Raw genomic sequence first — 1,040,306 nt, 5'->3', positions numbered from 1 at the left:
CTGGGGAGAGGAGCCGCGCTGAGCCGGCGCTGGCGCGAACAGTGACCCAGGCAAACCGGCCCAGGCCTTCTTGGAAACAGCACCCCACCCCCTGCCCCCCAGCCAAGTCCGCCCGGGCCTGAGGTCTGTCCTTGGGCTTGAGTGTGCGCCGGGGCAGAGGCCAGGGCAGGGAGGGAAGAGGTCAGCCTGACTGCAGACACCATTCGCCCACGGTGGGGAGCCCTGCCTCTCCCCCCGTCTCCCTCCCTCTCCCAGCCGTAGCTTCTGCCACCTCAGCAACTGCTAAAGAGACCAATTAGCGACCACTTCCTGCCATTATCCACCATGGATTTGGACATTAGCACGCTGCTATCCAGCCATAATTTCGAGTCAGAAGGCACTAAAAAGTCCATGCACTGAAGCGTTAAACACCCCAAGCAGCATCTGCCGTGTTATTTGTGCCTTATCCTCAAGTGCCACCTCCCCAGCCTGTGGTCAGTAGGCAGTCCAGGCCGCGGTGGACCCCAGCCCGAGCACCTCCGATCTCCTGGGGGCAGAGATGCTGGTGTCGGCTCGGGGACCTGCTCCCCCTCCTGCTGGGGGAGCGAGCGAGGGGCCATGGGTTAGGGAGTTGGGCATGGGTGCCCTCGGGCGAATGCACCTGAATGACCGGAGCGCCTAGAAAGCAAGCCTTGGATGACTAGGCGCATTTTACAAGCAGTGTGGAAAGGCTGGCTCTCCTCAAGTGGGTTTGCATTGTTCTCAGTTTTAAACTACGAAGCCGCCTGGGTGCGAGGCTCACTCACCACGCACTGTGATCAGATGTTGGCGCTCGTTTGCAGAGGAGGCCTGCAGGTTGCAGCATTCTGAAAATCCATCTTCTCAGGTGTTTGTGTACCTGCCTTGTTCCTGACAACGGAACATCGAAGTACAGCGTCTTGCTTGGACCTGAAATAAAATAAAGTTAAAATCCTCTAGCAAAAGTTTAGGCTTCTTAGGGAAAAAATTTTTTAAATCCCTGTTGAGGGCTGTTTTCTTCCAGCATGATTATAGCTCAAAAGAGCTTCCCTGTGCTTCCTGAAGTCTCGGGGGCAATTTGTTTTTCTTTGTAACTTGGAAGCTTCGAATTTGTGCAACAGAAAAGGCTGGAAATGCCTTCGGTTTGGGTCAGATGGGGCCCACCTCCACCCCGTGGGGCCTGTGCTGGGTCCCAGCTGCCAGGCCTGTCCCTTCCTTTGGTGTCTAGAGAGGCTGGGAGGGTGCCCAAGGTCTGAACATAGAGCAGATGTCTTTGCATCTAGAGAAAATTTCCAAAAATAGAAGTCCAGTAGGTTATTGGATTCATTTAAATCCGGCAGCACCCACCCTCCCACCTCTTAGCCAAAACCTCAGCAGTGAGCCCCCCCACCCCCACGCCATGTCCCCGTTTGGGCTGGTTGTTTGCAGCTGGGGCGGACAGACCTCTGAAGCCCACGCTGGGAGGGGGTGGACTCCTGGGCTGAGGCCCCTGAGGTCGGGTCAGCAGTGGGTAACCCTCTAAAGGGGGACACCGGGTGTGAAGGGCCGGCTGAAGAGGCGGTGCTTCCCTGGAGAAAAGGCGCCAGGTGCGATCTGCGGGGGGATGGGGTGGGGTGGGGGGTGGGGGGAGGGGGCACCTTGGGTGGGAGCGGTGGGTCTGCAGGGGGCCCACTCTTTACAGACCCTTTAAATGGCCGAGGGCCGGCGGGTCAGGGGGGAGGTCAGCAGATCAAAGGCTGGCGCTAATGAAGTGATACCTTTGACTCTTGGCTCTGCTGGGGGGTGGGGACACCTGCGCAGACCCGCCCCTCTGCGCTCCCCTTCCGGTGACCCGGCCCTTCCCGCGCTTCCCGGCTGCGCTCCCACCGTCCAGCACTTGCCCTCCCGCTCCCTGGGCGGGCAGGCCTGCGTTCCCTCAACTAGCATCTCCGCTAGTAACCCTTTGGGCTCAAGCCCCACCGCTGCCCACGCCTAGGTCCTGATCTCAGGCAGGTGGCATAGCATCCCCACGCCTATTTCCTGAACGACCGCCCCAAAAAGTTAAATTGAAGTTTAACTGAGTTAAACCCCGGGGAGGGCACGGTTTCCGCAGGACAGACTAAGTAATCTGCCCCGTGGGGGTGTCAGTTCTGGGAACCTCCAGCTGGGGGGGCGGGGTGCAAAGGGACACCAGGAAAGGCTGCTTCCACTCTGTGCCCCAACGTCGGTGGCCTCCCAACTCGCCTCAGGGGTAATTACTCTGTTGCACCTGGCCCACTTCACAGGGAAAAAGCAATATAAGGTGTGAAAGGATGATGCCGGCCTCCCATCCTCTGAAAATTTGGGTCTATAGGTTTTTTCCTATACATTTGTTTTTATTTATTTATTTATTTATTTATTTTTATTTAGGTATCATTAATCTACAATTTACATTTGTTTTTATATACATATAATTTCAGAATACACATGGATTACAACCGGTTTTCTTTCGCGATTGTATGAATCACCAGTTCTCCTTTCTCAGTAGTGGGAGAGGGGTGACTGCAGGCAGTAAGTGGTGTCTTAAAGGAAGACGGTGCAAAGAGAAAGGGATGCTATACCAGGCCGTGAAGCTGCCAGGAAGACAGCAGCTTGACGGCGGGCACGCCAGGCCTTCGCTGCTTCGGTGGGGAACGGCGAGTTCGCCCTGTTGTCCCAGAGCTGGCTGCTGCTCCACACAGCTGGGGAGAGGGGTCACGGGGTTTGGGGGTCCTGCTCAGACCAGACTTTGCTCTCTTGCGCAGCCCTTCCCAAGACCGAAGCCCTGCCCCTCTCTGCCCGAAACCTTCTTGAAAGCCGACTTGGATCGATATAGACGCTGGGAACTGGACTAGCCTGGCATGCTCGCTTCAAACATCATAAACCACACAAAACCCCAAACTTCTGAGAACTCCCCCTTTCTCTCCCTCTTTCCGTACAACTCACAGAGAGCATCCAATATGTATTTACTTATTCTTAACACAAACTATCCCATCATGTTAAAGCCCTTTAGCACCGTAGAGTCCATTTGGTCTAACCTTGACTTTCTAGACAAAGAAACAGAAATCCATCACCATAAAGGAGCTTTGACATCCGGAGTCACAGTGCAGTTAGCGGGGTGGCCTGGCCCAGGCCCCATGGCAGGCAGGCTTAGTCCTCCTTGCTGGCCTCCCTGGCCCCCACAGGTGGTGTGGACCCGGTGAACATGCACCTGCCAGATCACCCCCCTCCACTGTCCAGTCTGTGATTTCAGGAGGACATTTCTGCTGGCCCTAGGGGGAGGCCAAGCAGGAGCAGGCAGGGAAGGGAGGTTTGGGGAGCCTGGTGACTGCCAAACAGAAAGAGGTGCAATGAATTCCTCCAGGAGTTATAAACAACTGAACAATTCTGTTGAGGAGATGTGGCAGTTGTTGCATCTAGACTGTATACCCTGTCACCACCTAAAAGAGCCCTGGTAGTGGTCATTTGGGGGAGCAGGGGAGCAGCAGCTCTCCAAGTTCAATCTTGGGGAGTTTACTTAGTGGTCACTCCCCTCCCTAGCCTCCTAAGTCATTGCCTCAGGACCAGGGGACCTGCCCCTCAGACTGTGGGGCTAACCCCTGTCAGACCCCCGGGCCCTCACTGCCCTCTCTTTCTTGGGGAGGCAGAGTGACAGCCAAGACACCCATTGTTCCTCTTCCTGGACAGGTGGAGGGTTTCCTGCCAAGAATCTCCCTTATAAACCGTCGTCTGCCGCAGGGAACAGACAGGATGGGGGAACAGGGCTGGCGTCAGCAGGGGCACTGAGGGCAGCAGGTGGGAACTGTGTGGCCCTGCAGTCAGACCTGGCCCCAGTCCCAGCCCTGAGGCATCACAGTTTGCTGGGGATGTCAGTCCCAACCTCTCTGAACCGGTACTCTATGAAATGGGTGTCCTAGTGAAAATTAAGGAGTAATTCTAGAAAGCTCATGGCTCATACATAGTAGATGTTCAAGAAATGTGAGTGTTTCCCCCTCTCCACTTAGAGGTAGGACTGCATTTTTACAACTTGGAAGATGTATTATTTAAAGATCAGAAAATGCCACATAAATGCTGTAATTTCTATTTATAAGGTAATGTTGGTTTTTGCAAAGGTATATAACATTTATTCCAGTTGCTGTCACCAATCTCCTAGTCTTACAACTAGTACTGTGAGCAGAACTACCCTAATACAGTGAAAAAGAAACAGCTCTCCCATCAGAACTACAGCAACCAACTCTCAGGGGAAAAGCCTTTTGAAGGAGTGACTTAGCCCCTCCAGGACTCCAGGTGAGAATTTGTGGAAGGCAAACTGCTGCTCATGTACCTGCCCCCCAACACCTGAAACTACTTACCCTTAAGAAAGATCCCTGTTGTAGCAACCTCATAGGCTAATTTTAAAATTCACTAGGCCTGACTTCTCCTGCTTCCTCTGCCCCTCCCACCACCCCCCCTGTCCCAGCCTCACCGTCACCAGCATCTCCACCTGTGGGGGAGATAACCTGGGCTAGTGGCGCTTTTGAGAAGCCTGGTGTTGGTGGCCACTTGACAACCCCACCTGTGTGTTGATTCCTTCGGCTTCAGAAAAGCCCTGAGAAGTGCTTGTACTGTAAATATTTGAAGTGTGTGCGTGGGGGGTGAAATCTGCATTCTCATTCCACTACCTTGCTCAGCCAAGCAAAGACCTTTCCACAGATTGTCCCAGACCGCAGGAGGAGACTTGCCTGGGCTGGGGGTCAGCCAGGGCCAGAGTGCCCACCTGAAGGTGCTCCACAGGGTCTCCAGGCGGAGGTAGGTACCATCTCCTACGTGCCCGTGGGGTTCCTCAGCAGAGGAAGAACTCTGTCACCCCACTCAAGGGCTGGTGGACGAGGTCTCCGAGCCTACTGGGTGGTGCAGACGTGGGGGTCGGCCTGCCCTCTCTGCCCTGACCCCACCAGGGCTCCGGGCGACGATTTGTGGGAGGCAAACTCCTGCTAAGGTACCCGTCCCTCTCCCCCAACACCTGAAACGCACGGGACTTTCTAGTGCAGGTGAGACCCGCTGAGGGTTGGCAACAGGGACAGAAACCGCTCCTGTGCTCCCCGAGACCCAGAGCGGGGCCTGGGGACGGGAATGGCCCTCGCTGTGCAGCCGTCCCGAGGCAGAGCGGCCAGACTCGGAAGCAGCGCGGACTCCCCAACGCAGAAGTGGACGAACTGAAGGGCTGGCGAGGCGGGAGAAGCGCCCTGCGGGCTCTAGGTGACGCGAACCGGGGCGGGACAGCGAGCACCGGAGCTGGACTCGGTAGTGCATCGGGGCCCACAGGGGACCCGCGGATGCCGGTGCCCACCGCCCCGCTCAGAAGCTGCAGGAGGGCGAGCGGGGATCCTAGCTTGAGCCTCCTGAGTCCGCCACCCCTGTCGTTTTGAATCTGCCCCGCCATCGCGGCGCGGCACACGGGCTGTTTAGGACCTCGCGGCGCAGGGGCGGGGCGGTGGCGGCCAGGACGGTGACAGGTGCGCCTCTTGGCCAATGGCGCGGCCGGCGCCCCTCCCCAGGCCCCCGCCGCCTGCGCCAATCGGCGGCCGCGCTGCGCTTCAAGTGCGCGGAGGGGCGCGGGTCCCCGCCACGGCGCCAGCGGCTCGGCGCGGTCGCCGGAGGGCTGAGCGCAGAGCCGGGCTCCCGGCCCCGGCGCGCCGGGGCACTCGCGTGGGAGTCTGTGCGAGCGCGCGGAGCGCACCCGGGGCGGCGTCCGCACGGAGGAGGCTCCCGGACCATGGTCGCCCTCGACTGAGTTTCCGGCGGCGACTTTGATTATTGGCAAATCACCACCACGACAACACCGAGCCCCGGGGCTTGCCACCGCCACGCTCGGACTCCGCGAGCCCGCACGCGGCCGCGCCACTCACCACCCGGCCCCGGTCGCCAGCGCCAAACGTGCCGATGGAAAAATCCAAGAATTTCCGCATCGACGCGCTGCTGGCTGTGGACCCCCCGCGAGCGGCCTCGGCGCAGACCGCGCCACTGGCCCTGGTCTCGTCGCTCGCCGCCGCCTCATCTGGCCCGGGCGGCGCGGCGAGCAGCGGGGCGAGCGGCAGCTGCAGCCCCGCGTCCTCGGAGCAGCCTGCGGCGCCCGACCGCCTGCGCGCGGAGAGCCCGTCGCCGCCCCGCCTGCTGGCCGCGCACTGCGCGCTGCTGCCCAAGCCGGGCTTCCTGGGCGCGGGGGGCGCGGGCGGCGGCGCCGGTGGCGCAGGCGGCGGGCCCGGGGGGCCCCACCACCACGCGCACCCCGGCGCCGCCGCCGCCGCCGCCGCTGCCGCCGCCGCCGCCGCGGGGGGCCTGGCGCTGGGGCTGCACCCCGGGGGCGCGCAGGGCGGCACGGGGCTCCCGGCGCAGGCGGCGCTCTACGGCCACCCGGTCTACGGCTATTCGGCGGCGGCCGCGGCGGCCGCGCTGGCGGGCCAGCACCCGGCGCTCTCGTACTCGTACCCGCAGGTGCAGGGCGCGCACCCCGCACACCCTGCCGACCCCATCAAGCTGGGCGCCGGCACCTTCCAGCTGGACCAGTGGCTGCGTGCGTCCACCGCGGGCATGATCCTGCCCAAGATGCCCGACTTCAACTGTGAGTACCGCGCAGCCCCCGGGCCTGGGGAGGAGGAGGGGAACCGGGGAAGGAGTCCCGGCCGCGTTCTCCCGCGCAGCCGTCCCCACCCCGCGCCTCCGAGCGTGCGCTGGGGCTGCCGCGACGCCGCCTCGGCTCCGCCCGGGGCCTGGGCAGACTCGTGCGGGCCGCGAGCTGTGGGATTGGCAGCGAATTATTAAAATGGCCACGCGCGGGCTTTGCTTCTCTTCCTTTCTTAACGGGAAGGGGCAGCTGGAGGTGTGAGACTAAAATCTAATGATTAACCGGCAGGCGAGAGAAGGAAGTGCTGGCGGGAAGGCGAGCCGAGCGGCGGCCCGAGTTAGGCGGGCCTGGGGATTAGGAGCCGACAAAACCAGGCGTCAGAGAAACGAACTTGACTTGGGGCCCGCCTCCTGGGTTCTGGGGAGACCCCGGCCCCTCCTAGGAGGAGATCCGGAACAGCGATGGGGAAATGGGGTTTAGGAGGCCCACAGCTGCAAGGCCAGAGTCCGCGCGACCCTCTGGCCCTTTGCACGCGCTGCCTGCCTCTGGAAGGGCGCTGGGTCGGGGATGCGATGCCCAGGAGGCAATGGCATGACTTGAAACGAGTGATTACCGCTCCTGCAGGCCAGGAAATGCGTCCTCCTTCAGGAACCCCATCTCAGGGTCTCTATAAACAGGGGCCCACCCAGAATTCCGGACGTCCAACACAGAGGGAACCCCTCCCCAAGGTGAGAGCCAGGGAGAGTCGCCATCCCGACCGGAGAGCCGCTGGAGTGTGTGGCTCTGGCTTGCCACCCAGGCAGGGCACCTCCAGGAGGCCTGGGCCCCCTGGGCCTTTCCAGGGTTCCCTGGGTAGCCTGCATCTCCGCACTGCTCGCCCCACCCGGGCTCGGCTCAGAGGACTCTGCCAAAGACTTCAGGCTGCCAGCCGCTGCTCTCCCAAACAAAGAGACCCCATTGTTTCCCTCGGAGTGGGTTTGTTTAGAGGGAGGAGATGCAGGCGGGGGAGAGGAAAGAGCAAAAAAGGAAATTAGAAATAAACACTCGCCAGAATTCAGATTCCTCTGCTAGAAAGCACGGCTGTGACTAAACAGAAAATCTAGGACCCTGGGAGGGGGCTGAAGAAGTCGCAGCAGGGTGACAAAAATCCCAGCCTGTGCGCTGTTTGCCCGCGGCCACCCCAGCTTTTCCCGGCTCCGAACCCAGAAGGCCCTAATGGCCACCCTGCCCCTTCTGCTGGAGGCTCAGTCCCTGCTGACCACCCACTAAGGGAGGGAAAGCTCAGTTTACCTCTCAGTGCAAGGGTGGTAGCTTCGGACATCTCTGAACCCACTGGTCCCGGATCAGGCCTACTCAGGGCACCCTTCCAGGCCCGGCCCTGAGCCCAGCACCCCCCTTCTGATGGAAACCCACCCATGGATTCTTCATTATGAACTGCATTTCCAGGAGCCTGAGCTGCTTAGTCTCCCTCTGGAGCAGGGCTGTGGGGGTTCCACACAGGTCTCCCCTGGGGACTGGGTTCCCCGGGCACCTGAGTGCTTTCCCGGGCCTGCGTGCAGCCCCAGGTCACTTAGAAAATGGATTAAAGCCACATCCCTTTGCCAACACCCTTCACCCATCTCTGATTTCTAATCTTGATTTAGACATAGTCAAATTAAAACCCAGCCACCTCTAGGTTCAGTAAGGGAATCCAAGCCCCGATCCTAAGGGGCAGTAATAAATGGGCGAGGTTGCCGGAATGTGCTCCTGAGGGTCCCCCCTCCGGTCGCCGGAAAACCTGTGTGGTTTCCTTTAATTGGCTGTCTCTGCCGTTGGATGGCATTTCCCAGATGGTCCCTCTGGAGTCAGTGTTTTAATTAAAGTTCTAATGTATTGTCACGTTGGGAATTGGGGGCCTTGTTTGACTAAAGCGGGGGGCGTGGGCCTTCCCATAAAGCAAATTGCCCGTCCCGGGGGGAGCCTGACTTGTCCGGCTGGGGCTGGCCTCTTTTCTTCTCTCCCCTTTCTCTTATTGTCAGGCTCCTGGGAAATCAAGGGAAGTCTCGTTTTGAGGTCATAAAATTCTCTGTGATGTAACCGTGTGAAATTATGTAAATAAAGCCAAGGGACCTGCTTGAATGCTCTCAACACCGGATCCCCCTTATTCCTGGGCCTTTAATTAGCCTAATGAGAATTGTTCTGAAAGGCTGCGGTCTCCCCAGGCTTTACCCCTCTGTAGACTGGGGGTGGAACTGTCGAGAAAACACTTGAAGCCCAGGACGGCCTGTGGTGCATGCACATGTTTAGGTCCGGGACGGCCCTTGGCCTCCCTCCCTCCTGCTCCTCTAGTACTTAGGGAGGTGGTGGTGGGAACCTGCGCCCGTTCCTCTCCGGGTGGGAAGAAGCGGGACCAGCGGTTCCCGGGGCCAGTTTTGGACTGGAGCCTGGGCTGGGAAGGAACCGTGAGGCAGGGAGGAGCTCTGCCGCTCTGGCCTCTGCTTCTTGCCTTTCTGTCAACCTTTCAACCAACGCCTACCCAGGTGGAAAGGGCAGGCCTGGGTGACAGAATCGAAACGCCTGCCCCAGATAAAGACAGTCCCCTTAAACCGAGATCATCTGGTTCCCCCGGCCTGAGGCCCGGGCTTCCAGGGAATCCTCCAGCCGCCTGTCCCCTTCGGTGGAGGGTGCTGGGGGCACGAGGAAGAGCAGAGGCTCTGCCCGGAGTGGGTGGCACGGCGGCCTTGTGGAGGAGCATCCTGGGAACAGGTGGGAGCAGGTGCAGGGCGGGGCTGGGATGCAGGCCTCACGGCCCCTGTCCCTCCCCAGCCCAGGCACAGTCCAACCTGCTGGGGAAGTGCCGCCGGCCGCGCACCGCCTTCACCAGCCAGCAGCTGCTGGAGCTGGAGCACCAGTTCAAGCTCAACAAGTACCTGTCGCGGCCCAAGCGCTTTGAAGTGGCCACGTCGCTGATGCTCACAGAGACCCAGGTTGGCCACCCCAGCATACCACTCGCTCAACTGCATCCTGGCCCCCAGGGGACAGCCACCTTGCTCTCTGGGCCTGCTGTCCTGGGCACCAGGAGCCACACCTTTTTGACCTTTAGGGTGCAGGTTAATATGGAGGAAGGCCACATGCCCCTCACCCCCCTATCCCAGGACTCCTGCATTTGTCCTCACAGGCCTGATTCAGGAGGTCGGGGCCAGGCCCAGGAGCTTGCCTCTGAGCGACCCTTCCCCCCTCCTTCTGAGGCAGGTGGTCCCTAGGCCGGGTCGGAGAACCTGTGACCAGAAAGGGGGGGGGATCTTCTTGAGGATCTGCAGATAGGGGCCCTCTGCGCCCGGCCCTTCCGCGGCAGAGGAGGGCGCGGGCGGAAGAGGCGCGGCGGCGTGGTGGGCCGCAGGGCGGCTTCCGCGGAGACCCCGGCTCGGGCTTCCGGAGCAGCAGCGGGGAGCGCCCCCCGTCCGACCCGAGCCCACGTGGGCGCGCGGGGGAGGCAGGCGCAGGGCCTGGGGCCGGAGCCGGGGCCGTGGGGACGGAGGGCCCGGTCGCTCACTCCCTCTTGTACCCGCAGGTGAAGATCTGGTTCCAGAACCGGCGGATGAAGTGGAAACGCAGCAAAAAGGCCAAAGAGCAGGCGGCTCAGGAGGCGGAGAAGAAGAGCGGCGGGGGCGCGGGCAGGGGCGGCGGCGCCGAGGACCAGGGGGACGAGGAGCTGCTGGGGCCGCCGGCGCCCGGGGACAAGGGCGGCGCACGCCGCCTGCGGGGCCCGAGGGACAGCGACCCCGAGGAGGAGGAGGGCGACCACGGGGACCGGTTCCCCTACAGCAACGGCGCCAGCGCGCGCGCAGCCTCCTCCGGCTGCTCCTCCGGGGCCGACTCGCCGCCACCGCGGCCCGGGCACCAGCCGCCGCCCCAGTAGGGCCCGACTCCCCACAGCCCTGCCGGCCGTGCGTCTGGGCCGCAGCCCCTCGTCTGCCGTCTAAGGGACCGAGAGAGCGAGGCCAGCGGGTTCAGACGTGAGCTCATGTTCTTTTAAATTTAATTTTGTTCAGTGCTGGGGGCAGGTGTGTGTGAGAGACCCGACCGCCGCCAGGGGAGGCCCCTGGCCCCCCTCCTCCCGATCCAGGGCTGAAATCTGCAGTGTTAGAACCCCTGAAACTCGACGCCTCTGCGCCCGCCGCTCTGCCGCACACTGAAAAAAAGAAAAGGTTTCTTGCTTATGTATCTTGGGGGAAAAACTCTGTCATGAGCGTTCAAACTGCTGGAAATCTCGAAACTGTACTGTATTTTTGTATATTGTATTTATATGTATATATATATATATACACGCAAAGAAATGTCTACTTATGCATGCTAAATTATTATTTAGCTTCTCCCATCGCCCAGATGGAATGTAAAATAAATTTTTTTTTACGGGTGAGAGTGCACGTCTTTTGTGGGGTTAAGAAAGCGGAATGTGCAACTTTTGTTGTTGAAGCGGTGGGGGGCATATTCAGCTATTGGCAGCAGGAGGGGAATCTACCAGGGCCACAGTCGGGTGTGAGGCCCACTCCTCTTCTGGGCCTGGAGGTGGGCGGGGCTCGGTTCCAACCGCCGGGGAGTCGCAGGTGCGAAGGTTGGTAAAAACACCCGAGGCCAGAAGTCTGCGCGTGTCCGGTGCCCGGCTCACGTCCGCCTGGGCCGCGTGAATCTTAGGAAGGCAACTTGAGCGCCGCCGGCTTGTTTTCCATTTCCCTGAGGATCCCCTTGCTTCGCTGGCGCTCCGGGAGCGGAAGACACTAAATGTTTCAGAAAAATCAAACGACTGGACTTTGGCTGGGGAGCCCCTTCCCTCCCGGCGCCTGCTGCGCTCACCCGATTGCCCGGGCGGCCCTGTGCCCGCGGGGCTCGTGGCGCGCGGGCTCTGCGTGAATGAGCACGGCCGCCCCCCGTCGGTCACGCCCAGGCAGGCCCCCGCCCGGTGCTCGCACATGCCCGGCTGCGCGGCCCCCTTCCCTGGGCCTGGAGGTAATCGGGCCCGGCGCGCTGCTGGCTCCTGCCCTGTGCTGCCCCGCTTCCCGCCCGCACCTGGGCAGGAGGCACCCCTCCGCCCCCTTCCCGCCCGCTTCCCTGCCCCTCCTCCCGGCTGACAAATGAGTTCAGAAGGGCCTGGCGTTTCATTTGGGTGATCACCGCGCCGGCGAGCGGGGCCACTCCTCTGCCTCTGGGCCGGCTGAGATTAACACCCTTTCTGGCAGCTCATTATCACCCCGGGCGCCTTCCATAAAATCCAACCTCAGCCAAGGCCGGGGGCGCGGCGCTGCTGGGAGCCGGGCTGGAGCAGCTGCTGGGCGCGGGCGGCAGGGCCAGGCCGCGGGGTCCAAAGGTGCTTCTGGGACAGGGGCCCTGGGCCTGCAACTGGTGGGAAAGCCGGAGGGCCCCGAGGAAAGGGGTAGGAAAAGTACGGCGCGGTGGGGAGGGGGGAGAAAGATGCCTTTCGGGGTAGAGAAAGTCTGTGATCAGCGCATTTCTTGTTTTAATTTCTGAGCCATCGCTGAAGGCCAGCCCGCAGCAGCCTTCCTGGTGACTCCACATCTGGGGTTCATTCCCCGCCGGCCCAGCGTCGGCGGCCCCACCTCAGCTCTGGGCGACCCGGACTGGCCGCCGGGGTCCGGGAATTGGGTGCCTTAGGCCCCAGGGGTCTTCTGTCCCTCAACCCGAGGGACAGAGTCCGCTGGCCCTGGGGGTCGGCCCCTGGCGGCACGGGGAAGGGACTCACCGAGTGAAGGTGTCGCTGGGCCCCTGCCCCCCCGTTCGCCGGCGGAGCGAGCCCGGCTTTGGCGCGGGGACCTGGCGGCTGCGGAGGCCCGACCCGCCCGCGGCCCCACCGTCTCCAGCCAGATGCTTAATCGCGCCGGAATTTATCTCGCTAATAAATTTAATGATCAATTCGTTCTTGTCACAGTAGCTCTTCCCCAAATCAATTATAGCAAATTTAAATATAATCACTGGCTCATCCTCACCCACTCCGGGCACGGCGAACAATCCATTCCGCCTAACGAACGACCGGCGGGCCGCTCCGCCCGCCTCGCCGGGCGCGCCCCCCACCCCGGGCCGCCCTGACCCGCGGGGCGACAGAGGCTGTGCAGCTCGAGAAGCGGGGTTCCAGGACGCAGGGCCAGGTAGGCAGCCAGAGCCCGGAGGAGACGAAGGCACTGTCTTCAGACAAGCCCAGGCCACTCCTGGGCAACCGCGCCGGCCTCTAGTGGAGAAGCCCAGGTGCCCGACCTGGCTGCAGGCGCCCCGGCGCGGCGAGGGTGAGCCGCGCAGACCCTGGAGGCACCGGTCACTGCGACCCGGGGCTCGGTCCCCAGCGAGGGCCCCCACCCGCAGCGGACCTCACCCTCGGGGAACCTACCCAACTCGGCACGCTTTCTCTTCGCCCTCAAGGGCAGCTACCCTGCCTCCCCAGGAAGGGCCACCTCACCGTGAGCAAGTGGCTCCAGCGTATGCAAAAGCGTGTGGACAAATACTACAGGACTCTGCTTATCTGTGGGATCGTTCTCCCTTGCTGGAAGAAAGACACCGATCTGCGCGGCTCTGCTGGTGACAGCCCACAGGCTCTTGTCCAGTCCTGGGGGGCTCTGGCCCAGGGTCCAGGGCTGCTGGGAGGAACCCCTAGCAAGGAACGCCGGAAGCACCAGGAACCTAGAGAACAGGGGCCTGCTGCTCCTGCGCAGGGCCTTCCCCTGGCTCCTCCCGACAGAAGTTAGCCTGGCAAGATCAGCTCGAAGGACTTTCTATGACACCAAAAGCACAGGTAATGAAAGCAGAAACAGGCACCTGGGGTTTAGTTTACATCAGACTTCATTCAGCAAAGGAAGCTCAACGGAACGAAAAGGCAGCCCGGCGAGGGGAGAGAATGTCTGCAAATCATGTACCTGATAAGGCGTTAATATCCAAAATATAAACACAAAACAACAAAACTCGATTAACTAAAAAAATAGGCAAAGGACTTGAATAGATATTTCTCTGAAGAAGATAAACCAGTGTTGCACAGGCACGTGAAAATATCCTCAACCTCACTAATAGTCATTAGGGAAATGCAAATCAGGAGCACACTGCGCTGTCGCCTCACGTGCATTAGGAGGGCTGTTACTGAAACAAAAAACAGCAAGTGTGATGTGGATGTGGAGGAATCAAAGCCCTTGTGCACTGTCGGTGGGACTGTGAAAGGCTGCAGCCACCAGGGAGGAGGGGCCCGCCAAGAGCCCTGGTTATCACCATGTGACCCAGCAGTCCTGCTTCCGGGAGCTGGACCAGAAGGACTGAAAGCAGGGCCTGGAAGAGACACTTCACACTCAGGCTCATCAAAGTACTATTCCCAAAACCAAGAGGTGGAAGATGAATGGACTAAAAAAATGGGACACACACACAATGGAATACTACTCAGCCTTAAAAAAGAGGGAAATCCCATCCTATGCTGCAACATGCACGAGCCTCGAGGGACTTGTGCTCAGTGGAACAAGCCTGTCACGGAAGGACAAATACTGCAAGATTCTACTTAGATGTGGAATCTAAATAGTCGAAATCTGAGCAATGGAATAGAATGGTGGTCGTGGGGGCTGGGAGGAAGTGGAAAAGGGGAGTCCTTCCGTGGGGACAGTTTCGGTTTTGCGAGATGAAAAAATCCTAGAGATCTGTTGCCCAACAATATGTGCACAGTTAACAACTACTGTCCTAGACACTTAAACTGGTTAAGATACAGAACCCCTCCTCCCTCCCTCCCTCCTCCCAGCACCCCCAAAAGTAGGATAGACGTGCTGGAGAAAGTCCTGCCGCAGAGAAGGCACAGCAGAGGAGCACCGGGCACCAGGCCCTGCCAGGACCCGGAGGGCAGAGGCCGCCTGCCGCGCTGCTGGGGCCCAGCTTGTATTCCAGGTGGGCTGGCGGAGCACCTCCCGGATTTGCGGGTAACTGACCCCGTGCCCCCCTCCACGCCCCCACAATGGGGGGCAGTTCCGAGTCCACCAAGCGGGTCTGCGCCCCCTCCGGTGCTGGCTGGAGTGGACCCAGGGCGCGCGGTGGGGGCGCTCGGGGTGGGCGTGGGTGCAGGACCCACAGGGTGGGGACAGCGCCGCGTGTGGCCACGTGGGGGCTCCGCGCAGACTTGGGCCGCCCCCTCGTACCAAAGTCCTGCGGCGCATTGTGACTCCCCCAATAAAACTAATCCCTCGGGAGGCGTGACCGCCGCCAGGAATGCTGCGGGGGCGCGGACTCCAAGGGCAAATACGGTTTTCAGATTGGGGTTCTATGGTCGGATTCAAGTTTACTTTCCGTAACCGGGCCCCTAATAAACCCATAAAGCCGGTCGGGCCTCCAGCGGGCGGCCTCGCTGGGCACTTTCACTTCGCGAATCACTTCACGCCGTGCCGGGCGTGTCCCCCCCGAACACGGCGGGCAGCGGCCCCCGCAGCGGGCCAGGCGGGGGGGGGGTGGGCGGGGGCGCGTGTCTGCGGAGCGGCCGGTCCTCCCCCCGCGGGCCGCGCCCCGGCCCCCCGCGCCCCCGGCCCCGCGCCGACCCTGCATTCCGCCGCCTGCGCCCCCGGCCGCCCCCGAGTGTACACAGGGTGCTGGACAATGTGCGGCTCCTGCGGGCCATTGTCGGCGGCGCCCGGGCAGGACAAAGGGCCCCCCACCCTGCGGCCGCGGCGGGCGCGGTTTGCCCAGCTGGGGGAGGAACAAAGGCCGCCGCCTTATCTCGGCCTGGGACGCAGCGCGGGCCGCGGGGTCAGGCCAGGGGCGCGACGGCGGGGGCGGCCGGCCAGGTGGGGGTCGCCGCCCTGCGCCTGGGATGCGGCACCTGTCGGCGCCCCTGCAGCCCCGGCCTCACCGCGCAGGGCCTCCCCGAGCGCAGGGCCGCCGGGTGAGGCTCCCCGGGTGCCAGGCAGAGAGACACCCAGGGGTGGGCGCAAAGAACCTGCCCGAGGCAGCGGGCAGAGTCGCCCGTTTTTATCGGAACGCCTGGGGTGGGTATTTGTTGGTGTCAGTCTCCTTCACCCGCCCGGTGAACATCCTTTATTCCGAACATAAAATCTCCTCTGCGCTGAAACATCTTGAGAAGGAAAAGCAGAAAGGAACCAGCGCGGCCGCGGGCAGGGTCTGGGGGGGCCGGCCTGCTAACCCGATGCCCTCCGCGCCCTCCCGGGGACTCGGCGGCGGGATCCCGCCCGGGGCCAGGGGCTTAGCTGCCTCCTGCGAACTGCGTCCTTCTGGTGCCTGTTCCTGCTGAGCAGAGGCCACACCTGGCGCTGGTGGCTCTGGGGCTTCACAGCAGAGGCCGACACCGTGACAGGAAACCTGCAGTTATTTAAGAGATAAATCCATAAAGGAAGTATAAATTGTGTTTTTTCCTGGGACTGCAACATACTGGTGGACTTATCCTGGTGATGAGTTTATTCTGTCAGATTCCCCATCTGCCTTCAGATTAGACACTCGTGTGACACGGCAGCGGTTTCCCCTACAAAACAGATGATAGCCGACTCAGGAGGCCCATCAGTCTCCTGCTCATTCCAACAGCCTTTTTTAGAATAACTGCTATATTCCACTTGCTGTTCCAAACACCAGGATACACTAATGAATAAAACAGACAAAAATCTCCCTCGTGGAGCTACATCCTAGTGGGAAGAGAGAAACAGTGAATGACAAACAATAAGTGTGTGGGTTCTACAGTGTAAAAGGCACGCGCACATGCGTCATGTGCAAAGTCACAGCTGGCGTGCGATGGGACTAAGGGAAGGAGGCTGCCGACGCTGGTCAGCACAGCCCGGGGGGCTGCAGCTGCCGCTCTGACGTTCCCCACGGTGTGGGGCTGATGTTTTGGGTGATGGGACTATGAGAAGCTGGTGGTCGCACAGGCTGCCCACCTTTAAGTGGGCTGGATGGGAGGAATCAGAGACCTTTAGGACTGTGGAGGATATTTATCCCGAGTCTAAACAATCAAATATTCATTTCTTGATTCAAATTGTTCCTAACCCTTAGAGTGGAATAAATATTCCGGAAGACAGAATAGAGAGGCATGTACGTGTGGTGGAAATAGGAATTTTGAGAGAGAAATAGATTACATGCATGATTTCGTTTTTTAAAATTCAGGTTATAATTGACATATAACACTACTCATTTTAGGTGTACAATTTCCTAATTTAAATAATTCAAACATTTATATCACTCTAGAAAAATAAAAGAGAAAAACAATTTCCACATAAGAAGATTCACTGCCAGTTTTGGAGACTCGGGAAGATCTCTGGAGGAGGGAGCCCCAGAGCTGCACCCTGAGCAGGACGCTGGTCCCATCCACCTGGCTGCGCCCCAGCACCTGTGCAGCACCCCCTCCCCTCACAGTGGGCCTTGCGTTGGTGCATCTGCCCAGGAAGGGCCCAGGCTGTCCTTCCTGCCGGAGTCTTGCCACCTCGTCTCCCTGGTCCTGGCCCCCAAGGAAGTTACTGTGCCCAGAGCAGAGGGTGCGGAGGACGGTGGGGACTCAGCCTGGCTGCCTGGGCTCCTATCCTTCCTCACCTGCCAGGTGGCCACATGTCCCTGTCTGTAAATTGAAGACTCAGTTCCCACCTCCAGGGGTGCTCGATGGTTGGCCAGTGAATATGTGTAATATGCTAGGTACCACATGTGGGCTCGCCAATGTTTGAACAGACAGATGAATGAACAAGCCAACTTCATGCCTCTAAATATTGCCGTGGTCTCCAGGCCCGCATGGCACACAGAACATGCCCACAGACTCCAAGGTGGGGGGCTGTAGCTCAGGCTGGTCTGGGAACAAGATGTGTTGGGGTGCAGGTAAGAGGGGCAGGAGGGAGGAAGCCTGTGTAAACATTTTCAGGGACTGAGGAAGGGGAGTCAGAAAGCAGAGGTGGGTGAAATCCTGCTCCCGGCCTGGCGGCTGCTTCAGTAAAAACCCCTATCAGCTGCTGGACCAGTTAGGGTTAGGATGCGCCAGGCGACAGGAGGGCCGGGGTGGCAGTGGCTCATACAAATGGAATTTGTTTCTGTCTCCTGGGAACCTAGGCCACTCAGGGCTGGTGGCCCCATGATCGCCAGGGACCTAGGCCCTTGACCTCATGCTTGTCTTAAACACATGGGTTTTCCTCCATGGTCCAGGATGGTGACTGGGGCTCCACATCTCGGCCAACAGGGCAGAGGGCAAAGGGCGAAGGGCAGATAAGTGTGTATCCCTCCAGGAGTCCAGCAGGTGGCACTTCCCTCCTGTGCAGCAGGCTGCATAGACTGGAAACCAGGTGGTCTTCCCACCGACCATGGGCCTTGCCAAAGACTGGGCTCTATTCCGAGGGAGAAAGGGCCAAGTGGAGCCTGGGAAGTGGCCAGTGCATTCCCCGTGTGGTGTACTGTCCCCACCATCTATGCCCCAAAGTGCTTCATTGTTCACAATCTGAAGTCTGTGCCCACTGAGTGGACGCTCCGCCCTCCCCCAGCCTCTGGGCACCTCTGCTCCACTTTAGGCCTCTGCGTCTGCCTCATGAGGGGTGTTCTGGTTCCTTTTTACCAGTACAGAGATGAGCACATCAAAAGGACCCCTAAATCTGGCTGGTTTTCCCACTTCAAAGGCATCACTGCCCACCCGGTGTCCGAGCCGATCCGAAGCCGTTGCTGTCCTTCTTCCCATCGGCAAGTCCGCCCCCAGGACATGCGAGTTCGCCCACCTCTCTTGAGCCTGCAGCCTTCACACCACTGCAGCCCCGATCTCTCACCCCCATGGTCCCAGGGGTCCCTCTGCAGCAGCCCCATTGACCAAACCCTGCCCCCTGGTATAAGTCACACCCGATACCCAGGGTCTCAAGGCCGGGCTGTGCTGCTTCTGCCATGGGCTCCAGCTTTTCTAAATGCAACTCAACCCAGCAGGTCACTGGCCAGGACATCGCTGAAGAGCAAGGCCACATCAGGTGGCCTGAGTCGTAATCTTTCCTTGCCAAACACCTCACTTTGAAGAATAAAGCCAGTGCTTCAAAATGTGGGTCCTCTGCTAAATTTAAAGCTAGAAGGAAAGGCTGATGTCACAGCCCTCAGAAGGCCTCCTGTTATTTTCACAGGGAGGGACCACATCAGAGCCATCACATGGCACTCTGGGAAGCTTTCAAAATTGCTTGTAAAATCCTGAGCATTTTCCAAGAAGCTGCCAGGGGAGTTATGACCTGCCTACATCTCTGGGGGCTGCTTCTGCACATCTCTCTCTGAAGCTGTCCCCTGCCAGGTGGATGGAGGGTCCCGGGGCATCCCGGCCTCTGCCCTCGGTGGGGCTCGGAAACGCTCCTGCCGCTGCACTGCGAGGCCAGGAGGCCTTCTATCTTCCTAAAACAAGTAATTTGCTTTTAATGACTGCAGTGTTTTCTCTCCTGGTTCTGTTTGAGCAGATAATGTGTCTGAAGCCTTTCTTACTAGGGTTAAACCACCATGACCTTCATAATCAGAGAACAGAAATAAATTATATTTACTCATAAATGTTACCCAGGCTCCAGAGCCCAGCTGCCTCCTAATCACAGATGGTGAGATAATAGTTTACTCTTATCAGACTTCTCACTCACAGGTAACAAAGTGCTTGATTATCCCTCCAAGCAGGTAGGGGCCCTGATGGCAAGGTGTTTCCCACTGCACCGCGCATGGCCCCGGAAGCTCTCGGGGCGGGTGTGCGGGAGCACCTGCTGGGTCACCGGGGAGCCGCTGCCCTGACAGCCCCCTAAGCCGCAAGGTTCAGGGGTTATGAGGAGTAGGCCCTGCAAGCCCCTGGGGGCCCGGCTTCCTTGAGTCTTTACTGGGTGGGGCACCACGCAGTGAGGTGCAAACCCCAGAGGCCTCCCTTCCACTGCGCGCCAGGCCAGCCAGGCCCGAGTCCCGCCTCTGGTGTGGAGTGTCCAGGGCATTCGCGACTGGCTCTCTCACACGGTATCTGAGATTCACTGTCAAATGCACATTTCCTCACAACTAGTGTCACCTCGATTTCCCTACACACTTCACAGAAGTTCCTCCAGGAAGCCAGCCATGGAAAGTCAAGGCTGCTCTGGGAGGTTGGTCGCGGCGGCAGGTGGGCTGGTGGGCCTTTGGGAGGCTCTGCACAAGCCTGGAGCTCCCTGGCCTCCAGTGCAGCCAGGCCCCGGTGAATGTGCCTCATGCGGGGAGGAGAGGACAGCTCTGGAAGGCGAGGGTGACTGGGCAGGGTGCTCCCTCCCACCTCCCAGCATGGCCAAGATACTCAACCTTGCCCAGACGACAGGCTTCTGCCTTGGACCTGAGCTGCGTCAGCACAGGCACGCGGACTCATCACACACACGGGAGAGGCCATGGCATGGGGCACGGCCAGCTCCCCAGGACCACCATACTGGGACCCGGTTCCGCAGTTCCGGGTGAACTGTTGGTGGTGTGCAAGGTGGCACCGCTTTGGCAGGGCAGACTGGGTATCCACAGCCTCCCCCAGGCCAGCCTGGGCTGCCCGTGTCCCTGTAAAGCCGGATGCTGCCAGGGGCTATGCAGCTTGATTCAGCAGCGTTAGCCCCACGGTTGCCCATGTGGAAAAGCAGACTGTCTGCCCTCCGAGGTCTGATTCAGAAGCAGAGAGGGCTTCAGAAATCTCATTGTCCCTCTGCGTCAGAAAGTGCAAGGTGCTAATGGTGACCTCACAGATTTTACCAGCCAGCTTGGGACGCAATGGAAGACTATGTCCTTCACCAATCAGAAGTTTGAGAGCAAGATTAAAATAAATCTCAAATAATCACGTTGTATTTTTGATGAGTTAAGCAAGCGTGTTTTATGCCCTGAACACGTGAGCTTGCTTTCCTGCATGCAGTAAGTGCGCGTAAGTACTTACCAGGAACACTGGGTTTCTGCGTCTCTGAAAATTATGCCCCTGGGCACATCTGCTCAGAGTTGACTCTTTAAGGAAAGCAGAGATTTGGCCAAGGCTGAGCTGAATTAAGTAATAACATTGATACAGTAATGGGAGCCAGGCCCCCTGGGGGCGTTTCCCCCTGAGACCAAGAGCCACGGGCCAGCCTCCGGCACAGGGGTTTCCTCTCAGGCTTCCTCACAAGCCTTGCTGCACTTTCACTGAGGATAATTTACCCCGAGCCAGTGAAAATGTCCTGCATTACCCACCAGCCCCTAAGAAGTGTGAAGTAGATACTGACATGGACCTTGGAGTGATACTCTCGGCATCTGGAGGTTGAGAAAGAGAAGGGCTTTAGCAGCCCCCGTCTGCCCTTCGCGGAGCCATAAGCAGGGGCTGCTCTCAAACCGTAAACAGATGCTCCTTTGTCTGGAGAAAAGCCTACCTGGTGGCTAACAGCGCTAGGTCCTTTGAAGGACACAAAACTCGTCATGGGTCATAAAACCACAGAAGTGGCCTTATTCCCATCGATGACAGGTTGTCAGCAAAGCTGATAAGCTTGCCCTCTCTCTCTTTGGCCAAGTTGTTGATGAAAATGTGGGGGCAGAGGCAGTGCTGAGGCCAGAGATGGCGGCACTGTCGCTGGAAGCCTCCCCGGCCTGCGCACCCGCCCATCATGTGGCTGTTGGAGCAGCTTCCTGTCCTGTCCCCGCAGGTCTCACAGCTCTTGTCCGATGCTGTGCACCGTCTCTGGTACAATCCCAGCTTCCCGGGACTTTCCTGGTTTGAGCAGCAGAAGTCCTCTGCCCAGAGAATCGCCCGATTCCCGGGCAAAGCAGGATGGCTGGTCCTGGGAGATCGCGGCTGTCATTCTGGGTGCCCACAAACCCACTGGAACAATTCGAGAAAACTAGATGGTCAGCCCATGTCTTGCCAGTGGGTTTCAGCCCCGGGCAAGTTCGCTATGGATTCAATGTGACCAGAGAAATTGACAGCAAAATGTTCTTGGGGTGAAAGGGTTATACCCAACTTTATTCCCAGGTGGCAGGTCAGTCACTAGAATCCCGTTTAGTCACAGCGAGTCTGCAGGCAGCAAACTGGTCTCTGCCTCTGGGCCTCTCTGCACAGCCGTCCCACACAGCCGTCCTCTGGGCCTCTGTCCTCTGCTCTGCTCTCCTGCAGCCTTGCAGCCGTGCCACCATGTCACGTGCAGAGCACTGGGCGGAGCTCTTCATATAGAGTCAACAGCCATGTATTGCCCACAGGTGTGCAGTGAGCTAGTCAACCAGGGCCAGGTGAGAATCCTGGCCACAGGAACTCTCAGTTTATCCACAGCCCACTTCTAGGCAATAGTAGGTCTGAGATGGGGTGACAGCTGAGGTTGGTGGTCAGTGGAGGATGCTGGTTGTGAGCTGGGCTGGTGTGTGATGGGCTTGGTCCCTCCTACTTGTGACTGTCCAGCTGGCATGCCTACGGAGGGTTGTCAGCACCTCCTGGAAATGGGCCTCCGAGGTGGGACTCCTAACCTTTCCTTTTAATCTGGACTTGGGGCCATGATGGGTAATCACGCGGGAGCTTCAAGGCAGAGCAGCTGGGAGGACAGGAAGTGTGGTGGGTGCACATGGCAGGACCTCACGCTGCGGGTGGAAGGTCTTGCCCACCAGCCAGTGCGAAGCCACGCTCCCTGGCCCTCACCCCAGCCTGGCGCCTCCTGCAGGCTTTCCTGAGAGCAACGTCTTTTGCTCTTGTTCCAGCCAGTGACTTCTTAACGGTTTGCGATGCAGTCACTTGTCACGACTTCAGTAAAGATGGGTGGGAGTTCATCTTTTCTGAAAAAAGGGGAGAGGGGTATCAGAAGACTCATTTTAAAAGAAAAACACTAGCTAATGATGGAGGAGGAATGGCAGAACTGGAAAACGACCATTTTGCAACCCCAAGGAACAGCTGGTTCTGGCCCACTAGCCAGACTAGTGTGGGGAACAGGAAACTCACGTCTGCCACATTTTCTCCTTGGTAAAATGTCCTTAACTCTGGTGATTAATTTCCCTTAATAATTACAAAGGTAAAATGTACCTTTACCCTGGAGAGGTCTGGTGGCCTTGACCTTCATTCAGCGACCACACTCAGGACCCTGCCACCCCATGTCCTGGGCCATGTGGCCACGTGCCTCCAAATCTGTTTACTCTGTGGCCCATCGACATGCAGGGTCTGACGTGACAACTGGCCAGGCCTCTTCAGAAACCCAGTGTCATGAAAATTTTAAGAAACAGAGAAAGAGGGTATTCTATCTTCAAAGACAAATAGAAAGGAAACGTGCTGTCCGGACCTTGACTGTGTTCTGTCTGGGAAATAAACAGCCCCAGAGGGCTCACCGGCAGCATTAAACCGCGTTGTGGGTTAGATTCCTGCTCTCGGGCAGGACGGAGGCGCCGTGGTTCCTGGACGAATGCTGTCATCCCAGGAGACGCAGGCTGATGGTCTGGGAATTAAATAAGTGTCATGGTGTCTGGACCTGTGTGTGTACAAGTGCCTGTGTTTGTGTTTACAAACGATGGGGTGTGGATAAAATGAAGGTTCCTGTGGCCAGGATTCTCACCTGGCCCTAGTTGACCAGCTCACTGCACACCTGTGGGCAATACATGGCTGTTGACTCTATAAAAAGAGCCCTGCCCAGTGCTCTGGGTGCGACAGGGTGGCAGGGCTGCAAGGCTGCAGGAGAGCAGAGCAGAGGCTGGAGTGGTGGCAGTTCCAAGGACAGAGGCCCAGAGGACAACAGTGCAGGACGACTACAAAGAGGCCCGTGGGACGGCCGTGTAGAGAGGCCCAGAGGCAGAGACTGGCTTGCTGGGTGCAGACTCTCTCTGGGTGAATGGGATTATTAGTGACTGACCTGCCACTGTGAGAATAAAGTTGGGTATAACCCTTTCACCTCAAGAACGTTTTGCTGTCATTTTCTTTGGTCACACTGAATCCACAGTGAACTTGCCCGGGGCTGAAACCCATTGGCAGGACAGGGGGAAATCACGCATGTGGCCAGTGCTAACAATTCGCAAACCAAAAAAATGAAAGGAGGAATTTGCCCTCTTCTTTGGAAACCCTTCTGACAAAGTCACATGAAACAAACCATCCATGTGCGTTGTAAGTGATGTTCTATAGAGAACACTTCATAAAATGCTCTTCATCCTCACTTGGGCCCAAGCCGAGTTCCGCCCTGACCCTAACCCCAGCCCGTGGGGGGCTCTCCGTGTCTTCCTCAGAAACCTCGTTCTGCACTCGGGAGAGCAGGGAGGGGGCTTGACAACCTGCAGGTCAGTGGCCCCCGCAACCTCGTTTGACATGCTCGAGGTCACAGTGCCTCGGCCGGCCTGTGGGCACACCTGCGGCCTTGTTTTCCAAATGTACACAGACCGGGTGCTCCTGAGATCACCTCCACCTGCCTAGGACCATTTAAACTGGTCCCAGTTTCCCCTTTCATCATCTTTTCATGCAAATATCATTTTTCATCATTTACCAGCCCTGCTCAAGATAAAAGCCCCCTTCCTGTGACCCCTGAGCAGCCAGCCCTCTCCTGCCAGCTTCACCAGGGCTGCTCAGGGTGAGAAACGGGAGCCCCCGGTGCCCGGGCCCAGCTGCTTTCCGAGAAGTGCGCAGCCCGGCCACGCGCTCCTGTGCCCCGTCCCAGGCCCTCCACACTCAGCGGGGACCGGAGGCTGTCGAGAAGCCCACAGTGATCCAGTTAATGTACAGTCCCCGGATGTGACTTTGAGTTGCCTCTAGATGCTGCCCAAGGCCCCGGCCCCCGACCGTTTCCAGTCCCTCCCGGGCCCACTCTGTCCCCTTGGGGCCCTGTGCCCCTGCCACCTCTCACCCCCCGGGGACCCCCACTCCTAGAGGCAGTGTGTCTGTCCCTCAGCCCTGGCCCCACGGGCTCAAGGGCACCATGTCCTGGCCGCCCCTGGACATGACCCACATGCCCCTATCCACAGCCACCCGTTTTGACCTTGGGTGGGGCCCTTCTAACTCAAAAGTCACCACAACCATCCAGCTGATCTCGGTGGCCAGAATTTGCACTTGCCCACCCAGCGCCATCCTTTGTCTGGCCATGTTTTTGAAAACACGATCATTTAACTTCCTTGCCTATAATCCTTGCTGTTGACCAGTGATGCCCCAACTCCTCAGGGTGGAGAAAGGAGCCTTTCAAACGCAGCTTCACGCCCACCTCCGCCCTTGCTGCCTGGGGCCCGAGGGCCCAGCCACGGCCAGGCTCTGTGCCCGGAGCTGAGCTGCCTCCAGAACGGCCTTCTTCTCCTCCCAGGAGAGCCGGTCCATGCTCGCTCCCCTAGGGAAGCTCCGGGCATCCCTCCGGGAGCAGCCGGCAGGGCCATCGCTCCGTGGGTGTGCAGTCCTACGCGGCCAGTTCCTCAAAATTGGAGGACGCTTTGAGCTTCTCAAGTCACCGCAGGCTCAGCCGGTGAGGGGCCAAGCAGGCTCCCGTCACATGTTGAATGGAATTGCCAGATGCCCACTGTCGTCTGGGTCCTGCCTGAGCTGGTGCCTCAGAGCCCCCCCAAGCTCACCCGCAGCCCCGCAGGCTGTGCATGAGTGGAGGGTTTGGGAGTGTTAGCTGTCAGTCCCGCGGTGCCCTGGGGGCGGATCTGTTGGGTCGCCTTCCCGGGGGCCTAGCTGTCCTCACAGGACTTGATGGGAGGAGAGGTGCATCCTGCTACCAGGGATCGGGGAGGCCAGGGAAGGGCCGAGGCCAGAGCAGGGCCTGGGCGGCCCCGGGGGGTCAGCGTCAGGCCCGACAGTGGGCAAGGCTCGCGGCCCATGGTCTTGTCATGTCCTCAGCCTTCGGGGTGGAAAACTGAAGCCGGACTTGCTACTTCAGCCACGAGGCCTCCCAAGGGAATTCGATGCTGGCAGGAGTCATGAGCCCCAGGGGGAGTGTGTCTTGGGGCTCCTGGTGGGCTGGCGGCCGTTGGCGGTGCCCCGTGGCCAAGCCCCCGGAGCACAGCCTGCTCTCGTGGCCCTGTACCCCTGCCGCCTCTCACCCCCGGGGCAGACCCCAGGTGCGTAGCGCCCGGAACCCTCGCTGCAGCAGAGCCTGAGGCACGAAGTGGGTGGGCCCTGCTCCCTGGGCAGGCGCAGGGCACAGGAGGTGGGCTGGAGGCCATCAGGCCCCCCCTCCACTCCAGGTGCCGCCGCCATGCTGGCTCAGCCTCTTCTGGCCTCCACTCCCCCAGCTGCCACTGACAGACTAGTCCGGCAGGGCCCTCTCTTGGCCCTCCACCCCCTGGGCTCCTGCTCACTGCCTGGGTCAGCAGGTCCCTGCCCTGTCACCACCACCATCCCTTCCCCACGTCCCGCACCAGACTGCATCTGGCTCTGAGACTCTGAGACCCCAGCCCTCTGGCCGCCACGGTGGGCACAGCTCCCCAGCCTGCCCCATCCCCAGGGGCCTGTCCCCGAAGGCCTCCTGGAGGTGAGCAGGGTCCCTGGCAGGCACCTGCACAGGTCCAGGACAGAGGGAACAGGATGAAGGGTTGAGATGCTGGGCCCCAAGTAAGATGGGCTGGCTTTAATGTGGCTCCTTTAAGAAAGCTGAGAAGGCTGGGGAAAGCCCATGCATTCATAGCCACTCTAGTCTGTAGGACTCAAATATTTGAAATATTTTCACATCATTTCATGTCAGTGGAACTTCTATGAAGTGGATGAATGTGACACGTGGTGCCAGTGACATGCCAGCTCCGAGTCACTGCTGCCGGCTCCTCAGCACACCCGAGACATGACGCCTCCGGGTGCTAAATCCCGCACGGCCAAAGCCGGAGGAAGGCGCAGCCCCTCCTTTGGTGACCAGCACGGGCCACATCTGCTTCAGCGATCAGTGGGGGGCACCGTCCAGCCAGCCCAGCCTTCAGATGGTGAGGCCCCGGGCCCCGAACTACGCAGCCAGCTGCTCCCGAGCATGACCGCGGGAACCCAGGATGAAGGGACTACCACCTTGGACAAGCTGTGGGCTGACGCGACGGCAGCGAGGCAGATGCAGAGGGAAGGCGCCATCTCTGCGGTGGAGAACCCCGCCGGCATGGCCTCGGCAGAGATCAGCTGACGTTCCTGAAGGGCACAGGCCAGCCTTCTGTGTCCCGGTGCTGCGCTAATGCAGCCACATATAATCGGGATTACAGGGCACGGCACAGGCCAGCTGAAGGGGCTCTGGACCAGGGTTCTCCCCACACCTCTGGCCTTATTTTGGCAACGAGGCTGTGATTCTAGAAGTGAGCGTTCCTGTCCTTACGAGGCAAACACAAAGTCACTCAGGTAAAGGAATTTGGTGAGAAAGTTCAGGAAAACCCTGGCCTGGCGCCCCAGCTCCCCAGAGAGAAGGAGGGGCACCCTGTGCCGGGGGTCTGCGGAGGCCGGGGCTGCAGTTCTCCTTGCCCACCAGGCGCCCCTGGCTGCAGCGGCCCCACGTCAGCGCTCCACTGGGGACTGAGGCCTAAGTAGCTTTTACAAAAGCACAGAGCCAGTGTGAATTAGTGTAATTATTTCTGTGAAAAAACATCAGAACACTTTAGGTCTTTGAAGAATGAGTTCTGCATTATGAGCGCTTTGTAAAATTTATTTTGAAATAGTTTACAACTTACAGAAGATAGAACATACTTTATATAAACTTCACCACCTGTTAACACTGCCTCATTTGCTTTGTTGTGAGCTGAGGGAGAGACTGGTCCTTAGCTGTCGCCTAAACCACGTGAGGCTTCCTAGAAATGGAAAGGTGAGTGTGCACCTGAGACCCGCAAACCTCCTCCGAAGCAAGCCTGCACTGGGGCCCTAAACACGCAAGACTCAGACACCTTAATGCGTGACAGCTCCTCACGCTTCTGAAGATGAAATCCGCTCAGGCGGCTTCCCAGAAATTCTATCCATACATTTTCAGTTCTTAACTTGTACCATATGAACTCCAAAAATTCATACATACACCAAGTATTATCTCAGCATTTTGCAGTATTTTTCAGATGTAGGTCATTATTGTAATAAACTTAAAAATACATATATTTAAAAGCAATTCTGAATTTCCAACTTTTGATCAAGGTGTGTTTACTGAAAACAACTACTAGCATGTGATAAACTGTGGCATTCTGTTAAACAGGGGTTTTACACTTAAGAACAGACTATGGATAACCTGCAGGATAATACAGATGCAACTTGGGCAATGAATTAAGTCACAAATACATTCCACAATGAAGAGAAAGATACTTTAATAGGATCCACATGAAAATGGGATCCAGTTTATAGACGTCTTCCTTCTGCAGAGGCCAGCCTGGGCTCATCTCCCTCAAGGAGGCGGTGCACGTTTGCACGTGGTCAGGTGGTGCCACCGCAGGGCTGTTTCCCCACCCAGCAGCTGTGCCCTTCATTGACTCATGCCACTCAGGTGTGGCCCACACACGGCCACCAGTCTGTGCAGCTCAGCCCACAAGGACAGCCGTGCACCAGAAAGTAAACTGCCAGGCAGTCTCTCAGCCGGCATTCCCTTCTTCAGAGCAGGGCTCTGCTGGCAGAGGAAGCAGCGCACGGCGGACAGCTGGCTCAAGGACCCGTGGGCGCGGGTGCTTTGGGGAGAATCCTCTCTCCGCCCGCTCCCCTCCAGCCTGCCACCACTGCCTAATTTAGGGACTGGTCAGAAGATACAGGGTGGTGATGCGGCCTTAGGCGGGAGGGGGGCTCCCAGATGTGGGACTGTGGGTTGTTCTGCAGCTAATCGCAGCACTGAAGATTCTTCATGTTCTTTCCACATTTCAAAACCGGAACCCTTAGCGTCAGGATAAATATGGAGCCATTACGACTTCACACGGTGATTTCTAAACAAATTGCTGGAGGCTCTCATTTGCCGCTACCTGCACAGGAGTCCCCTTGCTCGGATCAGTCAGCCTCCCAAAGTGGCTGCTCTGAAGGACAGCAGACCGTTGTGTGTACGTGGCATGAACGCTATTCTCTACTCACATCTTGGTGACTTTTTTCAACAACTGAAGGTGACATTTAGATAATGTTGGCAGAAGCAAATTCTAAGGGCTGGAAAAACCACAGGTGTTTGTGACTCTATGGCAGATGGAGGTGTATGAGGCCATTTTTACTTTCTCACAGATTCAGGGTTTACTGTACTTAGTAAGTGGGGGTCTCTCACCAGAGAAGCACCTCCCAGAGTCCAGCTCAGCGAGCGGCACCTAGTTAGGGTTCGGATCCACTTGGTGACTCAAAGTTGTTCAGCAAAGCGCTTTACAACCTGGACCTGGTGCGTATGACCCACAGACACACGTGGGAAGGAAAGTCCTTCACCATGCCAGTTGTAGATGAATAAAGACAAAAAACTCTCACACCTAATGAACTGATATTTGTGAGGCCAAAGTCAATTGCGGACTTTTCCAAACACCTGCATTCCAAATACTTGAAATAGTGAATTAAACATCAGATACATTTAATTGATGGATTTTGAACTTACATCCAATATATAAAAAGGATAAAAACACGTCATTATGATACCCTCGCCTTTCTGGTGGCCCATTCTGCCTATTAAAACACTAAGACACTCACTGTCACTCAATGGCCATGCTGTCATGAAAGAGCTCTGCCCAGTGCCCGCCCCTCCCTCCCACCCCCGCCTCCTCTCCCCCACCTCCTATATATACAGCTATTTTTAAGTGGTTTAAAACAGAAACATAATTATGTCCTTGGATAAAAAAATCATCTTAATATTTTAAATACAACAGACTGATGTAGCCCCACCAAGTTCTGCGGTCAGCAGGCGAGCCCTTGGGAGTTTAGAGAGGACATGGTACAGGTGAGGGCCACCCCTTCTCTCCGTCTCCAGACTACATTCTGAGGGCGGCCTTGCCCTGCAGGAACTTGGCGGTGAGGTCGGCTCGCTCTCTCAGCACGCCGGCTTCCTCGGCGCCCCGGTGGGCCTGCACGCCCTTTACCAAGAAGTGGCTGATGAAAAGCTTCAGACCTTCCCGCAACATGCCCAGCTTTGGGTTGTCGGACACCCTGGGAAGAATCATACAAAGCGTTATCAGCAATGAGCTGGCCTCTCCCAGACCTGTTCTTGGAACCTCCAACAGGGAGACATAACCTAGTCTCCTTTAAAAACAGAATTCTCAGTTTAGAACTTAAAAACAGCATATTCTATTTGTGGGATATCATTATTATTAGTTTGCCTTTAGGCAAGTTTCATGTCCCCCAAGTGTAATGTGCATTAGCCTAAAATTAAAACTGAAAATGACTTATTAAAGCTACACATAAATACAACTTTGCTTTTATAAATCAATGTAAGTGGAATTTTTTCTTCATCTCTTTTCCATGTTTTATCACAAGCTGGGAACATACCTTGCAAATATTAAACCAAGGTCTTCAACTTCTGTCTCCATTAACAGTATATATAACACTTCTCGTAGGAAGTGGACTCTGAGCTTGTCCAACTCACTGAATTCAACCACCTGGCAGTCAGGATAGAAAAATAAGATTACACTGATTTAGCCAACTTTTTCAATGATTTCTGAGTATAGTTAAATTAGAGTTAAAAAAAAAAATCACACACACCTCCCCCCACCTTTAAGTAAGGCTATTTCCAGTTTTATAAAATAAACAGCTGTTGGCCAGGACATGGGGCCACGGGACCTCTTAGACGCTGCTGGCAGAGGTCTGCACACCACTGCTAAGAGTAACTCTGCAGAGCTAAGTAACGTTTATGGGGCTGTAAAAATCAAGAAGGGGCCCCTGAAGCGGAGCTGTACCCACCCCCCACGCAGGTCCCAGGAAGTATCAACTGCAGACCCCAGGAGAATCCTCAGTAGGCATGGTCCCCAAGGACAGGCCCCACTGGGGAAGAGGCCCATGGCACTTCCTACCAGGAATCCACCCCAGTGGGGCCCAGTTTTCTCCAGGGGACTTTCTTTACAAGAGCCCCTCCCGGCCCCCCTCCTGCCCCCTTTCTTGGCTGCACCACCTGTGGCTTCACCTGCTTGCACATCCAGACTGCAACTCTCTGCTCTTCCCGAGTCACCCACTTTTACTGGCCAAATAACTGGGCTTTATTTCTAAAGTTAACAGGGAGCATGCCTTATGAATCAGGAATTTAATTTATTGAAATATATATTATCTCCATGCTTTAATGCTTAATTAAACCCATATATATGTAAATATATACATATAGAATTGAGATTTAGGAGGGACTACCCCACGCACATAAATTCACTAGAAAAAATACATCTATTACAGGATGCATATATGGTGGAATACTACACAGCAGTAATAAAATCTGGAAGCAGAATTACGGATGTCAACATGGATACATTTCCAGTTTACACTATAATAACAAAAAGAACTGTAACAGGCTATTAAGGGTTTGGTGACAGTATACATAATACTGTGCAGACAGAGATTAAAAACACTTAGAGGCACTGTGTCCTGCTCAGCCCTGCGCTCAAAGCTCAAGTGAACTGGGGCCAGATCCAGTCCACCTCAAGGAGGCAGACCCTCCATGGCTGTGGGCTGTGTACGGGCCGAGCCCTCATATTCAGTGCGGGCAAAGCCCAGCACGACCCCAGTCGCCTCCGTGTCAGCGCACTGGTGAGTGGGTCCTAAGCCCAGACAGGAAAGCACAGCTGCGGTCCATCCTGTGGCTCAGGAGGAAGGGCATTAAGTCCAGGCCCTGAATGTTCTCTCTGGCCCTCGGGCCAGAGTTTAGGACTCCCAGCCCCCAGGGGTCCCACTGCCCAGGCCCTTGGCAGCCTGGTGGCCCAGCTCCCATGTCTGGGCTTCGTCCCCTGTGTCTGCATCATCAGGGCATTTGCAGCTCACCAGCTCTGAAGTGATGGGAAATGCGCCGGGCAAGGGGGTGGGGGCTGCTGCAACGTTATCACAGCAAAGGCGGCAAAGGCTCCACCCACAGTCCAGCCCAGCGCCTACGTCTCCCTATCCTTTTCCTAACTTGCTGGCGGCCATCATAGTTGTCGTCACTGGGACCTGCACGTGAACCCCAAACTCTGAGACAGTTCACACAGGTAAGAAAACTGGAGCTGTGCCTTAACAACGAGGAAGATCTGCGCTGTGCGCCAAGGTGGCTGGTGGCTGTGACCACGAGACACTTCCGGGTGGCCAGGACCATAGGAAACACACTGTGGGCACCACATGCAGCAGCCGCCGGGCTACCTCGCTGCCCTGGTGATCTCTCATGTGACACAAACCTTCAAAATGGACAGCGGAAGCGACTTTGTCTTCAACAAGTGTGCCACCAGATGAACCAAGTTAGAGAAGGTAGTGGCTGGCAAATTTTCTAAGTCCCGAAATTTGTCCCATATGCTGAATTGGAAAGTCATCTAACAGTTAAAAAGAAAAGTTAAAATGCAGGAAATTACTAGAATAACCTGTAAGTTTTCTCATTTGCTTATTTGTAACATAGTAAAAATCAAGACTTTCCTATACACGGTAGTTCAAAACACTACTTCACACACACAGCTCCTTCATCAAAAGCGACCCTGTCCTTTCTTACGCAGTGGTTTGAAGCACCTTCCTGATCGTGCCTTCCCGTTGCAGCACCCCCAAGCCGGCAGAAACGGAGGGCGGCGCAGCATAAACGCCAGAGGCCTCCTCCACTCCCGGGTCCCGGGACGCCTCGTGTGGTGGGACAGGGTGATGTGCAGACCTCGTGGCCTGTCACTCTGTCACCCGCTGCTCTCCCTGTGCACGTGGCCCTTGGGTGGGCTGGGACATGGGCACTCATTTCAGCTGGGCCCAGTGGACAGAATGTCTAGGAGCGGGGCTGAGGTGGCTGGAGGTTCCCTTACCTGAAACCTCCTTTCATAGTCACAGAACTTGCCAGCCAGGAACGCATAGAAAGGGTTGTATGTTTTCTCTTGAAGGCAGCAGTCCACAAGAACATGAACTATTTCTCTCTCCTGCTGATCCTTTAGGCCAAGCCTACAGAACAAGAATGGCGATGACTAGGCAACCTTCCATTTACCAGTTTAACAGCTTTAAGGCAGGAGTCTTTCAGGAGGGTACTTCCTGTCTGGTAGTTCAGTGAAAAGGGACCCCAGGAGGGGAGGTGGAGACAGCAAGTCAGGGGCTGTGGGCTTGGCCCTGCCCCCAGCCTCCCAAGGCTCAGGGTCTCCAACAACGTGGTCAAATGTGGGCAGGACCCCCGTCTGAGCTCTGTCAGCCAGAGGCCTGTGACTGGTTCCCGAGTGGTAAGAAACACGACCAGCTCAACTGCTTGCCAGCGGCATCAGGCTCCTGTCACCCCACTGGCTTCCCTGGTTCACCTGCTCTGAAACTTCCACGCCTTTCAGCACAGTGCTGGGCCTGGCCAGGCGCTGCGGTCCTGTGACGCTGACCCTCTACTTCATTCCGACCGAAGCAAATGAAGGGCACAGATTTCATGAGACTTGCTGGGGGTGCTCTGAACGCACACAGGGGCTTTTTAAATGGTATTACAACTAAGTGTGGAAACGCTACTAGGAAGTTTTGTATTTAGAAACAATTAGACAACTTCAATAGGAAGATTTAGATTTATGACAACCAAGGGCCACAGAGGATCTTCAGTTGGTCATCTAATACTTGTGACCAAAATAATCCTAAAATGCTCTCATCTGGAAGCACTAATGGCCAACCAGCAGGACTGCTGCCCACTGGCCGCCTGGGTGCAGGCAGCAGGGCCAGTCCAGCCACTCCCAGGCAGCACCTCCACATCTGGCTGAACAGCAGCCACAGCGTTCACCCAAGTGCTTACTTCAGAAGCTTTTCAAATGCATCCAGAAAATCTTCACTAGTCATTATTGTACAAAATATGTTTCTTCGGATGTCGGTGTTCATTCTCTGCTTTCGGGCAAGTTCTAGTATCTTCGTGCTAACCTGAAAAGAAGGACAATCACAGACCACATATATGTTTCAAGGAAATTTGTTCCTTTGGAGTAGTGCAGTCACAGCAGTTGCTAAAAAATAATGTGTATAATTTTGTAGCTTGACCATAATTGTAAATTATATGTAAATAAATGTGTATATACTACTAAGCCTTTATTCTTGGGCCACCCCAAAGAGAAAAAATAGCAAGAGACAAAGCAGGCCATAGGAGAGACCTGCTTGATCCGGGAGACTTGTCAGAGCCATGCGATCTGTCGGCCTACAGTGAGGCAATACAGAGAGGTGGCCACGGCCACACAGCCAGGACCACAGAGTGTGACGTGGGCCCCAGGACAGAACGAGGACGTTAGGGAAGAGGATGGCAGTCTGAGTAACAGGGGCACTTCAGTTAGTAAGTGACAAAGTGCAGAGTTCTCACTCTCTGAAATCTAAGGCTGACGGGTCAGAAGCCACCTCCCTGGGAGACGTGCCTGTGTCTCTGTAACTGGTGCTGCACCAAGTGCTGTTTCCATTGGGGCCCCATTCCCATCACCTTTTAAGTCTATTACATAACGTGTTTGGACTTTAAGAAGAAACAACAGAATATGAATTTAATTACAGTGCAAAGCAATAGCAATTTCTATAGGTCTTCAAACAAACCCATGCATGTACATCTCAGTGATCATCCGATGAGCAGAGGCGGCTACCCCAGGGAAAGTGGAGCAGACCTGTGGGGGGACACGGGGAACACACACGGTAGCAGGGAGCAGGGTTCTCATACCGGCCCTGCAAGATGCTTCTGTGGGGCCTTCTGCTGACTGCTGTCAATCATTGGGGCCCCAATCCAGGCTGACCCCACAATCCACCAGCGCCCGGTCTGCTCGGCATGCAGGACTCCATCCCACGAGACACGGAGCTGGGTCTCTGTACCTGAGCCAGCGTTGCGCACCTGGTGGAAAGAAAGGGGCAGATGAAATCCCCCCAGCCTGGGCTGTACACCCTGCCCCCATCCCCCTCCCCGCGCTCTTCCCATTTCTCAGCATGGCATTTCCGAGGCGTGAGAGATGGGGGTGGAGGAGGGTCCCTGATGACGGTGGGGACAGGAGCCTGTTTGGGCATTTGTGTCTGGGGTTTGGGGGCCTATCACCCCAATGCTGCTGCCTCTGGAAAGCCATCACACCGGGGGGAACTTCACATCAGAGGCCACAAGGAGTCCTCCCCGGGGCTGGCGGTGAGAATGCGGCCAGGAGGGGCCTGGGACTCGCCAGAGCCGACGGTTCCGGATCTCACCAAAGATGGACTGCGGGACTCGCCCTGCCAGGGAGGTGGTGGGCTTCAGCTGTGGCCCCGCCACGGCAGCGACATGGTCTGGTGGGACCCAGGCCCCGGGCCTCCTTCAGTGACCAGTGTTCTACTGCATTCCCAACATGAGGTGGGCCTAGCACTGCGGGCTACGTGCGGGGGCGCCCGCTCACAGGGAACCCCCAGCCGCGGGCGAGGGTATCGGCACGGAGACCGATGCTCCTTTCCCCACCCCGGGGTTCCTAGTGACCAGAGGCGGCACCCCACCTGTAGCTCTGACATCGTCTTGGTTTTCAGGACGGGCTCACGTAGACCAGAACGCTCCAGACACGTAAGTGAAGGTGGCTTACCAGAGCTCTTTGCAATTTCCTCAGCTTCTCCACAGGTTCAGGGTCATAGCCTGGAATCTTACGCATGTCGTTGTTCTTCAGTGCCAGCATCGTCTCCAGCATAAACCGAATCTAGCATAAAAACAGAGAAGCAGCCATCATTTCAAATAGTCTAAAGGACTCACCCTTCAGCTTGGGAATCAACAAACCAGCCTGGTGCCCACGGTGGGCCAGAGCTGGCCCTCAGCAGAGCCTCCACAGACCTGAACACGCGGCTCCGGGGTGCAGGGTGTCATCATGTGGCTCCATCACTGACCTCAACGGGGACTTGAAACACTACCCAGAGACTGTCCTCTCCTCCAGTCCCTACCGCCTCTGACTGTATGCCCTCCTCTGAGATTTCCCCAGGGGCTAACGTGTCCTGAGGTGTGATTCATGCCACAACACTCACCATTCAAAGTGAATGACCGGCATGCAGGGCCGCGTGGCGCTGCCACCATCAATTTCAGAGCATTTCCACCACCCCAGGGGAAACTCCAAACCCTTATAGCCAGCCACTCCCCAAGCCCCCAGATGCTCTGGCCCTGGGCCACCGGGGGACTACCTCCTGACTTGCCCACTTCGTTTCAAACTTGACCTCTGCTCCTAGAACAAGGGACAAGTCCTTCCTTGGGATGCTCGGGGCCCAGCTCCCAGAGCCTTCCTCACGCTCTCTCTCTGTCCCCCAACACAGCCCCATGCTGGTGGCAGGGAACCTGGAGGCCAGGTCTGCTGCCTGCTGTACGCGAGCAACTCCTCCCGCGCCCATGGCTCCCAGAGCTGCGCTTCGGCACTGCCTGCCTGGCACTCACGGCAGGGTTTTCAAACGGGCGACTTCCCCACCGCTTCCGTCTCCTCCTGATGGCCCAAGCTGGGAGCCCGGGGCCACACAGCGCCTCCTTTCCTACACATCCACCCCGCCCCTGAACCCACATCAAGTCTGGTCACTTTTAATCCCTAAATCCACACCCACTGCTACCGCACTTACACCCACCCCAGCGCCCCAGCAGCCTCTCCCAGCCCTGACACCTCCGTTGCCCACGCTGTAGCAAGTGACCACTAGCATGAAGACGTCGCAGCATTTACATGCTCAGAGCCCTTCACATCCCTCTAGAATAAGACCCCAGCTCCTCCTGAGGGTTTACAAGGCCCCAGGTCCAGCCGCTGCCGTCCCAGCCTGCTCCCCCGCAGGCACTCCACAGGAACACGAACTTGTCTCCCGTCCTCGGCCACGCCCCCTGCCGTCCCCTCTCGGCTCTCCTGAGCCCCTCTCAGCCCCGCCTCCTGGCGAGGGAACCAAGGCTTGGGAGGCTGGGGGCGGGTCACCATTCGGGGCAGAGCCACAAGGCCGAGCCGGCTGACACCTGAGAGCCCCACGATTAAAAATGGGTGTTAAATAAATCGATTCTTTGTTCCCATACTAAGACAAAGCCACGAAACCAGATAAGGCAGGAGATGATGGGCACTGTTCAGAAACAAGATGCAGGATTCAACCCAGACCCTTGCTTTTAAGTTCTGGTCAGTGTGAGCATCAGGCGCCTAGGAAGCTGCACACATACCCGGGTCTGGTCCTGGAACCGGCTGCCTGCCCCGCTGGCCTTGGCCTGAGTCTCAGCAATCAGTTCCTTAAGTGACAAAGCATCATCTTTCCTCAACAAAAAGCCCACGTTTTTCAGCATCAGCAGGATCAGTTCAATATCTTTTTCTGTGAAAGTTCCAAGAAGTTTTTTCAAAATGTCAAAGACAAGGAGCGACTGCACCACGTGGAAGTTGTAGAGGTGGGCGACGATGGCGAGCAGGTTCTCACTCTCTCTGCCTTCACTCCCGAGCCGATAGACACCATCGAATCTCCTCACCACCGCCTCCAGGAAGTGAGCTCCAACCTGCCCAGGTGAGCAGAGCACATCGGCAATGTCAGACGCGCCGCCCAGCCATCCCAGCGGCCCTTCCTCCCCCGGCAGCAGCCCTAAGTGGGTGCTGGTGACTTGGACACAGGAAGTATATACACGTAGGGAACTTCAACTGGGCGAGGACTGTACAAATGTGCCTGAGGGAAACTGAACAGTGGGTGACCACGGAGCACCTGCCATGGGGCTCAAGCCTCCCGCCTACATGAGCCCTCTTGTTCTTAAAATCAACATGGTGGCGATTTGGGGTCATCAGCTATCCGGTCCTTGGACAAATAAAATGTTAAAAATGTTAAGAACGTATCTCTAGCTCCAAAAGTGTACTTCTATCTAACACACTCACAGCCCAGGCTCAGTGAGCCTAGAGGGAGAAGACGGATGCAGGGATGGTGGCGGCGGCCAGGAGTGAGGAGAAATGATGATCTGAATCAACATGGCCATCCATGATGGACCCAGGAAAGAGACTGGGCATGAACTAGCAGGCGGGGTCAGTGACGGGAGATGAGAGGTGACTGAACAGGAGATCCTGGGGCAGAGCAGGTTAGTGAGGCTGGACAGAATCAGCTTAAGGCTCTGAGGGCCTGCACCCACCCAACTGCTAGTTTGTAGGACCCAAGACTGAAAAAATCAGTTTAACCTGTAGATTCCCAATTCACAAAGATAAACCTGAAGAATACACTCTCCTGTTAGGGCCACTAACATTGTGTGCAAATCTAAGTTAAAAAAGAAATAAATTCTTGCAGACATCAATAAAAATTCAGACATAAAATATTAAAGTATGTTTTCAATCACACAAATAGAATTATTACATTAAAACCTGTCAAAATTTTAGATTTCCATTCAATGCATTTAGAATAAAAGTTAGTGTAACATTTAAAAACAGAACAAACTATCATCCTATTGCTGAAGTTACTTATCCATATATACTAATTTTGCCTTGGGAAATTAACACAAATGTGAACAGACTGCACTTTTTATTTGTGAATAATGCAGAGGCCCATCAGTAAGTGACACGTGGAGCGCTGTAACATGCCTCTGCGTCCACGGAGAGCCTGTGGGGCATTCTCAGCAGAGCTGAAAGGAGTTCCATGGAGGCAGAGGGCTCACTGCCTCGCAGGAGTGCTAGTGGATGTCACAGCTAAAGCACCACCCTGACGTGCCCTGGGCCAGTCACTGTGATCTCGTATTTTCAAGTCCAGTGAATTCCTGATACATCATGGAGAGTCAGGGTCTATATCTTCTATTATAACTCAATGAAATACGGTCTGTGCTAAAAGCAATTCGATTACAAAGTACAGCAGCAGGACCAGGAGGCCTGGGCACACAGAGAGCCCTGAAATGGCACTGCACTCGGCGTCCTGACTCCCTTACGCTCTGTGATGAAGAGTGGCTCACAGCATTCTGCATGGAAATGAGCACAGCCGGAGCAGAGGACAGTGGCACTGCCCAGAAGACTCAGGGCCTATGCTTCTCTCTTCTGCCCCAAGCCCCAGTCCCTACAGGTCCTACAGTCTGCATCTTTCAAAACCCCCTTTTGGGTTTTTGAAAGCCATGATGTGGCTTCTGCTAGATGTGAAGCCGTGGCTGGGAAGGTTCTCTAGACAAGAGCAATGAGGCCTGCAGGCAGGAAAGGCCAGTGCGGACTTGCAGAGCTTCGACCTGAAAACACCCTCCGTGTCGTGTGGAAGGTTAACCTTTAATGAGCCCTTCCTATGGGCCAGGCTCCTGAACACAGTAACCCAACTGCACAGAGGAAGACACGGCAGCAGAGGTCACCCGGCAACAGCCAGTTCGTGGCATAGCCGTGTTCCGGACTGGAGAGCATCCTCCCCGCCCACGCTGCAGGGACTCAAACAGCCGAAGGAGAAGGCGTGTTGGCGCTCCTGTGGGTTTTCAGACTGTGACTAAGAGCACACAGCAGGAAAGGGAAATGGATGCGCAGAGCGAGGCAGTGGAACCGAGGGCTCTGGAGCTGAAGGCGAGTCCCAGGGCACTTTAACAGCCTGTGAGCTGGGGAACACCACCTGGCTGTCCGGGGGCTCTGCTGCCTCTGGGAAGCAAAGCTGAGCGCGTGGCCTGCAGGGCCAGTGAGGACCAGACGTGCTAACAGCCCAGGGGCTGGGCTTGCGCGACGCTGCGCTGCTGAGGCCCGTTTCTGGAAGCCAGGTTAGCGGGAGGCAAACTGAATCCACCCGAAAGCTGCCACCCCCACAAGGACCTGAAGGACCCACACGTTCTCCTGAATGTGACCATCACCTGAGAGATCAAGCCTCATTCACTGAATCAGCCACTACCCCACCCCCACCCCAATCCCTTCCACGCCCTGGAATCCGCTACACCCAGAGAGTGGAATACCCGCTGGAAGGTGGAGGGAGAGGGCCTTTTCCTACCATAACCAGAGCCACCCCTACTTGCCTTCAATGCTGACCAGAGGATCACTGAGCAAGGGCGGAGAACACGAGGGGGTGGGGTGGAGAACACCATTTGCTCAGCAGCTCCTACCGGACACCCAGCATCGAGCTGCTACTTTACAGATGCTGTCCAATTCAACCCTGACAAAGGCCCCACTGCACAGGCACACGGGCACTGAAGGTCCATGACCTACCTGTGGGGGCTCAGGGGGCTCCAAGCCGAGGCCCTGTCACATGTCTCCTCAGCCAGCATCGTTTACCCCAGTCTGGTGGCCTTCTTACTTAGGAAAAATGATCTCTCACCCAATGCAAAACATGGGCAGTAAGGCCCTACAAAGCTCTGTATTCTGAACATCTGAACTAAGTCCCTGTCAAGGGGAATACAAAGAAAGTGAAGGCAAGCCCAGGACCTCAGCCAGAGGAAAATAAACCCACAGGCAGTAAAGATACACTGGGATGGACGGAACTCAAGGACCTTGAATGTGGGCTAGGATAACGCGATGTGGACGAAGCAGTATGAGTGCGAACAGGCCTCTGGCCCAAAGGAGGGCACTGCCAGCAGCCTGGGCGATGGGAGCCCTACCTCAGTGCCGACTGTGTGGTGAAGAATGCTGACCAAGAGGACGTGCTCCATCACCAACCTGCTGGGCATGGCCGTGCCCGGCGCACAGGCACTCAGGAGGACGTCGGTCAGCACGCCGTTCATGTCCTTCCTGCTGTGGGCCATGTACAGCTCCTCCAGCTGTCCACTGATGGAGGCCATGTTTGGTTCACTCAGCCTGCAGGCCATTGGAAAGACAGGGCACAGTGATGTTTCAAAGTCGGAAAAGTTTTTAAGTCAGTTAAGAAAAGAAGTTATCAATACTACCGTGCACCCTACTTCATGTGCCCGTCTGACTCTCGACAGTTCTTAACCTGCTGCGCTAACTCCATGTGCCGTGCTGAACCCAGTCTTCTGGAAACTTGACGTAACCTCCCGGCTGTCCGTCCAGCTGAAACGTGGCCACAGTAAGGCACACACAGGACTCTCGTTAAGATCACTCCGACTGTAAGAGGACTCCAGTGGCACCTGACCTGGTGTCCCCAGGCAGAGGCAGGGACCGTCCTAAGCGCATCAGTATGTGCTGAGAAAAATTCCAACTTTCCCACTTTTATGCTGGCATAAAAATCTTTAGCCCCTGACACTGGGAAAGGCTGCTCAGTGTACTGGATGGGGACAGGAAGGGCGTCTATGCACACAGGTCACACACAGCACCTGTGCTGACCCTCAACAATAAGGTGGCATGTTCGGTAAAATTCCAGGATGCCTCATGGAATATTTTTTTAAGTTAAAAAGGCACTTTAGAAAAGCATGGCAGGGAGGAGGTGGGTATAGCCATAATGGGGTGGCACAGAAAGCCAAGTGGTGCTGGGGCAGCTGTCTTGATGGTGGGTGGGTGCTGGAAGCTTCCTGTGAGAAACTGCCAGGGCTGCATGCACACAGACAAGAGCAGCGGGCCAGGGCAGTGCCGAGCTCCTGCTCGGAGTGTGGCCCTCCGCCAGAGTAAGAGCTGTCCCAACCACACTGTTCCTGGACTGACCAGAATGCCAGCCCAGTCTAGGGACCCCTCGGCACAGCCACGCAGGCACAGTGCTGCTTTCACACTCTGAAGGACTCAAAGTCCCAAATGGGGAAGGCGGGCATCCTGCCTTTCAATGTGTGAGTCTGGCTGCACTGAGGAAGGACAGAAGGGAGCCAGTCCACAGTGACAGTCCCCACCCCACCACTTAGGGTTTAATTTCTGAGTTTCTGTATTTTTAGAAAATGGACTCTTTAGCGAGGTTACCTGTTAATTAGACCTTTGACATGTTTCTTCAGCCTTTCTAGTTGCTCCTTTTTCTGAATATCCACCGTCTCCTCAGCTTGCCTCACTTGAGGTGGGATGTACTTTTCACCATTTTCACAAAGACTCTGCTTTAAAGCACCAAAATGAATGACAAAGAACTTACATTGAACAAATCCCACTTTTCCCCTTGCCGTATTCACATTTAGGTGTTCAGTTCCCCAGACTGGTACAAGCTGTGTCCACTGACTGCTGCTGCTTAATAAACATCAGCTCTTCCCCGAGTGCCTACTGCAGTCCTGGACAAGATGCCGCTCTGCCGGACGTCGCCACTTACATGAACACCAGTACAGTTCAGCATCTTGCTTCCCCTCTGTGCTTCCTCAGACCTGGCTGTGCCCCTCCAGTATCTGCTCCCAGGCCCTGTGTTCCACACTTTTGCCTGGGCTAAATTTATGGTGAGCACGGCTATACACAAACACCTAAATAAAACATACCACTCGTTTTGGAGAAACATGTTCTAAGGTAATTTTCAAACCTTGTTCAAAATATATCTAAATTTACATTATAAAATCAAAATCAGTCTCCTGCTCACTTTCCTAGACTATCAATTAGGGTTACAAATCATTGTCATTGACCAGCACTCCTTGGGCACCTATGTGACGAGGCTTTAGGAGACAAATAGTTGTAAGGCATGATCCTTGTGAGGAAGTTTAAACTTAGTTTGGAAAAGCACATTTATGCACATAGAAGCTGCTACTCTAGAGACACCCATTAGTTCACTAATAACTGCGTGTTATTTAGACAACAGGCTGTGCAAGAAAACTTAGAAATAGAAAAAAAAATGAAGTTTTAACAGGAACTGACAGCACTTAGGGACTGCTCACAAGGTGCCAGGTACCAAGGCACCAGGGACAGAAGCGGAGCCAGTTCATTTACCTAAGATGAGGAAAAGATTCTAAGAGATGTTGGCACCCAGATTCAGCCAGTGAGAAAACGGGGACAGGCCTCCCAGGCAGAGGAATAATGTGTTGGAGACAGAATGCTGAAACAGCGCGACGCGGAGGAGGACACACGAGCAATTCCCTTCGGCCGCCTTCCAGCGCGCGCTTTGGCAGGCAGGCAGGGGGCCGCCCCCGAAGGCCCCGCCGCCGCGGACCAGGCCCTCGGCGGGGACGCCAGCCAAGGGGGGGCTGCAGACTAGCTCGAATTTGAGACTCGAAAAGGCTTCAGAAAGCCCAGGAGCGGCTGGCAGGAAAAGGAAAAGGCCTAGGGAGCCGGGGGTGTCGCACCCCTTTGGGCCACAGCACAGGCCCCACAAAACAAGGCGGGCGGGGAGCCGGAGGCCGTCAGCAACCTAGGGAGCGGCGGACAGCCCGGGAGCCCCGGGGGCGGAGAGGCCCGGAGGTGCTTTCTCCTTCCGCTCCGCTGCGGGCACTAGGACACCAGGCAGACCCTCCAGCCCGACCTCCGCACCCGCGGCTCGGGGCCCGGCCGTCCCGCCGGGGTTTGCGGGGAAGCCCCGCTTGCTCCGCATACCCGATCTGCCGTGTCCACGTCCTCCGAGGCAGTTCCACCGTCCTCATCCGCCGCAAAACGGACCTTCTTGCCGCTCCCGCCCCCCGCCGCTCCCCCGGCTTCCTCCCTCCCCGCCTCCGCCTCCGGCTCGTCTCCCTCGTCCTCGTCGTCGCGCTCGAAGCCACCTCCGGGGAGCGTCGGCCCGGCGCCGCCCTCCTCCTCGCTGCTGCCTTCGCACAAGCCGCTGCTCCCGGACTCCAGGGCCCCCAGGATGTAGTCGAGCCCGTCGCGGGCAAAGGTGAGGGGCACGGAGCTGCCGCCGCCCTTCCTTCTGCGCCGGTTCAGGCCGAGGCAGCGCTCCAGCTTGCGGATCTCTCGGTCCTCCTCCTCGTTGGCCGCCAGCAGCGCGCGTTTCCGGGCGGCGGCGGCGGCGGCGGCGGCCCCAGTTTTCCCGGGGGGACTCCTGGCCGGGGCGGCGCGGGAGCCGGCGGCCGGGGCCCCGGCGTGAGAGGGCCGCGGCCCCTCGGGCTGCGGCGGGGTCCGACGCGGGGACGGCTGGCCGCTCTGCTCCTCCGCGCGCGGGCCGCTCGCGGTCCCGACGCCGGCCGGGCCCGGGCCCTGCGCGGAGCCCGCGGTCCTCTGCAGCCGGCGCGCCTTCCTCAGCTGTCGCTTCTGCTTCCTCAGCTCCCTGCGGCTTCTCCTCGCGCCGGGGCGGCCGCGCCCCTCCTCCCGGGGCCCCGCGCGGCCGCCGGGGCTCTCGCCCTCGGATGTGGCCTGCAGGAATTCCTCCACCGCAAGCCTGAGCCGCTTCAGGGGCCCCGGCCCGCGCCCGCGCTGCCTGCGGGCCCCGCGTCCCCAGCTGCCTCCCCGACCCAACGCTCCCCCGCTCGTGGATGCCGCCATCTTCCCGGACGCGCCAGCACCTGACTTCCGGCCGGGGCGAGACTTCCGGGAGGAGAGCTGCTGGCGGCGGGCGGTGCGGCGTCCCCTGCTGACGGGAGGGCGGCAGTGCCGGGAACCGCACAGAAGGAAGACGTGCTTCCTCTCAGAGTCCTGGACGCAAACCGTGCGGCCGGCGCGCGTGCGTTCGTTTGGTAGACGGAACTGCCTGCCGGGCGCGCGCACGCTCGTTTAATAGGGTGGCGAGCGCTCGTTGTTTAATAAATGGAACTTACAAACTATGGGAATAGCGCCTCTTCACGCATGCGCAGAGGAACTGAATATATCAACTGCATGTATCGCTGCGGAGAGAATCTTCAGACGTGCTCGAGTTTTCGTGTGTGCGTATATATCCACAGGAAAACTAGGTAATGTTTTCTGGGATGATGTTTGTAGGGAGATTGGAAGTTACCATAGCCAGGATCCTCACCTGACCCTAATCTACTTGCTCACTGTGCATGTGCAATGCTCACAGGCATACGCCAGCACACCTGTTGGCAGTGAGCCATAATTGTCTGTGTTGCTGTATAAGGAGCCCTACCCAGTGCCGGGGTAGGGGGTTTGCATAGAGGCAGAGAGGCACTGCATAGAGACAGAGACGGATTGCAAACTTTCCAGAGGCAGATGTGCTTCCAGTGCTCAGTCTGCGACCCTGAGAATAAAGCTTGTTATAAACCTTATTACCCACAAAGTTCCATTGTTATTCAGTCTCACTGAATCCAGAGTGAACGTGCCCGGGGGACAATCCCCCCCAGGAGAGACAATGTTCTATGAATTTATTCCTCTATTGACAGACATGTTACTGGGATGAGTTAGCATCCCCCCCAAAATCCAGTCTGTCAGAAATTGTGAATGTGACCTTATTTGAAAATACAGACCTTTGCAGATGTAAGTAAATTAAAAAGAGGTTTTCCTGGATTGGGGTGGGCCCTAAATTCAATAACAGGTGTTATTGCAAGAGGAGAATCTGGACTTGCACACAGGGAGGGGGCCATGTGACAATATGATGGCAGAGGCAGAGGTGGGGATGTGTCTGCAAGCAGAGGAACTCCGAGGCCTGGAGCAGATTCCCCATGGAGCCCAGAGGAACCAGCCCTGTCCCCACAGTGATTTCCAGCTTCAGGACTGAGAAACTCCATTTCTGTTGTTTTAGGCTGCCCAGTTTTTGGTAATTTGTACTAGGAAACTTTCATCAGCTAGGAAGGCAGGAAGTAAAAGCAGATAGTACTCATGGCTTAATGGTGAAGAGAAGAGAAAAACTTCAGAAAGGACAAAACTGACAACTGAACAAAAGTTCAAAACTCAGAGTGTTCAGTGGCCAGGACTCTGGGACTGGGTTCAAATCCTGACTTTGCCACTTACTAGCTGTGTGACCTTGTTCAACCTTCCTGTAACTTTGGGGGGAGGGGGTGTGGGAATATGTTCCTAGCTCGCGGCAAATAACCTTTGAAGCCAAAATCAGTCAGAGGGAGAAATAGAGTGGGAGAAACCTGTTTATTGCTTATAAGCAGTCATCTACTTCTGCTTACCCATGTTTTTCATGATCCGGCTACAAAAAGACCCAAAAAATACCTCTCGGGTCCAGGTGCCCACTCGCTCTCTACTCCCCTTGTATCACCTATTGATATGGAGATGCACTAAGGCCAGGTGAGAGATCCTGGAAACATTGCAATTTTACCCAGACTTCCCAAGGGTCTGTTTCTCCATCTGCAAAATGGGAGCATGCTAGTGCCTACCCCACAGGGCTGTTTCAAAAATCAATCAGGTTTTAAAAAATAACTCCTTTCTTTTGTTCTGTATCAGAGCTTCTGCTGGTCTTCTTATTCTCCTCAGTGGCTCTGCCAGGCTGGCCCTAGGCTCCTGGACTGTCTCCCCTTATTCTGTGTCCAAGGCTGCTAGTGTGCCCCTTTGCCATCTTTATTTCAGGGCTGTGGTCCTACTCAGATACCTCCCTGTGAGGGCTTGTGTCCTGCCAATGGGTTTCAGCCCTGGGCAAGTTCACTATGGATTCAATGTCACCAAATAAATGACAGTAGAACGTTCTTGGGGTGAAAGGGTTTATACCCAACTTCATTTCCACAGTGGCAGGTTAGTCACTAGAATCCTGTCTATCAGAGCGAGTCTGCAGGCAGCAAGCTGGTCTCTGCCTCTGGGCCTCTCTGCCCCCTGTAGCCATCTCAGTCACTGTCCTCGGCGCTGCCACCACTGCAGGCTCTGCTCTGCTCTCTGGCAGCCTTGCAGCCATGCCACCATGTCACCCAGAGCACTGGGCGGAGCTCTTTATATAGAGTCAATAACAACGTACTGCCCACACGTGTGTAGTGAGGTAGCCGACCAGGGCCAGGTGAGAGTCCCGGCCACAGGAACCTTCACTTTATCTACAGCTTGTCTCCCTAGGGAATCAGGCTCTGTCTGGGGTGAGTATTTCCAGGCCTGAAGACATGAGCCGTGTCTGATGAACAGGCTCCGGTGTGGAGAGCTCTCAGCTGCACCCACCTGCCCAGACCACTGCCTCCTAAATTCCTGGGGAGAAGTGTCAGGACAGAAAGCATCTCCCAGCTGTAGCCCCAATTCAAGGGTTGGGGCGCTGATCCACTCATGCCCTGCCTGGAGGGTTGTGGCCAATTTCCACCCAATGGGGCAAGATGAGTGTGCAAGGCCATGCGAGGGAGAGGTCAGAGCAGGGAAGAGAATGCGGTCCTCCTGTCCTCACCCTCAGGCCGCACGCCCTTGTCCCTCTCTCCAGGGTCTCGTTTCTGCTACTGCTCCCTGGGGTCCATGCCTCTCTCTTGCCAATAATTTCTTTGGTACTAACTGGGAAGAGAGAGCAGAAACCTTGTCACTACCTCATTGGACAAGAACCAGGTGAATTAAGTTCATTCGCTCATGCTTCAGTAACGCAGCAAGTCTGGCAGCAGCTGGTGCTGGTGAGTCCTCTGCATCTACCCACGTTCTGAGCTCTGGCCTGGCATCCAGGCCGCTGATGGCAGCATGGCTGCCACAGGGTGGAGGTTGCTTTGCTCAGAAGCTGGGACTGCTCAAGCTTCTGAGGAACTGACATGGGCAAACTTGGGGGTATTTTTCAACCCCAAGATCCTACTGTGAGGGACGCCCTGCAGCAGTTACTCTGGCTGCTGCTCCCCTGGAGGAGCCCTGCATCTCCAAACCTCAGAGGGCTGTAGCCCCAGCACCCAGACATCCAGGCAGCAGGCGGCGAGGACCTGTTATTTCCCTGGTTCTGGGGAAAGTTCCCTGGTGGGGAAGTAGGAGATTTGACCATCTGGTTGCAAGACAAGCAATGCAAACCTAGACAGCCCACCAGTGACAGGGGCCTGACGCATGCACAGAGCACTCTGGCAAGAGGCAGGGACAGAGCATCAGCATGTGGGTGCATGCGCAAAACGCGAGCTGGAGACTCGGGCAGGGCCGGCGAGAAAGGTCCGGCGGCCTGTGCTGTGGTGTGTTCTCTTCGGGGAGCAAAGGGACGTTGCGGCAGTGTTTTAGGTGGAGGGGGGGTCATGGCAGTGCTGTGGGGTGGCCTCAATCACTGTGCATTTGAGAAGGTGGCCAGGCTCTCAGGCCTGACCGAGGTGGGTCAGGTGCGGTGCAGACAGAAGGCTGCTGGATCGCAGCCTAGAGAGAGTGGCTGGCTGGGGCCCTGCCTTTCAAATGAGAGCGTACATGATGTGTGAAGAGTACTGTGACGTACAGTGTAAAGTGTGACCTTTCTCTCGGTGTCCTTTTCCACCTGTGACAAGCAGCACGGACTGGGGGGCCTAATGACACAGTCATCCCCACGGCTCAGGAGCCTGGCGGCTTTGGGTCCATGAGGGACTCTTCTGGGTTGGCAGTGTGCTTGCTGCGATCCCACTTGTCAGAAGGGACTCAGGACCTCTGGGGTGTCCCTTACGGGGTCACTGCTCCCGCCACAGGGGCCCCACCTCACGACTTAAGCACCTAAGAGCCCCTTCCAAAGACCAGCACCCTGGTTTCTAGAGCTCAGTGTATGAATTCTGGGGGACACAGATCTCCAGTCCTTCCTTAACTGAGGTTCACAAATTTTGTTTTTGTTCCAATTAATAATTGGTTATTTGAAAATACTGTTTTTCTGATGCCAACATAATTCAGACATGGAACTGTATAAAAAATGGGACTATTATAGTTGTGTGGCATGCAAGGGAGCCCACCTTGAGCCCTCCCCTCTAGAATTACATGTCCCTCCACGTATTTAGCATGTATGTTAACCTGTGCCGCGATGATTTTTTGCCAAAACAGGGTACATGGTGCTGCCGTTTCCCTTGGCTGGGGTGACACGGGGTTAAGGCCCCTCCGTGATCGCAGCGCCACCTGGAGGCCTAATAGAAACGCAGCATCATGGGCCCTCCCAGAGCCCCGGGCAGAATCTGCATCTAACCGCCTGGGGGATGATTTGTGGCACGCTCACATCCGAGAAGCCTGACCCGGACCCCTCACTCTTTTCAATGGCTTTATAGGCATAATTTATGTAACCAATCTGCTAATGGTGAATATTTGATTGTTTCCTTCTAGAAACATATCTTTTGCAGTATAAAAAAATGCTATGGTTAACAATGTGTGTGTGTGTGTGTGTGTGTGTGTGACTGTGCAGGTGTTTCACAAGGCTATAGTGCTAGAAAGTACTTAGGGAAATTGCTTAGGGAAAAGTATATCAATATTTTTTTAGATTAACAGATAACCCCAAGTTTCCAACCCCAAAGCTGTGCCAATTTGTGCTCTGTTTGAGTGTGAGAGCCTGTCCCCAGCATCCTGTCCTGGTGACCGGTCTCCAGTTCTCCAGCCCTGTCTGTCTCGGGGGGAAGGTCAGCACCCTGAGAGGTGGTGGCTGCAAGCCCCCTTCTGCGGCACCCTCCCCTCCCCAGCCTCCCGGCTGCAGCCCAGACCTCCTCCCCAGCCTCTACTCCACAGCCCCGATGGGGAGCACTGCAGAGGCTCGGTGTGCCTCCTCTCCCTCCTGCGGCTGGGCCCAGGCAGGCCCCAGCTGCCCTTCTCCCTGGCCTTGTGCGAGGTGCTCGCTGCCCTGCTGCTCGCTCTGTACCCAAGCCCCTTTTGCCACCCCGCTGCTTGCCAGCTTTCGGTGGCTCCCTGTAGCCTGCAGAACTGAGTGTGAAGCCTTCCTGGATGCAAGACCTCTTTACACCGGCCTTTCAGCCCTCGGGACTCCCCACCGCAGCCCCTCCCATCCTGGGTTGGGGAGCACACCGGTCTTTCTCAGCCTCCCTGACTTCTCAAAGGAACTCTGGCTGGAACACTCCCCCTTTTCTGCTTTGCCCAGAGGCAGTTTCCTGCCCCCTGCAGCCAGCCCATTCCTCTCCAACCTCCCAGCGCATCAGAACCCGTGTCACCTCTGTCTCCATGCTAGAGTTTGCATCTGCCGAGGGAAGAGCTCAAATTCTGTCCTTTCCAACTTCCTGCAGGGCCCCCAGGACATACTTCAAGTCCTGGCACGAAGTGGGCACGCAAGTGTCTGTTGGAGAGTGAACAAATGCGTGAATGAGTGACAGAGGAGGCTCCTTAGAACAGCCAAGTGGGTCCTGTTGGGGACCACTTGGAGCCGGTGTCCTCTGCCCCTTCCTTCTGGTGTGTTAATTAGCTACACGGTGGCTGAGCCGCGGGAGCTGCAGGGTCCCGGCCTCGCTGGGCTGAGCTCTGACGGCACCGAGCTGCAGCAGCCGGGTCAGGCTGGGCTTGGAGAAGGACGTTGCCGTGGGAGAGCCTTCCAGGGCGACCTGGCTGTTAGCTGAGCTTGTCGGCAGGCCTGAGCCCGCTGTTTATTAGATGCCGGCTGTAGGCTCAGCTCTCCATTGGATATGGCCCACCAGATGCTAAGGAGCTGTCCCTGGGTCATGGGCCTGCACTGACATCTCACACGCAGTAAAGAAAGGAAAGAAAAGTCATAGTTATTGTTGTGATTTTCAGTATTTTTAGTTTACAAGCCAACTGTTTATCACATTAAGACATTGACCTATAAATAAACTTGAGAGCAGTGATGCATCTGGGCCTCTGCAGGCCTCAAGTTGAGGCAATGATCTGTAAATATATTTGTCTGTGTTGCTGATCCCTTTATTATTAATATCGTGGCTTTCATGGTGGTTATCAATCTCATTCCCGATTACCAAAGTCCTTACAAAACCTTTGTTCCCTGGCTCAGGCTCTGTCGGTCAGCTCTTGTGCATTTGAGTAACATAAACTTACATCCACTTCTGGCTGTATTTCAGATGCATCGTTAATTTTCATTAGCTCTTCCTGTTCTGTCTGTACACTTTCCCCATTTTCAGTGTATTTTTCTATTATCTAGAGATGCTCCCCCTTTGCAGCACCCAGTACCTAAATGCTCTTGAATTAAGGGTAGTTACAATTTCCATGCAGGTGTACTTTGCCTTCTTGGGAAAATTTGTGCTAGTTCATTAGTTATATTTCTCATTATTTTTATTTCTGTCTGTTTTTGTTGGTTCTATGCAAGGCTTTCTTGTCAGGCACTGTTGTTTTCCTGCAGGGTAGTCTCATACACTGCTTCCCTTGCTGTTGCATGAGACAGTCTGTCCTAATGCATTGTATTTACTGTGATTTTGGCCGACATTAGACCAAGGATGTTTTCTGCTTTTACACATATACAACTTTGAGTCTTCCCATTTGGCTGTCCGATCTTGCTTTTACTATGTGTTTCTTAGTACGTGGATAAAATTTTTTTTTGAATTTTTTATTAAGGTATGATTGATACACACTCTTATGAAGGTTTCACATGAAAAAACAATGTGGTTACTACATTTACCCATATTATCAAGTCCCCACCCATATTCCAATGCAGTCACTGTCCATCAGTGTAGTAAGATGCCACAGATCCACTATGTCCCTTCTCTGGGCTACACTGTTCTCCCCGTGATCCCCCACACCTTGTGTGCTAAACATAATACCCCTCAATCCCCTTCTCCCTCCCTCCCCACCCGCCCTCCCCCACCCCTCCCCTTTGGTAACCACTATTCATTCTTGGAGTCTCTGAGTCTGCTGGCATTTTGTTCCTTCAGTTTTGCTTCATTGTTATACTCCACAAACGAGGGAAATGATTTGGCATTTGTCTTTCTCCGCCTGGCTTATTTCACTGAGCATAATGTCCTCCAGCTCAATCCATATTGTTGCAAATGGTAGGATTTTTTTCTTTCTTATGGCTGAATAGTATTCCATTGTGGATATGTAGCACATCTTCTTTATCCATTCATCTACTGTTGGATACTTAGGTTGCTTCCTTTTCTTGCCTATTGTAAAAAGTGCTGTGATAAACATAGGGGTGCATATGTCTTTTTGAATCTGAGAAGTTGTATTCTTTGGGTAAATTCCAAGGAGTGGGATTCCAGGGTCAAATGGTATTTCTATTTTTAGTTTTTTGAGGAACCTCCATATTGCTTTCCATATGGTTGAACTAGCTTACATTCCCACCAGCCGTGTAGGAGGGTTCCCCTTTCTCCACATCCTTGCCAGCATTTGTTGTTCTTAGTCTTTTTGATGCTGGCCATCCTTACTGGTGTGAGGTGATACCTCATTGTGGTTTTAATTTGCGTTTCCCTGATGATTAGTGATGTGGAGCATCTTTTCATGTGCCTGTTGGCCATCTGAATTTCTTCTTTGGAGAAGTGTCTCTTCATATCCTCTGCCCATTTGTTAATCGGGGTATTTGATTTTTGGGTGTTGAGGCTTGTGAGTTCTTCATATATTTCGGATGTTAACCCCTTGTTGGAACTGTCATTTACAAATATATTCTCCCGTACTGAAGGATGCTTTTCTGTTCTGCTGATGGTGTCCTTTGCTGTACAGAAGCTTTTTAGTTTGTTGTAGTCCCATGAGTTCGTTTTTGCTTTTGTTTCCCTTTCTCGAGGAGATGTGTTCAGGAAGAAGTTGCTCATGCTTATATTCAGGAGATGTTTGCCTCTGTTGTTTTGGAGTGGATTCTTTTTTTTTTTTTTTTTTTTTTTTTAATAATTATTTTTTATTGAAGGGTAGTTGACACACAGTATTACATTACATGAGTTTCAAGTGTACAACACAGTGGTAGAACATTTATATACATAATTCTAGGTTCCAGCTATCACCCTACCAGGCTGTTACAATATCTTGACTATATTCCTTATGCTATACATTACATCCCGGTTACTAATTTATTTTACCATTGGAAGTCTGTCCTTTTTTTTTTTTTTTTTTGTGAGGGCATCTCTCATATTTATTGATCAAATGGTTGTTAACGACAATAAAATTCTGTATAGGGGAGTCAATGCTCAATGCACAATCATTATTCCACCCCAAGCCTAATTTTTGTCAGTCTCCAATCTTCTGAGGCATAACAAACAAGTTTTTACATGTAGAACAAATTCTTACATAATGAATAAGTTACATAGTGAACAGTACAAGGGCAGTCATCACAGAAACTTTCGGTTTTGCTCATGCATTATGAACTCTAAACAGTCAGTTCAAATATGAATACTCATTTGGTTTTTATACTTGATTTATATGTGGATACCACATTTCTCTCTTTATTATTATTATTTTTAATAAAATGCTGAAGTGGTAGGTAGATACAAGATAAAGGTAGAAAACATAGTTTAGTGTTGTAAGAGAGCACATGTAGATGATCAGGTGTGTGCCTGTAGACTATGTGTTAATCCAAGCTAGACCAGGGCAATAAAACATCCACGTATGCAGAAGATTTCTCTCAGAACGGGGGGGTGAGGTTCTAAGCCTCACCTCTGTTGATCCCCAATTTCTCACCTGATGGCCCCCCTGCGACTGTGCCTGTCTTAGGTTGTTCCTCCCTTGAGGAATCTTACCCGTCTCTGGCTAACCAGTCATCTTCCGGGGCCATACAGGGAAATGTGAAGTTGGTAAGTGAGAGAGAAGCCTTATTGTTTGAAAAGGTTAGCTTTTTACTTCTTTGCATATTTATGCCCTGTGGCTTCTATGCCCAGCATTTGTCTTGAGGTATCTTTACCACTTGGAAGAATTATGATACTCGGTAAATTTGATATGAGGCACGAATTCTATTTAAGGGTTGTAATTAGGAAGGAAGAAGAAAAGCTATAGAAGTAGCAGGCGGAAGAAAACATGGGAAGATTGGTTATTTCTTTGATATATCTTCTTGTAGAGTAACTTCAGCATGTATAGGTTTTAAGCTACTACTTAAATTGCACACACACATTAACATAATAGGAGTATAGTTACATAACCAAAGCATATCTGTAATTACCAGCCATCTCCAGTGAAACCAAGAAAACCAGTTAGGCACCTTAGGCATTTGTGAAAACTTATCTATGATATGGTGGATATTGTCCAACTGAACTTGAACAGTCTGAGAGAAATCAGACAAATTAAAACAACCCATTCCTGGGGACTGTTCACATGCCATATGTTCTTTTAACAATAAATAGTTTGTAGTTGTAAGACTTTGGAGCGCTACAATTTGCACTTCTCCAAATTCTTGGTTGAGTTCCAACAGTATAGATCCAGTCAAATTTGTTGTTTTACTGTATGCACAGGCCAGCTTAGATATCTCCTTCCTCATTCCCATGGCAGGTCCAGGAACTGGTGGGATGAGTGCATCTACAGCTGTAGCAGTGCGTGGATCTTTGTTGGGGTTTTTTGATGATCATCTTCTGGCATGAGTCTTCCAGAGGGTGCAGATGTTGGAAGTTCTTTTTCATATCGTATCTTAGTTCATTTTCGGGGTAGCCCAATTAGGCTTTGATCCTCTGTATAAACACAAACAGACCCTTTGCCTACACTTTTATATGCCCTTTATACCCTTGTGTAGAACTCGTTGGAGGTTACCACACAGGAACTGCCCTTTTTTTTTTTTTTTTTTTTGCTATCACTAATCTACACTTACATGACGAATATTATGTTTACTAGGCTCTCCCCTATACCAGGTCTCCCCTATAAACCCCTTTACAGTCACTGTCCATCAGCATAGCAAAATGTTGTAGAATCACTACTTGCCTTCTCTGTGTTGTACAGCCCTCCCTTTTCTCCTACCCCCCCATGCATGTTAATCTTAATACCCCCCTACTTCTCCCCCCCTTATCCCTCCCTACCCACCCATCCTCCCCAGTCCCTTTCCCTTTGGTACCTGTTAGTCCATTCTTGAGTTCTGTGATTCTGCTGCTGTTTTGTTCCTTCAGTTTTTCCTTTGTTCTTATATTCCACAGATAAGTGAAATCATTTGGTATTTCTCTTTCTCCGCTTGGCTTGTTTCACTGAGCATAATACCCTCCAGCTCCATCCATGTTGCTGCAAATGATTGGATTTGCCCTTTTCTTATAGCTGAGTAGTATTCCATTGTGTATATGTACCACATCTTCTTTATCCATTCATCTATTGATGGACATTTAGGTTGCTTCCAATTCTTGGCTATTGTAAATAGTGCTGCAATAAACATAGGGGTGCATCTGTCTTTCTCAAACTTGATTGCTGCATTCTTAGGGTAAATTCCTAGGAGTGGAATTCCTGGGTCAAATGGTAAGTCTGTTTTGAGCATTTTGATGTACCTCCATACTGCTTTCCACAATGGTTGAACTAACTTACATTCCCACCAGCAGTGTAGGAGGGTTCCCCTTTCTCCACAGCCTCGCCAACATTTGTTGTTGTTTGTCTTTTGGATGGCAGCCATCCTTACTGGTGTGAGGTGATACCTCATTGTAGTTTTAATTTGCATTTCTCTGATAATTAGCGATGTGGAGCATCTTTTCATGTGTCTGTTGGCCATCTGTATTTCTTTTTTGGAGAACTGTCTGTTCAGTTCCTCTGCCCATTTTTTAATTGGGTTATTTGTTTTTTGTTTGTTGAGGCGTGAGAGCTCCTTATATATTCTGGACGTCAAGCCTTTATCGGATGTGTCATTTTCAAATATATTCTCCCATACTGTAGGGATCCTTCTTGTTCTATTGATGGTGTCTTTTGCTGTACAGAAGCTTTTCAGCTTAAAATAGTCCCACTTACTCATTTTTGCTGTTGTTTTCCTTGCCCGGGGAGATATGTTCAAGAAGAGGTCACTCATGTTTATGTCTAAGAGGTTTTCACCTATGTTTTCTTCCAAGAGTTTAATGGTTTCATGGCTTACATTCAGGTCTTTGATCCATTTTGAGTTTACTTTTGTATATGGGGTTAGACAATGGTCCAGTTTCATTCTCCTACATGTAGCTGTCCAGTTTTGCCAGCACCACCTGTTGAAGAGACTGTCATTTCGCCATTGTATGTCCATGGCTCCTTTATCAAATATTAATTGACCATATATGTCTGGGTTAATGTCTGGATTCTCTAGTCTGTTCCATTGGTCTGTGGCTCTGCTCTTGTGCCAGTACCAAATTGTCTTGATTACTATGGCTTTATAGTAGAGCTTGAAGTTGGGGAGTGAGATCCCCCCTACTTTATTCTTCTTTCTCAGGATTGCTTTGGCTATTCGGGGTCTTTGGTGTTTCCATATGAATTTTTGAATTATTTGTTCCAGTTCATTGAAGAATGTTGCTGGTAGTTTCATAGGGATTGCATCAAATCTGTATATTGCTTTGGGCAGGATGGCCATTTTAACGATATTAATTCTTCCTAGCCACGAGCATGGGATGAGTTTCCATCTGTTAGTGTCCCCTTTAATTTCTCTTAAGAGTGACTTGTAGTTTTCAGAGTATAAGTCTTTCACTTCTTTGGTTAGGTTTATTCCTAGGTATTTTATTTTTTTTGATGCAATTGTGAATGGAGTTGTTTTCCTGATTTCTCTCTCTGTTGGTTCATTGTTAGTATATAGGAAAGCCACAGATTTCTGTGTGTTGATTTTGTATCCTGCAACTTTGCTGTATTCCGATATCAGTTCTAGTAGTTTTGGGGTGGAGTCTTTAGGGTTTTTTATGTACAGTATCATGTCATCTGCAAATAGTGACAGTTTAACTTCTTCTTTACCAATCTGGATTCCTTGTATTTCTTTATTTTGTCTGATTGCCGTGGCTAGGACCTCCAGTACTATGTTAAATAACAGTGGAGAGAGTGGGCATCCCTGTCTAGTTCCCGATCTCAGAGGAAATGCTTTCAGCTTCTCGCTGTTCAATATAATGTTGGCTGTGGGTTTATCATAGATGGCCTTTATTATGTTGAGGTACTTGCCCTCTATTCCCATTTTGCTGAGAGTTTTTAACATGAATGGATGTTGAACTTTGTCAAATGCTTTTTCAGCATCTATGGAGATGATCATGTGGTTTTTGTCTTTATTTTTGTTGATGTGGTGGATGATGTTGATGGACTTTCGAATGTTGTACCATCCTTGCATCCCTGGAATGAATCCCACTTGGTCATGGTGTATGATCCTTTTGATGTATTTTTGAATTCGGTTTGCTAATATTTTGTTGAGTATTTTTGCATCTACGTTCATCAGGGATATTGGTCTGTAGTTTTCTTTTTTGGTGGGGTCTTTGCCTGGTTTTGGTATTAGGGTGATGTTAGCTTCATAGAATGAGTTTGGGAGTATCCCCTCCTCCTCTATTTTTTGGAAAACTTTAAGGAGAATGGGTATTATGTCTTCCCTGTATGTCTGATAAAATTCCGAGGTAAATCCATCTGGCCCGGGGGTTTTGTTCTTTGGTAGTTTTTTGATTACCTCTTCAATTTCGTTGCTGGTAATTGGTCTGTTTAGATTTTCTGTTTCTTCCTGGGTCAATCTTGGAAGGTTATATTTTTCTAGGAAGTTGTCCACTTCTCCTAGGTTTCCCAGCTTGTTAGCATATAGGTTTTCATAGTATTCTCCAATAATTCTTTGCATTTCCGTGGGGTCCGTCGTGATTTTTCCTTTCTCGTTTCTGATACTGTTGATTTGTGTTGACTCTCTTTTCTTCTTAATAAGTCTGGCTAGAGGCTTATCTATTTTGTTTATTTTCTCGAAGAACCAGCTCTTGGTTTCATTGATTTTTGCTATTGTTTTATTCTTCTCAATTTTATTTATTTCTTCTCTGATCTTTATTATGTCCCTCCTTCTGCTGACCTTAGGCCTCATCTGTTCTTCTTTTTCCAATTTCGATAATTGTGACATTAGACCATTCATTTGGGATTGCTCTTCCTTTTTTAAATATGCTTGGATTGCTATATACTTTCCTCTTAAGACTGCTTTTGCTGTGTCCCACAGAAGTTGGGGCTTAGTGTTGTTGTTGTCATTTGTTTCCATATATTGCTGGATCTCCATTTTGATTTGGTCATTGATCCATTGATTATTTAGGAGCGTGTTGTTAAGCCTCCATGTGTTCGTGAGCCTCTTTGCTTTCTTTGTACAGTTTATTTCTAGTTTTATGCCTTTGTGGTCTGAAAAGTTGGTTGGTAGGATTTCAATCTTTTGGAATTTTCTGAGGCTCTTTTTGTGGCCTAGTATGTGGTCTATTCTGGAGAATGTTCCATGTGCACTTGAGAAGAATGTATATCCCGCTGCTTTTGGATGTAGAGTTCTATAGATGTCTATTAGGTCCATCTGCTCTACTGTGTTGTTCAGTGCTTCCGTGTCCTTACTTATTTTCTGCCCGGTGGATCTGTCCTTTGGGGTGAGTGGTGTGTTGAAGTCTCCTAGAATGAATGCATTGCAGTCTACATCCCCCTTTAGTTCTGTTAGTATTTGTTTCACATATGCTGGTGCTCCTGTGTTGGGTGCATATATATTTAGAATGGTTATATCCTCTTGTTGGACTGAGCCCTTTATCATTATGTAGTGTCCTTCTTTATCTCTTGTTACTTTCTTTGTTTTGAAGTCTATTTTGTCTGATATTAGTACTGCAACCCCTGCTTTCTTCTCGCTGTTGTTTGCTTGAAATATGTTTTTCCATCCCTTGACTTTTAGTCTGTACATGTCTTTGGGTTTGAGGTGAGTTTCTTGTAAGCAGCATATAGATGGGTCTTGCTTTTTTATCCATTCTGTTACTCTGTGTCTTTTGATTGGTGCATTCAACCCATTAACATTTAGGGTGACTATTGAAAGATATGTACTTATTGCCATTGCAGGCTTTAAATTCGTGGTTACCAAAGGTTCAAGGTTAGTCTCTTTAGTATCTTACTGCCTAACTTAGCTCGCTTATTGAGCTGTTATATACACTGTCTGGAGATTCTTTTCTTCTCTCCCTTCTTGTTCCTCCTCCTCGATTCTTCATATGTTGGGTGTTTTGTGCTGTGCTCTTTCTAGGAGTGCTCCCATCTAGAGCAGTCCCTGTAAGATGTTCTGTAGAGGTGGTTTGTGGAAAGCAAATTCCCTCAGCTTTTGTTTGTCTGGGAATTGTTTAATCCCACCATCATATTTGAATGATAGTCGTGCTGGATACAGTATCCTTGGTTCAAGGCCCTTCTGTTTCATTGTATTAAATATATCATGCCATTCTCTTCTGGCCTGTAGGGTTTCTGTTGAGAAATCTGACGTTAGCCTGATGGGTTTCCCTTTATAGGTGACCTTTTTCTCTCTAGCTGCCTTTAACACTCTTTCCTTGTCCTTGATCTTTGCCATTTTAATTATTATGTGTCTTGGTGTTGCCCTTCTTGGATCCTTTCTGTTGGGGGTTCTGTGTATTTCCGTGGTCTGTTTGATTACTTCCTCCCCCAGTGTGGGGAAGTTTTCAGCAATTATTTCTTCTAAGATACTTTCCATCTCTTTGCCTCTCTCTTCTTCTTCTGGGACCCCTATAATACGGATATTGCTCCTTTTAGATTGGTCACACAGTTCTCTTAATATTGTTTCATTCCTGGAGATCCTTTTGTCTCTCTCTATGTCAGCTTCTATGCGTTCCTGTTCTCTGATTTCAATTCCATCAATGGCCTCTTGCATTCTATCCATTCTGCTTATAAACCCTTCCAGAGTTTGTTTCATTTCTGCGATCTCCTTTCTGGCATCTGTGATCTCTTTCCGGACTTCATCCCATTTTTCTTGCGTGTTTCTCTGCATCTCTGTCAGCATGTTTATGATTCTTATTTTGAATTCTTTGTCAGGAAGACTGGTTAGGTCTGTCTCCTTCTCTGGTGTTGTCTCTGTGATCTTTGTCTGCCTGTAGCTTTGCCTTTTCATGGTGATAGGAATAGTCTGCAGAACTGGGACAAGTGACGGCTGGAAGGACTTCCCTTCTTGTTGGTTTGTGGCCCTCCTCTCCTGGGAGAACAGCGGCCTCTAGTGGCTTGTGCTGCGCAGCTGCGCGCAGACAGGGCTTCTGCTTCCTGCCCGGCTGCTATGGAGTTAATCTCCGCTGTTGCTGTGGGCGTGGCCTGGCTCGGGCAGCTACTCCAAAATGGTGGAGTCGCGTTGGAGCAGGAGCTGCTGGGAGGCTATTTATCTCCGTAAGGGGCCTCCCTGCTCCCTGCAGCCCAGGGGTTAGGGTGCCCAGAGATCCCGGATTCCCTACCTCTGGATTAAGTGGCCCGCCCTGCCCCTTTAAGACTTCCAAAAAGCACCCGCCAAAACAAAACAACGACCACAAAAAAAAACAAGAAAAAAAATTTTTTTAATTAAAAAAAAAAAAATTTTAATTAAAAAAAAAAAGGTGGTCGTTCGTTTTTCTTTATTCTCCGGTGCCAGCCTCAGGCCTCTGCTCACCGGTCTTTCTGCCCTGTTTCCCTAATATTGGGGTCCCTGTCCCTTTAAGACTTCCAAAAAGCGCTCGCCAAAACAAAGCAGCAAAAAAGCAAAAAAAAAAAAATGGTCGCGCGCTTTTCTTATGTCCTCTGTCGCCCAGCCTCCAGTGCCTGCTCACTGTTCTTGCTGCCCTGTTTTCCTAGTATCGAGGGCCCTGCGCTCTGGCCCGGATGGCGGGGGCTGGGTGCTCGGCAGTCCTGGGCTCCATCTCCCTCCCGCTCTGCCTGCTCTTCTCCCGCCGGGAGCTGGGGGGAGGGGCGCTCGGCTCCCGCGGGGCCGGGGCTTGTATCTCACCCCCTTCGCGAGGCGCTGGGTTCTCTCAGGTGCGGATGTGGTCTGGATATTGTCCTGTGTCCTCTGGTCTTTATTCTAGGAAGGGTTGTCTTTGTTATATTTTCATAGATATATGTTGTTTTGGGAGGAGATTTCCGCTGCTCTACTCACGCCGCCATCTTCCGCCCCAGTCTGGAGTGGATTCTTTACATGGATAAAATTGGAATGCATCTCTTTCAAATTGCACAACATGCTACTTTACTGTCACTGGCCAGGCTGCCACACCTTCAGTACTGCTCAGACTACAAACTAAACGCAGACGTGGCACTCTCCATTCAGAAACTTTGGCAATATGTTAACAACTATGCCTATTTTGTTTTCTCTAAGTAGAAATAGTTTTTCTTAAGAGTAGTTCCATGTTACAATTTCAGAAAATACCAAAAAGTTTGAAAAAGAAGGTTGTAGAAGACATTTTAGTCTCTGCCTGCCTTGCATCCTCCTTGCAGCACGTGTGTGGGGCATCCTGGGTCTGACCAGGGCAGGGAGGGGAGAGACGTGCGGACAGCTGGTGGCCCTGGGAGCAGCCTGCGGCCGTCATGGCTGGGCGCTGAGAGGTCAACAGCCTGCTCCTTTCCCTCGTCCAGGGCCTCCGCCAGCTGCCCACCATGCAGAGCTGGGCTCCAGCCCTGTGGGAGGGCTTGCTCACCTTCCTTTCTCAAGGACCCATCTCACCGCGGGACTTTAATTTCCTGCGTTAAAGTCCCTGTCTCAAGGACTGCTTCTGGAAGAATCCGAGTGAACACAGTACTTAAAAAACAAAAACAAACAAAACCCTAGTAACAATAATCAAGCGCTTATCCAGAAGTAACCAGTGCACAGTGCTCTATTTCTAAACTAAACTTGCTTCCCTTCCTCAGCACTGTCCCACTGAGCCCGAAAGGGGAGGACAGCCCTGAGGGTGGGGAGGCGGGCGCCCTGCAGCGGGGCAGGACGCGGCCAGCGGCATTGTCCTGCCTGTCCGGGGGCTCCTCCTCGCAGGCCTGACCGCTGGTGCCACGCTGCAGCTCACCCTCCAGCCTTCGCTCCCTGGCAGGGTTTCCCTCTCGGGGTGATGCCTTCTCTCTCATCTCACCCCCAGCAAATGTGACCTCAGCTTTGAAATTGACCCGACCCCTTCCACCCCATCCCCAAATGGCCCCCGTGCTCAGAAAATCCCTGCCACCTCTCCATGCCACCTCACGGTGGTTGGAGCCCATGCATGGTTTTTCCGTTTTTCCCCCAGAATGGGGACCTGGACCCCACTTCCTTGCTCTCTTGGGGCCTGGTGCCAAGGGCTGCAGAACATATCTGTTTGTTGTTTGCTTGCAGTGGAGAAGTTTTGAATTTCTCAGCAGCAGAGCTTGGGACCCTGGTCTAGTTATTTTGATCTCAGGGTTCACATGGGAAATTGTAGGCTCATTTTCATTATTTTAATTATTCACACTGCAACATTTTCAGTTTTTTGCAGAATTTTAAGAGGTTCTCTAAAATTTGTTTGCCAGTCTTGTGCTAAAGTATTGTACTATCAGTATTTGGCACATATTGAGCTTGGAGATAATTGAATTTTTCTGTGTGAATCCATAACAAGGATGGCTGACATTTATTCATGTTTGCCAAGAGTTGGGCACTACCTAACTTTCCATCGAATCATTTTGTGTGCCCTGAAATCCCAGCAGGCAGCAGTGGAGGGAAGCAGACAGAAGGAGAATTGCTGAGCAGACCCGGCTTGCATGGCCACGGACTGGGCCAGGCGGCCTCCTCACTGCCAAAGGAACCTGCTGGGGTCACCTGTGCTGCAGCCACCCCACGACTTAAATGAGCTGCTTGCAAGTGCTTCATCTCCAATAAAGAGGCATGCAAGTGGTGCTGGTGATGCTGGGGGAAAGGGGCCCCTTTGAAAATACTTGTCATTTGTATCCAGCCAGCAAGGCTGTTGCCACGAAAGCTTCTTATCTCACTTCTGCCACATTTAAACTGCATTTGGAAAACAAAAGACAAATAATAACTACCCAGAAGAAAACCACCATTTATCACCTGGCGTGCAGGTCAATTGCAGGTTGAACATGGCATGAGAGAACTGGGAATAATGGAGACAGAATAATTTTCTTATTAGCATAGAATAAATCTTTAACAATCAAACAGAGCCTAAGCACTAGCTTTTAAATTAGCTGTGTTTTAAATAGCATGGTTTAAAAATACACAACAATAAATCAGGAGACCGTTGTAAATCAAGGTCTCACACTACCGAACTTCACATCTCCTTTGTGAAATGTGTGCTTAATCTTTCTGTTGCCAGGAAAGCAACAGAGACGGAGTGTGCGTCCGGATCCCCTCTCCCTGGGCATGCTTGCTAGCCTTAGTTTTGATCCGGCTGTCCACTGCCTGTCTGAGGACCTGTATGTGGTGTGCCACACAGACTGCAGTTTTCTCAGGTTTACAAAAAGTGAATGTCTGCCCTGAGACGCGTCTTCTTCTGTGTCTTCTTTCTGGTCAGCTGGCCATTGCTGGGTTTTGCTGTGATAAAGGCATTTCTCTCATTATACACCCTGTGCCACCATTAGAGTTTTATGATTCAAATTTTACCCCAAAGAATACAAGAGTTGGGTGGTGGGGAAGGGTGCTTATCTGTGGTTGGTGTAGACCAGGAGGTATTATCAGGATTTTATTCTGGAAGTGGGGTTCATATTTCATCTAAATAAATTTTCCTAATAAGATAAATAGAAAATGAATAATTTTATTTGAGGAAGTTGTATATTTAATGCTGGAATTACAGGAGTGCTTTAGCATTTAACTAGCGAGCATCCACTTGTACTTTATAAAGCAGTTGGTTGGAAATATTGTAGAACTTTTCACAGCATTTATTGATCTGTCTCTAGCATATGAATCCCCAGACAGGAACTGTCTATGGGTGAGATTTTATGACCTCAATATAGATCCAAAGCTTTTAATGTACCTTTTCCTTTATCATCATGTCACTGAGAAAATCAGCGTGGGTAGGAATGGCTTTCTGACATCAAATTCCATGTTTAATTATGTTCAGATGGCTCTGTTTTACACAGCCCTTACATGTAAAGATTTTAGGGTAGTTCTTAGCTGATCTGGGTATGTGGACTCAGAGATCCTGCTTTGTGTGGATAATGCAGATCTGCAGCTGCTTTTCTCAGGAAAAAGTTTCCGGTCCACCGTTGTCAAGAGAAACAGTAAAACATCATTATGGCAGTACTGAAACAGCCATTCTTGTCAGACTAGCTCTGGCATCTGATTGGTGGTATTAAGCAGCCTTATTTAATGGATTAACTGACTTGATTACGTGGTGGACCTGTTGGTGTATGTTTCCAGAAGCCTTGTCTAGTGTTTTCATGTGAGAAGAGGATGTCCTTAAAATAATCTGTGACGACATAGTGTGATGAGCGGCCGTATGCATATGCCCCTGACGCTATCACCATCATCAAGGTGAAAAACTCATTCGTCGCCTCCCAAATTGTCCTCATGTTGCCTTTTTCTGTGGTAAGGCTGCTTAACATTAATTCTACACCTTTTAGCTAATATTTAAGTATAAGATACAGTAGTTAACTGTAGGCACTATGCTGTACAGCAGATCTCTAGAATTTATGCATCTTATGTAATACAAATTTTATACCTGTTGAACGGCATCTCCCCCTTTCTCCCTCCCGCGGCCCTTGACCATCACCACTCTCCTCTCTGTTTCTGAGTCTGACCATTTTAGATTTCACAGGTGCATTGCATCACACAGTATTCATCCTTCTGTGACCAGTGTAGTTCACTTACCGTAATGTCCTTGGGGGTTCATCTGCATGTCCGTAGAGCAGAGGACAAGAGGTTCTTTTCAATGGCTGAAAATACTCAATTGTATGTACACATCACAGTTGTTTACTCATTCTGTTGATGGACAATAAAGTTGTTTCCATATCTTGGCTATTGTGAAAAGTGCTGCAATGTGCATGGGGGTGCCTCTATCTCTATGAGATCCTGGTCAACTTATCAATTTTAATTTGAGTGTCCATAATAAAATTCTGTCAGAAGCTTAGCCTAATGAACTCAGAATGCTTCATTGACCTAAATGCAAGATGCAAAATGCCTGGAAGCTAGCGTAGGAGGCAGCTAGATGACCTTGGGTGTGGGGATGCCTTTTGAGACACAACATCAGAGACATAGCCCATCAAGATGCTTGATCAGCCGGACTTCACCAAGATTAAAAACTTCTGCTCTGCCGAAGACAATATCATGAGAATAAGAAGAAAAGCCACAGACTGGGAGAAAACATTGTTGCAAAAGACACATTTGATAAAGGACTATTATCTAAAGTGTACAAAGAACTCCAAAATTCAGCAGTAAGAAAACAAAACCTGAGTTAAGAATGGGACAAAGACCTTAACATCACCCCACTAAAGAAGATATTCCTATGGCCAACAAGCACATGAAAAGATGTTGCACGTGATATGTCCTCAGGGAAATGCAAATCAGTGAGATGCCAGTCTGCCTATGTGCGCATACAGATGCACAGGCACAAACGCAGGTATGTTGGCCCGTGTAAAAGCCCACTGTCTTCAATCGATACAGGGTCATACAGCTTCTCGGTTCCCTTTTTCTTGTTTCTCTTGCTTCTTCTTCATGTTTCTGGTTTCCTGAGAATGTCTGGTTGTTCTTTGTTGACCTTTGAGCTAGGAAGCAGGCACTGGTGAGAGGTCTCTGTGTTTCTGTGGGGGCGGGTGCAGGGCAGGCTTCACTGTAGGGTGAGAGGGTGGGGACAGCCCTGAGTCCCACTCAGAGCCATTGGCTTCTGTAGAGAAGAGCCCTCTTTTGGGGAGCAGGTCCCTGCACCTGCAGGGATGGGGTGGAGGTGGCCAGTGCTTTTGCCTCATGCCATTCAGAGTGCACCCCATCCCAGATGCACCCCATCTGAAATGCAGTGCCCCTCTCATCTGAGCCACTCTTGGGCCCCGTGCCTGTCCCTGCAGCCAGGTCGTTGGGGTTTTGTGTTGTTTTCAGGATTTCTTTCGGCTGGTGCTAAATCCCAGCCTTTGGCTTCTCATTGTGATTCACTACTGCCCATAGTCTGATATAATATCACGATAAGAAAAAAATTAAAATGGAATGAGGCTCTTTCATGATCTGAATTCCCTTCAGACTTTACTTTTTTATTTTTTACTCTCAGAGAAGTACAATTTATGCATTGATTCAGTTACTGACTGTTCATAGGTCACTTACTGTTATGGGTTGAGCATATCCCCTCAACAGTTGTGTTGAAGTCCTAAAACTCAAGGGTCTGTGAATGCAACCTTATTTGGAACAGGATCTTCCCACGTCATCAAGTCAAGACCAGGTCACGCTCAGTTAGGGTGAGCCGGGATCTAGGAGGACACGAGACGCAGACGGGGGCGGGGAGAGGAGGAGGCAGAGAGATCTGAGCGGTGCCTCCACAAGCCACAGCGTGCCGAGGGGTGCCCACACCCGCCGGGAGCTGGGCTTCTCTCCTGGGGTCTTCAGAGGGAGAGGGCCTGCTGAAAGGTCGATTTCTGATTTCTGGCCACCGGGACTCTAGGGGAACATGTTTCTGTTGTAAGCTGCTCGGTGGCCCCAGAACACTCACACTTGCTAGGTGCCGAGAATGCGATGGAAATACAATGGCGGATAAAGGGACTGCCCTTCCCCACCACCGGAAGTGCCCTCTCCGCGCCGTGCAGGTGTCTTCGTGCCCCAGCGGCCCCACTTCTGGCTTCTGGTCAGGGCCAGCAGCAAAGAGTCAGGTGATGGATGGGGGGCAGGAGGGGAAGCTGGCCAAGAAGCCTGAGCCCCAGGCCGTGGGCCTTCATCCGGGGCCTCCTCTCAGCTGTCTCTCTCCATGCTGGGTGTCAGCACCCCCTGCTGAGGGCGAGGACGCCCCTGGGGTTGCCAGTCCTGGGCACTGCCTCCCCCAAGCTTCCCTTCCTCCATCAAAGCTTCGGCAACGGCCCCTCTGCTATGCTATCCTCGGAGGACCTGCCTCTAGTGTCCCTCCATTCCTTGCTCGGACTCTGGCTCATCCTCCTGCCCTCTTGAAATTCACTGTTTGGGGTGACAGATGAACATCAAGATTGATCAAACACAGCATGTCAATGACAAGCACTGGGAAGAGGAGCGCTGGAGGGGTGGCAGTTTGTAAAGATGGGGCCCAAGGAGGCCTTTCTGAGGTCCCTTCCATCTGGACCTTTCTCCTCCACGCTTCCCTAAAGGAAGGGCTGCCTCAGGAGCAGCCTTTCGGGCAAAGCCCGGCAAACCCCAGGGGGCCGGTGGGACTGGCATGGGGTGAGCAGAAGTCGAGGCTGGGAGATGGAGGCATTCCTTGGAGATACTGCGCGCTCGGTTCCAGACCACTGCAATAAAGGGACTATTCTCGGTAAAACGAGTCACATGACTTTCTGGTTCCCAGTGCATATGAAAGCTGTGTTTATGCTGATGTCTATTAAGTGTGCAATAGCATTATGTCTAAAAAACAACGTATACACCTTAATTTAAAATACTTTATTGGTTAAAATCGCTACCCATCATCTGAGGTTTCAGCAAGTCGTAATCTCTCTGCTGGCAGAGGGTCTTGCTCCAGTTCTGGTGGCTGCTGTCTGCTGAGGGCTGGGTGGCTGTGGCCATTTCCTGAAGGAAGACAGCAGCGGAGTTTGCCACAGCGATGGGCCCTTCCTTCCAAGAACCGTTTCTCTGTTCCATGCGAGATGCTGTTCAATAGCACTTTTCCCACTGTACAACATCTTCCAAATTGGAATCGATCCTCTCAAAACCTGCTGCTGATTTTTTTATGTTCATGAACTATTCTAAAGTTTATGTAACATTCTAAATCCTGTGCTGCGATTTCAACAGTCTTCGCAGCACCTTCAGAAGGAGCAGATTCCATCTCAAGAAACCGCTCTCTCTGCTCAGTGGGCAGCGGCTCCTCGTCCCTTCAGGTCTGGTCGTGAGACGCAGCAGTCCAGCCGCGTCCTTGGGCTCTGCTTCTAACCCTGGTTCTCCTGCTGTCACATGTCATGTGCGGTCACTTCCTCCCCTGTGGCCTTGAACCCCCGAAGTCACCCGTGGGGATTGGAATCAACGTCTACACTCCTGTTAATGTTGCTGTTTTGACCTCTTCCTGGAATCACGAATGTTCCTGATGGCATCTGAAGTGGAGGATCCTTCCGGAAGGCTTTCAGTGGACTCTGCCCCAAGCCACCAGAGGAACCACTCCACGGCAGCTACAGCCGTATGAAGTGGGTTTCCTGAATACTAGGACTTGAAAGTCAAAGTGACTCCTTGGCCCACGGGCTGCAGAATGGGTGCTGTGTGAGCAGCCCGAAAACAGCATTCATCTCGCTGCCCATCTCCACTGGAGCTCGTGGGACACCAGGTGCTCTGTCAACGAGCAGTAATATTTTGAAAGGAATCACCATTTTTCCTGAACTGTAGGTCTCACTGGTGGGCTTAAAATATTCAGTAAACCATCTTGTAGACACACGTGTGGTCATCCAGGCTATGTTGTTGCATTTAGAGAGCACAGGCAGAGTGGATTCAGCATAATTCCTAAGGGCCCTAGGGTTTTCAGTGGTCAGTGAGCCCTGGCTGCCACTTAAAGTCACCAGCTGCATTAGCCCCTGATGAGCGTCGGCCTGGCCTCTGAAGCTCTGAAGCCGGGCACTGACTTTCTTCTTCAGCTATGAAAGGCCTAGATGGCATCTTCCAACAGAAGGCCATTTCATCTACGCTGTTCAGTGCAGCCACCTTCAATTTTCTCAGCTGGATCTTCTGGGTGACCTGCTGTGCTGCAGCTTCTCCTTCAGCCCCTGCGGCTGCACCTGCACGTTGACGTTACGGAGATGGTTTCCTTGCTTAAACCTCGTGAAGCTCTGTGAGCTTCAGGCTTTGCTTCCACAGCCGCCTCCCCTCTGCCAGCCCTCGTTGCACTGAGGAGAGTCAGGGCCTTGCTCTGGATGAGGCTTTGGCTTAAGGGACTGGGGTGGTGGTTTGACCTTCTAGCCAGACCACTCAAACCTCCTCCACGTCAGCAACAAGGCCGCTTCACTTTCTCGTCACCCATGTGTTCCCTGGAGTAGCACTTTTAAGTTCCTCTGAGAACTTTTCCTTTGCATCACCACTTGGCTGACTGTTTGGTGCAAGAGGCTTCGCTCTGGGCCTGTCTTGGCCTTTAACATGCCTTCCTCACTAAGCTCGATCATTTCTAGCAAAAGCTAGATTGAAAGGGAGAGTCGTATAGCTGTTCCCTTCACTTAGACACTTAGAGGCCACTGGACTCTGTGTCAGTGAACAGGGAGGCCGGAGGAGAGGGAGCAGAATGGGCAACAACCGGTCGGTGGAGCTGTCGGAGCACACACCACATTTATCTGTTAGGTTCACTGAGTTATATGGGTGTGGTTAGTGGCGCCGCCAAAATTACAATGGTAACATCAAAGATCACTGATCACAGATAACACAAAAAGTACCGTAATAATGAAAGTTTGAAATATTGCGAGAATTAACCAAGTTGTGACAAGAGACATGGAGAGAGAAAATGCTGCTGGGAAAATGGTGATGATACACTTGCTCAATGCAGGGTCACCACAAACCTTCAATTTATTAAAAAATGCAGTATCTGCAAAGAGCAATAAAGTGAAGAGGAAGAGAAAAAGGTGCACCTGGAGATCTACCTTATTCTCTTCAAAGGTGCAAAATAGGACCTTGTAAAGTTGTATCACATGTGCTTGAACTTTCCTGAGTAGCATGTAAGCGGCTTCCGCGAGCTGGGCCCCCTCACTTCCTCTTTCTTCCTTGACGGCTGATCTTCAGTTGCCGTCCACAACTGGCTTTTCCCTGAGGTCAGTGTTTCTGACGGTTAGTGTCTTCAAGCCCTATGATATAAACCTGTCATATGGAGTCTTCGGTTGGTTTACTGCAAGGCCTTTTTGAGCCATAGGTTAATATATTAATGAAGACTGTGGCTGTTACCCTACATTAAATAATGGCCATGAGTGACTGCGAGAAAAACATCCTGTGTTCCCCTGCAGGGCCTGAGACAGATGACAGTGTGCTCCTCTGCCAAGGTCGCTCAAAAATATTGCAACCTTTCGTTCCTTACAGCTTGCATGAGTGTGTATTCATTTCTACGTTATCACAAAAAAACTTGTCACCATGATTCTGAGCTAAAAACATATTAAATCATCATGTTAATTATATCAAAACAGCACACTGAGATTCTGTCACTAATCTGGTTTGAACTTGGCATCTCTGGCTCATCCAATATTTTATTTCTATTCAGGTCATATTAGTCAGTTGGGCATAAGCAGCCTTATTTATTTATCTTATTAGTTTATTTTGGTCAAGTAGTAAATTATGATACAATTATAGTAATTCCTCCATTTATATATCTCACAATCACATACAAACTTGACATTTTAAAATGTGGTCTCAACACAGTATAAATTTTGACACTTCCACTCTTGTCCCTTCTACTTTTCCAGAGGAGTTTAGGTGGCTCAGAATATTCTGATTCGATTTTGTTCCCTGAAACTCTGTTGTTCAGTGGTCTACGTGTAGCATTACACCTTTGTGCAAATAGATACAAGGGGACTGTATTTAGTATGGCAATGCACTTAGAGGCTAAAATAAGTGAGGCCTGGCAGAGAGTGGGGGCGGTGTTTGGTTCCAGAAGTTCATCCTTCTAGAAGTCACCCAGGGTGGTCCAAGGAGGGTTGCAGGGGGCCTGGGCTCCCAGACCCTGAATGTGGTTTCCGTGTCTCCAGGCCTAGCCACAGGGAGGCAAAAGACACTTCAGCAGAATATCTTCCTTTGAGCTTTCACACGCTTGGGACCCTGCTCCTGCAGAATGCTCAGGGCCTCTGTCAGGAGGGTGATCTTCCTAGGAAGGGCCACCCAGGGTCAGATTCATTAACTCCATGATTTTTTCATAGTTCAGGCTCTTGCTCTGAGCTTCTCAGGTTCAGAAACTCGGTTTTAGCCAAAGCCCTAGACGAATCGGTGTGAGAATGCAGGCAGCTCTCTGAGCCCATCTTCGGTACGGTGGAATTATTGTGACCATCTGACACCAAGCCACGCAGGCGGTAACAGGGGCAGACGTTTCCCCTTCCTCCCTGTGGGGCCGAAGGGGCCCCGTGGCCGTGGCAGAGGGGCAGAAGCCACTGCCCCTCGTTGTGGACCATCAGCATGACTGCAGGCGGCGGCCGAGCCCCTCTTTGCCGCAGCAGGACGGACCGCCTGTGGCCTCTCCCAGACGCAGCCAGGCAGGAGCGTGAGGGGGCCCAGGGCCCGGCAGCAGACGGCCCAGATGGACCCAGGTAAGGGCTGCGGGGCGCAGGGGGGTGCGTCTGCTCCCAATTTCCTGTTTCCTGCAGTGATTTCTTCCAATCTCCTTTCGGCTCTGCCTGTTTCCTCTCTTGTCTGGGACTCGATGGTGTGGATGTTGGATCTGTTATTGTCCCACAGTCCCTGAAACTGCATTTTTTCCAGTCTGTTTTCTCTCCATTGCTGAGGACAATCAAGTTTTACTGCTCTGCCCTCAAGTTCAATTCACCCTCTGTCCACGCCACTACTGAGCCTGCCCAGTGACTTTCCCATTTTGGTTGTGTTTCTCAGTTCCATAACTTTCATTTTTTAAGATAATTTTTATTTTTGCTGAGGTATCTACTTTCTTGTCTGTTTTTGGGGAATTTGGTATTATTCACTGAAGCATTTTTATGGCTGCTTTAACCCCTTGTCCGTCTATCCCAGCATCCTATTTGCTCTCACTGGCACCACTCGTCTGTCTTTCCCACTCCGGTTGTGATCTTCCCGGTTTTTGGTGGGACAGGTGAGTTTTGACTGTATCCCAGTCTTTTTGGCTGTTGTATTAGGAGACCCTGGATACAAGCTGAATCCATTTCAGCAGGCAGTCACCCTGGGTAGGTTAACACATGGGTCTCGGCCGGCTTCCGCGGGCTGTGGTTCCAGGGACTGCCCAGTGCTCTCCCGCGGGCTCCTGCTGGTGTCACCTAAGGGGGCAGACGGGCCTCCCCCGGCCCCCAGGCCAGGCCCCTGGTGCCTCTGGTAGGCCTAGAGTGCTTTCTGGGCCAGATGGAGTCCTGCCTGCTGGAGCCCTCAGCACCCAGTTTCTCTATGTTGGGGGGCACCCCCGGGGCCAGCCCTGGTCAGTTTCCTGCTGGCGTTGCTGGATCCCCAGGTCTTGACAGTGGGCAGAAGTTCCTGTGAGCCTGGGGGAAGGGTGAGCCTCTGAGCCGCCTCCTGTGCGGGCTGTGGTTCAGGAGAAGCCTGGCCTGGGTTACTGCCCTGGTGTCCCTCTGCTCTGGGCTCTCACAGCCTCCCTTCCCCCTCCCACCTTTCAGACCTTCCCCCGAGGTCTCTCTTAACCCTATCTGTTCTTTATCACAAGATCCTATTCTAACTCTCTATATAGCATGTATCTATCATTACTTGATATTTGATTGATTGATAATGAATTGTAATTACTAATAACATATGTCTTCTAAAGTGTAAGTATAGGACAACAGGGACCTGTACGTGTTGTTCTGTATTTATGCAAGTATTTATTTATGACACTTATTTATGTCAGTATCCTCAGGCCCTAGAACAGTGCTGAGCACAGAGAAGGTGCTGGCGAACCAAATGAATGAAGCCAAAAAGAAAAAGAGAGTGATTGGAGAGGCTTCTCCCCAGAGGAGGCATTGGGTCACCCTATTCAGTGCACGAAGAAAGGGCTGCATTGTCCTCAGACAGGGCGAGTGTGACCACGTCCCACAGTATGAGCTGCATCTCCTCTTGTTTGCAGCCATTAGCAAACCGATGCAGGTCCGTTTGATTCTAAATGTGGAGGAAAGGTGAGGGGCGAGGCGTGTCTGTGAGGCTGATGCCTGCACTGCTTGGTGGCACTGAGGGGGATGTGTTTGGGCCTGGCAGGGCCTCAAGGCATGTTCACCCTGACCGCTGTCGCTGTGTCCTGGATCCCAATCACCCGCCTTCGGGGAAGCAGAAAGGGGCTGTTTGCCAAGTCCTGTGGCACTCCGGCTGGCTCCTGTCCCCACCCTGGGCTGATGATTGGTTGATCAGCCATGTAACTATAAGAGCTGCTAATCTAATGACGATTCTCCATCTGTTTTGGGGAATAAACCATTGGCAGCCAACTGGAGCCCTGCACCTCCTGTGGTGTGTCCTTGAACAGTAGTGGATTCCTGTGTGAGGTCCTGTGCCCAGCACAGTCCCATCTATTCTTGCTGGTGAGACAGAAGTAGAAGGCTGGGATTTTTACAATGTTAGACATTAGGCTTTATAAGCCAACCACTCTAATTATTTATACAGGTCAAGGATATGCATTGCCCCCCACCCCATCTACTATGTATTGCTATAATAAGCATGAAAGGAATTAACCATATTTGAATTTAATTAGAAGAGAGCATTCATGATTTCAAAATAAACCTTATTTCTGATAATTTTGAAAATTAATCTGATTTGTTACCATTTGGATTTCTAATGCTTCTCAAACCTTTCAGGAAAAGAATAATGTATGGTTTCTTTTCAATGACCTACCTACAGAAAGCGACTAAGTGACTTTCAAAAATATTTCCTCATTTCATGCTACATGTTGATCTGCATGCTTTTTCTTGTAATTGATACTCAAATAAATTAAATTCTACTCCCAGACACAGGCCAGGAGCTCAGCAGGACATCATTTCCTCACTGCCAGGGCCCTGAGGTGGACCCAGGGGAGCCAGAGCACCTGCTGGGCAGCGCTGTGCTAATGAGGCTGAGGACTGGGCTGCACGGACATTAGAACCAGGCAAAGTGCAGAATTGCAGCCCCCAAGATCTTCATGGACGTTCACGGATGCACACGCGTGCGCACACACACACACACACACACACACCCCTTTCCTGGAGGCAGAAGGCTGGGTAATTTTTGAGGTCTCAGCCTTTAACTTTAGAACAACCAAATGAACAAATCAAAATCCATATTTTAGTGATAAAGTCATAGGACAGCGATAGCAACAGTGATTGCAGACAGCCTGTGCTATCAGGTCAGACACTCAGTCCTCAATTCAGACAAAATTATTATTTTTCTGATTGCAACTATAGCTTGTAGTCTCAGACAGTATAATGCAATGTAATGTGATATAATATAATTGATATAATATAATATAATATACTGTGCTCCAAACTCCCCGGATGGTGGGACGCAGCAGCAGTGAAGCCCCACACTGCTGCCAAGGTGCTGGCGCAGCTGCAGGTAAGGCCAGACTCCCAGGCTCCAAACGAAACTGTTAACGGTCTTCCCATTGGAAAAATCAAAGCAACACAATGACCTTAGGCTGGGTGTTAGAACTGTGCAGTTATCATAGTGCGAGTAATAAATATGAGAGGCAGGCTGAAAGAATGATTACAAAAATATTTTTCAAATCAGCAGTTTTCAGTGTCCACAACAAACATTTATCAAAACAGCCAGTAAATATAAAAACACCCACCTCTCTCTAGAATAGCAAAACGTGTTCTGGGAGCATCTGAATTCATAAATTGCCGATGAGTGTTTTCCACATGCTGGCCTCGTATAATTCACACAGATACTACTCGTCGCCCTAAGAGCACTCCTTTGCACTGTGCATTATAGGAATGTCAGGCTGGATTTATATGAAGGGACGCTTCTCCAGGAGGCAGTATTGATGGCACATGGAAGATTCACCAGACACTGGAAATCGGAAGTACTTCTGAAAAACCTCTTTTTCACTTGAAAGGGCTATAAATCTAAAAATAACTGTACAGTTCTAACACCCAGCCTAATCTTGAATTCACAAGCAATCCTTTTATGCAATAAGTTGATAGCAAATATATTACTGAAGAGACACATAATTACCTTAAAATCTACCGCAGTTAGAAATGTGTCGGAGCTCTTAAATTATAATTTAATTTTGTGATAGTAAAAAATGTAACAAATAATTTTACTGTTCATTTTTTTCTTTCGGTTTTGCCTTCTATCCTCACATGTGTAAAGACAGAGTTAGGACTATTTATAAACCAATGTCCCTAACTGTCTGAGGAAACTCCAAAATTTTCTAAATATATAACAAGTTGATTCTGATGAGCAAGAGAAAGGGGAGTTTTATCATCTCTAATCGCAGAACTCTCCAGCTTGGCAGAGACCCTTCCTCCGGCTCCCCTCGCTCCAGCGAGGCCCTGCGGATGGAAGGGAATGGCCAGGAGCTGGCGTGTCCGGACCTGGGCCCTCCCGCTGCACGTCAGGGACTGTAATTCGGCCAGCTCGAGGGTTCTTCATCCCTCTCCCCATCTCTACCTCTCTCTCTTCTATGTCTATAAGTCTGTAACTATATATTTCCCTCGACACCCATAACCGTTGCCATCTCTGTATTCAGACCTTATCAATAACAAAAGACATCTAGAATCTCTGTATCCATGTCTGGAGGTAGTAATGCATACCAGGCACCTAGACTGGAACTATCTACGCCGCGTCTAAGTCTGAGCTGCCTCCCTCCCCCTCTCTCTCCCCTCCCAGTGCCCGTGTGGAGCATTCAGAGCCCTCTGCACACGGAAGAGAGGTCTGCAGTTCGGAGCTGCCTCTTCGGTCTATTGACTGCACCAGCCTGGGTATGTTATTCTATCTTCTTATATTTCAGTTTCCTTGTCTGGTTAAAGTGTTGATAATCCTTTTTATCTTGTTGGGTTATTGTGAATTTGAATAGCAGATAATGTGTGCTTTGTGGGCTACGAAATACCACATAAAAATAGAACATCAGTAGTACAATTTTTAGGTTCCGTTTGGGAGGTGGTATTAGATTAGGACCGCGGTTCATCACGCTGTGCTGTGCTGGGAGAAGTGGTGGGCGAGAGGGCTGGACAGGAGTGGTGGCCGTGGGCTGGGTGCCCCCCCTCAGCCTCACTTCCCTTCTCTGTAGCATCATTGGTTGGTTTCATCAAAAGACCTAAGATGCAGGCGAAGCCCATGGTCAGCAAAACCTGAGCATAAAGATAAACAGGATAAGTAACAACACCTTTGGTCCTGAATATGCCAGTGCCCCGATTCGTGCTGGGCACCTGTGCTCCGAGCCTGGGGCCCCTGTGAGAAGGGACTGACTGCACCAGCCCCAGGGCTGTGCACCTGGGAGCCTGGGGTGGGGGTGGGTGGCTGGTGTGCCTGCCCGGGGCAGGGTAGGGGGGCAGCCTGTGGTGTGACTGTCCCTGGCCCCTCTCAGGCCCACTGTGCGGGTCCTGGGCAGGCAGGTGGGCAGAGGTCTAGTCCCCTGCCAACGTCTATAACAGGAGGCCCCTCAGACAAATGTTAAGTCAATAAAGCGTTTTCTACAAGCTGTATTGTGCAAACAAGCGCTGTGTGTGCGGTTCTTGTGTTGAATTTCCAAGTGTATAGTCAGGAGGGCATTTTGCCTTGTTCAAAGACTTCTTGACAAGGTGACCAAGTAAGGCTCTTCTGTGAGTCTGTGACTGTGACCTCCACGTCCTCTTCTGCCACAAGCCTTTCCATGAAGAGCACCTGAGAACCACGTCAGGTGCCCAAGAAAGAGACACGCCAGGGGCCTGGTCCCTGCCTAGAGGACGGACATTCAAGGACACAGAGGACAGACAAGGACAGCGAGAGCTTGGGTCACGCTGCACATCACACCAAAACACAGGCATCGCAGGGGCTCAGGCTGACACTCTGTTGGGGTTTGTTCTGATGTCTTACAGACATGGAAGCCATCCCAGAAGGCAGACTTACCAAGTCAGCACACCCTGCACAGAGGGAGGGCTTTCTCTGCATCCCCAGAGTCCCTCACCCAGTGGCACATGTGCCCACAGGCACTTGGCCAGCAGGCGCCTGGCGAGGACCCCCTTGTCCTAATGGTGTGCCGATTCCACAGCTCTTCCATCACCTGCACAGTTTATGTCTTGGAGATCAGGGAGCTGACTTCCAGGATAGACCGATTTTATGACACTCACTTGAAAATTGGTTTAAAATGCTGTAAAACAGAGGTATTAGCAGCAGGATGTTCAGGAATGCTGCGACTCAGGAGTGCGTAAGAGTGACCAAGACATTTCTATCCAGGTTTATAAGCTCCTCTGTCAGCGTTTCCAGCCCCTTAAGCAGCACTTGGTAAAGGTCACAGCCGACAGCTGGGAACTGGTTCTTCTGCAGCAGCGCGTGGCTGTGACAGTGACCTGTTCGTGCTCTTTTGCACCCCCGTACAGTCTTGAAGGCAGGGACATTTGGGAGTTTCCTTCGGTTCACCCCGGACGAGGTCACAGCAGCCCTAGTGCTTTTGGAAAAGGCTGCCCTGGGCCCAGGCCCCAGCACAGCAGGGGGCCCCAGGAGGGCCCTGGGGGGGCAGAGCTGGTGCGGGGCTGGGAACGGGGTGGGTGGCCACTGAGTCTTCCCCTGCCACCAGGGCTGATAAGGGTGACCACATCTCCAGAAGGACCAGAGAACCAGACTTGAATAGTTGGACTTTCATAGTAGAACCATAGTTGATTTTCATATAACTATGGAAATGACTGGAAGCTAAGAATGGAAGCCAAATGAATGGGTTAAAAGCCCTGCACTCTGGTTGCTGCTATTGTTTCCCATCGGGGCTGGGGGAGCAGTTCTGAAATGGGCTGAACAAATAAGTGGGTGAGAGGGTGTGGATAAACTGAGAGTTCCTGTGGCCAGGATTCTCACCTGGCCATGGTTGACTAGCTCACTGCACACCTGTGGGCAATACAGGGCTGTTGACTCTATATAAAGAGCTCCGCCCAGTGCTTTGGGTGTGACAGGGTGGCAGGGCTGCAAGGCTGCAGGAGAGCAGAGCAGAGGCTGGAGTTGTGGCAGCACCAAGGACAGAGGCCCAGAGGACGGCTGTGTGGGACGACTGTGCAGAGAGGCCCAGAGGGAGGCTATGCGGACAGAGGGCCCCAGAGGCAGAGACCAGCTCGCTGCCTGCAGACTCACTCTGAGTGAATGGGATTCTAGTGACTGACCTGCCACCTGGAAATAAAGTTGGGTATCACCCTTTCACCCCAAGAACATTTTGCTGTCATTTTCTTTGGTCACATTGAATCCTTAGCGAACTTGCCCAGGGCTGAAACCCATTGGCAAGACAGAGGGTGGGAGCCAGGTTTCCCCTGTTGGAGTGGAAGGTTACATGTACGCAAGGGGAAGGCTGGGTGAATGGTGTGGCAATGGATGAGGCTGGAGACATTGGTGTGAACTTTGGTTTTGCTTAACATAGACACAGATGGATAGTTCTAGAAAGAGCTATCCGTGCATGTATGCGTGGGTTAATATGCACACATGTACCTCCTTGCTGCAGCAGCCGAGAGGGGTAGAGGTTAGGCCCCTCAGTAGCATTGAGCCATCCTGAAAGAGTGGCCAATGGCCAAAACTAATTTAAACAATAAAAATAGCAAAGGGTTGGGTTAGAATCCCAAATATACAAGAAATATCCATAGGTCAAATTAATAAATATTAGGTAAATTCTCCTCCTCAAAGAAGAGCAGCTCCACCCCCCTCTGCCCCCTGGCTGTGGGCTAGACTTGGAGACCTGCTTCCAAAGAAGAGACAAAGGAGGGAAGGAACGGGAGCCTCCCAGCAGAGGAACAGGCCAGAGCGGCCTCAGGCGTCAGGGTGAATGCCCACCGCAGCAAGGCATGCAGAGCGCTGGCACCTGGAGGTGGGGTGGTGAGAAGGGCCTGCACCTGCAAGGCCTTCCTCCCCACACCCGCATCCTCAGCGGAACCAGTGCCAGATGCACCCACACTGAAGGACACTGTACAAGTGCCATGCGGGTTCCTCCCCAGGGGTCGTGAGCAAAAGCAAACAAAGTCCGGGAAATGGTCCAGAGGAGGCTGAGGGCAACAATCATGCAGATGAATGCGGAGGGGGCACAGGATGTGGGGAACACAGGAACTCTGCACTATCTTTGCAACTTTTCTGTAAATTTAAAACTATTGTAAAATTTGAAGTTAATATTTTTTAAAGAGAAGGAAAAATATACCAGGTAGTTCACCACATCTCCAGAAGGACCAGAGAACCAGACTTGAAGGAAGGATGCCCAGATCAGCTGGTTCCTTGGGGCAAATGTGTCCACTCCTGACCCCCCAGTGTCTGTGTCCACTCCTGTCCTGCCCCCTAGTGACTGTGTCCACCCCGCCCCCTGGTGACGATGCCAGGTTGCACAGACCTGGCAAGTTACTTCCCAGCTCTCTGCCTCTGTTTCCTCATTTATAAAATGGAAATAATGGAGATACTCATCTGGTAAGGTTGTATCCATAAAGTGAGTGACACTGTAAAGTTAGCTATCATCACCATTGTAAAAACTGAGATCAAAGCATGGACCTGCAGCCATTTACCTATCAGGTTATGTATCTATGAAATGATCGCAAGTTTCTAAGAAATTCTGGCAAACTTGTAATGCTAACATCGAAGTCAAAGACTAAAGGATGCTTCAAACAGAAAGAGCTTTAATTTGCCAAGAAATCGTGTGGCTGTAGGTTCCATACGCATGGAGACTAGCAAGTAACTAATTGGAGGTAACATGGGGAGGGGACCAGGAATTGGCTGGGGTTACAGGGAGCTGTGGGAATGAGGTGTGGAGATGAAACAGCACCTCCCACCGGGACTGCTCGGCAACTTCAGTGCTACATTATGTGTGCTGATCGTAATACCCCTTTTTCCCCCTTGTCCCTCCCTTCCCACCCATTCTCCTTAGTCCCTTTCCCTTTGGTAACTGTTAGTCCTTTCTTGGGTTCTGTGAGTCTGCTGCTGTTTTGTCCCTTCAGTTTTTTCTTTGTTCTTATACTTCACAGATGAGTGAAATCATTTGGTACTCGTCTTTCTCAGCCTGGCTTATTTCACTGAGCATAATACCCTCTAGCTCCATCCATGTTGTTGCAAATGGTAAGATTTGTTTTCTTCTTATGGCCAAATAATATTCCATTATGTGTATGTACCACATCTTCTTTATCCATTCATCTACTGAGGGACACTTAGGTTTCTTGCTTCCATTTCTTGGCTATTGTAAATAGTGCTGCGATAAACATAGGGGTGCATATGTCTTTTTCAAACTGGGTTACTGCATTCTTAGGGTAAATTTCTAGGAGTGGAATTCCTGGGTCAATGGTATTTCTATTTTGAGTTTATTGAGGAACCTCCATACTGCTTTCCACAATGGTTGAATTAATTTACATTCCCACCAGCAGTGTAGGAGGGTTCCCCTTTCTCCACATCGTCGCCAACATTTGTTGTTGTTTGTCTTTTGGATGGTGGCCATCCTGACCAGTATGAGGTGATATCTCGTTGTGGTTTTAATTTGCATTTCTCTGATGACTAGCAATGTGGAGCATCTTTTCATGTACCTGTTGGCCATCTGAATTCCTTCTTTGGAGAAGTTTCTGTTCAGCTCCTCTGCCCATTTTTTAATTTGCTTATTTGCTTTTTGTTTGTTGAGGTGTGTGACCTCTATATAATTTGGATGTCAACCCCTTATCGGATATATCATTTATGAATATATTCTCCCATACTGTAGGATGTCTTTTTGTTCTACTGATGGTGTCCTGTGCTGTACAGAAGGTTTTTAGTTTAATATAGTCCCACTTGTTCATTTTTTGCTTTTGTTTCCCTTGTCTGGGAAGATATGCTCATGAAGTAGTTGCTCATGTTTATGTCCAAGAGATTTTTGCCTATGTTTTTTCTAAGAGTTTTATGGTTTCATGACTTACATTCAGGTCTTTGATCCATTTTAAGGTTACTTTTGTATATGGGGTTAGACAATAATCCAGTTTCATTCTCTTGCATGTAGCTGTCCAGTTTTGCCAACACCAGCTGTTGAAGAGGCTGTCATTTCCCCATTGTATATCCATGGCTCCTTTATCATATATGAATTGCCCATCTATGCTTGGGTTTATATCTGGGCTCTCAGTTCCACTGGTCTGTGGCTCTGTTCTTGTGCCAGTACCAAATTGTCTTGATTACTGTGGCTTTGTAGTAGAGCTTGAAGTCAGGGAGCATAATTCCCCCCACTTTTCTTCCTTCTCAGGATTGCTTTGGCTATTCAGGGTCTTTTGTGGTTCCATATGAATTTTAGAACTATTTGCTCTAGTTTGTAGAAGAATGCTGTTGGTATTTTGATAGGGACTGCATTGAATCTGTAGATTGCTTTAGGCAGGATGGCCATTTTGACAATATTAATTCTTCCTATCCATGAGCATGGGATGTGTTTCCATTTATTGGAACCTTCTTTAATTTCTCTCACGAGTGTCTTGTAGTTTTCAGAGTATAGGTCTTTCACTTTCTTGGTTAGGTTTACTCCTAGGTATTTTATTCTTTTTGATGCAATTGTGAATGGAATTGTTTTCCTGATTTCTCTTTCTGCTAGTTCATCATTAGTGTATAGGAATGCAACAGATTTCTGTGTATTAATTTTGTATTCTGCAACTTTACTGAATTCATATATTAGATCTAGTAGTTTTGGAGTGGATTCTTTAGGGTTTTTAATGTACAATATCACGTCATCTGCAAAAAGGGACAGTTTTACTTCTTCCTTACCAATTTGGATGCCTTTTATTTCTTTGGGTTGTCTGTTTGCCGTGGCTAGGACCTCTAGAACTATGTTGAATAAAAGTGGGGAGAGTGGGCTTCCTTGTCTTGTTCCGGATCTTAAAGGAAAAGCTTGCAGCTTCTTGCTGTTAAGTATGATGTTGGCTGTGGGTTTGTCATATATGGCCTTTATTATGTTGAGGTACTTGCCCTCTATACCCATTTTGTTGAGAGTTTTTATCATGAATGTGTGTTGAATTTTGTCAAATGCTTTTTCAGCATCTATGGAGATGATCATGTGGTTTCTGTCCTTCTTTTTTTTTTTTTATGTAGTGGATGATGTTGATGGATTTTCGAATGCTGTACCATCCTTGTATCCCTGGGATGAATCCCACTTGATCATGATGGATGATCTTTTTGATATATTTTTGAATTTGGTTTGGTAATATTTTGTTGAGTATTTTTGCATCTATGTTCATCAGGGATATTGGTCTGTAATTTTCTTTTTTTGTGGTGACTTTGCCTGGTTTTGATATTAGAGTGATGTTGGCCTCATAGAATAAGTTTGGGATTATTCCCTCCTCTTCTACTTTTTGGAAAACTTTAAGGAGGATGGGTATTAGGTCTTCACTAAATGATTGATGAAATTCAGCAGTGAAACCATCTGGTTCAGGGGTTTTGTTCTTAGGTAATTTTTTGATTACCAATTTGATTTCTTTGCTGGTAATTGGTCTATTCAGATTTTCTGTTTCTTCGTGGTTCAGCCTTGGGAGGCTGTATTTTTCTAGAAAGTTGTCCATTTCTTCTAGGTTATCCAGTTTTTTAGCATATAATTTTTCACAGTATTTTCTCATAATTCTTTGTATTTCTGTGGTGTCTGTAGTGATTTTTCCTTTCTCATTTCTGATTCTGTTTATGTGTGTAGACTCTCTTTTTTTCTTGATAAGGCTGGCTAGGGTTTATCTATTTTGTTTATTTTCTCAAAGAACCAGCTCCTGCTTTCCTTGATTCTTTCTATTGTTTTATTTTTCTCAATTTTATTTATTTCTGCTTTAATCTTTGTTATGTTCCTCCTTCTACTGACTTTGGGCCTCATTTGTTCTTCCCTTTCTAGTTTCATTAATTGTGAGTTTAGACTGTTCATTTGGGATTGTTCTTCTTTCCTGAGGTAGGCCTGTATTGCAGTATATTTCCCGCTTATCATGGGCCTGGCTGCATCCCACAGATTTTGCAGTGTTGAATTATCGTTGTCATTTGTCTCCATATATTGCTCATTCTCTGTTTTTATTTGGTCATTGATCCACTGATTATTTAGGAGCATGTTATTAAGTCTCCAGGTGTTTGTGGGCTTTTTCATTTTCTTTGAGTAATTTATTTCTAGTTTCATACCTTTGTGATCTGAGAAGCTGGATGGTATAATTTCAATCTTTTTGAATTTACTGAGGTTCTTTTTGTGGCCTAGTATATGATCTATTCTTGAAAATGTTCGATGTGCACTTGAGAAGAATGTGTATCCTGTTGCTTTTGGATGGACTGTTCTGTAGATGTCTGTTAGGTCCATCTGTTCTAATATGTTGTTCAGTGCCTCTGTCTCTTTATTTATTTTCTGTCTGGTTGATCTGTCCTTTGGAGTGAGTGGTGTGTTGACACCTCCTAAAATGAACGCATTGTATTCTATTTCCTCCTTTAATTCTGTTACTATTTGTTTCACATATGCAGGTGATCCTGCTTTGGGTGCATATATATTTATAATCGTTATATCCTCTTGTTGGACTGACCCCTTTATCATTATGTAATGTCCTTCTTTGTCTCTTGTTACTATCTTTGTTTTGAAGTCTATTTTGTCTGATACAAGTACTGCAACTCCTGCTTTTTTCTCCCTATTAGTTGCATGAAATATCTTTTTATATCCCTTTACTTTCAGTCTGTGTATGTCTTTGGGTTTGAAGTGAGTCTCTTGTAGGTGGCATACAGATGGGTCTTGTTTTTTTATCCATTCAGTGACTCTATGTCTTTTGATTGGTGCATTCAGACCATTTACATTTAGGGTGATTATTGATAGGTATGTACTTATTGACATTGCAGGCTTTAGATTCATGGTTACCAAAGGTCCAAGGGTAATTCCCTTACTATCTACCAGTCTAATTTAACTCACTTACTGTGCTATTACAAACACAACCTAAAGGTTCTTTTTTTTCTCCTCCTTTTTCTTCCTTCTCCATTCTTTGTATGTTATGAATATATTCTGTTCTCTTTGTCTATTCCTTTGGTGACATCTATTTAGTCTTAGGAATACTTCCATCTATAGGAGCCCCTCCAAAATGCACTGTAGAGATGGTTTGTGGGAGGTAAATTCTCACAGCTTTTGCTTATCTGAAAATTGTTTAATCCCTCCTTCAAATTTAAATGATAACCTTGCTGGGTAGAGTATTCTTGGTTCAAGGCCCTTCTGATTCATTGTATTAAATATATCCTGCCACTCCCTTCTGGCTTGTAAGGTTTCTTTTGAGAAATCTGATGATAGCCTGATGGGTTTTCCTTTGTAGGTGATCTTTTTTGTCTCTTCTAGCTGCTTTTACAAGTCTATCTTTATCCTTGGTCTTTGCCATTTTAATTATTATATGTCTTGATGTTGTCTTCCTTGGTCCCCTGTGTTGGGAGATCTGTGTACCTCCCTGGCTTGAGAGACTATCTCCTTCCCCAGATTGGGGAAGTTTTCAGCAATTACCTCCTCAAAGACACTTTATATCCCTTTCTCTCTCTTCTTCTTCTGGTACCCCTACTATGCAAATATTGTTCCCTTTGGATTGGTCACACAGTTCTCTTAATATTCTTTCATTCTTAGAGATTCTTTTTTCTCTCTGTGCCCCAGCTTCTTTGTATTCCTCTTCTCTGGTTTCTATTCCATTTACCGTCTCTTCTACTACATCTTATCTGCTTTTAAATCCCTCCATTGTATGTTTCATTTCAGATATGGAATTTCTTAATGATTGAATCTCAGTCTTAAATTAGTTCCTGAATTCTTGAATATTTTTCTGTATCTCCATAAGCATGTTTATGATTTTTATTTTGAACTCTCTTTCAGGAAGATTGGTGAGTTCAGTTTTATTTGGCCCTTTTTCTGGGGTTTGTGAGATTTTGGTCTGAACCCTGTTCTTTTGACGTTTCATATTTCTGTGTGGTGCCCACTAGTGCCCAGAAGATCCAGTCTCTGGAGCTGCTCAGCCCCTAGAGTGAGGTTGGGGGCCACAGGGGAGCTGAGCTGGTGCCTTAGGGGAGGAAAGATCTGTTTCCTGATTTATCTCCAGTTTCAGAGTCCATGGGCCGAGCACACAGGTGTGAGCCTCTGTGCGTTGCATCTCTAGCTGTTGTGGGCAGGGCCTCCCTCTGGCTGGCCTGACGCCAGCGTAGGGACTGCCAGTTTGTGAACTGGTGCTATCAGGCCAGGAGGAAGGCGCAGCAGGCTGCATGTCACAGTGGGGGGCCTCAGAGCTGAGTAGGCAGCCAGGGGGATGGGGTGCCTGAAGCTCCTCAAAGTTCCCAGTCTGCTGGGCAGAGCAGCCCAGACAACCTTGCCCCCTATCCCTTCTCCTGTGCAACCCCCACCTCCTTGCAAACCTCACCACTTCAGCAGCCCTCTTGCTGCTAGGAAGCCTCTCAGAGTGCCCACCTTTCCCTTGTCCCAGAGTGGCCGGATGTCGGTCCTCTCCTCCACAAACGGGCTGAATCTGTCTCTCAAGCACTCCGCCTGTCCGAGCTCCCCAGTGTCCAGAGCACTGCACAGTGAAGGTTTCTGCTCCCAGAGCAGACCTCCAGGGCTGGGTGTTCAGCAGTCCCAGGCCTCCACCCCCTCCCTGCTCCGTTTCTCTTCCTCCTGCCAGTGAGCTGGGGTGGGGGAAGGGCCTGGGTCCCGCCCGATCAAGGCTTTGGTACGTTACCCTGTTTTGTGAGGTCTGCTCTGTTCGTGAGGTCTGTGTGCAGTCTGGTGCAGCCCTCTTTCCTGTTGCTTTTTTAGGGTTAGTTGTATTAACTATATTTTTGCAGTATCTGTGGTTTTGGGAGGAATTCTCTGTCTCACTTCTCACTCTGCCATTTTGAATCTCTGCCTGTTTTTGAGCTGGGACGTTGATCTTCCTTTGCATTTGGGATGGGATTCAGCATGAAGGTACATCCTTGGCCCTCCTGGGTCTCCAGCTTGCTGATTTCAGGGCATGGGACTTCTCAGCCTCCATAATCATGTGGGCCAATTCCTTATAACAAATCTCTCTCTCTTCCTAGGTCTTATTGGCTCTGTGTCTCTGGAAAGCCCTGACTAGCACACGACTCCCAGAACTCAAGTTGCAGAGAGGGGTTCATATTCACTGACAGGCCTGAGCACACGCTCAACTCAAGCACATGCTCAAGGTGATGAGTGAAGAGGAAGTTAGGAGGGAAGAGGAGGTGAGACTTAGGGAGACTCTCCAAGAGAGGAACCTGGGGGCTTTGCTATGTGCCACCTGTGATGATGTAAGGCTTTGGTTTTACTGTATGGCAGCGAGCAATGGTGCTCAGCAATGAGGGAGTGTTCATGGGTCAGATGGATGTAGGTTCGAAGGTGGACTGTGTTAACTGGGAACTGGGTTTCCAGAATCCTTGCTTAGTGTTTATTCCACTCTTAAGTGGCTGCCTTTAGCAAGGGGCCAAGTTGAGGTAGAGAACCCACAGTTTAGGCTTCTGGACAGTGGTGCTTCTTAAAATCATTGCTTTATGAAATATTGAATAGATACAGTTTATGCAAGTATGATGACAACATGAAGAATAGCAGCACAAGGAGTTGTGAAACACGCCCCCGCCACCCAGGGTTGCAAAATGAGCAATACCATTCTCTTTTAAGTCCCCGGTACCTCTCGCCAATCTCTTCTCTGACCTCCTTCTCAGAGATTTGTCATTCTCCTGTTCCTCGTTAATTTTACCACACGCTTGTATTCCTAAATAGTATCTTGTTTTGTTTTGCATGGTTTTGAACTTTGTGTAGCTGAAATCACACTGTATGTGTTCTTCTGTGACTTTCTTCTGCTCATTTCTGTTGAGAGATTCACCCACATGGTTGCTTGCAGCTGTAGTTCATGGATTTTTCATCCCAGGCTAACATTCCATGGTGCGAACACATCACAATTTATTTACCCATTTCACTATGGATGGACCGCTGGGTAGTTTCTAGACTTTTGCTTGTTCATATCTCTTGCTATGAATATTTGGATAAGGGGAAAAATCCCGCCTCTGACAGAGGCTGGAAGGAATTCAGGTTACATCTGAATATTGCTTGGCTTGGTTTTGTAGAGGACTTAAAGAGGTTAAAAAAATTGGTCTCTGTTTCCTTATATCTCCAAACTTTGATCTCATTGTGACCAGGAGAATCAAAGCAAGGCCTAGTAAAGTGAGGGGACTCTCCTGAATTTTGGCTGTTATAGTGAAATTGGAGTGCATGGAGCAGTCATGGCCCTCAGTTGTGGACATGAGCCATAATGCTGAAAGCACTGGCCACATCCATGCAATTATCTACATTGGTATAGAAATTTGAAGACTTCCTGAAGTTTGAAGGGGAATCTTTGGGAATTTTTCAGGGTGACCAATCTACTGACCTGTAAATATTCATTAGTTGTCTACTTTGTGTAAGACGTTCTGACAGGCCTGACTGACATACATGGACACTTACCAGGCACAGGAAAAGCCATCCCAGAGCTTGAAGCCCTTGTGTGCTGACTGGGCACCAACACAAGTCCATGTGTGCTGAGGGCCCAGTGAATGCATGAGGATGTGCCTTCTGGAAGCTTTCTACTCTGGACTGTAAGTCCTGTGAGACTTTCTGTTGTGCATCTGTGTATTTGAATGATGAAAGAATAAAGGGACTGGAGTTGTCAGGAAGGACTCTGTGGAAAAGGGAGGTGTTGGTGAGAACATGGAGCTGGCAGCCCTGACCCGGAATGTGAGGAGATCTGGGATAGGTGACGGTGCTGGGCCTTGGCCTTGGCATGGCACTGGGCTTGGAGAGGAGGGAGCCAGGCTGCAAGAAAGGTCTTTAGGCAAAGAAGTGGGGAAGATGGCTGGAAGGCTGGGGCAGGGTCCAAAAGTCAATGTCTTGAATGCCAAGTTAGGAGCTATTTTCCTTCTACAGTTAGTGAGAACAACATCATGGGAGTGTTTTGAGCAGGGGAGAAAAACTGTTTTGGGGAGATTGCTGTTTTAGAGGGATGCAGAAAAGAGAGTGTTGGCTGGGGTGATGAGATAACTGGTTCACCTATCTCTGGCTTGGGTGGGGCTTATGTACACAGTGGCTCTTGGAGGATGTCCAGGACCTGTAAGAGTGGACAAGCTCTAAGGCGCAGCACTTTTCAAAAGCTTTGTATTTTCTAATGTCCCTTTTGCCAAAGCAAGTCACGTGCCCAGACCCTGGTTTAAGGGGGGAAAACACACTCTACTTTTTGATGGCAGGAGGCAAAAGGGACCTAGTGGCCATTTTTGAAGTCTCCACCCTGGCCTAAGAGTTGTTAAGTATCAAAGATGGGGAAGCAGCTACAATAGAAGGTGGGTGAACATCTACAGCCCACAGCATAAAAGAGAACAGAAAGGTCTGGGTGGTTGGAGTGTTGGCTTGGAAGTCTGATCTGCTGCAGGCATCCACTTTCTGGGATATATATCTAAAAGGCATACATCTTAAAATCTGACCTGCTTATCCTCTAATTTGGATTAGCTCAGAAATTATCAAGCTCTTTCAGGCAGGTATTTAACTCAGCTTACAGAACCTGGGTGACCAGAGAAGACTCGGGTACTTCTTTGTCTTTCCCTGTCTCTTTAGGGCTCTGAGACATGAAAAAAAAACTATGTGAAAATTGAAGTTAAACTGTTGGAAGTTATTCCCATTTCCTCATCAGCCTATGGCAGCTGGGACACTCCCTCAGAACAAGACTCATGTCTCTGAGTGCCCCCCCTGCCAACGCTGTCCAGCAAATTGCATTGTAGGCACAGTATTTTGGGTCTACAAGCTTTTTTTTTTTTGGTGCCATAAAAAAAGGTTTGAGTTGGGAAAAATTTTTTTAACTAAAAATCGCAGAAAGATACTGCAAAATCTGAATACATATCATAAAAGTCATTTGAAAGCAATTTGTAGAATTTCTTGCTTCCTAAGAATTCTCAGAGATGGAGTATAAGAACAAAGAAAAACTGAAGGAACAAAACAGCAGCAGAATCACAGAAGCCAAGAATGGACTAACAGTTACCAAAGGGAAAGGGACTGGGCAGGATGGGTGGGAAGGGGGGTATAAGGGCGGGGAGAAAGAAAGGGGGCATTATGATTAGCATGTACAGTGTTGAGGCCGGGGGGCCTGGGGGATAAGGGGAGGGCTGTGCAACACAGAGAAGACAGGTGGTGATTATACAGCATCTTGCTGCACTGATGGACAGTGACTGTAGTGGGGTGTGTGTGTGGGACTTGGTGAGGGGGGGGAGCCTGGTAAACATAGATTATAGATTAATGTATTTATAGATTAATGATACCAAAATTAAAAAAAAATTCTCAGAGATGCCAGAAGAGCACAGCCAATAGCAATTTAAATGATGTCCTTAGAGCCAAATAAACCCGAAAGTAAAATGATAAATGTTCCTTCAGACTGAATTTTATAGCAAAACCCCAAAATAGGTACTTAATGCAGAATGGAGGAAAATTTCTGTGTCTGGCACGTGTGGCGGTCCCTTAAATAATCGTGCTTATGAGGGTCGCCCGAGGGTCCTAAAACAGACCCTAGAAACAGAGCTACTTTATGGATTTGGCAAGGGCCTTCCTTACATTCAAAGCTATCTACTTTTCCAGGTGGGGAAGTGCAAGACCTCTGGCCGCTCAAGCTCCTTATCAGACCCAGAGAAGCCAGGCTTCTGGGGTTTCTATCCAAAGCATGTCCTGAAACAACTGATTTCTGACCTTTCACCAAATTTGGCAGAGCAAGTTTCCGTGGCAGACCTGCTTGACTTTGCCACGTACTCAGCAGGCTGAGCTGAGTGCCAAGTGCTGGGTGCTACATACTGGGTGCCCAGTGCTGAATGCCAGGTGCTGGGTCCCAACGGCTGAGTGCTGGGTGCCAGGTGCTGGGTACCAGCTACTGGCGCGGGTGCTGGGTTGCTGAGTGCAGGGTTAGGACTCTGACTGGAGTCGCCTTATAGCCCCTGCGGGAATAAGGAGCGCGATCCTGGGCTTGCAGCGCGTCTCCGGATTTCACCCTCTTGGGAGGGGGCCACGCCCCCGCCCCCACCCCCCACCGGGAGGGGCCCCGCCCCCCGCCGGCCCCGCCCCGCCCAGTCCCCGCCCCGTCCCGCCGCGCCTCGGGCCCCCAGCGCGGCGCGTTCCTCTGACGCACGTCGCCTTCCTCCGACGTCAGACCCCGCCCCCCCCTCCGCGCCTGCTCTCCGCAGCCCGAGCGGCACAGCCTGAGGCGACTGCTGCTGAGGCGGCGGCGGGGCTCGCGGTCGTGGTCCTTGCCGCAGCCGCTGGGGCCGCTCCCGCCCAGGCGGCGGGCGATGGTGCAGCGGGGCGCGCGGCGGCGGGCATGACGGAGGATGGAAGGGCAGGACGAAGTGTCGGCGCGGGAGCAGCACTTCCAGAGCCAAGTGCGGGAGTCCACGGTGAGCGCCCGCGCCCCGCCGCTCCTGGCGGCGTCCTCCCGGCGCGCCTCCGGGCCCCTCCTCTCCGCCACGACCCCCTCCATCCCTGCCCCCTCCCCCACGACCCCCTGCATCCCTGCCCCCCCACGACCGCCTCCCCCACGACCCCATCCGTCCCTGCCCCCTCCCCCACGACCCCCTGCATCCCTGCCCCCCCACGACCGCCTCCCCCACGACCCCATCCGTCCCTGCCCCTCCCTCACGACGGCCGCCCCCCTCCATCCCTGCCCCCTCCCACCGGTCCCTTAACAATCCTCGCCCCCCATCCCCGGTCCCTGCGGCGGCCTGGGCTTTGCCCTCTACCCCGCCCCCGCGCTCCGCCCCCGGCCCTGCGCGCACCCGTCCTGCGCCCTGGGCACCCGAGCTTTTGTAGCCCTGCGCACGGCCCGCTCGGCCACCTGTCCTCCCCACGGAGGGTGCTGCGGTGACACCCGCGCGCCCTTCCCAGACCGAGTTGGCGGATCCGCCCCCTGGGCGGTGGAGGCCCCGGGCCGGCGCGGGCTCCCTGGCCGGGCGCGCTACAGGTGTGCGGGCGTCGGCGGGCGCGTGAGGCCCTCGTGGGCGCTGAAGGGCCGGGCGGGGTCTCGGCCTCCGCGTGCGGGGTTCCGTCCCTGCGGCGGAGCGGGCGTCCGCCGGCCCAGTCAGGGCCGTCGTCCACGTGAGCACCTCCTGCTGCGCTCCCCGTGCACCTCCCGCCCTCTGGTCCGCTTTGGGTGGGAAGACCGGCGATTTACAGGATTGAGGGGCTCGAGCAAAATCCCCCGTGCTCTGGAGGCAGAGTCGGCTGGATGTCATCTTTTGGGTTCCCTGTTTCCTGTGCTGCTGGAAGGGGTTGGGAAGCAGGCTTGGCCTTGGGAATCCACCTTATTTTTACCTTCTAATGATGCACGAGAACACTTTACAGCTGTGTATGTCAATTTTATGTATTTGTATTTACCCCCTTCCCTTTTCTAACTTTTCACAAATTCAGACACAGTCTCGGTTTGAGGTGACAAATTCTGGTTTATACAGTTGCCTAATTTGAGGAGAAAAAAGTCTTAACATATATACACACACACACAGTGGAATTTGATACAACATATTTAGTTTTATATTTTTAGTGAAGCTAAGATAAACAGAGAAGTGAAAAATATAAGCATACAGCTTGAAGCATTTCCAACACCCCTGTGTAATCCTGAATCCAGATTGAGAAACAGCCTGAGAAGCTGCTGGCAGGGAGTTTTGGGGTCTGGCTGCACAATCTAAATTCTTATCCTGGCTATCGTTTAAGCTCCCTCGTTTGGCTGTATATTTTTGGGACAGTTCTGGAGTTGAATAGGACTTTCACGAAAAGTAGGGATTTTAGGGCCCTTCCCTCACTTGTGTGGCTCCCTTTTACCCAAATAGGAGTGGGGAAATACAGGGGGCCAGGACTCACGCTGTAACTGCTACTTCCCCCGGTGAGTGTACCTGCCTTTTCCTACCAGAGTTTTGCCCTCACCTCTGTGGCTCACTCCTGGAGATAAAAACTTTAGCTTTTCCCTCTTGAGAACAGGGTTTGGGCAGAAGGTGGGAGCCAATTAGGAGTCTTGTATATGAAGTTAGAATTCAGTTGTCTGGTTCTCCTTAGTCTTTTCTGACCTTTGTCATTGCTGTCCAGCAAAGACACCAGGAACACACCTGTAGTTGGACGATTTGGGTTTATTGTATGTTGCAGGGAGAGAAAATGTATACCATGGGGAACTGTGGGGTGTCTTAGTAAAAGAGTATTAGAAATGAACTTTTAAAAATAGGTTTGAGCTTGTGTTAGGTTTGGAAAGAGTTTAAGGAAGTGGGGCTTTGATCTGTATTGAATGTTGTTAGGAAAAAGATAATTCTGTGATTGACCATCTTACTTTTATCTAAAGGAAAGAAGACCGAGTGAGCTAAAACAGTAACCGGTAAAGAAGCAAGTCACTCCTGTTGGCTTGGGTAGGGAGACGTTTGACCATGCTGTGGTTTGGACAGTGTTCATGTTTTTGCCTTTGTTCAGGGATGATCACAGAGTGGTCTTTATTCTTTATCTACTGTGGCCACAGGGAGTTTCTCCGACGTTCTCTGAAGTTGTTTCTCTTCAATGGGAGCATCATTAAGACCTGGGTGAGAATGCTGCCAGCCAGTGTGCAGTAACACCAAGGCCTAGCTGATAGTAGCCGGCCAGCTCCCAGATGTCTCAGCTGCTTTTCTCTCTCTCTCATTGTGGTTATAAAGTCTTACAGTAGAATGGTTGGTACATTCTTTTTTTTTTTTTTTAATAATAAATTATATTTATTTAAATGTGACTATTCATGACCTTTGGATTTTTCTTTTTTTCACTTATTTTTATTAAGGTATGATTGATATACACTCTTATGAAGGTTTCACATGAAAAACAATGTGGTTACTACATTTACCCATATTATCAAGTCCCCCCCATACCCCAATGCAGTCACTGTCCATCAGTGTAGTAAGATGCCACAGATCCACTATGTGCCTTCTGTGTGCCACACTGTTCTTCCCGTGATCCCCACACTGTGTGAACTAAACATAATACCCCTCAATCCCCTTCTCCCTCCCTCCCTCCCCACCCGCCCCCCCCCACCCCTCCTCTTTGGTAACCACTAGTTCCTTCTTGGAGTCTTTGAGTCTGCTGCTATTTTCTTCCTTCAGTTTTCCTTCATTGTTATACTCCACAAATGAGGGAAATCATTTGGCATTTGTCTTTCTCCACCTGGCTTATTTCACCTAGCATAATGTCCTTCAGCTCCATCAATGTGATTGCAAATGGTAGAATCTGTTTCTTTCTTACTGCCGTATAGTATTCCATTGTGTATATGTACCACATCTTCTTTATCCATTCATCTACTGACGGACACTTAGGTTGCTTCCATATCTTGGCTATTGTAAATAGTGCTGTGATAAACATAGGGGTGCATATGTCTTTTTAAATCTGAGAAGTTGTATTCTTTGGGTAAATTCCAAGGAGTGGAATTCGAGGGTCAAATGGTATTTCTATTTTTAGTTTTTTGAGGAACCTCCATAATGCTTTCCACAATGGTTGAACTAGTTTACATTCCCACCAGCAGTGTAGGAGGGTTCCCCTTTCTCCGCATCTTCGCCAGCATTTGTTGTTCTTAGTCTTCTTGATGCTGGCCATCCTTACTGGTGTGAGGTGATACCTCATTGTGGTTTTAATTTGCATTTCCCTGATGATTAGTGATATGGAGCGTCTTTTCATATATCTGTTGGTCATCTGAATTTCTTCTTTGGAGAATTGTCTCTTCATATCCTCTGCCCATTTGTTAATCGGGTTATTTGCTTTTTTGGGTGTTGAGGCATGTAAGTTCTTTATACATTTTGGATGTTAACCCCTTGTCAGATATGTCATTTACAAATATATTCTCCCATACTGTAGGATTTCTTTTTGTTCTGTTGATGGTGTCCTTTGCTGTATAGAAACTTTTTAGTTTGATATAGTCCCATGAGTTCATTTTTGCTTTTGTTTCCCTTTATCAAGGAGATGTGTTCAGGAAGAAGTTGCTCATGCTTATATTCAGGAAATGTTTGCCTGTGTTGTCTTCTAAGAGTTTTATCGTTTCATGACCTACATTCAAGTCTTTAATCCATTTTGAGTTTACTTTTGTGTATGGGGTTAAACAATAATCCAGTTTCATTCTCTTGCATGTAGCTGTGCAGTTTTGCCAACACCAGCTGTTGAAGAGGCTGTCATTTCCCCATTGTATATCCATTCCTCCTTTATTGTATATTAATTGGCCATATATGGTTGGGTTTATATCATGGCTCTCTAGTCTGTTTCATTGGTCTATGGGTCTGTTCTTGTGCCAGTACCAGACTTGTATACAAGTCTTTTTATAGTAGTAAGTATATACTACTTACTTGTATATACTTTGTATATAGACTTTGTAGTAGAGCTTGAAGTTGGAGAGTGTAATGCCTCCAGCTTTATTCTTCCTTCTCAGAATTGCTTTGGCTATTCGAGGTCTTTTGTGGTTCCATATGAATTTTAGAATCATTTTCTCTAGTTCATTGAAGAATGCTGTTGGTATTTTGATAGGAATTGCATTGAATCTATAGATTGCTTTAGGCAGGATGGCGATTTTGACAATATTAATTCTTCCTGTCCATGAGCACGGAATGTGTTTCCATTTATTGGTATCTTCTTTAATTTCTCTTAAGAGTGTCTTGTAGTTTTCAGGTTATAGGTATTTCACTTCCTTGGTTAGGTTTATTCCTAGATATTTTATTCTTTTTGATGCAATTGTGAATGGAATTGTTTTCCTGATTTCTCTTTCTGCTAGTTCTTTGTTAGTGTATAGGAATGCCACAGATTTCTGTGTATTAACTTTGTATCCTGCAACTTTACTGAATTCAGATATTAGATCTAGTAGTTTAGGGGTGGATTCTTTAGGGTTTTTTATGTACAATATCATGTCATCTGCAAACAGGGACAGTTTGACTTCTTCCTTGACAATCTGGATGCCTTTTATTTCTTTGTGTTGTCTGATTGCCGTGGCTAGGACCTCCAGAACTATGTTGAATAGAAGTGGGGAATGTGGGCATCCTTGTCTTGTTCCCGATTTTAAAGGAAAAGCTGGCAGCTTCTCGCTGTTCAGTATGATGTTGGCTGTGGGTTTGTCATATATGGCCTTTATTATGTTGAGGTACTTGCCCTCTATACCCATTTTGTTGAGAGTTTTTGTCATGAATGGGTGTTGAACTTGTCAAATGCTTTTTCAGCATCTGTGGAGATAGATGATCATGTGGTTTTTGTCCTTCTTTTTGTTGATGTGGTAGATGATGTTGATGGATTTTTGAATGTTGTACCATCCTTACATCCCTGGAATAAATCCCACTTGATAGTGATGGATGATCTTTTTGATGTATTCTTGAATTCAGTTTGCTAATATTTTGAGTATTTTTGCATCTATGTGCATCAGGGATATTGGTCTGTAATTTTCTTTTTTTATGGTGTCTGCCTGGTTTTGGTGTTAGAGTGATGCTGGCCACACAGAAAAAGTTTGGAAGTATTCCCTCTTCTTCTACTCTTTGGAAAACTTTAAGGAGGATGGGTGCTAGGTCTTCACTAAATGTTTGATAAAATTCAGTGGTGAAGCCATCTGGTCCAGGTGTTTTGTTCTTAGGTAGTTTTTTGATTACCAGTTCAATTTCATTGCTGGTAATTGGTCTGTTCAGATTTTCTCTTTCTTCCTTGGTCAGCCTTGGAAGGTTGTAATTTTCTAGAAAGTTGTCCATTTCTTCTAGGTTATCCAATTTGTTAGCATATAATTTTCCTAGTATTCTCTCATAATTCTTTGTATTTCTGTGGTGTCTGTAGTGATTTTCCCTTTCTCATTTCTGATTCTGTTTATGTGTGTAGACTCTCTTTTTTTCTTGATAAGTCTGGCTAGGGGTTTATCTATTTTGTTTATTTTCTCGAAGAACCAGCTCTTGCTTTCATTGGTTCTTTCTATTGTTTTATTCTTCTCGATTTTATTTATGCTCTAATCTTTATTATGTCCCTCCTTCTACTGACTTTGTGTCTCATTTGTTCTTCTTTTTCTAGTTTCATTAATTGTGAGTTTAGACTGCTTACATGGGATTGTTCTTCTTCCCTGAGGTAGGCCTGTATTGCAATATACTTTCCTCTTAGCACAGCCTTGGCTGCGTCCCACAGATTTTGTGGTGTTGAATTGTTGTTGTCATCTGTCTCCATATATTGCTTGATCTCTTGTTTTTATTTGGTCATTGATCCATTGGTTATTTAGGAGCGTGGTGTGAAGCCTCTATGTATTTGTGGGGTTTTTCATTTTCTTTCCGTAATTTATTTCTAGTTTCATACCTTTGTGGTCTGAGAAACTGGTTGGTACAATTTCAATCTTTTTGAATTTACTGAGGCTCTTTTTGTGGTCTAGAATATTCTTGAAAGTTTTACACTTGTACTTGACAAGAATGTGTATCCTGCTGCGTTTGGGTGTAGAGTTCTGTAGATGTCTTTTAGGTCCATCTGTTCTAATGTGTTGTTCAGTGCCTCTGTGTCCTTACTTATTTTCTGTCTGGTTGATCTGTCTTTCAGAGTCAGTGGAGTGTTGAATTCCCCTAGAATGAATGCATTGCATTCTATTTCCCCTTTTAATTTGGTTAGTATTTGTTTCGCATATGTAGGTGCTCTTGTGTTGGGAACGTAGATATTTATAATGGTTATATCTTCTTGTTGGATTGACCCCTTTATCATCATGTAATGTCCTTCTTTGTCTCTTGTGACTTTCTTTGTTTTAAAGTCTATTTTGTCTGATATAAGTACTGCAACTCCTGCTTTTTTCTCTCTATTAGTTGCATGAAATACCTTTTTCCATCCCTTCACTTTTAGTCTATGTATGTCTTTGGGTTTAAAGTGAGTCTCTTGTAGGCAGCATATAGATGGGTCTTGTTTTTTTTTAATCCATTCAGTGACTCTATGTCTTTTGATTGGTTCATTCATACCATTTACATTTAGGGTGATTATTGATAGGTATGTACTTATTGCAATTGCAGACTTTAGATTAGTGGTTACCAAAGGTTCAAGTTTAACTTCCTTACTATCTAAGAGTCTAATTTACCTCACTTAATATGCTATTACAAACACAATCTAAAGGTTCTTTTCTTTTTCTCCTCCTTTTTCTTCCTCCTCCATTCTTTATATATTAGATATCATATTCTGTACTGTTTGTCTATCCCTTGATTTACTCTGGGGATAGTTGATTTAATTTTGCACTTGCTTAGTAATTAGCTGTTCTACTTCTTTTACTATGGTTTTATTACCTCTGGTGAGAGCTATTAAACCTTAGGAACACTTCCATCTATAGCAGTTCCTCCAAAATGGACTGTAGAGATGGTTTGTGGGAGGTAAATTCTCTCAGCTTTTGCTTATCTGGCAGTTGTTTAATCTAAATGATAATCTTGCCAGATAAAGTAATCTTGGTTCCAGGCCCTTCTGCTTCATGGCATTAAATACATCATGCCACTCCCTTCTGGCCTGTAAGGTTTCTGCTGAGAAGTCTGATGTTAGCCTGATGGGCTTTCCTTTGTATGTGATCTTATTTCTCTCTCTGGCTGCTTTTAATAGTCTGTCCTTATCCTTGATCTTTGCCATTTTAATTACTATGTGTCTTGGTGTTGTCTTCCTTGGGTCCCTTGTGTAGGGGGATCTGTGGATCTCCATGACCTGCGAGACTATCTCCTTCCCCAGATTGGGGAAGTTTTCAGCAACTACCTCCTCAAAGACACTTTCCATCCCTTTCTCTCTTCTTCTTCTGGTATCCCTATAATGCGAATATTGTTCTGTTTGGATTGGTCATACAGTTCTCTCAATATTCTTTGATTCTTAGAGACCCTTTTTTCTCTCTGTGCCTCAGCTTCTTTGTATTCCTCTTCTCTAGTTTCTATTTCATTTATTGTCTCCTCCACTGTATGCAACCCGCTTTTAATACCCTCCATCATGTTCTTTAATGATTGGATCTCTGGCCTGAATTCATTCCTGAGTTCTTGGATGTCTTTCTGTACCTCCATTAGTATGTTAATGATTTTTATTTTGAACTCCCTTTCAGGAAGAGTCACGAGGTCCATGTCATTTAAATCTTTCTCAGGAGTTGTATTAATGATTTTGCTCTGGACAAGGTTCCTTTGGCGTTTCGTGTTTGTATGTGGCGCCCTCTAGTGTCCAGAAGCTCTATTCTGGAGCTGCTGAGCCCCTGAAGCAATGTCGGGGGTCGCAGGGGAGCGGTACTGGGGGTAGGAAAGAGCTGTTCCCCGCCTCCTGGCTCCTGTGCCTGTCTCCACTGCCTGAGCCAGTGGGCCAGGCACACAGGTATAAGGTTTTGTCCCAGAGCAGCCAGATATGAATCCCTGCTTTCCACAAGCAGCTGGAATCCCAGTCTCCCCAGGATCTCTGCCTGTATTAACTTTCCAACCCGGTAGTCATGCCAGTCCAATGAAAGCACCATGAAATGTAGGTTTGTGCTCCCAGCGCAGATCCCCGGAGCTAGGTGTTCATCAGTCCCAAGCCTTCCCCTCCCTCACTGCTCCGTTTGTCTTCCTCCAGCGGGTGAGCTGGGGTGGGGGAGGGGCTTGGGTCCCGCCGGGCCACAGCTCTGGTGCGTTACCCTGTTCCGTGAGGTCTGCTCTTTTCTCCAGGTGTGTGCAGCCTGGCGCAGTCCTCTTTCATGTTGCTCTCTCAGCGTTAGTTGTATTAATTATATTTTCGTATTATATGCGGTTTTAGGAGGAAGCTTCTGTCTCACCTCTCATGCCGCCATCTTTAATCCTTTCTCTAATCACAATTCAAATGGCTGGTACATTCTAACTTGGTTTTATAACAGGTGAGCAAAAAGAGTGGGATAGAGATAGAGAGGATTCTTTGTATTTCATTCTGTTAAACTGGGTTAAATCAACTGCCCTGTTAGGTGGTACGGTAGCCCATAGAGGTGCTCCTGCAGTAATCCCCGGATCCTGTGAATATGTCACCTTACGTGGCAGAAGGAATTTTGCAGATGTGGTTAGGGGGATGAGCCTGGTTTGTGTGGGTTAGTATAGTGTGATCATGGGGGTGCTTATTAGAGGGAGGTAGGAGGGCCAGAGAGAGGGAATGTGACGACAGGCAGAGGTTGGTGATACCCTGTGAGGGTGCAGGAAGGGGCCACGAGCCAAGGGGTGCAGCGTGGCGACAGGCAAGGAAATGGGTTCTCCCGTAGAGTCTCCAGAGGGAAGCAGCCCTGTTGACACCTTGGTTTCAGCCCATCGATACCCCTGTTGGGTTTGTGACCTCCAGAACCAGAAGATAATAAATGTTTTTGTTTCGGTTGGTGTGGTGATTGGTCACAGCCGGGGGCTTTGGCCCTCACTGCTGTCTGTCTGGGTGAGTGCACCTCTCTTCTCCCTTGTTCTGCACAAGGGTAGAGGAGACTGAGGCATTCCTAATTACTCTCGAGATGGTTTTTCCTTTCTTTCTCGTCTTTCCTTCTTAAATGACAGTTGGAAGTATATTTCCTGGGCGATGCAGGCATCCAAAGGGTGCCCTGTCCATTAGCATGATGTCCAGTGTGGGCCTTCCTTTTGTTCCCAAGCTGATGCCCAGCAGCAGGGTGAATACGGCGTCTCGGAGAGCCGCACACTTTCGCTTTATTCTCCACAGCATTTGAGGTAGATGTTTCTAGATACTCATGATGATGATAGGGCTTTGTGAGGTATATACAACATATACAAATATAGTAGTATAGGTAATTTCCTGAAAACCTTGGGGAATAGAAAATTCAAGGAATTTAAGGCATTTTAGGAAAAAACACCTGAGGGAATAAAGTTAAGAATTTACCTTTGAAAGCCCTTGTAAATGTTTTAATGCCTAAAATAAAACAATGCAGAAGGGACATCTAATGAAAACAATAAATTCTAACTTTACACTGTCAATATGTTACCTGTTGTGTGCTAGAATCTTTTCACAATTCCCTTTTCTAGAATTTTAGTGAGATCCTTGTAAAGGCATCTTGGATTGTTTTGAATAATACACATTATGAGAAGTATTTCCTATGTCTATTGCTCCATCCAGATGTATTTCTGGTTTTTGGCTCAGAGTTGTTGACTGCTGGGCCTTAGCTTCTCACTGTCATCCCACTGGCACAGAATGTGTGTGGGAGAAGCTCTGGATGGCCTTTCCCAGTCACTGGGTGTGGGATCCTAGCTCTGCCCGGGGTGGCTCCATGTCAGGGCCTGCTGCCTCACAGGTGGGGGTCTTGCTGCCTCACAGGTGGGGGGCCTGCTGCGTCACAGATGGGGGGCCTGCCTTCCGCAGCTCTGCTTTGCCCTCCAGAGGCTTCACTGTTACAATCTACCCCCCGGCCCTCCCCGCCCACTTCACTGGTCTTTCTGCTGCTGACCCATTTCCCCAGTACTAATGTGAAATTTGGTTTTTAAAAAGCTTTGTAGAACTAAATTTACATAAACTTCAAGTTGTGTGTGGGGAACTTGAAACTGGAAAGGGAATAAATACAGTAGAATTATTTTTCTTCTCTTTTTGTGGCAGGATGCATGATAAAATTCACAGTGTGTCAGTTGTGTAGGCCATCGACCCTCTAGATAGGTATTTTGGGATTTAATTAATGTCAGTTTTCCACATGTTGATCTTCTTGGGTACTTGGGATTCAGGAACATTCCACATACTCCTTGAAGTACAATCCCCAACTCCCATTTATTTATTTATCTTAATTGAAGTATATGTTAGAAAAAGCATAAAACCTAAATGTGATTTATTCCCACCAAGAAGTTTAAACATTTTAAAAGTAAGGTATTAACAAAGGGCCACATGATGGAAAATATGCCAGGAAGCTGCTCAGGCTGAGAGTTGGGGTGGGGGAAAATTGGCAAGGACCTGGCTATACCTGTTTGAGTTTTTTAAACATTACAATGAAATTAAGACAAATGTAAAAGAAGGCCCAATATGGATATAATTGGCTTGGGTGATATCCAGGAAAGAATGTGAACCCTGTAGTACTTAGCCAATGAGGAACTAGGGGAGGGACTCGCGGGCTAGGGAATAAATTACTTGGCGCCAACTGCCTCGGGTGTGCCTGCCCGCCAGACACCCGATCTTGCAAGGCCGACATTAAAGTCTCGCTCTCTGTTCTCTTTGTCTCTGTGTCCATTTACTGAGTTTGGACCAGTAAGTGTGTTCCTCACAATATACAATATTGTATTGGTTTCGGGTATATAACATAGTGATTCAGCAGTTACATACATTATGAAATTCTCACTCCAATTAGTGTAACTACCATCTGTCACCATGCAAAGTTACTACAATACTGTTGACTATGTTTCCGATGCTCTACTTTCATTTCTATGACTTATTTATTATATAATTGGAAGTTTGTACCTTTTGATCCCCTTCACATATTTTGCCCACCCCCAGCTCCCCTCCCCTCTGACAACCACCAGTTTGTTCTCTATGAGTCTAGTTCCACAATCCAAAATGCAGAACAAAAGTGGTTTTTGGCCTTAGCAGTCATTCATCAAACATTATTTTAGTTCTCAGTCTGCCATGTCTGTATTTTTCACAGAGCTCCATAACTGAGTGAATTTGTTGAAAAGCTGGGCTTGGCAGACTGCAAGCAGTGTTGTTTGTCCAACATGTTCATTCATGAGATGGTGATGTTATGGGATTAATCTATTTGATAGTTGATGTGTATTTGAAAGTCAGATGTATTATTGAGGCCTATAACTGTTGTTATTCATAGTCTGATTTTCTTTCAAAACCCCAAATTTTAACCACTATATTGAGAGTCTGTACTTTTACTACTCAGCAGTGCTGAAATCTGAGCAGGCATGCAAGGTCTGTTGGCTTTGGGGCAGTGTGGGTTCCAGTCCTCTCTCTGCTATTTTCTGACTGTGTGATATTGGTCAAGTTCTAAATCTCTTAGAATCTTAATTTTTTTGTCTATAAAAATGGGACTTATAATACCTACCCCCAAGTTGTGAATATTAACAGATAATGGTGGGAAAGTGGCTGGTACAGTGTTTGAAACATGATTACTTAATACGTTGGGATTTATTATTTCTGTTGATTTTGATATGTCAGATTAAGCTCGTCTGAGACTAGGTGATTTTTGAATGAGTTTCAGAGTCTGCGAGTTACCAAGAGCACTTGCTGTAACTTTGTTAACTCGAGGGATGTCTAAATGTTAAACTAGCAGGGTAAATGGGACGTTTTGTTCATATTCATAGTCTGGTTTTGCTTCTGTACTTACTCTCCAGGAGGTCCCATGCAGTGATTTTCAAATTTGTTCCAGTGCTGGCTGGCTCCATAATTTTCTGGGTCCTATGCAAAATGAAAATATAGGCTCTTTGTTCAAAAAGCAGGGGAAAATGCTGTTATAAGTACTAAAATATAGAACTTTTTTCCTTATTTGATTTTTTCCCCAACTTGTCATAGTGCTTTTTATTTGCTATTCATCATTGTTCTAAGTAAAAAAGTAAAATTCTGTTAGTATGAATTTTACCATTCATCTTGATTAAGTGCAATACTAGTTTTGAGTACAAATGTAAAAGCATTTAACATGTGGAATCACTGAATTATACAATTCATATTTAATAGTTTATACATGTATATATATTTTGTCCTCACCACAACAGTGAAAATGTTGCACAAAACTAACTCATCAGTATTTTTGAAGTTTTATTGAGATATAATTCGCAGATAATTCAATTCAGTGCGTTTTAGTATATTCAGGGGTTGTGCAGCTATCACCACAGTTCAATCACAGAATGTTTTTATTATCCCCCAAGGAAACCCTATACCCATTAAGCAGTCATTTTCTCCCAAATTCTCCTTCCTCCAGCACTAGGCAACCGCTAATCTACTTGTCTGTATGGATTTGCTTATTCTGGATATTTCATATAAATTGAATCATGTGATATGTGTGGGGTGTGTGTGTGTGTGTCTACTTTCAGTTAGCGTGATGTTTTCAGGGCTCACCCATTGTAGTGTGCACCACTGCTTTATCACTTTTTATAGCCAGATAATACTCCGTGGTACAGATGCGCCACATTTTGTTTAGGCATTTTTCAGTTGCTGGGCCTTCAGGTTTTTCCACTTTTTGGCTTTTATGAAAAATGTTGCTTTGAACATTTGTGTACAAGTTTTTGTGTGGACATATGTTTTCATTTCCCTTTGGTAGAGTTATTAGGTCGTATGGTAACTATGGTTAATATTTTGGGGAACTGCCAAACTATTTTCCAAAGTTGTGCCGCCATTTGACATTTTTACCACCAGTGTATGGGAGTTTCAGTTTTTCCATATCTTTGTCAACACTTGTCATTAACTGTCATGTTGATTTTAATTACAGCCATTCTACTGAGCATGAAGTTTTATCTCACTGTGGCCCTAATTTACATCCCCCTGATGACTAATGATGTTGACTGTCTTTCTGTGTGCCACTGGCCATTTGTGCATCTTCTTTGGAGGAGTGTCTATTCAGATTATTTGCCCATTTTTTAATCTGTTTCCATTTTCTTTCTTACTATTGAGTTGTAAGAAATCTTTATATATTCTGGACATGGGACCCTTATAAGACATACATAACTTGCAAATATTTTCTCCTATTCTGTGGGTCATCTTTTCATTTTCTTGGTTTTTGTACAAAAGTTTTTAATTTTGCCGAAGTCCAATTGATTTATTAAAATTTTTTGGTCACTTTCATATTTATGTCATATTCAAGAAGGTCTTGTCGACTGAGTTCACACAGACTTACTCCTAGACTTCCAAAAATTTTACAGTTTTAGCTGTTACATTTATATCGCTGATCCATTTTGAGTGAATTCTTGTGTATGGTAAAGAAAGGGGCATACCTTCTTTAGTGAGCTGTCCAGATCTCTTGCTCTTTTTTAAATTGGGCTGTTTGTTTTCGTATCATTGAGTTTTAAGAGTTCTTTGTATATTTTAGATTCAAGTCCTGTATTGGATATGCTTTGCAAAGATTTTCTACCAGTTTGTGGCTTGTCTTTTCTTAACTCATGTGGAATCACTGAAATTATACAATTCCTGTATAACAGTTTATACATTTATATGTATTTTGTTCTTACCAAAAGAGTGGAAATGATGCACAGAACTCAGTGTCTTTAGCAGAGCAGAAATTTTTAATTATAGTCAAGTTTTTTTCTTCCGTGGATAGTGCTTTTCATGTTGTATCTAAAAAGTCATTGCTAAACCTAAGATTATCTAGGTTTTTTTCCTATTTTCTTTAGAGATTTTGTAGTTTTGTGTTTTATGTTTTAAATCTGTGGTCTGTTTTGAGTTTATTTTTGTGTCTCGATTTATTTTCTTTAACCAAGGAAAAATCTAAAAACTTAGTTATTTACCATATTAAAGACTGGAAATGTATTTTAAAATCTATCATTATATAAAATATTAGAATCAGATGGGTTCATAGCTGAACTTTGTACCACCTTTAAAGAACAGTTCATTCTAGTATTTAACGTAACCCACACACAAAGGGGAAAAGCTCCTAATTTCATTTTATGAAGTTACCATAGCCTCAAAATCTGAATGAAAAAGAAAATTATAAAATAACCTCATTTATAAATACCAATAAAAGTGTAAAATACAATATAATAATGTATCAAATGATTAATACACATTAAACAAGATAGCTTTATTCCAGGAATGGGTCAATATCAGAATGGCTTAATACCATGAAACATATCAACATACTTCATCATCTCAGCAACTTAAAAGGAAAATTGATTATTCCAGTTAATGTTGACAAAATTAAGCAATCATTCCTAAGAAAAATGCTAAGTATGGTAGAAATTAATGACATTTACTTAAATATTTATAAAAACCAACAGGAAGCATTATGCTAAATGTGGAAACTCAGAAGCTGTTCCCATTATTATGAGGAAAAAGAAATGCCTGCTATCATCATTATTGGACATTATTTTCAAGGTCCTGAGGAATTCGAAGGACAAGAAAATTAATATTGGTTATAATTATTGGAAAAGAAAATGATCTCTTTAATGATATGACTGTACATTTAGAAAAAACCGTGAAATTCTGAAATTATGAGTATACTGGAAATGTACCAAACTGACTAGAAATATAAGTATATCTAAGTCAAGAGCATTTCTCTATGCTAGCAATAGCCAGCCACAAGTCAAAATAAGAAAAAATATTTCATTCACATTAGTTATAAAAATATAAAGCAGAACTAAACTACACAAGAAAGTAATAAAGACTCTATGCAGAAAACCATAAAAACCTTACTGAAGGAAATGAAATGTGACCTAACAAATGAGAAGATATTCTGCATTCCTGGAGGGAAAGACAATAGATCATGCAAATACTAACTCTTCCAAAATTAATATGTACATTTAATGTGATCGCAATTAAAAAGTTTTATTTGAAATTGAATAAAAATAATCCTAAGTTTATATGAAAGATATCTGAATTTTTGCCTCCCAAAACAAAAAATACTTGAAAACCAGCTTAGGAAAAAATGAAAAATGAAACTTTTGGAGAGAGATTTACCTTCCCAGAGTACAAATACACTATATAATCATTATTATAAAAAGATTCATGTCATTGTTCTAGAAATTGACAAAGAGAATAAACGAACATAACAGAGACTCAAAAATACACCCTAGTATACTTGGGAATTTAATATATGACACCAGCAGCTGTTGTTATTTATTTATTTGTTTATTCATATATTTATATTTTATTTAATTTTTAATTAATTAATTTCAGAATCTGTGCTCTTCCCAAAGCACAAGGGTGGAATATAATACTTTATTATTATTATTATTTTTTATTACGGTATCATTGATATACACTCTTATGAAGGTTTCACAAGAAAAACAATGTGGTTATTACATTCACCCTTATTATCGAGTCCCCCCCATACTCTATTACAGTCACTGTCCATCAGTGTAGTAAGATGCCACAGAGTCCCTGTTTGTCTTCTCTGAGCTACACTGTCTTCCTCATGACCCCACACACACCATATGCACCATTCATGATACCCCACAATCCCCTTCTCCCTCCTTCCCCACCCCTCCCATTTGGTAACCACTTGTCCCTTCTTGGAGTCTGTGAGTCTGCTGATATTTTGTTCCTTCAGTTTTGCTTCGTTGTTATACTCCACAAAGGAGGGAAATCATTTGGGATTTGTCTTTCTCTGCCTGACTGATTGCACTGAGCATAATGCCCTCTAGCTCCATTCATGTTGTTGCAAATGGTAGGATTTGTTTTCTTCTTATGGCTGAATAGTATTCCATTGTGTATATGTACCACATCTTCTTTATCCATTCATCTACTGATGGACACTTAGGTTGCTTCCATATCTTGGCTATTGTAAATAGTGCTGCGATAAACATAGCGGTGTATATGTCTTTTTGAATCTGAGAAGTTGTTTTCTTTGGGTAGATTCCTAGGAGTGGAATTCCCGGGTCAAATGGTATTTCTATTTTTAGTTTTTTGAGGAACCTCCATATTGCTTTCCACAATGGTTGAACTAGTTTACATTCCCACCAGCAGTGTAGGAGGGTTCCCCTTTCTCCGCATCCTTGCCAGCATTTGTTGTTCCCGGTCTTTCTATGTTGGCCATCCTTACTGGTGTGAGCTGATATCTCACTGTGGTTTTAATTTGCATTTCCCTGATAATTAATGATGTGGAGCATCTTTTCACGTGCCTGTTGGCCATCTGAATTTCTTTTTTGGAGAAGTGTCTGTTCATATCCTCCGCCCACTTTTTAACCGGGTTATTTGCTTTTTGGGTGTTGAGGCGTGTGAGTTGTTTATATATTTTGGATGTTAACCCCTTGTTGGATATGTCTACAAATATGTTCTCCCATACTGTAGGATGCCTTTTTGTTCTGCTGATGGTGTCCTTTGCTGTTCAGAAGCTTTTTAGCTTAATGTAGTCCCATTTGTTCATTTTTTATTTTGTTTTCCTTGCTTGAGGAGATGCATTCAACAACAGTGATTTTTAGAGGGAAAAGTTGTTTGATTTAATAAATCATGTTGGCCCAGTTGCTCACCATTATGGAAGAAAATGTGAAATTGAACTCCTATATCATGTATATGAAAATAAGTTCCAGATGGATTAGAGAGTAAATGGAAAAAAAGAAAACAAAAATTTTTTTGTTTAGAATATCTAGCCTTATACAGCAGGCTACACTTGCTGTGGAACACTTCAAAGGCACACTGCCTTCCCTGCTGGTGACCTGAGGAGATGGTAAAGGTGCAGGGGAGAGTGTTTGTAAAGAAGGTGTGTTTGTAAGCCACGAACAGCAGGAAGAGGAAAAAACGGATGTTTTCACATGAAAACAGTAAATATACAGTCTGACTAAGGTAAAGTTGTTGTGTACATACACGCAGAGAGAAGTAAGGAAGAATGGTGCTATTTCAGAGTAGTGGAATTTCAGTTATTTTTACCCTTTGACCCTCTTCCTCATATTTTGCTGAATAAATTAAGTTTTTAACAGTAAGGATTTTTATTTATGTAATTGCAGAAAATAATGTACTATTTTCAGTGTGCGTAAATAAAATATTTTAATAACCCTGCTGGAAAGCAATATGATGGCATATTTATACACTTTGCTTACCCCTGGGAATCTATGTTGCATTCCAGGAAGAAGGTGGCTACTTAAGATTTCCACTGTAGCATTATCTTAAATTGCAAAAATCTGAAGAGAACCGTTCCTCTGTGGTCAGATGATGAGGTTGTCATTTTTGTGTTAGAGATAATAATAATAATAATGCAGTTACCACTTGAGAATTTAAGAACGGGAAACATCTGTCAGCAACACCTCTGGGGATAAATTGATAAAACAAGAAATAAAAATAGAAATCCTCAGAAGGTTACCCAAGAGAATGACAAAAAATAATAATATAACAATAAACACCTGAGGAAGAACTGGCAGACAGGCAATAGGGGAAATATTCATTATAGTGGCATTAGTTCTTTGTATAAGAAAGGTAATAGCTAAATCCTCACCTTTTGTATTGGGAAGTCAGTATATATTGTTCATGTTAATAAACCAAAAGATATTACCTATGGAAATGAGGTAGAAAAGTAAGAGATTGTCTGAGGGAGAGAGTTGGCTGGGAGCTTTGTCTTAAGGTCTTCTGTACATTACATGCATGCAGTAATTTTCATTGTCCCTTAGAGGTTAATCTATCACTCCTTCATTTGAAAATTTACAGTATTTGAAAAGATTAATACCAAGTAATACATTTTTTATGTTATTGCCTTTTTCTGTATTTAGCATACATATAGCTAAATACATTCCCACATTTAGTTACAGTTCTCAACTGGGGGTGACAGTGTACCCCCAGGAGTTACCTAGGAATATCACAATGAAGGGGACCATGTATTGGCATCTAGTGACTATAGGAGAGAGATGCTGCTAAAATCCTAAAATGTGCAGGAGAGCACCCATCCCTCCCACTCTTCTCAACAAGGGATTCTCTCGCCAAAAATGTTAATGGCGCTGAGGTCAAGGAACTCTGCTTTAGGCTAACTGCCAAGAAATTGCACATAAGATAAGCATAGGAGTCATTACATATACAAAACAATTTGAAAAGCCTCTTACAAGTAGTGCTTGTTTTCTATTGTGAGTTGCCATAGTAGAGAATGTTAATTATAATTTAATCAGTACATTGTAATAACCAATTCCTTTCTTTTAAAAAAAATTGGGGGGGCACGTTGAGAGATTGAAGGATAGGTCATTACAAACTAACATTACAAGGAAGGAATAAAGTTTTTATTATGATGTCACACCTTTTGTTTATTTTTAAAGATTAAAATAATTTTTACCCTGTCACCCAAAAAACATTGAAAATTAGAAGTAAAACAGAATTGGTTATAAAGAAGTCCTGGAATACGTCCCTGGGATTAAATCTGTGCAGGGACTGCATATCAGATGAAGATTCCCAAGCAGCTGCCAGATGGTGAACCCAAAGGAAGTCCCCACAGAGAGTAAAAAAAAGTGTATTACACCTTATGCACCATACACAAGAGTGATTCCCATGAAAATAAAAGACCTAAAGGTAGAAGATAAAACCACATGAAAGGTAACATAGTGACTTCTGGTGTCCAGTCCAGCATGAAAAGAGCTTGGAAGTACTCCCATTCTCACAACAACAAAAAGAGGTGAGCAAATTGAAAATCAGCAGCTCTTCTTAGATCCACAGAGAATTGAGATCAGAGAGCAAACTGCTGCCTTGAAAACTGGAGAGAGAGATGGATGCCTGGAATTACAGTTTATTCAGAACAGAAGCCTTTATAGCAGAAACCTGCTGCTGTAGCCAGTACTGGTGGGAACACTTAAATCGTAATCAGTTAATGGATGAGGCTTAGTGTGGACTAGCTAGGGAGTTAGAAACTATAGAGGTCCAGTCTTAGGGGGTGCCCCTGCTCTTTCATGGTTTTTACCTCTAGGGGTTCCATCAGTTCTCAGGGTGAAAAATCAGAAAAACATCCCCTTGTGGTTCCAACAGGGGGAGGGGGAAAGTAACTATTTAGGATCTTCTTCACCTTGACAAAGGCCTGCCCCTTGAGGGGCATCTCTTACCATTCCATTTATGAACCACTTCATTGTGGTTGTAGGAAATTACAGCTAAAAGAAGTGCAGTCAGACTCTGTTAAGAAGTCTTTCAAGAAGACCAGAGGTAATGGGGGAGACAAAAAAGAGGAGATTCTAGCCTCTGACATCTGCAACAGCAAAGAGAGAACACAGCCATACTCACAGCCAGGTGAACATGAAGCTTCACAGTGAAGGACCATTTCTCTCAGTCCTTTTACCTTGTACATAATGTCTAACTTTCAACAAAAACAACTACAAGGCATGCTAAAAGGCAAAAAAAACAGTTGGAAGAGACAAAGCAAGCATTAGAACCAGACCTAGATATAACAAAGATTTGGGGATTATAAACCAAAATTTAAAGTAACCGATTAACAGGCTGTAATGGAGAAAATGCACAACATGTAAAAACAGATGGGTAATGTAAGTAGAGAGATGGAAACTTTGAGAAGGAATCAAAAGGAATGGGAGAAACAAATAGCCTGTAGAAATGAAGAATGCCTTTGAGGCCGATCAGTGGACCAGACATGACCAAAGAAAGTAAATGAGCTAGAAGATCTGTTGATAGACACTTCCAAGTCTGAAAAACAGAAGAAAAAGAATATAAAAGGGAACAGAAGAGCCAAGATCTGTAGGATGACTACAAAAGTTAAGACATGCAGGTATTAGGAATTCCAGAAAGAGAAGAAAGAAATGAAGAGGAGAAATATTTGGAGCAATAATAGCTGAGAATTATCCAAAAATTAGCACAGGCACCAAACCATAGATCCAGAAAGCTCAGAGGCCACCAAACAGGATAAATAAAAAAAAAATCTGTGTAGGCATATCATTTTTAATCTGCAGAAAATCAGGGACAAGAACAGAGGAAAGAAATCAAAAGAACAAAAACACCTTATAAAGAAAGTTTAAGAATTATACTAGAGTGCTCTTCAGAAATCATGCAGGTGAGAGGAGTGAAATAAACATGTTAGTAGAAAAAACCAAATCCACCAACCTAGAATTCTGTATCCAGAAAAATTTTCCTTTAAATATAAAGGAGAAATAAAAACTTTCAGACAAACAGAATTTGAGTGAAGTTGCTAGTAGGCTTGCTTACTAAGAAGAAAAATTTATGTAGGCGAGAGACTCAGATCTGCATTAAAAAGGAAGAGTGTTAGATAAATAAATAAAGGTAGAATAAAATATTTTCTTACTAATCTAACAAATAACAGTTTATTGAAAGTAATAGCAGCAATGTATTCAGTAATTATAGCTTATGGGTCAGTGAAATGAAGAACAGTAGTGTTAACGGGACAGGAGGGAGGGGTTGGGACACTGTGTTAGAAGGTACATGAGCTAACCAGGAAGCACTATCGCATTATTCGAAAGTAGACTCAGATAAGATGTAAAATGTAAATTACAGACTCGGGGGCAACCACCAAAAAGTGTTTTAAAAGTATAATTGATACACTACGAGAGGAGAGAAAATAGCATCATATAAAATGCTCAGTTAAAATCGAAGAAGGCAAAAAAAGACCGAAAGACAAAAAATAGAAACAAAGAACCAGGGCAATGAGCAGAATATAGTTAAAACTATGATAAATATTAAAGCAACAATATCAATGATCACATTAAATGGGGATGGTCTACATGTACTGATTAAGAGACAGTCTTTCAGCGTGGGTTATGTTGTCTATAAGAAATCCATTTTAAATATAAAGACATTGTAAAGGGCAGAGAAAGATATCCATGCTAACACTAAAGAACAGAGCTGGAGTGTGGATTAATTTCTGATAAGGCAGACTTCAGAGCAAGGAAGATAATTGGGGATAAAAGGGGTAATATGAAATGATAATGGGTCAGCTTTCAAAGGAGACATGACAATCCTTCATGTGTATGTGCCTAACAATAGAGCATCAAAGCGTATAAGTAAAACTGATAGACCAGCAAAGAGAAGTGGATGAGTCCACTGTTAACAGCTGGAGACTGCAGCACCCTCTCTATCAGTATGACGGGTCTAGCAGCAGAAAGTCCGTGAGCGTTTGTAGTTGAAGTGAATAGTACCACCAGTTAGCTGGCTCTAGCTGATACTTGTAGACTGCTTTATCCAACAGCAGCACAATATGCATTTTTTTCCAGCTTGCACAGAGCATTCACCGAGTTAGACCACATTCTAGGCCATAAAACACACCTTAACAGACTTGAATAGAAATCACACTGTTTACTCACAGATCACAATAGAGTTAAACTACAAATTAATAACAGATATGCACCTGGAAGGCTCCAAAGTAGTTGGAGATTAAATAACCTCTAAATAACACATAGGTCGAAGAAGTATTAAGAGAAATTAAAAACATTTTTAACTTGATGAAAATGAAAATGTAGTTGATTAAAATTTATGGGATGCAGCAAAAGCACTGCTTAGAGGGGAGTTTGTAGTCTTGAATGGGTATATTAGAAAAAAGAAATCTGAAATCAATAATCTAAGCTTTCACCTTAGAAAACTAGTAAAAGAAGAGCAAAGTAATTCCAAAGTATGTAAAAAAAAATTAGAAATTGAGTAGAAATCAGTGAAATCGAAAACAAGAAATCAATTTTAAAAATCTACACAATCAAAAGCTGGTTCTTAGAAAATGTCAATACATTTGATAAGCTCTAGCTAGGCTAACCGAGAAAAAAAGGGAGAAAACACAACTTACTAATAAATGAAAGGCCATTACCACTGACTCCAAGTACATAAAAAAGGTACTAAAGGAATATTATGAACAACTCTGTACCCACAATTTCGAAAACTTACATGAAAATGGACAGATTCTTTCAAAGATACAATCTACTGAAACTCCCACAAGGAGAAACATAATTTGAGTAGGTCTATATTTACTAAATAAATTGAATCATCCATTGACCTTCCAAACACCAGTTCCAGATGGTTTCATGGGTAAATTTTACCAAACATATAAGGAAGAACTGGTATCAGTTCTGTGCAATCTCTTACAGAAAATGTAAGCAGAGGCACTACTTCCTAACTCATTCTACGAGGCCAGCATTAACCTAATACTAAAATCAGACAAAGACATTGCAATAGAGGCAAACTACAGACCAGTATCTGTCATGAGCATAAATGCTCAATTTTGCAAGAACATACTAAAAAAACAATTGCAACAGTTATACGCCATGAACAAATGGGGTTTACACCAGGTATGCAAGGCTCTTATACGCTTAAAAATCACTTAGTGTAAATCCATCATATCCACAGACTAAAGAAGAAACATGATGTGATCTGGTTCAGGAGATGCTGAAAAAGCATTTGACAAAACAACACCTATTCATGATAAAAGCTCTCAGTAAACTGGGAATAGATGAGAACTTCCTCAACCTGATAAAGAACATCCACAGAATACCTACAGCGAACATACTTAATGGTGAGAAACTAGGAGCTTTCCCGCTAAGATCAAGAACAAGGCAAGGCTGTTGCCTCTCACCACTGCTTTTCAGCATGGCATCCTAAGCCTTAGCTAATGCAATGACAAGAAAAGGCATACAGACTGGGAGAAATAGATAAAACTGTCTTTGTTCTCAGATGACATGGCTGTCTGAAGAAAATCTCAGAGTCAACAACATTAACAGCAAAAAATCCCTGGGACTAATAGGTTATTATAGCAAGGTTTCAAGATACAAAGTTAATATACAAAAGTTGATTGCTTTCCTGTATATCAGCAATGAAAAATTGGAATTTGAAATTAAAACATGATACCATTTATATTAGCACAAAAAAATTAGAAGAAAGAAATGCTTGGATATAAAGCTAACAAAATATGTATAAGATCTATATAAGGAAAACTACGTATTCTGGTAAAAAAAAGAAAGGTCTAAATTAATGGTGGAGAGATAATCCACCTTCATGGGAGGAACATTCAATATCATTAAGATGTCAGTACTTAATGTTGTTCATTGCATGGGTAAACTTGGTAGGAAATAATTGTAAGGCATCTTAATTTTCTTCCACCGTTGCTTGCAAGGACACTTTGTTGGGTCTCTGTTCCCTACCTCTGATGACAACTTGGACTGTCCCATAGCTTTGTGGTCACCCCACATGTTGATAATCAAGTCCATTCTAGCTTGAACTTCCACCTTTCTTCCAGTTCAAAGCATCTTCCCTTTGCCCTAATCAGGTCTGATGGAGGCTAAGGACCCAGTAGCAGCAGGAAGGGAGTATGATTTCCTCTGTTTGTTTTATTATTTAAACACTCAGGAAGATTCAGGAGATATATGATAGTTCCTGTTTGTCAGTATCTCTAATATACCTAAAATATATATAATAAATAGTTTAGGAGACAAGTTTTATTTACATGAAACATTTAGGGAAATCAATTGTGCTAACATAGGTGAACTGGGAGTATTGTGGGGATTCAGAAAGGGAACTGTGTGGTAGAATAGTTGTGTTTGAAATAAGGAGTCCAAAGGACACAGAGTGAGTGGCAACTGGCTCTGGTGCCAGCTCCTCTCAAATAAATCTGTTCTTATGTTTTTCTGGAGTCTGGGTCTCAGAAGGGGTTCAAATAATTTTTTTGCTGGTGATTTGCAACGTAAGACTATATAGAATCTGAAAAATCTTAAGAATAAGTAATAAAGTGTAATATTGAAATTTACTTTGATAATATTGAAAAATAAAATATTTACCTCTTGTTAAAGGTCTCAGTGTTATTTGTGGGGAAATATTGTTTTACCTTTATTGAAGCACAAGTTAAAAGACACAGGACAGGAGGCACCACGATAGTTTGCTGTCATTCCCTCACCCTGTGTTGGATCTCAGAGGAGGGCATCTGCCTCTAGTCCCAGCTTTGGAAGTAGAAAAACTGTCTAACCATTACTGAGGTTTTTGTTTCATTCTGTTAAAGTTGTATTTTTGTTTTCATAGCAGGTAACTTTTACTTCCAAATTTGCAATACTTAACATTTGTTTTTGTGATTGGTTAGCCTTATTTCTGCTCTTAAGTGAATTGATTCTATTACTCTTTTCATTCCATGCTATGTGTCTTAGTTCCTTGATTTCCTTTGTCCATTAACTTTCATGCCTTCTCATCTAGCCTTCTGTACTAAATCCCAGGGGTTCCTGAAACTACCATTCTCCAGCTCTAAACACTAATTTTTAAAAATCCTGAATGTCCTTTAAAAAACAGCCTTCTCTTTTTCCACTTTCCTTGCTCACGTGTGTTTATTACAGCTGCTTCTCTCCGGGGAACCTCAGTTGACTGACTTCCCTACTCTTGCAATCACCTCTTGGTTTCACTTTTCTCCCAATCTACTTTGGTTTCATGGCCGACCAGCCCACTCACTTTGCTAACACCCTTAAACCAGTGGTTCTCAAACTGTGGTCCAGGGATTTCTGGGGTTGATGGTTAAAACCCTTGAAGAGCTTGTTGAATGAGAATAGAGTTCTGGTTCAGCCAGAAGTAATAGAAGAGAAGAGTGTTTGAGGCTGGCAGGCAAGGGGAAGCTGGTGACAGAGACTGGGGAACAATCTGAGGAGGACCATCGCTGACATGCAGGTTGCTGCTTAGAGGTCAAGTAAAATTGTGAAAGTGTGATTTGGCTGCTAGGTCATCACTGACCATTGCCAGCGCACTTGGAGTGGTCAGTAGGCGTGGCATCAGACTAGTGGTTGGAAAAGTGAGTGGTGGCAGGTCGAAGTCTGCAAGAATCAGCTGTAAAGGAGCAGAGAGAGAATAGAAAGCCTGTTAGAATCTCCAAGCCCCTGACAGTTCTTGGGGACTCTACCGGCATCTGCTTCAGCATCTCGGAATCAGGCTGTCAGGTTGGATGGCACCATCAGGCCTCTTGGGTTGCTGACTGCTTTAGCCTGGACTTGCCTGTAACTAAAGGCCATTTCGTCCCACCTCGGCTCTCACGTCTATTACATTCTTCTACTCCACTTTTCTCCCATTCTCCTGTGTGACCTAGTGTCTTCTGTCCCTACACTCCATGTTTCACTCCTATTTGGTGAACTTGCTCCTATTTCACAGAGTGAACAGAAGCCATCACAAGAGAAATACATTTATGTTTCCATTGTACATCTACTTACCTACCTGCAACGGACCTCAAGTGTTCTGTCTTCTCCTGCTCTTCCTCCCCCCGCCCCTCCTGCTTTGCTCCTGTGGGGTGTGTTTCCTCTCTCACCCCTCAACCTGAGCACATTGCTTCAGCTGCTCTCCCTTTTCTTTTCTGTATCAGTGATTTTTTTCTTTACTGTATTATTTCTGCAATCATCTGTAACTTTCCTCACTGAAAGTCCCCCTCAGCTTCACATCCCCCTTCCCACCTCCTTTGGGTCCCTTTACCATAAACCCCTGGGAACAGCATCCCCTTGCACTTTGTTTCCAGTTCTTCTCTCTTGATCCGTTTCAGTCAGGGTTTGCTTCTACCTCTCAAGAAAAACAGCTCTGTCAAGGTCACCGATAACCTGCATGTTGCTAAATCCAGCCGTCAGCTCTCGGTGCTCGTGTCCCTGGGCCTGCCAGCAGCAGCCGGCACGTCGGTGATTCCCTTTTCCCGGACAGACTTTCTTCCCTGGGCTTCCAGGACACCACCGTCCCGTGTGCCTGCTGCCTGCTGATGCTGCTTCTCTGAGCTTTGGCCGATCCTTCTGTCAAGTGGACTTCTAAAGATTTGAGAGCCTCAGGGCTCTGTTCTCAGACTTCTCTGGCTGCACTCACTCCCTAGGATGGAGATCTCTTGTAGTCTCAGGGCTCTAAATATCTACCTGCCGATCATCCCCCACCCCCACCCCTTTAAAAACATTTCTAGCCTGGCTCCTTCCCTTGAACTGTATAGATTATTATATCCAACTGCCCATTCAACCTCTCCACCTGAATAAATACTATGTATTTCAAATTCAACAGTGAAGACTACTTATTTCCACCTCACAACTATTCTACTCATAATCTTCCCTGATTCGGGAAATGGCTGCTCTGTCTTTGCAGTTTCTCAGATGAAGAACCTTGTGTTTATCCCTACAAGTCCTGTCAAGTGTTCTTTCAAAACCTGCTTGCAACTTGACACCTTTTTTTGGAACTTGATGACTTCTTAACACCTCTACTTCACACAGGTCTAAGTGACCTCTCTCCTGGGTGATTGCAGGAAACTCCTATCTCGTCTCTGTGTCCCCTTCCAAGTTATTTTCCCCCTTGCAACTAGAGTGAGCCTTTTGCAATGTCAGATCATATTATTGTTCTGTTTAGAATCCTGCAGTGGATTCCCATCTCATTCAGGGTAAAAACCAACACTTTGCTATGTGTGAGAACCAACATGTCTACAGAATTCTGTGTGGCCTCACCTCACTCCTGTGCCCTGGTTGGCTGGGCACACCAGAGCCTTCCCCGCCTGACCTGGCACTGCTGTTTCTCCTGCCTTGGGTGCTCTCCCTCGGGGTACCTGCTCTCACGGCTGTTCCTCAGATGTCACCTTATTAGTGAGGTGTGCCCCCTCACCCCTCTGGCCCTCCCTATTCCACTAACCCCTAACCCTGTAAACATCACCTGACACTGTACATTTATTTATTTATCATCTGTTTTCTTCTGTGATGTGAGCTCAGTGAGGGCAGGGGCTTCATTTTGTTCACTGTGTGCTCTCAGGTCTTGCAAGAGTGCCTGGTATGCAGTAAGCCCACATTAATGATCGCTGAGTGAATGAAATCCATTTAGCCTCTGCTATAAATACTAAGTCCTTGGACTGAATGATCTCCCTGTCTTTAACCACATAATTCACAGTGTTTCTGCCATCACTTTCTTTCCATGCTCTCCCAGCGCTACTCAGACTTCCGTTCCGTGGTAAACAGTTTTCCTCTGATCCTCATCATCTTAGAATATTCCCTCTGTTTACATTTCTTCACCAATAGCTGGTTTTCCTTTCTGACTCATCTCCCATCTCCAGTGGGTTTTGGGAGGGGGTGGTGAAGGTGTGATATTCTCGTGTCTGCTGGAGTCCCTGACAAGCCCCAGCAGCAGGCTGTCCCTGATGTTCTTGACTCTTTGCTCTTTTGGTCGCTGTCAGTATTGTCTGCTCTCACTCTCCCATGTGCTTTGGGAGACCTTTGGTAACAGGCTTATTGTCTTCCTTTCCATTCATAGTTTGTTATTTCTAGATCACATTGTACAGTGGGTGTCCACCACCTAGATCTAAGATGGCTTTCAGTCATTTGGCTGCAACCCTTCTTCAGAAATCCACATGTAGGGTGCTCCCAGACTGTCAGCACCTGGCATGGCTTCGCTTGAGAGTCTTCGTGCAGTTTTTGCCATGGTCCATATTTTTATTTCTAACATATCTGGTCTTTGGCGATAGTGAGGTCTCCTGCTCTTTGACCAATCCTTTCTTACCTGTCATCCTCTAGATCTGATAGAAATTAAATGGAATTCAATTTTAATTTAATGCTTTAAAAAGTTTCCCCTTCAACTGCTGTTTATTTTGATATGTGATATATTTTTGAATAATTCTCCCCCTTACACACTGATTTGTGATGCCTCTTGTATGTATAACCATATTATATACATTTTTATGTAATAGAATCTGTTTCATTGATCATCAAGTTTTGGTGCCAGCACACTCTTCTTTATTGAAGCTTTATGGTATTTTTAATATTTTGTGGTAGCCTCTCATTGACTTTATTTTTCAGAATTGTTGGTGATGGTCTGGTTTTTTACACGACCACATGATTTTGAAAACAATTTGGTAAAAAAATAATTTCCACTACACTTCATTTTTTCCCAGTAATAGTATTAAACAGGTTAATTGAGTAGTTCATGTAAATTAATATTTTATCAAAACTGTAGTAGCAAAATATCTAAAATTTTTACCTTTTATAGATTTAATCCTTTTTTACCATAAATATCAAAGGTGTATCTTCTGTAATTTAAAAAAAGATACGCAACAAATGTAAGTGATCCGTTTAATTTTTTTTCCAGATATGTTTCCTTCTCTTTGCCGTTCTCTATGTTGCTTCCTACTTCATCATCACAAGATACAAGAGAAAATCAGGCAAGTAGCATCATTGTCATAATAACTTAGATGATCTTATCAAGTTTGTGGTCTGTCTGCTCTGTGCCCATCAGTGTGGTGGCATGTTCACTGTGCTCATGATTGGAGCAGGCAGTTGCCCTGCGACTAAGAGCACTAAAAATAACCTCTAGGGAATTTGTTTATCGTCATTCTGTGTCCAGCCGAGAACAGTGTGGGGCTCTTCCGCATGTGGGAAATCCCAGAATCCCTTAAGATATTTGGTTCCTTGTGACTGGCTCTGATGGAACATACCGTGGCCTGATCCTTTCTCTGACTGCTAGAATATCTTTCTTTTCTCTAAAGCAATATAGAATTAGAATTTCCATAATATCATCAAGTATTCAATTACAAATAATGTTATCCTTTTATTATTTCATGTGTGTCCTTACCTAGCCGGATGGACCACTATGTTTTTAAAAAATGAACTTTGTGGTGACCAAGTCACAGTTTTTTGTGTCAGGGTTTTATAAGTACCTAGGCAGTTGCCTTACTGCCTCCTTTTAAATCTCAGCTATTTTCTAGAAATTGCAGGGTTTTCTACTTGTGATGTTGGCTAATAGAAGGTGCCATATGAATACTGAAGACTTCTTTATACTATGTTATCCTGTTAAACTTACTAGACTTTTGAAGGCAGTTGGGAAGTAGTGCTTGCTCTCGTGCATTATTTTAGCACTATTACTTGGCTCTGTGACTATGCTGAAAGACTCCTTAGGTTCTTTAATCTCTCAGAGTCTTGAAAACCCACAGATCCAAGATCACATCTTAGCTATTTTTAAAGAAGGTTTGGTATCAGTTTTCATAGATTTATGGACACAGAAGGAGGGAGAGAGAGAAAATTAATAAATATATATGTATTGTTTTAAAGGAAATTAGGAGAAGATGAACAAGAAAAGTGGAGATTTAGTAGCTGGTTTTTAGAATGATGGTGGGCAGGGTGATGAGGGCCTGGTTGGTAGAGTGTGGGGAGTACAATTGAAATGGGTATGAAGCTATTAAAACATTCTTCACGATTTGGTGGTTGATTGGATATGGATACGACAGTGTAAAAGTTCATTTGACTGTTATTTTGTCGTCCCTTTGGCTGTAAAGCTCTTTTGGGCAATCAGAAACTCAGAATGGAGACCAGATTAAGAATGGCCCAAATAAGCCATTGACACTGGAGCAGGTGTGTGCTCAGAATGCCAGAGACCTACAGAGAGAGCCTTTGAGGACAACCTGTTAGGTACTGAGCAGGAAGGGCCAGGGGTGTTGGGCATATTCTTGTAATTGGATCATGGTTTCTTTAGATGGTAAGTATGTGGGATGACAAAGGGGAGGGCTATCAGCCACGAGAGAGGGGAGGGGAGGGTGAGTGACTGCTGGAGAAAGGGCCATTGGCTATGTAGAAAAGATACACAAAACTTGATGCATTTCTGTCTGTAACCTGAACAATGATTATGAAGTATGTTGGCAGTGGTATCCAAGGTGTTTCAGGATGGCCTCACAGAATCCTCATTATCACTGCTACTAATGACAAATCCAAATTATAGACAGTACATGAGTCCTGGAATTCTGAACTCTAATTTTACTGTAGAAAGTTTTGTTGGATATTACTAACCAGAAGATTTCATTCAGTAGCAATTTCACTTGCACTGTAAAACAATTAACTTCATAGTGGTGCTAGGGGTCTACTAAATTTTATTTTCCTGAGCACTACATATTTGGTATATAGTAAATGGTAGTTTTGCTGATCGGGATTTTTGGTCAGCCACCACACCATATTCTCTGTGTCCCACCCCATCTAATTTAATGAGATTTAAATTTGGATCCATGTCGAAGTAAGCAGCGTGTTTTGAAAATCATTGCTATTCAGTAATTGCTTCAAATTTATGTTTTTGTTTGTATTTTCTTATAATTAATGACACATTTTATCAGAAGATGAAAAATATTAATACCTTAAACATTTTTGCAGATGAACAAGAAGATGAAGATGCCATAGTCAACAGGATTTCGTATGTATTTTAAAGTTCAGTTGTTCTGTTTCTAATTCTGAAGTCATAAATTCTCAAAATTGAATTCTCACTTTTGGGCATAAATGTGGAAAAAATTCACCCCAAAATATTAAAATATCATTATTATATTAATCCTGTCCTCAGAAGCACATACATAAAAGCAAAGATACATGGATAATTGAAGATTATCTCCTGTTAAAATTCACTTATTTAAGGAGCCAACAGATTTTATCTTCAGTGGATTTAAGCAGGAAATGGGTTTATAGTTGGGAACATTGTTTGGCCGCAAGAAAGAAAACTGGTCTCTGAATAGTCTGCACAGACTGGCCTCTTGGGGCAGGAGCAGATGCCTGTTGTGACCCACTGAGTGCTGGCCTGTTGTGGGTGGGGTGTGGGCCCAGGCCGTGCCTTTACCCCACAGAGGCTGATGAGATAGGACAGAAACACCCTGTATTTTTTGAGTTTTTTTTTTTTATAGAAAGCAGTGAATTCCTATCTATCAGATTTTGCTGGATTAAAATGTGAAATTACACAGATATACCTACATATGAGAGTATCTATGTTCCAAGATTTAAAAAAAAATTGATACTTTACAATTCTTTGCAATAGTCTCAAACTTATAGAGAACTTAGAAGTGTAATAAAAAGAGCTTTTCCCCCCAGAACAGTTTGAGAAGTTGCCAACCTGCTGCTGTGTTTCCTCAATTCATGAAGAATGCATTCTCCTACACATTGTGTACAATTCATGAAGAGTGCATTCTCCTACACATCTACTGCTCAGGCACCTGGATACTGAAACTGATAGTACTACTTGGGCCCCATTCGGATTTACAAGGTCCCAGCAATGCCCTTTGCAGCAGACGCATCCAGTTTAGAATCACTGCATTTGGGTGTCCTGAACCTTACTTTCCTTCAGACTGAAATGCTCCTTCAGTAGTCCCCTGACTCTCTTGGCCTTGATACTTTTGAAGATTACAGCCCAGTTATTTGGGTTTGTTTCTTCATGATGAGTATCAGGTTATGCATCTTCGCAGAGAGGAGTGGGGATAGGAGGTGAGGCAAGGGAGGAGGGAGAGAGAGACTGCATGTACTTACACATGCTTGCACATACATCGGGCTGTTACCCAGCCATGAAAAGCAGTGAAGTACTCACATCGCCAGAAACGTACACTGAGTGAGAGAAGCCAGACACCAAAAGTAACATAGTGTCTGATTCCATTAGAAATACCCAGAAGAGGCATATCTATCAAAGGCAGGGGCTGAAAGAAGGGGAGAGTGGGGAGCAACTGCTTAATGGGCATGGTCTTTTCTTTGGGGTGATGGAATGTTCTTGAACTGGGAAGAGGTAGTGGTTGCACAATACTGTGAGTATACTAGATGCCTCTGAATTGTTCACTTTAAAATGGTAATTTCATGTTGTGTAAATCTCACCTCCAAAAGAATTTTAAAGAACTAACAAATGACATGAGTCAAAACTGAAAAATGAATATAAGTACACCCTAATGGACTAGATTAGGTAATTTATTTTAAATACTCTAGGGAAAACAAATGTAACTTCATTCAGGGAATTCTTGCTCTGTGGGTTTAAAACTTAGGTCCATAACTTTATGACTTAAATTTACAGGATTAGGGGCTTTATTTTATTTTATTTTATTATTTTATTATTTTATTTCATTTTATTTGTACAAATCTTGAGTCATCATTTTTCTCTGTCTGTATTATTGCTCCTGTAAAAACAGAATCATTTACTTACCTCAGAGAGCTCCAGTGACTCACCGTCTAATGGGTGGATTCTAAGGCTTTTGACAGTGAAATTAATTGTCTGGGTAGGAAGTACCTGTGAGATGTGTGCCTGTCCCTTTCTGTTTAGTCTGTGTCTCCTTTTGGTGGTAAATCTCATATGCATTTGTGGGTCAGTGATTTACAAATGGGCAAGAGCATATCACTTGGGCTTTAACGTGCGGGGTTTTATGAGAACGGGCCTGTGCCACTCCTTTGTGATGCCCAGGAGCCGCCCTACCTCCTTTACCTGTTCTCCTTTACTGTCTGCAGGGCTTTGGGCTCTCCTGGCACACGGTCTCAGCACTGCAGTGATGCCCCCGAGACCCCTTCCTGCAGGTAGATGGGTGCGCGCCGATAGTCTGGCGGAAGCTTGGAGGAGAGCCCGTGAGGGAGTGAGGCTGACCTGGTGTGTCCCCTGAGCTCTGTCCCAGAGAGCTCTCTGTGTTTCTCTGACTTTTTTCTTTGGTCCTGTGATGGAGTGAGTGAGAACTGAAGAGTCAGGAAGATCTGGGTACAAAATTTGAACTCAAGATTAACTTGAGTCCCGAAGAGATTGAGAAACAAAGATGGGTTTTCTCTGTGCCTGAATGGGAGCTGCCACATGCTCCGCAGTGCTGTTGGGCATGTGAAGTAGCACATGCAGCAGAAATCAGGCTGTGGAATAAAGGCTGTGAGCCCACGCTGTCTCCGTTCTTCCCTAGCCAGCTTGCCCGCCCTCTGCTGCTGAGAGGGCCCTGGGGGCACTGAAGAGGAGGATGGAAGGAGGCCCTGCAGAGATAGAGGGAGGAGTGAACAGAAGTCCTTAGAGCTCTCAAGTGCAGAGTGTAGACAGGTTCTTGCGTGGAGGCCACTCATGGGAGGCTTCCCTGCAGCTGACCCAGCATGGAGTCCATGCCCACAGACCTCAGGAAACGGGTACATTGGTTGGCAAGGAGCAGGGTGCTTTCCTAGTTTCCTAGATTAAGCTTCCTACAAAACAGTTACTGATTAAAGGGAAAAGAGTCACTTCGGAGTGGAGAGTCTTGGCAGACACCACATGATCAGAGGTCAGAGAGAACACGACCAGGCATGGGGCAGGCTGAAGTCCTGGGCCACCCTGGAGGCTGCAGAGGGAAGCAGGAAGCGTTGCTCTGTGATGCGCCTGCCTCCACATGCCGAAGACCAAGTTCCTTGTTTCCCCTGCAGTCTGTTGGCCCTCTCCGCCAGAGTCGATGTCAACTCCACGGTTCCATCCTCAGATCCAGCCCTGACCCCTGTCAGTCCTCTTCTATCCCACAGGAAATCCTATTGCTTCTGTCCTCAGAATCTGCTCCCTTTCCGAAGGTGACCTTTCTGGAGCCGCCCTTCAGTTCTGAGGGGTGCTTTTATGTAGTTATGTAAGCTATGACCACTGTCACCCTTTTCCAACTTGACTTACCGTGAGGACCCCTTGCCAGCATTTAATTCCATCACACCAACTTTTTACGAATTGCTCTCCTTGCAGCTGCTCAGGATGGTTACGCAAGGTGGCATTATCTTTTTTGTATTTCTAGGGCCAAGCCTGACACCAAATTGTATCAAGTCCTAAAGGTTTCTTGTTGGCAGAGCCTGCGTTATGGTGACCATACACTCAGGATTTTCCAGATCACCTGTGAATTCAAACACTTGATCTGTTTGCCCTCGTGAGCATATCCCTTTGTCAGATTTCCAGTCTCAGTTTCTTCTTTGGGAACTGTGGTCGGACTTCACGCTGAATGTGTGGTCAGAGTGCCTCGAGTGCCGAGAGCAGAGGGCCTGGCTTTCCTGAGAAGAGTGGGAAGGAGGGTGCTGAGGGGGCCCACTGCCCGTGTTGTGTGGGGCCTGGGGGAGAGCCGGCTGCGCCCAGGGGCACAGAGCACAAGCCATTGGCCTGCATGTGGGCCTCGGAGCTGGCAGGTGTGTGACTGGGTGTGGGCTCCTGCCTGGCCACAGGGGTCAGGAGAGCTGGCAGGGCCTGGACGGTGAGGGGTGGCTCTGAGCTCAGTCCCTGGACGGTGAGGGGGTGGCTCTGAGCTCAGTCCCTGGACGGTGAGGGGTGGCTCTGAGCTCAGTCCCTGGACGGTGAGGGAGTGGCTCTGAGCTCAGTCCCTGGACGGTGAGGGGTGGCTCTGAGCTCAGTCCCTGGATGGTGAGGGGGTGGCTCTGAGCTCAGTCCCTGGACGGTGAGGGGTGGCTCTGAGTCTCAGTCCCTCATGGTGAGGGGGTGGCTCTGAGCTCAGTCCCTGGACGGTGAGGGGGTGGCTCTGAGCTCGGTCCCTGGACGGTGAGGGGGTGACTCTGAGCTTGGTCTCTGGGCAGTGAGGGGTTACTCTGAGCTCAGTCTGAGTTGGAAGGAAGGGGTTGTAGCAGTCGGGATCACTTCCTTACCCACGGGGATATGCCTGAGGGAGCTCGCTCAAGGTCTCTGGCTGTCACTCTGGAACTGACAGGGGGCAGCCTAAGACCATACCTGTCCTGGTGCTTTTCCCAGGAAAGAAGTCCATTCAGCACAAACCAGACTGTAAGACGTCCCGTCTCTGATTTGAATTGTGTGTCTGTATGTGTCTTACGGTTTGTCTACCTTAAAAAACTCAGTGATTTGCTGGGCAGAGGTTTCTCAGTGGTTTGGCTTCTGAGTAGGAAACACTTCTGTTTGTCGCCACAAGGTGGCGTTGGCCTCGAAGTTCCCCTAGTAGATGTGCGTTCTGCGCATTTAGTGTATGGTTTTTTTCTCATATGTTCTTACGTTTATTTTCACGTTCTTCCTATATTAAATCTAATGGGACAGACATTAAATTAGGGTCCATCTCTAAAGTTAGTGAGTTTCCGTTTTCCTTTGCCATTCTCGTCACTTAAAAATACTTTTTAAAGTAAAAATTCTTCAACATGTATAACTGAGAGAGTGAAGATCCCTTATTTTCCCACTCTCTTATGGGATTGCTGTACATGATGCTAGATTTTTTTTTTTGGTACCTCTATTTTCATGTGTGTATATATGCTTTTTTGGGGGATGTGGAGAGCAGGTTTTATATTTATTCTGCTTTGTTTCTTTTTTGACTTATTTTCAACATCTTTATCAGTACAAATTGGAGATACGTAATTTTTAAAAATGGCAAGAGTGTTTTAAATACTGTTTAATAGTACAATGTTCAATAGTTTCCTGCTGTTTACTAGTATAATCTGCTTAACCTTTACCCATTGGAAGAGGTAGCAGATCAATGGCTTTGTTTTTTCCCCTGAAATAACCATTTTAAGTGAACTAGTCTTTCATACTGCTTCCACAAGTATTTTTTCACCTGAAACAGTTGTTGCGTTGCTGTTAACATATATTGCCAAAGTTGCTAATTAAATGCAGTTGTGAAGTAAATACTTAAATTTAAAAGAGGAATGAGACTATAATTTATTCTTTGTAAAATGTGTGAAGCACACCGTCTTCAGTATATGTATCTTGTAGGGTCCACTCATTAGATTTAATGATCTTTTCATTGAGTAAGGAATTTTGGGGTTTGTCTAGTTGAAGTTCGAAGGTCATACGTATATTGTTTGTCTCCCAACTATATATACTTAATGAGATTCCTACACAGTTCTTTTTCAGTTACAACGCTGCAGAGTGTGTGTGCTTTCTGAGTGCCTCCCCTCTGCCGGCCGCTGCAGGCAGTGACGGTGCCTCTGATCTCTTGCAGGTTGTTTCTGAGCACGTTCACGCTCGCTGTCTCAGCCGGGGCTGTCCTGCTTTTGCCCTTTTCCATAATCAGCAATGAAATCCTGCTTGCCTTTCCTCAGAGCTACTATATTCAGTGGCTGAATGGCTCCCTGATTCATGGTTAGTAAATATTGTTACTATAATCATAACTATTGATTTAATTTTTACTGCAGTGTATTTTTGGATTTTTCTTTTTTATGTTTCCGTCATAATTTGCTACTTCAGTAAACCATTTGAGTCCTTAATGAAATCAGAAAACCAGATTTTACTTCCTATTTTTAGTTGTGAAAAGGCTTTTAATCAAGAAGTAGTTTTTATACTTCCCATGATTTCAATAAATAAATATTCATTTAAATACTTAGCAAGAGAACTTTGGTTTATCTGGATATGTCAGAAGAACCCAACTTCCACTTAAGACATTAAAAAACTAGCCATAGTTCTATTTTATTTATTTGCTGTTAGTTTCTTTAGTCATTTCAAAATGTATGATAGAAGGGAGGGAAAGAACTGTCAAGTACAAACTTTAAACTGAACGTGGTTAAAAATAATGGCTTACTTATTACAGGCAATGTGATTTATTGCTTTGAAGCCAAATAGAGCTGCATTCCAGTCTTGACTCGATAAATACATCTTATGTTACATGATAAAGGGAATAAGAAAGGAAGAAAAAGTATTTGCTCAATATATACGTATACACATCCACATACTCATCATACACCAGCAAGGAACTACTCAGGGCGCTGCAGTCCTCCTTCTGTAACTGGGCACCTGAGCAGAGCTGGTGGTTCTGACACCTCCTTCTCGCACCTGTTGTACGTCCTTTGCTTTACCTGGTGGGGTGATCCAGACCTTTCATTGCCAAGGGGTCTAGGCCACTTTGAGTCCTGCCTAGACTGCGTCGTAGTTTTCCATTGGCCTTCATCCCAGGGCATGGTTCTGCTAAGGGATGTGCTGCGTTCCAGGCACGCTCTTCCTTCCCTCCACTGTGAGCAGCAGTCCAGTGTCCCCTTGGCAGTTTGAGTCAGTCACCCCAGTCAGCACAGGAACTTCCTTTCTTGGTCATTGGTTCAGAGGCACAAGGAGCCCCAGTGGCCAGTAACAGAATCATTGTGACTCCTGGTGAAAGCATCTCTAGGCTAAACGTGCATAAGGTCACAGGAACAGGATGCAGGAAATTTTGCTAGTGTCTTATTAGGGCTAATAGAGAGTGATAGATACCACTCCCATTTCTACCCTTGAATTCCTGGACCTGTGAATCCTGGTTATGGGAGAAACACCATCATATATTGGATGCAGATTCCGAGCATATACAACCTTCTGGAGAACCTTGCCCTACCTATCCCTGCAAGGTATTGCCATCTAACTGGCACTGTAAATGGATCTTCAGAAGGCCATTCTCCCATTCCGTCAGGCCAGCTGCTGCAGGTAAGGGGAACATGGTAAGATTAGTGGGTTCCGTGGGCCCACCATAGCACTTTTTTTTGCTCTGAAGTGAGTTCTTTGACCAGAAGCAGTGTGGTGTGGTTGTCGTTATGGCGGCTAAGGCATTCTGAAAGTCCAGAGGTGGGAGTTTTGGCAGGAGCATTGTATTCAGAGAAGGCAAATCCATCCAAGTAGGTGTCTGTTTCAGTAAGAAAAGAGTGCTCCCTCTTCCATGATGGGAGTGGTCGAGTGCAGTCAGCCTGCTGCCAGGGGACTGACTGATCGCCCTGGGAGTGGTACCATCCTGGGGTCTCTGTGTTGATCTCTGTTGCTGGCCAGTTAGGCACTAAATGGTGGCCATAGCCAGGTCAGCCTTGAGTGGAAGTCCATGTTGCTGAGCCCGTGTACACCTCCGTCCCTCCCACCACTTTGTTCATGAGTCCTTGGGTGATGACTGGGGTGGCTGGGGCCAGAGGCTGACTGGGATCCACAGAACAAGTTACCCTGTCCCCTTGGTTATTAAACTCCTCCCTTTGGTGAGCAGTCATGTGGGATACAAATAGGTTCACATTTTTGTGCCATTCAGAGAGGTATTTCTGCGTACCTCTTGCCTGGATTTCCATGCTACCAGTTTTCCCATTATGTTCCTTCCAAGTCTCTGCCCGTCTAGCCAAACCACTGGCCACGGCTCTTTTCTCTTCCTCTGTCCCTCAGTATCAGCACAGTCCATGGATACAGGATCACGTGTCTGGCCATCTCCACTTCTGAGCGAGGTGGGCAGTCAGGTGTCCCGGGAGGACTCCCTCACCACTGCCCTTTGGAGGTGCCCAGAGAGGGGCTGAGGCACTGTCACTGTCCACTTGGGGCAGTGTCTGCCGTGGGGCAGACCCATCTGCGAACCAGGCCCACGTCTTCTCCTCCTCTGCCAGCTGATCATAGGGACTTGCCCTGAGGCCACAGGTGCCTGTTGGGAGAGAGAAGGCAGGGTAGGAGGAGTGGGGACCACGAGCATTTGGGCCACCTCTTCACTTAATGTACTTGGGCCCAGCCACGTATACACCACTCCACTGGTGGTGGTATTGCTGTGTGTGCCCCAACTTCATGGCTTGATGGGTCAGACACACCTGTTCGTAGTGGGCAGCTCGGGTTGCATGGTGCCTTGGAGGCCCATGGTCAAGCATCCGGCCTCTGCTGAGGTGCGGCAACAGGCTGAGAGCTGTTCTCCAAAGCGGAGTAGTGATTTGCAGAGATGGCAGGGCTTTACTCCGAAGTCCCAAGGGCCTGTGTTGCGGTTCACCGGGAGGGGCTGCCAAAGGCTCCAGACAGCCTCCTTCCTGCACCAACACCTCCGGGGCCATCGGGTGTGCTGGGCCCTGCCAGCGACAACACAGTCTGCACAGCCAGGACCTGCTGCAGAGCCTGCCCCTGTTCCGGACCCCCCTCTACATCGCAGTACCTGAAGCGGGCCAGAGGAGCATGCTCAGGTGAGGACGCGCCTCCAAGACCCAGAGGCCCACTCAGTGCTGTGTCTCCGTTGGATGTTAGAGGGGCCAGATGCAAAAGCTGAACCTTCACCTTAGAGGAGATACTCTCTACGTGCCCCACGCCCATAGACCCCTGGAAATTTCACTGAGGTGGAAGGCCCCTGAATTTTTCTTAGAATTATTTCCCATCCTCTGATAGGCAAACATCTTACCAGTAGGCCTAGAGTAGTTACCACTTATTTCCCGCTAGATCCAGTCAGCAAAGCCTTACCATAATAAGGGCCAGTGTGATACACTGTGGAAGAGAAAGGTGCTCAAGTCCCCTGTGAACGACCTCGTGACGTGGGGATGGAGTGTTGGTGCCCCTGAGGGGGGACAGTGGTGATGTGCAGTTAGCCTTGCCCGCTGGAAGCATGCTGCTTCTGGTGGGCTCATGGAGAGGGATGGCACAGGAGGCATTTGGCACGCAGCAGCTGCTTGCCGGCTCCAGGGGTGTGTTACTCCCTCAAGCAGGGAGACCATGCCCGGTGCGGCAGCTGCATTTGGAGTCACCACCTGGTTTTAAGGTCGTGATCATCCAGTGCCCTTCTCCAGGACCTGTTTGCTCTGGCGGCCTGGGGGTCACCAGCCCTGCATCTTCAGTCCCCTATGGAGGCTCTAATCTCTGCACTCCCAGGAGAGATGCTGTATTCCTTCAGGTGTGCTCCCGTCCTAGAGGCAGGCAGTCGCAGCGTTCCCCACTTGGCCTTTCCCACCAGAGTAACCCTCATGCCTTAGGTCAGGGAACACTTGTAAGGATTCTGCCAGCTGCCGAGTCTGTCTGTTCTAGTCGTGCATTCTGGAACTGGGGATATGACCACAAAACAGTTTGGGGACCCACAGTGAGATATGTGAGACTGGAGATAAACCTCCACTGACCATCTGCCCTCCATGCACCCCTCCTCTGACTGGCGGACCACCATGAGGTTTGGGTCTCCTGGAATTAGCATCAGTTCAGAGCCAGTGGTTGTCTCTGGAAAGTCTGATTATTTCCTGCACCCCAGGGTAGTTATGTCATCCATATTCATTTGCCAATCATGTACTGCCTTGTGATATTTGTGGGCTGTTCTTGAATTCTTACTTGTCTTTCTTGGTTAAGCCTTTTGTGAATTTATGCTATATTCTTTTGGAACTCAGAATAGTATTAAGTTCTCTAAATCTCCCATGGACCACCTGCTACAGTACTTAGACTCTGAAAATGTTCAGTAAAGATCTATTGAATAATGCAATTAATTGTAAGATTAGGAATACTTTGGTAAAGGTGAACTTAATTTGACAACCTTAATAAAAGATCATTAAATAAAGGAATTTAATGACATCCTACTAAATTGTCAGTATGGAAGTTTTTGATTGATTGTGCCTGTAGTGTGTAAATTACATATGAATTAGAGGCTAAAATATGTGTTGATAATGCTTTAGTATGTGTAAATATATTTAGTTTGGCTTAAATACAGTGTTTGGATTTTGGGCACATGGGTTTGAGATATTACATGATAACCACATTACCTTGGATACCATTTTTCTCTGGGCCAGAATTTAGTAACATCAATAAATAAAATATTAACTTGAGCTCTAAATCTCTGTATCATGTAACAAGATGTAGCTCTGTCTACAATGAAAAGATAATTAAAATGGTTTGAAAAATGTAAGGTAGGAAAATGATGAGCTGGAGCTGGAGTGAGGCTGGATGGTAGTGCCCTTCTGGTCATGGACATTCTTAGCCATTGGGTCACTTGTCACCCGGTTGCTGTGAGGCATGTCCCATCATTCACTCAGTGGGGGCCATGACATGTCAGCAACTAGTTTATTATGGGGTGGTACAAAGGGGGCAGAGATGACAAATTAAAATGTTAACTAAAATTTGGACTGTTATTTTCATTGTAATAATTAAAACAGGATAAAGGTAAAAAATGAACAGAGAAAAGAAAGTACCCATTTTTACTGACTGTGTGTCTTGTATACTGTTAAAAAATTAGTAGAAAAGTATGGAACTCTTCACTCCATATATTGAAAAACAGTGACACAGCTGTTCAATGGGTTTTCCTTTGGGGTGAAGGAAATGTCCTGGAACTAGATAAAGGCACTGATTGTACAACATTGTGAGTGTGCTAAATGCCATTGAATCATTCACTTTAAAATGGCAACGTTATATAATGTGAGTTTACAATTAAATGAAAACCAAACAGTGATACACCTCTGGAAGGTAGGACGATGATAGAATTAAGTTGTAGCTTTTAATAAAGTCAGGAAATAATTCTTTAGGTTTTGAGATATTTTACCCCAGTGGGGCCCAGCTTTTACTTAACTCTTATCCATGCTCATGACCAGAGACACACATTTATAACATGATTGCCTAATTTGCAATTCAGTTCGTTGAAAGATGGCCGCAGTGAATCTGAATAGTCTTTGCAGGGTGTGTGGGCTTTATTTTGATTTGTCAACAGAAATAGACAGGATGCTGTTTTGGATATCATGAAGGAACAATAACAAAATTTGTTGCTTTATCCACTTTCAAGTCCCACAGAAGATTAAAAAAAAATTGAACTTTTAGAAACTTAAAAGAAGAAAAATAACTATTATATTTACTGAAGTATAATTATTAAACTGAAAGTCAGTCCTTATATTCTAATAGACCATTATTATTTACTAATGGTACCTAGTTAATTGGTCTCAATGGTTTACTCATTTATTATAATGTGTACATTATAGTTACTGGATATTGTAATATCAGTGAATCTTCATTGGAAGGTAGGAGAATGATGATGATTATATTTATAATTGTATTGTTAATATTGTTTATAATAGTAAGAATACAAAGCAATCTTAGTTTTTAAAGTAGGAGATTTTGCTTAATTAAATTTTGGTAGATTCAAACAGTGAAGTGCTTTTTTAGTAATGTAGGTGATGTAGATGAGTGTTAATAGAAGTTGAAAAAAATGTTTTTCTCTGGGTGATAGGATTATAAAATTTTTTTTTTGGTATTTGCATTGCATAATATCTTTACAACAGGCATGCATTGCTTTTGTTAAAAGTAAAAAATTAAGGTAAAAAGTTCTGCAACTCATTGCTAAAATGACTATTGCTTTGTTTTCCTTTTATGTAAATAAGAAGCTATTCTAATTCTGAAGTTCTCACAACACTCACTATTCTAAAGCAAACTTGTAGTCTTTCCTCTCAGGCTTCTTTCTGCTTTCTTTGTAGAATTTTTTTTTATTGTATATCACTTCTTGACACTGGGATTAGATCTTCAGTTCCACTGAAATAATTGGTTTTAACTTAGTTTTGTCACTTTGGAAATTAATGAGTATGGCTGAACTCTGGTCAATTTTCTATTTTAAATTCATGAAGTTTTTTTGTCTATGTGATGAAAATGATGGATTATTTGCTTCATAGTGTTACAGATTGTATTTTGGAATATTTTGTGACTCCAGCAGATGGAGCTAGAAGTTAATGCATCTACTGGTGATCTGGTAATTCAGTTTGGTTTGGCTTCGTTTGGTTTTAAATTAAGTACCCTGAGATCGTTAAATAACCTTTGTTTAGTTTGGATTCCTTTTTGGAGATAGCCATTGCACATCTTTCACAAGGTTCTTATTGATAGTGATTTAGATGGACTATGAAGTTGTTGAATTTGTAGGGTTCTAGTATATATTGAAGCACGTAATTTTAGCTTTCTGAAGTAGAGAAATTTGACTTTCTTTTAATTTTATAAATTAATATATAATAACATATAATAAAATATGTGTATTAGCCCTAATTTAAAATATAGGAATGTTTTATCAAAATTATAGAATATTCTTAAGTGATTGTTCATGCATGTATGTCAGATGTATGTTTATAAAGTACTGGATATGTACTAAATTTCACAAAGTTGCCAGGAATATAATTACTACTTAGGAATGTACATTAGATATTTTTTCTGTATGTTAGATGTTATTCTTGTTGTAACTTCAGTTTTGTTATTGCAAATTTGATACTAAAATTAGCATAAGCTAAGTCTGAAATTTTCACATTTATTTATTCTGGCTAATAAACTTAATTTTTTGCATTTCATTGTTTAGACATTGAAAAGAAGCTGGTTATTTACGTAGGTGATTATCCTGTTAGGTAGGTTAAGACTGTGAACTATCAAATTCTTGGTATTCAACAAGTGAATATTTGTTGCAAAAATGAATACTGTGGAGGTCCTAGATTACATCCCTTTCTACAGCTATCGTTGTCAAAACCATCAGCAGTAATGTTGAGGCTCCTGGGAAAAGGGCAGTTTAAAAAGTTACCCACAATATATGTATTTAAAGTTCAGTACATGAAAGAAGGTATCTGATTTCATGACCAAGTGGGTGAGTTTGTGTTGAGAACCTTTGTGATCATCTTGATCGTTTTTTTCCCTGTTCGACACATTCTGCTTGTTGGTATCTGTTGACACGGATTTCTTAATTTAGTTTTTCATAACTGTCTTTATTTTAAGTGTTTTAAGTGTGTTGGTTAGTCAGTGTAGATACTTCTACTGAGTTTGAGCTTTTGCCTAAGGCAAATTTCTATTTATTTTGACTTCCAGAGGAGAATTTGAATTTGTAGTTTTCACTGCATGGAAGGGACGTACATGATCAGAAAGCTAAATTAATGGAAGTGCAGATATTTACAGATCAATAACAACCATTCGAAAGTTTCCTTTTGTGTTGTGAATGACAGGTTGATTGTTTCAAATTAAAAACTAATTAGAATGTTTTCTCCCCCTCCCCCATTATGTAAGTCTAGTGGACTAAGCATTCAAGGATTTATATTTCATGGTTGCAACTATTGAGAGCAATCATTGAGCTCCCTGTCATGAGAATTTGTAATTTTTGCTGAGGCTAGAATTTGAATTGTGCAGTCAGTGGGACTAGTAAATAGGGTGTGCCCCGTGGTTGATGAGGAACCCCGCTAGCATCTCCATCTCAGCTCAGCTTCTTGTCTGCTGCCCTTCTTATGCATTTGGCGGGGAAGTAATGTAAAATAGGGACGTAGAGAACTTTGAGTTTCACAAAGGGGTTGAAATAACATCTCATGATTTTTAAGGGTCTTTATGTGCTCCTATAGAAAATGGAATTTGTAGAAAAGTAGAAAAAAATCATCCATAATTCAACTACATTCACATTTTCATAATTTGGTGTATTTCTTAGCAGTCTATTTTGTATGCCTATTTTTTGTCACTTTTTATGTATGTTTAATGTCAGGTATGTATACAGGTTTTTGTTATGTAAGCTTTTTTTGGTGTACTTAGGAGTAATTCCTGAAAGAGAGGGTGGAAAGGTAATTTTAGCTATAGCTCATTCCACTTTCTTGTCTTTATGTGGTCTGACTGCTGGTTTGTGTTAGAATTTTTTAGGTTTTTGGACCATTTGCATTATGTTGAGACAGGGCAGGGGAGAGGCACTGATTGACATTTGTTTAACATTTTGTTACCTCTCTTCTGTTCCTAAGAGCCCTGTGAGTTAAATGGTAGTGTATTTTATACATAAGGAAACAGGGTGACAGAGTTGGAGTCCCTTTTCCAGGCCATGTATAGCTGATAGGTGCAAACTCAGGCTGGTCAGACGTAAAGTGCCCCTCACTCAGACACCTGCCATCAGGACCAAGAGGGTCTCCTAAGTCATAAGTCCTGTGAAATATGTGAGGGGTTATACATGCCTCGTTTCATTAGAGGTCACTATCATATACAAAGTATATGTAGTATACTCAGTGTTTTATTGAAGTTGGATTTGTTAAAACCTTTCTGTATTTGAGAGATGTTTTGGTGTTTTAAGAAAGGGTGGGTGTGCATGTGCACACTTATAACAAATACAGAAACGTTTAGCTGTGGTTTGGTGTCTTAAAAGTGATTAGAAGCTCAACTGAGCATTTTGTTTTTACATGGTGGTTAGAATTATTGGATCAGATTCTCAGTTTAAACATTTTTTTTTTAATCAAACAGGTTTATTAGTTCTTAGTAGGAGCTTACAGTTTACTTTTCTAGTATTCTTTATTAAGAATTTAGAATTGCCAAATGGCTTCCATGTACATATTATTATTTACCTAAAAATAAGTTAAACATTTCTTTTAGTAAACTCATATTAAACTTAGGCTTAATTGTTCTTTTCAGCAGATAATACTAATAAAATTCAAAATATCATGACTTAACCCAGAATGTTTTATGTAAGGGTGGGATAGCATACTGTAATGTAGAAAGAGCTAGAGATCTGGGATCTAATCCTAGGTCTATCATTTGTAAGTTAGGGAATTTATGGGGAATTTACTTAACCTCTTAAAAAGAGTCTGGTTTCTGAGTGAGCTGGCCAAGGGGATCTTAGAGTTCTTTTCTGCTCCAAAATTGTGTTATTCTTGGTGCACTAAAAAAGAAGTAAATTTTTGCTTATGTTTAGCAAGTCTTAATTTCAGAAATTTACAGATATTTTATCAATACTGCTTAAGTGTTTTGTTAAAATAAAGATGTTCATTTAGTCCATTAGAAACAGGAAGAGAGGCCCTTTTAATCTAAAGTAACTCTGGAGAAGATATTAAAACTAGCACTTTGTTCTCATGTTTTTTTTTTTTCCTGAGTATGAATGAAAAGAGGCGGGTATTGAACAGCATTATAGGAGCTTAACAAAGTGGGGCTTTGCAATTATGAGGTTTAAAATATTTTTAGGACAATATCATTTGATTAGAGTACACTTTATAAATGTATCAAAGAATATAACAGAGAGGATGTAGATAAGGGAGAAAAAAGTAAGTTTGATAGTTTTGTGAAGCACCCTAGAAGTGAACTGTAGAAGTGTACCCCAGAACAGTATGTTTTAAGAGAATAAAGGGAATGGATATTTCACAATAGGGAACAACTGTATCTAGTAAGGGGAAACTGAAACATAGGAGCCGAGGCTGCAGCTTTATTCTGTTGTTGAAAGCATTAAGAACAAGGACAAGGGTATTGTGAAGTATGTGGGAGGTCAACTTGAAATAGGGTCGGTAGCTACAGATTAAAAAACAATCTTTTAATGATTAACAAGTCCATGAGGATAGTACGTAAAGAACAAGTACTCTCTGCTGTGATGTTGCCCAGAGATTATTGTTTTATTAAGAACTGAGGCTTAGATACATGGAGTAAGAAAAATTAAGAAAAGCAATGTTCAAGTATTGTTAGACTCTTTAAAAGCTAAATATTGTCTGGCCAAGATGGGGGAATCGAGCCCACATGTGCCCTCTCACCTGGAACAACTAGGCTTTGAAGAAAACACAGGCAGCGTGAGCTGAGTGTGTGTGTGTGTGTGTCTTGTGTCTGCCACAGGTGCGGCCTGGAGGTGGGAGTGCAGGCTGCTGGGCAGCAGAGGGAGCCCTGAGGGGTCCAGTGGTTTGTTGGGTTGGGGAGAAAAGTGGGGAGTTCCGGGCCCAAGGTGGCTGGGTTTCACCAGGTGAGGACTAGAAGGGAGAGAGCTGCGCAGAGGAGCATCGTGTTCTACACTGGTGCATAGAATTTGTGGGATGCCATAGTCTCAGGTAGTGCCCCTAGTAAAATCTTATTAAACGGATGTTCTCCTTTTGGCAAGGATAAAAAAAGTCCCTCTGCTTAGAGTCAGGAGCCGAAGTGAAGGTTTTCACAGGGCTGCATTCTTATTGGAGGCCCTGGGCAAGAATTTGCTTCCTTGCTCATTCGGGTTCTGAATTCTATCCTTTGCGGTTGTAGGACTGAGGCTCCCGTTTTCTTGCTAGCTGTCAGCCAGGCCCTGGTCTTTGCCCTTGAGGCTTCCTGCCTGTTTTCTGATGTCTTTCATGTGAGGCCTCTTTAGCAAAGGGGGGTCCGTTCCTCCCTGTTTAACCTGCTGCTGCATCTCTCTGACTCAGCAGGAGAAAGGTCTTTGCTTTTATGGGCACATTTGGTGGGTTGTGCCCGTCTGGCTAACCCCACATGCTCTCCCTATCACCCTATATGGAGGTCCATGGCATTTTTATATCTACAGAGTCCTTTTTGGCATGTATACTGGGTTGACTAGTGTCCCCACCACCCTCCAAATACATGTCCACCTAGAGCCTCAAATGTGACCTTATTTGGAAATAATGTCTTTGCCACTGATATAATTAGTTAAGATCTTACTGGATTAGGGCGTGCCCTAATCCAGTTATTAATATCCTTATAAGAAGATAAGACAGAGACACAGGCACACCTGGAAGAAGGCCCTGGGAAGACCAAGGCAGAGACTGGAGTGGTGCAGCTATAAGCCCAGGAATGCTGGGTACTACAGGCAGACACCAGAAGAGAGGAGGGAGGTGCTTCCCTAGAACCTTCTTCAGTATGGGCCTGGTGATACCCTGATTATGGTTTTAGCCTGCAGAACTGAGAGAGAATGCATTTCTGCTGTCTGAAGCCATCCAGTTTGTGGTACTTTGTTACAACAGCCCTACAAAACTACTATTATACCATGTAATATAACATGTGCACAGATTCCAGGTGTTAAAGTGTAGACAGCTTTGAGGATCCACTCTGCTTATCTTGAGTCCGCAGCTGAGTACAAAGCAGGAAGGTCACAACCCATAATAAGGAGAAAAATCAATCAATTAAAATGGACTCATAATTGACATAAATTCAAAATTATACAAGAAGTTTAAAACATTTGTTATAACTATTTTATATGTTTCAGAAGCTAGAAGATTGAGCATATTGAAATTGAACATAAGGAACCAATTAGACTTCTAGAGATGAAACCTATAATGTCTAACAAGAGAATTTATTGGATAGGATAGAGCAGATTAGACACTGCAGAAGAGATTAGTGAATTTGGAGACATAGCAATAGAATATTTCCCAAAAAAGAGAAAAAAAGGTCTGAAAACCTGACCAACACATCAGTGATATAATTGATGTCCCTGAAAGAGGGTTAAGAAAAAATAATTGAAAAATTAATGGCAGGAAAACTCAGATTGGATGGAAACTGTAAACCAAGTGATCCAAGATGCTCATCTAGTGCTATGTGGAAGAAAATGAAGAAAACTATACCGGTATGCATCACTAAAGTGGTCAACACCAGTGATACATAGACAACCTTAAAAGTGTTCAGAGAAGACATGAAGTACAGAGGAGCAATGATAAGAATCAGTGTTTTTCTTGTACAGAGTAATGCCAGCCAGATGATAGAGCAGAATCTTCAGAGTACTGAAAGAAAAAAGAAACCATGCCAGCCTAGTTCTAAATGCAGCGAAAATGTTTTTCTAAAACACAGGCAAAATAAAGACAGTGTCAGATACACAAAAGGTAAAAATTCATCAACAACAGACCTGTACTACAAAAAAATGTAAATGTCCTTTAGGCAGAGAAGCAGATTGGTAGGAGACAGAAGGCTGGATCTACAAAACAGAATGAAGGGCACTAGACTTGGCAGTTTTGTGGAGAAGTATGAAAGAATTGCTCCTTGTTATGTATGTCTTTTAAAAAGGTAATTGGCCATTTAAATAAAAACCAGTAGCAAGGTATTATGAATTTTATAACACATACAAGTAAAATGTATGACAGTAGCACAAAGTCAGGAGGAAAGAATTGGTAATACCCAGTTATAGGTTCATCACTTGAAGGCAGGTTGTGATCAGTTAAGGTGTGTATGATAAACCTGAAAATAACCCTAAAATAGCTTGATAAGGAGATACAGTCAATAAGCAAACAATGGAAGTGAAATAAATCATAAATACAGTTAATCCAGTGGTGCACAGAAAATGAAGAAAAAGGGAAGATAGACCAGTGGGACAAATAGAAAGCAGAGCAAATTCATGGATGTTAACCTGAGCATATCAATAAACACCAATGGTCTAAACACCCCAGTTAAAAGTCAAAGTTTGTTAGATGGAATAAAAAAAACTCAAGTATATGCTGCCTACGATAAAACCACCTTGAATATGAAGACATAAATGGGTTAATAGCAATAGGAGAAAAAAATATACTAATTCTAACAAAAAGAAAGCTGGAATAGGTTTATTATTATTAGAAAAGGGTATGGAATTTTACCAGGAATAAAGAATATCATATATGATTCATTTATCAAAACATCATAAACATTTATCTACCTAATAAATAGCTATTATGAAGCAAAAACTTATAGAAATGAAAGTGTTAGTAGTCAAAATCACAATTATATTCAGATATATCAATAGTCCCTTTTCAATAACTGATAGAACAAGTTAAATAGGAAAAAAGTAATGATACAGAAAATTTGAGTAACAACCAACTTGGCCTAATTTGCATTTATAGAACCCTCTGCCCAACAATAGTAGAATTCACATAATTTTCAAGTACACTGGGTACATTTTCCAAGAGAGACCATATTCTGTGCCATAAAATAAATCTCAATACTTTGAGGATTTAAGTCATACAAGATAGGTTCTCTAACAACAATGAAATTAAATGGGAAGTCAGTGACAGAAACGTATCTGGAAGAATCCATCAAGTATTTGATAATTAAATGACATATTTCACAGTAACTCTTAGGTCAAGGAAGAAATCAAAAGGGAAGTTTCAAAGTGCTTCGAACTGAATGAAAATGAAAATAAAACATTTCAAAGTTTGTAGCACTAAAATACCTTTTTTTTTTTTTAAAAAGGGCTCAAATCAGTTTCTTAAGCTTTCACCGTAAGAAACTAGGGAAAGGAGAGCAAATGAATTTCAAAATAAGAAGATGGAAAATAATGAGAGGAGAAATCAGTGAAATAGAAAACAGAAAATATAGAGAAAATCAATGAGAAGAGCAATAAAACTGATAAAGCTGTACCCACATTGATCAAAAAAAGACACCAATTACCAATATCAGGAATGAGAGAGGTGACATTACTACAGATTATTCAGCTATTAAGAGGGTAGTTAGGGTGTATTATGCTCTACCTGTATGCCAATAAATTCAACAATTTAGAAAAATGGAAAAGTTCCTTGAAAGGCAAACTACTGAAGCCTATTTGACATTGTGGAAATGTTACAAATAAAACTCCAGGCCAAAGAGACTTCACTGTCAGTTCTACTAAATATTTAATGAAGAATAATACCAGTTCTACAAAAAGTTGAAAATGAGGGGATACTTCACAATTCATTGAGCCCCAGCATTACCCTGATGCCAAGTCTAGACAGAGATGAAAAGAAAACTACAGACTAGTGTCCCTCATAAACATTCATTTTAGCAAATCATAATATATAAAAAGGATAATATGACTTTTGGAAAATCAATGAATGTAATTTGCCATGTTCACACAATAAAGTCATATGGTCATCATAACACATGCAGTTAAAGCATATGACAAAATTCAATATCCATCCTGATAAAATCTTTTAGCAAACTAGGCATGAAAGGGAATTTCTTCATCCTAATATAGAGTATTTGTAAAAACCGTACAGGTAGCATCATGCTTAATAATGGGAAGACTGCCTTTTCCCTGATATCAGGAACAAGGCAAGGATGTTTCCTCTCATCACTTCTATTCATCATTTTTCTAATTTAAAAAAGAAAGAACATTAAGTTTGGAAAGGAAAAAGTGATACTGTATTAACAGATGATATGATTGTCTATGTAGAAATTCTGATCTAATCTATTATAAAAGCTATTAGAATAAGTGAATTTTGCAGGTTGCATAGGACAAAAGACCGATATACAAAACTCAGTTACATTTCTATATTCTAGCAATGAATAATTAGAAATTCATTAAAAAAAATCAGTGTCACCATATACAATAGCATCACAAATATGAATTACTTAGGGATATATGAGACCTATAAACTGTAAACTGTAAAACAGTGCTGAGAAAATTGAAGAGTACCACAATAAATAGATACACTATGTTCATGAATTAGAAACAATACTGTTAGGATGTCAATTCTCCCCAAATTCATCTATAGATTCAATGTAGTCTCAGTCAAAATGCCAGCAGGTTTTTGGAGAAATTCAAAAGCTGATCTGAAAATGGGAATTCAGAGGATTTAGATAGCCAAAACAACTTCAAAAGGGAACAAAATTGGAGGACTTGCTGTCTGACTCAAACTATTTTAAAGCCTTTGTAGTTGAGATGATGTGGTGCAGCATAAAGACAGACCAATAGATCAACTCAGTAGAACAGAAGGTCCAGAAATACATCTGCACATATACCGTCAGCTCACTTTCAACAAGGTGCAAAGGCAATTTGGTGAAAAAAGAATATTTGGTAGAAAAAGGTATTGGTGCATTTGGATCATCATAAGCAAAAGATGAACTTCAGTCCATACCTGACAACAATATGCAAGTAATTGAAAATGATCATAGTCCTAAATGTAAGTCCTAAAACTAACACTTGTAGAAGGAAACATAGGGGAAAATCTTTGTGACATTGATAGACTGTGATTTCTTGGGATGTATAAAGTATGATCCATAAAAGAAAAAATATTAATAAATTGGCTTTTGTTGAAATTAAGATATTTTGTTCTTTGAAAGATACTGTTAAGAGGATGAAAGGGTAATCCATGGAGAGGGAGAAAATATCTGCAATCACTTACCTGATAAAGGACTTGTAGTCAAAGTACATAAAGGACTTGCCAAACTCAGTAAGCAAGCAGACAATCCAATGAGATAATGGCAAGTACATTTGAAGAGATGCTTTGTCAAAAAAGATGTAAATGGATGGCAGATAAGTTCATGTTCACATCATTATTTATTCATTAGGGAAATGCAAATTAAAACAATAATGAGGTATCACTAGACACCTATTAGGATGGCTGAAACTGAAAAGACCTCCCGTACCATATTTTGATGAAATGTGGATGAAATTTAAACTCTGCCGGCAGTAATGTAAAAGTATGCAACCACTTTGGAAAATATTTTGGCAGTTCCTTAAAATGTTAAATGTACACCTACTGTGTGACCCTGACAGTCCATGCTCACTTATTTACCGAATGGAAATGAAAGCATATATCCAAAGACCTGTACATGAGTGTTTGTAACAGCTTTAGTTGTATTAGCCAAAAATTGTGAACAACCCAGATAGCAGTATGCAGGTGAATGGATGCAATCCAGTAACTAGATTCAATCTGACACAGTCAAAGGAATAGACTACTGATACATATCATAGTGTTGAAAAATCTCAAAATGATTATGTTAGGTGATAGTAGCCAGACAAAAACACTAGTATGTACTACACTTACCATTTATGTAAAATTCTAGAAAATACAGTCTTTTTCAAAGTGTAGAATCAGTGACTGATGGGGAGGGGAGTGGTAGGATTATAAAATGGTCTGAGGAAATGTTAGGGTGATGGATATGTTCATTATCTTGATTGCGCTGATGATGTCACTGATGCATGCTTATGTCAAAATTTATGAAATTGTACATGGTAAGGATGTATTTTATGTAAATTATAATTCAATAAATTTATTAGAGTTAATATTTAAATTTTTTATGTATGTTGTGATTTTCTTCATTTTGAACTGATAGTTGAGAATTAATTCTAAAACTGCTTTCTTACTTTGACCCATGGGTTTTTCCTTAGAGGCTATTCCCTTGTTAACATTTACTTGTATGGACTGTAATGTTGTTCATTCATGCAACTCATAGTTATTGATTCCTTAGCACTAAAACCAGCATTGTAGAAAGATGATATATGTCCCATGGACCTTAGATCTAGAGATTTAAAATGATAAAATTTGCAGGCATTGTAAAGAGTATCAAAATTATATGAAAATTTTGGAATTTATGTTCTCTAAAAACATTGCAGCATGTTAGATTGACTTAGTTGCTTTCTAGCTCTGGAACAAGAGGATGTTTCTGAACTTTAAGGCTGTCTGTAAAGTAGAGGACCTGCCGTATTGTAGGGATCGGGGTGGTACCCTAACATACCTGGAACAGCACCTGAGATGTCAGGTGCTTAACAAATAGGAGCTGTTTTTATCATTTCCTCAAGTACTCTGAGAGATTTCATTGAACTACAACTATTTTAGACAAATTGACTATATTACCTTTTATCTTTCTAACACAGTTTACATAAAACTGATATTATTTTCCACCATACATTAACAAAGCAACATGTAACAATTACAGCTCTTTAGCCCAAAAGAATAAAAGTTTATTATGTAAGCACTTACATAATACTAATTATAGTTGTACCTCACATGTTTGGAAGTAACTTACTTGGAAACTAATGAAAATAAAATGCTGTTGAGCATTCAAAGGAGAGTCCAGAGACCATGCACTGATGTATATGAACTTGACCTGGAAGGCACAGCTTTGATCCAGGCCCACTGATTTTTATTTTAGGCACACTTATGAGCATGTGGGTGGTGCCTTTACCTATCGCTTCCCCCATCTTGGGGGAGGAGAGGTTGTTGCTGGGCACATGTAAACTGCTGGTAACAAGAAATGAGATCTGGTACACCTGACAGAAAGGGAGATCAGAGGAAAAAGTAGACAGTGAACATGAGTTCTCAGAAAATATGGTAGTCTGGTGCAGGAGCTCATAGCACGGTGTTGCCAGTAGCTTCTGAGAACTTGACCATTACTGAAAGGAGAGGTCTTTCCATGCTGGCTTTGTGACGGGTTGTTCTGATTGTCGTGTGTGCATGACTCATTTCATTCCCAGCAGCGCCTGTGGACACATCCTCAGCCCTGTTTTATAGATGAAGAGCCTGTAACTTAGGTTGTCACATGCAAGTGTAGGTAGGGCCGCAACCCAGGTCTGTCTGAAACTCTGGTTTGTACATTTAGCCGGCATTCTATGTGCTCTTCCCAGTTGTTAACAGTCGAACAGTTCAGTGAAGAAAAGAGTTAGTATGTTTGGTGCCTTAAAAAGGCTGGAATGGAATTTTAGAACAATTCTTATTTAAAAATATTCAAATTAAAGTTTCTGCTCCGAAAGATGAAAGGCATTGCTTTCTAAAAAGTTGTGTAAAACTTCTCCTGCTAAGATAAATATATATTGTAAAATTTATTTAATCTAGCTGAGGTTTTGAATAAGAAACTATATCTTGATTTTGTTGATTACAGTACCTTATCTGCTGAAGGAAGTAAATTCTCTAGATAACTGCATAAGTGCTACATTCATTCTTTGTGTTGGTTTGTACTCCATCCATGCTCTTCCAGCAAGGATTTAGGGCAATTACGAAATGTATGTTAATTTGTAACCAGTACAGTTGGGAACTGGTTCACTGTGGTTCCTTGAGAGCTCCTGTGTAGTCTCTGTGCATCTGGAGTGTAAGCTGTGTTGTTACTGTATCTCCAGTGCCTGGAACAGTGCCTTGTAAATAAGGGTTCTGAAAGAACATCAGTTGTCGGTTTCAAAGCACTGAATTATAATTGCACGTAGTACATTGAATTTACACTTAGAGTAATTTCTGTCTTTGACTCAATTCTATAAACTTTTTAATAAAAGTATAGCCATCGTTTTGAAAATTGATTTTAAATTAGAGTGTTTTACCTATAAAAGGTGTGAGATGTGGGACCAAATACAATCCCAATGACATACTTAAAGGTCTCTTTTTCTAAATCTGTTTTTATCATCACTAGCTTTTTACTGTGGTTTTATAAAAAGAGTACAGAATGTGCTCTTGCATTTCCCGCCCAACTTGGAATGCTTACTTAAACTATGAAGCAGTGGTTTTTAAAAATCCCAGGAATCAGTCTGCCTTGCCACTTGGCAAGTTACTTGCCCAGCCGATGCCTCCCATGTGGGGGTTGCTGGGAAGAGTAAATGAGTCTGTGGAGTATCCGTAAATCACTTAGAACAGTGCTTGGCACATAAGGGCTCAATAAATGCCAATTATTACTTTTAGGGTTTTTATGAGGCTTAAATTAAACAAGATTATGCATGTAAAGTGTTTAGTAGAACATCTGGCTTTTATTAAGTGCTCAATAAATGCTAGTGGCACTAATTTAAATATTCAGGTGCCAATATGTCTAAAGTGGCTGTGTCTTTGGATCTCTGTGCACATGTCGTAGCTTTAATGAATTTATTATAGGATATGAGGAAAAATTCTTAGTTCTTATATTGGCTTTTCCCAATAGGTATAAGTTACAAAGTTATAAAAGTTTTTAAAAAATAGGTAATTATTTTCTGATTTCTCAGTTCAGTTAATTTGTTAGGTTGCTGTCTTCTAGTTGGTGTTTATTTTTATTTTGACTAATAGCACAAGTTAGTGTTTAGTTTTCTTTGACAAGGCCTGTCAGTATCTAACTTTTCTTCTTTTGTTATCCTCCCCATAGGTTTGTGGAATCTTGCTTCTCTCTTTTCTAACCTCTGTTTATTTGTGTTGATGCCTTTTGCCTTTTTCTTTCTGGAATCAGAAGGTTTTGCTGGCCTGAAAAAGGTAAGTGAATCTTGTTTTAGAATTATATTTCGTAAATGAAGAAGTAAATATCATTCAGGCTGAACTAGAAAAAGTAGGCTAAAATGGCTATTTGACTAGAATGTAAAGACTTTTCTTGACAATAACATCTTCTTACTATTATCAATGATGTCAACAGTTGTATTAATAATATTGCATATTGAATTATTTTGCATGTCCACAGGGAGCAGGTCATTTTTTAACCTTTGAATGCTTTACGGTATATGCAAATTTGGTAGAATAAACCTGATAAAATAGCTATTTATTCCTTTTTTAGAAATATTCTGTTTTAGGCTCTGGCATTTCATTTAAAGCATGATATGAAATTCTAAAAACCTAAAAATAAATATTGATGTAAGTTATTTCACATCCAGTGTTTTCAGGAGAGTAGCATGTTTAAAATCAAACCATGCTCCACTAGATAGTCAAATTCTCAAGATCCCGTGACTTACTGATCTTGGGCGAATGTGGGATGATTAGAAGTGAGCAGAACAGGGAACTTTGCAAGAGTGCCTTAAACCGTTTATCCAGACCTTCTTAGTGGAAATAACTGTTTTTCCTTAAGTATAAGATTTCAAAGTGATAGGAACATCTATAGCTTGTGGAGCTCTTTGCTCTACAATTTTGGAATATAATGCAAAGATTAAAATAGTTAATACTTTTGGGGTAACTTTTGAACTTGACAGTAGGAGTTGTTACAGCTTGTTACAGACACATTACGCTTTTAAAATTTTAGTGATACGAGTGCAAGTGTGCCTGCATATCTTACAATTGAATGATACCATAATGCAAATGAAGTAAATTTGGCATGGGAAGTTGTAAACGTGTGTGAATTACTACTGGTTTTTATTTTACATAACTTTTTGTGGGTTCTTCGGAATGAAATTTAGTCTAACATTTGGACAACTATTCAGGTTTTTATCCTTAAGTGTAGCTCATCTTAGAGCTGTCCATGCAGGTGCCATGACAGAATTGCTGAGCGTGGTAGTTAAGGTTTTATTTCAGTGGATGTTCCTGTTTTCTAGGTCTTGTTCCACACTTTCGCAGTCTGCAGATGAAAACCAAGAGTTGATTTCATTGTTAGTAAATGTACCATCAGAATGGGTGGTTGTATTTGGCAGTCAAACCAACATCGAGAAGACTGGCTTTTTCTATATCAGACTTGTTTTTTATCATGATGTAGTTCAATCACCTATGTAACATGAAAGAATCCTATTGTTTCATTTAAAAAGTTGTTCATAATTTCTTGAAGAAATGCTAGGACATTTTATTGCTGAGAGGGATCTAGCTCAAATCCTCCTTTGATAAGGAGTAAACAGATCCAAAGATGCTAATGTCATTGAATTACTGAAGAACTACATATGTACAATTGCAGAACTGGTTCTAAAACCTGGGGGTTGCTTCTGGCCTTCTGAGGTGTTCGTGTTCTTCCCATGCCCACGCTGCAGAGAGCGCTGTCGGAGCCAGTGAAGTGCACCAGTCGGCCAGGCCAGAAAGGGATGGAGAAGGCGCGGGCTGAGGGCTGCTGCGGGGGAGGCGGGAGAGCAGACGGAGGGTGGCCTCCGGAGGCCAGCAGAGTTTCTGGGAGGTTGGATGTAGCATACTACATTTAAGCAGGCTGAAAGGAATGAACATCGAGAAGAAATGAGATCATTGGACACACTTGAGAAAGCAATTTCTGTAGTTTTGTTTCCTCTTTTAAATTTATTGAAGTACAGTTGACATACAATATTATATTGGTTTCAGGTGTGAAACATGATGATTTGACAATTACATACATTTATGAATGCCTACCATGGGAAATGTCATTATTATCACCATACAAAGTCATTACAACTTCTGTAGTTATTACATCGTTACTCCATTTCTGTGATGGACACTACTCATTCAACAGAATTTTACTAAGCACTTAATAAGTAATAATTCATATGCTGCTAGGGGAGCTTGCTGGAGACAGAAATGAAAAGATGGCTCCTGCTGCCACAGGAGAGTCAGAGGGAGAAAGAAGAGGTGCAAGCAAGCAGTATGCAGCATGATGAACCTTCCTACAAGCAGCTGGTGTGTCTGGGTTTTCCTAGGGACCTAGGCAGGTTTCACTAGGGAAGTCAGCCTGTGCGTGAGCCTGCACCTGAGGGGGGAACAGGCTTTGGCTAGCATGGCACTCCAGGTGCATGTGAAGGTGTGGATTCCGATCCCACTGGGGGAGTGGTTGATACTTAACTACAGGATGGAGAATGGGGAGAGGTGAGGGTTCGTGGGAAGATCGCCAGGTCACACCCTAGAGACCTCAAGTCTCAGGTTTGCCAGTCTGGATTTTACACTGTGGGTAATAGGAAGTTGGCACAGGATTTGTTGAAAGGGATTTTTGCATCTACGATTTCACTTAAGTGTGTTTAGAGACAAATACATGTTGAATTTTAACATATGTCACTGAAGAAAGGAGTACATGCACCACAATCTGAAACACTGTTTTGTGGAGACAGCACCATACTGAACCAGTCGCGCCCGGGCTCTTAACAGAGTGCTCCGGCACGGGTCTAGACTGCTGTGCTGATTTTTCTGCCTCTTCCACATCTTCCATGTGTGATCTTACCAAGTGCAGAAAACAACTGGTAAAGCTCAATGTTAAATATATTTTCATATTTGGTGTTACAGGTGTATCTACCTAGTTTATGCTTTTTATAAAAATTTAGTTATTAAACAGACTATTTTAAAGAACAGTGTGCAATATGGACAAACCCCTTGCCTCCAAATCATTTTCCCTCCTTCTTGTGAGTTAACCAACTATAGGAGGGATTTGGCTAAATTTATTGGAGCAGAATTAGTAACTGTCTCTAGAATTTTTAAAAAACTGACACAAAAACCCAGCAGCATGTCACTATTCTCTTGTTCCCCTTTATGGACTAAGGTCAAAGGTGAGAATCAGCTTGAGGAGGGATACAAGAAGGTAATTAAAGATATTTCACACTTAGAGTTGTACAGCTTCTTTCCTTAAAATACGTTATTTCTAGTCTATACATGATTAAAAGAACATTCTTTTCTAAGCATCTTTGTATTAATTTTGAAGGTCAAAATCACCTTCAAGGTCACCAGCTCCATTTCATGATCTCTAAGGAGACTGATGTGTCGAATGATTGTAAGATATAATCGACATGACCAATTCAATTAATTTCTAAACACAGCAAAGGATTTAAAAAAAGAGTGGGAAGGCAGAGCTCAGGACAGTTGCCATTTGTCTGACTTGGGTAGCTGGGCAATCAGTGGGAGTTGTGGAAGCCACGTGAAAGAATTTGGTCTTGAGGCTGTTAGAGGAAGGAGGGGATGGGGTGTAGTGTGGAGGTAGAAGTGGCAGGTTAATTCTGCCATCGGTGTTCTGAGGAGGAGGGGCCTATGGAGGGCAGGTGGGGACCAGTGTGAGGAAATTTGTCCTTAGCAGCAGACTGCGGGGTTGGGGTGGTGGTGTGGCTCTCTGTAAAGTGAGGACAGTGGTAATAGTCACCGTGTTACTCAGAGGAGTCAGGAGGGAGCACATTGCCCAGGACATGTCAGCTATTACCATCATGGTTCTAGAGCATAATGCTTTTGACTAACAAGTATTCTAGGAAGTTTAATGTAATATAGGATCATCAGAAATCAGCTGAATACAGTGAGTTGGCTCTTAGTTATTCACTTATTATTTTAGGCAATTTTAAGATTGCAAATTATTTTTCCCATTTTGAAATGGCATGGACTGAAGCAAAATCAAACCTCTTTGAAGATAAGGTGCATTTTAGGCCCTATTAGAAATATTTAGACAACTTTGAAATTAAGGTAATGATGACATGTTATTTTAAAACATTCATAGTTTTCAGTTGTAAAATCAATTACATGAAAGTTGCAAGGGTCACTAGCATTGTGGATTTAGGTGTCGAGGTGGGAACTACACGCTTGAGCCTTTCTGTTCTGTAAGATTGCAGGTAGTGAGTAGTGTGTGCAGGCCCTCAGTGCCGGCTGCCAGACTTCCGTTCTAGACGCAGAGCTGTGCGTCGTGGCGCGGTCATCGACCTGCTGCTTCATGGGTGTGAAGGTGTCTCCGACCACAGCCACTGACCTGTTCAACACACTAGCGAGTGTATTTATATTTGTGTATATCCTTTTAAAACTCTTTGCTCATTCATGGGTCACACTTGATGTATTTAGTTACGATGATACTGAAGAGAGCTTAGAAAACATTGGGAATTGGGAAATCCAGCACAATGATTTGTGTGATGATAAACTTGTAATATGGTTAAGTTAAATTTCCTTTTTTTTTCCTTTGGCTACCCTCCTGGTGCTGTTTTACTATGTCTAAGTCTTGTGGAGTCCCTCAAAGGCATATGGCCCTACCATACTCCCACTGAGTCCCCTAGGCAATCGATTCTAAAACAGCCCCTTGCATATTGTGCCAGAGTTGCGGAAATTGGCCACTAGCCACGGGTGGGTGCAGAGCTTGAATTGAAAATCAAACTAAGCAGAATTCTCTGCTTAGTTTTTAATTAAACCACTATGTTAATTCAAACAGGACATTTTAGGCCTGGGGTGGGGGTTCACCATGCCCTTTTAAGGGCCTTAAATAGCCTTTCTTCTCTCCTTACCATAGCGTATGTTTCTGTTTTAGTAAGACTATCTCCTTGCTGCTCCCATTCTTTATAATTCTCAAGGGTAAGAGAATGTAAATAGTTTGGGTAAGCAATTTTTTTTTTTTTTAAGTAAGCAGGTAACTTTTGTCTTGGAACTCTGTTGGCAGTTAAATGTTTATCAAATTTCTGTTATTTCACTGTCACCTGTATGTATTGTAATAAGCATTGTATGTTTATATGTGTTTGAACCCGACCCCATGCTTGTATCTTAATGTTTCAGTCTGATGAAAAGGTCGCATCTGCTGGGTTTTGTCTTGTTTTGTGGTAGAGATGCTTCACAGCTTTTGTCTCGGTCCCACAGTGGTGTCCCAGAGCACAGGGGTCTCAGTGCTGACGGCGCTGCTGCTCCTTCACACCTCAGTTCAGCTGGTGGATGTATTTCTCCCCACTCTGTCCCAGAGAGACCTCAAGATTATCTGGGGTGATGTCAGAAGATGTTTTCTGATGGCATCATGAATTTGGAAGATCTAACCTCTGGCCAGGGTTTAAATGGGAGTTAGGAATGTGTTTGCTTCCTATTATATTTTAACATCTTACTTTGAATTAAAAATGTTATGAGGAAAAATATCATCAGTGAGAGATTAATACATAAACCAAAGATGTTTCTGGGAGTAACTTTATATTGTGTCTCTCCTTAATGTCTATCTTTGATTTGAGTCACGGCATAAACTTTAACATAAGCGACAGCAACATCCTGACCAATTACCCAGACCATCCAGACACCCCCAAATGCCCAGAACATGGCACATGGTCTGTAGGATCAAGAGGTTAACTCCTAGAACTTCAAACGAAGTGCTTGATAATAAAAGCAAAAAGTACAAAATTTGAGGTAACTTCCTTTCTTAATTAATGAGACTGGCCAGGTGGACGCGGAGCGCACAGTGCTGGTGCTCGGCAGGTCCATAAAGCTGAGCACCGGGACAGGCAGAGAGGAGGGACAGGGGCAGTTTTAATATGCTTCTATCCTGTGTCACAGTTTGAAATTGTCCTGGTTTATGTCCCTTTTGGCAATCTTACATAAAAGTGACCTTGTACTGTATTTTATGACCAGATGACTCTTTCCCCCCAGTGGCTAATTTGTATCAGGCCTGCATCTGAAGGAGACACAGAACTCAGTAGGAAGTGCGATCCGGACTCCGTTGCTTTCATTGCATTCTTTCATTATTTTTGCTCGTTTTTGCCACTGATCATCCATAAATTGTTGGAAATGAGTGATTAAGGAAGTGCTGCTCAGTGTTAGTGGCACATGCGCATATTTGGAATGGTTTTTGTGGGTGAGAGGAAATCACATACAGAAAGGAAAACCCTGCTGGGAATCTTGCAGGGATGTTTACCGTGAGCTGCGTTTTGATCTTGGTGTTCATTACAGAAAATGGAGTCATATCCACTAACTATTGTTATGTGTTAATTTGATTTTCCCAACACCTTTCAGAAAAAAAAAATTCAGTAATTTATTAATATAATTTCTCTACCCTCCCCTAGATGGGAGCACTGTTTTTTTTTGCCATAAAAACAACATGAATAAGAATGATTATTTTCAAAAGATTCAGTTCTGCTACTGTTGCTATTCTCGGGTTCCTTTGGGAACTGTTACTGTAACAGGTGTGGTGATGACAATGTCAAAAGAATGTTTCAGACATTGAAGCTTGGCACCTAGAATCTCAGAGAAAGACACAAAAATATCATTTTGAGGGAAAGAGTACATTTATTTCACTTGAAAATGATTTGAGTTTATAGATTTTGAATTAAAAATCAATTAATGGCATTAATTTTGTCACTGTTTCATGAAACGACATTAATTTTATTCCTAGTACCATAGCATACTGGAGGAACCTAAAGTATCACTTTAGTAGCAATGTCTGTTATTGTTAAGTAGCAACTGTGTTTTAAAAGACATCAACTTGGTTTCTTGCCCTGTGTGATTGTATGGCACTTTAAATTAGACCACTGTCAGCACTTTCATCTTTCTCCTCATTTATCAAAAAATAAGAGATTTCTACTTCAAGGCTAGATTTTCTCTTAAGTTACATAATAGTATAAGGGCAAAATCATGAGCTGTGGCTTTCAGAAGACCAGGACTTAACCCTGACTCCTCTCCTTACTGACTTGGGACTTGAGGCACGATTCTTAGAGACTGCACCTGTGAAATGGGCTGGCACTTACCATGTGCTGGTGGGCTGCTGAGGGGCTTGTCTACTTCACCTCATCGGTAATGTACTCATGACACGGTAGAAACAGCTGTTATTATTAGATGCTTAAATATACCAACTATGTGAAAATTTATATGAAACACCAGGAGGATTTGTGTAGGATTACTTTTTATATAACACAGTAAAGGAATATATAAGAAATCATAGTGATGTCAACATTTTGCTTTATTTTTGAAATAAAATAGGTATTTTTAATAGGTAAATAAACTTGATATAATTAAATTATTAACTAATACCTCATAATTAAGGGCTCTTTGTTAAATGAGGAAGTTTTGCTACAGAAGAAATAAAATATTATCAGCTTCAGATTTTTAAGTAATTATACTTTTAATTAAACTGGCCTTAATACTTCCAATATTCATGAAACAGTTTTATAGGAATAATCATTGTCCATTAAAGTCTCTTCGAATGGAAAATTTTTTTGGGGGGAATTGAAAGTTATCTATGTTTGGTGGAATGAACTTCGAAAGTAAAATTGTCAGATTTAATGCTGTCTAAAGAGTTGCTTACGTGGCCTTGACACATAACCCAGGTCTGCCAACAGGAGTGTACCCAGAGGTTGGGGTGGAGTGTTAGAATCTTCAATATCTTTGGCATTTAAACTTTTATTTATTTGTCTATGAAATAATTTATTCAGCATGTCATGGTGTTAATCTTCTGATTTCTATGAGATTTTTCCTAATAGCTGAAACTTTGTGTATTACTTTACAACCCATTTGTTTGGTTCATTCGTACTAGAAATAAAAGTTGCATATTCAGACAGAATAGGCAATAGGATTGTTTGATAGTTTTGACATTAGGTAGTATTTTAGGTTGTGATATAACTATGTTTCTTTAAAACTTAAGTCACTAACAGTTATGCTACTTAAAGATTTATTGATTTGCCCACTTTCTGTTTTCTTTTCTAAGGAAAAGAAGTTCTCATCTAGAAAGATAAGTTAGTACTGTTCTGGAGTGATTGAATTTTAAAGCAGCTGAATTATTGAAAAATGTATTAAAAATTTACATTCTTTTACTGATTAAAAATAAGATTAGCAGGCAAAAAGTGAAAAAATAAGGATATAGCAACAGTAGAAAAAAATTAAAACTACTGAAATGATCAGTTTTACAGAAAACATTTCCTGTTATCTTTCTTGGAACACTAAGAAAGAAATTTTAAATTATTTTATAATGATAGATGTAAATATTTTTATACTTTTGTATTTTATGGGATTATGTGATATTTAATGTTTCTCTTTATACAATAATCAATGAATATTCCTTTTCGTTAGCAGTTGATACTTAAAACAGACTTGTGAAGGGTTTAAAAATTTTAAAACCTTTTTTGAGATTTCAGATTTATCTCAGTGATTTTTGTTTCCTTCTTAAAGGCCTAGAATTAAATTATGTTTCTGATTTCTCTTAGGAGAGATGTAATGAAGCACCTTATGTTTGATAAGAATTTACTGCATCAGATAACTTAAAAACACTTCGATTCACATTCTGAGTAAGACTTCTCTTCCTGAGTTACCTCACTCGAGGCTTCGTCATTTCTCGCTTGGATTATTTAATCCGCTGTCCTCCTGCCTTTTCTGCTTCCAGTCACATTCCCACACATAGTAGCCTCAGCACAGCCTCTGGCAGTTTCCTTAAAAGTGTCATGTGACCCTCTCCATAACATCTTTTGATAGCTTCTAACTGCCAACAAAATGAAGTCTAAAATTTGTAACATTACATGTAAAACCCTCTGGAAATTTGGCTGCAGTCTGCCTTCTAGGCCACATTTCTCACGAGGCTCTCCTCTCCACGGGTCTGTATCGCACTGAGCTCTTCACCTAGAGTGGTCCTGGCTCTTCCGTAGCCCCACCTCTCCATGTGGTGTTCCTCTGCCAGGAAGCCCTCTCTTCTGCCTGCTGGTGTCTGTCCTTAGCGCTACCTGCTGGGAGAGCCTTCCTGCCTTCCCGGTATGACCTGCTTCCTCCTCCTGCAGCAGTGATTACAGTTGTATTGTGACTGTAGATGTGCCTTTTCTCATATTTACTGTGATATTCTCAAATATGCATATGTAGCATAATGCAGAGTTGTTGTACAGGGAAAATAAAGTGTGAAAGCTAAGTAGGTCTTAGGTCCCAGTGATTTGTGCGAGAGAGGATCTAAAAGCACATCAGTTCAGCCCCTTCTGCAGGGGAATGGTCAGGGGTCTCTGCACTGTTAGCTTTCAGGGTGTCGTAGAACCTCAACGCATACGACGACGTGGGAGTTCACATTACTTTGGTCCAGACCTTCAGGCTCCCTTGTAATGAGGCTCTTCACACATGAAGAATCCTGACCATCCGTAGCTTGGTTTGCAGACTCGGACCTCCTCAGTTGATCAGCTAGCTGTTTAGTTCTGGGATTCAGTGTGTCAGGAATGAGCCCCATGGTCACTGCTTTGTTTGCCCATTGGGTGGGACTCATAGTGCCAGGTCCCTTCCTGAGCTGAGGCTCAGCTGGCTGTAGCGTGCTTGGTGGTACTCGGACTACATCCAAGATCTGACCCCGTTCCTCCTCCTGGCCATTCCCTTCAAGGGCTGCTTGTCTAGCAGTTGAACTTCCTCCCGACTGTAGTGCTGGCTTCTCAGCTCCTCCCTCCACGGGTCTGTTCCCCTCATGCTGTTACACATCCTGGGCTCCAGGCCTCTAAGCTGTGGGGACAGTTGCTAGTGTTCCCTTGTGATGTCAGTTGGTGAAAAGTGAAAATAAAATTTGAGAGTAGTGTTATTATTTATATTGTCAGCCTAATACCTTACACGCCAAGTTTGATTCTTAGATAGAATAGGAGCTAGCATCTTTTTTTTCCCCTTCAAGCCAGGTGTTAAAGACTCATGTTTTTTAGTATTCTATTGTTTTTAAACTATTTTCATGCATTTTATTTCATTTAATCTGTTCCGTATCTGAGAGGTAATTAAGGCAAGTTTTATTGTACATATTTTATCGATAGTGCCTTGAAGCCTCATTTCTTATGAAACTTACAGGATACATAGTGGCAGAGCTGGTATTAGAATCTGCAGAGGTTTTTTCCCCCCTGTGTTAGTATTTACCAACCAAATAGTTGTCAGATCTCCTAGAGATTATAGACGGTTTCCTGCAGTTCATTTCCATAGGTCCTTATGGAAATGAACTGTTTTGTTGTGTTTTTTTAAAAAAATCAGTCAATATACATATCTGTCCTGTAAAACAGAATATGTTGAGAGTCTGTGGACATGTATTTGGTTGAGTTTGCCAGGCCTTAGTGGGGAGAGGGGCACGTGCCCGTGCTTCCAGTGCTTGTCCAAGTCTTTCAGCTGAGCCCCATGGGCCACCACAGTGGTTTCAAGCATTGTATGTTTCTGTTTTTAAAAACTCTTAGTCATGTGTTATTTAACTGATGCCAAAATGGGTGATTGTTTAAATATTGTAAACATAAGGGGCCCTGGGTTTGAATGATTCTGCATAGCCACCCAGTGACTCTTCACCAGCTATAGGGTCTGCATTTGGTTCACCTGGACTTCTAGCATGTCAGTGACCCTGGAACTTCAAAGTTAATGCAAATTAACAAAATTTACTTTTTCAGAGAAAATTGAATAATAATTATATCCAGTTTGGTTTTACTTATTGAAAATGGACAGTTTGGGCCTAGAATGTTATTGAGAAACACTTGTAAACAACTGAAGTCTTACTTCAGTATGTAGAAATAAACATGAAGATTATAAAAATACGTAAGTTTTAAAAAAATTGTAGATGTTCATTTAAAAAGTATTATAAATTGTAATGCATAGAGGACGTTTAGCCTTTATACTTTATGCATCAGGCTTTGGGTTTGATTATATGATGTTTGATGTCAACTCAGGAGTTTTCTTAAGTTTAAAGGAAATTAAATAGCATGTGTTATTGTTAAATAGGACCAAGTCAAAGACTTAACTATATAACCAACATCCTGTATTATTCATGCATAGATGAATTCTTAAGAAAGCAAGAAAATCTCCAAGAACACGTATATAGCAACTGGTAGGAGTTCTGCAAATGTTAGTTCCCATCACCTCCATTTCTGTGAAGTTGATAAAGAATTATTACAACAGGAATGGGAGAAAAGATCTGTGGGTAAAATCGCAATATTTCCAGAACCTCTTGCCTGGCTTTCTTGCATCCCCTCACAGTAGGTGTTTACAAGGGGTGGAGAGAAGTAGTCCATCTCCATATCAGTAGGTAATTACACGGCAATCAAGGGCTTATCTGAACCTGAGAGGTTGGGTGGGGCCTCTTCTTCTGCAGCCAGGTCACCAGAGACACGGGAGAGCAGAAGTGGACTGCTTGTAAGAATAAACGGGTTTCTCCCACTTTATTTCTCCCTTTGATTGATTTCGGTTTCAAAGGTATTTTGCCCTGGGATTTACCCCCCTAGAGTTACAGATCCTTACTGGCTAACCATTAAATTATTTTGATGTGAATCAGTGTACTGAGAAATAATTTTTTCCTTAGAATTATGTTTTAAAGTTTTGATACAAAGTCCCTACAGTCTTTCATAGTTCAGTTGTTTCACTTAATATTGGAAACTTGCTGTATTATTATTTACTTGCAATATGGAGGATTTCTGTCTAATGTTATGAGAAATTTCTACCCATAAATTTGAATGCAGTGACCATCTTAGTTAAATGAACTAGCGGTGTTAGTGTTTTTATTTTAACTTATTCTAAAATTCTTTTCCTCAATCTTTAACAACTTGAGCATCTTACAGTTTTAATTTTTCCATCTTATATAGACTACATTAAATAAGTATATATACATGTATATATACAGTATATGTGTACATATAGTAGACCATAAAATACTGATATTAACCAAGCTCTCTGCAAAGCTGTTTTCTTTGACTTGGGACCAGAACCGTCCATACTCTTAACAATTACTTTGGGGAAAAAGAGGAAATGTTTGACACTCTAGAGATGCTTGTTTGTAGTTTTTTCATGGTTTAAATACCTGCTTTTATTTTCTGTTCTTTATTAGTGCTTCTTTCAATCTCCCCCAGATGACTGCATGTATGTTTGGTTCAGTCTTGATGTTGTGCTGAGCAAACCTTATCTTAATGTCACTAAGAGACCCTTTTTGTCAAATGAAAGCAATGGCTTGATATTTATTTTAAATGGTCTGTGAACAGAGAAAATTTTCCCAGGCTTTCCTGATGGGTGGAGACCTAGTTTATAAAGTGGTATTTACATACCTTCCAAGAGGTCAAGATGTGCAGGCAAAATCTTGTTTAAATGTTCATCACCATAGAAACATACCAGCTTATTGTTAGGGCTTTTGTAAGTACATTGTAATTTTCAACCTCATTGATGTTCAGTACAGAGCAATTAAATTTAGAATTGACCAGCTTGAAAATTTCAAGATGCAATTATATCGTAACTATTTTAGTGTTTAGGCTTTATTCATTCAGTACTTATTTAAATCTAGAAAGAAATCTACATGTCTACATGTGTTGTAGTCTTTAGGAGCCTATTTAATTTAAACTGTTACAATGTAGAGATAGTTGTGATTTTCAAAATTGTACTAATATGAAACTATTGCAATTAATTATATTGCTTAAATTCTTAAAAACAATATAGTGCTTCATTAGCAGAAAGAAAATACTTTGTTTTGATGGTGTTTTTAACTAGTACATGAGTGCTTATTGCACTATGATTTTAATAAAAGGGATGGAGTTTCATTAAGGTAACTTATTTTTGGAGGGGTTAGAATAAGTATTCGTACTAGGATAAAAACATTATAAATTTCATGAAATCCCAGTAAATGTGTAACATAACATAACATAATGTATAACATTCACAGTTATGTGAGGGATGTATGACTTGCTGATAAGTAGAAGTTTTCATAATTCTGTGGCCTTATATTTGGGAGACTATCTTACTATTTCAGATGAACAATGGAGTCGTCTTCCTGATGATGATTTGTCACTTCATTGTTTGCAGGGTATGTCAGTACATTATCCTGACATCTGGCACATCTTTTAGCTTAGTGGATGCAAGAATAGAGTTGATAGGAACCTTCCCCTTGGGGCTTCCTAGCTCCTGATTCTGACTCTTAATGGAAAAATGAGCAGTAGGCATATTTTTTTGCTTATATGCTGTCCTGCTGCTGATTAATGGTAGTGATAAAAGCTCTCACAATGCTTCTCATTATTTTGCAGGCAGCATCACATACAAAAGTTTAAAAATATTTCACATTACATGCCACCAAAGCCTGTGCTCTTCAGGTATTGTAGTATTTTCATGGTCTCAGGAAAGGTAGTGGTAACAGTTTCTTTGTTCTTGACTCTTGGACAAGCCAGTCAGTAGCGAATGAAGTTTGGTTATACATGGCCCCATCACCTCTTCTCTCTATCCTGAAGTTTTGCAAGTGGAAAAGCTGCTACACTGCATTTAATGAGGAGATTTATTATGTTTTTCTATTGGTTTTGCTAAAGTTTATCATGTAACACTTAACTGATTTCAAGTTGGACTGATTTTTTTCTCATTTAACCACAAACAGAATAAATTTAGAAGGAAAACTGTCCTTGCCTCCTAGTGGATGAAGTCCAAATAAGTTATTTCTTACTAATCATTATCTTCAAGTATTTCATGAACAGGCATATTTATATTCAATAATTTGGGTGGCTTGCTCTGTGGCAGCCTGTTCTTTAAGAATAATATTGCCAATTTAGTTTTTACTTAGATTGATAGCTCAAAGTGAGCAGATTTTCTTTTTGTGAGTTATTTACTATCTTTCAAAAGAAATACTGATCATTTTGAAATCAGTGTTTGAACAGGTAATATGATTTGACTGCAAAGGGGTTTTTTTGTTGTTAAGTATTTCTTAGTTGACTGCTAAAGCATGTAGTGTACATTCAAACATTTCTTCTTGATACCATTCATATGTCCAGAGTAGAAAAAGCATCCTCTTGGAGTTGTATAGCTTGTGTCTGTTTAGGAAAACTGTTCACATATAATTTTTTAAAACGCATAGTTAATGAGGAAAGTTTACAAGGAAATGTGAGTAGGTGGATCTTTAATGTTAGTATCACTTTTGACAGGGCTGTACTTAACACTTAGGCAGCATGTTAAATACTGTTTTTCTTTTTTTGTCTTTTGCTCTTTTGCTTTTTTTTACTATCTTTCTTAAATTAATGTAAATAAAAGGGGGTAGTTTTTGATTTTTGTAGTAGATTTCCTCTTTTTGACATAAATGCCACTTAAAACACTAAGGGTGATAACATATTAAGTGAGGACGTTACTGTAACCAAGCTATTTTTCAAAGATTTTTATATCAAGGTTAAATTTATAGAAATGACCAGAAATTACCTGAAGAGTATAGAAGTGCTTGAATGAGATCTGTTAGCAGCATACTGTTAGTAGTCTGCCCTGGCCACTGTGGTAACCACTAACCATGTGTGGCTATAAATTTAAAATAATTAAAACTAAAACTGCCTCTTCAGTCCTAGTAGCCACATTTTAATTTCTTGATAAACACATATGGCTAGTCACTATCTTACTGGATAGCAAAGAATAGAACATTTCTATCATGATATTAAATCATAAATAACTTGTTTTCTTTCATCTATAATTACTTTGTGCACTTTCTAAACAGCAGAAGAAAGAGCAAGGTCCAACTACATATGCTTGTGTACCATCTTGGTTGGTTAGAGAATGATGCTAATGAGATCCAACTTTAATAATTTGTTGCTGCAATAATGAATCTGTTAGCAAGTTATGACTAAGAGTGACGTGATCAGATCTGCATTTTGAAAAGATCGCATTCCTACTGCCATGTAGGTGACAAGTCGGGGAGAGACATGAGTCTGGATGTAGGAGCACTAGTGGGAAGCCAGGGAGCTGTGCAGGCAAGGTGGGCGTGGGAACAGTACAAGAAGTGGGTGAACTTGAGTTGTAATTGCATAGTTAAATCAGAAGGACTTGGTCTTTGGCTGAATCAGGGTCCAGGGTGTGTCGAGTGGGTGGGGTGGGGTGCAGCAGGTAAAGAGGAGACAAGGATTCCTTGTTTCCAAAGTGGCAAGAGCCCCAGAATGGATTTATTGAGGTGTGTGGCACTGAAGGAAGAGCAGGTTTAGGGGCTGGAATGATGAGCTTGCCATTAGAATCAAGTTTCAGGTACCTGCGAGAGATCTAAGGGGAAAGGGCAGTTGGGATGCACGTATCTGGTCCCCAGTGGTAAGATTTGGACTAAAGACAGAAACTTCAGAGTGCTTGGCCCGTGAGAGGCAAGATGAGCTGGGGTAGAGCGGAGCAATCTCTCTCATGAACGCTAGGCGTCAGGACTGACTGGGCACCAGTGTGGGCTGGGGCTCAGGAGTCAGCAAGCCCCTTGGTGGCTCTGAAGCATTCTGAGGTCTGAGAGACACTGAGGAGCGTGTGGCAGGGCGGGCCTCTAGACTGAGCCATGGGGGGAAAGGGATTCAATATATTTTCCTTTATTGGATGAAAGAAATAAGAAGAGACAGAAGCAGAGGGGGAGGGGAAGAAGCTCAGGGCCTGGCAGGCTGCCCAGCTCTGTTACCAGGGGGAGGAGAGGTCAGCTGTGGCTGTAAGAAAGTCGGGGATGAGGTTAGGGTCAGGGGAAGGAAAACATTTTAAGAATCACCAAGGGACTTGGTAGTCAGCCAGAGGTCAGCATGAATTCCAGGTAGCATCGAGGGCCCACTTTGAAATGTGGTAGCAAACATTTCTCATGATTCGTAGATTTCTTTCACAGGGCTGATGATTCAAGGAGTAAGCTATCAGTGGAACTAAACTAGTCTGGTGAAAGTCAAAGGGGCCAGGAATACTAGAATATTGATGCTGGCTTGTCATTAAAGTATATGGTTCATCGTAGGATTTAGGCAAGTGGAAACAAGACTGATGAGGGGTGGGCGGGTCAAGGGAGGGGAGGTTACAGGGAGAGGATACGGAATCGAGGCTGAGGACTGAAAGTGGCCTGGAGAGAGAGGAGGCTGTGGAGAGGGAGCGGCCTCACAGTTTGGGACCTTAGAGGCAGGCCCGAGAGATTATGGAATCAGATCAGTGCACCTGGGCGTGGCAGTGGTAGAGTGGAGGGTGAGTTCACTGGACTCACTGGGAGCTTGTGTGTTCCCAGGGGGTAGGACAAGCACTTGTGGACCAGGTGCTCACATCCTGAAAAAGGATGGGATTGTTTGTCCCAGATCTGTAGATCGCAGGTGCCAGAGATGGGGAGAGGGTGGTAAACTGGCCTTAGACTGTGGTGTAAATTTAATTCAGAAATAAAAGAGATGAATGACACCCTACCCACCCACCCCACCCCTGCAGCTTTGCAGATTTTAAAGGAGAGGCAGTAATTTGAGCCATTACAGTTAGCCCTCCTGGTGTGCTTACTGAGCACCAGGCACTATGTAGATTGACTCATTTGATACACCAATTCCACGTAGGGATGTTATTAATAAACCCATTTTACAAAGGGGGAAACTGAGGCACGTCAAGGTAGAGTAGTTTGCCTGGCGGTATACAATTGGTCAGCTATGAACCAGGGTTGGCACCCAAGCTGTCTGCTACTGGAGTTGGGGCTCTTAACTAGCTCACTACACTGCCTGCCTCCTAAACTGAAGTTGGATACTTGTAAACAGTTATTTTTGTGGGTGGCAATCTCTTGGGAGTTCTTTTAGAAAAAAGGTGAAAATTTAAAACATTAGTTTTTCTCATGTTATGTAAGTCATATCCACCAATTCTAGAAAATTTGGAAAGCAGAGAGAAGCAAAAAATATGCAAGAAAAAAGTCCCTGTAACTAGTCGTAGAGGTAGGGCAGTGCGCTGAGGTGGCTTTGCAGGGCCTGCTGTTACACTGTTGCACCAGCACCCCTGCCTGCTTCTGCTCAGGGGAGACGGGCTGCACCAAGCCACTGGTGGGCTGTCCCCAGCTCAGCCTCTGGATAGACGCCAGCCCGGCTGGGTGTTGGGGACCCTGCTTCCCCCAGCTGCCTGCCACCCGGGCGAGGGTGCTTTCTGCTGGATCCTGGAGTCTTCCCATTGCATTTACCCCTCCTCCAGAAAGCTGCGTGAATTTCCCACCCTTGAGCTTCCCACCAGAGTTGTCCAGCTCTGCGAGGGGCTGACAAGTCAGTCTGCCAGGTTTGTGGGTGCTGGTCACAGATGTGAGACTCCTGGGCCAGAGAAAGATGGCTTCATTACTCAGAGCAGGGAAAGTGCACAAGTTTCCTGCTCCTGTTAGTTGCAGGGGATCCCCACCTGGGTGGAGGCTGCCCTCAAGGTGGGCTCATGTCACAGCTGAGAAATCCCGAGTTTAGGAAACACATTATTTATAATGGGTTCAAGCAGGCCTCTCTGCCTTTTGCTCTGTGGGGGACATCATCTTTCTCATACTGGACAGTAAGCAGACTTACTCTCCTTCAGAGAGACTGTCTCTATCCCCCAAGGGCTTGCTCTACAAATGCCCTTAAGAAGACAGTGCAGATGAGGCTGTCCCTGCCTCTGCTTGTGAGATGTACAGGACTGGGAGGGGGGAACCCTGGAGCGGACTCTCCCAGAGCAGAGGAATGTGAAGAAGAACGAACTTAACTGCCAAGAAGTATTTCTTACCAAAATACCAGCACAAGTGTGTAAGTACATGGTGCCTGAGTCTCCAAAATTTATTGTCATTGCAACACATTATATTTATTGACAGTTATAATTGTTTAATATAATCACTGTAGCAGAGATTATTAAAACACAGGTTTTTGGACAATGGGTCTCAAATGGTTCCGAGGAGCACTCCTGTTGAGTTGATATAACATGGTCACGCTATTTAACTCATATATCATAACACTTAGAACACATGTGTTATGTGCTTTGGGAGCACTTGTGTTCTGTGGCCTGGTCGGAGGCAGGAGGAGACGAAGCTGAGAAGGTGTAACACATACACCCCAAAGCACTTACTCTTTCTATCTGTACTGTTTAAAGGCTTTTCACATAATATTTAATATGTAATAAAAAGAACCTTGCTTAGGAAAAAAATTATTACTTAGAAGGAAAGGAAAATAAATCACCATGAAAAGGTGGTGGTCATGTTTTGGTATCCAAAATGTTTTCAAAGTTGTGAAGTGCAGGTTTGGAGAGTTTTTCTGAACTAGGTGTTATTTTACTAGTGTGTTTTGGGACTGTTGCTATTTTATCTCACTTGAGTCATATCTTCTGTTAAGTAGAGTATAGCCTCCCTTGCTGTGAGCTGCACCCATTTCCTGTGCACCTTTCATCTGCTCGGGCAGCCCCGTGGAAAGACTGGACCCTTAGGAAAAGACCCTTCAACTCCGAGTGCTCCTGTGGGGTGCAGGCTACTTTGCCGTGATTTCAGGATGTCCTCTCTCCTCATTTGAATCAGGGACTGTGGTGCTCTGATTTAAGCGCAGCCTCTCTCTTTAATTTGGAAATTAACAGATAACAGGGTGAAAGTGAAATAAGTGTATGTCTTGGATCTTTATAACTCATCTTTGTTTTAATGTGGAAGAAAAATTACACGATTTACTGAAACATGGACATACTTAACAATTTTGTTGTTAGAGGTAGACTAGTGCATCACAGTATAAAATCAATTCATCAGTTGACTGATTTGTCATTTAGGTGCAGATTCAATTGGTTGGTAACTTATAAATAAGGTTTTTTTTTTTTACCTTGTTCAATAGGTGTCGAGTTTAAAAATCTGGCCTGAAGTCAGAATTTGTTTTATATTTAAAACAAAACTCAACGTAATGATTCTTTATTATATTCCAATGTCGTGGGTTAACGAAATTTGTACCTAACTTGGAGAATGGGTGGCATATAACTGGCACAGGCTCAGGTGGGGCTGCCTTGGAGTTCTGCGGGTGCACACCGGCGGCTCTGGAGGCAGCGGGAGCTGCCGCGACGCCGCTGTCCCCAGGGAGCCGGCGCTTGGTGCTTCCCCAAGCCGGCTGTTCTCCACGCCCTTCGGCTGTAGGTTTTAGTTAGCCTCTGTTCCCTTGATCAGAATCACAGATAAATGTGATAATCTCCTTCCTTGGTGGAAAGTAATTTAAAATGGTTCTGCAAAATGTTTTTATAAAGAATGCTTTTGGTACTTATTCAAAAATGGTATTTTACATAATTTTGAGAAGAATAGTCTGAACATTACAGACTGTAAGCATTTAATGTTGTCCTGCTAGTAAATATGAATTTCCTCCTTTCCAAAGAATTTTTATGCTGTCATATAGACAGAAACGTAATTATTCATGAGGTAAAATGCACTTATTAAAATTTTATCCCTATTATATTTTTCAGGGAATCCGAGCCCGAATTTTGGAAACTCTTGTCATGCTTGTCCTCCTGGCATCTCTGATTCTGGGGATGGTGTGGGTTGCCTCGGCACTGGTCGACAACGACGCGGCAAGCATGGAGTCTCTGTATGGTACCACTGACCTACTTAAGCCAGCGTGTCTAATGGGATGAAGTTTGGGACACTAATGGACATTCACTTTCTAAGACATTTTGATACTTCTTTGTGTAGTTGATCCTTGTTGTTAATTTACAGAATTAAGGAGCCTTCAGCATGTTTAAGAAATGCATGTCATATGTTCCCTATATGCAGAATGAGTAAGCAGCTTTTCAGACTTTTTCTGTTAATTGGTTTCTGTTCTTAAAATTCCATGGAGCCTTTTTTTCTCCCTTCAAACAGGTTTTACAAAAAGGTTATATCCTGTTCTTCTATTTTAGATCTTTTTATCGTAAAATTTAGAAATCACATGGTTTAGCAGACTTGAATGGCAATTACAATGTTTAACATTCACTAGTTTATAGTCAGTCTATATCTTAAAGTACAGTATTTTGGATTTACTAAAATATATTTACATTTTTTTATAGATCTCTGGGAGTTCTACCTGCCCTATTTATATTCCTGTATATCATTGATGGGCTGTTTGTTACTTCTCTGTAAGTATATTTCTGACTTAATATTGGTAGGAAACTAGAGTTGCACTGTGTTACAGAAAACTTTAGGGAAGTTTGTCAATGAGATTCCTTACTAGGTTGGGGATTTTTTTAAGGTTGGCCTGTAATGTATTTTTTATGTTCAAAATAAATATTGATGAACTGAAACTTTGAAATAATAAGATACTTGTGTTCTCTAAGGAAAGCCTCCACAGGGTTGAGAGGCACATATACATACATGTTTACCTCACAACTCTGGAGTCTACTCTTGGATGCAATGGTAGAATTCTGTTCGGTGAATTTGTAGTTTTTATTTCAAAATTTGTTTAGCTTTACTTGAGAGATCACAACATATATCAGGGGTAGTAAAGCAGATAAATGTAGTTAAAGGATTTAAGATTATGGTCGTCACTTTTAGATATTATTGTCTGGTCTTAATTCCACTGTACTTGAAATTTAACCTGTTCTTTACTTGGTTTTCTTTAATTTCTTTTAAGTGAAAATATGTATTATTATGTAGCTGCTGGAGTCCCACATATCCTAAGCCTTGGGTCGTCTTCACGTACCTCCGTTCCTCTGCCTGCCATCCCCTCTAGCTTCTTTACTGGGATGTCGAAGGGGCCTCTGATAAACACTGAGAGAACCTAAATTTAAGACCAGAATTTTTCTAAAACAGTTGTCTTTGAGTTTGCTTTCTTTTGGATTAGCGGTTGTCTGCTAAACCGTGCGGTAAGCGTTCTCTGTGGGCCTCTCCCCTGCAGTGTGTACGCCCGTGGGCCTGTCCCGCATGTTCACCGTGATGGGCCAGCTGCTCGTGAAGCCCACAGTAAGTACCGTTGGGGCCATTCTGCTTGAGAGATAAATGCGCTTGCGTTTGAATATCTTTTAGTCTGTGAACTAGCATTGAGAAATGTAAACCGAGTATGTTTGTGGGCTTGTGACCAAAATTATTGTTTTCATTTTAATCTTTTTCATCTTTGGAAACTGTTTTTGCTCTTAAAATACTAATTATAAACACCCAGGTAAAAATTCCTCTAGCAAATTTTAGGGCAAAATTTATAGATATTTTCAGGTGTTTTAGGTATCTATTGCCTTATGTCAGTTACTCTATTATGTTTCAAAATTTACCACATACATCCTTTGATTTACAGAGCGATTATGTTTCTCAGAAACACTCAAAAAAATTATATTCATTTTTAAATGATTTTCAATCGGTAGTTAATTCTAGTGATATTTTTCCTAAGTTTCTTTGGCCTCTAGCTGTTCTGTCAAATATTTAATCATATGAAAATAATTCTAAGCTACATCTAGGGAATTTGCCACTTAAATTATTTTCACAGATCCTCATTGCCTACAAACTCAAGTCCACACCACTCACACATTCCAAAGCCTTTCACAGCCTGTCCCAAACTGAATTCATGCCCCCGATGCAGCCCGTTGGCCTGTCCAGGGCCTTCTCCTGCCAGGGCCTCTCACCTGCCGCAGCCGCTGGACGGCTCCTGAGTGTTTGCTCTCGTATCGGCTGCAGTCATTACCTCCCTTTGAACCCAGCCTCACCAGTGTCTTTAAATTAAACTAGTTCAGTTTCTTCCTCTGCATTTCTTATATTCCCCTTTGTTTGCATTTTGCTAGTAGTGCTTATTAAATTATTATGGACATGTTTGTTTTCCCTATTAGAGTGTGTCATTAAGGGAAAAATTTGAGGAAATATATCAGATACTCTGTTAGCAAATGCTTATTTTTCATAAATGACAATCTCTTCATATCTTCTTTTTTTTTTTGAGAGGGCATCTCTCATATTTATTGATCGAATGGTTGTTAACAACAATAAAATTCTGTATAGGGGACTCAATGCACAATCATTAATCCACCCCAAGCCTAATTCCTGTCAGTCTCCAATCTTCTGAAGCATAACAAACAAGTTCTTACATGGTGAACAAATTCTTACATAGTGAATAAGTTCTTACATGGTGAACAGTGCAAGGGCAGTCATCACAGAAACTTTCGGTTTTGATCACGCATTATCTTCATATCATTCTTTTAAAAGAAAATTGGATATTTTACTTGTTACATAAATGTATACACACACTCAGATATAATACACATGCTGTCAGATCTTGAAATTCACTTCCTTATTAAAGAAGTTTTGTGACACTTCATTAATTTAGTTTCTTCATGATTCTCTGTTTTTTTTGGTCTTTTTCCACTTCTATTTCCTGCCCCCCAAATATAGGCAAATGATTTAAGTTCTGTCCTTGGTCTGAAGTTGCTCTCTGTGTTTTGCTAACCACCTCTGCCATTTATAAATGTCTAATTCTAGTGAGAAAAAGGCAAGGAAAACAGACTACAGGACATTTTAGTGCAATAATTGAATACTCAATGGAGCTGAAAACTCAACACATAGAAGCCCAAACTACTTAAGTATCTCCTCTCCAAAAGCTGATTTTTTTCCCAAAACTTGTGTGTTATTAACAATATCTCAATACTTTAATTATTGTTGCCTCTTTTTTTGTTCAATAATAGGTCAATAATAATGGTTATTTATTGAGTAATTGAGTATAGGCTATATGTTTATGATGAATACTGCATTTTACACACATAATTTCAACTAATTCTCATGATAAACCCATAAGTTAGGTAGTGGCGTTCTTATTTTATGGCTGAATTATCTGCAATTCAGGGAGATTAAGTTGCTTCTCCAAGTTCACCCATCTGTGAGGATAGGGTGGGATTTGAACCCAGAGGGTGGATTCAGAGCCTGGGTGCTGGACCCGTTCTCACCTGCCATGGACTCCAGAGTAATTGAACTGCTTTATTGCTGAGTGTGCTCTAGTCCTCTACACCTGTTCATTTTGCTTGTAGTTTCCTCTGATCAACTGCCTTTTCATAAATTAAGCTATCAGGTAAGATGCTGCTACCCTCAAAAACACTTACCAAAGTTTTTTCTCCCCAACTAGAAGTTGGGAATCTTCCTTCCTCTGAACTTTTATTTATTTATTTTTGTTATCATTAATGTACAATTACATGAGCAACATTATGGTTACTAGGCTCCCCCTATTATCAAGTCCCCACCACATACCTTCCTTTGAACTTTTGAAACATTTTATTTCAGCTTCAGTTGTGACCTCTGTTTCAATCCTGTAATTATTTTTTTGAATTCGTCACATCTGTCCTTGACACTAGAATAGAAACTTTTTGAGGTCAGGGACTCTGTCTGACTGAGTTAAGTCTCTGTGAGCCCAGAGCGGTTAAGAGCATTAGGCTTCAGAGGCATGTAATTTTTTTTTTTTTTTGCCAGACCTTTGTTTCTTGGAGTCTTACAAGATGGGGTGATAAGAGTCTGCTTTCATGGTATTGTAGGACCAAGGGGGTCATGCATGTGTGCACTTAGCACAGATAACTGTGTACCACTCACTGTCATTCACCACCAGGACTTCGATGTAGTGGTTGGCCACTACTTGGCAGTTTGCACAGCCAGAGCAACCCTTTTGTATGTGCTAGTCTTTCAGAAAATTACATGCTGTCAGTAGCAATGCACACAGTGGAAAGTAGTGGGAACCTCTATGGGAAGGAGACAAAGGTACAGTCCTGCCTCTCTCATGTGTAGGGTCTGTCCGTCTTGGGTTTCTAGCCCCCAGTGCACTGTGCCAGTATGTGCCTTCAGGTCACCCCATTCTTCTCGTTCAGGACCTCAGATGTCACCTCCTTAGGGAGGCCCTTAATGGTGCCGGCTCAGGTCAATGTCCCTAGCCCCTCTCCTTCCACTCATCTTCACTCACAGGGTAGTCATCTTTTCTTATATTTATTTATTACTGTTATTTATTCATTTTATTATTTTATTTTGTCATCAGCACTAGGCCATAGGAGATTATCAATTTTTATTGAAATACTGGAAGTGATTGGATTGCTTTAAGTTAATTTTATATAAATTCTGCAAATTTGATACCTAATAGGGATTATACTATTTGAGACTCCTTTTTCTGAAAAGAGCTCACCCAGGAGCTGAAAGGTATACATATATAGGGTGTCTGTCCTCTTGTGTTGTCCATCAGCTCTTCACAATTTGCAGTTTTGCTGGGAATAAGTAGTTTGGCTTTGAATGATACAGAATATTGATATCAGCTCTGGACTGCTTTCAGAGTTTCTCTAGAGCTAGCAAGATACTTAGGGTCATCTCGGGAAGGACAGCTCTGTTAACGCAGCTAGAGTGAAACGAATTTTAGATCTTACCAGTTTTGAAGACCATGCAGATAATATCCCGAATAATTGGTTATTGGTTAGTGGTTTTTTGGTGATTGTTTTTTTCTACCATTTTGCGGCATGGTAGTGAGTGATGTATATATAAGCACGTATTTCTCTAGGGTCTTGCCTTTAGGGTGATTTTTATAATACCAGTGTTCAATATTTAGAGGAAATCTTTATAAAGATGATGTAAATGGAAAATATTGCATGGTAGTAATTGAGTTTATGAATTTCTTGTTTTAAGCGTTATGTAGGTAAATATAAATGAGAAGCCAGTGTTGAACTGGGTGATCTGTTTCTTCTAGTTCCAAAATATTGGCTTGAGCATAAAGAGGTATTACTGTTTTCAGCTTTTTGGATGTTTAGAATTCTTACATGTATTTACCAGTGAGAAAACTCTAGGGTTCCTTAGTCCTTTAAACTTAAAAACTATCCCATTTAAGTATATGTAGATTGTGTGATAATCAATTTTTGATGTGTTTAGTTATATGCTAAAATATTTTTACTTAATTTGCAAATAAAATATTTGAGCATTTTTATTTCAGATTCCTAGTAATTTGAAAAGCTTTTAAAAATTATAGGCCAAATAGCCTAAATATTCTCATAAGCACTAGTTTTGTAATGTTGTATTATTAAATAGTTTGATCTTCAAATTTAGATTCTTGAAGACCTGGACGAACAAATTTATATTATTACCCTAGAAGAAGAAGCACTCCAGAGACGACTGAATGGTACGTATATATGACATGTTTAGATAAAACATATTTTTTAATTAAAATTCTTTAATTAAACAAAGACAGGTAGGGACTGTCTTGTCCCCTCCTGGCATGAGCCGGGAGCTCTGTCCTTTCACTTTATCTCTAAATAAAAGCCTGTACCTTGCTCTCCAAAAAACAGACAGGTAATTTGAGGGGGAAGTACCAGCTCTCCGTGCCTTGTGTGGCGCAGGAGGTCAGGACTCCAGAGCATCCTGTGAACTTCCCAGGTGGTGGAAGGTGCCCTAGACCAGCAGCGCTCAGTGAAGTCACCGTCCTTCCCCGCCGGAAGTTAGCGGCCATGGGGCACGGCCAGCTCTGCTCGCAGATGTTGGCCACCAGGGTGCAGTCCCGCTACCAGTCCCGATGTGTCTGAGTGCTATGCAGACGCTGTTGTCTTAGTGACTGTAATAGCCCACTTCGCTTCTCTCATGCTGAAATCTTTAATGTTTAAAGAGGTGTTTCTTTGACAGTAGGTGCCAAATCTGACTATCTTAAGTTGTGCTTAGGATCTTTGTTATTTGAGAATGCTCTTCATTTTCAGCTGAAACCAAGTAAGTATGTCAAAGATGTTAAAGTTCAAATTTTAATTACTGGTCCTTTTTGGCTTCAGATGAAGAGCCAATGAAGAAAAGAGTAATTACATGGTTTAACAGAGAAATGATATAGTTTGGGTTAATTTTCTTTTGATTTCACCTAAGTGATTTCTACCCTACACTCTTCTCTTACAAAGTTTTTTTTTTTAATAGTGAAAACCCACCACCAAGATCAGATTATTAATAGCTGACTGTATTTAAGGGTCATAATTCAAGAGTAGGTATAAAATGGAAGGTACTTTAAGTATGAAATACTGAGAAATAGAAAGAAATATACCTGATTTCTTCTATTACAAATAGTGAATTTTTTATTTATTTATTTTTTATTTTGATATTGTTAATGTACTTGAGCAACATTATGGTTACTAAACTCCCCTTATTATCAAGTCCCCCCCACTTACCCCATTATAGTCACTGTCCATCAGCATAGTAAGATGCTATAGAATCCTTACTTGTCTTCTCTGTATATACTGACTTCCCCATGTCCCCATTCCCCGACATTATGTGTGCTAATCATAATACCCTGTTTTCCCCCTTATTCCTCCCTCCCTTCCCACCCATCCTCCCCAGTCCCTTTCCCTTTGGTAACTGTTAGTCCATTCTTGGGTTCTGTGAGTCTGCTGCTGTTTTGTTCCTTCAGTTTTTGCTTTGTTGTTATACTCCACAGATGAGTGAAATCATTTGGTACTTGTCTTTCTCCGCCTGGCTTATTTCACTGAACGTAATACCCTTTAGCTCCATCCACATTGTTGCAAATGGTAGGATTTGTTTTCTTCTTATGGCTGAATAATATTCCATTGTGTACATGTACCACATCTTCTCTATCCATTCATCTACTGAGGGACACTTAGGTTGCTTCCATTTCTTGGCTATTGTAAATAGTGCTGTGATAAACATAGGAGTGCAAATGCCTTTTTCAAACTGGGCTGCTGCATTCTTAGGGTAAATTCCTAAGAGTGGAATTCCTGGGTCAAATGGTATTTCTATTTTCAGTTTTTTGAGGAACCTCCATGCTGTTTTCCACAATGGTTGAACTAGTTTACATTCCCACTAGCAGTGTAGGAAGGTTCTCCTTTCTCCACATCCTTCCAACATTTGTTGTTGTTTGTCTTTTGGATGGTGGCCATCCTAACTGGTATGAGGTGATATCTCATTGTGGTTTTAATTTGCATTTCCCTGATGATTAGCGATGTGGAGCATCGTCTCATGTGTCTGTTGGCCATCTGAATTTCTTCTTTGGAGAAGTGTCTGTTCAGATCCTGTGCCCATTTTTTTATTGGATTATTTGCTTTTTGCTTGTTGAAGTGTGTGAGCTCTTTATATATTTTGGATGTCAACCCTTTATCAGATATGTCATTTATTAATATATTCTCCCATACTATAGGATGTCTTTTTGTTCTACTGATGGTGTCCTTTGCTGTACATAAGCTTTTTAGTTTGATATAGTCCCACTTGTTCATTTTTGCTTTTGTTTCCCTTGCCTGGTGAGATATGTTCATGAAGAAGTTGCTCATGTTTATGTCCAAGATATTTTTGCCTGTATTTTTTTCTAAAAGTTTTATGGTTTCATGACTTACATTCAGGTCTTTGACCCATTTCGAATTTACTTTTGTGTATGGGGTTAGACACTTATCCAGTTTCATTCTCTTACATGTAGCTGTCCAGTTTTGCCAACACCAGCTGTTGAAGAGGCTGTCATTTCCCCATTGTATATCCATGGCTCCTTTATCATATAATAATTGACCATATATGCTTGGGTTTATATCTGGACTCTCTAGTCTGTTCCACTGGTCTATGGGTCTGTTCTTGTGCCAGTACCAAATTGTCTTGATTACTGTGGCTTTGTAGTAGAGCTTGAAGTTGGGGAGCATAATCCCCCCAGCTTTATTCTTCCTTCTCAGGATTGCTTTGGCTATTTGGAGTCTTTTGCGGTTGCATGTAAATTTCAGAACTATTTGCTCTAGTTCATTGAAGAATGCTGTAGGTATTTTGATAGGGATTGCATTGAACCTGTAGATTGCGTTAAGCAGGATGACCATTTTTTTTTGTTGTTGTTCTCTAGATTAAATGAGTTACAAGATATAAAAGACACTGCCCACTTAGTACTCTGGGTATGTTTTGACTCTAAGGGCTTCTTAATTTACAAAGAAATATTGTTCACTTATGGTCTAAAACATTAAATCCATGCCATAGGTATTTTTCAGTATTTTACAGTCAAAGAAGAATTTTGGCTAGCTATTATAAAATCAGTTTTTAACACAACAGTTTTCCAACAATGTTAGGTGATAAAACCAGATTATCGTAATTTTTAAAAAGGAACAGATGTTTCCTTAATATCTTTGTTTCACTGTATGATATACCTTACAAATATTTATGCTCACTCTTCTAAAGCATACTCCATGAAATCTGTCCAGGATACAGTTGTTAAATCATTTACTGTGTACATGCAAATACAATGAATCATTAAAAGTGAATAGACATATTGAAGGAAATAGAAGAATTTATTAAATAGTGAATTTAATGACATCATGACTACTTTGCCAATGCTGTTTGGTTGAGTCATGGAAGTTTTACAAAAATTTACTGCACTGTTAACTCCAATTAAAGATTTTCTTGAAAATAAATGAATGTTTACCAAATATCCAATAATCAAAGACAAAAATGGCAGTGTGATTTATATTTTCATACCAGTATTACACTGCATATGAATGAACCAAATTCAAAGGATGACCATTTTGACAATATTAATTCTTCCTAGCCAAGAGCATTGGATGAATTTCCATTTATTAGTGTCCTCTTTAATTTCTCTTAAAAGTGTCCCGCAGTTTTCAGGGTATAGGTCTTTCACTTCCTTGGTTAGGTTTATTCCTAGGTATTTTATTCTTTTTGATGCTATTGTGAATGGAATTGTTTTCCTGGTTTTTCTTTCTGCTCGTTCATCACAAATAGTGAATTTCAATGATCAACTCAGAAATGTTTTTTTCTTATATCAAAGAATTTCATATTATTCAGAGCTTTGTTCTTCTATCAAAGAATTTCATATTATTCTACAGGATTCTTTAAAGTAATATTGTATACTTTGGTACCAGTAATTTTTAGATGGGAACTGCATCTATCTTTTATTCTTCTAACTTTATTGAAGTTGCTTTAACATTTAAGCTTATTTAATTTCAGAATTATAACTTTAATCAAATATTGTAGCTTTATGTAATTTCATTCAAGTAGTAAATATTATAATAATTGACTTATTTAGATAATCATGCTATTGTGTAATAAACATGCCTGAATTGTAAAGAATAGATGTTAAGCTGCTGTCTGTAGTGTGGGATTATGTTTCAGCCTGAGATATGCTGTTTCTCTCTTATACATCAGGAGGCTAAGGTCCAGGAAGTGTAAAATATAGTGCTTCCAGAATTAAGTCTGATCTGAACAAAACCAGAAATACAGCCTTTTCTCACTTTGCCAGTGAGAAATGACCAGAATCTTTCAGATCCTTTGGTTCCTCAAATTAAAAAATGGCTCCTTATATCTAAAGAAATTGAAAAGGAAACAGTTACCAGAAGGCTAAATGTATTATAATATGAAGCCAAGGCAAAAGAGACAGAACACCCTGACAAGCACAGAAATGTTGTATTTTGGGGAGGATAAGGATGACACGGTAGTTCATGCCAAGTGTCATTCCGTTTTCTGCCTTTTTGGCCAGCCCCTGCCCCACTCCTGACTGCTGCGCCCTCGGTCCACGCGGCGGTCTTTGCAGGAGAGCCTTTACCCGGCTTGTTGGGACAGTTGCTGTCTGCTGCTCGGTAGCCTTGTGGGTTGTCTCAGGTGGGAGTGAGAGGCTTGTACCATGAATGGTTCCCTGGCAGAATGGACGTTTTGACTGGCATAGGTGAATTGTGAGCTTCAGCAGAGTATGTTTATCAGTAAGTGCAGAGGAAGAAAATATGGGAAAAATTTTATAATTTGCTGTATTTTAAGAATGTGTAAGTATAGGTCATAGAAGCCTAGTAATAGAAGTCATTTTATGGATTTTATTTAATCTAGTACTGTGTCAACAGTATTTTGTTGTAACTGTTACTTTTATTTAAAAATACTTTTTTAAAGTTAAGTGGTTTTTTTTTTTACTCTGGGCTGTTAAAAACAATTGCAGAATGATGAGAGTAAGAGATTTTTTTAAAAGACAAATGACAGCAGTGGTATACCCCATGGACACTGAGTGTGCTTTCCTGCTGTTTGTGGGGCTGTGACATGCCTCGTGGCATCTTTGGGACACGCGTGTGGGTTGCTTAGTCCAGCTTTATAGTCATCTGAAAAGAACGTGACACTTAATACCAAGAAGTGGTTTACATTGGAATAATTTTTTTTTCTGGAGGATAATCTGACTTGTGGTAATGATTATATTACTGGTGTGAATTTTTATGCTTGGCTTTGAAAATATCAGTATAGCTTTTTGATGGAGTGCCTGCCTGTGGCTTCCCTATTGTTCCTATTTGACACTTGATGGCGTTGGATAGAGGTGCTGTTGTTCACGTTCTTATTACCTCACAAACTGTGTTAATGAACTAGTGCTAACCTGCATCCTGTTAATGGCGTGAATCAGTTCCTAAAAGAAGCCGCTGTGTTTTCCCAGTCTGCCCCACTCTCTCCTCCGTTTTCTGGTTACTGTGCTCTTCTGAGCTCCAAACATTGTGCAGATGATGTCTCAAAATCAGACAATTTGATGGAAGAAGAGAAGAAAAATGGTCTGAACCTGTAAGATTATATCTAGAGCTAAAACACTTGGCAAAAGGAGATGGAGGGGCAGGAATGGCATGTGTTCTGGGAGAGGACGGGGCCCCAGGGCTCTGTGCCATTAGCCCAGAGGTCCCCTCCCTGGGGTCTGGACCGTCATGGCAGGACTAGAGATGCCCCAGAACTCACCCTCTCCTGGCAGGGAGGCCAGGCCTGCCTTTTGCAGCACACGGCCAGGCTCTGTCTGCCTTGGGGCTGGGGATGACGGATGCATTTTGCCCTTTCCCCCTTCCTGAACATAGCATAAGAGCCTGGAGTATCCAGGCCCCTTGTAGCTCAGCCTCTGTCCTCATGTCTCTGAAAATCCCTCTTCTGAGCGAATTTCTCACTATCCCCTGCCTCCTGCAGCCCTGTGATGACCCCCTGGAAGTGAGTGCTGACCCAGCAGGGAGACCCCCAGACTCTCAGCCTTAACCTGCTTGCTTGAAGAAGCGTAGCTCTCCCGTCGCCTGTCAGGTGGAGGCCATGTTTGTTCCTTCCTTTCACCCCTCCTGGAGTTTGGGCAGGTGCCACCTTGTGCTGTTCTTCTTTCAGACACCCGAATCTCCGGCCGTTGTGCTGAGGCCCGGTCACTTCTCCCTTTCCTCACCACTCCTCTCCCTGCAGGTCATTCCTCCTTCCTCCTTGAGAGTTTAGCTCTTGTCACCATTGTTCTCCCTGTCGCTGTCCTCTCATAATTGCTGACGATCGTGGTGTTCACATGGACGACCGTCCAGGCGTCTAGGATGTGCCTTGAGCTCTCTGTTCTGACTTCCGCAGCCTCTCATTGCCCGCGATCAGGGCACAGGCCCCGCCTTGGGCAGTGACGAGTTCTTGTGTGATAGGCCCCCCGCCCTCCCCCACACCTCCTCTCCTGCTCCGGTGACCGTGGGGATGGGGGCTTTGTTCACCTCAGGACGTCCTTCCCTCCCCTGAGCCCCTTCATGCCTCCCGTCTGCCCACGGCTTCCACCGGGACACAGGTGCTCAGTCCCCTTCCTCACATGCGCGGCTGGGGCCAGCCCGGGCATCTCTGCACTCACACCTGCGCAGCTACCTGGCCGCTTTTTAAAGGTGGGACCAGTGTCTTCAGCTCACCCCTCTTCTCCTATTTGTGTCCTCTTTCCTCAAGCCTCTTCACCATCTGCTTTCAGCTGTTTTCTGGAGAAAACAGAAGCAGCCATGCCAGGTCTCACGAGCTGTCTCCTTGATTTTGTTGTCCTCCCGGTGGCTGCCCCGCGTGTGCTGCGTCTCCTCGGGCGCTCAAGCGGAGCTGCCCGTCTGCTGGTGGGGGCCGGCCCTCCCCTGGTGCGCTGCCTTCGGTCCCCACACTCACCTGGGGACTCGGCTCTGGCCGTTCTCTCTCACACTGCAAGCTTTGCCCCGCCGGGTCAGGGCCTTCAGCACGGAGACGTGCTGTGTGAGTCTCCTCCCGAAGGAGGGAGCTGGGGAAGGAAGGCACGGAGACGGTCTGTCTGGACCTCGTGTCCCCTCCGGCTCCCGCTGCGCTGCTCTGCTCGTCTCCGTGCAGAGCCCGTGAGCGTGGTGTGGCCCACGGCTCGGCATCAGTGCTGGCTTCACGGGTGGCTTTGAGCTCCCTCTCGTCTCTGCAGCTCCGTTGGAAAGCCCTTGCCCAGCTGGCCGCACGCTTCAGGCTCCTCAACTTACGTGCCTTCCTCCTTTCGGTATTTTTTATCGCACCTGGTTTCAGTGCCCTTTTACCTAATGACTGCTGCTTCTCAAAAAACCTCGCCGGCCCTTTTCTCCGCCCGTACCTCCCCGCTGGAATGCTCCCGCGCCTCATCCGAGGCCCTCGTCCCCTCCGCCTGCCCGCCCTCCTCTGTTCACCTCATCCGGGGGCATGGCTGTCATGCCATCTGGCCTCTAACCTTACGTGTCTGTCTAGTAGGCATCTTAAACTTAAATGTGTCATGTCCAAAGTCAGCAAAGGATCTTATTCCTCAGTCCTGCTCTGTTACAGTTGACCAGTCTCTGTAGGGGCCAAATGCACTCTTCAGGTGCTCAGGCCAGTTCCATGGAGCCTCTTCTCTCAACTCCCATGATTGGATTCCTTCAGCACAGCTGGTGGCTGGAGCTTCAGATTACCCACTTGCACTGTCACCACCGTGATTTGGGTGACAGTTACCTCTCAGTTAGAGTTTTGCAGTAGCTTCTTAGCCGGGCTCCGTGAGTCTATTTTAGGCCTTGTGAGTCAGAAAGAGTGCTTGCAGTGTAAGATCTTCGCCCTGATTGCTCAACGCATGCTAATGGTGGTCTGTTTCAGTCTGAATAAAAGCCAGGGTCCTCACCTTGGGTTCCCGTCTGACTTCCTCTTCTGCGTTCTCCTTGCTGTTCTCCCCTCTCTCGTCCCCTCCTGCTTGGGGCCTTGGGTGCGTTTCCCTTCTACTGTGGTCCTCTCTGTCTTACCCGAAGGACCCCTTCTCGGTGGGCAGTCCCACACTGGGAGCTTGAGCGTGTGGTTTTGGATCTCAGCAGTTCTTCCCTCTCCTGCTTTTCCTTTCCTAACTGATGCACGTCCCTCTGACACGCGGTTAACTTTATGGGCGGCCTGTCCTGTCACACTGGAGCAGGAACTCCATAGGGGCGGGGCGTGCTGTCTGTCCTCTTGCTTTGGTATCCCTGACCCTGTGGTGTCTCCAGATAGGTGGTGGTTTGGTGGTAAATGTTTGTCACAGGAGTAAAAGTGAATAGATGAAAAACACACATGACGGAGAGTTGCCTTTTTACCTAGAAGTGAAGAAGGGAGGAGAAATAAAATTTGGTGATAGGATAAGAGACAGACTCACCGGAGCCGTATTTAGGAAGTCTCTGAAGACAAGCCAAGGTTGAGGGGCTGGAGACCCTGCATCCTGAAGCTTCAGTGAAACAACAACAATATGGTGATTTTACCCTATTGTTAAGCCATGAACTGTGAGCAGTCAAGATCATTTCTACTCCCCAAGAACCCTGAAGAGTAGCCCAACAGGAAGTCCTATTACATTAATTGTGGTAGAAAATCTTTTGTAATTCATCCCAGTTTTAAGAGGATGCATATATCATTAGCATGTTTAAATGTTTAAGTAAAGCAACAGCATTAACTGAAATAATTAGCTTTCGTGTGTATAGCCTATGGGTGTGCTGGGTAACTTCAGAAGAACCATAATGAATAGGAATTATCTTTATTGTTTCAGTTCAAAACCTTCACAGTTCTAATGTAATTTATTTAAAAATATTGTAGCCTTTGAACGTAATGATTCAATTCAATTTTGTTAGGTACTATTTTCATCTTCGTGATAAAAAGTTAGCGTATCACGTATGGTAGTAATTTCTTTCCTCCTCATCTCATCTTCTTTTACAGCCTTTCCCACTGAAGCTTGCATTAATTCTGTTTTCTTAGGAGCACAGATGTACTTGTTTCATTTTTGTTAAGTGTCAGGTTGCAATACCTTTGTATTTTGAAAAATAAAGGATTGAAAAAAAAGTGTATCCAGCCTTTTCATGAAACTTAGTGACCTGTCAGAGCATGTTGTCACCATCAGTCCTTGAGTCTTGCTGTTTATAATTGAGTTTGCCAGGCAACTTTATGATGATGCCAAGGATTAGGGCATTATTTAGGCTCTGTTTAGAGTAGAGGCACCCAGTCAGCAGCATTTCCCACCGTCGTTTGCCGGGCAGGTTGCTAATTGGTCATTACTTAGCATATGCCTTTCATGGAACACCCTTAATGATGTAAGGATGTTTACACCAGAATTTTATCTTACGTGTTCTACATTACTTTCATCTTGACTTTCTCCAGGCATTCTTCCATATTACTATTTACTCTTGGTTATATCACTGAAGTGAGAATACCTCACTGATCAGAGCCTGGGCCATCTTGAGGAAGGTCTGGGCTTAGATAGGCTGAAGGTGATCAGATATCAGCATTCATCAAGAACAGACATAGCAAAAGTTATTGACACTGAGTGTCCCCTTCTTTGGAATATCTTGACATCCTGAGCTAACAGAAAGAATATTAATTCTGTTGTAATACCAAATGGTTTCTATCTAATAAGATACCCGCATTTGGGCCCAAGGGTCTGAAACAGTGAGAGACACCTTGCTAACAATTTATTCAGGTTCTTGGGTTATATAATCACTTTGTGACAATAAAATGTGGCCCAGACAAATTGTTGCAAGGTGAAATGGATGGCTGAAGGGATGTAAGCTAATACATAATATTAGTACATAAGGAATACTTCAGAATATCAAACTATAAAATAATTTAAGGGTCAAGCATTATCTAGAGAGAGAGAGAGATTGCTCTATAGAAATGATTCAAATTTGTTAGAAGATGAATTTAACGTACACAAGCTACTTGTTCAACCATAACCTATCTGGACGATGATATTCCTGATAGTAGCATATGTAAATACAAAGTTTAAAGAGTAATCTTAACATCTTACCTAGTTTAAGATCTGCCAATAACATATCTTAAAGTAGAAAAAAAAGCTATACCATTCCTTTAATTGTACAGCTTTACTTAATGTTCCTAAAGCTGAAAGTTTAATATTTTTTATCTTGCTTGTGGTCATTTATAATGGAAGTTATATTTGAATTTTAAAAATTGCGTTGGATATCAAAAGTCTCATTATTACTTGTTTCCATACTTAGCCGTATTTTTGTGGATATGTTGGAAGTAAATAGAAACTTTTTTAAAACAAGTATTAGCATCGCAGATGGAGTAAAAATAGAAATACAGTGTTTGAGTATGGGTTGGCCGTCTCCTCTGGGGGTAGTAACAGTGTGTGTCCATGCCGGGGCAGCTGTGTTAGAGACGTGAATGTCCAGGCCCAGTTTTCCAAAGCTTTCCAGGGTCTGCCTGATAAGCATTGTCTCCATGGTGTATAGCAGTTGGTATTTGCTTAGGGGATGGAGACAGTTCACTTTATGAATTATTAGGAGTCTTGGGCTTTAAACAAAATTGTTTCCCTAAGTAATTAAAAATAATGAAAAGATTTGAGTAACCTCACATTCTTGGTGGTAGAGATCACTTTTGTCAATTTTAAGTACTAGGTATAATAAATTTAAAGAGTTATTTAAGACAACAGATTTTCTAATGAACTTTTGGTTATGTGCTGAGTTAAAAAGTTAAATGAAAAATAACCTGTTTATATTAGAGGTGTCTACTTCCAAACAGTATTCATTTTGAGACTAAGTTTAGGACACTGAATTGTTTATGGAGGTGGTTTTATTGTTCCATGTTATTTGAATTGTTTACATGGCAAGTTGAGGATTTCTATTTGTTGAGAAAAATACATTATGTGTTTTAAATTAAATAATTAGTATTTTCCCTTTGGCATATGAATGTCAGCTAAGGCTGTCTTATGTACTAAGAAAAGAAGAAATGCTAGATTTTGGGAAATTCTGTTATCTTGGAAGCAAAATATTTTCAATGCCACACTCATTTTTCAGCTTAAGAATAAAGCTGGGAAAAGTTGCCTTCAGCTATTAGTTTTCCTGAATCCAAAGAGACGGGTGGGGCAGGATCAAAAATACTTACTTGATCAAAGTTATTGGCTCTGAAGGTATTCTTACCTGTGTAAGGAAGATGAAAGGTGTTGTTTTTATTGCATGCTAGTAACAGTGTAATTTTGAACTAATTGGTGTTGAACTGCCAATCACCTAGGGGGAATGCAAATAGATACTCTTATGATTTCCTTTGAGGTAGTGAAATCTTCTGTCGGGACTGGAAGACAAACAGAATAATACCGTTAAATTGACCTTAAATGAGCTGCTTTGTGGTTTTCTTGGAGAATCCCTTTTTATTTTTCATGACTAGTCCAAACAGGTTTTGTCTACCAATTTGACTTATAGACTAGACGATGCTGACATTGAGCATTGTAGATTCATTTTGAAATAAAGTAATAATAATACAGCTGTTCAGGATATTTTGATTTTTTTTTTTTTTGGTGCAACTTAAATTCATGTACCATTCCAGCATTTATTTGCAGTGTGTATTAGATTCATCACAATAGCTGTCGTTTCCTCTGGTCATTTTATAATGGAACGTTCTGCCCAAACAAGCTTACTTTTCTCACAGGTGATGATAGATATATATGCAGTAAAGGATGGTAATGTCCTTGAAAATTGTGTTACTCCAGATGAATCTAGTCATTTAATAAAGGCATGCTTGATTTGAGCACAGTAAGAATGTATTCTTGATTTTTGAATGCAAGTCAGTGTTTATTAACTGTCTGTTGTGTGCTTAGCCTTGTGCCACCTGAAATAAAAACTGCATTTCAGAAATGCCATTTACTTTTCTTTGAAAAATAATACATGGATTGGCTCAGACATTTGTATTGAGCTTTGTAGCCATCATTTCAACAAAGTAGGTATTTATATCTTTTCACTTAATTTTGAATTGGCAGGAGGAATACTGTCTGTTCTGATAATCTATTCCTTTTCAAAATGCTGAATACTCAAGATTATTTTTTCTAGCACTGAACTGATTCCTGGAATAATACTTCTTTATAAAAGTAAAAATAGGGAGTGTAATATAGTTTGGAATTGTATTTGTAATTAATCAGATACAGAAATTAAATGAACATTAGCCACAGATATATACCATATAATTTGTAAAAGAAATTGGATAGAAAGTAAAACGTACTATCTCAAAGACTATTATAAAGTTTAAGCTTTTATTCAAAGACACTTGAAAGACACTATAATGCTATACTATCTTACTGTAAATCTCATTATTTGGAGGTATCCATTAATTCTACAAGTTGTTTCCCTTTTTGCTTTGACTGCCAGAAACTCTAAGCTAAATTTGTAGTCAAAGTTTAGTGACTGGATCATGCTACCTGAGTATCACTGCCCTGGCTTTACCCCCACTGTCTTATAAATGTCAGTTATACCTTGACAAGAAAAATGATTAAACTCATGAGCTCTGGAAATACTGTGTAACATTTCAGTGCATTCAAGACCTCAGGTTCTCCAAAGAGAGGATATTAGATTTCTCTCTGCATGGTGTGTGGAAGTGAGAGAGAGATGCAGAGCGCTGGTACTTGCCTCCGCTAGAAACCGGGGCGAAGATGAGTTTGTGATTCCCCAGGAGGGCTCAGAAGAAGAGGCCTCTGAATCTCCATCCTACCTTTGCACCTCTGCCACTTGGCGTTGCTGGTCTGCTTCCCCGCTCTGTACCGGGGGACCGCAGAACAGTGAGGCTGCCTGTTCCCGAGCCAGTGTTCTGGCCGGCTCACCTGCAGGCCCTAGAGCGTCCAGCAGAGGCCCCCGACTGCTTGGCCCTCAGGATGGTCTGTCGCTGTTGGAAGGATGTCTGAACCTTAGTAGGTTTTAAGAGAACAACAGCAGTAACCACTCACTTAAGGCTGAATGATGAAGGCTAAGATGAGTGTCTAGAACAGGTGATTCCCTTTGAAGTTCACAAGTAATGGGAGAGACAAATAAAAATTTGTGCTTAGTCCCTAAAACTAATATGGACTTTAAGGAGATATAACAAGAGACAAAAAGCATTTGTCTAGAATGTGAAAAAAAATATTGAAAATTCAGAAGACAGAAGATGAATTAGTCCTTGTGGCAGAACAGTGAGCCAGCAGAGGGGTGGAGGCAAGCCCTGACCCCAGAGCCTGCAGGTACATCCCCTTACGTGGCAAAAAGGACTTTGCAGTGTGACTAGGGGAAGCGTTTCGAGAATTACGCTGGATGAACTGGTGGGCCCAGTGTCATCACAGCATTGTTCCACATGGAAGATGAGGCAGGTGGTTCAGAGAAGGAGACGTAATAATGGAAGCAGAGGGTGGAGTGACCCAAGCAAGGGACCATGATCCAAGGAATGCAGGCAGCCTCTGGAAGCTGCAAAAGGCAAAAAATGGCTCTCGCCTAGAGCCACAGTTCTGAGGACACCTAGGCTTCCGACTTCTGACCTATAGAGCTATAAGATCAGAGATTTGTACTCTTTTAAACCAGCAAGCTTATGGTGCTTTGATATAGCAACAATAGAAAGTGCCATTCTTGTCAAAACTGAATCATCTGGTTGAATTAAGTAGAACCATTTCATGTCAGACGAAAAGTACAAAGAGAAGGAAATTGCCAAAGAAGTAATACACATGAACCGCAGAGCTAAGAGCTAACATACCTAATCTAAACAATAGGTAGCTGGAAAGAAAAAACAAGTAGAAAAAGTGAGTAAGTAATAGAAGGAAATGCCAATGAGCTGCAGAAAGACCTGAGTGTGTGTTAAAACTGCAGAGTCCAGTAGGGTCATTACACAGGAAACTAAAAGATCCAGGTTTGTCCTGTAAGGTTCTCAAATTCCAAGAATAAGGGTAATAATTTAAAAACCTTACAAGCTCTCTCATAGAAAAGTTACTTAACAAAGGGGAGAGAGAGAGAGAGAGAGCAATGTCAAAACTTCCCATCTGTAACCTGCTAAGGATTACTGAATAGTATCTTTAGTCTTATGGGTTGGAAAATGATTGCAACTGAGAGCTCCTGTATTTCCAAAGATGTCATCTATATGTTAAGGCCAGAAAGACATGTATTCATTTATTCATTTCATTACTGTATATTGAGTATCTAATTTGTACTAGGTACTTTTCTAGTCTAAGGATATGGCAACTTCCATACTGAAGGAAAAATTTGGTAATAATCTTGCACTAAACATTTTTTTTTTTGTTTAATCCCTCCTTCAAATTTAAATGATAATCTTGCTGGATAAAGTAATATTGGTTCGAGGCCCTTCTGCTTCATTGCATTAAACACATCATGCCACTCCCTTCTGGCCTGTATGTACTGAACATTTTTAAAACAGATTCTCAAATTTCAGCAAAGCCCAGGATTTGGGAGGGGTGGGTGAGAAGCATTGAGAACAGTTAATAAAATGAAAGCTTCACCTTGGTGTGAGGTAGGTTATGACTGTTATGTTGGAAAAAGTATAATTGTTTTAGTTAAGAATGAGAAAGTAACCACTAAAGTGCCAAGTTAACATGGGGAAAAACAACAAACAACTATGACATAAAGAGGGAAATAAAATAAATATGAAACTGTATGAGAGCAGCAGCTTTATAATGAGCCAGCTCGTGGATGGCAGAGTTCAGTCCCTGGGTGTCACTGTTGAGCTGCTGGGAAGCTGCCCTTGAAGGCTGTTCTGTGTCTCAACTACTGATTACATGAAATGATTTCCATACTTTTTAAGCTACTTTGAGTTGAGTTTTTTTAATTCTGTGTAAAGCATCCTAATTAGCTGTGCCCTGTTTCACAGGTGAGGGCACTGAGGCTCTGAGAAGGCCCAAACCTAAGAGAATGAGCTTGGGAGGAGCAAACCACAGTGGACTTTTGGGAATTTGTAGGCCTAGACAATTTTATAAGTAACCCATTTAGCAGATCCAAGGAAGCAGAAACCTAGGCCGTCTGTGTTTGTTTTATACCCCAGAATCCCTAAAGGTCTCAAAAAGTGCCACCGCCAGATACCTACAGAAGTAGAGATGAAGTGAAGTGAGTTAAGATCAGGAGGGTTGTTCGAAAAATGTGTTTATGAAGTAAGTGATTTGACCCCACATCTTTTCCCTCCATCCAAGATGCCTCTTGCCCACCCCAGCAGAAGAGGGAGGGTTATTCTCCAGAGAGAGTAAAATAGAGGTTTTTGACCATGGCCACTTCAGGGGGCAGCGGGTGGCGTAAGGATGGGGTGAGTGCTTGCAGACTCCCTTCACTTGGGCCAGCTGAGCCTTAGTGCCTAAGGAGGGGATCAGCAGGGTCTTCTCTCAGGAGGAGAGCCCCACAGATACTAGTAGTAGGGTGTCTGTGAAAGCCCAGCTGGATTCTGGACAGGGTCTCGCTCTGGTCAAGTGCCTGCACAGAAGGTTGAGTTTCAAATCAGCATTTGTCATGCTTCGTTCGTAAATACAAGGCAGACAGCGAAGGCTCAGCAGACTTCTGAAGAAAGCCTCCCGCCTGAGAGGAGAGGTCAGATGGACGTACACGGAAGCACACTCGGCAGACAGTGCACCGGCAAAGTGTGAAAATGACCCTGTTGCCCCCAGAGAGGAGACTGCATTCGTGATAAAGCCCATGATTCCATTAGGTGGAACATCTAGTGGATGGAAAGGGATGCTTGACATTTAGAAAGAATAACAGAGCTGAATAGATAACTCCTAGAAAATAAGTCAAAATGAAAAAAATAGGGAAAACAGGAGAAAAGTTAATTTTAGAGTAACAGTTCAGGCAACCTGACATCCAACTAATGGGAATTGCAAATGGACAGAGGAGAGAAAACAGGATGAAGAAAATGAAAAAATCAAGAACAGTTCTTTAAGGTCATGAATTTGGAGGCTGAAAGGACTCAGCACCCGACACGTGCATGGAAGTGGGTGCAGGAGAGAATGCTGGAGATGGCAGGGGCTCCAGCCTTACAGGAGATTGAGAGGTGGTGCCTGTGCAGAGGGACAGTGAGGGGAGCGTAGACCTCTCAAAAGCACTGTTTGACAACGAAGTGATGGCTCACAATTCTAGGAAAATTCGTTTTGACCTAGCTTTTTATATTTAACCAGACCATAATTTAATTTAAGAACAAAGGTAAAATATTCAGACTTGTATAGTCTCAAAAAATTTACCTCCCATTCACCGTTTCTTGGCAAGCTGCTGGAGGATGTGCACCTCTGAAATAAGGGAGCAAACAAGGAAGAAAAGGCTACGTAGGGAATGGGACGCACCCCAGGAGAGAAAAGGAGGGCGGTCCAGGGGGACAATGTGCACTAGAAACAGAGAGCAGCCAGTCCAGACTTGCGTAGGTTGAAGACTAGGAGAAATTTCTTCAGGAGAATGGAAAATAGATAGTATAACTGAGAAGTTTGAAAACCAAAAGAAAGACTTTAGAAGGAAAGGTTGGCTTTGAATTAATGATAAGAACATAGAAAGCTAAACAAACAAATCACTAATTCTGGAGGTGGGAAAAAATAATACTATAGAAGACAGGAAAGCTAATTATAGTTCATTACGTGGATAAACAGTGGAAGGCATTTCTGTTGTAATAATGTAGACATTGAATCCTGATCTAAGATTACCAACATGACCACATTGAGGGGAAGGGAGAGAATAAAAAGATGTGTGGCTGACGAGACTTAAATCCTCATCTTCCATAGTAGAAAGGTAATGGTTAATGCATAAAGCTGGAAAACCAAGAAATAGTGAAGGAAGCTTTTTATTTATTGGTAGGAAGGCAAATACTGAAAGAATCAGCTGAATGACTGAAGGGCCGTCTTTGGGGAGGTGGAATCGGGAGGAAGGAAAGCACGGTAGCAAACTTGTGCAGGTGTTTTTTTTACACTTGGAATTATGTGCATGATTCATATTGAAAATGATAAAGATTTTTTAAAAATCACTTAAAGTTAAGACAAGTAGTATGGGAGGTACAAAGTGAAGTTTATCAGCTATTAAATTATACTGAATGCAAATACTATATTTTACTAAATGTGTAAATGGACTGAATTTCTGTTAAGGAACAGAGCCTCTGAGATTGGGTTATTCAACACATTTACATTTTTGCTACAAGCATCTATCGTCTTTTCTTCTAGGACAGCACCAGATTTGACTTCCTTGTTTCTCCTTGTTCTGTCCCATCTGTGGAACTGCTTGTCTCAAAGTTCTCTGCTTCCCCTAGCCGAAGAACTGAAATTTGACTCTAAGTTAGGCCAATAGGACACTTGCTCCCTGGAATTTTATTCTTGATCATAGCAACAGAGAGACTGAAAATAATTGGGACTGAGTCATCCCAGCTGTGACCGTCTGCGGAGACTGAGCATCTGTTCCTGCCACTTGGAGCTCCCAGGTGCTTGGTTCCTCTCCTTTCTTTACTGGAAAGTTTTCCAGCTGGTTCTCTCTCTTTCATGAATTCCTTTCCTTGTTTAACTGATCAGAGTCAATTTCAGTTGTTATAACCAGCAAACTCCAACTGCTATAGGTTAAACCTCAAAAAGATTCAGCTGATGTGTATACCTTTAATTTTAAACTTCTTTCTGTTTCTCTTAATGTAAGTCAGTAAGTAAGGCAGGTATAAACAAAAAAAGTGGTGAAGTCCATGTGACAGAATTTAAGTTGAAAAACATTAAAGAGGTTCATTTTATAAGGACAAAAGGTGTGATTCCAAAGATGTAACAGTCTTATATAGGAAACAAAAAAAAATTTAGCAGACAAATACAAATGCATAATAAAAAAGCTCTTAAAAACTGAGAGCCTAATCAATCAACATTTGTAGTGGGGGATTTTAATTTATCCTTTTCAAAATTTAACAGGTAAAATAGGAAGAACATGGAGATAACCATTAGAAAAACAAGTGGAAAATATGAATAGGGAAAATCCACATGATAAACATGAAAGGGTGCTCAACCACATTTAGGGAAATACATGTTGAAATAACAGTAGGAAAACATTTGCTATCATATTGGCAGTAATTGAAGAGTTATAACATTCAGTGCTAAGGAAGATAGTGGAAAATAAGTACTTTAAAAAGCTATAGATGGAAATTATTGTAATAAGTTACAATATTTGGGGGGACCTAACCTTTAAATTTCTTTAAACTGAATGTTCACACCCTTTGACTCAGCAGTCTGAATGTTGGGAATCTGGTATACAAAAATAATAGAGCCAAAATGTATTGGGTGTGTATACAAAATGTTCATTGCAACATTGCTTGTAGTTGCAAAAAATAGAGGAAAACCTGCAAGTCACTGTAGAGAAAACGGAAGTTCCATGGCCAGGGTTCTCACCTACCCAGGTCTGCTTGCCCACTGCACATGTGCAGTGCTGGCAGGCACAGGCTAACACACGTGTGGCAGTGGGCTCTAGTGCTCGGGGCTGCGAGGTGGCGCAGAGGCAAATAAGAATTTTTCTTTTTTGTCATTTGTTTTTATATATTCCTTGATCTCTATTTTAATTTGTTCATTGATCAATTGATTATTTAGGAGCATGTTGTTAAGCCTCCATGTGTTTGTGAGCCTTTTTGTTTTCTTTGTAGAATTTATTTCTAGTTTTATACCTTTGTGGTCTGAAAAGTTGGCTGGAAGAATTTCAATATTTTTGATTTTGCTGAGGCTCTTTTTGTGGGCTAGTATGTGGTCTATTCTGGAGAATGTTCCATGTGCACTTGAGAAGAATGTATATCCTATTGCTTTTGGATGTAGAGTTCTATAGATGTCTATTAGGTCCATCTGCTCTACTGCGTTGTTCAGTGCTTCCGTGTCCTTACTTATTTTCTGCCTGGTGGATCTATCCTTTGGGGTGAGTGGTGTGTTGAAGTCTCCTAGAATGAATGCATTGCATTCTATTTCCCCCTTTAGTTCTGTTAGTATTTGTTTCACATATGCTGGTGCTCCTGTGTTGGGTGCATGTATATTTAGAATGGTTATATCCTCTTGTTGGACTGAGCCCTTTATCATTATGTAGTGTCCTTCTCTATCTCTTGTTACTTTCTTTGTTTTGAAGTCTATTTTGTCTGATATTAGTACTGCAACCCCTGCTTTCTTCTCGCTGTTGTTTGCCTGAAATATGTTTTTCCATCCCTTGACTTTTAGTCTGTACATGTCTTTGGGTTTGAGCTGAGTTTCTTGTAAGCAGCATATAGATGGGTCTTGCTTTTTTATCCATTCTATTACTCTGTGTCTTTTGATTGGTGCATTCAGTCCATTTACATTTAGGGTGACTATTGAAAGATATGTAGTTATTGCCATTGCAGGCTTTAAATTCGTGGTTACCAAAGGTTCAAGGTTAGCCTCTTTAGTATCTTACTGCCTAACTTAGCTTGCTTATTGAGCTGTTATATACACTGTCTGGAGATTCTTTTCTTCTCTCCCTTCTTATTTCTCCTCCTCCATTCTTCATATGTTGGGTGTTTTGTTCTGTGCTCTTTCTAGGAGTGCTCCCATCTAGAGCAGTCCCTGTAAGATGCCCTGTAGAGGTGGTTTGTGGGAGGCAAATTCCCTCAACTTTTGCTTATCTGGGAATTGTTTAATCCCTCCTTCATATTTTAATGATAATTGTGCTGGATACAGTATCCTTGGTTCAAGGCCCTCCTGTTTCATTGCATTAAATATATCATGTCATTCTCTTCTGGCCTGTAGGGTTTCAGTCGAGAAGTCTGATGTTAGCTTGATGGTTTTCCTTTATAGGTGACCTTTTTCTCTCTAGCTGCCTTTAAAACTCTTTCCTTGTCCTTGATCTTTGCCATTTTAATTATTATGTGTCTTGGTGTTGTCCTCCTTGGATCCTTTCTGTTGGAGGTTCTGTGTATTTCTGTGGTCTGTTTATTCTGATTATTTCCTCCCCCAGTTTGGGGAAGTTTTCAGCAATTATTTCTTCCAAGATACTTTCCATCCCTTTTCCTCTCTCTTCTTCTTCTGGAACCCCTATAATACGGATATTGTTCCTTTTGGATTGGTCACACAGTTCTCTTAATATTGTTTCATTCCTGGAGTTCCTTTTATCTCTCTCTATGTCAGCTTCTATGCGTTCCTGTTCTCTGATTTCAGTTCCATCAGTGGCCTCTTGCATCCTATCCATTCTGCTTATAAACCATCCCAGAGTTTGTTTCATTTCTGCGATCTCCTTTCTGGCATCTGTGATCTCCTTCCGGACTTCATCCCATTTCTCTTGCGTATTTCTCTGCATCTCTGTCAGCATGTTTATGATTCTTATTTTGAATTCTTTTTCAGGAAGACTGGTTAGGTCTGTCTCCTTCTCTGGTGTTGTCTCTGTGATCTTTGTCTGCCTGTAGCTTTGCCTTTTCATGGTGATAGGAATAGTTTGCAGAGCTGGGACGAGTGACGGCTGGAAGGACTTCCTTTCTTGTTGGTTTGTGGCCCTCCTCTCCTGGGAGAACAGCGGCCTCTAGTGGCTTGTGCTGCGCAGCTGCGCGCAGACAGGGCTTCTGCTTCCTGCCCGGCTGCTATGGAGTTAATCTCCGCTGTTGCTGTGGGCGTGGCCTGGCTCGGGCAGCTGCTCCAAAGTGGTGGAGTCGCGTTGGAGCAGGAGCGGCTGGGAGGCTGTTTATCTTCGTAAGGGGCCTCCCTGCTCCCTGCAGCCCAGGGGTTAGGGTGCCCAGAGATCCCCAGATTCCCTACCTCTGGATTAAGTGACCCGCCCTGCCCCTTTAAGACTTCCAAAAAGCACCCGCCAAAACAAAATAACGCCACCAAAAAAAAAAATTTTTTTTTAAATAAATGAATAAATAATGGCTGCTCATTTTTATTCCCTGGTGCCAGCCTCAGGTATCTGCTCACCGGTCTTGGTGCCCTGTTTCCCTAGTATTGGGGTCCCTATCCCTTTAAGACTTCAAAAAAGCGCTCGCCAAAACAAAACAGGAAAAAAAAATGGCCGCTCGCTTTTCTTTTGTCCTCCGGCGCCAGGCCTCTGGTACCTGCTCGCCAGTCTTGCTGCCCTGTTTCCCTAGTATTGGGTTCCCTGTCCCTTTAAGACTTCCAAAAAGCACTCACCTCAACAAAACAAGAACAACAACAAAAAAATGGCCGCTCACTTTTCTTATGTCCTCCGGCGCCAGGCCTCCGGTACCCGCTCACTGTTCTTGCTGCCCTGTTTTCCTAGTATCAAGCGCCCTGCGCTCTGGCCCGGATGGCTGGGGCTGGGTGCTCGGCAGCCCTGGGCTCCGTCTCCCTCCCGCTCTGCCTGCTCTTCTCCCGCCGGGAGCTGGGGGGAGGGGCGCTCGGCTCCCGCGGGGCCGGGGCTTGTATCTCACCCCCTTCGCGAGGTGCTGGGTTCTCTCAGGTGCAGATGTGGTCTGGATGTTGTCCTGTGTCCTCTGGTCTTTATTCTAGGAAGGGTTGTCTTTGTTATATTTTCATAGATATATGTTGTTTTGGGAGGAGATTTCTGCTGCTCTACTCACACCACCATCTTGGCTCCACCCCGCAAATAAGAATTTTATCAAAGTAAGACATTTCCTAGGAAACATGTAGTGTTCCAAGAAGAACTTGAAAGTTTTAAGTGGTAAAGAAATGGATATACTCTTCTATGAATCATAGCAGTGTTTGTTTTTATTTTCAGTGATCGGGATTTTCAATGTGTTATTTTATGTGTTAATTAAATATGTGGGCTATCTGTCCTATACTATCAGGGGTCCTGTTGTCCTTCTAAAATATTTTTGCTTTCAATAGGACTATGTTCATCAGTGGAATACAATATAACAGAGTTGGAACAGGAGCTTGAAAATGTAAAGACTTTAAAGACAAAACTAGGTATTGTACATTTTTTCCTTAACTTGTATTAGTTTCATTTCTTATTAAAGACTTTACTGTAGTCTGAAATATTTTAAAAATTATGAAATCTTTATGCTAAATGTTTTCAATCTGTCCAAAGCCATTGATAAAGAGTATCTTTTAGTTTAGGGAGAGGTTAAGCATGTATTTATTGACATTTATTTTTTGTATGTATGCAAAATGACTTCACAGATGTTCACGTTCAAATATGTTGCTCTACTGTGTCAGTGCCTTGTTTCTGTCACATGATCTTCCGTCATCCTTATCTTTTCATGGGTCTTTTTTTCTCTTTGCTTTAAAGGTGTCCTTTTTTATCACTGATTTTGAACAATTTGGTTATGGTGTTCCTTAGAGTAGTTTTCTTTATGTTTCTTGCTCTTTGGTTTGAGTGTCAGGTCTCAGAATTTATAGTTTTCATCTAATTTGGAAAATTTGGGGCCGTTTTCGAAATATTTTTCTTTTCCTCTCTCTGTCCCCTTTTCAGGGACTCCACTTATGTGTACATTAGCCCACTTGAAGTTGCCTTATAATTCAAGGATGTTCTTTTATTTTTTAAGCAACCTTGAGAATCTTACATTGTAGGGTGCTGGTATTTTTCTATTACTGTAAGTGAGGAACTTTGTTGGTTCTAACTTGGGACACTTACTTGTTAGGCTGGACCAAAGCATTTCATGTGGGGCTTATTGTTCCCTACTACTGAGTTAAGACTATTCTAAGTGCTCTATCCAATGAAATGCTGTTGATTGATGAGGTTTTGTACCGTCTGGTTGGGAGCAGGCACTGTTCTTCTCCCTTTGTGATGGTGGATACTGTTCCTCCAGTCTGTTTGGGTGGCTCTGTCATCAGCTGTGCATGGTTTCTGCACATACCTGAGCTGATGATCACCCTTCTGACTCAAGGGTGACTCTTTGCAGATCCTTGGGGTTCTTTCTCTGTGCAGCAGTCTTCTCTCTGGCCCTTTGCTCTGTAAAATCCAGCTGACTTGCTCTCCCCAGACTTCCATCTCATGTCCTCAATGCAAGGGATGAGCTGGGCACTGCTTGGGCTCCCCTCCCTGCATGTGGCTGGGAAACTCTCTCAGGACAGTAAGCGTGCAGACACTGGGCTTGCGTTGTTGGTCTGTTTCTTAGAGGTCACTGTCCTTCCATTATCACATGTCCAGTATCTTGAAAATTGTTTCAGATGCATATTTTTTTTTGATTTCTTAATTGTTTCAGGCTGGATGGTAAATCTGGGCCCTATTGTTACTCCATTTTCAGAAGTGGAAGTCCAGTATTATGTTGTTGAGAATCATATATGTTGTTTATTCATTTTCATTATTATAGAACATATATTGCCTAAATTACTTTATTCATTCTGCTGTTAATGGATATTTGATTGGTTTCCAGTTTTTTGCTATTATTAATAATATTGCTGTAAACATTCTTCTACATAACTCTTGGTACATTTTTTTTCAGAGTACATAGTAGAAGTGGAATTACAGGATCATTGAGTATGTGCATATACAGCTTTTTTGGGTAATGTGGAACTGTTTTCCCAGGTAGTTGAATTATTTGCATTCCTGCTAGGCATGGGTAGGACTACCTGTTGTTTCACATTATTGTCGACAGTCAACAGTGTTGGACTTCTAAATTCTTACTGTTTTAGCAGATGTGAAATGGTTTTTATTGATGTTTTAACTTGCATGTCCCTGATTTGTATTTCCAGTATTCATTCATTTAGCTTCTGCTTGAAAAACATCTATTCGTGTTTCATTTAGTGCAAGCTTCCTGGCAATGAATTCTGTCAGTTTTTGTTTATCTGAAAACTTAACTTTGCCTTCCTATTTATAGGGCATTTTACAGAATTCAGAAATCTATCTGGTAGTTTTCAACATTATTAAGATGTTATTTCAGTGTCTCCTGGATTCTAATTAAAAGTTGTATTGTTGCCGTTTTGAAGGACTTCTAAATATTTTCTTTTTATCCTTGTTTAGCAATTGTGCGCTGTGCTTAGGTTTGGTTTTCTTTGTATTTATCCTTCTTGGGATCTTTGGCACTTATAGAGTGTGTGGCTTACTGTCTCATCCATTTGGGAAATGTTGGTCATTATCTAATCAAACATGGCTTCTGCTCATTCTTTTAATTTCCTTAGACTCCAGCTGTACACATGCTGGACCTTTTCACTCTTACATTCTTTTCTGTATTTTTTCTCCCATTTTATTTGCGTGTTTCAGTCTGTGATATTTTCTACTGACCTCTTTTCCATTTCATTGTCTTTTCAGCTATGTCATAACTGTCATTAAAACTACCTGCTGAACTCTTAATTATAGTTATGGTATTTTTCCATTTGATTATTTTTCCAGATTCAAATTGTGACATTTACCTTATCTTGTCACTTAATCTTATTGGACATATTAGTCATTTTAAGGCCTCTTTCTAATAGGTCCAATATCTGGTGCCGTCGTCTTTCTTCTCTGCCTTATCTCCAGATAATGTTTGATTGTCTGAAAACTACTTATACAAAATTGTAGAAACTCTGGGTATTGTTTTCTCTTTGAGAAGATTTACTTTTGCTTCTGTTCGACAGCTAGAGAAGGGGCAGATCGGTCCGACCTGTCTGGGCTCGAGAGCATTGGAAGCTGGGTGGGCCTTCCCAAGGCCCTCTGTGCGGTTGGGCTCTGCCCCTCCGGCGGAACTTCCCTTCGGCCCTGCCCAAGGGCCTGCTTGCTCAGTCTTGACCGTGGCCCCGTCTGCCTCGTCAACACCGAATTCTAGTTTCCACTTCTCAAGATCCCAGCTGGCAGAAGTTTTGCTGGGCTCCTCTGCCTCTTAGCTGCCCTTCCCTGTCCAGTCCCTTGGCCCTTCTGCCTTGAGGGGAAAGCAGCTGAATGTCAGGCTCACCTCTTCCCTCTTTCCTTTTCTCTGTGATCACGGTCTCTCAGATTCTGGCTGCCTGGGTAGCCCCGAACTCCAAGGTTGGTCCCTCTAGCTCTGTGGAGTTCGTTGAAAGCTTTACTTTACATCATTTTCTTTTACCCACTGCTTTCTCCTTGATTTTTCCACCCTGTGAGTCCCAGTTAGGCACAGTGTGGGGAAAGGCAGATAGGAACCTCACCACAATCTACTGCATAGAGTATTGCCTCTCAGTTTCCATAGCCATGGTAGCCTTTTGATACCTTTGTACAGATTAAAAAAAAATTAAGTTAATCCTTCTTTTCCATTTGTTCATGTTGTGAGGATTGGTGTAACCTGAGATAGACCAGTGTAGTTAGAAGTGGGGGTTTGCTTCCAGCCTTTGGTAAACTAGGTGTTTGTAAACTGGGAAAGAAATTAGGGATATGGAATTAGAGGGGATTTTTTACTCATGTTACATTATTCATTCACATCTATATCAAAATGTAAGTCTGTGTCAAATAATAAATATTTCTATATTTTCTGAGTAAGCTGTATATTAACAATACATTTCATTAACAAATGAATGTCCTTATAGAGCTAAAATTTTTTATTAAGGTATGATTGATATACACTCTTATGAAGGTTTCACATGAAAAAACAATGTGGTTACTATATTCACCCATATTATCAAGTCCCCACCCATACCCCAATGCAGTCCCTGTCCATCAGTGCAGCAAGATGTCACAGATTCACTATGTCCCCTCTCTGTGCTACACTGTTCTCCCCGTGATCCCCCACACCATGTGTCCTAAACATAATACCCCTCAATCCCCTTATAGAGCTAAAATTTAAGGGTCATAGGATCGAGCTGTTTATTTAGTAGCAAACTGATTTTAAGACTCATTTTTATTGTTTGTGGAAGAAAATGAAAAATAATTTGTTTTTTGAAAAAAATTCTGTAAAATAATACATACTGGTTATAATAGTAAGGAATGAAAATGTGAATCTAGAGAGAATTTTTGAAAATTACTGAAATCTCTTGTTGTGTTTTGTTTTCCCTTCTAACAGAGAGGAGGAAAAGGGCTTCGGCCTGGGAAAGGAACTTGCTGTTCCCTGCTGTTATGCTTCTCCTCCTTACCCAGACAGTAAGGATCCGTTTCCTAGTTAAACAAAGCAAACTATTTTTTATTTACTTTAGTATTTAAGTATGGCAACTCCCTCAGCTACATGGTGTCAGATAAACTGGTTCTATCAACAGGATTAAAATCCATCCATGTCTTTATTTATAAAATCTCAGTAGAGCAAAAATGGAAATTAATGGTAATTTTTAAAAGCTCCTCTAGATTATCTATTTCCTCATGACAGCAGGAAATTCATTCTTTTGCTTTGCTGAAAATTGAGAGAAAAGATTGCAAATTCTGTGCTTCACACTCTTTAATAGGATGAAAAGTACATTTTTAAATTAGCTCTGCTAACATTTTGACCACTTTTTAAATTTGTGGAGTTGTAGGTTTCCAGTTGGTGGAATCAGTCAGTAAAGGGATCTGTATTACTGGCTTTTGTCACAAACTTTGAAATTATAGTAATTTGCAGAATCTTTTAGAATTTATTCTGGAGTTCTTGTAGATAGTCTGATTACTTTAGGTTCATAGGAAGGATTTTGATCTTGGCTGCTTTTCCTCCCTTCTGAAGCACAGTTGGTTGGTTACTTACATGTGTAATGGCCAAATACCTTTGAAGTTCAGAACTGACGCCTTACTCTTTGCGTTGTAGTCCATTTCAGTCCTCCTGGTGGCTTGTAATATTCTTTGCCTGTTGGTTGATGAAACAGCAATGCCGAAAGGAACAAGGGTAAAGTAAAATGTTTTAAAAGATCTTTGTTTTGCAAAAGTATTGTGTATGTACCCTGAGTATTTCAAATAAGTAAATTAAAACATTCACCTCTCTGCATGTGTATACTTCAAGTTATATGAATTTCTTTATGTAATGAGCTTTATAAACAACAGTGCTTATAAACTATGACTTGTTTCTAATTTCTTATTTTGGATTAGCAGGGCCTTTTATCAAGTGTCGGTTTTGTTTTAGACTTCCTATCAGAATTTATCATTGTTATACTGAAATTAGTATTCGTAATTCTTTACAAAAGTATATACTCTGAAATAGTGACATATGAAGAATTTATTAGATGGATTCATTGGGCTTGTGAAAGATCCAAATACGTGGTTATAGGGACTCATGCTTCAAAAAAGAGTTACATATTTTAGGAAACTGAGTCTGAATGTTCACTTACGGGAGGAGAGTCAGATGTATATCCTTTCATGGGTTAAGTTTTCTCTTGTTTAAAATGTATGATTTTATTAAATTGTGTTGATTAGCTTACTTGAATATATTCTCCATATAGAAGGTAGTTACCGCTGAATATTTATATTCGTCATCCTTTTTCCAGAGGTCTCTATAAGCTTATTAATATTTAAAGTGGTATTAAAATTTTAACATTTGATTGTATTTTTCTAAGTTGGCAGCTTTCCCATTCCTTATAGAAACGAATGTAAAACTTGCTGGCTTTTGAGGCCACTTCTCTCCCTGGACCAGATGATACACCTTTCTTTTTCTTCAACAGAAAAAAGCCAGTATTGATCTTAATTCCTTCCTGTCCAGTCCATTCAGTGCAACACAAAGATGCCCTGTTCTTTCAAAGCTAATTTTTTCAGCCATAGTTTCGATTTAGATCCCCTACCCACCAACCTTTTAGGCCCTTGTGCCATCTGCCGCTGCCCTGGTCTGCCCACCAGTGTGAGCCTACCGAGGTGCCCTGGTGCCTCACCTGCAAACAAACCATGCACATCCTCCCCCATCTACAGGTTGGTGCTCTGACTTTGGTTCAGATGCAAATCGGCTGATAGAGCGAGAAGGCACCTACTGTGTTGACTTGTGTGCACTTTTTAACCCACTCTCATATGGTGCACACTAGTCAGGACCAAAGCTCCATGGCACATTTGTGGGCACCCCTCAGTACATAGCAGAGAGGGGCTTGCACCTGGTAGGCTGCTTGTGTGATGGTGTAAACGAATCTGACCATCTTAATCCTGCCTGGAGGCCTTCTCTGGAGACAGTGAATATTTCCAAAATGTTTTCCATTCTGGACAGGGCACTTTCTTTAGTATTATTCATTTCTTCTTCAAAAAACGGATAAAAAGTTGATAAATTCTTCACCTTTACCTTATTTATATATGAAATTTTCATAGGTATTCTTACTTCTTATGCCAAAATTAGAATTATATATTGTATCTATGATATTTATTGGCTTATTTTGTAGTTTAACTATACATTCTTAGTTATCTTGGTGTTTCTGTTAGATGTGATTGAAGCTGACAGTAAAAGTTCATATTTAGATAGTTTCTTTAACTAATAAGCTTTGAGAATACTATTCCTCCTTTAGTAAGTAATGATGTTTTTGCCTGCTGGTCTTGTTAATAAATACTATTCTTATTATTTTTTTAAGGTCTAGATAACACAGGTTTTAAGAATAGGTATAATGTTCAGAAAAAATTTACAGCATTATAGTTTAAAAATATGTTAATTAAATTATATCTTTTAAAACTGAATTCCCAAGGAAGGTTTGGGGAAAGTAAACTTTCAAGTATAGAGACAGGGTTTCACATTGACTTTCTCTATGCTTAGCTTGCTTTTGACATACTTTACTTGTATAATTTTTATTTGTTGTCTCAGGTTTCATTCATATAATTATATGTTTTATTCCTATTATACTATTACATTTTTAAAAATTTCTTGCAATAATGTTCAGAATTTAAGAATAAGCATTATCTATAACATTTTGTTAGACAAGTTACACATTTGAGATAAATCACAATGTTTCAGCTTATTTAAATTGTTAATATGTGGTTGAATTAGTTGATGAACTCAGTCTAACATCATGTTTTACTGTCCTTGAAAGCTTAGATATTTTTCCAGGGTATTAAACATTTCTAATTTCAACTGCCCTATATTTATAAAACAATTTTAGGGAAACCAAATAGTGTCATTGAATTCTGAAAAGTGTTTTTTTCTCCCAGGGGCCTGGAATAGGAAATGCTTCTCTTTCTGCTTTTGGTTTTGTGGGAGCTGCACTCGAGATCATTTTGATTTTGTATCCTTTCTTTAACTGAATGTTCTGTCTGTTAACAAGTTTTCTGTCTAGTTTTCTGGGACAGCGGTAATTCACTAAGACACTTGCCTAGAAGATTAAAACAAGTCAGTCTTCCTCAAGCACTCCAAGTGGCCTTTTGTTGTGTCGTGTTTTGTTTTTCTCTTGGACCTGAAGACTTTTTGGAGACTACTGAGAACTTAAGTAAACATGCATTCATTCTTTGGAGAGGTTTTTCCTTGATTCTCACAGCTATCTTATGGTGTCCTCTGTTGTCGGTTTCTATAGCCTCCGATTTTTTGGAAACTTTATTCCTCAGAAGGATGATACAACCATGACAAAGGTAAGATAAAGTCTTGAGTGACTACACCTCCTTCCTTTTTGCCTTCCAAAATAAATGGACTGTTTTATTGGTAACCACCCTGAGTGGTTCATTTGCGGTGATAATAGGTATTTGTTTGTAAATTGCATAAACACAAACTGAAAGATTTTCAAAATGCTGAATAAGTGGGAAAAGGATGTGCTCTGTTTAATTTGGATGGCGTCCATTCACTTGTAAATGCACAGAGCCGCGGGGCTTGTGAACTGGCTGCAGAAGGCTCCTGAAAGGGCTCTTTTTCCTCTGCAGAAAACGTACTGCTAATGAGTAACTTTGATTGTGCGGACTGTACTTCAGGGAGCTTGTCTGAATCTGAAGAACTTGGTTGCTACAAGTAGTAGAGATAAGAGTATTTCAAATTTGAATAATTAAAGCAAGACGGAAGAGTTCTATTCAAAAACCTTTTGTAGTTGGAGGCTAATTTGACTTCCTACAATGTGTCATTTGGCTTTGGAATAACAAAGGCTGCTATCTTACATAGTGACTGAATCTTTGTAAAATATTCCCACAGGCTGATGGAGAAGAATAATAAGAGCTGCTTTCTTTTCTCTAGTCCATGTTTTCAGTCTGTATTAATAGGGAGAAGTTATTTTATATACATTATCTATGCATAGAATGCTATGACTTTAAGATACTTAGCTGCTAGTTTAATGATTGTCAGTATTAATACATATTTTAAGCTCCTCTTATTTGATAGGAAGAAATAAGCACGGGACATGTTGGAAATGATTTACTAGAATCTAAGTGTTTTGGATTTCTAGCTTTTTGGTATTACATATAGTTGAACATATTAGAAGTAGATACATATGTTGAGCAGTACTCTGGATTTAAATATAGGATCAGAAGTCTTGAATGTATTATTTTTTTACTTGACAGGCAGATCTTTTTAAAATTGGCAACCTCACTCAATAACAAAATACATTGTCTGAGGTATAAAATAATTCAAGTGTTCTGTAACTGTATTTGTGCCAGGTACTGTAAGTATCTTCTAGAGCTTATAAACTTTAAATGCTTATAGAAAAATTTTCTTATTCTCTTTAAATTCTATATTTAATAATATCATTAAGAAGTTAACAAAGTATAATAAGCAACTAGATTGTACAGTAACTTCCTAGAATATGAATGGTTTTATTTATCGTCTTGCTGTTTAACTGCCTGGGATGTTTCTGATTTCTCCTAACAGATCATTGGGAATTGTGTGTCCCTCCTGGTCTTGAGCTCCGCTCTGCCTGTGATGTCAAGGACACTGGGTAAGTGTAAGTGGGAGAATCTCACCTCAAGCCTGCAGCTTCTAAACTTCTTTCTCAGCTTCCAGTTTTTAAACTTTTTCAAAAAGATCACCCTTATGAGGTGTAATACTTCTTCCCACATGATTTTATACCTTTACTTCTCTGCTTCACTTATATATAGTGCTATACCTAAGCAAGTACTTTTATCAAATAAAGGCCACTTGTTTTTTAACACTTCAAAATGTTCCTTCCCCAAACAATGGATGGTTTTTCCCACTGGCTAGTTATTCTTTGAGTTCTGTAGTGAAGAAAGTGATTTTCAAAGAAATGTTTAGGGAGTATTGAACTAATTTTTCTTGTATGAAATGTTTTTAAAAACTTATGATGTAGTATATGGTTTAAAAATTGAAAATCTGTATAACTTATTTTAAGCTGCTTTGTGTCCATGGAATGAAAGCCAGGCGATGTTTGCGGGCACATCCTCATCTCAAGAACGCCCTTTAGTCCTTCAGTTGTTTACTTGCCTGTCAGTCACATAGTTCTCTTAGTTTTTCAGTTTACAGAAAATTTTGGTCATCTTTTTAGAAGTAAAACATAGAAACTTTGTCACTGAAATACTTAAATACATCTTCATTTGGCCTTATTTTTCATGAAGCACTGTATTCTCAGTTTGTGGCTAAATATTACCTCAGACAAAAATTTCAGTTCTATTGAGTTTTCTAGACTTAGGTTTAGGCTAAAGAGTGTTCACAAATGATTAGAAAAATCCCATCATTCAGCCTCAGCAACATGCTCATAACAAAAATTGCAAGTAACTTAAGAGTTTTTTTGTTTTAGGTCTTCTGTTGCCTCCGTTATTTATTTAAGACTCACAGCCATCAGGGATGCAGGCTGTGCCCAGAAAGCATAAGCTTTGCAGTTACCTTCACAACTCTTACAGAGAATTTCATGTTTTAATAAAAAGTGAGATCTGCAGTGTAAATGTAAAAAGAACCTCTGTCCACAGACTGACACCAGCTCATTCGCTCAGTGGCCTTGCTTCTTTTGTGTCCGTTTTATAGGACTTGTCACTGTTTTGACATCTGCTTCTAATGTGCTGATCTTGAAAATGCCAAAAATATGCACTTTAGTGACTTCATTTGTAGCTGAATGTTATGATTTGTATTACGACAGTCCAACAGAGAATCCCTGTGGTATTACAGCTGTCCTGCCATTTTATCATGTAGGAAACTCTCTCACTGTGCTTCATTATTAAAGATTAATTGTTAATAGTCATATATACTGACTGTATGGAAGAAAGTTACATGCTGAGTGTAGTTTTAAAACAAAGAAAACAAATTAGTGGCAAAACTTGCTTTTTGAAGATCAACAAATTAAATTCCTGAGTAGTTTGCCATAGAGATAAATAAAAAGAAGAAGATGGAACAATTAAAACATAGCTAACAAATGCCTGGCCCCAGCTGTCCAAACAGGATTAATGGAGTGCATTAGGGAACAGTGAGTCATGTGGTGCTTTGCAGGGTACCAGCACGCACAGCACTGCGTGCTATGCCCAGTCGCACTGAATAGATGAGAAGAAAGAAATACGTTAAACAGATTCATAGAGGCTTTTCACAGTATAAAAAAGCAAATTTCTGGACTAAAAGAAGCAGCTTTAGTTTAGTACTATGGGAAATGCAAGCTACAGAGTTACTTTGTAATTCCTCCATTAACCCTTTAGAATTGAGTCTTTGATTTTAAGAAGATAAAATATAGAGAATGGTCATGAATATCATCCTAGTGTATAACGGGATTTTGATTTACTCGCTGAAAAGATTACACGACTAGAATAGAGGATGTACTTAACAACCAAATCCAAGCTGTGAGTTTTCCAGTCTTGTTCATTGTCCTTTGCCAGGAAATGCTGGCCTTAGGTGCTCGCGTTCCTCCCTGGGAATTCAGCCCGCAGCCTTCCAGTCACTGATGGTTAAGTGAGAAATGAAACAGCAAGGAAAGTCATGATTCACCTGTGGGTGTCGTGCTCTTACTTCAACAGTTTTTAGTGATTATTACTTTAATTGCGAATTAAAACACAGTGATTCTGTATAAAATAATTAATCTGGTGGTATTTTGCCTTCAAAAATAAAAATGTTTGAGTTTTTTTTTTTTTTTTTTAATTTGCCGTCTGCTCTTGGTACATCAGAAGTGTTCTGAACTAACCAAGTGCTTGGGGTGATGTGGCACATTTATTAAGGAATTCCTTTGAAATAGCTCCTTATATTTGAATGTGGAAATATTATGCTATTTGAAAAATAACCACGAAGTAGATTTTTATAAGCATATCACTTGCCACAAGGAATTAGTTTATGAGGAAAATTTTGATTGTGTATTTTTAGTCAAATGTAATTAATATAGACGATAGTGGTGTTCATGGGAAACACAAAGAATCTGTGTAACATTTTTTATTCCAACTTTTAAAATATCTCTTTAAAAGTGATGCCACGCCAGTGGGTATGATTTCTAAAACATTATTTTGCTCTCTGTTCAGACTTCAGTTTTGAAGACTCCGGCATTTTGGGAGATTTGACACCCATATGCTTAGTAATCATTTGCTGTTTTGTTTAATAGACTCTCCAGGTGATTAGAGTAGGTGGTTAACAAACCAGGTGAGAACAGCCTAATAAATTACTTATGGGTGCCCAGACTTCCGTATAATAAAATATTTTAAATGTGGCAATGAATTTTTAAGAATAGATTTAGTATGAGCAGTGACAAGCTGTTTATGATGCTTAATCAAGAAACAATTGAGAGACTGACATTTTTTGCATTGTTCTTTATTTGAAATCTCCTTTAATAGGGAAAAATTTTCTCAAATGCAACCAACAAACTTTGCAGTAATTTTACTAATTTCTATTTTAAAGTCATTTTTATAGTTATTTTTTCATCCTGGGGTTCTTCCTGCAACTTGTAAGTTATTCAAGGCCCAAATGCAGAATTAAAAAAAATGTCCTTACTATAATAAAAAAAAATACTTATCCTTTCAAATCAGCTTGAATTTATCACATACTTCTCATTTGGGACCCATATACAAGTTCTCTTTTGTTCCTTGGTGAAGGGACCCTGTTTTTAAAACCCAGCCCTTTTTGGAGAGATCTCTATTTGGGGTAAATACACTTCGGATCTTTACCTTGGGCTTTCCCTCTCCTGTTTTCAGTGTGAAACAGAAATAAATGATGCTTAAAAATGACAAAGTAGAAGTATAAATCATAACATATTTCTAATTATGACTTTGATGTAAAAATAACTCAGAGCTCCCTATTGAAAATTTCTCAGCAAAAAATTTGTATACAACTTATATTGCAGAAAGTAATAAATGTTACTAATTAACTTTTGGTTGATTACTAATGTTCTTATGTGAATTTGTATATCTAGTTAGGATTTTTAACAAAAATATGCTGTGTCAAATGTTTAAAAGAGTGAAGAGACTAGCTGATGCCCACCCCTCCCAGCCTCCCTTCCTGGTGTCTACTTGTGGTGCCCCTTGGACTCTGCTTTCCTTTCAGAGCATGTGGTCCTGCCTGAGAGCATGTCATGCTGACCCTGTGTGGTCTAAACAATTTAGCCACCTGTTGATGTACATTCAAATACCTTAAGTTTTAGTTTCTCATAAAATGTTTTTTTCATAGGAAAAGAGTTCTAGTTAGGATCATTTAACTGGAAGGATCCTTAAGGTGTAATTTAAAAATTGTTAACAATTAAAATGTTACAGTTAGAACTAGACAGTAAACTATAAAGACCGTTAACCTGGCTGAGAATGCTTAATAGTGTGTGTACCTGCACAGTGCTGAGACTGATGAACAGATTATCTCTTTATTTGTAGGAAATTTTATTTTCAAGTTAATTTCAATTATATAAAGGTATATACATGAATAGATTTTCCTTGTAAAGAATAGTACAACTATAGATCAGGCTAAAATGTCTTGTGACTATATTCAAGCCCCAAACCCTCTTCAGTCCCTAGGAGCTAGTGTGCTGCATGGCTGCTCCGATCCGTGCGCAGCGCTCTCTGCGGGGACCGTCAGGCTCTCACCTGGGGTTTGCTCTGGTGCCCACTCTTTCCTCAGCATTCTCGTTCCTTCTGCTGACTCCTAATTTCAGTGTGCTGCCCTGGGGGAGTTAAAAGAGGAGAAGGTTTTGAAATCATTTCCTCTACTGGAACTCCTGTTGGCTGAAAATGAATTTCAACCCAAAACACTTAATTACCTCTTTCTGTTCGGGTCACTGTTGACCTTGTAATTGACCAAGCCGGTGGATTCCGTTTTTATCTTAATGCTCCATGGCATCTGCTGTCTGTAATCCACCTCCCAGATCTCTTCTTTCTTCATTTCATGTCACCATGCCCTGTTTTTCCTCCCCTGTCTCTGGCCATTCCTTAGCTGCTCCTCACCTGCACGCACAGTGTCCCAAGGCGAAACCTCCAGACCAGCAGCCATCCCCGGGCTAAGAGCGGATAGACACAGATGGCTCTACGCCCCACGTGGGCGTTCTCTCCTCTCACCTGGCCCTTGCCACAGCCTCCGCATGTCTCCAGCCTCCTCCCTCTTCGCCTCCCTCCCCTGTATTTCCCTGCAGTCCTTGGGCACTTTCTAATATGCCAAACCAGGAATCTTCTTGTACTGACACCGAGTGGCCATACTGTTTGCTCTTGTTAACATTTCCCAGGCTTACATTGTGCTTCCTAATTTCCCCAAAAGGTGAAAAGAGTCAGACTTGTATGGCTTCAAAGCGGAGCTGACTGTATGGTTTTGTTTTGATACTTTGTTGGGAGGGAATGTTCATGAAGTAGATTCTGAACAGGTGCTCTTTTCTTTCAGGAGGGTTGAGTAAGAAATGGAACCAAAACAAAAGAACTAAGGAAGTACTTAATTTTCCAAGTGAGGGCGTGTCATTGAGGGCTTGTGGAGATTGTCTCTCTGGAACTTTTCTTCCAGTTACTCTCTGATTTGGGGGCTTAAACTTGCATCTGTTTGAAAATTAGGATTTAGGTTCTTTCCTGAACTGTGATTGTAATTCTCTTCCATTGGGTTTCGTTTGCATTAAAATTTACAAGATCTAGTTCATCTGGGCAAGCTAATTAAGTTGCCTTCACATTGGACAAAAGGAGTTTGCACATGTAGGTAATCACGGCTAAGAGTGGTTTGATATTTGCAAACCCATTTCCCCCTCTGAGCTTTGGCCCACACTGTTCCCACAGTCCTCTCTGCCCAGCCTCTCTCTGTGAACCCAGGTCTTCCCCACTCTCCAGGGCCGGGTCATCCTCCATGTGTTGACTGTGTCTTGGGTACTTGCACCTTCAGCCTTGTTATACTGACTTACATGGATTGTCTTCTCAAGAAACATAACACTCCTTAAAGGACAGCACCACATTCTGTGCATCTTTTTACCCCTCACAGCATCTAGTTAATAAATATCTGTGATGTCACCACATTGAGTGTAGATGGCGTTCTCAGAAGAGGTAAACTAAGATATTCCAAGCATCCTGCTCCCATCCTGGTTGTCTTTATTTCCGTATTCCAAACTTGTTCAACCAAATATTCTAGTTTTATTATTTCTAAGAATCTTCTAATAACAACCAAGAGGTGGAAACAACTCACGTGTCCACTGACAGATGAATGGGTAAACAAAGTTGTGGTCTTTACACACAATAGAATATTATTCAGCCATAAAAAGGAATGATGTCTCAGTAAAATAAGCTAGTCCCCAAAAAGCAAATACCGTATGATTCCACTTGGACAAGGTCTCTAGAGTAGTCTAACTCTTAGAAATAGAAAGTGGAGTGGTGGTTGCCAGGGCGTGTGGGAGCGGAAAATGGAGAGCTGCTCTTTAGTGGGTGCAGAGTTTCAGTTTTGCAGGATGAAAAGAGTTCTGGAAGTTAGTTGTAAAACAGAATGAATGACTCAACACTACTGAACTGTACACTTAAAAACGGTTAGGATGGCAGATTTTATGTTACACATGTTTTATTTAGCACATTAAAAAAAAAGGAATGGTGTACTGGCACATGGCTACAATACAGATGAACCTTGAAAACATTATGCTGAATGAAATAAATCAGACACAAAAGACCACTTACTGTATGATCACATTTATATGAAATGTCCAGAATAGGAAAATCATAGAGACAAAGTCGATTAGTGGTTGCCATATATTGGGCAAAGGAGAACTGGGGAGAGAATACTTAGTAGGTACGGGGTTTCACATTGAACTGATGGAAATGTTTTGGGACCAGATAGAGGTGGTGGTTACATTGTGAATGAACTAAAAGCACTGAATGGTTCACTAAAAATAAGTTTATGTTATGTGAATTGCATCTCAAATTTTTTTAAAGACCCTTACATGGTAGGTAGCAGATATTTGTTCTCTTCCCTATTTCCTTGACATGGTGATCTAACTGTCTCCGAGGCCTAAGTTTTCTTTTTTTTCTTTAGCATTGTCTCTCCCATTTTACTGTCTTCTGCTTCTATACCCCTGGTGCCTCCTATTCCTTCATAGATGTTGGAACTTGACTGTCGGCCTTCCAGCCATTACTCTGGATGGCTTCAGTTTCCATGCCTACCACATGGAGATAAGTTAGGAGTTGGGAGGGAAGAAAACATAGCAAGGAGTATGTGTATCAGTGCTTTGATTCTTTAAGTGGTTTTTAGTGATGTCAGAAAGACTATAGAAATCTATTTTACTATTTATTTTGTATTTTATATAGTAACTTCTTTTTTTTTTTTTGTTCCTTTAGATACTTCAAAAATTGTTGTTTTGCTTGATGCCAGCCTACCTTATTTATAGTGGGAGGTAAAAGGCAGTGATCAAGGGCCATGTCTGGGGTGGAATGTTGGAGCCTGAGCAGCTCTTTGCTAGGCCCTGGGAGTGGTGCTGGTCATTTCTGGAGTGAGGAGTGAGCAGCGCCTGGAGAAGGGGGCATGCCTTGGCTCCGACAGGTCCGCGTCCGAGCTCAGATAGCAGGCGGTCTGTTTATTTTAATAAAAGGCAAATCCCTTCTCTTAACAGTGTTTTGGTTACCACGTGCTGATCACGCTCATCAGCAGTCGTGACTGCGAGGCCTAAGTATTTTTAATGACTTCAGTCTGTCTTTGAGTATTATGCATTTGTCCCCAGTGGTACGCACCTGATAGGGAAGAGAAACAGACCAGGGGGCCTTCACAGTACAGATAGACTCCTAACCGGAGCATTTTCCCCCTTCTTTCCTCCCCAATCTACTCTTGATTGAAGGGCTAGGTCAGTTAAGCTCCACCCGACTTTTCTCTTACAATGAAAATATGATCCTCTCCCCTGCTCCCAAGCCTTCATTAGAATAATGTCCTGTCTCCTTAAGGTAGCACAGAAAGTCCTTTATACCTGACTCCTTCCTGTATGTCCAGCTTCATTTCTTGCCACTCAAAGCCTCACATTCTGAACCATTGTTAATAGTGGGGTGCTCTTCAGGTGTATCGTGGGAACAAAGTACTGCTCTACTTCCCACCTACCAAGTTCATCTGCTGTGAACAGTTTTGTTCACCACCCATTCCCTGGTACATGCTGGTATGTCAGCTGTGACTCAGCCCAGGCGTGGGCTCTACAGGTGGGGTTTTCCTAGAGTCTCCCACTTTAGGCACCCTCCTGTGTACCCATAGCATTCTTCTCAGTCTTCCATATATCTGCCGTGTTACTTGTCACATTTGTGTTCTAACTGTTCACTTTTTTCTTCCTTTCTTAAAACTGGGCGTCATGAGAAAAGGGACATTGTGTGGGTGTCCAGTATCAGCATACAGCGTTTAGTACATGTGTGTGTTGAGGGGACTCATACGCTTTTCAGTTTCCCGTTTTACTGAACTGTGTACAAATGTTGAGTTATGCTGGGAATATTTCATGTTATGAAAGTCTTCTCTTAGGAAGACGGTCAATTCCATGAAGGGAATAAATGTCTTATATACTTACTTTGTAACTCTTACAATATTTGTATAGTGTTAGGAAGATGATAGCACTCAAAAGTACTTAAAACATTTATTTTATAACACAACAGCAAATACAGAAATACACAGTTTCTGATTAAATGTAACTGACACAGTCAATACATTCATGCATGATATGGGGTATATAGGCTGAAGCCTATTAAGTGCACTTTAGCAGTTTTATTGATGTACCATTAACTGTACCTGTTTAAAGTGTACAACTAGATGAGTTTTGACTTACATGTACACCTGTGAAACCACCACAGTCAAGGTAGTGAACCTATACATCACCTTAAAACATTTCCGTTGGCCCTATGTAATTCCTCTGTCACACCTCTCCCCTGTACTGTCTCCTCCTCTGATCACCTGGCCCCTTATCCCTAGGCAACCACTGACCTGCTTTTTTTTGTAAGTATAGGTTAGTTAACATTTCCTGGAATTCTGTATCAGTGAAGTAGTCATACAATATGTACTCTTTTTTGTCTGGTTTCTTTCACTCAGTATATTTATTTTAAGATTCATCCATGTTGTTCTGTGTCAGTAATTTTCTTTTTATTGTTGAGTCGTATTCCATGTATATACTACAATTTGTTTATCCATTTACCCACTGAAGGACATCTCAGTTGTTTTGCAAGTTTTGGCTATTATAAATGAAACTGCTATGAACACTCACATCCAAGGCTCTGGATGGACACTTGCTTTGATTTCTCTTGGGTAGAAATGAAATATTTGGGTGTATGCTTCATTTTTTTAAGAAACTGCCAAACTGTTCAAAGTGCTTTTACATTTTGCATTCCCATGCAGGCTCACACCCTGGTTACTTGCCATCTTCACCAGCACTGGTGTAGTCTGTCAGTTCATGGTGGGCATCCTAACAGGCATGGTGGTGTTTTATTTTGTGGACTTAACTTGCATTTCCTGGATAACTAGTGTACTCATTCTCCATCTGTATGTTTTTTTTGGGTCAAGTATATATTCAGAGCTTTGGCTCATTTTAAAAATTGGGATTATTTTATTCTTGAGTTTTGGGTGCTGTTTACATTCTGGATGAAAGTCATTTGTCAAGACTTAGGTGGTTTGCAAATATTTTTCCCATTTGGTGGCTTCTTTTTATTCTAACAGTATCTTTCAAGAGGCAGACATTCATGATTTTGATGAGGTCAGATTTATCAAATTATCTTTTATGGATTGTGCTCTTGGTGTCATATCTACTAAACCTTTCTTTGATCCAAGATCATAAAGATTATCTCCTATATTTTGTTTAGAAGTTTTGTACCTTTAGGTTTTATACTTAGGTCCATGACCCATTTTGAAATAATTTCTGTGTATAGTATGAGGTTTGAATTGAAATTTATTTTTTTGCATATGTAGCCAGTTATTCCAGGACGATTGCTCATAAAGTCTCTTCATTTTCCACTAAATTGCCTTTGAAACTTCTTGAAAATCAATTATCCATATGTGTGTGGGTGCAGGTTTATATTTGGACTGTTTTGTTTCACTGATGTCTTTGTCTTATATCAATACTGTACTGTCTGGATTACTATAGATTGATGATAAGACTTGAGATCAGGTATTATAAGTCTTTCAACTTTGTGCTTTTTGAGAGTGGCTTTAATTCTAAGTCTTTTCTATTCTGTTTGGCTTTTTAAATTAGCTTGTCATTTTCTACCCAAATACCTGGTAGGATTTTGATTTTGATTGCATTGATCTGTAGAATTAATTGGACAGGATTAAATCTTTATGTTACTGAGTTGACCAATCCCTGGACACTGTATACTTACTTAGTTCTTAATTTGTTTTGGCAGTGTTTATAGTTTTTGTTCAGGTCTTGCACATTTGATGCTCTTATAAATGGTATTTTTAAAAAATGTGATTTTCTGTAGTTCCTTGCTGGTACATAGAGCTACAGTTTATTTTTGTATATTAGTCTTTTATTCTGTGGTCTTGCTAATATCACTTTTTTAGTTTTGTTTTGTAGATTTCATTGAATTTTGTACTTTAATGACTATGATACATGTGAATAAGGACAGTTTTACTTCTTCCTTTCTAATGCAGATGCTTTTATTTGTTTTTCTTGTCTATTGCATTAGCTAGAACCTCCAGTACAATGCTGAATAGAAGTGAAGACAGCAGACACTCTTGACTTGTTTTTCATCATACTGGGAAATCATTCTTTTGCCATTAACTCGTATTAGCTATAGTTCTTTTGTAAGTTCTTCTACTTTGTTCTTTTTCCGAGTGGCTTTGTGAGTGCCTGGTAAAAGGCTGAGGATGTTCCCTTCTTTTTCTACTTTGCTGGAATTTCTATCAGGAATGAATGTGGAATTTTGTTACATGCTTTTTCTACATTTGTTAACATAATCATGTTTTCTTTTCCTTTTTTTAATGTTAACGTACTGAATTACATTGATTTTTGAATGTTAAACCAACCTTGCATTCCTGGGATAAACCCCACTTGTTCATGACATTACCCCTTTTTATTTGTTGGGTTGGGTTCAATTTGATAAGATTTTGTTTAGGATTTTTGCTTCTGTACTTACTAGTGTATAGATCTGTAGTTCTCTTTTTTTGTTGTTTATCTTTATTTCTGGTTTTGATATATGATTAATACTACCTTCATTGAAAGTGTCCAGAAGTATATTTTCATCTTCAGTTTTCTGGATGAATACTATAAATGTTTGTGTTGTCTCCCCCCTCCCCACCAACCCCAATTCATATGTTGAAACCTAATCTCCAGTGTGATGGTATTATGAGGATGGGGCCTTTTGGGAGGTTAATAGTTCATGAGAGTGGAGCCATTCATGAGGGTACTTATGAAAGAGGTCCCAGAGAGCTCCCTTGCCCTTTCTGCCATGTGAGGTTACAATGAAAAGACAGCCCTCTATGAACCAGGAATAGGACTTTCACAACCAAATATGCCAGAGCCTTGATTTCTGACTTCCAGTCTTCAGAACTGTTAGAAATAAATGTCTGTCTATGATATCATCCAGTCTGTGATATTATTATAGCAGCCGTAATGGACTAAGGGCAATGAGTTTTATAGAATTGGTTTTTCTTCCTTCAGTGTTTGATAAAATTAATCAGTGAAGCTATTTGGGCCTGGGACTTACTTTGTGGAAAGGTTTTGCAATAAGTTTAATTTCTTGTAAAGAGAGAGGACAGCTCAGCTTATGCTTTTCTTATTGAGTGAATTTTGTTAGTGGCCTTTGAGGAGTTGGTTTATTTCATTTATGTTGTCAGGTTATTAGCATAAAGTTTCCTTGTTATCTTTTAACATAAGTAGCTGTATCAGTGCAATGTGGTAATATCACCTCACGCATAGCAGATATTGGTAATTTGTGTCTTCTTTTTTTCCTGAACGCTATGGCTAGTGGTTTATTCATTTTAATCGATCTCAAAGGACCCAGTTTGGGTTTCATTTATTTTTTCCCTTTTCTTTTTCTATTTCCTATTTCATTGAATTCTTCATTACTATTTACTACTTCTTACTTTGGGGTTAATTTTCTCTTGTTTTCTATTTTATTGCTTTCTTAAAATTGAAGCCAAGCTGCCTGACTTGAGATCTTTTTTCTTTTCTAATATTGATTCTTAGCACTATAAATTTCCCTCTAAGTACTGCTTTGTTTGAACCTCCCCCAGTTTTGATATAAAGTGTTTTCATTTTCATTCAGTTCAAATTGCTTTCTGACTTCCTTTTTTATTTCTTCTTTGACCATGGGTTATTTAAAAGTAAGTGATTTAGTTTGCAAATATTTGAGAATGTTCCAGAGAGATTTGTTTGTTATTGACTTCTAATTTAATTCCAGTATGGTGAGGAAATACATTTTATATTCCTTGAATAATTTTGAATTTAATGAGACTTGCTTTATGGCCCAGAACATGGTCCATCTTCATGTATCTTCTATGTACCCTTAAAAGAAAGTATGTTCTGCTATTAATGGGTAAAATGTTTAAATATCAGGTTAATTTGGTTGATACTCAAGTTTTCTATATCCTTACTGATTTATTTTATAAATTATTGAGAGAAGGATTTTGAAATCTATAATTGTGGATTTGTTTATTTCTCTTTATAGTTTTACGAGTTTTTGCTTCATGTGTTTTGAAGCTGTGGTATGAGATGCATATATGTCTAGGATTGTTATGATGAATTGACTCCTTTGTAATTATTATAATGGTGATGATATTCTTTATCCCTGATAATATTTGTTGCTCTGAAGTCTATTTTGTGTGACCATTATTAAAGCCATTTCAGCTTTCTTTTGATTAGGGTTAACATAAAATGCTTTTTCCATTCTTATACTTTCTACTTGTTTATATCTTTATATTTAAATAGTTGATTCATGTAGATATTATAGAGTTGGTTCTTGTGTTTTCATCCAACCTATCAATCTTTGTCTTTGAATTTTGATGTTGAGATCATTTACAATGAATATGATGATATGATTATGTATGAATTTATCACCTTGCTGTTTATTTTCTATTCTTCCCATCTCTTCATAGTTCCCTTTTTCCTCTTTATCTGCATTCTTCTGGATAAATTGCATTAAAAAATGATTCTACTTAACAAGTTCAGTCTTTCTTCTTGCTTCTGAAATGTTATAATAAGTAATATAGTTACAGTCTTTTAAGGTCCTGTCTACTCATTCTACCATCTGTCATTTCTAGGTCAATTTTTTTCACACAAGCATGCCCCAGTCAGTTTCCTGCTGAATATGTGAGAGGTCTTCTGCATACTTCCTGGGGTCTTACGCTATGCAGCCCTCTAGCCACCATGCTGTCCCCAGCTTCTGTTGCATCTTTTAAACTCAGCAAGTTGTCTGGACCCTGCCTCTGTCCTGTCCACACTTCCATACTGTGTCTTGGAAGGCCTCTTTAGGAGCTGTGGCAGACCTAAGGACCAATTCGCTATGTCTCATCTCAGCGTTGGTGAACTTCATTGCTTGATGTACAGGGTCAGGAAAACCATGGTTTTGTCTGTTTTGTGTATTTTGGCTGTTGGATGGAATCTGAAGTCAACAAACTGACATAGTTAAGTGAAAATTTACTTGCATAGTAAGAGTGTCAAAAGTTAAAGACTTTAAGAGTCTCATCTTCAATTCCACCCCAGAAGTAGAACCTCTCTTTAGTTTTAGAATGACTTTGTTTTTGAATGAATAAAACAATTGGCAATGAATCTATTTACATTAGTCCTGAAATTAATGATATTTTAAAATCATTGTAAATTTTACTATTTCATGCCCTTTATGGGACATTAATTTTCTGACACTGTCTTAGGTAAATTACTTAAAAAGTCTGTTTTAGAGAAGGGGGTTTTAAAATCTAGTCAAGATAGTAATTTAACCATTGTGAGAGTCAAGAGGAGAAAAAAAGTGTTAATCCCAGTGTTTTGGCAAAGAACATTTAATTTATAAATTTATTTTTTAAAACAAGATGTATGTGTTCTTTCTGACAGTCTTATGTTGAAGTGATGGATACTCATGTCAGCCATTTTTGTGATATGCCAGCACATACCATATTTTGTGATATGCCATAATTTATTGGTAAAGTTACTTTAATGATCCTTTTAGTCTGTCAGGCTTTATAAATGCTCTCTCAACTTAATCTTGCTAGTTAAGGAACATGAACATGCTTGCTAAAAGTCAAAGCTGACTCAGACGGGCTAATGAACATAAAATCTGTTGACTCATATTACAGGTAGAGTAACCAGCTCTTTCTTGAAATGAGGTTCTGTTTTGTACCTTAGTTCTTTTATAAATATGAATAGAAAAAGGCCTTTATTTAAGGAATTGTTCATAAAACATTTTAATTGAATCCTAGTGAGGGGAGCTGTTGTGTAGTTCATCACAAAGAATATTTTATTAACAGATAATCCAGATAATGTGGCCTTATGCCTAGCCACTGCTTAACTAACTAAACTTTCTACTTGGTATATATTTTCCTTATCTTTTAAATAAATGAATTTCTGAATGGGAATAAGCATGTCAATATTTAAGTAATATTTGATAATAGAATTTTCTCATAGTTAATATAAGGATTTAGAATTTGCTTCCTGAATACCTTATTATGGCTTTCTCCAGACACAGAGATTTTGAAGTATTTACACATTTATATAAGTGTAAGTTAAAATTTTAAATACTGCTACTTTTTCTTAATTGTTGGTACTTTTAATAAAAAAGTACATCTTAAAATTGCTGTGATAAAAACCTCTCAGACAGAAATTTAGAGAAGGGATTACGGTTTCTTGCTGTCCAGTCTTATAGAAGGTTTTCAGGATTGAAGAGCTGTGTGTGTTGCCCAGAATAATCTTTTATTTTATATATATATATATATATATATTTATATTATTTTTATTGCCTCCTGAAGTCTCTGATAATTTCTTTTTTTAAACTGAAATGTAGTTGATTATAATACATTGGTTTCAGGTTTAAACTGGAATGTAATTGATATATAAAATACTGGATTCTCAAAGGAGTCATTGGTCCTAAAGATCTATAAAGATAACATAGTGATTTGACAGTTATATACATTATTTAATATATGTTGTATTTATCACATTTAAATACATGATGTATTTATGTATTTAATGTGATATTAAATATTATATATGTATTTAATATATGATATACTTACCACCATGATAAATGTAGTTGCTGTCAACATACAATGTAATCTTTTAGTCAGACAATATTAAATTTTTAAAGATACTGAATTTGAAACAACAATGTGTTTAGAACTTGTACCTGTAATTTGATTCTCTGCCTGGTGCCCCAGTGCACTGTAGCAACAGGCTCCTGGAGTTTTGTACATGAGGTCAACCATGGATGCCTGGGGACCAAACCATCTAATGAGAGTGATGCTTCAGGTGAGGTCTTGACTCTGGCGCTCAAGATGCTGATTCCACCAAGCAGTCCCTAGTGAATAGTATGTAATTTATACATAATTAAATGCACATATACTGGTTATATGCACTCTAATTTTGTTTTTGCTAATTGTGGTGTATGATCAAAACATTTCTGAAACCAGATAAGACTGTTGGGGAGCATCTTGGCAAGGGTTTTTATTCTGTGATACATCAGTTCTTCCATGAATGAGCATTAATGGAGTGCAGTTTTGTGTATGTGCGTTTGTGTTTTTCTTGTGAAAAGATCCAAGGCTGTCACAGATTCTCAAAGGAGTCACGGTCCTAAAGAGCAAATGAACTCCTTATCGGGGATCCCTGGGCTAAGGCCACTGACGTTTGTTTGGAAGGACTGTATCTTGTTTACAGATGACTTCCTAGGTTAATTGAATGGTACTTGCATAATTAAATATATGTTCCTTTTAACCAAGTAAAGTGTCACTAAGGCTTCCCCCTGAGAGCTGTAGCCAGTCATTGCCATGGCTGCCTGTGTGACCTGCTCACATGCCCTCCTGGGCCTGGGTCCCTTTTTCTTTCTTGAAAAAGATACTGTATGTTTTCATTAATTTTTCTCTCTCTTTAAAATATGATGGTAGATTTTGTCTCTCCAACTACAGTACATCGGCCCCCGGTAGATGTGGTTACAAAAGAACTTCCTTCTGAAACCTCTTACTTTTGTGACACTGTTTGGATATGGAGATTTTTCGGTTGTCTCTCTGAGCGGCTTTTGTTAAGTCTACCCCTATAGTTTGTGATGGGGTTGCCTTGAGGTGGGGGTGATGTTTAAGCTCTGAGTCAGTTCCTAGGGTGGACCTGAGTTTGGTCTAAGTTATCTTTGAAATCCTTAGACCTCCCATAAAATAGAGACCTGTGGTTTTGTTTACATAGTCCTCTGGTTAAAATTATGCCACCCCAGGGAGCTCTTCAGTTTCATCTTTCCCTTGGCTGACCACCTGAATGCTGGGTTACTTACTGATTTGTTTACCAATGGTCAGAAAAATCCTACCATTCACATACTCTTTCCAGAAAGTGTTGGGCCTAGGGCACATGCTCATTGAGTAGAATGACTGTCTAAATTTTTTTAAATAAAAAGACTTGCTTTTTAAAATGTTTATAGGTAAATTTCAGTAACTTAAATGCACATGTGATTTAAGTTGCATTTCCAGCTTTGCCATTTTACTCCCCAAGCCTGTACCATTTAATTCAGGTTAATAATTTTCTTTCCCCCCCCAGACAGAGATCACCATATTTGTTTATTCACTTATGTAATAAGAATTAAGTATGTGCAAGCTGTTGCTCTGGGCTTTAGGATTGTAAGAGTGAAAAAGACAAAAATCCTTGTCTTTATAGAACTTCCGTCCTGGGGAAAGTAGGCGGTAAATAAGCCAGAAGAGGAAGGAAATCCTTCAGATGGTGTGCACTACGAAGAAACATAATTAGGATAGAGGGCCATGGAGGGCTCGGCTCTTTTAGGTAGAGGAGAGGTGCCCTCTGCCAGGAAGTGGCATTTGAATAGGGACCTGCATGAAGGGGGCCAGCATGGGGGAGGTGTGAGGGTTTGTCAGGTCTTTTCCGTCATGAACCCTGTTTCCTACTTTAGTTGAGCACGAGCAGCACCGCGGGTTTCTTGTCGGTGTAGGAGCAATGCTGAGTGAGCCGGCGGGCATTCATCCAAGCCCATTGCTCACAGCTTCCAAGCGACACTGACATGTGGATGAAGTAGGTGAGGGCTGGCTGTGGTGGTTCAGGAAATGACGATCACGTATTCTAGCTAGGAGTCCCACTAACAGAATTGAGAAAGTCTGTGGAATTTAACCTGATTTTTATTTTATTTTGTATAATGAATATGTTGTACTTGACTTTATTAAGGGCTATTTTATTTATTTTTAACAGGAATCACTAGATTTGATCTACTTGGAGACTTTGGAAGGTTTAATTGGCTGGGAAATTTCTATATTGTATTATCCTACAATTTGCTTTTTGCTATTGTGACAACATTGTGTCTGGTCAGAAAATTCACCTCTGCTGTACGAGAAGAACTTTTCAAGGCCCTAGGTAATCCTGAGGTTTATGGGTATTTTTTTTCTCTTTCTACTGATTAATAACCTTGGCATTTTAGTTAATTTTAAGTCTTCACCTATTCATTTTTCCAAATGTGTGAAACCTTAGAGGTCACATTCCTGTCCCACCATCTATTGGTTATGCACTTGTGTAAAATTTCTTCCTTAAGCCTCAGCTTCCTCATCCTTAAAATGGTGACATATCTTCTTCTTTTTAGAACTGGTTTGGGTATTAACTGAAATAATTCTTCTCAGGGCCTGAGCCCAGTCCTGGCACATCACAAGAGCTCTGCAGACATTAGCTCTTTATTGTTACGGTGGTGGTGGTACTGAGGTGAGGGTGATAAATGCTAGACTTATTTTTGGTAATGAAACTTCTTGCTATTTTTTAGTCTAAGGTTTTTTTGAGGCTTAGTTTCACAAATGTCAGGCTGACCCCTAATTCTCTTCAGGAAACCAAAGAGTAATTCAAGATAAAAATGTTAGTATTCTTGGTGTTAGTTGGAGAGAGGCACCCCTATATCATGTGTCTGTGAGGCACATACATTGTAGCAGTGTTAAAAGTCTAGGTTTGGGTAAGCTGGCAAGGGTATGAATGTACCCTGTAATGCATTCTCATGTGCTTACTTCACCATTAGTACTAAACATATGGGAGGCTTTTTAGAAATAGCAGGACAATGTAAACTGTCTTGCCATACAAGCCCTCTTGGGTTTGGAGTGTGGGATTTTTGTGATAAAAGAAAGGAAAGGCAGTGATTTATTGTAGAAAATCTTGGCATCAGATCCTTTACCTGAGTGACACCATGTGATTTGCTCGTACTCCGTATTCCCCTGTGAAATCTCTCTACTGCGAAAGGCAACACCATCAATTCAGGAAGGCCCCATTTTCCGCTAACTTAAACCTACGAGCAACAATAAAGCTTCACGTGCCACCAGGCTTTTCCAACCCTGATGATTGAAAGGATGGCCTTTTGGAAGGAAAAGAGATTTCACATTGTTTCCTTATAGGTATTTTGCTTTGAATTTACCCTGTATGGGGTGGCTGATGAAATACTGGCCTGAAAGGGGAAAGTTATATCTTGTTTCAGCTGAAGCACCAGGTAATCGGTGCCTTGGTTTCACAATGCTGCCAGGTCAAGATCTGCAAGGTGAAGTGGAAACAGCAGTTCTCCCAACCAAGTGTCCTGACTTAGAACTTCACTTTCAGCCTGTGGTGGCATTAGTGCCGTGAGTGAGCCTCCAGCTCATGACCACGCCCGCTCACGGGTCATCAGTGAGAAGGGTGTGAGCGGGTTGCAGAAGTTCAGGGTTTGAGTTAGGTGTTTGGGATGCCAACTTGCTACGTGTTTGGGATGCCAACTTGCTACGGTAGCCTTTATGAAAACAGGAAATGTAATTTAACCTGGGGTGAAGGTCGTGTGTGTTGTATCTGCTTTTGACCATAACAGGCAGTGGAATCCTCAGGAGTTGGGTAAAATTACCTAATAGATAGTTTTTTCCTAATGTTTGCTATTCTCTGGGGTACTCTAAGGAGGCAATGCCTTATGCATAGAAAAGGTCCTCATCAGTATCTGTGAAGTATTAGTCATGTGAGATCTTAAATTTGATTTCGCTGGGAATCGTAATTGGATTATAAGATTTAACTCGTGTTCCCTTTGCTGCTATGTCCGTTAATGATAACAGTCTCAGAGTATCTGGTGCATTTTGCTGTGAGGGCTGGTGGTGGAGGTGGTTGTTTCTGCAGAAGAGAGCAGGTTTCTCCTAATGCAGAGCTGGTGCTACAGCCAGTTTTAGGACCCACTTCTTGAGAGAACCGTTCTCAGAAGGGGCTTCCGCTTCCACCAGGGCACCCTTAGCCCGCTGCGTCTCCTTCCCCAGTGGCCCTGCATGAACATGTGTGCCACGCCCACAGCTGGGGGCTCCTGTGGCCACTCAGCTCGTGGCCATTCCTGGGACCACAGCTTCATGTTGGATTGATCTATTTGATTTATTTTTTCCTTCCCAGTCATATGTCATAGGGTCAGTTTTACCTTTCCTTTCATTCAGACATGCGGGCGATAGAAACGCTGAGGTTTGTGGTGCTACGTTGGGCTAAGAGTATGGAAAATTGCCTCACGGTCAGGTAGACAGCTGTCTGAAATTTTAGGGGAGAAATAGTCTCCCCAAGCATGTTTCTTGAGGCATCACAAAGGTCTGAGCCTCGTAAAGATCGTTGCCTCAGTGAGTTTTCCATAGACGTGCTGCTCATGTGTTTTGACCGTCTTGCGCTTCGTTTCATTAAAGTGCCACAGACACCGTCACCTGCCGTCCGCCTTTCCCCCCGTGATGGTGTGGCGGCGCCCTGTGTACCACATGCGTTGTGTGATTAACTGCTGTGTGAGACAGGGAAATGAATGAGACTTGAAAACATTGGGACCCTTTTTTATTCTGTGTAATATCTTTGAACAGTGAAATACTGTTTATACTGTTTATGTTACTGTTCTTTCTCCATTTCTTCCTCTTTTTGTTAATGCTTTCCGTTGCCTTTCTTTTTAATTACATGCTTCATATTTGTGTGTCTCTCTGTGTTTTCCTATATAGATACGCATGTGTGTTTGAAACAGAAATGGGGGGTCACCCCTGTCTCAGATCATGTTCCCTGGGCATTGCACTTGGGGTGGAGTGAGCTTTCGGGGGGCGTGTGGGAGGCGCTCCCGGGCTCCGTGGGAGGGCAGGGCAGGGAGGCGGGGGAGGGAGCCGAGCAGAGAAGAGGGCCGTGTGCATGTCCCCAGAAGCCTTCGTTGGCTTTCTGGGGTGTCGTGATGACCCCAGAGATGTCCAGAGCTGAGGAGAGAGCATGGCTTCCTGTTAGGCAGCTGTCTTCAGTTTAGGCCCCACGGAGCAGCCAGAGGGCACAAGACACCTTTCCTCCCAAAGGGGGTCTGCCCAGCTCCACAGGTCCCATAGCAGCACTGCCTCCTGCCTTGTTACTTGCCTCCCAGCCCTGTGCCCAGCCACTCAACAGTCCATGTTTCTTACCATTTTCTTAATTTTTCTGTAGGGCTTCATAAACTTCACTTACCGAATACTTCAAGGGATTCAGAAACAGCAAAGCCTTCTGCAAATGGTCACCAGAAGGCCCTGTGAGGCACGCAGCACCCACGTGGTCCAGAGGCCCAGGGTCCCTGAACTCAGGGCCCTCCTGGCATCAGAGGCGGTTCTCAATGACTGGCTCCTATTTAGGGCTGCTGGCCAGGGCTGTTCTTTCATGACTGATGGAGAGCGGGGCATCTCGGACTTCCTCAGGTCAGCTTGGCGGGCCCGGTAGCCTGCAGCCCAGTGCAGGCCCTGAGGACGGCACAACGCTTTGTGGACACGCTTGCTTGCATCAGTTGACAGTTGCTGTGTGAGAATGTTGGAAGAGGCAACTTTGGGGCTTTCTAAGTAGTCACCTAAATTCCTTTCCATGTGTCATCAGAGGTGGATGCCTCCTTGGCACTCGGGTGTGACGTGAAGGGTCTGTGGCCTGGCTCACAGTAGGCACGCTGGGCCGTCGTGGTGGCAGACTTTTTTCACTTCCTTTTTTTAAAGAAAAAACCAAAAGCTTAGTTCTGATTTATGTTTTGGAATGGTCTTGATTGGCACTTGATTCAAGGGAAAAATACAAAAATCTTTTAAAACCTGGGCCGTAGCAGAACACTGCAGGAACACGTTGTGTGTGTGGTGCGTGATCCTCAGGCAGGAAGTGCCAGGTCACGCTGGGGCCCTATGTGCGTGTGGCTCAGTATTACCTCCCGTAGCACAGTTGCCAGTGTCGGATACACTTGTAACTTAAAGAGTTTGCCTTACAGGCTCTATATACACACATTTTTTAAAAGCGTTTTCTTCAAAAATCCCTCAGTTCCCTGTGCTCCTGTGTCTGTTATGAAACTATAGCTGCTGTGTGGTGGAAATGCCTTCTGTCACCACACTTTTCGGGCTTTGGTTACTTTTGTATATGTCAGTTTAAACCTCAGACTTGTAAGTAAGTTACCAGTTCAACATCCAAGACGCGTACCATCAGCACCCACAGCGTAGGACGATTCTGCAGCGCTCCATCCAGCTGTACATGATTCCTGGGGTGGCTTCTTGACTTAAAGTCCCCTGGATGAAAGCTATAGAATTATTCTGTGTGTCACCATCCACTAAGGTGGAGTACTGACCACTGTGCATGCAGAACTGGGAGGTGGGCCCCCGTGCACGGGATGCTGTCACAGTCCCCACATGCGGGCGCTCACATGCACTGTGTGTACTATGGTGGCTTGTCTGCGTTCAGACAATAGGGAAAGAACATTTTCTCAAGTTGTTGAGTTTAAAGGGATTTTCTTTTTTGGAGAAATTTATGAAAAACAGGCTGTATATATGTGACATAAAAAATTTCTACTTAGAGCCAAAATAATAGGAAAAAGTTCATAAGCTCTATTCATCTCCTTTGTTTATGCCATGCATTTCCCTCTGAGGTTCTCTTGTTAAAATAAAGCTTAGTTTTAAAATAAAGGAATATTTTGTGATTCCAAACAGCATTCAGTAAATACTACAAGCTTAAGTATTGGTGAGTTTCTCAGCATAAGGTCTGCCTATGGAGAAAACTAATAAAGTTGGCTGCTTTCTAATTTCACTGGTAATTATACCTATTTAAGCATTAATTGCAAGCTTTTATTTTTTACTGAAACTTGCTTGCAATCTACACTTTGAACAGACCGGGTCAAGGAGAGAGGAGAAAGAAGCTTCTTTAAATAAAAGACTATCACTTTAAACTTACACCAATATTTCAGGGCACATATAGAGGAAGAGTTCCTGGGTATTTGTAACATGTCTGAAAATTTTCAAGTAAAATATTAAACTTATCAATGTCTTTGCTCACTTGAAAGTTCTTTTCCATTGGAAGACTTAATTAAGCAGGTTTGGATTAGTAAGCAGTAAACTATATTATAAATTCCTCAAGTTTTTGTTGGATGCATCTTCATTGCTCTTGAACGAGGATACACATCATGTGGAGGAATGGTTTTGAACCTTGGTTCTCACATGCTTTTTATGGAAGCAAATGTAGGTTGTTCCATACCCCACCTGCCACATAATTACAGCCGTGTGAGGCTCTACAGACAGCTAGTGTGTGCCTGGCCACATATGCAGGAGTCTTCCCTTGGAGTGAGAGACTTACTTTAAATGCAGGTGCTCCTGTTGGATGTGTACTGGAGACCGGCTGCAGGAAGTGCATGGCAAGAATGGGTGGCAATACACTGAGGCCAGGAACTCGATGACTGGCGAGGAACCATTCCCGTCGGGTCGCCCTCCAGTGAGCATTCTTATGGAGAAGGCAGGTAGGCCTGCGGTCAGAGCGCCAGGTGCCGGCGGTCCGCTTGGTTCTGCAGCTGCCGTTTCACTGCTGGGTGCTTGGCGTGTCAGTAACTGTGTTACCTGCTCCTCTTGCTCTCGTCTCTAGGGTCTGTTATAAAAGGGCATTAGGCACCATAGTTAAGTTTATTGGGGAGACTCAGCCAATTATCATGAACTAGTTAGTTCTGCAACATATTTAAATTATTTTAAGATTATAAATTTTATAGGTAATATTTGTAATGTTTTTTACTGATTTTCTAAGATATTTCTTTGATTTCATATTTACTTAACTTTATATACATTGTATATAAAAGTAGATGTGTTCTGAAAAGAGCCTTTATGTGAAAATGATACACCCGTGCTGACATCAGCTCCGTCAGTGCTGCCCTGCAGAAGTGACACCGTCCGTGCGGTTTTGACTCTCGGGTGCATTAAAGGCGCTTACATCCCCGGTGTGCAGGTCTCAAGGCGTCGACGCCTGCCTGGCTTTGCTGGAGTGCAGCGGACCTCAGTCAGCTAATGACTCAGGCTCACACCTCTTGTGTGGCCTGTGTGGCCTCCTTTGTTGTTAACACAGTGTTTAATGTGTAAAGGTAGATTCTTAAAACAATAATTTAAAAAATCTGAGCATTCATGCAGTACTGACTTTTTAAACTAAAAACTAAAGTATGATGTTACTTTAATGTTTGGATGCACTGGTTAAATATTTTTGTTTACAGAGTGTTTTGTTTACAAATTATCTGTTGATCTTATTTGTTTCTATGAGACACTTTTAGTGTGACTTTTTTTTTTGTTGTCATTAATCTACAGTTACATGAAGAACATTATGTTTACTAGGCTCCCCCCTTCACCAAGTTAGTGTGACTTTTTAAAAGTCTTAGAAATTAAAGTTTTACAAGTGATCTCATATTTCGGTTGGTAAGCATTCAAATGTGTTTTTGTTAGTTTTAATCTCAAATACAATCTTGGCTAAAACTTAGGGTTTATATAGGTTACTTTCAGTTTTATAAAGGGCTGTAGTTATTCTGGTGGGATGTCGCATTGAGGAAGAAGTGGGTATTTTCTGTTTTTGTTGTTGTTAGAGTTATTGGTGGTCTTGTTGCTTGCAACCTAAAATGTAATTGAAATCATGTTTGTTATCTTATTTAATTGCATGAGTAGATTTGTCTGATTCCTCTAATCGCTTTGTAGAAGGACTAAGCCATACCTAGTGGGGTCTGGACATCTTAACCAGAGTTTTCACAAGAGTAAATGCTGCTGCATCTGGTTAATCCACTGAAACAGAATCCTTTACACCAGTGGATTTCAAGCGATTTGACCACAGGGAGACCTACATTCTGCATTGTAACTCAGTATACACACACTCACATGCGCACATGTACACATTCTATACGTATAAACAAAAATATAACAACACTGTCCTGACTTTTACTATGTGTGATGCATGCTGGCATTTCCTGTTCTGTTTTGCTATTTTTTTTAAACCACTAAGTCATTTCCTGACCTGCTAATGTATGGCAAACTTTAGTATGAAAGACGACTTTGGAATCTTGTCGAAAGAAGTATGAACATAAAGACCTTTCTTGGCTTTTGAATATCATTCAGATTAAATTCATTATTACAAATACCACTGAAGCAAAAGTGTTATGTATGCAAATTACTTGCTACACTGCAAAAAATGTAAAATCAGTAGAAATTGCTAAACACCAAAAAATGGATTATGAAATTTCAAAACCAGATTATTGTTTTAGAGGAGCAGAGCTGAGAACTAATTTTCAAGACAAGTTACTTAACTTCCAGTTCTGTGTAATTCAATTAAGAAAAAGTTTTTTCAAGTTCAGATGTAATCCAATAGGAAGTTCAAACACAATGCAGTTATACTAGGATATGGCTTTGGTATTATACTTGTCTAAACAAACTGCAGAAGCCAAGTCCACAAGCACGGGTTATGAAGAACACGTGGCAGCCTCTGCTTGGCGTGCTTTCTGAGGACTAAAAGGGAACAGGAGGATCCTTACGACTCCGAGGAGGCTGAGATTCATATGTGTGTTGTGAATTTGAAGAAGAAAGTTTTATCAGTAACTAAATCCCATGTGAATGTTCTAATGTCCTTGTCATTGAAAAGCTTTTGTTAAAAAATGTACAGCTTATCAACAGTGGCCCCTGAGAATCCAGGACATGCTGTCATATTGAGTGGCTGTCACTGTTAGGTCCTATCAAGTGGCTATTGCTGTTAAATCGAGTGTTTGTAGCTATTGCATCATACTGAATGGCTGTAGCTGTTACACCACCGAGTTGGAGAACTGCTGAGGCCAAAGGCCAGCACCTCTCCCAGCCCACTTCTGCCTGCTTTTTGGGGCTTTGATTTCTTAGTGACTGTCATCACTGGTTCAGAATTTTCAAATACCAGATAATAAATCATTCATCGCAAAATATAATCAAGTATTTGAGCGCCATTTCTCTTGTTGCCGTTTGCTGATGGCGGATTGACAAGTGTGCCATAGTGTCAGTTCCTGTGTTTCTAAGCCTTATAAATTCAAGCAAACTCTTTGTTCCTAGGTTAAATGCAGCCAGACATTTAATAATACAGATAACATAAGTAGGTAGCCAAGGTTTGATTATAAAATGAGACCAATTTTATGTGTGTAGCTTTCAAAGAGACTTGCTACTTTAAAACAGCAACAATAATGGGAAGTATTTAAGTAGTGCGTCCCTGGGTGGGTCATTGCCGTGTTTGTATTTCAATGTGTAACTCTTTGATCTCAGGACAGCCTCATTAAGTGGGTCCTGTGATTATTCCCACCTGGTAAACGGGAAAGCTAAGCACAGAGATGTTAAGTAGCCTGCCCTGCAACTCACAGGGCTCAGAGTTGGAGCCCCAGGCTGCTGGATCCCAGGTTCCTACCTTCACCACTGTGTATGTATGTTGCTTCTCGGATATCTATCTCACCTCTCAGTTACGGCCCATGAGAAGGAAGCACCTGTTTTTCTGCTGGACCCCTGTGACTAGATGGCAGAGTCCTAAGATAAGAGCATCTTCCGTTCCTTTAAGGACCAAACACAGGAACCTTTCTGATTGTCGCCTCTGTCTTGGTGGTGCGTGCCCAGCAGGGGAGCAGGGAAGCAGGTGGGGAACGAGTGTGAGGTGCTCGGGCTTTGAGAGTGTGGCCCGCCTGCCGTGAAGGGAGGCAAGCGGTTCTGGAGTCCTTCTTAAAGGCGGTGCTTTGGCTCTGCTTGCGTAAGTCTCAGCCCTCCGGTCTCCAGCAGTCTGACGGGCTCTGCGTCTGGGAAGGGTTAGGACAGCAGCCCTGAGCCACTGGTGCGCATTGGTCCAGGGCACCGGCCTGGGATCTGGGAGCCGGGAGCCTCGCCGTCTCCCGACTCTATTCCCATCTGTGAAGCGGGGCAGAACTTGGGGTTGTGGAAAAGAATGAGGAAACGCAGGTGCAGTTACCTGGGCCTTGCTCCCAGAGGAGGGAAAATCATGTCTGTATGCCACATGATGGACGTCGGTGGCTTTCATCCACGCACACGACACGTCTGGTTGGCATCCCATAGCAGCTGGCATAGTGCCTGTAACATTGGCACTCACAGCTGTGCTGCTCTTGTTAATAATTTATTTGAATGTTTTCATATAATTGCTTGACATTTTTAAGGTGATGTCAATTAAAAGAACTAAAATAAGTCTTAAAATTTTAAGCCTAGAAACAACTGAGGCAGCTCTTTCAAGTCTTACAGCATTTGTCTAGTTTATAGGAGACTTTTCAAGATGAGTCCTCAGTTATCCTTCTGAAAGGCTTTCATTATTTCCTAAAATTATAGTTTCTTAAATTATGATGGGGATTTTGGATTGATATTGGGTTTGTTAAAAGCTTGTAACAAGCCAGGGAACATTTTTGAGTCTTTACACCCTCCCTGTGTTTTATTTGATTAAGCCTGAAGGTCTCAATGCGTCAAACATTACATTAATTTTGGCTTCCATATGAGGCTTTGTTCTTGAAAGAGAAGCCAAATCTGAGTCTGTAAAAAGCAGTATTGGATCCTTAAAGTGTTTCCTCTATTTTGCCTAATCCAGTTCTTAAATTTCAGTGTTTAAGTGCATGTGCCATTATAAGCCATGTGGCTGCTCTGGGATAGACCAGGTGCCACCATGGGGTGCTGTCTGTGTGCGCGGCCGCCTCCCCATCCAGTAGGTGTTGGTGTTTTCTTCTTGGTGTGTGTGTGTGTGTGTGTGTGTGTGCATCTGAAAACTGCTTATTAATGGGTGTTTAGCATACTTCCAACTTCTAGCTATTGTAAATACTAACAAATAGTTTTCTAAGTCTATCTTTGTGTGCTGTTCTGTCATCTCCTTAGGAATTTGTAATGAAAAATTCCTCTTTCCTTAATCTACTCTCAGTGTTCTAGCCTCCAACAAATGTGTGGGGTTTTTACCTACACCAAGAGATTCTTCAGTTCTCTATGGATACCTGAGTATGCTACAATTCAGTTCAGTGCTGGCTCTGACTCTGTGGAGTTAGTGCGGACCCCATGGGTTAAAGGCTCAGTCCCACAAGACTGGTCCCCCCGCCCCCACTTCAGAGGTTCCCATCACCCCCTCTGGTTCAGTGACTGGCTGGAGCAGCTCACGGAAGTCTGGCATCAGTTCACTTAGCAGATGACCAGTTTATTACAAAGGGATGCAACTCAGGAATAGCCAGAGGGAAGAGGTGCTTGGGGCAGGGGGAGTAGGGAAGGGACATGGGCTCTACACCCTGTCTGTGTGTGTCACCCTCCCAGCACCTCCACTCTTTTCCAACCTGGAAGCACCTCTGAACACCTTCAGTTAGGGTTTTTTTTATAGAGGCTTCATTACCTAGACCTGACTGATTAAATGATTGGCAGTTAGTGATTAGCTCAATCTCCAGCTCCCTCCCCTCCCCAGAGGTCAGGAGGGTAGGCCTGCAGTTCTAATCATCCCACTGGCCACCCTTATGGACCTGCCAAAAGTCACCTAATTGACGTGAGCTCAGGGGTGGTTGGAAGGTGCTTGTTACAAATTACAAAAGACACATTTATTGTTCCTGTCACTTAGGAAATTCCTAGGGTTTTAGGAGCTCTGTGCCAGTTAAGGAAAGGAAGACCAAACATATATTTCTTACTATAAATCACAGGTTAATGTAATTCCTAGAAATGAAGGTCCTGGATCAAAGATAATGGACATTACCAAACTCTTTGCAGAAAGACTCCATCAAAATACGCTCCCTGATGGCACGTAAAGGTATGTCCCTCCAGCAGTGCTGGCTCTTGCCTGTCGTCCACAGCAGAGCTAACCTGACAGACACATTTCTCTTTGCACTTTTAATAACTAGTGGGAGGAACATTTTTGTAATTTTAGCTTCTTACAAATATAAAATACAGATAGCTTTGTGAATTACCATTGAACACAGTAGCCCATTTTCTTGGTGCTCTGTCTCAGCCTTACTGTTTATAAACCCTCTTATGGATATTAAATCCTGGTCCTTTCTGATATGCTGCTGATCTGTGTTCTTTTAAACGTGTCCACATTGTTTTTTGCTGTATGGAAATTTTACATATTGAAGTGGTCAAATTTGCAATATCCTTTAACTTTGTTGGTGTCATCCTTAGGCCTTCTGTACTCCAGGATTTTAAAATACATTTACCCACTTTTGAGATGCAGCTCACATGCCGTGAAGCTCACTCCCTCAGCCTGCACGTTGGGCATTGGCATCCTCACGGTGTCGCACACCCACCACCATCTAACCCAGATCTCCAGCCCAGCCGCGGGTATGGCTCGACTTACTTCCTCACCAGTCATCACCTTACTGGGGCTTGATCCGGAAGAAACGGGTGAGATCATGGGTGTGTGGAGACCTACTTGCCACACAGTGGCCGTGTGCACCGCGCAGCATGACTGCAGTTCCATTTGAGTGGTGTTCTGGCCCCTGGGTGGGGTCTGACCAGGGGACTCAGCAGACGTCTCGCTGGGACCTCCGGAAGGTGACTTCAAGGGCAGATCCACCAGGAGAGGCACCTTCTACTCCACTGTTTGTCCTGCCGTACCGTGGTTGTGACAGGACGTGATGGCTGGGCCTCTAAGGGCCACTTGGGACCATGAACTTTCCTTGAGGGCCGACAGCTGACAGAGCTCCGTACGCCCTGCCTACCCTCCTGGGGCTTCTGAGGACACAGCAGCGGCTCCTGCATTCAGGCCACTGCGGTCAGGTCTGACAAGTGCCCTGAACACAGTGCAGCCAGTCCTGATCCAGCTTCACTGTTTGCTCCGGTGACAGGCCAGTGGTGGCAATGCTGTATGTTAAACAACATGCGTGATGGTAGTGTCTTTTCATGAGCTAAATGTCTGTAAAAGTCAAGTCTTTCTAAATTTTATATCCCAAACCTCCAGTTAATGTTACTCATAAACTGATTTTGAAGACTAGTCTCTCCTCTGTTCATGTACCAAACACTAACCTTGCGTTTTGAATTATGAGTAGATAAACTTATTCTTGATTACATGGGGCTCCTGTCAGTGACTCATTCTTCCCTATCTGGACATTTCCAGGTAATATGGTAGCTTTTTCTTTTATATACACTTGGCTTATAGTTTGGAAGATGCATTCTTTTAGATCAGTATTCATGTTGGCAAAGAAAATTCATATTCACAAAACATCCCAGAGACAGTTGACAAAATTTAGGTAAAGCCTGTTGATTAGTTAACAGTATTGGGTCAAATGTTGATTTCTGGTTTTGGGAATTCTACTAGGCAGTTACCATGAGGGAGAGGCAGGTGACATGGGAACTTTTTTTGCAATTTTTTTGTACATCTAATTGTTTCAAAATCCTGGATACATGGTATAACAAAGGTTTATGCTGTAAAATACTTCTATTCAGTTCAGAAACACTTAACTAAAAAATTTAACTCATCTCCAAGGTGCCCTCAAGGATGGAAGCCACGTGCTTGACAGGGATGGAGCAGAAAGATGTGCATGGTCCTGCGGTATGGGTGTCTGTGGCCCCTGACCTGCCTGCGGTGGCCCTCCAAATGTGGTCTGACCAGGCTGAGTCCTAGCGGAGGCGGTCAGACAGCTGCAAGAGGGCAGCACTTCTCCCCGCCACCCAGGACAGGCCCGACCTCGTTAGGAGGCACTCTCTCCTTCCTGCGTACCGGCTGTTTCTCCGACCCACTGCGGAGTGTGCTTCCGTATGTGAGCCTGAGGATCTCACCGTGTTTCAGTACAACTAATGGAGAATCTGTCAGAGATGGTGTAATTTTTTTATCTTGGGTCTTCTCACTCTCTGGGCAGAAATTTAATACTAGTCCTGATTATTAGGGGTATACAGAACTTTACCCCTTCACACTACCATGAGAACCAAGGATAAAGTTCTTTAAAATTCTCATTGTAGATGTTAGATGTATATTCTCACACTCCCTGTGGAAAGCATGAGGTCAGCATTTGATGGGTTCAGGACACACGACCCCAACATATGGCACCTGACATACTGAATATTTTAAGCTGAAGGAGTTAGAAACGGCTGAAGCAGAAAGGTCTTGCTGACCTCCTCCCAGACTCACCCTTGTCCCCTGAAACAGGCCATGCACCCTGTTGTGCGAGGTGGCCCCCTATGCCCAGAGGAAAGGAGCGCCCTTCTCCCAAAGCCCCGACAGCAGGCCGAGCTCAGGCCTCCCGAGTTCCCTGTGCGTTACCCCACGCCCCTCCGCCTCACGCGCCCGCTGACCTCCCACTCTTCATGAGACCCGCCTGAACGCTCAGGCCTGTTTCTTTGGGTCTTCATTTCTTTCTGAAGGCTGCCGGGTGATGTAAAACTTAACTGCATAAATTGGGGTGCTTTTTTCCTGTTAATCTGCTTTTGTCACCTTAATTTTCAGACCTAGCCAGGGACCCTCAAGGAAAACTTCCCTCCTCTGTGCATTCTTCTAATACGGTTAATGGAGTTTTATGACCTGATCTAAAATAGCTCCCAACAGACAACTGCTCTTGCTACCTAACTGTTGGCTCTGCGACAATTACTAAGGCAGGAGCTTCCCGATTTTCAATAGTGATCATGCCCGACAAGTTACTATGGTAAGTGGTCATAGAAGTCGATATTAAGGAGTATTTGCTCAAAGCCACTTATTCTCTGGGTGCTTTACCAGATATCACCGTGGTAAAGTACGCATCTATCTAAAAGAAAACTTATTCAAACCCACACTATTTTGTTCCTGTTGTAAGGAGCTGATCTTTAGGGCCGAGTCTATGTAATGCATAGATGGCAAACGAGTGATGTAAGAGCTGGGCTCATCTCACAAATGCATTGTTTTGCCAGTTCAACATTTTAAGAAGTGAGTCAATATTAGTGAATCACAAAAGTTCCACGATACCATAGCTGTGTGTTAAGTGTGGTCCCTGTATCTATAAGTTTGTTTTCTGTTTGTTTTTGTTTACATTCTATGTATAAGAGAGATGATATGTTATTTGGCTTTCTCTGTATGGCTGATTAATTAGCACGGTGCCTTCAGGGTCCATCCACATTGTCCCAAATGGCAGAATTGCCTTTTTTTTTTTTTTTTTGCTAATTTGCTTCAGGTATTTTTATTCATTATTTATTTATTTATTTTATTAAGGTATTTCTGGCATACACTCTTATGAAGGCTTCACATGAAAAACATTGTGGTTACTACATTCACCCATATTATCGAGTACCCCCCATATCCCGTTGCAGTCACTGTCCATCAGTGCACTAAGATGCCACAGAGTCACTGCTTGTCTTCTCTGTGCTACACTGTCTTCCCCATGATCCCCCCCCACACCATGTATACTAAACATAATACCCCTCAATCCCCTTCTCTCTCCCTCCCCACCCGCCCTCCCACACCCCTCCCCTTTGGTAACCATTAGTCCCTTCTTGGAGTCTGTGATTCTGCTGCTGTTCTGTCCCTTCAGTGTTCCTTTGTTGTTATAATCCACAAATGAGGGAAATCATTTGGTACTTGTCTTTCTCCGCCTGGCTTATTTCACCGAGCATAATACCCTCTAGCTCCAACCAAGTTGTTGCAAATGGTAAGGATTTGCTTTCTTCTTATGGCTGAATAGTATTCCATTGTGTATATGTATCACATCTTCTTTGTCCATTCATCTACTGACAGATATTTAGGTTGCTTCCATATCTTGGCTATTGTAAATAGTGCTGTGATAAACATAAGGGTGCATGTATCTCTTCGAATCTGAGATTTTGTTTCCTTTGGGTAAATTCTGAGGAGTGGAATTACTGGGTCAAATGGTATTTTTATTTTTAGTTTTTTAAGGAACCTCCATATTGCATTCCACAATGGTTGAACTAGTTTACATCCCCACCAGCAGTGTAGGAGGGTTCCCCTTTCTCCACATCCTCGCCAGCATTTGTTGTTCCTTGTCTTTTCAATGTTGGCGATGCTAAGAGGTATGAGGTGATATCTCACGGTGGTTCTAATTTACATTTTCCTGATAATTAGCGACGTGGAGCACCTTTGCATGTGCCTGTTGGCCATCTGAATTTCTTATGGCAGAGGTGTCTGTTCAGATCCTCCACCCATTTTTAAATCGGGTTACTTGCTTTTTGGGTGTTAAGGTGTGTGAGTTCCTTGTATATTTTGGATGTTAACCCCTTCTCAGATATGTCATTTACAAATATATTCTCCCATATTGTAGGATGCCTTTTTGTTCTGCTGATGGTGTCCTTTGCTGTATAGAAGCTTTTTAGTTTGATGTAGTCCCATTTGTTCATTTTTGTTTGTTTCCCTTGCCCGAGGAGATACGTTCAGGAAAAAGTTGCTTATGTTTATATTCAGGAGATTTTTGCCTATGTTTTCTTCTAAGAGTTTTATGGTTACATGGCTTACATTCAGGTCTTTGATCCATTTTGAGTTTACTTTTGTTTATGGGGTTAGACAATAATCCAGTTTCATTCTCTTACGTGTAGCTTTCCAGTTTTGCCAACACCAGTTGTTGAAGAGGCTGTCAATTCCCTGTTGTATATCTGTGGCTCCTTTGTTGTATATTATTTGACCATATATGTTTGGGTTTATATCTGGGCTCTCTATTCTGTTCCACTGATCTATGGGTCTGTTCTTGGGCCAGTACCAAACTGTCTTGATTAGTGTGGCTTTGCATTAGAGCTTGACATTGTGGAGCCTAATCCCCCAAGCTTTATTCTTCTCAGGATTGCTTTGGCTGTTTGGGGTCTTCTGTGGTTCCATATGAATTTTAGAAGTATTTGTTCTAGTTGGTTGAAGAATGCCGTCAGTATTCTGATAGGGATTTCATTGAATCTGTAGATTGCTTTAGGCAGGATGGCCATTTTGACAATGTTAATTCTTCCTATCCATGAACATGGGATGTATTTCCATTTATTGGTGTCTTCTTTATCTCACGAGTGTCTTGTAGTTTTCAGGTTATAGGTCTTTCACTTCCTTGGTTAGGTTTATTCCCAGGTATTTTATTCTTTTTGATGCAATTGTGAATGGAATTGTTTTCCTGATTTCTCTTTCTGGTAGCTCATCATTAGTATATAGAAATGCAACAGATTTCTGTGTATTGACTTTGTGTCCTGCAACTTTGCTGAATTCAGCTATTCCAGTAATTTTGGGGTGGATTTTCTAGGGTTTTTTATGTATAATAGCATGTCATCTGCAAACAGTGACAGTTTAACTTCTTCCTTACCAATCTGGATGTCTTTTATTTCTTTGTGTTGTCTGTTTCCCATAGCCAGGAACTCCAATACTATGTTGAGTAAAAGTGGGGAGAGTTGGCATCCTTGTCTTGTTCCCAATCTTAAAGAAAAAGCTTTCAGCTTCTCGCTGTTAAGTATTATGTTGGCTGTAGGTTTGTCATATATGGCCTTTATTATGTTGAGGTACTTGCCCTCTATACCCATTTTGTTGAGAGTTTTTATCATGAATGGATGTTGAATTTTGTCAAATGCTTTTTCAGCATCTATGGAGATGATCATGTGGTTTTTGTCATTTTTGTTGATGTGGTGGATGATGTTGATGGATTTTCAGATATTGTACCATCCTTACATCCCTGGAATAAATCCTACTTGATCATGATGGATGATCTTTTTGATGTATTTTTGAATTCGGTTTGCTAATATTTTGTTGAGTATTTTTGCATCCATGTTCATCAGGGATATTGGTCTGTAATTTTCTTTTTTTGTGGTGTCTTTGCCTGGTTTTGGTATTAGAGTGATGCTGGCCTCCTAGAATGAGTTTGGAAGTATTCCCTCTTCTTCTGCTTTTTGGAAAACTTCAATGAGGGGATTTGTATTAGGTCTTCACTAAATGTTTGGTGAAATTCAGCAGTGAAGCCATCTAGTCTAGGTGTTTTGTTCTTAGGTAGTTTTTTTGATTACCAACTAAATTTTGTTGCTGATAATTGGTCTGTTCAGATTTTCTGTTTGTTTCTGGTCAGCCTTGAAATGTTGTATTTTTCTAGAAAGTTATCCATTTCTTCTAGGTTATCCAGTTTGTTAGCATATAATTTTTCATAGTATTCTCTCATAATTCTTTGTATTTCTGTGGCATCCATAGTGATTTTTCCTTTCTCGTTTCTGATTCTGTTTATGTGTGTAGACTCTCTATTTTTCTTTATTAAGTCTGGCTAGGGTTTTATCTATTTTGTTAATTTTCTTGAAGAATCAGCTCCTGCTTCCATTGATTCTTTCTATTGTTTTATTCTTCTTGATTTTATTTATTTCTGCTCAAATCTTCATTATGTCCCTCCTACTGACTTTGAACCTCATTTGTTCTTTTTCTAGTTTCATTAATTGTAAGTTTAGGCTGGTCATATGGGATTGTTCTTCTTTCCTGAGGTAGACTTGTATTGCAGTATCCTTCTCTCTTAGCACAGCCTTTGCTGCATCCCACAGATTTTGGAGTATTGAATTATTGTTGTCATTTGTCTCCATATAGTGCTTGATCTCTGTTTTTATTTGGTCATTGGTCCGTTGATTACTTAGGAGCATGTTGTTAAACCTCCATGTGTTTGTGGGCTTTTTTGTTTGCTTTGCATAATTTATTTCTCATTTCATACTTCTGTGGTCCTAGAATCTGGCAGGTACAATTTCAATCTTTTTGAATTTACTGAAGCTCTTTTTTGTGGCCTCATATGTGGTCTATTCTGGAAAATGTTCCATGTGCACTTGAGAAGAATGTATATCCTGCTGCTTTTGGGTGGAGTGGTCTGTAGATGTCTGTTTGGTCCATCTGTTCTAATGTGTTGTTCAGTGCCTCTGTCTCCTTACTTATCTTCTGTCTGGTTTATCTGTCCTTAGGAGTGAATGATATGTTGAAGTCTCCTCAAATGAAAGCATTGCATTCTGTTTCCTCCTTTAATTCTGTTAATGTTTGTTTCACAAATGTATGTGTTCCTGTGTTGGGTGCATAAATATTTATAATGGTTATATGCTCTTGTGGGACTGACCCCTTTATCATTATGGAGTGTCCTTTTTTGTCTCTTGTTACTTTCTTTGTTTTGAAGTCTATTTTGTGTGATACAAGTGCTGCAACTTCTGCTTTTTTCTCTGTATTAGTTGCATGAAATATCTTTTTCCATCCCTTCACTTTTAGTCTGTGTATGTCTTTGAGTTTAAAGTGAGGCTCTTGTAGGCAGGATATAGATGTTTTTTTATCCATTCAGTGACTCTATGTCTTTTGATTGGTGCATTCAGTCCATTTATATTTAGGGTGATTATCAATAGGTATTTACACTTTAGATTTGTTGTCAAAGGTAAGTTCTTTACTCTCTAACAGTCTAACTTAACTCACTTGGTACGCTAGTACAAACACAATCTAAAAGTTTTTTTTCTCCTTCCTCATCCATTCTTTGTATATTAAGTATCATATTCTGTACTCTTTGTCCCTTGATTGACTTTGGTGGTAGTTGATTTAATTTTGCATTTGCTTAGTAATTAATTGGCCTACCTTTCTTTACTGTGATTTTATTTTCTCTGGTGACAGCTATTTAGCCTTAGGAACACTTCCATCTATAGTAATCCCTCAAAAATACATTGTAGAGATGGTTTATGGGAGGTAAATTCTTTCAAGTTTTGCTTATTTGGAAATTGTTTAATCCCTCCTTCAAATTTAAATGATAATCTTGCTGTGTAGAGCATTTTTGGTTCAACACCCTTCTGCTTCATTGCATTAAATACATAATGCCACTCCCTTCTGGCCTGTAAGATTTCTGCTGTGAAGTCTGATGATAGCCTGATGGGTTTTCCTTTATATGTGATCTTTTTTCTCTCTGGCTGCTTTTAATACTCTGTCCGTATCTTTGGTCTTTGCCATTTTAATTATTATGTACTTGGTGTTGTCTTCCTTGGATCCCTTGTGTTAGGAGATCTGTGCACCTCCAAGGCCTGCCTGAGAGACTTTCTCCTTCCCCGGATTGGGGAAGTTTTCAGCAATTATTTCCTAAAGACACTTTCTATCTCCTTTTCTCTCTCTTCTTCTTCTGGTACCCCTGTAATGCAAATATTGTTTCATTTGGATTGGTCACACAGTTTTGTCAATATTCTTTCATTCCTAGAGATCCTTTTTTCTCTCTGTGCCTCAGCTTCTTTATGGTCCTGTTCTCTAATTTCTATTTAATTTACCATCTCCTCTACTTCATCTAATATGCTTTTAAATCCCTCCATTGTATGTTTCATTTCAGATACTGTATTTTTCAAAGTTTGTATCTCATTCTTAAATTCTTCCCTGAAGTCTTGAATAATTTTCTGTAGCTCTGTGAGCATGTTTATGATTTTTATTTTGAAATCTCCTTCAAGAAGATTGGTGATTTCAATTTCTCTTGGCCCTCTTTCCGGTGTTTGTGGGATTTTGGTTTGAACTGGGTTCCTTCAACATTTTATATTTGTATGTGGCGCCCTCTAGTGCCCAGAAGCTCTACTGTCTGGAACTGCTCAGCCCCTGGAGCAATGGTGGTGGTCCCAGGCAATCGGCACTGGTGCCTGCCAGGAGGAAAGAGCTCTTTCTTGCTTCCCACATGCTGGGCCTGGCTCCACTGCCAGGGCCAGTGGGCTGAGCACACAGGGAAGAGCCTCTATGCTATGCACTTGTAGCCACTGTCTGGCTGATATGGCGCAATGGCAGGGGAAGGTGGTGGTTATGCCAGCCAGTGCTGGCCCAGAGAAAGGAGAGGCACGCTGTATACCATGGTGGGGGGCCTTGTAGCTGCATTGTCAGCCGGGGGATGGAGTGCCTGAAGCTCCTGAAAGTTCCCAGCCCGAAAGTTGTCCCCTTGTCCTTTCTCCTGAGTAGCATGCTCTGTGCAATTGTCACCCTTTTAGCAGCCCTCATGCTGTTAGGAATTGTCTAGACTGCCTGTCTGCCTTTTTTCCCAGAGCAGCCAGTTGTGGTTACCTGTTACACACAAGTGGCTGGAGTCTCAGTCTCTCCAAGTATTTTGCCTGTCAGTTTTCCAGCCCCACTATTCTCCAGAGCACCATGCAATGTAGGTTCGTGCTCCCAGTGCAGATCTCCAGGGCTGGGTGTTCAGCAGCCCTAATCCTCCAACCCCTCCGTGCTCCGTTTCTCTTCCTCCTGCCATTGAACTGGTGTGGGGTAATGGCTTGGGTCTTGCCAGATCCTGGCTTTGGTACTTTACCCTTCTTCATAAGGTCTGCTCTGTTCCCCAGGTATAAGCAGTGTGCCACAGCCTTCTTTTGTGTTCTTTCAGGATTAGTTGTACTTGCTTATATTTTCATATTTTATGTGGTTTTGGGAGGAGGTTTCTGTCTCACCTCTCACACCGCCATCTTTAAGCCCCCTCCACCAGAATTGCTTTTTTTATGGTGAACAATAATCCATTCTGTGTGTGTGTGTGTGACATATTTTTTATCCACTCATTTGTTGAGGACACTTAGTTTCCATGTCTAGGCTATTATAAATAGTGCTGCAATGAACATGGGGGTGCAGATATCTTTTCGAGATACAGATTTCATTTTCTTCAGATAAATATGTGGAAGTGGAATTGCTGGATCATATGGTAATTGTTTTAATTTTTTGAGGAACCTCTGTGCTGTTTTCTGCAGTGGCTACACATTCCCACCCACAGTGCAGGTGCCTCCCTTTTCTCTACATTCTTGCCAAGTCTTGTATTTCGCCTTTTGGTGTTAGCCATTCTAACTGGTGTGGGGTGACCGTGGCCTCTCACTGTGGTTCTCATGTGCCTTTCCCTGATGACGAGCTGTGGAGCGTCTTTCCCTGTGCCTGTTGGCCATCTGTGTGTCCTCTTTGGAAAGATGTTTACTTAGGTCCTCTGCCCAATTTTTAATTGGAGATATCTGTATTTTGCTACTGAATCATATGCGTTCTGTATGTATTTTGCGTATTAACCCCTTGGATATATAATTTGCAAATATTTTCTCCTATTTTGTAGATGCCTTTTCATTTTGTTGATGGTGTCATTTGCTGTTCAGCAGCTTTTTAATTTGATGTTGTCCCACTTGTTTTTCTTTTGTTGCCTTTGCTTTCAGTGTCAAACAAAAAAATAACCATCAAGACCTGCATCAAGGAACTAACCCCTGTGCATTCTTCTAGGAGTTTTATGGTTTCAAACCGGACGTTAAACTCTTTAATCCATTTTGATTGGATTTTTGTGTGCAAGATGTGCAAATACATAAGAGGTACAGAGATGTAAAATAGGGGTCCAGTCCCATTCTTTTGCATGTGACTGTCCAGTCTTCCCAGCATCATTTATTGAAGAGATTGTCCTTCCCCCACTGTATGTTCTTAGCTCCTCTGTCATAACTCAATATACCATATATGCATGGGTTTATTTCTGGGCTCTGTAATTTGGCCCATTGATCTGTGTGTCTGTGTTTGTGCCAGTACAATATTGTTGCCAGTGTCAAAAGATTAAGTGTCTTTCCAGTGAGAGCTATAACTTGCAAAATTAAAAAATCTGGCAATGTTTAAGTCCACATTTTGGAATTATAGCAATCACCAACTGCCTTCATCATGAACCTGTTTCCTGCTTGGCCGCAGAAGGCATTTGAGTTTGCCACTAGAATAAGAGCAGATCCTTGTGTTATTTATTAACTAAATTTTTAATGGGAATTCTGGTTGGTGCTCCTGGTGGCTCATCTCAGAGAATAGTTAAGGTGGCCTTACAGCTTTCCCAACGGGATGTCTGTTCTATATCCCGCTGTCCATTACGGTGGGATAATACGCATACAGATCATCTTGGGTGGAGGAAGCATGCATTTCTGATACTTACTACAGAGTAAATTTTAAACTTACCGTGAAGCAGTATTTATCAAAAAAGCAATAGGAATGATCTTCCGTTTCCTCAAGTGAACTCAAGCATGACTTGAAGAGCGCGCAGTCATTGCACCCTCACAGGGGTTTCAGGCAAAGGTCCTCCGGACACGCCAGAGGCCTGCACAGAAACGGCTGCCGTCGGCCTTGGTGTCGGCTCACCAGCCTGTACCGAGGACCGGTTTGCAAAATCTGCACTGTGAGACCGCTGCATCTTTGCAGGGACACCTCAGCAAGTGCCATGTACTGGGTCATGCGGAAGCCTTCTCACAGGAAGGGTGTCTGATTGATGTTAGGTTTGTGAGATGGGGGAACTGGGTGGGCGGTGGGGTCTGGACTCTGTGGCTCAGGAGCAGCCCAGGGCTTATGCATGAGGTGAGGCAGAGTGGAAGGGGCGGCAGCTGGGCACCCTGTGTGTCCATTTCCTTCTGCACCAGCTTGCTGGGTCCTTTGCCCCATGGTTAGCCGTGGCTGCAGTGATGTGCGCCTGTAGGTGAAGCTTGGTTTTGAACCTCTCTGCCTGGGCTTCCCCGGGGCATTCATTCAGTGGGGACTCAGGGTACAGGAGCCAGGAGCTGGAAGGACCTGGGAAGCTGCAGGCCACCTGCAGTGGATCTCCGAGTGGAGTCTCAGCCCCTTGCCTGCTGCTGCCAGGCTGTGTGGCTCAGGAAGACTGGCTTCTTCGTAAGCCCCTGAGATTCGGGGTCTTACCTGTCACAGCAGCTGGGGTACGAAACCTATACAACTCTACTTGGTAATTTTAGACAATGAAGCTCCCAGGAAGAGAAAACCAGGGTCAAAACACTTCTGATCAAAGCAGTTTCATTGATTTTTTCATGTTTGAGATAAAACAGTATGTGTGGCTCCAAGTCAGTAAGATGTGATTTATTAGTCTCTGACGTTGGGTACCACTAAATATTTTATTTTTCTATTTTGGACTTACATATTCAAAATGCTGAACTATAACAGTAGTTTATCACATAGAAATAAAGCAGTTACTACAAAACAAGTATTAGGAATGAAGTAGCCTTAAGACACTTAAAGGGTGTTGTCAGGCTACCAGCTTGTTTGTCAGATGCTAGCTTTATGTGGGTAACTGTGTGCCTGGGAAGGTGGGGTGCTGTGACCATCCTGGCAGCCCACGTCCTGCCAATCAGAACTGCCTGGAAATAGGCCAACTGATCAGATTACCATCAAAGAAAGGAGCACTTTTACTGTTGTGAGCAATCCCCACTGATGAACCAGAAGCACAGCAAGTCAGTACGTTACAGAAGCTCTGAAACTCGAGTTTTTATCCACTCAGGAATTCGAAATTTTTTTTTACAGTGACTGAAACTGGATAGGTTGTCAGCTTTTAGAAGAGTTAGGTCCCCATGTGTAACTAAGAGTGTGCTTCACTGGAGAACAGATTGCTCTGTAGTACTTAACCCAAATGCCCACATTTCATCCAAACTTAGGGTAAACTACTCATCCCCAAATTATTTTCAAGAATTTTCTTTTGGTAGCGAGAGCGGCAGAGAGGACACGTGTGGAAAGGAGAGCTGTTCCCCGGGGAGAACTCCTCCAGGGCCAACAGACACATGTGGTGAAACGTGTGTGAGCAGGACAGGAGGACTGTCTTCCGGGAAGGCTGGCTGAAGCCCGACCCTGAGGGGGCTCGTTGACCATCACTGCCCCCTGAGAGTGGCGTGAGGCAGATGGAGCATTCGTGGGTCTCCCGGAGCAGAGCCTGCAACACGAGAGGAAGGGAGTGTCACTCAGGTAACTCATTTCATGTGTGAAAGTTAATGAAGGGGCCCCACTGAAGCGGAGCCGTCAAATCTGCCCTCCCCACCCCAGAAGGCCATGCCCAGGACCCCAGTGGAGAATCCTCACCAGGCAGGGTCCTCAAGGACCACTGGGGAAGATGCACGTGGCACCTCCTACCAGGAATCCACCCCTGCCGCTCAGCCAGTGGGGCCCCATCACCCGGGAGCCCCGCTTTTCTCCAGGGGACTTTCTTCCCAACAGGCCCCTCCCAGCCCCCCAGCCCTACTTTGTTGGTTGGACCACCTGTGGCTTCGCCTGCTTGCATGTCCCAACTGCAACTTTCTGCTGTTCCCGAATCACCCACTTTTGCTGGTCAAATAACTGGGTTTTATTTCTAAGGTTAACACATAATACTAAATTTCGTAAACTTTAATGAGAACTATATACAAAGAGACATGGATCTAGTCTAAAAATGAAGTTTCATTCTATGTTAAACTAACACTAATTATATTAATACCATTACTCTTAAGAATTAAGTGGAAGCAGATAGTAACCCACCTATGGTAAGCAATTTTAAAACAAAAATACTTTATAAAATACTGATCATTAATAATATACATTTCCTTATAATTAAGCAATAGAGAATAGTCTTTTTCAGTGGCTCGGTCTAGCGTCTACATATCTTAACTTTTCCTCTTTTTATGATTTTCTGAATAAGACTTTGCTCTGTCGGGTTTTGAGTCACCCTTTCCCCCGTGGTGAGTGGATGTGTGAGGAGGGCAGGTTAGAATTTGCAGGAAAATGCTGGTGGAGGGTAAAGTGTGAGGTGGCCTTTTCCCTCTGCGGTTTTCATCATCCACAAGATGGCAACATCAAAGTGTAATTTCAGAATGAAGGGCCTTTGCACGCACTGGGGGTAGATGACAGAGGCGGAGGGGTCCCCTTCCCCTGTGGGTGCGTGCACAGCCAGGGCTAAAGCCTGGGCCCGGCGGGCCTTCGTGCCCCCAAATCACTGCAGACAACTTCGGGGCCCACCTGGCTCTGGATCTTCCCCCATTCCTCTTCTGTGAGCTCATGGCCACACTTCTCCTCCAGCTGTTGAAGAATTCTTCGGTTTGTGGCCAAGCAGTGGTCGATCTCTGCAAAAAGCTCTTCGATGTCCGTGTTGTATGAGCACAGCATTCGGTGACTGATTTCTGAGAACTGAGGGGGACACCAGAGGGGGCAAATTTATCAGCTGAGTGTGGAAGTGTTGGTGTAGGTTGAAGGGAAGCCCCTTCTTGAGTCCTGACCACCTTTTAAACTAATGTTCCTCAAGCCTCTGCCTTTGCATAATACTTTCTGGGGAAATAATGGCTATTTACTTAATAACTCCATGGCCAGATAATTTATGCAAAAAGCCATGTAAGCCTTGGTGGTGGTTAGCAGGGAATATATTGACATTAGAAGTTGAGAGAAGAAAGCAATGGGAATGTTGCAGAGGCAGTCACAATGTCACCCTGCTCTGGCACCATTTATTCTCATCTGACAGGAGGACCATCGCTAGAAATGCCATTTCCCTAGTGCTTTTGCCAGGCAACTGGTAACAAGAGATGGTTTGGTTCATATTTCTCCCCTTGCCAGCCAGCTTCCTACTCTGGCTGCAGGTTATCATTTTAGTGTGCCTATAAAAAAAGGGAAGAAATGCAAGAGAAAGATTATCACCTTTTAATCTAGTTACTCACTCTGGTTTTTTCTCTGAGCTCCAGAATCATAATTTGAACACCCCCTATTGCTTAACTGTCTTAAAAATCTCTTGATTAAGATGAGGTAATCAGTGGGGACAGGTGTATGCCTCCTTGCTACACAACAGATCTTTAGGGTTTATGAGTCTGTTCTCACTGCTAGCATAAATGGAGGCAACATATTGTATTTATCTGAAACTTTTGTAAAGTTTGTTTGGAAAGTACTGTCCGTAGAGTCTCTAATGAACCTCCCAGTTCTTTCTATAAAAAGTACTCTATTTTTGACATACAAGGATTTAGAAAACACAATGATCTTAAGACAAGTGATTTAACTGGAAATGGTGGTTGGTTGTGATCTGGCCTGCGACCGTCTCCTAAGGGTTACCACCTGGAACTCCCTGACACCTAGACTCCTGCCCTGACACTTGGATCTGTGCTGTGAATTCGCTGATCTCTGATTGTAGGGGAAACCTGCCTAGATAAAGAAGTCACCCGACTCTGTGATTTCCCCACGATGTTCATTTTTGTGCCACTAAGTGGTAGCAGTTGCTAATTGTAAAGCAGGGTAACCTGATACCCTTGTCTCCTCCACTTCTGGACTCCCTTGGGCCTTGTACTCTAATTTGGAAATGTTTACTATGTAATTCTCCTGATCTCTGTAAATTTTAATCTCCAGAATTAGGAATTTTTAACCCTTCTGTATAGACTACTCCATCAAGATGCCATCAGTTCATTTTTAAAAGGTGAAGTCCTCAAATAAAATAGAGATCAAGCAACATATGGAGACAAATGACAACAGTTATTAAAAAATCACAAAATCTGTGGGACACAGCAGAGGCTGTGCTAAGAGGGAAGTGTATTGCAATACAGGCCTACCTCAGGAAAGAAGAACAATCCCATATGAGCAGTCTAAACTCACAATTAACGTAACTAGGAAAAGAAGAACAAATGAGGCCCAAAGTCAGTAGAAGGAGGGACATAATGAAGATTTGAGCAGAAATAAATAAAATCAAGAAGAATAAAACAATAGAATCAATAGAAGCAGAAGCTGGTTCTTTGAGAAAATTAAAAGAGATAAAACCCCAGACACACTTAATCAAGAAAAACACACATAAACAGAATCAGAAATGAGAAAGGAAAAATCACTATGGATGCCATAGAAATACAAAGAATTATGAGAGAATACTATGAAAAATTATATGCTAACAAACTGGATAACCTAGAAGAAATGGATAACTTTCTAGAAAAATACAACCTTCCAAGGCTGACTCAGGAAGAAACAGAAAATCTGAGCAGACCAATTATCAGCAATGAAATTTAGTTGGTAATCAAAAACTACCTAAGAAGAAAACCCTTAGACTAGATAGTTTCACCACTGTATTTTATCAAACATTTAGTGAAGACCTAATACCCATTCCCTTGTTAAAGTTTTCCAAAAAGTAGAAGAAGAGGGAATACTTCCAAACTCATTCTAGGAGGCCAGCATCACTCTAATACCAAAACCAGGCAAAGACACCACAAAAAATGAAATTACAGACCAATACCCCGATGAACATACATGCAAAAATACTCAACAAAATATTAGCAAACCGAATTCAAAAATACATCAAAAAGATCATCCATCATGATCAAGTAGGATTTATTCCAGGGATGTAAGGATGGTACAATATTCAAAAATCCATCAACATCATCCACTACATCAACAAAAAGAAGGACAAAAACCACATGATGATATCCAAAGATGCTGAAAAAGCATTTGACAAAATTCAACATCCATTCATGATAAAAACTCTCTCAACAAAATCGGTATAGAGGGCAAGTACCTCAACATAATAAAGGCCATATATGACAAACCCACAGCCAACACCATACTTAACAGTGAGCTGAAAGCTTTTCCTTTAAGATCAGGAACAAGATAAGGATGCCCACTCTTCCCACTTCTATTCAACATAGTACTGGAGGTCCTAGCCACAGCAATCAGACAACATAAAGAAATAAAAGGCATCCAGATTGGTAAAGAAGAAGTTAAAACTGTCACTGTTTGCAGATGACATGATATTGTATATAAGAAACCTTAAAGAATCCACCCCAAAACTACTAGATCTAAAATCTGAGTTCAGCAAAGTTGCAGGATACAAAATTAATACATAGAAATATGTTGCATTCTTACACACTAATGATGAACTAGCAGAAAGAGAAATCAGGAAAACAATTCCATTCACAATTGCATCAAAAAGAATAAAATACCTAGGAATAAACCTAATGATGGAAGTGAAAGACCAATATATCCTGAAAACTGCAAGATACTCATGAGAGAAATTAAAGAAGACACCAATAAATGGAAATACATCCCATGTTCATGGATAGGAAGAATTAACATTGTCAAAATGGCCATCCTGCCTAAAGCCATCTACAGATTCAATGCAATCCCTATCAAAATAACAACATTCTTCAACGAACTAGAACAGATAGTTCTAAAATTCATATGGAACCACAACAGACCCTGAGTAGCCAAAACAATCCTGAGAAGAATAAAGCTGGGGGATTACGCTCCCCAACTTCAAGCTCTAATGCAAAGCCACAGTAATCAAGACAATTTGGTACTGGCACAGAACAGACCCATAGACCAATGGAACAGAATGGAAAGCCCAGATATAAACCCAAGCATATATGGTCAATTAATACATGATAAAGGAGCCATGGACATACAATGGAGAATTGACAGCATCTTCAACAACTGGTGTTGGCAAAGCTGGAAAGCTACATGTAAGAGAATGAAACTGAATCAGTGTCTAACCCCATAAACAAAAGTAAACTCAAAATGGATCAAAGATCTGAATATAAGTCATGGAACCATAAAACTCTTAGAAGAAAACATAGCCAAAAATCTCCTGAATATAAACATGAGCAACTTTTTCCTGAACATATCTCCTCAGGCAAGGGAAGCAAAACAAAAACGAACAAATGGGACTATATCAAACTAAAAAGCTTCCATACAGCAAAGGACAGCATCAGCAGAACAAAAAGGCATCTTACAATATGGGAGAATATATTTGTAAATGACATATCTGAGAAGGGGTTAACACCCAAAATATATAAAGAACTCACGCCTGTACACCCAAAAAGCAAATAACCCGATTAAAAAATGGGTGGAGGATCTGAACAGATACTTCTGCCAGTAAGAAATTCAGATGGCCAACAGACACAAGAAAAGATGCTCCACATTGCTAATTATCAGGGAAATACAAATTAAAACCACAATAAGATATCACCTTACACCAGTTAGGATGGCCAACATCAAAAAGACAAGGAACAACAAATGCTGGTGAGGATGTGGAGAAAGGGGAACCCTCCTACACTGCTGGTGGGAATGTAAGCTAGTTCAACCATTGTGGAATGCAATATGGAGGTTCCTCAAAAAACTAAAAATAGGAATACCATTTGACCCAGGAATTCTACTCCTCAGAATTTACCCAAAGGGAACAAGATCTCAGATTCAAAAAGACATATGCACCCCTATGTTTATCACAGCACTATTTACAACAGCCAAGATAATGGAAGCAACCTAAGTGTCCATCAGTAACTGAATGGATAAAGAAGAGGTGGTACATATACACAATGGAATACTATTCAGCCATAAGAAACAAATCCTACCATTTGCATCAACATGGATGGAGCTAGAGGGTATTATGCTCAGTGAAATAAGCCAGGTGGAGAAAGACAAGTACTAAATGATTTCCCTCATTTGTGGGTTATAACAATGAAGCAAAACTGAAGGAAGAAAATGGACTCACAGACTGCAAGAAGGGACTAGTGGTTACCAAAGGGGAGGGGTGGAGGAAGATGGGTGGGGAGGGAGGGAGAAGGGGATTGAGGGGTATTATGATTAGAACACATGGTGTGTGTGGGGTCACAGGGAGAACAGTGTAGCACAGAGAAGACAGGTAGTAACTCCATGGCATCTTACTACACTGATGGACAGTGACTGCAATGGGGTGTGGGGCGGGGGACTCGATAATAAGGGTGAATGTTGTAACCACATTGTTTTTCTTGTGAAACCTTCATAGGAGTGTATATCAATGATATGTTAATAAAAAAAAAGGTGAAGTCCTGTAATTATTGGTGTATTAGTAATTCTGCATATCAAACTTTTGTAGGGTTTTTACTAAGGTAGTTATTTTGTTAGTGGTTTTGTGATAGTTGTACAGGTTTTAGATAGTTGGTCCATTTCCTGCAAATCCTGCCTGATTTTTTGGGGGATATACATATGAATGGAAATGCCTAGATTGACAAGAGATACATAGCGAAGGGCCTTGAGTCCAGAAGTCAGTCTCCCTAGAGGGACTGAGGAGGAGGAACATTTTCATGGATTTCATTTACATTGTTGAAGGTCTGGATGATCAGAGGAGGAAAGACATTGGCTGTTACAGAAATGTCACGAGGAAAGCCTGGGAAGAGCTGGGGTGGTGCAGGCCAGGGCAGAGTGGGTGGTTTTATTAAAGAGTTTTGGGGATAGGACTTCATTTGATTTTACTTTTCTCTCCCTTATCTTCTTACAGTGGTGTACGATATGCCTAGGAAAAGTCTCTTTACTATCATTGTCTTTAGGATTTTCTAAAACGTAATACTTCGGAGCTATTTTAGATGGTCACTTTGCAACAGGAACATGAGCCACAGCTGTGATCTTAAAACCTATAGGAGCCACATTTTTTAAAGTTCTTAAGGTGAAATTAATTTTAATATATTTAACCCAACATACCCATAATATTATCAACTCAAAATGGATCATTTAAATAACGTATTAAGAAGACAGTTTAGGTTCTTTTTTCCTGTTAAGGCTCAGGAGTCACATGTGCGTTCACACTTCTAGCACAGTTCAGGGTGACTGGCCCTCTCTCACGAATGGGCAGCCGTGTGTGGCTTGTGGCCCTTCCACCAGGCTCATGAACACGTCGTTGGGAAGAACCAAGTCACTGCAGAGTGGCTGTCGTACCCCAGTAACCAGGGGCTCCTCTGTTAGACCTCTGAAGACTTATATAAACGGAGTGTTGTTTAAAGGGCCCCTTCTGGTCCCCTTGCTCACCCTTCCCCAGGGCAGGGCTGTCCACAGAAGTTGGAGGCTCATGCAGAAGCCGTGACTCTGTTTCCCCCTGTGCTGGGTGTGCTGTGACACAGCTCTTCCCCATGGAACTCGGCCTCGGGGCTGGACACACAAGTCCCTGAGGCCCAGGAGTAGCAGAGCCAGAGGACGGGGCAGACAGAACATCCTGCAGGGTGCATGCTGCCCCTGTGGTGAGATGGAAACTTCTTTTTTCAGTCATTGAAACCCAGGGATATTTGTTCAAGCAACTGAAGTATCCTGATTCAGCGATTTCATCTGTTCATGGAACTGGGCTGGATGAAACGGACTATACCTATTAGAGTCTCGCAGACATTGGATGTGTGACACAGGGAACCTACCTTTTAGGTGGTGTAGGACTTGCCAGATCTCAGATACTCTGGGCTGCTGGACATCTCGGGTGAGTTTCGTTTTTGTTTTTGTTTTCATGTGGAACAACCCGGCAGAGTGGTAGGCTTATGTAAGTCTTGTTTCTCAGAGGGCAGACCTGTGAAGGTGCCCCCAGGGACACGGTGCTCCCTCCTAGTACTCTTCCCTCCTGAAAGAAGACGGATCCAGTGCAGGAGGGGAGTGGTGGCTGTGGTGAGGGGAGCCTTGCTGGCCTTCACCAAGGCAACAAGGGGACGTGGCACGGGCTCACCATGGCCCATTGGGAGGTCTTCCAGTCATTCGTATTTTGGGATTTTATTTACAATTGTTTTTTAGCCATACAAACTGTCCCTGACTGTGATGACCCGACTGAACATTTTCCCACTTAATGATGATACTGAAGCGAGACACATTTAGGAGAAACCATACTTGGACCTTCGAATCTTCATCTTTCCCCTGACTATCAACACGCGGACAAACCCCCTTGTGATGTTGGGCTGCTGCGAGTGTGGGTTCCGTTCAGCCACGTGAGCATGAGGGTCCGCAGCCGCTGTGATGACGACCATTCTGTGTTCCACCTTCAGCACAATCTCTGGGAAATCACGTGAGATGTTCGGCACTCTACTATCAAACAGACTTTGTGTCAGATGATTCTGTCCGATGTAGGTTAACGTAAGTGTTCTGAGCACGGTGGAGGTGGGTTTGGCTGAGCTGTGACATGCCGTAGGCAAGGGGTACCAGCACATCTCCACTTAACGGTATTTTCACCTTCACAATGCATTTATCAGGATGTAACCCCATTGCAAATTAAGCAGGATCTGTACCTGAGGCCTGGAGGAAGATGCTTTTCCATTTATGAGTCGAATCCCACTTGACACCAACTCTAATATGGTCAGGCAGCTGCAACTTAATTTACAGTCTTCAACTGGCAGTGTTTCATAGCGTTTTGATCTTAATTTTATTTGTTCTTCGGCCTTTCAATTATCTGACAATCTCCAAATAAATTATTGAAAGTAGAAGAGTTCCCTGTATTTCATAAGTGGAAGAATTCCTTGGAAATGGGTACAAGTGCCTTCCAGTTAGTGTTTTATGAATTGTTATATAAATTGTGTTTTGTTGAAATGTGAGGTATTTGCATATATCCCTGAAAGGTGAATTACTTTCTTCCTCCAAAACTATGCCTCTGAAGAAAAGGGGTCACATTCTGCTGAGACCTTACAGTGTTTCAGGTTCTGAGGTGTGTTCTCAGGTCGGTTCTGAGCGCCGCCGCACGCCGTCGGAGGCGGCCTGTTCGTGTGGGACCTCCGCAGCCAGTGTGATTGGGGCGCTGCTTCCCAGGGGTGACCCCCCGACCGGCATCACTCTGGAGCTTGAGAAACACAGACTCTCCACCCGGACTGCGGAGTCAGAACCTGTGGTGAGCAGCCACCTGTTTTGGTTCAGTCAGTCACCTGACTGATTGTCGTTCTCGGGGAATCCCGCCCAACTCCAAATGCTGGAGGTTACTGTGAGCTTCCCGAGGTCACTTAAGAGCACAACATGGTAAATGTGGAGGCCACTTACGCATCTGTGCTTTCGTGTGCAATAACAGATACAGTCTTCCTACATTTGTATGCCCAGGATGACTGAGAGAGGTGGGTGCCTTCCTGCAGCGGCAGGTGAAACACCTCAGAGGGAACAGAGCTGAACGCCCCAAACAGCTGTGTGCTAGGGCCTTAGTGGCCCTGTGAGGACGGTCCCATGTCACCTTGCCCCAGGTGTTTCCCTCTGCCTTCAGAAGTTTTGGTGCATGACTTGTTCCCTTTAGTACTGAAAATCTGAGGGACTGAGATGACTTAATAGTGATATTAATTCCAAGGGTCTTCATGTGTCACCTCACTCATCTTTAAGTCTCTCAAGGGCTTGGTACGTTCACTGACCACAGCAGGCGCTTAATAAACAGGCGTTGAAAAAAATGGACTTGTCAGTTTTGCAAATAGCAGTTAATCTGGGAAGAGTGAATTTTAATGCACCATCATTAATTCCAATTGGTGTATTGTAGCGAAATGAGTAAGTGCTTATGATATGTGATAATATGTGAGAATCACAAACCAATTCTGTACTCAAATGTTTGATTTCTGCAGGACATAACCTGGCATAGGAGAGACAAATATTGCTTTAGTAATATTCTACAAATTTTGACATGTATTTTGCTATTAATTCAGTTCAAAATGTTATCTAATTTCCATTATAATTTCTTCTGTGGCCAACAGGTTTTTTAGAACTGTTGATTAATTTCCAAATGTGTGAGAGATTTTCTAGTTATTAGTTTAAAATTAAAAATTTCTACCTTAAATACACTATGGTCAGAGAACATGCTCTGCATTCTAAATTCCTGAAACTCAGTGCATTTTGCGCTCAGTTTTCACAGGGGCTGTCTATTTGTGCTCTGAGAGAACACGTGTGCTCCTGCTGCTGGGTGCCGGGCGCTCATGCCATTCTCTCTCAGGCCTTTGCGTCTGGTATCAATACCTTTTCTGTATTGTTTTCTTGGTAAATACACACACACACTTCATTCTCATGTTTTCATGGTAAGAGTCTCTTCTAAGTAACAAAACCGGATTTTTTTTTCCTGGCTCATTCAGTCTAATCTGTGTGTGACATGCCAGGTAGTAGGTGTCCATCTTTCTCTGCGTCTTCGTGGCCTGTCATTGGTCTTTTATTTCTGCTCTTTTCTTTTTCCACTGGAATTTTCTGTCTTCCTCTTCACTGTTTTGAAGGTCAGAACTCCATTTCTATTCTTCTAGCTGTTACTCTGGAAATGTGTACTTACACATTATTAAGTCTACAGCTGATGAGGATTTGCACCTGCTCACACAAGGCTCTCCGAGCCCTTCAGCCTCTCCTCTCCTGCCTGTTGTCGAGCCTTTGGGCTCCCTCTCTCTCTTACCCCATAGGACACGACTCCTGCTTTGCAGACTTTGAGGCATTTCTGCCATTTCTGTGCTCGTCTCTCCTCACATCCTGGAGTCTGGAAGCATCTTCTCTTTATCAAGACAACCTCTAGACTTCCCTTTAACGAGCACACCTTGAAGCTCTCACCAGGTTTTCATTTGTCTGAAATGGTCTTCCTTTTGCCTCTGTCTGGACTGGAATTTCCATCTGGTTCTGTGGAATCACTGATGTTACCGTTGCCTTGAGGACGGATGTCATGCTGGGTCTCTTGGTTCCCTGCTGTACGTTGTGAGCAGCCAGCAGCTCCCAGTCTTGCTCCTGTGAATGTCACCTCCTCTTTGCCTTGCGTGTCACCTGAAGCTCCACTAGACATGCCTTCTTTTTTGGAAAAACCGTTATTGGGGTTTCTTGTGCTTCTTAAGTCTGTGTTTGTGTCTCCTTGTGATGGAAACTTCTTAGCTTCTGCTTCAGGCTACTGCGTCCATACCGTGTTGTCATTCCTCCGAATTCTGGTTGCTGGATGGAACCCTTCCTGTCCTGCCCCTGGTGTGTCACTTCCCTGTAGCTGCTCACACTGAACGATGGCTCGGAGGGACAGGGAAACAAACACCCGGGTCCCCTCCTCGCAGCAAGCCAAGGATGGAGTGTGTTGGCAGGACCTATAAGTGCCAAGAAGTGAAGTGACAACACAGCCATTTTGTTTAGCATTTCAGCTGTGCCTGGGAGGAAGGAAATACAGGTTATGAGGTAGGAAATGCGAATTGTGTAATTTTGGGGATTCCATGTACAGATTAAATGCTCTTATATTTGCATTTAAAACTGGCATCATGCAGCATAAATCTTATGCTAATTAAACATTTTTTCTTTACTCAAAACAACATTAAATAGCAAACAAAACACCATGACAATATAGGAAGGAGAGGGTGGGAGGCTGACTTATGTTGTAGCACTTGGGTCACTTCCAGCTGGTGTCTGGCTCTCTGCTTGTGCAGCTCCCAGCCTCTCAGCCCAGCACTTGGCCCAGTGCCTGCTGGAGACCGTGTGGGGCTGCCTGCCCAGCCTGCGCCACAATCACTCTGCCTGAACCTTCCCCCAGCTCCGGCTGCAGGGACGCTGGCCCTGCCTGGTGCTCCCCTCCCAGCACTGCTGCAGCCCAGGGCCCAGCCCCCTCGCACGCCTGCTGCCTCTCCCGCCATGCCAGCCCTGTGCTGAACCTCGCTGGCTGCTGTGTCTCTGTCCTGTCCCTTCTGGCTGCCACTTGCGGTACTCTGCAGACAAGACTGGGACTCTGTCCTGGCTGCAGGCTCCTCTGAGTGCCGGTGTCCTCCAGTAACTGTAGGCGCACCCCTTCTCTTTCAGGCCCCACAGGCACCTTGCTTTCCAGGTGAAGCCACCCTCAGTCTCCCTCCCCAGCCTGCCTGGCTGCCCTGCTCTGTAGCTGGCACCAGCTGCTCAGGCCCCCAGCCTAGGAGCCAGCCTGCCTCCCAGCATCCCCACAGTGGCCACAGGGGCTGGGAGGCCACCAGGGATCAGCGCCAGCCTTCGATACCAGGAATGGCCTTGTCGCTGGCCAGCTTCTGATTGGCCCCCACCTTCTGGCACAGGTCTTCCCCAGCTCCGGGTCACACCCCTGCCGCAGCTCCTGCTCAGGACCGTCTCCCCTCTGCCTGGAAAGATGCTCCCCTGACGGCCGTGCCCCCCTCCACTCCTGTGGCGGGGAGGGGGGACTCCCACAGTCTCCACCTGCTTCCAGCCCCTGCCCACTGCCCATCTGCACCTCTTCACATTGTTCTCAGGACACTTAGGACCTGTTCAAAGTCATGCTGTTCTTAATTCTTAAAATAATACTGTAATTTTTTGTCTCTTGCCCACTCTGGGAGGGTGGGATGCACCTGCTGTTTCTAGGGTGGCCCTGGGGCGTGGTGAGGGAAGAAGGACAGGGCTGTCCCCATGCACGGTGTGGAGGCAGCTTGGTGGTGCAGCTCCTCACCTAGAACCAAGACTGGCAGAGTGCAAAACTATGCGTGTCAGCTGCTGGAAGCAAGCCGCAGTGAAATCTAACTTGCACACTTGTATCCACTCAGCATGCCTAACCGAACATCTCTGCAACCCTTGCTAAGAAATCATTATTTCCTTAGTTGAAATTAAAAGCATTTTGCAAATGAGAAAAAAACAAGTCCCTTGATATATAATGGTGACTAAAGGCTGTTAAAGTGCAGTTTATTCAGTCTAAGCTAATTTTAACCTCACTGCTTAGCTTTTACACGGTGAATGACCAACGGGCTTTGACACCGAGGGAACAGGAGCAGGGCAGTCCAGTGGTTCGGGGGCCGCTGAGCTGCCATTCCACGGGCACGGGCCGGCCGGCCGGAGAAGCCGGGCACATGGAGGGCTCCCAGCTCAGCAGGAAGGCAGGAAGGGCAGGAGCGGAATGTGCCCCGGGCCGGGCGGGGGCACAGAGATGCAGCCGGAGCAGCTGGGGGCTCTGACAGTTGCGGAGACTCGGGGTGGCAGGTGCCAGGCAGGAGTGTGCCAGGCTCAGGGCGACAGCGGGGCAGGATGCGCATCTGCCAGTCACCAGAGGCCAGGCCGCCTCCAGCTGTCCTTTGACGTCCACGTCGCCTCCTCTGGGCCCCAGCCTGGCCAGCTCACCTCATCTGGGGGCCTGTGCCAACCTTTCTTCTTGTTGCTTTCCTGTGGGATCGCCCCGGCCAGCCAGGCTCGCTTACTCAGGCCCGTGAACGACTCCTGTTTTTCTGTCTCCATGACCTTTCTACACGAGTGCGTTCTGAGGACCGTGCGTCCTGCGAGCCTGGGCTGCAGTGGGCGCTGGCGCTCGGCCCTCACGGAGCGCCCCTGGCCCCTGCTTTGGGCGCCCGTCCCCGCCGGGTGCTTCCTTTTCCTCCCTGTGCACTTCTTATCTCAGAGGGGCTCCTCAGATTCAGAGAAGCACCTGGCTCATGACGGGAAGGCCCTTAGAAGTTGGCAGTGGGTTAGAAATGAGGACACACAACGTCCAAGGCCCATGTGCTCAAGGACTGAGTAGGATTTCCTTGCATGGAGTTGAACCAGCGAGGCCTGTGTGGCATGATTTTGAAATTATTTCCAGTGCCAAGATTCTGTAAAGCATTGGTGTTTAGCTTTTAACACTGACATTAGCTTGTTAGTAAACATACTGAAAATCCTTCAGTGTATATTTATGGCAAATTTCTAAAAGTGAACTGGGTGGCAGTCCTTGTTCTTAAAAGCTTTAAGTACACAAAAGCTGCCAAGGGTAATGTTTCGAAAAGTTAACTCAACATATATTTACTGACTACCTATCGTGACTAATTCAAATTAATTCAAATCAATTTACTGTGGAGCGATTATTAGATATTTCTTAAATGTCGCATTCCGAGGCATTCAGCATCCTTGTTTACTCCCTGGCTGTTATGCGGGTCAGATGCCCTCAGTGATTGCAAGGGAAAAATCTGCACAAAAAAATGGTTTGAAACCAATGGTTAAATATTATTAATTCTACACTCAAAATACAAAAAATTTCAACTTTATAAAGAATGGATGTCTTTGTGAATTTTTCTTTTTAAGACTCCTATTTCAGATATCTGATAAATTAGGTAACTAAGAGTTCAGGTTATTGATATGTAAAGCAATTAGTGGTCATTTACAAGTGACATACCAGCTAAACATTAAAAAAAAAAGGTAACCAAGCTGCTCAGGTGAACTTTGTCTGCAAGGAGGCCCTTTGGGGTGATCCATCTTATGTCAGCAAATTGCTTGCTAATGTGTTGACTTATGGCCGCCCTCAAAAGCAAAATGAAAAGCCTGGAATTTACAGCATATCAGTGAATCAGTTGATAAGCTTTTACTGGTTTAATATCCTCCCAGCCTTGCTGCTTGGAGCCACTTGAAGTTAGCAACAGAATGTTTGCCATCTCCATGTGATAAAGGGAAGTCAGAGGACTAAACACACTTTGAGACCATTATGCTGTTTGGCGAGATGTGAGTGGGAAAGGCGAGGGGAATCTCAGGCAGGAGGGCGTGGGGGCAGGCAGCCTCTGAAGTCAACCAGGGCATCTGACAAATCACCAGCCTCCCTCCTTAAACAATGGGCAGAACTTTCAGTGTGGGTGGAGATAATATAATGCATTTGAAAAGTTTTAATTGCAGCCATAAAAGACCATACCTCAACTATATGACACCCACTGGCAGAATTTCTAGATAAGGATCAAAGGCATTCAAGGACCAACCACTGCATTCTGGGCAGCGCTTGGCCTTTCCGCACACAGTGGTGACAGGTCTGAGCACCGCAGCCGCTGTGACCTCCCCTGCGACTTTGATCTGAGCCCACAGGACCTGAGGCAGGGCAGCCCAGGACTACCGTCATCCCCAACTGCTCGGGGCCTGCTGGACGCAGGCACGGCTTCCCAAGGCCCACCCCCTGGCACTCACTCAGGGGGACAGAAACACCCGACCTGCCCTGTCTTACCACAGAGCTGCTCCATCTAACAGGACCTGCGCTGAAGGCGACGCCCCTCTGCTCCGGTTTGGCCTTGTCAGGAACGTGCCAATGGCGACCTAAAGCGAGGCCAGTCTCCAATAAGGGATTCTCTCTGTGTGGAAGCATTACTGTTTGCAGAACGATGACCTCGGTGTTTTATTGTTTGATACCCAGTAGATGCATGAGAACTTAAGTAAGAAAAGGCAATTAATTCACTGTGATAGAGGAGTGAAAACACAAGGCCACAGTTCTTTTTCACCAGACAGATTCATTTATAAAAATAGAATGGCCTGAGCTAATCTAATCTAGACTATCAAAAACATATCCATCTTGGTGAGATCTTGAAAGTTTAGAGGAAACAAGTGCTTCCTAATGTATTGTGCCTAAAAATATCACTGTTACCCCTCAGTGCCCTTCTTTCCTACTGATTAAGACTTGTTTTTCCTTGAAGGTGGCTTATCATTGGTCTAAGCTGGTGGTTTCCAAGTAACAGCACAAAGTTTTCACTCATCCACCAGCAAAGGAAAAAATGTAAATTTAGTGGAGTGAAATTTTTATACAGCTTAATGTGGTCAGTGTGGGGGAGTATCCTGAGTACTAATGAGAGGATTCCGACGGTGTATGCGGTTTTCTTTTAACTCGTACTTGGCAAAACAGTTTTCAAAAGTTGGCAGCGGCTTTGGAGCCCCAAATTTCTCCTTGACAGTTCTGTAGACTCACAACATCTGGAAACCTTTAAAAAAGAACTGAACGGGTTTGGAGAGAAAACCCATTGCAACTTCCCTGATCTCGCAGATGGAGGCAGTAGAGGTGGCATCCATCTGTCTTTGATTTGGACTATCTCTCAGGATCTCTTTCTCCTAGTAATATAAAATTTCAATTTTTTAGACTAAAACCAAAAAAATTGCATTAATTTAACATTCACTAATGATCAGAGTGGAGGTACAGCTTAGAAATGTAGGTGGTTGTTACATATCACCCCAGATGAAAGAGCTATTGTTCCATAATTAAGAATTTATCATATCCAATACTGTTAATTGCTGCACATCTAAAATTGTCTTAAAACTCTAATAATTCATTGATGTAAAGGTCAGTACATATTTAGGCTGTGGGGAGGGTGCTGGGTAACCAGGCAGGTGGACAGACCCAATGTCAAGAGGCTTGAAAGGCCTCTGTGGGGAAAACTGGCATTTCTGGACTGTCTCTATTACAAAGCTAGTCTCCCACCCAGAGGAGCCTTCATAAAGTCATTTTCCTTTTGGCTTTGGAATTTGTTTTTTTAATGGATGTATTACTAGGAAACCTATAGCTACTGATTCTTTTCAAGCTGGACTTTAGTCTCCACTTTCAGTTCTGAAAAACTGGAAGGATGAATATAATGGGAAACCAAGACCAAGAGTTACGTTTTTATTTAAGTATCTTAGTCTGTGATTTCTGGATCTTAAAGCCTCATTTTACTGATAACTTTATGTTAAAATATTTTCACAGGTATTTAAAGGAAAACAATCAGTTTAGACTTTTTAAACTGAAACAGGTGTGGTTCTTGGTGAAAATAATACAATTGTTTCTATCATTAGAAAAATGCTATTTAATTATTTTTATAAAATATAGTTTATGCTACTGAACTAATATAAAGTTAGCCTTTGATAAAGGCACCTCTGGCCAGGGAGCATTTCTTTACTAACTTGGGGTGCATGGTCATTCTTAATGGCTAACATCTGTTATTAGTCTGTTCCGGTTTCAAACTGTAAAGTACTTATTCTGCTCACATGATTACATCTTCAAAAAATCACAATAGTTGGAACGCATAAATTTTAATGTATGTATAAGCAAATATTCCATTGTTACTACAAATTCAAATAAGGATGATTATTTTGCCTTGTCAACAAGGACAAATTACCATCAATTGTATTCTTGTGTGTTTTTCCCTACAGACCTGCCTCAGCCTTCAGGGAGCAGTGCCCACATGCACGATGTATTCGCCTGCACGGACCAGAGCCGCGGGTCCCCCTCAGACACTCCCCGACTCTTCAGAATTCTTCTAGGGTCCAACAATGTGCAGGCAGAGAGCAGGCCTGGGAAGTGGCCTGTATTGCATTCTATTATTTATTCATTTAAAAACTATTTTAATCCTTTAAAATTAATTCATCTGTAACTTCTTTGGTGATAGTGTCTTTCCCCCCCCCCTTTACATGAATACCTACATTTCCTCAGTCTTTTCTTCACTGATCTGAAATCTCTTTTAGTCTAGACTAAGAATCCCCTTATACCAAGATGTGTGTTTCTACTGTTTCTTCAACTGTTAATCTATTATTTGTAAGAATCTTAGTTACCAAATTTATATATATTTTGACATTTGCCAAAGGTGTTCTCATTAATTTTTCTTTTAAAAAAATGTTTAGCTCTTCATACTCCCCTAGATAAATTTCAGAATTAATCTGTAAAAGTTCAAATGCATGGTCAATCCTATGCCTTTGGAAGTTAGAAATTATGGTAAATTTATGTGATAGGAAAACTGACATTTCTACTCATCTTAAATGAGCTGTCATTTTATTCAAGTCTATTTCATCAGGAAAAATTTTTGATTACAATTATTTTTTCCCAACTTTATTAAGATATAATTGATGTATGACATTGTGTAAGTTTAAGGTGTATAATGTGATGATTTGATACACTTTTATATTGCAAAATGATTACACAGTAGAGTTGGTTAACACTTCCATCATCTCAATTGCCATTTTGCTCTTGTGGTGAAAAGATTTATTATTTATTTTCTTAGCTACTTTCAAGTATATAATACAGCAGTGTTAACTGTAGTCACCATGCTGTACATTAGATCCCAGCACTTCTTCATCTTGTAACTGGCAGTTTGTACCCTTTGAGCAAACATATCCCGATCTGCACCCCCAAAACTCCCAGCTCCTGGCAGTCCCCATTGTACTGTGTCTGCAAGTTTGACTTTTTTCGATTTAACATGTAAGTGATATTATATGGTATTTGTTTTCTTCTGTCTGATTTATTTCACTTAGCATAATGCCCTCAAGTTCCATCCATATTGTTGCAAATCGCAGGATTTCTTTCTTCCTTGTGGGTAAGTAATATTCCATTTCACATACATACCATTCACCTGTAGATGCACACCTGAGTTGTGTCCATGTCTTGGCTGCTGTGAATAATGCTGCAGTGAACGTGGGGGTGCAGATACATTCTTGAGATCTTGATTGTATTTCCTTTGGATATATACCCAGGAGCTGAACTGCTGGGTAATACGATACTTCTGGTTTTCATTTTTTGATGAGCCTCCATAGTGGCTGCACCACTTCACATTCCCCACAACCATGCCCAAGGAGTCCCTTTCCTCCACATCCTCACCAACACCTGTTACTTCTCATCTTTTTGGTAACAACCATTCTAATTGGTGTGGGGTGATATCTCACTGTGGTTTTGATTTTCATTTCCCTGATGATCAGTGGTGCTGAGCACCCTTTCATGTGCCTGCTGGTCTTCTGAATGTCTTTAGAAAAATGTCTGTTCAGCTCCTCTGCCCATTTTAAGACCAGACAGTTAGTTGTGTGTGTGGGTGGCTATTAAGTTGCACAAATTCCTTATATATTTTTTGTATATTAGCTCTTTATCAGATAGACGATTTGCAAATATTTTCTCCTGTTCTGCAGGTTGCCTATTTTGTTGATTGTTTCCTTTGCTGTGCAGAAGCTTTTTAGTTTTACATAATCCCACTTAATTATTTTTGCTTTTGTTGCTTGTACTTTTGATGCTATATCCAAAAATTGTTGCCAAGACCAATGTCAAGGAGAGTTTCCCCTGTTTTCTTCTAGGAGTTTTGTGGCTTTGGTTCTTAAGTCTTCAATCCATTTTGAGTTAGTTTTTGTTATATTGTCTTGATGAATTGACCCCCTTATAGAATGACCTTCTTTGTTTCTTGTTACAGCTTTTGAGTTAGTCTGTTTTGTCTGATCAAGTACAGTTATTTCTGTTCTCTTCTGGTTCCCACCTGCATGGAATATCTTTCTCTGCCCCTTCACTTTAAGCCTGTATGTGCGCCTAAAGCTGAAGTGAGTCTCTTGTAGGCTGTGCTGCATAAGTTGGATCTTACTTTTTTATTCATCCAATCATTCTACACCTTCTGACTGGAGAAATTAACCCACTTCCAATAAGAGTAATCACTGGTAGGTAAGGCCTTAGTAATGCATCCTAGTGCTTTTTGGCTGCTTTATAGGTCCCTGCTCTTATCTTCTTCTCCTGCTGTCTTCCTTTGTGAATTGATCTTCCATAGTGGAATGATCTGATTCCCTTCTCTTTATTTCGAGTATCTACCATATAGGGTTTTGACTTGTGGTTACCTTGGGGCTTACATAAAACTTCATGAGAGCATAACCATCTACGTTACACTGATAACAACTGAACTTTGCATCACACAAAAACTCTACCCTTTTACTCCCCCCTTTTATGTTTTTGATACCACAATCCACATTTTTTATACTGTGTATTCATTAAATTATTGTAGTCTTAGAGTTGACCCTTCATCAACCTGGGTTTGAACTGCATGGGTCCACTTGTGTGTGTCTGGGAAGTCTTTTACTCGCCTTCACTTCTCAACAACACATTTGCTGGATAAGGTGTTGGTTGGCAGTTTTTTCTCCTTCAGCCCTTTGAACATACCATCCAGTTCTCTCCTGCCTTGTAAGGTTTCTGCTGAGAAGTTTGAAGATAGCCTTGTAAGAATTCCCTTGTATGTAAGGATTTATTTTTTCTCTTGCTGCATATAAGAATCTTTGTCTTTAGTTAGTTTTTGACAGTTTTGTTATAATGTGTCTTGGAGAAAAGCTCTTTAAATTGATTTCATTTTATGAGCTTCATGAATTGCATATCCAAATCTCTTCCTGATTTGGGAAGTTTTCAGACATTATTTCTTTAGATAAGGTTTCTGCCTCCCATCTTCTTCTGAGTCTCTAATAATTCACAGGTTCTTTGTTTTGATAGTATCATATGGTTTATTCTACTGTTTTTCATTCCTTTTTCTTCTTTCTCCTGTGGATAGTTTCAAAGTTTCTGTCTTCTAATTCACACATTCTTCCCTCTGCTTGATCGAATCTGACGTTGTTGCTTTCTATGGAATCCTTCATTCCGTCATTGAATTCTTCAGCTCCAGAATTTATTTGGTTATTATTATTTCTATCTCTCTGTTAAACAAACTTCTTGTTTTGTTTGTGTATTGTCTTCCTCATTTTGTCAAATGGTTTTTCTGTGTTTTGTTGTAGTTTATTGAGCTTCCTTAAAACATCTTGTTTTGAATTGGGCATCAGGTAAGGCACAAGTCTTCATGTCTTTGGGGTTGGTTCCTGGGTGATCCCTGTGACCCTCTGCAGTGAACCATGTCTCCTTGGTTCTCGTGCTCCTTGAAGTCTTGCATTGCTGTCCTTGCACATCAAGTGACAGTCACTTCCTCCAGTCTTCGCTGACTGACTTCAGGAGAGAAATATCTTCCATCAGCTCTGCTAGGGACTCAGAGGCTTTCTCAGACCTTCATTAGATAAACCTGCTCCATGCTTCTTGCTTCCTTTTATAGCAGAAATGCCTTCTCTTGATTCCGTATTGCATGAGGCTGGATGCTGACAGCCTCCTTTTGGCTTTCCCAGGAGTGAAGCTAAAACTCAAGTTTGTGGTCCCTTCCTGCCCTGAAGATTGGAGCTAGCTTTTGGCATGTGTTCACTAGCTGTCTGCCAAAGCTTGCCCTCACCATCAGGAGTGCACACATGCATCTGGCCACAGGACTTGGGTGAGGAGCATGGAGTGCTAGGTGCCACTTGGGGAATCTGCAAGTGAGGCATTCCCCGGGGCTTATGGGTGGGCTTCTTGATGGGGTCTGCAGCAGTCAGTAGGACCCACAATCCTTTAATGCCCTCGGAGAGTCTGTGGTGCTCTTCCAGCAGCTCAGGCCTTCGGTCATGCAGCTCATGACTCAGTACCCCGAAGAGAGTGAGAGAAGGCTGAGCCTCTTTGGTTGTGACCTGCACAGCTGGAGAAGTTGGGTGTCACTCACACATTCTCATTTCCCTGCAGGAAAAGTAACAGGTGAGAAGCTCTTGGCTCTGACCTGTGTTTTCTTGAGGGAAAGGGTGATGTGGGTGAAGTCAGACTGTTCCTCTGACCCTCTCCAGTGTATCCTAACTGTATTTGTTTGTTCCGGTGGTGTGCTGGAACTTCTCTGGAAACCTGGACTTCCACAAAGGCTCTGTTACCCGTGGGTGACTATCTAAAGCTGTGTCATCCAGGGGCTCCCAGACTGTGGCTGAGGGGCCAGAGTAGGTCCACAGCCAGGAGCCAGGCACATGGGTGCCCTGAGACTCCTTCCAGGCCCCTTGGCGTATGGTGCTGGATCCCGTTCCCACAAAGGCACTCTTTTCTGTGGACGGATACCAAACCGTTGCTGCCGGTGGGGGGAGGGGAAGAATGAGGGCACTATGTTGCTGACATGACCTGCAGAACATTTTTTTTTTATCAGTTCTTGTACATTCATTGTTAAAATGTATTTTTAGATATTATGAGAGGGATCCTTTTCCATCAAATATCTCATTATTGTTGCCATACAGGAAACAATTACTGCATGTTTATCTTCAAGTTGAACATCTTCTGATAGTTCTAATAATTTTTAAATGATTTCATAGATCCTAAATCTGTATCTAGATTGTATTGGCACGGATTGGCCAAAGTGAGTGATAGTGGGTAGCCTATTTTACATCTTTAGGGTTTCGTTATCTAAAATAATGTGTTTTTAGTTTGATATGCAGTCTTTATTGTGACAAGGAACTTTGAGCTCCAGTTTGCTGATTGTTACTACTAGGAATGTATGTTAAATTTGACATCTTTTCAGTAAAGATAGAGATGCTTAAATTTTTCTCAGTCATTTTATATTATATATTTCTTTCCATGTTTGCTATTATTATAGGAAGAAACTTCAATTATATTTTCAGATTTAACAGCATGAAGTTGTATAAAATAGTCATTTAATTTTAAAAATAATTCCCACATAGCTGGTCATTCCTCCCATTCTGTTGGCCTGTATTCTGCTTTGTCTAATCTGTTTTGACCTGTGTGAGACTTGACCTTGTAGTTGTTATTTTAGACTCTCATATTCATCTCAGTTTCTTTCCCAAAATGCCAGCTATTGGCCTTACTTGCCAGTTTTATTTTTTCCTAATAAAGTACTTCTCTTTTATCTACTTTCTACATTAAAAAAAGTGTTGTTTATATAGCTTTCTGATTTGAATGGCTCACTTTTCATCTTTCTCATTCAATAAGTGTACTTACCACTAATTGTCATCTATGTACAACTTTAGATATATAACACAGAATACTAGTGTTCTCGCTGTCATGAACACCAGAATAGTGTATACTTTATATTTTTAATTTTCAGATACATTTCAATGTTCATTTATTTTATTGTGACTTTCTACTTTATTTCATTTTTTGCATTTGCCTCATTTATTTTTGAGCATGCCTTTAATAGAACATTTTTGTCTCATTTGGTTCAAATGTCTCATTAGCACCTATTGGTGGACTTCTTTCAATGTAATTCGAGAGTTTGTTGTTTAATAGGGGAATTTATCTCAGTCGTGTTTGTTATGATTACTGTTATATTTTAGTCCTGTCATCTTAGCTTTTCTACTCATTATCCTCTCTTGTTGCCTTTTTCTGACTTCTGCTGGTTCTGAATCACCACCTACATACACCTCTGCCTTGGTCTTTATAATTGCTGTGTCATCATCACTGAATGGATGTTTCCTTGGTGGTAAACTCTGGTTATTTATGATTCTTCTCTTTTATAATCATTGCTGTAGTGAACGTACTCATGAATGTATCTTGGCAAACAATTTTGAGTATATCTGTTGGGTGAATTTTAGAGGAGGGATTAAGGGTAACTGTCAGCCAGACGGGTTGCACATTTTTAGTTCTCCTGGTGGCTTATAAGAATGTGCATCCCACTCATTCTCATCAGCTCTAGAGAATTATCACAAAACTTTTCAATTCTTGCCAATTAATAGTGAAAGTGTCTTATTTTTGTTTTATTTTAGTTTTCTTTAATTATAAGTAAGGCTGAACTGTACAGAAACCATACATCTGTAGTCCTTCTGTAAGCTACTTGTCATATATTAAGGAAACTGCTTCTAATCCTTTGAGTTGCAGGTATGTTTTCCTGATTTGTCATTGATCTTATATTTTTTCTCCCTATATATAAGTTTTGAAGTTTTATGTAGTTATCAGTGAGTTCCTTTATGGTTTGTGTGTGTGGAAAATCTTACTAGAAAGGTCCTCCCCACTTCCAGGTCATACATTTATTTTATAATGCAGTCTTCTAAAATAATTATGCTCCAGGTTTTATGTTTAACTCTTTGTTCCATATGGAATATAAGGAGTCAGTCCCATTTTTGTTTATATCCTCTCCTCCTTTTCTCTTATTCTCTTTCCTTCTTGTTCTTGACCCAAGCCTGACTCCTGGGATTCAGGAACTGTGCAGTCTAGTTCTACACTGCTAGAGACTATGTTTAGTTAACATTTCACTGCATTTGTATTCTCTCTTCTGTAGGTACATTTGTATGTGTGAGCGTGTGATCTACTTCAGGGTCTGCTGCGAGTGTCACAGCACCGCTCCCAAGTCCTTTGGCATCTGTCCCAAGGACCAGGACACGTTGTGTGCTGGTGACCAGGAGTACCCCATGGAGACTCACACTGACGCATTCCTGGTGTATGACAGATGATCTTTATTCACATTCCCAAGTATGTTAATTACAGCACTTGCTTTAGTTTTAGTTTTGATTCAGGATCCTATCAAAACCTCTCATTACATTTAAATGTTATATTTTGAAAGATTCTTCACAACATTCCCCAGCCATTTTTTTTTTCTTTTTGACAATGACATTTTATAGTTGAAGCCTACTTTATAGAATACTCCTCATTTTGGGTATACCTGATTACATGTTTTGTCATGATTGGGGTGAGGTTAAGTGTTTTGGGCGTGAAAATGCACCGGTGACATTTTGTCCCCATGCCCCGTAACACTAGGGGCACATGGTGCCGATTTGTCCCACTTGTGGTTTTGCTCACTGGGTTCAGGAGATGTCTGCCAGACCCTCCCAATGTAACACCTTCTCATTCTCTTTGTGAAGAAGCCGTCTGTGGGGTGATACTATGAGAATGTGTGAATATCTTACTCTTCAACAATCTTTCACCTGGTAGTTTATAGTCATTTCATTGTTGACATAAGTTCTCAAACTATGCATTTATAGAATCCTGGGTCATGTGAAATTCAATAACCTAGTCTTCAGATTCCACTGAAACACACCTGCATTTTAGAATTGTAGCTTTATGTTTCCTAGACCATGCCTACAGCTCAGCAGTGAGTTCCATCAAGTTGCAAAATGTAGGAAAAGATCACCAAATTTCAAGTTACTCAATGAATGACTAGGAAGCGGTCTGTGTCATTAACAACAGCCTCTGGGCTCTTACACACAGGCGTTCAAGCACAGAGTGGCCCCCGGTGTCCAGTTTCACCTCCCAGAGTCTCGGGTACTTGCTGTCCGCTGCAGCCTGGAGGTAGGTGACCTCCTCCTCACCTCCGGTCAGGCCAGAAGCAGCCTAATGCTACGTCACAGCACCCAGGTCACTCACCTCACTCCATCTCATCTCATGGGCACTTCATCATCTTACATCACAAGAAGGGTGAGTTCAGTACAATAAGATATTTTCTTGATTAAACCTGAGGCACAGTAACACCACAATAAGCCCACATTCTGGTTTTCTTTTGCAGGCACTGAAACGGAATTCCTTTGAACAACTCCCTAAGCGAGCAGGAGGGCCCGGGAAGGCATGTGTCCCTGCGGCTGGGAAGCCCAGCCTAAAACCACCGGTTTTCAGAATTCCTATGCGGCCTGTCACTTTGAGGGAGCCTCTCGCCCTGGGCATGTGGCGGGTGGCATGGCTGTTAGAGGCAGCGAGGGCACTGAGGCGCACCCCCCAAGGAGGCTGGCTGGGAACCAGGCAGAGCCACGAAGCCCTGGGGCTCACACCAGCCCCTCTGCACCCCATGGGAGTGTGGGCTGAGAAACAAGTGGGAAGACGCAGGGGATGCGTCCAGTGATAATGGTTCCAGGGGTGTGACTATGAGCAGCTCTGTCTTAGTGACCCGAAGCTGGGAGTTTGTCAGAACACCATACTCTCACAGACTGCTATAAAAAAAGACGGACTTTTACTCAATCTAAAACAACACACAGAATGACATGAACAATATTAACACTTACAGTTATACATTTAGGCCTTTATAAATACTACTCTCTCTTAGAACAGCTCCGTGAGCCAGAGGCGATTGCTTCTGCACCCCAGACGAGGAAATGAGGCTCAGTGGCCGCTTTTTGCCAGAAGCCACGAGGCGGACAGGCAGGGTGGGGTCAGGAACTGGGGTCAGCTGGCCCTCCCACCCTGCCACCCTGTCCTTTTTGCGTGGGGTACAGCACAGGGAGATCGTGAGACAAGCCAAGAAGAGTAAACATAAAAGAAAAATGGTTGAAAGGGTACAAACTGAAGTTACTTATTTCTGGGACGCTCACATTTTCCTGACCCCCTGAGGCTCCCGGAGGCCTCAGTAAAGCTATGGCCCTGTGGGGGCTTTATTTTTTAGAAAGTTCTTTCTACTTTTTTACTTGCAGTTAAGGGGGTATGAAAAGCTTAAGCTTGTTTCCATTCTGTTATCTAAAGAGAGATAAGTTTTTTTAAGCAATTATCACAGGATGGCCAAACCAAAGTTGCTTTGAACTCAACCTTATTCCAGTTTTATGAATTGTACGATTTAACTAGAAAAGACAATCGATAAGTGTTTTATTGTCAGGTTGGAAAGTCATGGAAAGTCACTTTAACTTGAACACGATTTCGAGCAGCATCTCAACTGTCTGAAAAGCCTAAAATGCGCAGCGAGTCGCAGCGCCCGCGGCCTCCGGCCAGCACAGGGACCGTCTGGAGAGCCAGGGCTGCACGCTTACCTTTTCTTCAAAGAACTTCCTCCTCAGCTTGGCGTCTGCGGGAGGCACGGCTCTCCTCAGGTCTCGGTACCACTTCCTCACCACGTGTCCCCTCCAGCAGGCCTGGACCCTGGGGGGCAGGTGTTGGGAGGTGACTGCCTCAGGCCTGGCTCCAACCCAGCATCTCAGAGCCCACCACGCGCCCGCATCGGGTGAGGCCCTGGGAGAGCGTGGCCGGGAGGCGAACCCCCGCCTTTCAGAGTAAGTCAGCACGGCTCAGCCTCCAAAGGACCCTCAGATGCTGCGAGCAGGGGGTCCCGAGTGGGCTCCGAGGCCCCGTGGGGGGAGGGCCCTTCCTACCTTGTTGCACACTCTATTTTGAATAGCCGGGCCCCATCGTGAATCACCCTGGTTTGATACTGGTATTTTCTGCAGAGAGGACAGGTTTTTTTATCTGTGAACTTCTCAAAAGCTTGAAGGCATGCCTGAAGAAAAACATATCACTTAAAATTTTATGAGTAATTACCTATCAACAACAGCTTTACTTCTAATATAATTATAGTGTTCTTTTCTCTCATAATTAGGAGACAGTCTAATTTAGATTAAGAAGTTTCATCAGATGTTAACACCTTCTCATGAAACGTGTTCCCAAAATGGTATTTTACAAGAATATACATGCAGACACATCAAAACCGTGGAAGAGCTCGTGTAAAGGTGGTCCCTGCCTGCGAAGGCTGCCGTGCTGCCCAGCCACGCGGGGCAGGCGGCCCTGCGCTTTGATGTTCGCGGCTAACAACAACAGTCTGTTACACAAACGCTGTGGTTCCCTTGTCACGTAAAATTCACGACTGTCAAGACAGGACGAGCCGTGCTGTAGCCTGAAGTCCTATTTCTAACTGTAAATGGTGATTATGGATAAAATCACGGCTCTTTTTAGGGCACCGTAATGACAAGACCCGGCCCCCCACCCCGCGGGGAGGAAGGCGGCAGGCCTGGCGGGAGGGCAGCAGGCTTACTCACCCTGTGGAACACGTGGGAGCAGGAGAGCAGCACCTGTACGTGGGCACACGAGGTGTGAGCTCGTTAGTTCACAAGAATCAGAGGGAAAAGTCTGAGTGCTTAAGAGGTATGGTGTTTCTTTGAAAAATTGAAAAAGCATATTAATAACCTTGATATTTATAATATCTGGTTTAAATTTAACAGCACAGATATATAATCTCAATAAGAAAAGCTAAGTTAACAGTCTGCAGCATCACCCACACGTGAAGTTGGTGCTTAAAATTAAAATGACTGTAAAAATGAAACAGTTGTGTTTTCTGGGAAGATACTAAAAGAAAATGCAAACTGGAGGGGAGAGGAAGGCGGGGGGGGGGGAGCAGAGAAAGGTGAGCAAATACCTTTTTTGGAGGGTTTTGTTCAACTAAATTGCACTCCTAAATTTTAAAAAAATCAGTTTTATATAATTCTGACACTCCTAAATTTAAATAGCAATAAATCCTAGAGACATGAGACTCACTTTTGCTTTTTGCTTTTTTAAATGCAGGGAAAGTGTGCTCAACAAGAAAATTTCACCTTTCTGTGACCCAAATGCCCTACTAAATAGTGATATTCTGGGCTGTGACAAATAACAGAAGCCGAGACCGAGTAAGGAGAAAGGCAGGTGGTCGTTCCCGGCGGGAGAGCCGGGGCGTGGAAAGGCCGGGGCCGGCGGCCAGGGAGCTGCGCGGCAGGCGGAGGGGGACGGCCACGGGCGGCGGGGTCCTCAGCATGCCGGCCGCCAGCTCCCGGTAAGACGCTCGGGTTCTTGACGTTACCACCCCTGCCTTTGTTCAGTCCACACTTTTCTTCTCTAGTGGAGGGAATGGAAGGAATATTGTAATAAAGAGAACTCAGAACGTTCTAAAACCTTTCCTTGAAACTTACTGGAAACAGTAATATGGGTCCCTATTATTGCCATTTAATCTTAATAGCAATGTTTGTGTGTTCAGTTACTCATTATTTATAGAATAATCTTTCAGAGTATTTTATCAACAGGTTTGATGGTCTATATTGAGTAACACTGTACTTATATTTAAAATGTACTTTTAAATGTCCATAAATACTTGTTATTGGCAATTATTCTCTGAGTAAACAAAAGGAAATGAATAGGTGGTGGTAAATACACTAAAAATGTCCTAAAAGTTAGGATTAGATTCTAGCTAGACTTCAGCACACTTCCTGAGTTGGCCTGCTGTGGATCACTTGAATCACTTATTTCCTCATCTGTTCATTATAATGTTGATGTCAATGATACAGGAGATTAACAAAGCCCTCTGAAATCATTAAGTGTTGCCGAAATGCCAACTACTGTTTATAATTAAGGGAAAACCTAAATGTGAGAACAAGAACTAGATACACACAAATAAATACAAGTGTCTATATCTATAATCAACAAAAATAGAGAATTCAGTGAGAAATTTATACAAAACACAAGGGAAGAAGTGGTGGGCGTGATGTATCCTGATCACCCCCTTAAAGTAGCTGACTTTCATTCTTTGTGCAACAATCAGGCTCTAAGTATTTAGGGCATAATAAGAAAGGTTCCTGGGGCCAGGATGACTTGTGGCTTTAGTAACTCTTTCACTGCACTAACATACTAAATTGTCCTAGGTGATAATTCTGTGGTTTAAGGGCTAAAATCTTTTACATATGTAAGACTAGGTCCTGATCGAGAAGTCAAATAATAAGTATGTTTAAAATAACTCGTGAATTAAAATTAGTAAAGAACAAGAGTTTTATGACTATGAGCAAACTCATTAATGATGAAGCTCATTAAAACAAATTAAGTTTGAGAGTCTATGTGCCCAGGGTAGTAAGGTCTGAGGTTTCCAGGCTATGAATTTTAGGCCTAAACTTAACTATATTTGTTGTATTTTTTCAGAGTGTCTACTGCTCGGTAGGGGCAGCATAATTTTGCACGCATCAGAAATCATTTTAGGGTGGCCAGTAGCAAAAAAAAAGTTTTTAGGAGTGTAAGTGTCCCTAACGTTCAAGAGATTGCAGTTTAATTAGGCAAAGTATGTACTAAAAAAACCTATGACACAGATTGCATATTATCTGAACTTCAACGTTTGTACTATGGTAAAGTTCACGAATAAAGATTACTAAAAAATTTTACTTAAAGATTCTTCCACAAATTATCTGGAGATATTCAAGCACAGTTTTTCTTTTCTTATATAATATCAATTCACAAAACAACTGAAAAATTTCGTTCTGCTCCCATCCTCTTGCTCCGTGTACAAATGCTTCTCGAGACCCTCCTATTGGGGTGGCAACTGGCTTTTCAGCTGTTTACAGCCAGTGGGACAGGAGCATTCTTTTTTGCAAACTTTGTACTCAAAAATTAACATCATTTGGTAAAGGCTGTTTAATGAGGGCATTTAACTCTTTCTCACACATATACTTTAATTAATGGAAAAGAAAATGTAAGTACTTGAGGGTCACAGGGAGGAAGAAACTGGAAGAAAGCAGCCTGGAATCTGAGCCCCGGTGGAGTCTAGTCACTGGAGACGCCCCGCTAGGCTTAACTAATCTTCCTGTTAAACACCTGGGAGCGAAGTTCAAATTCTTCTTTGCATATTGGGCACGGCTGCGCGGAATCCCCTTGCTGGAGGGACCTCTGTTTCACCTTTTCCCATTCATCTGATGACAGTGGTAGTGGGGGCGGTTCAAAGAGGCCCAGCTTCTGTGCTGAAGTTAGAACAGTACAAAACAGGAGTTAAAATGTAGTTTAGGATGTGACACTCAAATATACTTTTAATGACATCATTCTGCAAATATTAAAGCAAAACGTGTGTCACGCTGTTCATCCTACCATGTATGTACAGAAAGCTGTTTCCGCGGGTGCAAACTCGTCAATGTGTTGTTTTTATTTACAAAGAATTTCCCTTATCTAGTTCATTTTTGCTGTAATTCTGAGGTAGGCAGGACTGATTTGCAATTTTAAAGAACAATGGAAGAATGCCATTGGTCTCATGTCTTGGCTATAGGTCTTCATTTCTCACCTAATTTTCTCCCAGCCTTCAGCACTGCGTTTTTGCAATGGCTTGTTTCTGCCACCAGTGATCTTTATAAAATGAATATGAATCAAGTTTTCCTTTGCTAAAAAATTCTTATAACATATAATTACGATCAGGATCAATTTCTTACTTCAACAATATTTGGGTGCCCACCACATGTTGTACTCTGGATCAAGAGTAGAGATTATATTCCTGTGGAAAACATTTATTCTGAAAAAGCAACTAAAACAAGCTGGGCAGAATGCGGGTGGGGACATGAGCATCAACTTCCAGGGCCCCCCACACGAGGGCCATGGTCCTGCGGCCCTGCAGGCTGTCTGAATTCAGGGCTAGAGTGGAGTTTTACATCTGTGAAACAAACACAGGAACAGAGTACAAAAAGGAGCTTTAAAAAGGGAAAATATTATGGTAGGAATATGAAAGTCAACTGAAAGCCCAGAAAAGGAAGTTAAGATAATCTTAGAAAATAGAATAAGAAAAAGTGGGAGATGGAAAATAAGAAAACTACAGGATCAGTTTAGGAGGCCTGACAGCTGAAAGACAAGCATTCTTGAAAGAAAACATAGAAAATGGAGAGTAAAAATTTTAAAGAGAATAGTTCAAACATTTCCCAGAAGATGACATGTTTTTAGTTGAGGGGCCCTGCGTGGCCCAGCACAGAGGTGTCACAACAAGTCCCATCACTGAAACTTCAGAACTATAGGGACAGAAAACATATCCTCAAAGCTTGAGAGACGAGAGAGAAAGAGAGCCCTCAAAAAGGATCAGGAATCAGAAGTACATCAGAATTATCCAGAATAGCACAGACACAGGCAATTCTTTGATAATTCTGAGAAGAAAAATACCCCCACATTAAAATTCCTGATTAGCTCTCTGTCAAATGTGAGAGCAGAATAAAGACATCTCTGTGTCTGCAAGCTGGTGTGCTGGTCTCGTGGGCTCCGCCCCAGGAAGCTACTGGAGGTGCTTCACCTTGAGAGGAATGAACTAGGACAGTGGCAGCCCGAGGGGAGAGGTGGTGGAACCCAAATGAGCCAGAAGGATTCAACCCACAGGATGGTGCCTAGAAGAGTGCCCTACAGCCGGTCCAGATGGGAGCAGAATGGAAGGTTCTAGAAGGAATGTCTTTACAATGATAAAATCGGAAGATTACCTACTGTATTTTATGTATTGTATTGAGAGAATATAGTTCTGGAGATTTTTTTTGGATGAATTTGGTTTTTTTTGTATCTGTTATTAAGATACATTACAAAACTTTATTATTTAAAACAGTGAAAACGGACACAGAAACAGAAGCCCCAGTGCCTCTAAATTGCTCCCTGTCCCATATAAACATGGAAAACTTGGCATACGCTAACAGAGGTGCCAGAGCTGGCCAAGAGAGGATGGACTATGGCCTGAGGGAAGAACCTAACATATTTTTCTACCAATCAGTGTTCCCATACCGTATGCAGAATAAATGTGCTGACATCTACATGTGAAAGGCAAACCATAAAGGTACATAAAGGAAATGTGGGAAATGTTTGTGATCCCAGAATGTCTAAGTATTTCTTAAATCCCCCGAAGTACAAACAATAAAGAGTAAAAACTGATGGACTTACAGTAATGAGAATGAAGACTTCACTCAATACATAAAACTAGAAGATGGTGGCAGGCCAGAAGATACTCTTAGTGGCTAAATCAACAAGGGATGATGTGTCAAAAGTACAAAAAGCGCCAGCAAATCAGCGGGAGGCTGAGTGTAATATTATATGAGGTAATAATGAAGAGCATATGATTCAACCTCATTAGTAATTAATATGCATAATTAAATTTTTTTTCAAAAAGAGCTCCTGAAAGAATGACTCATTTGCTGTACTTTATAACATCACTTATTTTTCAAACTGGGAAGTTGTTCATGGTGTCTAATTTAAATCTCTGGGCTAAGTTGCCTATGAGGAGGCAACTTGATCATCTCCATAAACTATACATACAACAGAATATAGTCAGTAAATTACTGTAGAGCATTATTCTAAGCCTTTGCACGTTCTTGAGCTGTGCTGTCTTCTAGAATACGAGGCAGGTCAGAGGAAACCGTCCACTGGGCCCTGCTGGCAGCAGCCCCTCCCCTCACCCCGTGCAGCTCGGCCCCAGGCCTCCCAGGTCTGCACAGCCACCACTCTTCCGGCAGGACAGGACACCCAGCCAGACCTGTTTTTCATGGCCAGCACCATGTAAAACTTTTCTAACTTTTCAGTTTAAAATAACTTTAGACTCGCAAAGCTTGTAAAACTAGTATACAGAACCCTCCCGCACCTGCACCCAGCTCCCCAAATGGGAACATTTCAGAGAACCCGACTTCAGCAATCAGAACAGGAAGTTAATGCTGATGAACACTGTCAATTAGTTTGTATTCTTCCCTGGATTTTGCTGTCCCGCTGATGTCGTTTTCTCTGGCCCAGATGACACCCTATACTCGGCCCCCCCCCCGCCCCTTGCCCACCGTGTCCCAGGGGACAGATTCTCAGTCTTTGCTGGTTCTTCAGTTTGGGCCTGTCTGGTGTTTCCTCAGGGTTACATTCACACAGGTGTTCTGGGGGCACAGCGCAAAAAGCATGCGACATTCTTCTCAGAGCATGGGACGTGGGGGCACAGGGCTGGCGTGTGTCCCCGTGGGTGATGGTGACTAATCATTCAGGAAGGATGCTGTCTGCCCAGGACTGCCATGGAAAAGCTATAGTTTTTCCCATGTGATGAACAGGTACCTGGGAGGAGAAACCCTGAGGCTGTGTCCGTGGGAACCAGAAGTGCACCTGTCATGGCTGTGGGGCCGCCAGGTAAGTGGTGGTCGGTCTCTAACTCCTCCTACTGTATTTATTTCTGCTACTCTACTGTAAGAAGAGCTTTTTCTTTTCCATTATTTGTTTACTTACCCAGTTATTTCTCAGCAGGGACCACTGGGTGTTTGTTCTACTTTTACTCATTCTACTTATCATCACTATCTTTATTCTCTCACTTGTGTTGTCCCCATCATTGTCTTTTAAGTTCAGTACACCCCTATCTTTCTGTAAGATTATAAATTCTGTCCCAGAAAAAATTACACTATTGATCTCAACTAGATTCATTAGCTCTGAAAAGCCAAAATATGAATGATGAGATTAGTTTACCTAAAGTTAATGGTGGTGGTTCTGGATCAAGAACATATTCTTTTTCCGGATCTTCCACTTTAGGGCCTTGTGTAGTTTTCTTAAGTCCAGTATCTATTATTGCTTTTGTATTTCTTAGGGATGTGGATCTGTTCTTTCTCTTTGGTGCCTTTGTCTTAAAATGATCTGCTATGGAAAGATTTCGAAGTTGAAGACCATGTAAAATGTGATCTTGTAAAGCAACTGCAGTGACTGCTAGATTATCTTGTTTAGTTGAATGACCCTAAAAAATAGAAAAAAGCCCTAAGTACACATTATGTATGTATCATTTAGAAGAAAACTTAGGCTTTAATACTCAACCTTGACAGCAAATTAGACTAAATCTAATTAGGAATGCTTGATCCCTTGTTACCTAAGATGGAGCAAAGCCTAGTCTCACCATTTATGTTAATGACACAGATATGTTTTCATTTAAATACTGAGGCCTTACCTTATTGTAACATGAATAAATTCATTATGAGCTATCAAAGCTGTGCATGACTGAACACATTCTATGTCACTATAATTAAATTAGATTCCAGGCAAATCTTGCTTCCAATACCAAAGAGAATCTTGCATTTAAGTATATGCTTTTTTGGTGAAAACATAAATTGCTATGCAGCTGAGAGATGCCTGCAGTAAGTACTACAGCTGACAGTTCCTTACTGAAGCCTGGTTTGCAAACTACAGTTGGCCCTTGAACAATATGGGTTTGAACTGCTCAGATCCACTTATATGTGTTTTTTCAATTAATATATTGGAAAACTTTGTGGAGATCTGTGATAATTTGAAAAGACATTCTCTTTTCTCTAGCTTACTTTACGAGTACGGTATATAATGCATATATAAAACATGTTAACTGACTTTCTGTTATCAGGAAGACTTCTTGTCAACAGCAGGCTGTTACTAGTTAAGTTTTTGGGGAGTCAGGAGTTAGACATGGATTTTCAGTTGCACAGGGGTCACTGTCCCTAACAAGTGTTCAAGGGTCAGCTGTGTATTTTTATATTTTCAAATAGCTGAATTAAAATATATTCATGAGTAAAACAATGTGTATGTTTTATGTTTTAAAAAAGGATTGTGTACCTTATTTTTTAACATGCTGAATCAGGAAACGTTGTTGCCTGGCTATATCAAATTGTGTCATTGTATCACATTCCTTTAATTCTTCTACTGTAAAAACATAGTCAACAGAAAGTCAAAGTTAGAGAGTCCATAAAAATCTCTATTGAAGCTTATGGGGAAGATATGCTTTGAGAGTGGGGCTGATAATGAAGTCATGGGAATGCTCTCTCGAGCACCCTGATTCTGGAGGAATTCAAGCCAGTCATGACGTGATTCAGCGTTGCCCTCAAACAATCCACCAGCTAGCTGCAGGGAACATACCACTATGAAGGAGAACAACCCACTGCTTAGTATAATGGTATTATACCTACATACAAAAAAATTTCAGACTGAAAGGTCAGAGAAGTTAAGGGAAGTATCTCCTAAAGATATAATATTTTAACTGGGATTTGCAGGACAGAGAGGAAAATGAACATGCTACACTGCAGGTACAAGAAAAGCAAAGGCCCTCAGGGACTCAGCACATTTACTGTTTCGGGGAGAAAGGGAACAATGAATGTACTGGAATGGAGGAGGAAGAATGGCTGACGTCAGGCAGTCCAGAACACAGACGTATAGGAAATGGAGGCCACGTCTGGGATTTTGTTCTGTTTGCTGGATGAGACCTTATAACAGGCGTGACAGGGCACAGCTTGCACTTACTGTTAGGATTAACTGAGACAACCTTTGTAAGGTATCTAAAATGGGTCCTTTCACACAGATAACTCTGTAAATGGTTATTCTTCCACTCCCTTCAAAGCACCTGGAAGAATTTCGAGTATCTCTTTTAGTTTTTAGACAAAGGGTGTATGCTTCATGAAGACAAAAGTCTAAAACATACTGAGATGGGGAGAAACAGTAAGTTGTTGAAATCATCTAGGATATAGTATTGTGGGCCTGACTTTAAGACTAGAAAGGAATTAAGCCAAACTACATACCTAAGGACCAAAACCTGCATTGAATTATTCCAGTAGGATAAGTTTACTAAAGAGTGAGTGCGGAGAGAAAAAACGACGGACAATGGAAACAAATTGTGAGCTCTCGGGCTAAAGGCTACTCAAGTCCTTTAGAAGCTGGAGTATAGATTTTACTGCAGCCTTTCTCTGCTTCCTTTCAATTTGGACATCTGGAGATGCATGAAAGAAGTATCTATCCAGTATTCATCATGGCAGTGCACGCTAGAAAGGTGGTTGGCAGTATTTAAAATGCTGAAAGATCACTATTAGGATCTACTTTCAAAGTGCCTGTAACCTGGTAGAATAGTTTATATCATACTAAAAGTTGCTTAAGAATCATAGCTTTTATCTCACGTATCAACACTGTAAACCACCGTGATTGATAATCAAAGTAAGAACTTTAAAAAACTGCCCCTTGTTAAGTCCTGTAGTAACCCTAATTTTCAGAGTTGGAAACTTCAAATATTTACCCCAACTCCATTTTATGAGAAAACATATCCAGAGATTAGTGACTCCTTCAAGAGTATATAGTTAGTCTGTGAAATGGTCGGGTTAGAAACTTAATCCTCTTAATGTTAAGAACTACAGTAGCAATATTATTTCCTTGAAAATTCCATTATTAACAACTACTTAAAAGTGGTAGTAGGGCTTGGTAATAAAAACTATCATTGTGGTGCTAATGTACTCACCCACCTATCCGTCTAAGTGACCTTCAGCTAGTTATACAACACGATGATTAAAGACGCGCACACAAGAGAAACATAACAGTTTTAAAAGACAAAACGACGCACGGTCTTGTCTTTCCCTACTTAGGAACTCCTTGTTTGCACATTTTCGGTGAGATTCCACCCAGGACGGCCGGATGTACGAACACCACGCCAGCCTGAAGCCGCCGCGCCTTCCAGCGGCTCCCTTCGCTCCACCACCGGCTCGGCGGCCGCGGGGCGCCGGAACCCCGCCGCGTCCCGCCCCCTTCCCTCTCCCCTCCAAACATTGTCCTCGCCGCACCCACCGAGACCTGCGCCCGGGTCTCCGCGCCTCTCGCCACCGCCTAGCAACCGCGGCCACGGCAGTTGCGCCCGACCGCGCATGCTCAACGGCCCAGCGACGCCGGCGCACGGCACCACGTTCGGGTCGCCGTCTGCGGCTCTCCCACGCGCGCATGCTCGCCTGCCTCTCCCCGCGCACAATACTGACGCCCCAGGCACTCCTGCATCGCGCATGCTCCTCGGCTCTGCCCTGCGCGCAGTACCGACGTCTCAGCCTCCAGGCGGCGCTCTCGCTGCCCCGTGCGTGCGCTACCGCCACGTCGCGCGCACACTCATGCCGCAGGGTAGCGGCGCGCGCCCTGAAGGGTGTCCGGTGAGCCGGGGACGGGAGTCTCCTTCCGCGCGGAGGCCACAGCGCTGCTGGCTGCCGTGGGGCCCCTCCCCTTGACGAGGTTCCGCCGTCTCCACCGTCCGTTCCTCCACCGCGCACTTCCCCGAGAGCGCGTCCGGGCACGCGTGAGGTCGCGCCCCCCATTCCCCGCCCGCAACGGCTGCGCCCCGCCCCCCGCCGCCACGCCCCGCCCCCGCCGCCGCGGCCCCGCCCCCGCGGCCCATCCGGCCGGCTGAGCTCCGCGGCCGCGCCTTCCAGGTCGCCGGCCTTCTCTCTTGCGGTGTCTGCTGCCGGCTTAGGCGCGCTTCCGTCCGGCCGCGCGGCCTCCGTACTCCGGGCGTTCCCGCCGGCTCCCTTTGCTCCCGTGCGCTGTGTTTCCCGCCTCCTTCGTGTTTCTTCAGGTGGTGTTGAGGCCGGTGTGACACACGGGGGTCACCTGGAAACCCGCCGGGCGCAGGGCGGAGGCTCGTGCCCCCGCTGCTGGCGGGCCCCGCGCGCCCCCGTCGGACCTCAGGTAAAGCCCCCGGACTGCCCTCGCCCGGGCGCCGCCGGCCCTCGCCCGACGCGGCCCCGGCCTCCCCCAGCGCTTGCTGCGACCTCAACCCGCGAGGCTTCGGCCGCTGGTCGGCTGTGGCCCCGGAGCTGTCCCGGCTCATTGTTTTCATTGTTTCCTTTCTCTTAAGGATCGCAGACCTGCACTGCCGGCTGTCATACAGTCTCTGATTTTTCGGTTGTCCGGTAAGAACGTAAATCTGGTCACTAATACTCCATCACGGTCAGAAGCAGAAAGCAGTAGAATTTTTTTAAACGACAGTGACTCAGTTGTGCTATTTAAACATAAGTCTTTACTTCTATTGAAATAAACAAGCTGAGAGTGCAAAGAAAACATACAAAATGCAAACAGTCCTATTTTTTTTGCTACCCTGAAAACACAGTCTAAAGAAGTTACCAGCTAAGTTGGTTGGAAATTGATCATTGATCATTAAAGGCCTAAAAGTTAAAATGTTTGGCATAACTTTGAATAAATGAATGATATTATGCACATTAAGCAAGATAATTTGTATTTCCATCTAAGGTAATGTAATTTTTTTCTTAGTGGAATTAAATTACCTACGCTGGCCACTCCTGTTTGGAAGTCTGTAAAAACAGACTAAAAACAAGCCACATAGTTTTGATAAACCAAATTAAATTCATAGTGAATTTTAAGTCACTTTTTTTCACTTAATAATTCAGAATTTCCCAACAAATTTTGTAACCTTGATTTATGTTCCATTTGGTGATTGGCCTGGAAGAGAAGGAAGGGTCTCTGCCGTTCTGAGACTCTCCCAGTCTGTGGCTGTGTCAGGACAGCAGAGGGGAAGGTGAGAAGGCTTTGCGACCAGATGTAGATGCAAGTTCAGATGCATACGTACTCTCTCGGTGTCTGAATCGTGGCAGGTTGCATTATTCCCTGAACTTGGGTTCCTTATACACGTAGGGGGCACTTGTTACTTCTCCCCTCTCAGCTTCCATTCTTTGGTCCTGGGATGAAACAGATAACCAGCCTGAAGTAGGCAGAAAACCGCAGTGCCTTGGCCACAGTGACTTAGTTGGAGGCCTAGATAGGCCAATCCAGTGAGCTTAGTATTTTTGTGGGGGCTACTGGAAAATTCCTTTACTGGAAACAAGAAAAGATGTGAAGCCGCAGCTGTGCGCGCTGTCCTGTCATCACAAGGCGTGAGCCTGCAGCGGCTGGGGGCCATCCGTGAACCACAGAAGGAGGATCGTGCTGGAAACGGCAGAGATTTGGCCGGAGGCCAAGCCCCAGCGATGCAGTTAAGGCCCCGGAGCTCGCTCGGCCTCAGCCTCTTCACTTACCTGTGTGAAGACATTCCTTTTATGCTTCAGCCAGCTTGGGTCTGTTTTTCTGTTACTTGTAGCAGGAAGCGTTCAAGTGATAAATAAGTGCACTGTTACCATCTCCGGGATGTGGTGGGATTGAAAATGTCATTTGTATGTGAGCTGCTTAGTACAGTGCCTGCTATTCTTCATATCCATTTTAGTGTATTTTTCCTGAGTCTCACAAAGTTCTAAGAAAATCCCTACTTCTTAAATACTTCCTTCCATCCAAATGTTTAAAATTTCATGAGTTTTACTACTCAGATTTTCTTGTTGGCTGCACAGAGTATTTCTCTGCAGGCTTTTGCTTAAACATTTCACCTTGTAATTGTTACTTTCTTGACAAAAGCAAATCCCACGGCTGATATTTGAAGGAGATGTGATGGGGAATGTGTTCCTCATCTCTTCTCAAGATAGTGGGTCCTGTCCTCAGACTAAGCGACATACCGGAATGCTGTGTCCTCGCGTAGGGCTCAGTACCACGTAGAGCCTGCCAGTCTCACTCCCAAAACCGTGCTCTCAACGATTTATCTATATTCTGATGTTACGCCATTAGCTCCTTTGTCTGTTTAAAGAGAGTCCTGAGCTATCATGTATGCAGAGCACGTTGGCATCTGCCGAAAACCCTTGTTGAGTATGTTCTGCATGGTACCACTGTGTCCTTTGTGTAGGCACTCATGTGATTTGTTTATTTTAGAATCTCAAAATCATGAATGTTCTGGGAATGGTCCGAAGAGAAAAGGCTGAAGAAGATTGAAGAGGTAATTAGAGGCACAAATGGATGATAGGGTGCGTTTTGTTGCTCTGCTTGGTCGCAGGGCGAAGGACTTGGGTGTGCTTAGAATGAGCACGGGTGTGCGCTGTTCTCTCCTTTCCTTAAGAAAGAAGCTGTCACATGTGTGCTGTGTTGAGGAGATGCATCTGTGAACGCTGTGACAAGACAAGAAGGGTGGTGATGCCTGTGTACCTCGGCGGGGAGGGGCACCTGAGTGGTAACAGTTTCTGGAAAGGGGACTCTTACATAGTATCTGGTCCTTGTAAGAGGCAGCGCAGGGACAGTGTCCAAAGACCAGAATTGGCAGCTGGAGTTGTCTGCTTGTTGAGGACGAGGTCTTCCCAATATTACACTGGAGGTAAGTCGAGGTTGGGAGTGTACAGATTCTTCGTACGTCCTTCCCACAGGGTTGGAGTTCAACCATTTGAATAGTTTCTGAGCACATGGCGCCCAGGCAGGGTCGGAATGGCTCTTGGTTCAGTGTCCTCATCTGCACACACTCAGTACCTTGATACTATCACGTTTCTCCTTGGTTATCTACAGGATATTCCCAGTCCTACTCAGTGCATATCCTGTTCCTGCCTCTCTTCACCCAGCTCTTGACCCTGAAAGTAAACCTGGGGAGCAGAAATCAGCAGCCCAGAGTTCATCTTCTTTAATTTAGCCCTCAATTTTAACTGGTGCCAAAACCTTTCCTTCAGTTTATTTCTCTTAATCTTTAGTATTGCCTTTAGCTTTCTGCTAATGCTTCTAGATTTATTACCAGTTTCTATTCCAAACTTGTTTCCATCCAAGTCATTCTTTTTTCAAATAATTCAAAGTCCTTTACTGTATTTTGTAACACGGGAGGTTGAGTGATTGTTGGGAAATTTTCAGTCTCTTCTAGTTTCACAGCAGCCATTGCTGTAAAGACTCAGGTATACTAGTGGGACTTCTAAAATATTTTCTTTCCTAGGAATTATACTAAAGTCTTCCTTGGTTTTTAATAAAGCAATGAAAAGGAGCTTAGGATGAGTTATTTCAATTCTTCTGGCAAAATGCACTTAAATACTTTTACATCTATGACAAGAGGCAGGATGATTACACCACTCCTGCTTTCATTAAATGGTGGTGGGGAAAAATTAATGAAAACACCTCCTGCACTGGAGAAATGGGGAGGAATCATCTTATTTCACGTTTTTGTCTATAATTTAAGTCATGGGTATAACAACAGGGCTCCTTTAAAAACTTGTTTTCTGAATAGAAAATGGAACAAATTTATTCTTTGTTGTTGAACAATTTATCCCTTTGGTGAAGAAGATCCACTTGTTATGGTCTAATAACTGAACATGAAAAGGATGTCCATGTGGGCTCTGCTGCGACCGCCGTGTACCAGACACTTAGAAAAAGTCTTGCCAAATCAATCTGCATGTTCATCATGTCAGAAGAGTTTGATTGGGCAATATGAACCCTATTCTGACATTTGTGTGTTTTATGTCCTCATTGAAAGTTTTGGAAGGTGTGTAAAAGCATTATAAATACCTTTTGTTGGTTATTAGTACCAATTCTTAAATAACCTGGGAGGTAAATGTTTGCTGGTTTCTAACCACTGCTGCTAAAGTGCAACCTGTCAAAAAATTGAGTCGGTCGATGCTCTGATATGTTCACTACAAAGGAGGCTGTTTCCTGGTTGAAACCCCACAGGTTTTTTAAATTAATAGGCTTTATTTATTTAGTACAATTTACAGATGAATTAAGCAGATGGTGTAGAGAGTTCCTGTTCCATGTGGTCAGCATTGCCCTGATACCAAGATTAGAAGATACAAGAAAGGAAGACTGCAAACCAGCATCCCTCAGGAACATAGATGCAAATTTCTTAACATAATATTGCAAACAGAAGTCCAATGTATAAAAAGAATTACATGCCATGATCAAGTGGGACTTATACCAGTATTTAAAGCTTATTCAAAATTCAAAAACCAATCAATGTAATCCATTGTATCAGCAGGCTAAAGAAGAAAAATCATATGGTCATATCAATAGCTGCAGAAAAGGCATTTGAGAAAATTAAACAGCCATTCCAATAAGAGCTCTCAGCACACTAGGAACTGAGAACTCTCTCAACTTGATGGAAAACACTTCAAAAACCGACAACTAGTATCATACTTAATGGTATGATATCAAAAAGCAGATGCTTTGCCCCTTTGTTCAGGAGCGATGCACAAATGTTCCTTCTCAGCACGCCTGTCCGGCGTCACAGTGGAAGTCCTAGATGACGCGGTAGTACAAGAAAAAGAGTGAAAGTGTACAGATTGGGAAGAAATAGAACTGCCTTTGTTCACAGATGACATGATTGTCTATGTAGAAAATCCAGCAGAACTGGCAAAAAAATTCTGAATTAGTAAGCAATTATAGCAACATTGCAGGATACAAAAGCCAGTCACTTTCCTATATACCAGCAATGAACAAGTGGAATTTGTAGTTAGAATATCAATGCATTAGCACCAAAAAAGAGAGAAATACTTCGGTATAAATCTAATAAAATATGTAGAAGATTTATATGAGGAAATCTACAAAGTTGTTGAAAGAAGCCAGAGAAGATATAAATAGATACTCCATGTCTCTGTATAGGAAGGCTCAGTATGTTTAAGAGGTTGATTCTTCCCAACTTGGACTATAGATTCGCTATAACCAGCAAGTTGTCTTGTGGATATTTACAAACTGATTCTAAGCTTGTTTTTTCTTTGCTTCTTTTTAAGGAATCTTCCCTTCTTTTTCTGCTTTCTGTGGTTTTAACTGAGCATTTTATATGATTTCATTTTTCTTCTTTCTTAGTATATCAATTATACTTAAGAAAATTATTTTAGTGGCTCCCCAAGAGTTTACCATACACATTAAAAACACTTAAATCCAATTTCAAGCAATGCAGCACAGCTTCACGGGCGGTGCAGGGGCTTGGTAAGAGTGTCCCAACCCCTCCCTCCCATTCCTTACGGCACTGCTGCCACTCCCTTCACGTACCCATAAGCTGTGAACACCAGTATATCACTGCTTTTTATTATTTTGAACAAATGGTCGTCCGTTAGATCAGAACCTGTATCACTTGCCTTTTTTCTGAAGAACTTTTAACATTTCTAGTAAGGCAAAGTCTACTGGCAGCAGATTCCTTTAGCTTTTGTCTGAAAAAGTCTTTGTTTCTCCTTCACTTAAAACATTCATTTAGGTAACATTCACATAGCTTAAAATGAATCATTTTAAAGTGGACAGTTTGGTGGTGCTATTGGATGTAGTCATAATGCTGTGCAACCGTCGCTTCCATCTAGTCCTGCATTTCTACAGCTCCATATAGAGAATAAAGTCCTGTGCCTGTTAGGCAGGTGCTCCCTGTTCCTTCTTTCCCCCAGTCCCTGGCTCCCACCAACCTACATTCTGTTCCTATAGATTTATCTATTCTGGATATTTTATATGAACAGAATCATGCATTGTGTAACATTTTGTGTCCAGTTGTTTGACTTAGCATTATGTTTTTGAAGTTCATCCATGTTGTAGTTTGTTTCAATAATTCATTACTTTCTACAGCTAAGTAATCTGTTACATGTATATACTACAATGTTACCCATTCATCCGTTCATAGACATTTGAATAGTGTTGGTAACACTACTGTGAATCTATACTACGTGTATTTGAGTATCTGTTTTTAATTCTTTTGTGTATATACCTAGGAATGAAATTGATGGGTCATACGGTAATTCTGTGTGAACTGCCAAACTGTTCTCTATAGTGGCTGTACCATTTTACATTCCTGCCAGCAGTGTACAAGGGTTTCAGTTTCTCCACATCTTCTCCAACACTTAGCTATTTTCCTTTTTTTCCCCATTATTGCCATCCTAATAGTTGTGAGATGGTATCTCACTGTGGTTTTGATTTGCATTTCCCTAATCACTAATGATGTCAAGCTTCTTTTCATGTACTTGCTGGCTATTTGTATATTACCTTTGAAGAAGTATATACTGAAATCATTTGTTCATTTTTAAATTAATTTGTCTTTTTGTTGTTGAGTTTTAGGAGTTTTTATTAAGGTATCACTGATATACACTCTTTTGAAGGTTTCACATGGAAAACATTATGGTTACTACATTCACCCATATTATCAAGTCCCCCTCACACCCCGTTGCAGTCACTGTCCGTCAGCGTAGTAAGATGCCACAGTCACTACTTGTCTTCTCTGTGCTATACTGCCTTCCCTGTGACCCCCTTACATTATATGTGCTAATCATAATGCCCCCTAATCCCCTCCCCACCCACCCTCCCCCATCTCTCCCCTTTGGTAACTGCTAGTCCCTTTTTGGAGTCTGTGAGTCTGCTGCTGTTTTATTCCTTCAGTTTTGCTTGTTATACTCCACAGATGAGGGAAAGCATTTGGTACTTGTCTTTCTCCGCCTGGCTTATTTCACTGAGCATAATACCCTCTAGCTCCATCTATGATGTTGCAAATGGGAGGATTTGTTTTCTTCTTATGGCTGAATAGTATTCCACTGTGTATATGTACCACATCTTCTTTATCCATTCATCTACTGATGGACGTTTAGGTTCCTTCCATGTCTTGGCTATTGTAAATAGTGCTGTGATAAACATAAGGTGCATATGTCTTTTTTAATCTGTGATCTTGTTTTCTTTGGGTAAATTCCTAGGAGTGGAATTCCCGAGTCAAATGGTATTTCTATTTTTAGTTTTTTTGAGGAACATCCATATTGCTTTCCACAATCATTGAACTATTAGGAGTTCTTTATATTTTCTGGATATGAAACCTTTTATCATATATGTGATTTGCAAATATTTCCCCCCATTCTCTGGGATGTCTCTTCATCCTCTTGATAGTCTACTGTGATGCACAAAAGCTTTAAATTTTGATGGGGTTCAACTTAAATGCTTTCTTTTGTTGCCTGTGTTCTAGACATGTTATAGTCAAGAAATCATTGCCAAATATGATGTTATGAAGGTTTTTCCCTGTGTTTTCTTCTAAGAGTTTTATGGTGTTAGCTCTTACAAGTGGATCTTTGATCTATTTGAAGTTAATTTTTGTGTGTGGCATAAGGCAAGGGTCCAACTTCATTCTTTTGCATGTGAATATCTATTTTTCCTAGCACCATTTTTTGAAGACTGTTTTTCCCCATGAATGGTATTGACGTTTTTGTCAAAAATAAGTTGGCCATAGATGTGAAAGTTTATTTCTTATTTCTCAATTCTATTCCATTGGTCTATGTGTCTGTCCTTATCCTAACAGTATACCAAAACCACAGATTAGATTATTGTAGTTTTGTAGTAAGTTTTGAAATTGAAAAGTATTTGATCCCCAATTGCGCTCTTCTTTTTCAAAATTGTTTTAGATATTCTGGATCCTTTGAAATTCCATGTGCATTTTAGAATTTATTTTTTTATTTCTGCAGAAGCGCCATTGAGATTGTGATAGGGGACTGTTGCAGTGAATCCATGTATCACTTGGGGTAGTGCTGTCACCTTAACAGTATTAAGCCTTCTGACCCTTGAACACAAGATGTCTTTCCATTTATTTAGGTCTCTTTAATTTCTTGTAGCAACATTTTATAGTTTTCAGTATATAAGTCTTGCACATCAGTGGTTAAATTATTCCTAAATATTTTATTCTTTTTGATGCTACTGTAAATGGCATTGTTTTTTAAATTCCTTTTTTCAGATTGCTCATTGCCAGTGTCTCCTGTACCTTTGCAAGATAATTTCCCCAGATATAGATTTCCAGGTTACTGGGTTTTTTCTTTCTTTCAACACTTTAAATGTTCTCCTCCACTCTTCTTGGTTGCGTGATTTCTGGAGAGAAGTCTGACTGATGTAGTCCTTGATCTTCTTTCTGTAAAGGCAAGGTGTTTTGTTTTTTTTAACTCAGACATCTTTCAAGATTTCGTCTTTTGTCTTTGTTTTCTGTAGTTTGTATATGATGTTTCTGGGTATACATTTTTGGTGTTTATATTTCTTGATGTTCTCTGCGCTTCCTGGATGTGTGGTTTGATGTCTGTCATTAATTTTGAAGTATTCTTAGCCATCATTAATTAAGATTTCTTTTACTCCTCTCTCTCTTTCTTCTTCTGGGATTCGCATTACACATGCAAAATCTTTTGTAATTGTCTCACAGTTCTTGGATATTCTCTTCCATTTTTTTCATTTTTTTTTCTCTTTGAACTTCAGTTTGGGAAGTTTTATTGACACATCTCGAGGAGCACTGATTTCCTTGGCCACCAAAGGCATCCTTCATTTCTGTTTCAGTGTTTTTGACTTCTGGCATTTCCTTTTGAATTGTTTTAGCATTTCCATCTCTCTGCTTACATTGCCCATCTGTTCTTGTGTGCTGTTCACTTTTTCCATTAGTGCCACTGTCACATTAATCATAGTTTAAAACAATTCCACGTTTGGTAGTTCCCAAATCTCTGCCATATCTGAATCTAGTTCTGATGCTTGCTTTGTCTCTTCAGACAGCATTTTATTTTGCCTTTTGTATGCCTTGTCATGTTTGTTGAGAGCCAGACCTGTATTGGGTAATAGGACCAGAGGTTACTAGACCTTCAGTGTGAGTTTTATTGTTACCTGACCAGGAGCTGTGCTGTGTTTCATCACTGCTGTTGCTGTAGGTGTGAAAGCTTATCCAGTGCCCTTGTTTTTCTTTCTCCATTGTCTGTGGGTTTCCCTTGAAACTCCTTCTTACACAGATGCTATATCACAGGTGCCTTCGTTGGGGCCCTTCCTGATTATGCTGCTGATGTGGCAAGCTGTGGGGAAGAGAAGCATCCTGTGATGTTGTAATTGGGTCTTTTTTTTTGATGGACCAGCGTCCCTGGGCTGTGACCTTTAGCAGAGAGCCTTGGCCTTTTCTTCCCTCCCCTGTGTGAGAAGGAAGAACAGTGGGGACTTAACCCACCCATTTATCTTTTCAGCAAGAGTGTTTCCCTGAGGGTGCAAAGCCCCCTCCCACTGCAGTATTCACCGTGGGAACCTGGTCAGGCTCCTAGAGGTAAAGCTTGGAAAGTATGGGGGCCCCATGAGGCCGGGGCCCAGAGGCTGACTCTTCAGCTCACCCACACCCGGCCCCCCGCGGCGTTCAGTGCACCTGCCAGTGCTGGCTCCGTGCTGGCGCTCCCAGCTGGTGCCGTGGTTCTCCGCGTTCCCCTCCCTCCAGTCTGGGGTACGGGTTCACCCTGTCACCTCAATGCTCTGGTGGTTCTAAGAAGAGTTGTTGATTTTCAGTTCCACTTTTTTCTCATGAGGATGGAGAGTGGTGGCTGCAAACTGTTTATATGTCAGAGTAAAAACCAGAATTTGCGGATCCAGGTAAATTTTTCTTTTGACTCTCCTGTTGTGTTACTGCCTTTTATTCCCTTCCACCGGATATGTTTTTCTTTCCCCCTCATTACCTGCCCTTTTAGTCCTTCCACCTTTTATTATATATGACCCCAGAATTTTTTACTTGTTCCCTTTGCACTCCACTGCCTACTACTTATTTGTTGTATATTACACATTTCCAAACTCTTCCCTTATTTTTTTCTTTCATAAATTGTTAGTGAATCATTGAGTGATGGATTTAGATCTTTATTTGTGTACTTTCAAATTTTGGGTTTTTTAACAAAATAACTTTTTTTGGAAAATGATAAAGCCTTGTTATAAAATTTCTAACAATGTATAACTGTACAAAGAATAAAGTAAACACATGCACACATACATACTTATATGTGTGTACACACATAAAACCCCACCACCCAAAAGTAATGGTCATGAACATTTGGTGATTATCATTAAGCCATATTTCCAATGCATATGGACAGATAGATAGTGAAAATTATTTTGAGATAAAGGGAATCACATTATTACATGTGTTGCAAAATAAAAAGTATTGGGTTTTGTTTTTAGATAAAATTTCTTTACTACTAATACTTTGTTTCTAAAAGATCTTTCCAAAATATAGGGAAAATCTCAGCTTCGTGGTCAAATTTCTGTTTGTAAAGACAGCCCTTCCCACGTCCTCCTGTCCTCTTTGCCATCAGCTCCTGTGTTAGTCTCATAAACAGAGGTCCCTGTAAACTTTTAAGACTAAGAGGCAGAGGTTGCAAAGCTCTTGTTAAAGATTCTGGATTTAATGTAGCTGGTGAAAATGATGTGGTAGACTCCTTGCTAAAGCTGTTACTGATTAAAGATCTGACACAATTAGACCAGGTAGTGACTTTAGAAAATGACTAGGATGATAGCCAGGAAGGAGCTTCAGAAGGGAGATTTACACATTCAGAGATTAAGAGAAGCTCTTGGGGATATGTTAATGAATCTCCCAAGTCATCTGTGACAGAGTCCATGCTTTAAAAGCCTAAATTGAATGAATGTTACAATATAGTTTTTTTTTTTTTGATCTGGCACTATTTAATCATATAAACCATAATCTTATCCTGTGATCCGTGTATTTGGTTCCTGGTGGTGTATCTGTCATAGCTTGTAGGATTATCCACAGTTCTCTACTCTCTTCCTCTTATGGAGGTAAAGAGAGACCAGCCAAATGAGAACACGCAGGCTGTTTAGTCAGGTCTGCCAGAGCAAAGGAATCGCCACCATCACTTGTATTCAACAGACTCGAAGGTAGGCACAGGAGTGGGGAAGGTTCATAGTGCAGAAGGGGAAGCTCAGGTGCACCATGTTGGAGGCTGTGGGCACAGAGAAGTTGGCTCAGTAGAAGTGGGACATCTTACATGACTGGTTTGGGGCGTATTTGGCTTTCCTTGGCTTGTCCTGAAGTAGGGGTAAAACCTGCAGTCATTGTCCAAGCCCATGGGGCGCACTACCGACGGGTCCCAAGTCCATTGGGGCCCCGCTGCCAATGGGTCCTCTGCACGTGGGGCCGTTGCCGCAGAAACTGTGGCTTGGCTTCTGGGCCTGTTTGCTACAGAGGTTTGTGGGTAAGTGTTCTGTCGTCACATGGGCTGGCCACGGTCCATTTGTATAGCCAGTCCCTCAAAGTTTCCTTGTTTGGATCAGTTTTCTATTATTGTATTAACGCTGTAGTATAAGCCCTCTTCCTGCCAAATGCGGCCTTACTGGTTTTAAACAGTAGGGTTCACGTGCCTCATGAAGTCTGCAGTTGGCACTTGCAGCCGGCCTGGCTGGAGGCTGTTTTGGTCTTGGCGGGCTCACTTAGAATGCCAGCAGGCAGTTCGCTGAAGAAGGAACCCGAGGGGCCAGCCGCCGTTCAGATGGAGCGGGTGGGCTGTCGGCTGACCCAGGTTGGCCGGGCAGCTGGGCCAGAAGCCCTGTGTCGCCAAGCCGGTTGCCCAGGCACGTTTTTCCCTGTGGGGGCAAAAGTTCAGGGGCCATACTCCGTGTCCAGCTTGTTCCCACCTTTGCTTGCGCGTGTTAAGATGCCACGTGACAAAGGTCACGTGGCGGAGCCCGGAGTCAGAACGGGAGGCACTGCAGAGTTGCCTGGCAGGGGGAGTGGGGACAGAGAGTCGGGGCCTATCTGCGTCTCTGCCTAGTAACTTGGCGCTTTGCTCCACCCCCGACCCTGTGTTTGGCCACGTGACTTGCCTCGTCCAGGCCCGTGAAATGGTTGGATAAAAGACAACAACTTTGTTGATGAGTGTTTGTTAATTTTCACATATGAAAACATATGGTTACTACTTTTAACTGAGATTTTAATCTGTGAGTCCAGAATTTGTAAATTCATAGATCAAATGTTTACAATAAGACCATCAAACTACTTTTCTGCAGTTCACATATCTTTTTTTTTTTTCAGAACACAAAGATAATTTGGAAGTAACTTTCCGTGAAAATTGTGTCATGTGTGTCATTCATAGAGTGTTCACTTTCCGCATGACTTAAGTCCTCTAGGCATTTCCGAAGGGCCCATTCATTTCTTTTTGCTTGTCCTCAGTCTCTTAGTTAGGAGCCTTTAGATAGTAGCAGTCTTGAAGACTGGTTATACTCTTCCTTCACACTAAATCCTGTTATAGTGACTGTCACTATCTTTATTACCCTTAAAGTGAATCATAAAGAAAGAGAGTTTGGCGTATTTTTAGGTGCAGCAGGTGCGTGAGTTGTGTAAGGGATCACCGCGCTTTGGGCGCCCACAGCACACGAAGTTGCATCCTGAGAGGTCCGGCTGCCTTGGCTGCGATGGTGTCCTATTGTGATGGCCTTGAAATTCCTTATTACCCTTAAAGTACTTATTCAAGGAGGGAATAAACACTGCACTGGAGCCAATGTCATGTCAAGAAGTTTTACCAAGCTTCAACTTCTTTGATAGGAAAAAATGCAGTTTTACACAAGTACAAATACACAAAGGAAAATTTCAAAATAAAGGAATAATACAGTAAATATTCTCTTTTTCTAAAATTGTTATATTTTATTATGCTCTCAGTGGTTTGGTTTGGATGTATTCTCGTATTTCAGTGGACGTCCATCTCTGCGTTGGTCTGAGCATAACCAGCCTAGCTCAGCGGGTGGCCACGTCTTTTGAGTTCATGTTTGATTCGCTTATTCATTAACCTCATATTTATTAAATGCCTATTTTATGAAAGTACAATGTCAGGAACTCTAGGGACACCGAGTTAAATTGGCTGGAGCCCTGCCCTCCCGGAGACCATGGTTCAGGAGGCCGAGAGGAGTGCGCGCGGGAGGAGCTGGAGGTGGAGGTCCGGGGCGAGAACGGGCCTCGGCGGGGGAGCAGCGGACGTGCTGCCGGTAGGGCCTTCGGGGAGGAGCGGGTGGGGACTCGGAGGAGACCCAGGCCGGGAGAATGGGCTCTAGGAGGAAAGAAAGAGCTGGACATGGCGCGATGCGGAGAGAGTGGTGTGGAGGGAGTAATGAAGGTGAGCGGGTGGGAAAGACACGTTCCGGGCCTCCCGAGGCAGGTCCGCTGTGGACGGGCATCAGAGGGGAGCGGAGGGCACAGGTTCCAGAGGGCCCTGGAGGCCCTGTGCGGGGGCACGGGCCGCTGTGCTGCCCGCTGTTCGGGAGGGGCCAGCGAGGCCAGGACACGCCAGGCTGGGTGAGCGTGAGACCATCGGCCTGCGGGTGCGGGGGCCCTGCAGAGAGGACTGGGCTGGGGAGACCTTCCTTGCAGGCCGTGTAGCGAGGCAGGGAAGTGGGTGGGGGCGGGTGGGCTGTCGACGCCGGTGCGTGGAGGACGTAGGAGGAGGAGTTAACTGCTGGCGGAGCAGGCGCCTTACTGTGTTGCCCCAAATGATCAGACTCATGAAGGATAGTTTCATTGTGGAAATGAAGAAAGCTTTCGATTCCTAATTGAAAGTTATTTTTTTTTCTGTAGGAATCCTGTAATGACCTAGAAAAGATGTCCATAGCATGAGATGTGAGGGCCCCTGAGCAAACCCAGCTCATTACGGAAGGAGGGCTCTTCTGCGGCCACTGCCAGCGTTTCCCTCGGCCCGGGGCCCTGGCGCGCCCTCTCACCCCCGGTGCCCGCTCCCCCGCCCCGCCCCGGGCACCTTCTCACCTGTGGTTCTCCCTGTTGCCACAGAGGAAGCTGAGAGCTTTGATGCAGCAGTTTGCAGTGTCCCTGTTTTTGTTCCATTATGATCACTTGCCCAAATTACACAAATTTGGTTTCCTAATTATTCTGGGTCGTTGTAGAGGATGGAAGGATCAGTGAACGTGTGAAATGCCGAGTGGTTGGCTCAATTTTGGGTTTACTGCTTTTTGGTTTATGGTAGGACACCTGAATCCAAAAATACATTAGTATGGTAATGGCTTTTTTTCATAAAAGTTAAGATCCTCTTTGGATTTTTGTTAATGAACACAGATAATAATGTAGGTCTTTTGTAAAAGTGAAGTGGTAGAATGCAAATTTTGGAAAGTGGGGATACTCTGCTTTGTGCCCTTGAGCTTATGAAAGGTTTCACAGGCCTCTGCTTCTGGAGAGATTCGAAAATCATTTTTGCTTGTGTTTTTTATTTGTGGTATTCCCAGCACACAGCTCATAGTCTGTACATAGTAGGCACACAGTGAGTATTTGTTGAATCTGTAATTTTCCATGTTGGAATACCCATGTAATCAAAACCACTCAGGAAAGGATAAAATAGGACTTTTTATCTTTGATTCAGGAAGGATTTAAATAAAAGATCAAGGCATCAAATTCTTGACCATTATAGTAACTCATATATTTATTAGAATGGAATGTTCTCACCATAGGGCAATAAAGCTTGGGTTTTAGTAGTAAAAAGATGTATGTTCAAATCTAGGCTCTGTTACTTTCTAGGTGTGTGTGGTCTTGTGCAAGTTATTTAATGTCTTTGTGCCTTAGTTTCCCTGTCTGGAAAATGGGAGCACAGTAATGCTGTCTGCCTCACAGGATCATGTGGGATTAAATTAGGTGCTGTATGTGAAGCACTCGCTCAGCACCCAGGAGACAGCAAGGGCTCAGGGAACTGGCCCTAGGCTTTGCTGTTAGTAGAGCTTGTGGAGGGCAAAGCTGGTCTTCCGTTCCAGGGTTAGGTAGTTACCACTCCTCATTACAGGGCCCCTGTGCTAAAAGTTCACCCAGGAAAGAAATGGGCTGGGGGAGTGTTGTTGAATAGCATTGAAGGCTTGTTTTTATACAGCCTGCTTAGGCACAGATACAGTACAAATTATTTTTCAACTAAGAAAACAGAAGCAAATTAACATGTTTTATTTGAATTTATGCTACTTAGTTTACACTTTGCAATGAGTTTTGGACAACAGTACATTGACAGCAGTTTTTTGAACAATTAAAATTTTAGTGCTAATAGTATGGGAGTTTTATTTATGTCTTTTCCTTATTATCTAAAGCTTTTCGTTCTTTAAGAATGTAAAGTTCTATCATTTCAAACCTCAGAATTAGAACTGAAAACATGGGATTCTTTACTTGAATTGATGAAAGTAATTTATTGTTTGCTGGGTCAAACACAGCATGCCATTTGTCACACTGTGGTTTGTGTATCTTTCTAGAAGCTTTCAACTTTGATCTGAGTCAAAGTACACTCAGTAGCACAGATGACAGAGTCAGAAAAAACCCAGTGATGTGCATTGTCACTCACAGAAACTCTAAGTCAACAAGTACAGAAATGCAGAGTAAAAACCCTACTCCTTTAAAGAGGCTTGTACGTTCTTGTGAGAGAGCAGACAAAGGTGTGGGACAATTTATTAGGTAAAGATTGAGTTCACTGTGTGCAATCAAAAGGCGTCTCTTCAAGGCCAGATTCTGGCCCTTGCCTGTATTTTTAGGTAAACACTCGCAGGGCTCCGTGCACATAAAAGCGGCTTTCTTAAACTGTCATCAGAGTGGATTTTAGAACGTGCTTTTAATACTTATAAGGCTGATGTTTGCCTTTTAAAAAATGCTATTTGAGATAGCTTTTTATTTAACTTTCCCCTCGGCATGCCTTCTACCTGATTCACAGCAGCATTAAGGAAGCTCACCTTGTTGTGAGACCAGACAAAGATTTAGGGAAATGTTGCACATGTGACCTTTTGAAAGTCAAGGCTTTAAAAAAATCCTTGTTTAAACACCGTAAAAACTGGATGGAAAACAAAGGCATATAATCTTCATCTGAACATTTGGTTTCAGATTCTTTTTATTGAGCTTGGGTTGATTATACTATGAGTAAATTGATTGTTTTCCAGGATTGCTCTGTACCTCCATATCCTCCCTGGTTTTGACAAACAATGGCTCAGATCAATAGAAAGGTAAATGAAAGAGGTTTGGGATATAGGACATTTGTATATACTGAACTCTCTCCTAGATTAGGAATCTCTTAAAAGAAGTGTAGCTATGCTCTTCAGTCTGTATTTGCAGAGTTAATTATTGGTAGGCACTTCAAGCTTATATACGAAAAATATTCATCACTGCAAAATCATATATGGTATGGATAGAAAAATTTCTTTGTTTCCTGTTTTGAAGCCAGAGCTTCCCTGTAAATTTATGTTTCCGTACCTAGCGTATTTTTAAAGCCAAGTATGTTGAGGTAAAAAAATACATATACCTTTGTAATTTTACAGTTCCAGGCACTTTTACAGATGCATACAGTCATGTAATCACTACCAAAATCATGATTTATGACATGTTCATCCTCACAAAAGGGTTCCTTGCATCCGTTTGTAATCAATTCATGCCCAGTCCCTGGAGGCCACTCAGCTGCTTTCTGTCCCTGTAGTTTCGCCTGTTCCAGAATGTCATGTGCATGAAATCATACAGTCACTCCTTTGAATCTGGTGTTTCCCCCTTGGCGTCACGCATTTGAGGTTCATTCCTGTTGGGACATGCATCCATAGTTCCTTTTTATGGCTGAGATATATCCCGTCTACCTCACTGCGTTGGTCCATTCGGAGGACAACAGGCTTTAGGGCTGTTTCTAGTTTTCAGCAAACGCGAACGAAGCCACCATAAACACTCACGTACTGGTTCTGTGTGAGCATGTTTTCATTTTTCTTGGGTAAACATTCAAAAGCAGGACCGTTGGTCACGTGGTGAGTGCGCTGAACCTGAGGAGATGCTGCTGGCCGTCTTCCAGAGCGGCTGAAGGAGAGCTCCCGTCCCTTTGTGACTGCCCCTCCCTCCTACCCCTCTGCCCCCTCCTCCTCGGAGCCACCCTCGTATGCAGGCGGCACTGGCTCTTCAGGGTCTCCATTTCTCCGAATGGAGAGCGATGTTGAGAATCTTTTCAGGTGCTTATTTCCTAAGCATCTATTCTCTTTGGTGAAATGTTTCTTCAAGTCTTTTGCCCATTAAAAAAATTGGGTTGTTTGACTTCATTGTGTTTTCTGGATCCAGCTCTTTCTTGGATAAGTGATCTGCAAATACTTTGTTCCTCAGTCTATAGCATATCCTTTTGTTTTCTTAATAGTTCCTATGCAGAGCAAACATTTCTAATTTTGTTGAAGCCCAATTTATCCATTTTTATTTTCATGGATTGTGCTTTTGGTGTCGTATCTAAGAAATCTGCCTAACTCCATGTCACAAAGATTACTCCTATGATTTCTTCTAAAAGTTTATAGATTTAACATTTTATGTTTAGATCTCTGATGCATTATGGGTTAATTTTTATGAAAAGTAGGTTTAGATCAAGGTTTATATTTTTTTCATATGGCTGTCCATTTTTTTCAGCAGCATTTGTTGGAAACACTCTTATTTCCTCTTATTGCCTGTGTGCCCTTGTCAAAGATCAAATGGCCGTAGTTGTGTGGGTCTGTTTATGAACTGTCTATTCTGGTCCCCCAATACATGTTCCTTCTCTTCCTTTGCCAATACCACACTGTCTTGGTATATAAAGAACTCCATAATAGTTCTTAAAATTGGATGATGGGAGTCTTCCAGTTTTGCTGTTCTTTTTCACAGGTGTTTGGCTGTTTCAGATCCTTTGCCTTTCTGTATCAATTTTGGAGTTACTTTGAGTGTATACACGAAAGTCCTGCTGGGATTTTGATTGGAATAGGATTAAATCTGTAGGATGACTGGGCGAGTCTTCCAATCCGTGAACATTGTGTGTCTTTCCATCTGAATTGGCCTTCCTTCCAGTTTATCAGGACTTTCTAATTTTCAAGATATGTATTGTATTTATACCTAAGTATCATTTTTGGAGCTATTGTAAATGGTATCAGTTTAAAGTTTTTTCTTTGTCATTCATTGCTTTTATATAGAAATATGATTTTTGTAGGTTGGCCCTGTATCCTACAAACTTGCTAAACTCACTTATTAGTTTTAGAGGCTTGTTTTGTAGATTCTTTGGGAATGTTTATAATCATGACATCTGAGAATACAGCAAATTTTCCATATACCTCCTATTTTTCTTTTTTTAGCTGCATTGAACTGGCTAGACCTCTGGATTAATGTTGAACAGAAGTAATGGGCAGTTCTTTTGTTTTAAGCAGAAAATATTCAGTCTTTCACCATTAAATATAATGTTAGCTTTAGGTTTTTTTGAAGATGCCTCTTCAGATTAAGGGATTTATTTTATTCCCAGTTTGCTGAGTATTCTGTCATAGGTTGATGATGACTTTTTTTAAGTGTCTTTACAGATTGATTTATATGTTTTTTCCTTTTTTATCTGTTTATATGATGGGTTACAAAGGTTAATTTTTGAATGTTGAGCCAGTTTTGCATTCCTGGGATAAGCGTTACCTGATAATGAGTATTATTCTTTTTAGAGTGTCTTTGGCTATCTGGAACAGTTTTATTTATGGTATAATGTTGGATCCACTCTGATTATTTTCCAGAATAGATACTTGATTTTCCTAGGATTAATGATAAGTAGCCATCTTTTCCTCCATGGTATACACCCTGACTGTTTAATATTGACTTTCTGTATATGTCTGGGTCTAGTGGTGGGGTTGCTGTTCTTCCTGTTGGTTGATTGTCTGTAGTTGTGTGCAGTCTCACGTACTGTAGACTCACAATGTTTCTTGCTAGCTGGTGAGGTATGTCTCCCCACTGACACCTTCCCTTCGAGTAGTTTGGCTATTCTTGGCCCTTTACTACTCACATAGGAATTTTGAGCTTGGTCTGTCACATTCATTAAGAAGCCTCCCTGGAGCTGAGACCGTCTCCGTGAGTCTGCGCTGCTGCCGGGAGCGCCTCGTGGCACCGGGTCTTTCTGCATGAACATGGCACCCACCCTCTCAGCTTGTTCTGTGCTTCTCCCTTAATGCCTTTCAATAAAAGTTGATGAAATGTCTCTGTGCAGGTTCTGCCTGTCTCATGACCAACTCAAACCTCATTATCTGTAGAGGGTTTTTTTATTTTTACTATCTGTATGGTATTAATTTTTTTCTTCTCCTGTCACTGTAAAGAAATGATACTGATTATTGCATGTGGATTGTATGTTAAGTTATTTTAATAAACTGATTATTTCTAATAATTTCTCTGAATATTCTTTTGGGTTTTATGGACAATTGTATCATCTATAAATAAGGAAATTGCTTTCTTTCCCAATTATCATGCCTTTAATTTATTTTTCTTTTCTTACTGTGCAGTGTTACCTAGAAGAGATTGTGGGCATCACTGTTTTGTTTCTGATCATTACAGGAATGCTTCTAAAGGTCCATCACTAAGGTGGCATTTGCTGCAGATTTTGGTAGATATTCCTTATCTGCCTAAGTTCTATTCCAACTTTATTAAGGAATTAGTAATCTGTTCCTTAGAAGTTTGATGAAAGTCACTTATAAAAACCATCTGAATATGACATTTTCTTAGTGGGGAAAAATATAAGAAAAAAAATTTCTTAGTGGGGGAAAAAAAATGATTCAACTTCATTAATTGTTATGGCACCCTGTAGGCTTTGTCTTATTTTTTGAGTCAGTTTGATTAGTTCTATTTTTCCAGAAATTTTTCAATTTGCTCTAAATTTTCTAATTTATAGGTATAAAGTTGTTTATAATATTATCCTTCTAATTCCTGAAGAGTCTGTAGTAATGTCCCTCTTTTCATCCCTGATTTTGGTGGTTCCTTTTTTAAAAACTTTTGCTCAGTGTTAGAAACTCGTCAACTTCACTAATTACTTCACAGAGCAAACTTTTGTCCTTTGATCCTCTTTATTGAATGTTTTTATTTCATTAATTTCAGCTCTTTATTAATTCTCTCTTCTGTTTTCTTTGGCTTATTTTACATTCTTTCCTTCCCTTCGAGGTAGGTGTTCAGCTCATTCATTGTCGGCCTTCTTCTTTCTAACGTGCGCCATCAAGACTGCAGACTTGGCTGGTCTACACATTTGACAAGTAATACTCCTATTATGACTCTTTTACTACTATACATCTACTGAAACTTCTATAAATCAATCATTTTACATCTTACATATTATCAGTGTGGATACAGGGGAAAAGAGGAACCTGTAGTTCGTAAGCCCATGAGAACTTACCTCAAGGAGATGGCCCTGATGCAGAGAAATCTGGTGGGCCAGAGGAAAGCTAGTTGGCCGTCCTGGTGCTGCCGGTGAGGTCTGGAACCCACTACGTCTACTTGGTGTTTACGTTCTTCCTGTGACTGCCACAGAATCGCTTTAAGAAGTTTGTTAAGACATATGCATTTTAAAGCTGGATACCATCAATGTAACACATATTTACAGGTGTTGTAAATGTGGCAGGCACCATGCTAAGTTCTTGGAATGCAGGGATGAATAAGACATGTTTCCTGCCCTTGAGCATTTTAAATTTTAGGCAGGGGAAGAAAAATATGTAGGCAGGTAGTTTTAGTGAAGTGCAGTCATGATCATGATAAAAGAGCGCGGTGTGGTGTGGGAGAGCCCAGCTCAACCCGAGTGTGTGCACAGATGGGGGGCCGGCTCGGGGAGGGTTCTCGGGTTACATGCCTGGGCTGAACTTTGAACCTTACGTTGGTCACTGATTCAGAGCATATACCACACCCTGGAGGCCATCACCGCAGCCCGGCGCGGTGCTCCCACACACCTGGTGCTGTCACTGAGTCATGAAAGGCCATTCTACCCTCTGGGAGGCCGGCTGCTTTAGGGTAATGAAGGTAAGGCCAGTGGATTTCATGGACCAGGGTCAGTTGCTACACATTACTTGCTTTCTTGGTCGGAAGCAATGTTATGTGGAATATCTATTGAAGAAAACGGTATTTCATAATTCCATGGATGGCGGCTTTGGCAAAGCGTGTGGGTGGGGAAAGCAAGCGTCTCTCTCCCCCGTGATGGGAGTGTGGTCAGCCTGCTGGCGTGGGGCGGCTGTCCCTCCGTGGTCCGGTACCATGTCGGGGACACGGTGATCTCTGCTCTGGGCCGTCTGGGCACTTGGTGGTGGCCAGAGCTGCCCTAGTGAGCGGAAGGCCATGTTGCTCAGCCACTTCCACTTCCACTCTTGTTCGGCAGCCACTCCGTTCAGGAGCCCACCGGGCCGGGCCACGGAGGCCGGGGAAGAGGCTGACATTCACAACGCCGGCCTTCCGGTCCTTGCCTGCTGACGCTGCCCTTAGTGAGTGTCCCCGGTAACAGAGGGTCACCTGTGCCCGTCAGAGGGGCGTCCACGGGCTTCCTCCGGGGACTTGCTGGTTAGCGGTGGTTTTCCTCCCAGTCCTCGACCATCCACCAAACTACAGCCACTGCTCGTGGTCCCTGGCCGTGCTTCCTTTGCGCAAAGTGAACCGCTAGGTGCTTTGCTCAGAGCCCCCCGGCCGGCGGGTGTGGGCGCCTCCTGGAGGCGGCGGGCACGGCTGAGGGAGGCGGACGCAGGGGGCAGGGGGCTGTGCCCCCGGCTCTTGCCTTCCGCGGCCTCCTGGCTCCGATCTGCCGTCGGCCCCTCGCTCGGGGACAGGAGCCACGCGCGGTGCGGGGCTGCCACTCGGGGCCCAGAGACACCCCGGGTGCGGTGCGGGGACAGAGCAGAGGCGAAACGGGCGAGGCCGAAGCGATTCCTCCGCGTGGATGCTGCTGGCGCGCCCAGCCGTCCACTGCCTCTGCGGCGGGCGGCACGAGCTTCCTGCGTGTGAGCTCCGGGCTGTGCCTCAGGTAAGGTAGGGCCGTGTGTGCTCCTTCCCTCCCAGACCCCTCTGACTCGACCAGGACTGCTACCCCACAGAAGACGCTTTTCGTCTTCGAATCTTGGGCAGAGTTCAGCAGGAGGGCCTGGCACGCACCTGTGCCGCCACACGCCCGGGTGCTGGGCCGGGCAGCGCAGTGCAGGGCGGACAGGGCTGCTGGGGTCCCCGCCTGTGCCTTAGAGTAAGGGGGGGGGACGGATCCCAGCACGCGGGGCCTGCACCGTCCCCCGGGGGAGCGCTGCAGCCTGGGAGGGGAACCCCAGAGCCGTGCGTCCTCACTCCACCTCGTTCAGCATCCCAGCAGTGGCTCTGATGGTGAATCAAGAGTTTCCGTGTGTCTGCGTGTGACACAAGCTGGGACAAACAGCTCGTGCCTGGCTGGGGGTCTCGTGTTCAGTCTAGGATGCACGTCACAGCACCTGGGAGCTTCACAGGCCCCCTGGCCAGGTGAGTCGCGGTCCTGCGCACGGGGCCCTGGACCTCACCCAGCGATCCCTCACCGTTCCGGGTCTGGTCCCGGACCAGCAGCACGCACACTGAGCGCAACTTGTCAGAAATGCGAGTTCGGTCCCTCCCCGCTCCCCCGCCGACTCACCGGTGGAAGCTCTGGGCACAGGTCACAGACAGCCGTCCTTTAACAAGCCCCCCGGGGGACATGCGGCTGAAGTTTGGGGACCGCTGCCCCAGAGTGCTCGGTCTGCCCCGGCACATGCCCACCGTGATGCTCAGCTCGGCTGTCGCCTCCTCTCACAGGGCTGCTCGGCAGCCTGACTCCCTGTCTGCGTCCGTCTGGTGCTGAAAGCATCGGTCATCACGATGATTTTGGCGGCGGGTCCCCTGCCGGCCTACTGGCTCCCCAGGGGCAGGGCCTGTGTCTCCCATTCAGCTTACCTTCCGGGGCCTGCAATGGTACCTGGACAGGAGGGGCTTCCGTCAGCATGGCCGAACCGGGATCGGCTCGTTTACTTGGCCGGTGGAAAGGAACCGGTTCTGGATGCGGCCCGCGGGAACACCCTGACCAGCAGCTGGTTCTGGCTCTGGGCTCCCCACTGCCGGTTCCGCCTGTAGCCCCTCAGCCATGGCTTTGCCGTGGCCTGAATGTGGAGATGGAAGCAGGCTTTGCAGCTCACAGCCGAGGAGCCCTCGCTGGTGGCTCAGGAGCGGCGCAGGACCTGCACAGATGCAGAACTATAGCTGCGGATCCCCGGGGCCGCAAGGAGCCATCTCCAGACGGAGCTGTGGCTCCGTGGGGCCTGAGGCTGAATAAAATACCTGCATTTTTTCTTTAATTGGTCTTCCGTTAAGTCATGTGCCTCAGAAGGGGATTAGGTTATAATTCGGTTCTTTATCTTCTAAGCGGAGTGCGGAAAGTTGAATCTGATCTCCTTCCTTGCTGGAACAGGGGCTGACGGTGTACGTTGCCGTGGCGTGCTCTGACTCAGCCTCTCCACGTTTACCTGTGTTAGGTAGTTCTGCGCTTCTCTGAAGTGGATGACAGGTTCACGGTGTAAATCTCTGCAGTATTGGAAAGGATACCAGAAAGCCACATATTTACAGAGTGTCTCTGGTTTGCAGGTGCCATTTTAGGTACTTTTGCACCAATTTTCTTATTTGATCCTCATTCCAGTATAAGACAGGTGGCATATTTATTCTGTGTTAACGAGTCTAGGACGCTTGTTCAGGTCAGAGGGGCAGTGACTGGTAGTGTGGGAGTCAGTAAATATTTACCTGAAACTCAGGTGTGCCTCCTTAGTGTTCAAGGCTTTTTCCATCTACTCGGCTCATTTTGCAGGAACAGGAAATAAGAGTTGTCTTGAATTTTCCTTTCTGGTTTATGATCACTGATAAGTCTGTCTGAAACAGTTTTAATACATTGTGTTCAGTGATTTGTAGGAATAATACTAATGTGATGTGTGGATTTAAGTCTAACTTTGTTTAATATCTAGTGGGAAGAAATTCTTGAATTCTAAACACATTTTTGCCAAGAAAAATTATTTCTTAATGTTCTGTTTATTCAGGTCTTAACTAAAAGCAGAATTTTCCAGATACACTCTATTTGTTTTCTTTAACTAGTGGAAAAAATATTGGTACTCCAAATCATGTTCTCAGGGATGTGATCGTGCCATGCTGGGTCTGACCCTCAGCGCCGTTGCCCAGGGTTCGGTCTCATACAGTGCACAGCACCTGTCTGGGTGTTAGGGAGCACGTCACCCCTTCCGGGGGGTTGACCATCTGGCTAGGTGTCTCACCTCTGGGATTGTGTACATGTTGCTTGGTGGACTGCGAACATGCAGGAAAGAGTCCCCTGTATGGACCAGCATTCCTCTACCTTCTAACTGGTCTAAAATACAAGCTATTAGAAAAAAAGTAAATAAAACAAGTATTGTTGAATGCTTACTTACTGTCTTATCATACTATTGGTATTAGGAAAACAATAGAATAAAAAAATGCCCCCCAGAATTGCAGCTGATCGCTGGGGCAGATCTAAGAGGTTATTGGCCCATCACACTTCCTTTGTGGAAGAACTGAAAAGAAATTCAGTAAATTGTACAGGTCATAAAATTATTTATTGTCAGAACTAAGTAGTCTCAGCTTCTGGTCTAGGATTCCACAGCACCTTCAGGGGGCTTATAGTTTAAATTAAGACTTGATTAATACACAGAAAACAATTAAGAATGATTGTGTCTATACGTTCAACAGGATGTCAGGCAGAAGAGTGAGCACAAGCCGACAGGTTCAAGAGCACATCCCCCGGGGGGACCTGAGCAGGTAGGGAGGAGTCAGCAGGTAGAGACCGGGGCAGGAATAGCACAGTCCCTGCGTGGGGTGAGACCACCAGGGGCCAGAGGAAAGGGGCGAGACTCGGGGCCTCTTCCAACAGGACTAGAGTGGTGGGCTCTGGGGCGGCACTCGTGGTGGGGCCGTACTACAAGCAGCCCACGCGTCTGCCAGAGTTGACACCCTACCTTCTATGCAAAGATGATGCACACATTTATGAAGCATTTGATTTTTACCCATGTTTGTCTCTGTATTTCTGCAGTAATTTGTGTATACTTCTTCTGTGATCCATCGGCTTTCCCACTGTGTGTGTGTGTGTGTGTGTGTGTGTGTGTGTGTGTGTGTGTGTGTGTGTGTGTGTGTGATGTCTTTCCAACAGGCGGAGGCTTCTTGAGGATGGAGATCATGTCTGCACTCTCCTTGTCGTCCAAGGCCTGGTGCAGACCAGCTGCTGAAGTTGCTAAAGTTGTTCCGGGATGAGTGAGCAGGCATTAGTTCCTGGGGGTCTGAGTGGGGGTGGTGGTCGCAGGACAGTGGGGGGTGGTGCAGTCCCGTGTGCATGGCTTTTCTGGGATGGCGTGGGTGAGGGCGGAGGAGTCAAGGCAAATGGAGACCTGGTGAGAGGCTGACGCAGGGATCTCAGCATGCCCTGCAGGTCTGGGGCGGAGTGGAAGGGAGCCTGCCGAGTGCGGAGGAGGGTGGCTGTGCTGTTGCTTCCCGCGCAGAAGCATGCTGCTGGCAGCAAGTATTCCTTCTGTGCGGATCATTTGTCTTCTCTCTGGCTGCCCTAAAAACCTTGCCTGGGCCTTTGGTGTTTTCCAGAACTCAGTATGCTTCTTGAATTGACAAGTTGTACTTATGAGCAGTTCTTGGGAATTCTATACCATTGTTGTTAAAAGGGTCACCCTCCCCTCTCGCCCTCACTGCTGCGTTTGACACTCTTCTTTCTCACAGAGGCCGCGTCTCGCCTGTCCTTCCCCCCTCCGCCTGAGTCCCGCCTCCCCGTGCGGTGTTGCAGGTGATCTCTGCCGCTCTCTGCCCCAATGCGGAAATTCCCTTTTCCCTGTGCTGCTTAACACACTGGGCTTTTCAAAATGACTGTTGTTTTCAGTTTTATATTTTTACTTTTGTTCTCTATTAAATGTGTTTTTTTAGAATGCCTTGTGCTCACTTTCAGGAAGATTTTACCCGCGGCTCACCGTCGCTGCTCTGTTTCACTGTTCTCATAGTCCATGGTCTTCACAACATTGATGCCACCCGACTTCCCAGGTCCTTGACCTTCTCACCTTCAGTATGTGGTCATCTGCCCCGCCTCAGCCACTACTCCTGTGGTCACCTGAGGAATAGCCCCCAAACCTCAGTGCTAGCACTGACCCCCATGTGCCCCGACCTCTCAGCACTTTGGGCTCCCCAGCTCCAAGGCATTTCATCTCCGTCCAGTACGCGTGCTCTCGCTGCTCAGGTCCCCGGTCCCTCCTTCCCCAGCTTAGGTCCTAAGGTGTGTCATTAACTAGGACACAGCCAACAGTGGTGGCTCTTGCACAGGCCCTGAACTTCTCTGTCCCTCCTGTCTTTGTTGTGCTTGCCTGGGAGCACTGACTGCTGGTCCACGCCGACTCTCAGTCCGCCTGTGTCTGTGCCCCAGCAGCTGAGTGTGGGCTGGCAGGGGAACGCACCCCGAGACCGTCGGGGCTCATCGTCGCCCGCCTCTGCTAGGCCCTCAGTGGTGCCCAGCGATCCACACACGTGCCCGCAGTCCATTTGCCCTCGCCCCCTCCTGGACCGCAGCCCCATCCTTCACCCTCTTCACACCTCTGATGCCTCCTCACTGTCCTCTAGGTGATGGCGTGGCTTCCTAGTTCCCCAGGGGAGCAGCTGCTTGGGGGAGATGCGGACCCGCTCGCTTGGGCCGGGCCACCTGAACCTGCACGTGCAGGCCCTGCCTCTGTCCTGCTGCCCTGGGTCAGCTGCGTGCTTCGCGCTAGATGCAGCCTTTCTGTGTGTGAGAGGCAGGCTGAGTGCCGTCGAGCACAGGGAATCGGGCCACTGTGGCTCTGCAGCAGCTCCAGAAAAATTCTGATGTGTAGGGTCCTTCCCTGTCTTCACTGGAGTGTTTCCCACTGTCAAAGGTCACTTCATCTGAAGCCCGAGCCGTCTGGGCAAAGCCACCGAGGGGGGGCAAGGAGACGGGCCAGCTGCCTGCGGGGCCCCTCCTTCCCCCCGCCAAGCTCTGCACTGGCTCTCTCTCGGCTAAGCTGTCACGTGGGAGGACCCAGGCCTTCCTTCCCGGGAGCAGCAGTCAGGCTCTGTTACCAGGAGGAGCTGATGGGTGTCGGTCGGCAGCCAGCTACCCGGCCAGGGCAGGCACACTGCCCGGCCTCCTGTGCACCCAGTGATCAGGCCGCGGCTGTGCTTCCCCAGCGGCAGGGGGCCGGGAGCTTGGGCGTGGAGAGGGAGGAAGCAGCTGGTTTGCTGGCTGGTCGCTCAGTCCCAGGCAGCTCCAGCAGGAGGGCACCTGTGCACCAGCCCGGTTGACAGACAGTACGCGGGGCTGGCGGTGAGGGTCATCGGCGAGTGTGGCTCGGTCTGGTCACTGTTCGGCACACATTTGTCCCTCACGGGCTCCCAGGAGCTGGGTGGTGGGAGGAATGCCCTGGGGTCCCTGGGGTTCCTGCCCAAAGGCCATTACCCAGTTCTCTGTTGCTCCTTCATTTCCAATAGTTAAGAGAAATATATTCTAGCCATACAGACCAGGTAGGTCAGGGGCCCACCTTGTGCTCCTGACCTTAAATCAGTCACCGCTTGGTCCTGCTTTTCACGGGCCGTTTTGTGTGATACCTTGGTGGATAGAAAGATTGGAAACCTTGGAAAGAGTGAATTAACTTTGCATGTGCTCATTGGTCATTTGTGTGTCTTCTGTGAAGAACTGTTTAAGTCTTCTGTCTACTTTGCATTGGGTTGTTGGGTTTTTTTTGCTGTTGAGTTTTAGGATATCTTCATGTGTTCTGGGATCAGTCCTTGTGAGGTGCATGATTTGCAGATATTTTCTTCTACTCTACAGGTTGCCTTTAACTCTGCTGACCACATCCTTTGATGTGCAGAAATAACAGGTGTTGCCCTGAAGATTCTTCTTAGACTTAAAATGCATTTTGTAAAATAGAACTTCGTCACTGGCTTGCTTCATGAGCTTTAAAAAATGGGGATCATATCATAAATCCCCTAATCCAGAAGTTAGCAATAATGGTGTGTAATCCTGGGAAAATTGTATTCCTGGTGTGTGGTGAAAAAAACCCGAGAGATTCCCTTCCACCTCCGGGTGAATGGGTGTAACGCAGGCACAGGTTTCTTTCTACGTCCCCTGGTTTAATGGTGTCTACTTAAAATGAGTGACCCCTTCTGAGACCGAGGTGTCTTCACTCTGTGAAACTCCTCTAGACACCTGCCAGGTGCCAGGCTGGAGATTCACTCCAAACAGGAGCTCGGCCAAGTCAGGGACAATTTGAGTCTGTATCCGAACTTTGTCTTTTAATTACTGAAATGGTAAAGAAATAGCCACTCAGGTAGCAGCAATTGGCTTTTCAGCTGCTATTTTATGGAGCTATTAACTCGGAGACACTATTACTTAAATGTAATTTTTATTATTACGATTAAAGACTGATTTGATTTTATGAGATCATGCATTTTAATTTTATGAAGGTTTTATAGTTAAATTCAATTCAAAAGATTACTCTTTATTTAAAGTAAAATATAAGCAAGTACAGTATTAAAGTCACACTGCATGTCTCCTACAAATCTGATGTTAAAACGTCTGTGCAGCTGGTCACTTTGGTAGAAACGAATGTTCCCTGAGTAACGACTTAATAGCTAAAGAAAAACACACTTGGCTTATTCTCTTTGTGAAGTTGCAAGCAGTTGTTTGCTTATTAAATATATGAAGTCCAATTAAGCTTATTGTCAGTTTTCTGTGGAACATTATAAAGTTGCTTTCCTTTCAGTTGATCCTCAGAGGAAGGAATTTCTTTGGATCAAAGTGAGCTTTCATTGCGATTTCATTGTTTGTACAGCGCGAGGTTGTAAAAATGGAGACGAGCCACTCAACACGGCAGCTTCTGGTCCTGATGTTTCACAAAGGGAGGAAGTTTGGGGAACCGGCCGTGGGGTGTTTATGCAGCTAAGGTGCTCACAGCCATCACATGGCTGTGAAGGCCAGCTTATGACTTTGCAAGTTTCCGTGAGTTTTTGAAGGCTTTTTTGTTTTGTTTTGATGGAGGAAAGAATGTAAAGGAGTATTTGCACTAAATAGATTAAGCTGTTGGTCAACATGTCCCCTTTAAATTAACTGGTGTGGGACAAAGAAAGTGCCTGTTGTCAGCTGAGTTTGTTTTAAGTCACCAGGACAAACAAGGGAGGTGGTGGAACCTCGTTAAGTCCCTAAATCGGGAAGGGCTTGTGAAATGAATAAAAATGGAATTAGATTCTTCTTCCTAATTATTGTAGCTAAAAGCTTGCTCTTCTTTCTCTCACTTGCCTTTCTGGGGAGGAAAACCTGTTTTTCCCAAACTCAAATTAGCACAGGAACAAATATTACTGAGGAATGTGAGTTCTCCTCAGGGTTGTAGCACTTGTGCTGAACAAGCCTCCCTTGGTGAGTGGCTGATGGCACCTATCTGTGGCCGCCCTGGCGGCCCAGGGCGACAGTCAGGCCCACCGCCCGCCTGCCCTTGGACAAAGGATGCTTGTCCGTCGGCCGGCAGGGCCACCGAGAGAGGGTGCTCTGCTCTGGTCACTCAGTGCGTCCCCAGCCAAAAAAGAAGGTGGAAAGAGAAAAGGATTCTGGGTGTGCAGAGGACTTTGTTGGGAGTCTTTTGGTTCAGGGAAGGGACTGGGAAGCCCGTGGGAATCCCAAAGAGGGAGAAGTGGCACAGGGGCTCTGGGGACAATGAAATGACCTGCCTTAGTGGGCACTGGCCAGGGCTCCGCTCCCCTTGTCTTGCTATTTAAAATAAGAGTGTTTGGGCTTAAGCTGGCACGTGCTGGGCAGGTGCAGGAGAGCTGGGGAGCGCACGGAAGAAGTGGACACCACGTTTCTTCTCCATGCAAGCTTGTTGTCCTTTGAAGGAATAGTTACTGAAGTGACTCAGTGAAGTCTGGGCCGTGTTTGCTGTCCAGAGCTGTGGGGGTCACTGAGAAAAGTCCAAAGCGACGACCAGACAGTGTCCTGGGGCCCAGTGTTTACCACAGTGTCAGTGTTTCCTGTAGGAGCACATGAAGAAGCTGTCTGGATAGGCAGTCGTGAAGTGAAAAATTCTGGTTGGACTCCCTTGGGGCTTTTAAACATAAGGCGCTGTCCAGACACCATAGGGTCGCTGCCCCCGTAAGGCTGCCGGCTCCTGGGGGGCAGCTTCCTGGCGTGCCTCAGCCTCGCTCTCAGGAGCAGACGTGTGGGCTTTGCTCTTTCCCACACGCCGGAATCCCCAAGCTGAGCTCAGGTCCTGGGAGGGTGACCTTGGCCATTCTGCTTTTGTGGGTCCCCAGGACTTCTCCCCCCGGCTCCTTGGTCCTGAAGGAGGTGAGCCAGTCCAGGTGCTCGCAGTAAATGGCAGCTGCATGTGGCCACACAGCGTAAAGTACAGCGGGTCCGGCAAACACTCTGCCCCGCACCTTTCTCTGAATCAGGGCTGGCTCTGGACCCCTTTCCTCTGGTTTGGGGCCAGCTCAGACACTTTTCCAAGAGCCCTGTCTTCACCCTTTTGAACTGCTGCTGGGTTTATAGTGGCAAACCAGGTTTGGCCAATTATGATTTTGTAGTGTCCTTGTTTCTTTTTTTATTCTTTTTATTTTTTATTTTTTGGTATCATTAATCTACAATTACATGAGGAACATTATGGTTACTAGACTCCCCCCATCACCAAGTCCCCCCGACATACCCCATTACAGTCACTGTCCATCAGCATAGTAAGATGCTATAGAATCCTTACTTGTCTTCTCTGTGTTGTACAGCCCTCCCCGTGCCCCCCCCACATTATACATGCTAATCGTAAGGCCCCCTTTACCCCCTTATCCCTCCCTTCCCACCCATCCTCCCAGGTCCCTTTCCCTTTGGTAACTGTTAGTCCATTCTTGGGTTCTGTGATTCTGCTGCTGTTTCGTTCCTTCAGTTTTTTCTTTGTTCTTATGCTCCACATATGAGTGAAATCATTTGGTACTTGTCTTTCTCCGCCTGGCTTATTTCACTGAGCATAATACCCTCTAGCTCCCCATGTTGTTGCAAATGGTAGGATTTGTTTTCTTCTTATGGCTGAATAGTATTCCATTGTGTATATGTACCACATCTTCTTTATCCATTTATCTACTGATGGACACTTAGGTTGCTTCCATTTCTTGGTTATTGTAAATAGTGCTGCGATAAACATAGGGGTGCATCTGTCTTTTTGAAACTGGGCTCCTTCATTCTTCGGGTAAATTCCTAGGAGTGAAATCCCTGGGTCAAATGGTATTTCTATTTTGAGTCTTTTGAGGAACCTCCATACTGCTTCCCACAGTGGCTGAACTAATTTGCATTCCCACCAGCAGTGTAGGAGGGTTCCCCTTTCTCCACAACCTTGCCAACACCTGTTGTTGTCTGTCTTTTGGATGGTGGCAGTCCTTACTGGTGTGAGGTGATATCTCATTGTGGTTTTAATTTGCATTTCTCTGATGGTTAGCGATGTGGAACATTTTCTCATGTGTCTGTTGGCCATCTGAATTTCTTCTTTGGAGAAGTGTCTGTTCAGATCCTGTGCCCATTTTTTAATTGTATTATTTGCTTTTTGTTTGTTGAGGTGCATGAGCTCTTTATATATTTTGGATGTCAACCCTTTATCGGATCTGTCATTTATGAATATATTCTCCCATACTGTAGGATGCCTTTTTGTTCTATTGATGGTGCCCTTTGCTGTACAGAAGCTTTTCAGCTTGATATAGTCCCACTTGTTCATTTTTGCTTTTGTTTCCCTTGCCCGTGGAGATATGTTCATGAAGAAGTCACTCATGTTTATGTCCAAGAGATTTTTGCTTATGTTTTTTTCTAAGAGTTTTATGGTTTCATGATTTACATTCAGGTCTTTGATCCATTTTGAATTTACTTTTGTGTATGGGGTTAGACAGTGATCCAGTTTCATTCTCTTACATGTAGCTGTCCAGTTTTGCCAACACCAGCTGTTGAAGAGGCTGTCATGTCCCCATTGTATGTCCATGGGCCCTTTATCGTATATTAATTGACCATATATGTTTGGGTTAATATCTGGACTCTCTATTCTGTTCCACTGGTCTGTGGGTCTCTTCTTGTGCCAGTAGTGTCCTTGTTTCTTAACCCTGTGTCTCAGGCTGAGACCTGCAGACTGGTCACCTCTCAGGAATGATTCTGTGACCCCATCACAGCAGCGTGACTGGTGGCGGCCACTCTCTGCACCGTGCCTCTCTGCACAAGGCTGCGGCGGCCACTGGGGTGCCCCATTGACTCTTCGTCCTGGATTCCAAAGTCTGGGTGTCCGGCTTTCCTTTAGATAGGTAGGTAGGTAGTTTAGCTGGCTGTGGCCATGTAACTGAATGTGACCCGATGCAATTCTAGCCTCAGTGGCATGTCCTGCTTCTGGTCCAGCCAGAAAGCTGCTCACAGGTGAGCCTTTGAACTGCCCCGCTCATCACTAATTCCGAGGCCCCCGGAGACCTCAGCAGCCATGACGTGAAGGTGGGACACCCACCTGGGCTGGCATTTGAGGGAGAAATACACTTTTATTGTGTAAGCCATGGAAATTTTGGGGGTTGTCACAATGCCAGTGTTTTCTTAATGAACGGAAGGCTCCTTGTTCATAGCGGTGGGACCACTACCCTTCAAATCCTGAGCTGGAGAACAGGCAACACCTAATTTCCAGGCCATCTCCAAAGCCAGTGGATTTGTTTTTAGGTGATTTTAAACTTAAAGAAGAGTTGGAAAATACTAGATGGTTGTTGTGTATCTCCCACCTAGCTTCCTCTAATGTTAACATGTAACCACCATGGAAATCTGAACTAAGAACACACCTAATAAATGAACATTGGCACAACACTAGTAATTAAACAGCAGGCCCTCCTGGATTTCATGAGTCCAAGGAGCTGGTGAGATCCAGCAACAAAATGAGAATGAGAATCTTTTTGTATAAATTTGGCTATTAAAATTTAGGGGTTTGGGTAAACACATAAATACAAGCATGGTGCGTGCAAACTTGTTTGGTGTGTCAGGCCCGTCTGTCCCCCAGGGAGAACCTGAGAAAGGTGTGGGGGTGAATTCTACAGCTGCACGTCCATACTGGCTGGCCTCTTCCCCTGTGAGCCCTGCAGGAACCCGGGGACAGGAAATGGAGTGGGCAGGCCTGGTGCCACAGCAGGCTGGGGGCCTGTCACTTGGGTCGGCCCCCTCCTCCTACGTTGTCCAGAAGGCTGGGTGTCCCCAGGTGGGGAGCGTTGGGGTGACCAAGGAGACCTGCCCCCGGGGGTGGCTTCTGCACAGCATCCCCTTGTTCACCTTGGCAATGGTACACCTCCCTCCCTCTCCCCGTGCCCCCTGGGGGGCTGCTGCTGGAGGAGCCAGGCGTAGTGGGAGGAGCCACCTTTCAGGGCCTCCTGGGCACCTCAGGGAAGGAGGGAGCAGGCGGGCAAGGGGGTGCAAACACAGGCAGCGGGGTCTCTGCCGGTCCTGCTTAGTGCCCCATGTTGCTCAGCTCAGGTGGCTGCCGCAGGGCCCCAGACCTGGGGCGGGGGGCTTACAGTGGTGTTCATTCCCCCCCACTGGAGGCTGAGAGCCGGGGTCAAGGTGTCAGCAGCTGGGGCTGCTCCTGCGCCTCCCCTTGGCTTGCAGGAGATGCCCGCTCCCTGTGGCCGCCCAGGGCCTTTTCTCCACACATCCCTGTGCCTCTCCCTCTTCTCCGAGGGCGGCCGTCGTACTGGGCCAGGGTCCCGCTCTCCTGGCCTCATTTAACCTTAATTGCTTCCTTAAAGACGCCGTGTCCAGACAGTCCCCAGGTTAGGGCTGCGACGGGTGAACTGATTTTTGCAGCCTGACAAAGTTCTGAAGACGCCTCCGGAATTCAAGGATGGCTGGCCGTCTGAGACGGGTCCGTGAGCAGTCTCAAGAAAAGTACCCCTGAGGCAGCCACCATCATTCACATTCTCTTCCTTTACTGTTTTGCTGCATTTCCTGAAAAACTTAAATTATAAGAACAGAAGAGTTCTCTTGCACTTTGGCCGACTGCCTGGAATTGTTTTAAATTATAAATATTCCATAAAGTCCTATGTAATGGGACTGCTTTTTCCTGGCAGTTAGCCTATGTAGATGGGATCTTAAACATTTATGCCATTTTTGCACAACTTGACCCAAACATTTCAGGCATTAACAGTTTTGTTAATGAATTACTCAGCACTAAAACTATATATTATTTAAGAAAATCTTTGGAACCAATCACTCTTCTGTTTTACTTTTGACACTTGGCAAATAATTGCTAGCCTACAAAATATCGATTTAGCATGCACCTCAAAAGGGAGCATTTAAAAAACACCCAGTGCAGTGTTCCTGCGATAGCTTCCTCAGAAGGAGAGGCAGCCAGTTAAACAAGGTGACCGGCGTCAAGTGAAGAACTCATTTCCGTCCTGACAGCCTGTTAGGTGCTTGGTCCGGGCCTCGTGCACGTGCCCGCCAGCACTCACCCCGGCAGCACCAGGGGCGGGCATCGGTACAGTGCATGGGAGCACATATATTCTGTATGATTTAAACTATAAACGTAGTGGTAAAAATGATACCCTCAAAGTAGCAACATATTCCATGTTTTGACACACTGCAAAATACCAAACCATGAAGACATTGGTCTGTGCTTCTAGATTAATTTCTTTTGGGAAAACTTTAAAATAAAGACTATCCTACCACTTAGGGGGCACATACATAAACCTCTATAACTCTGTCATTAATTCAAAAAGTTTTAGTTCTTAAATGATTTTTTTTTTAACTTTGGCTCGTGATTCCCCCTCACATCAGATTCCGTAGAAGTCTGTTCCCAGAGCGTACATGTGTGTGTGTGCTCACACCCCAGCTCAGTGGGACCTGAGGCTCAGGGGAGTCTGTGGGCTCTCCGGGGCAGCTTCTTGAAGCCTTGCTCTCGTGTTGTAGGTCAGTGTAGTGTGCATCGGTAAGTCTGGGCTTCTTTTCTTATTTTTATAGTTACCTCTCATCTTCTTTCAAACTTCTGGATCAGTTTGATTGAGACCATAAGGTAAAACCCAAGGGTTAAAGACCCATTGCTGTTTCAATGATCTAAGGTGCTGTTTATCCAAGATAAAATCTAAAAGTAAATTGGACTCAGAGCCTGGAAAATAGTTAACGTAACCAGTAACTCCTGGTTTCAGTTGCTCGTCAGGATTCATTATTATTTTTATTGATTTACTTTATAATAAGATGTTAACATATTTTTTATGCATTGTGTATGTCCAATGTGCTATCACTATTATTTGTTTTGTATATTGGGGTTTCAGAAAGGGGTTCTGCTAAAAAAAGGTACTATTTGAAGACTGGTGAAGTGGCGAACTCAGATCCGAGTCTGAATTTTGTCTCTGAAACGTACTGAAGGTATGAAATGTGCCAGGATGTAGCCTCTCTGAGACTTAGTTTCTTTATGGAGTAAATGTGGGTAATATCTACTCCGTGATCTGTACTGAGGGTTAAATGAAGGAATGGGTATGCCATAGAGTACAGAGTGTGGTATAGTGGCATTTGTGGTATTTATTAGGGCTGGTATTACTGTGCTGTGATAGGATTCTTGGCTTTAAAAGAGTAAAATTAAGTAAGAGTCAGGAATTTAGGACAAGTAAGTGGAAAGGTTTGAAAGCTGACTTGTCAAGAAAGATAATATTACTTAAAACTTAAGTAAGTTTAGGAGTAAAGAGAGGTAACGTGTGGAGTGGGGCTATTTTTATGTGTGTTGTGTTAACAATTGATAAAAAATAATGAACATTTGGCTTTCAAATTATAACACAATGTTAATGAAGGCAATGAGATTATATCTTACTGTATTTTGTATTGTCTCTGTACACACCTCACATATAGTTTAGAATTGCACCTTCGAGAATTCTGTACATGCAATAATTATTGTATTATTTTAATTAATTTAAGAATACAGAGTTATGAATGTGGAAAGAATACTAGAGATTACTTAGAGATGTTGGCTCTCTCTATAGATAATGAAACTACGGCCAGAGAAGTGAGGAACGTTGCATAGACTGTTAGCGGGTTAGCGGAGGGCAGACCCGGGCCCAGGACTTCCTGATGCTCAGGCCGAGGCCCACGCCTCCGTCTGTGCCTGCTGACCATTCTGTGCTGCATATCCAGGGGGTTTGGTTCCAAACATTCAGTCCCCTCTTCAACCTGGCTGTCAAATAGCTCACCAGATGGTGACACCGTAACCTCTGGAAAGGAAGATAGGATCCTTGTAGACAGGATGACTTTGATGACTTTTGTTCCCAGGGCGTAAGGTCTGTTACAGGAGAGGAGTCAAGGCAGCACCCTTTCTTCTTCTCCTGGCCCCCATGAAAAGTGCACACAGCCAGAAGCCGCGGGAGACCAGTGCTTAGCAGGGTTGGTGAGAGGCGAGGCTGCGAAAGATGGGAAGTTCATTGACTGAAGTGAGATAATTTCTTCATGGGGAGCTTAACATTAGGTTAAAATCTATGCCTTCCGCTCCCTTGCAGCACATGCAGCCCAGATGTGAGCAGCTCGCATGACAGGAATGCCGGGCGCAGACATGGAGAAGGAGAGAGTCGGGTGTGTCGGGCTTGCATTGATTCACTGGTCATAAGCTTACCCACCCATTCCCTGAACCACCACCAAGGGCTTTATTGCCGAGGCCACGAAGCCTGACGAATGGTGGTGCCCGCCCAGTGGTGGGCGTTACGGATTTCCCGGATCTGCCCCTGTGCTGCGGTGCTCGGGCCCCACCCCCGCAGAGCCCCGAGCCCGGGCGGAGCGTGTGATCGGTCCGCAGTCAGCAAGCACTCCAGGCCTTCGGGCCACGTCTAGTTGTGTCTGGGCCTTTTACCCACCCTGGCAAGGCTGTCTTTCCGTTGGCATGTTTAGACCATATTTACCTTTCGAGCACCTGTTGGTAAGAGCCGGAGTAACGTCTGTCGTCTGCAGTGTCTGGAACTGGGTTTTTGCTGCCCTTGTTTCTTTCCTCCTCGTTTTCTGCCTTCTCTGGTTTTAATTGATGTCCCACAACCCCATTTGCTCTCCTCTCCTAGTACATCGATTATACTCATTTCTAGCTTTTCTTTTTAGTGGTTGCCTGACGGTTTGCGACATACGTTCACAAGTAATCGAAGTTCTCTTCCGAATAACACTGTACCACTTCCGGGAGGATGGGGTGACAGTGTCCCAAGGCCTCCTGCTCACCCCTTACACCCCATATGCTGTAGTCACCCAATCATTGTTATGATGATTACTTGGAACAAAAGATACTTATCTTTTAGAGTATTTAAGAAAAGGAAAAAAAGGATTTTCCTTCATTTATTCCTTCTCTGGAGCTCCACCTTCCTGTAAGCAGACCCGAGTGCCTGAGCTCTGTCATCTTCCTTAGGCAGGAAGGGAGGGCTGGAGGGGCCGCTCTGGGCCCCTGTCTCCCCAGGCGGCCGTCTTGGCCCCGCAGGGCAGGCCTCTGTCACGCTGCTGCTCCGGCTCTTCCAAGCCAGCTCCCTTCCCCACTCCCTGCTGGGAACAGGGGTATTTACTTTTGCTCTTCACCCTGGGAATCTGGTGGGGTTCCTGGAGGTAAAACCCACAGAAGTGTGGGGCACCCCCTAAGACTGTGGCACCCAGGACTTACCCTCACATCCACATATAGCCACCCGCGCTTCATTAAAACCGCCATGTAGGCGCCCCCGCCATCTGCGCGGCTCCAGCTAAGTGCGACATTCCTCACTCCTCTGTGTCTCCAGGTTTTGGGGCAGTGGTTTTCCCGTGACCTCAATTCTTGGACGGATCTGACGGATCCAGGCAAGTCATTGATTTCAGTCTGTTTAGCCTTTTTCTTGTTGAAGGGCAGAAGGGACAACTTCCAAGCTCTCTGCACCCTGGAGTTGTAACAGTTACCTGTGATAACAGTACCTTACGCTCAATCGCTTCCGTAAGTGACCTTTTGTCTTGCCTTGTGTGATGTCTCTCTCGCTCCTCGAGGACAGGGATGCTATGCTGCAGCTCCTTGAATGCCCACCCCCGCTCCCATCCCCACGAAACCTGGCACACAGGGAAGATTTGTGTGCTGGTATTGGGCAGTGAAATTATGAAGGAAGGAACAGCCCCACCCCACGGCTTTATGAGCCAGTGTAGGACGCAGGTGCACCTACAGCCGTGCTGGTTGCTGTTGAGTGGCCTCAGGCCCCGTGAAGGAAAACGCTGTTGGCGGTACTGTGCAGCGTGGTGACTGGCGTGCGGTCGGCCCACAGAGCCGTCGGTCTGGGCGAGCCGCGTCTGGGGATGCATTCGCTCCCGGGGTGGGGGTGTGGCTTTCAGGTTCGTCCCGACTCGCCTTGTCACCACACGATGCAGGAGGCATTTTTCAAACTCAAGCTTCTGTCTGTACCAGCAGGTGTTTCCATCACGTGCCAGACCCTGATGTCACTCATATGTCAGCCTGTCACTGCAAAATTTGAGTTCCTCGTTTGTAAACTCTATCAGAAACGTGTTTCTGTGAGGGGCTGTGAGAGGCTGTGTGCTTGAAGTCCGTTTCACCTTTCCACACACCGTCCATCCCCCTGGTGAGTCGCCCCAGGACGGGGCACTGGGCACACAGTCTTGGTGGTGTGCCTGCTGACACCGGCAGTCTGTCACTGTTACTGTGTGGTTTGTCACTATTACTGTTGTTAGTTGTGTTTTTACTGCAAATACTCTAGATTGAAGTAGTGTGGGTGGATCTGGAGGTTTTGAAAATCATGACATTTTGTTTGGTTGTATTTCTGATTTTCAAAATTGTGTCTAAAAGCTAATGTAACCATTGCACATTTTGGCTGTTAACCTTTTAGGTTTCTTACAAGAATGATCAGATTTGCTAATAAGAGAAGATTCAAGTGGAACTTACAATTTTTCCTCTTTGTGTGTACATTGATTCATCCTACAGGTGTGGATGGTGCATTTACCTTTTATATATTATTCTTGGGTCTGTGATTCCAGCTCAATCTCCCTCTGGGTTCCAGGGTGGTATGTCCGGCTGCTGCTTTTTGCTCATACCTGGTTGTGTCAAACGCATGTCAGATTTAACATGTCTCAAACCCAATGATTAACTTCTGTCCATTTTAACCTGTAATTGTATCAGTGTTTTCTATTTTGGAAAACATGATCGCTACCTACTCTTTTGGTAAAAGCAGGAACTGCGAAGATCTGGTTACAATAAACAGACAGAAATTCCTAGTGGGAACCGAGAGTGGAGTGTAGAAGGAAAAGGTGTTCTCAGTGGAACTTCTGGTATATCCCCAGACAAGGGCATAGAAGAGTTATTATGCCCTTGAAGGCTAACATGCATATGGGACTGAAGTTCTTCTCCTTAGATTACTTACGGGGTTGTTATTAGAAGAGCACGAAGGAAGGGGAGACTGTAAGGAACTTGCAGGAAAAGGGTCGAGCATGTGGACACACATGTGTCACACCGAGAGGCATCCATGAAGGAAACCACGGGAATGGCTCACAGTGCCTGGATTTTATAGATAGTTGTCTGCACTTTAAGTCTCCCCCTTGCAGAGGTAACACAGTATGTATTTTGTTTTGGAAATAAGCAGATTACATGGAAAGAAGGATTTGGTGGTTCCACTGTGGCATATGTATTGTAAAACTTTGAAATGTCATTTTAACATATAGTGATCGTCCATAGGGGGTGAGGCCATAAAGAGGAAGAACAAGAACATGTTAGGATTAAAGGGGGGGAGGTCAGTGAGGGAAGCAGGTGGTTTATCGATCCAGAGACAGAAGAGGGACATTTGCTTGTAGGCTTGTTAAATGCTGTCTGTGCTGACGGTCCCCCGACCCGAGGCCGCCTCTGGGCTCCCACTGCACGGGGACTTGCTGGTCACAGCGGTCACGAGGTTGGCACCATGGTTATTGTTTTACTTACTCAAGGGATTGAAACCTCTTAATAGTGGGACTCGTGTCTTTCTCGGACACTGTTGCATCCTGGTGCCCAGCACAGTACCAGTGACTCAGTAGGTCTGCATATTTGTTGAATGGGTAAAATAATATTTTACTGCTATTAAATACCTACTATACATTCAGCAATAAGAATAATGAAAACGAATCTGTAGGTTCACTATTTCATTGGTGAAGACAAAACACAAAATTAAAAAAGTCACCTGGCGATGCAGGCCTACACTTAGTTAAACCTGATGCGGAGGTGCCCGTGGGTCAGAGGCTGTCCGAGGGGGCGTGTCCACAGCACCAGGGCCACGGGGAGCCCCGTGGGAGCGGCAGGGACTTGGGACAAACGCATGCGTAGCTGTGTCTGCGCGCTGACTTCCCATGAAGAGGACGCAGGGACCTGTTGTTGGGCGGTAGAGTCACGTAGGCGGAGCAGTGCTGCTAGGAAGCGCCTCTGCGAGCTGTACACCCGTGGAAGGGCTTGCGGGGGTGCCGGCCGGCGGGCTGTGAGGGCAGCAGCGTGAGGGTCAGGCCTGGGGCTCTTAGCAGCCCGAAATTCTGAGAACTGTGGGACCCCTGGAAGGTTAGCTTGACCTGACTGCCTCCATTTTGTGTCCTCCATCGTGAATAACTATGTCCCCTACGTGACCCCTAGCCAACCGGACCGCCTCCATTTTGTTCCGTGTCCTCCATCTTGAGCGAGAAGTCTCCCGCTCAAGCCACGCCCACTCCCGCAGAAACCACGCCCAGCGACCTGTGCAGCAAGTCCCTGACCCTCCTCAGCCAGTCAGCCGAGGTCACAACGAAGCCCCCCTTGGGAAGCCCCTACCTGTTTTCCAAAAGTATAAAGCAAAAAGGGAACTTTGCCCAGGGTCTCAGACCGAGTCCCGTGTTCTGACGGCCCCCGAGACCCGAGCTCGAGCCAGCGATGAAGACCTGAGTTGCTCCTGCGTCTCGCGACTGGGCCTGGGGACTGCGGCTCCGCACGGGGACTCAAGGAACCGGGGCGCAGCAAAAACATCAGTGACTGCTCTTCAATGCAGCCTCTTCAGCCCCCCACCATACTGCTTTTTGATTTCATCACAACTTAAAAAAAAATTGATCTGAGATTTTGTTTTTGTTTTTCTTCATGTTCCTTTCATTGTTTCATTCATATATTGTGGCTTTTCCCCCCATGTTCTAAATTGCTATTCCCTGAACCCTAATGCAAAGGCTTATGGACCTATTTGGCAAAAACAAAACAAAAAAACTCCTCAAAAGACTAAAACCAAGAGAAAATCAAAACTTCTTCTGTTTTTCAATATTCTGTGCTGTTTTAGAATTGTTTCAGGAGACCTCAGCTGCCATGTGGGACTTTCGGCCATAGTGAGGTCGAGCATCGCGGCCACACGGCGGACTGACTTTATATTCCGATGGATCGCCTAATAATAGTCACGCTGAACTTGCCATGTGATCAGGTTTGTTTGCCATGTGATGTTTATATTTCATTAAATGATGTGATTTACACAGCAAGGATAATTATGCCGCGATCAGGAAGCCGTGACCTTCAGCTGTACCTTGATAATTGGTTATACTTGGACGTGATTGAGTCACTGAGCCAGATCGTGCAAGCTGAGCAGGCGGCTAAGGAGCCCGCACTCCGGACCCGAGTCGTGGGGTCACGATGGAACCCAGCGAGGGGTCAGTGAGCGGGCCTGTGGCGGCGGCCTCTCCCCTGAGGCTGCTGAGGTGTGACGGGGACCCCACCGTGTGTGCTCGGGGCTCCGCCCCCATGTGGGCCGTTCCCAAGGCTGAGCCCCGGGCGGGGCCCCGTGCTGTCTTCAGACGGCCTCGGCGCGGGTCCGGTGGTGCAGGCGGGACCCCAGACGCCCTCCACCGCAGGCTCGGGGAGGGGCTGCCGCCCAGTTTGGGCCGTTGACCGGGGGTGGGAGGGAAGTTCGCCGGGTCGGCCGCAGGAAAAGCTCTTCGTCACTTGGGAGAGTGAGTCGTAGAGAATCTCCCTCCTCCCACGGCGTCCTCACGCGGCGGGAGCACGGGCCCCAGCCGCCGCAGGGTCGGTCTCACAACCCCAAGAACGCCAGCGGGAGGCCAGACGGCGGCGCCCCCTGGAGGGAGTCGTTTGCGTTGCCGGTGTTGTTGACCCTGCGGATTAGCCTTGGGCCCAGATGACTCTGGACGTCCTCCTGCTGCAGGCAGAGTTTTCTGTTAGCTGAAGGCCAAGGCTTATTAATGGATGTAAATGGCATCCTGCCTGGGCACGGCTCTTGTCTGCGGGCAGCTTTTGATGGGTAGAAACATATCCTTTGTTCTTAAGCCTACTTGTTTGTTGCACTTGCCGCTGTGATTCTGGCCAGGTGGCCCAGCGTAGAACAAGGGTGTAGGTATATGTGTTGGTGTGTACGTGGTTTATTCATGTGAAAAGCGATCGTTACATGAGACATTTATTATTCACAAAATTGTATGATTAAAAATTCACAATGTGATTGGACCAGAAAGCATTATAAATATCGGAATTTTCCCCAGGAAATTCCTTACTCATCTTCAAACATCTATTACATTGTGTGTCAAAAAAGCATCTACCAGTTTGGTATGGTAGCAAACTTTATTAAATAGAAAATGTGTCCTTTTTTGCATTTTTCATATATCTTCATTTTAAACTTTGATTCAGTTAGTGATTCATATTTATCTTCTGTGTATTTTCTAGTCCTTGATTACCCTCCCCTGCCCCTATCTATCCTCTTGCCTGTAATTACTTAATTTATATTTACAAATTTTTGAAAACATTTACTATCGCCCATCTACATTAGGTGTATTCTCATGATGATAACATTGCTTCAAAGATGAATTTACAAAACATGCAACTTGATGCTTTTAATTAATAGCCTGCCATAGTGCAGAGTTCAGTGATGTAGCCTAATGGTCAAGACCTACAATTTATGAACTATTAATTACCCATTAGCCCATCTACTCCCATGACCTGTGGATCCATCAAATGAATTGAGGGCAGAGACCTAAATGATCCTAAAATATATTTTATGTAACTTTCAAGAAGTTTCCAGGAAAAGTTGATCCTTGGATGAAGAAGAGAGTAAAAAAATTGTTCATCAATATCCACAGCATTTTACTGCCTTCTACTGCAAAACAGGCAGATAATCACTTGAACAGCGTTATGCCTTTCCTCATTACCTCCCCAGCAGCGGCAGAGAAGTGCCTGAGTCTGTCCTTTCATTCTTAATAAAGGAGGTGGTCACAGGACTTTGCCGGTCCTTGGGGTGCATGGGACCAAGCCCAAGTTTTAATTGGGCTTCATTTACTAAGTGCTGCCTTACCTCATCCCTAGTCTAACTATGGATTTCCAATAGATCTTCATATGGCTAAACATGATGAACTGCTCAGCATATCACAGAACAAGGCAGTGCTTATTAGCACTTGAGAAGTTATTGATTGCTTGCCTTGATTAATCTTCTGTGGGTCTCCGTGGCATCAGTTCCAGGGAAGAGCCCGCAGGCCCTTCTGCGGCGCAGAGCTCCTGCCTCAGTTACAGGCTTGCTGGGATGGGCAACTCTTGGTGTAAGCGTGACTTTGCTAGCGCAGATTTGTCTCTGCCCACCAATAGTGAGCATTTTTAAATCACGGTTATTTTCAAGATGCATGCCCTCCAGATTGCTGGCGTGCAGTCTGAGCTGGGACCTTACGCTGTGGGATTCTGTTGTGGGTGAGGACGTTTCTTAACTTTGCAGATGGCCTTGGATGAAGCAGCGGATGCTGCAGAGGTCCTAGTACAGAAGGGGCCTGGGGTGCGGAGCGGCCCCCCACCGGGGAGGCCCTTGGGGGGCCATGGTCTTGATGCGGCATCGGCGAAGCACTTGATTTAAGCCTGGGGAAGACGGGGGGCAGTGATGCCCCCCTTTTGTGTTCACCAGCCTTTGGAAGGGACGGCTGGCCTCCCAGGGGGTGTGCAGGGCTCTGGCCCCGAGATGCTGACCATCAGCCCAGCCCAGGGTTCCATTCCTCAGCAGCGTGTTATTCAGGCGCCCCAACAGAACAGGTCTCTGGGGGGCCATACTTTACCTTCCAGTCGGTTACCTGGCACCAAGTCTGCACATCCTGCTTACTTAATTCAACTGAACCAATGCCCGGGTAGCTGGTTAACTAGTTACCACCCTTGGCGACTCATTAACCTTCTAGTAGAGGTTAGTGCAGATGGGAGTGGCCCCGGGGACCCCCCCCCACGGATGAGGCATCTGCTGGTGGAACTCGGAGTCGTGGCAGGATTGGGCTGCTGGCTCCAGTTACACTACACTCAAGATGTAAAACGTGATACGATTTAGCGACAACAGACTCATAGCAGATGCTCATGTAGTGTCGGAATTCTGTTTGTGACTCTTGTTTCCAGCTTCCATTAAACCGCGTATGTTCGAGAAGGGCCATTTTTAAGGGAATTTTTAGGTAATCATGTTTGCCAGCTAACGTGATGTCCCATGTCTAAAACCTTCTGTTTCTATGCTGTCATTTTGTCCACCAGGGCAAGAAGGAAAACACATGCCGCCTTATCTGAGGAACGAGTGAGCCGGGTCAGTGTGCCGCTGGCAACTTGGAGAGGCAAGACCGTGTGTCTCCGTGATTCAGGTTTAAAGGCGTGTTTACGTTTCCAGCTCAGTTAGGTTTCTTAGGTCCACTGGAGGTTACATGTTCCAGGAGTGCAATGTCCTGTTTGAATGAATGTTCTGATTAATTGAGAGGGGACCAGTAAAGATCATTCATTTTTAACTTTTGTCTAAAATCAGAAAAATCTGGATTTGACAAATGAGTTCCATCATTTATAAGTGTTTCAACTTAATTCAGAAATTAAGGGCAAATTACTTTATCTCTTTTATTCATCATTCTAATCTATGCCTCAGTGGGTTCTTGCAAAGACTAAATCAGGTGAAATGTTCTGTAACACACTAGAGATACTAAAATAAAGGTGGCTGTTATTTAATGAGCTGTCAGTGAAAGGTTTGGTATGATGCAATAAAAATAATTGAGTCCTTCAGTAATGACTGATGTTGATTTAGCTAATGTCGATGTGCCAGGAATTGGGACAATAAAGGTGAAAAAGTCCCCACACTCTGGGAGCCCACAGTCTACAGGAAAGTCTTGAGTGGTGGTTTCCAGACTAATTCTCTGAATTCAGGATTACAAGTGTAGAACATGAAACTGAGGGTTGACTCCAGGATGGCCAAGTAGATTATGACTTTGAATATTTTATTCTTTGTTAAGTGTTGTATCCCTTTCTGATGAAGGTGGTGGTTGGGGGATTCGCTGGGGTTTAAATACGTGTGGTGCAGAAAGAGGTGCGGGAAAGTGGGTGGAAGGCACTGCAAGTAGGGGGGCTGCAGCAGAACACAGAGAGATGGAACTTCAGTTGTGTTTCTGGGACAGGAGTAGGTGTGAAAACTAAGAAATAGATTCAAGTCAGTGAAGTATTGGCTCAGATAACTAACTGAGAAGATAAGCTGAAGGAGAGTAAGAGGGTCAAGGTCCTGAGTTACACCAACAGTGCATTAAAGTGCCAATCAAAAGCCACCGAGCGAAAAAAATAAGTCGCGTCGTGTAGCAGATGCTCTGCCGTCCATGCTGACTGGAGCCGTCGCCTGGTCTGGGGGGTGCAGGTGGGGGTGCTTCTCACTCCCGCCTTCCTTCCTTCCTTAGGGGAGGAAAACTCCCTCCAGCCTCCTAGGGATCCTGCCTGGGTCTGAAAATTAAACCAAGAAAGATCAACAGGGAAAAGCAGACCAATTTATTTAATACAATATTTTATGTGACCCAGGAGCCTTCAAAAGACCCAAAGAAATGGTTAAACCTGAGTGTTTTTCTGCTGGATTTGGTGGGTGAGGTGGGAATAGGGCAGGTCAGTGTGAGGTCGGCTCTGGGCATTGCCTAGGCTGAGTGTCCCCAGGCGCAGGGCAGGCTCCCCTCACCAGCTGGCTGTGACTGCCTCAGGGGAGCAGGGGAGGCAGAGGGAGCTTCCTGCTTCTGGCACTTTCTCTAACTCCTGCAGGCTGAAGTAGTCAGTACCCCCCAGGTGCCGTGTTTTGGGGTAGCCTACCTGAGCGCCATCACCTCCTCACTTCCCCACGCACGGGTGAATACCTGCTGTCTGCCAGGGGACACTGTCCAAATCCACGTGCAGCTTGTGCTCCGGAGGACAGACAAATACCTATTAGTATCTATTAGACTATTTGTAGTGACCAGGGTGGTGCGGAGGCGAGTGGACAGTGGCCGGGGTGCTCACGTTGGCCACTGCTTTCTGAAGAGGTGTTCTCCTCCTGACATCTGCAGGATGTGGCCGTGGGCAGTGAGGGACGCGGTCATGCTCCCACAGCAGGTGTGTCCTGCCCTCAGCTCGAGGGCTCATTCTCGCCTCCCCAGGGTTGGTCCCGCTGGCTTCCCCTCCCTCTCTGTGTAATTCTCTTCCGAATTAAATCCTACCTGTAGGAACATGGGTTTAGGATTGACCCTACAGTGGGAGTCTTTAAAGGCTAAGCATGCTCTGGCTTCCCCTAGTGTCCCTTTCTGGCTTAGATTTTTTCATTTTATCCCAGTTCTTGAATCCACTGTTTCCTGCTCCCATTACCCCAGCGATGGGCTTCATCAGCGGTGCCTGTAAGGTGCTGGTGCTCGTTTGAAGGGGCGGCCTGCATCGGACGGTGGGCTGGGGGAAGGCAGAGCCACGAGGAGGTGCGGCTAAGCGGGCAGTGCCCCCAGTGCCCCACTGTGTCTGAGAGCGCACGGACAGTCCTCCAGGTGTGACATAATGAGTCACGACAAATGCACATTCGGTCACTCATGCCACCGAATAAGCACGTCCCGGACACACTAACCCTCACCCGCGGCTCCCGGAAGCCCTGCGGAGCCTCACAGGTGGGCGGGTTCCTGGTCACGTTGACGAGAGGCAGGGGCGGGGCTGGAGTCTGGGCCGGCCAGTGGCCAGTGAGTCCGTCAGTCACGCCCACGCAACGGAGCCCCCACCAACCCGGGGAGGGCTCTGCTCCGCCGGCCGCGTCCTGCTCCCCGCGGGCCCCAGGCCCGGCGAGGCCAGAAGCCCCCTTCACGGGGGACCTGCCCCGGGTCTCTCCGCCTGGCTGTTCCCTTTCTTGGGCTGGGAAACAAGCGTTTCCTGAGCTCTGTGAGCCGCTCCAGCAAACCGATGGAGCCCAAGGGGGTGGCCGGGGGCCCTCCAGTCTGTAGCCGGTGGGTCGGAAGCAGCGGACCTGCCTGGGGCGTGGAGGGCGGTCCCGGAGGACGGAGCCCTTGGCCTGGGGGTCTGAGGGGAGTTCCCAGAAACCCTGCCGCAGCTGGAGAATTACCTGGTGTGAGTGTGCGTGAAAGACCCCCTCCCACACACTCCCACGCGCTGGGGTCGGGTCCGGGCACCCGAACGGACTCACGCCGCTGTCCTGCCCTGTGGCTGTGGTCGCTGGTGTGCGCACGCGCAGCGGGGAGACGCACGTCGGGTGTGGCCCGAGGACGGACCGGCCCCAGCAACTCCTTTCCAATCCCCATCAATTGTCTTGAAAGCCCCTGAGAATCGCTGAATTCCTGATGAAGTTCCCGTGGCCATCCCGAGTGTGAATGAAGGGCAAGATCGCTGCTGCTGAATCGTCTGCCTCGCTGAACGCGGGAGAGGCCGGCGGGGCGCACGTCGCTCAGGCCGCGGCGACCTCGGCCCCGCGTGCCCCGTCTTGTAGCCGGCTTAGCGTTTTACCTGAATGCCTCCGGGGAAACCGCGGGAGAACTAGCGAGACGGACACCTGGGGGTGCCGGCCTGACCGTTCTCTGGGCGCCTGGCCCGTCGCCCTTGGGGTCAGGGGCCTGTCTGCCGCGGGCCGCGTGTGTCCGGCCGGTGAGGAGGAGGCCGCGGGGAGAGGCGGCCGGTCGGGGGAGCCTCGGGGGGCCGCGGAGGGAGGCGCCCGGGGCGGGGGGCTCGGCGCAGGACTGCCGGCCCGAATCCTCCCGCGGGAGGCAAAGCAGTTTTTCAAATTCGGGGAGTTCATTATATTATGTATTGGATTTAATGTCTTTCTTTACCCAATTCAGAAAAATTGTCGGGGAAAAATATGATTTCTCCGGCAGTTTCAGACCTGGGCGCTGGGGCGCCCGCCGGGCCGGCCCCGGGATGAGCCCCCGGCCGCCAGCGCCCTCCCCGCCGCTCCCCGCGCGCCTCCGCGGCCGCCTCCGGAGGGCGGAGGTTCCCGGGCCGCGGCCTCGCCTCGCGGCTCTCTGGCCCCCTCGGCGCCGTCGGAGAAGCGGCAGCCCAATTAGTTCGAGGACCACTTTGCTGCATGCAAGGACCTGCGTTTAGAAATTACGCACATGATGAAATTCAACGCGCCCGGGAGAGTTCATAGTGACCTGTTTATGTTTTAACCCCAAACCTCCTGGGCGGATCCTGAACACAAATGCTGTCGCCCTTGGTCCTCTGTCAAAGGGAAGAATTCCCATTTCATAGGAAAACATCCTGAAATCCTGTCTGGCACCTGCTTAACTGCGCCCCTAAGTGCGACGGTCACAGAGAACCGCAGTGGTCAGTGAACAGTTGCTGTGAAGTCACGAAGGGCCCTCGAGTGACTTTACGGAATAAAAATCACACGCAGAGCTTTTCCCGTTTTACGTGCTCTTCGGGGCCTCCTCTCCTTCCGCCCATTGACTCGAACGCTGCGTCCTGCCTCCCGCTGCCCCGAGCGCGCCCCCTCCCTGGCTGTGGCACGTCCCTGTGGCATGGGTCAGGCGGCAGGGGGCTCGAAGGAGCTCTGAGTGTGAGGGGCGCCAGTCCCAGCCCCTGGGCCGAGGCCCTGTCCTCCGCGCGCTCGCAAGAGGACAGGGACAGGCCGTGGTACTGCTACTGCACCGGACGTGTTTCACAGCCCTGATTTTTGTAAGGAGGCGATGTTGGGGAGGCACGGAATCAAGCAGACTTAATGGCTGTCTTTAAGTCTGTAGTTAAAACCGTGCATTAAAATTTAATGTATGATGATTATAAAAAGGTTAAGATAGCAGAGACAGCTTTAAAGAAAAAAGGACAAATCCATTAGTCATAATTAACATTTTGATAAAAACCCTTTCAGATTGTTTTTTTGGCCATGAAAATACAAAAAGGCACTCTCAGAACAGTGAAACTAATTTATACCAGGCATGCTATTTTTAACCCGTTTTTTATGTCATATTACCTTTTGAACATATTACTAATTCAATAAATAGAGGTCTATATATTATCATCATTTGGGTCCGCCGATCATTCCATTGTGTGAATGTAGCGAGTGCACTCGAATCTGTTCGACCCGTACTGTTCTAATGTTAATTTAATTGTATTGTTTGTATTCAGGTTGTTTCCAGTTCGTGTGGAGCATAAGCAGCTCTGTGGCAGATACAGCTGAATGCTCACACATGTCCGGGTCAGGGTGGGCAGCACGAGGCCGTTGTAGAACATCTTTTCCATTCATACAAGTGACAAGTGTAGTCACCTCCAAAGGCTATGCAATTTGACATCTATCATTAAATTTACCTTCAGAAAGCTTGTATCAATTTGTACTTCTTTGTTCAACTTACAAGAACACCTATGTAAGTTCTTTCCGCATTATGCATTATTTTGTAAAAATTTTAAAGGAAGGTTTCAAATTACTACCTCATTTTTTTCATTTTTGCGTCTCTGTACAGTTTTTATTTCTTCAGTTGGCAATTTGTATGTTTCAAAAAATTTGTCCTCTTTGCTTAAATTGTTAAATTGTTGTCATGAAGTTCATAATATTTGCCTATTATTTTTTTGATATCTGTGAGGTTTATTGTGATGTCTCTTCTTTTATGCCCAATGTTGGAACTTTGTGTTTTTTCTCTTTCTTTCTACCTAATTTTAGTAATCATTCAAAAAGCCATTGGCTTTTCTTTATTTTAGTCTCTTTTAAATTTTCAGCTTTTATCTCTATTATTTTTTTCCTTCCCTTGGGTTTAATTTAGTTCATAGTCCTTGGTCACCAAAAATAATTTGTTTTCTGATTATGTCATGATATAATATTATAAGGCATCTTCATTGTAAGAGATTCAAAGGAAATACAAAGAAAAAGTCAAGTTCATCTAATGTGTACAACTCAGTGATAATAAACATCATTTGATATTCAAATGTCTACAGTTTTATGCAGATGGAACGATTCCATGTGATTTAATTTTTTTGTGCTACCTCCTTGACCATATCTCATTTCAACATTGTCAGAATCCTCTCAGCCTCGTACCAAAACTACTAAAAACAATCAGTGGATAATTTTATACTGTTCTCTGTGTATACTTAGTAATAATAGTACATATTCTGGCATATGTATTTTTGGCTCATTGTTTATTTTGTATAGATGTATAGATTTCCCTGTATCTTGTTTCTCTCACATATATTTCTTGTAATAAATACATAAAAAGTCAATAATAAACACAGTAATCCCTCTTGAGTCCATTGATAAACTTCTTTCTCATCCTTTTTAATGAATTCCATGGTATTGTGCCACAGTTTGAATATCTAGACCCATTTTTATTTTGTTTTTAATTCTTTTTTTTGGCCATTGAAAGTTAGATTTCAATAAGATCCTCACGTCTGTCTTACAAATCAGCACTTTTAGCTCATTGGGCTAGGAATGGGTAAAAAGACACAGACATGTATGTTTTTCTACATGTTGCCAGATTCATTTAAAATATTTGTAGCGGCTCTATTTCTACCACCCAGGAATGAGCGCCTTTCCCACCTTGGGTGGACCTCCTCTCCCCAGGCCGTCGCTGTCACACCGGCTGTTCCTCGACTTAGCAGTTTAGACAGTGTCTTCTTTCATTTCCTTGTGTGACTGAAGAATCTTAACTATATCACCCTTGCCTTCCCTTTCAGTATAATTATACTACTATTTTCATTTTAATCAGTAATAATATTTTTCTTTGGCATGCAGATATTTTGTATTTTCATGTCAATCAATATATGTAGTTTCTACTTTGATGCCAGTCTTAGAAAGCCTTTCTCCACTTGGAGACTATAGAAACAGTCATCTGATATTTCTATTATCTTTATGGCCTGATTTATCTCCATCTAGAGTCTACTAACTATTTTAATTAAGATATGAGATATGGATCAGACAATTTTTTTGAAATAGCAATACAGGTGTTCTAAGAACCATTTCTTGTATATGTCATCTTTACTACAGTGATTTAAAATGCCTCCTTTATTATATATTTAATTCCCATATGTACTAGGATCTATTTTTGGAATCTAGTTTGTTCCATTTATACACATAACTATTTCTTCTACATATTAGACTGTTACATGTTAGATTACTGCTTGTATGTTTTGTTATCTGGTACTACAGCTTTCTCTAATCTTTGTGTGTGTGTGTGTGTATATGTGTATATATGTGATATATAAAAATTATATATTGTATGTTATATAATTATATTACATTTTATATATATGTATATATAAAATACATAATTCCTGATGAACTGTTAAATCAAAATTTCAAATTCCTAAAATAATCTCATTAAGGATCAGGTGCAAATTATTAATAATTTAGGGAGAACTGACATTTTACAGTGCTGAATTTTTCCATTTAGGAACCAAAAATGTAAATTCTCCGTGAGTTTCTTTTACATCCCTGAGTGGCATTATTTATTGTGTGAAGGAGTGTCTCAACGGGGAAGCAGGGGTGTCACTACAGCTAAAGTGTGTGGAGCGTGTATGTGTATGTCTGGTGTATGTATGTGGGTGCATTTGTGTGTATGTGTTTATATACAAAAGATACTGCTTGTTGCTTTTCTTTGTGGGTAGATGCAGGAGGAAATCCTTTTGGTGATATAAGTTGATGTCCCTTAATTATACCCTTACCTTGGCAAAATTAGATATCAGGGCCTTAGTTTGACATGTTAATTCAGCTTCTTATCCCTTGGGTGCAGAGTTTGGGGGGTGCACTCTTTGCTGGAGTCCAGGGTCTCCTGGGAGGGAACGAATGCCTCGACCGTTTCTTTCCCGGCTCTGGAGCTCAGGAGGCCTGTGAGGCCTTGACAGGCTGGCACTGAAGTAGGTCAATGACCAGAAACGTTAAGTCCCTGAAATTGATTCATCGAGGTGGCACAGAGAGATGGTAGCAGCGGCCAGCCTGGGGTGGCCTGGGGGGAGGGCTGGAGGGCGCTGAGTCTGAGGAGGGCCTGCTGCAGCCTGGCTGCCCGGCCACCTGCCTAAGGCGCACTTGCCCTCTTGGGAAGGGGTATTATTTGTGAGATCAGAGAACTGACCATGTGGTGCTCTGAGTTGGTGCCGTCAGCCGCCGTCCATTCCTCTTGCTTTTGGAGGGGTTGAAAGCGAAAGCTACAAGCCCTCAGGTGGGGCCTCGCAACTGCGCGTGGACAGCGGGGACATGCAGGGGGAAGAGCCCCCTGCGGGACCTCGGGGCCCTCCTGCCGGGTGGGAAGTGGCTCAGCTGCCCTCGGCCCAGGGACATCTCGCGCTAAGTGTGGCAGCTGGCCGGCAGCCTGGGCCCTGGGTGGCACCGTGCGGTGCTTGTCTGCGCACTGACTGTCCGGATTGGGACGTGAGGAAGGAGCAGCTACCGTCGCATTTATCCCACTGTGTTTTCCAGTCTTCTTGGTCAGTCACCTCAGAAATGAGAGCCTGCAAGTGAACTTCTGCTCTAAAAACCCCAAATGTGTATATCGGCTCGGTCAGGGGGCAGGCGTGAAGACACAGCAGCCTTGTAGCTGTGAATGAGGTGACCTCCTTAGGCCACAGGAAGATATTTGGTGAGATGGTTGCCCGTGCTGACCTGGAGCGTGGAAGCCATTCCCACAGGCCCACAGGGCTCGTGGCTCTAGGCAAGCAGCTTAAAAAAGATGAGTTTTTGGTGAGGGCTGGTCTTCCTTTCTCCTCCCAGCCTCATCTGAGGGAAAGCAGAGCTCGGGGAAGGACCGGCTGCTGTGCAGGCGGGGGAGGAAGGGCCAAGACGCCCTCTGGGCCTTTAGAGCCTGATTTGAGGCCTCCCTTGGAAAAGTAAGTGATTTGCTTGCCTTTAAAACATTGCTTTGTCAGCTTTTTGAAAATACAATGTGGTTTGAAATCATCTCCTGGCTGTGACTGGCTTGTTCATGCTGAGTTTTGCTGTACTTCAGGTTTCTTGTCGGTAGTCGCGGTGCTTGCCGACGCTTTCCCCACTCTGTCCTGTGTGGGATTTGCCAAACTTCTTAACTCTGTGGCTTGATGGTGTCTTCGTCAGTTTTAGGAAATTTTGAGTCATGACCTCTTCAGCAGTGCTGTTGCCCGTTCTCTCCCCTCCATCCTGGAGCCACAGTCGCACGTACGTCAGGCCCCCCCGTGTCCCCCAGGCCTCCCCTGCTGTCATCCGTGCCCCTGCTCTCCGTTCCGTGCTTCAGCTTGGACGCTTTCTGTTGCCCTGACTTCTGTTCCAGGAAGCTTTTCCTCTGCCGAGTGTCACCTGCCCTTCAGCACTTCTTTGAAGATCTCGACTATAATTACTGTATTTTTCAGTTCTAAAGTTTGCCATTTGGTTCCTTTTAATAGATTTCAGTTCTCTGGTGAGATTATCTTTTTATTTTTTTCATCAGTTTCTCCATCATTTCCTGGAACATATGCATATCTATTTCAAGTTCCTTGGGTAATGATTTCAATATTTGCATCAAATGTGAGTCTGTTTCATTGGCTTGTTTTTCCATGATTTTTGGTCAAATGGCTCCATCTCTTCATGTGCAAACTATCTTTTTATTTTTGCCTGAATGCTGCTGCACATTGTATAGAAACAATGGTAAAGTCTCTGATGTTATTTTCTCTCATAAAGGATTTATACCTTCTTTCTGGGAAATCAGGTGGCGTGTGATGGCCTTTGATAGGTTATGGGCTGTGCTGACTCAAGGCTGGGCTGAGTCCCGTCTGTCCCTTCTCCCAGGTGCTTCGGCTGAAAGTTCACGGTGATGAGCTCTCGACTGCCATTATCACCTCTAATCCCCGATTCTTAGCATCTAGCTGAAGATGTGCTGTTGTGTCCTGGGACAGTGGTTTTGGTTTGGTGCAGCTTCACGACCCAGCACACGTCTGGAGGGAAGAACTGGCAGCCTTCGCGGCCGGTGTATCTCCCTCCCCTTCTCTCTGGGATCCTGGGCCCTCGGGTTTCTAGTCCCTCCATCCTGGGAGGCTGCCCAGTCCCGGGTGGGTTTCTCTGCCTTGAAGCGGCGGCCTGTGGACCGGCCCTCTGTTTGGGCCCCTGCTCCTGCTCGGTGTCCAGATCAGCCCGTGCCCTCACGGAGAGGCCGCAGATGGTCGGTGCTCTCCCTGGGGTCCCCGCTCCCTGGGACCTTGTCCCCGCTGTCCTTATCGCTCCTGGCTCTCCAGTGCTGTCAGACAGAATCTTTTGGTATTTGTTTCCAGATTTTCTCTTTATTCTTGGCAGGAGCATTGGTTTGCCACAAACTGCTTCATCATAGCTGGAAGGGAAGACTGCTGTGGGTTTTGACTTTTTTTTTAAGGAAAAAAATCAGGTTAAGGAAGTTCTTTTCTATTTTCTATGTCATTTAAACACATGACTGATTGTTAGTTTTGTAAAATGATTTTTCTGTATCCATCAAGGAGATTGTATGACCTTTGTTCTTTAATCTGTTAGGTTAGTTTGGTAGGGACTTGATTAGATACTCTGACGTTGAACCATTTCACATTCTTAAGTCCTACGTTGTCATGATAGCTTGTCTTTATACACTGCTGATTTGCTAATATTTTATTTGGAATTTTTGCTTTTATGATCAGAAGGACTGGGGAGTGGCTGCTCTTGCAGAGTCACCCTCTGGCTTCATTATTAATGTTTTGCTGGCTGTCCTGAGTGAGTCTGACACCCTGCTCGGTCCGTCCTGCTCTGTCACCTCAGAGACGCTGAATCATCCTTGGCGTGGCTGTGTCCCAGCCCGACTTCCGGCAAGTCTGCGGCTCTCGCCCTGCCCTCAGCTTTGCATTTCTGGGTCCCCTTGGGTCCCCAGAGCTGTTGAGCTCATTTCGAGCTTGGTCATGTTTTTCGTTTTGTTTTGGTTCTCTTTGAATTTTGCTCGGTAGGTTTCATCCGCCCCGGTAAGTGGGGCCAACTCTATCGTGACACCTTGACCAGAAGCCTCCAGAGGGTATTTACTTACTGCTTAATGTTTTAGACTTTTTATTTGGGATAGTTTCCTACACAGAAGGAATTTTAAAGATTTCTAGAAGGGGCAAAGACCTTTTGAAATATTTTAAAGTCAATTTCAGGTTTTATAGCATTTCCTTCCTTAATACTTCAGCATACATCTCAAGAGGGTCTTCTCGGGCTCCGAAACAAACCAACTTTGGGGGATTGTAAATATCGTGCGGCCCCCCTTCTCGCTTACCATTATTGTCTGTAACTGTTTTCGAGCTGCTCATGGGGTGGCAGTTCTAGTGCAGGGGACACTCCCCAGCCCGGGCAGCCAGCAGCCCCACGGGCCCCTCCGCTGCCTGTCTTGGTGATAACAGATCAGTGCCGTATTTCTCGTTTCCTTCCCTGGAGATCCTGTGTGTATTTTATTTATCCCTCTTCAGATAACATTTAAGTAAATATTTCAGGTTGTTAAAATGTTTTAATAATGTATTTTCTTAGGTCCATATTCTATCACTAGACCCTTTCAAGTCTACTCATGAAATGTGTTGGGTATGGAATCACTTGAGCATATAATTCCTGAAAATATGCCTGGATAACAATGCCACTGTACTGGGAAAGAAAAGATTACTTTAGTCCCAGCAAATCAAAGAAAATTTTATATCCAGATTATTGACCAATGTATTCTCAAGTTTCTCACATTTAGGTTTTTATTCTAAAGTTTTTCATAAAAAGGAAGTTTTAAATGTTTTGTTTTAGATTACAAATCTATCTGCTTTATTATTCATTTGTACTTTGAATATGTTTTGGAAGAGTAGGCAAATGAAACTTGTATTTATGTTGTACATATTTTCTGGTATTCTGTATCAAGAGAATGTCACATCTTGGATCACTCACCACACACGTGCCCACACTGCCTGAAGTGAGCACCCTGCGGCCTGAGCTCAGGGGTGCTGGGAGGTCGTGGACCCAGGCAGTGATTCTGGCCCAATACCAAGTCTTGTTCAGAGGTCATGCAAACAAATGCTTATTAAATTAAATTATGTAAGTGGATTCCAGTATCTGGGTTGGAGTGTTGGCTGTATAGAGAAGAACAGAAACGTGGGCTGGGGTCGCTCCCTGCCGATTCACTTCTCTTCCGGTACTGGCGTGATGGATCGCGCTCTCGCCCCATGCCTGCACTGCTTGCTAGCTCGTGGCGCATCGTGGGACTTGGCGGTCGCCCTGCTGGAAGGCAGACGGGCCTCTCTGCGCCTTGACTTTGGTTTCAGACGTGTGAGTTGCTTTGGCCAGCAGACGAGGCAGACATGATGCTGTGCAGTTCTGAGCCAGCACTCAGAGGCCTGTGTGTTTTACTCATTTTCCTGCACCTGTCTGTGCTCTTGGGGGCTTGTCCAGGATGGCCTGCTATTTCTAGGAAGAGACCCCAGGAGCAGAGCTGAGCTGCTCTCACTGGACACAGCCTGTGTTAACTGACCCATGGCCGACCTTCAAATGCGTATGAGCCAAATACATGCTTGTTTTGTGCTCCTGAAATTTGTGCTTGTTATGCCGTGTGATTTACCTGTAGGTGACCTTACAGTTGTCAGTGGTTGAAGATGTCTTGAGTCATTGTCTTAACTCAATGCGACACAAAGTGGTACTTAACAATGACACGTGATTTCTATTTTCTTTGGACAGTGTTTATAATAAAAATAATCCAAGAGCTATAAATATGAAGATGTTCCTAACAGCTGACTTAGAATTAAAGCCTTTATTTTACCAATAAGGAAACAGCACGGCGAGCTAATAACGGCTGAAACTCGGGCTGGGGCCCTAGCCTCTGGGCCTTCCGTCCCAGGCTTATTCTTTTGCACTAGATGTTCTCACATAATGGAAAAAGCTCTGACCCAACACTGTGTGCTGTATATGCTAAGTGAAAATTTAAAACAACAACTTCTGCTGGGGTTGATCCATATACCAAGGCATTTGCAGCACTGTATAACCGTTTTTAGCATTTAAATTGTGTCAAAGTGGCTCTGTGCTGATTCATCAGGCCCCAGATTTTAGCTGAGACATGGCAGAGCTGCTGGTAACTCATGTGTTCATAGCACAAGATGTCACTCTTGTGCTTAGAGTGCAGATAGCATTCTTGTTGAAATTTTAATGCCTTTAATGGTTTGCCTTTTTAGCCCAGACTGAGCTAATCAGACAGCCTGTGCTGGGACATAAATCATAGCATATTCCTGGGGAACCTCAGGTGAAATAAATCAAGGAATTTTTTTTCTTAATCAACTCTTCAATCATTCCTTTTAGTCACGTAGAAAATATGGTCCATGCTGTATTTACAGTTTGATGGTAAGGAGATGTTTAACATCAATGTAGGAGATTAAAAATGACAAGTTATATGGTGAAGAGTGTGAAAAGGTGTTTACACTGACATGTAATATCTAGGTTGATCTACAACTCAATAATAGATATCATAAATCTAATAGACCCACCAGACTGTGCATTGGATAAGTTGATATGGTGGGTCACCGTGTCACAGTGGCCCATGTCTCATGTGCAGGAAGGTGGTCTTGCTGACCAGCCACTGGGCAGCATGGGGGCAGCCTGCTGGCACATGTGCTCCTCACCTTCCTTCCATGCTTAATGTTCCTGACTTGTTTAATTTGTGTCTGATACCCATTCACCCAGTTTAAAAGAATTAAAACATGTTTTCCTGACTTATGTGAATGGTAAATAAACCCCCCAAAACAATGCTTAATTTTTCCACCTCTGGTCCCAAACACATTCTAGTTCTTGCAAGAGAATTGTGGATAGCAGATGCTTTTGGATTTTATTTCAAAAATGAAATTTTACATGTTATGCAAACCTTTCAGTGTAAAAACTTGTCAGACACCAAGATTATCGAAATTATATGGAAAGTAAAAAATGAGTTTATTCTGAGTGAAATTCACAAATTTTGTTTCTATTCAGTATTTATTGAATGCCTCTCATAGTTACAGCAAAACGATAGCCGTTGTATAAAATAGGTATAAACCATGGCTATTGTTCCAAGAAGATTTTAATCTATTTGCAAAAGCAATAGATACATACGCTAATTAAATTTATAATCAACAAAACGGGCTTAACCCTGTCTGCAAAACAAAACTATTTGACTGTAGAAAAACAACGGCTGCAAAAAAAAGAAAGGATTTTGACCAATAGCATGTTGTAATGTTTTTTTGAACTCAGTTTCAAAATAGCAGATAATATAAGGATTTCTGCAGCAGAATGTTATTTTTATCCTTTCCAAACTCTCCTCCACCTGAGAATTGTATTTAAGAGGTTAGATCTGGTGAAGCCCCTGGAACGCGGGAGGCCGGCCTTCTCGCTCACCTGTCTGGCCTCTCCCCCTGCCGGGTGGGCAGCGGGGCTGTGCCCAGCACCTTGGCAGGAAGCACCGTTTGTGCCTCATGAAGCTACCGCGTAACCCCCGGAGCTCTGGGATGGCTGTTCTCAAGCGCTCCGTGGACAGGGGCTCCCTGAGATCCTCATGATCTGCTCCCACCTCTCCGCATCATCTGGCTTCTCATGGTGTCTTGCAAGCTGGTCCTTATTGTCTTACTTGTCCCATGTTTGTGATGTTCGCATTATTCATCTTTCCGAAGCATTTATGATATCATTTCCTCATTTCCTGCATGGTGCTTAATAGTGAAACATTAGAGGAAGTCCTGTTAAAAACATGGAAAACAATGAATGCTTAGTAGCCCCATTATTATTTAATGTTACTCTGAAAATCCTAGCAATTGTAAAAATGACACTAATAATCATAATACATTTTTTAAATACAGGAAAATCAATCAATCTTTATTAGAAGGATTAGGACTAAAAAATATAAGCAATCAAGTTAGAAGCACTTGGTGTGATGAATAAAGTTGCTGGATACATAATAAATACACAAATAGCAAGAGAGTATTTATATATATATTGGATAACTTGTGGATGTCATAATGAAAAGCAAATCCTGCATATGGCAACAGATTTCTGTACAATGTCTACCATTTCCTGACCATATTACATCCTGCTGCTTTGCCTCTCTCACTGCACCACCCTCACATCCCAAAAGTGACCGACTGGTCCAGGAGTGACATTGCTAATCCAAAGCAGCCACTGAATAGCCAACAGCACATATTTCCCTTGTATGAATCGGAACAAAGAGCACAGAGACTGTAGAGTCATTGGCGAGGGAAGCAGAAGTAAAAACCCATGCAGGGAGGACACCGGCCATGACAGACCAAAACCATGCCCACTGAAACCGTGGGGAAACGGAAACCGCGAGAAAGCAGAGAAGCCGGGCCGACGAGAGGCACAGGACTGGGCCAGACGCTGCGGGAAGGAAAGAGCGGAAGCCCCGTGGCTCCAGCGGCGGGCAGGAGGGCCTGGGCTCGGACCCGCCTGCCCCGTCCCTGCGATGTTCGTCGGGGCTGCGCTTGCGGTGTTTGAGTTCCATGGGAGATGTTCGAAAAATAAAATCTTTTTTTCTTCTTGTTAGTTTGAGTGTTATTTCTGTTCATTGAAGCCAATGAGTCCTGTCTAAATTAATAGTAATAATAAGACTATAATAATATTAAGAGGGAAATATTTGAGGGAAACTATCATTTATTTTATTGAGAGAGAGAAACCAAGAGAAATAAATGCAGAAACATTCCATGTTGATTCACAGGGAGACTGAATACTATGGAGATGTCAGTTTTCCCAAAATTAATTGTTAGGGCTAAAATAATGAAAATTGGATTGAGACACCTCTTCTTTATTTTTTTTTTGAATTGACAAATTGTTTTAAAGTTCAGAATAAACCTAATAAACGATGATACTAATACCTAACACTTAATTTAGTGATTATTACGTGCCAGATTCTTTTGAACTATTTTTAACTGTTCTTTTTATCTGCTTTCCATGAGTCAGAAGAGTATACATACCTATGAATAATTATGGAAGCTTTAAAAAGAAAGAGTGCTGAGGGGATACCGGCACCATGAAATATTAAAACATGTTATAAAGGTGCTTAACTAGCCAGTCATGATACCTGTTCAAGAAAATAAGTTGAAAACCAGAGAGCTCCAAATGTACTCATTTGAATTTATTTATATTTGTATTTCATATGTACATGAGTATGTCATGTATTGTGTACGTGATAGTTGGCTAATTTTTATATTGTTTTAAAAGGCCAACTTAAGATACTTCATGTCCCCAAATGATTCACATTTGGATGAAGTAAATATGTAAAGAAAACAGCGCCCTGGGAAGTTGGGCAAGAGGATCGAAGCTTCTCAGGGTTTTCAGCCACATGTTCCATTTTAGCTCCTCCAACTATTTTTCATTAGTTATAATTTCCAGACTTGCCACAATTCTGGCCACATAAAAGGGCCTTTTCAGCCATGTTAATGATATTAGACAATAGCTCTTGAACTGTTTTAAACAGGCAGATACCTGAATTATCACCTTCCTTGCAAAATGGAAAATGGCGTGGAGGTGGGTCACCCTGGAGGCAGAACACCAGCTAGGAGGCTGGTGTAGTCCAGAGAGGTGCCGAAGGCTCGCATTAAAGGTTGAGATGATGAGTAAACTGAGAAATATGTAAGAGTTTGTGACTGGGACGTGGGGTGGGGCGTGGAGAGGGAGGCTTCGGGCCATGGGGGACAGGGGCACTAGTCACCAAGATGGAAGGGATGGAGGAAGAGCAGGCCGCACAGAGGAATCCGTGGCTCATTCTTTGACAGGCTGAGTCTGAAGTGCTGCCAAGTATGGAGGTGGAGACGCACGACAGGCCGTCAGACTGGAGCGCTTGAGAGTCAGGAGACCAGTCTTGAATGGAAATACAGATTCTGGAGTCACTGCTGCATAGATGGCAACTGAAGCAGGGAGACAGAGAGGCAGGATTGAGCTGAGCAGAAGAGGAGCCCCTGAGTGGGACCCCTCAGTGGCCGGGCGCTTAGCCTGCAAAGGGGGGGACTGTCTTGGGGGGCACAGTCGCAGGGATGGAGGTGACTCGTGGCCGCCAGTGCAGGGACTCTGAATTACAGGCCCGACTGCTGCCAGCTGCTCTGGACTCCTTGTGTCCAGAGGCGGCAGGTGAGAGACGTGGTCTGGGCGGGTGTGGTTGACCCTGGCTCGTGGAGGAGGCAGGGCCAGTGGTGCACAGTCGGGGGGGAGTATGTTTGCCCGTCGGGCGGCTCACTTGGGACCCGTCGGTGTGCCTGGTCTGACCGTGGCCTGAGAAGGGGTGAGGGTCTGGGTTGCAGCACCAAGACCTGCTGAAGTGCCGGCCGAGAGGTGGGGGTTTAGAGCAGACATTGGAGGAGGCAGAGGGCGGCGGGTCCATCCTGGGCCAGTGGCAGTGACGGGGGGTCACTCTCAGCTCCAGTCTCCCTCTCGGGGAGTGAGGCCTGGAGGAGCCACAGACACTGCCTGTGACCTGCATGGAGAGGTGGGTCTGCGCTGCCCTGGGGTGGGGCGGGACAGCCTGGAGGGCACCGCTCAGCGCTCCCTTCAGGGCAGGCCGCAGCCCACACGCCCTGCCGCGGCTGCCTGGGTCCCTGCGTTTGGGTGGGGACGTGCCCCCCCCCCCCTCCCGGCCGCTCCCAGTGGGGCCTCTGCTGGCTGGCAGGGGCGCCTCTCTGCACCGGAGCCCCCCGGACGGGTGGAGGCCCAGGGCACTACCTCCCCCCTCCCTGCCCCTCTGCTCTCACCGCCCGTGGGCGAGTCCCCCACTCAGCCGTGGAGTTTGGGTGGGCCGAAATCGGGGAGACAGTCTGGGGTCCCTGAGATGCCCTGAAGCGGAGGACTTGTTCTGAGCGATGCAGAGAGGTCAGGCTCACAAGTTTGAGGTCACGTTTTGGGAAGATTTTGAACGCTCCATTACGAAAGGCAAATTTTATTTTAAAAGATACAGGGGACAGAGACCCTATAAAAATCACAATAGAGCAGAAAATGGGCTAAAAACTGATGAGTGTCTTAAAGATAGAAGTGGTGCGCGGGCTCCCGCCGGGCTGATGAACTGGATTCAATCGTGGGTCGCGGTTGTCCGTCTTTCAGCCGAGCCGACCGTGCAGCCCGGAGGGATCCGGGCGTCCTCTGACTGCAGGCGCTTCTGCCCCGGGGTCGCCTCTTGCTGCGGTCGGGGTGCCCGTGGCTCCGGCAGATTCACATGTTGGAATCCTCGCGTCCAGGGTGACGGTGTTTGGAGGCAGGGCCTTCGGGGGTTTCCGGGTCTTGGAGGTGGGCCCCCGTGGTGGGGTCAGTGCCCTGGGAGAGGCGCCCGGGGCTCCCGCGGCCCTCCCGACACGCCGAGTCATGGCGAGAAGACGGCCCTGAGCCGGATGCCGGCCCCCACCACCGGCCGCACGTCCCGATGCCTTCGCCGCGGCCCCTCGGCCTCCGGGGCCACGAGGCAGTGTCCGTCGTTCGTGAGCCTCGGCGGGGCTCGGGCGTCCTGGCCCTTGGTGTCTCCCCCAGTGAGTGGCGAGTGTTCATCCGTCTTCTGACGGTGCGATTGTCAGGTTTTAATTTTGCGGGCAGGGCCGGAACACCGTCTGCGGAGCCGTGTGACCAGGGGTGCGGGACCGGGCCGCGTCTGCACGCGGTGGGTGGGAGACTGTCCTGCAGGACTCCCGGGCACCTGTCAGACTCCCTTCCCTGCCCGTGACGTTCCGGCTTCAGACCGCTCTGACGTTTTCCATGATTTCCTATTGAAATGAAAAGCAAAGAATCTCAGACAAACGCACTGACCCCTACTAACCCCTCAAGAGGGTCTAATGGGCAGCTGGAAGGGGCAGAAGGCGGCGCCGCCAGCTCCCGAGGGGGGTTCGGAGGCCCACGTGGGCCGCTGGGCTCCCTGGCGCTCCGTCTGTGGCCTCTTCTGGGCAGCGAGAGGGCTGCGCACGGGAACCCCAAAACAGAGAGGCCTCAGGCGAGCCTTCTCTCCTCTGGAAGCCAGAGGCCCGCCCTCGCCCGCGGCCGCCTCACTGGACAGGCGGGACAGACAGAGCGTGACGACGCCGGGGAGTCTGGGTGTCGTGGGTCCGACCCTGGTGTCCTGCCCACCGGGAGATGCTCCAAGCTGAGCACCTCCAGAGAAACCATGTTTTACAAGAAGGAAGCGCCCAGGCCAGGGAGACCACTGCGGTGCCCTGGGCCCTGGGTGCCGCGTTCTGGCCACATCGGGGGAGCCCCGTGCCGGGGTGGGGGGCGCCCGTCGTGCCCGGGGTCAGCCATCCCAGCCTGCCTTTGGCCTCGCGGGAGGCCGTGTGCCGTCGGGGCGCCGTGCGGCCCTGCCGCCCCGGAGGACCCGGCCTGTGCCCTGCCAGCTTTGAGGAGCCCTCCCGACCGGGGCGCGCAGGTGGGGGCTCGGAGAGCTCCGGCGCCGGCGAGGGGGCTGAAAGGGTGTCACTCCCTGAATGGCGTAGGAGTATTTGGAGCACAAGTATCTTGGTAGGTCTTAAATGATTCACAGCGTTCACAGGAAAACCAGGAACTTGAAACCTGTTGCTTGACACACTCTCTTCCTGTTAGTCAGCCGAGGACGGTTTTTCTCTGGGAGACTATTTTTAGTCTAGAGGTGGTGGCTTCTTTATGCCACCCTGTTACCAGGTTCGTTTGATTTTTAAAAATGCATTTTTCTGGTTTTAATTAAACCACAACTGGCTTCTTATTGTCTCCAAGCTTTTGTGGAGACAGTGGGTGAGTGGGCTCTGGTTGTGCAGACCCGTGGGCAGGGTGCTGAGCGCCACGGGGCTGCTCGGTGGGGCCAAAGGCGGCGGGTCCTTCTCGAGGTCACGCTGCCGTTGTTTCATCTGCCCTTCGGTTCCTGGAAGGACGAGCAGGTGCCGGGGCTGCGGGAGCAGCGCCCTGCGTGTGGGGGTGCCCTCGCCGACCCCTCCCCTCTCCGGGCCCAGGCCTTGGGTGGCGTTCAGCGAGCATTGCTCTGGATCTTGTGCCACAGACGGGCACCACCTAGGGGCACTGTCGCATGCGGGGGGTCATGCTGAAGGCCTTGGGGTCTGAGACGTGCCCTTTGAAGATGAAACCGCGGCAGGGACCTTCCTTCTCTCGTGCTCACCTTTGCCACATTTTTGGTGTTGGAATTCTGTCCTGTTTGTAACGAAGTAGCAAGAACGTGGTTGTTGATAGGACGGACCACTGATTAAATGTCTTCCCTCGTCCCTTTGCTAACGTCCCGCAGTTGGGGCTCTGGCAGAAGCAGAATGCAAGCGCAGAGACTTTCATGAGGGGCTACTTATGCAGGGTTAGGGAGCAAACCCGGGAAATTGCAGCCCCAGCACCTGCAGGAGCGGGAGGCTGTTAGCCGGCTGGGGTGGGCTTCCGGGCGGGGGCGTTCATGGAAGCTGGGGCACAGAGGGGGCCCCCCACAAGCCCTGGCCTTGGAGACGCAGCTCCTTTGTCGTCTGTCCCTGGGTGCCGCAGGGGACTCAGTCAGAGGCTGGGAGTTGAGGGGCTCTATGCGTGCACTTCGAATGGGGCTGCGGGCAGCATGGAGCAGCGCACAGAGGGTGGGAGAGCAAGTCCAGTGTCACAGGGCCGCTTGGTGATGCGGCGGCCACGCATTGTGTGGTGGCCCTGGGAGGGCACAGGGGGCCCGGGGTCTTCTGCCCAGGGACCCCGTAGGCACACCCCCCGTGGATTTGCCTCCGTGAGTAAACTGCTTACCCTCTGCCTGGAGAGGCAGCGATCCCACCTTCAAAGGATTCTGCCTGGACTTCATGATCTCTTCCTGCTCTCAAATCTGCAGTCTTCTGAAGCTCAAACCCCAAAGCACTTTTAAAAGAAGGCTCCACATCCCCCGTGGGAGAGCCACCGGCCTCCCTGCTGGTGTCCACACAGCCACCCGGCGGGCAAGGCCGTCCCGCAAAGCGGCCTGAGACCAGGATGGGGACAGCCCCCATTTTGGGACCGTCAAGGGTTAACCACATTTTTTACTTAAGGGCTGAATTTTTATAAGAAATGAAAATGAAACTTACAGTTTATTTTGCAAATAGAGATTTTTAGTCCTGTCATGAACTTATGAGTAATTAAACAGAAAATAATCTCTTATAACTACAGCTAATGAGAGGGGACAGTAAACTCAACTGACACTTAAAAAGCTGAGAGACCTACAGCGAAGCCCGCGGGTGCAGGTGGGTTGGCCGGTCAGGCACCGCGGCTGCCCTGTTGGGCCCGGGGCTGGGGCCAGCTATGTATGTTTCCAAGAGTCTGACGGCCCCGGCCCTGCCGCTCACAGATTCCACATGGAAGGTGTCTTGGGGCAGACGGGGCGTCTGGTCGGGGAGGGGGACAGAGAACTTCCCGAGCCTGTTTGGGGGTGTGGCCGGGGGGCGGGTTCCTGCCCCGGGAGGGCCCAGGGCGCTCCCCGGAGGGGGAAACAGAGCTTGCCTTTTCTCGGCCGCGACCACCCGGAGGGGCTCCCCTGGCCCCGGAGAGGCGGATTCCAGCTTCGCCGCGCGGCCCTTGCTCAGGACACGCAGCCCGATCCCCCCGACGCCGTGCCGCTGTATTCACCACGGGGATGTCCAGTGTTCCACGGTCATCATTAGCCCACTGAATCGGGGTGCTTCCTGGACCTGCCGCTCCGACCTTCATCCGAGGAGTCCAGAGCTTTTCTGTGCCTCAGTTCGCCTCTCTGAGCCAAGACAAGTCCAGGTGCCCGTATCTACCTGTCCGGGCTGAACCGTGTCCCCCACACCCTCGCGCCGGAGCCCTAACCAGCACTCGGGAAAGCGGCTGTGCCTGGAGACAGCGCCCGGGAGAGGCGGCGGCAGCAGGGGAGGCCGTGCGCGCGGGCCTGGATCCGGGGGCAGGAGGAGGCACCGGGGGTGCGCGTGCAGGGGGAACCGGCCTCGTGAGGAGGCAGCGAGAGGCTGGCGGTCTTCCAGCCACGGGGAGAGGCTCAGAGGACGCCGGCCTGGGCTCCAGAGGTGGGGACATAAGGCCCCGTCCGGCGCTGGGTGGCGGCCCGAGCTGACCGATGCACGACAGAGCGAGCGAGGTGCCCCCTGGCCCCCTGGCAACGCGCCGTTCTCGGGAGGTACCAAAGTTTGTCCACTTAATCATTCATTCACCGTCTGTGTCCAGTACCGGGACATGCAGTGGACATTATGGCTACAGCTCTTTGTGAAACTTTTATAAGGGAAGTACAATTTTAAACTTAGCATTTTTAGTAAGTTGCCTCAGCATGTAATACGGACTTGTAATTGACCATATTTTTGTGAGAAACAACTTGATCGTAATCCATCCAGTATTACCTTTGCAAATCACTATTAAAAAAATAAAACTGTATATAGGCTCATACCTGCATCCTTCACTTCAAGCCAGTAAAAAAAGAGGCAGCGGGTCGCTTTGTGGTCGCAGTGTTGTGGGTGAGCTTGCTACTGCCGGTCCTCGCGTTTCAAGTTCTTTTCCCTGACGTACGAGTCCAGCCCACGCGGGGAGGAGCAGTGGGCCTAATGCACACTCGCCCCAATGCAGCCTGCATGCACTTCACACGTCCGTGTGTGCACAGTGACCCTCTGGGGCCAGCCTGTGGAAGGGCCGTGCCGAGGGAGCCCGCGGCGCGTGTCCGGCAGAGCAGCGTGTTTTGACCGTTTCTTTGGGTGTCACCAACTTTCAGCCATCCCTGGAATCACTTTCCTGGGCGTGTCTGGGTCCTTCAGCTGGGCCACGGTAGGTGGGGCCAGTGTGAGCCCCGGGCATGGGGACAGGCCAGCCGGACGTGCCCGTGCCAGCTCCTCGGTCAGGAGGCAGCATGTCGCCGGGGAGAGCGTCCAGCGAGGGCCTGAGCTGGCGTGGAGGGACACGGAGGCCGAGGCGGCAGGCCTACGGTCAAAGCGGAGAGCGCTGGGCAGGAGGGCAGGAAGGGCAGGCGGACGTGCTGCCCGAGGGCACGGCTGGCGGGTGGCCGCGCTCTCGGCGCTGTTGCCTCGGCGCGCCTGCCAGGGCACTGGGCCATGCCCCTCTCAGGGGCGCGCTTGCGCCTGGCTCCAGGCTGTCACCTCCTCCCGGCAGCGGCGGGCGCTTTAAAGCCTGACTGAGCCAAGAGGTTCTGCATTCTTCTACCTGGACTACAGCAGAATTGTTCCTAATTTCTAATGCAATGTACTAATAATATAGGAACTTATGTGTGTGCACCTGATCCTTGTGTTTTCACGCCTCCTGCTGGCCTTGATTTTGCGTCTCTCGTCACCTGTCACCATTAACGTTTACTGAGTAACCCTGAGCGTTCCTCTCGTGTGTGGGCCACTACCTGCTCGGTCCGGGTTTGAATCTGTCCACTACTTTCTTCCTGACTTTGGGTCGTCTTACCGCTCAGTTTCCTCATTTGGAAAATGGGGATAATAATAGTGCTTTTCTCACAGAATGCTTAGTATGATGCCCGAAACATCATGTGGGCTCAGTAAACATTAGCTATTTTTGTTACTGATATGTAAGCGATTCATATAGTGTCTCTGGTTCACCAGCAAATGCAGTGCTGGGTCGAGCTGAAGAGGCTGTGCATGGCGCCTGTGGCACGTGACAGTTCTGTGGGTGGCACCAGTGGTGGGACACGGGTGGATTGCCGGGGGCTCCCAGGTGAACTCAGGAGGCCTGGCTTCTCGGGAGAGCCGGGTCCCAGTCCTGGGGCTGCCGTGTTGCACCTGCTTCCCTGCCCCTCCATCTCAGGAAGAGGGATTTGATTTGATGAGAGGTTCCCGGCTGTTCCCTTTAGAACATGGAGAGTGTAAGCCGGTCCGTGGGAAGAGAGTCTCTTGGTCAAATAAATTGGGGAAACAATGAGCATTTTTATCTGCCAGTTGGAAAAATCAGTGTATTTAAATGCTCTGAATGAAAGGAACCTATTTAACTCAGTTAAACTCAAATTTTCCTGAAATTATTTGTCTATTGATCCTTCCCCCTGCCTTTTGAATTTTTATGATGTCCTTTAACATCCTGTGAACTTAATGTTTCACAAAACATACCTTACAATATGCTGGACCAGAACTTCTTTAGGTCCCTTTGAAAAGCCTTTTTCAGGCAGAGCACAAGGTCAGCATTTACTCCTTAGTCTCTGTAAGAAATCCTTTCTGACTTTCTGGTACTTGAATATCCTCCTCCTCGGCGGCCTCAGATTAGGCTGTGTTTCTTGAAAGTTGAATTCTATCATCCTTCAGTGTATTGTTTAGATTTTACAGAAGTATATGTACTATCAGGCCCTCTGATGAAATAGAATTTTGAAGCTGTTACGATAACTAAATGAAACTATTAATATTCCATGAAGGAGATGAAATTGGGACCACAGAATCAGCACCAGGAAACTCAGCCTGTGAACTGAAAATCCACTTGTAAAGCCCGGACATTTAGGGCAACAATGGATAATAATTATAGTAATGCTTATTTTGTTCTGAAGAGTCAGTATTTCAAGGGGGAAAAGCAACAAATCTAGTTGTTAATAACTTCCTTTAGCTATAGGCACAGTTTTTGACGTTAAGCCTTAGCTAATACCTCATTTAATCATCTTTAGAAGTTTATGGGTCACTAGAGCCTATTGGAGATGAAAATTATTCGAGTTTTCACAAAATGTAAGGGGAGGGAAGCTGACGTGGGCTGCAAGGAGGCCCCGCTGGCCGGCAGCACGCGCACTGCCCGGGAGCCCGACGTGTTTGTACTTCAGTCGTCCTTTGAAGGTAAGGCCTTTCTGTTGTTTTTATTTCAGGGAGCAATAGCCAGTGAACAAAATGCAGTCTTTCTTATGTCACTGAAAATCTTGCAGTTTATCTGGGTCATTTTTTGAAAGCAAATTTCGTTTTGTCTGTGAAGTTACCAGAGAGGCTGACAGTCTGGCTCACGGGGGCACAGTCCTCACTCGGCCTCTGAGTGGGTGAGTGGGCCGGACCTCCGTCTGCCGGAATGGAAGACGGAACAAAAGGGCCCCTCTGATAGTGCTGCTAAGAGGCTCCGTGAGGTGGGCATTCAGAGGTCTTAGCTCAGTGTTTGGCATATGGCATGTGGTAAATGTTAGTTCTTTTATTATGAACTCAGATATTATAATGTCTCCATTACACCAAAGAATCTGCAGATTCAATGCAATCCCTATCAGAATTCCAATGGTATTCTTCACAGAATGGAACGAACAATCCTAAAATTTGTATGAACCACAAAAGACTCTTAACAGCCAAAGCAATCTTGAGAAAGACCAAAATGGAGGCACACTGCTCCATGATTTTAAATTATGTTAAAAAGCTATAGTAATTAAAACAATAAGGTATTGGTATAAAAACACCCATAGACCAATGGAACAGAATAGAGAGCTCAGAAGTAAGCCCATGCACATACGGTCAGTCAGTTTGCAACAGAGGAGTCAAGAATATACAATGGGGAAAGGACAGTCTCTTCAATAAATGCTGTTGGGAAAAATGGGCAGATGCATGCAAGAGAAACCGGATTCCTTCCTCACACATCACTCAAAGATTAACTCCAAGTGGATTGAAGACTTAAATCATCAAACTTGCAGAAGGAAACATAGGCAGGAAGGCCTTTGATGCAGGTCCTGGCACTTTGGATCCGTTACTAAAAGTGAAGGCACCAAAGCAAAAATAAACAAGTCGGAACCAACAAGACCACAGGCCCCGCGCAGCAGGGGCCACCGCCAACAAAATAAATGGGCAGCTAGCCAAACGGGAGAGAAGATTTGCAAATCATATTTCTGCTAAGGGGTTAATATTCAAAATATATAAATAACTCATACAACTCAAAAACAAAAAAAACTGATTAAAAAATGGGCAGAAGGTCTGAACTAATGTTTTACCAAAGGGGACATGCAGATGGACAGCAGGCACGTGGGAAGGTGCTCAGCATCCCTCACGTCGGAACCACATGACGGAGCACCCTACACCCGCTTGAATGGCTAGTATCAAAAAGACAAAAAATAACAAGGGTTGATGAGAAGGTGGAAGAAAAGGAGTCCTTGTGCACTGCTGGTGGGAGTGGAAATTGGTGCAGCCACTGTGTATGGCGTTTCCTCAAAAAAAATAGAGCTACCATATGATCCAGCAATTACACTTCCGGTTATTTATCTGAAGAAAACAAAAAACACTGACTTGAAAAGATGTCTGCACCCCCATGTTCACTGCAGCGCTATCCACAACAGCCAAGATACGGAAGCAGCCTAAGTGCCCATCGATGGATGGAAGGATGAAGAAATTGCATATGTACATGGAATATTACTCAACTGTGATAAAGAAGGAAATCTTGCTATTTGCAACAACATGAATGGAACTTGAGGGCATTAGCCAAGTGAAGTAATTCAGAGAAGGACAAATTCCATATCATATGACCTCTCTTACATGTGGAATGTAAAAAATAAGGACCGTCCCCCACCCCAAGTTCATAGACACAGAGAACAGGTCAGTGGTTGCCAGAGGTGGGGTTGGGGGTGAGGGAAGTGGGTGAAAAATAAAATGAAGTAGTAATACATGTTCACCATAGAAACTTTCTATATTACAGAGAAGCAAAAGGAAAAGATGCAGAATGTGACACTGCTCAGCAGAGGATGGCCCCTTTCTGATAAAGGTGAAGACCACCGGAATAATGTTTGAGATACTTGCCTAACTGAATTCTGCCATTCTCCCTAAGAAGAATTCAGTGACATCACAGCCTTAATGAAGATGAGTAAAAAAGAACATCATATTTTAGTCAAGAAATACGAGCCCAGGAGCATCTGATGAAGAATGTTCCATGCGGCCCTGGGGATGCTGCCCGTTGAGTCTCTCCCCCTCACTGGTCTTATGCCAGGACTTGGGGGTCAGTGAAAGTCAGAATACAGCTTACGGCTTACATTGTGGGTTGAATTGTGTCCGCCCAAAACTCCTATGTTGACATCCTGACCCCCATGACCTTCCTGAGAAATAGAGCTGCTGCAGAGGTGGTCAGGGTGACATCGTCACAGGGCTCTGATCCCGTGTTCTGGTGCCCTCATAAGGGGCGATCTGAACACGGGGACGGACATGCAGGGGCACGCGGGGTGGCCAGGGCATTGGCCACAAGCCTGGAGAGCCTCAGCGGGGGGCAACACTGCCTCCCAGACTCCTGGCCTCCAGCCTGTGAGGCAGTTTCCAGTGCTCAAGCCACAAGCCTGGTGGTGAGGTGCCACGGCTGCCCTGGCAAAGTGAAGCACTTGCTTAAAGTCCGCCGGGTTCCTGTGTGAGGTTTGGGCTCCGTGGTCACAGGCTCCTGAGTCATTCCTTGTGGTCCCTGGCGCTTATGGGAATCATCTTCACCCCAACTTTTCTCTTGGTATTTCTCCTGCAGGATTGCTCACCCTTTGCTCCTCCAATAACCAACATTCTACACCATCTCTGTCACAATTCAAGAGCCACTTCGTGTGTCTTTTCTTCAGTGTGGCCCCATCCGCTCACCCGCCCACCGGTCGGTCACCGGCTGTGCAGTCATCGCCGTGCGGGCCGCCCCGGTCGGCACCCCCTTCCTCCGACTGGCCGTCTGTGTCTGGTATGGGCCTGCTTGCCCGTTCGCACGTTGTTCTCCACCGCCATCAAATACTTGATGATACGCACGCTTGATTCTTGCATGTAATAGAGACGCTCACTAGGGAAAATAAATGAGGGGAATTCTTTTTAGAAAAAAATACATATTCCTTAATTCATCTGTGTGTGAGTCAAGATGTTTTCTATTTCATGTTTTGGGTTGCCATAAAGCCAGCGGCCTCTTGGGGGAATTGAGTACCCGGAGAAGAGAGAATACTTACTATATATCGTCAGGGATCCTAATTTCTCATTTTTACTTATGGTCACATCCGAAACTGGCTTAGAATGCTGAGACACAGGTGCTGGATGGTATTTCCACAGTTCCCTGCACGTCTGACCTGGCAGATGAGTCATGGTCTATCAACAGAGAGGAACCCTGGGTTCTGTCTCCTTAAGCTAGGGGTTAGGAGGTGTTGCTTCGAATGGAAACAGTGTGGACTATGTAGCATTGCTAACACCATCCTCAGGTGGATTGGTCTGTCCCCGTTTACTGAGGCTGCAGGGATCCGTCGCACCTCCGGGTGCTTCTCTCTCTCCTTGGCCGGCTGCTGAGGATGCCGCATCTTCCCTTCCCTCCTTTTTTTTCATTTCAGAAAATAAGCCACTGGCTCTTTCTGCTTCAAGGGGTTTTGCTACTAACAGTGCGAGGGAGTGGACAGGGGGCCACCCAGTTAGTGGGCGGTGGCAGCGAGGTCTCACTGCGTCTGATGTGCTGCCTGGGCACACTGGTTTTTGGCTCACGTGTTTCCTTGGGGGACTTTCTGCATCTCCTGTTTTTGAGGCAGAAGCACGTGTCTCCTGTCTTTTCTTCCATCGTATTTGCATCTTTCTCATTTTTCTCTACTCTTCCTCCTAATTTGTCCAGCTAATTAAGCCTTGAGTGTCTGCTGAGTGTGGGGCCAGGCGCTATCTGAGGGCTTTACAAGATTCTTATGACTATGATTAAGCCTGAGCAGACAAATATAAATGAACTAGTTAATGAAAAGGACATGAAATGACATAATCAAGTCCTGAAATTGCACAGTATTATCTCCACTGAAACCAGGAAGGTGAAAAGTGATAAGAATTTTCTGGTATTAGAAGAAATAAAAACGCTTAAATTCAGCTTCATTCTTTTTGGCACTGGCGTTTGGATTCGGGGGAGTTGCAGTTATGGTTTGACAGCCTGCGTCCTGTTGGGGAGGCGGCAAGGCCGGGAGAGGTTGGCAGGTCTTGCCGAAGACCTTTCCTGTGTGTCACTGAGGTCGCATCATTTACAAAGTCCCCACCTGCCTGGCCCTCCTGCTGACAGGAAATGCTCTCAGACCGGTGCTTCCAGCCTCTGCCTCTAAATGACCACCTCTGCGGCTGGACGCTTCCCGAAGGAGCGCCCGGCGTGTAAATGCTGCGGCACAGGCGCCGTGTGACGCGGAGCAGAACCTGAGGCTCAGCATCGTGTCGTGGGACCTCGTGGGTGTGTGGCCTGCTCTGTGTTTAAGGACGGTGTCCTGGAAAGGCCCTTCACGGATCGCCACCCTCGGGGCCTCTGCCTCACCTGGGCAAAGCCCTTCTTTGTGTTTTCTCCGTGAATTTGGTACCTGCCTCTTCACCCAGCTGCCTTTCGGCCTGGGTGTGAACACCTTGAAGGCGGAGACAGGACTGCGTGTCTGTGACTCGTGGGGCTGGAAGGCGACTCCTGCAGGCGAGATGCTGGGAAATGTGTTAACGGGACGATGTGTGTTTTACTGACGTAGAAACCTCATCTGTAGTCAAATGGGGCCCTCTGTTTGAAGGCATTTGAGATTTTAAAGAAATATGCAAATAACTAACGCTTACTGAGCACTCCCGCGGCCCACATGCTGTTCCAAGACCGGAGGTTATTCACTCGAGCCTGTTAACATGACCGCCTGCTTCCTGAGGGGGCGCTTCGGACAGAGGGAAAGCCCACACAGGAGTAATCTGTATTTCTTGGAAATCCCAACTTTCTACAAATATAATTGTAAGAAGTAAACAATCACCATTACCCAGACTCTGTCAGGGTTTAATAAATTCTCAAGAGATTTGATGTAATCTTCTTTATCATAATACATATTTATTAATTTCTCTCAGTTTATAGTTTCTTGACCCTTTCAGCATTTATTCCTCATGGAAAGGATTCTTATCTGAAACCTTTTCCTCAAGTAATGGATTTGTTAGTGGATTCCTTCCCATCTTTATTTCTAGAGATTTAAAAAAAAATTACTTTAAAAATCTTCATGGTGGCTGATGTCTTTGGAAGTCAGCACTGTGAAAGGGGTAAGCGTGTTGGAAGTCGGGTTGGAGCGGCACAGATTTAACAAGTCTAGGTCCAAAGAGGGATTCCGTGGGGGGCGCAGTAGGCTTAATTTGCGTCTCTGCCCTGGACCTTGATAAGCTGTCTGGAAGGGACGATTAACAGAACAGAGAATGAGATTCTACTTCCTAACATGATTTACTGGTGTCAAGATACTTTACAAGGGCACGAAATTAGTTTTATTTATAACCCAATCATTTGGCAGATAATAAACACTGTTGATATATTTCTGCTATTAGACTGACATTTTTTTTTTAACTAGGATGGAAAAGAATGAGTTTGTTTAAAGATAGGATGATATTAGCTGTCATATATTTGTATTTTCCTCCAATATAGTTTATTTGCTATTTAGTAGCTTTATGTCCATATGGTTTTTCTTAAGTGATACCATTTGGCCAATAATCAAAGTGTAAACACTGCTATGATTTTTTAAAAGGTGAACATAATGAAGACTTTGATTTTGAGCATAAGGTCAAAAAGCCTCAAGAATACAGGTCATCAAATTAAACGTGACTGGATCAGTAGTATTAGGAGGCTAAAATTACTTCTATGCAACACTGGAAAACTCATCGGCCTCTGAAAGGCATATGATTAGAAACAGTGTTAGCAAAATGGAACAAATTCAAACAACTCAAAGCACAAATGCGGAGGTGCAGGGGAAAGAGTAAATCTTGCATATCTGGTGGAGGCTCAGGCCGGGGACCTGCAGAAGCAGCCGGCTTTCCTGGCGGCCGCGCTCGGATGCGATCCCGTGGCCGCTACCGATGCGAACAGAAGCACAGAGCTGTCCGCGCCCACAGGGGGTGCTCGCCCACCTTTCCCCCAGGATGAGGGCGGTTTGCGCCAGAGCTCACCTTCCGAGGCCAACATCCCGGGGCGCCCTCAGCCTGCTTCTGACCCTAATGCTTCGTGGGCCCAGGTGGGATTGTCGCGCACACACAGTTTTGGGGTGTCGGCACCCCTCTGCCCCTGCTGCTCCAGACCCCGGGCGTGGGAGGCTAGCGGTGGGTGCTCGGGGGCACCTCCGGACCCCACCTGGACCTCAGCCCGGCGCTCAGTCTTTCTTTCCTCAGCTGTGAGAAGGGGATGTTACTTCCCTAGGTTGTATTTTTATTGGGTGGCATTCATATGACACGAACGTAGGCATTTTAAAGTTCAGGGCACTTAGAACAGTCAGTGGTGTACAGCCACCACTGCCGTCCAGTTCCAAAACATGCAGCTGCCCCACAAGGAAACCCCGCATCTGCCGGGTTGCTCCTGTTCCCACCTCCCCAGCCCCCCGTAACACCGCTCTGCTCTCTGTCTCTGTGGGTTTACCTGTCCTGGACATTTCAGGTAAATGGAATCGTGTAATGTACACTTTTTGTGTCCGGCTTCTTTCACAGAGCACACCGTGTGTTCGAGCTCATAGCACGTGTCAGGACTTGGTCTCCGTTCATGGCTGTGTAGCGTCCCGCCGCGTGGATGGACCACGTTTCGTGTGTCTGTTCATCGTTGCCCAGACGCCGGAGGAGGCCTGGGGGGCCTGAGTGGGGGCCGGGCAGGGTGCTGGACAGGGAGACGGCGCTGGGCCAGCCCTCCTACAGCGAGCCGTGGTTCAGAAGGGTTAGGACGTCAGCACCCGGCATCCCACCCTGTGTGGGAGAACAGTCTTGATTCACGCAGATCCGTATTTCGTTAAGATGGAGCCGACAGTTTCGACAGTTTCGTATCTTGGTTTTAAGGTCCTGTGGGTGGGTGTCGTTTGTAAGAAAAAGCAAGTAAGTAGGAATGTTTTCTAAAAAAAGGATTGTGCTGTTTAGACTGCTCAGTAATGTTAATGACAGTATTGATGGTCGACCCTCAAGTAACCCCTAGTGGAATTATGAACAAAACGTGTTAATGACAAAAATCAAACAAACAGACAAAAATAAGGATTCAGAGCTTGGTTGCTCTGACCCTAAACGACTTCCTGTTTTGTGCAGCAGATCTGTGCTGAGGAGAAAGACTTGCTAACATCACCTCCTTTGTGGGGTCCTGGTCTGGGAGCTGGCGTCTCAGCCAGGCCGCGGGGGCCCCTGACCCAGCCGGCTGCCTGTGGCTGCGCCCGGGGCGCTGAGGTGGGACCTCGGGGAGCACCGGGGCAGGATGAGCGGGTCTGCCCGGGGTGGGAATGGCATGTCAGTGTCAGCGTGACTGGTAGGGACAATATTAGCAGTAGTGATATTTATTGAGCGCTTGCTGTGTGCAAGGCGCTATTCTAGGCCTTTCACATGTATTATGACATATGGATACTATTATTATCTCCATTTCCTAAAGGGAAACTGAGGCACAGAGTAATAACCCCTGAGGTTGTACCACTTGGAGGCACGGGAGCTGGGGTTTCCCTGGGCAGTGGACCCCCGGGGTCTGCGACCGGCCACCAGGCTGCCTGGCAGATGCCCGCGCCGTGGGCAGGAGTGCGCCCAGCTGTAGCCCGCCTGCCGCTGCTGCGTGCAGAGCTTCGGCCGCCTCGTCCGATGTGACTCCTGGTGCTGCTGGTGCCCTGCGAGGGGCTCCTGTCTGCGCCCCACGTGCTCCCGCCCACTCTTCACACTGTTCGCAGCGGGTCTGTGGGGGGCACCGGCCTTGATCACAGGCTTCCTCTACCACACAGGTGGTTTGCCGGAGTCCCGCTCGCCCTTCAGCCTCTAGACCTTACTGTCGCGACCATGTGTGCAAGTTCTTTTCCCTGTAGATTGTTTCATAAACAAAATCATCCCCTGGGAACTGCTGCTTAGGAAAATAAATGTAATAGAAATAAAAATGTTAATTCTGGGAAGACATCTGGGACACCAACGTAAATGAAATTTACGTGAAAGAGGAGAAGTGGAGAGATTTGGGAAATACACTTGTGTATTCTCAAACTTATGTTTATATATCTGTTCTCCTTGTCTTCGGGGACCGCAGTAGCCCTTTAATTTGATGCAGAAGGCCCTATTTCATCTGGAACCGGGAGTTAGAAGGGTTACAAATTAAAGCACCACCCTCAAGTTTAAGGAGTTTCTAATGGAAAATCCTCGTATCTGAAATATTAAAATGTGTGAGAAAAGTAGAGACAATAAATGCTCTGGACTTGGAGAGGCTAGAAAAGCTTCCTAATGGAGGGAGGTATTGATCTGGACCTTGAAGGATGGGAATGATTTGGATAGTAAGCGGGCAGCAGATTCATCTTACGGCAAAGGAGACTGGCAAGGGCTGGGACACCTGAGACTCGCGGAGGAAGCCCTGCCCGCCCTGAAGGATGGAAACAGGGCTCCTCAGGCTCAGAAGATTGATAGGAAGTGGGAAGTCAGCATTAATGGTTTGAACGGGAGGCAGTCCTCTGAACAAGGAAAGCAGCCTGTGTGCAATAATCTGGCTGTAATTCAAGTGTGAGACACATCAGAGGGGTGGCAGCAGGGACAGGAGGGAACGGAAGCAATGAATAGAAGAGACAGTTTTAAGGGACACATCACAGAGTCACTGGCTCTAGAGATGAAGGTAAGGCCCTTTAATTTAAAGAAGTTGGTGACTGCTTATGTGTGTAAAGTACTGTCTTAATTATGTGGAGATATGAAAAAATGATTAAGATGGACCCCACATATCTTTGCAGCCACATAATTGGGGTAAGATAAATACACAGTAAGTGTAAGCTTATGCAATCCGGTGTCGAAAGGAGTGGTGGTCCTGCCTGCAGAACAGTGAAGGCAGGTGAGGGGCTGGCCGGGTGGGAAGGTGCCGCGCAGAGTTGGTTCTGAGCCTGGTGCATCAGGCCTGAGGTAGGAAGTGGGTGGAGATACAGGCTGGGAGACGGGTGACAGTTCAAGGACTCTACCGAGATTTGAAAGCCCTCCTCAGGGAGGTGTTTGTGAAACTGGGAGTGGGTAAGTTCTTCGATCAAAGCTTTATGGGGAGACAAGCTAAGGGCTGAGCGTGGAATGTCCACAGCTCTGGGCTGGGAGGGGAAAGGGCCGAGACCGAGGCAAGGAATTCTGAGAGCTGACGGCCAGAGGTGTCTCAGGAATGGAAGTGGCCGTCGGGTCATGACGGCCAAGGTGAAGGGTACAGAGCGCAGGCGTGAACTGCTGGAATCACGAGCGCCGTCACACTCAGCTTGCAGGAGCTTCAGGGGGGTAAGCAGAGGACAAAATGGACGTGTGTTCAGCGACTACTTACCAAGGCCCAGCGCCGGTGATGTGTTACCTGGGAGGCAACAATAATTCGTAGAGCGACCCCTCGGGTCGGGGGATACACGAGGGTGACACAAATAGCCATACTGGGTGGTGTAAGGGAGGGACGTGGAGCAGGGAGACACTGTAGGCAGTTCGGGAGGGGAATATGCTTCCGGCCTGAGAAGGTCAGAGCAGATGGGAAGGAGGGCAAGGGTCAGAAATGAACATGCAGGAGGAAGAATGGGTTGGGTCTTGATAGATAAGTAGGATTCGAATGTCTAGAGATGTGGGACAGGATTTTAAGGAACTGGATCCAGGAGGGGCAAATAACCTGGGGTTGAAAATAAAATAAGCTGTAACGATCACCAGCGAGTAAGCAGGCTGCAGAGATCAGAGAGGGCCAGAGAGTGGAGGGCCTTGGCCGCGGCGTAGGCGGACTGTGCTGAGGCAGCAGTGTGGGGGTTCACGCACGCACACACAGTGTGGCCTTATTGCCGCATCATGACTGCAAGTCGTGCACTTAAGCAGACTGTTCATTGAGTTTGGTGAGCGCAGAGTCATGCAGCTACCGCGGGGGAAGCTGTCGAGTACCCTCCCTGCCCTTCAGATCCCAGGCCCTTGGAGGTTAGTTCCTTCCCCTACCCTAGCCTCTGGCAGCCAGTTTCGCCTTTCCTGAGATTTCATGCAATCAGAATCATATACTGTGTGGTCTTTTGTGTCTGGCTTCTTTTAGGAGCATGGTGTTTTTAAGATTTATCCATTTTGTTGTGTGTATTAGTAGTTTATTCACTTTTATTGCTGAGTCATGTTTCATTGAATGGTTATGCTACATGTTGTTTATCTGTTTAACAGTTGATGGGCATTTGGGTCCTTTCCAGTTTTTGGGTGTCATGAATACTGTGGTTATGAGCAGTTGCATGGAAGTTTTAGTGTGGATGCATGTCTTCATTTTTCTTGAGTAGATGCCTAGAAATGGTGTTGATGGATCTGTCAGTAAGTGTATGTTTATTTTAATAAGAAATTGTCATTTTTTCCCCATTTTCTACACCCACCTATAATGTATGTGTATTATTTTGTAAGGTTAGCTAAAGGTTTATGAATTTTATTGATCTTTTCAAAGAACCATTTCTTGGTTTCACTGATTTTTATGTATCACCTGACCATTTTCCATTGGAATTTTGTCACTGATTGTAGACTTTCTTCTTTTCTAACATAAGCTTTTAGTAATGAATTTTCCTCGAAGTCCTATATAGCTGCATCTCACAAATTTTGATATATTGTGTTTTCATTTTCACTGTATTCAAGCTGTATTTTCCTTATGATTTCTCTCTTGGCCTATTGATTATTTGTAAGTATTTTGTGTACTTGCCAGGTATTTGGAGATTTACCAGAATATTTTTTCTGTTATTAACTTAAAATCTAATTCAATAGTGGCCAGAGAACGTGCTCTTTATGTTGTCTTTTTAAATTCATGGCTCTGTGGCCCAGCATATGGTCCATCCTGGTGAATGTTCCAGGTGTGTTTGAAAACAATGTGTATTTTGCCATTTTTGGGTAAACTGTTTTATAGACATCAAACGTTTGATAGTATTGTTTAAATCTTCTATATCCTCACTGGTTTTCTGTCTACTTGATCTATGAATTATGGAGAGAAGACTACTAAAATATCCAGCTCTGTTCTGTTTTTTTCAATTCTGTCCATTTTTGCTTCATGTCTTTTGGAGCTCTATTGCTAGGTGCATCTTTGTCTACATTACACATGTCTGCTATATTGAGCCCCGCATCGTTATGAAATGTACCTCTTTGTCTTGAGTAATACTCCATAGCTTGACAATGATTTGTCTGATACATGCAGCCCCTCCGGCTCGCTCCTGAGTAAAGTTCGCATGTTTATTCACTTTTACCATCTTTGTATCTTTGAATTTAAAGTGTGCCTCATGTAGACAGCCTGTAGTTAGATTTTGCTTTTAGATTCAGTCTGACAATTTCTTCCTTTTTACTGGAGCGATTGAATTTATGTTTAATGTGATTATTGATATGGTTGGATTCATGTCTGCCGTTTCGCTCTCCTGTTTTTCCTTCCCTTGTGTTACATATTTAAGTAGAGTGCCTTAATACCTCCTTTGATGCCTTTACCTATTTTCTTTTAAAAATTATTTTGTGGTTGCTTTAGAAGTTACATAGGTATTTTAAACATATTACAATATACTTCAAATTAACAATAACTTTCTTCTGGTAAAAATACTAGGTACTTTGCATTGGTATAGCATATAGAATTAAATACACACATACGCACACATATGTACACATGCACACATACATATTCTATATGTTAAAATCTATCAACACATTATAGTTTTTACTTTAAACAGAAATTTTACACACACACACACACACACACACACACACATGCTATTTCTGGCATGTTTTATTTTTGCCTGTGGATTTGAGTCACTATTTGGTTATTTTCTTTCATCCCAGAGAACTTGTTCTATCATTCCTTGCAGTGTAGTTCTGACAACACATTCTATCATTTTTGTGCATCTAGAAATACCTTCATTTCACTTCCATTTCTGAAAGATCATTTAACTGTGTACAGAGTTCCTGGCTGAGAGTTGTATCCATTTTGCACAGTGGATATGTCATTCCAGTGTCTTCTGGCCTCCATTGTCTGTGGTGAGGAGGCAGCCTTCAGTGTGTCTTTGTTCCTCTGTATGTGATGGGCCTTTCTTCTCCTCTGCCTTTCAGCACTCTCACTATGATGTGTCTAGGCATGGTTCTCCTGCTGTTTATCCTACTTGGTTTTGGTGAAATTCTTGGATCTCTAAGTTAATATTTTTCACCAAATTTGGGAAGTTTCTATACAATATCTCAAGGGAATTTTCCTCCCTTTGTCTCGTCACTGCCAGTCTCCGGGTGCCTCACGGTTATTCCGCAGGCTCCGAGGCTCTGTTCATTATTTTTCACTTTTCCTTTGTTCTCTGGGTTGAATACTTTCTATTGCTCTTTCTTCAAGGTCATTGAATATTTTCTGCTGCATCATATCTGCTGTTGAGTCCATCATGGGAAATTTTAAATTCAGTTATTGTACTTTTCAGCTCTAACATGTCTGTTTGGTTGTAGTTTACAGTCTCCCATTTTGTTCTGTTCCTTCTCTGTGAATTCATTCTTAGCACATTTTCCTTTAGGTCTTTTAACCCATTGTCTTTTGAGTTTTTGAACATACTTATAATAGCTTTAAAAAATTCTTTGGTAAATTCAACTTTTGGTTCACTTGGAGGGAGTCACTTTTCATTGATTATTTCCCCCACTCCTCCCCCGCATATGGTTCGTACTTTTCTGGGTTTTTTTTTGCATATGTTGCAATTCATATTTGAAAACTGGACATTTTAGGTAATGTTTGAAGTGACCGTGATTCTGGTTTGTTCCTCTGAGAATCTAAGCAGTTAAACTACCTGGCTTAAAGCGCAAAGTGTGTCCCATGCAGCGCACAGCCGGGAGCATCTGCACTCGGTGCTGTTCTTCGGCCTGACTCCCTCGAGGTCCTCCTGTGCCGCACAGGTCAGCGGTCACCCCTGATTGGAGTGGGGGTTACACCGTGACCTTCAGGGCAGTAAGGATTCCGCTCTCTGCCTCTTGGGCTGCGTGCGGGTTGAGGAGAACCTTCAAAGGCGTGCAGCATCACCGGTGTCGGGCTAGTGATGCTCATGGCCCTCCCGCCTGCACAGTGGCGCTGAGCTTACCTCAGCGGTCCTCTGGTGTGGTTGCTCCCACTAGACCCCTCTTGCTTCTCTAGCCGCTTTCTCACCCGCCCTGAACCAGGCCCCCCTCTCCTGACCTCAGGCTGCACACCTTCCCCCCTGATCTGGGGAGGAAGAGGGACGGGAATGCCCTCAGGCGGGAAGGCCACAGGCTCACTGCTCTCACCTGCTGCTGCTGGGTTTTCTCCAGGCAGCCCCTGGGTCGTTGCCCACCCTGGGCTGTTGGCAGTGCCCTGGTGCTAGAGACACATGCAGAGGGCTGGATGGGAGAGTGGGCTGGAAAGAACAGGCGGGCGTCCTGTGTCACTGCTTCAGCTTGTAGGACAGGTGGTTGGAACTCACAGCTCCATCTCTGTTGTTAGAAATTAAAAAGGTGAATGCAAGAGAGCAAAAACCATAGCTGTGAAGGGGAATGGGTCACCTAGCATGTGATTTTAAGATGAGAGATACCTGTGCAGGGGTGTAGGCAGTGAGGAAGGTTCAGTGGGGAGGTCAAGGACAAAGGAAGATGAGGCCGTGTGTGGAAAAGCAGTCCCGAGACCTGCTCATCTCATCTGGACGTTAAATTGAGGCACAGTAGCTTCTGTCCTGGTTCAGACCTGGGCAACAGAGGCACATCTTCTGGACACCGCCCCAGGGCGCACGCTTGCTTCTTGGCTGAGGAGGCTGGTGCCCCTGCAGAATGTATAAACGGCACGTCGAGGCTCCCACTCCCCATGAGCGCCCCCCCCTTTTTTTTTTTTTTTTTTTTCTTCTTAAATAATTATTTTTTATTGAAGGGTAGTTGACACACAGTATTACATTACATGAGTTTCAAGTGTACAACACAGTGGTAGAACATTTATATACATAATTCTAGGTTCCAGCTATCACCCTACCAGGCTGTTACAATATCTTGACTATATTCCTTATGCTATACATTACATCCCGGTTACTAATTTATTTTACCATTGGAAGTCTGTCCTTTTTTTTTTTTTTTTTTTTTGTGAGGGCATCTCTCATATTTATTGATCAAATGGTTGTTAATGACAATAAAATTCTGTATAGGGGAGTCAATGCTCAATGCACAATCATTAATCCACCCCAAGCCTAATTTTTGTCAGTCTCCAATCTTCTGAGGCATAACAAACAAGTTTTTACATGTAGAACAAATTCTTACATAATGAATAAGTTACATGGTGAACAGTACAAGGGCAGCCATCACAGAAACTTTCGGTTTTGCTCATGCATTATGAACTCTAAACAGTCAGTTCAAATATGAATACTCATTTGGTTTTTATACTTGATTTATATGTGGATACCACATTTCTCTCTTTATTATTATTATTTTTAATAAAATGCTGAAGTGGTAGGTAGATACAAGATAAAGGTAGAAAACATAGTTTAGTGTTGTAAGAGAGCACATGTAGATGATCAGGTGTGTGCCTGTAGACTATGTGTTAATCCAAGCTAGACCAGGGCAATAAACATCCACGGATGCAGAAGATTTCTCTCAGAACGGGGGGGTGAGGTTCTAAGCCTCACCTCTGTTGATCCCCAATTTCTCACCTGATGGCCCCCCTGCGACTGTGCCTGTCTTAGGTTGTTCCTCCCTTGAGGAATCTTACCCGTCTCTGGCTAACCAGTCATCTTCCGGGGCCATACAGGGAGATGTGAAGTTGGTAAGTGAGAGAGAAGCCTTATTGTTTGAAAAAGTTAGCTTTTTACTTCTTTGCATATTTATGCCCTGTGGCTTCTATGCCCAGCATTTGTCTTGAGGTGTCTTTACCACTTGGAAGAATTATGATACTCGGTAAATTTGATATGAGGCACGAATTCTATTTAAGGGTTGTAATTAGGAAGGAAGAAGAAAAGCTATAGAAGTAGCAGGCGGAAGAAAACATGGGAAGATTGATTATTTCTTTGATATATCTTCTTGTAGAGTAACTTCAGCATGTACAGGTTTTAAGCTACTACTTAAATTGCACACACACATTAACATAATAGGAGTATAGTTACATAACCAAAGCATATCTGTAATTACCAGCCATCTCCAGTGAAACCAAGAAAACCATTAAGGCACCTTAGGCATTTGTGAAAACTTATCTATGATATGGTGGATATTGTCCAACTGAACTTGAACAGTCTGAGAGAAATCAGACAAATTAAAACAACCCATTTCTGGGGACTGTTCACATGCCATATGTTCTTTTAACAGTAAATAGTCTGTAGTTGTAAGAGTTTGGAGCGCTACAATTTGCACTTCTCCAAATTCTTGGTTGAGTTCCAACAGTATAGATCCAGTCCAATTTTGTTGTTTTACTGTATGCACAGGCCAGCTTAGATATCTCCTTCCTCATTCCCATGGCAAGTCCAGGAACTGGTGGGATGAGTGCATCTACAGCTGTAGCAGTGCGTGGATCTTTGTTGGGGTTTTTTGATGATCATCTTCTGGCATGAGTCTTCCAGAGAGTGCTGATGTTGGAAGTTCTCTTTCATATCGTATCTTAGTTCATTTTCGGGGTAGCCCAATTAGGCTTTGATCCTCTGTATAAACACAAACAGACCCTTTGCCTACACTTTTATATGCCCTTTATACCCTTGTGTAGAACTCGTTGGAGGTTACCACACAGGAACTGCCCTTTTTTTTTTTCTATCACTAATCTACACTTACATGACGAATATTATGTTTACTAGGCTCTCCCCTATACCAGGTGCCCCCTATAAACCCCTTTACAGTCACTGTCCATCAGCGTAGCAAAATGTTGTAGAATCACTACTTGCCTTCTCTGTGTTGTACAGCCCTCCCTTTTCTCCTACCCCCCCATGCATGTTAATCTTAATACCCCCCTACGTGGGAGGCAGCAGGCTAAGGTGACCGTGTGCTCACAGAAGCAAGTCATGGCGAGGTGGTCTGTGGACCTCAGCTCCCATAGTCCCTGAGCCGGCATACTGCTCCCTGTGGCTGGGCTCGGAGTGTGGGGTTCTGGGTTCTGATGTGGGCCCGGGTGAGAACTACTGAAGAGAGAGGGCTCGTGGCACAAGCCCCTCTTACGATCCATAGGTTGCTAAGTCCCATGTCCTGAAGATGGGCAGCTGAGGCCAAATGGAGTGCCTGGCCTGGCTCTCTGTTCCCCTCTGTGCCCCCCACACCCCCAGCTGCAGTGACAGGTTGGTGGTTAAAGGACTGGAGCCTAGTTCTCCCTGGGGTTGGAAGCTGCATTTATAAATGTACCTGTAGCAAGAAATTATTTCTTCAGAAAGGCACATGGCACTGTGAGCAGGGGGACGTTGGGCGGCACCCAGCACTGTGGTTGAGTTTTGAAAAACAGACGTGGCTTTTGTTGGTGTTGGATTTGCCTTGGACGATAGCGGGCAAGAGAAATCAGTTACCTGGAAGTCACTGAGCTGGCCCAGGGCGCAGAAGTGAGGTGGCCCTGACCGTCCCACTTGCCCAAATCCTGGTGAAGGGCCATCCACATGGAAAACCTGCAGGATGCCCATGTTTCCTAAACGTGGGTGGCAAGGGCCTAAAGGATGGGTCCCGGCCCACCTCCCATGCGCCTGGAGCCTGCCTCTGCTCCCGCTTTCCAAAGTGGCCTGCATCGGTCCCCAGGCTCTTGTGGGGGTTTTGCTGAGTTCCATTCGTGTGCAGCTTACTTGTTACTGGCAGGTGACCCACGTGCTCAGCAGAGCAAATGGTGTCCGTCACCCGATGCCTTCTCCTTCCTTCCTGGTGTGAGCTGATGCCTCAGTGAGCCCCTTTTGTCAGGGGCAAGGCTGGTGTGTCCTCTCTGCAGAAGGCCGGGCTGGCACACCCGGGACACACTCCTTCAGATTTACCTGGGAACCCCAGGTCAGTGAACCTGTTTCCCATTAACATTCCTTTTCACATTTTCACACTACAGTTAAGAATGTAGGCATGATGTGCCATTGTTTGCTGAGATGGACAACCCATGGCTGGTAAGGTGGCATTTGGCTGGAGGCAGAGAACAGAATAAAGGCTGTGTTGTTCTGGTTTTAGTGGCTGACTTTGCTTGTTTTAAGGAAAAAGTGCATTTTGTCTGACATGTTGCTGTTTGTGGTTTTGTTTCTTTGACAGAATAACAAGGTTCTGGGAAACACAGTTCCTTTGGGTGGTTTGGTCACTGAGCTTGGAAAGCTTGGGGCAGGGCTGGACTTACAGGCACGGATCCAACCGCACGAGCAGGTGCTGTTCAGCACAGCGCACTCGATGTGACTCAGGGAGGCTGGGCAGGCGGAGGGGTGTGCGGGCCAGCAGAGAACCTGAGGCAGGCGCCCAGCATGAAACAGGGGCCAGGAATACCAAACGGACAGGTTCCACGCGAGATGCAGAAAAGGTGTAGAAGTTCTGACTCTGACACGTGGGGCCGGCACGAGGCCGCGGCTGACCCAGTAGCCTCACCACTCTGCTCTCTTCTTTGATTGTGAGATTAGAAAAAAAATGATTACCTTGGAGAAGATACTTTCCAGAGGCCAAAAAGCAGCCGTTCTCTCTGCTGGCCTAGTGCATTATCATCACCGTTAGCTGCCAAGTGGCAGAAAGCAAGCTCACATTGATTCCTGCGATCGATCCACAAAAATGAAAGCCGTCAGCCTGCACCTGGAATTCCAGAAGCTTCCAAACAGTTCTGGTGCAGCAGGGGATAGGTCCTTTCCATCTTCTTCCCAAATGGCCTTTGAAAGAAAACCATGATCTTTGGAGCTCCGCATCACGTGAGGAGTCGGCCCATCAGCTCCTCACTTGCTTGTTCATTTTGATGCAATCGGGGTTTCTTTTGAAATCAAAGTTTACTTGAGAGTTTAGTTGGGATGTCCTGTTGGCAGCACGTGGCCGTGAGGCCTGAAGTGGGGTGGGCCTCCGGGAGCGAGCTCCGTAAAGGCCGGTGGGCCTGTGGGTGCCCCGGTGCGCCGTCCCCCGTGCACGCGCACAGGGTCAGCGAGCCGTGCCCACTCTGACCTCGAGTGTGCCCCCGTCTCTGAGGGGTGACAGGAAGTTTTGGTTGGGGGGCGGGGCCTGCGATTGTCAGCAGGAGACAGGTGGCCATGAAGGTGAACCGCAAACACCTGGGAGCAGCGCTGCTCTCCAGAAGGGAGGTGGCAGGTGACAACAGCGCGGTGGCCTTGTAGCGAAGTCCCCACGCCCCTGGGCGTGAACACAGCTCCCCTCCCGGGGGGATGCTGTGTTGGGAGTGGGCCAGGGCCGGACGTCTGGGTAAACACGCCTCTCCCTTTGAAAAGGCCTCACTGTGGCTATTGCAATGTTGGTGGAGGGGAAAGTGAAACCGGTATTTCTATTTGCTCACTTGTTTGGTGGATGTTTTTGGGTTCGATATATGTATATGTGAAATGATTGCCACAGCAAGTCTAGTCAACAACTGTAGCCTCTCAGAGTTAAAAATATTACTCTTGGGATGAAAATTTTTAAGATTATTCTCAGCAGCTCCCGCACACACAGCACGGTACTGTTAACCGTGGCCTGCAACGGCCGGATACTCGGGTGCGGGGTCAGCTCTGCAGATGCGCGTGGCTTGGGCGCGGGGCACGTTTCCGTGGGCCGCGCTGTCCGCAGCGTCCCGCCGGGCCGTCCCCCGCGCAAGGCGGCCCAGGGAGGGCTCGTCCCCCAGGGAGGGTGTCCGCAGACACCCCAGCAGCCCCCAGCGAGCCCCCACCCGCTCCGGGGGTGCCCTGTTAAGGCGCATGCCGCTTGCCCCTCCCGCTCTCGTTCTCCTTTGCCTAATTGCAGGTGATGACTCAAAAAAAAGCCCTCCGCCGTCCCGCCCGGCTTTCATCTTCGCAGACAGAGCAGGCTGGGGCTTGGGCCCTGATCTGTGGGTGCTTGGGGCCTGGGTATTAAAGGGGCTGGGTCACCCTCAGGCTTTTAAGGGTTTTTTTGGGGGTGGGGTGGGGGTTAAATTGATGAGCATGTATAATAAATTGAAGCTTTGTTGTTCGGCAGATTTTTTTTTTTGTATTTGTTTTTCTTTTATCAGCTATGAGGTGGTGGGGGGAGCGCATCGTCTTCTGTCCGTGTCTCCGATTTGCCGTGAGATTTGTAACTGACTGGGATGGGCTTTGATACCACAGATACTTTTGTACGTATGTTTCTGTTTCTGAAATAATAACGCTCAGTCCACGTGTCCACGGTCTAGGCAGCTGGTGTTTAAAGTCACAGCAGAGTCTGTGCCGGTCGGCGGCCGCCGTCCCTCCCCACAGCTCCGCCGCGCCCTCGGCGCTCTGCCCGCGTGGCCCGCCCGGCCTGGCTCCTCCGCGTCCTCGGGGCGCGTGGGACATGCCCGGCGAGTCTTGCCTGCTCTTTGCGGGGGGTTCCTTTACTGCGGTCTGTCCTTTCCTTCTGTTTGTTTTTTCCTTTGGAATTTCATTTTGCTCAAAGCAGAGCTGAATGCACTTCAGTATGTGTATTGCTAGGTGCTTGTCTTCCCAGCACTGATAGAAAAGGCAAAACGTACCCAATACCGAAGCTCTCCGGTCTGCGCACTCGGTTTCAGACAAGCTTGCCTGGGTTGTAAACAGACCGAACATCACGTGGTGCAGCTCCTGTGTTCTGCATGGAGGGGCTCGCTTAGAGGAGGCTGTTCGGTGTATCTGCACTGCTTCCGTGCCGTGTCAGGATGCAAAACAACGCGGACGTTCACTGCGATGATATATTCATTTCCGGGTGGGAGGAGAGGACATTTATCAAATGCTTTCTTTTCCCTTTTATTCTGACAGGGCGCCGTGCGCTGGGGTGTGCGGAAAAGCATGAACTACCCAGGAAGGTTGTGCTGACTTTGTTTGCAGCCTTTGCTGTCTCCTTGGGCCAAGGTGGTGGAACTCTGCCTGTACTTGCCCCAAACGCTCGGCTCCCTCCGCTTAATTCTTTGTAAATAGAACAGTTCCCACTCCCCCGCACCAGGCTCATTTCTAGTTTCATTCACCACACAGTTCAGTCTAATCGTATCTCTTGGAAATAATATGAGAAAGTTATGCTGTTTTACTCCATCAGATTTAATAAGTTTGGATGCTTTCCAAGGACTAGGCATTAATCACACTTAAACCTGGGGCTTGATAGTTCATCCACCCGGAGTATTCATGTCAGAGACATAAAACAATCTGCTTTAATGCCCACGCTCCTCTTTAAATTGAGCACTTGCCTTGTGTTAATAAAGCTTGCTTTGTATCGAGGGGCTGGGGTGAGGACTGGGGCAGGGATTTTTACATTACGTACAGAGTTTCATGCTGAATTTCCCTCTCCTATTTGAAAGCTTTGCAGAGTTGTATGAAATAAAATGGATCATGGTAAACTCGGAATAGGGAAGTCCCGGTCATACCGTGGCAGTGTCCCGAGGAAATCAGACGGTCTCCAGCAAAGCCGTGGACAGAAACGTGGCCCTCATGGCTCTCTGCTGTCTCAGGGTTTCCCTTCTGCGACGACAGTCACATTGGTCACTGATGCTTGCCTGCTCCCCAGGGGGAGAGCGCCATGCTCACTGACCACACAGCCTGCTCTGCTCGCAGGTGGGCTGCAGGGAGACAGTGCAGGGGAAGGAGGGCCTTCTGCCCGGCAGTGTTCTTGGGGGCTGCCCCTGCACTGGCTCTGCAGGTCCCCCAAAGGGGTGGTTGCCACCTCTCCTCCATCCCCATGCAGAGAATGGTTTCTGAACACTTCTTTGTTTGGCATGAAGTCTTCATAGTGTAGCAGAGTTATTTTAATGTGTCATCAGAGTGACGAGAGTTTTCACTTGGTATTTTGCTGATGATTCTCCTTGTGCTGTGAGGAGACCCTTGCTCTGCGGTCAGAGGACGCGCCAAGTGCCTCGGCCCCTCTGGCGGCTGGTGTCCAGTGAGATGGAGCTGACTGCTCAGTTGCTTTTGATTCTCAGTCTGTAGAACATGGCCCCTGTGCACTGCTCCAGGCCTTGAGGCCACAACACCTGTGAGCCAACACCTGTGCCTAGACCTTGTGCTTGGCACTTAATACTCTTGGAAACAGACTCCACGCAGGGCAACTTGAGCTCCGGGTGTGCAGAGAAGGCTCGCATATTAGCATCATGCGGCACAAGACATGGTGACTAGCAGCGACACGGTGCAGGGCAGATGATGGATTCAAAGGAGCTCTGAGAAGGGCTGGACGAGGCCCGTGGAAGTTGGCTAGCTGGCCATAAGTCAGGGCAACAAATGAGAAAACAAACAAATTAAAAAATTGTTATACAACAGGAACACTTTATGACCGTATAGCAACTTATTAACAATAGGCCAATTAGATAGTGGGCCACTGATTTTGTCTTTCTTTTTTATAATCCATGATGAAAAGGAGTCTATCTTTAGAAAATATGGCTCAGATATAAATGGAATTTATTTGTCTCAAATTTATTTTGAGATATAAAGGGAATATTTTTGGCTCAAGGTGTGAGCCTCTTAAAAATAAAGCCAGCCTCGGTATTAGTGTGCAGAGTTTATAGTATGTTTAATTAGGGTTGTCTTTTATCTACTGGTCATAAATAAATACACCTATGTGTGTGTACATACAGATTCAGCATTTATTTGGAATATATGTGTCATCAGCAACCTGCAGTAATGTTTGATGGCATGATTTACAATGGGAAAGGGGTTAACTTTTAGGAAGCTTTTAATTTCCTGTGGTGGTTGTGACCCTTCCTGGCAGATGTCTTGTGACGTCATACTGTGAGATGAACTGTATTATATGACTTGTTCCTTAACATGGATTTAGGAAATATTTGTGAAATACCTGTTATAATCCAGGCACAGATGGACCTCTTCTCGATGCTGGGGATGGAGTTAGTGAACAGAGCAGACCAAACTCCTGTTCTCACAGAGCTTGCATTTTACTGGGAGGGGAAGACAGAAAATAATAATATAAAGAGAATCAATACAGTTTAGGATTGACAAGTGCTGTGAAGAAATTAATGTAGGGCAAGAAGAAAGGGAACAGTGGGTTCAAAGATGATACTTTAATGTGGTCAGAGAATCCCCACTTGATGCAGGGCATTTGAGCAGAGACCTGAATAAGTGAGTGAGCAGACCTTGTGGGTATCTGAGGGGAGGAATGTTCTAGAAGGAACAGTAAGTGCAAAGACCTCAAAGTAAGAGTGTGCTTGATGTGTCCAAGGAACATCTGTTGACCTCCTACAGTATATATTGTCTCTATAAATATATGTTCAACTTAGCCAAAATTTTCAAGTATAAAAAATTGCTTTCCCAACCAGATTTATAAACTACTTGAGGGCTGAGACTATGTCTTTTTTTTTTTTTTTTTTTTTTTTTTTTTTTTTTTTTTTAGATAATTATTTTTTATTGAAGGGTAGTTGACACACAGTATTACATTACATTAGTTTCAGGTGTACAACACAGTGATTCAACATTTATATACATGATAATTCTAAGTACCAGCTATCACCATACCAAGTTGTTACAATATTTTGAGTATATTCCTTATGCTATACATTACATCCCGGTTGCTTATTTATTTTACAATTGGAAGTGTGTACTTTTTCTTGGTTGTTGTTGTTAGGGCATCTCTCATTTTTATTGATCAAATGGTTGTTAACAACAATAAAATTCTGTATAGGGGAGTCAATGCTCAATGCACACTCATTAATCCACCCCAAGCCTAATTTTCGTCAGTCTCCAATCTTCTGAAGCATAACGAACAAGTTCTTACATGGAGAACAAATTCTTACATAGTGAATAAGTTACATGGTGAACAGTACAAGGGCAGTCATCACAGAAACTTTTGGTTTTGCTCATGCATTATGAACTATAAACAGTCAGTTCAAATATGAATACACATTTGATTTTTATACTTGATTTATATGTGGATACCACATTTCTCTCTTTATTATTTTTAATAAGATGCTGAAGTGGTAGGTAGATACAACATAAAGGTAGAAAACATAGTTTAGTGTTGTAAGAGAGCAAATGTAGATGATCAGGTGTGTGCCTGTAGACTATGTGTTAATCCAAGCTAGACAAGGGCAATAAAACATCCACATATGCAGAAGATTTCTCTCAGAACAGGGGGGGTGAGGTTCTAAGCCTCACCTCTGTTGATCCCCAATTTCTCACCTGATGACCCCCCAGCGACTGTGCCTGTCTTAGGTTGTTCCTCCCTTGAGGAATCTTACCCGTGAGACTATGTCTTAAAAGCATCCTGTACTTTCATAATGTTCAGCTCAATGAGGAGCCCATAACAAGTGCTCAAGAAATACATGTTCAAATTAATGGACTCAAGGATTAAAGCATTAATATTAATAGTAATTTAATGGATATGTAGTTGATATGGAACATTTTCCAAGGAACAGAAAAAATTCAGCAATCTCAGTATTTCTTTCTCAGTTGCCTTTTTGCTAAGATTTTATGTGGTCTCATCAGACTTAAATTAGTAACTGAACACTGTCCCAAGAAATAGCCCAATACTGGATATCTGATAGAACTTTTCTTACTATAGAATGTTCACAAGATAAAGGCTTTGTCCTCTGAGATCGTGCAGTTAAGTGGGATCCAGGGGGAAGTTTTAACTTCCTGAGGCAGCACAGTGACACAGAGTAAGCATTTTTAAGTTCACTGTAATTTTGAGTTCACTGTCAGTTCTATTAAACATACAGTTTACTTTACTTTAGAGGTGTGCTTTGAAAGTGAATTAATATGATTGAAATGAGCTAAAAGCACTTCCTGTATATTTGGGGATTTGAGGTTCAGAGGAAATCTGGCAAATCACTGGGAAAGCAAAGAATCCTCATGCGAGCATCCCAGACTAGTTTAGGAAGAAGCAGTGTGAGCATATGTGTGTGTTTCTCTGTGTTGTACAGTTGTAATGTGTGGAAGAACATTCCAGAAAGGCAGTAAGTGCAAAGGCCTTGAGGGGGGAAGTTTCTCAGCATGTCAAGAAGGCCATTCTGCTGTATTCCCAGAGCTTACACTGTGCAAACCTCTCTTCTCTGAAGCTGGACTTTGAACGAGGGGAGGAACAACACTGGGTCACAGAGCTTCACACTGGTGCGATATGTTGTGCCATTTCCAAGATGGAGGGAATCTGGGGGAGGCAGACAGAGGAGGCGGAATGCAGGCCAGGCAAGGGGGGTTTGCTGCGGTTCTAGCTGTAGTTTCCTTAAGCGTAACCCCTGGGACATGGATTTGGGTGTAGAGGGACTATTTGAGGCCCTGGTGAGCCTCACGAGAGAGGAGGCCGCTAGGCTGGGCAAGCTCCACAGTTTGCAGGGTCCAGTGCAAGACAAAAATGCGGAATCCCTTGTTCAAAAGAGATTTAAAACTTCAAAACAGTCACAGCAGAGCATTAAGCCAGGCACAGGGACCCCTCCAACCACGGGGCACAGATGGCGAACTCACGAAGAGGCTGGCCCTGCTGACGGGGGTTTCTGAATAGGTGTCTGCTGCTGGCAGCCGGAGCTTGATCCCTCTGGGCAGGCTGGGTGGGACCCACTTCAGGGAGGTCCCCTTGAGGAGGGGTTTCCACTCATGCACCACTCCTCTCCCCAGCTGGGTGATGTCTTGGAGTGCCTTCACTCCCTCGCATTTCTGGCCTGCCCAGGGTGGGTGGGTTAAGTGCACTCCAGGGCTGAAGAACGTCTTCAGACAGACAGACAGGGGAGTATGACTTGTTTGTGGGCTGTGACAACCTCCAGGACAGACTTGCTGTATGTACCTGTTTGATTAGTTCCCCCCGAAGAGGTCACTCTCACATAGGATGTGCAATGATACAAGGCCCACATCCCTGTTCTTCTCTTGGACCAGATTTCAGACTGTGTGCACACGTAGACAGTGTAGTGTTGGGGGCAGAATGGATTCTGCTGCAGATCAAACATGAGGCAGTCATTTGCTTAGAGTTCAGGCTGCCACAGAAAAGGTGTGGTGGTGACTGAAATGCTCACGAAAATCCCTAGAGGAGTGTCCGTGGGAATAGCCTCTGTGTGCAAACTGTGTGAAGAGAACAGATTCATGGTGCAAGACATTCTGTGGTGGGCATTGCCCCTACTGTAGCACTCTAGGGAATATTAAAAATGTCCCCCCCAAATTCCATTTTAATAGTACATATGAAATTTGCAACCCAATATTCTCGTGCCTCCAAGTTCTTATGAGAATGTCTATTACCTCAGCCTCTTTGCTTCCTCTAAAGGAGAATATTTTCTCCTGAGTGTCTCTGGGACTGAGGACTTGCTGTATGTCTGCCACTGGTCTCTATTTTGGGCTCCCAGGAAGAGCGTATTCCCAAGTTTCCCTTGATCAGGTTGGAGCCATGCGACTGAGTGCTAGCAAGTGGGAATGTGGCCGAAGCAACGCACCCCTCCTGCTCGAGGCTGCGAAGAGGCGTGTTCTGCCATCGTTTCTTCTCTGTTCCACACTTCTAGATTCTTTTTATAAAATTCTGTCTTAGGTGGGAATCATGTTATTCAGGCCATCGGATACTTAATATCTAAACCACACCATACATCTTATCAGTGTCAGACGTCCTTACATACAACTGTCTACACTCATGCATCCACTCAGCAAAAGCTTACACATACCCACTGCATGCCAGTCATTGCTCTGGGTGGTGGGAATTCCAGGCGAGCAGGACAGGCCCCGGCTCTAATGGCCCTCATGTCCTGGTGGGGGCGACGGGTAATAAGAAATGAGCAGCAAATCAGCAGTTGAAGACACTGAGCAGTGTTGTGAAGGGAACAGATGACGTGCTGCGGGTGCAGAGTCAGGGCTGATCAGACTGGAGGGTCAGAGGAGACCTCACGGCAGAGCCAGCCATGCGTTCAGATCCGAGTGGCACAGAGGACTGAGCTGTGCCCAGGTTAGGTAGAGCACTTTGGGTGCATGGGGCAGTGGGTGGGCAGGGTAAGGCCGCTGTGTCTCGTAGTGTGGGGAGAAAGAAAGGAATGAAGGATGGCCCTGGCTCTTGGGATCGGAGCCACTGGGTGATGGGGGCTGATCACAAGGTGAGGGTCACGGGGGAGGGGTGTTGAGAGACAGGGGTTGGGTGGCTTTCCAGGAAGGAAGTGGGTGTAGACGTGGATAGCCTGTGACTCTCCTGATGACATTCCCACTAGGACTAGTTAGCCTTGTAAGTCTAATAAGTATTGCTAGGACTGTCATCAATATTTGTCTAAATATGTGGTGGAAGTACAATTATGAGAAAATGGAAAGTTTGCTTTTGGAGAGAAAATATTTTATGCCATCTCAGGCGCAGATTCTATACCAGAGCAACATTGAAGGTTTTCTAATTTCTAAAGGCTTAGAACAAGTCCCCCTTTTCTTGGAGGTGACTGTGTGATTGGTACGTGATGAGTAAACTCTCAAGTGTGTGTTTGTGTGATTGATGGAAACGTCACACCCTGAAAGTTGCTATTTTAAAATATAGCCCATTACCATTGCTAGGAAGGCGCCCTGCTTCATTGTGATGTGAATTTACAGCTGTTTAGCGCACTTAATAAAACAGAGTGGTTTTTTTTTTTTTGGAAATAATTCTACAGATGAAAATACATGATAGCCTGAAAATGAGGTACTCTGATTAACCTTGGCCAGAGTCAGATCTTCCCAGCCAGTTGGTTAAATTTGGTAAAGCTGTTAAAACAGGACCAAGAAAAATAGTTGATAACCAACTCCGGGAGTTAAAGCTGGTCACCCGGGCTGGACATGTGAAGAGATTATGAAGCCTGTTTTGAGACTTCTGCCTTATCACGTACTTCCAGCCTCAATAGGGGAAGAAAATCTGGGAGACTGGTGCTCCCTTTGGAAATGGTGGAGCGTGGAGAGCAAAAGTGTTTCACCCAAGTCCCACTGTAGCTGAGAACCCCTGGGGTAAGAGGACATGTGTCTCTTGCAAGTGGCACAGGGTCCCAGATTGTGCCGGCCACCTGGCTTATCTGTCCTCTAAAGCTTGTCTTGGGGGAGTTCCCTCTCCCACATCACTGTTTCTTTCTAATTCCTGGTTCTAATAGTAAAACACTGATTGCTTTAAATAATAGCGAAAGACTGTCAAGAATCTTCCAAGACATTTCATAGAATTTATGTATCCACCATCAACCTTTGACTCAATAGACAGAAATTGTTAATTGGACAATTTGAATGATCTTAATATTGATTTAAGCTTTTAAATGGTTTTTTAGATGTTTTATCCTAATGCCATCATGAGAAGCAGGAGGGTAAACGTGATTCTCTAATTTATCAAGTCCCCATATTAAATGGCGTAAACCAATATTGAGACCAAGCACCTCTTATATTTAACTTGTCCTTTAATATTTGTACATTTAAAAAGACAAATTGGGTGCTCTTCCCATATGCTGATAATCAGGACCCTACATTCATGTTCTGGGGTGGTATTCAGAAGCCCTTGATTTAACAAATTAGGGCAAAGAATATCATCTAAATTGGAATTTTGCCCAAACTCAACTAATCGTATTTGGTGATTTTACTTTTGCACTTAGATGGGTGATATAAAATACTTTTATTAACATAAACAAATGTAGTGATTCAATGGTTCATTTTATATGTAACCTATTGGTACATATAACACAAGAAAGACATTAAGGTTCTACAGTGGACTAGGTGGGAATTTGGTAACACCAAGACAAACTAGACCTGGTCTGTTTGGCATAGAACTTTATGGTTTCAGGAAACCACTTAAGCAGGCCCAGATCCTGAATTTGCCTGATGTCCTACTTCTCATCTTTGCTATCTACATGGCTAAAAATCTCTCCATTTCAGTAGCCCTCCCTGCAGTTCCGATGGAAGGCCTGACTGAAAAGATGTATAAAGTTTGTGTGAGGGCAGTGCTGGCCGCTCACACCATTCCCATTGTTACCTCCATTTTCAAAGACAGATAAGGCTATGTGCTCTGAGCCGTATTAACTGGACCCTTAGAGAAGTGCATGTGCCTAATTATGCTTCTATACTGTGGCCATAAGGCCAGGAAAGAAACAGCCACAGACTGCTTACATTTGCATTTTAGATGTTGATGGTGTTGTGCACAATTGGATTGCTCAGTTCCAGGGAAAACTCTTATCTTCAAATGAACTGCTATACTTACTTCAAAAAAGGATGATGTAACTCAACTGTGGCATGATTGCCAGGAAGGCTATCTATCTGCCATCCACCCATCCATCCTCCCATCATCCATCCATCCATCCATCCATCCATCCATCCATCCATCCATCCACCCACCCATCCATCCACCCGTCTGTGTGGGTAGAGAGATACATAGTGACCATCCTTACACAAACTGCTGATCTTTACTTCCCGACTTTGATCTTTTTCTCAGTGTTGATGATTTTGGTCCCATTTGGTACAGCCTGTATGTGAAAGAGAACCCATTAGTGCTAAGTGTTGAAGGTTGATTATTGTGTAATATGCTAACACACTCTATTAAAATATATTTGAATTTTAATATAGATCTTTAATGTGTTAAATTTTAATGAATGACTAATGGTGGGAATTTCAAGCCCTGATAGTGGAGAGGAGGTTATTCCAAAGTAGGGGAAGAATTTCTGCCTTTTCGTGCAGACAGCCTACGGTAAGTAGGGCCAGTCGTGCATACCCATGGGTCATGAGTGATTTTTGTTGACTAGATGTAACCAGATGAAACTGAGCCAGCCATGTAAGCACTCAGTGCCTGCTAAAGGACTTTCTTGACTAAATCATAAAGTCCAAAGCTGTTAGCATTTGTGAGCAGGGTATTGTGTGAAACTTCACCTTTGCTATATAGTCTCACTGGTCTGACTAGCAAAGGATTAACAGGCACGTCATTCATTTTTATCCAAACAGCATTTATTGAGTCCCTGTTGTATGCTAAACAGGGACATGGCTGCAAACAGAACTTATGCTGTCCTTTCCCTCATGGACCTGCAGTCCAGGAAGTAAGATAAAATGTCATTTCTGTTGTCATGCAGCCGGGAAGAATGTTGTACACAAGCCAGATGTCCTCGCCGATCTCGAACCCGAGGCCTTGAGGAAGCTGGGACCTGGGTGTCGAGCAAGAGTCAGAGGTCTGGCATATCTAAATGACCTTCCGGGCTTTTGTCTCTAACTCGTCCTGGAACTGTAACATGTATATGTATATATTCATATATATCCTTACGTAACACGTAAACTATGAAAGCGGTTCTGTAAACTTTGCTGAATATATGATTAGCATCTTTCTATGTTAATACGTATTTTGTACAGCATTGTAGAGTTTAGTTGTTTCTTTTGGTTATAAACATGTCTGGAAAATTTTCAGAAGATTCAGAAGTTCTAAGAAGGAAATTAAGAGCATTCATTATTTAACCATTCAGACATAATTTTTAATGTCCAAATAGTATTTATTTCACCTCATGACTAAGCCATAATTTAGCTAAACAATTACCTATTGTTGAACATCAAAATTGTTTTTCATTTTTTTCTATTAATATTAATGTGGAGATGAACAACCTGGTGGCTAAATCTTCACATACATCCTAACTTATTTCCTGAAAACATTTTTTTAGAAGTAAAACTGCAGTGTTAAAGACTATGCCCCTTAAATGCTTATTTTGAAAAACTGCCAGTTTCCTGTATCCAATTTTTCACAAGAACGTTTTACCAGTTTACACTGCTATCGGTGTCTTATGAGTATTCCTACACTCTAGACCACTGGGTTTTTCTTTTTGAAAATGTATGATTAGTTTTTCTGATTACCAAAACAACATATAGTTATAAAAGGATGCATTTGCTTTCCCACATTAATATCTCCAGGGGTCCGAGGCACAGAGATGCCCAGGGGTCCGAGGCACAGAGATGCCCAGCTGTTAGGACAGGGACGCTGGGAGCAGGGGGAGAAGGCTGGTTGGCCTCCGCCGGCCCACGCCCGGCTGCTCTGGAGGGACGGGCTGTGTGCGCCGCCGCCAGGCTTTCTTACTGAGTTACCCTGGTTACCGAGTATCCTGGATGAAGGGACCTTATATTTTCTGAGTCGTTTTCTTCCAACAGGCTTGTAGAGCCCCCGAGTCTGAAATATCAGCTCAAAGAACCACACAGCCAGAGCCCCCCCCGTCGGTCCCGTGTGTTTGCCCGGCGTGGCTCGGCCGCCTCTCTGCCCTGTCGGCTGTGGCGTGGACGCTGTGCAGCCGCAGAGGCCGGCGCTGTGGCCCTGGCAGCGGGTGTGCGCTGTCTGCGGGCAGCCCCCTCACACGGGCAGCGCGCGTCGGTCAGTGCGCAGGGCCCTCTGCCAGGAGCGTCTCAGGGTTCCAGACCGGAAACATCAAAGTCGAGGGTTTAATCCAGCACGTAGCTGAACAACTGCCCGCGTCTCGAGTGGAGGAGGCAGCAAAGCTGGTGCTGCCCGACTGGATGGAGGATCTTGCTGGAGAACTGAGTGCTGCAGAATATTAGCATCAGGCATGTTTTTCACGTACCTTAGCGAGTGAAAGGAGATTTAAAGGCCACGTCAGGCAATGAGACCTATACATTTTGAACAGATTGATAGCATAGGAACATTTGAATCATTTGCACAGTGGGGAAGGTTTGCTGGAAGAGAAGAAATAGAAATGTAGTTGTATGTGGAGCGGACGGGAACCCGGTGTTCCGCACGGCCAGCCTCTTCTCTCTGTGCTCACAGTTCTTCTGTAAATCAGACCGGCCTGCATCCCCTTCTTTATTGGGCAGCTTGCGTTTGTTTTCTCCTCCCTTGACTCTGCTCCTTGACTGTTGACTATGCCATGGCTCTCGAAATAGGCATCTCGGCTGCGCCTTAGAACCATCTGGGTTTTTTCTTTGAATTCAAATGTTAAGGTCAAACCCCAGGGCAACTAGATCAGACCTATGGGACTCTGGCACCACATTTAAAAACCCCTCAGGTGATCCCAACCTGCAGCCACGACTGAGAACAACTGTCCTTTGCTGTTCTACTGATTCAGCTCATGGCCCCAGAGTTGTCTGTAATGTGAACTTTGGGGAAAGAATATCTAAAGTTTGGTTGTTACTAAACTGAACATGTGTAGCTACAAAAAATATCATTTATTACATAGGGAGGTGACATCTTTGGTAAATTAAGGGTTAAGGGTTAATATTGTTGACGTTGAGAATATTTTTGCTGCCCTCTGAAAGCTTCAGTGCATCTCCCGTATCTGGATTTTCTCTGCTGTCGCCCGTCTTTTGTTTTTCTCGGTTGTCTCTTTGTCAACTCTTTGCTAACAGGCACTTAAAGCCCCTGGCTTGGCTCCCCCACTCCTTTTGTCTATGTGTTTACCTGGAACGAAGTCCCGGTATCCTACTTCATTGGCTAGTACTGCAGGCATGGTTCACGTAGCCCGGGAACCGTAATTCTGGATCTAAGACTGTGAAATGGATCCGTGGCTTGGTTACCTATCCACTGGCAATCGGTTTTGGGGGCTCCTTCATCAATACCCTGACCAATGGGACGGGAGGGAAGGTGAGGGTCCTGGAATTGGTGGTGGGGGCCGTGCAGCCCTGGGAGAGGCTCCAGGGATCGTCCACGTAACCTCTCCACTTGATAACTGAGGGCACAGGGTCTAGAGAGGCCAAGAAACTTGTCTAAGTTCATAAATCAACCAATTTTGTTACTTGAGAGTGGATATAATAAAGTATTGATGGCAGAAAGTTTTGAAATTGAACTGAAATGAGGTTTCTGGATTACCCGTGAACTTCAATTACCCGATCTATCTCTTTCTCACTGTGGGACATGTACTCTGTGATTCTATATAATAAAGGTTCTTTTTGAAAAGAGCTTGACCCAGAGAAAAATGGCAAAAGTCAGTAGCACAATAATGAATTTTTTTAAGATCAAAATCTACTTCAGATTTTGGTATCACTATTCCAACATGCTATTTCTAGCTCATTATTATTGCATTTTTGCTCCAGTTTTAAACTTTATTTCAGGAGAAATTTGAAAAATTGGAAATTTTAGGCTTGAAAGAAGGAAGTTGAATAAGAATATTCTTTTCACCTCCTTTTACAAGGAGTAACTTAGATTGCCTGAGGTTGAGAATCCAGTCATGTAGCAGTAAATTTGGAAGTGATGGTTCATGCTACGAAAGTAACTGAACTCTGCTGAAGGGTGATGCACATGTGCTCCTTGGAGTGGGGTGCGAGCGAGGGCACAAGGCGGGTGCTGTCTGCATCTGTTGAGCGCCTGCTGCTGCAGTTCTACTCCGCTGGTCCCAGCTGCCTCCGTCCTCCCCTTCCCGCAGCCTCCAGGGCAGGCAGCCTCCCTCCTGGTCTAGAAACACCAGCGTGGCCTGCCTCAGGGCCTTTGCGCCCACTCTCCTCTCCACCTTCAGGCTCCGCCCATTCTGTGCCCACCCTTCGCTCATCCCCTTTGGCCTCTTCTCTTTGAGTGCTTGTCTCACCACTTTGTCTAAATTTCCACTGTGCCCCACTCCCTCCACCCCTCCTGGGTTCATGTCTCAGTGGCAGCACCTTACCAGCTGCATGGCTGAACCCCCTGGCCTACCCTCGACACCTCCCACAGCTAATGTGTCACCAAGTCCCCGTCACTCCCTCGCAGAGGCTCCGCTCTGCTATCTGTCTGCCTCTTGGTTGTGACCTCTGTCTAACGCCTGAGCCTCCCTGGCTTAAGCCAGGCCAGCTGTCTCCTAGTTGCTGTGCTCATTTCTGCTGTTGCAGATGTTTGGCTAATAAGGAGAGTCGTGTTCATGCACATGGCTGCTATCTGTCCATTTTTGTGGCTGCATGACATTCCCGTGTGTGCATTCGTCACCACTTATTTATCCGTTCACCAGTTGAGGACTACAGTGGACTGTTTTGCTGTGAGCATTTTGGTGTATTTCTCTCAGGCACATGCACAGGGTCTCTCTGGGATATGTGCCCCGCAAATGGGATTGTTGGGTCACAGGATGGCCGACACTCAGCCTGACCAAATGATAGCAAGGCTGTGTTGGTTGGCGCTCCATGGCCCGTCGGTCCACGTGCTCTCTGAGCTTCGGCGCCATCAGAAGTCCTAACTCTTATTAATACAGTGCATGGAGCAGGTATCTCATTGAGCTCACACCGTGTTGATAAGTAGTGAGATGTAACATCTCACACGTTTGGTCGATTTTCTGTATACGTTCTGTGGTTTGCAATGGCTTTGTTTCTTCCTTTCTAATCCTTGGACTTTATTGAGTTTTAATATCCTTCCTGCGCTGGCTTTGATCTCCAGCCCAGTGATGAGTGCAGTGATGACCATCCTTGTCTTGACCTGATTTTAAGGGAATAAATGTTCATGGTAGGTATTTTGTGCAAAACCTTTAAGAGGACAAAGACACTTCCTTCTGTTCCTAGCTTGAAGGGTGTTTGAGGCTATCAGATCCATGTTCTCTGACTGAAGTCCTGCCTCTGGCCACGACCAGATGGAAGGATGACGCAGTGAATATTCTGATGATACAGTGAATGAAGCGTATGGATTTTCTAATATTAAAACACTCTAGCATTTCTGAGAAAAATCAAGCCTAGCCATGAGTGTTCTGCTTTCTTAGTCACTGCTGGGTCTGGTTTACTTATATTTTACTTAGGATTTGGGTTATATTTTAATGGATGAGGTTGGTTTTGTTTAAACTTCCCATCAGGTTTATACTAGAATAAACTCATGGAATGCGGTGGGAGGAGCCCCTCTTTCATCCCCTACAAGGATACAATTGAATAAGAGTGGAGCGATCGGTTTCCTGAAAGTTTTTTAGAACTCACTTGTAAAAACCACCTGGTTTTGTATTTTCTTCCTGGGCAAATCCTTTGGTTTGTTTACTAGTGTGAGGATTCTCCAGGAATTCCATTTATTTTTGAGTTCTTATACATTATAAAGAATTTATCCATTTGTTCAAGTTTTTACATTTTAAACATTATTTTATTAATTAAACCTGGCATCATGTCCCTTAATTCATGACTAATATTACTTAGTTTTGTTTTTGTTATTTTTCCTTACCAGTGTTTCCGGAGGTTTGCCTGTTACTCTTTCCTAAGAATCTGATTTTAGCTCTGTTGATGGTCTCGGGTTTCCTACGGCTGGAGAGGGCGCAGGTGGGGTGGCGGCGGAGCCCAGGGTGGTGGGGGGTCTTCATCTGGGGGCGGAGAGGCTCTGCGCTGAGCAGTCTGAAGGGACAGTGGGCGATGAGAATACAAGGGCTTCTGGCCACATGAGGTGCGTCCCGCTTGTTAGCATGCAGCTCGCTGGGACATCTTCACTGAGTCACAAAACAACCCAAACCCGAGGTCTCCTCTGGAGGAGGCAGGTGCTGTGCAGGGCAGTAAACTTCTGGAACATCTGAACGTCAAGGTGTGAGCTGGTCTGGAAACACGAGTGCGTCATTCAACATCAATAGGGTTAGTATTTGGGAGACGTGTAATTGCGTTATCAGGGGTGTGGGGTGTACAGCTGATGTCAGAGGCTGGCACTGGGGAGGTGGTCCGTCTCTCTCATACCCTTGAAGACAAAGCGAGGCTTAAATGGGTCATACGTACGCTCACCACAGCATTTTACCTCTGCCATTAACTGCGCTGAACTCAGGAAGCATTTCCTCCACCTGCCCCTTCTGCTTAGAGAAGAGCGCCCTCCCTGTCGCGTCCACGCCCTGAGACTCAGATGGGCTTTGGGGCTGTGTTACTGGATTGTCCCTAGGCCCAACTTTGATGCATTGACATGTGTAAGACCGAGTGGCTGGGGATCCTTGACTTACACACGCCCAGTCAATCTGTGACCTACTAGCTACACAGAACCTATTTTATTTAAAAAGTCTCCTATCATTTCATTCTCTGAGGAAAATTCAGAACTCTCAGATAAGTAGCAGAAAGAGATTTGAGTGATGGGAGCTCGGGGAGGCACGTAGCCCAGGATGTCCTGTGTCCCGAGTGTCTCAGGGTCGCGCGGATCCTGGTCCCCTCCTGGTTCTCCTGCAGCTTCTGCGTGATTACTTGGAAGCACGATCGGCCAGAAAGTGAGTCAGGCCACGTGCACCTGGATTCCCCTCCACCCTTCCTGGAAACGCATGTCCAATTCTTTATGTCTGACAACTTCCAGAAGAGCATCCCCGACACACACACACACCGACACACACACACACACACACACACACACACGTATGCACACAGACACACACACACACACACACACACACTCTCATTGCTGTGATGCTGACGCGCTCAGTGTCTGGCCGCACACATCAGTGACCTGTTGCCTCCCCTCCTTTCTTCCTCTCCCTTGCGTCCCCCTGTCGTTGTCTCCTCCCTCCCTCCTCGGGGTGTCCGTGTCCCCCTCTCTCCCAGGCAGCGCAGCCCCTGCCTCATCTGCCCCGTTGTCTCCTTAGATGCCGTCGGTAGCGTCTGCACATCACTACTTGATCTTGGCTGATGTTGCTGAATCTCTTGCTTCAAGGAAAATGTTAACTGATGTTACAGTGCTAATGATATAGGCCCACATCTCTTAAAAATGATCATTGACCAGTAAATTATGGGAAGAATTATAAAAAAAACTATAACTTACTACAGTGTTCCTTTAAATATTGATGATAATTGATTTAATTTATAAGACTGGGTTTTTGTCCTCTTTTCATAAGCAGCCATCACTGTCATGAAGGCAAGTATTGAATTCCTTCATGTGGCAAGTGTTTGTAGGGTTCCTGTTTGCCAGGTGCCATGCTGCTGCCCCCATCCTGCTTGGCACAGGGGCATGAGGGGGGTCCATGCACTGGTGTCAGTACTCTGAGCACCGTGGTGCTGTGGAGACGCACAGGCCCCAGAGCCAAGGTGGTGAATGTGTTAAATCCACAGGAAATGGGGAGACGCAGGCACATGCAAGCCCAGCCCGGAGCACACAGGGTGACACACACAGCCCCAGACACGTGGGGCGTTTCCTTTGGAAGGCACAGCACCTCTGGTCTAAGGAAACCCGATTCTTTTCTGTAGGAAAGTGCAGGGCAAGCTTTCCTCTGGAGGTGAGACCACGTGGGGATGGAGGCGGGGGTGAAGCCTTCCTGCGGAACCAGACGGCAAACCCGCCGCCCTGAAACCGCGCTCAGAAGTGCGGCAGGACGCGGCTGGCTCACCTGGCGCCCCCCCCTGCTCCGGCACGTCCCGGTGCTGACGGCGGGCTGGGATCCTGCAGGCCATGCCCCTTGGCGCTGCCCTAGGAGAGCATCTCCCCTCTGGGCTCTTGGGGGCCCTGTACGTGGAGGGGTACAAGCCTAGTTTTTCCGGCCCAAGAGCCCAGAGTTGTTCTGTGTTACGTGTGTGATTTGTAGCACAACTTGCATGTGTGATGAGGTGTCACACGGCTGTTCAGTCAGAGCTGGGCAGACTCAGATGTGGAGCTGCCCTGACGCTGTGTGCCTGGGAGGGGACAGAGGGCCGCATGCCGCCACAGCTGTGCCTCGGCCCTCTGTCTCTTGCACGCGCGCGTGACCAAGGGGCCAAGGGAATGTGAGGCGTTTGCCGGGACTGCCTGCCGCCAGCCCTCCAGGCCGGCGCGGGGCCTGCTCCGCCTCGTGCGGTGCGTGGTGAGGCCACACCTCGGGCGCCGGCGCCACGGCTGAGGGGCAGGCAGAGTGGCAGGTGGCCCTGTGGCAGCACAGCCATGTGTCTCAGCTTCCTCAGCTTCAAAATGAAGGCAGAAATACTGTCTGCCACAGGGGTTTTCTAGAAACCACCAAGGACATACTGGTCATGGAGCAGTTGCCAATGAATATTGTCGGACACTGTAAACAAACATTCGCATAAATCTGTAACGAGCCCCTATATGGAAAGAGCTCATTATCTGATTGGGAAAAATGACATATAAGTCACAAAATAAAAATGTAAACCTTCTAGAAATTTCCAAAGGAGTACTATGCACGCTCTGGAAAGTGGGAGGGCACAGCATGGAGACACTGTGAAAATGTGTTTGGAAGAAATTGGACTCGAACGGCAGCCTCTGAGGTGGGGGAGAGAATGTTCTGGAGAGGAAGACCACGAGGAGCAAATATGTTGGCCGATGTTTGTGGTCTGTTTGGAAGCCACTTCTTGCACCAGTCCGGCCGAGTCCTGGGCAGTGCGCAAGGACGTGGCGAGCCGTTGAGAGAAATGAAACAAGATGTGGTAGATGCCGACCGAGGAGCAGAGCAGGGCAGCGAGGAAAGGCCTGTGTGTGGGATGGAGGCCGAGGAGAGAGGAGATGCGAGGACGAAACAGGCGCCCCTGTGGGTGCTTAGCCGTGACTTCATCCGTGCGGCGACTCCTCCGCACCACGATGGCCCGAGCAGGGTGGAGGGGGCTGGGTGGCCCTGAGGTGGGGCGGGCGAGGGAGGGCTTTTCAGGGCTCATTACTGGGTAGATACGATTATGAGAAGATGCTTCCATTGTGGGAAGTGAAATAAAGTAAGCGACTCTGAGATCTAGGCACTTTTAGTCCCTGAGTCATTTTGAATTTCCATGTCAATTTCAGATCTCTGACTCTAAGTTTATCTTTTAGGAGGACTGGAGACCTGGGCTTCAGGAACAGTGTTGGCCGAGGCAGCTCCAGTGTGGCACAGAAATGCCACTAGCATCTCCACTTGGAAAATGCTTTTATCATTTGAAAATATACGTGCACAGAAAGAGTTGCTAGAGGTTAATATGTTGCAAGAACTCGTTGTTGATATTAGCAAAACTTAAGGTATTCCTTCTCAAAGTAAGATCATTGTTGGCTAAGCTATGAATAATTTCCAAGTTTATTTTCAGACTGTATTTGTTTTTAGTAGCACTTGAGGATTTAATGTGATGAAAGACAGCTGTTGTGTTTTGAAAATTTCCTTCGCTTCAGCTAACAAAGGGCATGAGTGCGTTTGGACTATCTTTCTCTGTGCAGGCACCAGATGGCGCCACGTTGCAGGTTCTTAAAACATGGTAAAAGTGAATTTGGGAATTAGGACTGCTGGTATTCTTGGTTCACTAGATTTTGTTTAGTGTTTAAAACTGTGGATAAAAGATTCAAAGACTGCACTTCATGTATTTTTTCGAAGTCTCCATCCTCATCAGTTTTTATAGCAGAAAGGCTCTCAAGTCTTGATTTTCAAGAGAAATGGAGAAAGCAGCTTTGCACAGAGGCTGTCCTAGGCAAAAATCGATGTCTTTGCCCCACTGCCTTACCGTTTTTCTGCTCTGTTCTTCCCTTGCATCTATAGAAAAGTTTTACTAAGAGTAACTTATACTAAAATATTGGTGACTTATTTCACAAGAGGAATAGGTGCAAAGAATAATGTTTGATGCAAAGGATTGGATTGCTGATGGCTCACAGTGGCAAGCCAGTGCAGAAAATATGTTTAAGATTTATACTTACTTTTACCTCCAACCTTACTGGTATTATTTTTGTCTGGGAAGATAATAAAAACATACGTCATTTAGTATGATAAGTACATTTCACTTAAGCAAATTTGGTTTTCCTTGTTTTCACAAAAATATTAAAACTAAGAGTGGCCATGTGAGTTTACAATTAATGAAAAAATATTTTTGGAACACTGATTTTAAGGCTGAGAGGAACTGTAAAAAACAGACAGGAAAAGAGACTGAATATCGGGAACGCTATAAATGATTCATTCAAATCTGAAAACACTATTTACCATTGCAGCTGATGCAGAGTATCACACACTGGTGATGCTTCAAACGGACAGGGTGAATGCCATCGCTGACATTATAGCTTCTATCGTACATTCTTTCAGGTTATCCTTTATTTTTATAAAAATATTCCTTCTGCTGAACATATATTTTGAGACTAAGAAGTGCCTTTTCTTTCTCCGAGAAGAGTATTTCTCACCTCTCAGTTCTTGGAACCGTCGAGTGCTTGCAGAAGACTGGAGCATGGGGTGGGGCAGCAGAGATGCGGTGAGAACCCGGAGGCAGCCGTTCACTCAGAGGCTATTTCATGAGACCGACTGCGGGCCAGGCGACGGGGGCACAGAGGCCAGTGAGGAGTAAGGAGAGATGAACTCACTATGAGGTGCTGAATGTCTGCACGAGGGGCACAGGGGCAGAGGAGAGGCCGATTTAGGAGACTTTGGACATAGAACCTGCAGAACACGAGGCTCTTTTGTCAGTAAGGGCAAGGATGGGGGTGCGTGTGCGGTGGCCCCACGGGTCTCCCTCTTCCCTAAAGTTGAAGATCCTATAGAAGACAATGAATGAGGCACATATGAGTCATCTCTGCTTGGGAGCCATTCTAATTCGCTTTATTTTCTCCCATCTCAGCTCCTGGCCCCATTGGACGTAGGAAAGTGTTTCTAGGCTGCCCTGTGCCCACATCTCATTCCACAATTAGTTAAGGGAAGGGTTGCTATTAATTTTTAAAATAGCGGGCAACCGCTGGAATTAATGGTCAAGAAAAGCAAACTCAGATAGTGGTGGTGGGTTTCCAGGCTGGGACATTATATAAACATGCTTGTATATTAATGATGCTCATGTAGAGCCATGTCCTTGACATGACGGAGCCGTAAAGGACGACCACCTGATGCCCCTCTCCCCCTGATCATGGTGGAACGAAGGCCTGCGTTTTTTATGGTATGGGAAGGGAAATTAGTCTTTTGCTGTATTATTTGACATTTATTGAGTCAGTCAGTCATTTGATGAGTATTGATTAAGTGTGTCTGGGTCTGCAGTGGCCGCCGCCGCGGTAGCGCACCCTCCCTGCCCCGAGGCACCCTGCCCTTCGCCTCCCCGCTCTGACCGCAGGCACCCAGGCCCTGCGTGTCCATCTGCAGAGCTGGGAGCGTGAGGAAGCGGGGTGGTTCTGGGCATATGGCAGCAACTGGACTAGCATGAGCTCCCCTAATTCTGAGCAGGTAACAGGCTAGTTTCTGGGACAAGGACAGATACGCGTGGAATCGCCTACACTCAGTCCCCACCTGTCAGCGTGAGAGCGGTGCCTGCACCGGGAATCCCGATTCGGGCTTCGGCTTCGTCTGCTTTATCCTGCTCCTCAGGCGTCCTAGGACACGGGCCTTGGTTTGTAAGGCCACTGCCAGGGAGGGCCCAGTGGCTTGTCCGGCTCCGTGGGACGGAGGTGATGAGTGACTGCCAACGAGGGCTGGCTTTTTCTCAGTTAAGTGCAGAGGCAAAGGAGAGCAGGCAGGAAGGCCCCACGTCGCCCAGGAGGAGTTTGCTCCCCTCGCATTTACGGCGGCGGCGATGCTGTCTCAGTCTGCAGGGACTGTGTGTCTCACCGGTTCTCCACCTCCTGTCCCATCTCCTTGCTCTGCAGCTCATCACTGAATTCAGGTGTTCAGACCAAGTCTCAGAGCAACGTGTCACTGGGCTGGTTTCCAGCTCAGACACGAGATCCTGTGGCCCTCAGCGTGGCAGAGATATGCACCCCGACTCGGGTGTCATGGGGTCCTGATTACTGTCCAGCGCCACCAGAAAACCGCCGAGGGCCAAGGAGGCCCCGGGGTCTCCTTGCCAGGGGTTCCCTGTCCTTCCAAGAGGCCAAGCCTGGGCCAGGGCTGTATACGGCGGGGCACGGTAGGAGTGGACGGGAGTGCCACCCGCGGTAGGTGCTGTGCCCCCCACACAGCGGGCCGGGTGTGGGGGAGCAGGAACTGAGGGCCTGGGGGGTGGGGCTCCCCGTGGACGTGCCTGGGACCGCCTGGGCCCCGGCGCCGCCTCTCATCACCTGCCCAGTCATCGAGTTGTGGGTTATGGAATGGCTCTTGTGTTGGGTACCAGCAGTGATGGATTGGAGGGTCCCCTCACCAAGTTCTAAACAGGCCCCAAGGCAGCGCGCATATCAGCCTCTGCAGTGTGCATGCTGTGGCGAGAGCAGAGCCACGGTGACCGAGGACGTTTCCCCGCCACCGAGGGCTGTCCCCTTGTCATGTGAGCTTTGCCCCGGGCTCGCAGCGGGGACGTGACCCCTCACGCCGAGACCCGCTGTTGGGGAGCGCCTGGTGCCGGTGGGCAGTCTGCGGCTGGTGGGCCGGGCAGGAAGGCCTCCTCCTCACCGGGACGGCCCGTCTTTCAGAGCGACTATCTTTGTTTCCTGCGTCAGCGGGAGGGCCGGGAGACCCGGCGTACTGCGGCTGGTGTGGCCGTTCTTCTGTTGAGCCATCAGTGAGTGACGCCTGCCTTTCCCGTCTCCTGCCACTTTAATAACTCTAACCAATCCAGGCAGGAAAACCCACTCCGACCCCGAGCTACGGGCAGCTGAGCCGCACAGAAGGCAGCCTCAGAGCTGGGGAAGGGATGCGTTTGCATGGCGGCTTCTCTTTCTCCTCCGGGTACCAGGCGTCTCGTTCTCATCACCGACTCGTCGTAGCGGCTTAGTGACCAGCCTGTGTCGTCTCCTGTTTTACAGACACTGTGGTCCACGTTCACAGCAAAATTCTGTCCTAGCAGAACCTGCGGACTTTTTGTTTGTTTGTTTTATAGATGGGAATTCAGTCCATAAAATGAGTCTCTTTATGAATGGGCTGGATAACATAGCCCGGTGGTGGCTTTTGTCTCGGAGGCTGTGCGGATAATAGAATGCAGTCACTACTAAATTATGTCGTGGACTGAAGCAGATTTTCACCATTAATTGGATCTAGGCCCTCTGACCTTTTTGCAGGAAGCAAACTAAAGGTATAATAATTTTTGTAAAGATGAGCTTTCTGTGCTTCCAGTAAATTTTTTTAAAACACTGAAATAATTTCTAGACAATGGAATAACTCTGACTTAACTGTTCTTGAGATAAATACAGCTCTGATTTTCAAGGGTGGCACATTCTTTCTCCACATCGGTCCCCCATCCCACCCCACCCCCCAGGTGGAGATTATACATGTAAATGAACCAAAAATAACTCACATTCAGGAACAAAATCTAATTGAATCAAATTTGTATTTCTACCAATATAGTTCTTTAAATGATCTCATGCAGAGCCCACCGAATATCAAGCCAAGTAGAAGCCAGATCAACATTTGACAAACCAAACTTACATATTCAGTTAATTTTTTTCTTCAGAGACTGAATACTTTATATAAGATTTATAAAACTCTGAAACTACAATATTGGAAATAGGCTAAAAAAGAAAAATCAAAAGATCCTAATAGTCTTTTGAGGTAATGTGGCCCAGATTAAGCAGGAGGAATTCACACACAGGTTTAAGCCTGTTTACTTCAGATTCCAGTTAATTTGGGGTTTTTTTGGGAGCTCTATTTTGCATGGTTTTTGCTCCATGTACTGGTTCAGCCACTAGCTCTTACCAGCTCTGCTCAGCACTGCTTTGGGTCGAGATTTTTTATCATTTTCTAACTGATGTTTGTAACTCAGCTGGTGGAGCTGAACGAGTACTGTGGGCTGACTCACTGTGCCGTTGACATGGTGCAGAGACTGGACCAGCTGTCCTGAGCTGCGAAACACAACGACCTGGTCAAAGGCCAGGTACATAAGAAGTGCTCAGTAAACGTGCATGATGGTGGCTGAACACCAAGGATATATGCGAGAACATAAACAACGTATTTGTGGCTGAGTTTTGCATTTCTTCTATTCAGCCATCCCCGGTGCATTCCTAGCCTCTTGCCACTACAAGAATTCCAACCATCCCAGGCAGGAAGGTGTGAAGAGTAGAAATGCTTTCAAGGTACCGTACGGCACATACTACACTATGTAGAGTGGGAACGATCCTGCAAAGCTGCTCAGACAATTGTTTGGTTATCTTTCAGTATTTAAACATTTAAATGAAATAATCAAGCAGTTTGACTTTAAGATATGAGACCACTGCCTTGAGATAATAGCATAGAATCTCTCACTTGACACTATCGCATGAAAGTTTAGAGCTAATCGTTGTGTTGTGTGATCATGTGGTGTACAAACAAGTGTGCGTCTCTATGACACACTCAGATACACGTATTTCTGAAATAATTTCAGGGACAGTTATGCACCTTTCTGTATGCCTTCCTGTGCAGCTGTGGAAAGATAATTAACAATATATATAGAGTATTTCATAAGTAAAGGCACGAGATAAGCAATTACTCATACTTCTGCTGAACTGTCAAGTGTTGTTTGTGAGTGAGGTCGACCAGATGTTGACCACAGGGCTGACCGCGTTCCTTGCAGTAGGATGGATGTGTGATCTCTGAATGAAGTTATTGATGATGTGACAAATATCTTGAAAAACACTCATTTCAAAGGACAACTGTAGTCAGAGCCCTGTCCTAACGAGCTAGCGGCCAGGGCGCAGCTTTGGGGGTGCAGCACTGTGCATGTGCGTGTTTCTTGCAACAGTAACAAATAGGAAAAGCGATCCCTCTGTTTCTCTTCTCAGTCCTCTTCGGCTAGGACTTCACCGCGATAATGTATCACATGATTGGCAGTTTCCTACTCAGGTTACAGCTCCCTTTCCCTAGTTCTGCGTTTACGTGTATAGATATGGACGGTGCCTGTGAATTATCAAAAGACTTCATATGATGCTAAAACTTGTTCCCAACACTCCCGTAGCCCAGGTGGCCCAGTGGAGAAGGGTGGTCGGGGCGTGAGCCCGGTGGGAAGGCCCGGGCAGGGTGCCAGCAGCCTGCCCGAGACCGGGAAGCATGCCTGGCTGGCAACACGTCATCTCGGGGATCCTCACGTTCTTGGGCAGCACCAGCCCCACGACCTGGTTTGGGCAGGCTGTGGGTGAAGGGCCACCCCCTTCGACAGGACACCGCCTCCTCCTCCCCGGAGGTGGCCGCGCAGAGCTCTGTCCACACAGGCCTGGCGACCGAGTGGGCCCGGGGGTCTGTGGTCCAAGTCCTGTGGTGGCCCTCCGGGGGGAAGCCTGCTTGTCTCGTGCAGACAGCAGCCGGCCGGGTGGAGGGGAGCCGTGGCCCCGTTTGCATTCTCCTTCCGCCAGACTATGCGGGTGGCGGGCCGGGTGCCTTTGGGGAAGGGAGACATGTTTTTCCCGGAGGGCTGGCAGGGAGCCTCTCCTGCAGCCCGCAGCAGACTGGACGGGCCCCCCTGCGAGCTCAGCGCATTTCCTCTGACGGTGGAACCCTCCCTGTGGCTGCCTGGGTGCTCCCCTGTGCTCCCAGAGGGGCCGGCCGGCGAGTCCCTCCCCTTCGACTTAGAGCAAGCCGAGGAAGCAGATGTCCAGAGCCGCTCCCCTTCTGGGCGTAAAGGCGCTGCTGGCCCCTGTGTTTTGCACCACGTGTGCTCCCTGAAGCTGTGGGACATGTCCCCCAGTTGTCTGTGGGACGCCGCGTCGTCCCTTGTCATCCGTACAACGGGCCAGGCTTCCTGGGCTGTGACCGGCAAGGCAGCCCAGATGGCCGATGTGACGTGCGCAACCGCCTGCGTCTGAAGGGGAAAATCAGAGCTTATTCTGATGAAGAGAAAGCGAGCGTTTTAAGTGGCCGGTGGGCTAGGGGCTCCTGAGGCGGGGTCTCGGCCAGTGCGGACAGCTCAGGTTTAGCAGGAAGTGCTGCCGAGTGAAGAATGCTCTGCTCTCCCACACGCCCAGCTGTTTGTTGGACTGTTATCGGCATTTTCAAGAGGGTTTTCAAACGTGTGCAGAGCTTCAGATATGTAGGGCTTCAGCTCAGCCTTCTGCGGCCTGCCAGTTAGGGCAGCGAGCGGACTGGGAAACTCCACTGCAGAGGCGGCCCGCAAGGGAAATGTGAAGTGAAGATGTTCCTGCAGCTGCTTGCTGAGCTAAGTCTGCTGAAACCTCCTTAACACACGCACACGCCCGTATGTGTGCATTTGTGGTGTAGTCATTGTGACACAGAAGTTTATAGTAAATGTGGTGAATAGGGATCGTGTTATAAAGCCACTGTCTGCTGCGCTATTATTGGCTGTGCTCTATACACACACAGACCACATGGGTTTCTTTTTAACAGCATTACCTTCACAGATAGGCAAAAAGTGTACACAGATTTAGTTTTGAAAAATACAAATATTTTACAGAAAATATGCCTTCTCTCCTTTACATACTCAAGCTTGGCATATTTATTCCCTCACTCAACAGATAGTAGCGGAAGGACTGACCACCTACTATGTGCGGGCAGTGTTCTGGGTATTGGGGAAACAGAGAAGAGCCCAAATCTGTGCCTTCCCCGAGGGAACTCAGGTCCTCACTCCAGGGGACGGATGGTGAATAAGCAGGGGTGGGACGCCTAGGAGGCCATGCGTGGCAGGCGGGTGGAGGAAGACGCGGTGGGGGGCCGCGCCCACTGGCTGGGCGGCAGGCAGATGGCGGTGGGTGTGCAGGCCTGTGGGCGCTGCTGGAAGAGGGCGGAAGCCCAGAGTGCCTGCAGAGGCGGCCAGTCTGACGCCATTTGGAAATCGTTACTCTGGCTTCTCGTTGTTACTGTAGCAAATCCACCTGACGTGAGATTGACCACCTGCATGTGAATCCTGGCGTGGAGCACATTCTCATTGCTGTGCAGCCATCCACCACCCATCTCCAGAACTGTCCATCTTCCCAGACTGACCCTGCCCCCATTAAACGGCAGCCACCTCCGCCAGCCCCCGGCCCCCAGCACCTACCTGCTGTGTCTGGGGGTGCAGCCACCTAGGGACCTCCTCGGAGTGGGGTCCCAGGCCTTGTCCTCGGACGGGCTCACTTCACTTAGCACGACGTCCCCGCGCTTCATCTGTGCAGCAGCAGATGTCGGATTGAGGCTGACACTGTCCCGCTGCACCGACAGACCCCATTTCGTCCGTCTGTTAGTCTGTTGATGGGCATCGGCATTCTGCCCGCCTTTCGGCTGTTGTGACAGTGCTGTGTGAGCACAGCTGTGCAGTGCGTGAGCCTGGGCCTTGCATTCCTGCATGTCGGCCCAGGTGTGGGAACTCCGGGGTTGCCTCTTTGATGGACTGTCCTGTGCTTTCCTGGCAGGTGCACTGTTTACATCCTCACCAGCAAACGCTAGGTCCTGATTTCCCAGTGTGCCCACCAACACTTCTTTTCTGGTCTGTGACAATCTCTTCTCTGGAACAGGGGCGTAGGGCCCGGGCAGAGGCGCAGCTGTGTCTGGGCGGGTGGCGCTGATGTGCGGGGGTCGCGTCCCTGTGGGCTCGGACCGTAGGGCCTCAGGTCCTGCTGATGGATCGGATGTCGGGTGTGAGAGAAGCCGCCTTGAGGAGGAGCCGGGGCTGTCGGCCTGAGACCTGACACGGAGGCACCTCTCTTAGCTGGGATGGGTGTGTGAGGGTCCAGGCTGGAGATGAAGATACAGTAACAATAAATCCCCTTCACACGAGGCTGGGAGGGGCTATGGCATGATTTATGTGCTACCCATCAAATCCTGAGCATTGCACGGAACGATGGCATCACCAGTGCCTTGTGCGGCTCGGGCGGGACGTTGGGGGCCCCTCGGCATCTGGGGGTGGCCTCCTGCCTCTGCTCTCCACATCCCCCCATCTCTGCACTGCCTCTTTCTCATCCTGCTCCCTTGGGCCAGCTCCCTTCTCCCACCAACCTCCCCCTGCCAAGGCCGCCCTCCCAGGGCAGGGCCTCTAGTCCTCTGGTCAGAGGGCCTGACTGCCACCCCTGCTGCCATCTGCCTGCTGGTCTCAGCAACAGCTGGTAGCTTCGCCACTTGGCCGTTTACACCCTAGGCCAAGGGCATGGTGAATGGGAACATGCTCCCTTTCATGCCTGAAGTTTCTCTCCACCCAGTAGCACTAGTGCAGTGAAGGGGGGACCTGGGGATGTGGTGTTGGCTGTGGCGGCCCCCTTGCAGAGGTTGGCTCTGCCCCCAGCCTGCGCACCCCCCTGCCACCGGAGCAGCCCGCCTCGGCTGCAGCCCACGTATGCAGCCCACGTCCGCTCTCCCTCCTTGCTCCTGAGGTCTTCCTACCCCAGACTCCATCACGACAGCCCGGTCCTTCCCGGCTATCCTGCCCAGTCCCCTCCCCCATCGGAATGCTGCAGGGGTGTTTCTTGTCTCTGTGACCTATGTTCATTTCCCTTCTCTGAACCTCGTGGTGCTGCTCTGGCCAGTTCCAGGCCATCTGGGTGCATGACCACGTTTCTCTGTGGGAAAGTCTTGCTTCTCCACTGGAAGGTCAGAGCGTCTGGGGCAGGAGCAGCTTCTGTGATTTGCTTTTGTCTCCCCCCATTTTTTAGCTCAGTGAAGGACAGAGTAGAACAAGTTCCCCAAATAGCTGTGGAGAGGGGGAAAGGGCCTACTTTTCCCCCACATCACACACGAGAGGGTGTCAGATCTTTGCATGCACGCACAGCATTGCCCAAGGTCAGTAAGACGAGGCAGGACACTGCACGCACTGCCTGCCGTTTCTGGTGCTGGAGGCCCCTCTTCCTGCAAGTAATTCCGTGTGATCATGTGATGTCAACACAAGTGTTTGCAAAGAACTCATACTGGAATGTCTTCACTCGCCCACAAGTCTGTGTGGATGTCCAGCCCTGGACGAGACCTCAGAGTGGTCTATGCCGGATGGAGTGCATGTGAACTTGCATCGTGCCAGGTGCCTTGACCACATGCATGTGTTGTGAGTCCCCTGTGCTCAGGACGGAGCCAGCATTTCCTTGTAGAACTCACCTCCCACACTGTGGACAGCATCGTCCAGACCGTCTTGGTGAGAAAAGTCCCTGAATAGCCCCCGGCCACGTGCTTTCTCATCACAGGGCTGACCCCCATTCCACTGTATTTATTTTCAAAGTTCTAGTTCAGGGCTTTTGGCTTTTCTTAATCGATTTGATGGCATCCAATCATCTAGGAGAAAATCTAAAAACCAGATGGGTGGAGTTGTGCATGTGGATTATCACACTGAGTGTTCTCGAAGGCGGGAGTGTCCCCCATGCCCTGCTGGCCCTGAAGCTGCCCACACGCTGCCTGCCTCTTAACAGGCACCCGTGTGCCGAAGAACACGAGCACCACTGATTGCCCAGATGCTGCCCTCGGGGCCTGGCAGCTGGAAATGCCTTGCGTGGCCGTCAAGGCGGGTTAGTGTTCAGTAGGAGTCTCTTTCGAATGGCTTCTAGTCTCCTGGAAATTCTAGACAGTAACAGTAACCTGCCAGGATCAAACTGCAAGCCAGAAGTCATCCTCAGAGGTGACTAGAGCTCTCAAAGTTTTATTTAGTGACCTCCCTTTTCAAAGCTACCTTTTTTTCCCTAAGTGAGAAACAAAACCAGAATTCTAACTCCAAGTTAAACCTAAGCAAACAGTGGTGAACACAGTGGATTATGGCAGCTGTAACTGGAGATAGGCCCAGCCCTGAGCAAACGGGAGGGCGAGCAGGCCCCGCTTTGATGCCCTCTCTCCCGCCGGCCCCACCTGCCCGTGACCCACGCCCCTCGCAGTCATCTCCGCAGACTTCAAAGCCGAGCCCACACCCACTGCTCAGCTCCACCCAGACCCGAGAGCGGGCGGAGCCTCACAGGAGGCCACATTCACAGCTCCGAGACACAGCAGCGATTTGTTCTTGCTGCTGTCAACTTTGAACTCCATATCTCAGGTTTCTCTCTGTGTCATTGGCTTTGAACTCCGATTCTTCAGTGCCTGAATTATCTCTTTACAACTGTGCCTTGATACCTGCCAGAGGGCCTCACGAATTCCAATCCCTCACCTGCCTGGACGGAGCCCTCATCTCCTGCCGGAATCCTCACCTGCCCCTTCACACCAGATGAAGCCCTCGGATCCTGGATGCGTAGGGAGCGCTCTTAATAGTCCTCGCATACCTCTGCTGCCATGGAGGGATCTTTGGGCTGAAGATGTGGGGCTTGGGCAGAAACGGAGGATGGGACAGGGAGACCAGCGCCATCCCACAAGCTCCTCTCCTCACGGATGCACCGGGGGAGGGCTCAGCGCCCATCTCCCCCACCAGTGCCCTCTCCTGGCTTCCAGCCTCTCTGGGCCTGACTGTCCCCATCCCTGGCATTTTAACACGTCAGTGCCGGCTGGTCAGTGGCTGACAGCTTTCGTGGCTGGGAGACTCCCTGCGCAGCAAATGCCTTTCCGTGGCTGACACTTCCTCCGCCCAGGGTTCCTCTCCACTGGGCTTCCAGAACAGAAGACGATTCGGGGGGCTTTCTTCCTCATAGATCCCAGGGTCACAGGGCCTGCCTTTCCCCCAATATGAAATGTAAATCCAGATTTGAGTACAAACGAAGGTCAAGAAACACACACTTTGACAGCTTTTGCACCAAAATGAGAAAAGGCACACTTGCAACTTTTAAAGGAAACCAAAATGAACAGACATCTAGATGTTTTTCCTGCTAATCCCAGAAATTTTATTTGAAAGCTAAAATGTAATCACCATCATAGAATTCTTGAGTGAGATCTGGTCCCACCCCTAATTTTAAAGCCAAGGACATGACGGCCTGAAAGCTGTGATGCCTGAGGCCCGAGCCAGGAGCAGAGGTGGCAGGCAGGGCCCGGCCCGGTGGTCGCAGTGGGATCCCCCCATCTCGAGCCGGCAGATTGGGGGCTCCCGCGGTGAGTGGTCCACCCTGCCTGTGCCCTGTCCTCAGCCCCAGTGCCCTGCTCCTCGAGGACCCCTTCTTCCAGGCACCTGTGCTGGAATGTGCCCTACACCGGGGTGGGGATCCTTGTTCTGTCCCTTGGGGTGCCCTGGTCCCTCGAGTCGTGAGCCTACGTCAACACCCTAAGTCAGTGTCGGGTGGCTGACTGGCTCCCCCGAGCCCACCCTGCGCCCCCTCACTCCACAGCTTTAAAGTGGGCTCCTCTCCGACTGTCCAAAGCCCGTCTGACTCTTGGAGTTCAAGCTCCAGTTTCCTGTCGTGAAACCTTCCTGCCCTGCTTCGTCCTCTTCCTCTGAATCCCGTGGCGTCTCTGTGTGGTCATTTGAAGAGTGGGTGTCTTAGTTTTCTAACCATATTGTCAGGTCCCAGAAAAATGTTGTCTATACCCAAGACAGTGTCCGTAACGGCCTGTTCAGTGGTTGGTCTTGAAAATGAAGACTTATATATGTAAGTGTCCTTCTGTTGGGGGCTGTAGGGTCTAGCTTCCGGGTGGAGGTGGTGAGTCGCTGGGTCCACAGAATAGACACTTTCCCCTCGGGGCAGACGCATGGGGACCGACCCATGGCAGCCACGCTGGAATTTGGGCGCGCGGGGGCGGCACTGGAAGAGGAGGAGGACAACCTCGGCGGCAGGGCTGGCGAGGCTGGGGCCCGCCGGCAGGCCTGCGCGTCTCTGGGCTTTGGCCAGCAGTGCTGAGACACAGGGAAGAGCCAGGATGGGGGTCTCACGGAACTGGGGAGAGCAGAGCTACAACGTCTCCATCAGTGCAGGGCGGGGAGTCAGATGGTCTGGGTGGCACTTGGGGCAATGAGCTAGCCAGGTCATTATATTGATAATTTTCTTCTACTTCTTGGTATTGTAACTTCCGTCCTCATGATCTTAGCAAGAGTAATCAAGAGCTCTTGGAAGTCATGGGCCCTCATTAAAATCTTAGAGCAACATGACATTTTCTGTGGAGTGTCATCTGCACACTGTCTTCGTTTCCAGGTCACCAAACAAAACCCTCCCGGGATGGCTGGCGGCTTTCGCATGCGCGCCCGAGGTCCTGGGCAGGAGGGGCTCTGTCTCAGCCCCTCTGCAGCCCAGCACCGTGATTTGCTCCACGCATTGCAGCTGAAGGTCATGTCCAGGTGGCTTCCCTCCTTTCTGCCGAGGAGACCGAGGCCTGGGGAGGGTCAGAGTCTTGTCCGAGACCTCAGCCGATGCTCAGTAGTATGGCCAGTCTGCTGCTACGTCCTTGCTCACTTCCCTTCTGCTCTTCCTCCTCTGTCCTCACCACCTGCAGCCCCCTCCCCACTCCCAGCAGCCAGTAAGCATGGCCCCCAGCCCTCCCCCGCCCAGACCAGCTTCTTTCCACCTGAGTCTGTGCACTGTGTCCCCTGCTAGGGTGCCTCTCCTGTCTCAATCTTCCATGTAACACTCACAGCATTTCCAGTGTTCTTGGGAGCCCATGGGGGGTGAGCAGTTCTATTTTCATTTTCTGCTCACTCGTGAGCCCCTCGTCTCACTGTCCATTCCCGTGTGGCTCCAGGCTTTGAGCATTTGCTGCCAGTTGCAATGTGGTTTTGTGACATGGAAATGCATGTCCATTAAACACGGAATGGAGAATATGAAGCCATTTAAGCTAAAAATACACAGCACTTCACTTCAGTGCCCTGTATTCACCCAGAAGCCTGTGAAGGTTTCTAGCCACAAGCTGGAAATCTAAAGCCGGGGGTGTTGCGGTGGCTGGAGGAGCCCAAAGTTGGAAGCCCCTAGATTTGTCAGTGGTCATGTTGGGGGGTACGTTCTTGATGGAACTCATCTAGCCAGAAACTCCCCACCTGTCGTGTTCTGTATGTAAGAGCCCCTTCTCAGTTGTAACTGTGTCCGCAGGATGGCCTGCGCCATGGGCAGGGCAGCTGCGATGGGGTCGGGGCCAGTCGGCTCTTGCAGGATTGGCTTCCCAAGGTCTCTGGTTCTGCCCTCTGGACCCTGTCAGCATACAGGCCCTCGACATGTAAAGCACTTAATATGCATATAAACTTCACCGCACACTTGCACGTGCACGCATGCGCGCAGACACACACACACACACACACACACACAAACCCACAAAAATCACGATCTCACTGAGAAAGTCCTGCTATTGTTTTCATGATCTCAGATCAGGTACTTTTACATCTTTATGAAAAGATTACAAAATTCTGTAAGATGTAATTACTTTCAGTAATGGAACTTGTCCTTGATTTAGATCCGCTGTCGGTTCCCCCAAGTAGATTTTAAGAACACTTGGCTGAATCTTGAGTCCAGCCAGGGCCTCCCAGCGCTGTGCGCCGTCACTCAGCTGCCTAGCACTTAAGGAGACCCCGAACCTACGCGAGCGAAAGCGCGAGGCTTTCTCCTGCTCACTTGACGATTGTGGGCCCTTAAAAGATGGATTTGTTTCAGCCCCCGAGCCCAGGGCAGAGGGCCAGCCCTACCCGCACTCCCCCCCGCCAGCAGTGGGGCCTGTGTGCATGGCGCCGGACCGGTGCACGAGGGCGGCGGGCGCACTGGTGGTTTCCTGGCTGCATGACCTGTTGATGCGGGACGCGGAAGGAGAGCAGACCGACCCACAGGAGACGAGTTGGGATCCCACTCTGAGCGCTGTCCTAGTTTGCTCCTGGCCTGGGAAAGTCACTCATCCCACTGAGCCTCCTGTCCGTACAGTGGGGACAGTGGCTAGGACCCACCTACAGACGGTGAGAGCAAAGTAAGATACTGTGTACCCTGGACTTGGGGAACCCTAGTCATAGCCAAAACTGGTCTGTGCTAGGGCTGTGGGCCCGCAGCCCTTGGGTCTCATGTCCACCTGCCTTTTGAAGAGCGAGCATCTCACTGAGCCAAGTGCTGCAATGGGGCTCAGAGATGTCCTTCCTATGAGGACACGCAGCCGCTCTGTTTAGCCACCCCCCCACTGCCGGTGACCTGTGGGACTTCTAACGGCAATCGCAGTTGTGAATTCTCTCACCTTGTTTGCTCACTGACATTTGAATTCTCCTCTGAAGGTGTGTTTCCAGACCAGAGATTCCAGGTTACTGTGGTTTCATTTTAGGGTTTCTGAAGTGATTGTCATAGTGAGCTCTGAGTCACAGTGAGAAGTCGACGACGACACCCCCAGACGAAGCCTGACTCATCTGTAGTTAAGGAGGAGCATGAGGAAAGCCCTTGGCTGCCGCCCAGAATAGTTATGGAGCAGCGCTCGCCATCCGGCACAGGGCCACCACGGCGGGGAGCCCCGCCTGCTTTTCACGGAGACAGCAGACTCCAGAATCATGCTGGGAAACATGCAGTCTTGGGGAAAATTGATTTAAAAGGCCTTGAAATAATTGTCATAAGAAAAATCAGAACTTACTGAATTTCTTTAGACCCATATCTTGGAATAATACTGTTTTCTATTGAATTAACTATTGGGGGAGCAGCGATCTATGTGGGAGCTTAAGGCCTTCCAAGGTCTTCATTTGGCCTTAATACCATACATAGAAATACACCTGTGCCAGACATGGACATAGGTGGTGCTGCCTCCGGACACGCAACCCGGAAGACAGGGATTCGTGAACACGAGGTGAGCAGGACTGCTAGATTTTTTTGCCCTGATGACAGCAGAAAGTGCTAGAATGAAGGTGGGAGTTAGGAAGCGTGCCCCAGCTGTGAGAACAGAGGAAAGAAAAATTGGTGTGGAAGAGGAATGCTGGTCAGCCCCAGAGCTGCATGGCCAGCCTCACATTTGTTCTTCAGGCCCTTTTGCCTCCATCCTTCTAGTGTCTTGTGGGGGAGACATTCTGCAAATACCCAAAGCTCAACTGAGGACATGCATGGGAAAACATGACACGGCAGGGTCCTCCCTCTGTGGAGACCAAGGATATGCTTTCTAGAATCACAAGAAGGTGTAGAACCAAAAAACCGCTAGCCCACATTTGAGTTCATTCTTGATGAAAAAAACTGTCCCATCTGTCACTGAATAAATGGATAACATAATGTGAGCCAGAGGACAGACATATGCCGGGTCGTGAAGGAGAAGTGATTCATATTCATATGGTTTAAAGGCTATCAGGATTTGAACAGAGTCTTGGCGTCTCTGGGAAGCACAAGCATGGAAAGATAAGGCCTCTTGGATAGTTTGTAAGATCACCACCACCACCACCATCGCCGCCACCACCTCCACCACCACCACCACCTCCACCACCATCACCACCACCACCACCACCATCACCACCACCACCACGACTGCCACCACCATCACCTCCACCACCTCCACCATCACCTCCATCTCCACCATCACTACCACCACCGCCATCACAATCCCCACCATCATCCCCACCATCACAACCACCACCACTGCCACCACCATCACCTCCATCTCCACCACCACCACCACTGCCGCCACCGTCACCTCCATCTCCACCACCACCACCACCTCCACCACCATCACCACCACCACCACCACCATCACCACCACCACCACGACTGCCACCACCATCACCTCCACCACCTCCACCATCACCTCCATCTCCACCATCACCACCACCACCACCACTGCCACCACCATCACCTCCATCTCCACCACCATCACCACTACCACCACCACCATGAGTACAGAACTAAAAAATCCAATCATCATGAAAGATGACCAGAGGCAATAGCAGGCTGAGCGTCAACAAGACATGCTAGTTATAAGTTATAGTAGTTTATGTGAGGATGCAAGACCTTGGTGGAACTAGAGTACTGGTCTGCGTGGAGGAGGCAGGTGAGTGCAGGAGGCAGACACTGGGAGAGCCTCGTTCTCACGCGGGGGACAGGAGCTCATTGCAGCCTTGCTCCGTCCATGTCGGCTTAGTGGAAGGGGACAGTGGGACTGGGAGGGGCAACGGTATTTTGCCTGAATCCGTTTGTTCCAGTTTATTCCCTGCCAAAATGCTGGTTTATTTTCATGTAAATACAGCCTATCATTCCACAAATGTAGATGAGCTTCATCTTTTCACCCCTGTTAGTGTCGTGGGAGAGAGCCTCCTCTGTGACGGTGATGCAGGCTGTGGACCAACGTCAGCCGAGCTTGTTGACCATCTCCTCTGGAAGAGCCCAGTCCCTGTCCGACAGCTTGGATCACAGCTTACAGTGTGTGGCATGAGCTGAGAATCTCATTAAATAATCCCCTTACATCCTCACTGCTTTAAATATCTGATGATGTTTATCTTGTCTTCACTTAGCCCATGATTAGGAAAGCTGTGCACACTTAGCGTCCTGAATCTTTCTTCTTAAATCAACCCTTGATACCAGCCCCTCAGTAGTATTGCTACTCCGTTCTTCCCTGAACCTCTTCCAGATCGGTGGTCTTTCTTCTATGGAGCTGCTGTCCTGAATCAGCCGAGAGCCGTCCAGCAGGCGCGTCCTCCAGCGCATCCTTGAGGGGCGCGCCTCCTCTGGCCCAGCGTCCCCACGCTGAGCCTGTCCCCTCCCCCTCACTTCTGGTCATCTGTCCATGTGAGTCAGACGCTCTGTCAGCCCTGTTTTCTCCTTCAGGATCATTGCTTTCTAATGATCTTCCCACCACATTAGAGGCAGAAACCCAAGTCAGGGGGAGGAAACGTGGGGCACACAACAGGAGACTGTCTTCACGTCCTTCCCACTGCCTTGAGGTTTAGTGCCCTGTCCATTCTTTCCCCGGCAGTAACCGTGTCTTAATGAGTAAAGGAGTTTCCATACGAGCTCTCGCAGTGACTCTGTGCGGGGGGCTCACTGGCCCCGTGCCTGACCGCCTCACACTGTAGGGGCTGTAGCCGTGGGAGGAGGCGAAGCCCGCAGCCTCAGGTCACCTGGCTCTACCGACTCTCCCGGTATCCCCACCACACAGTGTTTGTCTTGCTTCAAGTTTGTGCCAGTCAACTTGGACTTCCTTCCATTTCGTAAATCTGCCCTTCTGCTCTCTTCTTAAATGAGACCTTAAATAATTCCTGTAATGCCCTGATAGACACATTCCATCTTGGCAACCTTTCATTTTATTGTTTACTGTCTCATTGCAGGCTTTTTGCACAGCTAAAATACACACGACTTACATGTTATAAGTGCTACTATGAGTTACCAAGCAAGCTTTTGTGACAATCTGTCATGCTTTATTCTGATTAACTCCAATGTTTGACCAGTGCTAGCTCCCGGTCCCCAAATATCTAACTGCAAAAATCTGCTCTTCACATAAAAGGCTGTTGGGTGGGAGGAGAGAATGAAGGTGACAGTGGCCCTGTCCGGTTGCATAGTTGATCACTGCACTACTCCAGGGGCTGTTCTCGCAGATGGTCATGTGATGGCAGCTGGGGCAGGGGTGCTTACAAGCACAGGAGGCGGAGGAGCTTTTACTGCCCACCATCCATAGGACCCAAGTTCGACATGGCATTTAAGGCAGCTTCCAAACCAGCTTCAATCTGCATTTTAAGCTTTGTCTTCTACTTCTGCCCCAACACAAACCTGCTTTATCTTTATTTTTCTGTGTTTTTTACACACTTGTCCTTTTGCTCCATGGCCTCCTCTCCCTGCCCAGCAAGGGTTGCTTCCGCTGAGACATCCCCTTCTGCGACATGTACAGAGGAAATGGTAAAAGCTTTTAAGGATCCTGAGAAAAAGTGTGTGTAGTCGGTTGAATGTCCTGTCCTCAAAAGATATGTCCCCAGAACCTGTGACTATGTCTGTTTTTGGGAAAAACGGTCTTTACAGATGTAATTAAGTTAGGGATCTCAAGATGAGACCATCCTGGGTCAACCAGGCCGTAAACCCAAGGACACAGACACAGAGACTCGGGTGAATGGCACGTGATGTCAGGCAGAGGCGGGAGGGACGCGTCTACGAGTCAGGGAACCGGAAGTCTCGCCAGCAGCCGCGGGAAGGCCTGGGGCGGATCCTCCCTCCCAGCCTTTGGAAGGAGCCCACCCTGCGGACACCTTCATTTCAGACTTCTGTCCCCCAGGGCTGTGAAAGTACACATTTCTGTTGTTTTAACCCATCAGGTTTGTGCTGATTTGTTACAACAGCCCTAGGAAACTGATAGACTAATGCGTTGGCTCCTGTGGGGTCGGAAGGGGCGGTGGGCCACGGGCACCGCCTCCTCCTGGAGCTGCCCCAGGCCCCTTGGAGCTCAGGCTCGGGGCTCTCCCAGGGGATGAGGCAGGGTGCCTGCTGCCCGGTGCCTGCTTGGTTTTGTTATTATCAGCCTTGAGCAGTTAACTGCTAGGGTGGAAATGGAAAGGGAATGTGCTCCCACACGCTTTGCTGGGCAGCCAGCTTTGTGTGCAGCCCAGTGTGGTGGCTGAGGTGCGGCAGGGCTGTGACTATGCCTCCTGGAAAGAATGGGGCTGCCAGCTAAGCTCCTTCACAGCTTTTGGTTGATTTGATCCTGGGTGATCCTGAGCGGCTGTGGATAAAGTGAAGGTTCCTGTGGCCGGGATTCTCACCTGGCCCTGGTCAGCTAGCTCACTACACACGAGCGGGCAGTACGTTGCTATTGACTCTATTTAAAGAGCTCCACCCAGTGCTCTGGGTGACATGGTGGCACGGCTGCAAGAGAGCAGAGCAGAGCAGAGGCTGGGGTGGTGGCAGCACCAAGGACAGAGACTGAGACGGCTGCAGGGGCAGAGGGGCCCAGAGGCAGAGACCGGCCTGCTGCCTGCAGACTCGCTCTGCATGGATGGGATTCTAGTGACTGACCTGCCACCTGGAAATAAAGTTGGATATAACCCTTTTCACCCAAGAACATTCCATTGTCATTTATTTGGTCTCACTGAATCCATAGTGAACTTGTCCGGGGCTGAGACCCATTGGCAGGACAGATGGGAACTCTTTTCTGGCTGTTAGAATTCAGCCTGAGGGTTGTGACTGCAGCTGCATCAGCTCCCAGGGCAAGGCAGGCGGCTGGGGCTGCATACGCCGTGGTCTGTACTTCAAGGGGGCACCTGGGTCCCTCATGCTGATGCCAGGCTCTTGGGCTTCCACTGGGCTTTGTCTGTTGCGTGTGTCAAGTACAATACTTGGGTATTACCGTGGAATTAGTCCAACTATTCTTATGGGGCTGAATGAACACCTACATGTGTCTTTTCGGTATGCACGATTTAGATGGTACTTACTGGTGTGCACACACTTGCCACCCTTGGATACAGGGTGAACGTGGTGTTTCATTGGCCTCAGCATCCAAATGAAGCTTCCACATTACCTCCAGGGGGACGCTACCCAGGGCCTTTGCAGCCTCCGGAAGCCAGTGGCTCTTGATTCAATTCACTGTATCGTTTAAGACTATTCATTTTATTAAGGCTACAATTCATTCGATTGTGATTACTAGAGTAACTTTCTTGTCCTCTTGCCAAGGACCGTTTTTTCTAATCCAACATATCAGAATCTTGGGGTAGGACTGACCAGAGTAGGAGGGATAATCGTGAAGAAATTCTGATTGAGTTTTAGAACATGAAGCAACATTGGAAATACACGCTCCGTTTAGGACTAGATGCTTCAAGTCCTTGAGATGAGTCGAGACTGGAGAGGGGCAAGCTGCAGGGAGGAGAGGATGCCAGCCAGCGCCATGGCAGCCCTTGCAGGTCACGGGGGCTCTCTTTGGGCGGAGATGTGGGGAGGGGTGGGCAGGGGAATCAGAGATAGGATCTGGCCTTAAAGGGACTTGCGGCATAACGAACGAGCTAGGACATAATTACAATTATAATACAAGTTAAAACGGAGCGAGTTTCATGGAAGAGAAAAACATAGTGCAGGCTTACTGGGGTGGGAGAGTACTTGTATGGGGAGAGACAGCAAGCCCCCACCAAGGGGCACCGAGCTGTGGCTTATTACTTACTTCCAGAAGTCAATAAATCTTAGTCTTAAGTTTCCAGGTGTTTTTAAATCATGGAGTGTTTTCAATTCCCTCACAGTTTAATTTACAAAGCACCGAGCAAATTAAGATTTTAAACTCCTCATATTGGATGCAGCCTCCTGCATGGCACCATTTTCTTTGCCTATCTCTGGCACTGGGGGAGCCCAGAGAAGATGATGCTTTCCATTTCTTCACAAAAAACTGGGAAAAAAAAGACAAATTGTGCTGCTGTAATAAACTCCCCATCTTTCAATTGTGTAGCGCACATTGCTTATACTGCTGCAAAGGAAAATACTAGGAGATGACTGCTAAGAGTGTAGAGATGCGGGGGGTGGGGGGAGGGGGAGGGAGGCGGAAGCAAGGAGCTTGCAGCCCCCAGAGCCACCTTGGAAATGACATCATCTTTACAAGTGTGCAATTTAATGACTTCTTTCGTTTGAAGCAATGTAGAAGTAATTGCTGTTATTCCTGATACTCTAATGCCAAATCGGAAACTCAGGGTGCTGGGGAAACGAGTGGGGTGCTGGTACTTGATGGTCCTGTGTGTGACAGATCAGTTGGTAAGATGTATTAGTGCCATTACATGATTCGATCAGAGCCAAGAATTATGTCAGCAAGTTCTCTTGCATTTATGTGTTTCTGCTTGGTGTTGAGTTCCTCTCCCTGGAAATAAAAGCAGTTTGCAGAAATGCATGTGGCTCGGTAGCTGCGGCACAGCTGCACTGGGGCGAATACCTCAGGCGTTCTGGACGGCTCTCTCGGGGGAGGCAAATCTCAAGCTCCCCCCACAGCCCGGGAGGCTGCACCTCTACCTTACAGCTCTGGAAATGCTAAGTGGGTAATTAACAAATCATAAGGCACAGGTGTGCCAGGTGAAGTTTGGTAAATTGCTTTTGATCTAAATTGAGATGCTTTGGGGATTTAACTTCTTAGACAAAAAGGGCATAAATAAATAATCAGGATTTTAAAGTTGGAACTTGCAAGCAAGCTCTAAAATGTCTTAATGCACTGGAGGAGGGATGCGGGGAGAGCGTCTGAGGCCAGCCCGCCGCTGGCCTGCCGTGTTGTGCTGTTTGCTCACCTCATTAACTCAGAACTGCAGCTTGGCAAAACGTTCTCTGAGTTTGGAAACTCAACATTTTGTAAGGAACATGAGTTGTTCTCAAATGTCTCCAGCTTCATTTCTTATGTCGTAAGACAGAATGGGAAGAGAAGACAGCTCCTCGTGGTCGGTGGAATTCCCCGGACCAGGGTGTCAGTGTGTGGCCAGGGCCACTGCTGATTCCGGGGAGGGCCATGCGCCCCCAGGACCGGGATAAGGTGGGGCTGCACTGCACCCCTGAGGCGTGGTGTGGATAAAATGAGAGTTCCTGTGGCCTGGTTGACTAGCTCACTGCACACCTGTGGGCAATACATGGCTGTTGACTCTATGAAAAGAGCTCTGCCCAGTGATCTGGGCGACACGGTGGCAGGGCTGCAAGGCTGCAGGAGAGCAGAGGCTGGAGTGGTGGCAGCACCGAGGACAGAGGCCCAGAGGACGGCTGTGTGGGACGACTGTGCTGAGGCCCAGAGGACGGCTGTGCAGACAGAGGGGCCCAGAGGCAGAGACCGGCTCGCTGCCTGCAGACTCACTCTGAGTGAACAGGATTCTAGTGGCTGACCTGCCACCTGGAAATAAAGTTTGGCATAACCCTTTCACCCCCAAGAACGTTTTGCTGTCATTTTCTTTGGTCACACTGAATCCACAGTGAACTTGCCCGGTGCTGAAACCCATTGGCAGGACACATGGCCTCATGGCAGCACACTGACCCAGGCCTGCGAGCTCCTTCCTGTCTGCTTCCTTAGTTCACCCGATACCAGGCTGCACGCGGTCGCTGGTGATTCTGGCCTTGGCCTTGCGGACCGTCGCTGACCTTCGCCCCCACTGGGCCCTGGGGGCTGAGCCCTGTGGGCTGTGTCACCTAGGCTCCCTTGCCCTCTGACCTCCACTCCAGTGGTGGTTGAGGCTCCCAGGGCCAGGGCCCTCGGGTAACACCTGGGTGTGAAGCGGCCCCCACGGTGGGTGTCCGGGGTGCCCCACCTCCGCCCTGCGCCCCATAGCCTGGTGCAGGTGCAGAGACTCCGTCCCTACAGCCTCTGGGCCGCTACTCCTGGCAGGGCGGGAACCCTGCTGCCTCTGGGCGATACCCCAGGCCATCTCACCAGGACCGTCATGAGCTGCCCCGGGAAAGTCCTCACTACCCGATCCGTAATGCTCTAGCGCCAGCCGGGGATACACGGCCTTGGGGTGGGGTGGGGGGCAGCGGGTGGGGGTCGTAGGGCTCATCCCCACCACAGGGGCCCAGCCGCATGGGGCCCTGAGGACAAGCGGGTGTGGAGCCGCGGCTCTGGCTGGCACAGCCGTTAGCCCCACGGCCCCACCGGATGGGAATCACAGCCTTTGCACATGCTGGGTGGAGTGGCACGGCGAGGGCCTGGACAAGGGCTGGCAGCGGGGAAGCTTCGTTCCTGGAACAGGGTTGCTTAAGGAGCCGCGCAGGGCGCCGTGTGCAGGGTCGGTGCCGTGCTCAGGGTCGGTGCTGTGTGCGGGGTCAGTGCTGTGTGCAGGGCAGGCGCCGTGTGTAGGGTCAGCGCCGTGTGCAGGTCGGTGACGTGTGCAGGGTGGGTGCCGTGTGCAGGGCGGGCGCCGTGTGCAGGGTCAGCGCCGTGTGCAGGGCGGGCGCCGTGTGCAGGGTGGGTGCCGTGTGCAGGGTCGGCACCGTGTGCAGGGTCAGCGCCGTGTGCAGGTCGGTGCCGTGTGCAGGGTGGGTGCCGTGTGCAGGGCGGGCACCGTGTGCGGGGTCGGTGCCGTGTGCAGGGCGGGCGCCGGCCGCGGCTCTGCCAGGAGAAGCAGGCCTGAGGTCGTGGGGGCGCCGGCAGGGGAAGGGCTAGGGGCGGGCTCGGGGCGCTCAGAGGGGGCTGTGCTGGGGAAGCCCCTGGGCCTGGGGGCCTCGGACCGGGCGGCAGTGGGCCGCAGAGGAGGGGCGCGCGCTCGGGCCGACCCGGGCGAACGCTGCTGGCAGCGGGGATGGAGTTTGGGGGAAACCGCGGGGCTGTGCCCGGGAGGAGCGGCCCGGGGGGTTGGCCCCCCCCCAGTCTGGCCCTCGGGAGCCTCGGGGAGCTGCGCAGCACGAGGTTCGGGGGCGGAGGGCGTCCGGGGCGCGGGCAGCTAGGTGGGCGTCGGCTCGGCTCGGACACCCAGCTGGGGGAAAGGCGCCCGGCTTCCTCCGTGCTTCGGGTCACTGGGATTTTCGAATGTGAGGTGATAAGGCAGAAATACGAGCAGCGAAGGCCCAGTGTCCAGGCGGCGAGTGGAAGGTGGCTCCCAGGGCGCTGGGTGCAGAGAAGGCGTCAGGAGGCCGCTCCCGGGACGCCGCCCCTCAGGCCCCCGGCCCCCCGGCCCGCCCCCTCCGCCCTCACCATCCGCCCTTCTCCCTCCTGCTGTGGGCGGAGAGCAGAGGCGTGGGGACGGGCCCCGGGCAGGGCCTGTGCGGTCCCGCGGTGACCCCGGCGCCGCATCCCTGGCCGTCCGTGGCCAGGTAACCCCGCAAGTCAATATGTTTACAGAGCTGGACATTTTAATGGGCAAAAATGGTTTGTTTTTTTCCCAAATATGTGGTGCACATGTACAAGAAATCACTGTCTTATAGACCAACATGTAAATGCCTCTTGATGTTCAAAAGAACTTTCCAGCAATTCCTTTAAAAGGAAAGAATCTTTTTGCAAAATGAATAATCCCTCCTTTCAACATTTACTTTCCTCATACAATTTATGAATTTATACTATGTACTCTATATCATTTAATGTATGTATTTGTATGTTATGTATAATATTTAAGTCTATCTCTAGAGTTTTCAAACAAATAATGAAGCCCAATGTAGTGAGCTTATGACAGAGCTGTGTGCCTTCGTGGCAGGTACGCCTGTCCCCGGGTGTCTGCGCGCTCATCCACGCAGTCACATACGTAAAGGCCCTTCTAGGGGGCAGTGACCAGTGTTCATCGTTACGGATTGGTGACCTTAGGTTTTATTCTGCTGTGAATTTCAGAGGTCCCTGCGCTACTCCTAGAAGGATGGCGTATATGTGTTTCTATTTTAAGGCAGTTTGTTTTAGGAACTTCAGCACACACCCTGCGTTTATATATCTCAAATGTCCTGGGAGTCATTGACAGCTAACAGTGTTAACTTTCCTCAAACAGTGGTTAAGAAAGCATGAACTCGGTCCTGAGTGTGCTGGGCATAGATGGCCCACTGTCACAGTGTGGTGGAGTCCCACCTTCCTCTTGCCACCTTCACAGAGCAGGGCTCTTCCGTTTGAGTGTGAACTGGGCAGGTTTGCTATACGATAAAAACATAATGCGTGGGGTCGACTCCCATCCAGATGTCCTTAGGAGAAGAGGTTCGTTTTCATCTTGTTTCCCAAGTGAAGCTTTAAATCTAATTTGATATGGAAAGAAAACAACTGCAATATGGTTTCTGTAAGTAAGGGGCCTCTCATTTAAATAATGCTCTCATTTGTTTACACTGTGTGATTTATAGTATGTGAGGCAGTTCTTTGGGGCTGCTGTGTCACACTTACGGGATCCTTTGCGTAGAGCACCTTGGGTAAGTTATAAACCATTCTAGACACAGAAAACCGTAATTGTTGTGACGTTTCAGAGTGTCACGACCACCCTAGCACCTAGCAGGGGCCTTTTCCACAGGGGTGCTCAGTCAATATTTGCCGAATCAATGAGCTCACACTCATGCATCACCTGCGTCGGGATAGAGCAGCCGCCTTATTAAGGGTGAGCTGCTTCGTGTTAGTTTCGGGCGGGGAGACTTGAAGGGAGAGATCCTTGCTGTTGGTGGTATTTTAGTCTCTGAAAGAGGGGCCCCCGCAGAGTGGCACCCAGAGACTCGGAGGCATTTCAGAAGTGGTCAGTGGTGGGAAGTCTGATTCTAGCTGCTCCTCCAATTTTGGGTTTGCTCCACAGCCACGCTTGGATATTTCTACTTTTAACGGCGTGGGGGTCTCTTACTAAGGCTCCAGGCCCACCTTAGGTTGGGTTTATGGCTCAAGCCAGCATCTTGAGACAGAATGTCGGCCTAAGCATTTTTTTTGTAAAAGTGTATCAGTGTATAAATTAAAAAATACATTTCCATGACATTTTATGTGGGCTTTCAATGGATGGACAGAGGCTGAGGCTGCAGCCCCTCGAGGCCCTGGGCCTGCCGTGGCTGTGAGGCGCTGCTGACCGGCCTCTGCAGCACTCTGGGCCCCCGTTCACAGAAGCAGGACCGTGATGCATGTTGACAACTGTCACTGCATTTAAGAAAATTATCTAAAAAAAAAAACAGGCTCCTTATTCCCTGGGCATGTCTTTGCTTCCGTTCCATTTCCTTCCTTACGGGGCCCAACTGCCTCTGCTCTGAGGGGACATCCGAATATTTGAGAGTCAAATTGAAGACCAAAAGGTGCAGCAGAGCTCGCTCCCAGGTTCCCCCAAGCTCCCTGCCTCCCAGGGCCCGCACAGCCGCGAGGACGGGACTGTTTGGGGTCACGCTTTACATAACAGCACGTGGCCTCTTTACGCCTTGCCAAAGATTTGTGTGTCTGAGGTGGAAGGCACGAACAGCGACGTTGAGCTTAACTAGGCTTCCACATCGTGTCAGAAAGAAAGGTGGGCAGACGGCTCTGGGGCCCCGAGGCCCAAGCAGACGGGGCATGGTTGTCCCCTGCTCCCTGGTGACACAAAACAGGAGCCACACTCAAGAAAGGACTCCAGGATGACCACTGAGTTTCTCATCCGGTAAGGGACACCTGGCCTCCAAGGTTCCTTACCTCCCGTGTGCATTGCCCCACCCCCAGGGGAGTGGAATAGGGGAGGCATGTGGCCTGGAAATGAAGCCTGGGTGCCTTCCCAGGCCGGCTGTCCCAGGCTGGGTGGCCTTGAGCCACGTCTCCCCGGCCCTCGGCGTGCATGGTGCTCTTCACCCATGCTGGCCCGTGGTGGGCGCTCTGAACCACAGTGGGGCTCAGGGAGAAGAGCCCAGGGCCTCTGAGGGTCTTGCCTGCCGAGCCTCCTGGAGCTGAAGGAGAAGATGACCTACAAGGGCGTGATTTTTCCTGGATGCTGAATTAAATTTCTTTTTCTGGAAGGCAGCAACCAGTCCAGGCAATTGCCTGTAAAGAGAAAAACAGTTTTGCTAAGTCAAGAAAAAAAAAAAATGATGTGTGTAAGGATGGAACCAGAGAATTAGATTCAGGTATTTTTTTTTCCTTGTTTCAAAAATGAAATTTTATAGGTGTTGGCTGTAATCTTTAAATTGCTCACAGCTTTGTAACCTTGAGTAAACCAGATATCCCCTTCTGAGCCTTGGGGTCACCACCTGCACGAAGGGGGTGGTGCTTGCAGCTCATTACCAGGCGGCTCGGAGACAACCGGGGTCAGACATGCGCCTGAGGCACCGGCCGCGTGTCGGGCCTGGTCCAGGATGCGCCGGCGCTGCCCGCTGTGGGTCTGTGTCGTCGTTGTGGCGAGCTAAAGGGATGACACCCTCATAACGAACTGCTCTCCTAATCATTTCTGCAAGACTGGATTTTGAAGGTGATGATTATGAAAGTATCTTCTTGGTGAACATGTTCATTTGACTGATTTAGAATTAAGAGCTAAGGCTGCATATCATCAGCAAGACTGTAGTGAAATACCTGGCTTTTCACCTGCAACTGCCATGTCACCAAGGGCGTGCCTGACTCCACTCCAGAGCCGCGTTCGGCTTTCCTCTCGGCTCTGACAGCCGCGCGGAGTCCAGTCCTCTCCCGCTCTGGCCGGCAGGCTGCTGCGTGGCCTTACGCTGGTGCCGTGCCCTCCCCAGGGGACCCTCGGCCATCCACGCAGACTGGCCCTGGGTTTCCAGGTTGTTTCCCTTGCCAGGACCGAGCCTCCTCCTGCCCCCGCTGACTGTCTGCGGGCTGAGTGTTAGACCTCAGGAGGAGCCCCTGCCTCTCCGGGCTCCATCCTAAATGTCAGTGGTTCAGCGCTTCCATCCTGGGCATCGTCTGTCCCTCTGCCTGCTTCTCCTGGGGCCACACCTTCAGTTCTGGTGACTTGATCGCCGGGGACTCCCAGATCTAGCCGACTGGCCTCCAGCCCAGCCCCACCTGCTGTTTGGAGGGACACTGCTGTTCACATGCCCCACAACTGCCTCAGACATCCGAGGTGAGCTCACCACCTTGCAGATCTCTCTCTGAAGTTCCCTGTCCTAAGGAGTCGACCTCATTGCCCAGTGCCTGGAGGGAGGCAAGGGAAGCATGCTGGCCAGTGACCCGTCCCCTGCTGGCCGCTTACCAGTCTGAGCTGCCGGCATCCTCACCCTACCCTGCTTGCCCCCAGCTAGACTTCTGTGCCCACTCATGTCCACCTCTGACCTATTACCCAGGATGCAGACCACGTGACCCTGAGCAGCTCCATCTTTAAAAGCTGTGGGTTTCCCCTGTCTTTAGGGTGAATCCCAGGTGCTGGACATAACTTGTGAGGCCCTTTATGACTGGTTCTTGCTTTTCCACCCTTATTCTTTGTCCCCCGTCTTCCAGGCCCCGGTGACCACATCTCCCACCTCCCTCTCCTAATCCTGTGCATGTGTTTTCTGTGTCTGGCGCCCTGAGCGCCCACACGCTCCCCCTGCCCCTCCTCCCTTTCCCAGGCGATGTCTTGGTCAGTGCTCGGGTCTGGGTCCGTCCGGTCCCTGCACCGCCCTGGCCAAGATCGGGCGCCCTGCAAGGCGCTTCATAGCCCCCGGGGCCGCCTGCGCCCCAGGTGTCGTCACAGCGTGTGTGGTTTTGAATCGACCAGGGCCCGTTATGCTGTGAGCTCTGAGGGGCTGTGAGTCCCAGGGCCTGGCCCGAGCCTGGCCTGTAGTAAACTCTCGCCAACAACCTGTGGAGCAGCTGAATGAATAAACAGCTATGGCCGAAGGAACTAGAGCTCAAAGCTTTTTTGGAGCAGGGGTTCCCATGTTTGGGGATTTCATGGATCATTTAAATTGTGGGAAAAAATGAAAGCTAATTTCTGACTGCCAACTTTAGATTTTCTAAATGAAGATATTAATTAAAATTTATTCTCACACAATTTCATAAAAGGAATGGCATTTAAAACCAAATCAGTACGAGGATATTCTATTAGAATGAAAAAATATTAGCTTAAAGGAAAACTCTCCGTATCATCTTAATCATGTCTCTTTCCCTGGAACAGTGAAAGTCTCTGTGTAGACAGGCTCCGGTCTGCAGACAGACTTTGAAAGCTGTTCTCTTTCAAGAGCAGTTCTAGCAGCTCGGGGAGACTAGGTTTCGAGCTGTGGCTCGAAGGGGACGAACAGTGCGAGACCTGGAGACCTGGGGTGTGTCAGCAAAGCTCACAGCATGTTTACAGGCCATGTGTAATAACTCATAGAATCCCCACACAAAAGGAATTTAAATAAGGAGTTGGCTTCCATGATCATGCCGGTCGGGAAGCATCAGGGGCTGCGGGCCTCAGGCTGGAGAACCGGGGAGAGAGCCAGAGCTTCAGCTGGAGTCGGAAAGCAGGAGGAAGTAGGAGAAACTCCTGTCCCAGCTCCAGGCCCGTCGGCGGGGGACTTCTCCCTTAACCCAGGGGGTGGTCAGCCCTGTTCCTCCAATCAGGCCTTCAGCTGGCCGGCTGAGGCCCACCCACCCTGGGGAGGGCTTTCTGCTTTACTCAGTACTGACCTACGTGTCACCCAGAAACACCCAGAATGATGTCTGGCTGAATATCCAGGCAGCCCATGACCCAGTCAAGTGGCCACGTAAGTCGGCCATCCCCAGGGGCCTGTGCTGGGGACAGGAAGACGGCGGCTGTGCGGCAGGAGCAGAAAGTGGGCAGAGCAGAGCCGGAGAGATTGCCGGGGGGCTGTGGGAGCGTGGGGCGGGGGTGGGAGGGCGGCTGAAGCTGGCTCTGTGTCCCGAGGGGGCACTCTGACTGCTGAGGGGTCACTGGGGCAGGGGGAGCCGTGAGGAGCCCCGTCAAGCTGTGTGACTGGAAGGCGGGCCGTCCAAGCTGTCGACCCACTGCCTCCCTGCCCAGGCTCAGCCCTCCGTGCCTGTGCTGGCAGAGCGGACGTGGGCCCGTTAAACATTTCTCCTCTGCCAGCTGACCTGGCGTTGAGTATTGTCAGCGGAGGGCAGTGAAGGGACCCTGAGGAGGGAGGGGCTTGCTCTCCTGGCTGTGCGTCTCAGCAGGGGCTGGTGGCACCTGCAGTCTCTCCACTGCCTGCTCCTGTGTGCCGGCTCTGGCCTGCGAACAGCTTTGTTCCCCAGTCTCCCCAGCACGGGGCTCCCCCAACACTGATGTATGCAGACCATGGGACTTGCCTGTGTCTGGTTCCCTGAACCCCGCTGACTTCCCCCAAGGCCCCACCTCCTCACACCATCACACTGTGGGGGATGTTTCCACATAAAGATTTTGGGGGACACAGGTGGGTCCGTAGCAGTGATCTCTGGGGAAGGCTGAGGATCTCCAAAAGCAGTGCCAGTCAGATGGCGTCGTGAGTACAGCTGAGGGGATCCTGCACTCCGTCCCCAGTTACCTGTTAGCGTAAGCAGTGCCGACGCTTTGTCCTCGCATCCTGAGCCATGGACTTGGGTAGAAGAGGGGCACGTCACTGTTTTGAGCCCTCTGGTGGTGCACTGTTGATGCCCTCGTGCGTCCCCGCCCACCACCTCTGTCCCCTGTGTCCAGCACTTTCCTGCTGGCCACACAGCACGGCACGTGCAGCTCACCCAAGAGGTTCGACGTGCTGACAGCAGCTGCAGCTTGTGTAGGGTGGCCAAGCAGGGCTTATCGATGTGCGGGCGGCGGCTACCCTGGTAAGGCTGGACGGGCACTTACACAGCCATGGGAGCATGGATTACCAAAGGCCCTGTTCCCCGAAAGTGATTTTAATTATCCAGCTTTGTAAGACATTGAAAAGTTTCCACACTGAAGCATCAAAAACACTTGGGGTTCGCCTGGCTTCCAGAAGACTTCTGTAAAATCTGAATGTGTTCCTTGGTGTATCACCCTGTTAATTCAGTCATTGCCACATTAGTTCATCACTGATTGATTGCTTCTTATTTAGGTCCTAAAAAATGATACACAGGTCAGTAGCTTTTGCCCTGGTTATGGCTACTGAGTGGGATGGGCTGTTGTGACAGGAGAGGGGCAGCTGGGAGAGGTCTGGCGCCCATCACATCCTGGAGCCCAGCCGTGGTTGAGGTCGCACGTTGTACACAAATGTACACATGTGTAAGAGTGTGTGTGCGCACACACGTGCACACACAGCACTTCTGGGTGAACTTGTGCTAGAGGGAAGGCTCCCAGCATGAGAAGACTTCCAACTGCGATAGACACGGAAACAGGAGGAAGACCAGGCTTTGGGAAGAGCGCTGAGTTCATCTGGGGTCACGCGGGGTCTCCGTTGCGGTGGGACCTGCGCGTGGGCGGGAGAGCAGGGCTGGAGCAGCGTCGGGCGTTGAGGCCTGGGCGTGGGGGCGGCGGGAACCCGTGGGGGGCGGCCGGCGTGGTCCCGCGAGGTAGGGGTGGGGAGTGGGGAGCTGACGCCGCAGATGGAAGCCCTGCCCGGCCTGCCCCGGGGTGAGGGAGCCAGGCGGAGCGACAAACGGCAGCTCACCCGATTGTAAGTGTCCCCTGAGGTCCTCGAGTCACACGGTTCTCAGCATTTTGGGGACAGCAGAGCCCTATTTTAGAATAAATGTTACTCAGAGCCTCAGGGAGAACACGGCCGAGACGCAGGCAGTCCGGGGAGGCGGGGGACCCCCTCGCCCACAGGCCCCGAGGCGCCTGCATGGAGCTGGCGCCCCGGGCGGCCCCCGCGCCCCGGGTGCAGCCACGGAAACGTGGTCCAGGCCCAGGCAGGGCCCGCAGCCTGCATCGGTGGTGCTCGCCTCTCCGCGGCCCCGCACCTCCTGCAGGTGGTGGCCTGGGGCACGCGGTCACAGGGCGGGCCGAGGAGCAGCCCGGGGATGTGGCGCCTGCCGGGGCCACGGAAGGCCGTGCGCGCCCGGGCTGCCCCCCTGTGGGCTCCAGCCCCGCCTCTCTCGCCTGGGGCCTGTGTCCTGGCGCGGCGTCCCCCGGCCCTCCGCGTCGTTGCACCCTTCGGGGCTCCCTTCTCATCGGAGGCTGGCTGCTATTCTGCCGCGCGTACGTGCACCTTTCCCCAGACACTTGGGCTGCTCCCCATCTTCGCTCCTGTGGCAACGCTGCAGTGAACCCGGGGGGCAGGTGTCTCTTGGGGATCCCGGTTTTGCTGCCTTTGGGTGAATGCTCGGCAGTGGGGCCGCCGGCTCAGGGTGGTGGGTCTTGCGGCTTCCACGGGTGCACGCCGCCCGTGCCCCCTGTCCTCGCTCAGCGCCCCCACCCTTCCCCGCGCGCTCTGGACCCTGGGTCGGCGCTCGCCCCGCCCCGGTGTAGCTCCTGTCCTTCCTGCTGACCGCCTTCTCCTGAAGGGCTTTCCTGACTCCCTCCCTGGTGCTCGCCAGGCCCGGCCTCTTCCCATTCATTGCGTTCTCCTCACCGCCCAAAGCCTGGCCCAGTTTGCAGGCCTTTGTCCTTCACAGTTATGGCGACATCCCCCGCGAGGTAGTCCGGGTCTGAGCCTCAGAGGGGCTTGACGAGCATGTGTTGGGACGAGTAGCTGATGGGACATCTTGCACTTCTGAGTTGTAGGTGATGTTATTAGCTTTCTGGGTGGCCTTGTCACTGATGTAGACGTCACGGACTGCTCAGCTCCTCACAGGTGTGTCTGAGGATTGTAATTCTTCATCTGAACTCCTGTGGTGGTGATAATGATAATACTAATGATTATTATTACGGAATCTTTATCACCGGAGTGGCAGGCAAAGGGACGTGGTCAAGATGACGTGGGCACCTTAAATAATTGCAGCCCGAACAGCAGCTGCCACGGGCAGTCCTTGTGATGAACAGGCTTAAAATTGCAGGCAGCTGTTTATGTTAACGGAATTCAAGGTCAGCGTGTTAAGCTGGCATTCAGCCCACTGAGAGGACGCCCCTGCAGCTCCCAGACCAGAAGAGAGACACAAATGAACTTCTGCACGGGGGTTGGGCCTGAGCACTGGGGCCGACAGGATTCTCTTGCAACACTGCTCTTCAAGGGGCAGGACTGCTTAGCTCTTGTCCTGCCTCTGGGTGAGGTCCAGCTGTCTGCACGCCAACCTCAGCGGGGCCACGGGGCTCTGTGAGGCAGGAGACACAGTCCAAGAAGAGGCATCTCTAGCTGCCAGTACACCAGAGCCATATGTTCCTCGGCATCAGTGCTGTTTAGAGACGAGACTGTTTTTTGGTTAAGGCCCAGCTGTCTTAAAGCTTAGTTCTTCACTGAATGAAACCACTTCCTCAAGTCATCCATTCTGGGCCACACCAGCTTGTTTTGGGTACAAGGAAGTGCATCCTTACTGTGTCAGTCTTAAGAATGAGCAGCCGAGCATTCGAGCGGTATTGGTCCAGCATGGGGAGCAGGGGCCCAGGAACGGCAGGCCTGTGCTAGTACAGGTATCCGGGCACCTCGCTGGGAGAAGGGAGGTGACTTGTAAAACAAATAGGGTGCAGACTGATGTTTCAGAGACCTGAGATCCAGTTCTAAGCTCACCCAGATTTTGTTCCCCAGACTTTGGTTCAAGTGCATATGATTAAACTCTCTATCTGTAAATTGAGGATGTATGTGAATGTATGTATATTCTGTCTCATTCCACTCATTTCAAAAGGCATTTGAGGTATCTTAAAACAGGCAGGAAAACACCATTAATAAGAAGTAATAGTGTCGTCATGGAAGTGGGGGGTAGTAACAGTGGAAAAGGGCATAAATGGACTGAAGCCCACATGGACGTAACATTTCAGCCTCACTTTTGACTCCAGCCTTCCTGGAACACAAGACAAAAATGAAGATATGGGGAGAATCAATGTTCTCATCATCAGAAAGGAAGAAACAGTTTTGTTTTCGGGAAGAAGCAAACCTTTTCCGAGCACTGGATGCAGAAAATACTTACCCTGGACTTGTTGTATCCGGCCCTGAGGGTTAGCACAGCGTCCTTGACAGCCACAAATGCAGCAAGAAATGTCTTAATCATTTCTGCCTCCACTTGTTCCATGAAGGGCGTGGAGGGATGGTTTCACAAAGCGATTTTTTGTAGTGGCCGTCCGTGAAACACACCGGTCCCGGGGCTGAGCCTGCGAGACACTGTTGACAGCCTAGATGCCCTGTCTCCTCCAGGAGACCCACCAAGGGGTGCTCTGGGTGCCCCACCCTGCCCCACACCCCGGCCCCACAGGGCTACATGTGACTCACAGAGCGGTTCTGAAAAGTGCTTTAGAAATAAAGTGCTAACAGAATGCCCCCGAGTTATTATTGTTTATCCACTCAGTTATAACATAACAAAGAAAAATATAAAACCTGTCTTACAATTTTTCTTAAAAATACTTTCTTGAGTTATAAGAAAAGAAATAAGCAGCATACCCTTGCTGGGGTGCCTGAAGCCGCTGAGAGCCCGTGACGTCGGCTTCCTCCCACCGTTGCCTGTTGTCCCAGAGCTCCTTGCGAGCATGTAGTTTACAACCTGGCATTCCAGGGAATGTCTTTGCCAAATGATGTTGCTTGTATATTCTCCTGATATCCCATTTATTGTCATTTTTTACTTTTGAAGAAGAGAGAAAATTTTATCTGCAAAACCAAACTGTGATCACTTTAAAACCCCCTCTAGGATGTGGACTCCATGAGGCAGGATTGTCTGTCCGTCTGTCCAGTTCTCTATCCGGTGCACAGAACCAGAACTCAGTAAACATCGCTGAACAGATGAGTGACAAAACTTGCCACAGAGAGTAAATACTAGCGGGATCTTTGAAAGAAAAGTTGTAAGGGTGTATGATTATCATTATTATGAAACCAGAAATATCAAGGGTGGAATAAACCTAAGTGGTGAAAGGATTACTTATCCCACCTGGGGAGCCCCAGAGAGCTGTTAACATACTGCTACTATGCCTGTGACTAATATCATTGCTGCCTAATTTTGCATGAATACCATGATAAAGTTTGTCCCTATAGGTGTCTCAGGAAGACTATCTTATAAGTATGAACGTTTTCAATGTGTGCTTGTAAAACTATTTAAACACTTCAAGTGAAGCTTTGGGTGACAGGTAATTGGCCGTCTGCCTAATTTTCTGTATTGATTTAGCGCGATGCCAATGGACACAGGTGGGCCTGCTGTCTCTTCTTAACTTCCAAGCGCCAGTGTTTGGCAAGGATGGTAAATTGTTGCATAATAGGATTGCCCCTCCCTCCCCCCTTGCAGATTTAGCCTGAAGTCTTTTTAGCGGTTGCGTTTGAAACCTTTGTAGGGAGCCAGAACACTTTTCTGAGTTACATTCTCTGCTTATGGAAATGCCTGTGGCCTGGAAGCCTGTCTGCATGCGTGTGCATGTGGGTCACACGTGAGGCAGCTATTGCTCGTGGAACCGTAGAGTGGGTATGGAAGAAAGAGACCTGCCTGGAGGCTGTGTCCTAGTGCCACCTGTGACCGTCACGCATATCCCCGTGTCAGTTCATCTCCCTGGACCCTGGTGCCCTCACCTGCAGACTGGCATTGAAAGAGGTGATCACTCTTGCCACCTGTGTCCCCGCACCAGCATTTCTTGGACAGGCCTTCCCAGGGATTAATTGCTCTGTGGCAGAAGAAGGCTCTATGATCTCCTGTTGCTTGGGAGGCGTTTGGCTAAACACAGATAAACTACAGGACCTCCCAGCAACAGCGAAATGTCAACATGCATTCTGACTCCAAAAGCGAGGTTAGTTCCCGTTTCCCTCCGTCTCTGTCCCTGGGACCCCCTATTTCCCAGGTACCCAGTGCTGACATCTTGCTGGACCAGCCGTGCTCTGCAGAAACACTGAGTCACCTCGTTTCCTTTCATGTCCACACTTTTCAACTTCTCACAACCAGGCCTCGGTTTGTGCCTGAACATACTTGGGAAGAACCTATCTCCGCGGCCCAGCAGGTCATCAGGTCCCGGTGAGTGAGGGCTGGTCAGCACCCCAGGCTTTGGAGACATGAGTACACAGTGGTCTCAAATGAGCCTCGTGCCTGGGTGTGCCCCCAGTCAGCCTCTCATCAGGTCTCTGTTTCCAGGTGGGTTGTGGAGGAGGACAGTGCAGGTGCCGGCTGAGCTTTAGATGGGCTGGACCAGGGCTGGGAGGGCGCGCACGAGGGCTTCCGGTGCAGCCCAGACTGTGAGCCCAGATCACTGATGCCTGCTGTGCACGTGGGCCTGCTTACCTTTGGTTTCCCTGTGACAGAGAGTGGCTCAGTGCTCAGGGCACCCGGGGACGTTAGTATGTGTGTTCACCTGGCAGGGCCTTTGTGGTTTATGATCCAAAGCCATTTGGGGGCCCTGCTGGTGCGCCTGCCACCTGAAAGTGTGGATGGAAAGGTTTTGAGGACTTGCACAGAGAGGGGGACGCTATGCATAGCCACCAGGGAGACATGCGAGTGAGTTCCCCAGCTGCAGGGACGTGCCATCCAGTGGCCCTGAGGGTTCCTTGGAGGCCAGAAGTCACACATTCTCATGAGTCTTGTGGGCCACACTGAGTGATTTTCTCCAGCGACTTGGAGCTGCTCCGGCCCAGGGCAGTGTCAGCAGGTAGCTGGGCTCAACCACAGTTAGGAACCTTCCAGGCAAGCAAACTTCGCATTACTTACCCCAAAGAGAAGGGCAAGGGAGAGTCACAGTGCCGGCTCTCGGAGTCAAGGTTGGGACAGGAGGGACTGAGGATGGGGTGCTGATGAGGGCGTGGAGCCGGAGAGCTGTGGGGCGTGAGTGGTGGGCTCAGAACTACAAGGCTCACGGAGGGAGGCTTGAAGGTGGGATTTGGCAGGCGGCACAGTCTTTGGTGGTGGTGAGGTCCAGAGTATGGCCCTTCGAGAGCTGCTGGTCAGATTTGGTTGTTATAGCTTACAGGGCCAAGGGCATAAAAATGTAGAGTATTAGATGGACCATCTAAAGTCATGATAAAGCTGTAACGTTGCCCGCCAGGGGCATCTGGTAACATCTGGAAACATTTTTTGGTTGCCACAGCTTGCTTGGAAGTGCTTCTGGCATATCTTGTGGACACAACCCAGCGGTGCTCCCAAGCATCCAAGGACACGCAGAGTAGGGCCTCACCACGAATCACCAGGCCCCAAGTGTCAGGGTGCACCAGTGTTGAGAAACCCGGGGCCAAGGTGAGAGCGAAGCCAGCGGAAAGGGGTTCCGGGCAGCGGGATGCGGCGCGGCAGGAATTGGTGTTAGAGCCTCCCTTGGGGGAGGGATGGGAAGGGACGCAAAGTCTGACCCCATGTCCCTGAAGGAATCTTCTTCCCTTTTTCAAAAGGAGAGGAAAACAGTTTGGAAGCGACAGTGAACACGGAGAGCTATGTGAGGGATGGGGTGAGCACTGCCCCGTGAGACGCGCGGAGGGGGCAGCACCCTCAGCACCTTCAGGACGCGGGAATGGGAGAGGGTGCGGAGAGCATGGGAGTCTGGCTGATGGCCGGTGGTGGGGCGGGGCGGGGCGGGGAGAGCAGGGTGGGCCACAGCCCAGGCAGGATTCTGGGGCACAGGGTCTGCGCAGACAGCCCTGCAGAGACATGCCATCAGCAAATGCCGGTGCCAGGGAACATGCAGCGTAATGAGATGGATGGCGGAAGTCCGGGGACTGGCCGGTTTGGTCCTGGGCTGGCTCATCGGGGCCCAGAGTACCTTGTGCCATGGGAGGTGGTCACCCAGGGACAGAGGTGTCATTTCAGCCTATAGCGCAAGACCGGATGGTTGGTCTGAGGAAGAATGGGGATGCCTTTCCCTCTGAACCTGCTTTGAAAACATAATGGATTCTATTTGAGATAATTTATGTTAATGCCGGGCTAATATAGGTGAAGAAAAGGAAAAATCCTTGGATTTTAAAAAATTTCTGTGACTATCTTTACTGTGTCTTATCAGCCATTTATGACATGCATTTGGATGAAACATCTTAATGTGTAAATATAGTAAGGACTCCTGAGCAACACGGACAGCACTGTGGTGCTGGTGGGGTGGGTGATATTGACAAACAGGTGTATTTTACAACTTTCTTAGTGCACCGAAAGTGCTACAGTGTCAAATGCCTTGAGATCTTAAATTTTACTATCCTTTAGAAAAGTTACTGTGATATGTGCATATGGAAAAGTGCATCAAGGGTAAATGTAGGTTAATAAATGACGGGGAGTGCTAGTTCAGGATGGAAGGGTTAGAATTACATAACATGAATTATTGAGTTCACCTTAAGGCAAGACTCAAAATCCAATATTTAAGTTTAAGTTTATGGTAAGGGCAGAATAGCTTGGTCAGATTAGGTCACCCATGGATATTCATTACAAAATCTGAACAAAATCTAGTAAAAACTTTTGGTGGTGATGGAGAATAACTCGTAACAGGCAGAACCTGGGGGGGAGTCTATCCTTGAAATTCAGCGACTTGGTAAAACCTCTGAGTTCATGCCTCTGTGCCTGGGGGTCATCACCAGACTGTGGCTTTAGACAGCAGAAACCTTGCAGCCTTTCTGGAATGAGGTGTCCGGAGGGAGGGTTTGGAGCTGGAAAATCATCTGGGAAGTTTGAGGGAAAGTCCTGAAAGACAGAGTGTCCCACATCTGCCAATAAAATCCCCCCAAATCATTGGCCAACTTTTGCCAGTGTGGGGGAGATGCCAGAGAACCTGGTGTAAAAGGGGCTGAAAGCCAATAATTAAAGAGAAGTTTTAGCTATTGCCTGCTGCTAGTGTGGCTTCTGAGCCAGCCAAATTAACTACTTTCTAAAATAAAAATCATTCTTGGGAGGAGCATAAAAGAATCCAGGGACTGCAATGTTTCACTCATAATGATGTGTTATTTAATAATAACAAACAAACTAGACGGGTGAAGAAACAAGAAGATGTGACTCTTACTCAAGAGAAAAGCAGCAGCAGGTAGCCAGCCCTGGGGGCCAGATGCTGCGTGAGCCGGCGGGTGCTTCGAGGACTGGGTGAAGCGTGTGCCAGGACTTGGGAAATCATGCATAATAAACGAGTAATTGGGAACTCTCACAAAGAACTGTAAATAGAAGTTAGGGACCTTAAATGTGCACTGCTAGAAATGAAACGTTTATAGAATTGACAACAGGAGAGTGAAGATGGTCGAAGAATCAGTGAACTTGAAAACAGATCATTAGAAATGATCAATTCTGAGCTGAAAAAGCATTGGAGAAAGTGAACAGAGCCTTGAAGGCTGTGGGGAAATATCCAGGGCTCTGATGTGTGTGCACTGGAGTCCCAGAGAGAGATGAGAAAGATGATGGACAGGAAAATACATTTGAAGAAATCATGGCTAAAAATGTCTCAAATTTAATTGAAGACATCAAGTTACAAATACAAAAAACTCAAACAATTCCAATTAGGATAAAAAAAACCCCCCAAATATCATAGTTTAGGCTTATCATAGTTTAGTATGATGTATAAATAAATATAAGTATAAAATGTTAAAAAGCAGAGGAAAACAGCATGTTATATAAGGCAGATTATTATACAACTGACAGCAAATTTCTTACTAGAAACAATAGACACCACAAGAAAATGGAATGACACTTTTAAAGTGATACAGTGAAGAAAGTCTGTCAACTTAGAATTCTCTAGCCATCAAGCTAGTCTTTAAGCTTGAAGGTGCACACAGGGCTGTGTTGTCCGATTCAGTAACCAGTTGGGAAAGCTATTGACCACTTAAATATGACTAATCTGAGTGCAGATGTAAGTGTAAAATACACACCAAATTTCAAAGACTTGGTGTGGTTAAGGTAAACTGTAAGTAAAAATTTTATTGTATTGATTTTGTATTAAAATGATAACACATTAGATATGTTGGGTTAAACAAAGCATATTAGTCCAATCGTGAAAATGAATGTGACAGATATTTCAGATAAAGCACCAAGATAATCATATTCCAGCAGACCTACACTAATGAGAAATTCATCAGGTGAACGAGAAATAGCAGGTGGTAATTGGATTTGAAGGATTTAGACTAGACATGTTGAATATGTGAGTAAACACTTGATCGGTATTTTTTCTTAATTAAATTTTTAAAACAAAATTTTTTAAAGTACAAATTATAAAACTATTCCATCACATATACACATAAAACATGTATGAAAACACATGGAGGATGGAATTGTAGTGTGAGATTTCTATATTTCTAAGAAGTAATGCAACGTTAAATATAAGTAAATATCTGTAACAAACCCTAGATGTACATTGTAATCCCTAGAGCACCCACTAAAAAATTTAAAGAGTATAGATAAAAGCCAGTAATACAGGGATTAAAATGGAATGCCAAAGAAACTTAGATGAACTCAAAAGAGGGCAAGAAAGGGGAAACTGAGAAACAAAAGGCAGATGAGACAAATAGAAAACACAAATAGTAAAATTCTAGAACTAAACTCAACCATATCAATAATTGGAAGAAATATAAGAGGACTAGAACATCAATTAAAGGGCATAACTTGTCAGACTGGATGTAAAAGCAATATCAACTATGTTATCTTAAGAGTTGCACTTTTAATTCAATGACACAAATAGGCTGAAAATAAAAGGATATACATATATATATATATATATATATGCTGCAAGTAGCAATCATTAAAAACTGGAGTAGCTACAGTAATACTAAACAAAATAGACTTTCAGGCAAAGCATGTTACCAGAGGTGAAGAACATTTCAGAATAGTAAAAGGCTGCATCAGCAAGACACACTAATTAAAAAAATATATAAACTTAGTAACAGAAATTCAAAATACATGCCCCAGAAAATGAGAGACAAATATGCTTTTATAGTAAAAAACTGTTCTCAATAATTTACAAGACAGAAGAATCAGTAAATATGTAAAATCTAAATAGTAAATTATGATTATAAATTTACATATTTACAAATCTATACATTTAAATCATAAATCTAAATTATTGGATCCAAATGACAATTGACATTTATGGAAACTCCACTCAACACTGCAGAATCCACATTATTTTCAAGCATACATGGAATGCTTATCATAATTCATATGCTGGGCCATAAAAGAATGCTTAATCAATTTCAAAAGATTGAAATATTACAGAATGTGTCTTATGGCCACAATGGAATTGCTTTTGAAATCAATAAGAGTAAAGGTTCTCCCTATAAAAAAAACTAAATATTTTTATGTTAAATGATGAACTTTAAAAAACCCCAAACTTCAAAAGAGAGATAACAATGGAAAAGAGAAATAATTCAAACTGAATGAAAATGAAAATACTACATATCAAATTTTATGGAATGTAGTTAAAGCAGTGCTTAGAGGGAAATTTATAACTCTGCAATGCTTACTTTAGAGAGGAAGTGTTATAAATCAATGATCTAATTTTCCACTTTAAGAAACTAGAAAAAAATGTGTGCATGAAACCCAAAAGTTGCTAGAAGGAAGGCAGTGGTAGAGACGGAGCAGAAATAGACGAGGCGCGAGCAGACAAAAACAATTGCAACAATATCCAACTAAGTCTTTTGAAAATATCAATAAAATTCATAAATCCCTGACAGTATTAGTTCAAAAAAAAGAAAGAAAATATAAATGAATAGTATCAGAAATGAAAGAAGGGAGATCATTACAGATCCTACAGACATCAAAAGTGTAATAAGGAAATATAATCAACTTTACGTCAATGAATTTGATATATTTGTTATAGTAAATCATTAAACTTACTGAATTTATTTGAATTTATTTGTGATAAATTTATTACAATAGATTATTTGAATTTATTTATTGAAATAAATTCATTAACAAATGACAAATTGAAATGGATGAATTCTTCAAAATATGCAGTTTATCAAAAATGACACAAGATGAAAGAAAAAATCTGAATGGGTTTATATTTATCAAAGACCTTAAAGTTTCTATCAGAATAATTTCCCACAAAGAGAATTCTAGACCCAGATGGTTTCACAGGTGAATTCTTTCAAATATCTAAGGCGAAAATTTTACTAATCCTATAATATTCTTTTAGAGAAAAGAGCAAGTTTTCAACTCATTTTATGAGGGCAGCATATTTATGACTCCAAAACCTGACAAAGGAATCACAGAAAAAGAAAATTTTAGACCAATATCTCTTAACAATACAGATGCTGAAATGTTTAACAAAATGTTAGCACACTGGGTCCAGCAGTCCAGAAGGGAGGGTCATGACCAAACAGGCTCTGTCCTGTGAATGTAGGGTTGGTTTAATGCTTGAAAATTAATATAATCTGCCATAATAATTGAATAAAGAAGAAAGTAATATATTCATCTTGATGCAGGAAAAGCACTTGATAAAAATTAAACCCATTAAAGATAAAAACTCTCAGGAAATAGTTATAGATAGAAGGGAACGTCCTTGATCACATAAAAGGCAGTTAAAAAGTCTTCATGTAACAGTTCGCATTGAAGGACTGAATGCTCTCCCCTGAGACTGTGACCACCTCAAATACACCTGCACCATCATTTCCATTCAGCCTCATACCAGAGGTCCCATCCAACATCAAAGGCTGAGAAAAAGAGAGGCACACAGACTGGAAATGAAGATACAAAGCCATTCTATTCATAGACACCATGATTATTTACATAGAAAATTCTAAATGACCACTGACAACAAGAACAAGAGCTTATGCGGATAAATACGTGCATTTAACAAAGTCTTGGTAAAGGTTAGTATTCAAACATACAATTGAATTTCTATATACTAGCAGGAAACAATTGAAAAATAAAAATTCATGTACAATAGTGTATAAAAAGCATTAAATATTTAGAAATAGTTAACGTAAGACATGCAACGTATGTATACTGAAAACTACAAAACTTTGCAGAGAGAAAATTAGGAGTACCTAAATAAATGGAGAGATATGTGCCATGTTCACAAATGGAAGACTCAGTGTTGCCAAATGTGAGTCTTTAATTTGATGCATGCTTTCAGTATAATCCCCCAAGATTAAAAAAAAAATAGTTGACTCTAACATTGGTATAGAAGCATAAGGAATATTGACCAGCTGAAAAATTGTCAGCTTATGACACTCGACTTCACGACTACTAAAAGCACAGTAATTACATTGTGGGTTTGGTGGAAGCATGCATACCTAGAACACTGGAAAAGAAGAGAGGTCCTAGAGCCCCCACCTCCGTGGAGAAGGACCAGGGGTGTGCGGCGGCTCTGCTCCCCACGGAGCCACCTCTCTCTAGGCCAGTGGTGAGCCACATCGCCACCGTGCAGCCAGGAAACTGAGCTGCAGGTGCGGCTGGGCGCTCACAGCATCCTGTTCATAGATTTGGAGGAAGAAAATTCCTCCACGCAGATCAGATGCCCAGCCACGCAAATCTTCACTTGCACCGAGCAGGTGCAACTTACCAAGTCACCCCTTTAAGTACAAACCTCCAGAAAAGGAGATAAAAAACATTTGAAGTTTGTTCCCTAGAATAAGAACCGTCCCTTTAAAAATTTATTTGCAGCTGTGCCAGATGGTGATAGGTTCATCACACTAACCAGGGATTAGAAAACAGTATAAAGAGCTGAGAGCCCCTGCTTCTTGTGGACTTAAATGCAGTTGTTCTAGCAAAGCCACAGAACTCCATCCCAGCCACGGGCACAGCTCTTGGGCTGCACACAGGTGCTTCCGCCCTTGTTTTTCCACCTGTTAAAATGAAAGATCCTTGGAATATCAAAATGTGTAAAGCTTGTTTATGGTGCAAATACGCAGATGCCCTCTCATCTCTGAGCAGCTTTGATGCCGTGATACGAAGCTTTCCTCACCCCCTCGTCCAGACATACACCTGAGATGTTGTTATCTGGCTCACAAACTCAGTGCTCAGCGTAAATATGTGGGAACCAATTATGAGACACTTCTGCATTCAGTACGTTTTACAAGGAATTTGTCTGCTTCTAAATTAATAGGAAGATGAGAGCAGTCTGTTGATACATTTTCCTTTAAGGTTAAGAACGTCTCAAGCATCCGGGGAAGGGAGGCCTGTCAAGAAAGGACTATAAAAGTCGGAAGCTCAGCTTCTCTCCCAACACAGTCTTGGGTTCTAACTCTGATTAGAATCTCCCCAGATTTTATAAGTGTGGATGTTTGGGCCCCATCCCAGTCCATTTAGGCTAAAAAAAAGATATCTCAGGCCTGGGCCTGCGCTTGCTTTTTTAAAGGCCCCTGGGTCATCCTAATGTATAAGCAGGGTTGTGAACCACAGGTTCACTGACTCACATTATGTTTTATTGTTATTTTATTCAAATACTTCTCAGCACACATGCAGTAAAGAAACCTAGATTTCCCAAGCTAGGAAAATCGGAAACAATCGTTGTTCATTAGAGAATTTTTGAGTAAATAAATTTAAAGTTGCATAAAAGCTGTATAAACATACTAAACGTTAATTTTAACTGCTTCATTTCTGTTGAAATGGCTGGTAACACCACTGTGACCAAAAGTAGGATTTTAAAGAGAGAATATAAGACAGAATGGTGTGGGACTCACAGAGCCCTAACATTCAAACTCCCTGAAAATTTTTCCCAAACTTTCTTCTCATTCATTTTAAAACCTAGAAATAATATTTTTTAAGTTACCTTTTATCCAGAATTAAAATAGCCAGGAAGTTCATGTGAGTAGTTGAAGTCTCAGTTATTGAAAATAATGCTGATGTTGGAACATGTAAAATGGGAGTTTCCCAGATCTTTCAGGAGTCCGGGGGGGATGCAGGCCTCTCTCTGGCACCTCCTGCATGTGGAGCACAGATTTTCTCTCCGGATCTAACATGAGTCTTTCAGGTCATTTTCGAATGATGCAATTACCTCCTGTTTGGTATAATTTTAGAGCTAAGTGTATCTCCTTATATTCTCATTGTGTAGAAGCTAGTCTTCTGCATATACATGTTCTTTTCTACTGACCAGAATGTTTAATTAATTAGAATACCCATTTTACCATCATCTCGCATAATGAGAGTTTACTGTACAGCTATTTCTGGTAGCCTGAAATGCTGGAAAGCCATTCACCGTGATGAGGACTGAATCTGCTGATTGTAGACACGAGTTAACTCACAATACCCCATCAGTGGTGACGGGAGCAGACGAGCTAATTGGCCCACTTGAGGGCAGAGCTCCCCGGAGAGGGCCGTCTCTCATGGCTCGAGTTCCATTAATCAACAAATCCTCGTTGGGCCCCCGCTGTGCGCCTGGCGCGATGCGGGAGGTGACGGGTGCCAGGCGCAAATCAAGGCCCGTGGCCCACAGCACCTTTTGATTCGGTTGGAGAGCAAGACTGCGCACAAAGGATGCTTGGAGTTGAAAATACTGTATTTATGAAAATGATCACGTATATGCTTGTGAAAGAAAGGCCTGGTTTGCACGGGATGGGCAAAAAGAAAAAAAGGATCTGGAATAAGATGCCAGCCGCACCACCACACGGGGAATTGTAAGCGCAGAGCCCCGCACAGCGGCGCTAGCAGAAGGTAAGCGGTGCCTTCGGAACAGTGACCCGAAGCGCCTGTCCCGGGGGAAGGGTGGCCGGCAAGCCCTGCCTCGGCTCCTGTACAGGGGCACTGTCCTCTCTGGTGGTGGGCCTTCTGATCGTTTCTCCTGTCCGTCCTGAGGTTTTGCTCCAGGAACACAGAATGGAAGCAGTTAGGAAGACAGGCCTTTCAGCCCAGGGAGGTCTTGGTCCCAAAGTTAGGGCACCGGCGTCAGGGTCCGAAGCACATCTAGAAGTTTTGAGCTGCTTCCATTTGATGGGATGGCCATGCCTCAGAAGACTGACCACCGAGCTAGACCCAGTCAGGCTTTGAATGTGTGAAACTTTTAGTGTATTTGCTCACTTACAGGGCCCAGGTCTGTATTGTAGACGATGCCCTTTTTCAGCTTGTGCTGGTCCCATCAGCCTCCTTCACCCTGAGAGGGGGCGGCGGTGTGCCTGCGTGTGCATGGGGTGAGGGGCAGCATGCCCGGTGCCTCCAGGGCACGTCCACCGCTTGCACCTCCCCAGCTGCTCTCCTGATCCTGAAGCTTTGTGAAGCCCGAAGCCTGTCCACACCTTGAAGGCTGGGAGAGAGGAGGTGGGGGAGCAGGCGGGCACCCCATTTGGATGTCACCTGAATACTTCTTGTCTATTGAAGTTTGTGTAAACAATTCTCCTTAGGTGTGCACATCTGTGACGTAAGTGTCCATTCACGTGTACAGCCACAAGCGATCCACAGCTGGAGTGCGGAGTGTGTGGCTTTTGCTCTTTCCCCCTCCAGGTTGGGGGTGAGGAAGGGAGTGGGGGAGCCTGTGGAGAGTGGGGGTCCCACCAGCACGCTGCCTTATATTGTCTTGTTTCCAGTGACACATTCAGGTTGCATGAACCCTATTTGCCCTGACCTTGTACTGAAGCCTTGAGAGTCGAATCAAACCTAATGGCAGGTTTAAAAAAGATCAGAATAAAGGTCACATGAGGCAGAAAGTATTTCAAATAACACTTGATAGTCCACATAGGCTTCCGTCGGAAGGAAACTGTTCTGCCAAAAAGTGATTACTTCACCCCACGAAGGGCTCCCGTTGTTAAATTCACCATCACGGTGCAATATGTTACCGCTGCTTTTATTTCATCCCCACTTATCTCTCCCATGTGGGCTCATTTCATACACTTTAGATTTGATTTACAAATTTGCAATTGGATTTCAGAGGCATTATGGAACCCACTCTGGTGCCAGAATACCTGTCGTAAGTTCCTCTGATGGGCTTTTCTGGGACCACTTCGATCCTGCTGGTCACCTTATATCCTGCTGGCACAGCCCCGAATGCCCACTCACACGCTCTCCTTGCATGGCAGATGCGCAGGTGGCACGGGAGCCGGGCCCACGCGGGACGGGCTGTCTGTCCTGGTAGATGCGCTGTGTCCCCGTCCACGCAGGGTGGTGGGAGTGAACTGTGCCTGCTCCCGTGGGGACGGGCAGTTTTGCCTGTGATTTCGTCTGTCTCATCTTGTCTGTTCAGGCCACCCATGGGAGCCATCACATAATCCCGGGAAAATGCCCACCAGGCAGTGTTGGCTCCAGAGGAGGAGATGGCGGGACACCAGGGCTCCTCGTGCGGGGAGGGCAGGGCTGGGGGTCAGAGATCGCCACCCGGGTCCAGGTGGCACCTGTTCTGCCTCTGGCGTTTTCCCTCTGAGCTCCTCTGCCTCTCCAGGCCTCATGTGAACGGGCCGCCACTGGTGAGCCCTCCCAGGGGAGGCCCGGGTGTGCGTGGCCTGCTCCATCCCCAGACCCCGGCTGGCCACCGAGGGGCGCCCGCCCTCTGGGGCTCACGCAGCTGCCTCCCCCTGCTACGCTGGGCACATCCCGACTTGGTGCAGTTCTTGTGTTGTGACTGTGTATGCTACTTGGGAATATCCCAAATAGGGTTTAATTTCTCTGTGTCTTCTATGGTTGTAAGAATGGCTTCCATCTTGCCTTTCGTTGGTGATCTCGGCTGGACCTTGCTGTGCCCTGGGCATCCTGCCTTCCCCTGCCTGGGGCCCTGCCTGCTAGTGCCCTGCCCTCTCGGAGGCTTTCCTGGGCTGCTGCCCGTCGATGTCCCCGCATCCTCAGCGGTGGACTCGGAGGTGCCCCTGTGGCTTTCTCGCCTCACAGGGATGGCTCCGTGGAGGTGAGCTTCTGCTCGTCTCCAGCCTGGTGCCTGCTGCCCTGCCTCGGACCCCTTCTCTGTCACTGTCCCTGTGCTGCAGGGCGGCAGCACCTCACCTCAGCCCCACTTCCAGGGGAGCCTCAGTATCCGCTGCCTGTGCTTACTGTGAGAAAGGTGCCCAGGAAAGAGGGGCCCTGCGGGACAGTCCGTGTTCGGGCCCCCATCCTTCTCCTGTGCTGCCCTTGTGTGCACCTTGCCCTCTGTCCGCCCACACCACTCACACCTCCACAGTTTTGGAAACTGTGCTTTGTTTTTTGCCCAATAATACAACTTTGGCACTTCCCCTTGTGTTTAAATATTCCTCTGCGACATATGTCTTCATTGTGAATCCAAACTTACTTGGTCGACCTCCCCATGGATAGATCGTCCAGTCGTCAGAACCAGAACCAGCACCAGGAGGGCTGTCCTTGCGCCTTCCTGACTCCTTCAGACCAACCCCTAAGCTGGAAACCACCCCCAACAAGGCGCCTACTTCATTTTAAAGCTTTTGCTACAGTTTTCCAATTGGCCTTCAGAAAGGTTACCCGACGCTCTCAGCACGTGACACTAGCCACTCCCCAAGAGCCCGAAAAAGTGGGTTGTAATCTTTGCCAGATCTTCTTGATGGGGAAAACATGACCTTGTTGTCTTAATTTTTGTCTCTGAATTAACATTTTTAAAATATTAGATTGGCCATTGTGTCTCTTCTTGTTAGATGATCTCTTCATGCCAGTTGCCTATTTTGGCCATAGTTTTCCTAATTTTCCTATCAATTATAGTTGCAAATACTTTAAAAGGTTGGTAGTTTTCCTTTTTGCTGTATTTATGGTGTCTTTTAATCTGCAAAAATGGTATTGTGTCACAAAATTCATCAAATTTTTCCTGTATGTTTCTTCCTCATGTGGCCATGTTAATACAGGTAACCTCTACCTCAAGGCTAAATAGGCTTAAAAAACAAACTACAGTTTTCTTATGGCTTCTTTTAGATTATTTTTAATCATCAACTAATATTCATTTATTTTAGTTTATTTTTTCTAGCTTAGTTTTGTGTCTTTACCATTAATTTTTTTAAATTAATTTTTTATTTTGGTATCATTAATCTACAATTACATGAGGAACATTATGTTTACTAGGCTCCCCCCCTCCACCGAGTCCCCCCACATACCCCATTACAGTCACTGTCCATCAGCGTGTAGTAAGATGCTGTAGAGTCACTACTTGTCTTCTCTGTGTTGTACAGCCCTCCCCGTGCACCCCCCAAATTATGTCTGCTAATAGTAATGCCCCTTTTTTCCCTCTTATCCCTCCCTTCCCACCCATTCTCCCCATTTACCATTAATTTTTATACAAAGTTTGAAATAAGGTCCTTAATTCTTTGCAAATAGTTGAGTTTTCTCTTTTCCCCAGTGATTTTGAATGCCATCCTTGTTGTACCCTAATTCTTATTCCGGTGAGGGCTGCACTGTCCACTGCATGCTCCTTAGGGCCATGGTTATGAGGGGCTGGAAGAGGTTAGGTCTAAAAAAGGCATGCTCTGTCCAGATGAAGTTTGGGGAGCTTGGGTGGGGCAACATTAAACAGACCTCCTCACTGGAGGGATGCGCAGAGCCTCGGAGGTGCTGATGGGCCACTAGCAGCCACGAGCGAGGACGTGCAGGGTGGTTTCCCCGGGCCCAGCTCCGTCCTAAGAACTTCCCATGTTTTTGTAATTAACGGTCCCATAACGTCGCTGGAGGAGCTGGTGCACAGACCAGAAACAGGCTGAGTACGGGACAGTAGGCCAACTTTCTAAAACTTACTAACCAGCTGCCCCCCGTGTGTGCGCACTGGCACACACGCTCATGTTCTTAGCCGGTGCCTCACGGGCCAGCCCCGCCCCTGGGCCCATCCTCTGTTCCGAGGTCAGCAGACTGTGCTCTCAGGCCTGCAAGGTTTAGCTCGAAATTGTTAACTATATTTACACTTTTTGCCTGCTTATGCTTACATGTGAATTTGAGACCCATTTAGCCAAATACAAAAATAGCATCAAGCAAGCAAACAAAACATCAGTAAGTTGTAGATGAAATTGCAAGGCATTCACAAGTTATGAGGAAAATCGACAGGGTCCTAATCCTCAGTTTAACTGGACATACTGCCTGTTCTTCCCATTTCTTGGTCCTCTTTTATGTCTCTGTTAAGTTTAAAATTTTCTTCATATGTGCCTAGCGCATTTCCCAGGTATATTTTTCTAGATATTTTCTATTTTGTTATAATTTCTTGTTAAGTGAGACCTTTCAACTGTTGTATTTTTTAAAGTATAGAAAACAAGCAATAAAAAAAATCATAAAATGGAGATGATAAATATAGCAAGAGAAATAAAATATCAGTTATAATAAATACAAGTGGCTTAAAATTTTGAATGTAAAGCAAAGCCTTTCATCATAGTTCAGAAAGAAAAATGAACTAAATGCTACGTGAGAAACACACACCTGAACAGAAAGCTGAAGAGCAGTTAGGCAAAAAAGATCAAGAAAATGCAGGATGAATAAGCTATGGCTTAGTATCAAAATGTCATTCAAAGTAAACAACATTATGTGAGTCACAAAAATCACTGATGTGTTTGTCCTATATTTATAAAGGTGCAATAAACAACACTGTTTTAGCAATCATTAAATGTCTAGTAAAATGGAGGATATACAATAAATATGACTATAAGTAGAAAGATTAAACATTTTTTCCTATTATTTTTAATACCTTTCTCATTTTATTTTTTGTGGTTCTACAATCCGCATGTGATTGCTTTATATAATCAAGGCTTATGAGAAGATATATTGTATCTAATTGTTCTATAATCTTTTATTAGAAAAAATAACTTCTTCCTCTTTGGTGCCACATTTTTATTAAACAAAGTAGCCTTAAATTTAGAGGTCTATTTCTGGCTGTCATTTCCATTATAATCGTTAATTTATTATTTGACTAGTACCACATCATACTAATCACCATAACTTCAGATGATCTTAATATTTAGTGGAGCACGTGTCCTGCTTTCTTCTGCAACAGCGCCTTGCCCACTCCTTTTGAGTTTTCATAAAATTTTACAATTAGCTTGCCAAGTTTCTGAGAAGCTTGCCAAGTCTCTTGGGTTTTGATAGGATTGTGTTTAATATATAGATCAATTCTGGTAAATTAATATCTTTGTGATATGTAGTCTTCCAATACACAAATACTTTATGTACTTCCATTTATTTAGTTGCTCTTTAACTTATAATACTGTTTTATATATTCTTCAGAGAGATATTCCTTATCTCCTATAAGATCTGTTCATAGTTACAGAATTGTTAGATGCTATTGTAAGTGGTTTTTGTTTGTACTCGCCTGAAGGAGACGCTGAGACAAGGATACAGAAGCAGGTAGTTTATTTAGAAGGTGATCCCAAGAATCAGAACAAGGAGAGTGGGACAGAGATGAGGGTGCGGCCAAGAAAGCAGGTGTTCCTGGACGAGCGCCCCTGCACAAACGGGCTCAGCCGCATGGAAAACGGGCGCGGGTCCTGGGGTCTTCCTACCAGAGGACAGGCTGGGACACTCACGAGCAATCCCGTTCCTCCAGAGGTTGAGGGGTGACCCCAGGGGTGTCACTGTCCTGCACTTCTGAGTGTCTCTGTGCAGACTGAGAGGACTTGTGGTTTGGAGGGGCGCCCTGAGCAGGATCGCAGAGCCCACCCTGTGCGCTGGACGCTGGCGAGGTCACGTGCATGGAACTGTCCACCACAGCTGTGCTGAAATCAGAGCAGCCGAGCACTGCAAACAGCTGCTACATTATCTTTTCAAAAGGTTGCTATTTGTTTGCTATCAGTAGAAAAAATATACAAAGAAAATACAGGACCACAATTCAGTAACACTTATAAATTCACTTAATTCTAATGTTTATCTGTAGATTCTCTTGGATTTTAAAATTACAGTCACGTCAGCTGTGAATTGACAGCTTTCTTTCTTCTATACCAAACCTTTTGCTTTTTCTTGCCTTAGCTGAAGTGTCTACACCTTCCAGGGCAATGTGGGACAGAAGTGAGGACAGGCAACCTTCCCAGTCTCAGAGAAAAGTTAAATTCCATGGTCAAAGGGGGAAGTTTGATTTGACTTCTTAAAGATATCCTTTATCAGGTTGCGAGCACTCTCTTCTATATGTAGTTTTCTAGAAGTTCTTGATCATAAGTGGATATTAAATTTTACCATTTTTTAAGTTTTATGGCAATGCTTTTTCTCCTCTTTCCTATTTTCTGTGGTGAATTACTTTGGAACCCACCGCTCTTCCGTTATTATCAAAAGGTCATTTGCAAAATGTGGCATTGACGGAGAGCCCTCTGGGAGATATGTAGTTCACCTATCCATTACAACAAAGAATATAAGAACAACTGTTATAGTGTAGAGGTTCCTAATTTTATTATTTTAAAAAAATTAATTGCTCATAGACCTCTGGTGAAGCCTTGGGGCCCCTTCTTACAATAAGATTTCTTAGTGCATAAAGTAAGACATACAGAGTTTTAAGTTTTATGTCGAACTGTGTTGTTTCAAAGGCAACAGGTGTAGAAATATGAAACAAATTGGTGACATAGCAATATATATAGTTTTAGAGCAATATTATTAAATTAAAGACCTAGTGGCAGGCTCAGTCCCCACCACAGTTAGGAAGCGGGGCTGAGCCTGAACGGTATTTTGCGAGAGTGTCAGCAGTTGTCACATGATGTGATGCTTTCGTAACTTCACTGGTGATGATCTGCTTGTCTACATTCATCACTGAAGGAACTAGAGTTCAATGAAGCCTGGTAAAAATAAAGACACGCCTTTCCCATAAGTTCACAAACCCCTGACTTCTCTCCTGGACCCTGTGGGGATTGTCAGCCCAGGTTAGGAATTCCTGTCCGGGGTCCAAATCGAGCTTGATGGGTGTCCGGCCACAGGGGAGCTGTGTGCGTGGACACATCCCTGTTCCTCCTTGGAGACCCCATCCACTTGCCCACTTCTTCTGGGAAGCTTTGCTTCCTCCCTGCATGAAGCACCTTCTTCCACTTCAGGATGTGTTTATATCACCCCCATCCAGAGCCCATGCACGTTCTCTGTCAACATTCCTGTCCACATTCTTCCATGTACGAGCTATATTTTGCACATGTATGTTGACTTCCGTTTTTGCGACCTATCTCCCCTGCTAAGCATCTTGAGGGTGTCTAGGTACCCATGTGTGTGTCCAGATATATCCACGGGAGCCTGGTACTGAGTACCCGGGAAGGGGCTATCAGCGTTTGTTGCAGGAATAAGATTGCTTCTAAGTTGCATTTCAGCAGCCGAGGTGCTTGTGGGAAGGAGCCTGGGGAACCCGTGGGTGTGAGCGCCGTCGACAGTCGCTGACTGTGCTCATCACACTGGTCGTCCTGATGGGGCCTTGGTGGCAGGAGGAGGTTCTGTCTCAGAACCTGGCGAGCTGAGCAGCACCACGCTATGCTTCAGTCTGATCGCTCTTTTGACTTTTCACTTTTGTTGCTAGAAAATGTGGACACAGACTTGTGACCCACTGTTAGAACATGCAGGGGACGGGAATGTGTTGGGTGTGTCACTGTCACCCTAGTTTGTCCTTTTTTTCCTGTCCTTTTTCTTTGTCTTCGTTGGTGCTTTTTTTAAGTTGCTATACTTACTTCTAAAAACACGAATTGATTGTTTCCTCTTTAAGTAGGATGTGTTTTCTGTGCTTTTATCAGGATGGCGATAGGGGCTAAGCAGTTGGACGGGCCCTTTACTTCCCACCAGGCAGGATCACATGCTCCACCAGGCACCGTGCTGTGCCACCTGATGATGGCCATCCAAGGTGCGCACTGGGCCGCACGGTCCAGGGTGGGTGGCGTTGAGGCAGCGAGGATGGAGTTGGCAGGAGGCAGCGCGTCTGTGTGGAGGCCTCACGGGCGGGGTGGCAGCCCCTTTGCTCTGGCCAGAGCAGGACCCAGAGCTTCACATTCTGGGGACCTGGAGAAGAGACCTGAAAAACGATGGGCGGGCAGTGTCTGAGGATGACAGCTGCTCCCTGTACAGCCCGTAAGTTAGGCATGTCCTGGATTATAAAATAAGGTGCTGGTGGCATTCATTAAGTCACTTGCTGGCCAGATGGCATGCCTACTTCTATGTCCACCCTCGGATGCACCCTGTTCATAAACTCGGCTTTCTGCACACTGTGCCCACTCGTAAGCCCTACAGCGTGGCACTCTACAAAGGTGGCTTTTTTGGTAAATACATTCTCTGACAGTTCTCAGCACCTCGCACACCCTTCACTCTCCAGGCTGCAAGCTGAGCCCCTCCATTAATTGTCACAATTAATTTTCCAGGTTTTCTCTGGAGTCACTATCTAGCCCAGGCCATTCAGGGAGACCTGAGTGAGAGGGGGAAGGTCTGTCCTTGCTAAACAGGATGGAGGAAGACATGTTCTGTGGCCCTTAAGGAATCTGGTTCTCTTTTACAGAGAAAATAGAGACTAGAATAAGGTCTTCATGATTAGTTTGGTGAAAAAAATTACGCAATTTTTGGTGCTGTTTCTTTAATAAGCATGTTACTTTTCAAGCATGGTGTTGCTTCAGGGTAACAAGTCTCACAACTGTTGATCTGTTTTGAGAGGCTCCTGCAAGTGCCTCATATTTTCCCACATGAAGGCAAAAACTGAGTTATGCCTGTGTTTCAGCATTTCATTCCATTGCAAAGGACCTGGGCTCAGAATAAGACACAGGCCGCAACCTCAGTAGTCCTTTTAAATTCCAGACGTACTTCCAAATCTCCACATCTTCTGGAAGTCATGGCCCTTATCTCTGAAGCACACTGCCATTCCGTCAGACAAGAATCCGAGAGAGGCACAGCCCACCCACCCTGTATTCTTTTCATTTGGCCAGAATCAAGTGAGAATCATCTTGGACAGTTTGCATTTTCTACTTCAGACAGACGTTTGTGAGTTACAAAACCACTTTGATTTGCAGAAGTCCATTAAATTTTGGCACCTGATAAATATTGCTTGAAGACATTATAATCAACACCTGCTCTCTGTGGGCATTCATCTGCTACGAAAGTGACACAATTGTCTAAATTAATCAGGGGAAATGATGGAAGGCAGCCCTCCTGTCCTGGGCCCCGTAAATGAGCTGTGCCCTCCTCTGCTCCCCAGGCCCGAGCTACGTGAGCGGAGGGAGCCGCACCTGCAGCTGTCAGACACCGAACACAGTTCTGTGGCCGCAAAACTCAGCCTCGGCTGAGCCTGTGGGTTTATCAAGGCTGAGATAGTGGTTTTCATCAGCTTCTCACTTTCCTGAGCATTAGATGGAAACGTAGGTCTTCCCCCTGCAGTGAGGCCGGGGTCTGGCCAGCTGCTGGGCTGAGAGCCCCCGAGAGGCGGCCAGAACCTGGCGCCAGGATCCCTGGGACAGGCTCTCTGCCATGTGCCTCTGCATTTGCGGGCGATGGTGAGATCTGAATCGGTGTCTGACTTCTGGAAAATGTAATTCACAGCACAGGGGGCAGGTAAGGCAGAGGTGGCAGCCACCCGTACTTAAGAATGGGGAAATACTAGTCATGAGAGATTCTGGAAATCATCTGGTTCCACTTCCCCGAGGTGTGAAGGGACCACAGGCGGACAAGGGCGCACGGGACTCTGGCACAGCGCGACGGGGGAGCTCCTTCCACCGCCACCCAGCGAGGTGTGTGTGAAGCCGCTGCCAGGGAGGGGCCGAGGAAACCCCCCCAGGAGCCCACCCGGTCCTGCAGGTGCAGCCCCAGCGCTCAGGTAGGAGGGGCCGGGCCCCATGTAGCCAGTGACACAGAATGAGACAAACGCCGAGAGCAGACCGTGGCTCCTTCCGACAGCCGAGCGGGGCCCGGGGTGTGCGTGCCGCCGCGGAGCAGAGCCTCACCGTGAGGCTGCGACCAGCTCTGTTCACACGCGCCCACCGACACGCGCCCTCCACTGGTTAAGGGCCTGGCCCTGAGGTCAGAAAGCCCTGAGTGAGTCCAGGGCGCTCTCCTACTGCTGCTCCACTTGAGATGTGCCTGTGACCTTCCTGCACTTGAGTTTGTCCTTATCTAAAAAGTGGGACGATAACATTATCTTTTCAAAAGTTATATAAGATAGTCTGTGTAAACTGTTTAGGGTAACACCAGGCACTTTACACAGCAAATGTCAGTTATTATAAAGTGAATAATGGAAAAGTAACATAAAACGATAAATTCATCCAAGAATGTGAACAATGATGAGGTGCCACACACTCACTTGGGGCTTTAACTGCCTGCCGGGGCACAGCCACCTCTTCCAGCCCCTAATCCCCTGCAGTTTCATGCGTGTGGTATCAGGACATCAGGTATTTTCCCACAATCTAAAGCTGAGTGCTAGACAGAGTATAAACATGGGGATGAGCTGGCGGGACACTCGGGTGGAAGGCCACGCCATGGGGACGTGGCAGGTTGGCCTGGGCAGCCCACGTCCGCTGGCGACTTCCCCTCTCCTGTGAGGGGCTCACCAGGAACCAGACGTGCAGAGTTCTGGAGGGGGCGGTGAGCAGATCTGGGGCGTCAGGAGCTGTTCTGACTTTCCCACAGGACATGCCAGCAGGTGTCCAAAGCCAGATGTGCCCACAGAGACGGGCCTCCTGAGCTCCGAGGCCGCCGGACGCTGAGTTCTCGCTGGTTGTCCGCACACCTGCTCTTGCTGGCAGAGGGTGCTCCCCTCTGCTGCGGGCATCCGTGGCTCACTCGGCTGGATGAGGCCACGCCGTGGTTTCTGTGGGTCTGAGCTTCGGCACTAAAAGGCATTTGCTAAGGGTGCAGTCACGTGTGCCTGGTGGATCTCGGCGATGACCAGCAGAAGCATTTTTAAACTGATGGTATATATTTCGGCGGCCCCTCTCTGTGGAGCCCAGCGGCTGTGCTGGGAGCACCCGGGTGGCTCTCCCTGATGTTTTGGGTCGGGGGCCCTGGAGTGGGCCTGCCCTGGCTTCCTCCCCCTGTTATCAAGGAGAGGTCGTCGTCGGTCAGAGCTGCTTGCAAAGGCAGCATGGAGGCAGGTCCCAAACCCTTCTGGTCTCAGACAAATGGCCCCTTGATGGGCCTCCGACTGCTAGGTGGCCTCTCTGGGAATATCCACCTGCTGCCTGTGCCCCCCACACGGGCAGAGCAACCTCCAGGGCAGCGTGGAGAGCAGCCCTGTGGGTCTGGAGCCCGATCCCAAGAATGAGAAATGCGTCTCTTTTTCCTCCTGGACTTACAGCAAAAGGCCTCTGTCCTCTGGCCCCGAGCACCCTCGTAACTGGGCCTGCAGCTCCCGGGCAGAGGCAGTGTGACGAGAGCGTCGCTTCTGCAGATGCTCATTTGGTAGCTTCACTGCCTGAAAACACCCCACTTTCTTGTACTGTGAACCCAAGCTTCTGACGTCCGAGATCAGGACTCCAGTGGAAGACGATGCCGGCACGGGGCAATGGGCTCGGAGCGAGAGCCTGAGAGGCCGCGGGGCAGCCTCGGCGAAAGGCTCTCCCCGTGCATCCGGGCACCTGTCCTTTATGGCTCAGACCATCAGGGGATTTCTTAGTTTTTAACCATTCTCTCCTGAACGTGGATGGATCAAAGAATCTGCTTTTGGACACATCTTTCAAAAGCATGAGCAGACCGCATGCTTACTGTTGCTCTGATTTTCCTTCTGGAGCTCAGCGTCATTCCTGGAATGCAGGATGGAAAGTTTAAGTGCTTTTTCTATGGTCATGAATAAACAAAAATTAGGGGAACACAGGGAAAAAGAACCCGGGGGCTCTGACTCGTCGCCCACCCCACTGAGTGGCCTGGGCACTCCCTCGCGCTCTCCTCCTGCCTTGGGAACTAATGCGTCTCCTCCTTTGAAGAATGATGGCATCGCCTTAACTTTTTCAAATGTCTGAGAGTTAAAAGCTGCCTCTTGAACCTGCGGTCCTTTAAAATTTACAGAGGAACATGCTACATCAGGCTCAGCAGGGCTGGCCCCACGTAAAGTCAATACTCGCCTAAAAGCAAACACGATCTTCGAATGCAAGGTCAAAGCAAAGGAATGCCGTCCCCTCCGCTTCCCCCAACCACTTGCTCCTTTCAAAGCCTCAGCTGCCGACCCGGCTCCATGTGCAGGTCAAATGCGTGTCATAGCAGACACCAGAGTTAATATTAAACCAAACATTAATAGATTAGATAACTATTACATGCTTTTAGTGCCAATTAATTTAATAGCTGTTTTTCCCCCCTCCTTTACCGAGGCAGGGAGATACGGTGCATAGTTCCCCGTGGTGAGGGCTCAGGTACAGCCTCTGTGCGGCAGCCGCCCCAGCTGAGCGGCTACACGGCTAATCCCCCCGGTTCTGCGCCCTCCGCTGGGTAGGAGCCCTTCAAGCAGGGCTATCAAGACGTGCACTGAGCACGCTCCTCGTTGTAAGACTTATGCCAGCTTATGCTAGAATAACAACGGTGCGGTGGTGTTTGTTTGAAATGAAAGGATTATATGGTCTTTGTCACACAGGAATTTAGTTTTGGGGAGGGGCGGCAAAATGGTGATTTATGTTTAGCTGATGTGCCTGTGAGTCCTTTGATATGTCAGCCTCTGTCACTGAGTATTAGGACACTTGTAATTTCTTGAATCAACCAAGATGAAATACACACGGCCTCAAATAATTTATGTTCAGAAACCCAGTTGCGCCACATAAATGCCATCGCTTATTGTAAGATTAGAGCAGGGATGGGCTATTTGGTCTTTAAAGATCTGCAGGTGATTAAATTGTGTGTTTTAGGAGGAAAAAGTCGAGTCCCCCCTATATTGATCGATGGTAAGAGGCATGTTTTCTGGTACTTGCCGTTTTGCCCCAGGGAGAACCACAAGGCAGCGGCCCCACACTGCTCGGTGCCCTTCCCGGGGAGGCTGGTCTGCCCCTTCGCGGGCACTGCCCTCCAGCCCACACTCGGTGCCTTTCCCAGGGAGGCTGGTCTGTCTCTCGGTGGGCACCACCCTCCAGCCCGCGCTCGGTGCCCTTCCAGGGGAGGCTGGTCCACCCCACAGTGGGCACCACCCTCCAGCCCACGCTCGGTGCCCTTCCAGGGGAGGCTGGTCCGCCCCACGGTGGGCACTGCCCTCCAGCCCGCGCTCGGTGCCCTTCCAGGGGAGGCTGGTCCGCCCCACGGTGGGCACTGCCCTCCAGCCCGCGCTCGGTGCCCTTCCAGGGGAGGCTGGTCTGCCCCACGGCAGGCATTGCCCTCCAGCCCACACTTGTGGCTGCAGGCTTTCCTGTAGGGCTATTCCCCAGAGAGGGACCGCTGAACCTGGGGTGTGGCGGTGGCCCTAGGAGCTGCTTCCTTCATACCTGGTGAGAGGATGGCTGCCTGGCCCTGCCGAGCGGGGCCGCCGGTCCATGGACTCACCGCCTGACCCCCTGTCCATGGTTCAGGGCCCTGTGCTTCGCAGACGCCTCTTCAGACGAAGCCTCTGCGGCCACTGGGAGGACTCGGAGGTGTCACGCTGCTGCCCAGCAGGTCTGGCTCTCCGTCCCAGGCTCTGGGCTCTGGGCTCTGGGTTTAGACCATCTGGAGAGCACGGTGGATGTACACGCATGGCTTGGCGATGTCCCCTCTCCCCTGATAAGTAAACCACCGATGAAAACCTGCCTCAGAGAAACAGCACCTGGGCTGTCGCCCCCACGGGTACCAGCTCTAGTATCCTGAGGAAATGTAGGTCATTTCTGCGGTTAATGGTGCGGGTGGCATTTTTCTTGAGTAACGAATAATGGGAGGGTTTAAGTTACAGACACACACCTAACTGTTTTCCCTGTCTTTTCTTGTTTGTAACAAGTGGCCCTCAAGGAATGCTTTCTGTGACAAAGTAGAAATGAAGCGTATTACCTCATCGGCTAAGAGGATGATAAATGGTTTAGGATCTGTGGACGGTCCTGGCACTTCACAACAGAAAACCCGAGGCGCACCGAGCTCAGTGACGTGCCAGGGTTGTTGGTGGGCACGAGAGGCCTGGTGACGCTGACCGAGGCGGCGGTCCGGGTCCTGTCCGGGTGTAACGCCCACCAGGCTTGCGCTTGCTCAGAGGATTCTGGGCTCCTCCGGTGCCTTTCACCCAGGGAGGTCTTTCCCTGCAGTGCTGAAGCCCTAGCCTTGCTTTACCTGAAGAGAAGGTGGAGGGTGTGGTTCATTGTTTGCATAATGTTTCTCTCAGGGATGGATATTTTCTTTGGAAGAGGAAGTTCATTACTGAGCCATCTGGTAATCAGGAACAGCAGAAAATCATACATTTCCCACTATTAATTATGCATCAGGATCATATGGCCTGATGGAGTTTGGATAAGTGTGGTGAACGCAGAGCAGAGTCCTTTCTCAGCCTGGGGGACAGCTGTGTGGCACGGTGGTGTGTGCCTCGGTTCACTTCACCTGCGCACGGGGAGTGCTGACGTGGCACGGTGGACCCCGGACCTGCCCCCTCGCCCACTGGCTGGTTCCGCCTGTGCTTGTCCCAGGAGCAGAGGGGGGTCAGGAAGGGGGCCGCCTTGTCACGGGGCACAGCTCTGCACCAACAGAGTCCAGGTCTGTTTCTCCATCTCTCCATCATGCACACACATGCATGCACACACACACCTTTGAATGATTTTATGTTTATTCCTGAATCCTTTATTCTTCACCTTTTTCTGTCTGGCCTGATAGTGGACAAAATGAAGCAGAAAGCATTTTTTATTTCACTTAAAGAAAGCTGAGAGAGGCTGTAATTTACCTATAAAAGGGGCTTCTCTACAACATTAAAAAAATTAAAGGCAAAGAGGAGTTCACACTGCAGGCACCTGTTGTCCCCATGACTGCTGACACCGGGGTGTTGGGGACACATGCCCCCCTGCCTGTGACCAGCTGGATGATAGCTCAACCAGCTCACACTGATATCCGGCCTCTTGCCCTTGCGGGAATGCAGTTCTAGTCTCATGGCACATGTTTAAACCCCCAAGTGGCTGCACTTGATCTTGCAGAGCTGCTAGCCCCTAAGTGCCTGTCCTGGGGGAGCAAAGCCTCTCTCTCAACGTGCCCACCAGGCATCTGCTCTGCCTGCAGAGCCCCACGCTGCTGTGGGGCCTCCTGAAGGCCCTTGTGGCTCCAGCCCTCAGGAAGCCCTATTGTTACCTCTGCCCTCTTTGTATTTAAAATTTCACTCAGAATTGATCAAGGGATTCCAGTTTAGAATTAGCTATGTAAAGATGGTCTTTTCTATCACATTCTCCTGAAAATTGCCCAAAGCAGTGAGAAGAATGAGGATAAACATGCAAACCAGGAGACATCTGTAAGCCTGAAATACAATATCTGAGGGAAGCCTGCCAAGGAGAGAGAAGGTCAAAGAGAGGCTCAGGAAGAGTTAGGGAAGACCCTGCTGCTGCAGATCTCAGGCCCGCTCTCCAGAGTAAGTGACCTACCCCATGGGAACAGCAACAGCCGTTTGGAGCAAGGGAAGAGGACGATGGGACCGGCGGCAGGGGTCCCTGAGTGCAGTATGGCGTTAAGTTTCTAGGATCAGAGAAGGCAGGGTTAAATCAAGGACTTACACAGTAAGCTATATTCGTAAAAAGGAAATCTATATACATCTGCATATCAGTGTGTCGGTGAGGCCGGGGCAGGGAGGAGAGAAGCTCCATCAGGAGCAGCGCTACACTGCCGCCTTGATGGGCTGGAGCAGACTGTGTCTAAGGGAACCTGTTCATTCACATAACCGCGGCGGAAGGAGAATTCCCGTTTGCTTAGAATCTGGCCTTAGATTTTCTACCAAGTGTGACTTCATCAAGTGGCTCATGGGAAAAAACCTCCTCATTTAATGATACATTATAATTTAAAAGGTCTATTAAAATACCACAGGGAAATGTATTGAATTAACAAGATGAACAGAATGGAAAGTGAAGCTCACATTTGAAAAGTATTGCCTAGAGGTAAGCAACAATCATGTTCAAATAAGTCATCATGAATTTTTAAAACCAACAGAGCAGATTACCTCAATAAAACAAGATCACAAATACAAAATAGAAGAGCTCATGGCAAAAAGGTCTAACGGCAGGTAATGATCAACAATATGTTGCCAGACTTCAAGAAAGAGTTGAGTCAAACTGCCACATGATCCAGCAACCCCATTTCTGAGTAGCCGCAAGAAATGAAAACAGGCTATCACAGAGATATCTGCACCCCCATGTTCATTGCCCTATTCCCACTAGCCAAGATATGTAAACAACCTAAGTGCCCATCGACAGATGGCTGTGTAAAGAAGATGGGCTTATATCTACAACTGTAATGATTCTGACTCATGGAGGGCTGGGTTGGTGTTTTACATCTTCTCTACCCCTTTGAACAGGGCATATACAGGGTTTAACAAGTATCCTAAGTTGTCCCTAAATTAAGTATACTCTTGCCCTGCATCATGAACTCCACTTTAAACAGGCAAGATGCCTGCAGCCCCTCACTTGTGAGCTGTTCATTCCTGCCCCTTTGCCTTTATTCGTGTCATCCTCCGTTGCCTGAAATGTCTCTGCTTCCTCTTAAGTGATGCAAGATCTTCCTGAGATCAGCTAAAGTCATACTCGTTTTTTCCCCCGTTTAAAGTCTTTTCAACTACTTTAGCCAAACCCTCATCTCTTCTTTTCCAGAATTCCTGTTTAGGACATTGATCTTCAAATTGTTTTGATTTGACAGTCTTGACTCCTTATCAAAATGATAACCTCCTTGAGAATATTTTCTAATATATTCTAAACAGCATCTGAAGTAAGACTGGGTGGAGAGTAAGAGCTGTCTTTCTGTTAATCGATGGACACACTTGGAAGGCGTTGCAAAGGGCAAGTGGAACACAGGGCTGCTCAGCTGACCCACAGCCTGTGCTCATGCGATGTCTAATTGTGCTTATTTACTCTGCATGTGTTATTATATTCTGCATTGTGTGTGCACTTCCAAAATCACTCCAGTGTATCTGTGATTGATTTAGGGGATATGCAGGTTGAAATATTGGTGGTTTAAGGAGGATGGAAACTTGAGTGGTAGTAGATTAATAATTGCTGTAAAAGTGAAAGCAGAGATGAGTTTTTAAGCCTTTGTCCAGGGGAATAGTAATGATTCTTTGTGTCGTGTCATCCTGAGAAAAGAAGGGTCACCGTCCCTAAGATACCCTCTCCATCACTGACACTTCATGACTTTTCTCTGTAAAACCTTCACCCCTTGGCAGTATCTCATACACAGAGATGGGGGTGTTTTTCCAAGAGCTGAGCCAGTTTTTGCCTAACTGATCGATTACTGCAGAAAAATCAAGCTGGAGAGGAAAGAATTGAGTTTGGCAATTGAAACACTTACCTAACTCATGCCACCCTCCCGACACCCCGTCACCCCTGCCTGCTGGCTCTGCTTGGGCATCCCAAGTGGCTGGCTGGCATTCCAGTGAGAGATGACAGATTGAGAGGAAGGTATTTTAAAGCAAAAATAATAAAGATTTAATGATAGAGATTTTCGTATATAGTTGAGAAGGAAAGATGGGCCTGACTTTGGCAAAAAGGGGTGCAAAGCTGGACTTTACACGTGTTGTTTGTGTCCCTTTCTCCTGTCTACCTCCTAAGCCCTACTCATCGATGAAGTCTTCTCTGAGAGTGTGAAGAGCAGGGCATCTGAGAGCCAGGAATGACACTGGTAAGGAACTCCAGTTCCTTATTCTGCAGACCAAGGAACTGAGGTCTGAAAATGGTTCTTGGATCAACCCCAGCCCACAACGGACACCCAGTGGCCCCCTTCCTGACCAGCCACCTGCTTTGATCATTTCTCTGCTTGGCTAAGTAGGGTGTACCTGCCCCTATTTCTGCCCTGTTGTCACCCCTGAAGCACTAGCTACTTGATGGCAGAGAATCCTCATCGTGTATTTTTACTTCCACCACTGTGTTCCCACTGAAACGTGTGGCTCGACAGCAGAAGGTGCTCAATGCCGGTGGAATTTCCATGAAAATATGTAAATTACTATTGGAGGGTAAACTGAGGCAGGTTAAAGTCTAAGAGTTTGTTGGAGCAAAACCTGATTCAGTCTGGCAGCGCCCCACCGGAAGTGGGTGGGCAGGTGCCTCCCGACGGGAGCCGGCAGAGTGGACGCGAGTGAGGGCACCGGAGATCGGCCAGCACTGCAGGCTGGTCAGCTGGCCGGCTGCTTGCCCCCGGGTCCCCATTTCATAGCCTTGTTTAATCAATTTGACGTCACCGACTGGCCGAACTGTCCTGGGCTGTTAAGCTCTTGACTTGGGGCCCAGTTAAAAGTGTGCCTTGGGTTACTGTGTGCACACCTATGTTCGTGTTCCTTTAATTGTCTTTGTATTGTAGATACTCTTTAATTCAGAGTTACTGGTGGTATCAAACTTGGGGCGTGCCCTGTGTATTTTATTGGGCTCACTAATTCATTTTTCCAGTTGTGAACGAGGATAATACCCCTCCCAGGGGTATGTTAAGCAGACCCCGCAGTGAGCCATAGAAGGCACAGCAGGAGGCTTGGACTTTTGGTCAAACCTTCGCGCTATCTGACGGGTGACCTTAGGAGAAAACCAGCCTCCCATCTGCTCCTTCTGTAAACAGGAAAATGGGACCAGGTGTACAGGTGGCCCTTCCAGCCCCAACGTTCTGCACTTGAAACAAAAGCACATGTGCTGCAGGAGGGGTCTGGCGGAGGGCCTGCGGCGTGCGCTTGCCCCCGGGGCCACGTCCACTCCAGTGTGCCTGGGAGCACGGCCACAGTCACCACTGGGCGCACGTGGAAAACTGCTACTGGCTCATCGTGGGACATTTCCGTGGGCCTGTGAAGCCAAACGTGGGGGCCCTGGTCACTGGGAATGGTCTTGAGGCAGCTCCCGCCTCGGGAGGAAGGCCTCCAGAAATGCTGACCTGTGAGGTCGTGTCACCGGCCTTCCTGCCGTGGCTCCCAATGGCTCTGCCACAGAGGGATGCTGTCTGAGGAAGGGCCTTCCCTTGGAGGAGCGGCAAGTGGGATGGCTTCCTTCTGTCTCTCATTCCAGCCTGCAACTCCTGCTCTGTGCAAAGAGCACCAGGTCCTGGGCAGTGTGTGGCTCTGTGAGAGGCTAGTCCTCTGGCTCCTGGCCATGACTCTGTCTGGGCTTCATTACAGACAAGGTGCTGAAGCCCAGGGAGATTAGATAATTGTATCCACTCATGAGTGCCAAGGGCCAACGCCCCCCACCCCTTTCCTATGCCCCCTGCTCCTGGCCAACATACTTGCTCATCTGTTTTGTCCTGAATTACTGGATGTGGAGGCTGAGTTTGGCCTCCTTTACTGTTGGTTTGACGTTTGGTGGACCAGTGTGGTGGGCCTGCAGCTTTGTCTGGGGCCAACAGCTTCATCCTGGCTCCACCGCCATCAGCGGGGTGGCCTTGGGCACATTTCCCAGCCTGCTGGAGCTGCAGGTCCTCGTTTGCAATCTGTGGAGAGGGCCTGCCTTGCAGGGCTAGCTGTGGGGATGGGCTGACTCGGGCGAGAGTCTTGTGCCAGCCCTGCCGCGGGATGAGCGTGAGCCCTCGCCAATTTCCCATCACCATTTGCTGCGGTCCCGCTCAGCAGGGAGTCCTGGATGACATGCACTCAAGTTGCAAAACCTCGAGGAAAATCCAGTGCAGACCAGCAGGTCAATTCAAGCAGGCATGATGGACGTCATGTGTGCCTGGGACTCTGGACACAGCTGGGGGCTGTTGAGAAGCCATGTGGTCTTCACACTGAGAGGCTGTAGGACCCCCATGTGGAGAGCCGCCCCACTTGGGGACTGGCTCTAGGCTGCCTTGTGGGGACCATGGGGTGGACTAGGAGGGGGCCCCACGTGGAAGCCAGGAGCAGGCCCCATTTTGTGGAGCATGTATGTGTGGGATGAGGGGCTGTTGCCTGTAGGTGCCTGTGGATAAAATGAAGGTTCCTGTGGGCAGGATTCTCTCCTGGCCCTGGTTGGCTTGCTCACTACACACGAGTGGGCAGTACAATGTTATTGACTTTGTATAAAGAGCTCCACCCAGTGCTCTGGGTGACACGGTGGCACGGCTGCAAGGCTGCAGGAGAGCAGAGCAGAGGCTGGAGTGGTGGCAGCGCCGAGGGCAGAGACTGAGACGGCTGTGGGGGCAGAGGGGCCCAGAGGCAGAGACCGGCTTGCTGCCTGCAGACTCGCTCTGAGTGGATGGGATTTTAGGGACTGACCTGCCACCTGGAAATAAAGTTGGGTATAACCCTTTCTCCCCAAAAACGTGCTACTGTCATTTCTTTGGTCACATTGAATCCATAGTGAACTTGCCCGGGGCTGGAACCCACTGGCAGGACAGTGCTGATGGCGTGTGGAGGGAGGCAGGGTCAGTAGATGGAGCCGCCATCTGTGCTGACACCCTCCTTCCTGCGAAGCAGACCCAGTGCCTGTGGCGGGCATGCCCAGGGCGGAGCGCCAGGTGGGGGGGCTGCCCGGTCACCTCAGCGCCGTCCAGTCAGACGGGGCATGGGCCCGGGCTTGTGCATGCCGCACCGAGGGCATGGAAGCAGAGGCCGGTCGGAGTGACCCTACTGCTTGAAAGGCCCGGTGGGGTGGCTGCGGTGACCAGCCGGGAGAGGCGGGCTGAGGACGGTGTATTTCCTGGGTCTGCGCTGAGTGTGAGCGCATGAGAGGCCCCTTCACATGTGCAGTTGTGAACTTCTGCGGGAAGCGCCCTGCGCAGCACTGAGAAGACCCTCTTTTCCTCGGGACCCAATTTCTTGTCTGAGCGCAGCCCCTGGGAGGGGGAGGGCGGCCCCTGCTGGGGGCAAGGGGCGCTCAGCTGTGCTTATGCTCCCGTCGGATCTTCACGACCTGTCGCGAAGTCACCGGTCTTCCCAGGCACTAGTGAAGGAGTTGATGTTCTTAACTTGCCCACAGTGACTCTGACGCGTGGCACCCAGCACCCGGCCCCACTCTGTGCCGGCAGGTAGCCTCTGAACCGCTCAGCTTGCACTGGGCTGCTTCCACGTCTTGCATCCCTTTCCTGAACGGTGCTTCCTTCCCAGGGTCAGTTCTGGAATCTCTCGCCTTCTCCCCGCCACTCCTTGGTCCCACTGGGAGGTGAAAATCTGGGCTCCAGGCTGGGGCCCCCTCCAAACATCTAGAGGGAAGCCGCAGCGCCCAGTGGGGATACACCTGAGCACGGCTTTGGGGCTCACAAGCCCCTTTCACAACTACTGAGCGGAGTGTCCTGACAGTCCCAAGACAGGCATCTTTACCCTCATTTTCCAGGAGGAAACCGAGAGGAAGCGGCGGGTAAAGGGCTGGCCTGGCGGCGAGCGGGGGCAGGAGGCGGGGTGGGGCCGCTTTCCCGGGGCTCCGGGAGCCCCCCTGGGAGGACCCTGTCAGCTGTCTGCCTGAGGGCCCCCCGGGGGGACGGGGGGACAGGCGGTTCACAGCCTGCACGCGCCCATCCCAGGAGCATCAGCGACACGCAGCGGCTGATGACCCGGCCGGCGCTGGGGGCCGCCCCGGGGCCGTCGGGCGGCTTTTCCTCCCAGTCCTCCTTCTGGCCCCGGCTCTGCCGGGACTCCTGCCGCGGGAACGCAGGAGACGGCGCTGTGTGTCGTGAGCTCCCCCGAGGGGCTCGCGCGTTCCCAGGAGGGCTGCTGTGAGAAACGGTTTCCCTGCTGGGGAGCGTTCCCCGTCCCCGTGGCCTCTGGGATGGAATGCACCCAATACTGCCTGGCAGCAGAGCAGGCCCTTCCGTAACGCACTCGCGCGGGAGTGCGGTGCTTAATCAATTCGTTAGTAATGTATCCGTGCGCACCTAAGAACTGCCACTGCTTGCTTGGTGTCTGATACAGAGGGTTTGGGGTCACACTTCCCTTTTATGGGATCTCTTTTGGGGTGGCACATTGGAGCAGGGGAGGTAGGTCAGGGGAGCGGTGTTTGGGACCGCCACTGGGGGTTCTCCCATGGCTGAACTTACTATAGCAGTTCAGGTAGATTCGCGTTTTACTGAAAACCTTGTAATAATGCCAGAGTGGATCAAAGGAATGGACACAACCTATAAATGCAAACATGACCTGCACCAAAAGAGGCTAGAGACCAGGGGGACTGTGGCTAGGTCGGGGGCCAGTCGGAGGCACGGGACTTTGTGTGGGGTGTGTGGGTCTGTGGTCCCGACTGGGGCTGGCGCAGCAGCGTGGAGAGCAGTGCTGGTACCCCCAGGGACACACCCATGTGGGCAGCGCACTGACCCTGAGGTCGCTCCTGGGTGGACAGCATGCCTGCCCTGCAGACAGAGCGGGTCAGGATGCACAGGCCGTGGCCTGGGGTCAGAGGCAGCGTCTGGTAATCCACCAGAGGGTTTGGGAAGGGTCGGAAGGTGCACAGCAGAGGTTCCAACACCCAGAGAGGTCAAGGGGTAGGACTTTCTTGTTACCAGAATTCACTGGAAGAGGAACCTGCTCCAGCTGGAAGGAGGAAGCCCAGGACAGACTGAACCCCTCCTCAGGAGCGTGCGGCCCCGAGGCCTGGGCCCTTGTCACCTTGTCACCCTGAATCAGAGCGCCATGAACACCGCCTCTTAATCTGACCTCATTTCCTTAAAAAAGAACGGCTCAAAGGACAGTCTCACTAAAGAGATTGAAGTCTTCAAACAAGTTCTTGCTGTTACTAATTGGAAAAGAGTCATTGCGATATTTAGAAAAGTCCTTTCTATATTTCTACATATTTTAACTAGTGAAAATTGAATTTCTTATTAAAATATTCTCACTGAAATAATGAGTCGTGCCTCCTGCATGTGGTCGAACTTTATTTTTCCCCAAACCAAGCTGTGTCTTTGAGCAGAAGAGAAGTGAACAACTGCAGTGGGCCGTTCTGCACACAGTCCTTTACTTCTGTCTGGAGGTGCTGGTGTCAGACATTAGGGCCAGTGGTGCAGAACGGTGCGAGGTGTCCCGACCCGGCAGAGGCCCGGCTCCCACCCGTGTTCGGGGCAGAGCTGCACCCCCTCGGCGACTGTGCCCAGTGGGTGACATGAGCCCCCAGCACTGTTTGTGTTGTTTCTGGGGGTACAGTGGGAATTCCCATGGCGGATCCTTCTCCTGATGCCATCTGGCATCCGCGGCTGGTGATGTCACTTCCTGCTGGCCTCTCCTTGAGCAATATGACCGAGCCAGTCCAGCAGTGGAGTGGCTGGGTGATTGCCTGACCCCAGGGGCCTACGGTCCTGTGTTCCCTGGGGGCCCAGGACACACTTGGCCTGTTTGTGGTAGTTACAGCCTGAGAGTGTGTGTGCAGCGGTGACCCCTGCTCCCAGTTACCAGCGGCCCGGGGCCCCTTGTGGACTGTCAGACGATTCTTCCTCTGGTGCCACCTTGACTTGGGTCATTCCTCTGTTCCAGAGATGGCAGCAGGATCACCGGGAGTGGACTTCACTCCAGGAAGTGTTTTGATACCAGCATAGCTGCTGTCCCCGAAGAGAGCTCAGGACATAGAGGCGGAAATAGGAGTGAGAAAACAGAACCCTTGTGCACTGCTGGTGGGAACGTAATTTGGTGCAGTCAGTATGGAAAATGGCACGGAGATTCCTCAAAAACCTAAACCAGAAGGCCCTAATTTGCAGCAGTCCCAATTCTGGGTATTTGCCTGAGGAAGTGAAACCAGTACCTTGAGGAGATGTACTCATTTGCAGCACTGTTCCCAGGAGCCAAGATACGGAAACAAACTACATGTCCATCGACAGATGAGTGGATAAAGAAATTGTGAAGTATGTATAAAGAAACACATACATACATACACACATATATAAATAAATTAATTAATTTGTACCTAATGGTGAAAACTATTCCACATCAAGGTGTCCAGAAAATAAAGCTGCATCTGGGACGCATCACAGACGAGGGATGATCCGTGTGTGGTGAGCACAGAACTCATCTGGCTATAGGGCTGTTTCCTAGCCATTACCAGGTGCTCCAAGTCACCAAGGTTTAGTGAAAGTGAGACATGATTCGCCACACTGAAGTCAATAAGTCAGATATGATGGAAAACACACACACATATATGTAAATGAATATATACAATGGAGTATTCTTCAGCCTTTCAGAAAGAAGGAAATCCTGCCATTTGCAGCAACATGGATGGACTTCAAGGATGTTATACCAAGTGAAACAAGCCAGACACAGAAAGAAAAAAAAAAACAAACCTCTGTGTGTGATGTCACCTGTAAGTGTGATGTCATCTGTATGGGTGATGTCACTTGTACATGGTCTGAAAAAGTCAAATACCCAGAAGCCAAGAGTGGAACAGTGGCCACCAGCGGCAGGGAGGCGGGAAGGGGACATGTGGGCCAGGTGCAGAGTGGCAGTTACGTGGCCTGAGTCCATCCAGAGAGCCAAGCCCGTGTGGCCGCAGCAAGGGGTCCCGTGTAAGCGCTGCACGTTTACTCCGAGGTGCCTTCTGGGGCATCTGCCCTCCCGCCCCTCCGCCCCCTGCGGTGGCCGTGAGGAGACCGGTGTGTTCATTGGCTTGACCAGAGCAATCATATCAGTATGTATCTGTACGTCAAATCGTCATGGAGTACACCTTAAATATACACGTTTTTATTAAAAAATTAGAAGTAAACCAAACGGACTCTGATTTCATCTCTATGCCCAGCCTGGTGCCAGCCATGTGCCGACTCGACTGGGCTGGGCAGGTGTAGTGGGGCAGCTGCGGAACAGGATGTGCACCCCCTCTTTACTCGGCTCTACCCTGGGGTTGAGGATGGGCGGCCACTGGGCAGGACGGCGGAGAAGGGGGCCAGGCTGAGCCTGCTGCCCTGCGCACGGCCGGTGGCAGCGCTGGCTTCCCACCGCAGGCCGGGCTGGCCTGGTGCACCCCCGCGGCCTCCAAGATCTCCTGCTGCCCTGCGGGGGGGTCTCCACTGACCGGGCCTGGGCCGGGGAGGCGGACTAACGAACCGGCCGGCCAGGGAGCTGGCCGCTGTGGGAAGGCACTGCGGCTTCACTGCCCGTTCGGTGGTCCTTTGCGCTCACCCCAGGCTGCTCCTGGCCGAGGGATGTGTGAAAGGTCCCAGCGGGCCGGGAGGAACTGTTTATTTTTAGGTGCTATTTTCCGACTCAAGTGTTGATTTTGTGGAAGTGATGTCGTCAGAAATGTTGCCTGAAAATGGAATCTTCCAGCTCTAAACCCATCTCCTTTCTGACTTCTATAATAATCTCAGAGAAGGAAATCCTATCCTAATTTCTTAAAGGTTTTCAATCAACATCAGCTACTAACACGTCAGAACTCTCTCTGCCTGATTCCTCTGATGAGTAACTAATAATCTACAGCAAGTGCTTCCTGGTGCTGAAAGCTATTTGAAGGAGAACCAGGGAAGGCCTTTTGTAGAGCAAGATTCTCTGCCTGTTTAGCAGGCTTAGTGTGGAAAGGGTGGCTCGGATGTAGCTTTGCCAGTTAAAGTCCATCAGTAAATGGTCATCAGGCCTCTGCTTAGCTCCTCATGTAGTTTGGCGCCCCAGCACCAATTCCATGGGGTAGTGGGGGCCTCCCTAAGTCCTACCGTCCCCTCCCCTCCTAGCTGGAGTCACTGGTTCTCCTGCAGACAGCCACGGAGCCCCAAGTCCCCACCTGGGAGGAGCTGTGTGCAGGGCCTGTGCCCCGGCTGACGCTCCCGACCTCCCCGACTGGCCCGGGTGCATGGGAGCCTCCTCCCCTCGCCTCTGGCCTTTGGCTCTCTCCTGAGCACGTCCCAGCAGACCCACGGGCTCAGCTCCACGTGCACCGCCCTCCTGCTGTCTGGGTGTGGGGTGGCACATGGCCTGGGAGCCCTGGGGGGTGGGGGCGTCTGAAGCAAACCTGTGCGCTCCAGGTCATGTTAGCGGTGGGGTCCTGCTGAACCCGCTCCTTCTCAGTGGCCCGTGGTTCTGGGGTCTTGGACAGCCTGTGAGGGTCTGCATCCTCGGGCAGAGGGAGGATGAGACGTGGTGCCTTCCCAGGCTGCGTGCCCCCCAAACTGCCCACTCATTGCCCCCTCACATCCCCCAGGCGCCCGGAGCCAGGAGGACCCTGCAGGGGAGCCTGGGCAGAACGGGGGCGCCTTTGGCCTGCTTGTTCACGTGAGTTTCCACTTCAGTGTGAAGCTGCAGGCGATGGGTTAATCTCTGCAGACCCTCAAAGCCTTCCTGTCACAGAGCAGCCCGCTCTCCACACTGGATGTTCTCTCCACGTGGTGCCGCCCTGCTTTCCTCCTGCTGCAACCACCCCCGGTTGGGCCACCTCCCTTCCACAGAGCCATGGTCGGCTTCCCTGTTATGCAGATGCCAGGCTCAGTGGGGCATTTCCACACTCCTGTCTCCCACCCTGGACTGGAGGACAGAGCCTGTGAGGACCTAGCAAAGCATCTGGCCCAGAGTAGATTCTCAATAAGCATTTAAGGACCAGATGAGATTTGGTTCACGCAGGCTCTCAGAATACGCCCCCGGCTCCCCTTTGTTCTCAGGAAATGCTCACTCACACGTCTGGAATCTAACGTGCCGAGGGCCTCCCTGTGACCTCTGTGTCGCACCAGTATTCTTTTCTTCTTAGCTATTGGAGGTGTAACCTCTGCTCATCTTAAGTAATAGATGCATCTGTCATCCAAACCTAGGGACGGACAATGAGTGGCCATTGATGGCGCTAAGCCCTCCATTTTCAGATCATAGGACACATCACATCCGATGGTCACTCAGGGTGTCTCATGACTGTATTTTAAGATGATGGAGGCGTCATGCTCCTCCACACCATTCCAACGGATTCCAACATACTGTTTAATAGAAAATGACAACAGTTAACTCAGAGGAGGGGATGCCTAGCAGAACTTCAGGCACAAAAAACATGGTTAACAGGTGAATAACAACTTTTGGAAAAAGAGACATTGTTACTACTATCTCGCTTTTTAAAAAAACTGTAAAATAGCATTGTACAAAAAATTGCTTCCTTTACGAATGTGTGGACAGTCCCCATGTATAAAAAGGTCATATTTCCAACCATCCAATTCATTCATTAATTGAAGAAAGGCCCACTTGCATACTTGTCAGGTTCAAGGCGGCCATATTCTGACCTTATGCAGGTAAGAAAGACGCCATCTCTACAACCTGTGAAAATTGGGATTAACAGGATGAAAGGGAACGGGTCTGAAGTCAGAGTCTGCGTCCCACGCGAGGCAGGGCCACTTCCACAGGTGTGTGCACGGACTCGTCTGCTCCCCTCCCTGCTGTGATGGGTGCGACCACTTGCCCACAGAGCCACTGCAGTCCTCACGGTCTCAGTGGTTCTGTACTCGCGCATCGGGCACCACCACGTGTGAGATGGTTCACGCAGGCACTCGAGCTGCTCTTGGGGCTGCAGAGAAGGCACCTCGGAGTCTTAAGAGAAAGTCAGTGTGGCCCTGCATCCCTCCCGTTTCTGAGCCATTCCCATTGGCTCTGGGTGTTTTACACAAGGGCAGTGACTTGGGTGTTGGTCTGGTTGCGTGTAGCTGCCTGAGGTTGGGCACCTTCATTACCATTTTGAGGTTGATTGTGAGCCTGTATTTTCTCACTTATGGAACAGGGGCAGAAATGCCATCTCCTGAGATTGTTCTGGAGGCAAATTAAGAAAATCTATGCGGGTACGCCAGCTCATATCCAACCCATCAGTGGGCATTGTAAACATTTGCCATCAGTGGCTGGGTGAGTGAGTGGCCTCAGCACCCTCCTCTCTCCCATCTGCCCCTCTGTGGACCCGTCCCTACTGCTCATCAGTTTCTTTAAAATAAAATGTTCACATTTGAGTTCAGTGCTTGGCACGTCAGTCTGGGGAAAGGAGTGCTAGTTTATTTTATGGTTTTATCTGAACTTCTACTGATGGAACCAGTTGCATATATTTTAAGTAGGTTGCTGTTACACAATACATATTGTGATGTAGGCTCCTTGAATTCATCATTCAACGAAAAACCTCAGAGTGTTGTCTTTTTGCAGTAAAATGAGGTTCCCTGAACCTAGTAGTTACCAATTGGTTTACAAAGCCAAGAGCAGGATTTTTACCTTCCTTCTGGTTGAACTGCAGGCATCTCTCAGGGTTTTGAGATACAGATGAATCTTGATCCACCGTTGATTTCTTGCTGCCTCTCCAACCCTGGGTGCCATCTAAAATTTGAGGCCGATCTGGCTGCAGGATCTTTTCTTCATCGATTCCCAGGGCTGGATGTGCATTTAAGGACCGCAGAGCAAGCAGACCACACCTCTCCTTAGATGTGCTCTAGGTAGGGACTGTGACCTTCCAGCTTAGAGGAGGAATTTGCTGTAGTTAAGGGCTTGTCATCTATTTCCTCATCCAGTCAGTTCACAGATAGACTAAAATGGCACATGGATAAATGCAAAATCCTGCTGTATCCATTCCTCTAGAATGGCTCAAATCCCTGTACCCTTGATGGGTTCGAATGTGTGTTCCCTCTGCAGAATACATTTGACCCTTGAACAACACAGTTTTGAACTGTGTGGATCCACTCATGTGAAGATTTATTTCCAAGAAATACATCACAGTACTATAAATGTGTTTTCGCATCCTTTTGATTTTCCTAGTAACATTTTCTCCTCCCTAGCTTGCTCTGTGATAAGAATACAGTATCTGATGCATATATAATGTACAAAATATGGGTTCATCAACTGTTTATGAATGGGTAGTGCTTCTGTGGGCTATCAGTTGTTAAGTTTTTGGGGAGTCGAGAGTTGTCACCACATTGTCATAAGCAACCTAAGCAACCTATGTGTTAAGTGCAATTATTGCTCTTATTTTACAGATGGGGAAACTGAGCCTTAGAGAAGTTCAGGAACTTTCCCCAAATCACAGACTTTTATAAAAGCAGAAATTGGATTTGAACACAAGTGCGTGGCTTGGGTGCCCACGGTCGTGTCCAGGACTTACTCTTAGACTGGTTTTAAACACCAGCAGCTGTATAATTTGCTTCAATAATAATTCTTGACCTTATCACAGACAGTGGTCAGCTCTTTTCTGGGGAATTTTAAGTAGGGGATAGACGTTACCTTTGGGGAGTGTGGTGGGAATGTCCCAGCTAAGGACAGAGGTAGACTAATGTCGCATTCTTCATTCCAATCTAAAATTTCCCCTTTGGTTTTCTTCCATCCAGCTGTAGTTAACCCCTTCACGTACAGTATCATCACCACTTATGACACATGCCCTTTAAAATTAAAAAGCAAATATGTTTTTTAAAAAGATGTTACTAACTGCTTTCCTGGAGTCCTTATATCTTCAGGCCAGTGCCCTGTGTTCCCCAGCAGCCCCCCCCAGGCAGATGACCCTGATGTCTGCACCTGGCTCACAGGGCAGGGCCCACCGAGGAGCTTGTTTAGGTCTAGTCACCAGGCCTTGCTCACATGCAGGGGAGTAATTCTTCCAGTTAATTCCTGAGTATATGCTATATTTTGCTAATTAGAATATTCCTTTTCAAGTATTTCAGTTCACCAGTGTTTCTACTCTCCTACTTTATAGGCCTGTGAATGTGGTTATTATTTCAACATCTTCAGAAACATGTAAGAATATGGTCATATTGTGTGAAAACTGATTTCAGTAGGAAATATCACCTCCTAGGGTGATACCTCAATTAGATCTTGATTACCCACATTTCAATTCCTTCAGACTGGATCCTGTTTTGTACCACATGCTGCATGCATTTTAAACCCCTCAACAAACTGATTTTTATCACAGAGAATGTCAAGTACTCTGAGTCCCTAAAGAGCTGGCATTTTCTTGAAATTCCTTCATTTATTATTGCCCAGGACATAGTGAGGCATCTGGCATAGGAGAAACTGCCCTCCAAACAGAGCGACAGGGAAGGCCGTCACGCTGAAAGCCATTAGGACGAGGACGCGGGCCTGAGGTCAGCAGGCAGGCACAGAGCATGCTGGGAGTCCCCAGGACACGGCGCCCTGTTCCCGGCCTCGGGCCCCTTTGTATTGTTGTCCTTCATTATCAAAGATGCCTCCACTGCTGACAGTGTCATTTCCTGGGCCAAGATGTCCATTTAGCGTGTGCTTAGAGCCCATCTTTGCTGTGCCCGCCCTCACAGTGAGGCTGAAAGATGGCTCAGATTGCCAGCCATGCTACTGAGCTCTGGGATTATTCTGGGAAGATGCTCTGAAAAGTGAACCACATGAGAATTCACCCAGTGTCAGCCGGAGGCAGTGGAAATGAGAATATGGGAAAATGCATTTTTCTTTTAGACATCTCAAAATACTTGACCTTGGTCTTGAGTTTATCAAAGCAAGCATTTGTCTCAGCTTTTAAAACCAACTGCAATGTCGGTTTAGAATGTAGCAGTGAAGGCAAAGCTTCTCTCATCTTAGGTACACAGCATAAATCTGTCCTTCGGAAGTATGCAGTGATCTGGCAAAAGCAGTTTGACCTCGAAGCCTGGCCGCACAGACCCATACAGACGGGCGGCCGGTCTGCCCATGCGGAGCACAGCCGGTGGGCCCGGCAGAGGAGGGGGCTCCAGGGGGGGTGGCCGGAAGGCAGCCTGGCACCAGAGTAAATGCCCCGGAAAGCATTGTAAATGGATGGTGGGGAAAGGCGCACGTGGACACTGCCGCCCCGTTTTGGAGCTACCCAGTCAAAATCGATATGAGGCTCTGTAGAGGAAAATTCACTGGTTTATCAGAATACCCTGAACTGGCAATTAGATGTAGAAAAAGGAAATTCTTCAGAGGTGACTGAGCCTTAGCTCACTCAGGACCAGGAGGCGTTAAGCTGAAACGACGGCTTGTGGGGAGAACACATGAGGGATGGGGAGGCCAGGCAGCCTCGGAACATGGGAGCAATCCCCCTGCCTGGAGGGGAGGAGATGTGGGCCACACAGCAGTGAGGTGTCAGCATCGTCCCCACAGCCACGGTGCCAGCAGCCCATGGGCTGTTGGTGGACGAGTGGACAGGGAAATTGTGGTATATGTGATCTACATAACACATAATATCACACAGCCGTGACAGAGCGAGCCCTGCCTTTTGTGACAGCATGGACTGACCCGGAGGACATTATGCCCAGTGAGATGAGCCCGGCAGAGAGAGGCAAACATACGATCTCATTTATATATGGACCTGAAAAAAGTCTCATAGAAGACTCATAGAAACCGAGAGTGGGACAGTGGCAGCCAGCGGTGGGGAGGCGGGAAGAGGAGATGTGTCTCAGGGTGCGAAGTGGCAGTTACGTGACCTGAGTCTGTCTAGAGAGCTAAGGCAGCGTAGGGAGGGATCCCGCATGAAGGCTGGATGTTCGCTCGGAGAGTGCGTTCTGGTGCACCTGCTACACCTGCGCACGCACACACACACACGGTAACTGCGGGGACGGGCGTGTTCATCAGCTTGACCACAGTGATCATGTCAGTATGTATCTGTGCATCAGATCATCGGGTGTACACCTTAAATCTCGCAGGTCTTGCCTAAATTTTTTGGCATCTGGGAGGTCATGAAGCAACCAACTAAAATTAGAAATAGAAAACTTTGGCCACCAAACAAGCAAAGAATCCCTTGGTGGGGGCTGAGTGTTCTGGAAACCCTTCTCCGCTGTTCATCTGTAAAAATCCGTTTCCCAGATTCCTCAACACTGTTTTTAAGAACATGCTTCATGGGATGTTTTTTGCTTTTGTTCAGGGCTGGTCACAGGAGCAGCGCGTGTGCATCCCCGGGTGACAGTGGTGAGAGGGACCAGGGTAAGACCCGGGCCTGAGTGGTGCCCTGCAGGGGGTGTGCACAGCAGTGAGAGGCAGTGGGTAGGAAATGAACCCAGCACGGGGCAGGTGGGTGAGCCTGGCCTGTGGGGACTGGGAGTCTTTAAAGGACAGTTTTGACATAGGGAACTGACTAGGTCCGGTTGGCATTTTGGATAGGTCGTTCCGATGGGTTCTTATTAAGGGCAGCCAGGCAGAGGGACAGAGGGATGGCAGAGGTGCAGGTCGTGTCTCTAAGGGGCCCGGAGGAGGGGAGACGAGGTTTGTTCAGGTGGTGGCAGCGGGGGTGGCGACGCTCTGGGCTGGCAGAATGTGTCAGAGGTGACACGAGCAGGACTTGCTGGCGAGTTGGCTGGGCGGCAGATGGAACAGCATCCTCAGCGTCAGGGCACGCATTCCCTAGGGCTGGTGCTGCGCCCAACCCCTGCAGATACTTCTCCAAACCAGTAGCAGCCTAGAGGCACTGGTATTTTCATTTTGAACCCATCCTCTGAATATTAAGCCTTTCTTACTCTTTTAAAAAGTATTTGATGGTGAAGTACTTGAAGACCTCGAGATCTCACTGAAACCTCAGATTTGAATTGTGCAGTTTCCATATTGGTTAGAGGCCCCATCAGACTGTTTCTTGACTTGTTTCGCGTTGTTACCCACAGTTCCAGGCACGCATATGGCACCTTCCCATTTCATATGGTGGATATTAAGATTTTTAATTAAGAAAATTTCGAACATAGGGGGAAGTAAATAGTGTATTAAATGCTGAGGTACCTATGACCAGCATTCAGGAAATGTTGCCATATATTCTTTAGCCATTTTTCTGCAGGAATAGTCTAGAATCAACTGAGATGTAATGTTTATTTATCCCTAATTTCTTTATAGGTATCTCTAAAATCCAGGGGCAGCTTTCTCATGGCCCAGCGACAAACACTGAGCCCAGGCTGCGTCAACCCCGGTACATCGGGTCTCACCTCTGCACCCCCGCGACGCCCCGCATGTCCTGCAGCTGCTCCGCCCAGGCGGGTGCAGACAGAGGCTGCCCTGGCCTTGTGTGCGGAGGACAGGGGTTATCACAACAGCCGCCTCCCTCATTTTCTGCATGCGTTTCCTTTACTGTCTCACCATCCAGGGAGGGCCAGGCAGGTACTCCCGTTGGAGAGGCGCCCCCGGGCTGTCGGGAGTTGAGAGTTATGAGTCCAAATGGCCCGAAAGCCAGGACATGGCTTTCTGGGTGATTAGAATTTCCTGCACTGAGGATCAATCTATAGCCAATAGCTGCTCTCTGTGTTGTGAAGCAATCAATTAGGGGTCAAAGAGCATGAAATATGCAAAAAGATGAACATACCCAAAAGAGCATAGGCAGTGTAAGGTGGAGATGATATTTTAGCAGATTTTTAAGAAATTGGCATACCTTTAGGAATGCATGAAATAAACTAACGTCTAATTAATTAATGTTAATTATAATAGTCATAATTATCAAATAGTTGTTAATGATTAAATATTGCATTATCTTGATCTGATAGTATTAAAGTTAATTTAATGTTAATTTTAATATTAATTTGATATTTAAAATTAATAGCACATTAATTTAGAAATAGTATAAATTTGGAGGTTTAGCATACATTTTAGACGTTATAAAGGCTTTTTACCAGATGAAGTTGAGATTTTTTTAGTTAAAATGTTAACTTACAGCCAGATTTCCTTGTTCTCAGCTGAAATTCTGGACCTTCGGGTCTTCTTCTCGTCTCACTGAGGGTGGTCCCTTTCATCACACAAAGGACTCTTGAGACCTGATTGAATCAGCTCTCTTCCTCATAGTAAGAAACAGAAAGTCTGCAAGACTCAGGATTGTGAAGAGGTCAGTTCTTTCCAGCTCGACCTGTAGATTCCACGTGACCCCAGTCAAAGCCCCCATGTTATTTTGTGGATGTCGACAAACAGCCTAAAATTTACATGGAGAAGCAAAAGACCAAAATAAAGACCCAGTATGAAGGAGAACAAAGTCAGAGGGCCGGCGCTGCTGGGCTTCCTAGATAGTTCATATTTGAATTGTTGTGACTTTTACATATGTGATTTCAGAGGATTGTACATGTAAGAAGTGACCATTACCTCACCCTCTTCATGATTGTCTGGAGGCAAAACACACGTGGTGATCACATCTCTAAATGTATAACAAAGCTCGGTTTGAGAAGTATGACTTTTAATACCAAAATTCTGTTTCTGGCGCACTGGGGGCACACGTCCTCTCAGGCACATTGGGGCACACATGCCCACCCTGGCACAGTGGGGGCACACATGTCTTCTTGGGCACATTGGGGGCACACATCTGCTCGGGCACATTGGGGGCACACGTCCTCGGGCACATTGGGGCACACATGCCCACCCTGACACAGTGGGGACACACATCTGCTTGGGCACATTGGAGGCACAGCCCACTTGGGCACAGTGGGGTATGCATGCCCACCCTGGCTCACTGGGGACACATGTCCACTCGGGCACATTGGGGCATGCATGCCCACCCTGGCACAGTGGGGGCACACATCTGCTTGGGCACATTGGAGGCACATGCCCACTCGGGCACAGTGGGGTATGTATGCCCACCCTGGCGCAGTGGGGGCACACATCTGCTTGGGCACATTGGGGGCACACATCCACTCGGGCACAGTGGGGTATGTATGCCCACCCTGGCGCAGTGGGGGCACACATCCATGCTGTGAGATGAAAGGCCCCTTACAACATCCATAATACATTACTAACCTTGGGTCTTGAGACCTGACCATGGTTTTAAAAGTTCTGCTGCCTAAAGGGCAGGGAGAACCGGCGGCGCCAGGGATGCAGTCGGTCTGGAGGGTCTCTGGCTCTGTTTCCCCCGCCGGAGGCTCCCAGATGCTGCGACTCAAGACAGCATGACATTTCAGCATGGTTAGTAAGAGGCACCCAGAGGGCCTGTTTCAGTGGTCACCCACTGACTTGATGTTCCCGCTGCGACACGACTGAGCTCCTCACTGCCTATGGGGGCCAGTGGGCTCTGGGTGCACTCACGGAGCCCAGTCCTGTGTCTGGCCCGGGGTGGCTGGGGCCACCACCTCACCACTTCATCAAAGCCAGGACTGTGCCACTGAAACGGACGTCCTAGCCGACCTCCGCTCCTACACTGGACCCGTAAAGGTGGCTTCATTTCACTTATATTTATTTTTCCCCCAAATGCCCCCTTTGTGTCTCCTTCAGAGGGCTGTGTTTTTAGACACATGTGAACACGTAGGTAAATCCTGCAGAGCAGATACAGAAGCAGTAACTGCCATGGTTTGGCTTTGCTAAACACCGCAGAGGACACAAACCCCACCCTCGCCGATGAGGAGGTCACAGCTTAGGAAGGAAGAAGTGGGGGTCCTGTGCGGGGCAGCCAGAGAGCCACTCCGCCCAGGACGAGAGGGCAGAGGTCAGGGACAGCAGCCCACCACCCGGGCCCTGGTGCAGGGGAGGGGCGGTGCCCCATCTCTTGGGGCCTTCTCCTGGGGTGAGGTGAGTGGACACACCCCCCTCCAGGGTTGGTGAAGGTCACACAAAGGATGGTGGGCTCCCTTCCTCTGTGCACCCCTTTATTTGAAAATTAACAGAGCAGGGGGGTCTGTTCCCAGACTTGCATCTGGGACCACCAGTACCTCCGTGTGCCCTAGTCCTACCATGGATGAGATACATGAACTTGGCAAAGGAGTCCTCTCTCTCTGGGCCCATGTGTTCCATTGACAAACCGCTGGGGTGACCTCTAGGATGGCAGGACCCACGGGGTGGGGACAGCTTGGAGTCAGGCAGCTGCACTTTGCACAGAGAAGGGTTTGAACCATAGTCTGGCCTTTTCTTCTTCCTGGAACAGGAGCAGACACATGTTACCCAGTGTAGGTGTGTGCCGAGACTTGAAAAAATTACTGTCTGTTAGCTATGGCACGTTTAAGCACCCCAAACACTTCAGGAGACAGTTAACTTCTGTGTTTTAAAAAAAGATTGACTAAAGAGGTGCATGTCCAGACTTGCTGTGCCGGTACCTCCGTGTGGGGCTGGCAGTGCGGGGCTGGCCCCCGGCACCGTGCACCCAGGCTCTGCTCTCCTCCCTGACTGCCCGGTTTTAACTCTTCACTCATTTCCGACTTTCTCCAGTTATCTGCAGGCATTAGCATCAACTTCCCCTCTGGAGGCCCAAATAAACGATTACATATTTGTTAATCGTCTGAAAATGCCAGGTCAGTCAGCATGGCTAGCCCAGCTTGCAGCAGGCCTGCAGCTCCTCAGAGGGGGCCGGTTCGGCATTCTGCAGGCTAGGCAGGGCTAGGTTTGTTGTGTACCAGCCTCTGGGTCCTCAAAACGACCGCCGCGGAAATACCCTTTGGTTCTGCACGCCATTGAGATCCTATCTGCGTTAAAAATCATCATCACAGGGGAGAGAAGTAATTTCAGTGAGACTATTAGCAGCATGCCCGAAACTTCCTTATTAACTTGTTCTTCTTTTGTGGCCCGTCTTTTGTCGGGGCCTATCTGCACTCAGCATCTGGCCTGGCCGCCAGTACATTTTAATAATAATAACACGTTGCGCTTCTCCAGCGCCCTTTCATCCAAGGAGCCCAGAGCACTTTGCAAACATTAATTAATTAAGCTCCACACAGCACTGCTTTGAGCTAGGTGTGCCCTGGTAGGGCACAAGATGGTTCGAGTGGTTCTCTCCCAGGCTCGCCCACTCCTGAGCGAAACCCCCTGCAGACGCCCCCGCTGCAGGGTTCAGCCGAGTCCCGCAGGGAACGAAGGCTCCCCCAGTGGGGGGCTCGCCCACGTGGGCTGCCCGCCCTTGCCCTTCGGCTCGGCCCGGGTGTTGACGGAGCCCAGTTCCGTCCTTGGGCTGGCTCTTTGCTTGGGCCTCCTGCATGAAACTCGTCTCAGTGTGGGGGCGCAGGCCTGGCTCGGGAGCCGCCTCTTGTCGTGGGGTGGCCGAGAGGCGGCAGGCTGTCCTCTTGCTGGGAAAACACATTAGGTTTCCGGGGTCTTGAGGCATCGAGGATAGTGAGCCTCACCACGGGAACCAGAAAATACAGAAAACCTGCCAGGTGCTGCATTCACATGTCCCCCGAGCAGTGCTGTGTACCTGCTCCCTGGTGCGCGCCGTGCTCTAGGGAGCTGGAGGGACAAGCATGAGACCCACGCTGTCAGCCTAGTCTTGCGTGAGGAGGGACACAGCCAGAAAGGTGAAAGATACCTTTGGGGAAGGCTTGGTGGGATGACGATGCAGGCGGGGATGCCAGGTTTGGAGGCCGTCACCCAAGGGGGCCCTGCTGGGAGCAGGTGCCCTGGGAAGCCCAGGAGGCATGCCACGTCCTCGGGAGTCCTGGGAGGCAGGTGGGTGAGATGAACGGCCAGTGGCAGTGACCTTAGTACTGCTTGGCTCTACGGATCCCACTAATGCTCACCGGCTTACGGTCAGTGCAGAATTAAAAGGGAATGACCACTCTTCAGAGCCGATGGTCTTTGATTCGGTTTGTCTGAGAATAAGAGACAAATGGCTTCCTGGGTAAAAAGCTACTAATCACTGAGAGAGAAAGAAGCTCGAGGGCCGCTGTCCTCTGCCTGTTGATGGTGAGAGTGTGTTGCCGTTGGGCTCAGAACGCCCCCATCCAACCTGCTCAGGCCTCCATGGGTGGGAGCCAAAGCCCCCGGGGAGGAAGTTGTCTCCCAAGCGGCTGACACACATGTGCTTGAGAGATGTGTGTGTGTGTGTGTGTATGTGTGTATGTGTGTGTGTGTGTGTGTGTGTGCATTCGTGCATGTGCGCGAGAGGAGTGTGTATTTGTGCATGTGTGTGTGCGAGGGTGTGGTGTGCACACGTGTGAGTGCATGTGAGTGAGAGATCATGTGTGTGTGTGCAGCCTGCAGGCTCTGGCTGAGCAGCTGTCCAGGCAGGTGGGAAGCCAGCTACCGGGCACTGCCCGCCGGGCCCTGCTGGGACCAGATGCCTTCGCACTGCGCTTCTTTCTCAGATGTTGGGAGGTGCCATGTGTTTCCCTGACCTGTGACTGAACGCTTCTGGGCTCTGAGAATCTGACAGCCACAGTGACACCCAGCCTTGGCCTGTCCCGGCTGCTTGTTGCCCAGGTGTTAATGTCCCTGCCTTTGCTCTAAGTATCACTTCCCCAGGAATCCTGTGTGTGGGGGCCGCTGGCTGTTTGTGTAGTTTGTGTTGTTCGGGTGTTTCCAAGGTTGCTGTGTACTAAAGCCATGGAAAGAGCTTCCAGAAATCCCATGCCCACCCCTCACCCCACAGCAATCAAGTCCGGGCCTTCAGGATGGGGTCCTGGTACCAGTGCCTTCACATTCCTCAGGTCCTCCCAATGTGTAGCCAGGGTGGGGATCGGTGCTCTGGTCGGTCCATCCCCTCCATTGGGATTCTGGAAACATCTACTTTTTCAGCCACAGCTGTGCTTTCAGGCTTTTTCTTATGACTCAGAGATGAAACGTGCCACTGGCTCATTTTAATTATCTAGACTCACTGGGTTCCGGCAGCCATAGCAACGAGGTACCTATGAATGAAATGCAAATGGTCCTTTCTAACACCAGATACCCTGATCCTTGGAAAACTGGCCCACCAGCTACATTTTTCTTTCTTTCCCAGGTGTTTTTCAGTAGCGCTCCGTGCAGCCAGGTGTCGGTTCACACTGTTTGTGTGGACCCTATGGCTCTCTCAGTGATGCCCATCTCATGGGCTTCTCTTCCCAGATCTCTGTTATGGATTACCCTTCCAGACGTCCCTGAAAGGCAACAGAAAGAGAGGTACCTTTCGTGTTTTCCTTCCAACACAAAGCCACCTCTTGTCTGAGCCTCCCTGGCAGCGTAGCCACACGCTGTCTGTGGACAGGACCCTCCCAGCTCCCCCTGGGATGGGCCGGCTCCTCTGGAAGCCAGCTGAGCCAGCTGCCCTGTCAGGGCCACAGGTCCACCACTGGGCAGGCCAGATGCACTGACCGGTGGATCAACCTGCTGGTCAGGGTGGAGAGTGAGCATAGAGCTCGCCTCACCCTCTGCGGTGCTCCACCCAGCTGAGCTGATTCTGCAAAAAATGCTTCACCCCAGTGCCTGGGATGTGTATTTTCTGGGCTTGCAGATAAAGAGATGGGCGTCCAGCTAAGATTGCAGTGCGGAGGCAGATAGCTCCACCTCCAGGGAGCCTTTGGCAAGCCCCGAAGGGTTCAGGTGTTTATCGGAAACTGGGAGTTACCTGCATCCGGGGAACCTGAGAAACCAGCCAGGTGTTTGGGCGGGTAAGCACTTCCAGCTGGAATGCTCCCCACATTTACCACTTCCACCCCCTGGAAATTCCCTGGTTGGAGAGCCTCTCCCTTCCCCAGAGGGACTAGGAAATTAGAAGGCCGCTCCAAACCGACCGCAGCTCCCTGCAGCCGTCTGAGCCGCAGCGGCCATGGCGGTGGGAGGCAGGGAGGCCAGCAGGCTGGCCTGTAGCCCCAGGGTCCCAGCTTCAGGCCGCAGGTGGCAGGGTGGGGTACAGAAGAGCCCAGCCTCAGGCCGCCGCCTTAGGTGTGGGCTCTGCCCCTGGCGGCAGCATTGAGCTCCTTTATGAAATCGGAACTAAAATCCTCTCATAGGTTATGGTAATGTCCAAATAAAATGGATTTTAAGAATTCTGAAGACTGTATGGAAAGAATGCCTCTTTTTCACATGATTTTTTTGAAATACAGCATTCTCACGTATTTAGCCCACTAGTCAAATAGAACAGTGAATGGTCATGATAAAATAGCTTGTTAGATGCTTTTACAATAATAAATTGCAACTTTGATGATAGAAAGGGCAAGTTTGAGATTTATTGTTAAGATATTTATTGATTTTTAAATAGATTTTTATGTGGGTCTTGGTATATGCCTGCCGTACATTAATTCAGAATCAGAAATTCATTCATGATTTTGGTAGACGGTTACCATGTTCAGGTTTGGCACATCCCAGGCTCCCCCCTTCGCTTCCCACAAGGGTCGTTAGTTAAGTTGTTCTTTAGAGGCTGTTTTCTGAAAGGGCCTGTATGCCTCACGGGAAATAGGACATTTGAAAACGTTTTAAAATTGGATTTTAAGATTCTCTAATATTTACTCTGAAAGAGTAATGCCGTGCTGTTGGGACCCCCGGGGGTCTCCTCCCCCCTCCCCCCCGCCCCCGTCCCCATCAGGACCAGGGCCACCTTGGCAGTGTCCACAGGGAGGGCCGAGGAAGGAGCTGGCACAGGGAGCGCCCCCCACCAGGTGTGCGGCCTCCCGTGAGGCCCCAGCGGGGCTCCGAGCAGAGGTCAGGAGGAATGCCAGGGTCTCCTCTCCTTCCTGTTAGGAAAAACTGGGTTTCCCCAGGGAAAAGAGGCTTCTCTGATACCTGCCACCCTTACCTGCCGTCTGCTGAAGGTGGACGAAACCCCAAGGAGGCTGGCTTTGTTCTTTGGACACCAAGACTGTCTAGATAAGGGTATTTCTTCATTCTGTTTATTTCACGTTGGTAGTAGGCCTGTGAGGCCATTCTCTCAGTGTCAGTGCTGTGATGGGGCAGGAGGGGTCTGAATTCATGAAGAAAGCTCAGCAAGGGAGGGCTACTCCATCCTCCCAGCACATCAGCCCACCCCCTCTGCCGGCGTGTGCACACCGGAGCCGCCCTCCCCAGCTATGCTTGTGACCCCCGCTAGGTGTCCACATTCTGCACTCTTATTCCCGTGAGCCTGAGGTTTTTGGAGGGTGAGGGGCCAGACGGCATGAATGATGGAGAAAATGTAGATGTTTCCCAGACCAAAAGGTGTTTGCCTTTTCATACAGACCCAGGAACTCTGAAGTCATAGTCGAAGGAGTTGAATGGTGGTACCATTTAAGGAAACAGGGAAAAGTGGGGTTTTTTTGTCTTTTTGTTTCTGTTTGTTGGGTTATATTTGGAATTTGGTCTCCTTTTTCCTTGGGCATGTTGCTAGAAGTATAATTTATATACAGTAAAGTGTCCCCCTTGCATGCATAGTTAGGTGAGTTCTGACAAGTGCCCACAGCCGTGGGCCCACAGGGGCAGCAGCCAGCCTAGAGGTCACTCCCATCACCTCCCAGACATCCTCATGCCTTCAGCGGCTGACTCCTTCTCCCGCCCCACGACCCTGGAAACCTCTGCTCGGATCTCGGGCCCCGTAGCTTATCTCCCCTGCAGCGTTCTGTCAGAATCGCACAGGACGCAGGAGGCTCTTACACCTGGCCTAGTGGGAGCTTGGGAGGGTCCCCATAGCTGCTGTTGCCTCTAATTTCTGAGTGGTTCTCTTCTACCACCGGACGATTTGTTTACCCACTTGCCGTGATGGGCATCAGGGTGTTTCCGGTTTAGGGCAGTTCTGAATAATGCTGACATAAGCATTCATGAATGGGTCTCAGTGGGAAGGCACGCTTTTGTTTTTCTTGGGTAAATACCTTGGATGGGCTTGTATGGTAAAGTTATGTTTGACTTCACAAGAAAACATCAACCTGTTTGCCAAAGTAGCTGTACTATTCTGTATCTTCACCAGAAAAGTATAAGAGTTCCACTGACCAGCATTTGCCAGAATTTTCATCGTCCTAGTAGGTACGTAGTGATGTCTCATTGTGATTTTAATTACATTTTCCTAATGACAAATAGTGTGAGCATTTTTCCGTGGGCTTACTTGTTGTTCGTACATCCTCTTTAGTGAAGTATCTGTTCAAATATTTGCTTACACTTTTTAAAAACAGTCTGTTTGGTTCATTACTGAATTGTAAGAGTTCCTTAGAGATACATGCCTCTATCAGATCTGTGTTTTGCAAATATTTTCTCCCAACTGGTGGCTTCCCTCTTCATTTTCTTAATAGAGTCTTTCAGAGAGCAGATGTTAATTTTGATGAACTCCAATTTATATGTATCCACTGATTAGCATTTCTTTAATTTCTCTCAGCAAAATCTCTTTCCCAAAAGTTTACCCCATTAAGAGTGCCAGTTTCCTCACATCCCTGGCATTATCGACTATTGGAGGCTTTTACTTGGCAGAGAATGCTGGCGCATTATCACCTTGCACTGGATTTTTTTCTGATGAGCGAAACTGGATGTGTTGTCTGCCTCTGGCCACCGGGTCCGGGCGGGCAGCTCCTCCGTGGAGCCCCCTACCGCCCACGCCGGGTTCCACATCGGCGTCCCAGCCAGCTTGTCCCTCGGAGGGGTGGAGATGGGCAGTGTGTGTAGGGCCTGACGTGAGCCCGGCATGGGGCCACTGTAAACAAAGCTTTTAAAGACAAAGTGAAATTATTTTAATACATTGTACCTAACCCAATAAATGATATAAAACATTATGACTTGAGCAATCATCATAGAAACTATGAGTGAGATATTTCACAGCCATTGGCTTTCACCAGCCATGGAATTGTTCGTTCACAAGAGCTTCGCACGGGCATATACACCACAGACCGTCATCCCACCCTGTGCCGCAGAGGGAGAGCCACCCGATGGCACATGTAGCTCCAGTTGCTGTGGTGGAAATATCTAGAAAGTATGTTTTGTAAGGATTAACTTAATGTACAGTGTCTGGAACAGTGCAGATCTGGCGCTCTGTCAGCACGCCTGTGGTCACCGCGGGGAACCTGTCCCTGTGCCTTTCCCCGCGGAGCTTCTGGGGCTGTCCCAGCATCCCCAGGACGCAGGGTGCTGAGTGACAGGGCAGGCCATCCAGGCAGGGGAGCTCTGACCCAGCGGCTCAGGTCCGTGAGCACAGCAAGGAGATGACTGCAGGGCGACTGTGGGCAGCACCGCCGCCCTGCTGGAGCATGGACCCCTCTCCCAGCGCCCCACGCGCCTGCCGGGATGGCCCGCATTGCCTCCAGCTGCAACGTGCTGGGGTCTGGGTTGGACGATCCAGCTGCCTGCCCCACACCTCTGGCTTCCTCACAGTCTTGCTGCATTCAGTACCCCCAAAATAAAACTCATGCGGCCCCAGCGCCCACCGGCCTCTCTCCTGTCGCCCCCACCCCAGCGATCAGTGCCACCTGTCCTGGCCCGGAGTCAGCCTCGGCGCCTGCCCGCCCTCACCCAAATGGAACCCCTCTGTAGGCCCTACAGCGTGCCCACGGGCTGTACCTCCTCCGCACTCTGACTTTCGGATTCAGACCAGTTCCTGCCAGGACTGCTGTGACCCCTTGGCAGGTCGGCTTCCCCACCTTTGCCCAGAGAGAGAATCTCAAGGCACTTGGCTGGCCCTCTGTGGGCTCAGCACGCCCTGCAAGGCTCGGCCCGATGGGGGCTGCTGTGCCCCCTCAGACCGCCCCGCCGCCCCTGCACCCGTCCTCTCTGCTCCTCTGGCTGGTGTTTTATTACAATTTCTTGCACCACAGCTTTCGCCTGTGCTCTTCCCGTTGCTCAGGACGGGCTCAATGGAAGTGGGCTGAGCAGGCTCAGAGCCTCACACACACACATGCACACACACGCACACACACATACACTTCCTCCCCAGCCCCATGCCCCACTGTGGCTGATGGGGAGCCTCCCATGCCCTGGCCGGGTGAGCTCCCTGTCTAGCCTCAGGTCCCCCAAATGCACCCTGGCAGCATTTCCCTCACATGCACCCTGCGTGGGCCGTGCCGTGCGTGAGGTCCTTGCCCTCCACAGGCTGTGCGCTCAGGAGGGCAGGGCCTTGCCCCCGTGCCATCAAAGCACATGGCGGCTGAGGGACGGAGCTCAGGCAACCGTTGGCAGACGGCTGGTGCTTCCTGTGATGGGGCCGCTGCCAGGAGAAGGGCACCTGCGTTAGGACAGAGGGTGCGGGTGTGGCGGGGGCTCTGGGGACGGTGCTCTGGGCCCCCAGGAACGGACAACGGCAGAGCACAGGATCGGCGGATTTTGCCTGCAGTCACCAGAATGTTCTTGGGGGAAGAGAAACTGGGCCATCTTGTGTTATAAAATAAAATTGGTGAAGAGTTTTGAGGACGGGGCCTCCCTTTTTAAAGGAGATCTGGCCTTGAGATCTGTGAGCAAGGTTCCGAAACGCTTCAGGCGAGCTCAGCCCACCTTCATGTGCCTCGGGCCCCCCGGGTCGGCGCACGGGGCCCTGCAGTTTCCTTCCACTGACACATCGGAAACGGTTCAGTGCTGTGGAAACTTGAAATGCCAGCTGAAAGTTCCCAGGGCCAACTAGGTCAGTCTGTAAAATAATTTTCTGAAATCTAAATTCGTATTTCTCCGTAGCACTGGCGTAACATTAGTTGAATGTTGTCTTCCCAGGGAGCGAGCAGACGGACACTGTCAGTTTTGCTGCGTTCTTTTTTCTCTCTCAGTTAAGAACTTAGCCCTTCCATGTTTTTGATGAGCGCTGGGATGTGGCTAAGTGACTCTGCACCGGTGACCTGCGAGGACCTGCGCGCCGGTCCGCCTGCTGCCGGGGCCTCAGTGTCCTCAGCCCCAGACGAAGGGGGTCGTGATCCTTGTGCTGCGCTGCTCCCACCGACACACGCTCATTCCTAGAGTTTTGGGATTTCCTTCTTTTTTACCTGAGAACAAAGTGGATGGCTGACAGAAATGGTGAGAGTTCATGAAAAAGTCCACGAGAATCCAGACGTGGGGGCGTCAGCTATGTGTTCCTGCAAATCCAGATACTGCAGGGGTTTAGGGTGGGCTCACAGAGCCCCGTCAGCCTCCTGGGAAAGGTCCTGGTTCGTGGGAGGTCCTCGGAGGCTCAGGGCCCCTGCAGCTTCTCCAGCCGCCTACTTACGGCAAAAGGACTTCCTTGAGCGGAGGAAGAACTGAGAGCCATACTAGCCCCAGGGGCTGGGGGCAGACAGCCCACGGAGCAGCTCGGGTCCAGCCGTGGCCCCTCCTGCCCCAGGCCGGCTGTGCTGGGAAGGGGGCTGTAACAAGGAAGGAACCAAATCGGGGAGCCATCTCAGCAGAGGTGCTATGAAAACAGCCCAAGACTGCTGGCCCGGAAGGTTTAGAAGCGGCAGGTGCCTGAGATGGAAGGCTGCCACCAGGAGGGAGGCCTGGGGCTGCAGGCCCAGGGAGGGGGTGGGGAGGCATCTGCGGCCTCCTGGGAACCCCATCCAGGGAACCCTCCATGGGAAACGGTGGGTTGGAGCCTCGCAGGTTAGCTGCTCTGCCTGTGAGAGTGACCCTGGGAACTGACTGCCAGCAGGCCGTGGTTCCTTGGTGGCATCCCTTGCACCTACTGGGGAAATGCCCTTTGCACCCTTGCATCCAAACACCATGTCTTGGGGGTGTTTCGGAGCTGGCATCCTCGGCAGCTCACCTGGACTCCCCTCCCTGGACGCGCATCTCTCTGTTTGGTATAGATTCATGGAAACACATTTATCTATATTTATTTATACTGCTATTGTGTTTGCCTTAATATCTATTATCCTAGTGATTTTCCCTAATTTAAGAGCCTGAAAAATATAACAGGGAAGTTATAGGGAGAAACCGCACTAAAACCCCAATAGCATTATCTGTCCGTGTCTTCTCCAGCCAAGGAGAAGCAAGGAGCACTTCATACTGTTGCTGCTTATGGAAGATGTTTAATAGTCGCTGGCTCAGTGAGCCTGCAGCAGGTTCCCGGTGGGTTTGAATATTCTCTGAAATTGTGCGGTGACAGCCGTGTTTGGTTTGGGGCAACCACCCGGCCACAAAAGGCTTTCCCTGCGGGTGCCACACTGCACCTTAGGCCCCCGTGCCGCTCCCACGCCATTCAAGGTGTCTTCAACTATCGCTTCAGTTGGCTTTTCGCTTTCAGGACATTAAAGAACACTTTCAAGTCAAACTTATAGCAGAGTCTGTGAAAAGGAGACTGTAAACGTCATCCTTGCAAAGTTGACCGAAGGGATTGTGTGGAAGCTTCGTGTTTTCCTTTTTGTCTCGAAGGAGTTGGGGAAATGCTTCAGGGAGTGCGTGCGGACCCCTCCCCAGACCAGCTTTCATTGCTGCTGCCCTGCCCCCACCCCCGGTGGTGTTCTTCCCCAGTCCAGGGAGGCCCCTGGATTTTTCTTTAGCTTTTGTTTGCTAAAGGGAGGTTCAGGGCTTATGTAAAAATTGGCACCTAAATCTAAAGTAGTTTCTGGAGACTGCGAGGGCACAGGTCTCTGAAGAGCGTGGGGTCAGCTTTTAGGCTTTGCCCTAATTGTCGCTCTTGTAATCCCAAGACGTTGAATGCCTTTTTTATTGCAGACATAGGCTGGGAGACAAACCTTTTTACAAACTAAGTGCCCTGCTAAGCTTCTGAATGTTTTCACAAGACACCTCAGGGAATGTGCCGCTGTGGTGGCTTTAGCCACTCTGGATTCTGTGGAAGTTTGCTTTGTCAAGCCCCCCCTCAGGCCGTGGGAGCTCGCGGGCTCGTTGCTGGGGATCAGCCTCACAGGACAATGGGGTCAATATGGGTGATCCCCAGGCATGGGGTCCTTGCTGAAGCTCATGACGCAGCAGTTGGGAAAGGGTGACTGCTTCCAATGCAAACATCCCAGCGGATGCCAGCACCATGCCCAGACCTGCCTTCTCCGGGGACCGGAGCCCTGCACGCCAGCTCTGCTGTGAAGGCCGCTGTGATGTGTCGGCAACACAGGTGGGGGCCGGCCTGAAGAACCTGTGGACTGCCGCTGGACTCGACCGTGGAGCCAGGAATCCATCTGCCAAAGAAGTAATTTGGAGAGCCAGCTTTGGGGTAGAGTGTTTGGTTAGGACAGCAGCATCACAAACATGGCGATGGCGTCCGCAGTGTCTGTTGGTGGGCGTTGGTCCCTGACAGCAGGTGATGGCGAGGGGCTGTGAGCAGGACGTGCGGTATTGTGTGTGTGGTGTGTCTTCATGGATGGTTCCTGGAGCCACTGCTCTTCTGGGCTTGGCTGCTTCCTACCTCTCTGCAAACAGACCTGAGATGTCTGACATGCGGGACAGATGTCTGCTGAGTGTGGAGATGATTCTGTAGAAGGGGAACATTTGTGCAGGAAACAGAGAGCTGTAAGCTGAGTCAGCAGGTCTGGGTTCAAATGCTTCTCTGCCACATTCTGGTCACTCAAACTTGAAAGAAAAAAATCTCTTAGTATAATTTAATAAATGCTTATTGAACCCCTTCTTTGTATAAATGCCGGTGTCATCTGCTTGGAGAAAGAATAGTCCCGGAGACACTGGCACCCATCAGGACATGCTTAACTGTGTGGGGGGTGCGGCCCGTGCATGAGGGCCCTGGTGATGGTAAGTGGCTTCACAGGCACAGGAGCATGAATCCCCAGTTACGGGGTGGAGGACGCCTTACAGTGATCATGGCTGTGCAGCATTTGGGGAGCACAGAAAAGGGAGTGAGTAATTCCGACTGGAGGGTTTGGGGACGGCTTCATGGGGAGAAGCCATTTGAATTGGGCCTAAAGGAGAGAATGGTGAACCGTCTGAAATAGTTGTCTAATTGGCATGTAGGGGCACCGGAGCCTCATATCTCTAGATTGGAGGGGTTGGTCGCACAGGCCCAAGCTTTTTCTCAGCTCATGTTTCTACACAGAAAGGAGCAGACAGGCATTTTCTGATGTCAGGGCATCTGGGATACTCTGCTTATGCCAAGACGTTGGGAAAGTTTGGGGATTAAAACAAATTCTACTTTGTATTGGAAAACCTAAAATCACAAAGGCTTTGTATGCCAAGGTGGAGGTTGCCGTTTGGGTTTAGCAGTGCGTCTGGCTAGCTCAATGAGCTCAGTTTCCAAAATAACTTGAAATAGGGCATCCGTTTCAGACTGTGGGCCCATCCCCCTTCAGTAGTCTGTTTCGAACGTCGCTGCATAGAATCAATTTCAAAATTAAAATAGTGCACATATTTATGTTGGGAAATTTAACTTGGGAAGTTACAATAATTTGCTTTATACTGCAGACCATGTAGACTAATTTTTGAGGGATCATTTGATAATTATGCAAAAACCTATAGATCATGAAAGACTTTTTCCAAGTTCTCAAAATGTTTTGTTATGTCCACAGAGAAGCCTCTGATATGCTGAGTCTCCCCCACCCCACGCCCACCTCCCAAATTACACTTGATGATTGTTAGCATAGAAATTCGCAATTTTTGGTTTCATGCTGGGAAGCTTTCTCTCTATTGGACATAAATTATCTCAGAGCTTTTGTCACTCAAGGTCCTGAAAATTGTAATCAAGTTTGAAGAAGTTCACAAACACTTAAGTTCAAGTGCTTAGTTAAGTAGAACCTTATTATCACCTTATTACTCCTTGAATTCAAATATATGATAGGTGGCAAGTAGGCTCAAACACAGCTTTATACAATCAAAGAGAAATGTCAATCAGTTATGTGTAGGGGAGGAGAATCTAGCACCCTCTTGTTGCAAAGACCTGCTTTTTCTGTCTGTCCCTTGGCTCAGGGTCCACTACGTGGGTGGGGACTGACACTCGTGGGAAGCTCATTACATGCCAGGACTTGATCAGACCCTGGAACCCTGATATAATTTAATACTGCAAACAACTGGTGAGGTGGTTATTGATATCCTACTTTGCAGATGGACAAGCTGAGGCTCAAGCAGATGAGGTGACTTACCCCGAGGTTCAGAGTGAGTAGTGGGAATTGGTTTAGCCGGGATACCCCCCCAAATCTGATCACCCTCAATATCTAATCAGGTGATGTCAGGTCACCCCAGCCCGCCTGCAGCAAGAATCCTGTTAGGTCTGTTTAACCAGAAGCCCCTTCTCCGTGGTGTCTCCTCTTGGTCATTCTCCATCCACTGACCCACCTGCTTCTTGGCTGTAAATCCCCACTTGCCCTTGTCATATTTGAAGTTGAGGCCAGTCTCTCTCCCATTTCAAAACTCCACCTGGTGGCCCCACACTGTCACGATGGTCCCGAGTAAAGTCTGCCTTCCCTCTCTTTGACAAATATCGTAAATCATTTTTCCTTTAATGCTGCATTCGTTACCTTCTCCCACATCCAGACCAAGTGCAGTTTCACTTTAAAGTATTTTTGCCAAAGCAGTAAAAACTATTCAATGCATTAAATCTCACCTGTTCATACACATCTTTCATCATCCCTTGTGATGTGATGGGGCGCATGTGTGAGGCCTTTCTGCGGCCGACTCGAGTGTGGCAGCAGCCGAGAAAGCCCCGAGGAGTGAGTTACAAGCTGAACTAGCCACCTTGGTCCTGGGGCCCTGTTTTCCAGTGAAAGAATGGGTGACCCCCACTGTTATTCAGACTGTGGAATTTGGCAATCTTCTCTGTTTTTGAAAATGAACAAAGTAAGCCCATCATTTCAAAGAAACAATGGACAGTGTTTGTTGCCAGTGTTAAATTTCAAGCTTTTAGAGAAAGTTAGAATTTTGGAAAAATTTAATTTGCCACCATGAATCAACAGTTCCAGTGCTGGAAGACCTTCCTGATGAGATCGGTGAAGAAACAATAACAAATGTCATTTCTTATGTTATATATGAGATGAGTCAATATTTGGAAGATCTACAGAATTCAGTAGGTAATCAAGGCAGGAGGCTTCAAAACTGCAAAGGGCAGCAAGCCCCTCGAAGTCAGATGCCGGACTGAGAGGTGATCTTGCACCGGAATCACACATCACAGCTCACTCTCAGGGAAACTGCGAGGTGTCGGTGTGGTATCAGAAGATATCTGTGATCATCTGGAAGGTTATTAAAGTCCTCCTTTCCCTCCTATGTACCTGCATGAAGCTGGTTTTCTTCATGTACTTCAGTCAAAACAACAAATCACAACAGATTACACACAGAAGGCATGAGAACCAGTGTCTTCTGCTAAGCCAGACTTTAAAGCCACTTCTCTGCATTTCATTTTTTGAGCGGCATTTCCCTTTTCTTGCTGCAGCCTTACGGCAGGTGATGGAAGTTCACCATTATTTGGTTCCTGGTGCTTGGCATGATGATTTGATATTCACAGGTTCTGTGACATGGTCACTATCGTAAGTCCTGGGGACACGGTCTCCACACCTGGCTGCATACTTCCCCCTGGTGAAAACTTTGAGATCCACCCCTTCGCAACTTTCATATACAACCAGCATTATTAGCCGGCGACCCACGTTGGCCAGGAGAGCCTAAGACATACCTTATAACTGGGAGTTTGTACATTTTGACCCCTCCACCCATTTCCCCTGCCCCCAGCTCCCTCCTCTGGTAGCCACCCACCTGTCCTCTCTTCCAGTGAGTTACGGTGTTTTAGATTCCACACGTAAGTGAGATCAGAGTGTTTGTCTTTCTGTGTCTGATTTATTTCACTCAGCGTGATGCCCTCAAGGTCCATCCACGTTGTCACAAATGGCAGGATTTCCTTCTCTTTCATGGCCAACTAATATTCATCTTCTTTTTTTGTGTGTGAGGGCATATCTTATATTTATTGATCAAATGGTTGTTAACAACAATAAAATTCTGTATAGGGGACTCAATGCACAATCATTAATCCACCCCAAGCCTAATTCTCGTCAGTCTCCAATCTTCTGAAGCATAATGAACAAGTTCTTACATGGAGAACAAGTTCTTACATAGTGAATAAGTTACATGGTGGACAGTACAAGGGCAGTCATCACAGAAACTTTTGGTTTTGATCACACATCATGAACTATAAACAATCAGGTCAAATATGAATATTCGTTTGATTTTTATACTTGATTTATATGTGGATCCCACATTTCTCCCTTTATTATTATTATTATTATTATTATTGTTTTTAATAAAATGCTGAAGTGGTAGGTAGATACAAGATAAAGGTAGAAAACATAGTTTAGTGTTGTAAGAGAGCAAATGTAGATAATCAGGTGTGTGCCTGTAGACTATGTGTTAATCCAAGCTAGACAAGGGCAATAAAACATCCACGTATGCAGAAGATTTCTCTCAAAACAGGGGGGAAGAGGTTCTAGGCCTTACCTCTGTTGATCACCAGCTCTCTGGAGTCCTTTGTGATCTGTAAGAAGGGGTCCTGTGACCAAACGCCTCAGAGACCTGCTCGTGCTGACACTTTGAGCCCATGTGGCGTTGGTGTTCGAGGCTTGCCCACCGCTGCACCGCACACCTGAGCACCTGGCCCGCTCGCATGGGTGCTTCATTAATAGCACCAAGTATTTCTCAGATAAGTGAGGGTGCCTGACCCAACATTCCGTGTTCTGACCACATTATTCAGTCCTTTCGCTGTGGAAGGCAAATAGCAAGACACTGGGATCATGAGGCTGAGGCTGGGACCCCGGCCACCGAAACATCAGGAAGAGGGGTTTCCTCTCCTACCCTCTCTCCCTGAAGCCCCCCAGACCTCAGCTGGCCTTCTTTTGTTTTCCAAACTGCTTTGAGGGTTGCTTGTGGGCGGAGCGTGGACAGTTGCAACGGTTAACAGAGAGGCACTCGGCTACATTTTAGCTCAGTTTTTTGAACATACCTGGGACCCTCTCCTGCAGGTTTGCCAGCCTCTTTCTGTGGCATCGATTGTAGGAGAGAAGAGCAGGCCTGTGTGCCTCATGCCTAATTCCCTTGGATTTTGTCTTTTCAACTGTATCCATGAAACATCAGGCAATAGAGCAAAGTTTGCATTAAGCAAAACCTCCCCTACTTTAGAAAACAATGCTCACGGAGTTTTCTCTTTGACTTAAACATGTACTTTGTTTCTGACACTTTTAAAAGGGTCTTTAAGATCAAAGATTTTCATACAACACCTGTTCCAACATTATTTTCAATGGCTAGTGACCCATTCTTTGAGATTTTTATTTTATGCAGGTGCTTTTTTCCCCCCAGTTAGATTATAGCATTAACCTGAACAAAACCAGAGTATATGCATTCATGGGGCTACACAGGTGCATGTACACACAAGCATGTACCTTGGATAACATATTTCCAGAGACCTGAGAGTTAAATCCCTCCCTGCTACCATGCTGAGCTATAAATGCTCTTTTGATGATCTTTTATTAACAGTAAACTGAATAACTCTGAGGGATTAACACACAAAAAAGGAAACAAATATATTAAGAAATGTCTGTTTCACGTGGAAAATGCATCTGGACCCTGGTTGTGGCTTCTGTTTGAGTTCCCTTTCATGTAGTCAAAGAAAAACACCAGCTTGTAGAATCTGGATGCCCTTGAAGGGCCTTTGATTAAAGAAAAATCAAAAAGATCAGCTACTATATGGCATGCAAAAATGGCTTCATTTTGATCCACCAACGTGGGCTCTAAATGTTGATCTTGAATGAGTCTAACTTGTAACAAAACTCACACCTTCCAGTCCCCAGATGAAGAGCTACATTTATGCTTATGTCTGAGCTGGCCCTCTTGTGAATTTTTTCCCATTTTAGGTCCTTTGGTCCAGAAGCCACATTTCCAGGTCCTTTGGTCCAGAAGCCACATTTCCAGGTCCTCTGCCATCTGCAGACCTGGCCTGTGAGTCATGATTCTCCCAACTCCCAGTTGGTGGTATCTCATAAGAACCCCCAAACAGCCACACTCGGCTGCATGTAGTGTCCCTGCCTGGTCTGGTGCTCACGGGGCTTGGTGCAGTGAAGGCGGAGGGCAGGGTGTCCTCTGCCATGGCACGTGGCTCCTCGCCGCTCGGGCTCCCGAAACTCCGCGCAGTGCGAACTTCTAAGTCTCCTGCCATCCTCTGAGTTCGGCACTCAGCACCATCTGAAAAGCCATTTATTAAGTGTGTTTCTCCAAAGGCTTTGAGCTTTCAGAAATAGCATCTCCAGTACCTTCTCTTTTTTGTGTTTTGACATATGAAAAGCTTTATATAATTAATGTATATGCCTGTGAAACCCTGTCTACGTGTAGTCCATGCTATAGACCTGACCATCCCCTCCAAGTCTCCTCCTGCTCTCCTCTTATTTTTACTGCCATTGTCATCGCTGACTATTGTGCGTGATGCTGCCCTGGACGTGGAGGCGCGGGAAGATACCCGGGGGTGGGAGCTCTCTTCCAGGGGCACATGGCTGGGAGCTCTCTTCCAGGGCACCCTTGCTCAGTGTTGTTTTGAGGGGCGTGGGCTGTGTCCACTGGGGCAAGCTGGAGCCGTGTCTGCCAGAACCCCCTTCCTTGCACGGTCCTGGCTTGTGGGGCCCACAGAGACATTCTGAGAGCTATCTGGGGGTGAAGGTTGGCAGTGGCCCCACCTGTGTGCGCCGCCGGCCACCCCAGATCCTGGAGGGCCCTCCGCTGCCCCTGTGCGTGGCTGGCCCTGGGGCGGGGGCCAGCTTCTCCTGCAGGGCAACCCCTAGGAACTGGGACATGTGCATCCTTTCATTCTGAATTTCCCCCCTCCCGAGCAGGCATTTCCTGGCTGAAGAGCTCTGTCTCCTTCTGCTCCTCAACCTCTTCTTCCAGCCCCTGGTACCTCGTTATAATTCTTTTACCAACCTTTCTCACTTGTGTCTTGAGTCTCTCTCGAGGCCCAGGGACCCTCAAGTCTTATCTTCATGAACCCCACTCTGGCAGGGACATCTCCCTCGCCTCATCCACAGTGCCCCAGGGGGGCCTAGGGGCAGGACAGGGCGCCCCAGAACCCCACTCCCAACAAGCTTTGGGGTTACTCAGATTTCCAGACATTTGTAGTAGTGGAAAAAAGTTAACACTAAATACAGAAACAACCACCTCTTGAGTAAAACACCTTACGAAGCTGCGTTCTCATGTACTTCTCGCCAACGGCTGGTAAGAGTGGGCAGGGCGGGCACCCCAGCGACAGACGCCCATCCTGAGTTAATTAGGAAGGTGATCCCCGTGATCCGGAGCAGCCTCAGAGCTGGGCCCTTATGGATTGACGTGGGCACAGAGAGGCTGGGGGCGTTGCTGGTGGTCACACAGCACGTGAATGACCAGCTACTAGGGCCTGGCGCTGGCCCTGCCCCAGCCCCGCGCCTTTCCCAGGAGACCCCCTGCCATGGGGCAGCCTCGTCCTTCAGCCCGAGGGCTTTTGGAAACTGGCTGATTAAACTGTGGAAGCGGAGCGTGTTTCTTGTCCCTCGGAGCCCAGGCTCAGTGCCGTGCCCCTGGCCTCAGGTTAGGGAGACCTGCACTCACGCGGCGACACATTCGCGAGCCCTCTTGTAGTTGTGTCATTACGGTAGCAGGGGCGGTGGAAGGGGGCGTTTAAACACCGAGAGGAGGTGTTGAGCGGAATTGTTTGCCTCAAGACTCCGGTTCTAGAATCCGGCCCAGCTCCGAGGAAGGAACGAGCAAGTGGCCAGGCGCGTGGGGCCGTCGTGGCGGCTGAGGCCCGCTCGCCAGGCTGCCGGCCGTCTGCCCTGGGGGCCTGCCCGGCGCCCCTGCCCGTCGCGAAGCCGCGGGGCCCAGGCGGACGTTCCGCGGGCAGCAGGCGCTTCCTCCCGACTGGCATTTTCACAGCTCAAGACGGCCCTTCACCACCACGGGATTATTTGGGAAGAAGAATGCAAACCTCACACATTGCCAGGCTTTGGTACGATGGGATTTTAAATTCATACTCTAGATAAATATATTTTCTTCTTTGCTGCCAGAAAACATTTATTTTTTTTCTGGCGAAGTCAGTACAGTTTAATCAATTAGCAAACACCGAGCACAGTCTGCCTGTAGAACGTCGCGGCTGACATTTGGGGACAGGGGAAGTGTGACGACAGCCTCGGACGCTCGCAGTGCGGGCCGCCCCACAGCTCCGTCTCCGGTGTCGTCGGGTCTTCCCGGCAGCTGCTCCTGCGGGGCCCCCGAGGGCAGAGGCGGCCTCAGAGGCCTCCCGTTACCCAGCCAGGCGCCAGCGCCCTGCCCGTGTGGAAGGAAGGAGGCAGCCCCCGTTTGCAGAGGGAGGGAGGGAGCAAAGGGACACGCAGGCTCGTCTGGGGCTGAGTGGCCCGCCGGGTCGGGCCAGGCCTCCTGGCCCCAGCTGGGCCTGCCCCTGGGCACGTGACTCTTCAGAAGAGCCGCGAGCAGGACGCAGTGCGCGGCCCAGACGGGCGCCCCGCCTGTGAGCAGAGTCGGCCCCCTGCCCTCCATGCCGTGTCCCTCTCTCCACCCGGCGTGCGCGTTCCACAGGCTTCCTGCCCAAGCCCGCTCCCCTACAGCAGAGGGGTGTCCCCCAAAGAAGAAAGCCTATTGCCCACTCTTTTCCTTATGACAGTCCTGTCAGTAAGTGGATGACATACACAGGGAAAGGGCCGTTCCGTGCCAGCCCCACATCCGCCTCATCTGTCCCGCAGGCAGACGGGAGGTGGAGGTGCGGGCGGGCTGCGGGGCCTGGGCATCTGTGCTGCCTGGCCTGGCTCCCAGCCCCCTGGGGTGCGGGTTTGTGTGGCCTCCGCTGCAGCCGAATTCCCCGTCAGCGTCAGTCTGTCTGTGGCAGTGACTTTTGCCCAGTACTGTCACGACACGGTAGGTGCAGGAAAGACTGTGTTGCTTCTCAAAGAGGCAGGAAGCAGAGAAGCCCCACAGGGCAGAGACGAGGGCCGTCAAGAGGACCAGGAGCAGTTCTTCACGGGGAAGTGAGAATGCTTTGGACGGGGGTACGTGCGACCGGCTCACGGATTCCCAATAAGGACTCCGGATTTTACAGGCCTGACAGGTAATCAGGTCTCATTATTCTGGTGTCAGGATGAGAGTAATATTTTCAGAGGCGACTGCTTAAAGCACCATTTCTGTCACCCGCCTGCCCTGTGCCAGGCGTGCATGCCTCCGTGCCTCACTGCTGATTTGGCAGTAAATTATGCTGATTGCCCCCTTTGTGAGGGAATCCATCATCATTTCCCTCTGAATCCACGCCGGTCACCCTGTAATTGTTCTCGGCCTGTCTCCCAAGGACTTGGGGCTCTGCAGGGCGTGGGCAAGAGCCTGGCCTCTGCGTCCTCTGCGGGGCCCAGGGCTGGGCCTTGGTGGGGGCGCCCGTGACCCTGGGTCCAGCCTCTCTGCACCCTAAGCGTCCCTTTCCCCACGCACTCACCCTGCGGCTGCCCTCCTCTCAGGCGCCCTGGAGGTCAGCCTGCTGGGCTGGGGGTCGTTGACTCCCATGGGGCCAGTTGTGTCCAGCAGAAGCGGCTTTGCATTTTCATTTTGCACCTCTATTCCAAAAACCTGCTACTGTCAGTGGCTTTGAGATGGAGAATCAGATCAAAGACACCTCCCTGCCCTGTCCCTGCCTGTCTCCCTTTGCCCCGATGTTTGCATCACGACAGAAAAGAAGAACCGTGGTGGTAATCTAGGATCTCCTGGGTGCGAGGACCGTGATGTCCGTGGCAGACCACGAGGGATGGTCGGGCTTGCTGAATATGTTTACCCCATTTCAAGAGGGTCAGGGTAAATGCTAGACGTGAAGGCAATGAAAAACGGGAAGCTCTAAGTGAACAGACGCTGGGGATGCTCATCAGGGGCTTAATGGACAATCGTTGGCGGAATTTGTGTGTGTGTGTGTGTGTGTGTGTGTGTGAACACAGGCACTTCTCTGGGGGCAGGCGTGGCTTTCATTGGAGGCTCAGAGTGATTTGTGACCACTGAGTAACTAGCTGAAGAACTAACCAGAGAGATGAAAATAGATCACAGAGAGGCGCAGACACGTGGCGTGGCTGTTTCCGTGTGTCGGCTGACAGCTCTGTCACTTTGTGTAAATTCAAATATCAAAGTCTGATGATTTTTCTGATTCTGCTGATGAACAGGAGGCAAGTGCCGGCCCGGAGCTGGGTTCCCGCTCTCGGCACAGGCTGGGGTCCTCCAGGCCTGCCTCTGTGGCCCTGGGGGGCTGCCCTGTGGATCCCCTGCAGATGGGGTGCTGCCCCCCATGGTCTCACTCTTCACCAGGGGTCCTGGGCCGACAGGGGGCATGAAGTCACTGGCAGCTTTGGCACCTTCCCTGCAGCGTTTGGTGCCCGGGTCCCCAGCTGCCCATCACGCCATGCCCCTCAATACTGTTGACCTTACTGTACGTAAAGCCCCAAGAACTCCATGTCTTTTCTTATTTAAAAAATGCTTTATTGAGGTGTAACTGTCATGTAGAAGGCTGTGCCTATTTTCTGTCCATGGCTTGAAGGGAGATAAGTACACGCCTGGGAAACCGTCTTCACCATCTGCGCCCTAAACACACCCATCCCCTCCAAAAGCATCCTCCAGCTCCCCCCTCTCCTCCTCCCCTCTTCCTTTTGTTCTTTTTCTCTCCCATTATTACTACTATTTTGTGATAAGAACTCTCAATGGAAGATGAGCTGTCTGGGCACAGGGGTGAGTCTATGACGCAGCTCTAAGCTGTACGGGGGTCTCGCTGTCCCATACACGACAACTGTGCTTCCCTTTGGGAGGCGCGGGTCAAGGAGCTCTGTGTCTCCAGGGGCTGTGACTTAGGGCCCATGCGTGTGGCATGCCTCGGGGGCCTGCAGAAACGTGAAGGGTCACACTCTCCGCCTGGGGAGCCCAGCAGCCCGCAGCCATGTGCCGGCCGTCGGGGATGCGGGGCTGGGAGGGACGCCAGCCCAGGCAGGTTCTGTGGCTGCGTCACAGAGCCGCCTGGGGATTTGGACTTAGTAGGTGGTGCATGAGCCCCGAGTCTGGCCCTGTGGCCCCTCATGCCAGCAGCTGGCCCCTGGAGCCCCTCCTCTTTTGCCCATCTTGCCCAGGTGGCCTGCAGATCACTGTAAAGCTTTTTGCTATGAAAGAATGGAGAGCCCATGGGCGGGGGACCTGAGATCATCAGATCTGTGGCTTAGAAAGAGAATTCTGGCCTGAGAGAGGTGACTGGGTCAGCAGGAGGCAGACATCCTCTTGGGAGGCAGATGCCTGGGTCCACACAAGGGAGGTGGACAGGTGACTGGTTGGGAAAGATCGAGGGCAAAGCTAGAGGGTGTTGTGGGTGACGGCACACAGGCAAGGGGATCAAGAATGACACTCACGTGTCTGGCCTGGAGTCTGAGTTGTGACCGTTGGCCAGCGGGGAGCCCAGAGGACCATCCGGCTAGCCGGCAGTGTGTGAGGTGCCAGGCCCCAGGCAGGCGACCGACAGCCACACAGCCAGGTACTCAGGGTGCTGTGGACTGGGGACCCGTGATGGCCCCGCTGAGATGGAGAGGATTCCCGGGCAGGGGTGCAGAGGCGGAGCAGGCGTGCGGGAGCAAAGAGGCAGGCAGGTGAGGATGCGGAGGGAGGAGAGGGGGCGGTCAGGGCTGTGGGTGGGGCCACACTCACAGCAGCACCGGCCACTGGTGCCTTCCTTCTCGCCTCCGTGCCCCCTGCACGGTCCCTGGGCACCTGTGGGGCCTGGCATCAGGAGCCACGGGAGGAAGGGCACTGTGGCCCTGGTTCCCACTCGTTCCCTTTGGGGGTAGCAGGGTGGCGGGGAGAGCGCAGCTCCGGGCCCCAGTCTCTGGGGGCCACCTTGTCCTGGTCACTGTGGGCCATGGCTTTACCTCTCTGTACTGTAATTTCCTCAGATCTGGAAATGGAGGTAGTAAGAGTGACGCTCTGGGATTAGGCCTGCGGATTCAGTTGTGCACTTTGGGTCGCATGCCTGTCACGGAGTCTGTACGGGGTGAGCTCCCAACAGACGGGGCTGCCATGGCACCTGTGACCCCACGCGGGGGCGTGTTCTCTGAAATCATCCACGTACTCGGGGAGCCTGCAGAATCGCCTCAGTGACCTGCGGATGCAGCTGGGAGAGCACAGGAGTGGGGGACGTCCCAAGGGCAGTGTGGCAAGGACAGCCAAAAATAGACCTTAGACCAGGGTCTCTGCAGGGACCTTCAGAGGGGTTTGGGAAGGAGGGCCTGGAAGGATCGGGGGGCTGAGGAGGGTGCTGGCGTACAGGGTGTCCAGCACGGCGGCACCAGTGTCCTCCAGCTGCTATCCAAGCTGCCCCAGGCTGGATGCCTTGGGACGGCACGGACTTGGCGCCTCGCAGTTCTGTGGCTCACAAGTCCCACATAGACTCACAGGACAGGCCCTGGTCTCTGGAGGCTCTGGGCAGGACGCCGCCTTCCTTGGTGCCTGGCCCTCCCTGTCTGCCTCTCCGTCCCTCCTCTCCTTGCGGGAACTCTGGGATCACCCTGGGCCGCCAGGTATTCCAGGCAACCGCCCTAATCGCAGGTCACCCAACCAATGACCCAAATCCATCGGCTACTTTAACTCCCCTTTGCCATGGAACCTGACACAGCACTGGTTTCAGGATCCAGAATTGGCAGGCTGTCTGGGGGAGGAACTATCTGCCAAGGGTCAGGAAGATACCAAGAAGTGCCACTGGGTCAGGGAGCAGGGAGAGAGCTGGGGACCAGGTTGTAATGGAGGGAAGCCGGCGAGAACCCACTTCAGAAGCCACTGGCCACTGGCCACTCACTGGTGGGTGGCTGATCACGGGCCAGGGAGACAAGGGTCACCAAAAACCATCCTGGCAGGTGAAGACAGCGTGGTGAGGATGAAAGGTGCCCAGTGCTGAGTGGGGACCGAACTCTGCCCTGGCGCCGTGTCTGGATCCGGGCAGCTCCCCGCCTGCAGGACCTCAGCTGTGCCTAAAGGGAGGAGAAATGCCGGCCTCCCTCAATTCTTGGGGGCAGGCAAGCGGGGGCATGGAAGCACCGGGCGACGTATGAGGTGCCCCTCGGGACAACATGTCACTTCTGGGGTCTGAGCAGCTTGTCGCGTTTGGGGACCTGGGGAGCAAGGGCTCCCTGGTAGCCCCTCTCCACTCGGCACGGCCCCCGGGAGGGCTTTCCTGCAGGGGGACGAGGCCCCCAGGATGTGAATGCCCTCTCTCTTAGCAGTATTCGGGACATTTAATTAATTATTCACCTGATAGAAGCCACTATAGTGTCCGCTGTCAAAAATGCCAGCCATAGCGTCTTCTGAAGTCAGCACTGAGACTGTTGAAGGCTTGCTGACTGGGGGCAGGGCGGAACCATGGTTTCCTCGAAGTCCCAGTTAGTTCAAAGTCCCCCTTTCCTGATTTTAATGGGCTGCCAGTCGTAGCCTTCCTGTCTTCATTTCCAAGTCATCTTGGGTTGAAATGACTGGGGATCCTGTTGTTATTATTGACGTGCACAATGCCTCATGGCCTCCCCTGGCCCAGGGAGAACGGAGGGTCCTTCTCGGTCCCCGAAGGCCGCTGTCACCTGGAATACTGGATTGCCATGTTTTCCCAACCTTTGCTCAGAGGAGTCTTTTCAAGTGGAATAATGAACAGTTCAGGATCCATCGTGTTTTAAAAGTGCAGCGTGATAGCACCATGATTTCACATGGCAGCTCACTTGACGTTGCGTGGGAGTGCAGGCCTGCCCAACGCAAGTCCACAAAACCTTCAACCAAATGGCGGTTCTCATGAAATTCCAGACTGGGGCGGAGCCTGTTGGCTGGTTGCAGAAACGAGGGCCGTGGCAGGAGGGCTAACAAGGGGTCACAGTAGCGGACCACAGATAAAAGCCCTCTGGAAGGATGTTCACTCCTCATCACCGGTTCTGGCAAGAAGGCCAGACTTTCAGGCTTTTCTGCCCAGGGGCTTCTGTCTGTGAATGTAGCCATGAAGCTGGAAGAGAAATGGCCTCTGAGTGACAGGACATCTCGGCTGAACTAGTTACGACTCTGTATGTAGGCTTAGTAGCGCGTCTCTGAGAAGAGCCTAAGATTCTGTTAGTCATGTCCTAATACAATAAGTAGCTGGTGAGGGAAAAGCCGTTTGAATGAGGCACATCACAGCACCCGGAGGAGGAGGGTGGGGAGATCCCGAGGCCCCAAAAGTGACCTGTCCATCCCCTCCGCCCTTTGTTACACTGGGACCCGTGTGGGTAAAGCTAAGCCATCACCAGACATCCTGCCCACCCAGCGCGGCTCTCCCGACTTCGTGGGCTCCCCGGTCCAGTCCGTGAGCCTGTCCCAGGACTCAGTGGGGTATAACCCGTCATTTCTCTCCTGCTCATTTTTTGGGTTTTAGGAAGCACAGAACAGGAAGAAATGAAGAAGATGAAATAAATGAGGAAGATAAAATTGTCCCTTTCATTTTAAGAATTCCACCTAATTTCTACTTCCCAGGAGTATGGGATAAGTGGTTTTTCCTCCTTATTTAAAAAAAGAATTAATTTGATTTTTCTAATTGGAACACTTTCTTACCTGCTGATTACCAACTGGAATCATGAATAAAAGTTTATAATTACAATTCAAGAGAATCATACAGCTAAATAAGTCATCTGCGAAAGAAAAATGAGTCTGGGTAAGACGAAGAATGGCTAGGAGCTGCCCAGCCTTTGTCACAGACCTGCCCGCGGGGTGTGACAGGAATGAGGACCACGGAAGCCTCCAGGTGCTGAGCGGCTGAGTGGACGTCAAGGCGAGCAGGTGCCGTGGGAGGGTCTGCGGGAGGGAGGCGGCCTGGGGGCCTCAGACCTGCAAGGGCAGACGGCACCAGAATGCCTCCTAGCTGCCCTCCTGCCCCATTGCTCTGTCCTACTGTGCCAGGAAGGCTGCAGTGCCAGCCAGAGGAATCCAAGCCTCGGGGGCGGAGGGGAGCAGCTGTGGGTCAGGCAGTCAGCAGTGAAGCGGCCTGGCGGCTGGCCCACCGAGTGGCCTCTGCTGTGTTGTCCAAGGCGAGCATGCGGTGTGGCTGCTTTGAGAGGAACGGTGGGGCATCTGCTGGCTGACTCCCCTCCCCGGGGAGGAAGAGGGGCCCCAGGGTGGAACCAGGCCTTCAGGCCGAGGCCTGCCCATCGCCCATCTGCCGACACCCTCACCCGACCCCACGGGAGACACTGACTGGCAGTTCCAGAGAATAAGACTGAGCTAGCAGGGAAAGATGCTAGACGTGTGGGGACACAGGCCAGGGAAGCAGGACGACAACTGGAGCCACTGCGCCAGGGGGGCGGGGGCAGCCGCAGGGGGATGGTAGTGGGTGAGCAGACGCTCTCCGGACCAGGCCCAGGAGGTGGACCGGGATATTGGAAATGAACGGAAGTGGTGAATAAAAAACTCTGGACCTTCCACTGTGGCCAAGGGGCTGTCCTGCCTCAGACAACCACAAAAGATAAAACCAGAAAAATACACACAAAAACCCAATGGTTTTCAAGAAACTGGGTGTCAGTGATGCTCCTGGCAGACAGGAAATGAGCGGTGAGTCCTCAGGCTGCTGGAGGTCATGCCTGGAGACCAGCTGCCCCGCACGGCATGCGGAGGCTGGAAGGCCTGAGCCGAGGGGGAGTCAGGAGCCAGGGAGGGGAGGTGGCAGGGGTCACAGGACAGGGGCCCTGGGGTATCGGTCAGCACACGGCAAGAACACTGCTTGACCCCAGAGCGAGACCACGTGCAAGGATGGGAGTGGACAGCACTGTCTTGCAGATGGGCAGCTGGACAGCCTGCCTGAGCAGAGAATGACTGCCCTCCGGGGAGCTTTGCTCCAAAGCACCCAGCAAACCAGGAAGAGCCAAAGGTTCGACTATTGGTAAGATTCTTAGCAAAGTGCAAAAATGTCCAGCAGCCGATAAGGTAAAATTCAGTGCTTGGTGTTCAGACAAAATCATCAAGTACGCAGAGAAGTGAGGAAACCAGCCAGCAAAGGAACAGTAATGAACCAAGCAAATCTAATCCAGAACTGACCGAATCTCAGCACAGCAGAGAACATGAAAGCAGTTGCTCAGCTGTACTCCATATGTTCTGAATGTTAAGTGGAGGCATTGAGGATAAAAAAAGTGGAAGTACAGACATTGAGGGTTTAAAAACTCCATAAAAACAGAATTTTTAGAGATGAAAACTCCAATGTCTAAGACAGAAAACACCCTAGAAGGGTTGAATGGTGCATTAGACATTGTAGAAGAAAAGATTAGTGACCTTGAAGGCAGAGTGATAGGAACTACCCAAAAGCAAACACAAAGAGAAACAAGAATGTGTGAAAATTGAAGGTGCATCAGGGAGCCGCGGGACGAGCTCAAGCACCTCAAAAATAGGTATTCGATGTTCCCAAAGGATGGGAAGGCACAGACAATGTATTTGAAGAAATAATAGCCAAAAATTTCTAAAATTGAGGAAAACCATAATCCGTAGATCCAAGAAGTTCAGTGAACAACAGCAACATTTTAAGAAACAATGTTGAGGCAAATTTTATTCAAATTGGTCAAAACTAGTGAAATGGAGAAGATATTAAGAGCAATCAAAAGAGTGAGAGAAAGGGAGGGAAGAGAGAGAAAGAGACAGAGAGAGAGAGACAGAACCAGAGAAAGAGAATTACGTTAAACAAGGGTTTATATCCACGGAGAGATGTGACTTGTCTATGGCGCAGAAGACTCAGTGTTTTTAAGATACCGTTTTCTCCCAAGTTGATCAGTGGGTTCCATACAATCTTAGTCAAGATCCCAGCTAAAATTTTTTAAAAAAGAAATTGCTGTATTCACTTAATAATTCATCTGGAAATGCAAAAGCCTAGAGTAGTGAAAATAAAGCAACACACACACACACAGGTGAAAGACTAACCCTACCCAATCTCAGGAATTATTGTTATAAAGCTATGGCAATCAATACAGCATGGAATTGGGCTAAACATAGAAAACAGACCAGTTTATGAGACTAGAGAGTCCTGAAAAAAATGCACATATCATAGAAACCTGATTTTTGAGGAAGGGGTAAAAAGGCAATACAGTGGGAAAAGATATCCTTTCAACAGCTGGTGCTGGGACAATTGGATATGCAAGAAAACAAACAGCCACACCTCACACCATATGCAAAGATGGCCTCAATATAAATCATAGTGTAAAATGGTAAACTATACAACTCTTAGACGGCAAAATGAGAAAAAATAATTGTGACATCAGGCTAGGCAAAGACCTCTTAGCAATGACACCAGAAGATTTGTTTATCTATAAGAGAGCAAACTGATAAACTAGACTTTCTCAAAATTAAAATGTTCTCAAAAGACACTATTAAGAGAACAAAAAGTAAGTCAGGGACTGGGTCAAAATGTTTGCAAAGTATATATCTGATCAAAGACTTGTATCTTGAATAAGCAAAGAATTCTAAGACTCAACAATAAGAAAATTAGCAATACAATTAAAAAAATTAAAGATTTGAACACTTCACCAAAGAAGATCTGCAGATTGAAAATCAGCACTGGAAAAGATGAGGGACGCACAGAGTAAAACCACAGCAGACCCTGTGTCTGGCATCACCTCTACTGGACTGGCTCGAGTTAAAAGCACCATACTGAGTGGGGGGGACGTGGGGGAACTGGAACACTCACACAATGCTGAGGGGAACTGGTGGGAAATAGTTTGGTAGTTTTTAAAACAGTTAAGCATCCAGCCATTCCACTCTGAGGTATGTGCCCAAGGGAAAAGGAAATCTGTCTCTATCCAGACCTGTGAATGATTGTTCATACCAGCTTTGTTCATAATAGCTCCAAACTAGAAACAACCCACATGTCCATCAGGAGCTGGACAGAAACAGATGTGGGTATCACGCGGCAGAGCGCTCAGTAAGAAAGGGGTGTGTTACTGACGTGGGCAGAACTGAGAGCAGCCACACTGGAAGAGGCCCGACAAAACCAGCATGCGTACCATGTGGCCCCACGTATGCGGGCTTCATAAACCACTCCCTAGTGAGGAGCAAGGCCAGTGTCCCCCACCCGCATACATGCTGCGTGTAATGTCCTCACGCTGCACGCAGCTGGACCTAGTGACTCACTTGTAATGAGTAAAGTTCGGCACGTGCGGTGGGCTGATGAGGTTTCCGTACAGATGGTGCCGCCGCCTTGGGCTCCCGCTCCTACTCACCCATCCACCCAGGGGGACTCATGCTGCCTGCCCTGAGTTGCCCTGTGGGCAAGCGACTGATTCTCCGCCCAACAGCCAGTGAGGACCTGAGGCCTGCCTAGTGACAAGCCTGGAACCAAGTCCTCTGTGAGGTGAGCTGTGACACGGCTGACACCCACTGACACCCACTGATGCCCTGGCTGCACCTCCTAGACACCCGAGCCTGCCCACAGGCTAAGCTTCGTCAGCATGCCTGGTCCTCAGACACTGGGAAATAAGAAATGTTGGTTGCTTTAATCGTCTAAATTTTGGGATAAAAGTTTATGCAGCAATAGAGAACTAATACACTATGCAAAGTGTTAAGTGTGGGATAAATAATTACATTTCCTGTGTTGTACAGGGAAGACATAAAAGACAAAGGTATTGATAAGCTGCAAGCATTTTACAGGAAAAATAAGCAGGTAGTAGGTCCTAATAATTTGGTGGGTAGCAATGACAAAAGTTAAAATAGAACAAATGACTTCCAAACCAGTAGAATAAATATCTATATCCAAAGCAGGACAGAAAAAGGAAAAAAAGAAATTTTATGAATAGAAAATGTGCAGTACAATGAAATAAATGACCTAATATCACAGTTTTACATAAATGTAAATGGTTTAAACTCATCCATCAAAAGTAAAAAGATTCCCATAGTCTAAAACCAACAAATGAGACCCAGAAATATGTCATTAGCAAGATTTACATTAAACTTACATTTACATTTCCAGAAAGTCTGGAAATACAGCAAAAGAGGTGATATATGCTACAGAAATGTGAAGCTAAAGGAAGCCAGAGTAGCAATTTTAAATTTGTGTGAAGTGTAACTTAATGGAAATTGTGAAAGGGGAACAAAGATGGATGTGCTCATAGGAGCCACTCTGCCTTCCCTGGGACTCCGTGGAGGGGCAGAGAGATGAAGCGTGTGCTTGGAAGGTCCCTACTCATGGAAATAAGGGGGCAGAGGAAAGACAGTTTCTCATAAAACACCAGCTGAGGGAATCGGGTAGAAATCGATAGCAGTTGTTATTTTATGTGCTCACCTCCCAGAAGCTGACGGGCCAGGCAGACAAGAAATAAGCAAACATACCACGCCCACCCAGGGCTGGTGTACCAGGTAACACCAAGGACAACGACCCCCTGCCGACATACACACACCTGCAGGCACACGGACACACACATGCGCGCGCGCGCACACACACACACACACAGTGCTGAGGACAGCGATCCCCTGTGGACACATGCATATACGCACACACGCATGCACACATACACACACACACATATCTTGAAGCATTGGGAGAGTTGACAAATGGTGAAGAAGTCCTGGATCGGCCCGTGACTCTAGCGCTCAGGGCTGCGTGACCCCTGGGGAATTTGTGGATTCCAAGGAAGCAGCTGGATGGCCGAGTGGCTGCATGTGCATGCGTGTGTCCAGTGGGGACAGGCCTGCCAACGAGACCCCGAGAGCTACCTCATGTTTGGGGGTCCTGAAAACCTTTACCTTGGGAGTAATGCAGCAATGACTAAGTTCAAGTTCATTTTTGTGTATTGTGTGAGGCAAGGTTTGAAGTTTACTAATTTTTTTCCATACGATATCTGGCAGCATTTGTTGAAAGGACTATTCTCACTGCATTAAATTATCTTGGAAATTTTGTACAAAACCAGTTGGCCATATATGCATGGGCTCATTTCTGACTCTGCTTTATGTGTCTCCTTATGCTGAAGTGACACTGGAGTGTCTACTGTGGCTTTACGATACGTCTTGGAATCAGGTGGTTTAAGTGCTAGTTAATTTTCAAAATTGTTTTGGTGACTCTAAGTCTTTTGTATTCTATATGAATTTTAGAATCAACATGTCAGCATGCCACATAAAAGCTTACAGGGATTTTTATTGGGATTCTGTTAAATCTATAGATCAATTTGGAGAGAAGTGACCTGACATCTAAACAATTGGGAGTCTTCGGGTGCACAAACACAGAATCTCTCTCCATTCATTCAGAAAAATGTTTCTCTCAGCAATAGTCTGTAGTTCTCAGTGTCCATGTCTTGTATATCCATATGAGTGCATACATGTATCTCTGAGTATTCTGTATTTGTTTGCTGTTATTGTGGTTTACAAATGTTAATTTCCAATGGTTTCCTAAGTGAGTGACAGTAACTTGGCATCCTGCAAGCTTGCTGAACTCACTCAGTCACTTCAGAGTTTCTCTGTTGGTGTGAATTCTTTAAGATGTTCTCCATAGACACTCACATCATCTTCACTAAAGATAGTTTTTTCCTGTTCCGTTCCCAATCGTGTGCCTTTAGTTTGTCTGCCCTGCGGGGACGCACTCGTCAGGTCCCCAAACACGATGTGGCTGGGGCAGCAAGGGGCTTACCCTTGGCCGTTCTCTGTCACAGCGGATAGATTCGCACCTTTCACTGTTGTGGCTGATGATCGCTGATGGGGTATTTAAGCTACCCATTTTCTTTACATCATTGCTTTAATTTCATTCTACAAATTCTGATGTGTTCTGTTTTCAATTTCATTCAGTGCAAACTATTTTCTAATTCTTCCTGTGATTTCTTTGACATACGCAATATATTTAGAAGTATGTTTAATTTCCAAATATTTCAGGATGTCCCCAGATCTTTCTGTCACTATATTTTGTCTCATTCTGTGGTAGTCAGCAGAAACACTTTGCTCTATTGCAGTCCCATTACACTTGGTGAGGCTTGTCTTGGGCCCAGCACACGGTCTCTGTGGTCCCCGAGCACAGGGCTGCTCTGCTGTTATTGGGTGGAGCACCCTATAAATGTCCTTTAGGTCCAGGCATGGGGTAAGGTTCGTTCAGTCTTCTTGGTCCAAATCCCACGATATCCGGGGTTAGGATTTTGACACATGAATTTTGACGGGACATAAACATTCAGTCCATTGTGAGTTTTACATAAAAGGCAGCGAGTGTCTGAGTGGATTGAAATATAAAATATCAGCCTATGATGTGCTGCTTACAAGTGACACACCTGCATAGAAGGATGTAGAAAGGCTGAAAGTTAAAGGATGGAAAAGGATATATTTTGCAAATATGTGGCCGAGCTGATGACAAGTTCTAAGAAGTTGTGTGGTGCCCAGCAGGCGCCGAGCTCCTAGGACTAGCCTACTTACCATGGCATTTGAAAAACTCAGGGCGGCAGCAGCAGAGGAAACAAACAGAAAAAGATGAGGTAGTTCTATCAATTGATCTGAAAGTAGAAATAAATTTATAAGTTTTACTAGAGATACACAGGTTGCTTCATAACATAAAAAGTTCCATTTACTTGTAAGATACAAAAATTCTAACATAGCCTCCATTCTGGCAAGCCCGAACTGATAGGATGACACAGAGAGAGTCTGTCAGAACCACATGGGGGATTTTGAAAGCATCTCTATCACTATCTGATAAAATACCTTACTAAAAATGGTTATTATGTAAGTTATAAGATCAGAGGGGATTAAAACATTTCAACAATTAGTGAACTCGCTCTTATGAATGTATTTTAGACACTGCACCCAGTGACTGCAGAGCACACATTCTTTTCAAACACATGAGAAACATTTATAAAATTAACCACATTCTGACCAGAAAGCAAGCATGTCTCCACATACTTCAATGAATCAAAATCATACAGAGTGTGTATATTTTGACCAAAAATTACTTACACCAAAACCAATAGTAATAACTAAAAAACCCACACACATTCATTTGAAAATTAAGAAAGAAACTTTAAATAATGTATGGGTCCAAAGAAAAGTCATGAAGGAAATTAGAAAAGATCTTGAATTGAATGAAAACAAAAATACAATAATGAACATGTGCAGGATTCAGCTAAAGCCTTGCTTACGGGCAATTTATAGGTTTATATGGATTTTTAAAAGAAAAATGTCTTAAAATTTGTAAGTTAAGAAACTTGATTTAAGCAATTGTAAGATGACAGCAAATTGAACCCAAAGAAAGTAGGATTATGGAAAAAATTGCAACCATAAATTAATAAACTTGGAGATGTACAACAGAGGGATCAAAAAAAAGCCCAAAGCTGGACCTTTGTAGAGACTGAGAAGATGAGTAAACCTCTGGCGAGTTTGACCAGAGAAGAGAAAGAGAGAATAATTAACAGAGTCTAGAAAGAAGAATTCCATGAGTCCTACATTTTAACTATGTCAAGTAAAAACATACCTTTGCCTTGAGCACCAGCTTATGAGTTAGCAGAGTGAGAAGTTACAGAATATGGTCATTATTCTTTACGAAGAAGCTTCTAGTGTTCATTGTTTCCTTACAACTGTATATCGCAGAGATATAGATGACAGGCTTGAGTGAAAATAGGTCAGCAGTACTTAAGAACATTACTACTTTAATCAATTTTAAGATAATTTCTGATGGCCAGTGCATAATGGTAATATACTACTCTTTAAATTTCCCTTTAAAGTGGTATAGACATTTAAAATGCTATTGTTTAAATTGCTTTTGAAAGATACAATTACCCATTTTATCTCCCCTCAATAGATATGTCTATTAAAATAGGCCATAGTTGAGTTTATATATTTACTATAATTACTGTTACTTTATAGGTACCTTGCGAATTCACGTATCCTGGGGAAATTACAGGAGACCTGCATTGTTTGCATGGATCCAGTACTACAGAAGTAGACTGATTTTCTGATGGCTTTGAAATTGCCAGTACGGTCCTTGTGCGCAGTGCATGCCCTCTTTAAATTCGCTTAGACTTTCCTAAGTCCACGTAGTAAGACACCAAAGAAAGGAAAAGGCACAGAAGTTAAAAAAAAACATAAGTGAGGCCCAGTTACACGTCCTGGGACTCCTGAGTCATCTCGCTGGAGTAGGAGGTGTGGGTGCCCTGAGGCACGCTGGAGAGAGTGCCCATTTTAAGTGGTGATGGAGGGGGTGCGTCTGCTACAACCACCTATTTTTTCCAGCCTGGTGGCCTCCCTAAAGACAGTCCGCGGACCCCAGGCTGCTGAGCCAAAGAGACCTCTGGGCTCGTGGCCAGTGGGTTTCATCTCAGCGCCACTGAGCGACCACTGGATGTGGTGCTGGGGCTTGGGGGACGGACCGCCGGAGGGCCAGGTGGCCACACCTGCTGCAGGCCCTGGAGATCTGCTCTGGGATGGGAGCTTCAGCCTGGCTTCCGCATCACACACTCGCCCAAGCTGGCCGCCAGTACCAAGACGCAGGCTCGTGGTTCCAGATTCAGCCCCAATCTGACACACCACGGGGCGTCCTTAATCTGAAGGGTCGGATGTCTTAGATGAAATGTGGTTTTTATATTTTAAGTTGAACTTATTTTGATAGTAGGAAAACCATGCTTTTTTTCCCAGTCCCTATCATTTTGGTTTGTAGAAGTGAAGTATTCTGTCTTTATCTAATGTCATCTCAGTTTAGACCTGTCTATTAAAAATAAATATTTTTGTGAATTCAACACTTACTTTGTTAGGTGCATTAATCACCATCAATCAAACTAAACATATTTTCTTTGAAAAAAGTTAATTTGATCCTTCTCTTATTCTGGATGTGAAAATGGAATTGACTTCTACCTACAACATACACAGTCATTATTTTTCTTAGAAATCATCTATAAAGAATCAAAGATGTGCATTCCACAGAAATGGGGTGTCCTTGCACACAGGGAAGCATATTTTGGAGAGCTTCCTGCCGCTTGGTTCATTACGGCAAAAACTGTAAACCACCTAAAGATTCTTTAGTAAGAGTGCAGACAAAAAAATCACGGCTTATTCATACAATGAATACTCCGTAACCGTTCAGAATGAACTGGAATTGCTCCTATGAATATGAGTAAATGTAAAATTAAAAACCATTTTACTGAGTTGAAAACTTTTACCTATAGTATGGTGGTAGTTATATGAAGTTAAAACCCATCCAGCCATTCTCCAACATGTGTACATGCTCAGGGATGTTCATTACGTGCTTCTTTCTTTTTGTCTATTTGAAATGTAAGTCTCCAACTGATGATAATTACCACAATGAAAACTAAACCTATTTTAGTTCAACCAAAACATAAAAATGATTTCACTGGTGATGGCATATTCTGAAACGATAAGATTAGAATTTCACTGGATTTGGGAATCCCCAGCTTGCCCTTTCTCATCAGAATACACCTGTAGCACAGTGTGCATGTCACAAGCCAAGAAAGCTTTTTTACTAAGGATAATTTATTTGCTTAGGCAATGGTAGGTGTTCCTTGACTGGCTCTGCATTCTGCAGAATGTGTGCAGACGTGGTGTCAGTGAGGAAGTGGGGCTCCCGGTGCCAGGTGGGGCGGCACGGCGGGGGCATTTATCCTGGGAGCGACTCCTACCTGGGGTGTTGGCAGCAGCCCTGCGTGTGTGAACTGCCAGCCACACAGGCGCAGCCCTCCCAACCCAAACCTCATGCACATTCCTGGCTCCTTCCCAGACTCGCCTGCTCCTGACCCACTGGCCTGGCCATACGCATGGTGCTCTTGGTCCCCGCGGTGTCACGACCCCTTCCTCCAAGCTGACTTCCTGGTCTACATCCCCAGTCCCAGCCTTTGCCCCTGACCCCACGCACCCCAGGTCTGCGCTGCATCTGGTAGCCCTCTGTGCTTTGGTGAGACGGCGCTTTCTCTTGGTTCAGAAACCCGGGCTGCTTTGCGCTTTGACCTCTTCCACCGCCACCGGCATCCAGTCGGTCATTCCCTCAGTGGAATGTGATGGCCAGGCTGCCTTTACTGCTCCGTGACCCCCTGGCGTCCCCACTACCCCAGGCCATGAGCTGCTGCTCAGCCCTCTGCCGGCAGCCCCTCCTGATGTCACCTTGCGCTTGGGGCCGGAGGAGGCCCTTCTGGATTGCCATCGTGTAGGTCAGCCGCAGGCAGAGCGGGTCTCCCTCGGCCCCGTTCCAGTCCAGCTTTTATAACTTTGTCTTCCAGCCCTCTCAAATGAGAATCCTGTATTTCTACTAACCTACCTACTCCTTTTTCCTAACTGTCAAAACCAGTAGCTTGATACTTGTGATAAACTGCATGGTGTTGCTTTTAAATTTGCATATCTGTTCTCGCCAGTCATGAGTTTCTAAAAGTCTTTGCTTTATTTCTTTTTATTTTTTGCTTCCTGAATAACCTCTTGCTGTGCATCTTTTTGGCACTCAAAAATAAATGAGTGAAAATAAAATTTCAAGCATCTGAAAAAAATTTCTCATTTCAATAACTATAGATGATCATATAAAAACCCTGTCAGTTTTTCTTTCAGAATTTGTTTTCTTTTATTGCAATAATTCCTGGTAATATTGGGTTTGGGTAGGAAATTGAGCCCACATTCTGGTTATGCTTGAGAAGTATGCTTAGAAATGAGTAGCTCATTGAAATTATTAAAAACAGATGTGAATGTGACTGTACAAAATGAAAACTATTGAAAATGAAATGCTCATCAAGTTGGTTACTATCACTGAAACCAACCCTTTAATGAGGGAGTTCAGGGACTTTGTAGATATGTGTGCACGTGTGCTGTGCGTGCTGTGTGCATGTGTGTGATCCTCTTGTACACTTGTTAATCACCACATGACCCCAGCAAGATGAATCAGTCTAGATAGTCATAAAGGAGTCCTCGTGACTGGCCAAACTACAGGGATATGAACCTAAAGATATCCTGGAGCCAGCAATAGTCTGAATTTGGTCTGCGCAGTATCTATGATAGATGAAATAATAATTGTGATGACTAAAAACTTAAATTACTATCAAGGCAGAATAACCTAAAAGCAGATCATTACCTCAACATTTTCTAATGTATACACTAACTGCATTTTTTATTCAAGTTCTGATAACGGAGATGCAGATCATCTCTCCATGCATGAAGGTGGATTATGGGATCCCAACAGATTTGGTTAGTGTTTCCAATGTGCAGCACAACCAGATCAAATGAGTTTCGGGATCATCATGTGACCCAGTGTTTATGTGTCTATCTGCGTATTTCTCAGCTGAGTGTGAATGTGACTTGCAGGACAACAAAGGGTCTTAGAGAATCTTTAATTTCATATTCTAGTTAGTTAGCCCTATTTGTTTGCTTGGAATCACTCATTTCAATAAGGTGAAAACTTGTGTTAATCCCCCATTCATCAGTTGCCTGGATGCATGTGAAATGGATCATGTGGACAAAATAAAGCTCTGCAGACGCCATCTGCCATTGTCCCTAAGCTGCTTCGAGGGGACTCTTCACAGGTACCAAGAGGTCACTCCAGCCACTTCACATACTTTTGGAGACCCTCTCTTTTTTGCACACAGCACATTACTCAGTACAGAAGAAAAGCCAAAAGCAGGCATCAGATGAAGGAAAAGCTGAAGTGGCCGAACTCATTTTCTGCACACAGGGAGATAATTGGCACCCCAGCAGTTGTGGAGAGCTGGGCGAAATGAATAAACTGTGACGTGGGAAACTGAAAAGGACAACAGCTTCCCGGCGCACAGAACCATTGCCTTGGGCTGGCATTTTTCTTGAAGACCAATTGATGAAACAGGACAAAAATGTTTTTCCCCATTAATTGCTTTCCAACACTGTCCCTTTAAACACCCAATTAAAAGGTAGAAATGGAGTCCTCTGTTTGCTTCTAATGACCACGCAAGAGAGGCCAGGCAGATGGAGAAGGGGTGAGAGAGGAAGAAAAGAAAGAATGGAAGAATCCAGCATTTTCTTCTATGGGTTGTAGAATAAAAAGATCGGTGGAAAGGTTTATCACGTCTTCAGCCCTCAATGGCCCACGGAAAGGCCAGAGCACTAGAAACACAGCGCCGGCCACCTGACTGTTCAGAAAGGGAGCCATTCTTTGGGACCCCATTGGAATTGACACACTGAAACACGCTTGCACGCACAGCCCAATATCCAGGTTGATCGGTGCACCAGAGAAATATATGGTGAGCACAGAACATCATGTGTCTGCCACTTGGAAAGTCATCTCAAATTGTGACACTCTCAACATTGTTTAAATCACAAATGTTAAAAGAAGAATGCGGGCAGAGTGGGCTGTGCTCGGCCACCGCGGAGCTTCTGACATGGGAGGCGACGGAGCTGCAGCGCGCATGGGGTCGGCCTGGACGTGGAGCCGGAGGCCCTGGGGGACAGGCCGCGAGGAGTCCTGGGAGGGGCGGCTTGTTCTCCCCCCCTCCAGCCCCACTGGCTTCCACTCTTTTCCCTCCCAAGTCCTATTTCTACCCCCATCTTTCAGCCCATGGAATTCGATAAATGAAGACAGGAAAAGGTGCTCCCAGCTCTAGATGGCCTCAAGCAAGTCGGGGACGGGTGGGGCATGTAGATGACTTTTGGTTACGGGTGCAGAGAAAACCGCCTCCTCCTCCTTCACTTCCCACTATAAAAGTGAAATAAACAGTAATTTAAAAATGTGATCTTGCCAAGTACTGGAAAATTCTGAATTACATTTTGGTACTACTTAGGTTTTTCCTTCTTACTAAACACTGTGGGCTTACGGAAGTTACCCGTAAAACCTAATGCATGCCACCTCACCCCTTAAGATCATTAACGGATGAAACAGCAGAATTTGTATTTCTGGACAGATAATCTAGTTTCTAATGAACCTTAAAGGTAACAGCTTGTTCTGAACTTACTCTCAAAAAACAAGTACAAATCAAGAGGCTTAAAAGACAAATATAAATGTGCCAACAAAGGCCGTACGCCCCATGGGGGACCGCCTTAGGAGTGAGTCCCCGGACGCCGGCCTGAAGCAGGTTCTGAACGGAACGCCTCCGGGCCTTTGTTTATGCTGCTGCGTCATAGGCAGTGCCACGTATTCCTGCGTCCCTCCATTCAGAGTGACCAGACTGAGCATCTGTTACATGCAAGGCTACAAAATAAATACTGAAAGTAAACAACAGGAGGGCCTCTATCTACAGGGTATGGTGGCCACGGGCTGGGGTTGAAAGGAAGTCCCTGGGAGGCTTAAGGCAGCCGGAAGTGTCTGGGCCCTGAGCTGGATCAGAGACCTGGGTGTTGACATATGTAACATCCATTGATCTGGGCAGTTCGGATTTGTCCAGATTTTGGCAGAAAGCTAACCCGCACCGGGAGGGCTGAGCACCCTGCAGGGGCTGGCCTGTGCCCTTGGGCCCGGTGCTCCTGGCCTGGCCTGGCTCTGTGCTCTCCTGTCTGCCAGCGGGCCCGGCTCCTGCACCCAGGACCAGGCACAACCCTCCGGGCGAGCGCTTACCCTCCATGGAAAGATTAGCCAAGTGACATAATGGAAGTGATTCGGAAGGACTGAGGAGACACAGGGAGACCCTCTGAGCCAGATGTTGGAAGCGGGGGACTCTGATGAACAAGGAGGATAAGGGAGCAGCCTGGGGACCTGATGGCTGGTGCGGCAGCGGGCGGCTTGAGGCCCGAATGGCTCGGACGGTGACACAAGGGAACATCGCCGCGCGGCCTGGTGTCAGAGAGCTCAGGTCACAAATACTGGAATGTGTTTCCAATATTTTATTTATTCTTGGAAATGTAAATTCCATGTTCCAAATAATTTTCTTTCACTTCTTCCTGAGTCAGAATATCTGCTTTGTTTCATATGAGGTCAAAAAGTTAGAAAACCCAGGTATGTGGAATCCTGTGTGTGGGAAGCGCCCTTTGAGGTCTGAGCTGGTTCCTTCCCGTGTGAACAGGGTTCGGGCCTTGCCTTGGCATAAGCTGGGCTCCAGGGGAAGGAGGCGAGGGCAAGGATGGCAGGCGCTGGAGGGGCGTCGTGGTGGGGGGTGTGCTGTCCCCGCGGCAGCCAGTGACCCTTCACGATGGCCTCCACTGGCCTCAGGGGTCGTGCCGGTGCGGTCATTTCTGCCCTGGGCTGTACTTGTAGGACCACAGGGATTTAACACTCACGGAGCATTTGGATCACAGCTGGCGGATCAGACTAAGGACAAAAGAGGAAATCAAATCAACATGGAAGAGAAAACAGTATTTAAGGGACGGTGCTGCGGCCTGGGTCACTCCCACACAGTGAGCACTAGGTGGGAAGTTTCATTATGTTCTCAATTATTTCCCAAGAAGTGTTGGGCTTTTCTTTAAATTACCTTTAAATTACCTGAAATCTATGTCACATTCAAAACGAACCTTAGCCACAAGCTTATCAACAACACATGCATTTTTAAAGACCTCATTAAAATAACTATCTATTAAAGTCTCATAGTTCAGAAATAAATTTAGGAACTAAATTAACAGAAATAGCAGAGTGAGGGGAAAAGAGATAATTACCATGACGTGTCACAGAGAGTGTTATTTAATTAACCATAATAATAAGAATTATGTGCTGTTCCACATTGGCAATTTCTTAGCTATTCCGTTTTCCGTGAAGCAGTAAGAAGGAAATAAGAGCAAAGAGTAACTGAGTTTGGAGCATTCTAATGAACGATGCCTCGTTCACACCCCACACTGACCGGTACTGGGACCCATCGTCCCGCAGTGACTTGGTGTCCTCTTAAGGGGCCCGCAGGCGTGCGTCTTCGAAATCAGGAGAGAGACTCCGGCACTAGTGTGCCCACGTGGCGATGGGCCAGGCGGCTGGGGAGGAGCGGCGGGCAAGCCCGCCCGCGGGTGCGGGGCCTCCACGCGCCGTGTGCTCACTAGCAGGCGCGGTCGCAGCCCGACTGGCCGTGGGGTGCGGGCGGGCCGGCCGCGCGCTGCCTGCGGGCGTCCGAGCCCTGGGTCACCAGGAGGTCAGTGAGGACCACCTGACAGAATCATCAAATGTCAGTATTATTTATAAGCTATTTCAAAGCACGCAGATGCTTTTTATCAGATAAAGATATCTTCGTATAAACCTGAGCTCCCTTATTAAAAACGGTCTTCATCTTCACACTTTATTTGTAACTCAATCGCCTTCATTTAAATACATCTTCCCATAAACACCACGTTATAAATGATGATGAGGTTCCTGGACTAGCCCACGAGTCATGTTTAAATGAAAATGCAGTGCGCGGCCATGGCTGCTGGGAAGAGCGGTGGGATTTACGGTGAGAGCCCCGCCAACCGAGAGAGCGATCCTCTGAACATCAAGACCAATAACATCACTTTTTCTTCTGCTATTGCCTAAAAATAGATTATTTTAGTGGGAGAAGGGAGGTAGATAAGTTCTTTGGGAATGGAATTTCTGAACCTTTGAATTCCTTTAGAGATGGAAAGCACTAACTCTTTATTACATATAATTTAATTCAAAAAGTTGGAGCTCTCTCTTCCCTTGTCTGGGCACGTCACCATCACTAAACTCTGCTTGTCAAGAGTTTCTTGTCGATTCCAAGCATTACTTTCTTCACTCCTGAAATATGTATATTATATATATATATATAAAATATAAAAGGATATAAAATGTATATATATATCCTTTGCGGCTGACATCTGGTCCCAGTGCTGTCTATCAGCTGTGTTGCTCTGGTCTAACAGATGTCTGGTGTCCCCTCATGTTAACGGAGGATTTTGCCACCTTCCCAAAGGCGTCTTCTCTTTTCCCTGCTTCTGCCATTTCCCCCGGGCAGCTCCGGTGACCTCACTGACCTGGCCGACCTTCAACTGCATTCTCCTTTCCACGCACCCCCCTGGGAATCCCGCGGAGATCCTAGCACCTGGGCCTGCGCGTTCCTCCCGTCTAGCAGTCCTTCCAGCCTGACTGCATTTCTGTAGTCCCCACTTCTAGGTGCACAAATGTTAATGTCTCTTAAACCTTCTTATATACTTAAATGTATTTTTTTATATAGAAAATAATCTGAAAAAATTAATGTTCTCCTCTCCCAACACAACTTGTTTTTAATTTTGCCTAAAGTGACATATATTTATTATTTAAAAGTGAAAAACAACATCGTAAGAAAGGAAAACAGCATTCAAGTTCTACCCTCCATCCTCCTGCCCCAAAGGCACCAAACCTTCGGTGCGTTTGTCACAAATTCATCCTCAGACTTTCCATCAGCTTTCGCCCTCTCAGTCTGATGAGTATGTCAGGAAGTCCTGCAGTTCTGTAATCTGCTGGCGTGCTCTGTCTCCTAATATTACCCTAATACGAGGGCCTGATACTTCTGGGCCTGCCCCGCGGTGATCGTCTGGGAACCTGCACCCGTCATTATCCCGAAAAGCCCCCTGCTCCCCCTCCTGGCACCTCTGTTTCCTGAAACCCACGGCCCTCCTTCACTGGGCTCCTCTCTTGTTGTGTGGGAGCACTTCCTCAAGGAGCTCACTGGGAAAAGGCCAGTTTCTCAAGGACTTCTGTACCTGATTTGTATCATTTCACACTCATGCTCACTTGTTCAGAGGGGCATAAGTTTTACTCTGATAATTAATTCCCTCCGATATTTTGCCCCACTGACTTCTAGTCTAGGGTTGCTGTTGACGCGTTTGATTCAGGATACTTGGTGACTACTGTTTCCTCTCTTAAAGGATCTTAGGATCTTTTTATTCCTTACTTCTGCCTCTACTTACTAAAAATCACCTGGAACCTTAATTCTGGGATTTTTTAGTTTTTATAGTATGTGTTTACTTTCTTAAGAATAATTTCTTCAGAGTCGGCTTCACATTTTTCAGCCATGCTCTCCGCAATCAAGTGCATCTCCTTAGGTTTTCTGAGCTGCTTTGCTTGTCTCTCCTTCTCCAGCCTGTATCCTTGGTTTTTTGCCTTCACTGTGATTTTCATTGTTGCTGTTCACTAGTAGTTCCTAATTTTTAATTACTGATAAACTTTCTAAATCTGAGTTTGAAAATATCTTAATCTTGTCTTTCTGCTTATATCAAGTTTTAACTAGGTATCAAATTTCAAATAATTTTTCTAGTAAAATTTAAAGACATTATTTCATTTTCATCTATCAAGGCTATTGGTAACACATTTCATGCCAGTCTGATCATTGCATCTTTGGAAGTAAGCCAGTTTCTTCCTGAAGTGATGGTTTTGCTTTTATCGTGATGATTGGAAATCTCTCCAAGTCATGTCTGGGTACAACCTGTGGGCTCTTTCAATGTGAAGTTTTGAGCCTTTATTTTTAAAATGAGTCCTCTGTTATTTGTTGATCATATCCTCCCCTCCCCAACAACTGTTAAATTTATGGATTTATTGCCCATTCTCTTACTGTTTCTCGTCATACTGAAGATCTTCCCTTCCCTTTTTGCATGGTCTTCTGCAAAAGTCCCCTGCCACTCTGCAGGTTACTAACACATCATTTGTCTGGGTCTTCCTGCTGTGGGAAGCTTCCATGGAGATTTTGGTTTCATACAATCATGTTTTTAATTTATAAGATATTTGCTAAATTATTTTTCATATCAGCCACCCTATTTGTATGCATAAACTATCCTCTCCAGTCTCTCTGAATGTACTAATTATCAGTGTTTTGTGAGCACTTCTGCCTTAAAGAGATATTTTGGTTTTGCATCGAGCCTGGTACCCTCCTTCACATCACTGGTTCTCAAACATTGAATGCTTCTGTCCCCCGTGTGGATTAGGCTCTGGGGACGAGGGTCCGGACTGGACCGGCTTGAGCGTGGGAGTGCGTTTCTCTAGCCAGGAGGGAACTGGTTCTTCCTGCAGGAAGTGCAGGGCCTCCAGCCTTTGAGGGAGAAGGAGGGGAACAGAAATGTGTTTAGCCAGCACCCGTCGAGGCGGTGTGGATCCTCATGGATGCCCACCCCACCCGACCGTGGCTTTTCCTGGGCACAGCTCACGTCTGGCTCCAGAACCTTCTGCAGGGTCTCCCCTGTCAGAATCCGCACTTCAGAAACCCTGTCTGCTGTGTTTGCCTGGCTGAAAGCGCCGGGCCAGCTGGTCTGGGAGCAGGCCTTGCCATGCTCCCCACTCTAATTAACCAGCTGCATCTTGGAGCCCTGGGATGCCTCCTTCTCCCAGCCTCCCTGTTTCCAGTTCTGTGGCTCTTCTGAATTCTGCTGGGAAAACACATTCTTGAGAATGTTCTCGCTGCGGCCTGTGTGGGATCGCTGATTCCTTGTTGGCTTCCCTCCTCAATCTGGGCCCATTTGCTAGATGTCTTCCAGCTATTCCTTAATTCCTTACTGCTCAGGTCTGCTGGTAGCAACCCTCCAAAACTTAATTTTCTATTTCTGTTATTATTTCAGTGGGATTTGAGGAGGCAGGAAAAGCGAACACATCCTTATTCAACCATCTCTTAAGACACTTCTTTTATTTTTCTCCATGTCAACTTGCCTCAGAGCCAAAGCCTGCTTTTACACCTGTTCCTCCAAACACATTCCCACCCCCTCCAGCTGACGGCCCCGCTGGGAAGGGAGGCGCTTCAGCACAGCCTTCACCGGGCACCTGACCGCACAGCGGCCCCAGCCCATACGGCTCCGAGCGGGCGGCGTTGTCGAGGTCTGTTGGGGCAGCGGGTCTGCTCTGCCCCTTGCTGCGTGCAGTCGCCCTGGGTAGGGCAGCCCAAATCCAGCGTGATGCTGTCCTCACACGAGGAGGAGAATTCAGATGCAGACACACAGGGGAGAGGCCATGGGAAAACAAGAGGCCAAGACTGGAGGGGTGACTTGAAAGCGAGGGATGCCGAGGACTGTCAGTGACACGGGAAGTAGAGAGAGACCTTGAAGGCTCCTCCCCTAGAGCTTTCAGAGGGAGCGAGGTCCTGCCCCCCCTCCAAGTCAGGCGTCCAGCCTCCAGACTGGGACACAGCACATTCCTGGGGTGTTAAGCCTCCCAGTTTGTGGTGATTTGTCATGGGAGTGGGTGCTCAGGCTGAACTAAGTAGCAATGACCCTTCCCTCTGCCTCATTCTCACTCTCACTCCAGAAGCGGTGTCTGGGGTGGAGGGAGGCGTGCCTGGTGGACAGGAGTAAGCCTCTGCGCAGGCTCCTTCTGTGGGTGCTCAGCCGAAGTCGAAGGCCACTCTTCACTGCTCAGCTAGCAGATGGGGCAGCAGGAAGGGGAGAGGACCCCTTAGAAGATGTCTAGGAGTCAGGCCTGGGACTGAGGGCCACTAAATTTTTCTTTCTCAGGGAAAAACACACATATGTAAAGTCCATAGGTAGTATGACGGCTTCACTGTAACAAGGGCCATTTTCTGATCTTTCTGGTCCGTGTTCCTAAGGCCCAGCTTCCTTCCGCCTGCAGGTTACCTCATGGTGAAAGGTGGCTGCTGGAATTCCGGTCATCATATCTGTGTTGCAAACTACAGAAAGGAGCAAAAGCAGGCACCTAAAGGTGTGCCTCCCACTGGGCCAGCTACCTGTACTCACCTTTCTAGAAGTTTCACTCGCATTTCCACTCAATCTCATTAGACTTACTCACAGAACTACACCCAACCCCCAAAACGCTGAGAAATGTAATGCTTATGCTAGGTGGCTATATGTCCTGCTGAAATTAGGGGCTGCTGGAGGAAGGGGGACACGCCTGGGAGGCACCAGCACGCGAGCTTCAGCGAAGGGTTTCCTCCCGTGGGAAGTGGGACGGGCTGCCCTGGGCATCAGCTTCATCTGACGGAGGTTTCTTCTCCTGACTCTTGACTGATTTGATCATCTGTCAGTACGCCAGTAAAAATGACCCATGTGATAGTTTTTGAATAAATTGGAATGACCAGAATGCCCTTGTTATTAGTCAAAACATCCTTGTATATTTGTGACTTTTTTCCAGGGAGCAGACAATATACTGTCCTAGAATCATCACCTATTATAATGACACTTACAGCAAATCCTCAGAAAAAGACTGAAAAAAGCCTGCTTTTACACCTGTTCCTCCTTGAAATTCTATTAAATAAAATCAATTATTTACAAACATCCTGAAACCTGCTTTGGGGGTCCATGTTTAATGACATTTCCTCCTTTTTAACTAGATCTTCATCGGCTTAAAGGGTCAGAAGTTGTAGTTATTTTTATGGTTCTTTCGATAGAAAACGAAAGCATTTTGTCTAGATAAAATTGGAAGCATAATGCAGACTCGCTCTGAGTGGATGGGATTTTAGTGATTGACCTGCCACTGTGGGAATAAAGTTGGGTATAACCCTTTCACCCCCCCAAAAAAAAAAAAATAGGAAGCATGGAGAAGAATTTAGAGTAGAAGTGAAAGTCTCACCTCTCGCCTGGCCTCCCCGCCCCACTCAGCCCTGATCAGCCGTTTCCTGGGCACCTGGTGGAGCGCTGCGTGTGTGCACTGTCATTTCTCTAGGCAAAGAGACAGAAATGTTCTTGGGCTTGTGAGGCACCCTGGTGTCTCCCGCTTGGCCTCGCCCCGTGCAGTCATGCCCCTCTGTCCTAGGACTGTCACAGAGCTTTCTCGGCACCCTGGGCAGGTGCTCCGCCTAAGAGCTTGCTGTGGTGCAGGGTGCCACGGTGGCCAGCCTCTGCAGGAGGACATCTGTGGGCTAGATGTTCCGTGGTGGCAATGTGGGGTCCAACGCTACCACGCTTTGGATTCATTAGCGGCATTAGAGTTCCCACCAAAGCTGGGTATAAACTGCCGGCTCACCACAGTGCCCGAGAGTTTGCCCCACGCTCTTACCAGTGCTGCGTGCTGCTCATTTGTAACCTCTGTCAACCTGATATGTTTTTACCTGAAAGAATGTATCTTGGGAAAAATGGACAAGGGACATGAATAATCAATTCTCAGAAAAAATAAATGCAGATAGCCATGCACCAGAATTCCTAACAGGAGAGCGGTCTTGAACCCCCCTCTGCTGTAATCACTCACATTAAGCTGCCTGGACAACAGCCCTGACCGCTGCTCATCTGCTGTGCACGTGGAGTACGTCACGCTCCATCCTGTCGTGGACTAACTTAGACTTTTATGGAGTTAATGCTTATTTTGAACAACCACCAAACAAAAAACATAACAGATATTATACAGACATATTTCATAAATGTCTTTTAATTTTAAAGGAGCTTTGGCTTGCATATTGTGCTTTTCAAATTTTTGAGCAGCTTGATTTATTATGTCAAGGCTTGAAAGAAAATTGCCAGGAAGCACATCACAGCTAGAGACTAAATGGAGCTTATAAAAGAGAACAGCAACCCCGAGACGGGAGAAAAACAAGCTCAAGGAGCTTTTTACATAAATTTGTTGATGATCGCTCCCGAGTTGATTATTAAGGGGAACTCAAGGGCGATCAAAAAAGTTCTTGGTCTTTTGAGGCTCCTGTGATGGAAGTAGAGTGTGCCTTCTGCAAATCAAAATCAGTGATAAATATGTACAGCCGTGCCAAGCTCCCTGGTCAGGAAGGTTGGAGAGAAGAGAGAGTTAACACGGGCCTCCAGGCCTGTGTGCCAGGAGCTGGCACACCACCCTTCCTCCTGGCTGCCCGAGTGTGAGAGAGGAGGGTGTGGCCCTGCCGTGGGTGGAGGGGGCTCTGCAGAAAGCCAGCCGAGCTGGGCCAAGTCACGAGAACTTAGCTGGACCCACAGGAGCCCTGGGGCCCGACGGTCCCCCCAAGCTGGCTGGGGCTGCTGGGCCTCTGGGCCCACAGGCTGCCTCAAGAAGGGGCACCACCGCAGGTGAGGCAGTCTCTGGAAACCTTCCATCAGCTGAAGCAGCAGGTCTCCCACCCTGAGCGTCATCCAGGCCTCGCAGCCACGTCTGGGGTGGGAGTGTGGCCACCGGGAGGAGACGCGGGCGAGGAAGCACCGAAACATCCCTTCCTTCTCCACATCCTGGAATGTGATTTGGGAAAATGCATTCTAGGAACTGAAAGAAGCATGCGTGTGCAAGAGGACAGTGCTCACACACAGAACCTTCGTGTTGTCACAGAGGCCGAATGACAGCGTGACTGGGGGTGGGGGGGCCCTGGGCCGGGATGGCAGAGTTTCAACCTGCTTCACTGGTTACGAGCCAGGTGACCGTGGCCGGTTTACTCAGTCACCCTGAGATCAGTCTCCTCAGCGGCCAAGTACGGGAAAGAAGAGAACTCACCTCCAAAGGCCGGGCTGGAGGTTAGTTAATGTAGGTACAGCTCTTAACAGACAGCCTGTCACAAGGTGCGTGGCCTTGCCAAAGGCTCCGTCCACTATTGCTGGCTTCTGTCTGTCACCCCTGCCCGGCCTTCCTCCCCAAGACTTTCTGTCCAGAGGAGATGACATCAGTTCTGACTTTCCCACCAGAATCTGAGCTGGAATGTGTCCGGCTTCCTAGTCCAAGCTGTCCTGACCTTCCTTATATAGACTTGCATTTCCATGTAGTCATCTCTGGATGTCACATGCCGTGAGCATGAAAACTGCTCTGGGACACGAGGGGTGGCAGGCACGCTTTGTGGCCACCGAGCAAGCACACCTTCTTCTCAGTGGCGGGACATGGACGTCTGCCAAGAGCTGATGGAGATGCCCTGTCTGCAGGAAGCCAAGTCCTCGCCACCCCACCAGACAGCCCTGGCGAGCCTGCAAAAGGCTTCCCCATCCCACATCCCAGCCATTCGGGCTGAGAGTTCCGCTGGGAGGTGGCCCTGTGTGGGGCAGGAGGCCAGTACGCTGTGGTCTCAGCCCACTACCTGCCAACAGCCAGTGCACCTTGTGTTCGTGAGTGTCGTGTCGGCACTGTAGGATCCCTTGGCACCACTCACTCCCTGCGCCCAGCTGTGACTCCATGTTTCCCTGAGGACTCACCATCCAGGGCTCAGGAGCTCTGTGATAAAGTGATTTCAGGTTTCCTGTGAGGGCGGTGGAGCCTGCCTGGCGGTGGTCAGCATCCCCCCATCCCCAGTGGTGGGTCTGTTTTGGTTCTGTAGGATGCACGTGTCCAATCAGTGCAAATCAACCACACTGCTGTCACATCCAGGGCACTCCCCCCACACCCCGTGGGCTTCGAGGAAACACCTGCCCACTCCCATCCCAGCCCCGGCTGTGCGCGAGCTTCCTTCATGGGGACTTTTGCTGTTGGCCTTGATTCTTTATGATTGTCACCGGAATCCATGGCTGGGAGGTGCCACACAGACGGATGGGCTCACTCTCCCTGCTGTGCAGACAGGGACCTGGGAGCCGGCTTGGCCGCCGGTGGCCCCACAGCTGCTGGGCGGTGGCGGGGCTGGAGCTGAGCCCCCGTGGGGCCCGGACACCTCCTTCCTCAGTTACTCCTCGCCCTGGCCCAGGTCTCTCCGCCTGAGTGTTCTGTCCTATGCCACTGATGGGAGAGTCACCTACTTCCTCTCCGTGCCAAGCCAAGGGCCAAGGGACACTGTGGAGCGATGCACCACAGCCCGATCTCTGTCACTGTTTAGGTCAGATTGTCCTCGAGGACCCTTGGGGGCTGGTGCCCCTGGTCTGGTATTGTGATCAATCACCAACTGGCACCCCTGGAGGCTTGCACCTCCTCAGGTGAGATGCCTGGGTGAGAGGTGGGCCTTCACCTCCGATGCTCTGGGAGACGAACCCGCCTTTTCAGGATGGGCTTGGAATCAGTTCCTGTGCAGACACTTTTGTGAGCATCCTCGCAGTGGAGTGGCAGTGACCAGGGAGCTGTTTTCCTCAATGAGGAGATGAGGGTGTGATGCTGAAGGAACAGAGGCCACCCCCTGGGTTCCTGGGCAGTGCAGGTGTTCCCTCCAGGCACCTGGGCCAGCAGGGGTTCCTGATTCTCTTCCCCACCAAATACGGGGTGGGAGCTAACTTGCCGTCTGGCCAGCATCTGAACCCACTGAGCTGCTCATCTGGGAGGGCTCGGGATTTCTGGTTTCCAGGCAGCACACCTCTCGTGGGAACTGCACAGGAACCTCTCATTCTGCATCCCTGGCCCTGACACGGCCGCACAGTAATTTCTATGTGAATAGACATCTAAGGGCTGGTTCGCTGTCATGATGACGTGCAATGAGACAGAAATCACACAGCAGCACATGAATGTCAATCACTTCTGTTGTGATCTTCACACTTGGGAAGAATGTTGGCAAATCAACAAAAGCTTGCCTCTGCTCTCATGGGACCAGCAGAGACTGGAAACCAGAGCAAGTCACAGGGTATTTCTTAGCTCAGTAAGCACAAAACAGCACTGCTAGGGTAGTTCTGATTGCCACTGTTGCCACTTTCCATGTTATTAAATGTCTCTCTTACAGATGGAACTACATTTTGCAGGAGGCACTGCATCTCCCTGGCCCCTTCACTGTGTGGATGCGCACAGCAGTTCTCGGGAGAAGCCGGTCCTCCGTCCTGTTCTATGGTTGCAGGGTCACGAGCGGCTGTCACACTCGGTGCTGTGCTGTCTGCCTCTGTGAGGGTCCCCATCCGCATCTCAGTTGCCCACATGCGTCGTGTGCTGCCTGCGCCTCACCTGCCGGCAGAGTAACACACCCAAGGGCTGAGAGTTCACAGGGGTTGTTGGACTTTATCGTAGAACCCAGACCTCGGTGGAAGATGTTGGGCAATTGTATATTTTGAGTCCCTTCCTTGCACGTTTCTAGAAACTGTAGTGGGGACGCTCCAGAAGCAGCAGGTGGGGGAGGCACTCAGATCGTGACTTCTCGTGGTGGGTGATTGGACGTGACCTTGGACAGCTAAATCGCGAGTGACCTGGCGGGAGGCAGGAGGCTGGGAGGGCAGCAGAGGAGCTCCAGGGGACAGAGTGGGGACCAACCTGAAAAGGCAGAGATTGGCTGCTGCTTTGAATTTTTTCCTGAAATTTGTCACTGTAGATGCAATTGGTTAAGTTGTAATGAGGTATCGGGGTGGCCCTAACCCGATATGACTGGTGTCCTGACAAAGGGGAGGAGTTTGGACACAGACAAGGACACACGGAGACTCTATGGGAAGGTGATGTCAGAGGGGCTCGCAAAGTGCTGGGGCACAGGCATGCCCTTCCTCAGCCTTGGAAGGACTGGGCAGCCGGCGCCGGGCTCCCGGCCTCCAGGCCTGTGTCACAGCCAGTGTCTGCTGTTTTATGTGACCCCAGTGTGGTGCCTTGCTCCGATGTCCCTCAGGAGTGAACACAGCCTGGATGCCAGGTCCCGAATAGCCAACGTGTGGGTCTTCCGGTTCTGGCTTAACTTCGACCGGCCTCACGGCTCCTGTGCCTGCTGCCGTCAGACCGTGGTCCGGGCTCAGTACAGGGGCCTCAGTCGGCTCCAAGTGGGCCGTCAATGTCCCCTGTTGTGCCTTTGCTCCGACTGCCCCTCCTGCCTGCCTGTCGTGTCCACCACCAACATTTCTGTTGAACTTCTATCCCTTCTTTGAGTTAAACTGTTCATGTCCAGCTACTGAAAATCAAGCTAAAATAGCCATTTTCGGGCACTTTTCCAGACGTCCTCCAGCTTCCCACCCTGGGCATGGATGTCTGCTTTCCTCACCCACGGTGGGTTCTCGGCGGCGGCGGCTGACGGCTCGGCCCGCCTACACGTCTCTGCGGCCAGCTGGTGTCCTCTCACTCAGGAGCTGTCTGCATGCATCCCTGGGCCTCCCGCACCCCCAGCATGGTGGCCAGAGCTCGGCGCACTTGACTCAGCTGGATTCCTGACTTTCCTGGACCCAAACCGTCATCCGCTACATTCACACTCTCGGCGTGGACCCTCCTGCTTCTCCAGCCCTGCCCTCGCGAGATGACCTGCTCCCAGCTTGAGAACATCGTTGCAGTTCTCTGCATGTGGGATGAAGCCCAGCTTTCAAGTTCTTGCTCAAGGCCCAGCTGACGCTGTCATCGCTGTGTCCAGGGACAGCAGCACTGAGCTTCAGGGTCCCAAACCCTGAAAGGCCACATTCCAGTCTGTCAACAGAGTCACCCTGGCTGGCCGTGCAGACGTGACGCTGAAGACCTCCCCCATGGGCAAGCTGGCCGGCAGGGTGGGCGTGGGACTTACGTGGCTCCTTGGGGTCCCCTGCCTCCCTGACATCCTAACTCAGACCCTTGATGGACTTCGATTTACTGCCCTTTTTCTCCAAGCCCCCTCTGGGCAGCGTTTATTTAAATATCTATGTGCTCATGATCAGCACAAGGCTGTCTCCTAAATGCCAAGCCTGGACATCCTTTCTACTGGAAATACTGATGTGAATGTCCCACAAGCCTCTCAAATCAAATGTTAATAAACCTGAACTCAATGTCTCTCTCCCAAATCTTCCGGGACCCTTGGGTCTCTGTCGTCAACTGAGACATCACTGCCGTCCCTCAGGAGCGCCTGGCCAGGCGGTGCCCGCCCCCCTTCCCGGCATCCCCAGGGCCTGCCAGTCTGCCTGTGAAGCACCACGGGCTCCGTCTTCCCTGTCCCATCTGCCACCCACTCCGGGCCCCAGGGTGTTCAACACTTTCCAACTTACTTTTCTCTATAAAACAACCCCTCTCTAGCTTACTCACCACTCTGATAATGGCTATCCTGTAAGAATATAAATCTGATTATGGCCTCTTTATGCCAAAACACGGCTGATGGACCCCAGCTGTCCCTAGGATGAAGCCACCACTCCCTGAGTGACAGGCCCTTCACAGCTGGTGCTCTGCCTGCCTCATCGGACGTGGCCGCAGGAGCACGGAGGTGGCTCTTCTCCAGCACCTGCCCCTTGGGGCCTTATCAGGCCAGTCCTTCCCCCACTGTGGGCAGTAACACTGGCCCATTTTAAGATCTCAGTCCAGCCTGACAGCCTCAGGGCCTCGCTGCTGCTGTTTCTCAGTTTTTCTTTCTGTCTTGAAATCATATGGGCAAGACCAATGTTTACCCAGCCTCCTGGGGAAACCGAGGCCCCAGTGTGGCCCTTATCCCAGGCTCGTGACTGACCATCCTCAGTGCTACAGCCCAGGTGTTGTGGCCACTTATGTCTCTAAAGACGGTCACAGGCCAAGTGCTCAGGCCCTGTGAGCTGAGGCCTTGCACCAGCCTTGGGACCCTGGCCACATGAGGGAGGTGGTCTTCTGTCCTCAGTGGTCTCAGGCCACGTTGCTCTTTGAGTTCTGAATGTGGTTTTCAGTGCCTTTTCTCTGCTCTCACCGTCGAGCTGACTGTGAAGTCAGTCGGTCCATGCGAGTGTGAAGGCGGCCCCGGAAAGGCTGCTGGAGAAGATTTGTGATTACGTTTGAAGCGGTGCTGGGGAGTGGGCACTGGGGTCACGGCGCATGTGGTTTCTTCTGCACATTTTTTCAGCAGTACGGCTCCCAAGCAGCTGCTCTGTCCTCCCCACTGGAGGACCCTGTGTCCACAGGGTCCGCAGAGCCGTCCTGCGGGCTGGATGCACCCCCACCGGTGCGCACGGCAGCCTGTGGGCTGCGGGCAGGCTCTGGCCATCCTGCTCTTGCCCCAGGTCATGGGAACCACATGTCTCCAGAAGGGCAGCTGCTCCCAGAATGCAAAGGCACATAAGAGACGCAACAGCTGACATGTGACTGGGTAGGAAATAAATGTATGTGTGGCGACGGCTGAGATCTGGGGCTGTTAGTTTCTGCAGCCCGGCTGACTAATGGAAGCGCTGCAGAACATTTATTTAGCTGCCTCTCTTACAGGCTTGAGTTTAGCTTAGTTTCCAGGCTTCAGGATGACTTCTGGGGCATGAATATTACAGGAAGCGTTGGAGCCATCAATTTGTTTTGAGCTGCTCAAGTGAATCAAATTTGATCATTATATGATGCTTCTCAAGGGTATCATAGAACCTGAATTGACTAGGACCCTGGAGGCGAGCGAATCCTCCTCCTGCCCAATTCCTTCTGTGGAGACTCCACACGTGTCCGCCAGCCTCTCTCTGCAGTCTTCAGTGCCAGAGCCCATCATGTGACGGCACAGTGGGCTCGCTGAAGGGCAGCCCTGGCCCGTGGGACGCTCCACACTGAGGGAAGCGGCTTGCTCTCCATCACGGGGGCAGAGGCATGGCTACCAGACAGGTGGGCGCTAGGATCGCCACAGCCCTTGCAGCTGAAGGAGCTCACTGCCCCTGTGGACCAGGGCTCAGCCCCGCGGGTACTCTGCCCGGGGACTCGGCGTCTACGTGCAGGGTTGGGCAGGGGTCGCATCTGAGGCGTGGAGGCCAAGACGTGGTTGAGGGAAGAACTTGCTCCCTGGCAGCTGTGGAGCTCACAGCAGTCTGCCTCTCTGAGGCCAGCAGGAGAATCCCTGATGTTGCCCGGCCTCCTCTTTCCAGGGAGGCCCGGGCCCAGCTTGCCAGAGCAGGCCCACCCAGGACAATCTCCCTTTGGGTGGACTCATAGTCAACGGGATAGGGACCTTAATCAGGTCTGCATGTCCCGCCACTTTGCCATAGAACGTAACCCAGCTGCTGGAGAGACACCCCATCACTTCTGCAGGCCTCCGCACACGGGGGAGAGTGGCTCACTCAGGGTATGTGCGCCCGGCCACAACCTTGAGATGTCTTTGAGTTCTTTTAGTGCACCTGGGTTTGGGACTGACCTCTGGACACTGGCACACCCAGTTAGTGTGGTTAATTTTTGCATCTCAGGGCCTTTGCTTCTAAAATCAAGTCACCACAGGGCTCCTCTGAGACTGGCCATGCAATAAGCGTGCAGCAGGGTGGTGCGTGCTGATTAGGAGCATGTTTCCAGTGTGATCCAGTGTGGGAATCGGTCTGAAAAGGCCTCAGCGCCATCTCGGTGAGCCATCTGGGAGCACAGGATTGGGCCTGCCTTCTCTGGCCAGACCTCTGTGTGCCCAAAGCCTGCTGCCCATGTTCTGGCATGTTTCCCTGGGGGGCCTGTGTCCTGGCCCTCAAGCTCCGTGGTGGACCCCCACCATTGACTCGTTCACGGCTCTACACTGAGCATAAGGCTGGACTGTGGGATGCTCGTGCTGCCGAGAATGGAGCCTGGCCTGGCTGGTGGGGCAGTCAGTGGACAGGCAGGAGTGCCCACCAGCAGCCAAGCCACACACTTGGGTCACGGTCCGGTGGAGTGAGACCTTGGGTCCATTTCACATGGGCTGGAAGTGAGGGCTTCCAGATCCTCGGGGGATGCCCACCAGGCTCCGGGACTTGGAGCCTTAGAATGCACGGAGGGCTCACAGGGGATGGGCGCACCTTCCCTGCAGGGCAGGCCCTCCCCACCCCACCAAAAGCAGGCGCCCTCCCGAGTTCACGGCTGGGATGGGTGGTGCGGCTGGAGGCTGGAGTGAGATGTTTCCATGGCTGGTGTTTGCTCAGCCGCCCCACGTATCGCAGGCAGGGGACACGTGTGCTGAGCCTTGATGATCTTACATTAATTTGATTTTCCAAGACCTGCGGAACACTGGTTATATTTAGTTCCAGGAGCCCTCCAGGAAAAGGATGGTGTTAACATTTTAATCTTTAAGAGTGTGAAGTGGCTCCTTAGCAAATGGGGAGGGTGTCTGCTGCCTTGGGTGCTGCAGGGCGGGGGCCCGGTGTCATCCTCACGGAGGCCATTTCCTCTACCTTGAGGGGTGGCGGTGCCCAGCCCTGTACAAAGGCAGGAGCTGCGGTTGCTATGGCAACAGCCAATCTGAGGAGGCTGTGACCTAGATCCTGAGAAACGGTCCCCCGTCAGCACCGTCGCAGTGAATGGCGCCCGGGGATTAGGCTGTGCGGCAGGATCACCTAAAATGAACTCTCCGTCTCAGGAAAGCGAGGCGGGCCTTTCAGGCTGCAGGAACTTTCCAGGGGCGTGCCAGAGGAGTGGGGTCTTCTGCCAGCTGGGCAGGCGAGGCCCAGCCTGCCCGCTGTGCGCGGACCTGCGCCACCCCCTCGCCCGTGTCCACACAGCCTGGGCTTCCTGCAGTGGCTGCTGCATGACGGCCCCACACCGCCAGCAGGACGCCGGGGCCGTCCCTTCAGGAGCGCACGCACGCCATGCAGTTTACACACCCACACCACACCCATCATACACACCTCCCACAGTCACACGGTGAGGGACAGGCGTCCCCTTGAAGAGGTCCTCAGCACCTCAGGGTGCAGGGCTGGCTCGGGGGCAGCTCTGTTTCGGGTCCCACAGATGGATCGATGGCGGCTGGAGCTCCAGCTCGGGGCAGAAGCACCGCGGACTCGTCCGCGTGGGCAGCCGGGCAGGAGGGGTGTGGGAGGGCAGCTGGGAAGCCCCACAGCAGTCCCAGCCCTGAAGGGCATTTATGGGGTCCCCTGCCACGTCTTGCATGCGAACTAAGTCAGTGCCTCCCAGTGGCAATGGGGACATTTGGACTGTTGGATGCAAGCCTGTAGCAGCCTGGAAAATGGCCAGCACCCCCCGGTGGCCCATTCCCTCTCCCCCACATGCTCAACATCGGGTGGCAGGATCCTGAGTGTGTTGGGACAGTGAAGGGCGCCCTGCACTCCTCAGGGTCTCAGGCCGCTGCACTGCCCATGGAGCCGGCTGCGGAACTGGGCTACACCTACCTGCCCTCGTGGGCCACCTGGTCTCCCAACGCCGGCCCAGCCTCCAGCTCCAGGGTCACGGCAGCCTGATGGCAAGTCACCCAGGACCGCCGGCATCCAAGCCAGGTGACACAGCAGCGCAGCTCTGCCTTCCTGCTCCCGGGGTCTCTGTAGGCTCCCTGCCTGCCTCCATGCCCTGGAGGATGACTTCGGCGCCCAGGATTCATTTTCAAGAAAAGATTTCCAGCTGTGAGCTTGGCTGGGCTCCGTGCTGCAGCCCGGTTTAACCCAGCGCCGTATCCAGGGGCCTGTCTGCAAAGGTTACAGGGGTCGGTTATAAAAGCAGGAACACCATCTCCACTGATTTTTCCTCTCCCAAAGCAAAACATAAGGCTGAGTCTCGTGTAAGCATCGGGTTTGTGGCGAGCAGGCTGGGTCCCCTCCGTCCTCGCCCCCATCGTGCCCCCGTGTGTGAGTGCCATGGGAGGCTGGAGAGCTGGCCAGGAACTCCAATATGTATTTGTGACAGGTCCACAGAAGTGAAGGCATTTGCCACGTGCTCCCCAATTTCCTCCCTCCCCTCTCGATCTAGCTGCCTGTACGAGAGCCCGCCTGGCAGAGCTCGGCAGTGCTGGGGGCAAATGCCACCATCCTTTGTAGCTGCTGATGGTTCAGTCTGTCACTCCTGGCAAGGAGATACGCATTTGATCGCCGGCTCGGAAACACCCATAGTGAGGGATGGCTCTCCTCTGGTGGGGGCCGGGGGCCGTTCGGGAGGGGGAGCGGGGAGTCGGTCTGGGGAGGGCCCTGCGGGGTTCGGAATGGTCTCAATGTGAGTAGGATGGTATTTCGGTGGCGAGAGGCTCCCTGGTCACCACAGCCTCAGTTTTTTGTCATCCTCCCCAGAACATTCTGCACTCATGGAGGCTTGGCAGTTAAAGTTGCTGCCAACACCCAGTCCCTAAATGACCACTTTGCCTGGTCTGTTTATGGGCGAAGCTGTTAAGGAGCTATGAGAATACGTCAAAGTCAATGACAGAAATAAGCCATTTGAGTGACCTTCCTAAGCTGGCTGCGATGATTTTATTTCTGGTTTCTTTTCTCGTTTTTCTATGTCAACTTGATGAAGTTGTAAAATGCAAGTTAAAGCAAAATGTGTTAACTATGTACAAAAAGATACCCAAAGCGGCCATTTGTTGGGGGGAGAGTCTCGCTGGTCTGAAAGTCTCTGTTCAGTGTCCCCAGCAGAGGGTGCGGGGACCGGGGCTGGAGCTGAAATGCCGCCTTGGGTGGCTCTGCACAACATGTCTCCTCCCACACAGGCAGCCGCTGGGTTTGTGCAGTGAGGGAGGCCTGGGAAAGGTGGGCCTGTATGTCCGCCATGAGGGCCTGGCCGCGTCCCGAGAAGGAGCGAGTGGAGAGGCAGCCCTGCTATATGGCTGCCCTCTGCAGTGGGAGTGCCCGATGGTGGCGCTTCTCCACGCGGCCTTCACGGGCAGGCAGTGGTCCCGCGGTGTGCCCGCCTGGGGCATGCCGAGTTTCTAGTAGTCCAGCAAGTCAGGGAGGAGGGCTCTGCTCCCCATGGGGGATGGGGTCTAGGGACACAGAAAGAAACGGACCCCTGGAAACAGTTAAGGACCACACTCCCCAGGGGATTTGGGACACATTTTGGAGAGAGGAGTTGGATGATTTCCCACAGCTGGTCGGCTCAGGGCTCCTTGCTGCTGAGATGGGGAATTGCATGGAGTCCATCCATTCGCCTGCTGTGTGGCCTAGGCAAGCCCCGCAAATGCCTCATGCCTTACCGTGGCCCTCTGTGACGTGGAGATGATATCAGTTCATGCCCCCAGGGCTGTCATGGGGTTAGATGCCTGCATCCTTGTAAAGCACGCGAGACAGTGCCCTGCGCACAGCCCACACGTGTCAGTATTGTATTGTCAGCATCGGCACCGCTGTGCGCATCAGCATTTGCATCAGCATTACTGCCCTTTTAGTGTCCTTATCAGTATCCATATCGGTGTCAACAGCGCTGTCACTATCAGCATCAGCGTCAATATTAGCATTAGAATCCCTGTCACTCTCAGCGCTAGTATTGGGATTGGGATGGGCACCAGGACAGCCGCCGCAGCTCTGCCGTGAGCCCCAGGAGCAGCGTCACTGTCCGATCACACGGTTGCTGCGGTGCAGGGAGAGCCCGGCCCCAGGCTGCCGCAGCTGCTGAAGCACACCCGTTTCACCGCGTTACTGAACCGGAGCCATTCAGGAGCCTGCACGGACGGGACACCTGGATGGGGCAGAGGCCCCCATTCCCACTTCCAGGGCAACCTCTCGCCCCATGACACCTGCCTCTGTCCAGCCTCCCCTCTGGGCCTCTGCCTTGTGCCCTGAATGATCTCCTGGGGGGCCTCCACGCCCCGGGACTGTCCTGGTCACACAGCCCCACCTGCAAGGGGCAACTGAAATGCCGTCCTCCGCATCCCCCCGCAGCCCCCCAGCTTGGCCCGGGCCCTCTCCCTGCCTGGCAGGGCTGGCACGACCGGTTTAGGCTGTCTCCCTCCCCACGGGGATGGGAACAGCCCAGTGTGGCCGTGGGCCTGGGGTTGGGCCCTGGTACAACCCTCCCCAGGCAGTGGGCCTCCCAGGCCCCTCTGTCCAGCTGCTGCTCCTGCCAGGGACACGCCCTGTGGGAAGGCTGGGACTCCGGGCAGACGGCCCCGCCGGCTCCCCACCTCTCTCCTCCCGTCGGGGCTGCGGCTGCCACACTGCTTCCACGTGCGGCCCTTGGTGGTTGACATTCTGCGGCGCGACCCCAGCGCCTCTCGTCACAGACTCAGCAAGAACGGCCGGCTCGTCACAGCCCCGAGCCGGCTGCGTCTGGATCAGGGAGCACGTCTGCATTCGGAGCTCCACCGCCCCCGGCTGCGTGGACTCGCCTCACCTGACCCGCGATGGCACCTGGCTGGGGTGCCAGATCATCGGCACTCCCCTGCCGCCGGCCGAGTCCTGACCAGCACCCCCCTTTAAAATTGGGCCACAATCAGAGAATGCAGTAGGGACACAGTGTGTCCTCACATAACCTAAAACCCATATTTTCCAAAAAATATACATGAAGAAATGTGTGGTTGTGTGTGTCTGTGTGTGCATGTGTAGGCATGCACATGTGAGCAGGTATTTCCAGATGAGAGGAGGCGAGGCAGGACACACAGTACAAGCCGTGGGCCTTCCACCGTGCTTGAGGCAGGGCCGCTGACCCAACCCGGGATGTGCTAATGGCCCAAATGGAGAAGCAGCTGGGACGCGGCCCCCGTCCTCCGTAAGCCAGCGTCACCCGGCTGCTCGATAAAGAGGTTACGGAGGCCTCTTCCTGGGTGCCTGCAAGGGGCCAGTGATGGTGCGTCGGCCCTGCACAGCAGGCTGGACGCTGTCGTACGGTATCTCTGGGTTCGTAGGGCTGTTTCTTACCACCGGAACCGGGGACGTGGTGCAGAGGAATTCATAAAGCAAGAGGCAAAAGAAATTAGAAACAGCATTTTGGAGTTTTGGCTTAGCGGAGGGATAAATGCAGAATGGAAGGGGTCAGTCGGGCATCTGCTCCCGGCCACGGGCAGCCGGAGGTGGAGCCGGGCCCGCAGCTGTGCCCCGACAGGGCGCCCTCCGGCCCAGGTCCCCGCACAGGTCCCCGCTCCCCCCGGCCCACGTCCGGGGGTTCAATCTGTGAAGATGCCCGGATGCGCGAATCGCCGAGCCAATCTGCGAATGGCTGCTTTCCCACCGCGAAGGCTCCCGGGAGCCCCGAGGGTCAGCTCAGCGGCGTGCGGACGGCCCCACAGCTGCCCCGTGCCCGTCAGGGAGGCGCCTGCGGCCGTGCGCTTGGGCCTGGCGCGCCGGGAGGACGAGAGCGGACGGACGCCCCGACTGGCCCCCCGGGTGTCCTTCCCACGGAACCCGAGGCCCGATGGGGCAGGGAGCAGGTCCCGGGAAGGGACGGAGAGGGCGGAGCTGGGCCGCGGCGCCGCGCCCCCGGGGGCTGTGCCGGACGGACAGAGACCCCGGACGGAAACGGTGCAGGGAGCCAGCCCTCGGCCGTCTCTGCGGTGTGTAGGGGCCGCAGAGGCCGACCCCAGGCGGGGTGCCCGCGCCGCCGTGTCCCGTCCAGAGCAGCTGGTCAGAGCCCCGGCCAGGGTGTCATCCTGTGACATGACGCCTCGGTGACGCCGCGTTAGTCGAGTCTCCCCAACCAAACCCTCAACAGGGCCTCAAAACTTCCTGCTGCCAGAACAATTCATTTCTTTAAAAAATACCCTTAATTTATATTTTGAGGGTTTTTTTTATGCACATGTACAAAATTTAGAAATTATGAAAAGCATAGACTGAAAAGAATTTCCCCTGTCACCCCCGCCCCCCGCCCCCGGTCCTGTCCCAGGACCTGTTGCAGGCCCTTCCGGAATTCCGTTCTGCACACACACACGCAGAGATGTGCCACGGACTTGCTCAGACGGCGGCCTTGACGGTCGCCAGTCAGACTGGAACCGTGTTTCATACACAGCATCGGAAGCTGTCTCGCTCTTCTTGATACGCATGTGGCTGGAATAGAATTTACTTAACCTGTTTCCTATGCTGGCCCCAACCTTAGTCAATTCAAATCAGTGCCCACATTGAGTACCCTTATATATATGCCATTTTCATGTATAGGATGAAATTCTTGACATGGAAATTGCTCGGTAAGGTGCATAAGAGATTTTAATGTTTATAGATATGACCAGATTTTCTCCCTGGAAGCTCTATTTATTCTATCACTGTGACAACAATGAGCACACAGCCTGTTTTCCCACCTCCCGCAACCTAACATGTGATCGAGGGCTCTGATAGTCACCAAACTGACAGGCTTTTAAAAATGATCTCATTATATTTTTAATTTACATTTCTCTTATTTTGAGTAGTACCAAGTTTCATTTTACATGCATAAGGGCTATTTGTATTTCCTTTTCTGCATGCTTATATAAATTGAACACTTTTTTCTGTTGTTACTGGTTTTCTCCTTATTGATTGAAAATAAGTATGAATTTTTTTCTTCGATACATTCTGTAATTTTCTTAATTTGTATTGTCTTTTGATTATATTTCTGTGTAAAGATCATTTGTAATATTTGTTGATTATAATTTATCAGTTTTTATGGCTCCTGAATTTTGTGTCATGCTTAGAAAGGCCTTTCATACTCTTTAAAAAAAAAAAGAATCAACCAGTATTTTCTTACAGTATCTTCATAGGTTGTGTTTTCCACGTAAAGCTTTGTTCATTCTTGAATTTATATTTGTGTAGGGAGTGAACAGTGCTAAATAACCCTCCTTTTCTCCAGATGGTAACCCAGTCGTCCCACCGCTGTTAATGAGGTCACCCATCCTCCCTTGTGTGGACCTGAAGTTCTGCCTCCGTCCTACGTTAAATTCCATGCGTGTTCGGTTCTATCAGTGGATGTTCTGCCCCGTTACACGGTCCATGTGCCCACCCCTGTTCCTGTATAAAGCGGCTACTGACCGAAGCGCGGAGCGGGTCCTGGCCGCCGGGAGGGAAAGGTCCGGTTCACCTGCAGACTCACGCTGGTACTTTTTGCAGGTTTTCTCGTCTTCCTCTCCCCTTCCTGCTGCTCCTGCCCTTCTTCCCTCCTCGTCTTCTTCTTCCTCTTCTTTTTTAATGTGAACTGAATCTTCCTGGACGTTCTAGCCACCCTTTTACCGCCACGATCCTGTGTCCCTGCCCCAGGTGAGCTGCTGTGCTGTGACGCCGTACCTTACTCGGGAGCTCGTCCCTTAAAGACGGGAGTCTGTCCGACTATGGTCTCTTTGGTGTTGAGCTGCAGGAGCTCTTTATGTATTTGGGGTAGTTTCCCCACGTCGGGTACATCATTTGCAGATAGAGTCTCCCAGTCAGTAGGCTGCCTTTTCATTTTGCGGATGGTGTTCTTTGCTCAGCAGAAGCTTTTCAGCTTGATGTCGTCCCACTAGTTTATTTTTGCTTTTGTTTCCCTTGCCTGGGGAGACATATCCTGAAAAAAATTACTCGTGTTGATGTTCAACAGTTTACTATCTTTTCTTCTCAGAGTACCATGGATTCAGGTCTTATAATTAGGTCTTTAGTCCACGTTGAGTTTATCTTAGTTTGTGGCGTAGGAGCGCTCCAGTTTCATTCTTTTGCACAGAGTTGTCCAGCTTTCCCAACAGCAGTTATCGAAGACCCATAAATACTGACAACAAACTAGGTTACTAGTGGGATGGGGGTGGGGGGAGCGGTGAGCTAGGTGAAGGGGGTAAAGAGGTACAGACTTAAATTATAAAATAAATTAGCCACAGGAATGGAAGTGTGGCACAGAGAATATAAATAATAACATTGTAGTATCTTGGTATGGTAGCCGGGGGTAAGTACACTTACACTGTGGTGAGAATTTAGTAGTGTATATAATAATTGACATTTAATAATTATCATAACAACAATAATAATAATAATAATAATAATTCACTGTGTGGTACACCTGAAACCAGTATATATGGTGTGTTAACTATATTTCAATTAAAAAACAAAACAAAACAAAAACCAGTAAGTAAATAAATAAACATGAGAGTTTATCATATTTGTTTTCCTTAAACGGTAGGTGTTTGGTTATAATGGTGATCATATTTTAGGCCATGCTTTTGGCATTTAGCACCTTTCTGTGTTAATCTTTTACATATATCAGTGTTTTGAAGTATGCCCTTTAAGACAATAGATTCAGGGATTGTTTTATTTCTGAAAAATTTTTTTAAATCACATCTTGAAATATCCTTATGTTTTATTATTTTGCTCCTTTGGGGAAACCAGCGTGTGTGTGCCCAGAGGTCTCCTCCGTCCGTCCTTCAAGTCTGACGCTCATCCCAGCCTTTTCAGCCCCATGGCGCAGTCATTCTGCCTCCCCGACCCCCGCTGTGCCCCAGGAGTGCCTCGCCTCCTCTCTGCTGGCCCCAGTGTGCACCAGTCTGCACGATCCGCTTCCTGCTCCCTTCTCAAACGCCTCCCGCTCCTGACCCCTGCTGACCGTGGCCCTGATGGCCGCCTTCCTGCAGGCCTGAGGTCCTATCCAACGCCGGCCATTCCGCCCTCCATGCACCGCACTGCAGTTGGCCAAGTCCCTCTCCTCAAACCCTCAACACCTTTCCTTCCTGCCCTCTCCCAGTGCCAGTCTGCCTGCCTGGGGTGCCTGGGCGCGCAGAACCGCTCTCCCCTGGGATCGTGCACATCACCCACGGCCCCATCTGAGGTCAGCCTGCACACTGCACCCCTCCCCCTGCCCACGGACAGGCCCTGGCCCATGTGTTCTCTGTCACCCTGTTAGGGTCACTCCCCTCGGGGATCTACCCCTCCCACCCTAAGAGGAAGCTCACCCACACTCCCCAGCTGCACCTCTTCCCTGATCTGACCTTGGGCAGAACTCTGCACAATACATGCCTGTCCTGGGCTCATCTTCCTCTTCTCCCATTTTCCTCTGATCCCCCTCCAACCAGCCTTCCACCCACCCCCATCCAGGGAAACTGCCCCCCTTCACGCCACCGGGTCTCCAAACGACCTGGATTCTCAGCTGTCACCTGACCCAGCTGTCATGGCATTTGACCCTGATACTCTCTGCCTTCTTGAAATATGGGTTCATCTGGCCCCCAAAATGAAGTTAGGTCTCCCCAGATAGGATTTTCAGTTGCTTCTTCAGATGCCTGAGTGTCCTACCAGGACCAGATCACTACGAACCAAAGTCTTGGCTTGAGATTTCATGGACCCCCACAAGGTCCATGTGAATTTAAAACAAAACCTAAGGATGTATGGTGATGGCTTCTGGTTTTGAAAACTTAAGGGAGATTATTTTTGCCCCTTCTGCTCAAGATGGAGGGAAAACTTTCAGTCTCTTCAGAGGTATTTTTCCAAATTCATCTGAAGTCATTTGGTAAGGACAATAAAAGTTAATGGAGGGAGTCCCTCCTAAATACCCTGCATAGGGGGCAGGCCTTGAGCTTTGCCGCTGTCCTCCACATCCCAGGAGGCCATGGGACCAAAGATCAAGTTCACCTGGTTTATCAAATCCCCTCCAAACAGAATTGGCTTCTGTCTTGTTCTTACTTCTTTGTCAGTTCTGAAAATCAGATAATTCAATGTCACTGTCCCTACCACTGGACCCCTCCATCCTGCCCAGGACCCCTCCTACCCTGCTTCCTCTGCTGGCTCAGTAGGGCCATTTTTAGGGTTACAAGAGATTCTTCTGGACACTGAGCTGGTCGTGTGTCCATGTGTGTAGCCCTGTCTGCCCTTCTACGTCTCATTCTGCCTTAGTGCAACCTCTTGAGTCAGACCGCATTCCTCCCAGGCTTCCCTCTGTTTGGCCTGAGAGCAGAACATCAAGCGTCACAGGTAATCCTGAGTCACAGCGTGGAAGAGCCGGGCCTTTAGCTCTCGGTGACATGCGCCAGCATGAGCCGAGCCCCGTGGGGGAACGAGTTCAGCCGCAGGGAGTGGGTAAGATGCAGCTTCCTGATCTCAAACGGCACCTCCGCGGGGCGCGCTGGACGTTCTCTGTGCAGATTTACATATACTCACTGAATTTCAGAAAACACAGGAGTATCTGAGAAATAACCTGTGTAGACGTGCAGGAACAGTGGACCTCTGCCTGACGGTCCTTTCGAGTGGAAAGCCCACTGTGGCTTCCGTTCACATGCGATGTCCCTCAGGGGTTCCTTCCTTCCAGAATTTAGGAGTTGGGCCGCCCACTCGCCTGGGGTTTCCCACACCTTTGGAGAATAGCTGGAGAAAAAAAGATATCAATCATCATTTTAAAAAGAGATCAAGCAAGAAGCGAAAGAAAGAACTATATTTTAAGAGCTGGGCATATTGTGAAATTCTGTGCTTTTTTTTTCATTTGGGGGCATTGTCTTCCATAATTTAGATCAGGCAGGATACATGTCTGCTGTCAGTGGGCCTCTAAGGGTTGCTCTGCTCAGACACCATGTATCTCTATGTTGTTAAAGTTCCTTTGACATACGCCTGAAAATGAGTGAGCAGAAACCTCGTTGCTATTTTTGCATTATTTTTAAGCTAACATCTCAGACATAACTCATATGTAGCCTGGAGTTTCAAGGCTCATAGATGAAGAAGGAAGCAGTTGGGCTGGGTCGTTACCACCGTTACCCCAGCTCCCCTTCCCAGCTGGCACACCTCTCTTCAGCTGGACCCGACGGGCCCTGATGAGGGGCCCTGAACTGAGGAAAAGGGGTCACTGAGCCCTGAGGCCAGGAGGTCGCTTGAGCGTCTCCGGTCCTTCCTGTGCTCACTCTGTGCCTGCGTCCCCCTCCTGATCCTTCTCCTGCCTTCTTCAGGATGCACCTTTGTCATCTGATAGACCGATGTCTTCCTGATAGTTCACATGAATATCTAAGCCTTAGTCAGAAACGCTGATGAATATCAGGGTTCGATCTGAGCTTCTTTTCCTTGCTTTGATTTTGGTGGTATGAATAAAATGCAGAATAATCTGTTTGTAAGTACCAGGTAAAGCAGAGGATTCGGAGAGAAGGATGCCTCGTAAGCCATATAATCAGCACCATTCTAGTAGTCAAGGTTCAGTATACAGGATTGGGTGGCCCAGTAGCAAGTATGAAGGGAAGAGAAATGTCTTGGCCTCAGTGTGGCCGTTCTCTTTGTCAGCATATGGAAATCGGAGTTCAGTGTTTACCAGTTACTGAGCACATCACTCTTGTGCCTAGGAGTTCCTCCCTCTGAAAAATAGTTGTGTTAAAAAATGTAAAGATTCATTACAGTCACAAGCTTTCGTGGCTTGAAAGAACAATCTTTATTATCTCAGTTTCTGTGGGTCAGGAGCCCAGGCACAACTTAGCTGGGGCTTCCGTGTCAGGGTCCAGCCTGGGGCTGTGTCTCATCTGAGGGCTCGCCTGCTACGGGTCCGCATCCCTCACTCACATGGCCCTTGGTGGCCCTCAGCTCCTTGAGGGCTGTTAGCTGGGGGCAGCCTCAGTTCTTTGCTATGAGGGCTTCTCCAACACGGCAGCTGGTGAGGCCTGCTAGCCGGAAGGCCGGCTGAGAGAGAATGCTGCCTAGATGGAAGTCACAGTCTTTTGTGACCTATTGCAGAAGCGATGTCCTGCCAATGTTGCTTTATTTTATTTATTAAAAGTGAGTCACTGGGTACAGTCTACACTCAAGGGGAGGAGATTCCTCAGAGCCTGAATAAGAGGCTCAGGCCATTGAAAGTCACTATACCAGGAAGATCTGTCTGCATTTCCCCTTTGGAGGAAGACGGACCTCCGCCATGCCACCCCACGCGGCCGCTGTCTGCCTCAGCAGGGGGCTGCCTCCTCCTGTGCTTGCAGTGAGCCCTCCCCTGAGAAGAGACCCTCGGCTTTCCTGTGAGCCTCTTTTGATCCAGGAGTGGTTTGGAAGGCAGCGAGAAACCAGGGAAGTGTGAGTCCAGCATCAAAGGAAGCCCTGGAATGCTTGTAGTGATCAGAGACCGACTGTAAAGGCCTCGAGACATATGCTATCAGCCTTGGCGCACGGCTGGGATTTTATATACTCTAGTGATCGCCATAAAATCCTATATCTTTAATTATCCAACCCGCAGAAACTTTAAAAATGGATGATTAAGTGGGAGATGATGAAGGACTTTCCACGCAAACCTCTCATTTGCTAGTGGAAATCATCGGCTAGAAAGTCGCCCAGGTGCTCATGCCAGCGAGTCTGTCTCCTAGCCTCCCAGAAGGCGGAGGAGCCTTCTGCCCCGGAGACAGGCAGGACCTTCCAGCTGCTCCATGCCCGTGCTGAGCACCGGCCTGGCCCCTCAGGCTGGCCCGCCCTGGAAAGGCACGGCGCCCCCTGCAGCGCCAGCCGACACTGTCACACTGCGCCGCCGTCAGTCGTGGCCCCAGGGAGGCCGTGGGAGGGCCGTCACGGACCGTGGAGGCACACCAGCCAGCAAAGACTGGGTGTCAGGGGAGCGTCTGTTCCCCACAGCCCAGAAAACCCCAAAAGCAAACTTTTCCACTCAAAATAACTTTGTTTTAGACTTTGAGAATGAGTTTTCCCCCATGAAAAGTTTAGCTTACTTCTGCTTCTCATCCAGTGGAAACTGTGTGTGTGTGTAAGACAGAGAGAGAGAGACGGAAGGGAAGAGAAGGCGAAGTGAGAGCCCACAGAGCATGGCTGCCTGGCCCTCCTGCCTCGGGGTTGGCCCCCAACGTCAGGGTGACGCCCACGCCCCTGACCAACGGCACCACGGCGCCTCCTGTGGCCAGTGGGCTCCAGCGGGACAGGTGAACTTAGACTTACAGGCACTAATCAGAGAAACAGCGTGCGTGTCTGCACATCTATGTTCAGGACAACGGTTTATTTGTTTTTTCATTCTTAGATATTATTCTAAATGGGGCCTCTTATTACACACAAGGCAAGCAAAATCAAAGATGTCACATTAAGTGTGATGAATCGTCAATTTACGCTTTGATGGACATTCACCCCTGAGGTGGTCAGACCCCCAGCCACCAGTTCAACTCTGCTGCTTTCCAGCCGGTGACTCTTCATTACTTTGTGGTCAGTCAGTGCACAGTCACCGGCTTGCACACCTGAGCTGTGATGACGGTTTTAGTGTGCCCTCAGTCGGGTTTGGCCCAGAGCCTCCCTCCCGGCTTAGACAGGCCCGTGCAGTGTGCGGAGCAGCCTCCCCTGCAGGTGCCCGGCGGGCACTCCACCTCGGCTCCCTCAGTGCTCCTCCCATGGCACCCGTGGCTGCCCACTGCCCTTGTAGGACGAGGGTCTGATTCCTTCCCTGTCCCACCTCTGCACCCTCCACCACATGGGTCAGCCAGGGCTCAGCCCTTCCCCGTCTCCCAAGCACCCCCAGGCCCCTGGGGTGTGACAAAGAGCACAGTGGGTGCTGACTGTGTGCACTCTCCCCTTCCTGTTCACACCGCCCAGCCGGTCAGCTGCAGGTGAGGCCTGAGCCACAGGAACCATTTCAGGGCCAGCCAGGCAGCTGCAAGCGGCACCCACTGTGTGGGCCCCGGGGCAGGGGTGTGTCACTGGCCTTCAAATGGAATCAAGAATCGAGCCTTTTCAGGCCAGTGCCCCGGGGGTACTGAGCACCTCTGTGCAGGCAGAGACAAGGAAAGGGAAGTCTCTGCCCCTGGGGCGGTGGGAGTCAGGGAGCCGGCACTGTGCACATCACCTGTGGTGGTGAAAGGTGCCGTTGGAGAACATCGGTGGGCTTCGGGCAGGCCCACCCTCGATGGCATCGCACAGGAAGTGTCATTAACCAGCTGTGTGGGTTTCCTAGGGCAGCCGTAACCAAGGACCACAGACGGGGTGGTTCAACAACAGAGATGTATCCTCTCAGACCCTTGGGACTGGAAGGCCGAGACCCTTGGGTGGCCAGGCTGGCTCTTCCTGAGTCTCTGTGCCGGGCATGTGGGCGCCGTGTGTCCCTGTGTGTCCCCGTGTCCTCAACACGGTCATTTCTGTGCGTGTCTGTGTCCTGATCTCTTCCTTATAAGGACACCAGTCAGGCTGGATCAGCACCCACCCTCACAGCCCCACTTCACTTTCAGCCCTAAGACAGCCCGCTCGGAGGTCCTGGGGCCTGGGCTTCAGCATATTAACTGGGGGGGAGGGGGCACAGTTCAGCTCCCAACACCAGGAATTTTAAGAAGCATAGATTTCTCGGCAAGAAGGAAGAAGTAATGTTTCTGGCGCATGGGCCACAGGAAGAGAGTGAGCTGGACAGGACAACATGGGGTGTGTCTGGGGGCCCCGGGGGTGGCCAGCAAGTGAGAGAGGCTGACCCCTCTCCAAAGCCGAGCCTCACGGCTTCCCTCCCATCTCCAGCTGGGGTTGGGGTTGGGGGGCATCTGCTTTCACCTCTTCTAAGGAGAGAGGTTTTCTTTTGAGACCAAGGCTTCTCTCAAGGAAAGCCCTAAATGCACAGGTTCAACATGGTTTGATACCCATTTATAAGATACTAAAACAAAAATGAAAGGTAAAACATCTATTATATCAACATATAATCTGTTAGCAACTTAAGCTAATGACAGTCTTTAAACCTGTTGTTTTTAGGCTGAAGGCAATACCAACATTAAAAAGAGGAAAATGATCAATGCAGGTGTTTCCTTTGACAGACGGTACCAGGATTTCAAAGCTGTTCGGAGAACACATCAGCCACGGGATCTGTGCCCGCTGAGCAGCGCCGGTGAGCGGGGAGAGCGCCTACGCTTCCACGAGCTCAGCAGCTTTCTGCCTGTGTTACCCACACTGTCTATGCCCCTGCCTCTGAGCACCAAGATGCCTTTTATTTTTAAAACGTTGTGTGCTTACAGCTCATAGTTTCAAGTGATCGTAGCCCTCTGGAAAGAATAACAAATACATGTACTTTGGGGCATGGGCCACCACGGCAGGTAGGAGGCGTCAGGGTGAAGCACCCATGTCCAGACTCCCCATTCTCCATGACCACCTCCTCCTGGCCCTGAGCACATAAGCCTGGAGATGATGTGTACGGTGTGCATGAGCATTTGGTCATACACACCGCGTGTCATTATATATGCTGCATGTGCACTTGTGTCTATGAATTCTGGGTTGCCGTGCCCTCATTTCTCCAGCAACTGAAGTGACTAAGATTAAAATGTCAAAGCTCCAATCTGATGAGCTGTCTCAATGGCACACATGACTTGTCTGTTTTGACAGTCCTCAGCTGTTAATAGTGATTAATGGAAAGCCTCACAGAAATGGAAGTGTCTCAGTCACAGCCCAGCCTTGGCCGCTGAGAGCCCCAGTGTATGCCGGCTTTAACATTCGGCCCCCAGGAGGGCATCTCCTACCCTAATCTTGTTAATGTCATGGTAAAGTCTGTGACAATGGTGTTCCTGGTGGGGGGCCTGCTCTCCAAGATGCAGTGGGGGAGAGCTGGATCTACCTGCCCCATCACAGTGACCCCACCTGTGCTCCACAGACCCCACACTGCAGGGGAGAAGGGAGGGCAGGGCCTGGCGGTCTGTGGGGAGGAGAGCGAGAGACAGGAAGCAAGAAGGAAGTGCCTGAAATAAGAAAAAGACTCCAGGAGCATCTTAGAAATCAGTTCTGAACAGAAACAGAGTCGTGAACTTTAATTAAAATTAGATCAAGATGCTGAGCAGCCGTCATGTCCTCCCGGTGACATGTGACCCCCCCGCATCATGCTTTCCTTGGCAAACTAGAGTTCCCACGGTGCCCCAGCCTCGCTGTGTGGGGCTGCTCCTGGCCCGTCAAGACGCTCCCTTCTGGTGTGCTGGTCCTTGCCCGAAGCAGGGTGCAGCCTCTGGGTGACCCCATTAGGCACCTTTCTTCCTGGACATCTCCTGAGTCTCTCTCCTTGTCTGTCCACTGCACAAAGAGAACAGAAAGGAAACGATAGAAATACATGAGGACAACTTTGTTTCCCGGCCAGGGCTCAATTAGAAGTGGTGTTCGCTGCCACAGTGCCACTGTTACCCAGACAGCAAGGGTGGGTGGCAGGCCGAGGCCCGGGGCCCGTGCAGACATGGGAAGCCCAGGGGTTTCCCGCCCAGCAGGGTGCACAGACGCCGCCAGCTGTAAGCTCCCGGGTAGCTGCCCTGAGGGCATGTCTGCCCAGGCCCTCAGGGCCACCGTGCAGCTTGGTCCCGGTGCTTCAGAGAGGACAGAGCTTCCAGAACACTGTGCTCTGCGCCTGGGAAGGACAAAGAGAATGTAACCTATAAGTGAGGACAGGATAGGAGGACTCCCAGAGGCAGGGGAGAGGAAAGGTCAGTGTCAGTGGGGCATCCAAACGAACAGAACCCTGCAGAAGCAGGACAGCCAGCCTCCGCACGTGCCCGCTGCATTCCCCAGGGACAGCTCTGGTCCTGCAGGGCCTGCTCTGGGCAGGAATAGAGGCGGCTCAGAACTGAGGAGGGAGAATCCCAGGTACAGCAGAGGGGGCCCCGTGGCCCGTCCTGTGGGGCAGAGGTGAGGGTGCCCGCAGGGCACCTCCCTGCGATGGAGAGAGCACACCCAGGCCGGGTGACACTAAGTGTCCTGACAGCTAGGGCATGGCCGCAGGGACCCAGGCACACCCTGCGGCCCAGAGCTCCTGGGCCATCTCGCAGGAGAGCCCATTCTTAGGGGCGTAATGTTTGTGTTTATGATGACTGGCAGCAAGCTAAGCGTTCAGAGTATAAAGAGCCTCGATTAGAAGCCCGTCACTGCCACTTGCCGCCATGGCCTTGAGCAGGGTAATTCTCTCCGACTCAGTTTTCATTTTGAAAATGGGGGTAATAATGCCAGCCGCCCCGGGTGCTGGAGGGCTTCCGTCAGACGACGGAGGTGATCACGGCGTTTGCTCGCACCGTCACTGAAGTTAGAGGGAAAAGAGAGGCATAGCTGGATGAAGTCATGAAGTCAGATATACTAATTTGCCGCAAGACCCTGCCTTTTGAACACTTAGCTCAAGTTGGAGAATATTTATCAAATATGTAAATGATGCCAAATCAACAAATTGCATACTTGATCTAGTCTCAACAAGATGGCAAGAGCTTTAAAGACGGCCATGTCTTTATGCACTATTTCTACTTTTAAGCAATTATACCAAGAAGATTATCAGAGATGCACAAAATGATTTATGAACAGGGTTTCATTGCCAATGAATTAGTGCTATGTAACAAAAAGAGACGTTCTAAATGTCCTACATTAAGGGCTTTGTTAAACAAATGGTGATATATCTCCAAAACAAACTAACATGCATATTCATTTAAACAGGAATATTAATGATGTGGGAAAGTATTCACGGTACATCATCCAGTAAACAATATATTGATAATATATCTATTACAGGCTTTGTGTGCTTGTGTGTCAGAGAGAAAGGAGAGAAAGAGAAAAGGGAAAAGTCTAGGAAAATATACGGCAGTGCTGATGGGGAGTTCTTCCTTGTTAACACTTTCCTGTTAGAAATAGAAGGAAACTGTGCAAACCTTTCAGCAGCCTGTAGCAGTGACTGAAATGGGGCCAGAAAGGAGCATGAGACCAGATAGCATTTTGCAGGTGGGTCCAAGAAAATTTCACTCTGCAAAGAAAAAAAAAAAAAGGATGAGAGGAAAAATTAATTAAAAAAATATCTTACAAGAGATTTTATTTTAGCAGTCTGAGGCATCAATACAAGTTATCAGTAACACTTAACTTCTCCAAAAATACATTTTTCAAAGCCTGTTCTCTATTATCATTGTATAGGATCAAAGCAGTTCAGAACATACCCGAAGAATCATATCACTTCCTGGTTACCACACCTCAGGACCAACGTTGATAAGCTAAACTGTGACTAGATGGAGAAACCAGGCTGGTGAAGGGTCTTGGAAGCATGCCATGGAAAGGGATGAAGGATGTGCAGGGACCGTGCAGGGTATAAAGGGTGTTGGAGGCTGTCATGGGCAGACGGTCTGGCCCCGGGGGACACTGTGGCCCCAGGGGCACCCAGACCAAGAGTGGAAGCAAGGCAGAGGCAGTTTGCTCCAAGGACTGACTGGCTCCTGGGCGCAGGAGCGGCTGGGAGCCCCCCCAGGCACGGAGGAGGGCTTGGACCCCTCGCCAGCACGTGCACTTACTGTCCAGGCCAAGCACTCCTGTCGCCTGGGTCAAGTAGCATCTACATCCTTTTCCAGCTTTGCCTCACCAGTGGCTGGACTTCCCCAGGCTTCCAGGCTCCACGGGGTGGGGGGCTCAGCCGTGTCGATAGAGCTACAGGAGGGAAGAAATGTTGAAAAAGCCAACCACATTATAGCATACAGACAGAAGGTCCTTTTTATCCAAGGTCAGTCCATACTGGAAACAGGCCACTGCAAATGAATTCAGTTAAGAAAGAAACCAAAATTGTATGGATAATAGTGAAGGAAGGGTTGATGGGAAATCTGTCTAGAAAAAAATATGAAACCAATAGTAAGAAATCCATGTTTTCCTTTTCTAGTTAATAGAATATGATGTAATTTAAATTATATGCTAATTTTAAAATAATAAATTGTGTTAGTCATATCATAATCTTCCCTTGCAAGTTGTATGGCAGTGTGACATAACATCTACTTCACATTTGGATTTCATAACACCGTCGAAAGAGAATCACTTTTTAACATGAAAAAAAATTTACAAGCAGCATCAGTTTTCCCAACAGATCCTTTTAAAATCTTATACTCAAATCGTTCTGAGTGCAAATTTTGTCACCGTCTTTTTAATTTTCTTCCCTCCAGTTGTTAACCAGTTGAACTGCCCTATTCTCGTTTTTGAAATGTGTTGATTTGCTTATGATGTGGATGGTCCTACATCCCCTTCGCTGGCCTGTTTGTCTTATTTCCATCTCCTTGGGACTCCCTGGCAGGGTCTGCGGCGTCGGACCATCACCGACCGATGGGCCGTGGGGACTCTGACCTCGGCATGGAGCCGTGGAGACCACGTGCTGTAAGCGTGAAGCCCCCTTAGAAGTGTTTTGATCCTATACTAACTCCACATTCTGCCTGAAACCTTAGAGCAGAAGTTGCCCCGATGCAGAGCATGGGTGATGAGACCCCAGGGTCTTAGACAGACTGAAACCTAATGTGAAGGACACTGTTCCGTCTTTGGTGGCAAAAACAGCCTCCAGCGGGGGGTTCACTCTTCTGTACTTGAAACCCTTGGGGTCAGATGTATCTTGGAATTCAGAGGGTTCAGGTTGTAGGAAGGTAAGGTGCACATACTGAGCATCAGGCCCCAAATCCCAGGAGATGTGGAGAAACCCCAGAATCAAGCACATGATCACATCTGCAGCGAGACATGAATATTCACACTGAGTGGAATAAATAAAGTCTAAAAATAGCCTCCTGTCAGTTCAGGACAGGATTTGATGCCAAACGAGTAGGAACAATAGTGTCCAGGGCGTTTGGGGTTTGGGAGTGGGCATGGGGAAGGGGCTGTGGGCTGCACTGTGCATCGCATCTGAGGACATGCAGGAAGGGGACCCGGGGGCCTGTTCAGGCTCATGCAGGGGTGGAGCAGCATGTACACAACCCAGGTCTCGTTTCTGACCCCTTGGCACTCTGCTGTGCTGCATGCTGAGGGCTGTGCAGACAAAGGGCAGCCCCTTCGGACCTGGTGGTAGGGGCTCGAGAGCCCAGAGAGCTATGGAGAAGAAGCCCAAGCCCACTGTGACCCCGGGAAATGTGACCAGTTTGAGGAAAAGGCCCTTCGTGTGTTTATCTTAGCAAGTCAACAAGTTCTGAACGCCTCTGATATGGAAATGTTCCTTAATCTTCTGATTTTCCCCTGGGACCTAGCCTAAGATGCTGAGCTACATTGTAGGTTATGAATAAGCATATTCCCAGAGCCAATAATCAGCTCAGTGTTTCTGTTGGGAGAGAAAATAAGGGGAGTTTTAGCACAGAGGCTTCCTTGCTGAGACCAGAGACCGGTGGGTCTCAGTGTGAGGAGAACGGAAGCGGGAAGGTGGTAAATAAACCAAGAGGGATTTAACAGGAGTGGGTCCCTGCCTCTCAGCACAGCTTCCTCAGACATCAGGCCCAAGCCTACCGATTCAGAGAGAAGAAACTGGAAAACAAGTCATCATCCAAGAAGCCTCATCCTGTGCCTTGGGGGCCCTCAGAGGGCTCTCCTCTGCCCTTGGGAACAGGCCATGGCGGCTGGTAAGCCAGCCCTGGGGCACGGAGGTAGGGGAAGGCGAGGACCCTTAGTTGCATCATTTGCCAATTTCCGTGATGAAAATACGCTCACCATGACCTATGCCAAGCTACTGAAGGTTGAACAAGTGGCTCCTGAATTCCTGGATGCTGAGCCATTAGTTCTCTCAAGCCAGTGTGAGCAGCCTCAGTGTCACGGGCCCAGGCCTAGTGAGCCTTGAGTTTAAGGAGGTATTGGCTGAAGCCAGAAAGCACAGGTGATCCCCATGAGATTCATAGTCTGAATGTACATAATGCCCGAATGAATATGCTTTGCCAAAAAATGACCCCGGTTTTTGATCCATGGTCAACACTAGATGCTTATTAAGCAAATGAATGAATGGACATGAGCGGTGGTGATGACTGTGCAAACCCCACCTTGCATTTTCACAGATCTTGATTTTTTAAAGCACTTAAATAATTAGATCACTTGACATCCTAACAGCGCTATGAAATGGATGGAGCAGTGATTTATTATAATCATCTGCAGATAAGAAAATGGAGACAGAAGATTAAATGACTTGCCTAAGGTCGCACAGCTAATGAATTCCAGAGTCAAGCACAGATCTCAGGTTTTCCGACTCCTGGTCCTTTCTCCACACCTCCCACAATGGCCCACATATCAATTTAAAGTGGGAACTCCAATTAGAGAACACCTTTCACTTCCTTCCAAAACAAATACTTTCTGAGGTCCTCAGATTGAGAGAGATTTCGTGCCCACGACTTTTCAGAAACAAAGGAAACATCTGCATTGGGGACCCTCAGCTGCAGAACTGGCACCTGTGTTCCACAAGATGGTTCAGATCCAAAATCGCTCCATCCCCTCCCAGCCCTCCGTGACTGACATCAGGAGGTGGAATGACTACCTCATTCACATTCTCCGACTCATGTGACAACCTTCCGGGCGCGTCACGCAGTCCGAGCCCTGGAGTGGGGAGCTTAGCCTGCCAGGCCCCAGAGAGTCCCTGCTCTGCCTGCAGGCCTACACCGACCCACACATGCTCACCGGGCCGCAGAGGCAGCCTCGTTTTGGTGTGTTGGGCAGAAAACCAGAAACTGGAAGCATCCACCTTCAGGGTAGTTTTAGAAGTTGCAGGTTATTTCTTGATGACTAAAAAATTAACTTACAGACCGAAATCCATGGTTGGGCACATTTTATAATTCACTTGCAACTTCTGTGACTGTGACTTTGACCCCAGGTGCTCCTCAGGTGCTCTGTGGGGGCGACAGGGCCATGGCCATGCAGGGCTCCTCCCCCACAGAGCTCCCAGGCCGCCCAGGAGCGAAGAGACCGGAGGCCACGGGAGGGCTCCGGGGAAGGGGCAGCTCCCAAACTAGTCTCCTCTTGAATCCATGAGTTCAGAACAAGAAGTCAGCCAAGCCCAGAGCTCTGGGTGGTGCTGGGAGAACCCGCCTGGAGACAGGGTGGCCAGGAGGTGAGCGCTTGCTCGGGGTCTGTGTCGACTTGGGTGCAAATCCTGGTTCTTCCTCTGTCCACTCAGCTGATGAACCTCCAAAGCTGCTTTTCATGATAACGATAGCGTCAACCCACAAGGGACTGATGGTTCACATAATTCTCTTGTGTCTGTCATTTCTGAAGGCAGGTCTTGACAGAAAAGCAGGGCGCAGACTGGCAGAGGGAGGGTAGGAAGCGTCGTGCAGTAACAGAGACTGAACACAGTCAGCAGCCCGACTTGCTGAGCCCCCGTGGAGAAGACGGACTCCTGGAAGGGCCTGTTCATGGGGTCCGTGCTGCCCGGGGAGGACCCCTCCCGTGCCCGGGGAGAGTGCTGAGCAGGGCAGTAAGCCCCATGAATGTGGCGGCCACTGAAGCCTAAGATTATTGTAACAGTCAGGACCTGAGACCGTGTCACGTAAGCCTTTCCAACATGCACACGAGTATATGCTCATCATTGATCACAGTCCTGTTGTCCCAGATGTGCAGTCTAATTACAATACCCCCCGAAAGTTCTGTGTTCCCTGTGGCATCTCTTGCCTTTATAATGGTACCCACCCTCCCTGGTGAAAATCTGCAGCCATTTGCTTGCTCGTGCATTTTCTCCCTGACCATCAGTCCCGGCTGCCGCTCACTGGGATTCAGGGTAGCGTAGTACTTAGGAGGGCAGCTTAGAGGCCCTGGCTCACACCCTTCTTCCATCACCATCAAACCGTGGGGTCCACCCAGACAAGTCAGTGTCCTTTCTCAGCATCAGCATCAGCATCTGGAGAAAGAAGGTCATAACAGTGCCCGCCTTGCGGTTCAGCAGATGGCAGGCCCTCAGGCCTGTATGACCTTCACCACCAGCGTCATCACAGGTCTTGGCTGGCTGGGGGCCGGGGGACGGATGTCGCAGACCAGTTACTGTGCCCACCAGCAGAGAGACACGGAGCAAGCCAGGTTTGTAAGGGCTGAAACTGATCATTGTGAGATAACTAACAAATGTTGAATCACAAATGATTCCTTAATCATCATTTTAGTACACTCAGGGCTAAGGTATAACTCCAGACAAAACCAAGGAGAGGCTTCGGTGTGGTTTAGATTCATACTAAATTGGAAGACACTCAGTCTCTTCTTCTGTACTTTATTCTCCTTATTTAATTAAATGCCACTTTCTCTGTCTCACTTTTTAAACCCATTTCCTGGGATTTGAATGTTTCTGTAATATGTTATCAAGAAAATGTTTGGCATCTACAGATTATGCAGATTTAGACTTGCTGCCTCTGTGTGTGGTGTTTATGATTCCTGTCATCTTAACAGAGAGCTGGGCGGGGATGTCTCCCCCGTGAAGGACCGGTGCAGGTGTCTAGGGGCAGTGCCTGCTGCTCACGCAGCGGGCATTTAAAGCAACAGGTCCGACGCTGAAGCGGGCGTGCAGGGGTAGCTGCCTGCTCTGAAGATAACAGGCCTGCGGCAGACACGGTGCCTGGAGCCCTGCCTTGGCCGGACTGCTGCTGGGGTTCTGAGCAGGCCAGACGGCACGTACTTTCATTCATCTTTGATGATTTGGGTGTGTTGTTATTATTTATTAGTGATTTGGTTTGGTTATTAGCAACGGCCATGATCACTGGGGAATGGCTCTCTCATGCCTCTTTTGGCTGGTAGATAACTTAGGCTAGAATAGAACAAAGTGTGACTTTTTAAAAATATATTTGAAGATGGACATATTTCGTGGGTCTGTTAAGATTTCTTAATCTTATTGGGTAAAATAATACATACAGCTAAGCTAAGCAGGAGCACTTGACTCAAGCACATGTTGCCAGCAACTTAATTGTGGAGCCAAAATCTAAATTTCTGAGAGTATTATTTTTTACTTACATTTCCGATATTAGAGATTTCCTAGTGTTAAGTGGTATTAATTCAGCATCCAATTGATAAATCTGCTTCTTTGTAAATATCAAGTCATTAGTGAAAAGGATCTGAAGCATCTGAGACTTTAAATAAAGATCATAATTTATTCAATTTAATTCTTGGATCATCCTGAGATGATCTTGTAAATCTGGGTGGTTTGTCCCCTGCCTTCTTCCATTGCTCTCTCTGGCACAAAGGACCCAGTGAGCCGTCACTTAACTTTGCAGGGACAGAGACAGCAGCATTTCCCAGGGAGAGGAAGAAGACACCAGCCTTAATGCCCTCAGAAACATTCTGGTTATTCATGAGTTAACTGACAGGTCCCATAAATAAATTATAGGTGCATTTTTAGAGCACTTTGCTAAGAACGAGAATGGCAGAAAATATCACAAGGCTGTCAAATCATATTAAAGCTCAGCTACTCACCATATTCTGTGGGGAAAACTGACAAACTATACTTTTGGTTGTGTATTGAAACATATTTTACTGATTGGCTGCTTGGGAAAGAAATTTTTCCATGACTGTTTTCTTTGCTCTGAAGCAGTGTCCGCACCCCCAACCCCCCATGGCTTGTCTTCGTATACTCGGTATGGTTCAGTCAGCGACATATTTCACAGACATAAATATCATCCATTAGGGCCTCTAAGAGTGAAGATAATATCATTTTTAATGTGGATTCCATTATGGAGAGAGCTGCCCAGGATGGGAGCCCTCTCTCAGCACCATCTGCTTGTCTTGGCCGGATTCTCCTTGCCACTCCTGATGCGGACGCCCCTGCCCCCAGCCTTAACCTTCAGGCCCCTCGCTGTGGAAGCCAGGGTACGTGTTTGGGCAATTGCACAAAGGAAGTGATTTAGGACATTACAGGCCAAGAAAAGGAGGAAAAAAATCGATATCCATCACCCTCAGATGGAAGCCTTGTCACCATGGCTGTGAACTAGAACTGTTTCCCCTCGGCCTCCTAAGTCTCTACTGTGAGTCCCACAGGAAATAAACGCCTTCCCCTAAACCCGCTGTGCACCATGGGCCTAAATCAGCTGACCCTCAGCGAAAACAGAACCCCGAAACATCAGCGATTCACCAGCTCTGTGTGAAGCTCCCCATCATCATTCCTGCCTGTGTCCCATTCATTTACTAAGCCACAAATATGATACATATTTACCAAGCACCTACTGTGTGTCAGGCTTGGTTCTCCAATCCTCACTCTATCACTAAAAACCAAAACTTTTGTCTGTTAAATTATACTTTTCCCAGCTATTTCATACTGCAGGTATAGGCCAGCATATGGTAGAGTTGTGTTTTTAAAACTTTTAAAAACAAAAGACAAAGTTTCAGAGTATCTGACATGGTCTATCATTTGTTCATTCTGTCTTCCACTTACTCAACAGTCGTTACTGTGTTTCAACCCTCCAAACCCCTTTCCGCAGGTAGAACCTTCCTGCAGGCGTGTCGCAGCAGGTGCTGGGAGGGTGCAGCGGGGAAAGCCCGAGGACAGTGGGACGGTTCAGGGCCGCATGTGGTGGTGGACGTGGGCAGCCTGGGCCGGAAGGGCAGCGGCCCAGAATCCAGTTCCTGTGAGGCCGAGCGTGGACGCCCCAAGGAGAGTGAGAGTCGGCGGGAGTCAGAGCCCTGCACAGGCAGCACACGACCGGCCCGCCTTCCGCGGGTCTCTCGGCCGGGGGAGCACCACCCTGGACCCTGAGGGAGAGTCGCCGAAACCGAGAGCCCAGGCAAGGGTCCTGGGTGATGCAGAACCAGACCCGGACCCTGGGCACATGTATAGGAAATTTCCCCCACACCCAGGCAACTCCATGACCCCAGCGCTAGGAGAGCCACGGGGTAGCCCGAGCTGAGCCCGGCCGGACCGCAGCCGGACAGACCGCGGCAGGACAGACCTCCCTTGTCCCATTTCTCCCGTCCGAGGTGCCCTACGCCCCTGCTCCAGCCGTAGGAGGCCAGTGTTGGCTCCAGAAGGGTGGCGAGAGCAGTGGGCATCAGAGACTTCGCTTTCCCTGGTCTTGGCCCTCCTGCAAAGGCAAGAAGAGAGGCCACCCTAGGAGATTCTCCCTGGAGCCGAGTGGAGGCCGAGAGGGTCCTGGCTGGTGCCTTTCAGCGCCGGCTCGTTCCCTTCGCCACGGCTACAGAGGAAGCAAAGCCTGTGACCGAAGGGATGAATTTGAAGCCTAGAAGCCATCTCTCACATTTGGAACCAGGACAAGGTCCTGTGAAGGCTTTTCCTGGTCCGCCAAGGGCTTCCCTGGGAGCAGACGAGAAGCCTGGAGTGTGGCCGGACCGAGATGCCGCGCCTAGAACCCGGTCAGGCCCTCCTGCCACCGCCCACTGGTGCTCCTGGCACAGCCTCACTTTGATGTGGCTATCGGCCAAGCTGGCTCAAGAACTGAAGGTCCGCTCTTCCGGAAATCTCCTGTCTTCTCTCTTTCTATCTGCAGAATCCTAAGGCCATCGTGCCTCCGTCCAGAGGGTGGTGCCTGGCGTTGTAGATTGCAGAGAAATCGGAGTAATTGGATCAAAAATGGAGTAAACCCGGATCACGGTCCTCAGGAGAGGCAGCGTGCGGGGCGCTCCGCGGCCCCTCTGCCATGGAGTCCCTCAGGCCCCCCTCCAGGAACCGCCACGCCCTGGTCCCAGCCGCCTTCTGGTCGTGTGTGCTCGGCTTACAGGTGCTCAGGAGAGAAACTCGCCGGTTAGCGGTCACCGTGCGCTTGCCCAGTGGGTTACCCTCTGGCCAGAGGTTTGACGCTCTGACTCACCCAGTGAGCTGCACGTGCCCACTCTGTGGCCGGGAATCAGGACCTGCTTCCTTCTGAGCCAGGAAGAGCTGCCGGCAGACTGAAGGAGCAGCTGTGTGCGTCACCGTCCCCTTGGCCACCCACGCGATTTCCACTCTCTCCTTCCCGTGGATGCCGCCCGGCGGGATGCGGCTCTCCTGCTTATGAAGGCAGGTGCGTGCACCTCCCCACAAGTGGACGACCCCCAAGGCCTTGGAGTGTCTCACCCACCGCGGACCCCATGGGTCACGGATCTCCAGGTCCAGAATCTCTGGCGCTGTAATTCTAGCACAATCCTGCCCCGGTATTTGGTGACCTGTGGAATAAATGGCAAAATTTCCCAACATCAGTACACGCTGTGTATTTTAGCAGTAAAGGGGAAGAGGAAAGAGAAAGTACTTTTTAAGCAACATGAAATGGTGAAGGTAAAACAGACCGGAGGCTCTGACTGCTGCAGCTGGTTGGCACCGGCCCTCCAGCACCCCACGCGTCTCCCTCTGCCTCCAGGGGCTGTGGCGCTCTGCTTGGCAGTAGCCCAAGCGGATTCCTCCAGGGACTGCGTCTCGGCTCCTTCCCTATGCGGAGATGCTCTTCCGTCACCTCTAACGCTGACCATGTTAATATGCGGAGACCCCGTGGGATTCCCGTGTTCACCCAGGTCCCTCACTTCTGGCTGAGGCAGAGCTCTTACTTCTCTTTTCTCGGGAGTGACCTCACCCCAGTTAGCCTTTAATGACTTCAGTGGACCACAGGCAGACTCAGGCTCCAGGTCAGTGGGGGAGGACCACGCGCCCTGGAAGAAAATCCCTCTCCTGAACACCAAACAGTTTGGAAACTAGAGGCCATCATTTGCAGCGACAGGAAGCAGAATTCCGAGAATTGCCCACTAGACATAATCTTGAGGTGGCCATTGCCTCTTCCACCAGGCTGCGTGTTCCCAGAAGGCTGGGAGGTGCTGGAGGAACAGAGGGCACCTGGGTGAGGTGGGACCGCCTCGCAGTCTTCTTTCCCCCCAACCCAGATTCTGTGCCCTCACCAGGCCCTGCTGCCCCAGGGGAGGCCTGGGGGCCCGGAGGGCTCTGTGCGTTTCTGGGCATGGAGTTGCAGTTCTTGTTCAGGGAGGGGTCAGCTGAAGTGACCCCGACGCTGAGGTGACTTTCCGGAGGCCAGGGGAGGGTGACTCCATGAGGAGGGCTGTCTGTGGTGAGCGCTCCGGTGGCCCGGCAGCAGGCCAGGGCCAGTGAGGGAGACAACCCGCCACCGTCCCTGTGTCAGGGCAGCTCTGGGGACCACGGCACAGAAGCAAAGGCCGGATGGGGACCAGGCAGCTGGACAGGCTGAGAACGCTCGGCCTGCGCCCCAGGAGCCAGCGGCTGCCCGGCAGTAGCCACAGAGCTGGCAGAGCGCCTCAGCGGGGCTTCAGCCCTCCTTGGTGTCTCTCCCTCTCTCCTCTCTGGTGACCTTCATGCGAGAAAGAATTTGATCATGTTTTTACTACCTGGGGAGTAAAAGAGCTATCCTCAGGCCCCTGCTCACACGGAGCGGTTTCTCTCATTGTGGAAGGAGTGTGCCCCTGGTTAAAGAGATTTCACACGCTGCTGACCCAGCGGAAGTGGCGGGAGGCAGGGGTGACGCTAGATCACACAGGCCGCACCTAGCTGGCCTTTGCTGGAGTCTGGCTGGGCGCTCACCGACCTGTCGTCCTCTCCCCAGACCGTGTGTTTGTGTGTGTGTGTGTGTGTGTGTGTGTGTGTGTGTGTGTGTGTGTGTCACTGGCCAAAGTAGGGGCAGAGCTGGGGGCAGTGGGTGAGGCAGAGCCCAAAGGGGTGAGGAGGGGAGCTGTTGTAACCCTTCCCTGAAGGGCCCCTGAGCTTCTTGTCCCGGGGCTGCAGGCCCAGGTGTCATGGAAATGAATCACTGCTGTCTAGGATGGGACAGCCTTCTGCTTGCATTCGCCTTCTCACCAACAATGGCCTTGCATTTAGAAAATAAGTACAGACTAAAAATCAAGACCATCTACAAGACACACTGACACTGAGCATTTAAACAACAAAAACTCTTCTGCTGAGGAAGAAGTAACCTTGAAACTGACTCAGTTTAGTTCCCCGTGGAGTGGCCAGTCACCAGATAACCCACCATAAACAGTCCTTTCCCTGCTTGTCCAGAACCAAGTGGGCCAGTGCCACAGTAGGTGGACCGGAAGCCGCTATGTGCTTTAAAGTTTCCACGTTCGACAGAAGCATCGGTCATTAAAGGTCCTCGAACATCCTAAGTATCTCTTCACCGGCCTTTGAGCCGGAACGCTGATCCAAGCCGGTTCTATGCTGGTTTGATTCCCCCAAGTCATTTAAACCCTTTATTAGAGCCTCAGGAAGTCACCTTCTAACTGCCCTCTTTGTTCCTTCTACAGTTTGTGTGGACAGTTCTTAGTTCTAGTGCGTATGGTATTCTGAAACTGAAGCAATTTGAAGCACATTCTAGCTCTGTTGCAATGGAAGGAGCTGGAAAATGCGATCAGGATTGCCCACGGAAGCGGGCTGCGCACCAGAGCAGAGGGCGGAACAGGGAGTGCTGACCCTGCTCAGAAATGCAAGCAGAGACCCGGCAAAGGCAGAGAGTAATCGGAACTGACAGGCCAGGCAGCTAACAGAAGGGCCTCACTCTCCTAGGAAACCCAGACGGGGCTGAATTCCATAGGGATGGGCGAAGGGGGGTGCTGGGCGGGGCAAGCCCCCGGGGCAAACAAGCTCACCAGGCAGCTCCTCGGGGTGTGCCTTTGAGCCTGACCATGCCAGGCCTCCCCCCGTGCGGTGCGTCTATCCCTGGAGGGAAGTGTGGCGCACCCGCTGCAGGCCGGCTGGGCAGGGTGGGGCCGCCCGGGCAGGGTGGGGCCGCCCAACGGCATAGTGTGCAGGCTCGTGGGGGCCAGCCAGGCCTGCCGTGGTGGGCCTGCCGCAAGGGGCCGTGGCCACCTCGCCAGTGCCCTGTACCCGGCTGGTTTCTGCAGGTGAGATGTTGCTGCACCTGGGGAGGTGGAAGAACATGCCCGAAAACCCACTGCCCTGGGTTCTCTGGGGATAAACGTGGGTTTGAGTGAGGACAGGCCTGTAGGACGAGGCAAAGGCTGAAATGAGTTTCGGCGCCGTGGCCCCAGGTGAGAAGCAGAGTCGAGACGCCCTGAGTCAGCCAGGTGTAAGATGCCACGGCCCCACCCGGTGGGCCGGGGAAGTGCCCCCACAGCCCCTCCTGGGCCCGGCCCCTACCTGGGCGCTCACTTTTCCACACTGAAAGGCCCTCCTTAGCGGCTTCCAAACTGCCTGGCGGCAGGGTCCTGACGGAAGCTGAGAGAACCTTCTCCCTCCTCCATCCCCCGCCTCGCCGCCAACCTGCAGGGGAGCGGGGCAGACCGAGGGGGCCCCCCTGGTGGTCCGAAGACACCTCTCCCACCAGGCTTCCCTGTCCCTGGGGATTTAGCTCGAGGCCCGCACGCTTCCCTTTGTTCTCTATTTGTCAGAGGGCAGGGCAGGCCACGTCTCCCAGGCAGTCCTGTCTGACCCCAAAACCCTCCCTTCTGGGCCACTTTACCTGAGCTCCAGGCACTTCCAGAAAGCCAAGGAAAATCTCTACATGCCTGACTTCCCAATACCAAACTTGAGAGGGGGTGCTTCCCACCACCCACTGTGTTGGGCTTAGGTGCTCAGTAGGGCTTTAAATCTGAGGGATAGACAGGTGGCCAGGTACGTGACACTTTACAGGACATTTGCAGGGTGGCGCAAAGATGCACATCTCTGGTCCCATTCCGTCCCCCAGGGGTGCCCCGTGCCATGCTTTCCCCTTCCTGAGAATCGAACCACAGAGCTGCAGCACCCTATGGTTCCCACGGGAAAAAAGAAATAATCCCAGTAAACAATATTTGACAAAATTATGACTACAGATAGATCTTCAACTCACATATCGTAAGATTATTAAAGCGCTGGCATTTCATATAGAACAGACAGTGGAAGATATTCAGAAGTTCAAATAAATAAAAACAATCATTTTCCTTTACAGTGGCAAATAGTTCAGTAGATGTGTGGGAACAGTGAGACACTCACATGGAAAACATTAAGTGAACTCTGTTCTGCTGGGGAGCAGGGACAGGGCACAGAGAGGTGAGCCCAGGCCCCAGCAACACCACCAGCTTGTCTTAGAGACAAAGCCACACGGTCGGGTTGGACAGATGTGTCTGTCAGGCACAGCACCCCTCCTTGGAAGGCCTGGGGTCCCCCAGAATGCAGAGTTCCAACGAGAGAGAGGAAGCCAGGAGGTGGAGAATATTCAAGATGGGACATGTCTAGGGAGGGGGGACAATGAGCAGGTGCAGAGCTGGTCCTGGGCAGCGTGTGGAGTTGGGCAGGCTGCCCTCCAGTTTCCGTAAAACACCACTGAAAAATACTCGCCTAACCTTTTCTCATTTATAAGACACCATGCCCATGGAAGGAATAAAATAATTCCTTTTTTCAACATAACATTATATCCAACTCTTCTTTCTTCCCACTTGGAAAACGTCTTCTTTTTTTTGCGGCCCTGAGAAAGGGCTGCTTCCCCACCAAGAGCCTGACCTGAGCTTCGACCCCTCCCATCTCAGGCTTGCCTCTGATTCTGTTTTGAGCTGAGGCGACAAGCTAAGGTGCCAGTGACTGATTCATGTATCTTTTCCTCGACTTAACAAGGCTGACGTCTCACTGGCAGCGGCCCTCAGACGGGCTGGGGGAAGGGCTTGCCCAGAGGGCCCAGAGCACGTGCCCACGGTGTCGCGTCCAGCAGCTGAGCCCAGCTCGTGTTTCTAAAGCGTCCACAAGAGCTGCTCCTATTGTGTGTTTCAGCCCTTCTAATTAGACAATGCCTATAACCTGTGGTCACTGCAGTAACTTGCAAGTCAGTGGGGTCTGTCCTGAAGCTGACCTGGGCTGGAAAGCCTCTGGGCCCTCTCTCTCCTGAGCTGAGGCGACTGTCCATAAACCCTTCCCGCACTGACCACCCTGCACATCTTCTCCCCAGCACTTGACGCTTCCCTGTTACTCTCGTCTCTGTCCTCTTTAAAAAGCCCTAAGAGTTCTTCCTGGAGTCTGTGGCTGAAGCCACTGAGATACAAGCTCTGTAAGATGAGGATCCATGTCATCCAGGGTGTGTGACCACCCGGACCGCTCAGCGGGCCTGTCACTGCCCAGAGCCGCACATGCAGTTGTGGCAGGGCACCCCCTGCTCCCAGGGCCCCCTGAACTGCCCTGCACGGCCCCATCAGTCCCCAGGAAATCATTCCTGCTGTAGCCCCAGCTCTGGCTGGGAGTGACGGGGGGGCGAGGAGGTCGGCCTGTAGAAGTTATTAAAACCCATCTGTCAATGGCCCATGCAACAAGGTCATTTGATTATCTTGCAGCAGCCGGAGTGTGCTGGGGCAGGGCCATGGCGGAGGAGACCCTACGGTCAGACACTCAGCAGTATTTACAACCCAGAGGTGGGTGCACGCTACAAACCAGAGCCCCGAGAGCAGCTCACCTGCACATCCCGCGAGCACCGGGAGGGGCCAGGTGTGCCTTAGAGCCCAGGTGGCACTGAGCGTGTCCCGACGCCAGCAGGGCAGCGTCGGCAGGTTCTCAAGGGCGTGATTTGACCTATGCTCCATCCGTGTAAAAGCAAGGCGGGTAATAACAGGCCTCTAGTGTATTTCTTAAGTATCAGCACGTCTTCATGAAGGCACCAGCTTCAGGTGGGAGGGGAAACTGTGAAGCCTTTCGTCTTCTGGGTTTCAGAGGCCCTCCACCCCTGCCGTGAGTTAATATGTCCGTTTATTTTTGCTCTTTGGCCTCAAATGGGTAATAGACATCTTCCGGAGACCATGCAACGGGAAGGGATATGCACGTGTTTGTTTCAGAGCCCAGCAGCCCTTATGGACTCACAGAGAGTGGTTATCATTCTTTGGGAATTCTCGCGTTTCCTTCACATCTTCTAATTTTGGTCAGTAGATCTAAGTTAGAGCCGAAGACTTCTACTCCTTCTTCCCAAATCCTTCGACTCCTTCTTCCTGGAAATTTCAAGTAGGCACATAATTCTGATCTAAAGTATCCAGATTTGCTTCACTAGCCTACATTATTTTTCTCATTAAGACCCTATTTGGATCATTTGTCCTTTATTGCCTCTTCTATACAATCTTTAAGATTAACTTCCCACAAGACAAAAGCCCCTTGGAGTGGTTCTTGGCCCCCAGAGACTTGCTGTCTTGTTTTTCACTCCTCTGGAAAGTTTGAGGAAATTCGCCTTTTAACAATTTTAGCTTGGTTAAAGGGAAAACCACTGTTTTCTGTTTATAACTCCACAGTGCAACAGAATATCAAAATATGCCTGAACAAATTAATGTCACTATGGAACCAGTTGCCAACAGCAGACCAGAGCCACTTGACAGATGGAGAAACAGAGCAGAGACCCTGCTCGGCCAGCTCAAGTCACCACGTTGCTGGAGAGCAGCCTGGCACCTGCGTGCCCACCCCGACCCACGCCCGCCTGCTCCTTGGCCTCTCAAGTGTGTTGGGCTGGTGGTGCCTCTGATTACCTTGCCGTTAGTGTAATCTTCTAATGCATCACTAGCAGAAAAATTAATACCTGAGGTCACCAAGCACACGGCAGGTCCTGAAGTAGGACCCAAATGAGGTGTTTGGGAGCAGCAATGATCAGAGACAAAGCTGGGTGTTCCACCCGGCAGCGAGGACCGGTTCTGCTCATTGACGGTGCAACGGCCTGGGAAGCAGCATCCCAGCCAGGTGACAGGCTGCTGCCAACACTCAGGTGCAAAGGACAGGAGTCAATGTGAGAGGGACCCCCATGCCTACAGAAGAGGCCTGGTTTCAGGGGAAAATGAGAACAAATAGTGCAGACATGCCCCCTGTGGGCCTCTTTCCCCAGCTCGGAAGGTAAGGTATAGGAGCTCAACCGTCTGCCCTCGGAGCGTAGCTCGGAGCAGCAAGCGGGGATTCCTGTGGGCGAGCCGGCGGGAGCCGCGCATCTGTGGCTGCACATGGAGACTTGGGACAGAGGCACGTCATCGTGGCCCAGGACAACGTCTTGGCCGGATGACATCGCTCAGTTTTATTAACGCACTTGACATTCATTATAGGATTCAGTACACCATCCCATGCTACCAAAACAAATTAAGCCATCCTCTCAAACGACACCAGTTCCCTGACATACCCCAAGAGGCAGTGGGGAGAAGCACTGGATGGCACGCCAAAGGCAGGAGGGAGACACAATGGCCACCTGCACAGGACTTACCTTACAGGACTAACGAATACGGCAGGCGCCTAAATTCAGGACCCCTTTCAGGTCCTGCTCCGCTGCCTGGGACAGTGGCTCTTGACTTCTGTTTGCAGCAAAAGTGCCCGAGGAGCTTGTGGAAGCCGTAGGTTCTTAGGCCACGTGGTTGGCGAACCAGATGGACAGTTCCCAGCATCTTCGTTTTCACGGGGCTCCTGGCAAGGCCCACACCTGGGAGGCACAGGGGCAGACGGATGAGACAGGGAGGTGCCAGAGGTGGGGCTGCCCAGAAGCATGGCAATGGAGGGGGTGGGCAGGGCATCTGGGTGCTGTGGGAGGGACCGGAGGGGATGGGGCTGGGCATGGGAGGTGGCGAGCCCTCGGCCAGCCCCCGAGGAACTAGGTCAGGGGGGCCTTTCCACACTGTCCAGAGTGGGAGTCAGGGACTGGGTCATATAAAGGCCCCGTGCTGGTCAGCCATAGGATGTGAGCAGCTTCTGCAGGGACGCAGGACCTCGAGCAGGGCAGTGTCCTCACCGGACGCCATTGCCAATGAGCAGACATGGAGGGCTGGCGGGCAGCACTCCCCAGAGCTGGGGGCCGAGCCCTCACTCCTGGAGGGGTCTGAGTGGCGCTCAGCACCCATCGCAGCAAGGGGGCAAGTTTGGAAATGTTCCCCTGTGGGGCCTCCTTCCTTCTGACCTTCTCGTCAGTTCCTGTTAGACTCATATTTTCTTTGTTTAAAATACAGCCCCCCTCTCTTCCCTCCAACTCCTCTCTGTACCATCCCCTCTCGATAGACTGCAAATAGCATCCTTCTTTCTCCTGCGATGTCCTCGGGCCATGAGTGGCATGTTCATTACCCATTAGCAGCATCACAATTATTTGTTTGTGCCCAGTAGGTTCGGGACTGGAACGCCACGCTAGGAAACGAGTCTGGTCCCTTTAAGGGTGATCTGGGAGCAGGTGCCACCCGGCCCAGGACTTGGCTGAGCCGGGCAGTTTCCTGTCCCTGTGAGCAGAAGGTAAAGCGGGGACATTGTGAGAGCATCTCGTTGACTTGTGGTCCCAGGAGATGGAGTTGGCACCTGTGTTTAATGAGTCACAGTATGGTAAATCCAGCCTGAGTCATTGACAGAAATAAGGAAATGAGGTGTATGTGGATTCAATTAGGCACAGGGGAGCCCCGACGGGCACACGCAGGAGAGGCTGAGCGCTAGTAAGGCAGGCATGCCGGCGAGGACCACGCCGGGGACAGCAGACTGGGGAGCCGTCTCTGAGTCAGGCAAGAATATTTCTCATTCTGAGCGGTCCTGCGGTGCCCCTCTCAGGGCTGCCCCGTGCGCCTGGTGTCCCCTTACTCGGCACCCACGGCCCAAGCACTCGCCGCGGTGTGGGCTCGCTGCCAGGACTGGAAGCGCGGGAGGGAAAGCGGGACCTGCATCTCTGCCCCTGAAGAAAGGGGAACCGAGCTCCCCCAGTTTCCCCTTGGGGAGAAGATCTAGACTGAATATTCATGCTGCTGAGGCCATGAAAACTGCCCATACTTCGTTATAGTTTTACTTCATCTTAAGACAGCTTAGAAATGCATTCAGCCCAGTTATTATTAACATGATTTCTGCGGATGAGGGACCGAGGGCGCCCAGGGTCTAAGTGATTTCCGTGTCACCCGCCTCCCTTGATACAGGACCTTGCGGCGCTCGGCCGCCTCCCCAGTGGAGACTGGAAATTAACCCCCCGGAAGTTGTTTGAGACGTAAGTCTCATGGCCGCAGGAAGAGTGGGCCATATTCAGGTTCCTCCAGGGGAGAATGTAAGTGGCCCGATTCCTGTACCCCTGACAGGGCACGGATCTGCAGCCTTGCCTTACTATTTGTTTCCTTATAGATGTGTCCCAGGCCCTCAATGTATCCTGGTCCGAGGGGGCAGCAAGGGCACGTTTGACACCCCCAGGCCATACTTGCACACAGTGGGTGCCCTGAGAAGGACCGTGGCCCCATCGCAGAGTTAATGTACCTTGACGATCAGCTGGGACACGGTGTTAGCAGTGTCGATGATGGTGACACAATGCTGCTCGAGTGTGATGACACCGCAGAGAACTGGCAGGTTCAGCTAGAATGGCCACTGGCTTCCACAGGCAAGTGTCCAAATATAGATACATGTAGTCTGGAAAAGCAATGTACATATTTTCAACAGGTTTCAGATGAAAAGAAATGGAAAGAAAAGAAAATGTGGAGCGAGTGTATGTGCGTGCCTGTGGGGGGCTGTCTGCTTACCTTTACTGTGATTTCTAAAATGCCTTTAAGTAGAAACTTCAGAAGTCCAGTATGTGGAGTTCAGGTTTGGGTTTTGGTCAAACTCACAAGGCTTCAAATACCAACTCTCTGATTTTCTCAACTGCGTCCAGCCCTGTGTACCATGTCAGCTGCGAGAAAACAGAAAAGGTTAAATGTTAGCAGTCCATTAGCACAGAGAACCACGGCTTCCATGCCCAAGGAACAAGATTAATACCTTGTTGACAGAATTTAATAATATGGTTTTATAATGTTTAATTTTGTTCAGAAAATATCTCTCAGTAGGAAGCCCTTTGTCCTTACTTACCTAAACATGATTACTTTAAAACAATTTCCTGGCACAAAGAATTTATTATGTAGACTTGTGGTCTGATTCTTATAGGCCTGGGAGGATTAACTTCAAGTTACTTTGGACATTCACCCAATTTTGACAACAGTCGTCAGCCTACAAATAAGAGCAGTTACATCTGGATTTATCCTATTTTAAGGACAACTGACAGAGAGGGTTTATTTTTGCCCCTTTCTGCGGCCGCATCCCGTGTCTGACTTGGCACATTCAACCTCGGTGACCCATCCCCCACGGGCTTTCAGCTACGTTGCCAACAGCAGTTACACCACATGACAGAGCGTTTTTACTAAATGACCTAATTACTCTCTTTAGCACCCCAAACAGTAATTTCCCATCCATTAGGAAATTCCTGGTGGAGTCGCCTTGCTAACAGGCTGGTGGTGACTCCAGTGACAGCAGGCTGGGCCTGACCAATGTGTTCTGCGAGGCTGGGGCAGACTGTGCACACAGAGAACCGAAGGAAGGGCCTCGACTCTGCCCGCACGGCGATGTGGGCGGATCAACCTGCCTTTCGTCTGTCGAGCCGGTCCCCGCCCTGCCCCAGAGGCACAGGAGGAAGCCAAAGGAGGTGCCCAGCAAAGGCAGGAGGACCCGGGGGAGCTGACCAGGGCCCTGGGGTGAGAGCCACGTGGCCTTCCTCCTGCCACCCCCATCTTTCCTCCCAGATTGCTTGTCAAAATATAACCCCATTGGAGGGGTCCAAATGTGGTCCTTTCAGAGGAAAACCCTGAGAAGAGGTCCCAGCTGGGGGCAAAAGGGGAGAGGGGCCAGTAGGTTCTGGGGAGTGAGACTTGGAGGCGCATTTCCAGAGAAGGCATCGGAGGGCGGCGACCGAGCACAGAAAGCTGAGCGGCACCGAACTGCTCCGACCGGGTGCCAGGCGCTGAGCTCAGGCCTCGCCTGCTTGACCTCAGTCGTCCTCGAGAAGCCTCCAGGAGTTAGATTCTGTTATTATCCACATTTAACCCAAGGGGCCATCAGAAGAGATCACACAGTAGTCAGTGACCGGACTAGAGTTTATTCCAAAAAGAATGAAGTAAATATGGGAAACAAATGAATAAAAGCAGCTAGCAATCTCTGTATTTGGACTCAAGACTTTTGAGGGGCCCCAACCACGTGGCGTAGTGGAGGCAGCCATGTGTCCCCCAGACGCCGTCACCAGCTCACTCCCCAGGGGGCAGGAGGCCCGTCCTGGGGGCTCACCCTCCCTCCCCAGGAACGTCCTCAGCAGAAGGAGCTTCCTTGCCCAAGGCAGGGCCTCTCCCTGGTAGCACCCCTCAGTCCCTGACAGGTTAACTGGGTACAGAGGCCAGTGCCCTGCCTTGGTCACGGGTGATTGCAGCCCCTGCCCTGATTCTCAGGGTCAGCTGAAGCTTCTGCACCAGCGCCAGCCTCCCTCTCTGCCCAGTTCTGCCTTTGTCGTTGCCCACAGATCTCCATCTAGAGTCTGTTCTCTGGAAACTCCGCCTAACCATCGATGCAAGGGGTGGTTGTGGGCTCAGACTCTGAAATGGGGTTTTGGGGTTGGCTGGTGCAGAACCATGGATGGGGGTGTGAATGCTCTGCCTGCTGCAGAGGGGCACTGTCAGAGTGTCCCCTGGGGGGTGGTGACGGGCACAGGGCGGTGCACAGGGCACAGGGTGGTGCAGCAGCTGGGAATGGGCTGCAGGGTGATGCAGCAGCAGAGGGGGGCACAGGGCAGTGTAGCAGCGGGGATGGGGGTGCAGGACTGTGCAGTAGCTGCTGGGGGGGTACAGGGCGATGCAGCAGCCCCAGGGGGGGGCACAGGTACTATCGCAGGAGTTTGGGACGTTCTGGGGAAGAGGTAAAGCTAAGGATCATGACTTTTCTCGGGAGTTAAGGAGGAAGAGGGGGTACTGGGGCCAAGGAGTCCAGGGCTTGTGGCTGCACCCTGGGGAGTGAGCACAAGGGGAAAGTCTTTGCGCCCAGTATTAGCATCCACCAGAGGACACCCCTCACGGAAGCAGACACGAAACCTCAACCAGGGTGTCAGCCAGCCTGTCACTGGTCACCACGGTGCCGGCCCAGGATTCACGACCAGGGCCATTACGGAGCAGGGGGGAGCCATGCCGCAAGGCTGACATCGCCTCTAGCACTGCCAGATGCCAGCAGCCCGATGCCCAGCCTGTCGGCAACAGAATGGGTCATGCACGCCCAGCGCCGTCTCGTGGGGGAGACCCGCCAGACCCTCAGTGCCAGTCGATTGCATTGATTTCCCTTCCAGTGGGAGCGCAGCAGTTCATCTCAACAGTAATCTGCACATATTCCGGGTACAGGATGGCCTCTCCTGCCCACCGGCTAACAGGTGTGGCTCCCTGACACAGCACAGGGCACAGCGTCCCCTTGGTGGAAAGGGCTCGTCTTTACCAGAGGTCTCGGCAGAGGCCCAAACCCAGGGCGGATGACAGTCCTCAACAGACAGAGCATGGCTGGAATGCAGGCGACTCGCTGGAGCACCTCCTGGTACTCTGCCCAGTGTTGAGGTAGATGGGTCTGTGAAGCAGCTGCAGCCTGCGAGGAGCGAGGGGAGGATCAGGTCCCCCGAGCGACAGGCACCCAGGCCAGCCGGGGAGCCAGCCGGGGATAGGGCTGCCACGCGGGTGTGCAGCAGCCTCCAGGCCAGCCACAGGGGCAGGCGTGCAGGTCACTAACTTCTGGTCTTAGACCCCAGGAATAGAGACTGGCCAGGCATGGGCAGTTTCTGGACGGGCCAAGATCAGCAGGTGAAGCCAGGAGTTGAGAGTGGACAGCATGCTGTGGCCACCAGCCCCACGGTCCCCTTGCCAGACCAGGCCCTGGTCCCCCCACGCTGGACCTGCTGCCTCGCCGTGGAGTGACTCCCAGGGAACTGCCACCAGCTGGACGGAGCTGTCTGCCTCACGACCAAGCCCTCCCCAGGGCCCTCGTGCACCCGGTGCTGTCGATGTGGATGCCCTCTTCTCTCTGTCTGGGCAGCTCTGAAGGGCCGGTTCGGCCCTACGATTCCCAAATGCCCTGCTGCTCGTGCGCCAGACCAACCTCTCCTCCTGCCCAGGCGGGCTCCCCTCCTTTGCTCAAAAGCGTCCCTGCTGAGGGTGGGCTAACCCGTGTCTTGGATTCTGTCTCTTAGTGAACCTGTCTTACGACAATAGTTTGAACTGCTTTTGAAAAACCAGAAACATCATTTCTGGAATTGTGCGTTTTGTCCTAGTCTTGTTAGGCAAACTTTAAAATTCTTGACCCTATCTTTGTCCAGATGCCTAACCAGCAAATCTGCGCAGAGAGGTCCCTGGCCCCAAGACTCTTTTTCCTGGGAAACTCTTAACCTGCCCCCAAAAATCCACTGGACAGATTCTGCCTTGTGTCCTGTAGCGCCCAGCCTGGACACAGCCAATATTGACACAATGTACTCATTCACCAGGCTGAGCAGTAAAGATGTTGACTGTAGCTAAGGACTAGGTGAGGGACAGATTGAGCATAAATACCAGAGAAGCAGTTCCTTCTTTCAGCTAAGGCACAGAAAAATAAGTTGCTGCCCTCAATGACCATCATTTGATTATTAAAATAGTCAAAACGATGCCATTTTCAAAAAAATGGCTCTGCCACCAACTGTAATGTCTGGTAACACTACTGATACGTTACTGCTGTGATTTATGACTCAAAGACCTCATGCTGAATAGCACTTATAGTTAAGGAAAGACTTTTAAATAATTAGCTCCACTGTTTTCAAAGTTTGCAGGAGTGTCCTGGAGTCTCAGAGGTGAGGGCGTCTATAGGGCAGGAGTCTCAGAAGCTCACCCCCTTCAGCCAACGTGGGTCTGCTATTATCTGCTTTACATGTTGGGCTTCCTTATGCGACCCCCTGAGGAGTGTGAATTCCTTGATGACTCCAACTTCGGCGATTTGCTCAGGGACTGAGGACCGACCTCCCCCCACCCAGCTCACCATAGGCTCCCTTTTGTCTGCAGTGTCCCTTATGCCTCTGTCCGTCCCCCACGTGGCTTCTCAGTGTTGTCCTTATAGTCGTTTTCCAGTGAACTTAAAGGGTGACCTTGCCAAAAATCCTTCAAGATACCGCAGTACTGCTAACTTTTCCTCCAGATACTGTTCTCTGGGCATGCGTGCCCTGCATAGCTGGAGCTGAAATAGTCACCTGGGTGCGTGGGGATGTTACAGCAAAGCACAGTGACATTTACAGCTCAAGGCTTACATGCAAGGCACTTTTAGGCATTATAAAGTGTCCAATGGCTTGAGTCAAATTATTTTCTTTTAAGAAAAGACCACCTGCATCTCAAATAATTTTATTACTGGATGGAGAGCTTTTATCACTGATAGTTAATTGGCAGTTGTTGTGATCACAATACTACTTTTAAGAACATAAATGCCCTTTGTCAGTAACATTGACAACAGAACTAACAGCACCGGTCATTCCAGCGCCGGAGCTCACCGCATGCCAGGCACCATTCTAACTGCTTCGCTGTGGTGGCTCTGACCTTCACAACAACTCTTGAATATGAGCACTGTGAACAATGTAATTTGTAGGTGAAAAAAACTGAGTCACTGAAGTAATTGGTCCGAAGCCTACAAGTGGTACAGCCTGCAGTCTCTCCTGGCACCGGGACCGGACTCTGCCTACAGTCACAATATGGCAAACAACTTTGGTGATGTTTAATGGACCATTTGTTTTATCTGAAGAACAAGGAATTCCAGGATAAAATAGAAGAATGCTAGTCTCCCAGATTTAACTATTTGTGTCTCCTTCAGTGAAGATTGTGGGCAAGAGAGAGTGTTTTATAAGGATCAAGTTTTAGACCTTGCTTATATTATGCTGCCAAAGCCCAACATCTCCCTGGGAACTGCAGGGTCTGCTTGAAGATGCCTCCTGAGGGCACAGAGCCTTGGGAGGAAAGGCCACAGCATGCAGGGAGCCTGCTACACAAGGCTCACCCACCAGAGTGACAGTGGTGGGGCTCAGGCCCTGTCATGTATGAGGAACAAATGGGCCGGGCGGAGCCGTCTCATGATGACTGGTTTGCTGTATTCAGTACAGGAAATGCCCACTGCTGTGGTCAGTTACCCGGACAACAGATGCAGTCTAGCCTAACAAGCTCCCATCCCGCGGCAGACGTACCAGTGGTGACCCCACACCTCCTCCTAGCATTCACGTGTCTTGTTTAGTCTGTTGTTAAGTGCACTCAGCCGTGATCTCTACAAGGCAGCAGCCCACCGTGTGTCCATGTTTTCATGTGGGCAGAGACCTGGCGCAGGGTGGGTGCTCAGGAAATAGTTTCTAGGTGCATGGATAAATGAGTGCAAGTCCAGTGGGGGAGGAGATGCCTGGGATTTAGGGGGCACACTTTTATGGATGAGTGACATGAACTCTAAAGTGCATGAATAAGGCTGTATTGATGCAAGACTTCCCTTACAGAAGGCCTAACTTCCTCATAAGGATTTCTTCAACTGTTATGGACTACAGGGATATATTCCCTTTTAAAATTTCCTACAGAAATTTTAAGACTGCTATAGGACATCATAAGAGCAACTAGACAAAAGTGAACTAAAAGTCAACAAGGCCTAGGGGAGGGGTCCCACTTCTAGCCACTGTGTGACAGCTGGTTTTGGACCCCCTCCCGCTAAGGACGACCGTGGAATCTGTGGGCGGCCATCAGGGAGCAACGGGGCAGCTGTGACCGAGGAGCCAAGACCTTATGAGGAGCAAGATGAATGGAGGTGAGTCCTACATCTTACCACTATTTCTCCTCAGGAAATTTGCTAATTCTTGGCAAAAAGCATAAGCCTTCTATCGTTTAGGTCCTTCAGGATGCAGACACTGAAACAAAATTAGGAGTTTAAGTAATTCTTTTAACATGATGCCCATGAACTATAAAATGGAGCAGCAGCAGAATGGGGTCACAATGCATATCTGACTCCCACGAATACAAAAAGGAGGAAGAAGGATTTGGCCACAGGCCTGCAGACCTGACACGTTTGGGTGGACCCGACAGGGAGCACCAAGGCAATGATTGCCCATTATGGGCATCCTGCACTAGGTGGAACTGGCCAGTCATCAGCAGGAGACTTCTAAGGGAGAGCAAGGTGGTGGCCTTAAACCTGAGGTGGATCCCGAGGACACGGAGCTGGCAGCTGCCCTAACTGTAGTGCACCAAGTGCACTCATGGCAGATGAATAGCAAGTCCTTTCTTGAAGGGCAGTCTGAGCAGAACGTCTCCATGGCTGCCACAGGGGCTGGGCAGAAAGGTATCATATATAGTCATGTACATGTAACTAGAGTCACAAAGAATGAGAAAGAAAGAATGGGGACAGAAGCAATTTGAGGAGATTGACTAAGAACTTTCCAAAATTGGTAACAGACAGGTCACAGATTCATAAAGCCTTAAAAAAGTTTAGCAGAACAAAAATAAAGACAACCACACTAAATATATCATAGTCAAAGTGCTGGGACAACAGTAAATCTTAATAGAAGGCAGAGAAAATGAGCATAACTTTCAAAGTGGCAAAATTAAGATAATTGCTAACTTTTCAACAGAAATGATGGAAGCTGAAAGGCACTGGAATGGCATTTTGACAGGGGTGTGTTGTCATGTCTTATGTCTTAATCTGAGTGGTAGTTACACAGATCTAAGAACTTGGTAAAAATGTACTAAGCTGTATACTTAAAAGCTATGTACTTTTCTGTATGTGTCTGATACTTAAAACCATCTACAAAAAAGAACTGTACAATGTGAATATATCCAAAGATGAAGCAAATGGAGAACATGATCTTATTTATAGTTATTAAAGATTACTCTGGCTCTGTGTGCAGAATGGCTTTAAATGAGGAGGTATAGAAGCTGGAAACCAATTAGGATGCTATTCTAACATGCTATTCTAGTGTAACAGAACAACTAGACTGGGTTGGTTGTAGTAATAGAAAAGGAGCGTAGTGTAAAGTTCAAATGAGTTTTGACGGGACAGTTCACAAGCCAGCTGGATGTAGAATATGAGGGAAGAGTGAAACTAAGAGCGATTCTTAATTTCATGATTAAATCATTAAGTTCTTAATGATTCTTCAGCCACTGGATAGATGGTGGTACCACTGACCGAGATGGTAATAACTTTGAGGAATCATGTGGAAAATTAAGAATCCCCTTTTTAACGTGTTTTATTTCAAATAGATAGCTATGAGGCACCCAAGTGGATGTGGAATGTCAATTTCGATCTTGTCGTTTGTTTTCATAACTTTTCAGTTTAATTTCTATTTAATTACACATATGGACACATACGCATTCATAAATGCAAAGTGTGATTATTGAACACACACACCACTTACCATAGTCTTTCTTTTGCTTTTGCCCTTTCAGCTTGACTTCTTGTTGCCCTTTGAGTCTCCATTTGCCTCATTGTCCTTAGGTGATGCGTCAACAAGCGGGCAGCTGTCCTTATATTCCTCATCCTGTTCTCTGGATATGCAGGGGGTGGGTCTGGCAAAGACTGGATTATGTTACACAGATTTTTCCGCATCCCTCGGTGAGTCCTCATGGAAATCACACAAGTGGCCTTGTTCAACTTAGTTCATTAATTTTAATGGCTGCCTCCTATTCCGTGGGGTGGGCAATGCCACTAATTTAACAATTCCTCTACTGATGGGATTTCTAGTCTTTTTCTACTATTAACCATTCTGCAATAAATACTCTAGACTATATACCCTAACATGCTAAAGATGCATTCCATGAGAGATTTTCAGGGGAGAATTTATAGGTGAAAGAGTCAATGCATTTTTATTTTAGCAGATGTTGCCATATTGCCTCTTCTTCCCCGCAAATGTGTACGATAACATTTTATAATTCCTCTAACAATGTATGAGTATCCTTTTTCTCATGTCACTGCTAATTCTTTCAAAATTTTTGCCAGTCTAATGGGTGTAAAATAATACTTATTGTCATTTTAATTAATATTTTCTCACCATTAATAAATTTGGGTATCTTTTAATATTTCTTGGCCACTTGAATATGCTGTTCTGTGAATTGCCTATTCGTATCTTTACACATTTTCTATTTGTTAGTCTTTATTTTTTTTAATTTTATTTATTTATTTTTAACTCCTCTGAAATTACAGTTTAATTAACTCTAAGACACTATTTTTTTTTTTGAGAGGGCATCTCTCATATTTATTGATCATATGGTTGTTAACAACAATAAAATTCTGTATAGGGGACTCAATGCACAATCATTAATCAACCCCAAGCCTAATTCTCAACAGTCTCCAATCTTCTGAAGCATAATGAACAAGTTCTTACATAATGAACAAGTTCTTACATAGTGAATAAGTTCTTACATGGTGAACGGTGCAAGGGCAGTCATCACAGAAACTTTCGGTTTTGATCACACATCATAAATGTTAGTCTTTATTTTTTATTTAACTTTAAAATTTTATTTTTATTTGACTATCTTCATCACAGTTCATTTTATGTTATGGATATTAACTTCTTGTCATCTGAGGTACAACTATTTTTTTTCAAATCTATTGATTGTGTACAGACTGTTTATGATAAATGTTGAGCTTTTATTTTTATACATTAATCAGTTATGCCTGTTATTTTCTTTTTTAGGTTTTGAGTTTCCACTCTTGCCAATATCTTTCCAATGCCTCAACTCTGGATTTTGTACATTGTGGCCTGGATTTTCTTACAAGAGTTTTCTTTCTCACGTTTAATTTCTTTATTCTTCTGGAAGTTGTTTTTCATGTGGGACACTGGTGAGTCATTGCTACTTCTTCCCTGCAGATGACCAACTTGTGCCAGCTTCATTTATCAAGGAGCCCATTACTCTCCCACTGATAGGAACTACTGGTTTCCCCTTATTAAGTTCTCACATGTGCTGTGACATGTCCCTGGATTCATGATTCAGTCCCCAGTCTTGTCTGCTGGTACCCAGTGCCATTGTGGCTTCGCCTTATGTTCTCATATCCCATGATGCAAAGAGCTGGCTCGCTATTTTTGCTCTTCATAATTTCCCTGACTGCTCTTGGGCACTGGTTCTTTGATGTCAACATTAATATCATTTTAGCCAAGTAAAAACTGCATTCTACTTGGAATTACTTTAAATTTGTGCTACATTAACTTTGGAGAGTTGCCACTTTTATGATAACAATTCCTCCCATCTAAGAACATGACTGCTGCTTTATTGGTCCAGATATTGTTTTATGTCCTCCTAGAAGATTCTACAGACTTTATCATATAGATATTGTGTCTTTCTTATTGAATTCATGCCTAAGTATTTTACAGTGGGTGTCACCATTGTGAATGTAGGTTTTTTCTTTTCTTTTCATTTTCATTTTTAGGTTATTATTGTCAGAGTGGAGAAAAGCTATGAATTTTGTAGTTCATATTTTAAAAGCTATTAACTTTGTAATATATATTTTACATATATATGCCAAGTTGCCAAGTTTTTAAATGAATTTTAGTATTTTTTGTTTTAATATAGGTTGTTTGGGTTCTCATTGTACCACAGATTTGGTTTCATTTCTGTTTTTTTCTCTATGCTTATACAAGTTTATTCATTTTCTTATCTTACTGAATTCACTAAAAATTTCTGAAACAATGTTAAAATATAATGCTATTATAGACTTCCCTGTCTACTTCCTGATTTTAATTTAAATGATTTTAATATTTTATCATTTAGGAAAATATTTGCTGTTGGGTTTTGTTAAATAATCTGTATATACATTTTTTCCTCCTTTCTATTTTGTGGAACATTTTTACTAGGAATTACTGTTGTATTTTTCAAATACCTTTTAAATTTCTATTGATATGATAATTTGTTGAGGTACTGGACCATGTGATAGCCTCCGTTATATTGAGCTGTTCTTGTATTCTGCATGGTCATGGTTGTTCTCTTAATACAATGCTAATATTTTATTTATAATTTTTGCACTTATGTTTTCAAGTGAGGTTAACCTACGCTTTTATATAGTATCTTTATTGAGTTTTTGTATGAAGAGTCATGCTGTCTTCATAAAATGAGTTTTCTATGTCCTGAAATAGCTTAAGAAACATTAATATCACACATTTGTCAAATCTTCATTTTCAACCCCTGTATTGTAATTTGTTACTGTTTCTTAGTTCTGTCATCAAAATATAATCTGGAGTCAGTAAAGATGAAATCATAACTACTGGCACAAAGCCCACTGATAATTCAGTGTCCTCTGGCTTAAATGATGCCTGATTTTTTGCAATGGAAGCCTTATAGAAAAAAAGAAGAACACCCCAATCAACTGCATAAGCCATTCCTTAAACCACTATGCATTGTCTGGGTGTGGCGGGGCACACGGGGCGCAGAGTGCCAGTCGGAGGTGATGGGCCCGTTTCTGCTGCAGCCGGTGTCTGTCCTCAACGGCCTGGCTTTGACTCTTCATCACCCCAAAGGCAAGAGGGAATAAAAAACGACCTTACACACTGTGTCTGGGCACCAAAGGAGTGAAGCAGGAGTGCCTGTTAGCTGTCCTCAGACACCGCCTGGAAGCCGAGCAGAACAGAACGTGGGTCCAGGGAAACGACTGTTAACGCGCCCTCCTAGTGGCCGAGGGGGGCTGCTGTGCGGCCAGGCCGCTCTGTCCCCGGGGACGGCATCCCTCTCTACTGGGAATTCTGGGCATTCAGTAGGTCTGTATGGACGGTGCATGCACAAGACAGGGAAAAAGGGAAAAAAGGAAAATCATCTTTCATTGGTTCCTGTTTTATATCCAATATCTGCATTTTTAAGGTGATTTTAAATGTGAAGGTCCAGTCCACCGTGATGGTTTTCTTAAAATGTTCCTTAGTCTGTGCATGTTTTTTATGAGCATTTCTAGCTTAGCCTTCCGTTGTACTTTAAGCGGCACTCTCCACACACCCAACCCGTCTTCCAGGAGAGCCGCCCTTCCCGCTGACGACACGTCTCGTATTCCATCGTGCTTTCCTTTCCCCCCGCCTATTCCTGGCATTTGGGAAATGGCTCTGTGAGGACTGGCTCTCGGGTGTTCCTGCTGGATAGCTGCAGTTGTAAGTGAATCAGAGAGACAGGAAAATGGGTGGCTTTCTTCACCTCATGGAGGTTCACGTGTAACTGTGGTGGGCTACCCTCTCTTAAAGTCGGACACATAGAGGGGTGCTTGATGATAGCCGATGGCCAGGTCCCGCTGTCGCTAGGGCAGAGGGCATAATGACTCCATAATGAACCAGGGGTGGGAAGATTGGGAAGGAGGAGAAGTGAAATCTCGCCTGAGGGGCGTGTGGCTCTGCGAGGCTCTCCCTACTGTCCCGTCGGAGAACACGCATGGCTTGAGGTCTGATGGTCAGCAGATGGCAGCGAGATGGCGTGTGTAAGATTTGCGTCTGAATTTATAAAAGCCAGTTTTCTGTGTATGCGAACTCTGTCTTCCCGCCTTTCTGACTCCAAAAGCAAAATTTAAATTTAATCTACAAGCATGATACCCTGTATCGTGGGTGGTGGGCACCTGACCAGCCCTCTCCCCACCACTGGCTGCCATCAGCCCCCTGATATCATGGGGGGGGGCATGAATCTGGTTGGGCTCTGGATCCTTGAGACTGACTTTCTGTTGACAAAATGATCCTGTTGATAATCCTGTGAACTGAGTGAACTGGGATCCAAAACCCTGCATCACTGACAGTAGCCACATGACACAGAACAGAACAGATGGGCCGGAAGCATCTCTGTTGCCCCAGTGGGGACACGGGCACTTCAGTGAACTTGAACAACCTCAGATGCTGTGTGGGAGCTTGGCGGGCACAACGACCCATGACAGACCTATGACTGCCTCTTTTTGAGTCACTGGTCTTGTCATTTGGGAAACAGGCAATCCTATCTTGCAAATACTATGAGCCCAACTCTGGCATTTTATAAAACTCCAGTGATGGTCCGGCACTGCCACGCTGCTGAGGCTGAAGCCTGCCGTTTAGGACCCGAAGGGATCACTGCTCACCTTTACACACTCACACCTTCGGTGTCGGCTCATTCGTCCAGCCTCCACACAGCCTGACCTTACAGGGCCCAGGCCTGCTGGCTTCCCACCGCGGCGTGTTGCCTGGTTCCTGCCCCTTGTTCAACAGGACTTCTCCATGTCCCATTTCTTCTGAATCTTGGTAGGAAACTGAGCCTCTGGTTTCTGGTAAAATCGTTCACAAGAGTGTTTAGCGTGCCCCTCCCAGGTGTTCTTGCATTTGTAGAAAGAGCTTCTAGAAATACCCATGCTAGAAAAATCCAAGCACAGAGTCTCTTATTATGGGAATCCTGGGAACACAGATTGTTTGGGATGGTACTTAGGAATTCGGCACTCACCCTGTACGTCCACCATCCTGAGAGTGACTGCCGTCTCTGCCACTACGCAGACCCTGGGCTCTGGTGACAGACACAGCAGGCGAAGGCTCGGGATCACTGCCAGTTCCCAGCAGAGGGGCCTTGTTCCCCAAGTCTTCCCCACTGCAGACACCTTGCTGCTATGCCCTCTCCCCCAGGAGCAAAGCAAACATACAGTGATTGTGCCTCTTTGTCAATCCCTCTATTCGAAGCACTGGGTGAAGAACCGACCAGAGCTTGCACTGTGGCCCTGCCCAAGGCGAGTGCGTCTGAAGCAAAATCGCAGAAAGAGGGGTGAAGTGACGGAAAATTGTCAGCAACAGCCCTCCGAGGGGCTATGGGCACGCAGTTCTTCCTGCCATGCATAGCCAGGGCGAACTTCTAGCTGATGGATTAGAAAACTCCTGAGCCAATAGAACCTCACCCACAAAATGCTCATAAAATGCATATATTTTGGAAGCTTAAAGAATGTCTTTTATAAAGGGGAAGGAGGCGGTAGGACACAACAGAGTTCTCTGAAGAATTTGCTGCCTCCACCTACCTTCCCTTGGCACTTGCCCCTTCGGGGGTCCGTGGCACCCCCTGGCCTCTGTCGCCACGGTGGGGTGCACTGCCCTCCCCAGGGCCCCCACGGCCCCCCACACCCCCACTGCCCCCAGGATGCTCCTTCCTTCCGGGCATCAGCTGTCCGGCCCCCTGCCTCCAATCTAGTCCCCACGTTCCCACTGTTCTTGGTGAAGTTTGAACCTGATGCTGCCACCTCCCTGCTTGAAATCCTTCGGCGGCACCACCCCACTTTCAGGATGAAGACAATTTCCTGACTTCGCTAGCCTAACTCCCACATCATCCAAAATCACTTTACATCCCTGCCCCCACCCAGGGCCTGGCTCATGTACTCGAGCCTCCTGTGCTCTTCTAACCCCTTCTCTTCGCCTGCTGTGGACGCCTTCTGAAGCTAAGTAGAGCTGTCACCTCCTCCAGGGAATATTTCCAAACACATGGGTTACATGCCTGTCTGTTGGGTCATGCGGCCACGAGGCTTAGACTCAGGGCCTCAGTACAAGCCCTGGCTAGCGCGTAGGAGGCGCTGGTGCCCACCAGAGGGGAGACATCCCTCCACCCTCCTAGAGCCCAGCATGCCTGAGGCGTCCAGCTAAGAAGCCGCCAGCGGAGGCCTTCCACACTGCCTTGAAAGCTGTGCTCGCCCCCCGAAGTGCAGACATCCGTCTTGTTGGCCTCCATGTGCTGAGTGGAGGCGCCTTCTCTGTCTTTCTCTTTTCTTTTCCTTTCTTTCTCTCTGCTTCTCTCCTCTTCCCTCCCACTCCCATGACCTTAGCATTCTGAATGAAAACAAAACGTGGTACGGAATGAAATCACTCTCTTCAGAGTGGGGGTGAGCGCAGGTCTGCTGTTGCCTGTCTGCTAACAAAGAGAAAGGCAATCGAAGCTCTTTCTCTTCCCAGAAACCTGGCCGCCGCCCGCTGTCGTCCTGTCTTAGAATCAGAGACCACAGACACCCACAACAAGACCGGCAAATCCACGCTGTCCACGAAGGACGCTTCCCTAATTGCTAATGTTTCCTTTTTGATAACTAGAAAGACGGCACACATTAAATAAAAGGAGATTTAATTTCTAGTTTAAATACAGCTGCTGTGATTCTGTGCACCACACAGCTGTTCCGAGGCTGGCACGGGGCCACGGCGCAGTGCTCCATCGTCCTCATTGTCTTTCTGACACGCACACAGAACATCTTGGAGTGTTTGGGAAATATTTTTATTCATCTTCAGGTCTGCGGTGCACATCAGAGGGCCGCGCCCTGCCGGCCCATGCCACCGAGCCCTTTGCACCTGCCGCACCATTCCCCTCTCCCCTCTGGCAACAGTCCTTCCGCAGGGGAAGAGCATTTGTCGTTCCCATTCCAGGCAGGGCCTGTCCCAGTGGAGTACAATATTTCTTAGGCTTGCTACAAAAAAATTATTTTAAAGAAAAGAACTGATCATGTGTTTTTATTTTGAAAACCATGAGAGCCAGATTCCGGGCTGGAGTCTTACAGGGACACTGTCGGTCTGCGCCCATGCCTGGGGAGGGAGGGAGGCAACGGCTGCCGGCGGTGTGTCACGCTCCGTTCATTTCAGGATGAGAATAACCGTAGAAGATATAGGAAGACCAGAACGATTACAGTCGTCAAGGACATGCTGGCCACGCACTTCATGGGGGCTCCTCCAGGGCTGCAGCGGCGCCTGCTCCTCCTGCAGGAGCGCCTTGTGGCAGCTGGGTCAGCCTGAGGCGGGAGCCCCGAGACCCTGAAGGGGGCTGGGCACCCCAACACTCCCTTCTCAAGCGGGTTCGGCCCCTGATGCACTCCACAGCCCCTCTGGGCTTTGCACAGTTCCCTGACTCCACAGCCCCACTGCTGGTGACAGCCCCCAGGCCCCCAGGGGGCCCTGCAGAGACGCGGGTGCCACTGGGAGGGTGCTGTCCAGCCCAACCCGCTCTCCCGGGACAGGCATTGGCCTTCTCAAAGTGGCCTGCGGGTGGGGGAGTGGCCACTAGCCGACTGAGAAGGAGCTGAGATAACGGTCCCATCCAGTTAGCCTGAAGACTGTGGCCTCCCTCCCCCGAGCAGCTCAGCACCATCGATTCACTGCTGCCAGGCTGTCCTGGTGCCAGGGGGGCTGCCATAGGCAAGCACCAGTGGCCTGTGTGCACAGCAGAGGCTTATTCCCTCCCAGTGCAGAGGGCTGAAGTCCGGGATCCCGGTGTGGGCAGGCCCGCCTCCCCCTGAGCTTCGGTCCTGGGCGTGAGGCTGCCCTCTCCCCTGGGGCCTCGCACGGTGGTCCCTCTGTGCATGTCCGTGTCTCATTTTCTTATAAGGACACCACTCAGGTTGGAGCAGGACCCATCCCATGACTTCATTTTACCTTGATCACCTTTTCGAATGCCCTGTCTCCACACAGCCACGTTTTGAAGTCCTGGGTTTGGGGACACAACTGAGCCTGTAACGCGCCACAGGGAAGGAGGGTAATGTGGGTCCCCTCTGCCCAAGGCTGGTGGCTGTGCCCCTTATCCCAGGCCACTGGGACACAGCCTCCCCAGCTGATAACACACCCTCTTTCCTGATGAGTAGGTTTTACCCGTGGCAAGAGCGAGTGAACACAGAACAGTCATTTGCCAACTGATTATGCCTTTGGGAAAATGACTGTGTCTCTGACAGGACGGGTGGGGCTGCGTGATCCCTGAGGTCCTCAGTACGCCCCGCATGACCCGACTCAGAAGGAACGTAGAATCAGCGAACGACAGCCTGAAGAGCTCACGTGGCCCTGGCCTTGTAGATAAAGTTTTATTGGCACACGCCACACTCATTCACTGGCGTGTCGTCTCGGTGCTGCCATGGCGGGGTCGGGTAGCCACGACAGAGACTGTGTGGACCACTGAGCCTAAAATATTTACTGGCCATTCACAGAAAACATCTGGCAGCCCCTGGTCTTAGCATGAAAATGTGTCAGTTATTGGTTTTCGTTGGGAGGGCGGCACTCTGGTGACACTAACTCGTCAGGCGTCAGTGAATGCCCGTCCATTTGCCGTAGCCTGCGATGCCCGCTTCCAGTCCGTGTGGGTGAGGGATGAAGCGTCCCTGTGTGTGCCGAGCTCACAGCCCCATGGGACCTCGCCCTTGCCCTGTGCCCTGGCCAGCAGGAACAGGGGCACTGAAGCCTGTGTTCTTGCAGAAGGGAGACGAGCCACTGGGGCACCCGGCCCGGAGAGGCAAAGGGCGAGCGGCCAGCCAGGGGCAAGGGGGGTTCTGCACACTGCCGACCCCCTGGCCGCCTGCCCAGCTGCCTGCAGACCGAGGTCTTGAACAGAATCGCCTGGCAAACACAGTAACAACCAATGGCAAAACCTAACCTTGGTTTACCTTCTTGTTTCATGAACAAGCTAAAAATGTTAAAAAGAGCTATAAATCAATCAATGTTTCTTAATTACAAAATTAGAAAAAAAAAATCGCTAAATAGAGCCACTACTTCACCAGAGCCCGGGGCCCACAGCTGTCTCTGGGGAAGAGTGGCTGCCGGCCCTGGACACGGGTGTCGGGGTCTGGCTGGCCACGCAGCCCCGCCCGTGGGCTCAGACGCAGCGAGCCCACAGATATTGGGCCCTGGGCGAGCTCGGGGGCTGCTGGTGGGGCCACAGTGGTCCCTCTGTGCAGACCCTCCGTGCTCGTCAGAAAGGAGGGTTGGAACCGCCCCGGGCATGGCTAGAGCGCCTGCGGTTGCCCTGCGGTGACAGTGCGGCAAGCAAGCTTCCCTGTTATAAACCCCATAAGCTCTCAGTGGGTCACCCCCCGCCTGGCCCCCGCTCTGCTGTGTTGTGCAGACCCCCACGCGAGGCCCTTGGGTCTGGCAGCCTCCCTCCCGGGCCCAGGGCCCACTGCAGGCTTACGCCTGGTGGTCCCTCCCGCTGGGGCAGCCACCGTGCTGGGCCAGCAGCGCTGCTTGTGGGTGCTGCCATGTTGGAGGTCAGCTGGCCCCTCAGCTCTGTGCCCACCAGGCCTCTTCCTGTCCTGCTGGCCCAGAATTCCAGGAACTTGGCATGCCTCTGTGCCTGCGGCCAGTGAGTGGCAACTGGTGCTGCCACCAGTTCTTGCTGAGTGCCCACCGTGCGGCAGGACTTCCCCCTCGTCCCTTCAAACCTCCCCAAGAGGCCGTGCTCTGTGGAGGACAGGCTCTCTGCTCAGATGTCTGAGATGAGCCAGGTGCTGGGTGCCCAGCAGCGGCCTCCAGGGCCGTGTGGCAAGGCCGACCTGTCCACGAGCACCTGCTCACTGCGGCAGAGCACCTGGCGGCTGCTGTCGCCACCCCTGAGCCATACCTAGTGTACCTCCATGGCCTCTTCCTGCCCCCTGCCGCATGCTGTCCGCTGCCTGGGACCCCTGCCCACCTGCCAGGGCTGCCGGAGCCGCTCCTGGTGGCGTGAGGCAGGCAGTTCTCTCACCTTCTAAGGCTGAAGCAGGGGCAGAGCTCTCTATTTATAATTTGGGGGATTTTTGAAATCATAACTCTTTCATGATAAAAAATGCCTGAGGCCCTCACATGCAGTAATCAAACGCAGCAATATCTGGTGTCACTTAAGAGGGACCTGAGTATTCTTAAAACATCATCAAAGGGATTAAGCCTAAGTGATGGAGCACCTTGACGATATTTATGACTAAGAGGTGTGAACTCACTTATCAATGGGAAGGCACCCAAGTGTCCCCGAACTGTGGGTTATTTAAGGTTCCTAATATCAGAGTCTTCCTTGATGCAATACTATTTTTTGACGTGAGTTTATAGATGTGTTTTAATGCCTCTGGTATAAGCAACAATTTACAAATCAAACCAGACATCTACTCTATGGGGCAATTCAGAATTTTTGCCTTTGAAATTCCCTTGGGAGACTTGAAAATCCAGTTCTTTGTGTCTTTCTTTAAGACTTAAAATAAACTAATGTAGAGCTGAAACATGCAGGCATTAATTGGCAGCTTCTGTGTGATGAGTTTTGCCGACTCTGCTTTGCCCCCATACCAGGTGAAAAATACTCCAGAGCAAAAAGCACAGGTGCTGGGGATAGGCCAGTGACAAAGGGTGCGCTCCCAGCTGCTCAGGGTCCCAGGGCAGGACTCTCTGCAGTGGACAAGGAAAACAGGATTCGATGCATACTCCATGTCTGATGGTGTCCCTGAAGCATCAGTGCCAGAAAGCGTAATACCTGAAGCGGCGTTAAACTGGCACCGAGCGCCCTGGGCCGTGACCGTGTGTAGCAGGTACTTGATGAGGGGCCCATCACATTAGAAAAGTGTTTCCAGGTCCCGTCATGTGGCCATACCTCTTGGGAGGCCATGTGCATTCCTGAGGCCTCCAGTCTAGGCCCACGCTAACCCGCCTCCAGGGAAGGCCGAGCACCGACGTGTGGCCAGTCCCCACTGGGACGGGTGGCCTGGGTTTGAAGACTGAGGAAAAGACAGAGAAGGTAAAAATTCCTTGAGAATGTTTTCATGTTGACTGTATGTTGAAATGTGGTATATTTTGGATGGTTAGGTTAAAAATATGTAATATTTAAATTATAACTGTTTCTTTTTACTTTTAGAAATGGGGCTACTAGGAAATATATATGCCTTGTGTGACCTGTATTTGTGGCTCCCCTAAAGCTGCACTGGACAACACTGACCTGGAATATAGGTAAGTGACCAGGCATCAACAAAGGCAGTTTAGTTTATAAGCCACGTAGGACCACAGACGAGAGGTGTCCTAGGATCCCACCAAGGCTGAGAAAGCCGGTAATGGGCAGGCAGAGGCCACTTTCCGGGAAGAGATCTCTTTGACTCTAAGACGATGACCTGCAAGAAGGGAATTTGCGTGTGAGCCACAGGGCCCAGCGGTGATGCCAGCTACAGGCCACAGCTCCTGGGGTCACTGGGCGCCGCAGGGCGCTGTGCGCACGGACCTGCAGCCTTTGGTCTACCCTGTGCTGGGTGGACCCACACCGGCCTTCTCCCGGTTTACAGTAAGGAGCCCAGGTTCACCCTGGTTATGTGACCTGCCCAGCTGCGTCTGGCTCAGAGAGGTGGGCAGGGCTTGATTTAGGCCGCCTGAGTCCAGAGCAGAGGCCCTCAGCCACTCAGCTCCGCAGTATCCTGACAACCTGCGTCCCCGGTGGAGGGACGTGTGGAACACCTCTGCCCTGGCCCCGGACTCCAGGCCCCGCGGGACGGGGTGAGCGGGTTTGTGCCAGAGCAGCAGGCAGCCACAGGGGCACAGTGGGCTGAGATGGCGGCCGCAGCAGAGACCCCAGAAGGACTCCCTGCCACCACGTGTCCAAGCGTCGTTTCTGTCCCCACTGGCTGTCCCTCCCCCTGGTGGTGTCGGGACAGTTGCCAGTAAATCCCCAGTGGTGTTCCAGGCAAGTCTGAGCATTTGCGTCCAGCAGGCCAGACGTCAGAGGCAGAGCTGCAAAGGCTGTTGTCTGTCTGTGACCGGCTCTGCTGCAGGCAGGAGAGTGTCAGGGGCAGGCACACGCTGTGGGTGCCCCGCTCAGCCGCCTGTTCAAGGACCTGCCCGTCTTTGTAGATGTCAAAAGCTGAAGGCTTTGGCAGGGCAGCCATGTGAGGCCGGAGAGGGGCGACGCCTGCTGTGGACCCCCAGGCCTTCTCGTCACAGGCCCTCAGCCCCTCTTCTTGCTGTCGCCGAATCGCGCAGGTGTCCAACGACTACCAGAAACAAGGACTCCCGGGGCACAGGAGGGAGCTGTCTTCCGCTCGGTAGGAAGGCATTTTGAGTGAGTAGGACAGTTGGCAGTCACACCAACAGCGATGTCTGCGGCGGCGCGACCGCACTGCAGCGAGCCGGCCATCCCGCTCCCCCTCCGGCCACAGGAATCAGAACGGGCAGTGCTGGCGGCGAAGCTGAGCCTGCTCCTCACACAGAGGCACCATCTCCGGGAGGACGGGGAGCCGCCTCCAGGCCGCGGAACAGGCCACGGACACCGCGGCTCCCGTCGGAGGGGAGTACGTGGACCACCAAGCGTGTGGCTACCGAAGAAAGTGGTGGAGGACAGGCTGAGAAACGCGGTCGTCTCTCACTCGGCTTACCTCCTCTACCCCAGGACCTCCACCGTCCCCCTGGCGCGTACACGGGAGCCCTCACTTGCAGGGAAGGCCTTCTCCGCCACCCTGTTTTCCCCCACAGAGCCACTGCCTCTCTGGCCGCTGTGCTGTGGAGTCCGGGGCGAGCCGGTCACGCATGTCCTCCCCACAGCTGCCCGAGCGCGTGTCCTCCTGCTGTTGGGAGGCCTCAGGATAACTCAGGCTCCGTGGCCTCGGGAATGTGCTGTGCCATTATTATGCACCAGGGCCTTGTCCTAGATTGATCGATCAAGCGACTGAGCACCTCACTGGCAGGGCACCCCAGGGATGCAGATGGGACTGAGTCGCTGGTGAAAAGAATCCTCCAGAAAAGCTCCGAAGCAGAGCTCCGCAGTGTACAGGGTGGGCAGTGGGCTGCTGCGGCATGGGTGCCGACCGCCACCTGCAGGACCCCCCGGCCCCACATTACTCCATGCAAGCCCACGACGCTCCCTGGGAGAAGTTATTAGCTTCATCTTACAAATCGGGGAAGTTTGGTGAAGGTGGTGATGTGCCCAGGTCCACAGCCAGCAGGGGAAGAATTGGGCTGAGCCTCTGTGAGCCCCTCCAGGGTCCTTTCTCTGAGCAAAAGCACCTGCCCCATGCCAGGGTCTGGGCCTGGGGGCTGAGGCAGACGTGGCCTTGGTGCCTCTTCTGTCCAGAGCAGCCGCTTGGCAGAGCCCCAGCGAACCTGGCCAGGCTCTGGGGCCCTCTGCGAGCTCACCGCTGCCAAGTCGCCTCATCTCGTCGGGCTCCTCTGCCCGGCTGGGGAAGGAGGGCGATAGCATCTGCCCAGAGGATACACCGCCGCTCGTGTCCTATTGCCTGTAAATGGATGAAAGGCCCCGTGCGAGTTCAAAGGCTCCAGAACTGTATAATTACTCTTAAGCAAAACACTTTTTAGAAGCCCTGAATTAGCTTTCTCTCTGAAATGCATATTTCTTCTCAGATGTGTGCTTTCTGTATAATAGGAAATTGGAAGTTGGCATTTGCACTGGTAGCAAACACGGGCCCCTCCAGGGATCCTGTAAGTTGGCTCAAATCTTCTGGAAAATCAACAACAAAGCCACAACCTGCATACGTGGGCTTTCTGGTTCATGTGGCCCCATCCCACCTGCATTTGTAGGATCTGCTTCTTAAGAGCCCAGAGTTTAGAAATGAGGTATAATTGAAACTCATGATGGAGCCCAGAATAAGCATGTCGTGCCTGTGTCCTTTACTCTCAGCTGAGCAACCAGGGCTGTGGCTGGAGGGTCACCTTCCTGAGGCCTCGCCAGCCCTCGGCCAAGGAAGGGTCTGGGGTCTCAAAAAGGGCAACCTCGGCACTTGCAACACGTGCCTGTTCTCCACCCACAAATGACAGACAGGAGAAGAACCACGGACCAACAGAACTTTTCTTTGGGGTAAAACGCCTGTTAGGGATAATTTCATTCAACACCTCCCTCCCACTCCAGTTTTACTAATGGAAGCAAAATTGTTGAGAATCTACTGAAAAAACCAGCTTTTCCATCAGGTGGAGTTACCGGCTTAGCACCAATCTCCTCGTGTGTGTCCCCGTGACCCATCAGAGCCTCTGATCATGTGTCTAGCAGGGGGAACAAAATACAGACAAACCCTTGCCCTTACCCTGAGTCAGGGTCATATGGGGAGAAGGCAAAGAAATAAACGTGTAAGGCAGAGCTGCCGAAGGCGGGGAAACGGGCAGGTCCCACCTGCCGACTGTTTGGTCACGCTCCTTCCTTGCTGCTCATTCCTGGTCTGTCTGTGTAAACTCTGCTCCCATGTCCCTTGCCTCTCTGGGCACAGGGGCGGGGACACAGGGACATAGGGGGTGACTGTTTTCCCGGAGTGGGACCGCCGAAGCCCCAGCAAACAAGCCGGGGGGAGCTCCAGGCCCGCGGCGAGGCAGCGCCCTGCTCCCAAGCACACACTGTCTCTGCCCATCCTGTCTTCACACCTTCGGTTTCCTTCAGTCATTTCAGTCTTTGGTTGGCCGCAAAGAGGCCGAGGGCACCCCGCTGGCCCACCACACGGCCTGTCCTCCCGCTGGCAGACGCTGTGCTGGGGACAGGCCCCTCCCACGGGGGTGGCTCTCTGAGGCCGGAAGTGCGCGAGGAGGCAGGGGTGAGGGTGGGTGGGGGCATCGATGGGTTCCTGGGACGAGGGAAGGCTCTGGAAGGAAAGCCACTGGAAGTGGGCCTTGAAGAAAGAACTGAAGCTTTCCAGGTGGGCGAGTAAGGCTGGACCTGGCCCAGGTAGGGGCACCTGGGGGCATTCAGTACTGCTGGGCAGTGTGGGCGACACGGGTCAGAGGCCGGCTTCCCTAGGAAGCAGGTGGAGAAAACCCACATCTGGAAATGGAGACACACAGGGAGGCAGTGTCCCGGGAGCTCCGGGCAGAGCGAACATGGCGGAAGGGGCGTGAGGTGGGCCATCTGCACCCAAAGGTTGGATTAGATGCACCCGCAGAGACCGGCTGAGGCTCTTGCAGACAGGCAGCTGCCAGGGCTCCAGTGGACGCCTGAGGTGGAGTATGCATTTTGTGGGGTGAGGCAGGATTTGCTGCGTTTGCGTGAGACAGCAGCAGGGCAGGCTGGGGGGCAGGCGGGTGCGCTAGGGCTGTAGCGGGGCAGGCTGATGCCATAGGGCATCAGTGGGGCAGGCTAGAGCCCCAGGGTGGCAGTGGGGGGCAGGCTGGCACCTTAGGGACAACAGCCTTCAGAACTTGAGGGCAACTGAGCCCTGAACGTCTGTGTGTGAGGCACAGGAAGGCCACTGTGGGACCGTGGGGGGGGGGCGGGTTGGATGCAGCCTTCGACCTACCCCAGTCCACAGTCCTTGGGCCACATCCCAGAAGGCCAAGGTAAGAATTTGGGACATTCAGCTTTGATTAGTGACAGTTACTATTTGCTGACTGTTTTCTCTGTTTGGACCTTACCTAAACCCTTGTGGTGAAGATGAGAGTGACGTGGCAGCATTTCGGAGCGGGGCAGGGCGTCTGCACGCTTAGAAGCATTTCTCATGCATCTGTTCATTTTATGGGGCACCTCATATTATCCCTATTTTTCAGGTTGCAAAGCCACAGCTCAGATTGATTAAAGACCCTCACACTACCCCTCACCCAAAGGTGACTGAGCCAGGGTTCAAGCCCAGGCTGTCTGAAGGCAGAGCTGGCCCGCGCCCAGTACGCCCCAGGGCTGGTGTGTCCTGTGTCCTCCTGTATGGCAGCACATTGTACCGTGCCATCTGCATGTAGTACCCCCGGTCCCACACCGCCTTACAGGTGGGCATTTCACCCCACGCTTGCAGGCTGGCCGACTGGGGCCCTGCCGACAAGACATCGCAGTGCTCAGTGAAGAGCTGCAGGACCCGGGTTCTGCCAGCCCCAACCTGGAGCAGGGGGGCCTCCCACTCTGGGGTCCTCTCAGACACTGTGGGAACCAGTGACGACCTCTAGCTGGGAGTGAAATTTCAGAGGAACTTTGGAAGTCCTTATCTATCTGCAGTGTGCTGAGAAGACACACCCCTCCCACCTCCCGAATGGCTTCGAGGTCCACCAGCACCACTAATGGGAAACAGAGACAGACTCCATTCCTCCGGCCCCATAGCTCCGGGTCAAAGGGCCCTATACCCGGATCGAATGAAAAGGTCCCGCAGCAGCCCTCAGACTAGTGTTAGTAGTGTTGGCATAGTAACAATCTCTGCGAACAACAGAAATAGTGATGATGACAGTTTGCAAACGATGTTTTGTTTGCTCCGTCTCCTTCCACCTCAGGGTATCAAAGTACCTTGAAGATGTTAATTAAACCCTGGGAAATAAATATCATGCCTATGTCAGGAAGGGGGAAACTGAGGTATGAGGACAGGTGCTTTGTGATGGACCACCCAGTGGAAAAGCCAAAAGGAGAGGTGATTTTTCCCCCAAATGCTGCAATTTCTTCAAAAGTCTTGGCTCGGAATACCTGTATTAAGCTCCTGTAAGCATCTGTTCTGGGTCTAGTACAGTAGCAGGTTATGTGAGCAGATAGGTCATGTAATCAAGTAAGTATCTGGGCATGTGCCTCCTGTCCTCTGATTGAAGGAAGATAGGTATGTACATCCAACAGATGATGCACAAATATCTGATCACTATTCAAAGCTATTATCGACAAAGTGAGAGAGTCAGACTCCATGGGGCAGATGCAGAGAGGTGGCCTGTCCGACAGGGCAGAATTTGGGTGGGGAGATAAGGGCTACTCAGGGAAAGAGTAGAATAAGCCTGGCATATGGGAGACACTAGATAAACAGGCTTGACTGGAGGAGTGTGCGCACCGGGCACCGAGCAAGCAGCGGTGGGCTCGATGGGTGATGTCAGGCCGGAAGTTCCGGACTCTGAGCTAAGAATTCAGGACTTGATGCAGCAGGTCGCGCACCCGTGGTGGCTTCCTGAGGCTCAGAAGGGGTGAGTGGTCGAGGGCCGGGGTATGGCCCACCCCCTAGGTAGTAGGTGCATCAGATGGCTATGTTTACCTCTGAAACTAACACAATATTATATGTCAATTATTCTTCAGTTAAAAAGTGCCTTAACACCCAGAGTGAGTCTGCTTTTTTATTTCACCACGCATCTGCAGTTCTAAACAATTCAGTCATTAGATGGAATTCTAAACATTCACTCTAGTGCCAATGACTGAAACAACCCCTCACTGGAAAAAGATCTTTTGTTCTGAATGATTGTTGCATTTACTGCTGACTTTTAATAATATATATATAAGCATCAAGTGAGCACATTTTCATCATTTGTTTTTTATTAAGCATTTTATCTACATAGGTGTCAATTTGGAGAATGTCTGTTAGACGCGGCTCATGCGCTCATTGAGAGGAAGTCTGCAGTGGTTCGGGGTTGTCTGTGCCCACCTTGGGTGAGCCCCACCTCTCCAGTCCCTGCCTCCAAGTAGTTGATTCAAACAGTCCTCATGGCAAAGGCACAGAATGAGCTTCTGCATTTCTATGTGACCACTTGCAGTTTTTAATTTGTATTTAAAATTTAAAACAGTGAAACAGATTGCAAGCTTTGGAGGTATAAAATTTTTGTTGGGCAAGCACAAATTTTCATACATGAAATACTTCACTGAATTTGAATAATATCTTGAAAATTGAAATTTATTCTTTTTAAAACATTGCTTACTTTGACTGTAAAGAACAAATAAAAACTAATCACTGTTGTTGATTGTTATGTGACTATTACCAGAATAGTTTGTGCACAGAGGAGGGAGGTGTTAGACACGATCCACTCTGGGGGTCGTGGTAGCCAAAGTGTGCCCCTGGCGGGTGAGTGATGGGCAGAGGGGGAGGTGGAGAGGATGTGGCCTTCACCAGGGGTGGGTGGGTTGATGGCAGCAAGCTCAAGGTGCCAAGGAGTCAGGAAGGGGTAACCCAGTTTGCTTTATTGATAAGAGGTATCCAGAGACAGCTAAGGGGAAGGGAAGGCTTGGCTTTGCTCTCCTGGGTACAGTCAGGCAGTTATATTCTGAAAGGCCTTGTTCCATAAGCCGCCTACTTTCTTTCGGCGCCCTCCACTGTGCCCCAGATTCTTCGGCTGTGATTCCTCATGGTGTCTGCCTTCTCTGTAGTTCACCAAACCCTTCTCCGTGTGTTTGGTACCTGCCATGTGCTATTCCGTCCAATGAGTGGAAAAGAGAAATACGACATTGCACGGGCTGGTAGGAATTTAAGGTCTGGTTGGGAGAGAAGTTTTGGGTGCCAAACAGCTCAGGCAAAGTCAGGGCTGGGTGTCAGAAGGCGCTTCTCAGACTGTAGGTCTGGGAGGCTGAAGCGAAGGTCAGCTCTGGGCTGGGTCCTGCGGAAAGGGTGCATTTGGAAAGGAGCAGAGAGGAGCCGCAGGCAGCAGGGGCTCGGATGCAGGTTAACATCACAGCCTCTGAAAAGGCAGCACCGATACTCAAGAGCCCACGCACCCTGATCACACAGGTGCTCTTTCTCAGAGGAGCCCTTTCAAAAGACGACCCCAAAGTGCCTGCAAGGCCAGGAAACAGAGATTTGAGGAGGGACGCATGTAAGAAGGTGTGAGACAAGCACACGGGTCCCAGGAGCCCTGGTCAGCCTTCCTCCGCTGCACCCCCCGCCTCTCAGGGACCGGTGAGCTCCCCGCCTCTCCCAGCCCACACCAGTGTGGTGGCGAGGGACGGCAGGCAGCTGTGCGGAATGACTGGAGGCAGAAACCACGGTGGGAGCAAGCCTGGGCTGCCCTTTTGTTTGGAGCCATCCAAACCACACCCCGGGTTCTGCCAGGGTCCCGGGAGCCCTCAAGGAGCTCGGAGCCGGGTCCTGGGGGTGTCAGCAAGAGCACAGCTCCGTGGAGTCATTTAGGCCTTCTCACTTGTAAAACTCAGAGATCCCACGGTTGGGGGCCAGACCGAGCAGCACCCCCTGTGGGTGCCCACCTGTCTCCTCTCCTCCGCCAGCTCTTGCCGGCTCCTCCCTCCTCAGGCCATCTCCTTCCCACCCAGCAAACGGCCGCGGCCGCGGGGCTCAGCTCATCTCCCCCCACAGGCGGGCTCTCTGCACTTTGCATCAGAGCGCCCAGGACCACAGGGAAAGGCGGGCGAAGGAGATCCGGGGGCCGGAGGGTCTGCCAGCTTGGGAGGGAGTTTTGCCCAGGCCCCTGCCGCCACATGCACACGCACACGTGTGTGCAGTTGGCCGTCCACTCCGCCACCCCAGGAGGCCTTAGCAAACGGCGCATCCCCGCGCCGGGAGGCAGCCCTCACGCCCACACCTGGGAAGAGCCGGAACCCCCCAGGGCGTCTGTGCCCCCCGCGTGCTGGAGGCCCTCGAGCAGGCCAGAGACAAGCCCTCCCGCTCACTCCGTCGGATGCGCGGCTGCTCCCCTCAGCCAGCTTGCCGACGGCTTGTCTTTCCATTTTACTAAGCGGTTGCTGCAGGTTGTCAGCAGCAGCCCGTCGATACCGAAGGCCCGTTTCAGAGCCAAACGCTGTGCTGTTTAGAGTTGTTTTAAAACGATCGAAGGAGCGCAGATCACGGCACTCGCGCTCGGACCTGGGGCCCAGGATCAGAGGCGGCGGCGGTGTGGCCACACGGGGGCTGCGGGCCTGCCAGGACAGGGAGGCAGCGGGAGTGTGTCGCCTCGCCCAGCTGAGGCTGCAGCCCTCTGGGCCTGAGGCTCAGCTGCGGACTGTGACACCACAGGGTGTTTCATGCCCGATCCTGACATTTGGCTTCCCCCACAGAAAGGAAGGCAGGGAACAGTCCTTTCCCAGGGAAGCTGAGGCCCAGCACGAGGCTGGAGCTCAGGTGCCCCCACACTGGCGGCCACACAGGGCCCCTCAGTTACAGTTCTGAGGTCACACGCCTGGAGTCCGGGAGAGAAGAGCTGGCCTGGGAGGTGCTGACCGGAGTGGCCATCCTTCGGCATCTCCGAGAGCGCGACGGCGTGCCTCACGGCCTGAGGGCGGAGGGATCTACGTGTCGGATGCCCTGCACTCCCCCCTCCCTTAGGCACCATTAACATCACCGCTGGCGGTGCTGACATGGCAACAGTGCCAAGTGACACTTGTCTATGGCGCATGTAAATTCGCAGAGCTCTTCCCTTGAAGATCTCGATGGCAGGGAGCCAATGAGCACAAGGGCAGGAACGTCCCCCAGCTGGCAATGATCCGTGCCCAGGGGTGAGCATGGGGAGGGGCGCCCCGTGCCCAGCCACTGTCCCTGCGAGCCCGTGGCTCCTGTGCTGCAGCCACAGTCCATGAAGCCCTGCTGGGGGCCCACGGGCAGCGACTGTTCACGGTCTAATGAGGGCCTTGCACGTGGTAGACCCTCAATAAATATGTACAAACGGGGTAAGCAAATAAATAAATGTACAAACTAATCCCCACCCATTCTGGGGCTGGACCGCAGAAGCCAGGAGGCTTGCAGGCATGCAGTGGGCACGTGGGTGCTGGGCAGGGATGAAGACTTGAGTCCCGGGCCTGGTGCTGGGCAGAAGTGCCCTAACTCCTCATGTTTCTCCCAAGACCTTCTCACCTACCCATCCTCCTATCTCCCAGTACAGTCATGGGGTCACAGACATGATTTTAAAATCAGAGACTTCTCTGGAGCAGTAGGCATAACAAAGGGCACCGGTGAAGTCGGGCACTGGAGGCACCTGGTCCTCAGAGTTACCCACCCGGGACTCTACCTGCCAGTTCAAGTGATCACTAAGGGACATCCTGCTCTTGCTCTAGATGCACATCCAGGAAGGAAACTCTAAGTGGCTACATCTATCAGCCACGTGGCAATACCAATTAATACAGAGATATTTAGACACGTGTGACATCTACTATTGCTAAAGGTTTTTCAAAAAGCATAGTTTTTTATAACAAAACCCCTAAATCCACCCTGTGATGAGCCCAGTGGTTCCTGAAGCAGGAAGTTCTCATGAAAATGTACGTGTGGACTATGGCAGCTTTCCTCTGACCCCATCTTCAGATACCATAGGCAGGAAATAAAGGGTTTTGGCCACGGGACCAGACTCGATGGCTCGAGCTGGGTGCCCAGCTTCCTAATCTCTGTCCAAAGGCGGGGGAGCCCCGTACGGAAGCTGACCTCCCGTGCACTGTGTGGGGGGCCACCCAGGATGCCTCCCGCCCCACCGCCAGCACCACCAGCCCCTCACCACAGTGGACTTCTGAGAGGCGAGCCACCTGTACCTCCTCCCCGAGCACCTTCCGCATGCAGGCTGTCCCCCCCTGCAATCTCAGTAGACCCTGCCGTCCACCAGGCCCTTGTTGCAACCACCGGCAGCCCTGGGCGCGAGCCTGGTAGGAAGCTGCTCAGATGCACAGATTAGGAGGCCGGCCAGCGCTGAACTCACGTCTCACGCCCAAATCCTTTCCTAAGACGGGAGGGGCACACTGCCTGCTCCTGGCTGCTCCACAAGCCGTGTCTGTGGGCAGCCGCCCACCTGAGACCACCAGTGTCCTTCCTGACATCCTGTCACCGCTGCCAGGTGTGCCCTCCAACACCATGCCTGGACCAGACCTTCCCAGCGGCTGCTCCTCCCCAGCCGGGTCCTCCTGGAGTGCCTGTGCACTGCCCAAGGTCACCGCCCAAGGTCACCGCCAGTCTCCTGACACTCCTGTAGTCCTTGCTGGCTTCCGTCTCCTACTATGGGCAGCAGATGGGCCATGCTCTTCGTGTCCTCCGCTCCCCTGCCCAGCACGGTTGGCTTTTGGCTTTCAGGTCTGAGGCCTGACGTCCAAGGGCGCTGGCTGGGTGGGTGAGTGTGCCACGGGGGTCAGCACGACCATGTCGCCATGACTCACCTGTCAGGGAGATGTGTCCCCAGAGCGCGTCTCCGCATGCCCTTGTTTCTCCCTGCTGCCCCCCACTGTGTATTTGAACCATCTGGTGAACAGTAGGTCCCAGAAGTAGTCACAGTCTTATTTCCAGAGCTGGGGTAGGCTGCCTGTGGGGTGCCAAGGGGCACCGGGAAGGCATCCCCGTGCCCCAGGCTTGGGTGCATCTGAAAGGTCTCTGGGCTAAGGCCACGCAAATCCTCTGACCAAATGAAAACGTTCCCAAGGGAGGGAGCTCCTTAGGCTGTCAGCAGACCAGCCCTGGCGGGGAGAGGAGAGGATCGCGACGATCCCGAGGAAGCAGCCCTGCCTGAGGAGGACATGGGGGGCTACAGCGGTGGGCATCGGGGTCCCTGGGCCAGGGGCCTGCAAAGACAGAGCACAGTGGGAGGAGGCAGCAGCCAGAGACAGTCCCCCCGCCCCAGGCTGGCCAGACCTGCCAGGAGCGTGGGGCAAATTGCTTTGCAGGGAGCCCAAATTAAGCCGACATTAGAGTTTCTGCTCTCAACAAATCAGTTGATTTCCCCTCTGTTTAAATCAATCAGAGACACCCACAAATGGCAATCTGCAAGCCTCCCCGTGTGTCTGGCCTCCGTCTGGCTTTCTGCCCGGCACTCACTCATCTGCATCCTAATGCGGCAGTTCAGCGTCCGTGGGCGCCGCTCTGATCTCTAGTCTGTTATCCTGCACACGCTGTGGCCGGGGGCCCTGCCAGGGCCCGGGCAGCACACTTTTGGTGTCTCTCATCTCCTCACCTCTGTCTCACCAGCTTCAGTGTGGCCATCCAGGCACACAGGCCAGGAACAGAAGAGGGAAAGACGGCGGCCACAGTTCCTCATTTGTCTCCATGGGATGCAAATCAAAGACCTTTCAGTGGCGAGGGACTGGGGACAGCCTGGTCCATCCCATGATACCCAGGCCAACAACTGCAAATCTGTGCTGTCCTCACCCGCGCTGTCCTCACCTGCATTGTCCTCACCCTCACTGTTCACACCTGCAATGTCCTCACCTGCACTGTCTTCACCCGCACTGTGTCCACACCTGCACTTTTCACGTCTTCACCACGTGTCCACATCATGTGTCCACACCTACATTGTGCAGAGTGCGGAGGGGCTGCAGGTGATGACCCTGGGGGCTGCAGGCGATGACCCTGGGCCCACCCTTGAGGAGCTCAGTCTTCTTAAAGGTATTAAAATTACCTGTTATCAACCCTGCCTCCTGGAATTTTTTATGATCTGTATACTAAGAATGGTTTTTGTATTTTTAAATGTTTGAAAAAAATCAAAAGAAGACAGATATTCATAACACATGAAAATTACATGAAATTCAATGTTTAGGGTCCCAAATGAAGTGTAGCTGTTACACGGCCCTGGGTGGTGTCTGGCTGCTGGGCCCTGAGGTGGCAGAGGGGAGCTGCTCAGAGGCAGTACGTGCCCGGAGCCTAGTCATTTATTGCTGTGCCCTTTCCAGAGAAGTTTGCAGACCCCTAACCTGAACTCTCAATTTCTGAAGGTTGGGTTCGCGATTGTTTCCAGCCAGCACTGTGCTTCCCCAGGACTGGGCACCCGGGGCATTTTTAATAGGAAGGATGAATGAATACCAAAACTCTTTAACTGAACAAATCTTAACTTTTTAATGACTCTTCTCTTTAGGAGAGTTTTATATGCTAGGGGATTCTTGCCCATTTGCAGGCTTTTTTCCCTCAATTCATTTTAAGATTATTTCCCTTCAGTTATTTCATGACTGAGAGTTCCGGGACATTCCCTTCTCCTCTGGGAAGCCGCCCTTGATTTTCCTCTTTCGTGGCTCTCTCTGCTCCATTTCCAGGGTCTCTCTGTCCCCCAGCTCTGCACTGTCGTCAGTGCCTTGGATTTCCACACAGAGCCTGGCTGCGGAAGATCCTCTGCAAACATCGCTGTACAGATTGACTTTTAAGAACATTTTTTATTTGTGCCACCCTAAGCTCCGCATCTCCTAGGGCGGGACCCGGGCAGGCCCGTGTGACGTGTGCCAGCGTCCCTTCCTACCCTCCCTGTTGAAGGGCCCGCGTCGCTCAGCACCGCGGACATGATGGGGCTGGACCAGCGCTCCCTGGGCGGCTCTCCTGCGTCCTTCCTGTCGGCTCCTACGCTTGGCCATTTGTCCTGCCCCAGGGTTGTACCCTGTTATCTAATTTAGATGTCTCTCTAGACGGAGATCTAAACATCTGTGTGCAGCTCACAGCTGGACTCTGTGGAAACAGATGGTGACATGGTGTGCTTGGCATCCCCAAATGTACAGTGCGGCACGTGAGTGAGTGGGGTCCCCGGGTAGGGTGAGCAGCATGTGAGTGAGCCGGGTCCCAGCGTAGGACGCCAGCAGGTGGAAGTGTGCAGACCTGACCGAGGACACAGAGCTCGTGAACAAGCAACGGCTCATAGCTGACCCTACCGCTTATTCAATACTAGTCCTTAATGGGGATAAAAAATAACAAATTTCTTTGAAATGGAATAAGAATTATGTGGAAAAAAAAGTATGCAAAGTGCAAAATTCCCAGCATTCAGTGGCTGTGTTGTGACTGTCTTCCTTCCCCAAGCTCCTCCGGCAGCAGTGGGGTCGTCTTGCATATCTTACCCTCTATAGCCCAGGGTAGGGTTCTGTGGTTCGAGAACCGCTCTTGAATGACTGTCAGTAACGATTAGTCAGCTATTGCCCAGGATTCTCTTGGTTGGCTGCTCTGAGAAGAATGGACAATGAAAATAGGGTTGTAAGATTTTACTAAACATAGAGCCTCTCAATTTAAATTTGAATTTCAAATCAAAAACAAATAAAATTTAGTGCATGTACCCTGAATTATTTGGGACATACTTACACTAAAACATTTATTCATCATTGATCTGATATTCAGATTTAACTGGACATTCCCTATTTATCTGGAAACCCTGAGTGGAAGGGATTTCAGAATCATATTTACGGGAGAAGAGCGGTTAATGAACAACTATAGGAGGTCTGAATTCTTTCCATCAGAAAGGCCTGGGAGATAACCTTCCAGACTCACTGCCATCCGTAATTCATTATTCCCGAGGGGGATCTGCCTCACCCTGTCGGCCAGGTCCAGAGCATCTAATCGGGAGGTTGTGGGGACGCACCTGAAGCTGGAAGGGCTATGAAGAGGGCTGCACCTGGCATACAGGCTGATTCCCTGCAATTCCGCCAGAAATGAGAAAGAGTAAGATGCTTGATTTTCAAGGCATTTGAAGGTAAATTGAACTAAATTTTAGGAGTCATTTTTCTTCCTCAAATTTGAGACATCTCATCAATATGGTAATAACATTTCTTACTGCAGGTTTGATCTGAACTTAATGTATCTTATCAAAAATTCATGAAGTAAATGTTCTAAGCTTTTGTGTAAGTGTCAGCCTGTTTTCTCTGTGGTTATGCTTTAAGGAGTACTTTCAAAAACCATGTTCTGCTTCTCCCTTATTGACAAATGACACCTCTCTTATTCCTACAGTAGCTCTTAAGGCTTCCTGATCAATCAGCAAAATATTTATTATTATTATTATTTATTTTCCTCATTATTTCTCACACTACTTTGTATTCAGCAAAAGTGCTCAAAGATGCCACCACCAATTAAAAGATAAAGCAAGCCTGAAGAATTCTTTCTTAGTAATAAGTTATCCATTAAATACTGCTGAAGCTGTTCCTGTTGTAAAATGTATGTCAACATAATCTCAAGTACTTTTTATAAAGTACTAGTGGTAAGACATTAAAAATGACAAAAATGCCTTTAATCTATAAAAAAATGTAACCACCTGAGATCATTCGCTGCACAATAAAATAAATATTGCCCAGGTTGGTTTATCCAACTGGCACATACCCGGTGGGCAGGAAGGCAGTCACTTCCTATTGGGTCATCAGTAGCGGCCCATCGTTTCTCCCCCTCTCCCCCCAAGGCAGAGCTCTCTTCTCAGGACTCCTGACACATGAAGGATGTGGCAGCGTATCCACTTTCTTTTGAGAAAAACAAACACACCATGTTTTAGAAGTTGAAATGTATCCATTAATCAGTTAACAATCAGTGTTTTAAACCGCCAGAGAGAGAGAGAAAGAGAGTTGCTAGAGGGCTTTACAGTTTGGAAGTCTTGCTGATCAAGTGCCGATCAGGTACTAAGTCAACAATTATGCAAATACAGTCCTCAGATCAATCAGCATGTCTGTCATTCTGCACACAGGGAACAGGACATACAGAGGTGGACGCAGAGGCAGACAGATCGGGATCATGACCCAAGGATGCCAGGAGGCTGGTCTCTACCCCAGGACTGGTTTCTGAGGAAACCACTGTGCTTTGCTGCCATCACAGATCTTAGGAAGTTTCCTCCCGCTGGGCGGAAGAGCCAACGCTTTCCAGGGACACACTCTCCTGTGGCCACTTTGGGTCTGTGCCTTGAACACCAAAGACCCTTCAATGTGACTGCCGTGCAGGAAAGCTCCTGGTTGAATAGGAACGTCGGTGGGAGCCAATGAATGCAAGGGTTTGTTCCATTTGGGATAAAAATCTGCAAAAATGTCTGAATTTCCTTTTTGTTTTTTTTCTTTGCAAAGAGAATCTAGTGACTAAGATAAAATATCTGATGGAACAGCTTGGGAGCTCTAATATTTTACCATTTTGACCACAAATATGTCAATTTCATGTAATTCCACCTAACCATTTCTATAACACAGGGTCCTAAAGAACTTTGGGTCCCCATCAACAATTCCACCTTTCATGATGACATGTTAGGGAGCGGCTAGTTCAGTACGATGGCCTGAGAAGGTTGTGACTCACCCGAGGCCAGAAGGGGGCACAGCAGCTGAGGGATGCTGCTCCAGGGGAAGGGGGAGAGGGGGTGAGGTTCGCCACATCAGGGAGTCATTCCCTTTGGACAAATGCTTTGTATCAAACGACTTATTTGTCACTTTAGAGCTAGGAAAATACAGTTTGGGCTTCCTATCAGTTGCATTCCCGCTAACCCAGTTTTGGCTGCACCTGGCCCTGGCAGTGACCTGGTGTCATTGTGCTTAGATGCAACCACCCCCGATGTGAGTTGTGGCCCTTACCGGGGAGCCCAGAGGTTCATATAAGCAAATTGACCTCCCCAGAGAATTCTTCCCATGGCATGGAATGAACTCCGTGTCACTCCAATCCCTCTTTTTAATGTCCAACCATGAATCGTTTTTGCATCTTTAGTCTAATTAGGGCATTTAATCCCACTTAATCCTCTGCCCAAGTGCACTGCCCACCCTCTGCCTCCTCCCACCCACTGGACAGTGGCTGTGTGCCTGGAATAGGCCGGAAGGAATTTCCGGTTTTGTTTTCAGTTCTGCTAAGCAAAGTTTTATTCAAAGGGCCTTTAAACATTTTCAGTTTCTTTTGTAGTAGATTTTTCAGTGATTTGCACAAATGCCAGAAAAGTTAACAGGCTGGGTTTCCAACATAATAGAAATGATGAAGATGTATGTTTTCTTTTGGAGCTTCAAGGGCATAAAAATGCACATTTTTCTACTTCTTTAAAACTAAGGAAAAGCCCATATTCATGGAGGGTGGTCAGTCTGTGACCCACACCGCAGCATGAAGTTACATTTTCTCTGGGCCTTTGAAGCTCTTAATGTGCAGCTTGATTGCGCTCCTGATTTCGCTTTTTCTTTTAAGAATTCCGCCCAGAGTGGCCTAGGTGCTGGCCGAGCAGGAGGGACGCGGACGGAGCAGGGGACACCTGACCAGCACAGCTCGCAGGCAGTGCCTCGGCAGCCATCACGCCGGTCCTGACGACCACCCGGTCCCCCAGACCGACGCTCAGCACGCCCGCCGATGCCTCCCCTTCTCTCTGCCTCCCTAAGCCCCATTTGCACCTCATCAATGCCTGGTTCTCTTTGGAACGGCCAGTAACAGGTGAGGACCATCAAGCACATCCCGGTGCCCTCTGCTCCTTGTTTCCACGGCTGCCCCCACAGCCCAGAACCCGTGGCCCCATATAGGCCATGTGAGCTAGTGCGGGGCCTTCAAGGATATTTGCAAAGCTGGCCTGGACCTGCCTGCGCATGTGTGCATGCCTTTGCACAGGTAGGTCCTGATGCCCACTCCTCCCGCTATCCCTCCAGGGACGGCCTGGTTCCCACTTCCTCCCATGGCAGGGATTGCTGGCATCACTGCCTTTGCACTGGGCCTGGACCATCTTGTGGGTCAGTGGTTTTTTCTGATGCCTCATGTTCTGTTTCCCTCATGAGACTGTGCAGCCCTTGGGGAGAAACAGCATTCTTCTCTCAGGCCAAAGCCAAAGGGAATGCTCTGTGAAAAGGCGATGACCAACTGGCTGACTGAATAGGGCACAGGAAAATAAGTGACACCTCTAGGTCACATTTTATTACTGCAAGAAATATCCAGCACATCAGGCTCTCATGACGACCTCCTGGGACCTTACACGGGCCATGGGCAGGGAGACAGAACCCCAGATTCCAAAGCCAATTGGCTGTGCAGGTTGGTACACTATTTTCCAAGAAGTGAAAGGAATCCGAAGCAGCATTAAACCCCACCTCCTTATGTCCAGAAATAGACCTTAAACAAAAGTGTTAGAAATGTGCCCCATATTCTAGAGCACCCCTTTTTGCCATCAATGCATTCATATAGAACATGGTGGCAAAGCCCTCATTTCCTAGAAGACACCAGCCCTCCATGCCTGCAATACTGTTTCAACCACAGCAGAAGCAAGCATCAGAAAAGAGCCCCAAATGGTAAGGTGGGGGAGGAATTGGTGTTCCCCCTAAGTCTGGGGTGCCCCCACCGGGTCGGCCGCGTGGCTGAGCAGGGGCTCTTTCCTGAGCCGGGGAGCCTGGACAGAAAGCCTGTGAAGAAGGTGCATGGCTATGACTTGGCATTCAGCAAGTGTGAGGCGACATGACACGAGTGGGGACGCGGCACCGCAGGAAGCCGGGCCAGGCGGGGACGTACATCGGCTCTTCTGTGGGCTGGATCCGTGATCTTCACCAAGTCAGTCCCCGGGATTATCAAACTCTAGCAGGTCAGCTCTGAAAGTCATCAGGTCTCACATTCTCTGTTTACATATTGAGTCTGTATTTACATGCTGAGAATATCAATATCATACTTAGCATCACAGAAGTTAAGGGGTGAGAGATCTAATTGTGAAATGCTATAGTTCTAAAGCTATGGAAAAACTCTTACAGTATGGGTAAGCAGAGGCATTTCATAAAATCTTAATTTTGTGTGAAAAAATTTGTGATCAGGATGGATGAGTTAATGGAATTCACTTGATTCTCCAGATTCCCTGCAGCCTAGAAAATCACTATTTCACATATATTAAAAAATTGCTTTTTATATGACATTATTTCAAGTCTGTGATATTTTGTCTGCAATTTATTCTAATTTACTTTAAACTATTCCAATCGTCCACTGACACAGCAAGATATGTCTTCGACATAAAGAGATCCAGTGTTTATACAAAATGTGCCTTGCCGGAAAATTGATGCACACGCTAGAAAGCTGTTACATTTTGAACAGCACTTTTGTTTTAGTTGAGTCTCTAAGCTGATTAGTGAGGATGGCGGGACTTTAATTGGGGTCTCCATTTTCTTTTAGTCTTTGGAAGACACCAATTTTTTTCACCCCACGTAGTTAATCATGGAAATCTTCTCAGGGAGAGTTTTGTTCTTGCTTTATTCATAGTGAGAATTATCCGGTCTGGTCGAGGCAGGTTAGCATTCAGTACAAAAGATATCTTAACGATGTCAAAATAATGTGCTCATTTCTCACCTTCGGACCAGAGAAAATGGAAAAGTATCTCTCTCTCCCCCTCTCTCTTTTTTTTCCCTAATAGCCAATCTTTCCAAAGTACTCAGCCCTAACTTCATTGTATGTTGGACTCATGCAAATCCTTACAAGTGTGGGTGCCTTTGACAGACCTTCCCGCCTGGGCCTCTGAGTAGCAGTGCGAATGGGACTCTAGCGCAGGAGGAATGCATTTATGATCATGCATTGCTAAGTCTGTTTTTATTTCTCATTTTATGGAAAATGCAGTGGTAATCCCTTTAGAATGCCCCTCAGCTTAAATCTCAGAGACTGTTCACGGCAGCCTCTTAATGTCTCAAGAGCTCTTCAAGTTGCGTAAGCCCCAGATTCAACAGGTAAAGCCCACTTTGTTCTATAGACATGGCTAGAAATAATGTGAAATTAAAGATTTAATCTTCTGGGGGCAACTCAGCCTTTCCTTAGTCCATCACAAAGAAACTAAAAAGTCCAGCACCTTTTCAGTGAGCAGAAAAGTCTGTGATTGGCAGGGCCTGCTGCACTGGGCCCCAAAACTATCTTGCTAAAAATTTTATTAATACAATTAGGCCAAGAGGCTGCTGCACAGTCCTAAACGTTGGGGAGATTTTATTTTCACGTTTGTTTCTATTATTAACCTAATTGACAGGATTTATGTGTGCGTGGGAGGAGAAAAGGAATCAGGCTTTGGTGACAAATTAAGTACCTTTTTTTCTGCTCACAAGAAAACCCCAACCCGACGAACACAAATTGGAAGTGGCAATCAAAGAAGCAGCAATACAAGAGGCAGTCATCAGATGAGCTGAGATCACACTGGCCTGAAAGTGTTCATTGTGAATTCCAGCACTTTGCATTTCCAGGCCTCTCTCTGAATAGTCTCTATCTAGTCCATAATTTGAATTAATTTCCCATATTGAGAGTTTTTCGGAAACATGAAAGAAATACATCATGAAATATCTGTCACTTGGTTTCTGGAACCCCACCAACAGTGCAATTGTGTTGATGTAACCTACGTAATTAACAAGTATCACCCACCAGGTGCCAGGGAGAGACGCAGCCCGGAAGACCATCCTTCTCTCCTCGAGAAGCTTCCACAAGACAAAGGGGCAGAGAACCAGTGCAGACAAATGTTTGTGCCAATAGCACCATCAGCCCACTAGGGGCGCCTGGGCTTCAGAGCAAATGAGCGACGTCTGTCAGCCTCAAATCTGTCCATCACGCTATCAACATGGCAATCTGAGAGCATTACTAAGTCAAAGTACCATAAAATCCTGGTGAAGTGCTAAACTGACAAGAGAAGATGCCAAAATATGTATTACAGACTGTAAGTATTATGGCCAGTCAGCAACAAGGCACGGTGCATGGAAATTATTGCAAATCAATAGAGCACACATCACACCCGTTAGTGTGGAGGGTGTGGGGAATTCTCCCCTCACCCCATTCTGGTTGAAATGCGAAAACATAGAAATTATCACAAATAATTTCATGTGTCTACAATATACAAAACAGAACAACTCTTAAAAATGGGAAAATTGGCTCACATCAATTACAATATCTCATCTACACAGGATCATCAGAAAATGAAGTTCACAATGTAAGTGAATTATCCAGGCCACTAACATTTACCCAGCTTACAAAGAGGAGAAGGTACAGTAAGGGGGGCAATGAGAGCCAGGTGTGCTGAGCTGCTTCCTCCGCAGCCTCCGGGAATGTGCACAGACTCGCGGCGTCTCGTTCTTTGCTCATCACCTTCCCCCAAAGATCTCTTATCGCTGCAGAGCGATAACAAATGAGGATGGGAATTTCTCCTCTGCCTAAATGAAATCTATCTCTGTGGTAAACTGGTCTCTCTCTTTCTTGCTCAGAAAAATAGTAATAGAGGGGAACTTTATCAACACGGTAACAAACTTCTACAAGAAATGTACAGCTTATAATATACTAATGATAAAAGACTGATGCTTTCTCACTACGACCTGGAACAAAGCAGAGATGCCCACTCTCACCACTTTTACTCAACACAGTGCTGGAAGCTCTAGCCACTGCAGCAAGGGAAAAGAAGAAAATAAAAACACACAGACTGGGAAAAAAGAAATTAGACTTCCCCTATTCAGAGATGACATGATTATATACATGGAAAATCTAGGGAACCCCAAATTAATAAGTGGGTTCAGCAAGTTTGCAGGATTTAAGGTAAACATTCAAAATCCAATTTTATTTCTGCAATCTAGCAATTAGAACATGGACACCAATATTAAAAACACAGTACCACTTACATTGCTCAGAAAAAGGAAACATGAGCCAATCTAACAAAGATGCAGGAAGGGTATTATTTGGGGATTGGAAGACTCAATATAGAGAGGATGTCAATTTTCCCCAAATTGGTATACAGTTTTAAGTAACAATTCCTGTTAAAATCCCAGCAAGATTATTTGTTGATACAACTAAGATTATTCTAAAATGTATATAGAAATGCAAATGAATTAGAAGAGCTACAAACAGTTTTAAAAAGAAGATTAAAGTAGAAAGAACCCATCTACTAATTTCAAGACTAATTATTGACAACAGCAATCGAGTCTGTGTTGGTGCTGGACTGATGGGGTGTCCCCAGGCGAAAACAAGAATCTCAACTAATTCTCACACTTTATGCAAAAATGGATCATGGACTTACATGTAAACTAGAAGAAGGTACAAGAGAAGATCTGCAGGATCTAGGCCAGGGTAAAGTGCTCTTAGATGACACCAAAAGCAAAATCCATCAAAACAATAAAGTGGACGTCATATAAGTGAGTAAGTTCTGCTCTGCAAAAGACTGCTGGCAGGATGAAAAGACAAGTTACAGGAAAGGAGAAAACCCATGTGACAAAGGACTGGTGTCTAGAACATTCTCCTGGGGAATGTACAGCACGGGGTCCCTAGCTCACGATGCTGAGTTGTGTATCTGAAAGTGGCTAAGAGGGTAGATCTTAAAAGTTCTCAACACAGGAAAAACAAATTTGTGACTATGCATAGTGATGACTGCTAATGGATCATTCCACAGTATATACAAATATCGAATCATTACATTGTACACCGGAAACTAATATGTCATATGCAGTTATCTATTAAAAATGAAATAAAAAGAAGTAGAGTGTATTTTTAAATGTCAAAACCCAACAGTAAAAAAAAACTAAGCTAAGAGAAACAGATTACCCGATTAGAAAATGGTCAAAACAAATGATGGGACATTTCCCTGAAGAGGAGAAACAATTGGAAAATAGACATGAAAAAATGTTCACCATCATTAGCCACTAGGAAAATGCAAATGAAAGCCACAGTCAGACACTGCCTACACATCTATCAGAGTGGCTAAAATAAAAATGGTGACAATACCAAATGCTAGCAAGGATGTGGAGAACATAGATTACTCTTAAATTATTGGTGGGAGGTAGAATGGGGTAGCCATCTCCCAAAACAGTTGGCAGTCTCTTTAAAAATTAACCATGCAACCAACATACAACTCAGGAGTGGTACTCTGGGTATTTATCTAAAGAAATGAAAACATATGTTTGCACAAAAACCTGTCCACAACTATTTATAGCAGCTTTATTCATAAATATCTCAAATTGGAAACAATTCCTGTCTTTCAGCAGGTGAATAGTTGAACAAATTGTGGTCCAACCAAATGATGCAATACTGTTCAGCAATAAAAAGGAACTATTGATATGCAAAAACCAGAAGGAATCTTCAGAGGATTAAGCTAAGTGAAAAAAATTGAATCCCAGAAAGTTACATGCCATATGATTCCATTTAAATAATCTTCTTGAAGTGACAAAATTATCGAAATGGAGAACAGATTCGTGGTCGCCAGGAGTTAAGAAGGTGGAGTGGGAGGGAAATGGGTGTGGCTATAAAAGGACAGTGTACGCATCCCTGTTGCCATGGAAACGTTCTGATTCGGGACCGTATCAATGTCAGTGTCCTGGCTGTGATGTGTACCATAGTTTTGCAAAATGTCGTCACTGGGAGAGGCCGGACCAGGGCCCAGGATCACTGTATCATTCCTGCACATGGACTCACAATGGCCTCCAACAGAAGGTGAGATTAGAGCGAAGGCTCATAGCACAGTGATGGAACAAAGGTTCCAAGTTTCAGAAGTCAGCAGACCTGTCCTTCAGCTGGGTCCTGGGGTAACAGGTTAAGGTCCCTACAGAAATGACACGCACCAGACCTGGGGTCACTTAACCTGTGGTGCTTGGACTGAAGGCTAAGCTTCCCCTGAGGGAACCTGGCTGGGTGACAGGTGAACACAGATGGGGTTGTGGACCCCAAACCCAGGAGAAGCTGCCCGCATCCCGGTAAGTGGTTCTGTGATACCCCCAATGTCACCACAGGGCAGGACCCTGAGCACCATTTTATGAGCTGTTTCTGGACTGGGGACCCTAGGAGGCTGGACTTGAAAAGCTGACTTGAAAAGCTGCAAGTCAGAGAGAGGTGAGTGCAGTGGGTCAAAGAGAGACTGGGGGCAGGAGAGGCTTGCACTCAAGATGCACACACCTGCGTACACAAGGAAAACAGCAGGAGCGGCCTCAGAGTCAACCAGCAGAACAGGAGCTCACTCCAGATGGAAAGAGAATAAATTAAGCAATAATAAGCTGAAATGTAATTAATTAAATTAAACAGGTGAATATGGGAAAAGTCCTGGAAATTAATAATACAATCATTAAAACAATAAGCTCATAGATGGCATGCATCTGGCTTGCACAAAGAGAGAGTTAAAGTCCTTCGGTTAGACCTCCAGAATTCGTCCAGAGCACGGAACAGGGACCCACGAATTAAGTATATGAGAAGCCGCTAAGGACATAGAGGGATAGAATTGACAACTTAGGTCAAATAGGAATCCCGAAAGAAAAGAACAAATTGTGAGGGAGCAATATTTGAAGAAAGAATGGCAAGAAATTTTCAAGAATTGAAAAAGACATTAATTCTCATATCCAAAATGCACTCTGAAAAGAAACTTGAATAAAAGCACATCCCCGTGGGAAGACATCATCACGAAGCTATAAAACATCAGTTGCGAAGAATATACATAGTATAAAAATGCACAATAGTTAGCATATATATGCTAAACATAGCATAAAGCATAAATGTAGAATGAAGAATGTAGCACTTTAAAAGCCACTAGAGATAAAACAGGGATTACCCTGGAGAGAACAGTAGTTATTCCACAAGCGATCAGCAACAAAAGATGTCAGAGGACCGTGACGTCGATCTCCAAACACCAGAGGAAACGACTCTCTGCCGGGAGCTCGCCAGGCCCGGCAGCAGTGAGCAGGCCGGAGGGTGCACAGTGTGAGTGCCAGCGTCCCCACCAGCACCCGCGGCGTCCCCGCCTGGCCATGCCTGGGCTCGTTGGCAGTTTAGGACGTGAGATGGGTCATCTCAGAACCGCCTGCAACTCTAACGGCAATTTTGCGGCTCAGGGCCACCGTCAGGGTGGAGGCAGGGAGGGCGGCCGAGTGGCCACACCAGGCTGTCGGTGGTCTTCCCCTGAGTTCACCCCAGGGGCGGGTGCTAGTGTTTTTTACACGTCCTGAGTGAAGTTAGAGGACAGTTTCCTTTGGCTAATTTCTCACACTGGGTTGCTTTTCTCTGGGTGGGTTTTCTGGGCAGTGGTTGGTTTATCTCCATTTGTTCTCAAAATTTGGACTTGAGCACAAAACCATCAAAGGTTCGTGGGAAGTTGTCCTGATCTAAGGATTCAGAAAAGGATGCGGAGTATGAGGATTTTTAAATGCTGTCTATTAACATTCAGCCCTGTCCGCTCATTTTCTGATTCCAGATTAGATTGGGTGAGTGGGGGGCACGGGAAACTCCAATTCGACTTCTGGAGACACTGGAACCTCCGCCCCTCCCGACCCACAGGATGCCGGATGCCTTGAGAGCACCGCGCTGCAGGACCTGGAAGAAAATGCGGTCCTGGGGGAGGTGGCTAGAAACGGAGAGAATCCGGGTCACCATGGACAGTTTCCGGAGGGAAAAGTAAGGATGCTACATTTAGAATTCAAATGAACCGGAAGTAACCTTTGTTATGCTTTACCATCCCTAGAACCGTTTCCCTATGAACAAGAAAACTGGGTACACCTGTAAACACAAAAACTTTGGAAGTACCAAAACCTATGACCTGTGGCCTCCCTGGCCTGAGGTGGGGGGGGGGGCGTCTGGTGAGGTGTCTGCCACCGTGGCAGGGTTGGGACGGAGTCCTCTTCTCCCTCAGGTCCCCCCATAATCTCTTAAAAAGGAATCAGACCCTCAGACTAGCCACAAATACCTATTTGAACCATAAAAGAGCTGAAATATTTTATTTCTACATTTATTTATTTCTACATTTGACACAAAGACACTTTGAAGATAAACCACCAGTATAAAGGGCTCGGTTCCAATGTATCAGCTCATCTGAGTGAGCCGGCCTGAGAGCCTGCCCAGAGCCAATAGTTTCCATGAGAAAATACTTCCTAGTTGCAAACAACTGATATACAAAATGAATATTTGGAGCCTCGCAGGGTCAGAGGTTGGAGATTTCATTCACAAAGTCACTGGCAGAGGCAGAGAACAGAAGCCACTGACTCTCCTAAACCTGAGCGGGAGGACTGGTAATTAATTGTCATTACTGGTTACCATTGCTTAGGGATAGGTATGTTTCGGTTTGGCACGAATTTCCAGTGACATAGATGTGAAGAAGAATGGCGGGTGAGAAAAACTGTGCCTCTTGCTTCATGCCCGACACGAGTGCCGTACAGCATCTCCTGACCCCATTCCTGGAAGGAAACAGAAAACCTGCTGTTCCCAGGGCGTCTCAGGCCTCCTCCCCGTGCGCCAGGTAAGAGGTGGCACAGGCTCCCTTCGCATCAAGGAAACGCCTCAGCTGACTTCCCGCCCGGCAGGGAGGCCACGGAGGCCTGGACCAGGTAGCCTGCTTCCACCCGGGTGCCTGCCATCCAGCCCTGAGGACAGACTGCCATCCTGGCTTTGTCCTGTGGCTGGGCTGTGGCTGGCCACTGCCGGTCCCAGTTAGGATGCTCCCCCAGGACCAGGCCTGAGCACAGGGTGACAAATGCCCCGTTTGTCAGTGAGGACCAGGAGCAGAGTCCCCAGGGTCGTGGGAAATGGGACGTCGGATCCTTTCCCACTTGGGCCATGACTCAGCTAGTTGTGAACTTGTGTGAAGACATAAAGGTGAGCGGGCAGCACCAAGCAGGGCCCAGGCTGGTGGAAAAGCACCTTCCGGGGAGGCTGTGGCTCCCAGTACCCGCAGGCGGCTCCAGTACCGTCAGAGCCGGACTCAGGGGATCGCGGCCCCCGGCCCTCTCCTCCACGCCTGCCGCCGCCTCTCGACCTCCTTCCGTTTTCCCCTTTCCCCTTTCCTGTCTTCTCCCCCACCACCAGACCTGCTGCCTCCCCACCAAAGTCCCCAGCCTCTCCTTGTTGCCAGTGCCCCACTTCCAGCAAAGTGATTTTATTTATTAATCCATTCCAAGGCATAGACACTCAGGCACATTATGCTTTTCCCAAAATATTTTAATTTTAAAAGAGAACACAGAACAAAAGCTAGGAATGAGTCGCTAATGGTGAAGTGTTAAGACGTAATAGGCTGAGCTACTGGACAGGACGTCCCTTTCCCACCACCAGATGTCGTTCCAAGTGGTGAAGCCCCATCTGGCCCTTCCGTGCAGCCAGTACCCCCAGCACATAGCGTTTCTGTGGCCTCTATTAATATAGAAGCATCTTCTGTCTCTAAGGTGCCCTGAACCAAGAATGGATGACCAGCCAGCCCATCATGTGCCATTATTTCCCTCGACCACTCGGGAGGGGCGTGACAGCTCCTTGCTATCTGGAGCGGAGCTGAAGGCCCCGCCAGCTGTGTCGGAGGTGGGGGCACAGTCATGGGGAAGCCCTTCCTGCTGAGGGCTGGGGTTGTGACGGCCACACGCGCGCACTCGCAGGGCACCGGCACTATGCTGCGTGCTGAGAGCGTCTCCATGGTCCTCTCCCCGGATGGCACTCGACTGGGATGCTGCAGGCACCTGACAGTCAGGCCAAGGATAAGGAACAGAGGGAGTGAGGAAGGATGCTTTCAGCTGGAGGAAAGCTTGAAGGCTGTGGCAATCCAGTCTCAAAGCCAGGGAAGGGACATGTGCTGAGTGTCCCCCCAAGGTCAGAACTAGGACCAGGGCATGGAAATGGGAGGGAAACAGATTCCAGCTCACATGAGGAAGAATTTCCAGCAGCCGGAGCCAGAAAGAGAATCACAAGACACCCAGCAGACACTGCCTAGCCCGGCCTCTGGATTCCGTGTGGCTCACCCTCCAGACCACAGCCAGATGACCCCTGAGATCCCCTCCTGCCTCAACAGTCCCAAGCCTGTTGGGTCTACCGTCCAAAATCTGACCCTCACCCACCTTGCTAATTGTTGTTTAGCAACTTACTCCATTTTAAGGGCTTAGAAAATTATTATGAGCCTATTTTTTAGTAGTTCTGCTTCAGAGAATTTTATTAAAACTTCAAAGTTATAGAACTATCACCATTCTTTATTTTAATCTCCTTGTATTTTTCAGTGTCACATCTAAGTCTCCTCGAAATCTCAAAAATAGCTAATAGACCTAATGGTTTTCCAAGGCTTAGGGCTAGTTGAATTATATTTTTCTAATATGCCTGTGAAGGAGCCTATGTAGGATGATTATGCGCACTAAGTTTGCCGTAGAATTTAAATGTACTTTGAACTCATGCAATGGAGTGCTTGCCAAAGGGAATTTGGAGGAAGAGGGCTTGAGACTGAGGCCTGGTTGAATGTTTTCTGAAGTGCTCATGTCTCTGTCCCTCAGTAAAATCCTTAAGCACATCACCATATGTCACATGCCACGTGTGAGCAGGAGACTGTCTAGGACAAGAGGTTACAAGAGGAAGATTTAGGTGTTGTGTGGAGTTGCATGATCTAGAAGAGTCTGCTTGTCTTGCCGTATTTGACATCGGCCTCATGTTTGGAGTGGGGTGTAAGAAAATGGAGAGACCTGGCTAGCTGTTTGGGCTTACTGGTTTTCTGTTAATGGAAATTCTACTCTGTGCACAAGACATCAGTCCTTTTTTTTCAAAGATGTGGGTAAAAGTCACAATCTGTGTGCACTGAAATAGGCAAATGGGAGCTGATGGCTATTTCTGGTCACACATTCACATATTGCGTCTCTTGGTTTTGTAATGCTGGCGACCATGTGACCAGAAGAAACTGTGAATACTGGTCTGACATTATCTCTGGCTTCTCTTTGATCTTTTCTTCCAGCAGCAATGACCTTCTGCTCTGTGCCCTTCGGGTCCAGGAAAGGACTGATACCACATTGATACCTTGTTCTCAGTATAAATCATTCAGACCCCCATTTTGGAGAATTTGTACATGATGCCTTTGGACGTGTGGAAAAGAAGGCTCAAGTGGAGTAATTCGGCGTCAGAGAGCAAAAAGGAGAGGTGTTTGCCTTCAGATGCAAGGATGGACACGGATGTCCCTGAAACCACATTATCTTTGCAAATCAGTTTCAGGGGCCCCTTATTAAGGCCTCCCCCACATTCCAATAAAATTCTCTTTTCCTACTGCCTGAGAATCCAGGCCCCCAAGTGCAAGGTCACCTTTTTGAAGCTGAGCGTCATCTCTGCTTTGATGAATGGGTATATTTGGGTGAACAGAACATGCTGTCCTGCCACTAAAGATTAACTATACAGATAGCATTTTTAAAGGCTATAGAGCAGAGACCCTACCAACAAAGACATTTCATTTGCTTTAATTGTGGCTATTTTAATGCCTTTCGGTGGTTCAAAATTTTAAAGGCTCCATGAGATAATGCAATTGCGCTCAAAAAAAAAAAAAACCTCCCCAGCTTTATAAATTGGAGAAATTAATCAAATTAAAACAGTCTTGAGAAAGCTCTCAGTGGGACTCATTCCAAGTAGACAACGAGATCTTGGCCTTTCACGTGGCAGATCGCCTGATGGGGCTGCAGAGCAAGGCTGCTCATTGGGGCTCAGTGAAGCTGCCTCAGTGGCCTCTGAGAACCCGCTGATAACTGTAATATGAATAATGCTAATTTGAATAAGTTCAAGATCAAAGGGCAGCTGTGTTGACATTAAATCTTCTTTTGATAATAGATTTGGCTTTTAGAAACAGCCAGGAGTTGTAAACCAATGAAAAGAAAATAATTTTCCCCCTACCAATATGATAAAAGAAAATGGAAACTCATTGTCTCATTGCATTTCTTTGATTGCTTAGAAAGTTTAAGTTTTTCTTCAGGCCTTTACAAACCAGTATTTTGTTTTTTGTGAACTGTCTTTTTATGTCTTTTGACTCTTAATGACTCATAATGTCCTTTGTATATGAAGGCTCTTAACTTTCTGTCATGTGTGTTTCATTCACTTTAATAGTTTTGTTTGCTGTATTTTTTTCCAAATAAAATATCCTTATTGTCTTCATGAACCATAAAAAATGTACATGTTAATTGCAAAGAAGAAAAAAGAAAAAGAAAAGGAACCAAAAGAAGAAAAAAGAAAAAGAAAAGGAACCAAATATATAGAAAAACAGGATGAAGAAGACAAAAATCATCCCAAATTACCTCACCAGAGAAAACCACTATTAACTTGTTGGTAAATATTTTTCCAGACACTTCCATGTGAGTTAGAATTTTATACAAAGGCACTTTTGTATTTATTTTGTTATGTAATCTTCTACTCACTAAAGTTTGTAACACAGATCTTTTGGTTAATATCAGTGAATATGGATAAGTATCGTCATTTTTAGCTACCACCTGCTATTCCAGTCTAAATATGTACTAAATCCCTAACTTATTTCTTACTGTTGGACTTCTTAAATTGTTCCTAGTTTGGGGCTACATTATAAACAGTAAGCAGAGAACTTGGAGCTAACATTTTGGCATTCACTTCTCTGGTAACCTTTAGATAAACTCTTCTAAGTGGATTTGCTAGGCTAATTTTAAACTCTGATACATGTCATCAAGCTACCTTCTGAAAGGACTGTATCATATAGCTCTCTCCCCCACAGTACAGGAGAGTATTTTTCGCCCCATGCTTTCTTCAACCATGAATATTCTCAATCTTTTAATTATCTCCCAAAGCAAAGAAACCAATCAAATTAACTGTCTTACAGTTCCAGGGGTTGGAAGTCCTGAAATCAAGGTGTTGGCAGGGCTGCATTCCTCCTGGAGATACCTCAGCTTCTAGAGCATTCTGTGGTCGACGGCCTCTTCCTTCATCACAAAGCCAGCAGCTTGGCGGTTTTAAACCTCTCTCTCTGACCTCTACTTCCATCGTTCTGTCTCCTGTTCTGTCTCATCCTCTTGCCTCTCATTACAAAGCCCCTTGTGATTACACGGGGCCCTCCCAGAAAATTCAGGATAACTTTCCCGTCCCAAGATCCTTAGTCACATTGCAAAGTCCCCTTTGCCATGTGAGGTGACAGAGGTGTAGCGCTCAGGGACCAGGGTGTCCGGTGGTGCCGGTGGTGGGACAGCCTCATCCTGCCTCTCACACCAAGCGAGACCACCATGGCGACCCTCATCTTCGATCTTTCTCATTTATTTCATCAACTGATTGTTCCGAATGGAACATTTTTTAAAGGGTCAACGACAACATCAAAACATATATATGATTAGGATTTGACTGGACTGCATTCATTTAAAATGGAATGTGTATTTATAATATATATATATATATATATGTATACACACACACATGCATATACATGTGTTTGTAAATAGCATATAGTTGGGTTTGGGTTTCCAGCTTAATCTTGGAACCGTTAGTTAACTGAAAGGGACGAGGACCTCAGCAGGACTGGCCCCCTGCGTGCTGGCCTCCGGAGAAGCTCCGTGGGAAGTAGCCTGCCGCCACGGTTTGGGTCCCAAGCCCCTCTCGTACCAGGGACGGACCGGCAGTGGCTGCTCACAGACGCCCTGTCAGGAGACAGGCTTCTCCAGGTGGCACCGCTACAGGAGCCCCGCCCACCTCGGTGACACAAGAAAGGGGCCAGGAATTCTAAATTATGCAGCATCTGGGCCATAGTCCCGGGGCCGAGGTGTCCCCTAGAGTGGAGTATCTGGTCCTGCTAGATATCTGACCCCCGCCCTGGTGCCTGCTGTTGCTCCTGTGCGACGGATTTCCTCCATGATGTCAGCTGCTTGGTTATTTACCCTGTTTGCCTAGAACCCACCTGCTTGTTATTTGTTCTGATGGCTTCAGATATCGCCTTTCACACATGACTGATAACCATTCTGTTGCATGCACATTACCACCTTAGCTACGTGGAACCCACTGACAGTCTCATCTACTGAGAGCATGACCCCAAACCACGAACAACTGAGAGTAAAGGCAGCCTGGGACCCAACACAGTATGGGCCCCACATGTGTGTCGTGATCTGTACTAGGCCACGCTTGGAAGGACAGAACAGAATCTGAGTCCCTTAAATGGGAGCACGGTCCCTTGCAGCTCAGCCCGCACCCCCCTGCTGCTTCCCCGCCCACCGTCCCCTCCCGCTGGACCCAGTTCACTGGGCTTCCTCGGATCCCGAGGGTCCCATGTGCGTCCCTCCCTTTGGCCTTTGCAAAAGCTGTTCTCCAGCTGTGATGGTCCTACCCCGAGCTTAGCACAGACACTTCCTTGTCAGCATTCAGAGCGCTTGCCCGGCCCACCAGCAACAGTGGCCGCCGTGGTTCTCTGCTGGATTTATCGGCAGGTCCCCTGTTCCTTTATCTGTTTGTTCACTTATTGTCCAGCTCCCTGACCAGAATGAGAGACCGAAGCTCCCTGGCACTGCGTCCTCAGACTGGACCAAGCAGAGCTGTGGCAACACCCAGAGGCTTAGTCCCACATAGGTCCACGCCCACTGTGCCCTGCCCCATGCAGGCTCCGTGCCAGCCAGCTTTGTGCTGATCCACACCCCCCGGGATGGAAGAGAGGAAGGGACTGCTCTCAGCTGTCACTTCCGAGGCCAGGGGTTGACACACACGTCCTGTCGGGTCCTGTTTCACTGACCCGAACGCGATGGACGGCATGTGAGTGGGCCTGGGGGTGTCGAGGGAGCAGGACAGAGCAGGTAAGCTCCAGGCTGCGTCTCATAAGAGGAGAAATGGTTCACCCGGAGAGCAGGGGTGGAGCGCATTGGGAGAAGAGGGCACCGTGAGCCACGGGAGAGTGCACAGAGCTCCGCGTGGAATCCCACCACCGCCACAGCGGTGATGTGTCACCACTTTAGTATATGGGGAACTACGGGCACATGTGGAAGGTGGGTGGCATCACGTGGTTTCACCATAGAGGCCTGTCTAGCAGCGGCATGATGCTGGGGTGACTGGAAAGGGCAGGAGAGGAGTCTGAGGAGTCGGTTGGCTGTAGCAATAGTCAGGCAAGCAAAAAAGAGCACAGAGTAAACGCATGAAGAATTTAGGAAGAAAAATCAACAAGTGTTAGCAATTAGGGTTCTGGGTTGCTTAATGTCCAGTACAGTTCCCAAGGCAGAGAAATCTCCGGGTGGAGCAGGTCACACACTTGAGCTGACGCTGTTCTTGCATTTTATTCTCAGAAGATGCCGAAAGTCACGGCCACACTTGCTTCCTACCACCGGATACGCCAGTGCAGAGAATCGGTCATCTGCTGTCTAAACTTGCAGCAGAAACATTTCTGTTCAATAGGATCAATATTTTCCGGTGGCGAATAAAGAGGTTCCTCCTCAGTTAGGAAGCTCGGCAGGACAGAGGGCTCGTCTGGAGTTCCACGTCACCGGGTTTTCACCACATAAATTCTAGTTCATTTGTCTAAAAATAAGAACTCATCTCTTTATGGCTATAACCCCTAGCTAATCACTTGGGATCATAATTCTCTGAGGATGGGAATCGTTGGAACCCATTTGGCAGATGGGCACCAGGCCTGGGTGCTGACTGACCGATGTCTGGTCCGAGGTGGCCTGGTGTGAGTTTCTAGGCCAGCGAGGTCCCCAGCTGCCCCCGCTTAGCCAGGCACGGGCGCACCAGCCACCCTATTGAGCCTGCACCCAGGGCCACAGACTGCCCTCAGAGGCCGTGAGCCTCCCAAGTCCTCACGTGGGAGACAGTCCAGGAAAGCATGTGCCCTTGGGTGGTCCGGGTCAGCTTCTGGTTCTGGTGTCCAGAATTCTAGAAGCTGTGTCAGTGAGGGGACACTTGCTCCCTTCAGGAGAAGCCCCATGCTTTGACCAGGCCCCCTGACAAAGCAGCGGGGGAAGGGCGCCGGCCGAGGCAGGGAAGTGCGGCCTTGGTTTGAGCGGTCACCAGGCTTCTCGTCCGTTGGCAAAGGCAAGTGGGCCTCGTCCAAAGCAGGCCAAACAATTAAATAAGTGTTAGCCTTAGAAACATCTCACTCCATCCTCCAACCTACAGAATTTCCTGGGGCCGAGGGTGGCAAGCCCAAAGGACAGAGGTGTGTTAAAGCAGCTGAGATCCCAAACCCATTCTCAGAAGGCATTCCGGAGTCGGGGCGCATCCGCTCAGTCAGAATCCTCGGCGTCCTCAGGGTACTGTTCCCCCACAGCGTCATTTCCCCATTATGTGTCCTGACACCCAGCAAAGACACCGGCCCACCCATGGTGATTTATGACAGGAAGCCCTCGTCCTAGAGCTGGTGGGCCGCAGAGCTGGGCCTGGACGCCGGGCCTCGGGCCCTGCCCATTCCCCTCGCCTGGGACTCACCCCCTGCATTAAAAAGAAAAAGGCTGTGTCTTTGGTCCCAAATCAATTTCACTATGTACCAGAAAGATAAATTACTGCCCACATTTTCCACATCCACACAATAGATTTTTTTAATTGAAATACTTGCCTAAAACTATCCTTTCTTCTGACCTCAGAAGACAAAACCTAAGGCCATCTGATACAGCCACAGGTAAATTTCCTGTCTGCTTATCTGTTTCTCTGATTTAATGTGTTTTAAGGAAGGTTTTCTGCGCTACAGCATTTGCACCTGGGGGAATTATTGCTTTAACTTTCTTTGTAAGAAGAAGATCAAGGTTTGTTGCCAAAATAAATTCTTCTCTATTCTTCTTTTCCTTGGTTGTCTCCAAAAAGAAATTAGCAGTCACATTCTCTGCCTCTGCATTATCCTTAAAAAAATACCATTGTGTTTGCTCCAGAATTAAGGGCAGCAAGGTATCTGCCGCTCCTTTCTTGTGGCTGTCTGCAGAGCCCCGGGCTTTGTGCTAAGACAAGAGTCTTTCAAGCATTTATTAAGTAATGTTCCAAGGCTCCAGAATCTTCTCCTCTCTTGTGCTTACAACTGACACACCAGATCCGTTCAGGAGAGATCAGCGGCCGCAGGGCACACAGCCACCGACCCCGCAGGCAGTGCCCTGTGGCCGCACCCCCGGCCTCTCCGAACAGAGGGGAGGCCGCCGCACAGGCAGCCTGACCGAGGGGCGCCCGGGCCCGTGGCGGCTCTTCCCGAGCTGGGCTGGCGGGCGGGCACCGGCCCTGCGGCTGCTGCCCCAGTGGCCTCATCTGTGAGCTGCGGGGGAAACCGTTCCCAAGGTCACACCGAGCTCCTAAGTGCCTAATTTCTCCTCACAGTTCTCTCAGGGAAAAAGCAGAGGGGGCGGCAGGCTGGAGCAGGTGTCATTCTTCCCTACAGAAACATGAACCCCCAAATTAAAACTGCTGCAACGAAGAGGTTGAGTTGAGAACCCACGAGCTTGTTCTCTGTCCCTTTTCTGACTGACATGCCCAAGGCCACATGGCCTCTCTTGGCCCGTGGGCCTCCGTCCCCTCACCTGCACAGCGGGGCCCAGACCCCGAGGGCCTCCCCAGGGTCCCCTCCCTCCCGAACTGCCAGGACGCCTCCCAGGAGGAGAGCGCAGCCTGCGGCCTGCCGGGAGGAAGCTGAATTCTGAAGGGGGTGGAGCTGCCGGACGGTTCTGGGGCACCTGACCTGCCTTCTCCCTCCCAGGGCCGCGCAGCACAGACCACGCAGGCATGGGTGGCACTTTGAAGGCACCCAGGGCTGCCCAGGAAGGAGGCACAGAACCCTCCCCACCCACAAGGCTCCTCCCTCCCACACAGGAACACCCCCTCCCACACAGACCCCTCCCCTACCACACAGGCCCCTCCCCTAACACACAGGCCCCTCCCCTCCCACACAGACCCCTCTCCTAACACACAGGCCCCTCCCCTAACACACAGGCCCCTCCCCTAACACACAGACCCCTCCCCTAACACACAGGCCCCTCCCCTCCCACACAGACCCCTCCCCTACTACACAGGCCCCTCCCCTCCCACACAGACCCCTCCCCTAACACACAGACCCCTCCCCTTACTACACAGGCCCCTCCCCTAACACACAGGCCCCTCCACTCCCACACAGGCCCCTCCCCTAACACACAGGCCCCTCCCCTAACACACAGGCCCCTCCCCTCCCACACAGGCCCCTCCCCTAACACACAGGCCCCTCCCCTAACACACAGGCCCCTCCACTCCCACACAGGCCCCTCCCCTCCTACACAGACCCCTCCCCTAACACACAGGCCCCTCCACTCCCACACAGACCCCTCCCCTAACACACAGGCCCCTCCACTCCCACACAGGCCCCTCCCCTCCCACACAGACCCCTCCCCTAACACACAGGCCCCTCCCCTAACACACAGGCCCCTCCCCTCCCACACAGACCCCTCCCCTAACACACAGGCCCCTCCCCTAACACACAGGCCCCTCCCCTAACACACAGACCCCTCCCCTAACACACAGGCCCCTCCCCTAACACACAGGCCCCTCCCCTAACACACAGACCCCTCCCCTACCACACAGACCCCTCCCCTCCCACACAGACCCCTCCCCTAACACACAGGCCCCTCCACTCCCACACAGACGCCTCCCCTACTACACAGGCCCCTCCCCTAACACACAGGCCCCTCCCCTCCCACACAGACCCCTCCCCTACCACACAGACCCCTCCCCTAACACACAGGCCCCTCCCCTAACACACAGGCCCCTCCCCTCCCACACAGGCTCCTCCCCTCCCACAGGGCTGCACTCTCTTCCCAAAGTGCAAACACTTCTGGAAGCGGGGATGGTGGGTTTCGTGTTAACATTTGCCATCAGCTCTTTTCACTTCGGTCTAAATACAACCTGATTTGTCCTCCAAGAAGGTTTGATGAAGGAGCGGCCTCGTGCATAGGACACCGAGGGACCAGAGGGCAGATGAACTTGCCCTCAGCACCAGGCAGATGGCTCTCAGGCTGCCTGGGCCTGGACGGCACCCCTGGCTGACACCCCCGGCGTAAAAACACCACCACTGCCTCACACCTGTGTCCCTGATCCTCTGTGTCCGCGCACCCGCCGTCTCACCTGTTTGTTCCACCACCATGCGAGTGCCAGCGCCGTGAGGGACGCACCCTGCTCTGCACCCGGACCTCCCAGGGCCTGCAGCCTCTCCCCACGCACCGGGCCCCAGGGAGAGTGAGCATCATGAGTAACACACTTCCTGTAACTCATGGAGTTCAAAATAGGTACCTTTGCTCCATAGTCCTTGTCAATCAAAAGCCCCACCTTCCCCCTGCAGCGACCTTTCTGCAAACACCCCTGCTCTGCAGCAGCCCCTCTGGCACCATGGGGCCTGGGTCCCCACCCTCCATCTCCACCTGCCTATGGACCCTTTACATGCAGCCTCCCGGCTGGTGCCACAGGCCACCATGAACACGGCTGCCACGCCCACCGACCCCCAGCACACGCAGCAGTGGGGCCTCCGGCAGAACGTGGCATGGGGCAGGGGCAGCAGGAGGAACTCGGAAGTGAACTGAATTCTCCGTTTGCCCCAAATCAGGCCTGCTTACAGCTCCGGGCAGTCAGAGTGACAAGGGCCCTTTGAAAGGCACCTGCTGGGGACAGCCTGGACTGGCACAGAGACCTGGTGAACAGGATTTGTTTTTGTTGTTTAGAAGTTTGAGCAGTTTCAAAGAAAAAGCAACCGCATTCCGAAACGCAACAAGATCACCACACAGAGCATCGGTCCGGGCACGGTGGGAGAGGGGAGGGCGCGGGCTTGGTTTGCCCGGGATCCGTTCTGGGGAAAGAAAGCATGTGGAAAGAACCCACTGCTTGTTCACGGGGTGATTCCTGGCCAGCAGTGCCCGAGAAACGAAAACGACAGTTAATTTAGAGACAAGCCAGGTACAAGCAGTGGTTTCAAAGGATGTTTGCATGAAGCGGTGATGATTTCAAAGGCAGTAGGAGCAGAAGTGGCCTGTTGTTTGGAGTTCTTCATGGGGCACAGCTTACCACTGGCCACGCCGACTCTGCTTATTCAGCTGCTGGCAGCAGACAGGGGAGGACAGTGGGGCATGTGGCCTCGTGCTGAGGCCACACCGAGCATCACGCAGGACCAGAGGAGCGTCTGTGCACGGCGCCCCGGGCTCCCCAGCCAGCATCACGACTGGCTCCTGGCTTCTGGCCGCTCAGCCCCACCGCCCCTCCTTCTCTGTCCTGGGCACCCTGGGCCCCTTCTCAGCACCCGGTATTGGCCACATCAGGGGTGTGAAGCTGCTCCTAAGAACCAAACACGTCTGTGGGTCATGTCACTTTCCTGGTCCTTGTATGTAGACCCATTGATGTACTCAGAGAAAAATGAAATGAAATGAAGTACAACTTCAGCTAACAAGCACAATGTTAAAAGGTCACACCTTTGGCTAAAGAGCTTAGTCTAAACATGTGATTCCTACAGCACAAAGGGAAGGCTTGGAACAGCAGGGGAACGGCACCAGCCTCGGGGTTCAGAGTAGCTGGGCTCTCTTCCGGGCCATCTCATTAAAGACCAACACCCATGCAAGAATGCAGAGGCTCCGAGGAGCCTGACCAGGGATGAAATTCAGGTGGAACAGCACGATACCTCCGGTGGTGGGAGACCTCGCCTCCCGAGGTGGCAGAGCTGTGTGCCCGTTCTGTGAGAGGCCGGGGTCACCATGCAGCCCCCCGTGGCCCACGTGGGGCAGCACCCCCGTCATCAAGGCTCTTGCAGTCCCCTGGGGCAGCAGGACTGGACAAGACCGTGGGAGCCCAGGGCTGAGTATTTACCCAGGGGTTAGAAAAACGGGCACCACTCCCAGGCTCAGTCTGCCTTTGTAGGTGTCGCTAGGGAGGCGTGTAAGGAAATCCGGGTCTGCAGTGGGCTTGGGGCCGTCGTCGAGAGCGTGCTCTACGCTCAGCTAGTCACTTCTGGCATCCGTGCTTCCTGAGACGAGTAATCCTCTCCAAACATAATCCACCCCGACATGTGTCTCACACAGACCCGAGCATCCCTAACACCCCTCAGCACCTCATCTGCACCCGGGCAGGAAGAGCTCCAAGACGCGAGGCGGGCATTGCGCCGGGGTGAATCTGCGTCCTTCACTTTTGCTGGGGGTGAAATAGATCCCTGTGCCTGTCACAGGCAATCATGGTCTGGAATATTCCATGAAAATGCAAATGTGTAAAAGTTCTCTCTCATTTCAAATAAATTTCAGGAGGTGCATCTACATCTTGGTGAGGAGCCTTCGGGCTGGAACAGACGCGCACTCCCTCTCCCCGCAGGCAGCCGCTGCGCCCCAGGCCGCACAGGGGTCACATCTGGGTGGAAAGGTGAGGGAAAGACTCTGGCATCTGGTTCCCGCAAAGCAGCACCGAAGAGGAGGGGCGCTCAGAGCGCAGCCCCCACACAGGCCGCTCCGAAAGCAGGACCGCCCCACCCAGGACACGGGCCGGACGACAGCCTTGAGAAAAACTGTCGCTCAGCTGCATGGGAACCGTCTCCTCTTTATCCCATCCGAGGGGACTGACGCATCGGCACAAGCCTGGAAAACTGCCCCAAACACCCTTCGTGTCCCCAAAGCCAAAATAAAGGTATTTGCTGAGCACAGCCTCCTCCCTGTTATGACTGGCTCGGCCTCACTGTTCTGCCCAGGTTCCCAGGCCAGAGGGTCCCTCTCCTGGAAGGACTGAGCCCTTTCTGGAAACTGCATCCCTTATCCTAGGGGAGGCAGATGAAAAGGTGCATTTTTCTGGAAGAGGAGAGGTGTCCTGCTGGGGAGGAGCGGGCACAGGGACAGGGAGCAGGGGCTTTCAGCAGGGGACCCCTTGAGCTGGACCCTCGAGGCCTGGTCCAAATGCCCCTCTGGCTCCAGCATACTGTGGGTCTGGGGGGGGTCTTTGCCATCAGCCCCTTTCATCCTGTAGACACTAGTATCTCCATCGTGACTCTGGTGCTGGGGAGAGGGGCACCCAGATCCCCCAAGTGAGAGGGCGGTCCCCAAGGGGGCAGTGATGCTGGGGGGCCAGAAAAGGGTGTCACCGGTGTCTCTGCCCAGGGATCCCCATGCTAGCTACAGTCCCTCCCATCCCATATATAGAAAGATAGAGTTGATAGACGATGACACAATACAGAGAGACAGATGGTACAGACAGATGAGAGACAGATTGATTGATAGATGATACTGATAAATGATAAATAAGTAGATGATAGAAAAATATTTATGACTGATAGAGATACAATGATAAAAAGATGATAGATGATAGATTAGATAGATGGATGGGTAGATAGATAAATAGAAAGATAAAGGCTAAATGAAAGAGGGAAATCTCAGACCCTGATGGATTCTCTCATGCTTCCTTTCACGTAACACCTGTCTCAAAAACAGAATTCATCTCATTTCCTGAATCAACTGCAAGAAACCAAGGTTCCGATTGCCAGCCTCTGCATCTGAGAAAGGGGAGCCACACGCGTCCCAGTCCGTGGGGACGTGAGGGGGCCGCGCCGCCCTCCATGCTGCACGGCACGGCCGGCCCTTGTTGGTCGGTGGGAGACCGTCTGTCTGTGCGCACAGAGCCCACGGGGGGCGGGTCTCCGTTTGCAAGCTCAGCCGCGCAACGCGCTGCTTCCGCCGCAGGAAGCGCCTCGGCCTGGGGAGCGCTCCCTCCCGCCTGGGCTCCTTGCCCGACGAGGTCCGAGGTCCTCGCTGCTGGTCTGACCGCCCCGCATCCCAACAGGAGGAATCTAGCATCCTGTGGAATGGAGACTGGCAAGGCACCAAAAATGGCCCCAGAGACGAGCTGGGCACGCACAGAGAACCACAGGTGCCCAGGAAAGGGCACTGCGGAGGTCTGCTACTCAAAACACAAAACAAAGTAATCGGATGTTTTTGCCAGGGCCTGGAATGCACGCGGAACAAAAGCCACGGTAGTGCTGCTGTCAGCGTCGCTCGGCTTGGGCCTCTTCATTTGCAAGACAGGCAGGGAACTAACTGTGCAGGCCTGGAGACAGACCCAGCACAGGGCGAAAGCACACCAGGCTCTCTCAGGCAGTCTGGAACCTTCTGTCGGCAGAAGAGCCAGGTAAAGAGGTACACTTACGGTCACAAGACATATAAAGGGCAAATGTAGGCCAATGTGACCTGACTGCTGTTCCCCATCCACACAGAAGGACGTTGAAAAAAAAGGATTTAAAGAGTTCTTTTAAAAAATGAAAAAAAATCTTAGTCTTTTGCAGCAAGAGTTTAGCTGCGGCAGACACACCCCATACTCAGGTCGACCAGACCCCAGGGGCGTCCGTGCTCCGCCTCCCACCTCGATGGTTAAAGCAGGTGAAGGAGAACCGAGGCTGCTCTGATGCGGGGCGGGCGGCGGGGCGCGGGGCGCGGGGCGCGTCACCGCCCGAACTCTGACCACTGTCCTTTATTCCTTCCGGCCGTCATGTGTGACCTAAGGCCACAAACTCAAACTACCAACAGTTTTGATCAGTGACAGGTGTTTCATTTTGGCTTCAATTCAGTGATCAGAAAAATATGTAAATTCAAGTTTTCGATTATTCCCTGGTTTGAAGCTTACATCTTAGAAACACATGTTCAGACATATATATCTTAGACATTCTTTTAAAATGCACCACCAGTTGTGGGTTCCGATCCCCAGGTAAGTGCCTCCTGGACACCTATGTTCTCTCTTTGCAGAGACGCCTGCTGAGAGACGCTGACGTGGCCTTTCTGATCACACGTCCTTTCTGCAAACTGCTCCGGGGTTTTCACACTTTATTAATGGTTTGTGTTCAAGGGATGGACCGCATGACGAGAAGAATATTCAGATTCACAGACTAAAACCATCCTAAACAATGAAAAGTTAACAAAGAGAATCGCCCTAAAACCTCCACACCAGCATCATGACAGGACTGTTTTCCCTGGAAGGCCTTGGCTTTGAGCTCACCTGAGCTCACACACACGCGTGAAGGGATCAGAGTTCCATGTGGGTGGCTGGAAGGTGGGCAGGGACGTTGGGATGGGGCTGCTCTTCTCTGTCCCAGATCCCCCGTCACACTCACTAAGGGACATAGGCAGGGCTCAAGGGAGCCTTGAATTCCCAGCTATGGAAAATTCAGGGAGAAGACAAGGGACACACAGGCATTTCTCCTGTTCTTTCTGTCAACATGCTCAAACTTTAAAAACACTTCTTATAGCAACACAAAGATTATCTTTCTCCTTTTTAATAAGGGACCTAAATACATGTTTAAATACGCTATAAGTGTCCATAATTGTGTGGTGAACGGCTCTGAGTTCTGGAGTGGTCAGCCCATTCCACAGAGGGACTCAGGAAATGAAATGTCTTGCCCAAGGTCACAGGGCAATTTAGCCCCAAAAGTAGGACTGAGAAGGTCCCCCAGCATCTGGTCTGCTGCACTGTCTCGTAGGCCAGAGGGACTCTGGGATCAAACAGAGCATGGGCAAATGCCGTAGCACCTTTATGGCTGGGCCCACTTGCAAGAACCCCACAAGGTCTCTCGGGGCGCCACCACAGCCACATCCCCTGGGTCCCAGGTCCCAGTACCAACCTGTTAGTTGCATAGAGTTGACAATAACAGCTGCCAGGTTTCCTGGTAAGACGTCCAACTCAGGAGAGCACCGGGCGTGCCTCTCTCTGGATCCCTACCAGGGAGAGCTATGGCACCCACCCCCCACCCCCCACAGGCCAGGTAGCAGGGAGTCAGGACACACTCCAGCTAAGCCCTTCGTGTTTGGAAGAATGTTACAGGCATATTTATTTCTCGTATTCTGGCACCTTCCCAGGTTAGCGCAGGCCGCTGAGTGAGCAGGGGGACTTGAACCCATTGGTGTGACGCCAGGTCCCAGCCCAGTCACCTTAACCAGTCCCGTGGAGGCTACAGCCCTGCTCGCTGGCTGTCCCGACTTCTTGCTTCTGGGCAGCAAGTTTCTCACTAGGAGACAAGGTCAGAGCTGCCGCGAGGTCGAAGCGTCCAAATCCGGCTGCACTTGTGTCTCAGGGGAAGGTCCCTGGCCCTCCGGGCCTCTGTTTTCTCATCCACAGAGGCTGCGTTAGTGTGGTTGGGAGGATGAATTCAGACAGCAGCTGAAAAGCCCTGAGAACAGTGCCTGTCACTGACCAGCCACACGGAAAATGTTAGCGGTTTATATTATTGTGCAGTTTTTCCCCCTGACTTTCCACTCTTGCTGGGGAGACAAGACTGATACAGTAAATGAGAGGACAGCACGAGAAAGGACACAAGGCCAATGATGTTTGCAGCCGGGGGAGTGGGGAGGCCTGGGCCCGGCACGCGGGCTGCTTCCCCTGGACACAGGCCCTGGAAGGGTCTGTGTGTCTCGGGAGAGGTGAGCAGCCCAGCGCCGCGAGGTGAGGCTGACACCCACCTCTGAGGGGGGTGTCTGCACTAAGTGGAGAAGAGCGGGGAGCCCCCCAGCCAATGTGGGGACCGAGCGGCCGGCGGGAGCAGGTGAGGCCCAGAGCTGGAAGCTTCTGCAGGAATCACAGGGTCTGGTCCTGCTCGGATCTCTGCCTTTTCAGAGATGTGTGAGAGCATGAGATTCCAAAAACAACCAACCACCGAAGCGTCCGTGGAGAGTCACAGCCAGCTGGGTGCTTCTGTGCACAGCGGGGCAGACTCAGGAGTTCCACTGAGCACCCCAGAGCTGAGGGGGCCGGGAGTGGCACCCTGTCTTCCCCCAGTTGCACAGGAGGGCATCTATAGGGCACAGAGTTTAATGATGAGGAGAGGGGAAGGGTCTGCCTTGAGAAGCTGGGGATAGACAAGTGGTGGGTCTGAGTGACCCAGATGAGAAGGCCAAGGTGTGTCCTTACCCCACGTCTCCGGCGGCCACCAGACTGAGCCCCACAGCAGGTTGACAGAAGTGTCCTGGGCATGGGGGCCACGTGACTCAGCACCAGTCAAAGAGCCCAGATGCCGAGGAAGCAAGACCCGGTAAAGGAAGGGTCCGTCAGGACGGGAGACCAGGGGGGCCTAGGGAGAGTCCAGCGTCAGAAGCAGGGCCCCACCCATGAGCTTGGAGGGCAGAAAATCATAGGAGCACCATGTGGTGGGGACAGGAGAGGCCCAGGAGACACAGGGACGCCCAAAGACGCCCCGCTCCGTCACCCCCAGCCGCGGCCTGTGGGAGGCTGCTGAAAGAGCTCCTCTTTAATTCTGCTTACACAGCCCTCCTGTCCCACTGCATGTCTTCCACAGAGCTCGTTCCCACGTGGCCGTGAGGAGAGCACAGGCCTGCAGCGTCACCCCTTGTTTCCTGGAGGCAGACGTCCTCCTCGGAGCCCCTCTGCTCCAGGTCCCACCACCAGCACCAGCTGGAGCTGACGTGGCCCCAAGCCTGGGGTTTCTCTGGCCCACAACCTTTGGAAAGTCTCAGGAAGGAAAGAGGGACCTTTTTTAAGAGAGTTATTATTTTCCTTGGCTGGTTTCTCTGATTAAAGATAAATTTTTGGTTTTCCAATAGGAAAATTGCCATGAACTATGTGGCTGAGAAAACTGTTGGAGGAGCTCTCTGGTCACATCAGATCAGTGACTGGCACCTGGTCACAATGAAGTAATTGCATCCACACCTGCTTTATCTCCTAAGATTCTAGATTTGTTGTGAGGATTAACAAGATACTTGTAGATGCTCAGAACAGGCCTGGTGGGCACCCCTCTGATGGAGGCCAGGAGGGCTCCTGAGGGCCTCACGGAAATCCCCGTACGTGGGAGATTCAAAGTGAAGGCCGAGTTCCCTCTGACCTGTGTTGAAGTGATGGCTGGAGCTGAACACGGCGATGGAGCAGGCGCGGGCCTGGTTCTCAGGGCACCTGTGTCTTCCCTGGCACTGGGCACCCCAGTAGGTTCACCAGCCCACCCCCACCGCCATCTGGGCCGGGACTTTCCAGACATTGCTTGGCCACCAGAAATCCGCAAGGGTGATCATGAAAGCTGAGCTTCCTCACTTAAGAAGTAGACTTTGCTGGAGTTTACCTGCAAGACGGGGCTGTGTCCTCTGTGAACCAGGCCGGAGCATTCTGTGTTTCACTTTCCTGCTCCCACATTCTTTCTGCACCCAGCACCCTTTCCCATCAGCGTCTGCGTCTCTAAGGGGATCATACAGGGGTTTTCAGCTTCTCAGCCACAGCTGGCACATTTCAGGTGGTCGGCACACAGGCTTCGTGCTGGGCAGACATGGGGCCCTCCCATCAACACAGAAAATTCTACCTGACGATGGGTGGCACTGATTCTAGAGAACAGCAGGTTGTAGCCTGACTAGTACGTAGGTGTAATAGAGCGACCAGCACCCATCTAGTCAGGACCCCAGGTCGTCCGACAGGAGTTGATTCCCCCAGAGTTGCTGCCACAATGTCACCATCCCTCATCATCGTTGCAGTAACACGACACCTTCACGGGTCCCCTAAATACCGACAGGCACACCCATGGGGCCTGGACCATTTTCTGATACCCCAAACCGAATGCCATGCACTCAGGGAGACTCGTCAGAGGCAACTGATCTCCTGAGTCCATCTGTCAGTAGGAGGTTGTTTTGTCTGCGGAAAGGTGTGGGTGGAGCCTCCAGGACCTGAAAGCGGCACCGCTAACAAAGCCCAAAGACAGCTCCATTTCCGGCCTCATTCCGCTTGGCCCGAGGTTCTGGTTCATTACCCATGAAATGTTTCATTAACAGAAAGCGAGCGGCATGCGGTAAGTAAGCCCGGGGTGCCCTGCCTTTGCTTGTGTTGACAAGAGAGACAGCTCGGGGCTGGGGCCCAGGCCTGAGACGTTCAGAAGGCAGATCACGATGCTGAGAGATGGCCACATTTTTGTGACATGAGACCCAGGGAGACCAAACACCTGGAATGATGCTTCATTTTAAGTTGTAGGCATTGCGGCCTTTCCCTTTGCTGCTAGGTGGGCAGAAGATGCCAGCTGTGGGATTTACTGCTGGAGGCACGGAGGAAAACAGCTGCTTCGGCCCTTCCCGTCCATGAGGTCAGCGGCCATGGCACACGCGAGCAAGCCAAGGCTCACGGTGTGAGCTTTGAGCCGGGAGCCAGCACCTGCCGCCTGACGCAGATGCCACTGCCCTCCAGGCCCCCACGGGGAAGTGTCTGTGAGGGATGGCCAGGCTTTCTCACTCTGAAGGACGGGGGGCCCTGTGTGTGCCCAGAGGAGCGCACACATCTCCATCCTGTCTCTCCCAAGTTCACACTGAAATGAAGCCATGAGGGGTCCCATCATAGACTAGATTTCTGATAAATTCCTAGAAAATCAAAGCATAAGTAACCAGCCTGACAAGGAGAGGACAGAGGAACTGCAGAACATGGGCAGCAGAGATCAGGCTTGCCACCCAAGGTGTTCCCCAGGAGAGCCAGCAGACATAAAGATGAGGGATGGCCGGGGGGTGGTCGGGATCAGCTCTGTGGTGACTGCATGTGCCACAGCTTGGGTGCCTTCATTAGAACTCAGTGGGAACATTAGAGCTTCTCTCGAGTTATAGTCAAGACCCCTCCCCAGGGAAGGGGCAGGAGCTGTCTGGGGAGGAGGCCAGCCAGAGGGACGGTCAGAGCAGAGCTTGCTCACGCAAGGCCCTGGGAGGACTGGGAGGGATGCTCTGCCTGCAGGGAGACACGTCCTGTTTTCACAGAAAGCAAAGCAGCCCTTCCATGCAGGAGGGAGGCCTGCTGGGCAGTGGACCCTCCACTGCTCCCTATTTGGAAGAAATAATCCCCTTTACTCCTAAACACGAACCCCAAAACCAACACCACCAAGCTTTTTGGCCAAACCAAGAGCATGAAAGAGGAGTGAAATGAACAAACAGAAGCTCACCATGAGAAAACAGACATAATACAAGGAACAAAACAAAGTTCAGAAAACACTAATTTGCATTCCTAGGGAGATTAGAGAAAATATGGCATCCATGAAATAACAGGCTCCTATGAAAAAGAAACAAATTAAAAAGTATTCTTTGATCTTAAAATGCCTACTGAAACAAAACATTCTGTGGATGGGCTGAATCACTGACCGTGGCAGAAGACCAAGTTTATGCAACAGGAGATGAAGTTGAAATGTCTCCTAGAACGTGGGGCACAAATGGAAAGAGCAATATGGAAAAATGAAAGAAAACTTAAGAGACATGGAGGACAGACTGAGATGCCTAATATCCAAAAGAGGCAGCCAGGAAAACATGGAGCAGGAGAGACAGACCCATCAGTGCTCCGGGACCTGAGGAGAAGCCATGACTTCAGCCACGAAGGGCTGGACAGGAGTAATTCTGCAAAGTTCTTGTCTAGGCTCCTCCTTTGAAGCAGACCTCCGAGAACGAAAACACCATCCAAAGAGCTTCCAGCAAGAAGGAGCCATGGGAGTAAGACCATCACCAGGCTGCTGCTTTGCCACACGAAGTGAACACTGGCACCAAGGGCCTCTGCGTCCTGAAGATTCCTGAACCTGAAATGGTTTATGTAGCCGAACCTGTAATCAGATGTGAGGAAAAATACAGACATTGTCAAAATTCAGAAATTTGTCAATAGGAAAACACTGGAAAGTCACTTTCCAAAATGAGAGAAGAGACTTAGAAGAACAGAAGTGGCATGAGCGAGTGACAAGGGAGGACACTCAACTGAATCAAAGAGTGGCAGAAACATCTTTAAGATTCATTAGATCTTGATGCTTAGGAAAGTGTGCAAAATGAGTCATGTTTACATAACCTTAAACCCCAGAGTGCCATGTGTTGGCACTCATTAGAGACAGCCCGCAGTCAAATCTGTCTAGTTAGAAAAAGTAATGTAAATGCAGTGAGCTTTGAGGAAGTAAAAATCATCAGGCGACAACCAAATTGGAGCAGTGACACTGAGCGGAGAAGAGAAAAGATTTTCTCCTTTTTCGGAGCAGGACTGAGTAGCTTCCACCCAAAGCTGATGCGCCAGGGAGTGAGGGTGTAAATATAACAGGGTCACGAAAACGAGTAAAACAGCCCAAGTAGTAACTCCAGAGGTTGGGACGGGGTGCGAGGTAGCGCGGTGATTAAAGTGAGCATTTATGCTGTGCTCGCCACGCGCCAGACAGCACTCCTCTCCGGGCATCGTCACACACTCAGTCCCCACCAAAACTCTACAAACGGGCGCTGTTTTCATCTCCACTCTACAGATAAGGGAACCGAGGCACCTCCGTCATAGCCCATTCAGCTGCTACAACAGAATAGACAGCGGTTTACTTCTCATGGCCCTGGAGGCTGGGCGTCCAAGGCTGAGGGGCTGGGGATTTGGTATCTGGTGAGGCCGCTCCCAGGGTGTAGACAGTGTCTTCACGTTACAACCTCACAAGGAGCAGGCAGGCAGGGAACTCACCTGGGTCTCATTAAACCCAATCCTGGGGGCTGCACCCGCCTGACCTAATCATCTCCCAGAGGCCCCACCACCAAATACCATGACACTGGGGGCTAAGTTTCAACACAGGAATTTGAGGGAACACAAACATTCAGTCTACAGCCACCATCATATTTACTAACTTGTCCAAAAGTCAAGCAAGTAGGAACTCAGGCGTATTCATCCTTCACCGTGCACTGTCCATGCTTTGACACCACCCCTCCCCAAAGGCTTCTCTTGCTAAGAACATCGCTGCGCTGCACCCACAGTGCCCACTCCCCAAACCAGGCATTGCCCCTGACCGGCCCGTTGTGCAGGGCCGACGCCCCTCCTCTTTCGGGACACCCGACTTGCTGGCCCTATGGATGCCACACTCACGTCACTCTCGCCTGGTGTCTCTGCTTCTCTCCCTGCCCTTGGAGAGAGCCCGGTCCCCTTCCTGTCCACCTACACCCACTAACTCGCTGCTCCAGGCCTTCGCTCGCACTCCTCGGAGCTTGGGGCCCCACTGCCATCTCTTTCCCAAGCTCTGCACCTGTGTGTTCAATTGCCTACTCGACCTAATAGAGATTTCCGCCTCACGTCGCCCAAAGCCCTACCTGCAGCCCGGCCTCCATCAGCCCGTGCTCTCCGCTCTCCCCTCACCCTGGGGATGGCAGCTCCATCCTTGCTGGTATCCTCCCTACCAGGGAATCCTGCTGCCCTACCTTCCCAGTGGGTTCCCAATGGAAGCGTCTCTGTCACCACCCTGGTTTTAGCCACCATCTCCTGCCTGGGTTGACACCCTAACAACGATCCCTGTCTCCACTTTCCGTCCCCCGTAGTCTATTCTCAAACCAACAGTCAATGCTGGATCCTTAAAACCCAGGCATACTGTGGTCTCTGCTCAGAGCGCTCTTCACATCCTCCTCCACATCAAAGCCAAGGGCCTGCATCTCAGGCATCGTCCGCTGCCTTCCCAACCCTGCTGCACCCACACAAGCTTCCTCCCGTCCCCTCAACATGCGCGGCCTCAGGATGTTAGCTGTTCTCTACCTGGTACGTTCTCCCCCAGACGCCTGCTCCGCCAGCTCCCTCACTCCCTGCAAACCTTTGCTCACACATCTGCTTCCCGGCGAGGCCCCGCCTCCCCACCTATTCACCACTGCCCCAGCCCCTTCACACTCCGCATTTCCTCCTAGGGCACTTACACCTTCCAGTACACCAAACAATTGGCTCCTTTTTAATGTGCATTGATTTATTATCTGTTCCATCCCCTCCCCATAGAACGTCAGCTCCTAAAGAGCCGGAATCTGTGCCCATGGACCCTGTGTTCGTGGACATTGTCTGGCAGGTAGTAGGCATCCAAAGAACGGTGCGTGAATGAACTCTCTCTGGCCTCGGTGAGCCAACGTCTGCGGCTAGTGGGACAGAGTGAGATCATCTCAGCCTGGGCGAGGATCAGGCCAGAAGGTCTCACCCACAAGGCCAGGGGCTGAGAAGAGCCTAGAGGGGCTGAAAGTGAAGGAAGCCTGCCAGAGTGAATGGACCCCAGCAGCGAGCGCATGGGGGTGTCTGTGTTCATGTGTACTTTCCAGTTGGACAAACATCTGTGAGCAGGAGCTCGTTCTGGGCTTCAGGATCAGGGAAGCCGGGGCAGCGCAATTTCATGCCTCTCAACTCTGGCTGTTTTTACACTGAGCAGGAATTACACCTGAGGTAATCTGTGTTTGAGGGCATGTTCTGGGGTGGAGGGCTGGAGCCACTGGCCTGAATCCAGGTCATCCCGTTTCCTCCTTCACGGGGCTTGAGGAAGCAGGGTGCATGCACGGGTCACCCCACTCCTGGATTAAGTTGAATGAAGTCCCTAAAACTCTGGCCCAGGTATGTCCAGCTCAACCAGCTGGAAGGGCACTTGGTCTTTCGAGACGGGATGCTTGCAAACTGGGGCCCTTGGGCCCTTGGATGGCTGGGGCGCAGCTGGACGGAGGAAGCCCTCTGGACAGCGCCACACCCCGTGCTCCCGGCTGGCCTCCCGCGCTGCTCCTGCCAAGCGGCACCGCATGGTCACCACGGCAACTGTAAATCTGTAAATTCCTACTTCACGTCTTCTGTATTTGCTAATCTTCTCCATAAACATGTATTACAATCTTGGGATTTTATCAAACCATGTACACAAAGTAATTACAGAAAGAATAGTGCATTATTTGCATATCTAGTATTTAAAGGGTTACTTATGTAATTACTGAATGTAACTTGGAAGAAGCTGTTTGGTCCGCTTTCATCGCGAGCCAAACGCTGGGCTTTGAAAGGGATTCCTTTAAACTTCACTAATACGAAGGCACGTGGTAATGTTAAGTTTCCACTCTAGCTTAAGTGAGTCAGACATGAAAGTATTCATGACTGGTATTCTATGAGCAAGGCAACTGCAGGCGCGTTTTTTTTTAAAAGAAGGCAAGTATCCCTTGTTCTTGGTAGACACAAGGATATTATCTCAATTAGACATTCTTGCGCGCCCCACTTTTAGACAACAGCCAGCCTCCTTGGCGTTTGTTGTTTTAAGCTCCCAGCATAACAAAGCTCCTCAGCCGCCAGCACCTGAAACCAGCAGAGCAGCTCCTTCCAGCCGTCCCCGGACCCCCAGACCTCGGCCTTGGGGGAGGCAGGGGGAAGGGCGTGGAGAAAAGGGGAGAATGTGGCCGTGGTGGTGAAAAGCAGGCACATGAAAGGGAGAAATGAACTGAATGTTGTTCTTTCCCGGTGAAAAAAGCGGATTGGGTCTCAACCTTTTCCAGACTGGAGGCCAGGTGATAAGCATTTGTTCTGTCAAAAGCATTTCCCATGACAACGCGACTGTGACCGCAAGGATCCGCATATAGCAAGGCGCCTGGACATTCGTCCAAAGAGCATTTGGAGGACCGGTTGCCACCTTCCCCAAGCAAACTTGACAGGCAGCAGCCGGGTGAGTCCGGAAGTTGCTCCCACTGTCCATCTGCAACACCGCAAAGCTGGAGCTGGGGCTCGGGCTGACAGCTGGAGTGCATGCGTGCACATAGCACGCGCACACATGCACACGCGCGCGTGCACACACGCACACACACATGCTGCTCTATTAAAAAGTTTTCAACGAGAACTTAAATCTGAGCACTAAAGAGGGGAGCAAGGTTGAAAGGGATTCAACCTCACCTTTGATGTAAACATCTCAGCCTTTTGGAGGGCGGCCATATCTTTGATCCCACACAACCTGTTAAGAATCAAGTGTCTTGAATCCCGATCAGTTGAAGTATAACAAATTTAACAGTTATTTCCAGTTTAAGTTAGCTTGCAGGTGATTAATAGTGGGCTGAAATGACAAGGTGCACAGTCTCAGGAATTCCTCAAGCTAACAAAGACATTTAAACAAATTAAATTAGTCCCCGTGTGTTGAAAAACTTGAAGCTATTTCCATGACATGCATTTGACATCTGGTAATAACCCTTAATATTTTCAAAGTATTTTCTCTTCCTTTTCAGATTTGCCAGGGAGCTTTCTGTGCCCTGGGCTGTGTTGTGTTGTGATGGTTAGCCTCCCTTTGACGTGTATGAGATCAGCTGTTATAAAGAGAACACAGAGCTGGGAATCAGGTGCCTCGTGTTCTAGGCTGACTGCTAACCAAGTGGCTCTGGGCAAGTTTCCATGCCCGTGAGACAAGAGGGTGAAGCCGGACACACTCTGAGACTCTTTACCATCCTGAGTTTGTAAGTCTACCTGCCAGCTGGGCCTTGTCTGCACTGTGGGCTGCAATCCTGGCTGCACTCCCCAAATCGAGTGTCTGTCTGGGCCCCCAGCAGACACCTTGTGTGGGTCCAAGGCATTGAGATGTTTGAAGAGCTCGGATCATTCTTATGTACAGCCAAAACTGAGAACCACTGGTCTGCGAGGTACGAGAGGCATTAGTATTAAAACTACAGAATTAAGGGGCTATGATCAGATCAGGAGGCAATCACCCCCCATCACCTGCTGGGAGCCAGCGTGCCCCTGGGTGTTGTGGGTGGGTGGGGAGAGTCTAGGGCTGGTGCAGCTGTGGCTGCTGTGACTCTCCCACGTGGCAATAGCCTCCCTCAACGTCCTGTCCTGCGGCGGGGCCGAGAGGTGCACCTGCCCCTGGACCCAGGGGTGGGATGGCCAGGTGTGAACCCAGGCCCAGGAACAGTCAGCCATTTTCATGGGTGAATATGCGGGTCTTGGTGAGAGGCGTGTTCCCAGAACCAGACTCGATAAGAGCAGAAGTTTGCCCATTGCCAACAGTGTCAAGGGGAGAAGGGGGCTGCGCTAGCAGGTGCAGCTCTGTGACGGTCCTGGAACACTGGGGCGCAACCCCCCTGCAGCCTCCGCCCGTGAGCGGCTCGGTGCCCCGGTGGGCCCTTCTCATGCTGGAGATGACCCAGCACGGCTTCTCTCCCTGCGCCCGGAGGCACCCGGCCAGCCAGGCCTGTGGAAGGTGCTCCCTTCCCATTTCCGAGGAACAGGGAGCAGTGAGGCCCCCCTGGGGCTGCAGCACAGCCTGCGAATGCTGTGGGAGGTCAGAGAGGACAGCGAGGGCGGGGCCCCGAGGGGCCTCGGAGGGGCCTCGGAGGGGCCTCGTGGGCTTGGGGCTGGGAGGCATCCCACCGCTGGCAGGGGCTTCTCTCTGGCCCGCCCTGTTCTCATGTATCTCAAAACACAAACCACCCCATTTGTAATATTCTCACTCCCCAGACTGAGCCCCCCAAGGATGGGCTCTAGGTGTCGGGCACAGAGTGAGCACTCGGAAAATGCTTGCTGAGGGCACAGAGGAATGAGCGGGAGAGACTGGATGAGGGAGGGCTGAGCGGAGGAATTCGGCCGTCCACACTGCAGGAGGCATGGAGCCACTTTTGGAGAGAGGGTGCCTGCTGAACACCTGAAAAGAAAAATTAGCCAGGGCTTAAAGCGCAGTGCATCGGTGTCTCCGGGCTGTCTGGCCTGCCCCTGGAGGGACAGGCCATGGACCATCACTGGGAGCTTGCGAGAAGTGCAGGATCTCAGACCCCATCCCAGACATGCCTGATACTAGTTGTCATTTTCACAAAATTCCCAGGTGATGCCCGTGCACATTAAAGTCTGAGAAATGCTGCTCTACAAAATCCATATGGCCAAAGACTTGCCCAGAGAATTAAGAATATGTACAGCAGAACCCTATTATTGTCAATTCCAAGGGGCAAAGAAGTAATCCATCTTTAAGAGGGGAAAATAGCACAAGCTGCCAGGCCTGAAACTGGGTCGCCTTTGTGGGGACTCTGAGATTTGAATTCTGCAAGGAGGGACCGGGGAAGGCAGCACGGCAGAGCTCGCGCCGTACTGTGTGCATGAGTGTGTCACTTCCCTAGACTTTGAGCCGCCTCTCGAGAAAAAGTTAAAAGCTGCTGAGCTGCCTCAAGCCTGCAGGGGCCTGTGAGTGAGCCCACAGGCCTGGCAGGGCAGCTGACAGCAGGCACAGGTGCAGCCAGAGCCCTGCCACCTCAAGGACCCTCCCGCAGAACAGCCATCCAGAGGCTACTGAAAACACGTCCCCTCCCAGGCACCGCAAAAGGGCGAGGCCACCGCCTAACGTAGGAAGACCGTAGCCCACGTATGCTTTGAAGGGAGTGATTCAGAGCTGCTGTGTCTTTTCCTCCTGGATCCAAGCCGGCAAGTCCTCCTGGCACGAGGTGCCAGCCCAGCAGATGAGCATGCCATTGCCATGTGAGGAGGAAGGGAAGGCAGCGCCCTGGCACAGGCAGGTAAGGATGTGCCCTGGGAATGGGATGGCAGGGAGGCTGTGTGGAAGAGATGGAGGCTGAGAAGGGCCCATGCCAGGAAGCAGGCCTGGAAAGCAGAGGTGCCCAGGGAGCCATCGTGTCCTGCTCAGACACCACTGTCAGGGAGCAGGCAGGCCACGAGGAAACGCCCTAGCAGGTGGCAGTCTGCAGACAAAGAGTGGGCGAGCCACCCAGGAGCCACGGCATCCCTCAGAGTTGGGGGCTGGGTGAGCGTGGGGTCCGAGCATGAGGGAGCAGGTGGCAATGTCACACCCCAGGAACGGCGGCCAGGAAGAGACGAGTGCCCAGTGGCCCCTGGTCCAGTGGTCCCCGCAGAGGGCCTGGCTAGGCCCTGGGGGCTGGCCTAGGAGACAGACCTCCGGGATCACGCTGTTCCTGTGCCAACAGCCATAGCTGCCCCAGGCCCCCAGGCCAACGGCACATTCCCTCGCCACCCCAGCCCACCCTGCCCCAGGGGGCAATAAACAAGTCACCAGTATCTAGGCTGAGAAGGGACCGGATGTCTCCCTCTTTCCAGCTATTGGGATGTTTTCACCTGGGTGGGGACAGGAGGGAAACTGTAGGTCCCATCTCTACAGTAACTGTGCACAGAAAGTCCCTACTTTGTCCCAGAGCAAGTGTGAGCAATGCAGGAACTGAGCATCCTCAGCACCTGCCAGTCTCTCCCCATTGCTGTTTATAGTAACAGCCCAAATGCACACATGCACACCCACAGAGAGACACACTTGTGTGCACACCCCACATACCCCCCATGACTCTGCTGCCAGCCCAGCACCGCGGTCCCTAGCACCGGCTGAGGGGCATTTGGCTGCACACAAAAATCAGAGAACTTGAATCTCAGGTGGCGATGCAAGGAAACACAGGCCAGGCACAGCCATGCGGGCTGAGTGAGAAGCTTGGGGTGAGGCAAGGTGGCCGACAAGCCCCGAAGAACCAAAATCATCGGGCAACACCCTGTTTGTCTGATCGTCTCAAATGCAGAGCTGAGCTGGCATAGTGCCCCCAGCAGCCAGGAAGGAGGAAGGGGGCTTCAACAAGCCCAGCGCACAGACACCTGCGAGCCTCCTCTCTCTGCTAGAGTCAAGGGGCAGGCGGGACGCAGATCCCCCAGGGAGCTCGGGGTCTCGTGGGAGGTGAGTGGACGCAGCTACTCTAGGAGGCAGGGGGCGGGAGGTCTGAGCAGGAGGGAGCTCTGAGCAGCGGCCTGGGGCCCACCAGTGTCGGGCCCCGGCCACCCTCCCCTGTGCCTCGTGCACCTTGGTCCCCTCAGCCGTGAAGCAGGCACGCTAACAGCTGCCTGGTGGGCCGAGGTTACAGGAGAGGAGTGGCTGAAATGCAGGGCCTGAACTCGGTCCCTGCTCACTGACAGTAGCAGCCGGGATTACGTCGCATTATTAATAAAAAGGAGCAACAAGGAGGCAGACGTGGAGACGGGTGGGCCTGAGCTGGACCTGATGCCAAGGACCGGAGATTCCAGAACCTTCTCCCCCCTCCTGGCTCCATGAGCCAGCGCCGACCCACCCAGAAGGAGGTGGTGGCAGGGGGTCTCTCACGCCTGGGTCCGCTCTGACACCAGCTCTGCAGCCTCCGGCACTCGGGGGGCCCCCGTTTCCATGTCTCCAATTTCAAAAGGTGAAGCAGGTCCCACGAGCTCTGTAAGGCCCCTTCCTGCTCTGAGACACTACGAAATTAAAGCATTTTAATCCTCTCTTCTTTATGAGCACAAGTAGGGGACAGCTTGCCGTGGGAGCCTCAGTGGCCCCTTCAGAAAAAGAAAGATAATTTCAACTGATTTAATAAGGAAAGAAAAACATAACTAGCTTGAATTATTGATGCTCCCTTTCACCTTTTGCCAAGATCAACTTGAATTCGTATGAAAGAAACCTGTTGCCAATTGCATAAAATACACCGTCCCTGCTTTATACTTAGCGACGCCTTTATTTCATCAGTTAGGAGCGGGGAAGTGAGGCGGTCTTGAAGGAATACATCTTGGAAAGGGTCAGTGGGGTCACTTAAACACTGACTGATAGTCAGCATCAAAGCAGGAATAAGAGGACGTGCCTGAGTTGGGCAGACTAGTAAAGCGCTGTGGTACTTGTCTGGAGGCATAAGTGAAGCTGGTTATGTCTGAATTCTAAGTAAGCCATCATTGCCAAACTGTCACTTTGCTTCCTTCCCCACCCCACCTGTTGTCTCCTTGAGACCCAAAGCCTCCATCTCTCAAGCAGCAACGCACTCGGCTCTCATGGTGTCTCTGGCTCTGCAGGGACTCAAGAGCAAGTGGCAGGCCCTTCAAGCCTTGCGCACAGTGGGCCTCCCAGGAACACTGCTCAAGGCAGAAAGGAGGACAGGAAGCCCAGCGAAGACACGAGGTGTTTCTGGGGCAGCCACAGCACTAATAAGCCATAAAGTGGTGATAGCACTTCAATCAACCAGCTGCTGGGGCGATGAGCACTCAGCCGGGGCAGGAGCCGCAGCGACAGCTGGAGGGGAGCCTGGGGGGCTGCTGGGATGCCACTCCTGAAGAAGGGAACAGCAGGCTTTGGTGGGGAGAAGGGAAAGCTGCCTGCGTGGACGGGCTGCAGGGCGATGCCACAGGACAGCTCCCTGAAGAAACGCAGCACGTTCTGTCCTGAATCCCTGGGACTGCGCTGGGCGATGGCTACACACACACCGAACAGAAGTAAGTATTTTTGGTAGGAAATCAGGAGAATGCAAAGACTCAGCCATTGAAAAGTGAACAGAACAAAACATCTGGTTAATAACCACCCGTGGGGGTCTTTTCATTTCCCAGCAAAAACGTAGACCACACCTTGATTTTGCTGACGTGTATGTTGTTTGCTTCAGTTAATTTTGGTTAACATTCCTAATTTTTTATATGCTCTACAACAATCTCACACAGAGGAAGAAATGTGTGGTTTTCCAGCATTTAGCTCCTCCTGTCTGGCTCACGAACAGCGGCCAGACCCAAGTGTCAGCTTTGATAGAGGCAGAGCTCAGGGTCCGCTCAGCACCACCGGGATCTTCACAGACTCACAAGCCGGTGGGCGGGCCACGGCCACTCACAGAGTCCAGGCGGAGTGGGCGCGTGGTGGGGACCCAGGGCTGCAGGCGGCCACCACCTGGCGCACAGGCCACCCGTTGGTCTGCATGATGGGAATTCCGCGGACAGTCCCGGCTCTGGCTTGGCCTCTGCTGCTGCGTCTCCCCACACCGAGCCCCCCCGGGGCCCTGGGCGCCCCCGGCCCGTCCTCAGTTGGGGAGGGGAGAGCAGAGTGTCTCCCCCAGGAGGAGAGGCTTGTTCTCAGAGCCCCTCTCCTGTCTTTCTGAGGGATCCCTGGGCCTCAGCAGGGGACCCTCCGGTCCCCTTTGGAGGTGGGATGCAGTCAGTCCCCCCAAACCTCTCAACACAAAGCCTGGGTTAGGACAGGGAGGCGGCCTTGGTGTGGAGAATCTGTCCGCACAGTCCACCCGGCCTCAGAGGGTTGCACGGTGTCCCGTCAGGGCTGGTAGATCCTCTCAAACACAGCTTCTGTCCATTCTTGTCCGTTTCGTTTTCCCCTTCTTACCACCACCTTCCGACGGGGGGGAGGAGATGGTGCTCCAAGCGCTCTGGCTCCCGGGGCCCCGCCAGTGAGGTCGGCCGAGAGGGTGCTCAGCCGGGCTCCTGGGGGTGCATGCTGCCCTGTGGTGGCCCAGCGCCCTCCCTGACCTCCGGGGCCCACCGCAGTTAAATATTTGTGCCCGCCCTGAGGCTCTACAAAGCAAAGTGGTAAAGAGCACACCATCTGGGGCAAGGGTCTCAGGCCTGATGCTTACAAGCTGTGTGGCCCCAGCAGACTCATGCCAATGCCGCATGCCTCAGTTTCCCCACCTGTAAAATGTGGTAACAACTATGCCATCTTTCATGCCCCTGCCTCAGCCTGGCACACAGTATGCTCTAAATAAGTGTTGGCCATTCCAGGGACTCAGCTACAGAAATCATGTTGCTTCAAAGGCAATAAAACTGTAATATTTCCTGTAAAACCAGGTTTATAGACTATATCTCATGCCTGGCTCTGTGTCCTGTGACCCAGGGAGCTGAGGGCCTCAGATCTTGGGAGTCATCCATCCACAGACCCCACAAAGCACCCCAGAAAGCGATACCAGGAATGTGTCCTGTGGTGCCGAGTGCCACCCGCTAGGAGGAGGCCTGACCTAATTCACAGCTACTTGTGACTGATAAGCAAGTGCACAGGCACAAGGAAGGTCATCTTGAAGCCAGAGATGGGGCTGGGGAGGGATGGACGTGTGCCTAGCACACGTCTTATGTAAGGAAGGTTTAAGGAGGCAGCGGGCTGGCTCCACTGTCCATCAATTCAAAACACGAGTTTGACACGCAGACAGAGCCGAAGAAGTCTTGCAATGTGTTCCCACAAGGCTGAAGGTGGCGAGTGCGGCACTCCCAGAGGACAGGACGTTCAGAGGGCAGGCCGCGAGGGACACGCCGCGAGGGACACGCGCTCCCAGGAAACTGCAGCTTTTAGAAGAATGAGGAGCCGTGCTTTGCTGGTTCAAATGCCGTAGTGGGAAGGAAACCTCGCTTTGCCCTAAGGAAACAGCCTGTGTTTCTCTCCTGGCTGGGATGAGATGGCCAAGCCTGGGCCGAGGAAAGGATACGGGGGAGCCAGGAGCTGGGGCGTGGCAGCAGGCACCCACCCCACACAGGTCGGCGTCCCTGAGCTGCGTCACAGAGGACGACGCAGATGCCGTTCCTACGAGAATCGCTGCTCACTCTGACTCAAGGGAAAACTACAGTGGGTGAGGTGTTGGGGCCTGGACTGTCAGTCAGTCCTTCCATCCTCCCTAACTTGGATGCCTGCCTTTAAATACCCCCCACGAGCTTCAAACAGATACCGATACCAAGATACTCAGAACCAAAAGGCCTTGCTTTTTCAGACATTAAATTCTGATCTTGAACCAGAGCATCAAGAAATGAAGATTATTTTGCAAATTTCCTTGCCTGAAAAGAAGATATTTTTTAATGTCTGCTATTTCCTCTTGTTTGAAACACTCAAAGACAAGAGAAGAGTAATGAGAATTGGGGTGATCAGGGTTCCCTCGGAGATGTCAGAATGAAGGCGGAGATCGAGCTTCAAAAGTGAGCAGGGACTGGGGATATCTAAGAATAAGGACTTATTATTAGAAAACAAGGAAGCATAACTCTGCCTATTTCTAAAAATCCTAGAGCAAGAGTTGGGATGGAGGCTCTGGAGGTATTAGTCATAGCATTTGCAGGAAAGAAAAAAATCTTCCTTTTTTGCCTTTGAAAATGTGAAGGTAAACCCACCCATTGCCCCCTAGCTAGCAGCAGGAAAGATGTGGTGAATGAATGAGCAAAAACACATCCCCCCCTATCTCGGCAGGAAATGAGACCCCACATCCAACGGGGCATCTAATTGGTCAGCAACGTCAAGGGCTGTTCATGTCCTAAGATCTTTTATGAATCAAGGCTCACACACGCTTACTGGGCCCCCTTGTGCATGAGCGGTTGTCCCAGGAGCGGAGACGGGGTGCACTGGATGTAGGGAAAGGTTTCCTAAATGATGCTAACCTTACTCCAGCACGTTCTCAGTCCATTTCATGTTCCACAGAAGCGCTGGTCATGCCTTACCAAGCTCATTTCAAAACCCACTAGTGGTCCCCAGCCCCCAGCTTTCAAAGCAAATGCCACAGAGGATGAAGGAGAGGGGAAACAGGAAGCACGGGCTGGGAGTCCACTGCACACGATGGCTGAGACCCTGTAGATGCGCCAGGGCAGGGCACCATGTGAACAGGTACAGGTGACGGTGGTCCATCCCCCAGTGCCCACCTCCCCAGGGCTTCTGCCATCCTGGGGCAGCTGTTATTCATAGTCTGCTGCAGAGAAAGCAGAAGATGATAGGCCAGTGACCCTTGGGATTGCACAGCCCCAAGTGGCCATGTGCCCCCAGCCCCAAGCAGGCCTTGGGCGGCAGGTGGAGTGGGAGCCGCTGGGAGGGGGCCTCACTGGACCAGGGGGTACACTCGAGTGAGGCAAAGCCCCAGCCGGACAGCCAGAGCCCTTGTCCCCAGCCCCTGGCACAGAGTGGGTAGTCAGCAAACACACTGGATGGAGGAGCGGGCTTCCAGGGTGGGGTGACCCAAGGGCCAGGAGACCCCTGGGAAGAGGGATGGCTAACTCCACTCAACCGCACAGACCACGGCTTCCACCTTCTCCCTCACCCACTCTGCCCACCCCCAACCCTGCGTGCCCACCTCCCAACTGGCTGCATCTCCGGCCTTTGAAGCCAAGGTGGGGAGCCCTGCAGGCCTGGCGGGGGCTCCCACTTCAAAGGGCCTGGTGTGCAGGGACTTCCCGGGACCGTGAGGCCCAGAGGCAGGGAGGGCTGCTGGGGAAATCCGGGGAGCTGGGGCTTCCCGGGGGCAGTGAGCCTTCCCCAGCCACCATCAGGCTGGCCTCACAGAAGGCCGCGCACACAGGTCCTGGGACGGACGGGTGCAACCTGCAGGGCTCCGGAGTCACAGAGGCCCCTCAGACGGGGAAGGGGACCGCCATCAGGGCTGGGTCTCCCCTTCCTCCGAGTCCACGGGCCCTCCCGGTGTATAGTACAAGGAACCCTCCGGTTGCTGCTGGTGGACGCAGAGGCACTTGGAGCCAGCAGGCCTGCGTCTAGGCTGCTGTGTGCACACATGGGACCTGGGCACATCCCCTGGGCCACTTGCTTGTCCCCACCCAGTCCTCAGGCTGCTTCCCACCCTGCTGGGTCATTGCTAAGAAGGCCCTTCCTGACCAGAGGTCACTGGAGCTTGAGGGCCTCTGCTGTGCGCAGGCCGGGCCTTGTGGGCGGGGGGCCGGTCTCACTTATCGCAGAGCAGAAGAGCAGAGGGGCGCCGAGGGAGTGGAACCTGCCCCCTCCCCGCCCCCTGTCCCAGCGTGACCTGCTTTCTTAAAAATAACCTCAGGATGGCCTGTTCAGAGCGTCCCACCGGCAGGGCCCTGACAGGTACGTGAGCCCCAAATACTTGGCACGCGGGGTGCATAGCTGGCAGGCTTCCCTCTGGGGGGGGCCACTCTCTTGGGGCCCTGCCGCTGCATGGGACTCGTGGCAGCCCCCAGGCCAGCCTTGCAGGACAGCACGTCAGGATGTGTGAGGCACAGGCTGTCAGGAGGACCCCCACAGAAGAAAATCATTTTAAAAACTAGAAGGGGGTAGTTGGTGAAATAGCAGTGAGGCCCCCAAACTGTGGCCTGGCCCCCAGGGCCACACAATGGCGGCCTCCCCGCAGGGGCATCTCCGCTTACTGCAGCGCCCAAACCCCTGTCCACTTCCCACCCCACAGAATCAGCCTCCGCCTGTCCTAATATCACTGTTCTGGGCCAGCAGGGCCCTCCCAAGACAGCCAGGCTTGCCCGCCCCCCAGGAGAAGCCTCCCCAGGCACCCCCAGCCCCTGAGACCCCTCCCTCCTTCCATCAGCTGACTGGCCTCCAGTTGCTCAGGGCAGCTTGGGGTGAGTGGGATGGGCCGCCACGTGATTTCTGTGCCATCAGGAGGGTTCTGGTAGGTTCTGAGCCCTCGCTCTGGGAGCTGCACTAGGGCTGCACACTCCCCATCTCATCACGGCACTGTTCTCATTGTTTCAGAGATAAGGAGACAAGGCAAGCCGGAGGGCAATAAAGCGGGCTGCCCCCCGAGGTCTGCCTCTGCTCGCCCCACAGCCCTCCTCAGCGCCTCGAATGTCAGGGCCCAGCCCCTGGCTCTCACAGCCCAGCACGTCAAGCTGACCAGCCGTCCCAACCACTGTTGAGCCACCCTACAGGAAGATCATGTTTTGTACACGTTGTCCTGGTTCCCAATATAATGAAATGTTAAGTGGACACAGGGAGCAGTGTCCACTTATCAAGTTGGCAGAGAATTTTAAAAACATAGAACCCCTCACTAGTTCAACCATGTGGAAAGCAGTATGGAGGTTCCTCAAAAAACTAAAAGTAGAAATAGCATTTGACCCAGGAATTGCACTCCTAGGAATTTACCCTAAGAATGCAGGATCCCAGTTTCAAAAAGACATATGCACCCCTATGTTTATCACAGCACTATTTACAATAGCCAAGATATGGAAGCAACCTAAGTGTCCCTCAGTAGATGAATGGATAAAGAAGAGGTGGTACATATACACAATGGAATGTTATTCAGCCATAAGAAGAAAACAGATCCTACCATTTGCAACAACATGGATGGAGCTAGAGGGTATTATGCTCAGTGAAATAAGCCAGGCAGAGAAAGACAAATACCAAATGATTTCACTCATCTGAGGAGTATAAGAACAAAGCAAAAACTGAAGGAACAAAATAGCAGCAGACTCACAGAACCCAAGAATGGACTAACAGTTACCAAAGGGAAAGGGACTGAGGGGTATGGAGGGTGGGAAGGGAGGGAGAAGGGGAGTAAGGGGCATTACGATTAGCACATATAATGTGGGGGGGTCATGGGGAAGGCAGTATAGCACTGAGAAGACATTGACTATATAGCATCTTACTACGCTGATGGACAGTGACTGTAATGGGGTTTGTGGTGGAGACTTTATAATGGGGGGAATATAGTAACCACAATGTTGCTCATGTAATTGTATATTATTGATATCAAAAAAAAATTCAACCCCAGTGTTGGGAAGATGGGGAGAAACAAGTACCCTCATTAACTGCCAACAAAAGAAAAATCATTCACCATTTGGAGGCCAACTGACAGTATTTACAAAATACTTAAACTATTCAACTATGATGGCACACCAGTTCCAACTTCTAGGGACTTATCTATGGGTCCTAAAGGACTAGGCACAGTTATGATGACAAGGATGTGCAATGCAGCATTGTCAATAACAGAAGAACACTGCAAACCATCTTAATACTCCACTGTACGAGGCTCACCAGAGGGTGAACTGCCACATGCAGGCAAGGAAATGATAAGAAGGCATTAAAATGAACCACAACCCCTGATAATATGAAAAGTGTGTGTGATACGACAGGTTACAAAACAAGATTATGCTATGGTCTCATCACAAATAAAATTCCTGCAATGCATATGACCTAAAGGAGGTGTGGGGAAGTGTTTAAAGGATGTTTCTTAGCCATGGATTCCAGGCTGATTTTATTGTCTTCTTGTTTGATTGTTTCAACTTAAATTTAATATAAGTTTCTAACCTTTCTACAGTGAAACTGGCTTACTTTTACCCATCCATCCACCCATCTATGCAACACGTTTCCTACCGTTGTGGGGAGATGTCACACAAGGGGTACAAAGTTTCAGTTACACAAAATGAAGAGTCCCAGAGATGGCGTGGACCACAGCAAGGCTATAGCCAATGATACTGTATCGAGTCCTTGAAATCTGCTAAGAGGGTAGAGCTTAATTGTTACCACCACAAAAAATAAAGGGAGAAAGAAAGAAAAGGTAACTAAATGAGGTAATAGATGTTCAATTATGGTGACTATCTCACCCTGTATATTTACAACAAATCATCAAGTTGTACACCTTAAATAGATGCAATTTTTTAAGTTATCAATTATACCTTGATAAAGCTGGGAAAAATCATAAACTTCCATTGTGCCAAGCCACTAGGATTTCAAGGGCCACGTTCTTTACCACTGCTGGTTAGCGGTACCTGAACTGAGAGCACCGGTCAGCAGCCGCCATGGTGCTAGTGAACGGACCCTCTGGCTGGGAGAATGGACTCCCCTCTATACATCATCCTGTGGGACTTAAGACCCCAGCCCTCAACATCAGGATGAGCACAAGAGTGAATGACACGTCCAGCCCCAGATGGCTGGGAATGGGCTGAAACTAATAACTGGTAAAATCTATGAGGCTGGAAATGAGAACTAGGAGAAATAAATCAGAGGCTAATTATGGGCTGTTGCAGAGAGGGGAGGAGCTGACTTCCCCGGGAAGCACAGAGCTCTGAGTGGCTGCACCTTCGCAGGGGAATGAGTCCATCAGGCCCGCAGGTCCTCACAACGCTATTATCTTAATTACGGATGGAGGACTTGGCGCTCCCTTGAAATATAAATGAGCGCATACTATCTAATTACTAAATGCAAGAAGAGTTCAACTCCTTCCTCAAAACCGTTAATATCAGAGAGAGAAAGAGCTGCCAGTCCTTGTTAATTCTGACTTCACTGGCTAAATTGAAGCCAAGTACCTGGACAAGGAGAGAGTGATGCTGATACCAAATAGACTGTGACAATCACAGAAACCGTCCCCCATATCCCAGAAGAGGGAATGCTATGTGAGAATAAAATGACCCTCACACCTGGATCTGGACCTTTGCATTTCATAACAATTCTGTTAATAAGAATGATAGAAAGAACATGAAGAAACAGATGCCTTTTATTAAGTGATGACTGTGCTAAGTACTGCATTAGGCATTTTCTGTATGTTATTGTATTTAGTCCTCAGCAACACCAGCAGGGGGATTTTGTGATTTGCATTTTATAGGTGAGAAATCTGAGGCTTTGAGGAATTGGACACCTTGCCCTAAGGGCACAGCCGAAGGGAGATTTGAACAAAGGTCTCTCTGATTGCATATTGTTAACCACCAGGCTGTGGTGTCCTTGACCACATGCCAGAGAACGCTTGTTCTGTGACACACTAATAGATATTCCTTGAAACGTTGGGAAATGCTGTAGTCCATGCAGCTTAAACAGGTTCTTCTGTGCAAGGCTTTGCAGAGCCTTCACTATGCAAATGTGCATTTGGAATCTACAAGCAGGGGATGTGCCACTTCTCACAGGTGCCCTGGACAGAGCCCCTGGCGCACCTTAGTGAGGACACAGGCTGCACGCTGCCCATAGGGTGGCCTCGCCCGGAGCACTGAGATGGAAACGGGGGGGTGTGGGGTGCTGCTGAAACTTGGGCAGGGCCAGAGAGCAGCATGTCCCTCTGGCTGGGCTGAACCTTGGCCTCCTGGGGACAGAGGACACAGACAGAAGCCAGGTCACCCGGGTCTGAGCACCCGGCCGCGATACGACCTCACACCTTTGCCTCGGCTTCTGCACCTGTAAACCACAATAACAACAGTGCCTCCCCACGCCACCGCCCCGGGGAAGCCAAGGAGCCAGTGGGCTGGTTGGGCATGGGGTGCGACAGCCCCTTACGGCCACCCCAGTGTCAGCTGCGCTCCAGGTCAGCCCTTTGTGCTGCCCCAGCTCTCTTACGGGGCATCTTTTCTATGCGTGTTTATTTCTGGTGTCTCTTCCCCTTTCGCCCAGGCGAGCCAGGTGCCGCGACACTGCACTCTGATTCCTGTTTGTCATCTGCTGGCCTTATGACCGGGGTCAAGCCCTGTGCCCCTCGTATTTGTCACCTCAAGAGTTCAGAGGGTGAGACCAATGTCCTGTGGTGTTCTCCCCACCACCAGCCTTCGGATTCTGATGAAAGTCTCCTGAGCTTCCCCAGACCCAGCGACCTCGGCTCCGAAGGATCAGAGACTCCATGGAACCCAGGCCCCTTCAACACACAGGCTGCGGGCTTTCCCTCTAGACCAAACCCACTGAGGCTTCAGCACCAAAGCCCTGGGGGGGGCGCTGGTGTTGGACACTGCTTGACCTACTGGCCCAGAAACCCGCTTGCTGCCGGCAGCTCCCCGCCTGGCCGCACAGCCGGTGGAGTCAGCGGTCTCACCATTTCTCCTGCAAGCCTCCATCTTCCCTCATTGGGGCAGGTAAAACAAGGGCCCGAAGTATCTGAGCCCCAGCGAGCCGGCTCCCACGGTGGGACTGGCACAGGGGCTTTGGCGCATCCTCAGCATCTGGGTTTTCTGGAGTGACTTTACCACCTGGACCTGGGACAGGTGCGGGGCAGCACCGAAAATACGGGTATAGGTCATGAGTGAGTGTGGCTCCTGCAGGTGATTTTAACCACCCCCACACTCCCACCGTCAAGCAGAAAAAATGAAATAAACGTCCACAAGACTGCATTCTCAGAAGTAAACGCTTTGGCCAAGACACGGTGCTGAGCTTGGCCATCAGACGGCGGGCGGTGCAGGGCCCCGGGGAAGGCGAGCGTGCACGCGTCAGTCCTTCAGCATCTTGCGGTGAGGCTGCGTGGAGCCCGCCGGATGCCCGTGCCTCCTGTGCTCAGAGGTTAAACCTGCCTCGTGGGTGTCTTTCTCCTACCGCCTCCCCCACAGCTCATTTCTGAGGCGCCCGCCACGCTGGGGTGCAAAGCACACGAAACCGCCCCTTCACCAGAGGGAAGGTTACGGCTGTCCTGTCCTCCCATCCACAGCAGCGGGCCCTCCGGCCACCGCTCGGGAAGTGGCCAGTCCCACAGCTCCCTAAGCCTCTGGGACCCTGGGGCCCCACCCTCTAGAGCCCAGGGTGTTGGCCCAGGAAGTGGCCCAGGCTCGGGGGCCACAGCTGTCGGCAGACCTCCCAGGGCCTCCCACAGCCCCAGCCGGTCAGCAGAGCACAGCCTCTTGGCCAGGCTGCTGAGAGGGGCCCTCCTCAGCCAGTCAGAAGGGAAGCGACGTTTTGAAGGGGAGAGCTTGAAAAGAAATGGGGGAGCCCTGATGGGAGCCCGGATGCCCTGGGGGCCTTGTCCCCCTGGGAAAGTCTGCCTGTGCCCAGGCCTTCAACAGAAAGCCCCCCGGGGCCCAGGCTGCAGAGCTCCTGGAGGCCCGGGTGGCCGGGAGAGGCTGGTGGGAGGCCACGGTCCTGGGTTCCCACCCGCTGCGCCGCTCAGCCAGCTCGAGCCGAGAAGCCCCTGGGCTGGACTCCCCATGGCACAGCGCAGGGCGGGGCATGTGGGCAAAGCCGGCCGCTGAGGACAGGAGGGCTCCCGGGAGAGATGCTCCGGCGTCCCCTGTGCTGCCCACCAGGTAACCGAAGCGACAGCAGGCCTCCTGTGGGGCTTTTCACCTTCCAACCACGGTGCAAACGGCCCCTGAGAATCACACCAGCCAGCAGAGCTGCGCCCCTTCGGGGAGAAAACAAAACTCTCACCTACAAGGCAGTTTATTTCCAAAGATCAGAGTAAGACACCATGGGAATAAAGACAAAGGGATAAAGGTAGATTAAGGAAAGGTTTTACTCTTGGTATGTTTTTTTTTTCCCAGTAAGGAGATAGTTTGTTTACATAACTTTTAAAGAGTATCACTCCCCACCCCTAAAACAAACAAAAAATCCCCACTGTCAGAATATCCTCCCGTGGATGTGAACTGTGCGGGTGCCGCACTCCCGCTGTAAAAGGCAGCGCTGCGTTTGGGAACGCGTTTTTCATGCCAGTCCCCCTGTCCTTGCTTCACTAAATGCATCTGCAAACAAGTCACCCCCTCATGCCCACGCAAGTCCTCTTACCTCAGGCACCGCCGTCCAGGGCTGACTGACCAGGGAACCCCACAAACAATGCATAGGCACCACTAGGTTACACTCCACAGCGTCTCTCTGTAGGCATCCCCCCCCCCACAGTCCTGGGGGAGACAAGGGCCGTGAGGATCCGGCAGCGTCAGACCCAGGCTGAGAAGGGGAGTGTGTGAGGCTGCAGAGGCCGGGGGCGCTGGGGAGAGGCGAGGAGTGGCGCCCCTGCCCCGAGAGGCCTGGGACCTGGGGGGACGGCTGCCTGCTGTCACCCATACCGGCCCACTTGCTGAGTCCACATGTCACAAGTACGACCCCCAGCCCAGCCACTCCCCAGCAGCACACCTCCATCCAGGTGAGGACAAGTGTGCACAGTAGAGGGAAGTGAGGCTAGCAGGTGCCCGTCATCAGAGCTGCTCCTTCCAAAGCTATGCGTGGGGAACCATTCTGTCTGCTTGATGGCGTCTCGGCATAGGATGTTTTGGGAAAACTATAAAACAGTTCACTTTCCTCTCACTGTTGTCAGTTTGCAAAGCTTGGGGACTTTGTGCATGTGCCAGGTGGCATCCAGACCAGCGAGCTCCAGGAAGCCGTCCTGTAGTGGGTGAGTGTCCCTCTGGACCAGCCCCACGTGACTGGGCAGCTGTCTTGGCCAGTGGGATCTCCGGATATCAGCCCACACCAAGTGTCACAGCTCCCAGGGACCCTGTGCCCACTTCCCTCTCAAGCTGCCCTCTCTCCTCTGGAGGACCCCTGCTGTCACATCAGTTCTTCCACAGCAAGAAATGCAAACAGTTCCTCAAGATGAGGCCACCACCTCTCGGGTTTGGAGTGTTATGACCGAACAGCTAGCACCTTCCGCCTAGGGGGCTGGGGTGCTGACTCCAGGCCAGCCTCCCCAGGCTGGTGGCATTTAGTCTGCCTGCGTCCACCCTCTGTGGCTTGGGTTTACCACTTCTGCCTCTTCCCATTGTCCTGGAGCTCTGCCCCAGCCCGCGGTGGGTGTGGGGAAGCTAGCTCCCTTCCCCGGGCCTGGGCATTCCTACTTGTGGGAAGGTAGTCAGGTAGGTCCCTCAGACCCCTTCCTTCCCCATTCAGGTGCAGTCCCACCTCTAACACATGCCCACCCTCCCCACCCCACCGCCCACCCACCTGGGGCATGTCCCTGCAGCGCACCTGGCTGGGGGAACACCCTGCATCCAGTATCAGGGGACAGAGGGTGGGACTGAAGTGTGGGCCAGCCAACAGCATGAGTGGCACTGGAGTGCAGCTCAGTGACTGGCAGAGCACGCCCGCGGAGGCAGGGCTCGGGGTCTGGCTGGACGAGTCCAAAGGAAGGGCCAGGGGCAGGTGTGGGTCCAGGGGAACTCAGGGCCGCATCCCGGATTCACACCTCAACAAGCTGCCATGCCTCCCAGCCAAGCAAATGACAGCCCCAGGAGCCAGGATGGGTCAAGCCTGTCACAGGAAGCCCAGGAGGTGCCCCCGGAGAATGACTGAGGTCCTGGGGAAGCTGCCACTCCCCCAGGCTTGCAATGCCACTGGCTCCATGTCACTGCTCCTCTGAGCCACGGCAGATGTGGGCACTGACGTCTGCCTCCAAGAGGTGAGCACGGGAGACTCAGAGCTGCCAGAGGAGGCTGACACCTGGTGAGAGGTGCTTGGCAACCCAGGTGTGGCTGCATTCACAGGGCCCAGCTCCACATGCCTGCACCCGCTGCCCCCGGGCACAGCAGGGTCCTGCCTGCCAGCTCTGGAGAAGTCCCCATGCAAGGTGTCGGCAGGCCAAGCACTGCGGGCTCTGAGGAAGGTCCTGCCTTGCCCCTTCCTGGCTTCTGGTGGTGCCAGCAACCCCTGGCGTTCGTGGCTTGTAGACTCACCCCTCTGCTGTCTGCCCCGTCCCCAGGCGGCCGTCTCCCTGTCTTCACACCACCCTCCATCTCTGGCTTTATCTCCTCCCTTTTCATAAGAACCCTAGTCACTGCATTAGGCCCGCCCTGTTCCAGGATGACAGCGCCTTGATTACATCTGCAAGGACCCTAGTTCCAAATAAGGTCGCATTCACAGATAGAGGGTTACAACTCCAACATAGGTTTTGGGGGGACACCATTCAGTCCACAACAGACACTGGGCACAACTTTGTCTTCAGCAAAGCAGTGTACCCAGTGGGCCCCTCACGAAGGACAGGGACAGAAAACCCAGCGCAGGGCACTGGGGCCTCTAACGGGAACAGCCTCCGGGGACGAGAGGAGCCCCAGCCTCTGAGGCAGGGCAGCCGAGGACAGGAGCCAGGCCCTGGTGCACAGGGGGGTGGCAGGCTGGCGAAGCCAGGGCAGGACCCAGAAGCCGGTCCGACACAGGTGCCGGCACAGAGGCTAGCCAGCTGAGCAGGGAGCTGCCCGTTTTGGCCACTTCCTTCCCTCTACCTAGCTGGGAAGGAAGCCCGAGGCCCGGAGCAACCTGCTGTGGGGTTCGAGCCGGCTGTCGGCGGAGCTGGGGCTGGGAGGCTGCCGGGCCGCTCCGCGAGGGCTGGTCCTCGAGGGCAGAGAGCCATCGCACGCACGGTGAAACCGAAATACCTGCTCGGTTAACCGAAGGTAGGCTGCCACGTCCACCTGATGGGCAATGAGACAGCCACGTGGGCTGTGCCAGAGCCTGGGCTGCTGGCACTGCAGGTGGGACGCTGGTTGTTCACTAAGGTGCAACTGCGACTTTTTAACTGCCTGCGGTGAAGGGGGCTGAAGCTGAGCCCCAGGGTGGGACACTCGCCACCACTTCCCAGCGGGCGTCCAAAGGGGTCACGTGAGACTGGGTGCTTTCTCCCTACATTTCTCTTCTCTTCCAAACTGATATCGCTGAATACTATTGTATGATGAGACATGCTTTATTTTAAAATCCTCGATTAAACAAAATGGTTAGAGAATAGGCAATTCTACTTCACATTAGCAGAAACTCCTGTTTGTGAAGATCTTTCTAAAACAGGGCATGTGTTTTCCTGCGGAAGAAACCAAAGGAATCCTTCTGGGAGGTTCGGGGGACTTGGCAAACACCCCCTCTTTCTGACCCCAGTCCTGCCGGGGGTGTGGGCCGCAGGAAGGATGCTGTAGCAGGCAGGGGACAAGGCTCGAGGTGCCCGAGCCGTGGGTGCCCACCGGGAAGCAGTCTCAGGGTGTCACACCCTGGAGCGCCTGCATTAAGTCCTCTGCGAGGGGAGATGTGAGGAGGCTGACAGGTGCCCCCCAGTCCTGCGTGTCTGAATAACAGGCACACTTCCTCTGCCCAAGGAAGACCCCGATGCCAAGGAGCCCCCAGCCTCTGGCTCCTGTAGGTGTGAGGGGCAAGCATGTGGGGAGAAAGCAAACACACTTTCCTGGTTTTTAAAGTCTACCACCACCCACTCATTAGTTGTTTATGCCAATGAATTGCAAACTTAAGGAACTCTTTAATTTCATCATGAATTTGTTCCCAGAAATGGCACCTTCCCACAGACAGATCTGCATCCCTGGGAAGTGGGGGGAGGGAGGCGCTTGCCCAGGCTTCGCACCACCTCGGGGGGCCGAGCTGCTTCCCTCCTTCTGCTGCGTATGTTTCCCAGACACTTATCCTGAAGGGTGTAAATTTAAGATAGTTGTTTCTTCTGCACACCTATATTGCTCCAATGTTACCAGAAGAAATCTATTCTCTTATAAATCTAATGAGGATGCTTAACTTCATATTTGCTTAACAGAAGATTCATTTTGCAATAATTGGCTCCTCACGGTGTGACCTGGACGCTGTATTTAACTTTTCAAACGAGAGCGCACAGGGCCTGGAGCACACCTGGCAGGGGGCGGGAACTGTGAGGCCAACGGCCGACTCGGTACTTCCCAGAGACTGTGCGTCATCTCACCGAGTCCCCAGGACAGCTTGGGCCTCATCCCCTGCATTTCACAGGGGGACCAACCGGAAAGTGAAGGGATCTTCTGTGACCCAGGTCGTCAGGTGAGGATCACTGTCTGACTAGGCAAGGGAATGACAGCGATGACGGCCAGAGCTTCGTACATATACAGGGTGCGGAATAACTTGATCAAAGGAAAAATTAACTGATTCTTTAAAAAGCAGTTGGGTTCCCGATGGAAACATCTAGTTTTCTCCCAGGATCCACAATGGGATTGAGTTAGGGAGAGTAAAAAATCAAGCGCAATAAGAATTTTCTTTTACTGCAAGATATAAAATGAGTCACTCCTCTGATTTAATAAGCCAGTAGGAATTTATATCTAACCTGTCTATTGAAGACAGCTGGAGTGAAGAGAATGTTATTTTCATTTGTGACAAGAAGAAAGAGAGGAGAGAGGCCCTTTGGAAAGGGCAGTGCCCACTTGAGAGTGCTGTTTAATTTTATGCTGTTTAAATGCTGTTTATTGACAGGTTGCTCTAGATGGTAGATCTGGGAATGTTACTCTATTTACTTTTTTCTTATGTTCTAACCATTAGCAATGAGTGTGGATTAAGTATACGATTTTTAAAATTTGCCTTCAAATTATGTTGCTTATTAAAGGCAGTTGGAACTTGGGAATAAAAATGCCTTCAGTAAAGTAAACCATGAAATCTACAGATGAACCACAGTGGACCTGTTCATGGTCCCCGCAGAGGCAGAAGGCGCTTGGTGACCGGCAAGGCCGTGCGTAGCCCGGGGGACTGGCAGCCCCTTTCCACCACAGCAGGAGGCCATGGGGGCACAGCTGCCTCCTGCTCACCTGCCGTTTCAGGTAGAGGCAGGCTGCAGAAGGCACCCCCTCACCAGGATGCAGCATGCTGATCACTGCGCTGCTCCTGACCCCATGTGCCCTGAGGAAGCAGGCCCAGAACTAAATGTCAGGCCTGTGACCACAGAGAGGTTTCTGGCTACCCAGGCCCCACCAGGCAACCCAGGGCCTCCTGGTGAGGACGGGTGTGTGAGCCAGTCCTTTTCTCCATGGCCAAGTGGGGGCCCGTCGGCATGCCAGCTTCCTCCTCCGAGCTCTGTCTCTCCAGTCCCTGTGCCACTCTGCAGACAAGCCTGGGGGTCACCCACTCACCGGTCCTCCAGACAGCCTGCCCTCGGTCCCGGGAGTCGGTGTGCAAACCCCAAAGCTCACCTTTCCGGTACATGCGCCCAGAGCCTTAAACACAGTCTCGCGTTATGGTGTGAGTCTCTGCCCTCAGCTCCCTGTTGGAGCCAGCCAGGGCAACTGAACAATGAGTGAATAGCAAATGATAAAACTCCTTCTGAAGGGTGCCATTTTCATGGGTCAAGCCCTTCACAGAAAAGAAAGAACCAGAAAACATAGTATGCGTGCACCCGACAGGGACGCTTTCTGGGAAAGCTGTAAGCGCAGAGCACTGTCACTCGCTGACCCTTCAGGTAAACAGTGGCACTGTGCTCACGATGCGGTCATACATATACATGCTTACGTGCACACCTATGCAAACACACGGCGTTCTGCTTCAGTAATAACCACACATGTACGAATAGACATACACACATGTGTACATGCACACCAACTGTGCAGGACATCGTTGCCTGAAGTATTAAGAACTTGCACTACAAGTGAGTGTTGGCCATTCTCGTGAACACCTTTGTGCCCACTACATATTCGTCCACACTGGCACACAGAGCTGTTCCTAGCAGGACCCTGAGAGCCCGCGGGCCTGTGGATTGCAGGGCTGTGGGTACAGAGTCTCCGGGGACAGTGATTTCCTTTGACAGGGGTCTCAGACTGCATTTTCCCACTCACAGGCTTTGAGGAGGAAAAATACTCCCCAGGGATTGCAAGTTCAGAAATTGACTTCCTCGGGAAAAGTGAGTGATGCAGGGTGGACATCGTATTAATTAGCTGGTTATCTGATCTCTTGTCATCAGCAACAGTGGGTCTCAAAGGGGAATTAACTGTGCTTAAGTCTGAGACTGCTCAGAACCAAAACCTCTGAACAGTAAGATTCCTCCCAATTAACAGGAAACTTTGAACCAGTTACATATGGAGCAAAATAAATGCCGTGATGAAATGGGGCCGGTCGAGCCCCAAAGCCAGTCATGAGAAGTGACATGAAGAGCGAATCAGCCGAGGCTGCCTGTCCCCTCGCTCATTCAAACCAGGGAAAAACATACTTCTTGTGACACGTCTGCCTGAGGAGAGAGGCTTGGAGTCCCTGCAAGGTGGGAAGGGAAGTGATTCCTCAAATTCCAATCGCCCAGTCACCCACCTGGGTTTGCAAGTTACCCGCTAATCGATAAGCAAACGCACAGGCAGTGAATTCGCTCGTTAGCCTGTCAGCTGTCGCCAGAGCCCCTGAGCTCTCGGTCTTTCCTTTGGTTCGATTGTTTAGTGGTTAATCTCTTATTGAAAGACCACGCATGTGCTGTCATTTAGCGCTGCGGCTTGCTGCTTAAAAGACGAATCTGTGATTCAGAAAATCCCTCCATCCGGCAGGACGGGCTGGCTTTCTGTTAAGCACCGTTTTGAGAGGAATGAAAAGCAAACTGTGAGTCCCAAAGCGGTGAAGGCAATTGGCAAGTTTGAGTTCACAAATTACACTCTAATTGTCACTATCCGTGAGGAGCCTGTTAATGTGGCCTTTACCCTTTGAAGAATGTCAGGGAAAGAGAAGACGTGGCGAAAAGTAGAAAATCAAACAAGGAGGTCCAAATATTTTGCATTCCCCAGTGTTACTGTCTCCTGAGTGGAAAAAGCCCTGGAAATCGTTTCTGGACAACAATGGAAAAGGGCAGCTACAAGCAAGGGCCCCAAACTGCCAACTGTCCTACAGCCATCAAATGAGGGGAGCCGTTCTGCCCTCGCTCGGGCACAGGCTGAAGTCTCAACCGAAAACCCAGAGGCCCTGTTACAAGTATTGAAGACAGAAGGCAGACGTGTATTTCTCTAACATTTTGACTAGCCATCATTTTGCCCTGATCACTCAATTTTTCTGAGCATGTTTCCTTCCTCATAAAATATGTTGATGGGCTCCTCTTTTTTGTTGTTGTCGATGGGTTTTGGATGACAACCTCTTAAAGCAAGCAGGATGTGGAGAGAGTCTTGCAGTGTGACGGGCCCGTGGAAGATGTTTAACAGTCCAAGGTCTGTCCTCCCGCCCTGATTCACTGTCTGCCTCCCAATTCTCTACTGAACTTGCAGCTTCTGGGGCGCGTGTGTCACAGAGTCCCGGCTGTGTGCCTCTGCCCCCCAGGAGGGGAGGCATCTCGCTCACCATGCTCATTTGAGCTGAACCACAGCCACAGACAGCCTGCCTGGCAGAAGTGAAGTGCCCGTGTGTGGTTCTGGCACCACCAGGCATGCAAAGGGCAGAGAAAGGACAGATGCACGCTGTAAATGCCATGTGCCAGGCTGTGTTTTAGGAACTGTCTACACATTTGTGAGGAACATGACATGAATCCAGTTTCACAGAAGATGAAGCTGAAATTCTAAGAAAGACAGGAAGCTCACAAATGCTGGAGCTGTGATCAGACCCCAGGATTCTGCACCCAACCCCATGCACATCTCACTCCACTGGGCCCTTGTCCTGGGACACATGTGTTTTCAGATTTAAGCAAAAGGCTACTTGCAGCCCCAATAAACATTCTGCGCTGTGACAGCACCTGAGGACAAAGGCTAGTTTAAACCTTAAATACATGTGATGTTAAATTTATGTTTAAACTGGACATGTATGCTCATATATTTACATGTAAGAGGTTAGATATGTATATTAGAGGTCAGGAACATTGGGCCCGTTTCCCACGATCTGTAATTCTCTGGGAACCGTGCCACCAAATGACGGGAGGATGATCACTTGGGCTGCCACCGAGAAATGACCTCCTTCTGTCCTTGAGATGATGAAGGGCACACACACTGACTCACACAGAATTGCCAGGAAGGTCCCCTTTCATGAGGGTGGTGGGATCACGGGGGCAGCACCTGCCCGGCACCGGGGGGTCTGGCCTCAGCACTCTGCAGCCCAGGCAGCAGGTCAGCGTGGGGCACCTGTCCCAACCAGCTGTGGAATTGGGGCAAATCTCTTTCCATCTCTGGAACCCAGTTTTTCCCACCTGAGAAAATCTCTTGCATCTTCCCATAGTTTGAAATTATTTGATGGAAAGCTAAAAGTTTTCATTGACTCAGTCAAAATAGCCATTGCTTCAAACTATGACCTACATATTGCAAGGTTGCCAGGTAAAATACGGGACGCCCAGCATAAGTGCATCCCGTACAAGACTCAAGACATACTAAAAATTAGTTCCTTGTTTATTTGAAATTCAAACTGCACTGGGTGTCCTGGATTTTTATGTGCTGAATCTGGCAACCCTACCTGAGCCAAAATCCAACCTGCTGCCTGTTTTCTGAATAAAGTTTTATTGGAACACAACCACAGGCATTACTGTCTGTGACCACTTTTGCGTGAGGACAGCAGTCGGCTAGTTGTGACAGACACCATCTCACGTGCAGAACCTTATGTGTTTACTTAACCTGGCCCCTCACAAAACAGTTTTCATGGATGACATGTATCGTGAACAGAGATTGGTAGTCCACAACCCACAGTTTGACTCACCAGCAGGTGCTCTGTGTACTTACCTGTAATGTAGTGTTTCTTTCCATCCACAAAGAGATGGCACCTCCTGATATTACTGTCTGATATCACATTGGGGTGCTCAGAATCCCTGACACTGCACCTCTACAGGTGACAGCATGCACTTGCAAACTTATTTGCTGATAAGCATGCACTGGTGTGAGCATGAGGGTGAACGTGTAAACGCTGTGTATGGACCACTAAGCAGGAACATCAGTGCCCATGGGTCACCTAAGAGATTGCAAGCCAGGAATCTGCCTTACTCTCCATCCTGGAGGGAGTAGATGCTGCCCTGTTGATCCGGAACGTGATACAGGATGCCACCCTCAAGACAGGGCTCTTTCTTGTTAACAGAATGAAGTCCTCAAGAGAGATTTTGCACAGCAGTTCCCAGCACAGACTGCCCAATTGGTAACTTTGTTCAATTAAGCAAATATTTTTCATAGGCAAAGCCTGACACATTTAATTTCCATTACACAGGGAAATACCGGTGGATTGCTTGAAGTCTAATGCCGAAGACAACATCTTAAGCCCAGAATCACATGTACTCCTCCATCCTGCCTTAAACCCTCTATTGAAAGCCTTCCCGAGAGCTTTGAAAGGGGCCGCACACTCCTTTTGCAAAGAGACCCCGAGACGGGCCTTATTCCTCCATCTCAAAGGAAGAATAGGAAGCATTTTAAGTCTCACAAAGGAGGTTGGAGGCGGCAATCTCCCCAGCTGACAAGTGGGCTGGGGGCATGAGGAAGGAATTTGAGAAGACCCTTCACACGGCAGCGAGCCAAGGCCAGGCGAGCCTCCGGCCGCGGGCCAGCGCCAGCACGGCGGCCCGCCTCGTGAGGTGCGGCGTTTGCTCAGGCCGTCCTGCAAGGACAGAGCAGCTTCGCGGAGGAGCGTCAGCGACGGTGAGTGGCTTTACAAATGCTAGCGCTTGTCTGACCGGTTCGAAAGCAGAGTTGCGAATCTTCCTGCTGGTCAACAGGTCTAAGGGCAGAGCTCAGGGCCAGGCTCCGAGAGGTGTGGGCCCACCTGTTTGTACAGCTGCCACACAGGCCTCAGAAGCCTCCATTTCATTATCTGCCAAGACGGAAAGGACCGTGGACCTCACAAAGGGCTCTGCGAGGACGATGGAGCTCCAGAAGTGTTTATTTCCACCCCGAATACCCTTCCTTCTGCCCTTCCGAGGCAGCCTGACATCGCTCCCCATGCAGGAAATCCAAGTCTGCAGCCGTCCTCGCACAGGGCGTCGCAGGCCGCGCATCCCCTTCCCCCCGCCTTCTGCCTCTCGGGAGGACAGTCAACTCATGCAGTGTCTTCAGGATAAGGAGACTTCTCCAGGCGCCCTCAGGAACAAGGCTGGTGTACAAACTGATGCACAACCTCTCACTTCGCTATTTCACGCCCAAGTGAGGAAGTTCGCTCGATCAACAGTGGCCCACGCAGGGGCCTCGGAGCTAACGTGTTATATTTGTCTTCTCTTACTAACACACCAAGTGCACCATGGAGGCTCTGTTCTTTGTTCAATGCACCGTTAGAAGCCCTTTGATGGTGTGAGAAGGCACGGCTGTCTCATCACTTCCTTTTCTCAAGACAGTGTCAAGAAAATTGGAATGGGAGTCAGGAAAGCTGGGTTCTGGCCATAGACCTGCCATGGCTGCCCAGCCTTCGGGGGCCACTTCCCTTCTCTATCACCATTTATTGTTTCCAAAATGAGGAAACTGAGCTACATTTGGGGAGGTGAGGCCTGGTTGACTGGGGCCACAGTCGCCAGTGGCGCTTCCCTCAGCTGCCCAGAGAAGAGCCCACACGCAGGCCATGGGTGTGCAGCCCAGGGCCCACTGAGGCCCCGAATAGTAAGGCTGGACCCCCCCCCTGCGGAGGACAGAGCCCCCCCACACTGGCAGTCATGGCCGTTACCTCGCCTGGTGCCTCTTGGACGTCACGCGTGTGGGCATCTCACTGAAATGCAAAGGCTGACACAGCAGGTCCAGGAGGGCCTGAGGTTCTGCGTTTCTACGAGGCTCTCGGAGGCTAGGCTTCTGCCCCGCAGCCCACACGCTGAGCAGCCAGGATCTGAACCATGATGACACAAGACAAGGGGTCTAGTCTTGGTCATGGGACAGTCACTTTACTTCAAGTGATGAGAGGAATGAGGCCGCAGTCATGTATTGCGACTTCCCTGACCCACGCTGCTCTGACGGCCTCCACCAGCCATCCCTCAGGAGGGCGCCCACTGCCCGGAGGGTGAGGGCACGCCATCCACTTCATCACCACACAGTGCCGCCACGGGCGGGCGGGGGGCACAGCAGCCTCGTCCCAGGGTCCGGGGACAGCTCAAGTCGGCTGTCAGGTCACACTTAGCAGCCCTTGCTAATGGAGCCCCAGCTAGTTTAGCACCCAGTGTAGCCAAGGGCTTCGAGGGCTCCCTGTCCTCACCTCCTTTGGGACATCTTGCGCCCAAGTTAAAATCCTGGGGCTGGTCCTTGAGTGTTCCCGCCAGAGGACCTGCCCGGGTTTCACTGGCCACCGGCCTCCGAGGCAAAGAGCAAGGCTCACGCCTTCGCCCAGCCCTGTGCCTGAGGCAGCAGGCCCGGCCTCTGGGTCTTGATGCCTCCTGGGAGGCGTTGCTGCAGCAGAAAATGTGTCAGTAAGTTTCTGTGGTTGGTCATAAAGGGTGTGATTGCGTCCAGGTAACAGAAGCAGCTGGACTGGCCTGAAAATGGGAAAGCGTTTTCTCGAAACTCCTCATAATCACTCAAGAACTTGCCGCATGTCAGCACTGTGCTGGCCACCGTTTCCATGTGGCTTTTTAGGAGTGCCTAAGCGACCTCTTGTTACAGGAATATCCAGAAGTCACTGAAAGCGAAGTCGCAAGTCTGGGGTTTTCAGATAAAACAGAAGATGCCTCATTAAACTTGAATTTCAGATAAAGAAGAGATGAATTTCTAGTACTTCCCCAATATTGCATGGGATGCACCTATACTAAAAAAAAGTATCCAGTATTTATCTGAAATTCCAGTGCAACTGGGTATCCCGTACTTTTATCAAAGATCTGGTCACCGTCCGCACGGCCTAAGTAACCTGGTCACATTCAGTCTGGAGCCCAGCCAGCGTCTCTGCGTGACTCTGGCAGAGGTGGGCGGGAGGCAAGAACCCCAGGGAGCTCCCCTGTCACGAACGTTAGAAAGGCAAGACGGTCTCACATTCTATTTACCATTTACACACATGTCTCTGTTTGGAAGTACTAAGAAAACCTTAAAGTGTAAATATCTTCATTCAAATTATTCACTTTGTAGACACTGGGAAAAGCAGTTATCTAAAAATAGAAACAAACTTTTTTTTAGGAAACAAAATACTATTCATTCTACAGACAGAAGAGCATACGTGAAATTTAAATCGTGCTTTTTGACAATAGCCGGCCCCTCTGCCCCCACCTCAGCCCACCCAGTCCCGTGAGCCCACGGCCGGGGCCTTGGCGGGACACTGCCTGCCCGCCCACCCTCGAGCTCAGTTCTTCTGATGCTCAGGGACTCGGCGCTTTGACTTCTCAAGCCCACTGCCCCTCGTCCACCCCTAGCTGCTCCCACCGGCCCCGTTCAAGCCCTCATCAACTCGGTGCCAGGCTCTGGCCACAGAACCCCCAGCCCCCGCCTGTCACTGAGTGGTCTCCTCAACGTGCAGACCCAGTGCTACCGCTGATCAGCTCCGTCCATCACTGAGACGGACCCCGGAGGACCTTTCCCGCATCTCTGCCCTTCCCGGATGCGGGCCTCTTGGCCCCGGCATGTCAGACCCTCACTCCCCCAGACCTCCAAGCTGCCTGCCCAGACGGTTCCTCTCCTGCATCTTTTTCCTTGTCATCTTTGCCCAGGTAGCTCATGTTAGTCCCTCCGGTCCTGCTGAGCCTCCAGGTCAGTGCAGCTGTGTGTCCTCAGGGACCCCAAGCACAGGCTCACCCATCTTCTTCCTGGGCCGTGAGCCCCCAAGCACAGGACCATTGCTTGCTCACTGTAAGTCCCCAGCACCAAGCTTCAGTGCTTACCTTACAGTGGAGGCTAAATAAATATGTGTTGAATAAATATATATATGGAAGGGAGAGAAGGAAAGGAGGAGGAAGGGACAGAGGCAGGGAGAGAACCAGCCTCCTGCCTCCAGGACAGCCACAACCCTGTCCTCCGGGCGACTGCGGGTCTCGGAGCCCGGGGGCCACCTCAGGTCAGGGCTGGCCCTGCATGGCCAGTGGAGTGTGCGCAGGTGAAGGAGTGGGACCATCAAGGCTGGACTGCAAGAAGCATTACAGCCCTGGCCTAGGTGTCCTGGACTGCACTCCCAGGGGAGGCCTCCACCTGCAGGGGGATACCTCACCAGCCCGTTGGGGAAGGCCCCATGGAGAGGTTCTGAACGACTTGCCAGCGTGTGAGGGCACCGCCGTGGAGTGGGCCCTCCAGCCCCCGGCCAGCCTTCACGTCCAGCCCCAGCCCACGCCTGGCTGCAGCTGCAGGAGCGACTTCAAGTGACCCCTGCCCATTGGGTCCTTCCTAGATCCCAGGCTGAGAATGGGGAGAGAGAAAAGGTCGTCTGCTGTTTTAAGCCATGACGTTTTTGTGGCAATGTAGCTTACGGAACAGGAACAAACACATGCACACCCTCACACACATCGCCACAACATAATTATACTGATTTTTTAATAATGCATCCAATCTCATTCATGCATTTGTTTATGAAAAACCTCCTCCTGAATACTGACCACGAGCCAAGCACTGTGCCCCAGGAGAAGAAGGATTGAGGTGCAAAGGTACGACCCTGTCCTCAAGCCCTCGGAGGCACGTGCAGATTAATCTGGGATGATTCAGTGGAGCAAATCTGACTGCATTTTTTCCCTTTAAGAAATAATGTATTAACCATTTCAAACAATAAGGCTTCTCTCTCACTTACCAACTTTACATTTCCCTGTATGGCCCCGGAAGATGACTGGTTAGCCAGAGACGGGTAAGATTCCTCAAGGGAGGAACAACCTAAGACAGGCACAGTCGCAGGGGGGCCATCAGGTGAGAAATTGGGGATCAACAGAGTGAGGCTTAGAACCTCACCCCCCTGTTCCGAGAGAAATCTTCTGCATACGTGGATGTTTTATTGTCCTTGTCTAGCTTGGATTAACACATAGTCTACAGGCACACACCTGATCATCTACATTTGCCCTCTTACAACACTAAACTATGTTTTCTACCTTTATCTTGTATCTACCTACCACTTCAGCATTTTATTAAAAATAATAATAATAAAGAGAGAAATGTGGTATCCACATATAAATCAAGTATAAAAACCAAATGAGTATCCATATTTGAACTGACTGTTTATAGTTCATAATGCATGAGCAAAACCGAAAGCTTCTGTGATGACTGCCCTTGTACTGTTCACTATGTAACTTATTCATTATGTAAGAATTTGTTCTCCATGTAAGAACTTGTTTGTTATGCCTCAGAAGATTGGAGACTGATGAAAATTAGGCTTGGGGTGGATTAATGATTGTGCATTGAGCACTGACTCCCCTATACAGAATTTTATTGTCGTTAACAACCATTTGATCAATAAATATGAGAGATGCCCTCACACACACACAAAAAAAGTACACACTTCCAATGGTAAAATAATAAGTAACCGGGAGGTAATGAATATAGTCAAGATATTGTAACAGCTTGGTATGGTGATAGCTGGTACCCAGAATTGTCATGTATATAAATGCTGAATCACTATGTTGTACACCTGAAACTAATGTAATGTAATACTGTGTGTCAACTACCCTTCAATAAAAAAAAAAGAAAAAAGAAAAGAAATAATATATTGAAAAATCTAGTTAATTGCTTTAGGGTCATTTAGGTACCTTGTTTGTTTATATATTCAGAATAGCATCATCCTGAGTAATTATTAACCTTTTTCTTGAGAGTTGGCTCCAAATGACTTAGCCATTTCCAAAACCCACGTATACCTTCAAAAGATTAAGATCTGCCCCTATGGAGGCTGTTCTAAAGGAGGCTGTCCCAGAGCGTCCTGAGCGCTCACACTCGCAGCAGCAGGGGGTGGGCGTGCGGCCTGCCCGGGGATCCCGCGAAGGGCGCGGCACGCATCGGGAGGGGAAGTCCGTGTGTGTCGGTAAGTCAGCCCCGCGGTATCACTGCCCTGCTCGGGAGACTCAGAGGAGCGCGCCTCCAAGCGCCTCCCCCGGCCAGCACCCTCCCAGCCAGGCCAGTGACCCTGGGCGGGCATCAGCTGAGCGCACAGAGCAAGGAGCGGCGAAGAGGCGGCTTGCCGCCGGGATCTCCCAGTCCCCCGGGGGAAGCCAGGCGTGAGCACCGAAGAACTCATGACCGAACAGGATGCAAGTCTACAGAGAAGGCAGGGCTGGGGAAGGCCGCCGGAGGCTGAGCGTCTGGGATGGCGAGAGGCAGGAATGAGCGCCGAGCGTCCAGGCAGGACGGCCAGTCGACTTCAGGCCAGGACTGCAGGGACGCAGGCTGCTCAAGGCTGCTCTGCCTGCCCCCTGAATGTCCCAGGGCACCAGGGTAAATCACTCACAGGACATGGATGGAAGGCAAAATGTGCATTTTACTAGTCACAGAAAACCACGTGGTGTGTGGAAAGAGTCAGGCCCCAGGTTCAGGAGACTTGAATTCTACTCCACACTGTCCTGCCAACATTTGGGCCAAGTTACTGGGTTTTGTTATGGAACCCCAATAAGATAAAAGATGTGAAACGCTTTACAAAGTTCAGATGCTCCCTGTTGATCCCGGCAGGGAGAGCCTGCGGTGCCCTACGCAGAGCAAGGCGGCTGAGTTGTTAAGGGCTGAGGCCTAAGGTGGTTACATTTCCAGCTGGGAGAGATGGGCTAGCTGGGCGGGCTCGCCAAGGAGGCGCGGCTCAGGTGGGCTTCCTGGCAGTCGGGAGGCAGCTGGAGGGCCCTGGGAGCTTTGCTGGAACACTGCACAGAAAGGGAAGCGAGGTGCCAGCAGAGGCTGGAATGATCGGGAACTGTACCAGCGTCTCAACTGTGCCAACGGCCATGCTTGACCAATCTGCTGTCCCTTTGGCTGAGCCAGGCTCCGAAGCACTGGGTCCGAGACTCAGCCCTGGCGTGAAGGCCTCAGACCAAACGAGCATCCGATCATCAGTGCCGTGAAGGTATGAGAGGGGCCTTCCTGCTTCAGTCCATGTTGTCTGTCCTCCCTTAGACTGCCGGGCGCGTAGGGTGGCTCAGCGCCTGCGCACCAGCCCAGCGCAAGGTCCCTCCTCCTCACGTCCCAAAGGTCTGCGTGAGCTGAGCTCCTGCGGCAGGCGAGGCGGGTGGGGGCAGCGCCGTGTGCCACCGCCCAGGCCCGGGGAGCTGTGCACTGAAGGCTGCCTCCAGCACTGCCACCGTCCTGCCCCCCACCCAACCCCAGGGAGTCCAGGGCGGCAGGTTCCAGCTCTGGCCTCCTGCTCCTCTCCAATCTGAAGATCTTCCTGGCTTAGTGATATGTTGAAAGGCAACCAATCGATACACATCAGGATGCATGTGACAAATGACAGCTTAATAAATTGTTTCCTAAGGACATTTTAGCAGAGACTAATCCCTTTATCCATGGAAATAGACCAGGAAGATGAACTTCCTGGGCACCTGGCAGCCTCTCAGAGGACGTTTTGAAGGGAGGATCTTCTCTGGACGCTCCTGAATCACCTGATCCCCACCCACCCTTCCTCCGCCGAGCTGGCCACGCCTGGGAGGTCCCCCGCCGGCAGTTAGCACCCGGGGGAGCATACACATTTGTGGTTTGGCTCTGTCCTTGCTCTGATGTCAGGCCTGCAGAGGTAGCCGCTCTAACCCAGAAAATACCAGTGTGAAAGGCCCTCCTTCTGGGTGGAGGTCAGGGAGCCGTGCGCTGGGCTTGCCCAGGAGGACGGGAGGGCAGACCGGGATGCAGCCTTCTGAAGGCTGAGCCAAATGCTTTCTCATCTTCTCGTCTGGTTCCGTACTTCACATGCGGAGACATTGGGGCCTGAGGACAAGATCTTTTTCCTGCCTTTGGAAAAGAGCAAAGTCTAGGCTTCATCCAGTAACCCCCAACATGGCCAACCGAATCCCAGATTAGCAATTCAAGAAGAGGTATCTGCACTCTTCCCTGCTATGAGCATCTTATTTTGGGGCATCTTATTTTTGTCTCCACTTAAAGGGAACTAGCAGGTTTCCACAGAAGAGGATGGCATGTCAGAGGTGCTTGCCTTCCCCCAAGTACAGCCATGAGTTGCACATTCAATCACAGAGCATCCAGCCGAAAGGACTTTGGAGAGGACCCTGCGGGTCCAACCTTCCCGCTTTGCAGCTGAGACCGCCGAGGCCTGAGGGCCAGCTGCTCGCCCGTGGCTGCGGGACCGGCTGAGCCAAGCCCTTGAGGACCCGGCTGCCTGACTTCGTTCCCCTGGGTCGTGCAATGGCTCTGTGGCAGTTGCAGAGCTCACCAATAGGAGAATGGGTCCTCTTAGCTCTAATATACCTTCAAAGAGAACTTAAGAGCCCTCATATATATATATATATATATTTGTTTTTTTGGTATCATTAATCTACAGTTATATGAGCAACATTATGGTTACTAGACTCCCCCCATCATCAAGTCCCTACCACATCCTTATATTTTTTTAACAAATGTTTTATTGGGGAACACTTTCAGATTTATAGAAAAAGTTACAAATAAAGTAGAGAATATTCCACATACCCCTCACCCAGCATCCCCCAATGTGCCCCCATGATACCTGAGTCAAAACTAGATATTAGCATTGGTGCAGTTCTACTAACAGACTCCTTTCAGATTTCACTTGCTTTCCCACTACTGTCTTCTCTCTGTTCCAGCATCCAGCCCAGCACCCACAAGCCGTACACTGTAGCATTCTGAAACCTGTAGAGAAGGAAGACACTCCCTGCCCAGACCCACATCACACCTCAGTGGTAGTAGTGTGGGCGGCCAGTGACTAATGAGCTGATTCATTCATTAGGGTCCAAGACACACTTATTAGTCACAGTGATCATTTGTTTCAAGAAATCCGCTCTTACTTCGTTAGTGCCTGTTATGGAGAGACAGTGGGTTTGCATCTCACATATCCTGTTTGTTAAGCGTAGGCAACAGTCAATAGTCGTGTATATTGACATTTTAATCAAGGCAAGAGATCTAATAGAAGAAAACAATTATGTTTCACAACAGAGTCAAGAACAGAGCCCAGAATTTTCTCAGTGTTCATTCTGGTTGCAGCAAGGAAAGAACAAAGAGGTGGAACCGTGGACATGTGAAGGCATATTTATTTTTTGAGCCTCCTTTGCTCTTTCCCACTCTCATTGGGCAAGGGTTAGAAGAGCAAGGGAGACCGTCCTTGAGGACCCAGAGTCTATTTAGATATGACGTCTGAGGCAAAAAAAAATAAAAACACATTTGCAAATTCCTATGTAAATTTTTTGTTCATTTTACTAAACCCAAGACAGAAAGTCTTTTCTTACACAAAGAATTCATCTTGGCAGTAACAAGCTATGTGAACAAAAAGATTTTCTTTCTGGCAGCACAGATACAAAGAAATTAATGACTTTTAGTACTCAACAGAGGGGCCTCTGTGAGCACAGGGTTTGTGGGACCCTCCTCCGGTCACATCAGATAGTGGCTGCTCATTCTAAGGTTTGTGCTTCCTCTTAACATGGAGACAAATCATTGTGGGGATGAACGATGCCAGGTCAGGATGAAGAGTGCCTGGTGAAGGGTGTGCCAGTGCCACAGAGAAGGAGCCTTTGTGTGTCTGGCAGCAGGCCGGCAGGGGCGTGTCTCATAGGCTACTCTGTCCCGGACAGTGTCACGGTATCACAACGTCACAGCACACAGCACATTAACTATTCCTTCAAATGGAAAGGTTTTAAGTGACTTCACAGTGCTGTGTTTTGAAACACCAGTGTGGCCCTGCCATTAGAAAACACCACCCAGATAACCTGAGACAGGATGGTGGCCCCAAAAGAAACTCCTTCCTGCTCATTGCCAGGACCAGCCCACATCAGTGTGGGGTCATCTGCTCAAATGTCTGATGCAGATGGATTTCACATTTTGAATTTAGGATTATGAATTTTCATCATCCCAAAGGACCTTGAAGATCACCCCATCCAGCCTCTCAGACAGGACATCACTGCAGTCAGAGAGCCCATAAAATACTCCAAAAAGGAGAATTCATCATCTTCCCACTCCACTCACATTTTTCGTCAAGAAATACATATTAATCATCTATGATGCTATGGGCAGTAAGCGTGACATTTAGCTAGCTGCCATTTATATACAGGCATGTCCCAGCAGTCAGGCTAGGGCTGTGGCTTTTCTCTGGGAGGGGGGACCACCAGCATTTCTCATTGCCCCCAGCTCCGTGTCTCAGGCAAGAACAGCTGGCAGTCTGGAATCCCTCCTTCTGCCCTGGCCCCACCCATGGCCCAGGAACTCGGGCTCAGGGGCAGAGCACCAAGAACATGGCCCTTAAGCACCCTCTCTCCAGCACACCTACAAGGTAGAGATTCCATACCATGAGGGGCAGGCCGAGAAGGCCAGAGGCCAACACCCCCACTTGATGCTTGGCTTGTAAGGCAGGGGTGTATGAGGAGGTTGACCCTAAGGATGCTGTCAGAAACGAAGGAGCTTTTGGTGGTAAGAAATCAAGAGGAGGCTGGTAGCTCTGTGAATACCACAGGCTGAACTGTAGAGCAGCGAGTAGTTTACCAGAGAGACCCAGCAAAAGAGAGCCAAGAAGAGCCTTCCTAGGCTTGAAGCAAGACTCAAAGACAGGCCCCCAAAGACTAGTGCAGCAGAGGGGCATGGATTTCATTAAATATGACTGTGGAGCCGTGTATGTACAGAGGTGTGGTCAAAACCAACAGAGCAATGAGCCAACATTAGTGGAAGGTGACATCTGAGTGTGATACCAACAGAGGAAGACACCGTAAGAGAGAAAACAGGGAAAGGGACATCTGAGAGTGGTCTGCTCAGACAGTTGTCATCCCAGGGTGACAGAACACATGCCCGACACTGTGCCTCTGGGAAGTGACGTCAGAAGCTGCACACTATGAGGATAACAGACTTGACTGAAAGACTCCAGCCAACTCACCAAACAAATAAACACGCAAATAGTGGGCCCTGCAGATGGGAGAATCAGTATCAGATTTACTACATTACCTAATGCGTCATTTTCAACAACAACGAAAAATATGAGATGTGCAAAGAAACGGTAAAGTGGGATCCATATTTTAAAAATCAGGCAACAGAAACTGGTTTTTAAGTCTTAGATGCCAAATTTAAAGACTTCAAAGCAGCAGCTATGAGTATGTCCAAAGAGCTAAAGGAAACCTTAGAAGGAAAAGAAGGTGAAACGACAATGTCTCATCAACAGGGACTGCCAGTAATAAAGTGGAAATTATAAAAAAGAACAAAGGGAAATCTTGGAATTGAAATACAATGACCAAGGTAAAAAAAATTCATAAGAGGCATGCAGTAATAGATTTGAGCTGGCAGAGGAAAGAATCAGTGAACTTGAAGGTAGATTAGTAGAGATTATGTAATCTAAAGAGAAAATATGGAAAAAAAATGAATGGAGCTTTAGAGAAATGTGGGACACATACAGCATAGCAACATGGGAATAACGGGAGTACAAGAGCAGAAAGGAGCAAAAAAATATTCAAAGAAATAATGGCTGAAAACCTTCCAAATTCCAAATTCAATGCAAAATACTAACTGATACATCTAAGAAACTCATCAATTCCAAATAGGATACACTCAAAGAGATCTACAAGCAGACACATCATAGTAAAAATGTTCGAAGACAAAATTTTGAAATCGGCAAGAGAAAAATGACTTATCACATACCAGGGAATGCCAAGAAGATTAACAGCTAACTTCTCATTAGAAACAATGGAATCCAGAAGGCAGTGGATAACATATTGTGTCTTTAAAAATGAAGGTTAAATAGACATTTCCAGATAAACAAAAGCATAGTAATTTGTTACTAGTAGACCTACCTTATAAGAAATGCTGAAGGAAGTTCTTCAGATTGAAAGCAAGTGAGACAGATGGTAATCTGAATTTATGCCCCAAAAAAGTTGCTAGTAAAAGCTATTGTATAATTAATTATAAAATACAGTATAATGATATATATTTCTCCTTTCTTCTCTTAATCAATTTAAAAAGCAATTACACAAAACAATAAGTGCTTACTTATATTTTGGGGCCTATCACATTTGTCAATAACAGCAGGTGGCAATAACAAAGGAGGTGAGCAGTTGTAAAACTTTATTAGAGTAAGAAAATAACACCAGGTGGTAACTTGAATCTACAGGAATAAATTAAGAGAACAAGAAATGGAAAATAAGATTAGTATAATGAATATCAGAAATATATACAGTTTTCCTTTTCTCTATCAGCTTTTTTAAAAGATATACAATTATGTAAAATAATTATTATAACAATGTATTGTTGGGCTTGTAACACATGTAGATATAATATGTATAACAGTCGTGGTACAAAAGGGAAAGCTATGTGGGAGCAACATCTCAATATCTCACTAAATTTTCAATATAAATCTGAAGTAGAGTCCAAGTTAAGATGCGTAAGCCCTGGAGCGACCATTAAGAAAGCAACTTAGAAATATCTGGTGAAAAGTCATTATAAAAGTTTCAATGTTACACTAGAAAATATCCACTTAATGCAAAAGAAAGCAGTAAAAGAAAAACAAAAGAACAGAAAGGACACAGGCATATGAGAAAAAAACTAAAACAGTACACACAGATCAAAAATCGTATCAGTACTAACCCTAAATGTGAATGGATTAACAATCCAATCAAAAGACAGAAATTGTCAAACTGGATTTTAAAAACAGATCTAACTATTCTATCTATAAAAGATGCATGCTAGGATCAAAAATATAAATGATGTGAACGTGAAAAGATGGAAAAATATATACCATGAGAACAACAATCATAAAAATCTGGAGCAATGCTACTAACATCAGATCAAATAAACTAAAACAACAAAAATATGTTACTAAACATAAAGAGGGATCTTTCACGATGAAAAAAGGGTCAATCCATCAGAAAGAATAGGAATTATCAACTTTTACGCACCTAATGACAGAGCCCAAAAATATACAAAGCAAAAACTCACAAAACTGAAGCAAGGAATAGACAATTCCACAATAATAGTTGGAAACTTTGATACTCCATTTTCAATAATGGATAGAACAACTAGGCCAATTAACAGGAAAATGGAAGAACTGAGCAATACTATAAGCCAAGTGGACCTACCAGACAACTGCAGAACTCTCCACTCAGCTCCAGAACATACATTCTTTTTAGACATGTGTGGCATTTTCTCAAAGACAGATGATTTATCAGACCATGAAGCAGGCCCACATAAGTGTTGAAGGATATAAATCATACAAAGTATGTTCTCCAACATCCTGAAATGGAATTAGACATCAACAACAGAATAAAATTTGGTAGACTTAAAAATATATGATATTAAATAATATTTTCCTAAGTATAAGTGAAAGGAAAAATCCCAAGGGAACTTAGAAAACACTTTGAGATAAATGGAAATGAAAAACACAACATACCAACATTTATCAAAATGCAGCTAAAGCAGTACTTAGAGGGAAACTTATGCCTGTAGCCACCTGTATTTAAAAAGAGAAGAAATCTCAAACTGATGACCTAACCTTCTACCTTAAGACACTAGAAAAAAAAGAGAAAACTAAATGTAAAGCAAACAGAAGGAAGGAAATAATGATTAGATCAGAGATGCTAAGTAAAGAATAACAAAACAGAGATGTTAAGTAAAGAATAAAAAATAGAGAAAATTAAGAAAACCAAAGGTTAAGTCTTTGAAAAGATTAACAAAACTGACAAACTTAGCTAAAAGATTCAAATTGCTAAAGTCAGGAATGAAAGAGGGACATCTCTACCCACATTAAAAATTAAGTGTAAGAGCATGCTATGAAAAACTGTATGCTAACAAATTAGATACTTAGATGAAATGGACAAATTTCTAAAAATACATAAATTACCAGAACTGCTTCAAGAAGAAATAGAAAATCTGAATAGACTAGACCTGTAACAATAATGAGACTGATCAGCAACTTTTAAACTGTCAGCAAAAAAGCACCCATGCCTAGCAGGCATCACTGGTGAATTCTACAAAGTATTTAATGAAGAATTAATATCAATTATTCACTACCTATCCCCCCAAAATTATATCAAAATTTATTTCAAAAATGTATTCTATACAGCCAGTATCACCCTGATACAAAACCAGAAAAACAAATCTCAAGAAAACTACCTCTCTTGTGAATATAGAAGTAAAAATCCTCAATAAAATCCTACCAAGGAGAATGCAACAACTTAGAAAAAAAAGGACTATATTCCATGAACTAGTGGAACCTATTGCAATAGCACAAAACTGGTGCAACATACGGAAACCAATCAGTGTTACCACATTGGCAGGAAAAAGAACCACGTGATCATCTCACTAGACCCAAAAAAAGCTTATGACAAAATCCAACACCCTTCCATGACAAAATGGTGAACAAAGTAGAAATGAAAGAGAACTTCCTAAACCCAGTGCTGGGCACCTATGAAACAACCACCCCTGATATCATACTTAATGGTGCACAAATGAACGCTTTTCCTCTAAAACCAGGAACAAGACAGGGATGTCCATGCTTACTACTTCTATTCAACACTGTACTGGAGGTTCCCCGCAGCGCAACTAAACCAAAAAAAATAAAGAAATAAAAGATATAAAGGGATCCAGATTAGGAAGGGAATAAAACTATCTCTTTTCAGAGATGACATGATCTATATAGAGAAAATCCTAATGAACTCACTAAAAAAGTACTAGAATTAATAAATGAATCAATGTTGCAGGATACAAAATCAATACACAAAAATCTATTGTATTTCTATATATGAGAAACTATCTGAAATGAAATTAAGAAAGCAATTCCATTTATAATAGCATTAAAAAAGAATAAAATACTTAGGAAAAAACAAAAGATGCGCACAGTTAGTACCCCCCAACCACAAGACACTGTCAAAGAAATTAAAGACCTAAATAAATGGAAAGTCATCCATTTATGGAATGGAAGACTTAATTTTGTTACGATGGCAACACTCCTTAGATCTAGAGATTCAACACAATTCTCTCAAATATCCCAGCTGCCTTTTTTTAATACAAATTAACATGCTGATCCTAAAATTGATATGGAAATGAAGGGGACCCACAATAGTCTAAATAATCTTGAAAAAAAAGAGTCAGAGAACTCACACTTTCTGACTTAAAAACTACTGCAAAGCTACAGTAACCAAAAGAGTGTGGTACTGACCTACAGTTCAATGAAACTGAATTTAGAGTCCAGAAATAAACCCTCATATCTACGGTCAATTGATTTTCAAAAGGGATCGTAAGATAATTTGATGGGGAAAGAATAGTCGTTTCAACAAATTGTGCTGAGACAATTAGATGTCCACATGTGAAAGAAAGAACTTGGGCCCCAACCTCACACCATATACAAAAATTAACTCAGAATGGATCATACCATTGTAAAAGCTAAAACTATAAACCCCTTAGAAGAAAACACAGGCGTGAATCTTCATGATGTTGAAGTAGGAAATGAGTTCTTAGATATGACACCCAAAACACAAGCAACAATAATAAAAAATGTAATTTGGACTTGATCAAAATGAACATCTTTTGTGTTCTGAAGGAAACCATCAAGGGAGCAAAAAAGACAATTCACAGAAGGAGAGAAAATATTTGCAAGTCATGTATCTGATAAGAGACTAGTATCCAGCATCTCTTACAAAACAATAAAAGACAACATAATTAAAAAGTAAAGGAAGAATATGAATCCACAGTTTTCCAGAGAAGATGTACAAATAGCCAATAAGCACAGGCAGAGTGCTCGACATGCCTCAGCCATTGGTGAAACTCAAATCCAAATGGCAGTGGGGTACGGCTGCAAGCACACCAGGATGGCTGTCACCCAAAGGCAGTTGACAGCAGTGCTGACAGGCTGACAAGATGTGGGGACCGTGCAGCCCTCACCGCGGTGGGAAGATAAATGTGCGGGCTCTTTGGAAAACAGTTCAACAGCACCTCAAAGTATTAAACAAAGAGTTAACATGCGACCCAGTGGTTCTCCCCTAGGTATGTAACCAAGACAAGTGAAAGGCCCGACCACACAAAGACTTGTCTGTGAATGTCCGTGACATCATTCACGATAGCCAGAAAGTGGGGAGAACTACCAGTCGTGATAAATGAATGGCATAGCCATACAAAGAAATATTGTCAGCAATAAAAATAAGTGAGCGGCAATGTGGATGAACCTGGAAAACATTATATTAAGTGAAGGAAGCTGGTCACAAAAGCCCACATATTATAGGATTCCATTTATATGAAAAGCCCATGAAATCAATCCCCTGCTGTTCCCATATATTTATAACATAATTATAAGATTAATAAATGTATATATTCTGTTTTTCTTTGAAACCTAAACAAAATATATCCCAAATAGGGAAATCTATAAAGACAGAAAGTATATTGGTGGGTTAGCGGTTTCCTGTGCCAGACTGGAAAAAATGGGGAGTGGCTGCCAGAGGGATGGGGTTGCTTTGGGGATGATAAAAAAGTCTTAAAACTGACTGTGGTGGTGGTTGCAGAACTCTGAAAATAGACTAAAAAACACTGAATTGATCAGTGTTAATGGGTGGATTGTGTGGTGTGTAAATAACACCCTAAAAAGATGTTTCTTGTTTTTAAAAGATTACAGACACACAAATGTGAGCATACAATTACCTTGTGTGAAGCCAGACATTAAAGACATTTGTAGAAATATGAATCAACACCAGTCTTCTGGCTACAATTTCTGTGTTTAGGAAAATATAGTTATTTCTGTAAAAATACGTTACTTATGGAATGGGTGCATTATTGTTATTTTTAAACAAATTCATAAATGCTTTAAATTTGTTTTCCTTTGCAACTTCCAATATAAGAAACAAAAACTCTTTGGGGTCCTCGGCATGTCTAAGGGTGTTAAGGGGCCCGTCTGAAACTTCCGCGCTGGAGGAAGCCTCAGCTGCCTGGCGGGCACAGGGGTGTCGGGGAGGTGACGTCCCCTCCGGGCAGACAGAGTTTTAGGAAGGGGGTTAGTGACCCATCCAGTGCCGGCATCATGGACAGTTTGGGCACCCAGAAGGTGGAAGACCAGCCTGAGATGTGCAGGGAGACCTGCACAAAGGTCAGGCAGAGGGCAGAGGTGGCCGAGGCAGGGTGGCACGCTGGCAGGCGGGGCAGGGGGCACCTGGCAGGCAGCTGGGGCTTTCTCTCTGACTTGGAGCTGAGGAGAGCAGGGAAGGGTGAGTGAGCACAAGAGGACTTGAAGGGCGAAGGGAAGTGACCAGGGACACATGCCAGGTTTGGGGGGCAGTTCAAGGCCCGAGGAGGCTGGCCATCCCACTTTCCAGGCATCTGTCTGCTGCGGGGAGCGACTTCTCTGACTGCGGGCAGCTTCCCGTCACATGCAGCGGTTGATGAAGGCCCCCGGAGCGACTTGCATGGTCTCCCTCAGAGACAGCCACCCTGTACCCCCAGTGGCCTGTCCAGAAATAGAATGTGGGCTCCCAGGAGCCGCTGCGGGACACGGGGTGAGGCTGGAGCACAGCACCTGCAGGGCCTGGGTGGCATAACAAGTGGGCACTGCATCTCCAGCCATAGGAGGGTGTTGGGAAGGGCCCTGCGCTCCAGGGTGGACGGCACCCGGGCTGCTGCCCCAAGCGCGGCAGTGAGCAAGGACGCGCTAACGCCCTGTCACCAGACTGTCCCCGCAGAGCACGGGCATTCCCAGCCACCCCAGCAGACAGGCAGCCTCTTTCCACCCAGCCCAGGGACATGTGACCCTTCAGCCACCACGGCACGGCACCACCTGCCCATGGGGCACCACAGGCTCCCTGACGAGGGCAGGCTAGGTGACCACCCTGTGCTGCAGCCTCCTTGGCCATCAGGCGGGGATGGCCGGTCCTGTTTTGCAGAGGCAGGCGGGGTGCTCTGGGGGTGGCCACTTCTCCCTCTCAGGCACAGCCTCCACCCCAGCAGCAGCTCCGTCCCTTTAAATGGACTCCAGCAGCCGCCTCGACTGCCCCGCTGCCCCTGGTTTACAGCGGCTGGTCCTGCTGGGGCCAAGCACTGCCTGCACCCCTGTAACTCCCCTCTGATGCCACCACACTGAAGGCTGGTGAGGTCATTTTCTGCCAACATTACTGTAAAAAAACCCTGGAATTGAAAATACAAGTGGGCAGCCTGAGGACACCCTGACTTCCTCCGGCTCCCTAACAGATTCACCATTTGGAAGAAAAAGCACAATTTGGCCAATGGGTGTTTTTGTTTTGAGGAATCTTTTTAAAGTGGAGCAGCCAGACTGCTGGTGCAGAAACCAGCTGGCCTCGGACGGCCCCTGAGAGCCCCAGGCTGCCCTGGGGACACTGTTCACGGTCCTCAGGGCTCGGTGACCCCGAGGGGGGGCTCCAGACCCATCTCCAGAGCACACCCAGGGCTTGGTTTCTGGGAACAGCCCCGGGGGAGAACCACTCCGTAGAGCCAGCTCTCTGCAGAGCCTGGTGGGTGCCGGAGACCTGAGAGGCCCCTGCCCACCCCACGTGCCCTCCTCGCAGCCCCGAGGCTGGGCAGGCCCTGGGCAGTTCCTGGCTATGCGGCTCCTCCTGGCAGCCCCCTCCCCTCCCACATGTGGGGAGCCCAGGGGCCCAGAGCCCAGGTCTGGGCCGAGATCTGCTTGTTGATCCTGCCCACCCTTGTTTGGTACATGTGCCCTAAGGGTTTGGTACTGGGTGTGTTTCCTATAAATCTAAATGATGCATTAGGACTAGAATGAACCGTAGCAATGTCCCTGCCTTGGAGGGAGGTGTGTTTGCCTTTGGAAGAAAAGGGAAATAATCCTGCTTGTGAAGGTAAAGTTGAACCGGTGTGCTTTTTGATAAGAACATCCATAAAATGAGTAAGAACATGTTTTATAAGTACAGGAATCTTTACCAGGAAGTCGCCTGTGAGGCTTCAAGGGGGCGGGAGCCACAGGGTCTGTGCTGTGGGGGCAGCCAGGGAGCAAAGAGGCAAGTCAGAGTGGGCCAGGCGGGGAAACCCCAAGGCAGGTGGCACGGGCCACCCCCCGCCCAGGGCAATGTTTAGGGCATTCTAGGTAATAAAAATGATGGCACTATTAGCCACCACTCACTGACGGCTCTGCACAAGTGCTCGACACAAATCAGTCTGAACAAGCAGCCTGCAGATCTTGTATCAGCACTGCCCCCGTTTCGTGGGCAAGGGAATCAAGGCTCCGAGCAGCCAGTTCACTGCCCAAGGTACTTCAGCCAGGATGGTGCAAAGCTGGGGCTCGAATCCAGGTCCATGGGCTTCCAAAGAGCCACCACCTTCACCATTTGCAGCCACAGTGGCTTAGCAGGTGCCCGTCGCCATACTGACCACAGTTCACTTAGGAATTTACTCAGCGTTCTGTGCTCTTCCAGAGAGTGTGAACGCAGCTCACACACACACCCATGCATGTGTGCTCACAGCAGCTCTATGTGTAGCAGCCAGAAACTGGAAACAACTCAGATGTCCTTCCGATGTCCTCAACAGGAGGCGGTTAAACAAGCTGTGGTCCATCCACATGCGGATTCCACTTGGCACACGGAGGGCCAGACCAGGGACCCGTGGAAAAACGTGGGTGGATGAAAAGCCAGTTGGCAAAGGCCCCACGGCGCAGTCCCATTTAGACAGCTCTCCCAGGACAAGTTAGAGGCACAGAGAACAGGTTGGCAGTCCAGACCGAGCGGGGCAGGAAGGCCACACGGGCTCACGGTGCGGCGCGGGGCCATGACTGCGGGGGGTGGGGGTGGGGGACCACACCGTGACGAGATTGCCCAGAGCCCCAGCCCATGGCACACGGCTCAGTGCAGCGGGGGCAGAGGCAGGGGGCCGTGGCCGTGGCTGTTTTCTGGTGCGACATTGTGCCTCAGTGGGGCAGCACCCCTGGCACAGGGAGAAGGGCACCTTGCTGTCTGGCTCCTCCGTAAGGTCACTTACGACTGCATAAAAATCTACAGTTACTCAAAAAGGCTTTTCAAATGCCCACAAGGAAGACCATTAAATGTCCCTCGTCCTTATCCCGAGGCATGTGGACCTGGACAGTGGGTGCCGCAGCTCAGACTTGAACCCCAGCCCCAGCACACTGCCCTTAGGAGCCTGTGCTGCGCCGGGAACGTCTGAGGAGATTCCGCCTGTGGCCTCGGGCCGCCACAGACCAGCTGCCCTGCCTGGCGGCCCACTGTGAGCTCTGAGGGCCATTCCCGAGCCTGCACTTCAGCACTGGGAACTTGTCACTGGGAAAAAAAGAACCAGATGAAACTGGAGAAGGAGCGAATGCCACTTGGGCCTGAATAGGGTCATCCTAGGGCCCCCAGAGCTGCTCTCCCGTGGGAGAGGGCCGAGTCAGGGGGAGCAGCCTTCCAGTCCAGACTGAGTGCCCTCAGCTTGCAGGACAGCATCCCTGCTGTCCCCAGGGGGCTTCCTGAGGCCCAGGGGGGTCAGACCCCTCCCTGCCATTTGGGCGTGTGACAGCACCATGACGGCCTGGGAAGTCACAGCTGTCCATCCACACAGGGACATGGCTGCACCAGCAGGATGAGGGAGGGAAGCCAGGCCTGGGCTCCGGGGAGAAGCTGCTGTGGGGACATCCCTTCCCCTGGGCACTCCCCTCGGTGGCCCTCCCTCTGGGTGCAAGGCTGACTCCAGCCACAAGGAAAGCCGAAAGGAGCCCGGAGGAAAGCCCCTCCCTCTGCGCTCGGCCGAGGCTCACACAGGCAGGACAAGGGCCACGCGCCCACGGAGCCATCCATGGAGGGTGATCCATGGAGGGGCTCTCGGGCCCCTGACAGCCAGCTCTACCACCAGCTGGACTCTAGGCCACCAGGAACAGCGTGGGGTGGCTCGGAGCTCCCATCCAGAGCCCCTGCCTGGGGTGTCACTCAGCGGCCCCTCCGCAGCCACGTGGGCCCCTCGTGTCCTCATTCCTGTCCTCAGGCCATGGCTGAGGGCCACACCAGCACACCGTCAGGTTCAGGCTTGCCTGCACTTCCTCATTTGACTTCCAGATGGGGCTGCCCACTGCCCAGCCACAGGCCCCACCCTGACCTCGCACGAATTGCACAAGTTTTAATCAGTGAATTCCAGACTGAGCCCCATGCACGCACATACCCACACCCACACAGGCACGGGGGTCTGCGGGTCCATTCCTCCTGAAAGCAGGTACACGCAGACCGGGGCAGCCCTCCCTGTGGACAGAGCTGCACTGGAGCAGGCGCCCGGGCCGGCACATCCCACGCACCCCGGGCCTTGCCCGGGCAGCACGACTTCCAGCAGATGCCAGGTGAGAACACCACTTGGCAAAAGCATGGTGTCATTTAGGCCAAAGCATTTTAATGAGTGACTGTGCAAAAGAAAAGAAAGTGTGCTTAAGCCACCCCAGTGGCACTGATGCAGGGCTTGAAAGGCCGCTGTAGGGCCCAACCAGCTGGGCTGCAAAATGGCAAGGAATCACAGAGGCGAGGGCTGAGCTATGAAGACACGGATGAAAGGGGGGAGTTAGGAAGTGGCTGCAGGGACAACGATGCCCAGACCCACAGGAAGTGGTGTGTGCCCTCAGGTCACTGGGAAGCTGGAGGGGCCAGATCATCCCCAGCAGGACAAAGAGGAAAACAGAGAGCCCAGGGTCAAGGAAGCAGAGAGGGTGCCAGAGAGAGGGTCCAGTGCAGCCCCTCCCCCTGCAGATGAAGCTGAGACCAGGAGTGGACACTGGGACCCTCCAACTGTGCTGGTGGCTGTCAGCCTCAGGTCTGAAGCAGATGGTCCTTCGGTTGTGGGACCCACCAGGCTTCCCTCCACAAAGTTCCCACTAGGAGACCTACTCCTCGTGTGTGGGGGGAGGGCAAGGACCCCAGGTATCAATAGCAGTTTGCCGGGCATGGGTGCTCAGCGCGACAGTTAGTCAGTTAGTCCAGGTGTGCCGGGGAGGGGGCTGACCTTGCCATTTACTGCGTCACGTCACACAGGTGTCTCAATTCCAGGTGTGCTATGACCTGGGAAAAGCGTGGCAGCCCCATCATCCACCCAAGGACATCTCCCCAAGGACAGCCACCCTCAGCCACCCCTACAGGAGTGCGGACGCCCTTCCAGAGACCATGGCTTCGGCCTGATCTCCACTGTGGGCTGGGTGGCTGTGGCTGTTCATCACCCCTTTTCTGTGTGACAACGTGCCTGGCTCCAGGAAGAGCTGACGCTGTCAGCTGTGGTCCCTGTCCACAGTCCCAGGGGGGCAACGGGTGGGAGACGAGGCCTGAGGCCACCCCAGTCGTGAATGAGAGTCGGTAAGAGCTTGTAGAAGAAGCCCGGCACAGCAGGCACTGGAGGCACGGTCCCTCCCGTCCTCGAAGCCAAGCAGGCAGAATGAGGGACAGCAAGTGTCAGGGCTGACTCCAATCGGTTGCTCCGCTTGGTAGATGGCCACGGCTGCAGCTCAGAGCAGGACCACAGGGTGTAAGAGGTATGCCGGAAGCCGTGACGTCAGGACACCATAGCAGGTGTGGGCGTGGTGTCTGATGGGTATTTGTGAACAGGGTCTGGGCCTCGAGAAGCCTGCAAGTGAGGTACACAGGCTGTGGGTGCAGTGTGCAGGCAGCTGCTCAGAGCAGGCGGCAGGGGAGAAAGAGACCCCTGGGCACTGACGTGAAAACAGCTGCTAAGGACGAGCGGTCAGCACAGGGTCGAGGAGTAGGAGCAAAAAGGTGGCACCGAGGCCACGGAGCATGTCCTCCAGGTGAGGGCCAGAGGCCTGAGAAGGCCCCACTTTCAGGAGCCCCCACTGCAAACCATAAGCTATGTGGCAACTTCAAGCTAACGGAAGCGTCAGGCAGAGCCGGGATGCCAGCAAAGCAGGGCAGGGGGATCGCTGGCCTCGCGGGCCACCTGGAACGGTGGTCTCGCTGACTCTCACTGGTGGATGTGGGGCACGGGGAGTCCATGGGGTGCTCCCCAGGCCATGTGAGTGAGAGCCAGGCCCAGGTCCAGCCGCCCACCTCACTGACCACTAAGCACCTGCTTCTCAGTGTCCTCAGTGCCACGCCACCCCAGCAGAAGGCCGTTGTGCAAAGCGGTCCTCTGCCCCTTACTCAGCACCCGCTTTTCCATCCTTTACGCATCAGAATGTCCGCAGGAAACACCGCCTACCGACAGAGGCAAACACAGAAGACGAACCTTGCATAACCCATTCCTATCCGGCAGCCCAGCAACACAGGCTCGGTGTCTACAGTCCCGTGTTGGGGTCCCGGTGTCCCCACTCTCTCCTCCACAACCCAGAATCCTAGGCGGCATCCCCCCATCAGCAGCCCCCTCCCTTCCCTCCAGCCCCAGCCCTTCCCAGCTCTCCACGAAGGCTGTTGCCCTGCTGCCCAGCACTGTCCCCTGGAGGTTCCAGCCCCGGCTCCCCAGCTGCTGGGAGGATGCACCTCCCCACGCCTGGGCTTCCTGTCATTCAGCCCAGGCACAGCACGGCCTGGCCCGGGAGGTCTCAAAGCCTTCCCCGGAGCCAGCTCCCAGGCCAAGACCAGCTTGCGGGGGGACCCCCTCGAGTCTCCCCAGCTGAGGGCTTGAGGGACAGACAGAGCAGGGGCCGCCGCAGCCAGCCTGCCCACACTGGGGACAGCAAGCACCCTGAGGACAGTGCCTGGACCAGGAGCCCTCCTCCTCCTCCCAGGGGGCATGAATGGGCGGGGGGTGAGGCAAGGACCTGGACGACTCAGCTTTGACCCCATGACATCGAGTGCCCGCGAAAGCCCCACAGGAAGACCAGACCGACCACTCAGATCCCGGCCCACTCGGCCAGGCGAGGGCTCTGCTCACGTGCAGACCACACGTGGAAAATAATTAGCCCTTGTGGGGGAGGTGCCCCCCTGGCGACCTGCCCTGCCTGGCCCCACCGGTGTCCACGCCGCGGACACTCAACTGTACCACCTCTGGGTGCTCCTCGGCTAGGGCTGCACTTCAAGGAAACGCGGGCCTAGAGAGGGTCACTTCCTGGGCGCACTGTCTTCCTCCTCTTTTTAAAGCACGCTGAGTGGCTGGCAGCGAGGTCCGGCGCCTGGACCTGCAGCCGGGAAGGAGCCAGCCTGCCCTCCTGCAACCTTGGGCAAGCCCTTTCCCCCTCGCTGCCCCAGGTCCGGCACCACCCTTGGGGATGCAGCCCCTTGCAGGGGGCCCATCAGCATCCAGGCCGCGTGGCTGTCCCAGGCTCCCCTGGCGGTGCCGTGCCCAGCCCCGCCCTCCGCTGAGTCGGCCCAGACCCCGTCCTCCCCGCCTTTCACATAGCTTCCAGCTCAGCAGGACACACCTCCCTCCTGGGTGTCGGGGTGTCTGGGACTTCCCGAAGCCACCTTTTGGCAAGCCTGGTGCCTGGGAGAGAACGTGGCTCCCGGGACTACGGGGTGTGTGCCGTGGTCCCACTCGCCCAGGAGGGGAGCTGCGGCCTCTCTCAGGCCCAGCACTCCGGCCTGCTCCTCATTTAAGGCGCACAGGCTGAGAGCCGCTGTCCCGACAGGGGAAGATGGCCCGGGGCTGGGGGCTCAGGGCCTGGGTGCAGTGGGCATGGGGCTCAGCTGGCAGAAGTGAGGGCAGCTGGGCATCAGCCGGCAAAGCAATTCACTCCCCACCCTGGTCAGTGGCCTCAGAACCTCAGGGCAGCACTGGCTCTCGGGAGCAGGGCCGTGGATGGCACAGAGCGTTGCTGATTCCCTGGGCCGCAGGCTCTGCCCCCGACAGCCCCGCGAGCACACGCCAGATCCGGGGACAGTCACCCAGGCCAGCCACGCCGTCAGATCTTCCCGCCAGAGGCAGCCGGCTTCAGAACTTCCCCTGTGATAGGTGGAAACCACGTTTAAGGTTTGACAAGTTACACTTGTGGTTTTCAAAAGAAATCATTTTTTGTGAAGAGCTACCTTTCTTGGCATAAAATAATTGGAAAGTACCATGGATATCTCAATAAAACACATCAAAAGTAACTTTCTCTGGCTTGTTTTGACATGTCCACTTGTGGTTTCTGTCAGCTTTAGCTAAACATCAGGTTTTCTCAGACAGAACAAGCCATTAAAATATTCTACAGAAAAAGCAAATAGATATAATTCCTCTACTGTTTGCCTATTTTCAAATAAAAGGCCATTTTGAAAGGAGTGGCCAGCCCAACTCGAAGCGCATTTTTCTGATTCATACGTTTGCCATAATTATTTGCATAGGATTTAAATGTCTAAGCCCTGGATCCCACTGATTTTTTTAAAAATGCTGCCATTGTAAAGCCGAAACATACTAAGCCAGTTTCATGTTTACAAAGGATTGTCCAGTTCTGTTGAGTCTGATAAAAGTTAGAAGAAACTTGTATGGGTTTGAGATTAGACAGTTGAGTGGGGGCTTAAAACAAACATCTTCCTGTGAGAGTCGAGGGGTCCGTGGTGCCGGCCCAGATAATATCCCCCGAGCCCAGGACAAAGCCACCTCCAGAGAGCTGGCCTGGGACAAACAGAAGCTTCCCCGTTGGGGGCACGGGGTCCCTGTCAGCTAAGGCAAAGAGGGAAACCTGCCAGGGGCACGATTTTCATCCCTAAAAAAGGAAAGCTCGTAAGTCTGAGTGAGAAGCTGAGGCCGCTCTGTGGCTGTGTCGGGGTGTGTTGCACACGCCCCTCTCCCAGGCGTCTGAAATGGCATTGGCAACATTTTCAAATGAAGAAGAGTCAACATTTTCAAAAGAAGCTGAGTCAGCAGGCACCGTGTCCCCTTCTGCTGTGAGGGGAGAGCCCACGAACCTGGGCCTCGGAGCCCTGCCTCCCTCCCTGCCACGAGGGCTGCGCGGGGAGCCCTTGGGGAGGGCTGGGGGGACGCCCGCGCGTGGCCTGTCCCAGGGCTTTGTTCTCCTTCCTCCTCCGGACGGCACCGCGGGCAACTGAGGCGGCCACCCCAGGTGGCCCATGCAGGAGCTGGGGCGGAGAACAAATTCTCCTGCAGGTCGGGCAGAGTCCCTGAGCTGAACCTGGGCCCAGCAAGCCCAGCTCCTGGCCGCCTGCTGGGCCTGCTCAGGGGGCCTTGCTGGCTGCGTGGGAGAGGTTTCTGCCCTCTGCACCCTCAGCACGGCCTTCAGGCAGCAGAAATGGACCTGGACCTCCCTTTTCGGGTCCTCAGTGTGTGTCGGCCTTTCTTTGGGGGCCATGCTGTGCTGGGCCAGGTCTTCGGCGATGAGCTGGGGAGCCAGCCTTGTCTGTGCTGCACCCCAATACAGTACGTCTGGAATTACTGCCCACACGTGCGTGGACCCTGCTCTGTGCAGAGGTCAGCGTGGGGCCAGGGCACAAGCCCAGGAGGGTCTGTTCTTGCCCCCAAGGGGCTCAGGGCTCCCTGGACCTTAATCAGCAAGTCGTGAAACACGCTGAAGTTGGGCTGAGGGTGGGGCTGCAAACCGGATGGCAGGAGACCAAGGCGTGTGCCTGGACACTGAGGGGAGGCTGGGTGGGCTGGAGGCCAGCGAGGCTGCAGGCGGGAGGAAGGCCTGAAGGCAGGGGCTCCCCACAGCTGAGTAGGAAAGAATGAAGCTCAGTGCGGTTGCTGGGCGAGGATGACTCGGGGCTCAGGATGGAGTGGCGGGGACAGTGACAGCCTCGGCCGAAACCTGGTTGGGAACCGGTGAAGGAAGGGGCATATGATAAACTCTGACCCGGCGTGTGCAGGGGAGCCTCAGCGCTGGTGATGGGGAAAGACAGGCAGAGAAGGAGAAACAGACAGAGACAGAGAGGAGAGAGACGCCCAGGGCAAGCCCCGGGCACCTGCTGGAGCAGGGACCCAGAAGGGAATGCAGAGAACGGAGGCCAGGCTGCCCTGGAGGGGGCACCCGGGGCCTGGACAGGGGCTTGTGGGGGGAGGAGCGGTGGCTCAGGCCCAGGGCAGCCAGGTGAGGCGCAGGTGAGCCACTCCCACTTGGGTCTGGGGCCCAGCAGAGGGACTGGGATGGAAACGTCCAGCATGCACACGTGCAAACAGCCGCCTGAGGAAGGGTGAACTTCTGAGTAGTGACATTATAATGGAAACCTCACGGGGACAGGAGACACCCACACACGGGAGGGGAGAGGGCTGCAGGGACAGCACTGCCCAAGCCAGAACCAGGGACCTGGTTTAGATGCTCGTCCCTGCAAACCTTCCTTGACCATTGGGCCCTGTGCTTGGTGTCAGGGTCTGTTATGGGAGACTGATGTCTCCCCAGACTCGGGTGCTCAAGTCCTAACCCCTCATCTTTCACAATGTGGCCCCAGTTGGAGAAGGGCTGTTGCAGGTGTAACTAGTTAAGATGAGGCCCTAGCCCAGTGCGGCTGGTGTCCTTGTACAGAGGGGGAGTCTGGACCTGCAGTGGGGACACCATGTGACAATGACAGCTGGCGGCCAGCCACGTGGGGCAGAGCCGATGCACCCTCGCAGCCTCGGGGAGAACCCAGCCTCACACCTGGGGCTCCGGCTCCTGGTCTGGAGCATGGTGAAGAGTCCATTTCCATGCTTTGAGCCACCCAGAGCATGGGGCTGGGTGACACAACTGGATACTCATCCATTGTCCCCATACCAGCTGTGTGCCCTCTGGCCGGAGAGAAGCCCATGCACTGGGGCAGAGAGGATGTAACAGGGGTGAACCCAGAAGGGTGTGGACACGGTTGCCTTGGAAACTGATTCCTGACTCTGGGAAAGGACGCATTAGGGGCCCAAGGTCTGAGCAGCGGGAGCTCCAGGCAGAGACCCCATCTTCTGACCCCGGGCAGGACTTAAAACACGGTCAGGGCAGAGATAGCTGCAGCCTCGTGCAAAGCCAAGCTGGGGAAGTGCACGCAGACACTCAGAGGACGTGGCCGCGCCCAGTTCCGTCAAAGAGCTGGCTGAGCGCATCCGTGGGGAGCCTGGTTTAACAGCGGCTGTCGGAGTGGTGGCAACGCCTTCCATCTAGGCGGCTCTCCTGCAGGCCTAAGTAGTGGCGGGGCCCTAACTGGGGACCATCAGTAGGAGGGATGCTCTCCGGCCCCCCGCTAGGGCCGCAGAGCCGAGCCTGCCAGGACCGAGGCGGAGGGCACAGGCATTGGGCGGGGCCTGTCTGGGGCAGCCTGACAGGGGGCGGAGCTGATCCAAACCGCCCTCCAACGCCGCACGAGCTCCCGGGCCTTCCACCACCACCCAGAGCATGAAACGGACGTGAGGCTGCAAAGGCCGAAACCCCTGCTCGCTGCGGGGCCATGCAGCTGAGGGCTGTCCGTTTTACGAGGGATGCTGGCCATCCTCAGACCTCCTCCAGCCTCAGTTAGGCCAACAGCAGTGACACATTCCAGAACAAAGGGCTTCTGCAGATTTAACCGAATGCTCTCCGTGGATCCCTGAGCCCGGCACGGCCTTAAGTGGTCCTCAGTGTTTTCATGGTGACTGCAACACAGGGCAACAGTCTTCGGTGGGTAAGGCACTGGGCCCTGTGTGCGGGCTTTCCGCCAGGAACAGAGACCATCTCTCTTGAAAGGCGGGCCCCAATCTGGGCGCCTCCCACCCCTCAAGGCCCCGCCCAGAGGCCTAGCCCCAGACGGCTAGAACCCCCTCCTCCCCGGCCCAGCAGCCCCGCAGTTTCCTTTTGAGATTCCTCCGGGATGTAAAGTCTATGCTACTTAGCACTCGATTCTCTGCTACCATTGTTTGGATGGGAGCGTCTTCTCCTGACCACTGGGCAGGGAGACGGAGGATCAGGCCCTGCCTGTAGGACCCTGGGGCCAGCACAGCACGTGGCTAGGACTGAGAAAACGTGGAACAGACGCATGAGGAGTTTCTGTTTCTCACACGTAATAGTCTCTGGGGTCATGTCAGTGGGTAGTAGAGAGAGAAATACAACCAAGTCAGCCTCCCCCCAGGAGCGGATGGAGGTGGGGCTGTGCCCTATGGCAGGATAATTCATCTTTGTTCATCTGTGTGTTTAGATTCTTCTGAGTCAAAGTCTATGTAAATACAGGATTTTCGTTTGGTCCTTTCAGTCTGAGTTGTGTGTGGAATAGACGTGTTAGCTTGGAATTTGTCACCATAACATACAAAGTGCTAGAAAAAAAGATGGGGGCATAGCTGAATCAGGGCTGAGAATAGAATCTAATTTATGCAAGTTGATTATACTTGTAGCAAGAGTGATAATTAGAGATATTTTGAAGAAAAAAAAGAGCTTGAAAGTGAAGATAATTGGAAGATTTATTTCTCCTAGGCTGGTAGATAGAAAGAATGAGATCTTTAATTACATTAATAAGAAAATAATTATCGATAGTCACAAATAATGTCTCTATTGGTTCAGGAAGCTTGTGAGAAGTAGCTAATCAATTTACATGCTATAGAGGGTTTTTAATAATATAGGCAAACTTTAGAGCCCGTAAGCAGACCATTTGGAGGTGAGTGGGGTGTGCTTCCCATTGTTAAATTTATAATAGGTAATGGTTAGCAGCCCAGAAGGAGGGAAGCCCCCGAGCTCAGGTGCACGATGCTGGGGTGGGGATTCCCGGCCGCCGTGCTGAGCCCTGACCATCAGCCGTCCACTTCCCACCTGAGCATTTTCCTGGGAAGTCCACAGGATGCCACGTGTGCAGCAGGCCACAGGCCACAGGGCTTCCCCGTCCCTCCCTGTCTGTGGGCGGCTGCTTCCAAAGGCCCTGCTCAGCTCCAGGCCTATGAATCTCCATGAATCTATGATCATTCTCCCACTTTATATTCGGGGAAGTATTTTTTCCCACTAACCTCACTGTGAAGAGGCTCCTCAGAGAATAGACAGGGGCGAGCTCACCTTCGTGGGCCCATCCTCCCTTCCCCAGCTCCGGGGTCCCAAGCACCCTCCCGCTTGCCTCGCTCAGCCCATCCTCTGCCTCCAGGTCAGCTCTAGCAGCCCTTCTCAGCTCCACTCACCACTGCCCTGGCCCCCGCGGCCCTTCCCAGCCCTGGGCAGCAGTTTCCTCCTGAGAGACTTGATTAGCACCTGCTCCCCTGTGACTGCAGGCCCAGGGCTGGTGGAAGCATAAAAATTCCTTTGCAGGTAGACCCACAAAAAGCCTTTTCTCCATTACTGACTTTCTCCCATGGACGCTCTGGCTTTGTGGGGCACAGATAGAGACCGGACTTGTCGGCACGGTAGACAGAGATGTTCGTGATCAGGACCAGCCCCCCGGGCTGCCCCTCGCCTGCCATGTCCCTGAGCCCTGCCCAACCCAGCCTCAGCCTTCAAGCCCCTCACCACGGGCACTGAGATGCCACAGGTTAGAGACCAGCCCCCACGTCCCAGAACAACACAAAACAGGAGAACAGCCGCAGCTGGCTCGTGCAGGCTCTGGGGCTGAGCTCTCCCCATGCCTGGCGCCTCTGCTCAGCCTGGCCCAGCCCAGCCTCCTCCCGCAGCGTAAATGTGCCCTGCAGACGTCAGACAAGGGTGCTCTCGGTGGGGAGGCTGTTGGCACTCATTCCCATCAACAGGGGAAAAACCCTTTGCCCCTTCTGCCCACTTGGGGTTTTAAGGCTTAACAACATTTTCGGTCTCCAGGACTGAGACTCCAAGCCCACACCAGATGGAGAAGGCAGCCCCTCCAGCCGCGGCCCACGGCTGCCCTTGCCGTGGCACTTTGCCGCAGTCCTGCAGCCCCACAGAACCTCAGGGGCTGAATTCCAGGAGAAGCATGCATTCCGCTCCCAAGTCTGCAAGGCTGAGGTCATCTCAGCCGGGCTCCTGTGCATGCCCTGGGGGTGGCTTAGCAGGTTCTGTAGACCCTGGCTGGGGTCGGCTGGCGATGGCCAGTAGGGAGCCCACCGTGGAAATGACCCAGAAGCACAGCCAGTCCCACATGCCTCCTCTCCTGCAGGCCACCCTGGCATCTCCAGCCACGGCCGAGGGTCACAAGCAAGTGGTGGACAAAGCGAGTCACATGGCTGGGCCCAGGAGTCAGGGGCTCATGACAAAGTCACCCACAGGATGGCTGCAGGGAGTGGTGATGCCCTGGGACCCCCGACAGTGCTCCTGAAACCTCTGTCCACACTCTCCTTTCCACAGAACTCACCGTGACGGCCACACACAGGCTGGCTGGCAGCTCACGCTGGCAGCCTGGGGAGCCGCCTCCCCTGAGGCCTCAGCAACGTGTCCACACGCCTCTGCCTCCATTCTCGAGATCCCACCCCCCACACACCAGCCGAAGTGCCCCCCCAGGGGGAGGCAGTGTGCACTTTTTGTCTGCCTGAGGCTTCTGCCTTTAGGAACTGGTCATCTCATACCCTCTTTGGGGCGCTATGGGACTGGATCCCTCCTACAGGAACTGAGCCCCCCGTGGGGCCAGCACAGCGCTGCCCAGTGACCCCGGCACTGGTCCAGCTGACGAGGGCTAACTCACCCGCCTCCTCCCCCGGCATCTCCAAGGCGTCGGTGCTCAGCCTGCTGTTTCCACTGGCCTGACATCCGCTGCCCCTCCTGCGGGATGCGCGAGCCTTGGTCCCTCGCTCCAAGCCCAGGGCTGTCCTGGGGGTGCTTGGCCGATGGATTAACGCCCAATATCCACTTTCTGTTTTCCGTGGAGACAATCCGATGGAGGAATCACAAGCAAACCCTTTGCAAGTGAGCAGAAGACAGAGCTTCCTGCAGTGGAAGAGAGAAGGTCTGAGGGAGCGGGTGGGGGCGAAAGCCCCCTCGGTCACTGGCTCCGGGAAGAGGCGGCTCGGGGCTCTCAGCTAAGGCTCCGAAGGGCTCAGGCTCAGGCTGTGCCAAGCTGTCTGAAGTCACGGGGCCTTTCTGGAAAAGACCGTGAGTCAGAAGTCATCCAGGAAACTCAATCCAGATGCTTCTCTAGGCCACGGTTCTCAGTCCTGTGGCCCCAAAGCAAGCCCCTCACCTGCCCAGGCCTGGCCGGAGCCGAAGCCCAAGTGTGAGCAGGGGGAGGAGGAGGGAGAAGGCTCCAAGCAGGAGGACTAGGTCTTCAGAGGTGGGCTTTCAGGCAGGGCACCTCTGGGGGGGCTCTGGCACGAAGGCAGGTGCCCAGGCCTTATCCTGGAGGAGAGCGCTGTTGGCACTGTGCTGCCCGGTGGGAGGCCCTGGGGTCCCGTGACCAGGGAGCGGCTGACTGGCAGGTCCGGACTGGCGTGGGCTGAAACTGTAAAACGTGTACGGATTTCAACGACTTAGAAAAGAGCATAAAACCTATCAATAATTATTACATCGGATCCATGCCAAAATGATAATATTTTTGATATTTTAAGTTAAATAAAACTGTTACTAAAATTGAAAAAAATGAAAAAGACTCTCCACAAGCGACCCCTGCCCACAGCTGGGGACTTAGGCTGCTCCAGGGCCCAAGCATGGCCACAGCCAGCAGCCCCACCCGCGTGGGCAGCCGGCGTTTCCCTTCTTCAAGGAAGTAATTGCGAGAGGGCCGCGTGGCACAGGCTCAGGGGCCAGAGATGTGGGCAAGGTGCTGGGGACGGGGGCACAAGACGGCTCATTCCAAAGTGACTTTACAGCCCCCGTGGTGGTCCAGCCAGCCTCCCGGGCAGCAAGGACCAGCAGCCTCCTCTCAGCTAAGGCGCCGCAGGACCAGCACGCCAACAGCAGACACGAGGCCCCGGGTGCCGTCTGCCCTCAGCATCCTCAGCGCACCGTGGGCCTCAGCACCCGGCCTGGCGAGCACACCGGCACCTCTGCTCCTGAACAAGGTGAATGCAGCATAAACTCACTACAAACAAGCCTCTCAGAGGTGCTTTCGGTACAGGGAAAAACATCCACCTTCTGGAACAGGGATTGCAAACTAGGTAGATGTAAATATGCCTCATGTGAGGGGCAGGGGAGAGGGTGAGGCCTGCAAAATAGGGGAGAGAGACAGGCGCATGGGGGTAGGGAGGTAGATGATTGATAGATAGATAGATAGATAGATAGATAGATAGATAGATAGATAGATGATAGATAGATAGACAGACAGACAGACAGAAACACATAGAAGATAAATAGATGATGGAGATAAATAGGAGATAGAGGAGATGCGACAGCACCCACCCAGGCCGCAGTGACTGTGCTGTGGACGGAAGAGCAGGCCTAGCTCACACGACACCTGAGGTCCAGAATCAACTGCCTCAAAATTAGTCATTCTTGCCAGAAAATGAGAAACTTGTTATAATCAAGTTTTCCAAGAAGCAACCTGGTCCCAGTGCAGAGAAACATCGGGGACTGTGAGGCCCCAGGAACCCTGCTGTCACATGAGCCCATGGCCCCTTGCTGAACAGAGTCTAACCCCCAGCTGGACTGCAAGAGAGGGTCCCAAATAGTGACACCCCGCAGTAAGACCACCCCGGGAGGGCTGCATGCTCCCCATCTCCCTGGGCTGCCTTCCCTGGGGGCGTTTATAGACTCAATCAGCATTGTACTCAGTGCCTCCCATGCCCAGAAAGGTAACCCCAAAAGATGCCCACACTGTGCAGGGAGATGGTACTTAGGTGAAATCTGTAGGGTAGATTGCAATGGCGGACCAAGGCCCCCATGTGAAAACAACTAAAATGCCAGGAAGTATGGGGGCAATTGTGAGAAATCCAAAGGGAAGTCAGCGGCTGGACTGGGATCACATAGAAAAACCGCACTGGAGGTCAAACGTGTGATGAGACTTATTTTAATTTGGAAACGTCAATATAATCAAAACAGAACCAGTCCCATTAAGAGAGGGCAAACCCGTGCTTGCTTACCCGAGGGTGCAGTCGCCTCAATTTATCCAAATGCTGCCAGGCAGAAGAACTCAGAATTTTTTCATCTACAGCTGAAGACCTAGGCAATGTTAATTGATGTTTATTAAAACATCTTTGGGGAAACAGAAAAACCCCTCAGGACCCTCTTATTCAGAGAGCCAATTACTTCCCAATTGTTTGGATGTTAAGAGTAAGTTAGTACATTGTTGATTCACATTCAGTCTGGCATTTGTGAAATAAATGAAGACGCTATGTATCTGTTCAGTCAGTTAATTATATTCCCCATAAAGTTATCCATACAGAAATCTGTGACGAGACAGTAATTTGCTTAAATTCAGTCTGCATGTGAAATAATCATCTGCTTTTTTCTGTTTTTGCTTAATTTCCCTTTGTTTTCCTTATTTACATTCAGTCACTGCTTCCAATACCCTAAAAAAAAAACCCAGAAAGCTACTGTAATTAATTTCTAATAAGAAATGATACAGATACCAATATCATGCAGGAAGTCGTTCTTCTCAGCCTAATTCCACAGACTGTTCTCGGGAATTTCATTCATGTCAAAGGCAAATTCATTTCTAGCAAAGCGGGAAAACACAGATCATTTCAGATCCATGAAAAATCTTTTTGCTCAAAATAACTAACCTAGCACAGATATTTTTGTTCAGAGTTTTCCAAAAGCAAGACTTTACATGAGTATCATAGGATGGGCTGACTCTCTCACATCTGACCCGCACACACAGTCAGCTGCGATTGAGCCACACTCCCGGTGCACCCTGGGCTTGTGGTGCCGGAGAACCGCAACAACCTGATACACTGGACAAAGAGCTGTTATTATTGCTTCTGCCCACAAACCCCAAATGACTATTCCAATAAATGACCAAAAAATGAATATTAGCCCCTTTGACAAGAGGCAAGTGTATTATTTACACAAACGGAAGCCTGGAACCAGCTAGCAGAATTTTCCAACGCTGAACTCACGAAGGAAAGCCATCTTTGAAGGCCAGTCTGCTTAGACCAATGTAATTGCACAGGATGCTTCGAAAGCAACTTCAGCCTCTGTGCCCTCTCTTCGGTGGCGGCCGGTTCCCCGGCCCCAGGTGCCTTTCTGCGGCACCTGCCCGGGTCACGTCAGAGCTCCTGGGAAGTCAGCTCTGGTGATGACTCGGGGCAGCAGCTGTGATGTCAGTCATGTGTGCTTGTTGCTCTGTTTGTCCTCTGCTCACCCTAAACAGCCTGGTTTCCACTGTGTCTAGTTTGTTTTAATAGTTCTGAAAATCTTGCAATACTGTGCGATATGTAAGCTCGATATCGTTTATCCGTTCATCAAAGTTGGAAGCTATTCTCACAGTATATTTAGAGCTGAATAGGACTTTAAATAACACCTACTTCAACCTGTTGCTTTTTACATAAGAGAAAACAGACAGTCAGAAAGGTGAACTGATTCATTCAAAGTCATACCCCGAGAGAGCATGAAAGCCAAAAACAGAGGCTTATCTTCCAAGGCCCAGGACAATATTCTCGCCCTGCTGCCACTTCATTTCGATAGTATTTTGGTGGTAAGGGGAGAGTCTGACTCATTTCCTCAGTGACTTTAGCAAAGTGTCTCCTGACTGAAAGGTAAATTTCAGGCTCTGTTTGGACACAGGTTATCAGGTGCTTGGAAATCTCCCACAATGGGAACCATGTTCCATTCCTCAGAAGCTTAGGCACGGATGATGTGAAGTCCAGGGCCCACTTCTGGGAGCAGCCCTGCTCACCACAGCCAAGAGGGAACACCCAAGAGACGGATAAGTAAAATGAGGTCCTTTCACACCGTAGAATATCACTCGGCCTTAAAAAGGAAAGAAATACTGACACATGCTACCATGCGGATGAGCCCTGAGGACATTATCCTCAGGGAAGTAAGCTGGTCACAGAAGGGCAAATACTGTAGGATCCCACTTGCAGGGCCTCTGAGGTCCCCAGAGGAGTCAGATTCACAGCGACAGACAGTAGAAGGGTGGGTATGGGGGCTGGGGTGGGGGGTGAGTGTCTAATGGCTGTAGAGTCCCAGTTTTGCAAGACTGAAAGTCTCTGGAGATCTGAGGCACAGCGCTGTGCGTGTCCTTAGCACTGCCACGCCACACACTTACAGATGGTGCCAGTGGTAAATTTCATATGATGGGCTTTTACCACAGCTGAGTATTTTTTTTCAAGAAGAAAGAATGCCCCTCACCAGGACTGCCTGGTATCATCTGTGCTCAGCATACCAGCTCTGAGCCCAGCTAGGCATGCCCCTGTCTGCGACTCCGTGTTTCATCGGAGGCAACTGCAGACAGCAGGGAAACACAGTCACATCCCTTTCTCTTCTCTAATGTCATCCAAAGAAATAATTTTATCTCACATTCCCAATCCCCAAATCTGCAAAGAAGAAATCAACTCAAGGACCCTTCTCTCTGCTAAATAAGTTGCACCAAGAAGCCTGCTGGACAGATGGGCTATATTAATTAAGTATATATATATTAGCCTGTTGGAATTCATGCATTTGACACGACAGACGTTTGCTGTGCTCATTTAGAATTTCTAGTCATTTACTGTCTGTGTGTTGTCAGAATCAGGGCCCCTTGTGAATTTTATTCGGTTCAGTTTAGCAGTTTCTTCATATCTTGTCATTTTATAATAATTTCTGAGTAGTCTTCAAGTATAATAAGTAAAAACAAATTTTTTAAGAATTAAAAAGTGCCTTTCCGTAGGCACAAGAACTAATTTTAGTTAGGATGGACCAGAGTTAACCACTAATTCAATTTTAATGTCCTCTAATCTCAGCCCTAGCTCCCGGGAGGCTCTCTCAGCATGCTGTCTGCAGAGCTTCTGACCTGCCTTCTCCTCCGCCTCGGTGCCCCTGCCCGACTGTGCTCACTCTGCCGGGGTATATGAGCCGCACCCGCCTGCCCGCCACTCCCCCAGCACATCCCCCCCAATGATGCCTCTCACCCCTCCACACCCTCTCAGCACTCCAGCCTCTGGTCCCAAACGAGCTCGCCCCTTGGGGTCCATGCCAGCATCCCACACCTTAGTTGCCTGCCTCAGTGGGACTCTGTGCTCCCCTTTGGTGCCCTCCCATGCTCTTCACCCCTTCTAATCCTCCTGCTCACCAGAGCCTGGTTATGTGCTCCTGCGCATCTGCCCAAGAATGAAAAGTTGAGTGCATAGCACTGGGACCCCCAGGACCCCCTACCTGGAAGCCATCAGAATGCCTGCCACCTGATGTGCAGGTGGGTGAGATGTGGCACATCCATACGGCAGACACTCACTATGCGGCAACAGGAGAACAGCTGCTGATGCCTGTGAACACCTGCTGGCACCTGAGGTCACAGGTGGGCCTCAACCATGTTCTGCTGCGCAAAGGAAGCCAGACCCAAAGATCCCACAGCACATGATTCTGTTCATCTGAATGTCCAGAAATGGCACATCTCTGGGGACAGAAAGGGCAGTGGTTGAGGGGTTCAGGGGTTCAGGGTGGGAATGGGGTATGGTGCCCTTTGGGGTGGTGTACATGTCCTAAACCCAACTGTGGTCACAGTGCACAACCCCACGGATGGTGCACAACCCACAAATCGTACACTGCAAATGGGTGCATTTTATGGTTATATAAGTTACACCTTGATAAAACCGCTAAAAATGTTTTCAAACCTAGTTCACATTCTCTTCCCCATTCAGCCACACTCCCTCTGAACTTCCAAAACCCTCAGAGAAGTGTCAGACAGAAGAGAGCCTGGGGGTCCTCAGCAGAGCTCTCTCCTACCCTGAGTTGTGGCCCCTGGCGCTGCCATCACAAAGGAACACAGACCAGGTGCACTATGGACAACAGTGTGGAGGGTCCTCAAAAAGCTAAAAATAGAACTGCCACACCACCCATTAACCCCACTCCTAGGAATTACTGGAGTTATCCCTGATTCGGAAAGATATATTCACCCCTGTTTATTGCAGCACTATTCACAATAGCCAAGAAATGGAAGCAACCTAAGTGTCCATCAGGAGATGAATGGATGAAGATGTGGTACATATACACAATGGAATATTATTCAGTCATAAGAAGAAAACAAATCCTACCATTTGCAACAACATGAATGGAGCTAGAGGGTATTATGCTTAGTGAAATAAGCCAGGCGGAGAAAGACCAATACCATATGATTTCACTTATTTGTGGAATCTCAAAACAAAATGAACAAAATAGCCATAGACTCAGACACTGAGAAGTGACTAGTGGTTACCATGGGGGTGGGGGCGGGGGAGAAGGGGGAGGGGGATAAAGAGGCACAAAATTCTCAATCATAATATAAGTTGGTCACGAGGATGGAAGTGCAACCTGAAGAATGTAGCCAATGATTCTGTAACATCTTCCTGTGCTGACAGATAGTAACCACACTAGTGGGGTGAGGATTTAATAATGTGGGCAACTGATGAACCACCGTGCTGCATACTTGACACCAGTAGAATACTGTATATCAACTATACTTTAATAAATAAAATATTAAAAGAAAATTCAACAATGGACATTTATTCTGTCCCAACCCTGGAGGCTGGAAGTCCAGGATCCAGGTGAGGGCAGGGCTGGCTCCTCCCGAGCCCCTCTCCAAGCCGTAGGGATGCCGTCCCCCTGTGTCCTCACACGGTCACCTCTGTGCGTGTCTGGGTCCTAATCTCCTCTGCTTAGAAGGACTCCAGTCTTACTGGATCAGGACCTTCCCCTATGACCTCATTTTAGCTTCATTAGCTCTTTAAAGGCTCTGTCGCCGAACTCAGTCACATCTGAGGTCCTGGGGTCAGGACTTGTACATGTGAATTTTAGGGGGACACAACGCAGCTCATAACAACTGATAATAATGACCCACTGGTCATTCTTCAGATTGGCAGCCTCATCCAGCACATGATCTGGGCAGTTCCACAAATCATGTTTATCTATTTTCTCCATAAATATGTCTACTTGTTAAAATTTGTATTTTAAAAGAATATGGGTTCAACAGCTGGTGTTGTCAAAACCGGACAGCTACATGCAAGAGATGAAACTGGATCACTGTCTAACCCCATACATAAAAGTAAACTCCAAATGGATCAAAGACCTGAATGTAAGTCATGAAACCATAAAACTCTTAGATGAAAACATTGGCGAAAATATTCTCTTCAGGAAAGGGAAACAAAATAAAAAATAAACAAATGGGACAACATCAAGCTAAAAAGCTCTGTACAGCAAAGGACACCATCAGGCATCCTACAGTATGAGAGAATATATTTGTAAATGATATATCCGACAAGGGGTTAACATCCAAAATATATAAAGAGCTCACACACCTCAACACCCAAAAAGCAAATAACCCTATTTAAAAATGGGCAGATGATATGAACAGACACTTCTCCAAAGAAGAAATTCCGATGGCCAACAGGCACATGAAAAGATGCTTCACATTGCTAATTATCAGGGAAATGCAAATTAAAACCACAATGAGATATCACCTCACACTAGTTAGGATGGCCAACATAGAAAAGACAAGGAACAACAAATGCTGGCGAGAATGTGGAAAAAGGGGAACCCTCCTACACTGCTGGTGGGAATGTAAGTTAGTTCAACCATTGTGGAAAGCAGTATGGAGGTTCCTCAAAAAACTAAAAAAAGAAATGCCATTTGACCCAGGAATTGCACTTCTAGGAATTTACCCTAAGAATGCAGCAGCCCAGTTTGAAAAAGACAGATGCACCCCTATGTTTATCGCAGCACTATTTACAATAGCCAAGAAATGGAAGCAACCCAAGTGTCCATCAGTAGATGAATGGATAAAGAAGAGGTGGTACATATACACAATGGAATATTATTCAGCCATAAGAAAACAAATCCTACCATTTGCAACAACATGATGGAGCTGGAGGATATTATGCTCAGTGAAATAAGCCAGGCGGAGAAAGACAAGTACCAAATGATTTCACTCATCTGTGGAGTATAAGAATAAAGCAAAAACTGAAGGAATAAAACAGCAGCAGATTCACAGACTCCAAGAATGAACTAAGTTACCGAAGGGAAAGGGACTGGGGAGGCTGGGTGGGAAGGGAGGGATAAGGTGGGGAGGAGAAAGGGGGCATTACGATTAGCATGTATAATGTTGGGAGGGCACAGGGAGGGCTGTGCAGCACAGAGAAGACAAGTAGTGATTCTACATCTTACTATGCTGATGGACAGTGACTGTAATGGGGTTTGTGGGGGGGATTTGATAATGGGAGGAATCTAGTAACCACAATATTGCCCATGTGATTTTATATTGGGTACCAAAATAAAAAAAACAACAATAAAAGAACATGGAAAAATTTAGACATAGTGTGCCCACAGCCTCACCCTGATCAAGTAAACCTTTTTAAAAATCATAAGGTAGACTGTGTAGTTCATTAGATGATTACTTTTGTACTTGTGATCAAAACCTGGCACAACTGGTGCTGAGTCAAATCTATACAATGTGAAGGGGAAAACTATTAAGTGCCCAGAAAAACTGGCTTAATTCTCCACTAAATGTAGGAACAGAGATTATTACAGCTACAGCCTTGCCAGGTACAAATGGCCCCAGCTTTTACGATAAAATACATTCCTGTAAATCACCTCAGACAGGTTGCTATAAGCCTGTGCTTCTTAATTCAGGTTCCGGAATATAATTGGCATCATTACCAGGCAAAAAATTGAGAGAAATAAAGAGAATTTCTTGTACAGAATTTTTTTAAAAGAACAGAGATGCCAAAGACTGAGAGGCACAAACAGGGGCTTCAGGGTTCAGGAAACGCTCGGCCTTTCCTGCCTGGACAACACGTGTCCCACCTACCTGTGCTTCTCTGCCTTGGGCCCGCCACCCTTCTCCTGGGGTTCACTGCCTGACTCAGAGACACAGAAAGCCCTGGGGGCTGGGACAGGCCCCCTGTCCTGCTTGGCCCAGTAACAGCAACACCCCTCCTGGTTGACCCTCCCCTCTGGGACACACCGACCCCCTCTAAACATCCAGGCAGGACATGCGCCTCTGACCCCGGCCCTGGAGGGGTCGCCCTGGGAGGCTGAGAAGGCAGAAGGACACTAGAGGAGTGTCCCCACGTCAGGCCGAGAGAAGTAAGAAGAAAAGGCTACACCTCAGCTCAGGCAACCTGATGCTTTCCAGAAATAATACGAAGAGATTAAAGCTGAGTTACCGGGAGAGCTCGTGTCTGTGCTGCCCGCCCAGCCTCCTAAAGGTGCCCCCTCCTGCTTCTACGCTTCACGCGTCTCTTCTGCTGTGCCTGGCCCGCGAGCCAGGGGTGGGAATGGCTGCTCCTGATCCGTGCAGCCGGCCAGCACTCTACCCTGTGCTGGGCTAGCAGACCCTGCCCCAGCCTTGCAGAACGCACAGGCAGTGCGGAAAGTGTCACGCCGTGCTGGAGCCACGCCGGGAGCCACAGATGCACGTGGCTGATAAGGGGCTCAGGGGAAGGCAGGGTTTAAGAGTAGGGTAAGTCTAGTCCAAGATCCGCAGATGGCAGGTGATCACAACCCGTGTCTTCAAGCTTCCCCGCGATCACTCGATACTGCGAATACCCGCAGAGCTGGGTCTTCTAAGAACATGACCGCATGTGCACACGGGTCAGGCGGCCCTCCACCCGCCACCCCTGTTTCATGAAGACGGGATGAGCCTCCTTCTAGAGTCGGGCCAGTGTGTCTGCTTTAACTTCCTTCAACAGCGTTTTGTAGTGTTTAGTGCACAAGCCTTTTACCGACTTGGTTAAGTTGATTCCCCAAAAGATTCTTTCTTAAAAAACAAAGCCATGTGCTCTAGAGCCCATGTACGGAAGTTGGACCGGCGTGCAGCTCAGCAGTGGCCCTGCACAAGGACGGAAGGCAGATCCGTGAGGACTCTGCATTATGCTTTCCTTTTCCAAAGCTTACAGATGGGGAAACTGAGGCTCTGAGAGTGGAAGTGGCTTTCCCGACTGAGGGCCTCTGGCTTCACGCCCACCCCCAACTCCTTCTGCAGAAGAAACTGCTGCATCCGAGGAGGAGGGAGCTTATCCTGCGCCCTCTCCTTCCCTGGGTCCGTGTGAAGTCTGAATACCACTGGGCAGTATTTACTTGCTCGAGTTTAGGAAATTTTATTTCCAAGTCCTGATGGCCATAATTCAACTGCACTGTAAGCCCGTTGAGACCCCAGCCCCAGGTCAGGCCACTTGGGACCCAGACAGACTTCCCCTCCTAAGACTGGCCGAGCGGAAACCCGCTCCCACTATGAACTGGATGGCAGCGAAGGATCGTCTTCTCCTGGAGTTTTCCAGGGCAGATAATGCCATTGAACTAAACACTGAGACTGCTAATTACAGGGCGACGGGCAGAGAGCAAGTCTCTCCCACCCATCAGGACACCTGTCTTGGGAATTAAATAGGTACAATCATATTTCAAGTAAGTCAGCTCCAAAGCATGACTAACTCTTTGTGTGCAGTCAGATTGTTCACAGGGTGTTGAGTGGCTGAGACTTTGCCCATTGTGTGTGCCAGGAGCAAGCGAGGTCTGGGACGGGGCTCCTGGGCCGCAGCTCAGAATACCCAGGGAACTCAGTGTGCAGGCTGCTGCGGCCCACCGGAAACAGCACCTTGACATCTCAGCCCCGCACATTCAGAAGCCAGTGGCCCGACTCTGGGCCCATAGCCAATGGTGAGATGGCTACCACCCCACAGAGCACACCTTGCAGAAGGTGCACCTGACGCCCCAACTCTGCCCTGATGCCACCCTCCCTGCCCCCTGGCCTGCAAACAGAGGGACGGGAGGCCGTGGCAGATGGCAGAGGAGCATTTTAACTGGTTCCCCTTGGCATGTGAGTGCCGCTCATCCTACCCAATGGCTCAAGAGCCCAGGCGAAGTAGCCAGGGCCCCACAGCCAGCCGGCAGACCCTGCCCTGAGTGTGATAGAAGGCAGTGCTCCCCAGCCTCCGAGGCCAGCGAGGCTGCTCCCCCTCAGAGAAGCAGGTGGCATCTACAAACACTTGTGCTGAGCAGACCACCACGGGTTTAACTGTCCTATGGAATGAAACCGATTACAACTGTGCCTCCAGGGCCCCAGGTGGGCCGGGGTCCCCAGGGATGCCATCCCCAGGGCACCAAGTGAGTCTGCACAGCCAACAGCCCCTCCCAACCCCAAAGGGGCTGCTGCCAGGAGTGGCCAGCCATGCAGAACAGAGGCCCAGAGTACAAAATACAAACCTGGTATCAGCTGGGACCACAGGCCTCCGGGAAAACAGAGCATGTGAGGATCCAGGCAGAGTCAGAGCCAAAGCCCCTGCTCGGCAGGAGGCCCACAGATGCACAGCCCCCACCTGCATGTGTGGGGACCCTGGGCTGGGCCAGGATGGAGGGGAGCAGGCACGGGGGGGAGAGGGGGCAGGGGCTGCCTCCGCAAGGGTGCTGGGGGACATGCTGATAGCAGGCCCGCCTCCAGGTGAGCCTGCCGTCTCTGCACCCCCTTGGCTGCCTGCCACAGCCCGCTCTGCCTTCACACACCAGTCCCAGGGAACCCCGGAGATGGAAGGGAGGCCAGGCCTCACACATGAGCACAGGCTTCTGGCTTCCTTGGCCTCGGGCACCCCGGCTGCAAACCGGAGGTGGAGGAAAGGCCCCCGACTGTGTGAAGTGTGGGTGAGGACCGAAGAGTCGGTGTGACCACCTAGGAGCCGGCGGGTGGGCACGGGGCGGGCGGCAGCTGTTATTCTCACTCTCGGGAGTCACAGCTCGAAAAGGGAATGGCAGAGGCTGGACGGTGCGCTGCGGAGGGCGGCAGGGTCAGGAAACGCCAAGGGTCAGAGCTGGGAACAGTGACGATGGCCAGCGTGCCGCACGGAGCAGGGACAGGCTCCAGCCGAGATGACCCCAGGAAGGAGAAAGCCGGGAAGAGCCGGGGAGAAAGATTTGGTCCTGAGTAGAAATCCATGGGGACCCTCTGTGGAGGGCCTTGCATGGCCCTGTGAGGCCACCACGGCCTCCAGGACCCCCAGCTACTCTTCTTCTGAGCTATGCTACCCTAAGCCAGTTACCTAACTTCTCTGAGCCTTGGTTTCCCCAAGAAGACCTGGCCTCGCAGCTCTGTCCAAAGGGATGCCTGGGAATTGATGAGCCTCTAGTGGCTCCCAGCGCAGTGCGGGCGGGAGCACGGCCGGCCCACACCGTGGCCACCTGTGAACTGTGATTTGAGAGTAAGTGATGGCTGGCGAGACCTTCATCCCCAAATCACCTGCGCCGTCTGTAAAATCCCACTGTTAGGGCTTCATTCCTTTGGATCAATCTCAGTGTCTTGGCAGGCTTTAAAGTCCCCGTTACATACACATTGTCACACTGTTGCCCGAACGTCCCTCCGTGCATCTCAGAGTGACTCGTTGCAGCCGCCTCAGCCCCTGCCCTGCAGCCTGTCCCTGCCCCTGGCTGGACACATCGCCACCGCCTGTGGTCTGGCTGGAAGCCCGGAGATCACTCTCCGCTCCTGCTTCTCCAGCGTCCGCATCAAACCATGTGGCTGGGCAGGCTGACCTCCTGAACGTTTCAGGGCTCTCACCTCCTCCCCAGCCCCGTTCCGGAGTCTGGGTGCCAGAGGCTCTGGCCTTCTCTAAGCCAAGACGCCCACCCCCTCAGCTTCCGACTGGCCCCAGGTGTCCTCTCTCACCTGTCCTCCGCAAAGACCCCAAAGCAACTTGTCCGTTGGGTGGGCCACACAAAACTGGCATTAGTGTTGGCCCTAAATGGCTAATATTGGCAATTCCATTTGGTTTGACCCATAAAAAGCTGAGAGGCCTGTGAGGATTTCTTGCTCAGAACCCTCCATAGCCACCAGTCAGCACTTGGCACACAGAGGGCCGGGCCCCAGCCTGGCACCTGCACTCCTGACCTCTCCATGTACGTGTTCCCGGGGGTGGCTGACGGTGTTCACCCAGTGGCCTGACCACACCCACCCTTTCTCCTCTCTCCTCCCTCTCATTCTCAGGAGTCAGCCTAGCCATTACCTCACACAAAAACTTTTCTAGACCAACCCTTGCCCACATTAACAGTACCTCTGCTCCAAAAATACCTGGGAATAGTCCCACACTTACCACCTTGCCTTCCAATTATCTGTTCCTCTTTCCACCACTAGCTCTCATGCTATAACTCACAGGTCAGCGACAAGATTTCCATATCCCTGCACCTGGAACCTAGCAGCCCTCAGTTAATATTTACTGAATGAATCAGGGGAAATGTTAGCTGGAGCTCATTCATACTAGCATGTAAATGACTGATATTCATCTCTTCCTGAGAACAACCTCTGATAGGGCAGAGCAAAGGGGAAACCCCAGAGCCCTGTGCCAGCAAAGAGCAGGGAGCAGCCCCACCTGGACCGGCAGGCCGAGGGCCAGCCTTTCTCTCACTCTCCTAACCAGCTCGGTCAGAGGGCAATCGTAGTTCCTAGTCAAACACATAAGAGACATTCAGGACACTTTCTAAATGAAGGCTTCCCGGGAGAAACCGGCAGCTTCGGAACCCAGACGGTGGAGGGACAAACCGCAGACGTGGCAGGGAAGCCCCACCAGCTGCTGCTCTCCCTGCTTCCCGGGTCGCAGCCTCCCGCACACTGCGAGCCTGGCAACCCCCCCAGCCGGGTGCACACCTAGCAGGCAGCTGGCTCAAGCGGCTCACGTGGCTCCCCAAACTGCCTGCAATCGCGTGGAGCAGGAGAGGGAGGCTCAGGCCCCGAGGGCCCTGCTGAGCTGTGCCGGCCTCCACCAGAGGACGGGACCCGCCAGCACAGTCCCGGCCCCGAAGCCCCCGTGGAGACCGCACAGGGAGAAGCCGGCCTGTCCCCCTCTCCCAGCACGGGTCCTGCAGCCCCAGGCCAAGCCTCTCAGGAGGCGAGGGCACCTCCAGTCGGACGTTTGTTCCTTGCTTCCAGTCCCTGGGCCCTGCCCTGGAGGCACCCTGCACGCCCGGTCACACCAGCCAGTCCCAGGGACACCCCCACACCTCCTTCAGTAGGGGCCCTGCTCCTCACTCCCCATGGCCCAGCACAGGCTCCTGGGCCCCCTCCACCATGACTGCCCTGCTGCCCAGCACGTGCACCTGCCTGCTGGGCGCCCGTCTCCTCCGGCCTGTCCCCTCCTCCTCACAGGACACACGGCACTGTGCACATGCACCGTCCCCGGATGCCTCAGAGGCCGCCCACCGCACAGCCCAGGGGAGAAAGCCTCCCTGTCCACCCGACACGTGGACAGGTCTTCATGTTCTAGGATTTGGAGAATTATGCAGGGTTGGCAGAAATAACACACACAGGACACGCAAGCACGTGGTGACATGGGGGCACACGGGCACTTCACGCTGCCGCCTGGCGGTTCTCCTTTGACATGAAAACACAACTTTGCACATTTAACCCCTTCCCCAGTTATGGATTCCCACATACCTACTCCCACCCAGAATTAAAATTCACACAGCAGGCAAGTGAACCTCTGCCAATTATTTTATTTCTTTAACAAGACAAGCTCTTTCTTTATGGAACCGGCCGTTGGCATATGAGTCATAGTACTTTGGGTGGACTTCCTCCAGGGAAGAGGAACAAATGAGGTCGCCTGATGATCTCAGGGAATCACAGAGCGAATGGTGCCTTGAGGGGTTTGAAACGTTCTCAGGAACACAAGTGGTGGAGGTGGAAGGGGCTCCTGCAAGAGGAGAAAATCCAGGGCCTCCCAGGGAGGGCAGGTGGAGCCCCAGGGAGCAGAAAGGCCTCCGGATGTCCTGCCAGAATTATCCTGACCCAGGGATGGCCTCAGTCAGTGCTGGGGGAGCTGGGCTGCCAAAGACACTCATCAGTGGACCCTCAGGCAGCCAGCAGGCAAAACGGGGTGCCTCTGTTAGTGGGATGTAAGGTGGCAGCAGAGAACCGGGGCCAGGCCTGGAGTCCCTCACCTGCTAGATGGCCGTGAGCCACCCCCAGCCACCCCCGAGGCTCAGCGTCGCCAGTGCCGGGTGAGGCGTCCGCTGGGGTTCAGGAGGCCCACACCCCTACCGACAGCAAGGGTGTCTGCTGTGTTTTCAAGGCTCAGCCCGATTGCTCCAATTGAGGTGCCCGTGGTTAGATGTTGCAAGAATGCTGTGACTAAGCGCTTACCAGCTGGCTGGCCTGACCTAGGGGGAATCGCTCGTGTCTTAGGAAGTTCCTGGCTGTTTCCTTTCTGAAGGCGTAAAGTGAGGAGCGTCATCTCTACCAGAGCATCTGCTGCCTCAGGTTTTCACCCAAACGAGATAGCTGCCCACCTTACAAAACGGAGCCTACGTGCACTACACGACCCAACCCCACGCTGTGCCCCACTACAGGACGCTCTGCCCTTCCATTAGGGATGGCCTTGGTGATGGCCTTAGGCCTGCAGCAGGGAGCCCAGCGTCTGGGGGGTACAGCGGCCCCTCACCTCCCTCCTGTCTGCCCCTTTACCCCCAAGGTAGGGACTCTAACAGATGCCCCATCTACTCAGACTCCTGAAGAAGCCCAGATGAGGTCCTGTGGGAAGATGCGTGAGGAGCCATGACCCGGGTTCTCTGCTGCCACCTTACACCCGGCTAACAGAGACACCCTGCTTTGCCTATTGGCTGGCTCGGGGCCCCGTGAATGCCGTCTGCCCCTTGGGATGGCTGCCTGCCTGGCTCCCCAGTCCCACTTCCTCTTTGTCCTGAGAAACATTTGACCACGTATAGAAGTATTTGAAACCCACTTGTAAAAATTATTTAGGCCACGGCAAGGAGAGAAGAGAAACACAGACACACAGAGACGGCCGGGTGACACCAGAGGCAGAGACCGGAGAGCCGAGTCTGCCGCCCTTGAAGCCCCAAGAGCCGGGGGCACCCCTGCAGCTGCCGGAGGGTCTCCCCAGAGCGTCAGCCAGAGCACAGCCTGCAGACACCGGACTGCACACCAGACTGTGGGCGGACAACTGAGCCGCTGCAGCGCCGGGTCCTGGTGCTCATCACGGCCACCCTGGGAACCCTCTGGGCTTGACCCTGGCAGTGTACGCAGTGCACCCATCCTACTGTGCCCTGACACCACTCTCCCCCACCCCAAAGGCATCTTTGGGACAGAGTTCCAGCACATCCCATGACCTCGAGGCTGGTCTCACTGAGAGGAAAGCAGCCCGACATTTGAACAAGTGGCCCACAGAATGACTTCCTACAGGGAAAAGCGGCCTGGAAGGTCCTGGAAGGCTGGGCACATGTGGGCGTAGACAGAGGGGTGCCAGGTGCCCCCATGTGTCTGCAGGGCCTGGCTCTGTGGGCCATTGTGTGGGTGCCCAGCTAGCGGGAGCACGTGCCAAGGAGGGGGCAAAGGACACGGAGAGTGCCTGGTCATTCTCTGTGCACGTCTGGGAATGGGCTGCTCATGTGACTCGGGTCCTGAGAGGGTAAGTGGCTCTGCTGTCACATTTAAGAAACTACTCAGTGGCTAAGAGCCTCTGCAGGAAAGTCAGAGATGCCCGAATGGACAGCAGCAGACACCAGGCCTAAGACAGCTAACAACACGGAGGCCCTTTGCCATCAGATCACTGCAGGTGAAACCAAGGAAATGGGAGGCTGGCAGGCTGCCTCGGGCTGGGGGGCGTCTGGCGCACTGCCAAAACACAGGTCCCAGGGTCACAGGAGGCGGGTTCTCCAGGAGGCAGTGAGGCCCCCAAACCAGGAGGGCAGCCAACAGACCCAGTGCCAACCTGCACAGATAGTCTTGGCTGATATACGGCTGCAAGGAGATGAATCTGGTCCCCTTTGCCTCCAGCGTGCGGGGTCCCCCCAGGACCAAGGCCGTCCCTTCACCAGGCAAGGTGAGTGCCAGCTGCTGTGATGTGCACTCCCCCCGCCTGCACGCGGGCCCACACCCTCGGCCGCTTGCAGCTCCATGGCTAGCAGGCTGGTGCAAGCTTTACCTGTGCTTCCAAATGAGCCCCCACTGGGGACCCTGCGGCGAGAGGGGTGGGCTCTGGCATGGGGATGCCAGGTCCCATCCCTGCCCACCGCATCCTGCATGACCACAGGCACGCTAGCTTTTCTGTACAGCCTGAGCCCCAGCAGACGCGTCCTCGAGCTGATGTGGGGAGATTTGAGGGTGCACCATGCCAAGCGCCCCACGAGCACATGTGATGCTGGGCCACCCGGGCTCAGGGGCATCACCTGTTCTCACCTGGCTGCCCTGCAGCGCACCTTGGGGGAAGGCCTCCAGTGGGCTCCTCCGGCTGCCCGGTCCCAGCAGGCAGGGTCGGGAGGTGGAGGCAGGTTGGGGGCGCCCACACACACACCTCCTGGCTCAAGCTCTGCCGGTGGCCCTGTGCCTCAACTGGCCCCACCCCTCTGCGTCTCAGCTCTGCCTGCAGAACAGCCCAGCAGTCTCCCAGCTGCCACCGCTTGGAATGCTTCCTGGCTGGGTCGGCATTGTCACTCCCTCCTACAGCGGGGCAGCGTGGGGGATGCGGAGATTAGCGCAGTTGGCTTCGTTTCTAGGAGAGAACACCTCACAGTGAGGTCCGAGGACCCCTGCCTCAGCGTCACTTGGGGGGACTTGTAAAATGCACCAATTCCCCCCAGTCACACCAGGCCCACCAAACCACAGTCCTGGGTGGGATTTCAAGAATCTGCCTTTTAAGAAACCCAGGAGACTCTTGGGCAAACGACATTGTGGGAGTTCTCAGGGTGGCAGGACAGAGGCCGTGAGCACGCACAGGGGATGCCTGCAGAGGCCCCAAGGCCTGCTCACCCCCAGCTCTGCACAGCAACCTGTGCTCCCAGAGGGCTTCAGTCCCATCCGGGTGCAAGGTGTGGGTCTCCAGGATGGCAACGATGCCCCGCTGCCGGGACTGTGCATGGGGCTGTGGCCCCTAGCAGATAGCACAGGCCGTCTGCCCTCAGAGCAGCCGCAGCGGGACCCTGCTCCCCATCCGAAGGCCTCTGACTCACAGAGGGAGTCTCTTGTGACACAGTGGCCAGCGTGGAGGAAGCAGATGTGGACAAGGGCTGTAGAAGCTAATTGCATTCCAGCAACCCGTGTACTCGCCACTCGCCCGCAGTGCAGAGGGGCTGGGTGTGCACCGTGCAGAAGGAACTCAGACGTCGCCCGTCACCCTGGCCTGTCCACACCAGGCGTCTGCCATCCCAGCTGGAGCTCGCTGTGGGCCGACATACCTCTGGCACCCAAGGACAGCTGCCTACAGGGAAAAATCAGGAGGAAACACAGGCAGAGAGGACCCAGGAGCCATGCACATGCGCCGGGGAGATGGGGGCCACCAGGGCTCGGGGCTGGGCCAGCGGCTCCCAGTCTGGCTCCCTGCCTGAGTGGGAGGGAGGTCTCAGAGCCCTGCACATCTTGGAGATGAGGGAAGGAATAGTCCTGAAGCACGGAGGGTCGCAGAGCACCCTGCCGTGATCCACGCACTCAGAAGAGATGGGGGCATCATGCGAGGAAATGAATCACCCAGTGGGCGCTGGGAGCCAGGTGGAGGCGGGGCTGCAAGAGGACATCCTTGGGCCTGCAGCCCGGCCACAGAGGAGAGCCCAGTACATGATGGCTAAACAAAGGAACATGTTTGGGCTTAAGTTTGGAAGTTTATATTCAGGAGCTGGGCACTCTCATCATGAGAAAACACTGAGGTAGCAACCAGAACACTCGCCTTCTAGTCCTGGCTCTGCCCATCACCAGCGGAGATACCAGATAGGTCTCATGGTTTCTGTGCACCCAGGTGCCCCTCATCCAGAACAGCGGGTTGAGTGTGAGCCCCTTTGACCCTGTTCTGCCATGAGCCAGTCCAGTTCCAGCACTTCGTTACTGGCTCACAGGGAAACCAACAATCAGGCAACGGGAGGGTCCCCAGGGCCACAGGGCCACAGACCGCGCGGAAAGAGGCACCCAGCAAGGGAGGCCGTTTCCTGGTGCTGGGGACGGAGACATCCTCTAACGCGCGGCACCTGTGTTAAGCAGTGTTCTCACAACATTGCAGGGTGTAGAGCCACCCCCGAATATGAAAACAAATCGAGCCACTGGCTTGGTGTTTCCGGGGCAATGCTCTGGATTCCAGCTCAAGTCCAGTCCTGCTGGGAGAGAAGGATCCGGGCTCACCGGTTGACTTGGTCTGAGTCACCACCAGAACTCTCCGAGCCATCATGATTCATGCCCATGTTATTCAGGGGAAGAGGCACCAAGCGATCAGGACGCCCCTTCCTCCTGTCCTGTTGCCAGCCCCCGCTAGGCCGGCCCTGAGCCTTTTTCTCACCAAAATAATGTAGACAAACCTCAGTTATTTGGACTGTACAAATGGTGGGTCGCAAATAACCAGAATGTGTCTACGTTCAATGTGTAGGGCTGGGAGGTCACTCACCACAGAACAGGCTCGGGCCCCGCATGCCATGGGCCCCCCAGGTGGGCTCCCAGCTCTGGCCCCTGGCAGGACACACTGGTTTGTGCAGTGAGCCCAGGGCCCGGCCAGAGCCCAGGGCCCCACAGAAGACCCGGCCCGAAGCCAGGGTGGACAGGCTGGGCAGCAAGGCGCCCTCCTTACCTGCGCTAACCTGTGCTCTTCCTCCAGCAGTCGGGAGATTCTCCCAGACTGCACCCATCCTGCGGCCATCGGACATGCTTTGGGATGAGGGGCAGGGCTCTTCTGCCAGTCTCCCAGGCTGCAGGTGGGCTGTGCACCGCTGTCTCTGAGATGGGCCAAGGGGGACCCTCACAAACCCACTTCACAGGATTTTCTTCTCATGTAAAGGGGCGAGCACAGCACCCCCAGGGCAAAGACTGATGACCCTCTGCCATTACGATCTAGTGTGAACTCTCCCCCTGTCATGGCCACGAGAGTTCAAACTAATTCTGATCCTTCCGAAGTTAAACTGCCACAAACTTCTAAAAGCATGAAGTTTGAATGAAGGTTTGAAGACAGAGGCTCATAATTTTTGCCTGGTTGCTTAAAAGCTCATTTTTCATGAAATATGTGCACAAAAATGAAGTGGGCAGAAGGGAACCAAGAAGAGATGGCTTTGACACTGAAATCACGCAGCATTTCTGTCCAGGAAAACCTCGGAGGGCTCTCAGCCCCCAGCCATGGGGATGCCACGGCCTCCCTCTGCCCCCCCATCCTCCTCACTGTCCTTTGGGGTGGGAAGGAGAAGAGGGCTGCCCTCCAGCTGTGAATCCCAGCGGCAGCCTCAGCAGGATCTCATGGGGAGACCCACAGGAGAGCCCCAAAGGGCAGCTCGTATCTGCTCGTGAGACCCTCTGAATAAAAATATCTTTCCAGCTCTTTGGCCATCAAACCAAACAGAAACAAAATATCATCCTAAGAAATCTTCCATGTTAGTCTAGGAAACTTTTTTTCTCAGGGGCAGAGGGGCTGCCATACTAAGTCCCAATGGAACAGAAATCAGCTCCATTCATTAAATACTGTAATTACATGTATTCACTGAAAGTCGGTTTTATAAAAGGTTCAAAACATTAGCACCAAAAATATAAAATAACTGCAGAAGAGTCATTTTCTATCAAAGTTAAGTTCCCCCCTTAGAAATAAAGGAGAGAAATCAATATATTCAACCTAAAAATAGAAAATCTCTGTACAGCAACATAAATATTTAAAAAAACTAAACACATCTTGAGAAAATGCTTGTGACACACATAATAAAGAAAGGTGAGCCCAGTGAACTATAAAGCATATGGAAAAAATCACTAAGACAAAGAGAAAATCAGGAAAGGAAAAGGAATTGACAGAAAAGGAAGCAAAAATGGCTAATAAAAATTAACTTTGCATAAAAGAAACACAATTAAGACAGCAAGGAAGTGTTTGTGCTGATCCACCCAGCCTGGGCGCGCAAGGCACTAGGGTGTGTGGAGGGGACACGTCCACCTGACCTTTCTTCAAAATAATTGTATAACATTCACCAAAGACCTTGAAAAACGTTCATATACTTTGGCCCAGCAATTCCACCTCTAATCCCAAGAAAGCAATTAAACATTGTTAATGAAATACAATATTTTATTGGCAGACATATTATCTTGTTTGTCATAGGAAAAATTTTAAACCCAGAAAGCATATCCAAATCATAAAATATCACCCAACTATTAGAAAGACTCTTTAGGGTTCTAGGCAATGCGCATGGTAATACCTCAGTGAAAAAGGGAGAACCCTATGTTTTAACAGGTTATAAGTACAACTATTTAAAAACATGCAGAGAAGAGGCTGAAAGGAACACATGGATGTAACCAAGTGCACGTTACTATGCATTTGATTTTATTTATTTTTCTCTCCTTTTAAACTTTATTTTCAGACCATTCTGTGACAAGCATACATTTTTGCAATAATTAAAAGTCTTCCTGGCAGCTCTCCTAGACATGAACCCTTACTATCCTAAAACCCAGTAGTAGGTAGCATCCCCAGAGTGCAAGAAATAGTCGCTCCTCCCGGTGGGCACAGGGAGACCCCGCATTCGGGGCATCCTGAGGAAGCAGGCTGTCTGGCGTGTGGACACCCCAGTGTAGCACCTGCTCCCCACTGCCACCAGCCTGCCACACTGTGTCACTGTCTTGGAACACAGGGCACATGGACCTGTCTCCTACTAGATGCTGCCTATCTGGGAGATCTCACCTGTCACCGTGTCTTCAGTCCCTAGCATTGTCCTGGAATGTAGTAAGTGCTCAATAAACATGTGCTGACTGACTGAATGACATGTAACAGGCATTAAGTAACTCCTGTCAGACAAGCATGAGCAAGAACTGTAGGGACGAGAAGAGGCGGGCGAGTGGGGACTGCGGCCGTCATAAGCCCCTTCAGAGTCAGGAGTTGCCCTCCCACACTCCGGGGACTGCACCACACTTCCAGCTGCCCCGTGGGTGGGGCGTCCCTCCTTCCAGTGCACCCCTCCCTCTTTACTGCTGGCCAGCCTTCACTCGGGCAAGGCAGTCGAAGACATACGACCTTAAGCCCACAACAGCTGGGTCTCCCCTCCCTGGGGACACGAAAGCCCCCGTCCCCCTCCAGCAGACTGGCAGGCCGCTCAGGGAGCTGCCTGGTGCTGTCTGCTGGGTCCAGAAACCCGCCGCTACCTGAAGTGACTTCTTTACAGAGGGGCCCATTCTTACCACGGTAGGAAATTTAGACACATAGCTTGATGGTATTTTAAATCTCGTCTGTTCTAGGAAAACCAAGACCATGAATATTACATTTGTATCCCCTGTAAAATTTAAAAAGCCATAAATGAAAACACGAGCTCTTCATCCCCTTGGTGATTAGGTCAGGGAAAGATATTGACAAGCAGCAGGCTGGCGTATTCCAGTGAACGGCTAATTTCACAAAAACTCGGGAGCCCCCTGTGGAAACGAGGCAGGAAAAGACACAGCAATTTCCGCCTTGCTGCCTCCCCTGAAGTGCCCTCTTCCTGGGGTGTCAAGGCCAGCTCCGTCCGCTGCAGCCCGGGGGTTTGGTGGCTGACAGGCAGGTAACGAGGGTTCTGTAGGGGGGATAGTGAGCTCACGTCTTCAGTGGGAGGACGTAACTCCGCTGACCTTTTCTGCCGTCATGGAAAGCAGAGCAGCAGACAACGGCTCACAGGCCTGATCCCCCACTCAGTCCACATCGGTGTCGCCCAGCCCCTTATCCTGCGTGATGCACAAACCACGCCCTGTCACCACCTCCCCGCCGACCCCACGAACCCTTTGTCTAAGTACTGTAAAGGTCAGATGCCAAAAGTCAGGAAATGCCGGGTCCGGGTGGATTGTGGGCAACTCAGAGCCTCTGAAAGGAAAATCGGAGATGAGACGATGCAGAGCTAAGGCAGTGTCAGCCTGGCTGCGAATTTCCTGGATTTCCTCAGTTTGAGTGGGTCACCAAAGACATCACGCTGCCAGTGCATCTGAGGGCGAGGCCCCGGGGCCGCGGGCCATGCGGGCAAGGCCGTTCCCTCCCTTTGGTGATTCTTGACTCTGTTGGGTCCTTAGGGAAGTCATTTTGTAGGTAATCTGGTTACTTCCATGTTTTAAGAACCATTTCCAGGAGACTGTAAATAAAAGACAGTAAGACTGCTCTTGTAAATGAAGAATGTCCCCAAAGTTGCCAGATGGCAGCAGGCATGATCTTATTGGTTTTAGCTGGTTCTGTGAGGAGATGAGAGAAACCAAAAGAGAAAACACTCCTCCTGCCCTCAGGAATGTGCCAGAAACCAGATCCCAGAGCTTTTCTTAGGGGAGAAGCTAGTCCTACAATACCATCCATGTCCACAAAACACCTACTGTGTGCCTGGGACCGAGCCAGGTGCCAGATACCATATGAGCCCCCAAGCCCCAGGCCGGCCTGTGCACCCAGGACTGGCCGGCTGCAGGGGCCATGGGGTCACTGTCACAATGCCTCTGTGCAGTCACGAAAGCACAGCTGGCTCCACAACAGAGCAGTGGCCTCCGCCCGCTACCGCGGAAGCTCCCTGAGCGGAGGGGTGCACGTTCTCTCCTACCGCACCTCAGGATTTAGAAGGGCAGCCAGCGGGACAATTTTAGACTATTGGTTCATGCTTCTAAACGGAAATTATCTAAAATGCCTCTGTGCTTAAAAATAAAAGGACAGCCAAGAACGACCAGCACTCCCCGAGTTGCGATGATCATCACAACAGCTGCATTGGGGTCACGCCCGTGTGGGTCCCAGTCCCCTGCGACCACAGGGGGCTTCCGCCACCCGTTCTCGGCTTCTCCTTCCTGGGGAGCCCATACCCAATATCGGCTTTAACCATTTAGGCATTTTCACTCTGAGTTAACCCATAAAAGAAATTGCACCAGCTCCCCTGCCATCTTCATTCCATAAATCAACAGGTCCGTCTCCACAGCCTGATGTAATGGCATTTATGTGCCCTGGCAAAGTCGCGAGCACTTAACCGAAGCAATCAAGCTGCGGCCTGCTCTTGCTAGTGCAAGCGATCCACTAGCGATCATTTATTCTCGCCAATGAGACTGACAAAGAAAAGGTAATATGCACGCTTATAGAATATTCGTATCAAAAAGGCATTTCCTGTCATTGTGCATCACCGCTTTATATTTGTCCTCTGGAAAGATGGTGAAATGCTCCTTTAACAGGGACCCGAGCCACTCCTCGGAGCCAGGCACTCGCACGGGCTCACAGAACTCTTCTAGAAACCAGAGCGGGGACCTCAGGCCGATCTTAGCCAAGCTTCCCCTTTGCAGATGAGCACAACCAGGACCCAAATAATGGAAGTGGCTCGACCCAGTCTCACCAAAGGTGAAAGAGAAAGCCAGGAGGGTGGCTGCTCCCTTCAGAACTCTGCAGGCAACCCCACGGGATGGCGAGGAGGGCTGGGACCCCAGGCCCTGCCAGGCACCAGGAGGCCAGCTGGGGGGACCCTCAGGGGACCTTCCCGCAGCTGCAGTCACCGGACCAGAAGCTATGCACATTTTAAAATAAATATTTTAAATGATATTAAATTAAAGTCTGAGCATATTTTTAAACACAACTTAAAAATTTTTAGAATGATCTTACAAACTGTCCTGCAAAGGGGATGAGCTAATGTACACTCCCCTGTCAATGCACCCTTACTAAAATAAGAATATTAGCACTGAAAAGTTTGCTGGTTTGACGGGCAAACAGCAGTTTCATTGGTGTCTCTCTGTTCATTAGCGAGGTTGAGTGTTTCCTCGCATTTCCATCGTGCTGCTGTGTTTATCACTGCAAAGGGCTGACTTACATGCCACGCGTGGCTTCAGGACGCCTCACGGATGTGCCTGTGGCCTTAGGACGGTTACAGTCTTCCGCCTCAGTTTTTGAACCTGCCTCGGAGGGAGTAGGGAGGCTTGAACACAGCAAGGTGAGCGCCAGGTGCCCGAACCACTCCCTCCACCCTAGGGACGGTCTCTGCTCCTCTTACAGCACTGAGATGGTGACAGAGGGACAGCTGGGCTCCCGGTAACACCTCCCGTGGCACAGGGGCACGAGCCGCACGGTAAGGTCCCCGACGGGAAGTGGAGAAGGCCACACCGGCCAGAGCTGCCTTTATCCCAAGTCACTGGAAACAAGTCCCCCTTCTGTCCCGCTTCCCTCGGTGATTCACGAGCAGGTCCGCACCCCTCCTCTGTGCCCCTATGGGGCACGTCTGCAGTGCAGCCCCAGTGGCCAGCGGCCTCCCGCAGGGGCCTTCTCTGCCTCAAGCCTGCATCTTGGTGGAGGATGAATGAAGAAGGACAAAGGTGCGTTTGTCAAATCAGTTTGCTGCCTGGGCCACACTGGTCTTTCCGGAGGGCGTGTGTGCGTGTGCGTGTGAGTGTGTGCATGAGAAGGCCCTAAAAGCTTGTGCGACTGCCTGAATGTCTTTCTCACAGCTCCAGAGCTACTCACGGGGGCAAGGTGCTCCCTCCAGGCTCTGAGGCAGAGGGGGTTCCTGCACCCCACAGCTCACCTATGAGCCCTGCCCGGTTTCCCAGGAAGCAGGTCTGCCCTGTGCTGGGCAGAGGGCGTGATTGCCCCCACACACACCCCCACCCCAGCCCCGGGACATGGTCGTGCATTGCATGAGGGCAGCAGAGGTGGGCGGAATCCCAGCCCTGGTGATGCGGCCACAGCAGGCAGCCCTTCAGCCGGGGTGGCTGAGCAGACAGGCTGCCTCTCCACTGCTTCACGCGGCCTTTTCCTGTCACGTCAGCCGGGGAATGATGCGTGCTGTCAGTCCATGGCTTGCATGACCCCAGAGCATCACAAGCTTGCCTTTTTGCGGCCTCAGGGCCTGTTGGAGGAACTTGAACAGCCCTTGGTGCACAAGACAAGCATCCTCTGAGGTTTCCGAGTTGACCTTGTAGGTCCTGTTCTGGGCAGCTTGTCAACCAGTTTGCCAAGCCAGACCCATCACTGATGCTGAGAATTTATTCTTCCTGTGGTCTACTCAGGGTCCAGAATCTCCATTTGTTGCAGTGTTGGGCTTTGCTATTGTTAGCTCACATAAGGTCCCAAAGGCCCCATGGGACAGGTCCTATCGTCATCCGCAGTTAGTGGATATTAGGAGGCAGACAGAACCAGAGGCCTGCATGGAGCACAGGGTCCCAAGGCTACGTGGCTCTGCTCACAGCATGGCACGTGCTGCACGATGGGAGGGTGTGGGGGTGGCACTCTCCCCAGGCTGCCATTCTCAGAGCCTGAGGGATGCATGGAGGCACCCTTCTGGAGGTACCATCTACAAGTTAATGTTATCCATTCTCGAAGATGCTTACAAATGTACAACCCCTCTAAGGGATATGCACATGACCTCCTATAAAGCAGGTCTGTTTATTTATCCTAAATCCATTCTTCTCGAATGTCTTCTCATTTGAGAACTCCAAAACCTGCGTAAAGACATCCACATACTCACTTTGCACATCCTTCATGTGTCAGAGATTTCAGCCACGACGTGCCGTCTCCAGCCAAGCCCTTCCCACCGCCATCCTTCTGGGAGTGAGGAAGCCGGCCTGAGCCTCGGCCTGCTGCCGATGCTACAGTCCTTCGTGATTTGTCCTCTATTGTCCTGTTCACAAGTTCTTCCTTACCAGAGATTATAAAGGGCTGTTTTCTTTCTAAAGTTTTGTGGTTTTGCTTTCACAGTGGGAACTTAAATGCCCCTGAAGGTTTTTATATGCAAAGAAAAGGAGACATCAAATTTATTGGTTTTCCTGAGGGAAGCAAATTGTCCTGCGTCCATCTGTTGGCAACTCCATCTCCTTCCACACTTCCCCCAGTGATTTTTAATGGTTACTCTTTCATAGAAGCATTCAGTCATTTAACACCTGTTTATTGGATGGCTCTCATGCATCAGGTGCTGTTCTAAATATGGGTGATACAACGGTGAATGAGACAGACAGAAGTTTGTTCTCAAGGAACTCAGACTGCAGGATTTTCCAGAGAGAGCACGAGCTTTTAGAAGCAGAATGCCAAGAAGCGAGAGCAGCTCGGTGCGCTCAGGGCCCACTGAGGAAGACAGCATGTCCAGGCGAGATCAGTATGGTGGGGAGACGGGAGTGCCTCTAGACAAAGATACAAAGATTCTACTTTTTATTTTGGGACTTTATTTAGGTGTGATGGAAAACAACCAAGAATAGAAGTAGCGATGCCCATAAGGAAGCTATTAATACAGTTCAGACAGTAGATGATGATGGTGGCTTAGGTGCATGTAGTACAGCAAAGAGGATTCAAGGTATATTTGGAAAGACAAAGTGATGAGTGTGTATGTAGATGGAAGGGAAAGAAAAGAAGGGTTTTTTAATAGGAGTAATTATGTAAATGGCTGTGACATTTTATTGAAATGAGAATCCTGCAGGAGGAGCACAACTGAAGGCAGGAAAGGAGAGTACAGACAAGAGTTCTATTTTTAAAGTACGAAGTTTGCATGCTTGCTGGACATGGAGCTGTCTGGCGAGCAGCTGTGTATCTGTACTAGGAGCTCAGGAAGGAAGTTAGGACTATTCATATAAATGCAGTGTCACTTAGCACATAGGTGGTAATTAAAGCCATAGGACTTGGTAAGGCACCAAGCACATGAATGGAGAGGAAAGAATGGAACATGTGCAACTGTTCTGGTCTCTTTCATAGACTGCAGTGGGCAGGTTATTGCCATCTTTCTGGACTTGGTTCCATTTCATCAACCTAGTGTTTCTCCACATGCCAACAAACACATTGTTTTAATTACTGTAACTTTATCATATTCTTGATTTCTGTAGGACTTGCCCAACTATGATGCTTGTATACTAACAAGAAAAATCCAATCAGAAAAGAGAATTTGATAATGAAGGAGAAAAGGGAATGGTTGTGGGAATAACGTCCATAAGTAAGTGAGAGAGGATGAGATCCATGCTTCTGCCAGTGCAAGAATGACTCTATACAGAAAAGGCACCTGTTTCTCCTAACAGATGAAAAAGAAGAATATTTGACTCGATTTATGTTGTATTCCATTTATTTATTAATAGAAATTACACTGAATTTAGAAATTAATTAAAAAGAAATGACATAATTAGTACATTGTGTCTGCTCCGTCATGAACAAGGTACTGATTGCGTTTTCTTGTCGTATTGCTTTGGCTAGAACTTCTAATACTTTTTACTATACTTCGTTGAGGATAATTTAGGGGGATGTAATCAGTAACTATAAAGTTGGTTGTAGATTTCAAGTTAAGAAAGTTCCTTCTATTCCTGGTTTGAGGAGAATTTTTTATCATGAGTTAATGTTGACTTGTAATATTTTTCTGCATTTAATGATATGGTCATATTTCCCCCTTTACTCTGTTATTACTTAACATGAATGGACTTTCTGATGCTGAACTATGTTTGTCTTCCAAGGATAAATTACATGGTATGGCAGTGTTCTTGTTTTTATAAACTATGAACCTTAGTTTATTAATATTTTATAGTGTTTTTGCATCTATGTTCACAAGTGAGACTGAAATTTTGGTTCACAGATTCATCTGGCCCAGACGTAGGCTCCTGACCCTGATTTAATGTTTTCATGAATCACAGTTTGCAGATCTGAGCATGGGGAAGAAAGCCTGAAAAGAGGAGATGAAACTAATGACAACAGACTCTTCTAGAAACTCACCCAGTGCTTGTGCCTCTGCTGTACCTCTCCTTATCACACCCCTGCTCACCAGAGTTGTCCTTGATCTTCCTTTGTCCTCAGTACTCTGGCCCCTGGTGCTGGCATGGTCCCCCCTCACTGAACTCTCAGTCTGGCTCCTTGAGGACAGTTCTGTCCTGTTGTCACACAATAATTTTTTATGTCACAAAACCTTTGTTTCTAAGAAATTTTTCACATATTCTAAGATTTTCTACAAGGGAGTAGTTCCAATTCTTTTCAGTGATTTATGTTCCAGTCTGGTTTCGATAAATATTTTTCCAAGTTGTATAACCATTTATGTACAAAATTAGAAATAATCACGAGACTCCCCACCCATTTCCCTACCCATGAACTTCTTCCCCCAGGGTTATCCTGCCTTTCAATGGCTGACTTGTCACCTATCAGTTTTGACTTATCTTCTGATAAGTCTGTGATGAGCTGTTCAAAGTCAGTCCCCCATTGTCTCTGTTCTTAAAATATCCCTGCTTTTATGTCTTCTTAAAATTCACTCTAAATAAAATACTAAAAACAAAGATGAACAGAAATCCAGCAGTATAATTTAACCACACACTGGAGCAAACACCTGCCCCAGGCTTGTTCACTCACAATATTTTCCTGATGACTCAAAAACTTGGGCCCTCTGGCCTTTTCCCTTCTAGAAGATTGTGAGATTAGCAGCGTATGGACCTTTCTCAGATCTGTTTCTGCTCCCAACCCAGACCAGCAACCTGCTGGGCTAATCAGTTAGTCATCTAAGAGGGTTGGCTGTATACCTCACACTGCAGCCTGGAGTGGGGAAGGGGAAGGGACGAAGAATTCTTGCATATCTGGTACCACACCCAGAACGTAACAGTTGTGGCTCTTTGTTAATCTCACCTAGTAAATAAGGAGAGAGAGTCTTTGGGGAGCAGTGTTCGGTGAGACTGGAACCCAGGCCTGTATGATACAAAGGCTGCACTGTCAGCAGGCGGTGAGCCACGGTCTGTGCCTTCCATGAGGACACCCGTCTTCCTGGAGGCGAGGCCAACACCCTGCAGCAGACCAGCTGGGAAGCCCATGCTCGGGGCCCAAGAAGAGCTTGCTGGGCTCTCCCACACTGGTGGATGCTCAGCGATCCAGTCGAGTCTCCAGTCTCCTGGTATCCAGTTCTGTTGCTCAGGAAGGAAGGGCGAGGACCAAAGGGTGGAAATCACAGGATGCTGAACTGTGCTTCTCAGAGCAGTCCACTGGGCAGACTCCAGAGGTGGCGATGGCCAAGCAGAGCCGGGACGACCACGAGGGGCAGAGGGACCGGACACGTTGCCAGAGGCCGGGTCATGGCAGCAGGGTGCCGAGTAGGTGGGCCGCCTGCAGGGTCTGGGGTTGGCAGGGAGGCCTGTGGCCTCCACAACCTTGGCTGGCCCCACAGGCCTCACTCGAGCTGTGTGTTAACTCCAGTGTGATGTGTGGATGTGTGGAGGCTGTTTTCTACGTGTGCCTTGATGGGAAAAGGTGAGGAAATGGGACCAGATGACCCTGAAATATCCCCCATGCCCGAGTGCCTGTGGTTTCTCACCCCCAGAGGACGGCGCTCTGGAGGGACTCAGTGAGATGACTCCCCCGCGGCAGCCCCGGGAAGTCCAGACGGCAGTGGGTCACATCTCCCCTTCCATCTCCCAGTGAGCACAGGGGCTCCGGGAGCTCTTGGAGGACCTGCAGGCTACTGCCTATCCCTACCCTCCACCCTGAACCCCCAACACACACACACCCCAGTCCCTGTGGCTTGAGTCACCTCCTGTGTTGCCCAGGGCTCCCTGCTGCAGCCACCCAGCACCCCACATTTGCAAGCTTCATAGTCTAGTCCCCAAAGTAAAACTCCAGCAGAACCTGCCTGCGCGGGCCCGGAGCCACCCCCCTGGGCAAAGTGAGCAGCACCTGGTGGCCCTCCCGGGACCTCTGTGTCTCACCGTGGGCATGTCAGCACCTTGGACGGGCAGGGACCCCGCAGGACTGAGGGGCCTCGGGCCCCCCACTGGCCTGGCCTGCAGAGCTTTCTCCACCAGGCTGTCTTCCTAGGCTGTGGGCCCCTCACCCCAAGCCCGGCTGCACCTTGTGCCACCTCTTTGGCTGTCTCTTCTTAATAGGTTGGAAACAGTGAGGGCGATCGGGAAGCTTCTGTCCTGGGCGGATCACTTGGCTTCCTGGGTTTGGTGGCCTCATCTCCTGTGAAGGGATCCGAAAGAGCAAAGCAAGCAAGCAGTCCGAGTCCAGGTGATCTTGAGTCCACTTAAAGGAAACATCGTCTTCGTGGGAATCTTGCTTCCTTTGTCTCCCCTCCACTGGCAAGTCATCCTGCCTCAGGAAAGTCCAAATGGGTATTTACCCGAGGACTTTGGGGGAACCAGGGAGAGCTCTGGCCGCAGGTGCCTGTAATGCTGGAGGAAGGACAGAGCCCTTTACCACCACCCGGCAGAGGAACACCTAAAATTCAAACTCCAGGATGTGCCCACACAGGCATGCACACATGCACGCTTGCACAAGCATGTGCATGCAAGCACACACAATACACATGCACACATACGTACATGTGTATGAACACACACATGCATGCATGTGCTTTATTCCTGAATATTCTGTACCTGACCCCCCCAGATTTCCCAGGAGCAGGTTGAGTGCAGAGCACACTGAAGATGAGAGGACCCCCTCAGAAGGCACAGAAAGGGGGTTCAGGGACACCTCCAAGCCTGAACGCCCTCACAGACTGACAAAATGTTGCACACTAAGGAAACCCATGGCTCTAACACGTGGCATTTGCAGCGCCCCAGGCAGACGGACCAAGCTCTGTTTCCATCCCCGGACATGTTTTATTCGAGCAGAACAAGAAATTGCTCCAGTACAACAGCAATTGGCAGTGTAACTCTCCACCTTCCCTGCCTGGAACCCCTTTGAGGTGAGGCACGCTCCCCACCAGCGACGACTGGAGCCCAGGGTCAGCTGAATCTCCCCCATGGCTGTTCCCTCGGAGAGCTGCCTGGAGGAGGTGTGTGCAGACGCTGGCCCTCACGGCCTGCCCAGTCTCCTCGCACTGGAGAGGAAGCGAGAGCTGGCACAGGGCCTGTCCTCCAGGGCTGACCGATGCGTCAGACTTCCAAGAAACACTTCAGCCACGATGTGTCCTGCAGATTCTCCTGTGGATCAGCAAGCTGTCTGGCCCAGCACAGGGGCAGCGCAGGCAGAGCGAGCCAGTGTGCACGGCAGGAGGAACTGGCCGTGGCGGTGGGTGACCTGCACCCAGAGGCCGCTTTGCCCATGTTTGATGACTTCAGGCCATCACTTCTTCCATGGCCTCGGTTTGTTCATCTGAAAGATGGGGCTATTAATAGTCCCCACACTCACAGGGGTTTTGCAATGCTCAGATTAAAGGATGATGTGGGCATGTTGCTCAGGGTTAGCACAGAGAAGGCACTGCACACACGTGCCACGGCTGGATGTGTTCCATAATGTTCAAGGCAGCTTTAACCTCTGCCCATCTGCCCAGCTCATCTCCTCGGTACCAGCAATGGGTGACTGGTAGGGATGGAAGATTTTTTTAAATTTCATTCCAGAGATGCACATGGCTATGTTCTCAGAGGAGTGTAGCAAAGAAGTGGGACTTAGCCAGAATGGTGCTGGGCATGGGATGTGCCCTGGAGGCAGGTAGGTGGGAGGAGGGAGACAGGTGGTCAGTCCAGATGGACGAGTGCCAGCAGCAGCCGGCCTGAGGTGGCCAAGCTGGGCTGGCCCCTCACGGCCCGGGCAGCAGGGCGACAGCTTCCCCGTGTGTAAGGAGGAGCACGGTGGGGCTGCCTCGCAGAGCTCTCATGAGAGTTAAAAGGTGCTCCTACAGTAGGGAGGGGAGCAGCTGACGTGGTGAGTGCTCCCCAGGGCTGCTCTGCTTCTCCAGGGGGCGCCCTGCACGGTGGGAGGCTGGAGCGAGTGAGCCAGGGCAACTGTTCTCAGTTGTGCCGAAGCACTTCGCATGTTTGTTTTGAACTAAATCTTCCCTGTGACCAGGATTGCCGTGTGAAGTTCAGGTTGCCGAGTGATTTCAAAGAAGCAACGAGTGTTCTGTGGGGTAAGGATGTCCTGTGCGTAATATTTGGGGTGAAGCAAAACTTTGTAATGTATCTGAAATCTTAATTTAGCTGAGCCTCCTATAATTTCATGTGGTCCACCGCAGAAATGTACCAGGCAAAGCAGGGCCCACAGGAAGCCAGCATCCAACAACAGAGACTTGTAATGGAAATGGTGACCAAGGATTGCTCTGGCCCCCAAAGCCTGAAATGTGTGGAGCAGACGTCACGCATCCTGGACGTGATGGTTCGGAATGCACACACGGCTTCCGGTTCTATCCACTTCAGACGCCCACTCCCGCTTCCCAGCATGTCTGCATTGCTCACGGCACCTGGGAGGTGCTTCACAGAAGGTACAACCTACGTAAATATGTACGAGCTCGCAAATCATTGTGCAGACCAGAAAACGTGTGAGCCCGCAGGTGGCAGCCACCACCCTGGGTGCCCTCACGCGCCTTCTCCTTTACCCTTCAATTTGCAGTCGGGAGCTTTCAGACCAATGGACACCAAGCTTCTTGAGGTAAAGGCCAAACATTTTGTCCATTCCCTCAACTCATTCATTGAACAGAGGCCCCTGAGTACCTACTGCATGTCCCCGAGCCCCAGAAAAGGGAGAGACTGGGAGCGAGGCCAATATGACCCTGGTCTCGTAAAGGCCATCGTCCAGCTGGACAAACTGGTCAGTGGGTCACAGCTCCAGAGAGCAGATGCATAGCCAGCCAGCAAACCTGAGCACTCAGAGGCAGCCCGGGACTTTACACCCTCACCTTGTCCTTCATTTCAGATGTATTTATCGAGGCCAGGCACTGCTCTAGGTACAAGCTGAAGCTACTGTATAGCAGACGTCCAGGTGACAGCAGAGCTAAGAGGCAATGTTTGAGAAAGGTGGTGGCCCTGGAGCTAAGACCTGGATAAGGCATGAGATCTGTCCAGGGAAGAACTGGAGGAAGAAGGTTCTAGACAAAGGAAGGGCTGTGCAAAGGCCCTGGGGTAGGATGTGGGGCTGGCTTGCTCCTGGAACAGAAAGATGATCATTAGGGGGAGCAAAGCAAGAGTGGTACAACAGATCGAAACCAGATCATCTGGAGCTTTGCAGACCAAGGTGATGAACTTGGCCTTTATCCAAAAAGCAAGAAAAAGCCATTGGAGAGTTTGGGCAACTGATGATCACTCTATCTGTGGTTGAAAAAATATATTGTTAGGGGAAGAGAAACAAGAATAAAAGCAGGGAGACCTATCAGGAAGTGTGGGACTAATCCAGGCAAGAAAAAATGAGAATTTGGGCTTCAGTAGTCAAGGTACAGAGGAAGCTGATGAGCAGGTATTACCTAGAGACAGGTAGGGAGTGGGGAGTGTGCGCTAAGGAGCCGGCCCTCCGCGCGCCAACTCACTGTTGGCCAAGTCGGAGGTCACAGAGCTTTTTTTGTTCCATTTTAAATGAGGAAGTTCTGGCTGAGGTTACATGCAGTGTAACCTGCTCAGAGATTTGCCACAAGAATGAAGGAAAAAGGCTGGTGTTGCAAGTTGATTATTGTACCGGCCGGGACGCCCTAGATTGCTCTGCCACTGACACAGCCGGGATGCCCCACACCTGTTTCCCGAGGAGATGACTGGCTTGGCTCAGACCGCCTGCCCACAAGCCCACAGACGGGACAAGGCAGGCGTGCCCCAGGGAAGCTGGCAAGCCGGTGCCAGGGCAGGAGGGGTGCACAGTGAGACAGCACACGGCCGCAGTCAGCCCGCAGCCTGGACACTCACGCCCACCACACCTATGTTAACGTCCAGGAGGTTTATCAGAGCCCTTCACATATCAATGCATTTGATCAGCAAGCACGTTGTCATAAGGAGGCTGAGGGCCCCAATCAGCCATGTCAAAGGCCAGCTGAACTCTGCGCACATCTCATGTACTTCAGAAAGCATCTGCAGCCACTCATTTGATGTCAGGCATCCTACCCAGCACAGATGCCCCTGATCAAGGCACCACCTGCCTCACTTCAGTTGCCAGAAGCCACAGACATGCCTCGTGGACAAGTCCACTCTTGGAGGGCTGCTCGCACACCTGGTGGGCGGTCCGCAGTGGTGGGAGAATGGCCTGCCACTGGCCCGTGCTGCCACAATTGCCTGCCAGCAGCAGAGCCTTTCTGTGGGGCTGTCGGAGGGCCCGGCGGGATCTCTAGAACCAGGAGTCCCCAGTACTGGTCCTCGAGGACGACAAGGTCCCGCTGGGGAAATGAGGACAGTAGGGACAGCAGGGGCAAGGTTCTCAGGAAATCCAAATGCATCCCACTCAAAGGGCTGCCTTCCTTCTGAAGTTTGTCTTTTTGGGGCTAGAGTCTTCTACCTTTCATAAAAGGATGATGCTAATAAATAGTAGGGCTTTTTGAACGCTTGACAATAAAGGAGGGAGGGAAGGAAGGAAGGAGGGAAAAAGAAAAAAGAGGAAGAGAGGAAGAAAGACAGAGAAAGAGGCAGAGGAGCAGCCTCAGGTGTGTCCAGGGTGTATGTGCCCGTTTGTTCTGAGTGCTCCAGCTCATGCTATCCAAGCCGGGGGCACCAACAGAATCAAACCCACGTGCTGCACAGATGAGGAAATCAGTCCCAGAGAGGTCAGGAGATGCCCCAAGATCACACCAGCTCCTGACACAGGCGCCTGATGCGCAAGTGTCACTCCGACCCTTCCGCGGGCCGGCAGTCACAGGGTCCTTCCTGGAGGTGGTGCTCTCGTCTGCCCCGAGGAGCACCGGGCCTCCGTCAGAACCAGCAGACCCCCAATCCCACCTGCAGTCAGCACAGCGCAGGGCAGCCACTCCTTCCCGACCACAACACTTCCTTCCAATCTGTTTAAGGGGAAGGTTGAGTTATAGGTGACACTCCTTGTGAACGTCATTGAAGGTGAGTGTAATAATGTTCAAAATCCAAGAGGCCAAATATCCAAAAATTAATAGGTAATTTGTCTCTTCAAGAGCTCCCACTATGAATCACCCATTAAATAAGGATCTGATGCGTTTAGTATTCTCCTGCACCACCAAGCTGAAATGGTAAATTAATGATAATTATACATAAATACACTGCACAGCACCAGAAGGCTCTTATTCCCAGGGTCTGATATAATTTACAAACTCCACTGAAATTAGCTTAGTCACACAAGATTTCCACCCATTTTCCTGATGATAAAGCTGAGAAAAACAAACAAGAATATTTGGGTGAGAAATGTACCTTTTGGACTACTAATAATCTCCAAATATATTGTTTATATCAAAACACTTAGTGCCGGAGTGACAGTGGTGAGAGAGGCAGGCGTGCCCTCGGTCCTTCGTGGGGCCTATGGCTCCCGGTTTTGATTCTCAGTGACCATCCGCCCTTGTTTACTTGGTAAACAGAGAGGATGAGGCTGTTCAGATAGGAAAGTACCCTCAGGGGTGTCTTGGCTGGATACCAATGGCCTTTCTGAACATCCATGATATGAGCATTCACCAAGAGCCACTTTCAGACTTGGAAAAAATTCAGGAATATTCTAGAGAACAAAGATGGTAATATTTTTAACCCAAACTGGAAAGTTTCATTAAAAAAAAACAAACTTTACTCTGCATGATATCCTACCTATTTAAGAAGTCAGAAAATGTTTCATCCTTTCAGAAGGAGAAGGTATATTCTAAATTATTTGAAGTTTGTAGTTTTCCTAGTCAGGTTGAAGTTTAGGACCATTCTCCTCTCAGGCCTTGGATTCGGAGTCGGTGCCTGTTCCTCGACACGCGCCCTTCCGTTGCTGGTGTGGTCTTTGGTGAGAGACCTACTACTTCCAGGCTGTTACCCAACGTGTGACATGGGGACAAGGGCAGGTCCCTGCCCTACATGGGTGTTACCTAGGATAAAGGGAATGGGTGGAATGCATGTGAACCTCAACAAAGGCTGCCCACAACTTCCCCATCACATTCATCTCCAAGAGAGCCCAGCAATTGCCTCTGCCTTGGCCGCCATCTCGCTCTGAGGCCCCGCCTTCTGCAGGTGTCGGCCACAGACACAGTCTGACAAACAGCTTCCAAGGTATATGGATACAATACGTATTTTAAAAAGGAGAGACTTCTCCTAGGAAGCGTCAGTGAGAGCTTTCTTCCGGAACTCAACTCAAAGCAGGAGCCCCCCCACACTGAGGGGAGGCAAGAGTCAGCGGCCACCACTGTTCTGTGATGCAGTCCTGTTTCTCCTTATTTTCATGAGAACTTGGAAACATTACTGAAATTCAGTTCCTACTTAATTAGAAGACACCCTTTACAGGTGGAACAGGCAGGTGACGCCTGCTTTCTCCCTAGTGGAAGAGCAAAGCGTGGGATGTTCGACTTGTCATTTAATTGCTGCAGGTTGTGGTTTTTAATCCATTAAATAGGGAAATTCACAAAACTGTTGCAACGGATTAATGAGATAATATTTGTAAAGTGATTGGAGATAATCTGATGAAAAGCACATATAAACACAGAGTATTGCTATTAAGTCTCTGAGGAATAATAAAGTGTGTAATGACATGCCTGTGGTAACCTATACTTAATTATGTAATTTTCTAATACCCAGAAGGTATGCACGAGCACAGATGAGTAAATTGCATTGCATGGCATCCATTCCATGAGGTCACTGGTCATTAAAGTTTAATCATGTCCCATTAAAAAATAAAGATTTCTGTTTTTACTCTTTCCCAATAATTACTAATACACACATGCGGTAAGGTATGAAGTCATATTGATTTTTTTAAAGAGAGAGAGGTTTCCCATGGGGCTCACCCACCTGTCCCCACCCCTCCCCACAGCACCTGTCGGAACATCAGACACACAGGAAGCACGTTCCCTCTGTCAGGCGCTCGTCCCCAGCTGGGCAGGTGAGACTGACTCGTGTGAAAGGTCATAGTGATGAAACAGGGCTCAATCAACTGCTAGATCGCCGCACTGCATCTTTCCGAGTTGGGACCTGGGAAATTGCAGAAGTGGCTTGATGAGGTCAGGGACTTAATCCCAGAACCGCCACCAGCCTGCACCCAGCAAGCGGCCTGAGAATGTGTCAGAAGGAACAAATGAAGGTGCTGATAAATGAAGGAGGCCCCGGTAGACAAATGTCTCCTGGAGGAGAGGGGACTTAAGGGGCCGGGGGAGCAGTGGGGTGATGCCCCCCATCTCCACCTCACTGGCCAGCGAGGCCCACAGGACCTCGGGGCGCGTCTCTGAGTAAGGGCACTGGCCTGGCTGCTCCGGAGTCCTGGCGAGGGAAGCAGACGGGCCGCCCTCAGCTCTGACTCCTTTAAAACTCCTTTGATCCCAAACTTCAGACCCAAAAACGACGGAAACTGCACTGCAGCCTGTGTCCCTGCAGCTGCTGCTTACCCTGCGGCCGGCGGCGTCCGCACAGAGCTCCCAGGCCAGGACACCCGCCTGCCTCCCAGTGGGGCCCTTGGGGCGGCCGCGCTCCCAGGCGGCAGCGGGCCGTGAGTCACCATGGGGCACGCAGGCGGGTGGCCGATGGGTGAAGGAGGCCTCTCTGACTGGCACATATGCCGTGGGGCTTCTGAGTTTCTCCCCAGGGCCTCTGGGTACAACGTGCCTTAGACAGGTGGGGAGCCCCATAGGAGTGGGGGTCTAAGGGCCTGGGTCTCGCCTTGCTCTGGCCTAACCCACAGTGGGCCCTCGGTGAGTCATGAACCAGGCCAGCCCTTGGTCTCCTTGGGTCTCAAATGGGAACAAGAACACCGGCCTCACCGCCCCCGGGACCCCCTGTGCCCAGGACGTGGGTGAGGAGCCTGCAGCACATGCTGCTGACAGCAGCTGTCAGTTCTGGGCGCTCCTTTCCTCATGCACAGGATAAGATGGTGGCCTGAGCGACCCCCACCCCAGCCACAGAGCAGATGCGCAGCCAGTCACCCGGGACCCTTGATCCCAGCGCCGACGTGGGCCGTCAGGGCCCGGTTCAGCCACTGGGCACCCGTCACTGACACAGGGGCTGGAGCTGAGACCACCGTGCCAGAAGTTTCCAGGTCCACCTGCTCTACAGCACAAGTTCTATATGCTGCGACTGATGCAGCATCGAATGGAGAGCCTGGGGGTGCAGGGGACTCCCCCGGGGCCGGCTGTCCCTCGGGGGGAGCTTCCTGCAGGGCCGCCCATTCCACAGGCCACCTCGGCTGCCTGCTAGCTTCCTCCTCACAGTGCAGGTGTTTGTAAGAGAGCTTTTCTTCTCTGTTCCTGCCAGGTTAGCGCAGGGGGGCTACAAGCAACCTGGTCCAAGGAAACTGCCTCAAGCTTCAGAAAGAAGGGTCTGGTCCCCCAAGAGGTCGGCTCCTCTGACCTGCCGTTACGCACGTCTGCGCGCCACAGGGAGAGTCACAGGGAACCCGGCTCGGCGTCCCTTCCCGCCTGCATGCTGAGGCCCTCCTGCGTGCGCAGTGGGCAGGGACAGGTGCAAAAGCTGCCGCTACTTGGTCGAGCTGAGTGAGCTAAGTCTCTAGTCTGGCTTCTAAAGTGCTGACATGATCGAGGTGGACCGATTTAAATTCTTGGCTCCCTAAAGAATGTAGAAAATCTTCTGCAACTTCCCACGTGGAGGGGACACCCAGAATGACGTGACCCAACATGTCCTTGGCTAATGAGGACGCCCCCTGCGAGCCCTATGCACGGAGGACACAGCCCTCACCCGAGGGGAGGGAAACGTCTCTGCCGGGGATGCAGGACCGTATGAGGCCCCCAGGGTGCACGGAGTGGTCGCCGACAGACCCGCCCACACATTGAAGCCCTGGCTTCATGCCACTGGCTGGACTTCTTCACTCCACCTGGGCATGTATTGTCCCTCAGGAAGGTGGAGGATATCATCAAAGGTCCACAAATGTCCTTCACAACATAAAGAGCAATTTTTTGAGAGAAACTGATGACACCCCACTGCCAAGGGGCTCAGACCCCCAGATAGAAACACACGGTGTGAGATCCACACGGGGCCCCAGCCCAGCCTCAGGTCTGCCCAGTAGCTTTTGCTGTGTTCCTGTTCACTGTTACTGCAACTCACCCTGGTACACCCACCCCAGGAAAGAATGGCCCAAACCCCCGTGCCCGTTCGCCAAGGGGGAGGCCGGGCGCCTGGGAGCACTCCTGGGACTTTCTCGTTCAGTGGATCCTTTTCGATGGTATCTAGTCGAATCCTGAAGCACAGTGGTGGCCACACCCCTTTTCCTGCACTGAACAGCGGGTGCCAGGGGTCACCGCCACTCTTAAAGCGCAGGGGTGGACACCCACCCCACCCTCGTCCAGCCTCTCTGCCCTTCTCCGGCCGGGCACTGACCCCTGGGCACCCCCTCTCCATCCTCTGTATGGGGCTGGCCAGTGGGGGGCCCTGGAAGGACACTGGGAGGAGGAGAGACACCCTCAGCCACCCAGCCCATCGGGCACAGCCACCCAGGCGCCAGGCTATGCACCATGACAGCCAGCCTCCTCAGCCGCCAGTCCCCAGCTCCTGAGGGCCCCACCTGATGCAGCCACTTGTCGCCACACACTTCCAAGCACGCGTCCCCCCCAGCAAAGCTTTCCTGGGGCACCCCAAGGGCCAGGGTGACAGGGTGTTTCTCCCTTAAGGTCCTAATGAATACATATGTTTGGAACTTGACCAGAAGCCACCTTGCATTCCTAGTCACTTATCTGGGCTTGCAGATGACCTCCCAAGCTCCCTTTGAGGCTGTGCTTCTCTCTCAACACATGCCACAGCTTCCACGGTGCGGGGCACATGCACACACGTGTGCGTGCACATACACGGATGCTTGTGACATCAGTCTGCCCACCAGTTCGTTAATTCTCCTCCATTCCACGGGGGAGGCTCAGGTCCCTCCCCTTTGAGAGTGGCACTACTTGATGACTCATTTGTGACCCAGACAGCCCTGTGGCTTTCTCTGACCTCTCAGATCCGCACTCCAGGGAAGCCAGCTGCATCTCAGGAGCACGCGGGGCAGGCCTGTCGAGTGTCTGTGCGGAGGGACTGATGTCTCCCAGCCAGCAGCCATGGGGGCGACTCCTGGGAGGTGGACCCCCAGCCACAGCCGAGCCTTCTGGTGGCCACAGCCCAGGCCCACGCTCTGCCTGCAGCTGGGAACGGCCTGAACTGGAACCACCCGCTTCCAAAGAGCTGACTCTCAGAATAATATAAGGTATTAAATCTTTATCATTTTCAGCTGCTAGGTTTTGGGTTAATTTGTGACACAGAAATAGATAACGAACACAGGCTGTGAAGCATCAGAGCTAGAGAGACAGAGCTCTGCTGTCTCTGGTAACTGGAAATATAAAAGCAAAAGAACCTCGGGTTGGAAAATCTGAGCACACCACCGGAAGCGTCCCGGGAACCCTAAGAAACCACGGTAGCGGTGCCCCACAACACTCACTGAGCCCCCAGGCACACTCTGCCAAGGCAGTGCCTCCTACTCCACACCCCGAAATGCCGGCCTCCGCATGGGGCCGCAGGAGCCCAGGGGAGGCAGCTTCTCCCAGATGAGGGAACCGGCAAGTGTTCGGGGCCTCCAGCTGCATACACCCCCCACCTCCCGTAGGCTCGGGACGAGACAGGAGCCACTAGGTATTACACACCACAACGTCAGACACCTCGTCCCCATCTGACCGTTGGCCATTTAACCCTGTGATCCGCCCGCTTTGTGCTAAGTGAGGAACGTCATCCTCGCTAGACAGACAGACAGTGGGAAGGCCTGGCTGAGACCTCCCTGCAAGGAGAGCCTCAGCGCTCACGCCTCACTGGACGGATGTCTGCTGGCCCCTCTCCCACGCCAGGCAGCTCTCTAGGCACCAGGCACACAGCGCGAACAGCCCACCGCAGGGGAGTCCGTCCTCACGGGAGAACTCGCAGGTGCGACAGCTGCTGAGGAGGGCAAGCAGGGAATGGTGCCAGGGAGCGGCGGGCGAGCAGGGGGGCCGCTCCACGGGTGCCCGGGGTCGTCAGGCTGCGGGCCTTGTGGCATCTGGGGGCAGAGGGAGCGGCAGTGCGAGGCCCTGCAGAGGCGCGAGCGCCACAGGCCGTCCAGGGAGGGGCGCAGACCTGCGGGCCGGAGCAGGGTGGCAGCTGTAGACGCTGGCCCAGAGCAGGGTGCGGCAGGATCACACGGGGCCCTGTGCCGGCCACCGGGCCACCATCACCACGGACCGCGGACCGGGTGGCTTAAACAATGGGAATTTACTTCCTCCCAGTCTGGGGGCCAAGGCCAAGCGGTGCCAGTGGGGCAGGCCTCCCTCCTGGCGTGTGGACACCGTCTCCGCCCACGTGCTCAGGCAGTCGTCCCTCCCTGCGTGCCCTGCCCCAGTCTCCTTCATACGCACACCAGTCAGACTGATTACAGTCCACACACGTGACCTCACGTCACCTTAGTTGCCCCTGTGAAGGCTCTGTTCCGAGCAGGGAAACGTGCTGAGGCCCCGGGGTCAGGACTGAGCCTGTGAATCCGGGAGGGCGCAGCTCATCCCACAACAGGCCTTCGACGGCATCGCAGGCTCTTACCAGCACGGGACACCGGGCGGGCCGCCTTGCGTCACTGGCTTCAGTTACTGTCCCCCTTCTTTAATGGGGGGGGCATCTGCTTGGCAGCGTCATCATCACAGAGCAACCAGGAACGGATGTGAAAGGTCTCAAAGCTTCAGGGCTCTTCAGAGTCGGATGACTCCTAAATGTACACCGATCGGCTGTGCACGCTGGTGCCAAGGGGCGCCACGGCGCTAACCCACGGTGCTGGCTCCCTCCCGGAAGCCGGGGCGAGGGCGCTGCTGTGCTCCCCATCTCCTCGTGCCTGGGCCGATGCACTCACAAAGTGGCCAGCAAGTAGCCTCAGGAGCAAGAGGCCTATTGGGCTTTACAGCATTTCATTTTGAACAGTTAGGTCCAGAGTGTTAATAAATATGCTGATGATGCCAACTATAAACTAGCAAGTGATACTAATCATCATTAATTAGCCAACCTGTGATGGATGACAATTCACTGAAGTCTTTACGTTCTGTTTAGAAACTCTGGCCTGTGGGGGACAGAGTCCCAGGAGCGCCATGTGCAGATCGGACCTCTGGACTGGGAAGCGGAAGCCCTCTTACACCAGGGGTGGGGACGACGCGGTCCTACCGCGTAGCTGCTCTGAGACCCAGCTAGCCAAGGCCCCAAAGCAGAGGCAATTCCTGTCCACTGCAATAGGGAGGAATCTGTGTTCAGGGAAACTAGATGTCCTGGTTACCTGAAGTCAGAAAATTGGCTGTTTCTCCTCCAGTGGTCATGGTGAGGCCACTCACGGAGGCTACACCCTGGTCACATCAGACCCAACATGCACAATGGATCAGACACAAGGGCAACGTGTTCCTCCTCCAGCAACCGCGGTGGCTCAGGGACTCAGCAGATCTGACACTGGCTTCTTCCCCCGACTGTGGACTCAACCGCGGTCCGTCTGCTGGTGGACAGGAGGAAACGTGCAGAGACAGCACACCCACTCAACACGTCACGGTTCCCTCCGGTCGGCTGGCACTCTGTGGAGATGGCACCTAATGCAGGGGAAGCTGGGATCCGCTCTCGAGGTGCGCCTGGGCAGAGGGCAATGTTGACGTTTGAGTGATAGCTGGGCCTCTGCACAGGGGGTCCCCTTCCCGGCACACACTCCCCTGCCTTCGACGGAGAGTCTGGAAGGGACGGAGGTCTGCGGCACCTCAGTCATTCCTGTGACCTTTCCCCATTGCTCAGGACCAGAGGGGCAGACGGAAGAGCGGAGGGAGTGTAATAGACCTGACTCCAGGGCGCCCTCCACCCAGGGTCTTTCTTTGCCTGGCCTTGGAGCCCTGTGCCCCCTGAGCCATTGCCCTACACCCTGCCATGCACAGTGAGGCAGCAGCCTTCCTGGCCCCAGCTCCTCATCGGCAGAAGGGCCATGCTGCTCCCCGGAGGGCGCTGCACCAACGAGGAGAAGCTCCCTACTGGTGCCCTGAGTTTCATCCTCCACTGCAGCAGGTGAGGCAGGAATGTGTGACAGCTCTGGAAACCCGACTCCCACAGGACTTGCATCCCCTTTTTGTGAGCCCACCGCTCCCTGTCACAGCTCACTGCCCGGACCACACCTCCACTTGGAAGCCCTTCTCGATGGCCCAGGTCCTAAACAAGCCACAGCCTGGAAATCCATGCCTTTCTCCCACCTCCCCTCCAAGTTCCCTTCAGGCCTCCTGACCCTTAAGAGGACAGTTACATAAGTGGGCTCCTTCTGGAAAATAACAGCTGACAACATGCTGGCAGAGAAGGTCCAGAAATAAAATTCCAACCTAAAAGAAGACTAGGAAGAGGAATTCTAGTTAATGAGATGGGAGAGAGACGGCTACAGCCTCCCTGCCCTAATTCTTTCCTGGTGCTCCTAAGACACTGCTCATGGCAGGTGTGCGACCTCAGCATCCTCACTTCCTTCCCACCCGGCACCATCTCCCTGCTATTCACAGCAGTGGCGAGTGACTCTGGTCTGGCATTTTCCCTGCGCTTGCTATAATGTTAAGTATGTCTGCATTCACAAGCCCACTTAATTCTTTGCAACAGCCCTGTAAGTAGGGTGCTATTAGTGCCAATTTATAGGTAAGAAGAGCAAACCACAGAAAAATGGAGTAGTTTCCCCAGTGGGAACTGACAAGTGGCCAAGTCAGTATGTGAACCCAGAAAATCTGGCTGCAGGGATCACCCCCAGTTCTGTCCTCTGGCCTGTGTCCTGTCAGGTCCTCCCACACGGGGCCTCTTAGATTTGAGCCTCCCTTCCCAGTTCCATCGGCTGTGCATGGACTGACACAAACATCTCTTAATTCATGTTCCTGCCTCTGGTCTATGGTCCCTAAACTCAAGAATTTTCCAGCTTCTGGAAAGATTTTAAAAAGTACTTAAATAATTTTAATAATAGAATGTGGAAAGTGACAGAAACTAGTCCAAACCAAGCTGAGGCAATTCTTTTTTCCCATAGTTATGCTGCAAACACGGAATTAGTGAATACTGAGCCTCTGCTTCTAGGGGAAATCCAGGGCTAGGTTCCTGGGAGCCTCCGGTTGTGAATATTTTCATCAACTGAACAATAAATGAACTTCTTTTAGTGACTCTGTTTAAAGACACTTTGTGGAATATGTATTGTTGATTCATTGAGTCCAAGCTCAGGCCTGGACAAGGCCCATCCGACGCAGGTGCTTTCTGCACGGGCGCATCATGGGCTCCCCCCCCTTGGGAACACTAGCCGGCATTTTAACACTACGTTCACTTCCCATAGCCATTTTAAGCAGCAAAAGCACAAAAATGCAAAGAACATGTCATTAAAGAGGCTACAAAAAGGATACTTGCTTATAATATAAGCTGAAACAAGAATGGAGGACATCTTTGTGTGACCCCAGCTGGGAAGCTGTTTGTCAGCTGACTCAAATTTTTCACCACTCTGTGCACAAGCATCCACAGCCACAAAACACAGGTGTCAATTTTATAGTTAAAGTAACTGGTAGGGGATTTTAGGTAAATTCACAAATAGCCGCCTGTGAGGAATGAGGTGGGCCGCACTCTGAACGTGCTGAGCAGGAATAAGCAGGAAGGTCGGTGGGGAGAAGACTCCAGGTGGGCCTTGGGGGGAGACATCGTTTTGCAGGTAGGAGGCAGTCCTGGTGGCAGATGGGCACAGGCGGAGCATCAGCCGAGCCCTGTGTGTGGGCTGCTTGCTGCCACAGCACGCTCCCCACAGCCCCTGCCATGTACCTGGGCGCTGGCGCTGCCCCTCCGCAGCCCCTGAACTGTTCCCGGCTGTTCCCAGCACACCTCCCACTCCCCGATCCTCTCCCCTTTTCCCTACCCCAACCTCTGCCCTCCATGGCGCTCAGAGCTCACCCTTCCTGCCTCCTGAGAAGCTCTCTGTCCCCTCCTCCAAGCTCCCAAGCACTGAGAACATGGCACCTGTGCTGGGAATGATTCCCATCGCCTGGCAATGTAGGCTTTGCTCACACAGCTGAGCCGGAAGCTTCTTGGCAGCAGAGACTCAAGTCCCACGTCACGGGCATTGTGCAGCCCCACCAGGCCACACCCAGGTGCCCTGGACTTCCATGATCCTGGCACCTCGGACACAGGCCCTGAGAAATCCATCACTCCAAATCTCTCCTGAGACTGGGGTCCCTTCTACCTCCAGCTCACACGTCTGCTTGACGCCTCAGCGCATGGGACCGCATGGAGAGCTGACAACGTCATGTGTAGCCCCTCTGTCTCTAGGCCGCATAATGATATTTAAGAAGGAGAAGCAGCTAACTTCCCCCTAACTTCCACCTTCAATCCTGAGGGTTTCCTCCACGGACACCCAGAAATAGTGTTGGGCATGACAGCCACGTCTCTGCACACACGCTCTCCACCATACTGCACACCCCACCCTGTCCATCCCAAATGCCCTGTGGTGTCTAGCCCAGACCCTTAGAAGCCCTGGCACTTATTCTGCACGTCCCTCCTGAGGCACCGGCAGGACCACCAGCCCACATCTGGTCTGCTCGGCACAGAGCGAGACCGTCCCCTCTCTGCCTCTGGGCACCGGTCTCCCTGTTTCCCCAGCCTGAGCTCAGGAAGCTGGAGTTCGCCCCCATGGCCGGCACCCCATACATATCCCCATGAAACTTTCTCCTCCTGGTGCCCTGGAGTCACAGAGCAAACATCGCTGGAATGATTGGTAGGACTCGGCGGAGAGAGAGCCGCACAGGAGAAGGCTCCCCCCAGGGAGATGATCAGAGCGGGAACACTGAAGAATGAGAGCCTGACCGGCGGGGGTTCCGCAAAGCCCAGCGGAGAGGTGAACAGGTCGAGGGCCCTGGACGCGAGCCCGCAACCTGGATGGCGACAGTCATCACTGCTGTTCGGCTGACGACCCAAAGCCATCCCCCAAGAGGTGGCACCGTGGTGTCTTCACTCTGTGATGATGACAGAAGTCTCAGCAGCGCCGTTGGCCCCGGAATGGCCTGTCCAGGCTCCAGGTGCCACCTGAGTCCCAAAGGAGCAGGACCCGGTGTCCCCTGAGCCCCCACCGGCACTCCCCAGCACTCGGCTGGAGCACTGGCCTCTGCAGGGAGCAGGGAGGGGAGTGCATTGGACGGCCAGGGCCCCAGGCAGGCTGTGCTGTCCTCGGCTCTCCCAGGCAGGCACCGGCCACCAGGAGAGCGGGAGGGCAGTGGGGCTCTTTAAGGCTGACTTTGCTTGCCAATCTCTCCCTTCCTGAACGGGTTCACGTTCACTGTCATATTCCATTCCCATAACCTTGACAATATTCCAGCCAGGTATCATTGTTATTAAATTGAGACACAGAGAAGTTGAGCAATCGCCTAATGTCACCAGCTAGAGTGACAGCTGGGGGCTTGCCCATAAGCCGCATGAAGCCTGGCCCAGCCCCTGGGCAACATGCCAGCTGGCCAGCTGACCATCTGTGCTTCACACGCCTCACAGGGTGTCCCCTGGGGGTCTTTAAGCCTTGTCCACAGAGTCGGCAGTGCAGCCTGGGCAGGTGTCCCCTTGTTGAATGGCTGAGGACACTGAGGCCCAGAGAAGGCAAGGGATATTCCCAAGGTCACACAGCAAGACTGGTGCCCCTGCCTCTCCAGAAGCCCAGAGAGCCAGCGAGGCCTGGCCAGCATCCCCCCCCCACTGTGAACCCCTGCTTCCCTCGGATCCCCGTGCCCCATCTGTGGTCCCTGGAGCCCCTGGGCCAAACACTGCAGGGAGCAGAGATGCTGTGGGGAGGCGCCGGACAGTGCTGGTGTGAATGCCCCACAGGCGCGGGTCCTCTGCACACCCCGCCCACGCGGGTACCCTGGCTTCTGGGGCAGAGCAGCTGCAGGGGCCTCCTAAGGGCCTCGGGGAAATGAACGGAAATGGAGAAGAAGGAGGCAGGAGCAGGGAGGAAGCCTCAGACCCCGGGACTGGGGATGGCCTGTGAGTTCGGGCGCCTGCACTGAAGCCAGTGCCTCGGAAGGCGACCGAGGGGCTGCACTGTCCCCAGTCCGTGCCCCTCTGGGGACAGCGGCAGGGAGCTGCTTCCCTCTCCGGCCCCCCCACCCCTCTCACCCCCCGTCTCCCTGCCCTGCCCTTCAGCCCAAGGTAAGGAGAGTGCACCATCCTTGGTGAGGTATCTGGATGAGAGCAAGGAGTTAATGTTTTCAAACTTCAGCAGAAGCAAAGTAGATGAGAAAATGTGCTCTCAGAACCCTTCCTACCCTGCAAGGTCAAAGCCAGACTTGGCCACCGCGGACGGCTGACCTTCATGATGAGGACGCGCCAGGAGACCCTGAGGAGCTGTGGCTGTGCAGCCCTGCACCGCAGGGACACAGGGGTCTGCTCCTGACCCCGCCCCCACCAATGCCGGACATTTCACGGCCAGTGAGCCCTGGCGGAAGGGCTGGGATTCAGGCCCGTTTGTGGACAGGAGCTGGGCATCTCCCGGACCAGCTCTCCGAGTGGGGCCTGTCCTGGGAGAGCAGGGTCACCCCCAGACCAGGGCTCCCACGAGCCTGGCCAAAAGGGATGGACACTTGGTGCTGGAAACCTGGAATCCACACAGGGGCTGCCTCCCAGCCCCAGCTTTGTTCTCACCGGTGCTATTATTTTGCTGTTACTGTTACTTGAGCCCCAGTTTCCCCACCTATAGATCTGAGACAAACATCCCCTTCTGGTGTCACAAGGAAGCAGTGACACTCAGGTGAAGGGCTGAGCTCCCAGCCCAGTGCTCTGCCTACGGAGAGGCCACTGCCCCTGGGGTGGGAGTCCAGCTCAGAAGAGGGCCTTCCACAGCCCGCCAGGCCTGCAGCCACACCCTCCGTTATCCTGGGCCACTGGCCAGGCATCCGGCACGGCCCCGGTGCCCCCAACACTGAGTGACCCACGCAGTTGTCAAGAGGTAGATTCTCACCTGTGCCACCCTGGGGCACCCACACAAAGCCACTGTAGTTCCCCACAGGCACGGGCCCCACTGTGCCCTGTGGGGTCCCCTGGGTCTTCCTGCTGCTCCAGTTTTGGGGTCTCAGCCAAGTGGATGGCCTGAGAGTGGGATGTTCGCCCGCACGGTGCCGCTCATGCTGCTGCCCTGCGGTTCCCCATGGTGCCGTGACATGCCTCCTTTTTACTGACCTGCTTCACGACTGCCCTCCCCTCCTGAGAAGTGAGCTCCTCGAGGGAAGAATCTTCATCTGTATTACCGACCTCCTGGGTCATTACCCATCACCCCACCTGGGACACACGAGATGCTTAAAAATACTCCACGGTGAGTGAGTGACCCTTCAACCCATCAGAGGGAATCAAAGCCCCTGCCCCTCATTCTGTTTGGTGCCAGAGGCTTTTTGACCCGCCCAGGCGCCAGGTGGAGCCGGCCACCTGCCAGGCCGCCTGCCCTCCTCCCTCACTAGCTGCACCTGACCCCAGCCCAGCCAGCCTCAGGTCTGCAGCAAAGAGGTTTGGGCCCAGAGAGGGGTCCCCTCCCCGGCCACTGCTGGCCACAGGCAGAAGTCTGGCCCCGTGAGCCTCCAGGGCCCTGCGTGGTGCCTGCCTCTCCACAGCCAGGCCCCCTCTGTGTGCCCCACAGCCCCCCATTCCTCCTGCTCCCCTGGACCCGCCCTCAGCAAGAGCCCTGGCCTGAGGTGGTGCAGCCGGTCTGTGCCTCAGTCCCGCCCGAGCTGTAAGGGGGGTGCCGCGGCCTGTCTCCTTCTCAGGGAAGTTGGGGGCTGTCTGGCCCCACATGCAGGGCAAAGCTCAGGAGGACCCACCGGCCCCTTGCCGCTGGACAGCTCTCTTCCCTGGAGGTGTTAACTAGTCACGGGAGACTTTCAAATGCCTGAAAGGGGGCCTCCACCTGCCACCCTGTCCCAGGAATTCTGACTCAAACCGGGCCCAAACCCTGGCGGTGAGGGGACATTTTCCCCTCCACGGGCAGAGGCTCCCGAGCACCAGGCCCCCACTAGGGCGGGGCAGCCGCGCCCCCTCCCATGGCTCGGTGGGGGCCAGCAGCCGGCACCCCTTTCATAGGCGGGAAACTAAGGCTCAGGAGAGGAAGTAACTGCCTGAAATCAGAGCGGCTGAATTGAAGCCCAGGTGACCACAGCCTATCTCGTCCGGAAATTCTGCTCTGCTTCCCAGGCAGCCGTGGCTCCCTGGTCCCTGGGGCGTGAAGGCCGTGCTGCTCCGGCCCATCCCTGGCGGCCACTCAGGAGACAGGAAATGCCCCCTTAGATAACCTGAAGTACAGGAATTCATGTCCCTCCTGCGAGGGAGGGGGCTCCTGCTGCCGCCCCGAAGGCTTGGCCTCCGTCTGCGTGTGCACACACCCGCCACATTCGTCCCTGCCTTGGGACATTCCAGACCCCACCGCTCTGCCGTGTCGCACAGGGGTGAGAGTTCACTCACTCTCCTGCCATTTACTTCAGGGCTTCCACAGACAGCAGCCGGGGCCGCGGCAGCCGGGAGAGGTCAGGTGGGCAAGAGGCACTGGGCCCCCGGGAACTGCCACACACTGCTGGGGCCCTGCAGCCGGCCCAGCAGCCCCCCAGGCCCCATGGCCCCTGGGCGCGTCCGAGTGAGAAGGCTGGAGCTGACGCTGCAGGGCCGGCAGAGCCGCCTGCTGGACGGGTAGGCCCGGGGGACAGGAGCCCTCCCTGTTCTGTGCCTTCTCGTCACAACACAGGCACTTGCGCCGGGGCACGAGGGCCCGCCTGTTACGACAGTCCATTGCAGACTCCTTCAGGTTTTCAGCAGAACAGATAGCAAAGCCGGGTATTGAGAAAATTTGGCACTCGGGGCTCCATTGTCCCAGATGAAAGTGGGCTCCCATGCCCAGACTTCCAAGCAGCCCTCTCCTGAAGGTCACCAAGCAGTGTGACAAAGCTAGGGCACACACGGGGTGAGCAAGTCTCCGGGAAATGAAGATCCTTTTGTTGTCCGGCCTGGAAGGTCAAAAACTGCCATTTGAGATTGCCTAGACAGCAGGAAGTCCACCCCCTAGAGGTGACCGCATCTGGGGCAGAAGTCAGCGCCACCACACAGACCAACAATGCCATACGGAGCGAAAGCCCATGATCCCATCACAAACAAATGCCATTGTGATCCAGAAACGATCGGCAATAAAGCGGTGCTTGTTCGAAAGGCCGCCAGCTCAGCTTGGCCTGGAAGGAGACTCATCAAGCACTTGGCTTCAGCAGAGCTGCCCACCCCACCCAGCATCTCAGTGGGACTGAAACACAGCCGGGGCTCCCAACTGTGGCAGTTCAGTGCCACAGTGTCACCACAAGCCCTGAATTAGCAGGCCTTGAACCTTTGCACCTAAGGGAAACCAGGGTGAGGTTCCTGCCAGCCTCTGGTGACACGTTTGTCAGCCGGTCAAGGAGTACCCTTGTTTTAGTTTGTGTTTCTGTTTAAAGACACCACACTGAATACATATTCTTGACTCATTAGCATCGAGCTCGCGTCCCACAGCTGTGACTCGGGCCTGAGCAGAGCCCCCCTCAACGAGGTTATCTTGTCCGTGCGGCACCTCACAGTCTACTGGCTCATGGACACACCGAGAGCCCGTCAGCACAACACTCAGGGACGTTTCAAACAAAGGAAACTCCAACAGAATGGGCAAGGATGCGGAAAGCCCGGCTGCAGGTGCGCCGCGAGGACACCTATTCACTGCACCGGCCAAGTCCAGATGGCAGAGCACCACCTCGTCCCTCCCCAGCCAGGAATCCGCACACCTGGTAACTTCAGGTCTCCACCACTCAGCAGGTGTCTGCAAATCACCATGAAGTGCCAGGAATATTGATCTTGGGGTTACAAATGAATTTTAGTGAAGAGGAAATTTGCAAATACAGAATGTAAACAACAAGGATCGACTGTGTAAAGGACCATTTCTCCATGTGAGACCCTGGTTCTTCTCAGGACACGTCACCTAAACTCACTACTGCTCAGGAGCCATGAAGACCTTAACAACAGCCCCTTCTACTCGGCAGCTGCTCGGGATGACCCATCCCCCGACAGCCACACCCTGAGAGCCGCCGCCCTGCTGAGCCGCCCCAGACTCTGTCTGCACCTGCAGAGCCGGCGTCCCGTGAGGATGCCACTCGGGTGTGGCTGGGACCCGGGTGCTCCTCAGTCCTCAACAGCTGGGAAAACAGCGTTTTTGCGTGGCATTTCAAGGCGCATGTCCGTCGTGCCCTCCTCGTTCTGTGAGTGCTGGACCCTCCGTGGAATGCATGGGCCTCCTCCTGCAGACGGCAGGACTCTACTGGATGATTTTGTGAGAAAGCCTCCAATCTGACTTCATCATTTTTTCTGTATCCTTATTTTCCTTTTATCTCCAAGTCTACTTACTATGTGAGTTTTAGCCTCCATTTGTCGAGCAAGGTGGGGAGGAGGGCTTTCCTGCTGCCCAGCACAGGGTCTGCAAGGTTCCCATCCATCTCCATTGCTCTCTGGGTTCCAGTAGCTCGGGCTCCTCACCTGCTCCTGGGCTGACCGAGGATCGTATCACAAAGGTGCCCTTTCAGCTCAGTTCAGGATCTGCAGAGCTTAGTTCACTAAAAGCAAAGTCTGCCAGTTGCCCTTTCCCCGGATGCCCTGGGAAGGCGCATCTCCAAAGGGCTTGTCGCTCACCCATCCTGGCAGGTCTGTCTCTCAGTGGGCAGTGACAGGCTTCCAAGAATATTGTTCTCTCAACACCCAGGGAAAGAGAAGTCCCAGTGAATGGCCAGAGAGAGCCACTGATGCCCCTGAGCACGTGCCACCAAGCAGCCACCAGGAAGGCACCTACAGGGGCAGCACCTCACACAGAGGGCGCCCTTAGGAAACAGGACATGTAGCTCCCTCTAAACACAGTGCCGCTGCCATTCCCACCACCTGGCACAGCTGAGACCTGCTCGGCCATGGACGCAGCAGGGCCAGACATGGTGGGGATGGGGGAGCTGGCCGGGGGACCTCAGGACAGCAGTGTGTGTGGCCCCTGGCCTCAAAGCAATTGGCCTTGTTCATCTCGAGGTTGGAGGTCAAGGGAAGCCGGACTGAGTGATCTCTGAAGCCTCTTCCAATTCTATGTAAACTGATAAACTGGACAAGACCTGTCAGCGGTGTGATATGAGTGTCCACTTTTAACACTCTGGGGACAACGCGCTCAAAGCAGAGATTCTTCTGGGGAATAGACGTGGCCAGCGCAGCTACACACACACTCCTGAGAGCCTGCGGGCCGCCCAGCTCCCCGCCACACCCCTCCCGCTCTCTGCTTAGCCCCGGGGACCTGCTCCTTGGGGCACAGGAGCAGCCAGGAGGCGGGCCGACTGCGGCTGCTCAGACCCAGCCTGGGCGGCTCATGGCGCTGACGCTCCGTGTGCTGGGGCTCAAGTCACAGCCCAGCTCTGCTCCTCGTCCCTGGTTGTAGGGCAACGAGGTCCCTGTGGCTGCTTCCAGCTGTCTAGTCCCGACCCAGGGCATAGCCTGGTGGCTTCTGGCTGCCTACCTCCACCCCCCCTGACTGCTGCATCTCCCCAGGGTCAGGGCTAAGTGTGTCAGTGAATGCGTCCACTTCTGGCTCTCAGGAGAAAGTGTTAGGGGTGGGGAGAGACAGACTAGGCCTAACCTTCTGTCCAGAGGCCACAGGTAGCTTCGCAAGGCTCTCTGCTGGTTGGCCCATCTTTGGGGCTCCAACATGCCAACTGGAGAAATGTCTGGTGCAACTCCCCACTTTGGAGGAAGCTTCTAAAAGAACCCAGCAACATGACTGGCTGTAAGATGCCACTCAGGCCTTGCAGACCCCGGGCACCTCTTGCCTCAAGAAGCTGGTCTTAGACTATGTCAAAAAGCTCCTTCCTGAGGTCACCCTTCCCCAGGGGCATCCTGGGGCGCCCTTCTCAGAGGCTAGTCACTCACACCTAGCCTCTGAGATCTCTCAGGAGTTTGCAAGTGAACTCTAGTGTTTGCCTCAGCTTCAAGGACTCTCTCCCTCCCCTCTTGGCCTGTCTTAAGGGTCCCTCGGAGGTCAGCTTCCCGCCACCCCTCCCGCACCCCCACCGTGCCTGCAGTGTCACAGAAAGCCAGCAGAGAGTAGAGGGAAAGCCTCCATTTGCAGAGCAGCAAATGTTGATAAAACAGCCCTTCTGTTAGGACAGCTCCCAGGGCCGATGAATGAGAGGCTTCACGCACCCCAACACAGCTACAGGGAGCAAATCCTCATTAGAGACGCCCTGGGGCCAGACACCCCTGCTCCTCTGGAAGGGACTTGATTTGGGATATAGGTGGGTGAGGCCCCAAGGGACGCTGCGGGCTTCCCGCTGCACAAAGTAACTTTGTCTCTTGAAGGGCCCCCAGCATCTACTTCACTGAGGGCAGAGCTGCAGTCAAGGGGGCAAAAATGCTCCCGGGCCACAGTGTAAGCCAGGAGTGAGTGTCCCGGCCTCAGAAGGGTTACAGGGGTAGGTTTACTTCCTTATCTCCAGAGAGCGGGCAGGAGCATGGTCAGTACAGGCAGACAGGTGCTATGTCCCACTGGCCTGGGAGGAAGTCACGTGGGCTGAATGAGGACCAGGAATACAGGGACAAGTGAGAAGGGCCATCTGTCCATAGTCATCGGGTCATAGCACCCTGGGCGGCAGGTTCAGACAGCACCCGACCAGGGTGGGCGTTGGAGTCCCTCGGTGTCCAGTGGGGAGGCCAGCCCCATATCCCGCCTCGAGGAGGGAGGGAGGGTTGGGGCTGATGAAGGCATTGCAGTCGGCTCGGGCCCTCCATTGAGAAGGGGGCCCAGCCGGGCCGTGTGACACAGGACTTCCGGTGAAGCAGGCAGGCTCTCGCCACCACGCTCCTCCCCACCACCCGCAGGGGCTCAGGGCAAAAGCAAGTCTTTGGATGCTGTTGCCCTGCCTACTACCCTGCCTACCCAGGGGGAGCACAGGCGAGACCCAAGACCACACACACAGTGCAGTCAAGACGGGGCTTCAGGGCCCAGGTGGGTCCAGACCCACTGCCCCCTCACCTGGGGTCCTCGTCTATGAAATGGAAGGGGCATCGCCTCATGTCCCAGGGCTGCAGTGAGGATCAAGCACGCGGTGACAGTTTGCACCCAGCGGTTAGCAGAGTGGCTCCCAGTCAGCACACCGGTACGGCACCAAGCGCAGAGGCTCCACAGTGGACGGGCTTCAGGTTCAGGACCTCAGGTTTGACCCCAGCCCTCCCTATGGTGGCCTGTGCCCTCCCAGCCCTGGGCAGAGGGTTTCCCCAGATGCAGAATGCTCGGCACGCTGGGATGAATCGGTCATCCCCCTTGAGAGTCATTTAACTTTCCCAGAGTCCCCTCCATCCCCTGCAAAGTTTTCAATAAGTAGTGCTGGGAAAAGTCGATATCCATATACAAAGGAATAAATTTGGACCCCCTTCCTCACACCATAAAAAAATTAACTTGAAATTAAAAAGTTAAAACTACAAATCTCTTGGAACACTTGGGTATAAACCTTCATGACCCTTGACTAGACAATGGTTTCTTAACTATGACACCAAAAGCACCAGGAACCAAAGAAATGATGGATACAATGGACTTCATCCAAATTAAAACATTTCGGGCATCAAAGGACACTATTAACAAAGCGAAAATATAGCCCACTTGCTTCTGAGTGAGAGTGGGAAAATGCAAGGAAGTATTTGCAGACCACACATCTGACAAGGGTCTCATATCCAGAATACATAAAGAACTTCTACAACTCAACAACAGAAAGGCAAACAACCCAACTTAAAGGTGGACAAAATAATTCAATAGACATTTTCCAAAGAAGATAAAGAAATGTCCAGTAACTTAAAAACTTTAACATGAATCTTCACAGCAGTATTATTCACAAAAGCCAAAAAGTGAAGACAACCCAAATATCCATCAACTGATAAATGGGTAGATAAAGAATGGTATATCCATACACTGGAATATTAGTCAGCCATAGAAAGGATTGAACTGCTGATACATGACATGGATGAACTAAGCAAGCATTGCACTAAGTGAAAGCAGCTTGACACAAATAGCCACGTATGTGTGACCCCATTTATGTCCAGAGCAGGCAGACCCAGAAACAGAAGTTAGGATGGGGCTGCAGTGGCCTGGGGGAGGCTGAGCCAGTGGCTGACAGGTGCAGTGTTTCTCTCTGGGGCGATGAAAATGTTTGGGGATTAGTAATGATGATGGTCAGGCAACTCTGAATACAGTAAAAACCACTGAATTGCATCTTAAGGATGGTGAGTTTTATGGTAAGTGACTGATATTTCAATTTAAAATTAAATAAAAAACGAATGCTGGTGGCCCTGGTAGGCAGAAGTAGGTGGCCTGGGCCCTTGTCCTCAAGCACCCTGCCCTCCAGGAAGCTGAACCCTGGCCTCCCTGCTTCCTGCACCACCTGCCTGCCAACCAGGTGTCCTTCACTTCAGGCTCTCACCATCTGTCTTTCCTACATCTCCAGCCCACAGTGCTATCCTGGCTGGACAGGAGAACAGGAGTAAACCATTTGGACAGCCATTGAGGGAGAGAGAGGCTGCAGTGAGAAGGGGTCAAAGGCACCCTAGAGAGAAGCCAGAAGGCTTCAAGCACTGGGTCCTCTGGCCCCTCAAGGGAGGACATAGTACAGCCACGCTCCCTCTGTGTGGGTCAGCCTGTGTGTGGGTGAGGGGCTGGAGCAGCCAGGGTACCCCATGCAGAGCCCTGCATGCTTCCCGGGACATGGGGCAGCAGGGGGTGTTCCTCAACAGCACCCTATTCCAAGGAATGCAATGCCTGCCGAGCTTTTTAAGTCTTTCAAATCCCTGAGTGAGCACAGCCATTCCGAGGCTCCCTTCCTTCTGGGGCAGAAACAGAGGCAGAGGAGAGCCCAGCAGACCCCAGCCGTCACCAGCCAGTGGGCCACACTGCATAAGGCGGCAGGGCACCCAGGCTGTCTCCGGGTGGATCCCCCGGGCCAGACTTTGGGTCTGCCAGGAGCGCTAAGCCTGGAAAAAGTTAGACCCACTAGGAGCCATGGCTGCAAGTCATGAAGAAGTGAGTCTTTCTCAGGCCTCTCCCCCCTCCCCTCCCTGAGCCCAGCCAGGACTGGGCCAGTAGCCTCCTCACTTGGGTGAACGGGCTTCTACCTGGTCCTGAGCTGGGCATTCAGCTTGTCCTCCCTGAAATCTCGCTCAAAGGCCACCGACGTTCCTCCAGTGCCCGTCCGCATCCAGTCCTGCTTCTGCAGTGTCCTGTCGCTCACTGTGTCCCTGGGCCCAGCACAGGCCCTGGCTGGGCTGCTCCATAGGCTTCACTGGGGGGAGGAAGGAGGGAAGGAGGGAGGGGTAGGGAGCGAGAGGGAGGGGAGGGGGGAGGGAGGAACTCGGTGTAGCGCCCCCAGAGAGCCATGGCCCCCGGAACACCATCTCAGCAGGGAGGGGACTCAGTGCAGCCTCCCCCCAGAACCCAAGCCCCTCACTGGCCATCCGGCTCCTCGCTTATGGGGCGTATGTCCACCCGGGACGCTGTTTCCCAGGCCGTGCGCCCTCCCACAGGGTGCCCTGCAGGCCCCTCTCTTCCCTGTGGGAGCAGGGCACTTTCTCAGGGTGCTCATAACAGAGGCCCCCTCCTTCCCTCCCTTAGTCACCCTCCCCGACACCAAAGAGGGGGAGGAAGGAAGGGGGTGGGGGGCAGGGGGGCAAGAGGGGCCGCAGGGGCCCGGGACTGGGGGCCGGGCCCGCTGGACCTCGGGAAGGGGAGGGGAGGCTGCCCGGCAGCAGTGCCGCGGGCTCTGCCTCTGGTCCCCTGTCCGCAGTGGGGGGAGCGGGGCCCACGCAGAACAAAGAGGCCCTGTGGAGCAGCGCTGAGCAGGGGGCAGAGCTGGGAGGGGGCACCCAGAAAGGCAGAGAACTCCCTGGACGGGCGCTGGGGACCCGCCGGAGGAGCAGGGTCACCGCTGAGTCAGCCGAAGGGCAGAACGCCGGGCGGAAGGAACGCGGGTCCCGTGAGGGGACCGCATGGTGTGCGGCTCTGTCGGACCGGGTGGGCGAGGAGCACAGCTACATCTGCCCGCAGCCCGCTGCCCTCGCTGCCCCAGACAGCCCTGCCTGCCTCGCCCCCTCTCCAGGTGCCTGCACGCCCCGGGTGAGGCCTTGGAGAGCAGGGCCGGCCCCCCGGGTCCCTTCTGCAGCCCTTACAGCTCCCAGCGCGGGCGGACCCCAGCCTGCCTCCTGGGTGGTGGGCGGGGTCCGCGCCACCTGCATCCGCCTCACCTCGGGGGGCTCCAGGCTCCCGGGCCGCAGACACACCTAGCCGTGAGGCCTCTGGGCCCCATTTGGCCCAGAGGACGTGTGTGTCGTAGCAGTGGGCCCGGCTGTGTGTGTTCTTCTGAGTCTTGTCTTGCTCAGTGTGATGTTTTTAGGATGAACCTGTGTCACTGCACATGGTTCCCACTGGTCCTTCCTTCTGCCACGTGACATCCTGTTTCATTACACGGCGCTGAGATCGGAAATGGGGCTGAAGGTGCATATGCACAGCTGGGAAACTGCCCAGCCCAGCAAGGGACGGCCCCCCGGAAGGAGACGGCCCGCTGTGTTTCCAGAGCTCACACTCGTCACCCCGTCCACTCACGCTCATGCGCTTCTCCGGAGGTCACGGTCGCGATACAGTTCTCACGAGAAGGAAGCGCTTGGGCTGTATGAAAGTGAAGTTGACTTCACAGAGGTGACAGGAGACCCGGCCACAGTCCCTCCCTGTTCACAAGGGCCACAGGACGATGGGCAGCCCTCATAGGCCCAAGTTTCCTAAGTGGCTACAAAAGTGAGCCTGGGCTGCCTGGAGTGTGAAAGACAGCAGGATGTGGGTTTTAAAGTCTCTCCCTTCTTCCTCTTGGGATCCAATTCCTCCTGGAAAGACAAACGCACCTGCTCTGACCCCGACAGAGTCCCTCGTCCGGGACCGTCCAGGGCTCTCCCACAGGACACGTCCACCTGCCCCTCGGGGGTGGCTGTCACAGTCAGTCCCCTGCCCCACTCAGAGAGCCATTCCTGGTGGGAGGGGCTTTGCTTTCCCGCTCTTGAGCAAGCCCGACTGGGTCCCAGGGAGAGCGCACAGGACAGCCCAGAGAAGCCACCCACTTGAGTGCCACATTGCAGCCCAATCCCAAGACTACCTCGGATTAGCCGTGTGACTTTGGGCAGCTACTCTGTGTTGTCATCTGAAAAATAAGCATGATTTAGAAACCTTCTCTAAAAGAGATGATTCTGTAAATCACAATGTGCTGAGCTTTCAAAGTCATTATTATTATTGTCGGGAAAGACATTCTGGCAGAAGGACATGATAGCCGTCTTCAAACACACGCTTCATAAGCGGGCACAGGGCCATTGGGACGCCCAGCGGGCAGAGCTGAGCTGGTGGGCGGGGGTCCAGGAGGAGTCCAGGGAAAGGTGACTCCCCCTGAAGGAGAGACACTCCCACCTCCAGGATTTTGACACCGGTGCAGAATTTCTGGACACCAACTCTGAGAAACACTGCTCTAAATGTGCTCACTTGCGTCCCCAGTGTGCGGAGGGCCGTGAGCAACTGCTCACGGTGTGGGGGATGCCCACGTGGGTGGGAGCTGAGCAGGATCTCCAACTCCTCCCAACTCTGACATTTTTCAGGTCTTCCTCCACACCCTCTGCAACTCCGGACTGGGGGAAATAGGGCGGATTTCGTCCTTTCTCAGTATCCAGGGTTGTAGAATGTCTCTGAGGAAGCCCCTTACCTGAGCCCAGGACCTGCCCACGGGCACTGGGAACAGGAAGAGGGCAAGGGAGGCCACAACCCCGCACCTAGGGCCCCTCTTCCACGGGGGGCCGGCTCTCAGCAGCTGCACCACAGGAGTCCACGGAAGGGGCCCCCGTGTTCCCGTCTCTCTGAGTATCCCCGCTCCAAAACTCGGCGGCGGTGCCAAGCACACACCTGTACACGGCTTCCATTGGGAAGCATACCCACAGACCCCGAAATCTGGCCTCTTCCCAGGCTCCCGGGCCTCTCCAGAACCTCCTCTCTCCACTGCAGGCCACAAAGCACCTCGTTTCCCCCCATAACCCTCCCCTTGTCCCTCTGATTATGAAAGTAACACATGCTCGTTGCCCCAAACGTGAAAGACATGGGAAGGCAGCTTTCAATCTCCCTTAATTCTACCCTAGAGCTAAACAATGACCATTTTATGTACTTAATATATAGTATGTAACATGTACTTTACAATATTGGGCTTATAAAATTTCTTACCTTTCTGTCACTTATCATTCATTATGCAAATTTTCCAACTCACTAGGTACTCTTTAGAATCATGACAGTGGTTGGCCGCTGCATACACAGGGTTTACCTTATTAGACAATCCCCTATCCCAGCTATTTATGTTGCCTCCAATCTTTTGGTATTTATACAACATTGAAATAAAAATGATTATACATAGTTTTTAATTATTTCTTCAGGATAAATTCCTAGGAGAGATTTATTGCTAGGTCAAATGGCTTTAGCATTAAGAATCCTGATAAAAAGTAATAAAATTTCTTCCAGAAAACTGTGCCAGTGTACTCGTAGCTGAACTGGAGAGCATTTGTATTGCTCAGCCTTCTGCCAACCCCAGGCTTGCTGTTATCTCATTGTTTTATCTCTGCCAATATGAGCATTAGAAACTTTAAAATTTTTTACTGTGAATTATTTGATTGCTAGTGGGGTTGGACACTTTACTTACTTTCATTGGTCATTTGTTTTACTTCTGGGAATGGTATGGTGATGTCATTTGCTCACTTCTGTCCTTGGGTGGTGAGCTGTCCCCCGAGTCTGCCATCACCAACTGCCTTCTGGCCACCATTCATGGCTGAAGTGCTGCCACAAGGTCATCCAGGAATTCAAGCCATTCTAAGACAAAGCACGTCTCCAAGTCCTCCTCTGGCCACCTCTCATTCCAATAGCTTTTGCCTTTGGATGTGCTGCGGCTCCTCTGCCGGGCCCCCCCGGGGTGGTGACTGGCAGGTGTGCACACCTGGCCCAAAGTGGGGACGCAGGGAGTTGCAGGGGGATTTCTGGTCCCATGAGCCTGCCCCGCCCCAGCACCAGGCTGGGGCTCCAAGGCTGAGCCTCGAGTTTCCACATGACATTATGCACTCCAGGTAACACCAGCCACCAGTGTCCAACCCTGGGCAGTTTAATCATTTCTTGAAAACAATGCAAATGGAAAACCAAGTGATTCTGACCAGCTCAGAGGCTAAGAGGCCTTGACTGCTTCATGGCGGACAATAGAAGAAAGACTGCAAACAGATAGGATAGAAAACATGATTACATCACAGAGGTGACATGAAATCAATAGGAGCGGAGCCGGATCGGTGCTCCTTCGCCTGGGGACAGCAGCGGCTTGTGCGCACTTGCAGGTCGCTGCAGGATGGCTTCCTACTTCAACTGTGCAAGAAAGACTTTGGGGGCAATTTAGGGGGAGCCACTATTTTCCTAAGAGTCTGATTCTACAGTTACATGTTCCTTCCTTGATCCAGCAGTAGAGCCAGTCAGTCCCAGGCCTTGTGCACAGAGAGATGCCAATACCCCTTGCCGTGTGGGCTGCTGGGCAGGTACCGGGTAAAAGTTACTCAGAGCTGACTGATAGAAGGAAGGCGCTGTGACGGCCAGGCCAGTAGAAGTCTAGGGCATGCCAACAGCCCCCTTCGATACCCTGCATCTCTCAACACGGACAGCACACTGGGGCCCACAGTACAGATTCCAGAGCCCCAGGGCACAAACTCAGTGGCCTGCGTGCCAGCCAAGTTCTCAACAGCAGAAAGGCCGTTTCAGACTGAGCAAAGGGCCCCTCCAGCACTGCCCCTGCATGAACGAGCCCAGGCCCATGGGCTCTTTAAGCTCTTGGGCCCTCTGTGCTTTTTATCTCTAAAATGAGCTGTGGAGCCGATGATCTTAACATCTTTTTTAACCTCCAAAATTCTCATTCTGAAAAAATTGAACTGAAATTCCTGTGAACCATTTTTGCTTGGTGGTAACCAAACCAGGGGGTGAAAATCCACTGGGACATTTTTCCAGCACTCTGGACACATCATACCTAAGTAGTATTAAACATACCCAAACAGAATGTTTTATCAGTAAAGAAAATACGCACACAGCATAAGCTGTATCCTGCCATCGATCTGAGCACGGAACAGCGGCAGGATATGGCCCTGGTTGCCTTCGTTATTAATAGGAGGGCTGAATTTTCAGGACAAAAATAACATTATCCTCTGAACTAAGGAAATGTGAAGCTGTAAATAAAATATATGCAGCTACCAGCTGAGTGGAGAGTATCTGACATTGCCCTTCAGAAGACTTCAGTCCTCAGGACTCGGTGACCGCTCCAGACAAACTCGTCCCGGGGTTCCAGTCTGGGAGGTTGGCATCCAGCACCATGGAGCCTGGGCTACTTGTCCACAAGTGCTGGGAGCAGGTTAACAGGGATCCACGGCTATGGGGTGTGGAAGGGAGGAGCTCGCCACAGCACCTGGGAGCCTCCCCAGGAGGAGAGGAGAGGCATCTCCAGCAGGCAGCCAAGGTGAGAGAGTCAGGCCTGTCCTGGCGGGAATCTGTAACATGCGACATGCGGAGGACAGGATGCCACGTCCAACGATAGAGGAGACAGAGGCCAAAGGGCAGACGGCTGGCCTTCATGCCCAAGCCTGCCGCCAGCGTCCCCATTATCCAAGATCTGGGCCCACAGCACAGCCTTTGCACCTTTCCTCCCAGGTAACAGGTGTGCCCACCTGCTGCCCAGGCTGCTGCAGGCCAGAGCCCCTGGCAGGGCATGGCAGGTCAGCTCACCAGGCAGGGCTCCACATCCGTTCTTGCCTTCCGTTTTGGTGACCTCACTGGCCTCATAAGTGACCACGGGTGTGCGGGTCAACTCCACCTCTGCAGTAGCTCCCCACATGCAGCACCGTGTGAATGGTGGACAGGTCAGTGTCCACCTGGCTGGCTCTTTTCACTCACTTGCTGTTTGGATGCTTCTTCAAGTAAGAGTTTCAGTTTCATTTTTCTTTGCAGGGTTTGTTTGCATTGTGTCCCCCCAAATTCATACGTTGATGTCCTGACCCCCAGGACCTCAGAATGCAGCTGTATTGGGGATATGGCCTTTAAAGAGGTGATCAAGGTAAAATGAGGACAAGACGGCCTAATCCAATTGGACTGGTGTTCTTCCAAGCAGAGGAGACCAGGCACAGACACGCACAGACCAAGCGGCATATGAAGGTGCCATCGGCAAGCCATGGAGAGTGGCCTCGGGAGAGACCAGCCCTGCCGACACCTTGATCTTGGACTCTGAGCTCCCAAAGCTTTGGAAAGCTACACTTCTGTTGTTTAAGAACCCAGCCTGTGGCGCTTTGTTAGGGCAGCCCTGAGAAGCCAGGACACGGCAGGCAAATAAAACCAAGACCTTCAGGGGAGAAGCGGTCGCCAAGCAAATGGCCGGTGAGGCACCGTCGTGGTGGGAAAATCGGCTGGGCTTGGCAGGGGGTGGGCCTGGAGCTCCAGCGGCCAGGCGGCCGAGCCGGGAGGCAGGCCCCAAGGCATTCAGGCTGCTCAGCCAGAGGTGTGCTTGGAGCCCACGTGGCTGCAGAGAGGATGAGGCAGCCGTGGTATCGTGCCGGCACGGGGGGCAGATGGGGGCACAGGAAACAGCTGGGCTGGCGGCCTCGTGCTGCTGAGCCACAGAGGGCGGCGAGGCTGGGGCAGAGGGAGCGTCGGGATTGGCCACAGGAAGGGGAAGGCGGTTCAGGGAGGGCACCCCGAGGCACCCCTGGAAACCAGGGCTCCCGGCGCCCCGCACGGGGCTCTGAGTGCCTTGTAAGGAGGCAGGCTTCACACAAAGTGCTGTCCATATCTCAAGACCAGCCTATGGCCCCTCGCTCCTGCCGGGACAAGACACAGGCTGAAAAAATATACATTTTCTATTAATTAAAAAGGTATTTTTTATGGATCCCTGAAGTTCTTTCAGGAGAAGGAGAGCAGTTGGAGGCTGTGCCTGATTTGGAGAAGCTGGAGTTCAGGAAAAGGACCCTGGCCTGTGTGCAGAGGACACAACTGGCTGCAGACATTCTGGAAGCCCTGTCCCCCTGCTGTGCGGGGACAGCCTGCAGCCGCCGGTGGGGCTTCCTGCCCTCTGGCAGCCCACTCAGTGCCCACCCATCCCGGGTAAGATCACCACGCTCGGGCAGCAGCTTCTCCGGAGCTTCTCCAGCAAGACCCGTTAACTAACGCAGGGCCTGGGACAGAGGTCCGCCACGGCGCTCTGCTCTCCCCGAGCTGCGTGTGAAGGACCCCATCACGTTTATAAACCAAGTCACACCTGTGCACTGAAGGGGCCCAGGGCCCGGGGGCTCTTGCGCTGGTTTGTTTCAGGAGCTCAGGGGCCTCACAGTAGGTGAGAGACAGCCGGGGACCCACGAGGCTGCCCCGTGCCGCAGACTCCGGGCCTCTGAGGCCCTTGGAAGACCCAGCCCACTCCACCCCGCGGTGATACCCCTCTTCGGACAAAACAGAGGTCTGATATCACACCACTGAATTCCTCTACAGGTCCAAATGGACAGCCCAGGGACCCTGATAATGGCAGCAGTTGGGGGGTTACAGCAAGAGCCGCAGCCTTGAGTGACCCAGGGCTTGGGCCTCAGGGCAGGAAACACATCTTTCTTAACGCTCTCTCCCAGCCCTCCCCGGGGCAGTGTTCTCTCAAGAGGTGAGTGCTCACAAGCCTGATAAATGAGTGAGTAAGCCCTGGTGTGCCCGGGAGGACTGAGCAGGCGCGGACCCCTAACGTATGTGGGGCAAGTGGCTCAGGTTTTTGGGGGTCCCGACTATTCACCTGCCCTGCAGCGCCAGGGCAGGGCGCGAGCAGCCGCAGTCCGTCCGGGACAGAGGAGCGCAGCTGCATTCCCACGTAGCTTCACTCACAGACTCTGGGAGTGGCGCACGATCGTCAAGTGTCGTGGGACATTGTTCACCTTCTGATGTTTTTTCAACTACTTAAAACTGCGAAAACTACTCTTAACTCAACAGGCATATAAAAGCAGGTGGCCAGCCAGGTTGGCCAGCCTCGGGTCTGGCTGAATAAGACACCACGACACCCAAGGACCCCCATGAAAAAAGGAAGCCAAGTCACTGTCATCCCCAGACCTCCACCGTGGCCGCAGAGCTAGGTGACAACACAGACAGGAAACAGGCGGATGCTGCAGCCGGTGGCTCCCCCCGAGGCCCTCGTCAAGGCCTGTGCTGTGCCTGCCACCACCCCAGGGCCAGGCCCACCATGGTCAACATGCCACCAGGCCACACGACCAGGACTTTGATACTGTTTGTCGCATGGCACAACCTGTGTGTCCAGCTGCCGTGACTTCTGCTAGGTTTCCAGCTTTAGAAACTATGTGTGGACTGCCCGTTGGGAAGGTGAGGCCTCGCATGGCTCCCACGAGCCCTGCACGGCGCTGACAGCTGGGTTGTTCCCGTTCTGTTGCTCACCACTGTGACTCTGCATGACATGACTCGTTTCCTCCACCAGCTTCAAAGGCATCTCTTGATTTTCCACTATATACATGGCAGTGGCACAAATATATCTGTCCTCCGGCCCTGGCCTGAGCTCTTTCTATCACTTTTACCAGTTACTATTTTATTTTTACTCAGTCAGGAATACTAACACTGGCATTCTGCCTTGGCTTTAAGTCTTGTGGGCTTTATTCCTAGGTTGCTTCTAGAAGTTTTTAAAATAGTAAGTGCATTAGTATGCCTCTGACTGTATAAAGGTTGTCCCCTTAAGCAAAGGGTTTGGGATGGTTTTATTCTCTGTGGGTCCCCAATTAGGGTCCTCTGCTGTCAAGGGAGAATGTTCCCCGCTGCTTCAAGGTCACACGCTGCAATGAAAAAGGCCTGATTCTGAACTTCTGGGAGAAGCCCATCAGTTGCAAAGAACCCTATTCTTACAGCCTGCTGCCACACCCTACCTGGGGCTGGGGAGGTGCCAGGGGGGAGAAGCAGGCTCACACGGAAGGGTGAGGTCACGCATCCCCAGCACATGGGACGACTTTCCCGTGTCCGCCCTCTGCTCCACCGGCTCTGGCTCCCGCGCACCCACCCCGACTCCCGGAGAACCTAAGGCCGCCGCCTCTCTGCCCCCTTTGGGTCTTGCAGAAGTTTGGTGAGACGTCCTGTCTCCCGCCCTCCCCCGTCTGGTCTGCTTTCTGTGACAGGCGTCCTCCTGGCCTTTCCTCTTCGCTGTTCTCCAGACAGGACCTAGTGCTGGAGCAGAGGTGCGAGCACGTGCTGCTCTCACAGATGGGAAAGGCAACACCAGCCTCTTAGGGGAGACGAGACACGGGAAGTAGAGCTGGACAGACCGTGGCTGGCATGGCCGGGTAGGTGACTGGCAGAGGGTGGAGAGCACGCGGCCACTCAGCCGCACCCAGTCTGTGCTGGCCCCCTGGGGTGCCTGCCCTGCTGCTGCTCCTTTCCCTCAAAGTGAGGGCCACTAACAGGGACGGCAGCCTCCCAGGCCCGGGGGCAGCTCCAGAGTGGAGCCCGGCCTGCTGTGCAGCCATGACCCCCACCCCCAACTCTCCCTTCCTCCCTGGACACATCCCGCTGACCCCTCACTCACCCCTGACTCTGGGACACTTTGCTCCAAACCCCTCCGTCAGGCTCTGCCCTTGATGCGCCGTGCCCTCTGGTGCATCCCCTCACCCTCATCTAGGGGGCCTGCAAGTCTTATCTGCATGGTCTCATGAATGGCAAGTAACCAGGGGGGTAGAAGTCGGTGGCTCCACTTTACAGGTGAGGAGACAGACAGACAGTGTGGCTTATAAGCATCGGGGCTGGAATTCAGGCGGGTCTCCCAGGGCCACAACTCATTTCCCTGCTGATCTTCCTGTGTCTTCCAAGTGTGAGGACTTCTGCAGAGCCGTGGGCAGGACAGGAGGACAGAACGAAGGCTGAGATCTGAGCTGCGAGAAGCCACACCCGGGGCGGCCCCCAGAGGGTGGACAGAGTGCACTGAGCAGCCTGCAGGAAGGACCTCCCAAGTACGGACACGGGCGTGGAGCACTGCCCTCCAAAGGCAGGTGACCCTCAGGAGCCCCCAACACAGGAGTTGGCAGGGCTCCCACTGGGCCACCTCTGCAGGCCGTCTGCCAGGAAACTGCAGGTCCTGGTGGCCTTCCAGAAGGTCAGGTGGCTCCCTTTGCATTTTATCATCACACTGAACCCAAGGGTCATTTTCAAGTTGAAGTTTGCATTTGACTTCTTTGCCATTGCAAACACAAGTTTACAGTCCAAGAATATGTAACCCTGTAAATCATCATTAGAATCCCTCCGTTGTAAAATCATGGCCATAATAATCGATGGGCATACATCAGGAGGGAGAAGTTTGTGCCGGGCTGAGACAATGGCTCAGCAAAGCAAATGTTTGCATTCTTTAAGAATAGCATTCTCATTTATAAAGTATGAGTAATAAAATCAATACTGCTGAAACTGAGCAACTGCGGGTGGAGCGTGTTTTCTTGGCCTTGGGACAGGTGACTAGGTAAGTTCTCTGCTCTTTTCCCTCAGTCAGTACCTGGCCCAGGAGTTCCGTATCCCAGCCCAGGTCACGGGGGTGCTTTCCTGACAGGTTCTTAAGGAAGATGAGATACTTGCAAGTCTGTGAGAATAACATTCCCTTACTAACAAACCTGGTATCTTTACTAGTCAGCCTTCAATAAATATTTGTGAGCTAGTTGGTGATTGCCTTCCCTGTAAGCACACCTGAACTTGAACACGTAAAGGAAAGCCTGTGACCCAGCACCTGTATTGGAGAGAAGTCGGTGGGGGGGATGGGAAGGACTCTCTCAATGGGGGTGGAAAGCAAAGTACCCCCAGTGACCTGCGAATGATGGTCAATGGCCATGGCAGACCCGGAGCATGTGGGTGATGGCGAACTGGATCCCCGGGAGGGTGAGGGAAGGTGTGCAGCTGACCTCTCCTCCCCATACACACTGGGGACACGCAGGCAGGCGGCAGTGTGACACGTTTAACAGCACACTGTTCACAGGGCCTGTGGAGGGGCTGCTCGAGGCGCTGACCTGCAGTAGAAATGCACTCACAAAATTGGAACCATTACTCAGATCGTGGAGCCTCCTGCCAAGCCCACATGGCCCCATGTGACCGTCACTGTGAAATGGCCATGCTACCACTGCAGCTTGCACCTGTGCCTTGCTCCACTGGCTGGAAGACCCAGACCCCTGCCATGTGCACTGGGGTGGCCCCGTGTCTGCTGCCCCCGCCCCGGCCCAGGCTCCTCCCCACAGTCTGTGCCAGGGCATTTCTGCGTGGCCACGTGATGCGACCACAGCCTCTCCATGAGACATGCGTGGCAGGGACGCCCCAGAGCCCTCTGATGGCCGGGGAAGGTCTAGCCCCTTGCTGCTCCCACAGAGCCTCTGCAGAGGCTCACAGCCCACTGGCACCACCGTGGGGGAGGCACCTGTCGGGGCTGCTCCCTCGCTGCCCCCTCAGTGGGTGCTTGAGAAGCATTCTCAGTGATGGGCCTGTGCCGTGGCAAGCCCACAGCAGGGCTGGCTGCCAGGCGCTCTCCCCAGCAGAAGGAGCCGTTTTGCAGCAAAGAGGAAAAATGATTGCAAATATGAGCTGACGTCAGCTTCGCCTTCAGGGACTAAGTGTTGGTAGCAGGATGAGGTCACCCCACGTGCTCTCCCTCTGAATTCTCCCCACTCCCTTGGGCACAAGGAGCCCGGCCCGGGGCCGCCTGGGCTCCAGGTTCCTGTGCGGAGCGACAGCCCGGGCTCTGGGGTCTCGGACACAGAGATGCTTCTCCCACCCACCGAGGCACTGCCGATGGCTTAGGCCTCACACAGGAGTGCTGCCTAAAAATAGAAGCCTTCAAAACATGGGTATTTCCTGGAGCCAGCCACCTTCCCTGTGTGCAGAGGGCACGCAAGGAGACACCCAAAAGCCTGATAATCTTCCGCTTGGCTTCAGTCTCTTCCGCATCACATTCCTTTGCTGTTGACGTCCCATTACTATTTGGTGACCCGGGGAATCATTCCCAGGTCACCCAAAGAAGCTAAGCCATCAAGGATAGCAGGGACCCACACTCAGAAGCAGCAGCAAAGACGTCAGACCACAGATCGGTCCCCCAGGGGACAGCCAAGGGGCCAAGCATCAGGCAGGGGGCAGGCACGGAGGATAGGTTCGGCTGCCACGTGCCCAGAAAGAAGTCGGCATGTACATCTGTTCATGTCCCTGGATTGATACAGACACAGACAGCACAGCCTGAGAGTCACACGGACCCAAATTCAAGTACCTCTCCTCCTCTCCCTCCTCGCTGTGTGACCTTGGGTCAGTCACTTACCCCCTCTGAGCCTCATTTTCCTCATCTATAAGTAAAGGTAAAACTACTTCAGAGCTGCTTTAAGGTTTGAATGATTGTAACTAACCCCTGTTGAGAACTTTCTGAAACATGAGGACTTAGAAGGTTTTCATAGAATTCCTGACTGAATTCCTTTAAGAACCCTCTGGGGACATTCAGGTATTGGGGAAAGCTTGACAGAGAGGCTGTAAGTAACGAGCCCAGGCAAAGGCATCTCCAGAGCCAACGCTACCCACCAACCCAGTGCACCTGCCCACCGCTCTGGGAGGGAGACGGCTGCCCGGGCCCAGTGCACGGCTTGGGAGCCAGGGGCCAGGTCTCAACAAACGTGACTGCAGCCCCATCCTCATCTCCTGGCCACTTACCACACGCATGTGTGCTCACACACAATACACTCTGTCACACACTCATATGCAGATGCACACACGCACACACTCATGTGCACACATACATATACAAACCATTCGCAAGCACACAGTGCACACTTGTGTGCTCACATGCACACTCACACCCATGTATGCTCACACATGTAAGCATGAACACACTCGTGTGCATGCTCGGGTGCACACTTGTGCACGTGGCACTCACACACCTGTGCACGCACACACATGGACACTTGCATTACACACATACACACTCACATCACACACACACATGCGTACTTGTGCACCGGCGCTGCACTGTGTTTCTGTGACATCCCCTCCCTTTTGCTCCCCCTTACGGCCTCTGTGTTCCCTCCACCCTGGCCTCTGAGTAGGCGCCTGCAGAGCAGGGAACACAGGGGCCTCTCAGGTGGGCTGGCACCAGCAGAGACCATTCTGACCCAAAGCCAGCGTCAGAACCAAAGCACGGCAGAAGGAGCAGCCCGTGGCTGAAGACATGCACGGGGACAGCGCTGGCTGGTGATCCTTCTCAGGCAGCAGGATGCACAGGTACCATCTGGGGCGTCACCCACTTGCCAGTGTGGCAAGTCTGGGGCAGGGCCTGAGAGTCTGCGTCTCTGGCAAGTCCTCGGAGCACACTTTGAGGAGCAGGTCTGAAAATACCAGGGGGTTGACCCTGACCCAAAACTGCATCTGAGAGCATGTAGGTGTCAGAGCCTTGCATACGAGCCCTTGAGACTAATGGACCTTTAATGCTGACTCCAAGGGTCACTTGCCAAAGTTCCTGGCAAAGCCAGTCACAGACATTGTAGCAAGAAGGGGCTGGCAGTTGCTTGAATCCTTTACCCTCACTGACCCAGCAGAGACTAAGGCCCAGAGAGGCCATGGGTGGCTCACGGTCCCCAGGGACATGTGCCACCATCCATCCCACTGTGCTGGGAGTCAGGGCCCTGCCACGGACAGCAAGGCGCCCACAGTCCCGTGGCCTCGGGTGCTCTGGGGCTCCAGCGTGGGACTGAGGGTAGTTTATGCAGCCCTCCAGCCTCTCGCACATCAGCAGGACAGTGCTCAGGGCTGCATGAATCCTGACCAGGAGTGGACCCACCCCTCAAATCATCTACACACCCCTGGGAATGGAACTGTCCAGGCCAATCTAATAGCTGCTCTCTGGAATCTGCAGTTCACTGCCTACCGGTGCTGGGCCAGCATCTGGGGCACAGACAGAGGGGCCTTGCTGGGGACAAAGATGAGTAAGAAAGGCTTCAGGGAGTTGTGGGCAGGTGCGGATGCCAACAGGCGTTCACAGGCTCTGCAGACACAAATGAAGGAAGTGAGGATCATCTGGGGAGCCAAGACAGGTGGCCAGAGAGTGACCAGGAGCCCTCCAGGCAGGGACAGGGGACCACGGCTCCTGGTGGCGACTGGCGGGTTGGCCTTGCGGCCCACGGAGGCAATGCGCTGTGCTCTGATGGGAACTCACACCATTTCCTGATCTCTGGGCACTTCCTCAGTAAAACCACATGCTTCTGCCAGAAGTCCAAGTCCAAAGCCACCCAAAAATGGCTGTTCCTACTTGGCCATTTTTAGCTCCCTCTCCAAGAAGGAGATCTTCCTCCTGCAACTGAGGGGTCTCAAAGAATTCCTTCCATTCTCCTGGAAGAATGGGGGTCCATGATCACAGGCATCATGCATCTCTGACCTGGGATTCAGAGGCACCGGAGCCCGGGCCTGGCCGTGCAGAGCAGGAGGACAGGCCAGTAGGAGGCCGTGCACGGTGGGGACCGCTGGGCTGCCGCTGTCTCCACTGGTCATATAGCAAGGGAGCGTCAGAGGCTCCGTGACAACCCAGTCCCCAGCTGGAAAAATAGACCCAAATTATATTCTTTACTGAGAAGTTTCTAGTGTTTACATCGGGCTTTACACAAAGTATCCATTTGGCAATGGTTTTTATACTTTACAAAAGGATGACCCACAGGACTGATTCTGATAACAAGTCTATTCAAACTATCACTTGATTTATTCAAAACCGCCCTGCAGATGGCTTGGCAGGATGCTGCAACTTTACCAAGTGAGGTACACTGTGCTGTAGGGTTTCTCCCCTTGGGCATTTCTTCCAAAATGTCTGATACAGGCTCGGATTCCCTTAGGTCCAGTAGCTTCCCACAGTCTCTGAAGCCTTAGCCTGGTGCCACATATTACATAAAGGGCCACATCGAGCACCTGTGATGTTCTCAAGAACATGCATACATTTTGCACCTGCTTTGTGCACGGCTCCAAAGCACTAGGATAACAAACGGAAGTTGTTAAGCCAAGCCCCTGGCCTCAAGGAGCATGAACCTTGCAGGAAAGACACCCACAGCCAGAATGGGATGGAGCCACAGGAGCCCAGGGAGCAGAAGGTGTCCTCCTTTGCCTGTGCGGCCCCCAGGCCACAGGGCGAGGGTCTTCTGAACTGGAAGAACCAGGAGGGGCCTTTCAAGGGCATCGGGCCACACGTGGGCGTGGACTATGGCGTCGCCAAGGGGAATGGTGCCGAGGCAGTGACCGCCCAGCCTGGGGGAAGCTTTTCCCACCAGAAACCCAGGGCTCTGAAGCATCCCTGCCGGCAGCTCAGCGGACACAGACTCTGCAGTGGGAAGGGTACCTGCCGTCTTCCTCTCTGCGTCTTCCCACAATGGGCTGCTGGAGTCTGCTCCCAGAGGATGGGTGAGGGCAGGCATCCGAGCCGGGGCGGGGGCAGGGTGCTGCCCGGCCCAGCCTCGTCTTCACACACATGCAGGGCTGCATTACCTTTGGGCACAGACATGGCCCCGAAAGAAAGCCACCTCCAGTCCCCAGAGGACAGTTCCTGGTGTGGGGGGCCTGCGTTTAACTGGCCCCTCTGCCCAAGGTCAGTCAAGCCACCTCACCACAAGTGTGTCTCCTTGGGGACAGGCCGAGAGGTGGGGACCAATGTGACCGGTGGCCCAGCGTGGGCAAGAGCCCACAGAGAGGGAGGAGGCAGCTGCTCAAAGGGGCAGCCGCGTGCCCAACGCGCGAGAGGGGCTGAGTGTCCAAGGAGAAAGTAGGTGGCACGGAGCACACCAGCCTGGAGACTGTCCCGCACGGCAGGGCCTGGGGTGCGAGCTCACCCGTAAGAGTGCTGGGAGCCCAGCCTGCGTCTGGCTGATAATCTAGAGACGTAGTCACCCGTGAGAACTCAGCTAAGTAGCTTCTTTAGAGGTTCCCAGACTTAAAAATGGAGAAGCTGGAGGTAAACCAGCTCCACATCTTCTGGGCCACCCGCACCCCACGCCCCCAGGCCCCAGGTCAGCGGTGGGCACCAGGAGTCCGGGACAGAGGGCGCCGGCGGGGCTTGGCGGGGCCGGGGGCTCATGTGGTGCAGGGGCTGGCTGGGCCGTCGGGGGGGAAGCTTGCCTCAGGCGGGGCGGCCGTGGGAACTCGGGAACCGCCTCGGGGCCCCCCCACCTGGGACAGTGCCAACGGCACACTCCCCAGGTGCCCGGCTGCGCTGAGCTGCAGCCCCCGGGACAGGAGGGTGGGATGCAGGGCAGTGGGCATGCCCGGGCAGCCCACCCGGGGACAGCAAGGCCTCCGAAGAAGCCTGGCTGTGCCCTCAAGAGTCACCTCCAAGTGTCCCCAAAGCTTGGCCAGGGCCTGTTGGGAAGGCGAAGCCCATGTCAAGGGAGTGGGGATCGACCGCAGTGTTTGATGTCGCCCCTGCTCTCCTGGGTCGAGGTGAGGACCCCTCGAAGGGCAGGTGATGGGCATGAGCTGAACGGCAGGCACGGTCACGGACACCCTGCTGCCCGGGGAGCTGGGCGGGCCCCGTGGCCGTGGGCACGACGCAGTTGGGCCCAGCACCGCTCTCGCTCTCCCCACTGCACAGGGTTCTCACCCTCCTTCGGGGCTGTGCCTCTCCCCCTACCTGCTCCGCAACAGTGTAGCCCTCCTGGGTTCCTTTCCTGGGACTTAACAGTGGGCGCTGAGGGCTAGCGCCTTGGCCCCCAAGTGCCACATCACCCCACACACGACAGAGGCAGTGAGGGAGGCGTTTCCTGGGACGGCCTTTTTACATCCCCTGGATCACGCTTTTGTTCAAACACATCAACTGAGTGCCCACCGAGGACCAGGGCCTTGAGCGCAGGGTTGGCACGACGCATCCCCCCACGTGCAGAAGACCAAGCCTGTGTGCAGGAGGAAGAAGGCCCTCTCCCCGCCAGGCCCCCCTGTCACCACTGCAGCTCTCGGATCTGTGACCCACGCACGCCCAGCCCCTCCCCGGGTGGCAGCGAACACGCCCTCTGGATAAGCTTGAATGTTTTCACCCCCAGGAAATCTCCCATTCATCAGCATTATCTCCCGAATAAGACTCCAAACTCCGGCGCACAAAGAGCCGGCGGGTGCAGTCCTCTGGCTTCCAGGCAGCGAGGGGCGTGTGCTCAGCCCTTCAACAGGGAAAGGACCCTGTGTGGGGCTCCTAACCAGGGCTCCTGCCTCCCCCTTCCAGAGTCTTCTCTTTTCTGGCCTCCACCCAGCTCGGCGCCGTCCCTCGGGTGAGCCTCCTGGGGCACCTCTCCGCCCAGCCCAGTCCAGAGGCCTCGGCTCCACCGGCCAGCATGCCCAGCTCAGCAGGCCACCCCTGCTCGGGGCTGGAGTGTGAGCTTTGTGCAGCACAAGTGAAGAGACTGCACTTCCCTCTGTCTCTGCCGCCCCGCACCCCGCCGCGTACGGATGTGGGGCGCACACACTTAATGCCGCTGATGGACAAGGAGGAGGCAGCTCTGAGGCGACCCGCAGACTTCCACCCGCAGGGAAGGCACCTTGGGCACAGGGGTTCACGCACACCCGGAGAAGCAGAGGGGAAAGGCCTGCGGACTGTGGTTTTTCCCGCTTTCTTGCAGATAATTCAATATCGACATGGAAAGTGGAATGGATGCAGAAATGGTGCTGATGAGCAATCTCCGGTCATGCTGTGCTCATGCCCAGAGTCAGGGCACATCGTGTACAGCCGAGTCTGTGAGCGGAGCCTGGAATGCACGCGTTCACTTTCAAGGTGAAGTTTTTCAGGGACTAAAAATAAATGTGTTTTCCCAAATTGAAGGGACAGTTCAGGCAAAGATGCATGGGAAGGCATGCGCCTGCCAAGCTGCGTCTCCATGGGCAGGCATGGCCGTGGGCGTGAGCCGTGGCTCTCACCGGAGCTCGTTCCACCACCACCCTGGGGGCTGCTGGGGAGCCGAGGGGCAGTGCGGAAGCCACAGCTGGCTTCAGAGACTAGGGGGAAGAGCAGTACAGCTTAGCTCCCGTCCAAACACACGAACAACTCACCGTCTGGATGACACATGGGCCTCGCCGAGGGCAGACCGCAGCAGCCGGGGCCCGTATGAGCTCCGCACTCCTCGGGTGGGGATGGAAGTGCTGGCATAGGCGCCTGCCCCTGCAGGTGCCGTCGCACCCCTGACGGGCAAAGCAGGGGCCAGAGACAGCACACCGCATAGTTTGCAGGGAGGGATGAAGCCACAGGTCTAAAATGAAGCCAGGCCAAGCAGGCAAAGACCGAAGTGATTTCCCCAGGAGCCAGCTTGCCAGACCTGACACAAGAATGCCTCCAAGGGAAGTAATTCTATGCAGGAATTTCGACAGGAGGATGACCCAGAACAACAAGAATAATCCTTGGGCCAGCAGGTGGCATGTGACTTACCCGGTGCATGAAGTCCTGGCTCTTCCCATCAAATAGTTTCAGGCACCCACGTGGAGCAGAGACAGACAACACCAAGCGGACCCCGGCTCCAACATCCCTCACCAGGACCCGCGCCTTCTAGAGCCGTGCCCTGTGCAAGGCGCCCCTTCCCGTGGCGCATTAGCAACGCTTGTGCTCAGAATCTGTCAGATGTCCTCAGAGTGACCCATGTTTGTCCTTTACAGGTGAATTTCATTTTTTGGGACAACCAGAGATGTTAGAAGCAACCCCAGAGAGGGAGACAGGCTGTGCAGGAGGGTCAGACCGCAGTGAGCGCTGGGAATGGCATGTAGTCAAGTGTGTTGAATAAGGAAAAATCTGTGTTATTTCCTTGCTAAGAGTTTGGATTTGTGTGTGTGTGTGTTCAAATGTGCATGTCTCACACTTTGTTTTGAGGCCTGGTTGAGTTAACAGGCTCACAGATAAATGCACTGGGGAACCTCACCATTTAAAGGTGCCTTGTAGGCAATCCTTTTAAGGAGAAAACAAACCTACAAATGGATATGTTTTATAAATCTGCGTTACTCCATCTCTGCTCTGCTTAAAATAGGACCTACCTCAATTTTGGCTGAAATGCACACATATAAAATACACTTAAATAGTCTGTGACCTCTATGTGGAAAAGTGGTCACAAAGCCCAATAAAACCTCCAGTTTCTTCAGCCCAAAAGGGACAGAGACATGACGTTTACAGGTAGAGTGTGGCAGTGGTCCCACCTCTCCCAGGAAAGCTTCCTGCAGACATCCTGGTGGCCTGTCACTGGACTGGTGGCCCTCCTCACCAAGGCCCTAGGCCCAGGCCATCGCGCTGGCTGACAGTGGGGCTCAGTGCATGAACCTGAGCGTATTCCGGGGATGAGAAGATCGTCTGCAAATAGCTGCAGACGAACCCCTCCTGAGTCAGGGAGAGCGGCCTTCAGGTAAACAGGCACGTTTGCCAAGTGGAAACCCCAGCCCTTTGTGTACTTAGTAAATGAGTGAAGATAAGATTTCCTCTTTGACGGGATGACGGATGCAATCATAAAAACAGCCCTGTGTGCTAGCAACGCACACCTGAAGAGCCGGCCCAGTGCTCCACACAGCACTGACCGGCGGAAGTCAGCACCGCTCCCCAGGGCCGATGGTTCTGGGTCTGCTAAAGCCCCACAGAGGCCAAAATGAATGACTTGGGTTATTATATTTGCATAGCTTCGTCCAGATTACTGTCATCTAGATTCAGTAAGCAAAGAATTGCTGACTTCAGAGAAGTCTGAGTCACACTGCTGGCTTCCCATATCTTTGCTGTAATTTTATAATAAGCCATCTGTGCTGTGTCTCGGAGCTTGGCTCCCAGGATTCCAGTGAAATGAACCCACGTGTGCGACCCCAATTCTTTAACCACAGAATATAGAGGTGAGGGGCTCTGCTTCTTGGGGAAACTGAGGTCCAACGCCACATCTCCCACCCCAGTTTTGTGGCCTCCCCACCAAAGAGCTGGGTCTCCAGCCTTCTTCTGTAAAGACACGCCGTTTCTAAGGTTACCATGAGGCATTTACCTGCCTATCACAATTGCAACAATTGATCTGACTTCATAAATTCATAGATCTACAATCATACCCATAAGCACCCAGGTCTACAAAACACAAGTCCTTGAACTAAACATAATAATCCTTAAAAAGGATCCTTACTTCATCTTTCTGTTGGGTGTGTTCACATCTGCATGCCTCCGACAGCGCTGATGTGGGTGCCGGAGGCGTAAGAGAATGTCATGGGACATAATCTTCACATCGAGAGAATCATGTCCATGAACGTATATATTCCTCCACTTCGGTCTGTTGAACTCTAAACCTTTATTACAGTTAACAGTCCAGAAGACAAGCAAAGTCCAACCCTAAGACCCTCGATCCAGCTCACAGAACACAGCGTTCTTCTAGAAGCATCGCTCTGAAACTTCCTGAACTACCATCTGCCCTCTCACCTCCCAACAACTGGAAGCCCTTGACACTGTCTTTGAAATAAAACGCACTCCACTGTGGACGACAGGATGGGCAGGGGGTCCGACTGCACGTGAGTGCCTGGGCAGAGCCTGCCAGCACCAGGTGAGTGGGCAGAGCACGTCCAGGAAGACGGGCAGCCACAGCACTGCCGGGCCTCTCCCGAGCCCCTCCCAGGCCCACCCCTCATGATTTGATTTCCATGTCACTTATACCCACCCCCACTCATGACTGCCCCACATGCAGACCCATGGAACAGTAAGGGCGCATTTGCCCTCTTACCATTAAGAAAACTTAGCCCAGAGAAGCAACTTTCCCCATGTCCTGGAGCCCAAGCAGACGCCTCTCTCCTGACCACCAGCCCGGCATCCAGGGCAGAGGGACGGGAGGGGACCCCAGGCCCCCGTGGCAGACCTGGTGAGCGTGCGGCAGGTGCGGCCTCTGTCGCCCTCGAGGAAAGCAAGAACAGGAAGAGCCACTTATGGGTAATTAGCTGACAAATCTTCAGCAAAACCAGCCCCTGTAACTGGGCGTCTCTCAGGCACACAGGTGTCACCACCATGTACAGCGGCCCAGCATCAGCCACGGCCTGGTAAGGCCCAGGGGGACACCCTGAAGGAGGAAGGTGTTCTTGGGCCCAAACGGCAGATGCTATCCCAGCGTCTTGGCCATCCTAGCTAAAATCATACAGAGACATAATTGTTTTCCACGGATGTCTTAGTGAGGTTTGGGGAACATGGCTTGCGCTGGGTGAGTATTCACCGAGTGCCCGTGGTATGTGCAGAACAGAGCGAGAAGCTGGACGTGGGGGTCAGAGGGCGCGCATCCTGAGGGGCTGAAGCTCGTGACCCTGCATGGCCAGATCCCTAAGAGCCCCGCCCCTTCCAGGGCAGCCTCAGCAAGGCTGTGCCCTGTGGGGCCCGTGCCCTCCAGGGATGGGGGAGAGCAGCCTGCGCAGGGCATGGACCACACCGCCTGGTCCTGCCTGGGCGAGAGTGAGCCCAGAGGACAGCACCCAGCCACCAGGGGACAAGCCCTCGGCCAGCAGCCCTCCAAGGCCCCAACATGTGCCCACGGCCATCAGCCCAGCGGTGCCTCCGCCAGCCAGCCTTGTGCGTCGGGCTCTCACCTACGGGATGTCAGGCCCAAGCCAAGGCTCCAGCTGGGCAATCGAGTCCGAGGACTTCACTGCTCAGAGGAGGAACAGGCCCTCCAGAGAGGCAGGGCACCCTCGGCAGGAAGCTCAGGGCCGCCCTGGCCACACAGTGCTTCCTGCCCTGCCTCAGGAGGGCACGGCTGGTGCAAGGCCAGGGTGGGCTCTGCCCCAGAAGACTTCTGCCCTCCCCAGATCGCTCCCTCCATGTAACGGCCCTCCGGTGTGACCATGCACATGCCTTGTCCACACGTTACTGATTGGTACTGACTGTGACGTGTGTGTTGCTCATGGAGGGACAGGGTATCCTCATCTGACTCATCCGTGGAAGGCAAGAAAACTTGCGGTCTTGGCAGTAAAGATGGGCGGGGGTCCAGGCAGAAGGCAGTGGGGCAGCTACAGGGCACTGACTTAGAGGCAAGCATCCCAAGACCTTGGCTTGAGAAAACACAATGGATATTTAAAAGGATCGTTGTCTTACATTGGCACAACCTGAGACAAGGATTAGAGAGAAAGCTTTAGGGAGGTGGTGCCAATGCAGGGTATTTATGCAGCCTACCACCAAGGACACCTGGGGCTCTGTCCCCACAGAGAGCTCTGCCAGGGTTTCTCCTCCAGAACAGTCCCTGTCATTGGCCAAGGGCTGCTCCTGGGCACTGACCCCTGGCCTGCCCTCTCCACCCAGGTCCCAGAAGCAGGAAGGAGCACACCCTGGGTGTGGGCGTTGGGAATGCGGAGAGGACAAAGGCCAGGCATGGGCTGGCCAGCTCCAACCCCAAGCACGGCCCCGGGAGCCACACTGAGCTGGGCCCCATGCTCTCCACCAGTGGGGTCCCGGTGCCAGCCAGTCTGCCAGCCCCAGCTCTTTCTGGAGGATGGAGAAGTCCATCCTCACAATGAGTTTTTGCCCATGATTTCTTAAGATGACAAGTACAGGAGTTATAAGATTACAGAACATTACATATAGGACTTGTTTCCTATATATGATTGCCACACATATAATTTCATACATAACTTGTTATACATAGGACCTACAGGGGTTACAGGAAAGAACTCGGACACCTCCACAGCATCAGGGGCTCTGAGCGTCACTGCCCATCTTCAGAGGAGAATACGCCCAGAGGGCAAGCTCTCTTGAGGATGACCTGAGCATGGCCACATGGCCAGGGCCACAGCCGGGGACCAGTCATTCCCCATGTCTAGCAAGCTTTCACCCCTGGCCTCCCTGCTCTGGGTCCCTCTCCAGGTCTGCCTCCTGTGGAACAAATGCAGGTCTAGCACAGCCTTTCCTGGGTACCCATCCAAGAGAACTGGGCCCACATGTCCACACAGAGACCTACCTACAAATGGCCACAGCAGAATGATTCATAATAGCCAAAAAGTGGAAAGAAACTTTCAACAAAGTGGGCATAGAAGGAACATACCTCAACAATAATAAAGACCATATACTAGAAGCCTATAGCTAACATCATCCTCAACAATAAAAAGCTGAAAGTGCTTCCTTTAAGCTCAGGAACAAGACGGGACGCCCACTCTCACCACTCGTATTCAACACCTAGTACTGGAAGTCCTAGCCACAGCAATCAAACAAGAAAAATAAATAAAGACTTCCAGATGAAAAGGAAGAAGTAAAACTGTCTCTGTTTGCAGATGACATAATAATATACATAAAAACCATAAAAGACTCCACTAAAACACTGTTAGAACTAAAAAGCGAATTCAGCAAGTTGCAGGATACAAAATCAATATGCAAAAATCAGTTGTATTTCTGTACACTAACAAAGAACTATTGGAAAAAGAAATTAAGAAAACAACCATGTTTATAATTTCATCAAAAGTATAAAATATCTAGGAAGAAATTTAACCAAGGAGGTGAAAGACTTATACACTGAAAACTATAAGACATTGATGAAAGAATATCTTTCAATGCCTCAGATTGGAATAATTAATATTGTTCAACTGCCAATACTACCCAAAACCATCTACAGGTTCAGTCAAATCCCTATCAAAATTCCAATGACATTTATCAAAGAAGCAGAAAAAAATAATCCAACTGTACAGAACTAAAAAAGACCTCAAATAGCCAAGGCAATCCTGAAAATCAACAAAACTAGAGGCATTACACTTCCTGATTTGAAACTGTAGTACAAAGCTATCATCAAAATATGTGTGGTATGTCACATATATTTATGCCAGTATCATCAAAATAGTGTGGTGCTGGCATAAAAACAGACACAGATTAACAGAACAAAATAGAGAGTCTACAAATAAATCCCTGCATATATGGACAACTAGTATTTGACAAGACAGACAAGAATACTCAATGGGCAAAGGCTAGTCTCTTCAATAAATGGTTTTGGGAAAACTGGAAAGTCACATGCAAAAGAATGAAACTGGACCCCTATCTTATACCAGGCACAAAAGTCAACTCCTGATGGATTAAAACTTGAACGTAAGACCTGAAATCCATAGAACTCCTAGAAGAAAACACAGGGAGTGAGCTCCTTGACATTGGTCTTGGAAATTATTTTTTAGATTTGACACCAAAAGCAAAGGCAACAGAGGCAAGAATAAACACATGGGCCGACATCAAACTAAAAGGCTTCTGCACAGCAAAGGACACCATCACTAAAAATAATGGGAGAAAATATGTGCAAATCGTATACCTGATAAGGGATTAGTACTCAAAATATATAAAGAACACATACAGCACAATATAAACTAAACAAATACTATAAATAAAACATGGACAGAGCAACTGAACAGACATCTTTACAAAGACAGATGGCCAATAGGTACATGGGAAGGTGCTCAACATCACTACTCATCAGGCAAATGCAAATCAAGACCACAATGAGATAGGAACTCATGCCCGTTAGGATGGCTGTCATCAAAAAGACAAGAAATAACAGGTGCTAGTGACGAAGTGAAGAAAAGGGAATTTCTGTACACGGTTGATAGGAATGTAAACTGGCACAGACACTGTGGAAAACAGTATGGAATTTCCTCAAAAAATTAAAATAGAATTACCATATGATCTAGCAATTTCACTTCTGGGTATTTATCTGAAGAAAATGAAATCACTACCTTACCTCAAAAAGATATCTGCACCCCCATGTTCACTGCAACATTATACAATAGCCAAGATATGGAAACAACCTAAGTGTCCATTGACATGTGAATGGATAAAGAAAATGTGGCATATATAAGTAAGGAAATATTACTCAGCCATAAAAAATAAGAAAATCTTACCATTTGCAACAACATGGATGGACCTTGAGGGCACCACGCTAAATGAAATAAGTCAGGCAGAGAAAGAAAAATATTGTATGATTTCACGTGCATGTGGGATCTTAAAAAACAACAAACAAGAACCTCATAGATACAGAGAACACACTGGTGGCTGCCAGAGGAGGGGGTGGGGGTCACAATATAAGGATATAATAATAAGGGTGGTCAAAAGGTACAAACTTCCAGGTGTAAGATCAGTAAGTGCTGGGGGTGTAATGTCAGCATGGCGACTATAGTTAATAACGCTGTATTGCACATTTTCAGAGGAGGAAAAGTGGAAAGAACCTGAGGGGATGAGTGGATAAACAGATGTGGTCCATCCATACAAGGATATTATTTGGCCCCAAAAAATAACAAAGCACTGTCAAGGGCAACAAGATGGCCCGTGAGAACATCATGTTACATGCAAAAGCCAGTCACCAAAGGCCACATGTGAGTGATATCATCCCATCCATGTGGGAGTCCAGAAGAGGGGAGCCGACAGAATGGGGGTGATTGGTGTTGCCCATGGTGGAAAGCAGGGAGGGGATGTAGGTAATAAAGGGAAGAGAGGGTAACAAATCAAGGCTATTTTGTAAGGTCATGAAAATGTTCTAAAATTGCACATATCTGTGAACACGAGAAACCACTGCCCCATACATTTTAAATGGGTGGATTGCATACTGTTAATTATATCTCACAAAATCTGTTTTTAAAGACACGTCATAGAGTCAGAAACTCTCCAATCAATCCTTGCTGTGGGAATAAGGATGCCCCCAGCCACGAGCTCGGTGGGACACACTGTCCCCCAGCCCAGCGGCCGGTCCTGCAGCCCCACCAGTCCTCCGTCCCACACACACTGATGAAGAATTATCTCATAATGATGGCGCTATTTGGAAAATCAAGCTCTCCTTAAAGAACTGGGGCGCAGTGTGCCAGGAACCCCGCAGTGCTGACGACGCAGGCTCCCGGAGGCCTTTGCCTTCTCAGGCTCCCCACCAGCGGGCCAGCAGCAGGAGCGCCACAAGCCATCTGGGCACCAGCCCCCAGACTCGGACCCCAGGGGAAGCGCCGGCCCGGGCCCTCAGCATCCCCTGTCGGGAATGCCCCCACACTCCTCGGGGCCAAGCTGTCCAATCGGGAGGCCGGGCCCCCGCCGTCACCGCCTGACCCAGGGGGCAGTCCCGTCCCGCGGGCGGTAGAGGAGAGGCGCACGGCTCTCACGGATGTCCTGGCACCGGTGTGGCCACACCCGCATGAGGGCCCCTGGAGGGCCAGAGGGCCAGGCCCACAGCAGCCACAGCGCTGGGATGCGGCGGGCCGCTGAGAGAGGGGGGCGCATGAGTGGAGACCCGTGAGGCCCTCAGCCAGGGCGCCTGCCCTGCCCAGCCCGGCCCGGCCTGCTTCTCACTGGCAGACGGGAGGGCTGCGCCTCCGGACACCCCCACGCCCGGGTCCTGGGGGACCACCCGTGCCCCCAGCTCTCCTCTCCAGCCCAGCCCCGTCCCCCTCAAGTGAAAAGGGCTGGCATCACTCCACACAGTGAGGGGAGGAAACCCAAGTGCCCACATTCCTGGGGAAAACCAGCCTTTCAGGGTATTTAGGGCTCATCTTAACTGTGCCAAAACTGTGTCTTTGTGGACCACGTTGATGGAAAAGTCTCCTGAAGGCATCACATTTCCCACTTTGTAGGGATCACCCTGACGAAAACCTGCCCCCTCCACGCACCTTGGTCACCGCTGTGCACACCAGGGCCCCGTGGCTCCCCATGGGCACTGTTCCCCGTCCCTTGCCTCACTTGGCTGATGCCAGCCTCTAGGAATCACTGCCATGTCGTTCGACGTTTTGTTTCTAAAACTGCCAGGAGCTCGCAGCCGACAACTCAGTGAGATGGAAATTTTTCACAGGAAGTGAGCGAGGTGGCCTGGGAGCCGCGCTCCACGTGGGGCTGAGTGCAGACCCATCACGTCTGCTTTGGACGCCAGGGTTCTCTCACTCTTCTTCTGGCTGCTGAATGTGTCCTAAATAAATGAGCACATGTATTCACACACACACAGCTAGTGCAGGTGTGAAAGGCTGAGAATTTGGTAAATCAGATTATTTCAATCTCCATGGGAGGAAAGCACGTGTAGAGTCGGAGACGTGGAATCACTGCTCAGCCAGAATAAGCAGGCTTCCCCCTCTGTCCTGACCCACTTGTCTCCCCGTGTAACGGGTCCTGGGTTACGAGGGTGCAAGGAGGGGTTCTGGGGATGCAGATTTCCACGGCGGGAGGGGAAGTGCATGCCACACAGCCCGCCCACCGCTGAGTGTGCGGCCATGACGTTTCCAGCTGGGGGCCACCTCGTGGGGTCTCTCGGAGGCTCAGGGATCCCAAGTCTGGTGACCATGCCAGTGTGGGTGGTCCCTGGCATCACAGAATGACACCCCTAAACCAGACACTCCATCCCAAGGACAACGGCCCCCCGACAGCTGCCAGGGCTGCTGGGTAGCAGGAGGCATGTGCTGCCCGACAGCAGCTCTGCTCTGATGCAGCCAGCTTCCTCTTGGCCTCCCGCAGGCTCGGTTTGCTCCTCTGTGAAATGGGAATGTCAGCAACCTCCCTCGCTGAGCGGCCAGGAAGGCCCATTAAATGAAGGAGTCACCGTGAGAAGCCACAAGCTCTAGCTGGGCACCTCAGCATCCATCACACACAGCACTCCTTATCTGGGCATCACCATGGCGATGACTCAGAGCAAAACTGGAGCCCAAACTGGCTCCATGCAGAGCCCAGCCCTGCAGCCCCTGCAGCCCCAGCAGCCCAGGCCTGGCCTGCCCCGTCCCTGTCCCTCAGGGCCTGGGACCAAGAGGCACCCAAGAGATGAGTGTGCCAGTCCAGCACTACTCCCTGCCTGGCTCCTAGCCCCATGTGGTCTGCCTGGCCTCCTGGCCCCTGGCCCCTGCACACTCAGCAGCACTGGCTCAGCCCCCACTTGAGACCTGGGATTGGCGCAGCTCCAGGCCGCATGGCACAGCCGCCAGGGTCACCCACCCTTCCCTCTAGTCCCCGGCTCCCTGAGGCCCTCAACTCTCAGCTCCAGATTTAGGTCCCGCTCACAGGATTTTTACTTTATTCAGTGAACGTGGCCCTAGCAGCTCACCTTCAGCAAAGAAAGGCCCGGCCATAGCAGCATGTGGGAGCCATGGACAGCCCCTGTGGGATTGCAGTGTGGAGGGTCAGCCGTGCTCCCTGCAGGCCTCCCCACCGCTCCCAGGGGAGCGAGGCACCAGAGACGGGGCCCCTTGCCAGCTGGGAAGGCGAGGGCCAGGCCAGGGCGGAGGCCAGGCTGACAGTCACTTGGGGCTCCTCCCCGGCTCCTCACCCGACGGGGCTTCCACTGGTCATGCGGTGAGTCAGTCCTTCCAAGGGACGAGCAGATGGGAGTAGGCAGCTGACCTCTGCCGACGGCACTGGGGGCTCCATTCCAGCATCCATCTGCTTGGTGCCCACCTGGGCCATCATGGGCACGTGGAGGGCCCGGGGGCCTGCTTACTCCTGCGTCTCTCAGCACTGCTGGGAAAGGACCACGTCCTGCACCACCCAGGGGGACGGAGCCAGGCGGCTGCAACTGAAGGCGAGGCAGGCCTGGGAGGACCCAGCGCGGTGCCTTCTCACCTGGAGGAGGGGCCACACTCGGCAGCCCACGGGGAGCAGCTGCTGGGCGCCCAGATCTCTGGGCGCTCACTGTGCCTGAGGCAGGAGTGTGAGGCGGGCCCAAGCTCCAGGCCTCCGGGGACACACTTCCTGGAGAGTCAGAACAGCTGCCATACTGAATAAATGGGGGAAGCACTGCCGCCAGTCACCAGGGCAAACTGCTGTCCCATCTTCCTGCTATACATCCTCTCCTGTGGGGCTGTCCGTCCCCTGGAGGGGAGCCCTAGCCCGCTGGGGGTCAGAGAAGCTGCACACCATTATTGGCGCAAGGGCGGGGTGGGCCAGGAAAGCCAGACCAGCCCCTTAGGGGGGCTGCTAGGGAAGCCGAAGAGCATGTAGCCAGGAACTGCGGAGAGCCCTCCCGGCCTCCAAGTGGACAGCTGCCTGCCCGGAACATGGCGGCTGGACCTAAGCCAGCGCACGCTCCCCCGCTGCAACCATGCCAGAGGACGGGGGATGCCATTTTTTGAAGGTCCAAAATATCTGCAAAGCAAATAAAAATCCTCAGGTGACCATGAAGAAGAATCTTCAAGTCAGATCCTTCCTCCTACAAAGGGACACCGCACCAGCCCCAGGGTTGTGGGCCCAGTCATAGGCTGTCAGGACTGGGTTTGGGGACTACACGGACAGATAGGAGGGCTGACCTTCGCCCAGGCCAGGCGGAGAGGCAGCCCTGACCTGCCGTGGAAGGGCTCCTCCCGCAGTGGAGACAGGCAGGACACAGGAACTGCTGCCACTGACCCGAAGGAGCAATGACCGTGGCTCACCAGGCCTCTGGTCTAGAACAACCTACCCAGGAGCAATCGGAGAGCCCGGCCCCCCAGGATGGGCGTGGTCTCCAAATGCACTCCAGCCACGTGGTGCACGGCCCCCCCAGCTGAGAAATTCATGCCACCCTGGGGTGCAGAAGCAAGAGTGAAAGCTCTGCATCTCCTGCCCTGGGGTCCAGCCCTGTCCGGCTCTACTGCCAGCCTCAGGGCCTCCACTGGGCCCTTCCGCCTGGACTGGACACTGAGGCCGGGGCTTGGGTCTTTGCGCCAAAGGACATGCCTCACACGGCCTTAGTGCAGCACAGCAGTCATCATGTCTGACAGGGAACTGAGTGAGTGGACCGTGAACACTTGGTAGGGATGCGCAAGGGAACCGGCTTTTCCTGGGGTCTCCAGCACCCAGGAAGCAGTGGGGTGTGTGGGCCCCTGAACTCCAGGGCCGGGTCAGGCTGGACTCAGGCTACTGGAGACCAGCAGGAGCGGAGCCCGGGCCATGGGCCCCGCGCTGCTTTCCAGCTCCTCGCCCTCCGCCACCGGCCCAGCTCAGTTTCCTCACCCGCGGAATCAGGAATTGGATCCGACTTCTCATTTTCCTTCTGAAGTTCTAAACTTCGATGAAGTGCTCCAGAGGTGATATCACACCAGCTTTTCTTTTTTGATGACTCGGGTACACACAGGTTTCCCGGGATGTCTGTGGACTGTGCCTGGCTTGGACAGGGATACTTCTCTGGACCACTTTCCAAGCCTCCTTTCATGGCTGCCCTCTGAGCATCCTGTGCTCGTTTTGATTTCTCATCTTTGCTCTCTGAATGATGATTTATCTGGCTTTCAGAATAGAGAATAGAAGGCTGAGAGGCCTACTTGTGTGTGTGGCTTCTGGGGTTGCTTAGATTTATAAATATTTTAATAGGATTTTTATTCCTTCATAACAAATATCTTAGAAACCTTTGTACCAGGAGTAAGTTATGCAATTTTTTTTCTGTAAGCCTATCTTAATAGAGAGAAAACGACTCAAGAAAACTGTCAAAATTTTCAGTCCCTGAGAAGCTTGTGGTAGTCAGGGCTGAACTGCTCCCCAGAGCCCTGATGGCATCAGCTGTCCCTTATTCCTTACAGAGCCCTGCCCCCCTACTCCAAACCTAATGGGACAGTCAGGAACAGATATGACACATTTTAATCAGACTTTTTAAGGATTGCATTATTGAGCAAAAAAGACACACTAGATATTTAAACTTCCACTGGAGAAATTATAAGACCATGTTAGACAACAGAAAATCCTGAAGTGGAGTGACAGTGACATGACAGCCCAAAGCCATTAGTAGGACATACGAAGCCCAGAGCCTGGAGTGGAGCCAGTTCTAGGATGACACGGTGGAAAGGCGAACAAGGAGAGGGGCAGCGACGGCTGCGGCCCCCAAGTGCCCCTCGCCACGCGTGCCCGCATTGGCCTCTTCCTTCCAACACAGCTTGGCATGGAGATGAGGATCCGGGTCTGAAAGCTCTCTGCGGGAGATTCCGGTTTACCTCTGACCTAAAGCCAGTTGTTCTCACTCAGTCCCTCCTCCTGGGCTGCATCTAAGACCTTACAAAACCTTCCCCAGAAATAATCCCAGGTCATGTCTACCTGCACCAAATCTCTCTCTGAGAACTAAGATAATCTGTTCCAGAGACTCAGACGTTTCTTTCCTGTACAGCGGGGATGGAGAACAAAAACTGCGGAAGCAAGAGGAGGCCCTGGACCCGATGGCGAAGCACGAGAATCAGCTGCGTCTGGCCTTGAACCCCCCACGGTGAGTGTGTGCTGCCCTGGAGCCACTCGGGGCATGTGGTGATGCTGGCAGCCGAGAGATGACGGCAGAACTGAACGATTGCCCAAAAGCAATTACTGATTAGAATTGATTATTTCTACAAAGAAAGGTGACCTTTGGATGAGTCGTCACATTACAGCAGATTTGGTAAAGCGGCCGTAATTGTTAAGGGGACAGAACTACCTGACATTAAAACTCAAATGTTTCTCTGGATGTTGTCCATGGGCTTGAAATTAACAGGCTGCCGATGCAACCAGCGGGTGTCCAGGGCTGCCCTTGAGAGACCCCATCCTGGTCCTCTTCAGGAAGCGGAGCCACGCCTGGCCTATGCTCTGAGATGGGACCCGGTGACACGTAATGCAGACCACAGGCTTCCGCCACGACTTTTACTTTAACCAGGGGTTATAAACATACAGTCATCATCTAAACACACAGCAAATTGATGGGAAACGATATGTGACTAAATAGCTGTAGGTCGTTGCCGTGCCTCGTTCGATTTGCCTAATTACACATTTTACTGCCTCCTTACAGACCTGTTGCCCAAGGTATCTATAGCATTTATACCTACTTCTTCATTAATAGCTGAATCTTCATCCATAGTGACCACACTGGCATGCAAATTTAAAACTGCTTCCACGCCCACTGGCACGTGTGTCCTGGAGAGGGTGGCATTTTCAGAGCTAGAGACGAGCATTCTTGACCAACCTGACACAAAAGGTCTCCCAGCCACTCCGCTGCCTCCCACCCACCCTCTTCCATCAAACATCGCACAACAAAACTAGGGCATAAATACATCAGGGCGAGAAAGGACCCACGTACACAACGTGCAGTCCCAGGCACCACGGAGGGGCACGAGGGCCGCCCAGGCAGTGGAGCGCATACTTGGCCCGCTCCCATGGCCCAGGGAATTCAGCGGTTACCATGGCGGGACCGGGCCGGAGGGGGGACTCCGGAGGGCAGGCTTTGTCTGGACGCTGCTCAAACAGACCTGGGATTCAGCCTGCCGGTCTGTGTACTCTGGGCAAGCCGTCCGTGTGCTCAAGGGGCCGGGAACCGAAGTTCTGAGTCTGGCTCGGGCGCATACCTTCAGGTTTCTCTGGCACCCCGCCCCGCCCCCGCCCCGGCCAGACCCCTTCAGGCCCCTCTGTGTCCCCATCCATGCAAACAAACGGCACTGAGCACTCTCAAGGGGCAACACCAATTAGGAGCCTCCACTCTCCCTAAATAAACTGCTGGTAGGAACGTCCCAGATCCCATGGGCGTGAGTCAGAGAAACCAAAGCAATGTTCTTCACATGGAAAAGGAAATTATTCAGAGTGCGGTGGAAAGCCTGGGCCCCTATGCACTCCACAGCTCACCCTTTAAGGCTGAAGAAGTTCAGTTCAAAGCAACCATGCACGAACACATTCAACCCCTGAGGTAGGAGGTGGAGAAGCGGAACCAGAGGGCCTCCTGCCAAAGAACTACAATCCCTCTCCAGACCTCGGTTTTCTCATCTGTCAAATGGAGGTAACAATATATGGCCTGCCTCTGCCTCAAAGTATTACTGCTCAGATTAGACACCCTTTGAACAGACATCACCATTAGGGATGCAACTCTCTGAGACCATCTCAGATCGCTGCAGAAACCCTTCACGCATGGAGCCAGAGTGCGGTGGAGGGAGTCCCTGCTGAAGGAACGGCTTGAGGAGCTATTTTTTAGAGGAAGGGATACACATGTGCTGGGATCTGTCCCAAACAGACCCCATTAGGATTCCCCATGGTAGGATTCACTGTCCCCATTTGCTGTTCCAAAGAGGTGGGGGGATGGGGCCTCAACAGGAAGGAAGAGTATTAAAATTAACCCGACTTGGTTGGCATCCTTTTTGTGGAATGAAAGAAGTGGCCCCGTTAGGCCCACTCCATTTACAAGCAGTTGGATCATTTTACACCCAGGTGCCTTTGGCTTTACTAAGCGTCTCTGTGCCAATGCAAGTGGCAAGTCCCAAAACAAGAATCTAGCAGCAAAGTCAGCAGCCCAGACATGGAGCCGCTTTGGCACACACAGCGGGCCGCCCTGGGCCTGGGCACTGGCTGCACACACACTGTCGGCCTCCCACAGGGATCCCACAACACCACGGCCTAGCGTTCCCCCCACCTTACAGATGGGGAAATATGTTCCGAGACTTGCCCAAGGTCACACAAATCACCAAAGGGGATCCAGACCCAGCTGACCCCCACTGGCTGCAGAGAAATGAGCTGCACTCAAGCCACAGTCTCTGCCACACTCCGGAGGCCTCTGGGTTCTCCAGCAGTGCCATGCGCTCACCAGCCACAGGCGCCACACGGTGAACTAGGAGGGAATCTCCTCCCCCACATGCCCTCTCCACCCTGTGATCTGAGCAAGCGAAAAACGCAGATCCAGCATTCTCTTGGGCAGAAAAGATGCTACCAGACCATGAATTTGACACTCTCACACAATCTATCCAAAATACTGTTCCTATCAAAACTTTCATAAGCCAAAATGGGGTAAAACAAAGAAACGATTACCATTAATGTACAGGAAAAACATCTGAGCACTCCCAGACCCCAAAATTACGTCTCTTAGGTTTTTCTGGAACCTTGGGAACATAGCTTACTGGCGGATGCACGGAATAAAGGGCGATAGAGCGCAGATGCTCACAGACCCCTCCGAGCCCCGGGCCCTGGCAGCTGCTGGGCATGGTTCTGGGGAAGGAGCTTGTGGGGCCACCTTGCTGCTCGGGGTGCACGCTGCCAACACTGAACGCCTTTTCACTTTTTGCCTTTTTTTGTGTGAAAGTGAAAATCCTCTTTGGATTTCCTTCGGCCTACAAAAGCAGTTTCTTCTGTGGGTCTTTTGTAAAAGTGGCGTAACGGGAACTTCTGAGAAGCGGGACACCTGCATTTATTGGGCGGCTTCTGAGCAGGGAGAGGTGGGACGTGGGAGGTGAAAAAGACTCACCCCGAGGGCACCTCTAGAAGGCAGCAAACGTGTTGAGGACACAAACAGCAACCCCAGTGACAAAAGTGGACACCCTAAGGGTGAATATGCTGACCAGCAGGGAGACGCCAAGGGTGTGATAGCGCTGAGGTCCTGTGCCCGCAGGCCGGGGGTGCGGGGAGGTGGCCAATCTCCCTAGAGAGCAGGAGACCACAGCTGGCCCTGAAGGTGGCGGCCAAGCCGGAGGGCCAGCGTGGAGCAGACGGAAGTGCAGGGCCCTCCGTCATGGGCTGCCTGTGCATCCCTGTGGGGTGACGTGCGAGAGCCGTGCAGAGGCGCGGACACATGGAGAGCAGTGACTCTGAAATCTGCCGTCTCTGAGTTAATCAAAAGAGCGGTTTATGCTTAAGGCCCCAGAACCATGGGCTGCAGCCATGGGGGAGGAGGCGAAATCCTGGATCCTAAGGGCATCTCTCCACAGGCATCCTTTGGCCTCGGGCTTCTCTCTGTGAAGGGGGCACAATGTCTGCTCTGTCCCCCCACCTCCGAGGGCTGCCGTGGGCTCCAGTGAGATCACGGGTGGGGTGGGCTTTGCAAACTATCCAGCGCCGCACACACGTGAGGCGTTCTCATGACTCAGGGTCGAGCACTGTCTCAGGCACCACAACACAAATAATATGTGACACAGCTTCTGCCCTTCAAACAACTGACTGCAACACGCCGCGAAAGAAATCCGTCTTCAGGATGCATGTCTCCTTCCACACCAGAGGAGACGAGAGGCCCCGTCCTGGTTGTCCTGACGACGCAGTTCACCCAAGCAGGCTGCACCGACTGCCCTCCTCTGACGAGCCGGAAGCACAATACACACTGTGGTGGCCTGAACCATGGCCGCCACGAGGCATGTTCGGCCGAAGCCCCAGTACCTGCAGCCGTGGTCTTATTTGAAAACAGAGTCTTTGCAGAGGGAATTACTTAAGAGGGGTCCCCCTTAACCCCCTGTGACTGGTGTCCTGCTCAGAAGAGGACAGAGACAGACCCAGGGGGGAGATGGAGGCACAGGCTGGCATGATGCAGCCACAAGCTGAGGACACCAAGAGCTGAGGGCACCCCCAGAAGCTGGAGGAGGCCTGGGAGGACCCTCCCGGGGAGCCTCGGAGGCCCTGCCCAGCCCTGAATCTCAGACTTCTGGCTCCAGACTCTGAGCGAATACAGTTCCGCTGCAGGAAACCAGTTCGCCCTGCTCTGTTACAGCTGCCCTGGGAAACCAGCACACGGGCCCAGCAGCGAGGTGCCCCAGGGCCACCCGTGCAGTGCGCTGAAGCAACACACTCGGGGCCTAAAGGCATAAAGCTGTCAGTAAGGCTCAAGGATGGGGAGTCCCGCCTGAGGGGGGCTGCTGTCCTTGGTGGGGGAGGCTGCAGAGCCCAGGCTGGATTTGGCAGGGGAACCACGCTGTCCTCCGGATCTGCACACCACATATGCTGTCCGAGCCAGCCATCCACCAGAAAACCCCGAGGGCGGGCAGCACAGCTGCGGCCTGTCGGTGAGAGAAGGGGAGTGCAGAGCAGCCCAGAGAGGTCAGGGTGCCTGTGTACCCCTGTTCCTTGCTGCAGGTAGTAACGGGAAAGGTTGGGCATGCTCTGGTTCAGAGTTCTAAGCAAAGGCCCTGGACATGTGTGCCATCATGTGGCTTGATGAACGTTGAATGACCATAACAGAGGACCCAGAGGCAAGGCCTTGTGTCTGAAAACCTCTGCCATTTCTGAAGCCATGGTAGCCCCCTCCTGGCTTTCACTGTGAGGGTCCCCAAGTCCCAAAACAGAGACATCCCATGTCAAGGCCAGTCAGAGAAGGACTGCTCTCATTCAAAGGTAACTTTTATGCTGTGCTGTGGTTCCCGTCCACAGTAACCTGAGAAATTGATAATTCAAGGACTAAGAAACTATGCCCTTGAGCATGCCTAACCTGAAACCCAAGTTTATGTCCCACCATTTGGTGGCTGACCTAGTTAAATTGGAAACACAGCCTTGCTGAGCGCTTTCTTGGGACTTAGGGGTGCAGAACTTGGAGCTTGGAACCCAAGGCTAGCCTGGTCCATGCTGACCATTATTAGGTGGCCCAGTCACATTGCAGGCTACACCTGTGTGCCAACCTGCATCCTCACACCTTGTGCATGCCACACCTCTGATGCTTTTCCATCACATCTTCTGCAAGTGTATGTAGAGGAATGGATTCTCTCAGGAGGCTCGTAGCAAAGCAAGCCCCCTCACAGTCTTGTGTGGCATTCCACAGCCCGGGTACTTTATGTTCACGTGTGAGGGCATTCAGTGATCTCAGTTTTGAGCCTTAGCCCTCCAATCTGTAAAATGGGAAGAAGAGCAGACATCTGAAATGCGTGAGGTAGTGGGGCCAGAGCTCTGAGGAGAGGAGGACATACACGAAGGTGTGATCACCACCACACAGAAGGCCAGGCACTGAGGCTCACCCGGGAGCTGCAGCACGGAGCAGGACGCTGGAGCCTGGCCAGCACTCTCACCTGCGCTCCCAAGCTCTGGCAGCCATGCCAGGCCTCGCTGCAGGTCTGCCCTGGGCACTGGGACACACAGGCCGTCCATTCTTTCCAGGTGCACAGGCCTCAGCTCACTGTGCTGTCCCTCAGGTATGGGCCTTCTACCGGCTGCCTGACCTCAAACGTACAGCACTGAGCGTGCAGAGAAGCTGCTGGGCCCCGGCCAGATTCACTGTGTGCCTGTCTGCTCCCCGGTAGGGAGGTAGTGGTTCCTACTGCGTAGTGGCTTTCCCTGGTTAATTAAGTTGTATCCAAGCACAAGTAAAATGCATTCTGAATAAGCAAATATTCCTATTATCCAAAGCTGCAGGTGAGATTTAACTTGCCCCAGAATGCAGCTCTCTGGAGGAGGCGCTCAGTGAACACAAAGTGGGAGCACTGGAGCACAAGGGCCCCGCACCCGACTCCAGCCCGTGGCACCCAGCTGGACGGGCCAGGCCTCCCGGAGGACAACACCATGCTCCTTACCCCAGGAGGCGTTCCACAGCACCTCCCTGGGCCCCGCTCAGCCAGGGCCTCCACGCCATCTGGGCCTGCGAGACGCTGCCCCCCACGGCCTGGCCTCCAGGTGCAGCTGTGCCCCTCCAGAAACTCTGCCCCCAGGCACCAAGCACGAGGATGGTCACCGGCAGCCACCAGGTTTTCCTGTTAGCTCCCAAATGCTAGGACAATGGGAAAAGTACCAGAGGCCCACTGATTATTAATGCTCAGGTTGCTTTTGCTAATATAAAGTCCAGGCAGGAGTCTTTACCCTCCGTGCTCACCGCTCTCCCGGCTCCCTCCTCCCCATGCCACTGTCCTGTCTGGCTCTTGGTTTTGCAGGACAGCTAAGGGCCACATTCCTCACAGGGTTGGGGTCAGGAGGAGGGTCAGGAGGAGGGTGTGGGGTGCGTCTGCCTGGCCTGCCTGCAAGAGCCTCTCCAACCCCACCTTCACTGGTGCTGGAGCAAGTGCCCAACAGAGCCAAAGGCCCCCAGGAAGCAGGGCTCTGAACTGGAGGTTCGTGGCCAGTGTGGGCTGGAGGTGCCCTGGGGCACCCACAAGAGGCAGCATACAGACACTGGCAGGCCAGGGCCCAGCCCCTGTTCTCAGGCCCACGGTGCAGAGGCTGCTGGAGCGGTGCCGCCTCATTCCTCCAAGGTGCAGGCAGCGCAGGCACACGGCCAGGGGTGCACGGACCAGGGGCAGGGCTCAGTTCAGCCCCATCTGCAAACAGGAGACAGAGGTCGGGGGTGCTTGGGACTAGCCAGGGGGACAGCATGGAGGCAGGTGGGCCTGGAGCCCAGAGAGGCGCAGGCTGCCTGGTGGCAGGGGAGCCCATCCGGGGCACCTCGGAGCCCGCTCTGCCCCTGGGTTTCTGCACGTCAGCATTGCGTCTCCTTTCTCTTTAAAGAAAATGTTTGGACAGAAGTCGCACAGATGATGCAAGCACACTGCTGGCTGCCCAGAAGGGTCACGGCCACCATGTCAGTGGTAGAATGAGCCAGGGACGAACCAACGGGGGCTCTCCCAGCACTGGGTGGACAGGGAAGCAGGCAAAAATGGCATCAAGTCTCCTCCTTGGAAAGGGGCTGCCCAGCGATGTGGAGACCGGGGAGCTCCGGAGTCCCCAGGGTCCCCTTACCCAAGAGCCAGCCAGGCCCTGCTGCAAACCCAGCTGCAGGCCCTTCAGTGGGAAGTCACCGCCCGCTGCTCCCCTACAGGCCGAGCCCTCTGTCTCCTCACCTGAGCACACTCGCAGGTGCACACACACATGCCCACATGCACACTCGCACCTGCTCGCCCTCATCTCCACCACCATGCTCGCTCTCCGGAAAGAATCAGACACCCACACACAGTGGACCCATCAGCCCTGCCAGGGGAGGCTCCGTGGGCTGCTCCCCAGGTACAGTGGGGCAGAAGGGATGCAGACAGGAAGGCATTCCCGGAGGGCGGGGCGGCCTGAGGACGGGGACCCAGGCCCAACCTCCTGCCCCAGCCCCCAGCCTTTGCCCTGTGGGCTTCCTGTACCCCAGTCAGGCTGGTCAGCAAGACACAGACCCTGGCCGTGTGGCTCAGGAGTGTGGCCAGGCACTGCCTGTCAGGTTCCTCCCACCTCGGGAGGCACCCGTGGCCCTCGCATGCCGTGAGGGTTCACAGTATTGATGTTCCCGGGGCGTCTGCGTCTTAACCAGGGTCAGACAGCTAAGGAGTGATCTGCACAGAACCTCACGGCAGTGTGGAATGGGGCAGTGCACAGAAGCTGGGGTCATCAGGACTAGCTCTGTGGCCGGTTCTGTTCTTCGTTTCCTAGGAGTGAGGCTGCCTCCCCACTCCATGCTTCCTGTCCTCCCCACAGCTCAATTCTCTGAACCCCAAAGGGCTATGAAACCACTTTGAAACTATTTAGACCCGAGGAGAAGTAGGCACCGCTTCAGATGAAGCCTGATGGCTCAACAGAGGGCAGGGTGGGCAGAGAGGGGAAGCAGCCCGCTGCAGGCTGGACGTGCCCGCCCCCCACACCTGGGCCAAATGTGGCGTCACGCTTCAAGCTGGCCTCTGCATCAAGCCACTGGAGTAAAGGGGGTGCAGGATGTGACGGCCTCAGGAAAGGGGCTTCACCCCCCACCCCCAGGCCTCTGTGGGGGGTCAGAAATCAGCAGACGCTTCCACTCTGGGAGACAGTCACTCGGGGCTCCCCACAAGCTGCGGGGCAAAACCAGCAAGAAGCTGGCTGGGACCACAGGCCCTCGGGATGGCATCTGCCCCCCTGCTTCAGTGAGTGACGGGGCCGGGGAGACGCCGGGTCCCGCTCCCAGGCCTGCTGGGCGCGATGCGGGTGCCCAGCCCGCCGGCCCCTGCAGGGCTCTCACCACTCCCCTCTGCTGAGAAATGCTGCCCCACCAGCGCCAGCCATGCAGAAGCTAGGGTGGGTCCCTGTTTCAGGGGGTCAGGGGGCCTTCTGCAGTGGCTGCAATGCCAAACTCAGCCAGGCAGGCAGGCAGCTGCTCCAGGCCTGGCTGGGCTGTGTCAGGCAGGGAGGAAGGGTGCCCTTGGGTTCACCTGCGCCAGTCTCCAACAGTGGGACCCTTCCCAGGGCTTTCTGGGAGTCCGGAGACTGGGGTCTCCCACGACCAGGGGTCAGGGAAGGACCCTGGGGGAAGGGGCAGTGCAGGCCACATCACTCTCAAAGTCAGGGGGAGGCTTGGCTGGCAATCCTGGGAGAAGTGGAGCAACAGAAATTCAATTTGCCAAAACTGGACCAAAATCAGAAAGAAGTTGAAACTGGATGATTGCACAGAAGACTGAAGTCCTGTCAGGAAAAGGAATCGATGGGGAGATGTAGGAAGAGGAACGGAAGCTCAGAGCCCTCCCCCAGGGACGGGGGCCAGGGAGCCCTGGAGGGGGTGGCAGGCAGGCAGCAGCTTTGCGGGGAGGCCGGAGCTCCACGCAGGGCCCCTGAGTGCTGGTCTTCGGGGAGGAAACGGAGGCTCGCTGACACTGGTGGGGGTCAGGGAAGGCCGGGCGGTGGCTAGCTCTCAGGCAGGGCCTCCCAAACTGGTCTGAATGGATTTCCCAAAGCAGCCGGAGCAGAGCCTGAAGGCAGAGTGAGGAGGCCATCTAGTGGCGGGGGCGGCGGGGAGGCAGGGGCCAGGCCCAGGAGGCACCTGGGGGTGGGTGGGCGCAAAGCAGGGGGGGCCCGTCCTCCGCAGGGATGCTGGGTGAGGGATGGGCGATGGGAGATGGCGGAAGGGGGAATGAAAAGATGGGGGGATGGAGGGATGGAGGGATGGGGGATAGGGGTGGGGGATGGAGGGATGGGGATAGGGGTGGGGGATGGAGGGATGGGGGATAGGGGTGGGGGATGGAGGGATGGGGGATAGGGGTGGGGGATGGAGGGATGGGGATAGGGGTGGGGGATGGAGGGATGGGGGATAGGGGTGGGGAATGGAGGGATGGGGATAGGGGTGGGGGATGGAGGGATGGGGATAGGGGTGGGGGATGGAGGGATGGGGATAAGGATGTAAGGAGGGGGGAGGGGGGAGGGGGAGAGGAATGGGGAGGGGGAGGGGGGAGGGGGATGAGGGAGGGGGAGGGGAGGGGGGATAGAGGGAGGGGGAGGGGGAGGGGGATGGGAGATGGAGGATGGGAATGGGGATGGCTGATGGGGGTTGGGAGGGGGAGGGGGAGGGGTGGGGAGGGGGGAGGGGAGGGAGGATGGGGTGGGGGGAGGGGGGGAGGGGATGGAGGGATGGGAATGGGCATGGGTGATGGGAGTGGGGGATGGGAGTGGGGGATAGGGGGTGGGGGATGGGGGTGGGGGATGGGTTGGAGGGATGGGGAGGGGAGGGGAGGGGGGAGGGAAGGGAGGATGGGATGGGGGAGGGGGAGGGGAGGGGAGGGGAGGGGGGAGGGAAGGGAGGACGGGGTGGGGGGAGGGGGATGGGGAGGGGAGGGGGGAGGGAAGGGAGGATGGGATGGGGGAGGGGGAGGGGAGGGGAGGGGAGGGGGGAGGGAAGGGAGGACGGGGTGGGGGGAGGGGGAGGGGAGGGGGATGTAGGGGAAGGACTGCTGAGGGAGGGAAGCTGGGAGTGGCAGGGGCGTGCAGATGGCCACTGGAAAGAGGGCCAGAGCCCAGCCACCTTAGAAGTGGGTCCTGCGGGTTGGTTACCTGGGATGTCTGGCCAGGTCAAGCAGGGGCTGGGGTTTGGAACCTCTGACCTGAGTGGGGAGAGGCCCGAATTGTCTGGAGGGGGAAAGGCAACGAGAGGGAGCCATCTGGTGTCTGGAGGTGGAAGACAGTGTGTGTGGTGCTGGGAGGTGGGGCCCAGGTAGGAGGGGAGTCCCGTGGCACGGCCTCAGCTTCTGGGGGAGGGTGTTTCTAAGGCAATCAATTCAGACTGCCATTGATTTTTGTTCATATTCCCTCCCCACCCACAACAAGGAGCATATCCTCAGAAATAAGGTGGCAGAGGTGGGTTTTATGTCCAGGTGATTTCATTCTGCAGGAGGGGCCAGTCCCCAGCAGGCGCCCGGCAGGGTGTCCAGGGCTGGCTGGGAGATGGAGGCGGACCGGGTGGGGTGGCCCTAACCAGCACAGGGTGGTGTGAGCTCCTCCTGCTCCTTCGCCGTGGGCTCTGCTGCTCAGGCTGTGGCTCCAGAGCACACTGGGGGCAACACGGCACCCCAGCATGTAGCCATGCAGCCCTCCGGCTGCGCTGCTCAACTGCAACGCAGGGGCCCAGGGCCTCTGACCACGGGGAGGTGACCCAGTGCTGCAGCAAGGCTGCTAAGGAAGGTGCAATCGCGGAAAGGGGGGAGGCACGATGCAAAGGTGGGGAAAGGCTGAGTGTCCCCAGGGCCCAGCAGCTCCTCAAGCCTCACCCCACCCCCGGCATCCAGTGGTGTTACATCCACACCCACTGGGTGGGCACCACCTCAAACAGGCCCACCCTCCTGGGGACAGGACAGTGGGCACAGATGGCAGGTCCTTCCTGTACAGCCACGCACATCCTGGAGGAGTCAGACCCTTTAGCCAGCGGCAGGGAGACCCCTCCCCAGGGATGTCTTGGTTACGCCAGGCGCTGCTTCCCCGCGGCCTGGAGGTGGGCATTCTTCCCAGCAGGCTGTCTTCACAAATCACAGGATAGAAAAGGCAAGGGGTGGGAGGGAGCTCAGGCCACCCTCTGGAGGTCGGTGGGCGACTGAACACCAGTAAACCCAGTCTCTGCAGGGCCCAGCCAGATGGCAAGGCCAGCAGAACTTCCTTGCCCAGGGGCTCCCTGGACGGTGGGAAAGTGCCGTTGTTCTGAGGGCCAAGCCTTCAGAGCCAGCCTCCCGTGCCGCACTGCCTTAAGGTCCCAGAGCCACATGCAGACTGAGCCTCTCAGAGCCTCCGCGCCCCGTTTCCCCACTTGCTTCATTCTAGAGAGATTCTTGTATGTGTCCGATTTGGGGAGGGACAAGAAGGGCTGGGCAAGTTCTGCAAAAAGGGGGAATTTCAGATTTTATCTTTCTGGCTGAAAGAGGACTTTCTGAGCTGTCGGGTTTCTTCCCCTGGAAGCAGTGCAGGCCTTGGGATCTCTGGCATCTCGCCTCAGCGCTCTGCTCTTTTCTGGACACCCCTCTGACCAGAACACTGTTCCCCTGGGGCCCTGCCGGTCTCGGGCTGCAGCCCCCAGGACTCCAAGGACTGGTCTGCAGATCTCCACGGAAAGCCTGCTCAGCGCGACGTGGAAGCAGCCTGGATTCCACATTCAGCCCATCCCTGGCCTGCACTTTGCTCCAATCGATTGATCGAGGGGGTGGTGTGTGTACAGCCCTACCCAATCGCCACTGCCCCCAGGCACAAAGCCCCCGCCCACCACGCACCCCCTTCCTGGAGCTGGGGGGCAACACCCAGACCCACTTGGCCCAGCCAGCCAGCCAGCCAGCCCCTCTGTGCACTGTGTACCAGCTCCTGAGCACACCTCCATCCCATTTCCAAAGGACTGAAAATAATGCATTAATTGAAGCACAATAAAGGAGCCATATTTTCATGTTTTTCCAAGTGCTTAAAGCACTTCAAACAGCCACGCTTTAAGTTGCGGTCAGACAGGATCACTGTCCCCAAGGACATTCACTATTCAGGAGGAGGCACAGACCTCTGTCTTTAAAATGCAGGGAGACCCTGGCCTGCGTGCTAAAGTCTCTGAGAAAACATTTAAGGAAACCTGGGCAGCTCTGCGTCTCAGACATTTGAGGGCCTATTCGCTGGACGATCAAAGCTGGGGAGTGGGGAGGGGTTCTACACTATCCTTTAAAAACTTAAGTTGGTTTTAACTGAAGCACCTACCATTCCGGAGAAAGTAAAGGGGGGGGCACAGGGCCGCGCACAAAGCCGGGGTGACTGATGCTGGCCTAGGAGCGCGCCGCCGCCCTCCCGCCCACCTTTGTCTTCGTAAAGATTTTTTTTTTTTTTAACTCAAAGCCTTCAGGTGAAAATAAAGCAACAGCAGAAGCAGGAAAAAAAAATTTAGTCTTTTTTAGGGTTAAACATCAGAAGACAAGCTTGCGCTGGTTCGGCCAATCAGATACGCCCCTGCCAGCTATAATATAGCACCGAGGACAGCCTGTCTCACAAGCTCTCCAGGCTTGCTACCATTGAAAATCAGACTCTTTTTGTCTTTTGATTGCTGTCTCGGGCCCCAACTCCGATGTGTTCCGTTATCAGCGCCCAGCAGCCTGCCGAGCCGGCCCCCGTCTGGGTGGGGATTGCCGGCCAGTCCCCCGCAGCAGCGGCGGGCAAGGTGATATAGGAAGAGAAGGAGCCCGCGGAGCCAGAGGGCGCCCGCAGCGGGCCGGAGCCAGCGAGAGGGCGCAGAGGCTCACGCTCGCACGCCCGCCACGCACGCCCGCGCAGGAACGGCTCTGAAGCCACCGGGCTGCACGGACGAGATGCTGCTGTTGGCGAGATGTCTGCTGCTGGCGCTCGTCTCCTCGCTGCTGATGTGCTCGGGGCTGGCCTGCGGACCCGGCAGGGGATTTGGGAAGAGGCGGCACCCCAAAAAGCTGACCCCTTTAGCCTACAAGCAGTTCATCCCCAACGTGGCCGAGAAGACCCTGGGGGCCAGTGGAAGATACGAGGGGAAGATCTCAAGGAACTCGGAGAGATTCAAGGAGCTCACCCCCAATTACAACCCTGACATCATATTTAAGGATGAAGAAAACACCGGAGCAGACCGGCTGATGACTCAGGTAGAAACCCAGCGCCGGGCGTGGAACGTGTGGCTTTCGGGGGGTTCTGTGTGACCGAGCAGCCCCACGTTCAGTCTGTTTGCTCTCTGGGCAGACAGAAAGGCGACTTCACCTCCGCGTCCCCACCCACCTGCCTGCCTGCCATCCCTTCCTCTTCCTGGAGAATGGAGGTGAAGGGTCCAGCTGGAGAAGTTTGGGGTGGGGGTGGGTGAGGATGGTAGACGTGGTCTGAGGATGGCCCTGATTGGGTTGGTCCTGCTGGGATGGCCTTCCCACCCTGCCTCAGCTCTGGTTTGTAACTTGGGGAGACCACTTTGGGGGTGTCTGCCCCTTCCAAATTGGGAATAGAAATGGAGAAAGGGGGCATAAGTTCCCCCATAACCGTAAAGTGGCTTCCAGGTCCCTGAACAAGTACAGCCGTGAGCACCAGACTTCAGAGCTTACACATCCTCTTCTCTGGGCTTCTCCTTCCCACTGGTACCCCCAGCCCTCTGCCTCCCACCAAAGACCCTCTGTGGGAACACCAGGACGCTGTTCTGGCTAAAGGCAGGGGCTCCCCTGGCTTCTGGGCTGGTCACTGGCCGTGTCACATAGCTCCGAGGCCAGTGCGCGGTGGGCACTGTGCCCATCGGTGTGGATGCACTGATACTTCTTTAAGGATGCGCCTCCATTCTCCGGAGCCCGCGGTACTTGAGGGGAGGGACTTAGAACTTACTGGCATTGCATCACTCTCCCGTTCAACCTGCTGGCACAGGAATTAGGAGGGCTCAGTATTAGCGGGAGGGGGCTGGAGAGGAGTACCAACACAAAGCAAAGCAGGCTGCCCCCTCCCTCTCCACCCCGGCTTGAGGCTCCTGGCTGCCCGTCTCCCCGCCAGTGGTAGACTTTCAGAAACTCCATGCACGATAACTGAAGCTAGAAATGGATTTCCTGGCAAATATAGGTCAACATCCTCTTTATTGCCCTACTAAAATATTCAAGTCCTACCTTTCGGGCTAGGAGCGCGCCGCAGAGGACTGAGCGGCGCTGGTGGGGTGCAAGTGCAGAGAGGGTGGGTGGGGTGGGAGGGGAAGAGGGGCCGCCTCGGGCCGCGGCGCTTCTCAGCCCAATTCCGGTCTTGCTGTGGCCGATGGAAGAGAGGGGCAGCCGGGGCAGCCGGCTAGAGCTGACGGCGGGGGCAGGAGAGGGAGCGGAGCGCGGGGTCCTTACCCTCACTTGCGCTCCTGGGCGCCCGACCATCTGAAATCTGCCCCGCAACTGAGGACGCGCGCGCCTGTGCCCCGAGCAGCGCAAGCCCCAGCTCACCGCTCAGGCCGGGGCCGGTGCTCCGCGCCCCCGCCTCGCTCACACCCCAGGCCTTCCCAGGGTCCCCCGGACGCCTACCGAAGGCTCAGCGTGCGCCCGTCCGCGGGGGGACGGCCCGGAGAGGGGCCGGGACCTCGCCACCCCTTTGCCCAGCTGCAGCCGCGCGCCGGGCGGCGCATCGCTGCGCCCCGGACTCCGGGGCTACGTGCCGCCGCCAGGGCTCCCGTGCGCGCCCGAGCGCGGCTGGGCCGGGGCCGAGCCCTGCTCCGACGGCAGCCTGCCGGGGGCGCGGGCGGGGCCTGGCCGGGGCTGGGGCGCAGCACAGGCCCGCCGCCCACCCCGCCTCTCGGGCCCGGGCGCCCCCGCCCGAGCACCCCGCGGGGACCCACGGCCCAACGGCCCGCGCCGGCCACTCTCGCCGCCGCGTGTGCTGGCAGCGTTTGAACTTCTGACCTTCTGTCAACTTCCCTCAGACGAACGAAACGAAAACAAATACTTCTTTTCCTTGGGCAGTGGCTATTCCCGTTCCCCACACAAAAGGACGGGGGAGGGGCAGCCAGCGTGGGGGTGGGGTGGGGAGGGGAGAGCCGGGCCGAGATTGTGTCGCGCACCCCACAAATGTCCCCTAGAAACCTGAATGGCTGGGGAGGGGAGGCGCCGCTGCGCGTCCTTTCGGGCCTGTCCTCTCCCGGCCCCGAGAAGAGAGGGGTGGGGGCCTGGCGGTGAGGGGCAGGCAGGCCGGTGCAGGGGTGAGGCGGGGTGGGGGGGGCGCTCCCAGGCCGGGGGAGCCTGAGCTCCTGGGAACCCGCTCGCCGCCAGGCCCCTCGTTTTGAAGTCGCCCGAGCTCTGCTCCCGGGGCGCGTCCCTCCTCCCGGGCCCAGCCGACCCTCCGCGTCTCCGCGTGCCTCTGTCTCTCTAACGTGACTGCCGCCCGAGTCCCTCAACCATGGCGAGACCGTCCCCAGTGGAACTTTCAGGGCAGTTCAGGAACGCATGAGCTCCTGGTTAATATTAACTCGGAGGGGGAAGCGCAGACAGACGCGCTCTCCCCGCAGGCCGCGGGTGCCAGGCGGGTGCGGAGGCAGGGCTCAGAGAGGGCAGGAGGCCAGGGGCCGCGCCTGAGGGCGCAGTGGGCACCAGCCTGGGACGCCACGCTGAGTGGCTTGCTGCGTGCGTGGCGGGGTGGGTTTGAGGAGGGTTTTCGCGTTTTGATGGGAGGGTTATCTGGTGTGCCAAAGTGGAGGGGCCCTGGGGGTCTCCTTAAGGTTGGGGCACACACACCCCGCACTGGGCAGCACGGTGGCCGCTAGTAGTGACAGCCCCTGCTGGGGCTTCTGAGCGCGGAGCGGCTGCGCAGACCTGGGAGTTGGCGGAGGCTCAGGCGTGGGGACCAACTTGGCCTCGGCCGACACAAAGCCCAGCCCGGCAACCCCGCCGGGCTTCACGGTGGCTGCGCAGAGTCGGGCTTGACTCGCGGCACACGACCCAGTGAATTGATAGCCAGCCCACACCCGCCGGGGCGCAGAGCGTCCTGCAGGCACCGGCCGAGGCCGCGCGCGCCCCCCGGGCGGGCTGGGGAGGGCGCGCGGCGAACGGCGCCGCCTCGGGCCTTGCTTGGCCCGGAGCTCCTCGCCTGCGGCCCTTCCCTCCTGCCCGAGTGGTGCAGCTCAGGGCGCTGGGGGGCGGTAGGCGCCCCCGCCAGCCGCGCCGGGAGCTGCGGAGAGCCCCGCCTGGCCCAGGAGGAGGGAGCCGGCTGGTGGGGCTGGGGTGCGGGTGTGTGCGTGTGCGCGTCGCGGTGTGCGCCTGCGCAGCCGGCCTCCAGCCAGCTCCACACTGACCCCGGTTTACTGATTGATTTTCATGTAAAACGCGTCCAGTCCTCAAGATGACCTCACTCAAACTCTGCCCTTCCGAATTTTTTTTTTTTAAGAAAACTGGTAGGCATAGAAACCTGCAAGCGCCAACCTGTTCCTAGGGCCGCCCCAGCTCTCTGGCCCCCGAGTTGTTGCATGTTTACATCCAGAGGCGTATTGCTGGTTTTCATCGCCGCCCAGTGCCCAGGACTCTTCCTGATGCGCAATGTATCGCATCCCTGAACACTGCGGGCAGCGGTCCTCCTGGAAAGGGCTGTCCTTGCCGCTCTTTCAGAAAAGGGTCCCCCACGCTATTATTAGGGCCCTTGAGGGGGTCCTCTTTCTATCACTGTCACCAGGTTCCCCAGCCGAACACCCACCCAGCTGGAGTCAATCCTTCCTTCCCTGTGCAGAGGTCACCCTGGCCCTTCCTGTCCCCCTTGGGGTCTGCCCCCGAGAGAGGCACCCCATCATGACTGGGTCACCATCTCCCCTCTTGTAAATCCCACACCCACCAGCAGCAGTAGGAAGGCCCAGGCCATGGTTGTACCAACACACAGACGTACACACACGCGCACACTCGATGCGGCTGCTCCTTGTTGCCTCTTTATCTGAATGTGACCCTGGACTTATGCGTGGGGGGACTCACAACCCCGCGTTCCACTTCACCCCGGTTGGCATCTCCTATTCCATGTGTCTTTTCTCCTACATGGAGCTTCCTTGTGTGGAGGGGACCCCAAGGCTTTTCTGAGGGGAAGACGCCCAAGGCAAAGGGCCGTGGGCCTCAGGCCTTCTGGCTCCCCACCCTCCCCCCTCACACCCACCCCCTCCTGCCACCTCTTAAGTTTGCTCTTCAAACTTGCAGGACACCATTCTGCACCAGGGCCAAGAAAACAAGAAGGGGGGAAGGGAACAGGTTAACGAAAACAAGAGACACAATCAGACCACAGAAAAGTCAGGAGAAAAGAGTTCCACGGGAAAAGGAATGTGGCTGTCCAGATAAAGAATGTTTGCCGTCGGGCCCCAGCCCTGAGCGAAAATCATAACTCCCCTGGTCGCCTTTCCCCTCCGGCCCCTCCCGCTCCTTGAGCGCTGCTATCAGCTTCCCACCTCCCTCCGCCTCGGCCCAATTCACACCTCAGATAGGCACAGGAGGAGGGAGGGGCCCGAGATAACCGGTCTTATAGTTCTTTAAGGATACTGTGCGGTTCCTGTACTTCGGCAAAGCTGCACCCTGGGCCTCTCTCCGGCCTCTGGGTGAGGAAGTCGGGCCGGTGGGGGGCGGGAGGGAGGGTGGAGCCTGGCACCAGGGCAGGGAAATGGGCCACAGAAAGGGAGCGGGGAAGCGCGGGGCATCATGGGGAAGGAGCAGGCATGGCTGTGCCCCCGTGGCTTCAGCAGGCTTTGTCTGAAAACACGCAGTTGACTTGTTTCAAAGAAATTTCACCTGCTTCTCGGGCCATGGACGGGGCTCTGCTCTTTCTGAATTTGGAGACAGGCCCTCAGCTCATCTCCAAGAGAAGTGCTCCTCCTGCAGATGCCACCGCCCCACCCCAGCGCCATCTCTTCGGAGCCCGGCCCCATCGCAGGCCTTGTCCCGCACTCCCCGCAGTCTGTCCTCATGGACTGGGCAGGGCACCCACGCAGGGGATGGGTGGCAGGCCAGATGCTAAGGCCTTGTGTGGGGTCCCCCTTCTCTCTGCAGAGGTGCAAGGACAAGTTGAATGCCTTGGCCATCTCAGTGATGAACCAGTGGCCAGGTGTGAAGCTGCGGGTGACGGAAGGCTGGGACGAGGACGGCCACCACTCAGAGGAGTCGTTGCACTATGAGGGCCGTGCAGTGGACATCACCACGTCAGACCGCGACCGCAGCAAGTACGGCATGCTGGCACGCCTGGCCGTGGAGGCCGGCTTTGACTGGGTCTACTACGAGTCCAAGGCGCATATCCACTGCTCTGTGAAAGCAGGTAAGGCAGTGGGCCCGGCCTTCTCCCGCCCCACCCCAAGCCTGCAAAGCCCCCCACAGCAGCTCCAGGTCTGCCTGCGCACAAGGTGTTACCCGTGGGCCCCGTGGTCTGATTGCAAGGAAAGAGAAAACGGGGGAGTGGGGCTGAGCAGGTAGGAGGGGCGGAACGGGAGGGGAGAACTGGGTGAAGACTCACTGGTGTTTCTCTTGCGGGAACATACCCGGGAAGCTTGTTCCCCACCTCCAACCAGTAACTGGCCCTGCCCGTGCGGCCACACAGGCCCTAGGCTCTCCAGGACCAGGGGCAGAGGGCATGTGGCTTCCGGAGCCTTGCCCTGCCCTATTTCCGGAGCCCCCAACTGCGGGCGGGGGGAGACATTGGAGTCTACAGCCTCCTCCGCCGGCCAGGTCTGGCCTAGATCCATCTCTCAGCTGGGGCTGAAAGATCAGCCATTCCCCGTTCACTCCCGCCGCCCCGCCCGGGAGGCTCTGGGCGGCGTGTGAGCCCCGGGTCCTCTCTCCTCCCCACCGAGCGCCTGCGGACTCTGAACTAACTTCACTCACTCGCTAAGCCTGTGGGGAGAGGCCTGGTGGGAGGTAATAAACCCAGTAGTTACCACTTCCAACATCTGGAGGCCGCAAGCCCAGAAGCATCCGTCCTGATTAGGAGCCAGCTGGGCTGCGCTGCGCCGCGGCAGGCCGGGAGCACCGGGGCAGCTGCAGCCACCTCCGCGCAGGCGGATTCCCCGGGCCTGCAACGCCACATGCTGTTGCCAGCGAGGAACAGCCGCGCAGGGAGAGCACCCCTCCCAGCAAATAACCCGACCTGGGGACTATTCGTGCAGGTCCCCTCCATCTCAGCATAAGCTGTCGCATTTAGCACAACGGTTCACAGTGAATTTCGGTGGAACTGCGCCTTCCCCGCCCCGCCTCCCAGTTTTGCCTGTTTGTCTCCTAAACTGTATTTTAAGAGCATGTGTTAGTAGAAAAACACTTTTAAAGTGTCAAGACGCACTTCGTAGGTAAGGAAAATAGTGGCTTCTTGTCACAACAAATTGAAAGGGTGACGAAGGAGAGCTGGGGGAGGGCTGGGCGCCCAGCCGCAGAGGGGAAGCCAGGCGGCCCCGGACTCGGCGCTGCCCAGGCCCCTCCCGAGCCGCCCTGTTCGCGGGGTCCCCCTGGTGGGGGCCCCTAGAGGTCCCCTCGCAAATGAGCAGCGGTAATCCCGCCCAGGATCTCGCCAAGGAGGCCGCTAGCGCCGAGCCGCTCATTGGCATTCCGCGCACAGGGCCCGGGCGCGGTGCGGTGCGTGTCAAGCTGGGTCGTGCGACTCGACGACTCGGGCTCGCCTGCTCCCCGGGTCGCATTCCGGGGGGCGACGGCGGGCCTCCAACTGCCAGGCCTGCACTTCATGCCGGAGAAACCGATGAGAAGATTAAAAACCCTCTGTAATTCCAGCAGGAAGATTCTTTCTCGCGATCTCTATTTGCAAAAAGCATGATCCTGGAGATTGGAATGCAAAGCAGACTGGGCCCTCCCCGCCCCCGCTCGCCGGCCCCCTGCGCTCCGCCCCGGCTCCGTCATTGTCCTCGGACAGTGAGCCTCAGAGAGCGACGGAGGGCTCGGGAAGCGGGCAGTCAAGGGGCCTTGAGAACGCGGCCCTTCCAGCGCTCGGAGCAGCCCCGCCATTTAAAATGCAAATACACATCTCGAGTGCTTGGAAGAGGGGCCTGGCTGTGCAAACAGTGCTTGTGAGGCCCGCGGCGGAGAGCCCGCGTGTGAAACGCGGGGAGGGGGGTGCACCTGAGCAAACAGGGAGGGGGCGGCGCGAAAGCCGGCCGGAGCGAGCGAGAAAGGGGAGGCGACGGCCGTGTCCCCGCTGCCAGGAGTGTCTCCCGGTTATTGCAGAGATCACAATGACAACGCTGGGCCCTTTATTGGATTTTAATTAGAAAATCCACACAGGCCCCGGATTTTCACACCTCGGCCAATTCTCTGGAATGTTTGTCCACTCGCTTCAACTCCTACAGCTGTTTTCCACTCCCCGCGTCCCTTCCCCCCAGCAGGCCCGCACCGCGGCCGCCCGCAGGGCGCTGGGGGCCGGCGGCCCGGGAATCCCCGCCGCGCAGCCCCGGAGCAGAGCGGGCAAGGGTGCGGAGCGCACAGAGGCGCCCCACCCCGCACGGGGGACGGTAGGGAAGGAGGGTGCGCCCCAGCTCGGGGCGAGCTCAAGGAGGCTCCTGAGGAATCCAAGTGGAGAGCAAATACCCTCTGAATTCGTGGCGAGGTTGGGTGTGTGCTGAACTGGGGGGAGGGGGGCAGGCGGAAGGCAGGTAGTGCAACAGGCCTCCCCCCAGAGACGCGAGCCAAGTTTTGTCACAGCCAGTCCAAGCCTAAGACAGCCGTTGAGGAATGTGTCTGCATCTGAATTCTGTCACCGAGGCGGTGGGGCTGCGGGAGGGAGGTCCAGGCGCTGGACCAGCCTGGACTCTCTCCCCCGAGCGGCGCGCATCCCGGGGCTGGAAGCGCGGGAGGCGGAGCGTGCTTCCTCTCGCTGCACGTGCCTCCCTCTCGGACTCACCACCTGTGTTCCCTCTTCTCTCCCTTCTCCTCCCCCGCAGAGAACTCGGTGGCAGCCAAATCCGGCGGCTGCTTCCCGGGCTCGGCCACGGTGCACCTGGAGCACGGCGGCACCAAGCTGGTGAAGGACCTGAGCCCCGGGGACCGCGTGCTGGCGGCCGACGACCAGGGCCGGCTCCTCTACAGCGACTTCCTCACCTTCCTGGACCGCGACGACGGCGCCAAGAAGGTCTTCTACGTGATCGAGACGCGGGAGCCACGCGAGCGCCTGCTGCTCACCGCCGCGCACCTGCTCTTCGTCGCGCCGCACAACGACTCGGCCGCCGCGGAGCCCGAGGCGCCTTCGGACGCGGGGCCGCCGCCGGGGGGCGCGCCGGGGCGCCGGGCGCTCTTTGCCAGTCGCGTGCGCCCGGGCCAGCGCGTGTACGTGGTGGCCGAGCGCGGCGGGGACCGCCGGCTCCTGCCGGCCGCCGTGCACAGCGTGACGCTGCGCGAGGAGGCCACGGGCGCGTACGCGCCACTCACGGCGCAGGGCACCATCCTCATCAACCGGGTGCTGGCGTCGTGCTACGCGGTCATCGAGGAGCACGGCTGGGCACACTGGGCCTTCGCGCCCTTCCGCCTGGCGCACGCGCTGCTGGCCGCTCTGGCGCCCGCGCGCACGCACCGCGGCGGGGACGGCGACGGCGGGGGCGGGGGCTGCGTCCCCCCGCCCGCGCCAGGTGCGGCCGACGCGCCGGGCATCGCGGGCGTCCACTGGTACTCGCAGCTGCTCTACGAAATAGGCACCTGGCTCTTGGACAGCGAGGCCTTGCACCCGCTCGGCATGGCGGTCAAGTCCAGCTGAAGGCCGGGGGCGGGGGCCGGGGGGCCGGGGCGGGCGCGGGGGGGGGCGGGGCGGGGCCACAGCGAGAGTCAGCAGAAGACACGCGGAAAAAGCGCACGGAATGAGACTTCCAATTATAATAATAATTATTAATAATGATAATAAAGTAGGAGAGTCCAAAGTAGACTATAAGGAAACAAAGACCCCGGGAAGTTCTGTCGTTGTGTTTAGTTTATATATATATTTTTGAGGTTTTTTTGTTGTTATTGTTTTATTTTGGTTATTTTTTCACCTCTCCTGGCTATTTATTTGTTTGGTATGAATAGATGTTTTAAATAATATGAACCGGACCTTCAAGAGCCTTAAATAGTTTGTTTCTTGGATAATTTATTATCATGTGAACTGTACTCACAGAGGAAAGATTATTTTGTGAGGCCAAACGACCTGCTCAGAGTCTATTTTTCTACGTGTCCCTCGTTCTGACTTTTAGAGAGCAAACTCCTGCGCTCTCCATTCCTCCTTTGCAACGCTCCTGCTTCTCAGCAAGTGTCAACTAAAACATGCTTCACGGGGGTCCACAAATTATATTTTTATACACAGAATTGTAAATGAGATTTTTTGAGAGATCAATACTTAACTGAATTACATTTCATTTTTGAAATAGTGTAAGATATGAAAATATATTATTTTAATTTAACTCGCTGCCAGTGTAACAGCTTATCTCCTGTACGGTCGTCATGGTTTAATATTTGCGTTGTCATCAGGATTTTGGCCACATTCTTGGAAGTCAGCACTGTTACACACACACACACACACACACACACACATTTTTTTTTCTGGACAAACTGCAAGAACTCTGTTATTTTTAACTTCAAAGAATTTATTAGAAAATAATATTTTTTAAAAGCGCACATAGTGATGAACCCAGGAGGATGGAGCCTGTAGTTTGTACAGAGAAAAACAGAGGATGTTTTTGCATTAATAAATTGAGAACCAACTGCTGTAAATTTACTAAAATGTATTTTTGAATATTTTGTAATAGTTTTATAGCAATAAAATGTGCCGCGCACAGACTGATTAGTATATAATGACTAAGAACCCCTGTTGCCGCCCTTTTTCTTTTCCTTTCCGGCTTCTTTGTTTGGGAAACTCAGCGCTGACAGGAGTTCCCAGTATTCTATTTAGATGTGTTGCTTTTGCTGTGAATTCAGATCAACTTAAGTAGGTGACCAAATGAACTTATTTCATTACTGGAGAAACCTTCGCGGTTTGTGCTTACCGTGTGAGCGTCCTTCCGCGCGCCTGCGGTAGAGGGCGCTGTGTGGGCGCTGCTACGCTCCACCCCACCCCTTCACCAGCCCAGCCCAGATGTAGGCCCAGAGGAGGTGGCCCTGGGGCAGCCGCCCGCACTCTCTTCCTGGGCTCTGGGAATTGGTGGAGGAACTTGCGCCCTCGCCTTGGCTGTCCCAGACTAGAGTGCCATGTCCCCTGGCCTTGAGGGGAGGAGGCCCCTAGCTGCTTTCTGAAGTACTGGGGTGCCCATTTCAGAAGGGCCTGCAAGGAGAGGGCCAGTGTTGATGTCTGAAGGCCCCGGGAGCCCTGGAGGCAGGCCCACTGCACAGGCACATTCCCAGCCTGCTCTCTGGGCACAGCTGCTGGAGCCCTCGGGCCACACTGGCGTCGCTAAGTCCAAGTTGTGTGTCCGGAGTGGTGGTGAGGGGTGGGCTCTTGTCCTGAGGGCACGGCTTCTTCAGTGGGTGCCCTGTGGCCGGCACCCTGCCCCTGCCTCAGCAGGGGAAGGTGGCAGAGGGCCCCTGTGCTTGCTGCTGCCTGCGGGCTGGGCCGAGAACTCTGCCCGTGGCTCGCACCCAAGCACTTTGGCTTCTTAAAGGTTAACGTCCTGCTTTGTGCTTGGCTGGGGCCCAAGGTCTAAGCAGGCTTTGGGGGTGCTGCATGGGCTCCGAGCCTCACAGCAGACTAAGGCTCCTGGAGGCTGGCCCAGGTCCCACCTGGATAGGGTCTGGGGAGGCTGCCTCCTGGTAGGCCTGTGGTGGCACCTGCGGAGGTGGTGTGGTTCTTCCAGGTGGCTGGGGCGGCACACACTGCGCTTGCCCTCTCTCTGCATGCTTCCAGGGGGCCAGGCCCTCAGGCGGGAGGGTCCATGGTTGTTCTCCATGAAGGGCTTCTCTTTGGTCTTCCAGGTGGTTAGCAGTTCAGGGGTTGTGGTCCCCAGTGGAGGGTGGTTTCCGCTCTGCCAGCTGCTCCAGTCTGATGGTAAGTGGGCAGAGTAAGATGGAACTGAGCACAGCGACGGCCCTAGCCCTGAATGACTAGCGGTGGGTCCATCAGCCGCAGAGAGAAGCCAGGCACTGGCAAGGCCCCGAGGCACCCATGCCACCCACCCTCGGGCCTTCTGGCCCCAGGCAGCGCCCCTTCCTGGCCAGGCACAGTGGCGGCACACTTGCCCAGTTGGTCCCCCTTCCTTGGTCCCACCTTTTCAAATCCAGCTTTGTGTTAGGAATTCTTTCTCATGAGCAACGAAGGAAGCCACCTCACAGAAAAACTAAACCCAGGCCATCGAGAAGGTACACCTGCTCCCAACAGATGTGGCACCCACTTCTCCATCTTCAGGGATGACAGTCAAGAGTTTGTGCACAGCGCATGCATGGTTGCTGCCAGCCTCCTCGGGACTAAATGCATACCTATTCCTGTCAGAGACCTAGACCAGAATGTACTTGAAACTGCTCTCTTCGTGCGCTACTGTGGGAACAATCAAAGATGTTACAGAGACAGAGCCGTGTCTGTTCTGTGGCCGAATTCCTGACCCTATTGTCACCTGCAGCTCACATTTTCCTCCATGAGGCTGTGCTGAAAACGTGACAGGAAGAACCTCATGGCAGGCGCAGACTGGAGACCCACGATGGGGCGCGTGGTCAGGCCGTGGGAACCGTCGCTTGTGCCGCTGAGCATGTGACTCGAGCATTCAGTGGCGCTCGCAGCCCCGGGAGGAGAAGGCAGCCGTGTCCTACCCCAGCCGAGACCTCTGCTGCCAGCATCACACCCACATGGGAAATACTTGGCAGCCATGTGAAGAATGCCACTTGGCTGCAAGATTTGGCAAGAAAGCACCAAAGTGCCATTGGTGACCCAGCCACAGGCTGGTGTGGGGGCCAGCTCGAGCCACCTGCTGGCTTCTCTGATGACCCAGAAAAGAGCCGGTCCACCGTTCCACAAGAACAGCCCACTCAGAGGGGCCGCGAGGCCCAGACAGACAAGTGACGTTCTTGCGGCTTCTTAGGAACAAATCACAAAACGCTTCACGAGCCTTTTCCCCCAGGCACAGTGCTGGGTGTATGTTCCACAACAGGGAGCAGCAAACCACAGCCCCCAGGACAGATCCTGCCCTTGGCCTGTTTTTACATAGCCCATGAGATGAGATGTTTACATTTGTAAATGGTTGAAAACAAAAAAATCTTAAGAAGAAAATTTCATGACAGATGAAAATGATATGAAATTTGAAATTCAGTGTCCATCAGTAAAGTTCTTGTGGAATACTCCACGGCCCCCCCAACTCCATTCCTTTCTGGGTGTCCATGGAGCCTTTGAGCGACTGCAGCAGACCTGGGTCATCGCATCAGGACCACGTGGGCCACAAAGCCTGAAATGTTTGTTATCTGGGCATTTAGAGAAACAGCTTGCTGCCCCTGCTGCAGAATCTCACGGACGAACCGAGCCTGGCTGTGGGCGCAGGGTGCTGGGACCGGAAGGGGTGGCGTGTGTGCAGTGGCGGCATGTTCTGCCACTGCTGGTCCAAGTCAGGACAGCCATGGGAGCCTGCTCGTCGGTGAGAGCCACCAGGGCCTCAGGAAGGCGCCAGAGCCGCCTGCCAGCCTCTTGGACCCGGTGGTGTAGCCGGCAAATGCCATTGCTAATCTAGGGTAAACTGAGCTGAAAAGAAAGCCCTGTAAAGGAGGGAGCTAGCTGGATGGGACAGCCATTACGCGGAGCCACACGTGTATCTGCCGGCGCTGTGAAGATCGCCCCACAGGGGCAAGATGGGAGGTACCTACTTTTCTCTTTGACTGAGTTTGATTTTCTCAAATTAAGAAGGAAGTAATAGTAATTCCCCTTTTACTATACGCATGAGCTCTGGGCCCTGATGCACGGGGACACGAGGCAGGTGCGGTGGGGCAGGCCCCATTTCCAGCAGACGGCTTTTGGTTTCAGGATGAGGGCAGCCATGTTCCCGGAAGAGAAACACTCGTTTAAATAAGAGGGTTGGAAAACCTGAAAACTGAAGATTCATGAGAAGAGATATACCAAAATCCAAGAAAAAAAAATCCCCTGAACAACAGACCTCGGTCCCTGGACAGAATCCCATTCATCCCAGGGGCGGCGTGGGCGTCTGCTTCCCGGGGAAACAGACCCCCTTTCCCCTGGACGGCAGTCCTCATTCCATCGGGACATTGCCCCTCCGCGGGCCCCGGGGGAGCCCAGGGATTCCTTCCAGGGCCCCGCACCACCTTCAAGGCGGAGACAGGCTCGGTGTCTTGGGAAAGCGCCTCACACCCGCCGGTCCCTGGGTCTGCCACCCCTCGGGCCCACGTCAGCAGAATCCCAGCCGATGCTTGCAGCCGGGCTGTGCCCCCTCCCCGGCCCAGCACCGGGCCAGCAGCGAGGCAGGCCGAGCACGCCGCGGGCAGCCGATACCTGCTGTCTGAGCGCGTCAGGGCGCCGGCATCCGTGAGGCGAGGCCCGGGCGCTGTCCACCGCGCCCGCGGCCTGTCACTGCGCCCGGGGGGGGGGGGGGGGTTCGCGCGCTTCCCGTGCCCGCGCCCCGAGGGTCTGGCGTGAGTCACCCCGCTCCCCAGCCCCCAAGGTTGTGCACAGCGGGTTCCCGGGGGCCCGCGGCTGGCTTCCCGCGGGGGGGCGGCGGCCCGCAGGGCTGCCCAGCTCCGCCGCCGCCGTCCGGGGCCCAGGCAGCTGCGGGGTGCAGGCCGGCTCGGCCGCCTCCGGTCCCGGGCGGCGGCGGCGCAGAGCAGGAGGTGGCGGCGGCCCGGCGGGCTGGCGGAGTGCACGGTGGGCCGGCCCGGCCTCCGCCTCGGCCTCCCGCTCCCGCTCCCGCAGCTGCCGGGATGCGGCGGCGGCGCCAGGCGGCCCGCGTGGAGCCCGCGCGCCCTCTGGTGGTCGCGGCGGGAGCCGGGGGCCTGGGCTCGGGCCTGGGGGAAACAAACGTCCCCAGCGCCTTCCAAGGGCGGGCGGCGCCCGCAAAGGGGGCCGAGGAGCCGTGGCGGGTGCAGGGCGGGCCGTCGGGGCAGCCGCTCGGGGCCGGGCCTGGGGCGGTGCTGGGCAGGGCTGCTCGGCACCAGCGGAAAAGACTGCCCTGGAATCTGAGGCCTAGACGCGCGGGGCGGGGCGGTGAGTGCTCCGCGGGATGCTGGGCCCGCCCCGGGTCCCTCCCCGGAAACGCCTTCCCACCCCTGCCCCCTGTGAGCTTCGTGCAAAGGACAGGGCCTCCCACCTGGACGGTGGCCCTGGTGTCCTCTCTGGGAGCCCCCGAGTCACAGCCACGTGCCTCTTCACGGGCTCACAGCCCATACCAAGGGGGAGCTGGGGACCCCGAGACCACTGTCGCCCCACGACTAAGCAACCTTGGATTTGAGGGGCCCTTACCCCAGCCGGGCCTCCATTCCCACAGGGGAAGTGAGGTGTGAACCCGAAGGTCCCGTTAAGCCAGTAATACTCCTGCTCTAAGGCAGGACGGCTCCTATGTCCCCCACTCGGGCCTCACCTGGATCTAGGGGACACTCTGAAGTCTGTCTACACACAGAGAGAAAAAGACGGCCCTATAGTCTTTGAAAATTCTAGACAAAGGCCCTAGGGTTCTCTGTGATCACGTCTCTGGGCTCAGCACCGAGGGGTCCCTGAGGCTAGATACCAGCTGTGTGCCCGGCGCCCGTGGCCCAGCCTGGGCTGGCCGCCTGGAGACTCAACTGCTACCCTGTAATAAAATGGGATGGGCCCCTTCGGGGTGGCCTTCCCGGAGGAGGCAGGCCCGCACTGGGACACCAGCCCCAACAGCGCAGGGAAGCGGGCCCAGAGGACCTGACCTCTGCGGCTGCACTTGGGGTTCAGACACGCCGTACGGAGAGTATCACTAAGACTCACCCTCTCCCGAAAACCCAGGGCCGGCTAGGCTTGAGCAGAGCTGTGTGGAGAGTGACGGGGTGGGGCCTAACGCCCCCGTCAGAACCGTCTGCGTCTGAGTCTGTCCTACAGGAAGCACTTTCTTCCCGGCTGCTTTGGATCAGGGCGAATCACGTCGCAGCTCCATCACCGGAAACAACACCGGGCAGCCCCGGCCCAGGCCCCCACCCCTGGGCCCAGGACCCCTGCAGAGGCCTGCACTGTCCCCAAGGCCCCCGCCAGTGCACTGGGCTATTTATAGGCAGCGCTCTGGTGTCAGTCCTAAAGACTAAGTGTTCAGTCAAAAAACATCTTTTTAGGTCAGGGAAATGAGTTTAAAAATAATTTTGTCGCCTGTGAGTGTGCCAGGCAGAGGGGTACAGGCTTTGCTATCCCAGGGGCACCCTCTAACCGGGCACCATGCCATGCCCCACTGGCTGCCCTGCTCTCCCGAGGCCCAGCCCTTAGGGACCGCCACACCTCCTGCCCTGTGAGCCCCCGTTTCCCAGGTTCCCTGCAGGCCCAAAGGGGTGCAGGCAGGGCCCCGGGAGGGTTGGGGGAGAGGCAGGGCTCCCCCTGCTTCCCCTCCACCCACCACAAAAAGTGTGGAACATGCGGTCTCCACACACACAGCTGCATAAAGTGTGTGCGGGAGTGTGCATGTGTGGCGCAGGGCAGGCATGAGGGCAGGGTGGAGGGGCATCCCATCCTGGTCCAGGACACATGTGCTCTGCTCATCTCCCGCCCTCGCCCTTCTGCTCTCCCCCTCTCCCTCTCTGTCCCCTGGACAGTGCAGGGAGGACAGCCCTGTGCTGGGCTAGGAAGGAGCATCTGGGCCACACCTACTATCCAGGCGGCCGGATTCAGGAAGTGGGAGGAAGAGCCGCACAGGCCTGGAGCTCTGCCCTCAGAGCCACTGCTGAGACACTGGTCCCTCTCTGAGAGTGACTATGAGGAGGCATGGAGTAGTGTGGGCAAGCACTCTGGGGACAGTAGTGTGTGGCCTCCGGGGCCCTGGAGGGGCAGAGGGTGGGCAACACCAGTGGGGGACTGTCCCTGTCCCCAGGCAGGGCCTTCAGGGCCCACATGGAGGGCCCTCGAACAGCTTTGCCTCCCGTCCTATGTGAATGGGGGCCGTGGGCTGGCAGAGGCAGCCGTCTGGGTTCAGTGCTTGCAGTCGGGCCTCTGGTTCAGATGGGTCAGTGGTCAGTAGGCATCGATCAAAAACCTGTGCGGCTGGTCCAGGTGCCTAGGAAAATCTGCACGCATCCCCGTGCCTCCCCTCACGCTGCCCAGCATGGATGGGATGCCCTTGGAGTTCATGTGGAGCAGTCAGTGACCCGCCCCCCGAGCCCCCGTTTCTCCCCTTCCAGTCTTGTCCCCACACGGTCCAAAAAGCTGCAGCCTCCCCACAGAGCGGGGGCCGGTGTCTTCACAGATGAGGAAACTAACCTGAGAGCCAGCGTTTTCCCAAGACTGCGTGGTGGCGCCGGGAGGGTGTGTGTTTGAACGGGCGGCTCAGAGCGCGCTGCCCGCACTGTCCGCTGGTCTCCCCTACAGCAGGCCGTGCAGCCCGCGGCCACTCTTCCCAAGGCCCCCACACCGGACTGTCCAAGCAGGGGAGAGAGGGCTCCTGGGCTTGTCCAGCTCCCTGCTGTGCCCTCCGTGCCCCCGCTGCAGGCCTCCGTGGGCTGAGCGCCAGTTAATGGAGGACAGAACGAACACCCTGCAGAGAATGAAGGCAGTACACAGGCCCTCCGCCTCGTGGCGGCCTCTGAGGCCTGGCCTCTTGGAAGCCGGCCTGCCCCGGCCCCTGCCCCACAGCAGGGCACCATCTGCTGGGAAGCCTGGACACAGCTTTCTGACCGGCCTCAGGCCCTTTCTCAGGAAAAGGAGCAGAGGTAGGCAGGGTGCACACGGGAAGCGGCAGGCACCTTCCCAGCACTTGCCCAGGTGCGACCACTCCTGGGGTCACTATTTGGGGAGTACACACAGAGCCCAAGAAGCTATTACAGGGCCCCCCAACCCTGATGAGCTCAGCAAAGGAGAAGTGCCCCAAAGCCAAAAGACCCCCTGGAAACAGACAGAGGCCAAGACAGATTGGGGAGATGTCTGTGGGGTGGGGGGGCGGGGTAGCTTGAGGACATAAGCACCTTCTGGGGGGCCCCAATCAACATAACTTCCTATTTGCAACAAAATAAAAGGGTATTGTTAAAACATGGAATTCACTGAGTTGCTTTTCCATCTTCTTAAGACTCATCACGGCAATAACCACATCAGCAACAAGGCACACCACACTTCATGCCACAGGTTGGCTGGCCTTGGCCATGGGGGCATTTGGGAGCAGATGGGATAGGAGGGGCAGCTCGAGGCTTCACCCCCACACTGTAATCACCGGGGGCTTGGTGTTGCCCCCTTGAAGCAAGTGTGAAGTGTGGGCCCTGCCCGCGAGAGGCTGGGGAAGAACAAGATGCAGCAGCCAGCACGCTGGCCACAGGCAGCCCAGGGCCCCGGCGGCGAGCAGCAGCAGAACCCTCTGGACACCAGGGGGCAGAGCGGAGCACGGGGCGGCGCTGGCCACAGCAACCAGTGCGACAGAGTGCAAGCCAAGAGACCCCGGGTCACCTCAGGGGTCAGGTGGCAAAAGCTGGGGTGGAGGAGCGCCAGGAATTGGCCTCACGGCTCCTCCCACTTCACAGTTTTCCTTTTCTCTTCGCAGAGTGAAGAGGGCTGGCCGAGCAGCACCTCAGAGGCGGCGCTCAAGACTCCAGGCCCCCAAATGCTGGTCCCTGGGCCGCAGTGCAGGGTGTCTGGGTGCCTCTCCACACACAGGGAAAGCTCTGGCCCGGGTGCACCCTGCCCCGATACCAGGGGGGCTGCAGGCGTGCTGGGGTCATTTCCCCACCCTGGAGGGCTTCAGGGCAGAGGCCTCTGGCAACCAGGCAACATGCTTCAAACTCATCAGCCCTCCCAGTCCCTTAGTTACATTAAGTACGTCCCCTCTCTCCACCATGAACTTGAGGCAGTGAGGGCTTGGGGGCCCAACATCTGGTATCTAAGATGCTTCCAAAGCCATCATTCTGGAAGGTTCTGGCTTATCTCAACAGGTAACTCCTGCTACCACCGATCACAAATACTCTGTGCCTCATGCAGGGTCTGACAAGGTCATGCCCCTAACAAACCATGGTGGCAAATGGGCACTCCAAAGCACGGGAGTGGGGTTTGGTAGAACCAAGTGACTGTTCTGGAGCATTGTAAACAAAATGCATCAAAACGGAGAACAGGCAAACTGTGGCTCCGCAAGTCTACCATCAGGAGTCCCTTTAAGAGGAGTCAAGAATGTCTGTGGCAACGTGACTTGTATCTACACGCTGGGCATGATCTAAATGTCCGCCAACATGGGTTTGGCTAACTCTCTGGTCAGTTAAGTCCAGTGGGATACTCACAGGATTCTTCCAGCTGATGTTCGGTAACAGACTGTAGGCGCTAAGGGTGGACACCAGGAAGCAGTTCAGAGCGCGGCCAGCTGGCAGCCGACAGACCGGAAGCTCTTGGCGTGTGCTAGCATGGACTCCGGAGGCGTGGGGGCAAAGAGGGCCCCAAAGTTTGGGGGCCCAGAGTTCTTAGGAAAGGAGCTGCCATTGGCTGTGACGGGGAGGGGACACGGCAGAGCAGGTTTGGAGGGAAAGGTGGGGAGTTCAGTTGTATCAAGTCTGAGATGCCTTCAAGACACAGAATCTGAGGGCAATTTGGGTCTGGAGTTCAGGGAAGGCCAGGCAGGATGCGGCTGGGGTGCAAGGATAGCGGGTGGTCAGCGGTTACGCGGTATCTGGTTCTTCCACGGACCTGGGGTCTCAGGCAGGTAGCCCCGAGGCAAAGGGGGCCCACCTTAGCGGATCCCCGAGGCGCTGAGCTGGAGGGAGAATCCGGCCATCACCTCCAGGCCTGCCACCCTCAGGGCGCACTGAAGGCGAAGGGCTGTGGGCAGGGGGAGTGGATTAAGGGGCCTGTCTCTTCTGAGAGCCCAGGGCCTGGGGCACCAGCGATGGGGCTTTGGGGTGCACTGGGCCCCCAGGGCTGGGCTGGGTTCTTGTGGAAGGTAGGTGGGCATGCTGGGCGCATCTCCGAGCACCATGAGGCCCCAGAGGGCCCGTGGTCAGGGTCTCCAGCCTATTCCTTCCTGGCAGCAGGTGGCTGTGGGCCAGGCGCTCACGGGGCTGGGGTGCGCGAAGCTGCAGGGTCGCTCCGACCACTGTCGTCTGTGGCGCCCCCTGCCGACCCCAGGCCATCAGCCGCAGGCCCAAGGACAGCCCAGCAGGCACCAGCGTTGGGGCCCCTGGGGGACGTGGGGGGCCCAAGGCCGCTTTCCACCCCACGCCTCTTCCACTCCTGCCGAGGGCTCCCCGCCAACCTAGCAGCACGTCTCAGTCTGAGGCCCTGTTCCCGCCCCTGCGTGCAGCCCCAACCCTTCAGGCCAGAGTCGTGAGGCTGAGCACGGGGCTTCTGTGCCCCCAAAACGCCGAGGGGCTCCCCTCCTGTTTATAGCCTCCACTCCCCTCCATACCTGCACTCCCCAACCTAATTGCGGGAGGTCTGGGAAGGTCCCCATGACTTGCCCTCTTTCCCTTTATCCCCCAGGCACAAGTTTGGACCCAAGTAGAGACTTGGTCAATATCTTGTTGCCAACTTGGCCTGTCTGGAATTTGAGTCCCCTTCCTCCAGCAAGTCCACCAGCAGGGCTCACGGCCGGACAGTAGCATGGCTGCACCTTGCTCGTGGGCTCTGTGCCCAGGCCCGAGGGTCCCCCGCCTCCTGGGCCGTGCAGCTGATGGGACTTGCATCTTTGTGTGGATGCCGCCGAGGCAGTAGGACAGAGTTCCGCCTCTGGGGCTGTGCACAGGCACGTGCCATGAACAGGCAAAATGCACCGAGAATGGACCTCCGTGGGCCCTGACAGGTGGCCCAGGATGGAGAGTGACAGTCACCTTAAAGAAGCAACCTTATGACTCCTAAGGGGGTAACACAGTTGGTTTTCTTTTGTCCCATGAAGGGCACAGAGACATCAAGTGAGCCTCACAGGGGCTCATACGACTCAAGGGACAAAGATAACGCCCTTACTGAGCCAGCACGGTGGTCATATATTTCAATACCATTTCTTAACCTTCACAAGATAAGCCCCCTTTCTACAGATAAGAAAGGTGGGTTGTAGGAGGTGAAGAGTGTAGTGGAACCAGTGAGAGTCACCCACCTGGTTCCCAGCACAGACAGCACAGGGGCCCCAGCCAAGGGAGCTGGTGCTCAGGTCTGGGCGAAGGCTCCTGCCTTCAGTTCCTTCAACAATGTTTGCTGGGAAGGCGTGGGGCTACTTCAAAAACATTATCTTCAAAATAAACCATGAATTACGCACAATCTGTAGCAACACAAGAACGCCAAGGACCATTGATCGGGAAGTAGGGAGTGCACTGTGCTTGTGCCTTCTCACACATGCAGCGTGCACGGAACAAAACCCATGTCCGGAGACGGGCGGGGAAAGGTGTTACCCGCAGCTGTCTGCACGTTCAGTGTTAGGATTATAGTGCAACTGCCCAAATGTCTTTTGAAAAACTAGAAAAATTATTTGTAATGCTTTAAAAATCTTCTTAAAGAGTATTACTCCCTTCACAAAAGAAACAAAATGTGCTGATGTATCTACAGTCATCCAGACTATGGAACACGGCTAAAGACTAGCGGTCAATTTGACCTTCATATGTGTCACTAGACACCCACCAGAAGGCTGTCAGCTGCCCCAGAAGGGGCAAATCTGGGGGGCCTGGGGACGGCTCCCCACATGCTTTGGGGAAAAATATTCCTGGCCCTCTAAGAGACGGCCACGGTGCTGTCTCTGTCCACGTGGGTAAGATGTGGGAGGGACCCAATCTGAGTGGCAAGATAAAATAAAGCTACAGAACAAGAGTGGAAGCCACATGGTATTTTATTCACACATCTTTCCAATTACAATACAGTTCAGATACATCCGTCAGCATGAAATCACACAAATGATACACACAATACATTCTTTTCCAACTAAGTCATTACTGTTCTTCACATACATTCCTGACAAAGCTGTCACAGCGATTATTGCAAAGGGAAAAATGGGGTAAAATCAAGGCAACATCATTTTCCAACAAATTTCAGTGTAGTGTGTTTGGCAGAAAGCATGAAGCAGATCAACCCAGAGGAAAGCAACTGAGGCCTCCCTCAAGTTCTGAGCTCTGAACGCACTGCCAATACACACAGCTTCAGACTCCACATCGGAGCCGGCCTGGACCAGCGTGTACAGCGCGTTCGCATAAGGTTAGGAAGGATCACCGTCAGCGAGAGCAGTGACAAAGGGGCAACAGGCCGTCACTTCCGAGCGGAACAACAGCGCTACTACTAACACTGAACTCATGCAAAAGAGGTCCTGCAAGAGTAGAGAAGGGTGATTAATCAATCACGCTGCGACCCTCGGGCTGCAGGGTGCTGGTAGCATCTCTGGAGCGCCACACACTCCTGTCAAACTGCAAAATAACACAAGTCAAACGTTATGCTCTACAACCAAGACCTGGAGGAATAAACCAAGAGTAAAAACCTGTTGAAGCAAAGGTTTAGATGTGATGGGTGGTAACACATGGCAAAAGTACTCCCAGCTCTTAGAACCCCAGCCCCCAGGGGGGCTCTGAATGTTAAACTGGGTGGAGGGGCAAGAATATGGTGCCAACTGTCACTAAGAGCGGGTGGCGGGAGGGGAAGACATCCAGAGACAGGCAAGCAAAAGAAGAGAGGATGACAGCCTGGAAAGGGCTCTCATGGTGGATGGTGGATGGGTTTTGGCAAGGCAAGCAAGAGAGAATGGGAAGGACAGGGGTGCAGAGGAGGTCTGGCCACCAGGCAGCAGGAGCCAGAAGAGAATGAACACCCAACCAAGAGAACCAGCTCAGAAATGGAAGAAAAAAAAATTAGATCTCAGGCTTTGATATCGCTGAACCTGAAAGTTAAACAATGGAATTAAAGACTGGAGTTAAAATCCTCCCACAGGAAAACCACTCTGGATCCCATGCCTGTGAAAAGCAAAGCTGAAGTATGAAGACAAGTCATCATCTCTTCTGTCGAGTGTGAAGTGGGTGCTGTGTGTGTGGTTTTGAAAACCCAAATTACATATTCTAAGACAATACTACCGTGCACACACATGGGAACAGTCCTTCCTCTCTGTGTGCGCCCTAAAAATGAAAAGCGGTTTAAAAGAAAATCATGCTAGAACAATGTCCTGACGTCTACTTTCTAGAGTATATTAAATTACTAAGAAACACAGACTGCATTAAAATAGTACCTGTCTGTCCACTCTGTGCAGCAGAGTAAAATGTTAAATGCTTTTGTTTTAAAGGGCCTATATTTTTCTACATACCTTTCAAAATGAGTAAAATATAGCAAAACACCAACATCAAGACCTTTTTACATTTTCATTGGTTAAAAGGAAAAGGAAAAAGTAATTTCTCATGAAAAATACCTGTTCTACCTGCTCTTCTTAATTAAAACTAAGATTTTCTATCAAAACATGGCACAGAAAAGATTTTTTTAAACATTCTCTAGAAGAGGCAGGTTACAGTCTATAAACCAATGATCCTTCCCAACCATAGCTACCAGCAGGAGGTATACGTGGGATCCAATATGAATCAGTGGGCTCTGCTCTGGTTCTAGGGCACAAAACCACGGGTACTTTAAAATGATGAAAATTAAATAGGTTGCAAAAAAACCTTACACAAAATCCTTAGGATTTAATAGTAAATCAAGGCTTAAATGCCTTGGAAGAGTTCATATTTACCAATGTCCAAAATTACACTTATTCACAAGCTTTAAAAATAGTTGAAAAGGATAACTGAAATGCTCACCGAACACAATAAAATATCTAAACTTGCCGCCAACTAAATGTACTCTGGTGGCTTTCCTCACTGGCGGGGGGTGGGGGGCCCCTCCCGGTCCCATCTCATATCATCCACCCCCCCACCCCCTCATCAGGGGATTCTCTTTAAGAAAACTGTCACTTAATCTGTAAAGACTCAACAAAAACTTTCTGGTTTTTCTCCTCTAACAACTCCTACTCCAAACTACCCCCCAGGGGGTGGGGGCTCTCCCTGACTAAAGAAAAGTGAAGTAGGTCTATCAGTCAGTCTGTGAGGCCAGAAAGGAGACCTATAAGCAGGAAGGAAGGGAGAATTAAAAATGACCCCAACAAGGGTACAGTGACAGGGACTGAGCTGGAAGCCATCTGCCCAGGGGGGCAGCAGGCACTCACTGGGGATGCGCTTCCCAACAGCCGGCAGGGGGTCTCTGCAGGGAACTGAGGGGGCAACTCTAGGCATGCTGCACGCAGCACCTGCCGAATCCCCACCGTCCTCAAATAGGGTCCCTGTCAGCCCAAAGGCTACCAGCAGTGGTGCTTACCTTCAATTAAGTAACAAAAAAAATAAAACACAAAATAAACAGAACAAAACAAAAACCACAAGTCAAAAATAAAAACAAAAAAGGAAAAAGAAACAAAGTGATAGGTTCTCAAAATCAACCCTTGAAGCAGGGCTGGACCTCAGGTCTTACCAGCCCCAAGCTCGACCCGCCAGGCCTCCGCTTGCCGGCCCCTGGGGCGGAGGGAGAGGCGCCCTTCCCTGCAGGGACAGCCACCATCCACCGAGGCCGCCGTGGGGCTCCGGCTGGCACCGACTCCCCTTAGAGTCAGGGTGTAAGAACAAAGCACTAACACAGGGCTCTACACCCCCCACCCCGTCCCCACCTCTCCTCCTTCCCCTTCACCCCAGACACCTCTCCAGCCTCCTTCTGGCAACAAAGCTTGGAGAAAAGATCTAAGCTCTGTCACAGACCAGAAATGCTAGAGAACCAAGGGTAGACAGTGGTTTTTCCGGGACCTTGACAAACCATGAGAAAGACCAAATTAAAAAACCCAAATCAAAGAGTTATGAGGCCCCTTCCCTTCCACTCCCTTGGGGTTCCTACAAAGGTGTCCTGTCCAGAAGGGCAGAACCTTCAGTTTCTTTTAGGAAAAAGAGATGAGATTTTTCCTTTAGAAGACTATCAGTATGAGCATTTAACAAACGTGGCCAGACCAATGGTAATGCAAAGGTTACGCTCAGATAGCAGCTGGGTGAACTTAATACATCACATGATCAAAACAAGGTAATGCCAGAAGAAAAGTGACTTGGTGCCAGTCACCCCATGTATTCACCTTATGAGATATATTGGTATTTACTGGCTTTAAGCTTCTTGACTTTGTGAACAAATGATACACAGGTCAGGGTGAATGTATTGACTTACTACCATCTTTATAAAAGTCGAACATAGTAGACACAAAACATCAACACTTACGGAACTATATCCATTAAACTCTGGTAAGACAACACAAAAAGAACTAACATAGAGCTACTCAGATGTTGCTGAATTGAAAATATTTCCAATAAGGTTTTAATTTTAAAAGGTCCATATTTACATAGTATGTTAAATGCTTCTGCATCTCATTTTAAATGCATGATAAGTAAAGAACAAAGATAATGGTTGCAACAGATCTTCCAAGAGGGCTCGCTTATGGTGTCTGACTGATTTCACTGTGAGAAGTGCCCCAAAAATGGAAACAACACTGCCTTCTAGTTCTGCTTCTCTCCTTTTCCACAGTATCAAGGAGACTAATAAGCCTTTGCTACTGGGCTGGGCTGGCGCTACTGAAGTCCGCATCCACTGGCTGTGCACGTTGACAGAGGCCAGTTGCATTGAGCCATTCTAACCAGTGTTTTTAGTGAAGACCCAGTTCAGCTTTGCTACTGGTCTTTCAAAAACATCGTATCAAAGGAAGTTTCCTTAGGTGTGTGTGTGCAGACAATTACAGACACACACGTCCCATTCCGGGGCACTCATGTCACGCTCAGACCATGCCAAAAATAGACCTTAAGTAGCCATGAGGTCCGCCTTGAACAATGGTGCCCAAACAGGGTTAGTTCATCATCACTAACTAGAAAAAAGTACACTTAAAAGCCTACTTTCCAGAGACAACATGCAGATTCTTAGTTTCAAAGCCACAGCACACTCAGACTATTTCAGAGAGTGGTAAAAATTTGTTAAATTCACTTACTGTGTCAGTAAGTTCTTGGTAATAAGATCAGTCCATCAGTTGTTAGCCTTCCCTCTACCCAGCGTAGAAGTGGTCTGGGTCTCTTACTTAGAGCCTATGGACTACGAAACTCATCATTTCAATGCAGCTCTCTGTGGACTGACCCGAAGAAATGACTCTGCATACATCCCCATCTGCACCTACATATGCCAAGGGGACAGAGACACCTGTGTCCCACAGCTGACGGCACACAGCACTGACCCCAGGACAACCCAGGGAGCGTCTCAGGGCACGGCTGGCACACAGAAGCCTCCTGCAGGGCTAGGAAGGCGCTTTCTGGAACATGGGTGGCCGGGCCCCTCACCTGGGGGGTGTTCTGGTGTATCTACGAGTGCCTGTGGTTTCCTGGGCCTGGAACCGGCTGGCGGACAGCCACCTCTAGGAGCCCCTTCCTCTCCCACACTTGCCCTCAGCACACAGTGCCACTTCAGAAGCAACACTACAGAAAGTCTCGCAGAGTCTGGAATACGCTCCTCCCCTTCTGGTGAGTAATATCAAATTTCAACTGTGAAAACAAGATACTAGGAGTTCCCGCGGCCCATGCCTTGGGCCTCCCAGGAGGCAGAGAAGCACAAGGCCACTGTGCTGTCGGGCTTTCGTGTCCGCAGCTGCTCCTTGCTGGGCTGACCAGAGGCACAAACAGTTAACAGGCTTCTATTTCCCTTATTTCTATTAACGAACTGGATGTAAAATCTTAGGTATAAATATAGCAGAAAAGTCTGAGTATGCCCTAGTATCATTTGCTCAAATAATTCACAACTACATTAGGATAAATCCAAAATAGTGAAACTCTTTCATGAGCAGAAATACAGTAAGGCACTTTTTTCAATGTTTGCCCAGAATGAATTTTACTAAAAGTTGCTTTGTGGGAAATCAGTCTCTCACCTACAGGAGCCTGCCCAAGATCACTCTAGTAGGTTCAGGGTGACACAGACACAGTTCACTGTGGGCTCTGCTGCTCGGTAAGACAGCCGTCCCTCACACTACGTACCTCAAGGAGGGACATGCCCATGTAAATGTCACCTTGCTATTAGGTCCACTCAAGGACAGTACAGCCCCTGCTCAAAAGGCCTTAAAAAAATTAATCAAAGCAATGATAACCAGGTTCCCAAAGAATATTATACATCGTGGAGCCCGTAACATAAATGTGCCACTTTGGGCTACTTTAAAAAGAGGAAAAACCAAACAGATCCACTCAAGCTCCAGGCTGTTCCTCTGCCTTGTGCAGCTGTGCGACCTGCAGAAGCAGGGGCGCCATGAGGGCGAGCACACTGACACCGTCTCCAAGCCCAGGGAAGCTCGGGAGGACCTACCAGCGTTTTCTCTTATTTGGGAAGAGCGTAACAAGGGGTGGCTACTTCCCTGTGGAACTAGGAATACACGGGTTGGTGCTTTAGGAATATTTCTAAGAAGCAGAATCACCTGCCACACACCTGGCACCACTCCCAACCACCCTCATACCCTGCTTTCCAGGATATGCACCTGTCAACCAGAATCACCCAATTTTCACCTACGTTTTTTACAAGAGCCTTTGAGGGCTTTCTGAGAAGACAATGAAAGTTAAGCTTGGTTGGGAAAACTTGTCTAGCCTGCACTGAAGATAAGTGCAACCATTATCAAATATTCTTTGCTGTGCGAAATACTTAGAATTGTGACGCTAATATTCTCTCCTGAATCTAAGTCACTGTGATCGATCATATGGTAAGATCATGAAGAACAACGTCCACATGCATTGTAAGCACTTTGAAAACAAAAAGGAAACAAAAATGTAGTCCTTGGTGGTGACAACAGAATTTGAAGCAATCTAACACCAAACTGCAGTCCGCCATGTCCCGTAAGTTCAGCTCTTCTGGAATCGAGGCTGGGTCATCTGGCTGTCTGGACAATAGTTACACAAGACTGTGGATGGAGACCCCAGCTCACGGAGATTCTGTGCCGGCAGCTTCCCTGCAGAACTCCCACAGCGTGTGACAGTGAAAGGTCAGCCTCTCCCGTGAGAAATCACTCAACTATCAGGGCCACATTTATGTGGGACAAATCTATCATGTGCCTGTGGAAATGTAAAGAGACAATCACCATTAAGGGGACTCTGCGCCGCAGCAACTTACTGACATAAAAGTAAGCTAGGGTGCAGTGGTGGGTCCCGTCAAAAAGACAACCACGGACCCAGAAGATGGAGTCTCTTGTGCTGATGGTGCTGCACCAGCAAACCAAGACATAAATATAAATACCCAACCTCCGTGCAGTTTCAGCCCCACCACAGGATGTGACTGGCCAGGCCCACCACGGACCTTCCTGGTCAGCTCTAGGAGAGTTACTGAGAGACCCTTCTGTTCCCCTTGGCAGGTGACCTTGCCTGAAACAACGGGTTCTCTGCTGAGAGTTTCCTTTTCACAGCCCCTCACTACCTTTAAAACCCCTTCCTTCTCTGCAGTTCAACAGAGCATCTTGACTTGATAGAGGGGATGCTGCCAGATTCATGAATTGCTTAGTAAAGCCGATTAGATCCTCAAACTTACTCACCTGACTTTTGTTTTATAACAGTCCTAATTAACAAAAATCTATTATATAAAAATGCAGACTGACAGAGAAGACCAATATAAAAACAAGGAGGAAACGATCCGTATTACAGACAGAAGCCTCCCCACTGTCTTTAGCGGGCACAGGACAGGCAAGGAGCAGCTGCTCTGGCATGGAGCAGGGTAGGCCGCAGCGGTACCCCCCACAACGCCCACAGCAGCACTGTGCACCCCCCACCCCACCGGATACCTGTGGAACTTCTGCTGAAATGCTAAGGCATGGGCTGGCTCCTTGAACTTAGCGATAGCTTTCCGTTGCTGGGGAAGCATCTGTAAACTCTGGAGAAAGAAAACAGAGAAATGTTTTAATATCATGTACATGATATAAATATGTATGTATTTATTTGTTTATACACTTGGTTTAATACAAAATTTAAGTCCAGGCAGGTATTTGGATCCCTAAAACAAACTAAATCCTTACCTATATCCAGATAATCTAGGCAAAAGCAGTGCCTCAGTAAGTCACCCTGAGCCCCCCGTCCCCTGGCCGCCTCGCTCAGTTCCTCACCTTCCCTCAGAACCTCGGGGGGGCCATGGCAGGGACCCCTGGGGAGTCCCTTCTATGCTCACCCCTCCTGCTTGATTTTCCCGAGCCCCAAGTAAACTTCTCCAAAGGGCAATGCTTTCCTCGCGGGAGGAAGCCACAGCAAGCAGGTCTGGAGTTGGTAGCTCTGTCCTGATCACCACTGGGGCGGACTGAGGGTTTTCACGCATTCAGCCGGTGACATCACGGGCCGCATGCCTATGACCGTCAGTCAGCACCGTCTGGTCGTGTCTGGTACTCAGAGTCTGTGCTACTAACTGGCATCTTAAGTTCATGTTCAGGACTTAGAACCACCACTCCAAAGACCACTCTGCAGTGAAAACCGAGTGAGTTCAAGAACATGGACCAAAAAAATGCCGCATCAGGTGAAGAGTTCATTTGCAAAGACAGCAGCAGAGAGAACTTAGACCTGTCCTCAGACTTGCCCCGAGGAGGAAGGATGGCTTTGAGTCATTGAGGCCCTGGGATTGAGGACACTAGGATCAGGAAGGGCAGGCTGGCAGAGGAGAGCTCTGCCATCTCTCAGCCAATCCCACTCTGATCCTTCTCAAGCATTCTGGTGAGGCAGCCAGCTTGGCAGGTGTGCCTGGGGCACTGTGCAGGCCCTGCCCAGAAGGGAGGAGTGACCCTTGCTGCCAGGTGGGGCCCCAGCCCAAAGGAGCACAGGGCTTGAACACTCAGCAGCCAGGAACTGGGGGCTGTACCTGGACTTCTCTCTGATGAAGTACAACAGCCAAAAAAAATAACTGATGGTAACGCCTAACCCTTTAGAAGTGTTCACACATGTGTCTGTTTAATTTCAAAGCATTTGTCAAAGACTGACAATGAAAGTGCATAGCTAAACATAACAATTCTCTGGGAAATGTCCGAGAAAGGTATGCTGTCTGTGAAGTAAGTACTCTCCATTTTACTAAACATAGAACTTATATCAGTAAACACAAGTAGGAGAGCTCTAAAAAAAATATCCACTCTCCAAGAAGTTCCTTCCAGGGTTTTTCTCAGAAATAACCACTCAAGTCTCCAGATCACAAGGCACTAAGGTCTGCACATGGAGCACCCCTCTGAGGAGCAGTCACACGATCTGGGGCTTCCCGCTGACCAGCCCAGGCGCACAGGCAGCACGCTATGGAGCAGTGAGCTGCTTCTGCCTGCCTGATTTTCTGAGGCTAGCTGAGGAAAATACCACATTTTTCCTCTTCTTTCAGATATAATAACCAGAAGCTTAGGAATTTTCTTGATGCTGGAACTTACCACTGAGTTGACAAAGCAGGTAAAGCTCAGTAACTTGGTCATTAATTAATATAACCAACTAATTTTTCTCCCCCTGATACCTTCTCATCAATACAGCTTTTCCGGCCTTCAAAATTCCACTTGGATAGAGACACCTAACCAAGGAAGTGAAAACCTATACTGTGAAAACTACAAGACACTCATGAGAGAAATTAAAGAAGATACCAGTAAATGGAAACACATCCCGTGCTCATGGATAGGAAAAATTAATATTGTCAAAATGGCCAACCTGCCTAAAGCAATCTACAGATTCAATGCAATTCCTATCAAAATACCAGCAGCATTCTTCAATGAACTAGAGCAAATGGTTCTAAAATTCATATGGAACCACAAAAGACCCCAAATATCCAAAGCAATTCTGAGAAGGAAGAATAAAGCTGGGGGATTACACTTCCCAACTTCAAGCTCTACTACAAAGTCACAGTAATCAACACAATTTGGTACTGGCACAAGAACAGAGCCATAGACCAATGGAACAGACTAGAGAGCCCTGATATAAACCCAACCATACATGGTCAATTAATATATGATAAAGGAGTCGCGGACATACAATGGGGAAATGACAGCCTCTTCAACAGCTGGTGTTGGCAAAACTGCACAGCTACATGCAAGAGAATGAACCTGGATTACTGTCTAACCCCATACACAAAAGTAAACTCAAAATGGATTAAAGACTTGAATGTAAGTCATGAAACCATAAAACTCTTAGAAGACAACAGAGGCAAACATCTCCTGAATATAAGCATGAGCAACTTCTTCCTGAATGCATCTCCTTGGGCAAGGGAAACAAAAGCAAAAATGAACTCTTGGGACTACATCAAACTAAAAAGCTTCTAAACGGCAAAGGACACCATCAGCAGAACAAATAGGCATCCTACAGTATGGGAGAATATATTTGTAAATGGCATATCTGACAAGGGGTTAACATCTAAAATATATAAAGAACTTACACACCACAACACCCAAAAAGCAAATGACCTGATTAACAAATGGGCAGAGGATATGAAGAGACAGCTCTCCAAAGAAGAAATTCAGATGGCCAACAGACATATGAAAAGATGCTCCATTTCACTTATCATCAGGGAAATGCAAATTAAAACCACAATGAGGTATCACCTCACACCAGTAAGGATGGCCAGCATTGAAAAGACTAAGAACAACAAACACTGGCAAGGATGCAGAGAAAGGGGAACCCTCCCACACTGCTGGTGGGAATGTAAGCTAGTTCAACCATTGTGGAAAGCAATATGGAAGTGTCTCAAAAAACTAAAAATAGAAATACCATTTGACCCAGGAATCCCACTCCTTGGAATATACCCAAAGAATACAACTTCTCAGACTCAAAAAGACAGATGCACCCCTATGTTTATCGTAGCACTTTTTACAATGGCCAAGATACGGAAGCAACCTAAGTGTCCATCAGTAGATGAGTGGATAAAGAAGATGTGGTACATATACACAGTGAAATACTATTCAGCCATAAGAAACAAACAAATCCTACCATTTGCAACAACATGGATGGAGCTGGAGGACATTATGCTCAGTGAAATAAGCCAGGCGGAGAAACACAAATGCCAAATGATTCCCTCATTTGTGGAGTATAACAATGAAGCAAAACTGAAGGAACAAAATGGAAGCAGACTCAGAGACTCCAAGAATGAACTAGTGGTTACCAAAGGGGAGGGGTGTGGGAGTGAGAGTGGGGAAGGAGGGAGATGGGAACTGAGGGGTATTATGTTTAGTACACATGGTGTGGGGGGTCACGGGGAGAACGGTGCAGCACAGAGAAGGCAAGCAGTGAATCTGTGGCATCTTGCTGCACTGATGGACAGTGACTGCATTGGGGTCTGGGTGGGGACCTGATAATATGGGTAAATGCAGTAACCACATTGTTTTTTCATGTGAAACCTTCATAAGAGTGTACATCAATCATACCTTAATTTAAAAAAATTTTAATAAATAAATAAAAATAAAATGGGCAAAAGAACAGGGGTCCTTCCTAGTTTAAACATGACGACTTGCTATTATGCAAAGTGAACACGAGGTGGCGCCACAGCCCAATAAGCGCTCGCTCGCGCTCTCTCTCTCTCTCTCTCTCTCCCCGAAAAAGGGGACGCTTATTAGACAAAGATTTTTTACCTCAAATCAGGAAAATCAAAGGGCAGGGTCACTTAGCACCATCCCTTTGAAGTATATTTACACCTTAACCATAGTGAAGTATTGTTTTTAAGCATCTTAACAGTTTGTATCAGTTTTTCTTTAAGAAACTTAGCATTTTGTGAATGCAGTGTTTGAAAATCTATAAATTCTCACTGAAAAATCATCCCATAGGACCAAGAGTAACAAGACACAAGAGCTCTCTGCTTGTGCCCAGAGGTGAACAGGCCCTGGCATTAACCAGTAAGCCCATCGCCCCGTGGGAGTTTTTACAGTGGCATACGGGACCTCACCCACTTCATTTCAAGGGTGACTCATGCAACCTAGAACACCTTATTCTAGGTTTCCTCTCTCCCTAATTAAAACAAGCCATTAAATGATCCAACATTGTCTTTGCTTAGCTTCAAGTGCCTTCAATCAAACTTTGTAACAATGATCTCTGATTCTTTTTACAAGAGTAAAGCAAAAGACAAATGGGAGGAAAAAATGGCCAGTCAAGAGATCTATAACCCCAAAATGCGCAACTCAAGCTTCAATTTTAAGATGGCTAAGACCAAGGCTGGGTGGTGCAGCAACAGCTCCAAGCTTCCTGCAACAGCCTCTGCCTCACTTGGTGCTGAGAAGCCAAGAGCAGTGCCATTCGGACATGGACGCTGAAGACCAGGCCACGTCGAAGGTGCTCCAGAGCCGGCCAGACGACTTACGAGGGAGCAGAGCCATGATGACCAGCAGGTCACGTGTGGAAAGCTGCAGCGCTGTCGCCTCCTTCCGCCCAGAGAGCCTGGGGACGGCCTCTCACACCAGCCCTCCCGGGGACACCCGTCCTCAGAGCTCCCAGTCCAGGCTCTGGCTTTTAAGTCTTAACTCACCACTGACCCCAAGTTCTGTGTCTCAGACCAGGATAACCGCACCATATGCATCTGAAATGCTTCCCTGTCAGGGCTGCTCCTGCACATTAATCTGTATGATGACGAACTGTCTGGAAACAAATGCCCCTGAACATAAGCATTAGATGCTTGACAACTGACAAAGTGCCCCTGACCCTACCACTGGGGACACGATGCTACTGAAAACAGAAGCCGAAGTTTCTGGCTAACTTTCCACTATGACATACAAATAAAAACTAAAGCTAACCACCTCTCCAGGAATCCAAACATGGAGGTACAAGGGTTGGAGAAGCTGAAACCACAGGCATAGTTTTGGGAAGAGCTTTCATCTCCTTCTTGCTTTTGATAACTCTCAATAGTAGATAAAGACTTAGAACATACCAAAAATGAATTACTTTTATCAATTCAGTCTCATGAAGCAAAAGACTACAGTAATCTTAAAGAAATCTGACTTCACACTCAAGGTCCTGTGATTTCCATCAGTCACAGAGTCACAGTTCCCCAGTGCTCCGGCCCATGTGGGACGGGGGTGGGGAGCTGACGATAACTGCCCCTGGGGGAAACCTGGCAGGAAAGGCCAGAGATGGGCCAGAGACACACTGCTCAGGAAAACCAGTCCACCTGCTCCTTTGCTGGGTTCCCTACAGGGCTGCAAGGAGCAGAGATCAGGGATATCAATGGAAAATTTTGTTTATAACAGAACTAGAGACCCATTTACAGACAGCTCAGCAGATTTTTTAGTACTTAGAATTAGCCAGTTTTAACATTAAGAGACCAAAACACAGTCTACATTGTTCCATATTTGTAAAATCTAAACCAAGTTTCACTGTTGTTAATGTGTGAGGCTGTTTCTGAAAATTAAGGTCAAGGCTCAGCACTTTAAAATTTTTAAATCATCACAAACTAAAGTGTGTGACAGAACAACAATTTATATGTACAGGTGCATAAGTGAAATTTAGGATAGTCTAAGGATCTCAAATAACAACTTGTTCAGTTGGAATAATTATTTCATATATTTTATAACTGAGCACCTGAAAACTTCCAAATAATCCAATTCTAAGGGAAAAAATGTGATACAAGTATGAACAGTAGGTAAAATATTTGTCTTTCTTCTCAAATGGAGTATTTTAACATGAAGTAACCAACATAAAGGGACTTAAATCATGACATAGCTGTGTTGGGACTGGCAAAGGGCACAGGCGACCCACCTGGATGGGCCCCACGGACATCAGCAGGCTCTTGAGCTGCACGTCGGTGGTGGATGAAGACAGCCCTTCCACAGACACCACGCAGGGCTGCGGCTTGCACTCCACCACCCGCAGGTTCTGCTTGTTCGGCATCGGGCGCCCGCGGCCCATGGCCCCTGCCATTCCTCGGCCTCTCCCATGCACGACCACCTGGCGACAAGAGGAAGCATTTGATTTTTAAGCCATGGGTTTTTTCACAGCTACTAAGATACAAAAATGAGCATGTAACTTAAAGTCTACTAAAATACAAGGATTTTCTGTAGTTTTTATCTACTATCAGTAAAGAGTTTAATGTCTAAGTAAGACAACAATACCCAGCAAATCTGGGTGAAGGAAAAGAAAACACCCAAGTCTGAATCTGGCGTGGAGCCAACCATGTTTCAGGGCACTTCCTGTGTCACCACCGTTCTGCAGGTAAAGCAGCAGGGCCACTGGGGCTCCCAAACTTACTTGGGTCGGTCCTAACGGCCCCAGAGCCTGAACTTCTCCCACCGGGCGACAGGCCGATTCAGTGGGCATCAGAACTGTGGGCGGTGCCCCCCCTCAGTCAGCAAAAACCACATGTCGCACATCCACCTCCTTGTAAATATGTGCACCTGTCATCCTGAGAACCTGAAAGGCAGTTTCCCTCCTGGCTGCTATACATTATAATCACCTACAGAGCTTTGAAAGCAAAACCCAAAAATCCAAACCACAACAATGGCTGAGTTCTACCATGTCCCATGGAAATTATGTCACTGGTCTAAGGTGAGACACAGACCTTTTTAAAGCTGCCCAGGGTTCAAAACTGCTGTTCTGAGACCCTTTGAAAAAGAAGTGACAGCTGACTATTCTGGTATTTTCTAATTATGAAACTAGATAAAGCACCAGCAACAAGTGTTTTCTGTAAAACAAAACCCCTCCAATGTACCGACCCAAATTCTGCCTGGAGTTTGGGTGCAAAGGGACACAAAGGACCTCCCATTCCATCACAGAAAAGGGCAGTAAGGTGGATGGAAACCAGAAAGGAAGCTTAGGACACAAATGGGCACCACAAAAGGGGAAACACACAAACCACAACATTTCTTAACATTCTGTAGGTTAACAAAACCACTCCTATGAAGTTTTTGGTAAGTGGAAAAGGATATTTCAGGAGAATTCACACTGGAAAACACATCAAAAGTTGCAAGTTACACTGGCTGGAAAACAGCAGTAAATAACTATTCTTGTGTTCTAACTATAACAAATTCTAATATTAGTATCTTACCAAATACTTATACACAAGGCACCATACTTATCATACATCTTCTTATAAAATCCTCACAAGAGCCCAAAACATAGGAAACACCACTTTCCTCATTTTCCAGAATAACATGAGGTTTAAGCTGAAGAAATCTGAGTGCTTATTTATGCACATTGCTGTACGGAGGCAGTTTCTGAGGTCTTTCTTATCACATTTCCAGGGACACCACCAGACTGAGGACAGTTCAGACTGAACAACCTTTACTACACCTGAAGATATGACTTAAAGTCTGCACTGTCTGTCTTCTACAAAAATGGAGTAATTTTGTTCGCTCCTACATCATAAAGTACTTAGGAGATGATCTATACAAAGGAATTTAAATACTCCAAAGGCCCAGAATTGTCTTCAGTTAATGCTACCACTTAGTGTCAGCAGTGAAACAAGCAGCTGAGCTGAAGCAGACTGCAGAGCTTTCTAGAAGAAATTCAAAGCAGGTGCCACCCTCTTCCTCCTCTGCATAAGTTCATCAGTGAGGGGGTGTCTGGCCACTGTGCCCCGGGGGAGATTCACTGTCAGGCAGAGAGCCGATGGCCTTGGGAAAGCCACAGAGACAGCCCTCCTGGAGCTGTGGGGGTGCAGGCGCTCCACCAGGACACGATGGCAGGATGGCAGGGGGCCACTCCTCACCTAGGGAAGGTTTTGAATTCACAGTATGAGAGACCAGTCCCTCCCCACCAGGCCCACGCCTCCTGACAGACTGAGCTCAGAAGGCAAACACGCCTTCCACCCAAGGGGGCAGGAAGCAGGAAAAGCAAGGTCAGAGCCATTTTCTTGGGCAGTGAATTCAGACTCCACCCCCATGACCTCGGTTTCCCACCTGTGGACTGCAGCAATGAGGAGGAAATGGCGGCGCTAACACCTGGTTCTCCATCTGCGTCTCTGGAAAACCAGCAGGCCGGGGAGGAGAGCTCCGGGCCGGGACGTGTCCAGGGCACAGGTCAGCGCTGCAGGACACAACCACACCCTGCTCATGGGTGACTTCGGAGCTGTTCCATTCCGTAAGTCATGAGAAGAAATGTGCTCTTGTGAACATGCTGGCTTTCAAAGCCAGAACAAAGGAAATCACAGTGCACGTATTCATTATGTGAGAGTGCTGCGTGCCCAGGCAGTCACGAAAGAGGCCTGTCTTGTCACCTGTCCTAACAAGGCCATCTACACATTAGCTAGGATGCTAACAGGCAGTACCTTCTTGGCCGTATGAATTCCCTGGATGCTCTTGATGCCTGGAGGGCCAGCTGGGTGCACGTGGGTCCCCATGGGAGGGTGCTGGGGCTGCTGAAGGGCCCCCTTGGTCAGCGTCACCTTGCGGGCAGGCTGCTGTCTTACTTCCAGGGTCTGTGGGAGCCGCTGCGGCTGGCCCTCCGAGTGGGAAAAGCCATCACTCTCTCCTCCCTGTTGAAACCAAAAACCAGCACACTGGTCAGTTTCTGAGCAGCCCCATCCCTCCCCAGATCGGGGAGCCAGCCTCAGCTGGGGTGCAGCCGAGGAGTAAACCATTTCACACAAGTGGGAAACCAAGCCTGTTATTTCACTAGAGCCATGAAGGAAATGTCTCATTTGATGGTGTTCGGATTTTGATAATAGTTTTGAAATTTAATACTAATATCTTTAATTACTCTATTTACTTAAGAGGTCTGTGATTAAAGTTTAGTTGTTTAGTTCAGTGAAATACTGTTTAACTTAAAAAATACACTGACATTGCCCATTTTCATGAACCTTCTAGCTAAAATCTAACAGTCTGCATAAGCAGTGACTTGAAACATTTAACCTACTCAAAGCTAACCCAGGTGGTCACCATTCCGAATCGCCCCCTGTGGTTGTGGGCTGTGGCTGTAAACTGTGGGGGCAGCATGGCCCAGCCAGGCCGACCTCCCCTGCAGACACAACACTCAGCACCCTCGCCCTCTCCTCTCAACACAATGCTCCCCGCCACCCTCCTCCTGCTGAGTCACAACTGCCGTCACCACCCACAGGGCCATTTATTCCGGAAGAGGAACTCTTGTACCATTAATCAATTGGGAAGCAAGAATACATTCCAGCTGCACTACTGATGTTCACGATACCACCAGGCAGCATAAAAAATATCTCTGGATGGTGACTGTCTTTCATTATTAAGTGCAGCATCTTTTCCAAAAAACTAACTGGTGGCCAGGAAAGAAAGAGTGAATGACAAGATGACCACATCTTGCCCTACTAAATTATATGATCTTAATAGAAACGGATGCCTGAACGTGAAAAGTTAAGATTTACTAGACTTTTATTAGCATGAGGCTCTACTCCTTACATAAGCAGAAGTTTATCAGTCAGTAGTTAGTAGACTGCTCAGCTCTGCCAGTATTTCCAAGAGGAAATTGGTAAATTAGCTCAGAAGCAGCCCATATATTCTGCCTCTCTCTTTCCCCTTTGAACTAATCTTCTAGAGAGTGTTTAATGGAACGAAAGGAAAGAACAGGGGCTGCAGCAAGAAGAGTACAGGTAACATTTTTGTAAAAGCTGCCCAAAGTAATGGGACTCATAGAAAATGAGATTCAAAGTGTTACAGGGGGTGGGACTCCTGGCCAGGCGGCATGAAGAGGACAGCAAACCTTCTCGCCCAGAACAAGCGTCTAACTCAGGAGCCTCTATCCCGAGGACTGCTGCACCTGGCCCGGCCTCTCCTGTCAGGGCTCCACCAGGCCACACAGCAGTCTCTCCAGCATGGGGCGGGGCTGGAAAACCCAGAGAGCTGGCTTGGTGTGGAGGCCTGAGAACAACCCCCAGCGCACCGTCAGCAGAAGTGGTAAACTCGGTGGAAAGGGAACGCGGCGCCCACAGACCGTCGGCCTCTGGTCTCAGGCCTGTGCGCAATGCCAGCACACCAGCCAGAGATCCAAGAAGCCTGATGAGGACACGAGGACATCCAGAGATGGAAGCGCTCCTGACGGCCTAGGTAAGTCCTCCCCACACGGCGGACAGGAAAGCCACACGTATGCAGGGCAGCCCAGGGTGGCTGGCAGAAGTGGGCTGAGTGCATGCTCCCACCCAACCACACACCCCCAGCTGAGGGCTCAAGGCACCTGGACACAATCTCCTGAATGATTGGCTGGCCGCTAGGTGATGCAGCAATGGGGTCGACCCCTAGGAAGCTGGGCTAAGAAATAAAAGTAAGAATAAAAACCTGAACAAAAAATATTTTCAACTGAATAAAAACAAAAATGTAACATACAAAATCTAGGGGATGCAACTAGAGCAGTTACATAAGAGAAGAAAAGAGATCTAAAATCAATAACCTGAGCTTTTATCTCAAGAAGCTGGGTGGGGGAATAAAAAGGAAATGAAACCCAAAACAGAAGGAAACAGTAAGATCCCAGCAAAAGACAATGACATGGTAAAGAAAAACAGTAAAATCAATGAAACCAAAAGTTGGTTTTTTGAGATCAAAAAACCTGATAACCTTTAACCTTAGAAAACAGGAGAGAAGCCACAAATGACCAAAGTCAGGAACAAAAGAGGGATCATCAAAACTGGCCCTACAGAAATGAGTAAGGATGTTATGAACAACTTTATATCAACAAATTAGACTTATCAACTTAGATAAAATGGACATGTTCCATAAAAGATGCAAGATACAAAAACTGATTCAAGAAGAGACAATCTAAAAATCAGAGCACTGAATTGATAATTAAAAACCTCCCTCAGAGAAAACATCCAGACCCAAACAGATTCACTGGTGAATTTTATCAACTATTTAGGGAAGAAAGACTAAGAATTCTACACAATAGAGGAGGAACTTTCCCACTTGTTCTTTGAAGCTGGTAATTACCCTGACACAAAAAGCCAGACAAAGAAATCAAAAGAAAAGAAACCCATGAAAGAGTATTTCTCATAAACATACATGGAAAAAATCCCCAGCAAAATATTAGCAAACTAAATTCACCAGCACAGAAAAAGGATTGTACACCATTTATCCCAGGAATGCAAAGTTGGTTTCATACTCAAAAGTCAAAGGAACAGACCACATTAATAGAGCAAAGGATCACACTATCACCTGCACTGATGCAGAAAAAGCATTAGTTAACAAACACTCACATCACACTTAGTGGTGACAGGCTGAGTGCTTTCTCCTCAGGACCACTTCTATTCACATTACCACAGGCTAGTCAGGGATTCTCTACTTAACATCAGTCACCTGGGCTTGAATCCAGAACTACCTGATTAGATGCTGCAGAGCTGGGACCCACATATCGGCGTGTTCCCAGTTGGGGCTGTAAACAGCTGAACTGGGTGGGTCTCCCCTAACGTTCTACGGTTCTTCCTCTATCATGGGCATTATAAGTGCCTGAAAGGTACTGATCTTGCTGGGAGTCACTCCTACCTTACGGAGGAGTATCCCCAAACAAAAATGGAAGTACTATGGAAGGGCAGGCCGTGATCCTGTTATGTGGATCATAAACAGGATGCTGGTTTGTGCTTCTTGAAACTTCTCCACAGGTCTTCTACCCCAAGTGTGAGCAATACCCCAGCCAGGCAGGGATGGCCTATTCTAAGTGAATAATTGTTCAGTCTTTATCTTAGAAAGCTATGTGAACTCTCTAGTTTCACATATGCTTGAAATTTTCTCCTCTAAACAGTTGAAAAATTTAACAATATATACACCACATATACCCATCTTTCTTAAAAGCCAGTGATCCACCATTTGTTAATTTTATCTGAAATCCTACTGAGAATACATCAGCATAAGATTAATAAACTGTCTATGCATGTGTTAAGTCATACTGCCCTTAAAAACACTTCCCTTTTTCACACGTGCCGACACTGCACACTAGCCCCCAGCCCACAGGTGGCGCTGGCCCACTAAGACCCCCTTGCAGCTTAGCCACCCAACAGTCTACGGATAACCCAACTTTCTGCTCGTCACTCATGTGGAGCAATGAACTGGTTCCATCGGCAAGTCTCCCATTCACCAAACTTCAGGGATCTAAATAAACTTCCTAGCCCAACAAGGTCGAAGTCTGAGGACACCTAAAACACACATTTATCTTGTAAGTATCTAGAGAAGCCAGTGCTTTAGACCCTAGTAAGTCTATTTTGTTCACCAAGCTGGAATTTCTTATGCATACAGAAGATATTGAGATATTTACAGAATAAATCAATAAATAGTAGATCATACTTTTAAAAACTGAGTAGTTCTGAATGCACCACAAAAAAAGATTATGGTGTCGGGACACTAGGTTACAGCCACTGTCAACCAGGGCATATGTATTTCCTCAGTGTCACTACACTAGAAAGGCGGCCATGCGGCTCAGCAGCACCACCGTGTGCATCACAAGGTGTGACACCATCCACACAGATGGCTGGGACACGGGGCCTGCAAGAATGACCCGCTGATGACGGACAGGGATGAATGCTGCCCCAACTGTTTTCTTTAGCAATCCAAATCTAAAAACAAGACGATCCAGACAGCAAACTTTAACTTAAAATGAGGAGCTTACACCAATACAATATTATTTGCCTATTTTAAGGTATACAATATGTATATGCATTTGGGTGATAAATATGTAACACTGTCATGATCTGAGGATTTTTAAACTGGGAACTGAGAACATAAACATTCAGTGAATAAAAACCCCAAATAATAAAAATTATCTTCATTGTTATTTTGGGTATGAGACTAGCTGGTAATTATTATTTACGGCTGGCAATATTAATGTCAGATGAGAACCCTGAAAAACAGAGTTTTAAGCTTGTATTTTCCTTTCAAAGAAAGTTCACTTTTTAAAGTAGGCTTGATCCCCATTTAAAGTTTGGAAATACAGGTTATCACCAAAGCCTCTCCTTTCCTCACTGGCAATGAGAAGAACTCAACTTTCCCCGTGTTGCATACAGAAAGGGCCTGTCAGGAAGCAAGGCCTCGTGCCAGGCGGAAGCCACCTGGAAAGGCACAGGAATACCGCCCGCGATCCGACAGCTTCTGTGGGTCCGACCTCACCACCTACTGCTGAGTCCAGCGCACAATGCCACCAGGCATGCCCGGAGTCCTTCTCCTGCTGCCCCCCGCGTGGTGGGCCCCCAGCAACCTGACTGGCCCACTGCGGGGAGGCCACCCGACAGCACTCTACGATCCTAACGACCTAAGGCCACGTTCCTGCCATGGCCATCACCACAGTATGTCACTTCACTAGAATGGGAGCCCCATGACCCCACGGCACCCTCAGGACTGAGAGGACAGAACCGGGTGCAGGGCAAGCAGATGACAAACATGTGTTGAGTTCACAATGAACACGGGAGGAGGGGAGCTCCGTGCAGGGCCCTGAAGAAGCCCCATGCAGACGAGCCATTCCTATCAGCTGCTTACTGAAAAAGGGAGAAGCCCCAAAGCAGCTCTGGAGCAGCTTATATTCAAGACAGTTCTTTATATCTTTTCTGTAGCCACAAATGACAAACTTTGTAACACAAATTTCCAAGGCACTCCTAGGATCTTAAATCACCGAGAGTGTTGGTCTCATTTCACAGGGTCTGCTCACGGAACAGGAGAAGTCCTATTTGTTGGGTATCTGGTATGACAAGAAACATACCAGGGGTCTAGATGCTGTTTTCCTCCAATCCTTACTCACAACAATATTGTTATCCTCATTTTGCAAATAAAAACCTGGGCCCCTGGTCACACAGTTAACTACCAGGGCTGTGCCTTCATGGCCCCACACCGCCTCTAGGGGAGGGGCTTCTCTAACAACTATCTTTAGCCAAGGTTGACACAAAAGGAACTAACCATCATTCAATTAAGTAATTTTAATTAAATGAAGGGTTACTCTAATGCTGTACTTTTGCATTTTTCTGAAAACAAAGCTGAGGACTAGACTTAAATATAAGTAACAAGTTATTTTGTAAGAAAAACTGAAACTTTTTTTTTTCAACTGGGAGAACAATTATTCTCTTTCAAATTAGCACAATGAAAAGCCAATCTTGGGAGAAATTTTTAATTCAGTTATTCCAGTTAACATCAGTTACTTACTAGGCTGTGGCCAGTAATACATTTTTATGCTCACACTTAACACACACACTCAGACAAAAGGTAAATGAGAACCAAGCCAAATGGAATCCATCCATTTAGAAGTCTTTTATAATGTACACATACAGTAAGAGTCCTGAAAGACATCCTAAAATTTAGTACTTAGTTATGTAAATTTGAAAAGAGGACCAGAAACATGTTATCTTAATGTAAGGAAATAGCCAGTTATTTGGACATTCCATTCAAAAAAAGTACGTTCACTTCCCAAGTGAATTTCTCTAGGGTGGCACAGTTCACTTTTAAAGTCCTTACATAGCAGTGTTGAGACACAATTTTCAGTAGCTTTCACTTCCTCTAAAATAGTTGAGGAGAAAAGAAGTTTAGCCTACCTTACACCAGACTGGAAATATTTTGTTGTTTTTCACAAATGATAATCTTCTAACGAATATTATAAAAATGTCTTTCTAGAGTAGTTTTTCTTAAATGTAAGAGGCACTACCTTAAGCTCAGGGAATACTTATTATCAGCTTAATCATTACAAAAAATGGGGTTTACAGCCACCAACATTAGCAGGACAAATTTACTTATAACAAATGGTTTAAATGTAGATAAAAATGCCTAGTGATACTGTCGGGGCTTTTTGCAATTTGACAGATCAAATCTTATTTTCATTTTAAACCCCAAGAAGAAGTGGTATCACTGACTTGCATTCACTAGTGAGCAAATTGATTAATCCCTCTCTATAGAAATCTCAACTCTTGATTACACCTATCAGACGTTAAGCAGCATTATTCTAGAGTGACAACACTTGACAAATTCCCCAACCATTTTTCACAGCCTTTGTGGGCCTGCTAGTTTGTATTAACCCTGATGAAAAATTAATTTTCCTTATCTTCTTCTAAACCCCAAAATCCAAATCCGCCAAACTGGCAACTCTTTCTGTAAAGGTATTATGAAAACCTCTAAAAGATTAATTGCATGTCTTCAGGTGACATTAAATTAATTTCTGTACTCATGACAGACATTTGATACTCCGTACTGAGAGGACAGATAACATTGTCAGGACACACAGAAGGACAGTGGTTAGGGTCCCAGGGCAGCCTCTTAGGAATTCTCCTCTCGATAAGGCCCACTTCACTGTCACTGCAGTGCTGCTGATCTTACAGGCCACAGACCTCACGGCACAGGTTTCTATTAACTACAACAATGCTGGGCCTAGCCCTGTAATCTTCAGAAAGCTCACTCAGACGCTGGACAGTAAATGATTTGCATGCTACACGCAGTTTCTAAATATGGACACATTTAAGGCTCTATTTTTCTTTGAAGACTCCTGTTTTAAGGAGAAAAGGTAAATGGAAATAAATAGACTGACATTCCCATCCAGGTTCCTAGGTCAATTCCCTAATTAAACTTCTGCAATGTGACCTATGGTGAGAACATTTCCCATCAGCAATGTTCATCTATTCTCTGCAATAAATCATCCCTACACATAGCAAGCATTAAAAAACATGTGAACAACTTAGAATGCTTCTTATAAAATTCCAGAGACGGGCCCACACAGGCTGAATGGAAGCCAAATCCATATGGTTCTAGTGACCAGGCCTCGTAAGTGCATGGGCTTCCTGAAACAAAAGGACCTGACTGGCACGCACACGAATTCTACAGCATGGCTGGACAGAGCAATTACTACTTTCTACTTGAACATTCTGCCTTTCTGAGATTAGATAGTTTGGGGAAATCTTTAAAAAGCAAAAATAATTGGTCTTTAGGGGAACAGACCAAAGCCCTGAGCCTCTGAGGGGACCTAACTCCCCAAGGCTCTCAAATGCTCCAGCACTAATCTCCAGTCTAAAAACGAAAGGTCCGTCCAAAGCGGCCCTGCCAGGGCAGCTGCATGCAGTTCGTCAAGCAGTGGGTCCTGTGAACTTGGGCTCATCCAACAAGAGCCCCCAACTTAGGGGTGAGGCTCAGGCTCTGGAAAGAAGCTTCCAACCTGCCCTGAATAAGCAGCTCCCAAGGACCTACTCTGTAGCACTGGTGACTCCCCCAAGGAGCTGAGGAGGCCCCTAGTCTTAGAACTGTTCCAAGTTAGGAAGGGAAGTCACCCAAAATACTAGAGAAAGCAGACTCCCTTTCTGCCAGGAAGGGTGGCTTAACAAGCCCCGATTCCTAATTACAGGTGAACTATTTCTGATTTAACCACTTAGTTCACTCCCCAACATCATACCCCTGAAAGTCCTATCAATTAATGTACAGAAATTAATTCATTAAAACTGATTTCTGTCTTCCAATGAACAACTGTCTGTTTTGCCCAATTTAGAGGACACAAGATGAAGAACTTTTTTAAAGTCATTTCTCTGGAAGTTGTCAATTATAATCACAAGGCGTTTCAAAGCTCTTAAAAACAAGTATTTACATACAATAGTTTCTCCTCCAAAAGGAAGATTCTAGAATATACATCTTATCAAACGAATAATTTATCCATATTCGCCACCCATTTTTCTTCCTCTCCTCTATTTGCCTTTTGGCCATTTTACTGCTCATTAGCACCTTTATGCAACAAATAAGGCCCAAATGCAACGAACCACCTGGGTGTCAGGACTGCAGGGGATCCAAAGGTGGGACCGACACTCCCCACCCCCCCCACCCCATTCCGAGGCGCACATCTCCTGTCTCCTCACTGGGTCAAAGCAGTTTCTCTTACACTCCATTTCCTGACCAGCTGGTCCTCCCAAACTCTTCACTCAATCACAGCAATTCTGTCCTTCACTACCTCATTTCCAGCTTACTTCCACCTGACTCATTTCTCCCTGGCCCTCTAGAGAGGGCTTAGCTCTTGGGCACTGCTGAGAGCGAGGCACAAAGCTGGCTTCTGCCAGAAACCATGCCAGGCGGGACCATAAATTTTAGCATGAAAGATGGCCGGAAGAATTCATAACAAGGATAATGTTGTCAGACGGATTTTGCTTACAGGTGTCATCCACATGTCTAAAATAAACAGCTATTACTTTTATAACCAGATGTATTCAGAAAAAAACCCATCTCTTTTGACAGCTCAGTAAAAAAACTATAAACAGTGTATTTTTAAAGAGAAGAGCTATTTATTTCTCAATTATCTCAACAAATGTTTCCTAAATAGTTACAATGTACTTGAAATTGTCCTAAATCCTGAAGACATAAAATGACCAGAAGAGCAAACCCAGCCTCAGTCAGCAGCAGTGATGAGGAGACAGAGCTCTGCAAACGGGTGCTCCCTGCAGTGGGGCAGGCAGTGGGCGTGCAGGTGCCACACACCATGGCAGCGTGGGCAGCTGTGTGTGCAAAAAGTGGTATAGGCCCCCAGCAGCAAGCGGACCGCAGGCATGAAACAGCGGGGCCGTGTGGACATCAGGAGGCAGTGAGGGTACCTTCTCTGCACAGGAGCTGAGACTCCCCTCAGACCCACAGCCCCAGAGGGCAGTAGATGACTCCAAGATGATGAACACTTCTGTCTCTAAATTCAATGCTTAGGAGTTGTGCCTTATGTCTTTCTGGGTATCAACAGCTAAGTTAGAACCTCAGGAAAAATCTACCAATAATGCCGTTTAAAAAATTTAAAAAACAAAGTTCAAATTCTATCCCCACATACCTCTGCTGAAACTTCCCAATGGCTCCCAGGGCTCCAAGGATCAAGTATCAAAACCCAAAGCAACCTATAAACCCCCATACCCAGACTCACTTGCTGTTAGGAAACTGACCATGACTCCCCTGCCAAGGGACCTTTGCACGCACTCCCCACTCTGCACTTACCTCTTCCCCTGCCCTCTTTCACCCAATTATCTCCTCCTCTTCATTCAAAGACACTCTTCAACGTCTCCCTGTCACACCACTCACAGAGCTTTGTCCCTGCCTGCTTTTTACCTGTGATTCTGACAAGCCAGGAGTGCACACAGAGCCTGTTTTTGTTGAGGAGTTGCTACTTTCTTAGCAGCTGAAGCAGTGGCTAATGGACAGAGCCTCTTAGCCCAAAGTCACGTGTGCTGTGACTATCTCAATCCATGAGAACTGAGGAAGTTACACTGCCTGCCAGCTGTGGCTGTCCATAAGCCTTCCTGGAATGCACAACAAACCAACTCCAGAACACAAATTCAAATGCCTGAATATGCCAAGTCCACCTCCACCCTCGGTGCCCCGCTTCGCCACCCCTCCCTACCTGTTAGTAGTTGTGCTCCTCAGTCACTGTGAAGGAATATACCTTGGCTAGCCACCTGGTCCACAAAGACACTCACTTTTAAAATTTAAACTGATGTTTGATTTTCTTGGAATTCTCAATGATAATTCATAAAATGAACTCAATGCAGCAAAAAGTACTTTTCTTGCATGTCAATAACCTATTTCAGGAAAGGTAATATACAACAGAATCCCTAATTTAGGCAGACTCTTTCTGATTCGTTTTTCTGTCTCTGGAACTCCCTGCAGAAGGGCTGGCGATGTACTCCAAGGGCCTGAAGCAATGACACCAGTGAGCACACCCGGCACCCAGCTCTCCACCACCAGGCAGACAGGACTGACTACGGAACTGAGCAGAGGAACTCCAAGATGAGCCTGAACATCTGGCACCAAAAGGAAAGATGTGCTCGCTGAAGGAAGGAGGAGGACAGGGCAGCGGGGAGGGCTCGCTCTCACTGGCCAGTCTGGGATAACCCAAACATCAAAACAAATAATGCTAACAGCTCACTGGATAGAATAAGAATTCACAAGCCCATACTGCTGCAAATAAATGAACAAACAAATAAGCAAGGGAGAAGAGGAAGCTACACAGTAGCAGCAAACAACTAATAAAGTACAGGGGTGCTGCCATTAGGAAACTATCAGTGCCTGCTAAAAACAGTGACGATCTGAAATGGGGTATTGACATAGTCTCACAGCATCTTCCCATAAATTACTTATCAATTACAAAGGGTAAGACCATATAATCTACCACAGAGAGGTTTGGCAAACACATCTTCCTCAAGTGATCAAAATTGCCAATAATTGACAATCCAGCTGTGTGTGTGTGTGTGTCCCCACCAGGAGGCACTGAGGACTGTGTGTGTGTGCACACTGAGAAGTATGTGTGTGCATGTATGTGTGTGTCTGCCAGGCACTGAGGACAGTTTCCTTGCCATGGTGCTCTGAAACTTATCACGAAAAAAATGCAAGACAAACCCAAATGAACGGACATTTGACAGATAATCAGCCTTTGGTTTTTTGAAGCGCCAAGGCTGACACAAAGAAAGGCTAAGAAGCTGTTCCAGAGTAAAGGAGACTATGCATGGAATACATGATCCTGGACTGGACCCAAACTCAGGGGGAAATAGCCATCAAGGACATTATTGGGACAACTGATAAAATCTGACGGCATACTGTGAACTGGAGTAGTACTATATCAATGTGAAATTTTCTGATCTTTGATAATGTAAAATTGTGGTTTTATATAAGAGAGTGTGAATATGTGTGTAAAAGGCCAAAAAGAGACCACTGACAAGCAAACACCGCAAAATGCCAACACCTAGTGCGTCTGAAGGGGGGTGTACAGGGGCTCCTTTACCGTTTCTGCTACTTCTCTCAAATTGAGATTCTATCGACCTAAAATATCCTCCACCCCACAGATAAGATGAAGTATGTACATATCCCCTCATCTACCTCCTCTCTAGAGAAAATCTGATAACTTCTGAGTACCTGGGTAGGAAGGGAAGAAATCTACAAATACAGTCCAACTCCCAAAAGCGAGCTCACACAAAAAAATTGGGACCTTTTGCTTGCAGCATTTGACAGCCTTTTAAAAATAAAATACAAGACGATCACGATCCGGACAGCTGGCTTTCCTGCTGAGGCTTTCTGTGCCTCTCCCACCTCTCTGTGTGGCCTACAGAACAAAGGACTGTTTACTTAATTTGCTGCCAAATTCTTAAAAATGTCATTACTTTGATTAGAATAAAGCAGCTACATTCAGAATCTGCTTTCGTTTTCTTAAAGAACACCACAAACTGCCGCTACCACATAAGCCACCTTTTCTCCCTTAAACTAAAAGGAAAAGGCAGTGATATTTACGGAGCTACATCCACGTGCTCAGGCGCCCCGCCCCGCCCCTCGCACCCCCCATGGACAGTCAGCCCCACAACCACCCAGGAGAAAGCTGGCCTCATTTTCCTGAAGAGGAGATGAGGGTTCACTTGGGCCAGGTAACCAAGGTTACACAGACAAGCACTGAAACCGAGATATAAACTTCAAAGATTCCCTGTCTCCCCTAAACCGGAAGAGAGAGCTGCAGGCTTAATTAAATTCCTTAATAAAGGGATTCCCCGTGGCACGAGCTTGTTCTAATTCCTTTCTGTGGTGTTTAACCACAAAGGATGGCTACAGCAAATTTACACTAATAAACATTTTCTATTTTTATATTTGCTCTGTTATTACTTGAATAGTTTTACTGGACTGTGTACTGGTCTTACACAAAGTTATGATTTAACAAAGGTGCTCTCCTGGTTTCTGAAAACTAAACACTTAAAAGTAGCTTTCTGAGGAATGAGCAAATGGAGAATACTGCCATATTCTAAGTAATAAAAAGAGAACATTCCACCAAATGAAATTCTTTAAGTAGATTACTTCTATAAATAAGCAGCGGGGAGACACATGAGATTCTATAAGAAATACTCACCAGTATCTAACTCTTCATAAGCAGCATTAATTCGCTCCTTTTGTAATCTTACCAAAAAATCCAGACAATAAAATGAGAGTGGCAAAGAACTAAAATCCACGTACTGATTAGCCTCATAACAAAGGTCTCTTTAAATTTCAAATTCCCCTATTATTTTCACCCCCATGTTTTAAATATGAAATGTGGCCTCATTTGACTTACACAGAAAGGCTCAAAGACACATTTACAGCACACAGCACGTTACAGCTACACTCAGCCAGGGTGCACCATCCTTTGCTTATTGGACGAGTGGTCATATGGCTACTGGGATGTTCCAGGCCATTCCACACAGGTTCTAGAATGGGAATGATGGAAATCCAGCCACCCCTGGTCCTGTAAGTTGGTCAGGGCTACTCCCCAATCACTGCACTTTCTCATACCCTCTAGATCCTCTCAACACCCTCTCTGGCCAGTCACCACCAGCTTGGGTGGGCAAGTAGAATGGAACCAAATCATCCTTATTCTAGAAGCCCCCAGGTAGAACTTTTCTCAATCTGCTTGGACTGCTTTATACTTACTGCAAATGGTAAATACTATCCCTAACCAAGAAATAGGTATCACTATGGAAAAAAGCAGCAGCAAAAGTAACTCACTATACATAATGGTAAAGAGCACAGGACTCAGAAGCCTAGCTCTACCAGTCAGCAGCTGGGTGGCTCTGAGCTACCCTGAGATTCAATTTACTCACCTGGAAAATGGGCACAGTAGCATCTTCCTCGTAAGAAGGCTGGGAATGCTTGCTCAACACATGACAGCAGCTACTGCTATCATACAGCATAAAATCACAAAAGTTATTTCTAGAAGGGGCCTTAGGAGCATTCTAAAAAGAACACTGGACATTACGAAGACCCTATTGCTCCTCACAGCAACACTGATAACCCCATTTACAGACTGCAGATCGAGGTTCACAGAAACGAAACAACCGTTCAGGGTCCCAAAGACAACACAGAACAGACGGTCACCCAAACACAGGTCTTCCTCCTCCAAAGCCACATTGTTTTGACCATTTCACACCATTGTGCACAAATGTAAACTCTCTGTCCTGGTAAGGGAGAGCTCGAATCTCTATAATCCATAAAAAGGAATTTCAGAATGGCCAACAAAAACACGATGCCAAAAGAAAGCCCTTGAAGAAAGTGAAGAAGCACTCTGTGAGCTTGTGAAACAGACCGCAACCCTGGGCACCACGGCCATGAGAACCAGCACAGAGAAAAGATTTTTGTTAAATTTGTTCTGAAAAAGCATCCTATGTCCATAAAGCATTAGCTGTAACAGAGAGGAACAATATAAAAAGATGAAAAATTCTCCCCTGATGATTAGCGGGAATAAGAACTAAGGTCCCTCTGAAGATGACATGATCAGTGAGGATGGACTGACACCTCCAGTGCGCCCAGACTCAGGTTCTTCCGCCTGTCAAACACCCAAGTCAATAAAATCCAGAGATAAATCATTTGATTACAAATACTGAAATCTGGAAAATGACACACGAGAACTCTGTACTAATTCACAATCACCTCACAGGTAGACCATGCACCTACAGAAATCCAACCAAGCTGTGAGGTATTTCCAATCTGTATGAAAGAGTAAGGATGCAAGAGCACTGCCCTCGTGGCGAGCCTGTGGACACCTGTCGGAACCGTGGCTGCCAGCAGGCACACTCCGGAGGACAGCCCTGTGTGTCAGTCTGGAGATGGCCAGGAGGAGACCACCGGATACAGAGTACTTCAGGCAAGTCCATTAGATGCCAATTCAGTTTAGAAAAAAGTGAAGGGAATAAAACTGACTCTCTCCAGAGTAAACCTCCTTAGGGAACCTTAATACTATAATATATATTGTATGTTTGTACTAAAAGAATGCAAAGATAAGTCCACAGGTTATAGCAAAACATAAGAGCATAAAACTGACACTGAAATGCTTTTACTCAACAATTAATTATAAACCTGAAATGCATAATAATATTCTGCATACGTACAATGTACAAGTGTATCTCCTCAAATGTTGAACTCCTGTCAGACCCTTTCCGGGATGCTAGTCCGGCTCACAGCATAGCACAGCCCTGGGCACTGATGCCACAGCGAACGGATGGCGAGAAGGACCAGCAAGCAGGGACAGAAATCAAAGTCAAAAGAAATGTTAGCACTTAACAGACCTGTTTCCTGTGTACACTACCTGAAATAAGCACAATTATGAATGTTCTCTACACACCAAAAAAAAATAAAGCCAATGCCCTTAGGGAAATACCATTTGTTCTAGTTTGGAGAGATATGAACAAGAAACATTTATACTCTAAGTCAAGTGTTGCCAACATGCTACTGAATTCTTGGAATAAATCCTCAAACACAGAACATGTAGGTTAGTTAACTTAATACTTAAGAATTAAAAAGACAGAAAAGATGGTGGCCTGAGAGGTGAGACATAGGCTTCCTCCTAAAACCGCATATAATATGAAAATAAAATTAATACGACTAATCCTGAAAGAGCAACAGGAAAGAGGGCTGCACCAAACTGCATATACCTGGAGAAAAAAATAAACCTCACGGAACAGGGTAACGTACCAAAGCCATGGCCCAGCAGCACCCAAGCCCTTCCCCCACCCCAGCTCACCAGCAGAAGGAAGAAAAACAGAGCAGGGAGGGAGTGAAGGCCCGGGACTGCTGAATATCTAACTGTGGAGATCTGCTCTGGGAGCACAAACCTACATTTCATGGTGCTTGCATGGTACTCTCATGATAAGGGGGTTGGAAAGCTAAGACAGGCAGAATACTTGGAGAGCCTGAGATTCCAGCCACTTGTGGAAAGCAGGGATCCATATCCGGCTGCTCTGGGACAAAAGAAAGGCAGGCAGTCTAAGAGAATTCCTAACAGCAAGAGGACTGCTAAAGGGGCAAAGATTGCACAGAGCTTATTGCTCAGGAGAAACGACAGGTAGACAAAATTGTCCAGGTGCACTCTGCCCAGCAGATTGGGATCTTTCTCGATCTTCAGGCACTCCAGCTCCCTGGCTGGCTACATAGCTCAAAGGACACCCTCTGTGATATGCAGCCTACTGCACCTTTCTCATGGCCAGCCCCACCTGGCTCACAAACCAGCAAACCCTACCCTGGCATTAGGCCAGCCAGAGGGAAACCCCATCTATAGCAACTAAAACACAAAGCATAGAGGCTTATACCTCTGTGCTCAGCCCACTGGTTCAGGCAGTGGAGACAGGCATAGCAGCCTGGGAGCAGGAAACAGCTCTTTCCTCCCGCCAGGCACCAATACCGCTCCCCTGCAACCCCCGACATTGCTTCAGGGGCTGAGCAGATGCAGAGAGTAGAGCTTCTGGGCACTAGAGGGCACCATATACAAATATGTAATGCCAAAGAAACCTGGTTCAAAGTAAAATTATGAATACAACACCTAAGAAAGATTCAAATTAAATCGACCTCATGAATCTTCCTGAAAGGGGTTTCAAAATAAAAATCGTTAACATGCTCATGGAGGTACAGAAAAATATTCAAGATCTCAGGAATGAATTCTGGTCAGAGATCCAATCGTTGTAGAGCACAATGGAGGGTATTAAAAGCAAATTAGATACGGTGGAGGAGACGATAAACAAAATAGAAATCAGATAAAAGGAATACAAAGAAGCTGAGGTACAGAGAGAAAAAAGGATCTCTAACAATGAAAGAATATTGAGAGAATTGTGTGACAATCCAAACAGAACAATATTCACCTTATAGGGGTACCAGAAGAAGGAGAGAGAGAAAAAGGGTTAGAAAGTATCTTTGAGGAGGTAATTGCTGAAAACTTCCCCAATCTGGGGAAGGACATAGTCTCTCAGGCCATGAAGGTGCACAGATCTCCCAACACAAGGGGCCCAAGGAAGACAACACCAAGACATATAGTAATTAAAGTGGCAAAGATCAAGGATAAGGACTATTAAAAGCAGCCAGAGAGAGAAATAAGATCACATACAAAGGAAAGCCCATCAGGCTATCATCAGACTTCTTGGCAGAAACCTTACAGGCCAGAAGGGAGTGGCATGATGTATTTTATGCCATGAAGCAGAAGGGCCTCGAACCAAGAATACTCTCTACGGCAAGATTATCATTTAAATTTGAAGGAGGGATTAAACAATTTCCAGATAAGCAAAAACTGAGAGAATTTACCTCCCACAAACTGTCTCTACAGTGTATTTTTGAGGGACTCTTACAGATGGAATTGTTCCTAAGGTTTAATAGCTGTTACCAGAGGTAATAAAACCACAGTTAAGAAAGTAGAACAGTTAATTACCAAGCAAATGCAAAATTAAATCAACTATCCCCAAAGTCAATCAAGGGATAGACAAAGAGTACCATGAATCTAAAGCCTGCAATTCCAATAAATACATACCTATTGATAATCACCCTAAATGTAAATGGACTGAATGCATCAATCAAAAGACATAGAGTCACTGAATGGATAAAAACAAGAACCATCTATATGCGGCCTACAAGACACTCACTTTAAATCCTAAGACATACACAGACTAAAAGTGAAGGAATGGAAAAAGATGTTTCATGTAACTAATAGGGAGAAAAAAGCAGGAGTTGCAGTACTTGTATCAGACAAAATAGACTTCAAAATACAGAAAGTCACAAGAGACAAAGAAGGACATTACATAATGATGAAAGGGTCAATCCAACAAGAAGATATAACCATTATAAATATCTATGTGCCCAACAAGGGAGCACCTACATATGCGAAACAAATACTAACAGAATTAAAAGGGAAAATAGAATGCGATGCATTCATCCTAGGAGACTTCAACACTCCACTCACTCTGAAGGACAGATCAACCAGACAGAAGATAAGTAAGGAGACAGAGGCACTGAACAAAACAACAGAACAGATGGACCTAACAGACATCTGCAGAACTCTACACCCCAAAGCAACAGAAATCACATTCTTCTCAAGTGCACATGGAACATTTTCAAGAATAGATCACATACTAGGCCACAAAAAGAGCCTCGGTAAATTCAAAAAGATTGAAATTGTACCAACCAGTTTCTCAGACCACAAAGGTATGAAACTAGAAATAAATTACGCAAAGAAAATGAAAAACCCCACAAACACATGGAGGCTTCACAACATGCTCCTAAATAACCAAAGAATCAATGATCAAATAAAAACAGAGATCAAGCAATATATGGAGACAAATGACAACAATAATTCAACACCGCAAAAATCTGTGGGACGCAGTGAAGGCCGTGATAAGAAGAAAGTATACTGCAATACAGACCTACCTCAGGGAAGAAGAACAATCCCATGAGCAGTCTAAACTCACAATTAATGAAACAAGAAAAAGAAGAAAAAATGAGGCACAAAAAGTCAGTAGATGGAGGGACATAATAAAGATTAGAGCAGAAATAAATAAAATCGAGAAGACCAAAACAATAGAAAGAATCAATGACAGCAAGAGCTTGTTCTTCAAGAAAATAAACAAAATAGATAAACCCCTAGCCAGCCTTATCAAGATAAAAAAGAGAATCTACACACATAAACAGAATCAGAAATGAGAAAGGAAAAAATCGCTATGGACACCATAGAAATACAAAGAATTATGAGAGAACACTATGAAAAATTATATGCTAACAAACTGATAACCTAGAAGAAATGGACAACTTTCTAGAAAAATACAACTTTCCAAGGCTGACCCAGAAAGAAACAGGAAATCTGAACAGACCAATTACCAGCGACGAAATTGAATTGGTAATCAAAAAACTACCTAAGAACAAAACTCCTGTAAAAGATGGCTTCACCGCTGAATTTAATCAAACATTTAGTGAAGACCTAATACCCATTCTCCTTAAAGTTTTCCAAAGAGTAGAAGAGGGAATACTTCCAAACTAATTCTATAAGGCCAGCATCACTCTAACACCAAAACCAGGCAGACACCTCAAAAAAAGAAAATTACAGACCAATATCCCTGATAAACATAGATGCAAAAATACTCAACAAAATATTAGCAAACCGAATTCAAAAATACATCAAAAAGATCATCCATCATGATCAAGTAGGATTTATGCCAAGGATGCAAGGATGGTACAACATTCGAAAATCCATCAACATCATCCACCACATCAACAAAAAGGACAAAAACCACATGATCATCTCCACAGATGCTGAAAAAGCATTTGACAAAATTCAACATCCATTCATGATAAAAACTCTCAACAAAATGGGTATAGAGGGCAAGTACCTCAACATAATAAAGGCCATATGTGACAAACCCACAGCCAACACCATACTTAACAGCAAGAAGCTGAAAGCTATTCCTTTATGATCGGGAACAAGACAAGGATGCCCACTCTCCCTACTTCTATTCAACGTAGTACTGCAGGTCCTAGCCACTGCAATCAGACAACACAAAGAAATAAAAGGCATCCAGACTGGCAAGGAAGAAGTCAAACTGTCCCTGTTTGCAGATGACATGATATTGCACATAAAAAATCCTAAAGAATCCACTCCAAAACTACTAGATCTAATATCTGAATTAAGCAAACTTGCAGGATACAAAATTAATACACAGAAATCTGTGGCATTCCTATACACTAACGATGAACTAGCAGAAAGAGAAATCAGGAAAACAATTCCATTCACAGTTGCATCAAAAAGAATAAAATACCTAGGAATAAACCTAACCAAGAAAATGAAAGACCTATACTCTGAAAACTACAAGACACTCATGAGAGAAATTAAAGAAGATACCAATAAATGGAAACACATCCCGTGCTCATGGATAGGAGGAATTAATATTGTCAAAATGGCCATCCTGCCTAAAGCAATCTACAGATTCAATGCAATTCCTATCAAAATACCAGCAGCATTCTTCAATGAACTAGAGCAAATAGTTCTAAAATTCATATGGAACCACAAAAGACCCCGAATAGCCAAAGCAATCCTGAAAAGGATGAATAAAGCTGGGGAATTATGCTTCCCAACTTCAAGCTCTACTACAAAGTCACAGTAATCAACACAATTTGATACTGGCACAAGAACAGAGCCATAGACCAATGGAACAGACTAGAGAGCCCTGATATAAACCCAACCATATATGGTCAATTAATATATGATAAAGGAGCCGTGGACATACAATGGGGAAATGACGGCCTCTTCAACAACTGGTGTTGGAAAAACTGGACAGCTACATGCAAGAGAATGAAACTGGATTATTGTTTAACCCCATACAGAAAAGTAAACTCGAAATGGATCAAAGACCTGAATGTAAGTCATGAAACCATAAAACTCTTAGAAGACAACATAGGCAAAAATCTCCTGACAAAAGCAAAAATGAACACATGGGATTACATCAAACTAAAAAGTTTCTGTACGGCAAAGGACAGCATCAGCAGAACAAAGAGGCATCCTACAGTATGGGAGAATATATTCGTAAATGGCATATCCAACTAGGGGTTAATATCCAAAATATATAAAGAGCTTACACGCCTCAACACCCAAAAAGCAAATAACCCAATTAACAAATGGGCAGAGGATATGAACAGACAATTCTCCAAAGAAGAAATTCAGAGGGCCAACAGACATATGAAAAGATGCTCCACATCACTAATCATCAGGGAAATGCAAATTAAAACCACAATGAGGTATCCTCACACCAGTTAGGATGGCCAGCATTGAAAAGACTAGGAACAACAAACACTGGCAAGGATGCAGAGAAAGGGGAACCCTCCTACACTGCTGGTGGGAATGTAAGCTAGTTCAACCATTGTGGAAAGCAATATGGAGGTTCCTCAAAAAACTAAGAATAGAAATACCATGTGACCCGGGAATCCCACTCCTTGGAATTTACCCAAAGAATACAACTTCTCAGACTCAAAAAGACATACGCACCCCTATGTTTATCGCAGCACTATTTACAACAGCCAAGATACGGAAGCAACCTAAGTGTCCATCAGTAGATGAATGGATAAAGATGATGTGGTACATATACATAATGGAATATTATTCAGCCATAAGAAAGAAACAGATCCTACCATTTGCAACAACATGGATGGAGCTGGAGGATATTATGCTCAGTGAAATAAGCCAGGTGGAGAAAGACAAATGCCAAGTGATTTCCCTCATTGTGGAGTGTAACAACGAAGCAAAACTGAAGGAACAAAATAGGAGCAGACTGAGAGACTCCAAGAAGGAACTAGTGGTTACCAAAGGGGAGGGGTATGGGAGGGCGGGTGGGGAGGGAGGGAGAGGGGGATTGAGGGGTATTATGTTTAGTACACATGGTGCGGGGGTCACGGGGAAGACAGTGTAGCTCAGAGAAGACAAATAGGGACTCTGTGGCATCTTACTAAACTGATGGACAGTGACTGCATTGGGGTATTGGTGGGGACTTGATAATATCGGTAAACGTAGTAACCACATTGTTTTTTCATGTGAAACCTTCATAAGAGTGTATATCAATAATACCTTAATAAAAAAAAAAGAGCTAAAAAGTTATTCTAAAGTTGGGCAGTTAACTATTTTCATGTAAAAGTCCTCTGTTTTTCTGCATTCTGTAAAATTATACAGCATGATTTGGGAATACAGTCTGATATAGAAAATATATCTTTTCCACTGGAGAAAAAGCAAATATTTAAATAGATAAATTCTGTTAAAGGAGAGGTGTTCATTAGTTTGAAAGCTATTCTTGGACAGCAGAGCTGTGGCCCCCATATCCCCAGCCACATCAGCACATAGCAGCGATATGGCGGCCACAGGCCACAGAATTCCTATTCCCAACCAGAGCTCCATGGCCCCTCTTCTTCTGTTTGTAACTCACTTAAAAAAATGAGACACTGACAAAGTATGCTTAGAACAACGTCCAAAGCAAAAGGCCACAGACACTGTGGAAATTGTTAAAATACACTTGGGTTCTCACGTAATGATAACAAATTCATACAGTATTAAAATAATCTGATGTAACACAGGCCACCCGCTTATCAACATATTGAATCACAAGGAATGATGGTGAGAAAAAGGACTCAGATAAAACAAAATTATGGATCCTGTTGAGTATGAATTTCCGATTCATATAATTCTATGAGAGATTTTTTTTATAGCATATGAAAAACTGTGCATTTTAAGTCTACAAACCTAGAAATAAAATAAATAAATACAACTGAACATATTAAACACCCACCATGAGTTGTCTTAATCCAGTACAGCAGAGGCCACCGAGCCAGATATGCTCCTTCCCATTCCTATGTGTCCTTCTTTCCTGGCAGGGACTGAGACTTCAAGGCGATTTTTTTTCTTTATTATAAATATTTTGTAGTGTTTAAAGTAATCATCACTAGCCAGTTTGCTCTAAAAGCCTGTGTCTTAACACTTCTTCCCTTTTCTTCCTCCATTTATAATACAAACTGCACACTACAGGGAGCACTGTTACAGAACACAACATCCCCCAGACTCCACAGCACCTGCAAAGCAGGAGAGCGAGCAGCCGTCTGTGAGACTACAGGCAGAATGAGGAAGCAAGTCCCCCACAGGCCACCTGCTGACAGGAGAATCTGTCAGTGGGGGTCCACCCACAGCAGCTTTGTTTAAGTGCTGATCTGGCCAAACCACAATGGAGAACTGCCATTACTACGCTGAGAGAAGACTGAAACTGGGCCCTGTTCAAACTAACAAAGGAAACGGGAATACTCCACCTCCAAAAGCACGTGGCCCAGGCACACAGGATCCCACCTCAGAATGCTGCTAATGATAATCCTTTTTCTTTCCAAAGGGGGTAAATTAGCTTTGAAAACAGAAGCCAGGAAAGTCTTTGGAACAACACACAATACACTCTGCTCCCTGCCCCGCCACAGTTGTTCACTGAGTCCGAAGCTATACACAGCAAATTAGCTGTGTGTGATAAAGGAAATTTTATTTCCAAAACAAACTTGATGGCGGTTCTATCACAAATCACCTACAGAAAGAAACTAAAATAAACAGCACCTGCTTTCAGGACAGTCACTGGTCTTTCATGAAGATGTAGCAGAGACAAGTGAAACAGCACGGTCCCCAGGGAAAGCAGCATTTACACAATCCTTATACCAACTTCCAGCAGGTGGAGGCTGGTCTACATGGTTGTAACAGGAACAGTGTTTACTTCAAAACCCTTCTCTGGGAATTAGGACATTCTAAGTAAATTAAAGCACAAATTCCAAGAGGCACTGGTAACCTCGTCAACTTACCCCGCCTGACAACTTAATCACCCTGACCTTGGAGCTGACGTGTGGCACGTCTCCACCACCACTGTTTGCCCGGTGCATGACAGTCCTTTTCGTGCCGGGCTTGGCATCCGGGGGCCGGCCCTGGAGGGACGCCACTCGAGTGGTCAGCACAGAGGGCGGCGGCCCCTCTCCATCTGCAGGCTTTACCTGCAGGACTTTGTGCTGAGCAGGACTGTGAGGTACGGGTCTGGCCTGTCTCAAGTGTTTCAGTGGTTTCATCTGTTGTCCTTGATACTGCATGTTAGCACCAGGCGGCACAAAATTGGATGTTTTGGGCTGAAGGGCTGAAAGAGTGACATCCTGGTTCTTCACAAGAAGTCTGTTTTTCACATTCTGTCTGATCTGTGCTCCTGGGAAGGGTAACAGTGGGTTACCATTGGTGGGTGCCAGGGGCGCCGCCAGCTCTTCCTGCTCAGCCGGCACTGTGGGGGCACAGAGCTGCTGCTGAGCCAGCCTCTCCAGCAGCTCCTTCTTTCGAGCACCAGCCTGCTGCTGCCGACGGAGCTCCTTCTGCTTCAGGATTTCTTCTCTGAGGCGCTTCTGTTCTTCTATCTTTAGGCGATACAACCTTGTTTCCTCATCTTCATCAGGAAACTGAAACAGAGAACAGGCATGGACTACTTTGGGCATGAGGCAAGGTGACCATCCCAGGCTATTTCAACAAACTGAGAAAATGCACTTTTCAAAACCCTTTAATTCAGACCTTGAATGGAGCCATTCAAAATCTGCTTATAGACTTTAAGTGTAACCTCATCCTCTGGGGAGGGGAAAAATTACACAGCTAAAGCTAATTTGGAAAATCTTATTAGAATATGAAAAATGAAATAATGCAAATTCCACTCATTTACAAGTTTGAAACAAATTAACTATTCATTTAGGATATAAAAACATGTTTCGAATGGGACTGGCCAAAGTAGAGAGGCCATGCTGTCACACAGCTTTCATCTGGCTCTTTTCTGCAAACCAACAAAAGGTGGGGTGTAAATGACCTGAAAGGGCCTGATTAGAACTATTGATTTTTCGTACAGAATTTTCAGCCCGATCTCAAACTCATTTGTCACAGAATAATTGGTTATAATGAACGGCACAAGTCAATCTCCCTGACCTTGAACTCATGTACTCTCCTCAGAATCAAAATGCTGGCAATTGCAGTGGAATATTAATGGTGTATGAGGAATACCCTTAATATGCCAGTCCCAAACTATTCTGCAAGTCTACCAAAAAAAATTTTTTGAAAAAGTCCAGTAACTTTCATAAAAAGTACTCAGTGAGGAAAGTTTAAGTTAAGCAATTTACTAAAAACTGTAATTTTCTTTAAAAAATTTCAGATATCCTCACTCACAGAGCCTTTACAAAAGAACATAATAGAATTTAATCTATCTAGAATTCAGCTATTAACAAACAAACCTCAAGAATCAGGAATTGAGACCCCAGCGCAGCTGCAGAGTCACTGGCACCACCCGAGCCCATGCACCTGACCCACAAGCACAGACGCAGGGCTGCACCGGGGCTTCAGCCACTTTAAAGCAACTGTGACCAACATGGTTATTCAATTTCAAAGTCTAGGGTGAATCTGAAGGTGGATGAGGGCTAACACAGGTAGGTATACAGAGCAAGAAGGGCCACTAAGAGGAAGACAGAGAAAGTAAGACATGGGTCACAGCCACCTACGCATTCAGCGAGGGGCAGATGTCTGGGGGACAGTAAAAGAGTTAGAGGATCCACTGCTTCAAACTCAAGAATAATTTATATTCCTAGGATTTTCCCCCCAGCAGTCAAGAAGGAGTCAAAATATGTTCAAGAATAGAGAAAGAAAGGAATACTTCTTAACAGATTTGTCCTTCATTATATCATAATCAATTGGGTGAGTGCAAGAAACCACATTTACCTAAGCAAAACAAACTGAAGACTTTTTAGAAAGTAAGAATATTTTACTTCTGGTCCTATTTTACTTAAAGCAAATAAACTAGGGCATCCAACTCGTATCAAGGCTACACCTGCAAATGCATCTCACACACAACACGCTCCTCTGGTTCTACAGACAGCTTTTTCAGAGGCCTGCTTCAGTCCAACTCTTCTGAAAGGGGCAGCCAGATGTGGCTAGTGGCAGGCCTGCCAATTAGGTCCCTTTTCTCATTTTATTTAGTCAGTTATTACAAAAGTAAAGTGTATATGATTTAATTTTTCTGAACCAAAATCAGTTTACATATATGAGTTAGTAGCTAGCTATATAAAAGCGGGATAAAATTTTTAGCAAAGCTTTCTTACAAACTACCCCAATCCAGTTTGTAAATGTACTTTTTTTAATATGTGGATTTTAAAACCAAAAAAGTCAATCTTCTAGTAAGATCTTATTAAAATGTTAACTCAATATCTTGACTTTCTGTTTACATTTCCAATCTGGTTAACATTACATTACAACTGCCTATAATGATTTATTAAAAAATCTGACACCCCCCCCAAATTTAACTGATTAAAAGATGAAACCATTGTTAACTGTTTTCTATGTAATTAAGAAAACATGACTTGCCCATACTCAAACAACTCATGTCATTATTCTTTCATTATATTAGGTTAATACATGATACTTATTCACTACATTCTATGAATTTTTAAAATATTAGTATAACTTCCACAAACTGATCTTTTACCACTTCTCAGGCACATACACCCAACAGATAGGGGAACTGAGTAAGGCGAGTGAGAAGTGAAGTTGATGGGGATCACACTGTCAGCCCTGAGGGGTCATTACAAGGTCATCTTTCTAACCTATGCTGCACTTAAGACTCCTACGCTTTGTTAGAACCTCTGTTTTACAGGGATTTGCCAACTTTTCTATCTGCATTTCGAGGGAACAGCATGGAACTGACGCTTAATGGCACAGAGCAGAAGACAAGCACAGTCACTTCTTTTACAGGAAACCTATGGCTTCAAGGGGCTTGTCCCAGCCATAGATGTCACTTACACTTAACACAAGCTAATGAAAAAGTTCATGACTGATACTGTACTAATACTGAGTCTCCCCTAAGCAAAGAATAACCAAGTGGCCAAAACCAAATCAAGGTGCAAAGTTCTCAATTGGAAACCATGCAAAGTACTGACTCACATTTATTGTTTATTCTTACGACATTTACACCTATTAAAAACCAGCAACAATATATATAAAATTCAAAACAGAACAAACCCTCTCCAAATCTTATTCAAAGGCCAAAAGTAAAAGTGGTCCTATCTTCTAGCAGTTCACAGTGCAAACTGAGAAAAAGTCACAGAAACACTTAACAGAGCATCAGGAGTGAACCAACTACCACCCACAAGCCAAATCTAGCCCCAAATTTTATTTTATCACAAGTTTTACTGGAGCGCAGCCAAACCCACTGATGTAAGAACTGTCTATAACAGCTTTTGTGCTGAAACAGCAGAGTTGAGTAATTACAAGTGACAGTTGGGACTGTAAAGCCTAAAATACTTGCTACGTGGGACCTGTACAGAGTTTGCTAAACCCCAGTACACACAGACTCCAGAGCGCACGACTGTAACCGTACAATACACAAACACAGCCTATGACCATGAACCAGTGGCAGTGAAAGCGTGTCTCCTGTAACACAGCTGCTGGGTGAAAAGGACCCAGGTGAAAAAAGTGGGAAGATTTTGTGAATAACTCACTGAATGAGAGTGAACTAAGAGATGTAAGTTGACTATAAGGCTTCTTATTTGAGACCAAATATTATTTTTTGATCAAAAAAAGTCCCACCTCTGGTTCTGACTTTGCTGCTTCTTCAGGCTGAATCACAGGGCTAACTGGCTTGACTTTCACTTCAGCCTTGCCTTGCAAGTGCCTGGACCCCACCCCAGGCCTGGCGGGTGGGGACGTGCTGATCATGGGTTTTACTTGAGCCGCAGGTGTGGAGGAGCAACGACTGTTACTCATGTCCATGACATGTGATGGCGCTATTGGCAATTCACGCAGATTACTGTTTCTTGGAGCAGCTGGCTGCATCTGCTGCATTGGCCGTTTGGTGACACTCTGAGAGGCTGTGCTCTATCACAAGAAGAAAAATTCTAATCAGAACTGGGAACTTGGGAGAAGGAACATAAAAAGATATGTATTAGATAAAAATACAAAATATTTACTCTAATTAGAAAGTGACTTCTCTTTTTTGGTGGAAGAGACTTTTCCCATTGGTAAACACCCTGTTTCATGCATAAATGTTTCCTGCTCTGTGTAATAGCACACCCTACTATTAAGGACTGGGGCTGGTCAAGATAGGCACCTCTTCACGGGAATTACAGAAGGTGGCTGCAGTTGGTGCCTTAGTAGAGGGACTGGCATTTTAAACAGAATTGATATGGCTAACAAAGAACTCATCTACACAAGGAGTCAGCAGGATTAATGGCACCACCACTTTTACTGGGCCCCCTAAATTTTAATGTGGAACAAGTAAAAGAATCAAGCATTATGTCAGTGTCCCAAGAAAAACTACTCCTTGGGAAGAGAAAGTTGCCAGGAAGTTTTATCTGATAAAACATTCTTAAATCACATTCACCCTCAGAATTCTTACAGATTCAAATACTTAGAGGAGCTCACAGATGCGTGAGACGGTGGGGGTAGGAGGTGGGGAGAGGACTGAGACCTCTCATTGTTCAAGGGAACAAGGCCGTGGATGAAGTCTGCCACTGCTGTAACAAAATGAAACCTGGGTTACAATGACCCTTTTCCCAGATCTAGAAATCCTTCCTTGTTTCTTGTATCATTTTAGTGTCAGTGCTACTTTAAGAAAGCAAGAGGTAGGTATGAGAAAAATCGCTAAGTGACATGCTTCAAGCTCAAGGTCAAAAGGGACAGTACTAACAGGAAAACTCAACTATCTCAACATTATAACCTAGAACTCTAACCATTAGCTTCTTTCTAGAGCTAGTTGTTTAATGGAGGACAAGGCAGTAACAATGACTATTGTCTTTTACTTTTAAAGCAATACACCTTTCCCAGTTTGATAAATGACAAGCCACACATGTGCTGATGGTACTGATGAGTATAACCTCACAAATATTAAATGAACAATTAATCTCCCACAATTAAATATAAGCTCCATGAAAGCAGGAACCCTGTCTCTTTAGTTCAGTGCTGTGTTTCCAGGTACCAGAATAGGGTCCAGCAACAGAGGATGTTCAATAAGTTCCTCCTGCACTCATTTACTTAATTATTCAGAGTCCAAGAAGGTACATATAATCTGAGCATCAAAAATGAAGCCAGTGGCTAAAGTAGAATGACTACCATCCTAAAGTATTTTCTAAAATCATGTGTCTATTAATTATAACATCTAATCATCTAGATATACAAAAGTAAAATGCTGAAGTAATACTAGTCTTTCAGGTACAAAAGGGCTATTATTAATTTCTGTTGTCAAAAAGATCAATTTACTAAGCAGTTTTTAAGCATGCATTCACTTCAGAAAAATGTACACTTCATTAATTAAATCAGCGTTGGAAACTATTCCGACCCACAGGTTCTGCCGTAAGCTCTGTGACTAAAAGGGCATCCCTTGAGCAGCTGGCTAGCGGGACACTCACATGCCTGAGCCCCTGGCGCTGGGGGCACTGCATCCGACTGCTGTTAGGCTGGGGCTGGGCCGTCTGCATGTGAGGCCTGAACGGGGGCTGGGACATGGGCATCAGCGGCGGCGGGGGCACCGACAGGTGGTGGTGGTGCTGGTGCGGCGGCGGTGGCTGCGGCGGTGGCTGGTGCTGTGGCGGCGGCTGCAACGGGGGCTGGTGCGGCGGCGGCGGCGGCGGCTGTGGCGGGGGCTGTGGCTGGTGTGGAGGTGGCAGGGGCGGGTGCAGGGGACCCTTCCGCAGAAAGAAAGAAGCCACAGGTCATGAATGCCTATGCGTGGTACATTCCAATCCAGCCGTTGCCTTACAAACCCCAACACCAGAAAGGAACATGGAGGTGGTACTAAAATTTCACTTTAGATTTGTTGATTAAGGGAATATTACCTTAAATGCACTTAGAAGTTAAAAGCTACTCTTTGACATTTTATATTTGCCCTAAGTCCTATTAATCCTGAAATTTCAGAAATCTGTCCTAAGGAATAACTAAGGGTGCAAAGCAAACAACCTCAAGAAGGCTGTCTGCCCCACTGTTTGTAATACCCAAGTACTGAAACCAAAAACGTGCAGGAAAGTGACAGCCATAAATGTAAGCTTGTACAGCACTTCTAAAGGATGGAATGAAAAATAATCCACTGATGTGAGAAGATCATTAAACTACGTGCACTGGGAAAAAGGCATGGGTGCTGAGGGTGCGCACACTGAGCAAGACTGGAAAGCACACAACCAAATGTGAGTGGGGACCATCTCCACACCATTGGATTGTTTGCCCTTGAAATACTTCTCTATACCGGACAATTTCTGCAAATGGAAGATGTACTAATTGTATTTTTCTACCATAAAGAAAAACGAAAAAACATTTATCTTATTTTAACATCCAAAATAATCATTTTCTTCTACTTTAGATACATATTGTTTCTCAATAGCTGATTCAAGCATACCATCATTACATATTTTAACAGTATGAAAGTATGTAAATAATTAAAATTTTAGTATTGAAGCTAAAAATACAGGAAGAAACATACTGGGTGAGAAAGCTATCACAGATACTCAAGGCGACCCATCAGCAGAGGGCGCTCAAGTCTCTCGAATGAGGGAGCAGCAACACTTCCTCCCTCTGCACAAGGAATCCTTGCACCACGTTGGCAGGAACATAACTGGACAAAGAACTTGATTTCCACCGGTAAACCTTTTAAGATCTTGCAATGGGTGTAAAGGTTTTATCAAAACACGTCCCCATTGTATTGAAAGCATAACTTTAAAAAAAGTCTTACTACTGAACTTTTCATTTCCCCAAAAATGACAGTAACTTTTCCCATTTCTCCTATGATTGAGGAGATATACGATAGTCAAGACAGTTGTCTATAATAAACAACACACTTAAATCTTTAAGTATCTCCACATTTTAGGAGGCTTGCATAAAAATGGGAAAGAAACTTCATTTTATGAAATATACAGTCCCAAAGATACATGTGCAACCACCATCTGCACAGCTGGCTGGGACACATACCTGCAGGCTGGGCTGCGCGTGCGTGGGCAGGAATGGCTGTCCCGGGCCAGGCAGAAAGGGCTGACGGGGAGGAATGAAAGGCCGCGTGGCAGCTGAGCCTGGCTGGCTGAAGTGAAGGATCCCCACTGGGCCCGGCGGCTGGAGGGCTGGCCGTACAGGCCTCTCTCTCGGGAACACCGGCTGCTGTCCTTGCTGACTGAACGCTGGTCCGGGCTGAGAGAACGGTAAAGGGCTGGGAGCAGGCACGGGGTGACTACTGCTAAGAAGCGTAGGGGGAGGCGGCGGTGGAGGGGGGCTTCGTTGTTCCAAAAAGAGGTGACTCGGGAACCTTGCTTCACCTGAAACTGAACAGCAATGCAACATTACACTGGTCCTGCAGAACCCACACCGCACAGAGGAGTTCTACGCACAGCCTCACTACACGCAAAAATTAAGTGGTGGCAGGGCTATGAATGTTGGAAAGGAAGGCTAGGCTGCCTATTTCTAGATCACTTCTTTAGTCATCTTCTATAGATGATTCCCTCCTCTGCTGTGAGCGATTCACATTTCAGATACCAATCATGTCCAATTTTGTTACTTGAAATGACAAGCTACAGTGCCGTGGCACAAAACTCCGACACTTAACCAAATCTCCTACTAAATTCAGTTTAACACGCAAGTGGGCACGTCACCCCACGGGGCACCGTCCTGTTTGTTATTCCGCACCATCCCTTACCTCCCAAGAAGAAAGGGTCTCGCTCCTGGGGCGGGGGCGGGGCCCTCCACTGGTCCTGAAGAGGAAGTCGCGGGGGCTGGCTGAAGCTGCTGGGGACAGGCCCGGGCGCGTGCTGCGGGAACTCTGGAGGGCCCTAGGGAGCAGCAGGGAAACAGCCTGTGATTCTCAGAAACGCAAACACAGGGGGCCAAGTGACCGAGCTCCTGCAGCCCCCACGCCCGGAGATACAACTGCATGTTACAAGACCTTCTGCCATTACGGAAAAGTCTGATATCAAAGGCGGCATCCTCCATGTTACCTCCACGGTTTACTATTACTAGAGCACCACAGAAATTATTTTTACGCTTACTGATGTCCATGCAGTTACTGACCTTGACCATTAGTCAGAAAGACTACATGTCTACTTTCTGTGTTCCTGATACTTCTCTTCTCAAACATGCTATTATTTGCTACCTTTTAAACATAACCTTAAGCTACCACTATGAAGCTGCTTTATTTCAAAAAAAGAAACTACCTGTGTACCACAACAAAAAGGAAAAGGAAAAGATGAAATGTTTAAGAAACCACATTATACCAAAGAAGTATCACACAGATTTCATCAGATAAAACATTTGGAACCCTAAGGACTAGTGTTTTCCAGTGACTTCACGTTTACAGCGGAACTTTGTACACAGGCAAACTAAAATCACTGTTTTTCAGTAGGCCTTTCAAGTACTCATGGAGATTTTTTTAAAACACTATACTTATTTAAGCCTTACACTTTTTGTGAGGCATTTAAAGAAAGACTGTTGGCTGTATGACATTAGAGAGATTATGTTTAAACACAACTATTACATCTTTATAAAAACACAGGTTATTAGACACTTACTGAAATGTGGAACAGAAAGTCCCAAGGCTAAATAAGTTCCTATAGTTTTTATCTATTACTTTAGGTGAAACCAGGGAAATTCTCGCTTTCCCAAGTTTTTGACATCAGGGAATGCCACTTCTCACTCTTGAGAAAGGCATCAATTAAGATACAACCAAAGCACCTGTAACTGAGAAGTAAGCTCTGTGAGATTACATACTGCATATATTCATACTAAAGGAGTATGAATTTAGAAATTTTTTATTTCTAATAAATGTATACCTTTTATCATAATGTTACTTTGAGACTTCAATACTAGGATGTTTTGATATGGATATTCTTCATTATTTAATACTGTGATGATAAGCTAAGAAACATATTTCTAATAGCATAGGCTGTGATACATTGTTACTCATTAAATCTGCAGGACTTTCAATGGTCTTGCCTTATTTTCTTCCAATGCTACATTTCCTCCTGTTTTAAAAACATTCTCTTTTTGTTTGAAGTCAATGAAATATGTGGTGTCTATCTGCATGTATATTTCAACACGTAAAGTAAATAGAACATTTATTAATGAAGTATTTATTTATAAAATGTACAATTAGTATTCTGTCTTTAGTTTTATATATATCAACTTTTTTCTCACATATACAAACATTTCAAAAGATGCTTTAAAATCATCTTAAAAACTGTCTGGATGATAATAAATTAGCAAATCAAGGTCCTGCCTGTCATTAATTGAAAAAAAGTTTTTTAACCATTTTTCTTGCACCAGCCCAGAAAATAAAAAAGAAATTGCTTGCCCCCTGTTTGCACAAGGTTTGACTGGGCACACGGACACATCTATACAGATTACCAAATGCTCACCCCAAGTAAAACCCATTTGCAATTAAGCAGCTTGTTTCCTTAAGCTCTTATATTTGACTAATACTCTTTCTTGTGAGGGGAGGGGAGGGAAAGAGGAGGGGAAAGGGGAGAGGAGGGGAGGAGAGGGGAAGGGGTAGGGGGTAAAGGAGGGGGGAGGGGAGGGGGAGGGGGAGGGGAAAGGTGGACACCCAGAGTTTCAAACAGAAATACAGAAAAAATAAGATTCATTAAAGAACTTACACTGAGAAATACAAATCCCATAGATCAAAACTATGTTCTGAGACATGGAGAAGGGACACCACCACAGCCTAAAACAAGCTGAAGACATCACTGAAATTTAAAATTTTCCAAAAATGAAATATATGTATTTTTCATGAGGTTTCAGCTTACAAACAGTAAAATATTAACACCTACCTGAAGATAAAAAACCATTTTCAACATTAGAAGTGTGGAGACACACAGCAGCCATCTTCAAATACCCGAGCTGTGGTCATCTGGAAGGTATGTGCTGGTCTATACCAGGTCACGACAGGACTGTCTGGTCCGGCACTGGTGGGGTGATACCAGCAACAGCACGGCACCCTGAGCACCACCAGAAGTGCTCTCTGGGGCATGAGCCGCCCTGTAGCAGGAGGCCTGCCGCCATCGGGAGGGTCTAGGGAACTGGCCTGGAGGGCCCACAGGGTCCACGCCAACCCGTGAGAACACCGGGTCTGTCCATGTTCTCTGAATCATGCAGCAAGTTGAAAAACCAAGTTGAGAACCTGGGCTAGGCTAAAACAACTCACGAGGGAATCCGAAAGTCTGTCTGCTGTGCTGGCATTGGGATGGGCCAGGAAATTAAGTGGAATGGCCTGGCAAAATGCTGGCTCTGGGACTTGGGGGCGCTCCCTTAGTGGGTTACTTGGGTCCAGTGTCAGTATTCTCATTTTCCTGCTTCAGCAGCTGGTCTTACAGTCCAGGCGAAGCCAGGTCAGAAGACAGGAGACCCAAGACAGAGCCCAGGCCAGAGTCTGCCCAGGCCCATTCTGACCAAGGGTCAGGTGTGGTCACTGGCAACAGGAGTGGGAGGTAATTCTCTCTCCTAACCCAGGATTCACAGCCCAGGGATGTGAGCCCCCATCCAGCGGTAATAACTGTAGCCATCTGCACAGATGAAGCCACTGTGAGCCAGTCAGGCAGCAATGCTGTACAAGTATCTATTCCAGAGTAAGGACCCACTCGCTCCTGGGCAAGGCAACAGCGGCTCTCGCCGCAGCCGCTCACCTCCTGGGTGGCAGGCCCCACGTGGAGCCCTTCACTGCTGGAACTCATGAACGCCAGCAGTGACAGTGGGGCTGTGGTCTCCCATTTCACAGCCAAGGAAATCTAAACTTAGTCATTAAATAATTTGCCCAAGGTGATACCATTGTTTTTTTTAATAAGCTTTTAATACTCACAGAAAACAACTAAAAGCTCCCACAGGGTTTGTTTTAGTAATGGTATGATGAAAATGAGGCAAGGAAAGTTCCAAACCCATATGGTAAAAATCCTAGCAAAATTACTGAATTTGGGGATTTAAGAAGCATATTTTTTCTTGACTTAGGTATGAAAATGACAGTATACAGTCAACCCAGAACTGTGGACTCTGGAAACCATCACATTACATACAAATCCACCCGCCACTGATCGCTTTGGAAAATGTTCACTCTGTCCTTCTACTTTAGCCAAAATACACAGTCTCTACAGAAAAAGGCTTCTCTTCTAAGCCCTCAGTACAGCCCTCCCGCCCTGACTCTGCACTCTCGCTGGTGGCCTGTCTGGCTGCCTCGCCGTTTCAGGAGACCCTCTCTCACACAGGCCGCACCAACAGAGCCAAGCAGCCTGCTGCTCCCATTTCCCAGCTCAACAGGAGTCACTGCACACGTGTGTCTCCCCTTCCCTGGCCACCAGTGTCCCTGTCTAGTTTCCACCCACTCCCGCTCCGTGCTTCTGCTGCGTGGCACTCTGCGTAGCTTCCAGTCCCTTGGCCCTGCGGCCCTGCCCTCTGGAGCCCTCCCAGCAGGTAGATGCTTGTCCCCCAGACCGACAGGGACTCCCCATCCCCTCTCCCGACAGCGTATTCTGCCCCCTTTCCATGTGTTCTCTGCTTTCACTCACCTCCATCTACAGAGAATTTTCTAGCATGAATAATGTGCTTGCTGCTAATTCTTAGCAGCAGTCTATTTGTTTTAAAAAAAAATCTCATTTTATCACTGTATTCGGTCAGATTTTTCATTAAAGGACCAATATGCTGAATCCTAACAGAGGTGGAAAGTCTTATGCTACTGATTTGCTGACAAGCTTTCAACCTGAACTACAGCCAGCATGCTTTAGAGCTCCCAATTTATTAGCTGTTTCAGTCACCACCGTGTAAAGAGTTGATAAAGCAGCAGAGACACAGGGAGACAGCATCAGAAAGGTCCGGAAGAGTGACACATGCTTTCTGGGAGTCCTGTGGGGCTACTGCACCTAAGTCCTGTACTCTATTAGCAGCCAGAGCGCAGTGGCATTCGTCCTGGGAGCTCCACTAACTTAAACTCTTTCACTCTTTCACCAGCCCCAACAAAGGGCAAAGCCCAGCCTGGTTCTGTTGCTGAGAGCCACTGAATCCACCCACAACCAGCACAGCCCTGCTCTCTCCTGCCTGCTGGGCTCCAGTGGGCACGGCTTCAGCACACACAGTTTGCAGCACCTGAAGACAGCAGAGCTCAGTCCCAGATCCGCCAAGAATTACAACAGAATTATTCTGTAGCTGGGGTTCCTTCCTCAGCTTCATGGAAGCCGGGGCTGGCAGGTTCTCTTAACTTTCCTTCCTTATTTTGCTTACAACTACAAGCTGAAAGAGGTTCCTGACTTTTCTGTCTTGGCTAATAAACATGGCTTTCCTCGCGTTTTAACATGCACTGATACTTACTGCAGCCTTTCCTACCGGCTTGGATCATGCTGCACTTACAGACAACTGACAGATAATCGGGTTCTTATACAATCTGCCATCAATGATGAATCCGATGACTGCATGTCGGTGTCCCAGGTCCCACCTGCTGGTGAAGTGCCCGGCAGGCCTCGTCATGTCTCTGCTGCCACAGGGCTCTTCATAACTTTCTTCCTCCCTCCATTAGGGAGTTACTCTGAGTCCTCCAAAAGACAGTGTGCTTCCTCATTAAAGATCAGGCCAACAGGGGGGTAAAGCATCCCACCTTCCCCTCCAGGGTCAGAAGATGGTCTCCTAGGTCGTAGTGCTCATTTTGCCACAGGTTGACATCAGGAAAGGATTCTCTCCTTAACCCCCTTCACCTTTTTCTAAAACGAAGTAGTTACTGAATTATGAGCATGAGCTCAGAGAGCCCGATGTGGTTATTAGTTTTCAATAAAAATCTCAAGCTGCCTGAGAACTAGGCACATTATTTTTTGGGTCTCTAAGCACATTCAGATGTCCTGGGAGATTATCTTAAATAATCATAACTTCTAAAGACATTTTTTGTATTAAATTTTGTATTAAATTGAAAATATGTTGGGATCATAAACCTTGTCGCCTTTCGAATTTTACCATTGTCATTTCATCTCTTCCGCAAACCTCTTCCCTTTTACTAATTACCCACGTGCTGTCTGACCACATATATACACAGGCATTCAAATGTCAGCCACATACATCAAAGCCTCTGAAGTCTGTATTCATCACTAACACTTAACCAGGACTTGATTGTGACACCCAGATGCTCACTTACCTTAAAGGCAAGACCTACCATGGTGGCTGAGAAAGTGGCCCCAGCCGCAGACACCAGCACTGCCATGGGCAGTGACGAACCTCTCTGGACCTCAGTTTTCCCATCTGTAGAGGGGTGATGACAGTCTCTATCCCATGGGAGCAGATGACAGAGTACTTAGGACAGAACCCAGCAAACAACAAAAGCTCACAGTGCTTGTCATTATTACTACTAGTTTTACAGGACATGTTTGTAGATGGCATTCCATGCTATAAATGCAATATATATATATGGCTACTGGCAGTTTCGTGTTTCCTCATAAGGTGACAGGCAAAGCAGTGTAGGTCCCTTTCCCGCATTCTCACTCCTGAGTTCAAACCAGGAAGTCCTTACAGATACGGTCTCCCCAGGTTCCGGTGAGGTTCCCGCCCCTCTCAAACCCACCCCCCTCCTCTCTACCCTTTGCTTGGTAGCTCCATGAAGTTGAGACCATGTCTACCAAAGTCAGCAATGCATTTCCATGCTCAACACAGAGCCTGGCACCTAGATACTTATACTACAGAATGGGTGAAGGAAGTCCCTATTTCCAACAGCAAGGTCACCCCAGCCCTCGTTCTGCTCTTGAATACCACAGCATGTTAGACAACTGGCTGCCTGCAAAGTACAGATAATCAGTGCATGGCTGAGTGCATCAGAAGATACTGAAGGCTGGAATACAATGAACCCCAAGGCTCCAGGCTGAGCACACTTGGATACCCAGTGTGTCAGGACCAAGACCCACAGAACCCAATTCTGACCTAACTGTAGGAGAGCAATCATTCATACTTGTACTAATGACAGAATACAATGAGGGGAAGGGAGACGAACACAGACTCTTCTTCACCCTGCATGAATCCCCCTATTTTTAGAGAATATAGGTATGGCTGAAGAAAGAGAATTACGTGGCCAGTGTGCAGGGTATACCCCAACACTGCTGGAAAGGAGCCCGGCCCAGGCCCACGTCCCCCTTCTTGGCTATAGACTGAACTGAAAAATCATATGCCTTTAAGATGCAGGACTCATAAAAACCACACAGGAGGACCTGAGTAAAATGAAATACACTTCACTGTACTCAAAAGGTGGTGCAGAGTAATAAACTGTTTACCCACACATACAATAAAAAGGTGATTTTACAGGACCAATCCTAAAAGTAAATACAGATTAGTTAAGTTAGAACTGTACTCCTTTAAGCCAAAAAATGTTCAAGGAAAAGTAAAATATGGTAGAAGCAAATACATGTAAGGGCAACCTTTATCAGGCTACCCAGATAGCATGATGGAGACACAGACATCTAATAAATAAAATGCAAATATATAAAAACACAAGCATTTAGAAAATACAAAAAATATTTTATTTTATAAAGTAAAAAACATATAAAAATAAAAGTAATTTCTAGAACTTGAGTAGATTTGAATAGATACACATATAGATATCTATATCCAAATTTGCCCACATTCTAGAAAATAGCTTTTGTCTTAGGATGGAAGAGGAAGGGAAGGAGTGAAAATAAGGGTCTTGTCAATGCTGCACGCTAACAAAATATAAATCCGTATTTATGATGCTATTTGGGTTTTACGTAGAATTAGCTGCCTTCCCCCCCAACTGGGACAGAGGCTAAAGATGCTCACCACACCTGCACTTACGTCTTCTACCTTATCAACAGCTAGGACACTTCCCAACCAGTCCAGCAGGGCAATGCGGCCAGCCGCACAACCGAGTCTGGCAAATGCAATGTTAAGCAGAAACTATATGGGCCAGTTCCAGACCTGGTCAGTTAAAAACCACCTCCCATGAACGCCCCTCACTCCTTCCCCCCAAGCCAGTGAGTGTACAGATGCAGAAGACAGGGCCCAGAGTGCAATCTAGTGAGAAGCAGACTTCATGGTGCTGAGCCGCTGAGGGTTCAGGTCAGTCAGCCCACTTAGCTGGTGCTCCTGCGCTGGGCACCTTGCACGGTCCAGCTGCTGTCCTGACAGACTGGCGCTCTGCCAAGGCAGCCTGACACAGCCCACGGGGTCCTCTGCCCCAGGGTGGACAACTCTGGTGCACGGCTTACACCCCGGGGCCTGGCCACAAGGATAAGGCCAGGACTGGAGACACTGACCTGAAACCACACCTTAACCAGTCCCTCCCTCGTCCCCGCTGGCCCCCCACTGCCCTTGCCTAATCCTGTGCACCTGAATCCCCATCTCGGGCTCTGCTCTGCTGCAGCCTGCAGAGCTTCTCTGCCATCTCAGGTGGTTCTTACCACAGCTTACGAGGTAGGCGTGCTGCTCAGAGAAATCTTTTGAGCATTGTGTATCTTGCACACAGTACGAGGTTATGAAGCAGCAGGGCCTGGATTTGCCCCCTGCTCACCCATGTCTGGAGCAGATACACTTTACCTACTAGGCTATCCATTTTGCTTGTTATGACAGCATATGGCAGGGACCTACTTTCACATTCCCTTGTCTGTTTCAGTGTTTTATAACCACATATTTGTAACTGGAATCACATGATGTAATTGTGTGAGAATGTATGTGTGTGCTTTAGAGTCAAGAAAACCAGTACGTACTAAATCAAGTCACAAGTCAGATAGCCATGGCAAGTCCGTAGGTGGCCTGAATGGGTAAAAGAAATGAGCAGTTCCTATCTGATCAACCTTTAAGAAATTGATAAAGGAGGGAGGACAAGAGATGCTATCTACAGTTTAGAAAGAAACAGCTGACTCAAGTTGAGTAAACAAGGAAATTTCTGGCTTTAGAAGTTGATTCAAAATAATAAGGATGGAACAAGAGGGATTTTGTAGGTGTACCCTTGAAACTGTCACCACAGCCACGTGGAGGGCAACAGGTGCCAGGTTAAGATTACGGCAGGTCACCCACAGGCCCCAACGAAGCTGACACACATGCTGCTCCGTATAGATGAGGGAGGCCAGCACCGGAAGAGCAGCAGCTTTACTGGCAAACATCACGTCCAACGAGGGCAAGCCCACTTCCAATGTGGCCAATTTTCTAAGATGACACTTACATAAGGACCATGTGGTAGCAAAGTTAGAAGAAAGGAGAAAATAAAATGCCAGGTATTATTTAGAAAGAAAGTCAATACAAAAGAATGATACACGATAAGAACTTGTTTGTTATGCTTCAGAAGATTGGAGACTGTTGAGATATGGGCTTGGGGTTGATTAATGACTGTGCATTGAGTCCCCTATACAGAATTTTATTGTTGTTAACAACCATTTGATCAATAAATACGAGAGATGCCCTCTCAAAAAAAAAGAATGATACATGAAATAAACCAGAGCCACAACGGTCGCTTCTCTGAGATGTCAGCTCATGCTGGGCACAGGGGAGAAGCCACCTGGGGAAGACACACAGGCTTGTTCTCACCTCTGTTTCTCTCAGTGGGTAACAGAACCTGAGGAGTTTGAATACTTAAACTTTAAACTTCTAAGCTTTAAGACAGATCCTAAAAGCTGCCAATCGACTATCAGTATTGCCTTTTTGAAAAAGAAAAATTTAACAAGTAATAGGTATCACTAAGCTCAGAGTGACATTTTTTCTGTTTTTTTGTGTTTCGTTTTGAACACAGATGTCACTTTGTTTTTCACTATTTACACATCTTAGGTTCTAATCCTGAATTTTAGGCACAAAGAAAAGATTGCCAACTGGTTACCAAGTTTTCACTTCTTCCTAAGTAATAGGAGGGCAGCCCTGTGCCCAGCTAAGAAACTACAAATTCCAACTTGTTACAACAGTGGCCCTTTGACCAGATTCTGGCCAACAAGACGTAGCTGGCACTGTGGGAAGAGGCCCCAAGTAAGGCTGACTAGGGGCTACCACAGTTGGCATGCACCTTTTGTTCCCACCTACTCCTCTTTCAGCCTAGAATTTGGGCAGAAAAAAATAATGGTCCCTCATAACCTAACAGAACTACTATACCAACCCAGAACATTCTCATTTTATTAAGTAAGACCTTGGTTTTTTAAGTCACTGTTAACTCAGTTTTCTGTTACATCCAGCCTCACTTACAGCCTTACTGCCACAAGCCAAGGTCAGTATCATATCTTTCATAAATACAGCTCCAAGAAAGAAGCAGAAAAAATTACTTTTCCTTTAAGGGATGAAGAAACTCAAGTTTACAAAGTTAGAAGTGAATTATCCCAAGTTATACTACCGATAAATAACTCAAGACAGGAACCCACACTGTCAGACTCCTGGTTCACAAAGCACCCCTCCTCCCGTCTCACACGTGTGCTGAGACCACGTGTCTTCCAGGACTGCCCAACAAAGCGTGGTGCCCGGCCTGACGTTCCTCTAAGAGGTCCTCTTGATGTGACCACTCATTTAGTAACTTGTAGCATTTTCATGGGCATAAAGGATAACAAAGTATCAATTTCCTCTTCCAAATGAACAATTATTTCAAAATTGTTAGTTGTGAATACCCCACTTAACAGAACTTCTGGTACTAATGTAATTTCCCCTTTTGAAAGAAAAGGCTACCATAATCCTTTCAAATAACTGCTCTATTTTGCTTTTCTTTATATCCCTTTAAAAGCCCAAGGTAATAAGAAATTATCATTCTCTCTCATATAATTCTTACACAAATTGTACCTTCACTTTTTTGCATCTCCTGTTAATTACATGATGTTATCTATATTAATCCTATTCAGGAAGAACTGATAACTTCAGTTACAAAAAAAAGATGAAAACTTTGCATAAATTACTTAGTACAAAGTTAATCGTATAATGCAATGAATAGAAAGGCTCTAATGGTCTTGTGTGACTTATCAGTTTCCCTGAAAGGGTCAGTTGGTGTATTTTAATAAGACTAATTAAATGCCTTAACAATGTCATTGAAACTTCATGAATCTTTCAATAAATTAGAACCTTCTTCTACAACGTATTTTCATTTATTAATCTCACTTAAAATGCAAAGAACTATATAAGATACCAATGGACACTTAAGAACGTCTCTCAGTTAATTCTGATTAAATGGGTTAAATGCAAAGAATAAAGCTCACTAGGTGTTCACTAGGTGACCACTGACATAATCAAAATTACGGCCCTTTATCACAACGTTAATCCTCTTATTTCAGTATTTGCCACAGATTTTTTTTTCTTTTAGATTGTGCCTTGTTTAAATACCTACATTCATTTACCTAGACAGCACTTTGTTATTTACAGACACACTCAACATTCTGAAGAACCCAATACAGGATGCCAAACACCAGGTGGGGGACGGTGGTGGTCCATGGACCTGAGGACATCCGGATGATGTTACTGGCTTAAGCAGTGAAGCTACACGTACTACAAATCGTAACATCTTTAGTACAAAATCCTGCTTTTGATGAACCTACTAAAAATACTTATTTACGTCATTTTATAAAATGAAAAACCCTTTATTCCTGTGCCTCACCCCATCCCTTCTCCTCTCAAACCCCACCCGATGACAGGCCTGCCACAGCAAACTCTTTCACTTCAGCACTTCATGACAGTCACAATCTTATATAGTTATGATTCAACTTAACCAGATTCAATTATTTTTATGAGTTTACTGAGGTGCATTTTAATAATCTGAGAGAAAGGGAGAAGGCACAGCATGATCAGAGACTCAGATGCCTTGGCTCTGACCCTACACCCTGTACCTACTTATGTGAACTCATACAACTGAATCTTTATGAGAATATTTCCCCATCTGTAAAGTGGAGAAAATGATGCCTTTATAAGGCTGCTGAACACAAGTTCTGAGCAAAAACTAGAAATACTGTTAATCCCTCAATAGCATTTTTCATTTCCCATTGATCTTCAATAGTACATGCTCCAGGAAGACTTATTTCCTTATTCAAAAAAGGACTGATTAAATAAACAGCAAGCAGCAGGATCAGTTCTACCAACTGGAAGGACAGTTTGAAGCATGACCCACAATCCCCACTCACTCCTAAGCTGTTTACTAACAACTATTTTCTCACAAAACCCTACAGTGTTTACAGCAACTTTATTCCTAACAGCCAAAGGGCATAATCCAAATGTCCATATGATAAATGGCAACAAACGGGGGTACATCCATACATCAGAATACTACTTGGCAATAAAAAAGGACAAACCATTGATCACTAATGGGTGCAATGGATGACTGACTCTCAGATGCATTGTCCTAAGGGGAGAAAGCCAGTCTCACAAGGAAACACGCCACATGATTCCATTTATATGCAACAATTTTAGAAACAGAAAACAGATTAGTGGTTACCAGGGCTTTGGGGTACTAAGAGGGGCTGACTATGAAGGAGCAGCATGAGGATATCGTTTGTGGGGACAGAACCATTCTCTATCTTAATTATGGTGATAATACAACTGTATGCATTTGTCAAAGTTCAAGACTTATACAACAGGACTAAATTTAAGAAATAAAAAAAATTACAATATTTTGGAAGAAGTGCTTTCTTTATAATGAAATAGGGCCTCTTTCTAAGTTTATCTTAAAAATGAATCTGAACAGAACTATGGATCCTCAAAGAGCCCTGAGAAAATGTATTTTTTTTAATCAGTATACTCTGTAGGGACACATCAGTAAAAAGAGGCCAGAGAGATTTTCTTGGCACAGACAGACTTTGAAACTTGTTATTATCAACATTTCATTAGCTGAATTATTAAATTACAGATGGGCAAGCTATACTCAAAGCTCAAGTCCTCTATATGAGACTCCATATTTGGGGAGGATTTATGAGATGTTTTCAGTTCATTCTAATGGCTTTACTCAACAAAAAATTAAAATAATGTATCACACACTTTCATAATGTAGCTTTTACAAGGTGGCTGAATGGCTCGCTCACTGTACAAAAAAACCTGTTTATATGGTTTCAATGAGTATTCCCTGGCCTTGGAGCCATCCATGTGTGCTCCCACCCACCCTATCTCTACCCAACACACACTGTCTACCAACAGACCAGCAAGTGAAGGCAGCAGGCCCTGGATTTTATGACCACCATACTCAATAGCTGTTACCACAGTGTTTAGCTGCTCCCGTTACTACTGCAGATGGGAATTCACTGATATGATTTAATTTGATGGTATGACAATGTATGGTAATCATGATTAATCAGAAACCCACCAGCAAATGGAGGATGTTGGGTATTATGTCACCTGCACTTTAAACTGCATTCTGTTCTTGCAAGACTGACAATGTTTGACAGCTGGAAGGATCTCTTCCCACAGTTGCCTGCTACTGCTCCAAGATCTGTCATGAGAAAATGCCCATCATTCCTTCCCTATCTTAAGTGATAATAGTTACATGGCATTGCGGGCAAATTGTAGAAACAGTTAAAAGTTCAAAAGAAAGACTTTTTTCTAGATGGAATAAAGTCTGGATTCACATCTGCAAGGGCTACAATGAGAAAGAAACGTGATTTGGCGCAGCAGCCTCCTCAAACATGACTGGCATGAAACAGCATAGAAAGCAGGTCCAGGAGGTATCAACCACCACCTGACACCAGGCATCCTGCTACACCGGGACATAACAGACTTGCCGGGAAGGTGCTATGACTACACAGTAAACACAAACAGAAATCTCATTTATTGCATCTACCTAAATAACACAATTGCCAAAAAAAAACTAATTAAAACTTAAAAGTGTAACAGTCTTTTTTTAACTTAATTTTTAGTACTCATTTTAACAAAGATCAGTAAGAAATTACTCAGCAGCCATACTTCCTAGTACTTAACTGGCTACCCTGCAGTATCAGAATTTACCTGACACACCAATGCAAAATCAGGGACTGAATAGGTTTTAAAGTACCTCAGGTGCTTCACAATGGGAGTTACTTGGGATTTATCTGATAGGCTTAAAAACAGCACACAGTTAACACCAAAAACAAATTAGGTCAGTAGAATCTCAAAGCAACACTTTAAAATATGATTAACCAACACTTCAATGTCTTTTTTAAGTCATGAAACTTTAAACACAATAAATATCTCTTTGAGGACAAATACATAACTGGAAAATATACTTGTGGCTAGCAAGGACTTCAAACCTTGTATTAATGACAAAAAAACATCAGGAAGATCCTTCGTGGAAAGAAAAATCTATTAGACTAATTAACATGTAAAACCAAGAATACTTGGAGCTGAAAACAGTATTCAGATAAACACAAAGATAGAAGCTTACCTGCAGAAAGGTAAACTAGCCTTCCCACTCCAACAAAAAATAACATGAAAACGAAAACCATTACATTCAAGGTACAGACGTGAATGAAGATGCTTCCCAAGAGGCCTGGGGGGTGACAACTGGCTGCACGGTAAGACTGGACAGAATGGAAGACACTGACCTGGAGGGGGGGACAGCCACTCACAGAGTACCTCTGCCTCAAGGGCAAGGCTTACTTCCTGTGCCAGTCAGCTCTGGGAAAAGCTATGATTTAAATAACTGAGGTATTTCACATGTGGTAGATTAATATTCTAGTATGAAAAGGAGTATGAAAAAGATTTATTCTCTGATATGCTATAAACTGAAATGTTTGCATTTCCAAAGACGATTCATAACTCTGATCTGAAAAAATACAACGGCCTTGGGAATAAAAGTCTGAGTGAGAAGAAACACTTTAGAGTGTAGCACTAATGGCTGTATTTATAACTAAAAGTAAACACATGCATCTCATTTTTGGACAAAAACCTAAATTACAAAGCGCTTCACTGAACTGTACCAAGGAGGGAATGCGGGAGGAAATCCCACGTGGGCAAGAAGGCAACACAACCAAACAGCAGCCGCTTATGATCCAAAATAAGGACCCTTTCCTCTCCGTGTCTGCTACTTTGACATTCAAATCTTTGTTCATTCAGTTCTCTACATAAAATCCATTAACAGGAAATAAAAATATTAGTTTTGCCACATCAAACAGCCTATAATATGATATTTTGGCCCAAGATTTTAATTTTTAAAATAATTTTGAACAATTCTATTTAAAATAGTTTGTAATGTTACATTGCCTAGAGTCGTCTGTGACTTTTAATTTAAAAAGCCAGAGGGCATCATCACTTAACATTTTTAGGCATACTAGCTCTAAATTAAGAACTTCTCAGGTTTTCATAAAACTATCAAACAATGAACTTTTAACAAAGTAAAGTGCGCCACTTTTTTGGTGAAGGGAGGGAAGACCTCAGGATTAATACTAACTATATTCTAATTCCTTTAAGTTCTGTAAACTTAATGGCACTTGGGTTTCAGCTAGGTAGGACTGAATTCTTAGTTAAATGCACATGACATAATTCTGTGCAAATTCACAGCTCTGTCCTTGGAAACAAGATACATACCTCTTCTCTACACCACTCATCATGTAGCAATAAGGAGCAAGCAGCAAGGTAAGTCAGTACCCTGGTACACATACTAAACCACTGCTCATCAGCACCTTCTGTGCACAAGGCCCAGGGTTACGTCAGCTCCATCAGGCACCAGAGGGCAGAGACTATACAGAGTTCATCAGCAGGACATTCATCAGGTACTCACACGATTCCAGCAAGCAGTATAAAGCTGTCAACAAGAACATCACCTACCCTGGGAGCAATGGGAATTCATTAAAGGGGCTTAGGCTGAAGGAAGAGAAAACTACAATGAACTGTGCTTTGCTCAACAGGTCTCTGATTCAAATTTTTCTGAGCACCAAGGAAGCACACAATTCAAACAGACCTGTGATGGACCTGACGGCATTGGGGCTGCCTAACTTCAGTGTCTTATCCACTTACTTGTGTAGGTGGTCATCTGACAAAGCCAAATTCAGGTTAACAAATACTGACTGAAGACCCCTTCCTCTCTGGAAAGTATCAGGACAGAGTTCCCAGGGCACACTGCCGTCAGTAAGATGTCTCCAAGGGGTTCTGTTAAGCCACCAAAATACTGTCTTCACTATTTTTATAATTTTGCTCAGATGAGAACTGGCTGAAGGACAAGAGCTGGGCTTCATTTAACTATGCTTGGCCCACTGTATGGCATAGGGACCAGGACCAGCACTCCGTAGAGCACTCAGCATATGGGCAAAACTCACTACATGTTACCAAGGCTACATTTACACTAATAGCAACCAAGTTTAATCTAGTAGTAGAAAAAGAAAAAAATGATTTTACTAAAAAATTTGGTGTAAGTAAAATAGGATGGCCTAGAGTTAGTCTCCCTTCCCCACAGTATTTTGATGGGTTTTTAGAAAGCATAATACGTCTAATATATTTTTTTAAATAGATTCCACATCTGATTATTTTCTCTAAGAGAGACTGACCACAGAAAGAAGTAGGGAACTGCATCTTCAAGATCACAAGTTCACTGTAACTTCAGCTTAAGATCTAGCATTTGGGGCTTAAACAAAGACACAGTACATGTGAAACAGCAATAAATAACTGAGAAAAAAACATTTCTCAATTCATATCATACGACGAATGTCTAGCCCAACTATTTTCTATCACCCAAGCACGCTTCCCATCTCAGAAACAGGAACAACATATTACACTTGGCAGAAAACTTTCCTGAAGCCGTCCCACAATGTCTGCCTTCCTCAGTACTGTGTGATTTAGAAATAAGCTCTATTTCTCACAAAGAAATTTATTACCATCTTGTAATAATCTCAAGTATTATGAGGTTTGCTTCCTCTAGTATCTGATACAATTTTAACTTGCATAATTGAAAAATACAAGTAGATGAAAATTGTAAAAGATTATTCTAATTTTATATCAGTAAACACATTCTTATAAAAATATCAATTACTTAATATTGTTTTATTTTTCTTAAAACTGCTTTTTCACATCAAATTTTACTCTAAAATGCAAAATAAAACATGAAAAACAAATCCAATCATGACTTTAACACAGTTGTTCACAATTAAAATGCTGGTGCTTCCATACTAGTTGTTTAACTACTACTTCAGCAGAGGAATTCTATCTACAGGCTAAAACCATATACACTTATCCTTGGGTAATGCAGTGAATAAATCTTAGCTATTTAGACAAGTGCTTCAAATGAAGACTTGTACTCTCAATAAATACCACTTAATTAACAAGTAACTGGTTTTTAGATTTTGATTAAGTAATTATTGAAAGACAAAATCAGCTAATATAAGGGAATGAAACCAGTAAGTTTTAGAAACCGTATCATAATTCATAAATAACCACAAATCAAGGAAATTTCTAAAAAACTACTCTGAACCTTAAATTCATTACTAATTTTACTTTTCAATAATCATCTGACTATACATCTAGATCTTTCCTAAAAACCTTTTTGCTGAATGCCATATGTAAGAAAGGTATCTACTGAAGTATCAAAGCTAGAGTCAGGTCACTGAGTTTAGACTAAACAAAACTACAAATGTTTTACACACAAATGTTATAAAAAAGATATGGACTGGTCCATTTTTTTCTCAACATTGCTTTTAAAAAGAACATGTCCTGATTAAAGAAACCATGAACAACGAAACTAAAAACTCAAACTGAACAAAATGTATTTATTGAAACAAACACAACTATTTAGTGGACATTTTTGTTCTAGTCAAAACATGTGAGAAGAATGGATAGAGTCATGGGAAGTACAGGAAAGTATGTGTGTGTGAAGCAGGGCAGTGGGGACAAAGAGGAGGGTGTGTGCTTTCTTCTCAAGACGTTTCAAAGAGAAAACCTTCATTTTAAAATATAAAAACCAAAGGCTCATTACAACTTTTGAGGCTTAAAAAAAAAAAGTAGTGAATTTCCTTATCATGCCTAGAATTTCATACACATACCCAGGTGTATGCAAATGCACATGTACACCCACATATAAACACACAAACACATACATATTAAAGCAAGTCCCTTTTTTCTCTCTTAACAGAAGGCAATAATAGAATCAAAATTCATATTCTTTAAGATGAAAGGCATTCTACTGATGATACTGATTCAACAATTTTACAGTTAATTGTTCTCAAAAATCCATTGACCTTAATCTTTTAACAAACATTTTCCACTGCAAAAATTATTGTCAACATTTACAATCTTTAAGCTTGTATTTACTGTTTCTTAGTAAATGTACACTCAGCCCCAACAGGGCGAGGGGGCAGCTGCTACTCACCGGGAATCTCTGGGGTCCCACTGCAGGTCTCGGCTGGCTAGGGGCCGGCAGCAAGGGCACTGCAAGGAAGACACTGTGATCACAGACAGCCCGTTCACCCCACACACATGCCATGCGCACAATGCAAGCAACGGGCGAGCTTTCACTTAGTTAAGTACCTCCTGTTTTTACAATTCCACGAGGGGAAAGGAGAGAGCAGGGAGCTAGTCTGCAGCATACAACAGCATAGGCAGAAGTTAAAATTCCAATTCAAATAGTGAGCTCCTATGTAGAATCAAAATATTTTGCAAAAGATACTACTCCCCTAAAAAAACCGACTTTGTTTTCCGCATCCACATCCAGGTTATCCAGACTATCAATCCCAGTTATACTGTCTGACTCAATCAAATACAAGCGTAAGTCTACGTCCTGTGGAACTGTGGGAGGGCGGCAAGGAAGAGGGCAGGAGGGCAGGGAGTGGAACGTGCCCGCAGAACACAGCTGCCATCCAGGACTCTTAGTTTTGCTTTTGTTTTTAAACAAGCAGAACTACCCTCAATCAACCAGAAAAACAAAATATCAAAGAACTGTAAAACTGACATTTTATAGTAGAGAAGCAGCCAGATGTCAGTTTCACACCCCGGGGCTAAATCAGGTATTATCAGAAGCTATTTAAACAAATGCTTTATACTGATCTTGACTGTAGGGAAAAATCACCACCTAAGTGGTGGCTTCTGTCTGGTGACAGGCTTTACCTTTTGGTAAAATGTGCTGCCAGATGCATCTAGTAAGCTCTCAGGCTGTACGCTTTTATGAGCCGAACTATGGTCCCCCTCCCAAGTTCATAAGCTCAGAACAGGACTGTATTTGGAGATAAGGCCTTTAAAGAGGTGATTGATGTACAATCAGGTCACATGGATTGGTCCTTGACGCAGTCTGACTGGTGTCCTTATAAGAAGAGGAAATGAGGACACAAGCACACATAGATGAACAACCGTATGAGGACACAATGAGAAAAACAATATAACAGCATATTCTGAACTTAAGAAATTTCTGGTAAATGAGAAATGATATGATACAGCTTAAAAGTCAATCAAAATTACTTTAAATACAGAGTGTTTGAGATAAACTACTTTTCATTTACTGTGATTACTCAAGGAATTCCATACATTAAGCCTCGTAATTAATTAACACCATACTTCCACAGACTCAGTTCAAACTGATAGTTTGTATGGGCCTATCTCAAGGAATTCCATACATTAAGCCTCGTAATTAATTAACACCATACTTCCACAGACTCAGTTCAAACTGATAGTTTGTATGGGCCTATGTCGTTGCTTAATCAAACACAAAGTGTGACTGAAAGAAACTTAACTTTGATAAGGCATAAAAATGGCATAAGTCCATCCCTCTCTTGGGAATCTAATATACCAAGTCAAAGTTTTAAAATAAGAGTAGGTCAGTTTGCAAGGCTTTATATAAAACCAGATGTAGCCCCAATTCTATACGATTAGCTACTGGGGTACACTGATTACATACCTAAAGCAAACACTAAAGTGTGAAGCGGAGAAGAAAACACTAGGGTATCTCTGACTCAAAAGATTATAGTCAAAGTGATAAAGGAAAAAACCTACATATTAAACAGTATAAAGATGTTTTATAAAAATGAATCTAAAGCCTGCAATGGCAATAAGTACATATCTTTCAGTAGTCACCCTAAATGTAAATGGACTGAATGACCCAATCAAAAGACACAGAGTAATAGAATGGATAAAAAAGCAAGACCCATCTATATGCTGCTTACAAGAAACTCACCTCAAACCCGAAGACATGTACAGACTAAAGATGTTTTATAATTAAGGATATTTAAAATTTCCAGATCTAATAAGTGCCATTTATTTTTAAACTTGGGATTTAAACATCTATTCCTATAAAGTAATTCAAAAACAATGAAAGGATAAAAAATTTTAAGTCTCTTTAACTGGTGGAAATAAGAGAAGAAATCTAGGTGGGATCTCTAGGAAGAAATCCAATTATATTTAATAGATTTCTTACACAGAAGCCTTCTGATCAACTGGAAAATCTTTTTTTAAGTAAACTATAAAAAGCAATGAAAGAGAGAGAAAGAGTAAAAGTTGACAGAAGAGAGCATCTAAGAATAGGTGTGATAATAACAGATCAGAAATCCAGCGCAGTCCTGACAGGAAGACTTGCTCAGACGGCCAGCCACGGCACTGATCTGCAAACGTTCCTTGCCAAGCCTTGCAGTACCCAGGTGTATAAGCAGGAAGACATTTCTACCTCTCTCCTTCCCCTTCACTGTGAGCAGAAGAGAATTTAAAACATGTATTGTTAACAGACAATTCTAGTTGAACCCTGAACTCTAAATATTTGATATTTAATACTTATATCTTTCTGCTGCCCCATGTATTTAATGGGTTAAACTGATTAAGCTTTCAATTCATTACCTTTGCAATACTGAAAATCTGGAAAACAAATTAAATTTCCATCAAAACTGGCTAACTATAACATAACAGAATACTCTCCATCCTCAAAAAGAAGATGCGTGCCATCAGAAAAGATGTGCATGTCAACTTTTCAGGAACAATTGTTAATGTGCCCTACAACAGCCCAAGGCTCCGAGAATCCCCAGGGCCATCTATCTCACCTGCACAGGTGGCATGCAGGTATCCAGCCTATCTCAAGAGCTGTGCCTTTCTATTTAAGCTCATTCATTTACTACTGAATAAACAGATGCTTCAATATGCTCTGTGCGCACATCCAGCAAGGACAGGCTGCTGCTCTCTCCTGGCGTCAGCGGATCGCAAGATCAAAGGTACATGAAAGAGAAAGCTCACAGGGGCACCACAGCACCCACTTCATGATGGGAACCCTTAAGCTCATTCAAAGAGTTTGAAAACTATTGTCAGAAAGCTCATCCCTGTATCTACTGGATCATGCATGAGCTTTGAGGTGCATGGCTTGCATTCTACCTTAGGCTGCTAACTTCTGGCAAGGCACACTGTTTTGATGCCTAAAGGACATCTGGGGGTTTCTTAGAGCTTTCCCTTGGGTAGTCCTAATACTATTTATTCTTATTAGCCTAAAGAAACTCTGCACCTTACCAACTGCCAGTTTTCCTTTCAATTTTATAAGACAATACACAATAACAGATGCTGACATCGGTGAATTATTCACACAAAATCAGATTCGCTGCAGCTGCATGTCTTGAGAAGCCATTGTGGAGAGGGCTACTTTAATGAGCCATCATTCCCCTCCACACATGTGCGTTGGCTCACTTACGCCCCAGCTGCTGAAGGAGACACAGGGCGCATGTCTGTGGCAGGGATGACATGGTTAAGTGCGGCAGCCACACTGTCTACCTTGGAAGCTCAGAGCCCTCAGCCCTGGAGAGGGTGAGGCCATCATGTGAGTCTAGTACAGGGTGGGGACAAGCAAGGTGGTCAGGGACCCACAGGCGCCGACCCCGCTTTGCCCTCCCCTCCTGGTGGGCACAGCGAGAGCAGCCCCCGATAGTAATACGCAGCCCCCACCAGCCTGCCTGCCCCGCCGCCCTCTGCTCTGAGGTCACAGCACGATTTCACAGTGTCACCAGACTACTGGCCTCCTCCCACCCTCCAAGTCCCACCTTAGGCTTCTCCTGACGTCCGAGCTTGGGAATGCCAAGTTCGCTGTCTGCAGAACCCACACTGGCGGCAGCCCTTCCCTTCCGGCTCTGGTGGAAACCTACCTGCCCACTCTTCGCTGTTGCTCTCCCAGAGAACAAAGCTGTTTTTCTCCCTCAGCCCTCGGCCCCCTGCCTCTGGCAGCAGGAGAGGGCCTTCTCGGATCTCGGTGCAGTTTCAGCCTGTAGTTCCCATTTCCTGCCACCAGATGACATCACCCATTATCCCGCTGCTGTCCATCTACTGGTCAAGCCCCTGCTCTGGCATCTCAGAGTTCAGCAACCAGTTCACCATCACTGTCTTAAATCTTGGCAGAGACGATGCCCCCAATACCCTGGCTGTCGGTCCCTGACTACGATCTCCCATTCCAGCTCAGCCACAACCCAGACCTGGTCATTATCAATGACCCGCCTTTCTGCAGTCTCTGGGAAGCCCCCTTCTTACCACCGCCTTCCACGTTTCCACCCCATGCCCTCCAGGACCTTGACCTGACCTTCTTTCCACTATCTCCTGGCCCCTTTCCACCTTGCTCTCCACAGCCCATCATTCTAAGCACAGCTGCGCTCTACTGGCTTGTCAACACTTTAACTCTTGCAAACCCACCCCTCTGTTTATACCACACCTAATACATGAAGGTAAACATGGCTGAAGAAAAAACCACCACACTGACTAGTCTGCCTCTAAGACCATGACCACTACTCGAATGGGCTTCAATGGTGCCCCAAGACCCTGCCCCTTGTACTTCCACTCCTCTCCTCCCCTAGAGAGAGACATCTTGCCTTTCTTTTCTCCCTTTTTCAGACCTTCAACACTTCATCCTAGGCGCCCACTCTTCACTGCTTACACTCTGGCCAGGACGAACATCAGGAAGCCACTGCACTACTGCCCCTGCCTACCAGGGCGCCGCCATGCTGCCTCTGCCCCACCACACAGGAAGCCTGTGCTCCTCCAACCCCTCAGCCCTGCCACGGGACCCCAGGTCCCAGTTGACTGGTTCCTCCCTTCACCTGCACTGATGATTTTTTCCCTTCACAACTAGCTTCTAGTTTTCCCACCAAAATAAACAACTTTCTCTCAAGCCCACTCCCACCAATTATCATCCAACCTGTTTCAGCAAAACACCTTCAAAGACTGTCAATACTCTCCCATTTCTGTGTCCCATTCTCGCTCAAACCCACATGAGTGAGGGATATCCCTCTACCAATGAACCAAAACCACCTTGCCACAATCCCCATGACTCCCTACTGCCTGGTGTAGCCCCTCAGCCTGCAGTCTGTTCCCACTGGCCACCTTCCTCCCCTGCTCCTCGTGCCTGCAGTCCCCGGGCCCTGGCCCCCCAGCCCTCCTCCTGCAGACCTGCACCCCTCAGATCAGAGGCCTAGGCTCCAGCCTTGGTCCCGCTCCATCAATATCCTTGCTCTGGGTCTCTCACTGAGCACAGGCCCTGGACCCCTCTGCGTGCCCAAAGCCCCCTAACTTGTATTTTGAGCCCAGAACCTTCACCTGAACTATTACTAGACACCTCCCCCTGCATATCTAGTTGGTGTCTCAAACTTAACACATCCAGAATAGAACTTTTGATGTTCTCCCTCAAAACCTGCTCTCTCTCCCTCATCTCAGCTGACAGCAACACCCCCTCATACGTCCAGAGCCCTGTGGCATCATTTTTGCGTCCTCTCACACTCAACTGATCCATCACCAAATGCTACTGGCTTCCTCTTGAGTTGTATCCAGCATCTGCCCACTTCTCGCTACTACCTGAGCCACTTCATTTGTGACCTGCATCACACTCACCTCCCCCCTTACCACATCAGTGCCTACTCCCAACATGGCAGCCAGAGCAATACTTCTAAAACATAAACCAGGTCATGTCCTTTCTCTGTTCCAATATTCAGAGTAGAAGTCAGAGCTCTCAGAATGGCTCACAGGTCTTCCATGGCCCAGACCCCATGCCATTTCTCTGCTGTAACCCTCCACTAATGCCACATCATCTCCCTTTGGACACGAACACACAAAGCATGATCCTATCTATCTGAGTAAGGCCCTCTGTACTTGCTGATCCCTCTGCCTGGAATAGTCTCCCCTGAAGCAGTCATATCACTAGCTCCTCAACCTCCTTCAACCCTTACCTATGTGGTGAGGCCTACCCTCCCCGCCCTACTGCCAACTTTGGCCTGCCCAGACCCTTGCCCGCTCCACTGCTCTCACTGGACCTTCGCCTCTCATTTATGTTTGCTGCTCACTCCTGCCTGCCCGCTGGAAAGCAAGATGAGCACCACAGAAAGCTTCCTCTGTTTTGCTCACCAATACATCTCAAATGCCAGAGACAGATCAAGTACCTCAAAATCACCATGTACTGAAGAAATGCATGCAGATACACACCATATAAGTGCTCAAAACTAGTTTCCTAGCTGTAAGAACATGTGCCTCTAATCATGACATCAGATGTTAGTCACCCAGAATTAGTGACTATAAGATGGGTTTGTGCCTTCCGAGCTACCACTGGGGCAAAGGGAGGCACCCAAGTGGAGTCTGAGGGGCACACTCACTACATTCCCACCAGGGAACTCATGAACACCGACTCAAGACACTTTCACTAATGCCCGTTACACAGTGTCTTCTCGTTACTCCCCACTCAATTATAAAACAAGAGATAACATAACGATTAGCACACATAATGTTAGGGGGTGGGGACATGGGGAAGGCAGTATATACAGAGAGGACAAGTAATGATTCTATAGCATCTGACTGCACTGGACAGTGACTGTAATGGGGTATGTGGGGGGGACTTGATAATAGGGGGAGTCTAGTAACCATAATGTTGTTCAAGTAATTGTACCAATAACGATATCAAAAAAAAAAAAAGAAAGGTAAATACTTTTAGGCCAATGAGTTTGGCCCATCCAGCTGGCATGTATGTGAGCGGGTAGGGAGGGACTCAAGGAAGCCCTGAGATCCTTAGACTCAAACCATCTGGCCACAGTGGCGTTTCAGACCCTGTGACTTCACAACAGCAAAGGAGACACCTACCTTGCACGGGCGTCACCACTGCCCCTTTGAAGTGGGGGTTTATGTGTATGTTCTTGGGCTGCTGTGGGCTCGCGGGAGGAGGGGTCATCATCACCCGTGGGGCCTCGATCTGGGGTGGCACGTGCACTCCTTGGGGGGGCGAGGGCAGGTGCGGGTGCTGCAGGGGAAGCAGGGGCTGCAGCTGCTGCTGGAACAGGCTTCGGATTGGCTGCTGCTGAGGCGGCGGGGGTGGAGGCTGAGGCTGTGGAGGAGGGATTAATCTTGGGGAGTGTGTCTGAAAACCACAAAAAAGACAAATTCACAGAAATCAACATGTAGAAGTACAAGAATGCTGATGCATTACAGACTTACACTGACTAAACTGTAAAAGTTACAATTAGGAATAAGTTCACAGTAACAACTTATCTAAAAGGGCAGGATAAATAAACTGCTCTGCCTGTGCAGTGAGGGCTACTGTCTCACGTGACTCAATCTCAGGGCAAGGAGGGAAAAACGGCAGCACCAAAACAACGCACACAGATCCCAAAAGAAAAAAATTCAGTTCGACCAACAACACGGCCCACAGCGAGCCAAGCATGGCACTGAAGACAGAGCCCAGGATGCCCTCAGCCTCCCTTGCACAGCCAGCCGTGCCCCTGCCCCCAGGACACCCAGGAAGGAAGGTGGAGCAGAGCACGGCCGAGGGAGAGAGGCCTTAAGACAGGCAGCGACAGAGCTCAGAACACCTGAGGGGAGGGAGGAAGCTCAGAGAAGGTGGCACTGAACAGGCAGCAAGGCAGGAAAGAAACGTGCCACCCAGGGAGAGGGACTGAGAGCAGCAGGGGCAGAGAGGCACGCCTGCCGGGTGAGCTGGAAGACCAGGGTGGCTACAGCCAGGTGAAGGCAGCGAAAAACACACTCAGAGCAGCCAAGGGTCTGCCGGCGGCTGCCGACTACTTGCGAAGAGGAAGGAGCCGGCAACGGCAGTGGGGCCCGAGCGCTGGGCCCGGCCACGGTGTCAGCGCCTCCTGAAAGGTCAGTACGCGAGGGGACTGACTCACTCCTCACAATCCCATCTGGTGGGGCCTTGTACAAGGTCAGGTAGCTGCTAAGCAGAAGAGCTGCAAGTAGAGTTCAGGGAATCTAACCCCCAAGCCCTACTGTAACCCCCAATCAACATGGCCACACTCAGAAGCTGAGGCAGTGGACCACTCCCACTCAGGCCTCCCCCAGAAACAAGCTGCCTCCCCTGGGAGGAGGCCAAGTCCTGAGGTCTTGGAACCCAAGTACAGAGTCTGTTCCTACACCATGTGCAGCACTTATGAGGAGCATCACCGAGGACGAGATGGTAGGAAGACTGCCACTAACAGTGAGATGGACGAAGGTAAGGACAATGGAAGCAGAGACCATTTAACAGACAACGGTAATGAGAGCTGAGTGGAAGGAACAGCTGCCACCTGAGGAAGAGCAATAGGAAGGAGATATTGGGGAGGCAGGATGAGAATTTTGAGACCAAACTGTATATGGCCTTGGCTTAGCTAACCCTGCTCAGGGAGGACTTTTCTAAAGATTCCAGCCCCTTAAGCCCACGGCTCCCCATGCTCCCAGAACCCAGTGTGTTCCCCCCCAACTCATGACTTCTGTAATGTACACATCTGCACATGAGAGAAAGGACCCTGTCAGTCTTACTCCCACTGAATCCCCACCGAGAGCACATTAACCGACAGGTGGGCACCAGAGTTAAATCTGAACTGAACCAAGACTGAGCACAATGTGGGTCATTCACTCACGAGCATAAAGGATTTCTAAGGGAATCAGGGGTCTTGAAAAGGTGGAGTGTAGGGCCTGTGAGACCCCCAGGTGGTGAGGTACCAGCAACTAGGAGACACTCTGAGGAACTTAGAGCAAGAGGTTAGGGCTAAGACTCAGTATTGCGCAGAGACAGGAGATGGTGGAATGGACAGTGCTGCCAAGTGGGAACTTCAACAAAAAGGAGGGCAGAGAACAAACCCCTGAGAACAATGCGGCTAAAGAAAAAGGAGAAGAGGGGCACTGCCTGTAGAGAAGCACACACACCGAATCTCAGACACCCCCCGAGAGGCGCTGGCAGAGGAGCTCCCTGGTGGGGCCCTGGCGAGGGCTGCAGGAGAGCCAGGACCCTGCGAGCACACTTGGGACGGGGAGGCAGGCGCACAGTCCAGGCGGCAGGGACGACGGAGGAGAAATGGGCAGAGGCGAAGGCGTGAGCAAAGATGATTCCTGCCAGAGCTCTTTGAGAAGTTGAGGAGACAGACAGCTCTGGGGTGGGGAGTGATCACAATCAAGAGCATGTGTGATCTGAGGGTGGTCCCAGGTGGGAGGCAGGTTAGGTTCATCTCAGTGTCACCTTTTCAGCAAACCAGTTACCAACCAACCACCAACCAGCAAAGGTGAGCACAGAGCTTCCAGGCCCAAGGCCCTCATGCTGAGGTGGCCAGTCATGGGCTTCTCCCCAGTTCCCAGGGAGCGCAGACACCAGAACCCCAGGGACTCGGCTCACCGCTGGCAGGGCCCAGGCCAACCTACACTCAAGGAACATTTTTAAAAAGCTCCCAGCCTCTTAGGCCAGCCTCTCTGAAGGAGGCAGGCCAGGCACATATTACACCTCCTTGTGGACAAGAAAGAAGAGGGAGTTGAGGGACTTTTCCAGGATCATGGAGTCACAACTGTGCAAAACAGCTCTCCCATGATGCTGCTCCCCACCAGGGGACCAGTATCTCTGAACTGGCTGTTGCCCCTAAGGCAAGCAGAGGCTGAGCGCAGACACAGGACAGGAGAAAAACAAGACCCTGAGGGTCCAGCCCTTCTGCTGCTGGAGACACGTCAGAATGTAGAGGCCGATGAGCAAACGGCAATTACTCCTCATCAACCTCTTCATTCAGGCAGCAACCACCCGCCCTCCTGTCTTTAGGTCAAGGCTGGCATTCTCACACAGAGTAGAGGGTTGTTTTTTCTGCTTTGTTGTTTCCCAAATGAATGCCCCCTAAAACATAACCTTTCTACACAGAGGCAGTGTAGTTTTCCCTACATTCAGATAAAAAGGTAGGAGGCACACATCGGGTAGACACTATGGACACATATGTGTAATTAAGTAAATGTGCCTATGAAGACTGACCCTGAAAGAAAACTCCATGAAATCCTACAGCTAAAAGAACAAAACAAATCTGTACAATTCCTGTCTTTGCTTCTGAGGTAACTCATCTTTGAAATAACAAAGGAAATCCAAATGTAATTATACTTGAAATTACTATTCCTAAATCATGAAATATTTTTATGGGTAGCTTAAGACAATCCACATCATGGGCAGGATATGACAGTCACTCTCAGAGAAACTGGTATTAAGGAAAATCCAAGAAAAATATTTTTATAACATAAACCATTACTGCCTAGGTTTAGCTTCCCCACTACTGCCTATAAAATACGCCATTCTCCTATGCAATGAATTCAGCGTTGTAAGTCCAGGCCCTCACGAGAAGCACCTCTCTCAGCAGCAGAGAAGAGCTCCTCTGTAGCTCTTGTCACCGAAGGACATAGGGGCTCTCTTTCTTTTTCTTTTCATAGTTATTTTTTACTGCCCAAATACTAGAGGGCTGAACTTGTAAGACCATATATACAGTTGTATTACAGACTATAAGGAAACTTTAGCCATTATTCCTATTACTAGACTTTAATTTAGTCAGACTAAGAGGTAACTACAAAGTACACGACCCACAAGCCTGTTTTCATTTGTGCTAATGTTTTCGGCTATCATGGTAAAACTGTAACGTTACCACCACGGGCGGCTGCGTGGCAAGCAGAGCAGGTCTGTGGTCCTTGGCTCTCCCCCTCTCACTGTTCTCTCTTCTCTGGTCTCCCATTCCACGACACATTATGGAGCCTCCTCTCCTTCCTCCCCGCCTTGAACCATAGCGTCCCTGTTTATGCTGTCGCTCTCTTTCTTCAAATTCAAGCAAGGCGGCTTTGGCTTCTGCGGAAAGCTCTATTCAAAAAGATGCAAATGAGTTAGATACCTTCAAGTAGCCTAGGCCAGATTTAAAGGAGAAAAACAGGAAAGGAATATGTAACAATGAACTCTGGAAAAGTGAGTGCTTCACCCACAGTAGCTAAACCGCAGTAGGAGCAGGCAGGACACACTCAGTGCACGTGCATCCGCCAGGGAGCTGTTCAAGGGACAGTGCGCTCTTCGCTGGTCATCAAATACGAGAATCTCCTGTAAATACGAAAGCATTTTCTTTTGAGACCGATAAAATGTGCTGAGGGAAGCTAAACAGAAGGGGCTGAAGTCCGATTCACCCCACCCTTAAGCTGCTAGGCATTCTGAGATCAGTTTCTCCTTCACTGACGGCAGATGGCACTAGTCAGGGCCTGACTCCACCAGTACGATTTTGTACAAGTATTACTGATACACAGTGGCAAGGAGACTAAAAAAAAAAAAAAAACCACAAAAACACAAATCATTGAGTGTTCTGATTTTAAAACAAAACTATCATTGAAATCAAATGAAGTCAAAGTTAATATCAAGAACGTAAAATCCATTTAATACTACTATTTCAAATTTCCAGATTTATGTTGGAAAAAAACTGTGAAGAAAGACTTGTATCCACGCAGCCTGCCGTGGAAGTAGCACCAAAGGAGCGCAGAGTCACGGAGACACGCGGCAGGCGCCTCTCCGGCCAAGGCTTCGGGGGCGCCAGCAGCAGGACTCCTGCCCGAAGAGGCTTGGCCTGGCAAATTATTTTGAATTCCTAAAAGAAAAAAGCTGATTTATTCAAATATGCTTCCTTTATTTTAAAATACCTAAGTTGTAACATGTAATTAATAAACATATACCGTCTGAAGTTGTCCCTGAATTCTACTGGGAAGCATTTTCATGCCTTCTTCCACAACGAAGGGTGCACTGTTCGCATCACCTGTTTGCCTCTTACCTTGGATTCCATAATCATCTCCAAACTCCCAAAATCTCTAAGCCACACTTCATTTTCTTGAAATTGTGTCTATGGTATACCCCCTTCCGTTCTAATGAATCTAGACCCCATTCAAAAGAAAATTTAATCTCTTCTCAACAAGCAGGCTTTTATTCTGATCTTGACTACATGATTAGTTCACATATACACATTTTATGCAGTGAATCAGCAATTATTTTTCTAGTGGTTCTAAGTGTCAAGATTAATTTCACTATCCCCAGTAATAAAATGGTTTCAAATGACATCTTTAATCAGCAAGCAAAAATGCTTTCCTCCAATTGAGACAAGCTGTCACAAAAGGTCACCAAAATATGACAGGATGGAAATTACATTTGTAACTTCAACTGAAATGTTAATTTCCCTTTAAGTGTTCTCTGAACTATGTCCATATTCCAAAGTAAAGAGATAGAGCTCAATGTAACAAAGTCTTACACTGTATTGTCCTTTTCTAATATATCTGCATACAAATAATTTTACACAAGTTGGACTAATACATGAGTATTTATAAAATACAGTTTATTTGGCAAAATAAAAATAACAAATGATAGCCTGAGTTCTTTACAAGGTAACTGAATCAACAAACCTACAAAAACCTTGCAAACACAAGAACCACTGTGTAAACTTAGGACAGTATCCTACTGCTGGCACTAGAATCTTGCCCCATTTAGTACTAGATAGGAAAATTTTTCCCACAGATCCTTTGCCTTAACAAAATTAACTAAGATATTATTTCAGGAGAACATTAAGTGAGCATAAGAATGTTCTTAGGCTAAAGCAACAAAATAGAATGTAACATATTACATGTACCAGTGAAATAACAAATATTGTGAACTGGACACCTACTCACAGACAACAAACTAAAAGGCCTAACTGAAGTGACCGCAGGCCTTCATTTAGGGCCTGTACTGTTTCCACGAGAATCTTAGGTCCACCTCCTGAGATTACCGAACAGGCAGCTCTCAACTTCCATGCTGACACTTTGTAGAAATGAGACAAAAGACCCACTTTTCAGAGATGGCATTTGACATTTCCATTCAAAATAAATCACTCCCTTACATGTGCATGTCCTAGAAATCCTTCTCAACTGGGTTCCATGAGAGAACTAAGCCGTTACACCTATGGCATCCTTTGGAGGTCGGTCATCCTAACTATGCACGTCTGTACATCTTGAGATGGGAAACTTGAAAAATAGCCACATTTTCTGTAAGGCTTCTATAATTCCCAGGATCCCAGATGAGGAAAAAAACTCACTACTTAAGATCTCAGTCTAGATGAAAGCCCAAAATTCTACCTCAAATCTGATCAGAATTCAAAGTACAAACCAACAACTGTGTGTTAGGCTCCATTAACTGCCAAGACTGTCATAAATATGAACAGTGTACTTCACATTTAAGGATAACAGTACATATTAGAATGTGAAAAAGACAAAAAGCGACCAAAATACCCTCTAGATTCTGAAGAGAACTCATTATCCCACATACAGACTAAAGGGTGGGAATGGTGAGCTGGGGGCCAGAGCATTGTTTCATTCTTCTTTAAAAGTGGTGTGTTCTCAACCTTAATCAATGGTATTGCAAAATAACTGTTTTTATTTGTATTCAAGATGGTAAACGACATCACTTGTCAAGACATACAGACCACGTAAGATGACGTATGGACTCTGGTGGCAAGGTGTCTTAATCCCATTCCAAAGAGTAAGTAAACAGCTTTCTTTATACAATGAAATAAATCCAAGTGTGTCTATACAGAACCTGAAACTGATATTTCTATCACCAGGAGCACACAGGTTGGTGAGGAGAAAATGGATGGAAATTTCGAGTCTACCAAATACTGTAGCAGCTTCTCTTTCTCACTAAGTATTTTTCTTATTATAAAATTAACCTTTTGTTGGAGGGGGGCAGGGTATTAAGGTAATAGGAAGTGTTTCAGGAAACCAATCTTTAAATGGAAAAAAATATCCTTTCTGTACTGATAATAACCCTAACTTCTCAGTTACTAGAGAACTTGTTTCCAAACACTAAGCTTTCTTAATTTCTTAAATTAGGGCTCACATATATGGAGCAGAGAAAGATAACTTTTAAGTATCATTTTCACTTATGGTATTATCTAGCAATCACTTTGCTAAATTATCTAGCAATTAATTACTGCCCTATCTAGCAATCAATCACATGTTTAAAGTCTTTTTTTTAATGTTTAAAAGACTGGTAAATGGCCAAATTGTTTAAGCTTACAGCCACTCTGCCTTTTAAGGACCTCAGACCCTCCTTCCCCATATTTCAAGGTCCACCCACCTGCCCACCACTAAACCCTTGCAGCCTCTTGTCTCAGGAGGACAGGACTATAAAGCTGCCAGATGCCTTAAGAAGAAAAAAGGAGAAGTGGGGGAGACTCAGCGTAAGACCTTAATAAAGGAAGCACAAATGAAAAAAATGAAATGAGGCCAACTTCCTAAAAAGAGATGTAGGAATGAGACCACACAAAACATAAACACAGGAACACTGGATGCTTGGGAACACGTTGCCAGTTGGAGCTGCAGCAGAATGAAGAGACACAATGACCCTAGCTGAGGGCTGGGAGCAGGCAGAGGCAGACACTTTAAGGGTCAGGGAAGAGTGACCCATGAAATCCACTGTGGCATTTAAAGAGGGTCGGCTGCAGAGGGGAAAGGCTTCCACTTCCAAGCAGGACTGTCAAGAGTTTTCACATCCTCAAACTTGCAGCTATCTCACTTATTATGATTTGATACATCGGGTTCCCCAAATAGTAAAGCTGCAGCCCAGCAACAAAGAGGCAGAAAAGTGAGGACTCACCACAGCCACCCCCACGAAGCCCCCTCCTGGGTTTGGAAGTTGCTACGCTGCTGCCCCTGCCCACTGCCTTCCTTCAGCCAGGGACACTTGGGTTCCCTTGTTCATCTGTTTCATTTTATCCCAGCTCAAGACAGACATCTGTTTGAGCAAGCTTGTTCTGTAATGTGACCAATTCCTCCTGCTGAAGGACACTTTTTTTCTCCATCCTCCTGTTTTAAGACCTTTGCTTCATCTTCTTTTCAAGCAAGGCCACCTTCAGGTCCTCTTTCTTAAAAACTGATGCTGTCCTGGTTCAGACCAAATAGCACCTTTATACTGTAACTTGAGAACAAGTCTAGGGACACCTTGGGCAAAAAGTAGAAAAGGAAGAAATTGATGGGGGACAAAGTGGACAGGGCAAAAATCCTAACAATCTCTCCATGAATTTCACTGAGTGAAATAACCTAAGACTGAGTCACTACTGTTAACGTGTGCTTCTTGGGAGCTCAAGTGTCCTCACAAAGAATTCACATCTACCACTTAAGATAATGTTCACATTATTGCTAAAAGTGGCTGTAAATAATGGTTTTAAGAAGTAATAATGGTAGTAACTAAGGGTTAGCTTTTTTTTTTTTTTTTTTTTGACCAAGACCAGAGAGGACAGCCCTCTGAACTTCCACCCTCCTGCCCTCCTCCTTAGAACACAGCACAATATCACAGTGATTCTCAAAGCACCAATTCTGGGGCAGCCTCAACTGGGAACTCATCAGAAATGCAACCTACTTGGGTCTCACCATAAACCTACCGAACTGGAAAAGCTGGGAGTGAGTCCAGAAATCTGTGTTTCAGTAAGCCTTCTAGGCAATTTTGCTGCTTAAATTTGAGGACCACTGCTTTATTCTTTGCAGTGGACACTGGAAAACAGTCACTATCAGTGGTAGGGAGTCAACAGTGAGACATACTCTCTCTGTTGATCAGCAATAGCCTGCTATAGATCCTTAATAGCAGGGTTTACACAGAATGATATTCAATTGATTATGCCTAAAAACAAGTCACTTACTTTGTCTCATTAAACACAGAGAAGAATGGAATACAGAAAAAGAAAATATTAAAAAGATGGTTATAATGATACAAAAAGGTACAAAATTAAACTAGTCTGGTACAGATACAAAAAGGTACAAAATTAAACTAGTCTGGTCCAGAATTAGCCCTGGCAACCTTGTGGACCTCAGGAAGGTCAAATGGCCCCATATCACCCCCACACACCTTCCCAGAGCCAGCCAGAAACCACAGGGATTGCATTAGAGTAGGTCTAGGCCATAGACTCCAACAGAAAAACTATTAAAAAAATAAACAATCAAGTATTTTATTCAAACATTTTTAATCCAGAAGACAGTCACTTTTGTAGAACGACTTACGGCACCTTAACTGAGCTCTAACCTCACACAGACCATCCACTCTCTGGATGGCACACGTAACCATCTATAAAGCCAACTTTTTTTTAACCTTTTAATGGTAACAGTGCTATGGAGGAAGTTGAAATGGAATGGAGGAGGATGGAAGACAGGCAAAAAAAGTTACCCAGAGTTTCTGGAATGTTTCTTCTCTCTCTCGTTACATCTGAGAGCCTAATAATTGTTCCTTCTTTCCTTTCGGTTTTGAAACGTAACCGTCCAGATTCTTCATCATCATCATCTTCTTCATCTGATTCTTCTTTTACATCCTTCTGCAGTTCCAGAGTTTCCATGCCTCCCTACATTACACACATAAAACAAAAAGGGAGAGAAAGTGAGTTCATATTCTTTTGAACTAAATATTGAAAAATGTCTATTATATATATAAATTGCTTACACTTAAGATTACAGGGCCATATGAAACACTAAACCGATTCCTGGGGAAAATAATCTCAAATATTAAAAATTACTGTTAGAAAAACTTCAAAGTCTGCTTGCAATTAATATATGAAGCCCTCTGTGTTGTTGCTACTCATACTTCTGAGAGAAAAACCCAAGTTCCAAACTCCCTGCCGGACTCAATCTAATCCAGATTCTAGCAAGGTTCCATTTACTAATTAAACTAACCCGAGAGCTGTTGGTAGCACATAACACACCTTGTAAACTGACTTTAGATGACAGCACCCTCCCTCCCCTTATGCAGGCTCCACACCTCCTGTAACTCTGCTGCGTCTCCTTTGCCTTCTGCTGCCAGGTAGGAGCTCCAACTCCGCAGCGAGGCTGGTCTGGTTTTTCCAGCCTCTGGGACCTTCCCTTCATCACACTACCCCCTTTCTACCTCATCTACATCCAGCATTCACTCTTCACTACCTCCAGCTCAGAGTACTGAAACAGCCAAGACCTTTTCTTCTTCAGTCACTTCTTCATACTAAAACCAGCTTTTACCCTGTATAAGAATTCCTACAAAAATTTTGCCCAGTCTAGTCCCAACCTCAAAGTAATTTCTTCATCAACAATTTTTACTGTGCACTCATGTTCCTTTGACACTAGTCACTTTTCACCTTATATTAGATCTCAGTGATCCACTGTCAGGTACCTATAATGCTAGGTTCATTTAAACACTCTCTGTAAACTTAAAACAGAATTTGCCCCTTTATTCTCATGATTTGTAATTTTTAAGTGTCCTTTACTCTTAATAGCAACAAAAATGAACTACTTCATTAGAAAACACACAAGAAAAAAGATAAACCGACAATAAAATCATTTTGTATTCTTTCCCCAACATTTTCTGTGTAAAACTATCAACTACATCATATTGTATTGTTATTATCAGTATTATAAACGCTTGAGAAGAGACACACGCTCGGGATCCCCAGTGCCTGAAAATAGAATGCCGAAGGTAACTCTAACTGTGTGTCTACCCGCCTTTCAGCATTCCTATACTCACTATACTACAGAAGTTTAAAGAACCCAAATCTTGGCACTCGGTTGGTTTGATACCATTATTTGTCTTTGAATGTCTAGAAAAAACCAAAATAAGGAACACAGGAGATGGACCTGGCTAGGTGTGTGCTGCACTACACTTCAATCAAAGGCAAACTTGTTTGCTAAGTGCTCTTCCCTACTTTCGCAGCACTACGGAGTGGTGCTTCTCAAACTGAATGTCTGCACCTATCACGGGGAATATGTTAAAATGCAGGTTTTGATTCCACAGGGCCAAAGGGGCCTGAGATTCTGCATTTCTCACCAGCTCCACAGACCGAACTGAGCAGCAAGGCCACAGAGGAAGAAATGACATGACTACCAACAATGCAAAGATCGACTGCAACAGTCATTTCTAATTCAACCATTAACAGTAATTAAAATTCAGAGACTTTCCATACAAGTTTAATGTAAAACATGACAACACTGATACGAATATAGTTACTCTGCATCCACACCTCCATCTGAGGACTCTAAGAGAACAAAGTTAAGCTGAAAACTGCTTCCTTGAAACAAATACTACCACCCACCAGAAACAAACAAATCTAGTCTATGACCCACCAATCTCATTCCTAGATATTTACCCAAGAGGAACGGTCATTTATGCTCACATAAAAACCTGTGGGAAAATGTTTACAGCTCTCTTTCGGATCACAAAGCATGCATAGAAATAGTGTGTGAATAGATAAACAAACTGTCACCCATCCACCCATCCAAACCATGGAATGCTCTCTAGCAATAAAAAGGAATGAACTATCGATACAACTAGGATAAAACCAAAGGCATCTTGCTGGAAAGGTGACATGCTGCTATATGATTCCATTTAGGACATTCTCAAAGGAATCAGACTATGCTGGCTGCTGGTGGTTAGGAATGGAAGGAGCTCCATGAACAGGAGGCTCCAGAGGACAGCATAAGGTAGTTTTTTCAGCACCGGAATGCCCTAAAAAGCAAACTTCTAGTCCAAGCCTCAGGGTCCTGTTAACTCTTCACCTTTATCAAAGATTACACAAGCCAGGAACTGAAACAAAAGAGTGGCCTGGCCCCACTGGCCTCAACTATAGGCCACCGGGCAACATTCACTAAACTAGACTGGACTTGCTCCTTCAGCCCCTGAAAGAGTTATTACCTCTTATTCTAAACACTGGGCTAGGAAAGAAAAAAAATACTCCTTTGACCATAAGGTTTATAAAATTAATCTACCTGCCAAAATATTGACTTTCCTGCAGTTTTTAGGCAAATATTATCTAGTAGTCTTATTTTCACAAATAAAATTCCATTGAAGGGCATTACTGGGTAACTTTAAAAAACAGGTTATTCTAAGATTATTAGATTTGTATATAAATCTTTAATTTTATTATAGACATTGCCAAAAATAGTCAAATGTTTGATTTTTAATTATCTTGAAAACCTGAAAGACGTACTTACAATTCTTAATGGGGAGTGCATATGAAAACCATCACGAACGTTCTTTAAAAGTATCCAAGTCCACCAGCCTTATCACATATACATAAAGAGTTAGACATTCTAAGGGAGAGCAAGACCTAGGTTTGTGTATTTTTTTTAAGTTCTCCAGCTAATTCTGAAATTAACCCGTGATCAAACTATGCAAAAATTACAAGAGAAAAAAATTATGGACCAATATCCTTCATGAATACAGACAGAAAATTCTCTATGAAAATAAAAGCATATGAAATCTAGCAAAATGTGAAAAGGAAAATACAACCTGACCAGCTGTTTAACCAGAAATGCAAGGTTGATTCTGCAATAAAAAAGCAATTTAACAAATCTTCTAGCACTCCAAAAGCTGTCGATTACCCACCCCCTTAGGTGGAATTTAAGTCCCTCACCAGGCGTAAGGGCAGACAGGACTTAGTGACTAGCTTCCAAAGAACAGAGCCGAGAAGGGGAAAGACAGGATGTCCAGACTCCTATATATGCGTGACTGGCAAAGGCCACCTCACCACATGATCAGGGATAAGCTGCCAAGGAGCCCCAGGCTCAGCAGTATGACGGGATGACCTTCCTAACTGCTACTCTGTCACTTGTGGCACCGAACCCTTGTGGCCTTCCTTCCAAAAACCCATAACCCCAGGCTGACCTTAAGAAAATATCAGAAGAGCCCAGAATGGAAGGCACTCTATAGCAGGCCTGGCTGATACTTCTTCAGACTGTCACGGTTGTCAAACAAAAGACTGACAACTATCACAGACCAGAGGGGACACAACAATACGTGCTGCTCCAGACTGGATTCTGGACAGAAAGAGGACATTGATGGAAAAACTCGAAAAATGTAAATAACATTAACGGACAAGCTCGCAAACTGGAAATAAAGTCTGGAGTATATATTTTTAAAAAGTCAATTTAATTCACATTACTAAAATGAGGGATAAAAGCCACAAGATATATCTCAACAGATGTAGAAAAAGCATTGACAAACTCAACACCCATTTCTGATGTTTAAAAAACAATCTCAGCAAACAAGACATAGAAAACTTCAATTTGATCAAAAAACCACCAGTTGGCTTATATTCCCTTACTTGATGAAATACTGAACATTTTCCACACAATCAAAAACAAGGCAAAAACAAACGTGTAGGACTCCCAGAGGTGAATAGGTAAAAGAAAGAAATTAAGGGACATATTAGAAATTAGGAAGTAAACTGTTCCTCTTGTGCTGACAGACAATGAGGCCGCCAGTGGGGAGGGCCCAGTGATGTGGGTGACTGCTGACCCACAGTGCTGTATACTTGAGACCAATCTAAGACTGCATATCAACTATACTTCAATTAAAAAAAAATTAAACTGTGTTTATTAACAGACATGATTATTATGCTGCTGGTTTTTCCCCAATTTAATTGAAACATACAATGCAAACTTCTTCAAAATCCCAACCAGATTTTTAGTATATTAACAATTAAAGAATTTATATGAAAATTCAAAGGACCTCAAACAACCAAAACAATCCTGAAAACGGCTGGGATTACGCTACCTCATTTCATGCCACAGCAATGCAGACAGGCTCCTGCCTGGGAACAGACCCGTGCAACCCCTGCCGCCAAGGACTATTAAAAGTCCTGAGGACAAAGAGTGTTACAAAGAATTTTCAGTCAACACAAGAATAAACAACAACATAATGTAAACTTACACACCAGTCAAGAGCAGAAGGATAAGAAAGTAAAAATATTTTAAAATATTTTTAAGTACTAAGTTTTAAAATTACAGTATGGGACATACAGCTTAAGTAAAAAGAGCAAATAATAAACCACACCAAACAGATGAAACAAAAAAGATAAACTAACCTGGATGAGAGTTTACTTTCTGCACTATGAGAAGATGCACACTGAAAACAACCCCTAGGACATTTCATGTGAGGGATGACGGCAACTAGCAGTCACAGGAGTTAAGGGCAATCTAGTTCTTTGCCTTCAAGTTGAAGGGCCAAAATTGTTAATGATCCTGTATTCCTGTTTATAAAAGTGATTTTGCTCATAACAAAAATACTTTGTACACTAAAGTGTGAAATAATCCCACCATCTAGAGGTAATCACTATTACCATTTTTGTCTTTATCCATCCCGTCTTTTTTGAGTCATACACTATTTGGATATGCAAAGTCATGGGGGAACTTACGGGGAAGAATTCTGACCTTACTCTTTTCACTTAACACACCATGAGCCTCTTTCCACGTCCCGCAGAGCACACAGGGTGCTGAAGTACTGAAGTCCCCTGGTGAGGTTAGGCCATCACTTAGCTAACTTTATCCAGAACAATCTACATTGGTTCCATATATTTTCAAGGCCACAAATACCTGGTTCATTTATCTTTGAACATCTTAGATTAACACTTCTGGATAACTTTCTCAAAGTGGAATAACTGAGCCAAAAGACTTTAAGGCTTCTGACACTGTCAAGAACAGTGAAGGGCCTGCAACCTGACCCTTCCTACAAGCAAGTGGTACGTTTCAGGGAGGCTGTGGGAAGACATGAGACTCCCTATCACAGACATGGACAATGTATTTCTCTGAACAACAGCAGTGGCGGTTTGTGGCCACGTGAGAAGAGGGCCAGGTGACCCCGCATACAAGGGGCAGTGTTACAGAAGGGAACCTGAATTTGGGGCTCCCAAGTCTGTTATTATGAGCAGAAAGTGTGACTGCCCCTTCCTCCATAAAAGATACTATGTCTCTCAAAGTTGTGTGCTACAGTCAGGAACAAAGACAGCACTCTGTGCACAAAAACATGCAGAGACAGACAGAACCAAGGAAAACTGTCTCCTGGCAGTTGGTATTTCCAAAACGGTCCCCCAACAAAACACGACTATAACTGACCAATTATTTTGATTTTTGCCAATATTAAAATAAGTTAAAACTCTCCATTTTGTTTTAATGATTGTTTTATTGACTGTATTTTATATACTTGTTGGTCATTTGCTTATCTTTTGGATTGCTTTTTCACATTGCTGTTCTTTCTATAGGAGTGCTCATCTGTATATACTGAACATACTAAACATATTAACCTTACATACTGAGTATATTAACTTTACTGAATATACTAATTCCTAGGCTCCTATGTAAATAGTCCTAATGCTGTCATTTATTTGAACTTGTCCGTAGTGCTCTGCAGTGTTTACAGACGTGATAGCTCACTCTTCCTTTATGGCTTAAAAAGGCCCAATGCCAAGAGCAGCAGAGCAGCAATACCACAGCATCACAGTGCGCACTTTCACCTGACTCCCTAACACACCCTTAGTAATAAAACTCCCCATCTGGGCGGAACACGTTGTCACCTAATAAAACACTGCATTCACCAGTGTCTCCCTGGCTTTAGAGGTACAGCCATGTGCCTAAGGCATCCTTCATGAACTGCTTCAGGACTGCCGCCTGGGAACCCTGGGGGATGTCTTCCAAGGGTGGGCCCTTTCAGTCTTCCTGCAACCCACTGCTCTGGGTGTGGGCCATGGTAAAAGATGCAGCCCAGGAAGTGTGCCATGGGAGTCTGGAAGACGCCTGAGTACCTGATCACCTGGTGAGGCCAAAACCGGACCTGAAAATCCCTCTGGAATTTTTTGACATTACTGACAAATAAACTTACAGTGTTTGCTAAGTTACGTGTTTTGCAGGTAAGCTAAAGGCTAACACACCATTATTAAAACATCTTTATCCAATACATTTGCACTTTGGTGTGCGCATATGTACATGAGTACACTTGTATGTTGGGGTGTTTTTTTTACATTAGAATCTTTAATCAACCTGAGATCCACACTGGTATAAGGTGCAAGGGAAGGACCTAAATCCCCCCAAACGACTGACCGTTTCTCAGTATGCCTGAGATGCTGTCATATTAACTCATGCATGTTATAAGTTCATTTACTTCAAGGCTAGGTCTGATGATTAATGTTCCCCCAAGGATATCTCTCCTTCAATCTCTTCAGAAGACATGGAAAATGGAAGGTAAGATTACCATTGTTTTTATAAGTAACCCACTTGTGATTTAATATTTTAATGAATATAGTTTAGGAACCGACATCTGAAGTCACCAGATCTACGTGACATACTCCATCACTTTCAGAAGGCACCAGGGCAATCGTTAACGGCTGCTGGGATTTTTTTCACAGTAAAATAATTTTTATCTCCAAAGATCATTTGAAGATTAAAACCTATAAACCTTTTTTCTCATTCTAAAACAGGCTACAAACACAATACATTATCAAAAAGGAGATACATTATCTAAAATACTGAAAGAATAAATTATAGAAAAACATCAATGAAATTTTCCAACTTCAAAAGACCACACACTAATAAAAAGAACATGAACTAATCTAATGGGCACTGAATGCCCTGGCCTCCCTGTCAACTCATCACCTGGAATGATCCCCACAGCTACCTGTCTGCTCCCTTCCTGGGAGTTCTTTGTCACATGTCTTTTGGCCTCAGTCACCCTTTGCCAGGTCTGATCTTGGCCTGGACCACTTTGTACACAAGGCAGACTGCCACAGTGGACAGCAGGACCCACAAAAGCCTCTGGTCCCCTGGAGCCTTGGTGCAGCAGCTCACCACTCAGAACAGAGCAGTCACCATCAGGGGAATCATGTCTCAGTAACATCTTCTTCAGCTTTGTCCTGGTTCCTTGGGCTGAATGCATTCTTCTGCCACTGGAAAACCTGGGTGCAGTGTCCTTTGTACCATTTTTCTATCTTTTCTCTAAGTTTCAAATTATTTCAAGTAGCAAGAGAGAAAGCACAAAAAGAAACATCAAATTTAGCTTGCTGGCAGGAGAAAGGACGTGTCTCAGAACATGTCTACACAGCATATAAGTTCACATGCCCTGTCAGAGCATTACAGGAGGGAAAGGAAAGTGAGTAATGTGGTTCATATACTGAGCTTCTAAAGCATTAGCATGAGACCGAAAATAAATGGCCTAAGCCAGTGAAATATCACTTTTCATGATCTTTGGGGAAGAGGGGGTTTGTAAAAGTACTAAGGGCAATAACTGAGAAAAAATATTAGTAAGGAAAATTTGTAAGCAAGTCCTGAGGCTGTAGGCTGATTTGGTGGCTTACACATCTGGCCCACAGGACCTAAGTTCTAAGGTTGGAAAACAGAAGCTATTAACCCCTCCACATCATACCATACTTGTCCAAATGACACTATTATCCCAAGCCTACCTTACCGATTACCTTGTCCATAAAGCCTCAACTCCTCCCCACCCTCAACTCTAAGCCACACACCCGACCACAGGTGTCCCCTCTGTGAGCTTCTGAGGCATGTTTATGAGCCCCTCCTGGGAGGTCTGACTTTTAAGTTTACAGCACAGCAATCTGCCCACAGGTCTTCTTCTCGCCCCTTCAACAGGCTGCACATTCCTTGAGCACAGAAACCAAGCTTCTCCATCATTCTCATTTTCTCAACAGTCAAGACAGCACCTAAATACAGGGAACCTTGTGGTATTTTTTGAATAATGGTCAAAATTAGCTAATGTTAACTAATTTAAAATAATCACAGCACTCTTTTCAAAGCACTAACACATATATCACATTTTCCAAAGATTTCTCCCCACACTCCCACAATACATTTAAAATACTCTTAACACTTCAAAGGTAAGTAGCTATGTGGAAATCACAGCTCCCAGAACACACTGCCCAAAGATTCCGGAAAGCTCAATTTTTACTACACTCATAGTTCAAAGAAGAGAGGTATCAACTTTTCATGAATGCTAAAAAGATGCTTGTTTTAAATCTGTTAGAAAAAAAACATCAACCCTATGGACTCTTTTTAAAAGAGGAACAAATACCTCTTGGGCTTCAGAGCAAGCTAGGAATCAGTAATGTCACCCACCCATCTTCAGCAGACGTCTTCCTGCTCTTACAGCCTTTGTTGCCACAAGCCTTTAAGTATTCTTCACCCCAAGAGCCATCAAAGACCAAACATGGCTTTCTCATATAGCTTTTGGGGTGTTTAAAGCACTTTCCATCTTCATAACTCAGGCTCCATTGTTTTAGTAAATTTTCCTTGCAGCAATTACCTGACTGAGCAGGAAGCACCAAGCACCAAAGAGAATGCACCCTCCCCTAAGGGTTGCTGAGCCCGTACCCAGTCGCTAAGGGCTTTGAACTTCAAGTACCTGATAAACAGATCTTCCTAAAACCAACATTGAGGAAAAGTAATCTCAAAAACAAAGTGTGCGTGTGCTCACATCGAGCACAACAGCTCAGCAATGGCAAGGGTGCTAGAATCATGTCCACCGTGAATCATTCGTATGGCTACAGAAAACAGAATTCAAGTTCAACGTTAAATTTATTTTGAAATTCACAATACAATTAGTTTCTCCATCAGCCCTGCTCTGAAAAAGAGGAGTGCTTCGGGTTTTTAAGAAATATAAGGGGTGTTTCAGTAGCTAGGCGTCCCTTTAAAAGCATATGGAAAGAAGGATGCAGGACAACTGCAAGAGAAAGAAAGGTTCCTAAAAGTATCACTAACAAGTCACCAGACTGGATCCTACCCAGGGGGGCTGAACTTCCAGTCGCCAGCCACTTGCTAAAATGGACAGTAGGTGGTTACAAGGCATGCAACCAAAAGAAAACAGGCTACGGAACCTTAACAACGTACTCACTGTGTAGTATATGACACTCCCACTCACAGACCCATAAAAAGCCACCACAGTTAGGGTGACAAACCAGCCTAATTCTCACAAACCGCCTCAGTTCCCAACTGTGTCTCTAAGACTATCTGGACACACTGCACTTTACTTCTAGAAGAAAGTGCGAGCATCCTGTCAGTAAGAGCAACTACCACTACCCACGTTTTGCTGAGAGCAGAACCGTCAGGTTTCAGATACGGCCAAATGAAGCTAATCAGACTTCTTGGCCAGTATGCAATGGAGTACAGCATACAGTACTGAATCCTCACTGGGAAACAAAGTGTTACCTTTACATAAATATCACTCTGGAAACTCTTTACAGGAAAATGTTTTATGAAATCTCAATCCATGCTAATTTTAAAGGTCCTAAGTAAACTATGATTAAAAGTGTAAATCACCTCAAGCGAGGAACAACCTAAGACAGGCACAGTCGCAGGGGGGTCATCAGGTGAGAAATTGGGGATCAACAGAGGTGAGGCTTAGAACCTCACCCCCCCGTTCTGAGAGAAATCTTCTGCATACGTGGATATTTTATTGCCCTTGTCTAGCTTGGATTAACACATAGTCTACAGGCACACACCTGATCATCTACATTTGCTCTCTTACAACACTAAACTATGTTTTCTACCTTTATCTTGTATCTACCTACCACTTCAGCATTTTATTAAAAATAATAATAATAAAGAGAGAAATGTGGTATCCACATATAAATCAAGTATAAAACCAAATGAGTATTCATATTGGAACTGACTGTTTATAGTTCACAATGCATGAGCAAAACCGAAAGTTTCTGTGATGACTGCCCTTGTACTGTTCACTATGTAACTTATTCATTATGTAAGAATTTGTTCTCCATGTAAGAACTTGTTTGTTATGCCTCAGAAGATTGGAGACTGACGAAAATTAGGCTTGGGGTGGATTAATGATTGTGCATTGAGCATTGACTCCCCTATACAGAATTTTATTGTCGTTAACAACCATTTGATCAATAAATATGAGAGATGCCCTCACAGAAAAAAAAAAAAAAAAAAAAAAGGACAGACTTCCAATGTTAAAATAAATAAGTAACCGGGATGTAATGTATAGCATAAGGAATATAGTCAAGATATTGTAACAGCTTGGTAGGGTGATAGCTGGAACCTAGAATTATGTATATAAATGTTTTATCACTGTGTTGTACACCTGAAACTAATGTAATGTAATACTGTGCGTCAGCTACCCTTCAATAAAAATAAAAAATAAAAAATAAAAAAAAGTGTAAATCACCTGACAATTTTCTAGTATTTTGAATATTAATACACCACTCTTCCTAATACAAATGTACACGTTTTTAGGTCACATCTCCATTGATTCTCAAGAACATAACCAAAATTCCCAAGCATCTGCTACTTCCAACGGACAGAGCTGCACTACCAGCTTTTTCATGTGGCCCTGTTTCTTCCTGTTTAAAAAAAGTGGCCCTTCCAATTGTACATTTCTGCAGTTTTATGATTTCATTCCCAGTTATACCCAAAATCCCTCCATGCGGTTTTCAGAGAATTCAGACGACACATGCTCACAATAGCGTCTCCCAGTGTTCCATTCCAGCTGTAGAGTACCAGTCAACAAACCTTAACTAGAACACGAACCAGCTAAATAAACCATTTAATAAACTGAAAAACCATTGGGACACAAAGGGGTGCAATCGACTCATGTGTTGGTTAGTCCAATAATGAATCATTAATTTATTTGCGCTCACTGACAGCCTAAGTCAGCAGAGGCCCCCACTGCAGAGCAGAGGAGCACTTGCAGCCTACCGCTCTCTGCCCCGCCAAAGGAGAACTAACACCGGTCTGCCACCGCGGCAACTACAAAGAAACCAGCCATTTAAATAGGGACGAGACAAAGAAAAGAATGACCATGGCTATGAAGCTAGACGTACTGAGGTGAGCTGATACTGCCTACAGAAAGACGCTGAACTACTGCACCCCACTTTTAAAGTTTCTAAGTCTTTGTGAAAATACTAGGACATTTTCAGAATTCCTAAGCAAAATATTTTTACTTATTAAGATTTTTTTAATTCTGAAAAACATTAATTAATTTTAATGTGGAAAAATACTGAGTATACTGAATTGTCACATTTTTTTCTTTTTAATATCTCAATCTTAGGCCACAAGACATTAGATAATTAAGTTGGCTTTTATACAGCCAGGGGCCTCAGTGTGACCTCAAGTTTGACAATGAAACTCAAGAGGGAAATTCTTCATTTTAACCAGAAATTCTCTTTCCAACAAACTCTGGAAGAATACCACAGTGAGAAAAGCCTCCAATGTGGCCATGCCCACTGGCACTGTCGAGCACTCTGCACACTGGGGTGCGTCCCACTAGCTTTCGAGTCCGCAGAAGGCAGGGCCAGCTTCAGGCTTCCCATTCAGCAGCATCTCTGTCCTCTGCTGAGGCATCACTGAAGACTTGCTGAACTGCTGTCCTTACAAGGGAAAGGGACCCAGATATGATTAACCAATCACCGTATCTTACTGATAGGCAGTAAAAACAACTAGGGAATAACTGGGCACATTTTTTAAATATCTTGGCTTAATTTTTAAGAAGCACTTTAAAACTGTGCTTAAAGGGAATAACTGGGCACATTTTTTAAATATCTTGGCTTAATTTTTAAGACGCACTTTTAAAAGCATTCCACTGTAACCAGAGCACCTGTCCACACCAGTGAAGGACTTATTATCAAAACAAACTACTGTAGTTAGCAGAAGAAAGCAGCTATGATGCCTTTCACATGCCTTATCTACCAAAACTATTTTTTTCATTACTCTACCTACTGAAGAGAAGGTACTCAAAAGAATCATAAAAATAACTACTTAGCAAGGATGCGGAGAAAGGGGAACCCTCCTACACTGCTGGTGGGAATGTAAACTAGTTCGACCATTGTGGAAAGCAGTATGGAGTTTCCTCAAAAAACTAAAAATAGAAATGCCATTTGACCCAGGAATTCCACTTCTAGGAATTTACCCTAAGAATGCAGGATCTCAGATTCAAAAAGACATATGCACCCCTATGTTTAAGGCAGCACTATTTACAATAGCCAAGAAATGGAAGCAACCTAAGTGTCCATCAGTAGATGAATGGATAAAGAAGAAGTGGTACATACACACAACAGAATATTATTCAGCCATAAGAAGAAAACAAATCTTACCATTTGCAACAACATGGATGGAGTTGGAGGACATTATGCTCAGTGAAATAAGCCAGGCAGAAAAAGACAAGTACCAAATGATTTTACTCATCTGTGGAGTATAACAACAAAACAAAAACTGAAGGAACAAAACAGCAGCCGACTCACAGAACCCAAGAATGCACTAACAGTTACCAAAGGGAAAGGGCCTGGGGAGGGCAGTGGGACGAGGGAGGGATAAGGGGATTAAGCGGCAATATGACTAGCACACATAATGTAGGGAGGGGCCACAGGGAAAGCAGTGCAGCACAGAGAAGACAAGTAGTGGCTCTATAGCATCTTGCTGTGCTGATGGACAGTGACTGTAATGGGGTATGTGGTGGGGACTTGACAATGGGGGAAGAATCTAGTAACGAAAATGTTGCTCATGTGATTGTATATTAATGATACCATAATAATAAAAAAACTAACTACTGAGATACATGAAAATCAGGACTGGAACCAAATACTCTGGAGTTTCATGTAAACAATTTCTTTCAAAATTACACCTATACATCGATGACCAAAATTAAGCAAATTTTGAACTTTCTCTCAAACGCAAGCTTCCTCTGAACATAGACACAGAGATAAAGGCAGAGCTATTACCCCTACCTCTGCGCACGCCCAAACCCAAAGCCCCGCTGACACTGCCCATGCGTGACCCAGTGTCCTGAAACCCTAACATTCCACTACAACATAGAGGTTACATCCTCCCCATACTTTTCATTAACTGCTTGTGTTAAGATCTCTTTTAATGATGAATCAACACGACAGCTGAGCAACTGTTCACTAGTACCTTTTTCTTTCTTGACCTACCTACCAAAATCATCTTTCTGAAATAAAAATCAGCACAATCTTTGCTTCCTGATTACAGATAACAAGTTATGTGTGACATTTCCAAAACTAAACTCCAATCTCTTTATTCATATTTAGACAGTTCTCAGCTACAAAAAAGGGTGAACGAACAGGACATCAATCACTGTGGAATGAATATTAGCACCTAGCAAGATGTCTTCAGCAGGTCAATAATCTTTTCACCTTGGAAGGACTTTATCAGATCTTGTCTAAAGCCTGGATAAAAGCTCTGCATTAAGTACTTCTAACAATTGACAGTGTGTCTCCACCACACAAAGCTGCTCCCTTCCTCAGGGTGCGATCCTCAAGGTCACGATTCTGTGAAGCCTTCCAGATGACAAAGGAGCATTACCTCCAGCCAAACAAGCTGTCAACACAAACTTTGTCATAGCTCAGATAAAGGAACTGGCAGACAGTGATAATAAGGTCTAATTTCCCTCCCTCCCAAGGGAGGGAAATAGATTTCAGATCAGTCTAGAAGCCTATGCCCAGGCAGCCCCGTTATCTTCGGCCATACAGAGAAGAAAGACTCACTGTGAATTCATCCAGAGGCTCGTTGACCTCGATGTCTAACACCTCGTCACTGTACAGCGGCCCCTCCTCGGGCTCCTCCACATACGCGACGTGCTCTCCTGCCAGCTCTGCATCATGGCCTTCATACTGGCCTTCCTCTGGGTACTCATGCGCATATAATTCAGAGCCATCGGACTTGTGATAAACAAGTTCATCCTCTCCTTGTTCATACTCAGATTCCTGTTCTCCAGACTGGTCATTAGTGTTGTCAGACAGCTCGAATGATGTCACCATGCCAGATGTGGTATTCAGACTAATCGTCACACCCTGAGAACTAAAGAGAAAAAAATACAAACAAAACTGCCCGATTACAGGACAGCTCACAACCAAATCCTCACATACATTAACTGTTACAAAGACCCGAGCCAGGGCCGGTGAAACGTCCCAGTGATGACAAATGCTTACTGACTCCGACAGTGACTGCAGACAGAGCGCAGTGTGCTCTACCAAGCCAGCGCACAGCCTCCTCGTGCAGCCAGCAGACCCACTACCATCAGATGCAGGTTATGTGACCAAGAGCATCAGATCAGCCAGACGGGGAACTGGCCAAAATCCAGGACTAAAAGCAAACTACTTTTTAATTCCAGAATGAAAACGATTGTTGGTATCTGTTTCCTCAGGTTTCAAACTAAAAATAGTAGTATTACTCTATTAATGGAAAATCATAAATGGAATTTTAAGAACAATTTGCTCTTTTTAAAATTTATGATGCAAATCATAAACTCCTATTTGAAAAATCAAAATACTAAAAATCTGTACGAAAATACATTTCAATGTTCAAATAAATAAAATTTATACGTCACAAATTCTAAAATGTTAGTTCATAATTTGAGTAAAATGACATTTTAAAACTACAAATTAAATCACAATGCTAATAAACAAGATACCAACAGTTAAAATCACAATTTTACAGATAAATCTAAGTTCACACTAAGTTACACAACCCTAACAGAAACTTAAATATGCCACATAGACTTGAAGACATTACATGGCTAAAAAATCTCTAAGATATTTCAAGGGCAACTTAACTAACTTAAAAGATCAAAATACAATGATCTCAAAGAATGGAATTTGGAAATCTACAATAACTGGCAGAATACATTAATTTAAAGCACCCATAAAAATTACTATTATGTTAGAAAACTGTTACAACTCTACAGCTCAATAATAAGTGGTACATATTTGTTAAATGCATTTATAACCAAGAGGTGTCTACATTTTCACAACAAATGTTTCCTCATAAAACTGAAATTATACCACCTACCAGAGAATACTAAGTACACCTCTTCCTCTTCTTATAATAGAGCTGACTATGTCAGCAACAGATAGTGACTATTGCTATGGACTGATTATTTGTGTCACCTCCAAATTCATGTGTTGAATCCTGGCTCGCGATGTGATAGTGTCTGGAGATGAAGCCTTTGAGAGGTATTTAAGCCACGAGGGTGAAGCCTCATACATGGGAGTAGTGCCCGTATAAAAGGGACCCAAGACAGCTAGCTCCCTCACTTCCACCATGTGAGGACAAAGCAAAAGGTGCCATCTAGGAACCACAAAGCTGGCCCTCACTAGAACCTGGCCATGCTGGCACCTTCACTTTGGACTTCCCAGCCTTCAAAACTGTGAGAAGTAAATTTCTTTTATTTGTAAGTTTATGGCACTTTGTTATAGCAGCCCAAACTATCACAATTACATTCAGATAATCAAGTAAAGTCTAAAGTACAATCCAAAGGATATTCCAAAATGACAATTGGGTAAGCACACATATTTAAATGAAATGTCTAAAATAAAAAAAGAAGCATCAACTGCAACCAACAGGATTACAAGTCTGAGGCCACTTCCAACCCCCTCAACCAGTAAAGAGATTCTTGAAAAAATACATAGCTGCTCTGTGTTTTCATAACCTGCACTCAGCATGAGACAACAGAGGTCATTAAATCTTAAGACCAACACTGAGTTTAGATCTATTTATAGAAAAATGTATATGGCTTCAAAGAGTTCTATGAATACCCTGTTTCAAGTATAATTATATGTTAAAGATGTAATACATTATCAATGATATTCCATTATAATTATAAATTATATTTACTATCAATTCAGTTAAAAGACATTTTTTTAATGCACTAATATTGAGTACCTGAAATTTTCTTCATCTTCATTATCGCTCTGTAAAAGATCATCATTTAGTTCTTCATCTGACAAATCAGACTGATTCTAATAAAAATAAGAACTCTAATTAATGCACATCACTTCCATAAAAAGACTTGTTCCAAAAGTGCAATATCTCATTGACCTTATGTTACATCTGCCATCAGAAAGTTTCCTCGGTTTGCTATAACCAGTTAACAACTGAGAGATCCCACAGATCTGGGTAACTACCCCAGATTAGATATTTATTTATATTTTATTCAGCAAACTGGGTAACTACCCCAGATTAGGTTTTAGATGCAGAGTCAAATATCATATTTATTCTAACAAAAAAGGAAAAAGGGAAGAGTGCCTTGGTGATGTCCTTCAAACAAATAAGTTTTTCTTATCATACTCAAAAAAAGAATGGTATCCTTGAGATTTGACTGAGTTTAATACTGGTAGCATCTAAAATCTAAAGACTTTAAACAGAAGAAAAAGTAGAATTTTAGAAACAAACAGGCTTTGGATAACTGGATCACCAAATGGAAATGGTAGCAGGCTAAAGTAAAACTTGGGTTTGTCCATTACAGATGACGCACAAAACAAGCATGGCCGCCCAGGGGGTCACTCCAGTCCCGGACAGGCCTGTGTACCCACCACCATCACCGAGGAGAGGCAGCAGCTCAACCTCCTGCAGTTTCAGGCTTTAAGTTAATTACATATCAGGATCTTACATTTAAAGGCGGGAGAGGGTAGGTATTTCCTCCCCTATTAGAATTATTTCCGTGGTACATGTAATTACCAGAGAATTTACTAATAAAGAATCAGCTCTTTGAGCATTCAATGGATAACTCGATTCACAAAATTTTTATCTACGCAACTTTCCAGTAACACATCCCATTGCATGAGACGCATTCCTATATTTTAAGTGCAATTAAATGACTCTTTGTTTGGTTTCAAGACCTGTATTTCTTACCTTTTTGCCAGAGAGCAAATCTTCTCCAAGTAAGTCATCTTCAAGCTCACTGGGGAGAAAAGGACACGCCCATGTATTACTCCTACTAGCCGCACAGGTCATACAGCACTGGAAAACCAACCTAGGGCTTCAGGGTTGTGGGTACTTCCACGTCAAGTTCGCTGTACTTTCCTTTTTCTTTATTGATAATGAAAAGGTATTTTTAAATATATAGGGAACATTTGGTCTTTTAAATATTGGGGCCTCTGTTATCAGAGGTGGCTCTCACTGAACTCCTCATCTTAAGTCTGTCACCTCAATACAAGACTTTAACTTCTTTGGACCTGCTCAGTAATCAGTATAAAGAATCCCTAAATTCAGTAAGGAGCAAACAACCCAAAAGAAAAATAGACACAAATATGAACAAACAACTGACAGAAGAGAAAGATGCAAATGATGAGTAACTACTAAAATACACTTGATATTTTATTTACTATACATATTTATTTTATACATATTTTATTTATATTTATTTATATTTTATTCAACTCCCCACCACAGTTTTTTATAAAAACAAGTTATCAGTATTTCTTGATAGTACCATTTTTTTTATAGAGGATTTTGTTCTAAAGGTCTAAATAGCTTTTTAATAGAGCAAGAGTCATTGATGAGTTATCAACTTTCTATAAAACTTCTGGGACATCACAGTTCTCAGACAGCAACCAGGTGCTCTTTTACAGCAATGTATCATTGTTGTTCTTTATCTGGATCTACTTGCCTTTATTATTAAACCTCCTACCCACAAATCTGAGGTAAGTTTTACATTTCAACACAGTGTTTAAGATGGTAAGAAATTCGTAAAGAGTCATGTTCATTTGAGAACTTCACCACCCCACATACTGTACCCAATACACATCCCTCTAACCTCTACTTAGATCTCCTCACCAGAAGGAACCACTACACTGAATTAACACCTACATGTGTGTGTGTGTGCGCGTGTGTGTGTGTTCCTCGACAGATATCATCACCTTCACTGGTAATCAAAGACAAATGTACATTACAGTGAGATACCCTTTACACATATTAAAATGGTAAAAATATTTAAAGTCTAGTCAAATATTGGGTAGGACGTGCAGCAAAAAGAACCCTGACATGCAGTTACCCCAGTAATAGCTCTGGGTGTCCACGAGGTCAATACCATCACTGTATAAAAACAGAGAGAGATGACAACCAGATTTCTGCTGGCAGCCACACGGACAAGACGGGTCTACAACAGGAGCCCACCAGAAAGGCCCTGGGCCTGGAGTGCCGGCCTCGCCCTCACTTTACCGCATGTAATGGCCCACCCGGAAAGAGCATCAAGTAGACAACACATTGTTTTCAGTGACGACCTCTGCATAGCCAAGTAGTAGAATAAACTAAACCAGCACAGACTCTGGCATGTTACATGTGCCTCCCATACCTGTCCCAGTCTTCGTCTGCAGCTCTTCTTCTCCAGGACCGCTCTGCACCAGGCTTATCAAACTGGTCAAAGTCATCGTCTGTAAGGAAGAGGCCGTGAAAGTCAGTCTTACTAAATTACAAGAGACACACACAGATGTTCAAATATAGACAGTCCCCAGCTTATGACGGTTCAACTTAACATTTTTTGACTTCACGATAATGCCAAAGCAATGCACGTTTAGTAGAAACCATACTTGGACCTTCCAATCTGCATCCTTCCCTCCTTCCCTCGACTACCGACACAAAGATGACCGTTCTGTACCCACAACCATTCTGTGTTTCACCTTCAGCACAGTCTCTGGAAAATCACGTGAGACATCTGGCACTCTACTATAAAACAGCCTTTGTTGTCAGGTGATTCTGTCCAACGTAGGCTAATGTAAGTGTCTGAGCACGGTGAAGGTGGGCTTGGCTGAGCTGTGACATGCCGTAGGCAAGGGGTACCAGCACATCTCCACTTACATTTTCAACTTACAATGCATTCATTGGGACATGCCCTAGAGAAAACCAATTTACTGAACATTATTAGGCATGAAGAAAATCACTAATAGGAACTGAGGTTTTTTTTTTAATCATAAATGTTACTATAATATTTTCCTTATAAAATAATAGCTTTTGAAGAAAACTGAAGGAACAAAACAGCAGCAGAAGCACAGAACCCAAGAACGGACTAATAGTTACCAAAGGGAAAGGGACTGGGGAGGACGGGTGGGAAGGGAGGGATAACGGCGGGAAAAAAAGAAAAGGGGCCTTACGATTAGCATGTATAGTGTGGGGTGGGCACAGGGAGGGCTGTGCAACACAGAGAAGACAAGCCGTGATTTTACAGCATCTTACTATGTTGATGGACAGTGACTGTGAACGGGGATGTGGGGGGGACTTGGTGAAGAGGGGAGCCTAGTAAACATAATGTCCTTCATGTAATTGTAGATTAATGATACCAAAATAAAATTTAAAAAATAAATAAATAATAGCTTTTGAGAATATATTGTTACTACAACCACATGAAAGGAAATAATTGATTTGCTAAAAGTTAATAAAATTTTTATAATACTTTTTGCCATCTTTACATTTTTCCAAATTAATCATGGAAAACAAAGCCCCAATTTAAGAGAAGTAGGGTGAGTGTACAGAATTGCTGAATAGCAAATACAATGAAAGCCACATACAGAATTTTAAATTTTCTAATCGCAACTGTTAAAAATATTAATGAAACAGATAAAACTTACAACAGGTAAAATTTTAACAACATGTTTTATTTAACCCAGTATATCTAAAATATTATCATTATAGCATGTGAATCAATCCTGAAAATATTATTTCAAATTTTCTCCATATTTTGCACATAGCACATCTCATATCATTTATTTTCATTATTAGAGACATCAAAGAACTGGAATTAAAAGCTTTTCATCTTAGATACACGTGTAAGCAAAGAGGCTTGAGAAGCAGCAGTCCACAGACACCCCCCCAGATGCCCAAGAATCTCCTGTGGGGCAGGAGATAGAAGCCCAGACAAAGCCCCAGGAATTTTTCCAGACTAGGGCTAAAAATTAACCAATCAACTCCTAACATGTAATACATCAATTCCAACCATACACTACCAAATAGAACAGGTGCTTCAAAACAAAGCACCCCAAAGCGAAAAGTTTATCAAAGAATCAGTACCCTTGAAGGATCCCACCTCTAGCCTAACAGCACGAGGAGCTCCAACAGGCCATTTCCTGGGAAACCGGTGAGAATTATTTTTAATGAAACGACTACTCTTTAAGTTTCTGAAACTGATCCTAAGGCATACATCAAATGAAAGACACAACTCAAGAAACCTAGTCAAATTTGGTAAGAACAGCTCCAAGAATCTGTGGGTTTGGAAGCAGGATGTGCTCCCTCGTCTCTGCTCCCAGCTCGGTGGGGAATGGACTCCACTCCAGACGGCTGCAGCCAAGAGCACAGGCCCCCTGCACACCCCAGCTGGCCCCACGGGCCTGGTACTGAGACTAAGTTGACTGAGTGCCCGTGAGAGGTGGGGGTTCTCTTTTCCCACCTAAGCAGCCCCACTTATGGGACAAACATCTGGGCGATAGGGGCCCAGATTGCCCCTACCCAGCTAATGGGGTGGCAGATTTGCCCCAAGAGGTAAACCAAGGAGACCTAGACCTACTACACACTGCCACCCCTCTTCCCTCACGAGGCGCTCAACTCCTAAAGGAGGTGACACTCAAAGACAAGTTCACCACTGCCCCCTGACAGCACAGGTGCTTTTTCTCAGAGAGCTTGCCCAAGGAGGTAAGCAAGCCTTAGAACAGAGCACGTGAAAACTCCCAGAGGGACTGACCTCCTATGGGACAGTGTGAAAAGCCCTTGCCAGAAGGTGTGCTCCAAGCAGTGAGGGCTAAGGAGAAAGGCAAGCGGAAGGAGAGCCAGAGCCCCTGGAAATACAGACGTTTGGGACCTGGAAATACAGATTGGCAGGCAGCCACCCATGCCTACTGCCAATCTCATCAGAACGTCTTCAAGCACTGGGATGTTCTCAAGTTCACCGCAGCAAGAACTTTTCCGTAATTCTAAGTTTTGCTTCAAAGTTTGGAGTTTACCACTGGCAACAAATACTGTCAGTTGTTTGCCCTGGAGACACGCTCTCATTCATTTTCAAGAAAACATCTGACAAATACTAAACTCCAAATAATCAGTTTGTCAGTTATCCTTTCAAGAAAAATGCATTATATGAAAAAAACCAGCTAGTTCAGTTCACAACTCAACTGGGCAAGTACTTTTCCTGGAGGCAACTGCTGGTACTTCAGTACAAAACTTAAGTCCTTTATACATTCTTCCCATTTTATCACAATATTTTTTAAAAACATACTCCAGGGTCAAAATTTAATAAAATTAATGGCTTTCACTGTTTCCTCAAAGATCTTCTTAAACAAAACTGGCATTCTGCTTAGGTATGACTGACTTCAAAGAGTTTGTGGCCAGGTTCAAGCTAAGACAGGGAAGATTGACTTGCCGTAACTTCTCCAACACTGGTGCAGATGTCAGCACAGTGAAAAATGTGAAAACAGGCCTCACAGACACTGTGGGACAGACTTGGGGACTCCCAAGACTTTGAAAGCCACTGTCCACCACTCAATGAACCAAGACAGTACAGAGCAGGATTATCACCAAGAAGTGTGCTAACAACAGGAAAAAAGGGGAGATCAACCAAACGCCCAACAAAAGGTGACAAAGCAGAGAAGTAAAATGACACTCATGCAATTATATGGTAGGCAGCAATAAGAATGATAATCAGTATTGTTATATTTCCTGACATAGAAAAATGGCCACAATAATATATGTGGGGGGGACCTCACAATATCATGCAATATAGTATGACTATTTTATATATAAAATACATGTGTACATGTGTGTCTGGAAGGATTTAGCCCAACTGCTAATGATAGTTATCTTTGTGTTTGGAATTAAGGGTTGTCTTCTGCATCTTACCTTTAATTTTTACATCACCTATTTCCTGTTTTAGAAAAACAACTTGATTGTCCTCACGAAATACACACTCGCATAAAAACTTACTGCGATGCCTAAAAGTACAAAGACATTAAAATCACCTCAACTTCTCTGATCAGAAATAACAATCATAACATTGACTGAACATCATTCCAAATGTTTGTCTACACACATATTTAAACATATAATCTGTAGCCAAATAAAACAGGACAGTACAGGATGTTTTTAAGGAAATATTAAACTTCATAATTAATAGCTAGAAAAAGCAACTGAAGAGAAATCAATGGAATGACTAAAATTCAAGTAAAAATTTCTTCAACTCAGAAGATATTTTGAAGGTAACTTCCAAGCAAAAATAAACATACATATGGGGCTGGGGAAAGGGAAGTTTGGTTTTACAGACTAGGTAATAACTGAGCTGAAGGCTGAGCAATGACTCAACTGCCGACAAGCAGATGGGCATGACAGGGAAAGAACAGCACAAGGCTGAAGGGGTGCTATGCAAGCCCAGGGAACAGGAAAGAGTGGGGCATGTTTGACACAGCCATTCACAGAGAAAAGGAGCAGAAAGAAAAGGCTAGAAAGGTAGATTTGGGGCATCACTGAATATTCAACCTGAGAAATCTATACACAGTACTTAGCATGACTGAAGTTTAGAAAGACTCCTCTAGCAGCAACAGAAGTAATGACTGAATTGATAAAGGATAAACAATGGTAAACTACAAACCAAGCAATAAGGAGAAAAAAATCTTGATTAACATCACAGTGAGTAAGAGAGGGGAGAAGAAGACGACGGATAAACGAGAAACTGTCCATTTAGAAGCTCCAGGGCATGTCAACTAACTGACCACAGGAAAGAAGAAAGAGAAGTCAAAGAAAACACTGGTATTCTCAAACCAGAATATCAGCAGGACGGGAACTGACTGCTCTATGTGCTAGTTTATTTGCAGAGTGAGGGTGGGTAGAAGGGAGTAAGTCTGGTTTGTAAAATGTTGCATCTGTCTTATTACACTTCAGTCATCTTTCCTAATTCTAAAAGAAAGTCTGACATGTTGGCTGTAGGGGATTGGACAGTCTCTGTTTCTCAGACACCAACCATGTGTTGAACAATTCTATTCAATTCTCACCCTACTAACTGGAGTTAGCACACAGATTAAGGACTCAGTCCCACAATTCTGTCCCCACTTCAGATGCCAGCTGCATGGGGGGGTGCCCAGGCTACCCACACTTCTACCAGCTGAATACAAATTCAGGGGTTCCTAAAATCCCCCCACCCAAAGTTCAGCAATTCACTTGAACAACTTACAGAACCCAGGAAAACACTATACTTACTAGGGCAATTTTTTTTATTAATGTATGATTGATATACACTCTTATGAATGCTTGACATCAAAAAAAAATGTGGTTACTACATTTACCCATATTATCAAGTCCCCACCCATATCCCAACACAGTCACTGTCCATCAGTGCAGCAAGATGTCACAGAGTCACTACTTGTCTTCTCTGAGCTACACTGTTCTCCCTGTGACCCCCACACCATGTGTACTAAACATAATACCCCTCAATCCCCTTCTCCCTCCCTCCCCACTCCTCCCACACCCCTCCCCTTTGGTAACCATTAGTTCCTTCTTGGAGCCTCTGAGTCTGCTACCATTTTGTTCCTTCAGTTTTGCTTCACTGTTATACTCCACAAATGAGGAAAATCATTTGGCATTTGTCTTTCTCCGCCTGGCTTATTTCACTGAGCATAATGTCCTCCAGCTCCATCCATGTTGTTGTAAATGGTAGGATTTGTTTGTTTCTTATGGCTGAATAGTATTCCATTGTGTGTATGTACCACCTCTTCTTTATCCATTCATCTACTCATGGACCCTTAGGTTGCTTCCATATCTTGGCTATTGTAAAAAAGTGCTGCAATAAACATAGGGGTGCATTTGTCTTTTTGAATCTGAGAAGTTGTGTTCTTTGGGTATATTCCAAGGAGTGGATTCCCGGGTCAAATGGTATTTCTATTTTTAGTTTTTTGAGAAACCTCCATATTGCTTTCCACAATGGTTGAACTAGCTTACATTCCCACCAGCAGTGTAGGAGTGTTCCCCTTTCTCCGCATCCTTGCCAGCATTTGTTGTTCTTAGTCTTTTTGATGCTGGCCATACTTACTGGTGTGAGGTGGTATCTCATTGTGGTTTTAATTTGCATTTCCCTGACTATTAGTGATGTGGAGCATCTTCTCATATATGTCTGTTGGCCATCTGAATTTCTCCTTTGGAGAAGTATCTGTTCATATCCTCTGCCCATTTGTTAATCGGGTTATTTCCTTTTTGGGTGTCGAGATGTGTAAATTCTTTATATATTTTGGATGTTAACCCCTTGTCGGATATGTCATTTATAAATATATTCTCCCATACTGTAGGATGCCTTTTTGCTCTGTTGATGGTGTCCTTTGCTTACTATGGCAGTTTATTATAAATGGTAACAAGGAGCAGCCAGATGAAGAGGGTGAGGCTGGGAAGGGTCCCAAGCAGGGAAGTCTCTGTCTCCACGGTCAAGGTGTGCCACCCTCTCAGCACAGGGATGTGGGACGCTGTCAGAATCCTTCCACTGAGGGGTTTTACAAAAGTCTCATTACACAGGCATGACTGTTAAACCACTAAGCAATGGTGACAATGTCCAGCCTCTCTCCTACCTCCCAGGAGGCAAGAGGTTGAGGCTGAAAATCTGAACCTTTAATCATATGGTTGGTTTTTTGGCAACCAGCCCCCATACTGAAGCTATCTAGGTTCCTCTCCATGAGCCATCTCATGAGCATACAAAAGACAATAAATTCATGGGTTTTAGGAGCTCTCTGGAAGCAACCAGAAACAAAGATCAAGTATTTATTTTTTTTCAAAACCACGTGTTTCTCAGAAAGTCATGCCCACCAGGACCTCAGAATGTGACCTCATTTAGGTCTCTGCAGATGTAATTAATTAAAATGAGGCCATACTGGACTAGGATGTGCCCTAAATCCAATGACTGGTGTAGCAATTCCCTTTCTGGGGATATACCCCAAAGAACGAAAACTGGATTGGAGAGTATCCGCACACCCATGTTGATGGCAGCGTGATGCACAATCACCAGAAGGCTGAAGCGACGTAAGTGTCCACAAATAGGCAAATAAAATATGGTCTACCCACACAACAGAATATGAGTCATCCTTAAAAAGGAAGGAAATCCCAACACCTGCTATTACACAGATGAGTCTTGAGGACACTTTGCGGCGAATTACACCAGTCACCAAAGGACAAATGCTGTGACTCCCCTTAGATGAGGTACCCAGGGTGGTCAAATTCATAGGGACCAAATTCATAGGGACCAAAAGTAGAATGGTGGGTGCCTTGGGACAGGGGAAGGGGAGTGGGGAGTCACTGTTTAATGGGGACAGTTTCTACACGATGAAAAGCTGTGGCGGGGGACGGAGGTGAGAGCTGCACAAGGGTGGATGTAATTAATGGTACCACCCTAAGCACTCCAGCATGGTTAAGATGGTAAATCCTATCTCTGTGTATTTTACCCTACACAATAAGAATAAATTTTAAAAAGTAACACCACCAAGGGGATGCAATCAACAAACTCTAGACTGTGGGAAACTCTCCAAAACAAACAGTTCAACCAATAAACCACAAAGAAAAAGAGAAACAGTGAAGGAAAATAGAAAAACTAATCTCCACGTGCAGGTTTCACTTAGACTCTAATTCAAATCGAGTGCACTTTTAAACTTTTATGACATAAAATCTAATGAAAACTTGAGCACTGGCTGAATATCTGACATTAAGAAATGGTTCTTTTTTCAGTTCTACTAAGACTATTGTAGTTTTTAAGCATTTATCTCTTAGAGATTATACAAAAATATTTACAGAGAAAGTGATATCTCCAATATTCTTATTTTCTTCAAAAAATAAGAGGAATTAAGGAGGAGCAGGAAGATGAAATACGACTGACCATCATTTAATACTGCTGTAGCTGGACGATGGGCATACAAGAACCATGCTATTACTTTTAAGTGAGTATTTTTTCCATAATAAATCTTTTTTAAAATATGGACTATTTTAAAATAAACTGCGAACAATTTTCCACTTCTAACAAGATTCCAACATTTGACAATATCGCTGCTGACGAGTACGGCAGAGCAGAAGGGTAGACCCCACACAAAACATACTCGGCACTATCTGGCAAAAACACATGCATTCATCTTTTATTCCTCTTTTGCTCAAAGTGAGTAGCCTCACTAAAAATACAAAATAACACAGGCACAGGCTAACCTTTGCAGCATAAAATACCATAAACTGGTTACAAATGCACATGTGTAGATACATTTATTAATTTAAGATCATGTTACAATGATATGTAACAGAAGAAATACAGGTTGGAAACACAGCAGATTCCTGACAGTGTGACTCTAGAGAAGAGTTATCAGACAGAGCCAAAATATAATCGGGACCTCATCTGTACAATTTTCCTTCACTTAAAAAATAACCTGATGCAAAGATGACAAAATGGTAGATTCTAATTCCAGTTATGAGGTGCATGGGTTTGTCATGTTATTCTTTTATTTTATTAAATTGTTTCTCCCTGCAAAAATGTTAATAGAAAGTGAGAGAGCCCAAGATACATGGTTGCTTTATACTGGTGCAGACTACCCTCTCAAGCAGTTTTGGCCATGAACGTACAGCAACGGAACAGATTAGTGAAGAGGGTGATTTAAAGCAGAAAAAAGTTGGCTGGTTGTTTTTAATGTGGGACAAGCTGATCATGTGTAGGTATGTGTCCTGAAGGGGATAAGCGATCAAATATGAGGGTGAAGCAAAGGGGGAGTAATTACTGGGCGTGAGGGATCCCTTATAAGGGAAGGGGCTGGGAATCTTCTCTCAGGCGTGAATTCATAGGAGTAAGGGGTAAAGAGGTTTGTGGCGGAAAAGGCAAGGAATAGAAGCCTCTACTTCCTCAGGAAGAAAAGGAATCTTTCTCCTGACACCAAGGAAACAGGGAAAAAATTTGTAGGTAATGCAGTGAGATACAGGCATGCTTCACTTTGCTGTGCTTTGCAGATTTTGTGTTTTTTACAAATTGAAGGTTTGTGTCAAGCAAGTCGAGCATGTCTTTTGGTGCCATTTTCACAACATCATTTGCTCACTTTGTGTCTGTGTCATACTTTGACAATTTTCACAGTATTTCAAACTTTTTAATTACTACTACATTTGTTATGGTGATCAGTGATTGACTCACTGAAAGCTCAATTGATGGTCAGCATTTTTTAGCAATAAATTATTTTTTAATTAAGGTAGGTACTAGTATTTTTACCTAATGCTGTTGCACACTTAATAGACCACAGTACAACATGAACACAACTTTTATATGCACTAGGAAACCAAAACATTTATTCGACTCACTTTATTGCAGTATTTGCTTTACTGTAGTGGTCTGGAACCGAACCCACAAATACGTGAGGTCTGCATATACAGCTACAGCATCAGGTGGAAGTGGAAAATATCTTAAATTTCCAAAATGAAATAAAAGTGGTTGTAAATACAGGCAACCTTATGCTTAGAAAAAGGCACGTGAGACAAAGGAAAGATGACACCCAATGAAGCAGAAACCAAGCGCACACTTTCTTTCTCCCTGGAATAAAGAATGTAAAAATGGGTATATAAAGAACATGACTCAAAATCCTAAGAAACAAGCTAAGACAAGAACCCTGTATGCCTGTTTTTATTGTTCTTACATTTTCTGCAATTCTTTCCCTTCTGTTCTTCCTTTAGAATACAGACAAATCCCTTTTTTAAAATTCCACTTTACATCTGTCATCCTGAGCGGAAAAGAGAACAAAACTAGTCCACAGTTTTAAAGAACGAAACGTGCATCCCTGAAGACCAAAGGAGCAGAACAAGAGCGGTCAACGCCTTGGTCTGCAGACTCTCTTTCAAGCCTAAACCTTATATCAGATACCCTATTTTAATAAGAGAGTCAATTTTCCTTATCAGCAAGACCAAAGATAATATAATCTTTTTACTTAGCATTTTACTATATCCTCTTTTCCAGGAACCTGGAACTTGGATTAAAAATAGAGTATTAGCTTGCAACAGTGTTCCAGACAATTGTCTAGTCCAAGAGTCAGCAAACTACCAATCCATAGGCCAAGTAGGGTCTGCCCCAGTTTTTTGTCCAAATTTGGCTTTTACACATTTATGTAAATAAACTAATGTTGGAACACTGTATGCCAACTCAATTACTTACTGTCTAGAGCTACTGTGAAGCTACAAGGGCGAAGCATGGTAATTGCCAAGAGAAGCCATGTGATCTACAAGGCTGAAAATATTTATGATTTGGCCCTATAAAGACAAACTGCGCTAGTCACTGCTCTGATCCAAAGGCTCTCAACCTTCCTTTTGCCTCGACCCCACTCTCATGTACGGTATGCTGGTATTCTGAATTACTAACAAAGTCAAAATTCCACATTTTACAGGTGAGTAAACCTGGGCCCTTTATTTAAACAGTAACTAGAAAGAATAATCTGGGTAATGTTCAAGAACTTTCAAAGTAGGCTATTAGCCCTACAGTATAAAACTATCACACTGAGTAACCAAGCAAAATGTTCAGAAAGAGTCCTATATCAAGTTGCTTGAAAAATAATTTGTACTCATTGTGAAAAATCTCTTACTTATGTGGCCCCCTGGGTGAGTCCTGCCCAAAATGAGCCTTGCCTCTGCTGATGAAGCAGACTGGCCATCTGTCTGCCTGTCCTGCAAGTGAATTTCCTCTTCTTATCTTGGAAATCCATCACCATAGTATGAGTCCTAATGGAAGGCAGAGCTTGGCCTCCCAACATGAGGCTCTAAAGCTAGATCCTTGAGTTCTCTACCATTCTGGGCAGCTCAGAAGGGGACACACGGTCTGACCTCAGCCAAACAGATGTGCCCATAGTGACTTAGAATCTAGAGAAAACGATACCCCATAGCTTTTCCAAGGAATCTAGACTTTATTTTTAAAAAGTGAAACCTGCTAAATTGCTGAAGATCAGTTGCTAAATCGAAGTTTAAGGGAAGAAATGTCAAAGAAAGGGAGAAAATCCATTCACCAGTCTCACTTTCCCTTCCAAACGTAAGTAACAGTTGTGCTAACGGTGGTCATCATGCAGAGGGAAATGTAGGGAATGCACTTCCCAGAGCCTCCTTCTCTCTGTGCTGCTGAGTCAGAATCTGCAGGGCAAGGTAGTCACAGGACGTCTGCGTCACAGTTCTCAGTTATCTCAAAGGGTAGAGGCAGGACATGGACACACAAGAGGCAGATGTGAGGTTCTCAGAGAAGACAGAGTGAACTAGGAAGCCATGCACTGCACCTGGGCTTGTAGGAGCTCTGATAGTGGCAGCTTCTTGAGAACTGGCACCATGAAAAAGGCAACACCCTCAGTGCTGCAAATGGACACAGCCAATGGGAGCTTGCAGAGAGTCTGCAGAGTCACAGGGGCTTCCAGGCAAGCTCCTGACCACCAGGCTGAGATTATCAGACAAAGTTTTCCTGACCTCCAGCCTTTCCAAGGGTTGTATAAGCCTCTAGTGCCTGTATTAAAACCATTCATACTTGAAATGCATGGCATAGCTTCTGTTCTGACTGAAACAAGACAGACAGAACTCAAGTTATCCTAGCACTACTAAAAAGCTGAACAGGGGCTTCATTAACTTCATCAAGTTACCATTTTTCCATTCATTTTCTCATTTAATCCAACCCCAAATCCTCCTTTTATAGCTGTGAAAGCTAATTAAAAAACTACCCAAAGTTAGTAAACAGCAAACCCAGATTTAAACTCAGGTCTCGCAAACACCAAGTACAGTGCTCTTGGGTTTATTTAGGAAGCAAGTGTACGAACATACCCTCTGATTTCCTATATAGAAACATTAAAAAGGACAACCATGACTTCCTCCATGTTTACGTAGAAGTTCACTTATTCATGGAAGCTACCAAATCACGCAACAGAATCATTTTAACATATAGGTTGCCAGCTGGTGGCCTACAAGACACGTGATTTCTTTTGAATTCTGTTGTTTTTCCTTAATCGACTCAGTCATCAGAATTCATCTTCTCTCAAAAAGGAAGGGCTAATATCAAAAAATCTAGAACAGTGGACCCACATTTAGCCACAGATAAAAAACAGCTAACATAAACAGAATCTGGCCCAACAGGAACAAAATTCCCATGCTTGTAAGAAAGTACCTATAGGAGTGGTAGCCACAGAGCCTCAGCAGAGGAAAGCTTCACTAGCAGCTGCACGCCTGCCTGAGGCCCCAGAACCACCCTGATTTCTGCTCTTCTCTAATCTTAGTAATCCAGTCCTTGAATCTACTCATTACCAGATACCTACCTTTCCAAAAGAATCTTAATAAACTGTCTCACTATTCTTATGTTTTGTGTATAAATGCAGCAGCAAAATCCAATATTAAGTTTCAGGTAAGAACAGAGGAAATGAAAGGGAGAAAAAAATGTAAGAAAATTCCCAAAACTGAAGGACGCATATTTCCAGACTAAGGTGTCCCCCAAACACATAGCACAACAATATAAAGACCTATGTTAATGGAATTTTAGATCACTGGGAAGATGTTATAACCTCCCAGGGAGAGAAAAAGGTTTTACATACAAATAAAGAATCAGGATGTCATCAGAATTATCAGAGCAGAACTGGAAGCCAGAAAAACAACACAGCAATACCACCAAAAGTCTAAGGAAAATGAATCCAAATCTAGAATTTTTGACCTAACCAAATCATCAAGTATGAAAATAAAGAATTTATTCAGACATGCATGGTTCTCCAAAAATTTACCCTCAACATGTCCATTCTTAGGAAGCTATAGCATTTAACACTATATTAACTAATTGGAAAATATAAACATAAATAATTTTTCCAGAAAAGTTTATCAAAATTGACCCATGGATTTAAAAAAGCTAAACAGACTAACGATACAAGAAACTGAAAAATAAAGAAGCACCAGATTAAAATGGCTTAGCAGAGAAGAGTTCTCCCAACATTCAATACACCGTTTCAGAAAACCTCCCAATTCATTGTAGGGAGTCAGCCCATCACAAGAACAACAGGGTAGCACATATGCACACAGAAATACAAAGGAAGAAAACTACACGCCAACCTCTCATGATCACAATAAATTCTACACCAAAACCCAACAATAAATTTCAAAGTATGAAACATGCAGTTAACGAGGTCTGGAGCCCAAGAACACATGGTTGGTTCAGCACTGAAAATCTCTCCATATGACCACACTACATTAAGAGATTAAAGAAGGAGCCCCATGTATGACCTCAGTAGATGAAGAAAAAGCATTTGATGAAATTAAAAACCCAGCTCAAAAAAAAACAAAACTTTCTTAGCTGAACAAACAGTTACTATCAGAAACCTACAGCAAACACCATATTCAATGGTACAGCATTAGAAGAACACTCGTTAAAATCAGAACAAGATGATGTCTGTCATGAACTCAATGCAATCCCAATAAGAATTCCAGCAGAATTCTTTATAGAACATATTGATGATTCTGAAGTTCATTAAAAAATGCAGAGCCAATCAAGAAATGTCTGAAAAAGCATACATACACACACACACACACACACACACACACACACACACACAAAATGAAGCAGTATTTTAAAACTATGAATGGGAATTGAATATATTATGTAAATGGAAAGATGGAGAATCCAATCAATCGTATTAGAATACGATATCCAAAATAAAATTCCATATGAAGTAAAAGCTAAATATAAAAAAGCACAAAAGCATAAAATTTTAAAAGCATAGAGGAACTCTTGGCATGGAGACACCATTACAAAAAAAACTGATATATTTCATAAGGTAAAAATTTTAAACTCCCATACAATGAAAAGTTTAAAACAAGGCTATAGGGCAAACATGATAAAAAAGGGTTAATAATCCTAACATAATATACAAAGAATGAGATGAACTGCCCAATAAAAGACAACAAGTGATATAAACAGGCAAGTCACAAAAATAAATAATATATGAAAATATGTTTAACTTCACTAGAGATCAGGAAAATATAAATTACAATAATGAGGCTGTTTTTCTGTCTCAAGATTATCAAAGATTTAAAAGATTCTTAGAAAGGACACAGGAAATGGGGTACTTTCTAACATCACTGATGGGAGGATAAGGTGACACCAACTTTTTTGAGGACAACTTGACAATAGCTATCAAAATTTTAAACATGTAGTTTGCAACAACACAATATTTCCACTTCTAGAGAAATATTTGTTTAAGTACACCAAGATGTGTCTACAGATGTCTAGTGCACTATTTTGTGGTAGAGAAAAAGTAAAAAATAAATGTTCATCAACAGAAAAATGGTTAAATAGTCTATGACGGATACATACAACTCTCACCTACTGACGTGGGAGGATCCCCAGGACCCACTCTTAAATGAACAAAGCAAACTGCGGAATACTACATGATTCTGTTCATACCATAAATGGCCACACAGCTGTAAATATGCAACTTACATATGCACAGAAAAGGGTGTGAGGGAATTCATAAAGAAAACATTTCTTTAATTCATTGGTTAAACATTTGTAAAACATACACAATGTGCCAGGAACTTGGAATACATGGCAGGTAAAACAGGCTACATTCCTATCCTCATGGGGGCTTTCAGACTACTCGGCAAGAGAGGTTTAAAAAGGTTGGTAAATAAAACTACAAACTGGGATAAATGTTCTGAAGAAAACAGGGGTGCCAAAGAATAATGAGGAGATGGGCACACCTAAGGTAGAAATGAACCTCCCCAGAGGCTGGGACCTGGGGGTGAGGAGCCAGCCCAGCCACAGAGAGGGCAGGGGCAGTCCTGGGAGGGGGGCAGGCCTGAGCTCACACATGTTGGTGGGGACGCAGGTGACCGGCCCTGTGGAACTCACACCTTGTTAAGGAGTTTGGCTTTAGTCTAAGAGCAACTGGAAACCAAACCAGGCACTTGTGGCAAAATGGAAGGACACTCTCACTCCAAAGTGGGGAGGTAAGGCCTACCTAATCCTCCAGTGCTGCAATTCTCAAACTTTCTGAACTCAAATTTATTGAAGACACCAAAAAGCTTCTATGTGGATTATATTCATTGACATTTACTGTTTTAGAAAGTAAAAATAAAAAACTTGAAAAAAATGTGCAAACACACATGCCATTAACCACTGGTGTAATGTCTTCACAAGTCATGCAGCCTCTGGAAAATTCCCCGGTAGGTGAGTGAGTGAAACATGCCAATAAACGTGTTTGTGTTCTCAATGAAAACAATTTTGACCCAGGAGTTCCCAGACTACACTTTGAGAATGATAAATAATACATGATCTTAACACCTAGAAAGTAACCATATACTAAATATAAAACCATAATATTCAAATGTAACCAGAAAAACCTAACCAAAGAAGATCTCACACACACACAAACCATCTGACAGAAGAGTTGCATACACCAAATCATATTGCAGGAAACGACATTTCTGCATTCAGTCTCCGTTTTTTGTTTTGCCATCAAACGTTTTGATATTTCGGCCAAAATTCCTAAGGATTACTGCAATGTGGTTATAAGTAAACACTACTAAAGACACTCTGGAGTAGACACTAAAATGGTTTAATATGAGAATTAATCTCAAGTGCTTTTATTGTTCATACTTTGCCATCTAAAGATCTCCTTTAACGAAGTTTAAAAATCATTTTAAAAAGCCACTTTTAAGTATTTTTCTATATTCAAAAAAACAAGAAACCTTCAATCTACAAAATGTGATAGGAGCCCTATCAAAATCATTTACACTTGCAAAATAAGAGAAGCTACCCGAAGGAACTCAGTGTGCAAACCTTTATTGCCCCCTTTCCATCTTCGCAAGATGCTGATGAAACAGTAACAGATTTTTATTGGACAACTAAGGAATTCGTGTAAAAATAGGGGCATGAGTTTGTGGATAAAATTGTAATATTTCCAGAATACCTCACCTCGCTTTAGTACATATGCATATCAACAGGATCTCAAGGGTGGAGAAAAGTATGGCTTCAGTGCACTTGCATCATTCCTCAGGGGTGGAGAGTTCATCTCCTTATCAGTGGGTAAATTACCTGGGCAACGAAGGGCCCATCTACACCTGAGTGTTGAGGGGGACCGGTTTTCTGCAGGGGCAGGAAAGAGAGAAGGGCCCGGACTGCAGTTTGTGGGCAATAAACGGATTTTAAACTTTATTTCTCCCTTTGACTAATTTCGGTTTTTTGAAGGTATTTTGCCCCGGGATTTCCTCTCCCCGGACTCAGAGCTGAAGTACTTTTTAAGAGACCTAACTTCCCTTAACGCCGCACTGTTACATACACACACCCCTTCGGCCCTGAGCGGCGTGGCCGTCCTGGGCCTGAGCCCGCGCCCCTTAAGACCCTCGGCGCGGGCGCGCTGTCCTCCGCCCGGGGCCGCCCGCCGCCGCCACGCAGCGGGCCCACCGGGGCTCGCGGCTTCGCCGGCTGGGGGCGGCCGCGCTGCCTGCGCGGGCGCACGGCCCGGCCCGGCCCGACCGGCCAGCGCAGGGCGGCCTCTCTTACCTCCGGCGCCGGCTCCTCCGCCCGCTCCCAGGGCGGCCGCCATGGCGCTCGCGGAGCCCGGCCTTCAGCCTCGCCCTCCCAGCCAGACGGTGGGCCGCTGGGCCAGCCGCGGCCCGGGGATGCCCGGAGGCGGGGTGGGGGCCGCGGGCCAGGAACCGCGGCCGGCGAGCGAGCGGTGGCGGCCGCTCTGGAGGCTCCTCCGCAGGAAGAAAACAACAGACTATCGCAACATGGCCGCCGCTGCACCGGCCGCCGCCGCGGTGCACGCCGGGATGATGGCGGCAGGGAGGCGCCGGCGGCCACACGCCGAGTCCGCAGCAGCTCCGAGCCGCCCCGACACGCAGGACGGGCACGGACGGCCGCCACGCAGCGGACGGCCCCGCTGGGCTCCAGAAACCCGGACGTCAGGAGAGGCGGCGGCGGCCGTTGCGGCCGTCGTGCGGCGCCGGGCCCTGCCTGTCGTAAGCGCTTTGCGGCAGGCGGTGCCGAGCTTTGCGGGCGCAGCGGCCGCCGGCGGAGGGGCGAGAGCAGGCCCGCGCCCGGCCGCGAGTTGACGGGGACCGGGGGCGCGGGGACGCGGTCCGGGGGCGCGGCCGCAGGTGCCGGAAGCGAGCTGGCCCTCGCCGCAGCTGCCCGGAGGAGCGGGCACCGGGCGCCGAGGCCGGGCTGCCGCGGGGGCGTGCCGCCGGGACCGGAGCCCCCCGGAGGCGCGGGCGGCGGTAAATGCAGGGCCGTCGTTGAGTACACGCCGCCTGCAAACGTTGATTTCGTAACCGCGGCCGTGGGGTCGAAAGAGAAGGCTGAGCAAAGGCTCAGTACTGTCCGTGACCTCGCCTGATTCGAGAGCTGCGAGCGGTACGCGGCCGCAGGCCTGTTAGAGGAGGAAGCGGTAAGCCGGGAGGCGGGCGAGGGCCAGGGCGGCGTAGGCCTCTGGGGCACGTTTCTGCAGCCCGGGGAGGACCGAAAGGGTTTAAGAACAGAGGTTACTTGGTAAGATTTGCGTTTTGGGAGGATGACGACAGTGTAGGCCGCCCTGGAGCTGTGGAAGTGGAGGTACTAACACCAGCCAGGAAGCAGTGCTGCAGTCCACGCGGGGCCTGGGTTCCCGGACAGACGGATGTGACGACAGCAAGTACGATGAAGTGAAAACGGCAAAATCTTGGTGGTGAAAACAATGTTTACATTCTTTCGACTTTTAAGTTTGAAATTTTTCGCAATGAAATGTTTGAAAAGTGAGTGTTCCTGGACTCATAGCTAATGCAAATAATACTCATCCAAAAAAGAAAAACTCAAAAACGGTTTTTAAAAAACATTGTCAATTGAGCTGTGTGTGTAATCACTGCAAAAACAGCAACAGTAAGTTTTATGAGCAACCCCAAATAACTAAGTCTCCATCAGAAAGCACATCCACACATCCAGATTAAAAGTGACTCAAAATCCTCGTCACTTCTTTTGTATTCTTTGAGCTCTGGAGGATTCTAACTCAGATGTTTTTAAAGGTGGTTTCTGTGGTGATCTTAAAAAGGATACTTCAAGAAAATAAATTTCAAAAAGATGAGACAGTCTCATAGGTACTTTGGTGATGATGTAGTCAGGGAAAGACATCTCAGTTGTGGACCACCTAAAACTGAATTTCTTCAGAATCTAAACTTTTTTCACCAAACACCCACTGGAAAAACTTTTGAGCATGAACACCAAACATTCAAAGACCTTGATGAATTACTGGGAGTAAAGGTTTAAAACAAACTCCTTTTTCTTCCACTTGGGGTTGCCTTTCTAACTTGTCCTAGAAACCTGATGAAAGTGGAACGTCAGCTGTTACAAAACTGCACCGCTTGTGTTGGAATGCCCTCTGACGCACGCCGCCTCTGGCTCGAGAGGACTGAGTAAGCATTAAACACCTGTCGGGAAGCCAGAGCTTCAGGCTCTCTTTTAATTGGACCTAGTGTTCTAGAAGATACCCTCAAGTAAGTACTATGGGAGAGTTCAGTCCCCATGATCTGGGGCCTTGAAGACAGGACAGCTCCCACACCTTTGCCTTATGTGTACGTTGCATTTGGGGAGCTGAAGAGCAGCTCTGGGGAGCTCACACATGCCTGTAAGGACTGAGGGAGGAGCCCTGAGGTCGCCCTGCTAGCATCATGTGTTTCTTCTCTGTCCTACATGAAGCTACGGCCAGGTATGGCATTACAGTAATAAATAGTTAGACCTAAGAAGACCTGATGAGCACTTAAAATTTCATACATATTCTACTGCAAATCTTAAAAGCCTAGTTTGTTTATTGTTAAAAGTGAATATAGAAGTCTTCCTCTTCTGTCAATATGATGGACTGAAAGTTCTAGGGCCCCCATCATAAAACATTCTGCAGAAAACATTTGTCATGGTTGAACTGCTGTATTTTAGTATTTACTCATAAGAGATGAAGAAAGAAGAAGAAAAGGAAAAAAAAAAGCCTGAGCTGTAAATAGTGAGCACAGAAGAGGGGCAGTTTCCCTGAGGGAAGGTCCCCATCAGCTCTGCTAATAGGAACTAAATCCATGGGATGAGAGGGTATGGACCTGAGGCCCCCAGATTAAGCCAGACACCTGGAAGGGCTTCTTCAAATTATGCCCCCACATTTTTCATAGTTTAAGATCAACCAACTATGAACTTAAAAAGATCACAAAATGCACAAGGGAATAAACCACTATAATTGAGACTAGGAAAATACAAACGATAGGTTGACCTCCCAAGGACAACCGGACAAACCCTTCCTCAAGTGTGTGCCTGTACAACCACCCAGCTCCCCACCCTTGGCCTACACACACACACAGGCAGCTTTCACAATGGTGTTTGTTTGCCGTGGGACCCTTTTGAGGGATACTGCTGCTTGTGAAGAGAGAAACATCGTGTTCATCCTTTCATCCTGTTCCTTACTTCTCAGTTATTCATTTCAGTCTTAATTCTCTTTTTATGGTATTTTTTTCCTTAGCCTATTTCTTTCATTATTGAGAACATTTTCTTTATATTAAAAGGATGTCATCCTAATGCATAGTGATAAGACTAAAATATCCGAAACTGGGTAATTTTTAGATCTAAAGATATCAATTAAACAATGCATTTAGTAATGGTAATAGGAACATGCAGAGGTGTCAGACACACACCTGGACAATAGTGGAATTGTTTGCAAAGCCAAGGTCCTGATTGCATTGTTTGAGTTTCAGTTGCATCTAAGTGTAAGCGTAAAACAGTAACCAGTCAATTGATTAGAGAGTATGGTAAGTCTGACTCTCATTTCTAACCTAAGATCAGACCCCCACCAAAGTCCCACTTCATAAGTATAAACATGCAAAGGAAGCCCAGTCGCACTAGGATGGTTTCTGAAGCAAGAATTCACTCTTCCTTAATGCAACACTGTAATCCAGAGTGTCTAGTTATTTCGGTAACATAATGTCTTTGTGTTTCAGGAGCATGTTTAGCACGTTGATTTAGAGACAGTGCCCACGGGAATCACAAATGTCACTGGCTGGTCTCCCAACTTGCTATCTTCTTCCTTTGTTGTTTTATAAATGGGAAGTGGGGTCGGGACATGTCTCATGGTGTGAAAGGACAGAAAATGAGGCGGAACCCCCACAGCCTCCTCACTTCATGTACAGTCCACCCAGGAGAAACTCCTGTCTAATCACTTACATTTTGTGGGCAGCCGTATGATGTCACTGCATAGTATTAATAACAACACTGGGGATACTCCCCAGGGCAGGACTGTTAACTTACTGAAAGAAGCTGGAGATCCTCCAGAAAAAATACTCCATGCCCAAAAGCATGTCATTCCAGCAACCACAAATTTAATTCCTCAAGTATTGACTGCTGATTTGATAAATCTGACCATTGATTATTGCAATTAAAACATTAAATTGTCATTTATCATTTTGACTAACTACAAATCTCATGAGGCCATGCCTTTGTGGGAACCCTGAACATTTCTTGCAAGGCTTTTTATGGTGTTAACTTCACAACGGTCATTTACACAGCTAGACCCTAGTTTCCTCGTTAAGGCATGAAGAGCAGACACTAATGTTTCCTAGGGCGCAGTAACTACTCTATGGAGTCCCTGTAGCTTAGAAACCTTGAGGAAGGATCAAAGTCCTGCAACAGTATTTCAGAAGGAGAAACCCTTTGCCCATTCCTTCTAGAATAATCGGATTGTGGAGCAGACAGCACCTGGTAGGCTGTAATGGAACAGAGGCCCTGTGAGAATCAAGGACTTGGCAAGGTCGCACACCTAGAAAGATCTGAGCTAAGACTGACGCCCCATGTGCTAGACATTTATTGTTCTAACGAGTTGGGGAATCGCCCTACACTTTGGGGAATTGCCCTCTCCCCACCTCCCACCCCAATATGTGGCCCATGGGGGCTGATGAGATGGCGCCTCCCCAGGCTAGGTGATTGGCCGGGGAGTGGGCCGAGCCCAAGGCAGGATCCAGTCACCACCACTCTGTCCCCACCACCCAACATCATCCTGTGAGACTACCTGTAGGGATGGGCATGTCACCCAAGCCAGGGGCCCTCTTCAGGACCCTGTGCACACCTGGGATGAGGATGGGGGTTCCTTTCAGGCAGAGAGGCTGGGAAAGTGGGGCCTGAATAGTGCCATTGGCCGTGTCCTTGTGGGAGAACCCTGGACTCCGAAGACGGGGGCGAAGAGGCAGGGATGAGAGACAGTCCGAAGATGACTCCTTGCGGCTTCAAAGTCGTCCAACCCAAAGGGTGGAATTTTCACCAGCAGAATATTTACCAGATATGTAAGATCTAAACAATCCTGCTAAAAGGCATTCACCAAATGCTTGTTCAGTTTTTCATTTAACCACCTGCCGTTTATAACATGCCACACCAAATGCTGAGAGTGGTGACAGTAACTTAAGCCATCTCTGGTCTGAGGAGTTTTTAACGTGGCTAAAGAGGTGAGAGAGAGATGGACACGGAACAAGAGCGCGCAGCATAGGCCCCTGGGGGAGGGCGGGCATTCCGGGGACGGCGCACGGAGGGAGGGAGGGCGGAGGGTCCGGGTTCACGGCAGAATCCATGTCGAACAAGGAACATACAGCTAAGCCGCCACTGATACTCAAGTCCTCACTTGAATACGTGACTCCATAGTTCTGACGTCTCCTTTCTCTAAAAGATCATGTCTAAGATATTTTATTGGACCTGAAAATCACTTCCAAAAGCTTTTGCCACTAGAGTCAGTAGTGACATTCCAGACAATCAGAGGCTGACAGGCTGAGAACCGAGGCCCCCACGTTACAGACCCACTGATAAATCTCTCATCAATCTACACAGGAACGTAAGAGGGGAAAAAATCAATATTTTGATAACATTTGCCTAATAGAATTATTTCAATTCAGTGGGTAAGAAAAAGATTTTTTAAATATGTTTTTTTTAAAAAAAAAACAGAGCATAGAGGCAGAGTTGATAAATTGGAGCTCCTTAAAATTTGTAACTGCTCTGTATCTAAAGATACCATTTAAATTTGGAAAGACAAGCCACAAAGTAGGAAAAAATGTTTGCAACTCATGGTGGTACCCAAAATATATACACATATCTCTTACTAATCAATGATGATAATAAAAGCAACAGTAGCCCAACAGAAAAATGGGCAAAGGATATAAACACACAGATCACATGCAAAAGGTAATCACAATATGAGAAGCTGCTAACCTCACTCTGTATAAAGGGTATACAAATTGAAACAAATTGACATGTATCAGATTAACAGAAATTTAAAAGCTGGACAATACCAAGAGCTGGTGAGAATGTGGGTGTTTGTAGAAGCATAAGGTAGAAAAATCATATTGGAGACTAATTTGACAATATCTAGTGAAGATGAACTGGGAAAGTCTTTTCTACCCAATAATCTTATTGCTGCATAGCTAAAAAAATGTCATGTACACATACTGTTACATACTCTGAAGAAATTCTTGTCCTGGGCAATAAGATGTGAACCACAATGCTCTTGCAATATTGTTGATAATAACAAAAACAAAACCCCCAGACATATAAAAACATAAAACAAACACACAGTAACTAATGTTATCAAAAAAATAAAAGAATGGATGAATAGATGGTGATACACTCACAAAGTGTAAATGGTGAAGTATACCTAAGCATGCCAAAACAGAAAGATCTCAGAACAATGTTGAACAAAAAATTAGAGATGAAAATGTTATTATATCAAACTAAAAAGCTGTTGCACAGCAAAAAAAAACCATCAACAAATTGAAAAGGCCACCTACTGAATGGGGAAATATTATTGCAAATCATATATCTGATAAGAAGCTGATATCCAAAATATATAAAGAACTCACAACAGCAAAAAAAACCCCAGATAATCTGATTAAAAAATGAGTGGAAAATCTGAATAGACAAGAAGACATACAGATGGCCAATAGGTACATGAAAAAACACTCAGTATCATTAGTCATCAGGGAAATGCAAATAAAAACCACAGTGAGATACCACCTCATACTTGTTAGAATGTCTATTACCAAAAAGACAAGAAGTAGTAAGTGTTGGCGAGAATGTGGAGAAAAGGGAGCTCTTGGGCACTGTTGGTGGGAAGGTAAACTGGTGCAGCCACTATGAAAAACAGTTTGGAGGTTCCTCAAAATGTTAAAAACAAGTGCCAGTAATTCAGATCCAGTAATCCAAAAACAGATACAGTAATTCAACTTCTGGATATTTATCCAAAGCAAACGCAAACACTAATGTGAAAAGATACATGCACTCCCATATTTATTGCGGCATTAGTTACAATAACCAAGACATGGAAACAACCTAAGTGTCTATCAATGGATACAGTACACATGGTACCTGGGTAGGGTTCATCGTGTGGAGGGCTGCATGGCGGAGCATGAGGGAATTCCATCTTTCATGCCAGCATTGTCACTAAAACAAACTTACTGTATGTTTGGAAGATTACATCATAATAAATCAGGCTTTTTTGTTCTACATCTGTGTAGTAGTGGAATCCTCTGAATAATGTTGATTTCTTCCTATCACAGTATCTTATTTTCCATTGAGCAGTTTTATTTGAAAGCATTTTACATTATAAGTATTAAAAAGCTTTGGATTTATTAGTCTGCAATTCTTCATACTTGAAAAGTCAAAGAGTAATATTCTATAAGAAGTTGTTTTTTGAGTTAAATATGAGAATAGGATGGAGACAACCCATCCCACTGTTGATTTACCAGCAGGATGCTGATTTTAATGCTAATCTGAGATACAACTGATCAAAAAAGAGATGCCATTTGAATTAAAACTATTGAAGATTATTCAAATTTTCAAATTTGATTTGAGTTTTGCAGGAACATTGTATTGTTCTAGCTTACTTCTTAAACTAAAGGTCTGTGATGTCTCCTTCCAAATCAAAGAGTAACCCCCAAATAGGACACTAAGGTTTTCTCTGGGGAAAACTGATCCCAAAAAATTGACATCCAAATTTTGTCCATAAAAAAAAAAAAAATCAAGCCCCTGCACCCTCTGCTGAGCAAGTGCTCATGCGTCAATCACCCAGATAGGTGTGAAGATGGGAAGTCATATCAGAACTTGCTCTTTAGAAGCACCAGGTTCACGTGGAGACAAACAAATAGAAGACAGAGGGAAGAATGAAGGTGGGTCGGAGGTGGGACAGATATGGGCAACTCAGTGGCAGCACAAACAGTCGCCATCCCAGCTGGGGCTGTGGGGGAAGCCTTCCAAAGGAGGCAGCCAGGAAAGTGAGCTTTGCAGAAATTTGTAAGCAACTGGGCGGAGGGAAGGGCACCCACAGCTTTGCTATAGGTACTGTGAACCAAGACGTCATTTCTCTTCTCTGTGGCCCAGTATTGTTTTTAAGGCTTAAAAATAATGTACTGAAAGGAGGAACTGAGGTCCGCGTGGGGAGATGTAGGCAAGCACTGCCTCCGGTCCAACGTTTTGAGCAACACGCTGCCGAGCGTTCAAGCCCCTAACATGAACCAGAGTGCAAGGTCTGCCCTCCACCGGCGGCGGGGCTGGGGAGGGAGTGGCTTGGAGGATTTTTCTACTCATAAGTAGTATCTTCTGGAGTAGCCTTCTAGTAAACATAATTTTTGCCATCCCTCCACATTTCTAGTGATTTTTGTGCATCCCGTAGAGATTGACACCTGAGGGAACTGCCCAGCTGGCCCACCCCCAGAGGCAGTGTCTAGCAGGCTTCTCCACTGTAGCTATTTTTCCCTTTGTCATTAACAAGTATCTTGTGGGGAAATACTTTCAGACTAAGTATATGTCTGATCAAATATTGCCCATTAGTTTAGCATCCCTTGATGATTCTTGCCTAAATTGATTGTTATTATGTTGGGTGCAAATGATGCTTTTATAACTTTGTAATTCTACATTTATTACTTGGAAGAGATTCCACTATTCGCTATTTATTTATTTAGTCAGTATGGACTCATTAGTTCTTATTTTATTCTATGGATTACAACCGATCATCATTGCTTTTTACATTCCAGTTATCACAGATTTAACCACTGGAAAACCCTTCTAGGCGGATCCAGTCTCGTTTTGCCTTTAATTTCAGAGTATGTTATGGAGCAAATGTTTGTGTCTCCCACCCCCGAAATCATGTGTTGAAGCCTACCCCACAGTGGGATAGTACTGGGAGACAGGGCCTTTAGGAGGTGACTCCATTTGGAGGAGGTCATGAGGTGGGGGCCCCGTGGTGGAATCAGTGCCCTGTAAGCAGAGACACGGGAGCTCGCGCTCTCTGCCTTCTGAATACAAAACAAGAAGACGGCCGTCTGCAAGCCAGAAGAGGGTCCTGGCCAAGAACCGGTTCTTAAGCGGTTGCACTTCCGTAATCTTGGACTTCCAGCCTCCAGACCTGTGAGAAATAAGTGTTTGTTGTTTAAGCTGTCCAGGTTATGGTATTTTGTTACAGCAGCCTGAGCTAAGGCAGAGTATACAGTCAAATGACTGTTTTCCGAAGTGACTTAGGCTAGCTCTTTTCTTGCCCACCCCTTCCCATGATGTTTTGTTATTTATTCGTGATACAGTTCAGTTCTTTTGTTTCTGCTTGTATGTCACTGGAGTTCTTCCTCCCTCCTTACTGACTGATCGCCTAATGTGACACTGACGTGGTTCTAAAGTCACATCTATGCAGAGCGGCTGCCCAGAGAGGTCTCTTCCCCACCCTGACACCCCATCCGCCCTCCCCTACGCGTGACCAATCTAATCCATCCCTGAGTCCTCCTCTGAGTTTCTTTTTCACACAAATGAACAGGTAACTCGTGTTTTCCTATTTTCCTTATTTCCCTTGACAGGGCCTCCGACACGTAGGACACACCCAGGGTTGTGTGGTTCGCTCTCTTCTGCTGACACCCTGTGTTATTTGGCATGTGGACCTGTCAGCAGCTCCGCCCTCCTCCTGGTGATGGCCCGTGGCTCTGCTCCTTGCCCCTTCCCTCGAAGCTCCCTTCCACCCTAGCGGCTGTCAGTCACATTGGGAGCACAGACGTAGCTCGGAGACTGGACAGCTGGCAGGGTGATTCTCTGGCTGGGCTCCTTTGCATAGTACAGTTCTGAACAGCGGATAAATACTGCAGAATAGATCCATTATCTCCGAAGCTCTCCTGCAGAATGACAGAAACCGATGGGATGGTTATTAGGCACTGCCAGGCATGCCCTCAACCTCAGCCCAATGCGGACGTGTTTCCACAACTCCAAGCTGGGCCTGCTTGGATACAAATCCATGGGTGAAGACGACCCTGGCAGGGTCCGTTTCCAGGCTTGAGGCCCAGGAGCCAGCTCACCTGGTGGCAGAAGCGGAGGTGATCCGCAGCCTCCCTGGAAAGGCACAGCCGGCCTGGCCGCAGGGCCCCTGCAGACCCTGGAGGCCAGGTGCACTGGAGAGAGTGTGGGATTTATTCTTCCTGCCGCAACTGGGAAGAAGGGGGAAGGGACAGCAGCCCCCAGGCCACCTCTGTTGGGTTAAGTGGAAATTGATAAAAACCAATTCTCTTTGAATAATTCTTACGTGATTTTATTTGACTTAATTGTAAATTTTTTGGGGTCCACTAGATGAGAAAAATAAGATTATTTTTATTTTAAAGATTTAGCACTTTGAATCACACTGCAGGCAGTGAAACAATACAGCAAGCAGATAAGACCTGCTTGGCTGGCTTTCCTTCACCAGCGTGGCCTTAAACATCCCTCCCTGGAGTACTTAGTGCAACTCCAAGTCGCGTGCCTCCCTGCTGCCTTGTCCTCTTCAGGCAGAGTGGAGGGCCAGTGCAAAGACCCTGGGGCAGGCTGGGGCCGGAGGCGTGAGGGCCAGCGAGGCCACCCTTGGGCTGGGAGCAACTGTGGTGTGGGTCACAGGAGTAGGAAGTGAGGCCTGAAGGTAACGACTCTCTTTGATCAGTTTAATTTTTTTAAAATATTCCGTTCCTTAATCACTGAACAACAATTTGTGTATCCTTGAGTCTTTCCCTACAGACGTTGTTAATCAGACACTAAAATTTTACATGGCCAGGCTCTCCAGAGGTGCCTTGTGAGTCATGGGCCACTGCTTATCAGTAAGTGATAAAGTCAGCTTAGGGGGTCATGACCATCTTGAAGAAAACGAAACAGTGTAGGATGCAGAAAAGCTACCAGAGCGCGTTACACCTAGCTAACATGTCATCTCACGGAGACGTTTGTTTCCTCCGTGTTAACAGAAAATGGAAGAGAGGCATTTTTGTTAAAAGTGAGTTTTGAATCTTATTGACCTAAGTCTGTGCTTAGGCTGCTGAATGTAATTAATTAGTGACTGAATTGGCTTTGTTTCCAAAAGTCCACACATAGCTTCAGGCAGCACCTGCTGTCACTCAGCCCAGGGCAAGAAGGCCACCTTCCCCCTTCCGGGCAAGCGATGGACAATGGGTGCTGATAGAGTGGAGGGGAAGGTCACTGCCTGCAGGTTGCGTGGCAGGTCACTGGGCCACCTGTACCTGTTTCCTGACATTTACAAAGGGGTCATTTGAAGGCCAGTGGGCTTCACTGGGATGGTGGAAGGATCGATGATGTAACAGAGAGCAATGTGCTTTAAAATAAACTGCTGCCCAAAGGTGAAATAAGATATTTAAAAAAAGTCAATGGCCAGAAAAATTACTACGAAACGTTGCTTTTATTATATTTATTTTGTTTTGTAAAATATACAAAACATAAGTTTTCCATTTTAACCATTTTTAAAGGTACAGCTCAGTGACATTGAGCACATTCACAGTGTTGAGCAGCCGTCACCACCATCTGTCTCCAGAACCTTTTCATCTTCCCAACAATTATGCAACTTTACTCATAAAATTAAAGAGTAAAATTCACTGCTTTCAGTGTACAATTCTGTGAGTTCTGACAGATGCATAGGGTTATATAATCACCACCTCAATCAAGATGTAAAATAGTTCCAAATTTCTCTAATTCCTTCTTGTTTCTTTGCAGTCAACCCTCTCCCAACCCCAGTCCTTGGCAACCACTGATGTGTTTTTTGCCTTTATTTTGCCTTTTCTAGAATGTTATGTAGGTGGAATTACATACATGGAATCATACAATATGTGGTCTCGACTCTGGCTTTCTTAGGTAACATAGTGCATTTAGATTCATCCACGTTGTGGAGCAGACCAGTGTTGAGTCGAGTTCCATTGTAAAATGGACCCCCATTCCTTAAACATCCTCTAGCTGATTTGAGTGGTTTCCAGTTGTTGGTGATTAGGAATAAAGCATTCTCAAAACCTGCACACAGATTTTTGAGTGAACATAAGTTTTCTTTCCTTGGATAAATAGGAGTGACGTTGCTGGGTAATACGGGGTGTGTGTGTTTAACTATAAGGAACTGCCAGGGTGGATTCCAAGGTGGCTGTACTATTTTGCATTTGCGGCAGCAGGATACATGAGGTACAATTGCTCTGAATCCTTGTCAGCACTGGGTATTGTCGGGTTGTTAGGATTTTTTTTGTTTTTTGTTTTTGTTTAATTTTAACCTTCTAACAGATTATGGTGTCATTGTTGTCATGGTTGTATTTCCATTTCCCTAATATGACTAAAGATGTTAAGCATCTTTTTATGTGCTTATTTGCCACCCATATATCTTCTTTCAAAACTTTTGCCTATTTTTAATTTGGGTCATTGTTTCTTGTTATCAGGTTTTGAGAACTCTTTGTATATGATGGATGCCAGTCCTTATTACATATGTGGTTTGAAAATATTTTCTCCCAGTCAGTGTCTTTGTTGTTTCATATTCATTAGTATCTTTCAAAGTGCAGAAGTTTTTAATTCCTATGAAGTCTGATTTCTCAACTTTTTCTTTAATGGGTTATGGTTTTGGTGTCCTGTATAATCTTTACTAACCCAAAGTCACAAAAATTTTCTTCTAGATGCTTTATGATTTTAGGTTTTACATTTAAATCTCTAATCCATTTTGAGTTAATTTTTATTATGGTACAAATTATGGGTCAAGATTTTTTTTTCAATAAAAATTATTTTCTGATACTGAAAGTAATGCATGCTCATTGTAGAAAGCCTGAAATAAAAAGAAAATAGTTATCTATAACCCAGCCATATGCTATTACCACTTTCAACTTATCAGTGTATTTTCTTCCTTTATATATATTAATTTACATAGTTTGGCTCATATCGTAAGATTTAGATCTTCCTTGTCCACTTAGTATGTTATAAGACCTTGCTTATATACTCTTGGTAAATGTTTCTTAAATGAAGTCTCTTTTAAGAGTTTTCCTTATTTCTGAAACAAACATGCTTAGTGCATATATAAAACTAAAAATATATAGGTAAACAAAAGAACAGCATGAAAAAAATCTTCTTAATCATACTACACAGAGACAGCTTGCCCATGTCCCTTCAGATGCTTAGCTCGGAAAGTACATGTAGGCATTATTTTACTGACTAAATATATGTAATTGATGCCCGGGTTCTTGTTCACAGAGTCGAAGAATGAACTTCGCAAACACTCAAGGTAGGAGAGCAAGGCAGAGGCTTTTATTTAGAGATAAAGTGAGAGGACAGAGCTCCTGGCTCAGGCCAGGAGGGGACAAGAGAGCCCCAGGGTGGTGGGTCTCATCTAGGGGTTTTATAGGCAGTTAAGAGACAAAGGGCTAGGGATATTCACCTGCTAAGTGGTCCCAAAATGTTTACCTTTGAAGAAATACTAAGTTTCTTATTAGTCTTCCTGGTTATTTATAAGAAGAATTTTACTGCTCTGATTTCCTCCCAGGATAGCAGCTTCCTGGTCTGGAAGCATATTGCTCAAGACTGCACGCTTTGCTCCCAAGGTGGGCTGAGTTATTGTCTGTTTGTTAAGAAACTTACTTTTTAACTAACTGGGTTTTAAGATACAATCTTATTTTCAAGAAGGAATCCTTCCTGTTTTCACTACATTGTTTTGGGCTTGCTTGCTACATTGCCCAGGTTGCAAATCATTTGTTTAGGCCTGGAGGAAGAAAAGCAGCACCTGGAAGTCAGAAAAACAAGCTGGGACAGAGCAAATCCCACAATGGATTTATCTTGCTTTGATTTTTCCAGAGGCCCTCACCCTACTCTGTCTAAGCCCATGGTCCCTGTCTCATAACCACATGATTACTTTATAATTTAGTTAACTAGTCTGTTGGCAATATTTAGAATGTATCTTCTGTTTTTCTATTATATGTACCTCTGGAATAACAACTTCATCCATATATGTTTGGATTTGAGACTTTTTTCTTGGATTAGATTCCCAAGAGGGTCACTAATGGCTATGAACATTTTTAGTCCCTCTGAATCCCTGGCTACATCATCCCCACCCAGAAAGTTTGGACCAGTTCATCCTCTCTCATACAGTACTTGTGATTAATATATTTTTTGTGTGTGATAATTTGGTGAATTAAAACATCTCTGGGCTTTCATTCATATTTGACGGCTTTTGAGGTTAAACATGTCTTGCAATGTTCAGTGTTCTTTGTAATAACCTCTTTCATGATTTGTCTGTTAGTCCTCTACCTATAAGGCAGTGTCTCTATTAGTAGGTATACTAAGGCATATTCACCTTTAGATAGAAAACATCACAAAGTCCTGTCAACCTGACATCTTTTCTCTCTTAGTATAATGTGCAGAAGAGACAGAGAAAATGTATTTCTATCAATCTTACTGTTGTTGGCCTCTTGATTTCTTGAAAAATAAGATAAACAAAGTAGAAATTTTGACCTTTGAATTTTCAATTACCATGCCAAGCTTTTGAGACAATTAAGATATAAATATTCTCTGTGTGGGATCATGTCCTTCCTAATCCATGATTGATACCCTGTGCTGAAGTAGTGATGTACCAAAGAATGGTCTCAGAGAGCACAAATGTTAATAAAAGATGGTTTGTCAAACATGTTTAGGAAGAAAACAATGAAGAGAGAGCATAACTTGGCTTTCTTAGATGTCCTAACTACCTCACGGTAGTCACCTACCACCACCCAGATGTCCCACCTGATGGCCGTCAGGTGTGAGCCACGGGGTGGCACCCACGAGTGAACAAACCTGTGTTGGAACGTGGGCTGAAATCATGTTTGAGGATTTAAGCCTGTTTCACATTTCTGGGTAATGTGTAATCCTTTTTATAAACATGCGTGTTAAAGATAAAAAGCATTAACAGTTGACTACAGGCAGACCCCAACTTTTAATGGTTCTAAGATTTTTCCACTTCATGATGATGCCGAAGCGATACACGTTTAGGAGAAACCATACTTGGACCTTCAAATCTGCATCTTTCCCCTGACTATCTACACAATGACAAACCCCCCTCGTGATGCTGGGTGGCCGCAAGTGTGGCACTGTCAGCCATGTGAGCACGAGGGTCCACAGCCAGTACAATGACGACCGTTCTGTACCCACAACCATTCTGTGTTTCACCTTCAGCAGTCTCTGTAAAATCACATGAGACGTTTGGCACTCCACTATAGAACAGACTTTGTGTCAGGTGATTCTGTCCAATGTAGGCTAATGTAAGTGTCTGAACACGGTGAAGGTGGGCTTGGCTGAGCTGTGACGTGCCATAGGCGAGAGGTACCAGCGCATCTCCATTTACGGTATTTTCAACTTACAAGGCGTTCATCAGGATATAACCCCATTACAAGTTGAGGAAGATCTGTAAATGCTCCAAAACCAGCCTGATCCACAGTTTGATTCTCTAATCTTGTTTCTAAGCATTACAACCACTCTGATAAAGATGTTGACGATTATGAGGAGGAAGACCTCTAGAGATCTTACTGATGTGGCAGAAATGGCAACATTATCATAATGGGTCAGAGGACGCCAAGGAAGTTGAACTCCTAAGAGGTCCTCTTGAAGTGAATGTCATGTGCGCTCTGTTTGATTTCGTTCAGAGGGCAGACAGTGGGGATGGGGTTGCTGAGGTGAGTTCAGATCATGCTGTGTAAGATATTCTGCTTTAGTTGAACAAGATTTCCAAACTCCAAATTTGTGAGGTGTGTGATTTGAATGATTGCATTTCAAAGGAATTTTTCATTTTGGAAAAATATACATCATATTTCTTTTAAATGTCAGCTCTTTTTGATCATTTAAAATAACTGAGTTGATACATTTTTCTTATATCATTCGTTTCCAGTGCACCAACACTAGGATCTTAAAACCGTCTGAAATGCAAAATCTTCTTAGTACTGTGTTTTCTTTTATTCTCACACACAGATTTTGCATGAATCTCATAGCGAGGCAGTAGGGACGCACATTGTAAGTCACTTTCGAGCTAAAATATGACTCATCAGATTTTGCATTTCAGTATTTGGTAAAAGATATGCATTTTTCTGTTCCAATCCAGGCAAAATGAATTTTTTTTGCAATAAATTTCCTGCTGGGAGAGCATTAGGGCTGATCTTTGGGAGCAGAACAAACCCATTTAGGTCACTTAAACAATGCAATATGCTTGTCACGGCCAATGTCTGTGAACCAGCTAATAATTTGCAATTTAGAAAGACATGCCTGTTTGGACACCCAGGTTCTCAACTTAATGGTTTATTTCATCTAGGACTGCTATTCTCATTAAGAGCTCCCAGTCCATCAAATGGGTGTTAAAATAAAACAGAAATGAGCTTTGGGAACCAAAGAGTCAACCTACCACTGTGTGTTGCAAAGTTTATGTTTTCAGACCACAAGGAGCCCTTCTCCTAGGACCCAGCTGCCAGGTTTGTTGGCAGGACCCTAGACCTGGGGTGTTCAGCTAAGATACACCCCAGCTGCTCAGTGTGATGGGCATTCCTGTGCTCTCATTTGTGGTTCTGAAGAAGTCACAGACTAGGCGCCCTGCTTCTGGGACATTGTGTGATACGGCTAAGTGGACAGGACAGAGAGACCAAGGTGAAGCAGGCAGCCTTGAAGGGACAGTTTTGTGATGAAGGAGCATTCAGGACAGCCAAGCCCATCTCAGGATCCTGTCTGCTTCACGCAGTTAAAAGAGCCCTTCTTGCCTTCCGGAGAGGAGACGTTGTGACATCCTAAACAATAGGGAAAGCTGTGACCCTCAGAAGCGTCATTTGAGGGATTCGAAGGTAAATGAGGATGTACGTATTTCTACCTGCAAATTTGTCTGAATCATTTCGGGAGAGTTTTGTCTCTCCTTTGCTTTGTGAAGCTCCCACAGATACAAAATGCAGTCATTTTCCTGGGCGCCTGGTTAGGTTATTGATCTAGTTGAATAAAAAGAGCAGAACTATGAAAAATTACTCTGACAAACATACCTTTCATCTTCAGGCAGTAAAGCCTCTCTAACATCTGATTAAAGCACTTTGGAACAAACAAAATCACTTTCAGTTTTAACAGCAGTAGTGGGTGTGGGAATCCCACAGGAAAGACCCTCCCAGGATTTCCCATGTTTCTCAGTTCCAAGAATGCATGTTCAGCAGTCAGATATCTGTGGTTTTAAATATTAAGCCTGAATTCTTGACTGTTTTCCTTCATTGCCCTTTTGCAACCACTGTTTTATTGTATACAGTGTATTTCTGGTAAGTAAATGCTCCTCCTAGGGTCTAAGTGATTTGGGATCCAGACACAGGTTGCCTGGAGGGTCCAGCCTCCCCCCAAATCAAGGAAGTGGGCTGAGATGTGTGAGTGACAGGGCTGGGACAGGGCCCACTGACGGGGAGGCGGGGAGGGGCAGGTGGCTCAGCACAGATGGCCGGAGCTGAGGAGGTGGGGCCAGGCAAACCCAGCTGCCCACTGCTCTCCCCCTCGGCTCCCTCCTCCCCTTCTGAGGCCATCCCAGATGTTAAGTTTAACCAGATGGCACAGATTTAGCTTGTTTTAAGACTTCTTACGCAGGGGCATGCCATGTGACCTGTTTCAGTGCTTTGAAGGTAGAGAAACAGCCAGCAAGCCTGTTCGTCGCTGATGGGAAATGAGTCTGAATATTTCTGAAGAACTCTTTACTCAAATTGTCTGGCTCACCCCCTCCTGGGTGGGGTGGGGGGCCCAAGCTTCCACACTCCACAAAGACCCCCAACAGTGAACCCACCTTCTGTTCCCAGGCCAATGGCCCTGGGAACCAGTGATGTTCTTCGAATCTACAAAGCTGCTTGCAGACGTCTGTACTCATTAGTCGTTCTAACACTGTAAAGAAGGGGCACGTGCCAGTCACCAGTTTAGAACCGCAAGTTCATGGGGGAGGTCCTGTGCTCAAACTCACAGGTGGAGAATCCTGTACAGCTGGAGAAAAACACACACGTGCTCAGCTTCCCCAGGGTAAGGGCAATAAATGTGCTAGGAAAGATCATTTACGGGGGCCAAACAATTGGTCATAATAAAAATAGTCGTGTCTTTTACTTCTCATTGTTAAGATTATGGAGTGTAAATACTGAAGTGGCATATCCCCAATCAGGAGAACTCTCTCACAGATCAGTGGTAATTTGTTCCTGCAAAATTAACACTTTTTTCTTATTAGATGTTGGGATTTTGTACATTTCCCTCTGAGTTTGTTCACTGAAATACTTGTTTTCAGGTTGTAAAAAATGTCATGTTTTAAAACTTTTGCCAATGGAATGCATTGTAGATTTAGTGAGCTTTTGCTAAAAATGATGTGCCAGGTTTCTAAGTCAATTTGACCTAATACACGAATGCACTATTAATTGTTGAAAGAATATTCACACAGGGTAAGGCCTCCCTGATAAGTTAAAGCTCACACCTGAGGGCACCCAACCATGGCACAAAAACATGCTCCAGACATTGGAGCCTCCGCTGGGAACTGGGCAACACCCACATAGTCTAGGGGGTGGGGAAGGAATGGGCACCGGCTTTATAGAACTGCAAAGTAAAATGTGTGCAAATGACAAGGGAGGGTTATGACCTCCACTATAAACATGGGTTGATATGGCTTACCTGCAGCCAGGAGGTGCCAGGTTTGAAAATAAATTCTCAAAAGGTTTAGTTAGAAACTGACTATTTGGAGCTTAGCATGAATGTTACAAAAGAAAAGCCCAAGTGCTGGGCAGGCCCCCAGCAGCCCTGGGAGGCCTGTAGCCCTCCTGTGACTGGCAACAAGCGGCCATGATTTAATTGGGAAAAAACACCCATTTTTGCTGTGGACCAGGAGAAGCACCTCTGGCTTCTTCCAGGCCCGGGACCTGTCGAGAGAGCTGCTCGGCCCCGCTCCACTGCCATGGAAGGAAATGCAGGCCTCCAGTGGGAGCCAGCAGAGGCTGCTGACAGGGGCGTGCTCCCACAGGGCTGCCGGCCACCGTCTCTTGTGCCTGGCAGGTTCTCAGAGGCAGGCAGAGGGGCGGGACAGCCTCATGGTGGGGAGGGGTGCTGTGAGGAGACTGTGAATGGGGGAAACTGGGGCAGCTACCTAGAAGGGGGCATCTCTCAGGGGAGCGCATTTGGCTCCTCCCAGTTGGTCCTAAGTAGGAAGTAGGGGCAGAAATTAGGGACAGTGGCAGTTACTGCTCAAGCCCTGGCCGTCTAGGGCCGACTGTTCCTGGGATTCCTGAGATGGGTGCTCACAGTGCAGGTCCTCCTCCTGCAGCAGGCTGGCTTCTGGGGCTGGCTTCCAGGCTGCGGCCTGAGCTCTGCTTCTGCGTGGCTCTGGCTGTGGTCTGTGGGCACATCCAGGCTCTCACCACTGACCACTTCTTTGGCCTGTTACATGGCTGACGTGGCCTTCTGGTTTCTCATATATAAAAATCAAGTGTTTAGAGTGCACGACCCTGAGATATTTGCCAGTTCTCAAATTCTACAAAAAATTAAACCACAAGAATGATGACTTTGTGTCTGTTTGGGCCCAGATGGGCTGCTGACAGAGCAAATCCTCACGGCCTCTCTCTGCCTGGTGGCAGCCTCCTTCAGCTGCCACAGACTGCCAGGGGGCTAGGAGGGTAGCTCAGAGGACATTCAGCCCAGGCAGCTTCCCAAGGTTTTCCCAAGGCAGGAAGCCAGGGTCCAGAGCAGCGAGGGCCCAGGAGGCTCCAGGCGATGCTGAGGCTGTGCCGGGCCCAGAGCGGCAGAGGCTGGACGGAGCCCGCGGCAACATGGGGCTTGCAAGGAGCAGGCGGCCTCTTTGTGGAGACCAACGTGCCAGGAGGCCTGCGGGCCAGGCTGGTCTCCCGGCCGCCACCCTCGTGGTGTCTTTGGGGTCTGGGTGGCACACTGGCTGCTCCAGCTCAGGTCCTGACACGCCATGACCTCATCCCGCAGCCCCGTCTCCAGCATCTCCCATTCCCTTCCCTCTTGGGGAGGCCTTGTGTCCCCTCACTAGGCAAACTGTGTGCAGGGGGTTGACTAATGCTGAGAAACTGTGTCAGACTTCTGGTAAACAGAGGGGATTGAACAGAATTTATCTCTGCTCCTACTCCAAATGCCACTGGGATGACAACGTGAAAAGACACAAACACATAAAGATACAGAGAGGAGCAGGAGGAATGATGGTGACTACAGAGAGCAGCAGCGTGTAGCTGGCTCATCCCAGAGATGAGGCCTGGAAGGCCAATGTACAGAGGCGGTTCCGGGGTCTCAGTCCCAACCCCCACTCAGCCAGGTGCTGCCCCCTCACCCAACAGACCACAGGAGGTTTGCTCCCTGCAGTCACTGAATCAGAGGAGACTGAGACCTAGGGCCTTGGGCCCCCCAAAGGTGCCATCAACTCAGCATTTAGGGAAAGACTGCGCCCTGAATGATGAGATGCGTCCCCCTGCCCCATCTTCAGTGTCTTCGGCCATGCCCTAGAAGGCGTCCGTGCCCAACGATAGACGGGCTGTGTAGTCTGGGGACTGATGGGCCTGGGAGAAAAGTCTGACACTTGGGCCCCTCTGGGAGTAAGCCCCACCGGACACTCTGACTTCCCATCAGCCTTTTGGTGTAAATAGGAACAGATAGCCAGTGTTCTGCTAACAGCCGAGCGACACCCCTCTGTGGAAGGCAGGGGCCCACAGAAGACAAAAATAAACAGAGCTGAACAACAGCCAGCAGGGAGAGTATGGGGAAACAGCACCAGAAGCAGCGGTGTCCACGGCACACACGGCGCCCCGGGGTAAGCACGTGTGATGTCATGAGCGGGAGCCGGTGCTGTATCAGCAACAGGCATGGTGGCAGAATTTTAAATGTCAGTAGATTACAAGACAAAGTTATTTTCCAGAAATAAAAAGAAGACAGACATTAGAAAATATGTGAATAAAGATAAAAAATGAGAAGATCATTCAGCAGCAGGCGTACAACCAATGGGAGTTTCTGAAAGAAGGTTGCTCAGAGTCCAGGACCCCATGATCCACTGGCAAGGCCTGCCCCCTGCCACCCCATGCCCCTATAGACTCCCCAGGGCTGGGCTGGGGGTGGGGATTTGGGAGTGGAGGGGAACTCCGGCTTCTGTCAGAAAATCTGGGTATGAGCTTAAGATGGGTACAGACAAATGGGAAGACACATCAACTATTAACAGGATGCAAAAAAATAATACAAGAAAGGAAATGAGATGCAGCTCACTGGGGCCTGGCTGCCAGGAGCTCCATGGTCATAAGGTAACAAAAAACGCCATAAAACCTGAAAAATGGGACCTGGAAGAACCAGGAGGGAGCCTGAGGCTGTGGGGGTGCTGCAGGGCTAGTCCCTTATCCTCAAAATAGCAAGACCGGAGAATGTCTAACTGCAACATGTCAACAAATAGCGGTACATGCTGTTTGTTCAGAGACAAGGAGCTCAAAAGCACAGGCAGCAGTTTGCTAAGGTGGGGACGCTGCCCTGGGGTCAGCAGGAGCCTTTGGCTTTTTAAACCCTCTACGTATGCTACTTTAATGGACATCAGGAGCACGTGGATTATCCCCCTCTAGTAGTAACGCAAGATGAACGCACACCCACCCCTGGGTGCAGCCTGAGAAGTCAAATAATCAACCAGGAGAAGGTAAGAGGCTGCGGTGGCCTCTGGCAGACCTGACCACCTGCCACATGGCACAGGGTTCCTTCCCCAGGTGCCCAGGGCGCATGGGGCAGGATGTGTTTCTGCAAGGACGATCCCAACACATGCCACTTTGATTATTTCCAGAGGAAACAGGGAAAACATGCAAAATGCAAATACAATATTGTTTATGATGTGTTCGCACGTTATTTCCCCGGTGTGAGCCTGTTAAACACAGCCCTGCAGTGCCTCAGGCAGCGGAGCACATATGGTTCCGAACTCCGGGTCCAGCTGAGACCACAGCCGAGGCTGAGCTGCTGCCCGCTGCGGGGAAGCTGATGAGGGCTGGGGATGCCAGCGGCTCCTTGGTGGGCCAGATCCGCGTCCCCAGGTCGCAGACACTGGGTACTTAACACACATGTGGCAGATGACAAGGGCAGCTAACATTGTGTTCAAAAGAGACTGATATGCCACATTTTGTTTTCTTTGGCTTTTAATTCAAGACCAACTGATGCAAGACCTGGGAAGGGTCTTGGAGTTCTTTGACTATTTCCCCTCATTGCTGGAGAGCTCAGGTCCCGCAGACCTTGTGAACTGCTCAGGTCAGTCTGCTGGGCATGTGATCAGAAACTTTCCTACCAGAGTTCTGTGCCTGGCTGGGAGCCGACAGGTGCAGCCCCAGGGCCCCCTCTAGGAGGGCACAGCAGACAGATCAGCACGGGGGCGGGGGCCCTGATGGAGTCACTGGATGCTGCCTGGTGGCACCAAAGCTGGACTCAGCCTCTGGCCGGGGGCAGGCCAGTGCTCAGAGAGGGCTTCCTGGAGGAGGTGACAATTGAATCACGTCTCAAAAGACCAGGAGCAGTTGGATGAATGAGGAACAGTCTGGAAAGGGAGGCCCAGCCTCTATGGGGCCTGTGCAGAGGGGAAAGGGTCTGAGAAGCATGATGCCCTTGGGGACTCAAAGTGAGGCACCTAGACAAGCTGACAAACGAGGCAGGTGGGTCTTCATGTAGGACTCGACCCAACGCCCAGGAGTCGGGTCTGCTCAGAGACATGTGGGCGCTGCTGGAGGACTTTGGGTGTACACCAGGGCGGTATCGTCAGCGCGGAGCACCTTGTAGGCGGATGGGCGACCATGCAGCGGAAGCTGCGGGACCCAGAGGGGGGACAGGACAGGACACTGGGGAAAGAGGGCTCGAGGGACATTCAGAGAACCGTGGCTGAGGGTGGCCGGAAGGGTGTGGCCTCGGGGCTGCCCCCTACACCCCTGTCCACCGCCCCCGAGCCCGGAGGCCCCCCCGGTGGGCGGTGTCCTGGGCTCCACACACTCCAGGCCAGGGAGGGCACCGGGTCAGGGGGCCCACAGGGGTGTTTGTGCCCCACCCGCTCCCAGGACACCATGGCCGGTGCACCAGCACTGGGGTCACGTTCCTGAAGTGAAGCGTCCAGCTGTCTTCGCCAAGCTCCCGCTGTCCTGATGGGCTGAGGGCTGACCAGGGCCCCCGGGACCGCCCACTCCTTAATAAACTTTCCTTAACCGACTCGGTTGGCGCCCACCGCATGCCTTCTGCAGCGCCCTGGGGGGCCCGGGCTCCACAGCGGCGCCTTCGCTCCCGCCCCAGGCCCCACCCCCACTCGCCCCACCCAGGGCGCTGTCCCCAGGGAGGCCGGCACCCCGGCTGTGCCCACAGTGGGGTGGGGGTCCCGCTGCCCTCGGGCCCAGGTCTCGAGAGGCTCCACGCCCGCGCGCTTTCTCCCACCGGCTTCCACCCGGCCTCCCAGGCCGGTGCCCTTAAGAAGGGAGGCGCGCGTAGGGGCAGGAGGGCCAGGTTCTCAGTCTCAGCTGCTCCTCTCTCCTTCTAGAGCTTCTTTGCACCAGGGGAGGAAGAGCCCTTTCCCGGCCCGCCTGTCCCTGCCCCGCAGGGAGAGCGTGGGCTCCTCCGCTTCTCTCCAAGTACCCGCAGCCCTGGCCCGTGGGCCCGGCAGGAACAGAGGACGGGGCTTTTCAGCAACAGAGCCTGTGCCCGTGCGGGTGCCCAGGGGCGAACCCGAGCCGCCTCTGGGCTTGGCGCCCACCTGCTGCGGACGCCCCTCTGGTCTGTACCAGCAAGGAGACCCGGAGGAAGGGAGGCCTGAGCTCAGCTTCTCCCTCTCGGATGTTTGCATCTATTCTGATACACGGGCCATGACGCAGGCGCTGTCTTTTAAAGAAAGAGGTTATTGCTGGTCACGCTTGGGGCGGAGGGTCCCGCCACCCTGCCCAAGAGGTTCCCAGTCTAAGAAAATGAGAAAAAGCCATTCAGGGAAAGAAAAGCACCTACCTCAGTGAGCGGGACGGGCCTTGAACCTCAGAGTGGGGAGGCTGTTGGCTTTTTCCCTTCTATTCCTCTAGGGCCGACTCCCAGCACTACCTTGCCACAAAAAACCTTTAAATGTGAAATGCTATGTTAATACAAGTTGATGGCGGCCAGTTAAACGGAATATACTGGTTTTAAATGGCGATGGCCCTGGGCACTGACGCTGGTTTTGACTCAGAATCTCAGGCCCACGCGGGCCTCGGGGGCAGTGAGGAGGGGTGCAGGGCAGCTGCGGGCTCCTCTCGCCATCTCCCCAGCCCCGCACCGCTGGGAGTCGGCCCGTAGGCAGCACACACCCTATGCCTGGTGAAATTCCGACCCTCCCTCTGTGCGGCCTCTTTCCGGCTGTTGCACACACAGGGTAACCCCCGTGGGGTGGCACCATGTTCCGCTTCCAGCAAACACCACACCCACGAGGCCTTTGTCTACTCATTACGGTGACACCCACAGGGCAGCGCGAGGGGTCCCCTTCCACGCAGCCTGGTGCGCCTGCAGGGCGGCCCTAACACCCCGTTGGAGCCCCAGTGTAACGGGAGCACACGGGTATCTCTCACGTTTCCGAAGTTTCAGTCAGGCTGCTGTGCTTTTATGAAGGACCCACATCAGTACGGTTTCCTCCACTACCCCAAAGTTGAGCATCCCTATGAAATCTTTTGTAATCGGCAATGGTGTAAAGCAATTACCATTAGTTTAAATGGAAGAAATTGTGAGCACTCCCAGACCTCAAAAATCCTCTTAGGCTTTTCTGGAACCTTAGGGACACAGCTTGCTAGCGGATGCTCGGAACAAAGGGAGACGGAGCGCAGATGCTCACAGACCCCTCGGAGCCCCGGGGCTGGACGCTGCGATGCTGGGCGTGGTTCCGGGGAAGGAGCGTGTGGGGCCACCTTGCTCGGGTGCGCGCTGCAAAGCAAATGCTGAGCGCCCTTCCCGTGTTCACCTTTTTCTGTAAAAGTGAAAGGCCTGTTTGGTTTTCTTCCGGTTAGTGAAAACAGGCTCTAACATAGGTTTTTCATGGAAGTGACGTGGTGTACTGTGAACTTTTGAAAAGCAGCGGCGCCTGCTCCTTGCGTCCGTGTGACTCCCGCGTATGGGAGGGTGCTGCAGAGAGAACAGTCTTTCCTGAAAGGGATTCTTAGCATGCACGAGGCCTGATGACGCCCTGGGGTCTGCTTGATGCCAGACAGAAGCGGAGGAAAGCCCCCCACAAGGCACCCTGTGGAGCACCACCCCAAGGTGAAGGGGGGAAGCCTGTCCCTTCCCTTCTAGGTTCTGTGGTCCATCTAGCATTGCACTGAGATGAGACAAACTAACAGGACAAAACCAAATTCCATACATGTATGAGCCCCACAAACATGAGACCCAAAGGGCAGCCAGGGAATTGAAAGGTACATGCTATCCTAAGCTCAGGAGAGGTAGGGGTCGGGGATGCAAAGGTGAGCAGGCCCTGCTCAGGAAGGCAGAGGAGGTACTCGGGAAGCAGAGGCTGTCCTGTTCTGCAGACAGGTTTCTTTGGTGGAAAGAGCTGTTGTCCCCGCACAGCTCCTTTCCACATTAATTTAGTTGAGGGGTAGGGGGAGCTTTTCCTAAATCTGCAGCTTCTTAAAAATAAGCAGTTGAAAATAATCTTTCTGCCAGAGAGGCAATTTTTGGGGTGACAAATTCTCCCCTTGATAAGCGACACACTATTTGGAACATTTATTTTAACTTATAAATAAATTTTGGAGGCTCTCCCACAGCAGTACCAGAGGAAATTCCCTCTTTTTCCTGACATAGTTGTTGATTGCACCCCACTGTGACTGGTTCACTACTGATGGAGAGATTATTTCCAGTCAGGCTATTACAGTGAGGCTCCCTGCTGTGAAGACTTTGCCCACGAATCGCTTTGCACCTGGGCAAGTGTGCAGGTGGCACAGAGTCCTAGAAGTGGGAGCTTTGGTTCACTCCACCTGTGTGTTCATCATCTCAGTGACCGTTTGGGTCACACCAGATCGCCCTCAGTTGAGATGCACCCATTTTCACCCCCACTGTGTTTCATCAGAACATCACAGACTTTGCTGTGTTACCAACATTCTGATTGTGCTGGTCTTTTTGCTCAAATCCTTACTTAGTTTTCAATTAGGTTGTTAAATTTTCTTTATTTTGTTTTCTTTTGAATAGACTTTACTTTTTAGAGCAGTTATAGGCTCGCAGCAACATTGAACAGAATTATAGGCTTCCCATGTATTGCCTACCCCCACAGGCAGTGCCTCCCCCATTACCAACATCTCACATCTGTTACATTTGTACTTTGATACGTGTGCTAGAATTGACAAGCCTACATCGACCCATTAAATCACCCCAAGTCCACAGTTGATATTAAGGTCACTGCCAGTGTTGTACCTTCTGCGGGTTTGGACAGATGCATGCAGATGTGTACCCACCATCGTAATATGCAGACTATTTCCACTGCCCTAAAAATCCTCTGTGCTCTATTGGTTTTATTTTTTAAATGATTATGGGATGCTCTCTCTCTTATTTTATGGATTTTTTTTATTTGGTAATACTTAGAAAGCGCTGTCCCATTCTGTAATTACATAAAAATATTCTTCCATAGCTCATTCTAGTATTTTCATGGTTTTGTTTCTTGACCTACCGAGAGTGTTCTTGGGTGCAAGTAGTCTTCCAAGACCATTCATTGAACAGCCCCTTCATTGGCACTGCCACCTTCCTCACCACATCCTAAGGCCTGTTTGTGAAAGCTCCCTCTGGCGGCACATGAGGCACAGAGGGATGGTCCAAAGGGGGCAGCCCACCAGTCAGGACTCTGGAGCTGTGTGGCATGAAGGGCGCACGAGGTGGTGGAGATGGAGAGGGGCAGGCCCACTGCAGAACTGTGTGTGTAGGGTACTGTTAGTGAATGAGACATGGGCCTTGGGGAGAGGCAGGTGCTCAGGATGACATCCAGGCTCTAGGCTGTGTGGCAGGTGAATGGTGGGCCTGTAGATATAAGAAAACTGGTTGTTCCTTGGGGATCCAGACTCCCATAGCTGAGGAAGGAACGCCAGGTGGCATGGCATCTAGAAGGTTCTCCCTGACCCTCTTGAGCTCCTTTGCTCTCTCTAGGGTTCTGTGGGCCCCTGCCCCATGCTCCATGTCCCTCTCTTCCTCCTGGCTCCTCAGCGAGGCCCTTGGGTCTCAGTCCCAACAGGTGCCCCAGTCCAGCCCAGCTTACTGCCCAGTTCCCCTGGAATTGGGTGTCCTCTCCTTCCAATCAGCTGGGCCAAGACTGGGATTCCTGGGGCTGCCACGGCTGCCCTGTGGACTAAGGAGATATCTGGCAGGAGGGGGAAATAACCACATCTCTGCTTTTCTAGTTAGAAATTTCATTCAGCTCCTAATAACATGAACTAACAATAGCAGTGGCTTAAACCCAGTGGAAATGAATTTCTTCTTATGTTAAAAGAAGGCCAAAGTCATCAGTTCCAAGCTGGTGTGAAAGCTCCATGAAGGCCTCAGAATCCATACTCCCAGGTTGTTGCTCTGCATCTGCTCTCTGCCCTCCAGCCTCAAGGCTGCCTCAGGGTCTAGGATGCCTGCAGGAGTTCCAGCCATCAGATCTGCATTCCAGGGAGGCAGCAAGAAGACCAAAGGACAGTTAGAAGGATCCACTGCAGCTGTCTTCCCACTTTTAATGATCTTCTCAGAAGTCCCACCCAAGTCCTTCTGCTTCCTTCTCACTGGCCAGAACTTAGTCTAGGAGTCTGTCAGCTAGGCACACTGCTGCCCTCGTGAAAATAAAGCCATGGCACTAAGCACGCAAATCAGTGCCAGTGAACAAATGTCTGCATCGCCGTTAGGCTCAGTTTCCTATCAGCGGAATGGAATACTGTGTGAGTGCAAGGTGAGTTTATGTAATATATAATTACTAGTGCGATAACATACTAGGCTATTATTTATGAAAACCAAAGCTCCATTCTCTGAGCCCTGCTAACCTGACACCGCTGCGGGCTGGTGGGGAACAACTTTCCTCTGTCCTTCACAGGTTCTTCTTGCTGGTCTAAGAGTTAGATTGATGTGAGACATATTAACAACAGAAATCAAATTTAATTTTGTACATATGGGCACCCCACATACACGAGGGGCTCAGAGTCAGAGAGGTAAAGTGAGGGGTCTATGCCACCCTGAGCTGAAGAATGGGACAGGTGCCTGGGGCTCCAGAGGGGAGGGGGGGGAAGCTCACAGGGACTCAAGCAGAGCCAACGTTCGGGGATTCAAGGTCCGCCCTGCCCTGCAGAGGGTTCCTCAGACAGAATCTGCCTCTGGTAATAATGGGGAGGGTGGGGGAAAGAGAGGAAGGGACAGGCCCAATGCAAGAGGGCAGGGGACAGTGGAGAGTCGGGTGGGAGGATAGGGGGGCTCTGGGGAGCAGGAAGGGTGGGTGTCCCCGTGGGAGCCTGGAAAGGAGGTCTTCAGGGCAGTGACCAGCACCTGGGCTTCTCAGAACCCCAGGAGGACGTGCCCACTGCTTGTGGCAGCAGCATTAAGAATGAGGTCCCCGGGGGTCAGGTGAGCAGTGTGACCACACGCCGTTCCCTGCAGGGTGAGGACCTGCCCTCGGAGGTCTGTGCCCCAGAGCCCCTCAGCTCACGCAGGCTGCCTCACCAGGAACTGAGCAGCGGACGCGGAGGGCTGGGGGTGGGGACCAGGGGTACAGACGGGGATGGGCCAGGAAGGGGATGGAGGCAGCAGCCCTGGGCTGGAGGTGGGGACTGGGCACAGGGGCAGGGGTGGCGACTGGAGTGGGGACAGGGTTGGGGGTGGGGACGGGGGACAGGGTTGAGGACAGGGTTGGGCCTGGGGTCAGGGGCGGGGTGGGGGCCAGGCAGCTGCACACCTGCATGAAGGCACAGGTGCAGCGCAGAGGGTGGTGTTGGTCTCCGGGCAACGGGGCTGCGGCTCTCCTCTGCCTGCCACTCCCCGCAGGCCTGGCGGTCAGATGGCGCGGGAGAGGCCGCCGGCCAGCATGGGGCCCTGGCTGCTGTCTGCTGCCCTGCTGACCCTGCTGGCATGGCTGGCGCCTGCCCGCAGTGCCCAAGACCCCAGCGTGTTCTGCGGAGGTGAGTTGGGCCTGGCAGCCCCCACCCCACCCCACGGGGCAGCCGCTGGACAGCCCCTTCCTGTCCTGGGCACCAGGAGGAGAAGCCCCCAGGGCTGCGCCTGTCCCAGCCCAGCTCTGGGCCCCGAGGTAGCCTAGAACCCCTGCCCACCCTGGCTGAGGGCAGCCATCTCTCCTCTCAGAGCCTTGTTTTGGGGTGAGCTTGGGCATGCTGGCTCAGCTAGGCTGGTGTGTCTGCCTGGAGCTCTGTGGGGGCATCTCTCACAGGACTTCCAGTTACTAGGCCCCCGTTAGTTGCCATCGGTTTAAGTAAATGCACCCCCAGGGGTTCCTGAATGCCAGTTTGCCCTCTGGAAGGAAGAATCCGTAGGTGGTCTTGGTCTTTCAGTTGTTTGGAGGACAGAAGGCAGAAGGAGCGTTCTTGCCCTCACACAAGGTCATGGGCGTGGTTGATGGGGCCCCGTGATCCTGGTGAGGAGCGGGGCTGAGTGGGGAAGGGCGATGCCTGCTGGCTGTGCTGGGAACTAGGCGCTTGTATGGAAGAGGCTCCCGGCGCTGGCACGGCGGCCTGCAGCTCCCTGCAGCTCTGCACTCCCAGGTTTGTCTAGCTCTAGTTTGCTTCTGTGCATCCTGCGGCCCCATCACATGGCCTTGGGGCCTCCAGGTGGATGAGGCCACTTCTCTGACCTGTGCTGGCTTCACTAGACTGGGCCAGACAGTGGCGGGAACCCTGCAGGTGTGCTGTTGATGCTGGGGTTCTTGTTTGCAGAGTTGAAGAATGAACTTAGCAAACACCCAAGGTAGGAGAGCAAAGTACAGGCTTTTATTTAGAGATAAAGTGAAAGGACAGAGCTCCCGGCTCACACCCTGAGGGGACAAGAGAGCCCATCATGGTGTGTTGTCTAGGGGATTTATAGTCAGTTGAGGATTTTCAGGAATGTGGGTAGGGGCAAGGGGTACAGACTTGTGCCACCCGCTCTGCCCCCAAGGTGGGCTGGGTTGTTGTCTGCTTGCTAGGGCTGTTTATAGTTGAGATACAGTGAAGTCACGGGTTATGCTGAGATACCCTTCTTCATTTGCGGAACACTCAGACATTCCAGGCCAAGTTGCTCTTGGCCTTTTGAGCCTTCACTGATCTCACTGAAGATGTCTATATTTCTAGTCTGGTACCTTTACCCTAGAGAATTAGCGTGACCTTGACTTTGCATAATGCTTAACACAGGGTTTTGATAGGGACTTCTTTGCACATTGTTGCATTGCTCTGTCTGTAAATATCCCGCCTTGCTTTTTCCAGAGGCCCTCACCCTGCTCTGCCTACACCCAGGGTCCCTGTCTCACTGTGAGGGGCCAACGGGCTGGAGCCCGCAGGGCCTGCCAGCCGAGGGTGGAGGCGGACCTTCGGCTGTGGGCTGAGGACGGAGGGCTGGAGGCAGCGTGGAGGAGGTGCGGGACCAGCACTCGGCTCAGAGCGCCCGGCATCTTGCTGTCCACGGAGTCTCTTCCACACAGCCTCAGGGTAGCTCCCACCCCACCCCACAAGTGCAGTCAGCAGGCACCCCAAGGTGGGGTGACCTAATACGGAGCAAAAGGTCCCTCTGATCCCAAATACATCATCCTTCATCTCGACCCAGTGCCTGACCTCATTTCTTTAAAGCATCTTCTCCAGAAATTTCCAGCTACTGAAATGCAACCATGTCACCCAGCCTGGGGGATACTTTACTTCTTAAAGAGAAACAAAGATAGCTTGTCAGATGGTCTAGGGCAGAGCTGGGCTCCGAGAGAAAAGACACGGAATGAGCAAGTTCTGACAAAAAGAGAGGTCTAGAGCTATGTTTTTCAAAATTCTTTTTGGCAATAGATCTGTCTCTTCAACAGAAATCCTACGCAGAAGCACAGAACAGAGGGCAGGTAGGGTGGGCCCCCTGGCCTGGTCCAGGACGTGCGGCGGAGGGGTGTGGCCGGCAGGGGCTGTGCTCCAGGGGAAGAAAAGCCCCAGGGGGCTGGAAGGACGGAGCAGAGCTTCTGCTTATGTATGCTTTGTCTCAAAACTATACATGGGATATAAAAGTGCTTTAGAAAATGTATACAATGTTAGACAGTTTAAAAAATAACACTTTCTTGTTGAGTTCTAAGGGGCAGGGCTTGGGGCACTGCAGGTGGGTGCAAGAGCAAAAGCTCATAGAAGTGGGGTGCGGGGTCAGGAAGTTGGTCTCAAGGCATGGGTGTTGCTGCGGAACTCAAGAGGGTGAGCTGGGAAGAGACTGAGGCACCGAGCGGGGCGAGGGGGCCTCTGTGGGCACAGCTTTGCCCAGCCAGCCCTGCAGGGGAAGCCCTTCACAATCCCGTCTCTTTCCCTTTTCTCTCTCTCATTTCATTTTCCTCTTTTTAAGTCCCCCCGTGTTCCCTCCCCTTTGCTGCAAACCCATTTGGGGAACGCTGCACAGGGGCGACCACTTCCATTTGACTGACTCCCAGTCTCTTGCACAAACGGCCCCGAACACTGACCCCTGAAGTGAGGTGGCTGCTCTGCGCCCCACGGCCACCTCCTAATTTTGCCTTGCGAATGAGAATACAGAAACCTGTTCCACCCAGGGAAGGAAGCCACCTGCCACCCTCATGCTAGGAGCAATTCAGCAATAAAAATGCATGAAATAAGCCTTCTTTGCCACTTTTCCACTAACCGTTGCCCCTTTCACGCGAGAGAGGCTCTTTGTGGAATGACTGTCCGGGGCTTGGTTTCCTCTCCTGGAACACACGGGTTGTGACCCTACCTCTGAGACCCTTCTGCGCGTTAGGCTGTTCTTGGCAGGCTCTGCCAAGTAGGACTGACAACTGGGATCCCGACTTCTGTGCCCAGCTGTATGGTGCACTGCGGAAGTGTTTAGCTCGGATCGCCCCGCTCAGCCTGTCTCAGCCCTGTGAGGTAGGTGGTGGGGCCACCAACCTGCTTAACCCTGCTGACCTCCTAGGCCTTACCTGACACCTGGGACATGGAGAACATGCAAACGAATGGCTGTGTTCCAATAAATTTAATTTATAAAATCAGGTGGCAGGCCAAATTGGGTCTGTGGGCTGAAGCTTGCCCAGCCCTGCTCTGTACGGTCTCCAGGGGTCTCAGGACGGAACCCCAGCTGCCCACATTTATGCATCCTACATCCTCACCTCCCTGCTGTCCAGCCCCACTCCTTTGTTTTTGGAGGACTCAGTTGTTATCCGCATTCGACAGACGAGGAAACCAAAGCCAAACCTAAGTGCTGCCCCAGGTCAGGTCATCCAGGTAGTACAGGGCCGTGCAGGGCTCCAGCCCAGGCAGGCTGGCGCTGTGGCCTGCGCTCTAAAACTATGCCACCTCGCATCTCCAAATGACGCCAGCAACCAAGAAACTCACACCTTTGAGTGCGTCTGGGTGCTGCAGAGATAGAAATTATGAATTGTTGTGGGGAGAAGCGGTAGGAAGAACAAGGTGTGCAAACACACTGACAATGTCAGACAAATGGGGACATGAAAATGACTGAGTCCAGGGGGCGGTCCACGCCCCTACCCTGACTTCCGTATCGCCAAGCCCGGCAGCCACTCTGGGCCCTCAGCTGGGCAGCAGAGCCCAGCCCTGCCCCCTCTGCACCTGCTCCTCCAGGGCCCTTGCTGTCAGGTCTCCTGGGGACTTTCGGTGACTCCCCCTGGCCACTGCGTCACCAGAGCTGGCTCTCCTCTGCCCACCTGTAAGTGCTGCGGACTTCGTCCCCCACCGCAGGTGAGCCCCTGGCGGTTCCTTGACTAGAACAAGGCCCCTGGTCACATGATCACTCCCACAGTGCCTCAGCTGCAGGAAGCAGAGGCTGCTCTGGAGCCCTGACTCCCTCTTTTACCAGGTAGCCCCATAGAGCAGCTGAGGCCTGTGGGCCTTTGCTGCAAAACCAGCTGATGCAATTATGCTGCAATACAACAGGGTGAGGCACTTTTTTGTTGTTGTTAAGGTATCATTGATATACACTCTTATGAAGGTTTCACAAGCAAAACAATGTGCTTATTACATTCACCCTTATTATCAAGTCCCCCCCATAGCCCACTGCAGTCACTGTCCATCAGTGTAGTAAGATGCCAGAGTCCCTATTTGTCTTCTCTGAGCTACACTGTCTTCCCTGTGACCCCACACATACCATGTGCACCAATCATGATACTCCACAATCCACTTCTCCCTCCCTCCCTATGCACCCTCCCCCACCCCTCCCCTTTGGTAACCACTAGGCCCTTCCTGGAGTCTCTGAGTCTGCTGCTGTTTTGTTACTTCAGTTTTGCTTCATTGTTATACTTCACAAATGAGGGAAATCATTTGGCACTTGTCTTTCTCTGCTTGGCTTATTTCACTGAGCATAATACCCTCCAACTCCATCCATGTTGTTGCAAAGTGAAGGATCTGTTTCTTTCTTATGGCTTAGTAGTATTCCATTGTGTATATGTACCACCTCTTCTTTATCCATTCATCTACTGATGGACACTTAGGTTGCTCCCATATCTTGGTTATTGTAAATAGTGCTGCAATAAACATAGGGGTGCATATGTCTTTCTGAATCTGAGAAGTTGTATTCTTTGGGTAGATTCCTAGGAGTGAAATTCCTGGGTCAAATGGTATTTCTATTTTTAGTATTTTGAGGAACCTCCACACTACTTTCCACAATGGTTGCACTAGCTTACATTCCCACCAGCAGTGTAGGAGGGTTCCCCTTTCTCCGCATCCTCGCCAGCATTTGTTGTTCCTAGTCTTTTCTCTGCTGGCCATCCTAACTGGTGTGAGGTGATACCTCATTGTGGTTTTAATTTGCATTTCCCTGATGATTAGTGATGTGGAGCATCTTTTCACGTGCCTGTTGGCCATCTGAATTTCTTCTTTGGAGAGCTGTCTGTTCATATCCTCCACCCATTTTTTAATAGGGTTATTTGCTTTTTGGGTGTTGAGGCGTGTGAGTTTTTTATATATTTTGGATGTTAACCCCTTGTCGGATATGCCATTTACAAATATATTCTCCCATATGAGACACTTTTTAAGAACAAGTGTGTGTTTTAAATAGCTGGTGCTTCATTTTTGGCTGTGGTGTTCAACCGCAGAGTGTGAGGCCATGGTGCATGAACCCGGGCAGCCTGACCCAAAGCTTCTGGTCCCCCTGCCTGTGCGTAGGCCGCAGCCCTGGTTGCCTGGCCTCTCGGGATAAAAGACAAAGTCACCCAGCTGGCCCCATGAGGCGTGGGGCACAGGGGTGCTGATGGCCTGTCTCTGGGGCAACCTGGGGCAATACAACCCCAGGCTGGCACGTGCTGAGCTGGCCCGGCGAGGAGCCATGGTCTCTCAGGCTGCTGGCACCACATGTACCATCCTTTCTCTGTCACCAGCAAGGGCTGAGCCCCACTTGGAGTAGCAAGAACTTACGATCCCTAATCTTAATTCCCTCCCTCCCAAGGGAGGCCCCTTTCTTCCCTGCTGCATTGAGGCAGGAGGAGGCGGCAGAAAGCCTGAGGTCTCCCCATCCTGAGGAGGCCTGTCTGTGGGTGAGTCCCCCACCCAGAGAAGAGAGAGCCCGCTCCGCTCCCACCTGCCCCAGGACGCCATCTTTCGTTAGGCGAATCTACCACTGTGCTCAGTTTCAGTGATAGCAGCCCATTCCCAGCACTGTCACTCACATGCCCACAGCTCCGGCGCCCCCCACCACCCTGCTCCGGCGCCCCCCACCACCCTGCCTTTCCCTTGAGCTCAGAGCCATGTGCACAAATGCCCACCAGGAGCCCACCTGCAAGCCTGAGACCATCTCAACCATCTGCTGCGTCCTGCCGCCTCGCTGAACGGCCCCACCTTCCCCCGGGCGGCCGGAGCAAGGCGAGCCCAGCCCTCCCTCCCGGGATCTGCCCGTCCCCTGGTCCCGGTGGGCCCGCCCCAGGAGCATCTGTGGCCACCGCTCCACCACCCAGTGAGGCCGCCCTCATCTGGGCAGCCCCTAACTGGCCCCCACTTCCCGCCCTGCTACCGCCCACCTGTTCTCCACACACAGCCAGGGTGGCCTTTTATTTATTGCAGTCCCGTTCTTGAAGCCTTTGGTGGGTCACCACTGCTCTCAGAATAAAAACCCAAGAAAATCCAAGGCCTTGTTAAGGCTTGGGGGAGCCCTCAGGACCTGGCTGCTCTGCCATTGGCCCCACCTCCCACACCTCTGGCCAGGGCCCTGCCCGGCTTGGGGCCAACACACCTGAGCCTCTGCCCACTGCCGCCCGGCTCAGGGCCTACCTGCCACAGGGCATTTGCTCCTACCCTCTTCTAGAACGTTCTTCTCATGGCTGTCCCAAGCTCATCCTTCGGGTCATATCATGCTTTTGAGAGGCTGCAGATTACAGGCCACCTTCTCCTTTTGGTGCCTGAATACCCACCCCAACCCAGGTTTCCCAGGGCACATGGCCGCCCCTGCTGAAGGCTACACTTCCTGGCCTCTGTGCCATTGGCTGCCCACGGGGTATGTGAGCAGCAATGATGTCTGCCAATTCTGGGCTGCCTGTCTTCCTGCCCATTCTCTCCCTGCCCCACTGGGAGCCTCCCTGGACCACAACTGGAAGCCTCATGTCCAAGACAAAGCCACCTGCCAGCCCTGGACCTCTCACCTCTGAACTCTGACCCTCTGGAACATGCTTCATCTTATCTAAGCCATCCCATCTGGGGCCTTTTTGTTACCAATGCTAAGCAGTAGCTTCTGTAACATAAATACGCTTCCATAATTACCTTCTCTAAGAGAGATTTCCCTAATGACTTCCTATCTCAAAACCTCTTTCTTTCTGTGCAAAGGCTGCAATGCGCCGTCTCTGTTCCTTCAGTGGTTAGTTCTCATCACCCTGCCGGGGCCAAAGCTCCGCCTGAGCATGAACTTTGTCACGTGCGCCATGGCGGGGAACCCCTTACACAGGAGCGTGAGGCGGGCTCTGGGTAGGCGTGCTGGGTGTTCGGTGAGGGAAATGACGCAAGGAGGCTCCTGAGGGAGACTCAAACAGACCTGAAACAACCTGGGGCAGCTCTCCTTTCTCTTAGTAATTTACGCCCACTTAGAAACCTGAAAAATGCACAGCTGGACCCAGTTTGAACATTCCCAAAACTCACACTTCTTGGTGGGTGTATCAGCTGCTGCTGGGGGCCACCTGGCTTCCCCCTGGGCCACCCCTGAGCCCTGCTGGAGGGTCTGCTCTCACCGGCCCTTTCTGGGTGTGTTTGCCTCATGTGGAGAGAGAAAGGTGGAGTAAACAGTGAGCGTCCTACTGGGTGTGAGCGCTGCAGAGGTAATGAAGACCCTGCCTCGCCTGGCTGCTCGAGTGATCCAGCCAAATTCAGCCTTTAGTGACCCACCTTCAGCCTCGCCCTGGCGTTAGGACACCGCACCTGGAGACAGTCGCCTCTCCTGTCCTCTTATGCCTTGGTTGAAGGCCAAGCAGGTCCTCTCTCCCTCTGCCCCACCCCGTCCCTTTGTGGAGGCTCTGCATCGTTAGCCGACTTCTGGGCACGTGTCAGCCATCAGCCTGATGGAGCACGCCAGCTATTGATTTAATGACGACGATCACTGCCAGGAATTGATCCAATGTTCTCATCGCACTGAAAGCGCTTTAACAAGTTCATTCAGAATTAGGTGACGGTAAAAGCCTGCTGGGTGCAACTACCTTCCTGAAGGAGGGCGACTCGTAGGCGACCCTCTGGGACAAGAGCTGCCTGATGACATGGCCATGTACCCTGATGGGACTGGAGACCTCGGCATCCTCCGCCTTCCACTGAGAAACATGCCGCATGGCTGCTGTGATGCAGAGCTGCCCAGCTACGGGTGTCCCTGCCCGGGTCCCTGCCTTCCTCCTGCCCGAAAATGGGCACTGCCTGGAACTGCCTCCTGTGCTGTCCAGTCTGTGCACAGGCAGCTGGGCATCATCTTTCCGCTGTCCCTGCCCCTTCCTGCCCGCTTCTCCATGTGGAGACCTCAGGTGGTCCTCCATAGGACACAGGGTGACACTGCTCATTCACAGGGAGGCATGAGGACTCGGGGGGCTGGCATGCTGAGGGCGCTCCAAGGGGCTGTCCTGGGCTGTGGGGCCCCAGCTCGCTGGGAGCATCTGCTCTGACTGCTGTCGGGAGTCCCCGAGCATGGCTCCTGCCTCACCTGGCCTTGGGTCTGTCTTGCCAATGGGTTTCAGCTACAGGCAAGGTCACTCTTGATTTGGTGAGACTAAAAAATGACAATGGAATGTTCTTGGGCTGAAAGGGTTTACATCTCACTTTATTCCCACGGTGGCAGGTCAGTCACTAGAATCCCACCCACTCAGAGCGAGTCTGCAGGCAGCAGGCCGGTCTCTGCCTTCGGGCCTCTCCGCCCCTGCAGCCTCTTAGTCTCTGTGCTCCGCGCCGCCACCACCCCAGCCTCTGCTCTCCTGCAGCTGTGCGGCCCAGAGCACCGGGCGTAGCTCTTTATATAGATTCAGTAACAACGTATTGCCCACACCTGTGTTGTGAGCCAGCCGACCGGGGCCAGGTGAGAATCCCGGCCAGAGGAGCTTTCATGTTCTCTGCAGGGCTCTTTTCTGGGCCCGGGTTCTGGCCTGGCCTGGCTGGGGGGCGGCCTTCTGCTTGGACCCCTGTTCTGAGTCGGCAGTCAGCTGTCGGTCACTTAGTCCCTCTGAGGGGATTGGCTGGCTCTTACTTGAAGCCTAGTGGGAAATGGAGATTCAGGCCTGTTCACAGGTCAGTAAGGATCTCGAGATGGGGACCGCAGAGCACAACAGAGCACAGGTGGCTGCTGGGATGCTGGCCCCACCCCTGAGGCCCTGTCGGGCTGCGTCCCAGGACCTGGGGTCACAGACATGGGCCTTCTGCATTTCGGGACTTCTATGGGTCACCTGCCCAGAAACCCTGACACACGACTCTTGGGTCTCTCAGAGTTTCTATGTCCCCAAATAGGCCCTGGCAGAGCCCTGGCTCTGGGCCAAAGGGGTCTTCTTCCTCTGAGGGTCCCTTCAGTGGGGCAGTAAGCCCGAGGGTGTGTGAGCCTTCGTGTCATTTTGTTTTTATTCTCAGAATCGTGGGCCTCATCCTTTTTTCACATGGCAGGTGAATTCACATGTCTGTGGTGACAAACGACCCCCAGACCTTCGGGGCTCCGTGCTCACTTGGGCTTGGCCCGCCGTGGGTGAGCTGGGCGCACCCCGCAGTCTCTGCTCCTCGGCAGCACCGAGAATGGTGCAGGCTGTCGTGGCACAATGTGCCCGGGAGCTCAGGCGGGTCCTGGTCAGGACTCAGGTGCTTGGACACGGTGTCACCAGCTCACAGCTCGCTGGTCAGGGTGTCACTTGACACCAGCCAGAGCCCTACAGCCAGAGAGCGCTGCCCGCCACACGGTGGGGATGACGAGCTGGAACCAAAGGCACGCCAGGTGCAAGCCCGGCCTCCAGATGCCAACGCTGCGGCGCAGCAAGCCTGAGCCCACCCACATAGACCCGGCCTCATTTGTCTAAAGGAACAGCAGAGGTTTCGGGTCCTTCTGCGTGCCCATCTTCCCCGTGTGGCGTAGGCCACCAGATCTGAAAGAAAACGGAACAGACCAGCATCGAGCATCCACCCCCAGCCTCTCACTTCTACATCCTTAGTTATTTGGATACACGTGACGAAAGAGCATGTTTCCTCAGTGGGACTGTGAAACATCTGGGAGATGAGGTCGTCTGGCAGGATGAGACAACTGTACAGCCAGTTCTCTTGTATACCCTTAACGTCCCGCTCCTCGTTCCCCATCCGCACACCCTGTGTCAGTCCACAGATGCTGCCTTAGAAACGGCCACAGGGGCACCTCAGTGGCATTCTTCTCTCGAGCTTGCCCGGCACCGGGGCTCAGCAGGCAGCTCTGGCAGGTAGGATGTGGCTCCTCCTCCTATGACCGGTGGGCTGTCGGGGCATTTCTTCTCTGGAAAGGGTTTTGGCGCAAGAGTGCAGGTGGAGACTTGGCAGGCCCAGGCTCAGAAGTGACAGACTGTCACTTAAACCATAGCCCATTGCCGAGTCAGGTGGCCGAGCCCAGCGTCAAGGGATGGGCTGGGAGGAGCTGCAAGTTCATGTAGCAAAGGGCACGGGCGGGGGTGTGGGAGTGGGTGGCAGGTGGAAAGAATGGGGACGGTAGCCCAGTCACTGCACGACGCCTCTCCTTGAGAACCTCTCCCTGACCCCAGGCCTATCCTTCTCCCACAGTTCAAACAGGGCTTTGCCAACTGAGGACCATCCTCTTCCTCTGCCCACCCCTCAGGGGGCCCGTCTCCTTGCACCCCCTGCTCACAGCCCCTCTGAGTAGAACAGTATACTGGCTTACAGGCGGCTTTCCCGTGCCTAGACCAAGGCAATGGCTAGGTCTGTGTTCTGAGAGTCATCCTCACGGGCACTCAAAGAGCAACATGAATGGTGGCGGCAATGATGCGTGAGTTTTCCCCAGAGCCCTCTGCGCCTGATTTAAAAATGGAAACCATACACAAACCACAAGCCATGGGGATTCAATGGGTCTTCTCCCTGCTTTTAAAATATTTTTTTTCTCATGTTTGAATCTACATTTAAAAGCATAAATGGCATTTAAACACAATGGTTACTTATCCTGGGTAAGAAAACATACCTGCACAGCTTTTGTTTCCAGAAACGGCTGCTGGTGGAGGCGTCCCGAGAAGCTCTCAGTCTGAGTGGAATGTCCCAGGAGGGGCTGGTCGGGGGACTTGAGCCCAAACACCTGACCCGGGGGCCCGTTTGTCCCCACCGCTTCTGACAATCCACCTTTCTCCTGCCACCTTCCCTCTGCCCTGAGCAGACCCATTTTTTGACATCAGTTGTGGGAATCTTCGGGCTTTCTTGAGAGCTGGCTTGTCGTGTGGCTTTTTGAACAGACCTACATTTTTCGGCCAGCCTCTGTGACCATGGCCCACAGGTTCTGACACCTTTGGCAAATATCCTGGCAAGAGCTGTCTGGGATCTGAGTGGTTCCTCTGAACGGGCCCCAGACCCCATAGCTCTGGGCATCGCCCACATATCTGCACCTTAAAGTGCACAGTCCTTGCTTGACAGAGAGTCAACGTGGCTACCAGCTCAGGGCCTGGGCCACAGGGGCTCACGGGCCTCCTCTGCACCCCTCTGCAGGCCTGTCTGTGTCCCCAGAGGACAGTGAGCCTGTGCCTGCTGAGGGCAGTTTGGGTTGCTGCTCTGGAAATGCCAGCTTCCTAAGAGCCACATAATGGCGCTGCCCATTCGCTGACAAAATGCTTCACGGCTTCCTCAGATGACAGCTGCTGTCCCTGGCGTGTCTGTCCAGCTCCCGCATGGGTAGTCCTAGATGTGGCGATCTTTACTCACATCACGGATGGGTTAAGTGACAGGGACCCACTCAAATAGCTCTGCCTTATGCCTTGGGAAAATAGGTAAGTGACAGAGAGCCTGTTTTATGCTTTTTTGCAGAGAAATTTAGTACTCAGGGAACGTAGTACTCAAGTGAGAATTACCTGAATGAAAGAAAAAGAACATTAGTGAGATTTAAATGGCATTTTGGTTGATTGGTTTTCTGGTTAGCTGAGGCCAGCCGGGGACCCTCTCTGTGTTAGTAGCAGAAATCTTTCAGCTGTGTGTCCACCCACTTTTCTCCCAGGGAAAACAGCATTTGCTGATCATGACGATCTGTTCCCGTGGTGGCTAAAGGCCATTATCCTGCACATGACTGACCAAGACTGGAGGTAAACAGAGTCAGAGTGAGGCTGGAATATTCCCTGGAAAACAAGCACTACCACCAACAAATCTTGATATTGCTTCTTTTTCTTAAAAGAATGCAGAAAGAAAATGCCTGTCTTTGGGTTCTGAGTAACCAGGGTTTGTCCCTTCTATGAAAAATACTATTCACAAGGTCTCCCTTGCCTGTACCCGCGTCCCATCTTCACCCCACACCCAGGGCATCCACAGCCGTTGAAATGAGTTCTTCTCACAGTGCCTCAGATTTTAGGCCTGGAAAATATAATTTGGGTTAAAACTCGATGGGGCACCACTCACGTGGCTGGGTTGCCGTGGTGATGTGGTGGCGGGGAGACGGACGGCCAATGGCGTTAAAGAGCCTGCGGGTGGGGCTTTGTCTCAGCTCCAGCTGGTGGGCCCCCCTTCCAGCACCCCTGCCCACCTGCTGCCCCGCTGAACACGGCCCTGCACTGGCAGCTGAGATATGGAGGCGAGGCCAGGCCTGGCCGGGGCTGCGAGCGGGGCACGTCCTTGCTAACAAACCCTGGGTGTCGCCCTTCCCAGGACAGGTTGCGCCCTTCCCAGCCCCAGAGGACACATCGCTATTGTCTAAGCCAAACAGAGCCACTTCCTACTTCCAGGCCAGGGCAGTGCTGCTGATGAGAGCAGGGGGTGGTCTGCAGGGGGCCGTGCACATTGTCCTCACAGATACAAGTGGACAGGTGAGGAGACACTCATCTGTAACTAGATGTTGGAGTTGAGGCTGCAGATCACGGACATCTCGCAACCCCGCAGGAAGGCCAGGTGCTGCAGAGCGGTCAGAGCAGAGTCGGGGTGGCTCTGAGGGGCCAACCCAGGCAACACTGAGGCACCAGGCTGTGGGCATCCCCATCGGTGCACAGAAGCTTTCACCTTATTGCCAAACTGCATTCCCCCCGAGTTCATGTGCTGAAGTCCTAACTCCCTGGTTCCTCTGAATGTAATCGCTGGACATAATGTCCTAGAAGAGGTTAATTAAGTTAAATGAGCTCTTTAGGGTTAGAATGAGGATTAAGGTTATAATCAACGACCCGTGAATTATCCTCATTAGCTCACAATCCCATGTGATTGGTTTCCTTATGAGAAGAAGAAATCTAGACACAGACCTGTGTGTGCACAGAGGGGGCAGACGGCCGCACAGACGCCGAGAGGAGGCCGCCAAAGAGACAGCCCTGCCGGCGTCCTGACCTTGGGCTTCCAGCCTCCAGACCGTGAGGCGCTAAGTCTCTGTTGTTTAAGCCGCCCGTCTGTGGTGCTCTGTTACGGCAGCCCAGGAGCCTACCGCTGGCTTAGGAAGCAAGTGACACCGTCCGGAACTCAAAATGGCTCCAGCAGTAGGGACAAACTGGATTCGATCGCATACGAGAAGTCAGGAGGTAAAGCAGCCCATGGTGGCCTGCACGATGTCATCAGACTCCTGGCTTCCGCCACCTTCCTGACTGCTCAGCTTGTTGGTCTGAAGCTTGGGCTGGCTGCTCACCACGCCAGGATGGCCACATTTCCAGCTGTTCCCGTCAGGCGACGCTGTACACAGGCAAGAGGGAGGTGTTGGAATGTTCCTGCGTGTTTCTGTTTTGTGAAAGAGAGGAAAGCCCTCTCCCCAGGTGTCACTGGCCAGAACTACAATCCAAACCAATAATTGGCAACGTGTGTGGAATTACTGTGGATGGCTTGGACTGGGAAGAAGCCAGAAGACACAAATGGATACCCGCCAGTAACTGACATGAGTGGTGTTTTATTAATACAGAAGAAGGAAGAGGAACTGAATGGCGGTTGGGAAGCAACCAGTGGGGTCTGCCCCACCTGTGCATCTAATTGTCACCAATCCTATAGATTTTATTGTCCAAAGAGCTCTTGAACTTATGACTTCCCTGCCTCTCCTTTACCATTACTGTTATCCAAGCCACAGTCAGCGCTTGCCAGGATGGTTGCAATAGCCTGTCAGCTAGCGTGCCTGTACACAGCTGGCACCCTCTTGTCTCTTGTCCTAACTGCAGGCTAAATGATTTTTGAAAAATGCAAATCTCATGAAGTCCCACCTATTCAAACTGCTGCAGTGGCTCCACGTGGCTTAGAATAGAGCACACTTCGGTACCTCTGCCTGGTCTGGCCCTGCCCCCCGCAGCCTCACCACATGCCATGCCCTAACCACGCTTCTCAGGAGCAAGGCTGTTGCTTTTTCTCTCCCAGACTCACATTTCGCCTTTCTGCTGGGTGTTCTGCACATGCTGTTCACCTCTGTTTGCCTGGAAGATGTCCGCTCTGAGGTAGTGGTGGATTCTGGGAGGCAGATGCCCCAGGCATTTCTCAGGGAAACCTTCTGTCTGCTCTGAAAGGGCCAGTCCACCACACCGTGCAACCTGTCCCACCTCAGAGGCCTCAACGTGAGCCACTTGCTCTCCCAGGCCTGGTGGCCCGGTGGCCTGGTGGCCCGGTGGCCTGCTGCTGGGTCACCTGCGCTGACTTGTGTGAGGCCCTCCTGCAGCAGCCCACCTGGGCTGAAGGGTCAGGGAAGTTCCCTCCAGTCTGGGGGTCTGGGGGCTCTTGTCTGGTCCCTATTCCCATGTGGCCTCTCATCACCCAGTCACGCCACCTGGGCTCCCCACAAGGGCCAGCGCATTCTAGGAGGGCAAAGGGGAAAGCGCAAGGCCCCCGAGGCCCAGCCCTTGGAATGCGTACGGCACCTACGGTCTATGGGTGACGTGGGCCACGGGCCAGCCCAGACTCGGGCTGGGGAACGGGAGGAAAATGAGAGGGAGCTCGTGTTCTGTGATGTCTCCCACCAGGGAGGAGCCCAGAGTGCGGGAAGGGGTCCTTCCGGACGGGTCCATGCCCCTCCCACCTGAAACCCCAGGACAGGCTGTGGCCTCGCTCTCATCTCCTGCGCCGGGATGGTGCCTGGAGGAGAGTCGGACCAAACGTCTGTGGAATGATCGGACACACAATGTTGCCCCAGGGTAACCGGGAAAGGCAGATACTTTGCAGTTGAGGATGATTTGTGAGGCTAACATATACTTCTTTTAAGCATTTGAAACAACCTAACAGGCACAGATAGAAAAGTTAAGGAAATTAAGGTGCATCTATTTGCAGGATATATCGGAACGATGTAAAAACGAGTCACCATTATGAAGCAAATCACATATGAGAAAATAATTGCAATGCAAAATTGAATTAGAAAAAATGACAGGAGTGCTCTTGTTACACCATCTCTCTCCGCGCTCAGATTCTCTCCTCCGGCTCACTGCCTGCTGCCCCTCCTCCTGGCAGCAGGTCCCTCCCCGTCGCAGCCTGGCCACCTCCTGCGTGTCCCGGAGCTGGAGTTAAGGGGCTGAATGTAGCTGCTCAGCTTCCCTGGAGCCCAAGCCTCGTGTTTCCTGGGACTGTCCCTCTCCCGCCTCTAATGCTCTCAGCTTGTTCACACCATTTTCCCAGCTGAACCGTAACCCCCTGAGGGCACTGTATGCGCTGCTGTGTCTCTGTCACCTGGCACGGGGTGGGCACCAGGTGAGGTGAGGCTATGAGCATCCTCATTCTCAAGGCAGGTGGCTAAAGCCATAGGAATGTATCCCCTGACAGCTGTTGAGGTCGGAGGTCAGCCGGTCCTGATTCCCCCCTGGAGCTGCGGGGGGTCCCTTCTTCCGGCCTCTGCAGGGGCCGCGGCTCCCCGGCTTGCGGACGCCTGGCTCCGGGCTCCATCTCCACTGGCACATGCTCTCCCTGTGTCCTCACAACGCCTTCCGTCCATGGGCGTCTGTCTCTGGGTCTCTCCCCTTATAAGGACACCCATCATACTGGATTAGGACCTGGTCTTACCATGATCACCTGTGAAGACCCTGTCTCCAGCTGAGGTCACGTTTCTAGGGACCAGGGTTAGGATATGGACATATGCTTCTGGGGACACAATTCTGCCCATAATGGTGAGGAAAGGATGGAGGGAGGCAGGAAGGAAAGAAGCCAGGCACCCTTGGGGGCTGTGATGCTAGACAGCTTCCAAAGCCCAGGCACTTCTGTGCCCGCCTGGCTGGTGCTCATGGGTCCAGGGGAGGCTCTGGGCTGCCCCTGCACCCGCAGTCCTGACTGGGACCCACGCCAGGCTCCAGGCTCTGGGCCCAGCACGGGTGCGGCTTGTCCCGGGTCTCAGCTCTTTGCCTACCTCGCCTCTCACACTGCTCCCTGCCCACTGCACTGTGGATGCCTAGTGGTCAGAACTTCAAGAAAGACTCTGGCGTTGGCCATTCCACCTGCAGAATGGCTGTTCCCGACAGGGTGGGGCAAGGGGCAGTGCTACTCCTCTGCGGGGCGTTGTCCCCACCGTGGAACCCGGGCTTTGTCTTCCCCAGAGGAGCTGGGCTCCACCAGGCAGGAGGCAGGCGTCTGGGTGGAGGGAGGCCCGCGGGCCTTTGAGTGCCCTCGGCGGCATCAAGGACACGTGGGGCCCCACCCGGACACTGACCGAGGACATCCTGGTGTCTCCACAGCGGAGTCTGGTGATCACTGGGCATGTGGCTACTGCTGGTGGCTCTGCCTGGCTCAGGCTTCCTCACTCAGCTGGCTGGTCCAAAGGCAAGACCCTCCCCACCTGGTGAGGTTTCAGCAGGTGCCTCTGCCCTGCACCAGTTCCCATCTGCATCCATCTTCGCTGACCCCCTGTCCAGTGTGGGCTCCTGTGAGGGCCTGGGCTGTGATTATCCCTCTGCGACTTCCGGGTGCCCTGCTCATACCCCTGAAGACAGCAGGTGCTCAAACACCAGCTGATCCGTTAGCCTCGAGGGCACGAATGCTTGGGTGGAGGGGGGGGTGCAGGGGCTTGATGCCCAGTCCCCCTGTGTAAGTACCTGTGTTCACCACACAGCTTCAGGCTTCCTGTGCGCTGCTGGTAACTGCAGGGCTGGGACGAGATGCGCACACACCCGCCCTGGTGGGCCCCCAGGCCCCCGGGGATCACCAGTCTGCTGAGACGTGCACGCGCCTCCTCCCGGTTTCCCAGTCTCACCGAGGGAGAAAGCAAGGGCGGAGAAGGGAGGAGGCAGACAGAGGAAGAGGTTGGAGGCCCAGCTGGGAGGGGGCTCGCCCTCTGGCAGGCGACGTGACCCACCAGCCCCCGGGAGGCTCACTTCTGCTTCCTGTGCTAATAAACTCGAAACTCCAGTGACTTAAGCGACGATTTCAGATTAACATTTAAATTAACGCCGGACTGGAAATCTGGAGGCCCAGGTCGCTGATGTGACTCTGTTAACTTGTTCTGTGACCTGGGGCAGAAATTTAAAATGATCTTTTCTCATTGAACCGCCTGTCCATGGGGAGGTCAGACGGCAGACCTGGAGGGCCTGTCCCCCCAGCCCCCGCCCTGGAAGCCACCTTCCATGCGGGTAGGGCTCACTTCTCACCCTGAAATCCTCTGCTTGACCCCAAGCTTGGACCTTGCCTGACCCCGGGGGCTGGGACTCCAGGCAGCTGGTCCAGGGAGGAGAAAGGCAGGCAGGGGCCCTGGGCTTGCTCCTGAGGCCCCTCCTCTGCCATCCTGACCCCCAAGGGTGCTTAGGGACAGTCAGTGACACAGCCATCAACTCAGGCACTTGGGGAACATCCTCATGAGCCCTCCCTTACACGGTCTGTGGTGGTGCTCCCGAAATCCAGTCAAAGGGACCGGGGCATGAGCCAGGACTGAGAGCCCCATGCCAGGTCCAGCCTCAGGGGCTCCAGACAGCCGAGAGCACCCCAGGTGAGCAGGCTCCGGAGCCAGCGCGGGACGGCAGGCCACACCTGTTCTGGTGGCACTGCTTGCGGTTGCCTGGAGGAGGCAGCGTGGCGTGCCAAGCTCGCAGCTGCAGAGGACGGGCAGGAGCTGTGCCGGGGCAGACCCGCCGCTGGACCAGACCTGCTCTCCGGGGTGCCTCCGGCCAGCCAATCCCCTCTCGGGCCGCGGGCCTCTCTTCCTCAGAAGCGGCCTCCTGCCCAGAGCACCGCCCCCCTCCACACTGACCACCTCCTTCCCTGCTCCCAGGGGGCAGGTTCCCAGGTCCTCCTCCAGGGGAGCCGGGAGCAGAGGACGTGGGGACCTTCCAGAAAGCCCCATCCCTCCTCCTGCCCAAGAGCAGACCTACAAGGATCCTAACGGCCCTCGGGACACAGCGGGTCCCGCCCCCTCCTGCTTCCCACCAGGCCTCCTTGCCAGGCCTGCTGTGTGCCGCCTGCAAGGCCCCGGAGCTGTGCCCCTGGGTGAACATGCTCCCAGTGGGCCCCCAGACCCCCCGCCTGTGCCCGGCGCTGGTCAGCGTCCCCACGGAGAGAGCTGATCTGGGATGGTGTTTCCTGGCTCCTGCCCTGGGGCCCAGGGCTCATTCACCTGGGAGTGCAGCAATGGGAAATGGCAGTGGCTGTCGAGGTCTGCAGATCTGCCCCTGGCCCCCCGGGACCCCAGCCCCTGCAGTTCTCACCTGTCCTACCTCAGCAAGCCCTAGTCCCAGAGGCCAGGGCCCAGCTCCGTCCTGGCTCCAACAGTGGGGGTGGGGAGGGGCAGTGGTTGGGGGAGACACAGGGGCCAAGGGCAGGTGCTTGCTCTTCCCCGGAAGGTTCTGGAATGCATAGTTCTAGAGCCAGGTTATGTGGCCGTGCCTAGCCATCAGGAAGATGGAAAGGGTGTGCGTGCTGCCCATGGCCCAGTGTGCAGCTGCACATTCCTTCCCTGGGGATGGAGGGAGGCGGCCGAGGCTGGTAGCAGTCCGGCCTCTGCTCAGCAGAAAGTGCTGGGTGAGCAGGCAGCAGTCGCCCGCTGCCTCAGGCGACGGACCACAAGCCTCCCACCTCCTGCTGGAGGGGGCCTTGCAGAGACAGGCTCCTCCACACTGTTTTGTTTAGGGCAAAGTATGCTCAGAGCCCAGGATGGTCTTTGCCAATAATTTATTTAACACAGGCTCACTGCAGGAATTATAATTTATGATAATGATATTTCACAAGCCAAAAGCACATAGGATAAGGTCCCATAATAGGCCAATGAAGAAATAACATACCCCAAACCAACGACATGTTAATTATGCTATTGTTCCCGGCACAGGGCATGAAAGAAAGTCCAGATCGGGTTTCTGTGCCCCTTCTGCCAGCTGGTTTTCAGCAGAGTCAGTCCTTCCAGCTGAAAGCTGGGTGTTAGCTGCTTGGCTTGGCCCCTTGCTGCTGGGGCACGAAGCTAGCAGGTGGCCGCACAGGTGTGGGCAGGCAGGGTTACTGCTCTGGGCACCATCGCACGGTCCATGCCACTGCCCACGAGGACCAGCCCAGCCACGGTCAGAGGCAGACACCTGCTCCTCGGGACACCGCTGTGCGGTTTACCACCGCTGGCGGCCAGGAGTGGCCTGGCCATGGCAGGGGCAAGGGCCCAGGGTCTTCAGAGAGCTATTTAGATCAGCAGAGTAGCCTTGCCCAGACCAAATGCCCTCAGTATGTCCTCCCAGATTCTTGGTGTTTAAAGTCTAAATGTGGTCATGGGATAGTCACTCCTCCAAGTGTGCACACGGAAAATACTCAATAGCACAATTTTGGTAATGTCACCCTGATGCAGCCTCCTGGGTGTAAATACACCCACCCTTACATCAAAGCAATTTCGTCAACACAAGTTACTCAATACAGGTTCAAACTACAAAGATCTTTGTCTAAAACAAGCTTGCAAAACATGGATTTGAGATCCTAAACAGCAACCAACACAGGCTGTTTCTCTGGAGGCCCAGGTAACCAGGAGGGCTGGGTCCTCTCGCTGACTTACTGTCCCTACTAGGTAGCCATAACCAGCAACTGCTCGGGTGGATTGAGAGTCACCTGGCCAGGAAGGGGTGGGCGGCAGCAGGCTTGCGCTCCCAGGCCTGAGCTCTCAGTCTGGAAAGGCAGTTTGGGGCTCCGAGTTGTGGGGAGGCACCCACGGACGCGTGTTTGGTGACCTGGGAGTGCAGCATGGAGACAGCGGCTGGGCCCTGTGCTCACGGCTGTGAGGTGGGACCCAGGAAGGTGGCGCTCACAGGGCTGGGAGGTGGTAGGATGCATGCCAAGGGAGGTCAGCTTAGTTCAGGCCTGTAGGCAGGAGGGAGTGGGGAGTGTCGGCCATTATCAGGACAACAGCTGGCCTTTGTCACCGAGCCGTCGGTCCTCCGGCTCTGAGGCACAGCCGGGAGACAGCACTAAAACCAGGCTGGGGTCATCGACGCCGGAGCTCCCATTCTGGGCCCTTAGAGGTTATGCTGTTCTACCCAAGAGCTGCAAATGCAGTGCTTGAGTGAGGCGCTAGTCTGTGCCTCCTTCAACACCAAGCGTGTGGTCCCCGTGGAGGCTTTGCTTCACGGGGTTGCTCTGGAGGTTGGCTCCTCCAACGTACCGCAGCCATCTTTGCCCATCTGGGCAAAGACAGCAAGACCAAAACCAGCTTCCTGTTGAGCGACTGGGTGATGCTGGGAGGGTCACTTCATCTATTCTTATCGGTGGAAGTTCAGCTGGGCAGCCCACCCCTGTGACGAAGGGGCCAAGGGGGTCACCTAGCCCAGAACTGTAAGTTTCAGGGGCTCCCCACGATTTTAAATCCAGCACAAATGTGTTCTTGGGAGCAGGGCCCAGTTTTTCACAGACCTTTTCCATAACGCAGAGGCTCCTTGGGTGCAGTGAATGCGACCCAGTAGGGGTTGGGATCTCTGACAGACTCAGAGCGAGGGTTCTTTTAAAAACCTCATTCTAAATGAAAAGGTAAAATGTATGTGGTTTTTAAAACATAGTACAAAAGAGTATACAAAGAAAACTGGTCTCCTTATGGCCGTCCTTGACACTCTGCCTGTTCCTGCTTGTGAACAAGCAGCAAAGGACAAGAACGGGTCCCGTCCTGGGGAACGGGGACCTGCTGATCTGCCGGCTGGAGAACTGCGCAGAGGGAGCCTCCCCTGCTCCTTCTGGAGATAACAGATGCTCTGTGCCTTGTTCAGCTTGCAGGGCCCTGATGGATGAGGTGGAGTACGACGTCACCAAGGCTCGGCAGAAGAAGACCAAGGTGGGCTCCTTCCGAATAAATCCTGATGGGACTCAGGAGAGGAGAAAGGTAGTGGAAAAGAAATTATGTGCCAGTGTATAATTGCGGATATGGGCAATTACCAACCATTTATCCAAACAGCAGTTGGTCTTAATCTTCTAACCTTTCTCTTGTTCAGGGTATCAGCTCTAAATTGCTTCTGAGTCCTGGGGGACCCAAAGTAATCTTTAAGCCTGAAATTGAAGTCTCTCTCCCAGCACCTAAATTTTGTGTCTTGTCGAGTCGGAAGACATTTCGGCACTGGTGCGCATCAGGATAAATATAGTGCTTCCATGGTTTGGGAGAGGCCAGCAGGGGGCACAGAGAGGATGGAGGGCTCTCCCAAGATGCTTCAGGACTGAGCACCCTCCCCAGGCCTCCATCTCCAAGATCTGCAGAAATGTCCCGTGGGGCTGAGGATGCCAGACCCTTCCTAGGACAGCCTGTAGCACTTGTCTGTGGGGAGAGAGGGAAGTTCTTTCTCCACGGAGACAACCTGGAGAAGGGCCTGCCCCTGAGCATCTGGCGGCAGGGGGCGTGCGGCCTGAGCAGGCAGGACAGGGCACTGTGAATGCAGGCTCTGGGGTCCCCTCCCCACCCACCCACCACTCAGGCGCTAAGGGCTCAGGACGTGCAGACCAGTCTCAGTGTCTGCCTAACTGAAATGTAGTGGGAAACGTTGCTCCATGATGTCATCACCTAATGTGGAGCTAGACAGAAATCGGTTTTGAATTTCTTGCTATTCTGTCCCAGCACAATGCATCGTGTTTTAGAGCAAACGATCAAGCGGGCTGTCTGCTTTTTCCATCTCTTTCTGGATTTGCGTGCCCATTGAAGAGGATGGGCATGGGGTGGGTCAGGATCTGTCAGTGCACCCTGTGCGCCGTCCAGTGCGGGAGCAAGACGCCTCGTAACAGAAGCCCAAGTGTGCCGGTCACTTGGTCCGCATCAGGAAGACCTCTGGGAGGAGTCAGCACATCTCCCACCGAAGTGGGTTGGGCCCTCAGGGGTCTTAGGCTCACTGCCTCCTGAAGTCACACACGAGCACGGACTGCGGGAGTTGCACGGCTCAGGTGATTTCCCAGGAGGGGTGGTGGTGACTCCTACCGGCTGGTCACTCAGCGGGCAAGTCCATCAGGCCTCTTCCCTGCATCCAGGTATCTTGGGCCCCATGCGGCCACGCGAACTGCAGGGGAGGAAAGCCCTGGTCCTGACACCGGCACAGCGATTCCCACGGGCAGGCGGGGCCAGCAGGACGTGTGTGCGAGGGCCAGCACAGCTCCAAAAGAGAATGGAATGCTGGTATCGCAGGGGAATCTGACCCACTGTTAGTGCGCCTGGGCCAGGTAAAGGAAGATGTCTTTCTCTGAAGGGTAGCAGGGCCAAGGATGAGGGCTCTGAGACGCTGGAGGCCGTGAGACCCGGGCCAGGGTCCCTAAGGGAGGGCCAGGGAAGCTGGCAGCTCTCTGTTGAGAGGCTGCCCTCTGACAGGCTCCAAGTGGCTTCTAGTCCTGGCAGTGACCTGCAACATAAACAGGATCCCTGTGTTCCCAGCGGGTGGGTAAAAGGCGTCCGGGGGTTCCCAGGTGAATGGGGGCCCCAGGGGCTCCACCCTCCTGGTTCACACTCCAGGTCCCAGTGATCTTGCCCCAGGCCATGGTTTGGTGCCCTGAGCCCCCCACCGTGGGCTCAGCACCCACCTGCAAATGCAGGCCCCTCTCCCTGCCCCCCTCTTGTCTTGGAGGATATGCCCCTTGGAGGCAGTCAAGCTGAAGTCACTTCCCAGCGTTGCCGCACGCACTTGGGCCGCAGAGCAGTTTGAAAGCCATCATCCTGCCGTGTTCATCAGTTGGACCAGAACCTCAGAGCCTCGGCTACAGGGAGTGGGTGCTCTCCTGGGCCATGTTCTGCTCGGATGTCTGGGTGGAAGGAGCCGGGGGCAGCCTACAGAAGCCTTTTGCTGGCCCTGGAGCAGGACAGGCCCTACGTGGGTGGGTCCGTGATGCTGGAAGAAGGCCGGTCTTTAAAGCTTCCTGTTCTTTGGAGCTGTGCAGCTTTGGGGTGGGGGTAGGTCAGTTTTCCTGCCTTTGGTCAACTCACAGCAGTGATGCAATGGGTCCCACACTTTAAAGAGCCTGTGATCTTCCCTAGGAAACTACTGGAACAGCTCACATCCTCCCACTCAGAAAACTCCCCTGCTGTGATGCCAAGCCCTGTGGCGATGCTTTCTGTGCCAGCACGCTGCTGCTAGGCCAAACTTGAAATGCAGGGGGCCCACGGCATGGGGTCAGGGTCTTCAGCCGCCCGTCTTGGATGGGGGCCGGCCAGGTGCCAATGGTGTTGATACAGAGGCGTTCTCTGTCCTGCTGCTTCGAACTTGCAGGATGTGGGGGCTCCGCTTGGCCCTCTGCAAGAACATAAGAAGGGCCCAGATGCAGATGGAGGTGAGTTTGGACCAGCTGCCTGGCTGGGCGAGGCCTCAGAGGCCAGGGGCATTTCTTGGGCCCCCAGAACACGCTGGCCACAGGGGCGACATGATGCTTTCCTGCATTTTCCTGCTTCTGCGCTTCTCCAAGGACAGAAGAAAACATGTGTCCTCAAAGCCGAGGGAGCACACATCGCAGGTCCCCCTTCCTCAGAGGGAGGGTGGGAGGCCCTGGAGGGCCCGTGCTCTGGCGAGGCAGGGGGAGAAGCGACACAAGCTGGCCCTTTGAGCACAGTGGCCCCTTGGCCGTACAGGGCTGTTCGCTGGCATCTGGGGCCATCTGGAGAGGGCGGTGCCGACCAGCCTCCCTGCGCTTCCCTGGTCCTGGTGCAGATTTGAGGGCTGTTCTTGCATATGCTGCCCCCAGAGGGCGGCTGCAGACCACCACTGCCCCAAGTGCACTCTGTGCCCTATGGACGTGGGTGCGGGCTCACAGGTAAGGGGCAGGGGCAGGCGCCTGAGGGGCCCATGTGTCCTCCACATGGCAGCCCAGGGCCTGTGGGCTACACCTGAGCTCTGGCTGCACCCTCCTGCCCCAGGGGCTTCTCTCTCCAGCATCTGCCCTGCTCTCTGTATCTGGCTTTGGCACACAGAGGCCTGTAGTCCTCCCCCCTGGTCCCTTCAGGGACTCCACGTGCAGCCCCCACCTGCAGTCGAGAGACCTGGTGGGCCCCGTGCAGGCACTCAGGGCGCCTGCGAGGAACTGTCCCCAGGCCAAGGACCACCTGCAGGAACCTGGCCCTGGCCCCGTGGTCAGGTTAGGGGCGCCAGCCTCCTGCCCACCTGCCAGTCCCACTTGGCTTGGCTGGGCCATGCTGCTTCTCTTCTTCCTCCCTGGTCTGAGTTGGCCTCTGCTCTTTCCTGCCTCATCTCCAGACACCCAACGGCAGGGGCACCTGCCCCAGGTCACTCCCTGGAGCCATGGACTCCCAGACATGGCTACCTGACGGATGCAGGCAGGTGGGATTGTCAGGAGACCTGTCCCTTGGAGGGGTGGGCAGGACTTGGCGGGGTGGGGTCCAGTCTGGGGGCAGGTCCCGGGCGAGGTGGGATGGGGTGGGAGTGCAGCAAACGCAGTCCCTCCAGTTCCCTCAGGCTCCGGCTGACTTCTGACTAGACCTGCCCTCTGCCTGCCCACTTTCTCCAAATGAGCAGGAAGGGAATCAAGTCCAGGGGCAGCCCAGGGAGGAGTGCCATGCACCGCTTGGTGCCCCAAGAGAACCTCCGTGCAGTTTCCGGGATGTCCTCAGAGGACTTAGGCTCCAGCCTGCCGTGAAGGGCACCCCTCTGCCCGCCTCTGCCCACTGGCACAGCCCTGTCCCTCCGTGCCTGGGAGCCTCCCAGGTGAAAGCCTCACCCACAAGGCACTGAAATGCCCGTTGGCGCCACCCCTCAGTGGTCGGACATTCTGAGAGCCTCCTCTGAGCTGCACTCACAGAGGCCACCGCAGAGTGTGGGCACGTTCCCTGGGAGGACCCAGGAGCTGCCCCCAGCCCCCCACCCTGCACGGGGGCAGTGGGATGCCTGGAGAGAGGGCTCCGTCTTCTCAGAGCTGTGGCCACACGGGGTCTGCTGACAGCTGCTGCCCGGGCTCTGTGGGCCGCGGGGCCTTTGGGGCCTCCTAGCCAGACTCACGCTCCCCCACCCCACCTGGGGCTGCCCTCCGAGCCGGCCAGGAGGAAGGCCATGTGCGGCTGGGCTTATGGGGACACCCATCTCATCTGCTTCAAGGGGCCCCACCCTCCAGGCGGCGTGGAACCCCTCAGTGCTGTGGGTCTTGGGGACAGCCCAAGTGGAGGTCCTGCGATTTAGTGATGCGTGATGCCCTAGACTGCAGCCCTCAGAGACTTACTGACATGGCTGTGGGGGAAATAGGCTCCTTTTTCCTTTTTCTAAACTGAGTTCCCAGGCAGCGACACGTTGCAGGACGCTGTTTAATGGGCCACCTGTCCTGGTGCTTCTCTCCCCAGGTTCCCTCGGCAGTGGAGCAGGGACGGGGCTGCAGGCACGGCCCACGCAGGTCAGGGGCTCAGAGAGCTCGGCTGGCAGGTGACAGGTGAAGGGCCACTCCTGCTGGCTGCATTCAAGAGCGCTGTTCCTGCCTGACATTCCCCCTGTGATGTTATAAAGCCACATCTGTTCAGCAAACTGCAGCCAACATTTCAGCACCCAGGTTACTTCTCTATTTTTAACAAACTGAATGAATGGCAGTTTTGGTAAAACCCAGTAACACAGCTGGAAGGCAGTTGTTTCATGTTTGCTTTTTAAGCAAGTATTTGTCCTTCTTTCCTGAAATGTAGAGGAGCTGGCCTCTACAGGCCTCCACAGGAGTGAAGGTATGTGTGGATTTCTGTTCTCATGAAGGAGACCCAGTTCGAGGTCTCACCTTTACTTTTACACACCAAAACTCTGAGCTCTGTTCCCTGGACACCAGTTCTATATGCTAGTGACCCAGTAGGGACCCAGGACGCACTTGTTAAATGCACGAGCAGTAATTCAAATGCAGAGCATGAATAATTCCTTTGCCTCGACTAAGCGTGAGACCACACCAAGTTCTCTATAAAACTCCCAAAGTTCAAATAAGGAAAGCATCATTGGTCAATAACAGTGATGATGAGACCAGCATCTGTTCAGACTGGGATCTAATGTCTTTTTGTTAGATTCTTTTAATGATTCTGGGAAGTTAAACAGGTCCACTCTATCGCTTCATTTTAGAAACATAGAAGGTGAGGCTCAGAGAGCTTCAGTGACTTAGTTTTGACAAATTGGTATTAATTTAATGTACTGATAAGTCAATTTAGACAAATTCCTTATCACTGCTATTAATAGAGCTACCCCATCCTGTTACATACTGCCTACCACTGGGTTACTCTGGCATCCTAGAGTTGTGCAGTGCACAGCCTGCAAAACCTTTCATGAGATCCTGTTTGCTAACAAGATGGGAGTGGCGGGCACCATAATAGGCCAACAAGGAGCCAGAGGGGAGGGAATTCAGCCCATCAGTAATTTTCAGATTGCAGGCTGCCACCCACAAGTGGCCCATAAATTCAGTGTACAGGGGTGAAACCAGCCTGCAAGAATATACATAAAATACCAGAGATAAAATGTAGAAAAGGAAATTATTGTCTCGTGACTTAGGCACCTATGTGATGAACTGCAATGTAAAAAGTGGGTCACATCCAAAAAACTGAAAGGTGCCGTAGCAGATGGCTGTTCTCAGCATGGGACAGTCGCCTACAGATACTTCATTTGGGAGGATTATTAATACCCAGACTGTGCCACGATGATTTCTGAGTCCCTACACAGAAACACCCGGGTATTACAGCAGAGAGAGCTTTGGGTTTGGTGGTCTGTACAGCCTGGAGGCCAAGGAGCGGGGGCACCATGGGCAGGACCGACAGACCCGAGTGGGCTCCTGACCCGCCGCCACAGCAGCCCCAGGGGTGGCCTGGCCCTGTGGCCTCGCTGAGTCACAAACCAGGGCAAGTTCAGCCTGCGCACAGTGTAAATTGGGAAGGAGCTGGCATGACCCACAGATCTTAAGAGGAAGTGCGGCACACCCCACCCAGGGTAACAGTAAGAAACACCCTGGGTCTTCGTCTCGTTCCTGGCGCAAAGCTTCTAAAACCCTCATAATATCCCAAGTGTTGGAGTGAGAGCAGCGACTTTCAACTGTACCTGAGGTTATGGTAATGAGGCGGCCCTGGTTGGGCCCCCAGCCCCAGCCCTGGCAGGGGGCGGCGGAGGGGCTGCAGATGGAGTTCAACCCCAGGAACGAAGAACTCAATTGGCCCACCTACATGGTGAGACCCTGTGGCAGCCCCCAACGATGCTCAGCACAGACAAGGGTGAAGTTTTGCGTCATGTTCCTTTTTCAACAAAGAAAATTTGACCAGAAGCCCTGTCCTCATGCCCCAAATATCCCCCCTCATCTCGTGTCAGGAGAGCCTCGCATGCCCTCAGTAAACCAATCGCAGCCAGGGAATGAGGCCCCTGGGATGGTCCCCCATCAATGGAGGCACCCCCTGGGGGCAGGGAGTGTCTGCTGGAGCATGAGAGGGGGCGGTGCGATCGGGTTCTGTTAAGCTGGGGGTGCAGGGCGGTCCTGACGCAGTCCCCTGTCTGTGAGGTAAGCCTGCAGAGCTCAGGAGGTAGGCGGCCAGCTGGACAGAGTCCAGGGCACTAAGGGAGTCAGAAAATGGGCCGGGGGGACCCTGAATTCTCTGATGCATTTTCTTATAAGCAAGAGAAAGAGTGGGCAGATGGATTGTGGGCCCGGGAACTACATGAAGCAAGCAGGAATTTGGGGGACCACTCCTAAATTGTTTTGTGGACGTTGTCAGCCTGTGGATAACTCCTTAACAAATACAGCACTTTGATGGTAATTGTGAATAAAATTATGTTCACAGGAAGCTGAAAATCAGTATCAGTAAAAAAAAAAGCAGGCGTTTTCCAGTTCTGAAGTGCAAAAAAGAGGTCATCACCCAGTGTGTGCAGACAGCCTGTGTGTGTCTGTTGTTGGGAGCCGTCCACAGGGCATGCGATGCAACTGCGAGAGTGGTCACCTCTGGCCATTACTGTGAGGTTCTTTTCTTTTTGCTTATTTTTAGAAGTTTTTCCATGATGAACACTTTATGACTGCATAATGAAAAACCACAAAGCTTGGTGGGTTTTTTGTTTGTTGTGTTTTGGTTTTTTTTTGAGAAATCAAAAGAATTCCATGTGATTTCAGGAATTCCAGCTCTAAAAGGTAGCATTTCTCTTAGTAAGATGGAAAGCCACACAGACACGTGGTTTTCTTTTGTACAAAATACCTGGCGGAAAGCTGCGATGGGGCCCTCTTGATTGTTTGAACTCTACTCCTGGCCACACCGGCGCCTCATCGTCGGTAACGTAGGCAGCGTTCTGGTTCTGCGACATGAACCTGTCCCTCGGACACATCGAATCCTAGGAAGATGGAGCTTTAGCCAGGTGGTTTTCACCTTTTCTCTGGCCCGACTTTCTCTTCTTTCCATGGCCCTGCTTGGCCACATTGACCTCGTCTCTCAAGCATCTATGAGGAAATGAACAGATGTTAATTAGTATGTTCAGTCTTCATTCTCCCTTCCTCTTAATGGGGAATAAAGAGAATGAATTCTTCTAGTTTTCAAGGTCATAAAACTTGGGGTTTTCTACACCTTTAATTTAAATTTTTTGGTGGCGTTTATTGTAAATCATCTTCTATGTTACTTCTCCACTTTTTTTAAAAAAAGGGAGACCCTACTGCTCAAGCTTTTATTTAAAACGCTGGCATCATCTTTACTGACCGTGTTGCAGAGCCTGCTTCTTGCTGGTGTTGCTGTGGGTTGGCAGAGGAGTCAACTCCACGAGGTCACTCAGGACCCAGGCTCCGCGGGGCCAGTGTTTATTAGAGTCCTTCATCCTGTGGAAGACAGGGAGGAGCAGGCGAGGAGGGTTCCCTGGGGAGGTTTCAGGGGCAGAGCTAAAAGTGGGGTGCAGTGCTTCTGCCCACGTGCTGTGGCTGGGACTCTGCCACACGCCCCCACCCAGCGGCAAGAGAGGCTGGAAACAAACAGCTGAGCTGCGTGCCCAGGAGGAAAATGAGGTGGGGCAGGGTGACCACAGCAGTTTCCACCAGCTGGTCATGGGGGAGAAGCTAGTGTGACACCAGAGTGACCTCAGCAAAGTTTCCTCGAACCTATTCCCACAGAGCTCAGGACAGACAGCCCGAGCTGGTTCCTTCCAACGCAGGCCAACACCCAGCCCCTCCGGGGTTGCCCGCCGCAGCAGGGTCTGGTCCCCCAAAGCCGTGTCTTCCATCGGTACTTCATTCCAGGAGGCCACATGTGATGACTCAGTCCCGGTGATGCCACCGCAGCCAGAGATGAGCAGCGTCCCACGGTAAATGCAGTGAGATCCTCAGCGCCTCTTGCCTCCGCCAGGTCAGAACGGCTCCTCCGCCTGGAGGGTTTCCTCCCTGCAGCCCATTCTTGTACCAAGTGACACCTCAGTCAGGGATCCATAGTGAATATTAGCACCCCTCTACATTAGGCAGGAAGGAATGCAGTACCGGGGTTTAGGAGCTTCCAACGGCATCCCCAAACCTCTGGGAGCTGCTCCCTCTGCTGCCAAAGGGAGGCGGGAGAGTCAGGAGGCCTGGCCAGGGGCACCGCCGAATCCAGGGGCTGTCGTCAGCTGGGGCTGGGGCTCTGGTATCAGGGCCAGGACGTGCCTGTGGGGCCTACACCCGCAAAAGGAGGCACTGAGGTCAGGCGCACTTCCCACGCAGGTGCTGGGCAGCATTGGGGAGCAGGCGCCGCGGAGAGTCCTGCTGCTGGCGTGCACTGAGGCCTGGGACTGGGAGGCACTGCCCGGCCCCTGCTGCTGCACATGCTCCCCCTTTGCCACTTCCACAAGGCACAGCCAGGGCATGCCATCGTTCACCAGGTCCCCCGCAATGGAAGCCTCCCTTCCCAGGGCATGGGCCTAACCCAGGAAGTCCGGACGTCACCCAGCATCCACCTCTCGAATGCATCCCCCAAGAAGAGTGGGCACGCCCCAGCTGGCCCTGGCTGACGACACTGGGACTCTGAGCCATGCCTGTGCCACTATGAGAGCTGCTAGCCTGGTCCACTCAGTGCCCTGCAAGTCCCTGGCCCCACATTTGCCTGGACGGTGCTTCAGGGACCTGCAGTACTGCTGAGTTCCTTACCTGAGGCTGGAGCCCACCCCCTTTCCAACCTCATACCAGCCCCTCACCCCTGCTAGAAGGATGAACTCTCTGAAATGCCCAGGACTGAGCAGGGCCCCGTCCTCATCACTGCAATTGGGTCCAGTCCCCAGCTGAAACTGTCCCTTGCAGCCAAATCCTCTTCCTTCTAATCTGAGAGGCCTCCAGAGAGGCCAAGGTGGAAACACAAACCCAGAGGACAGGAGCAGGTGTTTGCATGCTGTGTATGTGTGTGCATATGTGCACATGTGTGTGGGGGGGTACGTGTGCACATGTAGGTGTGTGTGTGCACATATGTACACATGCTCGTGCACCTGACACAAAGGCATCAGCCAGCAGTCACTCTGAGAGCACAGAGAACATGAGGCCTGGGCACTAGAGGTGGCAACAGGCAGGCAGGAGCGGCCGGCGTGGGCAGGCCTGCCTGGGCCCAAAGAGGGGCCTGCAGGTGATCTGGGGACAGTTTGCAGCCCTGCATGTGGGGAGCACAGTTCTTCTGCCTCAGTTTTACCCAGAGGAGGTTGGGGCTGGGGCGCTGGGTGCTCTGCTCAGCGGGGCCAGCAGGGGGAACTTTCCCCCAGACATTCCACTTGACCACAGCCTTAGCAAAGGGTTAACCATCCCACCCCTCCCCAACTCAGCCTGGGGTTAAATCCTGGCCCAGGGATGTGGGAGGAGGGGTGATGTAAAATTAAAAGGGGAAGAGACCACGGGCTTAGTCCTCACGGTAGCTACTGAAGCAACAGGGGGAGGCAAAGCTGCTGAAAATTTGTCCCGTTAGATTGGGGCACGAAGGGCGCACTCTGCCACCAGGAGCCGGTCGTTACAAACTGCATGCTCTCTTCTCAGTAAGAAAATGGCCTGAATCTCATAGAGATTCCTTCTCGGGTCAAGGGTGCTCAATTTCATAATGCTTGACATTGTGGGCGGGAGGGATTCAGACTTGATGTCAACTCGTTCCTCTTGGGGGTTTTCGAAGCGCAGGAGGAGGAAGGTGGACCGCAGCAGGCCCTGTCCTAGAGAACTCCCGGCCCAGGTGGGTAATGGGGTCTCAGCTCACTCTAGGGCTGTGGGGCTCCACCCTGCTGTTACCTGGGTGACTGACAGCATCCCACTCCTGCACTGGGATATACTTAAAAATGTAGCCCACACCAACTTTGCTCAGAGAATTTTTGGCACTGGCACAAGCTGTCTGCGCCCTCCCCCACTAACAGGCCTGTTGCAGGACTCCCCGCACAGCGGTTTCATCTGTTGTAAGGTCCTGAGCTGTGGAGTTCAGGCTCCTCCCCTTCTCCCCCCTGGCCTGTGTGGGGCTCAGCCGGGGTGGGGGGCTGCAGGGCAAGGTCACTGGAAACCCGCCTCTGAAGCCGTGCACAGAGCTACGCCTTCTCTCTGGCTCCCTGTAGGGCTCATCTTAGCTTCTCGCCCTGCAACAGAAGGTGTCCAGCTATGTCTTACCTGTAAGTAAGCAAGCTTGAATGCATGGCCATTTGGGATTTTTGGTTGTTACTGAGTGATAAAGGAGAAATTAGTGTAGTTTGTTTTTTGACTGTAGACTGGGGTAGGTGGTGTCTGAGGGAATGAATTTTCATGTCTGATTCAGGAGGTGGACATTGTGCTGGTGCCCAAGGACTCAAGACACGCATAGGCGGAAGGCCCAGCACACAATGCGGTCAGACCTAAAGAGACTGTTAGCATCGCAGGTTTTCCATTTTTGTGATGTGGGGTCATTTCGTAGAGGCATTGTGAGATTTTTTATGTAAATTCTTTCACTTGGGTTTGGTTTAAGGAAAATTTCCAGCAACGTCTTTAGGAGAAGATGGTATGACAAACATATAATAGAACAATGGCATATAAAGCTGTCCTGGTTCAAAAATGGTAAGGAATCACTAAAGAGTAGTTTAGAAAGACGATGACCCAGAGAAACAGCCTCAGGTTGCCATAGACACAACTCTGTTCTGCAAGCCGAGCAGACAGAAATTTCTTTGTTGTAAATCAACTATTCAAAAAACTCAGGCTGAACTTTGAGTACACATTTTTGTTTCTCTCTAAATTTCAGTAGTATTTTTCCTTATGGTGGATCCTACTAGACATTCATCTAAGTAAACTGTCCGTTGTTTTGAACAGATGTTGACACATTCTGTTTTGTTTGCTCCAGCTGCCGTCTGGAACCCAGGCTGACTTGGTTCTCACACACTAACACAAAACATGAAGCGGGAATGGGAAGATTTGTAGGGAGCAGGCCGCCCCTTATCTCTGAGGCCCTGGCTAATGCTTCCAGACTGCTAGTGTTCAGGGGTTCAAGGCTCAGACCTCCAGGGAAATGACGAGGCAAAATCCCTCTGCCCTGAGCATTTCCCTGGACCTCTGCACTGAGCCGTCACCCACTTGGCCAACTGGTTCTTGGGAACCAGAAAAACAAATAAGAATTTATCCCATTTCTGTGTGTTACCCGGCACACCTCCTTAGGACAAGGAAGTGCCCATAGCCTAAACTGCAGAGGGAGAAGTTGAGGAAGACGGATTAAACAGCTTGATAAAACCCGGGGCCGCGGCAGAAGGCTGCCTGCCAACAAGTGCCTGGTCCCTCCCCTGCAGACCCAGCACTGTGAACCTTCTAAATGTTATCTAAAGCTCCCCAATTTAAATGTCACGACTAGTCTAATTACCTACAGGTTAAGTTCATACAGTTTTGAGGGAAAGAAATTCTTTAATTTAGCTTAGTGTTAAGTAACAGAGGCTAGTGCCAAATGTGGACTCTATTCCGTGAATTTTGATTTTAAAAAATAAACATTGAACTTAGAAGGCAGAGAGATTAATTGAAAGAATTTTGGCACAGTATGACCCAATTTTTTCTCTCTAAAGAGTCTATCTACAATGAGAAGCGAATCAGCGAAGAAAGTAAACGGCCCGCATCCGGCAGTTGCTGCTCCCGGCAGAGCCTGTGAGGCAGGCCTGCAGCCCTAGGCTGGGCTTATCCAGGCAGAAGGGGCGGAGGGTGGGCAGAGACGGTGCGGAAGACCCCGTGAGCAACTGAGCCAGGTTCCCCGGGAGGGGCTCTCCGCTGGACGGGGGAGGGTTGTGCTCCCAGGGGACACTTGGCAATGTCTGGAGATGTTTTTGGTTTCCACATCTTGGGAGGAAGAGGAACTTACTGGCGTCTAGTGAGTAAAGGCCAGGGACGCTGTTAAACATCCAAGCAACACAGGACAGTCTCCACAGCAAGATCATCCAGCTTTAGGTGTCAATAGTGTCGAGGCTGAGAAGCACCATTTTATGGAAATCAGTTTCGGAGTTTGGAGAGACCTGTGGCTGCGACCACGCAGACTGATGCTGCTGGCGCCGTGTGGCTTCCTTAGGACCGAAAACCTGTGCTGCTGGTTTTGGACCTCGACCACAGTCAGGTCCAGTCCAGAGACAGCGACACCGGAGCAGGACATGCCGGAGCTGAGCCATTCCCAAATCTGGTGACACAGTGCTCAGGGTTGAAAAGCGCCTCCCCAAATCCACATCCACCCAAGCCTCAGAACGTGACCTTATTTGGAAACAGGATTTTTGAAGATGTTGTTAGTTAGGATGAGGTCACCTTGGATCGAGGTGGGCTCTATATCCCATGACCGTAGTCCTCCCAGGAGGACCGGCAGAGACAGACATGGAGGCGCATGGCCACGTGGAGAGCGTGGGGGGCTGCACCAAACTACAGAGCTCCAGCAGCGGGCAGCCCTGTGGAAGGAACCCCCGGCGCCTTCCTGGGTCAATGGCCCTGCCGGCACCTTGGGCCACTCGGGCCTCCAGAACCTTGAGGAAATACCCGTCTGTTGTTTGAAGGGCCCAGCATGTGGTGCCCTGTATGGAGAGGACAGGACCCAAGCTGGCGAAGGCGCGTTACTCAGGGTGTGTGGGAGGGAGTGGCTGTCCCGCAGGGTGGAGGCCCGGCAAGCCAGCCCGCACGACTCGGACAACAAACAGAACCACGAGCCAGTGAGTACAGACCAAAGATTTCCCGTGAGAAGTCGCGTTTCTGGTTTCTCTTAAAGATCTGGCAACCGACCACGCAGCGCCTCTCTCTTCCCTGTGTCCCCTCTGCAGCCATCCCCGGCGCCCACCTGTGGTCCCCCAGGCTCCAGCCCAGGACTCATGACAGGCACAGTCTCCTTACAGGTGGAAAAGCCTCATCTATAGCCAGGTCTCTAACAAAGGAGAGACATCTTAAAAGACCAAGACGGCACAAACTTTGAGGATAACAGGAGCTGCGGATGCTCTGTAGGGGGAAGTAAAGACAATATCACCTTCCATGGGATTTGGCGCCGGATGAAGAGCTGCCCCTGAGAATTGCCCACTGCGAGCCAGGCGCCTAGTTCACAGCTTCCAAGGGCTGGGTGTGAGCACCCCTTCCCTGCAGCCCTGCAGCTCCAGCCTGGCCTGCACGTTGGTGACAGCAGCTGGGGTCCCCGCAGAGCTCGGCATGCGACGGGGAAGGGTGCGCGGCTCTGGCCTGGAGAGCTGTGGGCCCCCCACTGCCTGAGAGCCACCGGGTTCCAAGTGCCAGTGTAACGGGCTGGAGACGATGAAGAGTGTTGGGGTGGATAAGCTGCAATTGGGAGACTTTAAAATTCATATTATGAGGAGTCTGATTCTCCAGCCCATTGTTTAAGTCCAGTGGAAAAATAATTATGCTCTCTGGGCCCTTCTCGTGGCCTTGTCCTGAACCTTCTGGAAACATGGGAGGGAAGGAGGCCTCTCCAGCCACAGAGGGCCGTCCGAGTTCGGGCCGTCTGAAGAGCTCTGTTTTCCCTTCCACATGAAATTGTAGATCTGAGGGTCACTCTGATGTGTGAGAAGGCCACTGGGCATCACTAATAAGATCCTCTATCTGGCCAGACAGCCCTCAAGCTGCCCAGCGTTTCAGGGAAGGGGCCGTGTTGGCGATGCAGGGTCAGGCCGCACAGGCTTGGAGGTCACGGGCTCCCCCAGCCGCGGGCTAACAGTGGGCAGGGAGCCCCGACGGGCTGCGAGCGGATCCAGGTGGTCCATAAATCGGACCAGGGGACACCCAGGTCTCTGATGATTTTAATTTTCACCAGGTCTACGTTGGATTTTCAAATGTTTTTCATAAACAATTTTAAGTTACAAAAGTAACACACGGTGATTTAAACTGGACTTGTGCAGAGGGACACTTTGCAACCAGCCGTGCCCATCCTGCCCCTTGCCACCCCTCAGATAATCAGTGATCAGAGCCCCAGACCGGCTCCTTCAGCTCACACACACTCAGAGACAGCCACACATTTAATGGTGGTTTCAGGTTCTTTCTGTCAGTTTAAAAATAATACTGAAACCATGTGACTTACATTCCTCTGAAGAGTATGGAAGTGTTAAATAAGCTTAAATGGACTTGCATCCCTTGTAAGAAGAGGAGATGCCAGAGCTCTTTCCCTCTCTCTGTGGTGCGAGGACGTGTTTCATTTCATCGATACAAATGGGAGGCGTGACGGACGTACTGGTGCCAGGAGCTTCAGGCTGCCGGCTGCTCCCTGGCTGGCCAGGTCTCCCGTAGAAACCCTTCCTTGGGCATTCAGTGCCCGGAGGGAAAATGGACCTGCTCCACTGCAGATGGCTCCCACAGGGAGGGCCTGCCTTTCAGCCCCACCTCCAGTCGTCTGCAGACTGGGCCATCGGCCTCTGGTCCTTAGCTCTTCTCTTCTAAGACCGGACTTGCACATGTCCTGCGCAACACCGCGCTCCGGCTGCCTCAGCAGACACTGACCCTCCCACAGCTCGGGAGGCCAGAAGTCCAGAACCAAGGTGCTGGCAGGGTGGGTCCCCGCATCTCAGCCTCTGGTGGTGGCTGGCGACCCTTGGCATCCTTGGCTTGGGGACGTGCCCACCTCCATCCGCACATGGACCGCCCCCTCTGGGTATCTTTGTCTTCTTCCCAGCACTTATAAGGATGCCAGTCACACTGGATTAGAACACGTCCTAATTGAATATGACCTTATCTTAACTAATTACATTTGCAAAGACCCTATTGCCCAGTAAGGCCGAGTTCACAGGTGCTGAAGTGTGGTATGTCAGCACATCTTCTGGAGGGACACGATTTGAGTCTCAATAGGCTTTAGAGTTGGTAACCCCAGGGCTTTCCAGCTTTGTCTTTCCGTTCCAGGGGGCTGAGTGGGTTTGCCCTCCGGCCCTGGTCTTCCTGCTGGGTGTTCTCTGGAGATGGGGGAGCTGAGGGGGTGAGGCAACATCTCCCCTGCAGCCTCCTTCATGTTTGCAGGGTGCTTAGCTTCTGCTGACTGAAGCCACCTGACTGGGGCTGGTACCGCCTGACTCCCACACAGCATGGTGGCCAGCAGCGCCCTCATGCTCCAGATCAATAACAAGATGTGCAGGGAACAAACCCTAACCCTGACCTGCGTGGCCCCTCAGGGAACACTGCTCCTTCCCCTGCCACTCCTGGCCCCCATGGGGTGCACAGCTGAACGCCATTTACCCTTTGTCTCTTGTTTCCAGTACACGAGACTGTTCTCATCCAGGCTGGTTCAGACCATTGGGCAAGAATAATTTCACAAGCCTGGTATTAGACGCTGCACAAAAGTCTAAATACATAATGCATTTTGTAATTCTGTCACACTCACAACAAGCTGTCAAGACTGTCTGGCATGACTTATCCTTAATAAATCCCTAGTCCTGTTAATTGCTCCTATTTCACTGAATACGAATTGTTTGAATCCACAAATCGGGTAAAGAATGGAGGGATAATGGGGATGCATTTAGAGGATGCTGCTGTTGGTCCCCCAGGACAAAAGGAGAGAGTGCTGAGGGTAGGCACTTGGCAGCCTTCAGGGAGGAGGCTGTTGAATGGGCGATGGCTTTGAGCCTGGCGCTTCCTAGGAACTTCCAGGAGGAAAGTGATGCATTGATTGTCTCTGAGAAAGATCATCAAGACAGGAGACTGAGTTCTGTGACAGCATTCCAGAGGTGTGACTTTGGGGTCCCTCCGTGGTGCTAGCAGCGACTGCGTGCTGCCCGGGTGTGCACGGTAACGTAGCACCTGCAGATAGCTCTCAGGAGTGTCTGGAGATTCCCCAGGGTGCATTCCACAAAGACTGGGAAGGGGTCAGTCCCTAGGATCCCCAACACCCAGAGAAGGGCATTCGTGTCAAATAGCCCTGGTTGTCCTCTAGCTTCAGCAGAGAGACTAGTTTTGTGACCTTGGGCTCTCTGGGGCTGTGCTGGCTCTAGTGGGGTGGGGCTGCCAACGTGGAGGGTGGGCAGGAGTAGGGGTGAGGAGACCCCAAGGGACCACACGCTGCTGCAGCATCATGCACACATGGGCAGCTGGCAGATGGGGCAGAGGGGATTTCCGTATGAGAGGCCCAGCGGAAGGCTGGGAGCACAGGCGGGAGGACCGCGTGTCCACGGCGTATACTGGGTGTCTGCCAGGGAGCCGGCCGTGTGCCATGCAAGACAGAGGCCTGGGGCATCTGCCGCACTCTTGGGCCCGCCTAAATTGCCATGTGGGTGTCTCAAGGCCTTGGTCTCCTGGCCCACAGCACAAGACATTGGTCCCCCTCACCGGGCTGTGCGGAGTGATGTGCGTGGAGCTCCACCCTGGGGCCCCCAGTGAATGTTGACGCTGTTACCCAGCAGCCGACAGGGGCAGGAGGAGGGTCTGCCAGACGCAGCTACCCTCTCCATCTGGAGAGAAGCAGCCAGCTCATGTGTGTGTGTGTATGTGTGCGTGTGCATGCATGTGGATGCACATGTGGGTGTGTGCACGTGTGTGTGTGTGTGTTGAACACACTTAGAAGATCTACTGTCAGGAAAAAACTGCTACTGCTCCTGAGGAGGGGCAGGCGCAGTGGGACAGGGCCACGTCCCGTGGGCGGGTGGGTGGCAGGGCAGGCCTCCGAGGAGGGGCAGCAAGCGCGAGACCACCGAGCCCCCGCCCACCAGGGTGGGCTGGGCAGCTGTCCTCTCGGAAGGGCCACGTAGTCCATGGTTTAGGCTCTGTGGGCCCTGCTGCCATCACCCAGCTCTGCTGCTGCAGTTGGAAGGTAGCCGTGGACAGTCTGTGTGCAAGTGGGTGGAGCTGTGTCCCATGACACTGTAGTGTAGACACTGACATTTGAATTTCATATCATTTTCAGATGTTGCAAAAATTTTATTTTTTTACCATTTTTTCCAGCCATTTATAATGTAAAGACAAGTCTTGAATTATGGGCTGCAAACAGATGGTGGCCTGGGGGACCCTGGCTCCAAGGGGGGGCTCCTCCGAAGGCCGGCACACTCCCTGTGTGGTTTCGTCAGGGGCCAGACCACAGGTTCTGGGCGACAGGCACCACCTTAGTTTTGTTCACTGCTGTCTCCTCGTATCTGGGAACACCGAGCACATAGTCGGTCTCAATGAATAGTGGTCAAATTTCACGGCTTAGGTTTGTGATTTGTGCTAGACTCTCTTCACTGCAGTTGTTTCTCTGTCCACCATCAGGGCCTCCTGCGTGTGAGGGACGCTTGCCTTACCTGTTAGAACAGACCTGTCCCCGTTCCCACCATCCCCAGCACAGCGCTCAGCGAATGGAGTTTAGTGAACGCGCCTGGTCTCTGCAGTCATGGCGCCCAGCTGGCAACATCTGTGGAAGGTTCATTCCACTCACAGCCGCGGATCCCAGGACCTGGAAGAACGGCACTCCAGGAGTTCTTCTCTCCACAAGGTTTGCGGGGAGTATCTCTTACCCCAATTTAGGAATGTAGCCCTCTTCCAGGGCCTGGGTATTAACTAGCAGAAAAGTCATACTTACCCCAATACACAGAATCAGGATGGAAGAGATTTAATGTCATATCCTGGGCTAGTCATTCTTAAATAGTGAAAAAACAATTTGGTTCAAATGGAGCGATATGAGCTCACATCTGTCTACCGTAAAGAACGTTAGAGGGGCCCAGGTGGTCACAGGGAGGGACTAACACACTGGGTGGCCATGGCCAGCTGGGCACCGGGAGGGGCCTCCAGACCCCGCAGGGCACTGCAGGCCCACGACGTGGCAAATCCCAGCTATGGACCCTTCCACCATCCACTTTCAACTCAAAAGAAAGAGGAGGAATCACAGCCCAGGGTTTCTGAGGAATCTCAATACGTGGCCACCCTTCCTTTTTAGGGAAACCTTTGAAGAACTTCACAGTGATTTGGTATGTAGTTTATTTCTATCAATGTCTCTCTGTTAGTCAGCCTCAGCCAGTTTCATGCCTCGACCAGAAATACCCACAGAGAACAAAACACGTGGAAATGTTTCAAGAACAACACGGTCACCCACATCTAGGAACACCTTCTGAGAAAATAATGCAACAGGAGAAAAAAAATGCTGCATATACAAAAATGTTCAGCGTGGAGTTTTTTGTAATTTTTATTATGCTGGCAATACCCTAAATGTCCCAAAGTCAAGGAGCTGTGAGATGGGCTAGAGTCTCCTGGTGCAGCCCACGGCTACCTACTGACGCGGAGGCCATAAAGCCAGAAACAGGTGTGCAGCCAGGGCCAGGGCGCACACCGGAGACAGTGACCTGCGGATGGAGGCTGGGAAGGGACAGAGTGGTCGTCAGGATGTGAAGCCTGCATAGATGGTACCCCTTATGTTTGAGTCACACTGCTGGAATAAAAACAGCATTTTACTGAAAGCTCATCTTGTTGCCTGTTGAGTTATGAAGGCTCGTGGTTCCTAAATGAGGAAAACAAAACAAAGGCATTTTCTTTAACAAGAACAAAGCTGGTTTTTTAATAGTCTATTTTTCTTCGTTACACAGTCTGGTTTTGGTCCTGTCAGTCCTTAGATTTGCATCAATTTTTTCGAGGCTGGAAGAGATGGTCTGCAACTGGACTCAGCAAAGACCAGACAAGCAAATACACAGACGGCCCTTTCCCCAGGGCCCTGAGGGGTGGGGGGCCCCTCCAGCCCCTCACCAGGTGACCTTTGCACAGGAAGCTGCAACACGTCTGGCCACCACCCCGTGACTGACTGGGGCAAAGCCGGGCTTTTCGAGACAAAGGAACTTCTGAGCATCTTAAGTGTTAAGTATTATAACCATTTCTAAACTGCTTGAATCAGGTGGCCTGGACTTGGTGCATCTGTGCAAACACTGCCCTTTGTTCTTCCTACCATTTCTGACCCCGGAGCCCCTCAGGCCTGCAGGGCTCCAGTGCAGAGGGCATGGCAGTCATGCGGGGCCTCCAGCAAGATCACAGAAGAGCAAGATCACAGTTGGACACCACCTGCCACCTGGTGTGGGTCTGCAGAGCAAAGCAGGGCTGGGGCCCGGCGCAGGGACACGCATGCTGCCGGTCCACAGACAGGCTCCGGGGCCGAGGACTGGACAGCCAGCAGGGCTCTCAGATTCTGAGAGGCCAGGAGGGAGAAGGGATGGGGCTCAGCAGGCAGGCTGGTCAAAGTGCCCTGTCCTGGAGGTCACTGTTTGTCTGATTGCTCAGACATGCCCCCTCCCTCCAGACCAACAGCAGGAAGAGCACAGAAATCGGTCTCCGCTCCTTCAGTCTGCGTCACTTCAAAGGCATTTACAAATGAACAGTCAGCATCCGACAGAGGGAAGCACCTCTAACGCTTTGCACGTATTTGTCATGTCAACCCTCAGAGGATCCTCCTGCCGACTTGGCCTGATCAGGTACACCAGGGGAGGTGTCAGTTCGTCCCAGTTCGCAGGTGAGGACGCGGGCGGCCACCTGGCCTGTCCCAGCAGCTTGGAGCTGCTGCCCCACCAGTGCAGAGGCACCGCGGGATCATGGCACCTGGAGAGACCCTGGGTTCTCCTTGCTGGGCTCTGCAGCAGCCGAAGCCCCTCCACGTGAAGATGCAGTGTGATGGGCTCGGGTTGCAGCCCCCAGGGCTTCAGGCTGAGACTTCAGGTTCTGTGACTGCATTAGCAGCTCGGGCTGCCATGACACAGCCATGCACAGGGCAGCCTGAACAGCAGAAACCTAGTGCCTCCCATCCCTGGAGGCCAGAAAGCCGAGCAGGTGCCGGCTGGGCAGTTCCTTCTGAGCTCCTCCCCCGGGCCTGTGGATGCCACCTTCCTGGGTCCTCACATGGTCACCTCTGTGCGTGTCTGTGTCCTGATCTTCGTATAGGACGCCAGTCACATTGGATCAGGACAACCCCTGACCTCATTGCACCTTAGTCACCTCTGTAACGGTCCTGTCACCAAATACATTCTGAGGTTCTGGGGGTCCAGGCTACAGCATATGAATTTGGGGGGACACAATTCAGCTCCTGAGAGTGGCCCTACCTGGTCATCTGGTGGAGGGCATGGCACGTAGTCGCTGTGGCTGAACTTGGTTGGGAAATACAATGTCCTGAGGACCAGCCAACTCAGTGTCACCTCTGGTCCCCCCCCGGCTCTGCCTCCTCCTCCAGCAACTGAGAGGGGCTCACTGTGGGGTCCCCACACTTGTGTCTAGGAGCCAAGAGAACATGGAGAATGACAGCCTTGCAGTCACCCTGGGGGCCTGGGCCATGCATGCTGTTCAGCTCCTGGCGGCTCACTGGGAAATGGCAGGACGGTCTCTTGGCTACTCCACTCAAAGCTATTATTTTGGGATAGAAGAAGGTAAGATTTATCCAGAAACGGTTTTTAAACAATGTTGCAGAGAGCTTCTGCATGATTCACGATGGCCAGGAGCTCCTTTCGAACCTGCCGTCAGGTTGGGCTGCACACTTGACTCTCTCATGGGAGCAGATTTAAGTTTTGATGCCTTCATAGTAATGGGGCCTCGTTCGAGGACAGGTCAATGGGTGGTCCTCGGGCTCCTGGGCCTCACTGAACCTCGTCATCCCCAAATGAGAAAAATGCACTGGATGGCGTGTGCGCCCTGCTCTCATCTATGTAAGGAGAAGGGGCACTCACACGCACACATGCACACACATGGACACATGGATGCACATGGACACCGGGACACACATGTGCACACAGACGCATGGACACAAATGGACACACAGGCACACAAACACACATGGACACTTGGACGCATGGATGCACGCGGACACACATGGACACACAGACACACATGTATACACACACAGACGGACACACAGACATGCACATGGAGTGTTTCCAGTGAGAAAACAGGGCCTTAAGGTCTGGGGTAGGTATCAGCCTTATATTCACTGTGCCCTTTTGTTCCTTTTAGATTTCTTTTTTTAAATCAAGTAAATATGTTACTGTTTCCATTAAAAAATGTTTTTAAAGAAAGACAGAGCTTCCTCTCTGGCCAGCGGGGCCCAGTGTGTGTGCGTGGCTTCCACACCCACGGGGGCAGGACGCCCAGCTGCTTGTCCCCTGGGCTGCCCTCAGCCTTGTCCCAGGGAGCCTGTCCACGGGCCCGCAGGCGTGCACACCGCGGCTTGGGCAGAGCCACAGCCGGTCCCCAAGCGTGCCTCTCACCTCTTCCCTTTGGGGAAAGGGCGTAACAGAGGCTTAGAAACAGAACCACTTGTCCGCCAGCAGGTGTTCTGTAGCGAGATGGGAAGACGCACTGACTCCTGCGGGGGCAGAAAACTGTAAAATAAGGACGCAGATAGTGCATTTATATGCTCTTTCATTTAGCTCCAGACAGATAAGGAGCCATATTTTCATCAGTTAGTATTTATTGGGCCTCTACCAGGCACAGGTGCTTTTTCAAGTATCATTTAAGTTTTATTCATAATCACGGAAGAGTCCCCTTTAGAAATGCCTGAATTAGAGACGTGTACTTGCTGATACACAGAGGCCGCTCCACACAGGTTTGCTGTTTGAATGAGCAAGTTGGCACCGCACCCTGTTACTGTGGGACTGTTGCCTGTGGCTTACAGTGCTCTGTTTTCTATGACTTTTTTTTTAAATCTTCAAAATCCTTCTGGGGTTTGCCAGTGGAGGGCAAAGCTCGAAACACAGTGTGGGAAGGGTGCCCAGGGTCTTTGCTTAGAGTGATTTTTAACAAAGGTTAAAAAGTTATAACAATTTAATGCAGATAATTGTGTTTGTTTGCATTTTACCTCAAATTTTTTTTTAAGACTAACAGAATACTTTTTAAAATAGGAAACCAAATGGCAGTGCCAATTTTGTATTTAAAAATGAAAGTAAAGTGTATTTTGTTCAACTTTAGGTAAAAGTCAAATTGAGTTAGAGGACCCCCATTTGGAGTTCATTAATGCTGATCCATTTACACACTTTTTCTCTAATTCTGTTTGTCACTGTTAAGTTGAAAGTTGGCTCCAGAATGAAAAATGTGATTGAAACTTTAGTCGTTTTGAGAGTTTTGGGAAAAATTTTGCCCAGTTTACATTGTTCTTATTTAATTATTTATATTTTTCTCACAACCTGAGTATATACTTTAAGCTACGATATAATATGGGCGTGAATAAGAACAGGCAACACCTACAAAATATTTTAAGCAATAAGAATGACTCTTCAAATTAAAGAGGCGACATTTTGATGTTACTTTCATAAATTTACTGCATGTTTGTGGTAAATTGTGCTAAAACCTTTGTGTTTTTATCCCCAAGGTTTTATCAATTGCGCAAATTCACCTGTTTTAATATTGGATACATCTTAACGGGAAAAACCAATTTTAATTCTGTTGTTATTCGCTGGCTTTGGCTGTCTAAACAAAGGCTACTTAAAATCTGTCTTATTGATTAAGTCTAGATGGAAGTCACTTTTCCTGATACACAGAACACTGGAAAATTTATCAGCCTTTATAATTCCTCATGAAATGAGCTCCTTTAGATTTCTACTTATATTGTCTAATAAAACGAAACAGTCAATGCTATTTACATATTATATGAAGCATCATACAACAAACTCATAGCAGTCAATTAAAATAAAAGCTAATTATATATCTCATCGACTTACAAGAGTTTCTGAATTCATACTTCCCCTGTTGTGGCCTAGAGCAAAGGAGGTTTAAATCTTCGCTTCTAAATATTGACTTGTAACTAATACCAGAAGTGATTTCAGTATTGCTGTGAATGAAAAGTTAGTGATTAAATTAGATGCAGTATTTGCTATAATGCAAATCTATACACTAAACTTCTAGAAAGAAAATCTTTGCAACACTGTGAAATTAATTATCAGTCACTGAGCAGGTTTAATATGGGTGTCATTTCTGAAGGACACCCTAAACAACGATACAGATAAGCGAGATTATTCGAGATTTCCCAACAGTTATGAAAAAGACAGATACACCACCACGGCAGTTTGCATGTCCAATTGTACACTGTAACCTAATTGTGTTCCTGCCTGATTGTGATAGCCATCAAGCAAGAAATTTGCTACAAGATTAACAGACGCACAGTAATGAAGGAACATGGGAAGCGCCCTGTAATTGACTGTTATTAAAGTATCATCACAGTCTGGAATAAAATCCCTCACTCCAGTTTTCCAGCTAAACCAAAGCCAAAACTTTCAACTACTTTGTTCCGTTTTCAAGTTGGGGTATGGGGCCTCCTCCCATTCTCATTGCATTGCTCACAGAACAGACACGTGGTCAGAAGAAGCCTAAAGGGGAGAAAAAGGACACTATTTGTGCTAAGTATGATTTTAGAATCGTAGGTAGGTTTCAAAATGGGAAAAGCTAGGATTTACTGTGATCAGGGTGCTCCAAGGTAGCATTGAAATTTAACGGATCATTTTTGTATTTATAACTTATACCAAATGAGTCCACGTGTAAAAGTAATGGCTGATGGAACACCGGGCGCCAGTGAATGGGCTTTCCCCCCATACAATGATGGCGGCGTCTTCATTCATATTTTAATGAGGTTAGTATCTCTGAGACCCTCCTTCTAGCGAGGAGGCGACTCTCCCCTAAGATTACAATAGGAGTTGCTTTATTGACAAGTACTATTCAAAATCTTCGTATATGGAAAGAAAGATTTAGTTTTATTCCACTTGTCCCAATACTTATTGCTCTCTTAGAATCGCAACACTTTGAGGGGAGAGAAAGGCTCAATTATTCTGTGAACCGTCTTTAAATTTACTGCCGGTAGCTCAGCCAAGTGGTACCATTTAAAACTCTTATCATGTGCATTTTAATAAGTGTATATAAAAAGCTACCGTGTATAAGCATCTTTCTCTTAATTTTTTTCTCACAAAATTGGATGTTTTGATTAGGGTTTTTGTGTCAATTGCTTCTTTAATCTTCGGTAAGATGAGCTCTACTAGTCTCATGTTGGGTGTTTTTCCTTCCTTGTTTTTAGTGAAGATTGTAATGTAGTATTTTCTGAACTATCTGCCAGCTAACATTCTCTCCTATTACTCAAAAGAGCCAGCTAATAACGTTAAAAAGCCAGTTAGCTTTCAAACACTTATAAAGTCAAGAAAATACACGTTGATCCCTTGATATAACATACTTGTGTTAAAAGAGGCACAATACTACTACATTCAAACATGTGGAATTTACACTTTCAAAATAAGACAAACAATCCCATTTTGTGGTAACTTGTGATGTGGGGACTGCTTTTTAAAAATGCCAACCCAGAAAATAAACAGAAGGAGAGCCTTTCACACATTAACATCGTGATTCACTCAAATCATATATGCTCGGCAATTTTTGCACACAGCTCAGAAGGTTAGGTCAATTTAGAAAAAAACTGTTTCCAGAATGGTCTCAAGGCGAACTCCTGGGATGTACCAGCAGGAAGCTGCAGGGTCCAAAAACACTCTTCCAGCAGTCAGCCCCCCAGCCCTCCTGCGAGGACCCCCCAGCCCAGGCCAGTGTTTACTTTTGCGTTTGGGGAAGACGAGGGAAGGGAGGAGAAAGAGTGGATTTCTGGATTCCCGTTAGAGCTTGTAAATGAAAGTCTACTCTTCCCATTGAAGTAAAACGCTGCTTTGTTGACATCCAGACAGTACAATGGATACATTTCATAGTATCAGATCAGGAACTACACTAAAAGCACAGGCTGGCAGGAGAAAACGCATTCCGTTAATGTCTGCTTGGTGAGCTGTATTTAAGAATTTACCTCTGAGTCTTAAAACGCTTCAGTCCCAGTACATATTCAATCCTTACTTTCTGTAAATTAGTAAAACAGAGTTTTGGTTTGTTGGTAAACGTGTGTTTTCCTTTTACAACTTACAATGCTCGGATGGCATAATTAAAGGTGTAAATAAAATGCAACTTGTATTTGGAATGCACTTTAAGCCACTTACTTTAGGGTCTTTTGACCGAAGACATTTAAAAAAAATTAAACACTCTAGTTTTTAAAAACTTGATATTTAAGGGAATAAATACATGTCTTGGTATATTCCTGTTTAACAAACGATTTGACTGCAAAACTGAGTGCACAAGCCTTGACAGCAGCTGAGAATGAATCTCAGCTCCAGCAGGAGGGACATTGTCACGGCGCACAGGGTGGGGGCGTCCGCAGTTAACTGGTGGGGATTGTCTTTTGCTCTTTCCCCTTCCCACGTTTCGATAAACTTTTCTCACAAAGTCGATTCCTTATTGAAACTGGGGTGGCGGCGGTGATCTCGGAGCGGTCTGCCGGAGGCCGGGTCTGAGCCCGAGCCAGAGCCCGCCGCGCGCCCGCGAACCCCGCGGCCAGATGGCGGGAGGCGCGGGGACCCTTTGTGCGCCCGGAGCGCGCATGTGAATGCCGCGCGGTCGCAGGCACCGGAAGGGTTCACACTGCGTCTGAAAGGGGACAAAGGAGCCTGGATAGATCAACATCGCAGAAACCGAGTTCATTTGTGCTTCAGCCCCTGCACCGCGGTTGTCATGCAAACTTCCTGCTTTGATCAGCGGAGGGTGCAGAGAGAGAAAGCCCGCAGCGGCCGGGGCCGCGGCGCGTCCCGGCGCCCTTGGCGGGTCCCGCCCCCTTCCGGAAGGAGTCGCGGGGCCGCGGCGGCCTGCACCTTGACCCGTCTAGACGGCCCCCGAGTTTTTGTCCCGGTTACCAAGGGCGAGGGGTGCTCTTTGACCCCCGCGCGGGGCGGAGGTGGCGGCCGAGAGGTCCTCTGAATCCCCGCCGGATTCCGGAGGGAGAGGGGCGCCCGGAGACGGGCACCAGCTGCTCCGCACGGCGGCGGCCGCGCCCGCGACGGGGACTCGGCCCCCGGCCGCCGCGCCTGGCGCGTCCCCTGCGCCCGGGCGCGCGGTCCCCGCGGCCTCCCCGCCGTCCCTCCTTTCCCCGCCTCTCTCCCCCTCCCGCCCGCCTCCGGCAAGTAAATAGGTAACAGCCATTTTCTGTGCTCAGCGCCTTATTCTGCATGTCGAGTGACTTTTCAAAACGATTACCTGTGTCAGTGCGGTTTCCCCTCTGACCACCAGTAGGTCTGTCCACCTGCAAACATACGCCCTTGTGAGCGGCCCGAGGTGGAACCGGCCTCTCGGGACGCGGCTAGTGCGGCCCGTGCCCGCTCCGCGGGGGAGCCGGTCCCGGTGCGGCGGCGCGCGGTGCGGGTTCCACGCGCCCCCCTCGGCGGGGCCCCGAAAGCCCACTGAGGCAGGCCTCCCGCGGCTGTCTTCGCAGGTCCCCCTGGCCCAGTCCGAGGCTTTCCTGACCGACCTCTTGGAGAAAGTGTGTGAGCGAATGAATCACTACCAGCTTGAAGAAGACCCGGTGACCCGGGAGAAGACGTTCAAGAGATTCGCCCCGAGGAAAGGAGACAAAACATACAAAGAGTTTAAGAAATTCTATTTTCACTCTGATGCTTACAGACCTTTGAGATTCGCGGTAAGCTCCGCTCTGGGCCGACCAGCCCCGGCCCCGGGAACACGTTCTGGGCGCCCGTTTGTGCTGTTTGTTTTGGTTGCTGTTGAGTTTTTCAAGACAACTGACGTGAAAATGGTATCTGCTTTGTGGTCCTGCTGCTCCTCCAGGGTTAACTGTGCGTTTAGTGACTTGCCTTCTGAGACACCCAGGGGCATGTGCTATTTCGTCTCAGTGGAGACACTTAGGTGGTGTTTTCCAGAAAGTGCTGCTGCAGACCGCAGTGACTTTAAGACCAAGAGTGCGCGTCACGCCGCCCCTGCGAGGAGACCGGAGGGGTCTCGCTCGGTCCTCTGACCCAGGCCCACGGCTCACAGGCTCCCACGCAAGGAAAGCAGGGGCTGTGGTTCCTAACTTAAAATCCAAACTAAAATGAAGGTCGTTTTCAAATATTTATAGCCAAATGATGAAGAGAGAGTGATGACCCTCATCTTTTTCTCTTCTAGGGCTTCACAGAAGGGAGAGGGTTTTTTCCTTGAGTTAATTAAACTATTTTAGCACAAACCAAGTTAAACAAAGGCTTAGGTATGATAGTTGGCTTAACGCCAAATTTCCTCCCACTGTAATGTTTATTTTACACGAATGCTGGCTTCCTGCTTGCTAGAATGTGCCTGGCAAAATACATCCCAATATGTTTCACTTTACTTAACGCGGTTGAATCAGGCGAAGTGATGGGAAAGCCTGTTTAAAAAACGTATTAAGTTCACACGTTGCCAAAATGTCAGGCATGCTGAAACCCTGAAATAAGGGCTTTAGCTGACTTGCGAAGATTTCATTTTAATTAAAAGGTAAAAGCAATAATTCAGGGTTAAAAGTACCGTGGAATAGAAATTGCAGTGAGTAAATGTGCTAGCATTTCATAGGTTTTAAATAAACACATTACAGTGGAATTTAAATATTTTAAAATGCCATTTAAAAATTTTAAAGTCTTGCTTAATGAACTCAGAAAGTGATTCGCGGGTCTCTGAAGAGCGCCTCCCGTAGCTTCCCAGTTCCAATGCGGCAGCCCCGTGGTTCTCTGAGCAGACCATTCTCCAGTTAGAATGTAAGGTTTTCAGACGCAAGGGCAGAGGGGAGCTCCCTCTTTTCTGAAAAGTCCGACTTCTGGGAGGGATACAAAGTGAAATTATGGATATATCTCTAAACCGTATGAAAAAGAAGTTCCCTGAGTAGTTGTCAAGCATGTTGTCCACAGTGAAATTGAAGATGCATTTGTTTTGATTGCTGGGAAAGCTTAATTGTTTTCACACTTCAGACCTTGTTTTAAAGCCACCAAATGGATTATTATGTTAAATCTGAAGGAAACTGGTTTAACCATTGCAAGGACCTGTGTTCTTTAGAAGGTTCTAAAAGCAAAACAAAAAGCTAAGACTTTTCAGCTCCATCAGTAGCAGACCCATTTCTCCCTATTCCTTGCACTCCAGTTTTAAGGAAGAGAAACAAACCCAAAGAACCATTTTCTTTCCTTTGCCCTCATCTTTCAACGCGACTAATCAGTTAAATCCCAGGAAAATGATGCAATTAGCATTCTTGGGAGAGGGTTAATCCAACACAGTGATGTCTTAAACCAAAACTGCTAATAAAAATGGACCACCTTGGTAACACGACTCTATATATTTAGCTAATAAAATTTTGATAAGTCCTAATAAGATGCTGTGCGTGCGTATCTATCCACATATGTTGTTATTATGTTTCTGCAGTGCGAAACTATAATAGAGAAGTATGAAGAGGAGATACTCTTTCTTATCGCCCAGGAGGCACACCACCTCGCTGACAAGCTGTGCAGTGAAAAATCAGGTACTGTGTCTGATGTAACATGTGCCCTCCCGGCGCCCACCCCTCTCCTCCACTCAGCACTGCAGCAGCTTGTTTTCAAATGAGCCTCGCCATCTCCCTGCCACCAGCGGTTCTCCGCTGAATCGGAAAGGACACCATGTGAGAGCAAACATGTAACAAAACCGCTGGGCTGTGTGGCTTTCCTGTTCCCTTCCTTTCCTCCACAAGTAAATGAATTCAGAGCCCCCAGATTCCCGGTTGTCCAGAGGCACAGGCTCGGCTCGGGCAGGGCTGGCTCACTCCAGAGCACGTCCTCTTAGCTTTGGGATTAGTTTCTCCATCCTGGGCCAGGAGAGGAGACTCTGACTTGCCTAGTACCGCTACTACCAGAAAGTGGGATCTTTATTTAACAAGAAATTTGAGGAGGGTTTTTGTTTGTTTACTTAGGTGGGGCGCTGGATTTTTTTTTCAAGTTCCTTTCACAGAATATCTACTTCTTAAAAAAAATTTTTTCTGTAGAGGGTGGGAGATAACATTTGACCTGCATTGTTACACACACACACACACACACTCAGAATCTAGAAAAAAATTGCTGAAACTTTGTTTGCTATTTACAGAGTTAAGACATGTCACCACCACTGGCCCTCCCGTCTGCTGGGTTGAATGGAGGCCTTTTCCTGGAATATCGTTTTGATACTCGTTTAATACATTTACGAGAATGTAGTGCAAGTTGTGCATTCTCTTCAGATGTCTTTGGAACAAAATGAATGATACATATGAAGACAATGATTTAAAGTACTTTCAGCAACTGTGGAAGCTTGGGACATTGAGCATTTAACAAATGTGTGGAATGAAGTAGAACTCACCTGTATCCGTGATATCAAATTTAGTGCCAAGGTCCTTAAAATAGTAGTTACTGCACATTTGTAGATAAATATATCATTAAAAGTTATGAAACCAGAAAGTTGTAAATGCCCATTAACATGAAAAAATTGTAGAGAATGGTGTTGTTTTCTGTTGAAAACCTGATTTGATTGGGAGTTTGAAGAATGAGAGGGCAGGGAGATAGCACAGTTAGGACTGTTCAGGAGTTGAGAGCTCTCTTCATTGATATGTAATGTTGTAATTAATGAAATGCACATAAATAAGTGCATAGCTGCAATTTTCCAAGGAAGGTATTTTTGAAGTTTTTTAAACAATTCAGAGATATATGTGTGCATTAAGATAGAAGCAAAAATGCAATGAGCAATATTGGAAATACTTGTTTTGCTGTATTTTTCCTCAGAAAGGGTTTGGACTTGTCGTGTTATCTGTGGCAAATGCACACAGCTGAGCACCTGCTCAGGTATTACAGGAGGACCTGAGAAAGTTTCACCAGCTCCACGGCAGTCATTGCCCCAAATAATAAGATTCTGGGAAAATGACTCCATTTGTTAATACAGCAATTTGACTTACTTTCAGTAATTTGAACTGTTCCTTTTCATTCCTCCTGCATATTTATAGTTGGAAATAAAAATTAACATTAACCTCAAAAAAATACAAGCGTACAGCGTAAAATACGTGCAGTATTACTAGTATAAAACAAAACATGATTAGGTAATTATATCTTAATAGCATTTAATTTTTTTAAAACTTATTGAGTCCCTACGATAAATACCAGTGCCTCAGAGCTCTTGAGGTTACAAGGTAACCACTCCAGAGGTTCAGGTGCCACATGGCTGCCACGTCCTGAGGTGCCAGTGGGTCCTGCCAGCTATGTTTCTCTATGAAACATACTCGGGCACATTCCAGACCTTCCTGGATTGAGAACTGAGACGACAGCTAATGCTAAAGTGAGAGCAGACTTCCCACCTCCCCACAACTCTCCTGCTGTTGAAGTTAGTTAACACCACATAGCAAGGTCAAGAGTTTTCTCAAACTTAAAGATTATTGCAGAAAAGGTGAAAGGGACGCAGCAGTGAGAATCGTGGCTAATGACACAGCAACAGTGAAGTGATGTTCTAACATTACATGGTGGTTTCAGATAACCGTGTGGAAGGCCGGACTGTCACATTGTAGGAAAACTCCCATGCTTTCAAACATAATCTAAAGTCCAAGTAGTGAGTTTCCTACAGTAATGTGATGTTCATCCTGTTTTGTAAAGGCAATACTTTATCTTGTTCTATTGTAAACAACGTGCTGTGATTGATCACCACAATTTAAATGATGTTCTGAAGATAGGACCGTGTGTGTGTTTATCAGAGGTTTTGAAACTACATTAACCAGTAGCTCTAACCGGTGTATCCTGTGTGCAGGACAGTACACTGAGAGCTGTTCAAGTGTCCACATATTGCTTTTAGGGAGATCATTTTTTTTTTAAATAGATTTTTCTAGAACTAGAGATTTGATTGGAAGGTTAGTCCCTTTTTATACTTTATATATACCTTATATACATATGTTTTTTTCTCTCTCTCTATATATATATGTCTATGTATGTATAAGTTTTGCTTTTTTCCTATTTAGCACAAGTCATTTCACTTTAATAATTACAGAGAAACAGATTAGGGCACATTCACACCCTTCTAAAAATTTCAACTTAACTGAGGTATAAATGCCATATAATGTTGTATGATATTTAAAGTGTACATCGCGGTGATTTAATATATGTATACATTGTGAGAGGATCTCACATCTAGTTAATTAGCACATGTGTGACTCTCTAAAATATTAAGATTCTAAGGCTCATCCCCTACACACAAACAAATAAACAGGGAATAATGGAGAAAACATATGTTACATTTAAGACGACTGTGAGTGAATTTAAAAATAACACGGCAGTGACATTTTCATAAATATGTGTCATCGTTTTGAAGAAGGAAAGAATCCACGGTGACAGGCTATCGGGTTGCAGACCTCTACAGTGGAGGCCTCTACAGTCTTACTCACTGGATGGAATAAAAGTTACCAAATGCACGGTGTTCTTGGGGTCTGAGCCAGGCTGACGGTGGTGGTCAGTCCCTATGTAATCTCTTTTGTCCTAGGCAAAAAATCAAAGTGAGTTCATTAGCTTTTCCTGGTGGAATATTCTGTGGCATGTAACCCAGGCTTCTCCAGATTGTCATTTTACTGTCTTGAAGCCAAAATGATGTTTTCAAATCTTAACATAGAAGGTCATGATTAAAAGATAGAGAACACATCACTCTAGATGCAAATGAATGGAAAGTCCCAGGTTTGTGGAGGTATTTGGTTAGATAGACTGTGTGAAGATATAAATATAAAAACATAAATATATTCTGTATACGTATCACTTTCTGCTTTGAGATCAAACCTTAGCAGTTAAAAACTTCAGACTGATGAGCTAGTCACATGATCACTTTGAATGCAACATATAGAATAAGGTATCAACTATCTAGAAATGGTTAGCCTGTAGGTGAAGTAAGCATTTTTATTACCTTTTGGGTTGACTTCCCAACACTAATGGGGGTGTTAAATTCTAAGGTACAAAATCATTATTTTCAGAAGCCAGCGTATTTCCTATTTTAAATAAATTATGTGGTTAAAATAATCCATAGTCTTTTTAAAGAGCATTCACATTAATTGTTTCCAGTTGGAAGAATGGTATGTATTGAAGCATCTCCACGCTCCCCCACTCCTTGGATCAAACGTCAAGTGCACTCTGCCCCTATTGAAAGTATTCCTTAAATACTCCTGTGGCCACGGGCAAGATGATGCAGTCCCTGGACTTTGTTTTAAAATACTCAAAGAAAAACTGGCGATGGGACAGGGACAGCAGAGTGCTGACCAGTGTTGAGACCGGGTTTGTGGTACAAGAGGGTGGATTTTACCCTTCTTTCTACTTTTCTGTATATTTGAAAATTTCTGTAGTAAAAGCATGTTTAAAATGTGCTTCCACAAGAATGTGTTTTTTGCAGAAAGTCATGACTTACGGGCTGGTATTAACATGATTGTGACATTCTCTAACTTTTTTTTCCAGATCTGTGTGAGTCCTCTGCTAGTCACGATGAGCTCTAGGAACATCAGTGCTGCGAGGCAGGAGTGAAGTCACAGCCCCAAAGGTCAATGTCTGCATTTACGTCTTCCTGAGGAGAAAGTGTATGTCTCTCGTCTATACCACGTTGTCTCATATCTGATACTTTATTGAAAATCTGTTGTTTGGCATCATGACAAACTCCAATTCTTTCTGTAGGTGAAGCTGAGGTGTGCATAAAATAAATTACTTTGTGGATTTTGATACAAACAGGCTTACAGCAAAGCATTTAATTCAGTAATAAAAAAAGTGAAGACATTTCATAAATGAAACGGATTTAAAATGTATACTGTATATTTTATGCACATTTACAAGTATAGAGTTCTATTCGGTAAGAACTTGGTTTGATTTCCTAAATACTTGGTTGGCTTTGAAATTAAGGAAATATATTGCCACAGATTCCAGATTGCCTTCTGGGTTATGGTATGTATGGCTGTTGGTGAAAGGAACAAGCTCGCTTTATGTCATGAATGACACTTAAATTTCTAGAAACCTTAAGTTGAAAAACTTTTGAATCTCTATAATTTAATTGAATGCATAACAAATAATGGATGCTTTTATAGTGAACAATATATTTTCCTTTCTCACACATATATTCTGAACTCAAATGATTGAGAAAGTTGGTTTATTATCACATCACATCATCATGTATTTTTAAAAGATGACACCAGTGACCAGATTTGGTTCTACTGCAAACACTGCTGTTGTGTTCTTGTTTTTCTAGAAGACTTCCAGCCAACACTGAGTGTATGGGTTTTACTACTAACTAACCTATATTGTTCCTTCTGTATGGGTGTTTCGTAGGTGTGGCGATGGCAAGGGACCTGGGGGTCATGTGAGAAATTACCTTTTGACCACACTTAATACCAGAATGCAGGAACAGTCTCACTCTTGGATATTTACATTCAATGGAATCTACCTTTAGTTATTTCAAATGTCAGGGCCTATTCTACACTTGTTTTAAAAAAGAAATCCTCATTGTTGTTCATGAGAATATACTGGGTAGGAGCATATAAATTCTGCTCCCAAAGAGCCATATGTTCCATGATTGCCTAGAAGGCACACTGTTTAAACCACTCCACCGGCTCCTGGAGAGGAAGCAATTCTGAACTTTAGGAAGATTTACCAAAATGAAGAGGAAGAGGGCTCTGCTACACTCCCTCTTCCACCGCAGTTCTTAGTAAAAGTCAAGAGTTTTAAGTTAATGTCACTTATTTACTTGGGAAAGCTGGGAAGATGTGTGATGCATCTATAGCTGGTTAAGCAGTATAGATCCTACATATTAGAGTCCAGTGAACCTGCGCCGCAGCTGGTAGAAAATAGAAATAGGATTTCAGAGTAATTAACACCATTTTTCAGTGGGGTAGTAAAATTGTTAAAGCATAGTCCTTAGCTCTTTATGTAAACTTACCTGTTTAAGGTGAATTTAACATTTCAAGCAGTAAATCACAAACATTTCCCTAACTTGGGCTTCTTGGTAACTGCACTAAACAGAGCATTTTTCCTTCCTGGGAACGTGGTGGAGGGACTGGCACCAAGTTCCCAGTAAATGAGCCCAGGCTGTAGAGACGTTCCTGGGCTTTTCATCCCCCGGTGGTAACGGTGACAAGTTCTCAGATGCACAGCACCGTGCTGGCCAGAGGGCCGGGGCTCCATTCACGCCCAAAGGACCGTGGGCAGCCCTGCCACTGGCGGGCGTTTCTCATGGGGTGGGCGATTTTGCTTTGATTGGAGAGAGAACCAGGCATCTTGCCTCTGAGAACGAATAGCTAAGGTTTTGCTAATTGTGGCCTTTCAGTTTTTTTCTTATTTCCCAGTAAAAATAATCTTGTCTCTATTAAGATTTTTGATTTCTCATGACTTATGTATTTTCCCTTTCCAGAAATTTTTTTCCAGATCAAACTTGTTAAACTCATGTAAATATTTGTCGCTTACTAAGTTACTGATGAAAAATACATTTAAGTGATAGATACAAGCCTCTGCATTTCTTATGGCTGCAAAGATTCTTAAGTTTCCATCTGGGTCATGATTAGCTAACGGGCAGTCGTGAGCTAGAGTAGCTTCTTGCCTCAGCACCTCCTGACCACATTGTTGCCTTTCAAGTGATGTTTATCAGCCCAAGACAAAAGAAAAGCTAAAAGCTTGAGAAAACATAAGCACCACCGAGGGTGTGACAGAAAAGTTTCTCAGTCAGTGAAAAGCAGCCCAATTCTGGGTCAAAAAAGTTCCTGGAGAAAAAGACAGGGGTGTGATGCTTATTGAAATAATGAAGGAAAAAGGCATTTTGGAGGCAGATGGTTTCAAATCATACTTTTATTAGATGATTTCCTTGGGTCTTCACGGAAGACTCTGAACCTGTTCTCATAAAGAAAACACCAAACTGGCTGAGATGAACAGTTCATATTTTGTTAAGTGGATTACTATTTGCTAAAAATGAGCCTAGACCAATGAATCCATTTCGCTGAGGAGTGGAATGTGGAATTGAGCCCAAGTCCCAAACAGGAAAGATCAATACTTTATTTACTAAGACAAGCCCTAAAAAACAGTCAATAGCTTGTTGTAACTTTTATACCTATATCTCTGCTTAGGCTGATATTTATTCATATATGTAATAGCTTTATCTAAATAAAACTGTAACTAAGATTGTAAACTACATAACAATCTTAAAATTCAGGTTATAATGGAATATGGGGAAAAGCCGTTCTTTGATGTAATGTTGTGGCCTGTTTAAAAATTTGACACAAATCTATGAGCTAATTTCAAATTAGGTAATCTTAAATCTTGAAACCCACTGAGAGGCATTTTGCATGGTTTATACCAAAATGCAATTAACAATGATACTAAATCATCACAATAAAAAGCAGAATCCATGAGATACAACTGTGTTTTTGTTACAATTTTCTACCTGTAATTTGACAGTCCTCTATAAGTTTCTTAAATTCCTCAGTTTATTTGCTTTTAGAGCAAGGAAATAAACAGATAAAATACTAAATATAATAGATGAAATTGAAATATGGAATTTGTAAAAATTCATTGCCCTTAGATTACCTAGGGAAAGATACCCTCTTTCTCCCTGGAAATCGTACTAGCTGCCCCTTGCCCTGATGTGTATTTGCTGAAGAGGAAGGCCCCACTCTTTCTGTCCGTTTTCAGGATCTGCTGTGCACAAAGGAGATGGTGATTACATTTAATATAATTTTATATCGTTTGTCTGTAGAGCCACCACCTGAAAAATCAAGCTTTGCTCCTTAAGGACAGGCCTTGGAAGGGGGTCTAAAACACTAGGGTTGGCGCTCGGCCTTCTGGACTCCCCGGGACTCAGAAGGTGATGGTAGATGGAGCCATGGGTGCACAGATGCACGCAGACAAACATACGCACATAGCTGTAAATAAAATTGGGACACAAGTCAGCTGAAGCTGGGATTGCTCCAGCGTGGAGATCTCAGAGGAAAAATGTCTAGAGATTTCTCTAATTCCTTAAAGAAAAAAGGAATCATTCCTATGCTCTGTATCTTGATTTTCAAGATTTTTAAGAAAAAATGTTCCTTAAATGACAACATACAGAAAATATTCTGCCCCACAACAGCAAGATATTTACACAACATACTTGATCTGTTAAGAAACAAGTCAAGTGAAAAATCACAAAACTATGAGTTTATGTTGGAAATATAACAGAATCTTATAATTATAATATGGCTCATTATTATGGAACAGATTTAAAATTTTATCCCCCAAAACATAACAACACAAAGTAGAAGCTTTGTAATGAGGTAAGCAATTAAAAAGAGAATAGAGTTGTGTTGCCCCAAACCACAGTGTAGGAGAAAGTTCCTGGACTATAGACTTGGTTGAACTACGGAGCAACTCAGAGGCTACATGCCTCCCCTTAGAGCTGATAGAGATTCTAGTAACTTCCTTCTCCTTTTGGGAATGTTAACAAACCATTATCTAAGTAATGCAAGTTACATAATGGAAACTTGGATGCCCAATGTCAGCTAATTAAGCATGGCTGAGACTTGGAAATATCCTATAAGTGTTAAGTTAAAATATTAATACCAATTTCAAACTCTATGAACAGCAGGTTGGCACCTGAAGCATTAGAATGTAATCCTGACATTTCATATTAAGGGTTTGCCTCAAAGCTGCTTTCTGAACAAGTGGGAATTTCCCTACAGCACGATCTCTGATCTCAGCCCGTAAAGGGGGATGATGACCCTTGCGGTGACACCATCGTGGACAGAGAGAGAGAGAAGATTTCAATCAGGTGATTCTCATTGTCTGATAGAAATGATCTTTACGGCTTTGTTGTTCTTCATCGAAGGGCACTGATTAAGCACCTTCATGCTCTGTGGTTTGTAGAAGAAGGCAGAGAACCAAAAAATAGACTATTTGGTCCCCATTAAAAATGGACCCTATTTAGAGCAACATGATATTAAAACAGTGAGATCTAATACAAATGCAGGTTCAATAAGTGTTATTAAATTATTAGACCTTAAGGTAAAAATATACCCTTGAACTGCCTTTATATGCAATCAAAGCTGTTGATTAAATATTAATGCCCTAAGATTAAAGGGTCACTTGAGTGGAGTTTTTTAAGCCACACCCCCAAATGAGCAGGCGATGCTGTGAATGAGCCACCTTTTTTTTTGTATGCTTCGTGGATGTTAAAACCTGGGCCCATTTGGAGAGTGAAAACCTCGAGGACCCGGGGGCCTGTGGTGCTGTGCAGCTTTCATGCCAAACCGCAGAAAGCTCGCAGCCCCTCGGCCCGCCCCTGCTGTCGCACCGCCCTTCTGCAGGGAGACGGAAGCGACCTGGGCAGGCGGACAGACACCTGTACACAGAGGCCAGTCACGGCTGTTAATTATCCCTGCTCATGGAGTGTACCTTGACCTTAAGAATCGAATCCTTTCTCTCTCTTTTTTTTTTTTTAATGTTTTTCTACTTCATTCTGGGTCTGAAATCCAGCTAAGTGCTGTTTCTCTAGCTGTGCGACTTACTCCAGCAATGAAGTTTTTTCTTAGGGTAACAGGGCCAAGGAACCACAGTCTCAGCTACCCCGGGCCAGCGGCAGGACCAAGACCGCACCCCCGCCTGGGGAGGATGGGCTCGGGACCCAGGCCCTTGGCTCTGGCTGGCCCTGGCCGAGCCCTGCGGGCTTGGAGGGAGCAGGTGAGGGCCCTGCAGCCATGCCCCTGAGCCCCGCTGTCCTCCTGCGGGAATCCAAGGAGCCAACACCTCTGCCAGCCTGTCGACCTCAAACGAGGCACTGGTGAAGGGGAGGCATGCAGAGTGGGCTCCCTTCCATTTGTTCTCTTGCAGCTTCAGGTTCTGGGAAGCCCCAGCCCAGCGCACAGCCTGTCTCGGGTTGGCCGAGGAGCTCGGAGGTCGTGGTTAGCTCTGACGGGCAAGTGCCCAGCCCCACGAAGACGAGGCTGGAGGACGTCCCTGGCCTGAGGCAGCCCTCTGGGTATGAGGGCCTCTGGCCAGCCTGCAGCACGGCCAGGCGTCTGGGACCCCCCAGGCTGGGCCAGGCAGCAGGGGCTGCTTCACAGAGGCTGTTCCCTCTTGCCTGACACCCCCAGACCTGGGATGCCCATGGGCCTGGCGCGCCCAGCACCTGGGATGCTGGCCCTGCACGCATCCCTGACAGGGTGGATTTGCCACATTGGACACTATGGTAGGTCCAAGGACTCAGCAAAGCCAGAGCTGATGGTGAGAGCAGCGCCCTCCCCGTTGGGAACCGGCCAGACTCAGAGCCTGGAGTCATGTCTTCTCTTGAGGGCCGCCTTCTCCTGGATGACCACTCCCACGAGGTCAGCCGGGGGTGCCGAGGCAGAACGGGGCTGCAGTGAAGAAGAGCCGCCACACCACAGTGTGTTCTCTGGGCAGTGGCCTTTGGTGGAACGGGAGAAGGTATGGGAAGAGGGGACGAGATCAGAGAGATGCTCCATGCACCTGCTCTGGGACACTGAGCAGGAGGGTGAGGACGCCTGGGCGCCTGCCCTGTGCGAGCACTGAGGACGGAGGCCGCCGGTGGGCACCTGGGGGAGGGGAGCATACCCCCAGCTGGACCGTCGTCCTAGGCCAGGGGACGGAGAAGGCCTGGCAAGAGCAATGAGACCCCCCCGAGATCCCCCACCACAACCCTGGGGCCACTGTCCACCAAGCCCAGTGAGCTTGGGTGCTTGGATGTTACTTGAATTTCAAGCTAAACACAAACATGATTGTAAAAATATTTCATCTATTTTTGCTAATTTTCAGTAAAGTAGAAAGCACTTATTTTATTTACTAACTCAGGTTTTACGGTGGGCATGATCAGGGTGTACAAGATGGATGGCATCTCCAGTACCCCTTGTGGGTCCTGTGTTTATTCTTATATTCACATTCTGATTGAGTGGCTGTGACCAGCTTGCATGCTGGTCCTATGTCCCTCTGAAAGCCGAGTATAGGGAGCAAGTCTTCAACAGCGCGGGGGGTTGTCTTCTCAGCTGGACTCTCCTTCCTCGAGAGTTCACTGCGTGGCGCCCCAGCCGTGGTCTGCTGGTTGTTCCACTGCCTGATCTGCTCAGCCTGGAGCCCACTGAGTGGACAGTCCTGATCTCTCTCCCCGTGCCCTTGGAAGACCACATTCAAGATCATCTGTGCCTCCTGTGCCCTGCTCTGCCTGGAGGCAGCAGGGTGAGGCAGAAACCCCCAGTCCTCTGAACTCTTGCAAGGTGACGTTCAGAGCAGAGGAGGCCTGGGCCTGGACAGGCAGGTGACTGGTGTCCCCTCAGCCCCATACCAGGAGAGCTGCAAAGGAGAGCATGTCAGCCTCCTCAGCTTAGGTTTCTCCCTTTAAAACCACACAAAACAAAATGAAAACCACCTCAAAACTATACTTTTTATTTTGAGTAAAAAGGAATACATGTATTTTAAAGATAGACTTAAAAATACGAAAATAAAGGCCTTCCCAAAGCCCATCATCCAGGTAATTGTCAGCATCGTGTATGTTTGCACGGACACATGTATTTGTGTGCATGAATCAGACGTCCAGCCCTCCTGTTCTGTGACCTGGCCTTTTGCTCAGTGTATTGGGAGTTTCTTTCTGCGACAGGCAATACTCCTCCACAGTATAAACTGTAAGGGCTACAGGTGTTTATTTCACATATTGTATGTCAGCTTTATTTAATCTCCTGGGTTAGGTCAGGTGACCGGTGTCCCCTCAGCCCCTTCCCAGGAGAGCTGCAAAGGAGAGTATGTCAAATTATTTACAATTCCCTATTCTCGTGGACAAGGCGGAGGTAAGTTCAGGGAAATGCCCTTGGGGTGGATTTGCAGACGTGGAAGGCTGATGTGCGCACGCTGGGAATCGGTGCGCACCGGCTTCTGCCCACCTCTGCGTCAGAGTCTAGAACGGCCTGTGTCCTCCTGACTTGGCGCCCCTGAACACCAAGAGTCCCAGAGAGCCCTGCCCCACCTGGGAAACTCCTGCGTCCGCCACCCAAGTATGACAACCTGGGCTGGTCCAGACCCCTCCCGGTACGGCTGCGCGCTGTGGGCTGGGTCCCTGCGGAGCACCGCATGGCTCTGGCAACAGTGCCGCTGGTAAACAGGAGCACAGCACTTCACGGTTCACAAGCCCCTGCCACGGGCACCGGTTCACATCGCCCTCCCACAACCTTATGGAGAAATACAACCACCATCTCCACATCATAGATGAAGAAACCAGGGTGTGGAGAGGCGCAGGGAACAGTGCCAATGGCCCGGGCGTCCAGACAACTGCAGCACAGTATGCCTCCCTCGGGGCGCCCTTGCAACGGAGCAGAGGGGCCCCGGGATGGGCTGCTTGGGCAGAACGATCCCGAGGCCCAATGAGCCCCAACATGGAAGCTCCACGATGCCAGGAGAACCAGGCTGTGGTGCTCACGGGCCCCCCAGGCTCCCAGGCAGCCCTGTGCACAGTGCATCAGGACAGAAGTTTGCCCCACAAGGAGCAGGACTTGGGGGCAGTATCGCTGTTGCTCACTAAGGTCTTGACCACAGGTGACATCTCTCTTAAAGAAGGGCAGGGAAACGTCAACACGAAGCAGAAAGCCCCATGGGTGTGCAGGTTTGCGGGGGCTGAGCTTGGGGATGAGGGTGACTGCATCTACTTGCAGGCTTCCTGTGGTGGCTGGGGCATCGGTTCCCTGAGCCAGACACGGTGCCCATGTGCCCAGAGCAGCCGAACTCGGTAGGAGCAGCCCAGACCCACCCTGTGGGCACTGGCTGCTCTGAATGCACACAGTCCAGGATGGTGCCCCCGGGTCAGCCTGCGCCTCCCCATAGCTGTTTCACGGATGCTTTGCCAGCCCATCAACACCATTCTTGGAACTTGTGTCTGCTCCCTTTTTCGCTCTGATAGCTGTTGGCCCTTTAGCAAACACTCATTCATTTTGCCTCTCAACATGCCTCTAGAGCTGAGCTTCTTGACTGTTTTTAATGCCACAGAATCTTGGCAGCGTCAGGAAGCCTATGTCCTCTTACGTGAATACATTAAACGCACAGAATGAAATATGCAACAAGATCACCAGGAAACCAATAAAAGTACTTACAAAGTATATTCTAATGGTGATGCATGTTTCTTTACTCATAATCAAATAACAAGACACAGCGGCAGATCTAATCATGGATGTTGAAGTAGCAATGAGCAGAAATGATATTCGGCCATATCTGCAACAATTGTAGCACACTATGAAAATATCTGTGGCTTAAGTTGGTGGCAGTGCGGCAGGCAATGCTGAATGCTCTATGGTATCATCATGTCTATTTCAAAATGAAAACGACTGGTAATTTCAGTCAGCCATACACTAACCAGGACAAGGGGTTTTCTCACACAACTTGACAGAGCCTAGATTAAGAACTCCAGCCCCAAAATAAATAGAAACAGTAATCTTGCATAGAGGAGACACAGAGGCACAGAGAGGCTGTTTGCTCCAAGGCAGCACAGCGAGTGACAACCCCACCAGGTCTTCTGTTGCATGCACTGACCAGAGGGCACTGGCTCACTTTCCCTTGGTCGCCTCCCATCTTAAAACAAATACTGACCCAGAGGTCTCATCCTGAAGTGCTTCCAAAAAGATCAGTCGACTGCATTTACTACTCAGAAGACTTTTGGTAGAATTACAAGATGTTCTAAAAAGCATCTCAAGAAACAGGAAAAGTGTTACTGGTAATACAAAACCCAAATCTGTGCCACATCCACAGAATTTAGAAGATTGGTTTCATCAGAAAAAAATCTTGAAAATCCAATCCCTAGTGCTCATTTTGGGAATGCTAAAAAATAAGTAACAAACTGGGGAAGGAAATCCTTCAGACCAACATTCAGATTCAGAAGAAGAAGAAGGAAGGAAGGAAGGACCAGGACCACTGGGTCGTCAGGTCCTGCGCTGCCAAAATTCTTCACAGAATAAACTTCCCTGGAGGAAGCAGGGCCCCAAAGTACAGACTAATTTCATTTATTTCCAGACATATATACCAAAAAGAATGAGACAGTATGTGATTATTTATTCATTTAACTAATGATCCAAAGGGAAGGTGGGCAGTTGGACTTTTCCACCTTTTCATAAACCAAAGGCAGCACTTCCCCTAGTGTTTCCCTCCCATCCTTTGGTTTTGCATCACGTGGCTGAGCTCTGACTCCATCACTGAAGGTGCCGAGGCAGCACCCTGGGCTGTCCCCGCAGGACACTGGCCTCCCTCGCCTGCCCTTTGGGCCACCCCACCTCTGCGCACTGCCCTGGCGCTCCCGTCGCAGCTGTGCTGCTTCACTTTACCGCCCCCTCCCCAAATCTCCCACCACCCCCCTAGTTCCTGCTCTAGGCTCACCTGGGCTTCAAGGACCAAGCTGACATCTAATGTGTCTCCATCCAGCGGCCCTCTACATGCAGCCTCGCCTGGCTTCCAAATGCCCCCTACCTCCGACTGCCCCCTCCCCCTAGCTGCCCCCTCCCCTCAGCTGCCCCCTGTCCCCAGTTGCCCCTGCCTCGGGCTTCCCCCATCCTTCCTGCCCTCTGCCCCTGCCAGCTGTCTAGCAGCCCAAGCTCTGCCCCTGTTGCTTCGGGTACTGTTAGTTTCTTCCCTTCCGCATAAGCTTTCTCCATGTGCAACACAGTTCTCGCCCCTTCCAGGTTTCTGACCCCAGCATTCAAGTGTGAGTGGGTGTTTAAAAAGCAGGCTGAGTATATATACTGTGAGACGATCACCACAGTAAGTCTAACAAACGTCTGGCAGCACACACATGACCCAGGGAGAACTCTGTGGTTTACTGTCCCAGCGTCCTTCCCGTGTGCACGACAGTACTGTCAGCTGTGTCACCACGCTGCACACCACTTCTCTGCGCAATACACACAAATAATGAATCATTATGTTGTACACCGGTAATGAATACAATGTAACATGTCAATTATGCCTCAATACAAATAATTCATTAACTATTAATTAAAAGCAGGCTGAGTGGGGCCAGGGAAGGAGCTTGCAGCGGTGGGATCTATGGGACCTGGTGCTGGGACCTTGGGCGAGCCATCTCACCCTTGGCTTTCCGTTTCTGTCCTCCCTGGAACGGAGAGGCAGGACTGGGTGACGGCTAAGCTCCCGTGATTCCGTGGGACAGAGGAAGCCCAGCCCCTAGGCCCTTGGGATACACGTGCCTACCTGGACCTGTGCTCACGCCTGCTTTTCTCTGCTCTCCACCCACCCAGGCATCCTGGCCACCTGCTGCAGCTCTGTCTCTGTGCCCCATGGCGACCCCTCTGCTCTCTCCTAGCCAGGACGCTGGCTGGCCCTGCCTGCTCCCAACCCTTCCTCCCTGCTGGCATCCCATTAGCTTGCCTCCCTGTTCACACTTTGCTCCTCTGGCCTTTGTGGGAACACCTTCACTTTCCCCTCCTGTTTCTTTGGGGCTCTCTAAACCGTTTGACCCATAAGAGACGTCCATCTTCCAGTGAGCCCATTCTGCCTGCCATCGGAGCCCCACAACCTGCTTCCTACAACCACACGGGACACCTGACATGAGCCATGGCAACATGGGAGGTGTGGGCTGGTGGGGAAGCCTCCCCGGCCCACTGCAAGCCTCAGGTGCACCTTCTCCCTGGAGGAAGGGCTAGAAGGAGCTGCCCGGGACCCTGGGGACAGAGGAGGATGGTCTGGACACGTAGCCCTGGGTCCAGGTGTCCAGGCAGCTCTGCCTCCAGGCCTGCCAGCTTGGGAGGGGAGTTGGTGGAGAAACAGCTCCTTGCTCATCAGTGACCTGCACTGCTGCAGAGTAGCAGGTGACTTACGCATATGGAAAAAGCACTTTAACCCCAAGACAGAAAAGCAGTGACATCCCTTAGCATTCCCAGTGCTGGGGAAGAACTTGGGCCTAGTCCAGGGGCCCTGCCCGCCCTGCCCGCCTGCAGGTTTCCCTGGCCTCCTTGTTCTTGGAAATCCCAGCCTTCTGGGGTCTGTGCCTTTCCCGGGCTTTCTGCTAGGACTGCCCTGGGACAGTGTCCTGGCCTCATTGTCCCCACAGAGCCCTGCGAGCGGGCGCAGGACTGTCCTAGCCCCGCTCCTGATTAGAAATGTAAAAAAGCCTCTCTGGTGAGAGCAGATGCCCCACCGCCTCCTGAGATGTTGCCCCCTTTCTCTCTGGGCCTCAGCTCATCCCCTTTTAAAGATGCGCACACAGAAAACGCAGCCAAGCGTTCCCGGGGCGGCCCCTTCCGGCCCCTCGCCAGGCCTGGGAGCAGCCGCCTCTCACCCTTTGCCTTCTGGTGGCATCTGAACCATGAAGTCCTGGTCAGTGAGGCTCAGTGCCGTCCCTGGAGGGGGGCGGGCGGGGCCTGGGAGGGTTCTGGTCCCCAGGGATCCCCTTCCCGGCTCCCCAGGGCTGGACAAGAAGAGCTGATGACAGCCAGGATGCGGTGGCAGCACGCGGCCCTTCTCCCAGCAGCGTCACCCTGGCCTCAGTCACCCCAGCCCGCTGCGTGGGGAGCAGGGTGCCTGGCGGGCCTCTCCCCTGCCCTGGGCTGGGCCTCAGCAGTGGCGGGCCTGCCCTGCCTGCCACCCAGCGCGCTTTGCCCATCCACTCCTGCCACCCCCTCGGCCAGTTCTTGGGATTCAGTCACCGGGGCTGTAAAGCCCATGCGGGTCTTCGCGCAAGCCACGTCCCTCCCACCCGCCCCCAGCAGCCACCAGGTAAACCTCGGGAGGCACTGCTCTGACCACAGCGCCGACGAAGCCTGCCACATTCCTCAATGTCACCCGTGGGCGTGGGGCCCCTGCCACCTCTCCAGCATTATTTCCACACCTGACCTCGTGGTCCAGCGGAGTGCCTCGGTCATTGGGAGGCACGCCTGTGCCCTGCCTACACTCCCGGGTCACAAGCCCTCATCCAGCCACTATGTCCGGGATCTGCTATTGGGCGCTCAGCCGAAGTGGGCCTGGCAGATGGGTGAGGGCAGAGCTGTCCCTCCAGGGCAGTGCTGAGCTTGGCCCAAGTCCAGCCGAGCATCCACCTGAGAATCCAGCACAGACTCCCTCGCTCCTGGGAAAACTGTCACCAGACCCCAGGACAGGTCTGTCCAGGCTCTGCCCGCCCCTGCCCCGTGCTTTGGAGGGAGGATGCTCAGCCAGTACATTACAGCTCTGTGCCCTGAGGTCTCAGTTTCTCTTCCTGTACAATGGGTCGGAAAGAGCATTGCCGTGTAGCCCACGGTAGAGGGCAGGCAGCCCATGTGAGCAGTAACATCACTTATAAGGTGACCCCAGAACATGTGCTCCAAATGGAGCCCTGTAAGTGGGGAGGGTGGGGCGCAGCTGGCCAGGGCCCAGGCATGAGCTGAGCACCCCGAGTCACCGGCCTCTGCTACACTGCCAGAGAAGACGGGCAGCAAACACAGGCGAGGAACATCCCACACCATCGGGTTCCTGATGAGATGAAGCGGGAACTGAAAGGGGTGACCTGGTAGGTCCGGCACCCAGGGTTCTGTGGGTGACATGAGGTTAGAGGCCAGGTCCCAGCCAGACAGTGGGCGTGTGGTGACCAAGGGTGGTGTGGAGTCAGAAGGGAGAGAACTAGGGGGGTCCCTCTGCTTTCCAGGTCCTCCTTGGGGAAGCAGGTGCCTGTTTGTTCCTCTCAGGGTCGCCAAGGAGACGCAATGAGCCAAGGCCCATCAAGTCCTTTGACAAGGAGAGGCCTAGCAAAGGCGAGCCCTGGGGACTGTTCAGAGTTCAGGGCTTGGGTGAGATGTCCCGAGGGCTGCAGGGACCCTTCCCAAAGCAGGTGGACCCCACGGGGCAGGGAGGCCAGCCCAGGGGCATCAGAGAAAGGTCAGTGATGGGAAGGCAGGCCCAGCTCATTGCCCCTGTGCCTGGCACGAGCTGGGAGCCATGTGGCTGTGCAGGGAAGGACACGAGCAGGGGTTGAGCAGGGTGGGTGGTCCCTCCTGTAGTCACAGACCCTTGGGGAAGGCACTTACTGCCGGGGACCTACAAACCACAGTCTCAGTTAGTTCCATACAGAATACACAGTACAGCTCGAGTTTGGGGGGCCCGACTCAGACCCCCAGTGGTCCCCGAATCCCTCCGTTCTTTCACGATCCAGTGTGGTCCTTCCATTCCCCAGGTCCCTGGCACTGAGGAGGGGCCCCGGGCTAGCCCTCCAGGAGAGCGGGGGCAGGGGCGCTGCTCCCCCTGTCCGGCCTCCTCCTCACTCTCCTCCTGCTCCCAGCTGCACAGGGTCTGGATGGCGGAGCTGACAGCGGGCCACGGGGACAGTTAAGTACCTGCCAGCTTCCTGAAACCCAGGGAAGTCCAGCTGGTCCCAAGGACAGAGCCCTCAACAGGTCCAGCTCACAGGTCAGCAGATCATCGCTACATCTGTGTCCGGAGGCAGGTACGGGGAGGTGGTGGCCTGGAGCCCACGTGAGCAGGGGCTTTGCTCCTCCCGGGGTGGGAAGAGGGCCCCGGGGGACTTGCGGCAGGACAGCAGGGCTTGGGTCTCAGCCTGAGTTGCAGCTGGTGGCTGGACTGAAGGACACGGGAGACCCTGAAAGTCAGCCAGACCACCGGAAGCTGGGCAGGTGGGGCTGAGCTCACTCCCCATCATGCCTCCCAGGGGATGCCGGCGCCTTGCGGTGAGGTGCTCCCTGACCCCGCACGCAGGCTAGCCACTGGCACGGGGGGATGCGGCAGGTCAGAGGGCGTACAGGGAAGGCCAGAGACCCCAGAGGAGTTATGTGGAGACTAACACATCCTGAGAGATGAATGGTCAACAAACTCAAAGCTGGTGCTAAGGCAGCAGCTCGAGACCAGAGCTGGAGTGGAGAGAGGGGAGGAGCAGAGGCCCAGAGGCCGCAGGACCGGGCGGCCGAGGACAGGCAGTCCTCCTAGGAGCCTTCCTGCTTGGGACCTCCTGTGTCCTATCCCCCGTCCATCTCGTGCCCCGCTTCCATGCAGTGCCAGGTTTTCCGCAGAAGGGGTTGGCCTGCCCCAGCTTCGGGGGGCCCCTGCTGGGGTGGGGGGGGGGTCAGAGCTCCACCTGGTCACTGGTTCCGGAGAAGCACAGGACCCAGCTGGAGCCAGAGAGGCATCGAGGCCTGGTTCCCGCGGGCCTCTGGGAAGGGACCTCTCTCATCTCCCAGTGGCACCTGGGGGCGGATCCGCTCCCCTGGCTGTGAGTCAGGAAGCTGTGGCCCCTGTTTCTGCAGGGAGCCAAGCTGCACCCATGCGGGGAGGGAGCAGCACGGGTCTTAGGAACCCGTGCACACTCGCGAGGCTGGTGCTCCCGCCCAGGAGTCTGCGAAAAGGACATCACCCTGCTGTAGGGGTCCCACCCCAAGCTGCGCCCGCAGGGGAGGAGGAGACACGAGAACAAATCTGGAAGCAATTACCAAAAATAGGTAAAGTTCCTTTTTTTTTTTTCCCTCCTATGCAAATGCGAATCATATTTCTTGGTCGGTTGATTCCCACCACAGCAGGAGGAGGCCTTCTTGAACACCCAGCGTGAGGGCCACAGCACAGCGGCCCCTGGCCTCCACAGTTGGCGCACAGAGAAGTGCCCAGTGAGGAGCACAATGACAAATGAGGCGACGCCGTTGAACGTGGAGATGACAGTGGCAACCTCAGATCCTGACGCGTATAAACGCACGGCGCGTCGTTCATCCAGCGTCTGCGGGGCTCACTGCAAAGCGGGTCCACAGCGGTGTCAGGACGCCTGCAGCCACGGGGAGCGGCAGAGAGCGGCTCAGCCTGGCTGAGGCAGCTCCGAAGGCCAGCAGTGGGATGCTTCGGGTAGGGCTCGGCCAGGGCGCCCCAGCGTCCCCAGGGCTGACGTCCTTGGTCCCTTCGCTGCCCGCAGGACTCACCACCTCGGGCCCCGCCCTCGGGCCCATACGACCTGTTTCACTGCGTGTGGGAGCTGGTTTCTCTGCTACGCTCCCATCTGTGTGCTAGCAAATGACACTAACCTCCAGAGGCAGGTCGATGGCTGTTCTCCGAGTGATGAGAGAAAACACCTCCCTTCTTTCAGAGCTCAGTACTGGGTAAACTGTATTTTTGGGTGGAGGGGTCGTAGGAGTTCATAACAGATGGTTAAACAGGTGGTTTCCTCCTAAGTTAGTAGAGATGAAAATGGGCATTCGCGTTGGACACATGTCACCGGAAGCATCACAGAGGGCTGGCAGTGGGAACAGTCTTGAACACGAGATCCTTGACCTTTCGCCCCACTGAGGCCACACAGGAGGGGTGCTCTCACCGACTTTCCCAAATCCAGCCGCACGGAACCCAGACGGCGCCCCCGAGTGGCCGTGAGCATGGTGGCAGCCAGCAGGGCCAGCGTGGCCTCTTCCCGGCCCTGTGCCTGCCTCCCACTCGGCCCTCACCAAGGGTCTCAGGAGAGCTTTCCTGTGCTGCCAGTCACGCACCGAGTCGTCCTAGGATAGGCGGGCGACTCTTACCGCCCCGGGGCCGTGCGGCCCACTGCGGAGACCTGTCTTCCTGCCCCTCGGGGTCTAGGCTCCCGGAGGGAGGTGAGGGTGGGGAGCAGAGAGGTGAGGGGTCGAGGGTAGGGTCACTATCCCTCTTCCCTCAGGATGGGCTGGGCCCAGAGTCAGGAGGAACAGGCCGCTGTCACTGTGGAGTGGGTCCAGGGCTCCAGGGAGGCCGCTGCACAGCCAGGGTGAGCTGGCCTCTGCTGCCCGACAAATTAACTGCTCTCCCCGTCTCATTGTGTGCCTAGCTCTGCGTGTCCGGGGGGTTGGCAGGCCATTTAGGGGTCCAGGTGAGGGTGGGCTGCCCTGTCCTGTGATATTACCATCGAACCGAGGCGTCCAGAATTGCGGAGGCAGGAAAGAAAGGACACATGGAGCTCACACCTGCTCTTACAAGCCTTGGGCCAGGTGGGCCGCTTTGCCCCAAGACCACCCATCGGTGCTCATCTGCTGTCCTGCACCCAACTCCCAGGGAGGCTGGGAAACAGGCGCAGCTGGGAAGTCTGGGGGGGCCGCACATCTCTGCAGTGGTCCTCCCAGCGTCTGTCCTCGCGCACGGCCACTGAGCGCTGCCCCACGAGCCACTCCTTGGGAGTAGCTGTGCCCCTGTCTGCCCAGAGAACCTCTTTAAAACACAGGTGCTCTCAGAGGGAAATATCAGGCCTGCCGGCTGCCATCTTGGTGGCACTGGGAAGGCACTTTCCTGTGTCACTAGCACCTTCCCAGGAATGGGATGCGCCCCTGACATTCTGCCATCTCCTTCCGGGCGAGCACCTTGCACAGCTCCTGGCTTTCAGAAGCACCTGGTGAGTGCCCACGGGGCTGCCCGTGGTGGTCTGGCCTGTGCTTAGCAGGCAGTGCTGCATGGGGACCCCTGGGAGGGCAGGGCAGGGCAGGGCTGAGACTCCCTCAAACTCAAAAACCCAGAGGCAGCACATGGGAGTGTGTAATTCAGCTTCTTTACAATGAAAAGATCATAGGCAACCTTGGTAGAGAAACAGGAAGCTGGAGTAACAATCACAGCTAACACCTTCTGAGAGCTCAGCTGTGCCAGGCACCATGCTGAGTGCCCACATGTGCCACCATGGGGGAATCTCCCAGCAAGCCCACAGGGTGGCTTCCATTGTTCATCCTCTCCAGGTTTCAGATGAGGAAAGCGAGACACACAGGGAATTATGGCTGCAGTGTAGTCACAGCATGCCTGCAGCTGTGTAGCCCTGCAGGGTGACGAGATGTTCCAGGGAGGCCCGGAGGCCCCGGGTCACACGGACGCAGGCAGGGGCCCCAGCTAAAGGCAGGGTGTGTCACTGTGCCATGACCCAGAGAGGAAGCTGAGAGGTCGTGTCTTGTGAGCAGCAGCTCAGGCAGACCCACTGTGTGCTCACCCGCCAAGAGGGGTGGATTCTCAGGCTCCTCACCTCTGGAATGGTGGCCACAGGCTCCATGCCCAGGGTGACCATGAGAATGATTTAGGACGATCAATGTGCCCACCAAGGACTGGATGTGTTGGGCTGAACGGGGTCCCCCAGATCCATGCCCCTTCATGAACTCATGAATATGACCTTCCCCGGAAACAGAGTTTCTGCCCACGGAATCAAGTGAAGAGGGGTGGGGGCTGCCCGAAACCCAGCCTAATTGCTGTCTTATGAAAAGAGGGGATTTGGACACAGACACGCACACAGGGGAGGCCATGTGGAGACAGGGGCACAGGCTGGAGTGACATGTCTGCAAGCCCAGGGACACCAAGGACTGATGGGCAGAGGCGGAAGAGACACGGGACAGGTTCTCCCTGGGAGCCCAGAAGGAGCCACGCCTTGATTTCTGACTCTCTGCCTGCAGAACCAATGATGACTTCCCGCAGCTCTCAGCCCCTGCCCGTGGCACTTCGCTATAGCGGCCTAGGGAAACCAACACAGCGGCACATAGTAGGACCTCGGTCAAGGCCGGTGTCGCTATGATTTAAGACAGAAGGATAGAATGGTCCAAATGTCCAGGAACCTGGCTGCTGGGAGAGACTTGGAGGGGCGTCCCAGAACGCCTTCTGAGGTGACCACCAGCTAGAGGACAAAACATGGCTGGAACGGGGAGGGATGGGAAGGAGGGGGCCCCGAAACTTCTCCCCTGGGGTGTCTGGCTGCTGGCTGCCCAGCGTCATTCAGTTCACTTCCCTGTCATGTTGAAGCCAGCCACGTACTGACTGTGTGTTTACAGTAATTACAGCACATGTGAGTCGTCTCCAAACTTGCAAGAGACTTGTGAGAATCGTTGCAGGAATGGTCATTCCCCAGCCCTGGAAACGAGGGCCAGTTTGGGGCTGGGGGTGGGGGCGGACCAGGCCAGAAGGGTGAGGGCTGCTGCCTGGCTGCCCCTCCCCGCTGGGCTTGCCAGTCACCTCCGCTCGGGGGGGCTGGGGGTCAGCGGGGATCCAGAAGGACAAAGGCCGGTCCTTGGAAGGCAGGGGTGGGACGCAGGCTTTCTTAGGGGTCAGGTGTGCGCCTGCGGCAGAGGGATTCTAACGCTCCGGAGCGGGGACACAGCAATCGCCTTCTAGACGGCGACCTCAGCAGTACTCAGCAGGGCAGTCTGACCTTCTGTGACCCTCCAGGGACGCTCTCTGGGGACCCAGAGCTCCCTCCACCCCCCTCCCTCCCTCTCCCTCCCTCTCCCTCCCTCTCTCCCTCCCTCTCCCTGCTCCCTCTACTTCCTCTCTTTCCCTCCTTCCCTCCCTCCCTCCCCTCCCCTCCCTCCCCCTCTCCCCTCCCCCTCTCCACTTCCCTCTCCCCCTCTCCCCTCCCCCTCTCCACTTCCCTCTCCCCCTCTCCCCTCCCCCTCTCCACTTCCCTCTCCCCCTCTCCCCTCCCCCTCTCCACTTCCCTCTCCCCCTCTCCCCTCCCCCTCTCCACTTCCCTCTCCCCCTCTCCCCTCCCCCTCTCCACTTCCCTCTCCCCCTCTCCCCTCCCCCTCTCCACTTCCCTCTCCCCCTCTCCCCTCCCCCTCTCCACTTCCCTCTCCCCCTCTCCCCTCCCCCTCTCCACTTCCCTCTCCCCCTCTCCCCTCCCTCCCCTCTCTCTCTCCCTCTCCCCTCTCCCCTCCCTCCCCTGTCTCTCTCTCTCCCTTCCCTCCCCGCCCCCCTCCTCTTTCCCCTCCCCCACACACTCAGGTGTGCAGGTATCTCTGCCACTATATACATCTTACCATAATGGTTTTGTTTGGAAGGCTGTGTAGACTGACGTCCCTCCTTCTACACCAGCTAATATGTCACCTATGCACACATGCACGAGTTCCACACTCACGTCTAACAGGATTGAAACTTAGAGGCAAGAACCGATGAGCTTCCTGCTAATCAGGGCAATACCAAGTGTAGAGTTGGAGCTCAGCAAATAATTAATAGTAATGAAAATTGACATTGTAGAAATTAAAGAGAGAGGGCTGATAGAAAGGAATTGGTTTGCTTGTCAAACCTCAGGCCCAAAGGGAGACAGACTGCTTTGGAGAATCTTTTAATTAATTTCAGAGTTTCCCTGTTTCTTCTCGGCCAAATGAGCTGAGCTCCTTCCTCTGCCAACGGGACCGTCTGCAGAAAGGAGGGATGGGGAGAGATGCAGGGTGTCGGGATCAGCCCCACCGGGAGCCTCGGGATTCCCTCCCCCAGCCAGACTGCTGCAGGTGAGGGCCACCAGCCTGAAGAGGGGTCGGTGTTGCAAATTTACTTTTACTACCTATGAATAAATCAGGAGGTCTACCTCATTCATAGCTAAAATAAAAATGGATCCATACAGTCTGACCAAGTTCAGCCACTGAGCTGCAGCATTAACTTGTATTCTAACAAGATTAAAATATATTTGTCCTGGGGATTAGCATACTTAAATCCCCCTCTGCCTTTTTAGCTGTGGCAGGGCACTTTGATCTGCCTTGCGTGGCAGGAGCGCGGCTTGGGCCCGGCTACCCGACTGCCAAGTGTGAAATCGGCCTGATGTCATCCTCATTCTTCATCTTTTACATCTTTCACCAGTTTAATTATATTTCCGCCACAAAGCTCTGGCGCCTCATTGCATATTCAAGTTTCACTAGGAAGCATTTTTTTTTAAAAAGGTGCAATGAAATACCCCTGTGGGGGAGGGGAGAGGGCCACGCCTGCCGCGGTGCAGAAGCAGCGAGCCCTAAGCCCGGAGTCGCTGCTCCTACCTGCGTGGGAACGTGCGTGCGGCTCGGCTGGCTCTGTGCTGCACCCGGCCCCCTCCCTGCGCGCCAGGCACAGAGGCAGTCGCCACACCGAACGCTGGGCTTGGCTGTGATTCCCCTGGGCGTGTATCATGCTCGTCCTCTGCCATGTGGTCTTGTCTCCTCAGGGCTGGGGATCCACAGGGTGCTCCTGTCACTACGTAAAAGCTGCCTTTCTCCCTGCAAGGTGACAAGTCACCAGTGAGTCGCCCACTTTGAAGCAAAGTGCAACCGGCCAAAATAAATTTTAGGGCTCACCCAGTGCCCAAGAGAAAGTGTCTGGCTGGCCTTTGATCACCTCAAAAGAATCAGACAATGCCACTCTCCACCCAGACCTGATATTATGGCCCTCAGCCCGCTGAAAATTCACCTGCAGCTGCCAGTGGAACAGGCCTCGGGAGGTCCCGTGCAGCCCGCCTAAAGCACCTTGCCTCCAAAGCCCCCTTCTGGATGGCTTAAAGAGCCGGGGAGGCGGACTGTGGTAGAGTGTTAAAGCAATAGCCAGGCCTGGTCCTAGCAGCTGCACAGGGCACCCACCCTTCCAAGGCGCTAGTGCTTGGGAGAGGAAATGAACCTCTTACAGGGGTGGCCGGGGTTTGACCTTCACCCCGGGCTCCATTCATACCCTGCTGGAAAGCCTCAAAGACTGAGGGGCATTCTCCCGGCTCTGGAGCAGGGGAAGCTGGGAATTACTTCCACGTACAAGCTGGACAGAATAGAAATTCAGATGGGATTCTTAGCCTAGGAGAGCAGGCAGCTCTGGGAAGGGCTGCGCAGGGCAGCCCGCTTTGTCTGCAGCCTTGCAGGACCTCTCCACTCTGGGGGTGGGGGTGGGGGCGGTACCTGCAGGTAAAAAGGTTAGTAGGCGCCCAAGCTGGTGCTGGCCTTTCCATTGGGGAAAACGAAGAAATGGCCCTGAGGTCCTTTGAAAAGGTCTAGCTTTATGACCATTTTTTGTTTTGAATCATCACTTCTGTTAAAATGGTAGGTTAACAACACATTGCTTCCTAAATTGAATGATACAATTATAAAATTATCTCCACATAATTAACACAGGATTATGTTTCATTCTGGTTAGCATGTAATCAAAGCCTGTTATGCTTTTAGCTATAGGAACAGCAATTAATTTAAAAGGGTTACGTAGACCCTTTGCCACTTAGACAAAACCGCTCACACTGTTAGGCTGCCCACTGGCTCTGGAGGAAGGGTGGGGAGGCGGGGTCTGCGTGGTCAGCTGCCAGCCCTCCCTGTGGGGTTGGCCTGCTACTGTACTTGGAGTCAGATCTGTCTCACGGGGCCGGGACTTGCTGCTTAGCACAGTAAATATCAATTGGAATGCAAAAGGAAGTGGTGCGGAAGTTACTGGGCTCGGCGGGAACCCAAAGGCACAGCATCCTGCTTATTCTGGGGTCAGGACAAGTGGGAGGAAAGCCCTGATACGAGGATGTGAGCCTGTTTGAGTCCTGCAACAGCAGAGGACCCATGGAGCTGTGGAAGCTGCTACTGGAGCTCTGAATTTCTACTGTCCACTTTTTAGGACCACATGAATGTCGCCCTTCCTGTTCACCATTTCCTCTCGCTTCCTTTCCCTGAACCACTATACAGATGCTGCACTGGGGACAGAAGCAAGGAGGGGCAGGACCTCTGCCAAAACAGGCCCTGGGCCGCCGAGGGCCCAGCCTGAGCCGATGGCCAGGTGCATCTGCTGCGTGATAGCTTGGCCTGCCCCTCACCGAGCCCTGTTCTGTGCCAGGCACTTTACGTTCACTCCCTCACAAAAAGCCCTGCAGGAAAGCTATTCGGCAGGTGTTCCTCCCATGTGGGAGATGAAGGATTGGGCTCTGGGGGATGGAGGGTGAGAAATACCCTCTCAGTCAAGCTTCAGTCTGAATGCAGGGCTTCCTGGTCACAAAACTGTATTTGTCTACCCTGGTTTCTTTCAGTGGCGTCATATAAGTACTTGTCCCCAAAACCCGAGAGGGCCTGAAGCCAGGGTGTGGGAGCACAAACTTTTGGAGCATCTGAAAGCCACTCAGCCCAATGCCCTTTGCAGGCTTGAGTCTTTGTCCAAGCAAACAAATGGTTGGAAGCTAGCATATCCATCATTTATTTGAAGGATTGAGATTTTCCCAATTTTCATCCAGATGTTTTAGCACCAGAAGGCTTATGTCTGAGGCTTAAAACGACAGCCTCTGAGTTATAATGAAATGGCTTATTGGGGCCCCTTACTTGCAGTAATAGAGTAATAGTGTGAGCCTCGGAAGTAGAATTTCACAGAAGGCTGCATGACTCTGCATGTCTCCTACTGCCTGAGCCCAAAGAAATGCCAGCCTTTTGGATTCACAATTTGCTGATGGGCGTGGGAGAGAAGAGATATCAAAGTTTTGGCCTGAAGGGAAAACTCAGACGCAAGGCCCCAGAGCCACTAAATGACGCCAGAGGGCAAGGGGCCCGGGTCCTGGCGAAGGTGGAGGGAAGTGGCCGGTCTGCTGCTGGGAGGGGCAGCAGACACAGTAACGGGGCAGCAGCTCCGCGGCGCGCTTGGCAGCTGGAGCCTGTGATTACCCATCCAAAGAGGAGAGAAAAGCCAGCGAAGAAAGGGAAGTTAGCGGAGGGGGTAGAGGTTGGGGGAAGGAGGAGGGCAACCGCGGCGCAGAGCCTGACAGTCCCCTTCCAGACAAAGGACTTGGCGGGAGGAGAGAACCCCGAGCGCGCGGGCTGAAAGGCGCCGGGCGGCCCCTTCCGCAGGCAGCGCGCGCTCGGACCGCGCGGCCAAGTTTCACAGCCCGACAGATGGGGCGGAGCGGCGGCCTGCCCGATTCTCCCAGACGGTCCGCGCGCGCCGCGGCCCGCGGTTCCCGGCCCCACGGAGGACCCTCGGCGGTGGCGGGCTCCATCCCGGCCGCATGGCCAACCGCGACCCCTCCGCGCAGGAGAGCGCGCCGCAGGCCCGGCAGCCGCGCGGCCCACTGGGCCCGCAGCCTCGCTTCCCTCCCGGGTCTCCGGGAAGGCTGGGGCGGGGGCCTCTCTGGGACGCCTTCCAGGCCGAGCGGGGAGGCCGAACTTGGTCACTCTTTGTTTCTGCTTGGGACAAAGCACTGGGGGCTCAGCCCTGGGTGGGGGCGGTGGCGGGGGGCGCCAGGGGAGAGGGTCCCAGGCTCTGGACCTAAAGTTCCCTCTTCCCAGAAAACCGGCGCTGGCGTCCTCCGGGGACACAGAGGGACAAGGGGCCCAGGGACACCCCTGCCTCTGCCCAGAGTTGTTGCCCAGGCCTTCCTCTGCCGGCGCTGGGGTGAAGGGCGGCACGCCTGGGCCACACCTGCCTCTCAGGCTCCGGAGGCGTCCTGTCCCCCCAGCCTCTATCTTGGGGCTCCCCAAATCCCTCTTAGAGGACTAGGCCTAAACGGAAGAGTTGGCTATCACCAGCACGAGGCTAATACCAGCAACGCAATAATAATAACACCATCATCGTCAACCTCGCCAGCCAGAGCCAAGCGCACTTCGAACCACGCTTGATTAGATCTCATAATTAGGAGCCACTTTAATGAATATTATTACATTTCAGGCAATTTCCAAGAATGGCCTTTTATTATCTGTGGACCGGCAGCACAAATATAATGAAGCATCTGAGATTAATAAAAACATAGATGGTCTGCATGGGGCTCACGCCGCTGGCTGGCCAACGTGTGCCCAGGAGCTGAGAGCGCCGCACACACGCGCACACCCCTCTCTGCCGGTTAGGGTAAGCCCTGGCCTGCCAGCCCGCGAGGTGCAGGGGGTTCAGGGCTCTGCCCACTGGTGGCCTCCGCTCTCCACGCTGCCCCGTCTGCCTCTTGTACCTCGAGGCCTGGAGAAGGCCGAGCCCTCGGCCCAAATGAGACGAAGAAGAGCGGACAGGGGGTCCCCGCCCCGAGGCCGGGCATTGGGGTTGCCGCGCGTGTGTGAAGTGGGTGTCGGGGTGCGGGGGTGGGTGGAGAGAGCAGTCTCCGAAGATGCTTTCTGCCTCGCCGCCGGGTGAATCTGTGCCTTCGGCCTTGCGCCCTGGCTGCTGGCCTGCAGTCGCTATTAACCTCTCAGCGCGAGGCCGCTCCGCCCGGCAGGCTGCAGTTTTCGGCGGAGCCGGGACCTCCCGGGGGCGCTGGGGGAGCTGCGGGGGTGGGGTGGGGTGGGGTGGGGACAGAGACCGCGGAGGTCGGATATTAAACCAGCAGGAGACAGAATGACTTAGCCGAGCTGGAGTGAGCAAGCGCTGCCTCCCAGCCAGCACCGGGCGGCGGCGAGCGTATTTGCATATACAGTGCCTGAATATTTGTTGTGCGCGCTGTTCGCCCGGGCACACCTGTGCCAGGCCGTCTAGGAGCCCACATCGGTTTGCCCTTTTCACTCAAGGAAAAGACAAAGATGGAGCCCTCTTGGAGATCACGCTGGTGCCGCCTGCAGGGCTCCCTCCTGATCTCGCGTAAGAAAAGCGCGGGCAGGTCCACACAGGGCCACCCTCAGGCACGTGTAGACCTGATTCTGACTCCTGCCTGAGGGTCGGACCCCTTTTGGCAGTCGTTGGAGGACCTCCAGGCACCTGCATCTAGGCCTCTGCTTGGTGGAACCCCGCCTAGTTTCTGCTCGGCTCTGGAGAATCGTGGACACAGCTCCGCAGGGACGTAGGCAGGCCTGGGGAGAAGGGCTGCTCGAAGGAGTTTCTGCGAAGTTGCCTCTGACAGACGTTTAGGAAACCGGCCTCCTGCAGAGCGACAATCTGGCTGGGGCCTCGCCTAGGGCCTCCAGCAAGGCGCTGCGGTCCAGGTCCGGATCCCAGGCGCACAGAGCCGTGGACACCCAGGCGAACAGAGAGGGGTGCCAGACTTCAGAAAGAGCACCGCCTCTGCTGCAGGCATGCTCTGCTCTCCATTGGCCCCTTGTGAGGGCAGGCTAGCTGGTGCATCCAGGGCTCTCCCTGAGTTACCAGCTCAGATTGCCCACTGTTGAGTAAGCAAATGTAACAACAGGAATAAAATCAGACCTCAGCATTTGGAGGGTGTGAGAGCTCATCCAGTCCAATCCTCTACTGGAGACAAAAAAAAAGTTCCATATATCACTGCAGGTCTAGTGTTGGCTTGCATGCCTCTGAGGACAGGGAACTCATTACCTTGCACAACTGTACATTGCTCCTTAAGTACTATGATTTGGGAACAGATTAAAAACAAAAGTGACTGCTTGATATTGCTATATTGTCTTTTTATTAAAAGGAGAGAGAGGCCAGTCGCATAATAGAAGTTGTGGTCGTGGGTTTTTGTTTTGTTTTTAACCTAGGAACCCTCCGAAATGTGCAGAAGTTGGGTGTGGGGAAGATGCTGGGAATGGCTTGCACAATGGCATCCGATTAGTGATGACCCTGGGTGCTCCTGGAGCTGGGAGCTGGGGATCCGGAGCCTCCACGGTGAGACCCCAGCTCTCTCTCATTCCATGTGTACATGCAAATCCCCGGAGCAGTCCAGAGGCCAAGCGTCTGCTCGGGAAGCTGATGCAGAACCAAAGCACCTGAAAGATCTCCTTTGAGAACAGGAGGTCCTCGGTTGTCTCTGAGTCTCTTTCTTTTGGGAGAAGAAAACTTTTTCAAGCCAAGAAAGTTTGAAATAGAGCCACTGGGCGAGCAGGGCACGTGTTGGCGATCCTGCAGGCTGCGCAAGGTGATTCCCGTGCAGGAAGGAAGCAGAGGCTCTGGGCAGAGCGCCTCTGGGGCCCAGGCATCCAGTCAGCTCTGGCAAAGCCGGTCCTACCCACACACCCGCTCTGGGATGCTGTCCGTGTCCTTTGCTTTGGGGTAAAAACAACGACAAGATGTAAAAGAGGAGCGCCTCTTTGTCTCGGCCTAGCGCTCCTCACGAGGGGTGAGCACCTCTGTCCCCTGCGCAGGAGCTGCGAGGAGGGCAAGACCTGTTGGATTCTGCAGGATTTTAAATCGCCGTTCAATGGAATAGCACCATGTTTCTGAACATGTCCTTCTGGTAAAGAAATGTATATTTAGATTACTTTGGTTGGTCTGTGCTCACATCCAAAATTCCAAATTGTCTTCATAATTTATTTTTTGTAATTATGCCTTTGACTACAGAGGGAAGCCTTCGCACCCCTGCTGGGAGTGAGGCCAAGGCCTGGAGCACCTAAGCATTCGCGAGGTTGCCCGGGGCAGTTTGGCTGGACTCAGAAACACACTTAGAAAAACTAGTCATTCCACCATGGACATCCATTATTTTACAATAAAGCAGGGTTTTTTTTTTATTAATGTAACTTTCAAGAATTTAAACACACAAAAATGCAGGGGGAATGTTCACAACTTTGATAACCACAATTGTAAATAGAAACATTCATTTCCTGTAAAATCATAAATATTTGATACTGGAATTGTAAAATGCATATGTTTTATCAACTGAAAAAAAAAAAAAACCAAAACATTTTTCTTCCTGCTAAAAAGGCATAATCATCTCATTGAGTTTCCTAAGCAGCAGATGGTTATTCACATAATTTTAAATTACAACTTTTCTTTTTATAGTTTCCTTTTTAAAAAGGTTTACACGAGTATGTACAAAGTGAAACTACTATCGCAGTGAAATAAAGAGACTTAAGGCAAATAGAGAAGTTTACCCTCAGTCCTCAGGGGCACGGCCATGACTCTGGATGGGCCATGAGCATGCCCGCTGGGCTGTCCCGGCGGCAGATGGTCATTTGGACACGATTCTTTTTTCCATACACTAAACAGAAGACAGTGTGGAACTATATATATAGATCATGTGTTTGTTTATATATATGTACTTGGTGGGGGATATATTGAATATATTTAATTTACACTGTGCCACACCTTCAAAAAATAAAATGTATATAAAAAGAAACAAGGGAAGACAGAAAGTGATAAGAAACGATTATTTACAGTCTCTTCCTTCCTCGAGATCCTGGAGGATTCTGAGTTCCTTTCAAAGTCAAGGTGACCACATGTTCCAGAACTGTGGACTCATGTGTGTTTGCTTGAGTGTGTTTGTACATGCATACATATGTATACACTCACATATTTACCTTGGAAGAATGCTCTCCATAGCAGAAGCAGCCACTTAAAAAAAAAAGGAAGGGAAGAAAAAAAAGGAAAGGAAGAAAATGCCAACTCCCTCACAGGAGCCCTCTGCCTGCCCATAGGCTGCAGGCCTCGACTCTTTCTCTGGGGCCTGGGCAAGTGCCTAGCGGGGCTGCTGGAGCTCCAGGGGAGTCCCTGGGCCTGGAGGAACAAGGGTCGCCCCACAGCTCGAGGGTAGCAGGCCACATGACCAGCCCCTCAGCTGGGAGCCCCAAGCAGTGCCCAGAGGCAGGGGAGTTAGTGCTGGCGGCAGGTGGCCGGACTGGGGACAGTGACACAGACACAGACGGGAGCACCGATGAGGCACAGGCCAGCCTCAGCAAAGAGGACAAGGAGAGAAGGCAGGAGGGGAGGAGGGGAGCGGGGCAAGCATGCGGGCCAGGCTGCCCACCACGAGCCCACTCCCGGGGCAGGCCCTGGGGTCCGGCACCGCCACTCGCCGGCCAAGCCCCGCTCTCCTCCAGGCCCTGGCGTCACCGCAGACGGGCGGTCCTCCTGCTGTCCTCAGCAAGCCCCTCAAACAAAGTGGCGGGACTCACAGACCAAGTAGGAGCTATTCGTTCACAGTTGGGGGGAATGCAGCAATAAAAATCTTTGGACTTCAGCAAGTTGTTTTAATTTTTTTCTTCTTTTGAAATAAAAAGTGTCCGATGTCCCATAATGGAGCTTAGGGGATTAAAAAAGATGAAACCCTAAGCAGCCCCCTTTGCAAAAAAAAAATCATAAACTTATGCATCATCTCATAAACACAAAGAAAAACTCAAAAAAATTTTATAGTCAGATATTTTGAGTTTTACACCCCCTGTAAATTATATATACATAGAATATTGCAGAACCATTGCTAATATATGATATTTTCACTATTAATGCTGGTATAATCTTTACACACTGGCCCTTTATTGATGATTTTCTATTATTGCATTGTTTAGCGGGCCGAAGCTGGCCTCCGGCCCCGCCCGCCCTACTCGCTGTCCGACTTGCCCTCCTTGGCTGTGGTGGAGTGGTTGTACAGACCCTGCGCCATGAGGTGCACGGCCAGCGTGTTCTTGTTGCCCGTGGCCTTCTTGATCTTGGCGCGCTTGTTCTGGAACCAGATCTTGATCTGCGACTCGTTGAGGCTGAGCTCCTGTGCCAGGCTCTGGCGCCGCTGCTCCGTCAGGTACCTGTTGTTCTGGAACTCGGCCTTGAGCCTCTGCAGCTGCTCCGCCGTGAAGGCTGTGCGTGGCCGCTTGTCCTCTTTGTTGGGGTTCTTCTTCTTTGGTTTGCGAGACCTGGGACCTGGACGGGTGTGGAGGACAGAGAGAACGGGGTGAGGAGGGATCCAGGCCAGCCTGCTTCCTCGGGGTGGTCAGGGAAGGGTGCACAGACTTGGGGGAGGTGCCTGCCTGAGGCCACTTGGCTGGCCAGGAGGAAAGCTACTGGGCCTGGGACGGGGTGTGGGCTCCCGCCCACCACCAGGGCCCAGCACTGGGGAGTGAGATGAGCCAGAGAAGTCCACAGGGAGGGCGGCGGGGGTGCAGGTAAGGCAGGTCTGCAGAGTAAACGAAAACTGCACGAAAGCAAAAAACCAAAACTTTCCAGCATGTTGTTTTCTAGCCTCCTGTGAGGCTCTGTCCAGAAAAAGGACAGGGAGGGGATAGGTGCTAGGAGAGAGGTGAGAGGCAAAGACTGGGGGAGGGGCGGGGCAGCCAGGGTAGCAGGAGGAGCCCCGGGAGCTGACAGGGTAGCAGGAGGAGCCCCGGGAGCTGACAGGCACCCCCAAGGTGCCATGAACTGTGGGAGCCGTGGCTGCGTCTTCTGAGAACGCCAGGGGCCCACAGGTCAGCCTCCCCCAACTGGCCCTGCGTTCCTCTAAAAGCAGGAGAGCACACTCCTCTCCTGGGTGGGGGAGGCGTGGAGGGCCCTGCCTCATCCCCTCAATCCCCCGTGCAGGAGAGGGGACCTGGTGCGTGGGCTGCCTCACTATCCACTGCAGGGGCCTCTAGTGACCTTGAGCAAAGTGGCTGCACTTCTGACACCCCCCCCCCCAACCAGGGCATCTTCTTGCAGGGACATCCACAGGACTTGAGGTTTGGGGAGGCTATGGTAGGGACCACAGCCTAGGACCCAACCCATGAGAAAAGAGTTGGGGGCTGCGGGTGGGGGGCAAGCGTTTCATTTTCGTTGGTGTCAGGAAGCTCAGCCCGCAAGGGTGTCTTTGAGGAAAAAGCCTGGAAAGGCCTTGCGGGAGGGAATCCAGGCTGCTTATCTGGGTTTCTCAATCAAGATTGGAGAGCTCCGGGCCCTAGCTTCTTGCCAGGCCTCCACTGCCTGCAGGCTCCCTTGGGCAGTAAAAAACCCCAAGACCCCTCTCTGAACCCACAATCCCACCGCACAGACAGGTCACCCTGCGCAGCTGCCGCAGCTCCCAACTGTGCCCCCACCCCGACCAGCAGGGGAAATGAGCTCGCTGGAGCCGGCGCCCAGCCAGGGGTCTGGGCTGGTAGGTGGAACGAGGGGGCGCCGAGAAGTCCCTCCCCGCCACGGAGCATGCACTCTCTCAGAGGCAAACTCAGAAAGTGGGCCCCAAAGAGGGGGCGCCAAGGGCCGCTGGGCTCAAATTCCAGGCCTTGTAGATTCTGACATACCCGGACACTCACACCCGCGCCCCCAGGCCACACTCACCCCCAACGCTCACAGTCCCCGCGTGCACTCGGTCACTGGTGTGCACACGCCGAGCGCATCCGCTCTGCGCCGCCGGGCCTGGCTTTGATCGGGAGGGTGCAGGTTCGTGGCAGTGGGCCTGGCTCCCGGGGCACGCGCGAAGGGGCAAGGACGGGACTCTTCAAGGACCCCGGCGGCCCCGCACCTGCTCGGACCCAGCCGCAGCCTCCTGCTACAGGAGCCCGTTCTCTCTGCAGTTCCCCGGAGAAGCACGCTCCCTGCCTTCCAAATTTCTCTGGAACTGGGACTTTTTGCACACACGAATCAGCCCGAAAACACACACTATTGTATAAGGAAAGTCTCCCCTAAATCAGAATCTTTAGCTGCCTTTCTCCCTCAATTTTCTTTCGAAACGCAAACACCTGGGTATCTCGGGAACAGAATCAACCCCCCGCAAGAAAACTCTGCAGTGCTTCGTCCTTAAACGCCGAGAAACAGAAACCTTAGCTTATGTGGATTTTTTTTTTTTAAGTCCAGGAAGACTAGCGACTCGGACCGGGCCGGGCTGCCGGGCTCCCCCGCGCCACTGGGGCCTGCGCAGCGGCTACTCCGGCGCCGCACAAAGCCGGGCCGAGACTCCTCGCCGGCCGTATTGTGAGCCTATATGTTAATTAAATATTAACAAAGGAGGGAGGCGAGAACAATGGAGCAAATTTCAGATCTAGCAGGAGAAACTTGGATTTGAGCAGAGGTATACACACAAACATTTCTGCAGGAAGTCGTCCAAGGGGTGACTCGGTTGTGCTGTGATCTGGGTAAACAATACCAGCAAGAGTTGCGGGTTGGGGGTCCAGAAGGGTCCAGTCTGCGCTGCCAGCTCGGGGACAAATGGAGTCCCTTCCTAACGGCGGTTAGCGGCCGCAGAGACCTACATTTAATGCAGCTGAGGATTTCCACAAGGACATGGACTTAGGTTTTCAAAATCCTAGATCTATGAAAACTACACCCAGTCCCTCTGCACGTAACCCATAGTTCCCCCACAGCCCCTCTGAAATCTGCTTCTTTCCTACGGGAAGAGCTGGAAGAGACCTGCGGGAAGGCCCTTCCCGGTGGGGAGACTGCAGGTCCTTCTCCCGCAGAGGGCAAGATGGGTGCTGAGCCCTCTGACCAGCTTGGCAAATAAAACTGGGCAAAGGGCAAAAGGCACTTCTGTTTCCATCTCTTCTCTCCCCTTTCCCGACCCCCCAGCCCCTCCTGAGCCCCGGCTGAAGAGCTTGAGGAAGAACAGGAGGCCTTGCTCTTTCTTCCCAGGGTTCATCTGGCATAACTGGGTCTCAGAAGAGTCCGGGCATGGGTTCCCGCGGGCTGTCCCTGCGGGGACCGAGTCGGAAGGACACAGAGAAGGGGTTGAGAGTGCGAGCTTCTGGGCCTGTTTTCTAGTCAACCCCCCACCCCCCAGAAAATTTCCAGCTAGGAGAGGGGTGGGCTAGGAGCCGCCAGGAGGCCCCAAAAGGCAAGAAAGGAGGCCCGGTAGCTCCCGCCGTTCTCGGAGTCCGTACAGCCTGCGAATCAACCCTGCCCTCCTCCTGCCGGCCGCTGCCCGGGCCGGCGTCAGCCGCACACAACATCGCGGGGAGCGTCTTTGTGTGGGCTGAGGGGGTGGGAGGTGCAGCGGTCCTGGGGTCTCCTGCCTCCGTACGTTCCCGCGCCAGCACCGCCTCCCCGGGCTGGAACGCCGGGGTCCCGCGGGCTCACCTGAGGAAGGCCGGTCCGAGTAGCGCGTGCAGTAGACCCAGGCCGGCCAGAGCATGGGCTGCGCGCCCAGGTTGGCGCTGGCCTGCGAGCTGTCCGAGTCCGAGCTCACCGACAGGTCACCACCGCCCAAGCCGCGGGTCTTGAGCGCCGCGTCCAGGGGGCTCCCGGGGTCGCCGCCTCTCTTAGCGCCGCCGTGCAGCGAGAGAGCCTTGGAGCCGCCTTCCCCATCGCCCGGGGAATCGCCGCCGCCGCCGGGCAGCGGAACGCCCGCACCGGGAGCACAGGACGCGCTCTGCCGGGGCTCCCGGCCGGACCCCAGGAGCTGCTCGGCGCCGCCCGCGCCGCCGCCTCCCTCTGCGCCGCCGGCGCCGCCTTCGCCAGCGGCCCCGCCGCTTCTTCCCCCTCCCGCGCCGGCACAGCACGTCCCCGCGTCCTTTCTCCTGCCGAACTCGGGCCGCAGAATGTTGTCGATGAAGAAGTTGGTGATGCGGTGCGGGTGCTGGTGGTTGCCCGGCGCCTGCAGGACCGCAGGCAGCATCAGAGCCCGCCGGCGGCCAGTGTCCGCGTCGCCTGGGCTGCCGCCGCCGCCGCCGCCGCCGCCCGAGCCGGCGCTGGGGCTGGTTTCCGGCTGCCGCTGCCCCTCTGCCGCTTCGCTGGGCTTGGGGTCATTTTCCTCCATGCTGTTCACCACAAATCCTAAATCGGTCCTCCAGGGACACCCCTCCAATCAGCCCTCGGCGCACACGGAGACCCTCGCGGCCGGCCCCGGCCCCTGCCCCGCAGAGTCGTCCGAGGTCGTGCGCGGCGGCCGCGGCCAGGGCTGAGGTCCTACAAGTCGCCGGCCGCGCTCGGAGCGCGGAGCCACGTTCCAATCCACGAGTTGGGTGAGAAAATACCAAGAGTCGCCCCGCGCCCAGACACCGGGAGATTCAAAAGAGTCGGGTCCTTGTCTTTGCAGCGCACCCGGGCGCTGGACGGTCACGAAGGTCCAGCGGGGACCCGGGGCACCTCCTGGGCGGCGCGCCCTCCTCCGCGTCCTGCAGCGTCCGGCTGCGTCGGGCTCTGGCGCTGCCGCAGCGGCCGCCCGGGGCTGGGGCTGCGCGCATGCAGGCAGCGCGGTCCCCGGCGCTTACGCCCGCCCGGGCCCGCTTGGGCCGCCGCCGCCGCCGCCGCCTGGACGCCCCCGCCCGCGTGCCCCGGCCGGCCCTCGAGGGTGCGGGGCGCGAGCGGTCAGCGCGCCCGCCGCCGCCAGCACGCACATGGAGGCCCGCGGGCCCGCGCTGCGCTCCGCCGGCCTCGGGGCTGCCTGCGCGCAACCGCCGCCCCGCTGCTGGCCGGGGCGCCCCACCGGCGTGCGGCCGCGGCCCCGCCGAGCGCCGCCGAGCCCCGCGGCCCGAGGCGCATGGGTGAGCGGCGGGAGGCGAGGGCCGGGCCGGGCCGGGCTGCGCCGCCCGCGCTCCTCGCCGTCTGCGCGCCCTCGCCGCCTGGGCCTCCGCGCGGGCTCGGGAAATTTCCAGGCCACTTAGCACAACCTGAGACACTTTCACTCTGGATTTTTGTTCTTATTTTTAACAGAGCCCCCTCGAGTGACGTCGCGGGCCGGTCTCCTGGACACGTGCCTCGGGCCAATGGCCGCGGCGCCGCGCGCCCACGTGACGCGCCGGCGGCCGCTCGGTGACCGGAGCCGCCCGCCGCCCCTCCCCCGCCGCCGCCGCCCCTCCCCCCCTTAAAGGGGCCGCGTTCTCTGGCTCCGCGGGCGGGAGCGGCAACCAGCGCGACCGCAACCGCGTCCCCCGTGCGCGCGCGCGCTTTCTCCGTCGCCTCTCGCTCGGTACGGGAATCTGAGGAGCCCCCGCGACGGCCCTGCGAGGTCACCCTGGTGTGCATACGTGGACAAGCGCTGGAAGATAGCTATGTTTAACGTTTCCATATTGTTTACCGTGGGGAAAAATCCCACAATTCCTTGCACAAAAATGCATAAATAATATTAAATGAGCTGCCGAGATACAAAGGCTCTCTTGGAGTCGCTTTCCTTGCTGGTGGAGAGGGAAATTGTCACTTACATTTGACTTTGGTAACCCGGCATATTCCTGTCCTAAACGCAAAGCCGGCGCGCAGGACCCACCTCCTGCAGACACTTAAGTGTAAGCGTGCGTGTGTGCGTGTCGTGTGCAGGCCGGCGCGTGCAGACCGTAGGATTCCACCCGGGACGCCGAGCCTCATGAAACATGCATGGAGATCCTGAAGAGCGCGGGAATACGATTTGGGGCTCCGAGTCGGAAGGAGAAGTAAAGGAGCTTAGCGCGTTATAACTGATGCTTTTCTAGGAAGGCGCGGATGGCTGAAGGTTCGGCCAACCCTTCGAAACCACGCAGAGAAACCGCCCCAGGGCAGCCACCCCCACCAGCTCCCGGTCAGTCCCCGGATCCTCCACCCCCAGTCTCTACACCCACTTGTGGAGCTATCCGGACATTCACTTCATTTTCTCTGTCTTAAAATCCTTTAAACTAGTTTCTCAGGAGAGCAGGGTCCATCTGAAGGGGGAATTAAAGAACTCACATGGGGGTGTAGGCCGGCCCCAGTTTGTTCTCCCTCCTCCCTTTCTCTGTCCCCTCCTGAACTGCCTGTCCAGCTGCTGTCAGAATGTCCAGCCTGAACTTCTGCTCCATCCGCCTCCCTCTGGCTCCTTCCTGTTTGCTTTTTACCCTGGCGCTCCCACCTGCAGACACCCCACCAAACCCCGCTGTTACCCCAGGCATACCCATCCATCATTTAAAATGCACTTTTATGGAAAATTTTGAACTCGGAAAAAATGCACAAAAGGGCAACTCTGAGAGTGTGGGAGTGTTGACAGAATAAAAGTACCCTAAGTGGAAAGAGGGATAGGAGGGGAGAGGAACAGAGCAGGGTGCCCTAGGTCTGGCCTGCCCAGGTGGCTGTGGATGCCCAGCAGCTGAGACCTCCTGCGGAGCCAGCTCTGGGCTCAGAGAGCCGGATACAGTCGGGGCAAGCAGCTCTCCGGGCAGTGTGATCGCCAGGCCACCGTGAGGCATCCCCTCAGCCGGGCTTGGCTCTCTTCACGTCCCCACCCAGGTCCTGTCCTTTCTCCGCCCCAGCCCTGTCCTGCAGGCTTCAGGGTGCAGACCGGGGTGGGACAAGAAACAGCTGTTATAAGGTGCGGCTCCCAGGGAAGCTGACCCTGGGGAAGAAGTGGCCAAATGGCTGCTGTGCTGGGTCACTTGGCCAGGAAAGGTGGAGGAGGTGGGTAGGTGGGCTGGGTGTGTGCCCTGGAGGCAGATGGACAGGTTTGTCCACCCCAGGACACCCAGGCAGTGTGGGGAAGCCACTTCTTACTGGAGGTGACTCATATTCCTGTCCCCCCATTCCCCCCTCATTGGAGGGTCCCTCACCAATTTATCTGGCTAGGTATGCACCTGCCAGGGGCCCTCCCTGGGTCTCCAAAAATGAAACCCCATGGTCTGCCTGCCTTTAGAAAATGGGGCTGGTGAGGTTTGTGGAAACACCCTATTCATACGTTAGGGGTTTTTGAGAGGAAAATTTTCTCCAGCTGTGGGAACCCTTATCCTCACCAGCTAGGGAATATCCATTTACGTTTGGTCTCCAAACTCAGAGTGAATGGAGGGAAGGTCCAGGGCTGCTCTGCTCCCTACAAAGCCTTCCCAGGTTAATTTCTCCTCCTGTCCCATGAAAACCAATTAGGTCTTCTCCAGAGACTTTCTGATTTCTGGGGAAACTTTGCCTCTGATGGCCTTTGCATTCAATGGGTTCAAGGTGCTGGACTTGTGCTGTGCTCTTTCCTGCCACCCAGCCCCAAATTCATGGCTGCAACACGAGCTCTGCAGAGCAGCACATTTTCTGTAGGCAAACAGTCGGTTTGTGGGCAGCAACCCGCCAACACCGGGCCTCCAGGCCCCATGGTCAGGCTGGTCTGAGGATGAAGGCAGATTTCTGAGTTGCTGGCCAAGAGAGGGGAGCGCAGGTGCAGGAGGAGGAGGAAGAGAAAGGAAAGAGGACAGAAGTAATTAGAGGGCAGCATCAGGCCACCCAAAGGTGACCCAGGCATGACAGGCATTCCAGAAAAGTGCCCCATGAGATTGGACAACATCTAAAGGGCCAGAAACGGGGTTAGGGGAATCTGGGTTGAAGCTGCAGAAAGCTGGTTTGCTTCCGGGCTGAGGGAATCCTAAATCTTACACAGATAAGGGCAATCAGCTGTCTCAGGAAGCTTCTAAAACCTGCAGGATGCCCGGGCTGCCTGCCAGGTCTGAGACCCCGCCCTGGCTGTGTATTGGCGGGGTGCCGAGGAGTGGCCCTGTCCAAGCCTCTCCTCCGGGAGTGGAGATGCCAGCCCTGCTGCCCCGGGCCGCGCAGCCCTGCGCCTGGACAGCCACTCCTCTTCCCGCCCGGGACAGCCACCGCGGCGCTCAAGGCCGGCTTCTCTGTGCGCCATCGGACGAACCACCACTAGATATTTGTTTCTCCTCGAGTGAAGCTAAGGTCCCGGGACCCTGACCCCCTTCTCTCACCGGGTCCAAGGGAGTGCCCGCAAACCACCCGCTACGGAGAACAGTCCTCCCGTCCTTCGCGGGCTGCCTGCACAGGAGGGGCCAAGACGCTGCAGAGGAAAGCCGGCTTCGGACCCAGGACATTTGTAGCGTCGACGCTGGGATTGCAATAAAATCTCGCGCAGGGCTGCAGATGGCAGGAGCTCGTGGAGACGCTGCATGCCTGGCTGCCGATGCGGCCTCCCGTTTCCTCTTAAAACGAGGCCGGTGGAGGGTGACTTTCCGGCTCTCCTGCTGTCTCCTCACTACCCACACTTCCCCAGGTGGGCGTGGGGACACTCGGGGAAAGAAAGAACGCGGTGAGAGCAACATTGCCTCGCGAGGGTCCTTGTCACTCGGTTGGTAGAGGCGCCCAACAATTGCTGAGACCGAAGTCTCCACGCCAACAAAATCAGGCCGGGAGCCCTGTGTGTCTGGGCCTGGGGAGCCAGCGCGGAATCGCGCGAGTGGAGAGGAACCTCCAGCCCAGCACAGGGCCATCCTTGGCTCCCTGGGCTGCCACTGCGCCCCTGCCTGTAGACAAAGGCCGCAGTGAAGGGGCACCGGGAACAGGGGGTGTTGTGCGGGGCAGCGGGTGGCGGCGGTAGCGCGTCGATGCCCTCACCTCCGAGCGAGCGAAGCACCGGCCTGCAGACCCAGCAGGAAGACTTGCGGGCCAGAGTCGCAGAGGCTGAGCCCGGTCAGGAACCTCGGAGGCACCCAGAAAGTAGAGTTAAAAGCAACCTTGGCTGGGCCTGCAAAGGGCCAGAAGTGTGGTGGGGAAAGGCGCACACGGACCCTCACGCTCAAGTCGTGCCTCTCCCTGTTCCCAGCCCGCAAGGGGTGCCCAGGTCCCTGGAGGTGCCCAGTAGTGCCACAGAGCGCCTGGTGGGTGGGTGTGTGGGCACCTGTGGAGACTGGGCTGAGGAGGGCTGTGGGCAGACAGCGTCATTGCCCATCTGAGCCCTGCCCTGAGAGCTGGTGAAGTGTGTTGTGCAAAACAAAAGTGCCCTGGGTGTGGGGTGAGAAGTGGTGAGCCACCCACTGCAGACCGCCTACCTGTCCAGGTCACAGAGAGAAGACCTACTTCTGGGGCTGGGCCCCAGTACTAGGCTGGGATTGCTGGGGAGATGGAGGATGGGCAGGCCTCCAGAGCTAGAAACTAGGGTGCAGACAGCATCCGGAACCTGTTTTCTCATGCAAACAGGCTTCTTTCTAAAAGGGAATTCCCCGGGGTGGCTCACCCAACCTCACTCTTCTCTCTTGGCCCCACTGTCCACCCTCCCTTGGCTTTCTGCTGGGCCCTATTACTTTTGCCTTAAATGACCCGACTTGGGATTCCTTGGGAATCACCTTTCATCCTGGCCAGGGCCCTTCCCTGCTCAGTCATCTTTTCTCACTGCTGTTCTTAATCACAGCAAAGTTTGGACCCCTCTGGAGGTTGTGCCCACGTGCACTCCAGGCCGACCACCGTGACCTCACCGAACAGACCCAGGCTCTGGGGTGTCCCCTGAGTATCCTGTGCAGAGTCATGGTTGAGAGTCATACAGACTGTTCCATGACCTAATGCTTTCCCTGTAAAGACGATGTCCCCTCAGATGTGCAGAAACTCAGAAGAAAGTGACACCTTCCAAATAATCCAGAGGCAAACAATTGGTTTGGCAGAGGAATCTGAAGACTGGCATCCACAGCTCGAGCTGGCCAAGTGCATCAAGACAAGAAGACACACAAAAGGATCATGAGTTGTAAAGAAAACCAGCCACCCTTTCCATCTTACAATTATTTATAAATAATGGAAGAAATTTGAATATCTAGCCACTGTCTTCCTTTTGACCTTTGGTGGAAAACAAAATCTTCAAAAGGAACTCCGGGAGCACCTGCTTCAACTTAGGGCATGCAAAGTTTCTCTTATTTTCCCTAAAAGCCACAGGTGATCACAGAGAGTCTAGTGTAGCCAACTCAGATATGCTGACTTTATACTGTTTTTGGAAATATGATTTGGGTACCTAGAGACTTCTAGAATTTAGACAAGTTCAGCTTTAACTTAAACTACCTGGACCCAGACTAGTCAACCTGCCTACAGCTATAGAGACAACCTATGTGTTATGCCAGGAGGAAAAATGCCTACACCACCCCCTGCCCCAGAGTCAGCAACTGAGTAGTGATTCACTGGGGTCTCATGTAGGGTGAGGTACTGGTTAAGTTGGAGATAGACTTTTCTTTTAAAAGCCTACATTCAAGTCAGTCATGAATTGATTTCCTTTTTCCTTTATTAAATAGGAATATATTAAGATACAGTTTGATAGGAAAGGGTGAAACTAAATAGTGAATTAAATTCAGACATTCCCTATTAATCAATTATTGATCAATTCCACTGAGTTAAATGAAGTTGGTCATCTCTTTAGCCTGAGTATGTAAGTAATGAACATTCTTACTTAAATGGATAGCATGGGGGAGGGTATGTCCCAACCCAGTGAATTCCTGTGCTAAGAGGAGAACACTCCTAGGAAAGGGGTGGCCTTTCAGGGGCACAAAGGCCCAGTCCCGGGCTTCCTGATCGCATACTGGTGTCAGCCTGCAGAGTGGGTGTCCGCCTTTGGTCACGCGCTCAGGGAGTGCTCACCTCTGCTGCCCTCTGGCCTGTCCTTCCCGTCCCAGTAGGGCTGGGATCACTCTCTTCTGCTTCTGTTCTGATGCCAGCTCATCTCATCCACTTCAGAGAAAGCCCAGCAAAGTGATAGTTTAAGACGCACTTTAGAAGTGCTCTCTTTCCCATCCAAAAATCTCTCTCCTCACTCCCCCTAAAAAATATTCTATTTCTTTGTGTTTTATTTTATGTTACAGATTTTCGGGGTTTGTCTTGCATCAGTTAATCCCCTAAGACACATCAGCCTGTGTGATGGTGGCAAAGTTGAGAAACTGTAGACCATTTGTTGTATTAACACAGGCCAAGAGAGATAAATGGGATATGCCTGAGGATTTCCCGCAGATGTAGCTAATGTCCTTAAATTCCTCAGGATTTACACCTCCCCACCTACCGGGAGCCGGAAGCTGGGGCTTGCTAATTAACTGCCTACTTTCAGCTCAGTGCTTGGGCCAGGGCTGAGTTTGGCTGCAGAGCAGCCTCGGTTACAGATATCAGGGGCCCTCACCTCGGAGCCAGGGGTCTGAGGCTGTTGTGGTCCTGAAAGGTTTGATAGCCTGGCGGCCATGCTTGGAGGGCAAAGTGTGAGGTCCCCAAAACAACCACTTTGGGCAACAATTAGGTTTTCTGTCTTCTTTGCAGATACAAGTTCAGCTGCGCCGCGTGCAAAGCAGCCAGGAAAAGCTTAGCCTTGACGAGAGAATGTGAACCCAAATCTCCGTCGTTTGGAAACCTCGCTCCAGGGTTTCTCCACAGTCGGCGACCGGAATGGATTTCCGATCAAGAAGATCCCCAGGGCTGAGCGTCTGCCAGGGTCGGAGACTGGGCCCGAGGCAGGCTTGCAGACTTTCTGCCCGAGAATTTCCTTTCCGCAATGGAAACACCTCCTGGAAGACACAAAATACAGCAAAAGGAAAGCGGTGATGCCTGTCTGCGCCGAGCTCCGGAAAGCCTCCCTCTCCGGGAAACGCGGCAACCCGCACTTGCAGGCTCGCGGACGGGTCGGCGTCCGGAGCGTCTTCCGCACACACAGGGCGGCCCCGCAGTTCCGCTGAGCGGAGAGGGAAGGCGCCCCGCGCTCTCCTCGTCACCCAGGAACGGCGCGGAGGCGTCTCGGGCGCGCGCAGGGTGCAGCATCCTCCGTCCTGGGCAGCGGTCCCCGTGGCTGCGGCGGGGTAGGGAGCCCCACGCTGGGTGTTCCCCTTCGCGCGCCCCCCTGGCTGAGCGCCAACGCGGGGCCCGATCCGGCCGTGAGCTGCGGGGTGGATGAGTGGGGAGCGGGCCTTTGCTCACTCGGGTGTGACCCAGTCTCTTTCTTCCAGATTTGGCAGCTTCCGCCCGGGGCGCGGCCCCTCCACCCCTCTCCGAACTCGCCCCCCCACCTGGCTGCCGCAGCCTGTTGGGTGAGGGGTCCCTCCATGGAGCTCCGAGTGCGAGGTTTCCTCCCAGGGCCTCCCTCCCCGCTGTGCGTCTGAGTCAGCTGCGAATCACCGGGGGAATGAGGTTTTGGGGTGCTTCCTAGTGGCTCGCTGGGCACCCCGCTAAGCCCTGAGAGGGAGGGAGGGGGCGCTGTGGCTCCCGAGCCCTTCCTGCTCGAGGAGGCGCCGAGGGTCTACACCACTCCCTCTTGATCGAATCAGGCCCCTGGGATGCACCCTGTCGCCGCACTCCTGCCTCTGGGCGAGGAGGGGCCCCAGCCCAGCCTTGGCTGGACGGCGAGGCCCAAGGGGTCAGAGCCCGGCCTCACGAGGCGGACTTCCCGGCCGGGGACTTCTCCTCCGAGCCGAAAGCCGGTGCCCCCGGGCTCCCTACGTCTGAGCCCGGAGAGGAGGCGAAGGGCGCGGCAGGGCGCGCTCGGGCGGCCCCGGGCGCGGATTTGTGAATGAGCCGCTGAGCTCTTCGCAGCCCACAGATCAGAGGGCTGCGGTGGCCCCGCCGACTTGGTCCGATGAGCCGCTGCAGTAAGCGCTGAGCTACAAAGCAGGGGCAGGCCCGGACTCGGCGGTTCCGCACGGAGCCGGGAGGGCGGGGCCAGGCCCAGGACGCGACTTCACAGCTGCTCATCCGGATTCAGGGAGAGGGTGGCGCCCCCGGGGATGGGGGGCGGTCTGACGCGGCATTTCCCCACACACCCCACTGACCCACCAGAACGCTCCTGACGGTCCCTCCAGCAGGTACCCCGAGCTTCCCGCGCCTCCTTCACGCCCCCGGGAACCGAACCCCGATCTGTCGCTGCGCGGGTCCCCGTGGCCTCGCGCTCGGGCCTGGCGGGACTGGCTTCCCTAAGCAGCCGTGTCATTCAGGAAACTCCCCCTCTGCTCTCCACCTTTACAATGTAGTCTTCGTTGCTTTCCCGGTTTCCCGATGTTGGGGGCGGGGCGGGGCGGGGAGGGCGGGCAGCCCTGTGTGTACCCCGCGGAGCAGCACGGCCTGTCCCCTCGCGGGTGGTGGGGCCAGGGAGCCCCCTCTGGAAGGAAATCCATCTGCGCGCCACCGCCCACCCCTCTCCCGGGCTAGGCAGGTCGCGACTGCGTTTCAGAGGCGCGCACCTTCAAGAACTGCAGTCCCGCGAGGTCTCGGCCCGCAGGGCCTCCCCTGCCACCTGGTCCTGCGAGCGCTGTCGTCCCGCAGAGCCCGGCGTGCGGCTGGGGAGGCTGGGCGGTGGGAGGGGGTGTAGGGAGATCGCTTACAGGCAAGGAGAGAGAGAGGTCAGAGGTTAGGCAGGATTACGGCTCAGTGACCCTCATCCTCAGTGGCTCAGGGAAGGAATCACGGAAGCGGGGGGTTCTGACATCTTTTCAAACACCGATTTAGGGGGAGGGCTTTGGTGCGGCGAGGATGCATTAAAGTCTAAATGACGGAAAGGCCCGAAATGGAAGAGCGCTTAGAGACCACGGGATGGAGGGCCGCACGGCTGAGGAGGCCCAGGCTCGAGGAGAAGAGGGGCAGTGCCCCCCGGGGGCCCTCGGTGGCTGCGCAGGTCTGAGCTCCCCGCGAAGCTCCCCCTAGGGAGCGGGGAGGG

At 49.0% G+C, this 1,040,306-nt stretch overlaps 9 protein-coding genes and 3 long non-coding RNA genes across 32 annotated transcripts; 7 read left to right on the top strand and 5 right to left on the bottom strand.

Annotated features, from left to right (window-relative positions):
- The first annotated feature begins 5,914 nt into the window (after positions 1-5,914).
- MNX1 (motor neuron and pancreas homeobox 1) lies at positions 5,915-11,105 on the top strand. Of its 2 annotated transcripts, XM_036899683.2 has the most exons (3): positions 5,915-6,595; positions 9,404-9,564; positions 10,149-11,105. In XM_036899683.2, the coding sequence occupies exons 1-3, from the start codon at positions 5,917-5,919 to the stop codon at positions 10,494-10,496; spliced, it is 1,188 nt and encodes a 395-aa protein (XP_036755578.1). In that variant the 5' UTR covers positions 5,915-5,916; the 3' UTR covers positions 10,497-11,105. The 2 variants fall into 2 exon arrangements, with proteins under 2 accessions (XP_036755578.1, XP_057360927.1); XM_057504944.1 differs by lacking the exons at positions 9,404-9,564; positions 10,149-11,105 and adding an exon at positions 7,223-9,389.
- An 18,022-nt stretch (positions 11,106-29,127) lies between these two features.
- NOM1 (nucleolar protein with MIF4G domain 1) lies at positions 29,128-43,944 on the bottom strand. Of its 5 annotated transcripts, none has more exons than XM_036899575.2 (11): positions 42,710-43,928; positions 41,174-41,301; positions 39,931-40,126; positions 36,589-36,912; positions 35,012-35,122; positions 34,141-34,308; positions 33,250-33,371; positions 32,306-32,438; positions 31,706-31,837; positions 29,847-29,956; positions 29,128-29,600 (listed from the first exon to the last, which is right to left on the bottom strand). In XM_036899575.2, the coding sequence occupies exons 1-11, from the start codon at positions 43,589-43,591 to the stop codon at positions 29,333-29,335; spliced, it is 2,574 nt and encodes an 857-aa protein (XP_036755470.2). In that variant the 5' UTR covers positions 43,592-43,928; the 3' UTR covers positions 29,128-29,332. The 5 variants fall into 5 exon arrangements, with proteins under 5 accessions (XP_036755470.2, XP_036755471.2, XP_036755472.2 ...); XM_036899576.2 differs by having other exon boundaries at positions 41,174-41,298; positions 42,710-43,924; XM_036899577.2 differs by having other exon boundaries at positions 29,128-29,507; positions 42,710-43,915.
- Positions 43,945-88,568: 44,624 nt separating this feature from the next.
- LMBR1 (limb development membrane protein 1) lies at positions 88,569-227,592 on the top strand. Of its 3 annotated transcripts, XM_036899475.2 has the most exons (19): positions 88,570-88,802; positions 116,899-116,971; positions 118,944-118,983; positions 124,445-124,584; positions 143,611-143,714; positions 162,885-163,011; positions 163,464-163,532; positions 164,291-164,355; positions 168,430-168,502; positions 190,055-190,135; positions 194,101-194,177; positions 194,806-194,883; positions 197,106-197,179; positions 197,429-197,519; positions 198,739-198,805; positions 215,558-215,719; positions 218,765-224,206; positions 226,233-226,339; positions 226,708-227,592. In XM_036899475.2, the coding sequence occupies exons 1-17, from the start codon at positions 88,737-88,739 to the stop codon at positions 218,848-218,850; spliced, it is 1,473 nt and encodes a 490-aa protein (XP_036755370.1). In that variant the 5' UTR covers positions 88,570-88,736; the 3' UTR covers positions 218,851-224,206; positions 226,233-226,339; positions 226,708-227,592. The 3 variants fall into 3 exon arrangements, with proteins under 3 accessions (XP_057360925.1, XP_036755370.1, XP_057360926.1); XM_057504942.1 differs by lacking the exons at positions 218,765-224,206; positions 226,233-226,339; positions 226,708-227,592 and adding an exon at positions 201,392-201,429 and having other exon boundaries at positions 88,569-88,802; positions 215,558-215,684; XM_057504943.1 differs by lacking the exons at positions 88,570-88,802; positions 116,899-116,971; positions 124,445-124,584 and having other exon boundaries at positions 218,765-221,063.
- Positions 227,593-237,364: 9,772 nt separating this feature from the next.
- RNF32 (ring finger protein 32) lies at positions 237,365-275,565 on the bottom strand. 10 transcript variants are annotated; one of them, XM_036899669.2, is made up of 9 exons: positions 275,282-275,565; positions 273,111-273,197; positions 272,007-272,268; positions 268,389-268,531; positions 265,823-265,855; positions 265,163-265,287; positions 264,824-264,932; positions 240,164-240,331; positions 237,621-239,108 (listed from the first exon to the last, which is right to left on the bottom strand). In XM_036899669.2, the coding sequence occupies exons 2-9, from the start codon at positions 273,123-273,125 to the stop codon at positions 238,833-238,835; spliced, it is 1,131 nt and encodes a 376-aa protein (XP_036755564.2). In that variant the 5' UTR covers positions 273,126-273,197; positions 275,282-275,565; the 3' UTR covers positions 237,621-238,832. The 10 variants fall into 10 exon arrangements, 8 of the variants coding, with proteins under 8 accessions (XP_057360922.1, XP_036755564.2, XP_036755566.2 ...); XM_036899671.2 differs by having other exon boundaries at positions 275,337-275,565; XM_036899670.2 differs by lacking the exon at positions 275,282-275,565 and adding an exon at positions 274,774-275,020.
- Positions 258,009-264,813, top strand: LOC118919598 (uncharacterized). The gene is made up of 4 exons (XR_005027583.2): positions 258,009-258,478; positions 258,514-262,568; positions 263,304-263,510; positions 263,599-264,813. It is a non-coding gene; the product is annotated as an uncharacterized LOC118919598 (long non-coding RNA).
- LOC130684355 (proline-rich protein 2-like) lies at positions 275,306-588,976 on the top strand. The gene is made up of 6 exons (XM_057504990.1): positions 275,306-275,417; positions 275,452-275,978; positions 276,148-276,202; positions 373,453-373,548; positions 572,600-572,691; positions 587,701-588,976. Exons 1-5 carry the CDS (start codon positions 275,306-275,308, stop codon positions 572,656-572,658), a joined length of 849 nt encoding a protein of 282 aa, XP_057360973.1. The 3' UTR covers positions 572,659-572,691; positions 587,701-588,976.
- Positions 313,941-316,321, top strand: LOC130684332 (uncharacterized). The gene is made up of 3 exons (XR_008998595.1): positions 313,941-314,214; positions 314,479-314,573; positions 316,236-316,321. It is a non-coding gene; the product is annotated as an uncharacterized LOC130684332 (long non-coding RNA).
- Positions 551,507-553,852, bottom strand: LOC130684331 (uncharacterized). Its single transcript, XR_008998594.1, has 3 exons — positions 553,757-553,852; positions 553,497-553,646; positions 551,507-551,712 (listed from the first exon to the last, which is right to left on the bottom strand). It is a non-coding gene; the product is annotated as an uncharacterized LOC130684331 (long non-coding RNA).
- A 191,103-nt stretch (positions 588,977-780,079) lies between the features above and the next one.
- Positions 780,080-789,362, top strand: SHH (sonic hedgehog signaling molecule). Its single transcript, XM_036899667.2, has 3 exons — positions 780,080-780,809; positions 785,673-785,934; positions 788,555-789,362. The coding sequence occupies exons 1-3, from the start codon at positions 780,510-780,512 to the stop codon at positions 789,358-789,360; spliced, it is 1,368 nt and encodes a 455-aa protein (XP_036755562.2). The 5' UTR covers positions 780,080-780,509; the 3' UTR covers positions 789,361-789,362.
- Positions 789,363-801,473: 12,111 nt separating this feature from the next.
- RBM33 (RNA binding motif protein 33) lies at positions 801,474-916,249 on the bottom strand. Of its 3 annotated transcripts, none has more exons than XM_036899665.2 (18): positions 915,898-916,249; positions 899,731-899,809; positions 898,290-898,338; positions 897,321-897,397; positions 895,145-895,457; positions 881,056-881,227; positions 875,492-875,700; positions 871,704-871,977; positions 865,009-865,067; positions 847,474-847,606; positions 846,759-847,102; positions 845,210-845,485; positions 843,393-843,680; positions 839,630-840,235; positions 816,886-817,092; positions 814,380-814,568; positions 808,484-808,572; positions 801,474-807,764 (listed from the first exon to the last, which is right to left on the bottom strand). In XM_036899665.2, exons 1-18 carry the CDS (start codon positions 915,938-915,940, stop codon positions 807,716-807,718), a joined length of 3,456 nt encoding a protein of 1,151 aa, XP_036755560.1. In that variant the 5' UTR covers positions 915,941-916,249; the 3' UTR covers positions 801,474-807,715. The 3 variants fall into 3 exon arrangements, with proteins under 3 accessions (XP_036755560.1, XP_036755561.1, XP_036755559.1); XM_036899666.2 differs by having other exon boundaries at positions 839,603-840,235; positions 845,210-845,449; positions 915,898-916,248; XM_036899664.2 differs by having other exon boundaries at positions 839,603-840,235; positions 915,898-916,246.
- A 75,657-nt stretch (positions 916,250-991,906) lies between these two features.
- Positions 991,907-999,372, top strand: CNPY1 (canopy FGF signaling regulator 1). Of its 3 annotated transcripts, none has more exons than XM_036899679.2 (4): positions 991,907-992,001; positions 992,302-992,505; positions 994,242-994,338; positions 998,291-999,372. In XM_036899679.2, the coding sequence occupies exons 2-4, from the start codon at positions 992,362-992,364 to the stop codon at positions 998,326-998,328; spliced, it is 279 nt and encodes a 92-aa protein (XP_036755574.1). In that variant the 5' UTR covers positions 991,907-992,001; positions 992,302-992,361; the 3' UTR covers positions 998,329-999,372. The 3 variants fall into 3 exon arrangements, with proteins under 3 accessions (XP_036755574.1, XP_036755575.1, XP_057360921.1); XM_036899680.2 differs by lacking the exon at positions 991,907-992,001 and adding an exon at positions 992,008-992,098; XM_057504938.1 differs by lacking the exon at positions 991,907-992,001 and having other exon boundaries at positions 992,183-992,505.
- Positions 999,373-1,023,662: 24,290 nt separating this feature from the next.
- EN2 (engrailed homeobox 2) lies at positions 1,023,663-1,031,228 on the bottom strand. Its single transcript, XM_036899684.2, has 2 exons — positions 1,030,076-1,031,228; positions 1,023,663-1,026,955 (listed from the first exon to the last, which is right to left on the bottom strand). The coding sequence occupies exons 1-2, from the start codon at positions 1,030,752-1,030,754 to the stop codon at positions 1,026,639-1,026,641; spliced, it is 996 nt and encodes a 331-aa protein (XP_036755579.2). The 5' UTR covers positions 1,030,755-1,031,228; the 3' UTR covers positions 1,023,663-1,026,638.
- Positions 1,031,229-1,040,306: the final 9,078 nt, after the last annotated feature.

This window comes from Manis pentadactyla, chromosome 7 (genome assembly GCF_030020395.1).
Source record: "Manis pentadactyla isolate mManPen7 chromosome 7, mManPen7.hap1, whole genome shotgun sequence".
NCBI lineage: Eukaryota > Metazoa > Chordata > Mammalia > Pholidota > Manidae > Manis > Manis pentadactyla.
Note: the sequence above shows the minus strand (reverse complement) of the source record. Positions and strands in the feature narration are given on the sequence as shown.

Excerpts from the sequence above, each read along its gene's own strand:
- MNX1 (XM_036899683.2), top strand. The coding sequence starts at position 5,917 with ATGGAAAAATCCAAGAATTTCCGCATCGACGCGCTGCTGGCTGTGGAC. Across the intron at positions 6,596-9,403 it reads CAAGATGCCCGACTTCAACT|CCCAGGCACAGTCCAACCTG; the intron begins GTGAGTACCGCG and ends GTCCCTCCCCAG. Across the intron at positions 9,565-10,148 it reads TGATGCTCACAGAGACCCAG|GTGAAGATCTGGTTCCAGAA; the intron begins GTTGGCCACCCC and ends TTGTACCCGCAG.
- NOM1 (XM_036899575.2), bottom strand. The coding sequence starts at position 43,591 with ATGGCGGCATCCACGAGCGGGGGAGCGTTGGGTCGGGGAGGCAGCTGG. Across the intron at positions 34,309-35,011 it reads GGAAATTGCAAAGAGCTCTG|GTGCGCAACGCTGGCTCAGG; the intron begins GTAAGCCACCTT and ends TCTTTCCACCAG. Across the intron at positions 32,439-33,249 it reads GCATTTGAAAAGCTTCTGAA|GCTTGGCCTAAAGGATCAGC; the intron begins GTAAGCACTTGG and ends CTTGTTCTGTAG.
- LMBR1 (XM_036899475.2), top strand. The coding sequence starts at position 88,737 with ATGGAAGGGCAGGACGAAGTGTCGGCGCGGGAGCAGCACTTCCAGAGC. Across the intron at positions 88,803-116,898 it reads GCCAAGTGCGGGAGTCCACG|ATATGTTTCCTTCTCTTTGC; the intron begins GTGAGCGCCCGC and ends TTTTTTTTCCAG. Across the intron at positions 215,720-218,764 it reads AGAACTTTTCAAGGCCCTAG|GGCTTCATAAACTTCACTTA; the intron begins GTAATCCTGAGG and ends ATTTTTCTGTAG.
- RNF32 (XM_036899669.2), bottom strand. Across the intron at positions 264,933-265,162 it reads AAAATAGAGTGTGCAACAAG|GGTCCAGGCCTGCTGGAGGG; the intron begins GTAGGAAGGGCC and ends CCTGCCCCCCAG. Across the intron at positions 240,332-264,823 it reads GGAAGTTCTTTGAAGAAAAG|TTCTCAGAAATCAGTCACCG; the intron begins GTAAGCGTGCAG and ends TGTCCCCCTCAG.
- LOC130684355 (XM_057504990.1), top strand. The coding sequence starts at position 275,306 with ATGCTCCTCGGCTCTGCCCTGCGCGCAGTACCGACGTCTCAGCCTCCA. Across the intron at positions 276,203-373,452 it reads TCTGATTTTTCGGTTGTCCG|CCGGGAAGAATGTTGTACAC; the intron begins GTAAGAACGTAA and ends GTTGTCATGCAG. Across the intron at positions 373,549-572,599 it reads GTGTCGAGCAAGAGTCAGAG|AAATGGGGCTACTAGGAAAT; the intron begins GTCTGGCATATC and ends TTTTACTTTTAG.
- SHH (XM_036899667.2), top strand. The coding sequence starts at position 780,510 with ATGCTGCTGTTGGCGAGATGTCTGCTGCTGGCGCTCGTCTCCTCGCTG. Across the intron at positions 780,810-785,672 it reads CAGACCGGCTGATGACTCAG|AGGTGCAAGGACAAGTTGAA; the intron begins GTAGAAACCCAG and ends TTCTCTCTGCAG. Across the intron at positions 785,935-788,554 it reads CCACTGCTCTGTGAAAGCAG|AGAACTCGGTGGCAGCCAAA; the intron begins GTAAGGCAGTGG and ends CCTCCCCCGCAG.
- RBM33 (XM_036899664.2), bottom strand. The coding sequence starts at position 915,940 with ATGGCGGCCGCCCTGGGAGCGGGCGGAGGAGCCGGCGCCGGAG. Across the intron at positions 899,810-915,897 it reads CGGAGGAGCCGGCGCCGGAG|ACGATGACTTTGACCAGTTT; the intron begins GTAAGAGAGGCC and ends TCTTCCTTACAG. Across the intron at positions 897,398-898,289 it reads ATTTGCTCTCTGGCAAAAAG|AATCAGTCTGATTTGTCAGA; the intron begins GTAAGAAATACA and ends TATTTTTATTAG.
- CNPY1 (XM_036899679.2), top strand. The coding sequence starts at position 992,362 with ATGAATCACTACCAGCTTGAAGAAGACCCGGTGACCCGGGAGAAGACG. Across the intron at positions 992,506-994,241 it reads ACAGACCTTTGAGATTCGCG|TGCGAAACTATAATAGAGAA; the intron begins GTAAGCTCCGCT and ends ATGTTTCTGCAG. Across the intron at positions 994,339-998,290 it reads GCTGTGCAGTGAAAAATCAG|ATCTGTGTGAGTCCTCTGCT; the intron begins GTACTGTGTCTG and ends TTTTTTTTCCAG.
- EN2 (XM_036899684.2), bottom strand. The coding sequence starts at position 1,030,754 with ATGGAGGAAAATGACCCCAAGCCCAGCGAAGCGGCAGAGGGGCAGCGG. Across the intron at positions 1,026,956-1,030,075 it reads CTCGGACCGGCCTTCCTCAG|GTCCCAGGTCTCGCAAACCA; the intron begins GTGAGCCCGCGG and ends ACACCCGTCCAG.